Source organism: Bacillus rossius, chromosome 7 (assembly GCF_032445375.1).
Source record: "Bacillus rossius redtenbacheri isolate Brsri chromosome 7, Brsri_v3, whole genome shotgun sequence".
In the NCBI taxonomy this organism is placed as follows: domain Eukaryota; kingdom Metazoa; phylum Arthropoda; class Insecta; order Phasmatodea; family Bacillidae; genus Bacillus; species Bacillus rossius.
This window is the reverse complement of record NC_086335.1, coordinates 67,190,745-68,344,177: the sequence shown is the minus strand read 5'-3', so window position 1 is coordinate 68,344,177 and position 1,153,433 is coordinate 67,190,745. Positions and strand designations below refer to the sequence as shown.

Genomic DNA, 1,153,433 nt, shown 5'->3' with positions numbered 1-1,153,433 from the left:
CCTGATTCCAGTATACAGGGACACCTGATTCCTGTATCCAGGGACACCTGATTCCAGTATACAGGGACTCCTGATTCCAGTATCCAGGGACACCTGATTCCAGTATACAGGGACTCCTGATTCCAGTATCCAGGGACACCTGATTCCAGTATACAGGGACTCCTGATTCCAGTATCCAGGGACACCTGATTCCTGTATCCAGGGACACCTGATTCCAGTATACAGGGACACCTGATTCCAGTATACAGGGACTCCTGATTCCAGTATCCAGGGACACCTGATTCCAGTATACAGGGACTCCTGATTACAGTATCCCGAGTCACCTTATTCCAGTATCCAGAGTCACAATATTCCAGTATCAATGGTCACCTGATTCCAGTATCCAGGTTCAATTGAATCCAGTTTTTTCAGGGTCTACCGAATTGAACACAAGCAAATGCTGGGATCACAGGAGCAAACGCATAGGCCGGGTGACGAAGGATTTTGTGCGTTGGGGGTTTGAATGAAATGAAAATGAATATCGACATGAAGTTTGCCCTCCTGAAACATGGGCGGCATGGGACGGACACACACGAACAGGACACGAAACGTCCGCTTCGTTTCCCACTTGCGATAAATTCTGGTTCGCCCCGCCGGGAATCAAACCTTTCAGCCGGTGTCCGACACAAACAATCATCTCATCTTTCTACTATTTTTTATTTGTTAAAAGTCTGTTAAGTTTTTGCAGTAAAAAATTTTTACAATTTATTTCAAAATCTGTATGGACATAAACTTTCTGTATTCTGTTACATTAAAAATGCGCACTTTAAAACTCTATTGTTGCAGATGGAGTTCTTAAGGTATCGCTAGAGAGCGAAATTTCCGCCTCGCCGACCGTAGAGGTGAGGATGTATTGGGTTGAAGCGTGTGGGTCGACCTTATAGCCATATTTTCGGGAAAAAATTTCACGTAGGACTACCACGAACTCTTAATGCCACTTAAATTAAAAAAAAAAAAAAGCAATAGCCAACGCACGGTATTTCCATTCTCGGTTTTCTTTTAACGAAGTTTGTTTCAAAAGTTTTTTAGACTTCAAGGGATGTTACTTAGCGCCGTCTTGCGCTAAACCTCGAGCTGCACTCACCATCGCTCGCCCGATTACGTCTGCGCGGATTGGAGGGGCGTGTTATCCCCGTGGCTTCAGCTGACGAGAGTAAACACGGGAGTGTTTATGTTTCGGTCACCCTTGGCATGTTTTCCTAACCCCCCTCTCCGCCTCTCGCGCGAAGAGACGCTATACCCTCCTCGCGACACGACATTGATCTGGCCACCGCGATGCGCTCACGTCCTCAGGGCAAGGGGCGTTACTTACGAGATCACGACGAGACACCCCCACACACCGTCATCCTCCAGTAAGCGATACCTGCGACACCGTTCAACACATTGTGGGCGCGCCTACCTGGACACTACTACGGCGTGTGGAACATCACAAGAAACCTTTCACGACATCTGAGTAGGGCCTGTTTACGAAGAAGAAAAAAAATGGTTGTCTGTAAAGTCGGTTTACGGACGATAGTTTAACGTGACAACGTCATAACAAAACATTGATCAAATGATTGCATACTTTTATGAATAAAATTGAATCATTTTTATTGAATTATCACTATTTTGTATGGATATAAAGAAGGAGTGAAATGAAATCTACAATTTAATTGATAAATTTACTTTTATTTGCACTCATTAATTCAAATATGTTAATTACTTTAACGAACAGATTATTTTAACTATAACTTTTATACATGTTTGCTATTTAACTTCTTCCAATCTGTGTTATTCTGTTAAGGATATGACGATGATAGGAAAAGTAGGAAACGAATGGGAGTGTTTCAAGTTTAATGTGCCTCGAAAAAGTCAAATCGATGGTTGTTCCAGTCGACTGGAAGAGAGATAGATGCGGCGCAAGCGTACAATGAGCGTAACGGGACACAGCGTAACGGGGCAATGTGCGTAACGGTACACTTTTCCGTGCGTGCAGCCGGCTTACATCGATTTATTAGACGTTGTCACGTCAAAAACAAATAAATATTTTATATATTTCAGTTCTTGTCAACCAACGAGTGTGCTGTAGAAACTCTCGTTGTTATCTTGCGACAAGCCAGGCTACAGTAGATACCTGGAAGCAGGAGCTGTTTCGCCACAAGTTGAAGCGTGGACACTCGTACCTGTGCGCTTCTCTGACTGGCCCTCAGATCGGGCGAGAGACCTCTGCGCCAATCGCAAGCCCTGCCGCTGAGAGAAGGGCTGAGCCGGGCGACTCCTGCAAGCCAGCAGCCAATGATCACACGAGGTTTGCTCCAATGAGCACAGGACTGCAGAACCAATCCTACTGGTCATCCCTGCACCTGTGCATACTCTGCGAGAGATAATACGGAAATACGACGTTTTAACATGATATGGCCATTCGAAATTTCGAATGGTAAACACAGGTAGGCTACATCTTTTAAATTTTCGATAGCTCTCCTATATTTGTTTACGAAAATGTGAAAGTCATATGTAATTTACTATAATGTAAGGAAAATTTCCCATAAAATATTTATTTTGGAATCTTCCCTAACATATTTTGGAACTTCACCAAAAATGCTACAAGAGCTGAATCTGCAAAGCTATTTCGCTTTTGTACTTTTATTCACCAGTAGTTGTAAAAGCCAATTCCAGACCACTCCAGACCAGTAAGCTATCAAATACCAAGTTTTTAATATAGTCAAGTGTGTCAAACAAATCTACCTACAGCTAAGTGACAGTGAAATTTCGAGATTTCCCCCCCCCCCCCCCCCCATAAATTTACGTATTTATTCATTAAAATAAAAAAAATAAAAAACAAACAATAAAAATCTCGTTTGGATCTAAGAAAATATTTTTATTTCGAATAAATAACTTAATTATATATATATTTTTAATTGAAATTTTAAAATAAATTTGATGTTTTTGTTTACTTCTCCGTTTATTACTCTAATATATATGAATACAACTAAAGTTATTCTCTCTTTAAAATAAACATAAGTTGGTTTTCTTTGACTTATTAGAATGACATTGAAACTTAGATATCGGAAGGTGTGTTAAAAACACGAAATTTTATGAAGAAAAAAAACATTAAATGTGATCGAAATGCTAACTGGTCTGGAATCGTTATTTTGCAACTACTCTCCCCTTGTGCCCCGCGCGAGGTCCCCACACATCACTAGAGGAGGGGGCGCGGGCGGAGGGGAGAAGTGTCGCCGACAGACACCCCCTGCCCTCACAGCCCGCACAGTCCCTCCTGGTCACTGCCAGGGCAGGAGCTGTCCGCTGTCCGCGCCGCACACTTCTCCGCCTCCCGCGTTAGTGTCCATCGGCGTACATTATAAGTCAAGGTTTATATTATCTTTGAAAGATTTGTGCAATGGGAGTGCATGACTTGATGTAGGCTTTTGGACATACGCCATTGCTTAGCACATGTATGTCTGCAGAAGAAAACTACAAAAAAACACAAATGACAAAAAACACAAATTAAGCAAAAATTGCTGTTGTCAGGATTTAACACCACACAATATTCCACAACAGGAGTATGGTCAACAAACAAGGAAAAAACAAAGAAAAATGGACTAACAGAACGAAAATACTCCCACAAATGATGACAGCAGAAAAAACTCCGAACCCAAAAAAATTCAACACAACAGTTGAAACGAGACAAAAACACAGCAAAACGAAAAGACGAAACAAACACAATAGTTTTCAAAAAAAACAAAAACAAAGAGAGAAACATAAAACCCCCACAAATGATGACAGCACAAGAAATATTGAACCCAAAAAATTCAGCACAACAGTCAAAACGAGACAAAAACACGACCAAACGAAAAGACGAAACAAACACAACAGTTTTCTAAAACAGAAACAAGCGACGTTTCGGGAACTGCTATCTGCTCCCGTCCTCAGGCAGAGACGCACATGGTACGGAAACACAGGTGCGGGTTCGGAATTTTTTTGTGCTGTCATCATTTGTGGGGGTATTTTCGTTCTGTTAGTCCATTTTTCTTTGTTTTTTCCTTGTTTTTTGACCATATTCCTGTTGTGGAATATTGTGTGGCGTTAAATCCTGACAACAGCAATTTTTGCTTAGTTTGTGTTTTTTGTCATTTTTGTTTTTTTGTAGTTTTCTTCTGCAGACATAGCCTACATGTGCTAAGCAATGGCGTATGTCCAAAAGCCTACATCAAGTCATGTCAAGGTTTATGTTAAATTTTACCCCCAAAAAAATTGGTTTTCTGTAATGTCGGTTTACGGACGATAGTTTAACGTGAAAATGTCATAACAAAACATTGATGAAATGATTGCATACTTTTATGAATAAAATTGAATCATTTTTATTGAATTATCACTATTTTGTATGGATACAAAGAAGGAGTGAAATGAAATCTACAATTTCATTGATAAATTTACTTTTATTTGCACTCATTAATTCAAATATGTTTATTACTTTAACGAAGAGATTATTTTAACTATAACTTTTATACATATTTGCTATTTAACTTCTTCCAATCTGTGTTATTCTGTTAAGGATAGTACGATGATAGGAAAAGTAGGAAAATAATGGGAGTGTTTCAAGTTTAATGTGCCTCGAAAAAGTCAAATCGATGGTTGTTCCAATTGAGTGGAAGAGAGATAGACGCGGCGCAAGCGTACAATGAGCGTAACGGGACACCGCGTAACGGGACAATGTGTGTAACGGGACAACGTGCGTAACGGGACACTTTTCGTGCGTGCAGCCGGCGCTCATCGATTTATTAGACGCTGTCACGTCAAAAGAAATTGGTCCAAAAATAAAACCATAAAATCTTGTAGCTACGAACAGCAGATGCAGGAGCACTATCGCGAAGTGACGCCCACGAAGTGATGAAGCCGGGGGGTGGGGGGAAGGTCCAGGGGTTAGGACCCCTCCCTTCAAGGATTTAAATTTAAAAAAAAACATGAGTGAATACAGAATGAGTAAATCACAGCAACTTAGCTACATAAGGATACAGAGAGCTTTATTTGGAAGGATTATTGTAGTCCTTATAGTAGTCTGCAACAAGTTCAATTCCTTCCAAATCTAGACCAGCATGCCTCGTACACAGAAACAGCAGGAATGTGTTTCCAAGAAGTCTGTATTTCATACCCGTTTGCACATTACTTTCATACAAACTTTACATGTGTGTGTCATGTAATAAAGAATACACACACACACACACATACACACATATATATATATATATATATATATATATATATATATATATATATAATGATATTTGTTTGTTTTTATCGAAAGCATCAAACAATTGAGTTAAGAAAATGGTATCGAAAGCAATAAAATAAAAACAAAAATTGTTAATGTTTGCTGATGCTTCTGGCGCGGTGTCTCCTCTGAGCTGGCGCGCTGTCTTCTCGTCGTACACAGGACAACTATTACATTCGAGCGGTGACCGTAACATTATATGGCGGAGAAACAAGCGTAAATACGTAACGCAAGTCCCTTTAAGTGCTTTCGAGAATCTGTAAAGGTTGTACTGTGCCTAAAACTTTCCTCTGAAATCACACCATTTACAAAAATCCAGTTTAAAATGTTATTCCGAAATCAAAATAACTTTTCGGGCCTCAGCGAACTTTTAAATTCTTTTAGAATATCTTTTGAGCAGTTTTCAGATCGCGTTGTTTTTCCTCTGAAGCCCTGCGCACCGTGGTGTGCGTGCGTGTAAGCGCTCCACCACTAGGGGGGCTCGCGGCAGAGAGAACTGTCACACCGGGACACTGCGCTGGACCAGGGAGGCTGCAGGTGTGAGCCGGAGGGCTTATCTCACCTCGCGGCCTCGCGGACACAATGGCCAGATCAGCCGCCGGCGGTCTGCGGTCCGCGGCAGAGCGGCCCAAGTCCGCCTGACCCGGTCCCCGCGGCCCTCAGCCGTGAAGCCCTTATATCCCCCCCCTCCCTCCCCCCTTTTTGACGTGATAACGTCTTATAAATCGATGAACGCCCGGCTGCACGCACGAAAAAATTGTCACGTTCCGCCTGAGCCGAGCGTGCAAGAACCGGCCAAAACACCCTACGAGAAAATCTTCTATAATATCAAACAGGTTAAGGCGGGCCTTTTTAAACTAATTGTTCGTGATTATATTTAAACAAATTATTTTAATTAATTTTGCAAAAAACTGTTAATAATAATGTTTGAAAAATAAAAAAAGTATGCAATTTTTCATCGATGTTATCTTATGACGTTATAACGTAAAATTATCGTCCGTAAACCGACTTTACAGACAACTCCCATTTTTTTTCTTTCTAATTTTCACAAACAAGTATAGCGGACGTTGGTTTATGCTTATGTAAGCTATTCTAGCATGTTTTTATTAACGACTGTATTTAACCTGCTCGGAAGAAAATTACATCAAAATATTAATAAGTTTATATATAAATTAAAAGTCCAAAAATAATCTTCATAACACAAATGTAATGATAATACGTGACATTTTTCTCCAATTTAACCTACAGTTGATACATTTGTAAACAAGCGGCCGCCATATTGGTACGTGTAGCACACTGAAATACCTCTCCCCTTTTGGCTTCCCCCCCTGCCCCCTTGACTTTTGGAATCAGACCTTACGCTCATCTGAATATTTCCCTAATCTCTGTTTTTTTTAAAAATGAGGAAAACAAACATAGAAATTTCTTACAAATTCTTAGTTCAGAATTTTTGGAATGGTGTACTAACGGAGCAGTGTATTGATTATAATGGCAAAATATTACTTTGGAATATTTTTTTTCTGCTTATTTTAAATTACTTTTGTAGCAGTGAAATAGGCAAGGTTGCAAATCAAAATATTGTGAGTGCTTTGCTTTTGCTGTTGTTTTTTTTTTTGCATAGAAAAAAGAGGTTATGATTTTCAGCACTCAAACTTTGCGACCATACAAACATATTGTTTTGGTATATGCGTAGGGCTTTAAAAAAAATGGGAAGGGGGGTAGTTAATGGAATGAACTAGTAGGGAAGACAGAAAACCAACTGGTCGCGGCAACGTCAGTCACGTTTCCACTAGCGTCTGCCGGATCATCTCGGCAGGACAAGCGTGATCCGCCTCATCACAGAATTTCTGTGGCTTCATCGAGGTGGACAAAAATGTGACTAACCCACACTGTACAGTTTTGTTTTGTATATGGCACATAAATATTAAAGTAAACAAAAACAAAATATTTACATGAAAACAACTGTGTCACTATTCGCAGTAGTATTGGGTTCGGATTCTTATCTGAGAATTTATGATTTATGTTGTCCCAGTACCTCCAATAGTTAAAGTTATTTGTAAACCGTTCCCTGAACATCTTATACAGAATTAACTTCTCATATTAATAAGCATAATAAAACAAATCAAGAAAAAAATGGTTTAATATTTGATTGTATTTTCATTGGTCAAAAAAAAGTAATGTTTTAATGAAACATAAATCAAAACATAGAATTATTCGCCAATTTTCGTGTTACATACATGCAAAACTGAACATAGCCATGTGTTGTACGCATTTACGTTATCTTTCTTGTAGTGTCACAAGCTGCTTGTTGGCAACTGGTTTGCGAAGGACAGTGCAGACGAGACTCGAGCCCAGAGCTCTGGGCGACGCGACTTGTGCCGTTGTTCCGCCAGCCCCGGGCCCGTGTTTAGGGGTGCTGACAGATTGAAGGCAATTCGCTCCTCCTTTTTACATCGGGATTTATCGGCGAGGGTGGCTCGCCCCTACCCCTCACCCCGACACCCCGGGGGCCGCTAACCGGGTCTTCAGGCGGAGCCGAGGCCACGCGCCCCCAGGTACCACCCGGGAACCACGCATCACTTAGAAACACACGTCTTAGAACAGGCATTACTTTGAAACCTCGAATAAACCCACGTAACTTAGAACTGCCATAAGTTAGAACGATCATAACTTAGAAATACATAACATAGAAACACATAACTTAGAAACACACAACGTAAGAACACACAACTTAGAAATGTCAGAACTTAGAAAGTCATAACTTAGAATTACCACAACTTAGAAACACATAACTTAGAAACACATAACTTAGAAACATGTGACTTAGAAACACACAACTTAGAAACACACAACGAAGAAACACACAACTTAGAAACGTCATAACTTAGAAGGTCATAACTTAGAACTATCACAACTTAGAAAAACATAACTTAGAACTGTCATAACTTAGAAACACGCAACGCAGAACCACACAACTAGAAACGTCTTAACTTAGAAACACAGAACTTAGAACAGGCATAACAGAAGATTCTATATTGTGTGTTTCTAAGTTGTGACATCACCCCGTACCACTCGACTGCTGCAGAGCGACTGGCGTTCTTCTTGTGATTCGCGCACTGTTAGGAAACCTTTCACCCTCAGTCTACACTGGTTACAAACTATACGTTTACACACACCGAGGTTACGAACTGTTAACACGAATATAATTGATAATGTTTGCAGCCTTTCACGGCCATTGTCTGAAGTAGCTTGGATTCTGGGTCGTAGCCGTGTCCTTGGCGAATAATTCACCGACGTTTCGGTCGACACTGCAGTCACCATCATCAGAGAACAGTTACCTACTGAGTATCTTAGTTTGAATTTCTTTCAGAAAATATTAATTAATTATATCTGGCATTTCAAAATTCTCAAAATTTGTTACGATTTTGACAGCCAAGAAACATGAAATGAGTTTTTGTGATAGAAATGTCAAACCATATCATGAAGTAGCCAGTGGCATTGCAGTTAAACCTAAAAAGTTTCAGTTCTGAAATAAATTAAATTCTCCTTATTTGTACGACCTAAAAACGTTAAAAATGTAACTTTGGCAGCTAATTATTAGGGACCGGAAAAATTCGCGGGTTCAATGACCTGCAGGATGAACTCCATAGTTATATTTACAATAGGTCAAATGTGACCCACTCATTGGCTGCTGTCGTGTGAGACGTCCCGATAAAGCCTTAGGTTGGGTGTTTCTCATTGGCCCAGAGTCATCCGGGTGAGTTGTGAGCCAATAGGAGAGGCTGCATTGAGGTATAACTATTTTTTGTATTTTAGCCTATCGCGAAATGAACTCGCGAATTTTTCCGGTCTCTACTAATTATGCAAAAAGTATGCGCTGTATATATTTTGTTCATTTAGTGACAGTTAAACAATTGGATAAGTCTAAAAGTTGACCAGTGATTAATATAAATATGAAGTCTTGACCTGGAATGGGAGGCGCCCCTGGCCTGAAGGCTGTCGCCAAAGCGGGGATCTCGACGGCCGCTGGGAGATTGAGTGATGCGGCTGACGGGCCTCGGCGGAGGGGAATGTTTGAGGCCTCTCACCGCCAGGGGCGCGCGCGTTCCTCCCATAATGCACTCCTGATTACACCCCGTGATGCGGCTGTTTCAGTCGCCACAGGGTGTCCCGCGAGTCGCTCCACTATCCGGCCGGCCGCCACCATTACATATCCTCATATACCACCAGTTCTGCGTAACACCAAGTCTACAAACCTTTAACTTTATTTTGTAACTATATATTTTTTTAAAACCTGCGACAGATGGAGAAACAAAAAAAAAGTATTGCAACAGTTGTATGAAATACACTAGAATCTAATATCTTCTATACTAATAACACAGGTGATAATGTGAACAATAACCTATTGGCAAGAGGATGTAAATACCTTAATATTTTATTGATAATTATTATATATATATAATTTGGTGTCAAAAAATATTTTCGTTGTCGTAATATTGGTAAACAGATGCATTGTTCATCCTGAGAAAACCGTCTGCTATCTATCGTACTGACGTGAAACAACACCAGGTTTTTTCGGAGCTGTTCGTTATTGGTCACTAGTGTATTTGGTTGTATAACAAGTGCTCAGATTTGACAGTTCTCAGAAGCAGTTGAGTGGACCCACTTCCCATTAGCCACTTGTAAAGTGGCTGTTGGGCAGTGGGCGGCAATAGGTATATTTAAATAAACCATCGTTGCACTTAAAACTCTATATTCATAAAATGGCTGCGAAATATCTAAGATTTGTGACTATAAATGGCCATCTACTGCGGAAAAATTACACTATTAGGTTTCGATACACTATAAAAATTTGTAACGTTTAAAACATGTAAGGGTTGTTTTTAATTTGTACACTCAAAAGAAAATTGACTATACAAACGGGGCATTCCTATGAATTTATTATTTTCCCAAACAAATGTATGAGTGAAACCATGTATTAAAATATATTAATTAACAACTTTAATATTTAGAAATGTTTAAATATATGCGGTAAGAATTGTTCACGTTTGCAACAATTATTCCCATGATTAGCGACAGATGCTGGCTCCGCCCCCTGCCTGGGCTGGCGAGATGGCGGCTGCCGTGTTACTGAACAACCGTGATTCGCCTGAAATGTGGCGACACGTCCTTAAACATATTTATCTCAGACGAAAGAGTGATGTGGAGTCGCGGTGTTTTGTGAAACACTTGAGCGCTATAAAAAGGCCGGTGATGAATCACGATCTCCGCTCGTGAGGGTTGGTTGTCGTGAGGAGCGCGGGAGAGACTCGCGAGCAGCGCACACCGCGTGTAAGTAGAGAGAACACGGTGATTCTGGCGCACCGCGTGTAAGTAGAGGGAACGCGGTGGTTCGTGCGCACTTAGCCGGCGGGGCGGTAATGACGCGGCTGAGTGGTCGGCCGGTCCGGATGGTTGAGATAATGACCGCCAGGTGCCGCCACGTAGTTAGCTTCGTCACTCCGCGCCTCCCACGACCACGTGGCCTGGTGAAGGAGGGGGGAGGATGATGCTGCCGAACAGGGGAGGTCTTTCTCCGAGCCTGAATCTGCGGCGACCGAAGGAAGTGTCCCAGAGTAAAGCTCATATTAATATGATGGGAAGTTGAGAGAGAGAGAGAGAGAGAGAGAGAGAGAGAGAGAGAGAGAGAGAGAGGGAGAGAGAGAGATATATGAAGAGGAGTTTGGCGTTTTGTTGATTTTCTTTTCCTCGTCTTTATCACCAAGTCTTTGCTCCACTCGCCAAGCTGGTGATTGGTAATACTTTTTCATCTCGCAAATAAGGCGGCTTGTGCTGGCAGGAATACACTCATAGTTAACGCGAACGCTTATCCAGCAAGCTGAACACCTTCAGCACAACACAAGTAAATTATATATATATAACGCAAATAGGTTTGTTTTTGAAATATTAATAATGAAATAAAAGTTCAGTTAAAAGGTAAAAGGTTGATCCCATGTTTTAAACATTTGGTTGAAAACCGTTTAGTTCTTTTAATTGATTAATTGCTGTACAGCATAGTAAAAAAATATAATTTTTGCCTTAACAGCAGAAAACGAATAAATACAAAAATTGGTAAAATTTTGAAGGTTTTAATCTAATGTGGAATATGATTGATCAGTCAACAGCGCTTTGATCAACATTATGAAAGCAGCGCAAATAACTCAAGATTTTTAAAGTAGCTTGGCTTCTGGGTTGTAGCCGTATCCTTGTTGAATAATTCATGAGATAATAAATAAGATAAATCAGAAACCCTTAACCAAAATATTGCCGAATCACAGACTATCCAGTTGATACGTTCTCACATCTGAGCAGCCTATGGCCGTGTGCTATTTGCGTGAGTTTGCAGCTGACTGTGCAGTCTATCCTGGAGGTCGTTGCTTTTCCTAGTGCCTAGCTGCGAGACAAGTAAGCGAATCAGGTCGCGTCAACTACCAAGAACAAAAAAGGTTCTCAATTAGTAGAGACCTGAAAAATTCGCGGATTCATTTCGTGTTATGCTAAAATTCAAATAATTATACCTTAGTGCTGCTTCTGCCATTGGTTCACTGTTAATCTGAAGGAATGAGGGCCAATTAGAGACCCATCACTCATAGAAGCGTCGAATCACAGGCCACACAATCGAGACGACACTTAAGTCAGCAGCCAATGAACAGTTGGCATTTGCCCGAGTGTGTAGAGGATATTGGAGTCTATCCTGAAGGTCATTGAACCCGCGATTATTTCCGATCTCTATCAATTAGAAATCTGTTAATGGAAAAGCAAACGTCGTTGAACCATATGATTTTGAATTTTAGCCGGAAGCCAAAAAAATTCACGGAATTTCCGGGTGTCTACTTATTGGCAGACACCTGCAAAACTCCCGGACAGTGTATCACGGAGTATTTGACACCCTCTGTTGGACTTGTAAGCCAGTGACAAACACCTCTAGAAACATCCGAGCCGATCACGCGCGACGCGGAGAGAACGTGAAACGTAGCTGCAGCCAATGAACACAAGATGACGTCTGGACTCTGTGAAGCCGAGCTTGTAACCGGAAAAAAATCACGAAATCCGCAGGTTTCTAACCATTTGTGTCAGACAAATTATACTAACACTAAAAAGTATATTTTCCTATAGTCACTAAAAATGACTTTGTACCACCACAAAAAAAAATATATATATATAAATAATTACACTTGAAAAAGTTTATAAGCACAATTTCTTTCACTAATATTCAAAATAAATAAATGTTTTTAATTACCTATATGAACCTGTATTCAATATCAATCACTAAAGTATATTATTTAAAACACATATGTTTTTTTTATTTGTATGTAACTTTTTTTGGTCCTGTGAAAATTTCGTTTCATGGTGCGCACGCATTTTAAAAAATTCATTCTAATATTTTTTTTTTATAACGCGCCTGAAAGTAGTTCGAAACTAATTTCACGATGCGATGAAACAACACTTCCGCCAATGTTTTGGGCGACCAAGCAATGTGACCTGACAATTAGCTAAAAAAAAGGGGGGGGGGGGTTGTCTGTAAAGTCGTTTTACGGACGATAAATTTAAGTGATAACGTCGTAAGAAAACATTGATGAAAAATTTGCATAATTTTTAATTTTCAAATATTATTTACAGTTTTTGCAAATTTAATTTAAATCATTTGTTTAAATATAATCACGAACAATTAGTTAAAAAGCCCGCCTTAACCTGTTTGATATTATAGAAGATTTTCTCGCACGGTGGTTGGCCGGTTCTTGCACGCTCGGCTCAGGCGGAACGTAACAATTTTTCGTGCGTGCTGCCGGCGTTCATCGATTTATAAGACTTTATCACGTCATAAAAAAAAGCTTTGCACGATGACCGTGTGATGATGCAGACGTGACCACCCACTAGCAGTTAATACGACGGGGGTTTGGTTGAGTCGGTTGGCGGGTTGGAAGAAGAGAACATCCCTCGATGCAGGTGTGCTCGCCAGGCATGGCGGGGGAGGGGAGGTTACTCCAGGTGACGTCACGGCTGCCACGCGCCGCTCACGTGAACCGCTAATGCAGTGGCGCCGCCGGCGGCCGGTGATCGAACCACAGGCGCGTGCGTCCACGGGTCGATATTCACTTACATGCTGGTTCGACATGTCGATGTGGATACATCGAGCACGGGGTTTATGACGTCAATATTAAATCTATCGTTACGATTTGTAATGTGGGTGAACTTGGTTCGTAAGGGGTAGCCCAATTAGGTTTTTATTACAGGTTTATTAATTTCTAATACTTACATTACCAATTAATAATTGTACTTAAAAAAATATCCGATCACCAATCACAGGCACTTAAAAAATGTTTATTCGCAAGTCACTCAATGTCTGTCAAGTTCCGCAGTTCGCACTCCTCACTGGAGCTAGGCTGGACAGTGGCTCGCCCCTCACCCCGCGCCTGTCCACACACACAGTCTCGCGCCACTCTGTCGCACTCTCACCTCGTCGCGCCACTCTCGAGGAGGTCTCTCGCCCTCTTATCCGATGTCGCACTTCACTTCACTCGCGGAACTCTCCGTGTCATCCCGGGCCGACCCGACGCCCGAAACATCGAGAAAGGCGGTGTTTATCCACGCCACTCCGCGCGGCGGCCTCTGTAAGCCCGTAAATCCCCAGGCCGCTAAATGTGATTATAGCCCGAGGCGTGATGATTCGCGGGGAGCGGAGGGGGGTAGGGGGTTAGCCAGGCACGCGTGGCATGCCTTACGTCAGTGGACGGTGCGTGACGTCAGAGGCCGTGCGGGGCCGCCAGCCAGCTCCGAACCTGGCGCGCATCACGGTTCTGTCTCTCTCGTTCGTAACACCATGTTCCATCGTAAACTTTCTGTGTTTTACAAAGTTTTTTCCGCTCATTGCATGCATATAGGGCAACACATGGGCAGTATTCGACATAAAAAACACCCTATACAGAGATGACTTGTTTCGGTTAAATCCTACGGGCAAAATCTCAGGGTGCGAGTGTTCCCCCCACCCACCCGCATATCCTACAGATCGCGCCCCTGTTATTGAAATCAACAAGTAGCAAATGATATCGCCGATATCGTTCAGGTAGCGTGAAGGACTGTTTATCGTAGATGGGGGCAGGTTTTTCTTTGTGGGGGAAACAAAAAAACTTCTGACCTCTCATTAGATTGCTAGAAGGTTACGCCTGTCTTCCTGTCAACTGGCGGCCTCCTTGCTTCGCCCGGCCTTCAGGACTCTTCCTTCGCGCGCCGACTGCAGACACGTGCCTTGGGAGTGATTCAACCAATCACGAGACACAAACACAGCGCTACAGTGATCATCCACGCAGGTGGTCGTGCGTGGGAGATGCGGACGATCGACAAAGAATTATGAAAAGTTTCATAAAGATCTTGATGTAAGCTTTTGGACATACACCATTGCTAAGCACACGTATGTATGTAAAAGAAAACTCCAAAAAAAAAAAAAAAAAAAAGATAAAAAACACAAATTAAGCAAAAATTTTCTTTTTCGTTTTGTTGTGTTTTTGTCTCGTTTTAACTGTTGTGCTGAATTTTTTTGGGGGGTTCAATTCATCATTTGTGGGGTTTTTTTCGTTCTCTCAGTCCATTTTTTTTCTTTGTTTGTTGACCATATTCCTGTTATGGAATATTATGTGGTGTATATATCCTGTTGACAACAGCAATTTTTGCTAATTTGAGTTTTTTGTCTTTTGGGTTTTTGTAGTTTTCTTCTGCAGACATACATGTGCTTAGCAATGGCGTATGTCCAAAAGCTGACATCAAGTCATGCATTCCCATTGCACCGATCTTCCAAGATAATGTCACAAGGATCGCCGTCTGCAGGAGAGGCGCGTGTTACTTCGGTCCCTCGCGGTGTCTGGCCTGGTGAGAGCTAGGAGGGAGGTAGCACGTGCGTGTCACGTGGCGGAGTGCCGGCTGACCCTCGGCGACCTGTTGTGCCTCGCGCGGGGCAATTAGCGCTGCCCCCCCCCCTCCCTGGTGACACCGGGGGGCGTGGGACCCCAGGGGACAAGTCCGCCGTGGGAACACCGGGCGCTAAGGGCCGAACTGGCTGGCACTCGGCGCGACTCCTCGCCCTAACGCACGTCGCTTCCAGCGGAGATCCCAGCATTCACACGTCGAACTTTCACATTTTATTATACAGCGCCTGACTGAAGTTTAACAACACAGACTTACCTTATTTTCTTAGTTATCATTTCATGAATATTTTATGAGACATCTATCCATCCAAAAAAAAAAAAACATTGCGATTCAACATTTAGTTTTGAACATTTTTTAAACTTTCAAAATGATTTTATACATCTTAAAATATTGGGAGGGGAAAAATTGGTACTGAAATCAACCAAAATGGTTTAGTATTTACTACATTTTTGATACTTAAAATAAATAGTAATGAACATTTAAAAAAAATGTATCTTGACTACTAAATTTCGTATCGCAATTATATTTATATAGATAGATGTCTCGTGATCTGCGCTAATCAAAAAATATTCATGAAATGACAAATAAAAAAATTTAAATGTGTAATTTTATTTTAAAGAAGCTTTTGATCTTAAAATTTGTTCGCATTGTATTCCATTCACATTGAATATGCATCACTGATGTTAGGTTTAATTAACGCTGGTGCTCGATAATTATACGTTAGAATAAGCACCTTATCCTAATGTGTCTGAGACAGCAACCCAAAGAATTTTTAAGCAGCTGGTTTTGCGTAACTATAAAACGATGATGTTAGATAATTTTTGTATACTATGTTATGTATTAAAAATAGTTTTGAAGTAATTATTTCTTACGTACTTACGCTAATGACTTTTCCTCGTGTATATGTAAGTATAATTAATAAAGTTACAGACCACAATAATGTGCATACCTATGTACCTATTGCAACTAAAATTATAATTAGAGACCTGAAAATTTCGTGGATTCATTTCGTGTTATGCTAAAATTTAAATAATTATACCTTAGTGCTTCTACTGCCATTGGTTCACTGTTAATCTGAAGGACTGAGGGCCAATTAGAGACCCATCACTCATAGAAGTGTCGTATCACAGGCCCACACAACAATCGAGACGACTCACAAGTCAGCAGCCAATGTACAGGTGGCATTTGCCCGAGTGTTAGAAAATATTGGAGTCCTGAAGGTAATTGAACCCGCGAATTTTTCCGGTCTCTAATTTAAAATGTATAAAATATCAAAACTAAACTAAGTGATTAAATAACTAATATTTCCCAAAAATACGAGTGTTTTAGATTTTGAATCAATCGCTAAGCTAACTACATTCAATGAGTTTTCCAGAAATAATGCAGAAAAAAATATACTAGTCCGACAAACACTTAAAAAAAAGATTTGTTAATGTTATCCATCATGAAAACTGGTGAGGTTCTGTTCACTAACTGCTCGCTAACTGCTCAATAACTGACCCTCGTAGTTTTACTAAGCACGAAGACCTACTACGACTAATCGGTCACAATTTGGAAGTCGTTTTCATGAAATGCTGATCTAAGCGTGAAATGAGTGCCGGATAGCGTCAGAAGCTCCCGATAAAGTAGATTTCTGAATCAAGCATGACTTATAAAAAAGGAGAGGCTTCCGACCCCCAACTCATCCTTATTTTCCAAACGCCGCCGTAAGTTCATTGTACCATTTGACTTGTCAGTTTGTGTGTTTTATTCATCGGGGGATGTTCTGCTCGGGGGGTGTGGACTACGTCACGGCGGGTGGGGGGGGGGGGGGGGGGGGAGAAGTGAGGAGGAGTCTGCAGGAAACTGAGTCAGTCTACGGAAGTGACGGGGGAGGGGGCTCGCATTTGTTCATTCCCGGCGCAGTAGGGCGCATCCACCCCCCACCCACCCCCAGGGTCCACTCGGCGGTCAAGTCTCCTCCTCCCCCCACCCCCTGGTGACTAACACAGCCCGCGCGGCCCAACTGCCGGCTGGCAAACAAGTCGAAACAAGCGGGCAGCGCCCTCTCTCGCCGCAGTGTCCAAACAGGAGTTTAGTTGTGTTCCGGATCATCTGAGCACTACAATTAATTTTTTTGACGTGACAACGTCTAATAAGTCGATGAACGCCGGCTGCACGCACGGAAAAGTGTCCCGTTACGCACATTGTTCCGTTACGATGTGTCCCGTTACGCTCATTGTACGCTTGCGCCGCATCTATCTCTCTTCCACTCGACTGTTTATAAACTGAAGTGAAAAGTTAATGTGGTTTTCATTGCTTATTACAACAACAATTTCGGCAATAAATGTTAATTATTCTTGCATTTTAATAATCTGATTACTAGTATAATTTCAAGTATTTATTCTTTTATTATTAAAATAAAAATGATTCAATTTTAATCATAAAGTATGCAATCATTTCATCAATTCTTTGTTATGACGATGTCACGTTAAACTATCGTTCGTAAACCGACTTTACAGACAACCAATTTTTTTGCCTAACCTAACTAAAAACTGTGTTTGGGAGGGGTCAAGGGTTAAGAAAAAACTCTAAGTGCGTCTCAGGCCGAAGCCCATACGCTCTAATCATGCAGGTTGTTAGCCATGCAGGAGAGGTAGCATGCATCATGTGCTAGGAGGGGGAATTGGCCAGCCATGGCAGCGATTGGTGCCATGACTAACTCCCCTCACTGACTATTCTAGACTAAAAACTAGATAAGTTGGGGCCCAGGTAAAACCTGCATAGGCACAGGGAAAACCCTGGGCACTGACATGCGGGATGCAAAAATATCACGCATTAATAACAAGCAGGTTGGTTACAGGAAACAGAAGGATGGTTCCGGAAGAAAGTTTGGACAGAGTAGAAATAAACTACTAAGCAAAGTGCGAGAACTTGGACATTTCTGTCCACGTTAGTTTGGGTGGCGCTGGTTGTTTCGGGGGCGACATTTTGTCGTTTCCCTCCAGGCTGCCAGCCAGCCTTTTCATTCCAAGGCTTGGGTCTCGCTTGCCAGTATTCCACTCTCTCCCCACCCCCAGGGCCACGTATTCCCAGCGAAACAACATGATCGCTCGTCAGACTGTAGTGCTAGCGACTGTTCCCTTGTGATCGGCGGCCGTCTAGCGAGAGAAGTCGTTGCCATGTTTGACAAAGCCACTCATGACTAGAGACCGGAAAAATTCGCGAGTTCATTTCGCGATAGGCTAAAATACAAATCGTTATACCTTAGTGCTGCCTCTGATATTGACTCACAACTCACCTGGATGTCTCTGGACCAATGAGAAACACCCAACCAAAGCTTTATCGAATCACAGGCTGCTTCGCTGGAACGTCTCACAAGACAGCAGCCAATGAGTGGGTGACATTTGACCGAGTGTACGTAGAACTATGTAGTTCATCCTACAGGTCATTGAACCCGCGAATTTTTCCGGTCCCTACTCATGACGCGTTTGCTTGCGCACTGAATTACTGTAATTGGTGAAACGATCGACATAAACAGGAAATAAACCACCCAATCACGAAACACAGAGGATGCTACAGTGTTTTAATTTTCAACTGGTCTCGGAATATTTTCGCGAAATATGCATGCTCCCATGCATAGCCTAAACCCGCAAAAATGTTAATGGTTTTAGTAATTAAATTTTTTTTTTTTACAATCTGATAGAAATCAACTAGAAAATAACGAGATTAAAAATTTAACGGGTGCGTGTCGGCAACACGTGTTAGAAGAGGAATTTCACGCTTCAATAATTCATTCTAATAATCAAAATACACGGCGGAGGTTGTTCACAATTGTAACAAACATAGCGACGGAAAACCTCCCGGAGGTTTCATGTCTGAAAGTTATTCTGAAAACATGAGTTTCAGCTATTTTGACTCTTCTAGAAAAATGTTTGGAAACAAAATACGAAAAAAAACAACATAATTACTCAGCATTTTCTTGAACGTTTTTTCGTTAACCAAGCACCGCTCTGATATCTGGAGCAGTTTTTCAAGTGCGTGGTTTTATTTCACCTGAAAAGCTGACCTCTCACCACCGATGCTGGTACGGACAGATTATTCCGACCTTACGGCCGGCGTTCTCACGTTCCCCTCCCACATGTGCGCCCTAATGGTAGAGACCGGAAAAATTCGCGGATTCATTTCGTGATAGGCTGAAATTCAAACATGTGTACAATTCTGCTGGTTCTGCTATTGGCTCGCAGTTTAACTGGAGCTCTCTGGCCCAATGAGAGACTATTGACCAAAGAAGCGTCGAATCACGAGCTACCCAGTGGAGACGCCTCACAATTTAGTAACCAATGAACACGCGTGTTTACCTAACATGTGCAGAGGATAATGGAGGCTATCCTAGAGGTCATTGAATCCGCGAATTTTTCCGGTCCCTACTAATAGGGTAGGGTGGGAATAACATTCCAGTTCTCTTTGATTAAACATTCCAGAGCTCTTAAGAAAACAGAACTGTGAGGAATCGCTGCTGGTACGGACAACCGCTCTCCGAGACTGAGAGGCTGTCCGCACTACTGCCCCCTCCTCCGCACAGGAGGAACACACGCGGCGCGAGCGAGGCCTGCCCCCGGGGGCGGCAGGCAGGCCGGCAGATGCGCGCCGCCCCACAGCGCGGTAATCACGGGGGGCGGTACAGCGCCTGTCCAGGTGTGCTCGCGTGACGTCACCACGCCAGGCCTCCCACACCTTTCATCCATGCCTCTCGCCACACGGCATTTGCAGAGACATGAACAATTCACGGATTTATTTCGTGTTATGCTAAATTTCAAATTATTATACCGTAGTGCTGCTTCTGCCGTTGGTTCACTGTTCATCTGGAGGACTGAGGGCCAGTTAGAGACCCATCACTAGACAGAGGAAAAATTCGCGAGTTCATTTCGCGATAGGCTAAAATACAAATAGTTATACCTCAGTGCTGCCTCTGCCATTGGCTCACAACTCACTTGGATGACTCTGAGCAAATGAGAAACACCCAACGAAAGCTGTATCGAATCACAGACTGCTACGCTGGGACGTCTCAAAAGACAGCAACCAATGAGTGGGTGACATTTGACCGAGTGTACATAGAACTATGGAGTTCATCCTACAGGTCATTGAACCCGCGAATTTTTCCGGTCCCTACCCATCACTCATAGAAGCGTCGAATCACAGGCTCACACAATCGAGACGACTCACAAGTCAGCAGCCAATGAACAGTTGGCATTTGCCCGAGTGTGTAGAGGATATTGGAGTCCATCCTGAAGGTCACTGAACCCGCGAATTTTTCCGGTCTCTAGGCATTTGGTGGGAGCGATCTCGCGACTGCGACGGAAGTGTGTAACAGGAAGCAGAGACGAGTGCGGCCTGCTGTTGAGAGAGAGAGAGAATATACAGCTTTTTACCGTCGTTCCGCTAAAAGTAGACTTGAACGAAATTGACATGTGGCTTTTCCAATATACGTTATGAACACATTGTGAAGTATTAATGTTTAATATACATTATAAATTCCGGGGTTGTTCTTTTTGCTTTTCTTGACGTGATAACGTCTTGTAAATCGATGAATGCCGGCTGCACGCACGAAAAATAGTCACGTTCCGCCTGAGCCGAGCGTGCAAGAACCGGCCAACCTCCGTGCGAGAAAATCTTCTATAATATCAAACATGTTAAGGCGAGCTTTTTAACTAATTGTTCGTGATTATATTTAAACAAATTATTTAAATTAAATTTGCAAAAACTGTAAATAATTTTTGAAAATTAAAAAGTATGACATTTTTCATGAAAGTTATCTTATGACGTTGTCACGTAGAATTATCGTCCGTAAACTGACTTTACAGACAAACCCCCCCCCCTTTTTTCCCCCCGTCCATTTAGGGGATCTGCTCGCAACGAGAACGAAGTGTTTTATCATAATTGAAACTTCCAGATTGAAAGCACGTGCTACTGGCTACTCCAAATCAATGATATCTACAATTTATTTAAAAAAACATTATTTTAGTTTTGTGTTAAAATTCTCAGAATATTCTTATAAATCCACCCAAACTTAAAAACCTCTAATTTTTATTCAAAGTTTTTATTTAATAACTTATAATGATGTTCTAATTTACTGGCTAAAATATTTTATAGCCTAACTCAGTTTCTACCAACTTTAAAATGTGTAAGACAATAAATTTTAAGTTAAATTATGGTCTCTAAATGTTTCATACGGGGGGTGCATTCACTAGGTTCGTGTCACTGTGTACTTATGTATAGGGTAAAGTCGGGAGAGATGCCGCACATTTTATAAAAATAAAATAAAAAGGTTAATATTTAAATAATACTAAAGTTTTATGAATAAAAACTTATCTGTACTTGTTGACAAATCATTAAATCTTATTATAAGTATGTTTGAAAACATATGTCACAAAATAAAAATACATTTAAAAAATCATTACACTTGGCCATCTATCCCACCAGGGGTGGGTGTGATGCCGCAGTGTGGTGGGAGAGATGGCTTATGGAAAATAACATTATAGTTTCTTAGCTGCCCAGTTCTTCCTCTTTTCCATTCTACCGCACACTGAACACATGTTGCAATAAATCGTGCATGTTTCATGCAACCAACGTGAACAAATAACACATTTAATCCAGTCTGCCGATGAAGTTGTTTTTTCGTACTCTTCTAAGCACTCGACGCACTCGTTTTCTTCGGAAAGTTCTGATTGTCCACTGCATGCTACACTAAACGAACTGCTGTCTGATGATGACGAAGAAATTTTCCATTTCCTCAGTCTTGGTTTTCCCTTGGACTCAGTCTTGTTGCACATTAACTGTTTAGGCGTACATTTTCCTGCAGTTTGGCTAGCAGAAATTTTACTTTTTTTTCCGGAGATGAAATCGGGTTCGGTGAGAATTGCAGCTGACTGCTTTCTCTTTGAGTTTTTTCTTGCTGGCATCACTGGTATCGGAGATATTACGCTAAGGGCCTTATTAGGTGTTAGTTGTGGATCTACTGGGCTTTGACAAACTTCAGCTTTATTGTGGAGGATCACTGGCCTAGATGAACTTGGGCCAACCGATGAACACTGTTAAGGACTTACAGGCCTATCGACTAACTGCTGGCTTAGGCTTGCTTCATCACTTACTTGATGATTCTGGTAGTTTATGGAAGTAGAACCACTAGGTACACCTGACGTCGTCTGGCCGACGACCACCCCAGAGCCCGACCTGCACCCGCCAGTATACGCTCCCGCTAACGGAACACACCCCTGGCCATGGCCCACCCGAGTCAGGCGACCCGAACAGCAATTAAAGACAAAGCCGCGGAAACCTGAGTAGACAAGAGAAGAACCGTACCCATTCCTCCTGAAACATTAAATGAGGATTTTAGCGACAATAAAATCTCTTCCAGACACACCCGTTTGGAGTCTAGCGTAATGAGGTCACGCCTGGCGCGAGAGAGGCCGAGCCTCCCTCGGACGCCATGCCAGTTCGGCAGTTCAGCGCAGCTCACGGACCGGGGCGGACCTACGTCCCACGGAGAGGCAACATCCTTTGTCTACATTGAAAGTAACGTCCGGTAAATATAGTCACTAATTAACCAAACCCCTTTTATTACTTAACCTCTCCGTGAGTACCCGGTCCCTTTTTTCGGTCCCGGACCTAATCCGGCCGCATCAACTTAAGGACACCCCGCACCACACTTGGTCAGCGGGGCTGCTCTTCAGCATACGGCACGGGCCGTCTCCCGCAACGTACAGAACTTTGTTTAAGGTCACGCGCACGGCGCTGACCACAAACCCGCAAGGGAACTTGGACAAACCTAATTGCGGTGCGTGTTTCACCACAGTGGGCACAACACCCGCGCCGAGACATTTGCATAAGGGATTGGCCGTCTCCAATCGCCCGCCCCCTTAATCCAGTGTATTTTTGTATCCCGTGTTTTGTATTGCTAACTTACGTTACCCGAGTAACGAGTGCCACGTAACTTGTGCGCACCCCCTTAATTCAGTGTATTTTTGTATCCCGTATTTTGTATTGCTAACTTACGTTACCCGAGTAACGAGTGCCACGTAACCTGTACGCGCCCCCTTAATTCAGTGTATTTTGTGTCCCGCCTTTGTGTTACGAAATTACGTTACCTGCGTACCCAGTGAGACGTCTGAGACATAACAGCATCCGAGGCCACGTAACGCGGAACACAAACAATACGGCGCCACGGAATAACAAGTAAAACCCCCCGGGGACCTCTGTAGAGTGTTGTATTGTGTACGACTCGCTCCTCTGAATAAAAGGTACGACACCACCACCTCAACTCCACGTCTCTTATTTAAAATCATCTCACGCAACACCGCCGCCGGCCCTAGTGGGCCACGCAGGGGCACATACATCCACGACCCCAAATTCACGACTAGAAACGAGCTAGTCTGGCGCCCACCCGGACAACACAGATCAAGAACCGCCTTTTCCCACTAGGAGCCACACCGGGACTCGAGCCCGAGACCCCGGACGACGGCACACCTACGCTTTCAGAAAGACGAAAAGCATGATCTGGAATAGCTGACCTGTCTAACGGGAAAATTCCAGTACCACGAAAACCAGCAACAGCATTTGCAACAGTTGCTGCAAGAGACCAGGCACTAGAAAGGAGAGCACCAAACTGAAAACGAGTGATTTTCCTGTTCTCATTTGCTATCATCCATTTTTGACAAGCCTGATAGAAGTACATTTTTAATGGCTTAAAATAAGAGCGGTCTAGAGGCTGGAGGTAGTGAGTAGTGTGACTTGGGAGGCATAAGAGAATTATGTCGTTTAACACACAAAACTCTAGCATTTTGAAGCAGTTCATGAGTGAAGCATGGCCATCTAAAATAAGAAGAGTTTTACCTGCAGGTTTACGTGGTAAGAAATGATTTTCCAACCAGTCCATGAATATTTCGCTTGTAACATAAGCTGATTTTTTGCTCATGGTAACAATAGATCCTGGTGGAATACCATCTGAATATTCGGGTTTTCTGTTCACGCCTTTAAAAATACAATATGGTGGCAAAAAACTACCTTCAGCATTTGTGCATGCAATTACAGAGATTGTTTCCCCTTTCTCCCCTGATGTAAGAACATGGACATCTTTGCTGCCCTTAACTGCAATTACCTTGTCTGGCTTGTTATTAAGCTGCAAACCTGATTCATCGACATTGAAGACATTTCCTGGTTTACCCATAAGACCCTGTTCTTGCAGTGTAGCAGTTAATAAATCAAAGTATTTATTAACCTCTTCTCTGTTCATTCCCTGCGCTCTGAGAACAGAAATTCCTTCAGCTTTTCTCAGAGAGAGGTTAACGTTACGTTCCATAAACGATTTGAACCAATCCCGACCCGCTCGCTGCCTTTCATTGTTGAATTTGTGGGGTATACCGCAACTTACAGCAAGGTCGTAAGCTAGTTTCTGGACTGTTTTCCTGTTCGGTGCGAAACCTGCAGCTTGCAATTTTTCAATATGAGAAACTAATTTCTTCTAGACACGATGAAGGGCCTAGATTTCGTTTCTCAAAATTTCTTGAAATGAGTCGCCTACGTAAAGTTCATTCTGGAATGTTGAAACGTCTTCCCGCCTCCCTAATTTTCACTTTATCTTCTATTACAGCATGCATAGCATTGTTCAAATCCTCTTGTGACCATGCCGCTCGATCAGTTTTACGTGTGTAAACACGTGGCATTTCCTCTGAAATAAAAAGAAATATTCAATAATATTGTGTATTATGCTACCATGCCTCAACAATGAAAGAAAGCTAAAATAAGGCGAGGCCTTTAACAATAACACTACCTCGTTATCTACTTTATTATTAACCTACATAAATGAAAAAAAAAAAAACAATTTTCCTTGGATATTTAACCTTTTACATCTCTTGACAATTCCTTTATATTGCTAGGATTATATACTACTAAAATTATTAACCACCTCCTTCTGAAACCATGACATTTGTACACGCATTTAATGCTGAAGCGCGGCATCTTACCCCAATCGCAGATGCGGCATCTCTCCTTAAATCGTGGGAGAGATGCCGCACCCAGCTAAACGGGAAAAAAACATGGCGTACGGCCTCTAACCACAACAGCGAGAAAGAAAACGATTTGCACTTTCGTATAAAATAGCAAGACTCAGTTAAACTGCGAAGATTATTGACTCAGCATGATGTTGAAAAGTTACCTGAAAGTTTTCAAGCCTCCTTGAAACGACAGTTCTTCGTTATAATCGACATAAAACAACCGTTTGCACTGCACGGTCCGCACGAAACTTGTCAAAGAACATTCACTTCCAAGACTCTCCACTCGACTGGCAGGCAGCGCGGTTACTCATGGCCTTCAGGATGATTCACTACCTGCGGCATCTAACCCCCTGCGGCATCTCTCCCGACTTTACCCTACGTGTTAGAATTTATACTTACATGGTGTAGCAAAATTTTATTTTGCATGCAAATAATTAGTACAATTCAAATAATAAAAGGACTGAAGTGATATTATAAATACGGTTGTAAAAGTATAAATTAAATTAAATTTAAGAAACAAATAATCAGTATTCTATGTTAATATAAGCAAACGTTTAAAATTAATGATTTAATTTAGTAAAACAAATAGATAAATTTTAATTAATAACGAAAATCAATAAATAATTTGAATTTTCATTTTAATTTTTTTAATTTTTAAATAATAATAATATAATTTATATTGAAAATAAATCATACATACAGGAACATAACCTCACTTATGTAAATTCACTTTAAAAACTTTATAAACACAATTTATATCACTAATAGTCACTATATATAAATATATGGACCAGTATTCAATATCAGTCACTAAAAATTTTGATTTGAAAGCTTAAATATTATTTTTATTTGTATGTAGCCCTTTCTTCATCCTGTGAAAATTTCGTTGCATGGCCTCGCGCGCATTGTAAAAATTCATTAAAAATAATTTCTTTTATAACGCGTCTAAAGAAGTATAACTAAACACAGTTTTCTTCCAGCACGTGTGTTGATTGAAGACCGCTGGTCGCTCGACTTATAAACCAGGGGAAGGGGGGAGGTTCTGAAAGGGCGGTAACTGCGCGGGAGGGGGAGGGGTGGCAGTTTAAACCACCCCTGGCAACTTTCCAGGCGGCCGAGCGCGAAACATCCGTGTTCAACCGCACGAGACTTTGTCCCCCCCCCCCCCAGCCCTCGCCACTGGCCCGGGGGCGGGTAATTGTTTTAGAAAACACGACGTCTGTTCCCCCCCCCCCCCAACAAACCCTCCCAGCAGCTAGCCCTCTGGAGGGAAACAAGCACAGCGTGGACTGCAAACCACTCACATCGTCAGCTCAGTTCAGTTGTGACCTGACTCCAGCACCGGCGACGGAGTGAGCTCTGCGGCGGCATTCAGCACTGTCAGCTGCGGGACCCGTCAGCGCGGAGTCGTGGTTCGAGAGACACCTTTAGCAGCGGTCAGTAGACCTGAAGTCATGCTTCTCAAATGTCGGAGGGACGAATTTTGGTCCACTACCTCTGAGTCACACAATTTTTGGTCTGCTGCTGTAGGTTAAATTACTTTCGGCGTAGCGACTTTTGTTCTACCGCCTGTCAGTCAAACGATTTTCGGTCTACTGCCTGTTGGTAAAATAACATTTGGTATACTTTCGTGACGGTCAAACGATTTCCACCGATAATGTCACGTATATAAATCAGACCAGACTTAAAACTGACAAGAATGAAAAGGGATACTTAAAAATGTTGATTGAAAGGCTAAGCTATTTCTTATCCGTGCATGATATACTTCATGGGCATTCGAAAAAAAAACATTCACTTAACTATTTATGATTAAATGTTTTAATGAAATAATAAATCATGGTTACACACCTGCAAAATTCGCGGTTTCGATGGCCTTCAGGATAGACTGCACATAACCCTGCACACTCGGGAAAATAACGCCAGTTAATTGGCTGCCGACTTGTAAGTCGTCTCAGCTGGTTTGTGTGTGATTCGATCCTTCTTTGGTTGAGGGTTTATAACTGGTTGAGATTCGTCCAGATGAACAGTAAGCCAATAGCAAAATTATCTAACCTATCACCTAATGAATCCGCTAATTTTGCAGGTCTATAATCATGGTTTAACGGTTTACACCATCGAGGTCAAACATTAAATACTCGTAAGCTTTCTGTGTTCATTTGTAAGATAAGCCAGTTTGGTTTGGAACTTGTTTGGAAATGTTTACGTCGTCCAAACCAAAAAAGAAAATAGTGGTGATAGTTACAACGAAATATCGAAGTTCAATGATAAAAAATTAGCCAAATATGTATAGGAGCTCAGCCCAGACCAAGTCCGCTTTATTGATGCGAGCATAAAGATTACGTGCTGTCGATGGGTCATTGCTTGCAATAATCATACAATCCTTGGGGAAGATATTTTTCTCTAAGGAGATGTATCTGCCACTAACAGGGATTTCAGGAAACCAAGAAAGACTGCAGTCAGGTTAGTCGAACGGGGATAATAAACCGTATCGTCGCCAGTGAGTGTTTTACCACTGTGTTTTGTGTCTGGATATAACGTCAGCAGAAAACTAACGCTGTCTATTAGAGATGCACTGAGAAAAAAAGTATGGTTGTAGGAACCACAATTGTAGGCATTTCTACAATCCCAAATATACTGTCAATACAGGGACAGGAATAACCCGGGTTAAAGTTGCCATATGACTTTTTCTCAACACACTCCTCTAATTATTTTTTTTGTAAATGGAACAGAAATATGCATTTAAATAAGAGATTTTATAAATTTGCACATTTTACTTGAATAAAAATTTATCACTATAAAATAGTGCTCGCAGCAATAATGGGTTCGGATTCTTACCCGGCATTTATGCTTCGTGTTGCCCCGTTATCTTAAATAGTTGAAGTTATCTTCAAACCGTTCTCTGAATAGCTTTACAGCATTAAAATCGCACGTAATAAGCATGATATTAACAAATGAATGACAAATTGTTGAATATTCGATTATCTTCTCCATGGTTTAAAAATACGTCTATGAAAATATTAAATTATGAGCAAATTTTCGTAAGAAACACTCAGTAGTATGTTGAAAAACCTATTTCATACTGCAAGAGGTTTACAAAGGAATATTGACGTGACAACGTCTAATAAATCGATGAACGCCGGCTGCACGCACGAAAAAGTGTTCCGTTACGCACATTGTTCCGTTACGCTGTGTCTCGTTACGCTCATTGTACGCTTGCGCCGCATCTATCTCTCTTCCACTCGACTGTTTATAAAGTGAAGTGAAAAGTTAATGTGGTTTTCATTGCTTATTACAACAACAACTATCGGCAATAAAGTTTAATTATTCTTGCATTTTAAAAAAAATGATTACTTGTATAATTTCAAGTATTTATTCGTTTATTATTAAAATAAAAATGATTCAATTTCATTCATAAAAGTAAGCAATCATTCCATCAATGTTTTGTTATGACGTTGTCACGTTAAACTATCGTCCGTAAACCGACTTTACAGACAACCAATTTTGTTGTTGTTAAAGTGCTGGACTTGATTGTCCGTGCACGTGCCCGTGTGGACCAAGTGGTGTCGGCGCTCCGGGCTGCATGGTGTCTCCGGCACCATGACCCCCAGCGGTCAGCGGGCAGGAAGTGGGCGGGTCCATCAGGGCGCAGTTACGCCGCCAGCTCGGCCGTCGCTAGTGCAGACTGGGGGTCGCCGGTGATGGACCGCGCTCCCTTGACGGCGCACCTGGGGATCCGCTACGCCCCCCTCCCCCTTTCCCCGCCAATCCTTCATCCCCTAATGGGGCGGTAACAACACACAATTACCACGGCCTGCGCCCCCTTCGCTCCGGAGGTGTCGCTACCCCTGGGGTAGCCCCCGACACACACACACCCCTCTCGCGAGAATCTCACAAGGCGTTCCTAATCCATCACCTGGCGCGCCGAGCCGGCAAATAGGGCGGGCCCGTGTGGCGTGCAACAGCGACCCAAGTGCCGGCCGCCGCGGCGAGAGTCCTCCGCTTCGCTGCCTCGGGGTCGCCTGTCACCTGATCATAGAGACCTGCACAATTCGCGGATTCATTCGGTGATAGGCTAGAATTCAAACACATATACCTCTTAGATAATTTTGCTATCGGCTTACTGTTCATCTGGACGAATCTCAACCAGTTGTAAACCCTCAACCAAAGAAGGATCGAATCACAGACAAACCAGCTCAGACGACTTACAAGTCGGCAGCCAATGAACTTGCGTTATTTGCCCGAGTGTACAGGGCTATGTGCAGTCTATCCTGAAGGCCATCGAAACCGCGACTTTTGCAGGTCTCTACTGATCACACACTCGCAACTACACTGCTTTCAATTTACGAACAACTCCAGGGATCTTCGTGAATTTACTTTCTCTTGCTTTGAACACGAATCCAAAAAGAATACGTTTGTTAAAGTAGCTTGGCTTCTGGGTTGAGGCCGTGTCCTAAGCGAAGAATTCACCGACGTTTTCGGTCGACATTATCAGTCGCCATCATCAAGGTGCAGTTACCTACCTACTGCTTCCTGATGATGGCGACTGCAATGTCGACCGAAACGTCGGTGAGTTATTCGCCTAGTACGCGGCTACAACCCCAGAAGCCAAGCTACTTTTCAGACGATGGCCGTGAAAGCCCGCGAACATTATTAATACTTTTGTTAAGCCTACGGTAAGAAAACATTTTATTTTGTCAGTGTTTGTGTTTATCATTATTTAGAACGAAACGTAACCATCGTAAGTAGAAATACAGCGTGTTTTCTACGAAGACTGAGTTATTTGAAATAACCAAGAACTCTGCGTTTAATTGAGTTAATTTATTCTTCCTCGAAAAGTCCGTACGTTTTACTGTACTTTCTAACAGGATGAGCTAAACTTGCTGTCCATGTTGACCAAATATCTTCACATCTTTAATTTGAAATCGTTCCTATTTCAGTCTCTCTTAATTTTTTTTGAATATTTACTGTCAAAAATGAATAAAATAAGAACTATTTAATTTTAATCCCATGACAAACCTACGAGTTTATGTGACCTTGAAGTGTGGACTGAATAAAACTATTTCAAAAACATCTCAAAATTATTTTTTATTGTAAACCTAAAATGTTTTATTTTAAAACATTTTATTATTTAGAAGAAGTAAAACTTCTAATGATAATTAAACATTATTGCCTTTTTTGAAAGCAGGTAAAATCTGTGTTGTGGTAACTACAGACACTAATATTTATTGTCATAGTGGGCAGGAACTATCGTGACAATGTATTTAAAAATGAAAAAGACTTATTTCGTTTTGCTGTCTATTGAAAAATGCCATTCTGTATTACAAATATTTTTATAACCACAAATTTTTCATTTTTAAAATTAATTGACTATGAAAATAATATAGGTATAGATGAACATTATTTTTTATTTCATTGGATTATTAGTTATTAGTTTATATGTGTAATAACTACCCAGTATTTCCTCCAAATTTATCTAAAGTAACGTGCAGTTACGAAAGAATCATTTCCCCCCATAGCCCGATGTTTCACTGAGGCGCGGTCAGTTTACAATGGCCGGAGCCGATGACAAATTGGCGGGAGTAAAAAGTATTTTCTGGCTATCCGCAAGACATGCATTGTGGGCGTGTTGGCCCCCGCAAGCCGTGACGTGCTGAATGCCGCGCCTGGCAGCAGGCAACGCGCTCCACACGTCGAGCTGCGGGGTGGTATACCCACCCAGGGGCAGAGTTCTGTTCACGAGGCATTCAGGGTAGACTCGGCGCTAACAACTTTTATACAACTAATAGATTTAACAAATAGTGTGTGCGTGGAGTCCACTCGCCATAGAAGTGAATCGTCTTGCTTATTAGGTATAAGTATATATAAATTATTAGCATTATTTTATTGAAACAAGAGATCATAATTGTTATTAGTAGTAATGAAAATAGATAAAGTGAGATAACTTATTAGAATTTTTTTATTGAACAAGAGCTAAAATATTAAGGATCCGAATATGATCTCAAATAAAAAATTCAAAGATAAAGTTTTCAAATATATTTTACAATGAATTCGTTTTTTTTTTTTTTTAATTTGACAAAGACATGAATTAATGATGGTGGTTAGTTTCTCATTTTTTATGAATCACTACCCGCAATATCATCAGTGTCTATCATATTGACAATTGACTTATGATAGCTAAAATACAACACAAACGTTTGAGATTTAATACGTTCTAAATTCATAGGAAAAACAGCATCAATAATTGTTGTACCCGACCTGGCACTTGGGGTATTAAGTCGATTGCATAAATAAATAACTCTTTTCCCTCGAATAAATAAATCGTAAATAATTTAAATTAAATAAAAAAATATATGACAGCGTCAATCGTTAGCCGTTACGAAAAGTGAGTATACAAACACAAGCAACGTTACGAGAATTCCGTAGCATCACTGCTGCGTCATTTATACATCTCCCCTGCCGTCTCTCCTTCCGGTCGTTACAACTAGCATAGAGAATGTTACGATACGTACACATCCCCCCCTCCTTGCCGTCTTCCCATTAGACCGCTGGTGCATACGTTGTAGTGGCGTCGCCGCTGACTCACTCTCCTCCTCTACCGGTTCCCCCACCTCGTACCTAAATATTTCCCTCATACGATCGGAATTTTCGTAACGCATGAAAATTATAACCCCCTAAGCAAAGAAATTTCACCTCAAACCTCTTTCCTGCGACAACGCGACCTATTTTATTTACATCCCTTGCTAATAGAATCATATCAAGCTAGAAGCAGATGAAATATATTAGTTATTTATGTTAACGTATTTTAATAAGTAAGGAATATAAACTTGTTTACACTAAAAGTCTATTAATAGTTTACATGAACAAGGATAATTGGAGAGCAGTAAACGTTTTACTCTTGAAACGATTGTAATTTGTCACATTGCTGACTCAATGATACAAGTCTAGGTCTACATCTCGTACATAATGGTTAATTATTTGTAGCAAAATGATCTGAATAGAAACAATAAACTTAGCAGGTTACGATGGTTGAAGGTGTAAGGTTTAAATGCCACAACGGGATACTATTTTAATAGGTAAACGATAAAATATTACTTTCTTCCTTGGGCTTGTGTGGTTTACTCAAAGTGACCAAGTGGTTTCAGACGAGCATTCATAGAGCAGGTAAACAGCTTTTGTTTCCCAGTCGCCTCTCTATTTCTGTCGAAGAACGTTAAACATAAAATAATTAGAAATAAGGGCGAAATATTTGAGTCATATATGCAACGTTTTGATAAAAATAATACTCCAATTTCCCCTTACAGTCTAATTTTTTACACAAACTAATATAGTTTCATATCAATTTAGTACACAGTTGTAATACATCACAACTAGGGAAGTTTTTAAAGCATTTTAACTTCTTGAACGTGATATTTTTTAATTAAGTAAAAGTTTACTTTTTGTTTGCCAAATTTTTTTCCATTTTTCTGACTGTATGAGTTCAGAACCAATTCTTTTGTCGTTCTTTGCATCTAACACTGCCTTGCATAGACGAAAGATGATGCATCAGGAACCAAAACGTAAGTAAAAATATCAAATCTAAAACACACGACAATAAAGCTGTAGGGGATAAGAGGTCAATATTTAAAAAAAAAAATGTAACTAATAGGCTAAATGTATGATTGGATAATTTTTTGGAAATTAGTGATATGCCTTTTTTAATAACTAAGGTTTCTTTTTTCTTTACTTTTGACATAAAATTAAATAATTTTATATAGACTTATAAAGAATAATGCTAGACGTTTGCTCTCAAGGTAGAATAATACAAATGCTCAATATGTATTTTCTAAGTGGGTTCACCGTAACGCCCGTTAAGTTTGTCGAACTCTTTAAAAAAATCACCCAGCATGCAGTATGTATGTATTTATTTTTATCACAATTTTAAAAATTACTAACTTAAATCGTAAAAGCACCCAGTTTACTCGGAAAATTACCGAGAGAAAAAAAAAGTTAATGCTATTTTAATTTATATAAAATAAAATTTCTGTTATAAATAATGATCCAAGAATAAAATATCATATTTTTTTTCTGCTAGAACATTGCACGTGGTTCTGACAGTCAGATAATGACTGTCTGGAGGAGCGGTGCTGTGTTCACTGGCCGGCCCGGCAGTGAATGTTAAGCGCGGGATGCCCGGAGCAGGAAGAAGGGGGTGCGGGGAGGGTAAACAGACGGGCCCAGGTGCCGGAGACCTGAATGTGCGCGCGGAACAGGAACCTCGCCGGAGCCACGCGGTCTGAGAATGGCGGGGATGAATGGGGCTGCGTGTGGGCGCGCCCCCTGACTGCCGGACAACTGGGCTCGTCGCGCTCGATTTCCCCCCGCAGCGGGGGGGCTGCAGGCCCGTCGTGTGGGGTCCCCGCCTCCCCCGCAGTCCGGCGCGCTGACCACCTACAGTCCGCGCCGCTTAGCGATCTCCTTTCAGCCCGTTGTGCGCGCGTCTCCCTCACGTCAACATTAACATTCACTTAGACCTCACTGCCCGTGCGCCCCGCGCTAATCGCAGGCAAGCCTCGCAGCCGTTAGGCCGGGTTCACAACCTTCCGGGGGGACAATCAGGGGCGCAACAACTAAATTTCCAAGGGGGGGAGGGGCAATATACCTTTTTATAAAGAATCATCGATCCCCCGGGAAAAATTGTATTTCAAGGTGGAAAATGGTGCTATTTAAGCAGTTTTATCATCTAAAAATTGATTACGCAGCACTTTTTTTGCCCCCGTTTGCCCCCACTTCAAGGTTTCAGAGGGAGGGCAAAATACCCTTGCGCCCCCCCCCCCCCAAATGTTGTTGCGCCCCTGGGGATAATGAAAGGCAAGACGACTTTATAAATTACGCGAAGCTCGAAAACGCAACGGTAACTTTCAAACTTGAAGAGTTTCAACTTGCGATCCACGCCATCTAAGTCCGTCGAGAACTTTCAAAGATGCAGACGCTAACGCGTATAGAATGTTGCGAATTATATTTTTATCACGCGCATCACGTTTCAGCGTATTAAACTATCACACAATGAAAGTAAACGTTGATTTTAAAATCAAATTATAAAGAATTTCTCACATTTTTTGTGGACATCGTTTGTTATGGAAACAAGCCCGACGAAGGAGAATTTTTTTCTACAATTTTACAATACTAGCATTGCCATGGGGCTTCATAGCTTCACGTAAAATTCAAAAAATACTATAAACGTAAATATGTTAAACAAATTCTGATTATAATGAGTAGCAGGCACTAGACAAAAAGTCATATGACGGAAATTTTGGTAAAATGACTTTCTGTCTTGTGCCGTTAGGCCAACTGCCTGTTGCCAAGTTAAGGGGGTGCCTCCCATTTCAGGTCAAGATTTTATATTTACAGTAATTACAGATAAACCTGTCGATTTTTCAATTGTTTAACTTTCACGAAATGAAATATATTTACAGCGCATACGTTTTGCATAATTAGCTGCCAAAGTTACATTTTTAACGTTTATAGGTTGTACAAATAAGGATAATTGAATTTATTGCAGAAATGAAACTTTGTAGGTTTAACTGAAATGCCACTGGCTACTTCAAGAAATGGTTTGAATTTCTATCACAAAAATTAATTTCATGTTTCTTGGCTCTCAAAATCGTAACAAATTTGAGAATTTTTAAATACCAGGTAAAATTAATTAATATTTTCTGAAAGAAATTTAAACCATTTCTTGAAATAGCCAGTGGAATTTCAGTTAAACTTAAAAAGTTTCATTTTTGCAATAAATTAAATTATCCTTATTTTTACAACCCAAAAACGTTAAAAATGTAACTTTGGCAGCTAATTATGCAAAAAGTATGCACTGTATATATTTTTAATTTCGTAAAAGTTAAACAATTGAAAAAGTCTAAAAGTTGATCAGTGATGGAAGGAAAAATATCGAACTCACATTTGGCCGGAGCCTGGTTCGTATTCCGTTCCAATCATTATAATTTTTAAATCTTATAATTCACTAGAACATATCCAATCAAGTTCCGAACGACTTCCTTAAATTTTTTTATGGCTTAAAATCTAGTGATCTTACAATGCACAAGATATGTAGTTTATATTTTGATTTATCATGTGCTGATAAACTTTATTTCATGCACGTCACTCTAAAGTAGAGGAACAACCATTATAATAAGGTCCCTTGTGCATTACATTTAGTCTTTAATTTACTTTCTGAATATTTTATTTTAACTTTATTTTCAGCTCAAAACTTTTTGTTTAATTTGTATTATTTGAAAGTTATTTTTAAATTTAATTTATTATAAACTCTTACATTTTACTGATTACTAATGGAAACCATATAACATTGGTATTAAATACTTTAACAATTTGTTTTGATTGGCCATACATATAATGTACAAATTAAAACACACAAAAAAAGATTTTTAATCATTTTTATTTATAATTGTGTTAAACATTTCAAATTTATTTTCTTCTAACAAAAGTGTTTACATAGTTAGACATATTGAAGCCAACGCTGCCACAGGCCAGTGTGAATAAATATACGTGATTACCTGTAAGCCTACTGAAAGTAGGAATTTCACGTTTTTTTTATAACGTATCTAAAAAAAAGTATTACTTCAAAAAATAAATTTAGAACGAGTTTGGTCAAATAATTTTTATACTACATTGTGAAGGTAATACTATTGGGAAGCAGCTTGGCTTCTGGGTTGTAGCCGCGTCCTTGGCGAATAATTCACCGACGTTTCGGTCGACATTGCAGTCGCCATCATCAGGGAGCAGTTACCTACTGTTACCTGCAGTTACCTACCCAGTAGGTAGCTGCTCCCTGATGATGGCGACTGCAATGTCGACCGAAACGTCGGTGAATTATTCGCCAAGGACACGGCTACAACCCAGAAGCCAATCTACTTCAGGCAATGGCCGTGAAATCCTGCGAAAATTATTAATACTATTGGGGATACAACAAAAATTTTGGATGATGTTTGTGCAAAGTTGGCAAATATGTTTTGATGTGGAGAATCCTTGCCCTGCTATCAGTAGAGACCGAAAAAATTCGCGTGTTCAATGACCTTCAGGATAGACTGCAATATCCTTCTACACACTATGGCAAATGCCACCTGTACATTGGCTGCTGACTTGTGAGTCGTCTCGATTGATTGGGGCCTGTGATACGACGCTTCTATGAGTGATGGGTCTCTAACTGGCCCTCAGTCCTCCAGATTAACAGTGAACCAATGGCAGAAGCAGAGCTAAGGTATAATTATTTTAATTTTAGCATAACACGAAATGAATCCGCGAATTTTTTTCAGGTCTCTAGGTATCAGTGATTCACAGGGCTTGAATGTAGTGCTTGCAGGTGATGCGCTGCTTTACGCCCCGTGTAGAGGCTGCCTGCTGTGTGTGTGTGTGTGTGTGTGTGTGTGTGTGTGTGTGCGTGCGGCGGACAAGCCCCCGTGTTTACCTGGGGCTAGGGGCGGAGGGAGGGGGTGTTTGCCCACACACGCGCGCCCTGAAGAGGGGGTTGGGGGGTGAAGGGGTGTGTGGCAGCCGCGAGGGAGGAAGCTTTCAGCGGGCAGGAAGACCGCAGATGAGGATGGATGGGAGGAAGGAAATGGAGGAGCCTTGTTCGTCATCACCGCCGCCTGAAGCCAGCGCCTCCGTGCGGGCAACCCCTCCCCCTCCCCCTCCCACTCCTCCAACACCGGGGGCACTTACCCCCTCTCCCTGGGGCCGATATAGCTGCTTCACGGCTAATTGACCACTTTCGAAATAACACCTCGGCGGAAAAAAAAAAGCGAGGCAAACATTGTGAAATTTATGTAAACATCCTACGTAATTATTAGTAAAAAATAATAGCTAAAACATATTCAAATTCGCTTATAGATAGAGACCTGCAAAATTCGCGGATTCATTCGGTGATATGCTAGAATTCAAACACATATACCTCATTATCTCAACCAGTTGTAAACCCTCAACCAAAGAAGGATCGAATCACAGACAAACCAGCTGAGACGACTTACAAGTCGGCAGCCAATGAACTTGCGTTATTTTCCCGAGTGTACAGGGGTATGTGCAGTCTATCCTGAAGGCCATCGAAACCACGAATTTTGCAGGTCTCTAGCTATAGACTAACGCCTGACAGCTCCAAGATTTCCGTGAGAAAACCTGCGGATGTTTTTAAGTCAGGACGATAGATTGCAGACGTTAGGCCCAGTATGAACAGCGTGTATGTTCATACACATGGCACCAACATTATAACAACGGAAAATAACTTTATTTTCCCTTAAAAAATGTATTTAAACATTATTGAGATTTATGGGGTAAATAAAGCTCCATTTCTTCCAAATTCTTGCCAAATATTACAATACATAATTTACAATTTATCTATAAAAAAAAATTTATAGTCACACTTCTTGCCGCTATGTTATTTCTCTCACTCTTGCCTGTGTTGTAAATATAAATCTGGCCGGTATAAGTCTCTAATTTAAGTATATGAAAAAAAAAATGTTTTCTTAAATATATAGACTCTATAGAGCCTACTTAAAATAAAACTGTTCGTGGTGAAAAGTCTGAACATTGTCAGGATTTATAAAAATATCTTATGGAAACATATTTTTAATTTTTTTTATTAAAATAAATATTTAATTTTTTGTTTGTTTGTTTGTATGTTTTTTCCAGCATCACACAAAAACTAATGAACGGATTTATACAAAATAATATTTTGGTAGGTAAGGTCCTTCATTAACTTAAAATCTAGGCTATACATAATTACAGAACTAACACAACTAAGGGGGTGAAAAATGTCTAAACATGGCTTTTTAATCATTTATCATATGTCCGAAATTAATCACGGATAAGAAAATAAATGGGTATTAATTATAAGAATTCTAAAAATATTTACCATTTTTAACCATTTATGAAATTCCACCATAAGGGGTGTAAAAAAGGGTAAGTTTGGTTTTAAGAAGAAAACCACTAGAACAAGAGGTACGAAACAAAGAATGAACAAACACTCATAAAGAGTTACGTTTCTAATTTGCGGAATTCATCTGTTAAGAGTTTCAAAGTGGGAAAAGTTTTGTTTTATTAAAAAAAAATTGTATCTCCGAAGCTAATACAGCAGGATAAAATATTTGGTAAGAACAATAAACATAAGTAGAATAGTTTGGCCGGTCCGGGAACAGTGTTTCTCGTGAGGGGCTGGGCTGGGTTGAGATTTTGGCCACCATCTTTGATTGTGACTCCACGGCGTATATATTGGATGACGACCTTGACATTTGACCTTTGAAATAAAAATTAGCCGAAAATTATTAAAATTTTCTCCAAAGTTACTCAAAATTTCCAGTTTTCAGGAAAATATTTACGCCAAAACAAAACACTTAAAAATTTAAAATTCCCTTTTCGAGGGAAAAAATCCATTTTTGAGGGAAAATTACCCATTTTATTCCCCAAGAATTTTCAGAGCTTTGAAATATCTCCAAAGCAGCTTAAATTGCACATTGACAAGCCGGCATAAGCCACTGAGGTTGCAAATCACTTATAATACGAAACTCGTACCTCGGACGCAAAATTTAAAGTAGAATTTTTTTTTTAATTTTGCCGAGCGTGATCAATAAACGCAAATTATGTTTTCAACTACATTTCTGGACACGAGTCACACGTGTAATTCGCTGCCGGAGCAGCTGCTTCGACTATCGAATCATACCACGTTCAGTCTGAAATTTTAAACTACATATGTAATGAAACGTCTCCGATAAAAGCGATAAAATACTTGAAATAATACTAAAATCTGGCTTTCAACAAGGAATAATATTATAATACTGTTCAGCTTGTTAAAAATTCATCAAAAAAATTAATACTACGAAGTAAAAAGTGTCCCTTTGTCTTTGCGAACTCAGGTTCGCGCCATCCGACAGAGATAGCAGCTCCGTCTGTCACACTTTTCCCTTCCTTTAATTCCGTCGCATTCGCGAAGTTGCTCCGACCAAACGTTGTACAGCGAGAGCTACGATGGTACACATTAAAAATTGGTTGTCTGTAAAGTTGGTTTACGGACGATAGTTTAACGTGACAACGTCATAACAAAACATTGATGAAATGATTGCATACCTTTATGAAATAAAATTGAATCATTTTTATTGAATTATCACTATTTTGTATAGATACAAAGAAGGAGTGAAATGAAATCTACAATTTAATTGATAAATTTACTTTTATTTGCACTCATCAATTCAAATATGTTTATTACTTTAACGAAGAGATTATTTTAACTACTTATAACTTTTATACATGTTTGCTATTTAACTTCTTCCAATCTGTGTTATTCTGTTAAGGATAGACCGATGATAGGAAAAGTAGGAAACGAATGGGAATGTTTCAAGAATGATGTGAAGGAAAATAATATATTTGCGCCACGGACTCTGCAGCAATGCTAGGAGGAACGGGTTAGCAAAGAGCAATGAAAATGTTACATTGAAATGCATGAAAACAGAATTACGCCACGGACTCGGTCGTAATGCCAGGAGGTTCAGGTTAGCAAAGAGCAATATAAAATGAGCGTAACGGGACACAGCGAAACGGGACAATGTGCGTAACGGGACACTTTTTCGTGCTTGCAGCCGGCGTTCATCGATTTATTAGACGTTGTCACGTCAAAAATAAACTAAAAGATAACCAAACTTATTCTAAATAAATAATTAAAAATATATCACTACACAGTATAAAACAAAGTCGCTTCCCACTGTCTGTCTGTCCCTATGTATGCTTAGATCTTTAAAACTACGCATCAGATTTTGATGCGGTTTGTTTTAATATATATAGTGATTCAAGAGGAAGGCGTATATGTATAATACATGCATAATAAAGTAGATAAACAATTATAATTTTAGAGTTTTCTAATGTGATGTCGTAAATAAACAAATTTTTTTGCGCTTACATTGCAAACGCTGGCTGAACCCTATGAGTTAGATCATGTTGTTGATAATTATTGATTATCTTTTGTTTTTAGTCGAACGAATAGTAAGTGAAATATTTTTTTATTTAATTATTGAAAATCGTAGTTTAAAGTAAGGTATTTAAGTTCAAAAAAGAACTGAATAGAATATGAATCTTTTGTTGTCGATTATCTTTTGTTTTTAGTCTATATCTATATTTATAATTAGTATATTTAGTATCAGCATTGCACCCGTGCGAAGTCGGGGCAGGTCACTAGTACACATATAAAATTAAGTTAGCATGTGACTTCAAAGCTATCAGAATATTTACTATCTGCAACACTCAACAATATAAAGCAGAGGATGTCACCAATATAATCTACTAACAGTAAAGTTGTATCCTCTCATCACGACAAGCGTGTTCCAGTGCTATCGCGACTATTTCTATCTATTTTACCACAAAATGTAAAGGGTTTTATGTGAGATTCATAAACTTACAGCAACATACCATCTGTTCATTTTAGTTCGTACCTAAAAATCTGCCTCGCCTATGTATGTTCTACAAAATTAAAGAAGAGCCTCAGCACATATTTGCACTAATTATTAGGGACTGGAAAAATTCGCGGGTTCAATGACCTGTAGGATGAACTCCATAGTTCTACTTACACTTGGTCAAATGTCACCCACTCATTGGCTGCTGTCTTGTGAGACTTCCCAAAGTAGCAGCCTGTGATTCGATAAAGCTTTGGTTGGGTGTTTCTCATTGGCCCAGAGTCATCCAGGTGAGTTATGAGCCAACAGCAGAGGCAGCACTGAGGAATAACTAGGCCTATATGTATTTTAGCAATCGCGAAATTAATTCGCGAATTTTTCCGGTCTCTACTAATTATTTAATCACCAAATCTGAGAAGAATTTGGTGAAGTAGTAGTTGCCTTGCAACAGGCCTTGGTCTCTAATGACATCGTTGTTGACGGGATACTTAACTTGATAAACTTATCATCATCTTATATATTAATACAAGAAGACCTCAAATGTATTTATCCCTTTTCAGCAAAAACCACGCAGTTAATGCATATAAATTTCGTATCATTAATAGTTTGTTTAGTTGAAAGAAGTTTGAATTAAAATAGTTTATTATTGAATTTCTAAATTATTATTATTGAATATTTGTCTGTTTTTCTGTTTGTTTATTCGAGTATCTCGCAAAAGGCACTGGGCCGATTTTGATGAAACTTTTTGTGTTTGAAAGCTTATGGTTAGTCTTAAAAACTGGCTACAGTGACGGGAGCTGAAGATTTAACAACCAAGTGCAACCAATACCCACTTATACGAATACTACTACTACTATGTACCACATACATAATCTAATTTATTAATTATATCAAAACATAGTAGTATAGCTCGGCCGGTCCGGGGACATGGTTTCTCGTGAGGTGTTGGTTTGGGTTGAGGTTCTATCCACCAACTTTTATTGTGAAATATAAATTAGCCAAAATATCTCCAAAATGACTCAAAATTTTCAGTTTCCAGGAAAATATTCACGCTAAAAAACAAATCAAAAACCCTGGAAAAAAAATTGGTTTGTTGTAAAGTCGGTTTACGGACGATAGTTTAACGTGACAACGTCATAACAAAACATTGATGAAATGATTGATCCAGAAGAAAAGGAAATATCATATTCGGCCTGAGACTGAGCCGTAATAGGTTTTTGCAACCAAACCATTTAGGCATTCAAAATATTATATTCATTGAGGAAGAATTTTTTTTTAATTTTTCAGTCTTTTGCATGATCAAATCTACCTCTGCATACTTTTATGAATAAAATTGAATCATTTTTATTGAATTATCACCATTTTGTATGGATACTAAGGAGTGAAATGAAATGTGCAATTGAATTAATAAATTTACTTTTATTTGCATTCATTAATTCAAATATATTTATTACTTTTGAAATGTTGCGTGCGCCATATTTATTTTTACAAGTACAATAACAAATTCTCAGCTGCCGGGTTTCGAACTGAAAACCATTAGGCTATGAGTAAAGTACGCTAACCACACGCCCACGAGGCCATTTTAAGGTAATGTAGTTTCAAATGATATATAAATATATATATTTATAAAAACTTTGTTCACAGTAGGGGTATAATATTAACACGATTTTATAACAAATATGCATCCCAAATACACCAAACTTATTAATAATGTGTTACAATATTTTTTAAAACATTGTGCAAAAGATCCCGGGTGTAATTTGAATTATTATGTGTAACTGTAAAACACCATTGTTGGTTCAAAACGTATTTGAATTTTCAACATTACTTTTAAATAACCGTACCGATTGTGCTGAAAATCAGTGGATGATCGTTAAATTACATAATATTAATAATTCAAACGACGAAAATATGATTGAAAAGTCAAATCGATGGTTGTTCCAATCGAGTGGAAGAGAGATGCCACGCATGCGTACAATGAGCATGAAGAGAGATGCCACGCATGCGTACAATGAGCAAACAGAACACATCCGTAGTGGGACATCCGTAGTGGGACACTTTTTCGTGCGTGCAGCCGGCGTTCATCGATTTATTAGACGTTGTCACGTCAAAAATCCCTTTTCGAGGGGAAAAAATAATCTTTTTTGAAGGAAAATGTCACATGTTATTCCCCCCCAAAAAATTTCGCAATCAATAACTATTTCACGATTGATGTTTGGGCATAGTGCTAGAATGTGTGGTGGTTTGGATATTTGAATTTGGCGCCATCGATGGTGAGTGCGCCACTGTGGCGGCCATATTGTTCAGCAGTGCCATCTGTAAATAGTTTCGTCAGTCTTTTAGCGTTTCTCCGCGTTGCTGGGCGTCATGCAGCTAAACTATTAGTTTCAATTCAGTTTTGTGAACAATAAATTGATGATAACTTTTTTTATTACACTGTATGATAATTGAAGTCCCTGTGCGATTGTTCGCACGGGGACGCACACTACATTAAAAAATATTACCGGAATTACTGTAGACGTAGTTTCCGCAACCGGGCCGCGTGTGTGTTAACGACCTTGCGTGTCTCGATGACGACACAATGACCGACACAAGCGCGCACCGGGCAGGTTCGCCGGCACAAACCCCCAGCAAGGACTCCGCCCTCACCGCCGCCTTGTTGCGTGTCCCCGGGGTGGCAGAGAGGTGTCCGCCCCTCAATGGGCCGCCCCACAGAGCCCACGATGTGCCGTCACCCCGGCACCCGCCCCCGACTGCCGCGGGCCACTGCGCCCCCGCTATACCCAGCCGGCAGAGTGGCATTCCTCCTTCACGGCTGGATGTCGCCCAGGATCCGACATTGTTTAGATGTCACAAATTATATTTAAAAAAAGGGGGGGTTGTCTGTAAAGTCGATTCACGGACGATAATTTTACGTGATAACGTCATATCAATTTTTTTTTAAATTGCAGCTTTTAAAAAGACCCACTCCTTAACCTGTTTGATATTATAGAAGATTTTCTCGCGCGGTGGTTGGCCGGTTCTTGCACGCTCGGCTCAGGCGGAACGTGACAATGAGTCAAGCTTTTTCGTGCGTGCACGCACGAAAAATTGTCACGTTCCGCCTGATCCGAGCGTGCAAGAACCGGCCAACCACCGTGCAAGAAAATCTTCTATAATATCAAACAGGTTTAAGGCGGGCTTTCAAACGAATTATTCGTGATTATAGTTAAACAAATTAATTAAATTAAATTTGCAAAAACTGTAAATAATATTTGAAAATTAAAAAGTATGCAATTTTTCATCGATGTTTTCTTATGACGTTATCACGTAAAATTATCGTCCATAAACCGACTTTACAGACAATCCCCCCCCCCCCCCCTTTTTTTTGTTCAAAGTTGTATGAAACAAGCAATGTTCTGGTATTCGAGATTATTGATTTGTAGATGTTCTCTGATGTGACCTCGGCACGACAAGTCTCGCTGGACGTGGCTGGTGCTGGCCGTCGGCTTCTGCGCTCGGCCGAGCACACGGGCCCGCTATAGGTCCGCGCAACTCCGTCCCCCGGGTGCCTGTATCAATATTTGCGACCCCTCGGGGCGGTGCTGGGGGATGGGGGGCGGCAGGGACACCTGGGGCGTATCCCGCCGGCCATTCACCGGCCGCTCAAAGCGCATCCGGTGGCCGGGCCCCTTCAGGGGGGGGGGGGAGAGGGGTTACAGGTGTCGCCGCTTTGTGCGCTCCGTGTCGCCGCGACAATGCCTCGCCGCGACTTGTCCTCCCCTCCCCCCTCTTCCTCCACCCAGCAGGCCGCAATGTTACAACTGAGCCTTCCGCAGTCATACCTCCTTTTTTTGAAAATCGCGTAATAAAAAAAATACGAGAGTGAATTTTTTTTTAATATGCGCGCGCAACCTTTCAACGAAATTGTTCACAGGAAAAAAAAAAGGCTAAATACAAAATTGAAAATTATATTATGTGCTTTAAATTCTTATATTTCAGTGATTGATATTAAATATTGGTCCACATCATTTAAAAAAAAAACATTTATTTATTGTGTAATATTGGTGATATAAATTGTGTTTATAAACTTTTTAAGGTGTATGTAAATGAGGTTTGGTTCCTGTATGTATATTTTTATTTATTTTCAGTATTATTATTTTTAATTACTGAGAACTCTTTGTTTGAGTTAAATTCTTCGTTGAAAAGTCTGTAAATTTACTGTAATTTTTAACAGTGTGTAAACCTCTAACCACCTGTCACATTTCAGCTTGATTCCGTAGCAAAAGGTAAAGTATTATTTACAAACTAGCTATTGCCGGCATGCGTGGCTATGCCTCTTTAATTTTTTTTTTTTTTTGTAATTTTTTTGGAAGTACACATATACAAACTATCTTTCTATATCTCTCTATATATTTCCCTCTAAAAATCCCACTATATTTCTCTCTCTATATATATACACCTGTACATATCATCTATCTATATATAGGCCTATATATCCTTTTATCTCCATATCACTCTATCTCTATATCTCTATGCATCTCTTTTTCTATCTATATCTCAAACTATTTCCCTATCTATATCTCTTTACATCTCTCTATATATCCCTCGCACTATTTCTTTATGTTTCTTTGTGTATCTCCCTCTCTGTAGGTATGTCTATATTTTCCTACATATCTTTATCTTTACAAATCAGTAGACATACACACTAACATTCACTTATATATTCATAGTTTTGTCTATCTGTATTTTGATGTACATTTTTAAGTGTCAGAGATGTGGCATAGGTGTATATATATATATATAAACACGCGCGTATTCGAATGCAACGTTGTGTCAAAATTTCCCAAGTAATCGGCGAAGAACTTACGGAGATTTTAAGATTTTGAACGAACGAACATTCACATTTTTTATTTTCATAGATTACAATTTGCGAAGAGAGACTTGTCTTGTTCTAGTTGAATTACTTGGCGTCAGGTAGCCTTACCTGGTCCAAAGAGGGCGTGCGACAGAATATAGACACACCGACAATATGAACCAGATTTCGAACTCTTCCTGAGGGTAGCATGTGCTTTCTTCCACTGGGGTCGCTACCAAACAAACAGCTTAATGTACTGCAGACGATTATTCATTGGTTACGTTTCTGCATTTCAAGAAACCTTTATGTTGTTGGCTGAACTAAAATTTTATCATAATTACTCTGTTTTTACGTGCAAATTGTTTCAGTGCCATCGAACAGATCATTTCCCAGCGAACTACTGTCATAAAGCCATCGTCAGGATGTCAACCTTTTTTTTTCAGGATGGTTGTAGGTGATAACATATATCTAAAGTAATAGGGATCGTTATGTTAGGTCATCTATATCCAAAAAAACAATAAAATGGTTGTAAAATAAGTAAAAACAACTTGAAAAGTGATTTTTTTTTTAAATCTCAATGGATTCGAAAAGCTTTGAAATTAAGGAAAATTGAGGAGTTTTACAAGATGCAACCGGAAAAAAAAAATCAATCGGAATCAATTATAAACGCTCTTTTAAATTCGTATAGAGATTGTAAGAAATTTTGCATTGAAATTTTTGGTTTAAATTGATTTTTTCCCATATATTTTCTCTTAACTTTATCACCTGTCCACTACTATAGAGTTATGTTTCTAATCCATAGATGAGTGTAATGAAAGAAAAGCCGTCACTCCCGGCTCGCAGAGACGTCTCGAGGGTGCAAGTCGTGTCACGGGGGCTGAAGGAGGGCGGCGCAGGGCAGCCAACACAATGGCGCGGGCAGGGAGTCAGGTGCGCCGCCGGCACAAAGGCGGTCATTGTGCGGGTTGCGTCGCCCCGCGGCAAGACGGCCTCTGCTGGGGAATGTGCGAGCATTGTGGTCGCCAACTCGGCGTGTATCCGGTCGCCGGTCCCACGTCGCAGTCCCCGCCACTACTACACACTACACACTACACACCGCCACCCTGGGACACTTACACGTCCTCCATTCTCATCTCCCACTGCCTGCCATCAGACAGTGCTTCGTTCCATGCAAACTAATATTGGCTCTGGTACACATTATGAATACCCTTGCCTAGCTAACATCTCTAAGGTCTTCTTCATTTTTAAATACAGTTCCAAATCCACTTTCATCGACGCTGAACGTTGTAAATGTAGTGCAAATGTTCGGACGGTGACGACGTGTCCTTGAACTACGTCGTGGCCGCCATGTTGAATGACCTTCGACCCGGGCCGCTCTACAGTACGCACGAGGCCCTAGGGGGGGGGGGGGAAATGCAGGGGGCGGTGAGGTGAGGCGTCAGTGGTTGACGCAGGGAAGGTGTGTGTGTTCTCGGTGAAGGCAGTGGGTGATGCAAGGAGCTGTGACAGCACCGGGAATAACAAACCACCAATACTGTGATGCACATTGATATAGAATAACTTGTTGTTAATGGTTTTTTTTTAAATACAACTTTTTTTTTTACAAATCACCTCTCCAAATTAATTCCCGCACCCGCCACTGAAGATGGCATTGTATTTCGGTGTGAGTTGCGGAACGACATGTACAACAGGGTTTGCATTATTAACATTCATCAAAGGAATGGCGCAACAGTCGTCACAGGAGCGGCTGCACTCTGGCGCACGCTGTATAGCCGCCCCGCAGAGCACCGTCTCTCTCGCACCCGCCACTGAGTTGTGTGTCTCTCTCCGTCCTCCAGCTCATTTATTTTCATTAGGCGGGCGGCGGATGGGAGCCGGCGAGCAGGGAGCGCTTACACTGGCCGCCCGCACGGTCGATACAGCAGCGTCTGTGCGAGGCCTGAGCACACGAGCAGCGCCAAACGTCTTAGCTGCCTCTGCTATTGGCTCACAACTCACTTGGATGACTCTGGGCCAATGAGAAACACACAACCAAAGCTTTATCGAATCACAGGCTGCTACGCTGGGACGTCTCACAGGACAGCAGCCAATGAGTGGGTGGCATTTGACCGAGTGTACGTGGAACTGTGGAGTTCATCCTGCAGGTCATTGAACCCGCAAATTTTTCCGGTCCCTAGGCATAGGTGTTTCTGGGCTCGAATCACTCTTCAGACGGTGATGTGTCTGGTTTTTGTTTGGTTCCAAACTCCATACTTAGCGTGTGAATTTTACAACGGAATTTATATAAAAAAAAATTTCTAAACGACTTGTTGAATAGATTTCTAATAGTTTCAGACGATATCGAACGACAAAGTTCAAGATGTGCACATCGCGAACGTTATTGTTTGGACCGCTGATAGTAACCAAAAGTGCATTTTAAGACTTCTGTATTCTCAAACATTGTCACTTAACACACGCAAATCATGTCCACGGACCTTACTGCAGACTGAACACCAGCCGGTTATCTGCGTAGCAGTTCAGAGCCTTGTACATAGAGGCGATACTGCATTAGACGTCCCAGAGAGATTCTACTTTAGCTCTGTGCCCCTGCCACTGACACGTCTCTGGCAATAACAGCTCTGGATATCCTGTATGTAAACGGGAAGCCTTCATTTCACAGACGAGAGAGCCACACCCGAAGTTACCCGAAGTTCATGCTCGCTTTTTTTTTCCGTACCACAACAGGTGTAAATATTTGAGTGGGAAAAAAATTCGCGGTATTAGGTAAGTATAGCTACATTAAAAATACTGTAAAATCATTTTATGGTTGCTTAGCAAATAACTTTTTAATATGTAGCTATCCAGCGCTAGGAAACCGTTTACATGATTTCACATTATCTTTAATGTAGCTATCCTAATCAAATCAACCGTCCACAATGTTTTAAAGTATTTATAATGTACCTAACCTAATTGACCATTCCATTAGTTATCATGAGTTGTCCAAAATAAACATTCATGGACACACGGCAAACGAAAAATATGGCGGCGGCGGCCGCACCAATATACAGATGTATGTTAATGAATAACACCGCCATATTAATTTACAATGAACAAAAAAAAACCGAAGATGCACGATCGGGCGTTTGGCTCTCTCGTCTGTGAAAAGGAGGCTTCCCGTATGTAAACACACACAAAGAGTTTTACGACGGAACACATTATTTGCAATGATTCATACTTAAAAGCATATCTAATTCATGTGTTCAAATTACTTTAAGTTTATTTTTACAGCTGTAAACGTGTAGTACAGAATATAATTTAATTACTGTAGCCACAGCAGTGAGTGAACTGATTTTTTCTATCATTGAGGTTATAAAGGTCCCTGCTCTTAAACCGTTAGGCCAATCGGAAAGCGGCTTACAACATAAATAGAACCCTTATGTTAAACTTAAAAATGCCACACACCTGGGACTCGAACCCAGAACACCTTGCACCGAAATCGGCGCTGCAGCCGAATGCACCTCGGAAGTTATCTTGTTGCTGTCTTTGACATACGTTGTGACATTAGACTAGCATTGGTTTGACAGTAGTTGAAATTAGTTGTGCACATATGCTACAAACTTCATAACTACTATTTGTTAAACGTCCGGCATGTGTTTATTATCAATTTTGTCTTAATTTATTGCTTCATGCTCACATACCAGATGTTAATTTTTTTATGTGTTGTAAAAGCTGAATAAAACATTAAAATATCATCTACAGTCTTATTTTTTAAAACATAACTTCATGAATATCTGTAACTAGAAACAACTCCAAAATTCAACACGGCTAGTGCAACTCAATATAACTAACTGAAGTGGTGTGGTAATTTCAGAATAACTTTCACATAATTCTCTGAAGTTATACTTCTTTAGACGCGTTATGAAAAAATGATGAGAGTGAATTTTTAAGATACGCTTGCACCATGCAACGATATATTCACAGGATGATAAAAAGGATACATACAAATAAAAACTATATATGTGCTTTCAAATCTTATTCTTCAGTTATTGATAATGAATACTGGTGCATATATGTAATTAAAAAATACATTTAATGTGAATATTAGTAATATAAATAGTGTTCTTAAACTTTAAAAGTGTATTTATATAAGTAAAATTATGTTCCCATATGTAAAATATCTTTGCATTATATATTAATATATGATTATTTAATAAATAATTAAAATAATAAATTAGAATAAACATCCATAAAATTTTATTGATATTCAATATTAATTAAAATTTATATCGATTATTTTACTAAAATAAATACCTACCTATTAATACTGAATTATGAGTATTTATCATTTTTTTTTAATTTGATTGAAATTACTTTCACAACCGTATTTATAATATCACTCCAGTCCTTTTATTGTTTTATCTGTATTAATTATTTGCATGCAAAATTAAAGTTTTTTTTATCACACCAAGTAAGAATAACTTCTAACATGCGTACATACTTAAGTACAGGCACCCATTTTGTGTCCTCCGCAACTGGAACTTGAATATTGCCGGTATTCCATGACCTGTGTGACGTGTCCATTGTTGCGGATGACTCGTTCCTTCACTAGCTTCAGCAGCGCCTGGGTTCGAGTACGGACGTGGTGCCGTTGAAGAAACAATTGTTAGCAACAATTCAGAAGTAACTCTGAAAATAAATGATATCAGGTTACATTTAACTAATGCACTTCTCAATAACAAATATTTATAGACGTGCAAACAGCCCAAGAGAAAAACAACTCTTTACAAGCTTCAATAAGAATTACAGAACTTGCACGCGTGTGTATGCGCGCGGGACAACAAAATAGGGGCGCATAAATCCCTAATAGCAAGTTCAAATTACACTTTCCTACACAATTACGGATTAACAAAGATGCTTCACTTAATTATTACCGTACGTTTGCTTACAAGAACAAAGGAGTAGACCTACATTTAAATTCAGCCCCTCCCCGTTACCCCTTGATATCTTGTCCTGGCAGTTGAAAGCTATGTCCAGGATCCGCTTAGTTAGAGCTTTGTAAAGGCTTTCAACTCAGAACCATCTCTTTCACAGACATCCAGACATGAACACTTGTTTCACGACAAGAGGGCGGTGGGCGGCACTCCACGGCCTGGAAATCCTCGAGAGCCTTGGTTCCAGAGGAGGCCCTGGAACTCCTCGCGGGCCCCTGGTTCCAGAGGAGGCCCTGGAACTCCTCGCGGGCCCCTGGTTCCAGAGGAGGCCCTGGAACTCCTCGCGGGCCCCTGGTTCCAGAGGAGGCCCTGGAACTCCTCGCGGGCCCCTGGTTCCAGAGGAGGCCCTGGAACTCCTCGCGGGCCCCTGGTTCCAGAGGAGGCCCTGGAACTCCTCGCGGGCCCCTGGTTCCAGAGGAGGCCCTGGAACTCCTCGCGGGCCCCTGGTTCCAGAGGAGGCCCTGGAACTCCTCGCGGGCCCCTGGTTCCAGAGGAGGCCCTGGAACTCCTCGCGGGCCCCTGGTTCCAGAGGAGGCCCTGGAACTCCTCGCGGGCCCCTGGTTCCAGAGGAGGCCCTGGAACTCCTCGCGGGCCCCTGGTTCCAGAGGAGGCCCTGGAACTCCTCGCGGGCCCCTGGTTCCAGAGGAGGCCCTGGAACTCCTCGCGGGCCCCTGGTTCCAGAGGAGGCCCTGGAACTCCTCGCGGGCCCCTGGTTCCAGAGGAGGCCCTGGAACTCCTCGAGGGCCCCTGGTTCCAGAGGAGGCCCTGGAACTCCTCGCGGGGCCTTGGTTCCAGAGGAGGCCCTGGAACTCCTCGCGGGCCCCTGGTTCCAGAGGAGGCCCTGGAACTCCTCGCCAGCCCAGAGACGCGGGGTGCGGCAGTGCCGGGAACACGGGGGCCGGCCCAGTGTAAGCGCTCCTCTCGAGGCCCCGTAAACAGCGGCTCTCCAATATAACATTATTAGACGTGCCGCGCCCGGCCCGTGCCGGCGCGATATTGGGCTGCAGTCTAATTATGGCGCCTCTCCCCCCCCCCCTCCACACTAAGTGGATTATTACGTCACTTGCCCCACTCCGCGTTAAAAGGCCATCACGGAGCCGGGTTATTGGCTGGCTGGATGTCTCTCGGCGCGCTGGTTAGCCGTGTCTGATTGAAACTGTTCCCCCCTCCCTCGCCGAGTCCCTCCCTCGCGAGGGAGGGTGGCAGAGGGAGGGTTATTGCAGTCGTCCCCGAGCCCAACTCTATGCAAACAGCCCTCCCATTGTCGCTCGAGTCGCAATAACATCGGCGGAGATCTCCCGGCGCGGGCGCCTCGCAATCATGCGGGTTTAAACGAGCCCCCCTCCCCCCCCGGGAGGTTACCCCCCCCCCCCTGGCATCAGCCCGTGCGTTCACTCGTGCTGTTGTGTGTGTGGAGTTGGGCGAGTATCTGTTCCCTCGGTCACCTTCGTGAGTAGCTCTGCGCTAGATCACCAACAATGTCTAGAGACCGGAAAATATCGCGGGTTTAATGACCTTTCTGGATAGACTCCAATATCCTCTACACTCTCGGGCAAATGCCAACTGTTCATTGGCTGCCGACTTGTGAGTCGTCTCGATTGTGTGGCCTGTGATGAGTGATGGGTAGAGACCTGCAAAATTCGCGTATTCATTCGACGATAGGCTAGAATTCAAAGACATATACCCTTTAGATGATTCTGCTACTGGCTTACTGTTCATCTGGACGAATCTCAAACAATAAATTTAAAACTCTCAACCAAAGAAGGAGCGAATCACAGACAAACCAGCTGAGACGACTCACAAATCGTCAGCCAATGAACTTGCGTTATTTGCCCGGGTGTACAGGAGAATGTGCAGTCTATCCTGAAGGTCATCTAAACCGCGATTTTTTCTGGCCCCAATTCATGAGGAGCTCTGCACTAGATCACCAACAATGTCTCGTGAACAAGCCACTTAGCGACAGCCACGAGGAAGCAGACAGCTTGTTAGACTCGACAACACGTGGCGGTCAAATGGGGACGATTCAAACAAACACACACACACACACACACACACTCTTTATTTCCCGGTTCTACATATTAAATAGCTGAGGGGAAAAAATAAATTATATACCCCAGTCCACATGGGACCTATTAAATTGGTTCATTTTTGACGTGATAACGTCTTATAAATCTACGAACGCCGGCTGCACGCACGAAAAATTTGTCACGATCCGCCCTGAGCCGAGCGTGCAAGATCCCAGCCAACCACCGTGCGAGAAAATCTTCTATAAAATATCAAACAGGTTAAGAACGGGCTTTTTTAACCAATTGTTCGTGATTGTATTTAAACAAATTATTTAAATTAAATTTGGAAAAAACTTAATAAAATAATATTTGAAAATTAAAAAGTATGCAATTTTTCGTCTTTGTTTTCTTATGACGTTATCACGTAAAATTATCGTCCGTAAACCGACTTTACAGACAAACCCCCCCCCCCCCCCCCCATTTTTTAAATGTATTATTTACAGGGACCGGAGAAATTCGCGGATTTTGTGACCTCTAGGATGAACTTTATAGTTCTACGTACACTTGGTCAAATGTCACCCTCTCATTGGCTGCTGTCTTGTGAATGTGTCCCAACTTAGCAGCCTGTGATTCGACACAGCTTCTGTTGAGTGTTTCTCGCTGGCCCGGAGTCATCCAGGTGAGTTGTGAGCCAATAGCAGAGGCAGCACTGAGGTCCTAACTATTTGAATTTCAGGCTGTCGTGAGATGAAACCGCGAAATTGTCCGGTCTCCAATTATTTAGACTCTTTTAGAACTACTGTTAGTTTAGTTTTGGTAACAGTTCGTGGAGACGTTATAAATCTCTGACACGCCGCTGGACCGTCCAGGAACCCCCGTCCCGTGACGGCCGAGGGCTCCGGCCCTGGGGGGTGAAGGGGGGGGGGGGTTAATCTGGACTTGAAGCCCCGCGCCTCGCTGTAATGAAGTCGCGGCGCTAAATTAGGACTAATCCCGGCTTCATCTCGACCCTGGAGTCATCAATCACCTCCTCGACCGCTTCTGCCCCCCCCCCCCCCCCCGGGCAATCCACTGCCGCCCTTCAAGCCGCTGCAGTTACCGAGGCCACACTTCTTTAGGCGCAACTTGATGTAAGCTTTTGGACATACCCCATTGCTAAGCACATGAATGTCTGTAAAGGAAAACTACAAAAATCACAAAAGACAAAAACACAAATTAAGCAAAAATTGCTGTTGTCAACAGGATATAAAAACACCACATAATATTCCATAACAGGAATATGGTTAACAAACAAAGGAAAACAAAGAAAAATAGACTAACAGAAAGAAAAAAACAAACCATAAATGATGACAGCAGAAAAATATTGAACACAAAAAAATTCAGCACAACAGTTGAAACGAGACAAAAACACAGCAAAACGAAAAGACCAAACAAACACAATAGTTTTCCAAAAACAGAAGAGAACGAAAACCCCCCCACAAATGATGACTGCACAAAAATATTGAACGCAAAAAAAAAATCAGCACAACACGACAAAACGAAAAGACGAAAAAAACACAATAGTTTTCTTTAGGTGCGTTGTGAAAAAAAAATATGAGAGTGAATTTTTGCGACGCGCGCGCACCATGCAACGAAATTTTTAACAGCATGAAAAAATGACTACATACGAATAAAAATTATATATGCGCTTTTAAATCTTATACTTTGGGTGATTGATATTGAATACTGGTCCATAAAATTAAAATCATTTATTTATTGTTAATATTAGTGATATAAATTGTGTTAATAAACTATTTCAAGTGTATTTGTATAAGTGAGGTTATGTTCCCGTATGTATAGTTAATTTGCATTATAACGTATTACATTACTATATAATAAATAACAAATACCATTAAATAAGGATAAAAATTCAGCATATTCACTGATTTTCCCTTTTAGTTAAATATCAGGATTAGTATATCTATCGCCAGTCCAATACCACTAGAAATGTCCATAAACGTACGACCACTCCTTATCTGTTTGATGGGCTGGTTCTTGCAGTATGCAAAAACTACTGAGCGATTTTAAATGAAACTTTTTGTCCGTAATATGTTTGGCTAACTTAAACACTAGGCTGTATATGATTACGAAATTATACTTCCAAGGAGCGAAAATGGGGTAAATATGGTAATAGTAGTATATAAATGTAGGTCCTGCGCCAGGTGCCAGTGCTTGGAACCGAAGTCGAAGTCCGCCATATTTAATTGTGACGTAACGGTGGCCATCTTGGAGGACCTTTGACATTGACCTTCAAAATTTGGAATAAAATTGCCAAACAATGACTAAAAATTTGTCAAAATCTGCCAAAATATTTTCCGAAAATTTCCTTTTTTTAGAAAAAGATTCCTCCAAAAATCTCAAAAAAAATCAGAAAAATTAAAATTTTCCTAGTTTGAAAGAAAAATTTCCGTTTTGAGGAAAAAATTTCCTACTTTAGTGTTCAAAAACGCCAGAGGTTTAAAATGTCCTCATATGTATAGGCTTAAATTCCTCATATACTTCCTTCCAAAAAAATCTATAGGAACATTTTACCTCATCCATTAGAATATCATGGCCACCATTTTGAATTAAGAAGTCACCGTTGCAATTACTGTTACGGTTGCCATCTTGAAAATCCGTAACTATATTCGGAAAAAATTGGGTAATTTTTTTAATTTATAAATAAATATATATAATAAAATTTGTAATAAAAACATTCCGTCATTTTTAATTTTTTATGTCACGTCCGCCAACTTTAAATTTGTAATTATTATCTAAAAAAACTTACAAATTTTTAAATTTGATAAAAAAATATTTAAATGCAATCTTATAAAAGTTAAATTTAATAAGTGTACTTAATAAGTGCACTGAAGTCTTCAAGTCAAACCGGTGAGAGCAAAAACAAAATGGCGATGATCCTTCCTCCATGGAATCCACCGAAAGACTGTCCTTCCACCACTAACGCCCAGGTAGATATTATGCGATCCAGTATGGCACTTATGTCTTGTTACCGTTCCATTAAAAGGAGAGGAATGCAAGAAAACTTAAAGGGACGAAGGGGTGAGATGGAATGCATACATACGTACACAATTTATTAAACAATTTAGAATTATTTAAACATTGTCACAACAACTATTTAAATCTCAATTTTCAGGCTTCCGTATAAGCTTTCCTCCTTTACAACACCAAGTCTGCAAACATAACAAATGAAATTTTAGTGGAAGCAATATTTTCGAGAACTCACACACTGCAAGGGCCTGAATATTTAAGCAAGCAAGGTCCTTAATCGTGACGGTGTCTTACCACCGCACTGACGTTAGCCCAGGCACTATCTCTACTCGACAGATCACGCTGCAAAAATAAACTGTACAAATGCGTGGCTGATGATTTTATAGAAAAAAAAAAACCTCCACATTTTATTATGTCCTGCTATTGCCAGCTGAAAACGTAAACAGTGAATGATTATTTAACTCTTTGATAACTCAAGCACTCACGTAAAACAATATTTACGTAAATGTATATACTCCAAAAATATTATTTTATTGCATACGATATAACCGCAACTTAGGGTTATTATTAAAAAGTTGACATCAAATTCTACTTTAACCTGAGAGTTCGGCAAGCTAAAATAGCACCAAAAAATTTATTTTCCTTGCGCCCGACTTCGCGACGCAAAGCCATTACCTTCAGTATAGTAGGACGCACATAGACCGACCTCCGTGTCGTTGCACCCTGGCGGCGCGCTGGTTCTTGCACCCCGGCCGCGGCTCGCTCGCTTGCTCTCTCTCACGCCTGTGTCGGCTATAAGAAATGCCGCCATCGCGGAAATGAACCATTTACTGCTCTGTGCTCGGGAAACGCTCGGCTTTCCTTCATTTCTGGGATATCTGCCCCCTCCCGCCCGCCCCGCAAAACACCAATATCTCTCTCCGGCCGGCAATCCAGCCCCGCCGACATGTTCATACAGCAGGAAGCAGGTCGTCATGCTCAGATGAAGGACTGGCGATAAGGAGAGAATGGGGGGAAATTCGCGAGTTCAGTGACCTCGAACGTGTATATTCCTTTGAATATTCGGGTAAACGTCACCTGTTTATAGTCCTCTGACTTTAGATAGGTGTTTATCAAGTCACCTGCGATTAGATGTTTCTTTGGTCAAACGTTTCTTATTGAATCAGAGTACAGATAAAATGTGAGCCAATAGTAGACCAAAAAAAAACTGTAAGAATATATAAAATTTTAGCCTTACAAAAAATGCATATTCCACGAATTTTTCCGTTCTCTAACCATAGCACACCAAGGATTACGCTAAACCAATTAGTACCAAATCGCAACAACCAGTAAAATAGTGTCGTAACTCAGAAAATGTCAATTTTGACTAACTATACTTACGTCATTATTTTACCGAGATTTACATAGTAAAATTGTAACGTATTTGGATTACATTTTTTTACACCAAACGGATATAAAACATTTTTTTTTACTTTGGAAGATTATTACCTTTAACTTTACATTTTTCACGTGATTATTAAAAATGGCCAATTTTTTTAGTTACGACGCACTTTTGCCGGATGCGCGAGATTATCATTCAAACACTCGCACAGCCTGGACCGCTACTGACAAGGGGAAAGAAGGCAATCGCTGAAGGCAACAGGATCCTTGTACTTTGGCGCACTCCGAGCCACTTGGTGACCCTGGTCAGTTAAGTCACGTTGGGGTGTTGGACTCGAACCCCGACCCTAACCACACGAGCGTGACGCGTTGGCGAGCCAAGAAGACCAACGAGAAAACCTCCCCCCCCCCTAATTTATATTGGCCACAGACACCTTTTATAATAAGTAGCAGGATATTGAGTTACCGAAGCGTGCACCTTAACACCGCGATAGGGGGGGAAAAAATTGGTTGTCTGTAAAGTCGGTTTACGGACGATAGTTTAACGTGACAACGTCATAACAAAACATTGATGAAATTATTGCATACTTTTATCAATAAAATTGATTCATTTTTATTGAATTATCACTATTTTGTACGGATACAAAGATGGAGTGAAATGAAATCTACAATTTAATTGATAAATTTATTTGTATTTGCACTCATTAATTCAAATATGTTTATTTTAACGAACAGATTATTTCAACTATAACTTTTATACATGTTTGTTATTTATTCTTCCAATCTGTGTTATTATGTTAAGGATAGGACGATGATTGGAAAAGTAGGAAACAAATGAATGGGAGTGTTTCAAGTTTAATGTGCCTCGAAAAAGTCAAATCGATGGTGGTTCCAATGGAGTGAAAGAGAGATAGATGCGGCGCAAGCGTTCAATTAGCTTAACGGGACAATATGCGTTACGGGACAATGAGTCATCCTTTTTCGTGCGTGCAGCCGGCGTACATCGATTTATTACACATTGTCACGTGAAAAACTTCATCAGACAGACGGATTTGTTTGTTCGGAGACTATATAACAGTCTGAAATTCTGTTTTTGGCTATGTCTGTGGGGCTCCAAAATAACGGTTTATAAGAAGTCAATCGTGATCGTCTGAAATGTGTTTCACTTTCATTTTCATTCGGAAAAAAAACTATTGCAAGTGTTTATGTTGGTTGGTTACCGGATATCAAAAGCGCTGTTGGTGACAACTAGAGAGACCTGCAATATTCGCGGGTTCAATGACCTCCGGGATAGACTCTACTATCCTCTACACACTCGGGCAAATGCCACCTGTTCATTGGCTGCTGACTTGTGAGTCGTCTCGACTGGGTGGCCTGTGATTCGACACTTCTATGAGTGAGGGTCTCTAATTGGCCCTCAGTCCTCCAGATTAACAGTGAACCAGTGGTAGAAGCAGCGATAAGGTATAATTATTTGAATTGTAGCATATCACGAAATGAATCCGCGAATTTCGCAGGTCTCTAGTGACAACGCAGAGTGACAAACCGAGCGCTGGTGGATATCGATGGATTTCATTCTTGATATTTCGTCGCTGCATTCTTTGTCTGTCGTAACGCAGACAATCGTGGCTTCCGCAGTCTAATCTTTGTAAAAATGTCAAGGAAAACTGGCTGAAGACTCTGAGTTGGTCGAAGCGCCGACATCTGTGCGATGGGTTATGGGTAGGGGCAGGAAATTTTCGCGAAAAAAAATCTGAACGCCTACTAGACTGCAACAAGGGATACCGACACCAGCGGTTTCTTCCTTGCGATTGGCGGCCGTCTGCGAGAGAAGTCGTTTCCTTGTTTGCACGATAAGCCACTAAGGACGAGTTCGCTTCCACGCTGAATTAGTGTGATTGGTTGTTGTGACAATCGACATGCGCCTCAAAGTAACTCACCCAATCACGAAACACAGACGATGCTGCAGTGTTTTAACTTCCAGCTACTCTCGGGATCTTTTAGCTAAATTTTCACGGCCCTAGTTACGGGTTGGGATCCCGGTCAAGGCATGGGCGAGCGTGGCGTTATATTTGCCTCGACTCGCAATCCGCACCCCCCGGGTAGATTGTAAATAAATAAGGGTTGTGCTGTGACTGGTCGCAGGAGTGGTGGCTGTTGAGGTCGGCGCCGCACGCCGAGGTCCTCACAAAGGACTCGTCGACATAGTCCTCCCGCAGGAAGTGGAGTCGCCCCTGGATACCCTCCCCCCTCCCCCCTGCCCACAGCCACACGAGTCCTGGCCTCCCCAGATTTATACGTCCAGGAAACTACTCAACTTCAATCGGCAGGAATTATCCGGCGGAGTTTTTTTATCGGCCGGATTGGAGGAAGAGACGTCGAGGATAAAGAAACCCGGGAGAAGGGTAAAAAAATAAAGGAGAAAAAGAAACAGAAATTCTATTGTCAAGAATACCCGGAGACTTGTCGAAAGTCACCCCTGGTACAGTCCGTGCCCGCTGCAGCAGAGTTCGCGCGATTAAGGGCTGTCCGTGTCCATCTGAACACTCTGAAGTAGCCGGCATACTCGCCCTTAAGTGCACACTTTCGGACCCAATCACCACCTGTAACACCTGTGCAGAACTTTGACTAAAATACCACAGCTCAAAAAAGTTCAATTGTTTTTTTTTTCCAAAGCAGTTTATATTGTGTTCTTTTTTGACGCGATAACGTCTTATAAATCGATGAACGCCGGCTGCACGCACGATAACTTGTCACGTTCCGCCTGAGCCGAGCGTGCAAGAACCGGCCAACCACCGTGCGAGAAAATCTTCTATAATATCAAACAGGTTAAGAACGGGCTTTTTAACTAATTGTTCGTGATTATATTTAAACAAATTATTTAAATTTTAATTTGCAAAAACTGTAAATAATATTTGAAAATTAAAAAGTATGCAATTTTTCATCAATGTTTTCTTATGACGTTATCACGTAAAATTATCGTCTGTAAACCGACTTTAAAGACAATCCCCCCCCTTTTTTTTGTAACATACATTGCACTCTGCTTCAGCCAAGTACACTCTGGTGCACTGTTATCGGACTGCCACGCGATGCCAGGGCTAGGCAGGACCGAACCAGCCATCGGTCTGATAAACCATTCATGCACGCAGTGTTTCAACTGCTGAAACATTGCAACGTTTCTGCAACATTTACAGAAACAGAATATCATCTTAAAATTTTGTACTGTAGGTATGGGATACTTCTATAAGAATCAACACGCCACCAGCTCATTTGTATTTCGAAACACCTCAACGCACCGACTACAAGTCAATTTGACTATGCGGTGGTAACCACACTTAGATAAACTGCAGTTGTGACGAGCACTAAGTAAAATAACGTTGAATACAGATGAATTAGTTTTAAGATACGCTGTTCCTACGTTTCTCCTGTCGTGAAAAAAATTCGTTCTATAATGGTTCACTCAGCGGGGTTCGAGAAAGAAGTCAGGAAGTTCAAGCAGAGTGGCGTAAGTGTTACTGGTTGTAGACACGCCGGCAGTAATGAGCAGGATAAGAACGCAGCAAGGTTTCATTTGCTTGTCACAAATCTTTCCTAGTTCGTGTTTCACTCGCCCAAGGTTATACTCGAGCATAGTTGCCCTAAAATAGGTCGATACGTTCCTTCAACCGCTAGCGAAGGCAGCGCAGTGGTAACACACTGTACCCGCCTCCCGGAGGAACAAAGGTTCAGATGCTGCTTCATTTCTCCTAATTTCTGTTGTTTCCTTTCGTTCCCCCGAAGTCACTCCAGGGAATTAGCCATTTACTTTCCGTCGTCGACGTGGTTAACGATCGAAAATTAATGTGGCGAGTCGTTCAGTAGCCTACTGGCCAGATATATGTAAACATGAAACCTAGGTGACGAGCAAATTAATGTGTTCTCATGTTGCAAATACACTTATGAAACGAAAATGGACATAAATTTAAAGCAGGATTATTTAAAAAGAAAAAAAAATTGGTTGTCTGTAAAGTCGGTTTACGGACGATAGTTTAACGTGACAACGTCATAACAAAACATTGATGAAATGATTGCATACTTCTATTAATAAAATTGAATAATTTTTATTGAATTATCACTATTTTGTATGGATAAAAAGAAGGAGTGAAATGAAATATACAATTTAATTGATAAATTTACTTTTATTTGCACTCATTTATTCAAATATGTTTATTACTTTAAGGAAAAGATTATTTTAACTGTAACTTTTATACATGTTTGCTATTTAACTTCTTCCAATCTGTGTTATCTGTTAAGGATAGGACGATGATAGGAAAAGTAGGAAACGAATGGGAGTGTTTCAAGTTTAATGTGCCTCGAAAAAGTCAAATCGATGGTTGTTCCAATCGAGTGGAAGAGAGATAGATGCGGCGCAAGCGTACAATGAGCGTAACGGGACACAGCGTAACGGGACATTGTGCGTAACGGGACACTTTTTCGTGCGTGCAGCCGGCATTCATCGATTTATTAGACGTTGTCACGTCAAATTAATGTCTTGCGTGATAAATCTAAGCAAACTGTGTTCTCAACTATTTTTCTTTACGCGAATCACACGTTGTTTCCGCCCCCGCAGTTCGCTGCCGGGCAGCTACGTAGAGTATTGAAACATCTTATTAGCAACTGAAAATTTAAACTGTATAATAAAACGGCTCTGATAAAAACAAACAAATAAAAAGGGGGAGGTGTTTGTCTGTAAAGTCGGTTTAGGGACGATAATTTTACGTGATAACGTCATAAGAAAACATTGATGAAAAATCGCATACTTTTTAATTTTCAAATATTATTTACAGTTTTTTTTTTTCAAATTTAATTTAAATAATTTGTTTAAATATAATCACGAAAAATTAGTTAAAAAAGCCCGCCTTAACCTGTTTGATATTACAGAAGATTTTCTCGCACGGTGGTTTGCCGGTTCTTGCACGCTCGGCTCAGGCGGAACGTGAGAATTTTTCGTGCGTGCAGCCGGCGTTCATCGATTTACAAGACGTCATTACGTCAAAAACTTATAAAAAATACTTAAGCCAGAGTTTGGACCTGATTTTCGATTTTATTGAAATACTGCCCGTCTTTCTAAAATTCATTGAATAATTAATACCACAAAGTTTCCCTTTGGTTTTGCGAACTTTGTTTCGCACCATCGGCCACGGATGGCAGCACCGCAGTTACACGCTACTTCCGTTGCTTCGCAAACTTACTCCTGCCAAACGCTAAGATGTTACTCGTGAAGAACAAGAATAAACGGGGACGCACCACAACGCCGAAATACACTAACGCCGAAAAATGTCATTGCAGGACTGCCACAAAGGTTAGGTTAGGTTAGACTAGGTTAGGTTAGACTAGGTTAGGTTAGGCTAGGTTATGTTAGGCTAGGCTAGGTTATGTTAGGCTAGGCTAGGCTAGGATAGGCTAGGTTAAGTTAGGTTAGGTTATATTACGCTAGGTTATGTAAGGTCAGGTAAGGTTAGGTATGATTGTGGTATTTCGGCGTTAAGGTTCATTTAAGAAACACACACAAATTCATTCAGTTGTTATTTCGGCGTTGTGGTACACATCAGTTTTATAGCTGTATGCGTTGTGGTCAATATTGACATTCGGCGTTATGGTATTTCGGCGGTGTGGTAACGACCCGAAGAAACTGACCCCGGCCTGCCACGCGCGTGAAGACTGAGGTTTCGGACCCGCGAACAGACTGTAGGTGCTCCACTTGTCGCCGGCAGCGAATGTCGGCGCGCCACTCCGCCTCGGCGGGGGCCGCCGCCATTGTCGGTGCGTTTCCGTCGCTGTTACGGCGAATTTATCGCCGCGCTACTTTGCGGAATTGAGCGCCCCCTTCCCCCCCGTGGGCTGTCCTTACTTCGCCGCGCGGGCTGCTTCCTTCATTCCACCTGAGCCGAGCCTTCCCCCCCTCCCTCGCTGATCCCCGTGGAGGGGGTAGGAGCCTCCTCCCCTCCTCAGGGAGGATGCTGTCGCCGGACGTGTCCTCCGCAGCCTCGGGAAGTTCTCGTCCGCCGGGTTGCCACCCCTGCCCGCACGCCTTCTTTTCACAGACGAGAGAGCCACACCCGAAGTTCCCCGAAGTTCATGATCGCTTCTTTTTTCCCCCGTTCTATCTCATTGTATAAACCGGTGTGGCATTAATTTTTGCGGTCGATTAGGTTAGGTTAGCAACATTATAAATACTTTAAAACATTGTGGATGGTTGGTTATATTAGGTAAGTATGGCTACATAAAAAATAACTGTAAAGTAATGTTATGGTTGCTTAGCAAATAACTTTTTTTTAATATGTAGCTATCCAGAGCTAGGAAACCGTTTGCATGATTTCACAGTATCTTTAATGTAGCTATCCTAACCAAATCAACCGTCCGCAATGTTTTAAAGTATTTATAATGCAGCAAACCTAACCTTTTACAATGAACAAAAAAAACCGAAGATGCACGATCGTGGGTTTGGCTCTCTCGTCTGTGAAAAGAAGGCTTCCCAACACACGAGGACGTCTTTGACCTTCGTTCCGTTTCTCTCTCTCTCCTCGGCGACCTTGTGCAAACTCAGCGCCCACGACGTTCCAGGTACTGCATCTGAGGTGCGGACATTTCCGGGATTCATTTGATCGCAGGCCAGAGTGAAGAACTTTTTACTCTGGCACATTTTGAATGACTCGACCGCATGTACTTCCCCCAGAAATATTTTTTATTTTTTATTTTTATATGTTCTTTTCTGAAACAATCTTATACTCTATATTGTATGTAATATAATTGCTTTCTTTAACTTTAAACTTTTTAATAACACAATGTACGGTTTCTTATGTTATTTTTTTTTATTTATTTGTCAATTCTAGCAATTTTTAAAATGTTTACATTATTCAAAATACCGCAAGTAGATTTACTTTTGTGATTGATAAATTTTCGTAATTAATTTAGTGAATTGTAACCAAACTGTAAAAAAATGAGAAAATAAAATTTATTATTATTATTATTATTATTAGGCCTATTATTAGTTTATTTGGACACGCCCCTCCACGAACGTGAGCCAATGATGGATGCCCAGCTCGGAGAGAAGTAAACGTAATCAAGAAGTGCCAATGGGAAAGCAAACGTTGGTAAAACAAACTTAAGGCTTTGGATTTAATCCCGAAGGTAATTTCGTGAATGCGACGGAAACTTGTAACAGGAAGCAGAGAGAAGCGCAATTGCAGTTGGCGCTTGTGCTGTGGCGTGTCAGCGAGCTATTTTAAAATAGAGAGAGGAAAAAAAGGAAGAGAAATAAGACATAGCTGTTTACCGTCTGTTCTGCTAACAGCAGTCTTGAACAGTGCGACGCATTGCCTTGTTGCGTTTCTACAAACTCGTGAGAAAAAGTATTTACTGATAGTTTTAGTTTACCTACACATCTACTTCACAATTTAACATTTCCGCCATTCAGTTACAAAAACACTTTTCGCAACGCTGCACCAGTTTCTTCAACCCCTCTGCACAGCAGTTCGCGTCTGGGAGTGGAACGGACGCCTCGGCTATAGGCATCATGGACTTCAAATAGGCAATGCGTGTAGCCTAAGTTCAGGCTCTCGGTAAGCATCTCCGGAAAACTTTTAAGCAATATCCATACTCGAGTCGATAAATGATGGCTACAAAAAAGAAAAAAAGTCATTTTTGGCTGATTTAATTAAACGTTGTTCAACAATTACAGTAAAAATTACAAAAAATACGATTATCAACTGGTTTGATTTCCAAACAGAGAGGTTCGAATAAAGTGATGCAGCATTGCGAAAAGTGTTAGGAACTGAGTGCCAATCAAGTGAAAATGGGAAGTAGGTCTGAAGTAACCTAAAACTGTTAATAAAAACATTTAAATACAATTTAATTTTTTTAATGGCCAAACGGAGCTTTCTTTACGATCCATCGTAATACGTTTAAAATACGTTGTGAAATAATAGTGAATAATATTAATATAAAAATAATAACTTTAAAATTGTTGTATTAAAATACGTGTTGTGTGAAATCATTGTTTGAAATGCAATAGGTTAGCTGTAGATCACTTTTATTACATATACAATAGTAAAAAAAATCTGTAAAATAGCAGAGGTTCCAAAATAACACACATCATTCATGTCTCAATTTTATGTACGATTTGGTTGTATTGAAAATAAATGTAAATAATAAATATTGATGTTGGATTGAGGCAGACTGCAATAAAATACAGCAGTCGACTGTAACTGAAGACTCCTTATTGACTGTCTGGGGGTCGATGGAAGCGCTGCGAGCAGAGAACTTGAACGCGGCTGCGAGAGGCCCTCGCCTGATCCGGAGCGCGACGCAGTCCCGCCGGGCAGAGAGGTGTGGCGGGTGGCGGACCGTCCAGGCGCTGGGGTATGGATCTCCCGCCGGGCCGTTCCCATGGCAACGCAGGCGCTATTGGCCGGCTCGCGGGGGGACGGAAGTGGTGGGGGGCGGCCCCACCCTCCCGCCCCTCCTCGAGGTGCCCAAGATCTAGCGGCAGGAAGGTCGTTCCTTCTTCGCCGGCGATGATCTCGTTAGCGGGTAGCACCGTAGCACCGTAGCATGTCATCACCGTCAGCCGCGGTCCTGAGGTTCGCTGGTTCGAGCCCCTCTTCGATCAGACACACCTCCAGCTCGAAGCTACACAATATTGCTGAAAGCCACTGGAAACTGACGTGATGAAACTGTACGTAGTTACGGGCTGAGACAATTCAGAGACTGGTTTAAATAAAAGTGTTAAAACACCAGAGACGCTATCCTGAACTAAAAAAATTTTTCAGTTAGTTACATTTTATATCGTCTACTTAAAAAATATCTATTATTTAATGCAGGTAGTACATATTAATAAATATTTGAAATTTTGAGACTGTTAATAATAACATAACAGTTGTAAACCTTGTGAAAAAAAAATAAGTTGAATACTGAACGACATTGGCTTCAGATTGGAAAATATTTGTCACAGCCAATCACTATCGACCTCAGTCATTCCGTCATCTCGGCTTGCTAGCCACTCCCACGTTCCCCCCCCCCCCCCCCCCCCCACTTTTTTTCCAACCCTAAAATAAAACAACTAACCTCCACTGGGCGCTGTTCAGCTGAACGTCTTGCTGATAGCGCTCACTTGACGTGTCATCGATTATGACAGTTGTACGTGTCAACTCGTCTGCCAAATCTGATGATTCTATCCATCCAAGAATTGGATGAAAACCTTTTATTTATACATCTATGTTTATGCATCCCCTTGCGAATGCTAGTCTAATAATATATAGATACAGATCGGTAGATAGTAAACGTGTAAATAATAATTAGTTCCGTGGATATAAGTGCTGGTAATGCCAACTTGCTTCAGTCTACGAATGGTGGAATGATAAATTGGAAAGGGACAAGGATAAAATAGAAGCTTGAAGCTGTCTGCAGCCATAGAAAAAATGGATTTCGGAGCTCTTTGAAACGATCAGATTGAAGGTCAATATAGCAAGTGTGGTTTACAGATACGGTTAATAAACATTATAATTCTAATTTTTACATCTAAATGACATGTATGATTTTAAATGTTAACAACTTTCGCACAAACGCGAGATTTATTTATTTGTGTAATATGTTTGCAAACCCAAGTCTACGAACAATTTGAAACTTATTTTTGTTTAGTTGAAAGTTAATATTTTACACACATTTGAAGGCTTTTGTTTTAATCCCCGTGAAGACATGACATTTTTTTTATTTCATGCCATATGTGAAAGTCTGCCACTCATTCTTTCAAAACTACTTAACAGTTCATAATTCGATAGCTGTCAGCCTCCATGTGGAATTTAGTTCACATTTGTTTTGCAAGCACAAAACTATTTTTTCCCCAAAACTAAGTGCAAATCAAATCTTCAGTCTTGCCATATAATGTTTCAAAACCAGTTTTAAAAACTGTTATTCCGTTATTATTAATTAATAATATTCTGTTTTCAGAACGAAAACATATATATATATATGTTGTGTTTACACAAATCTCCAAAAATAATCTGTTACTTTACATATCACAGAACACTACTTAGGAAAAATACATTCAACGACTACCATGTTAACGTGTTCACTTTAAATTGTTTTTGTTAATGGACAGAACTATTCATATAAAATGACAAACTACTTTAAATCAACTGTACCACTACAAAATAGTTTCCACAGTAATACAGAGTTCAGATTCTTACCCGGGAATTTATGGTTTGTGCTGTCCCAGTACCTCCAATAGTTAAGTTATTCGTAAATCGTTCCCAGAATAGCTTACCAGTGTTAACTGCGCACATTAATATGCATAATAAAACAAAATAGTCACATTATTGAATAATCGATTAACTATCCCATGGTTTAAAAAAATCATATTTGAATGAAACATCAAATAAAATATAAAATTTCAATAAGAAATACTTAATTTTATCTCGGAAAACGTATTTCAAATGTATATGAAAAGTTTCAATATCTTTCATGTAGTTTTGCAAAATAATTTTTGACTGCTGATTTCCAAAGAAATCTTCTGTAAAAGTACAAAAATTTTAATACGGACCAACATGTAGCAACATAATCACGATATAGTCACTTTCGTAAATATTAGGGTATATACCAAACGTATTGGTGTGCCAAATTATACTTTATGGTATATATTTGGCAAACTAAAATTAGTTATAGTAAAAAAAATCCAAAGTTTTAAAATACCTAAGGAAGCTGGCATTATGCCGTATATCAAACATAGGCTCCATAACTTTACCCAATTGTCTCGACAGCGTAGTGGTAGAACGTTCGGTTATCAAGCTCGAGACCTAATTATTGACGTGGTTCAAATCTCATCACAGAAATTTTTTTGTATTATTTCTTAATAACAGATTGCTGTGTTATACGAGTTTTGCTTTAAGCAAAAGCACCTATTTTAATTATATACTGTTATTAATAGCTCAGTTCGGGAGCTTGATTATTTTATACCAGGCAGGCCTATAACCTTTATTTTTACTAAAATTGAAATAAAAATTTATTACGTTTACTAGGCCATTAATATTTAAGAATTGGCATTTGATATTAAAAAAATAAGAGTTCATAAAATCACTACTATCCCTTAACACCTTGTTATAATTTATAGTCTCCTAACGTTTGCGTAAAATTTATAGTAGCCTATAGTGATTTTCTAAGGCCGGGTTTATAAACTAAGCATGACGTGAGTACGATAGGTTAGATGTCTACACATCAATGGTGAATATTGAAAGATCTCTCACGTTTATTTTCTGTGTACTATTGAATTTTAATTCTTTTGTTTTACAGAATTCAGTACGTTTTTAACAGCATAACTTAATTCTTGTTCTGTGGCCTATATAGCCTATTTGTTTTGCTAGTCTTGGTTTATTGCTTCCCATATCATCTGCAAGAAGTAAGCACGTGTTAATGACACACGAAACTACTGTAAACTCGTGCAATAACATCTTGTCACTGTTAAGAAGACTGCCGATCGTCGCTCTACCACTCTGGTTCTGGGGTAGAGCGCCTGCCTTGTGACTTGTAGGACCCGGGTTCGCGCCCCGGCTCCTCCAAGGCGGATTGCCCAGATAAAATGGCGGCATTTTCTCTGGTAGGAATACAATCCCTTGTAACAAGTCAGGCTACCAAAGAAACGGTGGGTGGAACAGAAAAAAACCTTCCAGGTGGCTTCCAAATGGGGAGCCCGTTTCTTTTCCTGGGCTCCCCATGCGGTGGCCATTCCGGGGGTTTCTCCGGGGGAACGGAGTTTTGCAAAAAAAAAATTGTAATGTTTTTTGTAACAAATTCATTCCAATTTGTTTAAAAAACAAAACAAACAAACAAAAAAAATCTTTCCATCGCATGTGTACATAAAACATGAAGACTCACGTCACTTATCATTCATTTTTTTAACTAGGTATAGTGAAACTTCTATCTTGTTAATTTTTTATCCTTTAATCTTGATGTCGACCCGTGCATCATTAAACACATTCATCACAGTTTAAGTCTTTTGGTGAACGATAGGAATGATTTAAAGAAGGTACATTTGGCGGATGGAAGAGGTTTTTAGGTAAATACTATTGTATGTATCTTTTTTTTTGCAAAAAAAACGTGATTTACTGTACTTAATTCAAAGAAGTTACAAGTACGGTTAAAAAGGCATGTTTTTAAAAAGGGTAGTTTGTGGAGGTATCGAAGGTGTAGAGGAACATTTACGTAGGGAGGAAGTTGATAACATTGAATTTTTATTAAGAATTAACGAAAAAAGGACACACTTGTTGCATTGAGAGATTATATACATGTGCAGCATAACAATGTGATCCAGTAAAAATGCAGGCGTTTAAGAATTTTTCCCTGTAATTGCAGTTTCAGTTTGGAGGGGTACATCTATGCGGGCTGACATTAAGTGTTATTTTGAAGAGAAGCTTATTTTCTGAGGAGTCGTTAGGTACGTGATGGAGGAGGAGAGTGCGTCAGCGGCTACGCCACTCTAAAACATGCACTAGCGGTCGAATGGGAAGCCGGCAAGGGAGGAGTTAGGTACGTAGCGTGGCTTGCTATATGCTAGTTGTGACGCTACGTAAATTCTCTTTACGCTGCTTGCGTTTGTCTACTACTCACGATCGACGCTACCATATTTATTTTTTTGACGTGACAACGTCTAATAAATCGATGAACGCAGGCTGCACGCAAAAAAGTGTCCCGTTACGCACATTGTCCCGTTACGCTCATTGTACGCTTGCGCCGCATCTATCTCTCTTCCAATCGATTGGAACATCCATCGATTTGACTTTTTCGAGGCACATTAAACTTGAAACACTCCCATTCGTTTCCTACTTTTCCTATCATCGTCCTATCCTTAACAGAATAACACAGATTGGATGAAGTTAAATAGCATACATGTATAAAAGTTATAGTTAAAATAATCTCTTCGTTAAAGTAATAAACATATTTGAATTAATGAGTGCAAATAAAAGAAAAAAAATATCAATTAAATTGTAGATTTCATTTCACTTTGTATTCATACAAAAGAGTGATGATTCAATTTTATTCATAAAAGTATGAAATCATTTCATTAATGTTTTATTATGACGTCACGTTAAACTATCGTCCGTAAAACGACTTTACAGACAACCAATTTTTTTTTATTTAAATCATCTACACTCTAGCCACAAAGGAAGCCGTACGTGGCCGCTCCAGACTAGTTCTTGTGGGGTTGTGAGTGGAGGCTGCCTACACCTGAACCAGAACGGCATAACTGATGCTGTACCAAAATTGCGCTAACGTGAATGCTAATTTGATGTTATGGAAGGCAACTAATGGTGAACATTTTGAAGTTTATGGAAACTTGTAAAAAAAAAAGGGGGGGGGGAGGTTTGTCTGTAAATTCGATTTACGTGATAACGTCATAAGAAAATATTGATGAAAAATTGCATACTTTTTAATTTTCAAATATTATTTACAGTTTTTGCAAATTTAATTAAAATAATTTCTTTAAATATAATCACGAACAATTAGTATAAAAAAACCGCCTTAACCTGTTTTATATTATAGAAGATTTTCTCGCACTGTGGTATAATTTTTTCGAGCGTGCAGTCGTCTTTCATCGATTTATAAGACGTTATCACGTCAAAAAAAAATATTTTCGGGTCTTTATTTGAGTCCTGCGCCCACGAACACATATCGCATCCGCCCCTTTAAGCTCCTGTGTGGATCGCCGAACTGCACAGAGCTGCTGGTAAATGTTTTCCGGACGAGCTGTAGGTGGTTCTTGGCAGCGCTGTCATCTGGGCCAGCACAAGTGTGGCGCGAGGTATATTTAGGAGACGTGCGAATTCCGCAAGCCGAGGAAACGGGCCGTGAATGTGGAAAGTAGCACACTGACTTTCATCGACCTGAATCCGGTGCCCAGATGGACCGCAAATACTGCGCGATGGACTCTCACAAACATGCGCGGCTGCTGCTCAAGTCAGCAATATCTGCGAACAATATTGTCTACTCAAATAATGAACTGGCATGGTATTTATTTAACCCTTCTTTGGGACTTGTATTATTAAGATACTTAGTATTCAACGAGAAAATGGGTTGAGATCCATACAAATATCTTAAACAGTATATTATTATGTGCTAACTAACTGCATGTAAATTACTTTCGTTAGCCTCACATAGACTGTTACCGATCTAGAGCATATTGACAGTCATAATGTGTATTTGAATTACACTGTAATGCATTTCAAACGCTTTAGTATCTGATTATTATAAATAACACTTATCTATAGAAATAATTCAAGTAAATTTTTAAATCTCAGCCAAATCCTGAGATTTAATGAATTAAATAGTTATAAATAAACATTTACTTTTAAACTAAAACAATAAAAGCCGTATTTATAGCAATGTGAAATCTTGGTAGACAATAAACGAGTTCCACAGAGTCTTTGTAGTTGAAATTTTTGGAAATTTCCAGGCCGAATGTCAAGGCGACGTTTTCTCGTGAAATATTGTGAAAAGTTTCTGACGCGGAAAGGATACAGAATAGGTACTTTGCCAAACAGATATAAATGTCATATATGTTACTGGATTCGTTTTCGTTCTCCTCTTTGTGTGATGATTCGTCGCCCGCCGAAATAATAAAAGAACTAGGAGAGACAGATGAACTAAAGATAAAGACAGAGAGTGCACGTGCGCTTGTTTCAGATGATAGTTACAGTCAGCTGTGAGTCCCTTGAATTTTATATTTGTTAGCAGCGCGCTCGCGTTCCTACTTGTTCAACTACTGTAGTAGCGTAGAGAGCGCTGTTGAGAAAGTCCCTGCATTTCCCGCATAGAAAGCGCTACCTGTTGTGAAATTTCATATTTCGATCAGAGATTTGGCGTGCTTCAATTGGCAGAATCTTTTTTGAAGAAACAGTAACACGCACAGGTTTTGCGAATGTTAGTCTAATAACACGTACAGATCGTATTTTATATGTGTAAAAATAAAAAAAGTTTCAATATATTTCATGTAGTTTTATAAACTATATTTTTGACAGCTGGTTTCCAAAGTAAACTTTTGTAAAAGTGCAGAAAATTTTGATATGTAAACAACTTAGCTTGGTAGGTGAAATTTCGTGAAAATGGAACGGAATTCGATGAACGTAAATGGCGGGCCCACGTGTGGCAACATAAACCCGTGTATAGCCACTTTCGTAAATATTAGGGTATATACCAAACATATTGGTATGACAAATGAAACTTTATGGTAGTGAAACTACCCTGGAATATATTTGTTAAACTAAAATAGTCATAGTAACCCCTAGTTTTAAAACACCTAAGCAGGCCGGCATCACGCCGTTAAAAACACACAGTCTCCAGCCCTCAGGCAGCACGCTCGTGAAGTACTTTTTGACGTGGTTGAAACCTCGGAAGTGGAATTTTTTAATTATTTCTTAATAACAGCTGACTGAGTTATACGAATTGTTCTTTAAGCAAATATACCTATCTTATTCATATAATATTTTTAATTAATAGCTCAGTCCATTGGCTTGATTATTTCATATTAGACAGGCCACTAGCCTTTATTTGTTACTAAAAATAAAATTAAAATTCATTGAGTTTACCAGGAAAGTAATGTTTATGAATTAGCATTTGGTATTTAAAAGATAAAACTTTAAAACCATCCCTTAATACCTTGTTATAAATTATAGTCTCCTGACGTGTACGTAAACTTTATAGTATTAACTACCATGTCTTTTATTACAAGGCTGGGTTTATAAACTAAGCAAGAAACGCAATAACGTAAGTAAAGAATATTACAAGTATATTTGCTCGTTAGGTTAGATGTATACACATCACGTGAATACTGAAACATCGCTCACATTTGTTTACTGTGTACTCTTGAATTCTAATTGCTTTGTTTTACTAGTCTTGGTTAACATATTGCTTCCCATATCATCTCCAAGAAGTACGCACGTGTTCATGACAAACCAAACTACAGTAAGCTCGTGCAATAACATGTTGTCAGTGTTAAGAAGACTGCAAGTATCCGCTCTACCGCTCTGGTTCTGGGGTAGAGCGCCTGCCTTGTGACTTGTAGGACCCGGGTTCGCGCCCCGGCTCCTCCAAGGCGGATTGCCCAGACGAAATGGTGGCATTTTCTCTGGTAGGAATACAATCCCTTGCAACAAGTCAGGCTACCAAAGAAACGGTGGGTGGAACAGAAAAAAACCTTCCAGGTGGCTTCCAAATGGGGAGCCCGTTTCTTTTCCTGGGCTCCCCATGCGGTGGCCATTCCGGGGGTTTCTCCGGGGGAACGGAGTTTTGAAAAAAAAATTTTTTTTTAGTTTTTAGTAACTGTATCATTATCATTCCAATATGTTATAAAAAATCTCAAACAAACATTTAAAAAATATTGCTTTTGTACATAAAATATTTGAATTAAGTGAGTAACAGTCAGTGAGTGTATGTATACCGATGTTGTGTGTTCAACCATTTATCGGTTTATATTTTCTTGAATTATTATTGGCAGTTAAATTTAAGTCACATACTATATACCAATAATGACTACGTGTAGCCTACCTTTTAGGGAGGTCTAGGTAGGAAAGACTCTTAAGTGCGTCTCAGACCGAAAATGTTAAAGCAAGATAATACAGACATTTTCTTCTGTTCTAGTACCTATATGTGTCGCTGTTAATTTTAAGACTTTATGAAGATATGACAATTGCCAGCTGGAATTTGAACCTGTGTTCACTAGAATATTAATTTAGCGTCTTACGACTCGGTCCATAAACTTCAATAGCGTATATTTTCTCATCTTCAGATTGCCTTGTATTGATGCCCCATGCTACAGACGAGAGTGTAGGATCATTGTATAACAGTACAAATACATAGTTTCAGACTAGAGTGCTCCATGTAGGCTAAAATCACATGACTTGAAAAATTATTGACATCTAATATTATAAATACAACTATTGCTCTTTGAAATTCCTGCCATTGTAATTTTTGTGAAATTAACATTCTTTGTTTCACTAAATCCGGCAACCCTTTCACGCTTTTAAATAAAGTGTGAGATGCTCGTAAATTTGCTTCCAACGCTCGGACGTGATTTCCAAGTGAAATGATTTAGAGCGAGGACATGTTTGTTGGGACCAGAGCCCCGGGCACCGAGAGGATGTTTTAGTTCGAGTGACGGCCGCACCGGCGCGCCGACAGATGGCGGCCAGGAATACCTCCTGCTTACAGCATCGCAGTTCTCCGCGCGGCCAGGCATTGCGTCACGCCATCTCGTTCACTGCGTCGTGCGCGCGAGCCGACACGAGACTGTCGCGGCTCGGTGTCTGGTCACACCCTGTGGTTGGTGGGAAGCCTTCTTTCCACAGACGAGAGAGCCAAACGCCCGATCGTGCATCTTCGGGTTTTTTTTTTTTGTTCATTGTAAATAAATATGGCGGTGTTGATAAAAGGATACTAATGGTCAGTTAGGTTAGGTTAGCTTAGCTACATTAAAAATACTTTAAAACGTTGTGGACGGTTGATTTGGTTAGGATAGCTACATTAAAGATACAGAAAAAAAAAGCATGAACTTCGGGGAACTTCGGGTTTTGGCTCTCTCGTCTGTGAAAAGAAGGCTTCCCATGGTTGGTAGCCAGCGGGAATATTAAAAAAGGGGGGGGGGGGAGATGTCTGCAAAGTCGGTTTACGGACGATACTTTTACGTGATAACGTCATAAGAAAACATTCATGAAAAATTGCATTCTTTTGAATTTTCAAATTATTATTAACAGTTTTTGCAAATTTAATTTAATTAATTTGTTTAACTATAATCACGAACAATTAGTTTAAAAGCCCGTTCTTAACCTGTTTGATATTATAGATTTTCTCGCACGGTGGTTGGCCGGTTCTTGCACGCTCGGCTCAGGCGGAACGTGACAATTTTTCGTGCGTGCAGCCGGCGTTAATCGATTTATAAGACGTTATCACGTCAAAAAAGCTATACACCGCTATCGAATTCTATCAAGTCGTACATATTCTATTGTTGTTTGTTATATGTACTCCCGCATGTTTTGGAGTGGCGTCGCCGCTGACGCACTCTCCTCCTCCAACGGCTCCCCCACCACGCACCTGACTGTTCCTCAGAAAAGAAGTTTCTCTTCAAAATGTACCCCTCCAAACTGAAATTGCAATTACAGGGAACAATTCTTAAACGCCTGCATTTTCACTGGAGCACATTGTTATGACGCACATGTATATAATCTCTCAAAACAACAAGTGTGTCCTTTTGACGTGATAACGTCTTATAAATCGATGAACGCAAGCTGCACGCACGAAAAAGCATGACTCATCGTCACGTTCCGGCTGAGCCGAGCGTGCAAGAACATCTTCTATAATATCAAACAATTTAAGGCGGGCTTTATAAATGCAGCAATTTAAAAAATTTGATATTACGTAACATTATCGTCCGTAAACCGACTTTACAGACAACCCCCTTTTTTTCGTTAATTCTTACTAACAATTCAATGTTATTATCTTCCTCTCTACGTAATTGCTCCTTTACACCTTCGATACCTCCACAAACTACCTTTTTTTTTAAAAACATTCATTTTTAACCGTACCTGTACCTTCTTATTAATTTAGTTCAGATAATTACTTTTTTGCAAAAAAAAATGATACCAAAAATTTTAAAATTTAAGTATTTACCTAAAATCCTCTTCCATCCTTCTTTAAACATTCCTGTCCTTCACCAAGAGACTAAAAAATTCCTGATAAATAAACTATTCCCATGTGATGAATGTGTTTAATGATGCACGGGTTGAGATCAAGATAAAGGATAAAAAATTAACAAAATTGACGTTTCACTATAGTAAAAAATAAGTGACGTGATTTTTCATGTTTTATGTACACATGAGATTAAAATATTTTTTTAATTGAGCTTTATTTTAAACAAATTGGAATGAATTTTCTACAAAAACAAAATTTACAATTTTATTTTTTTCAAAACTCCGTTCCCCCGGAGAAACCCCCGGAATGGCCACCGCATGGGGAGCCCAGGAAAAGAAACGGGCTCCCCATTTGGAAGCCACCTGGAAGGTTTTTTTCTGTTCCACCCACCGTTTCTTTGGTAGCCTGACTTGTTATAAGGGATTGTATTCCTACCAGAGAAAATGCCACCATTTCGTCTGGGCAATCCGCCTTGGAGGAGCCGGGGCGCGAACCCGGGTCCTACAAGTCACAAGGCAGGCGCTCTACCCCAGAACCAGAGTGGTAGAGCGACGATCGGCAGTCTTCTTAACACTGACATTCCATTACATGACATTACTGTAGTTGTGTTTGTCATTAACACGTGCTTACTTCTGGCAGATGATTCGGGAAGCAGTATGTAAACCAAGACTAGGAAAACGAATTAAATTATGCTGTTAAAAAAGTACGGAATTAGTTAAATAAAAAACAATAGTACACAGAAAACAAATGTGAGAGATCTTTCAGTAACCACCTGTGATGTGTAAATATCTAACCTAACGTACTCACGTTTATGCTTACCCGGCTTTAGAAAAAACACTATACTATAAATATTACGCAAACGTTAGGAGCCTATAAATTATAACAAGGTATTAATTGATAGATGTAATGTTATAAAGTCTTAATTTTTTAATACCAAATGCTAATTCATAAATATTAATTTCCTAGTATAAACGTAATAAATTTTTATTTCAATTTTACTAAAAAAAAGTTATAGGCCTGCCTGGTAAGAAATAATCAAGATCTTGAACTGAGCTATTAATAATAGTAAATTAATTAAATAGCTACAATTCCTTAAAGTAAAACTCGTAAAACCCAGTAATCTGTTATTAAGAAATAATAAAAAAAAATTTTAAGTAATGAGTTTTGAATCACGTCAAAATTTATTTTTACAGTTTCTTTACCGAGCGTTCTACCACTGCGCTGTCTAAACAATTCGGTTCACATCGGAGATGTAATGCCAGCTTGCTTAGGTATTTTAAAACTTTGGATTACTTTTTAATATGACTATTTTAGTTTACCAATATATTCCAGGGTAATTTCACTATCATAAAGTATAATTCGTAACACCAATACGTTTGGTATTGACTATTTCTGTTCATTCAGGTGTCGGTAATGAAAATATCCAGGAAACAAATCAAAACCCCATCGAATTCTGTCAATTCGTTCATATACCATTATAGTTTTTTTGACGTGATAACGTCTTATAAATCGAAGAACGCTGGCTGCACGCACGAAAAATTTTCACGTTCCACCTGAGCCGAGCGTGCAAGAACCGGCCAACCACAGTGCGAGAAATAAACAGGTTAAGGCGGGCTTTTTAACTAATTGTTTGTGATTATATTTAAACAAATTATTTAAATTAAATTTGCAAAAACTGTAAATATTATTTGCTGTTACTGAATAGGCCTGCTGTTTTTTATATCAATAATTCAGCACATACCATAACAGATTTAACTGTTGACGTGGAATTGAAAATTACCTGAAAAGTGGTTTGTATGTGTGTACTTTCATTGTTATTTCATTTAATGATGCTTGATAGGCAGGGCCTAGTACTTTTTGAGGAAGGATTTTCAGACCAGCTGTGAGTTAAATATTTGTAGCATTGTCTATGGTCAGGTACACGTCCACTATCAGCACACCAGTCACACGCATCCAGTGTGGAAGCAATCACGTACTGAATGGGCTGGATTCTCTTGCAGACGGCAGCCAATCACAAGGACACGATCGCCAGCGCCGGCATACTTTACTACAGTATGACGAGCGATAAAATTATTTCCCGAAAAAAAATACGGGAAGCCTAAGATGTAGGGCAAGTGTACCGAATATGAGACCCCTTTTTAAAAATATTTATATTTTGTTATTAAAACCACTATTGGTAGATTTATTTATCTTATATGATATATTATGTAATGCACTTTTACTTCAAAACAGGATAGAGCACTTGTATTAATACAGAAAATAATTAAACTAAGAAATTAAAAAAATGCTAAATTTTGTGAAAACAAAAATGTGTTCCTAATATGAGACACCCCCTACATTATGTTACAAATTCCATATTTGATATCATTTAGTCACTTTTTGCACTTTTGTTTGTTACACATAGGACACACAAAACATGGATCGGCTCCGCAATCTTCATGAGCGCACCCATAGCACTTGAGGCACTGCCGCCATTTCTCACCATGTTTGTCCTCTGAGAAAAGGCAGCCGCATAACAAACACTCTGCATCCATCACTTTCAGGTCCATCACTTTCATTTGAACTGTCATGCAGCGAAATATTTTCGTCACTGGAGTCCTCAGAATCTACAGCGATGAATGATTTGGTAGTAATTCTTAATTTGTCCGTGTTGCGAGATCTGGTTATGTAGGTCTAGCTTCGTTTCCTTTCTGTTTCCCAAGAACCAATTTCTTACGAGCCAGCCTTTTTTTTTTCTTGCGACATTTTCATCCAAGCTTGTTTTGTATGGCGATGATGTGATAACATTAGCACTGCCACATCTACTGGATGTTCCTTTTGAAGGAAAATTTGGTAGTGGTGAAATATCCACAGGTCTGATAAAGGGACTAACTGCACTGCTGCAACATGGCTGATCTGTCTGCATCGAAGTTTTTCTTGGGTGGCTCTGGTCTTCTCTACAAATGGCTGTATCTGAATTCTCTTGAGCTCCATTTTCTTATCTAGTTTCTTGGCCATTTAATGATTTAGAGAAAGCACCAAATTCATAATCACGAAATATGTTTCGGTTAAATGGAAACAGGCCTGTTTTATTAAAAGAATTAACAGATATTTCCATTGTTGCTGCTCTTTGGTATGCAGCACTGAAAAGTTTAGCCACTGTAAAGTTTGTAACAACATGATTTGGGTTTCGGCACAGCCAGTCTTCTACTTCTTGAGCATAAGATGTCTTGAGAGGGAACATAAAACCTACGTCCAACAGCTGCATCTTCTGAGATGAGTGTGGAGGTAAGCAGACGATCGAAACGTGGCTTTCCCTGGCCTTCTCAGCAGGGCCTACATGTCTAACTATGTTCTATCACAAAATTTTAAGATATTTTATATATAAAATTAAACTTATTAGTTACTGTTCTTACAGCGACAGTATTATTTTATATCTAAATCACCTAATATGAGACCCTTACTCCTAATATGAGACCCTATCTCAAATTAGGACACGTAAGTGGTCTCATATTAGGCACCTTGTCATGGCCGCTACAAAACACATCAACAAGGCTGAAATTTTAAACTGCCATAGTTCCTTATTTATACACATGGAAGCTTACTTCACTGCTCATAAGAAAGTATGAATTGATAATTAATATAAACGTACCTCTATGTTGATAATAAAGCTGCAAGATGCCACTCACGAAAACTCAAAATGAAGAAAATCGTATAAACTGTTATTCTGGATCTCGCGCGCATCAGATAAATGTCTCACTCTATCCGTGGTCGGGAAATGGAGGCTGCTAGTAGTTCCAAGAGCGGCTGATAGGTAGCAGCTCTTACTTGTCAAGATAACCAAGGGTCTCATATTAAGGCCGGGTCTCATATTTGGGTCACCTACCCTACATCAAGTTCTGTCCCTGCCCGAACACGCCCGAATATTCACCTTCGGCCAACTTCGGGTTTATTTATATATATTTATATTTCTCTGTTTATTTTAATGTAGCTATACTAACCTAAATAACCGTCCATAGTGTTTTAAAGTGTTTTAATGTAGCTAACCTAACCGACCACTTTTAATATTTGAATTCATTTTTCATGCGCAAAAATAAAACAAATACCGAGGTTGGCCGAAGGTGAATATTCGAAAGTGTTTGGGCAAGGACAGAACGTAATGGACATCTTAGGCTTCTCAGAAAATACACGGCCCTATTGATATGAAACATTTTTTTTTTTTATTTCATACAATTCTACACAGTGAGACGTACTCTGAACTATACCACGACAAAAATTGTTATTGTTTTAATATGCTTTGGTGTCGGTGAAGACGTTGTTGGGTTTGGCAGTGTGCTTGCAGGCTAAAAGCAGTCGGGAGATTGGAGGCGATGTTATCTGCGGTTGCTAATTCAGACGCTTGTCGGCGACAGCCGCGGCAAGCTGCCAAGACTCGCGAGCCTTGGGGGGGGGGGGGGTAGTCGCCATGGAGGTGCGAAGCTGTGGCCTGCAGCCAAGGAGGTAAACAAGGACGGAGTGCCCCGAAGCGAGCGTTCGGCTGCAAGCTCATCACGAACAAAAAAAATTTTTAACGTGTCGACCACGTATACTCTGAAGTATACGACTTTAAATATCAAGTTTCACAAAATGTTTTGACGTTATAACGTCTTATAAATCGATGAACGCCGGCCACGAAAAAGCATGACTCGTCACGTTCCGCCTGAGCCGAGCGTTCAAGAACCGGCCAACCACCGTGCGAGAAAATCTTCTATAATATCAAACAGGTTAAGGCGGGCTTTTAAAAGCAGCAATTTAAAAAATTTGATTTATTTGTCCAATTTGGTAATTTCAAATTAACAATTTACTGACATTTATTTGATTTCAGTTCATTTCCATAGCTAATTGTTCGTGATTATATTTAAACAAAATATTTAAATTAATCTTGCAAAAACTGTAATTAATATTTGGAAATTAAAAAGTATGCAATTTTTCATCAATGTTTTCTTATGACGTTATCACGTAAAATTATCGTCCGTAAACCTACTTCACAGACAACCCCCTTTTTTATTGCAAGTAGTAGAGAGATAATTTGGGAATGATTAATTAAACATTGTTCTACACGTTCTAAAAAAAACGCTAAACTTGTCACTGTCGTACAATGGCATCATTTTTAAATCCGTTATTTTACATACGTGTTTCTAACCTTTATTATTTCAACCAAATCATATTTCAACCGTAAGAGGTAAGTTTTGCTGTGGCTGTAGAAATTCGTTAAATTAAATATTCCATCTTTTTTTTTTTTCTCGGGGTTCATGAATATGAAGCCGAAGTTTTGTCGGTCGAGTTCTGACTTTTCCTGTAGATGGCGTCATCTCCGTAAACCCGCTAATACCGTTCCCAGACACGAGATGGCATCGCAGTTGCCTTGCCATCCGGTGGTGCTGTTGTGCGCCGTTCATTCATAACTCGGTCGTTTTCATGGAGGTGAGAAGTAAGTTAGTTGGTGTGTGCGATCTTTGCCGTGTTAATACTTGAAGTCAAAATGAGTACACCTCCCTTTGCCGTCTTCAAAGCAAAACGATTTTTCTTTGTTATAATGAAGGTCAACGCTAATCTAAGTATTGCAGATGTATTGAATTTAAGTTTTTTTTGTTACATCATGATGACATCTTTACGATTCTTCCTAGCGAGTTCCTTTTAACTACGAAACAAAATTATAGCAAATCAGTCTTGATACAGCGGGAAGCCTTCTTTTCACAGACGAGAGAGCCAAAACCCGAAGTTCCCCGAAGTTCATGCTTTTTTTCCGTATCTTTAATGTCGCTATCCTAACCAAATCAACCGTCCACAATGTTTTAAAGTATTTATAATGTAGCTAACCTAACCTATTTGACCATTAGTATCCTTTTATCAACACCGCCATATTTATTTACAATGAACAAAAAAAACCGAAGATGCACAATTTTTTTTTTGCTATCCAATTGCTAACTAGTTGACTTCAAGAAAAGACATGGTCGTTTTGTCTTTTTTCCTAGACAACACCAATGCTTGTTTAATTAAATTCCTACCCTTTCGGAAGCTGCATGATTCTTCCTTGGCATATTTTGAGGTGTAGCTGGATAACGTTACAAATTTCACGGTGAATCAAAATAACCGCCAACATTTTCCCACTGGCGGATTTCGGACCCCGTCGAGCGGCGACCCTCGCTGGGAGAAGTCGTGCGCCATTTAGAAAGTTACGGAACGCACGAGTGCGCGGGAAAAGGTCGCGCCGCGATCAGCTGGGGAGGACGCCCTGCGTCGGTATATATAGCGTCGTGACGCTCCAGCGTCCTCTGGACGCCTCAAGGTCGCGCGCGGGGCCGGTTTCCCCCCCCCTTGAGGGGAGACAGTCACGTCACAGCCAGCAGTGTTGCCTCGCGGGCGGCGCACAGAACAAGGAGGGAGATATAGAAGTGCGACTCTTATAGTGGAAACTGAAACCATGTTTCACGCGACATGTGTCGCTATCTGTTGGGCGGGCCCATAACTACCAGCAAATAAAAAATCGGAATAGAGGTTCTCATAAAAAGGTTTTTTTTTTTAAATAAATTGGGGACTCCCGCAAAGGGAGTCACCCGCCAAAACTGCATCTTTATTAAAATATAAAGGTACACGGATAAGTGGAAAATAAATGTATATACATGGCCGCAAGGGCTTCAGGGCGACAATGGTTTTATTTACAACTTGTACAATGAAGATGCTCCTCCGACGTTTCGTCCCTGGGGCTCTGCTGCTCGTTATGTGGCGTCTGTTGGCTGGCTGGCGGGGTGGTGCTCTGCTGGTGATGGTGCCGTGCTGCTGCCCCTCACCAGCAGCACGGTGAGGCGGTGATGATGGCTGTTGGTGGGTGGTGCTGGAGGTAGTGGTGCGCAGTGCTGCTTGTAGATGTGGTGGTCACCTGGGTTACCTAATACGTTTTTTTTTTGGTTATATTGAGTTATCTCCTTGGCGGCGCAAAACTAACTTAATCAATGCGAAAATACTTTATGCTGTTTTGTAACAAACCGTCATGTAATAAATAAAGGGGTAGGAGGTGCAAAAACTCGTTGTATTACACACCATAAAATTAGTGACTACCTAGAGTGAATTTTCACGGGTTTGTTTGCCTGATAAAAGCTTATACATTACTTCTCCTAGTAAATTAATGTAGTTATGTCAACAATATATTATGAAAACTACTATCTAGCAGACGGGCCCATTAACTACTTCAAAAATTAGGTCTCAGTCTCGGTAATTAGAGTTTCTCCCCCCATGGAGCGACGCTCGCTTCCACAACCACCGTGGATACACATTACAAAACCACGATAAGCTACTCAACAACAAACAACAATACCGCTAATGTTACCACAGCCAATATATATACAAACCCAAGTGCGACCTACCCACTCACTGACTGTTCTGTGACAAATCTAACTCACTTCCAGATGGACTATAATCTTCAAAACCTTATTAGGTATAGATAGAGATAAATCTATATTATTTTTTAATGAACAAGAGATAATGATTGAGGATATCAAACATAAATTAAGTCTTCTCAAAAGTCTATAAGTCATTTTGACATTTATAATAACAGTTTTCACATACCAAAAATAAATTACACTTATAAAGTTTAACTCTTTAGTCCATACGTCTATTTTTACGCTATCAGCCACACTACTCACGTAAAAAAATGAATGATACTCATAAAGTTAGTTGCACATTTCGATAACTCTTTCCCAGACGAATAAATAAATTGTAGATACTTATGATACTTGCATAAATATGGTAGCGCCAATCGTAGGAGTAGACACTGCTGCGTCATTTCTACCTCTCCCCTGCTGTCAACCTTTCCGGCCACTTTTCAGGAATCAGTGTCAGTCGAGAAGGTACAGTATTCGGGAACATGCGTTTTTTTTTTTTTTTTTTCGGAATCCCAGTGAAGTAAACAGCATCTAAGCTTGCTGTGTCGTTCATTTGAGGATATGAGCAAGAGCTGTCACATACGCATATGCACTAGAGCAGTTCGGCAAGATTTGATACACACTTCATAAGTTAAATGTTTTCGTATATTTTATATTCCAATCATTGCTTGATTTAGTATACTAAAACAAAACTGAAAAATATTTTTAACAAAACTCCGTTCCCCCGGAGAAACCCCCGGAATGGCCACCGCATGGGGAGCCCAGGAAAAGAAACGGGCTCCCCATTTGGAAGCCACCTGGAAGGTTTTTTTCTGTTCCACCCACCGTTTCTTTGGTAGCCTGACTTGTTACAAGGGATTGTATTCCTACCAGAGAAAATGCCACCATTTCGTCTGGGCAATCCGCCTTGGAGGAGCCGGGGCGCGAACCCGGGTCCTACAAGTCACAAGGCAGGCGCTCTACCCCAGAACCAGAGTGGTAGAGCGACTATCGGCAGTCTTCTTAACACTGACAAGATGTTATTGCACGAGTTTACTTTGTCATTCACCTGCAGTTGATGTGGGAAACACTCATTGATGTATGTATATGCACCAATAATGAGAAAATAAGATATGTCAATATAAGGTAAATGGAGCTGTTAAAAATTAAGGAATTCATAATAAAAAGGAATGAAGAGAGTAAAAAATACAAAAATTAGTTTACTTGAATGTATCGTTTGTAAGTAATTGTATTTCCTTAACATTATGTGTTTGAATTTATTTTTCTCTCTCTCTTAAAGTGCTCTGTTGCAATAATCTGTAAATTGTTGAGTGTTTAGTAAAGATGTAATTTTTGCGCTCTGTTAGAACGATAAAAATACAGCATGTCCATAAAAGAAAATCTCAGTTATAAATTTTAGTAGGATAAACTGTAAGCGTTTTAGAGTGTTGGTTAAAGAATAACGCTCATGCTAAAAGATTGGCTCTTTCCCCAATTAGTAGAGGGTGAACTAGTAAATTTTATTTGCCAACAGGATGGAGCCCTTCCCAATTTTGAATATCTTTGCACGAGAGTGGTTGAACGTCCAAGTCCCTGACAGTTTGATTGGTCGTAATGGTCGAGACGACAGAGCTCTTTTCCGCTGGCCTCCACGTTCACCTGACATAACGCCATGTGATTATTTATTTTGGGTTTTATAATATATCGTGTCTTCTTTCTGTGTATTTCCATCACCCTCACCCCGCCCACAAAAAAACATTTTAACCTACCACTATTATCAACAGTTATCCAGGAGATTTTTACACATAAATATCAAAAATATTATTTTAAAAGGTGTTTTTGAGATTTAATTTTAAGGAACTAAAAAGCATTCGAAATTAATAAAAAACATTTTGACGCAAGGAAACATTAGTAACATAATCCAAGGAATTATTTGAACACATTTTACTTGTGTGCTCACGTAGCAAAAAATTATATCATGTCTATCTTAAGTTTTTCTTACAATGGTTGTAATTAAATTTGCAAATTAATTAATGTTTAATTAATTCTTAATAGTCATCCTGATCTCCATAGCACCCCAATATATGCAAATTGTACATGTCACTATGTACAGAGTCTAAACTCTCCTTGAAGAACGTGCTTCTTAGCTGTAAGCTATCAGTATAACATACACTTCTCACAGAACAAGTCTATCTGAAATGGAAATATCAGGATCTAAACGATGCTGTGGCGTCACTCATCAAGAACCACGCTTAAAAAGACTCTCTCTCTCTCTCTCTCTCTCTCTCTCTCTCTCTCTCGTGCTTATATTGTAAGTATTGTACCAGCCATAAACTTGGGCGCGCGTTAGAAATACCCCTTAAAGCGTGGCAACCCATCGACGTGTCCGCTAACTGCGTTGTCTACCCACAAGGTGTTGTAGATATTCAATTATATTCATATGCCTTATGCGTAATTTCCTCCAAACCAATAAGTTTCGTTCAAATTTCTTGATTAAAATCCTGTAATTGAAAAAAACTAAAAAAAAAAAACAGTTCCACTTTGTCAGAAAGGTTACTGATATGCTCGTAATTATTTTTTGACGTTTTCGATTAACACCGGCTGTACGCACGAAAAAGCATGACTCATCGTCACGTTCCGCCTGAGCCGAGCGTGCAAGCGAGAGCGCGGAACAAGCGATAGAGAGGCACGATCAGGCTTGTGACGCATCTATCTTTCTTCCACTCCATTGGCCGATGCGTCCGAGTAGAAGAGAGACAGCGGCAGCACACAACCTACACGTGAACTGTTTTGTCAACTGTTTATGAAGGACGTTATCACGTAAAATTATCGTTCGTAAACCGACTTTACAGACAACCCCCTTTTTTTATATAGTTATGTTGTCTCTTGGTGCTAACCGATATCGTCCAGAAAACTATATAGATCAGTGTTAAGTTTACAACACATTATTAAACTCTACTTTGAAGCACGCATTGCTCGATCATGACGTACGCTCGTTAAAGTATGTGTTGGAGTTATATTTAGGAGCGAGTGGCGGGAGGAAGTTAGCCAGCGGCAGTTAATTACAGGCTGTTATTGGATGTGCAGCACTACGCAGTTCGCGCTGCGCCGTGTCGCAAGAGGGTTGTGTGGGCACATGGGCAGTTGACGACCAGCCAACAGCCGTGTGAGCTGGTACAGTGCTGGTTCCGAGATACGTGTTGTTTGCTCTTCGGAGGCTTAGTGTGATCTCAGAACTTGAACTTCACTGAAAGTTTTTTTTTATTTTGCAAATTATACAGAAATATTGATGTAAATTACAAAAAAAAAAGGTTGTCTGTAAAGTCGGTTTACAGACGAAAATTTTACGTGATAACGTCACAATAAAACATTGATGAGAAATTGCATACGTTTTAATTTTCAAAAATTATTTACAGTTTTTTTTTCAAATTTAATTTAAATAATTTGTTTAAATATAATCACGAACAATTAGTTAAAAAGCCCGCCTTAACCTGTTTGATTTTCTCGTACGGTGGTTGGCCGGTTCTTGTACGTAAAGCCTAATGATTAAATATTCGATCATCTTTTCTGTGGTTTAAAACAATTCTTTGAATGAAACACTAGTTAAAATATAATATTATGTAATTCTCGTAAAATAAGATACTTAGTAAAGTATTTCAAAAAATTGAGTTCATATACGTAAGTGAAAAATAACCTTAGCCATGTGTTGTACAAAGTTACAGTATATTTAATGTAATATTTCAAACTATTTCTTGCCAACTGGTTTCCAAAAGTATCTACAGAAAATTTGTTTCTGTGCACTAGTTGGTGTCCTCGCCACATGAAGCTGGCGGGCGGGAGGCGGGGTCAGTACAGACGAGGGCTGGTGAGACCAGCACGGGAGCAACCCGAGAAAACCCTCGCCAGGAGAACGGACCGGCTCGGCTCGGCGTGGCGGAGGTCGGGGTTCGCTCCTCGGCCGGCGCGCCCGCCCGCGCCCTCAGGGGTGGAGGGGCGGAGCGGAGACCTGGCAACGCCGCCGCGCGTCCATTTTGGGCCCGCCATATAAGGCCGGCGGGCTCATGTTGCAGGGCGGACCGGCCGCTAGCAGCGGGCCGGAAAACATCGGCCTGCCGCAACCCACGGCGTTGCCAGGCGTACGCAAGGCCCGGCGGGGGAGGGGAGGTCAGGGCGCCCCTCACCCCTACCTCACCCCACCCGTGGCCCGGGCTGTCCGCGAGAAGCCAGAACCAGGTTCGAGTGGGGAGGGACGCCATCTTGCGGACCACAGCTTAATACGTCAAACTCTGTTTTAGCGTTTACATTGTCAATGCATACGGAGACCAGATGTTAAAGGCGATTGATAAACAAGTTTTAATACAGGCTCTCAGTGTTATTGTTTTATTTTATAAAAGCTATTTTTTTAATACTTCACAATAATAGTGGTGAAATGTATATGCTGCATTTTTAAATTAAAATAAATTGGTCTAAAACATTCAGAACAATAAAAACAATAGCGAGAATATGTGTTTTAAAAGTGATACAATAAGAGATACACAATAAAACAAATTAAATCAAATTTTTCTCATCCATGCACTTGGTACAAATTTTATCCTAAAATAATTACAGTCCTTGTATTTCAAACATTAAAAGATTGCTTTTTTTTATGATTTGAATTAAGTTTTGGTTAAATGCTAATCAGTCCAATGATTCAACTTGCATTTCACTTCTATTTTCTATATGGTGTATTAACTTGAATTTCAAGGTTATGCGGTGTTTAACATGTATTTAGGTGTTATTTCGGTTTTATCGCAGTTGATCGTATAATCTTGTCCCTAGCGATTGGTAAAAACACAATTTTTTTCCCCTCCATATCACTGTATTCAATAGTTTTAAAATAATTTTTACATGACGTTAATTGTCACTCTATAACAGTCTCAGGAACTCTTTTAATATGTGGTAAATGCATTAAAAACAATTCTAAAAGAAAGTTTATTTATTATATAACGGGAACTCTTGAATCCAGTATGGTGTCTCTAGATTCCAGTCTCGTTATGTTATATGTGTATATACTTTCAGGAAGAATACGCTGTTTGCATGATACCAAAAAGTGATAAATACAGTTGTTAATTCACTCGACAGTGCAACACATAATGAGAAATCCTTCTGCCACTTCTTCGCTAAGCGACGGAACTAGGAACGAGTTGTGACTGCAACGAGTGTCGCACAGGGCTCATGAGACTGGCCAATCACAAGCAGGGGGTCGCCTCTCTGAGGAGGGAGTGGGGGGAGCGAACAGGTGTCAGGGGTCAAGTAGGGGGGGGGGGGGAAGGGGTGCAAGTAGGTCAGGGTCGAAGCTCTCTCGTCTGCGACCTGCGTGTCGTGTAACACTGCCTTCGCCCCACATCACACGTCCTCTGCTGAGTTGGTGGTTGACGGGACTGGTTGATCACGATGCGTCAATCTTTGCGCTCAATCCCTAACATTACAGTTAGTTGTCACTAACATCCCCCATTTCTTCCTACGCTAAAAAATATATATATATTGTTTTTGTCAAGGGAAAAAAATCTCTTGTGTTCCTTAATTTCTGCCTGATAAACGATTAAATCACCAATGTTACAGTTATTACGAATTAATAAACACTAAAGAAAAAAAGTGATAGATGTAAATTCAGTGCGATCAATTTCAAATATGCAGTGAACAAATTAATATTCATAATATTGAAAATTCCAGTAATTAACCTATATTTTATTAATGTTCCAGGCACTACACAGTAAATAATTTCTTCAGAATTGTTAAAAAAAAAAATAGTATTTAACATTCACGAAGAGATCAACAGTTGTATAATCTGAGGGTTAACTACATACGTGTGTCTTCACGCAGCTGCGTTGTGACGTGCCAGCAGGGGGCTGTGAGGAGGGGTGGAGGGGGGAGCAGAGCGGGGTGGAGGGGGTGGGGGCTTCCCCTCCCGCCCCTCCCGCGCCCTGCTCGCTGGTCGGAGGAGCGCCGGGCGCTAGTGCGCGTCCACCCAGCAGGCTGATAGCACGGCCAGTCGCGGCAGCACTCGGAGAACACCCGCCAGGTAACCGCGTAGCCGCCTTACGCATACTCACAAACTTTCTGTTTGACGTGACAATGTCTAATAAATCGATGAACGCCGGCTGCACGCACGGAAAAGTGTCCCGTAACGCACATTGTACGCTTGCGCCGCATCTATCTCTCTCCCACTCGATTGGAACAACCATCGATTTGACTTTTTCGAGGCACATTAAACTTGAAACACTCCCATTCGTTTCCTACTTTTCCTATCATCGTCCTATCCTAAGCAGAATAACACAGATTGGAAGAAGTTAAATAGCAAACACGTATAAAAGTTATAGTTAAAATAATCTGTTCGTTAAAGTAATAAACATATTTGAATTAATGAGTGCAAATAAGAGTAAATTTATCAATTAAATTGTAGATTTCATTTCACTCCTTCTTTGTATCCATACAAAATAGTGATAATTCAATAAAAATGATTCAATTGTATTCATAAAAGTATGCAATCATTTCATCAATGTTTTGTTATGACGTTGTCACGTTAAACTATCGTCCGTAAACCGACTTTACAGACAACCAATTTTTTTTTCCTGATCCCCAAAAATTTCGTTTTCAAAATAAGTCTACAGAAGCCCAGTTGCGATAACTAACCACCCTTGGAAACATACACAACGAATTTCTGGGCGTGTGAATAATTCAAACAACAAAACAAAAACAAAAACTAGTAAATTATAACTATGAATATTTGCCAGATAACTTGATGTAAATATTTGTGGACAAAATGTGAAAAATATTTTAGGAATTTTCCAAACACACAAATAATGACCAAAAAAAAGCAACATGGTCGTGTGGAGCCGGGCCTTAAAGATAAGAAATCATCTTCAGCTCGGACTTGTGGTCCCTTTCAGCTGAAATATAAAATTCAAAGGTCATCATGCCGTACTGAACACTTAAACAGGTTTTGTGATAATGTGACAGATTGTGTGACACGCATTTATACCGTGCGAGGAAGAAGAAAAATTAAATTGATGACCTTTCATTATGGTTACCAATGTGATCAAATATACTGAGGTAAAATGTGGCGGAATGAAGTTTCTTAACACTCAATGTTTAAACTAGATTATAAATAAATATATGAAGATACAAATTTCACGAGCCCTACTTTGATTAATGTGTACCTTCCTGATTCCCTGACTTCTATGGCACTCATCAGTAATCTACAACAAGATTAGAATTTTGCAATGCTATAGATTATATGTTTTCATTTATTGTTTATAATTTTATTTTGAACCTTGGCACCTGTATTCGGATTTGAAGGGTATATTCAGGGTACTATATGGGATTCGAATTCCAGATTCAGATTCGAGAAAATTAATGTTGATCCCTTCAATTATATACATTAAACTCTTATACAGCTCTTTTTTACAGATAAACATGTACTATTCTTTATTATAAATCATTATGTTTCCATAAGATTATTAAAAACTAATAAAAACTAAATTGATTTCCTAGTTTTAAATTTTCTATCATTAATGACTATTCTTTAAGATAGAGTCATTATGAAAATGAAAGAGAGTACCTACCTCACGCATTTTTGATTAAAATTATTTTTTTATATAACTTGATTCTTTTTTAATCTTATTTTAAAAAATACATTATACTGAGTTGTAGTGCATTATATCGCTGTTGAAAAAATTACTTAAATTTAAATATTACTTTTTACATTTTAGTTTATACAAATATAAAACCGCGTTTTTTAGTTGTTTTTATATATAATTTTATTATACATTCGAACCAACTTTGGAATCATTACATCCGTGTGTCTCCTTTCGGGTGAAAATTGTGTACTGTAAGTAAAAGTTAATTTAAAACGTTGATTAAGATATACGCGAAATTGTACGCTAGTCGATGGATACTCTATCGTCCCGTTGATTATGTTAGATAGTTAAATCTACTCTCTTATTGCTGAGATGCCAACATTCAGCGCACCCTGCGATATCATTTGTTCCCTTTCCTGAGCACCAAACAGTCAGAGTGCCAAGTTGTACAACTGGGGCGAGGTAAAATTACTCCACGTTTTACCAATGTGAGAGTTGGTTCAGGTGTACTCTTGGACCAACCAAGATGGTGGACTGCTGTACCAATGGACCATCCCAGAGGGTGGACTCCTATATCAAACCAGAGAGTGGACTACTGGATCAACCAACATGGTGGAATGCTGGACCAATGTACCATCCAAGAGAGTGGACTGCTGGACCAATGGACCATCCAAGAGGGTGGACTCCTATATCAAACCAGAGAGTGGACTACTGGATCAACCAACATGGTGGAATGCTGGACCAATGTACCATCCAAGAGAGTGGACTGCTGGACCAATGGACCATCCAAGAGTGTGGACTCCTATATCAAACCAGAGAGTGGACTACTGGATCAACCAACATGGTGGACTGCTGGACCAATGGACCATCCAAGAGTGTGGACTCCTATATCAAACCAGAGAGTGGACTACTGGATCAACCAACATGGTGGAATGCTGGACCAATGTACCATCCAAGAGAGTGGACTGCTGGACCAATGGACCATCCAAGAGGGTGGACTCCTATATCAAACCAGAGAGTGGACTACTGGATCAACCAACATGGTGGAATGCTGGACCAATGTACCATCCAAGAGAGTGGACTGCTGGACCAATGGACCATCCAAGAGGGTGGACTCCTATATCAAACCAGAGAGTGGACTACTGGATCAACCAACATGGTGGAATGCTGGACCAATGTACCATCCAAGAGAGTGGACTACTGGACCAATGGACCATCCAAGAGGGTGGACTCCTATATAAAACCAGAGAGTGGACTACTGGATCAACCAACATGGTGGAATGCTGGACCAATGTACCATCCAAGAGAGTGGACTGCTGGACCAATGGACCATCCAAGTGGGTGGACTCCTATATCAAACAATATATTGGACTACTGGACCAATGGACCATCCAAGAGGGTGAACTATATCAAACAAGAGAGTGGACTACTGGATCAACCAAAATGGTGGACTGCTGGACCAATGGACCATCCAAGAGTGTGGACTCCTATATCAAACCAGAGAGTGGACTACTGGACCAGCCTAGAAGGTGGACTTCTGGACCACTGAACCATCCAAGAGAGTGTACTGCTGGACCACTGAACCAACCAAGATGGTGGACTACTGGACCAATGGACCATCCAAGAGTGTGGATTCCTATATCAAACCAGAGAGTGGACTACTGGACCAGCCTAGAAGGTGGACTTCTGGACCACTGAACCATCCAAGAGAGTATACTGCTGGACCACTGAACCAACCAAAATGGTGGACTGCTGGACCAATGGACCATCCAAGAGTGTGGACTCCTATATCAAACCAGAGAGTGGACTACTGGACCAGCCTAGAAGGTAGACTTCTGGACCACTGAACCATCCAAGAGAGTGTACTGCTGGACCACTGAACCAACCAAGATGGTGGACTACTGGACCAATGGACCACCCAAGAGGGTGGACTCCTATATAAAAAGTGGACTACTGGACCAATGGACCATCCAAGAGGGTGGACTCCTATATCAAACCAGAGAGTGGACTACTGGATCAACCAACATGGTGGAATGCTGGACCAATGTACCATCCAAGAGTGTGGACTGCTGGACCAATGGACCATCCAAGAGGGTGGACTCCTATATCAAACAAGAGAGTGGACTACTGGATCAACCAAAATGGTGGACTGCTGGACCAATGGACCATCCAAGAGTGTGGACTCCTATATCAAACCAGAGAGTGGACTACTGGACCAGCCTAGAAGGTGGACTTCTGGACCACTGAACCATCCAAGAGAGTGTACTGCTGGACCACTGAACCAACCAAGATGGTGGACTACTGGACCAATGGACCATCACAGAGGGTGGACTCATATATCAAACAAGAGAGTGGACTACTGAAACAATCAAAATGGTGGACTACTGGACCAATGGACCATCCCAGAGGGTGGACTCATATATCAAACAAGAGAATGGACTACTGGACCAACCAAGATGGTGGACTCCTAGTCCCAACAAGTGAATGGATTCCAACCAATATGGATTAACAACCAATATGGTGTACTACTGTGCCATTGGACCAAAAAAAGAAGTTGGACTTTTGACCACTGGACCAACCAAGAGGGTGTACTCCTAGAAAAATGGACCAAACCAATAGGTAGACTCCTAGACCACGGGAACAAACGAGATTGTGAACTCCTGGTCTGTACAAGAGGGCGTACTCATGGACCAACCAAGAGTGTGGAGTACTGGACCAACAAAGAGGGTTGAATTTAGACCAAAAAAGTGGGTGAACTAGACAAACAAGATGGTGAAATCTTGGACCACTGGACGAAGTAAGAGGGTAGACTGCTGGATCATAGGACCAACCAAAAGGATGGACTCCTAGACCAACTATTGAATGGACTCTTAGACCAAACCAGAGGGTGCACTGCTCAATTTGCTTTATGTATGTTTGCATATGTATATATATATTCTTTCCTTAAATTTCGTATCCGAGTTTCGTATTATAAGTTTATTTTTTACATGAACAATATGAGAATACATTAATTGCTCGTTACCGAGGTTAGATGTTCATACATAACTGGTGAGTGCTGAAACACTCGCTTACGTTTTTTTTACGTTATGAGTTCAGACTTCATGTGTGTGTGTGTGTGTGTGTGTGTGTGTGTGTGTGTGTGTGTGTATATATATATATGAAGTGTGAATTTCAGACCAACTTCAGCTGTGGGTTCATAACGTAAAAAACTTGATTGTAAGTAAACATAATTTTTAAACTGTATCAAAATAATTAAACAATAATTATTTTTTATTTTCAAAAGTATTGCAATATTCCAGGGTAATAATTCGTAGCATCATGCCAAAGAAAGTAAACTAAACGTATGGGTTTTACAGTATTGAAGACGTAACTGTAATGTTGGTGTCAAACACAACTGCAAAGTAGGAAGTTTAATTAGTTTGACTGAATTAAATTACATTATGAAAAACAATGTTTAGAATACGGATTGAGTAAAAAATTATAATTACGAAATTGCTTATAAAATTGTCTAACTTTCGAAGTAGTTGTAATTGTACCAACGTTGTTGACTCTTGTTTTCCAACAGAGAGCTAGAAGGTGCTAAGGATCTTCTTCAGATGGCTAATCACAAGAGTCTTCATCCTAATAGCTCAGGTATCAGCCAGTCAGGGTAGAGATATACTGACATTCGCTTCCGTATCTGACAATCGTGTTTGACCTTCTTCTCACTGGCTCTGCTAGTCATTTTGAGTTAGACTTATGGGTGGCTTGATTCCTCTTGCTTTCTGCTGGAGTTCGTTGTATTCGTATTTGGCTCAGCTTGAATGCCATCTTCTCCCGTTCTTTGTGTTTTGGGTGTTTGTATATTTGTTTGGCTTCTCTGGCTGTTTTTTTTTCTCTCCCGTAATGTTGGCTATTGTTTTGAATCTATCGGATACTGCGTTGTGTTTTGGTTATCGGAGAATTTTCTGCCATGATCGATCTGTGGTACTCGTGTTCTTTGCCGGGGTTTGCGCAGGACAGACAGAAAGAATAAGGGTGACCACAAGGAGAAAGAGACTACAAACAAGAGAAGCAGCTCGCAGCAGTCAGCTGCGGCCGCAGGGTTCCCTCCTCGCAAGTGGCCTGACCTCGGTCGAACCAACCACGTGGCCGCCCGCTCCTGTGACTATTCATAGACCAGGCCGGTCGTCTAGGCTAGCGCCCGCGGCCTCGCTAGACACCTGAGCCCAGTGGCCCTGCCCCCCTCCCCCTTCCCCGCTGCTCATGTGCGAGCTCGTTTATAAGAATTTGTATGTTACTAATGCCTCAATCCATTTTTTGTAATGTTTTAGTAGGTATACATATACAAATCATCTCTCTCTAACTCTCTATCCTTCTATCAATGTCTCTATCTCTCTATCTGCATCTGCATATAAGTATATCTAAATCTCTCTATCTTTATCTCTATCTCTCTATATATCCCTCTGTACCCTTCCATCTCTCTCCTAAATATACCTTTAACTAAACATCTCTATATATGTCACTCTATAGCAATGAAAACATTAAAAATCTATGTTTTTACCTATATATGTATTTTTAATTGTCACAGGTTTGAAATAGGTATATAAAAACACGCGCGTATTCAAATGCATCGTTGTGTCAAAATTTCAAAACAATCGGTGAATAACTTTCGGAGATTTAAGATTTTGAACGAACACTTAATTTTTATTTATATATATTAGGTGGTTAATTTTCTTGCACTTCGTGTTATTTTAAGTCAAGTTTTTTTTTTTTTACTGGAACAATACACACACAACAAACACGTGTATACACATTGGTTATACTTATAAAGGCTCGTGTGGTATATCAATTATCCCCCCTCAATTTTAAATGGCTGTATTCAATCCTGACTGAACTATCTTAACACTAAACTTAAATTATGTACTCAATGTCTTATTGAATACTGTATGCAAGCTACAGTATGAAAACAAAACCCACTTCTACGAAAAAAAACTTACACGCAACCATGATAGCAGTTGGTACTAGCCTATATACAACATGTTTGAAACCAATCAACTTTGAGAATAGTCACTTCCTGTGGCCGACACTCCAACACTCCTAATTGCCAATACTAGTTTTCCTTACATATAGGCCGCATATTGCTGTCACATATTGCAGGCTGCCTAGCAGCTAGGCGTATAGGGCTGTTGGGTAACTACGCCTAGTGTCAAAATAACCTTCCAAGGCTATTCGTGACGCACATTAATTCTGAGCAGAGTTGCGTGAAAAAGAAGTGCAACATTTATAATCGCCTCAAAGCTACGTATGGACGTAAATTATTTGGTGATTGACTTTGACTACTTTTGTTATCACTGTTAATAGTGGTTTCATTTCTTTTGATTCAATTTTATTTCTCACGTCGTTTCGGTTACAATCCGAGTATTTATATTTACGATTTTGACAAAAACACCAATGCTTCACCACAAAAGTTTTTCCAGAGCCACGACTGTTGAATACCCCAAAAGCAACAGAAAATATATTTTAAAAAATAGGAGTATTGAGAGTTTAAGACTAACTATTCAAAACTGATATAAAAAACGAGAAGTTTTTGCTACTTCAAAACACCGACTTATGTATGTGTCTACTTTACTCCTTGTAAGACTAAAGGAATTCCTGTATAATCATTTGACACAAGGCTTTGAAATGAATACTATACTTTTGCAGTCTTCCACGGTTATAGTTGAAAAGACCTGACTGATTTGTCACACGTGCAGTTTCAACTCGATGCTGCAACACGCTGCCTCTTAGCATTAAGGCGAGGGATTTCTGGAACTTTGTGAGCCACACGCTCTTTGGTTTGGCTCAATTAAATTACAGTATGGAAAACAATGTTATAAATATGGATTGAATATAAATTATCATGACAGAAATGCTTATTAATTTTCTTGACTTTATATGTTACATATTGTACCAACATTTACTTTTTTTTTCAACTGACAGCTAGAAGGTTGTATAATGCCAGGGGTCTCCTACAGGTGGCTTCTTCTTATTGGCCAATCAATGGAGGATTTCCTGTCATTCGCTTCCTTTATCTCCCAATAATGTTTGACCTTCTTCTCATCGGCTGTGCTGGTCACTTTGAGTCAGACCATGCGTGGCTTGAATCCTCTTGCTTTCTGCTGGTGTTCGTTGTACCCATATGTGGCTCAGCTTGTGTCCATCTTCTCTGGCTGTGGTGTTGGGTATTGTTTGGAACTGATCGGAGACTTCGCTGTGCTCGGTGATGGAAGAGCTGTCTGCTGCAGTTGTACCGCCGCCCCCACGCGCAGGGCAGATGTCCGGCACTCGGCCTGGTTGCCCGGGGCTGCCTGTAATTGGTCCGCTCCGACTCGCCGCGCTATATTTGCGCCCCGGTGACTCGCGCCGCTATTTCAGGACCGCTGCCCCGCGCGATTGTGTCACACCCTCTAGGCCTCCGGGGGGCGCCGGCGCGGGGGAGGCGACCCCGGCCACTTCGCGGGCCCGCGGCTTTCCTCCGAGTGCTCCCGACTCCGCCGTCTTCCCGTCACCCCGTCACCCCGTCACCCCGTCTCCACCGTCACCCCGTCTTCCCGTCATCCCGTCTCCGCCGTCACCCCGTCTTCCCGTCATCCATTCCACGTCCGAGCTCCCGGCACGCGGCACTTGGTGGGAGCTATCCCGCGAACGGAACGGAAGCCGCGTGGAACGGAAATGTGTGATCACGGTGCTGCCACCCGTGGCGGATGGCGCGAACCAATGTTCACAAATCCAAAGTCCATTTTTTTTAAATTAATTTTAACAAGACAGGCAGTATTTTAATAAAATTCATTTTTGAAAATCAGTTCCAAAGGCGTAGTTTTATCAGAACCGTTTATGATAGTTTAAAATTTCCGTTTTTTTTTTCGTGCTGCCAATTGCTGTCTGCGTTTGATGGCGGCAGGCAACGTTTACGATTCAGGCAGAGAATTCTAGCGAAGGGCGCAGAAACTACGTGTGTGATTCGCATCTAGAAATTTTGGTACCGGTATTTGAAAAGCGACTACTTTAGTAATCGGTTTTTGTTTATTTATCACGCTCGTATTTATGTTAAATAGTCCTACGTTAATTTTTGTGTCTACTACAATTGTGATTCCGTGAATTTTGGTCGTATATCCGTAGTTAATACATTAGAATGAAGTTATAAACTTACATTTAGTATAAAATTGTTACATTTATATATAATATCTATGTTAAAATATGTATAACACATATATTTTTTACAAGTAATGGAAAGTTATAGTCTTCAAGCAAGCAGGCCTATATCATTTACAAATATATAATAATTTGACTCTATGGCGTTTTATCGAAACTCCATCCTATATTCGTTAAATATTTTCCTCTCTTGTTATGCAGCTGGTAACATCCAAATTTGCCCGCTTGTGACTGGCGGATGTTCCAGTGTGCTTGCCAACATAGAAATATGTAGCTGTCCATTAAGTGAGTACGATGTACGGTATCTACATATAAAATATCATGTGGGATTTTAGGGACGAATTCCTTTCGAGGGAATGTATAAAGTGTAATACGCCAAACGGAGCACGAAGCTTCATTAGCTTACCTTAACGGGAAAGCCTCAAAGAGTTGGAGGTTTTGGGGGCAAAGCTTCCAACGAACGAAGCGAGCATTAATTTATGATTCGGAGGGTCCAGTACAATCTTAGAGGTTCCTTGAATTCTTAACATGAACGTGCATAACTGTACGAACTCCACTTCTACCTTTCCATACAATGGCACAGGCAAGATGACTGATGTTAGTAGAAGGATAACAGTGTTCCTACGCCACCCTGTTCAGAAGCCTCATTGTCTGAACGGTGTTTCGGTACTAGTTGTTTGATGTTCTTCGGCCCGTCGTTGCAGGCTGCGGTCCCGGCGGGCAGACTCTGTTTCCTAAAGACTCCTCTGATGCTTTTTGTTAGGTCTCCTCTCAGTCCGTAAACCACCACGGCAGGGTAAACCACCACGGCAGGGTCAACCACAAAGGCATGGTAAACCACAAAGGCAGAATAAAGCACGCACTTCGAGATCCTCTCCTTTAAACTCTTCCGGTTTCCCGATGGCCATGCTTACTTGAGGCATTCTCGTGCTTTTCAAAATTATCACCGCGAAAAAATGAAGCATTATCTAAAAACCACAAATTTCTACTGGATTTTTCTTTTCATGGATGCATTTCAAAATGCAATATATTTAGTACGTGGTAACAATGTTACGGAAATTACATAATTAAGCACATTTCATCATAAAAAATTTACATCGAAAATTGTGCTCTAGAACAAAGAAAAATTCCTGTAATTAGTTGATGAATGTCTGTGTGGACATACTCAGTTATATTGACAAAGCTGAATTGTGTTTCCTGTGGATCGAACAAAATTATTCATACACAGTTAATTTCTGTTTGGGTTTGGCGACGAACAAATGTCAAATTTACATTATTCTTCATAACTACCGGTCAACGCTATCATGATTCCCACCTTCTCACATCTATAAAAGCAGCCCATTACTCGTCCAATTTATTTAGCACTAGTTTAATCAATGCTTCTAAAGGAGAACAGTAAATAAGTGGAAAAATACAATATAGTTACCAAAAACTGATACAGTAAAAGCAACTTCGTTTATGAATAAAAATGACTAACACAGCAATATTACAATGTATTTTCCAGATATGCTTATCAAATATTTTTTTCTTGATCGGCACCTTAAAATTTCCGAGCATGAAATATCCATAAATTAGTGCAATGTTAAAGTGTATAAAATCTTAATAGATTCTTCTAGCAGACAACACAAGTGAATTGTGTTTTGGTGTTGCACTTCTGGTCCGGTGGACGGCACACAAACATGCGCACTCTAGTGGTGTGTGATGAGCAGCCACTCCGTGGTGTGGGATATGAGTGGCCGGCGATGTGGTCGGACGAGCAATGACTGTCTCGTGTGGGACTCCTGTCCGCCCAGAGCGAGGTCTGAGTCAGGCCCAGTGGGACCGCCTGCAGACTAAACGGGGCCCAGTGTCACGGGGAGAAACCATGGTCTCGCGGAAACTATTATTGGCTCCACGTAAATATAGAGCGCGCATTCCCGACCCAATTCATCCCGGAGTTGCATGAAGCGTCGGCCCACGCCCACTTGCTGTTCCTTGGTTGTTTGCGTGCGCCAGTTCGTCATCCGTGAGCACGAAGAGGCCGACATTAGCTCACGGAACCACGCGTGAATCGTGAGTGAATGTTCCAGGTGAGAATCCTGATGGAGTCATGGAGGCCCCATTCCCAGTACTCAATCATGGAGTGTAAAACGTAATAAATCAGTTTCGCAGTTTAATAAAGGACACTATAGGTACATATTTTAACTTACAAACATCGCCTCTTATGGTCGAACATGCACCCATTCATATTTCTGTAAACATCAGTAAGATAAGTGATACTTGGAACCAGTTACTTTTTGAGTGCATATAAGTTTACATAATAGTATCATTTATAAAAAAAATTATCATTACCTGTACACATAAAGCAACCAATAGATGCCGTCCAATATTAGTCTTGGAAATATGACTGAAGGCTACACAGTGCTAAAGACGTAGAGACTATATGTTTGTAGCTAATGGAAGGCGCGTGTGTCATCACCTCACTCTTGTGTTGCAGAGGTTTGACGAGGCAACAGCGAACAGCGAGTCCATCGAGCGATCCCCCACCATGTTGCGAAATCACCTGGACATGATTGGCAGGAACGAGCCGATACAGAGGAAAGCCAAGTTCTGGCAGTCCTACGTCAGAGCCCTGAAAGGTAAGCTCACACACACACTCTCTGGAGTCAACACTCTCTCGATGTTTCCACAGGAAGCACTCTGAGAATTTTACATGTGTCAAAACAGAATTGTGTGCAATATCACATCAGTTATGGTGGTGGGGGGGGGGGAAGTCTCTGCAATTTAAAACCATCGTGCTTTGAGAGTGTCAAAGTTTCTCCTTGAGGAATTAATTCTATTAAAAAATACTTTGTAAGAAGGTTGGTCGCGCATATTTGACCACAAGCCATTGGTAAAGTGATGGATACCAAATTCTTAAAAGTTAAATTAGATGTAAGGAACCGTGGATTTTACCAATTAATTTCGTGCTAATTACTAAATCATTTTTAATGCAAAATGTAGCACTACAAATAATAGTTATCTATATTTCCCTCATCTTAATTTCTATATTATTAAGTTATGATTAAATCTTAAACTGTAATGATGCAAAATGTGTAGGGAAATTCCAGTTTTCTTTAAGCACATTTTGATTTTTATGCATCACATTAAAGGAGAGTATTTTTTTTATATCTGTTTGGCTCCAAAGTCCATCCACAAAAATCCTTGTGACTTCAAAGAGTCTGCATTGTATAGATAATTCTGTTGATTAATCAGTCTTCTCAAAAAAGTGGACGATCCATTGTCCTAATTATAAGATCTCTTGAATTATTAGTCTTTCAGTACCGATGCTCTGCTATCACTTGTAATCATCCAAAATATTTGATATTTAAGAGAGTTTTAAACAAAAAGATGTAACAACAGACGCGACACTGTTTTTTTTATAACTGAAAATCAACTTATTCGCGAACTGATTAAACCATGTTAATATTTTTTTCTCATTTCCAAGACTATAAGTGTATATAGTAATCAGACATTTATGTAAAATGGAAAATACCAAAACATGCAGAGAATATAATCGAAATTACGATAGAGTTACTCCAAGTTACCACCAAGACTCTGGAAGTGAATTGAAAGAGAACATGCATCTTGTTCCACGAACAAATGGTGACTAAATAATAAGCCTCTGAAAGTGCCAGTAGCAACTTCAGAGGGGGGTGGGAAAGTGACCAGGCACCTTGTTACAGTAGCTGACGATGGCGAGCTCGTAATCTGTGTGTGTACAGTCATGTCTGAGCCTCCTGGCATCCTTTCAAAGTACCGTGATGAGGGGGGCTATAAAATGGCATATAATTACATCGATGTAGAATTTTTCTGTCTTACAAACATTCTTGTGCGATGGCTGCGCTGGTATCTGAAGTATCTTAACTTGATTTGTGCAAACGTGATATAGGTTTCCTGAAAGTGTATTATGTGAATCTAGAAACATGTGTATGGTTACCAAAAAAACACATTTTGAATTATTTCTAAGTGGTTTCTTTTAGTCGAGAATTCATGAAAATATAACTGCTTTAATTTTGAAAAAGTACTAGACTGGCTATGTTTAAGTTGAAGTTTAAGAAGTTTTTTTGGCAGTAATGGGCATTCCTGTCGGAAATTCAATGAGCTTGAATACTTTTATTATATATGGTGTATCAGTCGATGTTCTGAGAACAAGAACAGTGTTGTGTCTGATGTTACATCTTTTTGTGTAATAAAACTCTTTTGAAATGGCTCATGTTTTGGAGGATCACAACTGATGACAGTGCACAAGTCCCGAAGGACGAGTAAATCAAGAGATCCGATGATCAGGACAATTGAAGACTGGTGAGTCAATGTGTTATCTTTCAGAGGCCCACACAGTACAGACCATGAAGTGGTGTTGAAGCTAATGAAATGTGTGGAGCCCTGCAGTTGACTCAGTGTCCCGCAGAGAGCGGCGGTGGTCCCGGTCGCTCAGGCGTGTCTCTGTGACGCAGGTACGGACGACATGAGGGCGCCCGACCGCATCACGCCCCGGCCCAGGGGCATCTTCCGGCCGCTACTGCCACTGTCCAGCGAGTTCCCGGAGCTGTCCTCCAGCTGGCCCTACAGCAAGTCCATCTACGACGACCCCACGTCTCCGCACGACCGCATCACCGTGCCCGGCTACCGCTACCTGCCCGTCCACCGGGAGATTTACGGTTACTCGCCGCGAAACCTGTACCCGCGCCCCGGTAGGTACTAGCGCGCCCTGGGGCCAGCGGTGCTCCGCCAATAGCGCTCCGAGTGTCCACCAGGCCCCGCCCCGCGCTGAGTCACTCCGCCTCCACGTCGACACCCGCCATTCTGTGCTCCAGAACTCTTCGCATCCCCCTACTTGTTTTTGTTTTTGCTTCGTGCTTTTCATTTATTTTTTTATTTTTTCTGACAATGAAAATATTCTTGCAGATTTTAAACCAATTCTTTTTTTTTATTTTTTCCAGGCCTTCTGAGAGAGACTGTGCCACCAAAGAGATACGTAGGTCTGACTCAGGTGCTTTAAGAATTCCGAAGTGGCGGGACTCTCTTAAAATCTTCCGACATTTTTCCCCCCATCTTTCTTCGCACAGAGTGGAACTGTATTTGTTTTTTTTTTACGTACAGTCACATGTCCATCGGACAGTTGGCTGGCCAGGGTGGGAATGATATGCGGGGAAGTTTTGAAGTGATTGAGAAAATGGCTCGAGCAGTAACAAAAAAAAATAGCTAAGTGTTTTTTAAGTAATCTTAACATGAGTTTGGTTGTTAACCCTACAAAAAAAATATTTTTTTTAAACTTTTGGTGTTTTCATCTACGATCTAGCAGGCTTAGAAGCCATTTTCTAAACTTAGGCCTAATTTGAACTTTTGTCTACTGTCTCACAAGTGAAACACAAATAAATGTTTTTATCATCTATTTTTTCAATAACTTTTGCTCTGCCTTATTTTTATTTGACATAAAAATTTAGGTAACGTGTGGCAGTTAATTTAAAATTAATATTTCGCCATGTACTGTAAAGCTTAAGCTGCAAATTGAAGGCAGCTGAAAAGCTAACTGCAAAATAAAATTAAGAAACTTTATGGAGTTATCAAATTACTATGTCGTTTGTTTTGTGGTAACTTTATTTGAAGTTATATATACTGTAACGGTTTATATGAAATTTATAATAAGAAACTAAAAATATATGTACATAGGGCATGGCATTTTTAAGGTCAATAAAACGAAAAATATTGTTGACCAGTACAAAAACCAACAACATAAACCATCACTGTCAAATGCAAGAAGATCTTCGGTAAGAAATGCAAGTAAGAGTCTCAAAAAAGTTTCAAATAAAATGTTCGCACTTTGCCAGCTATAATATATTTGAATCTTCTAGCCTTTGAACAATGTCGGTTCACTGTTGTTTTTTAATTTTATTTTTACATCCTGCTCACTTTAAAAAAACACGTAAGACTGTTTACACAGGTTGTTGCAGTACCTTAATTTTAAGAAAACTTGAAGGATAAATATTTTGGATTATATAAATTTTAAAAATTCTGTTGATATATCATTCATTGAATTATTTAATAACCTATCATTAATAACCGTGTAGATATGTATTTCATTACCACTAAATATATTATATTCTTTGAGATATTTTTAACTTTTTAAAACATAAACGATGGTTGTTTTTACAATACAGTTTCAAGCATCACACAATTTATCCTTCGATGCACTGCATTTGCTTTCTTGTTTGATAATGATTAATTTTTGCTAATGAATGGCATCGTCATACGTGTTTTAATCCTTGACTTATCTCTGAGATATCTTAACAAAATAATCATAGCTTAAGGATGCTAAAAAAAATATAAATATAACCAAAAGTTTCTAATTTTAACTTTATTTCCTTAATTATACGAAATATTGGCTACTTGTGACGATAACAACCTTAAGTTATGATTTAATTTTGCAGCTGAGTAATTAAACGCTTAAATTAAAATTCCAAACAGAAGAAATTTTTGCTGTCTGGTTTTTCTTTTTTTTCTCTCCAAATGCATTTTTTGAAATTTTTTATGTTTTTTTTCTTTTGCTAGTAAGTATTTTTTAAAACTCGATTTTTTTTTTTTTTGCAATTTAAATAACCCATTTGCGCCATGTTTACTAAAATGACTGATGCAATCACTACCAACTGCTCCCAGGCCAAACCGTTAACATGCTGCAAGTGTGCGTACTTCGGTTTAGTTAATTTGCGTTGGTACTAGTCGTTGTGTTGTGTGAGCATGCACTTGGTGCTCCATTTGCATTCCTTTGTAAACCACTTCCCTTTTGAAAATATTCTCTTTCCTGTAAGCATTAACACAACAAGTAATTATAATAAAGTGAGCAAAATGTCTGATGGACAACAATGCAAGAAGTCATTTCCGTAGAAATGTGGAGACTTAGAAAAACCAAGGCAACAAAAATATCTTCAAAGTAAGTAAAATACTGAAGGGTAGCAACAATGTCGTGTGAACAAGTTATTAAATACAACATACTGTTCTAAACTGTTGACAGAAAAGGTATCTGAAGAAATAATACGTCAGTCCCACTGTACACTCATTTGAAAAACTTCATGTTGATACCAAATGAAATTTAAGGCACTTATACAACAATTAACAGCTCTACCCAAAAGTTACGTTAATAAATTAAAATGTTTATTTCATAACAGAAAAAATTGTCGTATTTATGACATTGTGCCCGTTTATCGTAGCATAAGTTATACATTATGTGAGTAGCAATTCTGGTTTGGTCAAAAAAAGCTAATATTAATTCAATTTATGCCAAAATCACAGATTTATCTACTTGAACAATCATCTTGGTCAAAAATCAGCTTTAAAGTTCCTAGTCAGTAGAAACACTGTTTATATACAAGCAAGTTATTTTAGAAGTAGCTGTAATTTTTTTTCAAAACATTGGTTACAAAGGGTTAAAGGTGTTTTCTAAATGCAAAGTATTATGATTTCTCTCAATTTTTTTGCAATTAATATATATATAATGAATTCGAAATAAAAAGTTGTAGATTCAACTACTATAATAAAATATCATAAAGATACATTTTAGTTACTTTAATGCTGGAAGGATAAAATTTGTCAGAAAGCACTAAGGCTAAGCAATTCCAATACATTCAAAAGTGACTGTACATATCATCAAATGTTACTAACGGGAGGGAAGGGGGGGACCTCTATAGGTACATTCTGTTTAACACGTTGTAGACCTATATAGGATTCGCTGGCGACCGTAAGCATTGCTTGTCTGAGAAATGAACTCTGGTCCAACACAAGATGGCTGTCCCTGAGGAAGAACACACACAATGGCCGGTGGTAAGAGAATTTTTTTTTGTTTTATCATCCATATGTTTTTATCGGTAGCTAACTTTCCTTATCAAATATTTCCTTCACGTTCCTCCCCTATCCACTTTGCTCGAACTGTGCATGCTTGATAAACGTGATCTGCAACTGTGCTTATAATCCACATTTTTAAGCTATCCGCTCTTTCTGAACTTTGAATGAGTTATCGCTATCTAGCTTTTTTATGTGCTGTGCTTTACTATATCACTCTCTGTTGATAAGCATTAAGTTACTATATTAGATATATGAAATAGGTTTTCATTTAAATTCCAATAGAACGTATTAACCTTCATGTATTTAATTTTGGAAATATAATTTATTTGATGTTCAATAACTGACTTCTCTCTTGTTTGCCAAGTTTGTATTTTTTTCATAATTTTAGTTAGTTATTTGTTTCTTAGTAAATATTTTGGAAGGAAATCAATTTTTGCTACTACACTAAAATTATAAAAGCTTTCTTCCATATCTTCCTGCTGTTTTCTTTTTTTAAGTGCTTACACCTCTTAGTCTTGCGAATAAACTAATCAAAATGTTCGAAAAATATTTATATAAATAAATAAAAATTATTATTTTATCTGTCAACTCGTACGGTAATATGTCTCTGTTGTCATTGTAGTAATATATTTTTAATTTGTAAATAAAATTTAAAATATTTTTTATATTAATTTACAAAATAAGTTTATTTGAATTTAATTTATATTAGAATATCACTCATTTAATTTATTTTAATTCTGAGTAGATATAAATACGGATTATTTTTCTATAACAGTTTATTTATTCTTCTGAACAATTTAATATAATATGAAGTAAATATGATACAATATTTAACTGTGAGGTTACAATATTTCGAAACCAATGAATTCTTGTGTTAAAATATAAGGCATGTTAAATAATAAATATTACAGTAGGCTTATTTGTTTATCGTTTTAGTAATTTCTAATTAGGGTTGCAGCATAATGCACGTTTGTAATACTTACAAACTCCAGTGGCTCCACCTGAGGACAAAGTCAAAACAGGAAATAATTATCATCTCCAGGTGATCTGTAAAGTAATGTACACTTCCCATTGAGAGTTTAAGTGTTAATAATTGGTTCACAGTGGCTGTAGTTCAAAATGTTGATAATAACTGATACGTGTTTCAACACCACCTCTTCTGTCAACATCGATTTGATGTAAAATTGAAGGTTTTGCAATGGCATACTCGTCTATGGTGAGTGACTTGAGCCCGTATCCCAGCACCATAGACACTACCCCCCCCCCCCCCTCGAGTGAAACTGTGCACCCGAAGCAAGAACGCGAAACCTGTTCATGAACTATGGCTCAGAACTCACGAACGTAACACAAGAAAATTGCTTTTGCCATCTTTACTTTGAACGTTCATTTCTAAAAACTGTTACATTATTTGTTTTTAAGTCACGCTTCTTTATTTGTTAAATTTTTCCACGGTAAAAGCAAGTAGTGTGTCATGTTAAATTCTGAACTTGAGCTTGTTCGGTTCTGAGGTAAAGAAAGATATACTTGCAGAATATTCTGAAGGACTGTCATCGTCATTTGCCACCGGAATAACGATTCTGCAGGCGCCACTACTTGGTGTGCTTAGGCCTTTCCAAGGTTTTGAGCTTTGATAAAAACCCGAATGCGTAACTAGCGGATACCGCGAGCGAACACAAATTCTAGAATTCTCTTGAAATAAACGTTTGACTCGTAGAGCCACGATTATTTGACGGATACATTACGTAGCAAAGTAGTGCACATCTGCTTCACGCTGGTGATGACTACAGATCTCTTGACGTCCCTGGACAGTCATGAACAAGTGCAGCTCGTAAGAGGATGTCACGTTGTAATCGATCTAAGAGCAGTCTGGAAAAGCTTGATATTATACACAGTATCTGTTCCGTGACTACGGAAGTTAAAGAATTCACCCGAAAATTGGTGAATTCTAGCAGCGCCCAGCACCAACTTGTGTCTTGGCGGCCATCTTAATTTTTACTGTCCTTTGTTGGATACACAAGCAAGGAGAAAGTTTTGTCCGCACACAACCAACAACAAAAAGAAAAACACTGTTACATGTCCATGCTCCGAGCACAAACAAATGAGAAATATATACAAAGGGTCCTTTTTTAAAGTCACTGAACAGTATCCATAAAAGATTGTCCCAGTTTCAGTGATATATTATAACAGTTTAATTAGGACTATTTATAACTAATCATATATTAAATTGAAATATACAAATATTCAGTATGTGCGCATTTTGTTGCACGGCACACGTACAACTTAAAGTCCCATTCTTCCCACTCTTTGGTTAACGAGTCCGGAGTAATGGAAGCAATAGCCTCTTCAGTTCTGTGTCTCAACTCTGGCAAATCATTAGGTAGCGGCGGAACGTAGACACTGTCTTTCACAAAGCCCCAGAGGGAGGGGAAAAATTCGCATGGCGTTGTGTCAGTTGAACGAGGAGGCCAGCGAAAAAGAGCTCTGTCTTCTCGGCCATTATGACCAATCCAACGGTCAGGGACTTCGACGTTCAACCACTCTCGTACAAAGAGATTCCAATTAGAAGGAGCTCCATCCTGTGGTTGCCGAATAAAAATTACGGGTTTTAGGTTTACCCTATACTGATAGAGAAAAAAACATTATTTCGCGCTACAAGCGAGAAAACAAAAAAGCAGTATGTTACTCTTTAAAGGCGACTTTGAACCGAAACAGTCCGACGCCTACAGTTGCTACTATAAAGCCTGGTCTACAATTGCAATGTCCTAACCTGTGTCCGAAGGACACTCGTCGCTGATTGGTCCACGTGACCCTCTGACGCCATGCGTCATGTGGGCGAAGGTCCGAACCTACTTTGTCGGAAGACATTCGTCAATTTGAACTTTTTGTCCCAACCTGTGTCCTTTGGTAGCATTGAACAGCAACAGAACACTAACAATATTCGAGTTTCCGGTTCCCGTTTGCAAAACATGCACGAAAACAATTTTAAAAAAAATATCGAAAGACATTTACTGCGCTCTGGTGACAACTTTAGAAATCAATATTCGGACGTAGGACACTGCAATTGTAGACAAAGCTGTTTTCCGTGCGTCAATGTGACGTCATTCATATTCGGATAAGGACGCGGACCACGCACAGGTTAGGACAATTGTAGACGGGCCTTGACTGGGGCATTGTTTAGTGGATACAGGGAGAGTGCAGCCCGGAGTGTGGTGACCGCGACTGTCGCGCTGCTTGCAGTGCTGGCGCCCTACGACCACGACAAGGCGTGGCAGGACCACCTGAAGAAGCTGGCCGACATCGACCGCTTCTACCCCAGCAAGTACCCGCTGTCGTACCGCTACGGCCTGGGCTCGCCCAACCCGCGGCGCAGCGCTACGCCCCTGCGGACCGTCTCCCCGGCGCCCTCCGACAAGGCCCTGGGCTTCAACTACGCCGGTGAGCCTCCCTTCATTCTTTCAATACATATACTGTATAGAAGTCGCCAGCCCAGGTTAACATTTCTAATACGGTTTTGAGGTGGTTGGTTAATTCACCGCCGCAATCGCCACCATCTCTAGGGCATCGACTTGTGGTGGTCCCTAGCGGACAAGTGTCGAACTCTTCAAACACCCCTTCCCCCTCCCGTTGAACGACCTCGAGCTGCAGTGAAATGATTGGTGGAGGGTGCGGAGGATTGACAGCGGGCGACAGTGCTGCGCTCTAACGTGTAAATAACAACTAAGACGATACAGGGCGTTACGGCAGCGCACTGCAGCGGTGAAGTTCCCAAGCTGCTTATCATACGCTTCTGAAAAACGTAGAGTAAATCCTATCCACTCGCGACTTCTATACAGTATATATATTCAAAGGTTCATTTATCAAAGATTATTAATATCGGCTAGAATGGGCTGGACGCATTACACATGCTTTTCTTCCACATGCCATCCATTGTACACTGTGACTCAGTTCGCAATTTGTGTACTAGCTACTAAATACTATGTCATTTCTGCAATTTTTTTTTCATAACCTCTACTATTTGACAGATTAGTGCGTAGTGAAACACGATTATTATTATTTTTGGATCTAGTATTTAAAAAATGGATGCTTCTACGTATGTACGCGCCGGTCCTCGTCAGAGCTCGACTGTAGGCAGCTCAGCGCTGGGAGCATGCGTAGCTGCAGAGCGCTCTCTACCCGGTGTTGAGCGAGGGTCATGTCTGCAGGCCAGCCCATCTACACCCTCGTCGGAGCTCGACTGTAGGCAGCTCAGCGCTGGGAGCATGCGTAGCTGCAGAGCGCTCTCTACCCGGTGTTGAGCGAGGGTCGTGTCTGCAGGCCAGCCCATCTACACCCGCGGCGGACTGACGCGCCGGCCCTTGTCGGAGCTCGACTGTAGGCAGCTCAGCGCTGGGAGAATGCGCAGCTGCAGTGCGCTCTCTACCCGGTGTTGAGCGAGGGTCGTGTCTGCAGGCCAGCCCATCTACACCCGCGGCGGACTGACGCGCCGGCCCTTGTCGGAGCTCGACTGTAGACAGCTCAGCGCTGGGAGCATGCGCAGCTGCAGAGCGCTCTCTACCCGGTGTTGAGCGAGGGTCGTGTCTGCAGGCCAGCCCATCTACACCCGCGGCGGACTGACGCGCCGGCCCTTGTCGGAGCTGCTGGAGCCACTGTCTTCCATGCCGCTGTCGAGGATCACCAGGGACCCCTGGTGGTGGGACTACCCCGAGCTGCGGCCCTACCAGTCGCCCTACAACTGGCCCTACTCGTCCTACTCGCCCTTCTACCTGCGCGACAGCTACCTGTCGCCCGTCAAGAGGACCTACCTGTGGGACAAGCACCCCATGAGGCCCTACGGTGAGTTCCTGTGTCTCGAGACACGAGCCCCTCTTAAGCTCGGACTTGTTGCTTGATCAGTAGGGACCGGAAAAATTCGCGGTTCAATCACCTCCAGGATGAACTCCATAGTTCTACGTACACTCGGTCAAATGCCACCCACTCATTGGCTGCTGTCTTGTGAGACGTTCCAGCGAAGCAGCCTGTGATTCGATAAAGCTTTGGTCGGGTGTTTCTCATTGGCCCAGCGTCATCCAGGTGAGTTTGGGAGACAATTGCAGAGGCAGCACTGAGGTATAACGTTTTGTATTTTAGCCCTTCGTGAAATGAATTCGCGAATTTTTCCGGTCTCTATTGATCAGGCAATACCGCCGCAGGGTGAGCTGCAACTGTACTGTCATCACAGCCATTGCGGGCCTCGAGGTCCGAGTGCAAGATCCGGGCATCGAACCGCGGGCCCGCGTAGAGTTCCAGGCCGTGGATTGCCGCCCGCTACCTCTAGTTGTGAAGATAGATATTAGGTTTTAATGGTGATGTAGATAACCATGAGGTGTTGTGAGTGGGGTGGTTTGGCGGGGTTGCAGTCAGGACTCTAACCCGTGACTTTGCTGAGGGTGATTTCAGGGAGCACGTGTTCCTAACCTAACTGAAACTAAGTGTACTTGTTTTGGGAGCGGTCTTGGTTAGAATAGGCTCCAGGTGCGTCCCGGGCCGAAGCCTTCACGCCTGATCTTCAGCAATGCAGAAAGGGTGGCATGCATCGCGTGCTTTGTTCGGTGATTGCCCAGCCATGGCAGCGATTGACACCATGACTGACTCCCCTAAACTCTAGACCCTTAGTCCCCAAAGTGGTCCAGGTGGACCTCTAGTGGTCCACTGGAGACTCGTCGGGGGCCTACGTTGGCGTGACAAAAAAAAATGGAGGGTTCACAATTTATTCGTAAGCGGGGGGTCCACGATAATTTATCTGCTTTCGATAGTGAAGAACCATAATGTTGGCTTGACTTCACCCGTCAATGTAGGCAGACGATATTTTAGGAAGCTCAGCGACTGTTACGTGTAAAAAACTTGCATATTCCATATTCAGTACAACGTGTCGAGACTTGCAAAAGTGCCGCCGCCGCCGTCCGCAACGCTTCTTCAGACGTGCAAAGGGACGATCTAATGTTCAAATTTTTTTTGTCGATTTTTGGGAATATGGTATGTAATAATGTAGCTGCAGGGGTTCCACCAGAACCAGCTAAATTTTGAAAGTGGTCTATGAGGAAAAAAAAATTGGTTGTCTGTAAAGTCGGTTTACGGACGATAGTTTAACGTGACGTCATAAAAAATCAGTGATGAAATGATTGCATACTTTTATGAATAAAATTGAATCACTATTTTGTATGGATACAAAGAAGGAGTGAAATGAAATCTACAATTTAATCGATAAATTTACTTTTATTTGCACTCCTTAATTCAAATATGTTTATTACTTTAACGAAGAGATTATTTTAACTATAAATTTTATACATGTTTGCTATTTAACTTCTTCCAATCTGTGTTATTCTGTTAAGGAAAGGACGATGATAGGAAAAGTAGGAAACGAATGGGAGTGTTTCCAGTTTAAAGTGCCTCGAAAAAGTCAAATCGATGGTTGTTCCAATCGAGTGGAAGAGAGATATATGCGACGCAAGCGTACAATGAGCGTAATGGGACAATGTGCGTAACGGGACACTTTTTCGTGCGTGCAGCCGTCGTTCATCGATTTATTAGACGTTGTCACGTCAAAAAAATGTCTGGGAACCTCTGTTCTAGACCATAACTAGATAAGTTAGACCCAGTTCAAACCATAGACACAGGGAAAAAGTTTGGGCTCTTTAATGCGGTGTTAAATATTGCAAGCTTTGAAAAGTTACTTCTTATATCAGCTGAACACTCACTGAATACACATTAGTGAAATTTTCTTTTAGTTCAAAAAAAAAAATTTTAACATACAGTTGATTCAGACAAAATCATAAAAATCAGGAAAAAAGGTAAAAGTCAATAACAATAACTGAAGATTCCACTCTGAGGGCTAATTGACTCCCATCTGAAGCATACGTCGCTAGGAACAAACAGGAATTTCGGAGGCTGTGCGCGCTAAGGAGGGTCGTGGGTTCGAACCCCGCGCTCTGGCATGAGTTCACGAGCACCGAGTTCAAGGTCATGTGTTGTGTCTTGGAAATCCCGCCGCCTTCGGGCTCTGGCGCACTGCAGCCAACAAACTAACAAACACTACGTCAAGTGGTCAATGGTGTCTTGTCATTTGAACATGATGTTTGGCAAGAACACAAGTTACTCGTCTGTGCGTTCTTCAGGTAAATGATCCGAGGTATGTTATGTTGTTTAAGGCTCGTTTAACGTTTGTTTGTGCTCACTGTGTTTATTTCAAAAACATGAGGTTCATCAAAAACGTATCTTCGATTAAAAATTTTTTGATGTGTAATATCTGAGCTCTCGATATACGGCATTCGATAGGAGAAATTTCGTGAATGAACGGAAGTCTCGTGAAATCACGGTGCTGCCATCTGTGGCGGATGGTGAAAACAAAAGTTCACAAAGCCAAAGGCAAACCTTATAATTATTATCAACGGTCTAGCTAATCTTAACAAGATGAACTGTGTTTTTTTATTCTAATTCCATGTCTAAAATCAGGTTAAAAGCCAGGGTTTCGTATTTCTTAAAATCTTTGTAGATCGGAACCGTTTCATTATATATTTTAAAATTTCGCTCTCCAAATCGAATTATTCTATAGTCGACGTAGCGGGAGCGGAAACTACGTGTGAATTGCGTCCAGAAATGTATTTGATAACACTATTTGCGTATGCTCATCACGCTTGGCATTATTAATTTTAAGGATTTTACGTTAAGTTTCGTGTCAGAGGCCCGAGTTTCGTTTTATTAGTGTATTTGCAACATGAGAACAAGTGAATTTTCTGGTTATCGAAGTTAGGTGTTACACATCACTGGGGAGTACTCAAAGACTCCCTCACATTTTTAAGTGGCAAATAAATATATGGCGTTATTATTGTTTTTGTTGTTATGAATGTATAGCGTACTAAATTATATGTTGAACATGGTATAAAACAGTTCTAATTGAAATTTAAAACTAACACATACCTTTTTTGAAAAAACCCTAGAAATGTATTTTAGAAATTTCAGTAGTGTACAAATGTCACAAAATTTACTAACCTATATTAGCAATGAAATATTAAAAAGACATTCCTAGAGTTTCAACTTAAATTGTCGCAACGTTTGACTTTTTAGTAAAACAGTGAGAATTTTGTCTTATTGTAATGCTGCACTGACTTTGCTTCCCGTTTATCTAAGGAGGTTTCTTTAAAAGCATTGTACCCAAATATTCACTCCATTTTTTTTTATATTTCCCCTGACTGATGCTCGATTGCTCACAGAACGCCTGACGTAGCGTGTTCTATCTGTTCCAGCTCATGTTTTCTAGGCGAGAACCAACTCTATGGCGCTCCGAGAGCGACCCGAGGCTCCGACACTTGAATATCGACCCTGTTACATCACGCAGCACTCTATCAACTCGAGTGTTCTATGGCGCAGCCACTACACGGTACCAACTGTTCGATCTGACAAGCAGGGGAAGCCTTCATTTCACAGACGAGAGAGCCACACCCGAAGTTCCCCGAAGTTCATGCTCGTTTTTTTTTTATCCCGTTCTATCTCATTGTATAAACCGGTGTGGCATTAAATTTTGCGGTCGATTAGGATAGGTTAGCTACATTATAAATACTTTAAAACATGTGGATGGTTGGTTATATTAGGTAAGTATAGCTACATTAAAAATACTGTAAAAACAATTTATGTTTGCTTAGCAAATAACTTTATAATATATAGCTATCCAGGGCTAGGGAACCGTTCACATGATTTCACAGTATCTTTAATGTAGCTATCCTAACCAAATCAACCGTCCACAATGTTTTAAAGTATTTATAATGTAGCTAACCTAACCTAATTGACCATTAGTTATCATGAACCAAAAAAAAACGAAGATGCAAGATCGGGCGTTTGGCTCTCTCGTCTGTGAAAAGAAGGCTTCCCTCAACCGGTAGCCCCCGACACACAGCGGAACTGGAAGATTTGTCTCAGCAAATTACTTGTCGCATGTGGACATTCAGACATGAAGTGAGGCTTCAACCACATAGGCATGGTTCCTTAAACCAGGTGTTTCTTCAACTAAAATCCTTGATATTTTTTTTTTCAGTTAATGTAAACATAATCATTAATTTCCACTTAAATGTTTGTAAAGTAAAAAAATACTCCGCGCATGCTGATTATTTATTCAACCGCAAAAAAAATTAAACAACCCATAATCTGTTTTATTATAGCCTGACTTTTCTCCCAGGAAATTTGATTGAATATTTTTGTGGGCACTACACACAACTTTTTTATGCCACACATTTTCATTTTGTTTTAATATTTTAAGATTATTAAGTTTTTAATTTTAATTGTCTTCCGACACCTATCTCGCAAAAGGTCTTTTAAAAATTATCATCTCTTGCTGCTGTAAGTAATTTAATCTATGCCAGACTCTAAGAAAAGGACTAAATAAAATGTATTAAAAAATATTTTGAGAGCAAAATATCGGCTTAAAAAAATTATTATTTTTAAGAAACTTATTGAATCAACATAGAACGAACAATTTATTTTTAAGTGGCAAATAAATATATAGCGTTATTATTGTTATTGTTGTTATGAATGTATAGCGTACTAAATTATATGTTGAACATGGAATAAAACAGTTCTAATTGAAATTTAAAACTAACATATACCTTTTTTGAAAAACCCTAGAAATGTCTTTTAGAAATTTCAGTAGTGTAAAATTGTCAGAAAATTTACTAACCTATATTAGCAATGAAATATTAAAAAGACATTCCTGGAGTTTCAACATAATTGTCGAAACGTTTGACCTTTTAGCAAAACAGTGAGAATTTTGTCTTATTGTAATGCTACACACTTTATAAGAGTAGTTTCAAAGGGCAAATTTGGTTGTTTTTTCTATCCTTCGTTAAAAATAGCAAGCAATAAAAAATCACGAAAACACAAAAAAAAAATTACAAACCCTTTTTAAAAACTGCTTGTATTTTATCACAGCGTTCCTTATTTATTATCTCCATTAAGTTATTTTTTTGGAACGCTTTTGTTCCGTTTCTTGTTTCCTTTGGTTGAATTTTATTGTGTTATATTCACTTTATTTATAATTTATTTACACATAGACTATAAAATATTCTACGGGACATGTTTCTTCTCTACTGCACTGCCAGTCCCTTCATTAGACTTAAGAGCCAATATACGAATACGAATGTGATGTGAAAAACGAACTTGAAATTTGTGTTGTTTCCAATGCACACAAGGATTTTTATTTTGAAAAATAAATCGCTCCAAATGAATATGTCTGGTCTTTTTATTTACACCTTTAACATTTATCACAGCTGAATTTATATTTATTTTTGTTGATTTGTAAACATCTTAGTTGTCGGTATACGGCATTTGGTAGAAATCATTTCTTGAATGGAACGGAAGCTGCGTGGAACGGAAATGTGTAACCACGGTGCTGCCATCTGTGACGGGTGGCGCGAACCAAAGTTCATAGATACAAATGTAAACTTTATAGTATTAACTTTTTAATTAATTTACAAGATGGGCAATATGTAAGGACCGGAAAAATTCGCGGGTTCAATGACCTGCAGGATGAACTCCATAGTTCTACGTACACTCGGTCAAATGCCACCCACTCATTGGCTGCTGTCGTGTGAGACGTCCCAACGTAGCAGCCTGTGATTCGATAAAGCTTTGGTTGGGTGTTTCTCATTGTCCCAGAGTCATCCAGGTGAGTTGTGAGCCGATAGCAGAGGCAGCACTGAGGTATAACGGTTTTTATTTTAGCCTATCGCGAAATGAATTCGCGAATTTTTCCGGTCTCCACCAATATGTTAATAAAATCCCTTGTCGAAAATCAGGTCCACGCCTGTATTTATTATTTTGTTTCAAGTCTCTTCGCTTTTATCGGAGCCGGTTCATTTTATAGTTTAATATTTCGCTTTGCAAATTGAATCATTTGACAGTCGGCGTAGTTGCTTCGGCAGCGAATTCTAGCGGCGGGTGCGAAAACTGAGTGTGATTCGCATCCAAAAAAAAATGTAGTTGCAAACACGATTTTCGAATATTCATCATGCTCAGCATTATTTTGAAGAACTCTATACGTTGAATGTCGTGTCCTAAATTCGTATTATATGTTTATTTGCAACATTATAAATTTGCTCGTTACCGAGGTCACATGTTTAAACATCACTGAAAGACTCACTCTCATTTTTTAGCGTATTTACATTCATATCAACACTTTCGAGTCCTTGTTAAGTGTCGAATTTCATCAAGAAGTGTTCGAAACATGAAACTTGTTTTTTTTTTCTAATCCGTTCTCAGCCGGAGCAGATGTGCGACAGGCCATGTCCAGTTTGGAGCCCGGACAGTTCACGTGATGAAAAAAGTGATGGCTGTCAGGAGTCGACCCAGAAGTGTCCACACCGTTAAATATTTTCACCTTCAAATTCGCGAAGGAAACTGGTTACAAATCATCCAGGGATCTTCGTAAATTTACAAACATCTTCTTAAATTTATGGACACTTGAGTTCACTATACTTTGAACGTGAATCCAAAAGATTTTTCTTGGTATATTTACTACAAAAATATCTAATAAAAAATAAATAAAAAGTTAAGCTTATAGCAATAAAACTGTTGTTTTGCCCACGTGTGTGTTTACCGTTGTTTAGGACGAAACATACACCTCGGAAGTCGAAATACGATCTAGTTTCAACTGAGATTCTGTTATTTTAATTTACAAAGAGCTCTTTGTTTGTCTGAGGGTCTTCTTCGTTTAAAAAAATCCATAAATTTACCGTAATTTTCAACAATGTACATTAGCTGAAAGAACACAGATTTCTGAATATTGTTGGAATCAATTTAGGAGAAAATGGATTATTCAGTGTGCTATCTACGTCAAACAAACTTTACATATACCTGCTAATTATTATTCATGAATGTTATGTAATAAAAAGTTGTTTTTTTTAATATGTAGCCTACTCTGTTATACCACTTCGTAAATACGAGTATGTACATATAATTTAAACACGCAGGAATTGTTCACAATAAAACACATATTAACTTATATATTTTTTTAATAAATGGGTAAAATATATTGTATTTCCTATAATGTACCTCCAGCATAAATCAATCGTTCTTAATTATAAATGCTACTGTGTGAAAACTATGAACATACTTGTGTCTTTTTTTTGTCATCGTCAAACCTGAAAGAGTTGGGTAAATCTCCATACGCAGAGCCATTGCAATCTGCATTCCATTGGCCTAATCCTGTAACGAGGTTGCAGCTAATCCCCGAGTCGTTGTTTACACACATTGTTACACAGCGCCTACGTATGAATTCCTAATTTACATCTCAGCGAATGACAGGGGGTCGTCACATCGCCATGAACACTATTGGCAGGCGCGTGTCAGACATTTAAGTGAGGTCTTCGTCAATGTGTTTGGCCAGTGTAAGTTTGTGTTTGGAACATAGGAACATGGGGGCGAGCAACTGCATGTCGGAGGCTCGGCGAGGCTGACGGAGCGAGGTGCGCAGTGGTAGCACACTGCACTCCTCACACCGCGGGAACACGGGTCCATCACAGCCATCCTGGCGCCTGTTTCCCAGGCACGAGTCCTCTCCCGATGTTACTTCCCTGGGTTGTGTCGTTCACCGAGTGCTATAGTCGTTGGTGGTAAAGACCAAAAGAAATTTAAAAAAAGAGTGCGTGCGTGGAGACGACACGTGACAGTGATACTTCTTACTTATTACATTATTAGTTATAGGAAACATAATTATAATTGTCGGAGGTCACAGATCAAAAAATGTATACGCAAGTATGCGAGCGCTAAATTATGCTATTGCGCAAGTATGCGAGTGTGAAAGTGTAAAGTATGCGATTATGCAAGTATGCAAGTGTGCGAGTATTCAAGTGTGTAAGTATGCAAGTAAGCATGTGTGCGAGTATTCAAGTATGCAAGTATGCAAGTGTGCAAGTATGCAAGAGTGCGAGTATTCAAATGTGTAAGTATTCAAATGTGTAAGTATTCAAATGTGTAAGTATGCAAGTATGCAAGTGTGCGAGTATTCAAGTGTGTAAGTATGCAAGTATGCAAGTATGCAAGTATGCAAGTGTACAAGTGTGCAAGTGTGCGAGTATTCAAGTATGCAAGTATGCAAGTGTGCAAGTATGCAAGAGTGCGAGTGTGCAAGCATGCAAGTGCACGAGTGTGAAAGCATGCGATGGTGCAATTATGCTGAGTAATTTCTACCCCTACCCTCTACCGTCTCCTCCCGTATAACGGGATCCCCACCACGTGCCCAACTATTCATTCCCCTCATGAGATCGGGAATTTTTCGTAACGCTCGAAAATTGTGAAACCCCCTCAGCAAAGAATTTTCGCTGCAATACAAATAAACCGTACCTAGGGGCTGGGAAGATAGGAGGTGGTCGGGAGGGCGGCACGGGGCCTACAAGAGCCTGGCTAGCTCGCGGGTGCGCCGCTCGACGGTCGCCGCCACGCGCTCCGCCCCCAGGCCCAGGCGGGCGACTTGCTGCTCCTGGTCGTCCAGCTCGCGGCCCAGGTCCTCGGCCAGCGCCCTCAGGAAGGCCACGGAGCCCAGCATGTCGTCCAGGTGGCGGTCCAGCAGGGTCGCCGCCGTCGCGGGCCGGGTCTCGCCCTGCGCCCGGCGGGAGCGACCTAGCCCGCCGCCGACCACCACGCTCCTGAGGCCGCCCCACCAGCTCATCCCGGCGTGACCGCCTCTCCTGCAGCCGACAGAGTACATGGAGGTGTGTGAGCAGATACCATCAGAGGGAGCAACGAGAGGCCACACAAACTAATTCAGATCTTCCCTTCAAAACAGGAGAGGGAAAGAGGATCGTTATTCATCAAAGAGATACCACAAACATGTCTATAGGCATTTTGGTTTATTCCTTAGAATTTTCTTCTCCTGTTTAAGATTAAATTTCAAAAAAATAGCAATCAAAAGACTGATCACCCATTATATATATAGGCCTATCTATATATAAAAAGAGAGAATGCTACGGACGGACCCGAAACCGCATTAAATATTAGCAAAAATTATTAAATTAAATACATTATATTAATTTTATAAATGTGTAAAAGAGTAAATATGAAATTACATTTAGTTCCAATCATAACACATTACCCAAAAAAAAACAATAAAATTATTTGGTCTTGAAATATATATAAATTTGTAAGTTCCTGTTACTTAAGTTCACATCTTCCTATCGGTCCGTAAGCTGACACTTTTAAGCTTGTTTTCACTCGCGAATCGTTGACGATTTGGGTGGGGGATGGATCAAAAAGTGAGGCAATAGGCCTTAGAGGACCAGGGCGGTAGTCCCTAGGCCATCGCAGGAAGCAGCGCTGGGAAGACTCCAGAGAAAAACTACCAGAACTCCGGGGCTGGCTCTAGGAGTATATCTCCAAACCACTTCTTGGTTTCTTGGATTCGTGGATTCGTGAATTCGCGGATTCGTGGATTCGTGAACCCTGCCAAAGGAGGGTGGATGATGCCGTCACTCCGGACAGTGCCGTGTCTTGGCTGGCCAGATCCCGACGCGGTAGATAAAGAACAAGTTCATAATTAAATTTAATTTACATAGAAGAAGAAGTACTGAAAAGATAACTCTACTTTTCACTACTGGCTGGATATATTATGCTATCTAATCTAGGGATCTCATCCCTGGTAGCATATTGACTACATAATGTGACGACTCCGCCGGAACCCGCGTGGACGATTACCGTAGACCAGCCAGGAAGAGGTCGCGCGCAGAAGTCCAGGGGCGCGCGGGAAGTGTCTTAATTAAAAACAGGGTTCAGCCACCTGGGACAAAGGTTGGGGGCGGGGGTGTACCGAAGATATCCGAAGGTGCCCGAAGGTGCCCGAAGGAGGCGGACCGAGAAACAAAACACAACCCGAGTGGTTAACTCGAAGTTCGCGCGATCACTGCGCTATCTAGAGAGACACTCCGAAAACAACCGCCTATCGACTCTAGCCAGGTCGAGATGGTGAAGCCTGTGTTCTTATGCTGTAGCCAGTGCTGCGCTCTGGCGGCCTAACTGAGAGGGGGAATGGAAGTACCCATCTCAAGCGCACAGGGAGCGCTGGGGGCTTTTCTCTGTCAGCCACGAGGTGGTTAGTTCTAAAGGAGCTCGTCAGATGGCGTGGGTGTCTCCAAATCACACCGCAGAACTGGAGGCTGAACGGCCTTGATTCAGGCCCATCGCCCTGCTGGGTTCATGAACTTTCGATGCCACTCGCTAGAGGGGGGTGAGAGGGGGGACTAAACGACACCACTCGGCATGGGAAAACGCGCCCTAACGTGACTTACTATGACTGAAACTAAGACATATATGTGACGGGAAGAGATGGTCCAAGCTGGGCTCTGAGAAGTGGTAACAACTCGCCCAGAGCTGTTGTGTGCAAAATTTAGTCATGCAGGGAAATAATGTTACAGGCCCCGGGCGTGACTGCAAGCGGGTGAAATATCATCCGGGCTGCTAACGTCGTCTTAGACTTGCAAAATATCAGATTGGCCCCTGAGAAAAGGTACCTCGGGCCACTGCAGCAAAGTTTAACTAAGTAGAGTAAACCAGACTAACAAAGTGTAGTAACTCACCCTTTTGTAACCAATTTATATGGAAAATAAAATTCCCAAAAATAATTTTAAAATTATAATAAAAATTAAAAAGACGTTGACGTCCCTCGGCTTCAGGTCCCCGTTTTCCCGTTGAAATAAATGTCCTGTTATGCCCGTACTGCCCTCGTCGGAGAGGTGTGGGTCCAGGCCAACGTGGCCGGGACCAGGAAAGGCGGGACCTGGAGGGAGAGTGAAGTGATTGCGAGGAATGTTGGTAGGTTGTCGCAAGCAGAACACGGCATTAACGAATTTCACGAGCCGTCTTTTATTAACGCTTATAAAGTCCTGCCGCAGCCTGGCGGAACCGTCGCGGAACAAGTGCCCTACCACGGCGACACGGACTCCCTGATGACGGGGCGGTTCTCAAATACGTTTCGGCGCGAATCGTAAAGTTTATTAATGCTAGGCTGACCCAGTGAGAGAGGGCCCGAAGACGGAGCGCTGTACATATGCGGCCCGTTACGTAATGTTCCGTGGACGGCGAAAAGTTCAGAGACTCGTAGCACCACGTTCGCGTTGTAGAAACTGCCCGCTAGACACGTCTCCCGATGACTCGTAAGTTAACAATGCTAAGCTGATTCGCGGTGGCAGCTCAGCTGCCGTGACCGACTGCGGACTGAGCGAACGTTCAATCCCGAGCGCAACGTGCGCGGCTCGCGGAGCAACGAACACGTCTGTCTCCGCTCGAGACCAGGACGCGACTGCCTCTCCCCGCTCGCCCGCGGGCCGGCGCCCGCGGGTGGCGGGGAGGGAGGGGAAAATCGGCCGGCGTGGGAGAGAGCTCCGTCCCGCGGCGCGCCAGGCTGCAATTACATACTACGGCGAAACACTTCAGAAAAAGTTATTGAATTATTTACAAAGACATACACGAGACATTAATTACACAGCGAACTTGCACAATGAATAATAAATAAAATAAGTTAATTACACACATTCAAATCCCTTAATCGTTTACAAATATATACACACTGAAATAAAAGATAAAGTCACATAGAAAAAACACTCGTTGGCATGCTAGGGCGCACGCGGGTGCGTCCCTGGCCGTCGCACACACTGGGGTTCACTGGGGGGGAAAACAGGCCCCCTCAGGCCCGCGTCGGTGGCCAGGTACGGCCTCTGTATCTGGGAGGGTACGACGACTGTCGTCATATGCCCCCCCTCTCCCGAGGCCGTCCTGGCCCCCGACGCTGACCTAGACCGGCAGCCGCGTCCGCGTCCGGCCACTTGTCTGGTCGTCGGAGCTCGTCACGTCATTCCGTCCGGGTCGGGCAAACTGGGGCAGGAGCTGCATCACGCTGCAGCGTAACCCCCCGTCGGTCGTTTGTCTTACGTCGCGGGGTTTGCGCTGACTCCCCCACTCGTAGTCCCGGAGGTAGTGGGGGGCCGTCTTCTCACGCGTGGACCGGCGCAACGCCGGTCCCCTCCCCGCGTGAGCGGTCATCCTCGGCTCCCCGGAAGGCAAGTCCAGGACCACCTGCTGGGCCCTGTCGACATCGCCCTCCCCACTGAGGAGCCGGACCGTTACCCCGTCTGTCACGTCCTTGCTCACGTCCGTCCCCGTCACCCGCCGTTCCCAGGAGTGGACGTACCTCCGTCCACGTCTCTGGGTAGGCTCCGGCAACGTCACCACTGGTTCACTCAGGTCGACCAGGTCGCCCTGAGCAGTGTTGTCATGTGTTACGTCCTCGATGAGCGGTCCATCAGTGTCGTTGGCGTAGGCGCTGACGTCATCAGGCGGGAGCACCCGGTCCACAAAGCGCTCCAGCTCTGCCATGCTTGCGCCACGCGGACCCCTTCCGCCCCTTCTGACGGGCGTCCGTTCCCCGCCCCCTCTTGCCAGTTGCCAACCACCGTTCCCCTTTTGCTGTCCCCCCGTAGGAGGCTGAGTCGGTGTCGTCGTGGGGGCCCGTCCATGTGTCGTGCCCCAGGTGTCGTCGTCCCTGTCAACGTTCCTGCCAACCCCCCGCAGTGACTTGGGGTGGGCGTGTCCTCGTCGACGTCCCTGATCCGGCTCCGGTGGCGTCACCACGGGGTCACCGAGGTCGACCAGGACTCCTACTGCGACGTTGTCATCGGTCCTGTCCCGTGTGTCGTCGTCCCTGTCAACGTTCCTGCCCACCCCCCGCAGTGACCTGGGGTGGGCGTGTCCTCGTCGACGTCCCTGATCCGGCTCCGGTGGCGTCACCACGGGGTCACCGAGGTCGACCAGGACTCCTACTGCGACGTTGTCATCGGTCCTGTCCCGTGTGTCGTCGTCCCTGTCAACGTTCCTGCCCACCCCCCGCAGTGACCTGGGGTGGGCGTGTCCCCGTCGACGTCCCTGATCCGGCTCCGGTGGCGTCACCACGGGGTCACCGAGGTCGACCAGGACCCCTTCGGTGACGTCATCCTCGGCCTCGTCACCGTCCACTGGTCCGCTGTCGTCGTGGTCGTACTCGTCGTGCGGGTCGCCTATCAGTCGAATGTCGTCCCTGTGCACCTTAGTTGTCCGTCCGTCGGCGCGACGCACGAGGTACGAGGTGGTGCCCAGTCTGTCTACGATCTCCTGTGGCCCCGCCCACTTAGGAGCCAGACTGGCGCAAAAGCCCCGCTCGCCAGCCGACAGGTGATGACACTTAACAAACACCTGCTGGCCAGGCTCTAGTCGTGCTGGGGGCTGGTGCGTCTGCGGCGTACGTCTAGTCAGGTAGTCAGCTTGGCGACGTCGGGCGTCTTCGCGCAGATCGTCCGTGGTCATGTCGTGCAAGTCGGGGGTTGCTCGCGCTTCCCCGGGCAGGGCGAGGTTCCGGCCCTGCACCAGTTCAGCGGGGGAATGGCCCGTGACCGCGTTCGTCCGACGGCGCAGGCAAAACAGCAGCGTCGGCAGGTGCAGGTCCCACTTGGTGTGGTCCTCGTCCAACCGGATGCGCAGCTGAGTTTTAATGTCCTGATTCCGCCTTTCGGTCGGATTCGCGCGCGGATGGTAGGTGGGCGTCGTGTGATGCTCCACCCCCCAACACGCGCAGGACACTCGCCAGCTTCTCCCCGTGAACTGCACCCCGTTGTCCGTCAGCAGGACCGCGGGGTACCCGTATCGCGGGAAGAACTCGCGCTCGAGCAGGGCAATCACGGTGCCGGCTTTCACGTTTGGTACTGCGAACGCCTCCGCCCAGCGGGTGAAGACATCCGTGACCACAACAATGAATCGCCGACCACGGGACGTGCGAGGATACGGCCCCATAATATCCACCGCCACAGTGTGGAAGGGATTCCGGGGCCGTCGTGGGACCTGCTGCTCCTTGCCGTCGGGTCGCCTGGACTTCCGCTCCTGGCAACGCAGGCAGGCCCGCACGTAGCGTCTCACTTCTGCCGCGTCGCCAGGCCAGCGGAACGTCCGTCTGACCTCACGCAGCGTCTGCTCCGCGCCCGGGTGTCCCGCCAGGGGGTGGTCATGCAGGTAGCTCAGGACCCAGCGCCTGGCCTCGGGCGGCACGTGGGTCCGCCACCCGCTCGACCTGTGAGCCCCCCTGGTCTGGAGCACCCCGTTCAGGCTCCGGCAGCCCGGTATCACCCCCTCCCCACACTCTGTCAGTCGGGTCCGGGTGTCGGGGTCCCGGAGTTGCGCCGCGTGGACCCACGCCAGCAGGTCAGTCATAGTCTCGGGTCGCGCGTCGGGTGCAGGAGCAGTGGGGCTTGTCAGCGCGTACAACGCGCACGGTCGCGGCACCGAGTCCTCTACCCCGCGCTCACGCTCAGGGAGGAGCACTTCCTCCCAGCCCTGGTCGTCGTGGAACTCATTCTCAGGGTCCGGATTCCGGGACAACTCGTCGGCCAACTGATTTTCACGTCCAGGAATGTGCTCGACCGTGAACGAGAATTCCTGGATCAGCATGGCCCACCGAGTGAACTTAGACTTCCGGCCCTGAGCGGAGTCCAACCAGCGGAGGCATTGGCTGTCGGTTCTCAGCGTGAATGAGCGGCCCTCGACGTGGTGACGGTACCTCTGTAGGGCCCAGACCACCGCAAGGCACTCTTGCTCATTCACGTGATACTTCCGCTCAGCCTGCCCAAACTTGGCACTGGCGTACTCGATCACGCGCCTCTCGCCCCGGTCATCCATCTGGTACAACACCGCCCCCATCCCCTCCCGACTCGCATCCGTCTGGATGAAGATGGGGCGGCTGGGCACCAGGCGTGAGAGCGTGTGACAGTTCCTGAACCGGCGCTTCACCTGTCGCAAGGCCTCGTCCGCGGCGGGGGTCCACCGGAACTTAGTCTTCGGCGACAGTAGGTCCGTCATCGGGGCCGTCACCGTGGCGAAGTCGGGGACGAAGGACCGCAGCCAGTTGAGCAGCCCCAGCAGCTTCTGGAGCTGCTTCCTGGTCTTCGGTGCCCCCTTTCCCTCTATTAGCTCCAACTGCTCAGGTCGGGGGCGGCACCCCTCCGCCGTCACTATGTGTCCTAGGAACTCTATTTCCATGGCCCCAATGTGGCATTTCTTTGGGGCGCACGTCAGTCCGTGTCTGGCCATACGTTCTAGCACCAATGCCAGATGGTGCGCGTGTTCCTCCCACGTCCTGGACCAGATGATAACGTCGTCCAGATAGGCACTGGCGAACTCACCAATGTACCCATCCAGAACACGTACCATCAGGGCCTGGAACGTGGCAGGGGCGTCCATGAGACCAAACGGCATGGCGCAGAACTGGTAACGTCGACCGTCTGGTGCCGTAAATGCCGTCTTAGGGCGGTCCTCCAGACATACCGGCACCTGCCAGTAGCCTGATTTTAAGTCTAGTGTCGTGAAAATAGTGGCGTCCCCCAGTCCTGCCAGTGCGTCTGTGATATTGATCTGCGGGGGCGGGGCGGGAATGGTCAGTTTGTTTATCGCCTTGAAGTTTACGCAAAAGCGTAGACTTCCGTCTTTCTTGGTGGCCAGCACCACCCGTGAGTTATACGGGGAGGTGCTGGGTTCCACTACCCCGTCACGTAACATCTCGTCAATTTGAGTCTGTATGGCCTCCCGTTCCCGGATGCCAAATCCGTATACCTTCTCAAAGGGAGGGCGGTGCGGTACCATCGGTATCCGGTGCTCCGTCACGTTTGTCCGTCGTAGCCGGTCCGCGGCCGCAAATACCTGTGCCTGAGAGGTGAGGACATGGTTGATGACATCGACGTACTCCTCTGGAACACCGTGCTGAAGGTCTTCTAGGCGAATGACTGACTGAGGGGGACTGGGGGGAACCTGGTGCACGCCGTACACCGTCCAGCGCCCCTGGGTGCCGAAGTGCATCCGGCCAGCTCGTACTTCCACGGTGGCGTCGACCTCGTGCAGCCATGGGACCCCCAGAATCAGCCCCTCGCGGAGCTCGGGGACCACCCAGGCCTCGACGTGGCTAACGTGACCAACGATGCTCATTGTTACCTGAGTGATGCCCCCTGCTGCAACGACGGCATCCCTGGTGGCCAGCTGCACCAGCTCCCTCCGCGGTGTCACTGCCTCCGCTCCCACCAGGTGGGCCGCGATGTAGGTTCGGCTGGCGGCGGTGTCCACCAGGGCCAGCATCTCCCGCCCGTTAGCGCGGACAGGAATTCGCAGCAGCTCCGGCTCCTCGGGGCCGACCTGCCCCAGCTGTGCAGTCGTCTGTCCCCCACCGCCCCCGGCCACCTGGCCGTCCGGGCGTGGGGAACTCGCGGCGAGGTCCGCGGCTCGCTCCGGCGCCGACGTGTTGACGTTCCGGTGGTCCACCTCGTCGACGACAGGTCGACGAGGCGGCTGGTCCGGCCCTGGTATAACCGGCCTCAGGGCCGCGGCGGTGGCGCCGGCAGTCAGCTGTCCCTGCACGGAGATGGCCGGCGGGATGCCTGCGCTGATGCTCTGGTTGTCCGCCCCGTCGACGGCGTATCGACGAGGCGGCTGGTCCGGCCCTGGTATACCCGGCCTCAGGGCCGCGGTGGTGGCGCCGGCAGTCAGCTGTCCCTGCCCGGAGATGGTCGGCGGGATGCCTGCGCTGATGCTCTGATTGTCCACCCCGTCGACGGCGTGTCGACGAGGCGGCTGGTCCGGCCCTGGTACACCCGGCCTCAGGGCCGCGGTGGTGGCGCCGGCAGTCAGCTGTCCCTGCCCGGAGATGGCCGGCGGGACGCCTGCGCTGATGCTCTGATTGTCCACCCCGTCGACGGCGTGTCGACGAGGCGGCTGGTCCGGCCCTGGTATAACCGGCCTCAGGGCCGCGGTGGTGGCGCCGGCAGTCAGCTGTCCCTGCACGGAGATGGCCGGCGGGATGCCTGCGCTGACGCTCTGGTTGTCCACCCCGTCGACGGCGTGTCGACGAGGCGGCTGGTCCGGCCCTGGTATACCCGGCCTCAGGGCCGCGGTGGTGGCGCCGGCAGTCAGCTGTCCCCGCAGTTGCCTCGGCATGGGGACAGCTGATGAGGAGTAGTCCTGTTGTCCCCTGCTTCCCGGCGGCATACAGGACGTTAGTGCGGTAGGCGCCGGTGGTGGTCGACGTGTTCTGTCAGTTACTGGGACTGCCGGTGGCTGGCGGGCCGGGGAGCGGCACCCAGTTGTCCCTCCGCCCCCGGTCCTGCGTTTCCCGCCTGCGACGTGTTGCCTTCGCGCGCCTCCTCCCACGCGGCTCTGGTGGGGCAGAGGCGATGCCAATGGTACGCGTCCGGGCAAAAACGGCATCGCGGCGGACGTTCGTCCCTCTCTCTCGTATCTGTCCGCTCGTGACGTCCTTCTCCTGTCGCAGCTGGTTCCGGGCGTTCCCTGGTGCCACCGCGGTCTGTTGTCCTGCGCGGTCCCGCGCCGCCGGCGTAGCTCACCACGGTCAAGTCACTGTCCGTGACCTCTGTGACGGTGACCCCTCGCGGCCCCGAGCGAGCACGGGGAGCTCACGCGCCCCTGAGTGCCGTCCTCCACTGCGACATGTCACGTTCGATCACGCGGGCGAGGGCCACGAACTCCTCCGTGTCACGACCAGCAGCCGTCCTCATGAAGGGGCGAAACTCTGGCAGCAATTGTTCGACAATGGTTGGCAACGCCGCACTCACGTCCCCACTTGTCCCCAATCGGCGGAACATGCGTAACTTCTCGTAAATGAACTGCTCTGCACTCTCGTCCTCCTCCTGGTTTCGGCAATAAAATGTCCGCAAACACATTGCCCGCGCCTGATCGTTATCAAACCTAGTTTTGACTTGGCGTACAAAATGTCCCCACTCGGTATCAAAACTCCCGGCCATTGACCACCAGTTCCTTGCCTCGCCGCGGAGCTGTCCCGCCACTCGCGGCGTCCACTCCGCCCGTCGCACTTCGTACAGTTTTAGGAGGTGTTCACACTCCCGCAAAAACTCCCGCGGGTCCTCGTTGTCTCTCCCCGCAAACTCTGGCAACTCAAACTGCGTGCTCACGTACCGCACTACCGGCCCATCTGCGTCCGCGTGCCTGTCCCCCTGTTCCCGTTTACTGTCCTCAACTGTGCTGTCCGTGCTGTTTGCGCCCTCGGCCGCGCCGCCGGACCCGCAAACCTCGTTTTTTACGTCCATTTTCGCGGAGTCTCCCTCCTCACACAAGTCCGTTTCGAAACTGATTAGATCGTATCTTTCTTGTCCCGCCTGTTTCCACGCCATCCTGTCCTCCTGTGCTACTGATCCGCGGATCGTGAACACAATCTCCCCCAGTAATACAATACGATCCTCCCCAGCGCGTTATCTTCAGTCCGGGATACCGCTGCACCGCCGTCTTGTATTTCTGTCCCCCACGACGCGCTATCTCTCGCCGAAACGTCTCGTGTTCGCGCCGTTCCCGCGCTGCGTTATCTCCCGCCGGCGCGCCGGCGCGACGTCTCGAATTCGAGCCGCTCCCACGCCGCGCAGCCGCACCTGCTTCCGTTCTGTCCTGCACCTGCGCGCTTGCGTGCGCTTGCGTGCGCTTGCGTGCGCTTGCGTATGCTTACGGCCCCACGTTGGGCGCCAAATGACGTCCCTCGGCTTCAGGTCCCCGTTTTCCCGTTGAAATAAATGTCCTGTTATGCCCGTACTGCCCTCGTCGGAGAGGTGTGGGTCCAGGCCAACGTGGCCGGGACCAGGAAAGGCGGGACCTGGAGGGAGAGTGAAGTGATTGCGAGGAATGTTGGTAGGTTGTCGCAAGCAGAACACGGCATTAACGAATTTCACGAGCCGTCTTTTATTAACGCTTATAAAGTCCTGCCGCAGCCTGGCGGAACCGTCGCGGAACAAGTGCCCTACCACGGCGACACGGACTCCCTGATGACGGGGCGGTTCTCAAATACGTTTCGGCGCGAATCGTAAAGTTTATTAATGCTAGGCTGACCCAGTGAGAGAGGGCCCGAAGACGGAGCGCTGTACATATGCGGCCCGTTACGTAATGTTCCGTGGACGGCGAAAAGTTCAGAGACTCGTAGCACCACGTTCGCGTTGTAGAAACTGCCCGCTAGACACGTCTCCCGATGACTCGTAAGTTAACAATGCTAAGCTGATTCGCGGTGGCCGCTCAGCTGCCGTGACCGACTGCGGACTGAGCGAACGTTCAATCCCGAGCGCAACGTGCGCGGCTCGCGGAGCAATGAACACGTCTGTCTCCGCTCGAGACCAGGACGCGACTGCCTCTCCCCGCTCGCCCGCGGGCCGGCGCCCGCGGGTGGCGGGGAGGGAGGGGAAAATCGGCCGGCGTGGGAGAGAGCTCCGTCCCGCGGCGCGCCAGGCTGCAATTACATACTACGGCGAAACACTTCAGAAAAAGTTATTGAATTATTTACAAAGACATACACGAGACATTAATTACACAGCGAACTTGCACAATGAATAATAAATAAAATAAGTTAATTACACACATTCAAATCCCTTAATCGTTTACAAATATATACACACTGAAATAAAAGATAAAGTCACATAGAAAAAACACTCGTTGGCATGCTAGGGCGCACGCGGGTGCGTCCCTGGCCGTCGCACACACTGGGGTTCACTGGGGGGGAAAACAGGCCCCCTCAGGCCCGCGTCGGTGGCCAGGTACGGCCTCTGTATCTGGGAGGGTACGACGACTGTCGTCAACGTGCCAAAATACCTAGTTTCCGGCACACCGGCAGGCCTCAGGGCGACGTCGATTGAGTCCACGCACCGCTCAGCGCGCCGCAGCACGCCGCCCTGCCGCCCCAGCCCCGCCGCCGAGGCCGCCCCCAGCTGCTCCGAGGCGCTCAGCAGCCCCAGGCACCGGCGCGAGGTCTCCAGGCAGCTCTGCTCCAGGCGGCGTCGCTCCTCCAGCAGCGCCCGGTCTGCTGTCGCCTTCCCTGCAGGCCCGCTGCGGCCTGTGTCTCCGCCTGCACACAGCTCTGCTCCAGTAGCGCCTGGTCTGCTGTCTCCGCCTGCACACACACTCAGGGCCTCGCTACTGCCTCCGGGCTCCTGCCTCTCCCCTTACAATAACTTCATGCTTGAAAGCACACGCATATTTTAACTAAACACACTCTTTTAATATCTAGTATTTATTTCAAAATAACGTTATCGACAGTGCAAGCTCTTACCTATGTTTTTAATTGTCTATATTTCTAGGTATATAATTATTGTATAGCGGGATTGTAAGTTTTTTTGCAGGAAAGTTACTAAAATAATTGCCAGACTAGTTATACAAATTATATTTCAGTTTTATGAAATTACATAATTGAAGACCTTGCTGCAGATGCTTCAAGGTCTGTACACTCATCACTACTTTCTGTCATATTTGATAAACGAACAGATGTTTATTTTTTCTCCATAGAGATTATACTTAGTAATCACCTTCGAGCATATAGAGTGCGTTCCAGCTATATGTTTTCATGTTCACATCTAAAACAGATGATGAGAGGCGACGTAGCAAGCGAGATATGCAGGTTGAATATTTAAAAGTGATTTTTATGGGTGAAAAATAATTTTAATTGTAACTGTGAACATAAGTTAGGAAAATAGAGGGGATAACTCCGCAACTTATCCCTTTTATGCACCAAAAGGTTACAGGGGATAACATTCTACAGTCTGTTGCTAAGGCATTTAAAAAGGTATTTATACCCTTTCTGCACCAGTTTATGCAGTGATTTTTTTACTGTATAGTCAACCAATAAAATTATTTTAGGTAAAAAGTGGACTTATCCCCTTTTTGCACCAAGGTCTTCAATTAATGCTGAACGAACAACATAAGAACCCGTGACACAGAACAAGAAACAAGGCAAGCATAGGGATTCAACAGGGACCTCAGCAGTAAAGCAATCATCAGTCAGTTGCAGAGACGAACACGAAAACCAGCTGAAATGAGCAGTCTCTCCTTGGCCGGGGGAGAAGGTCGGCTCTCTGCGCGACGCGACTCTAGGTCCGAGACATAGAGTAAGGCACGGGTCAGAGCCGGGCTGCCCTCGGTGGGGCAAGTGGCGGACCTAGCCGCGAGACGGTTAATAGTTCTCCGGTTTTTGACGTCATAACGTCTTATAAATCGATGAACTCCGGCTGCACGCACGAAAAAAATGTCACGTTCCGCACTGAGCCGAGCGTGCAAGAACCGGCCATCCACCGTGCGAGAAAATCTTTTGTAATATCATACAGGTTAGGGCTTGCATTTTAACTAATTGTTCGTGATTATATTTCAACAAATTATTTAAATTAAATTTGAAAAAAAAAACTGTAAATAATATTTGAAAATTAAAAAGTGTGCAATTTTTCATCAGTGTTTTCTTATGACGTTATCACGTTAAATTATCGTTCGTAAACCGACTTTACAGACCACCTCCCCCCCCCCCCCCCCTTTTTTTTATTTTCTCATTTCCCTCAATGCTCCAGTGACATTGCTCCGTGATCTATTCTCTCGCTCTCTTTTAAATAATGGCTATTTATGAGAAATTAGCCAATCAATTCCTCAAATCCCCAAATACCATCAAATCATTATTATTCGAATGATTCGAAATTAAAGGAAAGTATTTCAAGAAAAATATTTTAGGAATTAAAGAAAATTTAAAAATTCGTTTTATCACAGCCTACAGGCGTAAGCAGATTACAAAGTACCTATTTCTTCTGGAAATATTTTGGAAACTTATATAAACTTCTGAAACATTTCAAAAATTAGTGTATCCTTCATAGCATAGTTATGTTCTCCAATATTACAAAATGATCGATTAAACATGTTCTTATTTTCCATGCAGTGAAAATATTGTTAACGTTTTTAACCGAATGCATCCACCCTTTAATAGCTTTGAACGAATTTCAGATTATGCCAACTAAGGTAGTTATTATTTTTTTTTTCGACCGTCTAACACTATTTTTCATCCCTTGCAATAATAAAGTGGTCGAATAAAATTTTTATTTGTACCATGGTTTAAGATATTATTAAGATGGTTTGAAATAAAATCGAATAATTTTTATACTAAGGAAGTTTTGAATTTTTCCAAACTTCAATCCCTGTTTTTGAGGTAATACATCGTTTTATCAAAAAATATTTCAGCTAAAATTTTAGCCAAATTTAAATTTATACAATAAATTACAATGGATTTTATATTATGTCTATTTAAAAAAAAGTAATGACTTTTTTTCTTTCAAAACTGGTTATTTCCACCCCTTGCAGTAATGGTTGGTCATATAAAAAATTTATTAAAACAAAAGTTTTTAGTATTACCTACTCCTACGGGTATCAAAACGTTCAAACGTCATATTATAGGAGTTATGGAGAAATTTCTGTTTTTAAAAAAACCTTCCCCGGTTCTACCCATTTCGTCGGATATTGCCCATTAGCGAACTCGAACGAGATTTGCCATTGTAATTACTGCGAACACTATTCTGTAGTCATAAAGTTGTTTTCACGTAAATGTACAAATTAAAAAGCATCTGGAATTTTACGTGTATATATCTGTTCCATTTACAAAAAAAAAGGAGGGGGGGTTGTCTCTAAAGTCGGTTTACGAACGATAATTTTACGTGATAACTTCATAAGAAAACATTGATGAAAAATGGCATAGTTTTTAATTTTCAAATATTATTTACAGTTTTTGCAAATTTAATTTAAAAAATTTGTTTAAATATCATCACGAATAATTAGTTATAGAAATAAACTGATATCAAATCAGTATCAATAAATTGTTAATTTGAAATGACGAAATTGGACAATTAAATCAAACTTTTTAAATTGCTGCTTTTAAAAAGTCCGCCTTAACCTGTTTGATATTATAGAAGATTTTCTCGCACGGTGGTTGGCCGGTTCTTGCACGCTCGGCTCAGGCTGAACTTGACAAAAAGTCATGCTTTTTCGTGCGTGCAACCGGCGTTCATAGATATATAAGACGTTATCATAGGCGTGCCCAGACATTTCCATTAGGGGGGGCCCTGCTAAATTTTTTAATCAGAAGCTGAATTTAGAATGTTAAATAGCCTATATACATTCACTCATTGCCGTGTTTATTTTTTTTTTGAAGTATCAACGAGATATGTTTACTGGTTAATATTTATATCCATATAATTTTAACAATCTTGAAAAAATGTTATTTTTCCATAGACAATGTTTAAAGGGTACTTACACATTTTTCCCCCTCGAATTTTCCAATAGTTTGGTCCAGATCTACCTTGAAATGAACTTCTGTTTAGTGAATGCAAACACAGCAATTCAGACAACAGAACTTTAACAAACCTCTTAAAATATTTTTATTTTATTTTTTTTTTTGCTTGGCCATGACCTCGTGTTTTAAATAAACTAAGGCGGCTGTATTTCCAGAACGATAAAATGTTTAAAAATATTGTTAATTAACACGCTGCAACACTGAAAAACAGTTTGAGTGTCACAGTGCCAGGAATATACGAATATTAACGAACGCATTAGAGAAAATGCCGATCTGAGTGATTACATTAGGTGGGGGGGGGGGGGGGGGCATGGCCCACCTGGCCCCCCCTGTAGGCACGCCTATGGACGTTATCACGTCCAAAAAAAATTATACAGTGCAGAGCAGTGATTTGTTTAGGAACCTGACGTAGCTAAAAGCGAACCTTACCTCGCGGAGGAGATGTTGACTTGGTGGACATGAAGGCTCCGCTCTGTTACACGATGCCACGCAGCACAGCTGCCGTGTTGTGACGCGGGGTTGCCGGACGGGAGGAGTGTGTTCCGTAGGCGGGCGGGGAGTCCCCGGTCGCACGGACCGCACCGGGCCGCACGACGCTCGTTCCGTCATCCACCGCAGGCGCTTCAATTGCACCCAGGAGTCCTCGACGCTCTGCGGCGAGGGTGGGGTTCCGACAAAAGGTTGATTATTTCAGAGCTGTCGCTCCAAACTCATTACGACTGCTCTATTTCAGCAAATATTTACTAAGTCTTTTGAAAGGGCGGTAAATATCACAAAAGTGTTCACAAGATTTTTGGAATAAAAAAAAAATATGGAATTTCGAGAGCGCTATTGTTATAAATTTTCAGTAACAGCACTTAAGTAATGGTAGTGTTACAAGAGAATTGAAACTAATTACATGGCGAATGATACCCAGCCACAAGCCTCTCTGCATATGATGATAACCACATGCTGACGTCACGAGCAGGAACAGGAAAAAAATTCGCTGGTTTGATTATCTGCAGGAAGACACCGCAGTATTTCCCCACATGCTGACTGCACATCTGGTGAAGGTCTCAACTAATGTCGTAGCCTGGATTCTGTCAGGAGGCGGTCCAGGACAACCATTATATATTTTTTATTAATTTTCTTTATTTTTTTAATTTTAAAAGAAAATTGATTGTCACACTTAAATCAAATATAAGGGTACCTATAGTAAACTTTTAGAACTCCAACCTTTATAAGTATAAATTAGAGTGATAGGCTAATATTTAATAATTTGTTTTTTATTTAATTATTTTAATAGGTACTTTGTTCTTAAGGTAATTATTAATGATTTCTTTAAAACAATTTTTGAATACACATATATTAATGTTATTAAATTCATATTAAACATACCAAGTCAGTATAATATACATGTTTTCTTTTGATTTATATCGTTGCAATTCAAAAGATCGTTTAATTGACTTCGTTTCAATTCAAATCGTTTAATTTCATTAATATAGCTTTATTTCGATTCCATTTCGTGTAGTTTCACAAAATTTCATTTATTTCTCTTCATTCTGTACGAACCAGCATTGAAAGACTACTTAGACTACTTAGAAAAAAAAATTCCTGTTGTTTCTGTGTATGAGGCATGTCGGGCTATAACGGGGAGGAAATAATATTACTGCAGCCCACTAAGTATCACAATAATCCTTATCAAATAATCTTCAAAGTGGATGGTTTGCTATAATTTTCATATTCTGTTTTCGATTTTTTTTTTAAATCCTGGAAGGGAGGGGTTCGTAAGTAAGTGTAAGTAAATTCGTAATTTTGTTTTTACTTAAACTAGAGAAATAAGTCTGTAAACATTTCCTACAAACAATCCTTAAAATTAATAAGCTAATATAACATATAAGATCTAATAGTAAAAAATTTATCAAAAAGTTCAACATGGCATCGAATATATGTAGACTAACTTCTTGTGCCTCTACAGTATATCGAACGCTGCGCTATCTCTACATTTCAATGTTAAGAGTTATCAGATTTGTAATGCGGTTTTTTTTTTTTCAAGTTGTCATTATTTCTTTTTAAGACTATAAATTATAACATAAAGTATTAAAGAATGAAATATTATAAATAGTACCTACTTAATGTTTTAGTACCTATGCACGGTGTACATTCTGCGATGTTCACGAAAGCAATATATACTGATGAATCATGCGGGCCTCCATATTTTCGAAATTCCTTAGACTTCTAAAGATGGCAGCACCCTTGTTTAGCATTTCCGTTCCAATCGACTTCCGTTCCATTCATGAAAATACTCCTACCAAATCTATTTCACCGAGAGCCAACATGTTTACGCATCAAATGATCTTTGACTAAAAACATTTATGATTATACGAACATGCTGCGGAACAGATACCCAAAACGTTGGGATATTTAGCATGCCCTTCCAAACCTTGCATTAAGAACCTGAATCCCTTAGGTGTTTTGTCCCCATACTTAGCTACGCATTGGACGCGCACGCGTTCGAAGTAACGGAACAACGCTTCGCGGTCTCGCACGCCAGTACCCTCGTGCCAGGAACGGGACAGCGCCTGGAAATAGCGCTGACGTCAGGGATCCCCGCGGCCGGCGGAATCCGGCTTCCGCCTGTTATCGGCACTCGTGCTGATTGCGGTTGACATGTGTGGGACTCTTCCCTCCCCCTCCCATCCGGCCTACCCAACCCCTCTTGTAGGTCGATGTACGGCACTATCCGGCGCCTGGAAACTAATAGGGGCATCCCTAAGATAGTCACGAGACGGAATGCTGTGACGTAGTCGAAGTCACTTTTCAACCCCGCCATCGCCATATTGTCCCGCCCAAAACATGGCGGAAATAGTGCTTGACCACATCTGATGATGGTTAGGAAGTCTCCGTCTTAAAAAAAACACAATGAATATTATTCAAGAAATTACTTCAAGCAAAATAAATCAATTAGAAAACAAACAAAAATTGAAGCGAAGGCCAAAAAACATCCTTTTTCATTTATAATTATAAAAAGTGGTATGTTTACAAAGCAAGTAAATATTTCTCTATTCCTCGGTCGGCATTAAAGGATAATCTTAATACTTTACAGCTGATACAAATTAAGCTAAAGATTTGAACATCAAACAGCTGGTGGCGACGTTCGTTCGTGGCATCGCACTACACTGCACCACACTGCACTCGGGTCGCGCACTCCTGCACACGCCCAAGAGGAATGGCAATGGAACGTAACGGCCTGTGAGAGCTGAGGGATCATTGACGTTTATCGTTAACCTATTATGGGATTGAAATAAACTTTGAATGACTCCAGATATAAATCCAATCAACCCCAAATACAATTATTGAATATGATTATGAAGTTATTATTTCCTCTCCCCTCCAGCTCATACTATCCTGTGTTCTTGCCATACAGGTAGACAAATTTTAATAATATCCTTGAGAAATCAATAAAATCCACAATGGTATTTTTAGAAACAATATTTTAGAAAATGATATGTGCACATAATTTTCCAAAGCTGCTTTTCTAAAAAATTTACCCATTTAGGCCTATTTTGTTTCCCAATATATGCCGAACATTTGTCCCATTTAAAGGTTGTTTTTTTTTTTGGAAATGTTATGATTATGAAAATAATTACCAAATTCTTAAAAGTCTTTTTGAATTAAGAAACCACATACAATTTTTTTTTGCCTACAAAACACTAAAACATAATAAAAAAATTGAGCTTAACAAGCATAAACTGTCGCCTTTTGCCCTGATGTGATTAAACTGTGGGTGTGGCCAAGGTTAAATATGCTGAGGCGCCAGTTAGCATGCTGCTTGCCCATGTACCAACTCATTGACACCTGATACCCTTAATTGTTCTCGGGCATGACATGATCATATAGCTTATAAGACAGTAGCGCGATGAACAGGACAGATGTACCCCAGGCTTTTGTAGCCACCCAGGATGCTGTATCAATAGGTGATCAAGTAAACGTGTCCTTATTCTGGAAAGAGTGTTTTAATGATGACAACACCCTCGTACAATAATCCCCGCAGGTGTGAACATTCCCCTTATGCTAGGCCGAAGCCATTTGTCACATTCGTTTACAGGTGGGAGGCAACTAAAGGCCAATGTGGGATTTGGATATCGCCATGGGAGTCTCACACACACACTCATTTGTTGACCATTGCACAGATGTTCAGTTTGGTGGTTCGGTAACTTGACACTTATGCCCTGATAATAAAACCAAAATACTTATTCGCACTATTGCAGAACGACTGAGATGATTACATCGGCCCTAAGTTTACACAAAAAGCCTCGCAGGCTGTAAACTTGTGAATGCTGAGAGTTCTAGGACCTTAATTATAACTGGATGTGCATTCAGTCTGAAGTGGCCCCGTGTGGGAAAAGCTTAAAAGTCTACATGATTAGGCCTGTTAAGGGATGTCCAGTATCAGAAGCGCAACAACAGGGGGGGGCAAGGGTATTTTGCCCCCCCCCCCCTCTGAAACCTTGAAGTGGGGGCAAACGGGGGCAAAGAAAGTGCTGTATAATCAATTTTTATATAATAAAACTGCTTAAATAGCACCATTTTCCACCTTGAAATACAAATTTTCCCGGGGGAGGATCCCCGGACCCCCCCGCTTCAATAGGGGGAATGATGATTCTTTATAAAAAGGTATATTGCCCCCCCCCCCCCCCCCTTTTGGAAATTTAGTTGTTGCGCCCCTGTCCAGTATACACATGTGCTAAAATCAAGAATAAACACCAATGTTATTACATGTGCAGTACATGCACAATAATAATAATTGATGCAGCCATGTGTGGAATGGACTGTGTGGAGATGCCAAGGAGCTGAAAAAAAAAACATATTTTTACACTTTTGCTATTGTGCAGTGATCGTCAATTCACAGGGAGCATTGTGGACTAAACTGGAGAGCCTGGTGGCAAAGTTCAATGTCACTGGAAACCTGATCCACACGTCTTGGTCAGGCTATCCAAGAAAAGAGTAAGAATTACGTAGTAAACCAAACGTCTCTCGGTATAGGCTGACATGATTAGTTAAACAGTCAGAGAGTTAGAGCTGGGCCGAGTGGGGGGAGCCATGGAGCTGATGAAAAAATATTTATAAATATTAAACATTTGAGACTATTTCAGAGCTGGAAAGGATGGTGATGGATCCGCGGTGCGCGGCGTGTTTGACCCCGATGCTGGGTGAGATCCAACTAACTCTGGCCCCGAATGGTACAGTGCCACTCGCAGTCATGTTTCACGTACAAAGTGTGTAGAGACCGGCAGATGGGTCAGGCCGTGCTTGGAAACATTTTCGTAAAGTGAAAAGTGTTTACTTATTTATAAATAAGTAATGATCAGAAACTGCCTTACAATAAGTACAATAAGTACTCCCCACGCGACCCCAGGTCGGTTTTCTTTTTTGTCTTCTGTGCAGGGATTAACCCGGCCATCGCCACTTTTACTGCCTTCAGGCAGCGGGCCACAAGGCCGCCTTAAGCACAGCCACGTACGGGCTTGGCTATCTCCAAGCACCCCAGTATTCCTTCCCCACGCAGGACTGCCGTAGGGAGAGTTAGCCAAATTTATCAAGAGTGTTGTGTAGTGTTATGTTTTTGCGTGTACCAATTTATGCCCAAGCGCCAATCAGCTAGTGCGCGTGTAGAAATGTGTAATGTCCGTTCAGCAATAAATATGTGTAACCACGTTTTACGAGAGTCTAACGAGTGTTTTTCTTTGGTTGTAGTTAGGCATCAGCTCCCTATGCTGCCTAGGGAGTGCACCCAACTTCATTAGCATATCGTTTCACGTAACTCAAATCAAGCCACATAGTCTAGGGGATGCGCTGGGGCCGATCGACCCACTCATGGTTAGCCGACAGAGCTAGCCTGGCGCCCTCTCGGAACACACCACCAATTCTCACGACCAGCCCCTTAGACTCACCGCGGGAATCGCACCCGAAACCCCGGCTGGTGGCAATATGATATGCAGGGTCGCAACTAGGTGGGGGGGGGGGGGGGGGCAAGCAGGGCATACGCCCCGGGCGTTTAGCTGTGGGGGTGCCGAAATCGCTTTAATTGTAATCCCTACTACAACTGGTAACTGGTAAAATGTTTTTGCATGGAAGTTACAGTAGCATAGAACCTATTACATGTAGGTATGGAAAATGCTAAAATAGCACAATTTTTCCATGGGAGGGCCCCCGGACCCCCCCGCTTTATTGGTGTGGTATGTGCAAAAAAAGAAGGGGGGCGCATGAATCCATTCATGCCCCGGGTGCCAGAGACTCTAGTTGCGGCCCTGATGATATGGGCTGTGTGGTGATAACTGTGGAGCTTAAATTATGATTGACTTGGCTTACACTATTGCTGTGACTGGATCGGTTGAACAAAGGTGATGCTCCACTGTGCGAGAACACGTCCATCCCGAATAAGTTGAGTTGGAATGGTTTCCCTATAGAAGCTGTGATTTCCACCAGGGATGGCTTTGCACGGAAGATGTGCATCAAAAAATGATCAGATCTAGGCAATGTTTGCATATGAGCATATACCCTATCCAGACCTTTTTGGTCATTTATTGCGAGTTTTATGAGGAATGTGTGTATGGGCAAGGAATGTGATACAGTTAAGTTCATAAGAGGGTAAGGAGTAGGTAGAGGGGACTGCTTACCACAAGGTAGCATAATTCAATTCAGTACATGTTAAACTAAATGTGATGTCTATACATGCTATGTGAATGTTTATTAAATAACAGTAAATTAAATTTTGTAATTTAAAACAAGAACAACAATGATAGTAGAATTTTTTAAATAGGAAGTAGCTGCAAATAAATAAACTATTATAATTTGATTATTTTAGTTTCAACTTTAGTATAAAATAATACATTAGTAACTATAGTTCTGACATAAATTGTTGGAAGGTAGCCGTGTAATTGTCTACGGAGCTTTCATCCGCGAAGTGGGACCTACTCCTACTTGCTGCTTGATATTTCTTCCCATTTGCCCTCTGCAGTCTCTTGCGGTGACGTTTAGGTCGCATGGTTATTTGTTCGGTTCTTGCTATCTTTTCTTTATTTTCAAAAGCAATGGCTGCAGCTAGAGAACGCACTTTTATCATGGTTAAACCAGATGGTGTTCAACGAGGTTTAGTTGGAAAAATAATAAAGAAATTCGAATCTAAAGGTTTTAAACTAGTTGCCATGAAGTTCACGTGGGTAAGTTCACTGTTCTTGAGGGGGAAAAAATGCTGTAATTATTTTGGTGTTGGAAGTTATAGCAGTAAATATAACCTTATTTCAGGCGACTGAAGAGCATCTTAAGAAACATTACGCTGATCTGGCTGCAAGACCTTTCTTCCCCGGCTTAGTGAAGTACATGTCATCTGGACCGGTTGTGCCAATGGTGAGAACTAAGTCTTTCGTATGTCGTTGTAAAATGGAGAAATGTTTGTTTCTATTTCATTGATTTAAGGTTTGGTAAACAATTAGACATTTTTAGTATTTTTTTCAGTTTGCAGATGCTTCCGTTTCAGGATTTACTGTATGCTTCCGTTTCAGGATTTACTGTAATTTTGTCACTATGTTTCCAATTATACGAAATGTTCGGATATGCGTTTGTTTGTGAATGATAAATATCTGTAAATGGGCTGGGCAATACTTATGTACATCTGCAAGAGTATATGATCAGGCTTTAATGATGGACATTGGAGAATGTATGTTGCTGAATGTTGTAAAGACGAAGGTGGTTAGATTAACGAGGGAATTGTATAACTGGAAGGGGCAGGAGATAAAAGGAGACCGATGATGGGGTGGGCAAAGCAGGTTCAGCGAGTGGTGAGTAAGGGTAGGAGGGCAAGGAGAAGGCTTACTCCACGCTGGTCAGGCCAGTGATGGAGTATGTGCTGTGATCTGGGACCCCTACCTAGTGACCGAGGTATAGGAGCTGGAGAAGGTGCAGCGTAGAGCAGCGAGGTGGGTGTAGGGTATGTGGAGAGAGTAAAGGAGTTATGGTGGGAAGGTTAGTCAGACTGTATAAGGTGATAAAGTGTGAGGATGGATGGGGACAGCTGGTAACTAGGGTGCACAGAGGTGGGTATAAAGGGCATAGACAGGTGGGTATGTATGCGAACGGAAAGAGGAACTGGGAGGGAGTGGAATGTGCTGGGGGTGAGAGCTGCAAGTAGGGTTACCAGACGTCCGGCAAAAGGAGGACATGTCCTTTTTTATGTATTTTTTTGCGTCCGGCCGGATTTTTCTTAATGCTCCAAAATGTCCAGCTTTTTTATAAAGTGAGAATTCCTGCAGTTACACTCTGAGTACAGCGCGCGGTGCGCGCAAATGCGCTGTCGCAGTCACCCCACTAGTAAGTAGTTCTATGACAGCTTGACAGGTAGCAGCACATGCAGAGGCACATGTTTTTAATATGCTGTATATGTGTAGTTTGTTTGATTCTTTATACTGAAACTGTATTAAATGCCAAAACATTGTAAAATATCGTACTCCATTGTAATTAATTCATGGCTTTTTAAGAAAATATGTTGTCCTTTTTAGTGAAATGTCCTTTTGCGAGCTGAATATCCTCCTTTTTTATTATCAGTGTCTGGTAACCCTAGCTGCAAGGGATCTGGGGAGTTGGGGGATGATGGAGTGTGAGAGGATTCCTAATTGCAAGTGTAACGTAACATTTAATCATAATTTTGCTCAGTTATCGTTAGTAAAGGACATTTTTCAATTCCCACTATATTCCATAATACTAGGTAGTGAGGCGAGCGATGAAGCTATGGAAATTGAGGGGTTAAAAGGATTTGTAGCAAGAAAATATTGTAACCAAAAATACCAATTTTGCTGAACAATTTGGTATTTTTCTAGAGTAGGTGCTCTTCTGAAAAAATTAAAATATGGAAAATGGTGTTTATTGATTTGTTCATTCTTTTTTAATATTTTGTTCGTTGGAACTAATTGTGAGATATTTTGAACTGCTAGGTTAGTGACATTAAAAAAAACATATTGGTAAGAGTAATGCTCATAAATATAATACCCAAATTTCACTAAATATTTGGTCTGCAATAGCAATAATTTTATATTTTTTTATTAATTCATTTTAATGTGCCAAGCCATATTTTTCTATACTCCAATGCCCTTAACCAAAAATACTTTTTATATTCTAGTGGGAATGAAAACTCAAATTTGAGAGAGTTAATGTTTTTATTTATGCAACCATTTATTTTAGTTAGGGCCAATACTGTGACGTAATAAAATAAATTCCAAACGTACTTTTTTTCTAAAACTATAAACGTTTCAGATCTACCCTGAAAATACAGTTTCTAAATTCCTACTGGTTTTCTAGAAATTTCAGTTTATAGTTTGCATGAGATAGCCCATACAGTGAAGTGGCTGTTGTCATGTGCTTGCATTGCTGATCCTGTGGTTGTCCATATATAAGAATGTGTTTATTTTTGAATATTGTGATGCAATGGAAGGTAAATAATATTTTAAAAAACATGAGCCCTTACTGTACTTCCAAGCAGTATGGAGGTGCGAAGTGCCGACGTATGTGCGTTAGCACGTAACCTGATACTTGAAAGGAATTACGTGTATCAAACGTAATAATTTCTTTTGTGTGCTTCAGGTTACATGCCATCGCATGTAACACTCCACACTGTTTAAACAAAAATCGTTGTCAATGTTTGATGCTTGGGTTTAGATGCACAGTAGGGACTCGTGTAATTTTTTTAAATTTTTCTTTATCTTCCACTGCATCGCAAAATTCAAGTACAAAATGTACATGTACTTATATATAGAGTTACAGAATAAAGCTGCTGCACTAAAACACAATGGCGGCTGCCAAATCACTGCACAGGCTACCGATTGTAACATATAAATGGTAAAGGCCGCATCAATGTACAGGTATTGTAATGTAAGTTATAAACTGTGATTTATCAGAAACCAGTAGGAATATAAAGACTTGTTTTCAGGGTAAACGACTGTAGTGTTTGGAAAGTTTTTTCTGAATTTTAATATTATTAAACGGAAAAGCCGCGCTGTAAGAATATTACTGACCAAGTAACGAAACAGCTGTGTGCTACAGAACGCTGCTGTGTGTGTTGCGTGCTGAAGGGGCCCGGGCGTCTTGCAGGTGTGGGAGGGCCTGAATGTGGTGAAGACTGGCAGGGTGATGCTGGGCGCGACTGATCCCAAGGACTCTGCCCCGGGCACCATCAGGGGCGACCTGTGCATCCAGGTTGGCAGGTGAGTGCCGGCGACGTCCTTCGCACGCCCCCGTCTCCGACGTGTTTAAGAGTCGTGTGCTCTGCCTGGCGGCCAGACCATTGAGAGAGAGAAAAGCTCGACATTACAAAAAAAATTATAAGTGTTACTGTTTGTTCTTCCCCTCAACTTGCACATTGCGTTTTCATGAAAGTGATGGCTTGGAAAACTTTTCCACTGAAGAATTGGAAATGCTCATCCGTAATTAACTTGTTTTGCACTTTGCCTGAACTAATTAAATACTTAGTAAAAGTTCATTTCTGTACTTTCTGCAAAATGCCAGCAGCATTCTCCTAGTACTGTCATGGTACAATGTCAATTTTATCCACATCAACCATGCATCAAGTAGAAAATGATAAGAATTGTTGTGGCAGATCTTACCTTGGTATTACAGTTGTAGGTTGTGTTTAACTCTATTATTTTACAAGTCGCAACACTCCAGGCTAGCCTAAAATTGGTGTCGATTGCACGTAAATAACAACTTGAAGAGCTGTGGATTAAATGTTAAAGTATTGTCCTTTTTTTATTTAAAAAAAACTATTCAAGTAGCACATACACAAAAGAAAAATATTTTCATGGGTGAATCTTAGGCCATTTTAATGCTTTTCAAAGAAAAAATGAAGCTGTGCATCACAACCAAAGCTTCAAATAAAATGAACAGCTAGTTCCTGGCAAAGTCAAATCAAATATTGAAAAGTGATTAGATTGATTCGCTTAGTCAAATCTTCGTACCGACCTAACGTTGAATTGCTTATGCACACTAAAGCAAAGAAATGTGTAGTGTAATTTAATTTATGATCAAGAAACGCATGGCAAACACACAAATACTTCTCTAAAAGAACAAATAGCTGTTATTATATAATATCTAAATCCTCTGCAAGTACTAAATATGATCAGATTTTTATGTAAAAAAAAAATTGTATGTTCAAATGGATAAATAAAAACAAACAAGATATTGTATATTACAAGATGGCTGTTGCCTATTAAGTAAGTGTAGAAATAGTTCCAGAAATTAAATTAATCATAATAAATTATAGAAACAAAATTGTTAAAAAAAATACGTAATTGCATTTGTTTGGCAGTAAAGTTAATACAAAAAAGTTATTTATTAAATTGGTTTTATTTTCTTTACAATTTTTTTTTTTTTTTTTTTTTCCTTTTGGAGAACATTTGATTAGGGTGCTACTGAATTAGTACCAGAGGTTGTGGGAAATCATGGTACCCAGCTTTAATATTACCTAGATTTTTAAAAAACATTTGGGCCAACAAAATGTGTGTGAACATATAAATTCTTCCATTTAGTATTGTATCAGGTGTTTTCTTTGTGATGGCATATTGCTAGGGTAAATTGACTGATAGCAATTAAATAATTGGGTGTTTACGAATGGAAACTAATACATTATTAGCTATGATCTTTATTAACAACTTATAACAGCATGATAAGTACTACTTAAGTTCATGGCTAGAAATAATTGAGAATGGTATATGAGGACATGTTACAATGTGATTAACGTACATTTGGCCATGGCCATGGCCCTATGTTATTTAATTACTACAACATCTAGATAGTACACATTGTGTTGTATCTGCCCTGATAATGCCAAATGATAATTGGTGTACCTTTTTATTTAGTACCTGCCATGCATATTATCTTAATGATTCAAAAGTACCTAAGTTATTTTAGTGTGACTTTATTAAAGTTGGAGATAATCATATATATATATATTAGATCCTGGAAAACTTAATCTGTTTTTACAAAATTAAAACAATCTGTAATTTTGAAGAAAAGCCTTTTGTGGGGAGGGACTGTAAGTTTTATTTTGGTAATATTCTTGCAATATGGCTTTTCCATGAAGTAATAAGAAAATTACAAAAATCCTTTTTTCAAACACTAGAGATGTTTTTATATTCACCAAAAAAAAAGTTTCTGAATTTCTATTGGTTTCTTAGAAATCACCTTTTAAAACTTACATTACAATGCGTGTGCATTGATGCAGCCGCTACTATTTTTCGCTTTCCCATGTGGTCCAGTGTGTGTGAGAGTTGAATTGAGTTAAATCATGGGGATGGTAGATTACGTTAAGTTAGCTACGTTAAAAATACTTAAAAACATTGTGGATGGTTGGATGTGTTAGTGTAGTTACATATAAAATACTGTAAAATATTTTTTTTTTTTAAGGTTGCTTAGAATTATCAATTTAAGATGTTGCTATCCTGACCTACCTAACCGAAGGTTCACGTGAGAAAATTGGGATTCGATTCATCTGTATGTGAATCTGGAAACACAGAACAATTCATCCACCCTCTGTGTATTCTTGCAATGCTTTTCGTGAATACATCACTCTAATAGCAGTTTTAAAATGGCGTGGTTTCTTCTGGAGGTGTCCCCAGGTAGGCGGGGCTTTAAGGGGGTGCCTCCAATTTCAGGTCATGATTTTACATTCATATTAATGACTTATCAACTTTTGACTTTTTCAATTGTTTAACTTCCACGAAATGAAAAATATATACAGCACATATTTTTTGCATAATTAGCTGCCACAGTTAAATTTTTAACGTTTTTGGGGTTGTACTATTAAGGAGAATTTCATTTATTGCATGCAGAACTGAAACTTTTTTGGGTTTAACTGCAATGCCACTGGCTACTTCAAGAAATAGTTTGAATTTATTTCAGTAAATATGAATTAATTTCAAAATTCTCAAATTTGTTACAATTTTTACAGCCAAGAAACATAGTGAGTTTTTGTGATAGAAATTCAAACCATTTCTTGAAGTAGCCATTGTCAATGCAGTTAAACCTAAAAAGTTTCATTTCCGCTAAAAATTAAATTCTCCTTATTTGTACAACCCAAAAAAGTTAAAAATGTAACTTTGGCAGCTAATTATGCAAAAAGTATGTGCTGTATATATTTTTCATTTCGTGAAAGTTAAACAATTGAGGCACCCCCTTTTAACTGGGGTGGTTTTGCTCGCTCTCAGGTGATGATTTGCACTTGACGGCGGGAGTGGTGAGAGGTCCCTGAGGAAGATGAGTGGAAGGCTCGGTCCTTGACTAGCAGTTTCTTAAATAAAAGGAAAATTATTACATGTAATTCTCATGTTTTAAAATTCTGCAGAATATTTATTTACCATTTGATTTTAAAAATTCTGGGTAGGCTGTATTTTGTTCTACAGCCGCCACAAGTTTGTTTCATGAATTCCCACCGCGCTTAACGGGAATTTTGTGTAAGAAATAAATAAAATGATTGCGACAAACTCAGCCCTTCGTTCACAACCACTGGCTCAACTGACACCATAACCGAAATCAGAATCATCAGAGAGCATATCCACGCTCATTCCCCTTTGCTTCTCGCAAGGCAGACGGCTGAGGCTTGCTGGAGTGCGAATTTCATGCTTCGTTTTGCCCCACTGGCTCATTTCTCTCTGCTACTTTTTGCCTCATTCGATACCTATCGCACTTCTCTGCATTTTTAAATCACTCAAATCAGTATTACTTCATTACTGCAAATGTTAACCGGGTGGTCACAAGCAAAGTCTACTCTACTAAGATATTTACTTCAACTCTGTAGCTTTCATAGCTTAATAGTTTTAATCGGTGTTGAATCCTCAGCCGAAGTGACACCCAACCCGAGATAGACATTCATATTCCTGTTAGAAATTCCTGTCAAAAATGTAACAGTTATAGAACTCCAACATGTAAAGATAGTCTTGTATGCTGAAAAATACTGTATAAATGCGGGTTTTATTTATATTTTCTTAGGTGATACGTGTGAGCATTTGTGCGGTGACTCAACTCAGTGGTGCTCTGTTTTTTAGAAACATTATCCACGGATCTGACTCAGTCGAGGCTGCCCAGAAGGAGATCAACCTGTGGTTCGACACCAAGGAGGTGATCGCCTGGCAGCCAGCAGTCGAGGCCTGGGTGTACGAAGACTAAATGTGACCGAGCAGTTCCTTCCATCGTGCAGTGGATTGTCAACTGTACACTCTACAAGCAAATAAACACGTTCTATGACACGTTTTCTACATGTTGAAGTTTTCATTCCTGTGAATTTTAATGAAGAGCTGGTACACTTCTGCTTACACACCCTTACTGTAATAATACTGCAAGTAAAGAACCATAATTAATAAATTTAAATTTGAGTTTTCTTTACCAGCTGAGAAATTGTCCAAAAAAAAGCACATCCTGTAATAGATAACTAATTTAAAAATATATGCTGCTGTACATTAAAATTCTATTTTAAAAAAATTTAATTTGCTATAAAACTGGTACATTTCAATAAAAAGCTTGTGGAGCTGATGACCCATGTTACAACTGCTAGTTTGCAAGCTATCCGGGTGCCTTCCCAGATAAGAGTTCAGCAGTTTCACCCCTAAAAACTACTAAACTGGTCTCGGATCCCAGCCGCAAGACGGTAGGGGATGGCGAAGTAAAATAAAAATGATTAAACATTGGTGCAGTGCACCTTCGTGGTGTCCTGGGTGATTGTCAGGTTTGTCCTGACCTAGAGCTGCCTGTGGTCTTGACATTAGAGCAATGGAAAATAATGGAAACTGTACACTGGCAATTCGAGAGGGTTTTGGGAAGAAGAAAAAAAGCTATTTGTGTGCAAAACAGCTGGTGGGACTACTAGAGGATCATGTGCAGGGACTAGATGGAAAAGTAGATTGACACTTGCTTCACTGATTTATTAAAAAGTGTTCCATTAGTTATCGTGTTCGTGTTAATCTGATGCAGAAGGTGGGGGTGGATTGGGGACTTACCAAAAAACAAATTATGGGTACGGAATTAAGTTTTGGAGGGCAGTGTTATCTGGGGTACCACAGGACTTTCTACTGGATCCATTGCCCTTTGGCATCATGGTTAATGATATAGGAGAAGGTATAACAGTGGACATGTACATCTTTGCTGATGACTGCTTGGTGATATGGGAGTGCAGCAGTGAAACAATTTCAGGAAGGCTTGGACAGCTTGGAAGAATAGGTGAAAGAAACAGAATGAGGATTAATGCAAGACAGGGGTGATTAGATTCACCAAGAAATCAATGGTTGTTAAGAGAGACTATCATTGGAGAAAAGAGGTAGGGTAGAAAAGTTATCAGACAGGCCTTGGATGTGCTGGAACGAGCACTTATGGGTGGTTGTTGTTATTTGTTAGGTTGGCCTTCAGCGGTTACACCAGTAGCCATAGGGTAATAATACGTCATAATGCAAATCGTAATCATATATCAAATCAAGCAAACCTCAGTAAGCAAATTGATAAACGTATCGTAGTGCAATCATCATAGGCAATCAATTACCATCATGTAAATTGGGACACCCATGCCTTACCCGGGACTCGAACCCAGAACCCCTCGCACTGTAAGCAGGTGTGTATCCGACTACGCTACGGAGGTCGGCATTATGGGTGGAAGTAGTGAGCTGAAAGAAGGCATACACCACCAAAGACCACTCCATGTTCGAGTATGTTGGCGGCAGTGTGGGGCCCTTACAATGCAGAATTACAATACCCCGTCGCCTCCGTCCGACACTGTTGGATCCATCACAGCCACGCAGGTAGCACAGCGATTAACAAAATGACATCGGTGGGTCAAATTATTTTACTAAGAAAGAGCCACCAACATTTAATGTTTTTCCCTCAGAAAATTATTTCGGTGTTGTTTATTATTTACATGTTTTTGTATGTATTGTATTAATGTATCCTCTGAAAATTCTGAGTCGTGACTGAATTGTTTGTAAATGAGTTTTAAGAAACGCAATGTTAAACAAAATAACAAACACCACAGGACTGTATTCTAATTACAATATGGCGTAGCTAAAACCATAGATATAATCAATCTGCCCGTCGAAGCATGAGTTTGTCAAACTTTTGATTGAAGTACATGAAGATTTTCGGGCCATCTTATTGGTTGCAGGTCACATGATGTACGGACAGATGTAAGCGACGGGTTATTGTAGTTTTTTTGCTTTACACATTGGTGTTTGAGATAGTTTGAGGGAGTGCAGAGGAGGGCGTCTAGGTGCAGTTGTATGAGACTTGAAAGTGATGGAAATGTGGACAAAATAATTAGGCCTCCAGAACTAATGAAAAACTGGGCAGGACAGTCTACACTGATGGTGGACAGAGGTTGGTTAGGATGTACCGTACTAGTTACTTTTTTGGTGGGACGGTGGGGAAATCTGGGAAACAAAATAGAGGGCAATATAAAACCAAGAGGGAAAATGCACGAGAAGTCTTTAGACAGAGATGGAGAAAATAAAGATGGGAAAACTCGATATTCGTGAAAATGACAAAGGACTGGAATAATTTAATGAAGGAGAGTAAGGGTAAAGTATGAATGACTGCTTGTCATCAGTCTTGAGTCCAACTGCAACAAGTTTTCGAAATTAAATTAATCTAAACAGCTTAAATTTTTACACGTTTGCAATCTTTCAGAGAGAACACGAATAATAGTTTGAGTGAATTCAATAACGTTGTGTACACTCCGTACTACTACGAGCATATATATTAACGAAACCGTACTAGTTAACCTTACTCTAAGACAAATGCTCTCTTTACTCTATGGCTTAACCTCTTAACTCCGAGCTCTATGGCTAACACATGCTTGTTTTGAAAACTTGAAAGTAACTTCAGGTAAGAACTATTATTTCGAAGATTATTGTTAAGCACAGTCATTCAGGCAGGAATTATAGTTTTTAAGGTTATTGTAAATTGTAGAGATTTTTACAGGCCTGAGCGTTGGACGACAGTTAACAAAATAACGATAATCGTGTCTGAAGACAGAACTTTTAAGGTTAAGGTTTACGAATAAAAGCATCGTGACAGGGACGAGCAGGCGTGCAGAAGGGTTTAGGGCTTGTGGAAGAGCACAAGGGTAAATCTGGAGCAGGGTAACATTTCCATTAAACAAATCCTAAATGCATTTACTTTCTGACTTTTTTTAAGGCCGAGTGTACTGACGCTAGTGGCAGCAGATACTCCGGTTTTTCAATTATTCTGTAAGTGGCGTTGCGATACTTTAACTAATTAACCTTTTTAACGGTTTTTTAGGTTATACATATGTATTACATGTAGCGTAAAATCGGTTACTAGAAACGTTCTTATATTTACCCTAGAAACATCATTTGTTTATTCCTTCTGGTTTCTGAGAAACCACCTTTAATAAATTACAATACAGTAACTTCTGCACCCAAGTGGTCCTGGGTGTACATGAAATAAAGTTTTGATTGTAGAAAGGGTAATATTCTTACAGAAGAGCTTTTAAGTAAAGTAAAAACAAAATTTTGAATACCAATACTTTTTCCGAACACTAGAAATGTAACTGTATTTTCTCTGAAAACAGCGTTAAGAAACCGTCCTAATGATGTCAAATTATTTTAATGTAGCTATATTAACCCAACCAACCATGCACACTATTTTGAATTTTTTTTATGTTGCTACTCTGATGTAATTAACTCAATTTCTCCTAATCATATACACAAACTGATCTACGTGGCAAAGCAAAAAATTAGAGTGGCAGCTTCAATGCACAGGTATCGTAATGAAACCTATTAATGACATGATTTCTCAGAAACCATTATGAATATAGAAACACTGTTTTCAGGGTTAATATAAGAATGTCTCTAGTGTTAAAAAAAAAATATTTTTGGATTTTTATTTTTACTTTACGTAAAAGCCAGTCTGTAAGAATATTACAGTAACATTGTTTTCTCGCTTTTGTTCATTTTGTTAAATATGTAATAAGTACAATTTTTGTCAAAATATTATAACTATCACATGGATATTTGCAAACCATGTTTTTTTTTTCTTATGTATAATCTTTTGTTAAATTAAAAAAAAACAAGAATGTTGAAATTGCCACCCTTTCACCCTCATCTGTATGTGTATCGCCATCTCCCAAGCAGGTGTAGATTGTGTAGCGTGCCGGTGAAGTAGGTGTCGTTACAGCCTCCTGTAGCTCTTCTTGGTTGTAGTAGCTTGAGCACTACTTCTGGTAACAAGAACACTTGGTTGCAGTTAGTTTGTGTGTGGTTGCAAAAGTCTTGGATCATAGATGGTTCAGCCCACATGCACAGTGTGCTGATTGCAGAGTTGTGCGTGCAGGTCCGGGCTGGTCTGTCGTGGCCAGGGTCGCAGCCATGAGGAAGAAGAGGCAGGCCGGATCCACACCAGTGGAGGAGAAGCGGGAAGAGAAGAGGTTCAGAGCTAATTCCGTGCAGAAGAAGAAAAAAAAAAAGTCTACATCTCCTTCGAAAAACAAGTTTCTCACTTTGGGCGTGGGTGATAAAGATGAAGTCGAACTCGGGTGTGTGTGATTTGTATACGCATGGTTTAATCCAAAATATTACCTAGCAAGCTGTTGCAGGGGTAAAGTGACGAGCTGTTAATGGGGAACCCGTGGTTCCAGCATCCTGGTCCATCAGCAGTCGTGCTGGCAGCAGATCAGGATTAAAAAATAGTTCCACATCTTGCTGTAAACCTCGTATAGGAGCATAACAGTCAGAATTAGTGATGGCCCGATATCCAAAAACCCGATACTGATGCCGATATTTCCAAATTTACCGATCCGATACCCGATACCCGATATTCCGATTATAAGCCTATCTCATTTCTAATACTAATTCTCTAAAATTGTGGTTCTGGAGTATTGTTAAAGACAATAATGAAAAATGTTAAATATTAATAAAACATACTTATGTGAATGTATATTATTTTTATTAATTGTAAAATATTGTAAATTCACATTAAATGAAATCTAATAATGAAATTATCATAATGGCTTACAAATAAGCTCTCTAAATTCAAATTCACGAGTCACTGCATGCACTTAGTCCAGTGTCTCAACTGTAATCTACGAAAAATACCATCTGAAAAACATCAAACTTTTGTACCCTTTGTATAATTTCATCACAGTAAACGTCACGCTAGAATGGAAGGTCTTCAATTAGCAAATTTTGTGACATTGTATCACTCCATTTATTTGTGCGAAAACACGTTAAAAATACGTGAAAAGTAATTTCAATACAACTTTGAAACGTACTGCAGAGATTATAAAACCACACATCTTTATTTATGTTATTGTCAATGCACTCAATATAGCCAATATAATACCTTTGCTGCAACTTGCCCTACTTAAACACGTTTCATATTTTAGCTTTTGTAAAACTTGTGTAACGTCTTTTTATAGAACAGCAGTTGGCGACCATGAAACGACACGGAGAGAAAATGCCTGTTATATGAAGCAGCAACTTTATTCTTCTTCATGTTTACTTACGGCTACATCACTTATTAAATTTAATATTGTAATTATTTTCGTTTATGTTTTCAATTTATGTACACTTAGTGAACTTCGAAAATTCATCAAGCCAAAACATTTTGCGAATATCTGAAACGAATAAATATGCACTAATGACTGGGATTTGTGTACACATGGAAGAATTGAACCGTCGGGATGCATTGCAGTTTCAGAAAGAAGAAATAGGCTTGAAATTGTTTCAGTGGAAAATATGCTTGGAATTACTAGGTAATATGGTGACGTGAAGAAAGATAAATTACGCCCGCGGAAAATAAGCTTGGAATTACGGTTAAGGTTATGTGAGAAGTATTATTGGCGAGAGCAAACATCGGTTATCAAAATATCGCAAGTATTTACCGATGTTTGATATTGAAAAATGTGCCGATATTACTAATCTTCGATATCGAATATCGAATATCGGGCCATCACTAGTCAGAATGATAATGATGGATTGATGCCCTCCAACGTAAGCCACTGGGAAGTTGCTTGCTGAGCTGTGAATGACATATTCAGCACTATACATAGCTTGGCACATAACCTTTTTTTATTTTTAATTTTTAGAACTCATAGTCTATAAGAAGTAAATTTTTTCAAACCTCTGACGTGGCTGGGTATCAAACCCGGGATCCTTGACTCACTAACTAACCACTAGTGGGTCAAAATTATGAATTGTGATCTTTTCTGTCTCCCTGCTCTTCTTCATGTTCCTTCTTTTTTCTGTGTGAATCACTGTAAGAATTGGTAAAAAAAAATGTGCCTAGTAGCACTTCTTGGCCGGTGATCAGGTATTGTTAAGGATGGTGGAACCTTACCTTTTGGATTAATCAGATGTTTTCGTACATTAATTTCTAATACAATCAGGGTTGGGAAAAAAAAGTTTCTTTTAAAGAAAAACCAAACAACTCAGGGTTTTTTTTGGTTTAAACCAGCTTTTTTTACTAACCCAGCTTTTTTTTACTATGTTAGTTATTTTGGTTCTCAGCATGTTCAAGTGAAAGCCATTCATCATCTCACTTTCTGCTGATCATGTTTGAACCAGTAAAGTTATAAATCAAAGAACTTAAGTCTAGCAAATCTGCACATCTGACTGGGACTTAACCACAGAGAGGGTATTTCCCCACAGGAAGAGTATTCTCCAAAGAATGGGTGTGCCCATATGATAAACTGGAATTTTTTTAATAATAAATTAATTTATTTCCTTGTTTTTATACTGTCTACATTTCACTAATTAATTTAATTTTACATGATGATTTAGCTGGGTATAATTTACAACTTATTGAGATCATTTAAATGATAAGATCTTGATTAGTATATAATTTTATGTTTCTATAAATCACAAGAAACTTTAATTAGCTGAATTTGTTTGCTATTAGAGTGAAATCAGACCTATCATTAAAAGAAATTAAGATATCTATTTTAAAATACATTATTTAAAAAAAAATTCATTTTTATAAAAACCATTTGGTTTAAACCATTGTGGTTTAAACCAGCCAACCCTGAATACAATACAGTTCTTATCTCAAATATGTGGTTACGACCGTATTACTTCTTGCAGATTGCATTCCCACTGCCTGTCTGTTTCTCTCCCGCACCTGCGATGCAGGCTGACGGTCTGTCGAGAGTCGGGGTGTAACGGCGAGGTGGAACGGTGCGTGTGCGAGCAGGTTGGAGGCGCGCGTGTTCGGGGGCGTGGCCAACGTGGTGGAACGCCTGGCGCCAGACGACGCCAGGGACAGCTCGGACGCGGAGGGTGGCGGAGACGAGGGCAGAGCGCCGGCGTGGCAGGACGAAGACGACGACATCAGGTCAGGGGATGTTGCATCTGTCGCGCGCAGAGCAAGGTTTCACTTTGGTGAGACGTTGGACACAAGTTTTGGAAGTCCCCGGTTTCGAACCCATGTACATTTATCCTAGTTTCAGTTGCGAAATAGTCAATAAACAAAACCTGTCGTCATTTTTTTTCCAATGTCTTGAACTGTGGTCTTGAAAATGTAGCAATTTTTTTTTGTTCTGTTGGTAAGCCTATTGTGTTTGATGGGTTTTTGGTTTTGTTTGAATAGTTTGGCAAATAATATGATGCCATAATGAATGCTTAAAAAAATAAATGGTATTTGCAAAGTTTTCGTGACAAATATTTGAAGGAATTTCTATGCATTTTAAAATCTGACAAGAGAACCGCTTTGTTTTCTGCAGTGTGTGGTTAACATTGTGCATGGTGGGAAGACAGATTTATCAACTCATGAAGTCTGTCAAACATTGTAATAATGTGAAAATTGTAGATGAAGTGTAGTGTAGAATAATCTGTAGTTTTTTTTTGTTGGAAGTAGTAGCAGTGATGACAATGTCATAAGAGCCTAATGTTTTCTAACAAGTTTTTTGCTAGAACACAAATGTCCCAGTAAGCGTAGCAGATCATGCTGACCCATTATTTTCTCAAATGATCTTGAGTTGTGTAGAGACGGGGCAATAATATATAATTTCTTTAATTGTATAGTTTTAATGCACACATTTTCTTTATGGTCTTATAAATGTTAATTCATTTGACTGGAGAATTTGTAACTGAAGTGATTTGTTTTATTGGTGAATTTGTTAGTTTCGAGTTATAACCATTAAGTTTTCCTGTGCAAATGCAACGTATTTACGCCTAATTTAAAGTTTTAATCTTAATTTGAATTGTGGAAAGTTGGCAAGTGTGCTGTACCCGTCAAGGCAGTCGGGGTACGTTGCTGGGTGGTCTAGCCCGTGCGAGCGGAAAATGTGACCTTCGCGGCTGTGGCCAGTGGTTTTCCCCATCCGCACATTCCAAAAACGCTCTCCATTCTCATCTTGTCGCCCCTTCGCCTTCTCTGATGGCTCTTACGTCCACGAGATTTTGGGCCCAATCCCCATCGTTCATCCCGGGAGCAGCGCGTTGACGGTGGGTGTGTTGGCGGGCAGCGCGGAGACGGCGTTCCGCATGCAAGGGCGGCGGGCCAGCGCCGTCAGGAGCGCGACGGGGGGCTTCTCCGAGTGTCTGAGGAAGAAGTTCCAGGCGGTGGTCGGGACCCCCGAGTGGGCGAAGCTGGGCCGGCAGAGGGGCAGCGACTCGGACGCAGAGTCCGACGAGGATCTGCTGCGGGTGAGTCGACTCCCGGCCCTCTCAGCCGCGTCTGAGTTCTGCGAAACCTCTGGCCTGCTTCACTTCCAACAGACCACTCAAGGTTCAGCAGTATAAAATACGAGGAATTCAATCTGTTTTTTCTATCTGTAGTACCCTACTGGGATATTGTTTGTATTAATCAATATAAAAATTTACATTGTCAGCAGTATGAATTTCTTAGAGTAGTTAAAAATCTTTAAAATGAATTCCCAGTTTGTGTTGATTTTTATTGCATTCTGTATAATCATCTTTAATAAAATAGTATATGACTGAACAGAGACAGGTTACTTTTAAGTTAAATGAGTGCGTAAGTTCATACCTGTTTAAACTACAGAAGTGAAAACATGTAAACTTTCATAAATACCAATTAGTATTAGGTTCACATTTCAGATTGAGTCTACATTGTCGAATAATGTTTTGTTTGTACTAGAAAATTCCTTCAAATCATTTAGGTATAGTACAAAATGTAATTTCTTGTATACTACTGTAACATTGTAAGTATTAACATATAAAACATTGACTTAATAATTTTATGTTTTTTATCATTTTCAGTAATTAGTTTAGTTTTTCTGTTTCAATGTAAATAATGGCTGATTGAATGTTTCTGGGGTAGTCATATGTTAGCAATGTGTTGTTTTCTGAATTCAATCTTTTAAAGTAGTTAAAAGATATTAGTACCTATTTGGCTGCTTTGTTAAGTTTTCAGATGTAGTAGTGTTCAAAAAAAATTAATTTTATTAAAGAGCAATTGAAATGCACCGTGTTTCGTGCTTAAATATTATTTTGAGAACACACGTTTTAGCCATTATCACTTGTCTGAAAATAAAAATTTTAAAAAACGAAATGTGGAAACAGAAAAACTCGTCCGCCCCTTAGCTTATCCGTAATGTAAACCGACCAGGCCCCATGCAAAACAACTAAATCATAAAGAACTGGTGAATAAAGAATTGGTGATGTCAGTGAGCATGTCGGGCCATGTAGGTAAGCGCAGCTGCGTTGTGTTGGCAGCGCTGCGGGAGGTTTGTGGTGAAGAAGGGCAGCGAGTTGGGGACCGGGACCATCGACATACAGCGCGTGCGGGACCTGAACGTGCAGACGTACGCGGAGGGCCCGATCATCAAGGCCGTTCAGTTCCACCCGTCGTCCACCGTGGGGCTGGTGGCGGGGATGGCCGGCATCGTGTCCTTGTTCCAGGTCCCGTCCCACATGCCCGTTTCGTCGTTTCAAGCGGCGGGCCAATCAAATTCTCAGATACTTATTATGTACTTGGATTCAATATTCGGAAAAAAAAAGATTTGAAGAAAAATATTATAAAAAAAAAATCAAAAATTAAACATTGATAACCTCTGAAGTTTACAAGGTCAATTTTTTCGTCATACTATTCAGTTGTCATTCCCCCAGGATGATGTATTTGTTACATGTAATGATTAGAGACCCAAAAATTTCGCGGATTCCTCTGGTCTGAGGATAGAATTCAAAGTTATAGGTGTGCTCGACCCATGTTTACTTTCCCATTGGATTGATTTCGTAGGGAGAACATTTTTATCCTTGTTATTTGGCACTACCTGATTCGCTTACTTCTCTCCTAGCTGGACATCGTTGGCTCACGGTCGTAGAGGGGCGTGTCCAGATTAACTGCGGTCCAATCGGGAACACAGTGCGGCAGTGTGGAGGTTTGCATTCTAGCTTGCGACTAAATGAATCCGCGAAAATTCCGTGGCTCTAGTAATGATGCAAATAAGTGATCGTTGCGTGGTTGTCGGCAGGTGGACGGCCACACAAACGCCAAGCTGCACAGCATCCAGTTTGAGCGGTTCCCCATCGCGTGCGCGCGCTTCACCCGCGACGGCAACCAGTTCCTGGCGGGCTCCCAGAAGCACCGCCACCTCTTCTACCACGACCTGCTGAGCGGCAAGACGACCAAGGCCGTGCCCTTCGCTCCCTTCAGCGAGCTGTCCAACATGAAGGTTGTGAAGCCCAATTCACTGTCACTAGCTTGTGGAATTTTTCTCGTTTCAGTTATTCAGGAACTGGTGTTTCGTCATGCTTTCACCTCACCTTGTTCACTATCCCCATGGCGATACCTGGAATACAATCCAGCGTCCTGATTAATACCCACTCATCATCATCATCATCATCATCATCTAATAGCTGCATTGCTTCGAAGAGATGAAATTAATTAGCTTCTTTAATCAAAACTCAACTAAAGATACAAAAAGGAATTTTTTTAAATATTAAATTCAATGTATGTCAATTATTAAGTATGGAGTTAGTACCAAAATGTGTACTAAATAGAGTTTTTTTTTTTTTTTTTTTTTTTTAACTAATTTTTACATAAATGACATTGTGACATTTTGAAAATGCACATATAACCAGTAGTTTGACACTTTTTACAAATTATTATATTTTAAAAGTGCATTACGTATTGGTCAAAATGACACTGTTTTGGTAAAAAGAAGTAATCATTGAACTAAGAAATGTTTTATCTTCGTGAATAAACAGCGTTAATATAAATAAAAACAATAACTCTGAAATCTCCTGTTATGAAAATGATTTTGGCCTAAAAATAAAACCATAAAATCTTGTCTACTTATAAGTTACAGATATTTTGTACATCTGTTTGGTGATAATGTTTACACTTTTTCTACTTCCTACTCACACTATCCCTGTACTTGCACAAAGTCTGTGGATGTAGAAGTGGTACTCCTGAATGGCTGGCAGTGCTGTTAGGCCCAGAGAAAGGCTGAAGGGGACTAATGTTAATGCATGAAAGGCTGAAGGTAGAGGCACGATTATATGGTAATGCGCGATAAAACGAAATAACACCGAAAACCGCTTGAAAACACGAAATAAAACGAAATTATGCGAAATCCGCGATATGTCACGAAATTTCGTCTATCCTGATTATTTACGTTTTTGTTTTACATTCTGTAAAGACAATTCACTATCTTCAGCACAATCAAATATTTCTGACAGTAACTAGAAGCCATATATATTATATGCGACGGTGATTCATTCACGTAATATTTTCTTTAAACGGTAATCTTGTGTACCATAATAATTTAAGATGTTGATAAATATGATAAAATGGCCGCCGTTCACCTTCTGTAAATACAAAAATAACAAACGTCCAAAATATGTTTTTCTAAGATTACGTTTTTAATCTTTAAAATATTACACACTAAAGCGCATTGCTTTTACTGTTTATTTAAAATAAAGTACGTAGGGTACGAAAATAAAATTAACCCTGCTTAACGTAACAATTGTAAATAATAAATAGTACATGTTTATGTCGGTATTAATTTTCACGTGCGTATGTTGGTATTCGGTATGCGTTTGTATTCGCATCTATTTTCCATTGTTTTGATCTTTCCAGCACGGCAAGTTTTTGCGTATTAAGAGGTTAAATTCTTCCTATGTGATTAAACATTTTTGATAATGCCTAAAACGAAGGTTTCTGCCAGTGACCGATCGAAAGAATTTTCCAGCGAAGGATTTTATTTGAGTGATAAAATTTTAATGTGCTAATTCTGTAACTGCAGGCTAGACTACGAGAGACGCGATACGCTTGTGAAACATGTCGCGAGTGAGAAACATAAGCGTTTGAGGCAAAAGTCATCTGTTAAACGACATCCTTGTCTAAGAGTCTTTAATGCCATTAATTTGCTGTTCAACCCAAGAAATGTGAGTAGGATTAGCATAGAAGATGCAAACCTACAGAAGTTTCTGCATAACTTGCCTTCTGTTTCCCAACTTCCCATTGATACATTCATACATGGCTATGTTGCTTTAAAAAAAATAATTGAGGATGAACTTTCATTGCCAGAAACAAGCCTATTTGATGTTGCGAAGGTACTTTGATCCCTTAAAGGGGACTACAGTGAATTTGCTCAAGCCATCAAATGTTGATGCAGAACGTTCATTTTCCAGGTACTCACTGTTAGTTAGTGACAGAAGACAACGTCTCACTCCAGAAAATGCGAAAAATTTAACTATGATATCATTTCAATTAAACTGTCTTAATAGTAACTTCGGAAGTGCTTAATTGTGTAATTTTGTAGTGTATGTGATTGTAATTAAGTCGTGAAATTTTTAGTAGTTATTTAAAAGTTTGAATTTATGAATTTGCAAATGAACTTAATTATCTGAGTTTGCAAATGAACTTAATTGTAATTAGATCATGAGGTTTTAGAGTTTGTTAATATTTGTTTTAATAAATTTGCATGTCGTACAGAAAAGCAAGAAAATTTTGCCGTGGGTATTTTGAGCAAAAAAATAAAACCATATACGTAACACCGAAATCTTTATTTCTTTACACCGAAATTTGTCTTAAAATAACACCACAAAATCTTGACTCTAGCTGAAGGGTACTAATGTTAGTGCATGAAAGGCTGAAGGGGACTAATGTTAGTGTATGAAAGGCTGGAGGGGACTAATGTTAGTGTATGAAAGGCTGAAGGGGACTAATTAATGTTTGTGCATGAAATGCTGGAGGGGACTAATGTTAGTGTATGAAAGGCTGAAGGGGATTAATGTTAGTGCATGAAAGGCTGAAGGGGACTAATGTTAGTGCATGAAAGGCTGGAGGGGACTAATGTTAGTGTATGAAAGACTGGAGGGGACTAATGTTAGTGCACGAAAGGCTGGAGGGGACTAATGTTAGTGTATGAAAGGCTGAAGGGGACTAATGTTAGTGCATGAAAGACTGGAGGGGACTAATGTTAGTGCCTGGTTGGTAGGTGAACCCAGTGTCGTGTGGACGAGAGTCGAGATCGTGAATGTGCACATATGAGCGCGGTGTGCGCAGAACTTCGAGATGTCGCCGGACGGGCGGCTGATGGCGCTGTGCGGTCGCTTCGGCTACGTGCACGTGATGACGGTGCGGTCGCGAGAGCTGGTCGCCAAGCTCAAGATGGACGGCGAGGTGACGGCCGTGGCCTTCAGCCCCGACGGCTCCCGCCTCTACTCGCACGGCGGTCAGTCGCAGTCTCGGCAGTTAGGAGACATTCTCAAACATAATACTGAATTTTAATAAATGGTTTTTTTTAACTTTCATCTTTATATAACTATTGTAAAGATTCTTAGATTATATTTTATATATTTCTTTCTTAGTTATTATACATTTACAAATATTTACAATTGTCAAAATACCGCATGTAATTTGAAGTGACTAGATGCACTCGCATACAAGCTTGCTTTTGTGAGTGCTAAATTTTCTGGTTAAGTGAATATTTTTAACAAAGTGTAAAAAAATGGGGAAATAAATTATTATTATTATTATTATTATTATTATTATTATTATTATTCTTTCATTGAGAATGTTTATGAAAGTCTGTCATGAACCAACCTACACGAGGGTGACCACCGCGCAGACAACTAACATAGAGAGACGCTGAGACGTTTGGCTCGGACAGTATTTAAGTTTTAAATGTATGTAAGTTTTAATTTAGTTAGTTTTATTACATATTTAATATCGTATTTAGCTACCTTATTCAATTTGTTATTCCACTAAGTAAGTTTCTTGTTTCTTTACTTTGTTGTTTACGTACTTACTTAATAGTAGAGACCCAGAAAAATAGTGACTCACAAATTTGCTAAAAATTACTGATCATTACTTAACAGTCGGAAATGTCGTTTAACAAATGTTAAATATGATTTGAGTGTTTTTGATGTGCAAATTTCTTTGTAAATGATTGTAATTGTGAATTTTCATATCTCTTTAAGAATACCCGCTTTTTTTAATATTTTTTATTTAGGAGCTAATGGTGGAAATGATGATAGATTACAGGAAAATCGGTGCAAAAACTTATCTTACCTGTACCACAAATTATGGTGACTTGATGTCAGAAAATTATATGGCAGTTGGAGACATAATTTTTAAGGGGCAGAAGCTGTCTTCTGGGTTGGGGAGGGGGGGGGGGGAATATTTACGAAACAAATACATGGTGTACAGTGTTCAATGCGCTAGCTTTTACTTAAATAATGATTTATATTTAATAATAAAATGATTATATTCACGAAAAAAGTTTAATGTACCTATATATATTATGTTTCAACTACTTATTTACAGTGTGGCAAGTAATAATAAATTTTGGTTGTTTGTACGAGGTATCTGAAAAGGGATGTGTCTGAACGGACGTACACAACATGCTGTTTATTTTTATTCAGTTTAAAATAATTTGTCTTTGAACAGAGAAACATCGATCTGGGCTGGGGAAAGTGTGTAGGTAATGCTGGGCAGGATGCAAGACGGCGGGAGTGCGCAGATGGTGGGCAGGTGTACGTGTGGGGCGTGGCGTCGCGCGCCTGCGAGCACCGCTTCACGGACGACGGCTGCGTGCACGGCAGCAGCCTGGCCGTGTCGCCGTGCGGCCGCCTGCTGGCCTGCGGCTCGCGCTCGGGCGTCGTGAACCTGTACGACACGGCGGCGGCCGAGGCCCAGGTCGCCCCGCGCCCGCTCAAGGCGTTCCCCAACCTGACCACGGCCGCCTCGGCCCTGCGGTTCGACAGCTCGTCGCAGCTGCTGGCGGCGGCCTCCAGCGAGAAGGAGAGCGCGGCCAAGCTGGTGAGTTGGGGAACACTGATGGTTAGGGACGACTTTGGTAAAGCATGTCAGTTAAACGCACAACTCCGAAATGCGAGTTAATACACCATTCAACACCGAAATGTAGCTAAAAAAACACATTAAATCAATCAGCGCGAGGTAAGGAGCGAAACACTGTCGAGCAGTGGCGTAGGCAGAATTTGTGTATGGGGGGTGTTAAGAAGCATGCCCCCCCCCCCCCCCCCCCCCCCCCCCCCCCGTATTAAAGCAGGGGGGTCGGGAGATCCTCCCCCGGGAAAATTTGGATTTTAAGGTGTAAAATAGTGCTATTTTAGCAGTTTTCGGTACTTAAATTTAAATATTGTAATGGTAAAAATTTTATTAATTTTAATATGAAATTTATTTGAGTAATGAATAAGAAATTAATTAAATATTTGGTGCTAAGGGCGGGAGGGGGGGGGGGTGATCCCCTAACACACACACAACCCCCCCCCCCCCCCCCCCGGCTACGCCCCTGCTGTCGAGCCTGACTCCAGTGAGGAGTCCGGTGGAACTTGACGAGACATTGAGTGACTTGCAAATGAACATTTTTTAAGTGCCAGTGATTTGTGATCGGATATTTTTAATTACAGTAATTTAATTAATGTAAATATTAGTAATTAATAAACCTGTGAAAAAACCTCATTGGGCCATCCCTTACGACCTCAGTTTTCCCCATGTAAGTTGTAACAGTACGTTGTTTTCATATGTAACAAATAATCTGTGATACTGACTTAAAATTTTAAATATTACTCTATTTTTATGTATAACATAAAAAACAGTTTAAAATATTTTCAAATTTAAATTTTTATAGTTTTAAGAAAATTCATTCGGCATATAGGGTTCCCCCTCATTTTACACCTCTCTATTATAGTTACAAATACATTTGTCTCTTTCATTTTACTGTATTTTTTGATCAATTTTTGTTGGATTCCTGTTAAGAGAGAAAAAAAAATTCTTTTTGTTAAAATTTGATTGGAAATTTTTTACATATTTGTGTATAATTTGATATTTGGTTCAAATAAAAATATAAAAAAAACATATTCGCAGATATGCTGGATATGTAATTAAAATGGGTTGGTTAGCCAAGGCACTTGGCACTTGACCACATCCTCACCTCTCTCATAGTTTTCCAATTGTGAAATTGTACAGATTACCTCTTGAATTCTATTGTGTTTACATTAGCGATGGGTCAGTAGAATTACTGAACTCTCCCATACCATATTAAGTATTTGTACAGTTATATTTCTGATGGAACGAAGAGCCAGAAATACAAATGCTGACACCTTATAGTATAGTTGACTGGGCATAAAATTCATTGGAGACATTTTGCTGTATGCCGCCATAAGATGATTTGCTTGGAAAGCTTCTTAATGAATGTGTTTCTAGTAAAGATCTAAATAGATTAAATGCTTTTTGAATCCTATGTTCCGTATTTTTGCATGTATGTACGATTTTAATCCTGGTTTTTAGGATCTTAATCCATATTCAGATTGAAAGGATTTGAGGCAGTCTGAGCATGGGCGTCGCAAGGATATCTTTTTTTGGGGGGACTGCAATTGATTTAGTTGTTGAGGAATATCCATCCCCTGGGAAAAAAGCGGGGGGTCCGGGAAAATTTGGGGTTTAAAGGTGCGAAAAGGTGGTTTTTAGGCATTTTTCTTTCCTAAATATTCTAATTATAGTGGGTCGCAATATATAATTTATTTTATATAAAAAATATTTTCAGAGAACAAATTTTGTAAAAACACAGTGCTCACATTGCACCATGCGCAACATATGGGTTATATCACAGAAATCATATTTTTAATATAACTACGAAACTAAATATATTATTGGAGGGGACGAAATTGAAGACTTTTATTATTGGGGGGGGGGGGGGGGTGGTTTCCCCCCCCCCCCCCTCCGGGCCGGTTGCGACGCCCGTGGTCTGAGAGCCAAGCCTGTGCCTGTGTGTGTGTGGCAGGCCCACCTGCAGAGTCGCACGGTGTACTCCAACTTCCCGCTGGCGAGCGCGAAGGTGTTCCGCGTGCAGTGCCTCGCCTTCTCCCTCAACAGTGGCTTCTTGGCCCTCGGCAACAACAGGAACGCAGCGCTGCTCTACAGGTAGCCGTGGTCTCCCGCCCGTCCGTCATTGGCCCCGGCAGATCCGAGACTGACGTGCGCGGTCACGTTCTTAGATATTTTACTGATCAGCATTTTTTCATTTATTTATTTATTGACGTGATAGCGTCTTGTAAATCGATGAACGCCGGCTGCACGCACGAAAAATTAGTCACGTTCCGTCTGAGCCGAGCGTGCAAGAACCGGCCAACCACCGTGCAAGAAAATCTTCTATAATATCAAACAGGTTAATGGGGTTTTTAACTAATTGTTCGTGATTGTATTCAAACAAATTATTTATTTGAAATTTGCAAAAACTGTAAATAATATTTGAAAATTAAAAAGTATGCAGTTTTTCATCAATGTTTTCTTATGACGTCATCACGTAAAATTATCGTCCGTAAACCGACTTTACAGACAACTCCCTTTTTTATTTTTTTATTTCTTCTGTTTTGGTGGGATCTTTTTTTTCTTCTGTAGTTTACAATCAAAACATATTTTGGGAAATGTGACTGTTGCGACACGGGTCAAAACTAAAAAGGTAATTGTTTTACATCTGGATATGCCCTGAGACTTTAGTTGACTGGACTCCTTGGGTATACTGACTCAGTGATTATAAATTTAACGATTTATATGATCTATAGTCATGCATTAGTTATAATCACATGGCATAATTTTAGAATTGCTTTTGTATGAAATAATTCATTCTTAAGTTGTGGTTCTCATCCTGCATAAATTTTTGAAGGCCTTAAATCTGCCCGTGCATAGTTGATGTGCAAAACTGAATGAAATAATTATATTATCAGTAATGAAATGTTCTATTTTGTCACATGTTAGAGCTAAAGGTGACATTCCTATGCGAGTTGTTGATGTGTATGTTCAGCTTCCACATATTTTCGTTAGTATTGTCAGTGATGTGTAACTTGTTGGATTTTATTTCTTTTTTGCAGATTGAAGAGTTTTGGAAACTACTAAGCATTGTCTGTGATTAAGAGGCATTGGTGAATGAAGCTGATGGGATTTGTTGTCACTCGTATGGATTGGTTTTTAACTGTGCATTACCCATCTTTATTGAAATTCTTTGATATAACTCAATTATTTCCAGTGTTGTTGTCAGCCAAATGCTGTAAATTAAAATATTTTGTAAAACCAGTTTTTAAAAATAAACATTGACAATGAATATTTTTCCATTATTTTTATCTCTGTGTATACTATGTATAGGCATACACTTATTCTTAAATAAATTATTTTAAATTGCTATACAGGCTTATAGGTGTTATTAAATAATGTGATAATTTGTAATGCAAGTAATTATACATATGGGAACATAACCTCATTTATATAAATACACTTGAAAAATTTATACACACATTTTATTTCACTAATTATCACAATAAATAAATGTTTTGAAATATATGGACGAGTGTTCTATATCTATCACTAAAGTATGTGATTTAAGAGCATTTTGTATGTATGTATTTATTTATTTTTTATTCTTTCAATTTTTGTTGCATGGTTGCATGCATCATAAAATTTTTTTTTTTTCATAAAGGGCCTAAAGAAGTATAACTTCAAAAATATTCTAGTGTTAAACCACTTCTACGTAATACCGAAACTGAAAATAATTTTCTTGAAAGAAAAACACCTGACTAAAACTTTATTTTTTCCTTTCCTTGAGAGCTGGGACAGATGGTTTTCCGCGTTGCCCCCGGGCTGATTCCCATCGACTCCGGCGCCCCGCGAGCTTACGACTGTTACCGTCCGGTTGTGGCCATTTGCAGTGCAGAAGCCGAGCCGTGCCCAGGTACACATTGCCATTCCACGTTGTGGTGCTTGGCAGTGAACAGATTCTTTTGGTCCCCAACCGATATGCGAATGTGGTGCTCCTAGCGCAGATATCAATCACATTATTCTGGACTGTATATGTCTTACAAACAGAGAACAATTTCTGAGGGGACTCAAAAATTTGCATATCGATTTTCCATTGAAATTTCCGGAGGCGTTACTAGGTGCGCCTTTTCGAAGTTATAATTTGATTTTTTATTTCCTCGCTAACAATAATATCGTATTATAATTTACTGATGAGATCACAATAGGTACAAATAATGATCAACAAATTTGATTTATACTAAGTGTCATATCCAGCCTATTATGATTATAAAGTACGTATAACACCAAACTCCCTGTCGAGCTTTGGTCGTTGGCTGTTTGGCTGGAGATAAAAAAAAAACGATTCTTTTGGGACCTGACGGGCCTTTCCGCCTCGCCAGGCACCTCTCCAACTGCAACTGGGGATGTCGAGGAACGAGAACTGCCCGGCAGAGCTCGGTAGGCTACCACCGGAGGTTAGGGAAACTTGCAGACGGAGCATGAGGTCCGTTTATTTACGAGGGGAGAGGGATTTCAGTGTAGTTTGCATACCAATATGGCTGCCGTTTGTTTACAAATGTATCATCTCTATCTGTATTGTAGGTTAAATCGAATAAAAATTATAACTCATATCATTACATTTGTATTATGAAGATTTGTTTTGGACTTTGAATATATATGAACATATTAACCAGTAATATTTTTATATATTTTCTTCCGAACAGCTTAACTATAGTCGTTAATAAAAGCGAGCTAGAACAGTTGGTGCAATATTTAAAAAAAAAAAAAAATTGGTTGTCTGTAAAGTCGGTTTACGGACGATAGTTTAACGTGACAACGTCATAACAAAACATTGATGAAATGATTGATCCAGAAGAAAAGGAAATATCATATTTGGCCTGAGACTGAGCCGTAATAGGTTTTTGCAACCAAACCATTTAGGCATTAAAAATATTATATTCTTTGAGGAAGAATTTTTTTTTTTAAATTTTTCTATCTTTTGTATGATAAAATCTACCTCTGCATATTATTATGAATAAAATTGAATCATTTTTATTGAATTATCACTTTTTTTTATGGATACAAAGGAGTGAAATGAAATGTACAATTTAATTAATAAATTTACTTTTATTTGCATTCATTATTCAAATGTATTTATTACTTTTGAAATGTTACGTGCCGTATTTATTTTTACAAGTACAAAATTAAATTTTGCATCTGCTGGGATTCGAATCAACAACCTTACAATTAGAAGATAGCACCACTGACCGCTCAGCCACAAGGCCATGTTTGTTTATTAATAGTTTCAAATTATATGTATACACATTTATAAAAATTTTGTTCACGGTAGGGGAATAATATTATTTCGTTTTTATAACTCGATTTTATAACAAATACGCATCCCAAATACACCAAACTTATTTATAATGTGTTACAATATTTTTTAAAACATTGTGCAAAAGATCCCGGTTGTAATTTGAATTATTATGTGTAACTGTAAAACACCATTGTTGGTTCAAAACGTATTTGAATATTCAACATTACTTTTAAATAATCGTACCGATTGTGCTGAAAATCGGTGGATGATCGTTAAATTACATAATATTAATAATTCAAACGACGAAAATATGATTGAAAAGTCAAATCGATGGTCGTTCCAATCGAGTGGAAGAGATATGCCACGCATGCGTACAATGAGCAAACGGGAGACATCCGTAGTGGGACACTTTTTCGTGTGTGCAGCCGGCGTTCATCGATTTATTAGACGTTGTCACGTCAAAAAAAAGTCCGCCATATTGGAATGGGAAAATCAGAAAAAAAATGTGGGAGAAAACCAAGGTTAGTAGAGAGAGAGATAGCCTCGATCGCTTGCACATCGTTCTGCGCATCGCGTCGCTTGTAGCCCCGGTTCGGCTTGCCAGCCCGTCCGCTCCAATCAGTTACTTAGTTTACAAGCACATCTGCTCGTAATGTGTCAAACTACAGCGTAATGCAGGGAGAGATATTGTTGTGAGGAGTTTAATTGAGAGTGCGTGTGTTATAAAATGTTGGTGTTGCTTATATCATAAGTGCACAGGTGCTTCGTTAATTATAACTAGCAGGCAAAATGTTAAGAACACGAATTTAAAGTGAATTTTTTTTTTGTTAGGCTAAACGCAGTTAAAAAGTTGTATTTAAACATTACAATGCCAGGTACGCGGTGTACAGTGGCTGTTTGTACAAATAGTTTGGTAAAAACAAAATCTTTACCTGAAACAAATCATATAAAATATCATTGATTCCCACGTGATGATCATCTGTTGAAAGTGTGGGTTCAGAAATGCCGACGTGATGGTGAGTGGAATCCAAAAACAACTTACATTATGTTCAGAACACTTTACAGATGATGATTACGTGCGCGACTTGAAAGCTGAGTTGTTAAATACATGCGCTAAAAGACGTCTTAAACCAAATGCTGTACCTTATGTAGAAACAATGGAAAGTCGTGTGCGCCGAGAAGACCGTGTTAAATGCAGGGAAAACAAAAAAAAGTTATGTAAATTAATCGTAGATTCAAATGAAAATGCAAGTGAGGAAGAAACATGTTCTTGTGGTCAGTTAAAGCATTCAAACAAAGTCTTGTTCTAACAATGACTCGGTTGAAATGCTTAGGAAGGAAATCCAAATTCTTAAAGAAATTTTGTGTCTTGCCAAAAGAAAGTCAGTTTTAAATTTGTAAGTCATGAAAAAACTCAAAAAAGAAAACGTAAATCTTAAGAAACAAACAAAAAAAACGTTCTTCGTTAGAGTTCCGCATGCGGAATATTCTTTCAAGTGTTTTTTCAAAAAATCAAATTGACTCATAACTTTCGTTGAAAAAAAGAGTTAACTGGACCAATGAGGAAATAGCTCTCGCTTTCACTTTGCGTTATTTCAGTAAACGATGTTATTTATTTTTTAAAACAGAAACTTAACTTCCCATTGCCTGGACTTTCAACTCTTCAACGATGAGCATCTTCATTTTACATGAGAAAAGGTATCCTAGTAAACATTTTTGAATTTTTGAATGTAGCACGTTCTTCGTTGCTAGACTTCGAACGCATTGTTGTTCTTTGACGAAGTAAAAGTGAAGAAAACGCTCGAGTATGATGCAGAAGAGGATGAAACGATTACATGAAATCTGCTCTATTCATGTTAGAAATTTATTTTTAAATCTAACTTCAGTTTATTTATATTGCAAACATTCCCAAAACGTTTTAACCCTACAACTCTGTCTGCTCAATTTTCCTTAATACTCTGTCTGGGGTCATATTTGACCCCATCCTATAATCCATTAAGAAAATTTTACTGAACTGCCAATATGTATCGGAAATATTTATCAGAATTTGATCCAGTTATTTCCATAGGTATTGCATGGTTTAATGTTTCTTAGTGTTCACTATACAGTATTACACGACATTTGCAGCATTTTGAAAAGTTTCTTTCACTTAACTGCAAACATCATTCAATCACCTCCATCAGAATTTATTCTAGACTCGTCTTCACAGTTTTTGCATGTAGTTAATGTTTCAGAATGTTCCTTGCACACAAATATATTACATCGTTTGCAGATTGAACTGTATTTGGTGTCCTTTGACCGGGGGCAAATGAAGCATCTTCCTCGCTTTCTCATTTGATTGTTTGGGGTTGGTTCTGGATGTTTTTTTTCTAGAATATCACCAAATCCACACATTTTGATGCTACTAACAATAGCCGTGTTTCTTGCTTGTGGTAAACCGACACGGTGCTCCACTTGAGGCTTTGCCATTTCTTTAGCCAACTTCATTAGAAACAGACGTCTCTCTGTTTTCTCTAAGCCTACGCAGAAAAGTCTGTAGGCGTTGAGTGCAGCAAGATCAACGAGATCATAAAATATAGCTAACGGCCAACGTTTCGTTCCCTTTTTTACAGAATAATGACGGCTCACTTGGTCGAGTGTGTCAACGCCTGATTTTGTGGAGTTGTAAAACAATACAACTTCCGGTTTTCTTTTCAAGTTGTTTTCTACTGGTACTGAGAATAACTGATGTTGTGTAGACAAGAGAATCACAGCCTTATTTTTTTTTGGAACATAAGAAACTAATAGTGTTTTGCCACTGCATGCAAATTTGGTGGTGTTTTCTTCTCTAGTTTTTGAAGGTAGCATCTCATTTGGGATTTCTTTTCGTGAAGAGCGTAGAGTGCCTACAAGAGTTAAGTTCATTTTCAACAATTCTTGACCTAAGTCAAAGCTCGTGAAAAAATTGTCAGTGGTAATGTTTCTGCCACTCTGAGCTAGATGTTTCACTAAATCTGTGACCACTCTCTTGCCTTGATTCACTTCCCTTCCATCACATGATTTTCCAGTGTAAATCTGAAGATTCACCAAATAACCATTTTCACAGTCTACAGCACACCAAATCTTAATGCCATACTTTCCTGGCTTGGAAGGAATGTAGACCTTGAAACTACATCGACCTCTGTATACACAAAGATGTTCATCTACAGTAATGTTACTAGAAGGTATAAAAGATGTTTTGCACTGCACAACAAACAAATCAAATAGTTCTTGTATAGGTTCAGCCTTATTTCCAGTCCTTTCTTTTCTTTCAAGTCTTGTGTTGCAATCATCGAAACGAAGGGAACGCAAGATTGCCTGAAATCGTACCCGTGACATAGTAGCACGGAAAAGAGGAATGCCGTATTCACAATCCCAAAATTCTTCAATAGGTTTCCCACGACCCTTTTGTACACCATACATAATCAGCAAACCTAAAAATGAAATTAGCTCGCGCCTGTCTATATTACGCCAGTCTAATAGTTTTCCCGACATTTTCAGTTCATTTCCCCGTTGATTGGTGTACCGAATTATAATATCTATCATTTCATCTGTAAAAAACTGTTTGAAGCAATCAGTAGCCGAGTTAACAACAACTGTAGTAGGAATACTTGATACAAATCGTTGTATGTTGCGAGATGGTAACCTACGAACTGTTGGTTCTTTAGTACTCCAGTCAATATTTCTACTTCTACTTACAATTATTGTATCTTGGTTTTCTCTTTCTTCATCCGAAGTATAATTTTCTTCTACTTCAATTTCATTCAGACAAATGTCATCATTTTCTTCTATTTGTGTCTCTGTCCCATCATCATCAGCATCACTACCATCTGAATCACTGCTGCTATGAAACAAGTCTTCCATAGCTTGTTCTACACTGTAGCCACGTGCAAAATTTACACCTTCCATAACTGAACTAGAATGAATCCCAAAACACCCACACAAAATTGTTATTTAGCTAACAATCTCAATCTACAACTTTGAGGTTAGCTCACAATAACAACAAAGGGTAGCATCACCAACTCAGAGTAGCCAACTAACGTGTACTAAAATCAATGTTGCCAAATTACGCTTTCTGAAATCAGTGTTGTCCACCTGACTGGTGGAATGAAAAGTGTTAGACGGGAAAACCAATTGACAATTACAAACTAAACAATTAGTTGGCAATACAACCAGTTAACTCCCAGTGTCTACCAGTCTTTGTACTCCCACCCGACTCATGTACATTAAAATCTCTGGGATATACATAGGTTTTTGAAATCTTAGCAAAAGTTACATTTAATCTATCTGGGGTCATAAATGACCCCATCTTAACTGTTTTTATGAATTGTATGTAAACAAGTGCGTAGAACTTGTCGTAAATTTCAATGAGCTAACTAATTAATGCTGCAAGAAAAGTCATTAAACTTCAGACTTGTAGATTAAATTTTAGACATCCTTCCGCCACATGAAAGATGCTTGGGGTCCCCAATGACCCCAGACAGAGTTCTAGGGTTAATGAGCTATGGCTACTTTTATTAAACACTAAGAAATTGTTATGCAAGTATTTTAAATGTCATAATCTTGCTGAGAAATAAATACAAATAAACCATTTTGTTTACTAGTTACATGATAATTATAATAATTTTTAAAAATTAATGGATTCATCATTGATATTTTGAAAATTTTTACGGTCACTGAAAAAATATGTTGGAATAATAATTCATCCTGGTTTTCAGTCACAGCATGTTGTCATTTAAAAAGCATATCAAAGCGATTATAATTAACAGTAATCTACAAAGCATAAATGAAATACTATAAGTATTGCGTATCAGACATGTGAAACGAGCCGAGCTGATAAGAGAAAGCCGTCAGTCAGCAGGTGTAGTATTACGGCTGGGAACGGCGGGGCTGCAGATGACGTCAGAGCGGAGTGTCGGGCTGTCTACATTGTTCTTATGGGATCGAGACAATCTCCCTCTACTAACCTTGGGAGAAAACGGCTTCATGTCTGTATCCTTTCCTAATCTCAGGGTCACATGAGGAGGCAGTGAGTTGCCTCGGTGCTGAGATATCCTCGACACCTCAAGCGTCTGGGATTTCAGCAACCCGAGCCGAATAGATTACGATAACCAGCCAACCGCCCAGACGTTCGGCGCAGACAGAGAGAGGCCTTGTTCGCGTGAATCAGCGGCCCGGTGACGAGGCAGCAGGAAGTGTCACGTGTCAGTTCACTTGACGCCTCCTCCCCTCCAGGATTAAAAAAACCAGGCAATACTGAATAACAAAATTACAGCAACTTACTTTAGCGAGAGGTTATTTGGAAGGATTGATTATAATGGGTTATAATAACGTTTTTTATAATCCGGCAACTTTGTTTTCGACCTGCGCAGACCCCAGTGTCAGGCGGCGGTCACGTGATTCTCTAGCGGAGTGGAGTGGAGGGGATCAGTTGACTGTTGTGCTTCCTGGATACGCCGCTCCCGAGATAGATCTTCACAGGTCGGTTTACACGATACGGTTTGCGTTATGGCTTCAACTTCAGGTTAAGTCACGCATTTCAGCCGGTACACAATTACGTGGACAAGCAAGGGAAATCGTTTACAATGTTGTAACATATTTAAAAGAACAGAAACGTTTATATAAATCAAATTACGTCACAGAATCGGAAAGTGCGGTGACAGGTGTTTCGCAATCAACCATTAAATGTATCATTGCGGAAGGTAAAATTAAAAGTAAAAGTAGTTCATTATTTACCACACCCACGGGTAAGAACAAAAACCGAAAGAAAAGAATTGAAGTTGATGACTTTTCCGAATGTGCGATTCGTAGGAAAATTCATGAATTTTATACAGTTAGAAAAACAGTGCCGACATTAAAGAATTTGACAAAGTCCTTACGAGATGACGGTATTGTGAACTGCAGCAAAGAATACTTGCGCAAACTGTTGAAACGTCTCGGTTTTCGATGGATAACATGTCAGTCTAGAAGAAAACTTTTGAAAGAGAAACCTGAAATTACCGCATGGAGAGGAAAATATTTACAAGACATTCGTGCGTGCCGAAATGCAGGGCGGAATATAGTATATATTGATGAAACATATCTACACGTTACTCACAGTGTAAGTTCTTGCTGGCAATCCAGCGCTGAACTGGGGGTCACAGAATCTATCGGTAAAGGGCAACGATTGCAAACATCCGGTGACTATCACGATGATATAAACTATGCAAATTTAAGGTTGGAGCTAGAACAAAATATACTACCAAATTTGCCAACGCACAGTGTCATTGTTTTAGACAATGACCCAGTATTTATGCAAGGTGCAAGGTTAACAAAGGAGTATACAAGAAGAAGCAGAACGGGCAGTTGCCCCTATCAACACACAACATACGACATGCACACACCACACACTCACATGCAGTATTCAATACTCTGTGGACATGGATCATGGGTAAACATCACCACTCTGACGCCTGACATTGCAGTGGCAGTGTTCTCCACCTGAGTGAGTTTAAAGTTTTGTTTTAACTATATATTAATATAAATATATATGTATTGCTCATTCATAACTATAACACTGAAACGCAAAATTCTGACCGCAGTTTAAAAATGAACAGTTCACGCTCCTAATTGTTTGCTGTTCCGTTTCCGAGTGCAGTAAACCGCGCGTACGATGTCACGAAACGGAACAATGTCCCGCACGTCTGCAACTTGCCGGAAGTAGGGATGCAAACGATACATCGATGTTTTGAAAACATCGATGTATCGTTCATGAAACATCGATGTTAGCATCGATGCTTTGAAGAGCGATACATCGCCGATGCATCGACGAAAAAGTCCAAAAACATCAACATCGTTCATCATTAAAATTGCCTTAGTTTTTTATAATATTTTGGCTATAATTTCATGAATATTTATTGAATATATAAAAAAAACATTACGATACGACATTTAGTTTTTAAGATACAATTTTTTTAACTGTCTATACTTTCTATACATTTTTAAGTAGGTAGGTATCATAAATGTTGTAAAAACTGAACTATTTAGTTGATTTCAGTATAAATTTTTCCCAGTACTTTAAGATGTGTAAAATCATTTGGAAAAAATGAATACCGTTAAAAAAATTTGTTTACATAAGAATTTTCTTTAAAATTTTGAAAAATATAGGGAAAAAGCAGCGAGACTTTATGGACAATTTCATAGCTTGTTGTAAATACAAGCTAATGATTGGTACTCATCAGGGGCGTAGCCAGGGGGGGGGGGTAGGGGTTCAACCCCCCCCCCCCCCTTAGCACCAAATCTTTAATTTATTTATTATTCATCACTCAAACAAATTTCATATTAAAATTAATAAAAATTTTACCATTACAATATTTAAATTTAAGAACCGAAAACTGCTAAAATAGCACTATTTTACACCTTAAAATCCTAATTTTCCCGAGGGAGGACCCCCGGACCCCCCGCTTTAATACGGGGGGGGGGGGGGGGGGCATGCTTCTTAACACCCCTCATACACAAATCCTGGCTACGCCACTGGTACTGATACGGTCTCGCTAGCTCTATCGATAAAATTAATGTTATATTTTAAACCTGCACATACACTACATGCTTTTTCCCTATTTTTTTAATTAAAAATAAATTGTGTAGAAAAACAGTTATTTTTTAAATGATTTTGGACTTCTTAAAATACTGGGAAAAAATGATATGGATACCAACAAAAATGGTTTAGCATTTACCTACATTTATTTATACTTAAAAATGTAAGTTTTATAAGTATCGAAAATTAAAGAGAAAGTTTCTTGAAAACTAAATGTCGTATTGCAATGGTTTTTGGATAAATAGATCTCTCATGATGTGTACTATTTACAATATATTCATGAAATGATAACTAAAAACATAAAAAACTAGGGTAATTTTATTTTAAGTAAGCCTGTGTCTTAAGGCTGCAGTCTGCCCGGGGGCACACATGGTGAGCAGAGCTTCAGGAAAACCAACGTGATTTGAAAACTACTCAAGATATCGGAGTGGGGTCTGTTTACAAAAAGCATTTAAGTGTTCGCTGAATGCCGAAAGGTACTTTTGAATTCGGATTAAGTTTTTAAAATGTGTTTTTAGTAGAGTGAAAATGGCTAAAAGGCGTGTTTTCGGAGTAATTATTAGGGATAAAACAACCGATACAGAATCTTGAAACCACTTAAGGGCAGTGCAGTACACATTTATCTTCATTTCTCGGCCATATAATGTCACGGTCACCGCTCAGTTCTCTCAGTTATCCTGTGCACTGGGAGAAGACTGCGCGCCAGTCCAGAGGAGACACCGCGCTAGAAGCACCAGCGAGCGTCGCGCTTATCATCCCGCCTCACTGACACACATAAACCCCGAACAGACGGCCAGCTTTACATACATTTACATTATGGACATGCCCTTTAATGTTTACCTTCACTTCTGCTAATGTTGTGAAGTTGTAGTCATTTAAATTTGTCCACAACTCTTTGAAGTTTACTGAGAGCTGGTCAAGTAGTTCATGCGGATTTTTAAGTTTTTGGTAGCAGAATTTGCTTTTAATACATGTTTTTGTTCTGCACGAGACTCGATTGTAATTAGGTTGTGGATATTGTGGTCAGGAATCTGTAGTAGTTATGGTTTTTGGCTACATACTATAGTTTAATTCATTTTGGCATGTTTTTCCTGATATTTAAAAACATCGGTTAAAACATCGATGTATCGGTTGTCAGAACGATGTTTTTTGACATCGATGCTTTTTTCGTTTGAACATCGATGTTTGTGATATCGATGTTTTTAAGAGCGATGTTGCATCCCTAGCCGGAAGCGAGCGCGGCGCGGCAACAGCGCGCGCGCTGATTGGCGGACGGAAGGCAGATTTGCCATCCACCCCTCCTCCAGCAGCAGCGCAACGACGAGACCAATCCCTCCCTCTACTCCGGCGGTGCGCATCACGCAGTAGAGGACATCAGGCTGCCAAGAGAGAAGAGACCCACGGCTCACAGCGATGTCTGATGACTATAGCGACGTGGCTCCGGCGGTGGCTGCGGCTGGCCTGGGGTTAGTACTGGCTTTTGTTTGTTATACGTCGCCGAGGTCCTCCGCGGTGTCACAGGGAGCTACTTATATAGTTTCGTTTTCTTATAAACATTACGAAGTACCACATAAACCGCTGGAATAGTTACAAAAATATTTAATTTTAAAAGGTTTCTGCAATTGTATTTTATTAGACTCATAACAAAATATTTGCATCCTAACACAGTTTATATGTTTAATATGCCTAGTTCTCAGATAAGCCGTTGTCGAAGAACTAGGGCTGCTAGCGTTTTAGAACACAAACGTTATTTAAGGAATTAAGTATTTTTAATTATTTTTTCTTTGTTTTCTTTGGTACACCATAAAAGCCAAACTACGGAAGCTCATTTTTTGTTAGCGAATTAGGAGTGTTGGCGGTTTTAGAAATTTTAAATTAGGTTTGTCTCAACATAATTATTGTGTTGGCGTTTCAAGAATAAAAGATACACTAAGTAATTTTGCCAAAAACACACATTAGTTTAACGCGAAATATAAAAATAGAAATTACTCCGTGTGGCGTAATGCAAACTTCCTGTTGTGGAACGATAACATGCAGCGGAATCCCCATCTTTTTTTTTACTTCCGGTAGAGAAATGAGTGTTACCAACTTTATAAAAATCTAGTACAGGAATGTAAATAGAGTATCTATTCATCTGTATATACGGGGCAGTTCGGCTTCGTACTGGTCAGCATTGGAGGGAATACATTTTACTGACGGTAAACAATTTCCTGAAACTTACAAACACCAGTTTTTGCTCGCTCGACCACTTTTTTTTCAGTTAAAAAAAAATTCGCGCCACTTTCTTGGGATGTATAAATTTTCGTCTGCACTACTGAGATTTTTGTGAAATCACCTGCCCGCCTAGCTTGGGTCTTCAGCAGAACTAGCAAGCACAGGAGCAGGACTAGGACTACATGGTCACGTGACAACGTTCTTAGTCTCAGGCCATCAGGTTCAGTGCAACAGCCACTAACGAGAGAGATGGTCGGGAAAGACAGAGATACGTCAAGTGTATCATATAAAATTGTTAGCCAAAACGTTTGTACATTAACAGAAGCTTGTAAATCTGCTTGATTTTACTGGCTGTGTGCTCGTATTAGACTGGTTACATTTCAATTTATAGTTAAATATTTTTGACGGATACAGCCGCTTTGAGTAACAGTTTCCTTAGAAATCCGTTTGTTGTGTGGAAAAAATATATATTTGAACAGTCTACATATTCGACTATAGATATAAGATGCGTTACGTATGTTTATGCAAGCCAGGTTATTTCATGTTCTCCGAAGAGTATTTTCGTGAGTCAAAATTGCTAAAAACTTTTTAAAAAAATTGTCATTTTGCAACTTAAAATTATAATTGAAAGAAACATTTGTCGTTTGTTGCGTGCATTTAAATTACAAGTTCGTGGATTTAAAAGATGAAAAAGTTTATCTGAGCGCGAAGAAGAGACATCATAACAGTTGGTGCATTGCCAGTAGAGGCGATGGAGCATGTAATTCGCGTGTGTTACTCGCCCTTGTCTCTCCCTTGCGCCTGGGCTCTTAAGCGCGCGCAACCCGCAGCACACGGCGGTGCTTGGGCTGCCGCGAATGTAGGAGCCACGCGACGAGAAGACACCGTTGTCAAGTCTAGCTTACCGACCAACGACCTCGCATATATCATTTCCGTGTTCCAATATAGTGGACAAAGTTCTTAATGAGAAAAGATGAAAAGTCGAAATACGCCATCTTGGTTGGGTTTGACAGTATTTTTAGTTCGTAACAATTTGATGTTTAATTTTCAAAAATTGACTTTGTTAAAAGCGCAGTATATAATTTAATTCAAAGCCATGCATTAATAGTACCTGGCTGCTGCTATTTCTTTAAAAAATAATATTTATTTTCCCTCTTTTTAAAACGTTTTACCCTAAGAGGTCATTAACGTTTGGGCATTACTACAATTCCAATTATATTGTCAATAGACCCTAATGTATGGTAATGTGTGATATTTGCCTAAACGAAAGAACATTTTTAATATTAAATATTTATAAAAAAAACTGTTGGAAACAACATGGCATCTTTTGGGCCTGTTTCTTCACATTTGTGCCTTCCCTGGCCTACTACACACGGTGCGCTGAGCTTGAGGAAAAAGAAAAACATCGTGATTTGTAATCTGCTCAAGATATCCCGAATGGTGAACGATTACGAAAATTATGTAATGATACACTGTGAGGGCGGATGTGTGGGTCTGTTTTTGTTTTTCGTTTTTAAACTGTATTTACAGACACCGCTATCTTCATTTCTCCGTCACGTAGGTGATATTTTCAAATATCGCAGTTGTACTTTGTGCGGGCCAGTCAGTGCAGGAAGATATTTTCAAGATGGCGCACTTGTCACTAACGTCCTGCAGTTGAACAGCTGCCGGGCCAGAGTCAGTGACAATGTCGCAGTCGTGACTGAAGCCAGTGACACGTATCAGCAGTGTCCCTTGATTCATCTCCTCAAAAAATAATCTCGACCTGTTAAGGAAGGATACTCTGTTCAGTGGACAGAAGAAACAAGCACGTCATTTTAAAATGATCCTTAGTTAACCACGAACCTTTTAATAACAGGAAAAGGCCAAGGCTTTCCGTGGATAAAAAAATGGATGCGTGTACTTAGGACTTAAGAACGCGCGTGAGAAGTTATACTTCTTTGGCATCATAAAAAAATAGTTTTTAATTGCATGCAAATAATTCTCCATGGTAGCGTTATTCTCCATGGTAGCGTTAAACGTTTAACGCCAACCTTGTTGGAAGTCGCATTAGAAGTATAACTTCAATTAATCATTATTCCTGTATGCCGTCTGATATTTCTGGTATGGCAAATGTTAGCAGATTAGCTGCACCGGTTGTTATTCATTGTCTCATCTGGCTGACAAGTCTGTTCCCTGGTCGGGCTTATCGACATTTTCATTATGATTCATTTACAGTTTCAGATAAAGTGTCAGAATTTCCTTGTTCTTGATAGTGAAGTTTACGCGCGCTAGCTGCTTGCTTGACAGGCAGATAAATGCGGCAGGGCTCCTATTGATCCCCCACCCCACCCCGGCTCCACATTAAAACTCGTAATTTATATCATGGTTGACGCACGGTTTGAAAATTATGTGGAGAGAGCTGGTAGCCTGCTGTTGATTATTTTGCAGCCTATCTCGACTATATCGAAACTTTTCTCACCAATGTTTTTGCTTAGTTGATTTTAATTATTACATTGTGTCATGTTGTATGTTGCAAGCGTAGCGAACTAGCATCGCCTGTCATTCTCACAGTTGAATGCAGATCTTAGGGGCAGTGATGGCAAGTTGAGTCTCTCCCCCCCCCCCCCCTAAATGAAGGGGTAACTAATATACATAGGGAGTTTTTATGGGGCACATTTATTTAGAAGGATTTTTTTAGCGGGTACTTTATTTAAGAAATTTTTTTTATCAAAAGTACTTTTCGGTCCTCAGCGAACTCTTAAATGCTTTTCGTAAGCAGATCCCATTCGGATATCTTGAGTGTTTTTGAAATCGCGTTGTTTTTCCTGAAGCTCTGCGCACCGTATGTGTGCCCGGGTGGGCGGGTAGCAGGTTTCCAAAACCATCTCGTTTGGAATATTTGTGTTTTATATATATATATATACATATACATATATATATAAAGGAAAGGGATGGGGGCAGGGGCGCAACAATTAAATTTCCAAAAGGGGGGGGGGGGAAATATACCTTTTCATAAAGAATCATCGATCCCCCCTATTGAAGCGGGGGGTACGGGGGTCCTCCCTTGTATTTCAAGGTGAAAAATGGTGCTATTTAAGCAGTTTTATTATCTAAATATTGAATACACAGCACTTTCTTTGCCCCCACTTCAAGGTTTCAGGGGGGGGGGGAACAAAATACCCTTGCCCCCCCCCCTCTGTTGTTGCACCCCTGGATGGGGGAGTCCGCGATACATTCTGCCATCCGTGCAAGAGCTCCGCCCAGGAACAGAAGTGAGCGGGGGGACCGCCGTCACGTTGGCAGCGCTGTGGCGGTTGTTGCAGGGTGGGCGCCGTCATCGCCATCTCGCTGTGCGGCGGCGTGCTGCCCCTGCTGCTGTGCTGCTGGTGCTGCTACCGCTGCTGCTGCCGCAGCGACCGCGTGGTGGTCGTCAACAACAATGGTAGGGCGCGCCAGGGCAGCCCAGCACCAAGCATGGTTCTTGGCCAGGGGAGGGCGCGCACCCGGCCGCCGATGTTACACAATACACATTCATACACTTACCTTTAACCACTTCATGTCTTGGAAACAGTTTGAATAGAGTTTTACTAAGCTTTGCATGTGACTAGAATCTTTAGTTTTTCTGTAGTGATTTTGACATTTGTATACTGCACAATTGGCCATTTTAACTGCATAAAGCACACAATTATGCACCAACAACGGCAAATATTCGGGCGAGACGTAAATGAAACGGATAGAGCTTGGAAATAGATCTCCGGCTGCATCCAAGCAACCAAGGTGACGTAACAAGGGAGTGTGTGGAAGAGGTAGACCTGCCCCCCCCCCCCCCCCTTGAGATTTTTCTTTTTCTGTATCCGCCACTGGTCCCCGATCGGGAAACCTTTTCACAGACGAGAGAGCCAAGTGGAAGCCTACAACTCACGTAGTTTCGGTTCCCTGCAAGAATTTCCGAAGTTTTGCGTTTTTGGTATTAAACGCCGCTTTAGCCGCTAAATCAGAAGTTCAAGCATGTTGTGATTGACCTGACCTAACCTAACCTAACCTAACCCTTCGATTTTTTTAAAATTTCAATTTTTGAGAGAAATCCGAAGTTGCACGAACGTGGTAGGGAACCGAAACTACGTGAGTTGTAGGCTACCGAGAGCCAAGCGCCCGATCGTGCATCTTCGGTTTTTTGTTTTGGTTCATTGTAAATAAATATGGCGGTGTTGATAAAAGGATACTAATGGTCAATTAGGTTAGGTTAGCTACAATGTAAATACTTTAAAACATTGTGGACGGTTGATTTGGTTAGGATAGCTACGTTAAAGATACGTAAAAAGAAAAGCGAGCATGAACTTCGGGGAACTTCGGGTTTTGGCTCTCTCGTCTGTGAAAAGGTTTCCCGTCCCCCTGTACCTGCAGTCCGCCTCATGCCCAGCCGAATACTCCTCCGCAGTTTTAAAAAAATATCAAATTGTTAATTCGTATTCAGTAGGAAATCCCCGACTGTTACTCTGTGGGAAACACTCATTCCATGGAGAATCCTCCTCCTGCGGGGAAATACCCTCTCTGTGGTCAAGTTCCAGTCAGATGTGAGGATTTGCTGGACTTCAGTTCTTCGATGTTGTAACTTTTCTGGTTCAGCATGAGTGGCAGAAAGCAGGATGTACGGCTTTCATTTGAACATGCTAACTAAAATCACTATTAAGCTTTACACCAGGGTTTTTTTTACTAGCGTAATTAAAAAAAATAGCCAGTCATGGGGACTGTCAACAGAAGTGAAAACGTAAAAATTTGTTTTTAAATGTGTAATATGACACCATTTCTAGGTCAAGTGTACGTAAGTAAATGATTTTGGTATTATATCAGTAATATGTCAGCATGATATAATTTATCCTTACATCATTTTTTAGTCACAACAGATGTCAGTGGTATGTCAAAATTCATTACCTAGCTATGACTTACCACTGATGTCAGACCTAGGTCATGTATTGACGTGGTCAAATTAACTTCACTTACTTACTGCTACTACAGCATGTCGGTGATGCGAAATCACATGATTTTACCCATCCGAAAAAGAGTACAACACGCACATGATGCAGTGGAGTATATACAATGTGTATATATGTGTGTGTATATTTATATACCATGTATATACGCGTATACATGTAGGGCCTACACAGACCGGTGCGCGTCGCCAGTCTGGCGCAACACGTCACTAGCATGTCGGTGACGCGAACCCATTAAGTTTTGCCCCCTACCAAAAATCGCCCAACGCGGCTAAAGAAGTTTTCACTTCAAAAAAAACCTGGTTTAAACAAAAAAAAATATCAGGTTGTTTGGTTTTTTCATTCTCCGACCCTGGTCCTGGTGTCGCCACTCCACTCGACGGTGCCTCAGAATCTGGAGAACCCTCCAGAGCAAGGGCTACGCCGGGGGAGGGGGGGGGGGTAGGGGGGACTGTTGCCCCCCCTCTAGAGCCCTAGAGATTCAAAAAAATGTAGCCAAATGCAAAAAAAAAATACATACTTTTCTTTACAACTTCCCCCCCCCCCCCCCTAATCCATAGGCTGGCGACGCCCTTGCTCCAGAGAGAAAGAGGGGCTCTAGCTATTGATTATGTACTCAAACTTTACAGCTGTGGGTCAGGCTGCGCCGGTAGACAGCCTCTGTTTCGATCATTCAAGTTTGAATGTCCAGCGACCACAGTCTGCACTCGGCACGCGATGCGTGGCCGTCTCGAAGGGACACGTTCGTCCGGCGCCGAGCGACTTCGGGACTTAGCTCACGAAATGTCGAGATGGAGAGGTTGGCCGTTGAGAACTTGTTTTCGCTTGTTGTCCAGCAGCTGGCGGCGGCGGCCCCACCATGGTGAACGTGACCGTGCCCCAGGTCGCCCCGGCCGTCTGCCCGCCGCAGCAGGGATACGCCCCGCCGCCCTACAACCCGCGCGCAGGTCAGTGCTGCCACCCTTACTGCACCCCGCCCGCCCGGCCGCCACTCATGGGCTGCCCTTCCAAGGGGCAACCATTCACGATTAGAAAATACGAAAATAGACCACATTGCCGTAGCTGTGTTCATAAAATTGGAGGGGGGGAGGGGACAAATAATGACTTTGATGTCATGTAAACCCATTCCCCTCCGGGGGTCCTCCACCGGAAAATTTTTATTTCAAAAGTGCAAAATAGCGCTTTTCAAGCAGTTTTTGTATCCATCCATTGGATACATCGATGTTAAAATTATTACTGTTTCCTTAAGATAAAATTTTATAGTGAAGAAATTACAAATAAAGTTGGGCAGAATAATAATATAAAATAAAAATATCACTGTCTAGAAAGTTGGGGGGGTGGACAGTCCCCTCTACCCAAAATGTTCAGGGGGACACGTCCCCCCTGTTCCCCCCCCCCCCCCCCCCCCCCCGGTTCCGACGCTCTTGAAATAGACACATTTCAACAGTGGCGTAGCAAGCGGGTGGCAGGGATGGCCCGCGCCAGGGGCGCCGGGTGCAGAGGGGGGGAGGGGGCCGCTGCGGTATCGCGGTTACTGAACCCTCCCCCCACTCTGTCTGCCCTTCCAGTCGCTTTACAAACTAACCACGGTCAGAAAAATCCTGAAGGGTTGCCCATCCAGGGGGCAAAAATTCAGACAACCTTTTCAAAAACACTACTGCCGGAAAAATCCTGAATGGCGGCCCTTCCAAGGGGCAAGTTTTCAGGATTATTTAAACACTTAATAAAAAGAAACATGTTTTCAGAAATTGGATCGGCTGCCCTTCCAGTCGCTGTACAAACGAACCATTCCCAGAAAAATCCTGAAGGGCTGCCCTTCCAAGTCGCCCCCAAAAAAAAAATGCACCTCACGCAGTTTGGTATGTGATGTATAAGTATGTTTTCTACAAATTACGAATGTTGCGACGCCGCGACGTCATACTGTACGCGTACGCAATACGACTCGATTCGTTGCTCTAACACAACATAGCATGTTATGAGGGTATCAGAAGTAACGAGTAACGTAACGATACGATAGTAACGAGTACTAATTTTTATAGTAACGAATACATGCGGGTACGCTTTTTTTTCGTTACGTTTACACCTGTAGACAGTATGCGACGGGTTGGGACGTTGATTGACAGGGCGCGCGCGGGAGGCTCACCCACAGAACAAGGAGGGAAATAAAGAAGTGCGACTATTGCAGTGGTAACTTAAAACACAAGAGTCTAGCGGCAGCACCGCTACTTCCTGAAACTGGCTGCAATGTCTTGAATTTCTGTTTCATTTGGTTTCACGATTCCAGCGCGATGACTCAATTTTCTTCGTTTTGTAGAAAACAGTGTTCTCTGTGGCACTATATTTCGTTTGAGTTGTTCTCTTCCCGGAACGGCCTGCTGACTGTTTGAAAGACATCCATTCTGCGAACGAACTGCACCTCAACTTCGCTTTGAGTGGAGATGCCTTTAATTGTCTCGTGCATAAATTCTTCAAGTTTGACTTGTTCACCACTTATATTAAAGAAAGTACTACATTTTGTTTTGTTGAGTTCAGCAACTATATCTTCCTTTTCAGTAAATTCTAGTTCATTTTCTAAATGAGTACATAAATTGCCATCGCTAGTGGAAGCACTGGCTTGAACATTTTCAGATGCAGTTGTTTCATGTTTTTTTTTCTGTTGAAAATCAGGTGGATATGCTTGCACATGTTCCATTTGATAGTGGAATCCACACACGTGCAAGTATACTTATTTATGGATGCATGTGGCACATTCGGTTCATACTAGTTTGCAAGGGCAGTGCAATCTGTTTTCTTTTACGTGATACAATTTTTTTACCTCAGATGTGGATGAAACTTTCCAGCCATTGTCCTCTTCGATAATAAGTCCATGTTAAGAAGTAGACTCGCTCTATGCCTACTTATTATATTAACAAGTTTACTGGTCACTTTGCCTTTAGTTAGAACAATTAGCCTGTGAAATAGCTTGTCCCTAAGAAAGTTCATAATAGCAAAAATCGCTTTATCCAAACGTCGTCCAGTCTTTCCTTGCAAATATATGTATTTTAAAGTTCTATGCATACGTTATATATGCATGTTTGTATTGATGCCGCTATTCAGCCTGAAACAATATGCCCATGACTGAACATTTTTTACGTAGTTCTCACTGAAATATGCCCCAAAATCAGCTGTGTCTGAATCTCTATTCACTCGGTTTATTACAGCAGGGAGCATCATTTCAAATGCAGCAGTGTCCCGTTTTTACAACAATGTTCGCAAGAGTTTGTAGACTTCGACCTGTTTCTCTCTACCGTTAACTTTTGACAGATTTTTCCGCCAGGCTCTGTCCACGTGCCAAAAGCAGTAAAGTCTCACAGTCGGTGGCTCCATGGGTAAAACCAATGTATTGAAGAATGAATCAGCCATGTCAGACATAAAAACTTTGGGGCATATTATTCCAGCTTCTTTTTTTATGTACTCAAAAAAAATTGATAGTACATGTTGATCAGTTCTATTCGATATTAGAAATGCGCAAGGAAAACCTTGCCTCATGTCATCTAAAACGAGTAGTATAATCAGTTCGAACCCGTAATTGTTAAGACCATGGGTACCATCGATACAAATGCAGTCACTGCCATATTTTTTCAATAAGTCACACTGAGCATTGTTCATAATAAATAAGACAAAATCATCATTTTTTAACTCGGGATGCAGTTCAGTGACTGTATTTTGAGGCTTGTAAAACAAAACACACGACATCACTTGCCATTACCTCGTTAACCCACGCCTCCACGCTAGTCCCATCATCTGTGTCTCATAGAATCTGAACATAGGTTATAACACTACTAGATATTATATAGGTCTTTTCTGGTTAGGAGGTGAATTCTTTCTAGTTTTGAATCAGAAACTGAATCGCGTATCTTGTCTAGAATGGCATGGAATGGAATCTTATTGGCAAGGTCTGTTGCTAAATCGCATCTTTCCGAATCAGAGAGATTGAGATGGCCTATATCGTTTTGATGACCTACATGTGTTGAAATGTAACTAATTTTATACATTCCACCTTCATATTCTATTACTCGTATGCTTGCAGGACATGTCCCATTGATTTTATTACTGCCCTGAGTTTTAAGGTGCCTCTGACCTGTACTTTGACACATGTAATAGCCTGAACGATGGCATACAAAATAATGCCTAGTAGAATTGTCAGCACACCGTTTTTAACCACGTTCTTTCACATACCTGGAAAATGTTTCCTTTTCAACATTTTGCTTCCATTTCACAAAATATTCGAAAGAGGAAAACTCGAGATCTTGGGACTTGACACCAGCACTGTGTTCCAACTCCAGATGATCCAGAAATGACGTTTTCGTATTAGGTCTGAACTCACATAATGAGCACTTGAAACTGTTAGTGGAAACAATTTCCGTTTATAGTATCTTAAATTTCGAAAAAGATTATATTGCCTATCGCAACTTTTGCACTTGAATTCCAAATTTTTTTTTTCAGGTTAGAAGCTACGTCATCAATTTTACCTGGATTTTTCGTCAGTTTGTGTAGCTGAAGATTTGTGTGATATTTCCGTTCATGGAAGCTTAGATTTCGGAAATGACTAAATTTTTTATCGCAACTGTTGCACTTAAATTTACAAATTTTTTTTTTCTCTGAAAAAGATACGTCGTCAACTTTCCCGGGATGTTTCGTCCGCACGTGTTGGCGAAGATTTGTCTTATAATCATACCCTTGTCCACATTCTTCACATACAAATTGCTTACAGTTACTCATAGCTTAACACTCACTGTAACAACTGAAAACAAACATAGGTACATGATGAAACATTTAGTAAAAAGCACGCACACTAAACAGTCTGTGTGGCTTTTTTTATACTGGAGAGAAAAATCGCGCGCGTAAAAATAAAAAAAAATCTAGGGGGTAGGCGCTTCCGATCGGCCAACTTCGGAAAGGCTCGGCATTTGCAGCCAGTCGTCTGTTGTGCATAAGAACTTTCCTCGGATTTTCTCAAATCACTACCAAAATAAAAATCAACGTATGTAAAAATTAAATAAATAAAAACAATAATGTTATAAATGAATTTTAAAAACCATGCTATGTAACAAATGCTATTTTCACTTATTGTTAACGGTTTCTATATGATATTTATTTAGCCTCTGCTAGCTCACATACTAAGTAGTTCTGCGAAACACAACCATTATTTTCCTAAATAAATTAACGAATTCCTTACCAAATGAGGTCAATATCACAATAAACTTTAAATGTGATAAATAATTTATCTGGTTTTTACGAATTTCGCAAGTTTGAAACAAGTAACTAGTGATATTATTTGGTTTTCCGTACAATTATTCCTTAGCTGACTTCGTAGCCATCCAGCTCGATTGTTTAAATATTGGTATTTGAAATAAAATGTAGTATTAAAATATAATTATAAATCACTCATTTCCATGGCTGTAATTGATAGTTAGTGTATTACTTATGTAGATCTCTTCAGGCTGTTAATTAGCAGCCGTATTTACAATGACTGTTTATGCTGCATGAACAACTTTCTCCAGTCTCTGCAGTTTTCTATACATTAAAAAAAATAATTTTAAGAACAGCAATTTGTACTTAGTTTCATACTGGCAATTTTTTTTCAGGGTATGGTTTACAAATAAATTAACATAACTTACACACGAATCTAAACCTGGTTAGTCTTGAAGTAGAAGTTACAAATCCCACTGCCCTGAGGGGGAATCAAACTCGTAATCGGAGCGAACAAGAAAAACTGCACCACTTAACTATAGTTGTCACGAGAAAAAAAAATTAAAAATTGACATTTCTTCATGCAAAATTATTTCATACGTTTTGGTGAGTTAACTGTCTCACTAACAAGTACGAGTAAATTTATGAAGCTGGCCTATTTTTATTATACGCGATTAAATCAGTTGGTCTCCCTTTCTTGCGTGGTTCACTAAGCTTCAAGCTGCGTCTCGTTTTCTTATGTTCACTTGGTTTTTCTTCCATTTGTAGTTCTTCAATGTGTTTTTTGAACACTTCAAGTACTTTATGTTATTATAAATTTTCTATTGTTGTAAGCTTAAAGATATTTGCATTTTAAAGAAACTCAACGTTATGAGGTCAAACGAATACCCATACATATTTAAAGAATATCGTCGGTCTAGTTATCGAACCTCGTAACTCCCTGCTGTGGATGGGAAGTGAGAATTCTTTTCAGTCACAAGGGTATAGTTTACGTGGCCGCTATCTTCCTCTCCACGCACACACGCACGCACAAGTAATCTGCCTCCCCTCCGAGGCCGTGTTCCCCCACCACTCTTCCCTCCCACTCTTCCACGGCTGGTTCCTTCGAGCTGCAGCACGAGAAATATACCAACATTTTCATAAACGGCGGATAAGAAATCTCGAAATTAAAAGCGATGACTATAGGTTTTTATTACACCAATGTCTTCAGAATAAAATTATCTCTCTGTCTGTAAGCTTACTTTCTTTCTTTCATTCTCCCAAATAGCACAACAATGACTCAAAGTTGGACACTTGATGATTTTTTTATTTCATATTTTGAAACTCAAAAATAAAAATTTAAACCTATACCCACAATTTTTGAAGTTTCTTCTCGTGGGTGAAAAATGTTTCAAAATCGTAGTTTTGATAAATAGCGTGTTATAATCGTCCAAAAAGTAGTGTGTTCGCTAACCTTTAATGCTACTAAGAGATGAATGCACGGGTAAAACTTGCTGTGGTTTATTAGCACTGGCACGAGGTACACGGTGCTATCGTAACCCCTTGACCGTTTCTTTTATCGGATAGACGTCTCTCGATAAGGCGGCCCCTTCCAATGGCGGCGCTGAGTACCTTGCTAGTGGAGGTCCCCGCAGCTAATACTAAAGCACGTGCATGAAACCCTTACACTTCACTCAAGACGTAGACACTTTCGTGCTGACTGTAGGTAAATGCCTAAAACCTGATAGAGGCAATGAAAAATATGCCGGCCAGGACAGACAGGTGGATGTGGGGCGAGGGAGGTGTATGTCAAGATAATGAGCGGGACAGGTTCTGTTGCTGCCAATAACTCCCAGTAACTCACATTTATTACGCTCATTTATTTAGTCAACCGTATTCGTTTAGTTTTAGCGGGTCACCAATGTACACAACGAGTTCGCGAAGCATAATCATGTTACGTACATATGTGTGTAATTTATTTTCGTACCTCGTGTCTCCAGTTTGCATGGGAATTAGTTAAATGACTTGTGAAAAGTTTTGCTGTCAGAAATAACAGTGATGATTACACAATTAATTATGTCTGCTGAATTTTTCCCTACAGTAAAAGTAAAAATAAACATGTGCCCGGCAGATAACTTGGCGTCTGAGCTCCCTAGTCCTGTCTGGGGGAAAGGGGAGGGCGAAGAGGAAGCGATACCCTATTGTCAAGCTCAGCGGCCAGGTTTGTACTAGCAGAACAGAAAACATTCGGCCCGTGACTTCATACACTACGTAAGTCTGTATCCACGTCCGTGGGGGCCCCAGGGCGATAAGGCCTTTTGGCTAAGAGCGCTGGGTTACCAAACCAAAAGTGAGAAATCCTATGAATTGTACTTGTACTTCATAAGTGTAACATTGTGTAAATTGCAGTGGTTGTGCTCGAATATTTGTACTCATCTGTCAGGAAAAGTAACAAACTATTATCTAAACCTGCAACGTTTTACTTTGTCCCATCAAATATACTTACGGTGTCTGCTAATTATTATGCCAACCAAAATTAATTGAAATGTTGTTAATTCAGTAACTAGCGAAAACCAGGCACGATTTATTTAGGAAAACTAGGTCACTTAATATGTAAAATAAATTTAAAACTATGCTTCTCAATTCATTGTGTTCTCAAGTTATTTTTAAAAAAAGTCTTACAAGAAAAAGCAAACGACCAAAATTATTATGCCAACCAAAATTAATTGAAATGTTGTTAACTCAGTAACTAGCGAAAACCAGGCACGATTTATTTTGGAAAACTAGGTCACTTAATATGTAAAATAAATTTAAAACTATGCTTCTCAATTCATTGTGTTCTCAAAGTTATTTTTAAAAAAAGTCTTACAAGTAAAAGCAAACGACCAAAACATTACGCAATTGTAGCTCTCCGCGCGAAAGCTATCTCACAGTTGATGACGCAGGAGCCAGTCTAGCCCTTATCGTTTTTCGGTTCCCGTACCTAAAACGTGCCATTTAGCGCTGGATTTACATTTAACTAAACATGTAGCTTGTTATGTTATATTTGCTGCTTTAACTTCATGTCAGTCGTTTAGGAAATACCTGACTCCCAACGTTAATGGCATTTAAAAAATGCTTGTGTATGTGTGGTTTTATAATTTAATGCAACTTTAATCGATTATTTATTATAAATGTAAATACAATTTGCATTGTACTTCCACTTTAGAATGCATATTATAACTTCAAAACCTCATATATATATATATATATATATATATATTATATGATTTGTTTAATGTAAGTGTGAAGTTCTCTTTCCATGATAATTGACTGAGCAGACATTTATTTTTCGCCTCTTCATCACAACACTGCATCATGGTTTTTATTATTTCCCGCTCTCCGCTATGTATCACTTTACCGCGCCTCTGCGAGCTGCCACCTTCGCCTTCCATTTTCGGGTATACACTGAAGGGCGATATTTTCCTAACAGCCACTACGCGGCTCTCGGCTGCGTGTCGCCTGCTTACCCCCTCTTCTTTCTCCGGTCCCTCTGTCCCCGCACCAACGCGCTGAGAGACGCTAAGATAACTGCCGGGCACAGTACTTATCCCGCGACCATTCTATGTACGTTTGCAGTTTTTCAGGTACTTTTGCAGTTGATTTTTGTTGCATAATACTCAAGTGTTGAGTGAAATTAAAAAAAAACTGAGTTAATACATTGCAAATGTTATGTATTCATATCATCACAACGTATGGCAATGCACATTTTTATTGACTTTAATTTTTTTTTATTAAATGAAATAAAGTTTGTGCAGTGGCCTGGGTGTAATAATTCGCGAGGGGATTTGTAGGAAATAATTTTGGTATTAAAAAAACTTGCATCAATAACAAGTAGCTCGGAGAGTTACACTATCATACTCAACGCGCCATCACTGTCAACATCTCAACACTGCTTTCACCGAGATCTCGCCAGTTTCTCCATGACTTAAAAATGGCGCGGTGGGGGGAGATATGTATATTCCCTCTTTTCACTTATCTATGGCCGCGCGGCATAGAAGTAACAATACATTAAAAGAAAAATGCATATAACAATGTTTACGTAAGTGCTGACTTTTGTTGATAAGGGGGATTGAGGTGGAGGGGGGGGGGGGTAAATAATTGTAATAAATCTGCTTACGTAATACTTGAACGGCCCACTACCTGTAAACTGAACATGAACACGTGAGTTCAGGGTGTCCACAGTTAGTACTTTCCTACTAGATCTAGTTCTTTTATAAGTTTTTTAGTGGTCTAGTACACTTACGCTCAGATCTAGTACTTTTTTCTTTAATATAATAATATTACAATAACTCCAATATGTTTTAATATTAAGCGTAATTATTTTTAAAAACTATGGAATGTATGTGTGTGTGCGGTGTGATATTCAAGTTAGAGCATTGCAATTTCATTATAACTTCCTAAATTGTTAAAACCTAAACAAAAATATAATTTAGTACTATTTTTTTTCAAATCTAGTACTTTTTTCTCGCCTAAGTTGGTACGAAATATTTTTTTTTTCCTTGTGGACACCCTGCGTGAGTTCCGAGGCGCGCCACTCGCCGCGACTGGTCACGTGTGTTGCAGGCTACTGAGCCGGCGCCCCTGCTGCAGTCCGGGTGTAGCGGAAACCCCGTCCTGCCGAGCCCGTGTTCCCTCGCGGACATCTCCCTGTGCAGCGAGCCATAGTGTCGCAAACACGTAGAGCTGTAGCTTTTTATATTGAGACACAAAGAAAACCTTTTTTACAGTGTAAATGAAACCAATGTATGATAATCAGGTTACATAAATATCAATAAATCTTAAATTCATTGAGTTTTTTTTTCTCTCAGAATATCTACTTAATAAAACTCTTTTAACACTGACTCACAGACCGGTGGGTCTAGAATAGGAGTTCCTTATATAATAACGTAGATGAGTTACTAAGAGGGGATTCTTGTAAAATTCATCCCCCATGGTGTTAAACAGGGAATGTAAGTTTGTAATAATTCTGTTGTATCAACAATTTTGGTAATTCATAAAAAAATGAGGATCAAATACTTCCCCATCGGGCACAAGGCTAGTGAATCAATGATGGTTTATAAATATTCATACCAAAATTAAAATACTTTTGTGAATGGTATGGTATTAACAGCCTGTTATTTTTCATGACAAAAATGTTGATTTGGGTAAGTAAACGTATTTCCGGATGTTATCATTGAAAGATTTGTGCAATGGGAATGTTTGTTTTTGTTTTTTTTTGTAGTTTTCTTCTACATACATACATGTGCTTAGCAACGGCATATGTCCAAAAGCTTACATCAAGTCATATTTCCTGATGATTCGGAATTCGAAGAGATGGACATGCAAGATAACTAAGTATTTAAGAAACACTTTGAATACAGTATAGCTTGGGTTGTTGTAACCTAAATATAATAAAATTTTGGCTCTGTAGAACTATTGTGTAGTTGGAGTTGATGAACATGTTTGTACATCTATGCATAATGATACCGGTACACAATGTTTTTTTTTTTTATTTGGTACATCAACATGGCTTGGCGATTCTTGTTAACGTGGCATTAAACATTTTTCATTACAACTCGTACTTTAGGACTGATAAGATAAAAAATATTTAAAGTCTGAAAATTAGGCAGTTTTTCATTCTACAGTTAGCACAAGTCTTTCGAAGCATTTAATTTTACCGTTACGAACAAGTTCAGGAGACGCGCTACTTTTGAATTCTGAGTGCACTAGAAGCAATTTTGGAATGCGTTTTAGTAATTTATAAATTTTTAGGCCTACACATATCATACTCATAAATTTGCATTAAATCTCCTTTTTAAAAAAATTAAAACAAATAATTCACCGATACGAATTTATACGAAAATTTTATATCTAATGTTTATTTGATAAATAAAAAATCAATATTCAATACGTTCAGTTTCAAACACTTAAGAACAGCGCTTACAGCAGTCAGTGTGTTGTAGAGAGAAAAGCGCCCATTTTCTTCCACTCTGCAATCTGAGTTGGACGCTCTATGGTCCTAACATCATATCAGAACATTAGAACTACATTGCGACTTGAGTGTTTTGAAATGACTGGCAGCGGTTGGCAACTCAAAACAGCCTAATGCGTACCCAAGTAATGTTTTACATCGACACGATAGATAGCGCTAATATAACTAGCGAGTTCTTTTCCATGTTACTAGAGAGCATTAATACTTATTATCAAATAATAACTGAAATATTGACGGAATGAAATGTATGGGATATATAAAAATAGTTAAAAACATAAATTCTTGTTCGATATTATTGTTTGTCAAAGTGTTCGTTTTTACGGTTTTGGTTACAATCTTGTTCGCTTCTATAATAACTGAAGAAATTGAAATTAAAAGGTACATTTAGTCCACAAAAAAAAATTCAGCGTTGTGGAATTGTGTTGAGCATGCCAGCATTAAATAAGCTTTGAGGCTTTTGTAACTGTTAATAATCTATTAGGCAATCGAAAATTTCAAAACATTCTATCGTCACGCACCTTCGATCACGTTACTTATGTGTACGGTCATAAATGGCGGTGTGGTCGGTGATTGTATGCCGGTACAGAAACACAACGTCGAGTGTCCTGTCTGAGAAGCCTAAGATGTCCATCAAGTCTTGTCCCTGCCCGAACACGCCCGAACATTCACCTTCGGCCAACCTCGGGATTTGTTTTATTTTTTGCGCAGGAAAAATGAATTCAAATATTAAAAGTGGTCGGTTAGGTTAGCTACATTAAAAGACTTTAAAACACTATGGACGGTTAGTTAGGTTAGTACAGCTACATTAAAATAAACAGAGAAATAAATATATTATAAATTAACCCGAGGTTGGCCGAAGGTGAATATTCGGGCGTGTTCGGGCACGGACAGAACTTGATGTACATCTTAGGCTTCTCGTCCGGTCTTTCGTGTGTATGGTCGCCGATGACTTGGCCTATATTAGTGCCAAGGTCTGCGGGTGGCACTTCCCCGCGATAGTTCTCCTGGAAGGCGGTTGCGGACCGTTGGCTAGCGATGAAGTCACTGCTCGGAGGGGGAGGAGGGTGTGTGAGGGGGGAGGGAGGGGGGAGAGCTGTGAGGTCACCGTGGGCTCGGCTGTGACGGCCGTTAGTAGCGCGTGCGCGGCGCCGCGTGTTGCAGCCAGCTGCCGCCTTGTGACGCCCAGGTACGTTGTGATCCGCTGGAGCCGATAGGGTCGACCCTCGCCTGGCTGCCACACGCAGGGCTCGACCTTGTCAACACCGCTCCGCGTGTTCAGCCGCGAGCGACCAAGGTCTCAGCAAGCCCGAGTGCCGTGTCACTTGCCGTGAAATTCGAATTTAAAAAAAAAATTGGCTGTCTCTAAAGTCGGTTTACGGACGATAGTTTAACGTGGCAACGTCATAACAAAACATTGATGAAATGATTGCATACTTTTATGAATAAAGTTGAATCATTTTTATTTTAATAATAAAAGAATAAATACTTGAAATTATACTAGTAATCAGATTTTTAAAATGCAAGAATAATTAACCTTTATTGCCGAAATTGTTGTAATAAGCAATGAAAACCACATTAACTTTTCACTTCACTTTATAAACAGTCGACGAAACAGTTCACGTGTAGATGACTTGTAATTAATTTTAAAAACTGGCGTTTAGCTATAAAGTTTAAATATAATTATGAACAAGTTTTCATATAAATAAAGTGTAATCAAATAGCTATCAATTATATGAATCACCATAATTTTTTAGTCAATTGTAACATAATCTATTATTACTGCCCTCGCCGACAGCGTAACGGGACACAACGTGACGGAACAATGCGTAACGGGACACTTTTTCGTGCGTGCAGCCGGCGTTCATCGATTTATTAGACGTCACGTCAAAAATATATAATATTTAGAGTTGATATTTTAAGATCACGCCGAGTTTTGGCATCGAAAACTAGCGACAGTAATAATTTCCTTTGGTATTCTGTCAGAAACACATTGCACACTTCATACAGTTTATATGTTTCGGTGTTTTTTTTTTTTATATTTTGATATATACAGGGTTTTTTACATTAAGTAACCACAAAGTTCCAAGATTATGTTTTTCACCTTTGATCTATTGCATGAAATTAGTTTTTGGACGAATTAGGCCAATGTTAGTTTTAAAAACTCATCTTTGTACAGTTCATAATAACATTTCACATCGCATACGTGCTCAGTAACAGTGTACACCTGAGTGGTTGTTTACATTGGACGCGGGCTACGCGGTGTGTGATAGTGGCGGCGGTTACAACAGGTTCTGGCTAGGAACGCGCTGCGCCTTCACGCTCGCAGGCAGGATAACTGAGGCAGGTTCAGGTTGCATCACAGGCGCTCTGCCCACCTAACAACCTCGAGAGCCAGGTAGGAAACCAACTGTCAGGAGAGAGACAAACTGTTTACCCGCCCGCTTTCCCGACGAGAACCGACTATGTCCCTGTTATTCCACATTCCACTTCCACTGCGACAGTGCATTCCAGGAGCGGGCGCACAGCGCGACGTCACATTAGTTTGGCAAGACAACAATGCCTCGTTTGAGCCGTCTCGTTCATGGTCTTGGGGGAGGGGGATATATCCCCCCCCCCTCTCGAAGTTTTGAAAAAGTCAGTGAGTTACTACCGCCCTAAATGTCCCGGATGGCAACATGGCGACCCAGCTAATCCGTGCCCACACGCATGAACCGTAGATACTCTCTCCGTCACGTACGTGTTTGCGTACGCGTGGTCGTGGGGACTGTCGCCGGGCTGACAGGCACGCGGCTGTCGCGTGACCTTGAACGAGGCTGACCCGCTGCGGATATTATTAAACATGAGGCATTGTTGGCGTCGCTCAGACTCTGCAATCACTGCTTTTGTCGCTCTGCTTTGCGTGACGAGCACATCCCCCGTTTTAAACATGGCGTGCAAGTTTTTGTCAGGCAGTTCAGGGGTGCCAACATGAGGCGTGAGACTGCATGCTGTGAGGTGGCAGAAGCCACTTTATGCCCGTCGCCATATTGTTCCGCCCAAAATCACAGCGGAAATGTTGCTTGAACAAGTTAGAATCTCCGTCGTTAAAAAACCGGCACGTCCATAACGAAAAGCAATCTAAAACTGTTTTTACAAGGCAAACACTACACTTCAGCCAATATTTTGGGCATCTTACCAATATGGCGTAACAGTTTACTGTAAAAAAAAATTGCTTCACACTCTTTACTATGTAACCATGCAGATGAGGCCACCCCCTGGATGTTAATCAGTAAAGAGCCTACCGTGTCTCGGTATAGTGGACCTCCGGGAGAAGCCTACGATCCACTCGTCCTTCTGGACATACCCGAATACTCACGCTGGAAAGTCTTCTTTCAACAGACGAGAGAGCCAAACGACCGATCGTGCATTTTTTTTGTTTATTGTAATTAAATATACAACTCATGATAACTAATGGTCAATTAGGTTAGGTTAGCTACATAATAAATCCCTTTAAAACATTGTGGACGGTTGATCTGGTTAGGATAGCTACATTAAAGATACTGTGAAATCATGTAAACGGTTTCCCCCAAATAAATACACCTGTTGTGGTACGGGGGGAAAAAAACGAGCATGAACTTCGGGTTTGTCTCTCTCGTCTGTGAAAAGAAGGCTTGCCAATGTGAGTATTCGGATATGTCCAGGACGAGTGAATCGTAGGCTTCCCGGACCTCCGGGCTAAACTACTCTTTAGTTCGCTGATCCTCGTCGTACTCGACGTCTTCTAGTGCGTGTTTGGTGTAGCCGAGTAAGATCTCACAAGAACGTGGACATGCACAGACATTTGAAGGGCAGCCTAGTAATTAAATGGGCATGTAGGGATCACGAAATAATCATCGCGATGGGTGTGCTGGCAGTGGACATGTGCCTGAAATAAGCATAGCCACAGCCGACCACTAGCACGTGTCTGGAAACAGTTTCCATGTCTGATAATCAACTGTCGAGCCGAACTTGCAGATAAGAACACAGTCTTAACAAGATTGGAGTATTAACAAGCGATCAGATTTTCCCGCGAAATGCAATCGTCTCGTCGGCCATTGATTCTCGCGAGCGTGCTAGCGTGACGTCATCAGCCCGGACGATTTACACGGTTGTGAAAATTAGTTTATTCGCCCACAAGAAGTTTGATGTCAGGTTGTTAATTTGTTTCATTGAGAGACGTTGATTGCTTTTGAGATTAAATTTAATTAAAACATTACCAATTTTTGATGTGACAACGTCTAATAAATCGACGAACGCCGGTTGCACGCACGAAAATGTGTCCCGTTACGCACATTGTCCCGTTACGCACATTGTCCCGTTACGCTGTGACCCGTTACGCTCATTGTACGCTTGCGCCGCATCTATCTCTCTTCCACTCGATTGGAACAACCATCGATTTGACTTTTTCGAGGCACATTAAACTTGAAACACTCCCATTCGTTTCCTACTTTTCCTATCATCGTCCTATCCTTAACAGAATAACACAGATTGGAAGAAGTTAAATAGCAAACATGTATAAAAGTTATAGTTAAAAAAATTTCTTCGTTAAAGTAATAAACATATTTGAATTAATGAGTGCAAATAAAATTAAATTTATCAATTAAATAGTAGATTTAATTTTACTCATTTGTATCCATACAAAATAGTGATAATAAAAATGATTTAATTTTATTCATAAAAGTATGCAATCATTTCATAAATTTTTTGTTATGACGTTGTCACGTTAAACTATCGTCCGTAAACCGACTTTACAGACAAACAATTTTTTTAAAAATATTTTTAATTCACTACTTCAACAGTTTATTGGGGCTTTGACGATCAATCGAAACGCGGAAACGGGAAGAGAGTTCCGAGAAAAGTAGATCAGTCTTCAGCGAGTTGTAGAGTCGCAGTTGTTGCTTCGAGCGAGTGCATTCGCAGGCAAGAGCTAGTAAACCTCTCAGTGTGATTTATGCTATGTACTGCTATGTCTGGCAACGGGCAGAAGAAAAAAAAAAGAGCTGTGGTAAGGAAACAAAAAAAACCAAACTTGCAAATCACGATGTACGTCATTGACACTCACAAAACACTCCTCAGATCGAGAGACGTGTACCCCGGGTTCAACAACTGCGCACAGCTGCTGTGGCGAACATGCCCATGCTTCTTGAGATATTCGAAGCAGATGTCACAGATGCACTACTCACCAGCATGGGGCTGTCAAACCTTTTTGTTATTGAACTTGTATTTATTTAGGTAGGTACAAAAACCCAAAATTTCTAAAGAACAACACATTTGAAAGCAAAAGTTCAAAAGTACAAAAATCTAATGTTTAAAGGTATTCTTAATTCGAACAGTACAAAAGTCCATAGGTACCGAAGGTCAAAGGTACCAAAATCTCAACGTTACAAAAGCCCAAGTGTGCTCACCTATCCCAACTTGACTAAAAATTAATCAAACCAACCCAACCCAATTTAACCTAAACACATCCCTGGGTGCTGGCCGATACACAACATACGGAATCATTGTTGTTGACATTGTAAAGTTTTTAAAACCACTTGATAACACGTGAAAGAGGAATGCATTTCAAACTATGGGTAAAGAAGTCATTATTTTCAAGCAGTTTCAGTTAATTTAATACTTTCACATATTTATAACTTTTTAATTTTTAGTTGTTGTTAATCACCCGTTTTGTGCCATGCCTCTAAATTAACTCAGCTGACATCATACGTGTATTTCTGTGATTTTTAAGTCAGTGGTGGGATATGGATATCTCAAATATGAAAACTGGATTGCATGATATTTCAAAAATGTCAAGTAGGGGGAAAAAATGATATAAGAAATGGATCAACGTGTCTTTAAAAATTGTAAAATGAAGTGAGGTTTAGTCAGTGCACACGCGTGCGGGGTCGTTAACGAGCCTACTAATAAAAGCCTGTGTGAATGCCGAACAGTTGGTAGGCCACCACGACGACTTGGACACGACAATGAATGGTGGGGTTGGTTGCAGTGGCTGCTCGGGAGATAACCGGCTCTCGTCTGCCGGGGCAGAGGAAAGAGGAAAGAGGAAAGAGTGGGCGGACGTGGCTGATACACGGAGGCGCCACGTCACAGTTGGCAGAACTGCTCTGACGCTGGAGCGAGCGGCAGGAAAACCCGCGCGCGCAATCAAGGAGACTTGTTTCGGCTGGCGAGTTGCAGTCGTTGCAGTCGCTGAAGGGCGCCCATATGAAATTTTGTAGGGGAGGGGGGGGGGGGGGGGGGGCAAACCATCACAAATGACAAAAAATGGCCAAAAATGGCCTTAAAGGACTCAAATTTTCCCAAAATGCTCAAGAACACCTCTTTTTTTCTTCTTTGTCTGAAAGTTAGGGTGAGCCACGGACCCACCCTGCCCTTAGGTATGGGCGCCCTTGCAGTCGCTGCTTGCAGTCCTTATCGGACGCGTGTGTGCCCATGACCATGGCCTACACATTCGATTAAGGGCCCTGGACCCAGGATCAGAGACAAACACCCCCCTCCCCCCACAATTTTACAGTCACGTGCTTCGTTATAGTTGCATGATTATTTATTGCCTACACTCTTTTTAGAAATTTATTTAACCTGTAAATACAGGGTAAAATTATGGTTACTATTTTATAAGTCCAAACTTAAGCTTTATTTATAAAATTATTTGCTTTAAAATAACCACAGCAAGTATGTGTATTTATTTCACACACTGAGATAAAAATAAACAGGACTGGACCGCTCCAGGCCCGGGCCCTGTACCCAGGGGTCCACCCTGCCCCACCTTTGACGAAACTTTCACTTAATCACGAGACAAAACTAAGTTTGGGATGTTTCATTGATATTTTCATACCGATGAATTGTACCGGGTAGAATGTTAACAGCTGAGTGACGTCAGGCTGTGTGCCATTACGCCCCCGAGCAGAGAAGGGAATGCACTCGTCTCGCCCGAAGACCAAGATGGCGTTTGATCGGAGTGTGTGACGTTTGAAGGCCATTGGCGCCCGGTGAAGAACGGTCACAGCTCCGAAAGGTCCCACCGCGTTCTCACTCCCACGCACAGCCGATACTGAGAGAGAAAGGCTTATCAGTTTTCGTTTTTATCAGTCCTTCGCTTCCCTCCAAGGGCAGAAGGCAGTGTCCTGGTGTCAGCTGTCCACGGCTCAGATCACCTTAGCGATTATAATTCGAGGAGCTGTATCATGTTTAGGCGGTAGTCTACTCGCCACTGTACTATACCACATCGTGGAACATGATTGGAACTATTTCATGCTACTACTTTTCTATACACAATTAATTTCTGTCCTTTTCTGTGGATTTCATTGCTGTTACTATCAGTCAGGCTAGGACAAAATAAAACCAGTTTAAATATTTCTGACGAATATTTTCGTGGTTAGTTTCAATTGCTGTAGAAGTGTGTGATTTTAAGTCCTAGGTAAAAAAAAAAAAAAAAAAATACACACACACATTTAGACTTAGCTGATTAGTTTTCTACTTAAATTCAAGATGTAACCAGTAAAAATAATTTAGCTGCACGATTTTTTTTTCTCCACGGGGACATGATTTCTTTGCGTGATCGAGGGATGCGTCGAACTACGAAGTGTGACCTTGGCTGACGCAACGGTTCTTCACAGCTTGCTTCTTCCCCTGGACATTCATCACTCTACACCCCATTCTTCCCCCTTCCCAAGACAACCGCATTCAACCCCTTTTCACCTCTTTACGAGGCCGTCCTGAGCTCCACGTAGTTCCAGTAAGTGCCACCCCTCAGCGCCACGTCGCGGATACATTCTTTTCGACAATGGAAGTTTCACACGTAGTGCTGAACTATCACTCCTGCGTACGTGTTTTCAGTCAAATCGTGTCAAAAAAAAACGCGAATAATTACGTAACCCAGTCCTGTGTCTTTGAGTTTCTGTTCAATTTCATTGAAATTCTTTTTTTTTTTTTTTAATATATTCTAAACTAGAACACTAAGAAAACTAACATAAAAAGTTTAAAATATAAAGAAAACATAAACATTTTTTAAACATGACTTAAGTAATAAAAACAATTTTATTAACATTATTAGTTCAGATTTTCTGGAATGACGTATTAACGGAGTGGCGTATTGAGTATAATTGCAAAATATTTAATTTGGAGAAGTTTTTTGACAATGTTGAATTTTCTTGGCGGCAATGAAATAATCATGGCTGCCATGTGCTCCTTTTCACATTGCAATTGAAACTGAGATTATTTTCAATACTCATACTTTGCAGCTCTGCAGTTAAGCACTTAGCATAGTGTTTTGGTTGTTTCATATTGCAACATTTATGGTGAATATTGCCAACAACAGACTACAAAAAAAAAGGTAGCAAACATTGAATTTAGAAAAGTTCACGACTTTTAGGTTGTTAGGTTGCCGATAAATACCGCACAGTTCGCTGATGTCCTGGACCTGCCACTAAGCTCCGGTGTCGTCAGGCTGGATTCACAGTGGAATAAACAACGGTAACAATAAACAGCAGTTAGTGCGCACGGTCGTGTGGATAGGAGACATCGTTTGCTAAAGTGTGAATTGAATATATGTTATTTCTGTTACGGACGCATGGCGCAACAACCAGTGGGAGTAGCGTAGGAAGCCATTTTGGCGGGACTAGAGGAGTTTATGTTTATCAGTCATACTGTGGGAAGAAATCGTCGAGATTTTACAATGCTCAGGTGTAATTCCTGCACTAAAAATTAATTAATGCTATTACTTACGTCACTAGCAAAAATTCTAAATAAAAAAAAATGTGTCGTGGTTAGAATGGTTAACTCAAAAATTTATATAACCCTTATTTATATATTGAGGGGAAAAAAAAAGAGCTAACAAACTGCTGGTCAGATGTCAAGGGATAATAATTTGGCAGTGAATATAGTTACTTACACTGCCAACAGATGTCGGATGCATCCCAAAATTTCATTGGTTGAAATTAACGGTGAGATTTCAATTGTTGACCGACTTAGCACAAGTCGTGCACGTGGCCTGCTGTGCGTTCACTTGTGTTTGATTGGGAACCCGACCTTGGTGATTGGTGTAGAGGTGTGTGGTGCTGGCGCCGGTAATGTGGCGCCGCGGCGCGGTGGGAGCAGGAACTAGTTCGAGGGCAGCCCTCGGTCAAAGACTCGGTGGATCAGTGGTCGGCGCGGTGCTGGCGGCGGCCGGACGTGGGGTCGAGGTTCAAGAGTCTGCCGCCAGGATGCAGGACGGCTCGTCGAGCGCTGTAAGTCGTCTAGAGGTGTAGAAGTAACGAAAAAAAAGTGTACCCGTATGTATTCGTTACTATAACAATTAGCAATCGTTACTATCGTTACGTTACTCCTTACTTCTTATACCGCATAACATGCTATGTTATGTTGCAGCAACGAATCTAGTCGTATTGCGTACGCGTACAGTATGACGTCGCGTAAATAATAATAAATAGAATATAAACAATTAACAATATTTGATAATTAACAGTTTTTTGTTAACCAAGAAACAATTAAATCTCATTAGAGCGGCTTTTTTTATATTATCTCATTAAGATAATAACAAAAAAACGTGTAAATACGCGACAATAAAAAACAAAAACCTACATATTTCTAATTTGTAAACAATGCTTTCTTACGTTGTTTCTGTTCCAATCTCAAACTTTGTCTACACACACAATACCTTTAATAAACAGTAAAAAAATTTGACGAATTTCCAAATTATACTTTACTTAATAAACAAACATCGTTCTTTGTAACGCAAATTCATCGAATATGCGCGCGCATGCGTAAAACATACGAAAAATGCGAGTAACAAGATGCAGCCGTGTGTAACGTTTCGTTACTCGTCACTAGATGGCGCATCCGTTACTCAGTAACGAATACATACGGTTTGCTACAGCTCTAAAGTCGTCTCGCGTCTTGCTTCGCCGATTCCAAATCACACGTGAATAAAAATTGTCCACGGATTGGAACGAAAGAACGGTGTTAATTTCTTCGCACCTGGACTGCGCGACCTAACGGTGTATGCCGTCCGTCACTTGCCCCCTCTGCTGGGCGCCACCGGAACTACAGGAGTAACAGGCGCAGTTTTTTTAACACATCTTGGATTTTGGTACGGGGATTATAAATCATGATGCAACGCTACTCAATAGCGTAAGCAGCCATCTCGGTCAGTAAAGCCATGATTTATATATGTCGAGAAATTCACAAAAGTCACAAAAAAAAAGTAATGAAAGTGAAGATTTGGTCACGAAAGTCACGAAAACATCACGGAATAAATAGTAACTGTAATAGAAGTCGCGAAACTTCAGTTTCCAACAGGCCTTAACTAACTTGCTTTTTTTTTATGCTTCACCTCACTTAATATTTTCACATTAAAAAATATATATTGAGACTTTCCATTTAAATCGGGTAAAAAATCTACCAGATAAAACTTTTTTTTAGCTTTCCTCATGAGTAGTAGGTATTTTTTGTAGCATGTTTCATTCTGCTCATTGTTGCAACGTGAACGAGTTGGTCAAATTGATCGTGCGATTCTGCCCGCATCCTGACAGATCCGCTGCGTGTAGCTGCTTGTGGGTCTGCGCTGTGGACTGCGCTGTGGACTGTGCTGTGGACTGCGCTGTGGACTGGAAGTGCTGGAGTTATACAACGGGCTGGGCCTGCTGCAGACACACGTGGACATGCAGCTACTGCCATGGGGGGAGCAACTCTAATTACCGAGACTGAGACCTAGTTTTTTGAAGTAGTTAATGGGCCCGTCCGCTAGATAGTAGTTTTCGTAATATATTGCTGACATAACTACGTACATTAATTTATTAGGAGAAGTAATGTATAAGCAGGGCCGGCGCGTCCATATAGGCGAACTAGGCAACCGCCTAGGGCGCCAAGTAGCTGGGGGCGGCGCAGCACCACACATAACACCTGATATATGTTTAACGATTATTGAAACTATATGAAAATTGATTTTTGTAACAGTTTGGAATGTTTTTATTGATATAAGTAATTATTTAAAGTCCACGGTGACCTGTTTATGATTTGTAATAGCAACAAGTAAAAAAGTAAAAAAAAATTCAAGCCTGCTTACTTTTGATTGTTGACAAAATCTTAGGCTTACGTGATCTATTTTGAGGCAAGGAAAATTTTTTTTGGGGTTTCCGGGGGGGGGGGGGGGTATAAAGGTTTTTCGCCTAGGGCGCCAATTTACCTTGCACCGGCCCTGTGTATAAGCTATTATCAGGCAAACAAACCAGTGAAAATTCACTCTGTTTAGGTAGCCACTAATTTTGTGATGTGTAATACAATGAGTTTTTGCACCTCCTACTCCTTTATTTATTACAAAACAGCATAAATGATTTTCGCATCGAATAATTTAGTTTTGCGCGGTCAATGAGATAACTTAATATAACCAAAAAACGTATTAACTAAAAAAACTTTGTATGAGAACCTCTATTCCGATTTTTTATTTGCTGGTAGTTATGGGCCCGCCCAACAGATAGCGACACATGGTTTCAGTTTCCACTGTAAGAGTCGCACTTATTTATTTCCCTCCTTGTTCTGTGGCTACTGCGCTGATCAAATATTGAACTCACTAACTTGAAGACACTTGTTAACCAAGAGCGGACCCATCTTCGAATTTTGGTTGGTTTGTGGAGAAAGGTTGGGGGAGTTGCAGCTCTATCGTCTGGTTCTGTGTCCCCCTCTGTACGTCGGGCGTAACTGGGGGCGTCCACGCCTCTACGCTCCGCTATAAGCATCGGTGTCACCACCCCCCCCCCCCCCCCAACTTAAAAAAAAATGAAGCAACGAGTAGGCAGGTTGTCATTCTCAGTCTACATCGATAAAAATTGTAAATTTTATTTCGTTTAAAATCCTAAACCTCCGAAATATTCTTCACCGATTGCTTTGAAATTTGGACACGACGTTGCATTCGAATACGCGCGTGTTTTTTATGTACCTGTGTCACGTCTGTGAGAGGTGAAAATATAGAAAAAAATATAGATCGTTAAAAACAGAGCTTTTTAATATTTTCAGTGCTATAGATATAGGTAGATATAGGTGAGAGATATAGAGGGATGTATAGAAGATAGAGGTAGATATATATATATGTAGAGATATAAAAGTATAGATTTAGAGATAGAGAATAAGAGAGATATATAGAGTGATGCTTTGTATATGTGTACATACTTCAAACAAATCACAAAAAAAAAAAAATTGTAAAAAATAATTGCATTCCAACGCATGCCGGGCATAAACTAGAATTAAAAAAATCTTGGAATAAGTACGTAATTAATTATATCTGGGGACAGCTGCAAATATTTCATCACAAATACTGATTAAAAAATATATATGTTCACAGTTATTCACGTGCGCTGTCGAGTCGAAAAATTGATAAAAAAAAATTGGAGGAATCTAAACCGGGAAGAGTCACGTTAAACAAAATACTCCAAAAATTCCCTTCATTTATAGATTTCTTTTAAGCAGTTGAAAGGGCAAAACATATTGTTGAAAAGGGGGGGGGGGGTGTTATATCGATAGTATAATAACCTAGTAAAAGAGGTCACGTGGCCGAGTTGATGAATTGCTATCAATTGTGGTGCTTTCTGTGCTTCCGCCACGCGCGGTCTCCTCCCTCCCTCCCTTCCCCCATAGAGACATACCAACATCAACATCCTGTTCCAGAGCTTTCCCCGCTGACCGCGACCCGCGATAACTTCGCGTGTTGCTAGAGATAACAAGCCCCACCACAATGTGGGATGGCGTTCAAGTACATATGCGTTATTTCCACTATCAGGGAAAACCAGGAAATTTCAATGAATTTTGGTTTTCTGGAAAAATCAAGGAAAGTTAAGAAAATATGTTGCTATAAAGAAAAATTAAAATTAAGAAGTTAAGTTACTTCAGACAATGGCCGTGAAAGCCTGCGAACATTATTAAAAATTAAAATGCTATGCAAAGACTATTCCTGAATCGCTAACTCATTAATTTCGTCATGCATATATTCAACAGTATGTCCATAAAATAATGTCCCAGTTATACATTTTAATAGTACCAACTGTGAGTGTTGTAGTGTGTTGGATCAAGGTCACAATTAAAGAGTAATTCTGTTTTATATAAGCGCATACGTGAGAACAGCTTTGTTGTTTTCTCTCTTGCAGCGCGAAAGAAGGGCTCTTTCCCCAGTTAGTCGAGGGTGAACCTGTAAACATTATTGGGCAACAGGATGGAGTCCCTCCCCCACTGGAATCTCTCTGCACGACTGTACGAGAGTGGTTGAACGTCGAAGTACGTGACTGCTGTATTGGTCGTGATGGTCGAGACGACAGAGCTCTTTTTAGCTGGCCTCCACGTTCACCTGACAAATCATCATGCGATTTTTTTTTCCTTTGGGGCATTTTAAAAGATCGTGTCTACGTTCCGGCGCTACCTAATGATTTTCCAGGGTTGAGGGTCAGAGTTTAATAGGCTTTGACTCCTGTTGCAGGACAGCGAGGAGGACATGGGGCAGGGCGCAAGGACCGCCTCCTGGAGAAGCAGTGCTCGGGACAGGACCTGCTGGTGTCTCACTGCTCGCTCCTGTTGCAGGACAGCGAGGAGGAGGACATGGGGCGGGGTCGCGGGCGCTGGGAGAAGGCGGTGACGAAGGCGGCGGGGCGCAAGGACCGCCTCCTGGAGAAGCAGTGCTCGGGGCAGGACCTGCTGGAGGACCTACACTCGGGTCGCGACCTCGCGCGCTGGGAGCCGGAGACGTGTGTGCATCTGCTCAGCATCCCGTCCACCCGCAACTTCACCGCGCTCAGGAAGCTCATCCGGAGGTCCTCGCAGTAAGTACCTTCTCGCTCTCACAGTAACCAGGGAGGATTTGGTTACATTCCCAGTCCTCCAAGGATTTTCATTTGCGAAATAATACTTCCTGGATTCAGTACTGGGTTCTGGATTGTCCACCCTCACAGAATCCAGGGAGATTTGGTTCCATTCCCAGTCCTCCAAGGATTTTCATTTGCGAAATAATCCTTCCTGGATCCAAGACTGGGTTCGGGATTGTCCACCCTCACAGAATCCAGGGAGATTTGGTTCCATTCCCAGTCCTTCAAGGATTTTCATTTGCGAAATAATTCTTCCTGATCCAGTTCTGGGTACTGGATTGTCCACTCTCACAGAATCCAGGGAGATTTAGTTCCATTCCCAGTCCTTCAAGGATTTTCATTTGTGAAATAATACTTCCTGGATCCAGTACTGGGTTCTGGATTGTCCACCCTCACAGAATCCAGGGAGATTTGGTTCCATTCCCAGTCCTCCAAGGATTTTCATTTGCGAAATAATCCTTCCTGGATCCAAGACTGGGTTCGGGATTGTCCACCCTCACAGAATCCAGGGAGATTTGGTTCCATTCCCAGTCCTCCAAGGATTTTCATTTGCGAAATAATCCTTCCTGGATCCAAGACTGGGTTCGGGATTGTCCACCCTCACAGAATCCAGGGAGATTTGGTTCCATTCCCAGTTCTCCAAGGATTTTCATTTGCGAAATAATACTTCCTGGATCCAGTACTGGGTTCTGGATTGTCCACCCTCACAGAATCCAGGGAGATTTGGTTCCATTCCCAGTCCTTCAAGGATTTTCATTTGCGAAATAATACTTCCTGGATCCAGTACTGGGTTCTGGATTGTCCTTCCACTTCCATACTGTTGGAGGTAATGGTACACAACCGCAGTATCATCTGCCCTGAAAACCCTGAGGTCGGCCGCGGTTACAGTACCACTTGTTCATCTGGATTCGCAATGCTCGAACACGTATCTCAGGGACTCGTTATCTAGTGCACTTGAATTACCTTCTTATTTGGGTCATGCTTTATTAGAGTTGCCCTCAAGTACTATTTTGTCAATACTGAACGGCCATAGAGAGAATCCAAGGGACCGTGATCAAACAATTTTGTCGGTTCTCCTTAGTGTACAAATTCTAAAACCCCACAATAAAAATTGTAAGAGAGTCCATTTGTACTAGCCAGTGACGTGTTAACTTCTAGCCTCGGTATTAACTAATGCATGTGTTCTCACGTGGCAAACAAACTTATAAAACAAAACTCGGCCACAAAATTCAATTTAAAATATTTAAAAATAATGCTGAGTGTTAAATATATATGAAAGGTTTTTTTTAGGTTAAAAAGGTACAACATTTCTCCATTTTAAAACTGAAGTCATACAACAGGAGAACTGAACATGTCACATGTAAATTTCTCAACGCTGAACCTGTGACATTTTCTTCTAGACCAAAAATATCATCCTGTGTTTTTTGAGGATATACTCTTTTAGGCATGTTGAGGGGGATATTTTAGTATGCACCACACCATAAATGCAATGAAGTAAGTGCATTATGCAATGGTAATGTAACAGGTTGAAAGTACAGTGTGCACGCATGCAGGAACTGCTATAGCCACCCACGAGCCTAAGTCGTCAAGATGGCGGACCCACGTGTGGCAACATGGGTCCGTATGTACTAACTTTCGCGAACATGGGGCTTCCCGAGCCCGAATTTTATGATTTTTAATTTTGGAGGGTAAATACTTAAATTAATGTCTTAAACTTTTAAAGTTGTATTAAACTATTTAGGTCGTAAATGTGCCGAGGCCAAACGCTGACTTATTTTATGTCTTGTTTTGCAAATGCATTTTCTTTAAAAGAAATGTCTTCCTGGAATCGTTCCAGGGTAATTGATGCGATAGTTGGGAATTCGTTACTCACCAGATGGCTAACTTTCGTTCACGTTATGCTCTTATCTTTTTTCTTTAAATATCTACTCGCTTCCCGCCGGAAGGTAACGTGAACGGACGTTGCCGTGAGGCCAGGAATTTTTGACGTGACAACGTCTAATAAATCGATGAACGCCGGCTGCACGCACGAAAAAGGATGACTCATTGCCCCGTTACGATTTGTCCCGTTACGCACATTGTACGCTTGCGCCGCATCTATCTCTCTTCCACTCGATTGGAACAACCATCGATTTGACTTTTTCGAGGCACATTAAACTTGAAACACTCCCATTCGTTTCCTACTTTTCCTTTCATCGTCCTATCCTTAACAGAATAACACAGATTGGAAGAAGTTAAATAGCAAACATGTATAAAAGTTAAAGTTAAAATAATATGTTCGTTAAAGTAATAAACATATTTGAATTAATGAGTGCAAATAAAAGTAAATTTATCAATTAAATTGTAGATTTCATTTCACTCCTTCTTTGTATCCATACAAAATAGTGATAATGCAATAAAAATGATTCAATTTTATTCATATAAGTGTGCAATCTTTTCATCAATGTTTTGTTATGACGTTGTCACGTTAAACTATCGTCCGTAAACCGACTTTACAGACCAATTTTTTTTTTCCAGGGTACTCCCGTCCCATTCATTCCGTCAGTGCTCCATTTTCATCTCATCGCCCATCATCGCCTCTGTTGATCCTGATATTGAACACCTTAAGCCATGATCAATCCACGCTAGAGACACCAAAGGTACAAGTTGGTTCACGAGTTCGGACTACTAGCAAAACTTTCGTTCTTGTGTAGTGAGTTTGATTCACTGCTTTTGAGTGGAGCAGATGATAAAAAAAATGCAGTAAAATTTTACTGATCTATTGTAATTACACTATTTAAATTTAAAACTATAAGGCAATAGATTCTGTACATTTGAAATCAGTGGCGTAGCCAGGATTTGTGTATGGGGGTGTTAAGAAGCATGGCCCCCCCCCCCCCCCCCGTATTAAAGCGGGTGGTCCGGGGGTCCTCCCCCGGGAAAATTTGGATTTTAAGGTGTAAAATAGTGCTATTTTAGCAGTTTTCGGTTCTTAAATTTAAATATTGTAATGGTAGAAATTTTATTAATTTTAATATGAAATTTGTTTGAGTGATGAATAAGAAATTAATTAAAGATTTGGTGCTAAGGGGGCGGGGGTTTTGAACCCCTAAACCCCCTCCCCCTGGCTACGCCCCTGTTTGAAATACATAAACTGCAAAAGAACAAATGAAATTGTTGTCTAGAAACTTTGGCAACCTTTCGAGAAAACAAACATTTTGTATTTCCCGCGGCATTTAATCTGAAAACGCGGGTAGAAGTAGTTCACACATTTGACGATAGATAGCAGCAAATGCCCTAATATTGTTGGGTCGCTTTTATCTTATCACCAACGCCTTGGTGATGATTCACAAGGTTATCTTCTTTTCAAGTATATAATTTGTCACTGTCATAAGGATGTGCGCAATAAAAAATAAAATATTTTTAAAATATTTTTATTACTTTATTACTACTTATGTAACAAAATTTACTTTGGAGATAATTGTGTTAACTTTTTATTATGCCCAATGGTATGCAAGTGTGTTGAAAATTCAATGTTGTGTTGCAATTGATATACTTACTGAGCATGTGAAATTTTCTAGAACGCACAAAACTTAGTATTTGGTTCTTAACTGCAAGTGTTTTTTACTAATATTATAATTACATTTTCCGTTTAATCGAAAAAATACGTAATTAACATACGGTCAACATACAAAAAAAATTAAATACTCAGTTACACTTTGATAAAATTTTGGGAAGTGAGATATGATTAGACCAGAATCAAAATATCCTGTTTGTTTATGTCGATTGTAGCAAGGCAATTTATATTTCGGTTTTTGGCTAATGTTACTGCTTTTTATAAAAATTCTTATTTTGTTAAAAATAGATTCACAATTCCTGCAACAGATGGACGTGTGGCACAGTTTTATCTTTTTTCTACGCCCATGCTTCTATGAAGGATAACGCTATATTTTACAGAGCTCAGTAGGAAGCATAGAGTGAAAATAATTCAAGTAAAGTATTTTTAATATTGCAAAAAGCTATAAAGTTAAAAAGTGTGACGTCACACGGTTTTGTACAGACCTCACACATCCTCGAATCAGTTGAGTAACTGCACCTACCGATGTCCGAATCTTGCCGAGAAATAAGGGTTGGAGGGGATTGAAGCAGGGTCTAGAATAGAATTTTTGACCTCACTCGAAATGTTAGAATCGCCGACAAGATTATTAAATCGGTCAACTGAAACATTAAAACTTGACCCTATTTAAAGTCCCTGTTTTATATGATAAGGTAAAAAAAAAAACCAATATCGTAATTGATATCAAATTGTATGATCCTGTTTGGATGTAGGCCTTAATTTAATTTTTATATGTTGAACGTAAGTGAAGGGAACAAATTTTCACTTTTTCCCCAGTGATTTATATATATATATATATATATATATATATATATATATATATATATATATATATATATATAGCGAACGCGAGAGGCCAGACCGCGATGCCAGGTTCGGAGCTGGCTGGCGGCCCTGCACGGTCACTGACGTCACGTGCCGCCCACTGACGTAAGGCATGCCACGTGCGCCTGGCCAGATTACAAGGGTCGTCGCTAACCCCCCACCCCCCACCCTGCGCTTCGTCCTTCCTTGGCGCTGTTATCTGTCGCTGAGTGGCTTTGGGAATCACGCGGGGCCGCCGCGCGGAGTGGCGCGAATGGGCGCCGCCTTTCTGGACTTTTCGGGCGTCGGGTCGTCCCGGTATGATGCGACACGTAACAGCCGCTCTCGTCGGTTCGGGAAGGGCGTCTCGAGTACTGAGGCAGCGACGCCGGCCCCAGCGGGTGTTCCGAGCGGGTTCCGAGAGTTCGGAGAGTTCCGCGAGTGAAGTGAAGTGCGACATCGGCGAAGGGTGTTAGAGACCCCCTCGAGAGTGGCGCGACGCGGAGTGACGGGACCGAGAGAGTGCGACAGAGTGGCGCGAGACTGTGTGTGTGTGTGTGTGGACAGGCGCGAGGTAAGGGGCGAGCCACTGTCCAGCCCAGCTCCAGTAAGGAGTGCGAACTGCGGAACTTGACAGACATTGTTGTTATCTTTAAAAGATTTGTGCAATGGGAGTGCATGACTTGATGTAAGTTTTTGGACATACGCCATTGCTAAGAACGTTTTCTGTTGAAGATAAACTAATAAATAAAATAAATAAAAATACACAAGAAAGACAAAAAACACACAAAATTAAGCAAACAATTGCTGTTGTCAACAAGAATATAAACACCGGGACGGGAGCAGATAGCAGTTCCCGAAACGTCGCTTGTTTCTGTTTAGGTAAAACTATTGTATTTTTTTTTTGTCTTTTAGTTTTGTCGTGTTTTTGTCTCGTTTCAACTGTTGTGCTGAATTATTTTGGTTTCAATATTTTTGTGTTGTCATCATTTGTGTGTTTTTTTGTTCACTTAGTACTTTTTTCTTTGTTTGTTGACCATATTTCTGTTTCGGAATATTTTGTGGTGTTTATATTCTTGTTGACAACAGCAATTGTTTGCTTAATTTTGTGTGTTTTTTGTCTTTCTTGTGTATTTTTATTTATTTTATTTATTAGTTTTTCTTCAACAGAAAACGTTCTTAGCAATGGCGTATGTCCAAAAACTTACATCAAGTCTTGACAGACATTGAATGACTTGCGAATAAATATTTTTAAGTGCCAGTGATTGGTGATAGGACATTTTTAAGTACAATTACTTATTAGTAATTTAAATATAAGTAATTAATAAAACTGTAAAAAAAACCTAATTGGGCCATCCCTTAAGAATACAGTTCTCCCCACGTAGGTCTACAATATAAACACGGTGCATGCGAGGATCAGATACTAGACTTGATGTCGTATCAGGTGCCCGGTGGTATTTGACGTTTATTTACTTTACTCGCCGTGCACGAAAAGTTATCTAAAAGCGTAATGTGACTTTTGTAGATAGTTTTTTCTCCCGTAGTTTGTTTTGCGGCAGATAACGGCGCGGTTCAGTCGCGCTAATCACCGCAGGCATCCGCGCGGCGCAGTGAGGCTGATTCACACATAACTGTCCATTTCGGCCACTCCTCCATGACACCGACATCAGATAAAACAAGAGTTTCTTGGGAATCAACGGGAATATTTCCCTGTCGTAAAGCGTCGACTTTTAAAATGCCCAAGGCCGGATTAATAGTTTTCATACCAGTTTACCCTACATGTTGATGATGTTGGAGTTTCAAGTAAGGAAATAACTTCTGTCTTCATTATTTTGAGTTTTCTTGTTGGAAGAATTCTAATAGAGAAGATCACAGGGTCAGGTGGTATAAACATTATATTAAGTAGATCTTGGTTAGACACATCTCTACTCATTTTCCGACATCTCTCTCGGAACCTGCGAAAGTCTTTTGTTTCTAGCTTCCTGAGCCTCTTCGCGTAGCATTACAATCGCGAGCATTGCGACTTAAATGACATTTGAGCCGTGGATGAGAACCTTATGCGCTGAAGGAACATCTGAGGGATACGTCTACTAAGAGGATTACAAAATTAAAATAAAAGAAAAAAAACACGTAAGCTATTCATTGATATGTAATCTTATAAATACAACTAAAACAATTAATACATCGAGATTATTAATTTCTTACATTATTAAAACACTTAATAGCACCAACCACTAGCGTGATTTTCAAATGTTAAGTTTATTTTGTTTGGAGTGTTCACTTAACGACAGACGGCTTATGCACGGAAACAATGCAGTTGTAATCCTAAGTATAGGAACGTAGCTTACTGATTTAACACGGAGTGCTTTCCGCTGAAGCAGGCTTCACGATACGCACTTTTTTTTCCAGCTATTCGTTGCAAGCAGTATGAAATTTTCCTTCCGTTTCCGCAGTGCTGTTTTCAATTTTTGTCCTAACACGCGAACATATTCTCGTGACGGACATCTGAATTCTTGTCGCTCAAGCAAAATTTATTTTCGACATGTTCACACACTTGTAAGTACCGAAGGTTACATATAACATGTTTTTTTTTTCTAATTCCACGAGAAGATTGTACGTCTCGCGGTGAGTGAATGTGGCCGACATGCATAACTGCAGGGTCAGACTCTGCATGCAATACACGCTGCGTGGACCAGCTCCCACATACTACTGTCAGCAGCACTGCGCTATCTGGACTCACGTCCATGCAGGTGCATCTCGCTCAGTCCTTGGTCAGCAATTCTTGTTGGGCCTCGCCCTATCACTTGTATGCGCTTTTCTGCTGAAGTAGCAGTCAATTTTTTGTACGTTATAAACACATTTTTTTTCTCCTGATTATTTCAATATCAGAATTAATGTGGGGAACTAGTGGCACGAATTTTGTAGGTCTAAGAATGTACGAATGTGTATGGCTAACTCAAACTCTCACAAAAAAAAATTATATGATAATTTATAGTGCTTATCTGTCTCGCCTACATCGGGATAGACTTGTGTTTAATGCCCCAAACTTATTCGTCGTAGTTTTATGCCGCTAAAGAGCTTGGGGGTATCACACATTTGTGACGTTAGGAAAGCAAAAAAAAAAAAAGGAACCTGACACGAGTGCAGTTTGAACAAATGCTTAATTTCCGTTGGTTTTTAATGATCTTCAAATCACCTAAGACCAATATATATATAAATTAAAGTAAATTTTAATTTTTGTATGGTTTGTCCAGAGATATCAGTAATTGGCCCCGCTGTGCGCCAGCGAGTGACACGTGATCGCGTGCTGGGGCTACGAGCAGGAGGAGGGGGGGGGGGGCGACCTTGCGAAGGACGCCAGATAACGGCTGTTATCAGCAGGGCCGCCGGGGGCCGCCTCGCTCGAGAGTCTACCTGGCGGTGGCGCGGTGAACTACAACATGACGGCTAAAAGACGAGGGCAAATCCTGCCATCATTTCTTACACATACACTACAAGGAATGAGTACACCGACATCGCTCTCAGACAGGGGCGCAACAACAGGGAGGGGGGGGGCAAGGGTATTTTGCCCCCCTCTGAAACCTTGAAGTGGGGGCAAATGGGGGCAAAGAAAGTGCTGTGTAATCAATTTTTAGATATTAAAACTGCTTAAATAGCACCATTTTCCACCTTGAAATACAAATTTTCCCGGGGGAGGACCCCCGGCCCCCCGCTTCAATAGGGGGGATCGAGGATTCTTTATAAAAAGGTATATTGCCCCCCCTTTTGGAAATTTAGTTGTTGCGCCCCTGCTCTCAGAGTAGTGTGTAGAATACGTCGGTAGGTAGCGCTGGTTAACTTGAAAATACTACAGATAGCACACACTTCTGACGGCGACTTTCTGTAGTTCCAGTCACATATTAATTCAACAGCTCGCGCACGAGAAGAAACAAATGTTTAAAAAAAAATGGTTACAGGAAGCAGCGCTGTGTCCTTATGACCAATATATGTATTAGGAAAAAAAAACTATGGTGATTTCCCCTCGTCCTTTTAACTTTTGGTAGTTTTCCTGGACGCTACTTTCCCCCCGCCCCACCCTAACGACAGCCTTTTGTGATGGAGCCCTATCTGGCCTCTCAGCCATACCAATATTTCTGTTGCATCAGATATTAATTTTCTTTAGTTTTAATTGTTTTAAGTTTTAACGTTTTGTTTCTTCGTCTTAACCATCATATGTTTAAGGTCCCCGCCAGCCTGGGCACACGTACCGTGTGCAAGGCTACAGAAAAAAAAAACCACGTGATTTAAAATAACCGATAAAGATACCAGAGTAGAGCCTGTTGACGAAAAAGCATTTCAAGATTACGTTTCAGCTTTTCGCTTTTAAACTGTATTTTTATAAGAGGGAAAATGGCTAAAAACCCGTGTTTTTAGAATAGTTTTTAGGCATGACACTTAAGGATTCTTCAAGATATCTCAAGGGACTTACATTACACTTTTTTTTTCCTTCATTTCTACGCCATCTAGTGCTATGGTCACCGCTCAGATATCATAGTTACTCTATGCACGAGAAGACTTGCTCTTAGAGGCGATACCGCGCTAGAAGAACCAGTGAATAACTTGCAATCCCGCTTCAACTAACACAAACATACCTATGACTAGGCGGGCCCCGTAACAATGTGACTATTGTCCGTTATTATTCATTGGAAATATTTTGCGTGTAGAATTTTAGAAAAAACTAGCAAAATTGTTACAATAGAAAAGGTGACTTTCTTCTAAAATGTAGTCAACACAAACACACAGTCATACACAAACAAGCACACATTCAAAGTACGCCGTGTAAGTTTTCACGTATGTGCAATAAAAAAAGGACTTAAAAAAAATTGGTTATCTGTAAAGTCGGTTTACGGACGATAGTTTAACGTGACAACGTCATAACATTGATGAAATGATTGCATACTTTTATGATAAAATTGAATAATTTTTATTGAATATCACTATTTTGTATGGATACAAAGGAGTGAAAAGAAATCTACAATTTAATTGATAAATTTACTTTTATTTGCACTTATTAATTCAAATATGTTTATTACTTTAACGAAGAGATTATTTTAACTATAACTTTTATGCATGTTTGCTATTTAACTTCTTCCAATCTGTGTTATTCTGTTAAGGATAGGACGATGATAGGAAAAGTAGGAAACGAATGGGAGTGTTTCAAGTTTAATGTGCCTCGAAAAAGTCAAATCGATGGTTGTTCCAATTGAGTGGAAGAGATAGATGCAGTGCAAGCGTACAATGAGCGTAACGGGACACAGCGTAACAGGACACTTTTTCGTGCGTGCAGCCGGCGTTCATCGATTTATTAGACGTTATCACGTCAAGAAAGCGCGCGTATTAGTCTTATGTACGCAATGCGATTCACATCAGAGGAAGTCACAAGACGTCCTTGACTCCTTGAGAGGAGACGTCAACTTCGATAAGACGGCGCAGGAGTTCCAAGATAAGATAAGCTTTTTTTTTTTCAATCACGCAACCCGCCTGCCGTGTGCTAGTGGCATGGAGGCGGTCGGTGCAACTAAAGAGTCCTCTTCGTGAAATGCAACTACTTTGATGAACGAGGCCGTGCCGACCGGGAAGCCTAAGATGTACATCAAGCTCTGTCCCTGCCCGAACACGCCCGAACATTCACCTTCGGCCAACCTCGGGTTTATTTATATATATTTATATTTCTCTGTTTATTTTAATGTAGCTATAAGTACTAAGCTAATTAACAGTCCATAGTGTTTTAAAGTGTTTTAATGTAGCTAACCTAACCGACCACTTTTAATATATGAATTCATTATTTCCTGCGCAAAAATAAAACAAATCCCGAGGTTGGCCGAAGGTGTCGGGCGTGTTCGGGCAGGGACAGAACTTGATGTACATCCTGGGCTTCTCGTGCCGACCAGTCGTGGCTGCAGGACCTCGTGTTCGGGGCCACGGCCGTACCGGATTATCGAACGCCAATAGAAAACATTTAAATACAGTAAAACGGTATTTAAAACAAATAAATTTCAAATGTTTTTTTTTTGCTTCGTAAATCGATGGCCGGTTTTTGACGTCCCAATCCAAGATGGCTGACACAGTCCACACATGGAACCTTGACGTCCCAATCCATGATGGCGGACACAGTCCATACCTGGAACCCTGTTTCCGGACTGGCCAATGTGTACTTGGTCGTGTCGAACCACAGAACGCAGCTCAGGGGGGGATCAGCGTCCACAAATAGCTCGCGTATCTTCTCCTGACGTGGAGCTTGGCTCATCCCCTGATCTGCTGGCGGCGATAGCGACTGATAGTAGCGGGCAGGATCAAGGTCCAGTCGTCGGCACCAGGGCTGATAGTTCGACCCTCCCCGCCGGGCTGTGTGTTCTCTACTGCTATCTCCCGACGTGACCGTCCTGTGCACCGTCACTCTGGACCTAAGTTAAAACAAATTGTGGCCCACGCATTGTATTCAGTGAATTGATGAACACCGTGCGTAATTCGTTAAAACACTGTGAAATTTTTTTTTTGCACTTTTTTGCAAGGAAATTTCCTTAAAACCCAGTTGCCAACGATTATCACTTGTAAACCTGCAAGGCAGAGCTTCGTAAAATTGCAGATGGTACAGAGTTCTGGCTTGCAGTTTTACCAGTGACATCGTTGGCAACTGAGTTTCCAAGGACTAGCCTTGTCAAAGTACTAAAAACAATTTTTTTACAGAGAAGTGATCAACTTACCAAAGTCCTTTTTTTTTTTGTGATAAAATATATTTTAATTCCCTTTAAAAAAATGGTTTCGTGTCCCATTAAAAAATGATTTGGAAATTCTTTTAAAATATATTTGTATCTAAAATTATTTTTTTTTCAGCGAGGCCTAGATAGAAGGTTTATGGCAATGATGAACGGTAGTTCGTAAGTCTATTGAACTTTCGAACTTGGGCATAAATGCCGGGGGTTCGTTGCCAGAGGGGTTGAGCCGCCCCCCCCCCCCCCGTATTAAAAAGCTCCTCATTTTGGAGGCAGTTGTAACTATGAAATAGGAACTATGAACGTAATATTAACGCCAAAAGTGTTACCTAAATAATTGTTTTATAATTATAAAGTTTCCCACGTATCGCACACTTGTAGGCCTAGTTGGAGTGGTTTGTGTATCTTACCCCCAGGCGCAAAACCCTTGGGCCGGAGATTTCATTTCCTCATTTCCTGCATGGTTGCGCCCTTGTAATTCAACCTCGCAAACCAGTTTAAAACGACTTCAGTTAGGATCAATGTAATTCCATACCCCCAAACTTCCTTCTCGGACACAGACTTAACCAAATTTTGTATTTATATCTCCCTTTACCCCCTACCCCCTACCTCTAACACTAATCCTGGCTACGCCCATGAAATTATTATTAAGTATTTGTAAATCAGCGTTAAATTCTAAACATACAAGCTCATAATTCGCATTACATGTTTCGTATTTCATGTTAAACGTCTCATACGAATAAAACACAAGCAAAAAATAATTCAAAGTTAATATAATACAAGTTGAATTCCACTCTCATCCGTGTAACCAGTACATCTCTGTTGGTGCGTGTGGCTTTTACTCGGATATTATTCCGACAACTGCTTAGAGTTATTCCGGAAAACCACAGAGGAGTGATATCAGGTTCTAGGCTCGAGCTTCGAATCCAGTTGATCTTTTATTTCCCTCTAGTCTACACTTGAGGATGTACTTATGCACCATATAATTATTTAAAGTTCTAAATCGGGGAATACATTAGAATAATGTTACTACTTACTATACGGGTTTTGTATCACACAAATTCATACACAAAAAAAAGAACATTTCAAGATCACTTTTTAATACTTACATATAAAAAACTGTGCCAACATTTTTAAATGAAGCAATTTTTTTTAATTAACAAGATCAGGCGATTTTTGCATACATAGGTACCATGTCACATTTTTAATAGGTAGTTTGTGGATCTGCCTGTAAAGAAAACCTTAACTATCACTGAACTGGAAATTTTCGGGTTTAATTGGCCACTTAATTACATAATTTTCAACTTATTTTCGAGAATTTTATCCAACTTTATTTTGATGTAAAAAATCTAAACTTTCTTAAAAGAGTATAGTAAAATATTTTTTTTTTAGGGATGTGGTTTTCTGATTGAGTAATACTTAAAAGTTTTAAATGGAAAAGGCATGATAGAAAAAATTTGTTTTAAATATTTCAACTGTAATCATTGAGGCCTAGTGTGGATTCGAACGCTTTAAAACAAAACTCACTGCTAGCAAAAAAAAAAAAAAAATCAAGGGTATTCAAACTAATATTTTATTTGATTCATAGATTCCAAAAAAGGGCATAATTTTCTAAACTTAATTTATTAGCAGCTTTAAATACCAGTATGTTCAAAAAAGGTACCTAAAACACCACATAAGTTTTCATGTAAACTTACAACCATAGTTTTTCTGATAAATTCTGTCAGCGTGCAGATATGTTTGTCGTTGAGTTGAAGTAAAAGTGGAGTTTCGTGAGACGTGAACACACAGTTTTCAGATGAGCTGCGTCAGCGTGGGCTAATAAAAAATGTCGCAATCTCGCAGTTCACCGCAACACCTCTGTGTACGGGAATAAGTAGGCCAGAGTGCTTTTGAATCCGCGCCAATATTTACACTCGGCACTGTTCAAAGTTGCATATCTTTATGGCCTCGTGACTTTTTTTTTACTTTGAAATCTCCGTCGCCCGCGGTGACAGACGAAGACACCGCAATGCCGCGTGTGCCCAGGGATTAGAGAAGTATACTTCCGAAGCATTGGCCGTCTGAGGTGAAGCCGCCTTTAGTTTTTGACGTGACAACGTCTCATAAATCGATGAATGCCGGCTGCACGCACGAAAAAGTGTCCCGTAACGCACATTGTCCCGTTACGCTCATTGTACGCTTGCGCCGCATCTACCTCTTCCACTCGATTGGAACAACCATCGATTTGACTTTTTCGAGGCACATTAAACTTGAAACACTCCCATTCGTTTCCTACTTTTCCTATCATCGTCCTATCCTTAACAGAATAACACAGATTGGAAGAAGTTAAATAGTAAACATTTATAAAAGTTATAGTTAAAATAATCTCTTCGTTAAAGTAATAAACATGTTTGAATTAATGAGTGCAAATAAAAGTAAATTTATCAATTAAATTGTAGATTTCATTTCACTCCTTCTTTGTATCCATGCAAAATAGTGATAATTCAATAAAAATGATTCAAATTTATTCATAAAAGTATGCAATCATTTCATCAATGTTTTGTTATTACGTCACGTTAAACTATCGTCCGTAAACCGACTTTACAGACAACCAATTTTTTTTTTTACCTCTTAGTTCCGTATTCACGTATCACTTTAGCGGTCGTTTGTTCACGCCTATCTCAGCTGCTGTCGCCTGTTTAAGACCAACGATCGCGAATCGTGCGCTTCGCAGTCAATTGAAACGAAATCATGTAGAGACCTGAGTTATTGTTGGAAGAGAGGCTGCAATGCATGTCATGCCGCGTTCTCATAGGACAGTGTGTAATATCGACACGGTGGCGGTTGGCGGTTCTGTGTGAGAAGCGATGGGAACTAGGGAAGCCTAAGATGTACATCAAGTTCTGTCCCTGCCCGAACACGCCCGAATATTCACCTTCGGCCAACCTCGGGTTTATTTATATACATTTATATTTCTCTGTTTATTTTAATGTAGCTATGCTAACCTAACTAACCGTCCATAGTGTTTTAAAGTGTTTTAATGTAGCTAACCTAACCGACCACTTTATATTTGAATTCATTTTTCCTGCGCAAAAATAAAACAAATCCCGATGTTGGCCGAAGGTGAATTGTTCGGGTGTAATAAGGAATGGCAGAACTTTGTCATCTTACGTCTCCCTGGGAACTAAGTATATAACTATATATAACTCTCTCTCATATATATATATATATATATATATATATATATATATATATATATATATATATATATATATATCCCTTTCGGCACAACCTGCAGGCGTAGGTGGATTTCGAAGTACCTATTTCTTCTGGAAATATTTTGAACATTTCTATAACTTCTGGAACATTTTAAGAACTTAATGTACGTAACATCTTTGTTCTCCAATATTAAAAAATGATATATCAAACATTTTCTCATTTTCCTAGGCGCGAAAATATTCTAAAAGTTTTTAACTAAATGCATCCAGCATTGAATAGATGAGAACGCATTTCATATTATGCCAACTAACGTAGATAATTCAATTTTTTTTTGCTTCAAACTTTTTTTTTATCCCTTGCACTAGTAACGTGGTCATATAAACATTGCTTTGGACCAAGGTTTATGATAATATTAAGATGGTTTAATATAAATTCGAACGAATTTGATAAGGAATTTTGAATATTTTAAAATTCAACCCCTGTTTCTACGGTAATAATTCGTTTAGTCAAAAATTGTTTCCACTAAAGTTTTGGATAACGTTTAGGATTCATACAATAAATTATAACGGGTTTAATAGTATATCTATTTTAAAAAGTTACGATTTTTTTACTTTCAACCCTTTTTTTTTCCAGCTCTTGCAGTAATGATTGGTTAAATAAAAAAAATTGTTTAACAAAACTTTTAGACAATATTTAGAAAGTTGAACAGAAATAGGAATAGATTCGCTAGTTTACATGGTAGGGAGGCGAGGCATTGTGCTGGGACAGAGGGGTGAGGTAAGAGACGAGAAGTAGAGAGAGAGAGAGATAGAGAGAGATAGAGAGAGAGAGATAGATAGAGAGATTGATAGAGGGATAGATAGAGGGATAGATAGAGGGATAGATAGAGGGATAGATAGAGAGATAGAGAGATAGATAGAGAGATAGATAGAGAGATAGATAGAGAGATAGATAGAGAGATAGATAGAGAGATAGATAGAGAGATAGATAGAGAGATAGATAGAGAGATAGATAGAGAGATAGATAGAGAGATATATAGAGAGATATAGAGATATATATAGAGAGATATATAGAGAGATAGAGAGATAGAGATAGAGAGAGATAGAGATAGAGAGAGATAGAGATAGAGATAGAGAGAGATAGATAGAGATAGATAGAGATAGAGATAGATAGATAGAGATAGATAGATAGAGATAGATAGATAGAGATAGATAGATAGAGATAGATAGAGATAGATAGATAGATAGAGATAGATAGATATATAGAGATAGATAGATAGAGATAGATAGATAGAGATAGATAGATAGAGATAGATAGAGATAGATAGATAGAGAGAGATAGATAGAGAGAGATAGATAGAGAGAGATAGATAGAGAGAGATAGATAGAGAGAGATAGATAGAGAGAGATAGATAGAGAGAGATAGATAGAGAGATAGATAGAGAGATAGATAGAGATATATAGGTATATAGAGAGATATATATAGAGAGATAGAGATATATATAGAGATAGAAGAGCCACTGTCGAGCCGAACTCCAGTGGGGAGGGTAAACTGTGAACTTGATGAAAGAGAGATTAATTTGAGGACATCCATTTAAATTGTTGCAATTTCAGAAACATTGTAGTTATTCGTTAGTATAAAAATCTGTATGCAATTAATTGGGCTATCCTTTCCTGTTTTCCCCCACTTGTAACATTATTTTGGTAGGATGTTAAACTTTGTTTAATTTTTTTTTTACTTTCACGTTCCACTTAACCGGGGACGATTTTTCCGGGTGATGGCCGTAGTTGAGGTCATGCAGGTTGATGATGTCGGTCGTCTAGGGCGGGGTCCAGTTGTGCTGCGGAGATGACACGATGATTTACCGTCAGTTGCTTCGACAACAGTGTTGTTACGTTGTATTCGCTATTTTTTTTTTGTCGGACGGGCTGTAAACACTTTGTCGATGGAAGTACAGTCTGTCGATGGAAGTACAGTCTGGGCAGGAGATTTATTGACGAGGAAGCCGTCGTCGGCCGGAGTAAATATTGGTTCTTACGCCTCTCAACCCAGATCTTTTTGTTCCCCAACAACTCCCCGTACGGTATCTGCACCCGTGAGTGCTCAAGTCTTTTTCAAGTTGACGAAGCAGAGATAACCACAGCTTATCGCGACAGCAGATAAAGGCTTCAGTCTGCGGAGGACACGTGACCCGACCGTGGTAGAGAGGTTTGGTTGTTGTTGCGTTCACCGCTTTTAGGTTTCAAACCGTCCAAAACTTATCCGGAAATACATATGTATTTTTTTACTCATGAACCTCTTTTTGGTGTCACCAGAATAACGTAATGAACATTACAAATAAGAATTGCACGACCGAGGCTTGTGTGCAACAAGGTACTATAGTCTCGCTCATCTTGCAGATGTTTATTTTTTTTATCTTTTTTTTTTTTAAGTGTTTCGCAAAGAAAATACTACGAAAACAAGAAACCAGACCAATACATTGTAAAATTTTGCCGTACTTTTATAAGGAAACTTATTGGAATCTTGGTTGCAAACGTTACCACTTGTAAAACTACAAGGCAGAGCTTTGTAAAATTACACACGGTACTAAGCTCCGCGCCTTGCAGTTTTGCAGGTTATGTTACTGGCAACTGAGTTTCCAAGGACTATCATTGTAAAAAAAAAAAAAAAAAAAACGGTGTTGGCGTGCGCAAAAAACGTGTACAGGCAAAATTTATTTTTTATTTTTTACTAGCAGAATTACTTGCAGAACATTTATTTTACAATTAAACTAAAGAATTGTTTAACTTATTTTAAAAATTTTGCTGCAATGCACATAATTATTATTTTTTAAGAATTAAGGTAAGGCGTGTAGGGGGGGGGGGGGAGGGGGAATAGAGCACCCCCACTACTCAGTCTTGTGCAGGCCCTGAACGTACTTTCACCGCGGCTTGGACAACCTAGGACATGAAACTACGCACGTACCGTTATGGTCTCGCTGACGCAACGGGCGTGATATAGTATCTCCATTTCGAACACGTTCCTAGCGCACCTCAGCTTGCGCTGCGTCACGAACTGCCGCGCGGACAGTAATTAGCGTACCGGACTCGCACTTGGTACACTGGTATCAGCTTCAAATTGTTTACTTCCCATTACGTGGGACGACGCACGTAGAATGATCGCCCGTTTCGAGAGAGTTTACACGATTTTTTTTTCCTTTTTATTTTCAGTAAGCTCGTGGTGGGTCCGATCGACATACAGGAGGGAAAAAGCGATGATGTTTATTTAACGACTTTGCCAGTTAAAATCATTGTCTGGAAGCGACCCTGTCGTTCTCAAGCGCGATATTTCTCGTCTAAGCGCGACAATTATCGGAGCAACGCGATAACTATCGTAACCGCACGACAATACTCGTGAACGTACGATAATACTAGTGACCGTACGATAATTTGTATTTTTTTTCCTCCGCCACGGGGGAATTCAGACTCGCGGAAAAGCGGCGGTGATAAGCGGCGACCTTGCCCGAGGCCTACGTGACCGCGAGCACGAGGAGGCATCTCGCCGCCGATAAGACACCTGCGGGCGACCGCGCTAATCCAGCCTCCCTCCTCGCTCTGGGGACGACACCGAGATTATACCGACTTCCCATCGAAGAAGTCGACTGACGTGAACGATGAGTTGTTCCGCGGGCTGGAGAGACATCTCTGGAACACCTGCCCTTACCCAGCATGATCACTTAGCCGCTTACGTACTGTGAGAACGGTGCGTGTGAACGTGTGGGTGAATGGTATTTGGTGTTATACTAACTATCCCGTGTGGCTCTCGGTTTAAGGCACACTTCGTGAAACATATATCTAGACATTTTCCATACGTCTGCAAGTATACACCAATCTGCGCGCTGCGAATGTAAACAGCATACATATTAGCATACATATTTCCTTCTAGTGAGGTACACGATTTACGTCATCCTGTTTCTGACCGCGCTGAGCACAGTGTTTTGGTTGACTGAAGCGAGTGCTCTGTTAATGAGTAAGGGAATTTACAAGGGGGGAAAAAGGGGGGGGGGGGGGGGGAATTGTACTCCCATCCCCCGAAATCTTAAAAAAAAAAAAAAATTGTAATTAAGATAATTTATCACTGCCAAACAAATGAAAATAATTTGAAAATAAACAGCGAAAACGTGTTTTCTCCCCCGAACCGTCGAGAAAGGAAATTATCCGTACGCTCCTGTTCATGATGAGTAAACCGTTTTTTTGTTAATAATAGTAATAATTAATGGTGAGTTTTCTCAGGGTTCTCCGTGGCAGTCTCGCGGCGCATGTCGCGGACAGCTGTCAGCGGGGCGTGACGGACAGTTTCCTGTCGCTCTGCCGGCCGCTAATCGGGCCGATGAGGCACGCGGCGGTCACCGACTGCCGAGGACACGGCTATCTGGACCCGCTGATCCCCACCAGCGCGCGCTCTGTCTCTGTGGGAGGGAGGGCCAGGGGGCGAAGTCCCTGGTACCTGGGCCCCCGGGCGACCCTGCCAATGCTTGGGTGTACCTGACACACGACGAAACGTACAAGTTTATTAATATAATTCAAACGAAACCTCAAAAAGTTGTGTTAAATGCGTGGTTTAACGTTCACAGATAAAGAGTCCAGAGACCGGGGGAAAAAAAAAATCGCAGATTCATTTCGCGTTACGCTAGGAATCCAAACACATGTATCCCTTCTTTGATTGGCTCAACAGTTTATTTGAAGGACTTTGAGGCAATGAGAAACCTTCACCAAAGAATCACCTAATCGCAATCATCGCAGTTGACAGGTCTCACATTTGCCCAGCATGTAGAAGATCGGGGAATCTATCCTAGAGGTCAGTGAAACCGCGAATATTTACTAGTTCCTGGTTGTGACCATTACGACCACGGTTATGTTTACAGAATTTAGATTAATGTTTTTGATTGCGGGCTTCGGATAGTTGTAAATCAAATGAAAAGGGAGAGGATCCGACAAAATATTTTTGACTCCGGGCCCATGCCTAGTTAATCACTGTTATAAACATTTTGACAGAAAGATTCGCATCCACATGGGACCTCCACTAGTTGGTCGTGGGTGAGCTCAAAATTCATTCGTGAACGTGTCAGTCGCCTGAGCCAACCTGAGCTCAATAACATTTCAAACCTTGGCTATAGGTAAAGTACATTGCGTGTTCGTAAGCTTGGTTATTCAAAGTTAACTTCTAGGCAATCCGTTCACGTATTCCAGTTCAAAATGTCGGTTTTCCGCGAATCTCTTCGTGCGAAATAGAATCCAAAATAGATTTTTATTTACAAGGTCGTGAAAGGTTGTAAGCTTTTACTCGATACAAAAACAATATACACATCGATCACGCAATCAGACAGGAAACCAATCGTTCACAAAACCAAACTAAAAAATATATATATTTTTTTTTTGTGAACGTGAACTGAGATAACGCGCGTTATCTCTTGAGCGTCATGGCGGCACGTGCTGAGTTGCGCAAAGATTCACGAACAACAGCCGCCTTTTACTATTTCGGACGTGTGCCGTTGCTAGTTTGAACTGTATGTCAAAGAGAAAAGCCGAGAAACGGACAGGGATCTGAAACCAATATGGCGGGCGTGTTTTTAACATTTGTTTTCTCGGCGGAGGGTGTCTTTGGAGGGAAGCTTTCATTTCACAGACGAGAGAGCCACACCAGAAGTTCCCCAAAGGTTGCTTAGTAAATAACTTTTTAATATGTTGTAGCTATCTAGGGCTAGGAAACCGTTTACATGATTTCACAGTATCTTTAATGTAGCTATCCTAACCAAATAAACCGTCCACAATGTTTTAAAGTATTTATAATGTAGCCAACCTAACCTAATTGACCATTAGTTATCATGAGTTGTCCAAAATAAAATTAAAAAAACCGACGATGCACGATCGGGCGTTTGGCTCTCTCGTCTGTGAAAAGAAGGCTTCCCGTCTTCGGACCGACAGCCACGCCTGTAGTTGGGGCGGAGGTCGGCAGAGGTCAGGTCGGAGGCACGAGGACAGGGGACAGTGCTGCGCTCTGTGAGGCGTCTGGCGAACTACGACCCCGCGATAACCCCCAGCGCCTGACCGGAGTTCGCACGACCCCGATGACGCGAGCTACTTCATATAGGCTTTGAATATATATACTGTATAGAAGTCGCGAGTGGATAGGATTTACTCTACGTTTTTCAGAAGCGTATGATGAGCAGATTGGGAACTTCACCGCTGCAGTGCGCTGCCATAACGCCCTGTATCGTCTTAGTTGTTATTTACACGTTAGAGCGCAGCCCTGTCGCCCGCTGTCATTCCCCGCACCCCTCATCCATCATTCACTGCAGCTCAACGTCGTTCAACAGGAAGGGGAAGGGGTGTTTGAAGAGTTTGACACTTGTCCGCTAGGGACCACCACAAGTCGATGCCCTAGAGATGGTGGCGATTGCGGCGGTGAATTAACCAACTACCTCAAAACCGTATTAGAAATGTTAACCTGGGCTGGCGACTTCTATACAGTATATATATTCAAAGATATAGGAGAGACCACGTCTCGCGGGCCGCCGATTGGTAGACCCGACCTCTCTCAGGGGCACACCGGGCGATAAGGGTGACGTCCTGGCAGACTACAGCACAAGTCTGCTGCAGTCTCCTCAGCTGGCAGAAACACAAGTTCCCCCACGAGTAACGCACCAAATAAAATGGCTATCCAGAAACAGTGGGACTGAATGACCCATACACGGGGGCAAGATCATGTGGTGAATAATGATAAAACAGAAATAACAGCGAAATTAAGTCAGTACACCGCCAAACAAACACCGAAATGGAAGCCAATAACACGTCATAACACAGAAATGCAGCAAAATTCACCTTAGCTACCTCATTTAAGCTATTAAAATATAGAATTAATTTCACAAATATTTTATTTTGGTTTGCATTTAAAAACCTAAAATGTAATGTATTAAGTAAAAAAAAAATACTTAATTTCTATACGTGGTTTTTTAAAAGTAAATAAAAGTCTTCAATAGCTGATACTATACAGACATGTTTAAAGGCCTACAGAGAGACCTCTCTAGGAAATGTATAAGTTAACATTTCATACGTTTTATTATTGTCATTTTCATGTGTTATTTTTAGTTTTTTTTTTTTAATTGACCTTATTCTCATCAGTATATGTAGTATTCTAATTGGTTTTCGTAAATTTTTTAAGTGTCTTACCTCAAATTGTTGAAGCAATATTCACTGTAATTGTGCTTGATATGTACTTATTATTATATGTGTTTTAATTATTATTAATGACGATAATGATGACATCCGCTATTTTTGATGACGATATTAGCTTTTTTTTATAACACCATAAAATCATGGCTGTACCCATAGTCTCAAGAATTAGCCAATAAGAAACACTGCCAAAAAGACGTAGCTCAAATAAAGGTGTAGCTGAATGTCCAGCCAAAGCTCATATCGACGGACATTCATCCTACAGACCACACAGTTGCTCCTGAATTCATCCTACAGACCACACAGTTGCTCCTGACGTACTCCTATGGGATAAGGATCCTCTAAAGCCTGGGTATAATGGAGCGCCATCTTTGGTCTCGCGCGAGAAGGGACGCCAGCTAGCGGCATCTCGTCACTGTCGAGTAACCAACCAACCAAACTATAATAATAATACGTCACGCAGTGCTTTTGAGTCTTGTCAGTCGATTTCGTTCAGTTTCCCCAACCAACCAAACTCCACAACAATCATAGCTTCTATTTCTCAACGTTTATAGCCTCCTATGATTCATTTTATAACCTGCGAGCTTATATACGTGCTGGCTGATCCTACAGTAGTAACGAACAAGCATATATGAGACACAAGGCAAATTCCAACAAATTCTGACGCATGACCGATTTTTGCCCTGCACCAATCCCCTTAAGTCAATATAATAATACGTCACGAACAGAAAACTGGTTACTTGCGAACATTTCTTTGATAGTTCCGTTTTCGTTGTTAAGGGCCCCGCCTACCCGGGCACACATACGGTGCGCAGAGCTTCAGGAAAAACAACGCGATTTCGAAACTACTCAAGATATGTATCCGAGTGGAGTCTGCTTACGAAAAGCATTTAAGAGTTCGCTGAGGACCGAAAAGCACTTTTGATTTTGGATTAAGGTTTTAAACTATATTTTTAGAAGAGTTAAAATGGCTAAAACGCATGTTTTCAGAGTAATTTTTAGGCGTAAAACATCCGGTACAGATTCTTAAAAGCACTTAAGGGACTTGCATTACACCTGTATCTTCATTTTTATACCACATAACGTTACGGTCACCGCTCAGATCTCACAGTTATCCTGTGACGACGAGAAGACTGCGCGCCAGTCCAGAGAAGACACCGCGCTGGAAGCACCAGCGAGCGTCGCGCTTATCATCCCGCCTCACTAACACAGATACACCCCTGACGAGGCGGGCCCCTTAATGCCTGACCCTTAATGCACATTAAATACGCTCACGTTGTTCATCGACGGCACCTAGGAGCACACATGAGCTGGATGTGGCGCGATGGTCGAGGAGTCAGGAGGTCAGCCAAGGCCGCGCGCGGGTCTGCAAACAAGCGCCGGCTCCAGAGGTCAGCGACGGGCGACAACAGGCCGTGTTTGCCCGCCCCTGGTTGCGGGGGGGGGGGGGGGGGGGGGGGAGTGGATCGCAGCGGCCAGTAGGGAGCTCCCCCGCGCTCCGCCAGGGTCGCCAACCTGACAACCTGAGGCAGCCTCTCTCTCCGTAGGTGGTGGTCCTGCCATCATACCCACCACTGCACTTCTGACTTTCTGAGACTGTTATTTTTATTTGGCGTACGTGTAGTATTTGCGCATGTGTTCAGCGACCGCGATGGACGAAAGTGGAAATGAACAACAACAACAACAACAACAACAACAAAGAAACGAAAATCAGCATTGGTTTTTTTTTAATCAGTTCCTTGTATATATTTCAGAACTTCTTCACGTACCTTTGCAATGAAGGGGTAGATAACAGAAACGAAGAAGTCCCAGAAGTAAAAAAAAAAAAAAAAAGTTTGTTTTTCTGCTCCCATAAGGCAGCGCGCGTTTGGACAAGATGGCCGACACCTCAAGCTTCATCCTGAGTATCTGGAAGATTCGATGAGATGGAGCACGTGCCGGCGAAAGTGAAACCAAACAAACCGGACCGCTTCCAGGGAACTGTTTCCTTCCTTCTCGCTCTTTCCGACATGGCGGTCACGAGACACACTCGGGGGCGGAAACAAAACTGTTCTGTTCGGTGTGGCGCAACGTCCGCTCTTAGCTTCGCCACCCCCGCCCCCCGCCCCCTGCCGTCACCCGACCGTGAGCTGCCCGGAGGCTGCGTCAAGAACGCGGATTGGCTGTTACGAGCAAGAGACCAGGACTTCCAAACATGAGCAGTGGTGAGTGATTCCTCTGTCCATCCATATTGCGTGTAAATGCCAGCTGCGCAGACCTTAGAAATTATTTTATTTACCAGAACATGCCAGGCTTGTCACGTAAATATTTGCTGTCTTATCTGTACCAAGAATTTAAGTGAACCGTAAACAGGCTAAAAGCTGTTTAGATTCACATAGTAAATGATGGAGCATTATAGCCATTAAACTTTATAAACACAATTTTAATATCGTGTTGCACAAGCAACACTTGTAACACTTGTTTATTTTGTATTATGTGTCTTTAAAAAAATGATTACATATTTCCGTTTATTTTTTTTTTTTTTGGGTCATTTTGGAACCTTTTGGAACATTTTAGATTCTTCTAGAATATTGCGAAAACTTAATGTAGGAAATCTTGTGTATATTCTTTAACTACAATTTTTCAAAACGACCGATAAACATTTCCTCATATTCCATGCAGCGAAAATATTTCGAATGTTTTCACATCTGACATTTTCGTGGAATGTTTAGGACATACTCGATAAGAATGGCATGGCCATGAACTTAAACTTATTATGAGAATTCACACTTCAGCCCCTATTTTTTCCGCCTCTTGCAGTGAAAATTTGTCGAATCCAAATTTTTTTTTTTTTATAAAATTTTAAAAATAAGTTTAAGAAGGTTTACAATAAGTTAGAACGGATTTCGTACTATTCCTACTGAGGCATTTTTTTTTGTCCTTCAAACACTTTATTTCACTCCTTGCAGTAATGTACGGTCGTATTAAATCATATATCAAAAATGTTATATTTGTTTATATTTGATTTAATGTTTAATTTATTTGTACATTACAGTTCTTTCAGATGGCTTAAAGCATTCTTTATGGCAATAGTAGCAATGCGTCATTGAAATAGTTGTTACAAGCACACTATTAGTAAACATCCCTCTTTTCTACGATTATTTTGAACACGAGTGGCCAGCATTTAGTTCTGAATACATTAAAAAAAAAACTATGAATAATTTGATGGTGGAAATTTTATTTTGAGTGTCTTTATTGAGAGTTTGTTAACGGCATGAACTGGAACGCCGCCTTTTTTCTGAGCGTGCCTTACTATTTCTTTCATGCTCGCGCGACGTCTCATGAATAGAGCTATTCTCGTACCGTGCGGAGGGCGTCTCTCGCGGCATTTGTCCGGCAGCCAACCACTGCTGTCTGGCGGTCCTGTCACTGGACTGCCCAGGTCCTGCTGTCCCGGGTCCTGTCACTGGACTGCCCAGGTCCTGATCGCCGGTGCAAGCAAGTCCCTGGCTTCAAGCACCTCGCCTACCCGCTTGCAGTGAAGCTCCCGTGGTCGACGTGGCGCGGGACTTGCTCCGGCTACTTGTTGAAGCCGACCCTGTGAACTGGTGCCATTATCAGGACAGGTGTAGCCGCCCGCGTGGAATAATACCTTACTTCCGCGCGGCGCTTACAGACTGCAGCCTGTTGGTAAACATGTGGTTTCAACAAGGTACAGAAGGTCTGGGAGATATGAGTTGTGCCTTGACACGCCGAAAATTGGGATAAATAGTTCAAAATTAAAAATTATAGCAGCAAATATTACGGAAATATCAAAAATGGTGTGGTCTAATTCCTCCTTGATACAGACATTTCTCTTTAACGCCATGCTTTTCGTATTGACCATTTCCCGGCTACTGTCGACGCTCTTTCCACTTGTTTTATGGGTACGCGATCCATTCATACCCAGGAATGTAATTTATACAAAGATTGTCATTTTTTTTCGTGCAATTTTTTTTTCTCGAAGGAAATAATCAATAATGTAGTTATATGTTAGTTTCTTCTTTTTTTGAGTTACCTTTTGTTCTACTTACGTGTTCTCTTGTGGACGCATGTTGTTTCTTACTTCGCCTTGCTTCGAGGCCCACGTAATATATATATTTTTTTGACGTTGCTATAAATCGATGTACGCCGGCTGCACGCACGAAAGAGTATGACTCATTGTCACGTTCCGCCTGAGCCGAGCGTGCAAGAACGTGCCAACCACCGTGCGAGAAAAATCTTCTATATATCAAACAGGTTAAGGCGGGCTTTTTAAAAGCTGCAATTTAATCTCATTTAATCTTATGACGTTATTACGTACGGTTATCGTCCGTAAACCGACTTTACAGACAACCCTCTTTTTTTTTAATTATAATATTTATTTGGTATTTAGGTGGTATTTTGGTACATCTGTAACAATAATCGAAAGTAGTTAAGGATTTGAAAAACCTTTATTTTTGTTTTTTACGTCTTTCAGTCCTTTTAACTGAAGTACTAGCCACCAGAACGTGTTTTTTTTTTTTTTTTTTTTTTCCCGGGTTTTAGCTCCGTCGTGTTCTTCAGTTGCGGTTGTTTCCCCGTGGATGGTGCTAATGCGTGAAGGCCTTGCCCCGTCATTGTTGACGGACCATTGATGGGGAGAGACCGCGGGTATTGTCGACGACGACGATGCTGCTAGGGCCCCTGGGTAGCGGGTAGCGGGTAGCGGGTAGGGTAAGCCTTCATTTCACAGACGAGAGAGTGCCACACCCGAAGTTCCCCGAAGTTCATGCTCGTTCTTCCCCCCCCCCCCCCCCCCCGTACTATCTCATTGTATAAACCGGTGTGGCATTAAATTTTGCGGTCGATTAGTACAGGTTAGCTACATTATAAGTACTTTAAAACATTGTGAATGGTTGGTTATATTAGGTAAGTATAGCTACATTAAAAATACTGTAAGATCATTTTATGGTTGCTTAGCAAATAACTTTTTTAATATGTAGCTATCCAGGGCTAGGAAACCGTTTACATGATTTCACAGTATCTTTAATGTAGCTATCCTAACCAAATCAACCGTCCACAATGTTTTAAAGTATTTATAATGTAGCTAACCTAACCTAATTGACCATTAGTAGAGACCTGTAAAATTCGCGGATTCATTTCGCAATAGGATAGAGTCCAAATACTTTTGACATGATTTTGCTTCAGTGATTGGGCCACAGTTTATCTGAAGGACTCTGGGCCAATGAAAAATCTTTAACACAAGAATTGGCGAATCACGATCATTCCAGTCAACAGGTGTTACGAGTCGGTAACCAATCAGCAGATGCAATTTGTAATTTGCACGAGTGCATAGAGGATCATGGAGTGTGTAATTTTTAGGGATTTGAAATCGCGCGAATTTTACAGGTCTCTGACCATGAGTTATCATGAGTTACAATGAACAAAAATAAAACAACCGAAGATGCACGGTCGGGAGTTTGGCTGTCTCGCCTGTGTAAAGAAGGCTTCCCTGGCGGGTAGCGGGTAGAGGGCCACCTGGCCGGGCCGCTATCTGCCGGCGGAGCGGCTCGGCGGCGCGGTATCTGCGCCGCCGAGCCAGTCGACGGCGGGCGGCGGAGCACAGCGCCACACGCGGCAACTCGGCGGAGCACAGCGCCACACGCGGCAACTCGGCGGAGCACAGCGCCACACGCGGCACCTCGGCGCGGGACTCGGCCCCAGGACCAGTCCTCGAGCCCGCCATGACCGTGACGCGCGTGTCGCGAGGCCTGCGCCCCCCGGGGGCGCACCACCTGTGAGTACCGGCCCTCGCTGTGCATCGCACCACCGCCTGACCTCCATCCCGCTGACTCCGCCTGCCGTCCACCTGCAGGCTATCACAGAGGAAAAGGTTTGTTTGAATAAAACAAATACTTGATTATACATGGCGAAACAAATATTTACTTGGTGGAACAGAATATTTTGTTAGCTTAACCAAACTCGGCAAGTAACAAAAATGATTTGTTACACCTAACCAAATATACATTTGAGTTGACAAAATCATTTTGTTGGGTCAACACAATCGTTCCTACTAGAAAATATTTGTTTCAATTAACAAAATATATTTATTTCGCCACATACAAACAAATATTTTTTTTTGAGGCAAACAAACCTTTCTCTCAGTGTAACAATTCCTCGTCTCTCCACAGGTACGACAAACGCTGCGCAGTGTTATCTAATGCGTAATTTTTTAGTTATCATTTCTTTTTATGACTATAAATTATCTTAGTTGGAATATAAAGTTTTTTATGACGTGATAACTTCTTATAAATCGATGAACGCCGGCTGCACGCACGAAAAAGCATGATTTTTTGTCAAGTTCCGCCTGAGACGAGCGTGCAAGAACCGGCCAACCATCATGCGAGGAAAATCTTTAATATCAAACAGGTTAAGGCGGGCTTTTTTTTTAACTAATCGTTCGTGATTGTTTTTAACAAATTATTTAAATTAAATTTACAAAAAAATGTAAATAATATTTGAAAGTTAAAAAGTATGCCATTTTTCATCAATGTTTTTCTTATGACGTTATCACGTAAAATTATCGTCCGTAAACCGACTTTACAGACAATTTCCCCCCCCCCCTTTTTTTAACATCTACAGTATGTGCGGTGTAAATTCTGCGATGTTTACGATAACATTAAGTACGGGAGAATCACGCCGGTCCGCCATATTTTCCGAGATTTTTTTTTTTTGGGACTTCCACAGGCGGCAGCACCGTGTTCACGTATTTCCGTTCCAACCGACTTCCGTTCCATTCACGAGATCGCTCCTGCCAAGTAGCGAATACAGAGAGCTAAGATGCTGGCATGTCAGTGGTAACTTCCGTGGCCTTGTACAACTGGAAAATAACACTGACTACATGCGTTACTGGTGAAAAAATGTGTGACCCAAAAACAAACGCAAGAAGGCTTTGGGAATAAATTTGTAGGAAAACTCCTTAACTTATAAAAATGAGAAAAAACTTTTTAATTCAGCTTTGGATACCGAGCCATTATCGGTGTTGCTGTACCAACACGACTCATTTCCCTCATGTATGTATCCACATATAATCTACAAATCTATAATTTACTCTAACAATTCATTTTTAAAGTAAAATTGCCTATTGTAATATTAAGAAAGTAATATAATAAATATACGAAACGTTTCTATGATACAAATAAAATATTCCTGCAAAAATAACTTTTCGAGTAATCTTAATACAGGTTGGAAGTTTTCTCACAACGATTTTAGTTAATTAAAAACGTGTATAAATTAAAGAAAATGAACTAGTGATATTTTTTGATGTATGATTTTATTCCCGTAAAGCAGCTTTATGCATTCTCCCGCTTTTGCGTGGCCATTTCACACTGATTAATTTCTGCTTCAAATTAATTTTTTTTTATGAACGGTACATCTGCGCCCATTTATATACTCAAGAAATAATTAATTGTTCTGATCCCTTCGTATATTTCCTTTTGACTGGTTCTGTTAAGCTTGATTATAACTCTAGTGTTTTGCGGCAATCAGGTGGCTGAATAAAATATATATATTTTATAATTTTCTGAATGACTTTGAAAATACACTTGATTGTGCTTAACTAAGCCTGCGTAGCTATTAAAACTGAGATAAATTTTATTGGTGAAACAGTTTGTTTTAGTGCTATTTTGTGATAGGAAAATTAACACTAGACGTCTCAAACTTTTGAAATAAAATAAAATTTTATAAAAAAATAGATCGAAAAAATTCGCGGATTCGTTTCGTGATAGGCTGAAATTCAAACAATGTGTACAATTCTGCTGGTTCTGCTATTGGCTCGCAGGTTTAACCGGAGCTCTCTGGACCAATGAGACACTTATCGACCAAAGAAGCGTCGAATCACAAGCTACCCAGCGGAGACGACTCACAATTTAGTACCCAATGAACACGCGTGTTTTACTTGAGAAATGCAGAGAGGATAATGGAGACTATCCTAGAGGTCATTCACCCTGAGAAAGGCTTGTTTGCCTCAACAAAATATTTGTTTCTATATGGTGAAATAAATATGTTTTGTTGATTCAAACAAATATTTTGAAGTAGGAAAGATTATGTTGACCCAAAAAAAAATGATTTTGTCAACGCAAATGTGTATTTGGTTAGGTGTAACAAATTATTTTTGTTACTTACCGAGTTTGGTTTATATATATATATATATATATATATATATATATATATATATATATATATATATATATATGAGTTCCACTAAGTAAATATTTGTTCGATTCAAACAAACTTTTTTCTCTTGTGTTGAATCCGCGAATGTTTCCGGTCCCTACTAATGGGTGAGGGGCGAGATAAATTGATTTTCCCCCGGGGCCCCTGGTTTCACTTGACGACCTTGAGTGAGCCGGGGTGTGAGCGGGGACTCCGCCAGCTGCTGTGCTTCTGTGCGGGCGGCTGTTCTGCGACCGAGAGGCGCCTGGCGTCTCCTCGTCGACTGACGCCTCGCGCTAATGCGTCCCGACGTCTCCCCGACGGGTTGGCGCGCGGCGCGAGGATTCCTCTCTTTCTTTTCCACTTCGCGCCGGCTACGTCCTTGCAGGGCTTCACACACGACCACACAACCACGCAACCACGCGACTTGGAAACCTTCCCCCATCCAACAGAGCGGTGTCTGTTCCCGAAGAGCATTTGAGATTACGCCGAATAGTAGTCGAATAGTTCCGTCTCCCCATTTTCGTTTTTTGACGTGATAAACGTCTTATGAATCGATGAACGCCGGATGCACGCACGAAAAAAATTGCCGTACTGAGCCGAGCGTGCAAGAACCGGCCAACCATACCGTGCGAGAAAAATTTTCAGTAATATCGAACAGGTTAAGAACGGGCTCTTTAACCAATGGTTCGTGATTGTATTTAAACAAATTATTTAAATTAAATTTGCAAAAAAACTGTAAATAATATTTGAAAATTAATAAGTATGCAATTTTTTATCAATGTTTTCTTATGACGTTATTACGTAAAATTATCGTCCGTAAACCGACTTCACAGACAACCCCCTTTTAAAAAAAACTGTTTTTAGAAGAGTTAAAAAAAATGGCCGAAACACGTGTTTTCGTGCTAATTGTTATACATAAAACGCGCTTGCAGACGATACCGCGCTGGAAGCACCAGCTAGCCTCACAATCATCCCCCCCCACCCCTCATTAGGCGGGCAATACAATAAGTCCTTCTAGGATCTGCTCTCTTTACCCTTCAGCCTCGTGGCTGGGAGGCATTAATTTTGATGGAAAAAAAAAATACAAAAAAAAGCAAGGGAGACATGACGTCTCCACATAAAAAAAAAATAATATAAATGTTTTGAAGTTCCATCACTAGCGTATATTTTTGGAATGTTGTTTTAGTTCGAATGCTACAGTTCGTATACTTTTCAGTTATTAGTTTGTTTTTGCAGTTGCTTGTTACATGCATGTGCCGTGTTGTTACCTTTCACCTCAGCAATGTCCGCAATTGCGCCTGGTGTGAGATGCGCGGCAACCCGCATGACGCAACCGCTAAGCGTAAAGTATTCAGGAGGGACAAGGAGATATATTTAAATTAATTTGTTGGGGAGGGGAGGGAGGGAAATCCCAGTGGACCAGTCACTTGGGTTTAGAGGGGTTGTTTGAGTTACGAGATTGGGGCAACCTTTTGCAACTTTTTGCGCTACGCACATCACGTTTACCAGCATGGTCAGAATCATTTTTTTTCAGTATCGCGGACAAGGCGCCATTGAAGCGAGCCACAACCTTGTCGCACCGTCACCGGTTTTAAAACCTCCTGAGTGACGTATTTGTGTTGATTGTGGGTGTTTCTGGAAGTACATTGGAGTGCGGACCACGCCAGGTTACCACACGCACCCTCTGGCAACTGGTCACAAGGTGCGTGTCTCGCGCCAGTGTCCCCGGGCAGGGCGGGGAGGGGGGAGGGGGAAGGCTGCGCCGGGGCAACAAGACGACGCCGACGCAGGAAGTGCCCGTCGGGCGCCAGCGCCGCATCGCCGGCATAGCTGCGGCCCGCCCCTCGGAATAGACGCCGCCACCTGCCATGCCGTCGCGACGCTGGGAGCGAGGGGGGAGGGAGAAGAAGGCATGTCGTCGCCTGGAGTGTTCTATGTCCATTGAAGTAGGAACTGAGATATAAGCATTTGAAAGTTCAAATAACTATGAATATCATGACATAGAGCAAAATAATATTGGTCTTAAATTAAGAACAAACATTTTTATGTGCGTAGACGTGTGTGCAGATAGTACAAATGAATACTAATATTAATTTCGTGTCCATAGCATAAAAAACCTAAAAAGTGGACATAGAACACTCCAATACTCAGGCGGCGATGTGCCGGTAGGCGTCTGCGTGCGCGTGCCTTGTTGTTTCCCGCAGAAACGCCGCCTCATTGTTGGGTCCGGGAGCCTCAGCAACCCCCCAGATGTACCTGCCTGTATAGTCACGGGGTCACGGGGCAGCACGGGTCTGCTCGCTCTGAGCGGCGGGCGTTATCGCGGCCGGCGGGTTCGCTGGGGTTGTCCCCCGGCCGCGCCACCCACGCGGCGGGCGGAAGCAAGATGGCCGGCCTCCGGACACGAGTGGCCACCGCCGGCGTCTTTGACGGCTCTGCGGTCGCCGGCCGGCCGAGGCCGTGTTTCGTGAACCCGCGCGGATCTTGACGCCGTTATGGGGGGAACCCCCCGGCATATCAAAGTGCACCAGTGGTCATAGTCGTTAACACGTGCCCTGGAATGAGCATGGTCGTCCGTACTGGCCCTGGACTGAGCGTGAAGGGCGCTGCGACTCTGATGCCTGTCAGAAACGACTCTTGTGAACGGGAAGGAGAGAGAGAGAGAGAGAGAGAGAGAGAGAGAAGAGTATTAATTAAAGCGTCAGGCGACCTTCCACAGCTGTGTGAAGAGCAGTTGAGGAAGGGGGGGGGGGGTGTAGCGGGAACTAGCAGTTGGATGCAGTCGGCGGTCCTAACTATAGGAGCCTTCCCCCTCCCCCTGCCTTTCACTCTTCCCTTGGCTTCCGGCGACTCTCCCCCGCCGCCTGTCTGCGGCCGGTAGTAACTACTCCCGCCGCCTGAGCGCGCCCGAAGCTTCCAGCAACTCGCCATCTTATAGCTGCTGCATCGCTGCATTTCAAAATATGAAGGGGAAAAAAAAAAAGCCAATTGAGTCTTGAGACATGCCGTTTATTTAATTCATATTCTTTTTACGCATTATGTATACAATCACATTAAGTTTATTAGGGAAATTTAACACTCACAATAGGAAAAACGTTGCTACGTGCAGTATTTGAACTTTACCGACCTAATAAAAAAAATTACAGTTAACAAAAACTGCGAGTCTTTCAGTACTCGCCGAACATGTGTAAAAATCTAACCTTTGTAACGAATAAATTAATGTGATATCATGTTTTTAATGTTGCAAATAAACTTTTTAGTAATAATTATTTTTACAAGCTTTTATTTAACTTCACGTGTTTGTTTGTTTGTTTGTTTGTGTGTGTGTTCAGTACAAATCTTGCAAGTTAAATTCAAACCACTTCTGCTTGAATTAGTGAGCTGAAATTTTTACATAATTGTTCGGTTCGGATCATAATAAAATAATGTATTTGATACACACATACTCCGCCATTTTGAATTATGCCCGCCATCTTTAAACTCAGTAATTTTTTATTAAAATACTTCAATCTTTATAAAATCATTAAACAGTTAATACTTTAAAGATTCCGCACACGTTAGAAGTTAAATACTGCTATGGCCTTACTAAAATATTAACCTGAAATACTTAAAAACACGTATTATAACACTAAGTATATGTATGTTTGTTTTTACATCAACGACTGAAATCAATTTTTAAATAATTACTACAAACATTCCTTACCTTATTAAGCTGATCCAACCTTGCTATATAATATGTAATAATGTTATTAAAAATTAAAAAAATATATATTTTGTGTCGAGATTTGAACAACAACCCTTTGAAGTTAACAAACACGCCCTTTACCATTGTGCTACCGAGACAGTTATTTTTTTGAAAGGAGAAAATTAATTATAAGAATTTTAATGCCAGTTTTCTTATGTATTTTAAAACTTGTAATCACTTTTTACTATTGATTTTCAAGTTTACCAAATATATTCCGGCGTTGTTTTACTATCATAAAGTTTAATTTGGCACACCAACATGTTTGTTATATACTTTAATGTTTACAAAAGTGACTATATACGGGTTTATGTTGCTACAAAGTAATTCAATATGCAATCACTGTGCTTTACCTTAAATTTTTCAAGTATTTTAATTAAAAAATATTGCACAATGCACTCAACCAAATTTCAATTTTGATAACACTTAAGACTGCTATAGGTTTCATTTAAACATTTGGTAGGTTACGATTCTCTACCATTTCGGCCATTTTACACCTGCTTCTGCTGAGACTGACTGTCCTTCCATACTACTCGAATAATAAGTCTCCAACCCAGTTGTCGGAAGTATCATCCCTGAGCTAACCGGCAGTAGTATAAAACGGAATGCGGCCAAAGAGTTTGCTCCTGAATGGATGCTGCATTGTGCGACAACTCTGCGTGATGCAGGAATGGTGGTGTCCAGACAACGGATGGTGAAATAGTGGTGTTGCAGGCAGTGGATGGTGGCATTTTAACTTATGACTTTCAACAGCACTGAGGAATAACTCATAATGCATAACGTTAAAAGTTTCACTTACCCTTACACCGAGATGCAATCAGTTATACCAGGTTGGGCAAAATATGTGAATCGGTTTGAAGGTATTTATTTTTTTGGAATTAGTATTATTTACATTTATTTGTAGCAAGACAACCACTAGGAAGATGGTGACCACAGCAGCGATGCATCGATGAAAGCACGGCACACTTGGAGAGGTATTGACGGTGATGACTGGTGGTGTTGCAGACAGTGGATAGTGGACTTCGTGGAGGCGGACGGGCTGGGCATGCTGCTGGAGAACCTGGAGCAGCTGGGCCGCAGTCGCACGGCCTCCGTGGGCGACGCCGTGTCGCAGCTGGAGTGCGTGCACACCGTGCGCGCAGTCATGGAGTGCGAGCCCGGCCTGCGCTTCATCTCCGAGCACCCCGACTACACCCGCAAGCTGGTCTCCGGTACGCCCTCCGCCTGGGCCCACGCTCTGTCCCCTCCCGCCCCAAGCTATATCCCATCCTGTCCCAAGCTCTGTCCCCTCCCACCCCAAGCTGTCTCCTCCCTTCAACCTCTATCCCCTCCCTCCAAGCTCTGTCCCCTCCCACCCCAAGCTGTCTCCTCCCTTCAACCTCTATCCCCTCCCTCCAAGCTCTATCCCCTCCCACCCCAAGCTCTTGTCTCCTCCCGTCACAAGCTCTGTCCCCTCCCACCCCAAGCTCTTGTCTCCTCCCGTTACAAGCTCTGTCCCCTCCCGCCCCAAGCTGTCTCCTCCCTCCAAGCTCTATCCCCTCCCGCTCCAAGCTATATCCCCTCCTGTCCCAAGCTCTGTCCCCTCCCGCCCCAAGCTCTATCCCCTCCCACCCCAAGCTCTATCCCCTCCCACCCCAAGCCCTATCCCCTCCCGATCCAAGCCCTATCCCCTCCCGATCCAAGCCCTATCCCCTCCCGATCCAAGCCCTATCCCCTCCCGCCCCAAGCCCTACCCCCTCCCAACCCAAGCTCTACCCCCTCCCACCCCAAGCTCTATCCCCTCCTTTCCCAATCCCTATTCCCTCCCGCCTCAAGCCCTACCCCCTCCCGCCCCAATCTCTATCTCCTCTTGTCCCATTTCCTGGGATAAACGTCTGTGTCACAACACGGGCTTCTGTCAGTGGTCCTCTCGCATCTAGCACGAACTGGGCTCGCATTTTAACATTACCTGGCGCCTCCACCATGTTTGCATTTGTGGCTTGTAACTGAAGTATGGTACTACTGCATTGGGGAACAACTCGTAAGGTGTGAGGTTAAAAGTTTCACTTACCCTTACACCGAGAACACACCTCAGCTCATGTTTGAATGTTACCTGGTGCCTCCATCTGTGCTGTCATTTTAACTAACTGGATAACTTAAAATCACTCGTTAAACTTATAATTTCATGAAATGATTTAAAAGTTAACATTGAATCTATTATCATGAGAGAAAAAAATGCTCTTAAATAGCTAATTATTCCAAATATCACAAAAAAGTCGAGTATCAAAGTAATTTTAAGCAGTTTGTGCAGAAAATTCTTAATTTCTTTGGGTTTAAAGTAAACAAATTAAGGAAAGCTACTACCTATAACTATTAAGCAAGTGAGTTTTAAGTGTCGTATGATTACAGTGAATGTGTTGTTGTGTTGCCAGTGCTGTCGTCTCGCAGCACGACGGTGAAGCTGCAGGTGCTGGAGATCCTGTGTGCCATCTGCCTGGTGTCTCCCCGGGGGCAGCCCCTGGCGCTGGACGCCCTGCAGCAGTACAAGGCGAGTGTCCGCTCCCCCGCCAGGGCCAGGCCGCTGGGCCCGTGTCCTCGACACAGCCCGCCCGACCCCCGGGAACAAGGGCCACTTGTCGTCCGCGTCCACCTTCTGGTGCCGTCGAACCCACATGTTCCCCCTGGTGTTGCCGCTGTCCGAGCCTGCAGCCAGGATTTTGTTGTTGAGGGGCGGTCCAGTATAACCATTATATCTTTTTTATGAGCAAGTTTTCTTTTTTACCGAGTTGTAAAACAAAATTGTCACACTAAAATCTCAAGGAACAGTATACTTTTAGAAGTCCAAATTAACTCATAGATATTAAGTAATGATTTTGCTTTAGAAAAGAAAACTAAACATTTTATAATTTGATTTTAATTTAATTTTTTTTAATAATTTGCTGTAATTTTTCTTATTCTGTCTTCACTACATAGTTTTTTTTTTTTTTTCATTTTAATCCTGGAATGGAGGGGTCTGGACCCCAGGGAACTCCCCCCTCCCCCAGCTACATCTCGTTATTGACCATTGTGAGATGATTTATTTATTTTTACTCCACCAAGAGTAGTCGCCATCCAAGTGTTCCTGCCAGTGGATACACAAACTCTTGAAGGGAGGGAGGGGCCTCATATCCCACCTCGTATCTGCCTTTGATTCACACATGTGGTTGAAAAACCGGCAGTACAAAACCGCCAATCGTGAGGTGCGTGAACGTCTGTAAGGCAGTACCACCTCTGAGAGAGAGGAATCCATAACTATGAGTCTGTTGGGTTGATTGGCTCAGCCATGACCACACTTCTCCCCCTGCTCTGCTCCGCCTTAGGTCCATGTTGTTGGTCCCCGTCGGGAATGAGGTGACGGGTGCATCCTGCCTCAAAAGTTCTTTCTCCTTCAGTATAGTCTTTTAGGGCAGTATTCCAAGACATTAGGGCAAGGTAGTGAATAAGCACTGCCATGTTGGGTCACGGCCATAACCTAACTCACGGGCCGTATTCCAGAACGTGTCCGAACCGAATCCCAGTAAGGGAACAGATCGGCAGTCGTTTTAATAAACGGTGCCCTGCACGAGGCTAGAAACAGTTGCACATCGCGGAACGAGCACGTTACTTGATGCGTGTCTACACTAAATTTGTTTATTTATGTTTACATGAGAGTAAACGGAAGACAACAAAAAGCACCATGTCTAGGTTTACACCTGACAAAAGTCTTTTTTTAACCCAAAATGCATTCTTCCGCCACATGTTGACACTGTCATTCCCACTTGGCATGTGTCAAATATGTAGTAATGTTATAAGAACATTTAAAAAAATCATTAAATTTTTCAATAAACCAGAAATAAAAAAATTGTTTCAGAAACAGGGAAAATGAAATTGGAGAAAAACTTAAGTTACTTTAGGATTTTAAAGGAATTTAATAAATGTGGCATAAAAAGCAGAAGTGGTCAAAACAAGGGGTACTTACAAATTTAGATCTTTCTACTCATAAACAGCCAAATTATTCGGAGCATGATATTTCTAAGTTTTGTTTTTAAATTTTTGTGTACCTTTATTTCATCCCGTTACATACAATTAGTTACTTATCAGTCCATATATTTCTCTACACCTCGTGCACGCAAACCTCCATTACTAACAACAACAACATTGCCGCCAACCTGCCCCGCGGCCCACAATACACAACATAAATGTATAGAAAATATTGTTGAATTAACTGTAGTGCACACTCTTTTGAAGTTTGTGGGGCATGAAGCGGTGCCACGGTTCTGGTGGCGCGCGGAGGACTGCGGAGACTCCCTCGTGAACAACTGGACTGTTTGTCGCCAGGCGACCCACGGGCTGAGGCACCGCCTGGAGGTGATCATGTCGGAGCTGCGGGGCGCGGACAACAGCACCTACCAGAGCGTGCTGCTGGCGTTCATCAACTGCCTGATCCTGGCCTGCGAGAACGTCACCGACCGCTCCCGGATACGGAACGAGTTCCTGGGTAACGCCTCACCTTCACTAGGCTGTCCTCGCGCGTTCCTGGTTGGTTCTGGCTTCAAGTGGAACTTCGTGACAGCCCTGGTCGCTCTTAGCCGTGGGCGTGGATCACGGGGGCGATCAAAATTTAAAATCAAAATACGCCGTTTCTCAAGCGTATATGTCCTACAGACTTGGAACTCGGTAGCGATGTTCCTCATTTATGATGTGTTTAGCCCGGGCAACACCTAGTATATTTATTACACATTTGCAAAAAATATATATATATTTTGCAACTAAATTCCAAGAATAGATATGTAAAATTACATAAAGGAAATCACAACAGTGACTGAAAGTGCACAGTAATTTTAATTTTGATCTCTCACTGAAGGGGCCCGCTTGCGCTCGCGAAATAGTTACTGTGAAACGGGGTGGATTCACGTAAACATCAAAACTATATTTTATGGGGAACTTTCTGTATATGATAAAAGTTTTCTGCTTATTACATGTACATACGGGCAGTATACAACAACGGACAAGCACCCTGTCCAGTGGTGACTTGTGTCGGTTAACCCAGTGCACAGCTCTTAGGACATAACGAGCCCCCCCCCCCTCCCCCCCGAGCATTCTACAGATTTGTGCCCTTGCTCTTAGCCATGCATCAGTTACATAGACAAGCAAAATAATTAGCAGTACATATACATATCTACATATTATATTTATGAACTTTTTACTACAAGTAGAGCTTAATGATGATAAGCCTAAGGTTCAATTTCGACCTGGGTCTGAGATTCTACGCCTGTGGAAACGTAGGTTCTCTGGTACAGGGCTGGGCGTTGTGTCGTCCTTTCACCGCCATGCTGCGGGAGGCAATGGAACACCTCCGCAGATTCATCTCGCCTGGTCCATCCTGGTCACGACATGGCCGGCCGTCTCACTGTGGCGATGCTTGCGTTTACAAACCGGTCTTCAGATGGATCACTCCATCAGTTATTGAAGTGATACATTTTTGAGCGCGATGAGAGTAAAATTTCAATGCAAAATTCCCCCCCCCCCCCCCCCCTCCCCAACCCAAAAAAAAAATGAAAGATACAGATGAACGAAAGAATAAGACATGTGCTTGTTTCGGAAAATAGATATACGTATCCTGTACAGTCTGCTGTAAGTGTCTTGAATGTTATATTTCCTACCAGCACGCTCACATTCCTCCTTGTTCAACCAGCAGCGCAGAGAGCGCTTTTGAGACAGTCCCTGCATTTCCCGCATAGATAGCGCTACCTGTTGTGAATTTCATATTTCGTGTTTCAAATGGCAGAATTGTTTGAAGAAACAGTAACATGCGCAGTTTTTCTTTATGGTGTTAAGTATTTCAACAGTGAGTAATATTTATTGTTGAATAATAATCATTATTGATTGATCAATAATTATTGATATCCTGAGCAGTTATTTTGAAATGAGTAATAATTTTGTTAATTTATGTTTACTAATTTATTTAGAAAAATTGTCTTCATTCTCTATTTCTCTCTCTGTTATTTTACCCCTTACGAAGTACTTAAGAGTCGAGGTTTGAATTGCCCAAAGAAGTTTCATTTCTATCACATGTGCTATGTTACATGCGCTATTTTTTGAAGTGACGTCTAATAAATCGATGAATGCTGGCTGCACGCACGAAAAAGGATGACTCATTGTCCCGTTACACTGTGTCCCGTTACGCTCATTGTACACTTGCGCCGCATCTATCTCTCTTCCACTCAATTGGAACAACCATCGATTTGACTTTTTCGAGGCACATTAAACTTAAAACACTCCCATTCGTTTCCTACTTTTCCTATCATTGTCCTATCCTTAACAGAATAACACAGATTGGAAGAAGTTAAATAGCGAACGTGTATAAAAGTTATAGTTAAAATAATCTCTTTGTTAAAGTAATAAACATATATTGAATTAATGAGTGCAAATAAAAGTAATTTTATCAATTAAATTGTAGATTTCATTTCACTCCTTTGTATCCATACTAAATAGTGATAATGCAATAAAATTGATTCAATATTATTCATAAAAGTATGCAATCATTTCATCAACTTTTTGTTATGACGTTGTCTCGTTAAACTATCGTCCGTAAACCGACTTTACAGACAACCAATTTTTTAAAATATATATATGATAATAGATGATACTGTGAGGCGTGGCGTGCTGTTGCTGCCAACACGGCTAGAGGACGGGCGTGACGTGTTGCAGCGCTGGGGCTGGGGGAGCTGTTGGTGGGACTGCGCTACTGCGACGACGACGCCGTCTACACGCAGGTGAAGGCATTCGACGAGCACCACCACGCCGACCAGGAGATCCTGCAGGACGGCCAACTGTCGCCCCAGCAGCTGTTCGACGAGGTGTGCGCGCAGGTGAGCGGTCCCGTCTCCGCGTCCCGTTCCCTCTCGGGCGCTCACGTCAAGTGCAGGGGCGGAAGAGTTATTGAGTACTGGTTGTTTCGCAGGTTGTCAACTCTCCGCAAGGTCTGATGTTCCACTCGATTCTCCTGAGCCTCTCGCAGCTGGATCCATCCAACCCTGACACGTGAGTACTCACTTCAACATTGGCGCGTGAGCGTCCTCGTTAATACCTGGGCCTGCCGGATTGTTTCTTCATTTAGGGCAATGTGTCGTAAATATGGTCACCATTAATCAACATTGTACACCTAACACAACAGTCTGTACTTAAACTTACTATAACTTGAGTGCTTTGCAAAAATTTCACATTTGTTACAATGAGTAAAAAATGTTGGTTTGTGGATCGGGTTGACTTATTATCAACAGCCAGAGTCGCATTTTCACATGATTTGTTACCGAGCTTTCCCATGAAAGAAAGAATACATACGCACGGCCATCTTGGCTTACAACTAACTAAAAACAAAACAAGTACTACTCTAGTCACAACAAGAGGGTGATACATATTTACACAGCATGTGTTACAATGTAGTATTAAGATTTAATACCCAACAAAAAAAACTTATTCATTAAAGATAATTTTTTTTTTAAATAAATAATTGAGTGATATTTGTTTGTTAGGAGAGAAAAAAATGTGTAGGGTTGTTTTTATCATCAAATCCATTTCATCTTAAGAAATTCTTCTGTATTCCTTGTTAGAGAAAGAACTACAAACACCAGCAGTTTGATTTTTATATGATGAGAATGAACAAGTCATGGAAATCTTAAGTAAGGTCCTCAGAGGCATCTGCTACCTGCCACTACAACAATTTATCAACAAGCTCAAAATTAACTTAAATTGTAAAATATAGGAGAAATTCCGTAGCTATTTTAACAATTTTCTTTTTTAATACAGGCATTATATTAAGAAACAACCAACATTTCTAGATCAATTAGAATTACTTAAATAACAATTTGGGGTGGACATTACTGATGGTTTTCGAAATTTCTTTCAGTGATGAAGTGTGGAGAAACATAGAAGACATGGTCAGTGAAACTGTCTACGAAATGAGGACAAAGAAGTACAAACAGAAAGTGCGCGGTAAGGCTGGAGAAGTACCAACATCAAGCAGCAAGAGCACACAAACGCCCAAACGACAGTGGAGGAAGTATGTCCGCACAAGGAACATGTACACGCAGACAGACAACACTAGACGAGACAGCATGACCACTATCACAATGGACAAAACAACTGATGAATGTAAAAGTCAAAATAACAAAACCAAAAGTCTTAAAGACACCAACTTGCATTCATTATCCAGTGAATCACGTCAAGCTATGCTATGCACTGAAAATGTTAAGTGTGTGGAACAAAATTCTCCACCACTGCCAGCTTCAAAAAATGCTGTTGTGACAGCATGTAAGATCACACCACAACCTGCACCTCCAATGCCTGGAAGCATGGTGCCACCTGCACCTCCAATGCCTGGAAGCATGGCGCCACCTGCACCTCCAATGCCTGGAAGCATGGCGCCACCTGCACCTCCAATGCCTGGAAGCACGGCGCCACCTGCACCTCCGATGCCTGGAAGCACAGCACCACCTGCACCTCCGATGCCTGGAAGCACGGCACCACCTGCACCTCCGATGCCTGGAAGCACGGCACCACCTGCACCTCCGATGCCTGGAAGCACGGCACCACCTGCACCTCCGATGCGTGGAAGCATGGCACCACCTGCACCTCCGATGCCTGGAAGCATGGCACCACCTGCACCTCCGATGCCTGGAAGCATGGCACCACCTGCACCTCCGATGCCTGGAAGCATGGCACCACCTGCACCTCCGATGCCTGGAAGCATGGCACCACCTGCACCTCCGATGCCTGGAAGCATGGCACCACCTGCACCTCCGATGCCTGGAAGCATTGCACCACCTGCACCTCCAGTGCCTGGTAGTACAATACCCTGTGCTCCACCACCAGAATCTAGCAGCATGCCGATGACGGCTGTTGTTGAACCAGTAATTAAACAATGTGAGGCATCCAAGTTTCACTCGTATCCACCTTGCAGGAGAAAAATGAAGAGGCTCAACTGGAACAAACTACCAAATACTATTTTAAGTAAGTAATGAGTTTCCTGCATGTTGTTTTCCCATTACCATTTAAGTTTTAGCATGGTGTTATAGACTAATTTAAAAATAATAAATTTCTTATTATAATGTTAATAATAGTATTTTTCAGAACCAATTTTTTTTCTAATCCTAATATAGCTGGAAATGTCTAAAATGTTAGTCAAGTAATGTACTTTACTGTGCTCTGCTCTGCTCAGACGGGGAATCGGTGTGGACGGAGGCTGTCCGGTCGAACTCCGTGCGGGCTCAGATCGACTTCAAGAAGATGGAGGAGCTGTTCTGCCAGAAGACGGCGGCGCCCCGCCCGCAGTCCGCCCCCGCCAAGCTGTCCTCGGAGCCCCGGGTGCACGTCTTGGACGGCAGGCGCAGCCTCAGCGTCAACATCTTCCTGAAGCAGTTCAAGCAGTTCAAGGCCGTGGGGGAGGCGGCGGGCGTGGTGGACGCCGTGCGATGCGCGCGCAGCTCGCAGCTCGGCACGGAGGGGCTCAGGAGCCTGCTGAAGCTGCTGCCCGAGAAGGAGGAGGTGCGTGGCCGCGAGACACACACGCGTCTAGTGTTCCTTGCAGAGGTCGAGCCGGGCCGGACCGAGTGTTTGGGAACAATCAATGCAACACAAAATATTGACACAATATATCTTTCATATTTGAAGGAAACTCAATTCTCAATTATATTTGAATATTACAGTTTGGTATTTACTGCTTACAAATTTTTGTTCTAAATTATTAGTACTCTGTAATTCCGACAAAAATAAGTTTTTCGTGTGTTGTAAGATGTTAATTTTTTCTTGCTCTTTCTGATCGCAAGGCTTCTAAATTTTTATAATTTTTTTTTGTTTGTTTCTCTAACACGGTTTTGAAGGGGAAAAAATTAAATGGAATTTTTTTTGTGTCTAAATTTTAGTGTCTGGCTTCTTTATAAAAATCTTTAATATTATTTTCATAAAAAATGTGATGATTTGTGACACGCTTCTATTAGCTTCAGTATCTATGTAATCAGATCTTGTAAGTAGATTCTTAGATTGTTGTATTGATTTGAAACTTTGCAAGTATATGTAATCGTCATGAAAACACAATAGTCACGACGCCAGTGATGGCCTCCACGTGAGTATGAGTCCTGACCGGTGCGAGTGTCTCGGGCCGAGTGGTCCTGACCGTGCGTTTTGTCCGTGCGCAGCTGGAGCAGCTGAGGCCGTACGCCGCGAGCCCCGGGGCGCTGGACACGGCCGAGAAGTTCTTCCTGATGCTGTCTGCCGTGCCGTGCTACGCCCTGCGCATCGAGGCAATGCTGCAGGTAGCTTACCCGGTCCTGACTGTCGCCCCAGACTCGCGTTCAGCTCGGAATGTCGGAAATGAAAGATTTTGAAAAATATCAACACTCTATAAAACTCTGAACACAAAACTATATTTTTTACAAGCCTTTATTATAACTTACATGTTTGTTCTTTTGTTTAGTTCAAATCCTGCAACTTAAATTCAAACCACTTCTGCTTGAACTAGAGGGGCTGAAGTTTTACATATTTGTTCAGTTCTCATGACAATAAATTAATTTATTTGATGCACACATAATTTGCCATTTTTAAAATCAGTAATTATTATAGAAAAAAATTGGAAAAATTATAAAAATTTATTTAAATACATTTTATTAAAATTTTTAATAATAAACATCATGGAGTCCTGGGTTCGAACCCAGTTAATTACACACTTATGTTTCAAATTTGTAAAATGTGAACACTGCAGTTGGATAAGCCTTCATTTCACAGGGATCAGAGCCACATATAAACAGATTTTTGCCACCTTAAAAATCCGTTATTATTAAAAAACAAAAAAAAACTACAAACATAAAATATATAAAAAAAAATTTAATATAATTTAATTTTAATACAACTTTTATAAATAACTGATTCCCCAATTTTTAATTGCATCCACCATCTTTAATTTGTCATTATTATCAAACAATAGGAAAAATTTATTAAAAAATTTACGTAGTTACTTACATTTTAATACATTTTTTAATAAAAACATTTTAATGAAAGCTTGTTTTTCAAAACAATTATTTTTACATTAAATTTTTTTTATAATTATAACTTTACGGCCTGCAATTGTGATTCTTTATTTAGGTTTATTTTTTCATGAAGTGTAACTTTTTTTTAAAAACATTCTCCAAGAATCAACTACATACAAAAAATCTTATTCGTGTGAGAACTATGTATTCCGAAGGCTCGCTTATATGTCCAGTACCTTTTGTTTTGGTCAGTGGCGTAGCCAGGATTTGTGTATGGGGGGTGTTAAGAAGCATGCCCCCCCCCCCCCCCCCTCCCGTATTAAAGCGGGGGGTCCTCCCCCGAGAAAATTTGGATTTTAAGGTGTAAAATAGTGCTATTTAGCAGTTTTCGGTTCTTAAATTTAAATATTGTAATGGTAAAAATTTTATTAATTTTAATATGAAATTTGTTTGAGTGATGAATAAGAAATTAATTAAAGATTTGGTGCTGGGAAGGGGGGTGGTGGTTTGAACCCCTAAAACCCCCCCCTGGCTACGCCCCTGGTTTTGGTTACAACTTAGAACTTTTCGACAGTTGTCACTTGTGCTGAGAGTGAACGGAGGGTTGGAGGTTGGAGTCGACGGGTGCTGCTCCCACTTGCAGAAGGAGGAGTTTGAGGCGCAGCTGGCGGAGGTGAGGACCCGCGTGCAGTCCCTGGCGAGCTGCTGCCAGGACCTGGTCCTCAACAAGCCCCTCAAGGACTTCCTGGCGCTGATCCTGCACACGGGCAACTACCTCAACGCAGTGAGTGCGAACCCGCTCTTCTTGTGTCTTCGTGTCGGCCCAAAACAAGGACATTCGTGGCAGGGGGAGAACAAAAATTGTATTATCGTGTAACCCTATTTTCAATACACGATTTCATATAAGAAATAAAAACTTTCAAAGACTACTGCCACGTATAATGAGATCATACTGGAAATTTGATCTTAAGCATTGATAAAACTGACCCAACTGTCAGGAAAGAATATCAAAATGTTTCTAAGGTTAGTCAGCAAAATCGTCGTCGAAATTTAAGTTCCAGGTTGGGTTAAAAATGTGAAAATTTAAATTTTTTAAATTCTCCAGGGGAGTGTCTCTAAGAAAGCAAGTAGCCAGGGGACCCGTGGAGTTTAGGGCCGCCACTGTACGACAGTCCTGGATTACACTCCCCCCACCTGCGACCGAGACTCCACGGTGTTCCGAACTGCTCAGTTCACTACAGACTAAACCCTGAACAACTCAACAACACCCTACAAACTTAAACGAAACGATTACGAAGCCGCCCTGGTGGTCAGAACGCCACCTGCCAGGCTTCAGCAAGCAAGTGCAGAAACACCTGTTAGTATGTGTGAGAAATTAGAATGATGATTTTAATGAATGGTGACGTACACACACTGGTTCAAAAGTTTGAATGATTTTAAAATCGGTCATGGCCTTGTAGCTCTCTACGAAAGGACACGCAGACATGTACTTGCTCTTTTGAGCAGGCTTACTTGATTGATGCAAAATGAAGTGAGAGGTAATTTGTTTTGATGTGCTTGTTTCTGAGCGGAGGAAGGGAGGCGGGAAGTGCAATAAATATTTTGTGCCTAAAATATTTTTTTTTTTGTCAAAAACTTCTAAAATACTAAAAAACAAAGGTTTCTGACTAATATTTAACCGTCAATAATACTTCAAGAAAATATATATACCAATAAACGGTTGAACACACAACATCGGTATACAACCACTCACTGACTGATACACACTTAATTCAAATATTTTATATAAAAACTAGCAGACCCGGCCACGTGTTGCTGTGGCTGAGTGATTTAGAAAGGATTTAAAAGACAAAATTTAACACAGATTAACATAACATTTTCAATTCTATTTTATTATTAAATACTCTGATTACCTTTACTTATAATAAATCACAGTTCATTTTATTAATAAATACTCTGATTAGTTCTAACTATAATAAATCACAGTTAAAGTTTAATGAAGCGCCAATCAGTGTACAATATTTTTGGTCCGGGCATTTTAGAGATTCAATTTTTTTGGTGGCATTTTACTGAAAATAATTAAGTTAGTAAAAATTCAATCAAAATGAGAAAATAAAAAGCAAGCACTTAATACATAGATATTTTTGTAATTTTTATAAACTTAGATTATAAAATTTGCAGGAAAGGTAAAATTAATTAATACTTACAAATTTGACGAACTCTGATTCTCTAGCTAATATTATTTGTTTTATTATTATATCTGTAGATTGACAGCTGAAGATAGATATGAATAATTGTAAACACGTGAGAATAAAATCAAAAATAATACAAAAAAAGTGAGGTTACGTAGTACATTGATCAACGAAAATGTTCACAACATGGAGAAAAAATAAAATTTGAATTGAAACGTAGTGCCATCTATGAGATATTTGTGTCAGACAGTACAACAGTGGTCTGTAAAAAAACTGATTTAAGGCGCCATCCGTTTGAGACTTGTGAAACTTAACGATTTATAACACCAATCAACGTTGATAATCAGTTTATTATTAATTATAAATTATTGAGACCATTAATTGAAATAAAAACTATCCTATCTCTCAAGTTGGAAAAAAAATTACACATAAATGCCAATTTTCATGGAAATCGGTTGACTTGGTGAAGAGTTCACGGGAAACAAACATCAGTGTGTAGAAGCACGTAGTCTTCAGCGAGGAACGCGCGCTGTGTCGCAGGGCAGCTACGCGGGCAACGCGGTGGGCTTCAGGCTCAGCACGCTGCCCAAGCTGCTGGACACTCGGGCCAACAAGCCTCGGCTCACCTTCCTGCACTACGTCGTGGAGGAGGCGGAGCGCATCGACCGCAACGCCCTGCGCTTCGTGGTCGACCTGGCCCGCACGCTCGACGTGGCCAGGTGAGTCTTTCTTTTCCTTTCTTTCACCGTGAGATAAGTCTTTGAATATGTATACTGTATAGAAGTCGCGAGTGGATAGGATTTACTCTACGTTTTTCAGGAGTGTATGATGAGCAGCTTGAGCAGCTTGGGAACTTCACCGCTGCAGTGCGCTGCCGTAACGCCCTATATCGTCTTAGGTTGTTATTTACACGTTAGAGCGCAGCACTGTCGCCCGCTGTCATTCCCCCGCACCCCCGCACCTATCATTCACTGCAGCTCGAGGTCGTTCAACGGGGAGGGGGAAGGGGTGTTTGAAGAGTTCGACACTTGTCCGCTAGGGACCGCCACAAGTCGATGCCCTAGAGATGGTGGCGATTGCGGCGGTGAATTAACCAACTACCTCAAAACCGTATTAGAAATTTTGACCTGGGCTGGCGACTTCTATACTGTATATATATGTTCAAAGGATGAGTTTAGTTACTGAACATGTGATGCATGTGACGAAATTAAAATCGTAGCCTTCTGAACGCAAAACGGGCTGCATCTTTTAAAAGTTTTACGAAACGATTCACCTCGGGTGCAGAGGGCGGAAATGCGACGAGGTTGGAAAATCGGCAGATCCCGGGGTTGTGGTTTTGGAAAACTCAGCGGTTTATGAACGGGTGTTTGGAACGCGTAGCTCTGTGTCCTTGCGGGGGGGACTGACGGGACTGATGACGTGGTGATGTGTCCCGCAGACTGCCGCTGGACGGACTGCAGGACGAGGTGAGACTCCTGGTGAGCAGCGTGACTCAGCTGCACGACAAGCTCCGGGCGGACCAGGAGGTGTACTCCCAGTTCCAAGGTAGGTACCTGACTCTCCACGCCTACGCCTAGACCGCGCTGCACAGTAGAGCCCTGCTTGTAACGTCCAGTGGCGTAGCATGGCGGGTGGCAGGGATTGCCCCCGCCAGGGGCGCCGGAGCAGGGACGGTTTTGCGTTACTGAACCCTCCCCCCACTCTCTTTTAATCCAAGAGGGGGCGCCATTTTCAGTTCTGGCCAGGGGCGCAGTCACCTTAGCTACGCCCTGGTAACGTCATATTTAACATTTCCCCGCAAGGTCAAAGTATTTATTTCCTTCATACAACATTTCATGAACAGTGCATTTCCTGCTTATAATGTTTGCTTTATAAATTTCAATAAATTAAAAAAAAAAAAAAAAATTAATGCCTACCTATTCCAACGCTTATCCTATCTGTGAAGTTTAACATGTTAAAAAGATTACTTTTTACACTTTACTAATTTTTGTTTACAATCACTGCTATACCATAGATGTAGACTGTTCAAAAAGGACTGTATGGAAAAACAAAATTTAAGCGTGCCAGAACATGTTAGTGCTGGCTAGTGCTGTGTATTCCATATACTGAAGGTACATACAGTTGACGGTTAAGTATCCGTTGGCCGTCTTGTCTTGGAGGAAAAAAATATTGCATTTCCTTCCCTGCAATTCTAGTGTTGTTTCAGATGTACGTATTCCTACGTTATTTTAGTTTGCCAACTATTTTGCAAAGACAAGATTTAAAAAAAAATTTTCTACTGCTGATAAAAGAGTTAAATTGATTTTGTCATTGTCACAAATCATGAATGTTTTACAGAAATGTGGCTGTCTCTCTTTAAAGACAAAATAAAATAGAAGCTGGAAGCACAATGAAGTTGAAAGGTTTTTTACTCGGTTAAGCAAATTCATGCATCAAGTGTATCCATCAGTGGTTTTACATTTCAAAATTTATTTTTTTATCGCTTTTTAAGTCAATTGGTAAGAAGTTAATACACTGACAAGTGACTAATTGGTTATTTCCTGCTTATGTTTTTTCTTTATTCCCCCCTTGCAAAACATTACATATAACAGGGTTCTACTGTATATTTGAATTGTGGCTAAGCAGCTGTTATGCATGGAGACAGTTTTGTGCCGTATTCAAGTTGAGGACAACCATCACATTCTTGTCAGTATTATTGTAGTCTGGCTGAAGATATCATGTGGAGAATATTTCCGAGTGCTAGAGACAAGATTTCATGGTTTTAATTCAAGGACAATTTCATTTTTTAAACAAGAGATTTCAGTGTAGATATTTTTTATGAACTGTTTTATTAATAAAGATAGCACCACAAAAACCATACTAAATAATTTAATTAAAGGTATTAAAAGATTACATTTTTTGTAATCTCAGCTATTTTCGATTAACTATGCTGACTAATTTCATGATTTTTTTGTTCCATTTTGGTGCTTTATGGTACTTTCATTTTGGTGTTACATGGTGCATTGACATGCTTTTCGGCATTATTTTGGCTGTATCCCAATTCACCATATAATCTTGTCCCTACTGATTAGATACTGAAATATGCAACAATTTAATGATAGTCTTTAATATTTAACATCGTAAAACTATTAATAATAAAGATTTTAAAAATTTAGCTTTTGACGTAGTAAAACATGCAAATTTTATCTTAACAGGATTTTTTTTGGTATTCGTTGGGGGCACTTAAGAGCATATAGATAAGTGATTCACGTTAAAATAATGAATCTTAATACCAGCTTTCTCATGTTTTACATTAGGAAATCAAGAAGCATTTGCATGCACAAGCTTGAGATTTATTTCTTGTGGCATGGTTTGGTTTAGTTTGTTTCATCTTCCCTTGAATAGCTTACATCGAAATAGTAGAAAGGTTTATAATCCACTACTGCCTGAATATTCTCATCACATTCTATCGTGACAAGACAGCACGCTTGTAATGTTTTCCAAAGGAAGTCTCCACTCCCACATGACTTGTACGTTGTTGCTTGACGCGCTTGTCGCTGGTGTTGACAGGCTTCATGGAGAGTGCGCTGAAAGACGTGTCTGCGCTGGAGGAAGACGCGCGGAAGCTGCAGGAGTCGTGGACCAAGTTCGCGCTGCACTTCTGCGAAGACCCGGTCAAGTCCAAGCCGGAGGAGTGCTTCAGGACTCTCAGCGATTTCTTCAGGAAGATCTCGACGGCCGTGAAGGTGGGTTCATTACGATTTTTCTGTTATCAGGATTGTTTGAGAACTCGATTATTAAGGGATCAAGTTGTATCTGTTCGAGCACATACATAAACATTCGAACCGACACCATGATGATGTGTAACTCGTTTAGTCCGAAGATCGCAGCACTGACCCGAGGTCCAACGTGTTAATTAAAAAAGTACACGGCTACCCTCAACAGTATCCTCATTTCAAATATTTGGTTAGGAAATAATTTGCAATAAAAAATTTAGATTTTTTTTTGTTTGTTGGAAATCATTGAATCCTAATATGAGTGAATGGTAAGAAATCTAATTAAAAATTTGTGAGATGTTAATTTTTGAGTCTGAAATCAAGTAAAGACACGAGAAATGAGATTAAATGATGTTTTGCAGGAGAACTCTCAACGCCGCAAGTGTGAAGAGAAAGCAGCTCTCCAGGACGTGCAGAAGCCGCTGGCTCGGAAGGCGGTCGCCCGGACGAAGCAGCCGCGTGCGGACGACACCTGCATCATGGACCGCCTGCTGGACGAGATCAGGAAGGGAGACTACAAGCTGCGCAGCGCCCCGCGCTGAGAGCGCCGTGCCACGGCCGTTGGATGGTGAAGCTGGCACGTGGCCTACTGTCGCAGCACTGAAGCGCCGTGCCACGGCCGTTGGATGGTGAAGCTGGCACGTGGCCTACTGTCGCAGCACTGAAGCGCATCGTGTCGCACAGGCCAAGCAGCGAATCGGCAATGATGCCGACGACCTGTAGATGCAGCATCGCTCGACGGATGATGGAGTGGTTGAGCAGACAACACACGTGTCCAGTGCTCCTCAGAGTGACACGCCAGGAACGAAGCAGCGACCTTGGCAACTCGACGAGGAAGCTCTGCGACTCCTCCGTGTGTAGAGATAGATACACCTGGAACGATTGCTCTCTGCTGGAGCACAAATGCCAAATGGATGAACTAGCAGAGCCAAGTCCACGCGGTAATTGTGGATGGCTTGCCAAGACACTACCTGTTCAGTTCACTACATCAGTGAAACTGAGTTTGCACGAATCTCAATCTATGTTTACGCATGAATCTCAATGTGTGTTTCAAGTATGTTGCGGCCTGTGGACCCGCCTGTTGTTTCATGTTCTAATGTTTTAGGATGTGAGTATGTCTTACCAGTTTCCATGAAACAATTTTTAATAGTAAGTTTGTAAATACACTAAAATACCAGAAAATTTTATTTTATAGTGTCAGAACTATGCTAGACTATTTTATACTATATTTAATTTTGTATACTTACATTTACTTGTTATAGAATTATAGTTTTTTGTAAATTTTTTTGTTAGTTTTTTTTTTATAACTCTTCCAGTGTTCATACAATTTGCTGCATTGGCCATGGCACAAGCAGCTCACCCATTCAGCGCTGAGCATCGTTCAGGCTTCGAAGCATGTCTGCAGTATGTTGATGAATTGAATATCGCAAAATATAATATGCTTTGCAAAATTAGACACAGGATATTTTCATGACATGATTCAAAGTTTTGATGCATTAGTGCCCAAAATCAGTTCCAGTAATATTTCACCTGACTGTTTGCCAAAAATGTTTGCTTTGTTAGTGGACTACTTTAATGAACAAAACAGTAAATATAGTAACTTTTCATGAAAATACATTTATTTACCCTTAAATTTTAAAATTTCATTTTAAAATATATAAAATTCCATAATACATATGTTACAACGATCCAACTATAAATGCAAATAAACTTCTCTCCTCACCACTGGTGTTCAACAGTAGTCGCTCACAGAAGCACCAAGCACTTGTCACACTCAGATACAACAAAGTACAAACCACTTGCAACTTTAGCTGGACTCTCACTGATCCACCACATCCATGATAATATTCTTCTACTTGGATGCTACCAACTATTAAAGCTTATATTTTCCAGAATATTTTATGTACAGTTTTACCAAGTGACATGTGTATGCTAAACACTTAAAAGTGAAAGAAAAATTTTAATATACTTTTATGTTACCCTGCATACTTAATTACTTGTGTGTTTCAGACAATTTTTGTTTAAAAAATTTAACTTAAAATGTGCCCATAAGAAAGTTAAAGAAACCTATTACGGAAGCAGTTTAAAAATTGAAAAGGGAAAATAATAAAAAAAACTTTTAAATAAAGATAAGGTTTTGGCAGGCAGACGATATTTTGAATGGAATTTTCCATGCCATCCAATCTGCTGTACGTCGCGTGATGGATGGACAGACAGATGGATGGGACGAATCGATGAGATTTCAGCTTTATGAGTCGCTTTAAACTGGGCCACATTTTTATAGGTTATCTTAGGCATTCTACTTTGTCAAATACTCACGGGCTCACCAGTTTTTTTTTATAAAACACTAAAACCTGCTCCTTCTGCAAGTGACAGCAATCATTGCCATCAAATATAAATTGTGCCATGGAAAAAAAAATTTCTCCAAATGATTACTTAAGGCAGACATACATTTATGACAGTTACACATTTTTGCAATGTAAGCATGAGAAGAAAGTTCAAATAGCATTTAAGTAAAAAAGTTGATTACACACATCATAGTTTCATTTGTTCTACAATTCTTAGACACAAAATCTTGACACATAAATACAAAAAAAAAGTCATCTTATTTATGTATTTTGTAGTCTATGGAGTTATATAAACACACATAACCCCATTTTCAACTAGGGTGAATTACTCATTTTCAGCAGTTAACTTTGAACCATTTTAGATATTAAAAGTATGCTTAGGAATGTGCATTTACACAGCAGTTTCCTCACTTTTGCAAACACTTCCCAAACAAAAAGTGAGGGGGGGTGGGAAAAAAATTCACTTGAATGACTGCAGTAACACAGAAAACTAGATTTCTAGAAAACTCTCTTGCCAAAGTGATGCTCTGCAAGACAAATAATAATAAATCCAGGCTAATTAATAATATGCGTGGAAGTACCAATAACAGTCTCGTATCACAAAGTACAACATCCAGTCAAATATTCTCTCTGGATACTCTTGCTTATGAATAGTCCCTACTAAATGCTAATACAAAAAAAAAACAGTTCCCCACAGCATATTTGCTGGTAATACAAACAACTTCTGTTACAAGAAGAATACAAGGCGACAACTCCCAGCCAGCTCCGTAACACAGCGTTCTGTTATAACTGGTAGAAATAATTATACACCAACTCATACATAGAACAATAGTGATGCCACAACTAATACCGCATGCGTGCAAAATAAAACTACTGTAAGTATAAAACAAAATTCCCAAAATGAGTGTTTTAAATGGCAGGCTGTCTGGGATAGTTTCACTTGACTGATCTTGTTTAGGAAATAGTGTAAGTTACTGATTTAAGCTTTTTGTTCGACAGTTTTATTGACATGGTAGTATAGAATGAACACACAAACCAAATGAAGAAATGATTTACACACAGCCAAGTAGAAACAGATCCCACGAAATGTTCTTGTTATCACTTAACTTTAGGTAATTAAACCAGCAAAATGTGTTTACTTCAGTAAGCCTTTAAACGATTTAAATATTAAAACGCAGATTCAGATCCTTGGATAGATAACACTGAGTGGCAACTTTTCCCCCTTCATTACGCTAACGATATTGCAGTGATAGTAAATGATGCAGGCCAATGGCAAAACCCAAACTGCCTCCAACTCCTGAGCAGCCGTCCCTATTGTTCAGAGAGATCACAGTACACTGTCGGGGTGAGATGGAGCAGTCTCGCGAGGATCTCCTCAGTAGTTGGGGTTGTAGGGAGCCTGCTTAGCCGTGGCCTCGTCGTACGTCGGCGGGTAGAAGCCTGCAACGTCACGCACGGGAACAACTTAGACCAGCCTTCAAGTTAAAAAAAAAAAAACACCAAGGTTGAAGAGCACCAATGGTTTCCAACACAAACAGCTCTCATGAATATAAAAACCCTTATTTCTAGTTCTTTCTTAAACAAGTTACCTAGGCAATAAAAGCTTAAAAAATGTTTAGAATTACCTTTTATTAATATCTATAGGCACACACACGCGCACGCATTTAACTACAGGTTGGCATTCACACTGAGTTCCCACGAGCCACACAACCTGCTTCGGCAGAAAACTGAAAACTAAATTCAAAATGTTTGCAGAAGCCATTTGCGGCCACATTACACAACTTTGCAGCTCTCCTGTGGTTGAAGACCACATACCTGTGTGCGGCTGTGCAGACGGCACGGCGCCGGCGTGCTGAACGGCCGCATGTGTCGGCACCACCACCGGCTGGGGCACGTGCACCACCGTCGTGTGGACCCCTGCTTGGGGCATATCTTCCATGAAACACACCACCGGCATCAGACACCCCACCACCGACGCCACAAGGAACACTGACTACTGACTACATGCCACAATAACTACAACTGGAGGCACATGCTAACATTCATTCCTCTTACAACATTTACTGTTATTTAACTTGGCGGAAATAGGAGTTTACAAAAAAAAATGTGGACACCACGTGTAAAAGAAGTGAAACTTCTTGTTTATTAGGCATAGATAGAGAGAAATTTCTAGTATTATATATCAAACAAGAGATAATAATTGAGAAGACGCTTCCACCCACTGGCACTCTTTGGCGCCCGTTTTTGGGTGTTTATTCCCATGTTGACTTTAATTATACCTCTTATCTGCTTCTACCTATTTTATTACTATTTTAAGCATGATGTTAAATCATGACCTTAAACTGAAAAAATAATAATAAAAAACCACTATAATCAAATATAAATACCGCTTATGAAGTCTATACACATGTCTATAAGTCCTTTAAACATTTCACCACAGTGTTTACATACCAAAAATATATTCCTTATAAAACTAACCTCTTAAGACTTTTTTACATTTTCAGTCACACTATTCATGTAAAAATGAATGAAACTTAATATAATTGCAGAAAAAAGAACTATTTTCCGCACGAATAAATAAATTGTAGATACTTTAAATTAAATAAAAGAAATATGGTAGCTTCAATCATTAGCCGTTACGAAAACAGGAATAGACAAAACACAAGCAGCTTTACAAGAATTATGTAGCATCACTGCTGTGTAATTTCTACCTCTCCTCTGCAGTCTCCCTTTCCGGCCATTGCAACTACCGTACAGCATGCCACACTACGTACCTATCCCATCCCTTGCCGTCTTCCCATTCGACCGCTAGCGCATGCGTTGGAGTGGCGTCGCCGCTGACGCACTCTCCTCTACCGGTTCCCCCTCCACATACCTAACTGCTCCCCTCATGCAATTGCAATTTTTGTAACTTTTCAAAAGTTGTAGCCCCCTCAGCAAAGAAGTTTCACTTCAAAAACCCTGGATCACGGCAGAATCCATCACATTTCCCACCTGTGAAAAATCCAAGTTTGGCCCTGCCTGGAATCACTCTGATCGCTTTGGTGGGACACGTGTGATTATTTCTAACTCTGTTTTTACGGTAATATTTCAGTTCATCAAAAATTGTTTCAGCCAATAAAGTTTAGGCATTTTAAAATTGTTAATTAATGCGGTACAGAAAAACAAAAGCTACACATTTTGAGAACCTCGCATGCGTGACTTGTTAGCGATGAAGCAACCAGAACCACGTACTACCCACAGAATCAGTTGGTACTCGAGCAGGTACACACTCGTAAGCACAGCCGAGGTGTTGCAAGTTAGTGAATTACAAGAGCTACAAGGACCAACCAGAAGCTACACATCTTGAGAACTTGACATGCATGACACTAAGTCGTTAAGTAACGAAGCAGGGGATATCTAAGCACAGCGAACCAGCCTCACCCACCCCAATGGGTTTGTACACTTTCAAGTCATAATATTGTAGTTCAGGGAAAATCCTACCAATGTTTCACTAGCATATGAGAATTACACGTTATGTTTTGTTAAGAATTTCACCATCTCAATCAAATATAACCCACATATCTGCTCTTTGCTGCTAAGACAAACATGTTATGAATAATTAAAAACTTTGGACTAACACCTTTCATTACTTCCTAGACGTTGAATTTATTGCTTCCACAGCTGGTTTAACATGTAGCATTAAACTTTCAATGGTATATTTCTTTTTAAATCCTACACTAAAATTCTCCAATTAGAAACAAACGTAGTGAGTAAGGCCAAAACTTAAGGCCTTATATTACCCTCCAATTTGTTAATTCCTGATTTTAATGAAAAATTAGTTAAAAAAAAAAAAAAAAATGGAACTGTAAAAGAAAAGTTGCTAACGTTAACGTGTTGCAGGAACACAGAAAATGAACAAGTGAGTGACGTAGAGGCAGTTTGTCATTGTAATGCTCATGTAGTGAAACATCCGTGGGCACGGCAATAAAACAACCACCACGTAAACAGGAACTAAGCCCAGGCATGGCGGGGGAGGAAGCCCAGAGCCCGGCGTCAAGGCGGTAGGTGGCGTGCGGAGGACCAGGCGAGCCTACTTCCGTAGACGGTGCCGCGGTGCCGGCGCTTGTACAGGCAGCAGCACGGGCAACAGCAACAGCACAAGCACAGCAGCACGGAGATGATGGCTATCGTGCCCACCGCGATGGCTATCACGATGCCCGCCCTGGAACACGCACCACACACGCTGCAGTGCCATTCAAACACAGGCGTAACGCCAGTCAGCCATCAAGCTTCTGCGAATACATACTGGTTTCACATTCAAATAAAATCTTAACATACAGTGAAACATTTTTGATTCCCTATCTTAACAGGAGTCCAATAAAAATCATTCCAAAATACAGTACAATGAACAAAGAGAAATATAAATGAAACCATAATATAGAGGTGTAAAAAAAGAAGAAGAAAAAAAAAAGAACATAAAACTCAGAAATGCATTTTTTTAACCAATAAAGTTTCTTTAATCTTGAAAATAGGTTTGTCGAACCAATGGATTATATACATAAAAAATAGGAATATTTTCAAAAAAATTACATCACAATCACAGATTATTTGTTGTTTATAAAAACAATGTGTGTTAAATATTAAAGAAAACAAATTTAAATATCTAAAAAAAAAATCGTCTTAGCATTAATGCTACAATTTTATATTCAATATTTCATGAATGAGTCCTACTTGGTGAATCTATTGGTAATGAAAATATATTTTAAAATATAATTTGATTTCAAATGTAAAATTGAATATAAATTTTTCACAAATATCAAATATTTTTCAAATATTCCCAGAAATAGAGGCCGAAATATGCCATCCTGGTTTCAACTGTTTTTAATCATAATTAATTTTTATTTTTTTTATACATAAAACTGCCTTTGATAAGGCAAAAAGTACACATTAGTCAATTTTCTGAGCCTGTAGAAGCATAGCTATTCACAAAACTTTTTATAATTTTGTTGAAGCCATTCTTCAAAAAGAATTAAACTCTAAACACTTTGTAAGAGTCTGTGTATAGCTGAAGTACTATTACCAATTTCAGTTACAACCCTGTGCTGTTCCAAAGAACCAATGAGCGAGCTGCCAAAATGTTTGACAAGGACATTACTGCAACCTAATGTGGCCAGATTTTCAATAACAAACTACAATTACGCCCTTTGTTGTTAATCCCAAAAAAAAAAAAAAAAAAAACCTGATAACATCCAATTTCCAACTCTCTCCCTTTCAAAAATACAAAACCAAATACTGAAATACCCACACACAAATAGTGGGGTGAAAACATTTTTTTTTGCAAATTTGCAGCTGTAGCGTTTCAATGCCTCAGAAGCTACAGAAGCTAGTTACGGTACACTCGCTCTTTATTTGTAAGAAACCAACCACGCACCAGATGAAGCTGGCTTAGCCTGCAGAACATCTCGGCATTAAAGTGTTTTTCAAACACTAGGCAGTGTCTGAGTGTAGAACATATTCCTTTCTTAACATTCGTGTTAATGAGGCTGATACGCATTTTCAAAAATCTCACGTGAGATTGGAAAGGAGGGGAGGGGTTTGAGCCAAATCTCACATCTCTCCAAAGTGGAAGAAAAAATGGGATCAAAAAATCTCCAAAATCGACTCAGGTAATTAACGGACATTCCTCAAGCATTGGCGAGCCTGTCATACTGCCCACTGGTTGGCCATTAGGGGATTAGGTCATCAAATATTATGTATATATGAAACACTTAACTTTACATTACTACATTTTAGCTTCTGTGCTGTCACGCTCATGAAAATAATGGCATCACAAAACCATTAAAAACATCAGGCACAAACATTTATGTGAAGCCAAGTCGTAGTTAGTGAATAGCCATGAAAGTCTATTATATAGAAATTATTATTGGTGTAATCTTCACCATTCAGGGTGTGCCAACTATCACGGACACCCATTGTAATCACATTTATGTACACAATAAAACCATTGCGATAAATGGAAAGTATTGGGATTAATGACTTGTCAACATGAGTCAGTAGAAGCGATGCAAATAAGACGCTAATGGATCACTGACTAAATGAATGTGAGGGAGGAACGCAGTACCCCCAGAAAACGGCTACATGGGCAAGATTAATGGCATGAAATGCTTATTAATTTTTCTTTTTCCACACTAAATAACATTCTAATTCTTTAACGGAAAGCCTAAAACTGTAATAATTTAATTATATATAGGTTACAGTATATATATTAAGTGGTAACACCTATTAAATAGGGTCTTTACCACCACCTTACCACTTCTTAATACATCACATAACTAAATAATAAGTTCATATAAATAAACAAAAAATAATCTAAAATTCTCTAATGTTTAGGTATTTCTGAGTCATTCCCAATCCAGAAGTTTGCTTGCGACTGTGTGGCCCGATAGACCACTCACCCCAAGTTGTTCTCAAACTCGTCCAAGTCGCAGCAGTAGTAGGCGCCCCTGTCGTTGAGGCAGCAGAACCTGTCGTCCGGGTCGCCCAGGACGAGGGGGCACTGCGTTGCGCTCGACAGGCCGAGCTGCGCAGTGTACTGGTTGCCGTTGCTGAAGGGGCAATCCATCGCTGCCACACGTCACCAGAAACACACATCGCTTCAGAGCGGTCTCTATGCCATCTCCTCCCTGTGGATCAGCAAGTCTGCCCTTAACAGCGACTGCGACCAGGAGCACATTTACGGGAGAGGCACAGGTGTTTAAATAATTAAAACCAGTATTTGAAATAGTGAAGTAAAAATATAAACTACAATTATTTCTTCTAAAAAGTTCTCAAATTTACGATGCGGAAGAAAGAGGTGAATTATCGTCTTTAATAGCACAAGACGAAAATCATGAACCATATTAAAAAAACAAACCTGTAAAAAAAAATACATGCAGTAGTAAAATATTGTTCTAAAAGAAAAACATGTTTTTCGGAATTTTATTTTATTCATGGAAAAGCCGCGACGTAAGAATTTAACCTTGAACATTATTTTCTAACTGTGTCTTAGATTCCCACCACACCATTGGTTATTTTGTTTACCTTTTTGAAACAGGAACTGGAAAAAGTAATTATCACAAGTGGTCTTCTATGCTACCAAAGGACACAGATTGAGACAAAAAGTTCGTTGACCAATATATTCGAACCAGGGCGATTCAAACCATTGCCTACACTACCCATGATGTTAGCCAGTCACATGAACCAATCAGCGATCAGTGTCCGTCTGACACAATTTGGAACATTGCTACTGTAAACAGGCCTTTAATGTAGCTGAACAAACCCAACCCACCTTTCGCTTTGCTGATTTGACTGATTTCCCAGCCACAGCTCAACAGAATCTTTCCGCAGCCATCCACCCTCCCTTCTCATACCCTATACAATCAGCTAAAAAATTCTTCCCCCACCCCCTAAAATTCATTCAAATGATTGTGAACCGTAATCCATTAAGAACAATCCATACGCTAAATTTTACTGTGCTTCAGTCACATACATGATCGTCAAAGAAAATTAATCGCCTGGATCTGAATGGATCAGAACTTCATTCTGGACCAAAAAAAAAAATTATCGACAGGATTGTTACGCCACTTCGTAGTCCCGAAAAAAAAAAAACCTAATTGCTCAACTCCGTGCGTGACATTCCTGCGCCGGGTAAAATAAAAGAGTACCGATAAGATATTTAAAAAAAAAAATTATATTCAACAATTTTTAAGTTGTTGAATCCCATGAGGCAATAGCAACATGACCTCTTAATTCCAGGTACTAACCTGCTTCACAATGCAAAGCTGCTACCAAAAGGAACACAATGCCACAAAAATTGATCATTTTCAGCATTTTCAGGATTAACTTCACAACAGAAAAGTCAACTAACAAGGCACTTTGACAAAACTACGACACGCTTTGCTCGTCCGGTTTTTTACTCTGCGATTATCACTCCTCTAACAAAGGCTAACACAGCAAACTACTCTTTATTCTATGACAGCAACAAAGGACGAGCCCAGCCCACTGAAAGTATTCCCAAACCTCAAGGCTTTCCATGTTCCACGGCTATAGCAACAAATGGGGATTGGTCACTCAGTGTAGCCAATGGCTTGAAGTCGTAAAATGCAAGTTTCCCTTTTATCAAATAAAAAGAAAATATTCTCTGTGAAAATGTACACTCGACAACCATTCTTTTCCAGAGTAAAGTGATAATCAACAACCTAGTGATAGAGAATGCTATTTGGAAGCCATCTTTGATTCCAATTGAACCATCGCCGGCAGCCATGTTGCTAATACAGTTAAACAGTTTGGTGGGCAATGCAATGTTTTAATAGCTATTGTTGCCAGCATATGAGGTCGCACCGAGAAAATGACGTTTATATTAATGTCAATTGTTGAAAGTTCATGGAATAAACGAACAGATGATATTTTTAAGTGATTTATGATTTGGGTCATGTGACACTTTTGTTCAGGATCATTTTAAAAGTTCATGAAAATCCTAATTTCTGATGTGGCATTTAGGTGCACGAACAGAGCATCATGTAGCAAATGATGTCTGATATAGAGCTTTTTGCATAACAGAATTGCCAGGTGTAGGTATTCGAATTCGGGTATAGATACCCAAATAACTATGTTTGTACCCAGTACCTGAGAAGATCCACTCGGGTACGCGACGCGAGAGAATTACTCGCAGTTACTATTTCGGTAAGTACATTTTGAGGGGGATGAGGATGTTGGGCTACTCCCCTGTCTAAAATCATAAGAAAACTATCAAAATCGATTATTTCCACCAACAAAAGAAAAGGATTTGAAAGAAAAACAGGGGGAAAAGATTTTATACTCCCTCTTCCTCCTTACAAAAATACAGTTCTGCGAATGCTTATTGTCAGAACTACATTTTCATTTAATAAAGATTGCAGGCTTTCGTGGTTATTATCTGGAGTTGCTTGGCGTTTTGGATTGTAGGTGCGTACCTGAGTGGGAATTTTTTCTAAAAAAAAAAATTTCCCAATTCAGCCGAAAATCTAAATTTGTAGGTACCTACCTTTAGTTCGCCGATCAGGAGCTCGACACACTGAATTGAACATGTCAGACATATTTGCATTAGATAATAATCTATCAGCGAGTGTTTGCAAAATTACATAATATTCATATGTCGTCGTCCCTCCAAAGGCCATAAAGCCCGGCTTCCCCCCACCAGTATTAAACCCCGCTAACGGAACGCACCCCTAGAAGAATTCACGTGATTCAAGCGAGCTGCCGACGCCGGTGAGTGCCTTCCCAGATACGTCCATATATCAACAGTTCTCACACATCATAAATTGCTGTGATTAATTAAGTTATTTTTTAATTAACATAACAACCCTTAATAGTGAAAGTGCATCGTAGGGGTGCAGTGGTTTTCCCTGTGGGAGACCGCAATTAATAAACTCCCGGAACGCTCATTGCGGCCTTCCGCCAATAATTAACCACAGTGGTAACCAACCTAATTTACCCCCCTTTTTTTACTTGTGAATAGCCACTGGAGTAGACAATCTCCAGCTTGACTTTTTATTTTCAAATATAATTAATGTAAATGATATAATTATAGGCCTTCCGCCAACTAATTCAGGCAGATGTTATTAAGATACGAGTGTTCTATAAGTAATAATGAATAATTATGTTTATAAATTGGAATAACGGCACATTAGAAAGTTTGGCGCGTCATGGCGCTTCCTCCCCTCCCAAGCCGGCACAAAGTGGCCGTTGAGTTTCACTCACGGGCTGGGGTGGACGTGTGATCCCGCAGGAACACTTCAATACTTGTACTTCTTATTCGTCATTCTGGTAACTATTATAATTCGCTAAAACCTTTTCTTCTCTACCCGCGTGCCCCCGTCCGTGCCTTTTTTTCCAGTGCAGGGCTTATCCCGGCCGCTTTAATTTTTGCTCGTCGCGGAACAAAGGTTCGTGACGCAGTCACCTTACGGTCCGGGCCGACTCCCGCGAACAGAACTTTGCATAATTCGTCGAGCATACGCCTGCCGAATGCAATCCTAAAGACTTTGCCAATTAATCTTATCTTCGTGGCCCGCGACTCACACAGGTGAGCCCGGACACGAATCTCTATACAGCTTATCACGGGAGTGGCCGTTAATCCACCCATACTCTTCGTCGACCCACAGATCAATATAAGGACCTTGTTTGCAAGTGCCGCAACGTAACATCCATGTAACACGTAATTAATTATCAGTGCGAGTGTATGTAGTGCCAACGTATTTTTTTGTCCAGTGTAATTGTGTAACTTGCGCCTCCGTCCACACCAGGTGAGATGCAAGATTAAAGAACCTATTTAACCATTGACATTGTCAGGTATAGATACTTTTCATGTTACCATATTTTAATTTATCAAGTATCGTTTGCTGTTGTGTATACAGACGCTCATGCAGCAATCAATGACATGATTAATTTCACAAACGAATCAGACTTGCCGCGTGGCCGGTTCTCTTTTCATTCTGCTGAATCGTGATCATCTTTCAAGGAATTGGCTCTCAAACAATGGATTCTTTACATCGCGAACGAATCACATTATTTTGTTCGCGCAAAGATGCGTTCATTTTGAAAGAATCATTCATGAATGACACATCACTAGCCCATAGTGGACCTAGTTTTTCATACATACGTTATATTTTACTATTTGTTCTTGAATTTAATACAACGCAGGTTTTTTTTTTTTTTTTTGCTGTCATTCCCTTTTCAAGTATTTAAGAATCCTTACTTTTTGTTTTCATTAGAAATTTGATCAAAATATAAATAAACATGAATTAACAAAATAATCACACCAAAATAACAGCTAAGGATATCAATAATTACTGAAAAATCAATATTAATTAACAACAAATATTTCTCACTGTTCAAATACTCACACCATAAAAAAAATTGGTTTAGGAATATCAAAGCTAGGATTGATTATAATAAATTATTTGTAGATTTAATTTTATATTATGCATAGGTTAGACATGATCAAGCATTCTAATAGACTGATTTTATAGTTCTGAAATGTCACGTCATATTTGAGTTATAGTCAAACAGATTCTGCCAATAGACTACATAGACATACTCACATACTGCAATACATTCATTAGGGAATTAATAATGTTCTGCCGTTGAATGACTTTGGACTTAATGTATTTACACATGCGTAAGCACTTAATTATAATACGGTGTGTTAGTCAATCAAATAATAATTTGTGACAAATAATTACCCTGTTAATCTAAAGGGTGAAAAGCATTATACCAGCAAAAATATATTTAGCTACACAGCTAAAACATGCCCTCTTTTTTCTACTATTAATACTCCAACCCACAGATCAAAATTTTTTAAAACAGCCCCGATTGGTACAAGTCTATTCCATTAACTTGTGTGCCTTTTACACATGTTGATGCACGGCATTAAACTGTCATTTCACGCTAATTATTCTATTTCTTTAAAAAGAAAACAGGGCAATAAATCATTTACCGGTATTTTTCCCAGAAATAGAAGAAATTCAGCTATACTTGCTATACCGAAGAACATACAAACATTACCTGCACTGAAACACACACAACCTGCTACGAGACATAAACCTTTGCGGAATACCAACTGGGCATGGATGGAACTGGAGGCTGGAGTATTGCTAGTGCCTTAAAAACATTTTGCACAACCAATGTGCATACTATTATCTCGAACCTGCTGTAGTCCAGTGGGCCAAAATCGTTGTTGTAGGACCACAGAACTCACCCCCTGCACTGGCTACCCATAGTTTAGTGACCCAATTGAGGCTTAATTTAAGGAACAAGGTAATAATAATAATAAAAAAACAATATTGCTTTCATTTTAATTAGAAATTTACAATTGATATTTCATTATGTGCAGACTCGCAAGTCCACCAAAAACACGGCGCACATTCCATTAACTTCTCGCAGAAATGAAGTAGGTTTCCTTCCGGCGGTCTGCTCACCCCCGCGCCGTGTCTGCTACACACTTACAACTAGCTCGCTTTTTACAACATGATTGACAACATACATTTATTTACACTTTACATCACTGAAGCATGAGTTCTGCATCAACATTATTGTGTAGTGCAGTTAACAGTTTCCAAACGAATAATCCACGCAGGTGCGGATGTTCGTCTCGCCATCTTAACGGACATCTGCAAAGCGATAACTGTTGAGGTGGAGTTTGGTCCGATGAGGCTGTCACTATCTGCTGGAGAAAATGTTCATGGAGCTGTTGGAGGCTCGCTTGCGAACCAGACGGCCGGCCACTGCAACCAAGACAAGCGGGTGCTGACGGGACAACGCACACACACAACATTTTATGGTTTTATTTTTATGCCTATTTCATTTTTAAAACATAAGATTTTCGTGTTAATGTTTGTATATTTTTATGAATTCTCTTTATTCATAAAGATAGCATATTAGTTTTGAACACATGAGACTCATAATCATAATGTTTTAAGATACTTATTTCACCCAAACAGTTGTCATTTTGATTGATAGATGATGCACTTGGAACGATAAAAAATAAATTTGCAAGTAGTAGTACTTGTTTGAGAAATGTACCAACTTCATACTGTAAAAATGAGTTACTAGTAACAGTTTTAAGATCAAAAACCTTTATGCTAAAGAAATCACATTTATTGAATTTACTTTTTAAAAGATTTGGTTTTCGTGATTTGAATTAATTTTTGGTTACAAATTTATTTCATGATTTTAGTTGAACTTTCATGCGTTATGGTATTGGTGTTAAATGGTGTAGTGACATGGTTTTCTGTCTTATTGAAGTTTTATCACAATTCACCATATAATCTTGTCCCTACCGAAGCAATAGCATTTTGGAAGGCCCTGATGTAATGTCACTGGTCTGTGATCATATTCTGCCGTAAGATCATCATCCTGCACTCACTATAAATGTATTTTAATGGTAAACGATTCAAGCCATAGCATTAACAGACGTAACATGCAATAGGTTTAGGTTTATCTGTTCATCGCAAACACACTGCGAGCCCTCTACATTTGCAGATGAATCGGCAGATGCCATTTCCGGGGAAGTACTACTTGTTTATGATTTCCTACAAGTTTAAAATGTTCAAAGGAAATAAATAACACAACCGTAAAATAACGATTTTTTTTTTTAAACTGAAACAAATGTGAATTTAATAGATAACCACAGGAATTTTTATAAGTGCACAAAGAAAATACAATGAGTGATGGAACAGTAAGAAAAAGTGTTGGTTAGATAAAAATAAATAAATACGTGCATGATGCAAAATTAAGTGGGTAGTGATATATTTTAAATTCTTGAACTTCCAGTGACTTTCATGAACTGACCTACAAGTGCCGGAAGTGAGTTCAGTCACCTTTCCTCCGCTGTGTGACATTTCTTTAGTCATGACCTCTCCTACAACTCGTGTAAGGGCAAGATTTAGTCCAATTTCGTTTTTAAAACCGAATTTCGGTGATATTTTTTTATAACACCTGTTTTGAAATACTTACTCCACCAAAAAAGCGGTAAAATTTATATGCTGCATTTTTAGAATAAAATAATTTGTAATAAATTGGTCAGAAACTGATACATTCAGAACAATAAAAATAAATTATGGGGCATTTGTGTTTCAAAAGTGATTCAATAAGAGATGCACACTAAAACAAATTAAATTAATTTTATCTGATCTATGTTTTTCGGTACAATTTTTTTTTGTCTAGAAATAACAACATTTCTCGAATGCCAAAACCTTTAACCATTACTTTTTTATGATTTAAACATAGGTTAAATACTACTTGATTCCATGATATAACTTGCAATTTATTTATTTATTTATTTATAAATTGTGACATGCACACCAACACTCTGAGAAGAGATTACAGGGGTGTGCACCAGGGGTGCAACAACTATATTTCCAGAGGGGGGGGGGGGGGGATATAACTTTTTATAAAGAATCATCGATCCCCCCCCCTCTATTGAAACGGGGGGTCCGGGGGCCCTCCCCCAGGAAAAATTAGTATTTCAAGGTGGAAAATGGTGCTATTTAAGCAGTTTTATTATCTAAAAAAAATTGATTACACAGCACTTTCTTTGCCCCCGTTTGCCCCCACTTCAAGTTTTCAGAAGGGGGGGGGGAGGGGGGGGCAAAATACCCTTGCCCCCCCCCATCCCTGTTGTTGCGCCCCTGGTGTGCACGGTACAAAAAACAAACACAATACATAAGAGACACAACAGACAAAGGACACAAAAAATAATAATAATAAACAAAAAATACAGAAAATTAGAGAATTACGAATGCACGGTTAATTGAATTGACTGTGAGTGCTACTAAAACAGCTTGTCACTATCGGGTCGCACCGGCCGAGGACTCGTACTTGCGTGGTCCTGCGGGGACAGCCCGCGCTCCAGGACGCCCTCGAGGGCCTGCAGCCAGCGGTCGCGCTCCTCCTCCGTGGCCGCCGACAGGCTGAACGCCCGGTCCGGGGTGCGCAGCGTGAAGGAGAAGCCCTGGTCCTTGGAGCCGGGCGGCACGCCCACCCGCACCCCGTAGCCGTCCTGCAGGTGGCCCAGGAACACCTCCCCCTTGGGGTGCGCGTCCTGGCGCACGCACGAGCACAGCCTAGCCTCGCCTCGCCTCGCAGTCCCTCCAGTCACTCTGCTTCCGGCCACACTTCAGTTCGAAACATAACTAATTTCAACATTGGTTTTATCAATATATAATATGCATTTATTTAAGGGGCCCGCCTCGTCAGGGGTGTGTGTGTGTCGGCGAGGCAGGATGATAAGCGCGACGCTCGCCGGTGCTTCAAGCGCGGTGTCGCCTCTGGACTGGCGCGCTGTCTTCTCGTCGTAACAGGATAACTGTGAAATTTTAGCAGTGACCGCAACATTATATGGCCGATACATGAAGATAAAGATATAATGATATAATGCAAGTCCCTTAAGTGCTTTTAATAATCTGAACCGGTTGTTTTACGCCTAAAAATCACTCTGAAAACATGCGTTTTAGCCATTTTAACTCTTCTAGAAATACAGTTTAAAAAAATGATCCAAAATTGAAAGTACTTTTTCGGGCCTCAGCGAACTCTTTAAATGCTTTTCGTGAACATACCCCACTCGGATATCTTGAGTAGTTTTGAAACCGCGTGGTTTTTCCTGAAGCTCTGCGCACCATCTGTGTGACCAGGTAGGCGGGGGCCTTAATGGTTTTAATTGCAATTTATATCTCAACTTCAGCATCGACTGAAAGCATGTTATGTACAGTTTTTTGATTAACCATTCGTTGCCTTTGTTGTAAAACACTTTATTCATTTTTAAGTAATAATTCACTAATCACTAAAATAAAACTTGTTTGGCCCAAAATCTTCAAAAAATTAGGTTCCAAGCCACTGTGAAAACTTGACCGATAATGATTTTATAAATTCTATCCAAAAAGCTGAAGAGTTTTATGACAAAATGTAAACTACAAACTTACATTCTCTCAAGTCATGCTAAGATTGAAACATATTTTGGCCTTTTGTTTCTCAAACTAAGTTTCCCAAATCAATACATACTGTAATTTTATTCATATAATTACATGTTAAGAGTACACTATCTTGGGGAATGGTAACAGGATAGATATGAACAAAAAAATTGACCTTGTAAACTTCAGAGGTTATCAGTGTTGAATTTTCTAATTTAATTTATTTCCTCTGATATTTTTTGTAGAATCTTTATCCATGAATATTGAATTCTTTGAATACTAATGATTGATTGATATTTGAGGATTTTATTGGTCTATCCCTAGTTAATATTTTCTAATTACAATGCTGTGCAAATTATTATGTTTTCTTGTTATATAATGTAGTAATTCATAATATCTATATTTTAGGAATAATTATAATACCAATGATAATCTTTTTATACAGGATCTCCAAATAATGTTGGACATGATCTAAAAACAAAGAAAATAACAAGCTGTTTGTCGAGTGACTTAATTCAGAGCTCCTCTAGTACACGCCACATCGCTGTTGCAATAAGAGAATATTTGAACACAGAAAGAGTATCACATTCTGAAACAAAAATCGAGCGCTACACCGACATGCTGGAACCTGAAAGACCAGCAAGTATACCTAACTACTTCATCCCCACTTCTAAGCTAAACATGCACCTGCCTCAACGGGACCAATGTCCGACAGACAAAGCAGAGAGAGAACGCAGACTCACCATTGGCTGGTCGTGGTACATTAACTTCCTGTTATCCAGCGTGAACCACCGCTTTTTATATCCGTCTGTAGTGCGAGGACCCGTCTTCCACAACCAGCCTTCTTGGACGAAGTCATTCGTCAAATAAGCCAACAGCTAAAAATAAAATAAAATGTATTTAAAAATTTTACAATATGGAAACATTACCATAAACTTACATGTGTATTTCACAAAAGAAGTAAACTAAACAGGTATAAAACAATGTAAAAGAATAGAAGTCATAAAAAAAAAAAAATTAAATCATTAAAAAACAGCGGCCTTCATCAATAGAGAAGAATTAGTGGTTTTTATGTTTTGTCTGGTTTTATTTTGTGTTATCTCCTTAAAATTACATTTAGATTCATAAAGCCAAGATTTTATGGTGTTATATAAAAGCAAATTATATCATTAAAAATAGTGGATTTTGTCTTTATTGTCATTAAAAACGAAAACCTATGAATACAAAATACATATCAAGTACTGTACAATTAAATTGATCAACTGCTTTAACAGTATATGGTCAGACACTTAAAATGTGCATACAACAACCTTAAAACAATACTAACTTAAATAAATAACTGCAACTAAAATATTTAGTATTATTCTGTAATGTTTCTTAAGCTGGAAAAAATATTTGATCGATTGTGTGGTTTAAGTTTATTTCCGGTGTCAACACATATTTCAAATTTTAATTTTTGTCACTGTCTCATTATTTCACTATTATTATGAATCAAAAAATCAATGTGCAATGTTACAAGCCCAAAATTATTATACTTATAATTTTCCTTGTGATGTTTCTATATAGGTCGTTAGCCATGTCTGTGGCGTATCAGTTTTGTACTGTTTTTTTATTAAGTACTGTTTTTATTTACTTTACTTTGAAAAAAATGTACAAAGAAACTAAATAAATTTTCTGCTAAGAACACATATATTAGGTTTTTAAATAAAAACTTAAACTCGAGATTAATGAAATGAAAATAATACTTTAATAGACAAAATGCGGTATTTGAGGCGAGTTTCGCTGTGGTCTGTGTGTGAGTTCTGCCTTGCATTTCGTTGTAATGCGTAGAGACCGGAAAAATTAGCGGATTAATTTCGTGATAAGCTGAAATTCAAACATGTGTACAATTCTGCTGGTTCTGCTATAGGCTCGCAGGTTAACTGGAGCTCTCCGGGCCAACGAGAGACTATCGACCAAAGAAGCGTCGCATCACAAGCAACCCAGTGGAGACGCCTCACAATTTAGTACCCAGTGAACACGCGTGTTTTACTTGAGAAATGCAGAGAGGATAATGGAGGCTATCCTAGAGGTCGTTGAATCCGCGAATTTTTCCGGTCCCTAGTAATGCGTTAGACTTCAATTTCACCTCGCGACACTGCCTGGGCAGGGGGCAGGGAGAGAGCAACTCCCGGGGACGCACCTCCGACTCCTCGGCGTGTGGGAACGCCAGCTGCAGGCGGTGCAGCTTGGCGCAGCGGATCGCCATGTACCAGTCCACCGTCACCTCCGCGCTGTCGTGGTACACGAAGATGTGCCGCGTCGTGCCGTCCTTCATGAACGTCAGCTGGAGGCCGTTGGGGTTGCCGATCTTGTCGGGCGCAAACACCACGTTCAGCTCCGACAGTTTGATCACTGCCTTCGGCTCTTTGTTCTGGAACCGTTTCCGCTCGGATACTCCAGCAATCACAACCACTCCATCACATTTCAAACCAATCTTAGCAGACACATGAACATACCATAAATTACCATAAATACAATATTGTAAATATAAAGCTCTAAAGTTTCCTAACAAATGGCATAAAAATTCTCTATAACAATAAACTGTTAAAGGTAGTAATAAAAAAAATTATTTTTAACCTTAAGGGAGATATACACGTACTATGCGAACAATATTAATACAGGATAGGTGAATGAAACTGTAACAGAACTATCACAAGAATTCAATTTTATTTAGGAAAAATTTTTTTGGAATAACACACACACACAAAGAACCAAAACATCTCGTGTTGTGAGTGTTCAGCCTGTTGCCAGCACACTTATCACTAGAGACCAGGAAATTTCGCGGATTCATTTAGGTAGTCGCAAGCTAGAATGCAAACCTTCTCACTGTGGTCGTGATTGGCCCGCAGTTATCTGGACACGCCCCTCTGCGACCGTGAGCCAATGATGCCCAGCTAGGAGAGAAATAAGTGAATCAGGTAGTGCTAAATAACAAGGATAAAAATGTTCTCGCTAAGAAATCAACCAATGGGAAAGTAAACATGGTTCGAGCACACCTATAACTTTGAATTCTATCCTGAGGCCAGAGGAATCCGCGAAATTTCCGGGTCTCTACTTATCACCAAGGAGTTTAGTGTAAAAAATATACGGAATACTGCCTAAATGTTAAGGTTGATTATTTTTATTTATTATCAGTATACTACCAGTATACTATTAGAATAGCAATAAAATTGTTGGTAAGGTATGCTAGAAATAAAACTGTTAATTCCTCCCCCCCCCCCCCTTAATAATCATTCCTACATCCTGTTTGCAAATACTGCAATGTAAAATTTTGTCGCACTACTGAACAGCTTGCATTCCTTGTTGAAGATTTACTGGCAGACAACTGTTGCTTATGAAATATTAAATAAATAACATAATAAATGAACAAACAACATTATAATAAATTCACATCTCCCCAGCTAAACAAACATGCATGCATATACACACATATACATATTATATACACAACTACATATAGGAATATATTTTTTATCAAATTTTATCCAATGGAAGGAATTAATTCTCTGTGCAATCTGTACAACTGAGATTTGACATAAGACTGATTTTGGAGTTTTCTGTGTCTATTCTTCAGGTTTTCTCTATGAAATTCAGTGAAAAATAGAAATGGTGTGTGTACAAAATAACGATTAAAATCAATCTTTTTCATTGCAAGAATCTTTCAGAGAATGTAACAATGATACTATCTACATAATGCAGTATGTCTTATGCTGAAGCAACATACACGGAGAAGAATATATACCAGCTTTCGACAACATTCCGTTCTCGAGCCATGGAGCAGCTGTACGGCAAACAGAAGCAGTGAGCAATCTTGCCCGCCCGTCCAGAGCTGTTTTTGGGGTAGCATTAACCACGTACCGCTGAGCAACGCGTTGGTTGGACTTGGATCATGGCTGTACTGGGTCTCTGTCTGTTATGTACATCCTCATGACATTATGAACGTTACCCCTGACGAGATAACATTCTTTGTTGTACTACTAAATATACAGATTCCTGGATTTGAAAGAAAAATATCTAGCATATGAAAAAACTGTATTGTAAGAAATAAAACTTCATTTCCGGTCACTTTCAATTGATCGGTAAACTACTGAAAACCAACAATACAAATGGATATTGGTCACACTTTATGGAAATAATCATAACAGTTGACAACTGGAAAGGAAGAATACTTTCAATCACTGAAAGATGCGGAGAGCGAAACTGCTGAATGGCTTGAAGAAATTTAAAGATAACAACAACCAAGTGGTCAACAGACAACCTGGCACGCACGCCTGGAGCACAAGGTGGGGGGGGGGGGGGGAGGGGGGGGGGAAGGTATTTGACACGAGGCAGAAAGGAACATAGTTGCCGCACACCACAAGAAAGCTTGCAACATTACTCACACAAGAGAGAACTTCACGACCGACACAGGCGTTTGTCTGGATCGAAAACTTGAGCACATCTCCATGTATATTTGTGGAAGTTTTACATTCATCACCGAGTCACTAACAGACACTAGATGTAAAAGAGAAGAGTGAATCAGGTACGTACTCACGGGAGGAGAAGCGCGCTGGCGACGAACGGCGGCCGCCCTGGCATGCACAAGCGGGGTCATGCAAGCGCCAGGCCACACACACACACCTCACACGAAGCACAAGACACTCGCTAAAGACATGACTAGCGACCACGGGCAAACCTACTTCCTTCACGTGATACTTTAAACTATCCTCCGCTTCCAACAAGACAAATTTACGTGGGTGGTAGCGGCTGTCTTCCTTCCCTCGTTTCATCAGAAACCCCTCCATGTAACCGGACACGTACTTCTGTTGCCCCGGCGGGAGGAACTCTTCCCTCTGATACTTTGCTCGTATCCACTGTTCGATCAGCACCCTGGGGAACAAAGCACACATCAGCCGTATCCCATGATGAGCGCAGGGCTCGTATTCCCAGATCAACATTAGGACTGAGTCTCACTACTTCTCAGTTGTTGTTTGGTCTCACGGGTTTCATGTTACAAGAACTACTTCTATGAAGTCAAAATTAAAGTCATTCAATGTTATAACAACACAAAATATACTTAACACAGTGTTACAATCACTGAGTTTTTTCCCAGTCAGATACACTTTTTATCAAGTTTACAAAAATAAAATATCACCTACAACTTTGAGCTGGTGAGATTGTACTTCTTAACATTATTTCCACATTCAAAGCCGGGCTTTTCAAGCAAATAAACCATGAAACTCTTCCAATCTACGGTGTCATAAGGGGGTGCCTCCCATTTCAGGTCAAGATTTTATATTTACAGTAATTACAGATAAACTTGTAGACTTTTTTAATTGTTTAAATTTCACGAAATGAAAAATTCCTATATGCAGTGCATAATTTTTGCATAATTAGCTGCCAAAGTTACATTTTTTATGTTTTTGGGTTGTACAAATAAGAATTTAATTTATTGCAGAACTGAAAATTTTTAGGTTTAACTGCAATGCCATTGGCTACTTTATGATATGGTTTGCATTTCAATCACAAAAACTCATTTCATGTTTCTTGGCTATCAAAATCGTAACAAATTTGAGAATTTTGAAATGCCAGGTTAAAATAAATTAATATTTTCTGAAAGAAATTCAAAACCATTTCTTGGAGTAGCCAGTGGCATTGTAGTTAAACTTAAAAAAGTTTCAGTGCTGCAATAAATTAAATTCTCCTGATTTGAACATCCCAAAAACGTTAAAAATGTAACTTTGGCAGCTAATTATGCAAAAAGTATGGGCTGTATATTTTGATTTATTTCGTGAAAGTTAAACAATTGGAAAAATCTAAAAGTTGATAATTGATTAATAGAAATATAAAATCATGACCTAAAATAGGTGGCACCCCCTTAGGGGGCGTTCAAGTATTACGTAACGCAATTTGGGGGGAGGGGGGTCTTGTGGAATCTTATGATGCGTTACAAGGGCGGGAGGGGGGGTTCGAACAACGTGTTACGTAATATTGTTTTTTTTTTTATTTAAATAAAAAACTAGGCAATTAAAATTTCCCATGTTTGCAACCCTTTTTGTTTATGTTTTACGGGGAATCCCTCGATTATATTGTAAGTCATTTTTTATTAAATAACAATATAAATAAATAAAATAAACAATATATGCATGTATTGCGAGTTCGAAATTGCTTGTTTTATTTATTATTACCGCAAACATGATTAAAACAATAACAAATGTATTTTAGCGACTTTCCGGTACTTTGCGCAACATAATTATGACTTTTAGGTAAAAATGGTCACTTGGGTGTTATGTAACGTTTACAGAGGGGGAGGGGGTACAGAAAAATGTTACTGTGTGTTACAGGGAAGGGGGGGGGGGGGGGGGGGGGGGGACAAAAATCTTCAAAAATTGCATTACATAATACTTGAACGCTCCCTTAAGAAGCTGTATAGCCTCAACTGCGTGACCGCAGCAACAAGCTGCACTCACTGGGGGTCGTTCTCCGTGGGGCGGCGGAAGCAGGGCGGCACCCTCTCCTCGTACTTGAGGCGTGCCGCAGTGTTGCCAACCTCCTTCATGCGCTCCACCTGGCTGTCCTCCCACTTGTCCAGCTTCAGGTGCTTCACCTTGGAGATGTGCGCCCCCATGCCGCGGTGGACGCCCGCGCATCGCATGCACACGAATATACCTATGTTGTAGGACGCCCATTCCGGATCTGCCGAGCAAACAGGAGGCGTGCCGAATTCCGCAAAGCCCGCACGCAACACGCAACCTTGCACATGACCTTTTCCTCTGTCAACAATCAAGCTTTACACTAGTTTCAGTTGACAAGTTGGTTGACAAGTCCACCCCACCATCTCTACACAAAACTTGTGTCGCTATGGTCGAAGGTCACCGCTTAAGAAAAAACACAGCCTAAATGAATTTTTTTTAAAATTTGTTTTCTGTTTCTCCATGAAAACGTATGCATTTAGCATCTTATCACGACGTTATTGAGCACTTAGTACCGATTCAGTATGTCAATCTAAAACAAAAACAACATATCACGTAGTTTGTAATCGGCAAGATTTTTTTAGCTCTCCTGAAAAATTTGCTTTTCGTCACATAGGCAATGTTGTTTCTTAAACTATGAGTTAGAACTTACTTAGCATGTCAACACAAGGTTACAGATGGCTACAAACCTGGCACGAACTCCAAAGCTAAAAGCCCCATGAGGGATTGGTTTGGGCCATCCTGCTCAGCCTCTTGGCTACACAAACATGATGTTTTAACGCCCTGTCTCACACGCCATGTTCATTTTTTTTCTTCCATTTTTTCATCATTACTTTTTTTTGGCTATTTCTAAAATTTAAATTCAAGGCCTCCCTTGAATTTCTTGATCTTTCACAAATATTTTAAACAGATATTTATTTAGTGCACTATCATGGGTATAAAAAGGCACACAAGTGATAACTGCTAACAATTTCATGCCTTTTTACACCCAATATATTATTACACTAAGTGTATATTATTTTAAAAAATATTTGTGGCACAACAAACAAATGCAATGATGAAAAAAAGTCATTATCATGGCATGTAAGACCAGGCCTTAAGCTTGGACAATCAGACAGGACAGTTATAAAGGGGTTGGTTGCCTTGGTAGCAGCTGTGGTCATCTTCCATCACTGACAATAGCATACGGGACTTTGAAATCGCTTTGTAAACGCTGGCTTCTGCGGCACTGCAGTTATAAATGTGACTTGCAATACAAGAGAGCTCCTGCTAGACAAACAGAACTATCTTTACGTAGTTTCTGTAAATGGAGCTCAGAAATTATCTTTCCCTGCAGCTTGTTAAAGGGGTAGGAGTGAAACACGGCAATGCAAGTGAATGCCACATGGTTTCTTCATTAAGACCCATTCCCTTCTGAACAATCATCTTATCTGAAGAAGTAAATCTGAGTTCCTTGTGTGCGCTCTAGGCAAAAAAAACCTAACACCACAAGAAAAATTGTCATGATTCACAAAATATTGTTATTTTATTAAATTTTGTGATGTTAATAGCATGCAACAAATGATACATTTTTCCCCCTCAGAATTGAAACATCTCATCTCAAAACCTATATTTCAGGCGACATTCTGGTGAGTTTTAGGTAAAATGGTCGAAGGATCTGCAAATAGTCTCTCTCTCTCACAATTTCTTTGACTCTCTCTCACATTCTCTTTCATTCTACTTTACCCGCACATACTTTCTTGCTTGCTCTTCAGCTCTATACGTGTTTTTGTGAGATCTCTCAGAACAGACACTATCTTTTTTTTTATATATTCAATTAAAATAAAAACCACCCAATCGTATATGTTGCTAAAATACTGAAATTTTTGTTTTGAAAAATAACAGCAGGGGAATTACGTGCCAGACTATGACACAACACATGTGAAGTTGCTAAAACCAGCGAACATTAAGCCATGCAGAAGCTGATGGGGAAACATTGTCACTACTGACCAGCAATGAGCACAATTGAATGTTCCTCGTGATTAATTTCTTAATCCTTACATTGACATGAAAAAATTTCTCTAAAATCTGAGCTGCCGACGGCATCGTTCTCCCAGAGACAAAAGCACGCATCCTCCGAACGAGGCCACGGCTTGCCGGCTACGTGGACTGCACTGAGCCACACCACGACTTGAGTTTACTAATTAAAATACTGCAAAACCAATCTCAAGACTTCCTGCTTATGGTAAAACATTACTGAAGCTCTTTAACATATTAAAAAAAAAAAAAAATCACATTTTCACTTCAACATCTAAAAAAATTTTAAATGAGTAATGCAAGGCTTTCTCACCAAATAAAACTGTGGTTGTCACAACTGAGGGCAGTATTAATAAATATGAGAGTAAAGGAGAAAACAGGACTCCTTGCCACCAGGCAAAAGCCCAACTGTAGGTTAATATCTTTATCTAATAACTAAAAAAAAAAAAAAGTTAATTTAGTAATTTAGTCACTCTAATATTAATTAATCACTTTTGCACATTGCAGAATTGGTCTATGAAAATGTTTATCATTAATTTTTCTTCCCAGTTCTTGTTTTATAAATTCTGTAATGCTCTAGCTGAGGACATGAATCCCAGCAAAATAATTTAACTTTGTTTTACTCTGAATTAAATTATAGTGATACCAGTATCATGTTTAGCCTAACAACTAATATAACATTAACATCACTACAGTAGAAATACTGTCACAATTACAATATCAGCAATAATTTTCAAAATAATATTACTTAACAGATAGTCTAGAAGGTATTACTATAGCTAGTACTGGTATGACTGAACGTTATTAATATAGTTAACAGGATAAATGTTTTCTATGATCCTCCTACTGTCAATAGACAATAACCAATTATACTTGTTAATTCCCGCAACTGTGCGTACATTGTGTGTGCAGTTACAAAGCCAACTTTGGGTGAGTCGCCACCTAATAATCACAAAAACACTTCAAATAAAAGGTCACTTGGTCATCACTGATAAATCTAAACTGTTAATATTTTGTTTCCATAAAAATTAAAGTGTTAAACAATAAACATCGAAATCCCTAATTTACCAATCAAATGATTTCAAAGAAACAATCATGAAAGAAATCAACAGAAATTTATCAAAATTGTATTAAATAATTTTGCAATGAGGCATAAAAACCTCAATAACCAATTTCAAAATAATTTTTTTTGGCTGACCTATTCAAATAAACTAGAGTTAAAAAGATAAAACAAAACCTAAGACGATAACCGGGCCAGCAGCTAGGCAACAACAAGGTAGGAACTAGTGTGGTTAGTTCCGAGATCCGAGAAACTTGCCTGTATCCGCTCAAGTTACAATTACTGCCAAAAGAAGAGCGTAACATAAAACAACGGCTACATTAGTTTTTTTGTGCTACGGTTCAAGCACTATTTACATGCTAAGATAGTATTTACAGAGCACTGAGACGTCCAGACGCTGTTGTGTCCCTGTGTTCCTGAAACACAGAGAAAACACTGCCTGAGACGCACAGCCGTCGCTAGCAACTCAACAACACAGCATGCAAGAAATATACACAGGTCTAGCCCGCAAACAAAGTCAGCAGAACGTATGTCAAGGCCAATGCAATTACTTTACTTCTCAATTCACACTTACCTGAGCGTCTGCAGTCTATCTGGTGGACAGGGTGGCATTAACATTACTTGAATTACCCTCCAAAACACTGGGGTTCCAACCTGTTAGCATTCTGTATCGAAGGGGCATCAGGACGACCAAGGTTAAAAAGGATTATTTATGGTGTAATAATACAGGTATTTTTGTCAACTCCTTTACAGTAAAGGAAACGGCTGAGAAACGTAAAAATAAAGGAATGTTCAGTATTCTGCTGATACAGCCTGGAATGCAGGAGAACAAGTAAGGTGCGCAATAAAAGAAAGGAATGTATAAAAAAAAACAGGATATATAGAAACAGGATAGAAATACCAAAATATTTCAGCACTTGATGTAGTTTTGCTAGTGAGGCGGAATGGTAAGAGCGACGCTCGCTGGTCCTTCCAGCCAAGTATTACCTAAAAGCGCAATGCTGTGCACAGGAAAAAAATATAAGATTTGAGTGGTAAGCATAACATAATATGGCACATAATATGGCAGAGGAAGGGAGTTAAATGGGCAAGGCAAGTCCCTTGTGAGCTGTCAAGAATCTCTACCAGGAGTTTTATGCCCAGAAATTATACTGAAAAACAAGCACGTTACCAATTTCCTCTTCTAAAAATTCAGTTTAAAAATAATATTATACGAAAACAGACATCCGTCCTGAGCGTATTCTCAAATGCTTTTCGTACACAGACCCCACTTGGATATATTGAGCAGTTTCCAAATTATGTGGTTGTTTCTGGACCTCTGCATAGTGTATGTATGCGCTGGTAGGCGGGCCCTTAAATATGCAGCATTAAAATACTAATGACATGAATTTTATTTTTAGAAGGAAAAAAAAGAGAGATATATTATGATGCTGCGGAAATCGGGAAAGAAAAGTGAATGAATTCTGAAGTAAGCTGTATTTGTTATGATTGTGCAAGGCGAAGTAGGTCGATCGACAGTATGTTATAGAAGGTAGTGAAACCTACGTATTTTGGTGGAGTTGGGTGCAAAATTAAATTTTTTTTTGGAAGATTGTGCAGAACCATGTGTGCAGAATTTGTTTGATAAGATAGCATGTAAAAATTATTGTGAAGAGAAGTGCTTGGTAGGGGAGGTAGGGGAGAGTTGATACACAGGGAGAGTTGATACAATAAAAAATTTTCAAGTAATTATCAATGTTGGTACCAATGATAAGTTGTGAATTATATGTTAGGTTCTAATAAAAAACACACAGGTAAATCAAGATGGCAGCTTGAATAGTACACGAAGAAAGAAGCTCACAGTGTTTCTTCCAATGTAAGTTATTTTTCAAGCCTACTGAATTCTGTTCTATAAAAGTTTTATACAATGAAAGCCTGTCATAAAACTTTTAAATTCAAAGAATATATACACTCAGTGAACCATAATTGCTTTAATTAGTTTGATTCTAACCTGTATGAGTGCAAGAGATTATGTTTCTTGTATAAGGCACAACAGGGGAGAGTTGATACACCCGAATCAGGGAGACTTGATACAGTGAATCATTTCTCCTAAAAAACATAAGACTATTTTTCATTTTGTTTTGATAGCCTGTTTGAAGAATCTGTTTGCAGAATTTCTTGATATTATTTTATTTAACTGCTGTAAGCCTTTAAACTATGGTTTAGAAATGAAGTTAAAAAATATTGCCATATTCTGTCACATTTATTAGGGCTCTGTTTGGATTGTACCTACATTTGGTGTTAAGACTATTTTAACCTTAATATGTTTGTTCTTTTTTAGATGCCATTTTTCTACAAAAGAAAAAAGGAGAACTCCAGGACAATCTATGATCTAGGAGAAGTGATTGGACAAGCATTCCCAAAATCATTTACTCCTGCAAACATCCTAGCCGGTTTCAAAAAAGGCTGGAATTTGGCCCTTCAACAGAGATTGTTTTACTGATAATGATTTTATGCCATCATTGGTTACAGACTGCCTGCTAAAAAATGCTGCTGAACCTCAAGATGCTATTATGAGTCACGAAGAGGCATCATCCAGTTCCAACACAAATAATGGTTGCAACAACATGGTGTCACCTTCAGATATTAGGCCCTTACCTAAAGCTAAAGCTAAGGACAATGTCCATAACACCACTAGGAAACCAAGAAAGATAGCCAAGTCAACAGTGCTGACAGACACGCCAGTGAAAAATCAATTAGAAGAGGAATATGCTGAAAAACAAAAGTCCACAAAAAAGGCTCCATTCACTAAAAATAAAACAAATAAAAACAAAAAACCGTTATCCTCAACAGTGTGCAACTATTAGTTCTTCTGACAGTGAAGAATACGAGACAGAATCTAAGAATGAAAACAACAGCAGCTCTGAATCGAGTGAAAGTGAAGCAAAGCGTATGCCTAAAAAGGGATAAACATAGCACACATAAAATGTTATAAAATGCTTTTAAAATTATGGAATTCTATTTTGAGGAAAATAATCATGTTCGGTTCTTGTGTCATTCACAACTAAGAAAACAATTGTTTATTTTGTGGGATTAATTGAAAATCTCTTTGATGACAGTGTGTGTAAAATAAAATTTGACAGGTATGTTTCCAATTCAAAGTTTAAGTGGCCAGAAAAAGAAGACATTACTGTGATAGATGAAAACCAAATAGTGAAAGTTCTTAGTGAACCCACATTTACTCTACGAAATGACAGGATTGAAGGATTCAGTTTCAGAGAAGGTTTTCATGGTTATAACATGAGGTAATTCTGTTAAAGAAGTTTTTTTTTTATGAGACTATATCATTTTTTCGTGTTCAAAATTAGAGGTAATTTTAATGATCTGTAGAAAAAAATGTAATATAGGCCTATTTTGTGAAAAATGTTAAATGTGTAGTAGTAAAGTGTTGTGAAACTGTTGATTCTGTTTTGTTTAGTTTAGTTATATGTATTTATGGGTATTATTTCAAACTATTTAGTTTCCTACCATTTAATTTGGTAAATCTTCATTTATTAAAACATTTATTTTTATTTAACATACTTTGTTTATGCTTCTGTGCAAAAACAAATCTTTGAAACCATTATAAATAAACATACTTAACAAGTGTATCAGGTCTCCCTAACATACGTATCATCTCTCCCTAGCATGGGGAGATTTGATACATTATGCAACACTGTGTAATATTATAATTTACAGGCACTCACGCAAACATAATTACTTTATTATTTTTTATTATGTGCTAATCACACCATGGATTAGGCAGACATGAAGATATGAAATATTTGGCTTTTATTGAGCACATAAAAAATATATATATAAAAAGTGTCTCAACTCTCCCCTACCTACTGGTATCACGAGTCATAAAATAAAAGTTTTGACAGAAAAAAAGAGTTAAAATAAAGTTGTTTTATTATGAAATAACTATGAGGGTATCAAAATGCTTGCTAAAATGGTTGGGATTTATATGTACATCTACACTTCCTCTTCTGACAATAATTTTCAAGGCTACTTACAAAACTAAATTAGACATAAAAATATCCATCACCTGTGTGTCCATAAGCAAACCATGACCCTCAACTTCTCAATGAGAACAAACGTTTCGATAACTCCTACTTTACCAATGTTATCTTTCACGCCATTGAAATGCTAATAACGGCAAGTATATCGTATCCTTGTACCCCAAAATAATAAGAGCCGGTTTACCTACATGGTACAAAACAAACCGAACGATACCAAAGCATCTGCTTGATGATGGTATGGTCAACAGTCTCAACTAATCTTGTTAGGCTGACGATACCTTCACTTTATAAATATGTAGTTCGGCGGGATTTGCGAAAAAAAATGTTAAAAATCCGAAAATACCTTTATTTTATGCTCTTCAACGTCCTCTTTTCATTAAAAGTGGCGGCGGTAAGAAATTCCAAATAATTTAGGAGATATCTAATTTTTAAATTTCATCATATGTAGTTGAGCGGTATTTGCAAAAAAAAAAAAAAAAATGTTAAAAATCCGAAAATACCTTTATTATATGCTCTTCAACTTCCTCTTTTCATTAAAAGCAGCGGAGATAGGAAATTCCAAATACTTTAGGAGATATCGAATTTTTTAATTTTGCAATACAAGACCTGTGGAACCATTCGAGCGACGCCATTTTTATTATTTTGCCGTGTGTTCGTGAATACGTGAATCGTCAATGCGTAATTAATAAAATGGTTGATTAGGTCAGGTCAGTTACATTATTAATACTTTCAAACTAAGCCGACATTAAAAATAATGTGAATTAATTTTGATTATTCTTTAGTTTTAAATTATTTATAATGTAACTGACCTTACATAACAAACCCGTAACAATGGATGCACAGTAACAACTCACGTAAATTTTTTTTGTTACTTATTACTTGCACAACAATATCAAAATAACAAATAAGACTTTAAAATTAGAAACATTAAAACTCACCTAAGTTGGAGGCGGTAATTAAACACCGTTTTAAACAATAAATAAACTAAATAATCACGTATTGGTTCGTTTGAATTCTGGCCTATCACGAACAATCACGTGACATCATTATCCAATAAAAAAAAGTAGATACTCGTACGTAAACAAGAAACAATGATAATCGCCACATCAATGCACTGGTATTGTGATGAAATTTAAAAATTCGATATCTCCTAAAGTATTTGGAATTTCTTATCTCCGCCGCTTTTAATGAAAAGAGGAAGTTGAAGAGCATATAATAAAGGTATTTTCGGATTTTTAAATTTTTTTTTCGCAAATACCGCTCAACTACATATGATGAAATTTAAAAATTCGATATCTCCTAAAGTATTTGGAATTTCTTACCTCCGCCGCTTTTAATGAAAAGAGGAAGTTAAAGAGCATACAATAAAGGTATTTTCGGATTTTTAACATTTTTTTTTGCAAATACCGCCCAACTATATATTTACCCTTCACTTCAGTTCGAATGTCACAATCAAACTCACAAATACCAAGTGATGTTTGCGTTAATAATCCGTACATTTTGACCAGAAGATAAATGTATATATATATAATGTATATATTATAGGCTACATATATTTTTCAGCATCATTAAGGTGAAAAATATAGAGTAGGCCTACCTGAATTATAAATCATTAGAAGTTAACCGAGGATCCCCGTATTTTATGTCATTTGAAACTGTTATCTATCAAATTTAAAAGCTCCAGGATCTTAAGTTAGTAGCGAATTTCCAAAGTGATATTACACTTACTTTTACTACCACAGTCAGCACACACATTGTTCCCCGCTTTCTTCAAAAGATCAAGTAATGCTTTTTCATTCCTGTCTCCCATTATCGCTTTCTGACAATTTCAACAGCCGAAACGTCACAAAATCACCACAAACCACAAAACACACACCCACAAAAACATAATACCAAAGATGTTAGAACAAAGATAACAACTAATAGAATTGCTACTGTCAAAATTTTGTTTTCATGCAAGGTTTTCATGTAAGAATTTCGGTAGATGAAAAAAAACCATTGAACACGGGTGTGTAGGCATTGACATAGTATGAAAAAGTGTGGAATTAAAAAAAAAAGTAGGAATATAAAATTGACGTCAGTGGTAATATAAGAGTACGTCAGAGGAGGAATTTCCGTTGACACCTAATGTTCTTGGTTATAATAAATTACAAAGTTGAAAAAATATTGATAAAGATTGTTCGCAGACGACTGTATGATTTATGAGGTTCTGTGTGAGTGGATGTACCAGCAGCAGCAGTATGGATTTAAAAAAAGGAGCACTGGGCTGTGCCAAACGGTTTGGCAAATATGAACCAAAAAAAAAAAAGGATGTTTAAATTAACACAAAAAAACTAAATCTAATGAAGAAAGTTTATTGTTAGTTAGTGCCACAGGTGTAATTTCAGATTTTCAACTTGGATAAAAAGGTATAAGGGGATCTGGTAGGAAATTATAAAATTAAACTATAATTGAATTGTTAGTTTTTAAGCTATTTTATACTATGTTCACTATTTAACATTATGTTATACAATTTAAAACAAAAAAAAATAATTATTTTCTGTGCTAAAAAAAGGTCGATAAATACTGAAACTGTGTTTGTAAAATTTTATTTTACTATTGTGTGTAATTTAATGATATATTTGACGTGACAACGTCTTATAAATCGATGAACGCCGGCTGCACACACGAAAAAGTGTCCCGTTACGCACATTGTCCCGTTACGCAGTGTCCCATTACGCTCATTGTAAGCTTGCGCCGCATCTATCTCTCTTCCACTCGATTAGAACAACAATCAATTTGACTTTTTCGAGGTCATTAAACTTGAAACACTCCCATTCGTTTCCTACTTTTCCTATCATCGTCCTATCCTTAACAGAATAACACAGATTGGAAGAAGTTAAATAGAAAACATGTACAAAAGTTATAGTTAAAATAATATCTTCGTTAAAGTAATAAACATATTTGAATTAATGAGTGCAAATAAAAGTAAATTTATCAATTAAATTCTAGATTTCAATTCACTCCTTCTTTGTATCCATACAAAATAGTGATAATTCGATAAAAATGATTCAATTTTATTCATAAAAGTATGCAATCATTTCATCAATGTTTTGTTATGACATTGTCACGTTAAACTATCGTCCGTAAACCGACTTTACAGACAACCAATTTTTTTTTAATTTCAAAATGGGGTGGATAAATACTGGGTTAAACAAATCTGCGGTAGCAACTTCCCGCATTTGCCACCACTGAATTAGGCCGATGGATAGTGCAGAAGATAGAATGAAGTAGTGTAAAAATATTTTTTTCAATGCGATCAAATATAAATAACTAATCAGAAATGTCTTTTGTTTTATACACCTCATGCGAAAACAGCGGCCATCGCGCGGCCCTGCGTCGCTAGAGGAAGTAGACATCTACCACTCGGCGTTGGGGCAGCGTATCTACAGGGGCACCTCTACCCAAGCATACTATGTTATCTACACATATGTTTGTAACGAGATCATGGCAGATTGTGCAACTGGTTAAAAAATGTAACACTTCACCTACTCAGAGACTATTGAAACTGTGTGCTCTTGCGTTCGGTATTGTGTCTGCACTGTCTGTTTTCCATGTCACCGATTGTTTCGTACATTACCGTGTAATTTATCAGTGACATGTGATTTGTACTAACTTCGCTTCTTTTCATGGTATGTGTAAACACGCCGCGCTCGGCCAGCCCTATGTATGTCACAATAAAGGCGAGACCTTGACCTAGTTGGATTGCCATTAACCAACAATAGTGAGTGCGCCGGATGTGTCTTTGGCACCAGAACTTTAAAGTCTAGATATGCGGACAGCGCCGTCTAAAGGGTAACATCGTGTAATAAATCGACATCACGTTATGCTCGTCTATAGTTCTTTATCATGGTAACCCGAATGGCCAACAGCTAGGTTTTGAGTAAGGGGAGCGGGAGTTTCTTGCTGCAACATCTCCCCTGTTCACAGCCACATGGTCTATACCTAGCCCATGGGATTAGCGAATAAGTCAGTCGGCGTAAATGATTCGAACCCGCGACTCCAATTTTCAATGTGGAACAGGCGAGGCAAGACAAAGTAAATAGATATAATCTTTGCAGAACAACCAATGATGGAGGAAATAGTTTCAGCATATGATCAAAATTTATTGTAGGACACTAGGTCTGCTTGTAAGAACACTGAATGGATCAGGATGATAGTTAAATACAAAACATACTGACGTCGTCCCAAGTGCTCCTCTGGCTCGCTGAGGCCATTATTGCCCATTGCTGCTTCAGACTTTCGTGTGCGCCAGCGCCCGTGCGCAAAAGTGTAACGAATGGCCTTGGCCGAGAGGGGAACGCCTTGCAGAGGCACCACCATAACAGTGATGTGCCTTTCATAAGGGTTTTGTTTATGTAATTATGTGAGTGTGTAAATATATATTTGTGTTGTGTACCTGTAGATGTGTTTCCCGGGCGACTGAGTCGCGTCTCCGCGCGTGTGACCATGTGGGCTCCACGCACTCGCACACGAAGGGAAGAGGGGGGATTCATGTGCACGCGGCAAGGGGGGAGGCCGCTGAGACGTCGCGGAGCATGGGTCGAGTTAGTCGCCTGAGTGGGATGAGAGAGTGCAGTCGCAGAGTTGTGAGTGAGAGTCGAACAGACACTGTCAGTCGTGTCACCATTGTCACGTCCCCGTCATTCACGTCTTCGTTGGTCACATCACCATCATTCGCGTCACCGTCTGTCACATCCCCGTCATTCGCATCTTCGTCGGTCACGTCACCGTCATTCGCGTTGTCAGTCACGTCACTGTCTGTCATGTCACCGTCTGTCACGTCCCCGTCATTCGCATCTTCGTCGGTCATGTCACCGTCATTCGCGTTGTCAGTCACATCACCATCAGTCACGTCACCGTCGTTCGCGTCGGCAGTTACATCACATTCTTTCGTGTCATCGTCATTCACGTCACTGCCAGTCACATCACCGTCATTCACGTCACTGCCAGTCACACCACCATCATTCACGCCACTGTCAGTCGCATCACTGTCGTGTTACCGTCAGTCAGGTCACTGCTAGTGTCGTGTCGCGCTCAAAGTGCGTGGAGCCGGGCCTCGCCCTGATGGACTGTCACAGATGGGGGCCGTGACAGCCCATGTACAGTATGTTATGTGTGCAGTAAACACAACTAACGTCATAAACTCTTTTATTTCACCCAAGTTCGGCTAGTTCCCTTGCCACGTGGCACGAACCTTCTCTGTCGGAGCAGCTAGGCAGCGACTCCAAACCACGGGAACGGCCCTAACGTCGACAATACTTTATGTTATTCAAGCCTCTCCTGAAGTATGTAGGGGCGACAGAGGTGCATTATTTTAAAAAATAATAATAAAATAGAACTCAGGTCAGCAAGATTGTTAATGATAATATATATGGTTGAAGTGTGTCGAAAATTTAGTAAAACTTTTCAAGGTTTCACGAAGATGGAGAATTAGAAAAAATTGAAAAACTAATTGCCTTAGAATTTTTCCTTCCCTTTTTTTGGGGTTTTTGGTGAGGGGTAATTTAGGAGGAGAGGATACCTTGAGTGGGTGATGCACATGATGTGGTGAAGGGAAAGAAAAACGATTCTGTCATTTATGGCGAGAACTGGCTAAACCTGGAAAGAGTTTAAAACTAAGGTATATGTAAATGAGAGGAGTAAGGGAATTTGGGAGTAGCCGAAAGGTTTGAAAGAGTAAAGCAGAGGTTATAGACACCCTTCCCTCTGTATTCTGTGTAGACACCATTCCTATCTGATGGAAGTAAAACTGCAAGTTATTTAGATGCAATTTAATGAAATCAGTTTTCTATCTTAAGTAAGTGCTATTTACATTCGCCATCAAATTATTAAAGCAAGACAGTTTGTAGTATATCGAACACAAAATAACAGAACGGGTCATAAAACGAAATTAAATCGAACAAACATTCCTTGTTATTTTATTTAAATTTTTTTGTATCTCGTTTCCCGATACCTTGCGGCGCGTTCGATGAATCGTCTGTTGCAAGAATGAATTGGTAATTTACAGGGGCATGCGTATTACACTCAAACATTCCGAGACTAGCTAAAAGTTAAAACACTATAGCATTGTCTGTGTTTCGGGATTGGGTGAGTTTCTTTTAGGTACATGTCGAGTGTTAGAACACCAATCACAGTAATTCAGTGCTCAAGCAAACGCGTCCTGTGTAGCTCGGTCAAATAGGGGCAACAACTTCTCTCGCCGACGGCCGCCAATCACAAGGAAGAAACCGCTGGCGTGGGCATACCGTGTTGCAGTCTAATAGGCGTTTAGATTTTTTACGCGAAAAATGCTTGCCTCTAGTAATTGATTTAAATCTTCTAATAAAAGTGTGAGAGATGTAAACATTAATTTAAATTAAAAGTGGGCGCTCGTGGCTTTCACAAACACACCATATAAAAAGTTGTCAAATATTTTTAGCAATTATAATTAATATTATGTTATCCATTGCATATGACATTTGGCACACTTCACATAGGGTGTGTAATTGGATTGAGTTTATTTGAACCCTGCTGGTACTGGTTAAAATTCCCCAAACTTTCTCTTGAATTGCACTACATTTCATGCAAACACACACTCACTTATTCAATTCCCGAATGTATGATCGACAATATTTTCCTTTTTTGCTTCTCCTCTCTCCAAATATTTCTGGAGTTGAGGCCCCTGTTTGTCATGATAATGATGGATGATAAAGGTGACGGAATGGAGGCCAGGATGAATATGTTTGCATGGTTTATGTGGTGGTGGGGGCAAGGGATACACATGCAGGGTATCTGATCAGGCTAGAACAATGGGCAGAGGAGAACGTGCTGTCGTTGGATGTTGGAAAGACAAAGATGGTTAGATTCACGAGGAAGGAGAAGGTAGCAAGCGAAGTGCGTAGCTGGAAGGGGCACATGCGGGTGACGCTGCCCAGCGGCTGGCAAGTAGGAGGAGTAGGCCGCTGGGACTGCTTGGCAGGACCCTACAGGGAGCAGGGAGGAGGGTTGGTCAGGCCAGTGATGGAGTGTTTGGCTGTGAGCTGGTGACTGAGGTTAGGGAGTTGGAGAAGGTGCAGCGTGAAGCATCTATGTGGAGATTATTAAGGAGTCGTGGTGGGAAGCATTACAGGAAAGGAGGAGGGTGGAAAGTTTAAGGTGATAACGGGAGAAGGGGGCTGGGGACAGCTGGGAACTAGGGTACACAGAAGTGGGTATAGAGGGCGGAGAGATCACGGGTGGGAGCTCCAGAGGGAGTGGAGGCGAATGGAAAAAGGGAGACACGCCAAACTGGTATGGACAGGGAGGGAGTGAAATGGCCTGGAGGTAGGTATCTGAGGGGAAGACAAAAGGGGGAGGGCGGGTGTGAGAAAAAAAGGGCGGACACCTTGCCACCGGGTGAAATCACAATTGTGAGTGCAAATCAAATCATTCAATTATACTTCTATATTTCCCTCTCTCCACCCTGTGACCCAGATTTCCTTATCCTTCCATCCAACTCAGTATCCAGTATCATGCAGCCTGACTAACCTCTCTGTCCGCCCTGTACCTTTTAGACTCTCCCACCCCATTTCCTTTATTAGCATGGTCTGGTTTCATGTTCTTCCTTGCCATATTTTTCTGTTCTCCTCCATTTCCTTGTAACCACTTAGCTGCTCTCTTCTGCACTCCCTCCAGCTCTCAAACTTTCTGAAACATTGTATCAATAGTGTCTCTGATATAATGCTCCAAAATTAATATTTAAAAAAAAATTTAATTTTTGTATATTAATAAATCAAGCAATTACACCTCATACATATAAATGTTAAGTAATTTTTTGTAGTTATTTTGGTACATCATTCAGATTGTTCAAAACGTGTAATTGGCCTTTTCTTTACACACAAAACAGATGAGTGTATCGTACTTTGCAATGCATGACCATGGCGATGACTTCATCAAAACAGCTGGGAATCAAAACCCGGTTCCTTTGGCCCACCAGCCTGGAGTCCCGGACACTGGACCAAATGGCCGGAACTTTTACGTGCTCTAAACTGAATGATTTAGTCTGTGCCCTTAGTTTGGAGGGCAAGTAATCAATCTGTTGTGCCTATGTTTGCAGATGTTTGCAGCGCGTCGCCGGTAGGGGCGTGAGAGGGGGAGGCATGTCGGCGCTGGTGTTCACGCTCAGCCTGCAGCAGCAGCTGCTGCCCGGCTGCGTGGCCGTGGGCTGCTTCGATGGGACCCACTGCTGCCTCGTGGCGGGCTGCGCCTCGGACAAGGTGCCGGCCCCCGCCCGCTGCACGAGTGTCGCGTGTTTGTCTCTGTTCCGAGTCCTCCAGTGTCTTCCGAAGCATCAGAGGCATGCCTGCCAGCGTCACGCAGGTCACCAAAGTCTCGAAAAAAAAGTCCCGAAATAAACAGCGACAGTGTTTTGGAAGCGTGAAACTGAAATTTTCACCAGCACCTAACTGGCATTTCGGTTTTTTTTGACGCATCACTTCCATTTTTACGAGCTCATTTAAATATAAATAATTGAAACCAACGTATTTGTTCACAACCTGTTTTATTTAATTTCCATGCATATCAGAAGACATGATAATTTTTTGTTATGTTGTATTGAATAAAACTCACAGAAAAAAAATTTCCCGGTCATCATTTTTTTTTGTCAAATCTTGGATCTAAGGAAAGCGAACACACGATGTTTGTGTGCTAAGCCAGTATATTATATTATACTTTATGTTTGTAGCTTTTATGTGAGTAGTCTTTATACAGATAGCCATCACCAATGGTATTTCATGTTCATCCGTGGTCTTGGTTACACAATTTACTAACTTAAAAACACTAAATGTTGCAGAATTAACTAGTAAGACATAAACCACGTGTCCAAGTGAGTGGGGCATTGCACCCTTTGTCACCCCACTACCACCACCTAGGACCCACCCCTGGGGGTGGCGTGTTTGCGTCAACTGAACACTTTTGAAACAAGAAGTTCACGGATTTCCCAGCCAATACAGCACGAATTGATTTAATGTAAACATTGCCTGTTGTGTACACTTTTGAAAATTGGTTGCGACTCGGGAAAAGTTTAATGGGTTCGCATTTTTGACATATTATTATATCATTAACGGGTTGGATTCTAGATTCATAACAGTGATCTTTCTTCTGCCCCCAGCGAAGTAGAGCTATATATTTTTCAGCATCATCACTGGAAAATATATAGTAGGCCTACTTGAATTAAAAATCATTTACAGCAAAATAATGTCACTGGCTAAATTAATCAGTTAAAACTTGTATATGTGTTTTTATTGTTTAGCTGTCAGGGTATCGTCTGACTTAATGTGTGCAGATTTACGATGTATCTTTTTTTAGTATTATTTAATAGCTGTGGAAATTCATATTCACACTATTTTTTTCTGTTTTTTTTGTTCTTTTGTGTGTGTTTTTTAAGTACTAGCATGTTTTCAAATCTTAGTTCTCCATTTTATTTCTTTAGGGCTGTGTTAGAATTAGTAAAATGATAGTTTTGTTACTTTTTTGTGATTTTGTTGGATTCAATTATTCAGGTGCATTCATCATGCACGTGTTTCTCTGTATCAATATACATTTGGGGTTGATAGTAAACATTTTAAAAATATATTTATAGAGTTTATAGTTAAAATTCTCATTTAAAAAAAATCAAATAAAGCTATAAAATAATTCACAAAATATTTAGTTGCACAACTAATAGTTTTCATTGAAATAATTGTATTGAGGCAAGCTAGTTCAAAATAACTAAATAACAATCTTTGTTACAAAGGTTTAAATCACCTTGGTAATTTTTTAATTTTGTAATTTTTAATTTTACAAGTTTCTTTACATACAATATACGAAAAACAATTTTACAAAATAGTGTACATCATTCATGATTGTTACGTTCTTCAGATCATTAATGCAGTGCGGAATTTTATCTAACACAATTTCCCGGTACATGTGCCATTGCATTGTGTTCGTCTGTGTTGTTATTTTTTTTCAAGACTAAATTCCTTCCACAAAATTCTTTTGTGCTGTCTGAATGTGTTTGTCTGTGCTGTCGTTGTCATGTCATCCATAGGGACCGGAAAAATTCGCGGGTTCAATGACCTGCAGGATGAACTCCATAGTTCTACCTACACTCGGTCAAATGCCACCCACTCATTGGCTGCTGTCTTGTGAGACGTTCCAGTGTAGCAGCCTGTGATTCGATAAAGCTTTGGTCGGGTGTTTCTCATTGGCCCAGATTCATCCAGGTGAGTTGTGAGCCAATGGCAGAGGCGGCACTGAGGTACAACTATTTGTATTTTAGCCTATCGCGAAATGAACTCGCGAATTTTTCCGGTCTCTAGTCATCCATAATACCTGTTTAGGTACATCGTTGGGTTTATCTGTTTGACATAGCTGATATAGGCTTGGTCTCTGTGGGTTTATGGTTTCTTTTTATTTCTTAATGTTTTTTTTTTCATGATAGTGCAAACTGTAATGGTGTATGTCCAATAAGTTGTACCCAAGGGCGTAGCCAGGGGGGGGTTTTAGGGGTTCAACCCCCCCTCCCCTTAGGACCCAATCTTTAATTAATTTCTTATTCATCACTCAAACAAATTTCATATTAAAATTAATACAATTTTTACCATTACAATATTTAAATTTAACTACCGAAAACTGCTAAGATAGCACTATTTTAAACCTTAAAATCCAAATTTTCCCGGGGGATACGGGGGGGATGCTTCTTAGCACCCCTCCATACACAAATCCTGGCTACGCCACTGGTTGTACCAAATGCAGTGGTTGTGTTTGAAGTGGGGTCATGGTTGTAGCGAGGGTGGGGGTTGGCGGCAGGTGGTGGTGCACAGCCCGCACTTGAAGGCCGGCTCCGCCCCCAAGCCCCAGCGCGAGGTCTCCCTGCTGAACATGGCCCAGCCCATCAGGTCGCTGGCCACCGGGGCGCTGGGGCCGGACGGCGACCGCGACGCCCTCGTGGTCGGCATGGCGACCAGCGTGCTCGCCTACGACGTGCACAACAACGCTGACCTCTTCTACAAGGAGGTGCGGGGCTCTGCCCCTCCGCTCTCCCGGTCCTCCCGTACCTTACCGATCCCTCCCCCAGTCTGCATGGCCGTCTCCAGTCACGGTTGCAACAAACATTACTGACGTGACAACGTCTAATAAATCGATGAACGCATGCTGCACGCACGAAAAAGTGTCCCGTAACGCACATTGTCCCATTACGCTCATTGTACACTTGCGCCGCATCCATCTCTCTTCCGCTCGATTGGAACAACCATCGATTTGACTTTTTTCGAGGCACATTAAAATTGAAGCACTCCCATTCGTTTCCCACTTTTCCTTATCATCGTCCTATCCTCAACAGATTAACACAGATTGGAAGAAGTTATATAGCAAACATGTATAAAAGTTATGGTTAAAATAATTTGTTTGTTAAAGTAATAAACATATTTGAATTAATTAGTGCAAATAAAAGTAAATTTATCAATTAAATTGTAGATTTCATTTCACTCCCTCTTTGTATCCATACAAAATAGTGATAATTCAATAAAAATGATTCAATTTTATTCATAAAAGTATGCAATCATTTCATCAAATGTTTCGTTATGACGTCACGTTAAACTATCGTCCGTAAACGGACTTTACAGACAACCAATTTTTTCTGTTTATAACATTTATACTGAATCAGTACATTACGAAGAGGTGCACATGCCATTAGAGATACACAGGGGTGTCTCGTAGGTCACTAACATCCCTAATAAGTTGAACCAGGTCCATAAACAACGCAGTAAATGTTACGACACAACACGCAACCAGTGCGAGAAAATCGCGGTTGTTTATAAAGCTCGGAAGATATCGCCAACGCTACTACTTCAAATCGTAAAAAAAAAAAAAAAAAAAAAATATATATATATATATATATTGGTTCTCTGTAAAGTTGTTTACGGATGATAGTTTAACGTGACAACTTCATAACAAAACATTGATTAAATGATTGATCCAGAAGAAAATGAAATATCATATTTGGTCTGAGACTGAGACGTAATAGGCTTTTGCAACCAAACCATTTAGGCATTAAAAATATTATATTCTTTGAGGAAGAATTTTTTTTTAAATTTGAATCATTTTTATTAAATTATCACTATTTTGTATGGATACAAAGGAGTGAAATGAAATGTACAATTTAATTAATAAATTTACTTTTATTTGCATTCATTAATTCAAATATATTTATTACTATTGAAATGTTGCGTGCGCCGTATTTATTTTTACAAGTACAAAAAAAAATGTACACCTGCCAGGATTCCAACCGACATCCTTTGGTTTGGAAGTTTGCGATGCTGACCGCACGGCCACGTGGCCATACATGGAAATTCGTAGTTTCAAATGATATATATACATTTATAAAATTTTTTTTCAGGGTAGGGGAATAATATTATTTCGTTTTTATAACACGATTTGATAACAAATACACATCTGAAATACACCAAACTTATTTATAATGTGTTACAAAGTTTTTAAAACATTGTGCAAAAGATCCCGGGTGTAATTTGAATTATTATGTGTAACTGTAAAACACCATTGTTGGTTAAAAACGTATTTGAATATTCATCATTACTTTTAAATAACCGTACCGATTGTGCTGAAAATCGGTGGACAAACGTTAAATTACATAATATTAATAATTCAAACGACAAAAATATGATTGAAAAGTCAAATTGATGGTTGTTCCAATCGAGTGGAAGAAAGATGCCACGCATGCGTACAATGAGCATGAAGAGAGATGCCACACATGCGTACAATGAGCAAACAGGACACATCCGTAGTGGGACATCCGTGGTGGGACACTTTTTCGTGCGTGCAGCCGGCGTTCATCGATTTATTAGACGTCACGTCAAAAACAAAAAAAAATTCTAGTCTCTGGCTTCTTTTGATAATTATTGCAGGATTCCCACAGATACAGGGAGAATCTGAAAAACAGCGGAAACTCAGGGAATTGAAAACATGTCTTCGAAATGTTTTATTAATTACCAAGCCATATATTTTCATTTTATTTAACCTAGTGTAATTCATTAATGTCTCATAAGTAGATACAAGATCATATGGTGGATTGGGATAAAACAGAAATAACACAGAAAAGCATGTTAATGCACCACGTAACATCGAAGTGCCAGTTATTACACCACAAAGCACCAAAAAGGCAACAAAAATAATGAAATTAATTAACGTATTAAATCAAAACTCAATTTAGAATACAAAAATGTAATCCTGTAATATATTGAGTTCAGTGAGTGTAAATTATTTAGCATGGAGTTAGTACCAAAATGTATGTACCTACTAAATAGATTGGAAAAATTGGTATTTTCTTGACGTTGCAACTGTTGTTAGTAACTAATTTTTTACATGATGACATAGGTACATTTTTCAAACTCACATATACGTACTTGCTAATTTATTGTTGTATTGTTTCTGGTAGTTTGACATGCTTAATACAAATTATTATATTGTAAAAGTGCAACATGTATCATGCAAAATGACACTGTTTTGGTGAAGCAAGTATCATAAAAAAATAAGTGTCATATTTGTTGAAAATGGTGCTATCTTTATGAATAAACAGAGTTCATAATATGTATTAAATGAAATAGGCCTTTTTAAAAAAATATATATAAAATAAAATCTTGTCTCTACTTAATTTCATCGCTTTTCATAATATTACTATTAATTAAAATCTTGTTCAGCATTGCAAAGATATTATTTCTAAACTTAAAAAGTACAAAAAAATATCTATTGTAGTGCTTATGTATCTGTGTGTTTCTTCAGTGTTTAGTTGTTAAGTCATTGACTGACAGTGCTCCTTTAAACTGGTTTTAGAACAGGAAGGAATTATAAATCTTTCTCATGGAGGTTCATCATGCCACAATTTAATACTGTGTGTCTGTAAACAGAATGTGAATTGATGTACTGAATATAATAAAATTACTATTAAATACACCTTCATTAAATTTTTATAAAATAAATTTGTAATACTAAAATAATGTTGTTCCTATACCACTGAATCGTGAGCTCCACCATGACCTGAAATATTAAGTAATAAAACAATAGTAAATTAAATTTAAAAAGTAAACTTGAAGCAATGGATATGCATACTGAATCAACCAAATGAAGTGAGCTAATGTGAGGATTGTTGTGGGACAGTTTAGGGATTGAATTACACAAAGTATAAAAATTGTGGTTGTAAGTTTTCTTATGTTCAATATTGGTACCCAAAATCAATCATTAAACTTAATCAAATTTGGAGATATAATTATTAATTTTTAAAACATACTTCATTTTTTTCACACTTTAGGGGTTTAATTTCACAAAATTATAAAAAAAATTTTAAGTTTTTGTATGTTTATTATTGGTACCCCCAAAATCATTCATTATGCTTGATTAAATTCGGAGACATAATTATTAATTTTTAAATTTTTTTTTCTTTTTCACCCCTTACAGGTTGATTTTTGCAAAATATAAAATTTTTGGATGGGAGTTTACGAATGGTCTTTATTGGTACTCAAAATCATTTATAATCTTAATATATATAAATCCAGTGTCCTGATGTTTGTTTCCAGTGAACTCTTTACCAAGTCAACCGATTTCGATGAAAATTGGCATTTATGTGTAATTTTTTCCAACTTGAGAGATAAGATAGTTTTTATTTTGATTAATGGTCTTAATAATTTATAATTAATAATAAACTGATCATCAATGTTGATTGGTGTTTAAGCCCGGGAAACAGTGGGCACTTCGTCTCCATGACAACGTTGCGTGCTCGAGAGTCGGGAAACCATCGGTGCTATTCGTTTTTTCTTCGGTACATTACAAAGCATTGTATTAAGTTTTTGTCAAAATTAATTAATTTTCATTTTATTTCATTTATTATAACTGTAAATAAAAGATTTGGTCTCATTTTTTCCCCGCATTAATACAACCGTGCGAAGCCGGGTCGGGCAGCTAGTGCTTGATAAAATTTGGATATATAATTTTTAATTTTTTTAATATACTTATTCCTTTTTCACCTCTTAGGGGTTGAATTTTTTCAATTATAGAAGTATGTAGTTGTAAGTTGTGGTATGTGTGTGCGGCAGGTTGCGGACGGGGCGAACGCGGTGGCGGTGGGGCGGCTGGGGGCCAGCCCGGTCCCTCTGGCCCTCGTGGGGGGCAACTGCTCCCTGCAGGGCTTCGACCACAAGGGCGACGACGTCTTCTGGAGCGTAACCGGCGACAACGTGTGCTCCCTGGCGCTGCTCGACTTCGACCAGGACGGCCAGAACGAGGTGAGGTGCCCCGCGGGCCGCTCGACTTGCGTGCTGGCTCGGCTCCTCCGTGGGGCGTGGACGATTCCTGTCCAGGCATCGCTGGTGTGTCTTTGTGAGCCTCCGATGACTTTCCGTGTTCGTGGCATGCTTAAGGCGTTATTGAAATTCAGTGGCGTAGCTAAGGTGACTGGTTCTCCTGGCCGAATTTGAAAATGGCGCCCCCTCTTGGATTAAAAGAGAAGAGGAGGGTTCAGTAACCACGAAACCGTCACGGCAGTGTCCCCCCCCCCCCTGCTCCGGCGCCCCTGGTGGGGGCCATCCCTGCCACCCGCTTGCTACGCCACTGTTGAAATTTAGCTTAGTATCTTTCCCCCCCATTGTGACTCTTTCAACACATAGTGAGATTAGTGGCTTGTACGTGTGCATTATTAATATTGAAGAGTTTCAAGCATGCTGTTATTTATCAGGGCGTTCACATTCTGGGAAAGTTATTTTTATATATTTTTTTTAAATCTTGAAACATTACCGGGCATGCATACTATGTATTGTTGTTACAAAATTTTGGTTTTTATTCTAATAAACATCAAATCTGTTTAGTTAAGGATTTTGTTTTTTGCTTGTTACACCCGGATTATCCAGATTTTTGATTGTCCTTATTGACTTCGGTCCCAGTTAGTTCGGATGGACAAAGTTTAACTGTATTGCAAAAACTTTTTTATGTCATAATTATGACTCTTTCATTATTATGTGGTCCATGCTGACCAGTCGATAGGCATAAGAGTTTATGGTTTTATTTTTAAAGCAATTTCATTTTATAAGAAGGATATTTTGGTTTATATTTATAAATTAATTGTATTCATGAAGATAGTATGTGTTTCAACAAATAATATACTCAGATATTTCTTAATACTAATTTTACCTAAAGTGCCATTTTGACTAACATATGGTGCACTTTTTACAATAAAATAATTTGTAAATTGTATGTTTTGGTCTATTTGGGATAAAAATAGATCTGCAAGTGGAAAATGCAGACTTTATAAATGTAAAAAATAGTTACTGATAAGATATGCACGCTCAGACAAGGTAAAATTAATTTTTTTTCTCCAATCTATTTAGATATATTTTGATACAAACTTAATGCTGACAATATTAAGTTCATTGAATTTAATTTAATATATTAAATTTAAAATTCATGTGATATAAAATATGTTTTGCTAAAAAGCTGAGTAATTACATGATTTTGGTTGAACTTCTATGCATTATGGTGTATTAACTTGCATTTCAGTGTTTGATGGTGCATTGAAAAGTTTATTCATGTGTTATTTCTACGTTAATGTGTTTGATGGTGCATTGAAAAGTTTATTCGGGTGTTATTTCTACGTTAATGAATTCACCGTACAGTCTTGTCCGTGCCGAGTGACAGTCGCGGCACGGATCGCATGTCGCAGCTGGTGGTCGGCTCGGAGGACTTCGACATCCGCGTGTTCAAGAACGACCACATCGTGAGCGAGCTGACCGAGACGGACGCTGTCACGTCGCTGGCCTCGTTCAGGAACGCGGTGTTCGGCTACGGGCTGGCCAACGGGACGGTGGGCGTCTACGAGCAGCTGCAGCGTCTGTGGCGGGTCAAGGTGAGGTCGCCAGCCTCGTGTGCCACACCGCCGAGACGCACGGCGATGCGGGAAACATTTCATTTCATTCATGAAGTTTCCATTTTCATACATTAAAAATATTAATTTCTAGAGTTCATCTATGAATAATACCATTGTAGTAGTTGCGGGGAAATAGAAGAGCGTAAAATTATGCTGCCAATTATTTGAGGACACGCTACTTTAAAAACAATTATTTTTAGGATTACACAATTTTGATTAAGATTAAAAAAAAGTCATAAACAATGTCCATCGATTAGTTTTTTTTAAGCTAGAAATTTGTTGTGAACTTGTTACTGACTTATTTCATACTAGCATCTGAAAATATTTGCTTCTCATAATGTCAGGAATACCTAGTTACCGTAAACATAGGCTGTTTGCCATTACCTGTATGTTTGTTTGTTGTGTTTATGTATGTTAGTAACAGGGAGGTGATGGTTCGTTGTCTGAAATCTACCACGCCAGCCGTTCACATTGAGATTTTCCTCGTTATCTATTTTTTCGGTTTCAATGTTGATTATGTTTTTTTTTGTGTTGTATATATATATACTTTCAAGTGTGTCTTCAGGCCCAACTGAAGGGAAAAAGGGTTAGACACAGTGTTGTGCTATTAAAAAAATCCCTGTTAATTAAATTAGGTACCTGCCCGCTCCACTTTTAGTAGGTTCTTTGTATATTTTATTACCTATTCATTTAAAATTTTAAAGCCTTTTAGTAAATAAAATTGCTGCAGTAAGGATTTTTTTTATTGGAACTGATTGATGTGGAATGATGAGTGAATGTCGGCAGTGGGGAGGACAAAGCAGGGCGACTCTCGCCGGAGGTCGCGAGCGTGACGCGCCGAGGGGGGGTGGTTGCAGTCGAAGAACACGGCGGCAGCCGTGCTGGCGTTTGACGTGGACGGGGACGGCGTGGAGGAGCTGGTGACGGGCTGGTCCAACGGCAAGGTGGACGCTCGCAGCAGCCGCACGGGCGAGGTGGTCTTCAAGGACAACGTGGGCGACGCCGTGGCGGGCCTGGCCCGCGGCGACTACCGCACCCTGGGCTGCCTCGACCTGCTCTGCTGCTCCGTGCAGGGCGAAGGTGCGCCGTGGCTCCACACTTAGTCCCCTTGTCTCGTCTTGTCTTCAGCTGAGGGGGCCGCAGGTGGTACATATGCTGGGATGGGTAGCCTCAGCCCCTGTGTATAGCCCAAAGCTCTAACGCCCTTCCCGGGTGCATATGCGGCGTGATCCGCCTCAATGCCCATGGGGGTCCCAGGGCGGTAGGGCTTCGGTTAAGAGCGCTGGGTCAAAAAAGAAAAGGGGGGGGGGGGGAAAACCCTGTGTCAGGTACTTATGTCTTGTGCACGCACGTTGCTCACTTCATCTCCCATCTTCCGTCTTCGGCAGTAGCCGTGTGACTAGACTGGTTTACACTCAGGGGGCAAACCAAAACCTTTGCCCGACAGCACCTCATATGGCCACCACATATTCAACTTGGATGGCAAATAAAAAGATTTATTTGCAATCTTTTTTTTCTTTTTTAATTCATCGCATGTTGGCTATTAACGTGAAAAATACCAGTTCTTAAATATTTTAAGATAAAAATGTATTGTAATTTTCAGTACAAATAATTCAGTTCATCTGCCCTCCGACAATTTTTTTTTTTTTTTTTTTGTTTTCTAACACTGGTATTCAAGCAAATATCTACAGTAAAAATACTCTGCCAGTTCAGCACCCCTCTATTTACGTCCCTCGGCAATGTATCACTACTAAAGTAAAACTGAAGGAACTGAATTTTTTTGTGTGTGTGCGTTTGTTATAGAGGATTTATTTAAAAATAGATGTTACAAAATATGTATATTACCGTACAAGGTATAATTTCATACTTTCTTTTAAATAACACGTAGAATTTTGTGGGAGATTGTAACAAAAACTATTAAGTTCACAAAGGAATGAGATATTTTTATTTTTCTGTCTATCTTGAAATTACTTTTATCAGCAATCTTAAGTATTGAAGGTTGCTTTGAGGTGTTATTTTTTTGTAGTGAATTTGTGTGTGGGTATTTTTGTTGCTTATGAACATATTTAATTTATATTATTTAATTTAACTCTTATAACTAATTTATACATTTTTCAACATACGTAATTAATTAAAAATTACAAATCTATGAGTAGTTATAAGAAACAATATTAACTGATACGTCTATTTGTTTGCCGAAAGGAGTTAAAGTTTAGACTATGAATATCGAGGTATATGATTGTGACTGGTGTGTTCACACGTGCAGCAGAGGTAGAGGTGTGTCGACACGTGCGGCAGAGGTAGAGGTGTGTCGACATGTGCAGCAGAGGTAGAGGTGTGTCGACACGTGCAGCAGAGGTAGAGGTGTGTCGACACGTGCGGCAGAGGTAGAGGTGTGTCGACATGTGCAGCAGAGGTAGAGGTGTGTCGACACGTGCAGCAGAGGTAGAGGTGTGTCGACACGTGCGGCAGAGGTAGAGGTGTGTCGACACGTGCGGCAGAGGTAGAGGTGTGTCGACACGTGCAGCAGAGGTAGAGGTGTGTCGACACGTGCAGCAGAGGTAGAGGTGTGTCGACACGTGCAGCAGAGGTAGAGGTGTGTCGACACGTGCAGCAGAGGTAGAGGTGTGTCGACACGTGCGGCAGAGGTAGAGGTGTGTCGACACGTGCAGCAGAGGTAGAGGTGTGTCGACACGTGCGGCAGAGGTAGAGGTGTGTTGACACGTGCAGCAGAGGTAGAGGTGTGTCGACATGTGCGGCAGAGGTAGAGGTGTGTCGACACGTGCAGCAGAGGTAGAGGTGTGTCGACACGTGCAGCAGAGGTAGAGGTGTGTTCACACGTGCAGCAGAGGTAGAGGTGTGTCGACACGTGCAGCAGAGGTAGAGGTGTGTCGACACGTGCGGCAGAGGTAGAGGTGTGTCGACACGTGCAGCAGAGGTAGAGGTGTGTTCACACGTGCAGCAGAGGTAGAGGTGTGTCGACACGTGCAGCAAAGGTAGAGGTGTGTCGACACGTGCGGCAGAGGTAGAGGTGTGTCGACACGTGCAGCAGAGGTAGAGGTGTGTCGACACGTGCAGCAGAGGTAGAGGTGTGTCGACACGTGCAGCAGAGGTAGAGGTGTGTCGACACGTGCGGCAGAGGTAGAGGTGTGTCGACACGTGCGGCAGAGGTAGAGGTGTGTCGACACGTGCGGCAGAGGTAGAGGTGTGTCGACACGTGCAGCAGAGGTAGAGGTGTGTCGACACGTGCAGCAGAGGTAGAGGTGTGTCGACACGTGCAGCAGAGGTAGAGGTGTGTCGACACGTGCGGCAGAGGTAGAGGTGTGTCGACACGTGCGGCAGAGGTAGAGGTGTGTCGACACGTGCGGCAGAGGTAGAGGTGTGTCGACACGTGCGGCAGAGGTAGAGGTGTGTCGACACGTGCGGCAGAGGTAGAGGTGTGTCGACACGTGCAGCAGAGGTAGAGGTGTGTCGACACGTGCAGCACAGGTAGAGGTGTGTCGACACGTGCAGCAGAGGTAGAGGTGTGTTCACACGTGCAGCAGAGGTAGAGGTGTGTCGACACGTGCAGCAGAGGTAGAGGTGTGTCGACACGTGCGGCAGAGGTAGAGGTGTGTCGACACGTGCAGCAGAGGTAGAGGTGTGTCGACACGTGCAGCAGAGGTAGAGGTGTGTCGACACGTGCAGCAGAGGTAGAGGTGTGTCGACACGTGCGGCAGAGGTAGAGGTGTGTCGACACGTGCGGCAGAGGTAGAGGTGTGTCGACACGTGCGGCAGAGGTAGAGGTGTGTCGACACGTGCGGCAGAGGTAGAGGTGTGTCGACACGTGCGGCAGAGGTAGAGGTGTGTCGACACGTGCAGCAGAGGTAGAGGTGTGTCGACACGTGCAGCAGAGGTAGAGGTGTGTCGACACGTGCAGCAGAGGTAGAGGTGTGTCGACACGTGCAGCAGAGGTAGAGGTGTGTCGACACGTGCAGCAGAGGTAGAGGTGTGTCGACACGTGCAGCAGAGGTAGAGGTGTGTCGACACGTGCGGCAGAGGTAGAGGTGTGTCGACACGTGCAGCAGAGGTAGAGGTGTGTCGACATGTGCGGCAGAGGTAGAGGTGTGTCGACATGTGCGGCAGAGGTAGAGGTGTGTCGACACGTGCGGCAGAGGTAGAGGTGTGTCGACATGTGCAGCAGAGGTAGAGGTGTGTCGACATGTGCAGCAGAGGTAGAGGTGTGTCGACACGTGCAGCAGAGGTAGAGGTGTGTCGACACGTGCAGCAGAGGTAGAGGTGTGTCGACACGTGCAGCAGAGGTAGAGGTGTGTCGACACGTGCGGCAGAGGTGGAGGGTGGCGTGCGCCGTGCTTGCTGCAGTGCGCGGGTACAGCGCGCAGGGCCAAGCTGCGCGGGCGGCCCCTCGGGCCCCGGACCAGGACGCCGTGCGCGAGCTGTTGTCGCGCAAGCAGCAGCTGCTCCTGGAGCTGCGGAACTACTCGGGGCCAGACCACTCTGCCGACAGGGAGGTCGGCTCCATACCCGTGAGTGGCTCCCCTCTCCTCCCGGTTGGTGGGACGACTGTACTTCCGCGGGCAGGTGCGTTCCGGCGAGTGTGCGGGTTGGATGAGCCGAGAGTGAGTCTGCCGAGGATGCCAGAGCGACCGGGTAAAACTCAATGCTTAATGCCCCTTAAGGGGCCCGCCTACCTGGGCACACATACGGTGTGCAGAGCTTCAGGAAAAACTACGCGATTTGAAAACTACTTAAGATATCCGAGTGGGGCCCATTTACAAATATCATTTAAGAGTTCGCTGAGGGCCGAAAAGTACTTTTAATTTCGGATTAAGTTTTTAAACTGTATTTTTAGAAGCGTTAAAATGGCTAAAACGCGTGTTTCCAGAGTAATTTTTAGGCATAAAACAATCTGTACAGATTCTTGAAAGCACTTAAGGGGCTTGCATAACACCTTTATCTTCATTTCTCCGCCATATAATGTTACGGTCACCGCTCAAAATTCACAGTTATCCTGTGACGACGAGACGAATGTGCGCCAGTTCAGAGACTTGCGCTTAGAGGCTATACCGCGCTGGAAGCACCACCGAGCGTCGCGCTTATCATCCCGCCTCACTAACACACCTACACCCCTGACGAGGCGGACCCCTTAAGAATCGCCATTTGAAACTGCGGCCAGCCTGCGACAAGCTGCCACAGTGTTGTAAGCTTAGCTCCACTGTCACTGGCACGTAATGCGACACAGGTTACTAGTAGAGGTCAGCTTTCCAGTTATTTTTTGGGAGGAATTTCATGAGGAAAATTATGTGAGTGTAGAAATGGTCAGTTTGGAGAATGTGAGTGAGTGCTCATGCACAGGCGAATCTGCCGGAATAATCCTGGATTCATCCGAGGTCATAGGTAATGCAGGCCAAAAAAGAAGGAAAAAGATAGCTTTTATAATTTTTTTCTCGTTCAGATGAGAATCAAGTATACTTGAAAGCTGTGCTGGGTGGAAAGAGCAAGGTGATGTTTTTAGCAGCACTATGCCGCCCCCTCACCTCTCAACTAGCCATAGGGCTGCATGTGGATTGTATTGCTATAATCAAATGGGGAAGATAACTTTTCAGTACCTAACTTTAAAATTGTGGTGCAGGAAAAGTAATCACGTAATGAAGAAAAGCGGCACTGCAGAACTCTGAAACTCTGGAGTCCTACCCGCCTATTTCATGACATTCCACTATTACAGAGTTCATACGCCCCTTTTTTTTCCTTGAAAAGTCCTTAACTTGCCTTAAATTATTTAAGGGTTTGTAAAAGTCCTTGAATTTCTCTAAGAATCCTTAAAAACTCGTTAATGACTGATAGCTTGCAAATAATGGAAAAATGTGGGTATTTTACATTTTCTTTGGTTTCCGACTAGGCAGCAAGCAAACAATGCTTTGTGAATGCCCAGTACAATAGGCAAATTTCAGACCACATGTTTAGAGTTTATATACAAAAAAAAATTTTGATTAGGTTTTTCATAGTTGTATCTCTCCTTTAAACTAAAGAGGTGTGTTTTATTGTTTTAGAACTTTTAAAGTAAATATAATTATAATTAGTGATCATAGTAAATGGTTGGGGTACAAAATCAGATACACTGCTTGGATTAGATGTGTTTTAGAGATAATTCTGAACAATAAGGGCTTATTGTTAGAATTAAACCAACCAACTAAATAATTTTGTATTTACTATTTAACATTGTTATTTTCTTGTGTTACATTTGTGTTATTACAAATAGTTTTGTACCTTTTGATAGTGGTGAAGGTGATGAAGTAAAGCGGTCCTTACAACTCCTTAATTTTTAACTGCTCAAGAGTGTACGAACCATGTATGTAATGGCAATAGCTGCTTTCATTCTATCAAAGCTTAGTTCATTTTGAACAGATTGTTCACGAACGACACATAACTATGTGCAAACAATTTCATTGTTTTCATGCAATTTTTGGACCTATTCTTTTAATTTAAAATGTTGGCAATTTTTTTTTTAATTTTCGATTTTGCAGTAATCTGAGTATTTGGAAGTGATTTCTCAGTATTTTATAAGAAATATTAAAGTCAGGTTTTTCTCCTAAAAATTGCCAAAATTAGTGTGAAAATTGTTGCCATCACCAATTTTTAATTTCTGTGTAACTTATACTATGTCAGTTGTCGCGGATGTGTCTTTAAAGTATGTTAATTATTTAAATTTTTCAGGCCAAAACACGTTTGCAAACAGGAATATCGGTCGGCAAAGGAACTGACACTATGCCGGTGAGTGGGATTTTTATTTTGCTAGAAGATCGAACACCATTGTAGTTTTAATGGGAATACCGAGTTTGGAAATATGAAAGGTTACTCGCTAGAAAACAGCAAGCCCTGTACTGAAATTGAAACCAACAGTAGATGATGAACACTGAGTGGTAAAAACCTCATACATTACGAGTACGGTAATGCAACTAGGTGCCGGTTTATGAAATGTGCCGAATCATAGAATATGATTAGAGATATTTCGCTGTACCTTCATATTTGTCCACTCAGAACATGTTTATAAAGTGAAGTCTCAGTCAGGGTTAGTACTTAAGTACTAATGCACAAAGTACTTTAAAATGAACTGTTTTTTGTGGGGATCTAAAAATGTCTACTTTAAAGTGAACTACCTATCCTTAAAGGTAAGGTAAGGTATTGATACTGAGGTTACACCATATTGTTTAAACGTTTAGAATAAATTGATAAGGTTCAAGATTAATAATTTTTAATAAACTCTTTTATAAAAGTAATATATTTTTTTCAAAACTTTGTTCAAAAAAGATGAAATTCTAGCATCCATCCAAGCTTATGCAATGGAGTTGTGGTTTGACCGGGAATTGAACTCTGTCGCAGCCGGGTGTAAAGATCACAATGGCAACGAACAACGAGACCATCATCCGCACTGTGATGGTGTTTGCGGAAGGAATCTTCAAAGGTGAAACGTACGTGGTACATCCCAGGGACTCGGAAGTGGACTCGAAAGTGGACGTTGTTCTGTACCCACCAAAGAACGTTGCGATCGACATCCACATAAAGGTGATTGCTTGCTTATTTTGTTGATTTACTCACTTCCATAGCTGTTGCCATCTCACAGTTTCACACTAATGCTTTGAGATGTATAAGTTGGTAATGTTTGAAAAGGACTGGAAATTTTAATTATGTACAAAATATGTATATAATTATATTATTTTGACACACACAAAAAGACAAAACACAAAACAATATACACAAATTTTGTTTTTATAAATAAAACTAACATTTTTAAATTCTGTTTAAACGGTCACCATTAGGAGTTTAAAAACCTACTTAAATCTAAATGACCAATGTTATTACAAATTTGTATTTAAATTATTTTTAAGATTTTTGCTGATAATAAATTTTAATACACAAAATATAAGTAAACATTTCTGCATTTTAAATATCATATAATAATAAAAATAAATACAAATATTAAATATAAATAGTACCTAAATTGGTTTATCTGTAGTTAAAGTTATTTAAATTACATATACTGTATTAATATTAATCAATTATTCGGAAAACGAAAGTGACATAAATAACTGAATATAATAAAAAAAATTATTTCAGTTGAAACTGATAAACTAGAGGAAGTGACTCAACTTTCTTTCGTATAAACAAATATTGTTCTCGACTGAGTTATTTTTAACATGTTTTGAAGAAGAAAAAATTGTAAGCGGTCCAGTCACTGTTTGCAGTAAAGCTTCCTTTTTACACTTCCCATTTTGTTGTGAACTGCATGAACGTGTAGAAGTGGTAGGAATGTGTGAAGCTTCAGTGAGTCAAAGTAGAAATTAAGGTAAATTATCTTCGACTTCTTCATCTGGAAAATTAAATTTCTTTTAAGATTCCGAAAAAATTTTTCTTAAAGAAGTACACAATATTTAATGCACTGTAGTAGTTACAGATGACTGTGTCGGGTAGTTGCATTTTTTCACAGTGAGAGAACCAGTCAAGCTGTTATTACAAGGTTAGATCTGTCAGTGTGGTTCTCGGGTAGATAATACACAGTGCTAGCACAGGGGTCGGCAGACCGTGGCTAACGAGCCGCATGTGGCTCTTTTTGTAGGATTTTACGGCTCTACAATCCCTATGCTGCCACAGCACAAAAAAAAAAATTGCCGAATTAAATGGAACGGCACAAACACAGGGCATGTCCTCAACCTGCATGCTCTTTCCGCTACCATCTCTGCCTCAGTCGCCCATCTGCTTTTTAATTTTAATAGTTAATTAATTAATATAATTTAGGTTTTCTTTGGATTCATCAGTAGAGCTTTAATAATGACTACCATTTTTTTTTTTATGTTTATGTGTGTTTTTTCTTAAGTAGCTTTTATTTTTAGGACCTTCTATGTTGAATTTGTTAAATAAAATATTTTAATTTTATCTTTTTTTCCCCCCCCTCGTTAAAATTCTTTGTAGATACAGAGAAAATACATGTTGTGGCTGTTTAAAAAATTGGAGAATCTAGTATTTACTTAATATTCGGGTCATCTCATTCGGAAGTCTGCCGACCCCTGCCCCAGGGTATTAACTGTCGCCTGCAGAGTTTATCTGACAGTGTGACAGCTGCCACAGTCATCTTCTTCTGCACACACCTAGTAAAAAATAAAAAAGTAGATTCACGTTGAATGAAGGCAAAGAAAAAAAGAGAGTCATGCCTTTCACACAAGCACGCAGGCAGTCAGTGGTGGATCCAGGGTGGGGGGGGGGGGGGGGGGGGGGGGCACCAAGGGCAAGTGCGCCCCCCTCCCCCCCAAAAAAAAAAAACCAGTTGTCTGCTACATTAATATTGCCAACAACAATTATGATTGTTTCTGAAATCAATAAAATATTTTAATATAATTAATGAATTTCTTGTAGAATCATAAAATCTGGTGGTTGGATGTTATGTGTAAGTGTGAGTAGATTAAATACAAATTTATTAATTATAAGACATTTTTTTCTCTGGCTATTGTGAAATTCTAGAGGGCCCTCTTCGAGGTGAACCTGTGGATCCGCCACTGCAGGCAGTGGAGGGGAATGTTTTACCGCACGGTGGAAGAGAGGCCCGGCACGGCGCGGTCAGGTGGTGTGTCGTTGCGCAGGCGATGGTGGGGACGCGCGGCAGCCCCCACTTCCACGTGTTCGAGCTGACGCGCCAGCTGCCTGCCTTCAGCATGTTCGTGCTCAGCGACGCCGCCGCCGCGCCGCCGCCCGCCGGCTTCGCGTCCTGCCACGTCAACGAGCGCCTGCAGCGCGTGGGTCTCGACTCCTCCTCTCTTCCCCCCCCCCCCCTTACAAGGTCACCGTGATGAGGGTAACATTTCAAGGCCGAATTTCAATGCGACGGTTTTTTTGTGAAACAATTCTGACGCAAAAGAGAGCACAATGCTATATATATGTTGCTGGGCTCATTATTTTTCTTCTCCTCTTTGAGCGATTATTAGTTCCTCGCCCCCCCCCCCCCCCCCCCCCAAAAAAAAAAAAACAGAACCGACAGAGATAGTAGATGAACTGAAAGAATTATGCAGAGACAGTGCGAATGCTCTTGTTTCAGAAAACAGATGTAGGTATCCTATACAGTCAGCTCTGGGTGCCTTGGACTTTATATTTGCTACCAGCGCGCTCGTGTTAACTCCTTGTTCAACCTGCAGCGTAGAGAAAACTGTTGAGACATTTACTGCTTTTCCCACATAGTTAGCTATGCCTGTTACGAAATTTCATATTTCGTTCAGAGATTTGGCATGTTAAAATTGGCAGGATTGTTAGAAGAAACTGTAACATGCATAGTTTACTGAGTTACACGTGCTCCTTTTTTTTTTTTGACATATGCAATTGCTGGTTACACCGTATGTCATTAGAAACCTCAAATATATAAACACAGCAGAAAACAAGCAAAAACCGTCGGCATCAACAGTAGGGGAAACCACAGCAGGCAGGCAGATCCACGCCGACGCACGGAAGGCGAGTGGACCACGTAGCAGCAATGACCAAGACAAGACCAAACAAATACACACATAAATAACACAAATAACAAAAAAATAATAATAAAATAATACAATACACCGTAGTTAATATAAAAAACAGTGAAACAATCAATATAACATGAATTAGGAAAAGAGTGAATAAATAACATTTAAAATTATTGAACAAGAAACAATAGGAATACAAGTAAATATAAATAAATTATGCTAGATTGTTAAATTGTGGAGCAAGCTTACGAGAGAAAACGGAGAGAGAAGTTGCAAACGTGGACACGCCGCATCTCGCCTGCAGATCGCGCTGTGGATCAACCAGCACTTCCTGCTGCCCAAGGAGGTGGAGGTGGAGGGTCCCGAGCTGAGGGCAGACTTCGCGTGCGTGCGCACGGGCACGCCCGTCGCCGTGGCGATGGGCAGCGACGGCCACCTGGTGGTGAGGACGGACGACGCGGGGCTGGCCGGCGAGATGCTACAGTCGCTGGCCTCCTTCCTCAACCTGGACCACCTGCAGGTGCTGGTCCCGGCCTAGTCCTTCCGCCTGCTGCCGTGGGCGCGGTCAGGACTTGTGGGGGGGAGGCAAGAGGGAGGCCCGCTTTCAGAAGGTGACATCGAAAACACATTTTTTAGGTGACTCTTTTGAGTGCTTTTTTCAAAACCTCGAAATATTTAGATAATTTTGTTTGTGTCTAATGAATTGTACCAAAGTTACGTTTTAACAAATGTTCAAATGGGAGGCTATTTTCTAATTTTTCGTATTCAGTGGCCGTAAACTAAGCAATTTTTACATAATTTTGAGTTTAATAATAAGGGTCGTTGTTACTAAGAAAAATCTGATTGGGGAGGGGTCACGGCTCGTCCCTGACTACGCTCTTGTTTACCCGCCGAGCTGATCCCAAAAGGAGCTCTGGTATTCCATTTTAAACTCTTTCACCAAATACTAATCACAGTTGCAATCACTATTTGTTTGTTACTGAGGATTAAGGACAGTAAAAATCACAATTTACCAATTTTCACGGCGACTGGTTGAATGGTGTAGAAGTTGATGCACTGCGGCACCATCTATAGCGAGTTGCAGAAAAAATGGATAGCATAAAAAGTAAAAACCTTCTCTGTGAAAAAAACACTTCGATGGGCCAACTTTTCATGGCAATCGGTCAAACGGTGTCGGAGTTATACAGGATGTTATGGAGAGAAATGGAGAAAAATATAGGAGCAGAGAAATTTTTGTATGTAGGGAAATATAGAGGGAGATTTATAGAGATACATGTATATGGAGACATCTATATAGAGGGATATATATATATGTGTGTGTATGTATGTGTGTGTATATAAAGAGAGAGAGAGGGGGGGATGAAGAGAGAGAGAGAGAGAATTGATTTGTACATGTGTACCTACTTGGAAGATGTTGCGAAAGAACTGTGAGAGAGACAGCTGTAACGATGGAAGGCACGCTCGCAGGTGGCGGGGGAGTTCCGTGCCGAGGAGGCTCGGCTGGAGCAGCTGCTGGAGCGCGCCTCGGCCCTGAAGGACGCTCGCCTGCGCCTCGGCGCGGACACGGCCGGCCACGCCGGCCTCGTGCGCAGCCTCGTGGTGCGCGCGGAGGACGCCCGCATCGTCTGCGACTAGTGGGTGTCGGCATGCCTCCCCTCCGCTTGGCGTCACTTTCTTCATTTACTCACTTTCGCTAAACATTTTTGATGTGTGAACTTCTCAACTCTCGGTAAACGCCATCTGGTAGGAGTAATTTCCGTGAAAATAGAATGGAAGTCGACGAACGGAAATGTGGCACAAAGAAGGCGGACCCACGTGTAGCCAACTTAAACTCAGGTGTAGTCACTTTAGTAAACATTCAAGGACATACTAAACATGTTAGTGTGCCAAATGAAAATTTATGATGGTGAAACTACCCTTGAATATGTTTGGTAAACTAAAATAGTCTTTGTAAAAAGTAATCGCAACTTTCAAAATACCTAAAAAAAAAAAAAAAAAATGGCATTACAATGGTTATTATACATATTCTCCTAAATTCCAAAGAGTGTTACTGGCACAGCGGTTGGATCGCGCGCTTGGTAACCTCAGGGGTAGAACTCAGATTGGCCCGGCTGAAAGATGACCTGACCTGCAATGTTCACAAAAAATCTTCAGAAATAATCAATCATTAGAATCTTCGTCAAAAAATGTTTGTTCACGTATTGAATTTCAAAGTTGAATACAAATTTAGTGAGGCAGTTAATTTACTGAAGAAAAAGATTTAATAGGCCTTTTACGTAGATTTATTTTTTAGATCTTGCATAAAAACAGAGCACTGTCCGCCATTACACAATGTTTACAAGTCCACAGCACAAACATAATTTCCCTGCTCGAAAAACGTGAATGTTTATTAATTTTAACGGTGTCCAAGACATTCTTAATACTCATTTACACATTTTACATGTTGCAGTAAGTCCCGAAGTCACTTGGTGTCGACAATACAAACCAAGGACAAAGGTTTCCTTGGGGAGGCGGCAAAAATTTATTTAAGCCCCATCGTGGGCTGATTACCGACTGGTCGCAGTAATTCTAAATAAATGTCCGAAACTATGTTGATTACCAGCGCAGCCCGGACCACGGCCTTTAAGTTCGTAACTTAATTTATATTAATTAGCTTGAGCCGTTGCCAAACGCAACTTATTCAGACGACATTGAGCGGAGAACTAACGAGATGACGCCACAGCCTCCAGCCACACAGGGAGGAGGGAGCCACGTGACCTTACTGGCCAATCACAACACAGCTTTCACAACTCCACTAATCACAACACATTTCACTATAGAAAAACTAAGAGTAGTCCGTGCCTGCTTTCCAGTCCCTCTCTCTTTTTTTAGTAATGATAAATACTGTGGTAAATGCAAGAGTGCAACTTTCCCATCATAAGAATACAAACAGAAAGCACCAGAAAGCCTCGGTTTTGGAAAAAAGTTTGAAAAAACCATGGCGTCGCCGAATCGCGCACCTGTCTCTCGTCCTTTCTTTCACTCAGAGAATACCAAATGTCTAGAATCATAAGTAAAGCTACTGAATAACTCCAAATGTAAAATATAGACATTAAAACAAAAAAATAAAGTACTTAAAATGTTAAAATACTAAAAATATGCATTTACTTAATCAGAAAAATGAGAACCAGTAAAAATATAGTTAAACAGTATTTTTTTGACTTGATCTGATAACGTCTTATAAATCAATGAACGCCGGCTGCACGCACGAAAAATTGTCACGTTCCGCCCGAGCCGAGCGTGCAAGAACCGGCCAGCCACCGTGCGAGAAAATCTTCTATAATATCAAACAGGTTAAGGCGGGTATTCTAACTAATTGTTCGTGATTATATTTAAACAAATTATTTAAATTAAATTTAAATAAAAAAAACTGTATATAATATTTGAAAATTAAAAAGTATGCAATTTTCTATCAATGTTTTCTTATGACGTTATCACGTAAAATTATTGTCCGTAAACCGACTTTACAGACAACCCCACCCCCCTTTTTTTTTTTAAAGCAAAACAACTTTAACACAAAAATTATTTAAAAGAATATTAATAATGACAAAATACAATGAACAGTTGGCTTTTGCCCGAGTGTGTAGAGGATAATGGAGTCTATCCTGGAGGTCATTGAACCCGCGAATTTTTCCGGTTTCTAGGTGTTTTGGTATGATGGTAAATGGTCTTTTAAAATTCAGTTTCAGAGCCATGAAATAATTGGTATGACAGTTATACTGGACCCCATCCCTCACAAAAACTGGTTCCCTGTGACCATACTCCAGCCGTGTCTTCAGTCTGATCGTAAACGGTAACACTGTAATGGGTGTTGGGGATCGTCCATTAATCACGTGAGGCTTGAAAGGGGGGGGGGGAGGGTGTCGGGAAAAATCACGAAATATCACGAAATATCACAAGGGGGGAGGGGGGTGTAGAGAGATATCACGTGTATTTATTTTTTCGCCCGATTTCTACTAAACTGAAAAGCAACGCGTGACCTTGACTCGCCGTAGCCAGGCAACAATATCCCCGCCCGCCTGCCGCAACATGAACCACCCGGCTCGGCTTGCCAGTCGCCAGTAAGACTGTGATTTTGGCGCCGAATACATGCGTATATCACATATAAGCCTTTCCTTTATTATTTTTATGCCAGTGAGAATAAACCTGCAACCTTAATGTATGTCTAGACATTTTTATCACTGTGCTTAATTTTCCAGAATTAAATTAGATTATACCTATATTTAAAGACCATATTCTGAAATTTTTAAAAATATTTTGTAAGGTACCAAAAAAATACACATGATATTTTTTGAGGGGGGGGGGGAAGTGTAGTCTAAAACCTCACCATAAATCACTAGGGGGAGGGGGTGTTAAAAATTTGCTAAAAAAAACATTACGTGATTAATGGACGACCCCTTGCCACTTGGTGCCGCAGCGACCGGATGGGGCAGTGGTACGCGCGGCTGCAGGAGCTGAACGGGGACCTGGTGCGTGACTACCACATCCGGCTGCAGAACTACCAGGAGCTGGTGGCGGCCGTCCGGGACGTCAACGCCATCGTCCAGAGGGCGGCCAACCTGCGAGGTGCGTAACCCCCCTCCCCAGACATCCGCGGCTCTGTCGAAAAACAATTCAAACATGAAACAATTTTCCTCGTCTCAATTTAAATTTAACATGTTTAAGGTTAATGATGCTACCATCAGTGGCGTAGCCAGGATTTGTGTATCGGGGGTGTTAAGAAGCATGGCCCCCCCTCCCCCCCGTATAAAAGCGGGGGTTCCGGGGGTCCTCCCCCGAGAAAATTTGGATTTTAAGGTGTAAAATAGTGCTATTTTAGCAGTTTTCGGTTCTTAAATTTAAATATTGTAATGGTAAAAATTTTTATTAATTTTTAATATGAAATTTAAATAAAGATTTGGGCTAAGGGGGGGGGGGGGGGGGGTTGGAACCCCTAAAACCACCCCCTGGCTACGCCCCTGGCTACCATATGTAATTTTTTTTTATAAACAGGTTCTCGATTATCTTTGTTGTTGTTTATATAATTATGGAACTTATTTTTGTTTATCTGTTAGTTGCCTGCTGTGTTGTCTTGTGTATGTGTTATTATGGTATTGTCCTCGATGTTATTCATTTTGTTTCATGTGGTTGTTTCGTCTATGCAATTTCTTATGTTTATTTATCATGCCTGCCACCCATGGCCTTATGCCGTCGGTAGGCATGTAACATATTGGTAAATAAATAAATAAATAAATAAATAAATAAATTAGGAATGAGATTACATATATGGTTTTAGGTTTAGGATGATTTCATTTTCAATTTCGGTGTTATTGTTCCATTTTTTTTTTTTTATGAATTCTATTTATTCATAACATATTATCAAACAAATAGTATGGCACTTAAATGATTTTGACTAATACACATTGCACTTTTACAATGTTATGATTTTTAATAAGAATGTTTAAACTAGGTACAATATTTGGAACAGTAAAAATAAATTGACAAGTGTTTGTGTTTGAAAATAGGTAATACAGGCATATTGTCAAACTGGGTTACCAATAGCAATTGCAAGATACAAAAAAAAAGTTAAATTTTTCTCAATCTTTTTAGAACATATATTTTGATACAAATTTCCTGCTAAATAAATTACACTTATAGAATTTATTGTATTAAAAGATTAGGGTTTTTGTGATTTAAGTTAATTTTTTGGTTATAAATCCTGATTAATTTCATGATTTATTTGCATTTCGGTGCTTCATGTATGTTGTATTAACTTAGATTTTAGTGTTGTGTGTTGACTCACTTTTTGCTGTTATCTGGTTTTATCTTGGTTTTGTCCCTACTCGTTAAATAATAATGTTGGGAAATACTTCTAGAATGTTCTTCACAATTTACATTTATTTTTACTGACACACCGCAAATCATAACGACCTGAGCATTCACATCCCTCTGACGTTATTGTTTTGATTCTGCATTATCTGCTGCTCATTTCAGTTTAAAGGAACAATCAATCGCCCATTGAGCATCTGAAAAACAATGATGCCAAGTAGTGGTCCGGACCATTCTAAATGATGAGTCAACTTGTAGGATACAGTTCATTGATACTCAAATGGAGAAAAAAATTATACGGAAAAAAAAGGGGGTTGTCTGTAAAGTCGGTTTACGGACGATAATTTTACGTGATAACGTCATAAGAAAACATTGATGAAAAATTGCATACTTTTTAATTTTCAAATATTATTTACTTTTTTTGCAAATTTAATTTAAATAATTTGTTTAAATATAATCACGAACATTTAGTTAAAAAGCCCGTCTTAACCTGTTTGATATTATAGAAGATTTTCTCGCATGGTGGTTGGCCAGTTCTTGCACTATCGGCTCAGGCGGAACGTGACAATTTTTCGTGCATGCAGCCGGCGTTCATCGATTTATAAGACGTCATCACGTCAAAAAAATTCATGCATGGCCATCACATGCATTAGAAATGAAACTTCACGGCTAGAGGTATAGGAAATTGTTATGGAACACAAATACTGTATTTACCTGAATATGATGCTCCGATTTTTTTACCAAAACTGTGGAAACTACAAGTGGGTGTGGCTTTACAATCGAAAAACTTGTATCTTGTCATTGGAAATGGCTTAGTTGAGAAACTACAGGCTCCGCCTGTAAACTGGATCACTCATGTCACTTCGGTCCGGGACTTCCTGAACATCTGCACAGGTCTGACAGATGAGAGATGCAGGATGGATAGGGTGCAAATAGAAATCTTCATTCACTGTGGCTGCTGGTAAAGGCTCTCCCCCACCCCCCCCCTTTTCATCCTCCCAGACCACCCACAGTATATCACCACGTTCTTTGCTTTTTGAACTGCAGTCTTAAAAAAACAATTTTTTTCTTCTAACTTCAGCTTGGTGTTTCAAAAGAGACAACGCAAATCACTCGACTGACAAAAGTCGCACCAGAAAATACCTAGTAAATATGGAATAAATAAAAACGTTTATACAATTTCCAAGTGCTGTGTACTTGAATTGCAATTTCCAACCCATAAACTCTCTCTTGTAAACTCACGATCAAAAAGTTTGGGTTCGCATTACGTTCAGTCACATTAATTTAAGGTAAAAAAAAGGCATTTGAAGTGCAAGTGTACAGCATACGGGCAAGTACATTAAAATGTGTGCAAATGCAGAAGTATCCATGTGAGAATGTATGCATGTATTCTAAACTTATTGTGAAAACATGCTAACAAGCACTGCTGCTGCCATCTGTATTTTTGGCAAGTTAATTGTTACCTAAAATATGTATAAACTGTAAACATTGTAAAGTGTCGGTTCAAGGTCACAATTAAAGAGTAACTCAAACCGTTTTAGATAAACATATTCTCGAGTACTGCTTTGTTGTTTTCTCGCCTGCAGCGCCACCTATGCAAGATAGTGACTCCTGAGTGTAAAGCATTTTGTGTTCTGCAAATTGCTAAGAGTGAATCTGTAATTTCAGTTTAACGTCCATTTTGTTAAATGTTTAATTGTGATCCCCCATGTGGCAAAAACATTAGCAGATGGTATATATAGGTATTTCGAAACTACCAGATGTGTTTGTAAAGGGGAGAGCACAGCACGACCAAAAGTGTCTGTACAGGATGTTGTTTGTGTCAGAGCACTTACCTGAGGAATCTGTTCGAAAAGCACTTCTTGTACTTAAGTTGCCAGAGACGACCTTGTGGAAGGTTTTAAGAACATATTTACACATGCGTACATACTGGTTACAGTTGCTCCATGCTCCAAAGCCACATCACTATTGTATACGTTGTATCTTTGTACATACTTCAAGTGTTTGAGTGGGAAGATAACTTTCTTTATCTTGTGGTGTTTAGTGATGAATCCACTTTTCATCTAAGTAGGAAGGTAATTACCCATAAATTTTTGTCTCTACCATGGGGTGTGTGCCATGTAACCAAAGATGCACATATTGAACATTAGTAAGAAAAACTAGGTTAGTTCTGTATTTAGCATACAAATGAAAATACAAACCTTCATCAACAAATAAAATAGCAAACCTCGAGTTTTATGTTAAATAAACTCCAAAAAAATTGGTTATCTGTAAAGTCGGTTTACGGACGATAGTTTAACGTGACAACGTCATAACAAAACATTGATGAAATGATTGCATACTTTATGAATAAAATTGAATCATTTTTATTTTAGTAATAAAAGAATAAATACTTGAAATTATACTAGTTATCAGATTTCTAAAATGCAAGAATAATTAACCTTTATTGCCGAAATTGATGTTGTAATATAAGCAATGAAAACCACATTAACTTTTCACTTCACTTTATAAACAGTCGAGTGGAAGAGAGATAGATGCGGTGCAAGCGTACATGAGCGTAACGGGACACAGCGTAACAGGACACTTTTCCATGCGTGCAGCCGACGTTCATCGATTTATTAAACGTTGTCACGTCAAAAATGATTTCGTGTTTAAAAAAATGTAACGTTGAGCTTTTATTGAGTTTGTACGTGTCTGTCAGCGAGTGGAATCGCACTGTAATGTGTTGTTTTGTCGCAGTTGGCAAGCACAAGACGGCGGTGGTGAGCCTGTGCCGGCAGGCGCTGAAGGGCCAGAACGTCAGCTCTCTGGTGAAGATAATGAGGACGGGCGAGGCGTGATGCCGTGCGTCGCGCAATCGCCGCGCCCTGTGCCGGCACGCAGCCTGGGTCAGCTACCACTGTGGAGGAGTGTAGTGTGCCGACTGTATCAGCCTGCCGAGAGCTGCATGAGCATCCACACATTGTACCAAGTACATACCTAAAATACTATGTACGCAGTACGCACTAGTGATGGCCCGATACCTTTTTTCTGTATCGGCTATCGGTTACACAGTTTTGAATTTGCTCGGGAGATAACAAGAGAAGTGTTGGTGCACCACGTATCAAGTTACCGGCCTGTAAGCAGTGGGGCACAACTGGTGTTGCTGGTCCCCTGTCCCACTTAGTTACTGGAAATGGGAGGGGGGAAGAGAGGCCCCAAACTCACTCCTCTATTAGGACCCTCCCAATTTCTAGGGACATCATTATATCGTAAAGATGCATCATGGATCAGTCAAAATGACACTGTTTTGGTGAAGTATCATTAAACAAGTTAGAGTTGTATTTGTTGAAAATTGTGCTGCCTTAATGAATAAACAGAGTTTGTAAAAATTAAAAAAAAAAATAATAAGACACCAAAATCTTTTGTTTTAAAAATGAAATTGGCCTCAAAATAAAAACCATAAAATCTTGTCTCTACCAATGGCATAATTAGAAGGTTTCATTACATTATGGTGCTTATGAATTTTTTTTCTTAATAATAAGTACTGAGCATAGTGATCAAAATATACAAATATAGTGTTCTGATGAACTGTTACCTAGTTGTACCATTCATGTCCAGTTTTACGGTAAACAATAATGTATTGTGAGGAATGACTACGATCACTACTGGTAAACTCTTGTCTGCAGTTGCTATTTCCCAGATGTTTGTGAGGTCCAATAAAATTTTCTGTTAGTGAGCTTTTAATAGAAACATCTCAATGTGAAAAATAGAGTTCTTAATAAGTCTTTAAAGTTTAAACTTAACACATTAGTTACAAGAAATTTGCTGACACTAATTTGTTCAATGCACTTACTGAAAGAATATTTTTTTAAAACCATAAAAAATATCAGTTATTGTATTGGTAAAATATTAATTATTGGAACCGGTATCAGGATTGGGTTTAGTTCAGTGTCGGGCCATTACTAGTGCATATGTGAAATCAGAGCAGAACACATACCCAGTGCCTGAATGACTATTTCAGACAAAAAGCCAGTCTGTTAGGAGACCTTAAATATTTAAATATATATATTACTGATAATTATTTATTATAACTATGACCAATGAATGTTTGTCACACTCCTGTGTATGCCCCAGCATCTACTGTTGGATGTGTTCTACAAGCAGCTAACAAGCCAGAAGACATCTGCGACTCTGACTGCTCTGTGGGTTATTGGCGCTCACATGATTTAGTGTTTTCGCTGTTTTGCAAAGTTTCTTTAAGGTGTAACTTTTTCTGAATAATGTCATTAAGTGGAGGACTACTACTATTGATTACAAAAAAAATAAATAAATAACAGGAATTCTAACAGTTGTACATCAGTTTAGGACCTAGTGCTTTACGGCAATACCACATTGACATTAGAAGCACCAGCTAACATCACACTAATCATTTTCCTTTGTTAGGCACATGTAAGAAATAAGCACATACGTGGTTCTGAGGGTATGGCATTAAGTGTGTTCTGATATGTACCTGCAATGCACCCATTGTTTTTTTTAACATGCCACATCTGACCGCAGCTCACAATGTGATTGTTGTTACACCATTATTTTAGTGACATTCAAATCCAGTAAAAGGACATCAGTCATGTGATTGTAAGGTATGTTAAAGAGAATAAAGTTTGCAACACTGATAAATACTAGTTTTTGATGAAAAATTGTTTTATTTGCAATCTAGTATCATAGAGTTTGTACCATGTACTGAAAATTTAGTACAGCTCTTACAACTATACAATGATTTTGCAAATGCACATGTATTTTAGTTTATAAATGATACATAACCTCTCTTTTTTTTAACTGTTATTTTTAGCTTGTTTTCGACCCGTTAGTTGCTTATTGAAACATTAATTTACTGTTAGTTGCTTATTGAAACATGAATTTACTAGTGGAGGCAGGAAAATTTAATTATATAATACGTAATTATATAAAATAAAATTATTTAATAATAGGTAACTTTGAAATATATGGATTCACAAAATACAAAGTTTAAATAAATTAATTTAAAATGTGCAAAATTGTGAGACTTTGTACATGTTTACAACTCAAAAACGGGAATTCCAATACCATCTTAACGCATGCTTCTGCGAAAGTTTACAGGACCAAACATTTATACGGAAATGCATTTCATGTGGTTGCTTTGCACGGGAAACAGTAAAAGAAATTTTTGTTGTGTGAAGTCTTATATTATTTGGTTATTATTTTTTTATTCAATTTTAAATACTTTACTTAAGTTAGTTAAAAAACTTCTCCATCCTGATATAACAATAATTTCTTTGCAGTTCAAGCAGTTGGTATTTTCCATTGTTTGTAGTGGTAGCCATGCTCTAAATAAAGCAAGTTATGTTTATATAACTTTGCCATGCTGGTGATATATTAATATACGATGTAATAGATTCAAGAAGGTTATTAAAACATACAAAAGATGTTTAAGTCTGATATGTACGGCTGGCACCCACAGCTAAGAAATGATGCAAGTTAAAAAGTACCTTTTAGTACGAAAAATGAAAAGGTTACTAGTGAATTTTTAGGTAATGACAGGCACACTCATTTGTCAATAATATTGGTTGAAAATTAACAAGCGTAGCATGAACGCTGATTCAACTCAATATCGACAAAATCTGCTTCTACTGATTCGTATCGGCACAGCTCTACCGAGTACCTACCTCTATAAGTTGATGTTAAACATCAGAATTACGACAGATTTAATTTGACAACTGTACGTGAAAATATGGTCACTGTTAAAGCCCAAGTGGACGGCGTTATGTATCACCACTGGAAAATAACATCCCAAATGCTCTTTTTGCAATTTAAAACCAAATTACTGCTAGTCATCACAAATTTTATTTTTAAAATATGTACATATTATTTGACATGATTATTCACATATTTTACAACTCTCAAGATGAGGTAAGGTCCATCCACCAATGACCATGTCTACTGTGGTCCCGGAACACAGAGAACTACCGGAGACAGCAACCACTACGCGGCGGTCAGGAACCGCGTGACGATCGCGACAAACTCCCGGGGCTTGTCGATGTGCACGAGGTGCGAGGCTCCCGCCACGTACTCAAACTGCGCAGACGTGAAGATGGACTGTACGGCAGGCTCGTCCTCGGGCCTGCGACAACGGTCTCTCGTTCGGTACGTACTATCTTCTACGCACATTCATACCAAGATACCAAGACATCGAGAATTTATGCCTTCAACCGCATAGTCTCACACTTGCAAATCAGCCTGAACACACAAACGAATGTGAGAGACAAGAAATACCAAACAAGAATCACACTTACAAATAACTAACTTTCACATATAGAGTAATTGTTTTTAAAGTTTGAGCAGGTGGGGATATAAGATGCTTTAGGTGTGTTTAACAAACTTTATGTTCGAAAATATTAGCTAAACATAATACATATGTATTCCAAAATGAACTAAACAAATTTCCTGGCTTTGAAAGAAACAAGGGATTGCTAATTGAGAGGATATCATTTGACAACCGACACAAATTATTTTTATTCACTGTTATAAGGAGAATACATGAAACATGATGACAATCAGAATATAAAATAAATTCAAAATGCACATACGTACTATCTCGTTTAGGAAATCATTATTTTCGAACGACTTAAGAGAGGTATTGCAGTAAATCTTCCCTGTAATAACTGAAGGTTCCAAATTTAATTGTATGTATTTGTTACATGGGAGTTCCTTACAGCGCCACTCTTGGAAACTATACATAGAATTTTAACAATTGTTACAAAACCTGCAAGGCATTTGTTTTAGCAACTAGTTTCTTAAATCAATCAATTTCTAACATTCATTGTACATTTTCATTTGTATTACAGATGTACTTCCCAAATGCCCAGGCTTGCACGCGACTGTACATGCTTGCAGCGAGCTTACGGAACTAGATACAGTGAAAAGACCACACGCACATAGGCGTGCGCACGGTAGGTGCCACAGGTGCCTTGGCACCACCATTAGGGTTAACGTTATTTTGTTTTTTACAAGCAGAAATAATACATACTTACAAAAATCCGTATTATTTCCAAAAAAATATGTTTTCCAATCGTGTCGAGTCATAACACTATCAGTATATCAATTATCAATCGAACCAACTATACACACTGAAACAAGCCAGTTGCAATTACTTGTGTTGTACACGCGGGCCGTGGCTACGAAACTTCTGAAAAGTAAATACTTCTCCTAGTTCTCCTCGAATTACATAGAATGCGCGCTCTGTGTCCACTGTTCACTCCATTCGGCAGGCGCACGGAATAATAGCCGTCGTCCGCCACGGTTTATTTAAAAAAAGAGAGAGAGTTTAGTTAGTTAAAAGGATAGGCTTACTCGATGACTTAAATGCAGTCGCCGACTAAACATTTTTGTTGTATTCCAAAAGTTAAAACTTTTGCCCACTCTTGTTTGTGTATTTTTATTATTTTAATATTTTACATATTTTAGGTATGTTACATAAACTCCCTTCATTTGTTGATTTTAAAACTTAACATTTGAGAATGTTTTTTTTCTAGCATTTATTTGGCGTCTTCAGAAAAAAAGTAATTACGGTTTTTCAAAGCCACCAGCATGAATTCCGTGCAAAAAATTTGTACAATTTACTTTATGGCTCAACAAAGCTGAAAACTGTAAATAGTTTAGTAGTTTTCCCGGTGATTATAACGTTCAAAGCCATAATTTGTCATAAAAAATGTTAAAATTTTTACATCTGTGTTTATGAATGTTTTTGTTCGGAAACACCTTAAATAGCACAATTTTGCGCTTTCAAATCCAAAATTTTCCGGGGGAGGACCCCCCCACCCCCCGCTTTAGGCTCGGGGTCCGTGAATGACAGGGCTGTTGTGTAATCTGGCACCACCAATACTGAAGTCCTGCGCACGCCTATGCACACGCATACTGGATTATCGAATGTCAATACCGTTTTGACGGTAATATCAAGTGTGAAAATGTGAATTGTAAGCCCCTAGAAAACAAGTGATCCTGTACTGAAATGAAACCCTACGGTAATGATAAAACACTCAATGATTTTAAAAAAAAAAGCTACAATCACTGGCCGTGCAGTAATGCGACTGGTTGCAGGGACGTAGCTAAACTACCTATTTCCCACCCGGGGCAAGAACTCATCTTGGCGCCTCCTTTTGTTTTTTCAACCCAACCAAAACAAAACTTTTCCCGACATTACCTCTAATCACCCATCACATTTTAATTCCACTATTCCAAATATTTCCGATTTGACTTACGATAGTAAATTTGCAGTCAATTCATTTTTAATACATTGCAAATTGGATACTATGTGAAAAATACCAGTTTTTAATTATTTCATGATATACATGTATGTATCGTTCGATACAAATAATTAAATTCATCCAGGGGCGAAGCCAGGGGGGGGTTTTAGGAGTTCTAACCCCCTCCCCCCCACCCTTAGCCATTATTTTTTTTCTTATCTGAAAGCAGGTTAGCTAAAAGCCTGGGTGTCTTACTGCTATCACCGGCCACTGCACTGGAGGGGAAGTGTAAGCGAGCCCTACCGATTCTCCTTCCCTTCCCCCACCCCTGTCGCGAGCAGAAGCTATAAGGTTGTGACGCCGTGACGGGTCCCAAGTTTTCAAATATCTTACACCTACTGTATTTAACCAGCGCGGTAATTATAAGCAGGTGGTGACTGGGTAACTCTTCAAGCTAAAGCTAATTGTTTCCAGGAATAGGCCAGTTCTGCCGAAACCCAACCATTTTTATTCTTTTTTTTTTTGTATTGTCGAGCTTCGAGCATGATTTATGATTTTGAGGGGGACGTGAACAAGGCACTTGGATTGATTAAAATATATATAATTAATAACTTACTTCATCACTCGAACAATTTTTTAATTAAAAAATTAATAATATATTTACCATTACAATATTAAAAGTTAAGTACCGAAAAATGCTCAAATAGCACTATTTTACACCTTAAAATCCAAATTTTTCCGGACCCCCCCCCCCCCTTAATAGAGGGGGGTGGGGGTGGGGAACCATCCTTCCTAAACCCCCCCCCCCCCCCATACACAAATCCTGGATACGCTACTGAATTCATCTGCCATTTTTAATTACATTAATAACATTTAATATATATAATTATATATATGTTTTTTTTAAATTGTAATAAGTACCTGTTGTTAATGTTGCTGATCAATCCAAAACAATTTCACTTTAGTTGGTATATTCCTTAATTTCCAGAAGCTGCAACTCTACAAACTTCACAAGTAAAGTACCATTTAAAACATTTTAGAGATGTCCCCAGGAAAAAAAAATAAAAAAAAAACCTAGTATTTAGCCTAGATACAGATATGATTTACTTTGCTAATTTATCCCACTTGGTTAAAACATAGTTACCTCTCTCTTGCTGAGCATGTGACTACGGAGCACAACGCCAGGGCACGGCTGACGACGACTCACCTGACGTAGTCCGACAGCTGGCCGGCCACGAACAGGGTCGGTCCGTCGTAGCTGCTGCCCGTCTGCGGGAAGTTGGTCACGTGGTCGAAGTTGCGCAGTATCGACTCCAGGTTCACCCTCCACTTGTAGGAACTGCCGTCGCTCGCGCGGACTAGGTTCATGAGCAGGAACTGTCGCAGTCCCGCGTCCTGGACAGACCAGGTGCAACCTCAGTCCTGTAGGTCCACTGCGACCGGTTTCACAGTTAGATGCTACCTAATAATATTAAATTATTTTTCAAGCCATCGCCTGACCGCGACCTATCGGTGCCACGACCACTCAAAGCTAACGACCGACCTGACTACCGCCATCCACGATGGAGGGAGGTGGTCACGTGTACCCCACAACCATCATACCCAAGCTTAAAAAATACTTTCAAAAATCAGTCAACCAAAGCACAAGCTACAAAAAAAAAATGAAATAACTCTGCATAAATACAACTAACGGGGCTTTCCCCACTCTTGTCGCTTTCATTTTGCGAAGAAACATTTGACCTTGAGTTCCCACGCCAGGTGGGGAAGCCACAGTTTCTGCCTCTCTCTTCCTCACTCTAACACTGATGTTATTTACTGTTGCACTGGTCATCATGCTTTCAGACGACGGATAACAACAAAACAAGTAAAAGAAAAATACGTGACTACACCTGGAAAATTAACCAACCAGCCCAATAGGTAAAAATGACTTTTAGCAGCTTTAAAAAATTTTAATTAAGTAAATTAACATACATACATGAAAACATCAACTAATGAGAAATAAGAGCAAGACAACACATTGCTAACATACGACTAGATCTGAAACATATAATCAGCCATTATTTACATTTAAAATTATCAAAATTATCTATGCCAATGTTTCATTTTGTGGGCTTAGTGGAAAAAAGTCGGTAAGTCCAATTTCTGGAAAAAGACTGTTAGTTCACTTACCAAGTTTTGCTTGCCTAGAATAGCATTATAATGGACTTGCCGAAACAAAGCTAGAAGAAAACGTCCACAATCATTCATTATTTGGACTTCCGAACGTTTTCTTGGCGAAGATATTGCCCTTACAACTTCATCTGTGAAGTTAATGCATTTTCACAAAAAAGTGGACTTACCAACTTTTTCCACTAAGCCCACAATATGTTACAATGCTACAGGATTACGACCCTATGCCTGGTACCGTGATAGCAGTCGGAAGCAAACGAGAACAACTCGGTGGAGCCCTCGGGGACGAGGTGAGAACTAGACACGTACCGGCACGGCGCCGGACAGACGCTGGTCGGCCAGCCGGCGAGCCTGGGACACGGGCAGGCCCGGGTCCAGCTGCAAGGACTGCATGGCCGCGAGGTAGCGCTGCGTCTGGGCTAGGCTGGGGCTCACCCTGACGGGGCAGATGTCCACCACGACCAGCCGCTCCACCAGCTCTGGCTGCAACCACACACGTCCTGCTTCCTGCTCAACCTTCACGCTCACATTCCCCTTTCTGGGCTGCATCGCTTTTATAACTGAACCCTGTTTGGTAGCCATACTCTCGCAATTCCCCGTGAGGGCAGCAGCTACACATCGCTTTTATAACTAAACCCTGTTTTGGTAGCCGTACTTTCGCAATTCCCCGTGAGGGCAGCAGCTATCAATCGCTTTGATAACTAAACCCTGTTTGGTAGCCATACTCTCGCAATTCCCCGTGAGGGCAGCAGCTATCCATCACTTTTATAGCTAAAGACTGTTTGGTTGCCATACAATCTCTGTTGGAAATAATTACTTACAAGTAATTCTGTTACGCGTAGCAATTACTTTTCATGAAAATAAATTATACATATGCATGAATGTTACAATTTTTAAAATTTAATTCAACCTCTTATCGGTAGGAACTGGTAAAAGAAAAAAGTGCTAGGCAAACATCACTCAAAAGGTGTCATCTAACTTGCTTACTACGTCTAGTGGGTTCTCACCAAGACTACCAAACAGATATTTAAAGGCTCTGTTTCACCTGCCACGCTGAATTTTTATTTTTTAGCTAGCTAAAAAAATGTGGAAATGAAGTAATTCTGTATGTGTAATCCAGGTACGGTCACCCCCAAAATGAATGTCTGCCGAGTAACCACCAACAAAACTAATCACACAAAACTATTAATTATAAATATTTGCCTGATTTTTTTTTACAAATAGCAAATATCTGAAAGAAAAATTTCCTACAAAAAACAAAAATAAATGCTTATATAATGCAGAACGTGAATAAATGGTCCGGATGGAAAATAACGAAATGACGACGCAACAAGCCAACCGAGGGAAGCAGTACCCACCCAGCTGAGGGCGAAGTACATGGCCGCCCGGCCGCCCATGCTGTGGCCAATCAGAGACAGCCGGCCCGCGCCCAGCCGCTCCGCCAGCTGCCGGATGTCGCGGGCCATGTGCGGGTAGCTGTGGTCGGGCGAGTGGGGGCTGTCCCCGTGGTTGCGTGCGTCCACCGTGACTATCTGCAACGCAGGCCCCGCCCTCGCGTTTCTCATGGCTACACGCAGCATTTCATGGTTTTATTTTTTGGTCCAATTTCGTTTTTGAAACAAGAGGATTCCTGTGTTGTTTTTTATTATAAAAAAATAATCTGTTTTGTATTACTTGCTCCACCAGAATTAAAATTTTACGATAAAATAATTTGTAATAAAATGGTCTACAACAGATACATTCAAAAACAACATTAAAAAAAAAAAATTACAGAGCATTTGAGGTTTAAAAGTGATTCAATAACAGATGCACAATAAATCAAATCAAATTAATTTTCCATGCACTTGGATATGATATTTGTATGGAAATGACAAGTCTTTGAATTTAAAACATCAAAAGATTTTTTTTTATGAATTCAATTCGTATCTGATTAAATGCTTCTTAATTCCACGATATAACTTGCATGTTGGCACTATAATGGTGTATGCTATGTTTTGGCATGCTTTTCGCTGCTATTCCAATTTTATTGCAACTCACCACACAATCTTATCACTACTCTTAGCGCTCAAAGTGGAACGAGAAATCTAGAATCTACCAATGAACGATGAAGTGAGTTGTTGGACTGTGATAGCGTATCTGACATCTTTGAATGATTCTTGTATTGGGGGAGCTTGTCTAAATAATTTCATGGACACACACCTTAGCTTATTTACACTGATTGTCAGATTAAACCCTCAGTCTTTGTTGTCCGTGACTGAGGTTTCTCATTGACAACCATCATGAACCAACAATGACGTTATGTCCGTGAAATTAGTCTAAATAAAAATAACTGCTGCCAAATATCCTTCAATATTAAGTAATTACAAATTGTACACTACGAATCATGTCTCAAGGCTTATCACACTGTTAAATTCCTGTGAAAATAATTAGCCCACATCAGAAGTACCGGAGATGTTTGCAGATGACTGTGTGATGTACGAAACAGCAAGTGTTTCAAACAAGCTAGAGCGCTAGTCAATGAAGAATGGAATGACAGTTACTACAGTACTAAAGGAAGGCAAGTCTGGAAGGGGCGGCAGCTACAGGAGGCACTGTGTCGCTAGTACTTGGGGTCAACCGGGGGCGGGACATGCCGGTACAGAGGGAGTTGGGGCTGACTGATCGGCAGGACATTCAGGAAACAGGAAAGAGGGCGAAGGCAACAGGGTACTCCACGCTGGTGATGCTGATAATGCAAGCACGTGGCAGCAATTCAGGACCCGCATCTGGCGATGGGAATACGAGAGCTGGAGAAGGTACAGTACTGGGCAGAGAGATGAGTAATGAATGTGTGGAGGAGGAGGAAAGAGGAAGAGACACACAGACCTTCAGTAATGGTAAGGAGAATGGGAGGAGGCAGTTAGAAAGGCTGAGGAAACTGTTCAAAGTGAAGAGAGCAGTTGGGGAAAGCTGGGAGATAGATTCCATCAAGGTGTATACAGAGGGTTGCTCTCATATCTGGTATGGACAGGGTCAGAGTGGACTGTGCTTCAGGGCAAAGTACTGTAAGTGTGGGGTGCAAAGGGCGTACAGAGAAAACTAATGTCGGGAAGGATTAATTGACAATGGGAGAAAGCCCAATTGCATGTGTATTTAATCAATTTTTTTTGCCACCTCATAAAATAGGTTTCCTGTAAATTTTTTTTGTGTGGAAGGGGTTGAGACTGCTACACCTGCCACTGCAGCTTGCCGAGGCTTGGAAGAAGTCCACACAAGTACCTTGCGCCCAGTGCTGGCGCACAGACTCCTGGAGACGGAGTTCCAGTTGACGCGCGACCCCATCAAGCCGTGCATGATGACCACGGGACTGGCTCCGGAGGGCGAAGGGGGTTCCAGCACAGTGTGTGCCATCTGCACAGGCTGCACACTGCGAGCACACACTCACGAATTTATGCCCATGTCCCTGCGACTCCCTACTATTGGGTTGACAAATGGCCTGTGAGATTCAACTTTGCTTCCAGCTCATATTTTGCAATCCACCCGTAACTAGGTTTGCGCAACTCCCATAAAAACTCACTCCTAAACCGTAATTTCGAAATTTACTGTGATACCCCAAATGTGCCCCGAGATTGATCAAAGAATCCTAACAAAATGTAGCTACTAACAACAAAGTGTGGGAATTATTCTGTATGATGAATCCAACCTTATCCCTTGATCCATATCTTGTATACGTTTATCAGGTGGTACATGATGCTTACTGTTTTAATTTTGAACGTCTAAAGATCTTGAACATAAAAACTTGTGATATAAAAATGAATCATTATGTAGGTATATGAATGCAAAAATTTACAAGACCTGACAATTTATTTGTAATGTGATATTTGACTTTTGGTAAATATGTAGTTGGGCGGTATTTGCGAAAAAAATATGTTAAAAATCCGAAAATACTTTTATTATATGCTCTTTAACTTCCTATTTTCATTAAAAGCGGCGGAGGTAAGAAATTCCAAATACTTTAAATAAATTAAGTAAATTAAATAAAGTAAATTGACAAGACAGTTCGATGAAAACGTTTGTAAATAATAATCATACCTTTCGACATAATTACTAGCAAATCTTTGAGGTTTTTCAAATACTACAACTCTATTTCTAATGGTCCTAAATAAGATTTTGAAACATTTTTCCTTGAACATAATAAGTACTAACAAAACCGGTACCACAAAACCATAGAGTAAATAAACAAAATTGCGACTAGGGATGAAAACGATACATCGATGTTTCAAAACATCGATGTATCGTTCATGAAGCATCGATGTTTTGAAGAGCGATACATCGCCAATATAACAACGAAAAAGTCCAAAAACATCGACATCATTCATCATTAAAATTACCCTAGTTTTTTATAATAATTTGGCTATCATTTCATGAATATTTACTGAATATATAAAAAAAACATTACGATACGACATTTAGTTTTTAAGGTACAAATTTTTTAACTGTCTATATTTACTATAAAAATCTACATTTTTAAGTAGGTATCAAAAACGTTGTAAATACTGAACTATTTGGTTGATTTCAGTATCAATTTTTTTCCAGTACTTTAAGATGTGTAAAATCATTTGTTAAAAATAAATACCGTTAAAAAATTTTGTTTACATAAGAATTTTCTTTTAAATTTTGAAAAATATAGTGGAAAAGCAGCGAGACTTTATGGATAACTGCATAGCTTGTTGTACATACAAGCTATTGATTGGTACCGATACGGTCTCGCTAACTCTATCGAGAAAATTAATGTTACATTTTAAACCTGCACTACACTTCATGCTTTTTCCCTATTTTTTTTTTCAATTAAAAATAAATTGTGTAAAATAATTATTTTTTAATGATTTTATACTTCTTAAAATACTGGGGAAAAAATGATAAGGATACCAACCATAACGGTTTAGCATTTACAACATTTATTTATAATTAAAAATTGTAAGTTTTATAAGTATCGAAAATTAAAGAGAAAAAAAGTTTCTTGAAAACTAAATGTCGTATCGCAATGGTTTATGGATAGATAGATCTCTCGTGATCTGTACTATTTACAATATATTCATGAAATGCTAACCAAAAACATAAAAAACAAGGGTAATTTTATTTTAAGTAAGCCTGTGTCTTAAGGCTGCAGTCTGCCCGGGCACACTCACGGTGCGCATAGCTTCAGGAAAAACAACGTGATTTGAAAACTACTAAAGATATCTGAGTGGGGTCTGTTTACGAAAAGCATTTTAGTGTTCGCTGAATGCCGAAAGGTACTTTTGAATTAGGATTAAGTTTTTAAACTGTGTTTTTAGTAGAGTGAAAATGACTAAAAGGCGTGTTTTCGGAGTAATTTTTAGTCATAAAACAACCACTACAGAATCTTGAAACCACTTAAGGGCAGTGCAGTACACCTTTATCTTCATTTCTCCGCTATATAATGTTATCATCCCGCCTCACTAACAGGGGCGTAGGAACCGGGTGGACAGGGGGGACGTGTCCCCCTGAACTTTTTGTGTGGAGGGGACTGTCCCCCCCAACTTTCTAGACTGTGATATTTTTATTTTATAATATTATTCTAGCCCAACTTTATTTGTAATTTATTCACTCTTAAATTATCTTAAGGAAACAATAATAATTTTAACATCGATATATCCAATGGTTAGATACAAAAACTGCTTAAAAAGCGCTATTTTGCAATTTAAAAATTAAAATGGGTTTACATGACATCAAAATCATTATTTGTCCCCCCCCCCCCACCCCCCCCCCCCGGCCCAACGTTATGAACACAGCTACGCCAATGCTCACTAACACACATAAACCCCGAACAGACGGCCCAGCTTTACATACATTTAAATTACGGACATTCCCTTTTAATGTTTACCTTTATTTCTGCTAATGTTGTGAAGTTGTTGTGGATATAGTGGTCAGGAACCTGTATAGTAGTAGGTATGGTTTTTGGCTACATACTATAGTTAAATCATTTAGGCATGTTTTTCCTGATATTTAAAAACATCGGTTAAAACACCGATGTATCGGTTGTCAGAATGATTTTTTTTGACATCGATGCTTTTACGAACGATTTTGTATCCCTATGCTTTTTCGTTTGAATATCGATATACGATGTTCGTGTTATCGATGAATTTAAGAGCGCTGTTGCATGAATCATCAAAATTTCAATTATTTGTTACATGATGTGTGTAGAGCTGTAGCAAACCGTATGTATTCGTTACTGAGTAACGGGTGCGGCATCTAGTACCGAGTAACGAAACGTTACACACGAATGCATTTCGTTACTCGCATCTTTCGTATGTTTTACGCATGCGCGCGCTTATTCGTTACAAAGAACGATGTTTGTTTATTAATAAAAGTATAATTTGGAAATTCGTCGTCCAAGTTTTTTACTGTTTATTAAAGGTATTGTGTGTGTAGACAAAGTTTTAGATTCGAACAGAAACAACGTAAGAAAGTATTTTTTACAACTTATAAATATGTATGTTTTTGTTTTTTATTATCGCGTATTTTCACGTTTTATGTTCTTATCTTAAAAGATATATTATAATAAAGCCGCTCTAATGAGATTTAATTGTTTCTTGGTTAACAAAAGCTGTTAATTATCAAATATTTTTAATTGTTTATATTCGATTTATTTTTATTTACGCGACGTCATACTGTACGCGTACGAAATACGACTCGATTCGTTGCTGTTACATAACATAGCATGTGCCATGTTATGCGGTATCAGAAGTAACGAGTAACGATACGAAAGTAACGAGTTCTAATTGTTATAGTAACGAATACATACGGGTACACATTTTTTCGTTACGTTTACACCTCTAGATGTGTGACATCTTTCGGACGCAATGCCCTTTCGTGTCACAGCTTAAAATTGTTGATAGGGTGGAAACTAAGAGTACCCCGAGAAAACCCACATATGGTTCTAAAATTTAGTAAATTTATATTTAAATTTACTACAAGTATTTGTGTGTTTTATTGAGCGAAACTCGATCGTAAAATAATTCCTTACGTAAAACTGATTAAAATTATAAATATTTACGTTAAAAATGGTATGTTAAAATTTTTTTTATAGTTTATGACAGAATATATTGCTTAATATAAAATATAATTGAAATGAAATATTTAAAACATTTTTATTTAAGAGTGACATCTAGTAAGTGCAGCAGAACTACTATATTTCATTAGCTATCGTTTGTGTTAAAAAGATTCGACGTTTGAAATTTTACAAATTATTATTCATAGTTTATTAAACGTATACCCTATAACGTTAACAATTAACGTTCCATGATATTTGTAGTTACTTTCTTTTTTTCTTAGCCTATAAAATAGAGACAAAAAGGTCGTGACATTATTTATAATATTACGTAATAAATATTTCATTAGAAAATAAACTCGTGTATTACATAGTAGCGACAGATGAGTGAGATGCTCTATAGTAAGGTTAATTCTATTAACGTAAATGTGTATCATAGATTAAGTACTTGATAACAAATTAATTTAAGGAAAAAAGTTGGTAATTTTTATATTGGCGAAGAGAACGACAGATATTTATATTTTTTACATTGCACACAAGCAGATGTGTTAAACATAAAAATTCAAATTATGATTTGTCTAAGTTAAAAATACTGACGAAATACACATTATCGTGCCTCAAATTAAAAGAGCTTAATGAAATTATGTTGTTAGTGTTTTAATATAACATCGTCAATATGTATATACATCATATAACCTGTAGTAAAGAAAGCCATTTTAACAAAAACAATTTATTCAAACTTTTATGAGATGTGATATGATAGATAAAATATGCTTTGTTCTAAAATCACATTATACTGTACATTACAAAAAACACAGACTTAGATGATATCACATAATCAACCAGCAGACGACTTGTCTTCGCAATTTTTCAATGTGAGGAGGAGCATCAATGACAAGACATTAGTGATGGGAGAACTTCTTGCACCGTCGAGAAAAACGGCCAATTTCTACCTGTTTCCAGCAAGTAAAACGCGCAAGGGCGCTCCAAGAGTTAAAAGTTAAAAAAGAAACTTCGCATAGTACACATCTCTCGGTGTGCTTTTAGTTTTCTGTTTATATCTAAGTAAAATAGAATGTAAACAGTTTCTTTGATTTGCAATAAATAAAGTTATTCATTTTGAAGTACAGGAAGATTAATGGTTTTGAGTAAATTGTGGTTGAATTTGATTTCGACTTAAAAGAATGCCCTTGCCCATTCAAATGTCGTTGTACCAGGTAAACATTTGTATTTTTTTTCTTTTTGTTTTCTTTTATTTTTTTCAGTTTTGTATTGTGTTGTACTGACTTGATATGTATTTCGGAAATGCACGGCTTAACATACTTATTAAATATAACATTAGATTTTTTTTTTTTCGACTGTTCAGCTTGGAGCAGCCGACCTCCATAGCGTGGTCGGTTGCATACCGGCCTACTGTGCTAGGGGCTCTTGAGTTCGAGTCCCGGTTAAAGTGTGGGTGTCATTCGATGTACGAATATTTGATTGATGAAATGATAATTCAAAGGCTTCGTCTAAGTAAAGACATATAGTACTGGTTGTGAGCGGAAGCCAATAACCAATTAAATAAAAAACTGCATGGAACAGGTATTGTGTGGTAGCGGTAGAGACGTGGCTGGGTAAATCTGTATTGTACGGATTAGCGCCAAAAAAAATCGTACAAATATGAAATAACTTTCATTATATGCTCTTTTACGTCCTCTTTTCAAAACCGCCTGCGGAGATTAAAAATTCCAATTACTTTTGGAGATATCGCCGTTCTTATTTTGCAATACAAGCCCTATGTAATCATTCAACAGACGCCATTTTATATTTTGCCGTGTGTGCGTGAATGCCTAAATAACAGAAATTTTCCATTAGGTAAGGTTAGTTACATGATAAATACTTCAAAATAAACGGAAATTAAAAATAATATTAATTAATTTTACTTGTATAGTTTTAAGTATTTATAATGTAACTGACCTGACCTAACAAAACGGGACAAAGGTAGATTAGGTCAGGTCAGCTACAGTATAAATACTTTGAAACTGAACGGACATTAAAAATAATAAAAATTAATTTTAATGGTTGTTTACTTTTAAAGTGTTTATAATGTAGCTGACCTGACCTAACAAACCGGGAAAAAGGATGAACAGTAGGAACTCACGTAATTTTCTTTTTACGTGATGTAGTCGTTCAACTACGTCGTGAAAAAAAAAAAAAATCATACTTGTAAACAAGCAACAATGGTGGAACGCGGGAAGCCTACGATTCACTCATCCTTCTGGACATACCCGAATACTCACGTTGGCAAGCCTTCTTTCAACAGACGAGAGGCAAACGCCCGATCGTGCATCTTCGGTTTTTTTTTTTGTTTATTGTAAATAAATATGCAACTCATGAAAACTAATGGTCAATTAGGTTATGTTAGCTACATTATAAATACTTCAAAACATTGTGGATGGTTGATTTGGTTAGGATAGCTACATTAAAAATACTGTGAAATCATGTAAACGGTTTCCTAGCGCTGGATAGCTACATATTAAAAAGTTATTTGCTAAGCAACCATAAAATGATTTTAAATTTTTTTTTTATGTAGCTATACTTACCTAATATAACCAACCATCCACAGTGTTTTAAAGTATTTTTAATTACTTCTTGCTAATTTTAAGAAAAGAAGGCTTGCCAACGTGAGTATTCGGGTATGTCCAGAAGGATGTGTGAATCGTAGGCTTCCCGCTGAACTCCGCATCAGTGCACATCACGAAAATTAAAAAATTCCATATCTCCTAAAGTATTTGGAATTTCTTATCTCCGCCGGGTTTAATGAAAAGAGGAAGTTAAAGAGCACAGAATAAAGGTATTTCGGATTTTTAAATTTTTTTTTTAAAAAAAATTGCCAAAAAATGAATATTAAAAAATTCTATATCTCCAAAAGTAATTGGAATTTTTAATCTCCGCAGGCGGTTCTGAAAAGAGGACGTAAGATAGCATATAATGAAAGTTATTTCATATTTGTACGATTTTTTTTGGCGCTAATCCGTACAATACAGATTTACCCGTGGCTGTTTTAGGAGGATGGTTGTGAAGAGTTGAGGGATAAGTAAGAGATATAGAAGGGAAACGATTAAGCAAGTGTTGATGAGGGAAGTCAGTGGTGAAAAAGGAAGGGGGGGAAGGAACTACAGGTACTGAGGCATGCATGGGTGACCATGTAGATGTGAGAGAATCTGTGATGAGGGGGCGGGAGAGAATAAATTAGGCTGCTTGCAGGGTTTGATTTAGACTTGGCAAGAATGCAGAATAAGGTAAACAGAAAATACCGGAGGTTGTGATAGGAAGCTAAGTAGACCGAGTCAAAATATTGATCAGTGCTGTCCGTTTTCAAAGGCTGAACAAACAATTCTTGCAGTGTGAAATTCATTTTTTAGCGTTTACTCTTGCCGTACAGTATAAATAAATATTATTGAACTCCCACAACTTTCACAAGTTAAAAACAATGCATGAACACAATGAACATAAACAATTGACAAACATTTATTTTGGCACTGTATATTTACTTTGCCTAATACTTAAGTCAGTAGATTCGGATGTCGAACTCGAAATTGTAGACGGCAGTTTTCAGTGCGACAATGTGGCGTCATTCACATTAGGATAAGTACACGGACGGCCCACATTTTCAGACTGTTGTAGAAGGGCCTCAAAGACACACACACAGAACTGTCAGAGAAACCACACTCATCATTTTCGGGTGATGCCACTTGGCAGACTGACTCAGGAGAGGTCCTACAACAGCTCCCTAGTGACGAGAACTGGTGCTACAGGTACATGCATGATGCACAACATTTTGATTCCTGTTATTTTTGGTCCCCTCTCGGAATAATTTAATTTCCTGATTGGGTTTATTGTGTTTAAGGTTGCTTTCCTAACTAAATATAACAAGCCGTTTTCAATATTTTTACAATATTTAAAATGAAGTTAATGTAACCAATGAAACTGTCCAAATTATTATGCTGTCTCAATATTAGTTGTTTTACAGTTATTATTATTTTTATAAAAACCTTGTACAAGATCTGACACATGTAAAAAATGTCTAATGGATCAGTGAACCTTTAAATCAGTATTATATAATAAGTTGAAAGCAGATATGTGGACCAAATGGTAAAACACAACCTATCACTATTTGAGAAAGGGCAGCAGCGGAAGGAATGGGGGAACAGCTGTGGGTGGAGGACGAAATTAGAAAGCTATTGAAAAGACTGGACAGGATAAAACTAATTGGAAAGGATGTGATAAATGGCATGATAAAACTTGGGATGAGGACATTGTGAAGTACATATGTGGGTGCTATTCAGTAGATGACACGAGGAGGTAAGAAGCTCACAGTAACGGAAGGAGGCAGTGGTTATGCCAGTGCAGATGTAAAGAGGGGACTAAAGAGAATCCCGCAAGCTAAGGGTCGTTAGCCTCACATCAGCAGTAAGAAAGATGTTGGAGTGTGTAGTGCGGGGTGTCTCAGGGGTAATGGACGAGAGGGTTTAGAAGGGGCTGCTCGTGTTAAGGAACGGCGGGCAGGGTTGCTGGAGTGCTATGCACAAGTGTCGACGTGAGTAATCACTGGCTTGAAAAGGCTTGCACTAAGGTGCAGCATGCGGAGTGGAAGAATGTGGCAGGACAGCGTGCGGGGTCTGCTGCTCTTACCATCGCATGGGACACCTGTGCGGTGTAGAGATATGTGAGGGTTGAAGGACGGTGAAAAGGGAGGGGGATGCTACAGGAAGCTTTGGAAAGATTGAAAAGTATCAAAATGAGGACAGGATAAATGTGGGCAACACAAGGGTTGTTGGGTTCACGAAGAAGAAACGGTGAATATGAGACGGTACGACTGCTACAAGTACCCAGGAATAGTGCATAAAACTGCATAAAATGGAACCGAAATAACCCAATATTAATGAAATAACACAATTTAAATTGAAACGAAGACAATTAATCAATATTTTGAATTGTAACGAAATAAATCAAAAGAAATGATTGAAATATATTGAAATTATTTCTAACTCTTCATAACCAAGTGATACAATCCAATCCAAATAATCTGAAACGAAACAAATGGGTTTGGGGGGTTTGGGGGGGGGGGGGGGGGTAACTTGCCGTGGGTTTGCTGTGAAGGCGACTGAGGGGAGGCAGCGGTGTACTGCGAACACACCATGGTGCGCTCCGTGCTGGAGTGTGCTGCCGCGGTATGTGTCCACACAGCGGTGCTCACTGGGTAAAGTGCGGAGGGGGGCGGCTGGGTGGGTGAAGGCAAGTGGAGGAGAATATGAAATGATGTAAAGCTCGTAATGTAATTAGCCCTTCACAGTTGATGAAGGAAGTGCGGCGGGAAAGTCTAAAAGACAGAAGGCGGACGATGCAGTTAGTGGAGTGGGAACGTGGGGAAAGTTAGGACACAAGTTGAAAAAGGAAAGTCTAAATGTCCAGGAAAGTTTTCAGAGAGGGGAGAACGGAAAGGAATGAAAACTCATTGGTCGTGAGAACGATCTGTGAATGTGATAGTTTAGATGAGGAGAGGTATTATTGGCCAGGAGTGTGTTACAGTTCAGAAGGTGCGTAAGGTTAAAGCAGAGTGAAATGTTTGCTACTGGGTGTTTCGCCTAACGTCAGTTGGATTTAAATTAAAAATCAAATGAATATTTCTTGAAAATTTGTCAGTAATAATAATTTACCATTCAAGAGGAGTTGCCTGGTTTGTGCTCGTGTTAGCTTCCAAAGCTTCCTCAGTCTTGCGTGCTTGTTTGGCGTAATCTGCCGTATTTGTTCTGCCTTCGATGTTACCGAGTGAACATCCCTTCCAATGGTGTGTTTTATCTGTGAAAAATAGCTCCCGAAGAATGTTTATTTGCTCATTGACACTCTTCGGGAGACATCTTAGTTTTGTCATTTTGTTTTCTGGCAGAATTTGACTCCGGGGTCAGTTTTATAATTGCGATTTTCCTGTCAGAATTTTATTTCCTTGTGATCAGTGAACATTACAAGCTAACCGTTGCACAGTTGGCACGTCCCGGTGAGCGAGGCACGTGTGGACGCGGTGTGAGATGCCGCTCGCTGGTTCGCAGAGCGCGGTGGAGCCGATGCAGGTGGACGTGCCCCCGGAGGACAACGACAACAACGAGGATGAGCCCTACACCGTGGACAACCCCAACCTGGTGAGGCCGCGGGAGCGACGCTCGCGTGACGTGACGTCTAATAAATCGATGAACGCCGGCTGCACGCACAAAAAAGTGTCCCGTTACGCACATTGTCCCGTTACGCTGTGTCACGTTATGCTCATTGTACGCTTGCGCCGCATCTATCTCTCTTCCACTCAATTGGAAGAACCATTGATTAGACTTTTTTCGAGGCACATTAAACTTGAAACACTCCCATTCGTTTCCTACTTTTCCTATCGCCGTCCTATCCTCAACAGAATAACACAGATTGGAAGAAGTTAAATAGCAAAACATGTATAAAAGTTATAGTTAAAATAATCTGTTCGTTAAAGTAACAAACATATTTGAATTAATGAGTGCAAAGAAAAGTAAATTTATCAATTAAATTGTAGATTTAATTTCACCCCTTCTTTGTATCCATACGAAATAGTGATAATTCAATAAAAAATGATTCAATTTTGTTCATAAAAGTATGCAATCATTTCATCAATGTTTTGTTATGACGTTGTCACGTTAAACTATCGTCCGTAAACCGACTTTACAGACAACCAATTTTTCCCGTAGTGTTTGCCCTCGGACGTCGTGACGTAGCCCACAGAAGCTTTCCTTTTCATTTTAAAGGGGAATTCACAATGTAATTACGTATGTTGAACATAAGTTGGTAAGTTTCTTGAAAACCGTTTGCTTTGCAGTTTATTTCTAATGTGCAGTGTTTAACTTGTTACATATATTTCAAAGTTGACCAGCAGTATGTGCCATTCAAAGTAGGTTTTATTTTTTTTTGGCAAATCCAACTGATTATTCTTCTCACCTATTTAAAGGAACAGGCATTTAATTTTTTTTATCTGTTAGACAAGTTAATCTTTGCTTGATATTTGATTTATATCTCCCTCCACACTTATCTTCTTTGACCACTTTATAACTGCTCTACTTCCTCAAGTCTCTATTGCAGTTATCATCTTACGATAATGGTGATTTCTTGTATTTCTTTATGATAGTTGATTCTCGTATTATTACATTTTACTACATTTTAACTTTTACATTTTTATTTCAACAATTAATTGTGTAAAGGATGAGGTGAATTAGCTGGTATTGAATTATTGACATTGGAAGTAAGACCAGGTGTCTTGATGACGTACCTAGTAGCCACTTTGTAGAGTTATGCATGTTTTAGGTAGTGGTATCAATGGAAAAAAATTAAAGTCTGGATTTTTTTTTTATAAATGCCTTTGATGAACATCAGTAACATTAAATTTTCTGAGTTAAGCGGTGTTCTAGTCCAAATAACATTTTAATGTAGTATAGTGATAATTATTTTCTTCTAAAAAAAACTTAATTTTTAAACCACCTATATATTTAAAATCTTATATGATATTCATCCAGTCATGTACAGTGAGTGACCTAAAATACAGATGCTGTCAACTATAGGGTGATTGTGAATGTTAAGATGACCTTTAATAAAGAACTTTGAATGTAAGAAAAATTCTGTATTAATATGACCTCTAATGTAAGACAAACTCAGATGTATGGCAGACTTGAGTATCTTGAAAATAAGACTACTCAAATTCACTTGAATGTGGCACACACTTTAATATAAGATCTGAGACAGTTCACAAAGAAGAATGACGTAAATTTTGTTAAAATTTTGGTGTTGTTTAGCTTATGTGAAATTATTATGTTTTACTTCAGTTTGTGAACTTTTATAGTTTTTACATTTTGCATCCAAAAAAAACTTTTAACTAAAAAATAATGCTATGTAATTGCAATTTTACATAAATTTTTTTTACTAGAAGTTTGTTTGTATATCCCAAAAGAATGCAGGATTATTGTGATCTCGGAAACATAATTGAATAAGAGGTGAGCCTTAGTATTTTCATGTAAATTATCTTATTAAACTTATGTTTTTCTTTGTGTTGAAAAATATAAATATACATCCAACTTAACAAACTTGTATTATGTGTATTAATTAAATTGATTAGCATAGAGTTTAGCTTGTTTATTGTAACAACAGCATCGTAAAGATGAGGTTTTTAATATTATTTGTGGGCTCTGTAAATTTATCATAGTATCTTTCTTGTATTTTTTTATCTCAAATTTCTTCATCAGATATCAACTACATATCATCAATAGAAATAATAATACTCACAAGTTTTCAAAATTATGATCATTTTTGTGAGCATTCAAACTTTTTCAAATAACAATGATGTTCGCAGGCTTTCACGGTCGTCGTCTGAAAGTAGCTTGGCTTCCGGGTTGTAGCCCGCGTCCTTGGGCGAATAATATTCACCGACGTTTACGGTCGACATTGCAGTCACCATCATCAGTGGAGCAGTTAACCTACTGAGACCCTTGTGAATTATTCGCCAAGGACACGGCTACAACCCAGAAAGCCGAGCTACTTTTTGAAAATTAACTTTTTGCAAAATATCTAGTGAGAAATATTTGAGAAATTTTTGTGAGCCAACAAAACGTGCGAGCGAGCTATCGAAGTAAATTTGCAAGGAGAACCCTTAGTTGGTAGCAGTGACAAGGAAGTGATGTGATCAACTCGGCACCCGAGACTGAGCCTCGGCTCGACGGAGCAGAGGGAGCAGTCGTGTCACGTGAGTGTGTGTGTGTGTGTTTGGACCAGGACCTGGAGGCGTACGCCAACAGCTACCTGGGGCTGGCCCGCCTCTACCGCCTCATCTACATCGCGGACCACTGCTCCTCGCTGCGCCTGGAGGCCCTCAAGATGGCCGTCGCGTACGTCATGGGCACCTACAACGTGGCGCTATACCAGCAGCTGCACAAGATGCTGCAGGAGACGCTCGCGTGAGTGCCGCTCGCCGTTCCCGCCCGCGGTCTCACGACGACGCACGGCGCGTGAATGCGGTACATTTGTTTTATTCTGGTTTTTACAAAGTTCTGATGACGCAAGAAGCATAAAGGTCGAAATACAAGATCAAATAGGTATTTCGTATCTTAGTTAATTACAGAGTGAATACAATCGCATGATTTCAAAAAGAATTGCAAAAAAAAATTCACTAATAGTTTAAAGTTAATGCTAAACATACCGTATTGGCCCGAATATAAGGCGACCCCGAATATAAGGCGACCTGCAGTTTCAGGAGGCCAAACAAATGTAAAAATAATTTTGGTAGAAATTAATGTGAAAATTCATTAGACATACATTTTGTGTTGATGAATCCTTTTTGCATTTATGTATAACAATTAAATTATATTTATCACATTACTTATTTAAAAAAAGGTTTGAATGGCCTACCCTAAAAGTAAAAAAAAAAAATTAAAAATATTTATATTTTTAAGTATTACACTAGAAATTTTTTCGTATGTTTACTCTAATGAAGCTGCATAGTTGTCATCTTCAGAGCTGTTTATTTGTCTAGAGCTCGTTCCCCGCCGTTCCACTGATGTGTGATTGTTCATTTTTCACAGTTTACTGTATCTACGAATTTTAAATTTTTACAATGGCTATTAATCACTCTTAAAATACAGCATTTAACTTTCTGTTTCACTTAAGCTACGTATTACCACAGAAGAATGCGTATTACTATTTAATAGTGTGTTAAACGTAACAAAGTAAACAATGAATGCAGTTTGCCGGAACAAAACAAGTGGCTAGCTGCCATGATGAAAAATACGGCCATGAATAACATCGGTTACGTGACCGCGAATATTTGTCCATATTACTCTCTGACAGAGAGTCTCTGTCCTATTAATTTTAAAGAATAATCTATGATTATTAAGTTGTTTGAAAGGTTTTTACATATATAAAGAGTGGATTATTAAAATAGCTTTTGAAACAACGTACCAAATTCCTGTTAATATGGCGTCTTCGTGCGTGTTCGGCAATGTTCGTTTTACAACAAAGAAATAGTGTGGAAAGACAGTTGGCAGCCGTGAATTTCCAAACATTACATCCGAAATGATTGTAAACGTAAACAATCGTTCTGAAAATAGCTGTGATATTTTAGTACAAATATTTCCGTTAAAAATCTGAAGATAAATTACCGTAAATGTTAACACGCAATTGTAAACAAAGTACAAATATGAATTGTGTAATATAAGGTTGCCATTTTGAGATGCTTCAACATTCACATTTTTACTCAAGAACAAATATTTTAATTTTCAACTTTAAACAATTGTGAATTACCGCAATATTGGGTGGATTTATCGTTTTCCCCGTGTGAGGTAACTAAGTTATAGTTTATATAAAAAATCGTGAACATTTTGTTTCTACTGTATCTTTCAGCTTGGAGCTAATTTTTGCGGTCCTGACGTCTTGGGTGCGAAAATAAGGCGACTTCCAATTTTTGCATCTCTCGTTTATGTAAAAATGGTCGCCTTATATTCGGACCAATACGGAATCTCAATTCAAGATAATTTTTAAATGGAAAAAAATAACTAACTTATTTGAAAATGGTTGAAAATATATAGTGGTACATTAATAGGGATAAGATTTTATGGTGTGAATTGCTTTAAAGCCGAAATAACATCGATATGCATGTCAGTACACACCGAGCAGCACCAAAATATAACTGAAATCATTAAATTAATCAGCGTTTTAACAAAACTTAACTCATATAACACAAAAAAACATAATTAACACCTTAAATTAAATTTATATATCTATATATATGTGTGTGTGTCAGATTTTATTAAATTTTAATTGAAAGTAAGAAAAAAAGACTTGACTCAAGAATAACAACATGTATAACTGTACATGAAGCCCATTGAGAATGATCAAGTGAGTAATGTATGCTATACTTGCGGAAGGGAAGTGGTGGAAACGGGCTGAGTTGCGCGTGACGTGGCAGAGCAGCCAGTGCGAGCGTGTGCCGCCTGCGACAGGGCCTCCAGCCTGCCGGACATCGCGGCCGGCGCGGCGCAGCCCGCCTCCCAGGACCTGCCCACCCTCGACCTCATGTGGGTCGAGTCCAAGTCCAAGAAGGCAGCTCTGAAGGTGCGTCCGCCGCCTCCCCCTGCTGCTTTCAATCGCTGTCACGATTGTACGCCAGAGCTTGAAAGCAATGCCCACAATTAGTATATTAGGGGAGCTGGCATTATAAGATACTAAATTTTTTTCTTTTGATGTCGTTGCAACTGTCGCAGAACCGTGAACAGAAGGCCGTGTATTCGTTGACGTCTTCGATGGCCCCTCTCTGCTCAGCCAGCCACTCACAATGCACTGTGTGCTCAGCACACTCGCACTGCGCTGAGTTAGTTTGTTTCCGTCCAGAATAACTGTGTTTGATTTATTAGTTTTTTTTTTTTGTATAGTCGTTTAAACTTTAGGATAAAAGCAGTGAAAATGATCGTGGAAATATGTGCGTTCATATTAGTTTTGAGCCAGAAGCGGGTGATTGCTAAAACGAAGTTACAATGTTTGACCTGGACTAGAAGCAGTAAGTCCGTCCCAACCAACCACAAGCCTGGTTCCGATGCGCGTGAATATTAAAATATTTTCCACTCTTTCAGCCATACTATTTAAATGGTTAGACCTACATATTTAGTTATGATGTTATTGTAAGCAGTGTCATAATGTATAACACTATAGTACCTGAAAAGATTTTCAAACCGAGGCCATAAATGTACGTGGCTGACAATAGTTGAATACTCAGATTTAATTTTGTTTGTGAATTAAAGATCACCACACAAATGTTTTTTCCACGTGTAGAGTTTGTTGTTATCGAACGAGAAGGTTCCTTTACTGTAGGTTTCACCCCGTTTACAATTCTGGTCGCATTTTGAACAGATGATCGGTGACATCACGCGCTGTGTCTTTCCATTCTTTATGCGCTCACGTCACGAGAACTACACGTTTCACGAAGTTCAGATCTCCTCCTTTCACACTATTTTCGGTGCATTACACAAATTTTGAAGCCTCTTTATTTTTTTTCTTTCCTAGCTCCTTTAATCTGTCTCTGTGATAAATTCTAAAAGATACGTATTTAAATTCCAGTGCATCCATTCTTAATTCTGTTTTCGACCCTTGAAAATACAGGGGTGGTTCGTTAGAATAGACCACGGTTAGACCATGATTCCCTAACTAATGTAAATGTGTCTTCTGGTGACCTCGTCAATGAGAAGTTAATGAGAGTGCCACTTGTAGATGCGTGTTTGTCAGTTGTTGTGGGTAAGTCGTGAGACGTTACCGGAGACACTCGAGAAGGAAGGCCCGTGTGACCCCGGTGAGGCGTGTCGTGCCGGCAGCTGGAGAAGCTGGACACGGACCTGAAGAACTACAAGAGCAACTCCATCAAGGAGAGCATCAGGCGGGGCCACGACGACCTGGGGGACCACTACCTGGACTGCGGGGACCTGTCCAACGCCCTCAAGTGCTACTCGCGCGCCCGCGACTACTGCACCAGCGGCAAGCACGTCGTCAACATGTGCCTCAACGTCATCAAGGTGCTTCACCGATTCCCTAGACACTCGTCCGCACTGCTGTGTCTCAACACTTTTCATCTCCCTTAATTATGTAAACATTTTTTTTTTTCTTGATGCATCTCGTGGACAGATAAAGCATTTTTAGTTGGATCAGTTGGAACTGGAGCCAATCCGGTATAGCGAAAATCAGATTCAATAGAAGAATCGGGGGGAAAAGTCAGTTTGAGACTATGTTTATACAGAAAAAATACTTTGTATTGCCATTTGTGAAGATCACTTGTTGAGTCCATCTCGCTGTGTGGCATGACGTGTACAGTCCCAGCAAACACATTCTTGTTTCACTGTACATAGAGGCAATATAATAACAGTGAAATTAAGTCAGTAAACCACCAATCACAGAAATGGAAGTCAGTACACCGCCAAACACTGAAATGGAAGTCAGTAACACCACATAACACTGAATTGCAGTGGAATTCACCACAATGACCTCATTTAGCCCAATATAGCTATTATAATATACGTACAATTCATTTTATAAATCCACTATTTTTAATAATGAAATTTTGTTTTTTATGACACCATAAAATCTTGGCTCTACCAATAACTGCGTGTAATTCATGCTCAAAATTATTATTTTTGAGTTCTATGACGTATGTATGTTTGTACATGTTAGCTCTGATTGCCAGGAAACGCTTCTAAAGTCTTAATTAGAGCAGCCGAACTGCAAACCAAACCTGAATCTTCCAGAATGAGATGCAGTCTCGCTGTATATTTTGTATTGATGTGATGGCAATGACTTTTAAGAGATTACATTCCGAAGAAAAATTAAAATTGATCAATGGTTTTTAACAGTAATTCTAACTAGTGAAATTTTGAATTTTTAGTTTAATGCAGTGAAAAATATGTAACATAGGAACAGTCTAAAATTTCTTTTAATGCATCGGCAATATTTGGTTGTTGAGAAGCTGCAGCAGGCCCATGTTTGCCGCCGGTGGTGGGTTGTTGTTGGCAGGCCTGACGACGTGTTGCAGGTAAGCGTGTACCTGCAGAACTGGTCGCACGTGCTCAGCTACGTCAGCAAGGCGGAGCAGACCCCGGACTTCTCCGAGGTGAGCATCCCTCCCGCCGCCTTCTGGACGAAGTCGTGTGTCGTGCGTAGTCGGCGAGGCATTCGGGGGAATGTTCGGATCACGCCGTGGCCGGTGTGGTCGTGCAGTCTTGTAATTAACTTGTGCTGGCAGGGGCGGTAGCCCGGGGGGGGGGGGGGGGGGGTTTATGGGTTCAACCCCCCCCCCCCCCTCTTAGCACCAAATCTTTATTTAATTTGTTATTCATCACTCAAATTTCATATTAAAATTAATAAAATTTTTACCATTACAATATTTAAATTTAAGTACCGAAAACTGCTAAAATAGCACTATTTTACATCTTAAAATCCAAATTTTCTCGGGGGAAGACCCCCGGACCACCCGCTTTAATACGGGGGGGGGGGGGGGGGGGGAGGAGACGACACACCATGCTTCTTAACACTCCCCATACACAAATCCTGGCTACGCCACTGTGTGCCGGAATGTGCTAATTATCGCTACGAAACAGGTGTGTTCAGTGCTAACAAAACACGAGTCGGGAACACCTTACAGACGGAAACACCTTACAGACGGAAACACCTTACAGAACGAACGTTGTTTGCCGATAACTGATGGAGATACCACACAAGATAGCCACTTCATATTAGGTTTCATTATTAAAAGGTTTTTTTTTTTTGCGCAACTGTTTTATTTTTCTCCACATTTGTCTCGCCGGTGTTGTTTTTGAACTACAGCAAAAAATAAAACCAGCGCACACTCCAAACAATTGGTAAAATTGGTAGTATCATGTATTTACTAGTATCATGTGTAGCCAAGCAGTTTATGTCCATTGTTTAGGAAACGTTCTGGATTGAGATAGGAAAAAACAAAAAAAGCTATTGGATAGTCTAAAGTGATTTGTTTATTAACTATAAAATGCTAATTTTAAAAGAAAAATGCAAAAAGTATTAAAATTCTTTCTGTATGTACCTCTATTCATTGTAATGCAGTTTTTTCCTCCCAACAGATTACATTTATTATGTTAGTGTTATTGTAATGTAAAACGTTTAATCTATTCTACCAGAAATTATTATTGCTTGTTCAAAAACTATTTGAAGCAATCACATATTCAAGGACAAGTAGAATTTGTGTATTCTGTCTGAAACATTTGTTTTGAGGAAACCTTGTTTGAGGACAGCTTGTTTGCAGGGTGAGTTGAGGATAACTGGTAGTCTGAGTTGCACGGTTGAGCGCAGATGTGTTTTGAGGACAGCTTGTTTGAGGACAGCTTGTATGCTGGATGAGTTGAGGATAACTGGTACTGGTAGTCTGAGTTGCGTAGTGAATTGAGCCCAGACGGTAGTTTGAGGTGCGGGGTTGGTTTGCGTGGCGAGGGCCGTGCTAGTCACCGTGCGGCGCAGGTGCAGGGCAAGGAGAGCAACCAGACCATCATGACGCGGCTGAAGTGCGCGGCGGGCCTGGCGGAGCTGGCGACCACCAAGTACAAGACGGCCGCCAAGAACTTCCTGGCCGCCAACTTCGACCACTGCGACTTCCCGGAGCTGCTGTCGCCCAGCAACATCGCCATGTACGGGGGGCTGTGCGCGCTCGCCACCTTCGACCGCGCCGAGCTGCAGAAGAACGTCATCTTCAGCAGGTAACATTGGGCTTTCCTGCGTGGAAGATTACACACATTTTCATTATTATTCAAGTTTGGGTTACATTATTTGATTTAGTAACCATATCCGCATTGAGAAAAACAGGCTGTGGTCATTAAAATGAAATAAAATACAGTGGAACTTGCAAACTCACTAATACACATTTGGTGTATTGTGAGAGGTCCAATCTAGATCATAATTAATGGAAGATTATACACATTTTCACCAAACTATAGATTATTATTCAAGTCTGGGTGACATTATTTGCTTTAGTAACCATAACCGCAGTAGTCATTAAAATGAAATAAAATGCAGTGGAACTTGGAAAATCATTAATATTGGTTTGATATATTATGAGAGGTCCGAAGGAAAAGGAGGTTTCCAATATTCACCAGTTTGACTGTGCAAATAATTTTTAGATGCTAACTTACATTAACCTACCCAAACCAACCTACCTTTTTATATCATCTCCTATTGGCCTTATTTTCCAGAACCTGCTTCTTCACATGTTGATCCAGAAACTTTTTGTGAACGGCATTAAATCCTATGAAATCCATTTCACAAAATAAGGAATGCATATATATTTTTAATGCTCTATTCCCAAATAAATTGAGTGCAAAATTACATATTTAAACTCTAGTTATTCAGGAGATTTTGTTGGTAATGCAGTCAAGTAAATTTTTTTTTGTTTAGCAATATTTTAAACACAATTTCTGCTGATTTAATTTGGAATCTGAAACTATTATTTATGTTTTTTATGTATTTTTTGAGTCGCTACGTCTGTTTCGTCATAGATACACACAGCAAGGAAGCTACTATTATGTCGCATGGTGTTAGACGGTTTGAATTATCTATTTATGCGTTGGAAACAATGACATTTACTTCTTTTAATGGCCACCGCGATTGAGTGTCCATATTTTTTGTTGTTGAAGTTCATGGTTGTTGACGTTTGTTTATTTATTTATTTACTTTTTTCGTGCATGTTACCACAAAATTTTGTGTAATGAAACAAATACAAATATTAGGGTTGAAATGATAAATATGATGTTTTTGAAATGTTCCAGCAATTTTTCAGTTTATTGAGACCTTAATAAAAAATACTTTGAATACTTGTTGCATGTTTAAAATGTCGCCTATTGTTCGTGTTTTTGATTAAGAACTCCCATCAAACATCAAAAATATTATTCATATTGCACAAATGACAATCTCTCAGCAGTGAACATTCCTATACGACAAACTCATGACGTATGCTAGGTCAAATATTCGTAAAGAAACAAATATCCGTTATTTCGAAGTGTTAGTATACAAGGTCGAATCAATTTTGAAATGTTTATTATTCGTATTCAAAATTTTATTGTTCGCGTAGGCCTAATTATTAGTATAGAAATATTATTACATAGTATTCAATATTTAAGTTAAATTGTTTGTACTTATTAAAAGTATCATTGGTAGGTATACACATAATATTAAGTAGTTTTTAATTTACCTATTCAATTAGTTTAGTTGTTTGTACATATTAAAAGTACCATTGGTATACAGATATTATTGTGTAGTAATTAACATATTTGTTTAGTTTAGTTGTTTGTACATTTTAAACGAATGCTGTACAGTGCGGAAGCTTGCACAAGCCAGTGTGAATGCGAGGAATGTCGTGTGTGTGTGTGTGTGTGTGTGCGTGTGTGTGTGTGTGTGCGTGCGCGTGCGTGTGGTGAACGCGCACCGCCGTGTGTCGAGCCGCTTCAGCCGGTCTGGTTCCCTCGCAGCTCCTTCAAGCTGTTCCTGGAGCTGGAGCCGCAGCTGAGGGACATCATCTTCAAGTTCTACGAGTCCAAGTACGCCTCGTGCCTCAAGCTGCTGGACGAGATAAAGGTGGGCGCAGGTTTCCCCGCCCACGCCTGCGGGGTTGGCCGGACTGCTTCGCAAGCACCTCGGGAGTCCACTTCCGTATCTCGAGTCATACTTATTCAGGCGCGTTACGAATAAAATGGTGTGAGTGAATTTTTACGATGCGTGCGCACCATGCAACAAAATTTTCGCAAGATGAAAAAAAAGCTACATGTAAATAAAAATTATATATGTGCTTTTTAAATCTTTACTTTATTGCTTGATATTGAATACTGGATCATATCATTAAAAACATTTATTTATTTTGTATATTAGTGATAGAAATTGTGTTCATACAAGTGAGGTTATGTTCCTGTAAGTATAATTTAATTGCATCTAATTTAAACAACAAATTATTACATTATTATTTAATACATATTTAAAATTAATGAATTTAATTAAATGTTCTTCATATCTATTGCTTTTCATTATTAATTAAATTTTATCTAGATTGTTTTACTAAATTAAGAAATCAATCTTATACAAGTGTTTATATTAGTATTGAATACTGAGTATTTATGTACACGTACCCATTTACTTTCATCAGAAAACGATTTGGTTACTACTAAATAATTTTTTTTTCTTTTGCTCATGTGGATGATCATTTTTATCATGTTATGTTAGTGATGGCCCGATATTCGATATCGGAGATCGGTAATATCGGCACATTTTTCAATATCGGACATCGGTAAATACTTGCGATATTTTGATAACCGATGTTTGCTCTCGCCAATAATACTTCTCACATAACCTTAATCGTAATTCCAAGCTTATTTTCTGTGGGCGTAATTTATCTTTCTTCACGTCACCATATTACTAGTAATTCCAAGCATATTTTCCACTGAAACAATTTCAAGCCTCTTTCTTCTTTCTGATACTGCAATGCATCCTGACGGTACAATTCTTCCATGTGTACACAAATCCCAGTAATTAGTGCATATTTATTCGTTTTAGATATTCGCAAAATGTTTTCGCTTGATGAATTTTCGAAGTTCACTAAGTGTACATAAATTGAAAACATAAATGAAAATAATTACGATATTTTTTTTAATAAGTGGTGTAGCCATAAGTAAACATGAAGAAGAATAAAGTAGCTGCTTGAAATAACAGGCATTTTCTTTCCGTGTCGTTTCATGGTCGCTAACTGCTGTTATATACAAAGACGTTACGTAAGTTTTACAAAAGCTAAAATATGAAACGTGTTTAAGTAGGGCAAGTTGCAGCAAAGGTATTATGTTGGCTATATTAAGTGCATTGCCAACAACATAAATAAAGATGTGTGGTTTTATAAACTCTGCAGTACATTTCAAAGTTGTATTAAAATTACTTTTCACGTATTTTTAACGTGTTTTCGCACCAATAAATGGAGTGATACACTTGAACAATGGTCACAAAATTTGCCACTTAAAGACCTTCCTTTCTAGCGTGTCGTTTACCGTGATGAAATTTAACAAAGGGTACAAAAGTTTGAGATGTTTTTCGGAATATATTTTTTGTAGATTACAGTTGAGACACTGGACTAAGTACATGCAGTGCCTCGTGATTCATACACTATAAGCAAATACACTAGGGATGTGTGAGTACCCGATATTTTCGGGTACAGTTCGAATCCACAATTACCCGAACCCCGAATCGTTGTACGTACATGGATTCGAACAGTATTGCAATTATTCACAAAAGTTATAAATTAATTTAATACAGCTCAAAAATACTAGCTGTGAAAAATAAAATTAGGCTACTATTACGTAAGTATTTATAATATGATGTATCAAAGAAAGATATATGTAAATTAAATAATTAACACAGTGACATTAAAAGAATTTTGAGATTTCGAGAGCTTAAACTATAATTACGAATTTTGTCGTATAGCAAACTATAAATTAAAAACAATTACATACCTACAAGAAAAAAAGTCTTGGCTATTTATTGGAGAAAAAATGGTTTTGTTTGCTGAAACGTTTATAAAACTGAGATTTCCCTGTGGCGTGCAGTTTATTACGATTGAGTTGGAGAATCAAATATGTTTTGGTTTTCATATTTTAAAGTGTTTATTATTAATTAAATTTACATAATTATAAACATTTCAAACTCAGTGTAATAAATAATTGCCAGTAGTTACAGTTAGAAAAAAGAGAACACACATTATTTTTAAATTAATCAGTTATTTTTAATGATTCTGTGCTTAATATTCGGAATCGGATTCGTATCTCAAATATTGCCAGGGATTCGAATCGGATTCGAACTGAACTGAAAATCAAGGATTCGCACATCCTTAAAATACACTAGAGACTAATACCGGACAGCTACAAGATTTCTCAACATTTCTTCACAAAAATCTGAAATTTGTTTCCTTGTAGTTACAATATGTTTTTTGCATACTGTAGGTAATACCTACACCAGAATATTGCTTTATCTGGCCTTGAAAAACAATTAAATTTTTTAAGACCTTGAATTTAGAGAGCTTATCTGTAGGCCATTATGATAATTTCATTATTAGCTTTCATTTAATGTGAATTTACAATATTTTACAATTAATAAAAATAATATACATTCACATAAGTATGTTTTATTAATCTTTAACATTTTTCATTATTGTCCCTAACAATACTCCAGAACCAAAATTTTATAGAATCAGTTTTAGAAATGAGATAGGCCTATTATCGGAATATTGGGTATCGGGTATCGGATCGGTAAATTTGAAAATATCGGAATTGGCATCGGTAACGGGTTTTTGGATATCGGGCCATCACTATGTCACGCAACAGTAACAAGGAAACGGTGCAGTTAGTCGCGGGGCCAGCGCGGACTCTGTGGTGCGCAGGACAACCTGCTGCTGGACATCTACATCGCGCCGCACGTCAGCACGCTGTACGCGCAGATACGCAGCCGCGCGCTGATCCAGTACTTCAGCCCGTACCTGTCGGCGGACCTGGTGCGCATGGCCGAGGCGTTCAACACGAGCGTGCCGGGCCTCGAGGACGAGCTCATGACGCTGATCCTGGACGGCCAGATCCAGGCGCGCATCGACTCCCACAACAAGGTGAGCTGGTTGGTCCGGACGTCTGGTGAGGCATGCGCCTCGAGGCCGGAGACAAGATCACGCGGCAAATTGCGATAGAACCCAAACAACTCCTAAAAGCACGTCAGAACAGCTTAATGCAAGTTAATAAACCATATATGTAGCACCCAAATGCAAGTTATTATCATGGAATTAACAGGGTGTCTACCAGCTCTAGTAAATTAAATTCCCTGATTTTTCCAGGTTTTCCAGGTCTAAAACTGAATTTTTCCAGGTTTTCTTTAACTCAATTACGACATTCCAAGAAACTGAAAAAAAACTGCATGATATTACATCGACGGGTTTCAAAGTATTTCAACTTACTTAAATTAGTAAAAAAATTACCTTCTTCCAAATGTGGCCAAAGTGACTCAAATGAAGGCAAATAAAACATGCTGCTACAAATATTTCACACACTTCCTTTTGCAAAAAACATTAGTAAAAGGAAGCTCCCATCAATTTCGCAGTGATTCAACTTTTGCGTCTATTGCACTTACTTCAGAACGAGCCAAATCCAACATTCGAGCCTTCTTCAACTGCAATGCCTTGATCTCTTCTTCAACTCTTCTTTTTTCTGCCTTCTTCTTGTCTGTAGCTTCCTTTTCTTTTTGTTTTGTTTGCAGGGCTTCCTTACGCCTACAACTAGTATTTCTTACATACTGTAACATGGACTTGGTGATATCAACATGCTTTACACCTACAGAACTTTGAACAAAGTCATACATCTGTCTTTGTGCGATCAGTATTTCTTCCTGCAAGTTTTCAGTCAGCAGATTAGAATTCATTGAAAATCTTCTTTCCAATGATGCATTTACATGGGAAAATACCAACACCATCCTCACAAACTTTAGAAGGCCTGTTTTGGAAGCTACTGTATGTGCCTTAAGAATGAGCATTCACAAGTGATCAAGGCGCCCGTCTTCTCAAGAAAAAGACGAGAACAGTGCTGCAGAATCTTGCGAGGAACATACCAACTGATATGATCACTCAATGTTATCAGCTTCTTGTCCTGATACTAACCTGTTTTGAAGACAACATTCTAAACTGTACTTCACACGCTGTTTCCTCACACCCAAATTTAAAGCCACAGACGGACATAAGCAGGAAATTCCCTTGGTAATATTGTACTTCAGGGGACTTTTGTCTTGAAGTTTTTTTGCCATAACCTTTAGACAAGTCCTATCATTTTTCTGTAACAGGACAGACTTTTCTGGTACTTTCTCTTTCTTGATGGCATGGCGTACTGCATAACCCAACTTGATATTGTTAGCAGTCAATAGATTTTCCTGGTTATCTACATCCAATCGAGATACATTGCGTTTCTCCTTAAAGCTCTTCAGTACTTCTGGTTTCAAAAACTTTCCTGCCAAAGCTAATAAAATGTCTACCAGTGAATCATAGAGAAAAGGTGCCATGGGTGCTTCACTTTGGAACATTGTGAGAAACTATTCCAGTTCTGATGCCAAAAAGTGGAAGAATGTAAATTTTACTTTTAGAAGATTATCTTCAAGAGCACTTTTCACTACACTGAAAGAGAGAGATGAAATAGAAACTTCACTAACAAATTTCTTTAGGTGGGGTAACGTTTTCATGGCACGCTCAGCAACTGCAGTATTCCATCTGATTGCACAAAATTTCATGGGAAAAAGCTCTGATCCAGTTATTCTAATGTAATCTGCCCTCCTTGCAGGTACGTGCTTAAACAAATAGTAACTTTGCCTCAAAAAACTAACAACGTCCCATTGTGTAGCAGAAATTCCAGGTTTGAAAGCACCATGGACCGTATGAAGCCCACAGCTACCAATTGCTAGCAACGATGGCGAATCTTCACCAAAAGTGTGTTATATGTATTTTCAAAGCTAACAAAAATGTCCAGTTTACGTTGAGGGCATCCATAGATACTAAAAATTAAATGCACCTGTCGGTAGAATCTGAACGTGGGAAGCACATGCTGCATCACGTCACATCAGCAGGATAACAGACCATCTTGAACCAGTTTGTATCACGTGATTTGATGCCACTTCCGAATCCGATGGTAAATAAAAGAAAATGGACGTGGGAACTGTTCGTTATTTGCCATTCAAAAATAAAAATGGGAGGGGATACACATGATGCCACGTCAATGCAAGCTGATCAATAAACAAAAAACGTATTGCCAACTACAACCTACCAAACAAAAATTCCCTGATTTTTAAAAAAATTCCCTGATTTTTCCCTGATTATTCCCTGATTACAAAATTCCCTGATATTTCCAGGTTTTCCAGGGTCAGTAGACACCCTGAATTAAGTATCATTTAACCAAAGCTTAATTAAAATCATAAAAAAAAAGTACAGTAGAATCCCGCTGATGCGACCCCTCACAGTTTCCGGAAAAACAGACTTAAAAAAGGAATGGTCGCAATAGAGAATTCGGGCCAATTTTTTCAACCCCCCCCCCCCCCCTAAAAAAAAAAAAACATAAAAAATCACCTTTGTTCGCATAGATTTCATATTCAAATAGTCTATGATGTAAAAAAGACAACTTTTTAAATTCATATTACACCTCGGACTCGCATACCTCGAACAATGGGTTCCGATAAATATGTACTCACGCTAAGTGAATTCACGTCACGCAAGTCGGCTATGTTAGCCGGCTGGTTGTTATTTGCGTTCAAAACGTGGCGAAGGAACTTGTGTGGATCAGGTAGAAAACATTTGGCTATAAACGAAAGATATAAGAACAGTGCTATCCTGAAATGCTGTGACATGTTTTTGGAGTAGATAATCACAGCGACAAACCGACAGGATGCGCTCCCGCCCTTGCCGTCAGCGATGTTTATTTTGACAGCTCAAGCACTTATCTTTTCCACGGCCCTTCACAGAAAAAAAAAAAAAAAAAACACGTACGAATACATATGGAAAAGTAACTATGCAGTAAAATAAATATTTTTACGGCCCTGCTAAATTTTTCTATTCAATAAAATTTGAGGTATTAGTGATTTTTCAGCAGAAACTGCTGTGTGACTAATAAACAAATTGTATCATAATAACTTAAACTCATAAAGTATTTATTAACGGCGAAGGATAGTCGTATAAGCCCATAAAAATATTTATTTTACCGAGAATGGACTATACAACCTGGCTTTTGTCGCACGCGGTGTGGGAGGGGAGGATGATGCTGACAGTTTCTCACACAGAAGGTTGAAATAAGGGAGGGAATGTGTTGAAATGTTAGTTGAAAAGGAGGGGAGGGTGTTTTTACATGGTTTGTGGCTCTGGGAGGGATGAGCCTTGAAGAATTAGCAGGGAATGGGAGAGGTAAGCGTCACGTGACGTATGACGTCAAGCCGCTGCTACCGCCAGCCTGGCCGGACGAGTTTCTTATGCTCTCGCAGAAGCTACCACAGTGGCTTTTCATGCAGGCGGGTTAAGATAACACGACAGCTGAGACAGCTTTTCGTGCGATAGTGGACGAGCTGAGCTTGGCTAGACACTGCCGCGTCGACAGTCTAGAGGGGTGGTATCTATTTTTAGCCGTCTTTAGTATGCCTGCCTGCTTACAGTACAGCTCTCACCAAGATAAACGTGAACACATAGTGCCCAACAAAGTGTAACAGACTTGTTTTTGAGCCGATTTTACTAAAATTTTCGACTTTGTTTACGGTTTCTTAAAAAACGGTCGTATAAACGGAATGGACGCATCAGAGGGGGGTCGCATCGGCGGTATTCTACTATAATCTTTTAATGTTTGAAATTAAGGACTTTCATTATTCCCGGACAAAATGTGTACCAAAGTGGATGGAACCGAAAAATTAATTTAATTTTGAGTTGTGCATCTCTTATTGAATCACTTTTGAACCACAAATGCTCGCTAATTTATTTTTATTGTTCTGGGTGTATCTGTTTTAGAGCAATATAACACATTAGTTTATCGTAAAATTGTGGCACATATAATTTACCACTATTTTGGGTGGAGTAAGTATTACAAGACAGCTTTATATAAATAAAAAACAGTAACACTGAATTCCTGTATTTTTAAAAATGAAACCATTAAGTCTTGTCTCTTAATTATACAAAACGTTGTCTATCTTTCCTAGCCAAATGTTAACCGTCACGTTACGACAAGGTGTCTTGTTTGGGAGGTTGGTCTCGGAAGTCGGGAGTGTCGGTGGGTGTGCCTCGCAGATCCTGTACGCCAAGGAGGTGGACCAGAGGAGCACCACGTTCGAGAAGTCGCTGGCCGTGGGCAAGCTGTACCAGCGGCAGACGCGCATGCTCATCCTGCGCGCGGCCATGCTCAAGCACCAGATCCACGTCAAGGTGAGTGAGTTCTTGAGGTTATCAGACAGTGTGTACTCGTTTTACTACTGCATCCGAATTACTACTTTTCTAGTTTTAGCAAAATTGTGTGTTCAATCGCCATTTGTAAACAAAAAGCACATGGGCCTTGTTGACATCTGATGAAAGCAAATTGTAAGCCAATGTTATTCTTTTGAGCAGTTGTTAATGATGTGTCTACATATATCATTTCTTTAGTCTGCATAAAATATATGTATTTTTTTAAAACGGTTGTATGTATTAAATTTAATTCAGTTTTGTTTACCCCAAGGCGATATGGACTAGATTTAAATAGAATTTTCCAGGACAGAAACAAGGGTTGACCTTGCCGTGAGTAGGTGGGTTTTATCAGGGTGCTCCAGTTTCACCTGCCCATTCATTCCGTACCGTAGATGCTTTATTCTCAGCTCATTTCCTGTACTGCAGCATCTTGAATAACCTAGCTGTTGAGACGTCAAGCCAAAGAAAATTATTAATTCATACTGTTTGTATTTGATGATGTTGAAATGAACTTGTTTATGTTTTCTAAATATAGAGAATAATTAAAATAATAATTAAGAGTATAATATAAATATAGATTGGGTTTAATCATTTATGGGTCCAATCACAATTTTCTCAAATCCAAATCGTACCTCGAATATACCCTTTGAATCCAAATGTAGGTCTCAAGAGTCAAAAATCAAATAAAATACAAAAACGACAAATATTTTTCATGGTGTTGAAATATTATTCCCTTAAAATGGTTGTTAACTAAGTGTTCAGAATTAATATATTTGTAATATTATTTCTATATTACTAGAGACCTGCAAAATTTACGGATACATTTCGTGATATGCTACAATTCAAATAATTATACCTTATTGGTGCTTCTGCCATTGGTTCACTGTTAATCTGGAGGACTGGGGGCCAATTAGAGACCCTCACTCATAGAAGTGTCGAATCACAGGCCACCCAGTCGAGACGACTCACAAGTCAGCAGCTAATGAACAGTTGGCATTTGCCCGAGTGTGTAGAGGATATTGGAGTCTATCCTGGAGGTCATTGAACCCGCGAATTTTGCAGGTCTCTATGTATTACATGTTAAAAGTACAATATCCTGGGGAATGGTAACATCTAACATGATAGGTATGAAGAAAACAATTGACCTAGTAAACATCAGAGGTCATCAGTGATGAATTTTTTATTTTAATTCATTTCCTTTAATTTTTTTTTCAAAACTTTTTCTTTGAATATCAAATCCTTAGAATACTAAGGATTTGATTAGCCCATCCCTAACTGAATATCTGTCCAGTTTTGTGAAATTCCTGAAGAAGAAAAAAAAAAGTTTTTATAGAAATGTAATAGAACAGTTTAGTAACTGTAACTTTGGATTTTAAAAGAATGTGTGTGTGTGTAGGCATTGAATGGGCGGAATTTAACAGCCACAAACCTGGGTTTCGTAATGCTTTCGTAAAGTTTAAAATAACAAATGACTGTGTAATTGAACACATGTTATTAAAACAATTGTGGGTCAGATTGGAAAGTGCCGTTGTGGACCAGTCAGCCACGTGTAGTGATGTGTTGCAGAGTCCGCAGCGCGACAGCGGGCAGGGAGTGGAGATAGTCGCTCCGGGCAACAGCGCCATATCTGCCCGCAACTAACCACAGCACGGGGCAAGTGTGGTGGACATCTCGGGTTCGTCTCACACCGCGGACATGAGACGCTGGATGGCGACCTCGTATCGGTACCGTGGCAGAAGTATTAAAGAGAGCAAGCAGTTGGTCTATCATAATTTCCTGTGAATATGCTAATTATGTTAGAGCGTTTATTTCTGTCCAACAATCAATTGTGTAACAGTCAGTGACACAGAACTAGTTACATCTGAGCATGAAGGCTGCCGTTTTCTATGCGAGAACATGAAGGTTGCTAAAAGATGACTACCGTGTTTACTTACAAGTTTTTTTTTTTTTTTTTAAGATTAATATACTGCAATTGTAACAGTGTAAAATTATTAGTAAACTGAAACATATTATCTTGGACATTTTCTTTTACTTTCCTCAGTGTTGCAGTTACGAGTTTTAGATTACCTGTTTTACTTAAATGAATTGAAAGAAAACAAAAGTGTTTCTTGGATTGATACTATCGTACATTTTAGTTCAATTTCTCTGAGATATTTTCTTGTATTTCATCACCATATATTTAAGATTATCTACAAGTGGCATCACACCAGAAAATCCATTTATTTGCTTTTGCCAAAAGACAAAAGTACCATATTTACTAATGTAAAGGTAGCCTATTTTATTATGGTTTTTTAGATTTAAAAAAATGTAGTGTTTTCCATTATACAAGTTTTTCTTTTGATTTTACTTAACTTTGCTCTCACTGTGTGGTTAAATATGTCTGTAAACAACTAGCCTATGTTGGTTGTTTATAACTGTCACTCCATGAGTAAGTATTTCTTGGTAGTAGTGTGACGCTCCATGAACAGCACAGTAATTACACGTCTGCTGCCCGCTGGGTTTGAATCAGCGAGTGAGTGAGAGAGAGAATATGTGTGTGTGCGCGTGAGGACATGTGGCAGTATTGACAGTTCTCCTCCCTCATCGTAAATGTCTGATGAACCCTACACAAATAACTTGACAGGTGTTTGTGATGCAACTGTGCCCAAACATTGCTTTGGCATCACAAATACTGAATGATAAAATTAAAAAAAAAAAATTATTTAGCATCTCACCTATTAATACATACAATTTTACTTTTTAACAAATTTTTTCTTGTTAAAGTCTAAATTTCTAAGTGCCTTGAAAAAGTTTTTAACAGTGTTTTTTTATTGTATTTGTAATTCAAATAATTTTGTCAAATCTGATTTTCATTCAATTCATGATGCAAGACTAAATGAAAACACATTTCAAATTTTTCTGCCACATCCATTACATATAAATTTTCTCATAAAAAAACTGACAACAGACTGCAATAAATTTTATATCAGGAACAAGTCCATTTTCAACACTAATGACTAAGTTTTTAAGTAATATTGTACACAAAACTTCCTTATGACTATCTCAACTACAGCCTAAAAAAATAATTTACCCATCGAGATACATATAAAGTACAGATGTTTAATAAATAAAACCAGAGGAGATTATGTACTTGATTCCAATATTTTTAATGAGCCTGTTTTACAATGTCTTAATAAAATATAAAACAACTGTGCCTGTTAACTCTGTATTGCTTGATTGGAAAAGTAATGACAATGGCAGCATTAGCAATCTGTACACTGGTAAAATTCAACAACACACAAGAAATGAATTCCATCTCTAGGGCTATGTTCTTGAGATTTTGATTCACCTCACAGACATATTGTCAGGGTGGCTACTAAAACTGTACCAAAAATGATGGCATCGGCAACTCAGCGATCACATACTGTGGCTGTCAGGAAATGAGAAATTGTGTTGCATGAAAAAAAGTATGTCGTCACAGAAATTAATGTGAAATGTCCTTGATTAATGGTGGTTCCGCAATAAAAATTATATCTGTAAAGTGAGAATGTGTTGCATGTACTCCTTCAGCAATTTCCCAATTAATTTGTTATAACATTCTTTGTAACCCAGCATTGATGTCCTTCATTCATGGCCAAGATTTTAACGGCTCTTCACTGCAGTATACTAAACAGATGTGAATGGTAGCCATTTTTTTACATATATTAGTTTTTTCTAGCATCATGGTAAACATATCCTTTACAGACTATTTGTAAATAAAATATTACAGTCTATCTTAAGAGATGTGTATTTACAGAAAGTCGTTTACTAGGGTTATTAGTACGTTTATTGCAATAATTAAAAATTGCTGATAAAAATAACTGGCAGATGTCTGTACCACTAATGCTATTAATAAAAAAAAACTTAAAATGCAGTTTATAATTTTATATTACTGGGTCCAGAATAAATATTTAATATACTACTCCTTAAATACATCTACAAGTTTGGCATGAGGCTTGGAGTAAACAGAGCATTGCTATAAAATATAGATGTGCCGAGACTCGAAAACCAATTTCATTGTAGTTGCCAGCAGTACAACACCTGTTCTATATTTTACAGTGAAATATTGTATTTATGTTCTTACTACGTCTTAAAAACAATAGGAATTGATGCCATTTTGAAATTAAATGCTAACAGTATGCCATAGATATGTAATACAGCAAACATTGAAAATAAATATTTTTTCTGTATTTCTTCTACATGTTTTAACTGAGAGCATTGATATTTTGTACAAACTGAGCAAAACCAAAAGTGATACAGTGAAACCTCTATTTAACAAATCTCAAGGGACCAAAATTTGTTGTGTTTGTTGTATAGGGGTTTGTTAAATGGAGGTTTCGCACAATATATTTCTAGTCATCATAAAGCTTCACATAAATGGCTAGAACTGTCTTTCTGACTGTTTAATACGATATGAGGAATTAAACATGAAAAAGCACATATAATACACTTGTTTATTGGCCAACCATTTGATGCTTGGAAAATATCAATTCCCATCCCCAGTGCTTCCTGGCATGCCTTTTCTTGAAAAAACGGCCCCGAGACGTTTGATGTTAGATGCCCTAGCCGCCATTAACCAGTCAAAAAGTATCTTGTCTAAATCATCATTTTTACATACTTTCACACGTTTTCGATCTGTTCCCGGTTGGATAATATGGTCGAAAGTGTAGACGCCGGGATGTCGAAACGTTTAGCTATATCACTTTTTTTGTCACCTTCATCAACTGCATTTAAAATTTCTAATATTATTTTAACGTCAATCTGTTGCCGCTTTTTAGGATTAGAATTCATTTTACAGTAGTAACGTGTTGATTTCCGTAACTACGTGTGGAATAAATAAACAACAGTTGAAAACTGAAAAAACGGAAATTGTACTACACCATAGTTAAAAATATTTGCGTGTGCGCATCTTTAACCATAGAAACGCAAAATATACTAGTTGTTCGTCTTGCCACAGCGATGGTACGAGAGGTTTCCGCCACTAGCGCTAAATGTACCCGCCATTTTGAACAAAGTGTGGCATGTATACACGACGTGTTATCCATGATGCTTTGTTTATTTATTGTCATCCGCGATGGTGCATATTATTTTAAGGTTATACGCACGTATTTTTAAGCAGTGAATGCAAAAAAATTAGTGGATGTCTTGTAGGAGATATTTATTTTTGCGTGTTTTTCAAAAGCGGCAGTTCGTTGTAAAGGGAATTTCACTATTTCAGAACAAATAAAATTCGGTATTTAGAGGTTAAACCAGCATTGATGTTATGGCGGTTCGGCGGGACCAAAATTTTATTTCGTTGTATGGGGTTTTTCGTTAAATAGAATATTCGTTAATGGAGGTTTTACTGTATATACAAGACGTTATGACTTCAGGGGTGTGGTAGTTGTAACATGATGCTAGAAAACACGGAAACAGCAGCTCGCTGTGAATTTTCCATTAATGAAGAATTGGTGCAAAATTGGAGGAAACAAAAACAAACAGAACAAAACAAGTGAAACTAATGTTGGATGGAAAGCTTTGCGTGGACCGAAACGTGGGAGATTCGCGCAAGTTGCTGCAAGCATGCTTGAACATGTACATGAACGTAGGAATATTGGTGTGTTATTTCTAAGGACAAGATTATATGGTGAGTTGTGAAAAAACCCAAAATAACACCTTGATTTTAGCATAAAATATGTGATGATTATGCGTTAAAACACTGCATAGCATCATATATATCATCTTTCTCCTCAAATTTTCTAGTTTTCAGTAGCCACCCTGAAAATAATTTTTTTTTTTTTGCAGGTTTGGCAGTAATATCAAAAAAATATATATTTCCACTTAAAGTTTTCATTAGTTTGGGCAGCATTTTTTTACAACTGATTTTCATGTGGAAAAAAGTGTTCAAGCTTGAAGGTAAATTTAATACATGTGTGGATACATTAACAACGTGTGTATTTATCTAAAACTTGACATGAGACTGGCTGAAGAGAAGCTGCCCGTAACGTTCGAGTGAGCTCTTCCCAGCCTGCCTGTGCACTAATGCCTTCAACACCTTCAGGAGAGCATTATGCTTACCAAAAGGAAATTAAAAAAAAATTCATTATTCGTGCATTCCACATGGGCAATAAAATTAAAAAAAAAAAGTCATACTATTGGAAGAGTATCCGAAATCAAATATTCTTACATAAAAAAAGTTTCAAAAATTATTTTCTCATGTCAAATGGTGAACATATCTCGATATCTCGGAGATCTATATGACAGCACGAAAACAGCCCATTCTATGAGAAAGTAAAACAACAAAAAAAAAAAAAAAAAAAAAGTTATACACAGTTTAACGGTCATACATTTCACACGTTGCTACGTGCCTGGTTTCATGATTAATACTTAATAACAGTTGCTTTCAGCACGAGCTGCACACGAGGTGATGCAGGTATGCATATCCTAGCACCATCACCGAGTTGCAGTGTCGGAGATCGGAAACACTGTAATTGGACTATGATTCACAAAGCACTGCGCACTAAGCTACTGCGCATAACCTGCACGAAAACTTTCATTTCTTTACCGTCCCAATTTAATCTCTACCTATTCGGGAATTACGAACCGTAGCGGTACTCCACGCGGCCGACTGGAAAGTCCTGAACCTTGCCCCGTCTCGGACGCTGGCGAGGCAACGCTTGACACCGGCGCCTCACTGCCGCCAGTGGTGTCTGGCGTGGTTCTTGTGGAACTTGGCAGGGTGGTGGTTGTTGTACTTGTAGCGGTTGTTGAAGTGGTAGGGATGGTGGCCGCGGTACTTGTGGGGCGGGTACGAGTTGTTGTTGTAGTAGCCCTTGCCCGCCCACTGCTGCTTCTTGTACTGGTACTCCTGGAACGGGTTGGTGGCGTGCTGCGGCCTTAGCTCCGCCTCCTTGTTGTTCTGGTGGTACTTCATCTTCTTCACCTGCCGCAAGAGCACACACGTCACTTCACCCCGCTCACGCCACGCGACTTTCCGTTTGCATAAATTGTACTCTGCAACGCCGGATCGAGCCCTTGGTTCTTTCGATACAGTCGCTTAATAGGAGTTGCGTTTTTAAGAGTGTTTATTATCATAATAATTTTTTTTTTAAATTTTGGGCGCTTTTCCAGACGCTAGGAGGCCCGGTACTGTGTGCTAAGTGGACACTCCGGGCAGACGGAGGCGGCACTCACCCTGCCGCGGTCCAGGTCCTCGTCGTAGCGGCACTCGTAGCTCCTCTTGCGCTCGTCTCGCCGCTCGTCAGCCACCTCCCGCTCGAGGTGCGTTCGTCCGCCCGACCAGCTGCTCACTGCCGTGCAAGCAACCACGTGTCGAACCACTGCACGCTCTTTAAACCATAGTTTTCCAACACCAAAATTAACTCAACAGACTAAAACATTAGGTACCAACTGGTCGAGAGGTACAGTAAATGCTGGAGCGATAAAAACTTAAATACACCGTAAATTGTGATAAAACTGAAATAAATCCGAAAAGCATGTCAAAACACAGGATTCGTAACACCAAAATGTAAGTTAATTCACCAGACAGAACCAAAATTCAAGTTCTATCATAGAATTAAGTAGCATTTAACAGAAACTTAATTAAAATCATAAAAAAAAATAATCTTTTAATGTCTGAAATTCAAGGAATGTCATTATTTCCGGACAAAAAAAAATTACCTAGCATGGATCAGAAAAATTAATTTTATTTGTTTTACTGTCTAACTCTTCGTGAACCACTTTTAAATAACAAATTATTCCAAATACATGACATTATAAACAACCAAAAGTTTAAAATTATTACTGAAAAAATTAATTCTAATCAGTTTGAATAAACACATAAAAAAATTGATGTGTTAAACTCCGGAACAGAATTAATACATCAAACAAATATTCTAATTTTGTGTTTAATCTCAATTTAGATGACCTCATTTAATTGGAAAAAAATATAACCAAACAAAAATATTATTTTGTATCAACTTAAAATTAACTAATCAAAACTATGACTCAAATGCATAATGGAACTAACGTAGCATACCTATAACTATCTTTGTAATACACACTAACTACTAAAGAGTGTGGGTTATAAAATATAGTTCACTTTGCATGACACATAGTGCGCACGCGAAATGCAATCTGCAAGCAAGCTGAAAATGATAATAGAATACATGCGCTTCAAACTAACCAAACATGACGTCAACCAGTACTACATAGAGGCAAAAGTGTAATTTTCAAACAAATAATTTATTTCTTAATTAAAAAACGTTTTTATTTAGAAAACAAAATTTTTGGGAAACTTTTCAACATGAGAAATAATAATGTACATTGCATATATTATGGGAAATCTATGGGAAAGCTAGGAAATTGTACAGAAATAGGTATATAAAATTAGTAAAATAGTACAAACTGTATAAATTATATTAAAATTTAAATACAAGTTGGCAGCTTTGAATGGGCATGAAGGTAACAAGGTGGTATCGGAGTTACGAGAAGAGTCCTGTCAAGAAATGAGATTGGCCCTGGAGAAACCCACGAGCAACAGCAACCCCGACTACTTGCCATTGGTCCCATAACCCCGATGGGACAGTTTCGCTAAGAAGTCCGCTGCGCTGGACTTGTACATGCCGTTCCAACAAAGTCCGTTCTTCTGCTCCCCGTTTTCCACGGGGGCTGCGTTCGTCTTCTCCACCCACTCATAGCTGTCCTTCCGGCCGGTCTCGGGCGTCAACGCATTGCCATTCACGTGCTCTTTATGTCTGCACAACACACGGAGAAATAAACACATGATGGCTGCTGCAGAGCTGGGCAAAACTAAGGTCACGTATGCCGTGCACAAGCCTCCACAAGTACACACACAAAAAAATTTCTGACTTGCTAATGTTAAGAGGTTTTACACAATCACGCGGCATACTCCACATTACATATCATTTGAAGCTATTAGCATATGTACACTTGTCTCAACACAAAACCACCAACGACTATAAAATTATGCTATACAAACTCGTGACACATGAAGCAAGGCAAATTCTTGCAACATGACAAAACGTATGTTACCATGTTCTCTTAAGAGCAGCATATCTGTCGCATCATGTCAAAAACCAAAGCTGCAAAATGGAGTTAAAAATATTAGATATCCAACGAATAAGATCACAATGTTGCACTGTATAATCACTGCAGTACTTCTTTGTTGCTTTGCTGTGCACCTTACATGCATGCCTGTCTTAAAAGAAAATCTGTAGTGCAAAGAACACTAACAATAAACAAACACTTAGACATGTTATTAACATGTTCAGCGCACAATTTTTGATGGCAATTATTCAACACCTGCCAACATGGTTTAAGTAGACATTTCTTGTATGCAAGCAGTGTGCCTTGTGCAAACAAACACATACACCAGCAGTAGGCCTGTGTGAATATCAGATTTTTAGGTAGAATCAAATATGAATATTGAATTCAAATTATAAAAAATAGAAATAAAATTAGAATCCCATTAAAATAATTTTTTCACATCATGTAAAAATACTTATGGAAAGAAAAAGTAATATTGTATTGTAGTGTAGTGACTCCTATGAAATCAGATAAATAATACTAAACTGAAAGGTAGGGTAAGTTAAGTCAGATGTAATAATTAAATGTAAAATTTGGTTAAAATATTTAAACTTTGAAAGAAAAATAATGTGTTTTCAATCATGCAGCTAACCTAACCTAACCAACCAACATTTCATTTCAATTCCTATTCGCCTTTTTTCCCAGAGCCTGCTACTCTACATATTTATGAAGAAAATTTTTTTGAACCACAAAATATCATAAAATCTAATCAATTTCACGAAAAAATTATTATTATATTTTCTCTAATGCTGTTAAACCAAATTACTAATTAAATAAATGAGCTTGAATTCCCATATTAAAACCCTATTTAATCATGTGATGATGTTAGTTGCACCAGGTAAACTGTATTTTACTTCAGCAATATTATTATAAACACAATTTATGCTAATTTCAATTGATGTCAAAAAACTTTTTTTTTTTGAGTCGCAACATCTGTTTTGTCATAGATATGTACAGAAAGTAAGCTGCTATTTTTTCAAATGGTATTAGAGCGACTGTTACTAATGATTTAGACACCATTGAAACTATGGTATTTTCTTTAAATGACCATCGCATCTGTTTTGTGGTGTCGTAGTTCATGGTTGAAATTTTTTTTCCTACTACTGGTACGTGCGATGAAACAAAAACAAATACATAATTTCAAGTTTGAAATGTTACAAATATGCTGATTTTTTAATTATTCACACAATTTTCCTGCCACAGTTTGGCGAGACAGTGGTGAAAAAACTCTGAATACTTAATGCAAGTTTAAAATATTTATTATTAAAAATATTTTTTGATTACAAAATCCCTATTAAAAATAAAAAATTTGTATTCATATCACAAAAATTACCACCTCAACAGTGAACATTGGTATAAGACAAAACCCACGAGGTGTGTTATGTCAAATATTCATAAACAAATGAATATTCATTATTTCAAATGTTAGTATTTGAGGTTGAATCAAATACAATTAAGCTACTCGTACTCAACAATTTGAATATACGCACAGGCCTAACCAGCACACATCCAGTGCAAACACATTTCACACAGCATCACTCCTACTTACAATTACAGGCACGCCCTAACACACGATACTATCTCGGTTGATGAAATAAACTGCTTGCACATGAAGAAAGTAAATATTCACTATACACTTCACTACACAAGCAGTGTCAGATGGGTCTCAGTACAACTCAAGAATTCTGGTAACTAATTCAAAATGGCTTTGCTGCACGATGGAAAGTTGATTCACAGTAAATTAACAAATTCGGGGGTCCTGCTATAGACCTTCTTACACCTCACGACGCTCACTGGGCATCCTTCCTAAACTGCTACAGCATCTCTAGCTGAGCTACTCACGTGTGTTCCGACTTAAAAAAAAATCCATCATCATCATAATTTTGAACCAATGCAATGGGTAATCCTGATTTTATTTTCATCTTGAAACACAGTTATTTGAATCACAGGTGAAAAAGTCTCATGTTCAAACAAAATATTTTTCACACAATAAAAATTATAGCTCAGTCCAACTAATCAGTTTTTTTTTTCTTAAACTGTTATGTAATAAATGAGTAATCTAATAATTTTGCACTTAAAAAATTTTTTTTTTTTAAAGTTTGTGCTGATCTAAACTACATAACATTACGCTGCCTGCTTAATATTAAAGCCCCTGGCACAATGAGCAGTGCTAACCACTGCTTCCCATCTGTCTTGCATTTGACTAGTTCATGCCATTCGTAATGACGAACAGTATGCACGGTGCTGACCGGCATGCTGACCAAATTAAAACTAACCAATTCCATTGCATGGTTCTGCCCTGTCGATCTGCTGCAGATCAACAGTCCCGTTGTCAGGCTGATTAGCCAATCAGAGACCTAATCACCAATGGCAGATAGTCGGAACTGCATCCACTCACTATGCTAGGGATCAGGGCACCTGAACACAGAAGGAACTTCATGTGCTTGAGTTTCAAGAACCACTTCAATTTTTTTTAAAAAATTTTTTTTAATATGTGATAGCATCAAGAACTAGACCTAATGAAAGTTTATAATTAGGTATTGTAGGAACTCTGGACAACTCTCAGAACTAAATAAATTCTGCCACAAGCTCACTATGTAAGACGTTCACCACTCCATGCAACCAAAATATACTTTCTCCTATATGATATGACCGCTTTACATCAAACAGACAACAACCTGTCAAACAGCACCGACAAAGCTAAGCACTATCTGCAAAGTATCGGACATACAAATGGCGACTCAGCAACACAGGTGACAATGGAACACACACATGCGGTCAAATTAAATAATTAAGACCCCTGCCAAAACCTACAAAATCAAGGGAACACAATCTCGAAAATATCCATCCCTTCAAAACCACTGGTGCCTCTGCAAATTCAACATTTTTCTAGTTTCATTCAATAAATGCTCATTATCAAAAATATGTCTGAACTTTGAAGAAAGACAACATGTTAAAATATATATTAAAAGTATATTATAAGTTAAAACCATTTTATAAAAGCCAAACAGGATATTTAATAAACTTGAAAAAAAAAATGTGCGAGATTCAAAATCATGGCCAAAAGCGCCAGGGCATCGCACACAACACACGTTACGAACATTTAGCACTACCAAATGTTACACCAAAACCAGTTAAAATATCAACTCAACAAGTGTGTAACTTACTTTTTCTTTTTCTTCACTTTTTTGTCCTTTCCCCCATCTTTTGTACTTGAATCCAAATCCGAGACCAAATCTACTTGCGATCCATTTTTTGGAGCAATCGATGCATCCACCTTGGCCGGTGCCCGAGGGGGCTGCCGTTTCGAAACGTCATTAGAAAAATGTTTGCCGGCGAGAAGCCGGGTTGCAGACGCCACCGTGGGCTCGGAGGGCTGGCCCGCGTCGCACACGCTCCACCCCGCGGTCGAGCTGGCAACGCTGTGGCCGCTGCCCTCGCTGTGAACCGAGGGGCTGTGCAGGGACGCGTCCGTCACCTGCCAGCTCGAGCCGCCACACTGCACCTCCTCTACGCTACTCGTGTGTTTCCTGGGGCGCGCGGGGGGCCCGCAGTCCAGGCACGGCGCGTCGCTGCCGCTCGAGTCGTCCGAATCGTACGGCACGAGGCTGGACGGCCGGCAGAGCTGGGCGGGCCGGCACACTTTGCCATTCCTAACGTGCCGGGGCTGAAGTTCGAATGCGACTTGGCCCCTGCAACACGCAACACAGGCTAATGCCTTGCCCGCCCGCCGGCTGCTCCCCCTCCCCCCCCCCTACGCCCGACACCGCTGCTGGGCCCGAGCTCAATCCGCGACTCTCCCGCCGAGAGGAACACAATGAGCCGACCTCTCATGGTGTAATCTGAGTATCACACTATCATAGAGTACCTCAGCAATCATGTACTTCTTCTAATGAAACCAGTTAAAACCAAACTGACTAGTTCATGTGATTGAAACAGGGCCCTAGATTATGATGCATCTAAAATATTTATTAATGCGAAAATTATTTTATACGCCTTCCCTTTCTAAAGTGAAGGCCTTTACAATATTTAGGAAAGAAGTTTTTCTGCATAAATAATAGAGGCTTCAAAAAAAATTTCCAACTGTCCCAAGATTCTCATGTGAACCAGCATGTATTATTCAATTTTTTTCAGATATATTTCAAGAATATCTTATAAATTGTTATTTATAAAAGAACTAAAAAATCAAACAACTGCCTATATTTCTGCTGTTTACACACTAACTAGCTGGATACAGTTCTCGCCTTGTGAACAGAAAACCCAAGGCAAAACCATGAACTAAAAGCTAAAGAAATGGGTACTTCTAGAAAATGAGTACTGAGCATGAAAACAACATATGTCATTGTTTTAAGCACATAAAGTATTGGAAAAGTTTGACAGAAGAATAGACGTGTGAAATAGGACATTACTGTGAGGAACTCTCATTATTATTATTAATATTATTGTTGTTGAACAACGAAACTTATACCTGAGGTTCTATCATGCATAGACACCTGAAATAAAGGTATTATCTTGATCAAAAATTATTATAGTTTTCCTTAAAATTACAAGATTTTCTCTTAAAAAATAGGTGTTATGTTTTGTATACATTTTTTTCCTGCTTTGAGAATCTTGTTTTGTTACGAAACATTATTCTGATAAACAATAATTTTTTTTAAGTACCAAATTCTATCTGAACCACAAAAATTCCACAAAATTTTAACACATTCTTTATACAAATTTTTAGGCAATATTTTATGGAAGATATCTTTCAAAGTAACTTATTAAAGGACTTTCCACATTTCAGCATATGCTATTTTTTTTTATCTTATTTCACTTAATCATGCATTATTCATGTCTATACCCTTTCTCTCTACCCCAAAACCAGATGTATCAAGTGAATTAAATTAAGGTAATAATATGGTGTTACATGGATGGAAATAATTATACTTATAAATTGGTACATGCATACATAAGAATCTTTGCAGGTCCACTGAACCAGTAGGTTAGGTATTAATAGAAGTAAATCATTAAAATAGGAAAAAAAAACAATAATGTGCACATGAGATGTTTGGTTAATCATACCAAGTCCTTCCATACAATGGAGCTTGTTCATCTCACAAGTTAAGGACAGAAAACATCTTACCACACACATCACAACACTAAATATTATAATGTTATAATATTATACACATCAGTCAAATATTCTAGTAGCCTTTAGCTCAGCGTGTCGATAATTCTCAGCAATATCCGTTTTATAACTTAAGTGGGAATACTTTAGACGTGAGCTCGGGCAAAGCATCTGTGTCCTGAATCAACCCACCCACAAGTGCTACAACCAACGCAGGACACTCATCCAAGGCCAAGCCAAACGCTGGCCATCCATTGGTTGACAAACTTACCAACCAGCGGCTCTCTCGCAGCATCTCTGCCAACTTGCACCATCTCAAGAACACAGAACAAACTCTTTGGACATACTACAACTCAAGCCAGGCTCAACACACCAATTGGGATGGAACCTATCTCGCAGGAAAAAAAAAAAAGATTCGACTAATCCAGACCTTCTTACTGTATACTGAATTGAACAGCAAATTTTGCAAACAATAACTCCAGCCGAACTAATCTTTAACTTCACAAGTTTAAACATCCACGAAAGACATGCCAACACTACCACAAGTAGTTGGTTATGAAAACTTGCAGCTACCATTCATGTACCATCAAGGGCCTTGTTTAACGTTCATAAAAAAAATGCACAAAATTAAAAACTTCCCACGAAGCCTCCATACGACTGACTACCAGCAATAACATCAAGTCAAGCGGAGTAACTTCATTCACCCACATACTTTGGAACCATGTCCTGGACTCAACACACGTCAGAATTTTGGGACAAAATGACAAGACCATACAATCAAGAGGATGATAGGTAACTATCCGGAAGCACAGGGAGGATCCATAAAACATCAATAACAGCCTAACAGTGATAACCACCACCACACCAACTTCTGTACCATTACTGCGGGGAGTTCATAGAACCCACAGTCACCGGTGCCAGTAAAACCCATGCGTGGTACAGCTTTTACACCCCAGAGACTATTTCCTGGAGCGGAATCAACAGGTCAACAATCTCCAAAACAAGTTTCTAACTTGTAAGCAATTAACATGAGAAAATGTAAGTTACATAGAGTAATTTTTTTGTGTTATGCTTCAAGACTGTCTTAATTTTGCTTGCTAGTAAATAAGGTATACTGTGGATAGTCTCATGACTACTTTTTTACTGCACTGAAAGGTTTACTTACCATTGTTTCCAGCATATTAGACAAGATCAATTTTCAATAATCAAGTCTAAAAAAATAATTTGTACCTTCATGTGAGACATGAAGCAAATTACTGCTTTTACTTGGAACTAGTGTTCAATTGCTCATCCACATGAAATCTAAAATTATAATATGAATAATGCAAATTCTGTTGGGTTGAAGGTGAAACACAATTTTATACTTTTTTTAAATCACTTACACAAAAATCCTTAATAAAAAAAACTCACATTATATATTTGCATTTTTATGACTATCTCGAGAAAATTATCTCAAAAAACGGTGCATCTTAGAAGAAAAAATGCATTGGACTAAACTCGTTGCAAATTTAATAAGGAACAAAAAATTCTGTTCTATAATTTTTGTATCTTTAACTATTTTATTTTTACTGAAAAAACCTCCATATTCCTTGCTGTGTGTACTTCTTGAACTTCCACTGTTAACGTCACGCCCTCCTGAATGCTCTCAGCTACCTACACACTCTGCCTCTAAACTGTGTCACTTGTGCAACTTGTAACCACCTCCTGAACCTGAATGGTTGCAGATGGGAGAGAGAGTGAGTGCTAAAGGAGTTGTTCGCGGAGTCCCTCCCACTTCATCTCTCTCTCTGCTTTCCTTTTGTCCTCCTCTTCCTTCAACCTCACACCCTGGTGACTACACTATTGCCAAATTTTTGACTTTTACTTTTTATATGCTTGATTTCTAACTACTGCTTTGCTTCTGCAGCGGTAAATTTTTTAAAATTCATATCTGCAGCTTGCTGTTTGAAAAGAAGCCCTGTAACTCACCTGACGAAAGTGGCACCTGAGAAGCTCTCAGAAACAGAGCTACACCAGGAAGAAGCCAGTGTTTAAGTACTGACTACGCTGTCTTTTGATGACAAAACTTAACATCGACAGGATTCACCTGCACCTTTACCACAGTAAAACCCAGTAAATATGTTTTTCAAGGGACTGAAGGATAAAAAAATAATTAGTATCAGGAAAAACTTCTTAGCTGGGAAAAGGAATTTTTTTTTCTCCTTCTTATTATGTTAAAAGTATACATGAATAAACTGAAAAATGTTAATGTTATCTCATGATAACTAGGGCCTAAAGCTATAAAACAACAAAAAGTTTAAATTTATTATTGAAAAAGTTCATTTTACTTGTATATATGGTTGAATAAAACACATATAAAGTTGTGTTTGAAAAAGTAATAACATATCAAATAGAAATTCTAATTTTTCATTTAGTCTCACTTTTAGTTGATACTATAGTACAAGTAAATAAATACTAAAAAATAAAAATATATTTTGTATCAACCTAAAATAAATTTACAACGAAAACCGTGACCCGAAAGTGAGACGGAACTAAAGTAGCGTACACAAGTTATTTATATGCAATAGGTTTTAGTTTAATTTTTGTTTTAGAATTGTAAGTTATCAAACAAAAGTACACAAAAAATAAAAAAATCTTGCTTTTAAGGGAAAAAAAACCTTCCCTTTTTCATGTCTCTACGTATTGAGTATATCTGTGGCGTGGAAACCATAATGTGCCCAGACATCAAATTGAGAGCAGCATCATTATGCTTCCAGCCAACTTTAGGTTAGTAAGTTAATAGTCAAATATATACCTACTCAGTAAGTGCTTGTTTGTGGTTAATTGATTCAGATCAGCCAAGCATACTTGCAGGTGACTCTCAAGTTGACAAAATAACATCGTAAAAGAGTTAATATTGCAGATTAAATGTAAGCTGAATTATGTGGTCAAATTTTGAAAACCAAAAGCAAACAAGCTCAAACAGCTATTACATTAATCTTTTTAAATTAAAAGCTTGGAGTTATGGAATGACATATTGTGGTTGGGCAAGATTGTGCTTTTGTGAAAGAAAACGGTAAGCGGCCCAAGACGAGCAGCGACTTTGAAATTTTCAAACTTGCATAAATTCTTGTCTTACATGCCGGAAAATACAATACATATATATAAAAAAAAAGACAGTGTGCTCACATTTTTATATAACAACTGCCAGAGTTCAAAGTCTTAACGCACCAAGTCTCCGCACCCTGACGCCCGTACGCAGTAAATAAGGACAACACGCTCATGTTCAAGGTTCATGCTTTATTGGCCAGGAGTGACAAACCTATTGGCGAGGGGCGGCAGAGTGCCGGAGGTCTCCGGCTTGCTGGGGCCGACGCGCTGGCTCGCCGCGGGGGGCGTGCCCAGCAGGGGCTGTGTCCGGCCGTGCACCGGGACGATGTCCGTGCTCGGCTTGGGGTTGGTCGGCCTCACAGGTGGGACCGGCGGCCGGGCCGGTAACCGGGGGCCTGCGGACACACGGACCGCCTTCAGGGTCAGGCACGTCACTCGGCCCCACCACACACTCGCCGTGTTTCATCGCACTATCGCTGCACATCTTACACTGGAATCGAGTTCCGAAAGTACGGGTGCCATATACAAGAGTTGAAGTAAAGTAATTCATAAAAACAAACACCTATTGCACGGAAAGTACATTTCATTAAAAAGAAGAGTATAAAAAATTACCACCTTAGTTTTTTTTTTTTTTTATTATATATATATGTATTTAATCATACCTCTAAAGCGATGCCCAAAAAATTTTTGTTCAATATCTAAACTGGGATCTAGCTGTATTCAACTGTTTAATCTCAAATCAGGAGATGTTCTTCTACTTGTAAAGTGCTCATATTCTTTCTCAAATAAACAGGAGTATCCTTACATGGTGGCTTGCCTGTAATTATCAGCTGATAATCAGTTTTTTTTAATCTTAATAATACAATTACTAGTGTACCAAATCCTAAATTACCATTTTATAAAATATGTATTAGTAAAGCATCGCGTTAACAAACTTCAGGATAATATACACTTCACTATAACGAACATCTCCTACGGTCCCGCCATAACGCAATGCAATCATACGTAAATTATTTTCAACCATACTAATTTTCTAGAAATATTTTGCGAGAGGTTTACAAAATATATTCACGTTAACGAACACAATATACAGCGAAACCCCTTATTTACGTTACCGTTATTTACGTTTTCCCGTTATTTGCACTATATTCTTCAGGTCCCGTTTGGTTCCCATATAGTCCAATACAATACTTTCCCGCGAATTACGTCTCAAAAATCGAATCAATCCCGCTATTTACGTCAGGTAACAACCATAAACAACCAGAAAATACCGTGGAGCTAGTAGGCAATGAACATTTTAAATAGCAAAATATACATATTTTATAACATGAAAAGTTGCTTTTATTTCTAAACATGTAATAATTTAAGCCTAGGCGTGTAAAAGTACGAGTAATTATAGCAGGAGACAATCTAAAATGCACGAGGGAAAAACGTAAACTCATGAATGTACAAACATGGCTGCTTGTAAGTTCTGATACTGTATTTATGTCACAACTTAGCCGAAATACTGGTACGAGACATAAACTTCACAAGATAAAATGAGCGGTGTCTTGGTAACTGTTTTATACGTCTTTTATAATTTGGGAAGTATTGTACAGTTGACGCCATATTTTTTAAACTAACCATTTATTTCTGGGGATTGTAAATAATTAATTATTGGTATCAAGACATCATGATAAACGTAAACTTGAACATGTCACGGCAGCGAGAAAACTGGTGCGTATACCAATAAACTGGTATTAGAACTGGATAAAATTGGTACACAGGAGGTGGAGCTTATATTTTTTTCCGCTAAGCTCGCATCTATTGGTTGGCGGCTGATGGCGTCATGAGTCTGGGCGGATCATAGAGTGCGCATGCGCCGCCGCGTCGTTACAGCAGCTGACCGAGTACAATGACCTTTCTCCGCGTTTGGCGCGCTATTGACGGTAAATATTCATCAATTTGCGGCCTTTTCTTAAAAATTTTTTTACTGTGAGCAATGTGTATGTAGCCCGTATTTGTTATAAACCCTGCCGGTTGCAACTGTATTTATAATTTGGAGAGGCAAATAATCTCCTTGAACAGCCTAAAAAGCAAGCAGAAGAAAATTTCAAATTTATTTTTTAGGATGTAATCAGAAAAACATTTTGGCTTTCATTCTTTTTTTATTTTTGTCAAATGTGGTAAATTAATAATTGATTAAATACTAAAGTAAAATTTGTTGTTAGTGTGTTTGTACCTGCATTGTAGTATGTGCTATTAAACAAAAGGAAAAAAATTCTAAATAAGGTAAACTGTACTCCTTTTTATACTTTTCCCTTTATTTACACTTTCCCGCTTTTTACACTTTTTTACTTTGTCCCCATGAAAAGTGCAAATAAGGGGTTTTGCTGTATACGCTGGATAATCATCATAAATACTTCCGTCACAAAATTTCGTTATGAAATGATAACGAAACGTAACAAGCAAAACAATACGGCACACAATGACAGCAGAACACATCAATTAGGCAACAGCGCTATTAATATCTAACGTCTTTTGTTGACGCGCCTACAGTGCTCCCACGTCTAGCATCTGCCGCCACCTTGCATTGGCGCGCCTGCAGCGCTTTTACTTCTAGCATCCGCCGCTGAAGGCCATTTTCCGTTGCGGATGTTTTGTATACACCATTACGTAATATCCGTGTTGTGTGTTTTTATTTCACACCCGCAATACGAAACGTGTTACGTAAATTGTAAAGTATTGTGTGAGTTTCAAGTTTGTGATTTTTTTGTTGACGTTTTCAAATTGTTTTGGCAAAATGTTGCAGAGAAAGCGGAAATCAATTGATATGAAAACGAAACTAGCTATAATTAAAGCAGTAGACGACGGAAAGAAGAAAACCAACATCGCGACAGAATTTGGAATCGCGAAATATACTTTGTCCACAATTTTAAATCAGCGGTCTGAAATTATGAAACATGATTTTTTATCCCACAGCCGAAAACGTATTTCAGCGGCACCGTATGAAGTCCTGGAGAAGCGATTGTTTGACTGGTTGATGCAGTCAAGAGCATCAAACATACCAGTAGCTGGGAATGTCTTGGAGGAGAAGGCACTCGAAGAAGCCCTAAAATTGGGATTTGACAACTTTCAAGCTTCAGGTGGGTGGCTACACAGATTTAGGGCAAGGTACAACTTGAGTACCCTGAAAGTGTCTGATGAAGCTGCTGCTGTTGATGTCACTGTACAGGAGAAATGGCAAGCCGAACTGTATTCTCTGATTTCCGGTTAAGAGAAGAAAGACATTTTCAATGCTGATGAGGCGGGAATATTTTTTAATATCCTACCTGATAGAACTTTGGAGGTTAGGGGTCAAACATGCCATGGAGGCAAAAGAAGCAAAGAACGTTCCACAGTGCTTTTTTTTGTAAACAGAGATGGTTCTCAAAAAATGGAACCAATAGTTGTTGGTAAATTTGCTAAACCACAGTGTTTCAAAAATAAAAAAACACTTGCCATGCAAGTATAGGAACAACAAGAACTCTTGGATGATCTCATCATTGTTTCAAGAGTGGCGTGGCTCAACAGATTTTACTCAAGGATGGGTGTGCAAAACCGGAAGGTAATGTTGTTTATTGACCACTGTGCTGCCCATAATGCTAATTTTGCTGCTCTAAGGAACATCAAAGTGGTTTTCCTTCCACCAAATTGCACCAGTACATTACAACCACTTGATCAGGGCATCATAGCACAGGTGAAACGAAATTATAAAAGACAACTGGTGCAGTTTCTTCTGCGACAGATGGATTGTGGTAAAGAAGCAAGTGCTTTAAAGTGGAACATTTTGCAAGCTATCCACAGACTTTGTTCGGCATGGAGCCGAATCAAGCCTAGCGCTGTTGTAAATTGTTTTTCCAAGGCAGGGTTCCCTGCAAGCTCAAGTGGAGATGACTGTATTGATGATGCAGATGAATGTGAAGCTGAATGGGTGGAAGTACTTAGCTGCCAGTCATCATTCAATGATTTTTCCAACATTGATAATCAGCTGACAACATGTCCTCCTGTATCAGATGAGACAACTTCAGAGTGTGACGAGGAGACCGCCCAGGCAAACGAAGATGAGGAGAATGATAAGGAAGAGGTTGAGCTCAAGCGGCCTCGGAGAGAAGAAATTTGTGCTGCACTAGATGTGTTGGAGAGGCTTAACATCCACAAATTTATCTCACCACATACATAACATCTCTCAACACTAACAACTCATATACAAAAGGAGCAGACTAGAATTAGTAATGCTCAGTATTTGCTATTCCCAGGAGACGTACACACTCTCTCTACTATCCATATTTTGACACCAAAAGAACACGGCCCGAACTTATTATTTGCTGATTTTTTTATCTATTTATCTCTCATGAACTTATATTTACAAATTCCTCAATCAACAGGGACATAAAATATTTTTAATAAAATATTCACTCTACAAAAAAATAAAATGTCCATACACATCACTACATGTTACTGCTGCTGCAGGAGCTGGCTACAGTGCCTATTGATCATCTAGTGAAACAAGGTCACTTGTTTGTGGTCAGTAAGCACTGATGAGTTGTGTTGAAAAAAAAATATATATGTAATTTAAAAGGACCTACCGTATCTTTAATCTAATACAAATAAATGTGACGGTTAATTTAAGAACCAATTTTTTTTAAAACCGGATCTAAACAGAAATCATTTAAAAAAGGTAGAACTGACATACGATTAGTATCTAAAAATAAGCAATCATTTGCTATCTTAAATCAAAACTAAACAATTTTAATTTGTCACAAGGTAACATTACATAATAAGTATTTTCTAACTACACTTTGTTTTATTAATACCACTTTTTTTTTAAATCAACAACCTACTTAAAATCTCAGCAATATCCGAGGCCGTGTCATGGACCGGTTCGCAGCCAGTTAACGCACTCGCCACAATCGGCGTCAGCCTGCCTTCACGGCAGAGCACGAAGGAGCCAGGCCAGGACTGCACATTCACCTCACCATTGGTGTGCGCGCCCAGCGGGACGGGGGCGGGGGCAGTCGCGGCGGCCGGCTTCGAGCTCCCGGGCGTGCTGCGGTGCGGACTGCGCTCCATTTCGTAGATGATGATGTAGGCGTTGGCTTCCAGCGCGGCCGCCAGCGAGATGGGTCGCACCTGCAACACAGGCCGCTTGCTCTTGGCACGGCAGTCCCTCGACACTACACACGTAATAATAATTACTGAAACAACAAAAAAACCTAAACAAAAAGGATAAATGGTATTATTATTTTCCATCATGGCGAATATCATACCTATTATATTGTTACGAGGCTGCTAGCCAGCCAGCCAGCCTGTGGGAATCTTAGGGAAACCCTGTCTCCTCCTGGAACTGACGTGACGTAGGTAGCCCCCACCCCCTCCTCCGCGACGAACACGACAGGGCAAACCCCACAAACTACCGTACAGCAGGACATATTCAACAGCGCAGGGTCACATTAACCCGACGAGTCTTGGCGTTTCAAGGTGACGCAGCAGCACTGAGCCGGGCAGCTGCCAGCAGCCGGGCGCTAGCAGGGACGGGCGACCAGCACCGAAGGTGGGAAGTGGGGGTGAGATGAGGGAAAGGAAGAGAGGGGGAGGGAGAGAAAGTAATATAGATGGAAGAAGATAGAGGGAGAAAGAGGTAGACATAAAAGAGAGAGGGAGACTGAAGGGAATATAGAGGGAGAGGTTGAGAGAGGAAGAGAGGAGAGGAAGAGAGGAGAGGAGGATCGAGAGAGACAGAGAGAAGGAAAGGAAGATGGAGAGTGTGAGAGGGAGATATAGAGAGGGAGGGAGAAGAGAGAGAAAGGGGGAGGGAGATAGAGAAAGAGGGCCCACGGAATCAATGTGCAAGTAGCTGCGTGTGACATGCATCAACATTATTATTTCCCATGTTAAAAGTGGCCCAAAAAACTTGTTAAGTATAAAACAATGTTTTTTTTGTTTGTTTTTTTTAAATATTGAAATCAATTATTCATTAGGAAATTACAGTTTACTTATCTTACTGACATTGGTACCTTTGGATGGTGGCACGGGCATGCGACAAGCAAGTACTACGGCGACCATAGCTATCGGTACATTACGTTAGTCCCGTCTCACGTTTGGGTCACAGTTTTTGTCGTCAGTTTATTTCAAGTTGATACAAAATATAATTTTGTTTTGTAATATTTGTTTCCTAGTCATATGGTGTCAACTAAATGTTAGATTAAAAGCAAAATACGAATATATGTTTGATGTGTAGAATCTATTTCTGAAATTAATTTAAACATAACCTAAAAAATTTTGTAATTTTTTATTCAAACATAAAATAAATAAAAGCACATAGTATTAATTTTTTAAATAAGATTTTGAAACTTTTTTCTTATGTTATATTTTTTTGGGCACGGCTTGAGTATCAATGGTATATCAGCAGGCTAGTATGCATCAAATTTTTCTGCACTGTAAAGTAAATAAGGGATTTTGCTGTCATGTAAAAAAAGGTTCCGCTGTGCGAGGCACGGCAGCCCAGAGGCACTCACGGAGCTGTCGTCGAAGTGGTAGAAGTGGCCGGACGAGGTCTGGGCTATCGCCGTGTAGTGGCCGCAGTTGATGGAGGTGCCCATGTGGTTGACCATGGCCACCAGGCGGTACGTGAGGGGCTGGCCCTTGCTAGCGGACTGCGGGCAGAGGAAGCGCGTGAGGTCCAGGTGCTGCGAGAACGACACGTGCTTGTTGATCTTGCCGCCCATGATGCTGAACCTGCGTGCACGCACAAACACACACGTGCGCACACGCTCATCAGCCGCTCCTGAAGCGTCCGTCTGCTATTTAGCATGGATTAGCGACGTGTGGACTTTTCTCCGATATCTCGGTTCGGTTCCAGCTCTTAAAAAATTGGTTCTCGGTTCTCAAAGTTAGGTTCACTTCCCGCACAATTTTCGAGTCACAACGAAGAACCAGAATGCCCTAGTAAAAATGGCGTGCTTTTTCAGCACAACTCATCGGTAGGGGACCGGAAAAAATTTGCGGGTTCAATGGCCTCTAGGACGGACTCCATACCTAGTTCTACGTACACTCGGATCAAATGTCGCCCTTCTCATTGGCTGCTGTCTTGTGGAGGTGTCCCAACAGCCAGCGGCCTGTGATTCGACACAGCTACGGTCGGGTGTTTCTCGCCGGCCCGGAGTCATCCAGGTGGGGTTGTGAGCCAATAGCAGAGGCAGCACCGAGGTGTATAACTATATGAATTTCGGGCTTTCGTGAAATGAATCAGCGAATTTTTCCGGTCTCCGCTCGTCAGTGCCCCACTCACCTCTTGAGCTGCAGGCACAGCACGAGGGGCGGCTTCTGCACACAGAACTTCTTGGTGGCGGCCACCTTGCGCAGGCAGCGCTCGCAGCGGTACGCGTCGTCGCCGTCCAGCCGCTCCTTGCAGAAGTACCCCGCCAGCGCGTCGTCCAGCGTGCTGGCCCGCCTCACGTCCAGCAGCAGGTCCTGGAAGTGCTGGAAGGTGGTGGAGACGGCGTGGCACTGCAGGCACTCCACTGCGCACAAGCACCGCGCCGCTGTACCACCCTCGCCACGTGGGTAGTCTCAGCCCACACATCAGCACACCCTCCCAGTGCACTGGGAACACACAGGAGAGTTACTACCGTCACAGTGACCTGGTTGCGCATGCGGCGTGATCCGCATCCATGCCCGTGGGGGCCCCAGGGCGGTAGGGCCACTAGGCTAAGAGCGCTGGGTCAGAAAAGAAAAGGGGAGGGGGGGGTAAACCCCTTGCACGGCATAATCATGTCATAGTGACAACGTTGGAGATGACTTGCTCAACCAAACCACTGCGTTGATTACTGTCATCGCAACTTTGTGTCTTCGGCAAGCTGCACTCTTTTATGAACTCGTGGTTCCCACGAGCGTACAACAAAATATTCCCAAATTTAACGCAACTTTAATAATTCACCAAAACTATTTTTTTACAATTGAAATCAAAGTACTAAAAAACAGTAACAAACAAACAAGAGTTATTCCACTTTTATTCAATTTTCAATTGTATCTTACAATACTAATGTGTTCCAGTCAAAAGTCTGTAACTCTGCATCCTACGACACACATCACGTTCTGCATTCCCGCACCAATCCAGACGCTCTTGTTCATATTTTTTTCTCGCAGACTCTGTCTGTCGACCTTGGCTGCCACGTTACATTGCTGCACTGCTGGTGCTTTTCTGTCTCTGTCCGTTTTAGCTTGAGTAGATACAAAAGATTTTTTTTTAGTGTAAACTATTAGAATGGAGGTAAAAAAAAACAAGCAAAAGAAAGGTGATATTAGTTAAGTTGTGTATAAATTTTGACAGAAAAAATTAAAAAATCATATTTTAACTCGTAAACAACACAATTCTCGTTATTTTTTTAAGTTTATTGCGATTGCGATTTTTTTTAAGTCCATACTTTAAAAAGAAATGTGTAAATGGCAGGAAAATATAAATAGGAAAAACATAAATACAAAGTATCGCAGTGAAATGTTTGGATAATACCCGTAACGTAACTTTATGTTCCTTGTGCATGTTGAATATCTAGTTAAAAAAAATAATGTCGAGTACAATGAACTTATCTTTTGAGTCAATTTGAACTGAACTACTCACTCAAATATGCTCAAATTTTCGATTCTCTTCCCGTCTCTAATTTTTGTAATGGTATTTTGAAAACCAAAACTCAGTTGTATTTTTTCCCCATAGAAAAACTTTTTAAAATTTTTTTTTAAATACCACTGTATTGTATACATTTTATTTTATCTTTGGTGTTCCCATTAAAACTATACTGAAGTTCCAAAATTAGGCAGAATGGGTAATCGGGCATGGCAGTGATTCTGAACGGCCCGGACTAAGAACCAGTGGTGCACCGATAAGACTTTACAGATTACCGATTCGATTACCGATTATGAGAGCAATAATCGGCAGATACCGATTCAGTTACCGATAGGGATGGGATTTTCGAATCTTGGATTCGTCGAATATACAGAATCCTATGGATTCGAGGGTTCGTAGGATCCGAGGTGGGATTCGAAGTAGGATTCGAGGTGGGTTTTTAAGAGTTTTAGGTAGTAATTGAAAATTGTAGTGCTGGGCGAAGTTCGAAAATTTCGAACCGAACCGAACCCTTACGTTCGGTTCGGTTCGAAACCTCATAAAATATATTCGAAAAACCGAACGTTCGTTTAAAAAAAATTACGTTTTTCTAATTTTCTAACCCCCATTTAAGACCATTCACAAAACAGCACAACAAAATTCCATTACATGTAATAATCCTACTTTTATCGCATAATCGTCGCCTCAACAGTTTCAAGTGCAGACAAAAAAAAATTATTAATTGTCGCATAACTCGCATAGAATTTTTTTCATATAGGCGCGCTTTGTTTTTTATTTACTTTAGAGATTTTTGTATGCATTTCTCGTACTACGTAATATAAACTATCGTACAAATGCCAAAGGTATTGTATATTATACCTTTAACTATAGTGCGTGTACGAGAAGTGTTGTAAAATCACCAAAGATTGCGTAACCCATACGTTAAACTAAAGCGCATGTACGAGAACTCTCGTATTTCGGCAAAACTAACGTGATCAAGTTTACACAAGACAAATGCGGTAGGAAATGATTACGTAAATTACGTACCTATTTTAAATTACTGGGATGTATTTATTTTCTTTGGCCTTTTTGGTTATAACAGTCAGGTACTGAAAATATTAATTTAATCTTGTGTATTAAAAGTACTGGTCCAGTAAATTTTACAGTACGGTACTAAGTTGACTAGCGTAGTTGCGGCAGCCATCATTATTTCTCGTGTTTTGTTTTTTCCGACGCAAATTTCTATAACCACACTGCTTACGTTACGTTAACAAAATTATTGTTCTTGAGGTGATTTGCGATGAGCAGGCTTACGTCGTTGAAGTTTTCTAAATGGAGAAAAGATAATGACGACCCAGATGACCCAGAACCACCCCAAAAAATGTCTAAAGTTTCTTCTGACGAGCAGCATTCTTCCAAGAAAACAGCAACTGCAGTCAGCGGGTTTTGTAATGTAGATAGGTAACTTAATTCACATTCGACTTTTTTTTAATGTCCTATTAAAAAGTGTTACTTATTAAAAATGTTATGTGGCCTTATGCTGAATGTTCGTCATCTTTATAATAATATATTTTTTTAATGAAGGTTAGTGTACACTGAAAAAGGAAGATACCTAGTCTTTTTGAAATTTAGATGGAACTTCTTCATGAATTAAAAGTATATATAAAGAAATTAAATGCAAAATGATTTTCTCTAAACTGTTTTCTTTCCTTCATTATTTATTGCATAAACTTAACTTATAAAATGTTTTGCAATTTAATAAAGCTAAGCCATATGTTTTAATTTTACATATGGCTGGAGAACTTTTCTTTCTCACCATTCAGTTAAAGACCAAAATGCTGGTGGTCGGTTCATTTTAATTCCAAACAATTATTTCTGTATGAGGTTTGGTTCGTCTCGGTTCGAAATTTTTTTGCTATGGTTCGATTCAGTTCGAAACTAGAGAACTGAGGTTCATCCAGCTCTAGAAAATTGTATACCTAAATAATATTATAAAGGTAACGGAAATAGCACAAACATAAGATAAACTACGCTGCATTTTGTCAATTAGCATAACTACTCGATCATTTCCAACCTTCAATAATATAACATTGCAGAAAAAAACTTAATTTTTTTTAAATGGTGTCTGTTATACAAACGTATTTTATTGAAAACATAGGAAGGATAAATGTAACAGAGAATTAGACGGATAAAAACTTACGTGTGTGGTTTTTGAGGTTATTTGTCTATTTTATATCAGGTGTACATACACTATGCACTTATTTTATAATTTTATAAATACACATGTGATTTTTTTTAATAACATGTGAAATTTAGTGTGGGACTGGGATTCGAGATTTGATGACAAACACTGAGGATTCGAACAAGGATTCGGATTCGACCAAAATGTGGATTCGTCCCATCCCTAGTTACCGATTATAATGAACAAATTTTTTTTTTAAGTGTAATAATGCACACAAAATTTTTTATTCCCATGTGAATTTAATAACAAGATTAGGTAAAATTGAGAATACAGTTATAATAACAGTATAAAAATATATAAAATACACTATTAAGTCATTGCAAAGTGTAAATTAAATTAACTTCTATTTAAATATTTGTCATTGTAAACAACTTGAACTACAGTCTAATAATTGTAATTTACAATGGGTAAGTTTTTGTTGCGGAAAACTAGCATTATTATCGACTATCACATAAGGTTGCATCAAGAAATTACCGTTTAACAATGTAAACATGCTGCTTTATTTGTTCACTTGAGTTTATAGAAAAATGTTTCCACACTTCATTTTTTTCCTCCCTACTCGCCATCTCACTATAATTATATAAAAATGAATAAAAACCAATTCTAGCACATGTTATTTTATTTATGTTGACTGAATATATAAAATTATAAATACTTTTTCACTTTTCACATCACATACAAATAACACAACAACGGATAATGTTACCAAAGACGCCCATAACGAGTTGGTAAAAAGCAGTGATAAACTCTAGAAGGTATCGGGACCACGATTTTGAACTGCTACTACGACTCGAAAAGATCGATTGTCATAGAATCCACTGCAACTGTTTGTGGTATTTTGATTATGTGACATCTATTTTACGTCTCTGGCTATAGGTAATGAACAAGGCCACTAAACAAACAAAAGACGAAACGTAAATAAACGTGTAGGATAAATGTATTTTTTATTGTTCGAGGCAATGAGATTTATTAAACTTAACAAAATATCTGTAATTATGATATGACGGAGTTAGATGAATTTTGTAATATATACAAATATTACGGTATTTCGTCCTAAAATCTGGAACAAAATATTAAACGGTAAAAACCTACTTAATTACGCCGGGACGTAAATAATCGGCAAAGTAATCGTTAAGATAATCGCCGATTACGATTAATCGGTAAGTACCCATTATCGCCGATTACGATTCATCGGTATCCGCATCGGTGCACCACTACTAAGAACCTTTTGCCGTGTATACCTTCCTTTTTTCATTTATCAGCACCAAGCAACGGCAGCGGTAGAGCACACGCTAGCTGGGCTGCTTGAACAAACTCGATAGCCAAGAACGAATGTCCATCTCTTGGAGCCATTGCAACGTGTTCTATACGCACCTTCCGTCCTCATGTAGCCTCCGAATATCTGGTTCAAGGGCGTCGTCTCTTTGCTGTAGTTGTCCAGCCTGAAACATCACCAGTCGATATTACAGCCTGTCGCACCATAAACAATTCTGCACAGAATTTTAATACTTTCATTTCTCTCACCTGATTAACCTTTTCCTCTGGTTAGAACACTTTCTCAAGACATTAAGAAACCATATGCGAGCTGTACCGATTCACAAAATTTTGCCGATGTGACGATACGCCAATACAACTGTTGCCGCTTCACCGATTCCAAACCGATCGATACAGAAGAAAACACATTTTGGTTAAAAATGTTTTGATAAATTTACTAAATTACCCAAAATAACTCATTCTAAGAAAAGCATACAATTCATAACAAGTTTTTGTTCTTACCTAAATTTACAGTGCTGGTGATATATTTATTTACGATGTATTAGATTCAAGAACGTCATTCAAACTACAATATTCAAGTTTGATATGAACGGCTAGCACACGTAACAAAGAAATTATGAGTTCAAAGTATGTTGTAGTACGAAAAGTGAAAAGTGATTTTTAGGTTATGGCAGGCACTTTCATTTCTCAATTATATGGGCTGAAAATTATTAAGCATATTGTGAATCTGCAGAAATGTCAATTAAACTAAACATTGGCAAAATTGACTTCTGCCTATTTGTATTGGCACAGCTATAGCAGTTAAGGTTAATAAAATTTAAGTATGAACATCACCACTTTTCTGCAACATAAAAGTGGTATAACATTTGTTTCAGTCACAGTACTTTGTATAATCATTATTTGTGTTACATTTTTTCTGCAACAAATCTCATGGTGCATGTAAACACACATCTCAAAAATGAAAATCAAAAAAAATTCTGTAAATAAACCGTAGCTATGCCAGAAAGTCACAAAATATTAATTTCCAGCACTGTTTTGTTAACTTGCATTTTTTTTATATGTAGTTTATAGTTTTATAGTTAACACCTGGAGATACTTTTCAATCGTGTGGAAATCATCTGTGAAAATGTTTTGTTTTCCAACAAATTTCATTTCTAACAAATTTAATTGCTAGGAATAGCAGATCTAATTAGTATTGTTTAATTTTGTTTGGTGTATATAAAATTAGACTGTGCTGTAAAAAGTCCTCCAAAAAAATTATTAAAATTTTTTGTAAAAAGTTTTGAAATCTATTTGCCAAATACTTGTATAAACCCTGTAATAAGTTGATACTCAGTTTGTGTTTGAAAAGATAACTAAACAATGATTGGACTGTGCAGTAGCATTTTTTTAGGCCAACATCTGCTGTGCAAAAAAAACAAAACAAAAGTGACACATTCGCTTGGCTACTCATCAAGGATTCACTACACTGTAAGACATTTTTCATTTAAACATAGTGACAACACAGTCTGTATGTTTATTTAACCTGCTGTGAAAATTATATATGATCTAATATTCTTATGTCATCAATATAAAAAATGTCTATAAACATTCAACAACCAAAACACAAGTGTCACAAATGTACAAAATTCCTTACGTGCTCCTATTTGCGCAATTTTTTTTTTTTTTACAATCGCTGGCGTAGGGGGAGAAAAAACAGTTTTTTACCATCACAGTGAAGTACACATTGTCATAATGCGAAGAAGCCTAAACTAACTGAATATCAGTGATGTAACTATGCAATCATTTTAGTACCTGCATCAGCTGATATTCCCAATTTTCCGGATTTTTGATGTACTGTAATCATTTCCAACCAATACTTTTTATAATAAAAAAAACACAGATACATACGAAAACAGTTAAATTTCATTTTTTTTCCGTTCACCTGTTTATAGTTCCGTAAGTATTTATCCCCAGGAACTCAGTATTGAATCAGTTGTTGGAGATGTTAAATAAATGTATATTTAAGAGAATCGGTACTGATTATTATCCGTATCGCCCATCAGGCCGTCTATACTGAATGAGCAGGGAAAGCCCCACTTACACTTTGCTCTTGTGTCGGCTGAGGTAGGCCTTCTCCATGCTCTCGATGAGGTACCGCATGAACTCGTGGGCATCCTCCTGGGTTCCGTGGGTCATGTGCTTGCAGATCACTGCGCCGTCACACACACACATGCCAGTCACCACCCCTCCCAGCACACGCTTCTCACAGCGAGGCAGAACCACCCCTGGCTGCCTTCAGAGAATCTGTCTCATCCAGTGGCGGATCCAAGGGGGGCCACCAGGGGCAAGTGCCCCCCCCCCCCCCCCCAAAAAAAAAACAGTTGTCTGCTACATTAATTTTGCAGACAAAAATTATTAACCAATAAAATATTTTAATATAATTAAATAATTTCTTGTAGAATTTAAAATCTGGTGGTTGGATGGTATGTGTAGTGTGAGTAGATTAAATGCAAATTTAGTAATTTTAAGACATATTTTTTTCTCTGGCTGTTCTGAAATCCTAGAGTGCCCCTTCCGAGGTGAACCTCTGGATCCGCCACTGGTCTCATCTCCATTTTTCAGACAGAAAAATCATTGATAAGAATATACCAGTAAATTTTAATGTTGGGCAGTTAGCTTAAAAAATAAATTAGAAAATTTAGTTAAAAGTTTGTACTTAAAATTACGCTGTAATAAATGCTTGTTTTACAATCAAATGGTTCCATTGATACTATAGTTCTGTAAGGTTCTGGTTTTTATTGGTCGTTTGGTTCAGGATCGGTTTTACATTGAGAACCCAGTTCTAAGTTCCGGTTCATACAATGAAAAAATATGCATGTTACATCAAATAAATAAAAAAATTAATACACACACACATAAATGAGGTTTACTGGGTAATTATTTGATTAAAAATGAATTCAATTAAACAGAAAAGGGGAGTACTCTCTTTGCACTAGCGACTAGCCTAAAACTTTATTTTGTTTACATATTTGTACGTTAACCTCAAACCTTGAAATAGGTATGCCTAATCAATGCTAACATCAAAATACTGTCGGTGAAGATACTTTCTTTTCTGGTATTGAATTTTTAAAACTACTTATACATCTTTCTTACAATTTAAATGTAATTTGTTCTTCAAAACGTATAATTTTAACGTACTTTTTTTTATAACACATTATTTTTGACTACTGTGCTTTGTTTGTATTGTAGTTGGTCTCTATAACTACTAAGGACAGAAATCGTAACATTCATCCAACAAAAAACAGTACTACCATTTTATGAGAGAAAATGAAAGCTGCCTTATTGGTTTCAGGATTCATATGTGTTTGTGCCTTAACAATTATTTCATTATTAATTGAAATTTCATGTTTGTTAAAGCAAAGATCACATGGGAAAAATTTTTTAGCATTCAATCCCTAAAAAAAACTTTAGGAATTAGTTCAAAATAAATTTTGCTTTAACAATTTATAAATTAACCACACAAAATGAAGACTAAAAAATTCTAAGCAGTAAGATGGCATCTTTTGGTTCCTATCAATCTCCAAGTTCATAGTAACAGATAAACTATATCCTATAACATACATTGTTGGCATGTTGTTATATCATGAGATGTTTGTAACATTGAAAGAATATATTTGTTTACCTTTCCCATTCGCCAAAGGATAAACGTTTTGCTATTACAGATTGCATATGAAGTAACAGAAACATACAAAAGAATACACCAAACTTAAAACAGAGGATTCAAAAGTCAGTTTCGGATCTGGTATTTTAAAGGAACCGGAACCGAAAAATCTGGAAACCGTACAGGCCTAATTGAGACCAAAGAAATTGAAAGGTTTCTAAGTAAGTGATTTTATAATTGAAGTTGATCAAACTTCCATCAAATTGAAATTCTGCTACATCATTAGCAAAAAATTTTGTTTTTACTAGTATCGCTAAAACAAAATTATGTTAACAAAAATTTCTCTCATGTTAAGAGTTATTTTAGTTGCTAGTTTTAAATTAGTATATAATAAACTAAGAGATTTAAAATGTTGAAAAAAAAATTATTAATGAAAGTAATATAATTTTTTTTTACCGGTATTCATTAAAAATTTGGGAACTTGAATTTTTAGGTGGGTAATCATGAACATGACTGAAGTGTACTGACTTTTGAGTTTGTTGTAGATCCAGAATGGCTTCATGACGCCACCTGACTTGCTATGCGAGTTCTTCAGAGTCTTTGCCATGGCGCAGATCGTACACTCCATGTTGCCTGAAACGAGCAAGAAAATGCACATTTGCAGAATGACGATCCAAATCCACAACATTTACCAGAAAATATCAAGTTATTGAAACATCACAATTCCCAAGACCAGACCCCTAGCACTTACAAATATTTCTCCATTATACCTAGTAACTGTGCCACAACAAGGAATGGTACAGAGTAACTTTGCAATTATAGTTTAACATGTAATAATATAGGTAAATTCTCAGAGGAAATACCTTATTTAATCTTTCACATGCAATACGAATACCCTATTAATACCAACCTTAGTTACTAAGAAATGGTAAAATTTAGTTCCTACACATTTGTATGAAGGCTATTGGTAAAGTATGCTCCGTTTGGTCATTACAAAATAATAAACTTTTGAGAAAAAGTTTATAGTTTACTATGTATATATCTACTAGACATTTTCACATAATTGCCATTGAGTTCCAAACACTTTTCGTAACAGTGCACCAGATTCTTTAACACCCCTCTGCATGGAAGTTCCACGCCTGAAAATTAAAACAGTTGAAAATCATAAATTTTGTAATTTTTCCCAAAATTTGAGACACGTTTCATTAAATTAACCAAAGTAATGCCTTTTTCATCCCAAAAAAAACCGTAGCCATAATTTTTAAACTCTGGTACAGAATTTCTTATAAGTTAACCAGATATGTTTATTACATAACTGTACTTAGATTACACGCATTGTGTATGCTTATGAAGTCTATGGCTGAGGAGTCCGTTCCATTCCCTGGCGGCGAAATTCCCTGCAAAGAGGTTACAAAAACCGGTGCAGGGTTACGAAAAGTGCCTGAAACTGAATGGTGATTGCGTGAAAATGTGAAGTAGATATGTAGTAAAAAGTAAACTAAAACTGTCAATAAAAACTTTTTCTCACGATTTAATTTTTTTTTAAAATGACCAAATGAAGCTTAGTTAACAAGTAGCCAAAGAATTAATGAGGTTTGACTGTGCTCATTCTCCACCCTCGAGAAGCACGTTCACATGAGACGCTGAGGGGCAGAGCAAGCAAATGCAGCTAAACACTGCAGAACACGTCCGGTCGCTGCTGTGCTGCTGGGTGCCTCCGCAGGCGTGCCAACTCACCGTTCGCGGTGCACTTGTCAAGGTGGTCAGTGTCACTCTCCAGCCAGTTGACCAGCGCTGGGACGTGGAACAGTGCCTGCAACCACCGCCAAAAACCATGTTCATCACCCACCACACCATTTGCGTGACTGCTGCAAGAACAACACTTTTGTGTGGCACACAAAACCACTCCTTACAAACCAGAAACTTAGGAGAGTCGATCTAACATTCACAAGCAGCCATACATATGCCTGATAGTAGCCCTTTATCGCTTTTCATTCTGACCGTTATCAGGCCATACTATAGGAAAAATTATTTTCAAAATACTACAAACATTCATAAACTAATTTATGTTGGCCCTACCATGGTAAAGAGGCTCCTTAGAGAACAATTTTTTTTTCCCTTCCTTTAACCGATTTTTCACTCCATCTGTATTTCAACCCTGCCCACTCACTTGCGCGGCTCCAGAACATAGTGCCGTATGTCAAGAATTTTGCAGATTAGAGTTAGACATACCTGATAATAATATTAATATTTCAGGGCTAAAATATATGTACTAACTAAACTTAAAACCACAATGTACCAGAGCCCCTCATATTAAAAGACTGGTTATGGTAGTAATTAATACGTGTTGTTTATTTCTACGAAGGAGCTAGGTGAAAGTGCCATATCGGCAGCGCACCTGCAGGGTGGAGTTGAGGTAGCAAGTGTTGCCCATGTTGATCATGCCGGCGCCGATGGGGCGCATGCCGCGCCAGCCCAGCTGCACCGCCTCCGCGGGGAACAGCGTCACCTTCAGCGCCGGCAGCTCCGTCTCCGCCGAGCTGGGCTTCATGTCCGCGGCCGCCGGCTTGCCCTTCAGCGCCGCCCCGCTCCCCGCGGCATGGGCCGCCTTCAGGACGATGTACTTGCTCTTGAGATTCTCTAGCACGCTGTGCTTGTAGCCGTCGCACGCCTCGTACTCTATGTGGCTGAGCAGGATCCGCGCCGAGGAAGCTACGATCTTGCTGTCGAGGTCATCGCGGGCGTCGCTACATGCGGCGAGGGAGACGCGCAGAGCTGTGCCCACGGGGTCCCCATCCGAGGCCGGCATAGTAACACTGGAAACAACACAAACATACTTACGTCAATATATTTTTTTAAAAAAATTAAGGCAATAAGTACACAGTTCACTACCACAGTTACATCCTGTTGAGGTCTGGGTAGAAATGTGAAAAGGTAAAGAAGGTGGAGTGTGGGAGGTGATTAAGGGGAATTGTGGTTGAGATTAAACTTTCTTACCACCGGTCTGATACCAGAATGCAAAAAAAAATAAAAGTTCAATTTCAAGATTAGCATAGCCAATACCTCCATGCTAACTTGATAAGATAACTAAATGATCTTGTTGCTAATTTACTTAGCCTATATGCATTATACAACATTTAACACAAATGACAAAAGGAAAAAGCTACATTTTTCTACTTGGGTTAATGCCCAACCAAATCACTAATCCTACACTTAAGTTGCATGTTGGACAAATCAACATACCATACAATTTCATAACTCATTGGCTCATTATTCCCAAATCTCTAGTTCTGATATGCAAAAAATTAATATTGGTAAATATGTAGTGTACGGATTATCGTCAAATTTTTTTTTAAAAATCTGATATAACTTTTATTATATGCTCTTTTACGTCCTCTTTTCAATACAGCCTGCGGAGATAAGAAATTCCAAATACTTTAGGAGATATCGAATTTTTTAATTTTCATATTTGGGCGATATTTGTTAAAAAAAATTTAAAATTCCAAAAATAATTTTATTCTGTGCTCTTTAACTTCCTCTTTTCATTAAACCCAGCGGAGATAAGAAATTACAAATACTTTAGGACATATCAAATTTTTTAATTTTCATCCTGTGCACTCTTGCGGCTTTTATGATTGTTGCTTGTTTACGAGTATGATTTTTTTTTTTTCCCGCGACGTAGGTGAACGACTACATCATTTTCTACTAATGGCAAAGGAATTGTACCCGCCTCTAACTTAGGTGAGTTTTTAACGTTTCAAATTTTAATGTTTTATTTGTTGCGCAAGTAATAAGTAAAAAGAAAATTACGTGAGTTCCTACTGTTCATCCTTTGTCCCGGTTTGTTAGGTCAGGTCAGCTACATTATAAATACTTTAAAACTAAACAACCATTAAAATTAATTTTTATTATTTTTAATGTCCGTTCAGTTTCAAAGTATTTATACTGTAGCTGACCTGACCTAATCTACCTTTGTCCCGTTTTGTTAGGTCAGGTCAGTTACATTATAAATACTTAAAACTATACAACAAGTAAAATTAATTGATATTATTTTTAATTTCCATTTATTTTAAAGTATTTATAATGTAACTAACCTAACCTAATGGAAAATTTCTGTTATTTAGGCATCCACGCACACACTGCAAAATATAAAATGGCGACGGTCGAATGATTACATAGGTCTTGTATTGAAAAATAAAAACGGCTATATCTCCAAAAGTAATTGGAATTTTTTATCTCCGCAGGCTGTTTTGAAAAGAGGACGTAAAAGAGCATATAATAAGTTATTTCAGATTTTTAAAAAAATTTTTGACGATAATCCGTACACTACATATTTACCTTAATATTTAACTAATTATGGCAAATACCTCAAGTTACCAATTACATTTTTGCGAAGAAAAGTTCACATGACACAATTTTGTGTACAAAATCATGAGTTTGTGAATATTTTTTTATATGTATCAAACAAAAGTCACAATAATACAAAATAAAAATTAATAATTTACAATATGGTTTGATTTTTTAAATTAAATTTTGTTTTAGATATTTACTTATTTTTAAACTAGGTATATAGGTGTGGTGACAAATATGATTATAATTTTTGTGTTTAACAGACACAATAAACTTTAATAAGATCTTTATTTAAATCATTAGTAAGGTAAAATCTAATCATAATTCTTCAAATATTTCAGCCATTAGTAATTTATTATTTAGGTGACGACTGCTATTGAATTGATTTTATATTTCAACGAATGCCATAAGTTGATGGTGATATTAAATTTCCTTTAAGTAGTAATGTTAGAGACAATCCAGTTGTAGGCTCTTTAATAACATAGTTGGTAGTAAACTAGGAGAGGGGTGCACAAAAAAAAAAGCAAATAAAAACCTGATAATTATTATTTTTTGTTTACTATCTGAATTTTTTCTATACCCTCTGTAAAATGGCAAAGCTATAATTGTGTTATTTCATTACCTGAGACAAATTATTTATCAGTAGCATGCTCATAGAAAGAAACGGTTTTCGCCTCATAGAATACTTGGAAAAAAGACTGTCACATGTTGTTTGAAATATGGATTTTGTGAGCAACTGCAAGACCAGTTCGGTAAATATCTAGAGTAGCGCCAACCGAACCAAATCTTCACATGTTTTGGCAGTATTTCTAAATGTAGTTAAGCTAACCTAAACTCAGAAACTATTGAAACAATAAACTACTCATAATTTCGCAATGCTTTTTCCCAGAATGATTATAAGAAAGTGTCAGAAAGTATAAAAATAGATTTTTTTTTTTTTTTTTTATTTTAAGGATGCACCTCTCTCCTAGATGATTACCACCTACCTTCCAAAAAATATATACTGTCAGAAATTTCTCCTTCCTATCTCTCTTAGCAACATGACCTAGACAGAAATATTACTTGCAACTGTTTTCCACTATTGACACACACATTGGTTGCCTTGATGTCAAGGCAAAACCATTACATTTGCCCTACTTTAGAATTCGGGCGAATTAAGAATTAAATTTTGTAAATGACAACATAAGATGCAGATCAAATTAACTGAACAAATTTACGGCTACCATTACAATTTCCCGCAATGAAAAACACAGTCCGGGCATACTGAGTAGCTAACATACATTTCCGAATCCAAAATTTCTTGTTAACATTTAAACTATGATAAATTATAACGCTAAATAAGTCTTTAAATCACATAAATACAACCGAAATATGATATATGAAATAAAATTATATATACCTTCACTACAGGAACAACCTCGCACGCTGCCGTACACATTCGTCTATCAATAAACAAAACTACAAACAGTTCATGCCTACATATATGTTGGCACTATTACACTTAAAATAAACAAGCAAACCAATACAAAAAAAATCAAAAACACACCAAACTACGGCTAATTTTCCCTTCAATTTCCAACACAAGTACGTTTGATGTACTTTAGCAATAAGCAATTTCTACGATTTGGATAACACCAAATCAATGGTTAGCATAAAACACGCGGTTGTATCTTTCGATTAATCGATTAAAAACAGATTGAGCAAAATTACAGAATACGTAAAAACTTATACCGAACACTACTAATCCCATATAATTCAATGAAAGTTTATTTATTCGTGGTCCAATCCTTAACGCCAACACCCAATAACAATCCACTTTATAAATACATTTAAAAAAAAAAACTTTATCATTCAGAATATTCTTGGCAATATAACATTATTTATACTTCACAATATCAATTCAATAATTAGGTAATATTCCATTCCAAAATTTAGATAGTTCTCAAAAAAAATCTCACGATCTTGACAACACTAAGTGGCAGCTAAACGTAAGTTTAAAACTATATTTACTGATCGCTCTCATAATCAACGACTAAAAATCCTTCTCAGATCATTCCTGTCACTGAAAACTATTCTGGAACTATACTTTATTCCTATAATCTTCCATCTTTCCACAAACTGTCCTAGAGCCCAACTTTTATCTATGCCCCAGGTTGGACAGGCCAATGCAAGGAGTATAGAAATAAATATATTATTAATTAGGAATCCCCTACGTAGTGGGGAAAGCCAAATTTCACAGACGAGAGAGCCACACCCGAAGTTCATGCTCGCTTTTTTTTTCCCGTTCTAACTCATTGTATAAACCAGCGTGGCATTAAATTAAGATGTCGATTAGGATAGGTTAGCTGCATTATAAATACTTTAAAATATTGTGGATGGTTGGTTATATTAGGTAAGTATATCTACATTAAAAATATTTAAAATGAACAAAAAAAACTCGAAGATACACGATCGGGCGTTTGGCTCTCTCGTCTGTGAAAAGAAGGCTTCCCACGTACTGGCTATGGTAAGGTAACTGGAGAAGATGTAGCATAGAGCAACGAGGTGGCTGATATGTATGTGGCGGAGAAGTGAAAAGCAAGAGGGTCTATTGCATGATCTATCTGAGGTGGGAAGCATGCACTGGCTTGGACCCGCATATCCCCTGTGAGGCAACGAGATGGCATAACAGTCTAAGCGAGCAGAGGAAGTTGTCAGTTATGAACATTGCTATCGGGGGTAGCGCTTAAATGAAGTGTTTGTAACTTTGTTCCGTTTAATTAGCTGTGCATTACAACATATCAAGTACACTTAATAAGTATGGTCACTCCGAGTTTCATTCAAGACAGGATGCCACAGGCACCTGTTCAAAATGTCTCAAGTACGATGGAAAGAGAGCCCTTGCATTATTAGTATGTGTTAAAGTTCACTACCATTTGCTACCAACATGTAACTTGTAACATGTGCTACTTTGGACCACAGCCCAGGTATAGAATTGGTATTTTCCAAGGTAGCACCATGTGCCGTCATCCGCGGTCTCGTGTTCGATGTCGGGCGCAAGTCCTAGCGGGGTGGCTGGCTTATTTAGAGATTTCTGTTCCGGGAGGGCGCCAGGTTAGCTCGGTGTCTAACCGTGTGATGGTCGTGGGTTCGTTGCCCCAGTGTGGCCCGCTAGAACCGTCGGCGGTGATGGAATTTGGTTCCTGATTAAGGTTGGGTTGTTTAGGTTAATTTACATACACTGTTCTGGTTGTTTTATGGGTCGCACGTCGCGCACGGAAGGTGCGGTGTGGACATTTTATTGTTCACGTTTTACACTGGTTCATTACATTGGGCACGAGATCTACTCGGCGGTACATGACTGCCAGTAAGGCGTCGGAACACGTAAAAGTTTTGGTTACACTATTACACAATTACACTTGAAAAAACTCCACACTGTGGTGCTCTTACGTACACAATTACACTCCACACGTTATCTAAAAGGGACACCTGCGTGCCTCTACGTGTGTTTACTTATTAAGCCCGTGTGACCCGGGCACTCCTACGTCGCACTCTATTAGTTAGGGGCTTTTGTTTGTTTCTGATTAATTAATTATTGTGTGGGGAATTTTGTAGGCACAGGGAGTGCATTGCATGTGTAATTAAAATGGTTCGCTATTCTCTACCATCGGCTGCGGTCCGCTCACTTGACTCAGGTGGAACATGGCTAGGGGTGCTTTCCGTTAGCGGAGCCGAGTACTGGCGGGTGCAGGTCGGGCTTTGGGGTGGCCTTCGGCCGTACGATGTCACATGTACAGAGTGCATGTGTGATAAGAAAGACAGTCATAGTGCCGTCGTCCGGGGTCTCGGGCTCGAGTCCCGGTGCGGCTCCTAGGGGGAATGGCTGTTGTGAATGTAATGTGTCCGGGTGGGCGCCAGACTAGCTCTGCTTCTAGTCGATAGGTGGGTCGTGGGGTCGATTGCCCTGCGTGGCCCACTAGGACCGTCGGCAATGTTGTGTGGGTTATGAGTAAATCCCTACTTGGCGGTGGTTGGGAGTCGTAACTACCCCGCAGACCAAGTGTGGTGCAGGGGGTTTTAAAAGTTATGCGGCCGGATTAAGTCCTGTACCGAAAATTGGACCGGGTACGCACGGAGAGATAAGTAATGCCGTCACCCGACCTATGTGAAAGGCCCGGGGGGTACCTGACGGGCGCTACGGGCGTTGCGTTGCTCTTGTTGTCCAGAGGGGTGCCAGGCTAGCGGGCTGCTAGGCCGTTGGTGTTGGGTCGTGGGTACTCTGCCCCCGCGTGCCCTGCCAGGTACACGGCTTGAATCTACCCTGAATGGCTCTCCCTTGATTGTGAAGGCCGCTCGGCCGTGTGGAGGACGGGAGACTCCGGAAAATTAGTATACACGAGTTGGTGAGAATTACCTTTAATCTAGTCCCGCTACAAAACACTCTCACCAACACTTGGCGACGTCTAGCCGTTACACAATTAACACAGATAAAACATAACACTACGCGACACTAATGGTTACCGCGGCAGTCTCGCGGGACGCGGGTCGATGCTCGCTGGAGACGGCCAGCGCCGAACATTAACGGGTGCAGGGGGGGCTCTATGAGCAGGCTCCTAAATTCGGCGAAACACTTACGTGAGTGATACGATCTGCAGCACGGTATCACGGTGAAGACGGTCGGGATAGGCCCGGTTCCGTAAAATACGCGCCTAGTCGACGTGGGCAGCTATGAATTAATGAGGTTTAAATTTAAAGATTTAGTATAGAATAAAAATTAATCAATGAAAGAAACTTGGATGCTGCCCACGGACACACGTCTGTTCCCGGCGCGGAGTGGTTCGAGACTGCCGGACATGGCCGCCTCGCAAGGAAGTGAAACTTTCTCTTCTTTGTGAGTCGGCATCAAAAAACTTATATTAACTTAATTTGCTCTATTATAAGCTAAAAACACGTTCCAGGTGCTCAATTAAAAGGTAGCACCTGGTAATTGTGTGCTTAAGGCTTAACAACAGTTTTATAGTAGTATTTAATTATTTGAATTGTGGCATCAAGTTGGCGACTGTAAATTTATCAACATATTGTCTCACTGTGAGCTGTTGTAGTTGGATTTCTTCTAATCTGACACGATCATAGTCACGGGCATTTTAATTAAGGCCAGTGGCCGCGGTGACTTTTAATGAGGTTTTTTGTCTATTGGGGTCACGCCCGGGACGCTCGCCTGACTCAATCCGGCTGGGCAAGGGGCGCGCTCCGAAAATGGGATACGGTACTGGCGGTGCGGAGCACGGGCTTAAAGGCCATGGTCGGTACGACGTCAGTAAAAAGAGGTTTCGAGGAAGTGACTATAATTACCACAAGTGAGTTCAATGCAGACAATGGATGATGTCTCTCCGTGGGACGTGCGTCCGCCCCGGTCCACTAGTCGCGCTGTACTGGCGTGATGTCATGGCGCCTGGCCGAGGCTCGGTGGCCCTCGCGCCAGGATTGACCTCATTACGTTAGTTTCTAATGTGACATGTTAATAAGAGAATTTAAGGGCGTTAAATTCTTACATTAATTATTAAAGCTGAATCAAGATCACTCGTCCCTTCTACAAATTGAAGTTAGTATGTTTAGGAATTATTTCCTTTAAATTTTACGTCACACCAGCGACTGTTCGTCTCTTGCCGGACTGCTCTGGTGGGGGCAATAACGCAACACAAGGGGTTAATAATTATGTCACATGGTTTAATTGACTAATTTAGGCAGAAGGCCGCCAGGGGGACACTCACACACGTATCGACGTATTTACACACGTGAGTGCCCGGGCACTCCTACGTCGCACTTTCGTTAATCAACTTTTAATGTATACATAATATTGTTTAATATTCTGTGTTTGTTTTTGCAACGTGGTCGGCTGTAATGTCGTTCTGTTTATTAGGTGGGGCCGGGTTCTACCTTGGTTGCTGTTGGCTCGCCTGACTCGGGTGGGCCATGGCTAGGGGCGCGTTCCGTTAGCGGGGTTTAATACTGGCGGTTGCAGGTCGGGCTTTAGGGTGGCTTTCGGTCGGACGACGTCAATAGTATGAATGCAGCTATTGTAATCTAGTAAATAATTTAAACAGCAATAAAGCATCACCGGTTACTACAATATTCAGGGCGTGGAAGTGGAGTGTCTCTGCCCCTGATGTTCTAATTTATTCCAGCCTTATCACACACAGATACGAGTATATTCTCTATTTGTGAACTGATCCACAGGATTCAACACTTCAGGCTAGTTGGTACCTTCATAAATCATTAACAATCAATTTTCACATTAGAAAATAAAACTGGACATCAAAATAACATTTAATAATTATATTTATATCACTCATAGATTGCCATTCGGATGACAAGTTTCGTTCAAATTGGCATGTATTCGTCTCGCCGCACTATGTTGAAATAAATGCGTTCGTGCCACTCATAAGGCTATGCATACTTCCCTGTGAGGTATTAAGGTGACATTATGGTTATGCAAGCATAAGTATACCAACTGGTGTAAAATATAAACAGTTTAGTTTTATGATTACTGACCATATTTTTGTCAACAAATTTGCAAACTGTAAATATCCCACCATCTAATATGGTTCACTCTGACACGTACCCCGCTACCTCTATGTGAATTTAAGTGACTTAAGTATTGTTCGGAATCTCAGGGTAGGTTCGGCCTTGTGGCTAGACGCAGTGGTTCGACACAGTAGGGCTACCCGAGCTGTTTAGGCCACTCGAGACACCTGAAAAGAACAAGAAAATACCGGCTGATTTAGTGATTTCTTATTAATTTATTCCGGCACAGCTCTATACATAGTGCTGCCCGTCCTGGCCGTAACGGTTGTCCCGAAAAGAATCGTCACACACGCAACCACTCACTCAGTGGTGGCTCACGGTTTTACTACCCGGTAGGGTCATTTTGGACACGAAGCGATGATTACAAAACAAACCCTAACATAACACACTAGAATCCTGATCAAGATTACACTTCACAATTATAATTATGTAGTACACTGGGCTAAGAACGCGTAGTCCCGTAACTTCGGCTACGCTACATGAATCTTAGGACTGTTCCAGAAATTGACGCGTTAGTATGATTGTTTGTTACGTGTTGCCTACTGGCTGCCCTGTGCGGGCTTCAACTAATTAGACGATTGGCTACGATATCGCGTGAAGCGCCGACGTATAATCTCGCAGTTCGTACATAGTACTTACGTATCACATCGAACGCTCGTCTTGGAGCACTGAATAGTTAGGTTACATACCACTCGGTAAGTCGAGGCCGACCACGGGACTGGAAGAAAAGGTTTACGGAAATATACAACTATTGAAAACTACATATCAGTGAAAATAAGAAATGCTGGTCCCATGCCGCGCGGAGGCTGCCGGCCTCTGTGAGCTTCGGAATAATACCGCCGCTCTCACCGCGCGCGACCCCCGTCCCTGTTAACCCTACCGCGGAAAACATGTGATTTACGCGGGAAACTGAACCGGCCAGGTTCGGGACAAGGCGCACGGTGAAACATAATTTTGAAAGAAATAAAGTGTTAAACAATGAATATAATGTCTAATATGTTCCTGTGGAAAAAATACATAAACAATTTTGTAGTTCGGCGGAGGGCTATAACACACCCGGCCGGTCTCCTCCGCCGATGTGGCCCTAACTGCGTGGCGTTCGCCCCGTTGCACTTTCTACACTGTGGTGCACGCCCGACCGCGTTGGGTGTACACGATTTCGTGAGGCATTGATGAGGCATACCGGTTTATGCGATATAGAGGAGCATTGGCGTTTGGCGTCAACTCCTACAAGCAAGTTGTATAATCTCTGCTCCTTTCAACTCATATCAGACTGATAGATATGCAATTTGTAATACAGCAAACACCTGTATTATGTTTATGTAACCTCCACAGAAATTTAGATCAGGTTTATTAAATCTCTCTGATTTGTCATTCGCTAGAATAATTATTCCAAAAATGTCAAGCATCTATCTTTCGCCCAATTTCACCACAATGTCGTTAAAGATTATTTAACCAACTAAATTAATAATGAATTGTCTACTATTTTTTTATCTCCATTATACTGATATATTTGCATTACGAGTAATATTTTGGTAATTTTCTTGTACTTACCTTGCACTTAAAAAAAAAAAATTATAAGCTCGAATCTATGGCCGATTTTGTTTCTACTTATTTGTTTATATATTTTTTTTTAAGGTTATGTTGATTGTTGATGGTTAATTTTCGCTACTTATTTGAAATAACTGGATAATGTCTTCAGGAGAGAATTTACGCTTCAGTGTGAAAGAAGAAGCAGAGGACGATTGTATTCCATCAGAATTCCAGGCCGCTAGAGCGTACTTACGCGAACGATTTCTAAGGGCAATGACGGGGTTAGCGGGTAAGAAATGTAAATTGTATATGCTACAAGACACTGAAGTGAGTGCAGAATTCAAGGGATGTGATAAAGACGTTACGAGATTGCTTGTAAGCAATTTGGAAACACCTTGTGGAAAACAGCCGTACGCGTTGATCCGAACTGCCGATACACTCGTGATGCAAATTCCAGATATTGGTGAAGTGTGTTTTTAAGGAATTACGGTTTAGGACATAAAGTTAGTGACTTGAATAACAAACATCACTGCTCCCACTCCTGCTTCGCTGTTTAAATTTGTTCTTTATGAAAATGGAACACTTAATAGTTTGAAAGTGAACACAACTAGTTCTAAGGGTAAATGTTAAATGTAGTGGCTTAATATTGTTGATTGAAAGAAGATATTTTCCGTTAATAATGTTTTATGAGTATTATGTATGTTGCTTGATTATCCCTTAAAACATTGTTTTCAGCTCCCACTTGATTCTAAAAAAAAAACTAATAGTATGTTTAGAAGAATTGTGGACTAAAAGCATCAAAAATGAGTGAATTGTTTTAAGAAGTATAATATGACCAATTTCAATATTTTTCCAAATATTATTTACTCTTTTTAAATCACAAAATTTAACTCTTTTTTTTTTTGTTGTCAAACAGTGCCCTTCACGACAACCTAGTTTTTCCAGAATCCCTATAACATAGCATAGGAAATTTTAGTTGAAAAGGATTAAAAACATTTAAATGATTCTACAGTTTTTTTAATTTTTAATGTTGCTCACTTATCTAACCAACTCTTAACTTTCATTATGGTGGCACACCTTAACTTCACCATATAAAATGAGTCAATAAATAAATAGATTACCACCTAGTTTCTTCCAAAAACTTCAATTCCTAAAACATATCCTTTGCAATAAATTTTTTATACACAATTGACTGTAATGTTACCATTGATTATATGGGGAAAAAAGGGGTGGCGTGGCGGGGGGGGGGGGGGAGTTGTAGGTGGGATGATATATCCCCCCTCCCGAAGTTATGAAAAAATTTTCAAAATATCAGTGAAGAAATGCTTTACTGTGTGGGAATCCCTGTCATCTAAGGCTACTACTGTAGGCCCATATGCCAGTGAGCTATTGTCAATAGTAATGTAGGTTTTTTAAATACAAGTGTCATGTTTTATTGTTTATTAATCCTCTCTTAGAAAAAATTCATTTATCTACCATTGAATGTAACAACCCATTATGGAGTCTCTATGAATGGTTTTGTAATATTTAAATTCTAATAGGGCAATTACTATAGAATTAATTTAGATGCTGATAAAATTTATTTAAATTATTTATATTATACCATTTATTTCCAATAAGCTGCTACTTTCAACATGTACAGTCTGGTACACAAAAGTAACTGATTGTCGAGGTCATAATTTCAAATGTTCAGATTTATATAGTCTTTTCTAGTTTTAATGATGAGGTATTGCAAAAGCTTAAAATATTGGTAATGTATAAAATATTTGAAAAATAAAGAATTGTAGGTAAAATATCATCTTTAACGTGCAACGTAACACTGATGTAAAACACTGTTTGTGGATGCTCCTCAATAATATTTTTTTTTTATTATGCTTAAATTTAAGAGGTGTGTTGTCAATGGCATGTATTGTATAATGATGTATATTCCAGAAATTTCTAAAGATAATTCTGGACAATAGGAACTTAAATGTAACAAAAAATAATATTTTTTTTTTGTGTATGGACTATTCAACATTTTTTATAGGGATTTTGTGATATACAAGTTGTTTCCTACCTCGTGATGGTTGATTGCACGAGAGGGTCGGTAGGACGACTGCAGTGTGTGGGTCTGCTGAAGACGAAGGGTTGCATGAAGATCTGAGTGGGTTGAAAGGAACGACAGGAAGATACTTAATTGTGGGTAAGACAAAGTGGTCAGGTTTGCTATAAAAAAAAAAATGTTCAGAGAGTGTACCACTGGAGGGTAGTTGTAGCAGGTGAGACCTCAAACTATAAATACCTAGGGATAGGTATTAAAGAATGCTTACATGTGTCAAAAGCTTTACTCAGATCAAAATAAATGTTTTTTTTTTTTTTTTTTCATTTAATTTTTATGTTAAATTTATTGGGATTTTAATTGTTGTTGCTGGTATTACTAAAAGTGCTCAAATTCCTTTTTCTCCTTGACTTCCTTCAACAATAGTGGCTCCCATTCCTGTCTTCATTGGTTCATTTATCAACTATTGTTACTGCTGGGGTATATTTATTAATTCGTTTTAACCCAATATAATACTGATAGATCATCGTCATTTATATTGATATTTATTTCAATAATTAGGCCTACTATGTTTATATCATCAATCTGCCTATGTGATAATATCTCACCATAGGTGTAACTGGCAAATTTAAATAATTTTTTATTGTATTACATGGTACAGAATGTAAATAAATGTTTTTTTCTTAATATTGGCACTACTACAGATTTATATTGACAATATGAGTTTAAACAATTGCTAAAATGTCCTTACAGTCTTTAAAAATGACATTAGGAAAGCCATATACTCCAGCTGATATCACTGATTTTAGAGATTTTATTGCCCAATGAACAAGACTGTTGGTTATAGTGTGTGGTAGGTATACTAATGTATTTACATATTTATCATATTCATCATATTTATATATTTGTGGTTGCAGCTATATATTATTTTTCTGATAATAGACTCCAGCAAAGTGTTTACCAATATAATCTGCTATAACTGGGTCACTTATTACAAAATCATTTTTGATGATTACAGGAGACTGAAACCTTCCTTCTTAATTTTAACGAAGTTACAAAATTTTTATGTTTATTTTTTAAATTATATTCGATCTGTTTTTATTATAGAATTTAGTTAACCAAGATTCCAAAGGCATATGGTATAAAAATTTGTATTTAATGCATTTAAAAAATATATATATTGGGTATTGTTCTTAACCCGATGTTGACATTGTAGAATATTACGTATGGGCGCCTCAAATTATATCATTACCCAATAGCTTGTATTTGGCACATTCAGGATCACTAAACATGAGCACTTTTTATCCCTTTGCACACCAGCAGCACTCCTTTCCATAAACAGTAATTCATTTTAAAGCTATCCGTAAAATTGTGCTATTAGTCAACCCAAGGGCCAGAAGACCATGTTGAAAATAGGTTCATAATGCATTTCAGCCACTGCTATATAAAATGAAGAGAAACTATACCGGGTAAGGAAGTAGCTTGGTGAATAATTCACTGACGTTTCGGTCGACATTGCAGTCGCCATCATCAGGGAGCGGTTACCTACTGACCGAAACCCCGGTGAATTATTCACCTAAGGACACGGCTACAACCCAGAAGCCAAGCTACTTAAAACAAAGCCTGCGAACATTATTATACCAGGCAAGACCTGTGCCGCAATAGACCACACATTTTCTAAACGATTGTCTACCATAAAAAGCACCCACCACTCCTACAAACGCCTCTCTTCGAATGTGTTTTATGTAGAGGTGGGTCGAAAAGTATCAACCTGATACTTTTGAACTGATACGCGCCTGTATCAGGAACGGCAAACGAGTACACTTGAAAAGTATCAAGTACTTTAGTATCAGTTCAGAATTCGCCTGGAACAACACCACGGCCAATGTGCGCAGAACCCGATCGCAGATGACGGTCACTTGGGCGGAGCTTGTGAAAGGGGAGGGAGCAGGAACGACGAATAAGGGATAAAGAAGGGAAATAATGTAGGGGAGGAAGCGCAGGGGAAGGCGTTGAAGGAGAGGCGTAAAGCGAAATTGTTACGAGTCGTTTGGTTATTGTCTCACATCAAAGTATGCTCAGTGCGCAGTGCGTGCACAGTCTCGTTCAATAATAAAACTAATGAAATTTTAATATTAAAAAGTACATTAATACAAGATATAATATTTATATTTGTGCACCTAACAGCTATGAAAATGCAAATAAATTCTCAGTTGACACTAATAACAGATGTAATCAACATTAGGACTTTTTTTTCCCCGAAAACAATTAGTAACTAGTGTTTTCATACATTAAAAGATTACGATTTTATCAAATATTAAAAATAAAAAAAACAGATACGTACATTAGTGAGCATACTATATCAATGTTTACGTTTCAAATGTTTCTTCAGATTAGTCGATGATGATTTATAACTCAGTTTTTGTTTACACAAATTACAATTAGCAAAATCATTATTTTCCGTAAAAAAAATTCCACACAAATGAAGTCTTTTTCCTGCACTTATCCATTCCTTATTTCACTATAAAGATACTAACTACAAAGCATGACAGCCCGCAACAATGCACATGGTAATACACGGCCAGGACGAACTGCAGTGAATGTTGAACTGATTGATACTGGCTGTATCAGGCGGGCATGATAGTAACAGAGGTAGAGAATTATAGGACGTGAGAAATAATGTATCAGAGACACCGATACCTTTTTACACTGGTGGTGACGGCACGGAGGATGTGTACCCTGTAACGAGATTGCTGATAACTTGTCACTTCTGGGACCGTTACTGCCCTGATACAAAATTATCAGATACTTGTAATTAGGTACATTACTGTATCAGTATCAGGTTAGAACATATACCGAAAATTGCTGTAACAACCCACCTCTAGTTTTATGTTCTATGCTTTCTATGATGGAAATCATAGAACAAGGAGTAGAGAATGACAAAGTACTGAATCAATATTATACTTCTATCCTCCTTGGCATAGAACAAATATCTTATTTGGCTACGATCACATTTCTTCGAATGAGCGCCATTCTCCGAAAATAATACTATAATAGTAACAAAAAAAAATGTAAATTTGATCTACTGTTGCAATATTTAAATGTTGTAAAATATTTTTTATAAAAAAATGAGTTGTTATCGAGATATTGTTTTTGGTGCCACTTTATTGCAAGATTGTACTATGTAGATAAAATTCAATGCCTGGTTTTTCTTTGATAAAATACGACAAATATAAAACTGCATGATTATCAAATTATTGTATCAAGTTTAGTTATATCGACTGTAATAAAGTTCATTCTCCGATGTTCATTTCAAATATATAATACAATTCAGCAAGCAAACGACCAATCTTCTTCACAGGCAAGCTATTCCATGGATGTTTAGTTTGAATATTAGTGTGCTGCTTTGGTTGTATTTATTGTGCAAGTCCTTTAGATTTAGCAAAGAATTATACAATTGTGTATTTGTGTGGTTTGTTATCAGTGAAAATGGACTTGGAGGATAGTTTCTTGGACGAAGACTCAGAAGCCTCGTACTCCGACGAGGACAGTCTGAAGTCGGAGAACTCACATGACCTGTACGACGAGGACGCCAGCAAGAGAGACTCGAGCAGCGAGGGGCAGGCGGAGATGGAAGACGAGGACGTCCTGTGGAACCCCAAGGACATCAAAATGAAGGATGTTCCCGACGATAAGCCCAATATCAAGGACATGATCAAGAAGTACATAACAGACCCGAAAAATGCGGACTGCGTGGTGTCGGTGCGCGGCAAGGAATTCAGGTCATACTATAGACTAAATACAAATATAGACCAAATCTTGTCTTCTCCGCAAGAGGTTGGTTTACAATTGGTTTAGACTAGTTTATGATAGCCAAACATTAAGCAGATGCATTTGTTTACAAATTGTTTTCCAACAGACACATTAATTTCAAATGCTAGCCTACCTCTAGTGGCATACACAGAAGATCTTCTTGGAGAATATCTGGAGAAAATATGTTACAGTCTATTCTACTAGGTAGGACTCATCTAAGTTGACGTGTCCTTGGATGTTCAGAGTTTTCATCGTCTATAGACTGGTTTACACTCGCAATTTAGCTTTCACCTGGTGGCCAGAAATCCTCAGCTTCTCTCAATACCCCTTCCATCACTAAATCAGACATCTCCCCAGATCTTGACATCTCTCACCCTTCCTGCAACCCATTCCACTCCTTCCATGTCCTCACATGGAAGGAATGTCTCTCTTTCCGTTCGCCTCCATACTCTCTGGAGCTTCTACCTGTGATCTCTCTGGCCTTTAACCCCCCCCCCCTCAGTGTCCCCTAATTCCCAGCTGTCACCACCCCCTTTCACAATTTATCACCTTAAAAAGCCTGACTAACCTTTCCACCTTTTTCATTCCTTGTAACACTTCCCACCCTAACTCCTTAATTTTTCCGACAGACTATGCATTTTCCCTCCTGACCTTCTCTTCTCTGCCACATACTCCTCAACCAGTATGCTGCTCTACGCTGCAACTTGTCTAGCTCCTTTGCCACAGTCTCTAGGTATGGATCCCAGATCACAGCCGCATACTTCATCATTTCCCTTACACTCCTCCCTGTTCCCTGTAGGGTTATATCAAGCAAACCCAGTGCCCTCTTCCCATATTCCTAATCTGCTGAACTTGTTTTGCCAATCTCATGTTATTTCGCAATTATATACTAGATGTGTCAGTCGCTAGCAGGGACATCGAGAAAGTATCTATACTTTTTGGTACACAAAAGCACCACCTACTTACTCCTTCGGCTTTAGAAGTGCAGATTATTAAACTATTGCTTAAATTTTTGAAGAAAATAGAATACATCACCAAGAAACTGTCCGTTGAGAAGCAAAATCATACCGATAATCAATTGCCTTAAATCTCAGACAATTGGTTTAAGTATTCCCAGTGACAACAGCATTGACAGCAGTGTAGTAAAGACAGTGAAGAATGAGGTGATAAAACAATTACCTAAAACATATATTTGAATACATTGAAGGTAATAATTTGATGTCATGTCCTGCTTGCTGGACCCAAGATTAAAAAACTTTCACTTTCAATATTTCAGAGCATGTGCTAACTGCTAATACAATATTTGTAGATAGTTGCTATACCCTAGATTCAAAAACATTCTTTTTCGAGATGACAGAGCTTGTGCAAAGACAGATTAGTAGATAATTGAAATAACTTTGATTTTGATTAATTTAATGCTTGTTTTAATTAATTTATTAAAATGCTATAGAAAATAATCGATATCTTGAGGTATCGATACTTTTCTTTTAATACTTTCATGACTACGATACTTTTTTTCCAATACTGTCCCTAGTCGCTCGCATATGACTGATGATATACTTAATGGTACAACATGAGCCTCGCAAGGCCGCGTTACTCGGTCGATCGCATTAGGAAATTTCCGTTTCGCTATGCCAAATGCTTATTGGTCAATTCTTTCAAATATCCACTATATTTTAGAACAAGACCTATATATGGTATACAAAAAATTTGATGCTAACACAAGTCATCGATCCTCTCAAAAACAAATGTGGCTACGCCAATAAAGTTTTCGACGAATGCATAACCCTCCGGCATTATTTTACCAACTTCTAAAGGAGAAGGTTCGAGTTTTACAGGGTCTTAGGCCACGTGACGTTTGTTATGTTGAGTGTGTTTGTGTGTGTGTTGCAGGTGCCACAAGTTGCTGCTGCAGTGCTACTCGGACCACTTCAAGAATTGCGACAGCAACTACGTGGAGCTCAACTTTCCGTCCCTCACCCCGGACATGTTCAGCGAGCTGTACTCGTGGATGTACGGCTCGCCGTTCAGCTACAAGAGGATTCTCCACCCCAGGCATGTCTGCACACGCCCGGCCAACAACCAGCTCCACACTGACCACTCGATAAGTGAAGGGGGGAGGAAATTGATAGGTGGGGCGAAATGTCCAGCGTGGAATGGCACGTGTAGAATGGTACGGAAAGGTGAAGAAGAGATGTTCAAGGTGTAGCCCATCATGTCTCTTCATGTCTGCAGCAGCTCTGGTACTGCATGGGGCACTGGCATGTAACTTCAATTTATTCAATTTTATGCAGAAAAAAAATTGAAACTACAGGGAATTTACTTAAACCTAAAAAAAATAATAATCGCACTGATCTGATAAACATACTCCATGGACGAAACGAACAACCACACTTAAGGAGGGACTAGACAATTCTGAATTTATAACTGGAAACTGAAATGTTCTTGGCTCATTAAATTTCATTGGAGAAAAGAAAAATTCAATTTCGCCGACATGGTAGTTTCTTCATTTTCAAAGTAGACAAAATTTAAAAAAAAAAAGAAGGAATAATCCTACTTTGTTGAAAGAGTTGTAGAACAGATTAAAATAAAGAGGCGCGATATGGTAAACGATATGGTAAACGATAAACGATGTTCTAGGATTTCCTATGAAGGGAATATTTTTGCAGATGCCATTATTCATCTGCGATTTCTACCTCTACCCTGTAAAGAGATAAGATTGTATATATATTTTTTTATTTATATATCCAGTGCATTTTGTTTGTATTTATGGTTTTAGATATATATTTAACATGTTAAATTAATATATCTTATTATTTTTTAGCATTAATTTGTTGAAAACTGCTTCTCTACTCTCTGGGCTTTGATCTCGATTATGTCTTGTTGATGAGTCTCTACATAAAAAAGAAAATGAGAGAGAAACTTAAACAAAAGTAATAATTTTTATGAATATTTGATTTTAATATTCTTAAGAGAGATATTTTTCAACAGTATGATCATGGATAGCAGATTCTGAAGGAACACATTAGTGGAGGCTAAAGGGTGAAAGGCGAGCGGCGAAGCGAGAGGGTCAGGGTCCCCACGCAGGACGATCCTCGACGTGCTGATCTCAGCCGTGGACCTGGGCGTGCGCGAGTTGGAGGAGCAGTGCTGGGCCGTGTTCAACAGCAAGGACGTGTTCAACGAGGAGACGGCCTACTCCATGTTCCTGGAGGCGAAGCTCAAGTCGTGCGACATGGTGGCCGACATCATGCTGCCTCGCATCAGCAAGTTCTTCAAGCACCTCGCCGCCTCCGACGACTTCCTGAAGCTGCCGGCGAGGCACGCGGCCGACCTGCTCGACTCTGCGCACGTCAGCGTGCCGGTGAGCCGTCGGCAGCACTTCTCTGCGATGTCTCGCCCCCACACTGTAGTTCATGGTGTGCCCCCAGGCCATCACGCAGCCGTCCAGGGCTTTAGTTTCGACAACTCGCTTAAAGCGTGTCATTTCAGAAGCATCCCACACTTCCGTACATGGGCGTATCTAGCACATAAATTTTGGCGGGAGGTTGGGAATGAATAACATAAAATAAATTTATTTCTTTAAATGCTAGTACCTCCATCGAGTTAAGCATCAAATGTCTGTTTATTTTCAAACTATGCTTTTTATGTACATTTGACACCTACTACTATATGTCATAACTGTAAATACATGTATTTTATAAACATGAAAATGGTATAAATAAAACTACTGGATGTACTTGAAAATACTGGTGGGGATGTGTCCCCCCCCCACCCTCTTCCGGCCCAACATAGACACCTGTTCTTTTCTAGAATCACTGATATCAATGGAATGGGTGCTTGCATTGTGGGACAGGTCGGCCCGATGACCAAGTGTGCACAATGGCATGGTGTAATGGTAACCTAAGTTACATTTTTTTTTGTGTTAAGCGAGGGAGATAAGCTCCCCAAAAAAATAGATCAGCCCACTGGCGGGATGTAGTGTCATGTTGGTGAGCATTAGAGACTCGTGGGAGTACCCTAGAGCAAGTGACTAGTTAAAAAAATAGAGTATGTCGTGTGGTGTGAAATGTGCTTTCCGCTCCAACGAAACCAATGCATGGGTGATCAGCCCATAATGTTCACATTAAAGGTGAATCAGGTCTGACACTTGCACAAGCGTATTACCGCGTGGGCATGTTGGTGTACAAAAAAAAAGAAATTAAGGGGGTTAGTTAGATGTTCTCTTGAAATTATTGAGACTAATAGTTCAGTCTTGCACTACGGTATTATGTTAATGTTTGCAAATGTCACTGGTGTAATGCAGGGGCGCAACAACAGGGGGGGGCAAGAGTATTTCCCCCCCTCTGAAACCTTGAAGTGGGGGCAAACGGGGGCAAAGAAAGTGCTGTGTAATCAATTTTTTAGAAAATAAAACTGCTTAAATAGCGCCATTTTCCACCTTGAAATTCAAAATTTTTCCGGGGACCCCCCCGCTTCAATAGGGGGGAACGATGATTCTTTATAAAAAGGTATATTCCCCCCCCCCTCCTTTGGAAATTTAGTTGTTGCGCCCCTGGTGTAACGGGCCTAAACCATCGGCTGCCGTAGGTACCAGTGTAGCCTGCAGAAGTGGGCAATGAGCCGACCAGGTCACTCGCGCAGGCGGAGGCGCACGTGCTCGTGGCGGCGCTGCGCTGGCTCGCTCACGACTGGGACGCCCGCAGGCAGCACGCGGCCGCCATCATGGGCTGCGTGCGCTTCCAGCGCATGTCGCCGCTGGAGCTGGTGGTGGTGCGTCGCTCGCGCCGCAGCGCCACGCTGCAGCGCCTCATGGAGCTGCCCGAGGTACTGAGACACCTGCCGTGTGTGCTGCTAGCATTCCTGCCGTTTGCACAGTTCAATCTGCTCGTTTTAATTTGCTTGTTTGTTGTAAAAGGGGGGGGGGGGGGAGCATGGCCCCCACAAGGGTGGGGATGGGTGGACCTCTGGGTCCAGGGCAGTAGCGGATCCAGAGGGGGGGCTAAGGGGCTCAAGCCCCCTCCAAAAGCATCTGGGTCCACTATTGTTTTAGTGTTTGCCTTGATAAAGCCTAGCCTCAGCTGGGTCAAGCCCCTCCCAAACCAAAATCCTGGATCCGCCACTGGCCTTAAGGGAGCCCGGACCCAGCCCTATTTTATTTTTTAAATGTTTTAACTATTATAATATTTACAAACTAGAAAAAACATATAGAATATTTCATAAATAAATCTTAGTTTGGACTTATAAAATAGTAACCATAATTAATTATACCCTGTATTTGCAGGTTAAATAACATTCTAAAAAGAGTGTAGGTAAGAAATAACCATGCAATTATAATGTGGCACGTGACTGTAAAATTGAGGGGAGGGGGCCGTCTCCGATACTGGGTCCAGGCCCCGTAATAAAATGTGTTAGGGCCTTTGGAGGGGGGGGGGGGGGGGACACAGATTTAAATTTCTGGAGAATGACCATGGCAAAAGTTTTAATTGCAAATACATATTCACACGAATCTTCAGAAATAGCAAATAATAATAAAACCATTCAGCGTACATTTCTTGTCGATGGAAATTTGAAACAAAACATAATATAACATGCTCTTGAAGTAAACCGTTCGTAAAACTATCATCAAGAAAATGCACGCTTGTGGTAAAGCTTGGTATCAAAACATGTCGAATTCGAGATCTTTACAGATGGTGAGGACTGACGAAATTTTGATCAGATTGTGAATGGAGCATTGACGGAATGAATTAGGTGGGCGTTGGGATGATCAGCACATTGACGTAAGCCCGGCCGCTTGAAGCGACTAATTCTGCCATGTTTTCCACTCTTGGAGAAATTTGGTTTTGTCTCCTGCAGGGAAATGAAGCCGGATAGCTTTGGTGCGAGTCAACTCAACTGAAAACTTAACCACCGTGGTAGTTCACATTTTGCACTACTCGCATTACGCGAACGGGCACCAACGCACTTAATTTCCTGCACTGTGCTCACCCACACAGCAGACAATATCGACAAGTGGTCATGTTTCTGCATTGTTACGGAACCATGTGTGAAAAGTTCGTGTATAAGAGGTGAGTTGATGCGAGTCGTGCAAGGAGTTGAAAGCGGATTAGGCTGCGTTCCCATTTAAACACATAAGCGAGTGCACAGCAAGCAACGCTCATGACTGTGCACACGACCTGTGTCAAATGGGTTCTCAGTTTAAATATTACTGTTAATTTTAGTCAATGAAATTTCGCTATGCATCCGACATTTATTGGCAATACTAGTAAATAGCTATATTATGTAAGTTCTTGTGCTGTTACATGACTATTCCATGCACAGAAAGTGAATTATTATTATTTTAATAACATTTTAATACATTTATTGTTATTTGTTTATTTTTGCCATGTTAAATGCTCTATATTTGTAGTTGGACGTATCTACATGTGTTACACTCTATGTCGTAGCCCGAGCTGACATCTGAGCAACAATTGGCAAGACCCCTCTAGGGCACTATTGACTTCAACGGCAAAAGAAACTTTTTCCACGTATTTTATATAACAGTATATTCATTGTTGAAAATTGACATTTTAAATTTGTGACATTTTGATATTTTCAGATGTATTGTTGAAAGTCGGTATTTGTTTTGAAGTGTAAATTTCCGTTAACGGTGTTTTTGCTCCGGCCAAAGGGAGGCCGAGTTACAAAAGTTAACAGTTTTAGAACTAAATTGTTAAGAAAAAGTGCTGTAATTGTGGCGACGTTGTTGAAATCGCCCGGGTTTCAATCCTGCATATATCTGGCAATCCTCGAAGCTAAATTAGATCATCCATGTGTAAGGATGTTTAAATCGTCGTATAAATAAATATATGTAATTAATACAGGGCACATCCGCACAGATGTGTAATTAGGAGTGAGTAATGACGTGAGTAAGAACTGACTCATATTCTCCGTCGTAAAAGACTGTTTCCTGAACCGAATGTCATAATATCCTGTTGTCGACGAAAAAAAAACAATGATTATTTTCAGAACTAAGTAAAGCCATCCAAAGACAAACATTATAGACCAACTAATATTCTATATACACATCACAGTTCCTACCCAGAGGTAAAATGAAACTGGAATCTCATATAGTTCTACCTACCCAACATTTTGAACTAAGCCGAGGTACATTTTCTTAAATTAAACGTTAATAATAATAAACTATATTTTATCTATTTTCTTCGATCTAAGAGTGAGAACAACGGACATAATAAACTGAACTAATGAACTTTTTTTGGAGACTCATGTGTGCAACGTATTTCCTGTTTGTTGTAAAGATATAATTATATACCACTTGCCAAACCATAAATACAAATATATATTTATTTTATTACAGACTATCTGTTAATCGTATTTTATTTTATTATTATTTAATATTGTGTATGTTCAACAATCCTAATTTCTCCTTGTTTTTCACTCTACCTAAACATTAGATCTGTAATATTGTTTTCTCTAATGTATTTTGTTTCACTTGTTTTTCTTTGTCAACAAGGTAAATATATATATGTAAGAGTGGCGCCCATCATAAACAGCCAATTTAATCAGTTCAAACACATGGTTGTATTGTCACCTCAACTGTTTAGCTATAGAGCTATATCCCTACATTTAATATTATGTTATGAAATAATTCCTGAGAGGAGTAGTAAAATCACTACAGAAAACTGTCTACATCAACGGAGTACACCTAAGGAGTGTAGAGGTGTAACACTACATAAAGTAAAGTGTCACACAAACTTTAGGCCCTTTTTACCTATTGGTAACGTGAGAAGAGTCTTACACTTTACATTATTTTTAAAGATATACATTTATTTGGGTTACGTAAGATTTTTAGTTAATCATTATAACCATGAAACATTTTATTTTTTATTTACATTTATTGCTAGTGACTTTTTTTTATAAATAATAGCATTAATTAATTTTTAAAGCATGAATTACACCTGAGCACTGTAATATCTCGACAATTTCTTGAAACTATATGAGTGATAAATATAAACATTTCTTATTACCGCCAATGTAGCACCCTACTCTACTCTCGTTGGCTATTGCGTTCGTAACAGAAAAAAAAGTTTTTGTAATACTTTAAAAATACGATATACGGATCGAAAGTTAGTAAATTAGCTATGTTGCATATTAAAAAATAATAAATCTAATATCTAGCATACTATGAAAGTACGCAATGAAATTTTTAAATGTGTATTAAGTCTACAAGAGAAAACAAGACAGTTTTTTTTTTTTTTTACTTAAGATGTGTAAAAATTATTTTCCCTTATTTTAAAAGTAATAACAATGCGAGAGTTTCATATAGTTGAAATTAAGTAAAATAAAATACCGTACCTCACGTCAATATACAGGTAACACAAAAGTATCTGGTAAATATTTATTCATATACCGAAGGTACGATTTAGTGTATCAAAAGTGTAAAAAAAAAAAATCAAACCGTGTGCAGGGAGGGGTACTCCACCAGGCAACACACCCGCGGAGCAAGTTGCTACTGTCCAGTCGTCACATCAGTTGCGGGAATCATGGTTTGACTGCCATTGCCCGGCTTCGAACTAAGGTTGCGGAAAGCCGGGAGTTAGTCATCATAGCGCCAATCGCTGTCATGGCTGGCCAATCCCCCTCCTAAAACATGATGCATGCGACCCTCTCTCGCATGGCTTAAACCCTGCATGATTAGAGCGTATAGGCTTTGGCCTGAGACGCACTTAGTCTCCCTCCCTAAGACCCTAACCCGGAACCCTCCCCAACAAACTTAGTTTGTATTTAGGTTAGGAAAAAAAATCACTACATCTGTAAATTAAATAGTAAATTAGGTTCGGATTACTGTGAAAAAAAACAAAAAACAATCAAGCATGGTCGGACTTAATCTGTAGGAGGGTTGCTCTTGAGGCTCTGCTGAGCAGTGGCGTAGCTAAGGTGACTGGCGCCCCTGGCCAGACTTGAAAATGGCGCCACCTCAAGGATTAAAAAAGAGGGGGGGGGGAGGGTTCAGTAACCGCGAAACCGTCGTGGCGCCCCCCCCCCCCCCCCCCCCGGCCACTCTCTCTCTCTTCGACGGCGCCCCAGGCGGGGGCCATCCCTGCCACCCGCTTGCTACGCCACTGCTTCTGAGGGCAAATTGGGAGGAAATAAATGAGATTCGGCACATGGGTTGGAATCCCTGCGTGTGGGTGGCTGGGATGTCGGACCGCGGCAGGTGCAGGCCATGGTGGAGGAGGGCCTGCAGTACGCGGTGCTGCAGATGGCGCGCGGCGCGCCGGCCCTGCCCCCGGGACAGCTGGCCGACCTGCTGGACCAGCTGGGGCTGCAGCGGCCCAAGCCGCGCCACTACTCCAGCCCCGCCGGAGACCACGACAGCGTGAGCGAGCTGCTCGAGGACCTGGTGCAGCTCGGCTCCTCCGCCCCGTCCTCGCTGACCGCCCTCTCCTGCAGCACGGTCCTGCGTCGCTGACGTCACTCACGTCCGCGCGTCGTCCTCACATGTCCTGTCCTGCTGCCGATTGTCAATAAAATAATTGTTAAAACTAACTCTTTTACTGAGCGTTCTCTACTTGCGTGGTAAAACCCACCTCAGACAATCAGGAGCGTACGTTGAATTTTCATTTCTTGTTAGAAAGTGGAAATATAACTTCTTCGCCTGTTTTTTTTCTCTTTGAAATTCCTTCTTTAGTCGAGAGAAGAAGGCTCGCGCCCGAGCCGTGCGGCTGACCGCTGATGCGCACTGCGGGGCCGCTGATGCGCATTGCGGGGCCGCGGGGCCGCGGGCTTACGTAGGCCGCGGGGCTGGCGCTGATCAGGGTCTCCACAGTTAGTACTTTCGTACTAGATATAGTACTTTTATAACTTTTTTAAAGGTTTAGTATAGATCTAGTACATTTTTCTTTAATATAATAATATTATAATAACTCCAATGTGTTTTATTACTAAGCGTAATTATTTTTTAAAAACTATGGAATGTATGTGTGTGTGGTGTGATATTTAAGTTCGAGCATTGCAATGTCATAATAACTTCCTAAATTGTTAAAAACCATAACAAATTATAATTTAGTACTTTTTTTTTTCTAATCTAGTCCTTTTTTCTGGCCTAAGTTGGTACGAAATATTTTTTCCTTGTGGAGACCCTGGCGCTGATGCGCACTGCGGGGCCGCGCGCCATAGTCGCGCTAGCGAGCGACAGTCTTTATTCTATGGTCGCGGGCGTCGCGTCGCGGGACATGGACTGGGAAGAGTACAGGAGGAGAGGCAAGTATCTGCGACCGGCCGCGACATGCCTCGCTGCACCTGGTTCCCGGCCACAGTCGCCATTTCGAAAGTTTTTGTATATGGCATTTTAAGAGTTTTTAAAATAAATGATTTGTTAAAGTATTTTTCATATTTCTGAAACCATTAGTGTGTGAACACCGTTAAAATCGTTTCTAAAGTTGCTTTTTTGAACTCACGTTATTCTTACGAGAAAATGATTATTTTTAAAGCAGTCTGTAACTGTCAACTTCAGGGAATTCGCAGTGTTATACGCTAGTTTTTTTAAAAAAATTATTAGTATTATTTTTAGAAATAAATGCCAAATACTTGCCATGACTTGAACACTAATAAATTCAAGATGGATTATCAGTTTAGGGAGAAATTGTACACTTATTTATTTTTACCCTGCTCCCCTTTTTTTCCCCTTCCAAAACTCGTAGATAACCACTTATCAAACTGTGTGAATTTCGTATCAAGGGGCATAGAAAAGTAATTTTATGTCGTAAATTAATATGTATGATGGTTTCACAATAGTGTCTCATATTATTTAATAATAATATTTGTTACACGAAAAATTGCTTCAATTGAAAACGTGCGAGATTGGCAAACCATCGTGACGATGTGCAGCGGAAGTCTGTATTCGTAGCTTACTTTCTTAATAACGTACGCATTAAGCTGGAATTACGATAGTGACCCACGGCAAACTGGATGGCCCGAAAAAATCTATCCATCCGTCCGTCAAAAGCTTGGAAGCTGTAACTTTTGATGGCAGACGGCTGAATTATACCCACTGTTTTGGCTGCGGCAGTCAATTGTCTCAAGAACACAGGCCTGTGGAGTTTGTTTGCTCAGATTTTTTTTCTCATAATAGCATTGCGATTGTTAAAACTCGCTTCCAAACAATTCAATCACGACTCAGAATTGTTCAGTGGATAGCCAATATAATACTTATAGGAATAAAAAAAACATAAACTTAAATCTCTGAGAGAAAAAACACATGGATTTTTGGCAACAATGATTTAGGAAATAATTCTGATGGACGGATGAAGTCATGTTGTAAATCGTTTGGCTAGATGCGTGAGTTGACGGATGGAGGCTATTGTATTTCCGGCTCTTGTACATTGATCTCACGTCTGCTAGTGTTGCTAATGGTCCATTCAGCAAGCACAGTCGACTGGTAAATACCCGGTGGTGACATACTTACATACGACACCTCGTCTTCAGGCTATTGAGCACGCTCCAAGGACACGACACAAGTCGATAGCAGACATAAACATCGGCGGTGGCGAATGGGGATGTACTGACGCTATACGATCACGTTCCATAAATTTGGCAACTGGCTAGTCGTCAGTACATCGCGTAGCCCTCGAGTCTATAATAACGTGTACATTCAAAGAACACACCCAACACGATACGGTCGTGTCAAAAAAAAGTAGATACCTTGAAATTGACACCCTCTAAGCATAGTTTATTCCATAGTTTAAGTCATTTTGGTAAACCGTAGCTCTATATAAAGGGTAATACTATAAGTTTGTTTAGTAGCTTGAAAGGAACTGGCTAGGAATAATAGTAAATATGCCATCATGAAGTATGCATTGTTAAGCAAAGGTAAGGAATTAGCTTTAAACAAAGAAAAATATTTTTCGCCATAAAGATTACAAAGATTGCACACTCAGCCGTGTGTCTGATCAGGTCGGCCGCCTCCTACGCTGGTTGGGTGATAGTTTATTAGGAAGTATTGTTGATAACTAGATACCATTCAGCCAAATTTTACCAACGTTACCTATGCAAACGAAGTTTACTTGACAGTCTAAGCGTAGAGGTCCAATATGTTAGGTCTGAGAAGACCTCATTTTACAAAACCCAGCCTTATGCTCAGTTTTAATGGAGGTTAACGTCCCGTGCACTCGCAATTATTTGTACTTGTAGAGTCCCAGAAATTCACCGGGTTATTAGAGCAGTAAGCCAAGTAGTGAGCAGAAATTAAAAGCAACTTAAATGCAAGCATATGTATTTGAATTTTAGCCTATCGCGAAATGAATCCGCGAATTTTTCCGGTCTCAAACAATAGTTTACGAAGTAGTTAGTTGCAAGGCGTCCAAGACACATGTTGATTGAAAAAATGATGAATATAACAAACACTTTAGTTTAACATAAACGCTATATTTAATATAAAAATTCAATTAATTTTAATTTTGTGCAAATGAAAATTATTTCGGATATATATGATAAAAAATTAGATTCTAAGATTCAAATTGAAATTTTCGGTATTTGTATAATAAAGCAATGAAAATCTCTCTTTTATTTCATGCTAATGAATTCTTTTTTAACTTCTAGCGCCATCAGTAAATAAAAAAAAAATTAAATGCACTTCTTAACACACACATAAAAAAAAAGGTATGGCACGCGAAGCGGAGTAATTATAAGAATTATCGTACGCGGCGGTTACAGAGTCAGTCAGTGATACGTTAATTGTTAATGGAGAGCCGTTTCAACTGGCATGTGGAGTGAAGGAAGCCCAAGATGTACATCAAGTTCTGTCCCTGCCGAACACGCCCGAATATTCACCTTCGGCCAACCTCGGGTTTATTTATATATATTTATATTTCTCTGTTTATTTGAATGTAGCTATACTAACCTAACTAACCGTCCATAGTGTTTTATGGTGTTTTAATGTAGCCAACCTAACTAACCACTTTTAATATTTGAATTCAATTTTCCTGCGCAAAAATAAAACAAATGCCGAGGTTGGCCGAAGGTGAATATTCGCGCGTGTTCGGGCAGGGACAGAGCTTGATGGACATCTCAGGCTTCTCGTGGAGTGAAGCCGGCGCGGGTGACGGCAGGCAAGGAGATGGTGGACTACATCGCCGACTACATGGGGGACGTGCGCGCGAGGCGCGTGGTCCCGGACGTGACCCCCGGCTTCCTGAGCGACGCCCTGCCCCGGGAGGCGCCGGTCGCGGGCGCCCCCTGGGACAGCGTCATGCGGGACTTCGAGCGCCTCATCCTGCCCGGGGTCAGTCCGCAGAGCAAGCACGGGACCTCCGAACTGCTTCACGCAAACAAGTTCAACTTACGCGGGCTTTCTGAACACGTTATTTTCGGGAAGCCTACTTTTCACAGACGAGAGAGCCAAACCCCCGATCGTGCAACTTCGGGATTTTTTTTTCCTTTGGTTCTTTGTAACGCATGATAACTAATGGTCAATTAGGTTAGGTTAGCTACATTATAAATACTTTAAAACATTGTGGACGGTTGATTTTGTTAGGATAGCTACATTAAAGATACTGTGAAATCATGTAAACGGTTTCCTAGCGCTGGATAGCTACATATTAAAAAGTTATTTACTAAGCAACCATAAAATGATTTTACAGTATTTTTAATGTAGCTATACTTACCTAATATAACCAACCATCCAAAATGTTTTAAAGTATTTATAATTTAGCTAACCTATCCTAATCGACCGCAAAATTTAATGCCACACTGGTTTATACAATGAGATAGAACGGAAAAAAAAGCGAGCATGAACATCGGGGAACTTCGGCTGTGGCTCTCTCGTCTGTGAAAAGAAGGCTTCCCGTTTCTTTCGGGGCCCGTTTATCATTCAACGACGTCCGTTCTCTGATTGGCTGTTTTGTGTTGAAAGTATAAACAGTCCGTGCGGAAAATGCAAGATGGAGAATGTTTCTGGCACAAGTTCGTGTACCTAATATTTTACCGACTGCAACAACAACAAAAAAAAAAGATTAGCAAGTAAATATTTTAGTGCTTTAAAATTGATGCTGACTGTAATTCTCCAACAGAGATACACTTGTTCAAATAAATAGGATCCACAACACATTCATTCGATGGAATAATCGGTTTCGGAATTGAACACTTTATATCAACATTGTAACAGTACACTTTCGCGTTTGTAAACATGTGTACTTAAACTAACTTGTTCATTTCAAGTTTCAGCGTTCCGTATAACCGCGCCCAAACGATGAGATTTTCTTTGAAAATACGGGAACTGTGCGGTATTTATAAGCAACTTAACAACCTAAAAAATTTTAATTTTTCGAAAGTAAATGTTGGCAAAGTTGATTTTTTTTTATTGTGGTCGTTCGTTGATGGGAATATTAACTATATAATTTTAAGATTATTAATTTTGCAATATGGAACAATAAAAACGCTATGTTAAATTGCTTCATCAATTGTTTCAAAAGTAAAAAAAAAAAAAACCCTGTCCGTAAAGTATGAGTTTTTATTGAAAAAAATAGACACTTGCAATGGTTGCTAACCTATAATTTGACACAGAATATTTATATTATGAAAACAATGTTCAAAAGTATTTCATTTTATAGTATCATTTACACATGTTTCGTGTCTAACAAACATGTAAACGATTATGTTTTAACAACCATGCTTATTTCATTGCTAAGAAAATAATTCAACAGTGACAAAAATTATTCCAAAGGATAATATTTAATACGCCAATCCATTAATACAATAGTTCCATAAAATTTGAACTAAGAATATTATATTTTTTTAAAAATTACATTTTCATTCATGTAATTATAGCCAACAAATTTATATAAACTCCTTATATTTAAAAGCTAATTTTTGATGTTGACATTTCTCAACCACACAGTTTTTTAATGACCATATTCCGCCTAGCACCCCATCATTAGATTTCCTGTATGTGGTATTTTCCCCACTTGTTTTCTTGTTAAAGCATGGGGGGAAAAAAAGTTTTAAATACTTGTAGATGTTACACATCAACAATACCATTTAAAACTTAAGATATAAGTCTTCCTGCATTATAGCTAACAGTGTTGTTTAATCAGGCGATAGTGCCACAGGGGGAACTGCCTTTGCGGGCATCGTGGTCTGACTGCCAGAGCCGGGCATCAAACCCAGGGCCCACGTCTGCACATCATATATGAGGAAAGAACACAGATGGAGCATTAGCCATATGACGCGAAGCCACAAAATCCCTCCCTCCTCCAGAATATTTTTTTTCTGATTTTCACATACCATTATGGCGGACGTATGTGTTTATAATTGTATCAGCTGTTCTAGCCTGCTTTTATTAACGACTGTTGTTAAGCTGTCAGGAAGAAAATTAGATCAAAATATTACTGGTTAGTATGTTTATATATATTTTAAAAGTCCAAAGCAAATCTTCATAATACAAATGTAATGGCATGAGTTGCCATTTATATCCAATTTAACCTACAATACAGGTACAGCTGATACATTTGTAAACAAAGGGCCGCCATATTGGTACGTGTAGTACGCTTAAATTCCCCTTCCCATTTTGGTTTCAGCCACGTCTAGAATCGGACTTTATGCTCCATCTGTATGTCCTCCTAATCCCTGCTCCACATCGATCACTGATGACACACTCGTGCTGAAGGACGAGCTGATGGGTCAGCCCGCTGACTGCTGACCAGCTCTGACCTCGCCACCGGCTGGTGTTGCAGGTGGCGCACTCGCAGAGTCCTCACATGCACGCCTACTCGGCGGTCCACTCGCCCCCCGCCCTCCTGGGTGACATGTTGGCCGGGGCGCTCAACTGCCTGTCCTTCACCTGGGTCAGTCCACCTACCTTTTCAGCGCCGATCGCACCCAAGTCACACAAATCAACACCAGTGTTTGTTTCAAAATGCTACATAACATCAAAGTATAAGGCCAGGATTATAAACTACGCAAGACGCAATGCAACATTGATCAACTATCAACTTTTTGCGTTTCAGAATGTGTTTCCACCCACAAGGCTAGTTTCAAATATCTCCAGGCTTCCAGTTGGAATTATTAGGCAACTAGTTAGCAAAGGTCAGAACTTGATGGCTCAGTGCTACAACTTCTGGCTGGCATGCCTAAGGTCCTGGGTTTGACTCCCAGCTACAACTGGAAATATTTCCTCTTGCCTAAGTTCCTTCCCAAGTTCCGGATTGGGCGATGTGTTAATACTGTGTAAGGCATCTCGCCATGGCCACTTTTCCCACCCTGATGGCTGAGGGCCCAAACCAGCCTCCTAGATGATCGTCCAATCACCATGAGTTAAATGTTTCAGTGTATTTTTTCACTAAAGAAGACAATTTATATCTCAATGAAACATTAAGTTTATCAAACCTTCAATGTGAGCATTGAGGTGTAACTAATTATTCTTGACGACATAGTAATTTTTGGCTATGAAATAAATAAGTTTTAATATTACTTTTATTATTTATTATAAAATAATTATAGAATAATATAAAAATTATAGCATAATATTATTCTCTCACAAAAAATTCTAAAAAAATCGTTTACCTAGTTAGGTATAATAATCAAAAAAGGTGTGTACATAAGTACACATGCTAGAAGTTACACTTATTTTTAATTTAAAACTCTAAACTGTTTTAAAATAATTTTAACAAAGATTAATTATTTAATTTAATAAAATTAACTAAATGAAATTTAATTAATAATGAAAATCAATGAAAATGCTGAATGTTTGTTACAATTTATTAATTTTTATTATTTATCACGCAATAATGTAATTATTTATAATGCAAATAAATTATATAAATGGGAATATAACCTCACTTCTATAATTAGACTTGAAAATACACTTGAAATAGTTTGTAAACACAATTTATTTCACTAATATTCACAGCAAATAAATATTGCTAATTATTTGGATCAGTATTCAATATCAATCACTGAAGTATAAGATTTAAAAGCACATAAACTTTATAACTTTTATTTGACAGTAGCCTTTTCTTATCCTGTGAAAATATCATTACATGGTGCATGCTCATAGAAAAATTTTACTCATCATTTTTTTTCATAATGCATCTAAAGAAGTATAACTTCAAAAAATTTCAAAATGTGTATCTTGGAAAATGAGAACTGTGACTGGAAGTGTTTGAATAGAACCACGGGATTGCCACAAGGGCACCTGGGGTTGGCAAGTGGCAGGAGGCGGTGGGTGTTCGCGATGTGCTGTGAGCGGGGTGTGCTTCAAGAGAAGCCTAATATGTACATCAAATTCTGTCCCTGCCCGAATACGCCCGAAAATTTACCTTCGGCCAACCTCGGTATTTGTTTTATTTTTGCGCAGGAAAAATGAATTCAAATATTAAAAGTGGTCGGTTAGGTTAGCTACATTAAAACACTTTGAAACACTATGGACGGTTAGTTAGGTTATTATAGCTACATTAAAATAAACAGAGAAATATAAATAAACCCGAGGTTGGCCGAAGGTGTTCGGGCAGGGACAGAACTTGATGTACATCTTCAGGCTTCCCATGCGACAGGACCTGAGCCCGGCTTGCACCGAGCTGGACGCCATAGTGACGGACTGGCTGGCCGGTGCGCTGGGACTGCCTGCGCACTTCCTGAACGCAGCGCCGCGGTCCCCCGGGGGAGGCGTGTTCCAGGTACTGCGCCCCCTGCAGCACCACGTCACACGCTTAAGGCCTGTTCCACAATGACACGGAAACGGAACAGACGGAAACGGAGACGAAAACGGAGTATTGTTCCGTTCCGTCCGTATTTTTCTCGTTCTACAATACACGGACCCGTAAAAAATCTTGGCCAATAAGAAAGAGCGAGCGTGACGTAACTGAAAACTACGAGTATCAAGTGAACTACCTGTTAAATCGAAATGTATGGTTGTTAACTAGGTAATTCAGTAATTCGATTTTTTTTTTGCGTTGTGGCGGTGGTAAAGTAGTCCTTCTCCGTCTTGCCATATATTGCAGGTATGTCTTTAGCCATGAAAATTAAAAGTTCATCAAAATTCGTCATGATGAAACCCACGTGCACAATTCAAATTTCAAAACAAATCTTGTTTTGTTGTTCACGCATAAAAAAAAGTAGTCAGGAGATACGGAAACCAACATTAGTCAAAACTAATATCTTAATTAACATGAACGCGCAACTGTAGCTTGACAACTGCAGTGAATTAATAACGTGCTCCTATTGGTCTAACGGAGTAACGTAAATGGAAGACTTCAGCACTGCTGAACAGGTCCGTACGGGTCCGTCTCTGTTTGCGTGCTATTGTGGAAGCTCTGTTCCGTGAAATCCGTCTTCGTTTCTGTGTTCCGTCTCCGTTTCCGTGTCATTGTGGAACGGGCCTTAGCGCTTTGCTCTGTCCGCCCGCTTCCCTGCCTGTTGCAGATGTTTACCGGTCACCTTGTTCGAAAATGGTGACAATAGAAATTAGTAAAATAAAACCAGAGAAAAGCGCAGATTGGGTGAAAAACGTCAGGACGAAATCATAACAAGTGTTTCGTATTAATATACGATTTAAACAGAACTCTCTTTAATACAATGGTTACACAGAGTAGTTCAGACATTGTCTATTCGTTGTGGGCTTAATCATATTTGACACATTATTAGTCTCGTGGTTATTAGCGATACAAATCTGCCGTATTTTGTCACATAAGAAAGTTCGACCGAATATCAATGTAACGAGCGAATAGACTTTTTCACGTCAAAATATTAATGCTTGATTTTTTAAAGTAGGTAGCAGATAACATGTAGCATACATATACTTGGAGACAATTTCAGATGTAAAAAAAATAAGGGCATTAGATATGCAATAACACAACACTGCAGGTGAACTCGAGTCTTAAATGGGCTGTTTACCCGCCAAATGAAATTTAGATGTTTAGCTGTAAAGTAACGAATTACTTTGAGTAATCCACTAATCGTCGACAAAGTCGCTAACCCACAGATCACTGTGGTCCAGCAAGTAATGTTGAAGACTGCGCAACTCCTCTCGCTACTCTCTCGCCATTGCTGGGTTTTAATTGGTGTTCGAGGCCTTGCTAAACAGCTGAACTAAGTAGTTTAAAATAAATTATAACTGCATTTGAATTTAAAGATTTTAAATTAAAAATTTAAGTGAGGTTTAATGTTTATTTTTTTAATTTTTTTATTTTTATTAACAATTTGTGACATGCACACTAACACCACTAAAGGGCTGTAGGGGTGTGCACGACTTGAAAGGACAAAACAATGCAACCATGAATAATAAAAACAAAACAGAATAACAAAAACACTAGAAAAAGAACTATAGACAAGAACGAAAATACATTGAAATAATAATTCAAATAAAAATGGACAAACTTCATAGGGCAACAGAGATTAAGAAACTAAGTTCTTATTGCTCAGTTGTTATTTTCAGAAAGAGTTTACCTCCGTAGCGTAGTCTGATGCACACCGGCTTACGGTGCGAGGGGTTCTGGGTTCGAGTCCCGGTATAAGGCATGGGTGTTAATTTACATTAAGAGATTTGATGGCTACGATTTGATGACGATTGGTTAATTTACATAAAGAGATTTGATTGCTACGATTTGATAACGATTCGAATGATATAGTTCTGGTTGTGGGCGAAAGCCGTTAACCACTCAAACAATTAAAAAAAAAAAAAAAACCTCGATAGTTAAAGTGAGGTGCAATGCCACAGAACACGTCCAGCGAGGCGCTGCTCGTCACCTTGCTGTCCGCCCGGGAGAGGGCGGTCCAGAAGCACGGAGACCTTGGAGACCTCGGCGGGCGGCTGGTCGCCTACTGCTCCGACCAGGTGGGCCCTGCATCACCCACGAGTCTCCCCCGGAGTCCCTACACGCGCCGCAGGGTCTCCTGCGGGGTCCCTGCGCGTGCTTAATTCAGTTCATGAAATCCTATGTACAAAAGAAATTTTTTTAAGCTGCCTGTTCATTTCAGACATTGTCAAGAATGAACTGTATTCCTAATGAAATGTTTATATAAATTAAAAGTCCAAAGCGAAGATTCATAATACAGATGTGATGGCATGAGTTGCCATTTATCTCCAATTTAACCTACAATACAGGTACATCTGATACATTTGTAAACATATAGTCGCCATATTGGTACGTGTAGTACACTTAAATTCCCCTCCCATTTTGGTTTCAGCCACGTCTAGAATCGGACTTTATGCTCCATCTGTATGTCCTCCTAATCCCTTCTCCACATCGATCACTGATAAAACACTCGCAACCTAACATTACAAATCAGTTTTTGAAGTGAAACTTCTTTGCTAAGGGGGGCTGCATTTTCGAGCATTACAAAAATTCTGATCGCATGAGGGGTGTAGTTAAGTAGATGGTGCGGGAACCGGAGAGAAAGACGAATATTTAGGTACGTGGTGGGGTAGATGGTAGACTAGTTTGAGCGGGAGAGGGGTGGAAATGACGCAGCATACTTGCGTACTTTACACTTGCACAATGCGTTCTTGCACATGCTTGCAGTCTTAAACACTTGTGCAATAGCATAATTTTAGGTCTGCTTATTTTACAGTGATGCTAAATAAACATGTTTTTAAAATGATTATATCACCAGCTCATGATTTTCATTTAACTAGACAAATAACTGGAAATAAAACCACAGCAGATTATGCCAAGTTTCCTAAACAATGTCAAAAAACCTGTATGGTCAAAGCATTGATTTTCATTCAGTCACTTCAGTTCACATAAAGTCATTTGAGAGTAACCCAGGGTCACCTTGCCCAGCAAAAGCATTACTTGGTGTGTTTCAAGTTCAAACCACCTTTGACTTTGAACTCTACAGATTACTCTTAAGGGCTCCGCCTACCCAGGCACAGATTCGGTGCGCAGAGCTTCAGGGAAAACGCGATTTCAAAACTACTCAAGATATCCGAGTGAGATCTGCTTACGAAAAGCATTTAAGAGTTCGCCGAGGGCCGAAAAGTACTTTCGATTTCGGAATAAGTTTTTAAACAGTATTTTGAGAATAGTTAAAATGGCTAAAACGCATGTTTTCAGAGTAATTTTAAGGGGTCAAACAACCGGTACAGATTCTTGAAAGTACTTAAGGGACTTACATTACACCTTTATCTTCATTTATCCGCAATGTAATGTTGCGGTCACCGCTCATATGCATGACGAGAAGACTGCGCGCCAGTCCAGAGGCGACACAGCACTAGAAGCACCAGCGAGCGTCGCGCTTATCATCCCGCCTCGCCGACACACACACACCCCTGACGAGGCGGGCCCCTTAACGTTTGCTGTCTTCTGCCCAGGCACACCCCATCGTGGCGAAGGGCTGCCGGATGTGCCGCATCCAGCTCCACGTGGTTCACAGCGACGAGGAGTACGCACTGCGAGGCGACCGCCTGCGGGAAGCCATAGCCAGCGACCGACAGATGGGACTCGTCCCGTTTTATGTTCGTGCCATCCACTAAGCATTAGCATGTAACTGAACATTTTCTACACTAACCAGGGCCGGATTTAGGGGAGGGCAACCGGGGCGACAGCCCCTGGGCCTCCACAAACTGAGGGCCCCCCGCAAATCCTTTGATATTCTTTTTTCGCTGTTTTACCTTTACCTACAGTTCTTTGTACATACATGATTATTTTATTGTTAAATATTAACAGAAATATTCATTAACACTAAAATTTAATTTCATATAATTCTTGTCTCCGATTATATTTATGTATGTTTTTTTAAATACTAAGAGAATATACTTGATTTCACAATAAATTATTTATTGGAAAACTCAACTGAAAAAAATTGTTCATTTTATTGGGATAATAATTTGGGGCCAGGGGACCTCCGCTCCTCTGTTGCCCCGAGGCCTCCAGACATCTAAATCCGGCCCTGACACTAACCATGTAATGAAATCACTGCCCATGTAAATTCATTTATTTGTGCTTGATCGCTGCATGGTAAAACAACCAAATCAAATCAGCAGCAAGCCTTGTAAAACATACTTTCGATAAAATGATGGAATAATTATGGGTATTTTAACATCGGTTAATATAGAAACTACATAATTTATGATTGCTGCACAACAGCAAATCTTCAGCGCCATCGGAATATTGATTTTGATAAAGAAGCAGAATTACACACCGGGAGTTGATGTTGGAGAATAGCCAAGCAACATGTTTAAAAGAGAGAATATCTGAAAACCAGCTGTATGAAAATACATACAAGTTTTTTTTTCGTAACAGTTGGAAATTACTTTGAATTTAAAACAGTGGTGTCAGTGGTAACAGATCCAATGTGGGCTTGTGCACCGTTGTTGCAGATGTGTGCGACCCTCGGGAGCACATTCGCCTGCTCCTTCGACAACCTGAGTGAGCTGGGGCCCGTGTGTAAGTTTTCAGCTCTCACGTTTTAACTCACAGTCATTCATAGCTCTTCCCCCCCCCCCCTCCTCCCCTCTTAACCAACTGAGAGTACCGTAAAGCAAGGCCCAAATTCTGAAACACAGCTCCTTACATTCTCACTAACTAACAGCCAGACCTCGGGCAAATCTCAGTTGGTTAACCGGCTTTCAAAGTTGGGTCTAAAGGAAACCTACATTTTGCTGCACACGTTAAAAAAAACAAGGACCTAGGATGAAGCAACTGGGACTTAATCACAATATTCTATATTTGCATTAGTCTATGACTAAATTACAGCTCACTAATGTGCTCCATTAATACTTCAGATAAACCTGTCTTCATTATATTTATAGGAAATACATAGGTATTATTAAACAATTAAGTTATCATACCTGAATAAGTCATAAGTAGCCACTAATGTTTATACATTTGATTTTGTGGTTTGTCGTCGTTGTACAGGTATTAAAATTACAAGTATTTAGAGAATGATCCTGGTCTAAGTAAGTAATATTTGTTTGTAAAGTAATCTTGCAAAGTTTAATCACGTTTGTGCACGTTGAGGATAAAAATCGTGACAACTGAAATAATGTCTTTTTATGTTTTATTTATTTTCTCAGCACCCAATAGACTCACAGTTGATGAGCAGTGGCTCTCTGAATATAGGGCTTGTCAACCAGGTTACAAAATTTAAGAAATACATGTATATGGATTACATACACTATTTCTAATATATGTACAATATATACATTAGCTAGCATAACAATTATATTACAAATTTCTAATCATGGATATTATGTTAAACAATTAAAATAAGTATTAATTAGGTAGCAGAGTTTGTTGAACATTAGATCAATTAAATCAATCTGTCTATTTCTAGTCCTATTCACATTAGTCATCTAAGTTCACATCATAGTCTGTCTCTGATTACTTGTGAAAGCTTGTTGCAGGCGCGAGCGAAGGCGTGTGGCTCCACGTAGACGCTGCGTACGCCGGGACGGCCTTCGCGTGCCCCGAGTTCCGCGGCTGGCTGGCGGGGGTCGAGCACGCCGACTCGCTCAGCTTCCTGCCCTGCAAGATCATGCTCGTCAACTTCTACAGCTGCGTCATGTGGTGAGAGCGTACCGACACACGTGGACAAGCGCCCGGTGCAGTCGCAGAAATTATTACAACCCTCCATTCGCTATTTCCTAATAGCACACATTTAAACTTTTTTTTCTGAAAATGTTCACATGAGTGGTCCAGAATGGTGATGGCACTAACTTATCTGGAAGGAAAAGAATACAGGACAAGGGCATCGCCTGGGGGTGGGGTGGTGGGGGTAGGGGGGCAGTTGCCCCTCCCCCTTAGAGCCCTAGAGATTTAAAAAAATGTAGCCAAATGCAAAAAAAAAAATACATACTTTTCCCACAACTTGCCTCCCCCCCCCCCCCCTTCCCAGCCATCGGCTGGTGACGCCCTTGATACAGGATAAAAAAAATCATCTTTCTCTAAAGTATTTCATCAAATGAGACAATGAAATGGAGAAATTACAGGGCTGCAGTATTATAGGAAATAAAGAGTATCCTGGGAGTTACCTGCTGTGACTGATGCTGAACAGGTACCCCAGCTTTCAAACTAAAAATAATACTTCCAGTGTTTTTTTTTTCATCTGAAGTTCTCAGAAATTACTTCATTTAAACCACCCTTCTAGCGTCATTAAGATTTTGAAAAATTTCTACCTGATCTAGCCACTTCATGTTGTTTTCATGTCATTTTTGAGCGGAATATTATTATTATTTGTGGATTTTGTACAGAACTTTTATCTTATTATGAATATTGCTTATTTTTAATCATTGGCCTGTATTTTTAGTTTTCACTTTTATGTCACTTTGTATCATGGACAAAGGGGTGTACTTGCACCTCCAACCATGGAAGAAAATAATCAGAAAAAATTAATAAATAAAATTTTTATTATAAGTGTCACTGTGTGAGTAACCACCTGAGGTGTCTAGGTTTCTGTACAAAAAATGTCAATGAATTCAGAGTCTTCTACCTTTCTCCTACGAATACTGAGCATACTTAGTCTCGCGTCCCCATCGTTGACCGAGTCTATGTCTAGACACGTCGTAACACACCAAATGAACGTTCAATGTTACATATTGTCGCTGGAATAGCCAGGCCAATCTTGATTGCCTCGCATACAGCAAGGTAAAATGGGGTGGCCTGAGCAATCAAATCTGCGTAATTCAACAATGGATTAATTTAAGGCTGCATCACTTGCTTCATTTGTCTTAAACATCATATGCCATGTAGTAGCCTCGGCAATAAAATTCTGTAAAATCCATTGTCTTTTGCAATGTCTGAAAATGAATATTTGTCTTCTTATCTTATATTTTCTGGGTGGAACTGTATAAGCAAAAATGCTTTTTTGAGTGTAGAAGAAAATCCATCTCTTAGAGAAGAAACGATAGTGCCTAAGTATGGGATAAAGATATTCTTAAGAATTCTAATACATTTTTAGATGGTTGATTTGATCTATAGATATGCCTTGCCACCACTTAAAGGCATTTAAATTTAAAATTTTCTTCACAAATTTTTTGAGTTTTCTCAAAGATGACAGCAAACTTCATCGAGGCATTACAGCGAAGAGATTGAAGCATGTACGTTACTTGTTGTAGTTGTTTCCCCCAGTTCAAGTTTGGAGGAATAGGCAGCAATCACTGAGAGAGTCAGTATGTATGCTGTAGTTGTTTGCAGTTGTGTAGAGTTGATATGCTTTGCTTTTCGTTTTCGAGTTTGGTGGATTGTGCGAAAGTTCTTCTAAAACTGAAACAATAGTAAGTTCAGCTCTCAGAAATTTTTTGGATACACTTGTAATTTGCTGTCCAATGTGTTTCACAAAAGAGATGTATAATTGGATTTTATTTCACCACAAAACAAAATTAAAATTATACAATGTCATTTGTCATTCCAGCAGTATTTCTCACTTCACTGACATTGTTCAAGTCATTTTGGAAGATAAATACTTAATCTTTTAATATTAAATTCAATGAAAGTAATTTATTTAACACGATGCTTGTCTCATTATTTAATAAAAAAAAGACTGGAAAAAGTTTACTTTATTTAATCTTCCAACTGTTGTTAGTTCAAACGCAGAAATACTTAACAGATTAATTTTATTATTTCAAAAAGTTAGACATGCTGCCGCCACCCATGCTTTGTATTGTAAAATGTCAGTTTTTATTAACTGCTCGAGACTTGTGTTGATAATTATTTTATTTCTGTATGCAAATAGATTGTTTTTATGAACAAAATAGACTTTCGTTTTGTCTTTATTTTTATCATGTATTTCAAACAATCGAATGATATCCTGTAACCTAACTACCTATGTGTGGTCCCATTTCCATTTAACATCAGTAACCCTACAACTGAATGGCACCTGGTAGTGGTGGATTTAGTATTGTTTGGGATGACATACTTAATGTTGGGAAAAAAACTACAGATGTTGTGTATTTACAGGGTAAAGGATATGTCCATTGTTGAAAAAACACTCAAGCTGGAGCAAGATTACACAAGGAATGAAACACCAGGTGACAAATTTAACTACAAACATGTTCCAAAGATTAGTGCACAACCGCCGCTGTTTGATTAGCGCGATTTTGAAATAACTACACCAATAAATTACAGCATGATTTGAAGTAGCGGGGTCATAGATTCAAAGTTGCGCTGTTTTCTTTTAGACAAATTTTTATTTCGGTGCGCGGACAATGAGAATGGCACTTGTGTGGCATTAAGTACAATGCAACAAATTAATAATGTGGTGAATAATCTGTACTTTAACTTACCTAAGTACAGAGGTCTTTCTGTAACTTTATTGTAATTTCATTATCATCAACTAAGAGAAAATTAACAGTTTTCGCATATCATGACAATACATATCTCTTCAGACTGAGTATCTATGCATTTGAATGCAGTGCAGTACAGATAATTTTATCTGTATGGTGTTTCAGATGGCTTATTCACATTGTAGTAATGAAAATTTGATATTTTTTCATAAGACAGTATGTATAAGATGTTAATTGGGATCACAATAGCTTGCTCTCGGTTATTTGATAGGAGCACTGTATTTGGCCAGTTTCAGTTGTTGCAAATTTCAAATGTAATAACAAATTATAGGATTGGCTGCTATGGTTGTAACATTAAGATAAGAAATTAGCTTAAACTTTTTGAAGGAGAGAAAGACATGGGTCATGGTGTTGAAATGTGTATTACCCATTATTAGAATTGCTTGGTGATATTAGAGGCCAATTTAATATTGAACTTGTGTGAAGTTGAGAGCTCATGTATTGTAACTACTCTGAAGATAATAGATTTTGACAGAGTCTCCGTCAGAGTAGATATATTCCATCTGTAATATTCTCCAAGTATAAGGTATGAGTAATATAGCTGTTTAGCTATTGCCTTGATGAATTGAAATTGTTTAATTACTCAAGCCACTTTAGTTTTGGTGCTTGAACTGGAAACATTTACTTGCCAATAACAGTGAGTGAAGTAAACTGTGATTTTGATAAAAATAACCTTTCAGTAAATGAGAATAGTCACTTTTAAACAAACTAAATTAACTACCACCTGCAACTAGGTGACCGAAAACCAGTGGTATCCCTGAGAATGTAATAGATTTTTATGTTACATCCTATTGGCTATTGAGCATTCTGAAGACATCAGAAGTTTTTTTTTCTTTTACCTCAAAACCTTCTGTGTTAGAGTATGACATGTACTACAGACATTTGACTCATCTGTGCACCATCTATATTTATGTAGGAATTTTGATTGTTTTCTAATTACATTGCTTCTTTATAGTACAGTATAGAGTAAAACTCTATTAAGAAGTTTATAAAGGAATTGATGTTAGATTTACCTCTATTTACCAGACTAACTTCTTTAAAATGTCAGGTCTATACTTCAAGTGCAACATTATTTTGACTTACTAAGAGGAGCAATTTCTCAACTGGGAATTACTGTTAAGAATAGGTTATATTTACATCCAATATCCTTAATTTTAAAACAATTTACTGCATTTTTGATGTGATTAAAAATACTAATAATTGGTTTGTCTTTTGTTTTTTTCAACAGGTTTGGAAGTAAATCTCATGGTAAGTTTAATTATGAAAAAATTGAACACTGAAATTTTTCTAGCAATTTCAACCAGTTGTCATGACTCTTATAAAATTGTCAAGCATAGAAGACAAAGGAAAAGTCCATCAAAGTTTCAAAATCATTTCAATATTCTGTTTGAGACCAAATTTCCTTACAAAATCAACTGTTATAAAGATATTCATAATCTTTAAGGGGTAAAAACCAAAGCTTATAAATTAAATGACGTAAAAACGGTAATTTCAAGCCAAAGTCATACATCTGAAGTTATGATGTAAGACTTTTCGTGAAATGCCTGTAGCTTCCACAGCAGTCAGCTTCGCGGTGTGATCTGCCAGAACACAAGACACTACTGTATACAATTTCATTCCTGTTCAAACAATGAACTCCCAGCATCGTAACATTATTGCAGTTTGTAACTGACAATGATAACTGCATCCGAACAACAGCCCGTGTCCTATGCATGCCACAACACAATGTTCCCACCATCGGTGCTTTGGAAAAAAAAAATTAGATTTTGAACAACTGTATAAACTGTAAACAGCGTGGCATGCATGAGCCTGCTAGTACAAAACATCTAACAGCTTGGTGATTAAAAAAAACACAGGGGCAAGAACTCTTCTTGGCTACCCCCCACCCTCTTTTTTTTTTTGAACCAAACTAACTACCGTAAGACCTTTCCTGACAACACCTGACGTCGCCACAACATAATAATTCCACAATCCCAAATATTTTTGATGCAACTTAGATGGTAAATAAATAAATTGATTGCAGTCATTTTATTTTTCAATACACTGCTAAAAATAGCATTTTTTAAAATATGTATTTGACGATATGCAAGGTGTGTTTCTTTCAATACAAATAATTGTTCCTCTGTCCTCCCAACAGGTTCTTGTGTTCTATCACTAGGATAGTCAATAGTAATAATTACTCTGCCCTGCACAGCACCGCCAACTGTCGCTGACCCGCTACTTCCACGCCCTCAAGGTGTGGTTCATGATGAAGTCGACGGGCGTGGAGGGGATACGAGCCTACGTGCGAGAGGTAATCCCTGCAGCATCTCTTCCCAACAAGCACCAAGCAGTTATTCCCATAAAACATTTTATGCTAAAATGTTAATTTCCATTTTGTCTATGGGTGCTTTTGCCACTAGCCAGAAAATTAAAATAAATCAACCAAGATTTTTTTTTTTTAATGGGTAAAGCTTCCATTTAATGGTGGCAGTATAGTCGGCAGACAAATTATCTTTCAAAACTATTTGGATTTAAATAAACAGTATTAAGATAAATGCTTTTAACAACTATTCAGACAGACTCAATAGTTTCAGTTATACAGTATCAAATAAAAAGTTAAAGCAAAAAAAAAAAAAAATTCTGCACACACAAACTACATCAAATAGAAAAATTGTGACTAAATATTTGGAATAGGTAGTGGACATTCAAACACCGCGCGGTTATATGGAATATGCATTCACACTTTGTAATCAGTTAACTATTTGAATATTTTAAATCAAAGGAAGCCACAGAACATAATTTTTCCTTCTCTTGGCTAATAAACAAAGTGTAGGGACGTATTAAGGGGGGAATAGACCTCGCGTATCAACCCACAGAAGGCAGAACTGTTTCAATGTTCCCTTTTTGTGACTCAACAAGGAATGAAGCCATGCTTTAGAAACTTTGGAAGTAAAAATTTGTACAATGATGGAATTTTAAAGATGCTCGCAGTCACTTGCAATAATTATCTGCCGGAAGATGCACTGAGCAAATACAGATTGTAAAAAATTATAAAACCTGGGGGAAAAATACAATTTATACTATTTTATTTACAAAATTTTGAAAAATAACTCAAAATTGATATCACATAAAAAAAAATTATACATCCGGCACAGCAGAAACTAATACCTGTTATGACACTATCAGTATTTTAGACGAGTAAATGATTGAAGTGAACTGCGAGACGCTGCAAGGGGGCCAACAGTGTGTTTGTGCGTGCAGAGCGCGCGCTTGTGCCGGCTGCTGGTGCAGTGGGTACGAGACGACCGCAGGTTCGAGCTGTGCGCGCCCAGCCACCTGGGCATGGCCGTGTTCCGGCTGCGCGGAGACAACTGCCTCACGGAGCGACTGCTGGCACGGCTCAACCGCGAGGGCAACACCTGCTGCAGCCTCGCCAAGCTGCGGCACATCTCCGCCATCAGGTGCGACGACCCGGAGGGCACTGTCATTGGTACCAACACCTCCAACGTCAGACGTATGTTTTCTCAAACATGGCTGCTAAACAAGGCCACGAGAATACTTCCATGAATTTTTCACGTTTTCCTGGCCAAAATTAACAGAGAATTTACAAATCACACATATATATATATAATTGAATGGTTGCTATTTATTCCAAACGTGCCCACAACGTTCAGCCACTGTCATTGAGTCACAAGGACACTGCCGATTAGCCAGCACGTTCGTGCAAAAAAAAATAAACACGTGATATGTAACATATTTTTCTCTCAAACTTATCAGTCTCGACTTGGTGCAAGAAGTCCACCGGAAGTGCAAGATGCACGACCGACACATATCATGGCATGCCTGGTTTATCGTTTAAAGAGCAAGCAGATGATCAAATCCATACAATTATGTAGTTACCCTTCAAAACATGCTATTTCTCCATTTCAGCAACCATTTTCAAATCACCTACTGAGCTATGATACATCCAAGCAGGCAATCTGTTACGTAGGAAACGTTAATTTTTTTTTTATTTATTTAATTCATAATTCTTTATCAAGTGAAACAATAACTGCTGAACATCTTCAGCGCACTTTGAAGCAGGAAGATAAACTAATATTGAACAAAAAAAAAAGGTATTTATAAATTTTTTTCCTGTTGCGTTTCCACGCAGGTTCTTCGTCGCCTCGCAGCACACGACGGAGGACGACATCCGGCGGGACTGGGGCGAGGTACAGCGCGTGGCCACGGCTACTCTGCGGCCGTGAGGATGCTGGCGAGTTGCGCGGTGCTCAGGGCACCGAGACGACCGCCCGTGACGCTGCACCAACACACAACCACCTACCTCTAGCTGCAGCACTCTACCAGCCACTGCTGCAGACTCAGTCCTCGGAGGCTGCGCACCGCTGTTTCTGCTAATTGTAGACCCACTAGAAAATATCCTTTAGTTAAAATTATATTACCAACACATACCTATATTAAAAGCATTAATATCTATTTCCTACCTTTCCATTAACACAAATGTTTAAGCAAAATGAATACTACAGAAAGAGGAAAATAATGTGAACAATTTCCAACAAAAAAAAACATTTTTAGATTATCAAACCAACGGCATAAAGAGTAAAATTCCTTAAATCGATGCTGCTAAGAAGGAATTAGACACTAGTGAAATAGTCTATTAGAAACACAAGATTTCTTAACAGTTTCTGGTAGCAATAAGGACAATATAAATTTTGGCCAAATGGGGAAGTAAACCATAATGTACGTATCATACTGGATTGTATCGGAATCTTTTCTTGCGATACAGGCGTCAATCTTTAGAGCAAGATACTGTTTTGATTAATAAATCCCCTACAATCAACTTTTTTTCAGAAAAAAATTGGAAAAACCTATATTTTTACAAAAAAATTATTTTGTTTGTAATTTTCCTAGCATTACACTTCCATGCAGAATAGAATAGGATGACACTTTTATCAGCTATTACTAGTGTCTAAATACCTGAAAAATTCGCGATCGTGAGACACTAAAAAAATAATGCAATTTCTGATCCTTTAATCTTAAAATATGATTTTATAATCTTCTTCCTCTTTTATACAAATTCGTACAAAAACAGGCTCTTATTTTACAAATGTTAAGTTTTCACAACTTTCTCGGCCAAAGAATCTCAAAAACAAACACATTGTAGAGAAAAAATAAGTAGTATGTCTTTCTATCACCCAGACAACCACGTCTATACCTGCATTTGTTTTTTACTTTTCATACGCTTGATTTCTGAATGACTACTTGTCTTCAGCATCAAAATTTTTTTTATTTACACATACCTGCCACTTCCTGTTTAACAATAGTCAATAAGCCGTGTAAATCACTCAGTCACTCACAGTGACGACAGTGACACTAGAGAAACCTTCATAAATACATAAATAAACAAATGTGAAATGCTATGCTATCTTTTGATGACTAATTTAACCACTGACATGATTTTTCTGCACCTTAAGTTTAAATGCAGTGAGATAAAACAATTAGGAAATATGTAAAGTTATTTATATACAATTGGAACATCATCATTATAAAAAAAAATGTTTTTGTGTGAATTTTGTAAACAATTGCACCACTTTAAAGAAAATATAACTACTCATTTTTTTTAGGTCTCTACTAATATCAGATCCAATTAAAATATTTTCAATGATTTTTTTACTTAATGCATCAACAACTAAGTAGAATTTTGCTATCTGTAAACAAAACATCTAGGTTGAACAAAATAAAGGTTGTTAACTGTGGGGAGAAAAGTGATGAACGGATGAGACATATTTTTATTCAAAATGTTTAAATAGTTTCTTCTTCATACATGATTAATTAAACAAAACTGTGCATTAAATTACAAATTTTTGAAGTTTCAGCTAGGGGAAGAGGAATAAAAGGAACTATAAAGTGTTCAAAATTCCTCTTGTAGAAATTTCCAGGGATAAAGATGGAAAATGCAACATCTTGAAGCGATGTTCTTTAGTCACGGAAGCACGCTCGCCGGCGAGCCGTACCGTCGCTCGAACGATCAGCACAGAGTGATGCGCTTGATGCTGTACAGGCTGTCGATCCGCTGGTTCTGGGTGATTTGCTTTCCCGATCGCACCGCCTCGATCAGCGGCAGCAGACTCCTCATGCAAGTCACTTGCGCCAACTGCAACACCACGCAGCACGTCTCGCACTGTCTCCTGCGTCGAGACACGGTGCTAGCCAATGAGACAAGTTCTGGAGTTGGCCGGACCAAAAGGACCACTTCTGTCTGATACGGGTGTTGGTGTTTGTGTCCCAATATAGATAATCAACTGGTTACTTTACAGTGACCACGTACATTTAAAACCAAACAGCATCTACATGTAGCATCCATCTTTATTTGGATAAATTGCGAAATTATATAAGTACTTGGATATTTTTTACCAAGAGAGTGCCCATTTGGATGTGCATTAAATTGAATACGTCAAAGTGTAATAACACGTCACTGCTAAATAACTTAAAACTTTGCAATTACGGGAATTTCAATTTATATAATTGATGTTCTGAATGTTGGGAACAAAATGTAATAAATTATCCCCTGCCAATCTCATAAAATTCTCGAATACCAAGTGAAAAAAACATTTTTTTATTTTTATCTTTGTTAAAAAGTTATACTTTAAAAAGCTAACGAGATTATTGTACTGTTAGGACGAAACTCTGTGATCTTTTTCTTATAACTCAATACATATTTGACAATTGCAACGAGTACAAAACCATGTACTATTGTTTTGAAAACACTACACATCATAATATTACTAAAGCAAACAAAGGCTTTTTTTTTTTAAGTAATAAACTTTATTTAAGCAAAAAATAAACATCACAAAAAAAAACTTTCATGAGGGAATCGTAGGCTTCCAATGTTTTAACGCTTTGCGACATAACATAAAGCGTCACATAAAATGAATATCAAATGTCCTGGTGAAGTCAACTGGAATAACCTCTTTTATTGCATAATCATCGCACTCGCATAATCGCACCCATATCATTGAGCGTTAAAATTTGGATAAAAAAAAACCTCTTGCGTAAACGTCGCATGATGTTTTTGGTTCCGCTATTAGATTCCGAGCGCTTTGTGTGGTTATTTTTTTACGTATAAAACAATGTATTTTAAAACAGAAATCTAATATTTATTCGGACATTACCTCTTACTTATTTATTTAACGGAAATACGTAGTTGTCTGATGTGTAAATTTTCTTTTAAAAAGTTTTTAAACGTTATAACGCTCATTCTTTCGTCTGAGTCGCCGCGGTGTACCGCTTACAAAAATGTAGCCAGCGCTCGTTGCAAACATTAATGTTTGGTTATGTCACTTCCCGTATAGAGCTAGCAACACGTAGCCGAATATCGATATCTCGCTGAGCGCATGCAGCGCGTGCTCTCTGCCGAGCGCCAATTCAACTACATCTGATGGCCCGCACTCTTCCGTGGTGTGCGTACGGCGACAGTTACGCGTTCGTCCGGGCTCGCATTCGGATCACCGATTTTATTTTTCTATTTGAAGTTGAAAAGGTTTTTGTTGCATGACTTATTAATTTAAAAATGTTTGGCGTGCTCTTTTATACTTCACGTTTTAAATGAACGTACATTCCATGAATTGGATTTTGTTTTTTATGAATAACTTTATCTAACAAAATTTTTTTTTCCCGCATGATCGTCGCACCCCTACTTTTCAAACATGGTGAAAGGTGCGACGATGGCGTGAGAAGACGGGACGGTACCTGGTCGGACACGAACCGCCGCACGGCGTCGAGCGCGGCCAGCACGCGCGGGTCGCGGGCCAGCAGCAGCCCCTGGTAGTGGGCGTCGAGCAGCGGTGCCAGCCAGCGCGTGGCGTGGCCCGGGGACGCCAGCAGCGCGCGCACCAGGCCCAGGGCCAGGTCCAGGGGCAGGCGCCGCAGCTCCGCCCGCAGCTCCGCCTCGGAGAAGCGCGCCCCCAGCGCGGCGGCCAGCAGCGCGTCGTCGTCCCGCTGCTCCCCGCGCCCCAGGCAGTGCTCCAGCACGCCCACCAGCGCGGCCTCCGGCACGTCGCCCAGGTGCAGCAGGCACCAGCGCGCACCAGCCTCGTCACCGGCCGCCAGCAGCTCGGGCAGGAGCTGCCCCGCCATCCTGCCACACGCACAGACACGATCCACACGTAACTCTCATAGCATCACACAACCTGCCAGCGCGCACACACAGATCCCGCGTGCCAAACCCATCCCACTAGACACGCGCCAACCCCCGCCCGTCGATTCAAATGATTCTACACCGGTGTGTGGGGTGCGCCTGATTTTACAATGCACTCGGGAAGTTGTAGAAAATTCCGTTTCTGGCCTCGCCCACGCTTACTGCCCCAGGTGGCAATATGATGAATCGGCGGCGGAGGCTCCACGCTCCGGACCAGGCACACATCTCGCCAAATGAAACAAATGATCCAGGCACTTTGATACAAATTTTGTCCAAAAATTACAACAGTACATGACCTTTAAACATTATTTTTTTTTTTTTATTGAGTTTTGGTAAATGCTACACAATTCCATGATTTAACGTGCTTTGCGTAGCTATGTGGTGTATTAACTTGCAAATCTCTGTTATTTCGATTATAAACACAATTCACAGTTCAATCTAAATATCCCTAGTGATAAATATGGGCGGGCATTCCAGTGAGCCGGTGCAGTGAGTGTCCACTAGTCAGTGAAGAGGAGCTCGGGGACACTCACGAGGCCTGGGGGCAGCCGGTGGCCTCCAGCTGCTGCAGGCGGCGGGCGAGGTCGGGAGGGGCAGGCGCAAGGGCGGGCGAGGCAGGCACGGGGGCAGGGCCCCAGGAGGCCTCGCGCAGCTCCGTGACCAGCTCCACGTCACCGGGGGGCACGGACGGGCCCAGGGAGCGGTGGCTGCCCAGCACGGCGGCCAGGCGCTCCGGTTCCAGCTGGCACGGCACCACCAGCAGGTTGGAGCCCACGGCCATGAGCAGGTGCTGGCCGCAGCCCCACAGCAAGGGCGGGTTGCTGAACAGCTTCAAGTGCTGCTGGCACTGCACCAGGGCGAAGCGCACGTTGAACACCACCAGCACGGCCCCTGCACATTTCAAGCATAACACAGGAACCTGCGACATTGTGTTGGTGCTACTGCAGTCAAAACCTCTTTTCCTGTTAATGAGTTTTCATTCTTCACAAGCATCAATAATTTTATCCATTACCCAAAATAATCCACGGAATTTAAACCATTCACAAAGTTTTCCTGAATAACTAAATACACATAAAAATCTTGCAACAGAATTCCACTGTACACTGAAGTACTTTCACAGAAACTTTACAATTCTGGGATGTAACCTTTAAAATTAAATCACCCTGTGCACAGTTTTTTATCGTTGGTTAGTTTTCACCAAGTAGCTCATATATTACAACTCAAGTCTTATGTAGTTATGTACAGCAAGTAATATTTTTGGGTAATTAATTATCCATAACCCATAAGCTATAAAAGTCTGACTTTTAAACATAGGATATTATTTAATAATGAATTGTAAAATGTTTTTAAATTACATTTTCTATCCCTACGTGTACAATAATATTTCTTACTGACCACATAAATTTGATTTTTAAGGTAGCACTAATGGAAATAGGTATTTTACGTACAAAGTTAGGTTTTAAAACTTGATATATTTAATTCTGTTTGTTTGTTAGGCACAGCTATCAAATTTACAGCGAACTAATTACTGAGTGACAGCACATTTGTGAGGTAAGAGCAATGAGGCAGCATGATCGTATGCCGTCAGAAGCTAGAACAAAAACACTGTCTGAAATACCGGAAAACTAAGCCAACTAACAACACTTCATGTAAGCAGAAATTTTCTGGGTAAGCCTAAAATGGAGTATCAGTTTTTTTTTTGGATATAACTTGAATACAAATATCAATACATTCTTGAATTATAACTTTAAATTGAATACAAAAAAAAAAAGATGGTTTAAAAGCAATATTTTAACAAATACTTATACACAGTTTCATTAATGTCAATACCTTCCTGCTAATAATTTTAATGCTAAAACGTACACACTACCAAATTTTTAGAAAAATTTTTTTTCCAGTGGCTGCAAATGGCTAATTGTTCAACTGTTGTCAACTAATAAATAAATAAATTCAATGTGTGCGGATTATCCACCCAAATTAACTCCAGTCATTGAGCACGTCTAGCAGCAGTTAGGGTCGACTAATGCACCGGCACTGACCTTCCTCGCTGGGGTCGGCCCCGTACAGGGCGAGCTGGGACGCGCTGAGGGGCAGCATGGAGACGGGGTTGGCAGTACTGACCGCGGTCAGCACCGCCAGCGCCTCCTTCGCCTCGCCGGTGACCGCGGGCTGCACGAACAGCCGTCCGTCCGACCCTGCACCGGCCAATCAGAGCCTCCGGTCCCCGCGAGTGCTTACCTTTACTTGGTGGTGTGTCCGCCCTTTCGGGCATTTTCACTGTCATTTTTAGACGTGCATTTGAAAATTTTGATTCTGTCACGTACAACATAATTGTAAAAGACACAATAATTGAATCATTGCGATAAAGAATATGTAAAAATACCCTTCTCTTACCCCCCCTAATAATTGACAATACAACTGGAACAACTGATTAAATTTTATTAAAATATTATCATTTTAAATTTTAAAAAATCACTTTCAGCACAGCCTTCAAGTGTAGGTAGATTCTGAAGTATGTACCTATTTCTTCTGGAAATATTTTGTTAACTTCTATAAACTTCTGGAACATTTTAAGAAATTAATGTACATAACATATTTATCTTCTTCAATATTACCGAATGATCAATTATTTAATTTCGCTCATTTCCCATGTGGCGAAAATATGACGAATATTATTAAACTCAAATGTACCCACCATTGAATAACTTGGAACAAATTTCATATTATATGCCAAATAAAGTAATTACATATATAATTGTTTTTACTTTCAAGCACTATTTCTCATCCCTTGTACTAATAACGTGGTCATATAAAAATGTGCTTTTCATCAAAATTTAAGATACTATTAAGATGGTTTAAAATAAATTTGAATGAATTTGATACTAAAAAAGTTTTGAATTTTTTTTAAATTTCAACCCCGGTTTTATGGTGATAACTTACTTCATCAAAAATTGTTTTAGCTAAAGTTTAGGATTTATACAGTAAATTATAACAGATTTGATAGTAAGGAATGGAATAAACAGTTGTTGAATTACAAAAAAAAAATTGATAAGTCCCTTATTAGGAACACTATCAAATCCGTTCAAATTGTTTGTAAATCTTATAACTTTTATAATTATAATAATTTTATCATTTGTCTGTAACAATTTTTGATAAAAGAAACCATAATTGCAAACGGTTTAAAAAACCTGGCATTGGAATAAAAAAATTAATAAAACTTCCCAACCATGTACAGTAACAAATCTATTTTCATTTTTGTTTAACTTTCTAAATATTGACTAAAAATATTATTAAAATAAATTTTTATCAAACCAACCATTACTGCAAGGGGTGTAAATAACAAGATTTGAAAGTAAAAAATAATAATTAGTTTTTTAATAGATTTGATAGTAGCCTATATCTATATAAAAAAAAGTAATTTAATTTGGACTGAGAAAATTAAATTGGAAATTGAATTGGATAAAAATCTGATAAAATGCAACAGAACAAAATCGTTAAAATTTTCGACCACATGGTGACATTATCAGGAGTAGAGAAACATTATTGGCTATGTACAATCACACAACTTAAAACAAAATGGCAGCCTTAGGATTTTCTCATATATAACTACAGCTTAAGTGGTGTGAACAGAGGCGATGTAGTACATGGGAAAACGAGTGTTTAATAATTACTGTACATCAATGAAGAGGTGAATAATGTAAATATAGTAGTGTCAACTACCAAATTCACTTATTCAAAGAAAATAAATAAATAAATAAATAAATAAATAGGTATATGTACATATGTATGCACGTTTGAAGTTATAAATTCTTGGCTTAATAAAAAACTAACTTTAATTTTACATGTACATAATCAATATAAATAAAATAATAAAGGGACTGGAGTGATATTTTAAAAAAGATGGTAAAGTATAAATTCAATCAAATTAAACTATTTAAATAAATACTCAGTACTCCATATTAATATAAACATGTGTATAAAATTAATTATTTAATTTGGTAAAATAATTTAGATAAATTTTAATTAATAATGAAAATCAATAAATATGCTGAAAGTATATTATAATTTATTAATTGTCATTATTAATTACATAATGTAATAATTTATAATTCAAATAAATTATACATACGGGAACATAACCTCAATTATATAAATACGCTCAAAAAAGTTTATAAAATACACCACTAATATTGACAATTAATAAATGTTTTTAAATGATATGGACCAGTATTCAATATCAATCACTAAATAATAAGATTTAAAAGCACACATACACACATATAAATATTTTTTTTTGTATGTAGTTTTATTTTTTTCATTCTGCGAATATTTTGTTTCACGGTGCATGCACATCATAAAAATTCACTATCATATTTTTTTTCATAATGTGCCTAAAGAAACATAAATTAAAACAAAAAAAAAATTGGTTGTCTGTAGTCGGTTTACGGACGATAGTTTAACGTGACGTCAAAACAAAACATTGATGAAATGATTGCATACTTTTGTGAATAAAATTGAATCATTTTTTTTTGAATTATCACTATTGTGTGGATACAAAGAAGGAGTGAAATGAAATCTACAATTTAATTGATAAATTTAATTTTATTTGCACTCATTAAATCAAATATATTTATTACCTTAACGAGGAGATTATTTTAACTATAAATATGATACATGTTTGCTATTTAACTTGTTCCAATCTGTGTTATTCTGTTAAGGACAGGATGATGATAGGAAAAGTAGGAAACGAATGGGAGTGTTTCAAGTTTAATGTGCCTCGAAAAAGTCAAATCGATGGTTGTTCCAATCGAGTGGGAGAGAGATGGATGCGGCGCAAGCGTACAATGAGCGTAACGGGACAATGCACGTTACGGGACATTTTTTCGTGCGTGCAGCCGGTGTTCATCGATTTATTAGACGTTGTCACGTCAAGAATGGAAGTGAGAAGATGGAATGTTGGGCTCCGCCACTCACACAGCGAGAAGAGCCGGCAGGTGCCGTCGGAGGCGAAGGCATGTCCCGCCAGCCGGGCATCCGGGGCGTCGTCACGCGCCAGCTCGAACCTGTGCGAGGCCCAGTCCTCGGAGACGGGCACCGTGTAGCACCACGCCCGCCCCTGGAACCCCAGCGCCTCCCCGTCACACGCTTCCGAGCTACCTCCACGTGCCACTCACCTTTCATGCCGTGGAACTGGAGGTTAGGATTGCAATTGTAATTTTGGTACAATTGGTTACTTAGCAGGAATGAGCCACGATCAATATTATAATTAGTTTTTTTCAATAAACAAGACAGTATGTTCCCATTTCTACTCTATTATTTTTGGTCTGCTATTTATCTTTTGCTTTCGGCACGCACCGCTGGTAAAGAGAGGGGTTGGTTTACTGACAGGTTTTGATGTTTTTCGTATGACATTATATTTGGCCCTCTCTTGGCGAGCGTGTGCACGGTTGTCAGCCCTGGTCTTGAACTTAGAGGCCAGCGGGTGACAGGTTCCATTCATCGCAACTTGGAACATTTATAAGTTTTTATAACCCACTAAAACATGCACCGTGATGAAATTTAACAGGTTACCGCTACAAAATAAAACTTTCTTGTAAGCTACTTTTACACCATTAGTAGGGGCATGCACTTTTCGCGAAAAGATTCCGAGTATAGCTGAAAGTTAAAACACTGTAGCATTGTCTGTATTTCGTGATTGGGTGAGTTTCTTTCAGGTACATCTAATGTCAGTACAACCAATCACAGTAATTCAATACGGAAGCAAACGCGTCCTGAGTGGCTCGATCAAATAAGGCAACGACTTCTCCCACAGACGGCCGCCAATCAGAAGAAGGAAACTGCTGGTGTGGGTATACCTTGTTGCAGTCTAATAGGAGTTTAGATTTTTTCGCGAAAAATGCCTGCCCCTAACCATTAGCTGTGATGTGCGTGGTCATTAACTATGAGAAGACACTTTCCTTAATTCAGATAATTTCCAGGACTATAAATTAAAGAACACTGATCAACAAATACAAATTGAAATCACTAAAATAGATATGCCTTTTTTTTTTCAAGATGCAGCCATTGATCTTGCAGCCTTGGGAGACATTATAATCAGCATAGTTAAGTTGTATCATTCAACTGAATTTTAATGGCTTATGTGATATATGCTCATTTGGAGAGGCAAGGGTCAACAGGTTGGGTCAAATCTTCAGCTAAACCCATCTTCGTTTAGCAGCACGTAAGTTTCCAAGTGGCTTGGAGGCTATTAAGATCTCACAATGTAAAGACACAGTGCAAATCCAGTGATGCTAAATCTCATCTTTCCCTTTCCTGATGCACTGACAACTTCAAGTTTTCAAAAACAGCAAAATAATTAATTTGAGAATAGCGTCAGGAGTATTTTCAAATGAATTTTTTTTATTCATATGCTGTTAGTTAACTATATTTCTCTCACCAATGTTGCAGCACGGTAGAGTATCACCAAATATTAAATACTGAGATCTGAAAAATTCGCAATCCTTATAAACTCAAAAAATACAGTCATTACTGATGTTTAGAAGTTGAAATGGTTAATTCTTTTAGAAGAATTACTACGAAAATTGGCTCTCATTTTTAGTTTTTATGACTTTAACGACAAACAGTGCATCCTAGAGAGAAAAAATGCATCTAATAAAACTTGTTACAAAATTTAAATATGGAAAAAAAGTTCTGTACTATATTTTTTTTTATCTTCATCATTTTAACTTTATCGGTAAATCTCAATATTTCCTGTTGAGCAGCTGATTAGCAAACCCGCGGACTTGCGCCGCACACGGAAACACTTGCCTTCGGGGTCTTGGCGAGAATGGCGACCTGCTTGATGCCTTCGTGCACCACCAGGCGGCAGTCCTGTATCGCTTCGCCCGGCTTCAGGAGTGCGGCGGCGGGGGCGTTCTTCCTCGCCTCGAGGGCCGCGGCCAGGGGGGTCGCCAGCCCGCTTTGGAACACCACCACCGGGCCCTCCGCGTCGATGCCCGCCAGCACGCAGTGGATCGGCGTCTGGAACTGGCGAGGCTCCGGCACAGTTAGCATTCCTCCGTAACAACTACTCCCAGTAACAACAGTGTTGGGGAGGCAGGGGGCGGGGGAAACAATTTTTTTGACGTGACAACGTCTAATAAATCGATGAACGCCGGCTGCACGCACGAAAAAGTGTCCCGTTACGCTCATTGTACGCTTGCGCCGCATCTATCTCTCTTACACTCGATTGGAACCATCCATTTGACTTTTTCGAGGCACATTAAACTTGAAACACTCCCATTTGTTTCCTACTTTTCCTATCATCGTCCTATCCTCAACAGAATAACACAGATTGGAAGAAGTTAAATAGCAAACATGCATAAAAGTTATAGTTAAAATAATCTCTTAGTTAAAGTAATAAACATATTTGAATTAATGAGTGCAAATAAAAGTAAATTTATCAATTAAATTGTAGATTTCATTTCACTCCTTCTTTGTATCCATACAAAATAGTGATAGTTCAATAAAAATGATTCAATTTTATTCATAAAAGTATGCAATCATTTCATCAATGTTTTTTTATGACGTCGCGTTAAATTATCGTTCGTAAACCGACTTTACAGACAACCAATTTATTTTTGAAGGTTTAAACCAGGTATTTTTATACATTAATTTATTTTGTTTCTCACCATGTTCAATTGGAAGCCATACAACATGTTGAACCAGGAAAGTTATAACATCAAAAGAACCCAAAAGTCCAGCAAATCTGCTCATCTGACTGGAACTCAACCACAGAAAGGGTATATCCCCACAGGGAGAGGATTCTCCACAGAATGGGTTGTTCTCACGTAATTAAGATTTACACTACAGTCGGATTTTCCCACAGAATTGAAATTAACTACTTTTAATTTTAGAGGAGTACATATTTAGTTCAACAAGATCTACAATTTATCCAGAAAATTTAAATAAAATGATCTTGGCAAGTATATAATTTTTTCAATGATAAATCACAAGAAACATTAAATGACCAAACTTTTGTTGTTATTAAAATTGAATTAGCCCTTTCATTAAAAAAAAATTAAGATAGGTATTCTATTTAAAACTACATTATTTGAAATTTTTTTTTATAAAAATCACTTGGTTTAAACCATGTTTTAAACCAATGTGGTTTTAATCAGCCAACCCTGAGTAATAACAATATTATTAATAATTTGAAATTATAAACTTTAAAAGATAAACAAGGCAAAAATTATCCACATTTTCAACACCAGACTTATATTTGCATGGATAAAATAGTTACCAAATAGCTACACAGCTAAAAGTAACTGAATGAGATGGGGCTTAACATCTCATGATGAGATGAGAATGAAGCACTGATGGAATGAATGGGCGGGGGATACGGGAGTACACACATGCACCGCGTTTCTTTACTTGCAAACGTGGTGAAAGGTGAGTAACGTGACCAACCAACTATTGCGGTCCTTATTGGAATGTGAATTGAAGACATAATTTTAAATAAATTTAATGTAAAAAAATTATTTTTAAAAATGACTATAGGAGTAAACGACTTCTCAAAATTTTGGATAATTCTCCAAAAACATAAATTACTATAAGTAAAATCTGACCATATATGGCTGTTCGTTTGGTGTGTTTCATCAGTAAAAATAACATTAAAAAAAAATTATTAAGTTAATGTATTGATGCGATTCAAAAAGGCTAGTTGCAGGAAAGTGAAATAGACAATTTTAAGTAATACTGACTATAAGGTATTTAAGCTCGATACAAGCTTTTTGAATTGCATCAAAATATTAACATGATGATTAATGTGAAATGAAGGCTTCCGCAACTGCTATGATCAAATTTTACGAATTTTAGACACATTAAATGCATAGTAAACTGGGTTCTAACCCTGGACTCCATGCTGTTTTTATTAAAATTTTATTTAAATGCAATTAAGTAATTTTTTAATTAATATTTAAAATCTTTTCCAATGTTTTCAAGCATAATTAAATAAATTAAAAATGACAGACATAATTCAAATGGCCGAATCAGTTTTTTCTATAAAAATTAAATTTAAATGAATTTTTTTTAATTAAAAAAATTTTTTTTTGTAGGTACTATAATAATAATGGATTTTCAAAATGGCGACCAAAATTCAAAATGGCAGGATCTGTATCAAATAAATTTAGTGTCATCACAGGTGTGAAAACGCAAAACCAAAGCAAACAATTAAAAAAAAAATGAAGCACAACAATTTTTTTAGCTGGATGTATCGTAGCTAGACTCACGTAGCAAGAATTATTTTTAGGAGTCATGAATTATAGCTAATTAACATTAAAAGTTAAAAATGTTTGCACAAAACTGAGGATTCATAAACAAATGCGACAAACTACTTGTGCTCAAATTCAAACAAAACTAATCCAAGAAGAGTTCCTTGGCTTCTGCGTTGCAGCCGCGTCGAAGGCGAAGATGACTTGATGTAAGTTTTTGGACATACGCCATTGCTAAGCACTTTTTCTGTAGAAGAAAACTAAAAACTAAAAAAAAAATAAAAAATAAAAAATAAAAAATAGGTACCCAAAAGACAAAAAAACACAAATTAAGCAAAAAATTGCCTATTTTTATTTTTTTTTATTTTTTATTTTTCTTCTACAGAAAAAGTGCTTAGCAATGGCGTATGTCCAAAAACTTACATCAAGTCATGCACTCCCATTGCACAAATCTTTCAAAGATAATATGAAGGCGAGGATATCACCGAAGGTTCGGTCGCCGTCACCAGGGAGCACTGGTGCTGTGGGCGGGCGAGACCACGCGCACCCACCTTGTGCTTCTTGACGGCCTCCAGGCGCTCCTCGCTCTCCGACCACAGCCGCAGCTGGCTGTGCGCAAACACGCCCACGTACCGCCCGCCCACCGGGTCGTAGATCACCGGGCTCGTCAGCTTGTCCTTGGTGGCCCAGCTGCCGATCTGCTTCTGGTTCTGCAGCTGCGACACACGCCGGCACTCCTTCACCAGCACTGCTCTGGCTAGCGCTAGTTTGATTGTTTATTTATTTATTTGTATTCCATTGAGCCTTCTTTTGGTACAAACCATAAGACTATGGAACATGTCATTTTGCCTACATATTTACAGATATACATATACATACAGTTTTACATGTACACAGTTTTACATACACATATAGTTTTACATACACATAACTTTGAAGTAAAGCAAATAGTAATAAAATTTTTCAGTTAATCTGAATTACAAATATAACATTATTTATTGTTGAATAAAGTTAATTCCTCCCCTCGATATTTACCTATTTTGTGTACAAAAACAGCCTATATACTATGACATTAGATATATTTAATCAGCAAGTTAAAATACTGAACAAATCTGGAGGGGGTGCAGAGGAGAGCAGCTAGATGGGTGAAGGGCAAGTGGAGGAGATCGGACAGAGAAGGGAAGGGGGAGTGCAGTACCACAGAGATGATGATAGGAATGAGATGGGAGAGCTTAAAGGATAGAAGACAGAAGGAGAGATTGGTCGGTAAATATTTACAATCGCGGTAGATGCCAAAAAAAATGCTAAAAATCTGAAAATACTTTTATTCTGTGCCCTTTCACTTCCTCTTTTCAAAACAACCGGCGGAGGTAAGAAATTCCAAATACTTTAGGAGATATCGAATTTTTTAATTTCATCATATGTAGAGTCGCGGTAGATGCCAAAAAAAATGCTAAAAATCTGAAAATACTTTTATTCTGTGCTCTTTCACTTCCTCTTTTCAAATCAACCGGCGGAGGTAAGAAATTCCAAATACTTTAGGAGATATCGAATTTTTAAATTTTCATCACAATACCTGTGAATTCAGGCGGCCACCATTGTTTCTTGTTTACGAGACGAGTATGATTTTTTTTTCCGCGACGTAGGTGAACGACTACATTGTTGCTTGTTTAGGAGTATCTATTAAAATCTGAAAATACTTTTATTATAGTTATGTTAGGTTAGCTACATTAAAACACTTTAAAACACTATGGACGGTTAGTTAGGTTAGTATAGCTACATTAAAATAAACAGAGAAATATAAATATTAATAAATAAAACTGAGGTTGGCCGAAGGTAAATGGTTCGGGTGTAATCGGGAATGGCAGAACTTTATGTGCGTCTTGATTTACCGTTCGTGAATGCCTAATTAATTAAAATGGTCGATTAGGTCAAGTCATTTACATTATTAATACTTTCAAACTAAGCAGACATTAAAAATAATATAAATTAATTTTAATGGTTGTTTAGTTTTAAAGTATTTATAATGTAGCTGACCTGACCTAACAAACTGGGACAAAGGATGAACGGTAGGAACTCACGTAATTTTTTTACTTATTACTTGCGCAACAAATAAAACATTAAAATTTGAAACGTTAAAAACTCAGATACGTTAGAGGCGGGTACATTCCTTTGCCATTAGTAGAAAATGATGTATTCGTTCTACCTACGTCGCGAAAATAAAAAATCATAAACGTAAACAAGCAACAATGGTCGGTTCACCTACGTGGAAAAAAATCATACTCATCTCGTAAACAAGAAACAATGGTGGCCGCCTGAATTCACAGGTATTGTGATGAAAATATAAAAATTCGATATCTCCTAAAGTATTTGGAATTTCTTATCTCCGCCGGTTTTAATGTAAAGAGAAAGTGAAAGAGCATATAATAAAAGTAATTTCAGATTTTTAGAATTATTTTTCGCAAATACCGCTACTCTACATGTTCAAAATTTAAAAATTCCATATCTCCTAAAGTATTTGGAATTTCTTATCTCCGCCGGTTGATTTGAAAAGAGGAAGTGAAAGAGCATAGAATAAAAGTATTTTCGGATTTTTAGCATTTTTTTTGGCATCTACCGCGATTGTAAATATTTACCGATTGGTCAAGATGTACCAGGTGCTGAGTGGAGTGGGAGGATGGGGAGAGCTGGGGGGAAAAGTCAAAATGGGAACGCCTAGAAGTAGGAAGGAAAATACTAGGAAGGTTTTCAAAGAGAGGAGGAGAACAGAAAGGGAATAAAATGCGATGGTCGTGAGGACGGTAGGGGAATGGAATAGGCTGGAGGAGGAGTGTGTGGCGGCTGGGAGTGTGGACCAGTTCAGAAGGAGAGTGAGGGGAAAGTAGGGAGAATGCTTGCCACCGGGCACTTTGTACCCATATTGAAGCTATATATTAAAATAAAATAAAATAAATAGAATATAACCTTGTATCGTACGATCATGTTCTTTCCTAACGTAGCAATAACACAGTCATTATCTTCATCATTTGCCACACCCAATAAAGTTCTTTGCCCGATTAAGGGGCACAATACATATGGTTGCTTAAACTTAGCCATAGTGAATAGTTTGTCAAAACTTCATTGAAATTAATTTCTAGGCATTATTTATCGGCTGATCGCTTCACTGTTCTTTTCACGTGCGTTTTACCAGCCTCCGTCACGAACTTTACATTAAGCAAATACTAATCTAATTCAACAAACGACAAATAAGTTTTGAATCAATTATAATATTTGTAATACCAATACTATACCATTGTATAGTATTCGCTGTTGTTTTTGATAAAAAGTAAAAAAAAAAAAAACACATTGAAAATATTTTATTTTTAAGTATGCATTTATTCATATAAGCCCAACTACAAGCGTACAAGTGTGTCGTTTGAAGTAGAAAAAATTAGCCCTAGCGAAATTGTTATTTCTTATTTATTTGTTTAAAAATTGTGCAAACTAACAACAAATTACATACGAAAAATTAACATTACATATTATATTTAAATAATGTCTTAAAGGAATAAACATACAGAAAAAACATGTGCATTACAGTTCTTATTACAGTTTGTCTTGAGTCAGTATCTCAGTGTTGATACTAGAAACAGGAACGTAACCGTTTTGAGCTCTTGTGTTACGTCTTTCGTTTGTTTATTATGTGTAAAAATGATAATAGAGAAAGTTTATTTTGTGAAATCCTAATATTGTGGACAGTATTGCGAATTAAATTGTTTTGTGAACCGTAAATAATGAATCATACGTGAATGTTGGTTACCGAAGTACAAATTCTAAAATTAAAATACGAAATATGTTTTTTCTTACTCAGTCTTTGTGTATGTCTAGTTCTTGACACAACGTTCATCAGGCTCAAGTAAATTCATGAGCAGTAAATTTAAAATGGGGACGTTTACGTTCACATTTAAGGGACTGTTCATGGCGTTTTTAGTATTTTCTATATTTTGTCTTTGTTTAACCTCAATATGGGCTCACCTTGGGGATAGAACGTACGTAATGACTAATGAAGAGAGAGAAGAACTCAGGTATGAATATTTCTACAGTCGTCTGGGTAGATTTTGAAAGGGATGTTGTCTAGATCCCGATACCATAACAATCTTGATGACATGGCTGCTCCGACAGCATTACCACCCCTACATTCTTACGGGGCAATCTCCGGAATATTGGAATTTAGGCAGGGAGCATTCACATGCTTGTTTTGTTTAAAATACCTACATTTCTTCATTAAATTAGCTATCAGGTATTGTATTCTATATTACTGCTCTACCTATTAAAGTATAGAACACAATAGCCAAGATATATTTCGTACAGTACATATTGTATTGAATACTATAATTCTTCCTGTTTTAGTATATGTTGCAATGCCATGTTTTTAAATTAAATTTTGTATTGCAATACATGAACTGTCGCTTTCTTGTTCACTATTACAATTCATAACCACACATTATTTCTCTACACTGCACCGTTATATTCAATATAAACAAACACTATCTTGCTCTTCTCTCATGACTACTACACTGATTTCCTCACATATTCAATAAATTTGTTAATACGTACTTAAACTTATTGTGTACTTATTTATTCGCGTTATAAATATATTTATTTCTACTCATTAATTCACTCCCTAAACTCAAACTAATATTAGTCTTTTTTTTTCACTGCACAATTATGGCTTTCGCTTTTGCCAATAATTGGCAACAGCGAAAGCCATAATTATTTTAAAATTATTTTATGTACTATATTTTCCATCGTTCCTCAATTCACTTTAATCGTTGGCCAACTTCCATGAAGTCATACAATTCCCCTACTTTATTTCCAACCAATAGTAAGTACAGTATCATATTTTGAACTTGAGCCTTTGACTTTAATTGTCTTTTTAAATATTGGGGGGAAAAAAAAGGGGGGGGGGGGAATTTACCATTAGTGTTATCTTATAAATAATAAAATGACAGTGATTAATTAACAAATTCATGTCATCACTATAATGCAACTTATATCATTACCACCCCTACAATCTTATGGGACAAACACTGGAAAATCATTTGAGTAAAATACATTTTTCTGTTCTTTGGTGGTTTAATTTGTTTTACATGGTCTTGAGTATTTTTTTTTTCTTTCAAATTCCCACAAATCATCACGGCATGTGTTTAGATCTGTTTCTCTGAAAATCTTTTTGTTTTTGCAAATAATGAGGGGCATATTTTATGTCTGCAAGCATCATTCAGTGCTTAAATTAAAGCTAAATATATTTAGGCCTACTACAAATTCATTTTTCATGATTATCCTCGGAGGATTTTCGTTTCTTGTAATTTGGCTTGAAACTCAACCTATTACTTTCCGGAAAAAATGGCCAAGTTTTGAAGTAGTGTATCTCAGAAACTATTAGACTTGCAGAGCTGCAGTTGACCTCACATTGTGGAAATTGAATCTACTCTAGGAGTGATAAGGAAAATTTTGGAAAATATCTTAAAAGTTTGCAGTTTTGTTCACACATTGTGCAGTTAACACAGGTCTTTCAAAGCTGCATAGGTACATGAATTAACACATGTGCTGATCCTAACAACATATCAAAAAATTAGAACTACATGAATTATCGCTATTTTAGCATTTACTGGCCTAGATGGCTTTGAGTAAACTACTAGAACATTACTTATTTTTTGGTGTGAATAAAATTGTATTTATCTCTATTTCCATTTATTTTAATATTTTGGTAAACAATTTGATTATTTTAGTAAAAAAAACAAGTTTTTTTTTTTTTTTTTAGGTTGTAGGTATTTATTGTTTTACAGTAATTAATGGGACACTTTGAATGTGTCCATTGGCCATACTGGAAGTGCTTTTCTATATTTGTGAGTGCATATGTTATGGTTTATTTTATATGCATATTTATTTTGCAGATTTCTGTATGATTTTGCATACTAATTTAAATAATATTTCATTGAATTCAACGTGCATAGTTCTAATTTTTTACCCACACAAGCTAACATGTGAGTGATAGTAATCAGATAAAAGGGTAAAGTTTTGGTTTTATTTTGTGTAATTTGTTTTCATTGCTAGTGTGGTTTTTCAAAAAAGGCTAAGTGTTAAATAGGTATAAGTGATCATAATGAAAGTGAGGGGTTTGTTCAGTTAGCTAAGTAAAATGAAAAATATATAACTGTAAAATCATTGAGTTGTATGAAATCTTACAGTATTTAGATTTTTTTTTAAAATTCAAACTGAGTTCTGGGAAATTTGGTACTTGTGAAAGACTTTGAACCAAAAACAAATTAATTATTAAAATTATTAAATTAAATTATAAAAATTATTAAAATAATTTTTAATGATTTATCATAATATACCATTATATTATTTGGTTTTAGTCAGAATTTTTTACTTCTGGACTTTATGGCCTCCTCCATCACCAAGTTCTTTCAGAATCCAGTTGAGTTGAAATTTTAAAACTTTTTTTTTCGGGCTAACCAAGAAACATTGGTAGTACTAATAAAAATTTTTTTTTAATAAGCTCCAACTTCTCCCGATGTTGGATCCTACACCCTCGCAAGCCGCAGGAAGTAAAAGGGAGCTGTATTGCAAGCTGTGACAAAATATTTAAAATTTATTGTCATTAGACACAGGGTGCTGTAGACAATGTCATTGAAAATAAATAATAATAATAATAATAATAATAATATAAATACACATTTTTAAGTTTAAAGAAAAACATCTTAACTATAATACAACTTTACACAAACTTAGGTCATTTAAATTTAAATTGTTCCATTCGTCTAGTGAGTATAAAGGATTGGATATGAGCCATTGTTCTAAGATTTTTTTATACTTATCAAAAGATACTGTCCTTGCACACAAGGGTAATCTATTAAAAATGATGGTGATGCCATAATTTATTTGATTGAAGCAGCTCGGCTTCTGGGTTGTAGCCGTGTCCCTTGGCGAATAATTCCACCGACATTCCGGTCGAAATTGCAGTAACCATCATCAGGGAGCAGTTAACCTACTGTAGGTGGTAGTTAACTAGCAGGTGACTGCTCCCTGATGATGGTGACTGCAACGTCGACCGAAACGTCTGTGGATTGTTCGCCAAGGGACGCGGGCGCAACCCAGAAGCCAGCTGCTTCAGACAACGGCCGTGGAAGCCTGCGAACATTTTGCTGAAGAGCTGGTGGTTGTGTGTTGGCAGGGAAGAGGCGCGCGACATGTTCTACCACGCGTACCAGGCGTACATGGTGAGTACCTCGCCCCTTGCTCCCTCCCCTCCTGTCCCGCGGGGGGACGGCCGGGCTCTCACCGCGGGGGTGCTTGTGGGCCGCAGGAGAACGCGTACCCCGCGGACGAGCTGATGCCCCTGAGCTGCCGGGGCCGGTGGCGGGGCCGGGAGCCGGGCCGAGGCGACATCGACGATACGCTCGGCAAGTGAGTGTGACGACCCTCGCCCAAACCACTTTTCTTACATTCCATCAAATACATAGTCGGTTTACTTGTAAAACCTCGTAAGTCCAGTTTTTCCCAGTTTCATATTCCGGATGTGTTTGGTGTATTTTTTTTTTTTTTTTTTCATTTTTTCATAGTGCATATATGCTGATAAAACCTCGTAAGTCAACTCTATAGTCTCTTTTCTATTCGCAAATTATAAAACCTCGTATCTTTGTCAGTCGAAACCGTGCTCCAAAAGCTCATGTAAAATTGACTGAAATGGAGTTACGAGGTTTTAGAAGTAAGCCGACGACATCATGTTTTTAAAAAAAAAAATTTATGCATCGGTTTGTGTTCACAGAGGTATGAAATGTTTGTTAGGTTCCGCCAACCCGGGCACACATACGGTGTGTAGAGATTCGGGAAGAAGAAGAAAAAACCAAATGATTTAAAAACTGCTTGAGAAATTGCACTGTTGTCTGTTTACAAAAAAGCTTTTAAGAATACTCTGAGGGAGGCTGAGTAATTTTGTTTCTAGATTTCCATTTTAAACTGTATTTTTTGAAGAGTAAAAATTTGCTAAAACGTGTTTTTTCAGAATAATTTTTAGGCGTGAAACCCTCTGTTAAGAGTTTCTTGAAAGCATCCAAGGGACTTGCATGACACCTTTATTTTCATTTCTCCGCCATATAATCTTACGGTTACTGCTCAGATGTCATGGTTGCCCCATGTCAGACGAGAAGGATGCTCCAGTTCACAGCCTAGTGCTTAGAGGTGATATCCGCACCAGCAATACCAGAAAGCCTTGCACTTATCATCTCGCCTCTCTAGGCTACCCCCTTTATATAAAAAAAACTTAAGTGTATCCTTTTTTTTTCTTAAAATGAGTGTGTAGTGACTTAAGCCCATTCTGCTTGAGATGATTCAAGTGATTGTTCTTACTGAAAGTGGCTTTATTTTGTATGCAGTTTTTAAAAAAATCACTGATGTGTGAAATTCACTGTTTCTCATATCAGAATCTTTTATTCAGTCCTTAAGTCTGCATTGAATCCAATTCAAGCTCTCAAAATTACATTTATTTAATTTTTAAAACAAATTTCATCATTATATTTATTTAAAATTTTTTATATATATGTGTGTGTGTTTGTGTGTATTGACGTACACATGTTTTGGATAAGAAAAATCCTTGTTACAAATGCTCCGTGAAATGCTAAACAAACGTTCCCAGAGCCCTAAAGCTGTAGGTGGCTACAAACCTTTCTCCGATAGCTTCTATGGAGTGAGACCATGTAGTCCTTGTCAACTACACAGGTGCTTACTCAAACATTTGCCTTAAAATGTTTTTCCCTGAATATCAAAGCTTTCAAATACTTTAAATTTGATGTATTTAATGATTTGATTAGCCCATTAAAAAAAAAATTGATAATACTTTGGAAACTTAACTGTTTCTATTGTAGTAAAAGTTACTTTCTTCAGTTGATTATTTCTCTATTTTAAATGTTTTCTCAAGTCATTCAGTAGCTTTGTAGGCCCTAGTATATCATTAAAAATTATAGTCACTGTTACTGATTTAAGTTGAATCATAGATTGCAAAATGTAGTTTAAGTTCGCAGCCCAGTCCTAGGTACAGCTACTGGAATATTACAAAACCACTAGTTTTTACTGAGCTGGTAAAATTTTTTATATATGGTAAGTACTAAATAAAAAATAATAATTGGCCTAAAATTACAACATATGTAGTCATCAGCAGGCATATAGCTGCTTGTGCAAACTATAATGTACCTATCTTTTAAGTTACGAGTTTATATTAATACTAGCTTGTTCAGTATTAGTAAGTAGTTTATAGATGTTTATGGCTTTTTTTATGTTTTCATAATTGCTGGCATTTCTGTGGATTGTAGTAAATGCCTTCATTCATACTTTGTTTTGATTTCAGTTTTTCTCTGACACTGATTGATGCACTGGATACGTTAGTGGTAAGTCTTCGCATGGACTCGGTTTTGTCTGCAATTTAATGCTTTTGGTACAGCTCTCGAACACACACTATGCATTACCAGAACTTATTCTTATCTCAGCTTAAGATAATATCTCATGAACAAGGTCAAAGAAATTAATACCTGTAAATGTCAGTGATTTAGTAATTTGTCTCGCAAAATCATCTATGTATTATTTGATGATGAGTAGGGACCAATTTTTGTTTGTGAACAAGCTTGCTTGTAAATCTTTGTATATCATGACACACACCTTTGATAGGCAAGGTGCGTACGCCCGAATCACGTGCAACCCAAACAGGAGAAAGAAAGATACCAGCAGCCAATGGATAAGCCACACCAGTTGTGTTGGATTATGCACAGGTTTGTGAAGCCTAACCTGGTGACAGAAAAGAACATATTTATGAAAGGTTGTCATGGTGCTTGCCTATACCCCAAGGCATTCTGGACTCAATTCTCGTTGGGACAAGACCAGTTTTTTTTTTGCGAGTTGAAAACGTTTCGAATGTTGTTTCAAGCCAGTGGATTCTCTCGGAGTGCTCCAGATTCTCCCACCCATACATTCCGTCGATGCTCCATTGTCTCTCCATCATCTGTATTTATTGACATTGGTGAATGAATTCCAGTATGTGAGGCACAATTGGGAGAAAGGTAATTTGAATTTTCTGACCCCCTCCAACTCCCCTCCAAAATAATGAGCGAAGGTTTTCTTTGCTTTGTAGTCTCGGTAATTTGTGTTGTTTATCCTAGATTAATTTTTTTATATATAGAGACAAGATTATATGGTGAATTGTGATTAAACTGAAATAATACCGAAAAGCATTTCAAAAAACAGCATAACATTGAAATGCAAGTTAATGCCCATATATCACAGAAGTGAAAGTTATATCATGAAATTAAGTAGCATTTAATCAAAACATAATTAAAATCATAAAAGGAATAAATAGTTTATTTGTTTATTGTTTTAAATTCAAGGAATGTTATTTCTGGACAAAAAATTGTACCAGAGTGCATGGATCAGAAAAATTAATTTAATATGTTTTATTGTGCATCTCTTATTGAATCACTTATAAGCCACAAAAACTCGCTAATTAATTATTATTTTTTTGGAATGAGTCTGCTTCAGACCAATTTGTGACAAATTATTTTATCGTAAAAATGCAGCGTGTAAATTTTACCACTATTTCGGTGGAATAAGTATCGTGAAACAGCTTTTATAAAAATAAAAACAATAACACAGAAATTCTCTGTTCTAAAAACGAAATTGGACTAGGAATAAAACCATAAAGTTTTGTCTCTTTTTTATAAAATAAGGAAGTTTTTGACGTGATAACGTCTTATAAATCGATGAATGCCGGCTGCACGCACGAAAAATTGTCACGTCCCGCCTGAGCTGAGCGTGCAAGAACCGGCCGACCACCGTGCGATAAAATCTTCTATGATATCAAAACAGTTTAAGGCGGGCTTTTTAACCAATTGTTTGTGATTATATTTAAACAAATTATTAAAAATTAAATTTGCAAAGAAAAACTGTAAATAATATTTGAAAATTAAAAAAGTATGCAATTTTTCATCAATGTTTTCTTATGACGTTATCACGTAAAATTTTTGTCCGTAAACCGGCTTTTACGGACAACCCCCCCTTTTTTTTTAAGTGTTTGGTTGAAAAATAATCTCTCTGGAAATGAAACCCCATCTTCGCCCCTGGCAGCATCATGATTATATTCAAACAAATTATTTAAATTGCAAAAAACTGTAAATATTTTAAAATTAAAAAGTATGCAATTTTTCATCAATGTTTTCTCGTGATGTTATCACGTAAAATTATCGTCCGTAAACCGGCCTTTTACAGACAAACCCACCCTTTTATTTTAAGTGTTTGGTGGACAATGCGAAAAAATAATCTCTCCGGAGTTGAAACCCCAGCCGCGCCCCTGTCAGCGTCAACGAGGGCGTGCGTGTCCGAAGCCTGAACGCCGCCGTGTGCCGTGCCGCAGGTGCTGGGGGACCTGCAGGAGTTTGAGCGCGCCGTGAAGCTGGTCATCAGGGACGTGAGCTTCGACAGCGACGTGGTCGTGTCCGTGTTCGAGACCAACATCCGGGTCCTGGGGTGAGTGGCCGGCACTGCGGTTCGTTTGGCAGTCGCTTTGACCGTTCTTGGTCGGTGCCCAGTCATACTGTCGGCAGACTTGACGAATAGTGTGGGTAGCTAGAGCCAAGTTGTTACGGTTTTTATTTTGATAAAAAGGGGTGGGGGGAGGGAGGTGTTGGTGTTATTTATTTATTTATTTATAAATTGTGACATGCACACCAACACTCTGAGAAGAGATTACAGGGGTGTGCACGGTACAAAAAAAAAAACACAATACACAAGAGACACCACAGACAAAGGACACAAAACAAAATAAAAAAAATTAATAAACAAAAAAATATTAATAAATTCAAAAATACAGAAAATTAGTGGATTTAGAATACACTGTTAATTGAATTGGCTGCAAGTGCTACTCAAATAATTTACTAATTGGTTAAGCTTGTTACTATTGGGTCTAAACTATTATAATTGCTTACTAATCTAAAAATAATATCATTTTTTCTCTTGATTGTACAGAAAGTAGACGTAAGTTGTTTTAGTTTTTCCATGAATTTTGTTCATATGTCAATAGTATCATGCATAAATATATAAAAAAAAATTACATAAATCATGTTTTCTATATTAAAGAAAAAAGAAACCATGTTATTGGAACTACTAAACCTATAAAAATTTATTAGCAGTGGGAAAAAAATAACATTTTATTGTGCAATTTTTAATTTGTCTCCGGTGCATGTATGGTTTCAGGATTGAATTTTACCTGTTGTTACTTATTGTCACAGAAATATTGAAATAAATTAAAAAAAAAAAAAAAAATATTCAATATTGAAAGTTTAGTTTTTTTATACTTTTCTTTGTGATATTTCTCTAGACTTTAAGCCATATCTGTAGCGTTACTGTTTGTGACTACTTTTGATTAATTATTTCAAAATTAATTTACAACTTTTTTTTTTACTGTTTCTACTTTACCAGTATTTATATTTTGAAAGAAAAAAAATCATACGCTATAACTTAACATCTTATTAAAAATGTAATTTTTATTTTTGTAGCTATACTAAAATAAGCATGCTTTATGTTCACAAAGGTTACCATAGTTGATCAAGTCACGGGGTCACCTGACCATTTTGCTTAAACTCCATGTTAACGCTATCGTGCGCCAATCATGTCGTAACCGGTGAAGTAGCGACATATTCATGTATCCGAGATTGTGAGGGACGAGCTGCTAACCAGTAAAGCAGAAAGCTGCGAAGGCGGACGGACGGGCGGGGGTTCCAGGGGCCTGCTGTCGAGCCACATCCTGGCCGAGTACTTCCAGCAGCGGGCGGGCGTGATGCGCTGGTACCGCGCCGAGCTGCTGGACCTGGCCAGGGACCTGGGCTACCGGCTGCTGCCCGCCTTCAACACCACCACGGGCATCCCTCACGGCCGGGTGAGTCCCTCGCCCGTCGCGGTATCGGAGGAAGCCTTGGAACGAACACATTGAGTTACTCAGGGTGTCCACAGTTAGTACTTTCCTACTAGATCTAGTACTTTCATAAGTTTTTTATTGGTCTAGTGCATTTACACTCAGTGACTCCATTATGTTTTATTATCAAGCGTAATTATTTTTAAAAACTATGGAATGTATGTGTGTGTGGTGTGATATTTAAGTTAGAGAATTGCAATTTCATTATATGTAACTTCCTAAATTGTTAAAACCGTAACAAATTATAATTTAGTACATTTTTTTTCAAATATAGTACTTTTTTCTCGCCTAAGTTGGTACGAAATAGTTTTTCCTTGTGGACACCCTGATTGAGTATTTTTAGTTCACTTTTACAGTTGTGTTATTTAAGGTTCTGCAGTTAATACTCTTGTTTCCTGCTAAATGTTTATATATATATATATATATATATATATATATATATATATATATATATTTGATTGAGTAATCATTTTGTGCACTGCCTTCCACAGATACATCATTTTAATTTTCGTATAGTCTTATTTATTATATGGTGTCATTTTTCAGTTTGTTATTTTACCAAAGTTATGTTGCAATTTGTTTTGTCAAGGGCAGAGTGTCGCACCGGTTAGGTATATGATTTGATCGAAGGATTTTGTTCCAGAGGGTTATTCTGTGTTGAATTTACTGGGATAAAATGGTGTCTTGGGTTGACCGAATATCACCGCAAATAGCACTGGTTAGTCTGTGTTGCAACGTCACGTGGGACACGGGAGCTCCTCGGAGCGTGCCGGGGAGACGTGGTGACGTGCGCACGGGTACTGGGCGCAGGTGAACTTGCGGTACGGGCTGAAGAGCTCGCGGCTGGACGCGTCTCGGGAGACCTGCACCGCCTGCGCGGGCACCATGGTGCTGGAGTTGGCGGCCCTGTCGCGCCTCACCGGGGAGCCCGTCTTCGAGGTGAGCTGCCCTCCTCGCCAGGCACATACCGGCACGATTCATTCCAACAAGTTCACTTTTCACAACACCCTTGGACATCTGCCACTCTTTATAACCCTTGTCATTCTTTTCACACACCTCAAATGAGCATAACACAGAATAATGCATATGCTTGGTTTAATGTATTAATAATGAACCACCATTACAAACCTTTTGTATTGAGACAGGTAGCGAAACTGTGAAACACTATGCTTGTGTTCTAGAGGATCAGGTTCAAATGCTGGGATGGTTCCTTGCTATAGATGGGTAGATAGTGACCCCGTAAAATGGTGAAGCCCAAAATTCGTGAAAAATTACGAAATTCAGCGGTTTACAAGTAAATCATTAGGAGAAAGAAAACTTACATGGAACACTAAAATAAAGTTGGTGATTTTATTTAATTGTTCATTAACGCCCATGGTTACAGCAGCTTTGTTCGCCGCCAAGTACCGTATTTAAAAAAAAACATTCTGAATGTGGTTAACTACAGGAATAGTGAGTGGCTGATACTATTATTTTCAGCTTATGAGGAAGTGTAGCAAAATTGATATAATTTCAGTGTTTTGATGCATGTTCGGCACTGCTCATATCACTACAGTACAAATTTTTTTTGTAGGGGCCTCTGTTTTCCCAATCTTTAATATACATATTATGATTAGTTTCAAAGCTGCACATACTTGAAATCACCATATTATGTAATCAGACATATGGATACAAGAAATACAATTGTTCCCACGAGTTGATTGACGCCATTTCTGAAAATGTCACTTGGTTAGTCATACAATTGTAACACATGTATTTTCATATCTTTGGTTATTTAGTTTAAAAGCGGGATAACCTTTGTTTACGAGCGATGCTACTGCACATTTTATTATTATACCTGGTTTTAAGTAAATTTTCTTTAATTACTTGACATAACACAAAAAAAAAAAAATGTTTTTCTAGTGGAGAAAAACTTTTTTTTCCTCGAAAAATTTTCCAAAAAAAAAGTTAAAAGTAATCTGGAAATAACCTATCCTCTTGTTAGTTTACACTTTACTTTTACGTAATTTTATAGTTAAGGCCAAGAAATAATTGTTAATGGTGTGAGGAAACATGTTTCATTGTGTTTTTACATACACGTTAGCCCCATCCCTTTGTTCAAATTTTTAGTTTTCATGAAGTTACCGTTTAGTTTACCAGGGTTGAATGGTATCTTGGGTTGACCTGATGTCGCTGCAAACAGCGTTGAATGGTTGGTGGTGCGACGCTTGTGGCACGTGAGAGTTCCTCGGAGCACGCGACTGACGTGGTTCGGGGCGACAGGAAAAGGCCCACCGTGCCATGGACGAGCTGTGGAGGATCCGGCACCGCTCCTCCGACCTCATGGGCACCGTCCTCAACATCCACTCCGGGGACTGGGTGCGGCGAGACTCGGGCGTGGGCGCCGGCATCGACTCCTACTACGAGTACTGCCTCAAGGCGTACATCCTGCTGGGCGACGAGCGCTACCTGGGTCGCTTCAACAAGGTACTCTCCACGAGCACCGGTCATTACCCCCAAAGTGTTATTAGAGACAGGTGAAAAAATTTGCACAATTTCGTTACTTTTTACGAGATGATTTCGGTATATTTTTTGCCATTTTGTCTGTAGTTTCGTCATAAATTTTGTTGATTTTTAAAACTGCAATTTGAGGTTTATAAATATAAGTTCGACGTGAATGTGTTTAATATGTCATTTAAGAGTAGAACTACACTGCTTGTCTGCATTGTTCAGGTTTTCTACAATTTACGCCACTACAACTCACATCTGATGGTAAATCATTAGGAGAAAGAAAACTTACATGGAACACTAAAATAAAGTTGGTGATTTTATTTAATTGTTCATTAACGCCCATGGTTACAGCAGCTTTGTTCGCCGCCAAGTACCGTATTTAAAAAAAAACATTCTGAATGTGGTTAACTACAGGAATAGTGAGTGGCTGATACTATTATTTTCAGCTTATGAGGAAGTGTATCGAAATTGATATAATTTCAGTGTTTTGATGCATGTTCGGCACTGCTCATATCACTACAGTACAAATTTTTTTTGTAGGGGCCTCTGTTTTCCCAATCTTTAATATACATATTATGATTATTTTCAAAGCTGCACATACTTGAAATCACCATATTATGTAATCAGACATATGGATACAGTAGAATCCTGCTGATGCGACCCCTCACGGTTTCCAGAAAAAATAACTTGTAAACGGAATGGTCACAATTGAGAATTCGGGCCAAATTTTACCCCCCCTCCCCCCAAATATAAAGTGAATTTGCGTCACGTGAGTTCGGCTATGCTAGCCGGCTGGTTGCTATTTTCGTTCAAAACGTGGCGAAGGAACTTATGTGGATCAGGTAGAAAACATTCGGCTATAAACAAAAGATATAAGAACAATGCTATCCTGAAATGCTGTGACATGTTTTTGGAGTAGATAATCACAGCAACAGACCGACAGGATGCATTCCCGCCCTTGCCGTCAGCGATGTTTATTTTGACAGCTCAAGCAATTATCTTTTCCACGTCACTTCGCAGCGTAAAAATAAAAGAAAGAAAAAAACCACGTTAGAATGCAGATGGAAAAGTAACTATGCAGTAAAATAAATATATTTACGACACTGCTAAATTTTTCTATTCAAAAAATTCGAGGTATTAGTGATTTTTCAGCAGAAACTGCTGTGTGACTAATAAACAAATTGTATCATAATAACTTAAACTTATAAATTATTTATTAACGGCAAAGGACAGTCGTATAAGCCCATAAAAATATTTTTTTTACTGAGAATGGACTATACAACCTGGCTTTTTTCGCACGCGATGTGGGAGGGGAGGAGGATGCTGACAGTTTCTCACACAGAAGGTTGTAATAAGGGAGGGAAGGTATTGAAATGTTAGTTGAAAAAAAGGGGGGGGGGGGGGGGGGGGTTACATGGTTTGTGGCTCTGGGAGGGATGAGCCTTGAAGAATTAGCAGGGGATGGGAGAGGTAAGCGTCACGTCACGTAATGACGTCAAGCCGCCGCTACCGCCAGCCTGGCCGGACGAGTTTCTTACGCTCTCGCAGAAGCTACCACAGTGGCTTTTCATGCGGGCGGATTAAGATAACATGACAGCTGAGACGGCTTTTCGTGCGATAGTGGACGCGCCGAGCTTGGCTAGACACTGCCGCGTGAACAGTCTAGAGGAGTGGTATCTATTTTTAGCCGTCTTTTGTATGCCTGCCTGCTTACAGTACAGCTCTCGCCAAGATAAACGTGAACACATAGTGCCCAACACAGTGTAACAGACTTGTTTTTTAGCCGATTTTACTCTAATTTTCGACTTTCTCTGCTCAAATTTTTCACGGTTTCTCAAAAAACTGTCCTATAAACAGAATGGACGCATCAGAGGGGGGTCGCATCGGCGGGATTCTACTGTATGTATGTTTACAATTATTAAGATTAAAACAAAACATAAAACTGGAGTAATTTAACACACATTCTAGGAACTTGACAAAGGTGTGTACAAGTTTTGTGAGGATAAATTGAAACTTTAGTACGGCGGGCCCAAAAAGCTGCCTCCCGGTCGGCGACTTTGAACGGGGGAGCGCGCAGCATTGCAGGTGGTGACGGCGGCAGTGTGGTTTGTTGGCAGCACTACTCGGCGGTGATGAAGTACATTAGCCAGGGCCCCATGCTGATAGACGTGCACATGCACCGGCCCAACACCAACTCCAGGAACTTCATGGACGCCCTGCTGGCCTTCTGGCCGGGACTCCAGGTGGGTCCCGGCGGTCAGTCGGCAGTCCAGACCAGTCCCGCTGGTCCGGACCCTGCTCGTCCCGGTGGGATGCAAGCACGCAGGCTTCTTGGGTCTGCTTTTACTGTAATATTAAAACCAGGATTGGCTGATTTAAACCATACTGTAAATCACGTATTTTTTTTTTTTTTAAATATATCCCCAAATGGTTTTTAAAAAAAAGTATTTTTAAATAGAATATTTTAATATATTTTAATGAATGGTCTAATTCCACTTTAATAACAACACTTTGCTCATTAATGATTCGTGTGATACAGGAACAAATTATTATGTACTAATCAACATCTTTTCATGTAAGTTATCTGAATAAGTTGTAAATTTTATCTAGCTAAATACTCCTCTAAAATTAAATTAATTAGAAAATTGTAGTGAAAAGTGAAACAAAAAAAAAACACCTGTTTTGTGGGAAATCCCTGATTGTAGTGTTCAGTATCTTGTGCATTGCTTTAAATGAATAAATGAAAAGTATTTTATGTATAAAAGAAGTCTTTTATCAATTAATAAACAGTAAACATTGTTACACTACTATGTGTGAAAAGTTGTTGTAACGTTTTCTTTAGAGGTGGGCAAAGTTCGAAATTACGTACCCAAATTAACAGTGTCATTCATTGCAATGTGTACGTGTTAGAATACTACTTTATGTTGTGCTAAGAGTGCTAATGGCTTTTTGAAGGCAGTATTTTAAGGATGCATGTAAATCTCAGAAATTGTCTATTATGTAGTTATGTTTGAAAGTGGGAATTAAACAGATGTAGGTGTGTTAATAGAGTGGGTGGTTATTTTAACTAGGAACAGAAGGGCTCTTCTAGTAACTTGCGATCAGTTTGGCGGGGTCGTAGCTGTGTGTGATACTGTTGAGGGACGTGCTAGCGTGGTTGTGGTCCGTGCAGGTGCTGAAGGGAGACATCAAGCCAGCCGTGGAGACGCACGAGATGCTGTACCAAGTTATGCAGAAGCACAACTTCATCCCAGAGGCGTTCACCACAGACTTCCAGGTGACCGCAATTTACTAGTATGTAGAGACAAGATTTTGTGGTTTTTATATTTAGTCCAATTTCATTTTTCAAACACAATTTTTAGGTGTTTTTATTTTTATAGAAGCTGTTTTGTGATACCTATTCCACCATAATAGTGGATTGGTCTAAAACAGTTACAGAATAATAAAATAAATTAGGAAACCTTTCTTGGTTTTAAAATTGATTCAGTAAGAGATCCATAATAAAACATATTAAATTAATTTTTCTAAACCATGCACTTTGATACATTTTTTTGTTAAGTGCTACTTAATTCCATGATATAACTTGCATTTTGGTGCCTATATGGTACATTAACTTGCATTTTGGAGTTACGCTGTGTTTCGACGTGCTTTTCGGTGTTATTTTGGTTTTATCCTAATTCAACTGCATGGTACTTACTAATATGCTAGTAACACTAACAGCCGTAAGCAGCAAATTTCTCAGCTCTGTTGTTGGAGAAAATTTACGTAAAACTCCTTTCTTCCGGCTTTAATTTTATATTTACTAGAAATTAAAAAAAAAAAAAATAATGAATGAATTGGCCTCTATCTTTGTGTCCTTGGTTAGTTGTAAGTAGAGACATGCAAAATTCGCGGATTCATTTCGCGATAGGCTAGCATCAAAACAACTATACCTTCGTACAACTTCTGCGATTGGCCCACATTTTATCCGGGAAACTGTGAGCCAATGGGAAATACCAAACCAAGAAAGTGCCGAATTACGGACAGCCTAGTTGAGACGTCTCACGCGTCAGTAGCCGATGAACAGGTGTCATTTCCGCGAGTATTTGAGGTCAATGAATCCGCAAATTTCGCAGGTCTCTAGTTGTGAGTGAGCCGGGGACCGTGACGTGCGAGAGGGTTGCAGGTCCACTGGGGGCAGCACCCCCTGCGGCCGGAGTTCCTGGAGTCGACCTACTTCCTGCACCGCGCCACGGGCGACCCCTACTACCTGGAGGTGGGACGCAGCGTGCTGCGCAGCCTGCAGAGGCACGCCCGCGTCGCCTGTGGCTACGCTGCCGTCAGGGACGTGCGCACGGGCATGCACGAGGACAGGTTAGCGCTCCGCCCCGCGACGGCCGTGCTCTCGCCACTCGTCCTTATCTTCCGTTCAGCTGTATACAGGGGCGTAGCCGGGGGGGGGGGGGTGTTTAGGGGTACAAACCCCCCCTCCCCCACCTTTAGCACCAAATCTTTAATTAATTTCTTATTCATCACTCAAACAAATTTCATATTAAAATTAATAAAAATTTTACCATTACAATATTTAAATTTAAGTACCGAAAACTGCTGAAATAGCACTATTTTACACCTTAAAATCCAATTTTCAGTACAGGGTCTGATTCTCTTACTTTGGCTTTTATTTATTATTATTTTTTTTTGACGTGGTGACGTCTTATTAAATCGATGAACGCCGGCTGAACGCACGGAAAAATTGCCACGTTCCGCCTGAGCCGAGCGTGCAAGAACCGGCAAACCACCGTGTGAGGAAAATCTTCTGTGATATCAAACAGGTTAAGGCGTGCTTTTTATCTAATTGTTTGTGATTATATTTAAACAAATTATTTTAATTAAATTTGCGAAAACTAAATAATTTTTGAAAACTAAAAAGTATGTAATTTTTCATCAATGTTTTTTTATGACGTTATCACGTAAAATTATCGTCCGTAAAACGAACTTTACAGACAAGACAACCCCCCTTTTTTTTCCCCCAATACCTACCCGCATCTCAGTCTACCTTTTCAAAACATGTCTTGCTTATACCTGTACACAGCCATAGATTCTAAAGATCTAGTAGATTAGGGTTGGCAAGCTAGAAAAAGTATTTTCTCATCTCAGCTTCTTATTAAATAATAATTTAGTAATTGCCGTAATTGGTGGTCATTAAAATCATTATTTATTTTATGATGTACAAATACATCTTGAAGCACAGGAATATTCAGCTGAGTAAGTCTGAATGTCACGTCTCACCTTATCTTGAATAGAGAATACAGTACCGTAATTTTTTCGGCATTTTGCTTGAAATTTTACCTGATTCCTTGGAAAGTCTGAAAAAGAGGACTTTAAATTGTATTTCAATAAATATGTCAAAATACTGTTTTTTTTTGTTAGAATTAGTAATAAGTTAAAAACCAATTTTCTCAATTCTGAACCTTGAATTTAAATCCCATAGAGTATTTCGAATATATGCCTCAAATTCAAATCTAGGTGTCAGGATCAAAAATTAAATTGATGTACAAGAAATGAAAAAAAATATTAACTATGGTTTTGAAATACAACCCTTTAAATGTTTGGTTCATGAACTAAGTTTCCAGAAGTAATTCATATTTTAATTTATATACCTAATTTCATGTTAAAAGTAAACTATCTTGGGGAATGTTAACAGGATGGATATGAAGAAAATTGACCTTGTAAACTTCAGAGGTTATCGGCGTTTAATTTTTTTAATTTACTTTATTTATGTGTTCATATTTTTTTTTTTTTAATCTTTTTCCTTGAATATTCAATCTTTAAAATACAAAGGATTTTATATTTGAGGATTTGATTGGCCCATCCCTAGTTGGAATGAATGTTGTTGTTGAGTATGGACGGTCTCCTGGTAAAAGGTAACAAGACAAGAATTCACTTTTTGCAGGAGAAACAAAAAACTCTTAGATCAAAATTGAATTTAAAAACTTAAAATTTTTCTTGCATTATTCTTTTATTTACCAACATAGTTGCCAATGATTAAAAATGCATTACATATTCTAAGTATACTTAAGAGTTTAAGTGACGTGTTCTCAAAAAAATCACCAAAATGTGACTTGTGACCTTTTACCCGGAGACCGTCCAGTTGTGTTTTTGCACGTGTGAGTTGCGAGTGGCGAGGGTGTCGCTCGCAGGATGGACTCGTTCGTGCTGGCGGAGACCTTCAAGTACCTGTACCTGCTGTTTGCGGAGCCGGCAGACCTCTTGCTCGATCTGGACGAGTTCCTGTTCACCACGGAGGGCCACCTGCTGCCGCTGTCGCTCGCCCACAGCGCCAACCACAGCCTGGCCACGGTCAGTCTCCGAGCAAACTAGCTGCCGCTCTGACTTCCTCCTGAATCACGTGCTGCTGATGATGATACAGGGGCGTAGCCGGGGGGGGGGGGGGGGGGTGTTTAGGGGTTCAAACATCCCCCTCCCTTAGCACCAAATCTTTAATTAATTTCTTATTCATCACTCAAACAAATTTCATATTAAAATTAATAAAAAAAATTTTACCATTACAATATTTAACTTTAAGGACCGAAAACTGCTAAAATAGCACTATTTTACACCTTAAAATCCAAATTTTCCCGGGGGAGGATCACCGGACCCCCCTGCTTTAATACGGGGGGGGGACGGACATGCTTCTTAACACCCCCCATACACAAATCCTGGCTACGCCACTGTGATGATATTAGAGACAAGATTTTATGTTTTATTTTTAGGCCAATTTTTAGTTTTTTTAAACAGGAGATTTGGGTGTTATTGTTTTTAGTTTTATAGCTCTGTTTATTCATAAAGCAGCACTATTTTCAACAAATACGACTCGTACTGGTTCAGTTATACTTACTTTACCACGACAATGTCATTTTGATTGCTACATGATGCACTTTTACAGTGTTATAATTCGTAATAAGCATGTCAAACTGCTGGGAATAATACAAACAAATCGGCAAGTTTTTGAAGGGAATAAAAAAACTTTTAAGAGTTTGAAAATTGTACAAATGTCGTAATGTATAAAAATGTTACTGTAGCCGCAAAATATAAAAAATTTTTTTAACACACTGTTTAATACGTACATTATGGTAATAACTCCATGCTAAACAATTTACAGTCATTGAATTTAATATATTAAAGATTATATGTTTTTGTAATCTGAGTTGAGTTTTGATTAAATACGTATGTTATTGATTAATGCCTCTGGGACCTCTGCTTATTTGATAAACTACACTCCCAGCATGTGAACTGCGTCACTTATGCCACTCCAGTCCGGGGTTTCCTGAACCTATGCACAGGCGTGAGGGCGTGACAGATGACAGGATAACACTTGGATTGTGGGATGAGGGAGAGGGTGAAAATAGAATTTGCTGCGGGGTTTCTTACTATTTCTTCTACTTCTCTTCACTGTGGCTGTTGGCAAAACCACTCCCAACCACTTCCCATCCTCTTTCACCCTCCCAGGTGACCGAAACTTTTCAAAGTCTTTATTGCTTTCTGAACCACAGGTGGCTTTCGAACCAAAGCCATTAAAACAAAATAATAAATAAATAAAACTGCCGCTTTGTGTTTCGAAAGAGCCCTTGTAAATCACTCTACTGGAAAAAGTGGCATCAGTAAAACTCAAGTTAATGCGGAATAAATTTAATGCTTAAATAATTTTCTAGTGCTACGTCTTCGAATTGTGATTTACACCATGTATGTAGTCTTTTTTATATACTAATAATTAGTGGTGCACCGATGCGGATACCGATGAATCGTAATCGGCGATTATGGGTACTTACCGATTAATCGTAATCTGCGATTATCTTAACGATTACTTTGCCGATTATCCACGTCCCGGCGTAATTAAGTAGGTTTTTACCGTGTAATATTTTGTTACACATTTTAGGACGAAATACGAAAATATTTGTATATACAGTGAAACCCCTTATTTACGTTACCGTAATTTACGTTTTCCCGTTATTTGCACTATATTCTTCAGGTCCCGTTTAGTTCCCATATAGTCCAATACAATACTTTCCCGCGAATTACGTCTCAAAAATCGAATCCATCCCGCTATTTACGTCACGTAACAACCATAAACAACCAGAAAATACCGTGGAGCTAGTAGGCAATGAACATTTTAAATCGCAAAATATACATATTTTATAAAATGAAAAGTTGCTTTTATTTCTAAACATGTAATAATTTAAGCCTAGGCGTGTAAAAGTACGAGTAATTATAGCAGGAGACAATCTAAAATGCACGAGGGAAAAACGTAAACTCACGAATGTACAAACATGGCTGCTTGTAAGTTCTGATACTGTATTTATGTCACAACTTAGCCGAAATACTGGTACGAGACATAAACTTCACAAGATAAAATGAGCGGAGGCTTGGTAACTGTTTTATACGTCTTTTATAATTTCGGAAGTATTGTACAGTTGACGCATATTTTTTAAACTAACCATTTATTTCTGGGGATCGTAAATAATTATTGGTATCAAGACATCATGATAAACGTAAACTTGAACATGTCACGGCAGCGAGAAAACTGGTGCGTTACCAATAAACTGGTATTAGAACTGGATAAAATTGGTACACGGGAGGTGGAGCTTATATTTTTTTCCGCTAAGCTCGCATCTATTGGTTGGTTGCTGATGGCAGGTCATGAGTCTGGGCGGAGCATAGAGTGTGCATGCGCCGCCGCGTCGTTACAGCAGCTGACCGAGTACAATGACCTTTCTCCGCGTATGGCGCGCTTTTGACGGTAAATTTTCATCAATTTGCGGCCTTTTTTTTTTTTTTTTTTTAATTTTTACTGTGAGCAATGTGTATGTAGCCCGTATTTGATATAAACCCTGCCGGTTGCAACTGTATTTATAATTTGGAGAGGCAAATAATCTCCTTGAACAGTCAAAAAAGCAAGCAGAAGAATATTTCAAATTTTTTTGTTAGGAAGTAATCAGAAAAACATTTTGGCTTTCATTCTTTTTTTATTTTTGTCATATGTGGTAAATTAATAATTGATTAAATACTAAAGTAAAATTTGTTGTTAGTGTGTTTGTACCTGCATTATAGTATGTGCTATTAAACAAAAGGAAAAAAAAATTCTAAATAAGGTAAACTGTACTCCTTTTTATACTTTTCCCTTTATTTACACTTTCCCGCATTTTACACTTTTTTACTTTGTCCCCATGAAAAGTGCAAATAAGGGGTTTTGCTGTATTACAAAATTCATCTAACTCCGTCATAACATGATTACAGATATTTCGTTAAGTTTAATAAATCTCATTGCCTCGAACAATAAAAAGTACATTTTTCCTACACGTTTATTTACGTTTCGTCTTTTGTTCTGTCTTTTGTTTAGTGGCCTTGTACATTACCTATAGCCAGAGACGTAAAATAGATGGCACGCAATCAAAATACCACAAGCAGTTGCAGTGGATTCTATGACAATCGATCTTTTCGAGTCGTAATAGCGGTTCAAAATCGTGGTCCCGATACCTTCTAGAGTTTATCACTGCGTTTAACAAACTCGTTATGGGCGTCTTTGGTAACATTATCCGTTGTGTTATATGTGACGTGATAAGTGAAAAAGTATTTATAATTTTATATATTCAGTCAACATAAATAAAATCACATGTGCTAGAATTGGTTTTGAGTCATTTATATATAATTATAGTGAGATGGTGAGTAGGGAGAGAAAAAAAGTGAAGTGTGGAAACATTTTCCTATAAACTCAAGTGAACAAAATAAAGCAACATGTTTACATTGTCAAACTGTAATTTCTCGATGCAACCTTATGTCATAGTCGATTATAATGCTAGTTTTCTGCAACAAAAACCTACCCATTGTAAATTACAATTATTAGACTGTGGTTCAAGTTGTTTACAATAACAAATATAAATAGAAGTTAATTTAATTTACACTTTGCAATGACTTAATAGTGTATTTTATATATTTTTATACTGTTATTATAACTGTATTATCAATTTTGCTTAAATTCACATGGGAATAAAAATTTTGTGTGCATTATTACACTTAAAAAAATTTGTTCATTATAATCGGTAACTGAATCGGTATCTGCCGATTATTGCTCTCATAATCGGTACAGTCAAACCTCTATCTATCGTTTTTCAGGGGACCAACAAAAAAATTCAGTAGATGCGGACATTCAATAGATGTGGACTTCACTCTTAAGAATTTTTAAAAAATAATATTTAACCTCAAAATTAGTGTCAGAAATATGTCAGTTACTTGTCATTAAAGTTAAATCAGTTGAAAAATAAATAAAAATGGAAGTATTTTACTTAATTCAATTTACACTTTCAAAAAAAAAAACATAAGCACAATAAATCTACATGGAAATTAAAGTTGTTTTCAATATCCTGAAGTCTGAAATATGTTTACTCATGTCATCAAATGTAGAGCTGTCCTGAAGAAGCCGATTTTGCCAATATTTAATTGAATCGGCATTTCTGCCGACTTCCGATACGCTTGTTAATTTTCGGCCGATATTACTGAAAAACGAGAGAGACTGCCATAACCTAAAAATCCACGAGTACCCTTTTCAGTTTTCGTAGTAGTACTGCATAATTTCAGATCGCATTATTTCTTCGCAACATGTGCCAAACGTACATATAAAAATTTAACATCCTTTTTTTCAATAATGTTCTTTAATTTTAATATGTCATAAATAAATACATCACCGTCACGGTAAATAGACATCTCGGTTGTTACGGTAACTGTAGTGCAAATGTGGTAGCTTTCGTGCTTCTGTAGTAATTATGGTATCGACAAAGAATCTTTAGTTCTTTTTATGGTAATTATCTTAGGATAACAATTGGGTTTGTACTGTAGTTATGGTACATAATCCATATTTCTTCGTAAGTTGTTGTTCATTTGTCTTCTTCATATTTACGTGCTCCATTACTTGGCTGCAGATTTAAGGTGATATTTACTACTGTATACTATCATTACTGTTTTTATGACAGTTTCTTTCTAAGAAATGGTTATTTCTGCAAAATCTTTATGGTTAAACGATCATCTATTATAATTTATAGTGACGGGACCACATATTTTGAACGATCAATGCGGACAAAACGATAATTCGAACATCGGTACAAGCGGACTTTTTTAACCTTAGTTGTATGGCAATTTTGCCGGGACCGTAGAAAGTATACGATAAACACGGACAATCGATACATGCGAGTTCGATAGATAGAGGTTTGACTGTATTCGAATCGGTAATCGGTAAAGTCATATCGGTGCACCACTACTAATAATCAAATATTTAGGGGTCACATTTTTTTCGGGTAAATACGGTAAAGTGTTTTTGGTTTAATAAATTGATGGGTCAAATTCCAGTTTTCTTGAATTGACATCTCGTTTTAGAATCACAAGATTATATTGAATCTACCCCTCAAAATATAATATAGGTCTCAAGGGTCAAAAGTTAATTAGTGTCCAAGATATAAATTTAAAAAAATTATTGACTATAATTAGAAACATTCAGCTATTTGACAAACTAAGTTTCTCGAATCAAAACATATTTTAATTTTACATAATTACATACATATTACAAGTACAATATCTTGGGAAATGGTAACAGGATAGGTATGAAGAAAAACACAAGACACCTATACTTCAGAATTGTCAGTGTTGAATTTTTGAATTTCCAATACTTTTTTTTTTCAACTTTTTCTTTAACTTTCAAATGCTAGTGAGTCGATGGTGTTTGAGGGTTCGAGCCCCCATCCCTAATATTTATGTATGTATATCGGAAATGTTATTAGTATCCTTAAAGGACTCCTTAATACAGTAAAACCTCCATTAACGAATAACCTATTTAACGAAAAACCCCATGCAACGAAATAAAATTTTGGTCCTGCCGAACCGCCATAAGATCAATGCTGTTTTAACCTCTAAATACCGAATTTTATTTGTTACGAAATAGTGAAATTTCCTTTACAATGAACTGCCGCTTTTGAAAAACACGCAAAAATAAACATCTCCTACAAGACATCCACTAATTTTTTTGCTTTCACTGCTTAAAAATACGTGCGTATAACCTTAAAATAATATGCACCATTGTGCAAGACAATAAATAAACAAAGCATCATGGATAATACACGTCGTGTATACATGCCACACTGTTCAAAATGGCGGGTACATTTAGCGCTAGTGGCGGAAACCTCTCGTACCATCGCTCTGGCATGACGAACTAGTATATTTTGCGTTTCTATGGTTAAAGATGTGCACACGCAAATATTTTTATCAATGGTGGAATACAATTTCCGTTTTTTCAGTTTATTTATTTCCACACGTAGTTACGGAAATCAACACGGTACTACTGTAAAATGAATTCTAATCCTAAAAAGCTGCGACAGATTTACGTTAAAATAAAATTAGAAATTTTAAATGCAGTTGATGGAGGTGGAAAAAAAAGTGACATAGCTAAACGTTTCGGCATCCCGGCGTCTACACTGAGTTCGCCGAGGGTGTCCGGACGCTTGCGGACACACCGAGGGAGGGGGTGTGGTTCCTGCAGGTCCTGGAGCTGGACGACGCGGAGGACGACGACGTGCAGTTTGCGCGCTCGTGCCCCAACACGCTGCACCTGTTCCCCGAGTCCGTGCGTCGCCCCCTGCGCAACATGGTGCACGCGACCTGCCCGCGCACGTCTGCCCGCCGCCGCCTGCGCGCCGGGGACTTCCAGGTGGGCCGCGCGAACCTGGCTAACACAGGGACACTCAGGGAATGGAAGAGGTGTATTCGAAACCTGGAAAACACAGGGAATTCGACAATAACTATTTACAAAATATCTATAAATTTTTCTACTACATATGTACATAGTCAGGGGCACAACAACAGGGGGGGGGGCAAGGGTATGTTGCCCCCCCCCCCCCTTCTGAAATCTTGAAGTGGGGGCACATGGGTGCAAAGAAAATGCTTGCTGTGTAATCAATTTTTAGATAATAAAACTGCTTAAATAGCACCGTTTTCCACCTTGAAATATAAATTTTCCCGGGGGAGGACCCCCGGACCCCCTACTTCAATATGGGGGATTGATGATTCTTTATAAAAAGGTATATTGCCCCCCCCCCCCCCCCCCCCCCCCTCCCTTTGGAAATTTAGTTGTTGCACCCCTGTACATTGTATGTAATGTTTTAAAACAGAATGTGTTGTAATTATAAATGCGTGTACTGTTAATTTAAAGTTTCAAACTGAAATAATCAAGTCTTTCCCATGATCACAATCAAAAATATATTTTGTTTCAATGTTTGACCAAACATATTCACCTGTTTCCTTTTTTTTTCGGACTGGCTGAGTTGGCTACTTAGTGTTGATGGAAATTATAGCGGTGCAACCTGTATAGTATTGTGCAGGAAAATATTTTATTGTCAGTTCTGCATGTTATGTGTGTTGGTGGAAAGTGTTTTGATAATATTTTGTAGTGTTATCTTTGGCAGATAGACTGGGGAAATAATGTTGTATGTGTCAAGAGAACACGGGGAGAATTCAGGAATATTATTTTGCATTACTGAGAAAACAAGAAAAAATCAGAAAATTAAATTCTATTGAGTGACTGTAAGTTTTAGTTGTAATGTTTAACTGACATTTTACAAAAAAAATAGTATAGCATGCACGCTAAAATTTGTTTTAAGACGTTCCCGCGCACATGATTTCCCGTCAAATACAGTCAAATGTTTCGGTCCCATGTAAGAAGTGGCCCAAAAACTTCACGCTGTATGGGAAGAAAGTTGTAACGTTGTTACTAGGTATAAATGTTCTGGAAATTCAATGCTGATACTGCACATACATATCTTCTGTGATCTGTTGGGCTGGTGTGACAACGGAAGATTTGCCGTGCAATGAGCTTGAAGCCGTCCTTATTGGGTTGTGGTGTATGTTTGGTAATGTACATGTAATAAAACACTGATAGTGCCTGGAACGTCCCGCGAGAGCCGGGCAGCAGCGACGCCAGTCCTGCTTGCCTCGCGGGCTGACGCGTGCCTTGTGTCCAGGCGGGGAACGCGGAGCACCTGAAGATGGTGAGGGAGATGGGCATCACCATCATGACGCTGCCCGACGGCCGGGTTCAGCTGCTGCACTCTCACGCCAACGTACGTACGCACGCAGAGCGTCCGCGCGCGGTGACTGGTGTGACGAGGATCCTTGCGCTCGCCAGCAGGGGGTCGAACTTCACTCGAGCACCTTTAACACAGCCAGGGCCGCAACTGGGGGGGGGGGGGGGGGGGGGGGCAAGCGGGGCATACGCCCCGGCCGCAAAGCTGTGGGGGCGCCGACATCGCTTGCATTGTAATTCCTACTACAACTGATAACTGGTAAAAAGTTTTTGCGCGGAAGTTACAGTAGCACAGAAACTGTTACATGTAGGTATGGAAAATGCTTAAATAGCACCGTTCTTCCCGTGGGAAAGCCCCCGGACATCCATCCGCTTTATTGGTGTGGTATGTGCAAAAAAAAAGAGGGGGGGGGGGGGGGGGCGCATGAATCCATTCATGCCCCGGTTGCCAGAGACTCTAGTTGTGGCCCTGAACACAGCAGAAACATTGTTTCCTTAAAACTAGTGACGGGTCAGATCCCGATTTTTCTCGAATCCCAGAGAGTACCTCGAGTATACCCCTCGAATCCGAATGTAGGTTTCAAGAGTCAAAAATAATTTACTGTACAGTAAATTTAAATTTTCTGTTCTTTAAATAATGGCTTCATAAAACTATTTTTCCAGAATCACTACATATTGTAATTTACTAATTTTATTAACATAGTAACATGTTAAAAAAGTACTAGGGATGTGCGAAAGTGACTTTATCCACACGAAATGAAAGTGAAAGAAAATTTATCAAGTTTCGCGAAAGTGAAACAAAAATGAATTTTTCTATGAGATAAATATATTCTTAACGAAAGTTAAGCGAAATTTTTTAATTAACAAAGAAAAAAAGTGCCCCAAAATTTGCTCTTCAGTAATAAATTCTATTACATAAATCATTTTGGTACCTTTTGATGTATATATAAATATTACTATTTAATATAATCAACATCCGCCCTAGACCACACAACACAGCCCCATGTCACTCTTAAATTTCACAATCCAGATCTTTCAGCGCACAGACTATTTCCTTTACAGTCGTAATGTCGCAGTCTATGATAATATATTTATTCGTGCATGGTACTGATGAAAAAATACGTGAATACTGCGGAACGGCTGCCATCTTGCACCACTGTCACACATGGCTAGCTCAGGAAGCTGTAGACCAGGCAAGGGACATGGTCAAAACAAAACATAACAAATGGTTGCTGCCAAGTGGTCATTAAATGCAGTGACTTGTTTACCTTTTTGTCTAATTGGCTGTATATTATGAGGATTTTATATGCCAGTCAGAGTATGTAAAATTTAAATAAAGCAGACGACAATGTTTTTGTTTGGCTGTGCGTGAATAAAAGTAGGTACGTTCTTTGTTTATGTGTACTAACAGTTCTGGAATGTATGTTTTACGAATATAGTACCTACACTACTGTTTGAAAGCAAATGAATCAGGTAATTTTTCAAATATTGCATGATTTTGTTTTGATACCTAGGCCTACGGTAATCACGGTTGAATTTTGTTTACTTTATCTGCCATGTTTGTTCAAATTATGATTTTACCGTATTTTCATTAACGTGAGTTTTTTTCATCACCACGTAAATTAATCTTAATGGAAATATTTTTTCTAATTAATGTCTTTATATGATTTGCATATGTTATTACATTATTAGTAATAACAAGCAAATCATATAAAGACATTACAGTAGAATCTCAGTGCTAAGTACTTACAGGTACCTCAAGTTTTTGTACTTAGTACTGAAACATGCATACATATCTTTACAAAGATAAAAAAATAGCTACAGGAGAGCCGCAATGCCATATGTATTCGCAACTGCAACTTGCTTTTTTCCCCTTGTCTAGTTCTCTGAGTATATCCACTTTTTCCTTAAGCATGAATTGCTTTCGTTTCTTTTTATCTCCAGGATCATTCATATTGTAGCACAAATACAATGCGGTGTCTAAATAACGTAACCTGAAAATAAACTCAACAATAACAATAAACAATCCCGGCACAGACATCAAACATTATATTTAGCGTAGCGTTACACTTTTGTCTAAATAATTAATACTTCTCTCAAACCTCCGTCTTTCGATGTATCGAATGGTGTTGTGTTGCTCACGTCGCATACTACGTACTGTATAATCTATGGTTGTGCGCGCAACTGTTTGTTAACTTTGTTTTGAGAATTTAGAGGTTAGAAAATACATTGCGGTGGTATTTGTGTATCTTTGTTCTACTACATTAATCATTTAGCTGGAAATTTATTTACCAGTTTAAGTAAATTTTGGTGTAGTAATGCCACGCTTCTAGTATTTATACGTTATAGTGAAAATATGATACTTTAAACTGAAACCGTGTTGCATGGCGAAGATATGATTTTTGGCGGGGACTTAAAAAAAATTCGTTAAGTGAAATATACTTTATAATAAGGTACGTTATTGTACCGGTATTCTACTGTACATTTTTATTAAATTACGAGTTCTTTTTCAACTAGAACAAACGAACTTCGGTAAGCTATTGAACTTTCGTTGGGCTCGAAATATTTCGCTAAAAACGAACTTCGACAGATGAAATTCTTACCAAAATCGAAAATGAAAGTAGCAAAATTTCGATTTCGGTATCGGTATACCGAACATTCGCACAACCCTAAAAAGTACAAAGTCTTGGTGAATGATAATGGGATAGGTATGAAGAAAAAAATTTACCTATTAAATGTCAGAGGTTATAAGTACGTATAACATTTTTTAGTTTGCTTTATTTCTTCCAATAGTTTTCTTGTAATGTTTTTTTTTTCCTTGAATGTAGAATACTTTGAGTACTAAGGATTTGATGGTGTTTGAGGATATGATTGGCCCATCCCTACTTAAAACTTGAAATATGTAGTTGTATGCACTTCCTTTTATAGTAAACACGAGTTGGCGGATCGTTATACCAGCAGAAAACTGAGTATTGGCAAAGACCCAGTAATCACCGCAAACACCAGATGATTGAGAGTGTGCATGTGGCGGCCGTGCTGATGGGCCGGGGGGTGTGTGTTGCGGCAGGCGCGGTCCTCCTCGGACGCGGAGGAAGGCCTGCTCTTCATGCAGGAGATGGTGGAGCTGTCCAAGGCCCAGACGCAGCAGGCGGAGACCCAGCCCCAGGCCGTCGTCTTCCGCAACAGCGAGAACCACGACGTGGTCATCACCGCGGGGCCCGCCCACTTCGGCCACGAGCTCAAGGACAGCGAGAAGGTGCGTGACACTGCTCAAGGTCATCTGCACAAGGAGTGCTGTCTCTTCTTCAAATTCACATCACAAAGGAGGTTGTATTGTATTTTGTGTGTGCTTTTGTTTGATGACTTTGGATCTAATATATATATATTCGAGGAAAACTGTAAAACATCCAAAATAAATTTTTCAAAATTATAATTTATATGGTCGCAGGTGACGGGGCGGGTGGGCGTGGCGGAGCCCCTCAAGGCGTGCACGGACCTGGCCAACGCGGAGCGGCTGCGCGGCAGGATAGTCGTGGTGGAGCGCGGCGACTGCATGTTCGTGGACAAGGTGGGTCCTGCACGCGACGTCACAAACATCGGGATACGCCGTGTTCACGTGGCACAGGGTCGCAAGAAAATACAGTAGAACCTCGATGATACATTCCCGTTTCATTCGTTTTCCCGTGTCATACGCCGATTAATTTCGGTCCCGCCGAAGTACTATATTTACAATGGTTTACTTTCCCGGAACATACACTTATAAAACCATTAATTTCCCGTTTCATACATTTTTACGAAGCGGAAAAGTCCGAAAATTCACAAATGTTTTTTTATATTCCTCCTTATAAACTCCGTTTAAATGCTTTTATTTTGAAAAACGATCATTGTTTACATTTGCAAACGTAAGAAAATAACTTTATCGCACCATAGATATGGATAGTATCAGGAAGACTGTGCACTTCGCTAGTAGCATCTATGGCCAGCACCAAGCGAGACTAGTGGCGCAAACAAGAAATGATCATGAAAATGGTGCACGTGCTTTACCAAGGCACGGATCTCATATTTTGTGCAGTCATTTATCTTTGAACTGAATATACCCGTTTTTTTACGATTGGATTGTTTTGTATTTTACGTTTCTCAAGTTAAAATTTTATTGAATATTGTTCTGTTGCATAAAGTTGTTTGTAAAATGTAATAAACAAGCAAAAATTTGTGATTTTTTTTTACAATAGCCTAATTTTTTTAATTTCTAATTTAGGCTTGGTGACTTTTCCCCCCCTCCAAGAAAGGACTTCATAACATTTTTTAAGGCCACTGTTTCTCATGTCAGCTTTACTTTATTATGGACTGTATTTTACATTTCTGGTGGTTTTATTATATATATAATATAATGATGAATTCATATCTTTCATTAATATAATGCAATTATTTACACATATGTATTTATGTTTAATCTGGCATTGTGCTGGTATGCTAGATTGGAAAAAAAAATTCATTATTGCCATTCCCTTTTCATACACTTTCCCGCATTATACACCATTTTTGTGCCCTCCGTTGAAAAGTGTATGACAGGGGTTCTACTGTAATCAAACTAGAGGACTGGTTGAGAGTCAGTAAAAAGTCCCAAAGCAAACTTTAAAGATACTGTAAGCAGGGGTGTAACTAGACTAGTTTCCACCCGGAATAAGAACTCATCTTTGGGAGGGACCTGCCCCCTTCTTCCACCCCCCTTCAAACCAACCTAACTAAAACATTTACAGACACCACCACTTCATATCACCACCATATATTAATTCCACTATTCCAAATATTTTTAATTTAACTTATAGATAAGTAAATAGAGATATTTCAGTTGTTTCATTTTTAATAGGTACATCACAAATTGGATAGTACATGAAAAATACCAGTTTTTAAAATATTTGGCGATATGCATGTAGTATGTACTTATCTTTCAATGCAAATAATTTTCAGTTTGTCTGCCATCTAACATATATTTTTGTGTTCTAACACTACAATATTCAAGTAAATATCTATACTTTATAATTCACTATGCTCCAGTTTAGCGCCTGGGGCACGAGTGTTGTCTGCCCCCTTCTAGTTATGTCACTGGCTGTTAAGTCGTAAAACTTGAATATTTAGCAGCCTTTTGCTAACTTGCATTTTTTTATGTGTATAGGCCAGTGCCAGTTCATTATACAATATCTTGGAATTATGTCGTTTAGTGACACCACTTAAATGAATCTAAAATTTGTGTTAGTTCACATTGCAGAAACTGTCAGAACACTTTTTTTTTCTACGTCCAGCTACAGTGCTCTTGGAATCTGTTTTTTTTAGTACTGCAGGGATTATTTTTGTGAGAAAGCAACAAAAACAATGTGGATTTGAAGAAAAACTTCATTTTTTGAATTCATTGCTCATATATGATCAAAGTTAAGTTTCTGACTGTTGAAATGTAAATTCAGATTCGAGACTTCTGCGACAATTTTTTTTTTCTTTCATTGGAATCAAATTTTGAATATATCACAATATTCATGAATATCGAAAAAAAAATTCTAATCAAAAATTAACATACAATGAATTTTTTTTTTACACCTCACAGGAGTCCAAGAAAAAGCGATCCAAAATACTGTAAAATAAAAACAAAAGAGTTTAAAAGGTTTTTTTTTATCTGGTTACGTACGTAAAATTGAATATTATCAATAATTTTAAATGTCGTAAATGATTATTTGTTGGATGTGAAGCAGTGTGAACAATGGTGTAGTACAAAATATCTAAATTTCTCAATAAATCTTAGTCTCATACATGTTACATTAAATTTTTTTTTGTAAATTTTTCCAACAAGTACTAATTTGGAAAAAAACTTTCAATTTGAAGTATCAATATTATCTTTGAAAGATTTGTGCAATGGGAGTGCATGACTTGATGCAAGCTTTTGGACATACGCCATTGCTGAGAACTTTTTCTGTTGAAGAAAAAATAAAACCCATAAAAGACAAAAATAACACAAAATTAAGCAAAAAAATTGCTGTCGTCAACAAGGAAGTATGAAATGGTGTGCGTGCAGGCGCGGCGGCTGGAGCAGGCGGGCGCCGTGGCGGGCATCGTGGTGGACGACACGCCCGGATCCTCGGCCGCCTCCTCGCCCATGTTCGCCATGTCCGGGGACGGCGCGGGGCGCGTGGGCATCCCGGTCGTGTTCCTGTTCCACGACGACGCGTCCGGCCTGCTGTTCGCGGCCGACCAGGACCCGGGCCTGCAGGTGTCCATCATGAACATGAGCACCGCCGAGCGAGGCGAGTTTACTTCCGACCACCGCTGGTGGAGCTAGAGCTTTCAATACATATACTGCATAGAAGTCGCGAGTCGATAGGATTTACTCTACGTTTTTCAGGAGCGTATGATGACCAGCTTGGGAACTTCACCGCTGCAGGGCGCTGCCGTAACGCCCTGTATCGTCTCAGGTTGTTATTTACACGTTAGAGCGCAGCACTGTCGCCCGCTGTCATTCCCCCGCACCCCCCATCCATCATTCACTGCAGCTCAAGGTCGTTCAACAGGAGGGGGAATAGGGGTGTTTGAAGAGTTTGATACTTGTCCGCTAGGGACCACCACAAGTCGATGCCCTAGAGATGGTGGCGATTGCGGCGGTGAATTAACCAACTACCTCAAAACTGTATTAGAAATTTTAACCTGGGCTGGCGACTTCTATACAGTATATATATTCAAAGGCTAGAGTATTAGTCTAGTTTAAAAATATTTTACAACTGAAGTCATTAGTCCACCCAGGTCCTTCATACGGAAAAAATTTTTAAATATCCGCACCACGTAAACTTGGAGTCTGCAATTTTAATGTTACGTTTTGAAACATCTACCCTCAGTAGTGCGACAAAGCGTAAATGATTTCTTTGCAAGCATTTTTTTACACTGTTACCACGTGACATCAGTAAACAGGCTCTGTCCTGTAACCGGCGAAAATGGCATCCACAGGAGGTGTACCCTTAGTAGTGCAACAAAGCATAAATGATTTCTTTGCAAGGATTTTTACAGTTACCACGTGACATCAGTAAACAGGCTCTATCCTGTAAACGGCGTCCACAGGAGGTGTACCCTTAGTAGTGCAACAAAGCATAAATGATTTCTTTGCAAGGATTTTTACACTGTTACCACGTGACATCAGTAAACAGGCTCTGTCCTGTAACCGGCGTAAACGGCGTCCACGGGAGGTGTGTGTGTAGTGCCGGCAGGCAGGCAGAACGGGGTGGTTCGTTGCGCAGAAGCGGAGGTGGTGTCGCAGACCAAGCCGCCTCAGCACGCCGAAGCGGCCGGCGTCGACCCGAAGGAAGCTGATGTTTCTCCCGAAGTGAAGCTCAAAATATCCATCAAGGACTTCCTGGAAAAAGCCAAAGTTGTGTGGGTGAGTGTTATAGTTTCTTGGAGTTTTTGGCAGGGATACTTTTCATGTACCATACAAATTTATTTTCGGGTAGAAATTTCTATTTTTATAGTAAGTTTCAGATGAAGGGGAAAATTCCAGTTAAGTAGGTATAGAGTATACTACCACAATAACTGAGACCTGTAGATGGTCTTGACAGGCTCAGCATACACAGAGCTTTACTAGAAACACTTAAATTTTTCACGACATGACCAGGAGTAGAGGTGAGTCCTACCAAAAAATATGTCATCAAATTTCATAGCATAACAAGGACTCAAAAAATGGTGAAGAGTGAAATTAGTGAAAAATGGCAATAAGTCAACTGCTTTTAGAAGTTGACAGTTTTCATGGAGACATTAAGTTAGTCATATTTTGTGCCAATCTTCATGACGTGATTCATGCCATTATTTCTGAAAACATTTCGTGGTATGTTATAATATTGTAACACAGAAAACAAATTTCAAAAACAAAGTATTGTGGACAGTAGGTTAGGTTAGATTCATTAAAAATGTTCGGTTACGAACTACTAATTTTAGTAAACCATCTGTTCACACCTTTTATGCTATTTTTAATGCATGCAACCTAAACCCCCCCCCCCCCCCCTACACACACACACACACACACACACACACAAAATTAACTACTGGTAAATTGCTTGAAGTAACACAAACACCCTTTTAGAGATTGATTGGTTAACATATCAGAAAATTCAAAAATTCATTTTAGAATTTATTTATTTATTTATTTATTTATTTATTTATTACCCCAAAAGATAATTTTCTTCAAAATTTCCAAAAATTATTAAATTTTTATTAATAGGCTGTAGAACAAAATGTTAAGGGAATAATAGGCATTTTATATCTAACATAATTAGACGTAGTTATGCAAAAAGGAACCAACCCACAATGGTGTTATATTTTATTTGAAAATAAATTAAAATAGTACAAGGTTGATCGTACAGTCGTTGCTATTATTATATCAGTATTTATACTAGACCATTAAAATTATACCCAGATTATGTTATCAATACGAGAATTACAATTTATAATTAACTTTTAACTTCAAAAAACTCACAATAGGTTTCATGTGGGATGGTTCCTTTTTACATAACTACGTCCAATTGTTTTAGTTGCGACATTTTGCACCACCTGTGTCTTATTTTGATGCTGCTCGTGGTCCATGGGTGTTCTGCACGAGACTCGGTGTGGCTGAAGAGGAGAGAGTGGCTGCCCCCAGGGCGCGGAGGACTCCGACAAGCAGCGGGACTGGGCCAGGCTGCGCGAGGCGCTCACCGCGTCGCTGGCGGGTGGCCAGGGGGCGGCGCTGGCCGCCCTCGAGGGCCGCCTCAGGTCCGTCAGCCTCGAGGGCGCGCTGCAGGACCTGCTGGCCCGGGGCTCGGCCGAGGAGCGCTCCGACGAGCTGTGAACACGTCCGAGCACCCACGTTCCTGTCGGCAGTCCCGCCGGGCACGCGGTCTGCTTTATCCACCCGAACTCGTGATTCCTACCGCGCGGAAAGCATGTATTTTGTAACAGGCGAAGCTCGGGCTAGTACGGGGCCAGAACGAGTCCCGAAATAATCTTTGTTGACCTTTTACTGTGATTTTATTTTTCTCTTTGACATGTGAAAATATGTTCAGTGCATACTGGATGGGATATATTTTTTTTTTATACAGACTTGCTGGATAATAAATCTGGGAAATGGTAGTTTGCTTTGCTCTTTCTGCTGCTGTCGGGTAAGATGCAAATTCATTTTGGGAAACCATGACCAAAAAAAAAAATAATAATTGCCGCATGGGTAAACTCACAATTTCTGGAGTATCTGCACCTGTATTTTCGGACCATTTAGGAGAGAGCGCAAGATATGTTGAGGGTTAGCGACGGAGGAGTGAAAGGTGTTAAGAAAACATCCTTGTACTGAAGTTTCTGTCTCGCTACACCACCCACACGAACACCATTTTTCAGAAATTTTTAGGCCTGTTAGTTGAGTCAGGTACATCATCTGTCATTTAATTTTCATGTTTTGTACGTGCAATAATTACACACTAAATATTTGAATTTGCTAGTATTTGTGGCAGTCACAGTCTGGCCACTGGCCGACTGTTTTAAATGTTTGCAAAAATTCTAAAAAGCCAAGAATGCATTTCCTATGTTACATTCTATGAATTTTTTTTCTTCAAGCTTACATGCTGTTTCTGGCTTATATGACGACGCAGGTTAAAAAACGTCAGCTTTTCAGTAATGAAATTCGGAAAATATATTTATACCTTTGTATAAGACATGAGACTACTTTTGTCTTGCTCATCCAAATGCAATTTCTTTAAAAATGGGTGGCATTTTATGAGGAGATTGTGTGAGTGTGGGAAAGCTGAGGAAAGGAAGACTGCTTTTGTTCAGCTTGCTCTGAGGTCAGGATCTAGGTCGTGTCAGTGACGTACAGGGGTGAGGGGGTTCCTAGCAGCGTGAGGGGATGCCAACCAGCAGTTTTACAAACAAAAGATCTTACTGTTAAAGTTCTTTAGCATAGAGACCACATCATACGCAGGCCGTGTGAGTAGCGCCTAGTGCAAGAGCAACATAAGCATGGTCATGTCAACACATCCTGTTACATACGAGAGGAACAGCTTTCAGCTCTTTAAACTGGCATAAAATTCTGTGTAAACTGATTGTGAAAAGATACCCAAACTCTTTTTCATCGTCAAAGAATTGTAATTGCTCTTAAATAACTCAAACTCCGAATAACTCACTTATTCATGGCACTCTGAAGTGATTAGTGTGTTGTTTTTTTTCCCTTCCAAATTTCATTTATGCATGCAGCTTGAAGAAAGTAAATTTAGTCCATTTCTAAGGTTTTTTTTTATATTACAGCAAAGGAAGTTTAAGTAATGTATGCTATCTGCGTTCAATATAAATGTGTTTATATGCATTTTTTATATTTTATGTATTAGGTTGATTTTGGACCAGATAAATACCATGTTGTCTATTGAACACTAAAATTGTCCCAACATTGCTAATTTTACCTGCTAGACCACGCAGAAGTTATTGCTACAAGTTTACTGTGCAAAAAATTAGTTCTAGTTGCAAAGTATTATTTTAATTAATAAGTTGACATGGTCTAGTGAATTGATGATCAACTGTCATAATTACCCCAACTTGGTGTTCAACATTGGTTAGTTAAGAAACAGTAATATTTTTAACAGTAATGGTGCTAAAGTTGAAATGATATCGAGTAGTGGTCAGTGGGTCAGTTAGGAAGGGGAAAAAGTCGTGCAGATTGTCTAGGGAATGAATAATCAATTGCATGTGCGTAACAAAGCATGAAAAGTGAGACAGCAAGTGAACAGCTGTTGTTAGATACCAGTGCATCAACTTGCCTGTTAAAGAAAAATTTTTGTAAGATATTTTTACAATAAATGTGAAATTCTTATTAATTTAATGACTGAGCTAACTTCATCACTATCATCAACTGCTTCCAGCCTGCGGCCGTGTCTGCTAACCCGCTAGGCCAACTTCTGAATGGTGGATGTTTACAGAAAAAAATTTGCTTATTTTTCCAGCTCCTGATACAATACAGGCCAAAAAATTATTTTGTATTTTAAGATTTGGCTTTCAGCACGTGGAAGCATAGTTCTTTATTTCACTGTTCAACTAAAATTTTCTTTTGGTTTCTGCGTTAACATGTCATTCCGCACACTCTCTTGGAACACTGCGTTTTAGAGTGAGCAGCCAGTATACCCTGTACTACGGACCTCAACAAAAAAAGTTGTCGAGATGCCCAAGAAGACCAAGGTCGTGTGAGCTCGTTCAACGGACTGTAGAGCAGGTGGTTGATTCGCTTGGGCAGGAATGATTGGCAACACGAACATTGCGTTTACAAGAACCTGCCATTCGACAATCATGCGATAAAACGTTTTTAAACCAGGCGCAGCAGTTTGTGTGAAAAAAAAAAAGTATCAATGTTAAGGTGGCAGAACAAACTGTTATAATAATAACAAATCAACCTGTTCCTCTGCAACACATGTAAGACAGTGATGAAGCCACCTATGCTCATAACAAGGTTGAAATATGCCTTGCACCGAATTTTGTTGTTAGAAATCCCACAAAATTTGTATTACCTTCATGAACTGTAAAAAAATGGTATTGCATCACAGTTATATATTGTATTATAAAGATGTTTGTGGTGGGAGAATGTTTGTTGGGTGGTTTTTTTTTAAAGGAATTTATCAGAATTTGAAGAAAATTGGGTAGACATGAATTATGTGCAATATCTGATTATTTTTGTAACATACAAACTTTTTGTTTTTTTAAAACAAAATAATGTGAGATAAGGGTTATTTGGATCATGTATTTGAAGTATTTTGTTATGCCTTTTTTTTTTTGTGAAGCAAGTGATTTGTCCTTTATTACAAGCGATTGCACCTGAGTATTTGAAAACATGATTGAAATAACTAAGTAAAGAGGATGTAGGTGGTTCTTTTTTTGAGTAATTTTGATAACTGCATTTCTCTCCATCACATATTGAAATTATCATTGCGCTTAGGGTTTTAATGACTTGTTTCCATACAGTGATCAAGTGAATCTGACACTAAGTCAAAGTTATGCTTAATTTTACTTCTGTGTAGACAGAATGAAACTGGCCGCTAATTTAAGCATCTCTCTCTTGATCAGACATTGGATGTGCAAGTTTCAACCCTTGCTCTTGTCAACTCGTCCGAAGTGCTGGCTAGTTACGTACCTTAAAATGCGTGAGAGGAAGGCAGAAATCCTTCCCAAGCAGTTTCAAAATTCCTCAAAGAATGAACCACTTATATTTGTACCTTTTCCCTGTTCCTTAGTTTATATTGTATAGAAGGGGACTGGTGTGCATTTTTGCTACGGATGGAAAAAAATATTGTGTGACCAAATATGCGTGTGTGTTCCAAAAAAAAAAAAAAATGTATCAGTTATCAGTGAATGTTAGTATTTTGTCAAAACCAAACTTTTTGATTGCAGATGAAATTATTTGTTGATAGTGTCAAATAATTCTTTTTTATATAAAAATGTTACAAAAACACTCTTTGTTGTAGTTATTTATATAGTAGGTACAATAAAATACATTCCTATAATTAACGAGTCCTCATGAGTTTGAGACCACTCTCACAGATTCACGTAATCCTTAAAATCAATTTTACAACAATCAATTTTACAACATGTCAATAAATTTTTATCCCTGAAACACAAAATTATGTAAATCAGTTGTTTTTTTATCCTTCTCTCTCATGTAAATGATCCAGAAAAATTCTCACTAATTTATTTTTATTGCTCTACCATGTACGCAGGGGCGCAACAACAGGAGGGGGCAAGGGTATTTTGCCCCCCCCCCCCCCCCCCCCCTTGGAAATTTAGTTGTTGCGCCCCTGCATGTGTATCTGTTTTAGACAAAAATATGACAAATTATTTTATCGTAAAAATGCAGCATACATTTACCACTATTTTGGGAGAGTTCAGTATTACAAAACTGCTTTTATAAAAATAAAAACAAGAACATTTTAAAAAATTAAATACCTAGTATTATAAATGAAACCACAGAACTTTCTCTTTATGGTTTTATTTTTAGTTCAATTTCTTTTTGAAACAGAAGTTTCAGTTGTTTTTTATTTTTATACATGCTGTTTTGTAATAAATTAGTCTACAGCAGACACAATATAAAAAAAATTATTGGCGAGCATTTGTTGTTTAAAAGTGATTCAATTAAGAGATGCACAATAAAACAAACTTAAATTAATTTTTATGATGCATACACTTTTGGTACAAACCTTTGTTCAGAAATAACGACATTCCTTGAAGATAAAACATTAAAACAAAGAAAACTTTTTATGGCTCTAATTAATTTTGGGTTAAATGCTGCTTAAGTTCATGATACAACTTGCATTTCAGTGTTATTTCAGTTTTATCGCAATTAATCATATAATCTTGGTATTAGTAATCGGGAAACTTTTTTTTTTTTTTCAAGGCTGTACCACTTTGTTTCTTCAGGCAGCAAGACTGGCCAACAGGAATCCAGCCGTCGAAGCACAACTGGACGGTGGTGGGAAATTTGAATTGTAATAACAGCTGCACATTCAAAGATGCAGTGTAAAATTTCTCAGGTGGACAAGTTCCCTCCCAGAACATGAATTTCAAGTTATACATATTTTAAAAGAAATAGAGACTTCACCACACTGCTTTCTGACTGATGTTTGCTGCTCTGTAGCTTCGTCAATTGCTGGTGCGACATGCATCCCGCACCACACTAATGCAACTTTGGCAAGTTTTTCAATTCTTAGGAGAGTTGAATGCTGTTGATTGCAAAATGAACCATAATACACACCAAGAAATTTCAAGTACTCTATGGAAAATCATTTGAATTTTCAGAATTTTTACTCTTCCTACGGCCATGTGCTTACCCAAAGGCACGTTAAGTCACTTAGACTTTAATTTTATTTTGTCTCTGCAATTATTCATAAAGTTTAAATAACAAATGAAAAAAAACGAAGTCTATTGATTCTAGGTATCATCTTTGCAATGCAAAATGTATGTAATAAGCACAATTACATGGGCTAGTCAACAAAGTATAAGAAAAGAACCAAAATACATACTGGTATTCATTACACAACACTTTTTCAACTCATGATACAGCAATCAATCTTCTCAGCGAGATACAAATGACAGCAATACATTTTTGTATCTTGTCTCAGTGAACTAAAATGTAGCACAACCCTTAATCATATTTTGATAAGTAGGCCTACCTAATCTGTAGTTTTAAGGGAGATACTTTTATCTTCTGCTCACCCAGATTGTTAATAATGTCTAGTGCCGCAGTTTGAAGTGACAAGCTAAATACTTTGTCGATGGAGTGTGAACACAACACTAGGCTACTGTGATGCCAAAAAAAAAAGGGCTGTGATATAAGTTTAAAAAAAAAATGAAATAGAAATAATTAGAAAATTAAATATAGTTTACCAATAGCTAATTTTTATTTCATAAAATATTTTAACTTATGCAAAATATAATATTGTATATTACAGCCTTATTATTACATACCTAATACCTGCAACGTTGGTTAGTTATACACTAAGAATTAATAAAATATACCCTATCTTAATTGCAGTCTTTATAAGTGTAATATAACACACAGTCTCAAGTTTAAACACAATATGGTGCTAAATGAATAAAACAAAATTAAAATTTAAAAACAAACCTATCCAATTGCTAACCACTTGACTTCATCTACAGAACAGACACCCATTACATAGACTAATATTTCCATTAATTATTGTACATTTTCATAGTATTAATAAAATGTAAATATACCTTTTTACCTTCCTAAAAACTTTTTTTCCATGGAAAACAAAACAATACTCTATATTATGAATACATACTGCAATTAAAATTTTTATTTATTGTATAAAATAATGCAATTCAGTCTCTTACTTTCCTTGTTTGCCACTGAACATTTCACTGGTAACAATCACCTGAAAGTGTTCAAACCTTGTCTGTCGTAACAGAGTCTGACTGAATTTGCAACGCATCGTCAATAACAACTTCTAGAATGACTCGAAACCACCCGCGTGGCTGAACGAGGGACCATAACACTTCGCAGGTGCCCTTTTCAACAATCTGTCAAGTGCCAGTTTCTAATTGATTCACTGTAGATTCCAACAAGTGTCCAAGTCATGTTTACACATAGCCTTAGGAAAGTAAAACACGCAGTATGTAAAACAAGAGGAGATAAAATAAGTTAAAAATGCCACACATCCCAAAATACATAAATCTCGCAATGATAGGTACCATGAGACATACAATCAGGCCATCTAACCACGATTGTGACACACCAGTCGTGTCTGGCGCACACTGCAACTGGAAACTGAATGATGCACCAGCCGGCTGGAGTCTGGAGTCCGCGGTGCCGCAGCTATGCCCGTCGCCACGCGCCGCACGACTATCAGACGAGCCGTCCGCGAGTTGCACCGCTGGGCGGGGGGCTAGTGCTCCGTGCTGCCGCTCAGCGCTGGTACCTCGCACCGTGTTCGTTCGACTGCTCGCGTGTTCCAAACTACCTGCAGCACTTTCTTCCACGCCTCTCGTCTCCAGTTCAAAACACACCGTCCTGTCACCAGCATCTGCCGGGGTCCCCCGCCCAAGACATCTGCAAGCTTGCAGTCCATGCCGCTCAGTCCGTGAGCGCGTGCAGACGTTTCCCGCAGCCTCTGCTCCGCTGGACCGCGAGTCCTCAGTCTGCGTGCTTGCATTAACACACTTCACGGCAGCGACGACAAGGGACTCCACTTCCGGAGCATCCGTCTGAACAGCCTGGTCCACCTTCCGCAATTCAACCCGCACCGAGCGTTCTGTCCGGACGTCACTTCCCGGCCGGGCGGGGGTCGTACACCCGGCCTGGTTAGGAGACAAACATTCCTCCACGTCGTCAAGTGTGACAAAACAATTCACCCTCTCCACTGGAAACGTCCTGACCGCATCATTTTCTAGGTAGAAATTTAGAGCAAAAACATCCCCAGTAATTGTAGTCTGACTATCAGCATGATTTTCGTTACAGTTTTCAGTTCTTCCGTTGTCACTACTCCATTTGAGGATACTAGTCTGTTTCTCTTGACAGTGACTACTTGCTTCACGGTCTTGAGAGTCAACACTGCTGTCACTATGTCTCGAACCATCAGGCCAATTATCTTTCCTGTTTATCCCATTAACATCCTCAAAACTTACTTCCTGGCAATCTGATTTGCTGAGATTGTCACCATGATTAGGACAATCTGGCTGGTTTTCTTGGCAGTCTATCCCATTAACATTCCCAAAACTTACTTTGGGAACATCAGCTTCTGTTTCCTGGCAGTCTGTCGTGCTAACTGTGACAGAAATATCTTCTAGACAGTCTACCTGAATAGTTTGATTGATCAAACTGAAAATACCTACTTCAATGTCTTGACTACTTGTTCTTTTAACACTGTCACTACTGCATTTGGAATAGTCAGATATATTTTCTTTACTATCTGCCCCAATAACAAATTGGCTGCTGTAGTTTAAACTGTTTTCACTTTCATTACAGTCTACATTTATTTTATTGGAATCAACTTTTTTTTTACGTCTCTTTCTAACTATTTTTTTCATGGGACTTCCAGATGTATCATTTACAGCTGCTGTGTACATTAGTTGCGTTGCAGTGGAAGTACGATTATCCAAGCAGCCAAACTCATGTTTGCCTGTAAAAATTACAGCAGCTTAAGTCAAAAAACTGAAACTATGTTAAGATAACACCACCATTTAAATTTATTTTAAAAATTCATACAAAGTCCATTAGCAAGCACTAAAATTAGATAAATAAAATAAGTATGTACAGCACAAATTAAAACGTCGTATCAAAATTAATTCTACAAAAAATATTTTTGTGTACAATGTGTATGAAATGCAGCAAAACACCATCCACATAGCAAAAAAAAAAATGCTTGATTCAAGCTAACCTATCTGCATACATCAAGCCAGTTCAAGCATTCAAATAAGCATGCAGTAAACCATTTTTCAAAAACCTAAGTTTGAATAAAGCTTGATGCGTTCAGGTTTGCACAAAACAAGCCTAATTCATGAACTCAATGTACGGTAGGCAGTTTATCAGTTAATTTATGAATATTTATGAGTATTTAAAGAATTACTTGAATTGAACTGAATATCCTAAATTAATTTTTGGTCGTGTTCTTAAAAATAATCAGCCTATTTACTTTAAGCACTGGACAAAGTGCCACATGATTCACTGATGAGGAAGGTGGACCAGAGGGTAGAAGCGACAGGAGGTCAGGGCGAGGAAAGAAAGGTCCGAGACCGGGGCAGTAGCGACGTCAGGAAAGTTCACGATCACGACCAACAGCTTGGGCAGATGAAGTGGGAAGGGAGGCGCCTGCAAGGGGATCTGGACCGGCTGGAGCGAGGAAGGAGTATCGCTGGAAGGGGCAGGGGACGAGAGTGTCTTCGCTGAAGCATCAGGGATGAGCTGACGGGAGTTGGGAGCGTGGGGCACACGGCGCGGCAGTGGGACTGCTAGGGAGGGTCCCTCAGCGGGGTCGGGCTGACAGGTGAAGGAGAAGGAGAAGGAGTATTCCACACTGGTAACAGAATAATGCTGGAGTACGAGCCCCGTACCTCGAGACAGAGGTGCGAGAGTCAGAGAGCATGATGAGTGATGGGTACACAGGGCCAGAGGAAATGAAGACACACACCGTGATGGTGGGACATGCTACAAACAATTACTAAGATAAATATTCACTTACATTTAAAGCTCATTCATTAAAAGGTTTTTCCTGTAAATTTATCACAATAGCACTTTTAAGTATAATGATCCATCTCAAAATTTTTCAGGAAATATTTACTAAAAATTATCTAATAGCTGTATCACTCAATATTTTTAATTATCACCAATTGCAATGACCTGATACAGTTCAAAAATAACATTTAGTAAATATATGGTACAAACATTTTTGACTAAAAAAAAAAATGCAAGACAGCTATTGTGATAAGTTAACAGGAAAATCCAACAAATGTAAGTCGTGACAAAAAAATGAATTAGCCAACTCTAATGGTTTCATAATTTAATTATCATTGTTCTTTTTGTAATCACAGAACTACAATGCATCCCTAATTATGAATTACATCTGACAGTTATTCCGGTAATACCATACGCTAGAATCACAATAGCACAATGCATATGACGCTATACGACAGCACGATACAGAATTATTGTGAATGTGCATTGCTCACCCGTGTGATAAGCCATCAATGCTTGGTCAGATTTTTCTTTTTTAGAATTGTTTGTGAGAAACATCTTTAATTAAAAACTAGAATTCCTTTGGCAAAATCACACTGCAGAGATTTTCACAAAAAAGTATTTTGTAAATAAAAACTTTAAAAAAATATGCAAATAGTAATAGTATTACCAACGCACTAGTTTAACCATCTTTCGAAAACAAAATTTTGAAGTTCATTTTTAATGCGATGGAAATAGAAAATATTACTAATCGTAAAGTCTGTTGCATAAAAAATTAATGATGCGCTGACATTATGGCTGTGTCAATGTGACTGTTAGAAAAAATATTCCCGTCCAGTGTATCGTGCCCTTCACACCATTGTAGTTTTAGCGTTAGAATAGTAGCTTCCAGGAAATAAATCAAATAATAACTAACATGAAAGGTTGGTAAGGTTAGATCAACTATATTAATAATACGTAAAATCTTAGAATTTAAATATTTTTACACTTATTTTAACGCAAAAATATAAAATATCTATTTTGTGTATTATTACCGTAGCTGACCTAACATAACCATTTTTTTCACTTTAGTTATTTTTTGCATTTCCCAGAAGTCGTTACTTCCAAGTATTACCTACCATGATTCCTCAAAGCAAACATGTGCACATATGCCCTTTCCCTCGCTGTTTGAGCAAGCGATAACCGAGGAATGCGAAACATGCCAACTCTTCCCAGCTATCTGCTAGATCATATTTGCCACTGACAAATTCAGACCAATTGAGATATAATTTAATGAATGTTGATAGTATTTTCTGATTGGAATCAAAAGAAATAAATGAAATAAATTTTATCAGCATCTAGAATTAATAGTGATTTTACCAAAAGGATCACTTAAGTATTACCAGTGTTTTTTTTTTTTTTTACCTGTGAAGGATTATTATTTGGGCAGATTGTTTATGATCTCTCATTACAATTGCAGTTTTGTAAATTCTGTATGAATAATATGTAATTTTTACTGACATTCAAAATGGAACATGAAGTTTATGTAACAAGTACCAACTACTAGACATTTTTATTGATTAAATTGAAAATAATAAAACAGTGTTAAATTTTTGTTGTGTTTAGAAAAATAAGAGTTATTTTATAATTTTGATGATTGCGAAAGTTGTTGTTGTGGATAATGTTACACTACATAATGAATTTCAAAGCAATTATGTAACTTTGCATGATACATATTTTTTTACCATATTTAAAGCATTCATGGTGACTTACGTATTTTTTCTAAACAAACAAAGTTTGTGCTAGCCATGCTTACAGTTTATACTTTTTCTGAAATAGTTTTTTTTTTGTGCGATTATTATGTAGTCAAATCTATTTATGTTTTTAACAAATACTATAAATTCTTCCGAAAAGACTAGATGTTGCAGGTTTAAGTGATCGTAACTAAAATGAAGGGTGAATTAGGTTATGTTGGGACATTTAAATTACTGTAAAATTTATCAATTAAATACACTGTCCAAAATGGAGTTTTGTTACACCGATTAGATTATGAAAACGATAAGAAGTGCTTTGAAGTTCAGGAAAATTACAAAATTTACATACTTAAAATCAAGTCAATAATGTAAAATAAAGAAAAATAATTAAAATTTGATGAAAAATGTGAAAACATATTACCAAATATCGTACAATTACTCTTACCTGAATTGACTTCTGTGTTTGAGATCTCTACAATCGGGGTATTCGTAGTCTTCGAAGATATAAGCTGAGGTTTTAAATGACACTGATAATCGTCCGAATCTGAATCCATCGTCTACTTTAATATTTATTTTCCATTCACGCGGTTCTTCCCAGTGTCAATACCACAGTTTACAAACAGCCGAAAAATACGGGCAAACTATGATGCAAACAGAAATGTGCAGTTGAAAAGGGTTGCCAATATTACCGTAACTAAGCAAAGTGCACCTGCCTTCGAATTTGTGTTAGTATTAAGGTGAGTTAAGTTCAGAATTCCAAGACATAGAAATAAGAGTCTAGGTTGTGAATATGCTACACCTGTAGTATTTTTGCGAATCATATTCCTAGTGCACAATCGGACACGGCCAGTCCCTTAATTTTTAGCAACCGATTTTGGTGTACCTACTTTCTGTTTCCGTTCTGTTACCGAAATTATGTGCATGCACAGAGCTCACGTTTTCGTTGATTTCGTCCAAATGGCTGAATCGCATCTGGCACCATTAACTCGTATTATAGTAATTTTTATGATCATCGGGGGACGTACCAAGCGTTTTAGTCTCCCAGATTAATTTTTATATTGGCGAACCTATTCTGGAATACATTTTGTACACTTTAATGGTCATAAAAACAAATCATCGCAACTTCAAAAGTACTTGATAAAATAAAAATTACACAATTTAAATCAAGCGATAGTGCTGCCATCTTTAAAATATTTGGGATAACAAGTGTATCGATGGTTGCCAAACGGCTTGTCATGTCCACCATTTTGGCCTCGGCTGGTATGATAGCACAAGCCCCAAGTGCGCCACCCCTCCTACACACTCTATGGGCAGGACATTTAGTTCGCCACCCGCCCCTAGATGGCAGACAAAGGGGAATGTAAAGTAAGGTGACTTTGTCTACCTGCCCCGTCTAACTCAGGGCAAATATGTAAATATATGGTGTTGTGACAAGAAACTGTTAATGATACAAGTGAATGTAAAGAGTTTTGTAAGTCGAATATGTATGCACAGGAAGGGTACAGATGTGCCCTCCCTACTGAATATGTACATATTTTGTATATTTACCCTGGCTGAGCTAAGCCAGGCAGAAAGCTCTTCCCAGTATTTCTGGGCCAATAAAAGTGACTGAATACTTGAGCAGTATTGTTTTAGGCAGCGACCTCTCTGGAGGACCGCTCCTCCTCCTTCCTTCCTTCTCTGGTAGGCAGCGACCTCTCTGCAGGACCGCTCCTCCTCCTTCCCTCCTCCTCTGGTAGGCAGTGACCTCTCTGGGGGACCGCTCCTACCACTCCCTGCTCTCGGGCAGCGACCCCTGCTCGGGGACCGCTCTCGCTCCTCCCTGTGCCCCTCTCAGAAGCCCAGGACAAGTCAATTTGGCACCCAACGTGGTGCCAGTCAGCTTGGATAACCTGAGGACCACGCCCTGCCTCTACGAGAGCTATCAGCACAGCCGGAGCCACATCCACTTCCAGGAGTGCAGAAAACACCTGGTGGCGCCCAACCCAACTGAAGGATGTCTTCTGGAACCTGTGCCGCACCTCGCTGCAGTGCACCGGATGGACCCAGCATTCCCTGTGTATGCTGCAATGCCCAGTTTCACCTACAATGCCTTGGTATCGTGGAACAAGTCAGTGAACAGGCATATATCCACATATGCCAGCCCTGCAGACAACTTCTGGTAGAGAAGAAGCCAACAGTTTCAGCTCCCCGGCGCTGCTTCGCGCCAAACTGCCCGGAGACAGCCCTAGTCCTCGTCACCTGCCAGGCCTGCCATCGCGACTACCATCTCGCCTGTCTAGGCTGGGAAGATACACCACTGGACCTTGCTGGGATGTCGTTTACCTGCGCCCAGTGTAGAGTGAATCCCACTTTACCTTCAAGTACAGGATCTGCAAGTGTACCTCGGCCCTTTAGAGGGCAGGATCATGAGGACCCTGTGCAATCTGTCCTCCAATGGGAGCAAGCCCTACGGGCACATGCAATCCACCCCACCGAATGGGTGGACCAGATAGGTCCATTACTACTTGGGGAAGCCTCTAGATGGTGGAATAACCATGAAGGGCTGTATGACACCTGGGAAGAGTTCACAGGGGGCTTCCTGAACCATTTTGGAAACCAATCAAGACTGGCAAAGCTTACTGCCCAATTATATGGTACCAAACAAAAGGAAGGAGAGGATGTCGAAAGTTTCTTACTACAGAAAAGGAAACTTTATAAGAGGCTACACCCAGGGAGAGACCCAAATGAATTTCTTCCTACCTTGTTGGAGCTGGTGCGGCCCAACCTACGGCCATTTCTACGGCATCCGCCTCCCGAGAATTTATCCGAACTTATGGTTCGAGCCACTGCCGTGCAGCGAGATTGTCTCGAAACTAGGGGCACTGTAACAAGTAAACCTTGTTCACCACCAACCCTGGTACAAGAATATGCTACCCCCAACAAAAGGTTGCCGAAGTGTTGGCACTGCCCTGAACAACACTTTCACCAAGACTGCCCAGTGCTCCGCTGCAAACAGTCTGAAAGGAACAGCCTCAACACAGTAGACCCCTGGAGGGAAAGAGTGGTGCCAACGAGCCCTACCCCTACACCGAAGGTAGAAGACCTCAACTCCCAAGCTCGGCTCGAAGGTAGACCGACCCCGAGCCTTATGTGCGTACAGCACCACCCACAACAAGAACTGCCAAGAGTCAAGGTGCAACTGGACTCACAGCCCATTCAGGCTCTTATCGACTCAGCCGCCACCACTAATTATGTGCGCGAGAGTGTTGTGCAGATAATAGGGACCCCTATTAATTCCCAACCCCAAATGGCACAGCTTGCCACCCAGGGATCCACCATGACCTTACTGGGCAATGCTGTGGTACAATGCTGCATAGCCGATGTGGAGATGGAGATCCCATGTCTAGTCGCAAAGGACCTTCGAGAAGAACTTGTGCTGGGCCAAGATTGGCTCACGCAGCAGCAGGCGATATTGGACTTTGAAGATCAAACTATACACTTTGGACGAACGTCCCGCCGGACTCTTGACTGGGGCACCAAAGGAATGGGTGACCTGAATGTCCCTAATCAAAGTGGGGTTAACCCTAATCCTGGAATCTGCACTGAACAACACAGAGACCAACCTATGGTTGTGTTGACGCAAGGGGACCAGAGACCTCAAGAAATTCCTTCCCTTCGCTCTGCCACAACCAAGCTAAGCCAAAATAACTCGGGCAGTGGTTTTCAGTGGTGCCAGAAAGGAGGAACCCCAAAGGGGAAATCGACCATGCAGTCATGGAGACAGCCGCTGAGCGGCACCCTCTCAAAGGCAAGATGCCACTGGAAGAAAGAGCCTTTTCCAGACCGAGGAATATGGTTTCCCCAGAACAGGATTCACCTGCAGCCATGGAGACGGAAAACAGATCTGTCCAAAAACCCCGAACCCCAGGAACCTACTAGCCCCTCTCCACCAGGACAACTACCTCCAGGACCCTACGACCATGGGAACGGCTGGGCAGCCCAGCCCGCTACCGACTAACCTCCGCGAAGTGTAGTGGCCAGTGTAGAGGAGCCAGCCCTGGGACTGAAGCCCAGCGTGCTGACTCCTGGCATGTGCAACGATCCCAGCCAAGGCCACAGAGGGAGGGGGGCGAATTGTCATGTCCACCATTTTGGCCTCGGCTGGTATGATAGCACAAGCCCCAAGTGCGCCACCCCTCCTACACACTCTATGGGCAGGACATTTAGTTCGCCACCCGCCCCTAGATGGCAGACAAAGGGGAATGTAAAGTAAGGTGACTTTGTCTACCTGCCCCGTCTAACTCAGGGCAAATATGTAAATATATGGTGTTGTGACAAGAAACTGTTAATGATACAAGTGAATGTAAAGAGTTTTGTAAGTCGAATATGTATGCACAGGAAGGGTACAGATGTGCCCTCCCTACTGAATATGTACATATTTTGTATATTTACCCTGGCTGAGCTAAGCCAGGCAGAAAGCTCTTCCCAGTATTTCTGGACCAATAAAAGTGACTGAATACTTGAGCAGTATTGTTTTAGGCAGCGACCTCTCTGGAGGACCGCTCCTCCTCCTTCCTTCCTTCTCTGGTAGGCAGCGACCTCTCTGCAGGACCGCTCCTCCTCCTTCCCTCCTCCTCTGGTAGGCAGCGACCTCTCTGGGGGACCGCTCCTACCACTCCCTGCTCTTGGGCAGCGACCCCTGCTCGGGGACCGCTCTCGCTCCTCCCTGTGCCCCTCTCAGAAGCCCGGGACAAGTCAGGCTGCTAGAATGCTTAGAAATCAGTTTCTAGCCTCGTGTAGGGCACAGTTTATTAAAATGGTTTCCTTTTCGTTATGTAACAGGGATTTATTTTGGACATGTTCTGGATTATGGTTCTGCGAGTTAGGTTCCAGTTGTATTCCAATAAGGTAGTCCTTATTCGCCACCTTACCTGAAAGTCCTGGAATACCACCCTTAAAGAGTGAAAATTAAGAATGTAAAACAAAATTACAAAGAATGGCCTAGCTACTGAACGTCTGGTGTAAAGAGACATGACGATTACTGCTGTTACTGGTATGTCCGGACGGAGGGTCCCTGAAGCAGATGTGCCACATGGGTGCTATTCTTAGCGCACCATGAAAGTTATTGTGCGAATTAAAAGTCTTTAAAGTTAAATTTGCAAATTTTGCCCATAGACAGCTCTGTGCTAGCTAACCTTGAATGCCTCGCAGTAGAGTCTGTATTACATGAGGCCCGGGCCACACATCGTGACCAGACTGCGAAATAATTATGCAAAATGCGAAACATCCTCTGGTGACGAATAGATAAATAAGTTACATGGATGGTGTGCTAAAGACAGGCGAATTGGTATCAGCTGCGGAGCTGATGAAAATATTAAAATAAATTAAACTATTGTAGCTACCTTAGTGAAGCCAGATATAGTGAGGTCTCTGCAGTGCGCGAATATGTATGGCCCCACCGTAGGGTGATGACATACTGGACTAGTCCCTATTGGCCACTGGGCTGCTAGGGTTCGTTTTTGCACACTAAGTGTGGAGAGAACAGTAGTCTAGCTAGGCCATGTTTGAAAATGTAGTAGCACATTGAACAATGTTTATTTGTTTATTGATAGAAATTTAAATATTGAATATTTTATAATAAGTATGTTTTATTTACATATAAATAAAAGAACACATAACCCTGATCGATAGCCTTGTGGGGCGACTATCGGACCACTGGTGGCGGCGCTCGTTCGTGGTGTCACACTTGCTCTGCATTGCACTCGTTCTGGACTTCTGGTTGTGCACTCCTCCTACACACGCCTCAGGAGAAATGGCAATGTGCCAGCCTGTTGAAGCACCGACTGCTGTCGTCAGGGTGATGTATTTAATTTTTAACAATTAATGCTGCGAAAATATTTTTATTTCTATTAGTTTTAAGAATAGATACCAATATGCAAGGTAGACTCGTGTTAGCACAGCACGCTGTGAATCCAGACTTCTTCACTCACTCGGTGGGCTCATGGTGTGCATGCTGGGGGAACACACTCTCATCACTATGCCTCCTCCAGACAAACCAGCGAACTGCGAGCTGCCCCAAGCCGCCATCTTGTCTGTGGAGGGCGAACACGCTGTCTGCTGGTGTCCAGAGTGCGCAGGTCACTACTGCTAGCACAGCTGGAGCAGGGAGGAGGCCTCACACAGTGTGAGTTATAGAATACATTGCATGAGCATTCTATGTTAACACCAGCTTTAATGTGTACATATATATTTCACCCAGTAATTATTTTTAAAAACTATATCAAAGAAAATAAATTTACTTATCCTTCACTAAAATAGCCACCTCTTGCTGAACACTCAAAATATAAATCTGAATATATCCTAGAAAATCCCATTGCTCCAACTACTCCTTTATCACTATCTGGAAGGTCTTCGAAAATGTATGTTTACAATAGGTACATATAAATAATCTTGAAAATATTTTTTAATCAAAGATAAAAAAAATGTACTTAAGTAAGTATTCTTCTCGAACTCTTCACTACAACGGCAGCCAATTGCAATCATTAAACTTGTTCATAAAATATCGTCCTCTTACAGTGTGTGCTCCTGTCAAAGTTAGTTATCTTTATTATATTTTGTTTCAGTATTGAATGAGAGTTTGATAAAATCGCTTTATATTAAGCATAATGACTAATTCTGCCCAAAGTTTATATGCAAGTTTTAATGTATATATTAAGAAGATGGTGGAATTTAAACACCAATTTCTGAGATTGGTTGGCTGGGTTCACAATTAAAAAAAATAAGCGAGTGCATAACAAGCCATGCACACGACCTGTGCACACGACCTGTGCGAACTGCGAAATCGGTTCACAATTGAATTCTTACTGTTAATTTCAGCCAATGAAATTTCGCGAACTATGCGACATCTGTTCAGTGTTAGTAAATAAACATATTAACTTTCAAAATAACGATAATACTTTTATTATCTCGACATTTTCTTACCACAATATGATTAATAAATATAAACATATTTCTAGTCCCGCCAAAAAAAGCACCCTGCTCTTCTCTCATTGGCTGTTGTGCCATGCGTACGCGACCGAAATAAAATATATTCATTTCGCTCCTGTGCGCACGACCTGGCTCCCATGCACACGACCAACTTTCTGCTATTGTGAATCGTTAGGTTAGGAAACATGGCGTTCATATCCTATGCACACGACCTACTGTTACTGTTTCTGTTATTTTTTCAATTGTGAACCCAGTCTAATAACTACCACGATGTTCCTGGAAGAAGGTGCAATAATATATTTTATATCTTTGAATAAAAAACTGAGTTCTGTCAAAACAGTGTAAGTACTTTCAGGTATAAAATTATATAGTAAAACAACGAAATCCAAAAACCACTCAGTTGTTAACTGATGTATTTAAATACAAAAGGGTTAAATATCTAGCAAATGTTCATCGTAGGTCATAGAACAATAATAACACAAGATATTTCGCACCCTTCATGCTTATAAAGAGCAGTGCAATAGTGTTCTGCTTGTAGACTTCAGTAGCAATGCACAGGCGCATCATCTAGTTGTATATAAAAACCAAAGTTTTGTAGCAGCTTATGTAGTATACGATTACAATGAATGCGTATTTGAAGCTAGTCTAAGGTTTCGAAGAATTGGTTTTACCCTTTCAGCCAAACTTTGTCAATTCCTAAGATATTCAAAAATTTTAATATTTTTTTTTCTGTAACTAAATTATTTTTGGGATATTTTTTTGTGAAATTAATTTAAACTACAGTTAAAACATTAATGTATAATTATTTTATAATAATAAATGAAAGTAAAATAAAATTTATTTATTTCATAACAGTAAAGTATGTTTTGCACCAGAATGTAGGTACCTACACATAAACTCTCACATTCAAGGTTTGATAAACCCCATGCATATTGAGATATAACTTGCCCACTTCAATGGACGAATGGACAGAAAGGTTTAGAATACCTATATTTTTAGTTTATTACGGTAGAATATAAATTAGTGTTTTTCTTTTATATTACCGTCTATATCTTGCTAAGTGTTTATAGTGGTAACGAGCTCTTCTATACGCATAGACCCGTCAGGACCCGAAGCCCAGGAATATTTTGACCATTCGGTTTAGGATCCAAAATCATGGTCGCGTGACTTGACTTAACTACATCCATCCTCTTCCGGTAGAACACAACAGTTATTTTCCGGATGTGTGTTCATTAGTGTGCTGATTTATGATAATATGAACTTGGCCTAATTGCTTTGTTGAGCGCAGATCGTGTCTGGAGGCTATTGTTACAACGCACAAACAAATCAAGGCGTGTATGAAGCTACACACACGCACAAACGCGCACCACAATAAATCTCTTCTCTGGGAAATAAAAAAAAAAAGTGGCAAGAGAGAAGATATTCAAGTTTGTGTGGGTATGCGACGCGAAAATATTTGCAAAAAAAAAAAAGAGGGGAAACCAGCCACAAAAATCAGACGTCCGTCAGATCTTGAAAATTTGGCGCCTTAAGGAGTTTTTAATTAAATCTTTAAGTTTCCAATTTATCTTACGAATGAATTTTTACAACATTTTCACATTGGACGTTCTTGACTGTTCTGAATCAGATGGAACATTTACAGAAAACGGTTTCAATGTCCTGATGTATTTAAATAATAGAAGTATGTATAAGCAAAATCATCAGACAGTTCTTGGTCTTCTTGTCAGATATTAGAGCGACATTTGATGTTACAATTCTAACTGAAAACTGACCAAGCGGGCTGAGTTAGCTGTACCTACTCAACTACCTACGGACTACATCGCTCACGTTAGCAAAACAGCAGCTCTTAGAAGTGACAGATCTCCTGCTGGCCTTCTCGAGTTCCCGAATTCGTTAGGGATTGCGTTGACAGGTCATAACCCCGCGCGGTTAATGCTAGTTGGATACATTAATAGAAATGTATGCACGACCGTTTACGATAATATACAGAAATATATTTGAAATTTCTTGCTAAACACGGCTTGGCATATAGTATATACAAATACACACGCTTAACCCTTTTCTTACAAACTTGTGTAAACCATGCATTTGCAAAAATAAAAAATAAAAATAATGTTTATGCTGCAATGTTACACACTAATATTTTGCTATTGTTATAGGCTACAATATTATGTGTCCATCTTTGGTTAAATAATTTAACTAGTGAAGAAATTTATTTAATAACTAAGTAGGTTTTACATGCTGTTGCAACTTACGTACTTAAACATTTTTCCTGAATTATGTTTTTTTTTTTACTTTTTTGTATTATTAAAGTTTTTATTTTTCAGTAATAAATTTATACCTTATTTCGTATGTAAATTAATAGTTCTTTTTAACTGTCAACTTCATAAAAACTAATTTTATATTACTTAAGTTTCTTTTTATTTATTTATTTGTCAATTTTTACTATTTTAAAAATGTTTACTTTAGTCAAAATACCGCAAGTAGATTAAAATGACTATGCACTCACACACAAGCTTGATTTTGTGAGTGCTAAATTTCCTGTTTAATTTAATGAATTGTAGTCGAAGTTGTAAAAAAATTAAATAAAAATCATAAACAAGTTCTGATACTAATTTCCATTTTGTAAAAAAAAAAAAATAAATAAATAAACCGGGCGTCATTTGAGGTCATTCTCCAACATGGCTCGTGTTATTTTAACATCAAGTTGCAATGCATGAAGAGGCACTTGCCCGTGTTTACTGGTTGGTCATTTATTAAGCACGGTATATTTGCGTGTATGTTCATGAAAGGAAAAGGCAGGCGTAGAAACGTGTTTAGAAAAAAATAATCGAAAAATTGGTGTTGATTTCACTTCTTTTGTTCAGCTTAAGTACGTAATTGTGTTTTTTTTTCGAAACTCGTTAGTTTGATTGTTGCGGCCCCGCCTCCGGTATCGGCACCGCCTGTAGCCTCGCCGATGCACGGACGCTGATTGGCGCAGGAGAAGGGGCGTGGCCGGGGCGCCCCGGGGAGCGCATGACACTGCAGCGCGCACGGCCTCAGAGCAGTCGTGGCAGCGATGGAAGTGTCACCCGCCTCGCTGCTCGTCCTGCTGCTGGCGTCCGTCGTCGTCGTGAGTACACAGCGCACGCCCGGGGGGACAGGGGGGACTGTCCCCCCCAACTTTCTAGACCGTCATATTTGTATTTTATAATATTATTCTGCCCAACTTCATTTGTAATTTCTTCACTCATCAAATTTTATCTTAAGGAAACAATAATAATTTTAACATCGATGTATCCAATGGTTAGATACAAAAACTGCTTAAAAAGCGCTATTTATGCACTTTTAAAATCAAAATTTTCCGGTGGAGGACCCCCGGACCCCCCGTCATAGTAAGAGGGGAATGGGTTTACATAACATCAAAATCATTATTTGTCCCCCCCCAACTTTATGAACACAGCTACGCCAATGAGCGCACGATGGGGTCGTTACCACAACGCCGAACGTACAATAACGCCGAATGCCAAATTGACCTCAACGCCGACAGCTAGAAAACTGCTGTGTACTACAACGCCGAAATACAGTAACGCCGAAAAATGTTGCTGCGGGGAAGGGGGGGGGGGCACATGAGTAAAATGAAAAACAACTGAATGAATGTGTGTGTTTCTTAAATGTATCTTAACGCCGAAATACCACAACCTAACCTCACCTAGGCTAGCATAACCTAGCCTAACCTTACCTAACCTTACCTAACCTAACCTTTGTGGCAGTCCTGCAATGACACATTTTTCGGCATTAATGTATTTCGGCGTTGTTGTGCGTCCCCCGCACGTTGCCATCCGGGGCAGCAACTGAGTTTCCACAACTTCGCTAAGCGCATTGCAATCCAGGCGCACCCCGCACCGGTGTAGAATCATTTGAATCGACGGCGGGGGTGTGTGTCCTGTTGGATAGGTTTGGCACACGGGCCTGTGTGCGCGCTGGTAGGTAGTCCACACAGCGAGGAGGGCGACTCGTGTACTTTGAAACTGACACCATTCGTGGCGCTATCTGTTGGGTGGGCCCGAAACTACTGGCGAAAAATAACTTGGGTCAGAGGTTCAAATCCAAAGTTTTTTTTTTTGGTCACCCGAAATGAGCAGCCCGTGCCAAATAGATTTATTTACAAGGGCCCATGACACGTTAAATAATTATAAACTATAACATAAAGTGTTAAAGGATAGTTGTTCAACTGTAAACATCTATATTTTAAAACCTATGAGAGTTCATGGACATTAATTTCCTAATAAACGTAATTTATTTTATTTTATTTTAGTTGAAAAAAAATAAAGGATACAGGCCTTCCTAATATGAAATAATATTATAATATTATAATATTATAGGAATATAATAAACGAAATTTTTTTGAATATATAATTGCTTAAAACGCAGTTTGTATAATTCAGTAATATATTATTAATAAAATGTACCTGGGCCAAACTTATCTAGCTTTAGTCTATAATAGTCAGTGAGGGGAGATAGTCATGGCTGGCCAATACCCTTCTAGCACACGATGCATGCTATCTCCCCTGCATGGCTAACAACCTGCATGATTAGAGCGAATAGACTTCGGCCTGAGACGTACCTAGCGTCCTTCCTACATAGACCCCTCCCACACACCCTTAGTATTAAGTTAGATTAGGAAAAAAATTGTTGAAATATGTTTTACTAAGTAATCAGTCACCAAGTAGTTATATTAACATCATAAACCTACCCCTTACCCCACCCTGGACCTGCTCATCGGGGCCATTGCTGCCTACGACGCCTCGACTACTCACCTTCACTTACAGACTAAGTGACTCACCTAGCGGACTTTAATGTCCTTACTTTTGTCTTTACTTACTTTAATGTCCTTACTTTCTCCCTATTAGTGCTATTGACTGGTTTTCATTACGTCACTCCAGTGTTATTTATCACGTGTTTTTAACAATGTCTTGCCGCACTTTTGCACACATCGTGTTATTCGAGAAGTTCTGGTAAGGTGAAGTGCACTAGTTTTTTTTTTCTAATTTACGTTTTCTCTAGTAACATTTCTGTAGCTGTTATTGTTATGTGTTAGATGATAAGTTATTTATTAGATTTATGTAAGCGTGCTCAAGCGCAGTGTCTCTGGGACACGCGGTTCCCATTGGCAGATCGGGTGCTATGTCTGTATCTGTAATACAATCTATACTAATATTATAAAGCTGAAGAGATTGTTTGTTTGTTTGAACATGCTAATCTCAGGAACCACTGGTCCGATTTGAAAAATTCTTTCAGTGTTGGATAGTACATTTATCGAGGAAGGCTATAGGCTGTATTATATTATCAATAACATTAGGGATCCTTGCTAAAAGTCCAATTTAGAATCAAATGCGTTAGAGGGGTTTAGATACAACATGCAGTCACGTACGAAGTGTGTGTTGACAATGCCGCAGGCGCTAGAAGTTTATTTCCTATTGCCTATTAACATTGTTGCCACGCAATAGATGCCTTATCATTCTTAATTTTCCCATACAAGTAAAAAAACACCCGTGTGATATTAACAACGATGCAATCAGTACCCTCATAAGAGTTCAATTAGTATTTAAATACTGTGTATCACTTTAAATCGCAAACCTAAACTATTGTTTTTTTTCCTCTCTCTGTGTTTAAAATGTTCTTTTATTTCCTTTTTTTTTTTTCAAGTATATATATTTTACAGACTTGAAACTTCACAGTAATGTTCCTTATGTTACGTAGGATGACATTTTCCGAAAATTAGATCCCATGGGTGGTTAAAACCAGGCAACAGTGGGTACTTTGTCTGCATTAGAACAGGATTTTGCATTGTTAATGCCGCCTTCTGCGTCTCCATGGCAACGGGCATCGCGCGGCAGTGGCGTACCCACAAGGAGGGGCATGTATAATGAGCGGCGCAAGAGTACAGCAGTTTTCTAGCTGTCGGCGTTGTAGTCAATTTGGCATTCGGCGTTATTGTACGTTCGGCGTTGTGGTATTTCGGCGCTGTGGTGCGTCCCCGCGGGGGGAACAGGCCTAGTCGCTCCAGCGAGAACACAAGTGTTTGATGCGCTGTGTCGTGTGTTTCAGGGTGACATCGACATCACAGACTGCGACAGTTTCTTCGAGGTCATAGACTCGTGCAGGGGCGACAAACCACTCACAGACACCGGTAAGTGCTTCAGCGAATTCCCGTGACAGAGAAATCGCTGTGCAAAGTCACTTTTCAAACAAACAATTTGGAAAAACCCGCTATAAATCACACCTAACATTGAAAAAAAGTATGAAAAATAAAACTATATACAATATTGCGGAATGAGTCGTATGTTATGCATGTGAAAAATGATAACTATTTTTTTTTTACTTAAAGTAAACAAACTGTGCCATTTGAAACACAGATTTAGCTCATTTCAGTTAGGGAGGGTTTTGGAAATAGTATCCCTGTGTAACTGCGTGTATTCATGTAGTTGTATCACGATTAAGTGAAGCTATCCACGAGATATGTTTAAGTTGTAGGCTAATTCCGAGTATTATTTCGATGCACTTTCGAAGGACAATTGACTCGTGTTCACATCACTTAGACTACAATAATTGTTCTTTCCGAATACCTCAGTATAAAGGATATTTGTTCACCTTCCGAATATCTGAAAGGATCCTACAGATTTGCTTTGCATCCTTTCTTGAAAGAACGTGTGGCTCGCTTCCTTCCATGTATACTTTTGGTGTAAGGGGTTTGCAGCGCTACCTTTAGTAAAAAAAAAAAAAAAAAAAAAACTGCTTTCATACTTATCTATTACTGTCAAATGATTTGATTTCAGGCGACTATTAATTTTTGCACTTTCAAGTAATGTGTGAAAAATTAGTATATGTAAACAACTGACTGCCGAAAAAAATATCCCCCTATTGATAAACCAGGTTGTGATAGAATCAAAAGAATTCGGATATCCTTTTCATCGCTAGTTGAGATTCAAGGACCTTTTGTTTAAGGCTGTCAATGGCACACTTTCATAATATTCCGAAATAGTGAACGTAATTGTTGCGCCATTGTTACCAAATCAAAGACGTTTTGTATGCATGCATGTATAGTATTTCGGAACTCAAGCTATTTACAACATTTTGTTTCCAGAAGTTCTCAGATCGTGAGAGTTTTAAAGACTATTTTTGGGGTTCAAACTTGGTATTTCTGATTCCAGTGATCGAGTGCCACCCACGACAACCAAACAAGATGACACTGGAATGCGGGGTACGTTATCAACATCCTGATAGTGTTAACACTCGTGGACACTCTCGACTGAGTTCAATACTTTAGTTCGTTACCAAGTGAATATTAATCATTGGAGTAAGAATCGTCTGTTAAATAAAATAAAAGGCTGGCTTGTAGAAAATCAAAACCTATAATCAAAGGCATTATTTATATTGTTGAGTAAAATATTTTTTTGGTTCATTTTGTAAAATAGGTAATTCGCATGTTTGTACATTTTGAAATACCAAAATGCAGAAACAAGGTTTTTGTATGATCATTCGGCCAAGAAAATGTACCGACCCGCTCACGACCAGCCCACCAATCACGGACAGGCGTCGAGGGTTGTGGGCGGAGCTTCAGAGCCGAGTGTTCGCGAACATCCCCGAGAAGAAGCGAGGCTATGGCGACCTTGGAACTCGTCTTGGTCAGTCAAACTAAGTAACCACACTCACTTTATTGAGGTTTCCTTTAAGTTTAATATGTGTTAATGGTTTTAAAACCTTAAAAGTCTACAAGTCTTGAAGATAGTTTTCCCCTGTGAAGTGCCATGAATGCCATTTTTTTTAATTTAACATTTTAAACCAACATATTTACTAAACTATTAATTTTTTTGTTTATTTTATGTTTCAGTGCGCTTGGAGGTGTATAATGAGAACATACGGATGGGTATGTATAAATAATTATTTTTATATTTATTTTAGTAACTATTTATATTAAAATAATTTACACTCAAGTAAATTACACAGAAGACTGCGCAAAATGCATAACTTGCTGACTATTACGCATCATTCGTTGTAATTAATCCAAATGTAGTCCGAAACAGCACTTAATGGGTAAGGTAAGGAGAGGGGTGTGAGATAATGGAGAGGGGTGTGAGATAATGGAGAGAGGGGTGTGGGACAGGAAGAGGGGTGTGTAAAGAGAGGGGTGTGTTGGGTTAGGGTAGTGGTGTGGGGGTAATGGACGGGTGTGAGGTAAGGGAGAGAGGTGTGGGGTAATGGAGAGCGGTGTGGGGTAATGGAGAAAGGGGTGTGAGATAATGGAGAGGGGTGTGGGGTAATGGAGAGGGGTGTGGGGTAATGGAGAGCGGTTTGAGATAATGGAGAGGAGTGTGGGGTAATGGAGAGAGGGGTATGAGATAATGGAGAGCGGTGTGGGGTAATGGAGAGAGGGGTGTGAGATAATGGTGAGGGGTGTGGGGTAATGGAGAGGGGTGTGGGGTAATGGAGAGAAGTGTGGGGTAATGTAGAGAGAGGTGTGGGGTAATGTAGAGAGCGGTGTGGGGTAATGGAGAGAGGGGTGTGGGGTAATGGAGAGAGGGGTGTGGGGTAATGGAGAGGGGTGTGGGGTAATGGAGAGCGGTGTGGGGTAATGCAGAGGGGTGTGGGGTCATGTAGAGAGCAGTGTGGGGTAATGGAGAGCGGTGTGGGGTAATGGAGAGCGGTGTGGGGTAATGGAGAGGGGTGTGGGGTAATGGAGAGGGGTGTGGGGTAATGGAGAGGGATGTGGGGTAATGGAGGGAGTGTGAGGTAATGGAGAGGGGTGTGGGGTAATGCAGAGGGGTGTGGGGTCATGGAGAGAGCAGTGTGGGGTAATGGAGAGCGGTGTGGGGTAATGGAGAGCGGTGTGGGGTAATGGAGAGCGGTGTGGGGTAATGGAGAGTGGTGTGGGGTAATGGAGAGCGGTGTGGGGTAATGGAGAGAGGGGTGTGGGGTAATGGAGAGCGGGTTGTGGGGTAATGGAGAGCGGTGTGGGGTAATGGAGAGAGCGGTGTGGGGTAATGGAGAGAGCGGTGTGGGGTAATGGAGAGAGCGGTGTGGGGTAATGGAGAGCGGTGTGGGGTAATGGAGAGAGCGGTGTGGGGTAATGGAGAGAGGGGTGTGGGGTAATGGAGAGCGGGTTGTGGGGTAATGGAGAGTGGTGTGGGGTAATGGAGAGTGGTGTGGGGTAATGGAGAGAGCGGTGTGGGGTGTTGGAGAGAGCGGTGTGGGGTAATGGAGAGAGCGGTGTGGGGTAATGGAGAGAGCGGTGTGGGGTAATGGAGAGAGCGGTGTGGGGTAATGGAGAGAGCGGTGTGGGGTAATGGAGAGAGCGGTGTGGGGTAATGGAGAGAGCGGTGTGGGGTGATGGAGAGAGTGGTGTGGGGTAATGGAGAGAGTGGTGTGGGGTAATGGAGAGCGGTGTGGGGTAATGGAGAGCGGTGTGGGGTAATGGAGAGCGGTGTGGGGTAATGGAGAGAGGGGTGTGGGGTAATGGAGAGAGTGGTGTGGGGTAATGGAGAGCGGTGTGGGGTAATGGAGAGAGGGGTGTGGGGTAATGGAGAGAGTGGTGTGGTGTAATGGAGAGCGGTGTGGGGTAATGGAGAGAGTGGTGTGGGGTAATGGAGAGAGGGGTGTGGGGTAATGGAGAGAGTGGTGTGGGGTAATGGAGAGCGGTGTGGGGTGATGGAGAGAGTGGTGTGGGGTAATGGAGAGAGTGGTGTGGGGTAATGGAGAGCGGTGTGGGGTAATGGAGAGCGGTGTGGGGTAATGGAGAGAGGGGTGTGGGGTAATGGAGAGAGTGGTGTGGGGTAATGGAGAGCGGTGTGGGGTAATGGAGAGAGGGGTGTGGGGTAATGGAGAGAGGGGTGTGGGGTAATGGAGAGAGGGGTGTGGGGTAATGGAGAGAGGGGTGTGGGGTAATGGAGAGAGGGGTGTGGGGTAATGGAGAGAGGTGTGTGGGGTAATGGAGAGCGGGTTGTGGGGTAATGGAGAGTGGTGTGGGGTAATGGAGAGAGTGGTGTGGGGTAATGGAGAGAGTGGTGTGGGGTAATGGAGAGCGGTGTGGGGTAATGGTGAGAGCGGTGTGGGGTAATGGAGAGAGGGGTGTGCGGTAATGGAGAGAGGGGTGTGGGGTAATGGAGAGAGGGGTGTGGGGTAATGGAGAGAGAAGTGTGGGGTAATTTAGAGAGCGGTGTGGGGTAATGGAGAGAGGGGTGTGGGGTAATGGAGAGAGCGGTGTGGGGTAATGGAGAGAGGGGTGTGGGGTAATGGAGAGCGTTGTGGGGTAATGGAGAGCGTTGTGGGGTAATGGAGAGAGGGGTGTGGGGTAATGGAGAGCGGGTTGTGGGGTAATGTAGAGAGCGGTGTGGGGTAATGGAGAGAGGGGTGTGGGGTAATGGAGAGGGGTGTGGGGTACTGGAGAGGCGGTGTGGGGTAATGGAGAGAGCGGTGTGGGTTAATGGAGAGAGTGGTGTGGGGTAATGGAGAGGGGTGTAGGGTAATGGAGAGAGCGGTGTGGGGTAATGGAGAGTTGTGTGGGGTAATGGAGAGAGCGGTGTGGGGTAATGGAGAGCGGTGTGGGGTAATGGAGAGCGGTGTGGGGTAATGGAGAGAGCGGTGTGGGTTAATGGAGAGAGTGGTGTGGGGTAATGGAGAGGGGTGTAGGGTAATGGAGAGAGTGGTGTGGGGTAATGGAGAGTTGTGTGGGGTAATGGAGAGAGCGGTGTGGGGTAATGGATAGAGGGGTGTGGGGTAATGGAGAGCGGTGTGGGGTAATGGAGAGCGTTGTGGGGTAATGGAGAGAGGGGTGGGGGGTAATGGAGAGCGGGTTGTGGGGTAATGGAGAGTGGTGTGGGGTAATGTAGAGAGTGGTGTGGGGTAATGGAGAGAGGGGTGTGGGGTAATGGAGAGCGGTGTGGGGTAATGGAGAGCGGTGTGGGGTAATGGAGAGAGCGGTGTGGGTTAATGGAGAAAGTGGTGTGGGGTAATGGAGAGGGGTGTAGGGTAATGGAGAGAGTGGTGTGGGGTAATGGAGAGTTGTGTGGGGTAATGGAGAGAGCGGTGTGGGGTAATGGAGAGCGGTGTGGGGTAATGGAGAGCGGTGTGGGGTAATGGAGAGAGCGGTTTGGGGTAATGGAGAGAGTGGTGTGGGGTAATGGAGAGGGGTGTAGGGTAATGGAGAGAGGGGTGTGGGGTAATGGAGAGAGGGGTGTGGGGTAATGGAGAGAGGGGTGTGGGGTAATGGAGAGAGTGGTGTGGGGTAATGGAGAGGGGTGTGGGGTAATGGAGAGAGGGGTGTGGGGTAATGGAGAGGGGTGTGGGGTACTGGAGAGAGGGGTGTGGGGTAATGGAGAGAGCGGTGTGGGGTAATGGAGAGCGGTATGGGGTAATGGAGAGAGGGGTGTGGGGTAATGGAGAGAGGGGTGTGGGGTAATGGAGAGAGTGGTGTGGGGTAATGGAGAGGGGTGTGGGGTAATGGAGAGAGGGGTGTGGGGTAATGGAGAGAGGGGTGTGGGGTAATGGAGAGGGGTGTAGGGTACTGGAGAGAGGGGTGTGGGGTAATGGAGAGAGGGGTGTGGGGTAATGGAGAGAGTGGTGTGGGGTAATGGAGAGGGGTGTGGGGTAATGGAGAGAGGGGTGTGGGGTAATGGAGAGGGGTGTGGGGTAATGGAGAGAGGGGTGTGGGGTAATGGAGAGAGGGGTGTGGGGTAATGGAGAGAGGGGTGTGGGGTAATGGAGAGAGGGGTGTGGGGTAATGGAGAGGGGTGTGGGGTAATGGAGAGGGGTGTGGGGTAATGGAGAGAGGGGTGTGGGGTAATGGAGAGAGTGGTGTGGGGTAATGGAGAGGGGTGTGGGGTAATGGAGAGAGGGGTGTGGGGTAATGGAGAGAGGGGTGTGGGGTAATGGAGAGGGGTGTGGGGTAATGGAGAGAGGGGTGTGGGGTAATGGAGAGGGGTGTGGGGTAATGGAGAGGGGTGTGGGGTAATGGAGAGAGGGGTGTGGGGTAATGGAGAGAGTGGTGTGGGGTAATGGAGAGGGGTGTGGGGTAATGGAGAGAGGGGTGTGGGGTAATGGAGAGAGGGGTGTGGGGTAATGGAGAGGGGTGTAGGGTAATGGAGAGGGGTGTGGGGTAATGGAGAGAGGGGTGTGGGGTAATGGAGAGAGTGGTGTGGGGTAATGGAGAGGGGTGTGGGGTAATGGAGAGAGGGGTGTGGGGTAATGGAGAGAGGGGTGTGGGGTAATGGAGAGAGTGGTGTGGGGTAATGGAGAGGGGTGTAGGGTAATGGAGAGAGGGGTGTGGGGTAATGGAGAGAGGGGTGTGGGGTAATGGAGAGAGGGGTGTGGGGTAATGGAGAGAGGGGTGTGGGGTAATGGAGAGGGGTGTGGGGTACTGGAGAGAGGGGTGTGGGAGTGCCGGCGCCCAGGCACGGGCGAGGCAGCGAGACTGCGGGTTGTTCGCAGATCACAGAAGAGGGCAGGGCGGACGTCGAGCAGAATGCTGTCTTCTACCGCAGGTGCGGCTCCGACTACACTCCCGAGAAGGAAGAGATGTTCCGCAGGCTCTTGACCGACTGCGAGAAGAACAGTGAGTGCCGCAGCCGTTTTCTGTGTGTCACAGCTTAGCTCTCGGTGTGCGGCATTTGGTGGGAGGAATATAGTGAATGCGACCACGGTGCTGCTTTCCGTGGCAGTTAGCGTGAACCACATTCACAAAGCCACCGGGAAACTTTTTAGTATTAACTGTTTGATAAGTTTTTACAATAAGTGCAATATTGTAATAAAATTTCTTGTCGAAAACAAGGTTCAAATCCCGGGGTTAGTATTTTTTTTCAAGTATTTTTTTTCTATTTTCTATTTTATTTAAGCCGTTACAATTAATATTTTTAAATTTCGGTCTGCTCCGGCAGCGAATTCTACCGGGAGGGTCAAACACAACGTATGATTTGTGTCCAGAAACGTAGTACTACTGTATTTTTTTTTTTTAAATATTGTTTTTAATATTAAATTTTGCCAAATGATTAAAATAAACCTAACTGCGTTTGATACAATGAAATAGAAAAGTTATTAATTTTTTTATTTTGTACAATTAATAAATAATACACCATTTTAGGAACCCGAATGTATATTATATAAAGCTTCCCATTACACCCATCTTTAATATACAACGTAGGTTTCTATGAACATAAATAATTGAAAATTAAGTAACGAATGTTAATTAAAATATTTTTTTCATTCTTTGTGAACTGAACTTGTTTACAAACTTAACTTGTTATGACCCAAAATACGAACAAAAAAGTAGGGCCACTTCTTGTAATTGAATTTCTAACGGACTTTAATAAAGTTAAATCTTGCTTAGTTACTCGAAGTTAGTGAAACACAAGAAACGTGTGGTTAAGTGTAGCTACTCGCTAGAATGCCCACATGCGTGCCAGTGTGGATATTCTGTTCAGAGGTTTACGTATCCGTCTACTGGATCTGTGTCCGTTTAGGTGTCATTGTAGAACAACTACCGCATGCCTGACAATTTGAGCAACGAGTGGGCAAATATTTATCAGGAGCGACCACTGCATGTACAACAAAAACAATGTGCCTTGCAGTAGGTTGACAGCAAACTACGTGGGTTTTTAGCACAACACACACTTTCGCTACAGTCGAAACAAAACAAATTGTCACCAGTTATCATTTCCTCAAATTACTAACGTACTTTTGAGTATTTCTAAATTACATATCTGATCGCAAGTCAGAGTTCAGTTTCAGTTTATTCTTGAGACACTAAAGATTTGAAGGCGGTATTAATGTTGTGTAACGAAATAAATCAAAGGAAAGACCTGAAATGTGTGGAAATGTTACCTATCTGTAGGGTAACACTGGCAAATATGAGCGGTCGGGTAATATGAGCAACTTTAACCTCTTTGGCCACGATATCGCAAGAGATTTTTTTTTACCATCAAGGACTGGTGGTAACACTGCTTTTTAGTATGCTTTAGCTTTATAAGTAACATGCAAGGCTCCAGCTATTCTTCAAATGAGTTTTATTGTCATTCAAAGGTATGTGTATGCCCAAAATACTTTTGGTGAAAGAAAGTTAACAATTTTAAGTATTATTTGGTGTATTAATTTTATTCTTTAACGACTTTAAAATAAAGTTTTTTTTTCCGGATTGTTCCTTAATATACTCATATTTGCCCGAGTTCCCCTACACATTAATGTTAAATAACCGAAATAATCTGAAACGATACAAATGGAATCTAACAGTTTTGTAACTACTGCTTTCTGATGAATCTTTCGAGTGATGGCCTTATTGTTTCAGGTGTGTACGAAATCGGATGCGAGAAATCCGGGGACGTTCTGCAGTGCATTGCTCGACAGTCCAACGTAACTCTGTTTTCTTGAAGATGTGACTACACAAGACCTCTTCGACATCATTCGATTTTGTTATAAATGCAGTTGGCAAGATATTTTCATATTGGCACACATGACTGGCAAGTGCTGAAAAGGACGCATGTTCACTGTTGTAAAAGAAAATAAACGAGCACTTTTTTTTTCACTTAGCATTGCCATATCAAAGTTTTTTTTTTTTTTAAATGCATGAATTACCACATGTGTACATTTTTTTTTAATTTTTGAAATTTTCTTTGAATATATATAACACGACTGCTACGATTGTACATATCAAAGACGCCACAACAATATTCACTAGACTTCATCGCTGGAAATATTTGGAAGAATTGGGTACACCATTACATTTTAGGCTTTAACTGTTGAAACCCCAATGTATACTTCAAAGGCCTAATGCATTTTTTATTTTATTGACGTGACAACGTCTAATAAATCGACGAACGCCGGCTGCACGCACGAAAAAGTGTCCCGTTACTCACATTGTCCCGTTGCGCTGTGTCCAGTTACGCTCATTGTACGCTTGCGCCGCATCTATCTCTCTTCCACTCGATTGGAACAACCATCGATTTGACTTTTTCGAGGCACATTAAACTTGAAACACTCCCATTCGTTCCCTACTTTTCCTATCATCGTCCTATCCTTAACAGAATAACACAGATTGGAAGAAGTTAAATAGAAAACATGTATAAAAATTACAGTTAGAATAATCTCTTCGTTAAAGTAATAAACATATTTGAATTAATGAGTGCAAATAAAAGTAAATTTATCATTTAAATTGTAGATTTCATTTCACTCCTTTGTATCCATAGAAAATAGTGATAATTCAATAAAAATGATTCAATTTTATTCATAAAAGTATGCAATCATATCATCAATGTTTTGTTATGATGTTGTCACGTTAAACTATCGTCCGTAAACCGACTTCACAGACAACCAATTTTTTTTTCTTTTGAAATTCAAATATTTAATTTCGTTTGGTTCTCCACTTTAGGCTGCTCACCTATCACAAACATAATGCTTGATATAGCGTGGCGAGGGTGCTACCATCTCGTGTTTCACCTAGCAAACTAATGTCCGCCCGCTGCGAGTGTGCTGCTCTCTGGAACGAAGCAGGGCAAGCACGGCTGTGAAAACCATTAAGATTGGTTCACAGTCGAAAAATAAAAATAGCCCGTGTAACTCAGTACATGCTTTGAATATATATACTGTATAGAAGTCGCGGGTGGATAGGATTTACTCTACGTTTTTCAGGAGCGTATGATGAGCAGCTTGGGAACTTCACCGCTGCAGTGCGCTGCCGTAACGCCCTGTATCGTCTTAGTTGTTATTTACACGTTAGAGCGCAGCACTGTCGCCCGCTGTCATTCCCCGCACCCCCCACAAATCATTCACTTGAGCTCAAGGTCGTTCAACGGGAGGGGGAAGGGGTGTTTGAAGAGTTCGACACTGTCCGCTAGGGACCACCACAAGTCGATACCCTACAGATGGTGGCGATTGCGGCGGTGAATTAACCAACTACCTCAAAATCGTATTAGAAATTTTAACTTGGGCTGGCGACTTCTATACAGTATATATATTAAAAGGTACATAAGATAGGGCATAGGGTGAAACTTCTTTGGCAATACAAACCTCGACTTCTAAGTATATCGTAAGGGGTAAAACGGCAGCGAGAGAGAAAGAGAAAGAAGAGAATATTATAAAATAACACAGCGCGGTTTTTTTAGCTTTCATTTATTTTTCAAGTATGTAAGAAATCTAACCTTTTTTGTATTACTGTAGTTTTGATTAAAATAATATTTTGATTTAAATATAAATAAATTAATAAACATGAATTAAGAAAATTATTTCTCACTTCAAAACAACAGGTCATGATATTATCAATAATTATTGATCAATCAATACTGATTAATGTACAATAAATATTACTCATTGTTGAAATACTAACACTATATAGCAAATTTGTTTAGTAAATATCAAAGCTAGGATTGATTATAATAAATTAGTTTTTACAATTTAATTTTATATTTTTATATTAGGTATAGGATTCCTTTTTGTCACATGTGTGTCCAGTTTGTCTTTTTTGATGAGTGTGTGTCCAGGATGTGTCCTTTTTGACGAGTGTGTGTTCATTGTGTGTCCTTTTTTTTACGAATGTGTGTCCTATTTGTCGAATGTGTGTTCAGTGTGTTTTCTTTTTGAAGAGAGTGTGTCCTTTTGGGAAGCCTAAGATGTACATCAAGTTCTGTCCCAGCCCGAACACGCCCGAATATTCACCTTCGGCCAACCTCGGGTTTATTTATATATATTTATATTTCTCTGCTTATTTTAATGTAGCTATAATAACCTAACTAACCGTCTATAGTGTTTTAAAGTGTTTTAATGTAGCTAACCTAACCGACCACTTTTAATATTTGAATTCATTTTTCCTGCGCAAAAATAAAACAAATCCCGAGGTTGGCCGAAGGTGAATATTCGGGCGTGTTCGGGCAGGGACAGAACTTAATGGACATCTTAGGCTTCTCGTGTCCTTTTCCTTGATGATGCATCGACAAGTCTGTAGTCAGGCCATGGTTGGCCTCTTGGTTCGGAGACGCCTGGTCTATATGCGTGATATTGTAAATGAGCTGTTTAAAATGTTCGCTGAGTATCGGAACATTTTACCCCTTGGCTACTGACCCTATGTGCCTGACCACCAAATGGACATGCCTGGCCAACCCACTAGATGTGTCTGTCCACTGATTGGACGAGCCTGGGTAATCTACTGGCATGTAGAACTTTCCTGTAAGAACATGTCAAGACATGCAAGGGAATCGCTTCGCCTTCTAAGAAGACTGAAAATCGAGAACTGCTAGTAACTTCCTTGTTTTTACTTGTATAATATATGTCATAATTTTTTTTATTTGCAATTTTTCTTCATTTTTCCCTCGAACCTGTATTTTTTTTGGTAATTTTAATTAAATTATAATTTTTTTGTGTCAGTCAAGGATCGAACCAAGCACTGTACATGATCGAATCAATCATTACACCAAAACGTATTTTTTTTGATCATATTTAGAATTTTTCCCGAATTTCTAGCAAAATAATTATAGATTTGAAAGATGGAGGCCAAAACGGCCGACATGATGGCGGCTGGTGGATGCTTTTAGAATTTTTCACAGAATTTTATTAAATAAGTATTTTTTTGCCTAAAATATTTTTTTTTGCATTGGTAAAGTATCGAACCAAGGACAGGAACCGATTGAATCAATAAATATATTAATTGCCGATTTGTTTGACGAATTTTATAATTTTCCCCGAATTTCTAGCTTTATAATTACATACTTCCAAGTTGGCGGCCAATATGGCCGACAAGATGGCTGATTCCACGCCAGTCTGGTGATTGGCACTCTAGCGGGTAAAAATGGAATCAATATGGCAGCAAAGCACTCTGGCAGACGTCATGACACTAGCGCTCCTGGTTGCAAGTGCTAAAAATAAAAATGGCTGCCTCCAGCAGACGATAACAAGATAGCGACACTGATGTACTAGCTGGCGATTATCTGTGGTAGGTCAGTCTGTCGTTGCTTTGAACTTCACAGATAAGAGGTTTTTTTTTAGGTTACTCTAATATTTGAAACATGCGTAATCATGCTTTGAAAATAGAACCTTTCCGTGTCTTCAGTGGAATATAAGAATGAGTTAATGGGTTTATTATAGCTAAACCTTGTTGTAGCTGCTTAAACAAACTGTCTGTCACAAAGTTAATGCTAACACCGGATCCAACCCCAGAGTTGCGAATTACGAACTGCAAAATAGGCAAAAGAACAAGAAAGTACGTAAACGTTAAGAAAAGTATTGTAAAGTATACAAAATCATGCGCTGCTTTTGCAAATTTGTAACCGACTGTAGATATGTTATAATTCAAAACTATTGTCGTGATAACGTTTTATAAATCGATGAACACCGGCTGCAAGAACGAAAAATCATGACTCATTGTCACGTTCCGCCTGAGCCGAGCGTGCAAGAACCGGCCAACGGTACCGTGCGAGAAAATCTTCTATAATATCAAACAGGTTAAGGTGGGCTCTTTAACTAATTGTTCGTGATTATATATAAACAAATTATTTAAATTAAATTTGCAAAAAAACTGAAAATAAATTTTTGAAAATTAAATGTATGCAATGTTTCATCAGTGTTTTCTTATTGACGTTATCACGTAAAATTATCGTCCGTAAATCGACATTAGAGACAACCCCCCTCCCCCCCCCGTTTTTTTAAAATCCCCGCGCAATCGAAAAAAAGAAAAATATTTGTCACGTACTCTACTCACGGCCACCCTGTGGTTGTGGCATGACTGCTGGCTGCAAGAAGGCACACTCAGCCACGCCTCAGACGAGACACGAGCCCAGCCTGCCCCGCCCACTGCTCTCCGAGGTCCGCGGCGTGCCAGACTCCTGGCGGTCCCACTGGGGAGATGCAGGAACCACCACACGCCATCTGGGTTTCAAAAAAAAAAAAAAATTATTGCCATAAAAAATTTCCAACTTGTAATTTTCCAAAACTTTTCCTATTTAAAATCCTAGCAGGGGCACGAATCTGTATGATTCCCAAGGGTTTCCCGCGCGGTCCGATACTTTTTTTGGGTGTGGTTCTTAACCGACTTTAATCATCAATGGATACGTTGCCTGTACGTTGTATACTGCCCTTATTTTGGTCTAATTGCATGTAACAAGCAGAAAACTTTAAATTAGACAGAGTTGTTTTCCTTTAAAACCTTTTTTGGATGTTTACGTTTATCAATTACGTTCCACAGACACGATTTTGCTAGCGCAAACTGACCCCTCAGGAGGGATTATTTTTTTCAGGGAGGGGGGCGGGTCCCTTCTGCCCCTCCCCTCCTCTTCTACGCCCATGAATCTTAGTCTATGTAACTCAATTTAATGCTTGAAGTTAATTGCGACTGTTAGCTGCGAATAGTTTACCCTGTGAAGTGATTGCGTTTAGTATTTGTTCAAATTTTTGGGAGTGAGTAAAACTGTTATATCAATGTAAACATTTTTAATTTGTGTTCTCTGCTTAATGAAGGAAAGTTTTTACCACAGGAGGATTAACAGTTATTATGGTGTAAAATGTTGAAACCAAGATGGCGTCTTCCGCTGAGGGCTCTGTGCTTAGCCGTGTGACGCGACACCCAAACGAACAAGCAAACACTAGAGCAGTTTGCGCCGAGAACATCAAGTACAAAGACGAAGGTGCAGTTAAATGAGTTGAATCGTCATTAATATTCATTAAAACATGCAGACAGTGTGACATAACACCATTTGCAGAGTGGTTTTACAGGTAGGTTTGAAACTGGTAAATCAAATATAGGCCTTGAGTTTTATTTGGTACGGATTAAGCATTTATCTGCAACATTACTTACTACTGTATATGGGCGTGAACAGGTTTACAAACATAATTTGTATTTCATATGTATCCGCCAGTTGAAGAATGATTGGAATGTTTGCATTCATGATGAGGGACATTAGTATTAACAAAAGGTTTTAATATTGCGTATATCAGTGTGTGAAATGTAATTAGCAAACCCAAACAAAGAGGCGAACATTACAATATATCGGCAAGTTATTCGATTTACCTTTCGCTGAGCCATAGGCAGCAAGCGACTACCACGTGTATTACGGACTGCATATCAACCAGGCGCGAGGGTTAAGGTTGTTCGCCACACCTACACGCTTAATGTAATGATTTGGAAACAACCTTACATATGATCGGACTTACTTGACCAAATTTTTTTAAAGCTCACAATTACACTTTCACATTTTAAATGCTACATACTGGAGCTCTCAGAAGTCCGGTCTTAGTTTGAAAATCAGCTAGTCATCCAACATGGTGCTGAATCACATTAAAAAATAATTAATTTTTATATCCCACACCGTCTTACTCGCAATCAATGCGAATTAAAAGGCAGAACTATTTTAATAATAACCTACGTATTTATTTGCACATAGGAAACCAAAAATTTGATAGTTTCGCTTACTTTATCTTTTATATAATGACATCGATATTATATGTGGAACCTTCTCAGACAGTGGTGAATATTGATATAAAATATCTTTATGGAAAAAACGTCATTTTTTTTTCACTGTATGTCACAGAGAAACTACCAAATGGACAGGAAAGATGAATACAGAAACACACAGAAAAAACAAAACCAAAATCCGCTGATGTGTTTATTTTGTTGTATGACATACAGCGAAAACTAGCAATGGTTTTTGACAGTAAAAATGTTTTAATTCACTAGAAACGGTCTAAAGTTAGGCTATGATTGGACATATGGCTTATGAATAGTTGTGATGGCGTACTTAGATCCAGAAACCTCGTTAAAAAATGTTTACTTTTGAATAACAACAGTAAACTTTCTCTTTAAGAATCATCATCATCATCATCATCATCATCATGTGAAACACACTAAGATACTTATTTTACAATGGTTGCTAGGGCGATTTCGTTCTCCCCTTCCACTTTGTTCTGCATATGCAAATTAATGGGTCTACATACTTTCAGTCGACAGAAAATGTTAATTTAATCAATTAACATACAAATTTACATTTTACAGTTAGCTAGAATTTTATTTTTAAACTGTAGAAATTCTAAACGTAAGAGATATATTTTCGTTTGAACAAACTCACGTGACATCTTGGTGTTAATAAATGCAAACAGTTATGAAGAAAGTTAAAACATTACATAGCTCAATTTTTGTATTTTACTTCCATCTTTTTCGATTGTTAACAGTTTTTATATATGCTGAATATCACCCAAAACAGAGGACTCATTAAATATTTCTCATTGCCGTTAATGACCATGGCTTACCAAATTTCTACCGAGTGTTCGTTATAAATAAAAATATTAACTTTCTTTTACCACAAAGAAGCAAACATTTGTAATAATAGAATCAATCACACAGCGATTAGCAATAGCAAGTTCCCACACATAAATACATATAGGAATTTCAGCTTCCGCACTTTCAACAAGATTTTTTTTTTTTTACTAGATAAGCCAGTAAAGCGTACGTTATTACTAGAGATCCTCTATGCACTCGTGCAAATTACATCTGCTGATTGGTTATCGACTCGTAACACCTGTTGACTGGAATGATCGTGATTCGCTAATTCTCCTGTTAACGATTTTTCATTGGCCCAGAGTCCTTCAGATAAACTGTGGCCCAATCACTGAAGTAAAATAATGTCAAAAGTATTTGGACTCTATCCTATCGCGAAATGAATCCGCGAATTTTACCGGTCTCTAGTTATTACTTTCATTTCTATCAGATAATGGAAAGACAGCCTTTGCGCGGATTTTTATGAAGAAAGGGTTGCAAATATTCTATTAGCTCAGTTTTTTCCAGGTTGGTTTCTATCCAGTTGGCCGTGTGACAGACATGGCGGCCCGAGTCACACAGGATAGGTGTCGAGCACAAAGAGCATGGTCGCATGTCGCCGTGTCGCCACGCCAAGGTCACGGGTGTATTCACGAGGCCTTCGACAATGCAGCCGCGGCACAAATGCACGGCGAGCGGTCGGAACAAACGAGCTCAGTGTCATGCCACAGCATTTCAGAAAATTGGTTTTTATAGTCTCTAAAAGGGTTATGCGCAGTGTAAGCGCCAATTTACGATAAAGAGACGGTATTTTTTTTTTTTAATGTTAGAAGTTATGCTCTGCAGGTAGCCTACATCTGTGACAGTCGATGACGTCATCGTGACCAGACTGGATCAACGAACTTTCTACATTATTTCATACGAAATTCAGAAATTTTGGACGTTATTTATACTATTTACTTGTGTTTTGAAGCATTATAAAAGATATGATCATTTCTGGTAGCTTTTTAAGTACTTTGTACTATGTGATCTTCTATTTGGAATTTTGAATCACCGTGGTATCGCTGCGAAGTTCAAAATTTTAACTTCATATTTGTTCTTTATAGCAGTTAGGCCCCTGGGGAACTGTTCCGTCCGTAAGGAGCTTAAGGATGTTTTTAAGAATGCTCTGATGATCCTAAGGATCGAAATGGTATAATATAAAGATAATATTGCCCTATTTTACGTGGAAACTGGTGTTATTTCCAGTCATCAATGACTGAGTGATATATAAAAGTAATCAGGACAATGAAAGAATCATACATATGTGTGCTTTTGCATTGTGAATTGTCTATTAATGGAAATATTCGTGAAATAACGTGTGTTTCTTCAGAAGGCTGAAATAGCCATTTTTGCAACAGTTTACAGTTAAAATAATTAATTGTCCTTTAATCTACAAGCTGAATGCAATGAAAGGTTTAGTATACCCAGTGATCCTAGGGATTTTAAGATATAATTGAAGAAGTAGCCATAGTACATTTTATCATTATTTCGAGCTAAAGCATTAGTAAATATTTCACTTGTCATTTATATATGAGCTCCAATGAATTTTTAAACCAAAATTTTCTAAATTAACTGAAATGCAGCATTCGAACTTTAAGCATTATTTCGATCTACTACTGTGCATTTTTTGCCCTGTTGTACAATAAATCAGATCTGTCGCATTTTGTTTTGTGTGGTTGGCGTCTACGACCTGTTCTGGGAATATTTTGTTCTTCAGCAAAAATAAAGTAATACTATGCTATCACAGAATCAGGCAAATTCAGTAACCATTTAGTTTAGACATTATACAGACATGGTCATGCTCGTTTTCCTTACACACAAAATCAAAACCATTGTAATTCTGGTGTCTAAGCAACTCTATATTACTCCATCTGCACACATTCAGAGTCGTTGAGTAAGGTGAGTATTTTCTCTCTTTCTAAATTAGGTTACTTATTATTTCAGTGAGATTTCAAGCATTTATTATCAATTTGTTTACACGGCTCTGTAGCCAGGAGAATAATATTGTGTGTGAAACAAGTAACGACAGAGTTGTATATTAGTTGTATTTATTGCATTCAAACATACAAAGTCAGAAGCAAACAAGACAAAAGCACACATCATATAGTTCGTAGAAGTGTTTCTCGCAGAGTATCCCCTTCAAGTGGTGTATTTGTGTCGCCCGTATCGGTAGCATAGGTGACGGTACAGTTGACACACACACACACACACACACACAATGTTGTGGACTCCATTAATACAGAGCAGAGTTCAATTAAATACAATTATTATTTGTTAGCTATTCTAAACCTTGGTTATGATCAAGCTGCAAGGCGGAGGCACCTACACTGGACATGGTGTTGAAATAAAATTTTAGAATGTCAGCAGCAGGTAGTATATACTTTTGAGAGTTAAGAATAGTTACGATGGGAAGAAGCGATGAGCTAGGCTAACATTTATTAGTAAATTATAAATAAAGGGCACTCACGGCGTATCGTACTTGTTTCTCACAGTTTATCTGATCTCACTCTGCACGGGTCCCGGAAATGATGGACTGGAGTGACATAACCACCGCCCGAAAACCAATTATTGCTAAACACATCCAAGCCCAAAGTTGTGCCCAAACCCATGTCTATAAGTTGCGAACACCTGACGAATACACATAGTTAACCTGGGGATTTTTTTGTTGTCACGTGGAAACTTCTTCCGTCATGACACGAGCTCACCGTCACAAAAGAGCGAGTTCCTCGCCGGTTTTGATTCGCCTTAACACTGACTGGGATTGACCGTGAGACTGGGCCGAATTCAGAGAGCTCTTTCGACGGTTATCCACACACCGAAAGGCTTTTCAATTGAAGCTGCTCGGCAGAGACGTTTTTCAGTGGCTGGTTGACTGCTGGATAAGGAGAGCCAACCACTTGTAAGTGAATGTGGTCTGAAGCTCATTCGAATGCCTGTTCAGTTGAAAATCGGCGGAGCAGTTGATGGTTTTAATATATAATTCCCACATAAAAACGTGTTCATGTATGTTTGTAATTGTTTAAAACATTTTTGTCATATGGCAGATATGTAAAATATGTTTTGGAATTAAATATGCGTTTTTAAAGAAATCGTTTCGCCCGCAAAGTGTGCATCAGACACGTGTTTTGTAGCGATGGCAGAAGATTTGGATGAATTTCCAAATCACATTGACGAGGTTTTTGAATTTTTTTATGATTTTAAAAATGGAAATCCAGTTCCGCGAAGGTATATAAGAAATTTAGCAGACCCGTTTGTTTTTTATCGGGATAAAGAGTTCGAAATACAATTTTTTTTCTCTGTAAGAAACGGCATCTGTTTTTTTTGTTTATTTTTTTCGATTATGGTTTTTTGCTTTCTCACGAGATCAAAAATAATCGCTTTTTCATCTGGAGAAAACACTATAATTTTAGGCAACGTATCCATCTTAAGAAAATTTCTCAACCTCGTGAACCTCGTATCCAATCCAAACAAAATATTATTTTCAGCGGGAGTGCAGACAAAAGACAATCGAAATGAAATAGGGCGTTTTTCCACACACACTCCAAGTACTTGATCTAAGAAAATTTTTGTGCCATGTTGCCAGCTCTTCACCGAAAGTGGATGGGAACAAGCTTTCAGCTGGCAGTCATTCGAAAGGCGTTTTTGAAGTATGAGAGGTGGAGGCACCCGTCATGTCGTAACAGTACAAATAATTCGTGGACCTGTATGGAGCCATCTGTTTTAAATGATCTTATTGACGTTATCGACCTCTTGAACTTGTCTCTTGAGAGGTGGGTGTCTTGGACCATTCAATCAGCAATTTCAAGTGCAGAATTTTTTTTTTTAAATTAATTAGATCAGTCGATCTAATCATGTGACTTTAAGATTTAACTGCTGGTATTTACTAATTCGTGGACCCGTTTCCAATGTTCTCATTGACGCTATCGACATCTTGAACTTGCCGTTTGAGAGGTAGATGTCTTGGACATTTCGATCAGCAAATTTCAAGTGCAGATTTTTTTTTTAAATAGTTGGATCCGTCGATCTGATCATGTGACTTTCTGGTTCAACTGCTGAGGTTCCGTTGATTTCTATGGTGGCCATGTTAGATTCGCTGAATGGGCAGTGGTTTGTAATGGCTCGCGCGCGAGCGGCACGAAGGCGCCGAGAGGAAAAGGGCGGGGGGCTGTGATTGGTTGTTTCCGACGCCGCGATGGCCTCGGGGATAGCGGCGGCTAATTGCGGGGGCGCGGCGCGCGGCCAGGGTCGGCGCGGCGGGCTACATAGGCGCCCCGGACACACCCGGAGACCGCCGCGCCAGAGTCATGCCCGCCGCCGAGGTGCTGCGCCGCCTGCTGCCGTGGCTGCTGCTGTGCGGCCTCGCCCTTCCTGCGCTGGTGCGTGCCATCTGCTCGCACACACACCTTCACGTGCATCTCCAGTGCCCCGGGTCTCGGGTCTCCTCTGCCCGCACACCTTCACGTGCATCTTCATTCACATCCCTGAATCTATGGTCCTGCATTCAGTTACTTAACTAACATCAACGAAAAAAAATTATAATTTATAGAGCCTTAATTTTTATGTAATATACATCATACGTTTCTAAAGCGTTCAGCACTAACTTGAGATACAGGTTATTTTGTTTTGTGATATATTTGATCTTTTATAATGATATATCTGCTCTCCTTGATGCTTGTTCGCTTGGCTCTGTTCAGGGCGACGAGGACGGCGGCAGGCCCAAGAAGGCGATGAGCAAGGAGGCGCGGCAGAAACGCCAGGTGAGAGACCAGCGGAGGAGGTTGTTCGGGAGATGTCCTCCCGGGCTGCGCCCCCCAACTGAAAGACTCACTAAAGAGTGGGGTTTGAAACGGTGCACATGAAGTAACAGGGACGGGACTCGACCCCCGGGCCATTGGTGTCTCTCGACGGCCGTGACTGCAGGCGCCAGCATGAGGAGCGAGGCGCGCAGTTGTCGGTCCAGAGGTGTCGGGGTTTCGGATCGGGGGCTCGGCCATCCCGTACCATCGGGTTTCAGCGGCTTCCAGAATCAACCCCAGGGTTAGTCCTGCGCAGTTGTGGCTTCCGCCGCGTGCCGCCTCGCTGACCTCGGTGCGTGTCATCCAGGGGGAAGTGAACCCAGTATTGTTCTGCAGAGGGGATGGGGGGTGTTGGGGGATCGAGTTCAACATGTCCCCGACACCGAGGCTGCTTCAGACGTCATGAGGGCGAGACCACGGGGGCAAGCGGCGATGGAATGTATCGGTGTTGGAAACGGAAGTACTACACCACCACCCCCCCCCTTAAAAAAAACACCACAAGTTTCGCCCGAGTGCAAGCGGAAAACACCACCAAGTTTCCCATTTGCGGAGATTCCAGGTTCGACCCCCGCCGGGAATAGAAGCCTTGGTAGGTGGCGAGGAGTCATTTGTTGGGGGGGGGGGGGGGTGGTAGGGTGGTGATGGGTTACGTAATGCTGTCGACACCCTTTTAAAAGGAACCGCTGAGTAATTATAAGAGCCCATTATTATTAAACATTACCTCCAGAGTAGTGGTCCTGATGTGCCCACGGACAGTTTCGGACGAAGAACTGCGCGTGACGCGTGCCCGTACAGCGTGTCCATGAAAGAATGCCCCAGTTATTAAATTTAATAGTATCAACTGCAAGCGTTGCAGAGCGTTGATTAAAGGTCACAATTAAAAAGTAACTCAATTGGTTTTTAGATAAGCGCATGCGCGAGTACTGTTTGTTGTTTTCTCGCTTGCAGCGCGAAAGAAGGGCTCTTTCCCCAATTAGTAGAGCGTGAACCTATGAACTTTATTTGGCAACAGGATGGAGCCCTTTCCCATTTTTAATATCTTTGTACGAGAATGGTTGAACGTCTAAGTCCCTGACCTGTAGGATTGGTCGTAATGGTCAAGACGACAGAGCTTATTTTGTTGGCTGGCCTTCACGTTCATCTGAGATAACGCCATGAGATTATATTTTATTTATTAATGATCGTGCCTACGTTCCGCCACTTCCTGATAATTTACCAGAGTTAAGACACAGAATTAAAAGTCTATTGCTTCTATAACTTCGAACGTGATAACCAAAGGTGGGAAGAATTTGACTTTAGGGTTGAATGTGTGCCGTATAACTACATGTGCACATATTGAACATTAGTAAAAAAAAACTTGGTAGGCTACCTTCAATTTGATGTATGATTCGTTATAAATGGTCTAAATTAAATAGCTATAATATGCTATTGAAACTGGGGCATACTTTTATGGACACACTGTATTTCCGGCATGTTACGGCTCACATAAAGGGGCAGGTATTTTACGCGAAAACATTCCGAACGCCCATTAGGTCGCAATACGGTGTGCACTTGTCAGCTGACCGCCTATCCTTGCAGCATGGCAGGGTTCAACCTTATTTTATTTTTTTCCTAACATAACTAATAACTAAGTGTATTTGGGAGGGGTCTGGGTAGGGAAGACTAAGTGCGTCTCAGGCTGAAGCCTATACGCTCTAAGCATGGAGGTTATGAACCATGCAGGAGAGGAAGCATGTGCTAGGAAGGGATTGGCCAGCCGTGGCAACGTTTTAGCCATGACTAACTCCCCTCACTGACTATTCTAGGTTAAAATCTAGATAAGTTGGGCCCAGGTAAAACCTGCATAGACACAGGGAAAACCCTGGGCACTTACATGCGGGATGCAAAATTTCATGCATTAATTACATGCGGGTTGGCTACGGGAATAGACGTATGGCTCAGGAAGAAGAGTTGGAAGAGTAGAAAATATCTGCTAAGCAAGGGCGGGCAATTCTGAGCCACACGCTGCCATGTGAGTCCTCTGCGCCGTCCGCAACCTATTGTCCGCCCTTTTCGTGACAGAAAAAATAAATAAATTCTGCCTTGAAATCCGACTCGTATGGCGCCCAAAGAAGTTTCACTTGGAAACGCGGGCAGCTGTGTGGGCGGGGCCAGACGGGCCTGCAGCCAATGAGCGCCGCGTGTCCCTCTGTTGCAGCGCATGTACGAGCAGTTCATCGCCGGCATGGACACGTGCCAGGGCGAGATGACGTTCGAGGACCTGAGTACGTCCTCTGCCGGCGGTGACCGCAGCACGCCCCAGCCTGTCCCTGCGTGCGCTCTCTCCCTCACGCCGTCACACGGGCCTCTTTAGCACCGCGCTTTCATTCAGCCAGGGAGGCATGCGGATGTGCAAGTAACTTGCTTGAATGTGGAGTGGTGTGGGACAGGTATCACTGCATAGAGTAGACTGAATATGCACTTAATTTTTTTTTTCATAAGAGCAGTTCAAATAATTTTAAATTGTGCTTTATTTACTTACTCAGCTATTTTTAACCCAAAATGTCACTGAATTGTTGACATGTTGCAGATCTTACATAGTGTTGTATGCCACTTGGAAGGCATGTCAAACGGGTGTGGTTAAAAGCGCATTTGGCCCAAAAAGGGAACATGGTGTCTTATGCCTCCAAGGTACAGATATAAACATGTACACACAATAGCAAATGCGAATTAATATTTGAAACTTAAATTTAGTTTAAAATTTTCACAACTTCGTTTAGATTTTCTTACTTATATAAGGTAGCCGGAATAACAAAATTGGGCATGATTAGTACAGTTGAATGTCCCAATAAGTCTGGCGAAATTTGATGACTCCAGCTGTCATATAACTGTGTAAAAATATTATATTTATATATTATATAATACACATAATGTAATATAACATCTTAAAACCTCATGTGAGGATTTCAGGGTGAGTTGAAAAGCCAATTAATTACGGTTCTGAATAAAAATTCCGAAATAAAAAAAATGCATCTTAGTTGTTTAAATGTTTTAAAATCCCCAAACTACACCAAAATATTAGATGATATTCTGACTACAAATTTTTGTTGTGCAATCATGAATACCCCTGCTATTGACAACAATTCACAATTAAACAATCCCTTTCGGCACAGCCTACAGGCGTAGGTAGATTTCGAAGTGCCTATTTCTTCTGGAAATGTTTTGGAAACATCTATAAACTTCTGGAACATATCAAGAACTTAATGTACATAATATGGTACATGTTCTCCAATATTACAAAATAATCAATGAAACATTTTCTCGTATTCCATGCAGCAAAACTATTTTGAATATTTTTAACTCATTGCATCCATCAATGAATAGCTTAGAACGAATTTCATATTAAGCCTACTAAGGTAGTTATGCAATTGTTTTACCTTCAAAGACTATTTCTCATCCCGTGTTCTAATACTTGGTAGTATAAAATTATTCTTTGGACTAAGGTTTAAGAAAATATTAAGATGGTTGAAAATAAATACGAATGAATTTTATATTAAGGAAGATTGGGATTTTTTTTTTAAATGCTAACACCTGTTTTCACAAGTAATACTTCGTTTCATTAAAAATTGTTTTAGTCAAAGGTTTTATATAAAGTTTATGATTTTAACAACAACTTATAAAAGATTTTATAGTATATGTATCTATTTAAAAATTGTAATGATTTTTTTTTTTTTGTATTTCAACCCTTGATGTTTCTACCCCTTGCAGTAATGGTTGATTATGTACATAATAAAATCCTTTACACAAAAAGTTTTAGACGACATTTAGAAAGTTAACCACAAATAAGAATTAATTAGACAGTGTACATGGTACGTAAGTTTTAATTATTCTCTTATTCAAACCCTAAGTTTTTTTTTCAACCACTGACAGTATTAGTTTGTATTCTCAGAAATTGTTTTGGACAAAAGTTTTATAAAAAAATTGTTTGTCTGTAAAGTCGGTTTACGGACGATAGTTTAACGTGACAACGTCATAACAAAACATTGATGAAATGATTGCATACTTTTATGAATAAAATTGAATCATTTTTATTGAATTATCACTATTTTGGATGGATACAAAGAAGGAGTGAAATGAAATCTACAATTTAATTGATAAATTTAATTTTATTCGAACTCATTAATTCTAATATGTTTATTACTTTAACGAAGAGATTAACTTAACTATAACTTTTATATATGTTTGCTATTTAACTTCTTCCAATCTGTGTTATTCTGTTGAGGATAGGACGATGATAGGAAAAGTAGGAAACGAATGGGAGTGTTTCAAGGTTAATGTGCCTCGAAAAAGTCAAATCGATGGTTGTTCCAATCGAGTGGAAGAGAGATAGATGCGGCGCAAGCATACAATGAGCGTAACGGGACAATTAGTCATCCTTTTTCGTGCGTGCAGCCAGCGTTCATCGATTCATTAGACGTTGTCACGTCAAAATCATAAGATTTACAAACAGTTCGGAGTTGTGTCCGCGCACGCTGACGGCAAACAAGTGGACCTCCTCCCCCTCTTGTTCGCAGTGAAATGCAAGCCGACGGAAAGCGACGTGGCCGCCTTGGGACGCGTGTCAGAAGACTGCAAGGTAAGTGTTCGACTGTACACGACAAGTACACACTTAAATACAATACTTTCATGTACGCGCGTTATAAGTTATGCCTGCTTGGAGTAACACAAAACCAACTTCAATTTTGCATGCAAATAATTGATATAAATGAAATAATAAAATAACTGGAGTGATATTATTATTACCGTTGGCCTGATTGACCTAGTTTTTCACGACAAAATAATGGAAATTAATGGTGAAAGGAACAATTGAATTGTAACTAGCGTGACAATTTTAAGTGCTGGTCAATACATTTCGATTTCAATCGGGTTTTCATGATTACGTATTAGGAAAAAAAACTTTCAAAAGATTTTATTGCCTCGTTTTATGACGTGATTTGAACAGAGTTTGATCGTTAGAATTTTATTTTTAAACCAACCCGACTATAATTTATCAGGAAAGATTATTTTAAATTCTTAAGCCAAATTAGCAAAACCACGATCGAAATTTTAGTACCAGGTTGGTTTTAAAATGTTGTTTCCAAAGAGTTTAATTTTCAAATTTTCCAGGGTGGAGGCCCCCCAGGGACGTAATTTTCCTTAAGAGCAATTCCTTCCCTTCTCCCGGGTCGTTCTGTTGCTTGGCGCTTGGCGGGAGGATATCGCAAGTAGATCCCGAGCAGGGAGCGTGCCGCGCACGATCACACATGTTGCTGAATGCTGAACTGTGCAAGCTGTTCTGTTCTGTTCGCAGTGCCTGGGACAATGCCTCATGCAGTACGTGAAACTGGTAAGTACCACCACTCTACTGGTCGCCACTTCGACCCGCCTGTCGTCTCGTCGGGCGCACTCGAGCACTGCCGAGCAATCTCCCCCCGCCTTCTGAGCAAGTGGCACGTAGAAAAATTGTGAAATTTTGTGATCTGGTGCCAAATTTCGAATCCTTGACCATTTTTTGTCTGAATCATTAAACTTCCTGAGGGGGAGGTTCGCGGGCAACACCCCTCACTTATACAGGATTTTAAAGGGAAACAAACAAAAGCGAAGACAGAATAAGAACGTTATTGCAACTTAGTCTAGTGTCTCTGACTACGGACAGCACACCGAACAAAACCAAATCCCCGTAAGAGTAGGCCTAGTGAAGTGAGCTCGGAAGGAAGCTGCCGTGGAAAGGGGTGGGGAGGGCGCTTGAGGGGAAACCTGCTCGAGGCTTCATCTCCCCTAGCTCCCTCCAAGGGCCGGTGTTCCAGCGTTGAGTATGCTACACCTGTACCCTAGCCGTGTTCACAGCTCCCGAACCCTTAGATAGGACACGGTCAGTTCCTTATTTGGTAGCTTGGCCGGATTTAGGGGAGGGCAACCGGGGCGAAAGCTCCGGGGCCTCCACAAACGGGGGGCCCCCACAAATAGAGACTTCGGAAAAAAATCTTTCAAATTCCGACAAGTAAACACTAGTAAACATCAATTCCTTTGATATTCTTTTTTCGCTGTTATACCTTTACCTACAGTACTTTGTACATACATGATTATATTATTGTTAAATATTAACAGAAATATTCATTAACACTAAAATTTAATTTCATACAATTCTTGTCTTTGATTATACTTATGTATGTTTTTTAAATACTAAGAGAATCTACTTGATTTCACAATAAATTATTTATTGGAAAACTCAACTGAAAAAAATTGTTCATTATATTTGTAAAATAATTTGGGGCCAGGGAGCCTCCGCTCCTCTGTTGCCCCGAGGCCTCCAGACCTCTAAATCCGGCCCTGTTTGTAGGGAACGTATTTTGACCTATCTGCTGCTCAAACATCCGCGCATGCGTAGAGCTCACTTTTCCGGTGATTTCGTCCTAATGGTGGACCCGCGTCTGGCGCCCATTAACTCGTATATAGTCACTTTCGTGATCATCGGGGGACGTACCAAGCGTGTTGGTGTGACAAATGGAACTTCACGGCAGGGAAACTACCCTAGGATACATATTCCACACTTTAATGGTCACAACTAGAGACCGGAAAAATTCGCGGATTCCTTTCGAGGCAGGCTGTAACCCAAACTCGTTTAGCTTTGCTGCGTCGGTGATTGGACCGCAAATTTACCTGAAGGACTCTGAGCCAATGGCAAACACTCAACAAAAGAAGTATCGAATCATAAGAATCGCAGTAAACAGGTGTCCCGAGTCGGTAGCCAATGACCAGGTGATAGTTGCCCGAGTACATAGAGAATCGTGGAGTCCATCCTGGTGGTCATTGAAACCGCGAAATTTTCCAGTCCCTAGTCATAACAAGAAACAATCGGAACTTTAAAAGTACTTGAGGAAATCAGAAAGGCGGTTCCATTTTTTCGTGCGATGGTGCTGCTATCCGTAGGGATTTTTTTTTTTTGCTGTGACAATTGTATCGATGAACGCAGAACGTCCGCTGGAATGTGTTGGAACGAGTTTACAGCCTCGCGCGGGGGCACAGTTTTTTTTTAAAAACTGTTTGCCGATCTGTTCCCCTGCTGATGGGACATGTTCTGGTGATCACGGGCCGCGTCGTGTCCCAACATGGCGGCACTTGCCCCAGACGTCTTGGAGCGCCATCTTGGAGTTACCTGTACCCGTTGGGGAAGCCTAAGATGTGCATCAAGTTCTGTCCCTGCCCGAACACGCCCGAATATTCGTACTTAGGGCAACCTCGGGTTTATTTATATATATTTATATTTCTCTGTTTATTTTAATGTAGCCATACTAACCTAACTAACCGTCTATAGTGTTTTAAAGTGTTTTAATGCAGCTAACCTAACCGACCACTTTTAATATTTGAATTCATTTTTCCTGCGCAAAAAATAAAACAAATCCCGAGGTTGGGCCGAAGGTGAATATTCGGGCGTGTTCGGGCGGGGAAAGAACTTGATGTGCATCTTGGAGTTACCTGTACCCGCCACGGTCACGTGTCCGGTGCTCATGCGCAGATCGACGAGAGAGGCTTGGTGATCCGGGACAAGTTCGTGGAGCTGACCATGCTGCACTCCCCCGAGACCACGCCAGAGGAACTGGACGCCATGTTGGTGGCCGTCAGGGAATGCGAGGAGAAACGTGAGTGACACCTGACCGCTCGCATGTCGTAGACCCAGCATGGCGCCAAACACTCGAGCCAAACATGTCCCCGTGCATTCTGAACACTACCACCCGTTAGGACACAAGTTCATCTTGTTTCTGGTGGAGTGACCAATTTTTTTTATATACTGCATTTCTCTTACATCTTGTATCATCTTATTCGAAGTTCACATGATATATTTTTTTTAATTTTTAATTTAATCGGCAGTTTATAAATGGTTTATTTTAAACAGACGGCGAATATTTTTTTCTGGTGAGTACAAACACATTAATTTTTATGGTTTCACAGACATGCGTAACGTTATATTGAAACTCTTAAATTCATGAAATAAAAAAGTCAATTGGTATTAGTATGTATGATAATGGCATTAGTGCATATTAAAAAAAAATGTGTGTGTGGTATACACACACGACAGGAGTGAAACTTCTTGCTTATTAGGTATATATAGAGATAAAATATTAGTATTCTTAATTAAACAAGCGATAATAATTTAGAATAGTAAGGATGCGGATATGATTATATATATATATGTGTGTTTGTGTGTGTTTGTGTGTGTGTGTGTGTGTGTGTGTGTGTGTGTGTGTGTGTGTGTGGTAGTGTCAATAATTGCTGTTACGAAAACTGAGGGGTAGACAAACACAAGCAGTGTTACAAGGATTCCGTAGCGTAATTTCTGTGTCATTTCTACCTCTCCCCTGCCGTCTCCCGTTCTGGCCGTTAAACTAGCACATAGCATGCTAAGCTACTACATATAAACCCCCCTTCCTTTGCCGTCTTCCCATTCGACCGCTAGCGCATGCTTTGGAGTGGCTTCGCCGCTGACGCACTCTCCTCCTCTACCGGTTCCCCCACCACGCATCTAACTATTCCCCTCATGCGACTGGGAATTTTCGCAATGCTCTAAAATTGTATCCCCCGCTCAGCAAAGAAGTTTCAGTTGAAAAGCTTCCCCACCTTGGGTGCGCGTGCAGAGAGACCTAGAGAAAGAGATTACCCGATGAGGTAGTTGTAGCCTGGCCGGGAGTGGTGGACGCGACTGCGGCTGAACCGGGTGAAGAACTCTACTGACCTTTTGTTTGCAGCCACGGCGGCGTCGGGCTGCGGCCGGCCCGTGGAGGTGACCCAGTGCGTGCTGGAGGCGACGGGTCGCTCCGTGTCCCTCATAGACGAGAGCGACCTCATGTTCGACGACGAGGACTCTGCGTACGACTAGCGCCTCGGCGGCTCAGCGGCTTAGCGGCTCATCGGCTCAGCGCTGAGCACGGGCGCAATGCTACATCCTGGTTGTTCGTCTCACCCTCAACACCCGGTCTCACACACCCTGCTTGATTTCATCCCTTAATTTCTCTAAAGTTTTATTTTTTTTTTCAAGAGCTAGTTTTATAATTCTGACATAATCAACTTCCATTCACTGTTATGCCACAATAAATTTCCAACAGAGATAATTCACTAGGTGCAAAAAGTGATAATTACAATGACTTATGCGACCTCTTACAACCACTACATTGCACCAAGTGAATGCATACCTTGAATAAATAATTTACTAAAAAAAAATCTACATGTCGTGCTAGATCGAGCCTTGTGGCCACACAGATGTCCTAAAATACATAATCCGCTATCAATATAAAACCATTATATTTGCATTTTATCGTGTTATAACCAGAAAAATTCCAATAATATGTTTATTAATTATGCAAACTTTACTTGACCTGACTTTACCTCATCCTTCTTTCACGACCTTACACAATTTCCAAGAAATCTGTAATTTAAGTGTTTTAGTGTTAAGTGTATACCACACCAACCACACAAACATTTGCGTTGATTCAAAAAGTGTTACAAGTGTGTCTTAAATAATTGACGTTTATTGATATTTTGGACCATGAAACCATTAATGATTAAAATAAACTTATCAAAAAAATATTTTGCTGTTATTTTTTTTTCCAGATTTTAAATATATATTATCTTCATATGTTTATGTAAAAAAATGTTTGTACAAAAATAAACTTTGAAAATATACATCAGATATAATGCAAATAAAGTATACATACTGGAACATAACCTCAGGTATATAAATACACCTGAAAAAGTTTATAAACACATTTCCATCATTAATATTCACAATAAATAAAAGGTTTTAATGAGATGGACCAGTATTCGATAGCAATCACTAAAGTGAATGATTTAAAAGCAAAATACATAATTGTCATTTGTATTTAGCGTTTTTGAAGTGAAACTTCTAATAAATCGATGAACGCCGGTTGCACGCACGAAAAAGTGTCCCGTTACGCACATTGCCCGTTACGCTGTGTCCCGTTACGCTCATTGTACGCTTGCGCCGCATATATATATATATTCCACTCGACTGTTTATAAAGTGAAGTGAAAAGTTAATGTGGTTTTCATTGCTTATTACAACAACAATTTCGGCAATAAAGATTAATTATTCTTGCATTTTAAAAATCTGATTACTAGTATAATTTCAAGTATTTATTATTTTATTATTAAAATAAAAATGATTCAATTTTATTCACAAAAGTATGCAATCATTTCATCAATGTTTTGATATGACGTTGTCACGTTAAACTATCGTCCGTAAACCGACTTTACAGACAACACATTTTTTTTGGTATGTAGCCTTTTTTTCAGCCTGTGAAAATTTCATTGCATGATGCACAGGCACCGTAAAAATTCACTCTCGTCTATTTTTAATAACGCGCCTAAAGCAGTATAACTTCGAAAAGCTATTTTGTTGTGAAACACAGTTCTTCCTGATATAGTAAGGGAACTAATACCATAGCGAACAGATTGTCGAGTCGCACCCAGGTATACGTGTGTTGATTTCGATTGAACCATTGATTTTGACGAAAGGTAATATTCACCTCCACAAAACAAACACTGACTTATACCTGTAAAAAACAAAAACAGCAGAACTACACAGGACCTCTGTATACCCTCTCTCTCCACCACAATACACCAAACACTGTAACTCTGTGAGATTCTGCCTGTACAATAGTTTACCATAACATGTAAAAATATGAACAAAAAAAAAAGACCCCGTTCGGCAAAACCTACAGGTGTAGGTAGATTTCGTAGACCCTATTTATTTTGTAAATGTTTTGGAAACTTCTATAAACTCATGGAACATTTTAATAACATCCTATATTTTACTAATTTAAAAAAAAAATAGATTAATCATTTTTTTATATTCCATGCAGCGAAAATATTTTGACTGTTTTTAACTCGATGCGTCTACACTGAATAGCTTAGCATGAATTTTCATCTTAAGCCTACTAAGGTAGTTACGCAATTATTTTTGACCTCCAAACACTATGTTTTCACCCCTTGCACTAATACGTGGTCATATAATTTTTTTGACGAGATAACGTCTTATAAATCGATGAACGCCGGCTGCACGCACGAAAATTTGTCACGTTCCGCCTGAGCCGAGCGTGCAAAAACCGGCCAAACCACCGTGCGAGAAAATTTTCTATAATATCAAACAGGTTAAGTCGGGCTTTTTAACTAAATTGTTCGTGATTATATTTAAACAAATTATTTAAATTAAATTTGCAAAAACTGTAAATAATATTTTTTTTGCCCTCGTCGGGTTCGAACCGAGGACTCCGAGCTCCGTGTCGTAAATGTATGATTTTTAAAGACTTTTTTTAAATTTTATTAATTGAATTTTTTTATAATTTAAATTTTTTTTCATTAAAATCGGATGATAAATTAAAAAAAGTTAAAGATGGTGGGCGTAACGGAAATAGCAACGGTGACGTCATAATTCAAAATGGCGGAAAACAAAATGACGTCATCCAAAATGGAGGATCCAAAATGGTCGCCGGGGTCAAGGTCAAAGGTCAAGGTCACGACCATCCAAGATGGCCGCCGTGACGTCACAATACAAGATGGCGGACCGACAATCACAATTCACCGCCAGACGCCAGTTTCCGGAGCCCCATGTACACACTACTAAGGTATAAACACGTCTCTACAAGGACAGGGCGTGACTCACCCCGGTAGGAGCGATGTCTATGAAGGACCCGAAATTACATGCCTCTGAGCTGACAGTGCGACGCAACAGTCCGTCGAAACAAACAACACGGCGGCGGTTCGTCCCGGCTTGACGAAGGTAACGACTGGTGAAGATTGTCGTAAACTAGTAAACTATAGTGTCGGACAAGGCGCCCAGCTGACCGCGAAGCTAGGGCGCGGCCGCGGGGACAGGGGGTTGGTTGCGTGAGACCCGCTGAAGCGTGCTGGGGGGGCGGGGTCTCGCGAGGTCACTCTACCCGCAGTTGCGGCGAAGGTCCGGCCATCAGTTCGCGCCGACCCGCCGTCGACATGAGGTCGTCATTGCTGGCGCTGCTGGCGGTCTGCCTCGCGTCCGGACTTCACGCCGTGAGTGAACCCCTCCTTCCCATCGGATGCCTCGTCCAGGGGGAGAAACACGCCATCTTGGTTTCAAACGGTTTTTTTTAAAAACAACGCATTTCCATCGTTTTAATTTCAAACATTTGGTTTTTTTTTGACGTGATAACGTCTCTTATAAATCGACGAACGCCGGCTGCACGCACGAAAAAAAAGCATGACTCATTGTCACGTTCCGCCTGAGCCGGCAGTGCAAAAACCGGCCAACCACCGTGCGAGAAAATTTTTCTATAATATCAAACAGGTTATTTCGGGCTTTCTTTTTTTTTTTACTAGTTCGTTATTAGGTATACTTAAACAAATTATTTAAATTAAATTTGCAAAAACTGCAATTAATATTTGAAAATTAAAAAAAATATATGCAAATTTTCATCAATGTTTTTTCAAGACGTTATCACGCTAAAATTATCGTCCGTAAACAGATTTTACAGACAAACCCCTCTTTTTTTTTAAGCATATTTGAATTATTGAAGTAAATAGTGAGTTGCTGCTACTATTAATTTCATTAGCATTTAGTGTTGAATTTTTTTTTAAAAGACCAACGTTTAATAAAGTTCGCAGTTTCTCGGCCATTGTCTGAAGTTTCTTGTCTTGTGGGAAGGTCCGAAACCTTCGTTCTCGAAGCAGCTAAGAAACCTCAATTACTTTAATAGAAGCTGTGTTTTTGTCTATAAAAATCTTTTAACGTGTTACCTCTGCCAGAAGAAGGAAATTTTTTGATATTAAACGTTAAAAAAAAATTTATGACAAATGAAATGTTAAAAATAAGATGGCATATTTCGGGGCCTGGTGATCTTGAGGCGTAGCTCGAGGTACTCCGGGTACGCAGTTGCCTATGACGTCTACAAAGCGTGGAAACTATGAAACCAAAACCGGACAGGTATATGCCAGAAATAAAATAATATATTACTTCCCTGAGCATGTTTAATCACACCAGATATGCGGCATGACATGGACTTGAAGTTAATTAACAAAAACACAACTTCACGGTAATAACGGGCTGCAGCCTTCGCGAAAAAAAAACAGTACAAAAAATATATTACTAATACAAAGAATACTTAAACAACTAATTTGTTACCAAACAAAAATTTACAACAGATGGGAATAAAATGTAAGAAAGCTATATTTAAATAAAAATATAAACAGAGTCCTATATTTGTTATCCCGGAACAACTAAACCGTCCAGTATATCTTTTTTTTTTTTTTGGGTTTCCTGCTTGTTATTACGAAAGTTGCCGCGCACTAGGTCTGTTTGTCCAGTTTCAACGGGCGTAAGTAGTCAAATTGGGCTAAGCTCAGCGAGGCAGGTCTCAGCACCCACAGCCGTCGCACCATACTCTAGAAGGACGACGTAGTTTAAGGTTTGAAGTCAACAAGCATGCAGAACTATTACTGCCACAACTCTTCGAGTTCGTAGTTTTAATTGTTTATATTTCATTCTAATGAGTTTGCTTTACGCGAAACTTCGTGAAAAAATCCAACAGTATTTCACCGCGCCGCTAGTTCGATGACACTCAACCCGGTGCTTGGTTGAGAGTCAGGGCAAGCCAACACTTACTTGTCAGAATGCTGCGTTGTAGAAGCAGACCCGGCATGGCTTCTATTCGTGACGTTAACAGAAAAACCAGGCTCCCCGCAGTTGGAGTCCAAACACCAGTCTTCCCACAGCGCGCAGGCGTGGCTTGATCCAGAGCTACTACACGAGTCCAGCCGCCGGCTCGTACACGTCAGTCCCGTGACGTCAGCTGACCAGCGCGCCGTGCGGCGACCGCGAGTTGAAACACAAACAGCGAATCGCGCTAGCGTTCGTTAAGGTGGGTTTACGATTGAAAATTAATAATTAAGAATTAAGACTTAGTCGTGTACTTACCATATGAGACTATGTAAACTAGTGGAATGGTTTATGATTGTCGTGTGTGAAGTTTGACGGGTCGTGTGCGAACCATAATATGATGACTTAAGACTTAACAGAAATGGTTATATTTTATATTTTTCGTTAAGACTTAAGGGAAGCGACCAATCACAACAAACCGGAACCTTTCAGCCGGAAGTTTATGTCTTGGTATTGGACCGAGCGAGGCAGTATTTTTGGTTAGAATTCGTATATTTGTAATTAAGAATTAATTTAGAAATGAGTGAACATTCTTATGCAACAGAATTTGATAGTTTTCTCATTTGTCAATAACCTATTTCAAACCTGCTTCTCCATTTCGAACAATGGCCGACCATGTGTTTTGTGCTGTGATTGGATGGAATTAACGACTTCTATGTCAGTCATAAACTGTGAAATGTAGTTTTGACTTAATCGTGTGCTCGATGTTAAGATATAATTCTTAAGGAAATCAATCGTAAACCTAGCTTTATGCTGCGGCGCATTGCAGGGCGTTTGAAATCACTTTTCTTCAGAACCGACGACCCAGAGAAACTTATCTAGAATTTAACACTAGACCTTTTTATAATATAGATGATTATGAACAGGAGTTGAGTTTTATATATGATTATGATGAACTGTACTATGTGATATATAGGTTAGATTGTGTTCTAATGTTGATATCTATACTTAATTTTGTTTACTGTAATTATGCATTACTTTTCTTATATATATATATATAAAATATCATCTAAATAGGTGTTTATTCATGGAAGTACAGCTGTTACATTATTTCATTTTTGTTATGTTTTTTAATACTGTTCTTGTACCTGTTTATGTGTTTGTATTTATGTTTATTTGTAATTTTTTATGACATAAATTCTATACCATTATGTATGGTCTATTGAATGCGATAAAAAATCAAATCAATCAAAACCTAGAGCAAAAACAATGTATAAAAACCTGAAGCGAGCGGAGGCGTGCGAGACGCCTCACTGCAACGACGCGACGGGCGCAGCGCGTGTTGCAGAAGCAGCCCTTGTTCGGCGACGAGGAGCGGCTCATCTCAGAGGCCGAGGAGCAGTGCGCCGCCCTGCTGCCCGCGCAAACCGCAGGCGAGTCCCCGGCACCCGCCCCCTCTTCCGGCACCCCCGTGACTCCTGCCCGGCGCGGCGCTAGCGCGGGTCCGGGAAGCCTTCGTTTCACAGGCGAGAGAGGGAAGCCTACAACTCAGGTAGTTTCGGTTCCCTACCACGTTCGTGCAACTTCGGATTTCTCTCAAAAATTGAAATTAAAAAAAAAATCGAAGTGTTAGGTTAGGTCAGGTCAGTCACAACATGCTTGTTTTCATTGGAAACTTCTGATTTAGCGGCTGAAGTGGCGTTAATACCAAAACGCAAACTTCGGAAATCTTCGGAAATTCTTGCAGGGAACCGAAACTACGTGAGTTGTAGGTTTCCCGACGAGAGAGCCACACCCGAAGTTCCCCCAAGTTCATGTTTTTTTTTCCGTATCTTTAATGTAGCTATCCTAACCAAATCAACCGTCCACAATGTTTTAAAGTATTCATAATGTAGCTAACCTAACCTAATTGACCATTAGTATCCTTTTAATCAACACCGCCATATTTATTTACAATGAAGCACGATCGGAAGTTCGGCTCTCTCGTCTGTGAAAAGAAGGCTTCCCGTACGGGAACTGTCCGGCTCTGCCTTAAGTACTACAACAATATTCAAATAAACATTAATGGGAATTCCTTAGTATGTTTATTGCCATGGGCGTAAATCCCGGTTGTTGGTGGGGGCGGGGGGGGGGGGGGGTGGTCAGCCTCTGGAATTAAGAAGCCTTGCGCTGAGGGAGCCCGCTTGTGCTTTCAATATCGTGCCCGTGAAACGGGTTTGATAAACGTAAACATCGAAACTATGTGTTATGTGGGAAACTTTCTGTATATTTTAAATTTTTTTCCGCATATGTATTACATGCTTATAGGCCCTGGGAATTTCAAATGTGTTCGCCCTCTGGAAGCGGGATGTGGAATTAAAGATGGCGGCATTAATATTTTGAATGTAGCGCCCTCCGGGAGTGAAAGGTGGAATTAAAGATGGTGGCATTTATTTTCGAAATTTAAACATAGCTAGTACTATTGCCTTAAAGACATACCGTACCGAAGATGGCGCCCTCTATTTTTTTTTTAAATTTAAATTTGCGCTCCTGATTCTTGCAATTGCGAAGATTTATTTAACACAATATCTTGCGCATACGCCATTGCTGATAAACGTTGATTCTCATAGAAAAAAACCTCAGTAATGAACACGGATTAATACATTAACACGCGGAGCACAATCCAATATCAGCTGATGCTTAGACAATGCAGATAATTCCGTTGAAGGAATTTACTTATCAAGAAGGACAGAATAGCACAGACGAATACAAAATGTTGTCACCTACAGCAGACTTACTGTGTTCGTCGGTGCTGTTTCACCGTCCAGGTTTTCTCACTCAGTTCTTCTTTGTGTCGCTACGTTGTCCGGATGTTTTTTTTGACGTGACATCTAATAAATTGATGAACGCAGGCTGCACGCAAGAAAAAGTGTCCCGTCACGCACATTGTCCCGTGACGCTGTGTCCCGTTACGCTCACTGTACGCTTGCGCCGCATCTATCTCTCTTCCACTCGATTGACCACAACCATCGATTTGACTTTTTCGAGGCACGTTAAACTTGAAACACTCCCATTCGTTTCCTACTTTTCCTATCATCGTCCTATCCTTAACAGAATAACACAGATTGGAAGAAGTTAAATAGCAAACATGTATAAAAGTTATAGTTATAATAATCTGTTCGTTAAGTAATAAACATATTTGAATTAATGAGTGCAAATAAAAGTAAATTGATCAATTAAATTATATATTTCATTTCACTCCTTCTTTGTATCCATACAAAATAGTGATAATTCAATAAAAATGATTTAATTTTGTTCATAAAAGTATGCAATCATTTCATCAATGTTTTGTTATGACGTCACGTTAAACTATCGTCCGTAAACCGACTTTACAGACAACCTTTTTTTTTCTGTGTTTACTGTTATAGTTGCAAATTTCTCGTCGTTGTCAGCATTCTGTGCTTGTATGTGTTGTCAGTTATTCTGACTTAATTCCTCCCACGATTCTCAGTGTATGTTATATTTGACATCAGCTGATATTGTCATGTACTCTGTGTGTTTATGTATTCAACCTTGTTTTTTGTCCGTTACTGAGGATTTGTCAATGACAACCAAAGTAAACCAGCAAAGATACTATGTTCAAGATATTATGTTGAATCATGAATGGATTTAATGTGCAACTTTCCAGTAAGTGGTCAGCTCCATTTTACCTTCAAAGAGTTTTCAATTTTACAAATGACAGACCAACAGCTTATTTTAACTAATGATACATGAGTCTAATACCGCTTAAAGTAACAACCACCCTTGATATAAGCTAAAGTTAAAATGATTTCCTGTATTTTTTTTAAATCAGGCTAATAAATATAGAAATAGTCTATTTACAACTATTTACATGTTTGTTAAAAGCTTCAAGCCAGCACTTTTAAAAATGGACAGATATCTGAACCCTATAAATATAACGTTAACTTTTCGCTTCTTTATAATTCAGGCTCGTTCTTCAGATTTAACTGCATCCGTCTCTAACAGTAATTCTTTCCCCTTTTTACTTACATATAAGATATTCTCATTGAAACTGTTTCAGATTCATGTCTTGGAAGAAGTTTCAACATCACGGAAGAATGCAAGGTAATCCAGGCTAAGGAACTTCCGTCTCTTTAAGATATGCTGAAAACATTTTACAATATTTTTTCGCAATAGAAAATCTAATTACAAATAATAATTTTTTCTCTTTTTCAGTGCTACTGGTCGTGCTTTTGGAAGAAATTCAAGTTTGTGAGTGTTACAATGCCAAATACAACAATTACTTTAAACTAATCTTAATTTGTAAATTTAAGAAACTGTTTTTAAAAGTACACACTAAATCAAGTTGAGTGGTAATTTCCCTTTCCCCCCCCCCCCCCCCAATCCCTTCAAAGAGCTCCTCGGAGTCTGGGATCGCTATCACGTCACGCTCATGAGTCAAGAGCCAAGAGCTCGACCCCAGCACCTTGGCAATGCATGTCTCATACTTATGAGCACCGCGTCGGGGTTGCAAATGCGAGCCCTCCGCAAGCATGGAAGGGGTTTGCCAACCTTGATTGCGAATAAACCATTCAAACCGAATGAAACGGGGCAAAATAATAACAGCAGCTAGGCACTGTCATTTGAGGAATTCATGGGGAAGATTGACTTTCGCCATGACGACACATGGACTCACATCGTGATAGGAGAATAAAGGTCTTTAATTATGATGCTGAAACTTCGAAATAATATTTATGCAAATTTGGAATACCCTTAAATGATTCAATTAAATTTTATTTTTTTGACGTGATAACGTTTTATAAATCCATGAACGCCGGCTGCACGCACGAAAAATCATGACTCATTGTCACGTTCCACCTGAGCCGAGTGTGCAAGAACCGGCCAACCACTGTGCGAGAAAATCTTCTATATTATCAAACAGGTTAAGGCGGGCTCTTTAACCAGTTGTTCGTGATTATATTTAAACAAATTATTTAAATTAAATTCGCAAAAAACTGTAAATAATATTTGAAAATTTAAAAAAAAAGTATGCAATTTTTCATCAATGTTTTGTTATGACGTTATCACGTAAAATTATCGTCCGTAAATCGACTTTACAGACAACCCCCCCCCTTTTTTTTTTCCGAAAAAGGGCTCACAATACCATGGGGTATAACCTGGCTTGGTTGGGGGGGGGGGGGGGAAGGGGCAGGGGGCCCCGCTTGCGCTTGCAACGTCGTGTCTGTGAAACAGAGTGGATATACTTAAAAGTTAAAACCATGTTTCATGTACAGTTTTTTTTGTCTATATGTTAAAGTGTTCTGCTTATTGCACGCCTGCGCGTAGGCCACAACAAGCGCAGTACACAACATAACAAAAGGTCGTTACCACAACGCCGAACGTACAATAACGCCGAATACCATAACGCCGAATGCCAAATCGACCGCAACGCCGACAGCTATAAAACTGCTGTGTACCACAACGCCTAAATACAGTAATGCCGAAAAAATGTACCACAACCTAACTTAACATGGGCTAGCCTAACCTAGCCTAACCTAACCTAACCTAACCTAACCTTACCTTACCTAACCTAACCTTTGTGTCAGTCCTGCAATGACATTTTTCGGCGTTAATGTATTTCGGCGTTGTGGTACACAGCAGTTTTCTAGCTGTCGGCGTTGTAGTCAATTTGGCATTCGGCGTTATGGTTTTCGGCGTTATTGTACGATCGGCGGTGTGGTATTTCGGCGTCGTGGTGCGTCCCCCACAACAAGCACTATGTCTGCCCGCAGGAGCGCGAGGACGGGTCCATCGACAGGGACCTGGTGATGGAGTTCATCGGCAGCTACGCGCAGTCGCCCGGTGACGTCATGAGCTCGCGCGTTGAGCGCACCGTGGACGCCTGCGTGGCGGAGTGTGAGTCGAGTTCCCCGCCAGCTGCAGGGGCGTAACTAGAGGGCTCGTTTAGCACCCCTTTACAACCCCTTTAGTGATGGAATATTTCCTCCTAATTTCAAATCTCTGGGTCTGCTGTGCGTTGTCTGTCGGTCAGTGTTCAGAGTTTTATTGAGTAGATATATATTACGGCGAAGGTCCACTTACCTGGTATTACCGGACGGATGTGAAGTCCAGCGTTGTTAGTGGTGAATAGCGCGAGCTGTGCAGGTCTGTACAGTTCTGTGCAGGTCTGTGCAGGTGTCTCCAGGTCTGTCCAGGTCTGTGCAGGTCTGTCCAAGTATGTCCAGGTCTGTGCAGGTATGCCCAGGTATGTCCAGGTCTGCCCAGATCTGTGCAGGTCTGTCCAGGTCTGCGCAGGTCTGTGCAGGTATGTCCAGGTCTGTGCAGGTCTGTGCATGTGTCTCCAGGTCTGTCCAGGTCTGTGCAGGTCTGTCCAAGTATGTCCAGGTCTGTGCAGGTATGCCCAGGTATGTCCAGGTCTGCCCAGATCTGTGCAGGTATGTACAGGTCTGCCCAGGTCTGTGCAGGTATGTCCAGGTCTGCCCAGGTCTGTGCAGGTATGTCCAGGTCTGCCCAGGTCTGTGCAGGTATGTCCAGGTCTGCCCAGGTCTGTGCAGGTATGTTCAGGTCTGCCCAGGTCTGTCCAGGTCTGTGTAGGTCTGCCCAGGTCCGTGCAGGTCTGTGCAGCTGGCGGCATGTTGCAGCGACGGCGGGCTGCGGCCGGGTGAAGCAGATCCTGGAGTGCGTGGGCGACAGCTACGGCGCCGGCGATGACAGCGGCTCGGAGGACGACTACGGCGTGTCCTAGACCCGGGGCGCCCCACCGCCCACCCTGCCTCGCTGCTCGTCCAAGCCAGCGGCATTACAACGGACACACGCAGACTAACGAGGAGATATCGATTATATTTGTTTTTGAATTCAACCGAACACGGTACTGTGTGTGATTTAACAAGTGCAAGTAAACTATTTACATTACTTTCAGAGTGTTTCAATTAGCCAACCCGAGTTCAAGTTCAAAGACATCGGTGTAACCCGAATTAACGTCTTGATTTCATTTGGTTGGCGTGGAGCCGTCTCGGCCTAGAGTGAGCTCGGGGAATAACGTAAAATCGCAATCAGGATAATCGGACGGGATTTGAACCCGAGTTCTCTGAAATGCGAGCCCAGTGTCTTAGGGAATTTTAACAATACAGTTCTGTAATCATGAAATGGAGAATCTCTAAATTCCCGAGAGAAAAAAAAATAATTCCAGGCAATGTTAGGCGATTCCTTTTCCTGTTCGGTTACTTTGTGAGTTTATACCGTGTTAGGACGCAAGAGGCGAGGCAACGACCCAGGCAGTATAGTAGACCCGGCGTGCCAGCCAACCAGGGGGGGGGGGGGGGGGGGGGAGTTGTCCAAATTTCTTCTTCAAAACAAAACTAAAACCTTCTACATATCTTAGAGGCGAGATCTCGCAAAATAGTAAATAAAAAAAATGAATTTCAAGTTTTAGTATGTTTAATAATTTGACGTAATCATTTATGTTCTAGGTACTCAACAATTGTTGAAAAAAGTAGCCCCATTTTAACCCAAACTAATTTTAAAATACATTAGAAACAAAACACAATTCATAACTTTATATGCATGTTGATGATTCTTAGTTTCTTACCTCTAGTTCTAGTTTAGTTTCTTACCTCTAGTTCTAATAGATTCGGAAGTATGCATTTTTGCATCTTGAAATCAAACTTTTTTTTTTTTAACCTCTTAGGGGTGAAACTACATAAAAGGGTAAAAAGAAGGATATAAATTTTAATTTGTTAATATTGATGCTCAATATGTTTTATTTTGCTTGATTAGATTTAGAATAATAATTAATTATTTAAAAATCATACTTACAGTTTTATTTCACTCTGTTACGGGTGGGCTTCTATAATAATAGGTAGTTTAGTTGAAAGTAGCCAAATACTTTCCCATCTGTCATTAAAGAAGCCAAACACCTTAAAAATAATAAAAAGTTCATCAAAATCCGTTAAGTACTTTTGATTGAAGCCGGCACAAACAGACAAGCAAAAAGTTTTATATATATATATATATATATATATATATATATATATATATATATATGAGTTCTTGAAGCAGCTATTTTCAATATGTGTTTTTTTTTTTTTTTTTTTTTATAATTTCATCCAATGTACAGACTTACGAACTCAACTGTTTTATTACTGGTATAGATAATTTAATGATATATCGACGTATGTTTATGTGAAATTTTGGTCACGTGGACAAAACTAGTTTTAACATATTCTTTGTGATAAATATTAATTTAAACATGCTTTTATATCCAACCTCTTTAATCTAACAAACACAATTTTTTTTTAGCAATGAATATGCAGTTATTATTCGTGATATTTTTTTTCCAAGTAATATTTTTTTCAGAATGAAACCCAAGTAACTCTCGTACGAAATTTTTGTCTCAGTGAAGCGAACGTGACTGCTCTCTGTCTTCTACGTTCGCTTCAAGCAGAGAGTTATAAATGTTGTGAACAGATAGCAGCACTTTCCCTATTCTCGGGTGAGATGAGACTACTGCTTTTTTGATAGTTCTTTCGAGTTTAAATACGCTCAGTTCAAAATAAATTAGGCACTCATTTAAGTATACAGAAATATGACTTCGAGGATTAGGTAGAGGACTTTATTTTTCGAAATCTATACCTTTTACATCCAACTACGATTAAGATGCAGCTGATCGGTTCTTAATTTTAACTGCACAAAATCGGAGATAAAAAAAATTAAAATAAACATAAACTAATTTACAATCATTGGGTTTGATTGTAGTCATTTATTCATACAAGTTTTCATGAATAAATTAAACAAACAAAATATAGATGAAACCAAGGCTGTGAATACAAACTAAGCGCCCGGGGACAATTAATTTGGTCGGGTACCCCCCCCCCCCCCCTAATTTTTTTGTAACGCAAAAATTTTCAAACCATTAACGATTAAATAAATAATATGTTTAAGACTTCAAATGTGAATGTGATTTGAGTTTATTGCAAAATTTGTTTGCTTTGAAATGTATTCTTTTAGCAATAGATTTATACTATTCTATCAGTATGAACTCAATCGTTAAAAAATACCACGAATTTTAACCCCCTCTCGTCCTTTTGCTAGGGCCACAAAGGATTTGGCTTGAACATTGACCGACGAATATACTTACCCGTACTCATTCGATATCTTTATTTGACTGCAAGTTTTGTATTTGGTTTTGGCGTCAATTAAATTTTTTGTCCTGACCTAACTAAAACATTTCAATAATCTTTTTTATAGCAATTTAATTTGTGCCACAGACACCAACTATTTTTCATGAAGGACGATACTAGAGAAACATCATAGGCTATAGCCGGGGGCACACACTGAAACACACCATGTTTACACACATACACATAAACACATACATGGGCCTTAAAGAAAGGTTTGTCAATAAGTTGCAGTTTTTCAAGTACCTACTAAAAATAACTGACGTAGAAAATATTAAATTGGTTGAATATTAATATTTTAATGCTTCTTTTTCGTACCGCCTTTTATTTATTATACGCAGTAATTATTAAACGGACGTATGCAGCAAGTTAACGACTTAAATTGTTGTTGCTAGAAGTTTTCTCTTGCGCACAGTGTGGCTGGTCTGGTTAGAAGCTGAGATGGTGAAGCAGAGCAACTTCATGCCACAACTTTGATACCTACGTCAACACTTAAAAGGAAGGCGCTTTCAGTCGACGTGGAACGGACGTGGCTGACATATATCGACATATTAATGCATCGAACGATGTTTCACTTCAAGGAAATCCTTTCTTGCTGCCACAAAACATCGGAAGTGGTCATTCTAAAACATCCAGATTAAAAACAAATAAATATATTTCGTTTCAAAAATATTTAAAGAAATATTTTGTACTCAGAGACCGCAAGTTCATTTTTGTACCAGAGATTGGGTTATTGCATTTTAATTATTATTTATTACGTTATTTTGTAAGGGCAATGCATACTGAAGTTTCACTACACAAGCGGTGCATATCGTGTTTTATTACAACTGATATCACCAAAAGTATGCTAAGTATTTTCAGTAATTTTATTTTGCTGTGGTAATTGCATCGTTGAGAATTACTAGAAATTATTATTCTTTTTCAATGGGAAGGTAAATAATACATACAAGTTAAATTCTGCAGTCCCATTGGCATTTTACAAAACCAAATCCAACATAGCGGTTGTGCCCGAGCCGAAGTACATGCAAAACGCCTAGTTTTCGCATCAAATCTAAAGCAGAGAACTTGCCTAAAGCAACTGCAGCGATGCTAAAGGGAAACGAGGGATTCAGTCGAGTGATGGGAAGGGTGCAGGAATCCAATGCTCTTGAAGTGCGACATGGAACGATGTCGTGAATGAAAGCAACTAAGGAATGATTGTGTCAGGGGAAGCGGAGCACGCGGAGAAAATTCCCCGTAGTCCAACAACGTCCAGCAGTGACACAGGAATATACGCCTCTGAACATGGGTGTATATCGCTGTGTTGGGGAGGGGGGGGGGGGAGGAACCGCCCCTTTTTTGATTTAAGGAGCCCCTCACTGGGATGGGGGGGGGGGGGGGGCGCATGCGCTTGCAAAGTCGTGACTGTGAAACGGTGCTGATAAACGTAAACATCAAAACCATGTTTTATGGAAAACGTTCTGTACATTTTAAAGTTTTATACTTATTGTATGCATATAGGCCAAAATAAGGGCAGTATACAACATTCAAGCACCCTATCCAGCGGGTAACCCTTGCCCGCTGAATTCCATAGATTTGCGGCCTTGCCTCCGAAATTCTATTCTTAACTGAAATTGATCATTAATGTTCTCCATAAAAAAAAAGTTTTAACTAGCTGGTTCAATAATTTCTACACTCCCGGGTGATGGAAACGTTAAAGAACTGTTTAACTTGGCGTCACCCTAACTTAATTTGCTTCTAATATTTCGTGTTTTTTTACGGGATTTTTAATAAATGCATAATATGAACATATTTAATCGTCTATAAAATTTTATTTATACAAAAGCAGTACTTATATATATTTATATAAATTTATTTATTTTTATGAATTTAAAAGCAAATTGTTATGTCAATCGTAACATGTACTGAAAGCATTTAATCATGGAATATACAGTATTAATACAAATTAGGTTTCCTAAAACCTTAGAAACCTGGGTTATTAATGGTTTTTGGGAAAACCTAATTGTTATTAATTTATATATAAAAATATGGCAAAGGCAAATCCAATACTAAATACCATACGATTTCATGCTTTTAGTACAAACTAGGACTAACAGAAAAATTTACCTTTAAATTCATAAGCACCATGGTTACGTATCATATAAAATTTGGTTTTGTAACAGTAAAAATTAAACTTCTATCTGTATGATATAAATAAATAAATAAATAAATAAGAATTACTGATATCGAAAAGTACTTGGGGCTTATAGTTGCCAGGCTTATTTACTCGTTCTTTTTCAGTGTGCTAATTTAAAATATACAAACTACCAACCTGTTCATTTGCATTAATCTTCTTGATCAAAATTGGCGGTTGTAAAAATTATACAACTTATAAATATTAAAATTGGTGTAATAATAATTACGCAATCTATAGATAGTATATATTACCACAGGTACTTCATTTAAAAGTTTCGTACAAAATAATATTTAAACAAACTACCTGTTTATTTGCTCTAATCTTCTTGATCAAAATTGGCGTAATAAAAATTATACAACTTATAAATATCAAAATTGGTGTAATAATAATTACGCCATCTATAGTTAGTATGAATTAACAGAGGTACTTCATTTAAACGTTTCTTACAAATAATATTTTGTCAGGTGTGGGGTTCGAACCCACGCTCCCCTTCGGGAACCAGAGCTTAAATCTGGCGCCTTAGACCGCTCGGCCAACCTGACTCGTTGTCGATGAATGCTTTAATAAAGAATTAATAATGAATATGATGATAATTTATAAATGGTACAATATGGTGTCATCGTCTGACCTTGAAATGTCAAATAAACGCATCTTCGGAATAAAAAATATTCAAACGATCACAACAAACTGAATAATTGCGTATTACAAAATATTTTTTACCTTTCATTTAAGCGGCCCTCCTTTACGATTCGATTTTTTAAAAGTGTTAAGGCTCGTGACAATTTATAAACGGTACAATATGGTGTCATCGTCTGACCTTGAAATGTCAAATAAACGCATCTTCGGAATAAAAATATTTAAACGATCCCAACAAACTGAATAGTTACGCATTACAAACTATTTCTACCTTTTATTTAAGGGGCCCTCCTTTACGATTCGAATTTTTTAAAGTGTTGAGGCTCGTACTGCAATGTCACGTGCACGGAAACGGATCTAGTAAACGGAGACAGATTTCGCGGAACAGAGTTTCAACAACGGCACGCAGGCGGAGACGGACCCAACACAGATTAGCTCGGCAATGCTGAGCTCCGGTGCGGGCATGTGTCGTTTTGCCTAAAGGCGTTTTGCCTAATTTTAGGCAAAACGCCTTTAGGCAAAACGCCTTTAAGCAAAACGCCGTTAGGCATAACGATATTTTGTTATCATAGTAACATTTTAGGCAAAACGCCGTTAGGCAAAACGCCGTTTGGCAAATCGGAGTTAGGCAAAACGCCGTTAGGCAAATCGCCGTCAGGCAAAGCTCCGTTAGAGAAAACGCCGTTAGACAATTCGCCTTTAGGCAAATCGCTTTTAGGCAAATAGCCGTTAGGCAATTCGACGTTAGGCAAAACGCCTTTAGGCTAAATGATTTTAGGCAAATCGCCGTAACGAATTCATGTTTAGGCAAACCGCCTTTAGGCAAATCGCCTGTTACTCCTCCGGTGCGACCAATAGAAGCCGAGCACTTGGCTACGGTGGTAGTCATGTTTGTTTAAGTTCTAAATACGTTAAAAATTGTTCCAAGTACAAGAATATCTATTGTATATTTTAGCTGAGTCAAACCGATTCGGAGAAATAATGGTTGCTTCAAATTAAACATGTTTGAATACCAGCTTTCAAAATAATCTTAGTGCACTTACTTAAAATAATATTGAAACCTAGGTGAATATTACTGTCACTTCTCTTTAAAGTTCATATCACTGTGTAGATCTGAGTTTTAATCCACTAACCAGGGCCGGCGCGTCCACACAGGCGGACCAGGCAACCGCCCAGGGCGCCAAGTAGCTGGGGGCGGCGCAGCACGACACATAACAGCTGATACAATATGTAATTATTTAAGGTCCACGGAGATCTGTTTATGATTTGTAATAAGTAAAAAAGTAAAAAAAAAACGCACAAGCCTGCTTAAATTTGATTGTTGATAAAATCTTAGGCTTACGTGATGTATTTTGAGGCAAGGAAAATTTTTTTTTGCGTGTCCGGCCGGGGGGGGGGGGGGGGGGAGGGGGGGCTTTAAGGTTTTTCGCCTAGGGCGCCAATTTACCTTGTACCGGCCCTGCTAAACACATCAGCATATAAATAGCACAGTTGTACACGCACAGCACGAAAGTCGAAGCTATATTCGCACACATTACATAAACTATTTTGAATCCAACCAATAGATTTTTACCTCACGTCTGTCGAAACTGTCAGTTTCAAATTTTGAACTTTTGTCAGCTATTATTCACGGAAGCAATTGTTTAAGTAAATCCAGCAAACAATTTCACAGTTTTGTTTTTAATGTTTAAAATAATTAACTACAGAGAATTTCCTTGCAAATAAAATACATATTCGAATAAGTTTCACTTTTTTAATCTATGTTATGCACATAGTTATCAAAACAACCGTCAGTTATTCTATGGCGCTGACGCGGTGTACGCTGATTGGCCGCAAACAGAAATCGACGCAAAGCAGCTAACTCCATGCACAGTGCATAGAAACGTTAGTAGCTCGAAATTTGCCATGCGTTGTGCGTATGCTACTTACCAATATAGCAGTTACCATCTGGCTTGTGTGCATTCAACTTCAATGCGCCTGTGCTGTGCGCGTGCTGTTGCGAATGTAGCCCAGCCTTAAAGGTTATGTATGTCATTCATTACCAGTGCGTGTTAATGTTATCCTTGAAATTACTATACCTTACATTCAATATTTAAAAAAAAATGTGTAACGGCGTATAATTTGCAAACAAACTCACGTGACAACGGCTATTTTGACAATCCGTATGGAAAATCGTAAGTCAACGATGGCTTTATGAGCAGAAGATAAGAATCTGTCTATATCATATTACTCCATGGTTGTGATGACCAACTAGCGACCCGCTGTATATGGTCCGCCTAAAGATATCTGGAGAATAAAGTTGTCTACTGAAAAGGTTAAGAATCCATGGTCATCTCACGTAATATTGTTGACAAATGATGTTTACATATATATTTTTGTAATCTATATATTGTTTCATGATAAATCTTCTTATATGAAAAGGTTTTTCTTTATTATTTTTTGTAAATATAATGTTTAAATAATAATTTTTCGTATCTTCTTCACCTGCCACTCATTGTATTTATTGTTTACTCTAAAGAATAATACGAAAAAATAAGTTTTTAGAATGGTAATGTTTATTGATGTGTTTCTGGTCTTCAGGTTAGTTTGCATAATGTTATCTGGGACTCTAAAAGAGAGAAGATGGCCCTCACTGGTCTATGATATTGATAGGCACAGAGCCGATAAAAGCTGCACCATGGAACAGAAATATTCATGTAAAATTACAGAAATTGTTTAAATTTGTACATTTACATGAAATCAACTGTATAACTACAAGATAGAGTTCGCAGTAATACTGGGTTTGGATCCTTACCCATGCATTTATACAGGAAACTCAATCGCTACATTTTCTGTTTCTAGAACTACATGTGTTGGACATTCTTAAAAGCAATACTCGCAAACTGAAGACGTATTCGAGCTAACGCAATTATTATTCCAGAGATTTGAATAACTGAACATGAGTGAATGTTTCCAAGAAGAAGAAAAAAACATGATGTTCGTGTTTAGAACAATACCGCTCTGTCTGTGTATTATTATGGAAGAGCGTCGAACATAAAACATTCACGTTACACGACAGCGGAAGAAAGTTTTTTACACTCTCATTAATGTTCTGAGATGTTCGTTAAAAAGCCAAGAGTTTTTTTTTCTTCACGGAAACCTCGAAAAGAGTCCTTAATATTTAAAGAGTTTCCTTTACAGTCGAAAGAGTAAAAACAAGCAATCCATTTCAGAAATGCAAGGAAGTAATTTATGAATATTTCAGCTCACATATTAAAGCATCACCAATTCAAAATAAAAACAAAAAAAAAGTTTATATTTACTAAGAAAAGAAATTCACTCGCTCAGCGTGCTGTTAATTATGAGAATGTTGAGTGGAAAAAACTTCCACCCCTGAGCAGTGTGTCAATTCAACGTACCCAACAGTGTTGAGGGTAAGCCTAACTAGGAATAAATAAACAGACTCGACGTCTCATGTCATAGACATCGATGCCTGTATTAATATTTCGAAACTAGCTGTGTGTTTAATAACATAAGCAACATTGTCTGAGTTTCGTGATCGGTTGAGATTCTTTCACGTGTAGGTATGTCTAATGGCCAGTTGCACGATTAGAGTGCAGAAGTGAACTCGAGTCGTTAGCTGGTTTGACCAACGTTAGACCACTTTCTTTTTTGCCTCGTTGAGTTGTGAGCGCTGATCGAAGATCACTGGGAACTTCCATGCGGAACAGACATATGGCTGGCATATTCATGGACATTATGAAGGTTAGTTTAATCAAACGTAAATTTCAGATCGTACATGATACACGAATCAATTCTTTTCTTTTTACTTGGAAGGATTTCTCAAAGAAAAAAAGGAATGAGTTTGATGTCTATGAACAATCTGCAGTAAAGATGGCTGGAAATGATGTTCCTAGCTACTCAAGAGTGAAGTGAAACGCGTGGGATTGAAGGAGACTTAGATAAAAGAACAAATTAATAACATAATGTGTTCCTTGAAATAATAGACTCAAATCTAGCAAACTTGGCATGAAGGAAAGGAGAGTATGAAGTTGGAGCTTCAAGATTTCAAGTGTTACCTCTTTTGTTGACTTGCCCGCGCGAACCGTCAGAAGTCAAGAATGCTGCTTTGAAACTTTGCTCGCTGTACTCTGAAGATATTTGTCCCTTTTCAAATGTTTGTTGAACTTGAAATAGTCAAAGACGTACCTAAAGTGTATTCTTATATTAAAGAACACAAGTTATCAAGGACTTTTACCAATCTTTAAATTGCAAATAGAATATTTTTTGACCTAATAAATAACAAACTGTACTGCAGAAACATATTGTTCAGTTTTAAGAAGAGTCAAAATTGCTAATAGGTCAACCCTTCTAAATAATAAGTTAAGTTATTTAGTTGTAGTGTACACCGAAAAAGATGTAGCTTTGAAAACTAACTTTGTAGACACTGTAAATGAGTTTGTTAAGAAAAATAAAGGATTTTTTTTTATAATCTAAAGAAATACTGCTACATATAGAGATTTCCAAATGACGTGTAAGACACTGAACTGGTCCTAAACTATTTTTAATGATAACTTAGAGATTTTTGCAAATAACTCTTTATAACTCTTAACATCCCAAGTTAGATAAAAATCAACCTTCATAAGTTACTTGCAGTATTTGCGGTTAAAAGATTATTTCTGTTGCATAGTTATATATTTTGTATTTTATCTACAAAGCTTTTTTTTCTTCTTAAATGGTGTTTAAAACAAATAAAAACAAAAAACCTTCAATGCATTTGTTTTTTAACATTTTTGCATAAAACAAAATATGATATTAAACAATTTTTTTAATTGTTGTTTTTATATTTTTTTTTGTAAAAAAAAATTAATTTGGTAACTATAACAGACTATGTCTTAAAAAAAACCCGTAGTATTTATTTGTATAATGTGCATGTTTTAAAACTTATGGTAAATAAGCTTGAATTTGTAAAACTGTGCGATATTTCGGGGGAACTGTAGAGAAAGGGAAGGGGGGGGGGGGGGCTAGAGATCACCTGCCCGGAGCGCTGGCTGCCATCTTGTCCAGTGTTCACCTACATGTCCGGTCCAGGGTTTTAAAATGGCGCAGACGGGCAACTTGCGAACATAGATTCTCGCGGAACGTAGATCGCAGGATGTGCTGGCGCAACTTTTGGAGGAATGATCCTCGGATCATTCTTGGGCCAAGGTTATTGGATTGGCTAGAGACCTGCAAAATTCGCGGATTCATTTCGTGATATGCTACAATTCAAATAATTATACCTTAGCGCTGCTTCTGCAATTGGTTCACTGTTAATCTGGAGGACTGGGGGCCAATTAGAGACCCTCACTCATAGAAGTGTCGAATCACAGGCCACACAGTCGAGACGACTCACAAGTCAGCAGCCAATGAACAGGTGGCAAGTGCCCGAGTGTGTAGAGTGTAGTAGAGTCTATCCTGGAGGTCATTGAATCCGCGAATTTTGCAGGTCTCTATGGATTTCGTATCGAGGAGCAGAATGGTGCAACTGGTTTCACAGACGAGGCTGCCAGTTGACTCCGCCAGTTGGACGGACGGGTGTCGAGGAGTGCGGCGATGTAAGCAGATGATTGGTGAACTGCCGGAACCCCTCCCTGCTCTGGCGGGCGGCCAATAGGCACCCGCGTTGCTCAGCTTCTCATCCCCACCAGTAGACTCAACACAAGACTCTACTCGGCATTCGACCTCCACACCGGTCTGCCCACAGAACAAGGAGGGAAATAAAGAAGTGCGACTCTTACTGTGGAAACTGAAACCATGTTTCACGCGACATGTGTCGCTATCTGTTGGGTGGACCCATAGCTACCAGCGAATAAAAAATCGGAATAGAGGTTCTCATACAAGTTTTTTTTTATGGGGGACCCCCCCCCCCCCTCACCAGGGGGGTTCTCCCCGCCAAAAAAAAAGGACTCACAAAATTCGTGGCTACCTAAATAGAGTGAATTTTCACTGGTTTGTTTTCCTGATAATAGCTTATACATTACTTCTCCTAATAAATTAATGTAGTTATGTCAGCAGTATATTATGAAAACTGCTATCTAGCGGACGGGCCCATAACTACTTCAAAAAACTAGGTCTCAGTCTCGGTAATTAGAGTTGCTCCCGCGTGGGTGTGCCGAGGTCGCGGTGGAGGGCGTTACACCGTAGTAGTCCCGCGATGTGGTACCATTGCGATAAAATCAAAACGAGTGAAGCTTCGAGGGAAGTGGCACGACGCACGTATACAAGTCAGTGACGTCAAAGGGCCAGCAACCTCTGAATAATTTAATGTCAGTGTGAAGTATTTTGTCAGTGAAACATGAAATTGTTTTGTTTCACTAATAATAATTTTAATACATTTTTATATACACTATTGGTAATTTGTTTTATAAAAATTTAATTAAAAAAAAATGGAGTAAACTAAATTTGAGTTGTTAATGTTGCAATAACTGTGTATTACCATAGATTTAAAAAAAAAAAAACTGCTGTAACAATTCCTAACCTAAAATATTGTTTTGCGTTAAACTTCATTTTTAAATAAGCAGTGTTAAGTAGAAATTCGTGCCACTGAAATTATTAAATACTTATTGTAATTTAATTACATCGCTAACCTATTATTCGTTTTTCCACACCACCTACTGATACACACGTAGGCCTACTGCATCACGGATGCAATTTCCAAGCACCATGTTTATTTGAAAAATTATGAAGAAATTCCTACTGATTGGATAAATGACGCATTTTATATAATTTAGCTAATATTCCGCTTTACTTTGACATGCAGACGCTATAGCCTATGACGCACACATGAAACAACCTTAAACTCTTAGGGCGGTATTCCAAGACTTTTGAGTAAGGTAGCGAATATGCACTGCCTTGTTGGGCAACTGCCGTACCCTAACTCTCGGGTCATATTCCAAAACGTGTCCTAACTGAACCCCTGTAAGGTATCAGATCGGCAGCCGTTTTAATAAACGAGGACTGTGCGAGGCTATAAACTGTTGTACTTCGTGGAATCCATCGTAATTTTAGCTTATTTTTTAAAACTATGGAATTATAATGTGAAATATAATATTTAATTTTGGTTGTACAAGAATAAACTATGAATTTTTGGCCGTATTTATGTTTGCTGTTTTTTAAGATATTAGGGGGGGGGGAATTTTAATCGTAAAAGTTCCGTTAAAGTTCATTAAAAAGGAATATATATATATATATATATATATATATATATATATATATATATATATATATATATACAGTTATGGATCAAATCGGCAACAGATAGGACACCAAAAATCAGTGCCCTAAAAATAAGGGACTAGCCGTGTCCTATCGTGCACTTGGAATATGGTTAGGGTACAGGTATTGCGTATTCAACACCTAAACCCTTATTTTTGTGTCTTGTAATACGACCCTTAATACCATTCAATTACGAAATAATGAATAACTGCCGCTTGCTGATCGTTGTCAAATAACTGAGAATTGTTTGAAATGCCGGTCGGGGGGGCTGAATTCAGTCTGTAAATACTTCCTAAATCAAACATTAACATCATTGAGCTTATTCAACATTATAAACTATATTATAAATAAAGTAAGTTAAAAAGTAAAAAAAAAAAAAAACCTCTACCATTGACAAGACCATTCAGCTACTGGAAGGAGATTATGCATTATACTTTTGTAACGTCATTTTATGACCTATTTTCAAACTTGGGATAACTTTTTGCTATGACTATTCTAGTTAACCAAAAATATTCCAGGGTAGTTTCACTGAAGTTTCATTTGGAACACCAATATGTTTGGTATATACCTACTCTAATTTTTACAAAAGTGACTATAGGTATATACTGGATAAGGTTGCTAAACGTGGGTCATCAATTTACTTCCGTTCATTTTCACATCAAAAATATAATATTATAGAGATGTGAAGTCTGAAGCTCACTGAAGGTTAATTAAGGCCTTTTTTCTCACCAACAAATATTAATTTAATTTAATTTATTGCACTACTATTGTAATGCACTCTAAAGTTTAGATTCAATGAAAATTGATCATTTTTATTAAAAGTATTTTCACGCACCGTAAGTTTAGATCAATTTAACTTTTTTTTTTTTTACTAAATAAAAATTTGTTTTCTTTCAGAAGTTTTTAGTTTAATTTAATTTACTTCTTTAACAATGCTTATTGACCATTGAAATACTTATATGTATTGATATTTTTGTTAAATGTGTTTAGGATGTTATTTCATTATATTATCCCAAATTTTTCTTAACAATTTTCATAAAAGCAATAAGTTTATCTTCAAGACGCATTATAAAGCAAAAAGTGTGTGCATTTGTGTCGTTTAAAATTATAGATGAAAAATCATATTCAAGGAAATTTATAACCTGTATAAAAGGAATAATTTTAATGTAACAAATAAAGTGCCATAGCTATAACGTTTTGATACATCAAATTATTGGATTCGTAAAAAAAAATGCAATTAAAAATACTGTGGGAAATGGCCTTAACAGACAGTGCAATGATAAATATACGCATATAAATACCTGCCGTGATGGAATCTCCAAACACCTTAAGCTGCCTTTACGAATGTGGTAACAACTGGTTAATTTCCTGGGGATATAAAATTTTCCTTAGTGATTTTCTATCAACCTAGCAGCAAAGCATGACTTAATATATGCGTTATTGTAGGAATGCGTTTCTGAGTGTTTTAGAGTTTTTAAATGTTTGAAACGCATACCTACGATAACATTTTTCTTTACCTTTCCTTTTATAATTTTTTTTTCCTTCGCTTTGCAAGGCGCAGTGCGGGTTTTGAAAGCGATATCATGTAAAATGCTATTTAAAACACTGAACTCTATCCTAGCACATGGCTGTGTTCCACGTAGGCAGGTCTTCAAATGGTAGGCCATTTCTTTAGACAGGTTCTGGTAATGAGAACTGTGGGAGCTGACTTAAAGAAGGCTCTGTGCAGTTTCTATGCGTGCTGAATTCTTTGCAAATGTGAAAAAAAATACATAATTGTGGGCACTTGTTGAAGTGAAAACTTCTATAGGAAGGTTTGAATAGGGAGTAAATTCATGTAAGTCGTCATCGACATGGTCACGTGACGTGTTAATTTTTTTTATATTTCAAGGATAAAACTTAATTAATTCTATTTATAAAGATACATACAAGTTTTTAATTTTATCTTTATTTTCCAAGGAAATTTAAACGTTATTGTGTGCGAATATTGGATATTTTTTAGTAGGTAGTTAAGTTGAGGTTATGTTTTTTCTTTTGTTTATTTATTTACGATATGAATTTCTTCAAATGTCAGGTTATTGATTTATTAGAGATAATGTTGATTATTTGTAGATTTAAGTTAATAATTTTTTATTCTTTCAATGAAAAAACTTCATTTCTTCTAGTTTTAAAGTTATTATTGGTAGGGGCAAAACTTATGGGTTCGCGTCACCGACATGCTAGTGATATAATACCAAAATCATTTCTTGCGTACATTTGACGTAGAAATGATTACATATTACACATTTAAAAACAAAATTTTAAGTTTTCACACTTCTGTCGACAGTCCCCATGACTGACTTTTAGTTTTTTTTTTTCTTTTTTTTTCTTTGACTTTGAATCAACCCTCTGTTCTAAAAACCCAATGTCACTGTTAAGAAAATTTCCCAAAACATACACGTACAGTTATAATTAATTCAGAGACTGGGATTTATTTTCTTTCTAGACTGCTTTACTTCTAAGATAGATTGAACATTTTTCAGCAAAGTTAAAATGTTTTAATTTATCGGTTGATTTATGAGTAGGGGCAGGCATTTTTCGCGAAAACATCTGAACACCTAATAGACTGCAAAAAGGTGTACCCGCACCAGCGGTTTATTCCTTGTGATTGGCGACCGTCTGAGAGAGAAGTCGTTGCCATATTTGACCGAGCCACTCAGGACGCGTTTGCATGAGCACTGAATTGCTGTGATTGGTTATGAAACGATCGACATAAATAGGAAATGAACCACCCAATCACGAAACACAGATGATGCTACAGTGTTTTAACTTTCAACTGGTCTCGGAATCTTTTCACGAAATATGCATGCCCATATTTATGAGTAATGATTTAAGTGAATTTTGAGTATTTCTCAGGGACCTTCTTCGCTATCACTCGAAATTCGCTGAAGTTCTGCACACCAAGTTGTGGCCCAGGTGTTTGTGCCCTTAAAAAAAGTATTCTTGTAGTTAGCAAATAAATTTAATGTAAAATATGCGGATTTAAAATGCATTGACATATTATTACAAATCAGAACATTTTTTTTTCGCAACATAAATTAAACTAAATTGGTATTGAAGTAGCTTGGCTTCTGGGTTGTAGCCGTGTCCTTGGCGAATAATTCACCGACGTTTCGGTCGACATTGCAGTCGCCATCAATTATTTGCCAAGGACACGGCTACAACCCAGAAGCCAAGATACTTCAGACAATGGCCGTGAAAGCCTGCGAAAACTATTAAATTGATATAATGATATTCCAGGGAGTTGTAAACATTTATTTTCTATACATTACCTCACCGAATCACACAATAACAACTGTGAGAGAGATACGTTTTATTTTGCCTTACAAACAATACAAACATCAAAACCTCATACTTACTACACACACTAAGAATTTTAAACTGAATGTGTTGCTGTCGATGATTTCATATTATTTGCACCCAAGAAATGTAATACCACTCTTGTTTCCCATGAAAAACATGTCTGAAAATGCAATAACTTTCTTTGAGCTGGCAGTGAGTTCCAAATGTTGTTTGCTATGCATCAGTATCATAGAGGCTAAAACAACTATCTATTTCTCTATCAAAACAAACCAGTAGGTAGTCTTAGTGTGTAAATCACAATTTCAGATTCTACAATTTAACGCCGTGTTACACTGAATTAAATGTAGTACAAATTTAATACACCACAAGTGCACAGTCCTACCAACACAGTACAATAACATACAGACACATTGCTAAAACTTTTAAATATTTATCGTTGTAGGATTAAATATACCATGCTAAACTTATCTATTTCATATATCAGTAGATATCTAATATAGTACCTTGGAAAACATTTCACTTGATATATGAGAAAATATAACCTACTTTTTCAGCTGATGATGTTATACTAATACAAGGGACATACTGATGTTCAGAAACCATTAAAACTCTGAACCCAAATTTAACTTTTTATATGACTATTTGACTTCCCGTAGAATCGATTATTTTTAAATATTGTTAAATATAAAGTTAAACGATTGTTTTCTAACACCATCTATTTCAAAATAGATCGTAACTTCAAATTCATATTAAATTTACTTCACAATAGTTGGGGTAGGTTTTTTCTAGGATCGGTTTAAATGATTAACTTGCTGTTTTTTTTTAAATATTGCTATAAAATTAAGATGAACACTTATCGAGAACCAGTGAATATTTTTCCAAGATAACTGTAGAGGATAATACAAAATCTCACTTCCACACAAACGGAAACTAAATACTTTCCAGCTTTCAAATGAACTTCTAGCACTTGCTTAACAGAATGCCTCCGTACAAATTCTAAAGAGCATACTCACATGATACAGATCTACCTTTTCTCCAGATATGTTTAATTGTTTTTATTAATAATATTGCTTTAGGCACTTCTTGTATAAAAATATTTTCTTGGGCCTGAACTAAGGAATATGATTTTGGAAATGACATATGTGTCAAAACAAATGTATATCTTGAAAACCTAACTATAATCATGGCCGATTTAAATTTTATTTCTATTTGCAACTAAGAATTTTTAAAGTTTTCCCTAACTATAAAACCCACAAAAAGTAACCCATATTTAAAATATTTAAACATAATTTTCACTTTTTGGTACAAATATGTTGCAATAATTTAGCTTGGGCAACATGCTGAAAACTTTATGGTAACTAGAAAAAGAGACTAGAAGAAAATATTACAAAGTGACTCATAAATGAGTTTGAGCAATCACAATTTACAGCAACCCATAGTTGTATAGAATGTGATTCTAAAAGATAATCTGTCTTTTCTTTGGCATTCTTTTAGCATATTGGACTAAAACTCTTTCTCACTAGCAATTCTGGTTCATATAAAACTTATAATAGTTGTTATAAAAAACATTTATTTTTTTAAACAATCATGGAAGCTACTGTGTATCTATATTATCACAAAAAATATATTTTTGCAACATCCTTAATGCTAACCTGACACATGAAAAAACTATGCTTAGCTTTAAATGTTATAACACAGTAAATTACCACATTTTAATTTATTGTTTCATGTTTTTACGATGAAAATGTATAAATATACAAGTTTTTCATGAAAATACCCTTCTCTGCATATGTGTATTAATATTACTTGAAATAATCTTATCTCTTTTTTTAAATGTTATGTCAGTCTTTGTAAATATCTTACGAATAAAGCACACAAATACCTTAATTACATCTAACTTTATGGTTTATAGGTGTAATCTGAAATTTCTTTTGAATTACTATTTTGCATACATATCTTCAATTAGCTATCAGGACAATACTGTAAAATAAATTCTAATTTGTTATTTAATTATTTCAAGTTACAAATGAAATATTTAGTTTTAAAACAAATTATTAAAAAACAGGTCGATTAGCTCATATGTTCTGCGCTGTCTATAAAACCTCTTAATTGAAATCCCTGGACATACTTGCATATAATATTCTACAGTAGACTGCAACCCTAATGTAATTTTCATATAAAAGACACAATCACATTCACATCTCAAATCACAATAATTCAAAGTATGAGGAAAAGACAATGGAGTCAAGAATATACTACAACCTAAAATATGGTAACAGTATTATGTTTTAACTATCTCTAAATTATTTAAATTTAAATTATTTTACATGATCTTTGGTGCATTTATTCTTCGCAACAGCTATATAGAGTAGTGGTGAGTGTGTGTGTGTGTTGTATTTCACTTAATACTGAAGTAAAATATAAAACGAGTTACGGAGGTTTAATCATGTCCATTTCTGGGTGAAGAGATCAGAGGTAACACCATACTAGACCGTCACAGATCACAAGAAGAAGTAACGGGGGAAAAAAAATTGATCACGTATTACAGTTTTTCTTTCGCGGTGACAGGCAATCGAACTCCTGATCCCTTTCATTGTTTAAAATTAAAAAATAAAAAATTTAACAACACGTTCGTAATTTTTCACCAAACCCAATATAGATTGCGTCGACCGGACTGACGTCTGGTGTTAGTACACGTCTCTATATTTGGTGCTGGAGGTTGCTCTCACGGCAGGAGTCCGCGCGCGCACAGTTGCAAGTGTCAGTGGCGGCGATGCGGGGCGAGGGGGGTCACCAGCCACCCGGGGACCACGGGGCCGGCAGCTCAGCAGGTCCACGGGCTCCGGACTGAGTCTCGTCCCGGGCCTCAGGCGCGGCCGGCCGCCTCCAGGGAGACCGGCGCCTCCGCCCCCCGCCGCCCCCGCCGCCACCGCCGTCATGCCCGCCCGGGGGCCCGCTGCAGGGCCGGCGTCTCGCCGCCGCTGCCGCCGCCGTGCGACCGGCAGACCAGCAGGTTCTTGTAGGCCTGGCGGTACTCGGAGCTCATCACCACGTAGATGATGGGGTTGATGCACGTGGACAGGTAGATGAGCAGGTAGCCCGCCACGTTGAGCCCGTGCAGGTCCAGCGACTCGTGGAAGGTCTTGGTGATTGTGATGGGCAGGTAGCAGACCACGAAGGACGCGAAGATCACCAGGATCATCTTGAGCAGCTTCTTGTCCTTGGCGGTCATCTTGCCGGGGGTGGCGGCGGCGGAGGCGGCGAGCGCGCTGGGGCGGCGCGCGCTGCGCCGGGCCTGGGAGCCGCGGCGGAACAGCGCCGTCACCTGGGTGAGGGTCTGCCGGCGGCGGCCGGGGTCGCCCAGCGAGCTGCACAGCGAGGTGGGCGTGGCGCTGCGGGTCGTCAGCCCCTCGTCGCAGTCCTCCAGGTCCACCCCTGACGAGGAGGGCTCGCCCACGAACCTCGCGGCCAGGTGGTGCTGCGTGGGCGAGGGCGGGGACAGCAGGTGCGGGCTGGGCACCTCCAGGCTCTGCTGGAGCGCCTCCAGCCGCAGGTGCCCGGCCTTGTTGTTGTTGCACGGCGGCGAGCTGTGGCCGTTCTCCAGGCACGCCGAGGAGGACTTGTCCGTGGAGATGCTGGGGCCCGTGCTGGACCCGATGGCAGAGTCCTCGGCGATGGACACGAACCTCTTGCCCGCCGCCCGAGAGGCGCGCCCCCCGCCCCCGGCGGCGGTGAGACCCGCAGCAGCGGTGACCGTGTTGCTGCGCGACTTGAGCGCCGTCTCGCGCACGATGTAGAAGATGCGCGCGTAGCACACGGCGATGGCCAGGCAGGGGATGAGGAACGCCACGACGAACAGGAACTCCTTGGGCGAGCGGCCGGCCGCGTCGGGCATGATGGTGCACGAGCCGATGCAGCGGTCCAGGCCGAACTGGCCCCAGGCGCCCAGCCAGGTGGGGACGAGCGCGCCCAGGCCGAACACCCAGGTGCAGGCGACCATCAGGCCCAGGTACTTCTTGCTGTACAGCCTGCGGGAAGACGAGCAGACAAGCTCCGGCTAGACATCCCAGTCTGCAGTGCTCAAACACATCTCAACACTACAAGAGGATTCCACAGGCAGACTACGATTGTGCCACAGTAGTCCTCAACTTAATTAACTAGGCTTGTTATTCATGGACAAGTATGTTTTAATCATACAAAAGTTGGGCTTATTGGATTTTATCATTACGTCTTAAAAACCAAATTTAATATCTTAAATTTTTTTATTTCAAAAGGTAACTTTTCATGGTAGTAAGAAATTGCTCAAAGTTAAAAAAAAAAATGAATAATACGAAACAGATTTCACCCAGGAAAATATTTTCTCGACTGAAAATTGAATTCTAGATGGAGGGAATCACGTGAAGTTCTTACCGAGTGTTCTACTAGTTGGTAAATGGTGGGCGCTAGTTTTATTTCTAGATTTACCTACTGTACCAGCTGGTTAATTAATTAAATTATATAAAAATGATTGAAAAATTATTATACTTTTAGACATTTATATGTTTATGAATGTATTACATACATAACAGAAATTAAAAAAAAGTACTAAATGAAGTTATAATAAAATATTAGCTATAATAACAGCCTTGTATGATTATCACCAGTAACTACAAAATCCAGTGCTGCTTATTGCTGGTGACCAGTTATGTTAACTATGATATGTAAACTGATTAAGGCTATATTGAGGTATATTTTGGGGTGGCCGACATGGCATACCGGTTGATCCTTATAAGAAAAATGAAGCGCGCTGGTGCTGTGATAAGATATGAAAGTCGCATTAAAGAGATCCCAGGTACTAGTTCTTGTCCAGCTATTTTGGTTTAGGTTTTCCATGTTTTCTCTAGATAAACCTAAAGCAAATTCTGGAATGTTTCTTTATTAAAGGCTATGGCCGATTCTTCTCAACATTTATGGACTGTGCATTTGTGTTACCATCTGTTATTAACTCCCAGTCGAAGTTTCAATCAGCCCAAATATATGTAAAAAGGAATAATGAACATGTTCAGACATGGCAATGAGATAGATGTTGACTCAATTTGGGTTCATACTAGGGTGGCTTATGATTGCGTAGTAGTGGTTTATCATGTTGAAAAGCATGTTAACTCACATTGGGTTCATATGTTGAGATCATGTTTAAGTATGACCAGGAGATATATGGTGACACACTTAGGGTACATCATGGGGGTGGCCGATCATTATGCAGTGGTTTATCACCTTCAGACATGACATGAAGATGAGATGGTGACTCACTTTGAATACGCCCTAGAGTGGCTGATCATGATGTGCCAGTAAATCGCGACGAGGGACACCTCCAGACACGTCATGACGGTTACACGATGGACTCACTTAGGGTACATCCTGGGGTGGCCGATCATAATGTACCAGTTTATCAAGTCGAGGGGCACTTTCAGACACGTCATGACGGTTACACGATGGACTCACTTGGGGTACATCCTGGGGTGGCCGATCATGACGTAGCGATTGATGGTGATGGCCAGCACGGTGACGAGCGACACGGCCACCAGGCCGTAGCGCAGCAGCGGGAACAGCTGGCACAGCAGCTCGCCGTGCAGCCAGGCGCGCTGCCAGAACATGGACGTGGCCAGCGGCAGGTTGAAGCAGCAGAACATCAGGTCCGACACGGACAGGTTGATGATGAACACGGCCGTGGCGTTCCGCACCTGCAACACGTGGTATCCGCCCGTTGACTCCCGCGCGCTGCCGCTGAGCTCCCGTCGTCCTCCATCCATCCATCCACCTCCAAGTGACCGTGTTCAACTGCGAGAAGCCTAAGATGTACATCAAGTTCTGTCCCTGCCCGAACACGCCCGAATATTCACCTTCGACCAACCTCGGGATATTTATTTTTGTGCAGGAAAAATGAATTCAAACATTAAAAGTGGTCGGTTAGGTTAGCTTCATTAAAACACTATGGACGGTTAGTTAGTTTAGTAAAGCTACATTAAAATAAACAGAGAAATATAAATACATATAAATGAACCCGAGGTTGGCCGATGGTGAATATTCGAGCGTGTTCGGGCAGGGACAGAACTTGATGTACATCTTAGGCTTCCCTTCAACTGCACATCTCAGGGAACCAACACAAACAACTTATAAGTCATCATAACAACAAAAGTAGGCAATGAGGACAGCACTTGATTTTGATAAGAGGGTTAGCTGACCCCAATGTGTCCCCAGTCGAAGAGGTAGAGTACTTTTTGGTTTCACGTGTTCAATTCAGGCAAGGTAACTCTGCTGTTTTATTTCACAAAGCGTTTCGCATGCGCAAAATCATCCGAATGCGCCACCATAAATACTAAAAAAAATTAAGGAAGAAAATAATTTAAAAAAATACAAAATTATTGTTGTAATGCCTTAAAATTTTAGCCATAGTTTTATCGCTGTTCATATCTAACCATGTACTTTATCTCGTACACACTTGTAAAATTGTCGGGTAAATGAATTGCAAATTAGGCCGACAATATCTCCGCAACAACAAAACCTTTTTTTACCCAACTCTGTTAATATGCTTAGCCAAACACGCGCCATATACACACCTATATTTTAAGTAAAAACTGCGTCTTCTCTCAGTGCAATATATCAGTTGTACTGGTGTTGAAAGACTACAAACGTAGACGAAATACCGGGCGGAGCAGACTCTTAACAAATATGTGCTGCAAAGCTTAGTTATATTCTCGCGTCTATTCCACAACGAATCGAATTTTTTTTTTCTTTATAATGTCGGCTCTTCAAATATTTAACCTATTCTTCCCGAAAGCCCAGAGCGGAATTGGGAGACTCGTTTGAGGAAGGCAGGGCGCTGCGAATTCAAATATTGATGGAAAATTTTAATCGCGGAAGTGCGTGCTTCCTTTTAATTTCAGTTCCACGGTTTATTTACTGCGGGATACCCGGCAACCGATCTCTGCCAATGTTGCAGGGACGCGAGCGAGTTCGCCGGAAAAGGACGTCCGAGTTGGAGATACAGTTACCTACACCACGAATATGAATTTGTATTATCGCAAAAGCCGCACCAGTGAATCATATCCTGGTGTTTTTTGGCTTACTCGCAACCAGAGATTCTTCGGATATTATATTTAATATTCCAGTGATTTAACACTTTTTGGTGGGAACTGTATATCAAGGCTCATAAATAAATAAAACGATACAGGTCCGTGCAAGAGTATTATGTTTGCGCGTTATCTGAGCCTGTCGACTACACAGGTTCGCGGAACTTCCAACCTGACAGATATAAGGCCAACCACCTCACACGACTGACATCATGATTGAAAAAAAACTATCACAAACCAATTCGAATCGGTAGTGTTCGCTAAGACGTCGTAGTTACGTGGATCAACAAATGTCGATGGATCATTCCGAACTTCCGGCTCATATAAACGGGAAGCCTTTTTTTCACAGACGAGAGAGCCAAACGTCCGATCGTGCATCTTCGGTTTTTTTTTTTTTGGTTCATTGTAACTCATGATAACTAATGGTCAATTAGGTTAGGTTAGCTACATTATAAATACTTTAAAACATTGTGGACGGTTGATTTGGTTAGTATAGCTACATTAAAGATATCGTGAAATCAAAAATAAAAAAGCGAGCATGAACTTCGGGGAACTTCGGGTGTGGCTCTCTCGTCTGTGAAATGAAGGCTTCACCATATAAACAGTACAGAACGCTGGGAAACTGACAACTCTAAGGATTCTCTTGAAGGAGGCCTCGGGTTGCGAGGTGCCACACGCAGTTGAGGCGACTGTACTTGCTCCAGACCACACGCCTGCCGGAATAAACTCCGAGGCAGAGCCGTGTCCCAAGTAAACGACTCCCTCGCTTGTGTTAGGCCCGGGAAGAGTTTAACTGGGACTCGCGGCCCCCGTGGAAAACCTCCCCCCGCCGCTAAACTACGGCGCTGCCGCGGCCTAATTACAGCCACATTAGCGCGGCGCTAGGTTAAACCGCCGAGCGAGTTTGGCGAGGCTGTGTCGGGGCCCGTAGGAAGCCAGGTACACACGCGCTTCTTCCTCGTACAAGCACGTGCACACCTCGGAGGCTCTTGAACCTAAACATAGAGACCTGAAAAATTCGCGGATTCATTTCGTGATAGTCTAGAATCAAAAAAAAAAAAAAAAAAAAACGTTTGCCTTTTTACTGCATCAGTGATTGGGCCACAGTTTATCTGAATGATACTCGGCCAATGAAAAACCTTTAACAAAAGAAGTATCGAATCACTAGCGTCCCAGTTAACAGGTGTCACGAGTCGGTAGCCAATGAGCAGATGTAATTTTCCCGCGTGCGTAGAGGATCATGGAGTATTATCCTACAGGTCATTGAAAACGCGAATTTTTCCGGTCTCTACCTAAACCTATTCTAATGTTATAGAGCGAGTAGGAGGTGCAGTTACACGACAAGCACGCGTGCATTGTCTTCAGTTCCACACACTCGGCCGCGACGCAGCAAAGGCCGCGGGAAGTAGTCCGGGTGCTAGCAGATCCTTCCGCGCGCCGCCCGGCGTGACTCCTCCGCGGCGAGGAAACAGTCCCTGGATGCAAGGGCGTGCAGCAGCCATGAACTCAGTCACGATCCAATATGTAAATATTTTTTAAAAAAAGTCACAATCCAAACGTAGCACAGATGTTTCTGAATTTTAATTTCACGTGAAATATGAAGATAAGACTGCATTAGCAAGAAGTAATAAATTTAGTAACTTTTTTTTGAAGCGGGTTGGGAGGCACTTGCTCCCACTACGCTCCAAACCATTTAGAGAGCTGCGGAACCTTAATTCATATTACGTGACAAAACAGTAGCGAAATGTCCAGGTCTGTGCCAGCATGCCCGTGGTAGCGGCGCGCGAAGGAACAAACGGACTTAAGGAGTATAAGGAGTAGAGATAGGTACCTAAAGACGCCATATTGGTTTCAGCAGTTTTCATAACATAACCATTTCGTGTTGAAAATTTTCTTTCGTTGAGGCAGAGATACACATTGAGAGGTTTCCAAAGACCTGCTACCATTTTAGTAATACATACTACACAGAGGAAACTATTTGTAGCATACAGTCACTATTAAGTTAAGGTATTTCACTAAAAAAAAATATTCTGCGCATGGAAAATGGAGGCTATTAGTCTATGGAGTGAGTGTCTATTCTGAAGTTGAAGTCAACAGGTTAGCAATTGGATGGCAAAACAAATCGTAGAGGTTTAAAGGCTAATAACCTATAAATTTGTTTAATAGCTTGAAAATAACTCGCTTGGGAGAATCTTGAAGATGCCATCATGTAGTGAATATTTTTAAACACACATAATACCAACACACCTCTGCAATAAATTATCGTTGAACTCCATTATAACAATTCTCATTTTGACTTTCAAGTATCAACATGGCAAGGACTGACTGTGCACACCAACTCGCTTACTTACTTCTTACCTCCGTGGCTTGAACGAAGCCAAATGTTTGGAAAATTAGATTGTACCACATAGTTACGTAGTAGAAACTGTTGCGACCATGATGGCTTCTTTCAATCCCTTATTTCTCCCTCCTGCCTAGGGCTCGAGGGCACATCTGCATCCCCCCTGGGGGAGGGGGTGGGGGGCTCCAATGGGTCCTGATTGCTTCCTCCGCCAGCGGCCCAGCTCCAGCGCCGCCGGAAACGAACCTGGCACCTGTGTCGGCGTCTTCATTTGTCACTTCCCGTCGTCTTCATTTCCGGGCCGCGACAGACCGTGCTTGTCCTCGGAGCGGGCCGAATGCTGGCACACCCCTTATTCTCGCCCCACAAGCACGAGGCTCGCGAAACTCCGAACTACAGTTCCACCAGGAAACTGCTACAGCCACTCCAAGTAGATTCAAAACCAAAGCAGTTCCTACAGTTTCTCCTGTGAAACTCCACTGATTCGCGGTGGTTTTTAACAGTTTTAAATTTTAATTTGAAGGAATCATTTTTAGATACGTGATTCTGATTCTCGCAGACCAAAACTCTTTTCAGCATTAACGATGTATGAACCAAAAAAAAAATCAAAACAAATACGATTGAAAGTTAGATCGGCTGAAATATGAATGTACAATTAAGAACACTAAACGCCATCAATTCCCCACTCAGGCCTTGAGCTTTCGCACCGGAAGTTCTTCGCGCTTCAGACATTTGTGCAACGGAGGTCGGCCATTTGCAATAGAAATGCTACAGCGGGATAAAATTTGTTTTGCTGTTTGCCTTGTGACTGCCGAAAATGAGTGTATGTTTCGGCAGGTTGGTGCCATTGGGAGAGGCGTTTTAGTTCGTAATTCATATTGGACGGTGAAGTTGGATGGCAAGTTTCAGCTCTAAACAGGGCTGGATAACACTTAAAATTAAGAGACGTAAGAAGTAGTTGGAAATAGGGGGTTCAAGCACAGGCGGAGGAGCCAGGAGCCCGCCATCTTGGATGACGTCATCGGCGGCCATCTTGGATGACGTCATCATGACCTTTGACCTTGACCTTTGACCTTGCTAATCTATGCTAATCTATGCCAATCTATGCCAATCTACGCTAATCTATGCCAATCTATGCCAATCTATGCTAATCTATGCCAATCTATGCTAATCCGTATGCTAATCTATGCTAATCTGTATGCTAATCCATGCTAATCTGTATGCCAATCCATGCTAATCCATCCGCCATTTTGTATTTCTAGAAATTTCCACCAACTTCGAATCGTGACGTCACCGTTGCACTTTGTGTCACGGACGCCATCTTGGATTTGAATTTTTTTTTCGAACTTTGAAATTCGATGTAAACATCAACCGCCATCTTGTTTTCGTCTGCTGGTGGCCGCCATCTTGTTTTCGTCTGCTGGTGGCCGCCATCTTGTTTCGTCTGCTGGAGGCAGCCATCTTGCGACGTCATATAGTTCTGTTGGTCGCCACCAGATAGCAGCAGGGATTATTTTATTTTTTTTCTTTAACTAAAATAATTTCAGTGCCGAGGCTGGGATTCGATCCATGGGACGTGAAAACGTCCAGGATGTCGTGGTTACGAGGCGGACACCTTGACCACTAGACCACGAGACCAATTGGGATATGGTGGAATAAATAATCTATATATGCCACGTACTGACGTCAAGTTTTATGATAAAAGGGGGGAGGGTGTCTTTGCCTTCCCAAATGCATGAAATTCAAATTATTATTATACCATCGCCATCTTTAATTCCAGCACAGACTACCAGATGGCGCCAAATTCAAAAATTAGTTGCCAGAGGCGCCGCCATCTTGGTTCTCAAGTTGGCTGGCAGGTGTCGCATGCCGCCATCTTGGTTCTCAAGTTGGCTGGTAGATGTCGCTAGTATCGCGCGCCAAATTCAAAAATTAGTTGCCAGAGGCGCCGCCATCTTGGTTCTCAAGTTGGCTGGTAGATGTCGCTAGTATCGCGCGCCAAATTCAAAAATTAGTTGCCAGAAGCGCCGCCATCTTGGTTCTCAAGTTGGCTGGTAGATGGCGCCACCGTCACCATATTTTAGTTCATACAATCGATACCAGATGACGCCACCATCGCCATCTTTAGTTCCTAGTGTTGCTACCAGAGTGTGCCACCGTCGCCATCTTTAATTCTTAAAGTTACTGCCGGAGTGCGCCACCGTCGCCATCTTTAATTCTTAAAGTTACTGCCGGATGGCGCCAAGTGTTATGCAATGTGTAACCAGTCGAGATAAGTTTGGAACCTGTAGCCATATTATTATTAATTAATAATGTATGTTTATTAAATATGATAGAGTATTTATAAAATATTGGTGTTGTGTAGAGACTCTCTCTTCTTCTCGTAGTGGCGGAAGACATCTCGAAGGTAGTGTTAGAATTTATGTATTAAAGCAATCACTCTAGCTGAGGAGACTAATAACTTATAGTTACAATTCAATAATATCGGCAATTAAATGTTTTGATATTAAAGCAAACAACGTAAATGTTAAACACATATTTATTTAAATCTTATTACAAACAGCAAGGGGTAAGAACAATCGATGATTTAAAAGAAGTAAATAACGAGTAATAAAATCACATAATATTCACACACTACACATCATAGTGACAAAGGCAACATTAACTCGAGACCCAATTATACATAGTAGTATGGGTGGTCGAATAGCCAGAATTTAAGTAGCTGAACATTACAATGGGCGCAATGGAATTTGCCATACAGTTTTATACATTTATCCAGGCGGTTTCCATAAGTCTTTAAAAGTTTGTTGAAGCTAGGACAGTTTCTTTCATTATGTAAATCAACAATGTTGGCACTGCACAGTTCACTAAAGATACTTTTCTGTTTGTCTCCTAGGACGTATACTACATCTCCTTCTTCAGGGTTGACGATGTCACATAACACTGATGAGATTTGGTCAAAGCTCACTTCACCTTCGTTCCACGAGAGTCCATGCACTTCATAAGTCAGTTTACGATTCTCGCTTTGCGACAGCCTGTCTAGTTCGGACCAGTCACATGGTGGTTTGAATATGTATTCATAGGTCCTCAATACATCACCGTCCTCGATGAACATTGCTGCAAGTTGCTTAACCACATACCCCTTTTGTGATGTGAGGCACTGAATGTTGCAGAGAAATAATGACATTTTTTTTGCCAGTACTCACGATAACTGATGTGTGAAGCTGTGCTAGCTCTGCAAGGCTGATGCTAGTTCTACAGGTATGACTGCAAGGCTGCAGTGCTGATGTTGTCTCTAGGATGCTGAATGTCAGACTGGTTGTAACAACCTTTGGTGTCGTAGTACACACAAATTTACAATTCGTCTTCATCACTATCCCCCAAGCCACTATCCGTTCCTTCATCCACATCTTCGTTCACCTCTTGCGCTTCCTTTGCGGCCTCGATGCAGGTCATAACAGCATGATATAAATAGGTAATAAATATCTCTTCCTCAGGGAACTCAGTGAGAATGTTGAGGGTGGAGGATGTAAGGTGGTAATGTATATCATTAAAGTCCATACCTATGTAGCGACGTACTACATCCATTACAAATTCCCGAACATCGTCCATCGTAACACTGTTTAAATTACAATCGCAAACACTCTCCGCGTAAACACTGGTGGAAGCCATGATGATGAGAGCGTGGTTAGAAGCAGACTACCACGTTAGCGGAGCGATGCTGTGAGGCCCCAGAACTCGCTCGAAATAACCTGCACAACACATTCCAAAAACATGACGTAGCCTATGGTTGACGGCACAAACACCCTGAGTGGCTCTGCGTGTTTCCTCCTGCCCGAACACGCGCTGCTGTGAAAGCCTCTTCCCGAGCACAGACGTCACTCCCGCAGCAGACAAAACAGGCGTATGCTACAGGAGCTAGAACAATTGAATAGCCAAATATATATTTAGACTACCCAACTTCATAAATGACATGAGATAATTCCTGTGCGATAATCATACTTTAAATGTTGTAATGTATGTATAAACAATAATCATGACTAAGTACTTGAAAAAAAATGTAAGTGAGGTGTTATTCACCTTTAGCGCTTCTCGATTTCTGTATCTGCTACCCACGAATTAAATTGAGACGGGAAACCCCACCATTTCACAAAAGACCGACCATTTCTTCGTTTGAGAACTTTCTCCACCAAATATGTGTCCGGATACATCGTAGACTGGATCTCTTCAGCATAGAAGCCACCACGAATAGGCTTGTGGTCCAAGTCTTCGAGGTAGTAGGTCCTGGGTTCCGATTCACGAACGTGTGTCACACGGAAAAGTTCAGAACTCCAATTCGCCGTGAAACCTTTCTCAAAGACACCTTTCTGCTTGGAGATTCTCACAATGTCACCAACATTAGCTTTATGCTTGCGTGTATCTTTCTTCTTCGTGTTGGTGAATACAGCCCCAAGTAGACGATCATCCTTTACATCTTTAGGCTTCATTTTCGTGGTAGAATGCACTGTGGAATTATATTCACTTATAAGTTTCGACAAAAGATCCAACCAAAAACAACTCAAAGTCTTTTACAAACATAATATTTATTACTCAATTTCTATCCTACTACAGAATCACTTGCGAAAGCCAGCAATCTTATAAACATTTAGCCCTGCATAGACGTGCAACAACTACTTCTTAGCTCCAAATGGCTCCAAATGCTCCAAACGGCCTTCAAATGCTCCAACAGCTCCAAAAAAAGGCTCCAAATGCTTGACAGCTCCAAATGGCTCCAAATGCTCCAAACGGCTCCAAATGCTCCAAATGCCTCCAAATGGCTCCAAATGCTCCAAACGCTCCAAATGTCTCCAAAAGGCTCCAAATGCTTCAAAAGACTCCAAATGCTCCAACAGCTCCAAAAAAAGGCTCCAAATGCTTAACACAGCTCCAAATGGCTCCAAATGCTCCAACAGCTCCAAAAAAAGGCTCCAAATGCTTAACACAGCTCCAAATGGCTCCAAATGCTCCAAATGGCTCCAACAGCTCCAAAAGGCTCCAAATGCTCCAAATGGCTCCAAATGCTCCAAATGGCTCCAACAGCTCCAAAAGGCTCCAAATGCTTCAAAAGGCTCCAATTGTTCCAAGAGCTCCATCTTCAATTGGTTCCAACTGATTCCAATTACTTTTCTTATCGAACTTGGCATGATTACTAACATGTCTTTATTAGTATACATTTTGACTGGCAGTGGTAACGTATTTTGCACCTTTAAGTTATAAGTTTTATTTAGAAATCATATTTCGATAAATGGTAGATACCATTTGGAAAGAAAATATATTAATTTATCTTTAAGTTTATACACATACATTTAATTTAAACCATTATTGTATGTAGCCAGCTTCCCTCAGTTCTTTGAGTATGAAGGATATTTCTTTAATGTTCGAATAGTTTCCTGCACAAAGCGATCCATGTAGTAGTCGTAGCCTGTCAACCAATATGTTAGGATCTCCCCATGAGGTATAATCAAACTCTTCTGCTGCGTTCATCATCCTTGCATGTTTATAATAAATATTATCTCTGGTGTCTATCGTTTTAACACCAACCTCAAGGTCACTTTCGTCATCGTGCCAGAAATTATCACAAGCTTGATCAGGATAATTTATTTTATTACGACGTTTCCATCGTTTTGGTCTCAAACCACCATCACAGTCTTCACTCTTGCATGCTTTTGGTGCTTCAGCACAATACTCAATCATGTCAGCCTTAGATGTGTCAGCACAGTCTTCGTTCACGCCAGCTTCTGATGTATCACCACAGTCTTCAATCATGTCAGCACCACAAACTTGATCAGGATAATTTATTTTATTACGTCGTTTCCATCGTTTTGGTCTCAGACCGCCATCACAGTCTTCGATCTTACCTGCTTTAGGTGCTTCAGTACAGTACTCAATCATGTCAGCCTCAGATGTGTCACCACGTTCTTCAATCATGCACGCTTCAGATGATTCATCAAAGTCTTCGACCTTGTAAGCTTCAGATGGTTCTCCATCTTTCTCATTTTCATGGAGACGACTAGATATTGGAGTAAATATATTTTCATTTCTAATGTGGTTACAACTACCTTCGTTTGTTTTAAATTTTAAATTATTATCTTCATCTAGATCAGTAATTTTAGCATTAGCTTTTTCGCCTTCGTTCCTCTTCCGCGATGTTGTAGCCCAGTCTTCGTTATCTTTATTCATCTTAATTGTACAGGTCTTGTAATGTCTATCCAAGTAATATCTTCTACCAAAGGATTTCTGACACTGACTGCAATGAAACGGTTTTTGACAAGGACCCAAATTACACTCGCTTCTCTCATGTCGTTTAGCATTCTTTCTCAAGGTAAACACCTTGCTACAGTATCTACAGTGATGACGTTTCGATACAGCGTCAGATCCTAAATCGGAATTCATATTAGTTACCGAGACTAATGCCAGATGCAAACTAAGAGTTTTAAATTAGATATATTACTTAAATAGAATTTTTTTAATTATTTCATCAGCGAGAATTAATTTATCTCATTCAAAGGTACTTGTTGCAAGTAGTTCTGCTTTTCAACAACAGATGTCGACACGTATTGCTTGCAGGTAAATATTATTTCTTTCTTTCATGCGGGATGCAGGATTCTCACTAACGATCGCAATAGAGGGATGGCATCGCTATACTCCAAGGAGAAGGTAGTTTGTTCTTCCAGTTAGTGTTTCTCAGGGTATATATTATTATTTGACTGAATAATGATTTTTTTTTAAATTCCACCTAATAAAAATAAAATAGAAGCACTCAGAGTAAACCATCAGGGATGATGTCGGTTATAAACATCATAAATTACCAATTTTTTTTAAAAAAAGTCCAAATTTAATCCTACTTAAGCAAAGAGTTCACAAGCCCGCTTGTGCTAGAACTCTCGTGTTGCTTAAGCAAACGTCTAGCACAAGCCCGCTTGTGAACTCTTTGCTTAAGCAACATGAGAGTTCTAGCACAAGCGGGCTTGTGAACTCTTTGCTTAAGCAACACGAGAGTTCTAGCACAAGCGGGCTTGTGAACTCTTTGCTTAAGCAACATGAGAGTTCTAGCACAAACGGGCTTGTGAACTCTTTGCTTAAGCAACATGAGAGTTCTAGCACAAGCGGGCTTGTGAACTCTTTGCTTAAGTAGGATTAAATTTGGACTTTTTTTAAAAAAAATTGGTAATTTATGATGTTTATAACCGACATCATCCCTGATGGTTTACTCTGAGTGCTTCTATTTTATTTTTATTAGGTGGAATTTAAAAAAAAATCATTATTCAGTCAAATAATAATATATACCCTGAGAAACACTAACTGGAAGAACAAACTACCTTCTCCTTGGAGTATAGCGATGCCATCCCTCTATTGCGATCGTTAGTGAGAATCCTGCATCCCGCATGAAAGAAAGAAATAATATTTACCTGCAAGCAATACGTGTCGACATCTGTTGTTGAAAAGCAGAACTACTTGCAACAAGTACCTTTGAATGAGATAAATTAATTCTCGCTGATGAAATAATTAAAAAAATTCTATTTAAGTAATATATCTAATTTAAAACTCTTAGTTTGCATCTGGCATTAGTCTCGGTAACTAATATGAATTCCGATTTAGGATCTGACGCTGTATCGAAACGTCATCACTGTAGATACTGTAGCAAGGTGTTTACCTTGAGAAAGAATGCTAAACGACATGAGAGAAGCGAGTGTAATTTGGGTCCTTGTCAAAAACCGTTTCATTGCAGTCAGTGTCAGAAATCCTTTGGTAGAAGATATTACTTGGATAGACATTACAAGACCTGTACAATTAAGATGAATAAAGATAACGAAGACTGGGCTACAACATCGCGGAAGAGGAACGAAGGCGAAAAAGCTAATGCTAAAATTACTGATCTAGATGAAGATAATAATTTAAAATTTAAAACAAACGAAGGTAGTTGTAACCACATTAGAAATGAAAATATATTTACTCCAATATCTAGTCGTCTCCATGAAAATGAGAAAGATGGAGAACCATCTGAAGCTTACAAGGTCGAAGACTTTGATGAATCATCTGAAGCGTGCATGATTGAAGAACGTGGTGACACATCTGAGGCTGACATGATTGAGTACTGTACTGAAGCACCTAAAGCAGGTAAGATCGAAGACTGTGATGGCGGTCTGAGACCAAAACGATGGAAACGACGTAATAAAATAAATTATCCTGATCAAGTTTGTGGTGCTGACATGATTGAAGACTGTGGTGATACATCAGAAGCTGGCGTGAACGAAGACTGTGCTGACACATCTAAGGCTGACATGATTGAGTATTGTGCTGAAGCACCAAAAGCATGCAAGAGTGAAGACTGTGATGGTGGTTTGAGACCAAAACGATGGAAACGTCGTAATAAAATAAATTATCCTGATCAAGCTTGTGATAATTTCTGGCACGATGACGAAAGTGACCTTGAGGTTGGTGTTAAAACGATAGACACCAGAGATAATATTTATTATAAACATGCAAGGATGATGAACGCAGCAGAAGAGTTTGATTATACCTCATGGGGAGATCCTAACATATTGGTTGACAGGCTACGACTACTACATGGATCGCTTTGTGCAGGAAACTATTCGAACATTAAAGAAATATCCTTCATACTCAAAGAACTGAGGGAAGCTGGCTACATACAATAATGGTTTAAATTAAATGTATGTGTATAAACTTAAAGATAAATTAATATATTTTCTTTCCAAATGGTATCTACCATTTATCGAAATATGATTTCTAAATAAAACTTATAACTTAAAGGTGCAAAATACGTTACCACTGCCAGTCAAAATGTATACTAATAAAGACATGTTAGTAATCATGCCAAGTTCGATAAGAAAAGTAATTGGAATCAGTTGGAACCAATTGAAGATGGAGCTCTTGGAACAATTGGAGCCTTTTGAAGCATTTGGAGCCTTTTGGAGCTGTTGGAGCCATTTGGAGCATTTGGAGCCATTTGGAGCATTTGGAGCCTTTTGGAGCTGTTGGAGCCATTTGGAGCATTTGGAGCCATTTGGAGCTGTGTTAAGCATTTGGAGCCTTTTTTTGGAGCTGTTGGAGCATTTGGAGCCATTTGGAGCTGTGTTAAGCATTTGGAGCCTTTTTTTGGAGCTGTTGGAGCATTTGGAGTCTTTTGAAGCATTTGGAGCCTTTTGGAGACATTTGGAGCGTTTGGAGCATTTGGAGCCATTTGGAGGCATTTGGAGCATTTGGAGCCGTTTGGAGCATTTGGAGCCATTTGGAGCTGTCAAGCATTTGGAGCCTTTTTTTGGAGCTGTTGGAGCATTTGAAGGCCGTTTGGAGCATTTGGAGCCATTTGGAGCTAAGAAGTAGTTGTTGCACGTCTATGCAGGGCTAAATGTTTATAAGATTGCTGGCTTTCGCAAGTGATTCTGTAGTAGGATAGAAATTGAGTAATAAATATTATGTTTGTAAAAGACTTTGAGTTGTTTTTGGTTGGATCTTTTGTCGAAACTTATAAGTGAATATAATTCCACAGTGCATTCTACCACGAAAATGAAGCCTAAAGATGTAAAGGATGATCGTCTACTTGGGGCTGTATTCACCAACACGAAGAAGAAAGATACACGCAAGCATAAAGCTAATGTTGGTGACATTGTGAGAATCTCCAAGCAGAAAGGTGTCTTTGAGAAAGGTTTCACGGCGAATTGGAGTTCTGAACTTTTCCGTGTGACACACGTTCGTGAATCGGAACCCAGGACCTACTACCTCGAAGACTTGGACCACAAGCCTATTCGTGGTGGCTTCTATGCTGAAGAGATCCAGTCTACGATGTATCCGGACACATATTTGGTGGAGAAAGTTCTCAAACGAAGAAATGGTCGGTCTTTTGTGAAATGGTGGGGTTTCCCGTCTCAATTTAATTCGTGGGTAGCAGATACAGAAATCGAGAAGCGCTAAAGGTGAATAACACCTCACTTACATTTTTTTTCAAGTACTTAGTCATGATTATTGTTTATACATACATTACAACATTTAAAGTATGATTATCGCACAGGAATTATCTCATGTCATTTATGAAGTTGGGTAGTCTAAATATATATTTGGCTATTCAATTGTTCTAGCTCCTGTAGCATACGCCTGTTTTGTCTGCTGCGGGAGTGACGTCTGTGCTCGGGAAGAGGCTTTCACAGCAGCGCGTGTTCGGGCAGGAGGAAACACGCAGAGCCACTCAGGGTGTTTGTGCCGTCAACCATAGGCTACGTCATGTTTTTGGAATGTGTTGTGCAGGTTATTTCGAGCGAGTTCTGGGGCCTCACAGCATCGCTCCGCTAACGTGGTAGTCTGCTTCTAACCACGCTCTCATCATCATGGCTTCCACCAGTGTTTACGCGGAGAGTGTTTGCGATTGTAATTTAAACAGTGTTACGATGGACGATGTTCGGGAATTTGTAATGGATGTAGTACGTCGCTACATAGGTATGGACTTTAATGATATACATTACCACCTTACATCCTCCACCCTCAACATTCTCACTGAGTTCCCTGAGGAAGAGATATTTATTACCTATTTATATCATGCTGTTATGACCTGCATCGAGGCCGCAAAGGAAGCGCAAGAGGTGAACGAAGATGTGGATGAAGGAACGGATAGTGGCTTGGGGGATAGTGATGAAGACGAATTGTAAATTTGTGTGTACTACGACACCAAAGGTTGTTACAACCAGTCTGACATTCAGCATCCTAGAGACAACATCAGCACTGCAGCCTTGCAGTCATACCTGTAGAACTAGCATCAGCCTTGCAGAGCTAGCACAGCTTCACACATCAGTTATCGTGAGTACTGGCAAAAAAAATGTCATTATTTCTCTGCAACATTCAGTGCCTCACATCACAAAAGGGGTATGTGGTTAAGCAACTTGCAGCAATGTTCATCGAGGACGGTGATGTATTGAGGACCTATGAATACATATTCAAACCACCATGTGACTGGTCCGAACTAGACAGGCTGTCGCAAAGCGAGAATCGTAAACTGACTTATGAAGTGCATGGACTCTCGTGGAACGAAGGTGAAGTGAGCTTTGACCAAATCTCATCAGTGTTATGTGACATCGTCAACCCTGAAGAAGGAGATGTAGTATACGTCCTAGGAGACAAACAGAAAAGTATCTTTAGTGAACTGTGCAGTGCCAACATTGTTGATTTACATAATGAAAGAAACTGTCCTAGCTTCAACAAACTTTTAAAGACTTATGGAAACCGCCTGGATAAATGTATAAAACTGTATGGCAAATTCCATTGCGCCCATTGTAATGTTCAGCTACTTAAATTCTGGCTATTCGACCACCCATACTACTATGTATAATTGGGTCTCGAGTTAATGTTGCCTTTGTCACTATGATGTGTAGTGTGTGAATATTATGTGATTTTATTACTCGTTATTTACTTCTTTTAAATCATCGATTGTTCTTACCCCTTGCTGTTTGTAATAAGATTTAAATAAATATGTGTTTAACATTTACGTTGTTTGCTTTAATATCAAAACATTTAATTGCCGATATTATTGAATTGTAACTATAAGTTATTAGTCTCCTCAGCTAGAGTGATTGCTTTAATACATAAATTCTAACACTACCTTCGAGATGTCTTCCGCCACTACGAGAAGAAGAGAGAGTCTCTACACAACACCAATATTTTATAAATACTCTATCATATTTAATAAACATACATTATTAATTAATAATAATATGGCTACAGGTTCCAAACTTATCTCGACTGGTTACACATTGCATAACACTTGGCGCCATCCGGCAGTAACTTTAAGAATTAAAGATGGCGACGGTGGCGCACTCCGGCAGTAACTTTAAGAATTAAAGATGGCGACGGTGGCACACTCTGGTAGCAACACTAGGAACTAAAGATGGCGATGGTGGCGTCATCTGGTATCGATTGTATGAACTAAAATATGGTGACGGTGGCGCCATCTACCAGCCAACTTGAGAACCAAGATGGCGGCGCTTCTGGCAACTAATTTTTGAATTTGGCGCGCGATACTAGCGACATCTACCAGCCAACTTGAGAACCAAGATGGCGGCGCCTCTGGCAACTAATTTTTGAATTTGGCGCGCGATACTAGCGACATCTACCAGCCAACTTGAGAACCAAGATGGCGGCATGCGACACCTGCCAGCCAACTTGAGAACCAAGATGGCGGCGCCTCTGGCAACTAATTTTTGAATTTGGCGCCATCTGGTAGTCTGTGCTGGAATTAAAGATGGCGATGGTATAATAATAATTTGAATTTCATGCATTTGGGAAGGCAAAGACACCCTCCCCCCTTTTATCATAAAACTTGACGTCAGTACGTGGCATATATAGATTATTTATTCCACCATATCCCAATTGGTCTCGTGGTCTAGTGGTCAAGGTGTCCGCCTCGTAACCACGACATCCTGGACGTTTTCACGTCCCATGGATCGAATCCCAGCCTCGGCACTGAAATTATTTTAGTTAAAGAAAAAAAATAAAATAATCCCTGCTGCTATCTGGTGGCGACCAACAGAACTATATGACGTCGCAAGATGGCTGCCTCCAGCAGACGAAACAAGATGGCGGCCACCAGCAGACGAAAACAAGATGGCGGCCACCAGCAGACGAAAACAAGATGGCGGTTGATGTTTACATCGAATTTCAAAGTTCGAAAAAAAAATTCAAATCCAAGATGGCGTCCGTGACACAAAGTGCAACGGTGACGTCACGATTCGAAGTTGGTGGAAATTTCTAGAAATACAAAATGGCGGATGGATTAGCATGGATTGGCATACAGATTAGCATGGATTAGCATACAGATTAGCATAGATTAGCATACGGATTAGCATAGATTGGCATAGATTAGCATAGATTGGCATAGATTGGCATAGATTAGCGTAGATTGGCATAGATTGGCATAGATTAGCATAGATTAGCAAGGTCAAAGGTCAAGGTCAAAGGTCATGATGACGTCATCCAAGATGGCCGCCGATGACGTCATCCAAGATGGCGGGCTCCTGGCTCCTCCGCCTGTGCTTGAACCCCCTATTTCCAACTACTGTAAGAAATAGCACGATGGGCCATGGGTGAAGCTACTTCATATACATGTACCAATCGTAGATTGATTTGTCGACATATTCAAGGTTCTTCCCTGTTAAACAGGAAGTCAAATTACATTCAATAACTTGTCTCAAGATAATCTGCTGTCGAACGGTTAGTTAATTTTTCAGGGCATGATATCACAAGAAAGACTAAAAGCCACCCTGTACTCTCTCACGTATTTCATGCTCTGTACAGACAGATTCTCGTATTCTGTTCATGAATCCAACTTTGGCTTGAGATTTGCCCACAGAATTGTCAATATCAGCTGATTCAATGTACAAATAATACTCAGGCGCGATTTTTTTTGTTAATATTATCAGTTGTAAAGTTACGTTGGACGTAGACGTAGGCTACATTACACTGGGCACTAGTAACACCGCCGATCCATCGTATATCCGACCGGGGCATTCAAAGTGCGGGAGACCAGAAACCTGAGATTCTGTAACTCGCTCTGAGCGCTGTTTTTCCAAGTTGCGCCCCACACTTTGTCCCTGCCTCAACCTCTAAGCCAAGGTCAAGGGTTGAAAAAAAAAAACCTGCTCACACATTCGCTACTGAGAGGGTTAAAAAATTTTTGCTTGAAAAAATAAAATCACGATTACACCCGATACCAAGAGTCTCGAGTATAATCCCCCTCCCTGGAGTTTGTGCGTGAAAACAACATACTGTAACCCCAAAAAAATTTGATTAATATCGATTGATATTAACGTCAAATCAGAAATGATTCTTTTTTAAAATTTACTAAAACATTTTCAGTAATGAAAACAATTTTTTTCCTAGCTTAAAAATTTAGCAATGCCAACTTTCGAAAACTGTTACCAGGACTGGTAACAACTTTTGTCGAATCACTAGGCTGAACGGGCGGAGGGCGCGCTGTGTGGGATACAGTTGGCACTCGTGCCTGGAGTGTGCCTTATGGTAGTTGTTCTTCAACTACGTACTGGTGCGGTCCGGGGGGGGGGGGGCAAGAAGACTCCTCACCAGTCAGATCGGCTAACTGGTGCGATGCAACTGTCCTAACGACCGAAACCTGGAGTGAAATGAAAGAGAAGCCTAAGATGTACATCAAGTTCTGTCCCTGCCCGAACACGCCCGAATATTCACCTTCGGCCAACCTCGGGATTTGTTTTATTTTTGCGCAGGAAAAGTGAATTCAAATATTAAAAGTGGTCGGTTAGGTTAGCTACATTAAAACACTTTAAAACACTATGGACGGTTAGTTAGGTTAGTATAGCTACATTAAAATAAACAGAGAAATATAAATATATATAAATAAACTTGAGGTTGGCCGAAGGTGAATAATTGTTCGGGTGTAATCGGGCAGGGACAGAACTTGATGTACATCTTAGGCTTCCCGAAATCAAACCGCAAGATAATCGTGGCGATTTTCGTTTGCCCATGCAGTGTGCCAACCCTTGCGTGACAATAACTGTAGGGTTACGTAACATACCGGGGCGCGTGCGCGTACGGGCAGACACACGCGGGCGAGATTAGTTTCTAGTGGCAGAGCGAGGGCGGGAAAGAAATAAACCCTTTGTACTCTGGCGGGCACGATGTAAGGCCGGGGGGATGTTTGATCGAGGGGTGACGGACAGAGTGTAATATCCTCGGGACACGGAGGGGACTGAGAGGGGCAACCCCCTAGCAGCTGGCTGTACCACGAGGTGGCGTCCAGTGCCGTGGGGGAACAGGCTGTCCCGAGGGACTTGTCATTCGTGCAGTATTGCAAATCAAGCAGTTCCCCACAGAACAGATATTATTATAGACCTGAAAAATTCGCGGATTCATTTCGTGTTATGCTAAAATTCAAATAATTATACCTTGGTGCTGCTTCTGCCATTGGTTTACTGTTAATCTGGAGGACTGAGGGCCAATTAGAGACCCTCACTCATAGAAGTGTCGAATCACAGGCCACCCAGTCGAGACGACTCACAAGTCATCAGCCAATGAACAGTTGGCATTTGCCCGAGTGTGTAGAGGATATTGGAGTCTATCCTGAAGGTCATATGGAACCCGCAAATTTTTCCGGTCACTAGATATTATACATTGCATTTGGTAGCCTAACTAGTCACGGCATACAATATAATATTCACTGAAGGGAGGGTGGGGGGAAGGGGGAATGATTGTACTCAAATATCTCCAAAACTATTAACTTTCACTACAAAATTTTTGGTAATGCTCTAATATTAACAATGTTCGCAGGCTTTCACGGCCATTGTATGAAGTAGCTTTGCTTCTGGGTTGTAGCCGTGTCCTTGGAAAATAACTCATAATTATTTCATTATTCATAATTATATTTTTTATTATATTATTATTATTTTTATTTCATAATTATTTCATTATTCATAATTATTTGCCAACACGGCTACAACCCAGCGGAAAAGCTACTTCATATTATAGAATTCACTGAAAGTCATTATTCCATACACTGCATGAGGAATCTGATATTAAAAAGTGGTCAAATACATACGAATATTAATTCTGAAACAATGAATTCATTAAATATCTTTACCATTTGCAATTAAGTACGACGCACTTAAGCTTGTGTGGCGAATTTTCTAACAATTCCTCGCGAGTAGAGCGGAAAGATCACGCATTACAAGTGACTGCTATAAACGGTGGTTTAGAATTTTCTATAAATAGAGCATTATGTTGCTGGTAGTCAAGATACGTTACTCGTACCTTTTATACCGGTCAATTCAATTCAATTCAATAGGTTTTTATTGACACACTTTGTACACTTTACATATTTTGTTACTGCATAATGGCACTCCAGCACTCAGTGCTCTTTTACCTAATTTAATTGATATATATATATATATATATATATATATATATATATATATATACACAATAACATGCCTGAAATGATGTACTTTCTCTGCTAATTGTTTTTTTTCTCTCGCTGTATATTTGAACGTTTTGCGAAAGTCAAACTTTTTTTCGGTTAGTACCATTACTTTTAACCTCGATGTTGCTCAAAACATGTAAACAAATTAACACTTTCTTTCCAAGGATTTAAACATAGAGACTCTTATATACTATAAGTCGAAAGGAGGGTTTTGTTTATAACTTTAGAATTTTCCCGAATCCATTTGCAAGTGGCGTGCGTAATATTAAATAAGCAAAAGTGTAGAATATTGGAAAACACTCGACTATACGATATATCTACATACCTGTCAGCAATGGGGTGTACATATAAATGAGAACGACAGAGAATATTTCAAGAAACTGTTTTCTAATACTTTTTATTCTGTACTGTAACATGTATGTCATAGTACGTAATACAATTTCAAGTCAAATGAAAGCTAGAATGATTAATTATTAACCCTACTTTTTTGAATGGAATAAGAAGTACTTTTATTCAGAAAATTTAATTTTAAAATTAATAAACATTTAGTACAATCAACAGATTTGATTTATTACTCACATAAAAAAATACATTGATAAAGACCATGGTTTGAGAGAATCTCTATAATAAATAAATAAATAGGACATCAATGTTCACCTTTGTGTTTATCAAGACTGTCAAAGTCCATAGCGCGTTTTTATGCAAGTCGACTTTCAACGCGAGAGTTTTCAGATTTAAGTCCCGAGTAAGATATTAATGTAAATTTATATAATCCTAATCAGTCACAACTGTCATGTCACTAATTTGTCAAATGAAGCTAAATATTGTAAGTAATAATTCATGAAAGTAGGTTGGTAATAAACAAATACCAATGAGCCAAATATTTTATAAAAATATATTTATTTACAATTCCATTAGTGCTTAATTTTGAATTTTTTCTAGTCGTTATTATAATATTTTAGCTCTAAAGAGTCTTAACTTCATAGTGTAGCTTCTCAATGCAAGTTCAGAACAAGTGTATTTTATACTTTACAAAAGATTTAGCATAATGCGATTCCATGTTTAAATTAATAGCATCGGATTTGTTTCTGTATTTAAGGAAAAGTTTCCCCGGTGTTTTGCATTATGCATAAGACGACTGTGTGCGTGTTCCAGCCATTTGTAACCCGCGGACTTCGCGTGGGATTAAATGCATTTTAATGTCTTCTTCCAGGGTAACTTGGGGGCATAAATTACTCGCGTTGCGGTCTGTGGAATGGCTGCGATGATACGAAAAGCAATTATAAATGTGTGTGGGGGGGAGGGGGGGGGGGTGTTTGTAGGGGGGATTACGGGCATGTAATACATCATAAAGAATACAGAAGACATACTAAGTAATATATCAAAGGTATTATTTCCTTAGTTGTGACGTCCCTAATGTCTGTTACCTGTTTATAGAAAAAATATTGTGAGTAAGTGTTTCGAGTTCTATTTTATTATGTCTACAGCGATATTACCAGTCTGTCACGTGGTCAGATGCTAGCTTCCCTCAGAACAACTCCCAACTGGTAGAGACCTGACAAATTCGCGGATTCATTTCGTGAAATACTACATTTCAAATAATTATACCTTAGTGCTGCTTCTGCCATTGGTTCACTGTTAATCTGGAGTAATGAGGGCCAATTAGAGACCCTCACTCGTAGAAGTGTCGAATCACAGGCTGCACAGTCGAGACGACTCACAAGTCAGCAGCCAATGAACAGTTGGCATTTGCCCGAGTGTGTAGAGGATATTGGAGTCTACCCTGGAGGTCATTGAACCCGCGAATTTTTCCGGTCTCTACCAACTGGGCTGCACTTGTACATTCGTTTAGATTATGCCAGTCCCAAGTAAATTTCATCCCTAGAAATCCGGAGCTACACTTAGAAGTCCTGAAAAATGCCATTAATGGCATCTACTTATTTGAAAACAACAAACTAGTTTCGTAGGGTCGTGGTTGGGGTGAAGTATTGTTTAAGTAGGAACTTAAAGCAGTTTTTAAAAAATTACTTATCTATACACAGTGCACTTACCTTATTTGTATCGCAAATCCTTTTAATGAACAAAACACAAGTGGTGATTGTAACTTTTACGACCTGAAACCTTTTTAAACCAAGATTCTTATCCCTCCCCAATAACTACCCTTTGAAATACGTACCGTAAAGGCATTTACGATGCACTACATTCTCAGATGCCACCGCCGTCAGATACGTCTTATTCTTTCTGGTTCTTGTGTTCTATCTCTCGGGGAGGATTGTAGGAAACCTGGCGACGAAAGCACGCACATTAAAAATGTATAAGCTGAGCTGCGCCTGCTCCCATCACGTAAGATGACATGCCAAGTAACGAGAATATGGGTATATGGAATGGATTTAAGTATTGAATAATCGAAACAAATGTTGATACATATGGGTCAAATCAAATTTTTGACGTGATAACGTCTTATAAATTGATGAACGCCAGCCGCACGCACGAAAAATTGTCACGTTCCGCCTGAGCGGAGCGTGTAAGAACCGGCCAACCACCGTGCGAGAAAATCTTCTATAATATCAAACAGGTTCAGACGGGCTTTTTAAAAGCAGCAATTTAAAAAATTTGACATGACGTTATCACTTAAAATTATCATCCGGAAACCGACTTTACAGACAACCCCCCCTTTTTTATTGACTTCTTTGCTTCAAGATTGCCCCCCCCCTCCTTTTTAAATTGAAAAAGCTTCGCTGACATGCAGTTTACGAAAAAATAATTTTCGGGTTTAATGTCAATCAGTCAATCACGTAAATGCTTAAGTAAACTACACAAAAATGGTCTCTCAACCACTTGGAACCTCGCTGGGCCCATACCATCACCACCTTTTGGACTAAGACGGGTCGGAGATTGTTAACACAATGTTGGCTGTACTGCAGCCAAACTCACTCCTTTTTCCCGTCCATTCATGCCACGCCGCGGTACGAGTCCATGAAAGTTTAATGTCCCTTCATCTTGGGCAACATTGTGTGAATAATTTACCGCCACGAGCAGACGAGAGAGCGACACGAACACTACAAAGGAAAACCGTTTACGCGAAAAGCAAATTCGTTCCAAATGAAATAGTTAACGCGAGAGATTAAAGCGCGGAGTTTAAAGACGAGCGCTTGGAAAAGTAACGAGACGAGAAAAGGTTGAATTGAACCAACAGGTGGGTAGTTTGCTTTGGGCTCAACCGATGTTGTTTATTTACTCTGAATTGTTACAAACGTCTTCCTGTGAAATAAATACTGTAGTTATACAAACCTACAGTTCCGTAGGTGGTGGTGAATCTGTGGACACATTCTCACAACTCAAAAGACAATGAACATGACTTTATGTGGGTTCATGGAGATACTTATGATGACCTGTCTTCACTAACGTTTCTATACATACTTACTTTAGCAACTTAAGAGTGGCCATTGTTCATGATTGTGCCACACTACTCTTTTCTGCCGAGGGTCGTTCAGACCGTGAAAACAAAGTGCCCACAATCAAAGTGAAGCAGATGCAGACAAGATGAATCAGAAATACACGTCACAGTTCTACACGCAAGAAAGGCACAGGAGGCAGAAACGCCAGTAGACTTTGGCTCTCTTATAACCAGAGCTGTTAACATATTCATTTAATTACACCGGATCACTGTTAGTGTTACGAAATATTGGCAATTGTTTGCTCCATACGCAACACACCTTACGCACAGCTAGTTGCAAACCTTGCCGACATTAGTTGCGCATAAAACTGATCCCGTGTAATTTTTTTCTGTAAATGGACCAGAAATATTCATGTAAATTTACTGGTATTTGTAAATTTGTACATTTGTATGAAAACAACTGTAGCACTACAAATTTATTAGTGTACGCAGTAATACTGGGTTCGAATTATTACCCTGCCATTTATGCTTCGTGTTGTCCCAGTACCTACAAAAATATCATTGGAGATACATTAGCGTGCTTGGTTTTTTTTAATTTTGTAACTTGCCGTCACTCATCACTAGGGACCGGAAAAATTCGCGGGTTCAATGACCTGCAGGATGAACTCCATAGTTCTACGTACACTCGGTCAAATGTCACCCACTCATTGGCAGCTGTCTTGTGAGACGTGCCAGCGTAGCAGCCTGTGATTCGATAAAGCTTTGGGTTGGGTGTATCTCATTGGCCCAGAGTCATCCAGGTGAGTTGTGAGCCAATAGCAGGGGCAGCACTGAGGTATAATGATTTGTATTTTAGCCTATCGCGAAATGAATTCGCGGATTTTTCCGGTCTCTACGGTCATCACACTTCAAAGGGCTAACACGGCAGAAAGTTCTCGATGGCGACGGCCTCCCTTTAAGGAAGGAAGGAAGGGTCCAATTAGAAAATAAAAGGAGGAGAATGTCGATAAAACGGAGCGTAAAGCACGGGGGAAGCAGCGTCACGTGGCCGCTCGTAAATCCGCCCGGCGAGGCGCGTAACGGCTCTGTCTGCCCGGTCACGTGACGGGCGGGTCGGGGGAATGGACCAACCAGGCAGGGCGTGAGATGGCCGGCCGTAAAGACCGTCTTGTTGGTCCTCGTCCCCGCCAGAGAGCGCTGTCCCCGTCAGGTGGTGCCAACATCCCCCCCGCCCACATCTGCTATTCAGACAAGAGTGTTCGGCTCCGGCGCCCGGACTGCCAGCAGGTGGCGCACTGTGGCGTGGTCCAGGTCACTTCCTTGCACGCTGTCGCCGAAACACTGCCGTGCCCGAGCAAGACTGATGAGGGGTTTTATTTAGCTGAAGGGAGACGCACCACAACGCCGAAATACCACAACGCCGAACGTACAATAACGCCGAAATGCCAAATTGACCACAACGCCGACAGCTAGAAAACTGCTGTGTACCACAACGCCGAAATACATTAACGCCGAAAAATGTCATTGCAGGACTGCCACAAAGGTTAGGTTAGGTAAGGTTAGCCCATAAATTAATTCAGTTGTTTTTCATTTTGCTCCTGTGCCCCCCCCCCTCCCCGCAGCAACATTTTTCGGCGTTACTGTATTTCGGCGTTGTGGTACACAGCAGTTTTCTAGCTGTCGGCGTGGCGGTCAATTTGGCATTCGGCGTTATGGTATTCGGCGTTATTGTACGTTCGGCGTTGTGGTATTTCGGCGTTGTGGTAACGACCCTAGCTGAAGTACCCGGCGTCGCCCGGGCTAAACTCATCACAATGTAAGGAACATCGCTACCGAGTTTCGAATCTGTGGGACATACACTTGAAAAATTTTGATTTTTAAAGTCCCATTGATTGAACGGCCTCGGAGCACCAAGGCTACGCATCAGCTAAACAGGGACGCCAATCTTCAGCTTCATCTTGTGGGAAGGCAGGCAACTCCTAGGCAAGACGCGACGGACGCACCAAACGATAGCGCGTTACAAATTCAAGGAAACACCATCTACTGACGAAGTTATAAATTAAACTGTCATTTGCGCCGTTAGTTCGCTAGCGGCCGCGAGCTTCACTAAGCGGATGGGTTTCGCCAAGGAGAAGGATAGGAAGATACCAGACCTTACTATATCACCGTGTGACGGACATAGGGAAATGACACTGATTTTCTCTTTAAAAAAACTGAATTTAACCGTTTGTCACTCCCTTAGGGATGGAATTTCATAATCATATGTAGTCTATGTCACTCTCCTGCCCATAAACTATCTATATGCAAACCATCATGTCCATCCGTTGCTACGTGAAAAGAAAAACAGACAATCACACTTTCGCATTTATAATATCAGTAGAAACTGACTTAGTGGAGAAATTAAGGCTTTTAGCAATTACACTGGAGACTAACACCGGATAGCTCTATACCAACACAGGCGAGAGTGTGAAAAGTAACCTAAAGTAGTAAGAGGTGTAACTACACAAAATTTTATAAATAAATCGTTAAATAACATATTTTGCTCTCCGGTGTCAAACTATTAACTTCTTTTAAAGAAATTTGAATAACTGGATGTGTATTCCCCCCCATAAATCTGCATAATTTAAAAAAAAAAATTTCTAAGAGTTAGAGTTTTTTTGTCATAATGTTGGTACCACATGTATTGAACAGCTATATTGTTCATACTGATCATACAGTCTGCTATCTATCGGACTGACGTGAAAACAAAGCTAGATTTTCACACCAAAATCTTGGAGCTGTCCGGTATTAGTGTGTAGTGTTTTTGTTTTCAGCTTTCTCTTACACTTTACCACACAAATGCACAAACAAATATCGTAGTTCATAAACTCCAATATCCTCTGCACACGCGAGCAAATGCCAACTGTTCATTGGCTGCTGACTTGTGAGTCGTCTCGACTGGGTGGCATGTGATTCGACACTTCTACGAGTGAGGGTCTCTAATTGGCCCTCAGTCCTCCAGATTAACAGTGAACCAATGGCAGAAGCAGCACTTAGGTAAAATTATTTGACTTTTAGCAAAACACGAAACGAATCCGCGAATTTTTCACGTCTCTAATGATAGTCGATGCATCGAGAGAAGTCTCGTAGCTTAACGAGAATTCTCGTACGATTAGCGAAAATTCTCGTACGCTCAACGAAAATTATCGTACGCGTAACGTCTGACTTTGCTGCCTTGGTGTCCCGAGGAGGAGGGAAAAAGTTTCCCCTCCTGTTTGCCGGCGCGTCCGACGTTTCAACCCCCACGACCACCCTCCATCATCCCCCTGTGTTTCGTTAGCATAACTCTCTCCCTCCCCTTCCACAGAGCCGCGGCAGGAGGGAGGGAGGGAGGGGACGGAAGAGCGAAATTACCGAAGTAATTAGTGCTGGGAGAACGGCGTGTGTGCAAAACGGTTCCGCCGCACCCGCGCCGCGCCGTGACCGCGCCAGTCGCCAAACCTCCGTGGAATGAGGCGAAACCACTTCAACCTCCCAGCTACCAGCCGGTGCTGCTCCAATACTGTTCCGATTGTTCCTTCTGGGGGGAGGGAAAACAACACACCAGCAAACAAAATTACTGCTGCATTTCAATTATTTTTTCAGAAGCTTCAATTTGCTTGATTTTCAGGAACGCTTAATGAAGGTGTATTCACAAAAGTCTGTGCGCCTTAAATTCAAGAAAAAAGTAAAACACACGTAGATTTTTTTATTTTTCAAAACGGAATAGATTCATCATAAAGTTTTAAAACTAGGAAAGCACTATAAAAAATTTATTAGTAGAATGTCTTCAATGTTACCAAAAAAAATAATTATCCGGCTAAAGACAAGCAAACAGTTAATCTTGCGCAAAATTTTTCACGCTCTAAGGCAATTTCTGCGAAAGTTTTCCTGTATAAGCCTTGTTTCTGTATTTTTTTTTGTCATTCGTCATGCACTACGTTTTGAGCTACTAACTGTTTGTAAAAAAGACATTCGTTAGTTCATAATAATAAGAACTCATAGTTTTACTAACTGTGCCGTGGTGGCTTAAAGGAGATTAATTTTTCTGTGAATTCCACAGCTGGGTAATGAACACGAATTATTTTCTGTAATACCTTTTGAATATGTGACTTCACATAAATTTGAAATGCCAATAATACAAACTCCAAAATGATTATTTTTCTATCCAGTGGCCCGGGAAATTTTTTTTTCTCTCGCGCCTTCGAACGTCAAAATGACCAGCATCCCGCTGTACCACGTCGAGGGAGTATCCTGTATACGGCAGGTCTCTTGCGAAACATTCTGCATACATTTGAGAACATTTAAATTGCCTCAGATTTGAAGCCTTGTAATTGCGAGCAATTGCGCACTTCCTCTTCGACCGATATACTGCCAATAAATGGTTGGAATATATTTTTTCGGTGTATTGAAAGTTTTCAGTTCCTCGTCAAAGCATTTTTTTTTGAAAGACTATAAAAGCTTCAGTGCATATTAGAATTTTTTTTGACGAAACGCTATTGCTGTTTTTTTAAATCGCCAGTCCCTGAGGCACAAACAGCAATATTTAAAATGTTATGAATTTTCAGTGAGTATTCAAAAGCAAAATATGTACATAAAATCATCTACCACCAAAAAGCGTTTCTATAAGCCCATAGCAAAATATTGCTAAATAAAAAAAAATGCGTTAAAACCATGCATGAATATTAGTTCACTTCAAATGATTTTCACTCGTTAACAGATCAAAATAAATAGCCTACATTTTAAATAATATCGGCCATTCATACAGAAAACTATTTAAAAGTTAAAAGCGTGGAAGTGGATGGCTACCGTTATGATTTATATACAGACTCCTGACATAATTACTGTTTGACATGCCGGGAAAAAACGTAAACTACCACGAACAACTAACTTTAAAGATGTGTACAGAAATTAAATAACTTATTAATAATAATTATTTATGCTTCTTTCAAGCGTGTTTGTAGTAATATAACAAGAGACCGGAAAAATACGTGGATTAATTTCGTGATAAGCTGAAATCCAAATAATTATACCTTTGTGCTTCGTCTTTTATTGTTTCACTGTTAATCTGGAGGAACATTGGGAAATTAGAGACCCCTCAATCAAAGAAGTATCGAATCACAAGTTAGCCAGTTGAGACATCTCACACGTCAGCAGCCAATGAACAGGCGACGTTTGACCGAGGAGGATAGTGGAGTCTATCGAGTAATCAAACCGTTTTATATAAGTAGAGACAGGAAAAATTCGCGAATTCATTTCGCGACAGGCTAAAATAGAAATAGTTATACCTCAGTGCTGCCTCTGCTATTGGCTCACAACTCACCTGGATGACGCTGGACCAATGAGAAACACCCAACCAAAGCTTTATCGAATCACAGGCTGCTACGCTGGGACGTCTCACACGACAGCAGCCAAAGAGTGGGTGGCATTTGACCGAGTGTACGTGGAACTATGGAGTTCATCCTGCAGGTCATTGAACCCGCGAATTTTTCCGGTCCCTAGCTATGATATAGCATAGTATGTAAATTGGGACACTGTTGCACGGACAGCGTGTGAGTGCTCGGGAGGCAGGCTGTGTCGAAGAGGTCGACCCCGCCTCGTTGCGCGCCGTGTTGCCAGGATACGCCCCCTGTAATCACCAGCCGGGGGTAATCCGCCGCCGACATCTGGCGCGCAACAAGAGCGGCGGGTTCCCGGCCAGGACGGGCGACCCCCGAACACCAGGACTGCAGTCCGCCGACCCCCCCGCGCCAGGCATCCGCGGCGGCGCGCTTTGGTTTCGAACCTGCGTAGCCTTCGCTGAAGTACAGGGTGCCTCTGAAAGAATGTCCCAGTTTCAATGGTACATCACAACAGTTTATTTTAGACTGATCACAACGAATAATACTTCAAATTGAAGGTAAACTAACCTAGATTTTTTTCCTTACAAATGTTCAATATTGTGCAACTTTAGTTATAACTAAACATCAAAACCTAAAGTTCACTTGTTCCCACACTCTGGGTAACAAGCCCGGTAGCGGCGGAACGTAGACACGATATTTTATAAAGCCCCAAAAAGGGGGGGAAAAAACCCGCATGGCGTTATTGTCAGGTGAACGTGGAGACCAGCGAAATAAGAGCTCTGTCGTCTCGACCACTCCGACCAATCCAGCGGTCAGGGACTTCGACGTTCAACCACTCTCGCACAAAGAGATTCAAAATGGGGAGGGGCTCCATCCTGTTGCCAAATACAGTTATCAGGTTCACGCTCTACTAATTGGAAAAATGACGTTCAGGAGTCGCCATTTTTCCTGAACTCTAATAGTGCAACTGGCCATTAGTGTTGTATGAACGACGCCAAATGCGGCACTATCCTAGGCACTTTTATTTTAATTTTCGTATACATTGATTATTCATCAGACATGTTCCATGTAGAACGGGTTCTAAAACTTGTTGGATGTTTGATTACTCAGTGCCGAGCGATAACGGAAATAGTGCAAGTGAGAAAACAACGAAGCAGTGCTCGCGTTTGAAGTTACTCTTTAATTGTGACTTTGAACCAAAAAAACTGTACCACGCTAGCAGTTGATGCTATTAATTTTTTTTTTTAACAGGGACATTCTTTTTTTTTTTTTGGACGTATTGTACAGCTCCTAACGACGAAACACAGCTGGTTCGCGCGTCACCCGTGAACTCCTGCTCCCAGGGAGAGATCCTTAGCCAGCTGCGCAGTGGCTCTTGCTTCAATTCGCGGACCTGGAGGGGTGGGGGAGGCGGGCGGCTCCCCTCCAACCAGTCCTGACTGGCGATATATACAGGGCGTCTGCAGGAACAAACTACCAGGGGAGCGCACGACCCAGCCCCTGGCGCACCGACAGCCGGGAGTGAAGGAGTGGCGGAGTAGGGGGGGGGGGGGGGTCCACGGAGTGCAGAACTTTACGACGGCAATAGTCCTCCGTCTCTCTCTGGCCGCGCCGCGGGGACTGTACGTCACGAGCTTCAGGTGTCGATGGCAACCCGCGAGGGAGGAGGGAGGGAGGGAGGGCCGGCGGCAGTCCTCCGGGGGGGGGGGGGGGGAGCGTGGAGCGTGGAGCGTGGATTGTCCCGAGCCGTCGACGCCGCGCGCAGTTGTGGAGACCCCGGCAGTCCGGGCAGGGCTTAACTCGCGGGCACAGCCGGACACACTTCCCCCCCTACCACTCCTCCTCGACTCCTTGCGTCGTGCGTCGCATCGCAGCAGCGAGCGAGAACAAAGCTGGTCGCGAGGTCACACACGCAGAGACACAAATCAACACGTGCAGTTTCCAACAAAAGTTTTTAACACCACTAGAAAAATTTAAATACAGTATTAATAATTGTTAATTACGTTCCGGTATAAATAGTCTTCTAGCCACAACAATTTAAAAAAAATACTATATAATGGCTTCTGCCGCCTAATAAGCAAAATGTCACGAAGAACAAAATTAAGGCGATATTAAATTTTTCGGAAAATATAATTTTTAATTCTTGAAACACACTGTTCTTTTAAATACGGCGTGAAATTCATAGTATTAGCTTTCATGTAAGTACATGCACAATTGCCCAAATTTAAACTCAGGAACTTAAATGTTCCAGTGACGGCGACGTTTCAAGTTTACTCGGCGCCAACTGCAATTACCCCCTTTTTTTTCGTAAACACTTCTGAAGGTTGAAACACAAAGTTTTTAATATCAACACGCATTTGTTTAGTTAACTAGAGAGAGCGAGAGAGAGAGAGAAATGTATAAATTTCTGCGCCGTAAAACTCCCACTACAAGCGCAACATCTGTTTGAGGTTTAAAACTCGTGTTAGCTACGCGCATGACTGCGGATTTATTAGCTATTCGTCTCGCAGCTTGTTTGTTTTGACAGAGCGGCGTGTTGAGTTCGGGCTGCTGAGTTGCTCTTACAGATGGACCACAAGATCCTCCAGAACTGCTCTCTCCTGCCCCTGGCTCGCACGTTCTGGACCCGCACCGCGCCCGTGTCGTGCGGGCTGCGTAGCTTCAGGCGATGCTGCTATAGGCCCTGCCACAATGTCAAATATTTGTCTCCAATATATTCGACAAACGAGTTGGAAGGGAAGCATTGGACGGGAAATTACTTAAAATTTGCTCCATCAAATATGTTGGAACAGATAACCTCAAATATGGTTTTAATCATATCACACTATAAACGTTTATTTTTGGCCTGAGCTTTATCAATCAATTTTTTTTTAAATTATGATATTAAATAATGCATCACAGTGCTAACCGGATTTTGAACATGAATAAATTTAAATAACAATAACATTTGTTACATATTGAAATAAATTTTTCACAATTTTTTTTTTTAACGTTAAAGTATCATACTTTTGTTTTCACGCATAAAATGTTTTCGCATACGATATTTATATTAACACCACTAAACATATTTGAATTTTTTCAACCGCTTTAATAGGCCATGCGCTCTTCGCCATTTTAAAGAATCGTTGTGACGCAAAACGGATGGAAACTCCGTTCTCGCTAGGCATATTTTGAATGGCCTATTGCATGGAACATATTTTGGAACTCGTCATACATGGCAAATATTCGACGGGAACTCAAGTCGTCAAACTTGTCAAACAAACACGGCGGCGCTAGTGAAGTTTTTCGGTGACGTCACAGCCCTGCAACTTTACTTGAGCCCAACATATTGGAAGGTGTTGGAAGCGACAATCTGACAGCATGGCAGGGCCTTAAGGGAGACTTCGAACTGGCCACACAAGTTTCCGCTGTGCGAGGAAAGATCACGCATGTAACAGGAACACGTCAACCAGTTCTCGGAGGTCCCGATGCGATGGTTGAGATATTTGTCGGAAAGTTGGCGGACGTATTTTTCTTCAGGGTGCTCCAGTTTCCGCTACCCATTCATTCCGTCACCGCTCAATTCTCACCTCAATACGAACAGCAAATCACTGCATTTGGTACTGAACCCACATGAGTTCTAAACAAAGTTCGAGGTGCCTCCCACTTTGAACCGACTGTACTCCAAAGTTTCTGTCTCATTCCTGCCGTTTGAATTGGTTAATTCATTCCCGTGTCAAACCTTTACATTTAAACGACTGTTTATATGATTTTTATTTCTGCATGCGAAATTTTTTTTATATATTGCGCTTTCCTGCAAATTCATCTCGATTTCGTCCAAAATTTTCTTTCGAGATGTATAACTTACTGAGTTATTTGCGAGTTGTAAAACTTAGAAGGTCTGTTACCGGTAAATACCCTCGCCTGGGAAGTGTTTTTTTTCCTGAAGATGGCGGCTGCAATGTCGACCGACATCGGTGAACCCTTCGCCCAGGGCTAGGACTCACAAACCGAGCAACCTCAAGCAAAAGCAACGGCAACCTGCGGTCATTTAAAACTCTCTCTCGCGCTCTCTCGCTCTCTCTCAAAGTGTTCATCAACTAAATTGAACGGAGATGTACAATTATTTGATCATTTTCCTCTGCTATTTATCTGCATATATAATTATTACTACCCGCTCAGTTTACTAAAATTCATCGCCGTTTTCGTAAGTTCAAGCCCATGTTTTCCCAGAGTAAATACTGGTGTGTACTCATTAATCTGTTATGTATCCCTTCTGCGAAGGCAAGCAGGGGAGGATGTTTACATGTTGAACTAGGAGCGCGTATTTGCGGAGAGTCCACGGGAGTATCTGTGTGGGGTTATCAAACACTGTTCGCTATCGCATACGGAGTGTTCATTCGTGTGTAGCATGCCTAACAAGTGCTAAATACATTCAAATGCTCAAAACGAAAAAAATATTGTTCTTTTAAGTTGGCCCGTATTCAAGGTTTTTTTTTCCAGATTTATGCTGCTATGTGTACAATATAACTGCAAATAAGGTGTTGAGCATATTGGTATGTTGAGTTCAGGAAAGACCTATTTTATACAGTCCGTCTTTCGAGGAGTATCACAATAAAATTTGATTTCGGGATCGTGGGAAGAGACAACGTAACGCTGAGCTGTCACGAGGCAGATTATCCCGACCTTACGGCCGGCGTTCTCACGTTCCCCTCCCACATATGCGCCCTAATGGGGTAGGGTGGGAGTAACATTCCAGTTCTCTTATTATAACATTCCAGACCTTTTTAAAAGGACAGAACTGTGAGGGATCGCGCCCTGTTGTCAGATCGGGAGGGTGTTGGGGCTTCGGCAATGACCAGCGGCTGGGGCCACCAACCCAGCATAGTCACCGCCTCAGCACCTCTACCACACTCAGCTGACCAGACAGTTGGCTGTGGTCTATGCCCTAAGAGGCAAGGGGACGGTACCTGATGGTGCGCTTCCCGCCTGAGTGTGTGGCCGCGAGCAGGACACAGCCGCAGGGGCCTAACATCGCGCGCCGCGCCGAACTGGGTCAGACCACCACCACGGGCCACCACCCAGTCTTCCGGGAAGCCGTGCGAAGTTACCTACTTCACGACCGCAAGTTTAGGTAATGGCCAAAAGCGTTCCCCTGCTTGATCTTTATCAATGGAAGGTGATTCCTGACGTAAGTAAACAGATAACCGTTTGAGTATGGGGGGGGGGGGGGGAAAAAAATGTTAGGAAGAAAGTACTGAAGAACTGGGGGAAAAAAAGTTGAGATGGCAAATGTTTCGGTGATATCTCACGTTTATGATAGCTCCACGGAAGTCCGGAAAAAATAAAGTTTTTTTTTTATCGAAGATCTGAAATCGCCCAGAAAATAAGTTTCTTTCGATAAAAGAAAATAATGTTTTATGTATTGGTTTTCAAACATACGGTTACCCCAAAAATGTCGCTGAAGAAGCAACGAAATGTGATGAACAACATACGTGGATAATTAATTCAACAACCGTAGAGCCTGAATGACCAATCGTCTTTCAGGATTTATCTTGCAGAGTATAATATAAAATTTTATTTTGGTTTTAAAATTCGACGCCAAAGAGGTCTTTATGGACAGCAAAATACAACGGCACAGTCCAGGATTCGTAAAATCAACCTTATAAATATTATTTTTATGTTAAGTTTAAGGATAATAAGATTTAATAAACTCAAACTTTTAAGAAGATTAGCTAGACCAACAATGTTGATGTAACTGTGACAGTGGCTGATAATTACTATAATATCAGCCACTGTCACTTTTGAGGGGCTGGTCACCAGGCGGTAGCCTCCCAGTGGTTCCCCGTGGAAACCGACCATCTGGTTTCCAAGATGATCGGGCCAAATGCCGCCTTCCGATCCGGATGGATTGTCCTTCAGAGACCCGCCCAGATCGGACCTCAGGGGATTTCCAAGCCGACGTAATAAATATAATATTTCGTATATTCATAAATAATTCTTTAACTTATATAATGGCAGATATTATTGTTTTCATTAGTAAATTAATAATGTAGATATTTTAATATTATAAATGATAACACCCCGGTAGGGCCATTAGGCTAAGAGGGGTTCCGCGGAATTCATTCATATATGTCGCCCGCGTGTATATTTTACGGTCGTGGGTTATTTTATAAATAACAGCTGTTATTTGTTACACTTGGTACGTTCTTGCCTAGCATAACCTATTTCACTCAGGTAGACTCTGTAAGAGTTGAGGTTGTGGTGCTGGGTATGCAGGCTGTTGCCATTCTTTTTCACTCAGGTGGACTCTGTAAGAGTTGAGGTTGCGGTGCTGGGTATGCGTGCTAATTGACCACGAGTATACTTTTATCAACACATTTAAAAATGAACAAAAAAAAACCGAAGATGCACGATCGCTCGTTTGGCTCTCTCGTCTGTGAACAGAAGGCTTCCCGGGACTCGTATCGGGCCGAGGAGGGCTGACCTCGTGTGTCGCCCGGACGAGGGGTCGTCGCGGCCTGATTGCAGACGGCGGAGGAGGCCGTCAGGGGTCGCCCCGGGTCCCGCCACGTGACAGGGGCGTCATCGGCGACCTCCCGGCCGGGGTCGACGACCCTCAAGGCCGTGCGAGGCCCCGCGTCTCGTCGGCGCGGACCGAGCCTCCGCGATTACATTTATTTTATTTTGTAATTTGGAACTTGATTTTCCGTGCACAACGATAACAAAAATGTACTACTAAAAAAAAAAAAAAAAAAAAAGTTTCCGCAGAAAGACTGTGTTCGGGTTCCTGTGTTGTCCCGGTACATCCATTAGTTAAAAGTTAATTTGTACGGTTCCCTGAACATCTTTCCGGTATTTACTGCGCAGATTTATAAGTGTAATAAAACAAAATAAACTCAAACCATTTTTAATATTCGATTATCTTTTCCATGTTGTAAAAAAATGCCTGAATGAAACAACAATTAAAACATAAAATTTTGAAACAATTTTCGTAAAAAAACTCGGGATTTTCTTTTCGGAAAAAAAATACTTAACAGCCATGTGTTGTAGAAAGTTACAATGTCTTTCTTGTAGTATTTCATGATAGTATTTCATGACAACTGGTTTCCAAAAGAATATTTTGTAAAAGTACAGAATGTTTTTTTACGATGTGATGGTGAGATGCGTTGCTGGTGGGAAAGGAAGTTCCGCGCTGGCCTGCGGAAACGCCCGCCACGTTTCCCTTGGCTTCACACCGCCGGTGTTAGAACCAGGACCTCCTGTGATCCGGCAACTATGCCACCGCGGTCCCAAGGGCAAATATATTGTATTGCGTGTAGTCTAGATTTCGAGGGCCTAAAAAAAATATATGGGGGATTATATTTTTCAATGCCAAAATCTAATCACTAGAGACCGGAAAAATTCGCGGATTCCTTTCGAGACAGGCTGGAATCCAAACTCGTTTAGCTTAATGCTGCGTCAGTGATTGGACCGCAAATTTACCTGAAGGACTCTGAGCCAATGGCAAACACTCAACAAAAGAAGTATCGAATCATAGGAATCGCAGTAAACAGGTGTCCCGAGTCGTTAGCCAATGACCAGGTGGTAGTTGCCCGAGTGCATAGAGAATCGTGGAGTCTATCCTAGTGGTCATTGAAACCGCGAATTTTTCCAGTCCCTACTAATTACCATTGACAATTGTCTACAATGGGGACGGATGGACTACTTTGAGGGAGAATTGCACGAAAACAATCAACAGTCATTCGTTATTTCCTGTCTTTATTTCCTCTGTACACTGGAGTGAACATCTATGAGGAGCTACTATATATATATATATATATATATATATATATATATATATATATATATAGAGAGAGAGAGAGAGAGAGAGAGAGAGAGAGAACGTTCTCCTAGTAAAATCTCATTTCAGGAGAATACCAAAATGGAAAGAAGTTATTATTCACACTAAAAAAAAACTTCAGTTTCGTGGGTCACAACACGAAACATCTGAAAGGGTATTCGAATAACGAAATTTACATTTTACTGAAAGTGATATATATATTGTTTTTGATAAAATGTATATTTTTAACCAATAAAAACGTATAGACTTGAACTTATAAAATTTCTTAATCGTGACGGTAAAACACGAGAGCAAACAAATTAATTTTTTCCAAGCTCAAAATTTTGCTTCCTTTTTCGAATACAAATATATAATTTTTTTGAAGAACCAATAAAAATAAATCACTGTTAATAATTGTGTCTCTTTACTCACGAATATTACTGGATACAAATGTAATTCTACGTGAATTTACGGGTACTGACTTTACTCGATTTGATTATGAACTAACAAGAATCATTTTTGGTAGAAATATTCACAAAACACTTATTAAAATCCGTAGCGAATCTTTTACAAAATATTTCTTCGGAAATCAATTGCCAAGAAGTATTTTGTAATACAAAAAAAATTGTAACTTTGTACAACACATGGCTATTGTTATTTTTTCATACATTAATTAAGCTATTTCTTAAGTATATTGTTCCAAAATTTTACATTTTAATTTCAGTTTCATTCAAGAATTTTTTTTTAATCATGGAAAAAATAATACAATATTCAATTTTGTTTTGTTTTGTTATGTTTATTAATGTGAGCAGTTAATACAGGAAAGATATTCAGGGAAAAATTTACGATCAACTGTTAACCATCGGGTGTACTGGGACAACGCAAAGCATATAAATGCCCGGGCAAGAATCCGGACCCAGCATTTCCGCGACGCAGTTGTCTCCGTGTGAATGTACAAGCATCTGCGACTGGCCAGGATCGCCGCTCGTGCTCTGACGCAGAGGATCACGGGCTGAGCTCTGAGCTCTGAGCTCTGAGCTCTGACAGCGCGAGGCAGGATCATCCCTGTGTAGCCTCCGGACCCTCACTGCAGTCCACGTGCATTAAGCGGCGCAGCGCACGGAAGGAATAAATTGGCATTTTGCTACCCTCTGCTCGAGGGGACGACCGCCCCTATTGATCTGCCCCCCCCCCCCCCCAGACTACCACGGGGGAGGAACTCTAATTACCGAGACTGAGACCTAGTTTTTTGAAGTAGTTACGGGCCCGTCCGCCAGATAGTAGTTGCTGACATAACTACATTAATTTATTAGGAGAAGTAATGTGCAAGCTATTATCAGGCAAACAAACCAGTGAAAATTCACTCTATTTAGGTAGCCACTAATTTTGGGTGGTGTGTAATACAATGAGTTTTTGCACCTCCTACTCCTTTATTTAATTACATGACGGTTTATTACAAAACATCATTAAGTATTTTCGCATCGATTAAATTAGTTTTGGGCCGCCAAGGAGATAACTTAATATAACCAAAAAAAAACAACGTATTAACCGAAGACCGCTCTTCACGACGGATCATCTCCAGGCAGAGGACGACATCGACCCAGCGGGAGGGGCCGGCGGCTAACCCTGGGGACCAGCACAGCTACGAGAAGGCACTGCGGAACCAATCACACCACGGTACTGCACCACTCTCTACCTGACCACCCCACCGAAACGCAGATCCCGACGTCGGCCGCAAGGACCGGGCCCGAGCCAACGGACCCGGCCACACCATCACATCATCACCACCCTCACCACCAAATGTAAATAAACACTTCACCTCACACAAATCACCTGCCCCCAAGGACTTGAATGTTGGAAGGGACAATAAATGTATGTATCTTTAATTGTAAATACCTTAATGTAAGTGTATCAGATGTTTTCTCCCATGTTTTTCTATTTGTATTCTCCTTTTTATAATAAAGTGCTAATTTTTGGCGGGGTGGACCCCCTGGCGGGGGGTCCCCCATTCAAAAAAAAAAAAAAAACCTCACCACCAAATGTAAATAGACACTTCACCTCACACGAAATATCGGCCCCCAAGGACTTGAATGTTGGAAGGGACAATTTATGTATGTATATAATTTATTGTAATTCTTTTTGATGTAAATGTACCAAATGTTCCCCTTCATGTAACCATTTGTATTTTTTTTTTTAATAAAGAGTCATTTTTTGGGTGGGTGTATGAGAACCTCTATTCCGATTTTTTATTTGCTGGTAGTGAAGGGCCCGCCCAACAGATAGCGACACATGTCGCGTGGAACATGGTTTCAGTTTCCACTGTGAGAGTCGCACTTGTTTATTTCCCTCCTGGTTCTGTGAGCAGACACCTGCGGGCAGTCTGCGCGGAGGTACTCTGACCGCGTCTCGAGTGTCGGGTCGTTGTGGTAGTCGCCTCGGGGCAGGGCAACCATAGAACATCTGACATTAGGAACCAAAACCTTGTTTTTTGCGCCACATTCAAGGCTATCTTTTTGGACTGGGCCCGTAACTAATAGTTAGAGACCCGGAAAATTCGCGGGTTCAATGACCTACAGGATAGACTCCAATATCCTCTACACACTCGGGCAAATGCCAACTGTTCATTGGCTGCTGACTTGTGAGTCGTCTCGACTGGGTGGCCTGTGATTCGACACTTCTATGAGTGAGGGTCTCTAATTGGCCCTCAGTCCTCCAGATTAACAGTGAACCAATGACAGAAGCAACACTAAGGTATAATCATTTGAATTTTAGCATAACACGAAATGAATCCGCGAATTTTTCAGGTCTCTACGTAATAGTAGAACTAACCTCGGGCAGTTTCAGATTGGCGCCTGCGCTTGCAGCGACACCGACGAAAAAAAATTAAAATGGCGCCTCCTGAGAGTTGTCTACGAGCGCTCAAAATTTTTTGCTCACTTGGAAGTTTTGAGCTCAAGAGTACAGAACTCATCTAAAGTATTACCACGCAATATCTCATGAGGTCATCAGTGGTCTGACAACAGAAAAATAGGGAATATTAGTGCTCTACCTCGTGGCTTCTCCGCACGCTCTAGAAGGAAGTGATGGCATTGTAGACACAATCCTTCTATTGGTCGAAATAAATTAGTGGATGTGCTTAAAGGAAAGAGCATGAAGGTTTTTTTTGTGTGATAACGTCTTATAAATCGATGAACGCCAGCTGCACGCACGAAAAATTGTCCCGTTCTTCTATAATGTCAAACAGGTTAAGGCGGGCATTTTAACTAATTGTTCGTAATTATATTTAAACAAATTATTTAAATTAAATTTGCAATAACTGTAAATAATATTTGAAAATTAAAAAGTATGCATTTTTTCATCAATGTTTTCTCATGACTTTATCACGTAAAATTATCGTCCGTAAACCGACTTTGCAGACAACCCCACTTTTTTTTTTTGTTGTGCTTATAAACGTCTGCACTTCTATGCCAATATGTCAATCCGCTTACAAGTCTTAAAATAATATTTAAAAAAAGTGGCTCACGCAAAGTGCCTCACGCGAGACTCGATCTCAGGACCCTTCGCTCAGAAGCCCGCTCTTCAACCAACTGCTCTAATGTACAGATTTTGATACGAGCTTCTCTCCATCTAAATACAAAAAACTTTATGTACTTTTACAAAATATTCCTTCGGAAACCAGTTGCCAAGAAATAGTTTGTAAAACTACGTGAACGATAGTGTAACTTTGTACAACACAAGGCTGTGGTTATTTTTTGAATATATGAAATTCGTTTTTTTTCCCCTGACATAAAAATATAACTTCTAACGAGTGCTAAAACTCTATAGAATAAACTTTTTAATGAATTTTTAACAAGGGCAGTATTTAAATAAAATTTCTTGTTTAAAAAATCAAATCCAAAGCCAGTATCTAGTGGATTGCAATTTTTAGTTTGAAAAATACCTGAATGATAGCTCCACGTTCGTAATGCTTTAGAGAACTAACAAATATAAGCCAGGTTTGTCCCAGCACTGTATGCATGGCTAATTAATTATATATTATAATGACTAGTTTTTTGATAAAACATTCCTGGAAAATATATAATATATGTTTATCTTACAGCTATAGTATTAATAAATACATAGCTCAGTCCATTGTGTTGAATGTGTCCTACTTTATTTTACTTAAACTAAAATATAACGTTTATTAGGAAATTAATTTCTATGATTGCGCCTTGGTATTATAAAATAAAAAACTATTATAATACAACTATCATTTAATACCATAATGCTCTAATTTATTTAATGGTATGAACGGTTTAATAAATTTTAACCAGAAGATCAGGTATTTATTATGTTTTTAATTACTTTTCGCTTTCATAGGAGCCGTTTCATTATACAGTTTAATATTTCGGTCTGCAATTGGATTCGGTTGTGGACGTAACTGCTCCAGCAGCGATTTCTATTATATTATATTATAACTGTATTTGCAATCTGAGAACAGATACATTTGCTCGTTACCGAGGTGAGATGTAACAATCCACTGGTGAATACAAAACTCTCGCTCACGTGTTTTTTAATACCCTACATAGATACATGATTACTTCCCGAGTCAACTGCCAGCAGTAAGCACGTGTTAATGACAAACACAACTACAGTAATGTCATGTAATGGAATGTCAGTGTTAAGAAGACTGCCGATCGTCGCTCTACCACTCTGGTTCTGGGGTAGAGCGCCTGCCTTGTGACTTGTAGGACCCGGGTTCGCGCCCCGGCTCCTCCAAGGCGGATTGCCCAGACGAATTGGTGGCATTTTCTCTGGTAGGAATACAATCCCTTGTAACAAGTCAGGCTACCAAAGAAACGGTGGGTGGAACAGAAAAAAACCTTCCAAGTGGCTTCCAAATGGGGAGCCCGTTTCTTTTCTTGGGCTCCCCATGCGGTGGCCATTCCGGGGGTTTCTCCGGGGGAACGGAGTTTTGCAAAAATATTTGTTATTTTTTTTTTTACAAGATGATTATACCTTTAAATGTAATTGAAAACACAATTTCGAATATTTATCACGCTCGGGATTATTTTAAAGACGTCTACGTACAATTTGGTGCCAGAGTATTATAAGCAACATTTTTTTAAGACAATTTATTACATTATAAGTTATAATGAAAAAATTTAAAAATTATTATTTAACAGGCGAAACAATTTGTAGCACTCAGTCGCTATCAATAAGAAGGCATTGCATTAAATCATTTTTAATAAATCTTTTTTTTATAATGTTTATAATGTTGATGATAAAAATGCGTCATTCTGAAAATATTATTGGAAGTTATCATATCTTTTTTTTATTTTTCTTCTTAAAATTTTATTCTTAAAGTGCAATTTTTCTTCGAAATTTTTTTTCATTAAATTCTAACACTTTTGTGCTTTTTGAAACAAGAACGGCGCCAGTAGCAGATATTGTGCATTTGGAAAGAAATATTAAAATGCTGCAATCTGAGGATGAGGCACGCTTCAGTTCAGCTCATTCGTCCGTTGCCACGCCTAGCTGGCGTCGTCTTGGTCTCAACAATTTTTGTCATCTTTTTTTGATGTGATAACATCTTATAAATCGATGAACGCCGGCTGCACGCACGAAAAAGCATGACTCATTGTCAAGTTCCGCCTGAGCCGAGCGTGCAAGAACCGGCCAACCACCGTGCGAGAAAATCTGCTATTAGATCAAACAGGTTAAGGCGGGCTTTTTAAAAGCAGCAATTTAAAAAATTTGTTTTATTTGTCCAATTTCGTAATTTCAAATTTATTGACATTGATTTGATTTAAGTTTATTTCTATAACTAATTGTTCGTGATTATATTTAAACAAATTATTTAAATTAAATTTACAAAAACTGTAAATAATATTTGAAAATTAAAAAGTATGCAATTTTTCATCAATGTTTTCTTATGACGTTATCACGCAAAATTATCGTCCGTAAACCGATTTTACAGACAACCCTTTTTTTTAAAAAAAACAAACAAATCATATTAAAAAGTAAATTTAAATTTTAAAATAAACGTAAGGATGACTTCGTTGCGCAGTGGTGCGCGGTTAATACGTTAGAGGAACGTGGTTCAAAACGTGTTTATCGTATTGCAATAGTATTATTACAGTGCATAGCTCAGTTCATTGAATTAATTTTTTCATACTAGGTGAACCTAAGCCCTCAATTTTTACGTTAAGTAATATTACATTATCAACGTTTGTTAGGAAATTAATTTCCATGAATTCGCATACGTTAGTTGACTATATATATATGAAATAACGTGTGCAGAAGCTATAAAGTAATGATTATTTAATGAATTTTAACCAGTTGGGCAGTACTTACATTGTGTCTGAATCATTTATATATATATTTATATATATTTAGATTTGTTGAATACAAAATTTTTTATTTTTATTAAGAAAGTCAAGCAATGGGTGAGTGGGGGATAAAATTATTTTTATTCTAATGGGTACAGATGTAGGCGGTAATGTTAATCTTATTTCGAAAGTCAGTTGCGCAATATTTCATAACGAAGTACCCAAATTCAGCTTTAATGGGTGGGAAAGGGAGATTTTTTTTTAAATCTAATGTACACAGTGGCATTCCTAATGTTTTGTACATAATGTGCGAAAAATTTCATCAACATGTATATTTTTTATACGTTCAAGCTCTTATGCCAAGGTTCTATGCTTATCTTCTGTAAAATAAAAATTAACAATTGTTTTACATAATTTTCATAAATTGTTACCTTGTCAAATAATAGACCGCTTGCCCAGTCGTCTCTGTCCTCTTCGCTTTGCCGGTTTCGGTTCTCTGAACTAAGGCGGGCCATGAAATCAACACGATAGTTACGTGGTAATGTTGCATAAGTGTACCACTGTACTGGAAAAAAATACAAATACTTTCGGTTCCGCTTTGTAGTCCGCCGGATGATGTCTATCCAGCGGCATAATTGTCTCTCTTACGCTCATGTCATCACGCAGTTACGTGGTATGCTTGTTCACGCGTGCAGCCCGAGAGCTAATAATGTACGCAGGCTTTCGCGGCCATTGTCTGAAGTAGCTTGGCTTCTGGGTTGTAGCCGTGTCCTTGGCGGATAATTCACAGACGTTTCGGTCGACATTGCAGTCGCCATCATTAGGGAGCCCTTCTATGGTTGGCGTCAGTAGGTAACTGCTCCCTGATGATGGCGACTGCAATGTCGACTGAAACGTCGATGAAATATTTGACAAGGACACGGCTGGCGTCAGTAGGTAACTGCTCCCTGATGATGGCGACTGCAATGTCGACCGAAACGTCGGAGAATTATTTGACAAGGACACGGCTTGCGTCGGTAGGTAACTGCTCCCTGATGATGGCGACTGCAATGTCGACTGAAACGTCGATGAAATATTTGACAAGGACACGGCTGGCGTCAGTAGGTAACTGCTCCCTGATGATGGCGACTGCAATGTCGACCGAAACGTCGGAGAATTATTTGACAAGGACTCGGCTTGCGTCGGTAGGTAACTGCTCCCTGATGATGGCGACTGCAATGTCGACCGAAACGTCGATGAAATATTTGACAAGGACACGGCTGGCGTCAGTAGGTAACTGCTCCCTGATGATGGCGACTGCAATGTCGACCGAAACGTCGGAGAATTATTTGACAAGGACACGGCTTGCGTCGGTAGGTAACTGCTCCCTGATGATGGCGACTGCAATGTCGACCGAAACGTCGATGAAATATTTGACAAGGACACGGCTGGCGTCAGTAGGTAACTGCTCCCTGATGATGGCGACCGAAACGTCGGTGAATTATTCGCCAAGGACGCGGCTACAACCCAGAAGCCGAGCTACTTCAGCCTGAGGGTTGTTCTGTTCAGCTGGACGAGTTACTGTCTCCCCACTCGAGTCCCGCCCAGTGCTGCGTGTGGATTGGTCCGGAGGGCGAGGGGGTGTGTCTTGATGGCACCCCGGGGGGTGATGGAGGGGGGAGAGACTGATCTCTCGCCAGAAGTTGCGGGACGTCTCCCCAGTAGATCTAGGGAACAGCCCTCCCCACCAGACACTTCCCGCTGCGGCCAGGGGGAGCGGGCTGATGATGTGGTCGAATACACCATTCATGAGATATCTCCGGCCCCTTTACTCCTGGCGGGGCGCCCCACCGTCCACTCAGCCAGAACACAAAACTGTCGTAGGTCTGAGCGATCATAACTCAGAAACACATAACACCCGAATACACAACTCAGAAACGTCGTAACATAGACACACACAACTTAAACTGCCATAACTTATGAAATCAAAACTTCGAATTATAGACTAACTTAGAACTATCATAACATATAAACACACAACTTATAATTGTTATAACTTAGATAAATCAAAAACTTCGAATCATCATGAATTAGAAAAACGCTATCCATAAACACGTAACTTAGAAACATGAAACTTGAAAACTATCATAACCTAGTGACACAACTCCGAACCACGATACTTGGAATCGTCATAACGCTCAACTTACAACAGACATAACTTAGAAATTTCTATCACACATGTGGCTTATGTAGCGCCCCGGGGCAATCCGTCACAGATTGTTCCGACCTTACGGCCGGCATTCTCACGGTCCCCTCCCACGTATGGGCCTAACAGGGTAGCGTGGGAGAAATTTCCAGTTCGTTTTAAACAATCCAGAGCTATGTAATTCAAACAGAACTGCTAGGGATCACTCCCTCTTTTTTTTTGACGTGACAACGTCTAATAAATCGATGAACGCCGGCTGCACGCACGAAAAAGTGTCCCGTTGCGCACACTATTCCGTCACGCTGTGTCCCGTTACGCTCATTGTACGCTTGCGCCGCATCTATCTCTCTTCCACTCGATTGGCCTATGCGTCCGAGGAGAAGAAAGACAGCGGCAGCACACAACTTACATCTACACGTGTACTGTTTCGTCGACTGTTTATAAAGTGAAGTGAAAAATTAATGTGGTTTTCATTGCTTATTACAACAACAACAATTTCGGCAATAAAGGTTAATTATTCTTGCATTTTGATAAATCTGATTACTAGTATAATTTCAAGTATTTATTATTTTATTATTGAAATAAAAAAGATTCAATTTTATTCGTAAGAGTATGCAATCGTTTCATCAATGTTTTGTTATGACGTTGTCACGTTAAACTATCGTCCGTAAAGCGACTTTACAGACAACCAATTATTTTTTTGATCGGTGTAAACCTGCGTCACAGCTTTGAATATATACATATACTGTATAGAAGTCGCGAGTGGATAGGATTTACTCTACGTTTTTCAGAAGCGTATGATGAGCAGCTTGGGAACTTCACCGCTGCAGTGCGCTGCCGTAACGCCCTGTATCGTCTTAGGTTGTTATTTACACGTTAGAGCGCAGCAATGTCGCCCGCTGTCATTCCCCACACCCCCCATCCATCATTCACTGCAGCTCGAGGTCGTTCAACGAGAGGGGGAAGGGGTGTTTGAAGAGTTCGACACTTGTCCGCTAGGGACCACCACAAGTCGATGCCCCTAGAGATGGTGGCGATTGCGGCGGCGAATTAACCAACTACCTCAAAACCGTATTGGAAATTTTAACCTGGGCTGGCGACTTCTATACAGTATATATATTCAAAGGTCACAGTGACCGTGTCGGGGTTCGAAGAAGGTCGCCGCAGACCGCGAGGAACACTGCTCGAGGGTGGGGGAGGGGGTAAGTGGTCCGGACCCTCGACGTGTCGTGACACGCCGACGATGGGGCACCGCAAACACTTGACGACCACCTCCAGGGCTCTCCTGGCCTCCTCGGGCCCGCGCTGTGACAATATTGACCCCCGTCGGGCCCTCCATTGTTGGAGCCGCTGGTGTCGCCGGTGCTGCCACCTGTGTCGGCGAGCAGACACCACGTCCACCCGCCGTCGCCGGCCTCTTCGCTCTTCCGGCTCACGTGTTTGCTCAGCCCACCACCTCGCAGTTCGCCAGTTAAGAGGCCACTGCAGTGTTTCAGGGGCACTACGCAACCCGCGTTAACCTCATAAGATTCAATGCTATTTTCATTTTGCTTATAACTTATTAACTAATATAGATTTTGAAATGATGCTTGCTTGATATGTAAGACAACGATGCTCTTATCAAAGCCCCTTTCTTCAAAAACGTGCATAAATTATGGTTTTGTACTAATCTTTACCAATATGTATAAGTGTATTGTCTAGGTTTGAACCATAATTTATGCACGTTTTTGAAGAAAGGGGCTTTGATAAGAGCATCGTTGTCTTACATATCAAGCAAGCATCATTTCGAAATCTATATTAGTTAATAAGTTATAAGCAAAATGAAAAAAGCATTGAATCTTAAGAAGTTAACGCGGGTTGCGTAGTGCCCCTGAAACACTGGAGTGGCCTCTTAAAGTGTCCATCCAAACTTTACTTCCATTTTTCAGGCAAATAAATTGTAGAAACAGCGACTGATCAAGAGTTCTGACCACCCTAGGCTAATTATTAGAGCCCTGTAAAATTCGCGATTTCAAATCCCTAAAGGATAGACACCATGATCCTCTACGCACTCGTGCATATTACATCTGCTGATTGGTTACCGACTCGTAACACCTGTTGACTGGAATTATCGTGATTCGCTAATTCCTCTGTTAAAGATTTTTCATTGGCCCAGAGTCCTTCAGATAAACTGTGGCCCAATCACTGAAGCAAAATAATGTCAAAAGTATTTGGACTCTATCCTATCGCGAAATGAATCCGCGAATTTGACGGGTCTCTACTAATTATGGTGACGCGCCCCCGCCAGGTGTGTTTGTTTTACGCGCGCTTTTTATAATTTCAAAATTCATTGTTAAAATCAGGGAGTCCCAAGCTTCTTCAGTTCACAGCGCATTTAGTTTTAGTGTTTTGTCTCGGTCTAGTTGAAATATGTAGGGTAGATGCAATGATGCTAGATTAATAGTGCATGCGAAGACACGATTTCAGCCCCCCCCCCCCCCCCCCACCAGATCCTCGTGCCCTAGGCTGCAGCCTAATTAGCCTAAGGGTTAATCAGGCCCTGAATAGAAATAAAATTATAAAAGATCTAGAGTTATAAATGCGGATGGTAAGGTATAAATTCAAATAAATTAATTTTTTTAAATAAATAGATATAAATTAATTAATTTAATAAAATATACAAGATAAATTTTAATAAATAATGAAAATCAATAATTACGATGAATATTTATTTTCGTTCATTAATTTTTAATTGTTTATTTAATAATTATTTAATACCTTTTAATTTATAACGCTAATAAAATATACATACGGGAACATAACCTCACTTACATTTATACAGTTGAAAAAGTTTATGAACACAATTTATATCACTTATATTCACAATAAATAAAAGTTTTTAATTATATGGACCAGTATTCAATATAAATAAATAAAATATATTATTTAACAGCTCATATAATTTTTATTTGCATTTAAGTTTTGTGGAGATCTCGTTGCATGGTGCGCGCGCATTGTAAAAATTCACTGTCATCGTATTTTCTTAACGCTCCTAAAGAAGCATAACTTCAAAGAGCATTTTTTTTTTAATTACTGCAATTAATTTCTAGTACGGCACTTGAACAGCGTGTGAAATGCGCAAACGTTGAAATAGCATTGAGTCCAATCTCTGAAGAGCATCCACATTTTTTTTACCCTCGAACTGAGTGGATTGCACTCGACGAGTTAATCGATGGCGCAGCGAGGACCTAGGAGGAAGTACGCCCCTCTGATTTTTCTTTTCCTAACCTAACTAAAACTAAGTGTATTTTGGAGGGGTCCGGGTTAGGGAGGGACCTAGGTGCGTCTCAGGCCGAAGCCTATACGACTAGTCGTGCTGGGATTAGCCATGGAGGGAAAGGGTCGCATGCATCATGCTTAAAATAAAATTATGCAAAAGGCAAATAGCACTTACCATTGTCCATAATTTCTCAGAACTCAATACGCAATCAATCCAAATGCGTTTTAATTATTAATAGGCTGTGTAGGACAGCGGTAGAGCACGCCCTTTTTAACATCAAGAGATATGGTTCAAATCTCATCACATGAACAAAAATATTTTTTATTAACTTTCTAATAATAATGTGGAACCAAAACCGAAGATTTAGGTTTGTTTGTAGTAATAATATACAGCCTGATTTCAGTCTTTTAATCAAACACAAATATACAAGCATATAATTAATGTTATCATGTGTTTTAAAAGGTTTCATTTTAATATTTTAGTAAGTCCATAAAAGTATAACTTCTAACTGTTTGATGAATTTTTTTTTAACAAGATGGACAGTATTTTAAAAACATTCCTTATCGAAATTCAGGTCCAAAGTCGGGGTTTGGGATTTATTCAAGTCTTTTTCGATTTTATTGGAGCCGTTTCTAATAGCTTAAAATTTCCGTTGGTTTCGTGTTGCCATCTGCAGGTGATGGTGGCCAGAAACGTTTACGATTCAGGCAGCGAATTCTAGTGGCGGGTGCAAAAAAATATTGTGTGATTTGCGTCTAGAAATTTTAGTATGTACTCGAAAAGTGAATATTTTTTTTATCAGAGAATTTTTCAAGCTCGGCATTATTTTTAAGTATTATTCTTTAAATATCATGTCCAAGTTTCATATTATAAGTTTATTTGCAACACGAACCACATGAATTTGCCCGTTACCGAGAGCAGATGTTTACACATCACTGGATAAGCACTGGAAGACTTTTCATCCTGCGGTTTAAGTACATCTCAAAGTTAATATCGATGCTGTGTGATAACTACCATTTGATACTTAAACACGATACTAGCCACAACATTCTGAAGCAGCATTTACGAGTCGGCTAGCCAACCGGAATGCCACATATACACGTACTTAAGCACGGAGCCAATGAGCCAATCACATCCAGGCTTTAATAAACCATCGCGAATTACGCAGAACCCATATACATTAGCGACAATAGCAGCCGCGAGGGGAGTCTGGGTGTTTTATTTGAGGTTCCAAATGTTATTTATAGGGCGCACACCCTTTAATTTTTTTTTTATTCGTGCGTGGTTTTTCATTAACCTGAAAACTCCCACTCCTACCTGCTGTTTGGCTGCCTGCAACCCGACCTTACTAAAACTAAGTGTACTTGTTTGGGAGGGCTCTTGGTTAGAATAGGCTCTAAATGCGTCTCAGGCCGAAGCATATGCGCCTTATCGTGCTGGGTTTAAGCCATGCAGAAAGGGTAGCATACATCGTGTGCTTTGTTCGGGGATTGGCCAGCCGTGGCAGCACTTGATACCATGACCAACTCCCCTATCTCAAACTCTAGCCTATTGGACCCCAGCTGCATGGACACAGGAGAAACCCTGGGCTTGTTCATGCGGGGTTAAGTATTGCAAGGTTCAGTACAGGACAAGGAGGATGGTCCAGGAAGAAGAGTCGGTCTGAACCACGCTGGGGTCGGGAGATACTGGTGTTTGTGCGCGCCGGGGTTGGTACCAGTGGCCATGCGCCCCTGGCGGCGGGCGGCAGTACTAGTCACCCTACAGGCTGCCGGTCAGCAGAATTTTTTTTTTTGGATGCATCTAAACAATGAATTAATTTAATTACTTTTAATCACCGCGACCTGGTGCGTCGGGTATCACTCCAGAAGGGACATTCAACTTGGGTATAATTCCCACAAATATATTAACTACTTGTAAACAATAAAAGTCATCGCACCAAGTGCGACATGAAAAGTCGGTGCTGTTTACGAAAGACGCCGCACATAATCACGTCGTCTGTGCGAGGAAGCGTCTCTCGGCGAAGGCAGTTCGCGCATCTCCGCTCCGCGCTAATTACCGCGTCCCTTCCCCGCGCCATAAGCCTCTCCGGCGCGGGCCCCTTCGTCTCTGACGTCACGATGAGCATCCAGTGGCGGATCCAGAGGTTCACCTCGGAGGGGGCACTCTAGGATTTCAGAACAGCCAGAGAAAAAAAATGTCTTAAAATTACTAAATTTGTATTTAATATACTCACACTACACAATACATCCAACCACCAGATTTTATGATTCTACAAGAAATTCATTAATTATATTAAAATATTTTATTGGTTTCAGAAACAATAATTTTTGTCGAAAATATTAATGTAGCAGACAACTGGTTTTTTCAGGGGGGGGGGGCACTTGCCCCTGGTGCCCCCCCCCCCCTGGGATCCGCCACTGTGAGCATCCCTGCGTCCGCATTCTCCCTCGACGGCGAGGTGAGAGTAGCACGACTCCTTGGAGTGGGCCCTCCGCCACGCTCACTGAGAGAAACGTTTGTTTGCCCCAAAAAAATATTTGTTTATGTATGGCGAAATAAATATAGTTTGTTAATATCAAACAAATATATTGTAGTAGGAAAGATTCTGTTGACCCAACATAAATGATTTTGTCAAATGTATATTTGGTTAAATGTAAACAATTATTTTTGTTACTTAACGAGTTTGGTTTAACCAAAAAAATATTTTGTTCCACCAAGTAAATATTTGTTTCGCCATATATAAACAAATGTTTGATTCAAACAAACCTTTTTTCTCTGTGCACTCAACACTCGCCCATCTCGACTGTCTGCGAACAACGACTGCGTGAGCAGATGAGACATAATTAACTTGTGTGTATTACAAACAACATACTTACATTAAATTATTTCGACAGAAACGTATGCCAAAATATGTTTAAAATTTGACTCTCATTAATTAGGGACCGGAAAAATTCGCGGGTTCAATGACCTGCAGGATGAACTCCATAGTTCTACGTACACTCGGTCAAATGTCACCCACTCATTGGCTGCTGTCTTGTGAGACGTCCCAGCGTAGCAGCCTGTGATTCGATAAAGCTATGGTTGGGTGTTTCTCATTGGCCCAGCGTCATCCAGGTGAGTTGTGAGCCAATAGCAGAGGCAGCACTGAGGTATAACTATTTGTATTTTAGCCTATCGCGAAAAAATTCGCGTATTTTTCCGGTCTCTACGTCATTATTAGAGACCGGAAAAATTCGCGAGTTCAATGACCTTGAGGATAGACTCTAATATCCTCTACACACTCGGGAAAATGCCAACTGTTCATTGGCTGTTGACTTGTGAGTCGTCTCGACTGGGTGGCTTGTGATTCGACACTTCTATGAGTGAGAATCTCTAATTGGCCCTCAGTCCTCCAGATTAACAGTGAACCAATGACAGAAGCAGCTCTAAGGTATAATTATTTGAATTTTAGCATAACATAAAATAAATCCGCGAATTTTTCAGGTCTCTAGTCATTATAGATGATTTTTTTTAAGTCATTGTCAATCTCAACAACGTTAACAGCTTATCTATAAATTTATATTTACTTATTTACGTGTCGCTGATGTTCGCTATTTCCACGCGAGCAATGCACCCGACGTCTTGGCGAGTTTCATTTGTGACTCGGCTTCTGTGTTGCCGCGCGCAATCACGCCTGTTGCCGTGGATCCTTCAAACAACTATTTGCCATGTAACATGTACATTATAATAAAAGCACACGTTTACTTTTTGCTGAAACGAATATAGGTAAAATGATCATGGAAAGAAAAAATCTCTCACTATATACCCAGGTCAGACTGTAATTTTAAATGAGCATTCGTTTGAACTTAAAGTGCTAAGGGTAGTTTAAGACAGCGTAATTAAATAGGAACAGCAAAAATTAATTCACTGTTAAGAATTTTCACCTTAAATTTACGAAGACTGCTGGTTACGAATTATCCTGGGATCTTCATAATTTTATTGTAAACTTTGTAAAGTTTGTCGTATTATGTGGCTGTGTAACCTCAAGGGGCATGGTTCCAATCTCGACCCTTATTGTTTTTTAATAACATAATAACAATGTTGAACACACTCAAAAAGATTCTGCTTTGTTTGTAAGAAGTATTTATAGACTCATTTCAGTCGTTTAAGCCCAAACAAATATTAAAACATATACTTAGAGTTGTAATTTGTATTTTAATAATGTAGCAATACGTTAATATTTAATTAATGCCATAGAATTACAACTTCTATAGTGTGCAGAATATTTATGGTATTAACTGTTTAGCGAATTTTAACAAGATGAGCAATATTTTAATAAAATTCCTTGTCGAAAACAAGGTCTAAAGCCGGGGTTTTATCGGAGCCGTTTCTAACGGTTCAAAATTTTACTGTTGTTTCGTGCTGCTAACTGCCATCTGCGTTTGATGGCAGCAAGCAGCGAATTCTAGCGGCGGGCGCAGAAAGTAAGTTTGCAAATCGCGTCCAGAAATTTTGCAACTATTTTCATTATCAGCTTGTTTGTTATGCCCGCCATTATATTTAAATTTCGTGGACGAGTTTCGTATTATAGGTTTGTTTTCAACGTGAACTCGCTCGTTACACATCCCTGGCGAGTAACGAAAAACTCGCTCACGTGGAAGGAGATTTAGTCGCCAGTGGAGACGCCGTTACTCGGGGGAAGCTAAGCACTGCAGGTGAAGAAATAAGCCACCCGGAGTCTTTAATCCCGGATCGCCTCTTCTTGCGAGGCGGCCATTAGGTTAATTCAGCGTCAGCCCCGGCAGTGGAGGGGGTGGAGAGACCAGCAACCCTCGCCTGTCGGGGGGTGAGTTATGGTCCTGCCTCCAGGGCGACAAGGCACTGGCCGTCTCCCAAGCAGACACGAGGTGTAATCAGGTTAATGCACCCTGTCCCCCCAACCACCCCCGCTACATTCCGTCACTCGCAACCCCCCGGTGCACCACTCCTGCAGTCATCACTCACCTGCCTCGCGTCGCGTCAGTCGGGGAAGTCGTCCGTGCAGACGACAGTCTCCGCGCGTCGGTCGGGAAGCCTGCGATTCACTCGTCCTTCCGGACGTACCCGAGTACCCACGTCGGCGAGCCTTCTTTCAACAGACGAGAGAGCCAAACTCCCGATCGTGCATCTTCGGTTTTTTTTTTTGTTCATTGTAAATAAATATACAACTCATGACTAGAGACCTGTAAAATTCGTGGATTCATTTCGCGATAGGATAGAGTCCAAATACTTTTGACATTATTTTGCTTTAGTGATTGTGCCACAGTTCATCTGAAGGACTCTGGGCCAATGAAAAATCTTTAACAGAAGAATTAGCGAATCACGATCATTCCAGTCAACAGGTGTTACGAGTCGGTAACCAATCAGCAGATGTAATTTGCACGAGTGCATAGAGGATCATGGAGTCTATCCTTTAGGGATTTGAAATCGCGAATTTTACAGGTCTCTACTCATGACAAGTAACGGCTAGAGACCGGAAAAATTCGTGGGTTTAATGACCTTCAGGATATACTCCAATATCCTCTACACACTCGGGTAAATGCCAACTGTTCATTGGCTGTTGACTTGTGAGTCGTCTCGACTAGGTGGCCTGTGACTCGACACTTCTATGAGTGAGGTTCTCTAATTGGCCTTCAATCGTCCAGATTAACAGTAAACCAATGGCAGAAGCAGCACTAAGGTATAATTATATTAATTTTAGCATAACACGAAATGAATCCGCGAATTTTTCAGGTCTCTAGTAATGGTCAATTAGGTTAGGTTATCTACATTATAAATACTTTAAAACATTGATGGACGGTTGATTTGGTTAGGATAGCTACATTAAAGATAATGTGAAATCATGTAAACGGTTTCCCCCGAACAAATACACCGGTTGTGGTACGGAAAAGAAAAAAGCGAGCATGAAATTCGGATTTGGCTCTCTCGTCTGTTGAAAGAAGGCTTGCCGACGTGAGTATTCGGGTATGTCCAGAAGGGCGAGTGAATCGTAGTCTTCCCGTGTCAGTCGCCTGCAGATACGCGGGCTGTCCCGAGGGACGGTGTAGCCCGTGGGTTTTCAACCGACCGGATACGACGCTTGTACGTCGAACACTGCCCTTACGTTGACCTGCATGCGTGCAATACGCAGGGAACTTAAAAAAATACACTGAGTTTTTCCATGAAACATACATAGTTTGGTCGTTCACGTTTATCAACCCCGTTTCACAGGCACGATTTTGTAGGCGCGAGCGCTTCCCCCCCCCCCCCCCACAACAACCAATCCTTTCCCGGGATTTACGCCCATGGTTGCTTACTAGTTGTTTTATTTATAGTTAGGGACCAGGAAAATTCGCTGGTTCAATGACCTGCAGGATGAACTCCATAGTTCTACGTACACTCGGTCAAATGCCACCCACTCATTGGCTGCTGTCGTGTGAGACGTCCCAGCGTAGCAGACTGTGATTCGATAAAGCTTAGTTTGGGTGTTTCTCATTGGCCCAGTCATCCAGGTGAGTTGTGAGCCAATAGAAGAGGCAGCACTGAGGTATAACTATTTGTATTTTAGCCTATCGCGAAATGAATTCGCGAATTTTTCCGGTCTCTATTTATAGTTCTTAAGGTTGATAGTATGCGGTGTATAGTGCTCGTGTTGAGGTAGTAGTAGCGTGTTATTCCGTTATATATGCAGCCTGCCACTCGGTGATATATTCCGCTGTGATGTGGGTGCATACACCACAATACACTTAGTAATTACTGACGTATTATAAAAAAGTTTAATAAAAAAATCCACTTAATATTTAATACGAAAACTAATTCCCGCGGCTTCCTGATTCCAGGTGTGTAACCCCACTTCCGGTTGTTTGAAACTTGGTCCATAGAGTACTGTGTCTGTAGAATGCTCTCAAAATGTAAAAAAATGAATCCATGGAGCGTAGTTCATGGCAGACACGCGCACGGGAGGCGACAGTTAATAATGTTTGTGTTTTTGAAGTTCATATTCATTATATTTAACTTCATGTGGGCCGCGCATCAGCACAGAGGGATCATTATAACAACACAATAAACTTTCGAAGACAATGGTGTCCACCGCTGAAGGGGGAATAAATTGTGAAACATGTTTTCACAATTGAAATATATCTGTTGCAAGAATGATTTATTCGCCGGTTTATAGCATGGTTGTGAAATTTAAACGCCTTGAAGGTCGCACACGCTCCTTTTCAATCGCGTTACAGGGGAAAAGTTGCAACAATGTCTCCATGTTGGTTTCTCGTGAGGAGACGCGCGCCGGGCATTGCGAGTGTTAGGGAACACCCTGTATGTCACAGACCAGCCTGTCATTGCTGCCACCGGGGCAGCACTGTCGCTCGAGCTGAGACTCGCCTGTTCTCACTCGAGCAGCAGATAATTCATTAAAAAAAAATTGGTTGTCTGTAAAGTCGGTTTACGGACGATAATTTAGCGTGACAACGTCATAACAAAACATTCATGAAATGATTGCATACTTTTATGAATAAAATTGAATCATTTTTATTGAATTATAACTATTTTGTATGGATACAAAGAAGGAGTGAAATGAAATCTACAATTTAATTGATAAATTTACTTTTATTTGCATTCATAATTCAAATATATTTATTACTTTGAAGTGTCGCGCGCGCCGTATTTGTTTCGATCCATCAACCTTTGGATTGGTAGTCAGCGATGCTAATCGCACGGCCACGAGGCCAAATTAAATATAATTGTTTCAGATGTTATATGTACGTATATTTATAAAAAAATTTGTTTTGTGTTGTGGGAGTTTTAAAAACGTATGTAGTCCACCATGTTTATTTCTTATAGTGGTAGGCGGGAAATTAAAAATACATTGTCGGCTGAAAATCGGTGGACGATCGTTAAATTACATAATATTAATAATTCAAACGACGAAAATATGATTGAAAAGTAGTGGTCGGGTCCGCTAGATTTAAAACTGCGCGCGCCGTCGCGGGCCTCCGGCACTCCGTTCCCCTCCTTCTCCCTCCCTTTCCCCTTCCTAGTGATGTTCAATTTTTACTCGTTTCCCCCTCCACTTGATCGGCGCATGCGTGCGCTGCGGCGCGAGCTTATAAATTAAGCTGCAACCATGTTGAGGGCCTTCTTCTACTGGTTTACTTAGTCAGGCTCGGTTGTCAGCAGTAGCTGATCTGTTGTAATTCTACTAGCATGTAGTCCGAGAGGTTCCATTTGAACTTCGTGCGTGTGCGACCTCAGGGGAGAAATGTAAGTTTGTTTGAGTCGTCAGTGAGGCGGTGGCCCTCACCCTAATGTAGAGTCATTCATTCTTGAATTTGTACTGTCTAAATTCCTTTTCGGCCGCCACCTAGAAAAACATGTCTGGATTTTTGCATTAAATTAACTTCATCTTCGCTTCCGTTTTTTTTGTTTGTAACTCTCTCCCCCTGAGACGTCGTCGCACGTATTTGTTTGTTAAAGTTTATTAAAGAATAATGTAAACTCTTTCTTTCTTGTACCTGCACTTTGCAGTAGTTTTGTAATTCTACCTAAAATGAATTTAACTTCATTCGTGGCAATGCTTGTGTTTCGAGTAAACTGCGCATTGTCTCTTTTTGACGATCCGTTGTTTGGATCGCTTACAGTGTAGCCGGCTTACCCATTAAAATTATAATTGTCAACCTACTCGCTTTGTCAGAAATTGTTCTCAATTTATGTATTCAGCCTTGCATTGTTTTCACTTAACATTATCAGAAATGTAAACGTAATGTTTTTTGAATTAATTTTGAATTTGAATAAAATGTCTGTGTACCTGAAACCATTTACCTTGCAAACCTGATCTATTCCATTCACGTATACCCCAGTCCATGCCAGGTTCTGGCCTCCCTCAACACTTAGTAAGGCCCCCTTTACAAAGTCAAATCGATTGTTGTTCCAATCGAGTGGAAGAGAGATGCCACGCATGCGTACAATGAGCATAACCATCCGTAGTGTGACATCCGTAGTGGGACAATGTGCATTAAGGGACACTTTTTCGTGCGTGCAGCCGGCGTTCATCGATTTATTAGACGTTGTCACGTCAAAAAAAAAAAGTGGCTGCAAATGTAGGTAAATGAGGTAAAGAAAATCGTTCTTTCACCAGCGGTAAGACATGTAATACGTTAACATTATTTTTTACCTTGTCGAGTTATGTTAGCATTACTTACTGCTCACAGAAAAAAATAAAATTCTGTACTTTTAAAGTGAGCGTTGCACTTACAATCCCGCCTCACCAACACAGATAGACCCCTTTTAAGGTGGTTCCCTTAATATCTTAAACACCGCAAGAGTGCGCTTCAAACAGTAACAGCCAGTTTTATAGCATGTGCGGGTGTGCGGAATAGGACACGTGAGCAGAATGTCTACGGAAGAGGTTATAACACAGCGAGGAACAATATTATCGCGCAGAGATAGTTCCTTGTTACCTATACCCGCACACGGGGCAGGACCGTTCACGAGACATAATGGCCGCCGCAGGGATTGCGGGCTCCAAGTTCTGGCAACTCGCCACCAGCCACACACCTGCAGTTCGGCATCTCCGCGGCAGAGCGAGTGCTTGTACGTGCCGGTGTTAATGGCCGCCGCAGCGCCCGATGGCGGGCGTTATGCCCTCAATGGCGGCTTCAGGATGACTTTTCGGGAGGGGCTATCGCACAGACAAAGGTCGCAGTTGCAAAAAAAAAATGAATTTGAGTGGAAAAGTTATCTACTTGAACAATTTAATATGAATTAACCAAAATAATCATAAACGATACCAATGAAAACGAAATAAATCCAATTATAACGAAATGAGCCGGAAAATCTAATACATCAAACAAAATCACTCGGTACAATATGAATGAAATTTTTAATTAATGCACTTAAATAAGTAATATGAAGTAGAAAAAGGTCAAGAAGCATCATAAGAACCTATTTGTAACGAAATAAGTTTACTTGAATAGAAACATATTTCAATGATTTAATGCATAAACAGAAACTAAGTAATATTATTTACAAATTACAGGTTTCAAATACAGAACCATAGTAGCCCCATGCAACTTTTGATGGGATAAAAGTTTAACGTATGAAATTAAATATTTAAGTAAACATAAATATACACTAATCAATAAAATTGGTCTCGGGAGGGGCTATCGCCCCCACCGCCCCCCCCCCCTTCTGGACCCGCGCTTGTATGCCCCGGATGACAACGGTCCCAAAGAGCACCGTCCAAGATACGGCTGCCATCTTGCTGTTTAGTCTCGCCACAACTTCTCGACAAACGGCTACCTTTTAACAGCACGAAGCTGTGAAATAAGACACCGTGGGTACGTGTTTATCACACGATCTGTGAAATTCAAGGTTATGTTACATTCTGAAAGGATAAAGGTAGGCCTGCGAAATACCAACTTGATGCAAACACATTTTAAGATGTGGTCCTATTGTTTTTTTTTGCCTACTACCAACCCCACGTCGTCGTTATAGTGGAATATTTAAAGTTATCACAAATATCAATAAGAACTTTTCGTTTGATGGGATATATGTCTAGCTTGCATCAGTATACATCGATTTAAAAGTTTTCAAAGTACCTAAAAGAAGTAGAGAAAAAACGACCGCTACTGGAATACTGTAGATAACATTTCCAAGAAGGGTGTGTGTGCGTGTACTTAATTACGCGCGTGTTAGTAGTTAAACATACTTAGCGTAGTAAAAACCAACCTTAATTTTGCATTCAAAAAATTAATAGAAACAAAATAATTAAAGGACTAGAGTGACATTATAAACATGGCTGTAAATAATAAATTAAGTCAAAATAAAAATATATATATACTCAGTATTAAATATTAAATATTTTGAATTATTTTGCGTTTGTAATTGCGTGTTCTTGCTCATGTTTTTCAATTAATTCAAAAATATAAATTATAGTTACTGTTTTTAAAGCTTCAATCACATAAAAATGTTTAATTTAAAGTTTTTTTTAAACTCACAGGCCAATTAACATTTCAACCCTGTAATCGTGAGATCTATGCAGTTTTGAATAAACCATTCGCATGTAGCGTTTGACCAAAATGCTTAATTTTTGGCCATCATTCATTAATTAATTTTAAAAAAATATAGTATTAACCCAATCCCTGAAACCTGACTTTATTGAGAGTTTTGGAGAAAGCTAGTTTTTTTTTTTTTTAAATTCACTAAGTATATAGGTATCAAAGAAAGAGGTTTACGACAAAGGCTACGTACAGAAAGTTTTATCACAACTGTAAACCATGCTTTTTTTATGCCTTTGAGTCATTCTAGAATTCAAATTTAAAATTGCGTTATAAAGGCTGTCAATACTATTAAAAAAACCTCTAAACCGATAAAGTTACAACAATCATATCATTCAGGTGGTTGCTCCTTCCAAACGTGAGCATACACAATTCTGTGTAGAACAAAACGCCAAGACGCAAAATAGTGAAGGTTCCGTTACCGTTTCCAAAACAGACGCACGGGAGTTAAGGGGGTGCCTCCCATTTTAGGACAAGATTTTATATTTACAGTAATTACAGATACACTTGTAGACTTTTTCAATTGTTTAGCTTTCACGGAATGAAAAATATATACAGCGCATACTTTTGCATAATTAGCTGCTAAAGTTACATTTTTAACATTTTTGGGTTGTACAAATAAGGAGAATTTAATTGATTGCAGAACTGAAACTTTTTAGGTTTAACTGCAATTCCACTGGCTACTTCAAGAAATGGTTTGAATTTCTTTCAGAAAATATTAATTAATTTTACCTGGCATTTCAAAAGCCTCAAATTTGTTACGATTTTGACAGCCAAGAAACATGAAATGAGTTTTTGTGATAGAAATGCAAACCATATCATGAAGTAACCAGTGGCATTGCAGTTAAACCTAAAAAGTTTCAGTTCTGCAATAAATTAAATTCTCCTTATTTGTACAACCCAAAAGCGTTAAAAAATGTAACTTTGGCAGTTAATTATTCAAAACGTATGCGATATATAATTTTTTTAATTTCGTGAAAGTTGAACAATTGAAAAAGTCAAAAAGTTGATCTGTGATTAGTATAAATATAAAATCATGACCTGAAATGGGAAGCATCTCCTTAACGGAACGACATTCGCGCGTGCGCGCGTTCGTGCCGACGGAGCACGGGTCAGGTGATGCGGCGTCGTGCGGACCTCTTCACCAGCAAACAGCTCCGGCTCCTGGTTTGTTTCCCTGCGGCCCCCACCACCGCCCCCAGCACCAGGATATTAATACAACCCCCCTCCCCCTTCACGGCTCGCTACTTTCTCCGGCGCTGGAGGAACAGGACTCTGCCAGCGGCGGAAACATTCAGTCGAGCACGGTCATTTTAAAACCCCTACATCCGTCAATATACACACACATACACACACACACACACACACACACACATATATATATATATATATATAACAGAAATTAAATTGAGATACTATGATATATAGCGATGTATAACATCCCTACTAATATTCAGAGACCGGAAAAATTCGCGAATTCATTTCGCGATAGGCTAAACAACAAATAGTTATACCTCAGTTCTGCCTCTGTTATTGGCTCACAACCCACCTGGATGACGCTGGGCCAATGAGAAAAGCCCAACCAAAGCTTTATCGAATCACAGGCCGCTACGCTGGAACGCCTCACAAGACAGCAGCCAATGAGTGGGTGACATTTGACTTCAACTATTATATATAATAGTTTTAAAAATAAGGCTGTCAAAACCCAAAATTTAATCCAAACACAAAATATTATGTTACAATTAAGAAAATGGAAATTCCACAACTTATAATTTAAAACGAAAAAGTGCATTAAAAATCATTGAAATTAAAAATGTTGAAAATTAAGTTTTACAACGGAAAAACTATCATATTTAAAAAATAGAAATCATAAAAATAGTTTTTCTGAAATACTGATTGTTATAGAACTTTAAATAATATGGGTAATTCTCATGAAATCCCGAAATTACCTATCAATAAATTAATGAAAAATAATTAAATAAATTCATCTCAGTTTTCTCTTAAATTTGTAGTACTCATGTTACTAGAAGTGAAAAATATCGTGGTCCCCAGAATAAATGAGTTTTGAACGAATGTATGAGCACTGAAAATAATCAAATGTGAGGGAATGATGACTGAGGTGAGGAAATGATGTTTATATTCATTTCCCATATGAAATCGTATTATTTATTTTTTAAATATCTTTAGAATTCTACTAGGTTACATTAACTTAAAAATTATGAATTAAAACTCATATTGCAACTTGAAGATGAGTAAAGGAATACTTAAACCAAAACTTTTTCTTATCGTAGTAGTAATCACAGTTCAATTACAATAAACTATCAATATAAAATTACCAAAAATGTTGTACTTCTTTAGAAATTTTTAAAATCTCTTAGTGAGATTCTTGAACATTATTTTGAACAAACTTATAATATAACTGAAAATAATCAAATGTGAGGGAATGACGGTGAGGGAATGACAAAATAAACCATAACCTAATAAATCTCGCAACATAACCTTTTGTAACCATCTAACTTTTCTCTACGCTTTCTACCTTTAAAAACATACTTTATTACGTCATCAAAATTAAAATATTACAATTACCTTCTTTATTCTTCGCTGTGATGGAATGATTGTTTAAAATGTAATCTTTAAAAAATTACAATGACATCTTCTTCCAACAAGTACTTTAACAAGCTTGAAGTCAATTTGCCATTTCGAACTAGTGACCATACTACCAACTATCAAAAACTAATGAGACTATTACTAAAGTCCTCAAGAATATACATACTTATCGACTGTTGGTAATGATGTGAGGGAATGATATATTTTCATGGGACACATGTTAAGTCAACATTAGACAACTTGTTCATGACTTATGATCCTAAACTCAGGGAAATTTGAAAAGTTGTTGTATTTACAATAGACAAGCCATAGTTGCAAACAGATTTTTTAAGAAATTTTCGATAAAAACTTTAGACAATGTTTTAATCTGGAGTTTGGGACATAGTGAGGGAATGATTTTCAGAGTACTATATATTTATTATTCTTCACAAATGCCCGTACGGTTCCTAAGTTATGACCAACATGTTTAGCCTTGATGATATTCTTTCCGAAAAAAAAATACCATCCTAAATCGCTTAGGATTATTGTAAAAATTGCTAGGACAGGTATTTCGAGTTTCCATGAGAATTACCCATATACATTGTAACTAGATATTTTTTTCATTTTTTTCAATCATCTCACAATATTAAACAATATATGTTGTAACTGTATAAAATTTTGTATGTAATTTTTTTGCACTAACACGAAACAGTTATATTTAAAATAAAACACTGCTTTAAAGACATGCATCTCAACACGACAAAATTATGTTTATGTTCACCCCAACAATTTTTTTTTGTTTACGCATGGGCACACTCGCACTCCTGTTTCATGATTGGCTGTTTCCCCCACGGCCATGCAAGCAGTAGGCTACATACTCGCAACACCGCCTGTCGCCTTGGTGGTGTATAACAGCAGTACGGAGTGTATACTTGTTGGCACTATAAATGAAATTAGCCAGTTAAACATGCTGTTTCGATTTTTATATAAATAAACTTAATTATACTAGAAATATATAGCTTTAATAGTACTTGTTTGCTGTGTCACAAAAAAACACGAATTTATGAGAAACTATCTCAACTTCTAATTATGTTTCGCAGATAATAATCGTTATAAATGCATTTATATATTAAAAATTATTCGTAAACTTGTTGAAAATTAATATATATTTTTTCTTTTTATGGTTACTGTGAATAATTGTGACATGAATATTTTTGTTCCATTAAAAAAATTGTTTCCTTCCCCCCACAAGTGAGAAACGTGGCGGATGTTGCCGTGAGCCAGTGGGTTTTCTCCGGGTGCTCTAGTATCCCACACTAATTCCTCCCGACAATGCTACATTCTCATTTGCTGTAATGACCCCGCTGTCGGCGCCGTGTTAGGCATTAAATAATTCAGTCATTCGTAGGACAGACATGCGTGAGAGAACGAAATACAGTCTGCTTGAGTTTTAATATATATTATTTTTAATTAGTGACGATTTATACCGATTCAAAGCGAGTTAGTAATGTCAGAATGATTATATATGTTGTAAGTTCTACAGATTTCACGGTTCACGGTATGTTGTTACATGCATTTTCAGTGATGTGCATTACCTGACAGGGAAAATTTTTCAGCTCTTCTAGTTGTAGTTGACGGAGATAAAAAGAAATACCTGACAGAGCGACTAGACGCTATTAACTTCATCATTTCGTGCAGATTGGGAGAGGCAAGTACCAAACAGAACAGTTTTCAAAGCGCTTAATGCTGTTTCCTTTATCCGCTAAATGCTATAAACGTGACCAAAAACTTGGCGGAGATCTTTGGCCGCCAACCTGTACTCGCTCTTTCCGCTCGACGAACAACTTTGTTGGCGTTCCCGAGACGTCTTACTTTTATTCGCTGCTTGTGTCGTTTTGTAAACTTGCGGGAAACACTACTTTAATATACTTACCTCGTTCCTCAGGACGGAGAACTACTTGTCTGCAGCTAACTAAGTTGCCCTTTGTTCATCGCAACCCACCTTTGAAACACCCGTGTTTTTTTTTTGTTTTTTTTTACAAAGAACATCTTTACTACAAATGGAAAGAAACTACAAAGACAATAAAAGCTTTGAGGTTGTCTTTTTATTCGTGACTGTTAAAAAGTAAACGATTTTTTTAAATCAAAAACTTAATAAATGTGAAGTGTCCATCTGTGGTTTTCGAATCACTTCATATTTTTCATGTTAAAACCAATATATACCTTAACCAAATGGAACGTTAAAAAAATTTGTCTGTATGAAATGATTTAACTCAAAAAACTTCTAATGCTATAAACTTGAAATTCGGATAAGTTTTAGAAAGAAATGCCATAATTTAAGTAGTCTTTTTTTTAATGCGGTATATCAAACGTTAACAAATATGTGATGATAATTATTTACTGGAGTCTTAAAGCATGTATAATAAATTGTATTTTGATTAAAACTTTAAAAAAAAAAATCTAATAATTTTGGATTTGTAACTTAAATTCTGTTCACGCAAACAAATTTTCCAATATTGATGGTAAAGTAATAAAATAAACAGGATATTAAAACTTGTAACATTGTTCGACCGACGTAAGTATGTTTCAATTTACAATGAATGGCACCACACGCCAGACGTGTTTCGGACAAAATTATTTTCCGGCATTGTTACATTTATATCGGTCGGCGTGGTGATGTTATAAGAATATAAAGCATTTTAATGATGATAAACGTTTTTAGTAAGGATTGCCATAAAAAATGAAAAATTAGAAAAAAGTCATATTTTATACAAGACTTAAAACCAATAATGCAAATAAATCAGAACAAAAAACACAAATTTAGGCTACTTAAAATACACACTGCATACAAAATAATAATAAAATATTTCTATATCATTCGTTCATATTGTTTGACTGACAGACAGGATTATATTACTAAAAACGACATGGAACTCGCCCTCAGATAAAAGATTCATCGCTAAAAATTTCCAATCAAATTACGAACTGCCACAGTTGAATGTTGTCGAAAATGACTCGTGAAGATGTAACTGGCCCATTATTCCAGACGTATCTAAACCACCTGTTGACTCTCAATCCTTATGACGCTTCGCTGTGGAACGTTAAGACACAAACAATTCTTGGAATCGGATGTTTAGTTCATCGCCCACTACTGGGAATCTAGACTGTTCGGCCCCGCAGGACAAAAAGCCAATAATGTCATCATTCTATTAAAAAATATTTTAAAATAAAAATAAATGCCAATCTTTGGCTGAATGATTTAACTGATGAAGAGATTTATCTTATATTTAAGAAAGGTTTAATATCCTGCTGTAACTTATGTACTTGTTCTTTTCCTTGAAATATTATTTTTTGGACTTCTTATACCTACGTATATATTTTTTTTCTGAAACAATGTTATACTTTATATTGTATTTAAATCAATAATGATGTCAATAGACACTGTGAACTCTCTTAATGTGCGATCTGTTATTTAACGAAGGCAGAATTTCAATAAATAAACGATATAGAATTGTCGTAGGCGTAAAAAAAAACTTTTAAAAAACTGATACGGCGTGTTTGAATTCATATCTCTCTCCACTTGACTGACGTAAGCTTCAATAATTTGACTGCATTTATAGGGCAGCCTTCTTTTCACAGACGAGAGAGCCAAACGCCCGATCGTGCATCTTCGGTTTTTTTTGTTCACTGTAAATAAATATGTCGGTGTTGATAAAAGGATACTAATGGCTAATTAGGTTAGGTTATCTACATTATAAATACTTTAAAACATCGTGGACCGTTGATTTGGTTAGGATACCTACATTAAAGATACGGGGGAAAAAAAGCATGAACTTCGGGTAACTTCGGGTTTTGGCTCTCTCGTCTGTGAAAAGAAGGCTGCCCGCATTTATATGCAGTTCAGTGGGAACAAGCCACTCGCGTCCGAGAGTCCGCAACACCCACGACAATTCATCGCGAGTGTGGGAAGGACTTATCCCTCCCCCCCCCCCCCCCCCTTCATCCTGCAACAAACACTTGGAGCGCTGGACATTGTCATTTATCGGCCGCCTCGGCGCGAACCGCGGGGACGAACCACACGCCTACACAACACAGAGTTCAGTTTCGAGCGGGCAGCGATTACAAAACAACAAATGTCATTGAGCTTCTCCTTTGATGAATGTGGAGTCAACGGACCCGGCGTTGTGCATCCGTGTTCCGCGGGAACGGCGTGTAATTGGTAGTGAATCTGGTTCCGAGCTATCGGTAACTCTGGTCTGAACATCCCAGCGTGGGAAAAATTGCGTTGTCTGGTGAATGCAGAGCAAAAAAAAAACGGAGGGTTTTCCTACCCCAATGTATAGATCGTTTTATGTTTTAATTATCGTGCCACGTAATATTTTTTTTTTGCAACGGTTACTCTTGCGATATTGTTCACAGACCATTTCACGAATTAATTTAGATGCACTCTGAACTTCAAACGATATTACATTCGTACTCCGGCTGTTATTGTCTTTTTTTTTCTCGCTCGACTACAATTAAATTCTTTCTATCCATGATGATTGCGATGGGTGGTACTATATACCAAGGGCAGGAGGGATTTTTGGAAGGTCTAGCCACTACCACGAAAATAATTTAATTAAAAATATACTTTATTTTTCATTCTTGTGATTATCAAAATGTAACTAATTTTTTATATGAGTTTCTTGTAATTTTGTTTTGATTAGTAATACTCTCACTTTTATTTAAATCGGCTAATTCAGGGCGGCTTGCTGGATAAACTGCACATAGCCTTAAAAATTAAAAAAATACACAACACACTTCTATGTTTTGCCTGGTATTGAACCCAGGACGTATTCACAACAAATCCTCGCAGTCTGACCAATCGTCTCGCGGATGAAGGTTGTTGCACAGGTTGTGAGGCTAATTCACGTGCAAACATCTTGGCTGTCGGCATACGACATTTGGGAGGAGTGATTTCATGAAAATGGAACGGAATCCGATGAACAGAAATGTGACTCAAAGATGGCGGACCTACGTTCTCAATAAAAACAGTGTTTTTTTGTTAAATATTAGTGAGAACAATCTTCTTAGTGAGCAACGAATATCTCAAACATGTCTTAAGGGGCCCGCCTCGTCAGGGGTGTGTGTGTGTCGGTGAGGCGGGATGATAAGCGCGACGCTCGCTGGTGCTTCTAGCGCGGTGTCTCCTCTGAGCTGGCGCGCAGTCTTCTCGTAGTCAAAAGATAACTGTGAAATTTAAGCGGTGACCGTAAAATTATATGGCCGAGAAATGAAGATAAATGTGTAATGCAAGTCCCTCAAGTGCTTTCAAGAAACTGTACTGGTTGTTTTAGTATAAAAATTACTCTGAAAACATGCGTTTTTAGCCATTTTCACTCTTCTGAAAATACAGTTTAAAAACTTAATCCGAAATCAAATAGTACTTTTCGGCCCTCAGCGAACTCTTAAATGCTTTTCGTAAGCAGACCCCAACCGGATGTCTCGAGTAGTTTTGAAATCGCGTTGTGTCTCCTGGAGCTCTGCGCACCGCGTGTGTGCCCGGGTGGGCGGGGGCCTTAACCCGGTTTATTGTCTTCCCGTATCTAGGATTAAACTGTCGACACTGGTAAAAGAAATGTCGGCTGTTTATAGCTGACCCACGGTTGCTTAAGTAGGCTGGCGCCATAATTCACCCATTACAACTCAGCAGCAGAGACAAATGATGCCAGTGACAAAGCTACGGCCTCCTGGTCCAATAAACACATCACCCTGTATGATTGCGAGATGAAATCGTTTCGTCGATATCTTGCAACATTTTTTTTTTAAATAGTATGGTACAAATTTTTTTATCGCTTATCCAACCACTTTGTAGAACTTTAAGACACGCTGCAAGCAGGCAGAGAGAGGTACACTGATATGTCTTTAATCCACTTCGGATCCGTGTCCATGACTGGTTAGCAAATTGCCGAATTATTGAAAGTTTAGTTTTCACGAGGATACCAAATGTGAACACGTGAGACACAACCCGCCATAGAACAGGGACGCCCACACTGGAATGAAAACTCTGAGAGACTAAAGACGCCGAAAATGCTGCTACCTGGCGGCCAAATTCAACAGCCGGAATCCACTCGAAAAAGAATCTGAACTTGATTAGTGACGTATTTAAGGAAGGTTCCGAACCTTAGAATGCCGGACTAAAAACCTGTTACTCTTAATGGAAATATATTTGTGCTTCCTGTAAACAATATATAAAACTAAAAAAAGATATGTTCGTTAAGAAATGTTAATATAAAAAAACATATTTCCTACATAAACATGGAAGTCGAATTGAAAAATAAAATATAAAATGCAATCTAAATATTTCTAAAAACAGTCATGCCCTATGTGGGACACCAAACAACGAACCTAGAGCCCGGAGCTAAGGAATGCCGACCCATAAGTCCTCGCGGTATTCTTGGACCGCCAAAAGCAAGAGGTACGTGTTTACGAGACGATAAATCTTGGGAGGTAGCACACATGCTGTTTTCCGTCCGTGCGAAAACAGAATGTGCATGCGTTCAATTGTTTCTAGTCGCAGCGCGATTCCCAAGTTATCGTTATGGGTTGGTTGGGGGGGGGGGGGGGGGGGGAACTGTGGAACTGACTTGTGCCGCAAGCCACTTCGGTTGACTTCGGGTGACTCCGGGTTTCTTCGGGCGTCGTTTTTTTTTTACCCCAACAAACTCTTTATTATCCAGGACCATGCATGCTTAATGCATGGCCTGTTACCCCCCGTGTGTCTGAGCCCATGCAGGTTTTACTTCGCATGGGGGAGTTGGTCATGTATTTCGATCGCTGGCACGTCTGACCAGACCCCGGATGCTTGCGCGGCTAGCGGTATCTGCTACGGTCCGAGGCGCTTGCAGATCCCTGCCACGAGGACGTTAGGCTAGGAAATGAAACCCCTCGGCGACAATAAATCAGCGAGGGGCGCGGTTGTCGAATGGCGGCGGTTCTGGGTAGCCGGCGCCGCCGGACCTCCCAGGAATAGTTGGGACGACAAACACGCCGCGAGTAATGCGCGGTGCCTCACGCCCCTCCGGAAGAAATAACGTTGTTTTTGGGCGTGCTCCAGTCAGCGCGGGGCAGGGTCCGCATGGATGGCGCCGGCCAGGCGAGGTGGGACGAGGTGGGGGCGCGGCGAGTGGCGAAACCCACGGGGTGCGGCGACCTCCGCCACATTTCCCCGTCTTGGTGCGAGGCGAGTGTTCCGACCACCCGACCAGACTTGCCTCAGGCGGGAAAACTACACGTCGATTCTCATTTACATTTCCTTCATTTCCAGTCAGTGTCTGATACAGGGGGGTGGGGGGGGGGGAGAGAGAGATGGGGTTTTGCCTTCAAATTCCTCCGCTCCCCACCTCAAACATTTGTTTTTAACAAGCCCTTTAAAAAATTACTTAAATTATATTTATTTGTTAATTTTTTGAATTATTAAATTTAATTGTCAAACTAAAACAATTCACGAATATAGTCCCCCCCCCCCCCCCCCCCCATTTTGTCGACAACACTTGTAGATTTGTTATTTTTCTTGCCGGACGTGCCAGATCCCCAAAATTCTTATTCAAATAAAATTTTTATCGGCTGGAGATGGAGTTACGTTATTCGTGCAGCCCTTTCCAGGGAATTTTCAAAATTTAAGGCACGCCAGTTAGACAAGTAACCAGTTTTTGGTACTGGCACGATTAAATATCAGATTTACACTATAGTTTGTGCCCCGTATCTTTTCTCAAAAGCAGTAAGTATAAGTGGTACCATTTCCCAACTGTCACCTGCAAAGCTTAACTTGATTGATTATTTAACGAACGCTGAACACCACATGAAGTTGTTTACAGACACTGTTGGTAGAACAACAGTGGCGGAGAAATATCTCATTTTAGGTAAGTTGCATGACACAGATTATACAAAATGTATATTTACAAATTTCTATATTATTACCAAAAATTAGCTGTGGTTTTGTCATCATTCTCCTTAAACAAGACTTTGTTGAGTGAGCGTAATATTCGTGCTATATTACATGTTGAATAAGCAGGTTTTATTTTCTAGTTTTCATTTAAATGTTTGCTGTGTTTAATTTTTTTTCTGTACTGAGATTTTTAATTAACCTTTCCTTTCACAGTTTTTGAAATTTTGATCTTTTATGTGTATAAATTACGCTCTTTAAAAAGTTTTAAATTTAAATAGAATTTAATTAAACTCAGTTGCGGGAAATAAATATTTTGTCACAAGAATGTGCCATTCTATCCTCTTTAATAATACTGAATAAGAATCAATTTAATCACTAAAAAAAGTATTTTTAATAGCAATCAAATACCTTTCTGCATCATATTTAGTCGGTGACCAGTCAGTATGTTTCATTCTACCTGTGATATTAAATTAATTTTTATAAAATATTCTATTAATCCTTTTATGTCAGAAAAATTCATTTGCAAACAAAGGCAACATAAAGAACGACCATTTTAAACTTCACATAAAAGTCCCTTTGTTATAAAAAAACCTATTCATATTTCTGTGTTGGCAGATAATATTGTAACATTGTTTTATCGATATTATTCATACAAATTTCACATAGAATTGTTTTTATTTGCCAATTGGTACTTTATTTCTGTTAGGAAAAATACAGTTTATTAAAAAAATCCGAGCTATTCAACGAAACAAAAAAAAACATCTTCTCTGCGTATTCCACTGGTTTGTTCGTTTTTTTTCCTGCTAAATATTTGAATAGTAGACATGATATAATATTAATTGTAAACTTGTTTTTCAATGTGACAAATTCAGGGTTTAAAATGAGTAGGCACCAAAACGTAAATGTAGAATTATTGATACGCCAAACTTCATTTTTTTCAATAAGTTTGAATATTTTAACGTTAGACATAACATTTTTTTTTATATTATGTTCATTATGGAAATGTTATTTTTTAGAAAGTTTTTTTTTCAATATAGGTTTTGTACCTTTTATAGCTTTCTCATTCATAAAGCCACGTTTTTATATTTAGTAGAATTCATATTGTGTATAACATTATTAAATCTGTTCGATAACACAAAACCTGTTGAAACGATAAATATCTAAGTTAAGTATATGGATCATCGCTGTTGTTCCCAGCGGCGAGCTACACGGCGGTGTAGCGTGGCGACGGGTTGGCTCGTGTGAACCGGGCTCGCCGGCTCGCGGAAACAAACAGTTGTTATCCGAGGAGTTCCGGGAATAGCCGAGCCGCGGCGCGCGCATTCCGCCTGGAGTCGCGCCGCTCGTCCATAGAGGTTGTGCAGACAACCATAGAGGTTACACTGCAACTCAGGCTCAGGTGTGTGCGGACTGCCACGTTAGTAACTGAGTTTGAAAACAGTTGTACTTTACAAGAGTTAGCTCGTGTTTGAGTGCTACTAGTCTATTTTATGAATACGTGGGGTACATTTCACTATTTAAATGTTATAAAAAGCTTAGATTGGTTATCTTAAATGCTATATTTATGATAAGTGTTATATTTTAATTTTTTTTTTTTTAAAGAAAGCGAGTCTTTCAGTAGGCCTACTCGCTAGTGAAGTGTAAACAACTAGCCTCGGTAACGAGCAAAATAACGTGTTCTCATGTTTTTCATATTGCAGAAAACTTAAAATCTTAACAGTCATAAACGAGTATATACAAAGAATACTCTTATTCATACATAAGGAGAAACGCTATTTTCAAAAAAATCTAGATATTCATTTATACAACACAAGAAACTCCAATAAATTGAGGACAACAGTTCATAATACCAGTCAGTATGAAAAGGGCACAAATTACATAGGCATAGAAATTTACAACCCATTGCCACAAAATGTCACAAATATAACCGATTTATCTATATTCAAAAGAACAATCAAATAAGTTCTGTTAGAACACCCTTCCTACTCTCTGATAGAATTATTTGACCTAATAACAGATAAGAAAACTAAACTCTGGTAAATCTTATTTAAATCCATCACAAAACGAGGAGAAAAATATTGAGTTTTGTAAACTAACTCTTCGCGCTGAGCCTTAAACTTGAATTTATACAATTTCTTATGTACCCATGTTTTTTTTTTTCTCTTTTTTACTTTTGAAATGTAATAGTACTCTGTAATATTTAGTTTTTGTGGTTGTACAGTATGTTTGTATATATGTATATATTTGTATTAATTGACTTGTTCTATATCCCGGAGTCCTTACCTCCATATGGGATCTACAGATCACAAACTGAAGAAATAAAAAAATAAATAAAAGTGAACTTTAATACGAAACTCTGACACGCAATTTAACGTAAAAAATTCTTAAAACATTAATGCCGAGCGTGATGGAATATTCTGATAAATAAAATAGTCTCTTTTCAATAAACCGAAATTTCAGGTTGCGAATCGCACACTTATTTTCTGCGCCCGCCGCTAGAATTCGCTGCCTGAATCGTAAACGTCGCTTTCCGCCATCACACGCGGATAGCAATCAGCAGCGAGAAACAACCGGAAATTGTAAACTATTAGAAACTGCTCCGATAAATCCTCAGCTTTGGTCCTAATTTTAGAAAAAGGAATTTTAGTAAAATACTAATCATCTCGTTAAAATTTACTAAAAAATTAAATACTTTAAAGTTTCAGCACCAGTTAGAAGTTATACTTATCTGGTATTACTAAATATTAACTTAAAACATTTTAAAACCCACATACATATATATAATATAGTGACTCCAGGTTCGTCACAACATGCCGCCTCCTGGCAATTCCTAACTCCGTGGTTATACCAAATATCGCAAAAGGAAAACATGGGAAACTCAGGCCAATCAGCATTGGCGAACAGCGAGGCACGTTACTTCATTGTTTTTTTGCTATTCGTCACCGACGTGCGCCAGTTTTCCTCGACCCAATGGTTTCCGAGGTGGAGCCGCATCGCAGCGACAGAGCTCAACCTCTGGATGCAAGACCGTTTATCAGACGAAGGGGCGTGCAAAGCCTCAGTCCAGCTTAGCTTATTTAATTTTTTGACGTGACAACGTCTAATAAATCGATGAACGCCGGCTGCACGCACGAAAAGTGTCCCGTTACACACATTGTCCCGTTACGCTGTGTCCCGTTACGCTCATTGTACGCTTGCGCCGCATCTATCTCTCTTCCACTCGATTGGAACAACCATCGATTTGACTTTTTCGAGGCACATTTAACTTGAAACACTCCCATTCGTTTCCTACTTTTCCTATCATCGTCCTATCCTTAACAGAATAACACAGATTGGAAGAAGTTAAATAGCAAACATGTATACAAGTTATAGTTAAAATAATCTCTTTGTTAAAGTAATAAACATAATTGAATAAATGAGTGTAAATAAAAGTAAATTTATCAATTAAATTGTAGATTTCATTTCACTCCTTCTTTGTATCCAGACAAAATAGTGATAATTCAATAAAAATTATTCAATTTTATTCATAAAAGTATACAATCATTTCATCAATGTTTTGTTATGACGTTGTCACGTTAAACTATCGTCCATAAACCGACTTTACGGACAACCAATTTTTCATGCCTCGCTGACGGGGTCATTAGAGGCGAAGAGTGAGGACACGATGTCAATCGAGCCTAGCCAACTTCTGCCCCACGGAAACGTCCACTACGTTCCCCAAATCCTAAACCAAGCCTGGTTCGACCCCGCCAGGAATCGAACCCTGAAAACCTCATTGGGAGACAAGGGTGTTAGGAATTCCGTGTAACGTGAAAAGGTCGATCCAATCTGTGTTAGAGGAAATCTGCCCTGCCTGCTACATGGACGAAAAAAAAAAACATCTTTCCCTGGTGACAAAAATGATTATCACACAAACACTATGCTATGTTCTGCAGTCATGAAGATTTTGTTACGACATTAGACCATTCAAGCATGAACTATGTTCCTTGACCTGAGAACAAACAGTTCACACCCGATTAAAGCCATGGTTTCTTCAATACGTCTTTCGTTATCGTCCATACCGCATTTCGCATTTGTTATCATTGCCTTGAGAAAATTAATGTCTGGAGTTGGGGCCGAATACAACTGATTCTCAAAATCCCCCTTTTTCCTAGTAAAAAAAGTAAGCTATTTCGACATTGGATATGTAAGTATTATAAATTAATCAGTCAGTTATGATAAACTACCGTTCTAGATAAAGAAGAGAATCGGTATCAAAAACAAAAGAATTAAAAGATTGCAATCAAAGCAGACGGTTTTTGCGATCTTTTTCAAGTGGCTACCCTTAGTAAATGAGTGAAATGCGAAGGCATGGGAAAAATTAGGTAATTATTTTCACTTTTCAAACCCATTTAACATGAAAAAAAAAGACGGATGTCCGCCTGAGGACTCGGGACTAATTTAAAATTACGATGTGAAGTAATTAAAGGCGGGGTAAATAAAAAGGGGAAATTATCTTGAACAGAAGATGAGTTTCTCAGCACATCGAGTGCTGCCTAAAAACTGATTCTCTTTTAAACAGAGATGGATTCATAACGAACGGAGTATCAAAGCTACAAAGAAGATGAAGATGAGATAAAGTAGTCGGTCACAGGGGAAAATGTAGCCGAAACGCCTTTTTAAACTTCTTAGCGTCCAGGCGTTGAAGTGTTAGTGAATCAGAGGAGTCCGAGGAAACGAAGTCATTAGCAAACTTTGACGTTCCCGCAGTCTGCGTGATTGCACAGAAGAAAGCATAACAGACAGGTCGATTATACACTTTAAGTCCATGCTAATATTTATTGCGAGAGACAGGGATACGGTAAGTCACTTCATCTTATTAACTATGAAATTATTTTTTTAACTTCTCCGAGAACTTTTTTTTTCAGCGACAGATAAAACGTTAGTTTCAGCGCTAGTTTTATAAATTGATAATGACGCAGCAGATTTGCATTTATTCTTAGGTTGGGACCACACAGCACCGGGCACAAACCATTAACTTGAAACGTTTCATCCAATACCTTTGAAAAAATGACTAAATATCAGCTCTGTTGTCAATGCAAACGATATTTACAAAAAAAATTAATTCAAAAAATTTTTATTTACTATGTTTCGTAACAAAAATAAATTTCTTTCATTCAGTCACGGAGTTCGTTGTTTTTAAATATATGTATATACGCCAATGGAAAAAAATTAAAAAACTGCATTATAAAAATTTTACTGTGACACTAGCGTTTGTTTGTTGACAAAATTTTCACAAATTTCACATTTTTCACGAGTATTGAAAATTAAAACAAAAAAGAAATGCAAACACATTAATTTTTGAAAATGTGAGTATAGTGACGTTCTTCCGTTAACGAAGAATCCACATATATTTCAATGTTTTCTAAAGCTTAAACAAATTATGAAGACAATACGAAACTCAATCCAACCCATCTTTAGTCAACAGGTGGTACTATCTAGTTGAGTGCATTTTCTGCGTATATCAATTTGCTTATTGAACTAGATGAAGCTGTTATAGAGCTTGAAATGATTCAGAAGTCACCTGGGTTCTCGAAGCGCATTACGTTAAGTCTTCCCGAAGACGTTGTCTTCACTCTTGAGCTGTCGTCTCTACAATAACAAAACACTGTGTTGGTCTGTCGCGTCTGGGCCACGAGATAACAGGGGAAGGTCCGAGCGCATGTTCGGTTATTCATGTGTCGCTAATGGGGCATATTTGCATGCGAATTAATTTAATTATTCATGAAGATCCCCTGCTGTTACCCTCGAATAATAATTGTTAATCTGTATGCATACGCCTAAGATAACCTAGTCGCCGGGCGAGTTTACACTGCGCGCCGATCAGCACACACGCAAGCCTCTGCCGCCATCATACACAGGCTGGTGCGGAACCATCAACACATAGAGTATGTTTTGGAAAGAAGCGCTCGGTCCAGTAACGGTAACCTCAAACATAAATACTTATTTCCTGGAACACGAACTACCACTAAGTTGAAGTAGCTTGGCTTCTTGGTTGTAGCCGTGTCCTTGGCAAATAATTCACCAACGTTTCGGTCGACATTGCAGTCGCCATCGTCAGGGAGCAGTTAACTACTGTACTGCTCCCTGATGATGGCGACTGCAATGTCGACCGAAACGTCGGTGAATTTATTTGCCAAGGACACGGTCATACAACCCAGAAGCCAAGCTACTTCAGACAATGGCCGTGAAAGCCCGCGAACATTATTATCACTAAGTTACACGACACTGCAAAGGGTACCGAATTACTTCTTTTTTTTCCCCGTCCGGGCAACCATACATTAGATCGAAAAAAAAAATATATTTGTAGCATTACAATTTTGGTCAGAATATAAAATAATTTAGGGAAAAAAAAGCATGCCATTGAGCTTATGCTGGATAAAACTGTTTCCTATGCACCAACATGTTATATAATTTTAGAATTTACATTGTTAATTGGAAAGCGTACATTTTCGAATTTTACGTCAAGTGTAAGTTTATTTTTTATTTGCTCACGTACTTAACAAAAGAAAGGTCTATCTCTCTCTGTGCATAAGAAAAAAAAAGCGGGGGGGGGGGGGGGGCGATATTTTAATCATTTTACCTTCAACAGATTCACTTAACTGTCAAGGGGTTTTCGATTGGCATTTCAAATAAAACAAATATTTTAGAGCACTAAAATCTCGAAAGTTCACAAGTCGTAAAAACTAATAATTCATGTTTTTCCGACGGGTAATTTCCTGCTGGCAAGACAGTTTTTTTTTTTAAACACTGAAATAGTTACTTCATCCATCATCCTAAACTGAAACAGGAGTGAGAGACGCGTGGGGCGTATGTGTGTTAATTACTCCCGCGGCGCTGTGACGTATGCGACGCCAAAGCGTGTTGAATACCGCACAGGGTTTCTCATCGGGGACTCGTGGAGCGAAGACAGGCCTTTGGCGGCTCAGGCAGCCGTGACTGGCCCCGCCTGTCTGGCGGGGTGGGGGTAGCCTGAAGCATGTCTGCACTGTCCGTACTGTCCGCACTGTCTGCACTGTCTGCACTGTCTGCACGTCCCAGAACTCAACCGGGAAGCCTAAGATGCACATAAAGTTCTGCCATTCCCGATCACACCCGAAAAATTCACCTTCGGCCAACCTCGGGTTTATTTATATATATTTATATTTCTCTGTTTATTTTAAATGTGGCCATAGTATTTTAAAGTGTTTTAATGTAGCAAACTTAACCGACCACTTTTAATATTTGAATTCATTTTTCCTGCGCAAAAAATTAAAAACAAATCCCCAAGTTGGCCGAAGGTGAATTGTTCGGGTGTAATCGGGAATGGCAGAACTTTATGTGCATCTTAGGTCTCCCGACTTCAACCTCCTGCCGAGAATAGTTCACAGGACTATCAATAACGGTTCGCAAATTTAAAAAAAAAAAATGGTATTTTAGTTTTCAATGTAAGTGAATTTTTGAAGTTATACTTCTTTAAACACGTTATGAAGAAAGATAAAAATTTAATTTTTACAATGCGCGCGCAGCATACAACATTTCACAGGATGAAATAAGGCTACATACAAATAAAAATTATATGTGTTTTTAAATCATGTACATAAGTGATTGATATTAAATACTGGTCCATATAATAAAAGAAAACATTTTTTCATTGTGAATATTAATGACGGAAATTGTGTTTATAAACTTTATCAAATGTAGGCTATTTATATACGTAAGGTTATGTTCCCGTATGTATATTTTATCTTCATTATACGTTATGAATTTATAACGTTATTATTAATAAATGATTAAAATTAATAAATCAGAATAAACATTCAGCATTTTTCTTGATTTTCATTACTAATTCAAATCCATTTCAATTATTTTACTAAATTAAATAATTAATTTTATACACGTGTTTATATTAATATTTAATAGTGAGTATGTATTTATTAAAAAGTTTTAATTTCATTTAATTTATACTTTTCCAAACGTATTTGCATCACTCCAGATCATTTATTATTTTATTTGTATTAATTATTTTCATTGCAAAATTAAAGCTAGTTCTCTTTTACTACGCCAAGTATAATTCCAAAGCCCGTACACAAGTACACGCAACCACTTTAATTTTTCAAAAGACTTCAAATCCTTGCCTCGCATCAAATCATTATATAAGGTGACTACAAATTTCTATATTTTACTTTTCTATTTTTTGCTACGCAATCCTAAATAACTCGACTATTGATAATTCAAAATAGAATCGAACATATTATATTACGATAACAGCGCAAAACGTTATCTGCAAATGCTGAAGCTTTAAATGTCTACAGATTATTCCTCTTCGTCCTCTGGCCTCTAGTACACTTTAAATATCGTCTAACACGCCCCATTTATTACCATAAAAATTTATTGCTCCCGCGCAGAATAAAAAAATTAGTTTGGATTAATTGCGAACGATCAGATGATGAAATCATGGTTGGAAATTTTGCACATGAAAAATAACGAGATAAATGTCACTATTCGTATCGGTCAACTTTTATTTCGGGACATTTCCCTTCCCTCAAAACAGTGATTAGACATTATGCAAGTTTTTTTTTTACCCAGTTCATTTGCCGTCAATTATTTTGTTCCAATGTGAAATTCGCTTTCAATAAAAGCTTGCCTCGAACGAATGAGGACACGTTTTATTACAAATGCGAATAACACGTTCGAAACAGCTGTAGGTAATTATTTGAACCAACCACGTAATAATGTTGGTACCATATGTATTATTAACAACTTAAAAAAAAGTGCTAGTACACCGCAGGCCATGCACACGAATGTGCACACGACCTGTGCGAAATCGGTTCATAATTAATTGTAAAGTGACTGTTAATTTTAGCCAATGAAATTTCGCGACGTATCCGAGATTTGCTGCGGTAGCGCTAGTAAATTACTATATTAATTACCAAATTATCATCCCTTGCCATCTGACCAGCATTTTATGATCACAGTATTTCAATATATAAATTAACTTAGGTGATTTAAAATTTTTAGTTAACTTTTTAAAAAAAAAACTTTTTTGAAGTGAAAACTTCTATAGGAAGGTTTGGATAGGGAGTAAATTCAAGTAAGTCGTCATCGACATGGTCACGTGACGTGTTAATTTTTTTTTTATATTTGAAGGATAAAACTTAATTTATTCTATTAAAGATACGAGTTTTTAATTTTATCTTTATTTTCAAAGGAAATTTTAACGTTATTGTGTGGTACATTTTCGAGTATTGGATATTTTTTAGTAGGTAGTTAAGTTGAGGTTATGTTTTTTTCTTTTGTTTATTTATTTACGATGTGAATTTATTCAAATGTCAGGTTATTGATTTATTAGAGATAATGTTGATTATTTGTAGATTTAAGTTAATAATTTTTTATTATTTCAATGAAAAAACTTTATTTCTGCTAGTTTTAAAGTTATTATTGGTAGGGGCAAAACTTATGGGTTCGCGTCACTGACATGCTAGTGATATAATACCAAAATCATTTTATTGCGTACATTTGACATAGAAATGATTATATATTAGACATTTAAAAACAAAATTTTAAGTTTTCACTTCTGTCGACAGTCACCATGACTGACTTTTAGTTTTTTTTGTTTACAATTACCTATCGCTAGTGACTTTTCCTAAGAAAATACATTCATTACAGGAATTGCCTGAGCATTGTAATGTGTCGACAATTTGTTGCCATAATATGATTGATAATTATAAACAGTTCTCAAGTCCAGCCAAAATGGCTCCCTACTATTCTCTCACTGGCTGTTGCGGCGTGCGTCAGTAACAGAAATAAAATATATTCATTTTCCTCCTGTGCACACGACCTCTCTCCCATTCGCACGACTATTCTGAGTGTTGTTGTGAATCAGCGGGTTGTAAAACATGGCGGTCTAATCTCGTGCACACCACCTACTGTTACTGTTTTTTTGACGTGACAACGTCCAATAAATCGATGAACGCCGGCTGCACGCACGAAAAAGTGTCCCGTTACGTACATTGTTCCGTTACGCTGTGTCCCGTTACGCTTATTGTACGCTTGCGCCGCATCATCTCTCTTCCACTCGACTGTTTATAAAGTGAAGTGAAAAGTTAATGTGGTTTTCATTGCTTATTATAACAACAATTTCGGTAATAAAGGTTAATTATTCTTGCATTTGAAAAATATGATTACTAGTACAATTTCAAGTATTTATTCTTTTATTATTAAAATAAAAATTATTAAATTTTATTCATAAAGTATGCAATCATTTCATCAATGTTTTGTTATGACGTTGTCACGTTAAACTATCGTCCGTAAACCAACTTTACAGACAACCAATTTTTTTTTACTATAGCGTATTTTTACTATAGCGTATTTTCTGTTTTTTTTTTTTTTTTTTTTTTTTTTTTCAATTGTAAACCCAGCCTTAAAAAGATGCATTGTTAATTTTGGGTAGTGCCATCTGCCACCTATCGGACTGACGTAACTACAACATCAGACAAAAAACTTGAGCTGTCCGGTATTAGTCTCTATTGCGTTTGGACGCTCTGCCCGGACTGGGAGGGGGGGTAGGAGGCAGGGTGGAGTGTTGCGGCAGTCACTGAAAGTGAGTTTGTTCCCTACCCCCATCGACGAACAACCTCAACCACCTAGATTTATCTCGACAATATTTTTTTTAATTTTAAAAGAGCTTAGTTTGGGAACGCTTCGTCTACCATACACAAAAAAAAAAATATCCGATATACGTGATGAATTTACGCTTTCAGGACATACTGCACGCAAAATCACAGTTATTCCGGTAAATATGAGAAAAATCCAATAATAGTTTTGACGTTCATTATCCACGTGTTTCTGGCCTGCCTTCCGATATCGGCTCACGCACCTACGGTCTGCTGAAAAAAATATATTCGTAATCCACCAGCGCGCCCGGGCGGCCTTTAATAAACCGGCATTGCGAATCACAACAATCGAACGCGGCTCTCTGGGATATCCGGGACGCGAGCCGCGTGCGCGAATAACACAATTTCCTGCGCGGAGCCTGTCCCGTCTGCGCACACAATGGCGTGATTAATGCCCGGCTGATAGCCCGCGCTCCGAGCGCGAGAGAGAGGGAGTTTATTTCTGGCCGCGCGCGGGAAACAGAGGCCAACGCGCGCGGGAAACAGAGGCCAACGCGCGCGCTTGTTGGCTCGCCGGACGAGGGGTTAGTAGGGGAGAGGAAGAGGGAGGGAATGTGGGAGGGCGCCGACCGGAACACGTCGGGACTTGCTCGGGGAGCGAACCCTCGCCTGATTGGTGGATTATTTTTTTTTTTAAATCCATGTGCGTTTCATCAGCGCTTTGTTTCCGAGATTAGTAAAGGATGCAGATGGAGAATTAGCCGCCAGACGCGAAGCCGTTTATTAACCCATTTTTTTCCCCCTTCTGATTTTCACATACCAATATGGCGGATGTTTGCTTACATTCGTATCAGCTGTTCTAGCCTGCTTTTATTAACGACTCTAAGTAAAGCTGTTCTAGAATCATCATAATACAAATGTATTGATGTGAGTTGCCATTTTTTCTCCAATTTAACCTCAAATACAGTTACGGCTGATACATTTGTTAACAAACGGCCGCCATATTGGTACGTGTACTACACTTGAAATGCCCCCCCCCCCCCCCCCATCAAAACAAAAAAACTTCTATAATCGGATCTTATGTCCCTAATCTCTGTTTTATATCGGCACCCTTTTGTCTTTCACACACCAAATTGGCGGTCGTGTTGTGTGATCACCTGTTATTGCACGCTTTGATTGAACAAGGCCATTCTCGATGTTCGTAAGTAAACTCTCAATATAAAATCTAATTGGGGTGGGAGCCATGAGTGCTGGCTGGGGTGGGAGTTACGAGGGCTGGGGTGGAAGCTACGATGGCTGGGGTGGAAGCCAAGAGGGTCTTGGGTGGGAGTTACTAGGGCTGGGGTGGAAGCTACGATGGCTGGGGTGGGAGTTTCGAGGGCTGGGGTGGAAGCTACGAGGGCTGGGGTGGGAGTTTCGAGGGCTGGGGTGGGAGTCACGATGGCTGGGGTGGGAGTTACGAGGGCTGGGGTGGAAGCCAAGAGGGTCTTGGGTGGGAGTTACTAGGGCTGGGGTGGAAGCTACGATGGCTGGGGTGGGAGTTTCGAGGGCTGGGGTGGAAGCTACGATGGCTGGGGTGGAAGCCAAGAGGGTCTTGGGTGGGAGTTACTAGGGCTGGGGTGGAAGCTACGATGGCTGGGGTGGGAGTTTCGAGGGCTGGGGTGGAAGCTACGATGGCTGGGGTGGAAGCCAAGAGGGTCTTGGGTGGGAGTTACTAGGGCTGGGGTGGAAGCTACGATGGCTGGGGTGGGAGTTTCGAGGGCTGGGGTGGAAGCTACGATGGCTGGGGTGGAAGCCAAGAGGGTCTTGGGTGGGAGTTACTAGGGCTGGGGTGGAAGCTACGATGGCTGGGGTGGGAGTTTCGAGGGCTGGGGTGGAAGCTACGAGGGCTGGGGTGGGAGCCAAGAGGGTCTTGGGTGGGAGTTACGAGGGCTGGGGTGGAAGCTACGAGAGCTGGGGTGGGAGTTTCGAGGGCTGGGGTGGGAGTCACGATGGCTGGGGTGGGAGTTACGAGGGCTGGGGTGGGAGTTACGAGGGCTGGGGTGGGAGTTTCGAGGGGTGGGGTGGGAGTTTCGAGGCTGTGTGGGAGCCACGAGAGCTGGAGTGGGAGTTACGATGGCTGGGGTGGGAGTTTCGAGGGCTGGGGTGGAAGCTACGAGGGCTCGGGTGGGAGCCAAGAGGGTCTTGGGTGGGAGTTACGAGGGCTGGGGTGGAAGCTACGAGGACTGGGGTGGGAGTTTCGAGGCTGTGTGTGAGCCACGATAGCTGGGGTGGGAGTTTCGAGGGCTGGGGTGGGAGTTTCGAGGGCTGGGGTGGGAGTTTCGAGGGCTGGGGTGGAAGCTACGAGGGCTCGGGTGGGAGCCAAGAGGGTCTTGGGTGGGAGTTACGAGGGCTGGGGTGGAAGCTACGAGGACTGGGGTGGGAGTTTCGAGGCTGTGTGTGAGCCACGATAGCTGGGGTGGGAGTTTCGAGGGCTGGGGTGGGAGTTTCGAGGTTGTGTGTGAGCCACGAGAGCTGGGGTGGGAGTTTCGAGGCTGTGTGTGAGCCACGAGAGCTGGGGTGGGAGTTTCGAGGTTGTGTGTGAGCCACGAGAGCTGGGGTGGGAGTTTCGAGGCTGTGTGTGAGCCACGAGGGCTGGGGTGGGAGTTTCGAGGCTGTGTGTGAGCCACGAGAGCTGGGGTGGGAGTTTCGAGGTTGTGTGTGAGCCACGAGAGCTGGGGTGGGAGTTTCGAGGTTGTGTGTGAGCCACGAGAGCTGGGGTGGGAGTTTCGAGGTTGTGTGTGAGCCACGAGAGCTGGGGTGGGAGTTTCGAGGCTGTGTGTGAGCCACGAGAGCTGGGGTGGGAGTTTCGAGGTTGTGTGTGAGCCACGAGAGCTGGGGTGGGAGTTTCGAGGTTGTGTGTGAGCCACGAGAGCTGGGGTGGGAGTTTCGAGGCTGTGTGTGAGCCACGAGAGCTGGGGTGGGAGTTTCGAGGTTGTGTGTGAGCCACGAGAGCTGGGGTGGGAGTTTCGAGGCTGTGTGTGAGCCACGAGGGCTGGGGTGGGAGTTTCGAGGCTGTGTGTGAGCCACGAGAGCTGGGATGGGAGCTTCAAGTGCTGGGGTGGGAATCACGAGGGATGGGGGGAGTGAGCCATGAAGATTTGGGGGGGGGGGGGGGCGGGTGTACGCGCTAATATCCCGGAAGTGGCGGCTCCAGGGGCGCCGGACAATGCGTGACCAGGGTTGCGTTACGCGGTGCGTAGGGGCATCATCCCTTTGTTCTAGGGGGAGGGTGCCGCCGACAGTGTTGCCACCCCGCCACGTTCACATGACAACACCCCTGCTTTATTGCGAATACCACACTCCCCGTGCGTACAGCTCTTTCCCCGCAAGACCGTCACAACTAGAGCCAGTGGATTCGGTCGCATCACGCTCAACCCAACGAACACGGAAATACTCTCAAATACAGACTTAACTCTTACGATGTAAATGATTCATTTTTAAAGACAGTTTTGCGAGCGTATATCATAATGGTACGTCTAACAACAACACGAAAGTTAAATTTTGATGAAAATACCTGTTGTAAAACTTCATAAAATAATTGCTGATGTTTCGGCAAAGGTGTACATAATTATTGTCAATATAGTGCTGACGAGTCGTGTTATGCATCACAGAGTGTCGTGAGATCAGGTAACGTCCCGGTGATATCAGCCGATTTTTAATGTAAGTAGCCTAACCTACCACTCTCGCAAATTACAAATATGTAATATTTAATGGTAAACTACTAATATTCTCGATTTTGATTTTATTTTCACAGAAAAGGCATTCATTTAGAAATACCAATTTTTAACAAGAAATGTTTTAACCTATTATATTATTAATTTAAAATTCCACACAACGACGTTTTCAATTTAGAGGAAAATATTGACAGGTTATGATTTTAAGGTGCATACTTGTCATTATTATAGAAACTGTTTGCGAGCAAATAAAGACTTATGAAAAAGCCCATGCTACACACGGGTAAATATTCGGGCGTGACGAAAAGTGTTTGCGCTTTGCAGGCTTCCCGCCACGTGGGAGATCCCGAGTAATCTAACATCGTGTGACATGGGCTTCAGCAAGGACGCCTCTCTGCCCCCGGTGCAGATAGCACCCCTGTCCCTGAACAACCATCGCAGGGGACGTACACGACCCGATAGCCGGGGGTGGAAAGAAGGGGTTGGAAAAATGCGTGCGGGGGAGGGTTTCATTTCAAATGAGGAAATATCACACAATGGCAACGTTTTAGTGTCTCGCTGAGGGTGAATGTTATCCGCAAAGAAATTAATGTCTCTCGGCCGCAGCGGGCAGGGAGATAAACCGAGGGGATCCGCTAATGGCCGGTGCGAGTCTGCGGTATTGCCAGAGGGAGGGGTGTGGGGAGGGGCATAAGCTCCTTAGCGGGTCGACGAGTTGTCACCCACAAGGGGGGGGGGGGGGGGCAGGCTATCGGCGCGATAACCCCCCTTGAGTGGCGAGGTGGAAGACCCTGTCGCCGATGGGGTGGAGGCTGCAGCCACCGTCTCTTCCGCCCGTCGAAACCTGACCGAGCTTTAACTAACGGCGGACGAACGGTTGAAACTTTAACCTCAAAAACTTTGAAAAGTTTTGTCTTTAAATCATTTTTTTTGACGTGACAACGTCTAATAAATCGATGAACGCCGGCTGCACGCACGAAAAAGTGTCCCGTTACGCACATTTTTCCGTTACGCGGTGTCCCGTTACGCTCAATGTACGCTTGCGCCGCACCTATCTCTCTTCCACACGACTGTTTATAAAGTGAAGTGAAATGTTAATGTGTTTTTCATTGCTTATTACAACAACAATTTTAGCAATAAAGGTTAATTATTCTTGCATTTTAAAAATCTGATTACTAGTATAATTTCAAGTATTTATTATTTTATTATTAAAATAAAAATGATTCAATTATATTCATTAAAGTATGCAATCATTTCATCAATGTTTTGCTATCGTCCGTAAACCGACTTTACAGGCAACCAATATGTTTTTGTTTCTTACTTCGGTATTATGTTTTTTTTTTTTAACTTGCTTATGAACGCGTTTACAAGTTTTATATTTGAAACACATATTGGCTGAGACAAAAAAAAAGTAATTTATAATGCACGGTAACTCGAAAATATGTTTTGAAATAAATATTTTTTTTAATAAATTATAAGTGCCTAGCGTACACGATCGTCAAACCGGCAAACCTTCCGACCAGCAATGAGTAAAAGATTTTCTTTTTTCCCTCTTCGTCCGTGACGTGTGTTGGTCAGTTTGGTATCTGCCGCGGGGACGATGGCGGGGTTTGAGAAGGGAGGGGGGGGGGGGGGGAGGTAGTTTTCTCTTGTCGGCTTGAGGCAGGACCAGAACCGCCCCGCCTGACCACACTCCGTCGCTGGCCCGACGCGACGGGGGTAATGGACTTACAGAAAAATAAAAGGGTGTTGAGGAGGAGTGGGGGGGAAGAAGAAGAAGAAGGAAAAAAGAAAGACCGGCATCACCAGAAAGTTGTGATGTGTTGTTTCTCCGGCGATCTCGGACAGGATGTGGGCGCCCGCGATCTATAAAGGGAGGGGAGGAGAGGTCGAGATATATAAAGTTCCCAATAGAAAACAATGTTATAGGTTCCCTTGCCCGGGAGGCCGGCGGGAGAGAAGTGGACTCCTGCAGAAGTTCCCGTCGGCCCGACAACTGCAGGTAACTTATTACCCGCAGGAGAGGCCCCCGCGCGCGCTCTCTCTCTATCCTCGCTCCTCCTCTTCATTGTCTTTCCTTTTTATTTATATCCCTCCCCTCTTCTTCGCGCTTTGCCCGCTTACTCATTCCATCTTCTTCCACTTCCTCCTGCTGCTCCCAGGCTCCGGCAACCCGCCGACCTTCTCCCTGACCCCGGGGCCTCTTGACCCGTGCTGCCGCCTGGCGGCGACCTGCCTCAACACGCGCCGCCGGGGAAGACCTTTTTTCACAGACGAGAGAGCCGAAACCCGAAGTTTTTTTCCGTATCTTTAATGTAGCTATCCTAACCATATCAACCGTCCACAATGCTTTTTAAAGTATTTAACCTAACCTAATTGACCATTAGTATCCGTTTATCAACACCGCCGTATTTATTTACAAGTTGTTTCGGGCCGAAGCCCGGCCGAGCCTCACCACCTCCACCTCCTAGGTCTGAACCCGTTAGAGTATACCAGGAGCACTAACTTTTCTTCTTTTCATCCAGATGACAGCTGGTGTCGTATTTATTTACAAGTTGTTTCGGGCCGAAGCCCGGCCGAGCCTCACCACCTCCACCTCCTAGGTCTGAACCCGTTAGAGTATACCAGGAGCACTAACTTTTCTTCTTTTCATCCAGATGACAGCTGGTGTCGTATTTATTTACAAGTTGTTTCGGGCCGAAGCCCGGCCGAGCCTCACCACCTCCACCTCCTAGGTCTGAACCCGTTAGAGTATACCAGGAGCACTAACTTTTCTTCTTTTCATCCAGATGACAGCTGGTGTCGTATTTATTTACAAGTTGTTTCGGGCCGAAGCCCGGCCGAGCCTCACCACCTCCACCTCCTAGGTCTGAACCCGTTAGAGTATACCAGGAGCACTAACTTTTCTTCTTTTCATCCAGATGACAGCTGGTGTCGTATTTATTTACAAGTTGTTTCGGGCCGAAGCCCGGCCGAGCCTCACCACCTCCACCTCCTAGGTCTGAACCCGTTAGAGTATACCAGGAGCACTAACTTTTCTTCTTTTCATCCAGATGACAGCTGGTGTCGTATTTATTTACAAGTTGTTTCGGGCCGAAGCCCGGCCGAGCCTCACCACCTCCACCTCCTAGGTCTGAACCCGTTAGAGTATACCAGGAGCACTAACTTTTCTTCTTTTCATCCAGATGACAGCTGGTGTCGTATTTATTTACAATGAACCAAAAAAAAACAACCGAAGATGCACGATCGGGCGTTTGGCTCTCTCGCCTGTGGAAAGAAGGATTCCCGCCGCCGCCGCCGCCGCCGCCGCCGCCGCCGCCGTGTGGCCAGGGGAGCCACTCTTCATCGGGGGCGGGCCCGCGCGACGCCCGCCCATCTCGTTCGTGTTCCCGCGCCGCTCCCGCCAGACTCCCGTTACAGTGAGTGACTTACCGTACATTTTCTTTTGACGTGATGACGTCTTATAAATCGACGAACGCACGGCTGCACGCACGAAAAAAAGTGTCACGTTCCGCCTGAGCCGGAGCGTGCAGGAACCGGCCGACCACCGTGCGAGAACAATCTTCCATAATATCAAACTGGTTATAGGCGGGCCTTTTTTTTTTTAACTAATTGTTCGTGATTAATATTTAAACAAATTATTTAAATTAAAATTTGCAAAAAAAAACTGTAAATAATATTTAAAAATTTAAAAAAAGTATGCAATATTTTTCATCAATGTTTTTCTTATGACGTTATCACGTAAAATTATCATCCGTAAACCGACTTTACAGACAAACACCTTCTTTTTTTCCCCCGAGAAAAATGCCTGCCCCTAATAATAGGACGTTTTTGAAACGAAAATAAAGTGTACTATATATACTAGATATTTCAATCGAAAACGCGCTGGAATTGTGTTATAAAATGGAGTCTGGCCCTCTCCTGACTGTTGGGAAGAGCTGGGTGCGTGTGGAGGGAGCGACTCAAGAGTTTGCCGCGAGCTGAACGACGAAGACCAACAGACGCGACCGGCGGAGGGCGTAATTTGGCGCTTGTTTTTCTTGGCGAGGGGTCGAGTGGGCATCGCGAGCCTCTCGAGTGGTTGGTAACCCTGCCCTCGTCTCTGGCCAATCAACCCCCTCGGTGCTCGAACCTAGCGCGGGAGGGAGTCCACACCCGCAAGTACCGAAACTAACCCAATCTCCTCTGAGCCACTCTTCGCAGCGGGGGACGATGGACTCAGAAACACCTTCACGGACATGAGCCATCGCTGGTTTTCATCCGTACGCCACAGAACGAACGGGAAAGAAGAATAGGTACATGCGCACATTCACGGGGAAAACAAGCCAAAAATAATTAGCCTATGTCCGTCAGATGTGTGAATGAATAAGACAGCAATCACAAGATAATTCCGCGTTTACGTTGCTTCGTGCGACCAATATAGAATCCGAATGTTTTTTCTGCGGTGGTGGCCATCTTCATGTTTCTTAATACGCTGAAAGTTGTTTCAATGACAAGAATATCTAAATTGTTTTACTATTTATTTAAATTGTGCGCGTGCTATGGTTTCGAAGCATTATATATATGTGTATGTATTTATAATTAAAAAAGCATTTCGTAACCTCGAGATGCAATCGTAGTTACGAGGCAGTGGGCAAAGTAAAACGTTGGGAAAGGTCGAGGGAGGTTGCATGCAGCCATGTCTAGGATTCTAAAGGTGCGAGTTAATTTGAAAGAATGAGGACAAGCGATAAATTCTCTTGCGCTTTGTGGAAGTCGCAGAGATAGCAACGTTCGGATTACGTGTTTCCTCGCCCCCGCTTCTGCACCGGACCATCCGCCGCTAACTTCCTGGCCCATGGGGGCGGGGGGGGGGGGGGGGGAGCAGGTCTGTGGGGTACACACCCTTCCCATCACGGATTTAAAAAAATAATTGTGAAGACAGAATAAGAAATGTTTAGCAACTTAGCTACATGAGGGTACAGAGAAATGTAATCCAATCCGTAAAGGGGATAGAATAATGTGTGTGTCCCCTCAAAAACCCCCCAACAAGCCAACCCAACACACCTCAGACACAGAAGCGGCAGAAATTGTGTTTACAAGTAGGTATGCTGTTTTTTTCCCCAGAAATTTTATTGGTACGCATGTATTTCATACAAACTTACCATGTGTGCTTCATGTATTAAATAAAATTAATAAATGATTTTATAACTTGTTTTAACGAACTCAAACAAACGACTTAAGGAAAATAATATATATTGAAAAAAAATTAAAACGCACAAAATCGAATGTTCCGTTTTCTTTACTCGGGCAAAACCATTAGGTACTTAAATTTCTATGTGTAAACGTTGGTCTTCCAAAAGTCTATACTGTTCCCTGAGATTTTAGTGTGCCTCCATGGGCATCTTCAGTACGTTAATATTCTTTGTAGGTATATCACTTAATTGACTTGTGATCAGTAGCGTTTCTATGGGACGGGCGAGAAGGGGCGATTTACACCCCCCTTCCCTCCATTGTCCACCACCATGACCGCAGAACTAAAACAACAAACAAAATGGCGAGGTAACAAAACATAATATACTCCAGCTCACACATTAACCATCACCTTTGAATTACTATTCAGTTTTTTTCCTCTGTAACTTTTTTAAAAAATATATTTGGTGTTTTCATTTTTTTGGTGAAACATAATTATTTAACTTATGTTTCATGATATAGCGTTCTAAGGAGGTATTGTTTTAAAATATTTAACTCGCATACTTTTGTATGCCAATCAATACACATTTATAAGCATCTCTTTTTTTTCATGTCATACGTCAAGTATCTTTGTTAATTAAGAAAAACCATACCTTAACGCCGCCTTGTTACCCACAACATTTTTATTTTGCGCTCAATCATCCCGCATTTCATTTTAGTCTGTACAGGAACCTTGTCTCGCCAAGTCTTAACTCTTCTCCGGATATTCCTCTTCCACCGCGTTCCTTCATCTTCTCTTCCGCTCCGAGTCTCCGGTCCTTTATGGGTCTCTGGAGAGGTCCACCCGACCTCTGCTACGTCTGGCTGCCAGCTCGAACCAACCCCGCCCCTTCGTCCTCATTCTTTCGAATTAACTCGCACCTCCTGAACCCCAGACGTGGCTGCATGCAACCTCCCTCGACCTTTCCCTACGTTCTCCTTGCCCCCTCTGCCCTCTGCCAACAACCCTGTCAGGCTACCCATCATGCCCCGCGGGAACTTCATTTCCGCTGCCTCCAGACCTTCTCTCCGGGCGCGGCTTCGGAGATAAAGCTCGCCGACTATTGTATCGCGTGACGCAATCGTACATTTCTGTTTTTGCTGGAACCGGTAAAGATTATATGGAACCGCACCAGCTCCGAGATTTGGCAGACACTATTCATGCAATGCCTAGGGACCGGAAAAATTCGCGGGTTCAATGACCTGTAGGATGAACTCCATAGTTCCACGTACACTCGGTCAAATGCCACCCACTCATTGGCTGCCGTCTCGTGAGACGTTCCAGCGTAGCAGCCTGTGATTCGATAATGCTTTGGTTGGGTGTTTCTCATTGGTCCAGAGTCATAAATGTGAGTTGTGAGCCAATAGCAGAGGCAGCACTAAGGTATAACGATTTGTATTTTAGCCTATCCCGAAATGAACTCGCGAATTTTTCAGGTCTCTAGCAATGCCATGCCTAGAGACAGGAAAAATTCGCGGATTCCTTTCGAGACAGGCTGGAATCGAAACTCGTTTAGCTTAATGCTGCGCCAGTGATTGGACCGCAATTTACCTGAAGGACTCTGAGCCAATGGCAAACACTCAACAAAAAGAAGTATCGAATCATAAGAATCGCAGTAAACAGGTGTCCCGAGTCGGTAGCCAATAACCAGGTGATAGTTGCCCGAGTACATAGAGAATCGTGGAGTCTATCCTAGTATTCATTGAAACCACGAATTTTTCCAGCCCCTAGCCATGCCGAAAATTCTAATAAACAACACGAAATGTAACGAACAAAACTACATATATAAGTAAATATACGAGCTAACTATATGAGCGAGAAATGTGGTGCATAAATGTATTAGCCTACTTGCAATCTTATTTTATTTGGTATCAAAAAAAAGAGGGATATGTACACGATTTTGGACACGCAAGTTAAATAAATATCGAGTATTAAAAACGTTATTTGGGAGTATTTAAATTTAGCACAAAACATCACTGTGCAGCTACCATTACTGAAAATATATCCATCAAAACGCTCAAAACAGCATTTAGAGAGGTTTATGAAACCGCCAATTAATGTATCACGTGAGCATTGATGTGTGGCGCTTTTAATTTTAGTCCATACAACACATTTAGCCTATTTGTTAAGAACAATATTAGATTTTGTTCATTGTCCTTTCTAATACATTTATTAAATTATAGATATTAATTTATAATACCTAAATTACTTTTCCATAAAAATCTTTAATGTGAAGGGCTGTGGGTGCTTATTTTCTGTCACAAACCAAAATAACAATGGGTAAGAATAATATAATACATTTTCAAGGACATACGTCATCGTTGGTATAAACTCAAACGCTTGAAGATTTTTTTGTGACATCCAGTGTAACCTAGCAATGGCGCTTGTCCATGAAATTGTTTTAAAACATAGTATCCCACTAGATCTTCATACAGAGTATCCATAATATAACTTTCCAGTTTCAAAAGTATATTATAACAGTTTACTTTAGACTATTTACAACAAATCATAAATCAAACTGAAGGTAAACTAAACTAGTTTTTCTTACAAATGTTCAATATGTGCATCTTTAGTAATACGCCACACATTACAACCTGAAGTCCAAATATTCCCATCACTTTGGTTATCACGTCCGGAGAAATGGAAGCAATGGCCTCTTCAATCCTGTGTCTCGACTCTGGCAAATGATTAGTTAGCGGCGGAACGTAGACACGATCTTTTACGAAGTCCCAAAGGAAAATTGGTTGTCCGTAAAGTCGGTTTACGGACGATAGTTTAACGTGACGTCATAACAAAACATTGATGAAATTATTGCATACTTTTATGAATAAAATTGAATCATTTTTATTTTAATTATAAAAGAATGATTACTTGAAATTATACTAGTAATCAGTTTTTAAAATGCAAGAATAATTAACCTTTATTGCCGAAATTGTTGTTGTAATAAGCAATGAAAACTACATTAACTTTTCACTTCACTTTATAAACAGTCGACGAAACAGTTCACGTGTAGATGACTTGTAATTAATTTTAAAAACTGGCGTTTAGCTATAAAGTTTAAATATAATTATGAACAAGTTTTCATATAAATAGTCTGTAATCAAATATCTATCATCAATTATATGAATCACCATAATTTTTTAGTCAATTGTAACAACCTATTATTACTGCACTCGCCGGCAGCGTAACGGAACACAGCGTAACGGAACAATGAGCGTAACGGAACAATGTGAGTAACGGGACACAGCGTAACGGAACAATGAGTGTAACGGGACACAGCGCAACGGAACAACGTGCGTAACGGGACACTTTTTCGTGCGTGCAGCCGGCGTTCATCGATTTATTAGACGTTTTCACGTCAAAAAAAAAATTACGTTCAGGATTCGTTAATTTTTGCGTGAAACAAACCGGCCCTCGAGGCGACGCGGCGATATATCCCCGGGGAGGACAGCGCCGTGCTCTTTAAGGGCGACGTGCCCGCCTGGATGTGGGCGCAGGTGGGCCTAATTGCGCGCCCGTCTCGACGCGGGAGCAATCAGCGCTCGTCACTCAGGTCGCAGGCTGCCTCGGCGGGCAAACATGCGGCCCCGACTGCAGCCCCCGGGGGTCGGCGCAGTGCAGCAGGAACACCGCGTAACTCCCCGTCAACCTGTCGACCCGGCGCCTCCACCTTCTTGCCAGAGCGCGGAGCTTTAGCTCTCTCTCTCTCTACCTGTCAGTTTCCATCGTCCGACTTCGCAAAAAAAAGTATTGGATGGTGTGCCTACGAAGGAAGTTAACGATAATTGTTTTTACTTTCAACCCTTCTTTATTCCACCCCTTGCGGCAAATGATCGGACGTAAAAAAAAAATATTCCAGTCGAAAGATATAGATAATAATTTAAGTTTTTTTTAATAAAACAGATTTATGGTGTACATGGTACGCAGTATATGATTATTTTTTTGAATTAAAAGTTTCATTATTCAACCCGCTTGCAACAGTTACAAAAAAAATATTGTTTTAGACAAAAGGTTTAGATAGTCTGCGGTAGTCTGGTCTGGCCCAGGGGCCCCGCAGCTGACGTCACTCGCGCATACCTTTGGGAATCAGAGCGGCCTGACCTCGCCACCCCCCTGCCCTCTGCTCCATCCACCATCCTTCCTCGGCGCTGTCATCTAGCCCTGAGTGGTCAGAGGCCGCCGCGTGGATTGACGTGGTACTCACGCCACAGTTCTGGATGCTTCGGTTTGACTCGACACGTCACAACCGCTCCAGTACATTCCAGAAAGACGGCCAACTGGTATAAAAGCGGCGACGCATGCCTCCGAGTCCAGCGAGCGGCGCGAGACTGTGTCTGTGTGTGTGTGTGTGTGTGTGGACAGGCGCGAGGTGAGGGGCGAACCACTGTCGAGCCTAGCTCCAGCGAGGACTGGACAGATACCTAGTGATTTGTGAACAGACATCAAGTGTGGTGATTTAATTGGTAATGTAAATATTATGAGCAAATAAAACTGTACAAAATTAATTAGGCTATCCTCACAAACCCGTGGTTTTCCATTCGTACCAATATAGATTCAGGTACGAAGCTGTCTGTTGAAAATTCGAATTGGAGTATTTAATTTAAGAAGGTGGTTTTGACCCAGTACTTATTCAAATTTTCGTTGAAATTATTTAAAAAGGTACCAAAATATCAAAAAACAATTATTTTTTCAATTTAAAAAAAAATATTAAAAGTATTACCGTAGAAAACGTGTATTCTCTAGCACTTTAAATTCTTTTCAACACTGGTACGAGCCAGTGTTTTGCCACGAAGTCTACGGTTGCAATTCTCCTAGAGGCTTTCAGCGGAGAGCTAAGCGAATACTCTAATTATGTTCCCACCTTTTTTTTTTCTTCTTCTCATGAATGAATGAAGAGACCCAGCATTTCCGCGCGAGCGGGGAACCGCTTAGCCCAGTGAAAAACGACGGGACATTGCTTTCCGCAGCCGGGTTGAACAAAGGCAACCAGCAGGTGTAATTAAGATCGGCGAGGAAGGAAGATAAGAAGCACTCGTCTCCCGGTAATTACTGTGGCGCGAATAGTTGTTCGTCTCCAGCGAAACTGCGGAGAGCCCAATCTAAATGTCGCTGCAGAAAACACAATCCCTGGACCACACGGAGAGATAATAAAGTATGCACGCAAAGCATCGCCCATCTACAATTAACGCGCTAGTGAAAGAGTGCGGGAACCACCAAACATGTGTCTGAAAGGCATGATACCAAATTTACTTTAACTTCAAACAATGTTTTTTTTAGGACATACGATATTGGATTCCACTGTATTTTACAGAGAAACCTCGAGAAAAGAATAAAAAAAGATATGTATACACAAATATACAAACATACACATAAAACAAGCCAAAATCAGATTGTGCCAAAACAATGGTACATATGTTCTGAAATTATTTATAAATAATTACATATTTACGTTTCTGAACTATATTTTGATTCTGCTCCTTCAGTATTGATAATGGACACTAAAAACAAACACTCTTTAAGTCATCTTACTCTAGGAAGTTCAACAGTAGTTAAGAGTGAATGGGTGTGACCTTCTAAGGCACAAGAGAACGATGTATGAACGATTTGTTTAAAGCATTGTTTTGAACATGATCTACTCTAAAATTAATGTTTTCTAAAATAACGAAATTACTTTGTTTACATTTGTAATGGCGCTGAACAGCGAGCGTGGCCTTAGGTGCCGAGACGCCTATGCTCACGGACCTATCAGAGCTTGCCTTTTCAAACAAACGATGATAAGAATATTATGTAAAAATGTTTTGAAATGTATAATTGAGTGGCGTCACGGCAGTGCGACGTACCGCAATATTTTGGTGACATTCCTGCAAACTAGGTAGAATTCGTCTCGCTATAGATGTTTAGGCAGTGATAAAGGTACTAACTACCTAGATAAATAGTTGCAGAACTAATACGTGTCGCGATTAAGTGTTATTTTCGCCGAAGCAAAGCTGTAAGTAATCGCCATACATATGCTACAATATTGCGTTTTCATGACCGACGCCATATACCTAAATTGACCTTAAAACAATCAAAACGTGTTATTTTTAAGTGTATTGGCAAGTCCCGAGGGACCACCTCAGGAATCCTACAGATACGGGATACGCGACAGTTTCATTTTTAGAATACGGACCCACGGCGCGCTCCAACATATTTGCAGTCAAACACACGTCGAATTGGTACTTGAATTTTCCCGTCATAACAAATTAATGTTAAAAGAATTTCCTGTTAATTTATTTCGATAGCTTTCTTAAATCTGTCTGTTGGGTCACAAATTATACTCTCTTCCTGATACTAACTAAACCGTTATTTTCAACTGTTAAAGGTCACGCAAGTGATGGTAAATTATAAACACTTGCTTAACATTTTACCGATTTCTTAGAGAGAGAGAGAGAGAGAGAGTCAGAGACGAAACATGAAATGCAAGAGATTTTGCAGATAAAAGTAACGACAAGAAAACAGAACAATCGACACGGGAGAATGAGCATTAGGAGCTCAAATTTTATGAAGAATCCCGTGAATTATAAAAGTACGTATTATGAAATAGCGTATAGGAAAATATGGAAAACACTGGCCAGTGATCATTGGCGAAGCTGCATTGCTTAAAGAGCTATTTTACACTCCACGCCGCTAGATGCCACTACTGTAACTGGTTCCAAGTATGTAGGTACACTCCACACCGCAAGGTTCGCCGACATCACTCGTCTCGCGTGTTTCTTCGCCCACTGTGACGTCCACTAGGTGTGTCTCTGGACGGCGCAGGTGTCTGGTGGATCCGGGAGGCGGCCGCGCGGAATGCTGACGTCACGCGTGTGTCTTCAGGTGGGGGCGGCGCGTGTAAACACCGCGCGTCAGTCGGCGCGGCGCGCTCCAAACAACCGCCCACGCCGCCGCCGCCACCGCCGCCGCCGCCACTGGCGCGCGCGTATCCGCCCCATCCGCCGCCAGGGTGCGGCGTCGGTCGACAATTCTGCGTGAAGTGTATGACGTAGGGGGCAGGCATTTTTCGCCAAAACATCTAAACGCCTAATAGACTGCAAAAAAGGTGTACCCGCAACAGCGGTTTCTCACTTGTGATTGGCGGACGGTCTGCGGGAGAAGTCGTTGCCATGTTCGACCGAGCCACCCAGGACGCGTTTGCTTGCGCACTGAATCACTGTTGATTGGTTATGAAACGATCGACAATAAACAGGAAATGAACCACCCAATCACGAAACACAGATGATGCTTCAGTGTTTTAACTTTCAACTGGTCTCGGAATCTTTTCGCGAAATATGCATGCCCCTATGTATGAGGCCATGATTAAAGTGTGTTTAAACAGATGACGAACACATCGATGCTTCTTGCGAAGGAGGAAGATAGTAGGATGAAGGAAATAACACAGCTGATTGGAGGTTTGTAGATTAGACGGAGATAACCGAAACGACTTTCGTTATAACATGTTTGCAGTTGGTTTGTGAGCACGACAGACCCCTGCAGCCCGCGCCGACCTTCAGGGGCCTGCACTGGCAGTGTACCACTCCGCGAGCTGGTTCAGTGGGTGTCCGAGTGCACCCCACTGAGCCTTCTCGCAGCGCCCGAAGCCTCAGCGCAATAGGCGATTTGCCTAAAGGCGGTTTGCCTAACGGCGAAAAGTCTAATGGCGTTTTGCCTAAAAGAGGAAAAAGCGTTTTGCCTAACGGCGAATTGCCTAATGGCGATTAGCCTAACGGCGTTTTCCCTAACGGCGTTTTGCCTAACGGTGTTTTGCTGAACGGCGTTTTACCAAACTCCTATTTGGCCAACGACGTTTTGCCTAACGGCGATTTTCCTAACGGCGTTTTGCCTAAAATTAGGCAAAACGCATTTACGCAAAACGACACATGCCCAAGCCTCAGCGTAAGCCAGACCACTCTCTCAGCCACAGATACCAGACACTGCGAGGCGCCAGTGTGACCAGCCGGCAGAAGTCTCCAGAGCTGGAGGCAAACCGCATGTGTTCGGTGCTGAGTAACGGGTGCGCCATCTAGTACCGAGTAACTCAAACAAGTTTTTGCAAGGCAATGCAAGTTGAATTTTAAAAGTTTGCCAGATGTTTCTGTCACTCGCGTTTCGTCCTTCGAGGGTTGTTGAACGAGAGCGAGGACACAGGGTTGTTGTTGCAGGCCGTCGTCAGCCAGCGACTCACAGGTGACGCGTGTTCGGCCTCAAGGACGTCCAGAGCGCCTCGCCTCAAGGGCAGGCAGACTCCTTGGCGCTGAGGAGACCGAACCCAGCAACACCATCGCCCAATCTCGGCTAACCTGGTGGGGAAGCCTTCTTTGCACAGACGAGAGAGCCAAACGCCCGATCGTGCATCTTCGGTTTTTTTTTTTGTTCATTGTAAAAGGTTAGGTTAGCTACATTATAAATACTTTAAAACATTGTGGACGGCTGATTTGGTTAGGAAAGCTACATTAAAGATACTGTGAAATCATGTAAACGGTTTCCTAGCCCTGGATAGCTACATATTAAAAAGTTATTTGCTAAGCAATCATAAAATGATTTTACAGTTATTTTTAATGCAGCTATACTTACCTAATATAACCAACCATCCACAATGTTTTAAAGTAGTTGTAATGTAGCTGACCTATCCTAATCGACCGCAAAATTTAATGCCACACCGGTTTATACAATGAGATAGAACGGGGGAAAAAAAGCGAGAATGAACTTGGGGGAACTTGGGGTGTGGCTCTCTCGTCTGTGAAACGAAGGCTTTCCAACCGGGTGGGCTGCAGACAGAGCCCTTCGGACGCAGGGCCGCCGGTCTGAAGGGCAGCGGCCCCTTAGAGGGCAGCAGGGAGCCACGTGCCGGCTATTAATAACCCCCCCCCCTCCCCCTTCCAGCCGCAGCAGAGGGCGCTAGCGTCGACGTGCAAGTAGCGGCCTCTGGTGTGAGACGGCGGCATCGACACGTGCTTCTTCCACACCGCGGCGTGTCTCGTGCTTGGACTGCAGCGTGCATTCACTATGGGCACTTTCTTTCTCTTTGCAGTGCACGATATCTGCCACGGGAAGCCTTCCTTTCACAGACGAGACAGCCAAAACCTGAAGTTCCCCGAAGTTCATGCTTTTTGACGCGACAACGTCTAATAAATCGATGAACGCCGGCTGCACGCACTAAAAAGTGTCCCGTAACGCACATTGTCCCGTTACGCTGTGTCCCGTTACGCTCATTGTACGCTTGCGCCGCATCTATCTCTCTTGCACTCGATTGGAACAACCATCATTTAACTTTTTCGAGGCACATTAAACTTGAAACACTCCCATTCGTTTCCTACTTTTCCTATCATCGTCCTATCCTTAACAGAATAACACAGATTGGAAGAAGTTAAATAGCAAACATGTATAAAAGGTATAGCTAAAATAACCTCTTCGTTAAAGTAATAAACATATTTGAATTAATATGTGCAAATAAAAGTAAATTTATCAATTAAATTGTAGAATTAATTTCACTCCTTCTTTGTATCCATACAAAATAGTGATAATTCAATAAAAATGATTCAATTTTATTCATAAAAGTATGCAATCATTTCATCAATGTTTTGTTATGACGTTGTCACGTTAAACTATCGTCTGTAAACCGACTTTACAGGCAACCATTTTTTTTTATCTGCATCTGACGTTCGTCGGCATGTGTATGCTAAAGTACGTGGGACGGTGGTGGGATGAGAAGGAGTGTGTTTGCGATCTCGGCTGACGCGAAGTGTCCGGTGGGGCGGAAGTGCGGTAACACCCTGTACGCGGCGCCGCTGCGAATCGCTACGGACGGAAACTGGGGCGCTCGGAGATACGACCTGGAAGAGAGGTGATTGTGTTCCCCCGTGCAGTGGGGCAGGAGGGTTGGGGGGGGGGGGGGGGCTTTACGATTCAGGTGGCCGTCACGCTTGCAAACTGCCGAAATAAAAACTGCGCGTTTACGGAAAATTAGAAAAGTAATGAAAACGAATGGCAGCACTAAACTCTTTAGTTTTTATTTTCCAGTTCTGAAATTTCTGGCTGGATTACATATAAATGTTTGCAAGTATCACCTTTAACACCATTAGATTTTATTGTGACTGTGGTATATATAATTTCCCCAAAAAAAAGCGTGTTTTAATACTGTCTCACGATAGCAGTAATATTAAAATATTCAGTATGAAAATTTAATTCACTTAATATTGATATTAACAAAGTATTACTCTGTGATTAAACTTTTTTTTTACCAAATTTTTGACAATTTTTCCCTTGGGCTAGTACATTGTTCTTTGGACAATATACATTTGTAGAGACGCTGTAATATAGAGATATATTTGGTGTAAATTAAGTATCGTCACCTGAACTAGCCAAAATTAATATTTCTGATTTTTTTTACCATGGGTAGTTTGCAAGTATTTACAAAACAATGATGCATTCGTTCTCAGACAGCGTGTATTGTGCAGTTACAGTTTCTTCACTACTGCAATTGAGGATTTCCTGTTGAGAACTAAATGCATTTATCATTTGTGTTTTACGCTGGTGGGTAAGAACTAAACCGTTCCACTGCATCAGATTATTTGAATATTTATTACTCTCGTTTATTATTCTAGGATAGGAACCGGACGATAGTAACGTAATAATGTCCGGCGTTTCGGCGACTTATGTTAAAATTCGCGGATTTTAAATCCGCTGCGCACGCACACATTCTCAGTGCACTGTGCTGCGCCGAGAGTTACTGCAGCTGATAGCATGCAGGCCTGGAACTCACACAGCCCAGAGCTGAGTCACCGGGCGTGTAGCTGTCACGTGACGCACTCCGTGCAAGCAGTGCTTCAAGCACGCAGACGGCTATCTGCCGCGAGCCGTTCCTTCTGCCCATTCATCAAGCAACTCACAAGGCCTCCTTCAGCCCAGCAGGCGAGACCAATCCAAATATCATTTCTTTACAGCTTGAATTCATGTTTCGGCGAAAGTTTTCTTGAGTTTTGAAGCAACGGTTTCTTTTGTTTCAATTAAATTATTCAGTGTATGACAATTTTTACATTTTACTGGAAATATTTCGTGTTTGATTTACGAAAAAGAGGCAGTAAAAGGGGGAATCTGGCGGGAGTGAATGCCTCTCTGTGCGGTTCGAGAATTGGACAATTTTTTTTTCCCATTGCCTGTGATACAGGTCCAAGGATATCAAGCCTGCTTACAGGTTTTTGACAAAAATTATGTTCGTGGTTGTTTGTAAACAACTGCGATTTGGGACTTTGACCCTTCTCCTCGGAGTTAGCTCCTCCTGTTTAAGTTAAAATCTGATATTTTTGTTGTTAGTCTTTATTAAATGTTTTTGACGTGATAGCGTCTTATAAATCGATGAATGCCGGCTGCATGACTCATTGTCACGTTCCGCCTGAGTCGAGCGTGCAAGAACCGGCCAACCACCGTGCGAGAAAATCTTCTATAATATCAAACAGGTTAAGGCGGGCTTTTTAAAAGCAGCAATTTAAAAAATTTTGATATGACGTTATCACGTAAAATTATCGTCCGTAAAACCGACTTTTCAGAAAAAATTTTTATTCGTACTAATTTAATGTAGGATACAATTTTCCCTGTGAGCATACGTGAATCGCGGTCATGGAATTACAAATAATCGCGCTTTAACAGCAAGTGCTGAAATTCCCGGACAGTTTTCGACGTGAAACACACACGAAAGTTCCTGTGGTGATAAATCACGTGCTCGGAGTTTTAATCTCGCGTGGTCCCAGGTCGCTGAAGCTTTCAGCGCGAAACACGGCGACAAACCGGGTTTTATTTTCACATCAGGAGAAATATCAGGACGCATTGTCGACTGTGGTTCATGCATGCCGCACTCTTTAATCCGATTGATTTCGGTGAACGTGACATCTGCTCGCTGAGAATGTCGACAAATAAATCGATACTCGATAGAAAAATCGGTGATATTTCTTGGTAATTAGACACGTTAGTGGTCAATCCTCTCGCCTTATTAAAAAGAGGGGGTTGTCTGTGATAAACGTCATAAGAAAACATTGATGAAAAATTGCGTACTTTTATTTTCAAATATTATTTACAGTTTATGCAAATTTAATTTAAATAATTTGTTTAAATATAATAACGAACAATTATTTAAAAAGCCCACCTTAATCTGTTTGATATTATAGAAGATTTTCCCGCACGGTGGTTGGCCGGTTCATGCACGCTCGGCTCAGGCGGAACGTGACGATTTTTCGTGCGTGCAGCCGGCGTTCATCGATTTATAAGACGTTATCACGTCAAAAGAAAAAAAAAATCTTACAAATTCAATTCCCCGCAGAATCGAATGATTTGATTGGACCCAACTAATAGGTTCCACCCACCCAAAAAAAAAAGTTATCAATGGTAGAAAGACCGCTGATAATTTCTTTGACTTGCAGGTGGAGACTACTACTCCACTACCGCACTGATATAAATTACAGTGAATTTACGGACTGTTTATCGATGAATGCAACTTAAATAAACAAAGACATCTTGTTGATTTCACTTGGCTGAATTTCCACATAAACTATGATGGATTACATCTTACGATCTATGTGTATCGTTAGGAATAAGAATGATTATACTATAGACTTAAATAGTTAACATGCCGAATTAATTTTTGTGCATTGATACTCAAAGAAAGTAAATTCGGTACCCGTAAATTTAAGAAGCTCCCTGGATTGTTCGAAACAAGCGTTTTTTTCTGAAATTAAAAGTGAGAGAGTTTTTTTTAACATTGTGGCCACAGGAATTCTCTAAAAAAATAATAATAACAATAATAATAAACTCACCAGAGAGCACAGAGTTATAAAGCAACGAGACGCTAAGCCTGTGTCCTTTAGAAAACAGAAAATATTTTTCTGTACTTCCACAAAATATTCCTTTGGGGGCCAGTTTCCAATAAATAGTAATATCATAAGAAATAAGTGTATATATATATATATATATATATATATATATATATATATAAACGTTGTACAAAACTTGGCTATTGGTATTTTTGCATATATGAAATTTCTCGAGATAATACTGAGTATTTTTTTTACGAAATTTGGCGCATAATTTTATATTTTATCCGGTGTTTCATTCAAACATTATTTTTTAAATCATAGGGAAAATAACTGAATATACAATAATTGGACTTTATTTGGTTGTATCATGCTTATTATGTGCTTAGTGAACACTGGAAAGCTATTCAGGGAGCGGTTTACAAATAACTTTAACTATTGGAGGTACTGGGACAACACTAAGCATGAATGCCCGCCGGGTAAGAATCCGAACCCAGAATTACTGCGAACACTATTCCGTGTTGATCCATTTGTTTTCGTGTAAATGTGCCAATTTAAAAATATCTTAAATTTTTACATTCATAGTTCTGTTCAATTAAAAAATATATACAGTGTGGACCTGGGTTCGAATCCCCACCGGCCACCCTGACGTCACACTCCGCGCGGCTTCCAGAAGTCTCTCCAGCAGCTGCGTCCACTGTGCCCAATTACCTGGCCGTCGACATGACTACAGCCCTAATCAAATGAAAAAAATAAAGGGTCGTGTAGCTACTTATATACGCGTGTTTAAGTTATGCTTGGCGTGATTAAAAAACTAATTTTAATTTGCATGCAAATAATTAAGTGAAATAAAGTAATAAAATGATGAATTATGTTAAAAAAAATAGTGGGTAATTTATAAATTCAATATTATAAATAATTGAAATAATAGTATTAAATATTAATATAAACCCCGCGTATAAATTTAATTATTTATTTTAGTAAAATAATCGGGATAAATTTTAAGTAATAATATAAATCAATAAATACACTGAATATTCATTTTAATTTTTAATTATATATTAAATAATAATGTAATAATTTTAAAATGCAAATTGATCATACATACGGGAACATAACTTTACATTAATACACTTGATAAAGTTTTATAAACACGATTTCCATCACTAATTTTTACAATAGATAAATATTAAATACGTGGACCAGTATTCAGTATCAATCACTAAAGTATAAGATTTAAAATCACATATATAATTTTTATTTGTGCTAACCATTTTTTTTTTCATCCTGTGAAAATTTCGTTGCATCTTAAAAATTCACTCGCGTGTTTTTTTTCCATATATAATGCGCCTAAAGAAGTATGGCTTAAAAAAACAAATACTTTCCGTTGTAAATTCGCCAAGGCAAGTCTGTACGCTTCCGAAAGGATGGTTTCCCCGACAGAGACAGTCAGTGCGCGCGGCAGCCGTCCCATTGGCTGATGAGACATGCTGATTGCGCGTGACAGACGGAGGGATTCGCCCGCCTCTGCTTCCTGTCAACCCGCCCTGACAGCCGCTGGCTTCGGCGCGAAGGGAGGTTGACATCCCACTCAAGCGCGTCACGCGAGGATTGTCGGCGACGCTTTGTAAATCTACTTTTTGCCCCGCGCCGCACCTGGCCCATACGCTCTCACGCCGCCGTCACTGGACAAGCGTCACTGCGTCACTGTCACCGCGTCACCGTCACCGCGTCACTGTCACCGCGCGGTGCAGACTGGCGGCGTGCAGCCACTGGCTGCGGACATCCTGATGAGTAGGGACTGGAAAATTTCGCGTTTTCAATTACCTCCAGGATAGACTCCACGATCCTATAGTTGCTTGGACAAATAACAGCTACTCATTTGCTACTTACTCATGACACTTGTTAACCGGGATGCTCGTGATTCGATACTTCTTTTGTCGAGGGTTTTTCATTGGCTTATAGTCCTTCGGGTAAATTTTGGTCCAATCACTAAAGCAGCGTGAATTTAAACGAGTTTGGATTCTAGTTTATCGCTAAATCAATCCGCGAATTTTTTCCTGTCTCTACTGATGAGGACCTCGGCCCAAGTGTACAAACCCCCGCACGGCACCCAATACAGTGGAGACTTCTACCGTACAGCTTTGTACCAACAACACCGGCGATAGTCCTAGCGGCAACAGGCGTGACTACAGAAATATTTTATAGATAAATCGTTAAATTATAAATTATATTTTCTGGTGTAAAAAGATTCACTACATACTTACGTATATCAGCGTAATTTTTAAATATTTTTTTTATTAGATAAGAAAGTTATTTTTCGTTGCCATAATGTTGGTACCAGCTGCACTGTTCATACTGGGCAAACCGTCTGCCATCTATTGTACTGACGTGACGTGACAACGACACCTGGTTTTCACATAAAAATATTGTAGCTCTCCGGTGTCAGTCTCTAGTGATTAATAATTTAATTTAGTAAAATAAAAGTGATAAATTTAATTTAATAATGGGAATCAATAAAATGCAAAATATTATTCTAATTTATTAATTTTAAATTATTTATTGAGATTTAATATATTATTTATTGTGCAAATACGTAATACTAATATAAATGCACTCGAAAATACTCTTGAAAGATTTTATGAACACAATTTATATCACTAATATACACAATAAATATTTTATGTTATTTTCCAGTAATTAATATCAATAATTAAAGTATAATATTTAAAAGCACACATAAAATGTTTTATTTGTCTGGGGGATTTTTTTCTCATCGTATGGAAATTTCGTTGCATGGTGAGCGCACATCGTAAACACTCTCATCATTTTTTCATGACGCGCCTAAAGAAGTAAGACTTCAATAATGACGTGGAACGGGTCATACACACCTAACATTTTCTTTTTTTTTATTTATGCTCGGGAGGAAAGTCCCGGGTTCGCAGAGACGTGATGTTGCGCCGTTGCCTCCTGTCCTCCAGACCACGCTGTTCCAGGAGTCCAGGAGTCCAGGAGTCCAGGAGTCCAGGACCGAAGTGTCCGCAGCAAGTCGCGCTTCCTCTGGAAAGAGGTCAGCCACTTGTCGAGAGACGAGCTACAAGTTTTCTCATTCCGAACGGCACACAAGGAAAAAAAATTTTTTTTTCGATCCCGAGTAATATCGAAGTTCCGCGCGTTGTAAAACTGGAAGTCATAATTTTTTTGTTATGCCTCAAAGGCATTTAACTTTTTTTGCTAATGAATTTTTCACTTCCTCCCCCTTCCCCTTGGTCTTATCAACTACTGTTACAAGTTAACTGTTTTTTTTCTACCCCAGTACCGAGAATCCTCAAATGCAAACTAAAAATCTATAAATCAGGATTAGTTGAAACTTATCCGAATCGATGCAATTTTTTGACTGAGGAAAACGGTCGAACTTTATCTATTTGAATCGGTGGATTCTTACAGTTATTTTCTGCATAGGTTCTTATCAGCGAATTTCGCTTATTCCTCAATGATTTCCACTAGTTAGTCTCAGGTTCGTATTTAAGTCCACTGATTCACCAGCCAGTAACACCTGTCAGCACAATCATCACTGATTCCATTCACTGATTAATTCGGCGTTTGGAACAATAAGAAAAATGCTGCGACCTGGCTTCATCGTTGTCTTGCCTTGAAAAAGTAGATTCAAATAAGTCCTGGCCGTGTATCGAGCCAGCGGAACGATTGTGACATTTCGTCCACACGAGTCTCACATTTTGGATGCTTTTATAACATTCTAGTGCGCTATTATTGACTCTGTACAGGAGGAAAAACTCTGCACAATAAACTTCGGAACGAATGGAGAGGATTCTATGGCTTCACATGAATGTTAAAAAAAACCAAAGAAAAAAAATGAATTCTCTCAGAGTAAGAGAAGGATTCTGAAAACCGGCTAATGGCTCAGTGAAGTTGTGAATATTTCTCTCTAGTTATAAAAATTTGCGAGCTTTTACAAAACTACAGTTTTTTTTAAAGACTATTAGAATTCGAATGCGGTGAAACGCCCCTGTATGTGTGAGCATAAGGTCTGGGGGGGGGGGGGGGGAAGTGGACAGAGCCAGGTTTCAAGTCACGTCCAGCTAATTCCCCGCTTCAAGGCACCATGCGGTACGAAGCGGTGGCCCATAAAACGTTTCGTGCATAAATATTTGCAAACGCTGAGCGCAATCGAGAAAATTTAGTAATAGAGGCGCCCTGTTATTCGTAGAAAATTTAGGTGTGTTGGATACCAGTGACCCAAAACTCTGCAAACCATTCTAAGGCCAGACATGTTTGGCAGGCGCAGACGTATAATTTTTTGGTGGCTTTCATTATTTTCAAACGCACGCAGTATACAAATGTAGGTGCTGGATATGGGTTTCGTGTGTGGTCAAATTGAGACACAGCCTGTGTATATTCCTCATACAAGCCTATAAATAGTTACGTCATCACTGACTCACTGACTCTGTGACGCCAAAGAGATGTGTATACCTTGGAGACAGGCGTGTCATCAAGCACAAATATTAGCCTACTCCATAGAGATATGTATACAATATAAAATGGAAGTGTAACAATAGAGTAACATTTCAAATACATAAGTTTCACAAGCCTTAGTTATTAAATTAAAGGGTTTGTTTTATATGATTCATTTTATAATTGGCGCCTTACGAATAACTATGTTTATAAAAACTAAAAAAGGCCATACCTCAGAAATTTTTAGCCCTAAATGAAATAAAAGGTGAAAAATTCTCCCTTTTTGGAAGTATAGGTTTGCGTCACTAAAAATCTTTCGATGATATATCGAATTTTTTAATTACGCCCTTTAGAAAATCTTTGATTAATTTTTTTAAATATGTTTAAACCATAGGAGTTTATAAATTTATAAAATAAAAAAGTTTGGTATTTTTGTTTGTATACCCGAAATTTATTTTTGGCAGATTTGCATTTTTGTAGCTACGCCCGATTAAATTTATGACGTGACAACGTCTAATAAATCGATGAACGCCGGCTGCACGCACGAAAAAGTGTCCCGTTACGCTCATTGTACGCTTGCGCCGCATCTATCTCTCTTCCACTCGATTGGAACAACCATAGATTTGACTTTTTCGAGGCACAATAAACTTGAAACACTCCCATTCGTTTCCTACTTTTCCTATCATCGTCCAATCATTAACAGAATAACACAGATTGGAAGAAGTAAGATAGCAACCATGTATAAAAGTTATAGTGAAAATAATCTCTTCGTGAAAGTGATAAACATATTTGAATTAATAAGTGCAAATAAAAGTAAATTTATCAATTAAATTGTAGATTTCATTTCACTCCTTTGTATCCATACAAAATAGTGATAATTCAATAAAAATTATTCAATTTTATTCATAAAAGTATGCAATCATTTCATCAATGTTTTGTTATGACGTTGTCACGTTAAACTATCGTCCGTAAACCGACTTTACAGACAACCAATTTTTTTAATTAAATTCTTATCTTGGGGTCACATAATTTCTTGTTAGTTGTATTCATCAATTTTCACCGGGCGCCTTACAGCCTCGTAGTAAATAAGTACGCAGTTGCTGACGAGAGCGAGTGTGGGATGCTGGACTCCAGAGGGCGCTAGTTGACTGGACGACTGGCCTGACCCCACACCAGGGACGGCCGCGCTCTGATTGGCCCGCCCCGTCCATTAGCGCCGGTCGCAATCACGCGTCACACCCGCCTGGCCGCTCGGGAAATGTCCGGGAGAGGGGTCGCTGCTCCCTGGGGGGGAGGGGGGGAACACTGCTTGACCGGGGACACGCCCCTGGTCAAATACCTCGTGTCTCACTCACAGAAGTCTGCATTATTTAATGCCGGTTTGCACACGTGTTAGTCGTAAGCATGTCTCTTTCATACGATCTTGTTTTCTTTTTAAATACATATGTATTTATGACTTTAAGCGAAATGATTAAATAATTGACTTTAAAAAATTATTAAAATAAATTAAATAAAAAACTAAAACATAAAACGTTCAGTTTTCTTTTCTCAATTAAAATCATTGATATGGGTAAACGTTGGACTTGTAAAAGTGTACTGTTCCCTGATATTTTAAGTTCGGCGGAGTTTCTTCAAGAAATAAATTTAAAAAATATTTATATATGCTTGAATGAAACATCGATTAAAGTATGAAAAGTATGCGCCAGATTTTATAAGAAATGCTCAGTACTAATTTGGGCCTGAGGGAGTTCCTGAGTCGCACGTATTTCCCGCCAAATTATGTGATCGCTCATCAGAGGTATGCTACAGATGCCACTGCCCTGTTTGGGCCGGGCCAATCAGGTCGTGCTTGCTCCCGCACTGGACGGCTGTGATTGGTGCGGACACGCAGTTGAAATAGATCCCAACCAACCACGAAACATAGACAAAGATTTAACACACAGATGGTCTGGAAATGTTTTCGCCAGAAGTATATGGCCCTAGCGATTTAGGTACTATATTCATAAAAGATTGAAAATATACATATATATTTTTAATGTTATAGTCTTTGTATTACTTTTCTCTGTAATATTGTTTTGTTTTGTAGCATGCTGTAATATCTTCAGTGTTTAAATGAGTTACTTTTTGTACCATGTTGAAACACGACAACTTATATAAACCACCCTAGTGCTACATTGTGTAGCTGTCGAAATAAATAAAACTAGATCAAAAAATTGCATTTGTCATTTTTTTTCTTTTTATCGCGACCTAGGGACAGATTAATATAACTCATAACGTCTACCTACGTACGAACAGAATGACTGACTTGTTGCTGGGGAAGCCATTCCTTTCAGTGGACCACCTCTTTGCACCCTGGATACACACCTGGAAACAGAGAAACAAAAATAAATAAATGAAAATTAATTCTTGAAAGCATTTAAAACAGAATAGCTAAAACAAATGTTATGTTGGCGGTTTCGTGGTGTTCAACAATTATTTAAAGTCTAATTAAGAACAGTGTTTCATTGCTTGGTAAAGTTTTAATGTTCAATATTTTAGACTAAAATTTTGTTTACAACAACGTTTCTAGGTAACAAACATTACGTGCGTTATAATATGTTTTTTTTAATGTTTCAGGTTAATATTTTATTAATTCCAAAGTATTAACTATTTGATTAATTCTAACAACATGGACAGGATTTAATTAAAACTCTTTGTCAAAAATCACGTCCAAAGCCGGGGTTTAGGAATATTTCAAGCTTTTTATTTTATTTTATCGGAACAATGTTTAATATTTTAAATTTTCCGTTTGCTTCGTGCGCCATCTGTGGGTGATGGTAGAAAGCAACGTTTATTATTCAGGGAGCGAATTCTAGCGGCGGGCACAGAAAGTAAGTGTGTTTCGCGTCTAGAAATGTTGGTATTTACTTTATTGACCAGTATATTTATCACGCTTGGCATTATTTTAAATATTTATACTTTTAATTTCATGTCAGAATTTCGAATTATTAGTTTAGTTTTAACATGAACAACATGAAAACACTTGAATTTGCTCGTTACCAAGATAAGATGTTTACACACCATTGAAAGAATAACTCAAAATTTTTTTTTCGTACTTCCAATGTCTTTAACGCAACTTGTAAACTTTGCCATTAATGGTTTTCAATTAAACTTACGTTTGTTCTAACTATTTCGAATAGATTCAATAATAAATTTTTTTAACGTATCATTCATTAAATTTAAAATCATTCAGAAAACACACCCACGTTAGTATTTTAAATATGAAAATCAACATAATAAATTCGTACTTGTGCGAGTTTCGTTACACAGAAAACACAAAAAAAAAATAGATGCACGAAATATAGAATAATTATTGATTACGTAATCGGGCCGCGTGACCACGGGAGGCAACGCACAGCGCGCACCGTGCGCACCACGCAGGTTCCGGAACGCGGGTCGTGCGCGCCGCGGCGGCCCCGGCGACCTACGGCTCCTCCACCGCGGCTGACGTCACAAACCCTCACGGCTCGGCCGTCAGTCCCCGCGGGACAGACGCGAGGGGAGGTACATAGTGTCGGCGAGTTTCAAAATAACAGTTTCATTTATTCATTTATACCTGAGCTTTTTAACGAACCCAAAAAAAAAAAAAAACAGTTTTCATACACGTGGTTATGACATAAGTACGTAAGACGCAAAAAAAGGAAGCGTCTTTCAGTTCTCGCAAGTGACGTACCTCGGTTACATGTTGCAAATACACTTATAACGTGAACGTAATTTGTGATAGTGAATGAAATCCAAATATGAGTAGACATTGTGAAATTCAAGAATTTTTTTTTCGGCTCTTCCTGCGCTAACCAGGCACCTGGGGCAAATATCCTCCGAGGACTAACTGCAGTCTATAATGGTGGAATCCCTGCAGAGGAGAGCTGGTGAGATGCTGTGTTTGAAATACGGCTGGCCGAGAACACATCCCCTGGCGGCCGTGTCGCAGCGCGGTATGCTAATACGAGCGGTCGGGAACACGCGTACAGGCCGTGTCAGGCCTCGCAGGGGGGAGGGGGTAGTCCCCCCCACCCCCTGGTGGTCTTCCTTCTCCGCCGCCATTCCAGAGCACACGATCTTTAGCCGCGCGTCGCGGTACAGTCGCGTCCATCGAGCATGGGTACCGAGCACGCGCAACTAGGCTGCAAGTACCTCGTCAATGCAACACAGCCAGGCGGATGAAATAAAAGGAGGGGGGGGGGGGGGGGGGTTGTTTGTAAAGTCGGTTTACGGACGATAATTTTACGTGATCACATCATAAGAAAACATTGATGCAAAATTGCATTCTTTCTATTTTAAAATATTATTTACATTTTTTTTGCAAATTTAATTTATATAATTTGGTTGAATATAATCACAAACAATTAGTTATAGAAATAAACTGAAATCAAACCAATGTTAATTTCAATTTTTTTTTAAATATTGATGCTTCTAAAAAGCCCGCCTTACCTGTTTGATATTATTCCCGCACGGTGGTTGGCCGGTTTTTGCACGCTCGGCTCAGGCGGAACGTGACAATGAGTCATCCTTTTTCGTGCGTGCAGCCGGCGTTCATCAATTTATAAGACGTTATCATGTCAAAAAAAAAAGACAAAAATTGTTGAAACGGAAGAATGAACTGAAGCGTGCCTCACCCTCAGATTGCAGCATTTTAATCTTTCTTTCCAAATGCACATTATCTGCTACTGGCGCCGTTCTTGTTTCATGTATACATCCAAGAAGCACAAAAGTTTGAAAATTTAATGGAAAAAAAATTTGAAGAAGAATAATAGTAACAAGATTTCATCAATACCATAATATGATAACTTCCAATTATATTTATCAGAAAGACGCAATTTTTTATCATTAATATTTTATTATCTTTAAATATTAAACATTTTATATGTAAAAAGATTTATTAAAAATGATTTAATGCAATGCCTTCTTATTGATAGCGACTGAGTGCTACAAATAGTTTCACCTGTAAAATAATAATTTTAAATTTTTTTTTATTATAACTTATAATGCAATAAATAGTATTAAAAAAATGTTGCTTATAATAAATACTCTGGCACCAAATTTTACGCAGACGTCTTTAAAATAATCCCGAGCGTGATAAATATTCGAAATTGTGTTTTCAATCACATTTCAAGGTATAATCATCTGGTACAAAAATAACAAATATTTTTGCAAAACTCCGTTCCCCCGGAGAAACCCCCGGAATGGCCACCGCATGGGGAGCCCAGGAAAAGAAACGGGCTCCCCATTTGGAAGCCACCTGGAAGGTTTTTTTCTGTTCCACCCACCGTTTCTTTTGGTAGCCTGACTTGTTACAAGGGATTGTATTCCTACCAGAGAAAATGCCACCATTTCGTCTGGGCAATCCGCCTTGGAGGAGCCGGGGCGCGAACCCGGGTCCTACAAGTCACAAGGCAGGCGCTCTACCCCAGAACCAGAGTGGTAGAGCGACGATCGGCAGTCTTCTTAAAACTGATAAGATGTTATTCCACGAGTTCACAGTAGTTGTGTTTGTCATTAACACGTGCTTATTTCTGGCAGTTGATTCGGGAAGCAATCATGTATCTTTGTAGGGTATTAAATAACACGTGAGCGAGAGTTTTGTATTCACCAGTGAAGTGTTACATCTAAAGTCGGTAACGAGCAAATGTATCTGTTCTCAGGTTGCAAATACAGTTATAATATAATATGAAACTATAAAATAATATCCAACGTGATAAATATACGCAAATTGTGTTTTCAACTATATATTTTTGAACATGTATCACACGTAGTTCAAGCACCCGCCTCTAGAATTCGCTGCTGGAGCAACTACGTCAACAACCGAATCCAATTGCAGACCGAAATATTAAACCGTGTAACTAAACGGCTCCTATGAAAGCGAAAAGTAATTAAAAACATAATAAAAACCTGATCTTCGACTAGGAATTTTATTAAAATACTGATCAACTGGTTAAAATTCATTAAACCGTTCATGCCATTAAATAAATTATAGCATTAGTATATTAAATGATAGTTGTATTATAACAAAGTTTTATTTTAAATACCCAGGTGCAATCATATAAATGCATTTCCTAATAAACGTTATATTTTAGTTTAAGTAAAATAAAGTAAGTATTACACATTCAATACAATGGACTGAGCTATGTATTTATTAATACTATAGCAATAAGATAAACAAATAATATATGTTTTCCAGTAATGTTTTATTAATAAACTAGTCATAGTTATATATAATTAATTAGCCATGAATACGGACATTTTGTTGGTTCTCTAAAGCATTACGAACGTGTAGCTATCAATCCGGTATTTTTCAAACTAGCAATCCACTAGATACTGTCTTTGGATTTGATTTTTTAACAAGGAATTTTATTAAAATACTGTCCATCTTGTTAAAAATTCATTAAAAGGTTTATTCTATAGAGTTTTAGCACACGTTAGAAGTTATATTTTTATTCCAGGAAAAAAAAAAACGAATTTCATATATTCAAAAAATAACCATTAGCCATGTGTTTTACAAAGTTACAATATCGTTCACGTTGTATTACAAACTATTTTTTGGCAACTGGTTTCTGAAGGAATATTTTGTAAAAGTACATAAAGTATTATATATTTAGATGAAGATAACCAGGGATCAATATCTGTACGTTTGCGCAGTTGGTTGAAGTGCGGGCTTCTGAGTGAAGGGTACTGAGATCGAGTCTCGCGTAAGCCACTTTTTATAAAATATAATTTTAAAACTTGTAAGCAGATTTACATATTGGCATAGAAATGCAGACGTTTATAAGCACAACAAAAAAGGGGGGTTGTCTGTAAAGTCGGTTTACGGACGATAATTTTACGTGATAACGTCATAAGAAAACATTGATGAAAAATTGCGTACTTTTTAATTTTACAAATATTATTTTACAGTTATTGGAAATTTAATTTAAATAATTTGTTTGAATATAAACTCGAACAATTAGTTAAAAAAGCCCGCCTTAACCCATTTGACATTATAGAAGATTTTCTCGCACGGTGTGGTTGGCCGGTTCTTGCACGCTCGGCTCAGGCGGAACGTGACAATTTTTCGTGCGTGCAGCCGGCGTTCATCGATTTATAAGACGTTATCACGTCAAGAATAACGAACTCCTTGTAATTAATTGTACGCCCTTAGGTCGACCCTTCTCCTTCGAAAGGGGTTTCCGTACACATAAAAAATTGAACACTTCGTAACATCGTTGAAGTAGATTATTTTAAGAGTGAAGTTTCACTTCTAAAGCCGCACTCAAATTTGAAATTACTATCCCCGACTGCAAAGTTTCACGTGCAAGCGTCGACCGTTGGACATGTTGGAAACAGTTCGGGTTCCCGGTTCCATTCCAACAGTTGTATTAGGTTCCGGTTCATTCCTCGCTGGTCCGTGCGCTGAAATACGAGGTGGACCGAATTCAGTTTCCTGAACCTGGCTACCCCACAGGACTTACCAGGAGGACTGTCGGAATGTTGTGATTTGAATAAGGCCATGTAGTCTTACGAACAGTGATCCAAAACACTAGCGATTCGGTTAGAGTAACTAAGTTGACGCATATCATGTTGTAATTCAGTGGTCACGACACTTCACACACTGCAGCGAAACACGGAAACACGAACTGTTGCATCGGTGTGTGGACTTGAACCGCGCGCGCCAACTTCGCAGTAGAAATTTCTATCGCTCTTACTAGCCAGTGGAACTGTCATTCAAATGGCTTATAGCTAGAGACCAGGAAATTTCGCGGATTCATTTAGTCGCAAGCTAGAATGCAAACCTCCACACTCTCGCACTGTGTTCATGATTGGCCAGCAGTTGTTTGGACACGCCCCTCTACGACCGTGAGCCGATGATGACCAGCTAGGAGAGAAGTAAGCGAATCAGGTAGTGCCAAATAACAAGGATAAAAATGTTCTCGCTAAGAAATCAACCAATGGGAAAGTAAACATGGGTCGAGCACACCTATAACTTTGAATTATATCCTGAGGCCAGAAGAATCCGCGAAATTTCCGGTGGGTCGAGCATGGTTCTTTTCCTCGCCACCGTCATAGCGACGACGCGTCGCCGGTATGACGGCGGAGTTATGACGGCCGCGTGAAAATGCGAGCACGGATCCCATCGTCATATCTCTCCCGTCATCGCTAAGGCGCCTTACCTACGACGGCTTGGCAATCGAGAATATGCAGAGGTTGGCAGTGAATTTACAGAAAGGATGTGTTTTATTTGGCAGTTGGTGTAGCTGCTAGCAATTTACAGCCAATAGAAAAATACCTACACGAAAACAAGATTGTGGACATTCGTAAAACTTCGGCATGATGTGACTATCGAATTATATATTTTCTACAACTATATTCAATATTTATATCATTTTTCATTGTACGCCTGTTGGCGTTCCGTAAATATAAGTTTTACAGACTATTTTTTGCTCAGTAAAACACCCGTCACGTCTCAGTCTTAAAATATAATAAAATCATTTCACATAGCAAAGTCGGTTATAATTATTAAATAGTATATAAGAAGGTTAAGGAGTGCATTAGAAACTGTGAAAGTTTGTAGTTTTTAATATGAAAATATTATTTAGCGATCTTGTGAAATGTGTTTCCCGTTATTATTAATTTTGTTTTCAATGGTCAGTTATTATTACTTTAAATCATATGATGAAAAAAGAATTTTAAAACACTTTTGTGATTCGACGTGAAACATTACAATACTAGACATGATTTAATCATTATTTGGTAATTTTCGTCACCGTTAAAGTTAATTTGCCGATTTGAAGGTACCGAAACAACTCGGTGTGCTATACGTCCCACTGTTCAAAAAATACTACTGTTATATTTAATTACATTATCCTTAGACTTGTTTATAGCATATTTTCTAGTGCACTACAAGTTTTATTCACACTATTTTGTACCGTAGCATATGTATTGGGTGAATACGCTGATAATATTTATTTAGCATCTTGCAAGCTTGAAACAATATAACACGAAGTCGGTGTTGTTAATTAAATGCCTGAATATAATTTATTACGTAAACTGTAGTTGACAATATTGTGTCTGCATTTTATAACTACCAGAAGAGTATAGGAACTAAAAAACTATAAACACGAAACCTCTCAACTCTACGTGAAACACTATTATTCCTACATTGTTAACCATTTTATCATTCTGAAAGTATTTGAGCGAATCTTAGGTGAATAAAATACGTTTCAATATGCGATACAGCAGGAGCAAACCTAGCCACCAACGAGGGTGGGGAGTAGGCCTAACCTAAAAGTCACTAAATGTTTGGAGGAAATGCTTTGTGTTTAAAATGCGATAAAACGAAGGTTTAAAATAACCATCAGACTACTATGTATTTATCAGCGGCATTCTTGTGTATTTTCAACCTTATCAATGCATGTATTTTATTTTTACAAGTGATTTTTTTTTATTACACGTATGGAAGCTGAAGGGGAAATGAGTTGTTTTTAGAAGTTTAATAAGCCACACGCGTATAGGTGTTTTACACTTAACTTTTATACAGAATAATTAACTAATGTGTTGTTATCTTCTATCTAGTTGAAATATTACGTTATTTTTTGTCTTGACCTTTATTTTTTTATTAAGTGATATGACAAAAGTAGGCAGATTGGCAGTTTTCTTAGTATGATATATTTTGGTTAACTGAATATTGTGCAGTTAAAAATAACGAGAAAAAAGAATCAATGTGTCTTATTCACACGAAACATAGAAACTAAGTATTTATTTATGCGGCGTGATTATTATCGGAAACAAGTTGTTTCGAAGTTTTTTCAGACAGAGAAAAACATAACCCTTTTTTAGATACATCGTATAACTCACATACGTAATTTCTGAGTAAATATAATTAAGGCAAAACCTTAAATATCACGAAAATATATTATTTAACTCATTTGAAAGAATTATTTCCCAGTATTAAATGAAAGTTACACACGTAGTCGGCTGTATGACGGGGTTATGACTGACAAGCCATTGTGCCTTACGTATGACGGGCATGTCGTAGCTAAGGCGTCTTCCAGAAGGCGAAAAAAGATCCATGCTCGCTTTTAGTAGCGAAGCGTCATACCGATGACGTGTCATCCCTATGACGGGCGAAAAAGAGAACCATGCTCGCCCGGCGGGTCTCTACTTATAGCGTTTGGTGCGGCTGGTTATAAAATATCTCATCAATTCGTACGCCCATGTTTGAATACAGCGGATGTTTTATAGTTTACTACATATATGCATTTATATCATAGGCGTGCGCAGGACTTCAGTATTGGTGGTGCCAGATTACACAACAGCCCTATTATTCACGGACCCCGAGCCTAAAGCGGGGGGTCCGGGGGTCCTCCCCCGGAAAAATTTGGATTTGAAAGAGCAAAATGGTGCTATTTAAGGTGTTTCCGAACAAAAACATTAAATACACAGATGTAAAAATCTTAACATTTTTTATGACAAATTATGGCTTTGAACGTTATAATCACCAGGAAAACTACTAAACTATTTACAGTTTTAAGCTTTGTTGAGCCATAAAGTAAATTGCACAAATTGTTTGCACGGAATTCATGCTGGTGGCTTTGAAAATCCGTACTTAAATGTTTTCTGAAGATGCCAAATAAATGCTAGAAAAAAAACATTCTCAAATGTTAAGTTTTAAAATCAACAAATCAAGGGAGTTTTTGTAACATACCTTAAATATGTAAAATATTAAAATAATAAAAACACACAAATAAGAGTGGGCAAAAGTTTTAACTTTTGGAATACAACAAAAATGTTTTGTCGGCGACTGCATATAAGTCATCGAGTAAGCCTATCCTTTTAACTAACTAAACTCTCTCTCTTTTTTTAAATAAACCCTGGCGGACGGCGGCTATTATTCCGTGCGCCTGCCGAGTGGAGTGAACAGTGGACACCGAGAGCGCATTCTATGTAATTCGAGGAGAACTATGAGAAGTATTTACATTTCAGAAGTTTTGTAGCCGCGGCCCGCGTGTACAACACAAGTAATTGCAACTGGCTTGTTTCCGTGTGTATAGTTGGTTCGATTGATAATTGATATAAGTACCTACTAATAGTGTTATGAGCACATATCTGTAACTCGACACGATTGGAAAACATATTTTTTTTGGAAATAATACGGATTTTTGTAAGTATGTATTATTTCTGCTTGTAAAAAACAAAATAACGTTAACCCTAATGGTGGTGCCAAGGCACCTGTGGCACCTACCGTGCGCACGCCTATGATTTATATACCACACAGTAAAACAATTTTTTGTAATTTAACACAAATTGTTTGAGTCAGCATAGTATTCACCGACGTTTGTGTAATTATACGCTGTCATGTGTTGATGTGTTTTGTCTTTTGTGTTCAACTACTATGGTCTGGTAAATATGTCAAGACTTCGTGATATATAATTTTGCATATGCATGGATGTGTATTATGTAAATTAAATGAGTTTATGACAGTATAAATTGCAAAAAAAAAAATCAGTTCCTTTGTAAATTTACTGTAACAAATATTTTAACTCTTGCAATGACGTATGTGTATCTGCAAGTATAGTGTACTGACAAAAAACACACGACACTGATTAATTTCATCTTCACAGCCACATGCATAATTTGAAAACTGACCATTCGTTTATTTTTACAGAAGCCTGTAGCATAATTAGCATAATTTAGTTTCCTAGAAACATTTGGTTAAAACTACATCAACTTATATTGTTCAGTATTTACTTTCATTAATTCATATTACGTATCACATTATTTATAATAAAACTTACAAAGTATTAGTGTATATACGGTCAAAAACTAATGCAAACGGCATTTTTTTAAATGTATATTCTTAATAAATAACTCTGAAAACTATTGGAAATCAGTCAATTTGGCTGAAAATGTTTTTAAACTACTCAAGTATGAAATTAATTTGATAAATTTTAATAGATTTTAAATGAAATTTAACTATTTGTAGTATCGACAGCATAAAATTTCGTTTTTTGACGTGATAACGTCTCATAAATCGATGAACACCGGTTGCATGCACGAAAAAGCATGACTCATTGTCACGTTCCGCCTGAGCCGAGCGTGCAAGCGGGAGCGCGGAACAAGCGATAGAGAGGCACGATCGGCCTAAGCGTTCGGCTTGTGACGCGTCTATCTCTCTTCCACTCACGTGATCACGTAAAATTATTGTCCGTAAACCGACTTTACAGACAACCCCCCCCCCCCCCCCTTTTCTTTATCGCTTGCTAAGGTTACTTTCATCCGCTTCTCTCGTCTGGCGAGACGAGTCAGTGGCAGCCAGTGTCTGTAATCTACAAGAAATATATTGTAACTTCTCACAACACATGGCTAGAGACCTGAAAAATTCGCGGATTCATTTCGTGTTATGCTAAAATTCAAATAATTATACCTTAGTACTGCTTCTGCCATTGGTTCACTGTTAATCTGGAGGACTGAGGGCCAATTAGAGACCCTCACTCATAGAAGTGTCGAATCACAGGCCACACAGTCGAGACGACTCACAAGTCAGCAGCCAATGAACAGGTGGCATTTGCCCGAGTGTGTAGAAGATATTGGGAGTCTATCCTAAAGGTCATTGAACCCGCGAATTTGTCCGGTCTCTACGCATGGCTATGGTTAATTTTGCATGTACGAGTATTTAATACGAAAATTGAAGCATAAGTTGATATATTAACTGATGTTTCATCCAAACATAATATTTTTAAACAATGTAAAAAATAATAGAACATTAATTTTTTTATTGTAATTATTAATGTACGCAGATAATACTGGAAAGCTTTTCAGGAAACGGTTTTCAAATAAATTTTAACTATGGGAAGTACTGGGACAACACAGAGCATAAATGCCCGGGCAAGAATCCGAACCCATAATTACTGCGAACACTTTTTTTGACGTGACAGCATCTAATAAATCGATGAACGCCGGCTCCACGCACGAAAAAGTGTCCCACTACGGATGTCCCACTACGGATGTGCCCTGTTTGCTCATTGTACGCATGTGTGGCATCTCTCTTCCACTCGATTGGAACAACCATCGATTTGACTTTTCAATCATATTTTCGTCGTTTGAATTATTAATATTACGTAATTTAACGATCGGCCACCGATTTTCAGCATAATCGGTACGGTTATTTAAAAGTAATGTTGAATATTCAAATACGTTTTTAACAAACAATGGTGTTTTACAGTTACACATAATAATTCAAATTACACCCGGGATCTTTAGCACAATGTTTTAAAAAATATTGTAACACATTATAAATAAGTTTGGTGTATTTGGGATGCGTATTTGTTATGAAATCGTGTTATAAAAACGAAATAATATTATTCCCCTACCGTGAACAAATTTTTTATTACGAGTATATACCAACTGAAACTATCAGTTTTCAAGATTGGCCTCGTGGTCTTGTGTGGCATTAGCGTGGCTAGTTTCTGATCCGAAGGTTGTCGGTTCAAATACCGGCAACTGCGAAATTTTTTTTTGTTCTTGTATAAATAAATACGACGTACGCAACATTTCAAAAGTAATAAATATATTTGAATTAATGAATGCAAATAAAAGTAAATTTATTAATTAAATTTTACATTTCATTTCACTCCTTTGTATCCATACAAAATAGTGATAATTCAATAAAAATGATTCCATTTTATTTATAAATATATGCAGAGGTAGATTTTATCATACAAAAGATAGAAAAATTTAAAAAAAAAATTCTTCCTCAAACAATATAACATTTTTAATGCCTAAATGGTTTGGTTGCAAAAATCAATTACTACTCAGTCTCAGGCCGAATATGATATTTACTTTTCTTCTGGATCAATCATTTCATCAATGTTTTGTTATGACGTTGTCACGTTAAACTATCGTCCGTAAACCGACTTTACAGACAACCATTTTTTTTGCAGTGATACAGTTGTTTTCACGTAAAATTTAAAATTCATCTGTAATTACAAAGTAGGCGAAGCGAATGGGGAGAGAAGCATAGCGGATGATGTGAAGAGAAAACTGGCGTGAAAAAATAAATGGAATCATCACGAGGACATAACCTCTAAGCTAGACGTGACAGTCTTCGACCGCAAGTTGAAGCCAGCGTTTTTGCACATCGCGGTTTGAAAACTGACGCGATGTTTTGTTTTTCATGGAAAAGTCGTTCGTCACTATTTACTTTATTAAGGCGCGTACCGACACATGACTTATGAATATGGAATAGCTGGGAAATATAATTTCCCGGGGGGGATTTGGTCCTGCCTGAAAGAGAGATATTAAATGTCACGTCATGGGAAATTGTAGTCCGGATATTTTAAACCGTGTCCGGAAGAACGAGTTATTAGACAGGGTCGTCCAAAGTGAAAAATTTTTATCGCGTCATCGTTCTATCACATCCGTTATCAATTTGCATTGTCACCAGCGTATTCTGCGATAGTTAAAATTATAGCAATTGGTAGATTGTAAATCTCTTCCCTTTATGTATCTGGTCGGCAATGTCGATTTTTTTCCCCCCGCGCTAAATGAAACATTGTCACTCACTACGAGTCATTTTCAGATTTTTCACAGCTCGGAAATATCAGCAAATTTCCTTTTATACTCGCAATTTTTTTTTTTAATATTCATTACAGTCAACGAACGAGTTGGCGCTAGGGCAAAACGCTTAACTCGCATTCCCAGGCCGCGGGTTCGAATCCCGTCCATCCTGATTATAGTTGTCATGGTTTCCCCCGGACTCAACCAGGCAGAAGTCGAGAGTGTACCTCGCTGTACCACGGCCGCCTCATGACACTACATTCTTCACCGTGTTGTACTTCTTTAGGCGCGTTACGGAAAATATGGCGAGAGTAATTTTTTTACGACGCGCGCCATGCACCATGCAACGAAATGTTCACATACAAATGAAATTTATGCATGTGCTTTTAAATCGTACACTTTAGTGATATATATTGAATACCTGTCCATATAATTAAAAACATTTATTTATTGTAAGTGTCAGTGATATAACCTGTGTTAATTTTTTTCCAAGTGTATTTTCAGGTGTATTAATATAAGTGAGGTTGTGTCCCGGTTTGTATAATTTATTTACACTATAAATTATTACAGTATTTAATAAATAATTAAAATCAATAAACATTTAGCATTTTTATTGATTTCCATTAACAAAAAATTCATCTCGATTATTTTACTCAATTAAATAATTACATAATTTCATAAACGTGTTCATATTAATAATGTATACGGAGTATTTATTTTATTTATTTTTGTTGCAATAAATTAAAAAAAATAGTTCAGTGTCTTAAATAAAAAAATAAGTTAACTTCTAACGCACGTAAGCATGATATTTTTTTCTTTTATGTGAAAACTGAATATTTATATATATATTTATAAACAATATCTCAGCTTTAAAGAGTGTTACGACAAATACCACATATAAAATATTAAATTCAATTTTGCTTGCATGCTCTCGATTCACGCTAGTACTGAAATACACGCCAGACTTCAATGCTATTAAGACCACTAAACAGCACTTATGGTTAGTAAGCGGGTCCATCGCTGAAATAATCATGGTAGTAATTTAATTCGAACGACAGGTAAAAAAGAAAAGAGCGGGAACGTTAAGGTGGTGCCTCCCATTTCAGGTCAAGATTTTATAATTACAGTAATTATAGATAAAATTGTAGACATTTACAATTGTTTAACTTTCACGAAATGAAAAATATATACAGCTCATACTTTTTGCATAATTAGCTGCCAAAGTTACGTTTTTAACGTTTTTGGGGTTGTACAAATAAGGAGAATTTAATTTTTTGCAGAAGTGAAACTTTTAAGGTTTAACTTCAATACCGTTGGATAGGCCTACTTCAAAAAATGGTTTGAACTTCTTTCAGAAAATATTAATTAATTGTATCTGGCATTTCAAAATTCTCAAATTTGTTACGATTTTGACAGCCAAGTAACATGAAATGAGTTTTGTGATAGAATTGTAAACCGAATCATGAAGTAGCCAGTGGCCCCTTAAAGGGGCGCGAGTGTGCGAAGACGGGGGAGGGGGGCGCGGTGCTGCGACGAGGCCAGTTGTGATTGGCCGCCACTGTACTGACACCAGCGGGGAGAATCAATAGCGGCCTGGAGGGGCGGGCCAGCTGCTAGGAGGGCGGTGTGATGAGGGGGGAGGGGGGACCACGAGGAAGTCGGCGAGGCATCGAGCAGCCAGCGCCGACCAAACAAAAACACCCTGTTCCTTTTTTCCCTTTTTCCTTTTTTCCCCCGGTGACGTGGTCACACTGGGCTGGTCGCCAGCAGTGCTGGAGTGACAAGTTACCAACTTGGAAAAAAAAAATACATACACGGGAATTTTTATTTTTTATTTTAGTTGGGATTAACCTCCCGTCGACAAAGAGGAAATAGAAAAGAAAAAAAAGAAGCAAATATTGGAGTACAGAATAGTTCTTTATCAGGCGTACAAGATTAAGTCTCAAATTTTATACACAGAATATTTTTTTTTGTATTTGTACATAAGATTCATTTGAAAACCAGTCGCCAAAAAATAGTTTGTAACACTGCAAGAAAGATATTGTAACTTTGAACAACACATGTCTATGGTTATTTACATATATATGAAATACGTTTTTTGATGTAATGCTGAATATTTCTTACAAAGATTGGCGTATAATTTTATATTTTAATTGATGTTTCATTCAAGCATTTTATTTTTTTGAAACCACCGAAAAAAAATTTGAATACTCAATAATAGCATGTTTGGAAAAATGCGGGATGCGGGATGCTGTCTCACTATCGCAAGTGAAGCAGGGCTTCGCTAGACATCAAGAAGAATGAAGTTCGGCTTGCATGATAGTGTCTCTCGGCTTTTTAAAGGCATAGTATTCAACTGGGTAATTAATATTTTTTTTGTTTGACTTCCACCTGATTGAAAATTTTCAGTGCTGATTTAGTAAAATGAATTAAACAATTTAACGAAACTGATTACATTAAAAAAAATTACACGCAGAGATAGATTTCTCACCCGGAGAACATTAGCAGAAGTCTCGCCAGTAATAACCAAGGAGCACACGGAGAAAATTAACGCACGTTTTCCTAAATCAATATCTGTGAATCACTCGAAAAAATAAATTAATATAAAGAATTAGGAAAAAATTTAAAAATAAAACTAGAAAAATGACAAAAAATACATATAATTATAGAACTTATCATTGCTGATCAAAGGAGAAGTCCACAATCTGAAGAAAAAAAGGCTGATACTGTAATTTTTTTACATTTTATATTATTTTTATACTTAAAGTTATGTTTACTTTTCAAGATAATGTTCAGATGTTTGGAGACCTAAGGTATAATCCTGAAACTAATATAGTGATCAAAAACAACTATATTGTATATTACCTGCAAAGAAAACTGTTCTGACAGTTAATAATGTCAAATGTACAATCACGTTATAACTATTTATAGATATAAGTAAATATATCGTATTCGTTTCGATAATTTTCAAGCTAACTATGTTGGGTAGCATTTTATTTTGATAGATACACCCTCAATTACTGAGCATGTTGAATTATAAGTGATTCATATGTGGCCAGTGGAAACAACATATATGTGAATTGAGCAAAAAAAGCCATACTGAGGAGACATTTTAACGAAATATTTTCTCTCTTTAGAATCAGCTATTGAAAAAAAAAAAAAAAAAAGATTTTAATCGACACGGACGCTCACATTTATTTAATCAGAGTAATATTTAGTTTTTTTTTTTTACGTGCTTCTCGAAACACCATTTGTGATGCCCCTCGGTTCTACATTTCAGAAAGCTCCTTTTGGCAGAATTCTTTTCATTCTGAGCCCCGGGTCTTTCTCCTCCTACACAATCTGCACCAGGCAGTTTATTTCTGTCACGCCCTTCCCCCCCCCCCCCTTTTTTTGCCCTTTCCTTGTTTCATAACATCTCGCAGCACAGCGGACTCCATTACCGGCCTGCCGACGTGAATGTAATCAACATTTCCCAGGAAGGTTTTTGCCGCTGCGTCTCCGCTACCTTTGCACACAAACCCCCCTCCCCCCCCCCCCCGCACCCTCCAACAACACTGTTCTCCGCCGATGCCAACTAGTTGCTACCGAGAAAACACAGGGGGGAAAAAAAGAGGGTCTTTTCTCCCGTTTCACGCACCCACTTCCACGGACATTTGTTAACAAATTCCCCCGCGTGTTCTTTGAGGGGAACGCTTTTGTGAGACACTCACTTTTCGAATCATGACAAATTTTTTTTTCTTCCCCCGCTTGCGATCAAAGACTCTCCATTTTTTTTGTATATGTATAAAAGGATGCTAAATTGAACGAAAAAAAAAAAAGACAACTTGAAACCAGCCAACCTTGCTCATAAAAATATTTAATAATTTTTTTTTCTAACGGACAGTTTCTTTCGTCGAGCTCGTGACGAACCTTTCAAAAAGACAAAATCATTTTTTACGTAAATACCACGTCACTCGATATTGCGTCTCATCGCCCTGCGTGGGATTGTTTGAACTTTGGAGTAGCCACGCCTTTAGTATGCTGTAACTGCTGTGAAGTTTGATCAGTGGAATGGAAAGTTACTGGAAATTCTGTAAACGGGTTTTGGTTGACCGATGAACCAGTAATCTTCAATAGGAATTCGTGATTGTGGTGTTCTATAATCCACTGAAAAAAGACAGCGAAAATTGCTGATGTACCAGTGACTGAAATATAGCTACTGTAAGAATTCGCAGATCTGAGTACAGCAATTTGAACAAAATTTCCATCAAATTTCTGTAATCAGGAGCATTTCTTACAATTTAAGTTTATGAGATCACTTATACGTAGTACACTAAGTTTTGTATAAGATACAAACTGATCTTAATATTTTCCCGAAATATAAAATCATGAATACAGTGTTTTGCATCACTACTCTCTCCCCCCCCCCCCCCCACCGTTTTTTCCAAAGTTTGTCACCGACCATTGTCTCCCTTCTGAGAATATGATGAAGATGATGATGATGATGATGAAGATTATATAAATATTTATAAATGTGAAAATACATTGTAATGTGTTCGTTGAAACAAATAGTCAGAAATAAAATGTTTTAATATTGTTACAACCCACAAGCTCCAAGCCAATTTTTTCCAAGTATAAACTACAACAACCATTTTAAATTTTTGCATGCGAATTATGCATCATGCTGGAAGAATATTTTTTTCTGTCCTAGGAATTTACTTTTCTCTCTCTCTCTCTCTCTCTCTCTCTCTTCTGCTGAGCCACGATTGGTAGAGTTGCGGGAAGTCAAGGAACGAGGTCAAAACTTTCTTGATTTGGCTCTCCGCGGGTTTTCAAAGTGGATTGTTTAAGAATGTACAGGCGTGAATAAATAATAAGTAACGAGTCGAAGTTTGTTGAGAGAAGGTCGATTCGCGACTCGATGAAGAGTAGGTCAGTGAACTTCAAAGCTAGCTTCTTTTTTTTTTCCCCTTCCTCCCCCATCCGAAACCCTTTCGTGACTCGCAAAACACAAACATATGGGCGTGTGGCAGGACATGAAGTTTAAAGTTTCCGACAAGAGGCGAGGGGAAAAAAAAGGAAAATAAATGAGTGGCCGGGAACCGGTGGTTTATAAATAGTTTTACTTTTAGTTACGACCGTTCCGCGTCGCGAATGAAAAGTGTGCTTCGCCCCTCCCCCAGACATCCTGCGATGGTTCAAAAGAAGATCGTCACGGGAGGTAGGGGAGGGGGGGATATTTATGAAAATACGATCCGTAAAGAGGACGTGTGGAGTATGTCGCACCCTGAGTATCACAGCCACGGGACCAATAGCAGCCCGCATGGGCGTGGTTGGTTCCACACGGGTCGGAGTGCGACATACCTTCTGTTGCTGGCTCGTCTAGAGTACTGCCCCGATGCTGGTGTACCTACTCTTTTAAACTGGATCAGAAGAATTTTCTTAAGCGTTAATAATAATGAAATTATTTAAGATGGGATATCCAAAAATAACGGTCGCTGTAGTTTAAAAAAGTTTTTAATAAAATAATTGAGGGTAACGCTATTATTTACCGTTTACTTTTCCGAAATATTTTAAAACTTTTTTTTTTCGTGACAAACCTCCATCCGAAGTTTTTTGGACTGATTCTGACCCATCATGTAGAGTTAATAATACCAGGAAAAAAAAATTACGTTGAAAAAAATATATTTCATTGGAAGCAACGCTTTTTCTTGAGGTATTAGAACTACTGTGGTATTTATTCATGCCGGGAATCGTAACGGCACTAGGAGTGTGAGCTTGTTAGTTTGTGTTTGAGCTGCGAGTTCAGCCCTGAAGGGTGAGGGGTGAGGGGCGGTGGGAGGTGCTGACCTCAGGACTCGACCCTTGACCACGGGGCCGCTCGGTGCCCCGTCACGCGCCGTCCAGCTGAGCGATAACTCGCACGGGCCACTCCCGGCAGTTTGTTTTTCTAACCTAACTAAAACCTTTGAATATATATACTGTATAGAAGTCGCCAGCCCAGGTTAAAATTTCTAATACGGTTTTGAGGTAGTTGGTTAATTCACCGCCGCAATCGCCACCATCTCTAGGGCATCGACTTGTGGTGGTCCCTAGCGGACAAGTGTCGAACTCTTCAAGCACCCCTTCCCCCTCCCGTTGAACGACCTTGAGCTGCAGTGAATGATAGGTGGGGGGTGCGGGGAATGACAGCGGGCGACAGTGCTGCGCCCTAACGTGTAAATAACAACTAAGACGATACAGGGCGTTACGGCAGCGCACTGCAGCGGTGAAGTTCCCAAGCTGCTCATCATTCGCTTCTGAAAAACGTAGAGTAAATCCTATCCACTCGCGACTTCTATACAGTATATATATTCAAAGCTAAAACTAAGCGTATTTTGGAGGGGTCCGGGTTAGGGAGGGATCTAGGTGCGTCTCAGGCCGAAGCCTATACGCCTAGTCAGTCATGCTGGGATTAGCCATGCAGGGAGAGGGTCGCATGCATCGTGTGCTAGGAGGGGATTGGCCAGCCATGGCAGCGATTGGCGCCATGACTAACTCCCCTCACTCTTAAATCTAGACTATAACTAGAGATAGGTTGGACCTAGGTAAAACCTGCATGGGCACAGGGAAAAACCCTGGGCACATTCATGCGGGATGCAAATTGGCATGCACTACGTGTAGGAATTTACAGGAGAGAGAGGATGGTCTGGATGAAGTGTTGGACAGAGTAGAAAAGAGTCTACCATGCGGGGGGTTGGGCACTTGGACTCGTGGTCCGCTTTGAACTTTATTTGTATCTGGAATATTTGACCAGGGACGCAAGCGTCCCTGGTGGTGAGTGGTTACACTGACCAATCACTCCGCCGCCAGTCAGCACCTAAAAAAAACTAAGAAACTAAGACAGAAAAAAAGATAAATGACTTACAAACTAGGTATATCGTTAAGAAATATGCAAACACCCATAGGGGGGTTTGTCTGTAAAGTCGGTTTACGGACGATAATTTCACGTGATAACGCCATAAGAAAACATTGATGTAAAATTGCATACTTTTTAATTTTCAAATATAAATTTTAATTTTTTTTTGCAAAATTTAATTTAATTAATTTGTTTGTATATAATCACGAACAATTAGTTAAAAATGCCCGTCTTTAACCTGTTTGATATTAGAGAAGATTTTCTCGCACGGTGGTTGGCCGGTTCTTGCACGCTCGGCTCAGTGCGGAACGTGACAATTTTTCGTGCTTGCAACCGGCGTTCGTCGATTTATAAGACGTTATCACGTCAAAAAAATTGTCAGAAAAAAAAGAATAATTACAGTTTTAAAAAACGAAACACGGAAACAGAACTAACTTCTCATCCGCCTGCATCGAATTTCTTAAATGCTTTTCGCAAACAAACACCGCTCAGATATCTCGAGCAGTTTCCAAAATAGCGTGGCTTTCCTGAAGCTGTGTGTCCAGGAAGGCAGGGAGGCAAGGCACTTGAACAATCACACAGCTGTTCACGTCACGAGACCAATGTGACACGGATGCCGCCAGAGCGAGCGGTGAGACAGCGAGATACAAGCCGGACAAGTAGAGGGTGTTGGGGGGGGGGGAGGTAATTGACTACAGACGAGTCCCGTTTACACGACCTCATCTTCCCTGACTGTCGCGCCCTCGCACTATGTCGTAACAGCCGGCAACAGGGGATGAAATGGAACTACCCCCTCCCCAAACACTTCTGCCACTTCCTCCCCCCCCCCCCCCCCCCGCCATCTCTTCAGGAACCGCTCAAGAGGGCGTGGGAGACACAGCCGTCGTGCGAGAGTGGCCCAAGTGCAGCTGTGTTAACATCTGAACTCTCGGAATAAGGCACGAGTGACTTCGTGAATTGGACGTGGAAAGTGTCACATCGGTGCTGCCACCTGCGGAGGTCCCAGGAATCTCGGACAGATGGCGCGCCCGCGTCTTTCACCCGTATATATTTCTTTCGTGAACATAGCCAGAATTTACACCGCGCATAGGTGTTAAAAATAAACTTTATATAACAGTTCAACTATCCTCCAACACTTTGTTATAATTTACAGTCAAAAAAATAAATAATGAAAACATTAAAAAAAATACGAGACCTTAGTATTGTACAGATATAGTAAGCTGATAAGTCTACGTACACAGACGGCATTGACGAACTTAATATTGACAGATGGAAAAAAATAACAATGACCAAAGGCCTCAAGACATGTTCCGTAAGTCGTCTGAAACATTGACGCAACGAAGAATCGCAAAATAGAATGTTTTAAACGTCATCTGTCTGAACTTGACTGAAACTATGGTACGTAATAAAATTTACGTCCATGCATTAACTACGGTTTTATGTGTTCGTTAAAGAAGGACGAACGAACTCTGTTCGCCCACAGTCCAGAGAGAAATAAATGCCTCAGATGGACGCTCCTTGATAAACACGTAACGGCGGGAAAAGACTGTTTTGTATGGATGGACTTAAACTCGCCAGTTTCTTCTTTAACTTCTGCCGGAGGAACCACCCCTTTTTAATGCGTCGTCGCGTTTCCCCCGGGCGGCGTTTATTCTTCATTTCCCGCGCGTTTTTCCTTCTTCTTTTTCTTCTTCTTGCGTGGCTTCATTTCGTTACGATTCCTTTACGGACCTGCTCGCGTCTCTTGTTAGCCGCCGGACGTCCAGTTGGGAACAGGGGGGGGGGGGGGGGTGGACTCCGCTCCGGACACTTGACAGCGGAGCGCGGAAGCGACGTCGTAAAAACAGCGGAAATACGGAGCCAGGAGAGGAAATAAAACTCGGAGATTTCTCCCGGGAGGAACGCCAGGGTAAACGGAACGCAAAGTAAGGAATTATTAAATTTTCCCTGAAGGGAGGAAGGAAAAACATTACTGAAGGGGGAGAGGGGGAAAAAAATAACACAGTGAAAAATTTGGCGGGGGCCGGCAGAGACATTCAAATATAAATTTTCATGCGCTATAAACCGTTTATCAACGTTTCTAGCCTGAGGGTTTGTTTCGTAAGGTTCAAGGTCGAGGTGTTTCGAGCGCGAATCTTACCGGTGGTTTCCTGCCAACCGAGCCAAGTTCAGAGTTCTGAGGCCCTGATTACATTAAATTAAATGGAAAACAAATTTTCATGTAAAATTACAGATATTTGTACATTTGTACATTTATGTGAAAACAGCTTTATCACTGCAAAGTACCCCGGAATGTATTTGGTAAACAATTTAGTCATAGTAATAAGTAATTTTAAGTTTAAATATACTATATACTTAGGTATACTGGAATTACAATTATCATAATACATATTCTCCTTGCAATGCGTTAACGTGTTCGGTAGCATAGCCGTAAGCGCAGACTTGTTAATCTCAAGAGAAGTGGTTCGAATCTCGTTGCTGATTTTTTTTTTTACATTTTTAATAATATTACGAAAAATATATATAATAATTATAATGTTGAATCTGCTCAGTAAGGTTAAGGTTTGTCTGCAGTAATTATTTACAGACTGATATCAGTCTTTCAAGCAAAAATCAAATATACATACATATACTTAGGGTTATAATATGTGTTTAAATATGTTTCAGGTTAATGTTTAAGCAATTCTACAGAAGTATGACTTCTTACGTGTGCGGAAACTTTAATTAACTGCTTAGTGAAATTTTAAAAGATGAACAGTTTTTTTATTATAATACACAGCACTATTATTAGCCTGGTGCTAGAAACAAAACGTACATATATTTTGTCGGTGCTCGTCAATGGAAACATTGTTCAAGTAGCCCAAGAGCAACACCATGCCTAGGAACACGTACCTACTAGTTATATCTTTTCAGAATAAATACACGACACTGCTGGATCCAGATCAGAAAGAACGAAAACGAACACACAATTTTATGTCAGCAAGAAAACGTAATTAGCACAACACTTCAATTATACAAGGGCTGTTTTTTTTTTCAACATTCGATGGGCTATATAAAATTTTTTACATAATGTAATAATGTTACTACCAAAAATTTAGCAGGGTCTTATTTATTTTTCTACATAATCGCCAAAACGATCGAGGCATTTGTCATATCGTGACACAAGCTTCCAGGAAGTCAGCCGCCAGTGAATAGAGATACAGGGCCAGCGCCTGTACCTCCCTCTCCCACAAGACGCCGCTGTGAGGCGGGTGGACTAACCGCCCCCACTATTCGAATCTCTGGCGGTAAGTCTTGACGCGGGAGCCAGCAGCATATTTATAGCTGTTATCACTGAACAAGTAGTAAATAAACGTCCTCAGAGCCGTCTGGAAGATCAGCCCGAACACTGACACTTCACGAGGCTGCCAAAACACTTCTCTCGAAAACTAACAACAACAGTTTTCAACTTAGATAGGCCAATAGAATCGCATGTCATACCTGATCATCGCCGAAATAATATAATAATATTAATATAAAATATATCATTACAAACATCATCCTCGTGACTAGTAATCCTGAGGTATAATAACTTATACAACGGGGGAAAAAAATATTACATTTATCAAGGGATTTTTTTTTTTGGAAACTTAGAATAATACTTTATTGAATTGCTCCAAGTCAAATGTAGACAAAATTTCCCAACACACTTCCTTATGCTCCAACCCCATGGTTAGCATAATTAAGGAGACATCTGAACTTGCTTTTTCATCAAATCATTGGTTATAAATATTCCCCTGAAATTTATAAAACAATTTAAAACATCGTACTTGTATGCTTACGGGAAAATATTTTAGCAACTAGTCACCACAGAATATGATGCAGAATATAAAAAAAAATATTTTCAGGGCATACTGAAACAAAGGAGGCGCTTTTATAGCAGCTCGTTGCGTGATATTTGCCAATTAAGAACTTTGATTTTCTCAATACCAAGATGGATGTTTTCCCCGATATTCTGCTCTCTACTGAGGCATCTATCTCCGCCGCCTCAGACACAGCAAGTATGTGCTCTGCACATCAAATCTCCAGAGACGCCTTCAAGATTCTGCAGCCCCTCTGGAGCGGGTCCGTGGTGCGTCGTCAAGATCAATCTGATGAAGCCTTTCGCCCATTGAAGGCTTTGCTGAAGCCCGGCTGTTCAGATTTTAATTAAGTCTGGAGGATCTGAAGCTCTGCGTCGCTGGGACGACACACGTGGCAGGAAGTAAGGTTCTCGAGCGCAAAGGCAACCTAGCAAGGTCAACATCTTCATAATGTCTTTCAATATTTCTTGCAGTTTTATAAAAAAAAATTCTTGGTATGATATCTGACGTCCAAAATAATAAAAGACTAATTTATGCACTAAATTAATTAGGATAGTTGAATGTACGGAAAGGCGTCAAATTCAAAGAAGATTCAAGAGACACGGCAGTAAAGAGTAAAGAGAACTTTGGCTGCACAAAAAAAAAGTACTTTTATAAAAGGTTCCTTTGAAAACCAGTTACCAAGAAACAGTTTGTAATAACACAAGAAAGATATTGTATTTTTGTACAACACATTACTACATATGTTTATTTTTGCATATATGAAATACTTTTTTTTTTTCGAAATAATACTGATTATTTCTTACAAAAATTTGTGCAGTATTTTATATTTCAATTAATGTTTCATTCAAGCATATATTTTTAAATCATGAAAAAGATAATAGAATATTTAATAATTGGACTTTATTTTGTATTATTGTGCTTATGAATGTGCACAGTAAATAAATCGGGTAGCCCGAAAAAAATATATCGGTTCGTCCGTCAAAATCGTAGCACGCTCAAATTTTTGGCGGAACTTTTGAATGACGGACGGATTGTAGCTATGGTTTAGGCGGTGACAGTTAATTTTTTTCTCGATTACAGACCTGGGATGTTTGCATCTGGTGTTTCAGACGTTACGAATAACAACATTGCGGTTCTTAAAAGTCATTGGTCCAAACAAATTTAATCACGACTGAATTTTCCCGATGAAATGCTATAATGCAACACGCACATAAAACACGACATAAATAGCAAGCAATATCTATATAAATCACCGAGAGGAAAACATCCGACTGTTGGCAGCACTTATTTGGGAAAATATTCTGACGGACGGATTAAGTTCAAGTTGTAAAGTTGTAAACTACTTGGCTAGATGTACGGCGGAGGAGGGAAAGGATTATTGTAATTCCATCTCCAGAAGCCAAGGGATTTATAATTTTTAGTATTTAAAATATATTTTAAGGATATGTTAGGCCCTGTCACATTGTCAAATTTTGGCTTCCAAAATCTTCCAATATGTTGTGTCAAATAAAGTTGGCGGGTTGTGACTTCACCGTAGCCATGTTTGTTTGACAAGTTTGTGTTTCCATCAAATATTTTGCATATGGTACGGTTCTAAAATATCGTTGACGTTAGATGCAATCGGCCAATCAAAATCGTGCCTAGCAAAAAACGGAAATTAGATCCGTTTCCGTCGCGATTATTTAAAATGGCGCAGAAAACATTGGAAATTAAAGAGATTATAAAAGCGAAATAACTAAAAAAAATACTAAAATAAATGTCAAATGCAAAATTTTTTTAGGTATGTTTAAAAGGAAATTATCTTACTATAACTTAACGATCACTGAACAATTATTTAATTTTAAACGAATATTTTTTTTGAATAATTATTCATTTCCAAAATTTATTTTAGTGCACAAATAGCATAACAAGTTCAATAATTCCATCCCTCACTGTGATCCTTATTTAATTTCAAAAGTTATATTAAAATAGAAAAGTTGTGATGAACTTTGATGGTGTGACATTATTTCAAACATACTTGAGGTTATAAGTCCCAATTTAATTGATGATGAAAATTGGAAGCTATTTTGCGTTCAATAACTCTATTGTCGTGTATGGTTTGAGGCAAATGAATATTCGACAGTGTGACCGAGCCTTAAGGGCATTGTCACGCGGAATGCAATAATAAATTGAAGATACTTACTGAACATCGTGTGGGAACCACGAGTGAAGTTAAAGGCGCGTTCACAGCAGGGGGATGACAGTAAACAGGACGAACTGAATCCTTAAAAATTCACTAACTTCGGGAAAAATAGATTAGAAGTTTTGATCTCTTTAGTTTATTACATGTCCAGTTGTTATTAATTTGTGTTAATCTAAGTTGCTGTTACAGTGCTAGAAATTACTTCTATTCTAATTATAAATAGTTTTAAATTAATTTAAGTTAATTCTAGTGAAAGTAGGCCTATACTACATTTGGCTGTAATTTTTTCGTTGTCAAGTTGCAAAGAAATGGTATGATCGCAACGCATTGGCGTAGCTGTGTTCATAAAGTTGGGGGGGGGGGGGGGGGACAAATAATGATTTTGATGTCATGTAAACCCATTCCCCTCTTACTAAGACGAGGGGTCCGGGGGTCCTCCACAGGAAAATTTTGATTTTAAAAGTGCAAAATAGCGCTTTTTAAGCAGTTTTTGTATCTAACCATTGGATACATCGATGTTAAAATTATTATTGTTTCCGTAAGATAAAATTTGAGAGTGAAGAAATTACAAATAAAGTTGGGCAGAAAAATATTATAAAATAAAAATATATCACGGTCTAGAAAGTTGGGGGGGACAGTCCCAAAAAGTTCAGGGGGACACGTCCCCCCTGTCCCCCCCGGTTCCTACGCCCCTGATCGCAAGGGTTTTGTTTACAAATTCAAGCGAACGATCATTACTATGGGAGTGGCGCCTCTCCCCTTACTTACTCTATGGTTCACAGCAGGGCGAGCGACAGCCTGCCCCCTCGGCCGGGGGAACACGTGCGGGTGACGGGGGGAAAGGGGGAGGCCCCGTCATGAATTCCCGCGCGCACGTACACCGCACGAGGGGGATGGAGGGGTGGAGGGGCGGGGGCGAAGGTACCAGGAGAACACGTGCCGAGCGCAACAGACACCGGCGCGGCGCCGGGTTTAATAAAAGTCTCGTGGAGGCAGGGCAGTTGGCAGCCCTGCCGCCCTGGGGGAGGGGAGGGTCGGGCACGTGACCGCAGTTGGCGGCACTGGCGCGCCCTCGCAGGAGGGGAAAGGGTTGTCTGTGACGTCACAGGTCGCCGCCGCAGTCGCGTCAGGACGTGCCGGGGTCTCGCGCGCCATATTGGATATTCGTGTTCCTAAAGCTTGGTTGCACATGTTACACAGTTTCCGTCATAAGATTCTGGAAAATGCATGGAATTAACCACTATAAGAGTGAACGTGGCGCAAATGGCCAAACAAAGTATTTCAGTTATGGATATACGATTTATGTTCAACAAACAGCTGATAATAGCTGTATCAGAATACCAGCACAACAAATCCCATAGCTAAGGAATCCACCTACAAGTGCATCTTTCCGGCCATCTTTGCGGTTTCCTCCGAACCCTCACAAGGGAATGCGTCAATTAACTCGATACGTCTAGCGATGCGACACTCGCGTCCACTGATGCGTCCCTACGTCCATTATTTTCGGAATAGTGTTTTATTTTGTTTGTATGTAATATTACTTTAGATTTTTGGCATAAGATTTGTTTAAAACGTTAAAAGCATGAGTGATAAATGTAAACAAATAAAAAACCTTAATAAAAATTACTGAAAAGCGAACCAAAACTTTCAGGGTTACTTAATTCTCATTATAAGTATTTTTTTAATGTTTTGTGATTAATAACAAAATTTTTATTTTTATCGCTAACATTTATAACTTGTTACGTTACAATATATGTATTTTTCAATTGTTTGTTATTTACGTTTTGCTGAATATTTGTAGAAATCACGACTGGAAATGGCTACCAACTGTCAACAGGTTGTGCTAGCAGTAAAAGTATTCGGATACTAACCATTCATTATAAATGCGTCCTCTACATTGTATCTGAATTTGCTAAGGGATGTAGGGGGATATGTGTGTGCTATGGACTCGTCCCTGTGTATTCGCATAGAGCTAATATGTAGTATATTCCTAAAGACAAAACTTGCAACAGAACAATACGAATGTAATGCTTTTGCAGTGGAACATTCCTAGCTCACATGGAAGAATTTCCCACGCCATTTCACAACATGGTGGTTGTAGCAGGATTTTTATTTTTGAGACAAAAAAAACAACATTTTATCGCCTTTCCACAGCCACAGCCTGAACCCCCAGAAGTGAAATGGCGTGGGAAATTCTTCCATGTGAGCGTACCGGCACATTATTTAATTACGGAATTATGGAGGTCATTGCTGACAAGTGGTGATGAGGTGACAATGGAGGAAAAAGGAAAACCAAGAGAAAACTACACGGTTCACGGAAACGTCCGCCACGTTTTCTACCTGTAAAAATTCCTGTATCGCTTACGATAATGATTTAATAATATATGAATTATGATTAACATTTAATATCGTAATTTTTTTTAGAAAAAAAATGAAAAGAGATAACACGCTTTTTCACACGCACTCTGGGCAGTTCGGCCGAGAAAAAAAATAGTTGTGTAGTGTTGCCATATCTCTGCGGAGATCTGATGGGAACAGGCTGTCGGCTGTCAGTCGTTCTGAAGGTGTCTGGGAAGTACGAGGGGTGGAGGGGCTAACGGGCGAAGGAGAGTGAAGCCTCCGTCACATCAGGCTGGCACATTGGCTGCAAGCAGTAAGCAGCGGCTGGTAAAGAGACGGCTGTGCCGAGCCAAGTGTAGAAAATGTCTTATTAGGACCATGTGTCTCGGAGGATTTTTATTCAAAAGGTGCCACAAAAAAAGTTTTCCTAACGCAGAAATTAATCCGTCCATCATCTTTTTTGAAAGCTGAGTATTTATCATCTTTTTAATGTTTTCTCTGGACAAAGTGCCCCATAAGCACTCGCACTTCATATATAACATTTAAAAATAGAATTCCAAAAGTTTATCTCCAGACCACTTCATCTGATAGGTCAAAGATAGGACCCCAAAATCAGTTCCCTAAAAATAAGGGACTGGCCGTGTCCTATCGTGCACTAGGAATACGGTTAGGGAAAAGGTTTAGTGTATTCAATACCTAAACCACTATTTTTGTCACTTAGAATATCCTCGGCCTCACGACCCTGTCACAGTCAAATATTTGCCTCCAGCATATTTGACAACAGAGTCGGAGGGGAAGTATTGGACGGAAAATGGTTTTCCAAATTTCTCCATCAAATATATTGGACAGATAATTTCAAATATTTTTTGAATCGTGTCACCATTATGAAAGTTTCTTTTTGATCTGAGCTATCTGAAACTTTTCAAATATTTTTCTCAATTTTTAAATATCAAATAATGCATCACAGTGCTGAACCGATTTTTCAAACTTATTATGTTTGATCAATTTTTTTATTTTTTATTTTTGAACAAGAATAATTTAAAATGATAATATTCGTTACATAATAAAATAAATTTTCAGAGAATTTTTTTACACATAAAATGTTTTTCGTGTATTATTTTAGTTACTTAACTTTTTTTTTAACCTCTTCGGCCATGTGTTCTTCACCCGTTTTAAGGGAATCGATGAGACGGAAACAAATGTCATTTACGTTTTCGCGAGGCACACCCAACTTTTCTTTAGAACCCGTCCTACGTTCAAAATATTTGATGGAAACTCAAATCGTCCAACTTCAATCAATCACGGCAGCGTTGGCGACTGTTTTCGATGACGTCATAAACCCTTCGAAACAACAAGTTGGAAGATGTCGGAAGCGAACATTTGACGGCGCGGCGCGGCCTTCAGACAGCTGCATCGCTCTGTCGAGTGACTGTTGTCGGTGGACGAAGAGTTCTGGAAGAGAGGCAGTAAGAAGAGCGACTCCTCAAGGAGGAAGAGGGGAGGGGGATTAAAAAGGTAATCTGGTGGGAGTGTTCGCGACGGGCCAGTGTAATCGCAGATAATCGAGTTAGTCGCCATCTGCCAGCGTGCCGGTGTTAACGAGGGGAGGCCGTCTCTCCCGGAGGGGGAGGGGACACCCCTTCTATCCTTCCCGTCGATTCTTCCTCGCACCCCCTTCCTCCCCTCGCGGTGCTCCTCTTTTAATTTGTCCTGTCTCTCTGTGTCCGCCGTCCTTCCACCAGCGAGACACTCCAGCTGCAACTCGCAAAAGCCCGACGGGAAGCCTAAGATGTACATCAAGTTCTGTCCCTGCCCGAACACGCCCGAATATTCACCTTCGGCAAACCACGGGTTTATTTATATATATATTTATACTTCTCTGTTTATTTTAACGTAGCTATACTAACCTAACTAACGGTGCATAGTGTTTTAAAGTGTTTTAATGTAGCTAGCCTAAACGACCACTTTTAATATTTCGAATTCATTTTTCCTGCGCAAAAATAAAATAAAATCCCGAGGTTGGCCGAAGGTGAATATTCGGGCGTGTTCGGGCAGGGACAGAACTTGATGTACATCTTAGGCCTCTCAAGGCCCGACACGTGCCCGAGTAGTGTTTCAAATCGACACCACAGATAGCTCTACTATAACTAGCTAGTTGTATTCGGAAATTCATAGAGAGCGTTAACACTTATAATAAAATACTGATTCAATTGTTTATGAAGGAATCATTTATCTGATGACGTGAGTTGTTTTTTCCAGTATTATAACTAAAAAAAAATGAAATTAGCAGTTATAATTTAAAAAAAAAATTGTTGTCTGTAAAGTTGGTTTACGGACGATAGTTTAACGTGACGTCATAAGAAAACTTGATGAAATGTTTGCATACTTTTATGAATACAATTGAATCATTTTTATTGAATTATAACTATTTTGTATGGATACAAAGAAGGAGTGAAATGAAATCTACAATTTAATTGATAAATTTACTTTTATTTGCACTTATTTATTCAAATTTGTTTATTACTTTAACGAAGAGATTATTTTAACTATAACTTTTATACATGTTTGCTATTTAACTTCTGCCAATCTGTGTTATTCTGTTAAGGATAGGACGATGATAGGAAAAGTATAAAAAGAATGGGAGTGTTTCAAGTTTAATGTGCCTCGAAAAAGTCAAATCGATGGTTGTTCCAATCGAGTCGAAGAGAGATAGATGTGGCGCATGCGTACAATGAGCGTAACGGGACACAGCGCAAAACATATGGACCTCAAGGTCCGCATGTGGCTGTGATGACAGTACAGTTGCAGCTCACCCTGCGGCGGTATTGCCTGATGGAGTAACATATATGAGCCCAGCTCGGCAAAGGTCGACACGAGAGCATGCAAGAGCCCGCGGCGAGGCTGGGTTGGAGGCGGACACAGGACATCAGGGCGGTGCTCGAGGGAGGGGCCGCAGTTACGCCAGCAGCGAGGGAAGACAGAAGGTCACCGCGCCGACCACCCGGGTGGGGGCCGCTCTCTGGAGGAGTCGAGCTGCGTGCAAGGACCAGCGAGATCCCCCCTGCCTCGACGACCAAGACGGGTCTGTGGTCCAGAGGAGTCTGCCGTCCGGACCACTCGCAACACCACCAGGAACACATATTGTTACTTCGCAATACACCATTGTCACTTTTGTATACATTAAATACGTTTGTCGAGATAACACCGAGTTTACTTTACGAAAATTAGCGCATATTTTTATATTTTAACAGACGTTTGGCTCAAGCATAATATTTTATACCATGCAATATTTAAACATTTGTTTTTTTTTTGTGCTTACTATGTGCTTACTGTAAAGTTATTCGGGGAACGGTTTACAAATAACTAACATTGGAGGTACAGAGACAACACAAAGCACAAATTCCCGGATAAGAATCCGAACCCACTATTACTGCGAACGCTATTTTGTAGTGATACAGTTGTTGTATTCGTGTAAATGTACGAAGTTACAAATACCTGTCATTTTAAAATAAACATTTCTGTTCCATTTGGTAGCAGGTACCAGGCAGAAAGTCATTTGATGGAAATATCGGACAAATAACTTTCCTGTTAAATGACCGTCGGCAAAAAAAAAAAAACATCATTAGACGCAGGCGACTATCGGTAAAAGGATTTACGGGTTCGAATAGAGTCTTTGGTGAGGGTTTGAGTGAGAGTTGTAGTTGTCTGAAAACTGACGCCACGTAAACTACAAATACTCTAAAAAGAGTTACGAATCTGAAATAATATAACACTATGGTCGGATCATTATCTTCCAGTCAAGGCGATCCAAGTTGAGTTCCCGGAGGAGTCACGCTCGTATTTTCCGCAAAGAGGAAACTAGGCGGACGTCTCGGGGTTCGAGATTTCCCTTCACCCCTCCACTGCTTCGTGCTACTTGTTTCGCCCCTCGTCAGTGTAGAATTAATTCGATGTCGAGGATACGTTAAATAAACTAATTTATCCACAGATGACTCAACTTGTAGTGTTTTTATTTCAGAAATAATTAATCACGTGCCAATTTTTTCTTGACGATAGAGATTCAATTGTAATAATGCAAATAACAATTCACACGTGTCATATATCAAAATTTTTCATTCACACGAAATCCCAACATAGTTGATCATTAAAATAATAATAATAATAAAGAGCAAGTACAAGTGATAGACGTGACAATTCTTTGGCAATTCAAATTTCAACTCGTGAGTGCTCTCTTTAAATCTCTTTGACGTCAGAAACGTCACATATTTCTTTACAGCACAAATCGGGCTGAAAGTGTTGCTCTCTAATGTATTTTTTAATTTTTTTTTCGATCGGATGTTTTCGTGACGCGTGCCACGCAGGGGAATGTCGCTAGGGCCCCCCGGCATGCTGGTCGCTGCTCTGTGGACCTGTGATCGGCCAGGACCCGAAGCTCCGACGTGGCAGTTGAGGTTATGTACGCCCCCGGGGAGCGCCGCGCGCAGTCGAAAGGGCAGAGGACCGGCGCCGACCCGTCCCTGCAGAAGCCGCGCCCTGGCATTTCAAAGGATCCGGCCGCTCAGCCACTAATCCAGGCCGGCCTATCATCGCCGGGAGATAGCCACGCCCCTCCCACCCAACCCCTTCAGGGCTGACCCCTGCTACCCGGTCAGATGCGGCTCACGGGCAGTGAACGGTCCATCATCCACGTCCCCCGGGGCTTTTCCCGACACTTCTGACGCCAACCTCTGGGCAAAAAAAAATAGTCATTGCCCGCAACTGGGTGACCGAGGGGTCCCAGGGAGGTGAGAGGTACTCAGATCCCACAGAGGGGGCAGGCTCTGTAGGTGGTCTGGGGGTTCACGGCGGAGTTGGAGGGGGGTCGGTGGGGCCGAAGTTGGGATGGGTCTCCTCAACCTCTCGACCCAGCCGTGCGCTCGTCAGTAACATGCCGCGATTGGAAATGGCGAATCTATATTCCCGGTTCTCGTATATTCCCGGTTCTCGTAACCCATGTCGGACACTGGCAACAGTGTCAGGCATGTAAAAGACCCATCTTTCTCCTAACCAGGACCACACCATAGCGGGATCAGCTGCCTGGGGGGAGTATTGGTGTATTCATGAGGTGCGAACCTAAATTACGTGCCCGCGATTGAGCGTCGTCCAATGCTAACTCGCGCAGGTAATTTCACAAAAAAAAAAAAATAGTTGGCTGCTTCTCCTTTACATCGTGTGATTTTTAACACGTGTGGTTTCTCCACTAGGAGGTTGAGAATAATTAATCCCGCCAGCGGAAAGAAAATAGTTTGCTAGGGAATAATCAAGTGAAAATTTAAGCTGAGTTGAGAAAAAAAAATCATTGAGATAACCTCTGTCCTCTTCCAACACGACGCGGACAGTTTTGTACTAAGAAGGGATACCATATTGAATGAAATAGTTACCAAGCCATAGAGTAGGCTACCTAATCATTTATATAATTGAAAATTTGCCTTCGTCAAATAGTTTGCAGTGATCGGGAAAATTCTGTACTTTTCGTAGAAACAAACTGTATCTGTGATAAAATTACGAGAGTAATTTTCTTACTGTCTAAGAAAATCTTAGCGAATGCGAAACCTCAAATTGTATGTCCTAAGACGCGACTGTCTTTTCATAAGCCACGACTGTCCTGTCCTAACCAATGACTACCATGCATCCTGTGTCGTATATCAAAATATGAAATCTCCTTGGAGCTAACAAACTCTTACAATATTCAACAGTTCAAGGTTATCAGCCAAACTTCAAACTAGTAGTGAATGGGACATTAAAATTATACACTTAAAATCTTATTTACTTAGGCACTAAACTAGCAACAAATATTTATATTTTGTGCCACTATGATCCGATTGCAATCAATACTTAAAGCCCAGATAAATTTTAAAATGCAAGACAATATTAATGTCTTGTAAAATATAGGTAACTCATGCCTTTTAACATGGCGAATGCTGGCGACACCCGACTGCAGCGAACCTAGCGGCTCAGCCTGAAGAACGCCCGAGAAATTCAGATTCCCTTGTATTACAATGAGTGACATCGCCACAGATTTTCTCTCGTCATTTGAAATATTGTAGTCGTGGAGTAATGAATTCACGTTCCCTACAGTTGTATGAAAACAGTATAGCCTATTCATAATCGAATTAAGTTTTCGCAATCTAAAAATACTGACAATGATCGTGAAAAATGACAACTGTAAACATGATGAAGAAAGGGTAATTATCATGCAACTTTAAACAGTGAAACATACTTAACCTTAAAACTGAATCTTTTGTAAGTTTTGTTTTGCAAGTTAATTTTGTAATCGTCCAGTGCTGCTGCTATTCATTTTAGCATTTTTGTGTCCACTTTTGTGTTTGCGAGTCTTACACGGAAATGTTTTCCAAGTTAATATTTTTTTAGGATGTCCAGTCAGGGACGACGCCGAGTCAAAGTCATGCATTTGTCGTTAATTGCGTGTATAGCTTTTGTTTCTATGTTTGGCAGAAATACGTCACTTCTTTGAAAACTCAAGTAAATGTCTGCGCCCTACTATCTCTCTCTTTTTTTTTTACAGGTCTGCTTTACCGAGTTTGGGTGATATTTTGTTCAGGATTTTTGGTAGTGCTTTGTTTTTATTTTATTTACAATTTTTTTATGAATGTTTTTTCCTTGTAAAGTGAATCCTGGTCGGGTATAGTGTTTGAATAGTCCGGAGCTGGCCTGCTGAAAGGCAATCGTTTCAGAATTATTAAGGAAAATTCCCCTAGCCCCCACTACCAGTTTCCTTCTTGCACGCCATCCGAAGGAAAGAGGCTACAAACCGCTCCTGTAATAACGGAATAGAGCCTCAAGAGGGAACGCGAAGAAGGAAGGGGTGTAGACGGATCACAGGGATATTTATTTTAATTCCGTGGGCCGTGGCAAACACACAGCTCCTAACCAAAAAAAAAAAAAAAAAATATTTAAAAAAAGACGAGAGAAAAATCTAAGATGAAAATACAGGCCTACCGGGTTTTCGCGCTTTTGTGGCGGTGGGGAACAATTTTTTTTTGCCCTTCTTTGTCGGGGCGCTAAACAACGGAGGAGTGGTGGTGTTTGGGGAAAAAAAACTGGGTTTGACAAATCTCCGTAAACGTTGTGATGCTGGGGAGAGGGGTGGGGCTACTCTCGGAGTAGGCGGTTTTTCCTGCTTCTCTTCCTCTCTTCCTCTCGGCCGGCGGAGACGGCTCCGAGTGTTCGACCCAGAGGCGGAGTGATGAGGGGGGGGGGACGACGACGATATAAAGCATCGATTTTCAATAGGCGCAAATCCCGGTCGGGACAGCGGGTGGAAGATGTAAAAGGGAAAGGGCTGTGAGGAGGAGGGGGGGAAGGAGTTAGGGAAACGGTTTTGGATGGCGACGCCTTCGGGCATAAATCAAGAACCCTGCGGCGGATGGAAGTTTCGGCAATACAGAGCACGCCTTATGGTGTGGGCTGAGATTCGTAAGGAATGAATGGTAGAGAATATATACACACATACACGCACGATCATATATGAAACAGGAAATAAATTCACATATCACTTCGCGTTTCACATTACCTGATGTGTCGGTTAACTTTCGACACTCTCACGAACTGAGGAAGCTGTTTCAGTGACGGTAACACGGGGAACGCTTATTCAGGGGGAAATGCGTCACCATCCGCGACCTCACGAAAGTTGTAGAGAAAGTGGTGGAAGTCGGTACGTAATAACAAAATGATTTCTCAATACTCGAGCACTGCGCAAACCTGCATTAACTTATTTTTCCCCCCACCTCCTGTTATTACCCATACAACAGTTTTGATTATGATGCGCGATTTAATATTCAGGTTACTTTTTTTTTAAAAGATACTTAGAGTAAATCTTGGAAAATATCCTGAAAATCCCGATCTCTTCATTCCAAGAAACACGCATTATTTTTGTGTCTTTATTGTATTGCTGGCCGACGTTCTGACGTTAATGCCTGTTAACACGCCGACAAAAAAAAAGCGCGGAAGTCGTTACTTGACAAATGGCGCCAACGTTTGCCAGGAAACAACAAATGGAAATCATTTCGCAAGAAATAAAAAAAATGAGTGCGTGGAGTTCACGTGCGACAGAACTGAAACTTATTGCTTATTAGTAGGGGCATGCAGATTTCGCGAAAAAATTTCGAGACTAGCTGAATGTTAAAACACTGTAGCATTGCCTGTGTTCCGTTATTCGGTGATGTTCTTTCAGGTACATGTCGAATGTTACAACACCAGTCGCAGTGAGTCAGCGCGGAAGCAAAAGCGTCCTGAGTGGCTCGGTCAGATAAGGCAACCACTTCTCTCGCAGACGGCCGCCAATCACAAGGAAGAAACCACAGTTGCGGATATACCTTGTTGCAGTCTAATCGGCGTTAAGATCTTTCCGCGAAAAATACCTGCCCCTACTTATTAGGGACAGAGATTAATAATTTTTAGTATATTTTATTGTGCAAGAGATAATAATTGAGAATAGTAAGGATGCGGGTATGATCTCAAAATAAAATAAATTGAGTATTAGACAAAACACAAGCAGCGTTACGAGACTTCCGTAGCATCACGTCGTTGAGTTACACGATCAATGCCCGCGAGTTACGGAACGAAGTGATCTAAGAAACGCCCGAGCGGCAGTAGCTGTCGCCCGCTAGACACTGCAGGGGCGGCGGAGCGACCCGCTAGCTCGTGGATTACAAACTTCCTCTTCCTCTCGCCGCGCAGTTCCGCGACCCGCCGTCAACAGCGGCGCGGCGCTAGCGTCGTGTCGCGGCACGTGCCTCGCTCGGAGGTACAGTCCGGTCCAACCCCGCTGCTCGGAGGAGGTACAGTCCGGTCCAACCCCGCTGCAGGGAAACATGACTACTCTTGGTCACATTGTTGCTTCACGTGCACGCAATTCTCGGTCTGGTAAATGTCTAGATTGTCATGCGGTCTAAGGCGTATGTTTTCCAACCTCAGATATCTAGTTCGAATCACATCGGTTACAATGTGTTGTGTATTAAAAATTAAATTTATTATTTCGATAACGACCACAACAACACTGGTAAGTAATGGGACATCAACCTTATGTGTATGAGAGAAGGCGAAGCTGGCGTTCTCTAGGAACAGCCAGCAGAAACACAAGAGGTCGGTATCCAACGGAAAATAAATAAGATGGTGGTTGTGACAAAATCCAAGATGGCGGCATCCAGCAGACGACAACAATATGGCCGACATGCTGTCAAAATCGAAAAAAGTGACTGTGATATCAGATCAAAGATGGCGGACATGGCATTAGAATTCAAGATGGCGACTGTGACGGCAAGTGCAACGTTTTGGGATTGAGGCACTCAATGTCAGGATGGATGAATTCAAAATTGTAACTTTCTAGTGCCCAAGATGGCCGCTACAACGAAAGGTGCAACGTTACAGAATCCACGATGGCGACTGAGGTCAAGGTCAAGGTCATTGTCAAACGCCAAGGTCAATGTCATCCCTGATGGCTGCCGTGACGTAATGGTGGTTGGTCATTGACCCCATCCTACTTCGACTCCAGAGCCAGCTCCGACCAAAGCACACTACTTGTATGCATTTTTTTGTTTTCAAACTGTTTACTTAAAAAAAAAATATTAATGAATTTATAATAACTAAGTTTCCCATACCAGTAAAAAAAAACTCTGGTTACTAAAATTTAGGGAAACCAAATAGCACTTAAAACTAAAAGGTTTTGCACAAAGGTAACAAACAAACGGTTGATTACGAATACTAGCTGTATTCAACACAATTACAGTTACATCGTTATACATTTTAAATTTAAATTCTTGGGAAAATCACGAAATTGTAGAAGAAGAAAATATCTAGTGTTTTGTGGACAAAAATATTTACTGACTTATTATTGGTTTGAGTTAGGTTTAGTTCTTTTTATTATTTTGTAAATTTATATGGCGAATTTAAAATAGAGTTCCTTCTGACTTATACATTGCCAAATCAATTAGGGAATGAAATATATTAACCACTAGGCGAATGGAACCTTTAGCCTGTTCATAAATTAGCAAGGGTTTTATGGTATTATTTGGCAAAGATCCCTCTATCTTAAAAAAAATTGTGGCCATTCTTAGTTTGTAAATAGTGAGTACGTTTCAGTGTAGTATTTCAAAATTAAGCTTACTTCTTTGGAGCTGGCTCAATATTTTTCCCCCCAAGATGTGATGCCTTGCTCTAGGAAACAGCTCTACCACAGTAGACGGCTGCACAGGCCGTTACGGTAGCGAAGCAAACAGTAAAACATTTAACTGCTCGAAATGCAGGATGCTTCAGGATACCATCAGCTCCGCTATAAAATATGATATATACGGCGAGAGAAATGAAAAGAGAGTCCTCCCTCTCTCCCGTCTTGACTCTCCTAGGGTTCACCCAGGCCGGCGCGTCGCACAGCTACCAACATGCGAGATGGACCGTTAAGTTTAATTACAGTCGTGCCAACTTGTCGCATAAAACAAGAGCTCTTACCGTAAATTATGCTATTTGCTCGGGTGACGTAAAGGAGGTGAGACACTCTGTTATCTGGAAAATACTTTCCGGCGGTGTTTACTTCCGGGAACCATTGCAGTAAACATCACTGATTAATTTATAAATCCATCTTTGTTGAGATATGAAGTCGAAAAAATATCGTTTTCCTTAAAATCTTCTCTTAGCTCATTAATGTCTAGTGAAGTTCATTGCGAGAACCTATGTCAATGAAGGTTTTTTTCAGTTAAAATATTGCATATCATACATCGCATAAATAGCTAGTTAACTAAACTGTTAATTATTTGGTAATACTTGATTGATGATTTTTTAATTGTTCTATATATTTATAAAATACCCATCAGTCCATTAAGAACGTGCAATAATCTTTTTGTTAAAATATCTTGGTGCCAGAAATGGGTTTATTGCAAATGAACAAGTACAAATATGTATAGGTGTTTTAGATAAATATTTGTGGATGTTTCATTAGTGTTTAAATTTATTGTTATTTTGTACCTTCTATTTATTAAATATCTTACCAGAGTATTTACTTTCATTGTGCCAGTCTCTCTTGTACTTTAAAACTAGTTAGTTGCAAGGTGCCTAAGGCGCCGGTTGAAAAATGTTGAATATAAAAAGCACTTTAATTTAATTAACACGAAATATTTTTTACAAATTATATTTATTTTAAAATTTCAGAAATATATATATATATATACATATATATGAATTTAAAAACAACATTTGACAAAACATATGTTTTTAATGAAGAGCCTCTTGAAAACCTACATTGCGTGTTAATAGTTTCTGGTCATTCAATAGTCTTCCTTGCTGTGTATTCTAATCAATATACGCTAGGATGGCAAACATATTGGCAACAGCAGTCCGCAACAACATTAGCGTGCTAAAATTCAAATGTGCCTTAGCATCCATTCCAGATCAATTTAATCCTGCTATTCGCGCTGGAAAATTGACACGACAGTGGTCGGTAGATTCGTATTTGCAAAAGGAGGCCAACAACTTTAATTATATTAAACAGATGTACGCGGCCAAAACGTGGTTAAACTAAGCCACGGCTCGCTATTCCATCACTGAAAAATACTGAAACTATCGGCCTCGTCAAAATACGACGCTATGCCCCCATACTTATCTTTGCGCCACACGGAATCGTCAACAATGCTAGGAGGAACAGGTTTAACAAAGAGCAATGAAAATGTCACACTGCAAGCGCATGAAAACAGAATTCATAAAGTGTCACAGAGTCAGTCAGTGAGTCAGTTATGAGCGTCTTTATATTTTTGACGTGACAACGTCTAATAAATCGATGAACGCCGGCTGCACGCACGAAAAAGTGTCCCGTTACGCACATTGTTCCGTTACGCTGTGTTCCGTTACGCTCATTGTACGCTTGCGCCGCTCTCTTCCACTCGACTGTTTATAAAGTGAAGTGAAAAGTTAATGTGGTTTTCATTGCTTATTACAACAACAATTTCGGCAATAAAGGTTAATTATTCTTGCATTTTAAAAATCTGATTACTAGTATAATTTCAAGTATTTATTATTTTATTATTAAAATAAAAATTATTCAATTTTATTCATAAAGTATGCAATCATTTCATCAATGTTTTGTTATGACGTTGTCACGTTAAACTATCGTCCGTAAACCGACTTTACAGACAACCAATTTTTTTATAAGGCATTTTGATATATTTTCTAGGGTGAGAAGAATCAGAAATAGGGAGACCGTCGCCATAAAGTTAAGGGAGACTGTTTCATTTTCCCAAGTTCAGTTAGAGGAAAGATGTAAACCCACGCAGGCACAGTGCTCTGGACTGTGTAGCAAGTGTATTTTAAATGCGATCCCCTCTGACAAACGTTGCATTATTTTCTTCCTTTATGCTACAGCAAAAAGCGCTGGTCGTAGCTTGATAATGAGGGGGGGGATTATATGCAAAAATACGGGTCTACCTGAGGGAGTGACATCACAAGAACGTAATCGTATTACATATTTTGCTTTCACGGATACTGTTCCCTAAAGGCAATTTGAATACAAAACGAGAGTTTCGTGACTGTTTTTTACAAAAATTCTCTTGCAAAAATACCTTGCATACTCTCAAGCAAACACATTAAATATGTTTGGCAAAAAAAATCTGCCTCTGTTTAAAACTTTCTACTGCTCTTTCCCTTAGTACAAAAAAAATATTTGAATAATTGATGTTGTATGTAGGTACATGTAAATGAACGGATTCGTATGAAGCTAAGTTTAATTCGGGAAGGGTATGAATGTAAGGAAGATTAAGTTCAATTCAAATAAAGCTGCGGTAGATAGTATATTTATATATAACATATTGTTCACGAAACAAAAACAAACAAAAAAAGCTCAAGACGTGTTATGGGATTGAATTCTCAGGTTTCATTTTCAAACTTTTAAAAAAAGAAGCATTCATTAAAAAAAAAATAATGTGATAGGTACATAGGTGATGTAATTTTCGGAAATGTTATAATTCATATTGTGTTTCTGTTAATGTGTTATACGCTGTAAGTCGTGTCAGGAAAATTTTAATTTTAATTATAATAAAACAGTTTTGTTTGTACGAATAACAAACATTTTTTTTTGTTCCGGCTGGACTCTCTCTGACACACACAGGGACCTGTATGAGCGACATAGGGCTGTTCGCAAAGGTAGTACGTCCATTCTTCCCCCTTCGAGGTATACTATCCCGCAAAGCTCAAGCTCGACAAAGGGTTTTTAAAGAAAAAAAAGCGGCGGGGGAGGGGGGGGGGGGTGGTCCGTCGCTGCGCTGGCACAAAAGCCAGGGAAAAAAAATTAAAATTAAAAAAAAAAGCTTCCAAATTGAAATTTTAATTTGCGTCGCAGTTGAGGAAACGAGTTCGGAAACTCGTTCGGCCATTCACAACTGCCGGCGATTTGATTTTCTTGTCGGTTTTGACTCTCGGGTCGAGTTTTCTTTAGTTCTCTTTTTTTAATCGTTTTTATCGTAAATAAACTATACGTGGGCGAAAAATAATAATATAAGCACAGCTGCGTCAGCTGGTTCTATCGATTGTAGGTTCCATTGAGTTGGTTGAATTAAGATTATTATTTTTTAAGTAGCAATGATTTTTGGACGACAAAATTAAAACATATTCGTCGATCAAATGCAAAATTGAATAGCATCATTTTTAAAGAAAATTTAAAAAAAAGTTTATCTGTATGGAATTTTTCTTAAAACGAAATTACTTTAAACACTTATTTAACTTTAACTTTCAGCTGGATGAAAAATTATATTTAATTTTATAACCTGGCTGCCAGACCCATTAGTCAATAATATCCAAACTGTACGAAAATGTGCCTTTCTGAAAACTTTTAAGTGAAAAGTTAAGTAATAACCTTATTTAGTAAATTTAGTACCTGGATAACCGAGCTTTGCTCGTTTTTTTTTTTTGTTAATTGTGTTTTTTAGAAATTATATTTAAATACTAATTACATACTGATGAAATGATGAAAAATGAATAATATTTTTTTTCGGTGGCCACACGTTGTGACACACGCTCTCATGAAACAGCTAACTCATAAGCCCTTTCTGCTCGTGTAATGTTAGTCTAGTCTTACTTTAGCAGCACGTGTGGGACGAGCGGAAACCTGATTATTGTCATGAAGGTTTTCCTGAAATGAGTCTTCACTTTCTAAAATAGAATCCTAGCTAGATCGATTTATCGCCCCCGAAACCCCCTGCATACTAAATTTCATGAAAATCGTTAGAGCCGTTTCCGAGATTCAGATTATAAATATACAACAATTGCTCGTTTAAAGATATAAGATTTACTGTAACAGCAAATCCATTGACATAGTCTAAGCGGAAAATCAATTCAACAATTACATATTGGAATGGCAGTGGTAAACTCATTTATACGCCCCTGGCTCAAGATTAAATAAATGTTGCAGAACACGCTCTAGAAGTTTATGAAGTTGCTGTCAGTTCACGGGCTGTGAAAGAAAGAAGGCGCCTACAGGCAAACAAAAGGTTCTTCGTAATTGCAAACAACTGTCTCTTTGTGAGAACTGCGCCGTATTCCGCGAAGGAAGACAAGTTTTATTTCTTTAGATTTTACAAATATTTGAAGGATTTTAGAAATTGCAATATCATTCTTGTGTTGCACAGAAAACATTTTTGTTGTTGTTGTTGTCCTTTTTACAAAAAATTCCTTTAGAAACCAAATTTCAAGAAATAATTTGAAATAATACAAGAAAACTATCATAATTTTTTACAACACATTACTATGGTTAATTTGTATGAATGAAATATGCTTTTGGAAACAATACTGAATATTTTTTGCCACGCTAACGAAAATTGGCACATAATTTATAATTCTGATAATGTTTTTTAATGCATCATTTTTTTTTTAAAACAATGGAAAATGTAATCGAATATTAATGAATTGGACTTTATGTTATTTTATTTAATACTGAAAAGCTATTCTGGGAATGGTTGATTATTATAGGTAGGGGCAGAATGGGGAAGCGGGGCATAACGGGGTACCACGATTTTATCGTCAATAACGTGCTGCCACCTATTATGTGTAGACGGAACTGAAACTCCAAAGTGAAACACAGCGCCACAGCGTATCCGGAGCCATCTTGTTGTTTGCAGTTCGTTAGAAGTGGCAGTATGCTGTTTCAGACTGTGTGTTTTGCAATGTTTACGTTATATTCCAGCCAAGGTAACTAAATATACTTACTTATTTTAAATTTTTACTTATACTAATTAAAAAGTGCATGTCTTTAGCGACAATTTATGAATGCCATCTAATGTTTTAGATAAGTACATTTTTAGTTAGAAGGTTGTAACCAAAAATGTTTCTCAAGGGGCAAAACGGGGTACCTAGGCCTACTACCCCATTTTGCCCCATGTTTGTTTACCTAAATACTGAAATGACAATTTGTGATATTCTGCATAGATTATTTATTCTAAAAAATCTACTTATATAAAATGTACAAATCAGTGTCTCTGAAATTCTAAGGCATCTTGAAATTTCTCTTTGAAAGCGGCACGTGCAATGGGCTTCAATAAAGTAGCAGTATCGAAGTTTTTTGATCTCTTAACAGAGGTTGTTGACAAATATCGCCTCACTGCAGATAAAATATATAATGTTGATGAGATGGGAATCACTGTTAATCCCAAAGTTCATTACCGAATTATTTCTCAGAGGGGTAGACGGCAGGTTGGTACTGTGACTTCAGCTGAAAGAGGGGAAACTGTAACAGCAGAAATTTGTTTTTCGGCTGCTGGTGTTTATATACCACCTATGCTAATCTTTCCAAGGAAAAGGATGCAACAAGAGTTTCAAACAACACTACCTCCTGGATCATGGGCTGAGGTTGAAGATAAAGGATGGATCACAAAGGAATCATTTATTTCATGGTTTAATAAGTTTGTTACCTTTCTAGAGCATCCAAACAATCACCAGTGCTTCTCTTGCTTGATGGGCATGCATCTCATACTGAAAACCTTCAACTAATTTATACAGCCCGGGAAAATGGTGTTATTTTATTGTGCTTTCCTCCTCACTGTTCCTATAGTCTACAACCACTAGATGTATCATTCATGAAGCCCCTCAGCAAGTATTACGACGATGAAGTGAGGAAATTGTTGCGTTTTCATCCTGGACGCGTAGTAACGTTATTTCAGCTTGCATCTCTGTATGGATCAGCTTACTTGCAGGCTGCAACTATGTTGACTGCCATCAATGGTTTTCGGAAGACTGGGATCTGGCCTGTTGATAGGAATGTGTTCACTGAAGTAGATGTTCTTCCTGCATATCTCACTGACATAGGTTTACTAGCTGATGCTCCTAGCACTGTACCACCTCTGCAAATTCCTACCACAGATGACCCTCAAGAAGGGTGCTCTAACTCGGCAGATGCAGAATTCCAAACAGCAACTTCAACGCCCTTGCCTAAAACATCCTTTCAAAGTAGAGCTACTCTTTTCACTTTCCCAAATTGTTCTCCTGAAAATGTTCTACCTGTCCCCAAAGTAGTACAAGGCGAAAAGAGGAAAACATGTTAAAGGGGAACATCAATTTTTACTGCATCTCCCTATAAGGCAGAATTACTAGTCATCCAGAATAAAAAGACCAAAAAATTGACACGAACAGCACAGAAACAGCTCAATTTAGATGAGCGAAAAAAGAAAAGAAAGAAAAACATAAAGTCTCTTCTCCTCAAGTGCTCAATAAGTGAGAGTGAAGAAAGTCAATATGACGATGCGGAGTGCCTGTACTGCATTGACTTTTATTCTAAGTCAAATGAAGGATGGATAAGTTGTTCAAGATGTTTAAAGTGGGCTCACAATTCGTGTGCTGATAATGACAGTGATGATGACGAAGTGGTTCACATCTGTGAACACTGTGTACACTAACTGCCATGAATTTATGTCTTTTCATTCAACATAATTGTATGCTCTTATTTAATGCTTAATGTTAACTATATATTAAACTTATTAAACTTATTTAGAAAATTCAAATTATTGGTTTCAAAATTCATTATAACTATACCCCATTTTGCCCCATACTAGGGGCAAAATGGGGCAAAATGCACATTCTTATTTAAATGATGATTATTAAAATCAATAGTAATTTTTAATTTTCAATTTACGATTTAGTTATTCTTCATAGACTAAAGTATCACTTTTACATCAAATTTATCAATTTGTAACATTTCTAACTACTTTTATTACCTTCCAACCATTAGATACCCCATTTTGCCCCAGGTTCCCCTACTGGGACAACCCAAAACTTAAATACCAGGGCAAGAATCCGAACCCAGGAGTAATGCGAAATTTTGTTGTTGTGATAGTTGTTTTCGTGTAAATGTACAAATTTTCCAATATCTTTAAATTTTACACAATAATTTCAGTTCCATTTACAAAAAAAAAAAAAAACAGGATGTGAATTCATACACAAATTAAACAAACTCAGAAGTCTACCGGTAAATTTATGAAGATCTTTGGAAAGTAAGTTGACAGTTTCTTTGTTAATAACTCGACATCAATAGGTCATTAGATAAGATGACATATAATTACTCATTACAGGGATATGAGGGAATAAATAGTCCGAGTACTTCACTTGAGTGATTTGGGAAACTATGAAAAAAACTAAATCAGGATGGCCGCACCCGGTATCGACCCCGGCGCTCCTGGAACGAGAGTTCAGCGTGTTACCACTGTGCTGCTCCCGTGCTTCTAGAGTCCTGACAGTGGTGCTGTGGATTGTCAGGTCCATCCGGTGGTACACTGTTAAAAAAAATGGGTGCGTGTACTTAGGTACGCGCGTGAGAAGTTATACTTATTTGGCATCATTAAAAAATAGTTTTTAATTGCATGCAAAAATAGTGCGTGGAGTCCCTCCACGCAAAAAGAAGTGAAACTTCGTAATGTGGAAATGAAAATAGGAAGGGGTAGAAATTGATTTTTAGTGAAATCATATTGTATCAAATCAAACTTTAAAATATAAGGAAATAAATTTGTAACGATTCATAGATTGATTTTCATAGAGCGAGAGAGAGATAGAGAGAGAGAGAGAGAGAGAGAGAGAGAGATACCTATTGAATGTCTATAAAACTAACTTTTTTATGAGAGCATATTTTCATGAAATAAATCATGAAATCATTCAACGATAAAAGCTGTTTATTTAATCAAGCGGACGGGTTCGCCGCAAGGAGAAAATTGACGCGGCGAGACCTCGTGGACATAGAGAAATGACACACACTTACTATTTATGTGTCTATGAAACATGATTTTTTTTTTCTGCAATTTAAATTGTAATATACAAAAAAGGATTTAGAAAATTGAAACATATATGGCGACACTATAAACTGTCAGGATCTTTATTTTTTTTCTTACTCTCTAATTAGTTCCTTACAATAGCATTCACTCTCGCTCTGTCTCTTTCTATTCCCCCTCTCCAGGAGCGTTAAACGTTTAACACAACCTTGTTGGAAGTCGCATTAGAAGTATAACTTCAAAAACAAACAGCGAAAGTTCACGTGCGGTGTCGTGAAAGCTACGCCACTGCTGCAGTGGAGAGGGACGAGCCAGCGCGCGCTCAGAAGCACCGTCGGGACGCCGGACGGGCGCCGTGGCACGTCTAATGAGGGGTCGCGCGGGAGTTCGCCCCACGACGAGACGGCCATTGAAGCTCCACCGGGCGGAGACGAGGCCGAGATTGCCCGTGTTGTCGGCGAGGCGGGGCGGGGGTAATTAACCTCGTTAGAGCTGATCGCTTGATCGCCGGAGGGACCGTCAGGGAGGGACATCGCACCGGAAGTCGCCGGGTTCGGACCCCCCCCCCCTCCCATCTTCCCCACACGACTTCCGGTGCTGGATCCTGACCACGTGCCCGGCTAGGGGGCGCTGCTGGTGCCGCCGGGGTTCAAGACATTCTCTATGCATAGAGACAGGAAAATTTCGCGGATTCATTTCGCGGTAGGCTAGACTCCAAACTCGTTCACCTTCATTCTGAGTCAGTGATCGGACCACCGTTTACCTGATGGTCTCTAAGCCAGTGAAAAACCTTCAACTGAAGAAGAATCAGATCGCAAGTATCCCAGGTAACGCGTGTCACGAGTCATTATCCGATGGGCAGGTGCAATTTGTCCTAGTACATAGAGGATCGTGGAGTCTATCCTAGAGGTCATTGAAACCGCGAATTTTTCCAGTCTCTATGCTATACGCTGTTAGAAATCACAGTCAAGTCACGGACTATCCGATGAACAAATTCCACCTCCAATAAGGTTGCGTTAAACGTTTAACGCTCCTGGGGAGGGGGAATAGAAAGAGAGAGAGTGAGAGTGAATGCTATTGTAAGGAACTAAGTAGAGAGTAAGAAAAAAATAAAGATCCTGACGGTTTGTAGTGTCGCCATATTTGTTTCAATTTTCAATACCCTTTTTGTATATTAAAATTTAAATTGCAGAAAAAAATCATGTTTCATAGACACATAAATAGTGAGTGCGTGTCATTTCTCTATGTCCACGAGGTCTCGCCGCCTGAATTTTCTCCTTGGGGCGAACCCGTCCGCTTAATTAAATAAACAGCTTTTATCGTTGAATGATTTCATGATTTATTTCATGAAAATCTGCTCTCATTAAAAGGTTAGTTTTATAGACATTCAATAGGTATCTCTCTCTCTCTCTCTCTCTCTCTCTCTCTCTCTCTCTCTCTCTCTCTCTCTCTCTCTCTCTCTCTCTCTCTCTGAAAATGAATCTATGAATCGTTACAAATTTATTTCCTTTATTTTTTTTTAGTTTGTTTTGATACAATATGATTTCACTAAAAATCAATTTCTACCCCTTCCTATTTTCATTTCCACATTACGAAGTTTCACTTCTTCCGCGCGGAGGGACTCCACGCACTATTTTTGCATGCAATTAAAAACTATTTTTTAATGATGCCTAATAAGTATAACTTCTCACGCGCGTACCTAAGTACACGCACCCATTTTTTTTTTGTCTTTCAGGTAGTCAGTAAATTCGTCGCCTCTTTCGACACTTACATCAATCAACTTTTACAAAGTATTATCTTTGAAAGATTTGTGCAATGGGAGTGCATGACTAGATGCAAGCTTTTGGACATACGCTTATAAATTAACGACAGTGTTTAATGTTCTGTGTTGTGGGATGTGTTTTTGTATTCACCATATTCGTCAGTCCGGCTAAGTTATCTTTTTGCTTCTCTTTTCCCTGAAGAGACTTATTTTGGACAAGATTCGTGATGGACTGATAAATGCAATTGAAATCTTTAGTATTGAGGATGGACTGAATTAGTAATGGCGTTTGTCCAAAAGCTTACATCAAGTTTTACTAAGTAATTAGTCGTCAAGTAGATAAATTAACATTACTAACAAAAATTTTTTTACTAGAATCTCTGTCAAATCATCTTTCAAGGAATCGACTCTAACGAATCACAAGATTTCGTTCTCTCAAAGATTCGTTCGTTTTTAACGAATCGTTCGCGAACGACACATACCTAGTTTTGTTCGATTGGGCTTCTCTTTATCGCTCCCTGGTATTTACTAGAGTCGGGGAAACATGGCCCTGCATTTAGGAATCATCAGTAACAAATTCAATTGCATGCAGAGGTTTATCGCACACGAAACATATTCTCCAAGTGCGTAGATCTGAGTGGCTACCGTAACATTATACGGCAAAGACAAGTCCCTGAAAGTCGTACCCAGAATTAGTTATTCTGAAAACAAGCTGTTTAGGCATTTTTACCCTCCTAAAAAAAACACGTTTCATACAATTTCTTGCACATATGCCATTGGAGTTTTGCACTGTTTGTCATGGGGAAAAAAATTCACACGTGCAAAGTAAGAAAACATAAAACCATAGAGAGCAAGCCTAAATCAGCTGAAGTCAAACAGATAAACCCAACGATGGACGGAAACAGGTATTATGGACAACACAACGACAAATTCACAGACGAACACGTTCGATCTTAAATATCAGACAGCACAAAAATCTTGTGGAAGGAATTTAGTCATGGGAAGAAAATAACATCCCAGGACACAGTGGGTTAACAATGACGAGACAGTTTCAGCAATAACGGTAAATGGAGGCGGAAAACAAAATCTGGTCAACGCAGAAAATATACGAACACAACGATGATGTTTTGGACAACAACAAAAAAGACAACACTGACGAACACAGAAGGTTTCCTGTGACAAAAAAGTTGCGATGTTTCGGGAACTGACATCCGTCCCCGTCATCAGGTACAAACAAACTGATATCGAACACTGTAGAAAAATTGGTTGTCTGTAAAAGTCGGTTTACGGACGATAGTTAGAGACCCGTGAATTTCGCGGATTCAATGACCTCCAGGATAGACTCCAATATCCTCTACACACTCGGGCAAATGCCAACTGTTCATTGGCTGTTGACTTGTGAGTCGTCTCGACTGGGTGGTCTGTGATTCGTCATTTCTATGAGTGAGGGTCTCTAATTGGCCCTCAGTCCTCCAGATTAACAGAGAACCAATGAAAGAAGCAGCAGTAAGGTATATTTATTTGAATTTTAGCATAACACGAAATGAATCCGCGAAATTCACGGGTCTCTAACGATAGTTTAACGTGACAACGTCATAACAAAACATTGATCAAATGATTGCATACTTTATGAATAAAATCGAATCTATTTTATTTTAATAATAAAAGAATAAATACTTGAAATTATACTAGTAATCATATTTTTAAAATGCAAGAATAATTAACCTTTATTGCCGAAATTGTTGTTGTAATAAGCAATGAAAACCACATTAACTTTTCACTTCACTTTATAAACAGTCGAGTGGAAGAGAGATATATGCGGCGCTAGCGTACAATGAGCGTAACGGGACACAGCGTAACGGAACAATGTGCGTACAGGACACAGCATAACGGAACAATGTGTGTAACGGGACACAGCATAACGGAACAATGTGCGTAACGGGACACTTTTTCGTGCGTGCAGCCGGCGTTCATCGATTGATTAGACGTTGTCACGTCAAAAGAGGGTTTGTAAATGTGTTCGACCTTCTTCCCCAGCACAGCAAACCTAAAAAAAATTCAGACTAAAAACGAAAATTTGGAAATAGAACAACTCATCGGCCCTCGGATATCTTGAGCGGTTTCCAACAGGCGTGGTTTCTTTCTGAAACTCTGCACATCGTGTGTGTGCCCAGTTAGGCACACACACACACACACACCCCTTAGTGTTCGGCCTCGCCTGCCAAATTCGATTCTTTATTTATTTTATATCCATTATTATATGTTTGTAAATTTAGCACGATGCTTCTCTTACGTATGTTGCTCTGTCTCAGATATTTTCGACAGATATTCACGAAGTGTAATAAAACTGGGCGCAAAAAGTCGCCCAAGTGGTAATAACTACGAACACTTGCGATACTTTTACATCCCTAATGTAACATTTGGTGAATATTTGTGTCATAAGAACAAAAAAAAAAGAGAGTTATCGTGTTAAAATTTTCATGAGTAGCCCGTAAACAATAGGAATTATGATCAAATAGAAAGAAAAAAAAACATGGGGCGTGATACCTAGAATAAACGGGTTATTATGCTTTCATTGATTTCATGTTTTTTTTTTACCTAATGTTTTAAATAAATGTATAATTTAACTATTGGCAACTTTTTAGAAATGTATTCATCTTTAATAAGTGCTTATTTAATTGTTTTGGGAACCTTAAATACAATTTTATATTTCAACCCTAGATTGGACAAAAAGTGTGTTATCCTGTTGTAGAAATGTCTGCTAGCGGTTTCTGTAGTAAATATTTTTTTTTCTGGCTGTTACTCGTAAAGCAAAGAAAATTTTATTTTTTCCAAGGCTGAGTGAGAATGGGAGATTTTCACAGTTTTGGAGGAAAAAAAATATTTTTTATTTATAAATGAGATCTAAAAAAAAAAGAGTTTAATGACGATCACACACAAACGATTAATTCAAAATTGTATAACACTCGATACATACTCTATGCTCATGCTAGGAATTGAATACTATTTACCCTTTGAGGTTCTCAATATCATTGAATGGCACTTTTGAAGTTATAAAATGGTTTGTTAATTATCATGTCTAGTAATGTTATAGATCAAAGTTAAATCACAGGCAAAAAAAATTAGAGATGCAAAATAATTTAGGGGAAATTACCCCCTTAAACATATATCAACTTACCCTAGTTATACCTGGCAAAGTAATTTCATCTTTCAACAAGATTTAAGTTCTTCTAAAGACCAATTCGGCTGAAATTTATGAGACCTTATCTATTTAACGTACATACATATGTTATTTTTTGCTTTTCAATGACAGGTGTTAACAATTTTTTAACATTACCAGGAATTTAACACTGTCAGCATAGTTTTTTTTCTTTTACGATATAGTTTTGACGTATAATTACATTAAATTAAACTGAATGAATAAGTTTTTTTTAAAAAAGATTTACGCAACAGTTTAATATCAATACTGTTTCAATATAACTAAGACAGCTAGAAAATTATTTCTGATCAACTGTGTGGAGTTTTTTTTGCAGTTTTATTTCTTTAAAACACATATTAGATCAACCAGCTATGCTGAAACTGAATAAATCTAATATTATGTTAATATCGTTCTATAGCATTAAAATCACATAAACATTTCACTGACCTGAATGTGATTTCATAAACACCTTCAAACGTACCTGAAACAAAAAAAGAAAGGAATGTGTTACGAAAGAAAGCAACAAAAGAAGTAAGTTTCACATGACTGTTGCACCCTAAGCTGGAACAAACTCTGAAAAATCATCAGATGAAGGTTCAACCGAACGTTGTGAAACATGTTCTTACGAGGTGATACGATACCAATCCTCGGTAAACATTGTTGATGACAGTTCCAGATACTGTAGGTGTGGTACATCAAGTCCAGATCAGTGCTGTCTGTGTGTTAACAGCCTGGGGGAAGATTGTATGTCTTCAACCGAATATTTTCCTCGGTGTATTCCACGTCGTTTCTCCGCGAGATAGAATTATACCCGTAGCTTTGCAGCCGCGCCGACAGGGTGATCTGTCGGTCCTCTGTTGCCCTGGACAGTGTCAGCTGTTCGCGTGTAGCTCAGAACACCTAAGTCGCTATAACTAGAGACCAGGAAAATTCGCGGATTCCTTTCGAAACAGGCTGGAATCCAAACTCGTTTAGCTTAATGCTGCGTCAGTGATTGGACCGCAATTTACCTGAAGGACTCTGAACCAATGGCAAACACTCAACAAAAGAAGTATCGAATCATAAGAATCGCAGTAAACAGGTGTCCCGAGTCGGTAGCCAATGACCAGGTGATAGTTGCCCGAGTACATAGAGAATCGTGGAGTCTATCCTAGTGGTCATTGAAACCACGAATTTTTCCAGTCCCTAGCTATAACAAGGTACCTCAGTGCCTCTGCACCGAGTTCATGGTTCGAACCCCGAGTCGGACCATGAACCAACTTGCGTTTATTCCCTCTCCCAACCTAACGGTCAGTATGTATGGACTTTTGTAATGCAACCAAATATATATATATATATAACTTAGTTTCAGTTTGTTACTTAATAAATAAATAATTAGAGTAACTTTTTTGACAAAATTCTTATTTATTATATTATTATTTTTTTAATCCCCATACTTTAGTTAATTTGGTGTAATTTCAGTCTGCAGTCATAATCGAACCAACAAAGAAATTTTGGCTCGCTAGTTCCGTAAAACCCACCTAAATTTATGTGACCGTAAAAAGGAATCTCTATCTGTATTTTTCTCATTTTTTTTTTTTTTTTGCAAAACGAATAACAATGAGTTAAGAGTTCTTTAGCTATTCTAAATGTATATTTGGTCACCCAAAAAAAATATCCTTAAAATATTAATAACGATTTGTTGACTAAAACAATGCTTTATTTTTTATTCAGAACGTCCTTTTCTGCATAATTCTGTAGTTTCCTCAACATTTCGAAATTGAATTTAAGCTCTACCACTACATTTCTTTCCGGGCCCTGAAGATATATCAGGCCGCCGAGGTTAAAACATTCTCGTGGCTCGGGGCAGTAACTCTGTGAACCGTGAAACCGTGAAGCACAATCGCATGGACCATACATAATGTTATATATCTCGGGCGTTTCTCCTCCTCCACACCCATCGGGGTGCCTTGGAAACACTGGGGGGGGGGGGGGGGTTGCGTTTTACTTTCTACAATGTATAGGACGCATTTCTAATGGATGGATAGTGCCCGAATCAGTGGCGGATCCAAGGGGGGGGGGAGGGGCAACAGGGGCAAGTGCCCCCCCCCCCCCGAATAATCAGTTGTCTGCTATATTAATATTGCCGACATAAATGCTTGTTTTTGAAACCAATAAAATATTTTAATATAATTAATAAATTTCTTGTAGAATCATAAAATCTGGTGGTTGGATGTTATGTGTAAGTGTGAGTAGATTAAATACAAATTTAGTAATTTTAAGACATTTTTTTCTCTGGCTTCTCTGAAATCCTAGAGTGCCCCCTCCGAGGTGAACCTCTGGATCCGCCACTGGCCCGAATACTTTTACTGTTAGCTCCACCTGTTGGCAGTTAGTCGTACCAATGTGCATCGTAGTAATTTGGAGTTGTGATATTCCACAAATATTCAGCAAAACGTAAAAAACAACGACCAATCAAAAACAAATAATGTGGCGCGGATGTTATAAACGTAATTAATAAAAAATAATTTTTTTGTTATAAATCTCAAAATATTACAATTATTTACGGTGAGCGTTACTTGCCTCTGTAAGTTTAAGTTGGACTTTCGGTAATTTTGTTAAAAAAAATTTTTGTCTCTATTTAAGTTATCACTTTTGCTTGTACCGTTTTAAACAAATCTTGTGCCAAAAATCTAAAGAAATATTACATACAAACAAAATAAAACACGATTCCGAAGCTGGTGAATGTAGGGACGAATCAGTGTATGCATCTTTAGAAACCTCGATTTAGTGGACGCGTGTAAGGATGTATCGGCATCCCTTGTGATAATTGGAAGCCACGCAAAGATAGCCGCGTCCACTACGATGCACTTCTAGTGCATCCCTTAGTTAAGGGATCCATTAGTATGGTATTCAGCTGCAGCTATAGTGACAAACAAATAAAATGACAGAGCTTCTACTTGAGTGAAAAGAATAATTTAAAACGCCGACTTATGATTTGCTGAATTGATGAACAGTTTAAAGACAGGATTTAAAGTGCTACATTCGTAGCGCATCCAATATTAACATACGGTACGTATGTATTAGTAGATTTTCACTCTTAATTAGCTCTCAGATTTTCGGTAACTTAGACAAAAAAAATAGTAGTCAGTTAGCATTGATGCTTTTTTGGCTTTCCAGGTTTAACTTTTAACTAAAATTTACAGTCTCTACAGATGGTAAATAGGTGGAAATTTCACGTATTCCATTTCACAAAAGGCCTGGCTTTTAATACAGTTATGTATGCTTTAATTTGGCGATTTGCAAATTGTGGACTTTTCGCACCGTGCAGAATCAAGTGCTGGTAATAACTCCAAAACAACTAAAGGAACGAATACTTGACGAAACGCTGAAGCGAAACATTGGTTCCTATTGTTTCAGCGACAATGAACATCGTGACATGATGTAAGCTTTTGGACATACGTCATTGCTAAGCACATGTATGTCTGTAGAAGAAAACTACAAAAACACAAATTAAGCAAAAAAATTGCTGTTGTCAACAGGATATAAACACCACATTTCCTGTTATGGAATATTATGTGGTGTTTATATCCTGTTGACAACAGCAATTTTTTTGCTTAATTTGTGTTTTTGTCTTTTGGTTTTTTTTTTGTAGTTTTCTTCTACAGACATACATGTGCTTAGCAATGGCGTATGTCCAAAAGCTTACATCAAGTCATGCACTCCCATTGCACAAATATTTCAAAGATAATATCAAATGAACATTGTCTAGGAATGTGAAATGTAGCCTAAACGTCGTTTAATTTCTGGCACAATCACGAAGAAGAAATGGAAAAACCACGCCTCAAGGAGGTTGTGGTAATTCCTTGCACTTCGCCGTGGGGAAGGCTAGTCGGGTGTCGGTATCCCTTGCGTTTCCCAGGGCGCATCAGCAAATGCGCTGGGACAGGTGGTAGTTAACTAATTATCCGAACCACCGAGGTTCGGGCGCTGGTCGCCTGCGGCAGACAGCTGCTCCCAGCCCAGGTTCGAGCAGGGAAGAAGAAAACAGCAGGATGATGGCGGGGTCCGGGTGTGGAGGGGGGTAAAGGTATCCGCCGGATAGCGATCGCTGGCGTGTCTGGGGCTCGCCGCTGATAGGCAGATGAGAGCGTCTACCTTCCCCTGTTTTCCTTCCTGCTCTCATTTCTCTGTTCCGCCGGTTTCCCCGCAACCCCCCCTCGGCAATGACATGTAAATAAGAGGTCGGGGAGGCTCACGCCATGTCGCCGTACACCTCGCAGCTTTCACCTCGGGGCCTGCCTCGCGCTGCAATCACAGAGCGACTGGGGCAACGCGACTGGGGCGACGCGACTGGAGCGACGCGACGGGGTTGACGCGACAGGGGCGACGCGACTCGGGCGACGTGATAGGGGCGACGCGGTAGGGGCGACGCGACGGGGGCGACGCGAAGGGTTTGACGCGAAGGAAACGCAAACGAAATTATTTCCCAGCCAATCACTTTCGACACATCTGTGATGTCAGTGCCACAGATTTTGCGATTAGAAAGATTATTTATTCCATTCGCGTCGCGTCGCGGGCGCGCCGTTGCTGAGATGCGCAGCAGACTGATGAACTGATATATTATACTTTTTAAGGTTTCGTAAGCTATATTTACCTGTAAAAACTCTGAGAGAAGTAATAATTATGCCTTTTCATAACCGAAATTTTGGATAAAATGCACAACGATACAATAAAAACCGTGCTTGCTTCTAGTCTCGACCGCGGGGTCCCGTGTCGCCGGTAAAGCCGGGGAAAATGCTATACTCACATAACCGCCATGACACATGTACCGCTGGCAATGTGCCTTGGCTCTTGAATGGAAAACCCGTGTATAAGAGTAGCGAAGTATTAAATTGAGAACCGCAATGTCGGCAAAACGACAGTTTTTTTCGTTTCAGAAGCAATCTCCGACCTCAGACCAGAGATGTGTCGTGGGAAGAATCGACCACGGGACTCGGCGAGGAATGGTCCGGGGAAGTGCGACTTTGGAACCGGAGACCAAGATGGCCGGACCGGCATCCGAACCACGGTCCTCTGGAAAGCAAGCCCAGGTTGGTACCACTGTGTCACTTAGTTCCACGAATACCATATTCAAGGCGAATGTTAAAAGTTGGCTCATCGGAAGAGAGTTCTGAATATATGAAATGATAGGCAATGAACGAGCCGTTAAACGGAGGTCGTTATATAATTATTTTGGTTTTTTAAAGGCATGAAATTTGTGACTTAATGTAAGCTTTTGGACATACGCAATTGCTAAGCACATGTATGTCTGTAGAAGAAAAATACAAAAAACCCAAAAGACAAAAACCACAAACTAAGCAAAAAAATTGATGTTGTCAACAGGATATAAACACCACATAATATTCCATAACAGGAATATGGTCAACAAAGAAAAACAAAGAAAAATGGACTAAGAGAACGCTTACATCAAGTCATGCACTCCCATTGCACAAATCTTTCAAAGATAACATGAAAATTGTGTAAGAATGTCATATTTCGGTGTTATTTTTTAATCGTATGGCTATACGCTACAGGAAAATAACCCCGCAGAAAAAATTCAGGATTAAGTTCATGAATTTGGTCGAGTGTACGTGTAACGCCGGCGCTTATTCAAAAGGAAAAATGGCGGAATGTGTTGGCAGGCCGTTAGGGGAGCAGCTGGCGATAACTCATGAAGGATTACGTGACTTGCAGGTGTGTAAATAGTCCTTATGCAAATAGCAGACGTGGAGCTTGGGCGGAGGGATTGTTTTAGATTCGGGGGGAACCGGGAGAAGGATCTAGGAAGGAAGGGGGAGGGGTAAACGAAGAACAAAGTTCTCAGTTCCAGATTACCAGAAAGGGAATAAATAGGTCTGCCTCAGACATATCCATTTCGCTATCGCGCCGCCTCTCCCGTCTCGTACTCGGGGAAGGAAAAAAAAAAGAAAAAGAAAAGTAGGAACGAAAGACTCGAGGAAAGTTGGTCCGCCCCCCCCCCCCCCCCCCCCAACAGTCGGGGATATCCCTAAACGAGGGAACTATTTATACCTATCCCGCTGAAATGGCTGAATCCGGGAGAGTTGGGGAGATTTACTACCTTGTTGTTTCTAACAAGCTTTGCTTAATTCCTTTCAAGGCTAACAAAACAGCTGCTTTCGTAGATGGAACCTAGGCTAACTTTGGAAGAAGTGAGGCAGGAGTTGAACCAAGGCCGTAGATGTAGAGGGTCCAGCATGTATAACCATTTATATGATTTTTATATGATTAAATTTTTTTACAATTGAATTTCAAGAAGAAAATGATCTATCACATTACAATATAAGGAAATAGAAGACCCTTAGAACTCCAACGATAACACAAATAAATTTAAGTAATTTTTTTGCTTGATAGAAGAAAACTAAAATTTTATATATTATTATTTTATTTCTTTTAATACTTTGTTTTGAGTACACTGTTTGATGATTTCATTAAAATAAGTCAAGTATACACACACACACATTATATATATGCTATTGAATACATGAAGCACACATGTCAAGTTAGAGGCATGCCGGATTATAATTGAGTGGTATTACCTATTGTAGCCCACTACCAATTACAATCGTCCTTCCATAAATAATATCCCTGTAACCGTATGTAGAAAAGTAGCTGTAATTTTCTTATTCGGTGTTCGCCTGTTTTATTTCATTTTAAATCCTTAAAGGGAGGGTCCAGACCCCCAGACCCTACACCTGGCCATTTTCTAACCTCACGTAGCCTAGAACCGTGACGTCACCACGCCCCATAACCAGAGAGAGGGGGTGGACGCGCGTGCCAGAGAACATGGGTTCGAATCCAGGTCCGAGCACCCTGACTGCAGTTTCCCGCGGGTTCCCTAAACGACTCCAGCTGAATTCTGGGATTGGTTATTGCAACAGGGCAGCGGTTCCAAACAATGTCTCAGCCACGGAGCCCGTTTTAAAGCTAAAGTCACGCTTGGAGCTCCATGAAAAGTGTAGTTAGTTACTGTGGGCTGACTTCGCATTCAAATTTAAGTCGCTTCAATTTCTCAGAAGAATACGGAGTTTGCACTGTTCGAACCAGTAATAACTCATTTTAGTCTTTTTCTGACATTATACCTCTAAGATGATCAAAAGAGTATAAAAATGGTTAAAATGGAATAGGTAATTATTATCGTTGTAGCTTAAAATGTCACGCTAATCTATCTGGTAATAATAATATTATAACTCTAATGTTTCGTTCCTTAACAATTGCACGGCGCTTGATTTTGAAGGAACAACAGCTTAACTCCAAATCTTCAAATGTTTTACTGGGCGGGCATGGAGAAACGACAATCGTTATTTCTTTAGCACACTTCTATTAGCTTCACATCTAAATATGTAATCAAATCTCGGAAGTCGATTTTAACCTACTTCTAATCGTCATATGGATTTTTGAACTTTTCAAGTATACGTAATCCGGATGACAATACAATAATTTCATGATTATGACCTGGGGAAAGAGCGGAGGTCATAGGGCAAAAAACCACTACTTTCGAGCTATGGACAATAACCGTGGAAAAAAATAATTTTATTGAAGAAGAGTGATGTGGTTGATATCAGTTGTCTTAATTTTTTTTATCAATAATGACTGTTCTTTAGAATAGAGTCATTATGATTATTTTTTTCCTTTCACCGTAGTAAAACTAACATAGGTTTTTCGTGTTTCTTAATTTTGACACCAGGCTTGTTTTAAACTCCTAGATTTTTTTGTTACCAAGCTATTAGACAGTTAAATTAAGGTTTTACGATGCTTTCGCTCTTATTGTATGGGTCTGAAACTACTCTAGACAAGATAAAATGATGTGTGTCGATGATTTCCTCTACGAGATTGTATTGCATTTGTCAACCAGGATGCTAAATCACTCCGCTAAACCATCTACATAATAACTGACAAAATGTTGTAATGTGTTATGAATAGAGACCGGAAAAATTCGCGGGTTTAATGACCTCCAGGATGGACTCCAATATTCTCTACACACTCTGGCGAATGCCAACTGTTCATTGGCTGCTGACTTGTGAGTCGTCTCGACTATGTGGCCTGTGATTCGACTCTTCAATGAGTGAGGGTCTCTAATTTGCCCTCAGTCCTCCAGATTAACACGAAATGAATCCGCGAAATTCACGGGTCTCTAACTATGGCCCAATCGCTGAAGCAAAATAATGTTAAAAGTATTTGGACTCTATCCTATCGCGAAATGAACCCGCGAATTTTACAGGTCTCTAGTTATGAGCTGCCTGCACAGTGAGACAGAAGGATGAAGAATGAAAGCACAAAGGTCACTGCGGTGTTGCGAAATAGGCGCGCCTTCTGAGCGGAGTGAAGGATCGGTCTGGATGACGTCACGCGCTTGAAAGCGGCCCTGGAGTGTAGAGAGTGTCGGCTAAGTAAGGAGAGGCTGACATTTCCTCGGAGGCAGACGAGGCAGTTGGCAGATCAGGAAATGGAACTCGCCGCCAGATGCATCGCTAATCCGACTGCTCGCCGTAGAGCGACTTCCGAGGTGATAGGGCCACTGTTTTACGAGCCCCGTCTGTCTGCTGCCGGATGCCCTTTCCTTCCCTCCTCCACCTCCTCTTCATCTTCCTCCTCCTCTTCCTCTTCCTTCCATCCCTCCTCTATTGTGCGGTCCGTGTGTTGTCCTGCACTGCACACGGGCAGTCCGATATCAGGAGCACAAAGGTCGCATCCATTAATTCAATACAATTTATAACTAGAGACCGAAAAAATTCGCGGATTCCTTTCGAGACAGGCTGGAATTCAAACTCGTTTAGCTTAATGCTGCGTCAGTGATTGGACCGCAAATTTACCTGAAGGATTTTGAGCCAATGGCAAACACTTCAACAAAAGAAGTATCGAATCATAAGAATCGCAGTAAACAGGTGTCCCGAGTCGGTAGCCAATGACCAGGTGATAGTTGCCCGAGTACATAGAGAATCGTGGAGTCTATCCTACGTGTCTTTGAAACCGTGAATTTTTCCAGTCCCTATTTATAACACACAACATCCACAAAACAAGGCGAACGAACCAGCTAGTATATCCGGATTCTGTGGTAATTATTTCGTCACTCCCCTTTTCGACTGCGGGCCATTTAACCATCAGCTAGCTTCAGCGTGGCCGAATCACGTCAACACATTAACACAACTGAAAGAATGGGACGATAAATAATCTACCAATAATAATTCAAATATTGTTAAAGTATGAATGGAGCCATGTATTTTTCGCTAAATAAGTCAATCCCAATCAGGATGTGTTTGCTTCCGCACTGGGTGGCTGTGATTGGTGTGCTGACATTTTACCATGTACTTGTAATAAAAGCATAGCCAACCACGAAACACAGACAATGCTACAAAGTTTCAACGCACAGCTGGTCTGGAAATATTTTCACGGAAAATACGTGACCCTAAAGTATGAATAGTACTGTGGATTTCAGCCCGACACCAAATGAACCCGCGAAATTTCCGGGGATCTATCAGTGCTGCCAAGTATCGCAGATTTCCCATAGTCAATACTGATTTATATGTCGAGTTGCGGAATCATGGAATTTTATTTGTTTATCACTAGAGACCGGAAAAATTCGCGGATTCCTTTCGAGACAGGCTGGAATCCAAACTCGTTTAGCTTAATGCTGCGTCAGTGATTGGACCGCAATTTACCTGAAGGACTCTGAGCCAATGGCAAACACTCAACAAAAGAAGTATCGAATCATAAGAATCGCAGTAAACAGGTGTCCCGAGTCGGTAGCCAATGACCAGGTGATAGTTGCCCGAGTACATAGAGAATCGTGGAGTCTATCCTAGTGGTCAATGAAACTGCGAATTTTTCCAGTCCCTATTTATCATTGAACCCGAAGAACTTAATGACTTGTCTGAAATATCATTCTTTCATACTATAAAGTTATCTCAAGTAGCTCATACAACAAGATAGTAACTTTTTCAAAAATCAAAAATAAATATAAGTTCTGAAACTTATTTTAGTTTTTTTATACCAAGTGGTTTGCTCAAACACCTGTGTATTTTTTTTTAATGATTTAAGAAATGAATTAAGTAGTTCTTTACTGTAGTGGATTGAGGGTTAAAGTATTTTATAAAGTGTAACACTTGGCATAGACTTTACTTATACCACGTTCGTTTTAAGGCCCCCGCCCACCCGGGCACACACACGGTGCGCAGAGCTCCAGGAAAAACAACGCGATTTCAAAACTACTCCAGATATCCGATTTGGGTCTGCTTACGAAAAGCATTTAAGAATTCACCGAGGACCGAAAGGTACTTTTTGATTCAGTATTAAGTTTTTAAACTGTATTTTTAGAATAGTTAAAATGGCTAAAAACGCAAGTTTTCAGAGTAATTTTTAGGCGTAAAAAAAAACCAGTACAGATTCTTGAAAGCACTTAAGGGACTTGCATTACACCTGTATCTTCATTTCTCCACCGCATAGTGTTAGGGTCACCGCTCTAATTTCACAGTTATCCTGTGATTACGATAAGACTGTGACGGTTGGCCGTGGACCAGAACTAGTTCATTTTTTCGTCACAACATAAGATCCTTGGCAGTGCAGTGATTTGTGTGCTAGCCTCCCACAATGGCAGTTTGGGTTCATACCTGAATGTTTACTTGAGGCTTTGAATATATATACTGTACTAGCTGCCCGACCCGGCTTCGCACGGCTATACTAATGGAAAAAGAATTATGCCACATCTCCCATTTACAGTAATGGTAAATAATAAAAAATTCCGTGAAAATTTATTACAATGCTGTATAATGTACCGATGGTTTCCCGACTCGTGCACGCAACATAAAACTGATGTACCCGTACTTCGCTACGGCAGTCTACAGGCAGATCACTCTTGCGCCGCTCATAATACATGCCCCTCGTTGTGGGTACGCCACTGCCGCGCGATACCTGTTGCCATGGAGACGCAGAAGGCATGAACAATGCAAAATACTGTTCTCATGCAGACAAAGTACCCACTGTTGCCTGGTTTTAACCACCTATGCTATGGGATCTAATTTTCGGAAAATGTCATCCTGCGTAACATAAGGAACATTACTGTGAAGTTTCAAGTCTGTAAAATATATATACTTAAAAAAAAAAGGGCAATTTTTGATATTTAAAGTACTTGCAAAATTTCAACGGTGATGAGGACTGCACTAACAATGAAATAGCCGTTGCCATAGAGACGAATGAAGCATCAACAAAGCAACAGCCGTTGCCATGGTGATTTCCTACCAAAAACTGGAAATAAAAAAAAATTAGGGGTGGACTACCCCTAACATTTAGGGGGATGAAAAATAGATGTTGGCCGATTCTCATAGATACCGGATAAGCACAAAAAATTTCATCAAAATCGGTCAAGCCGTTTCGGAGGAGTATGGCAACGAAAACTGTGACACGAGAATTTTATATATTAGATAGAAGTCGCGAGTGGATAGGATTTACTCTACGTTTTTCAGAAGCGTATGATGAGCAGCTTGGGAACTTCACCGCTGCAGTGCGCTGCCGTAACGCCCTGTATCGTCTTAGTTGTTATTTACACGTTAGAGCGCAGCCCTGTCGCCCGCTGTCATTCCCCGCACCCCCCACCTATCATTCACTGCAGCTCAAGATCGTTCAACAGGAGGGGGAAGGGGTGTTTGAAGAGTTCGACACTTGTCCGCTAGGGACCACCACAAGTCGATGCCCTAGAGATGGTGGCGATTGCGGCGGTGAATTAACCAACTACCTCAAAACCGTATTAGAAATTTTAACCTGGGCTGGCGAAATCTATACAGTATATATATTCAAAGCTTGAGGGGAAACGAGGCTCGTGTTTCCAGGTAGTTGGTGGGGGTTTTCTCAGCAGTCTTCTCAGAGCCTTGCGCTCAGAGGCTACACCGCGCATCGACTGCGGTGTTGCGAGCAGACGGTTCGAGCACCGCCACGGGAGCCTGCTACCCCAGTTCCAGACCCAGCAAGTCGGCGGGCGGTCCGAATGAGCCGCGCGCGCCGAATAAAAGCCCCGGGCAGACATGAGGAACTCGGCGCGGACCGGAGCAGAGAGGCGGGTGTTTGGAAGAGCGGCCTCTGGTTGCAATCATCCCGAGCAGACGAATGTAAACCGGGGCAGGAAGCCCCCGTCCTCCTCCGCTCTTCCCCCTCCCCCTCCTTCCATCGGTGCACGGGGGGAGGGGGGTTTTTAATGGCGATGCTAGGCGTCTGTTAACGACGCCCATCCGCCGTCGAGTCGCACCGGCGCCGACAAAGAGGCGGCGATCGCATTCGGAACGCCGCCCGGCCCATTTGACGGCCGAGTCATGAAGCTCGTAGTCGCGCCGGCCTCGCACTCGTGAGCAATAAGAGAGAGAGAGTGTGTGTGTGTTTGGGGGGGGGGGTTAACACTTGTTCGGTTGTGCGTCTCTCAGGCGACGAGGTCTTTATAACCGGATACACACGTCTCGCAGTCATGTCAACTGGGGAAGGTACCGACCACAGATAAGGTAAAGGAACCTGTAAACAATCAAGTTCATCTCTTCCAAGTTTACCTGAATCCTGATTTTCAGAATAAACTGAGCGTTTGTAGCCACAGCTGGGTTTTTATCCGGTATCTCCAAGTATTCCTTCAGTAGTGTTAGTTATGTCGAAAGATGAGCGAATTTTTTTTTCTTTTTTTTTTTTTTAGTAAAACTTCTTTAGGCGCGATTGGAGTAAAATTTAAAGGCCGAATTTAAATGCAATGTGTTAGTGAAACGTTTCTGACGCGAAAAGAACGGAGAGTAGGTTGCGGACGGTGCAGAGAAGCGGGCTCCACGTGGCGGCGTGCGGCTCAGGTTGAACCCCGCCGAGCTGCACGGATAGGCGGGTCGCAGCAGTAATACTCCTTGTACTTCCCTATATTATTTATAAAACTGAGTATAGAATTTTTCATACCTATAAACGTCCGTAAAAACACCCGTTTTAGCCTTTTTTTCACTGTCCAAAAAAAAGTACGGGTTATAGACGAAACCATGAAACGGGACTTGTACGGGCAAGGTTAATGACTCTTGAATGCTACTCGTAAATGAGACAACTTTAATAAACGTTGAGCGGTTAACACCCGGAACTCTGACCCAGCGAGGCGGCCATCTTGCCGCGGAGAAGCGGTCCGAGAGCAGAGATTAGAGAAAGTTACAGATGGAGCATAAACACAGTTTGTAGGTATCTCTGCTGAAGCCAGGGGACGTAAGGGGGAAGCAGATCGCCGCCATATTGTGCAATGAAGAAAATCGCATTTTCTCATAAGTGATGCATGTATGGTGGTGGAAAAGTGCATGAATATTAAACAAATAAAGACTGTTGAATCGAGAAAAATTATTGTGTACAAGAGCATGTATTTAACTAACATTTCTATATACTATATAAACAAATAGCCGCCATCTTGTTACGTGAACAAACTGGCCACAGTGCTCAGAGCTTATGCTCCATCTGTAACTTTCTCTAATCTCTGTCCGAGAGCAGGCGCCTGCCGGGTGCGTGACCCGCACAGCGCCGCGGCCGCGCGGGACGCCCTGCCTGCCCCCGCCACATGCGTGGAGGGGCGAGTGAGGGGAGGGGTCGCGACGCCAGCGTCTCGACGCGAGACGTCTCAGCGACCACCTGCTCCCTCCCTCCCTCCCTCCATCTCACCCGCCCCTTCAGCACGTTCGTTACCTTCTCCTACCGCGTCGAGCCGAGAACAGTCAGATACACTTCTCAACCAAAATACCAACATTCAAGAAGTGTCTTGCTTTTCGAGTTGAACGCATGTTTTTAAAAAAAATTGGTTGTCTGTGAAGTCGGTTTACGTACGATAGTTTAACGTGACAACGTCATAATAAAACATAGATGAAATTATTGCATACTTTATAAATAAAATTGAACCATTTTTATTTTAATAATAAAAGAATAAATACTTGAAATTATACTAGTAATGAGATTTTTAAAATGCAAGAATAATTAACCTTTGTTGCCGAAATTGTTGTTGTAATAAGCAAAGAAAACCACATTAACTTTTCACTTCACTTTATAAACAGTCGAGTGGAAGAGAGATAGATGCGGCGCTAGCGTACAATGAGCGTAACGGAACACAGCGTAACGGAACAATGTGCGTAACGGGACACTTTTTCGTGGGTGCAGCCGGCGTTCATCGATTTATTAGACGTTGTCATGCCAAAAAAAAAAATTAATCATCACCCTGCACAAAATCATTAGATACTGTGACTAAATATTTTTTTTTTGTTACGCAAACTTTACTATTGATAAAATTTCAAAATAAAATAAAAATAATATACTTTTAAGGGGAAAAAAATATTTTGAAGTGTAATGCGGCAGGAAATTTTTAATTGGATGAATTTTATTAGTAGTACTGTAAAAAAATTACTCTGATCACTTAGCAAAGATGAATATTTAAAGATTGTTTCGCAAAAATGCATGCCCTTAACTATCGTATAGTATGACAGTATTGTTACGACATCTAATGTGGGGAAAACTAATAAAGTACAAACTTACCATTTTAATATATACAACTCCACTGTGACCTTGACGAAACAGAAATGAGATTTATACTTGTTTTTGTGTAACATACTATCTCTTGGTATACGGCTCTTGGTAGGAGTAATTTCGTGAATAGAACGGAAATGTGTAACCACGGTGCTGCCCTCTGTGGCGGATGGCGCGAACCAAAGTTCACAAAGCCAAAGGGAATCTTTATAGTCTTAACTTTTTTAATGAATTTCAACAAGATTGGCAGTTTTTCAAACAAATTCCTTGTCGAAAAAAAAAGGGTCCAAACCCGGGGGTTTATTGTATGTTCAAGTCGTGTTCGCTTCTATCGAAGCCGTTTCATTGTATAGTTTAAAAATTCGCTCTGCAAAAAGGAATGAATAGATAGTTCACGTAGCTGCTCCGTCAACTAATTCTAGCGACGGGTGCTGAAACTACGTGTGATCCACGTCAATAAATGTAGTAGAAAACACTTTTTTTTAGTATACCTATATTTATCACGCTATACATTATTTTAAATATTTCTACGTTACGTTTCGAGACCTAGTTTCGTATTGTTCTTTTTAACTTTCATCTTTATATAACTAATGTAAATTTTCTTAGGTTATATTTTATATATTTATTTCTCAGTTATTATACATTTACGAAAGTTTACAATCGTGAAAATACCGCATGTAATTTGAAGTGACTAGATGCACTCACATACAAGCTTGCTTTCGTGAGTGCTAAATTTCCTGGTTAATTAAGTGAATATTGTTAACAAAGGGTAAAATAAATGGGAAATAAATTATTATATAATATTATACTAAGTGTGTTCGCAACACGAGAACACGCGAGGTCAGACGGAGCGCTGGGAGGACATTGTTTTTGTCGCTTCGCTCGGCGGCTGAAGGTCCCTGTGCGCGCGCCGCGACTGTACCTGTCGCCGGGTGACTGTCGTGGTAGGGGGGAGGGGAGGGGACGCCTCGCCCAGCTCCCTGCGTCCACACGCGGACCAGAGGGGCGGGATAAGGCCACACGAAAAAAAAATCTGCGCGGCTGTTGACTGGAATGATCGTGATTCGCTAATTCTTCTGCTAAAGATTTTTCATCGGCCCAGAGTCCTTCAGATGAACTGTGGCCCAATCACTGAAGCAAAATAATGTTAAAAGTATTTGGACTCTATCCTTTCGCGAAATGAATCCGCGAATTTTACAGGTCTCTACTTACAGCACAAAATTATTTTTGTTTTTAAAAATAATTTCAGGTTTAGTATAGTTGAAAATTTATAATAACACATAAATTAATTTACTTTATTAATGGTGGTTGCTAGAAGCAATGAACTAACGTGTCATTTTTTAGTTTATGTTATAAAAAGTGAAACAGTGATAAAATATATTTGTCGGTGACTATTAGAAGAGTAGTTGGTAAGTTGTGCTTGTTTGTGTATTCCCGGGTGCAAACATGTAAGTAAATCAACACCAGAGCTACGTACGACCCTTCTAATGCAAGTTATGACACCAACAAGAGACATGCACTAGCTCTCCCCCCCTCACACACCCACACGCACAAACACAGAGACAGAGTGGGGTAGCCGCCAGGGCAATGCATCAGGCCAGACTCTTTGATGTCGGTTTCGCCGCCTCCACCACCCCAACCCCTCTTCCGCGCTGCTGGTTGGCTGCACCCCCTCCCCTTTTCCCCTTTTGACTTTTTGAACCGACGGCCGGCGAGATGCTCTAAGGCCTGGCTTCGTCCGCCATCTTGGCAGTTCAATGTGTCTTGCTTATTCCCTACATCCCTGTGCGGATATATTTAGGAAAATGGTCACTTGTATGTAAGTAAATTTCGATAGGCATTTCACGGATTAAAAAAAAAAATTGGTTGTCTGTAAAGTCGTTTTTTCGGACGATAGTTTAACGTGACAACGTCATAACAAAACATTGATGAAATGATTGCATACTTTTATGAATAAAATTGAATCATTTTTATTGAATTATCACTATTTTGTATGCATACAAAGAAGGAGTGAAATGAAATCTACAATTTAATTGATAATTTGACTTTTATTTGCACTCATTAATTCAAATATGTTTATTACTTTAACGAAAATAGTATTTTAACTATAACTTTTATACATGTTTGCTATTTATTGTGCCTCGAAAAAGTCAAATCGATGGTTGTTCCAATCGAGTGGAAGAGAGATAGATGCGGCGCAAGCGTACAATGAGCGAAACGGGACACAGCGTGACGGGACAATGTGCGTAACGGGAAACTTTTTCGTGCGTGCAGCCGGCGTTCATCGATTTATTAGACGTTGTCGTGTAAAAAAAACAACACATAAAACACTGCTCAACTGACTCCACATCAACATCAGAATCATACAGAGAGCATATCCACGTCAATTACCAAAACCATTTTCTGTATTCCCCGTCGCTTCTCGCGAGGCAAACGGCTGAGACTCGCTCGAGCGCAAATTTCATGCCTCGTTAGGGGGCTCGTTTTGCCCCACTGGCTCATTTCTCTTGGCTACTTTTTTTTTTTTTTGCCTCAGTCGATACCTGCATTTATAATTGCTTCTCGGGCGGGCGGTTTCACTTGTGTTCTTTCTTTTCTCTAACATAGCACGTTTTCGCTTGGACATTTTTTTTATATTAATGGCTCCGAAACCAAAGTTAGTAATTTATAGTTATTCCACTCAACTATCACCACTCATCGCCCACACACGAGCAACTAAAAGTTTAAATCACGCAAGTCGGTGTATTACTGTCGGAGTCACAGCTATCGCTCGCTGACTTCAATTCGACGCTCCCCACCAACGCTCATTCATTACGTCATCACTGCAAATGTTAACCGGGTGAGTCATACTTAAACACCACGAGAAGAATCTACTGTACTAAGATATACTTAGGGACTGGAAAAATTCGCGGTTTCAATGACCACTAGGATAGACTCCACGATTCTCTATGTACTCGGGCAACTATCACCTGGTCATTGGCTACCGACTAGGGACACCTGCTTACTGCGATTCTTATGATTCGATACTTCTTTTGTTGAGTGTTTGCCATTGACTCAGAGTCCTTCAGGTGAATTTGCGGTCCAATCACTGACGCAGCATTAAGCTAAACGAGTTTGGATTCCAGCCTGTCTCGAAAAGAATCCGCGAATTTTTCCGGTCTCTAGATATACTTACTTCAACTCTGTAGCTCTCATAGTTTGACGAGTTTTTAAGCGGTGTCGAATCCTCAGCCGAAGTGACATCCGACCCGAGATTCAGGACATTCATATTCCTGTCGGAAATTCATGTCATAATTACAGTGTATTGCTCGATTTTCAAGATATTTAATCATAAATATCTGTAGTTATAAAATAATGAAAGGTTTACGGTATGTCGGCGGTAGCCTCCACAATGAACCACGCTCGGTAGACGCAGTGAAGGGAGTAGACCGGTAGGAATGAAGGGACTCTTTCATCTCTCGCTCCGAGACACGCATATCTACTGTGTCCGGGCCACGGAGGAGAAACCCTGTTGGCCGAGCCTGAGGCCTGGTTTTCTGAAGTAGTCTCAGGCCCACCCGCTAGATGGCAGCTTTCATAATATATTATTAACATAGCAATATTCATTGTGAGGAGCAATGCATCAGCTATTAGCGCGCAGACAAACCAGCGAAATTAATTCACTTCATTTTGTGGCGTACCAGAAATTTTGCATCTTTTGCTAATCTTTATAAGGAACATGATTTGTTTTATTACAAAACAGAAATAAGTGTTTTTTTGGCACAGTTTAATAATCTGTTACTAAGCAATTAGTCTTCAAGTAGTTAAAGTAACATTATACAGTGAACGAGGACGTTCCTCCTCATCGCATGGATAGGATAAGAATGATGTTATAGAAAATAGTTTCTTTTTCTGATTATTTTCAGAACAAGTAACTTGTTTTTCTTATTTTTTTTCTGTAGTAACGTTTTCTTATGTGTCGATATGGCTGGAGCATGTAATGATTCTCATTGTATTAAGGGTAGCCTCACATACTAAGCGCCATTTTATGTATATTTCCTATGTCAATAAACTACTTACTTACTTATAAACCTAACGATTTGGATCTCAACTCCCCGTCCGAGTTTTTGACGTGACAACGTCTAATAAACCGATGAACGCCGGCTGCACGAACGAAAAAGTGTCCCGTTACGCACATTGTCCCGTTACGCTGTGTCCCGTTACGCTCATTGTACGCTTGCACCGCATCTATCTCTCTTCCACTCGATTGGAACAACCATCGATTTGACTTTTTCGAGGCACATTAAACTTGAAACACTCCCATTCGTTTCCTACTTTTCCTATCATCGTCCTATCCTTAACAGAATAACATAGATTGGAAGGAGTTAAATAGCAAACATGTATAAAAGTTATATTTTAAATAATTTCTTCGTTAAAGTAATAAACATATTTGAATTGATGAGTGCAAATAAAAGTAAATTTATCAATTAAATTGTAGATTTCATTTCACTCCTTCTTTGTATCCATACAAAATAGTGATAATTCAATAAAAATGATTCAATTTTATTCATAAAAATATGCAATCATTTCATCAATGTTTTGTTATGACGTCTCGTTAAACTATCGTCCGTAAACCGACTTTACAGACAACCATTTTTTTTCTTCTGCAAATAACATTCCACATCGAACTATTTTTTTATTATCGCTAGTAGTTAGGAGCGCACCCGACAGACAGCGCCACAAGGTCCCAGTGTCCAGTGTAAGTCGCGCGTGCCGCTTCTCGCCTAGTGTCACTTGTCCCTGCCGCCTCTTGCCGCTCTCGAGCCGGTTGAAAGGGAAGCTTTGTTGACGCGCGGCGCGAGGCGTGTTTGTGTAGCAGGGGCGTAAGGAGTTGCCGCGGACACGGCTGTAGAAGATTAGGGGGAGGAAGAAAGTTACGAAAATAGACGAGGAGCAGATAAAAGCCCTTTAAGTTCCCCCCGAAGAGTTTTCAAAACATGTGAGCAAACAGAAGTAAACCCCGGCGCACACACAGCTACAGAGACCCGTCTGTCCAATCCCTGCTGGTCGCATCCAATCATCCACGTTCTCGAACTATTGTAGGTTTCAATCCGTAGTGTGTTCAACATTGTTAATTTATTACATTTAAGTGAATTCCAAATAGCTCATTTGATTTTTCCACCTTATAAAAATTATTATTATTTTGTAATTTATTTATTTGAAGAGGGAAAAGCTTTTCAATGAAAGATTTTTTTAAATATGTTTCTTACCTTATTCTACCTATTTCGTGGCAACTGGTTTCCAGAGGAATCTTTTGTTTGAAGTACAATTAGGTATTTTTTTTTATTCTCGTGTAGCATTCCTCGTTTATTAAATTCCCGTGACGCGTTCAGGAACACAAGGCAATATGCAGTTGGTATCGTGTTGGATGTTCCGTGGAGCCAGACGCCATCTGCGGGCCGCTGCCTGCCCCAGACGCCATTAGCGAGGTATCGCGCGGGCGGTCGCTAATTACCTCGGCGTCATTAGCCCGCCAGCCACCCTGGGGGGGGGGGGGATGTCTGACCCCCGTCGCCGCGTCGCGGGAGACCACCGGCGCGTGTGCCCGCCAATAGAGACGTGTCTGTCCGGGGGACCGCGGTCTTCCGTCGAATCAGCGGCGCTGGGAGTCACATCATGTTTCACACGTTTGCCAACCTTTTATTTTATGACGTGTAAACGTCTAATAAATCGATGAACGCCGGCTGCACGCACAAAAAAGTATATCTCATTGTCCCGTTACAGTCATTGTCCCGTTACGGTAATTGTACGCTTGCGCCGCATCTATCTTCCACTCGATTGGCCTATGAATCTACTATTATATTTAATAGGTTAAGGTGGGCTTTTCAAAAGTAGCTTTCAAATTTAGTACTTTAATTAAACTATTTTTTATTAATTAACTTTTTTGGTTATTTTTCAATTTTTTCCATTCTTCCAAAATAAAGAGCAATAAACAAAAAGAAACATTAAAGAGGATTTAAAAAATATTTAGAAATTTTAATATCAAGTTGAACCGCCTAACCGACGTGCAAGGGAATATACTATTTTATGGAGCCAATTGAACATTCCAATTAAACAATTACTTTCATCCAAAAAGTTATAGTTAAAATAATCTGTTCGTTAAAGTAATAAACATATTTGAATTAATGAGTGCAAATAAAAGTAAATTTATCAATTAAATTGTAGATTTCATTTCATTCCTTCTTTATATCCATACAAAATAGTGATAATTCAATAAAAATTATTCAATTTTATTCATAAAAGTATGCAATCATTTCATCAATGTTTTGTTATGACATCACGTTAAACTATCGTCCGTAAACCGACTTTACAGACCAATTATTTTTCTTGTCTTTGTTCAGGTGCACTTGTTTCGAACCACAGAGGCTAAGTGCCTACTCATCACTGATCCACAACACTTCCGTGCAGGGGCGACACCAGACCCCCACGTTAGCCATTTTCATTTTCCTTTTCCTTGTTTTCTGCGAAAATATGGACACAAATGGTAAAGAATAAATCACATTCTTTTTTACTCAAATATATCCTATGGGTTAAATATTTTGATTCTGTATTCAAAAAAAATGTTAGCATTTACGGCATTGACCCTAATCTAATTTTCCAGGAAATTTATTAATTTTTCTTTAGATAAATTATTAAAGAGCACCGTCAAAGTTTAGCTTCCAGGTTGGCTTAAAAACTATTATTAAAAAAAATACTTTTTAAAATTTTCTTTGTAATCCCGCCAAATTCCGCCTTTCCTCTGGGGTATTTTCCACGACCCTAAATCTCCGGTAAGGACCTTCTCCTCAATGTAAGGACCACACACAAGAAAAAAACCCAGGACTCCGCGAAGTCCAGGTTTCTCACTGCGCTCATGGACATGTGCCGTCCATGATTCTCACTGGTGGGCACTGGACGATCTCAAGAATGGGCAACGAATATGATAAACTGAGAAAAACTAAAATTAGCTCATTTAAAACATTAAAATCCTAGACAGCAAAGATAAATTCCGCAGAAGTTAATTAGTAGGGGGGAAAAATTGTACCTGTCAGCCCACTATTTTGTTCATCTGCGCTGTCAGTTTTCCCGACTTAATAGAGCTGAACAAAGGGTTTATTATTTTTAAAAAATGGGTGCGTGTACTTATGTACGCACGTGGCATGACAAAACACTAACTTTGATTTTGCATGAGAATAATAGAAATAAAATAAAAGGATTGGAGTGATATCATAAATATGGTTGGTAAAGTATTAATTCAAAAATTTTAAAAAAAATTGAAGTAAATACTCAGTATTCAATATTAATATAAACATGCGTAAGACCTCAATTATTTAATTTAGTAAAATTAATCGGGATCAATTTTAATTAATAATAAAAATCAATACATATGATGAATTATACATTTTAATTATTTATTACATAATAATATTATTTTATATTTTATAATGAAGATAAATTATACATACGGGAAAATCATCTCACTTATATAAATAAACTTTAAAAAGTTTATAAACACAAATTCCATCACTAATATTCTCAATAAAAGTTTTAAATTACATGTACAAGTATTCAATATCAATCACTAAAAATATGATTTAAAAGTACATATATAAATTTTATTTATATGTAGGCTTTCTTTGTGTATCCTATTTTTTCATCCTGGAAAATTTCGTTGCATGGTGCGCAGGGCGCATCGTAAAAATTACTCTCGTCATTTTTTTTTCATAGCGCGCCTAAATAAGTATAACTTCAACAAAACAGGAAGTCTTTACTGCCGTAAAATGATTTAATTGAAATAATTGAGGTTCACACACTTATTTCCTTAAAAACGTTTTTACTTTTTTTTTCAGAAGTTTTATTCGATCGAATTGACTCATTGTGTATGGAACAAATAATTTATTTCAACAAGCAAGAGTTATACATAGTCCCCGAAATTACGATCAACACAGATATACAGCACAAATATTCTATAGTATACATCACTGTGTTGGAAAATGTACAGTATTTTACTTGTAGCATCGAAACTAGTGAGGTTCAAATCCCAATCTTTTTAAAACCAAATTTCGGATTTAAATCCCAGAGAGAAACTCTAATACACACCTCGTATCTGAACCTAGGTGTCAAGTATCAAACATAAATGAAGGTACTATAAATTTAAAAAAATATTAACTATGGCGTTGAACATTATACCTTTAAATAGTGGTTTCAAAAACTAAGTTTCCAGAATCAATAGGTATGAAGAATAAAATCGATCTAGTAAACTTCAGAGGTTATAAGTGTTGGAATTTTTTTTAATTTACTTTTATTTCCTCTAGTATTTTTCCTTCGAATCTTTTTCCTCGAAATCGAATCATTCGAGTACTCAGGGATGTTGTGGTAATCGTAGGTTTGATTTGCACATCCCAGATTAAAACATCATTATTTTTTTTTTTGGGGGGGGGGAGGGGGGGTAGATACTTAACGAGAGATTTCCCGGTGAAGTGTTCAAAGAAGTTTTGATGCGTGCGCCAAGCGCGGCTTCAGAGGAAGGGCGCAGGGGGCGATAGCCCCTCCCGAGCCCAAATTTTACTTCTTATTTATTTGTAGGGAATATTAATGTTAACTTAAATACTTTCGTTAATATGCTAAACACTTCTTTCAATCATAATTTGTACGAAAATACTAAATTACAGTATTTGAGACCATATGTTTTGTGAACATCCCAAGGACAATGTCATGATTAGAGACCTGCAAAATTCGCGGATTCATTCGGTGATAGGCTAGAATTCAAACACATATACCTCTTAGATAATTTTGTTATTGGCTTACTGTTCATCTGGACGAATCTCAGCCAGTTACAAACCCTCAACCAAAGAAGGATCGAATCACAGACAAACCAGCTGAGACGACTTACAAGTCGGCAGCCAATGAACTTGCGTTATTTGCCCGAGTGTACAAGGGTATGTACAGTCTATCCTGAAGGCCATCGAAACCGCGATTTTTGCAGGTCTCTAGTAATGATTAGAGACCGGAAAAAATCGCGGGTTCGATGACCTTCAGGATAGACTCCAATATCCTCTACACACTCGGGAAAATGCCAACTTTCCATTGGCTGTTGACTTGTGAGTCGTCTCGACTGTGTGGCCTGTGATTCGACACTTCTATGAGTGATGGGTCTCTAATTGGCCCTCAGTCCTCCAGATTAACAGTGAACAAATGGCAGAAGCAGCACTAAGGTATAATTATTTGAATTTTAGCATAACACGAAATGAATCCGCGAATTTTGCAGGTCTCTAGTAATGATTACTAACTGCATCCTCCTGTGTGTGAGAGCCCTGCCCGAGAGGTCTTCCTGGATCCGCCATTATTGTCGTGCGCCGGGCTGACGGGGCCGGAGCGAGAAGTCCCATCGCAGTCTAACCCCGGAGCAGTCGGCGCGCGGAGAGCTATCGGCGCGCAGGGTTCGTCCTGGACTCGGAGGGAAAATGTCTGGCGAGCGGCCAGGCAGCTCCTAGTAGCGCGGGCGGCTGAATTACAGCTGTATTACCAGTCGGGCCGAACCCCCTTGTGAGGGGGAGGAGGGCCTTAACTCCCCCCCCCCCCTAACCCCCCTGGCGAGCGGCAATAACTGTACATCACCCGACTCTTCCACGCCCCCGCCGCAACAATCAGCCGGCCGCTTCTTCGCTCCTGCGGCGACCGGAACAACTCTTTCCCCGTCCGCAGGAAGCGGGAAAACCCACTCGCCACCTATTTCCATCGCAACTTCCGGAAACAAGGGCAAAGCATTTCCGGCTGATGTTCGGCTCTAAATAATTCCCACGAAGGGCTGAACTTCCCCATATAATTTTTTTTTTTTTTTTTAGTGACTGTCCATTAGTTGATTAGTAAAAAAAATGTTGATCATAAAAAATTGCGTAACTTTTTACAAATAAGAGAGAGAGTGTAACGAATGTAGCAACAAAGTTTGTAAAAAAAATTCAAAGCTTACGTTGTGGGACATTCGTTGAATTGGCCCTTAAACTAAACTCGTGACACCAAAATATAATTTATACGCCCAAAGATCAGGCTTGCAGGTGGAAGTCAAAGTAACGACTTCAATAAAAAAAATTGGAGATTTACTAGGTACCAACTTAAAACGTTTGTGTGCCAGACAAAGTACGCGTCCAATTATTTTCAATAGTGTGTTCTCGCCACTGGAGATTATATACGAAGCTCGTGTTTTCCACAATTCATTCGATTTACAGCAAGTGATTCTGATCCGAAATTAGTCTCAGAATTACAGTCGCCTAAGTATGTGGATAATTTTGCATCACCAGACCTTGTATTCTGCAGTACTTTTTTTTTTTTTTGCTAGAAGCAAATGGTTTCCAAGATATTTTCCTAGCAATTTTTGAAGTTATACTTTTTAAGGCACGTTATGAAAAAAAAAAATTATGAAAGTGAATTTTTACGATGCGGCGATGAAAGAAAGGTACAAAAAAAATTAAGTACTTTTAAACTTATACTTTAGTGATTGACATTGAATACTGATATTTATCATTAAAACATTTATTTATTTTGAGTATTAGTGATATTAATTATGTTTACAATTTTTTCATGTGTATTTATATGAGGTTATGTTCCCGTGTGTATAATTTATTTGCATTATAAATTATTAATATGTTTTTTTTTTAATTTTTAAATAATAAATTTATTGATTATAGTAAAGATTTGACATATTTATTGATTTTCATTATTAATTAAAATTGTTCTAAATAATTTTACCACATTTAATGATTAATTTTATACACGTGTTTATACTAGTATTGAATACTGAATCTAAAGTTCAATCTTTTTAATTTTTTATTGAATGTAGGTATACTTTAACAGCAGTATTTAATATCACTCCAGTCCATTTATTATTTTATTTCTATTAATTACTTGCACGCGAGATTAAAGTTAGTTTTCTTCTTACTCCAAGTACCTGCATAAGTACACGCACCCCCCCCCCCCCCTCTCCCTACCCAAGAGAGCAATGCCACCTGAACGTGCTAAAAAAAACACGGCCTAAAGAGAAAATCTGTGTTAAATGCCTTAGCAAAGCCATGCTGGAAAATATGGCCTATGTATAAAGACCCGGAAATTTCGCGGATTCATTTAGTCGCAAGCTAGAATGCAAACCTTCACACTCTCGCACTGTGTTCATGATTGGCACGCAGTTGTTTGGACACGCCCCTATACGACCGTGAGCCAACGATGCCCGGCTAGGAGAGAAGTAAGCGAATCAGCTAGTGCCAAATAACAAGGGTAAAAATGTTCTCGCTAAGAAATCAACCAGTGGGAAAGTAAACATGGGTCGAGCACACGTATAACTTTGAATTATATCCTGAGGCCAGAATATTCCGCGAAATTTCCGGGTTTCTACGGCTATGTAACATCGACCACGGTCATGATTACTTCCAGCCGTTATAAAACACGCCATCTGTTGGGGGGTTGGAGGCACCTCTTACGTGGAAGTACCAATTAAAAAATACCTATGCCATTTATTTAAAGAATGTGTTTCCTGGGTTAGAAATTGCAGTAAATTTACGTATTTTCCAACGAAGCATGCATCTTACTCAAACGACCAGGGGTTCCTCATAATTCCAGATGACTTAATACGAACTAAGCTGTATCACAACTTCTTTCTGTGTTCTGTTTAAAACATGGTGGACATGGCGAGTGTATTTACTGTAGGCTAAACAAGTGTTTGAAGAATTTATTAAAAAACCGAAACGTTTCTTAAACCCAAAATCCGCAAATGTGAATATCTTTGGGTAATTATTTGTAACTGGTACTTTTCGTATAATTTTCTGTAAACGAATATTTACAACGCATTAGGTGGATTTTCTTTCTCTCTTTTTTTCCAGTCAGGCAGTTTTACGTTTATTTCCGTTTCAACGTGGTTCGCACGGCGCGTGAGAGGTGCTGCCAACCTAATCTGACAAAAAAAGAGTTCCATCATGAAACATCAGCAAAAAAAATATTAAATAGTCGGATGGAATGTCACGAAGTGAAAATATTGTACATATCAGTTAAGTATTGGGTGATTCCTTAGAATAAATTCAATTTTTTTTGTATTGCATGATATTTCTTACATGTTTTTAATAGCCTACTTCTTTGTTAACCGTTGTAATTTAAACCATTATTTTATTTTATATTTAGGAACACTTAATATACTAATTATTTCATTGGGTGCACATTTTCGCACACATGAAAAATAAATATTACTCTAACTCCTCATTAATTCTCACTTTCACTTCCACAACTCATTAAAAAAAGCAAATATTCTACAGATAATTCTAAATTTAAAAATAGAACTTATTCTGGGTAAGAAATTTACACGTGGCACAGCTTAAATATAATTGGGTTAAAGTATGTTTATAAAATATTCCGATTGGCATTTAATTTACGATATAAAATGTAACTGCAAAACGATTTCAACTGTGACACACATGCCATTATGAGATCGTACCATTCACAAGGTTGTGTTAAACACGAGGGAGACATGGGCACCCACCTGACTATTTCTCCCCTTCAAGAAACAAGAAACATCCAAGAAACGGTGGAAATCATTAGTGATGCGACGGTTGCGTAGCAAATCTTTGTTGTACAAACCTTCTTTATAAGACTAAAAAACATTGTACACGTATATGATTATGGTAGTTTGGTCGTTCTAGAATTCAAAGTTTCCTTTGTGGCCTTCTCGTCGCCATTGTAGAAATACTTCTAGTGCAGGATGTTTGACGTCAGCGGAGAGATGAAAAAGATGGAAGGGTGGGTTGGGGAGAGCTCGCGCATTTATCGTTCCGATATTTTTACGGAAGAAAGCATTCTGTCATGTTTGTCATCCCTTCAAGAATTGCAATTTTGTCTTTCAGTGAGTGTGTCTTATTTTTATAACCGAGAACACAATCTGAAAAGTAGAGAAAGTGCAGGAAAAATAAGTGACAACTCAAATGCAATGTGATTTTGTCTCTATTCGAGTTTCTGGAAATTCTTTCGTGCAGTTCAAAACAACAACAGTTGATTTAATTCAATTTCTTGGACATTCGCCATTGCAGTTTTGCACAGTTTTGGGGGGAAAAATTCATGAATGCAAAAAAAATGAAAACGTAAACCCACAAAAAAACAAGCCTAAATCAGCAGCTGTCAAACAGATAAACCCAACGATGGACGGAAACAGGTATTATGGACAACACAATGACAAATTCACAGACGAACACATTCAAATTTAAATATCGGACAGCACAAGAATCCGTGGAAGAAATTTAGTCATGAAAAAATAATAATAAAAGTTATAACAGACGAACGCCGTGTGCTCTGCTAACAACGATGAGACAGTTTCAACAATAAGACAATAACAGTAAATACAGACAGACAACAAAAACTGGACAACGCAGCAAGTATACGAACACAACGATGAAGATAAACAGATATTATGGATAAAACAAAGACGAACAGAGTAGGTTTCCTATGGCAAAAGCGTTGCGACGTGATAAACAATTCAAAACTGCAAAAGGCGTAAGCACAAGAAAGTGTATTAAATCAAAATTCCCCATTGCACGAGTCATTTAATGAACACCACAGTATTTGCATGAATCTTTCACTTCACGTGAGCCGGGGATGGGGAATCCGAGAATTACATTGTGATTTTTTTTTCCCTACCAATCGGTGCTTTTATTCGTAAAGTTCCTGGTTCAGGATTGGAGAGAGAAAAGAACAACCAAAGGACAAGAGCGGCCGGTGTAATGTTTCCTCGGTTCACTCCGCTGCGAATAACACAGCAGGGGAGCGCATTTCGTCCAGGGAAGCCAGTCTTCGAGCGGAAGTTTAATTCGTGGGTTGTTGCCCCGGTGGCCGCACTTCCAAGCGAATTTGGGCGCTGGCCTGATGTGCTGTAAGGCCGGACTAGCCCTGCGCCAGCTATGGGGACGTGAGCCTTAGAGCTAGCGCCACTTGCGCCGACGGGCTGTTGGATGGGGGACGCACCACAACGCCGAAATACCAAATTGACCACAACGCCGACAGCTAGAAAACTGCTGTGTACCACAACGCCGAAATACACTAACGCCGAAAAATGTATTGCAGGACTGCCACAAAGGTTAGGTTAGGTTAGACTAGGTTGGGTTAGGTTAGGTTAGGCTAGGCTAGGATAGGATAGGATAGGCTAGGTTAAGTTAGGTTAGGTTATATTACGATAGGTTAGGTTAGGTAAGGTTAGGTTTGATTGTGGTATTTCGGCGTTAAGGTACATTTAAGAAACACACACAAATTCATTCAGTTGTTATTTCGGCGTTGTGGTACACAGCAGTTTTCTAGCTGTCCGGCGTTGTGGTACACAGCAGAATTCTAGCTGTCCGGCGTTGTGGTCAATTTTGACATTCGGCGTTATGGTATTTCGGCGTTGTGGTAACGACCCGTTGGATGAAGGGCGACCCCGGCTCCATGGCGCGCTCCGTGGGGGTCTGGACTGCCACAGCCTCTGACGGTCCCAGCACCCGATCATTTCGTTACTGAGCCATCGAGCCACTTGTGTCTCCTCTGTCGTCTTCCTTCTGCCGTCTTCCTTCTCAGCGCGGGACGACCAGACCCGGCCTTCTGTCCGTGCAGCACTTCCACAGGTGGAAACTAGTCGCCCAAATGTTTTCTTCTAGACCAACAAGCATAGCATTGTGGATTTTGACTATATAAAGATGGTTAGGGGCAGGTATTTTTCGCGAAAAGATCTGAACACTTATTAGCCTGCAACAAGGTACACCCGCACCAGCGCATTCTTCCTTGTGATTGGCGGCCGTCTGCGAGAGATGTCGTTGCCTTATTTGACCGAGCCACTCAGGCCGCGTTTACTTCCGCTCTGAATCACTGTGATTGGTGTTGTTACAATCGATATGTAGAGACCGGAAAAATTCGCGAATTCATTTCCCGATAGGCTAAAATACAAATAGTTATACCTCAGTGCTGCCTCTGCTATTGGCTCACAACTCACCTGGATGACTCTGGGCCAATGAGAAACGCCCAACCAAAACTTTATCGAATCACAGGCTGCTACGTTGGGACGTCTCACAATACAGCAGCCAATGACTGGGTGACATTTGACCGAGTGTACGTAGAACTATGGAGTTCATCCTGCAGGTCATTGAACCCGCGAATTTTTCCGGTCCCTATCGATATGTACTTGGAAGAAACTCACTCAATCACGAAACACAGACGGTTCTACAGTGTTTTAAATTTCATCTAGTCTCGAAATCTTTTCGCGAAATCTGCATGCCCCTAAAGATGGTTTATCCGAATAAGCAAGTATTGTAGTCTCCCAAATTACGATAAAACGTGGATTTACAGCATGCATTTTGAAAACACCCACAGAAATGTGCCAGGATTGTCGGCTACAAATTTTCCAATAAATATTCCTTCTGACCACTAACTTTCCTGTAACCGAGAACTAAGACTCGTTTACTTCCTTCAAGGCCATTCCGCTAGAATGGTAGATTGCAACAATCGTACAATCGTCTGAGTTATTTATTTATAGACACATTTTAGTACTCGGGATTTGCGTAGTTGCTTCCCTGGATATAGTCTGCATAATGTAACTTTTCTCAAGTTTGACAATCCTCAAAAGGGACACTAGTGGTCTACGCATCTTTCTGTTACTGCTATTATCTCAGCAGTGTCTGCAAACAACCCTTATATGGTTGTCAGATTTTATAAAGAAACATCATGTGATGCTTTTCAAGTGACAATTGTGAAACGGGTAAAGCTGGTAATTCATTAGAGAACTGTAAAATTTGAGAAAAGTTATTTTACACAGACTATACTTTACCTCACCCCCACCTCAAATGCTCTTCGATGTTTTCGACCTATAATTTATACTTTCATCCCCTCCCTCTTCACTGTAACTAGCACACGCGTGGAGAATATGGCCCAGACGGTAATACAACTCTCAAGAATACTGTACGTGCATATGGTGTCTGTTCTACCATCCAAGATAGTGTAATGCCAATGATATTTGCATTATCAAGTGAAACATTTTCGTTTCAATTTTAATAGTTTATTCGCAGTAATTCAGGATGCCTCGATATTTCATATCGAGATTATTTCCGATAAACTAATAAACCATCCAATGTTGGCTTAAGAGGGTGCACGATTGTTGTCGTGTACCTGAAGGAATTACAACGTAAAACTTAGTAAAATCTTTCTTCTTTTCTTTTCATGCCTATCATAAGAAAATTGAAGATGTGTCTCTATCAATGTGGAACACTCATATCTATGAAATTCAATGTCACGCCTTCTATTTTTCGTGGACTTCGTAGAAAATAATAGCTGAGAGTACTTAATATTCCATCACAAATAAAGCTGATTCATTTACAGATTTTTAAGTTAAATTAAATACACAACGTATTAAGTACTTTCACAAACAAACCATTTGCAAGGTGAAACATTATTTACAGGTTTAAATTTTAGCAATAGTGTTTTTTTTTTAATTTAAAGTTTATGGAATAGTAAATAATCATTTTATAATAAGCACTAGTGCCAGAACTGTAAGCTCTAATATCCAAACAGCGTCCTTTTAAGTGAGTAATTTACTTTTATTTTGATCTCGCTCGTTTTGAGTTTCTCCCTTAACGGAGTTAGTTTTAATAGACTTTCATTCGGTTATAGAGGTTTGTGCAAAAGAAATTTTCAAAGGACGTTAGCGCCACTTGGACTGCCGTAAATGAAAGCTTAGCTTGTTAAGTGAAAACGGCTATTGACTCAACTTCTCCTCGCACGAGCTCGCCATTTGTAAGGGAAGGAGCCAAACGCCAGAAGATAAATAGCAGGAGTTGTTGGGGGTGTGGGGGGAGGAGGTGTTGGGGTGGGAAAGGAGGGGGTGGGAAAACGAGAAATAGAGACGGTTCCAGCGAGTTGTCGCGAAAGGACGCGCAGGACATAAATCCTCGGCGCACGGGCCCGTGAAATGTGTCCTCATAACGCCCGAGTCCTTAGGGTCTCTCGCCATGGGGACCTTAGCGGCGTCTCGAGAACACTTAGAGACTTAGACCGTGGACAAGGGTGCATTTCTCGGGCCGTGTCCGAACCACCCTCAAGTACGTACTTAATACGCGCTTGCTTGATGGCTACTCCTGAGCTTAGAGCGTTTTGTGTTCTGCAATTTGCCAAGAGTGAACCTGTGAATTTCAAATTCAACGTGTCTTTTTGTTTGAAGTTTGTAATTGTGATCCCCCCCCCCCCCCCCTTGTAGCACAAAAATCCGCACGATGGTATACCTATAGGCAATTCGAATCGCCCGGACGTGTTCGCGAATGGAAAAAGCTCTTGTACTTTGGGCGCGCCTTTTGATGTCGTAATACGTGCAAAACGCGTGTCGATAATCTCCCCCATTTCAACTTCTTCTTTTTTTGGGTTCGTGAAAACTGGTGGAAGACTCCCTCTCGCAGACACCATCAAAGCTCCTGGGGGCCATAATGTAAATATTTGCAAAGTAGCTAGACCCCCGTTCACAACAACTGGTTGTTGGCAACGTCCTATAAACTACCTCGTTTCTTCAACAAAGCATGGACCCTTTAAAGACGTAAAATTTATCACAGCTTGTTTTTTTTTTTTTTAACCTAAGTCTTTAAAGGAATGAGCGTGACTGGAATTTTCATTCGATAAGATCGGATTAGCATCGTACCAAAGTAGATTGCTCTTTAAACTATACATAATACAAGTTGTGAAAGTAATTTAAAACTAAGCGCATTTGAGGGATGCACAAAAAAATTCGATGAGCAGTTTATAACACATGTGTGCTCGTAACAAAAACAAGTTTCTATAGTTCGCCAACTGCACTCTTGGCATACCTATGTTTTAGTTTCTATACATAGAAAAAGGATGTTTGAATCAAACAAATATTTGTTTATATATGGCGAAACAAATATTTACTTGGCGGAACAAAATATTTTGTTAGCTTAACCCAACCCCGGTAAGTAACAAAAATGATTTGTTACACCTAACCAAATATACAGTTGAGTCAACAAAATCATTTTGTTGGGTCAACAGAACCTTTATACAAAATATTTGTTTGAATTAACAAAATATATTTATTTCGCCATATACAAACAAATATTTGGTAGATGCAAACAAACCTTTCTCTCAGTGATAGTATCTATGTCCTTAAATATAAAAAAATACAGTTGACAGCGATGCCTTTGCAATCTGACGAAGGATTGAAGCGGTGAAACAGGGAAGCAGAAGTATCGTGGAGGGCAATCTTGCTATTAACACCTGTATCCACTAATCATGCGGCCTCATCTCATTAAAATCCGGCACTCATTACCACTTCTATGCGACTCAACTTCGAAAGTCAGTAAAACTTATTTTAAAAAAACTAGATTAAACTCCAATTTTAAACTGGCCTAATTTATTGTACGTTACTAAATATTTATCTACACGGAAAGTTCGAATAGCATAAATTACATTGTGCCTTCTCTACGCAGAAAAAAAAATTCTGTATTTAATCAGCAGAAACCTTTGGAAACCAGTTACCAAGAAATAGTTTGTAATACTACAAGAAAGATTTTGTAATCTTATACAATACATGGCTATGGTTATTTTTTCATATATGAAATACGGTTTTTTTTCGAGATAATGCTGAATATTTCTTTTATATTTTAATTTATGTTTCATTCAAGAATAACTTTTTAAACCATGGGAATATTGAATATTCAAAAATTTATCTTTATATTTTTGTATCATGCTTATTATGTAAGCAATTAATACTGGAAAGCTATTCAGGGAACTGTTTACAAAAAAAAGGGGGGGTTGTCTGTAAAGTCGGTTTACAGACGATAATTTTACGTGATAACATCATTAGAAAACATTGATGAAAAATTGCATACTTTTTAATTTTTTAATATTATTTACAGTTTTTCAAATTTCATTTTAATAATTTGTTTTAATATAACACGAACAATTAGTTAAAAAGCCTGCCTTAACCTGTTTGATATTAAAGAAGATTTTCTCGCAATTGGTTGCCCGGCTCTTGCTCGCTCGGCTCAGGCGGAACGTGACAATTTTTCGTGCGTGCAGCCGGCGTTCATCGATTTACAAGACGTTATTACGTCAAAAAAAAAACTTTGAATAAATAGGCCTACTGGAGGTACCGAAACAACACAAAGCATATATTCCCGGGTAAGAATCCGTGATGCCAGTATTATTGCGAACAATATTTTTGTACTTATACAAAATTTCAATATTTCTGTTTGATTTTCAGATTTTTTTTTTTTTTCGGCGGCAATATCTGGGTTGGTATCCACATTCTGGCGACTTGAAGGCCAGCGCGGACTTGCGTTCCCACGACTGCGGCGTTGCCAGATGTAACCCCAGCGTTGCAAGATGTAACCCCAGCGTTGCCAGATGTCATCCCAGCGTTGCCAGATGTAACCCCAGCGTTGCCAGATGTCACCCCAGCATTGCCAGATGTAACACAGGCGTTGCCAGATGTCACCCCAGCGTTGTCAGATGTAACCCCAGAGTTACCAGATGTAAACCCAGCGTTGCCAGATGTCACCCAGCATTGCCAGATGTCACCCCAGTGTTGCCAGATGTAACCTCAGTGTTGCCAAATGTCACCCCAGCGTTGCCAAATGTCACCCCAGCGTTGCCAGATGTCTCACCACCTTGCCAGATGTCACCCCAGCATTGCAAGATGTAACACCAGCGTTGCCAGATGTAACCCCAGCGTTGCCAGATGTAACCCTGGCGTTGCCAGATGTAACCCAGGCGTTGCCAGATGTCACCCCAGCGTTGCCAGATGTAACCCCGGCGTTGCCAGATGTAACCCCGGCGTTCCCAGATGTAACCCCAGCATTGCAAGATGTAACCCCAGCGTTGCCAGATGTAACCCCGGCGTTGCCAGATGTAACCCCGGCGTTGCCAGATGTAACCCCGGGGCGCGCTCGGGCGGTGACAGCTGCCTCGAACACCTCTGCTTGAAGCGCACTCCAGCCATCGCGGGATGATGGAGAAGCCCGCTGAAGGGTAGAGAAGAAGAAGGGAAAAAAAAGAGACGGACCGCGTTGGGGCTGAAAAGGGGATGGAGAGGAGGAAGAAAAATGGCACACCCTCGCAAAGTAGCTCGGATTAATGGGTTTCCTTTACGGGAGGCGGTAAAACCACACGACGAAGATGTCGGAGATTGTGCGGGATGTGTTCCCCGCTTCCATCGCCGAGCCGAGGAGTGCGTCCCCCCCCCCCCCCCTTCAACCCTCCGGCCCCTTATCGCTTTATTGCTTTGTTACACACTTTCTCTGCTCTCCCCGCACCCTCCTACCCTCGTAGCTCGCAGCCACTGTCGAGCCGAATACAACTTCCCCGACTAAATTAAAGCGCGGTCAAACGGCTTAGTTTCATTCCCACTTGAATTTTTTTTCTTTTCTCAAAAGCAAACTTCGCGGCGTTCGTCCAGATACGCAACTGTCAACGCCGCGACATGATTATTACAAATCTCTCAAGGCCCCCCGCCTACCCCGGGCACACAAGCGGTGCGCAGAGCTTCAGGGGAAAACAACGCGATTTGTAAACTACTCACGATATCCGAGTGGGGGTCTGCTCACGAAAAGCGTTTAAGAATTCGCTAAGGGCTGAAAAGTAGTTTTGTTTCCGGATTAAGTTTTTTAAACTGTGTTCTTAGAATGGTGAAAATTCATTAAAGGCGTGTTTTCAGAATAATATTTAGGCATAAAACAACCGGCTCTGATTCTTGAAAGCACTTAAAGAGACTTTAATTACACCTTTACCTTCATTTCTCCACCATACAATGTTATGGCTACCGTCTTGGGACGACGAGAAGACTGCGCGCCAGTCCAGAGGAGACACCGCGCTAGAAGCACCAGCGAGCGTCGCGCTTATCATCCCGCCTCGCCGACACAGACACACATACACGGGCCCGTTAAGCGATAGGTGTTGAAATCCTCTAAATAAATTAGAATTATCTTGTCATCTAAATAAAGTAAAGCATATTTTGTTGAGAAATAACAGTTGTGTAATTAAGTAGTTAGTATCTGGGACTTCAAAAATGGGAATTTTTAACTTGGTACGTTCTTTGAATGATTTTCGCAATTTGGAAGGTTGATATAAAACAGTTTCATGGACTCGCACCATAGCCGGTTTACACTGGTTGTCATAAAAACCACCTCAAGAATGGAAAACAAATATAAATATTAAATATATGTTTATGTCCGGCATTTAAAACAGACGTTTTTTCACCTAAACAAAAGAATTCCGAAGACACCGGAAGGCAGGTATTCGGTAATGTTCGGGCATGTCGAATACTCGGCGTGAATCGTAGGCTTCCCGCTCTGAGAACACCGCATCACGTGACCCCGCCCTGAGCGGGGACTCCCCCCTCCCCCCCGTCCATCCCCTTGCAGCTGTAGTTACGTCCACCGCCGCCATCAGAGCCGCGCTCGTAACTCCACACAGATATAAAAAGAGAAGATTGAGTAGGGAAAAAGGCTGGGAAAGGGGGAGGGGGTGCGGGGAAGTACGGGGATATCGCGTCGATGGGTCGTTCTCCGCTAAAGCGTCAATCTTCGAGCTATCGATCTATCGATCCCGCTAAAATAGGGATTTCGCGCTAATCTGGGGCGTGAAGCGAACGCACGAACTGCGCAGACGCGAAATTCTGGTCCCCTCGCCAAACAGTTTTTTTTTTTCGCCGTAATAAATGTGGAACTAACATGACGCTGAAGAGACAAGATTTTTATTTTTATTTTTTTTTGGGGGGTGGAGGGGGTGAAACATAGTATGGCATAATATTCGAAGGACAAAAAAATGGACAATAATTGTTGTTAAAAATTCTGCACTAAAACACACAAAGATATTTGGGATTTGGAAATTGTAATCAAATAGGTCTGCAGGATCACTAAGTATAACGACAAAACGCATACGTAATTTCTTAAGTCACAAGAGTTTGATAGTTGTATTGGTAAATTGAAAGCAACGGTTAATGTTATGTCTTTTTAAATATTTTTTTTAAAGAATTCAATTAAGGGAAGCTGCTATAAAATGCTCAAAACACTATTTCCTGAATCAGGACCCAAACCTAAAATCATGAATCTTGAAATCAACCTATGCTGAGTTATACACTAACGAAACTCAACTTATAGTCAAATGAATGTAGATGATTATCTTTGTAAACTGCTATAAATTAACTAACGCAAATTACACAGAATAATAAAAGCGTTCACTGTTTGTTGTACAACCATTTAGGTAAGCAGCTTTATTTCTTTTTTTTTTTTTTTTGTGTTATGAAATATTATAAAAATTTTTATGCGTGAAAATACAGTTTTATGGCACCATGAAAAAAAATTGTCAAAATTACCACTTCAAATTATTTTATGGGAATAAATATAATATTTTATAATCTTGACAAAAAATTAATAATAACAAATTGATTATCATTAATAATTTAGTGCTATTAAATGTTCCATAATTAAAAACATGCTTCGATACCTTGAATTACACAGAAAAATCAACTGCCTTTTGCAAAAGATTCCTTTGGACCTGTTGGCGAGAAACAGTTTGTAAAACTAGTATTTATTTATTTATTTATTTATTTATTGTAACTTTGTACAACACATGACTATAATTATTTTTGCATATATGAAATAATTTTTTTCGAGATAATAATGAATATTTGTTGTACAAAAATTGGCTCATAATTTTATCTTATAGTTTATACTTCATTGAAGCATAACATTTTTCAAACTCTGGAAAGTATAATCGAAAATTTATTTAATTTGACTTTTATTATGCTTATTGATACGCGCAGTTAACACTGGAAACCTATACAGGGAACGGTTTACAAATAAATTTAACTATTGCAGGTACTGGGGCAACACACAGAATGAATTCCCGGGTAAGAATCCGACCTCAGTATAACAGCGAACAACACTATTTTGGAAATATCTTTAGTTTTACATGAATATTTCTGTTCCATTTACAGGGGGGGGGGGAATGACAGTGTTTTGCAACGGTGGCTTCAGGATGACTTTTCGGGAGGGGCTATCGCACAAAGGTCGTAGTTGCAAAAAAATGTAAGTGGTCAGATATTGGCCTTGGAATATTATTTACAAATTACAGGTTTCAAATACAGAACCTTAGTAGCTCCATGCAACTTTTGATGAGATAAAAGTTTAACATATGAAATTAAATATTTAAGTAAACATAAATATACACTAATCAATAAAATTGGTCTCGGGAGGGGCTATCGCTAGCACCGCCCCCCTTCTGGAGCCGCGCTTGGTGTTTTGTAGTGTTACGGAATGTTCTGTGACTGAAAACGTGCTTCGAAGCTTGACGTGGTGTTGTCGACGTGGCAACACCGCCATCCCCGCGGAGGCAGCTGTCAGAGAGGTTACACTACTCATGACGTCTCCTCACGGATTGGTCGGCGCTACCCGGCGCGGACAGCTGGCACTTGGGCCCCAGCTAGACGGCCCGCGGCTACTTCTTCTGCGATGAGACCTGTCTCTCCATCTCACTCTCTCTCTCTCTCTCTCTCTCTCTCTCTCTCTCTCTCTTCCTCCGCAGAGACGTCCTCCGTCACCAGCAATCACCTCCACTTACTGCCACCCTTCCCACCCCGACTGCTTTCCCACCGCCGACCGCAATCAGTTATCTTCTCTCCTCCATTCCCATCAAGACTTCTTGCGTCTCTACCGTCCTTCCTCCAAGATCATTCTCTACTCCCTCATGCCTTCGTTTGAGTTTTATTATTTTTTAGATGAGTTAAGCTTGGCTCAACGATCCGTCTCATCCGCCCGTCAATCACATGACCCGCAGCCAATCAGACGGCCCGAAAAATTCCATCCGCCCGTCCGTCAAAACCTCGCCGAGCCTTTACTTCCTGCGGACGGACGGGTGGAATTATAACCTCAACAATTCCTGACAAGCATTGCCTTTATTTTAAAAGTTTTTTTTTTTTTTTAGTTTGTTTATTCGTTTAGCTGCTTCCGTATTATGTTTTTTTTTTAACTCACATATGAACACGTTTTAAGCTTGATATTCGAAAGAAGAAGAAAAAAATGGCTGTCTGTAAAGTCGGTTTACGGACGATAAACAAAACATTTATGAAGTGATTGCATACTTTTATGAATAGAATTGAATCATATTTATTGAATTATCACTATTTTGTATGGATACAAAGAAGGAGTGAAATGAAATCTACAATTTAATTGATAAATTTACTTTTATTTGCACTCATTAATTCAAATATGTTTATTACTTTAACGAACAGATTATTTTAACTATAACTTTTATACATGTTCGCTATTTAACTTCTTCCAATCTGTGTTATTCTGTTAAGAATAGTACGATGATAGGAAAAGTAGGAAACGAATGGGAATGTTTAAAGTTTAATGTGCCTCGAAAAAGTCAAATCGATGGTTGTTCCAATCGAGTGGAAGAGAGATAGATGCGGCGCAAGCGTACAATGAGCGTAACGGGACACCGCGTAACGGGACAATGCGCGTAACGGGACAATGTGTGTAACGGGACAATGTGTGTAACGGGACAATGTGCGTAACGGGACACTTTTTCGTGCGTGCAGCCGGCGTTCATCGATTTATTAGACGTTGTCACGTCAAAAAATTGTCTAAGACATAAAAATAATTGTTAATGCACGGTAACTCGAAATTACATGTAATTAGATATTTTAGATATTTTTTTTAAATCATCTATGAGTGCCTAGCGTCCTTAACCGGCAAACTGGTCAACCTTCGCAAGAGAAATTTTCTCGAAAGTGTTATGCCCTAATAGTAAGTTGGCAGCTTCCTAGTCGAAGAATGGTATGACTGACGTGCAGATTATTGTGAGCCGCTCGGCTTGATGGCGGACGGGTGACGCACGAACGTGACGGATAATTTATTGTCACGTGACACTACACTCCAAGTGAACAGTTCAGCAATGTCTTGACATCTGTCAGCAGCAGCACTGCCACAAGCCCTCTTGCACAGATACGCCCCAAGAAACTGTACGGACTCCAGCATCCTGTCTCCTGGAAGTTGTAGAATAAGTCGTGCATGAATTTACGTTAGGAATTAAAAAAAAATAATAATAATTCAGTTCCCCGGAAACATCAATTAAAATTTCTTAAAATCGAAAATCGTAAAATATAGGCGTAAATTTCATTTTGTAACCATTCAATTTCCAGGGATTGGCTAATGTTGACTCTAACGCCAAACTACAATAAGAAACTCAAATCTTACAAAACCTTAAAATGATGCCTTTACTTCATGTGTATGTAAGCATTCAGCAAATTTGATTTACGGGGTTTCTGTCACAGCTTAGATACACACAACTGAAGTTATGATTTCATAAGTTACAAATTTTCTCAGTTACATTTTTCGGCGTTGTATGTTTCTAAGTTACGTTTTTCTAAGTTCTGATCATTCTACATTATGACAATTCTAAGTTATGTGGATTTTTTTTTATCGAGGATGAAAAGTTATGACTGATTTAAGTTATGCGTGGATACCTTTATTTACAATCTTTAGAAGGATTATTTATAGTGTGTAGTGTTTCTGATTTGTTTGCGATAGAACTGTTCACGATTTGAAATGAAAAATAGTCGAATTTACAAATAATGCATTGTTTGCCACCATGTCTTTGTGAATAATAGCCACGCAAAACTGCAGCGAGATGAAAGATAACACCATTGTACAGTTGCGAAGCGACAGCTCATCCGAAATATTTCACCATCGGGAAGTACACACGCTGTCAAAACCAATAATCATCGGACGGGCGCATCAACTGCGGTAAGCGAATTTCACTCGTTCGCGAGATATAGGATCTGATTAAATCCATTTACCCCCCCCCCCCCCCCCCCCGGTGCTTTTGATGCAGGCGAGCCGATACAGATAAACTGCAAAAGTGTTGTAATTAGTTCTTGTTGAGTGGAGACCATAAATATATTAGCGATCTGTGTGATTAAATGAAAGGAAACCTATTCATCGATCATCGATATAGATAGTACAATCACGAATAGCCATTTTATCCCGTTTATTTAAAAAAAAGTTTAATAAAGAGAAAGTTTTTGGGGTAGCGGACTCAACTACGCAACGTCTTTATGCGGTATACTTGGCTAGAGGAAGGACTTCTCGTACAATAGAAACAAATATATTTTTTTCGCATCGTAAAAGCTGGATGAAATAATTAAGTTTATTTAAGTCTACGTCGTTTTGCCGAATCATTTTAAACATATTTTTAAGTTAAAAAAAACAAACTGGTTGAACAGATAGCCTGACTCGAGTGCATAATAGTAGAGCAATGACAAGCATACCTATCTAAAACTCGCCGCAAATTTATTTCAGAGATAAATCACCCCAAAAAGAACGTTATTAATCGCTTAGTATTTTTTTCCAGATTTATTACTGGCCGTTCCGTTTCGGAACAAATAACTATATATTTTTGGTGTTCGCGTGCGAAGAATGGTCCCGATAACAGGCAGGTGCAATTAGAGATAAGGCCTGGAGTCCTCTTCTTCTCTCTCTCCCCCCCCCCCCCACCCCAACCACCCCCTCTACAGTGCCGCCACCCTAAGCTTCCCCGCGGGGGAGTTTTGATTTGTGTTCGCCTGGTGGCAGCCCTGGGAGGCCTTGCTTCGCTGGACACGTGTATTCACCTGAAAACCGTTAAAGGTTTGGGAGAACACTCATTCGAGTTTTGAAACACTTATGTCACCCACCCCCAAAAAAATTCCATATATATGTCTGTGTGTGTTTTATATTTATGTGTGTGGGTTTTTTTTTTCTACGACATGCGACACCAGGAATGCGCTGTTCACGACAGCTCGGCTCGTTATTTGCCCGCAACACATTCGTGACGAGCTGAATACCAGCGCCTCGTAGCTGAATTCGTCCAACTGAAAAAATATATATATAAGTGAAATATATGTATATAGGTATATTGGCAATAACAAATTGTTTTGTCAAAGCTGCAATATATATTTTTTTTTCGCCAGAAAAATTTTTTTTTGGCACCATAACAATGTTTTTGCAGCTATAGTTCTTTAGGCGCGTCATGAAAATAATTACGAGTATGAATTTTTACGTTGGGCACGCACCATGCAACGAAATTTTCACAGGGTGAAAAAAAAAGTCTACATACAAATAAATATTATATATGTGGTTTTAAATCTTATACTTTGGTGATTGATACTATATACTGGTCCATATCATTAAAAAATTTATTCACTGTGAGTATTAGTGAAATAAAATTTTGTTAATAAACATTTTAAAGTTTATTTATATAACTTAAGTTAGGTTATATTTCTTTAGGCGCGTCATGAAAAAATTATGAGAATGAAATGTTACGATGCGTGCGCAGCATGCAACAAAAATTAACAGGATGAAAAAATATCTACAAACAAATAAAAATTATATATGTGCTTTTAAGTCATATTCTTTAGTGATTGATATTGAATACTGGTCCATATAGCGAAAAACATTGATATATATTGAATATTAGTGATAGAAATAGTGTTTAAAAAAAAAATTTCAAGTGTATTTTCAACTGTATTTATATATAAGTGAGGTTATGTTCCCGATTGTATAACGATGTCAGGTTCCATGTAATCTTCGATGATCGCTGTCAGGGAGTGTCTGTGGAAGGTTTATAAAGCACTGACATGAGAAAAAAATGCATTTATTTAGTAGGAAAAATATTTTTAAATAATTATAAATATTTATGTTATAAATATATTAGATTAAAACATGAGCAAATATATAGTAAATATCAAAACCAAATATTTTAGGCTACTACCCACTTAAAGCGATCCAGACTACGAGCGAGGGTCGTAGCGCTAATGGGTCTGAGGGGAGGAAGTTGTCGCGACAGTTCGACATCGAACAAAGCCAGTGGCTGGGGTTGTTGCGGTGGCAGAGCATTATTCCAGGGTAGGGGAGGGTAGGGAGGGGGGAGTGAATGAAGTGCCTTGCCTTGTATTGTTCCCGCTGGTGCGTGGCCGAGGCGGCGGCCAAGAGCGTCGCGGTGGAGGAGAGTGGAGGGGAAAGTTGGCGGGAGCTCGGAGCGGGGGAAGGCCAAGTTGCAGTTCTCTGCGCGGTCCGGAACGCGCCAGGAGTGGGGGTGGGGGAAGGGGTCCCCGCGTCAAGGGAAAGGGAAAGGGAAAGCCGCGGTGGAGGGGGTAGTCCAGAGAAGCAGGTCCGCGGGCACTGCAAGTTCAGCTGTGTTTGGCACGACTGGATGCTTCCCGGCCGACAGGAAGGTTCGGCCAAGTCCTGGGCGCCCTGGCCGAGGTGACGGTGCAAGTACCTACATCACGACCGGCGAGCTTGCGGCTGCCGCGACCCCGGCTGAACCCAGTCCAGCGGGTGTGCTGACCAGCGGCGTAGCAGGCGGGTGGCAGGGATGGTCCCCGCCAGGAGCGCCGGACCAGGGGGGGGGGGGGGGTGGCTGCCGCGACGGTTTCACTGTTAGCTTTGAATATATATACTGTATAGAAGTCGCGAGTGGATAGGATTTACTCTACGTTTTTCAGAAGCGTATAATGAGCAGCTTGGGAACTTCACCGCTGCAGTGCGCTGCCGTAACGCCCTGTATCGTCTTAGTTGTTATTTACACGTTAGAGCGCAGAACTGTCGCCCGCTGTCATTCCCCGCACCCCCCCCCCCCCCACCCATCATTCACTGCAGCTCAAGGTCGTTCAGCGGGAGGGGGAAGGGGTGTTTGAAGATTTCGACACTTGTCCGCTAGGGACCACCACAAGTCGATGCCCTAGAGATGGAGGCGATTGCGGCGGTGAATTAACCAACTACCTCAAAACCGTATTAGAAATGTTAACCTGGGCTGGCGACTTCTATACAGTATATATATTCAAAGCTGTTAGTGAACGCTCCCCCCCCCCCCCCCCCTCTGTTTTAATCCAAGAGGGGGCGCCATTTTCAAGTCTGTCCAAGGGCGCCAGTCATCTTAGCTACGCCACTGGTGCTGACCGAGACGCAGGCGATGGCACTCGAAGGTGTAGAGATGCCACGGGGAGATGCCCCCCTCCCTAACAGCCGCGTGAGGACTCCCCTCCGAGGAGCAAGTCCTCAACCAGGGACACCACTGAGGGTCAGCCACCCGCCCTTCCAGCTCCTGTCCTCAGCAGTGTTCCTGCGACGTGCGCATGGCCGTGTTTAGTCACTCGAGCACACGCAACACATGCTGGCAGTTCTGAAACACGTATCATTAAAGACCTGCAAAATTCTCGGATTCATTCGGTGATAGGCTAGGATTCAAACACATATACCTCTTAGATAATTTTGCTATTGGCTTACTGTTCGTCTGGACGAATCTCAACCAGTTATAAACCCTCAACAAAAGGAGGATCGAATCACAGACAAACCAGCTGAGACGACTTACAAGTCGGCAGCCAATGAACTTGCGTTATTTGCCCGAGTGTACAGGGATACGTGCAGTCTATCCCGAAGGCCATCGAAACCGCGAATTATGCAGGTCTCTACGTATCAGGTTATTCGTAACGGCAGTAAAATCAGGTGTCGTACCATACTGTGCCTCGCTGATGCATTCACCGTTGAAGCTACCCTTGCCAACGAGAGTTGGATGGACACTGCAGCATTATTAGTTAGGTTAGGTCAAGTTAATTTAATTAATAAATAGGTGCCACAATGTTTTTTTCCCCCTTCTTAGTTCATGTCTAGGTTGGCTAGCAACCTGGTGGGAAACGACGAAAGTCATCCCCGAAAAAAAAACCAGCACCGCCCGAAACTAACGCGGACAGCTTTTGCTTACCAGTATCTTTCTACCCTGACACGCTCTTTTTCCTGAACCGTCTTTTCTGTCTCCTGTAACCAATTTGCTTGCCTAATGTATGCTTGTTGGACCGCATGAAAGAACCTAGGGTTTTATTTATTTATTCTACTTTGGTTTGGCGCATTTAAAACGTGTACGCCTTCTCTTACACTGAACCATGAGTCATAAACAACGTATAATAAGTTATATCTAGGAATAGAACATGAAATCGCATACTAACAGATTACAAATTACAGCAATTACTGATGAATCATTTAAATATTTAACATCCAAATTTAATACAAACATAAACCATATAAAATACTGTATTTAATATAATAATATTAAAATATAGTCAAATACTCGCCTAAAAAAATATTACATAGTGTTTTAAATAGAACAATTATATTATAATTTAATTGAAATTCTTTTTATGATACTCTCATTATCTCACACTCACTGACATTTTAATTCAGTACTTCCGTGGTTACGTGTCTGTGAATTTAGAGAGTCAATGTTTTTAACAAGATTTTTTTTTTTTTTCGATATCTTGGTACATCGTGGTTGGGGCTGTCCCAGGGGCGAGGTGCAGTGACTGGGAAGTATTTCGACTTTGTTTTGGTTTTATTCGTGGGATTTAAAAGTTTGCGATTTTATTTTGATCGGGTCGCAAGACTGTAACGCGATCTTAAAATTATTGTAATTCACCGGGACAAATATTGAAGAGTATCTGCTTTAAGTACTTTATGTAACATAGGCAGAGCGTTTAGTGATCGGTTTTGGTGACATTTAAGCCAGCCCAGATTTTTACTGTATGAGTGCAAGTGATCACGCAGTTTAAGTTCATAAATAAAGCAAACGCAAGTATTTTGAAATTTTTTTTTTACAGAAGGTTTCCCAGGTAGTCTGCCACGAAATTGCATACTACGCCACAGTAATCAAGATTAGGAAAAATTAATGACTGCATAAGTGTAGCTTTCACACGCACTGGCATGAGATTCTTCAGACGATTAAGATAGTGTCGATGCAGGTTTTACCTCGACCAAACTTACGTAGTTATAGAGCTAAGAGTGAGGGGAGTTAGTCATGGCGCCAATCGCTGCCATGGCTGGCCAATCCCCTCCTAGCACATGATGCAAGCTACTCTTCCCGCATGGCTAAAACCCTGCATTATTAGTAGGGACCGGAAAAATTCGCGGGTTCAATGACCTGTGGGATGAACTCCATAGTTCTACTTACACTCTGTCAAATGTGACCCACTCATTGGCTGCTGTCTTGTGAGACGTCCCAACGTAGCAGCCTGTGATTCGATACAGCTTTGGTTGGGTGTTTCTCATTGGCCCAGCGTCATCCAGGTGAGATGTGAGCCAATAGCAGAGGCTGTATTGAGGTAAAACTATTTGTATTTTAGCCTATCGCGAAATGAACTCGCGAATTTTTCCGGTCTCTAATTATTAGACGTATAGGTTTCGTCCTGAGACGCACTTAGTCTTCCCCACCTGGACCACTCCCACGTACACTTAGTCTTCCCCACCTGGACCACTCCCACGTACACTTAGTCTTCCCCACCTGGACCACTCCCACGTACACTTAGTCTTCCCCACCTGGACCACTCCCACGTACACTTAGTCTTCCCCACCTGGACCACTCCCACGTACACTTAGTCTTCCCCACCTGGACCACTCCCGCGTACACTTAGTCTTCCCCACCTGGACCACTCCCACGTACACTTAGTCTTCCCCACCTGGACCACTCCCACGTACACTTAGTCTTCCCCACCTGGACCACTCCCACGTACACTTAGTCTTCCCCACCTGGACCACTCCCACGTACACTTAGTCTTCCCCACCTGGACCACTCCCACGTACACTTTGTCTTCCCCACCTGGACCACTCCCACGTACACTTAGTCTTCCCCACCTGGACCACTCCCACGTACACTTAGTCTTCCCCACCTGGACCACTCCCACGTACACTTAGTCTTCCCCACCTGGACCACTCCCACGTACACTTAGTCTTCCCCACCTGGACCACTCCCACGTACACTTAGTCTTCCCCACCTGGACCACTCCCACGTACACTTAGTCTTCCCCACCTGGACCACTCCCACGTACACTTAGTCTTCCCCACCTGGACCACTCCCACGTACACTTAGTCTTCCCCACCTGGACCACTCCCACGTACACTTAGTCTTCCCCACCTGGACCACTCCCACGTACACTTAGTCTTCCCCACCTGGACCACTCCCACGTACACTTAGTTTTAGTTAGGTTAGAAAAACAAAATAAATCGGAGACTTTGTCCGAGGGAGTGGCCGATTTCGTCCTTCAGGATGACGTCATACAGCGACATGGGCATTGGGCCAGGATCGCCTGCGCTGGCTGCCTGCTTGGTTGCACAAGTAACACTTACTGACCTTTCCTTCGCCTTTCCCTGGCTCTTCGTCATCTCTGGTTAACATTACGTACTTACACAAAAAAAAAAACTTTTTTTTTTCAATCCTTATTTTTAAAATGCTGAGTGCAGTAAAAACCACGCTCTTATCTTTAAAAAGACGTATTAATTTTTTAACCCAATAGTCAATAGATATGAATATTTGAGTTAACTAAAAAAAAAAATCTGACTTTACAGTGACATTCTAGACCTTTCCCACCATCCGTTTTTTTTTTTTTGTAGTCTTAAGTGATTTTATGATTCAGTTGACACCCCGGTCTATCAACATCGAATTTTCAGGAAAAAAATATAATCACGGATAATATTTATATTGTAAACCGAGCAGAAATATGTTGTTTGAAAACATTCGCTGTTCTTATGTTGAAATCGTTAATTCATTATCAAGGTACGTTAAAAAGAATTAAGAGTTCATCACGGAGATAGTTTGTGCCTCGCTAAACAGACTGTTTCTCGCACTGAGTGCAAATATCGAAGTGTTCAAATCACGAATATTTTTTTAAATCTAACCGTAGGCATTCAGAGTTACATGTTTTAAAGACGTAAAGTTTTCCAATTATTTCTATAAACAGCCTACTTTAAAACATTTTTCGTAAATAAATATAGAAACACATTATACACAAGATTTTTATGTTAAAATCTCAAATATTATGCTAATATAAATTTTAAATGCATACATTTTCATGTGTTTGTGATTTACTTAGTAACATGCAATTAAAACACGTAGAAAAAGCATGATTGGATTATTGAACGTTTTCAAGCAAATGATTCACGTAAGCGTACATTAATTTTCTTATTGAGTGGTTTCAAGCCGACTTAGTCCAGGAAACAAAGACGAAAAGAAGCAGAAACCTCCAAAAATTTGACCAAAACTGATTTTTTGTACAGTTTAGAGTCGACTATGCTTATAACGTAACAAAAGGTTACCCCCGCACACCTTGTGCGTCACACCGAAAACATGCAGTTAAGTCCTTTATGACAGCGTCTTACAGCCTTCCATTAAAATATTTCCCATAAACGCAGTTTCTACCGTAGACTATCAATAAGACCTTCATAATAATACAGAATCGTTATTCTACAAAACTATGTAAAAATATTTCCAAGTTTAATACTCAATATTAAAAAACCGTTACAATTACTGATGATTTTTTTTACTCAGTCCTGGAAATAAAATTATTATTTACATGCAAATGAAGGACCCAACGTGAAAATCGGCTGAGTAAAGGTTTTTGCCTATTCGTAAAGCTTCAAGGCGGTATAATTATAAATAGTCAAGCGCAATTAGTTGTCTCGCTAGAGACAGGAGTGTGTAGTCCTGTGACGGTGCTTCTGTCCCAGAAAACCTGTACGACGTGCGTTACCAGCGACCTTGTGGCCAAGTTCACAAGTTTGTTCAGACAATGCTGCAAATATATTAAGTTTGAACGAATTAGTACATTTGAGTTAAATTAACGAATGTAAATTAATATTTTAATCATTTTTCTCTTGTAAAGGATTTTTAATATGGCTCAATAGAATTGCAATGAACTTATTTTTTTAGAAATTGTCAACCGGAACACCCTAAAATCCAAGTTGAATAATTTAATATGTAAATATATAAAAAAAACTCAGGTAGGCTTTCTTTCTCATAAAGCACGGTTTGTATGTTCATTTTTAATTCGGCTGTTATCTGTTTGAAAATGGAGAACGAAATCGCTAATAAGGTTTAAAGTCGTATAGTACTCCTGGGATCGAACATGACGTCACACTTCTTACGTCGAAGTGATATTTTTGCCTAAGTACGAATTTTATTGATGAATTTCTCAATAAGTTAGGACTGTGACTGACTTTCGAAATGCGGCGGGCCATTCCACGGTTATTCGGCGAGTTATTTTGAGATAAACTACGCATATTCCTGGCGGTCCGCGGCCAAATGTTCCGTGAAATCACCGAACTGAAATTTGGCACGACATCTGAACACGGATTCGGCAGTAAAGTTGCGGACTTCACGTCCCCAGCCACGTGTTGGTGGGTGAGTGCGAGTTGCATGGTTGCCAACCGAAATGCCCGTGATCCAATGAACAGGCGGAGTAACAGGCGATTTGCCTAAAGGCGGTTTGCCTAAACATGAATTCGTTACGGCGATTTGCCTAAAGTCATTTCGCCTAAAGGCGTTTTGCCTAACGTCGAATTGCCTAACGGCTATTTGCCTAAAGGCGATATCCCTAACGACGTTATCCCAAACGACGTTATGCCTAACGGCGTTTTGCCTAACGGCGTTTTGCCTAACTCCTATTTGGCCAACGGCGTTTTGCCTAACGGCGATTTTCCTAACGGCGTTTTGCCTAAACGGCGTTTTGCCTAAAATTAGGCAAAACGCCTTTAGGCAAAACGACACATGCCCAACAGGCGTCTTGCCGCTGTTCCTCGATTGTAAACTATTGAATGACATCAGCTGTACTTAACGCTACGGATGAGTTGGTTCACTGGCAATATCGTACATTACTGAACGAGCAATTTGTGAATGCACTGACATCCTCGTTTGTGTTTCTATTTGCAAAATAGCGGTTTTCAGGCGCCAAATATTACACCATTAGGAGGTTGAAAAATTAAATATCATGAATATAACAAACACTTTAATTAATACAAACAAAATTTTTATTAATAATTCAAATTATTCTAATATTTTGATAATGAAAATTGTTTTATATAGGCTAAATAAAAAGATAAATATAACAGACATAAAATTATATATAGATAAAGGGCATCTTTGTTATTAACCGATAATTATAGCAGCAAGAAATTAAGTAACCACAACGAAGAACAAAATATAACAATCGAAAAGGACGTGACTACAAAAAGGCAAATCTGTCAGAAAAACTTTCGGGCTTACAACCATAGGCCCTATATTATATTATTAAAATACAAAAATGCCAACGGATTTTTAATAAAATTATATAATTCAAAAATTCAAGCATATCTAAAATATAAAATCTAAAATTTTCTAAAGGGCATAAGTAGAAAATTAAAAATATCATCAAAAGATTCCCAGGAACGCAAACATAGATTTCCAAAAAGGGAAACATATTTCACCATGTTTCGTTCAGAACTAAACTTCCTGAGATATAACCCTTTTTTTCTTAGTTACAAGCATAGTTATTCGTAAGACGCCTAAGGCGCCAATTGAAAAATGATGAACGTAAAAAACACTTTAATTTAATATCTAAGGCGTGTTTCACTTATGTAGCTGTATTTCAAATGTTACTCTTTGATTACACTTACAGTTTCCATTTTATACACATCTCTATGGAGTAGGCTAATATCTGTGCTTCATGTCGCCAAGGTATACCTACATATCTCTTTGACGTTACCGAGTCAGTGAGTCAGAGATGAGCGTAACCACATTGTTTCAAGTGGGAAACAACGGGTTCGTAAGGATAGCCCAATTATTATATTTTACAGTTTTATCTACTACTGATATTTACATTACCAATTAAATCACCACACTTAAAGTCTGCTCACAAATCACTAGGTATATGTCCAGTCCTCGCTGGAGCTAGGCTCGACAGTGGTTCGCCCCACACCTCGCGCCTGTCCACACACTCAGTCGCACTCTCACCTCGTCTCGCCACTCTCAGAGGGGGTCTCTCACCCTCTTCGCCCAACTAACACCTCACTCTCTCGCCCGCCGGTATACCCAACCCGCGCGGAGGCCGGCGTCGCCGCTTTTATACCCTTGGGCACGGAATCAGGAGTGCCGAATCTATGTACTCGAGCAAACGTCGTCCTTTCTTGTTCTGCTTACATGATAAGATTTTAATTTGTTTTTAATTTATCTTCATTCGAAACGCCTTGGCTGAAGGATTCTCATTAACTCTGGGTCCACCACATTTAAACCGTGGTACCCAGGGGTAATTTTTTATTTATTTTTGACGTGACAACGTCTAATAAATCGATGAACGCCGGCTGCACGCACGAAAAAGTGTCCCGTTAAGCACATTGTTCCGTTACACTGTGTCCCGTTACGCACATTGTTCCGTTACGCTGTGTCCCGTTACGCTCATTGTACGCTTGCGCCGCATCTATCTCTCTTCCACTCGACTGTTTATAAAGTGAAGTGAAAAGTTAATGTATTTTTCATTGCTTATTAAAACAACAATTTCGGCTATAAAGTTTAATTATTCTTGCATTCTAAAAATCTTATTACTAGTATAATTTCAAGTATTAATTCATTTATTATTAAAATAAAAATGATTCAATTGTATTCATAAAGAATGCAATTTATTTCATCAATGTTTTTTTATGACGTTGTCACGTTAAACTATCGTCCGTAAACCGACTTTACAGAAAACCAATATTTATTTTTTAATTTTCGCCTAACCTGAAATGTAACCGCGTAATGTTCCAAGGCATTTCATGATACCAGCCCAAGAGGGTTAGGGGGAGGGGGGAGGAATGTAAGGTGTTCTTTAAACATAGAAGACTTGTGTTAAAGATGTTAGTAAAGTTATTCCGCACTGGAGTTAGCACCGGTGGTGGTGGGTTGGGGGGGAGGGGGAACTCCGAAACTCTACGCGATGTTGTTTACGCGCGCGGTATTTATACAACTGGCGGGCAACTGGCGGGCAACTGGCGGGCAACTGGCTTAGACGGGCGCTGGGGCCCCCGGCTGGCCTTCAACCCCTCGCTCCACGCCTTCAAGGTCGCCGAGTTGCGGCACACGCAGGGCCTACTCGCCTTTACAGGCGTGATCATCAGACCAGTTGACCACATACTTGTTTCATTTTTATGTGGTTACATATTCTTAAACTCTATTATAATAAATATATTAATATGTATAATTTTTTTTATTGTAACATATAACTTGATATAACAATTTTTTTTTTCCACAGTCCTAAAGAATGATGTTGACTAGAATGTAGGCTACACTATGACCCACACGTTCAAAGTTTAAATTAATCAATGCACCATTAAGATGTAAACTGTCAACTTCAGTTGACAAGTATACCGGAAGGGTTGATCTGAAATATTTTGGAATTGTCTTCTGACAATAATTACTCTGAAAAACTGTAAAATAATGGTTGTCTGTAAAGTCGGTTTACGGACGATAGTTTAACGTGACAACGCCATAAGAAAACATTGATGAAATGATTGCATACTTTATTGAATACAATTGAATCATTTTTATTGAATTATCACTATTTTGTATGGATACAAAGAAGGAGTGAAATGAAATCTAAATTTAATTGATAAATTTACTTTTATTTGCACTCATTAATTCAAATATGTTTATTACTTTAACGAAAAGATTATTTTAAATAATACTTTTATACATGTTTGCTATTTAACTTCTTCCAATCTGTGTTATTCTGTTAAGGATAGGACGATGATAGGAAAAGTAGGAAACGAATGGGAGTGTTTCAAGTTTAATGTGCCTCGAAAAAGTCAAATCGATGGTTGTTCCAATCGAGCGGAAGAGAGATGGATGCGGCGCAAGCGTACAATGAGCGTAACGGGATAATGTGCGTAACGGGACAATGTGCGTAACGGGACACTTTTTCGTGCGTGCAGCCGGCGTTCATCGATTTATTAGACGTTGTCACGTCAAAAAATGTCCAACTACAAGATGTCTTGCACGTGAATAGAAGAGAGGCAGTGTCCCCCCCCCTCCCTGGCCCAAGAGTCGCCTCGTGCGCAGGACGCGCTGTCTGGCGGGAGTCGACGCCCCTAAATACGCGTGTCGCTCAGCCGCGGATAGTGGAGAAGGGGGAGGGGGAGGGGGAGGGGGAGGAGGTGTGAAACGAGAGACTATTTTTAAAATGTGGATCTCGGCTCGCCCTTCTTCCTGCTGCGTCGCGCGGCCGAGGCCACAGCCAGCACGACAACTACGGCGCGCGTACCGAACTTTCGGGGCAATGGATTAAAAAGAAAACACCCTAGGAGATGAAGCGCTCAAAGTAGAGAGGTAGGAATCGAAATTAATTATATTTAGTTGTTTTTAATGCTATAACACTGTTTATTTTTTATTTTTTCCTCCGTGAAGGCATATATCACACACTAAGAGATAAGAGACTTGAAAAATTCGAGGATTCATTTCGTGTTATGCTAAAATTAAAATAATTATACTTAGTGCTGCTTCTGCCATTGGTTCACCGTTAATATGGAGGACTGAGGGCAAATTAGAGACCCTCACTCATAGAAGCGTCGACTCACAGGCCACCCAGTCGAGACGACTCACAAGTCAGCAGCCAATTAACAGTTGGCATTTGCCCGAGTGTGTAGAGGATATTGGAGTCTATCCTGAAGGTCACTGAACCCGCGATTTTTTCCGGTCTCTGCTAAGAGATGTCACAATCCCCATAACAAAGTCATGACAGTAACATAGTTGTAGTCCTTTCCAAAAATAAAAGCCAATGAATTCGCAAGGATAACTATTTTTAGCAGTCAGTAACTATTAACTTCGGGCTATCTTCAAGTTATGTATAATGCTTTGGCGATTTCAAATATTGAAAATTAAACTATATAAAATAGTATTATTTTTTTTATCTTTAAGTGATAACGTACAATGAATCTTCATTGGTGCTAACTGCACCGTGTTACTGGTACTTATAGCTAGAGCCACCTGCTTTTTTGCCGAAACGTTTTGTGTCAAGCTATCCCTCAAAATAATGTAAATTTTTCCTGGTGTTACGGCGATAGTGGGTATTCGCTAGCAGAGTACACGCATTTTCATTGGCCAGTCAAACGGGAAGTTTCAGAACTTAGACAGTAATGAAACAAATAGCGCAAAACATAACTCAAATGTGTCGTATTCTAACAAACGATCTAATTATCCCGCGAAACATAGGTTTGTCTTGTTATAAATAGGCCCATGTATTTTTTGCGAAAAAATGTCGAGACTTGCTGAGAGTTAAAAGACTGTAGCGACGTCTGTGTCTCGTGAATGGGTGAGTTTATTTTAGGTGCGTGTTTACTGTTAGTACACGAAATACAACCATTCAGTGCGAAATCCAATACCTACGTCCTGAGTGGCTTGTTCAAATAAGGAATTGCATCTCTTGCAGACAGTCATCGAAGCCTTTATTTAATAAACGATTATATATGGTTACATGACGAAAGCATATGTAAAAGGTAATGTCAGAAGAAATTAAACTTTAAATTACCCGGGCTAACTTAGCACTATCCAAGTTTCTAGATTATAAAGTCCGAATAATTACTAAAATAAATTTGAATCTGGCGATTACCCGTGTACACCTATAGGTCTACCCAAAGTTGGCTGGGTAAATGTTAGGTGTTGCGTCATTTTTGAGCACTTTATGTGAGGTTAGTTAAGGTATCAATGAAATAAATTTATCAATCATTTGGTTTTTTCCGACAATACCCAGTCAGCATTGGGTAAACCTGGGCGTACAAGGGTGAACGCCGAATTCAAATTTATTTCCGTTATTATTCGAACTTTACCGAACGAACTTGGATGGTGCTAAGTTAATCCCGGTAAATCTAGTTTTACTTCTGCTAGAGTTACCCGTAACATATATATAAAAGCTTTTAGTGTTGGGAGCAGATTAATTGAGGGGAACGCGCAGTTAAGGTGGAGTCCACGCGACGGTCGTAACTCCCAGCGACTGGAAGCCCCGGCGAGGCAACGACCCGCCCCCGGTCGTAACGGCTTATCGGCGGCTGCGGCTGGCTGCAGGGATCCGGGGACCTAGGGGAACAGCGGAGTTACCGCCGACTGCCAGTCCATTGTCTCAGAGGTGACGACCGAGCCCTGGTGTTCTTTACTGTCATCACTCCACCTTTCCTTCAAGGGGATGTATGTCTAGTGCGCTGTCACGCCGTCAGACTTTCAGCTTTTCAACGAGTTCCGCCGAGTTCTGCTCTTCCGATCCGCGAGCCGATGATCTCAGCTCGGGAATGATCCAAGGATCATTTTGACGTGACAACGTCTAATAAATCGATGAACGCCAGTTGCACGCACGCAAAAGTGTCCCGTTACGCACATTGTCCCGTTATGCTGTGTCCCGTTACGCTCATTGTACGCTTGCGCCGCATCTATCTCTCTTCCACTCGATTGGAACAACCATCGATTTGACTTTTTCGAGGCACATTAAACTTGAAACACTCCCATTCGTTTCCTACTTTTCCTATCGTCGTCCTATCCTTAACAGAATAACACAGATTGGAAGAAGTTAAATAGCAAACATGTATAAAAGTTATAGTTAAAATAATCTGTTGGTTAAAGTAATAAACATATTTGAATTAATGAGTACAAATAAAAGTAAATTTATCAATTAAATTGTAGATTTCATTTCACTCCTTCTTTGTATCCATACGAAATAGTGATAATTCAATAAAAATATTAAAAATTATTCAATTTTATTTATAAAAGTATGCAATCATTTCATCAATGTTTTGTTATGACGTTGTCACGTTAAACTATCGTCCGTAAACCGACTTCGCAGAAAAACAATTTTTTTATTCTTAACGTTGCGCCGACGCATGTTTTGGGACCACGCGATCTTTGCTCGCGTGAACCGCACGGCATGAGTCGCTACAATCGATTGTGTCGCGGCGAGCGAACGGTTGATTCGACATGCCACAAGATGGCAGCACATTTATTCGCTACCTCAACTTTTGAGTTTTAGGAATGACTGAAAACACGTCGTGACATTTAAAAATTAATACAAAACGAAGCATTGGCAATATGAATAGATTTTGACCAAAAAAAAACTACTATTTAAAATGGAAAGTAATCATGACGAAATAAAATATTAAAGTATTAAATTAAAATAACCAGTATTTCATACTTTTAAAATACGGGTATTTCTATTGAGAGATAGTTGTAGCAATAGAATAAGTAAAATTTCTGATACTTGAGTTATAATTGATCTGAATTTTTGTAAATAATATTATAATATTTCAGTTTGATCAAATGAACCTGCATGATGTCCAGATATGCCACCCATGTTTGCTCGCGCGGTGTCAATTCGACCTGAGGGTCGATTCACAGGGAAGTCCCCAACTCACAACACAGTGATGCAACAGACAATGTGGTCGATCCATGACAAAACCAGCTTATGACTAGAGAACGGAAAAATTCGCGGATTCCTTTCGAGACAGGCTGGAATCCAAACTCGTTTAGCTCAATGCTGCGTCAGTTGATTGGACCGCAATTTACCTGGAGGACTCTGAGCCAATGGCAAACACTCAACAAAAGAAGTATCGAATCATAAGAATCGCAGTTAACAGGTGTCCCGAGTCGGTAGCCAATGACCAGGCGATAGTTGCCCGAGTACATAGAGAATCGTGGAGTCTATCCTAGTGGTAATTGAAACCGCGAATTTTTCCAGTCCCTACTTATGACACTGAACACGCCTGAACTCTAATAGTGCAACTGGCCATTAGTGTTGTATGAACGACGCCAAATACGGCACTATCCTAGGCACTTTTATTATAATTTTTTGTATACATTGATTATTCATCAGACATGTTCCATGTAGGACGGGTTCTAAAACTTGTTGGATGTTTGATTACTCAGTGCCGAACGATAACGGAAATAGTGGCTGTTCCCGTCTCAACATCTCTTTAAAATAGCGAAGGACACGTGTGTGGAGAAATATATTACGAAGTGAAAGTAATATTTGAATTAATGTAATCGGTTAAGTAATTTACCTGGAAAATATAGCACATCATTCATTTTATAATGCACCAAAGTACTTGAGTAATTTAAAACAAAATAAGTTTTTTCATTGTTAAGATATACATAAAAATCCAAACTTGTCCCAACTTTCAATCCGCCATTGTATTGTTTTTTTTTTTAAATCGAACATAATATTAAAAATCAGCTGTTAGAGCTAGCTCAGTCCAAAAACGAAATTAATGATACCGGATTAAAAATACTATGTTTGAAATCACTATCCAACGTTATTTGATGGAAGAAAAAAAATTTAAACCATGTTTGGTCCAATATTACTCGTCTAAAACATAGTTGGAGACGACAATTCGACAGCGTGACAAGTCTATTAGGGTCAGCTTTGTGTTGCACGGTTTAGCAGGTGACTGCTTACCGTCTCACTGGTTCGACTTTCATTGAAAATTTTCTTAGTTCTTTTTTTTTGTTCTTCATAACTTAATTTTTTTTATAAATATCGCCTCATTAAGGTGCAAAAAAATATATTAAACTTCGACGTGCTCGGAGAATCTCTGTTCCCATTGCGGACGCGTGGATCATCCTGTCGATAGATCAATTTTCGGAAAAATTTCCCGTCTCGGGTCATGAATAATTTTGATATATTTTATATATATATAACCACCTTATTTTTACCAGCAGCCCCCATCAATTACTTACCCCCCTCCCCCTTTTTCACAAACTTGGACACGCGCCATTGGGCGCGACTGGAGAGAGGAAAAAATAAAAAATAATAAAAACGGGGTAATCCAAGATGTCTCCCGCGTCTCGAGGCTGCGCGCTGTCGGCGCTAGAGCGATGCTGGCGCGCTCCGGCGACCGCGGCCGCAAACTTAAAAAAAAAAACGGGAAACTCCCCGCTAATTCCTCGCGATCCATCAATCTCTGCGATCGGCCCACTCAGCGCCGCCACTCCATCCATCTGCCGTCAGCGGGCCCGGAGGAAGCCTCCCTCCCCCCGCGGAGATAACGGGAGGAGGGCATCTCCGGAGAAAGGACGTCCGGCCCGCGACGTCCGGACCAGCGCTGCGTCTTCTCGCCCCGGGTCACTCGCCGGCGACGCGACGCGGGAGGAATACCGCGGTTTCCCGGGACCCGCCGGGACACACAACCCGGGGAAATTTCGCGAGTTTCTCAGAGACTGCGAAGCAGGTTCCACAGTGGTCATAACACAGTTATTCCCCCTCCCCCCCCCCCCTTTACCTTTTTCATCATTCTTCACGTCTTTCGGGACTTTAAAAGTTAAAAAAAAAAAAAAAATTGGTTGTCTGTAAAGTAGGTTTACGGACGATAGTTTAACGTGACGACGTCATAACAAAACAATGATGAGATGATTGCATACTTTTATGAATAAAATTGAATAATTTTTTATTGAATTATCACTATTTCGTATGGATACAAAGAAGGAGTGAAATGAAATCTAAAATTTAATTGATAAATTTACTTTTATTTGCACTCATTGATTCAAATATGTTTATTACTTTAACGAACAGATTATTTTAACTATAACTTTTATACATGTTTGCTATTTAACTTCTTCCAATCTGTGTTATTCTGTTAAGTATAGGACGATGATAGGAAAAGTAGGAAACGAATTGGAGTGTTTCAAGTTTAATGTGCCTGGAAAAAGTCAAATCGATGGTTGTTCCAATTGAGTGGAAGAGCGATAGATGCGGCGCAAGCGTACAATGAGCGTAACGGGACACCGCGTAACGGGACACTGTGCGTTACGGGACACTTTTTCGTGCGTGCAGCCGGCGTTCATCGATTTATTAGACGTCGCGTCAAAAAAAACACGATATTTCCTGACAGATTCGTGCTGTGTGGAATACTGATTTAAATACATATACCACTGATTATTTACACTGCATGCCCCAGAAAAACCTCAGGAATGTACAGCAAAGATGAGTGCATAAACACTCATTTTTGCTGTCCATTTTTGAAGTTCTTCTATGACTTCCAATGTAATCCAGCAATGGCAGTGCTTTTTTTTTTTTATGTGTGTGTGACATCTTACCTTTCGGTGTACGGCATTTGGCAGGAGTAATTTCGTGAGTGGAACGGAAGTCGAGTGGAACGGAAATGTGTAACCACGGTGCTGCCATCTGTGGCGGTTGGCGCGAACCAAAGCTCACAAAGCCAAAGATAAATTTTATAGTATTAACTGTTTACTGAATTTTAACAAAATGGGCAATATTATAATCAATACATTCTTGTCGAAAATCAAATCCAAAGCCTGATTCTAAGTTTTTTATGCTTTGTCCGGAGCCGTTTCATTATATAGTTTGAAATGTAAGTTTTCTAATCAAATGATTTTGTAGTCGACGTAGCTGCTCCGGCAACGAATTCTAGCGGCGGGAGCGGAAACTACTTGTGATTCGCATCCATAGATGTGGTTGAAAACACAATTTGCATGTATTTATCACGCTCGGGTTTATTTTAAAGAATTCCAAGTAAAATTCCGTGTCCGAGTCCCGAGTTTCGTATTACAAGTGTGTTTGCAACATGAGAAAACATGAATTTTGCTCGTTGCAGAGGTTAGATGTTACACATCTCTGCCGAGTACTGAATGACTCACTCGCGTTTTTTTTTTATGAATACGTACATTATTTTTTTCGCTTCGGAATATCTAATACCAATTCGTCACTCTCAGCGATATTTTCGATGATTTATGAACAGTATTTTTCTTGTAGCGATAAATATATATATATATATATATATATATATATATATATATATATATAGGAAACTCCTTTGAAAAAATTTTCGCAGTAGTAAAACTGGAGACCATTACATTAGAAATTGAGGTACCTAAGTAGTTTTGCAAAGGCATGTTATTATTTTTTATACGGTTTACATACGTTAGGAAGATAATGTGTTGTCACATTCATAGCACAAGAATCGTAACTCCAAACAAAAAAAAAGTCCAGTTGTGCCGCAGCTTTTTTTGCCTTCGTAATGTGAATTGTTGCGACATAGTGGTAGTTGCCCACTCACGTGTGACCCGCCAAAGGATGTGGCCTTGTCATCGTCCAATGAGCTACCTAAAAAGGCTTGATTACAGATAATAAGCAAGTAAGTCTAGCCTGGAGCTAAATGAACCCGCTAAATAATTGCAGCTCAGCGGATAAGGCCTTACAACTCGACGTCTGAGTCATTAGCGACGAAGAGTTGCCAACAGCAGCGACAGGCGAAATTCGTTCTATAAGCTGGGAACGTGCACCGGACTGCCATATTTGACACATTTTAAGTGCTCTTCAAGTGTTCCAAATTTAATTTGACAGTTGGGACAACCAATTCACATATACGTACAATAATACAGTTATGAAAAAAAATTCAATCAATAGTAACTGGCTAAAATCACGGGAATGAAAACCAAGAAGAATAAATGATATTCAAGAATTACGGAAAAGAAAATGAAAAGCTGGCGATAAAAAAAGAGGGCGTGTGACAAACGTGATAAAAGTGAAATTTTTTTGGAAATTCAATCCTCGACTCTCAAGTATATCGTAAGGAGTAAAACAGCAGTGTGAGAGACGACAATTTTCTAAAAATAACACAGCGTGATGTTTTTATGGCTTTCAGTTTGCTTTTAACGTATTTAAGAATCCGAAATTTTTTGTATTTATTAGAAGTTTGAGTCGAATAAAAATTAATTAATAAACACGAATAAACAAAATTATTACTCACTTCAAAATAACTGCTTAAGATAACAAAAATTAATGATCAAACAATAATGATTAATTAACAATAAATATTACTCGCATTTTAAATATTCACACCATAAAGAAAAATTAAGTGTGTTTCTGTTTTTTTTTTCAAACAATAATTCATAACACGTAGCGCTATATATGCAACGATTGCAGGGATTGTCTCAACAGAGCTCTCTACGCTGCTGGTTGAACAAGGAGGAACGCTAGCGCGCTGGTAGCAAATATAAAGTTCAAGGCACTCACAGCAGACTGTATAGGATACGTGTATCCATTTTCTGAAACAAGTGCATGCGCACACCCTCTGTATTGTTCTATCGTTCATCTATCTCTCTCGGTTCAATTTTTTTTGACGTGACAACGTCTAATAAATCGATGAACGCCGGCTGCACGCACGAAAAAGAATGACTCATTGTCCCGTTACGCACATTGTCCCGTTACTGTTTGTCCCGTTGCGCTCATTGTACGCTTGCGCCGCATCTATCTCTCTTCCACTCGATTGGAACAACAATCGATATGACTTTTTCGAGGCACATTAAACTTGAAACACTCCCATTCGTTTCCTACTTTTCCTATCATCGTCCTATCCTTAACAGAATAACACAGATTGGAAGAAGTTAAATAGCAAACATGTATAAAAGGTATAGTTAAAATAATCTGTTGGTTAAAGTAATAAACATATTTGAATTAATGAGTGCAAAAAAAGTAAATTTATCAATTAAATTGTAGATTTCATTTCACTCGTTCTTTGTATGCATAAAAAGTGATAATTCAATAAAAATGATTCGATTTTATTCATAAAAGTATGCAATCATTTCATCAATGTTTTGTTATGACGTTGTCACGTTAAACTATCGTCCGTAAACCGACTTTACAGACGACCAATTTTTTTTTTTTATTACGTGATGTTATTAAAGCGAAACACATCACCGTGCGATTATTCAGTTGTGTTCGCTGCGAACCTGCGGCAGAAGTGAGCCTCCCCCGCCGGGCGAGGGGTGGGGGAAGTCCCGCCAGACACCGTGACCTCGCCACTAGCCGCCCCTCGCGCTGGGGGTCGGTGGTGGGGGGGCTGCGCCTCATCTGCATACCTACCCTCGACCAGCCACGGACCCCGGCAGTACCCGCGGGGAGGAAACTTGCCCGGTAGCTACCTGTTGTGGCAGACACCTGTGGTGCCGCCCTGACCGGGCCCGTGTGTCGGCAGCGTGGCGGAACACGCAGCACCGTGGCGTCGCTTCGCTGACGCTTGAGGAGTGGGGCGCTCGACACCCCCATTTCCCCCCTCTGCCGCCAGATAGTCGCCTCGACCTAACACACCAGCTGTAAGGAAGATTATACATACATAGCTTAACATTTCGCTCTGCGGATCCAATGATTCGACAGTCGAGGTGGTTGCTCCGGTAGCGAGTTCTAGCGGCCGTTTGCGGAACTACGTGTGGAGTCGCGTCCAGAAATTCAGTAAACTGATATTAAAAACTGGATATTGTTTTTTATAAACTTTTTCAGGTGTTTTTACGTGGGCCAATTGATGTTTGTGTTACCGCATGTACAAATCATGAGTATAACGAAGTTATCCGTTATCGTCGCCGCAGTGCAGGGTGTTGGAGCAGGGAAGCGGACACGGAGTGACGTCACTGGGGCTGACTCCCCGGCGGCAGACAGTGTTGCCACCGGCAACTCCTCGTTAGGGGCCCATGGGGGGGGGGGGGCGCCCCACTCGCGGGGACTTCGCCTCGGGGCAGCTCCTCCGCCTGCAGTCGCCCCACGGCTACTGTCTGTAGGCAGTGGCTACAGCAGACTACAGAAACAGGTGCAATTAAAGAGAAAGAAAATAGCCAGTCATGGGGACTGTCAACAGAAGTGAAAACTTAAAACTTTGTTTTTAAATGTGTAATATGACATAATTTCTACGTGAAATGCACGTAAGAAAATTATTTTGGTGTTACATCAGTACGATGTCAGCATGATATTATTTATCCTTGCATCATTTTTTTAGTCACAACAGATGTCAGTATTATGTAAAAATTAAGTTAAAAAAATTCATTACCTAGCTATGACTTACCAGTGACGTCAGACCTAGGTCATGTATTCACGTGGTCAAATTAACTTCACTTACTGCTACTACAGCATGTCGGTGATGCGAACTCACAAGATTTTACCCATACAAAAAAAAAGTCCAACACGCACATGTTACAGTCGAGTATATACAATGCATTAGTGTATATATGCGTATACATGTACACAGGCCGCTGCGATTCGCCAGTCTGGCGCAACACGTCACTAGCATTTCGGTGACGCAAACCCATAAGTTTTTCCCCTACCAAAAATCGCTCAACGCTGCTAAATAAGTTTTCACTTCTTTTATGCTCTTGCGCATCGTTGACCTTCGAAACAAGGGGAAGGTCACTGTATAGGTGAGATTTCGATAAAACAGAACCTTAAAACATAATTTAATTATTCTTGGTGAAATTTCGCCATTCCATCGTCGTAGTACAGACTGACATCGAAAGAATGCGGGTTATTAAATGTAGTTCACTCTGCAATACAGATTTAAAAAAAAAAAAAAATGTTTGTGTACGAGACCCCATGCATTTCTAGTTTTGTTGTGGGGTAATGTGAAATTAATTTTCATATTCATAAAGATTTATTTCAATACCTGTAAACTCAATGTTGGAGACTTACTAAATAAATAATTCATGTGTTAAATGTGTTTCATATATATATTAGATACAACCATACGAGAAAATAGCTTAAGGTAAATGTATTCCAAAAATTATTTCCCGGAACGATTTAAAACCTTGCATGGAAACAAATAGAAAAAAAAATTTACGCCATTTTAACCTACAAGTCAATGACGAAAACCTTACTTTTTTCTTTCTGGAATTAAATTTATTCTTTATGAAACTTTTTATAAATTTAAAATTTTTTCCTAATGTTCTAGCATAAAAATTACAAATTTTCAATATGGCGGCCGTAACTAAAAGTACAATGCTAGGGAGTGGGGTGTTATATTCCAAGAGGGCAGCGATATTGTATTTAATTGTTATTAGTTTAATTTTAAAATTTTCCCCGACTTTCTAAGTTAAAATTGCGGAATTTTAAATTGGCGGCCTCAACGAAATTTTCACAGAATAAAAAAAAATGCTACATACAATTAAAAACTATATATATATATGCATTATATCTAATACTTTAGTGACTGATATTGAATAATGGTCAATATTATTATAAATTTATTCACTAAGAATATTAGGGATAGAAATTGGGTTTATAAACTTTTTCAATTGTATTTTGAAGCGTATTTTTATAAGTGAGGTTATGTTTCCGTATGTATAACGATGTTAGGTTGCTTGTTTGAACATTATTTAAATTATAAACGCCAATGAATTGTTGTGGTCAAAAATTGTTGAAACCAAGATGGCGTCTTTTGGACCCTTCCTGTGTTCTTTGGTGCGGACCACTGGCCGAGTGGGTGCGCGACCAGGCGCAATAAGCGCCTCCTGCGGCGATAAATCAAACGAAAAAAGTAGTCAGCCATAAACAACCTGATGTAGCACACAGTCTGGTGATATACCGCCGCGCCGACTAACTCAAGCACCAACTGACAATGTCTTGGAGGCAATATTAACAAACTCATTAACTCAGGCGTGGCGAAACAGGCAGCCTCACATTTCCTGCTGCTTGGCAAATAACCGCGCGTCTTTTGAAGTCACGCCCTGCTTCAACGCATTTTCTATCCGTTCTCACTCCAGAATAGTTTGTTTTATATATATATATATATATATATATATATATATATATATATATATATATAACACATAACAAGAAAAGCATGTGATTAAACACACTTAGTGAAATAATAGCAAATGTTGCTTGCAGTATTAAGACCTCCAAGGAATATGCAGCAATTAAGTAAGCACTTCTGCGTGACTTACGTATGCGCTCATGCGCGGGATTAGACCCCGCCATCTTGAATTTTTATATATTTTCGCTATAATGGTAATTTTTAACTATTGATCCCAAGTGTTGGCGTGTCAATGCATAACTCATATCTCCCAGACCTTCTTTACCTTGTTGCGACCACATGATTGCGTTCCGCCGCTACCTAATGGTTTGCCAGAGTTGAGACACAGACTTGAAGAGGATTGCTTCCATTACGCCGGACGTGTTAACCAAAGTGAGGGAAGAATGGGACTTTAGGTTGTATGTGTGCCGTATAACTAAAGGTACAAATATTGAATATTTGAAAGAAAAACTAGCTTAGTTTACCTTCAACTTTATGTATGATTTGTTGTAAATAGTCTAAATTAAACTGTTATAATATACCAGTGAAACTGGGACATTATTTTATGGACACACTATAATAAGTAAACTAAATGTTTTATTTCAGGATAAATGTTGGACAGTAACAAGACCATTTTGTAAACTCACGTGAGTCACAAAAACCAAAGCCCTATATAATGTACGTTCTTTGAATGGTTTTAAACAAGAGCAGATTAATTTAAAACATTTTTATGGACACACACAATCGCTGGTGTCCACTGTTTGGCATGGCGAAACCACAATATTGGACTAATTTCTCCCATGGAATTCTTTGTGCCCTTCTATTCATTTAACATTTGACATTGGCTTATTTTGGCTTTCTTTTTTTTTCGATTTGTATGTGTATCCGTCTGTCTTGTCCATTCTGGATGTTTCTCTTTGACATACAGTGAAACCAGTAATGGGTTTGCCAACCCAGGTTCGATTGCCGTCGAGGTATAACTGGGAAACATGGCGGACGTTACCGTGAGCACGTGGGTTTTCTCAGAGCACTCCCGCGTCCCCTCGACAGCACAGTTCCGCCCCATCGACGACACACTCGCAGCGACTGCAAGGAGATGGTCGCTTGAACCAGTACAGGTGCGGAGCGACACGGCGGGCTGTTTGGGTCGACATCCCCGCGCTGCGCCGGTCCGTCCTCGCCCTTACGACCGGCGGCCTCCACTTGCGCGGCAGATTTACCGGCCCCATTCGTCACCACGACGCAAGTGGAAGGTTGCCATCCCCCCCCCCTTGCCCTCTCTAGGAGATCTCTTGGCTCGTTACCCGCGCGCTGCGCTACATCCTCGCAGATAAAACTCAAATTAAACACCACAACCACGTGGTCGCCGCGCCCTGCCCGCTCCGCTCCGTGCCTCGCCTATCATCGTGCCGTGGCCACGTGCCACTTCGGCCAAGACGTGCTTTCCCTTCGGGGACCTGTCCAACACAAACACTGAACATCCACATCCCGCGTTAAGAACCAATACAACTGGAGAACTCAACTCGTGATTATTTCTATATCTAGAGACCGGAAAAATTCGCGAATTCATTTCGCGATAGGCTAAAATACAAATAGTTATACCTCAGTGCTGCCTCTGATATTGTCTCACAACTCACCTGGACGACTCTGAGCCAATGAGAAACACCCAACCGAAGCTTTATCGAATCACAGGCTGCTACGTTGGGACGTCTCACAAGACAGCAGCCAATGAGTGGGTGACATTTGACTGAGTGTACGTAGAACTATGGAGTTCATCCTGCAGGTCATTGAACCCGCGAATTTTTCCGGTCTCTAAGTACTTATTACCAAGCATTCTGCTCCAATGTATCGAATCGATGCGTTTTTTAATTCGAAACTGTGTTTTTTTAATATCGTAAATACAGCCAGAACTCAGTGTTATTAAAATCCCATTGAATTAATAAGGTTATAACAGAATTTGAACAACCTTCGCTTAAAAGCGAAAAATCTCAGCACAAACGATTGAAAAATATGCCCGTGTTTTCAAACAGTGACAGTTTACGTCGGTGTTTTACCCGCGAGACCTATACATATATTTGCATATAAATATGATGATGCGATTCCGAAATTTCAGGAGCAAATGTGGCAACCTGGGCTTCAGTTGATCAACAACATCTGCAGCGCTCAGGGACTCGCAAACTTGAAATATTCCCCTGTGATGCACAGTTTGACGAGATGTGAATCACGCCGAGACTTGGCAACGCTGCTGTTACGTTTTCATTGCTCCAGCGGCCTCCTAATTGGATATACTTAGCTTCCAGTTTGTCAGCGCCGACAGGGCGGGAAGCTCCTAGCACTGCGCGCAGTAAAGCTGTCGTTCTTTCGAAAAACGGTTGAAGTTTATCTCGCGCGCGACCCGGATCCGTAATCCCTAGGGGCATGCATATTTCGCGAAAAGATTCCGAGACCAGTTGGAAGTTAAAACACTGCAACATCATCTGTGTTTCGTGATTGGGTGGTTCATTTCCTGTTTATGTCGATCGTTTCATATCCAATCACTAGAGACCTGTAAAATTCGCGGATTCTTTTCGCGATAGGTTAGAGTCCAAATACTTTTGACATTATTTTGCTTCAGTGATTGGGCCACAGTTTATCTGATGGACTCTGGGCCAATGAAAAATCTTTATCAGAAGAATTAGCGAATCACGATCATTCCAGTCAACAGGTGTTACGAGTCGGTAACCAATCAGCAGATGTAATTTTCACGAGTGCATAGAGGATCATGGAGTCTATCCTTTAGGGATTTGAAATCGCGAATTTTACAGGTCTCTACGCAATCACAGTGATTCAGTGCGCAAGCAAACGCGTCCTGAGTGGCTCGGTAAAACATGGCAACGACTTCTCTCGCAGACGGCCGCCAATCACAAGTAAGAAAACGCTGGTGCGGGTACACCTTTTGCAGTCTATTAGGCGTTCAGATTTTTTTTTCCGCGAAAAATGCCTGCCCGTAGTAATTCCCCATCAAGGGGACGCACCACAACGCCAAAATATTACAACGCCGAAATTCCAAATTGACCACAACGCCGACAGCTAGAAAACTGCTGTGTACCACAACGCCAAATTACCACAACGCCGAAATACACTAACGCCGAAAAATGTCATTGCAGGACTGCCACAAAGGTTAGGTTAGGTTAGACTAGGCTAGGATAGGCTAGGTTAAGTTAGGTTATATTACGCTTGGTTAGGTTAGGTTAGGTTAGGTAAAGTTAGGTTTGATTGTGGTATTTCGGCGTTAAGGTACATGTAAGAAACACACACAAATTCATTCAGTTGTTATTTTGGCGTTGTGGTACACAGAAGTTTTCTAGCTGTCGGCGTTGTGGTCAATTTTGACATTCGGCGTTATGGTATTTCGGCGTTGTGGTAACGACCCCCCTATCAATTGAAGCACGATATAGTTCCACGCTCGCTGTGACATAAATCACTTTAGTGTCGTCTGTGTTTCATTATTGGTTATGATTTCTTCCAGGCACACGCATGCTGTAGGCACCCGAATCACAGCGATTCTGCACGGAAGCAAACGCGATCTGATTGGCCCTGCCAAATAAGGCGATGGCTTCCCTTACAAACTGCCGCCAATCGCAAGGAAGAAACCGCTGGCGCGGAATTACTTTTTTGCAGTCTAATGAGCGCACAAATTATTCTTTCAAGAAATATACTTACCTCTACCTATCAAATGAAGCAGAGCCTTCACAAAAAAAAAAAAAGTAGATTAGAACCTCCCATTGAAAGTACCTTATTAATTATATTAATTGTTTATTGTATATTAATACAACATATGTGTTTAAAATTTTAGTGACTTAGCGGTTACTTAGGTGTAAATAGCAAATTAATTATCATTAAACCCGTTCACCTAAATCAAACATAATGAGTCTAAATTCAATTACCTGGTTGTTCCGTAAATTTTTGTTTGGTCGAAGGGTCCCCCCTCCGAAACTAACTCAAATTTATGTGTTCACTTGTGATAGGATTAAGATTAAATATTTTTTTAAAATATTCAATACTATTAACGAAAACTATTAAATGTTGTTTATGCTAATTTCGTACATATTACCTATCATAACGAAAAAAATTAACATCTAGAGACCAAGAGATTTAAGAAGTATGGATTATGTTTCAAGTATAAAATTATAAGTTTTTCATTTGCGTATTTCTACATTCTCAATTTAACCACTAACGGCCGTCATTTGTTTTCCCATGTTTATAACCTGACGTGTGGTATTTTGAAAGTTCCATGGCAACTGTGGAAATTTATTTATAAGTCATTTTTTTTAAGTGTCTAAACAAAACATAATGTAGAAAGTAAATACTATTTTCAATTATTATTACATTCATGCAAAACAAAAAAAAATTAACTACGTTGAAAAACTGATTTTTAATTTACCTTGAAGCAGCAAACTGTTGAATAAAGTTCCCACATAAAAATAACAAAAGATAACAGAAATAAAAAAACACTGTACAGCTAACGTAGTATTCGAAACGCAACGAAGCACTAACAAAAACGTAGTTGATAGAAACGTAAGAATATTTTACTAAAATTTTTAACATTGGAACCAACGCAAGAATAAAAAAATATATATATTAACCAAACTAATGGATGTAAAACTGGAAAAAAAATTCAGGCCCTTAGTTAATCAAAAAGTGGTATAGAAATAGATAGTAATTAGTTTAAAGCAGAGAGTTATTTATTTTAAAAATGGCTTTTTTAAAATTGATTATCTGCTCGTTATTTAATTTTTATTGGACTAAAAAACTTGAGCAGACAAGAAAGAACGCTGAAACTGTCTTCAATACATACTTTGAATTAAGTCTAGATTAATTTTTTGACTCAATCTTCTCCGTTTATTCCTTTCAAAGCTCTTTTATTCTCTGAAATCTTAAAAAATATTGGAACCGATGACGTGTGGTAAAAGAATAAAAAGGAATTTTAATTTTCCTCGGAGATTTTTCAAGACGCTGCATCTATCGAAAATGAACGTAAATTCTACTAAATCAAATAATACTAAGATTTTTATGATAAAAGGAATAATCATATTTTAATAATATTCTGTGTCGTGCCCTAAAGTATTTTGTATTATTACTTGGTTCCCATTTAAATTTTACAGTTCTGAAGAAGTCAGAATATTCGATTTTATATCAAATTATGACTTACTGAGCTCAATAAAATACATAAAATGGAAGTTGCAAAATCACCAAAAAAATTAAATAGTTTATCACACTTATCTAAAGCTGTAGCTGTTAGCAATTACTTGTTCGCAGAACAACTTCATTATTACTGGGACAGAAAAAATATGTCGTTTATCGAATAAACACAAAGTAACAAATTTTGACATTCAATCATGTTAAGATAAACCTAGCGAAATTTTGTGGTTTGATTTCGAGACAGGCTAAAACCCCAAGTCTGCGTTTTTATTTTTGTCTTCTACTGCGGGACTTCACACCATTAAAGCGTGTCATGCAGTACCTACACTAGCAGATAACGGACACAATCGGCTCTGATACGCAGAAAACCTTTTTTGTCTATTTGGAAAGGGCCGTGTCTAAAAGAAATGATCCAACCTGGCATTTGACTGATTTGATTTCAGAAAATCCTGGAAAACCGAAATCAGGGTAGCCAAACCAGGATTCGAACCAGAGTCCCGTGGAATAGTTTACCATTGGGCTGCCTTCCTACATAATATGATTATCAATTAAGGTCATGTATTAATGACCTTGATATTGATTTCGCGAAATGTATCATGTCTTGTAAACAATAAACGATTTGGTATCGGAAAGAGAGGGTTACAATCTAGATTTGAAGTAGGCTTAGTGGAAAATGCTCCAAACTTATGTTAATTTGCAAATTTCCACAATTAATTTAGTGACTGTTTTATCAGTCATTTCCATGATTTACACTGGTGCTTCAGTGAATTCTGGTACCTTAGGAACTTATTCCAAGTCAAACTCACCGATGTACTAGTCAACATAAACTAGTGAATTGAATTCACGGTTTCTATTATTTCACTGGTTAAACTCACTGATTCAGGTACTGAAGCGTGTGGGCGTTTATTCCATGGAAGTTTTAGTTTATGTCTATGGAGGTTCTAAAGTTTAAATCACTCTGGATAGCCGATTGGCTAGCAAAACAGACCGTAGTTGTATAAAGCCTGATGCTAGGTATTATAGTTTGAAAGAAACTCACTAGGAATAATCGTAAAAATATCACCATGTAGTGATTATTGTTACACAAAGTTGTTAAAAACACATCGGCAAAGAATAAGCGTGAAACTTCATTATAAAAACAACAAAAAAAGACAGTTTTGCTCTTCAGATGGAAAGAGAGTTCGGGGCGTGGTTCTCGACTCTTGACAGTTCTATTGGCAGGTCGTTAGCCAATGTCGGTCCACGCCAGTCATTACTCGTGGTCTGGGCGCCGACCCGCGCGGTTTGCGACTATACATAGCCTCACCTGGAGTGTCGCCAGAGCGTCTGTCGTCGCGCTCCGCTGCTGCCTTCTTTCTGCTCCGGTGGCACGCACAATCGATTCACGCGTCGATCACCGGAGAATAGGCACCGGAAAAATTCGCGGGTTCAATGACCTGCAGGATGAACTCCATAGTTCTACGTACACTCGGTCAAATGTCACCCACTCATTGGCTGCTGTCGTGTGAGACGTCGCAGCGTAGCAGCCTGTGATTCGATAAAGCTTTGGTTGGGTGTTTCTCATTGGCCCAGCGTCATCCAGGTGAGTTGTGAGCCAATAGCAGAGGCAGCACCGAGGTATAACTATGTGTATTTTAGTCTATCGCGAAATCAATTCGCGAATTTTTCCGGTCTCTACCGGAGAACAATCGATTTACTCCCTCCCCGTCTAATTTTCGCAGCCGTAATACGAATGATTATTTATCGTTACTCTCCCACTCTCTCACTCTCGGTTTCTTTATTTCCTTTTTTTATATATATAATTAATAGACGCCACCAGAACTTTATTTTGTTGGCAACGAAAATCTCTGTTACATGTCGCTCAATTGGCCTATTAGTGACCGCGAGATTTTACTGTCGCCAAAAAATAGTTTTGTTGTTGCTACAACATTATATTTTTGCAAAAAAAAAATGCTTGTTAGGAGTCTAAAACGACAAAAATATGTTGTGACGGTTACATTGCTGGTTTTCGTTTTCTCGGTGGAAAAAGAGTAATAAATGTCAGATATTAGCCTCCGTGTGAGTGGGGACGTGTATTTCCACGAGCAAATATGACAGTTCATCAGACTGCGATAAGGTTTAACCCGCGTTAGTGGCTTCCTGTTTGTGATTGGCGGCCGTCTGCGAGAGAAGCCATTGCCTTATCCGACCGAGCCATTCAGAACGCGCTTTGCTTCCGCGAAGAATGCCAGCGGTTGGTGCGCCGACATCAGAAACTCAACCAATCACGAAACGCAGACGATGCTACGGAGTGTCAACATTCAGCTGAACTCAAAAAAATACTTTGCAAAAATAACATGGCCCTAAGAGTAAGGGAAAAGAGAACTGGCTTCTGAAACGTACAATACGACTAAAACAAAAACAATTTTATTATATTTATGTAAATATTTTTTATGAAATAATAATAATAATACATATTTTAGAATTTTGGGTTCGCCCTGCGATTCATCTTCTGCAAATCGACCTGGTAATTTTGTTTTCCCTTCAAATAATGCGTTTTTGAATGCCGGACATGCGAGTAGTCAAAGTGGCAGCGGCCGGAACAGGATCTCCGCTACGAGCTGCGGCCGAGTAGAGCTCGCGCGGCTCGTGATTGACTCGTGAGAGCGCGCGGGCGCTGGACGGGAGATGGTCCTCCAGGTGCCGGCGGATCGTAAAGAAAAAGGGGGGGCCGGTCGCGGCTCGTAAACGCTCGTGAAGCGCTAACGAGGTCGCGCCGGGCGGTCGTAAAGCCATCGTCGGCGCGTCACAGCGCAGTCCCGCGTCGTAAAGACCGCGGAGACGCGCTGCAACTGTGTGTGCGGCCGGATTGTTAGCGTCGCATTGTCGTCCGTCCGGCGGTACCATTTGAAAGGAAATGTATAAGGAGTATTAAAAAGCAATACAAACCAGATCTCTCTAAGAAAAAAAGAAAAAAAAGGAATATAATGATGACGGAAAAGCTATACCCTGGAAACATGAACAAGTCAGGTTAAAGGAACTGATTTATTATATAATATAAACTGTATTATATTATATTATATGTGTGTGTCTATTATAATTTGTGTACTACAATTAAAACGTACTACTCTTGTAAACCTTGAGAAAGGATTATATCCAGAGTAGTTTTAAGTAATATATATAACCCATAGTAAATTTCTCTATAAACTATAAGATGATCTGTCTGGCGGTACCACCTGCCGCCGTGTTTTTTATGTGTGGACACAAGAAGCTATATAGAAATATTAACATTTGACAAGGCTTTATTCTGGCTGCTGGCACGGCGGTAAAACAGAATGGACAGGTTATTTTCAGGTAAATATTGAATGGTATGATACACCATAAATGGGAAAAACATGTAACATCTGAGGCCAAACCACCCAGGTCCCCTCATCGAGAGTCACTGGGTGGAGAAACAAGAAGAAAAGCAGTACTCTTGGTACGCCCTAACGGGTTCAGTTACAGGAGGTGGAGGAGAGGCCAGGCCGGGCTTTGCATAGGAAATAACTTGTCTGGCGGTACCTGCCGTGATTGTATATCGGCAGTCCGTGCTGGCGAACCAGGCAGTTCCTCAAGTCGACGACTACACTGCAGAGTTCCTGACGTACCCCAACTGGTTGCAAACAAGACGAACCCAATCACGTGCAACCGTCCATAAAATACTATGTATGTACATAGTTACGCCCATCACTGGCTAATGATCGCGTAATGCTGTAGGCTATATAATTTTTGGCGTGACAACGTCTAATAAATCGATGAACGCCGGCTGCACGCACGAAAAAGGATGACTCATTGTCCTTTACGCACATTGTCCCGTTACGCTCATTGTACGCTTGCGCCGCATCTATCTCTCTTCCACTCGATTGGAACAACCATCGATTTTACTTTTTCGAGGCACATTAAACTTGAAACACTCATATTCGTTTCCTACTTTTCCTATCATCGTCCTATCCTTAACAGAATAACACAGATTGGAAGAAGTTAAATAGCGAATATGTATAAAAGTTATAGTTAAAATAATCTCTTCGTTTAAGTAATAAACATATTTGAATTAATGAGTGCAAATAAAAGTAAATTTATCAATTAAATTGTAGATTTCATTTCACTTCTTTGTATCCATACAAAATAGTGATAATTCAATAAAAATGATTCAATTTTATTCATAAAAGTATGCAATCATATCATCAATGTTTTGTTATGACGTTGTCACGTTAAACTATCGTCCGTAAACCGACTTTACAGACAATCAATTTTTTTATTTATTTTTGCTAACCTGTTACTCCTAGCATTGCTGCCGAGTCCGTGGCGCAAAGATAATATTTTGATTAGGTCTTGGTGTTGGGTAAGCCATTTTCCTGCACATCATAGGTGATTAATAGGGGCAGGCATTTTTCGCGAAAAAAAAAAATCTGAACCTCTTATAGACTGGGAAAAGGTGTATCCGCACCAGCGGTTTCTAACTTGTGATTGGCGGCCGTCTGCGAGAGAAGTCGTTGCCATGTTCGACCGATCCACTCAGGACGCGTTTGCTTGCGCGCTGAATTACTGTGATTGGTTATGAAACCATCGACATAAATAGGACGTAACCACCCTATCACGAAACACATATGATGCTACAGTGTTTTAACTTTCAACTGTTCTCGGTATTTTTTCGCGAGATATGCATGCCTTTAGTGATTAAGTATCTTAAATGAATGATTATGTGTGTTAGTTGATTTGTATAATTCTGTGTGTGACCGTTTTATTTCCATGTGAATGCCCATTATCTTCCCTTGTGTCGTTCTGAGTTTAAATGATTAACGTCTCATAACATAAGGTTCGAGTAATCTTTGGTTGAGAATTTTTCAAAGACTCTACATAAGCAACTATGAGCCAATTACAGAGCAGTTCGTACTTAAGTTGTTTGGATTTTAGCCCATTGCAAAAAAAGGTGTGAATTCTTCCGTATTTTAAACGGGGCATCCTTTGTCAGGGATTCAAATCTCTAGGTTCCGTTGTAAGAATTTTTGTTAGCATATTTCATTTACCTATTAATATATCAAACAAACTGTGACAGAGTACCGTAGCACGTAAAATAAGTAACTTTTTCAATTGTAACAAAGTTTGTAATTTTGCAATGCTTCCCTTACTGAGTTTAAATACACGTGTAATAGAAAGAGCCCTTTGAAATTAGTGATATTAGTTTTAGACAGTCTATAATGCATTCCATTGTATACTTGAAATGCGTTTTCATTGGACCATAGGTACAGACTGAAAAAAAAAATTGAGGGTTCAAAAACCTCTAGGATAGAATCCACGGTCCATAGTCACACTTGGGCAAATTTCACTTGTTAAATGGCTACTGTCTTGTGAGATCTCTCCACTGGGTAGTATGTGAGTGGACACTTCTTTGGTCGAGAGTTTTGCATTGGCCCAGAGTCCTCAACGTCAGCTGTGGGCCAATAGTAGACCTAGCACAGTGGTGTGAGTTTCTTTTTGAAAATTTTAGCCTATCGAGAAATGAATTCAGAAATTGTTCAGGTGTCTAACCTTATGGAGTATTGACACGCTCCGAAGATCATGAAACCAATGATTATATCACGAAATTCAAATGAGTGAACCACATGCACTCCAACTGAAAGGGAATATTGGAAACTAAACACACCTATTTGTTTCCAAGTGTGTGGAGTTGGCCCTAAGGTAATATTGCATGTCTCTATCAACAATTAATCAAATTAGGCTATGATCTTTTATGCCACATATTCCAACTTCAAGAAAATTTTGCAAGATAGCAATTGCAATTACAATAGAATTTTCGAACTTGGCCACCGAATGATGCTTCGTGTATCTTCGGAAATGAGCGTCAACAACTCCCGAAGTAACTATAAATAAGGTATACCTGTACCAGCGGTTAGCATCAGATGTAAGATATTTTGGACGGGTATGTATCACAAAACACGATCGCTTGTCAATACAAATCGTATTATTTCATCCTGCGATGAAGGCTACATTTAGTTCAGCTAATTTTTGAGAAATCGAACGCCATTTCTCTCCAAAATACTTGTCTCCTAACACGAATTTGTAGAAGTTGTTCTTCAGTTTGACAAAATGTCGCAGTTGTCTTGAGTCATTCGTTACAAACCCTTTCATCTTTGCCTGAACCACGTCTTTGATGGGACTCTTAACTTTCTGGCACGGATCACAAACGCAGTTCGCAATCCCTCGTGTCGGAAAAGTGGGACAAGAGTTATTTCAGAGCGTCCGCTGGAGATGGCCAGAAGAAGCCAATGGCGTCAAAACTCCCCCCTCTTTTCCAGGTGCGAGGTCTCTTTCGAGTTTACACCCGGGCTCCAAGTGGGGCTCGTAAACACGGGCGTTAATTCCCCCCTCCCCCCCCCCCCCCCAACCTTACATTTTTCTTCCTGTCTTACATGCCTGGGCGAATTATTGGAACTTGCTCCATTTAACCAGCTGTTCTTTAAGGATGTTAAGTACCTTTCACATTATATTTTCTTTCAGATTGTCCGGACCAGAAACTCTTGGGGTGTTTATAACCAACGCCTTCCCTACCCCCTCCTCCCACATAGAATAAAAAGCTATATTTATATTTCCAGCGGCAATCGGAAATGAGGAGAAGTTCTCCAGCATCTCAAAACAAACCTTTGGATCTGTTTGTACGGTAACTTAAACTAAGGTTAGTTGTTTAGCCCCTAGGTAATCACTGGGGGCATGCATTTTTCGCAAAAAAAGATTATGAGACCAGATCTGTGGTAAAACCCAATAGCATCGTCTGTGTTTGGCGATTGGCTGAGTTTCTTTCAGGTTTTTAGTCTACTGTCGGCACAACAAGAACTTACACACCTTTTAACCTTGTCATTCAAAGATTTCGGGACAGAGTACTCGATGTATGCCGCTTGCGTCTCAAACCATGAGCATGTGAACTACACGTCGACCATTGGCTAGAGGTCTTAAAAGGCGTATCAAACTAACAACCGTCCAATCACATATAATGACGAAACGTGCATTATTATCATTAAAGAGCATGCTGCTGGTGGCAAACTATACCGCTAAAAGATAGGATTTCTGTGGAAAATTATAAACAGGAAGAATGTTGTTGGTTCAAAAACTGTTGTGTTTGTTTCGTCTTTTCGTTTTGTCGTGTTTTTGTCTCGTTTTGACTGTTGTGCTGAATTTTTTGGGTTCGGTATTTTTGTGTTGTCATCATTTGTGGGGGTTTTTTCGTTCTCTTCTGTTTTTGGAAAACTATTATGTTTGTTTCGTCTTTTCGTTTTGCTGTGTTTTCGTCTCGTTTCAACTGTTGTACTGAATTTTTTGGGTTCGGTATTCTTGTGCTGTCATCATTTGTGGGGTTTTTTTTTTCGTTCTGTTAGTCCATTTTTTTTTGTTGACCATATTCCTGTTGTGGAGTATTGTGTGGTGTTTATATCCTGACAACAGCAATTTTTTGCTTAATTTGTGTTTTTTTGTAGTTTTCTTCTACAGACATACATGTGCTTAGCAATGGCGTATGTCCAAAAGCTATTATCAAGTCAAAAACGTGTACTATTTTGGTGCATCTTCGTTTGGCACACAGAAAAAAAATCTATATTTATTTTCCAGTGGTGATCGGAAGGTAGGAGAATCCCTCTAGCCTCTCAAACCTATATTTTGATCTGTTTATACGGTAACCTAAACAAAGGTTAGTTGTTTAGCTCCTAAGTCATGATTAGGGGCATGCATTTTCCGCGAAAATATTTTGAGACCAGCTCTGTGGTAAAACGCTACAGCGTTGTTTGTTTCGCTATTAGTTGAGTTTATTTCAGGTTCATGACCTCCGTGAACACACGAATCACAGCCTTTTGGCAAACGCATCCTTTGTGGCCCAGCAAACAAAGCAATGACGTCTCTTGCCGATATAACAACTACAAGGAAAAAATCACTGCCGCTAAGAACAAAAATGGGTGCGTGCACAAATCTACGCGCGTTAGAAGTTATGCTTACTGGGAGTAGTATGACACAAACTTTAGATTAGCTTGGAAAAAAATAAAAAAATTAAATAATCAAAGAACTAGTGATATTGTAGCCTACATACGGTTTGTAAAAATATATTCAATCAAATTAAAGCATTTAAATAAATACCAAGTGTTCATGTTATTATAAATATCTATATATATCTAATTATTTACTTTAGTAAAATAATCTTGACAAATAAAAATTAGTAATAAAAAGCAAAATAAAAAATAAATATACTGATGTTTATTCTAGCTTGTTAATTTGACTTATTTATAAAATAACAAAGATATTAATTTAAAATTTACAACATAAATAAAGTATACATACGAAAACATAACATTTCTTATATAAAAACAGTCAAAACTACATTTGGAAAATTTATTTTAACACAATTTCACCGATGTTCACGATAAATAAATTTTTTTTATCATATGGACCAGTATTCAATATCAATCACTAAAATATGATTATTAAAAGCATATATAGTATGTAGCCATTTATTATTAAAGTGAAAAAAATCGTTGAATGTTGCGCGCATGGTAAGACTCCACTGTCATCACAACGCGCCTGACGAGGTACAAGTTGGAAACGCCGAAACAGTGGCTATACGCTCGGGAATTTTTTTTTCCTAAGCTAAGTTAAAACTAAGTGTGTAAGGGAGGGGTCTAGGTAGGGAAGACTCTAAGTGCGTCTCAGGGCAAGCCTTATACGCTCTAAACATGCGGGTTTTTAACCATGCAGAAAAGGTCACGTGCATCATGTGCTAGGAGGGGATTGGCCAGCCATGGCAGACGTTTTCGCCATGACTAACTCCCCTCACTCCTAATTCTAGACTAAAACTAGATAAGTTGGGCCCAGGTAAAAACTCCATAGACAGAGGGAAAACCCTGGGCACATACATGCGGGATGCAAAGGTCATGCATTATTACAAGCAGGTGGATTACAGGAATAGAAGGATGGTCCTGGAAGAAGAGTGGGGCGTGGTAGAAGTTCTACTATGCAAGGGGTGGGGCACTTGGACTTTTAGTCCGCATTGGTTTGGTCAGGTCTGGTCATTTTGGGGGCGGCTTATGCCGTTTCTCGTCGTGCTGCCAGTTAGCACTCGCTCGGGGATCTCAGCGCATCCGGCGGACGACGAACAGGAGGCGAGGCGGACCACTGAGTCCCCTCAGACGGACCACTGAGTCCTCCCCTCAGCAGGTCGGTGCACCCGCGGGCCAACAGGAGGTGAGGCGGATAACGCACGCCGCGACGGGCCTCGGGGTTCTGGTGCGCGGCTCTTCTCCGTCACCGGCCAGTGCTGGGCCCGAGGACGGGACTATTCTCGGCGCGTGACGCGGGGAGCTGCTACATGCCGCCGGCCGGAATAGCCCGCGCCTCCAGCCGCCGGCGTCCTTCGCTCCCGAGGACTCCGTCTCTAGTCCGCACTCCCTCTCCCTCTGTGCTCCCTCGCAGTGGCGTGGCCAGGATTTGTGTATGGGGGGGTGTTAGAAGCATGCCCCTCCCCCCCCCCCCGTACTGAAGCGGGGGGTCCGGGTGTCCCACCCTCGGGAAAATTTGGATTTTAAGGTGTAAAATAGTGCTATTTTAGCAGTTTTAGGTTCTTAAATTTAAACCAATGTTGTGATGGTAAAAATTTTATTAATTTTAATATGAAATTTGTTTGAGTGATGAACAAGAAATTAATTAAAGATTTGGTGCTAAGGGGGGGCGGGGGTTTGAACCCCTAATTCCCCCCCCCCTGGCTACGCCCCTGCAGTCCCTCGCGCACGCAAGGGAACACAGACATGACATTTCATGTTATTTATGTTCACAGATAAACAAGTCTTTTTTTTTTCTGGGATAAAGACGACTGTATTCATCACTTACATAGAATTCACGGACTGTAGTAACCACCTCTGATCGAATGCCGAAAACCCCTTTTCTTTCCCAACTCGGGTATAATTCCCTGACCTTTCACTAGGTCTCTTGTCAGTTTTACCAAAAGCTCTGATACATTAAACTCTTCAGCTATTCTTCGTCGACCCCATGAATTTTGGAAGGAAACTAATTATTTATCACTTGCACTTATTTTTCTGCAAGAGCACATTTTTTCTTAAGGAAAATACAAGCACAGGAAAATACATTTTCTGTACTTTTACAAAAAGAAATCCATTTGGAAAACAAGTTGCCAACAGAGTACTATGGTTATTTTTGTACATGTGAAAAACGTTTTATCCACATGTTTCATTCACACTTTTTTTTTCTAATACTTGAAAAGATACTCGAATATTTAATAATAAATTGTTCTTTTATTTTGTTTCATTATGCTTTAAAATATGTGCAATTAAGACTGGAAAGCTATTCAGTGAACGGTTTTAAAATAACTTTAACCTTTTTGAGGTACTGGAACAACAAAATACATAAATTCCCGGGTGGGAATCTTAACCTAGTATTACTGCAAACAGTATTTTGTAGTGATAAAATTGATTTCATGTAAATGTACAAATGTACAAAATATGTTGTTTTACATTAATAATTCTGTTTTATTTGCAAAACATTACATTGTAGGTTGGTTCCTTTACTTTAGCCATATTCGATTCTTTCCCTGACATGCCTATGTCTTTGTTAGTAACATTCTGAATTAAATCATTAGTAGCGAATAAATTCACGTATATATTTATGTTTATAATATATTCACTGTTACAAGTCCTCGACTCATTCGTAATAGTAACCGCGCCCTACACAAAAGTTAACATCCAAATTAGGCGGAGGGATACAAAATGAAATGAAAGAAGATCCTTTACGGGGCTTTAAAAATGTTCGTTTGAACACGAGATAGCGGTGCTTTGTCAACTCACAATCTTTTAGGACACCGAGACAGGAGTGGGTAAAAGTATCATAAATCCCTATGCATGAATAGCCCACGGTGAAACACGGAAATTGACTGTCTGTATGTTGCACCATCCATATGGAAGGAATTATCGGCGGCCGTGTACAACACAGAAGGCTGCGATAAAAAAAAATGGAATGTAATTTTCGAGATGGCTATTTGTAACATCGGTTACTCTACTCTGGCAATAAACGGTGTGTAGTTAAACGTGTACATTGTAATCCATTTTTTTTTTATTCTGGTGAAGATTAAACAAACGCCAGAAGGAAACCAACAACACATTTGTAAATGATTTATGTAAGGCGATTAATATAAACCAAACTATATCGCTCAATTGCAGTGTTTTCCCTGGTGCTATCATTTAAAAACGATCGCTAAAAATGCATTTTATTTTACGTATTGTGGTCTGCTTCTAAAAATAAAATGCTAATATTTTTAATGGCAAGTTTTGTTAATACATTTGCATATTTGCTTTTAAAAAAATACATGATGTTTTGCTAGCCTCATAATTTAATAATTCAATTAGAATAAAATTCGTTTGTGGGATTCTTAGTATTGAATTAATTTGCATAACTTCGTTTTGAAAGGCGGAGTGCTGTTTCTTGTTTGACGATTCATTTAACTAGAAATGTGAATGACCTTTGTCGAGCTAAATAACCCGGCGAACACGGATTTTCGCAATAAATTAAAGTAATTTGACAGAGGAAAATGCTGGCAGCTCGCAAAACTAATGACGAAGACGGGAGAGAGGCGCTCGCGAGCAGAAACTAGGAAGTATTTAGAGTCGAGGGCAGTTGTTCCAGTCTTAGCAAAATTCCTACACGGCAAAACAAATCAATATCATTATCTTTTCTTTCTCTTTAAAAAAACTCTGCAATCTACTCAAGTTACTGTACCCCATTACTGTTGGAAAAAATTAATTCAATGTTTTTTGATGTGTTGCCCCCCGAAAGGTGAAACAAGGAAGTTAACTAAAGCGAACACAAAACAAAAATGTTTTGTGAGAGACTTAAGTCTTATTAACATGAAATTGCAATAAAAAAAACTTTTACAAGATGATAATATCGAACACTTATGTGGCCTTGAGATACCGTGAATTCTTCGTCTAAGCCCACTAAGTCGTACCCAGCGCAAGGCTATTAACAAACTAAATATCACTAAGGGCTTTCGACGTGAGCAAAATAATTATAAACAAAATGAATTAATACATCTATGTTACTCTACTGGAGCTACTTGCAAAATAGATTGGTACTCGCTTCGTAGTTTAAAATTCAAAATTCATCATTTAAGTAAATTTCAAAGAAATCGCTTGAAAATATTTACTGGTAAAAATCATAAACAAGTCACATTTGGGTTCTAGAATTATTTACAGTAGCCTCTATCAAACTCATGTTGAAACTATGCGTTTAAAAACCATTTTATTACAATATTTTGTTACATTTTTTCTTTTTCATTTTATTACAATATTACTTAAAAGCTTAAGTCCTTATGCTAATGTTAAACAAAATTGTATATGCGTACATCACAAAGTAATGTACAGCATAGACACTTATGATTATAGAACTACTGGTGTTGGCGTCAATATATTTTTAATTTCCCGCCTAGTACTATAAAAAATTAACATGGCGGCCGACTAGCAGCCGATACTGCATGTTTAAATTTCTCGCCTAGTACTATAAAAAATAAACATGGCGGACTACATACGTGTTTAACACTTCCACAACACAAAACAAATTTTTATAAGAATATATACATCTTAAATTATTATTTCCAAGCTGGCCTCGTGGCCGTGTGGTTAGCATTGTTGACTGCGTGCTCCCCTGTTATATTGTCATCTTATCAACACGACATACTTCTATGGCGTTGTGATTAGAACAAGAGAATAAAACATTGATTGTCTGTAAAGTCGGTTTACGGACGATAGTTTAACGTGACTACGTCATAACAAAACATTGATGAAATGATTGCATACTTTTATGAATAAAATTGAATCATTTTCATTGAATTATCACTATTTTGTATGGATACAAAGAAGGAGTGAAATGAAATCTACAATTTAATTGATAAATTTACTTTTATTTGCACTCATTAATTCAATAATAAGTTTATTATTTTAACGCAGAGATTATTTTAACTAAAACTTTTATACATGTTTGCTATTTAACTTCTTCCAATCTGTGTTATTCTGTTAAGGATAGGACGATGATAGGAAAAGTAGGAAACGAATTGGAGTGTTTCGAGTTTAATGTGCCTCGAGAAAGTCAAATCGATGGTTGTTCCAATCGAGTGGAAGAGAGATAGATGCGGCGCAAGCGTACAACGAGCGTAACGGGACACAGCGTAACGGGACAATGTGCGTTACGGGACACTTTTTCGTGCGTGCAGCCGGCGTTCATCGATTTATTAGACATTGTCACGTCAAAAAGGACGGTCGTGAAACAGGGTTGGGACCAGCAGGAGTCCTCCAGAGCTGGTCCGGGCCAGAGTCCTGCAGCCAGCTGTCTCGCGGAGTCGTCGACACGGCGGTCTTGTTGACTGACGTCTCGTCTCCGCGGGCTTGTGTGCGCTCGGCCATAAACCAGTAAATCAGCAGGCTAACCGCGGGACCGACAGCTCTGAGCATGTCAGTCCCCGTCTCTGTGTCGACCACGAGTCACCCAGCTAGGGACAGGTGTTTACACTTTACATTGACAGTTTATCACAATTTTCAATCATCAGTGTTAAACAAATACATAGTTCTTCAAGCCATAAAAATATAAGAATATGTTTTCTACTACGTTATCGAAAAAAAAAAATATATGTTCCTCGATATATAAATATTTATATACTTAATAGTTGAACATTAAGTTAAAATTTTAATCTGTTCTCTTAGTATTTAGTCAACATCTACTTATATCATGCTTAATTTTTAATATTCCACTATTTGATGTAATTGCAGAAAAGTGGTTAAGTGTAAGAAAAGGCGTACCGCCTTAACTTCACCCCCAATAAAGACGATAAATAAATAAATAAATAAATAAATAAATAAATAAATAAATAAATAAATAAATCAGTTTCATTCGTTAAGGCTAAATACAGTTAGTTGTCTTCAAACGAAATCGTTTCGTGTCAAGATATTTCTCAATACACTGTGGCTTTTCTTACAATCTTGATGTTTACAGCAATACTTTTATGCGTGTACGATGTTGTCCCTAACGATCGGTGTTGTTTTTCTTGAGAGGGCGCAATCATCCCTCTTTCCAGCCGGGGGCGCAAATTTCCCGGCGCAGTTTCTCCCGATGCCATAATGTTTGGGGAAACACGTGTTACGGAGTGTGCAGTCGCAACGCGGCGTGGTCCGAGCGAGGAGTGCCAACTGCCTGTCTGGTGTAACCGAGGCGCAGTGCTAAGTCGCCCCAGGTGTACCAACAGTAGGCTGGGGAGCGGCGACGAGAAGCAGACAAGCACATGACGTCATCTCACCCGGCCAGTGTTGGTAGGAGGGGAGGGGGTTGTAAACCCCGAGCACTTGGCAGCCTGAGTCACCAGCTCCTGGCGCGCGCGGGGCTGGTGTTCGTCAGATGTGGCCGTATCACTACACTCGAGTGGTTCTAAACGGTGGGCTCACTGCCTGCCGTGTCAGGGGTCACTGCCTGCGCCTGAAGGACGGGTCGTTACCACAACGCCGAAATACCATAACGCCGGATTCTTAAATGTACCTTAACGCCGAAATACCACAATCAAACCTAACCTAACCTAACCTAGCGTAATATAACCTAACCTAACTTAACCTAGCCTATCCTAACATAGTCTAACCTAACCTAACCTTTGTGGCAGTCCTGCGATGACATTTTTCGGCGTTGTGGTGCATCCCCCTGAAGGACACGCCTCGCCCACCCCCCCTCCACCCCTGCGCCGGTCTCGTCTCGGAAACACACGGAATTTTGGATCACACAACACAATTTCCCTACCTAATAAAAACACATTAAAAAATAGCACTTAATTAATCTGCTAATTTCAAATAAACGTCAATAAAAATTCATATCTTCCCTTCACCGGGGCCGGAATCATTGTCTCACGTCGCTAATTACAACACACTTTTTTCACACCTGGCCAAGGCCAGCAGGAGAACTGATTTGGGTTGGGGGGGGGGGGGGGGGGGTTGTTCATGTCCCAGCTTCCACTGGGGAACCAGGCCGAGAGGCATGCATGCCTGTCAGGGCAGGGCTCTGGGGGCTTGTACAGTTTGTATTTAGAGGAATAAAAAAATATAAACTACCCCAAAAAAATTTTTAAAAGAAAAAAAAAACAATTCGAAATTCACAAATAAACATAAAGGACGAATGATTTCTGTCTTAAGGCCCATTTACACCAAAAAATAACAGCAACAATGTTAATAACAAAATGTTAATAACAAAATTTGTTGTGTGAAGGCAAGATGATTTGTAGCATTTGTTGGCAACAAATTTGCTAATAACATTGTTAATAACAGAAATGTTGCCAACATTGTTTACAAAGCCAGAACTAAAAGTTAGTATCAATGTTGGTAACAAAAATGTTAACAACAATGTTAGCAACATGTAGGCTACACTCTTGGATGAAATTCAGTTCATGCAGACGGAAAGAATTAAAGTTAGTAATGGCTTGCCGACCTCCGTAGCGTAGTCGGATGCACACCGGCTTACGGTGCGAGGGGTTCTGGGTTCGAGTCCCGGGTAAGGCATGGGTGTTAATTTACAGTAAGAGATTTGATTGCTACGATATGATTAAGATTGGAATGATTTAGTTCTGGTTGTGGGCGAAAGCCGTTAACCATACAAACTACTAAAAAAAAAAAAAAAAAAAAAAATTAGTAATGGCTTCTCAGCAGGAAGTTGGGATTGCTGCAGTTTGTGTACTGTTAATTGGGGCAGCTAACCAGAAAAAGAGGAAGAAGTGAATCTGGGTTCGGCCGTACCTTCAAAAGAGATGCAGTCATAGTGGAAACATGATTTTGCAAGATCTTAAAAAGGACGAGTTAACAATGGCTGTAGGTGATATGAAATTAAACAGTTTTAGAAATTTTGTGAGAATGTCAAGCACTGATTTTGAATATTTGATTGGTCTTGTGGGGCCAAAAATTGCAGGGAATGACACAAATTACAGATAAGCTATTTCAGTGACGGAAAAACTTGCAGTTACACTTCGTTACCTTGCAACTGGGTGCAGTTACAATGACTTAATGATATTATTTAGAATATCTTTGTCATGTATATCAAAATTCATTCCACAAGTATTGGATGCATTGATTGAAGCTCTGAAAGACAATGTCAGAGTAAGTATACTCCAGGTGAGCTTGAATGCTTATATTAAATTTTACTTTATTTTGACTTCCGTTAACAAGGTTAATCACTCGACTTGAACATCTAGTTAATTACTGAAATAACCATGAAAATGTAGTTCCTTAATGGAAACAAACTTATTGTGAATACTTACTGTTGATGGTTCACTGACACAAATGCACACAGCAGGTTTTAATTTAAAACATTACAGGTAGTGTTCAGTAAATGTTTTATTTCTTTACATTTTTAATGCTGTAGAAAGATATATATATATATTGGTAAGTACATGCACTGCAGTTTCACCAAAGTTCTTGATAGAAACGTATCCCATAATATCAGCATTTTGTTTACCTTAAATAATGTACCTCCTTAATATTAACCTTATGCAATTACATGCCACTAGAGAATAAGTGTCTTTAAATTGGCATAGCATTTGTTTTTACTACACACATAAACATTTACAAGGTGAATCATTGTGTTAACTGAACATTAAATGAGATACCCACTTTAAATTACACTTATAAGCTATTAAAAACAAATGTTACTGTTGACTTATTTTGTGTGGAAATGCATTGAAAGCCATTGTTCATAAAGAATTAAAGTTTTGGAGCAGGTAACTATTTTGTTTCATTTTCACGGATTCTACACACGTCCAACAAATGGCCGTACTGGTGTTGCAATTGTGAACAATCTTCCGAAATCAAGACTTCGTTAATAACTTCATCATTTAGTACATCCGGGTGTTCATGAGTTGCGTCAACAATGACTACATTCGCAGGAGTGCAAAGAGCAGCATGCTGACTGCTGTTGCCTTCTAGAACATTTGTATGAAGGGGAGATGCAGCTGCATTTGTCTGGTTGTACCTACCAAGATCAGCATGATATAGTAAAGTGGTGATTTCATGCTGTATAGTGAATTTGGCATAATCTGTTTTTAGATTACGTATTTTGGAACCTACGTATTCTCCAAATTTGTCATATTCATCTCTGTTGTGACGAGAAGCATCCAATGACTTCAAAACATTACAAGCTTCGGCAATTACCACAGCAGAATCATCTTGTGTTTTAGCACGTTTGCGTCGCACTGGTGATGAAAAGATTTTCCTACTTGCAGCACTCGTCTCTGCACTTGCAGTATCAGAGTTGACAGCTGCTATGGGAGAGGCATCAATGGACGTGCGCTCTAAATCAGAGTCGACATTCTCTTCGTCTTCATCATCTCGACTGGAAGTCTGTAAAAGAAAACATTTATATAAAAATATGAATAATACCTAAACATAAATATGATCTCGTGACAAAAAAACATACTCCAGTGCTATGATACAAAGATATATGTTATTAAAAACACTGCATAATCTAATTGGTTTTTTATGACTCTGTAGTTATAACTGCAAGCAGTTTTGTGTGTACCAGTTGTAAATATGTGATCATAACATTGATGCCATATATTATTGACTGTTGTTTTCCCCGTTCTTCCAGATCCCGCAAACTGCTCAGGAATGGCTCAAAGTGGCCAGTGAATACGACCACAGATGGAACTTCCCACATTGTTTGGGCAGCATGGATGGAAAACATATTGAGGTCCAAGCTCCACCGAGGAGTGGAAGTGATTATTACAATTACATGGGCTATTTTAGTATTGTTCTACTTGGGATTGTTGATGCCAACTATTGTTTTCTCTATGCAAATGTGGGGTGCCAAGGCAGAATATCTTATGGAGGTGTTTTTGCTAATTCTGTGCTTCGTGAAATGATTGACGAGTCCCTGTTAAATATACCTGCACCAGCCCCATTGCCTGGAAGAACTGCTGAAAGTCCTTATGTGTTTGTTAGTGACGATGCCTTCCCTTTGAGTAAACACATAATGAAACCTTACCCAGGGACACACGACATTAACACACTGGAGAGGATTTTTAATTTCAGGTTATGTAGAACACGAAGAGTAGTGGAAAACACTTTTGGCATTCTAGTTTCTGTGTTTCGTGTGTTAGCAAAACCTATATTATTGGACCACCAAAAAGCGACCAAAGTCACATTAGCATGTATTCATCTTCATAACTATTTGAAGAAAAGTTCTTCATCTAGACACATATATGCACTCCCTGGCATGCTTGACAGTGAAGACCCTGATACAGGCAACATAATAAACGGCCAATGGAGAAACATGGTTCACTGTGAAGGGGATGGAGCACTTACACCATTGCAACGGGTACCAAGGAGAGCACCTGATAATGCTCACGAGATTCGTCGGGAGTTTGGACACTACTTTCAAACAAGGCAAGGTCGTATAGACAGGCAAGCTGCTATTGTGCAAAAATTAAAATCTATTTTTAATCTAAACACTATTAAATGTGGTAATGTTTTTCAATCAAATTGCTACATATTCCTTGAGGAATACACCTATCTGTCACCCATACTACACTTTTTAATAACATTGGTAAAAATTTTACAGTACTGTAGATACTATTAGAAATTAACTATTTCATTACAGTTGTGAAAATTTATACATTTGGATGTACATGACATTAAATCCCAAAATTCATTGCATGTTTATGTGTTATTTTGTATTTGGTTTAGTCTGCGAATTGGCTTCGTGCAACATTTGACATTCTGTTGCAGTATATTCAATAAATATTTGTATAGGTATGTCTCATAAATATTGTATGATATTAGATACTAGTACCTATATTACTTACATTCTTATAACAAAAAGTGGTAGGCCTACTTATTTCTGTATATTATCAGTGTAGGTGATTTAAAAGAATAAGTTTCAGTGATGTTAGATATGCTTTTAATGTACAGCAAGTAAATGTAGGCCTAATTAATGATGTATGCCTATAGAGGAAATAAAGTCTGAAGTACTCTATTTCTCCCAAAGTTATTTATAATCTTTGTATTAATAAATTATTAAGGCTACCCTTGATATTATTTCCCACATTGGTTACATATTTTACTCACATATATTCCCGCATCAGCTGTTTTGTGCGGTTTCCACTTGTCCTTCAGGAAAAGCATCATCTTGTACGCAAACCATCTCGGTTCATCCTTAACACCATCGCCGGATTTTCCGGATATCTTCTTCACTTCTCGTTGGAACTGCCCAATCAGAGATTTAATTTTTTTCTCTACCTCTGATCCCTCACATTCGAACATTTTGCCGAGTTCTTTCAACGCATCACTCTTTTTCTGTCTGTCTTTATAGTCCTTAAGCTGATGATTCCATAAAAATTCCTGTAACCTAAACTCGTCAATAAGTCTGCACGTTTTTTCTCTGCACCATTCCATTATATAGGTTATTTACAAACGATCGACTAAAGTAAACAAGAACAACGATGTTGCCAACACAATGTTCACCTTCTACGTTGCTAGCAACATTTGCAAATAACATCTTTTGATCTAGACCGCCTCAGAATGGATCGGGAAAATAATGTTATTAACAGTGTTCATAACAAAGTTTTTAACATGTTTCTAATACACACAACTTTTGTTGATCGCAAATGTTATCAACAAAATGTTGGTAACAAATGTTATTAACATTTAATTAAATATATTAACAATGTTAATAACAGAATGTTGGCCACAATGTTGAAAACATTATGTTTCCAGCATTTTTTCAACTTTTATCAGTAACATTGCTATAAACACATGTTATTAGCAATGTTATCGCCGGTGTAAACTGGCCTTTAGCACTGCCTGCTCACGACCTGTATAGGGAGAGCTAATAACACGCCTTCTTTTGTTCTAGGGAATAGGACATCATCCCTCCGGCCTCTCTGCGCAGCAAATGGCTCAGCCTTGCGCGTACGGGCTAGCAGCCCATGCCTGTGGGGGAGCCGTCTTTTCACAGACGAGAGAGCCACACCCGAAGTTCCCCGAAGTTCCCCCAAGTTCATGATCGCTTTTTTTTTCCGTACCACAACAGGTGTATTTATTTGGGATGTAGCTTACTCATACGTCATACGCCGTTCTATCTCATTGTATAAACAGGTGTAGCATTAAATTTTGCGGTCGATTAGTACAGGTTAGCTACATTATAAATACTATAAAACATTGTGGATGGTTGGTTATATTAGGTAAGTATAGTTACATTAAAAATACTGTAAAATCATTTTATGGTTGCTTAGCAAATAAATTTTTAATATGTAGCTATCCAGGGCTAGGAAACCGTTTACATGATTTCACAGTATCTTTAATGTAGCTATCCTAACACAATTAACCGCCCACAATGTTTTAAAGTATTTATAATGTAGCTAACCTAACCTTTTACAATGAACAAAAAAAAACCGAAGATGCACGATCGGGAGTTTGGCTCTCTCGTCTGTGAAAAGAAGGCTTCCCCTTCCAGAAGTGTGACAAACAACCAAATTCTCCCGCCAAATCTGGATGTTTCTATTTGCAGCCAGGGGTGGAGCCAAGGCGCGAGGAGTCCCAGGCAGGCTGAATGCGGCCCCCAACCTCCTGTTCTGCGCCTGTAAATAATCAGTTTCGACGGGGATTTGTGAAATAACTGACTTTGAAAATTCGCTGCGAAGCTCGGTGACTGCAAACGGCCCTGAGTTTAATTCAATTCAATAATTTCGAAGGAAATGAATTTATTTTTGACGTGATAACGTCTTATAAATCGATGAACGCCGACTGCACGCATGAAAAAGCATGACTCATTGTCACGTCCCGCCTGAGCCGAGCGTGCAAGAACCGGGCCAACCACCGTGCGAGAAAATCTTCTATAATATCGAACAGGTTAAAGGCGGGCTTTTTAAAAGCCGCAATTCAAGACAATTTGATATGACGTTTATCACGTAAAATGATCATCAGTAAACCGACTTTACAGACAGCCACCTTTTTTTTTTGACGTGACAACGTCTAATAAATCGATGAACGACGGCTGCACGCACGAAAAAGTGTACCGTTACGCACATTGTTCCGTTACGCTGTGTCCCGTTACACACATTGTTCCGTTACGCTGTGTCCCGTTACGCACATTGTTCCGTTACGCTGTGTCCTGTTACGCACATTGTTCCGTTACGCTGTGTCCCGTTACGCACATTGTTCCGTTACGATGTGTCCCGTTACGCTCACTGTACGCTTGCGCTGCATCTATCTCTCTTCCACTCGACTTTTTATAAAGTGAATTGAAAAGTTAATGTGGTTTTCATTGCTTATTACAACAACAATTTCGGCAATAAATGTTAATTATTCTTGCATTTTAAAAATCTGATTACTAGTATAATTTCAAATATTTATTCTTTTATTAATAAAATAAAAATGATTCCATTTTATTCATAAAAGTATGCAATAATTTCATCAATGTTTAGTTATGACGTCACGTTAAACTATCGTCCGTAAACCGGCTTTACAGACAAACCTCCCTTTTTTTTTTACGTTAAGCTCGTGTGTTGCCCAGCCCTCCTGGGTTTGGGGAGGAGGAAGTGAGCAGTTCGCGGGCAGCGGGGGACGGTGACGTCACGCTCCCGCCTGAGACTGACGGACGCCGCGCTGCGACCTCGAGGCGAGTGACGTCACCGCGTGGCCGCGGGCCAGGCCATCTGCCGCGTCGCGGTACCACCATCAGCGCCGCTCTGCAGCGACACGCAGGCGGATCTCCGGCAACAGTCCGTGTGCTCGGAGGGGGTGTGCAGTGCCGTTCAGCTCTGGAGCACGGGGGGGACGCACCACAACGCCGAAATGCCGAATTGACCACAACGCCGACAGCTAGAAAACTGCTGTGTACCACAACGCCGAATTACCACAACGCCGAAATACACTTACGCCGAAAAATGTCATTGCAGGACTGCCGCAAAGGTTAGGTTAGGTTAGACTAGGTTAGGTTAGGCTAGGCTAGGATAGGCTAGGTTTAAGTTAGGTTAGGTTATATTACGCTAGGTTAGGTTAGGTAAGGTAAGGTTAGGTTTGATTGTGGTATTTCGGCGTTAAGGTACCTAAATTTAAGAAACACACACAAATTCATTCAGTTATTTCGGCGTTGTGGTACACAGCAGTTTTCTAGATGTCGGCGTTGTGGTCAATTTTGACATTCGGCGTTATGGTGTTTCGGCGTTGTGGTGACGACCCGAACGGATCTCCATGAACAGTCCATGTACAGTAAATGGTGTACTCGGAGGGGGTTGTGTAGTGCCATTCATCTCTGGAGCACGGTAACTGGTTTTCCAAATCCGGATTTGCTCAGTTCGGTGACAAAGTCAGTTGGTTGAAGCCTGTCTGGAGGCAGACCCTGGTGGTCACCAGTTTCCGAGGTCAGTACGTACTGGTGGGGTCTGTGCCTGCCGCGCGGCGGAAACCTGAGACTAACATCCTGTGAAACTCTGTCCACTGACTTGCGTAGGCAGTTGGCGGTCCGCAAGTCGAACACAGCGGAGGGGACCTGTTTTCCGAGTCTAGTCCAGATGTCGGGCTCTGGATTAGTAACACCTGTGAGTCAACTCCTGTTCTACCCTAAATGAGCGCAGACATAGAGGGGAGGTGGGGGGACGGAAAACAGTGTCGCGTCTGCCCGCCCCAGCCGCTGGTCATTGCCGGAGCTCTAACACCCTCCCGATCAAACAACAGGGAGCGTTCCCTAACAGCTCTGTTACTATAAAGCTCTGGAATGTTATAATCAAGAGAACTGGAAGATACTTTCACAGTACCCTGATAAGGGCGCATATGTGGGAGGGGACCGTGAGAATGCCGGCCGTAAGGTCGGAACAATCAGCCACGTCTGTTGCTTCCAAGGTGCAGTGGCAACCAGCGAGAGACTGCATTTCCCCGTTACAAAATATTAAATTAATTTTTTAAAAAAAATGTGCCTCAAAATTAGAGCAAGGGGAAAATTTACATTTATAATAAACATAACCCACTAGATATTATTATAATTGAAACAGATTTTAAAGTATTCAGAACGTAAACAAAGATGGCCACCATCGCAGCCATGTACTCGGCTTCTATTGGTCGCGCGGAGCAAACGTAAACGGGTGCGTCTGCGTCTGCGTGCTGTTGTGGGAGCTCTGTGCCGTGTGATCCGTCTCAGTGCCTGTGTGGAACAGTCTCCATGTTTGTGTCGACCACGAGGCACCCGGCGTGACTTGGAAGCTAGCAAATGTGATTACATTTTACATGGATTGAGTCAATTATAGTTTTTGACGTGACAACGTCTAATAAATCGATGAACGCAGGCTGCACGCACGAAAAAGTGTCCCGTTACGCACATTGTTCCGTTACGCTGTGTTCCGTTACGCTCATTGTTCCGTTACGCTGTGTCCCGTTACGCTGTCGGCGAGTGCAGTAATAATAGGTTATGTTACAATTTACTAAAAAATTATGGTGATTCATATCATTGATGATAGATATTTGATTACAGTTTATTTATGACAACTTGTTCATAATTATATTTAAACTTTTTAGCTAAACGCCAGTTTTTAAAATTAATTACAAGTCATCTACACGTGAACTGTTTCGTCAACTGTTTATTAAGTGAAGTGAAAAGTTAATGTGGTTTTCATTGCTTATTACAACAACAATTTCGGCAATAAAGGTTAATTATTCTTGAATTTTAAAAATATGATTACTAGTATAATTTCAAGTATTTATTCTTTTATTATTAAAATAAAAATGATTCAATTTTATTCATAAAAGCATGCAATCATGTCATCAATGTTTTTATGACGTTGTCACGTTAAACTATCGTCCGTAAACCGACTTTACAGACAACCAATTTTTTTAAAAATATTTTACTCATTTTAATCACAATTTTTTATCATCAGTGATAAACAAATAGACAGTTCTTCAAGCCATGAAAGTAGAAGAATATGTTTTCTACTGCGTTATCGAAAAAAAATATGTTCCTCAATATATGTATATCAGTGTCATGTGTTGAGACTAAAGACATCTGTCTTTCACGGAATCGTTTCGTGTCAAGATATTTATTTCTCAAAACACTGTGGCTTTACTTAAAGTCGTGATGGTTACGGCAGTACTTCACGTTAGCCATCCCCTTACCCCATCTATTGGGATGGTGAATTAAATCGACCTTTGTTTTTGCGAAAACAAAAGAAGGGAGAACCTTGTTCATACTTTCAAAGTTTTAAGAAAATTTTCACATGCATGATTATTTTAAGGTAAATTACATATCTTCTTCAACACAGCAACTGCTACATAAGGTTAGAAATTATAAAAACACTTGTTTTTATGAATTCAGCAAAATAATTATTCTTACACCTATAAACATTCGGAAGAATAAATTCCAGCAATATATTTTTTAGTGAAAATACTTTTTTTTTGGTGAAAAATAAAGAATTTATATCCCTGTTTTGCTTTGTAATCGCACAGAGTGTGTTTCCGGAGCGGAAGCCAACAACTGGCGCCGTGCACGCGACATCTATTACATCCGTTTGAATAAACTGCACGGATAACGACTTTAAAATAGGGAAAGAGAGGGAAAAAAAAGAGCTTCACACTAAAGCTGTTCAACTACTCGCTTTGTTTTTCATAGTGGTTTTTTCTTTCTTTTTTTTTCGGTTATACCCTGCTGTAAGTTTAATTTGTGGTCTAGCGTGTGTTCAGTATTTTTTTTTTTTTTTACAATTGTTCTGGTGGTCCTTCCCGCCATACTTCCCACTGCCTAAGCTTCGACTTTATTTTTTGCTAATTAGCCAAGAATTTTTCCCATTTGTTTATAATTGCCATGGCGGTAAGAAGTATGGGAGCTGGTGTGTACAATTTTTGCTACGTTAATACTTGAAGTCAAAATGAGAACATCATCCCACCCCTCTTTATAACAGCAAAGCAAAAAAAAATTTGTGTTATAATGAATTTTAACGCTAATATCTTGCAGGTGTGTTGGTTTTATGTTTGTTTAGCAATATCCACTACATCATAGCATTTTAACGATTCTTCCTAGGTAGTTATTTTCAAGTTATTAAACAAATACATAGCATATCAACTTTTGAAGTTGTACGATATGTTTTGCTATCAATTTCAGAACAGACACCCACCCCATAGACTCCGTGAAAATTGCATGATAATTAGAGACCTGAAAAATTCGCGGGTTCAGTGAACTTCAGGATGGACTCCAATATCCTCTACACACTCGGGCAAATGCCACCTGTTCATTGGCTGCTGACTTGTGAGTCGTCTCGACTGGGTGGTCTGTGATTCGACACTTACATGAGTGAGAGTCTCTAATTGGCCCCCAGTCCTCCAGTTTAACAGTGAACCAATGGCAGAAGCACCAATAAGGTATAATTATTTGCATTTTAGCATAACACGAAATGAACCCGCGAATTTTTCAGGTCTCTAATGATAATCCAACCTAAAAATAATTTGAAAACGTCTTAAACATCCCCAAAAAAATAGCTGCGATTCAAAGCAGAGACATTGTGTTTAAGGAATTTTTACTGCTTTTACCGGTGCATAAAATAATTGTGAACTTGTACAGTCGCGCGCTAACCGCGCTACAGACTGTGCTTGGAATCACCGAGTAACAGACATCAGGCTGAGGCAACCAACCACACGTCATCAGCGTCGCAGTTAGGACTGACAGTCAGTGGTGGATGTGAGGGAGTTAGGGAAACATAATCCTCCCCCCCCCCCCCCAAGATGGACAAACATTTGCAAACAGTAAGTGAGGTTATGTTATGTGGGAGATGCAAGGTGAGCTGCTACATTAACTGCAGTTTCAACTGTGCTGGAAGCCGTGTTGCCTACGGCTACTATTGTAGGGCCATATGTGTGTTTTATTGTCAGTAGTAATTAAGTTTTCTTGAACGCACATGTTCAATTCAAATTTTTTCCCAAACAATTTTCAAAATTAAGCCTTTAATCTAACAATACATAGTGCTTCTCAGTATTCTTCCGCTCAGGTGTTTTTTAAGAAGTGAATTATCTCACCCGTTATTGAATGTTTGGGGTGTGTATCCTGAAAGTCTTAAAGCTCATATTCCAAGAATTTTAGAGTAGGTTTTGGTGGAGGTCGCTGAGAGTTCGGATAAGGTGGGAGCCAAGGTTAGCGTGCGATATAATAAGGGCAGGGAGTGCTCTGCCGCCAATATGCTCTAAGCAATCAGGCCCATTTTGTGTCAAGTAAATTTGAAAATGCCTAGGGTGGCGCGCACACCATCAAAGAATTTCTGGGGCCAGTCACAGATAGTCAGAACCCATCAGGGTCAAAAGAGCACATCTTAAGTCAGACTATTATTATACTGGCTATTGTAATGCTCCATAGTGTCTATATTAGTACCTAATTATTTTTAGTTAAGTTATTTTATTTGTTTAAATTGATTTTATTAATTTATTTGAGTTTAGCGTGTAAGATTTGTGCCAATTCATTTAAGCGTTTGTTCTATTTTGTGACTGTGAGTTTGAGTACTCTGGTAACACTATCTCTTTTATTCTAGTCTTTTTCTTATTTTTTTAATGTACCTGTTGGTGTTGTAAATCTTTGAGTATTAAGTCTTAATGCTGCAGTTATTTTTAAATTTATTTATTTTTTGGCCTGTTAAGATTTAGTTGTGACACACTCTATCTTTTTTAATTCCAAGGGATATGGAGGCAGGTCTTCTGTCTGTCGCCAGTAAAAGGCTGCAGGTAGTTAGAGAAATCATCCAATATGTTCGTTGCAGTTCTGCAGCTCGCGGTGGTATTGTAGAACAGGGTGGAGGGGACGTGTTTTCCAAGCGTGTTCGCGCCGGTGAGTCCACTCTGGACACATCAGATCTACAAGCAGACCCCCGATCCACCCTTCAAGGGCGCATACGGTAAGGGAGAACATGTCAAACATTCCCTTCCAAAAACTCCCAAAACTGTATGTCTACTTCCCTAGCACAGACGTGTTTGTAACACAGTTATGAAACTTGTAAGTTGTTCGACGGAATAAGCCAGTCAGAATCGTAAACATAGTGGATTAAAAGGTTATAACGGTGAAAAAAATTTCGTATGGATGCGAATAATTTGTCCACAACGTATTACATTCGAAAAAAAAAAAAACATTAATATTATAATGAACCGTGTATTACGTGAAATAAAACACATTTGTTTTTATGCTAAAATAAATGCATAAAATATGTATTACAAGTATAAACATTTCTTCCAGAAATTCCTAAAGTGACATGGTTTAAACAATGTTTGAGGGTGTCAAATTTATTTGAAGGAGGTAATTCGATAGCCGTGTTTCGTTTGGTTACACCTCTCGAATTTCGCTGTCGAATAATACAGATTATCCCGGTCTTTCTTGAACTGTCGCTTCCTAGATCTGATCCCTGTGCTACTAGGCGCCCCGCTGTCGAACGTCGTTGGACACGAAACATTTGAAACACTTTGGCTGTGTCGGCGGCAGGGCGCTGGGAGTAACGCCCTTTGCAGGCGGTTCTTGTTCCTTTGTCGCTGCTTTTCGCGCTCCTTCGCAATCCCTCTGATCCGCGACGGTCTCTCTAGCTCCCTCCCTCCCTCCTCCCCTCAAGCAAGCACGAGGGCAATTAACCCCGAGGCTAGCGCGCGGGGGTAGGCGCTCCAGAGTCGCGGTCTCAAAGCCCCCTGCCCCCACCCCTGTCTGAGTCTGAAGCCGACAAGCACACACGCACGCACTTCAAAAGCCGGTCGGAGACGCGCCGCGTCTCTCGGAGAACGCGGGCACCACGCCTGCCAACTGCTGGCGACCAAACTGTGGTAGTTCTCGTGTTTCACATCAAATTATGGTACACAGACCTCTATATATATATATATACATCCCGTTTCTAGACTTAATAAGTTAAATAGTTATTCCGCAGCAGTTCCGTTCGCGTGAATTTGGTAATTTGTCATTTTTCGTAACATTTTATTTTTTATCAATGTACTTTGTTGGGCTTGGGTGGGGCTATGTTCCCCCCCCCCCCTCCCCTACCCAAAAATCCTGTGATCACCTCTAAAAAATATATTATCACTTGAGAACTGTAAAATTCGCGGATTCATTTCGCGATAGGATAGGGTCAAAATACTTTTGGCATTATTTTGCTTCAGTGATTGGGCCACAGTTTATCTGAAGGACTCTGAGCCAATGAAAAATCTATAACAGAAGAATTAGCGAATGACGATCATTCCAGTCAACAGGTGTTACGAGTCGGTAACCAATCAGCAGATGTAATTTGCACGAGTGCATAGAGGATCATGGAGTCTATCCTTTAGGGATTTGAAATCGCGAATTTTACAGGTCTCTAATTATCACTAACGACAAAAGGAAAGAATTTGAAACCAAACAGCAGAGCCCTCCCCTCCCCCTTCACTTCCTAGAAATGAAATTCTGCGTACACGTTGGAATATATTGTTAGATAAAGTTTATTATTGATTACATTTGTTTATTTGCATTGGCAGTTACTGTGCTGCACACTATAATATTGATCATATTTATTGATATCTAAAGTGTCATTGCATAGTTAATTAATACATTAATTTTTATTAATAAAAACTTCTCAAGATGTTACGCGAAAAAGAAGCCAACAAACATGTATAAAAGAGAATAATGAATAGGCTAATAATAAATAGTTGAAATATTACTTAGTTCTATTTGAGTATGCTGATAAGAGCAAAACCTACTATAAGTAATTTAACTATAAATAACTGAAAATAGCATGAAGAGATAGCTATGTTTTTTTTATCAAACTGGGAAGCATTTTCCCTTCTATTTAAATAATTAATTTGTTCTTACTGAAGCTTTAGTCCACCATTTTATAATTTTTTTCTGCTAAATTTATTTACAGATAATTTTAATTGAATTGGTTTTATTTTTACTTGAAAAAAATATTATTTTATTCAATTTCGATACTATCGGGATAAAATATCGATATCAAAAATATATCGGCAGTGAAATGTCGATACCAAACTATCGATGGTTTGAATCTGGAATGTCGGTATTGCCGATACATCGGTACATCGCCGCCGTCTGAACCAGAAAGGGGCGATGGTGCTGCGCCCACGCGGCAGCGGCGCGAAGCAGGCCCTCCGAGGGCGGACAGTGTAATTAGCGGTGACCATATGCAGTCGGGCCTCCTGACCTCCCAGAGGAGCCTCGCGCAGGAAATTAGCGTCGGGCGAGTCCGTTCCGGCGGCGAGGGTTCGAGTTCCGCCGAAGGGAAATAAAGGATCGGCCGAGATTGGCATCGCTGGGGAGGTCACGCATGCGAGTAGTGCACAATAGTTCAACCTGAGACTGGGCGCTAGGTCAGAAGCCGAGGCGGCAGAAATTTCTAGAATCCAAAAATGGTTGAACATTCCAGAATCCAAGATGGCGGGATTCGAAATGGCGGAATGTTCTACAATCCAATATAGTGGAACTTTTTATAATCCAAGATGGTGGGATTTTAAATGACCGAATGTTCTACAATCCAATATAGTGGAACTGTTTAGAGTCCAAGAAGACGGGATTCAAAATGTCGGAATGATCCAAAATCCAACATATAGGGATTACAAATTGTGCAATGATCTATAGGGACCGGAAAAATTCTCGGATTCAATGACCTCTAGGATAGCCTCCATTATCCTCTGCATTTCTCAAGTAAACACGCGTGTTCATTGGGTACTAAATTGTGAGGCGTCCCCACTGGGTAGCTTGTGATTCGACGCTTCTTTGGTCGATAGTCTCTCATTGGCCCAGAGAGCTCCAGTTAAACTGCGAGCCAATAGCAGAACCAGCAGAATTGTACACCTGTTTGAATTTCAGCCTATCACGAAATGAGTCCGCGAATTTTTCCGGTCTCTAATGATCTACAATACAAGATGGCGGCCCAGGTGATACAGTTACTTTAATTATAAATGTACAAATTTACAAACGTCTGTAATTTTACATGAATATTTCTGTTCCATTTACAAGAAAAACAAAATATTTGCAGTGTACATCACGCCTTGGGCAATATCGCCGACCCTCCAGGTTTTGCCATCTCGCTGTTTCTTTGGGCGTGCGAGGGAATGTAAATGTGCGCATGGCGTGTCGACGCCTCTCTCTCTCTCTCTCTCTCTCTCTCTCTCTCTCTCTCTCTCTCGCACGTGGCTTGTCTCCCGCTGCGCTGTTCCTGCCCGATAGCCGCGGATCTCGGGTCCCGCCGGAGATGAAGTTCGGCCGCACAAAGCGGTGTGTAATAAAGGGCGCGATATTACGGTGAGGTTTAATGTGTGGAAATTAAACAACCCCCAAACCCCACCAACCCCCTCCCCCATTTTTTTCCCCCCGCAATTTTTGTCGAAATAGCCTGAAACGCGGGCATTTTACCGCCACGCGTTTATAAACTTATCGTACAAAGAGCGGAGGCAGTAATTAACCACCCCGTATGCGAATAAATTATCATGTAGATGCCGTACACGCGGTTTAAAATAAAAAAAATTAGAGAGAGCTGCAGGACTCGACAACCGCCCTAAAGTACAGCACGGCAGATACATAAAAAATGCTTAATTTCCCAGATTAAAAATTTTCCCAACGTTAACATTTTTTCGAAGTATTCTTGACCTGTGAAATTTATCGGTTTCTGTAAATTGGTTTCCCGCGGCAGTTGAAAAAAATGTGGCTTCTGGGAGAGGAAATATTTTCACGTAATGAGAAATACTTTATTATACAAGGATTTTTCTGCCACGTACGCGAAAACTGTTTCCTACAAGATTGTAGTCTTTCATCAGCGATAAAGTTGTGCTAAGTCTAGAAAACCTAGAAAGTTTAAAACTTGTCTGTGAAATATGCTGAAACTTTAATATCTACCAATAGTTGTAGAGAGAAGTTAAGTAAAAAGATGGAAATATTTTAAACACAAGATTATATAACATGGACACACTATCTAATATGCTAATTATATTTTTTTTTAAATATATTTATGTATTTTTAATGCGTTGTATTTTAAATCCATACACTGTGTATAAAAAAAACCATAGCCTTGAACTAGCGGAAAAAAAATTCCACTGTTTTTAGACCTCGAACCTGTGTCGAATGTCTTGCACAATTATTTTTATGATTCGATACAGGCAATTAATGGGGTTTTCTCGACTTGGCTGGGCCAATGAGAACGTCCCCGCTGTGCCACAGGGAGCCCGTGTTACACGAGACGAGTAGCCGGTGTGTTTCCGTGCTGCAGTGGCGGTGTGTCACCCCGGTTCTTGTCACGTGTTCACTGGCGGCTGTCGCAAAGAGGAGACATTCTGGTCTTGAGGGGACCCAGGTTTTGGTTTAGACTACCGTAAATGTGGCCCCCAAATGTAGATATTATCTTTGAAAGATTTGTGCAATGGGAGTGCATGACTTGATGTATGTAATCTTTTGAAAACCTGTTGACAACAGAAATGGTTTGCTTAATTTGTGTTTTTTTTTTTTGTCTTTTGGGTATTTTTTAGTTTTCTTCTACAGAAAAAGTGCTTAGCAATGGCGTATGTCCAAAAGATTACTTCAAGCCAAATGTAGGTGTCGCAAACAATACAAATTTGCATAGTTTCAACCTGCTTTGACTGATTACCCAAAAGTTCTTGGTCTGTTAAAAAAAATCGTTTTAAAAAAATCTATAACTAGGATGTACATAGGTCAAAATGTAGACTGAAAAATAAATAAATCAGAAAATACCACGTTTAAACTTAAAAAAAAAAAAAAGTATATGAGCGCCATTTAGGAAGTGGTGATTAAAATGTGAAATACTGATTTTCCCAGAAAACTAATTTCGATGAAAGCAAAACAATTCTTGTATTGACTTGCTTTCTTAATGTCAACACGGCTAACAAATCCAGCCGTTTTTATAATATACAACATGTTCAGGTGGGCTTTTTAACTACTTAATTGTACGTGATTATATTTAAACAAATTATATAATTAATAAATTTGCAAAACTGTATATAATATTTGAAAATTAAAAAGTATTCAATTTTTCACCAATGTTTTCTTATGACGTTATCACGTAAAATTATCGTCCGTAAACCGACTTTACAGACTACCCTCCCTTTTTCTTTACATACACGAATTAATTTGACTATAGTCATGTTTATTTTTAATACAAATGCTGATATTGTTTTAAAGCTCAGGTTTGTCTTCTGACTTCCGACAATAAAAGTTAGTCGAGCCGAACACGGCCAGGGGCGCCGAGCGATGATCAAGCAATTAGTTATCCTGTTGCTGGCGGCGGTTCCGCTCGGAGTTGATGAGTCGATACCTATCGCGGGATAGTATCGATAGTCGATGGCCGGAGCCACCGCGGGCGCTGTTGCCGCGTCTCGCCCAACCCGCGCGGCGCATCCATCACGAGGCGTCGGGCTGCCCGCCCCCCTTCCCCCCAGCCAGGAACACGCCACTTGTGTACCCCCTCCCCCACCCTCACTCACCACCACTCCAGGGCATCGTACATCGCTCAAGGGGAGCCCTGATTCGTCGCCACCCCCCCCCCCTTCCCCAGCGGTGCTCGTGATGTACAGCAGCCGGTCCCGGTGTGAAGGACACGCCCCTTCACTTCCACAACACACTGAACAAAAAACAGAAAAAAACTCACGCCACGCCACGCGCGTTACGAATTGCAACTTCGCAGACTGGTTGCAGGTCCACTTCTGCTGCCATCTTGTGTTTCTCGGCAAGTAACTTGATACAGCTACATATACACTGGTACATATATTTACGATTCGAGGGCTTTAATGTTAATGCTACACTGTATATATATATTTTTTGTATATATGGAAAAGAAATATTCATGTAAAATTATTTTAAAATTTTTTTTTGCCTGAAAGTACAATTTTTGAATCGATCAAGGATCGAACCAAGTACAGAAATTAATATAATAAATAATTATTATTAATAAACATATTTTTTTTATAATTATTAGAATTTTTCCCGAATTTCTAGCTTTATAATTAAAGATTTTAAAAAAATTGTGGATTCCAAGATGACGGGTGTGACGTCATCCAAGATGGCCGCAAAGGTTCTGATTATAAACCACGAGCGGCGGACACGCTCTAAAATGGCCGATTCCTGACGACTGACAAGCTACCACAAGAATCCACCAAAACATCGTAGTCCCATTAGAAATATCATTGCACCAGAATCGGCTACTATATACTACTAACATTATATGACGGAGAAATTAATAGTTATAAGATGAAGTTGTAAAGTTTCAAGTAACCATTGAGTGCGTTCAAGAACCTGTACCAGATGTTTCGTGATTAACCATTTTTCTGAAACACGCGATCAATCCATTTTCACTGTTAAAAAAAGGGGGGGGTTTTCTGTAAAGTCGGTTTACGGACGATAATTTTACGTGATAACGTCATAAGATAACATTGATGCAAAATCGCATCCTTTTAAATTTTCAAATATTATTTACAGTTTTTGCAAATTTAATTTAAATAATTTGTTCAAATATAATCACGAACAAGTAGTTAAAAAAGTCCGCCTTAACCTGTTTGATATTATATAAGATTTTCTCGCACGGTGGTTGGCCGGTTCTTGCATGCTCGGCTCAGGCGGAACGTGACAATTTTTTGTGCGTGCAGCAGGCGTTCATCGGTTTATATGTAGAGACCGGAAAAATTCGCGAATTCATTTCGCGATAGGCTAAAATACAAATAGTTATACGTCAGTGCTGTCTCTGCTATTGGCTCACAAATCACCCTGGATGACTCTGAGCCAATGATTAACACCCAACCAAAGCTTTATCGAATTACAGGCTGCTGTCTGTTGGGACGTCTCACACGACAGCAGCCAATGAGTGGGTGACATTTGATCGAGTGTACGTAGAACTGTGGAGTTCATCCTAGAGGTCATTGAACCCGCGAATTTTTCCGGTCCCTATCTCTTGCTTGTTGTGCACTGCCCTTATTCTGGCCTGCGTGCACGCCATCAGCAGAATTAACTTCAAAATAATCAGAAAGATTTACATGAGAAATAGTCTTGACATCAAACCCGTTTCGCAGTCACGCTTTTGCAAGTACAAGCAGCCTTGCCACCCAAAGTGGGGCTTCTTCATTCCGCGGGTAAGGGAAGGGGGGATATGTACGGCCGTGGCTGTGATGATAGCCCAGTGGCGTGTGCGAGCGACTGCTTCATTAAGCAACTATTCTGAGCACTCACACCCCTCGCCCACTCGCTGTGGGTGAGAGGAGGGGTGGGGGAAACGCCTGCTCTAGTTGGACTCCCGACTGCGAACTCGGGGCGAACATCGAGCGAAGCGTGGGAGGGTTAGGGGGGGGAGGTAGAGGTCTCTCGGAATCGTTGAATCCATTAAAAGTTTCCGAGAATGCGCGCGGATTAAACTCAAGGGCGCGTCGTGGAGTAAAAGCCCTGAAAGGCACGCCCTGAAGATCATCAGACTCAAAACAAACTACAAGACCGGGCTCAGCTGAAGTTTCAGACCATCGGTGGATTTAAGATGATGATTTTTCGGTTTGAAGACTTTCGGCAGAGATTATTTATTAATTCTAATAACTCTTAAAAGTCCAAATGCAATATTAAAAAACTAATTAATTATTACTTTTTTTTAGTAAATTACTTTATTTAACAAAGAAAAAATTAGAGTTCTAGAGAATATTTACTACAATGAGTTGTTTTTTTTAATTAATGTAGTTTGTTTAAGTTTCATATGTTTGGAAAAACTTGTAGGAAGTGAAATTTAAATACCTCTCGAAAGAATAAAATGATATTCAAAATGTACAACAATGGCGTATATCATAAAACCGCTTAAAATCAATTTTCTCATTGCTAGAATCATTCAAAGAACGTAATACGGTGATATTAAAAATCGTAATTAGTAAAGAAAGTAATATAATGAAAATCGGTTCAGAGAAAAAAAAATTCTTATCGTCGTTATTTTACGTTTTTTGTTGCCATCTAAGCGTCAACCCCATTAGAAGCGGCTGAGAAGCAAATTCTACCAAAACTTTAGAACCAAATATTACTGTAATACATTTTCTAATGCTGTTAAAACTTTTAGCAGCCTGTAGGGTAAATAGAGGCGATGACTCATCACGAAATACCGCAGAGCACAGTGCTCAGTAGGGCGCTCAATAGAAGAGGTGGTGGGGGGATATGATGAATAAAGTAGAGAGCCAGACCAAAGTACGACTCTTTGCAGGTTTTTCGTTGCCTTTATTTATTTATTTATTTTATTTTTTTTTGCAATTTCAATGTGAATCTCCAATAAGTACTTCATTATGTAGGTAGTTTTTTCATTAATTATCTTTGAAAGATTTGTGCAATGGGAGTGCATGACTTGATGTAAGCTTTTGGACATACGCCATTGCTAAGCACTTTTTCTGTAGAAGAAAACTAAAAAATACCCAAAAGACAAAAAAAACACACAAATTAAGCAAATAATTTCTGTTGTCAACAGGATATAAACACCACATAATATTCCATAACAGGAATTTCATTAAAGTTAAATATATAATATTTTGTTTTATCGTCCAAGCGGGCAACTGGAATGTACACAACGCAGTCGCCATCTCCGCTCGAGAACGTATCCGGCGAGCGAGCCCATTCTGCTTGCGTGTGCGTCCCTGGGCAGTTCGCAGCCGTCCCAGTGTTGTTTGTGGCAGGTCCACAAGCCCGAGACTTCGCTTCGTTGTTTCCTGCCGAAGAGACGGAGAGATAGGGTCGTTCCTCCGAGGGAGAATACATGCGAGACGCGCACATCGAGCGAACTGAACAAACAACAGGAGACGGCGACCCCACGCGTTTCTTTGTTTGGTTTTTGTAACGCTTTATTTGTCTTCTCTTCCAGGCAGCTCCCGGACTCTCGGGAAGAATCTGGATGGAGACGTCTCTCGGAGTCGGGTCCGACGCCTCGAAGGAAGCCCTGGGAGTTCTGGACCGCGGGGAGGATGTGTAGGCGCAGGGATATTTCGCGGGAAAAAAATGTTAACGCCTAATAGATAGAGACCTGAAAAATTCGCGGATTCATTTCGTGTTATGCTAAAATTCAAATAATTATACCTTAGTGTTGCTTCTGTCATTGGTTCACTGTTAATCTGGAGGACTGAGGGCCAATTAGAGACCCTCACTCATAGAAGTGTCGAATCACAGGCCACACAGTCGAGGCGACTCACAAGTCAGCAGCCAATAAACAGTTGGCATTTGCCCGAGTGTGTAGAGGATATTGAATACTATCCTGAAGGTCATTGAACTCGCGAATTTTTCCGGTCTCTACTAATAGACTGCAAATAGGTGCACCCGCACCAGCGGTTTCTCACTTGTGATTGGCGGCCGTCTGAGAGAGTAAGTCGTTGCCATGTTTGACCCAGCCACTGAGGACGCGTTTGCTTGCGCACTGAATTACTGTGATAGACATAAATAGGTAGAGACCGGAAAAATTCGCGGATTCATTTCACGATATGCTAGAATCCAAACAACTGTACATTTATATAGCTTCTGTGATTGGCTTACAGTTTATCTGAAGGACTTTTAGCCAATGGGAAACCTTCAACCAAAAAAGTATCGAATCGCAAGCGTCCCAGTTGACAAGTGTCACGAGTCAATAGCCAATGAGCAAGTGGCACTTGCCTGAGTATGTAGAGGGTTGTGGAGTCTATCCTAGAGGTCATCGAAAGCGCGAATTTTTCTGGTCTCTATAAATAGGAAATAAACCACCCAATCACGAAACACAGATGATGCTACAGTGATTGTTAACTTTCAACTGGTCTCGGAATCTTTTCGCGAAATATGCATGCCCCTACAGACGTGGCGTCGAGGGGAGATACGAACTGCAGTCTGGTCTCCGAACACACCGTCGCGCTGACCACAAACTCTCTTCTGGATTCCTCCTGCGCCCGATAGCGAGGGAAGCTCTGCAATCAGCAACGGTACTTCAGTACCAGCGTCGCAATGCTCCGTGATTTATTGCACTTTCAGCTCTTCCAGTCCACAAATAATGCTGAAATAACTTCTGTATAGGGGGGACTATATTTGCTCTATTTCATACAAACATCAGTAGAACTTGGTCTGTGCTGTTATTAGTTACGATTTGGTGGATGAGGGAAAAAATATTTATAAAGTAAAATACAAAAATAACTAATTTAGGAATGCGTCTAGAAGGAAACTGTTTCTTCTGCATAAAAAAAAATTAGGAATGCTTCTAGAAGGAAATTGTTACTTCTGTATAAAGAAATTCCTGCGAAGGTGAGTACCATTTCTTAAAATAATATTTTAAAAGGAAAAAGCATTCCAACAAGTTAAATAATTCCTCGTTTGTTGCCTTCTTGCAGGTCTAAAATGGTTGTTCAACTTAATACTAAAGAATTCCCGCTGTTAAATCCCTCGCATATTACTCTTTTATAAAATATGCGAATTGCCGTGAGCAAACTCTTTCTCTTTCTCTCTCTCTCTCTCTCTCTCTCTCTCTCTCTCTCTCTCTATCTCTCTCTTTTTCTCTCTCTCCAGCCGAACAGTAACTGCTTCTTAAAAACAAAGAGAAAACGTGGTCCTAAGTATTAAGGCTCCATTGGGAAGGGGGGGAGGGTCTAGCAATGACTTAAAGAGTCGCTTAGCAGGAGTATTTCTTGCGAACCGAAGAAAGTCATCCTTTGTAGCAATTCCATTCACAGTTCCCCGGCGCGAACCAGGAGTCGCTTCCCCGCTGAGAGCCGAGATGGAACCGTCGTAACTTAATTACTTCCTGCCATTTCGTGTCGCAGGAGCCCGCCTCGTCAGCTGTCAGCCTGCAGCCAGCCAGAGCACACAGCCGGGAATTAATTTACCCCAAGTTAGAGGCGGAGAGTGATTGTGTGTGTGTAAAGACGACAGCCCGGGAAAGCGATATTAACTTATTTTCCTTGGACAAATTATTGGAAGGTTTTCCCAGCCGAATCAGCTGCACCTAGGGGTAGAGACAGGAAAAATTCGCGAGTTCAATGACCTTCAGGATGGACTCCAATAACCTCTACACACTCGGGCAAATGCCATAGCTGTTTATTGGCTGCTGACTTGTGAGTCGCCTCGACTGTGTGGCCTGTGATTCGACACTTCTATGAGTGAGGGTCTCTAATTGGCCTTCATTCCTCCAGATTAACAGTGAACCAATGGCAGAAGCAGCACTAAGATATAATTATTTGAATTTCAGCATAACACGAAATGAATCCGCGAATTTTTCAGGTCTCTACTTACAGGAACTCGACCAAGCTCGAGACACAGGCGATGCTACAGTGTTTTAGCTCTCAGCTAGTATCGAAACTTTTCCAGCGTGAAATACTAGGCCCTGATGATACCAGCCGAGACATTGCAAGCTGCGCAGTGAATCACTGCCTCGTCGATATCGTCCCTCTTGCGTCTAATGTTCTCCCGGTGGCACTCCCTGGTGAGACTCCAGCACACGTCCCGCCGCTGAGACGTCTGTGGTGTCAAGGATTAACACAAATATATAGAGACCTGAAAAATTCGCGTGTTCATTTCGCAATAGACTGACGTCCAAAAAAGTATACCTTCGTACAGCTTCTGCGATTGGCCAACATTTTATCTGGGGAACTTCGGGCCAATGGAAAAACCTAAACCAAGAAAGTGCCGAATCATGGAAAAATTGGTTAAGACGTCTCACGAATCAGCAGCCAATGAACAGGTGTAATTTCCCCGAGTTTGTTAAGTTCTGTGGAGTCTATCCTGGAGGTCAATGAACCCGCGAATTTTTCCGGTCCCTACAAATATAACATTTTTAATATGCACTGCTGTTTTCTTTCACTCTGGTTTCAATGTATTCATGTTCACCATTTATTTCACGCACGTGGGTAGCTACGTAACTGAGTCACAATTATCCACTTATCATTGACCGTTGCTTGTTTATATTCACCACCGAGAGATTTTAATTTCACTAACAATATATAATAAACATATAAGAAATAAATGTGTGTTTCTAGAATCAATGGTTGAGTCCAAGCGTTCGTATCTCAGTCAGTATTTCAGTATATGAACTAGCCGTGAGCCCGATGGGAAGTATTTGTTCCTCATTTTTGATTAAATACAACTGGCTCTTGTTTATAAACACAAGCCCAAACACGAATAACCGTATTTCTAACTTTAAAAATGACAAACTTCCATACAAACTATCATCCCCTATTTATCCCCTTGGGGAATAGATTTTCAAAAATTCTTTCTCAGTGCTCATCTTCTTGTATAAGGAACCCCTATGCCAATTTCAGTCTTCTAGACACACCGGTTTAAGCTGAGCGTTGTCTGTCAGTCAGTCAGTGTCAGAGTTTTATAAAGTAGATATATGTATATTACTAGACACCTGCAAAATTCGCGGGTTCAATGACCTCCAGGATAGACTCTACTACACTCTACACACTCGGGCAAATGCCACCTGTTCATTGGCTGCTGACTTGTGAGTCGTCTCGACTGAGTGTCTGTGATTCGACACTTCTTTGAGCGAGGGTCTATAATTGGCCCTCATTAATCCAGATTAACAGTGAACCAGTGGTAGAAGCAGCGCTAATGTATAATTATTTGAATTATAGCATATCACGAAATGAATTTGCGAATTTTGCAGGTCTTTACATATTACATACGTTGGCAGTTAATTTTAAACTGCATTGCGTGGTCTCGGGAAACACTGTTTAGCAGCACAATGATTGCGAAAGTTGAAGACACTGTGGAAAGATAATTAATTTAAAAGGAGCACATTTTTTTTACGTCGGTAACGAATTACACAGACGCGAGTTAATAATCTGAAAGTGGAAATGTTGCAGAAGTGGTGCTCACCCGACGGAAAGCTCGGAGAAATGCGACGCTGAAGTACCGTTTGTTGGGACTCGATCGAATATCTCTCGACCGGCACACGTGTGAAGGCTTCGGCGGAGAACGGACAGAATGTAGGATCCATTTCGGAGCTGCAGCCGATCGGAATCAAATTACCCGCGTCTGTGTCCCAGATGAAAAAGAAGGGTGGGGGAAAAAAATTTCATTATGGGAAAATTTAATTCCCGATAAGAGTGGTCTGTTCGGATGTTCTCGTCCCCGGCGTTCATCTACCCGGTATCTCCCGGGATCACGTGACAATGACCTTCAAGATGAACTCCATAGTTCTACTTACACTCGGTCAAATGTCACCCACTCGTTGGCTGCTGTCGTGTGAGACGTCCCAGCGTAGCAGCCTGTGATTCGATAAAGCCTTGGTTGGGTGTTTCTCATTGGCCCAGCGTCATCCAGGTGAGTTGTGAACCAATAGCAGAGGCAGCACTGAGGTATAACTTTTTGTATTTTAGCCTATCGCGAAATGAATCCGCGAATTTTTCCGGTCTCTACTCATTGCAATCCCCGGTTCCAACTTAGTATTTCGATCAAGTTGTCCCCCCTTCCCCAGTACCCTGGAAAGAGCTGGTTCGTCTTGCAAACGGCGGCCATGGTGCCTTCCGTCCCACCTCCTTCTCCTTGTCATTCCGTCGTCGGGTCTCACGCGAGGTCGAGAATCGCCCGAGGTTCGCCAGGTGTGGTTGCCGAGTGCCCTGCTGATTGGAACCATGTACCAGACGTGATCACATCACCAGAGATGCTACTTTGTGCGTTGAGAGGGTTTCCAATCCCGAGGTTCACTACAAACCATCTAATAATAAATCATGGTAAAACAAAGAAAGATGACTCTTTCCTTAAAATATCAAAGTTTTCACACCTAAAACGAAAAAAAAAAAATTGTGAGCAATTTTTTTGATGTATAAATATATAGCTTCGGTAATGAGCCACATGTGTTTCAAAAAACTAAATTTCTGGATGCGAAATATTTAAATCGCTTTTTAGTTGGTTATCAATGAGTGCAGAAAAAAATTAGTGTTTCTTCAAAGTGTGATCACCTTTTATCGCTTTTAACTGGGAATTAAAATGTTTAGATAAACTGTGTTAATTTCTTTCGGGGGTGAAGAGGTGGTGGGGAAATGTGGCGGACGTTCCAAGCATGGAAACTCCCCCCCCCCCCCCCCAATAATGCCCCAGACTCATCTCATGAGACTTCATCTACTCCAACGACCTCGATATCGACTACACGCTAAGCTCATTCATCCGTGTCATTTAATGTGTGTGTGTGTGATTTTATACTAGATAGACTTCTGAGTCGTTGTTCGTTTTGGTTAAGTCGTGTTGATTTAATGGCATGCCATTACGAAAATTATTTTAAGGTAAGTTGTGCAAAAATAAGACGATAAAAACCCATCTCTTTTATTTAAAAATAATACCAACAGAAGTTATATTTTGAAAATATGAATGTTCTGCAGGAGACTGGCGGTAGTACATCGGAGAGTTTGTAATGTTGGCGGGCCGGGAGGAACGCGGTTGGCAGCCCTGCCCCTGAGACCGCGACCCCTCGCCGCTCTGCAATTTGCTACACGCCGGTTAACAATTAGCGAGCTGTTGGGAGAAGGGGAGGGGGGAGCTGAGGGAACGAGTGGAGTTGTGAAGAGTGCAGGGACCACTGGGCCCGTGGGAGGCCCGTGGGAGGCCCGTGTGGACGCGGGATTAGAGCCGTCCTCCGTGGGAACCTCGAGGGGCGGCGCCCGACGGCGCTCAGCTCGACAATAGCTCCCCCCCCCCTCCCACCGCCCTGGGGCTTACCGCATCTCCCGTGTTCCCGCTCGCTGAGCCAGGCCGGGGACCGCTCTGCCACGACCGTACAACCCTCCACTTATTTTACCCCCTCCTCGTCAAACCACACGTAGGTCCCGGTCTCGCAAGGCAGTACTGATATATTTTTTTTGTCTTTTTTTCGTAATGACTTTTTTATATGACTATTTTTAAAATTTTCAACTGGATAATTCCCATTTCATTTTGGTTCTGCCAAAAAAATTGTCAAAATATATTCACTTGGTGCTCTGTTAGAAATCACAGTAAAACATTTTACGTACTTTTTAACGAAGAATACATATTAAATGAACTAATAGTTCTTTGTAATTTCTAAGTAACTGAATCATATTGGAAACTACGCTGGCTGTGTTTTTCGCCTTCCGAGTTGTGTTTTTCGTTCTTAACAAAGGTAAAACACGCGTGGGGACAATTTTTTTTCTTTTTGCTGTGGACTTGATCAGTATTCGAATGATACCTATATACTTGCTGTGAAAATGAACCGAACCGACCATAATAAACTACTAACATCCGTCTGAGTCTCTGATGAGCCAGTCAGGCACGTGGAGATCTCGGTGCTAATGCGACTGAGACTGAACCGACCATAATAAACTACTAACACCCGTCTGAGTCTCTGATGAGCCAGTCAGGCACGTGGAGATCTCGTTGCTAAGCGACTGAGACTGAACCGACCATAATAAACTACTAACACCCGTCTGAGTCTCTGATGAGCCAGTCAGGCACGTGGAGATCTCGGTGCTAATGCGACTGAGAGAGGCGGTAAGGCCTGCCCGGACACACACCCTGTGTGCAGAGCTTCGGAAGAAACGACGCCATTTATAAACTGCTCGAGACACCAGAGCGGTGTCTGTTTAAGGAAAAATCTTTTAAGAATGCGCTGAGGGCGGGTGAGTAGTTCCCGCATCTCGTTTCTAAACCGTGTTTTTTAGAAGAGTGGGAATGGGTAGAACGCGTGTTTTCAGAATAATCTTCAGTTATGAAACATCTGGTAGAGATTGTTGAAAGCATTCGAGGGACTTGCATTGCACCCTTTATCTTCATTTCTCCTCCATATAGTGTTACGGTTACCGCTGAAGAGCTGGAAGCCCCAGCGGGTGTCGCACTTATCATCCCGCCCCGCACAGATAGACACAGCCGCGGTTAAGGAGGAGGCGAGGGCGCTGTAGTTCCCTCGTCGGCCGCACGATGGCAGCACCGGCGGCAGGAGGGAAGTGACGTACCTCGCCTCGCGTCCAGTCCTTGCCCTGGCGGCGGCACAACCAGCAGTTCCGCTGGACATCACGGTAGTGCAGTGATGGCCAACTTGTTTCTTTTCTTTTTTTCGATGGCCAGAAATCATTTTGGATCCGGTCAGACACACATGAATGTATTATTATTATTTTTTACCAATTTTTAATGTATTATTTTGTAGGAAAACCAATAAATACAAAAAGTTGCACGTGATAAAAAATATGAATTTATTATTTATTCATAGTATTCATAGTATTCATAGTGTAACTTTAAACAATAAACAGTTTCTTGACCGCAAGTATTTTTTTTTTCATTACAATTATGTAAGTTAATCCATAGAAAACTGTTTAGTTTTAAGATGTCGCCCATGTTACTAAAAATATATATAGGTTTTCACAAAATCTCTGAAAAATTAATGTTTCCAGGATTTTCGGATAACAAAGCTTTTAGAGACTTATGAATGATGTCCTTACCTTGAGAATACGTCAAAGGCTCGTACAAAAACCTGTTGATTCAAAACTGTAAAATTCTGATTTCGGGCTGTTGATTTATGTTATGTTTTAAATATAAGTGGGTACAAGAACACAAAACATTTTAAATTTTTAAGATTTCTAAAAAAATCATTAAAATATTCACTTGTTGAATTAATGAAAACTATTCACAAACTATCAATCATTGTTATGATATGCATTTAGGTTAAATCTCGTGCAAATCACAAAAGTACGTTAGTAAACAAATTAGGAAATTGCCCCTTTAAGATTAAAGAGTTGCAGTCAGTGGTGACGTTAGCAATCGCTTCGTCGTTATCTGCGCTTCTGTTGCAGAGGTTCGGTTCTCACGAGCCAAGGACTCGAGTGAAACATCGGGAGAAGAGAGGAGGGAACATCAGAGGTCGGACGCGACGAAACTTTCTCCGGTTCTCGCTCGTTCCTCGGCTGGATCCGAACGAAACTGCATGCGCCTGCCTCCCTCGCCGACTTCGCTGTTTTCTAAATGGCCGCTTAATGTCGCGTGAAGATTTATAGGCCTGAATATATTTTTTTTCTTTTAACTTTTTTTTTAGTTTCTATTGTTTCCCATTTCCTTGTCTTCCTCCTCCAGTGCCGAGTGTCTCTCCATTCTCCCATCAATCCTTCAGCCATGAGCCCGAAGGGTTGCTACTCGACGAAAATACAAACTCTCTGCTCACAGAAAAAACTCTAATTTGCTCCTGTAGTTGGATAAGTTTGGATGAGCGAACCTGAATTCGACCTTCGGAACAACACGTGGTTCGTGACTGACTCAGTCATTATAACTTCCGGCATGTGTGTGTGTATGTGTGTATATATATAATAGTTAATGCCCGGCATGCGTTGCAATGCCTCAATCTATATCTCTATCGACATATATACCTCTCTATATCTCTATTTATATCTTCTATATTTCTCTACATATCTCTCTCAGTCAAGAACAATGTAAATATTAAAAAAATAATGTTTTTACCTATCTACATACTTATCATTTATTTTTTTACCTTTCACAGATGTGACATAGGCATATAAAAACACGCGCGTATTCAAATGCAACGTTGTGTAAACATTTCAAAACAATCGGCGAAGAACTTTCTGAAATTTAATATTTGGAACGAACGAACATTTAAATATTCATTCATAAAGATTTTCTGTTTATTCCAACCACCTAGATCCGGGCCCAATATATGGTATAACGGAAGTAATGATCTTCCTGTTTGATCTTGTTCAATTCGTTTATTTGTAGGCCTTTTTACCTCAAAATCTAGTTTTCTGGGGCTTATTTAATTTGGATGCATTCACAATTTTGTGCAGTACGTATCCTGTATTACTTACTTGAATTAATTACTTTCATATCTCGTAACACAATTATATATCTTAAAATAAACTATTATCTTCAGATTGATAAATAATGTTTAAAATTATTTTATTATTAATAAACGTTCATTCTTTGAACGCATACACTTTCCTTGTATGTTGTAAAAAGTATGAATAAAATTGGCATTTGTATAGCAGCCAATTCACCTCGTTTTCTCTCCTATGCCTCTTCAACTTCATCTTCTTCGTATTGTTCCTTGTTCTCGCGAAAGGCAGCCGAAAACCACTGCAGCAGTCCGCCCGGGCTCCATGGGGGTTAGTATCCTAGATTATTATACTTTACTAATTCCAAATTTTTGAATGATTTTTTAATAATGTCATTGTATAACTTTGGTTAATTGTTTATAAATTATTTCTTCGTTATATAGCTATGTGTTATTTGTTGGTTTTGATAAACCTTAAACGGCAAATGTGATCGTGCATGTAATCGTGGACATACAAATTTTTAATTAAACGTTTACATGTGGATGCTGTTGTAAAACTCTTTTAATTTTCTGTTAGCAGTCATAAATCAATAATAATTTGGCTTCCCAAAAAGCATAGAAGTCAGAGTTTTGAAGGATTTTTTTTAATAATATACTTAAAAGAAAGTATTTTACGGCAAAAGCTTCATACAAATTGTTTATTCAAAATTGCAGAACACACAATTTCAAGCACTTAATTTATGCTAGGATTGTAATATAAATGAATTTTATGGTTCTCAAATCCATTTAATAGCTTTATTTAAGTTATAAACAACTTTCAAATAAAGTCACCTGCAAAAAAAAATGTATTTATGCAAACAATTTTCAGGGAACTGCCTACTGGAGGTTAGCGTCTAGCTGCTGTGGTTCAGCGGGGATGCTAAGGGTGACTTTAGGCGGAGTCCCAGATGCAGTGTCGCCTCTAAGTTCAAGCAGTGAACTGGCGTGCAGTATATCTGTTGTCGGCTCGCCTCTGCGGGACTTTAAGAGGCGCACCTGTGGTTTAATGGCGCAGTAATAATGATATAAGTGTGCTTTATGTCCCTCTGCTATTTTCATGGGGGTTTTTATCAGACTTTTCGTGCATAAAAACTTCCGTAAGAACGCCAGTTCCAGCCAAGTTCAATATCCAAGGAAATGCCCTTAGAAAAGTATTCCAACATCAACAGTTTGTTAAAGCCATTTCACGCCATTTAATATTTATTGAATTCAATTCAGTGAATAAAATTCATTGACACGGGAGTACGCACTTCGAAGTTTGGATTAAATACAAATCTTTTTTTACACACATAATTCTAGTTCTTGGTCTGTTTCTGTTGAAATGTTATAATTAATAAATATTCGTTTTCCCTCATGAATTGATTCTTTTTAGTTCTTTTACGAAATAAAACTATATTTAAAAAAATTACGGCCATTGAAAACCTTTTAATTTTATTACATTTAGATATTTTGGTTTTCCATTTTATTTTATTTTCTAAATGTGGCATCTCGAAATAGTTCATAATAATACTGAGATATTTTTTTAGGACGCATTCCATTGGCTTAAAAGCACTAAAACATGAAAGTTAAGATATAAAAAATTGAATTAAATGAAATTTAAAACATGTCCAAACCAAATTTTTGAACGGCTAGTCAGTCTCTTGAAATATGGTCGTGGTTATGGTGTTTCAGTGAAGTCATGTGCCATTATAGGAAAATGGAACGAAGCTAAATGTTATCGTACAATATAGCCTTAAAGGAGAAGAGAACGAAACCGATTATACTTTGGAGTATACCGTTATGAATTCATAACGATTTTCTTATCCTTAGCATCAGAAATATAATTTCGTTGACAAAGCACATATTATAACTGGATTCACGAAATTATCTGTGACTAGGTAAAAAAATATTATCCTTCGAAAAATTCACTGGGGTTTTGATACACAGCGACGACGGTTGCGACGTTTCGGGAACTGGCGTCTGTTTCCGTCATCAGTCACAAACAGACTTTTTTCTAATTTTTGCATTCTTGATTTTTGTTTCCCGCAAAACAAACAGTGCAAAACTGCAATGCGTGTGTCCAAAGAAGTGCATTAAAATAAAAATTCCCTATTTCACGAATCATTTAAAGATCTTATTACCTACTACTACATTTAGAATTTTTCAAACTTGGAAACGTCTGTGAAAACACCATCAGTAGGGGCAGGCATTTTCGCGAAAAGATCTGAACACTTATTAGACTGCAACAAGGTACACCCGCACCTGAGATTCCTTCCTTGTGATTGGCGGTCGTCTGCGAGAGAAGTCGTTGCCTTGTCTGACCGGGCCACTCAGGACGCGTTTACTTCCGCACTGAATTACTGCGATTGGTGTTGTTACAATCGATATGTACCTGGGAGAAACCCGCCCAATCACGAAACACAGACGGTGCTAAAAGTGTTTTAACTTTCATCTAGTCTCGAAATCTTTTCGCGAAATCTGCATGCCCTTAACCATCAGTTTTAGCCTTTATAAATGTCCAGAAAAATTCGTATTAAAAAAAAAACGGATGGTAAAAACGGAAACTTGTGAAGGGAAGTGCGGCGGTTCTTAGATGACATCATAAACCAGTAGCTTTTAATGAACGGTGATCGCTTTGCCTTTTCAGCCGGCCGTAGTTGCCGGACGGGGGGAAGCGACTGGTAAGTCTTCCAGGCAAACAGAAAGGCGAGGGAGCGAGTTGGCAATGAAGAGGTGGCGTCTGGCGGGGCTGGGGCGGTCAATAGCAGTTAGCAGACCCCGAGTTAGGCCCTTGGCTCGGACACATCACCCGGTCGAGAGCCCTGGCGGGGTCACGTGACTGCACTCGAGCAGAGACTCTGCAGTCCGAGTGTCTCGGGCTGTTCGTCACGGGGGAAAAATGAGTTTAATTCAAAACAATAAATAAAAAAATTCAAACATTAAAAAATAAAATGTTTTGTTTTTAGTTACTCTCAATATATATGATCATTCTGAGAAAAAAGTATTGCAACATTTCAAGTAGTTTACTGTTTATGACAATTGACTACATTTAAAAAATTGGTTGTCTGTAAAGTCGGTTTACGGACGATATTTTAACGTGACAACGTCATAACAAAACATTGATGAAATGATTGCATACTTTTATGAATAAAATGGAATCATTTTTATTTTAATAATAAAAGAATAAATACTTGAAATTATACTAGTAATCAGATTTTTAAAATGCAAGAATAATTAACCTTTATTGCCGAAATTGTTGTTGTAATAAGCAATGAAAACCACATTAATTTTCACTTCACTTTATAAACAGTCGACGAAACAGTTCACGTGTAGATGACTTGTAATTAATTTTAAAAATTGGCGTTTAGCTATAAAGTTTAAATATAATTAAGAACAAGTTTTCATATAAATAAACTGTAATCAAATATATATCATCAAATATATGAATCACCATAGTTATTTTAGTCAATTGTAACATAACCTATTATTTCTGCACTCGCCTACAGCGTAACGGGACAATGTGCGTAACGGGACATTTCGTGCGTGCAGTCGGCGTTCATCGATTATTAGACGTCACGTCAAAAAAGTCGAAATCAGCTGATGTACGAGCACAACGATGAAGATGAACATGTGTTATTGACAACATAACGTGGAGAGCAGACGGTTATCCTATGATAAAAAAATGCGACGTTTCGGGAAGTGGCATCTGTTCCCGTCTTCAGGTGTTTTTTATTTTTATCATCACATGATTGCAAGACTACGTCTCTTTGGTAGCGGACGGGAGATGTCATTGGTCCATTCATGTTTGCCGAGTAGATAGCATTTATATATATATGTGCAAGACGAGATCTGGTGGAACAGGTGACATTTTTCAAGTTACAAAATGAATTGCAGTTTGGTACCGTTAGCAGAATGTTGGATTAGATAGCTACACATTTTTTTGTCAAAAAAACGTTTGTATGAACGTTCCCAAACACAGGCAATCTTTGCAGATAGAAACTGACTAGACTCGTAGACTGAAGAATAAGTATAGTAATCAAATGTTGGCACCCACACCAAACAAACACTGTTATATATTACAGTAAGTTTACGGACTTTTCAAAGAAGGATTTACCTCAAATAAAATAAAGGTTCGTAATATCAGATAACTCCATCTTCGTAGAAAATACACCAGATTCCGACTTGAGAGTTCTGTGTTCATTGTAAACAAGGTTAAATATTTAACAAGTCATTGAAAGTTTTGTTAGCACGCCATTATTATTTTTGTGGATTTATGTTCAAAGTAAGTAAAAACACAGCACCCTTAGATCTACGAAGAGAGCCTATAATTTATGAAGATCCCTGGATAATTTGTAACCAACGATCTTCGTAAATTAAAGGTTAATATTTTAATAAGTGAAGGTCCAGTTACATGATTGCTTGCTGGTACCACACAACGTGACACTGTTATAACTATGGTTCAGAATGTTCTGTATACGTATGTTGCTGGTACTGTATTTTGGTAACTTACCTATTCTTTCTCTACCCATCAGTTTTCTCAGTGCAGCGCAAAATTTTTGTGTATGTTTATTGGTCCACACAGTACTTGAGCAGCATCTAACACGGGAACTGCACGAGTTACTCTCGTGAGAGCCAGAGAGACTTTTGTAATCATGCCCTGGTGTGGTTGAGCTACCCCCACTCCTACTCAGATCCACAGATAGCCGCCTCCTCCGCAGATACCGGAGCTAATTACCGAACTGCGGGGCCCGCCGAAGAGATGGCATCAGCAGAGCGCTACCTCGTGGTCGCTGTGTTCCGCCCCGGCTCGCCTTCTGGAGGACTCGGGGGTCGAACCTCGGTCACGCCCGCAGTCACTGCTCAGTGAAGCAACCCCCTGCAGCCGGCACTGCTCAGTGAAGCGACCCCGTGCAGCCAGCACTGCTCAGTGAAGCGACCCCGTGCAGCCGGCACTGCTCAGTGAAGCGACCCCGTGCAGCCAGCACTGCTCAGTGAAGCGACCCCGTGCAGCCAGCACTGCTCAGTGAAGCAACCCCCTGCAGCCGGCACTGCTCAGTGAAGCGACCCCGTGCAGCCAGCACTGCTCAGTGAAGCGACCCCGTGCAGCCAGCACTGCTCAGTGAAGCGACCCCGTGCAGCCAGCACTGCTCAGTGAAGCGACCCCGTGCAGCCAGCACTGCTCAGTGAAGCGACCCCGTGCAGCCAGCACTGCTCAGTGAAGCGACCCCGTGCAGCCAGCACTGCTCAGTGAAGCAACCCCCTGCAGCCGGCACTGCTCAGTGAAGCGACCCCGTGCAGCCGGCACTGCTCAGTGAAGCAACCCCCTGCAGCCGGCACTGCTCAGTGAAGCGACCCCCTGCAGCCGGCACTGCTCAGTGAAGCGACCCCGTGCAGCCGGCACTGCTCAGTGAAGCGACCCCCTGCAGCCGGCACTGCTCAGTGAAGCAACCCCCTGCAGCCGGCACTGCTCAGTGAAGCGACCCCGTGCAGCCGGCACTGCTCAGTGAAGCGACCCCGTGCAGCCGGCACTGCTCAGTGAAGCAACCCCCTGCAGCCGGCACTGCTCAGTGAAGCGACCCCGTGCAGCCAGCACTGCTCAGTGAAGCAACCCCCTGCAGCCGGCACTGCTCAGTGAAGCGACCCCGTGCAGCCAGCACTGCTCAGTGAAGCAACCCCCTGCAGCCGGCACTGCTCAGTGAAGCGACCCCGTGCAGCCAGCACTGCTCAGTGAAGCGACCCCGTGCAGCCAGCACTGCTCAGTGAAGCAACCCCCTGCAGCCGGCACTGCTCAGTGAAGCGACCCCGTGCAGCCAGCACTGCTCAGTGAAGCAACCCCGTGCAGCCGGCACTGCTCAGTGAAGCGACCCCCTGCAGCCAGCACTGCTCAGTGAAGCAACCCCCTGCAGCCGGCACTGCTCAGTGAAGCGACCCCGTGCAGCCAGCACTGCTCAGTGAAGCAACCCCCTGCAGCCGGCACTGCTCAGTGAAGCGACCCCGTGCAGCCAGCACTGCTCAGTGAAGCAACCCCGTGCAGCCGGCACTGCTCAGTGAAGCGACCCCCTGCAGCCGGCACTGCTCAGTGAAGCAACCCCCTGCAGCCGGCACTGCTCAGTGAAGCAACCCCCTGCAGCCGGCACTGCTCAGTGAAGCGACCCCCTGCAGCCGGCACTGCTCAGTGAAGCGACCCCGTGCAGCCGGCACTGCTCAGTGAAGCGACTCCCTGCAGCCGGCACTGCTCAGTGAAGCGACCCCCTGCAGCCGGCACTGCTCAGTGAAGCGACCCCCTGCAGCCGGCACTGCTCAGTGAAGCGACCCCCTGCAGCCGGCACTGCTCAGTGAAGCGACCCCCTGCAGCCGGCACTGCTCAGTGAAGCGACCCCGTGCAGCCAGCACTGCTCAGTGAAGCGACCCCGTGCAGCCAGCACTGCTCAGTGAAGCGACCCCGTGCAGCCAGCACTGCTCAGTGAAGCAACCCCCTGCAGCCGGCACTGCTCAGTGAAGCGACCCCCTGCAGCCGGCACTGCTCAGTGAAGCGACCCCCTGCAGCCGGCACTGCTCAGTGAAGCGACCCCGTGCAGCCAGCACTGCTCAGTGAAGCAACCCCCTGCAGCCAGCACTGCTCAGTGAAGCGACCCCGTGCAGCCAGCACTGCTCAGTGAAGCGACCCCGTGCAGCCAGCACTGCTCAGTGAAGCAACCCCCTGCAGCCGGCACTGCTCAGTGAAGCGACCCCCTGCAGCCGGCACTGCTCAGTGAAGCGACCCCCTGCAGCCGGCACTGCTCAGTGAAGCGACCCCCTGCAGCCAGCACTGCTCAGTGAAGCAACCCCCTGCAGCCGGCACTGCTCAGTGAAGCGACCCCCTGCAGCCGGCACTGCTCAGTGAAGCGACCCCCTGCAGCCGGCACTGCTCAGTGAAGCGACCCCGTGCAGCCAGCACTGCTCAGTGAAGCGACCCCGTGCAGCCAGCACTGCTCAGTGAAGCGACCCCGTGCAGCCAGCACTGCTCAGTGAAGCGACCCCGTGCAGCCAGCACTGCTCAGTGAAGCAACCCCCTGCAGCCGGCACTGCTCAGTGAAGCGACCCCCTGCAGCCGGCACTGCTCAGTGAAGCGACCCCCTGCAGCCGGCACTGCTCAGTGAAGCGACCCCCTGCAGCCAGCACTGCTCAGTGAAGCAACCCCCTGCAGCCGGCACTGCTCAGTGAAGCGACCCCCTGCAGCCGGCACTGCTCAGTGAAGCGACCCCCTGCAGCCGGCACTGCTCAGTGAAGCGACCCCGTGCAGCCGGCACTGCTCAGTGAAGCGACCCCGTGCAGCCAGCACTGCTCAGTGAAGCGACCCCGTGCAGCCAGCACTGCTCAGTGAAGCAACCCCCTGCAGCCGGCACTGCTCAGTGAAGCGACCCCCTGCAGCCGGCACTGCTCAGTGAAGCGACCCCCTGCAGCCGGCACTGCTCAGTGAAGCGACCCCGTGCAGCCAGCACTGCTCAGTGAAGCGACCCCGTGCAGCCAGCACTGCTCAGTGAAGCGACCCCGTGCAGCCAGCACTGCTCAGTGAAGCAACCCCCTGCAGCCGGCACTGCTCAGTGAAGCGACCCCCTGCAGCCGGCACTGCTCAGTGAAGCGACCCCGTGCAGCCAGCACTGCTCAGTGAAGCGACCCCGTGCAGCCAGCACTGCTCAGTGAAGCGACCCCGTGCAGCCAGCACTGCTCAGTGAAGCAACCCCCTGCAGCCGGCACTGCTCAGTGAAGCGACCCCCTGCAGCCGGCACTGCTCAGTGAAGCGACCCCCTGCAGCCGGCACTGCTCAGTGAAGCGACCCCGTGCAGCCAGCACTGCTCAGTGAAGCGACCCCGTGCAGCCAGCACTGCTCAGTGAAGCGACCCCGTGCAGCCAGCACTGCTCAGTGAAGCGACCCCCTGCAGCCGGCACTGCTCAGTGAAGCAACCCCCTGCAGCCGGCACTGCTCAGTGAAGCGACCCCGTGCAGCCAGCACTGCTCAGTGAAGCGACCCCCTGCAGCCGGCACTGCTCAGTGAAGCGACCCCGTGCAGCCAGCACTGCTCAGTGAAGCGACCCCGTGCAGCCAGCACTGCTCAGTGAAGCGACCCCGTGCAGCCAGCACTGCTCAGTGAAGCGACCCCGTGCAGCCAGCACTGCTCAGTGAAGCGACCCCCTGCAGCCGGCACTGCTCAGTGAAGCGACCCCGTGCAGCCAGCACTGCTCAGTGAAGCGACCCCGTGCAGCCAGCACTGCTCAGTGAAGCGACCCCCTGCAGCCGGCACTGCTCAGTGAAGCGACCCCGTGCAGCCAGCACTGCTCAGTGAAGCGACCCCGTGCAGCCAGCACTGCTCAGTGAAGCGACCCCGTGCAGCCAGCACTGCTCAGTGAAGCGACCCCGTGCAGCCAGCACTGCTCAGTGAAGCGACCCCGTGCAGCCAGCACTGCTCAGTGAAGCAACCCCGTGCAGCCAGCACTGCTCAGTGAAGCGACCCCGTGCAGCCAGCACTGCTCAGTGAAGCGACCCCGTGCAGCCAGCACTGCTCAGTGAAGCGACCCCGTGCAGCCAGCACTGCTCAGTGAAGCGACCCCGTGCAGCCAGCACTGCTCAGTGAAGCGACCCCGTGCAGCCAGCACTGCTCAGTGAAGCGACCCCGTGCAGCCAGCACTGCTCAGTGAAGCGACCCCGTGCAGCCAGCACTGCTCAGTGAAGCGACCCCGTGCAGCCAGCACTGCTCAGTGAAGCGACCCCGTGCAGCCAGCACTGCTCAGTGAAGCGACCCCCTGCAGCCGGCACTGCTCAGTGAAGCGACCCCGTGCAGCCAGCACTGCTCAGTGAAGCGACCCCGTGCAGCCAGCACTGCTCAGTGAAGCGACCCCGTGCAGCCAGCACTGCTCAGTGAAGCGACCCCCTGCAGCCAGCACTGCTCAGTGAAGCAACCCCCTGCAGCCGGCACTGCTCAGTGAAGCGACCCCCTGCAGCCGGCACTGCTCAGTGAAGCGACCCCGTGCAGCCAGCACTGCTCAGTGAAGCGACCCCGTGCAGCCAGCACTGCTCAGTGAAGCAACCCCCTGCAGCCGGCACTGCTCAGTGAAGCGACCCCCTGCAGCCGGCACTGCTCAGTGAAGCGACCCCGTGCAGCCAGCACTGCTCAGTGAAGCGACCCCGTGCAGCCAGCACTGCTCAGTGAAGCGACCCCGTGCAGCCAGCACTGCTCAGTGAAGCGACCCCGTGCAGCCAGCACTGCTCAGTGAAGCGACCCCGTGCAGCCAGCACTGCTCAGTGAAGCGACCCCCTGCAGCCGGCACTGCTCAGTGAAGCGACCCCGTGCAGCCAGCACTGCTCAGTGAAGCGACCCCGTGCAGCCAGCACTGCTCAGTGAAGCGACCCCGTGCAGCCAGCACTGCTCAGTGAAGCGACCCCGTGCAGCCAGCACTGCTCAGTGAAGCGACCCCGTGCAGCCAGCACTGCTCAGTGAAGCGACCCCGTGCAGCCAGCACTGCTCAGTGAAGCGACCCCGTGCAGCCAGCACTGCTCAGTGAAGCGACCCCGTGCAGCCAGCACTGCTCAGTGAAGCGACGCCGTGCAGCCAGCACTGCTCAGTGAAGCGACCCCGTTCAGCTAATGCTGACTGCAACCGGTGTTTGCAATCAGTTTTAAAATATTGTATTTATTCAAAGGACTGTGTTTCGCGACGTATATTCTAATTCATACTAATCGACCATCATCAGACGTGGAGATTGGCGAACTTAAGGGGGTGGGGGGGGGGTGGTTAGGAGGACATATCCCCTTCCCGCCGAAGTTATGAAAAATATATAACTCATTAAAGGCAGTATGTTATCTTGGATGATGAAAGGTGGCTGTTACCACCCCTGGACTGGAATTACAAACCACGTAGGAATGATAGTGTGGCTAATCCAAACCTCCATGTTGATGTAATTTTTTTAATACAAAAATGATAATGCTTTTTTAAATCCCCTCCCGAAAAATATAAATCATTGTGTCCGCCACTGGGCGTGGTCCGTTGTGGGCTCGCAGTAATAAAGTGACTCGAGCTAGCGGCGACGGCGTGTCGTCTCGTGACGGCTGCTGACTCCATGGACGGCACATCGTGACGGACAACAACAGGAGCTGCAAGTACAGGAAGCAGAAGCAGAGGGGATGACGGGGAGACAGACAGTGGCCTCGGGGCAGATCCGGCACGCAGGCTTCGACCGGCGCCCGCGGCTTTAGACTGGCGATGACAACGATATATCGATATATCACAAATACTTTTATTTCAGGTAGAGTTATCGACCATTTGGTATCGATAGTTTGTACCTATTATATCGAACTGTATTAAAATAATATATTCCACATTTTATTACTCGGCCACGATTTAGAAACAAATAGGTAATCTCGCGTCATTTCTTACCCTTGCAGTATAAATTCTCAATTAATTATAAGCATCGATATTGATATTGGCTCCCAGTCTTAAAGGCATATTTAAGAAAATCTTTGTATTAGTCATATTTTCACTTTCTCTTTACTATTATTATTTTGTGCTTGTTTGGTAGTAAAAAAAATAATTAGGCTTTAGTTAGGTAATATCATCACAAAAGCTAAGATATTCATATAAAGAATGCTATTTTACATATATATATCAAAAAATTAATCTTATACTAAGCAAATCAAAAGATGAAAGTTTCGATTTTTTGATGACAAGGTTTATCAATATTATCAAACCGATTTTTATTTACATCTATGTCGCTCAAACGAAGTATCGGAAGACAGATGTATCGATATGTATAATAATTCAGCCACGCCTGCCAAAATAATGCCGAGCGTGATAAATCCTACACGCTAATTGTGTTTTCAACTACATTTCTGGACGCGAATCACACGTAGTTCCTCACCCGCCGGTAGAATTCGCTACCAGGCAGCTGCGTCGACATTTGAATCATTTGATTAGCAGACCGGAATTTTAAACTTTATAATGAAATGGCTACGATAAAACCGGAAAAGACTTGGAAAAAAATACTAAACCTCTTCTTTTGACCTGATTTTCAACAAGGAATTTTTATTAAAACACTGCCCATCTTGTTTACGTTCGTAAAACAGATAACACCATAAAGTTTCCTTTTGTTTTTGTGAAGTCTGGTTCGCGCCACCCGCCAAATTCCATGAAATTATTCCTACCAAATGCCGTACAGGGTCATCGAGAGACATATAACTGTATAACATAATTGATAATATAATAAATCTTCCCCAATACTTAGTATACAATTTTTAAATCTCCACTAATTAAAAAAAATCTAAAGACTGTAAAAGTTACAGTTGCCATAACTGGTAGTGTTTAAGTGAATTATATTAGCAATACACTTGTAATTACGTTCTACACTTAGGGTAAACTCAGGCATTAAAAAAGTTTCGAAATGCAACCATAAACCACTGATGTCCGGACCCCGTAGATATTGCTTATGAATAACTAATAAATTAACGACATATGTAGGGGGCCTAGTCTTAAGATACTTGCGAACTTGGGTTAAGTGTCTAAAAATAAAACTAAGCCTTATTCTTTTCGTTCCAAAATTAAACTGTTATTATTATTTTTAAAAAAAACATGCAAGTGTCTGAATTTAATAGAACATTCTTTGAGGTTTTATGAAAATTTGTGTAAGTAGAAATGCAAAGGAATAGACAAAAAAAATGTCATTTATTTGGTATTTCTGTCTTTTCAAGTATTGTAAACTCGGCATATAACATGCAGTGACAGAATAAAACCAAGTTTTTAGTACTCTTGAATATTTAAGTTCTCTCTCTCTTCTCTCTCTCTCCTCTCTCTCTCTCTCTCTCTCTCTCTCTCTCTCTCTCTCTCGACATCCACGGTGCCGTTGCCTGTACTACACATCAAAAACTCTTTGTCCTTGCCACGGGATACGTGTCGAGATGTGTATACCATATGGCTGGAAGAGGGCAGCCTTCTTTTCACAGACGAGAGAGACAAACGCCCGATCGTGCATCTTCGGTTTTTTTTGTTCATTGTAAATAAACATGGCGGTGTTGATAAAAGGATACTAATGGTCAATTAGGTTAGGTTGGCTACATTATGAATACTTTAAAACATTGTGGACGGTTGATTTGGTCAGGATAGCTACATTAAAGATACGGGGGAAAAAAAACATGAACTTCGGGTAACTTCGGGTTTCGGCTCTCTCGCCTGTGAAAGGAAGGCTGCCCGCTGGAAGATGCCCCTCTGGCGGTAGAGAGACAGGGGCGCCCTCTGGGGACACGGGCCTTCAGACGGTATCGGAGCGGCGGTAAACACGAGATAAAGGTCCATCTAGCTGTGGGCCCGCGTGCAGCGACTTGTTTGCTGTTCGCGCAGGGCTTATCGCCGGGTGTTTGCCCCCGGCATGCACCGCGCGGGCCACTGTTTGAAAACTAAACAGAGAAACAGAACTTTACAGGCACCCATATCGTATTTTTAAGTGATTTTTCCTAAACAGACACCGATCTGATAATTCGGGCAGTTTCCAAATAGCGTGGTTTTTTTTTTCTGAAGCTCTACACACCGCATGTGTGTACACACGCCACAGCTGATTTCGGCTTGTTTTCTCTATGTTTGCATGTTCATCCTTTTTTTATATCAATTTTTGAGATTTATTAAGACATGTAGTATGACCAGCAATGGTGTGTGTCCAACAAGAAAAAAAATCTTAATTTTAATGTGTCTGTCTCGCAGAAAATTAGAATTCGTTAAATAAACAAACTGTATATACTTCGTTCTTTCTTGTTGTATTTATAAAAATGTAAAATAAAGACGTTCATATATAATATTTTGAACAATATTAGGCCATGGTTTCGTGAAAGTCTAACTTAAATAATTATAACTGTTCAATAACAGGATAATTTTTTGACGTGACGTCTCATAAATCGATGAACGCCGGCTGCACGCACGAAAAAGTGTCCCCCACGCACATTGTCCCGTTACACTGTGTCCCGTTGCGCTCATTGTACGGTTGCACCGCATCTATCTCTCTTCCACTCGATTGGAACAACCTTCGATTTGACTTTTTCGAGGCACATTAAACTTGAAACACTCCCATTCGTTTCCCACTTTTCCTATCATCGTCCTATCCATAACACAATAACACAGATTGGAAGAAGAAAAATAGCAAACATAGCAAAATAGCAAACATGTATAAAAGTTATAGTTAAAATAATCTCTTCGTTAAAGTAATAAACATATTTGAATTAATGAGTGCAAATAAAAGTAAATTTATCAATTAAATTTGTAGATTTCATTTCACTCCTCCTTTTTATCCATACAAAATAGTGATAATTCAATAAAAAATTAATTCAATTTTATTCATAAAAGTATGCAATCATTTCATCAATGTTTTGTTATGACGTTGTCACGTTAAATTATCGTCCGTAAACCGACTTTACAGACAACCAATTTTTTTTTTCTTTAGCTACAAGAATGAATAAATATCTAGAACACGCTGCACGAGTTCTTAGCAACGGGCCGGGACCCTCAGTAGCAGGTGAGCAAGGGAACCGGTGTTGTTGCAGGCGGTCCGGACGGGACTGGGACTGGGACTGGGACTTGTAGGTCCACGTGTCCGGACACCAGGCCCTCGACGGACGGTAGCGGAATGAGCTGGGTTGTTGTCCGTGTGTAAGCGGCTCAGTTCCCCGCCAGTAGGGGCAGGGGGGTGGGGGGGAAGCGACCCGCCTGGCTCGCCGCCACCGCAAATATTTACGGAGGGGCCGGGAGCGGGGCCAGCGCCGCCCACGCCGCCCCCGGAGGCGGTGTCCGGCGGCGGCACGGACTGCGCCCGGACAAGCGCACCTGGCTGTCCGTGTGCGCCTGGTGGCTGCGCGCGTCGAGTCCGTGTGCTACGGGAACGACGGTGTTGGCTACGATGAAGGATGTTCGTGGTTGAAACATACGTACGAAGATAAAGACAAGGGGAACCAAAATTGTATAAATCTTTAACATAAGTATGAAAAAAATATATATTTTAACACGTTTATGAAACTGCATTAATAGAGACCTGCAAAATTCGCGGATTCATTCGGTGATAGGCTAGAATTCAAACGCATATACCTCTTAGATAATTTTGCTATTGGCTTACTGTTCATCTGGACTTATCTCAACCAGTTATAAAACCTCAAACCAAAGAAGGATCGAATCACAGACAAACCAGCTGAGGCGACTTACAAGTCGGCAGCCAATGAACTTGCGTTATTTGCCCGAGTGTACAGGAGTATGTGCAGTCCATCCTGAAGGCCATCGAAACCGCGAATTTTGCAGGTCTCTATGCATTAATTAATTTAACTAACTTAGGTGTTCTTGTTTTTATCAGTAGACTCTGCTAATGACCGCTTATTTTTTTACATTTACGTGTTTTTTTTCCTAAGCAGCCTTAAAATATGACTTGATAAATAAAAACATTTTGATTTTATTTATTTATTTATTTTTTTTGTGTTTTTTTTTGTACACGTTGCGGCTCACTAGAAGAACTGGAGGTTCTGTTTACTTGACGTCTGGCTGACGTCACTCGGGCTGGGACCACCGCCGCTAGCGCCACGGGCGAGGAAGATGTCTCGGGCGTGGTCGTCCCAATGACAGGTGTTAAGATAGCGCCTGTCTGGCGGCTCAGGGACCACGGCTGCGACACGTGCCGGCTAGTCGCTTCCCGGGCCCGGTGTCCCAACACACTGAAATTAAGGGCTTAGGTGTTGAATATGCTACACCTGTGCCCTAGCCGTATACCTAGTGCACGACAGGACACGGTCAGTCCCTCGTTTATAGCTAGGGACCGGAAAAATTCGCGGGTTCGATGACCTGCAGGATGAACTCCATAGTTCCGATCTGTTGCCCGAATCCCGCGCATGCGCAGAGCTCACTTTTTCGTTGATTTTCGTCCTAATGGCGGACCCGCGACTGGCGGCCATTAACTCGTATATAGTCACTTTCGTGAACATCAGGGGACGTACCAAGCGAGTTGGTGTGCTAAATGAAACATTATGATAGCGAAACTATCCTGGAATACATTTTCCACACTTTAATGGTCACAACAAGAAATAATCGCAACTTTAAAAGAACTTGACACTATTTTGAAAGGCCGTTCTATTTTTTGTACGAAGGTGCTGTTAACTCTATTATTTTTTTCCGTAACAATTGTATCGATGGTTGCGAAACGTCCGCTAGAATGCGCTGAGACCAGTTTCTAGCCTCGCGCAGGGCACCGTTTATAAAAACTGTGCCGTTCTGTTTCCTTACTGGGGATTCGGTTTGGACACGTTCTGGAATACGGCTCGCGAGTCAGGTTACGGTTGAGTCCCAACAAGGCAGTGCTTGTTCGCTACCTTACCCGAACGTCTTGGAATACCGCCCTTAGAGATCAGCCACGTTTTCTCTCTCTCTCTCTCTCACACACACACACTCTCTCTCTCTCACACACACACACTCTCTCTCTCTCTCTTTGGACTTTGTGCTTCCCCTACGAATGCCTTAGTTCTTTGATTTTTTTTTCAGTGGGAAATGTTGGTTTAAGGTTTTTTTAACTGCCTGTATTTTTTTTTGTAAATGAAACAGAAACATCCATACAAGATTATAGATATTTGTAAATCTGTACACTGACATAAAAACAACTGAACCTATCACTACAAAACAGTGTTCATCCGGTCATTTATGCTTTGAGTTGTCCCAGTGGCTAAAATAAAGTTATTTGTGATCCGTTCCTCAAATAGCTTTCCAGTTTTAACTGCGCACATAATGAGCATGATACAACAAATCAAAGTTAAATTATTTCATATTATATTACTATCTTTGCTTAGGTTTAAAAAATTATGCTTGAATTAATTATCATTTAAATTGTAAAATTTGGCGTAATTTTTCGTAATAAATACTCAGTACTATCTCGGAAAACACATTTCATATAATATGAAAGTTACACTATCTTCATTTTAGTATTACAAACTGTATCTTAGCAAATGATTCACAAAATAATCTTTTACAAACAGCCTCCTGAAAAATCGTCCTAATACATTGTTGCCAGATCACCTCGGCTGAATTTACATACCAGACGCATGACATTTTCCGTATTTAAGCATATATTCACGTAAGTATGAAAATTTTGAACTAGTTTTATTACTTTCAAGATTTTTTCTTGCTACAAAAAGAATTAAAAGTATATTAAGTTGTTTTTTTTTTAATGCCTACTGATAGTAGGGACCTATACTGTTTCATTCCCACCAGAAATATTGACATTGTATGTTCCCACGCGAATTTCAAGAACATCCTCAGGAGAATCCTTTGTTTTGTTTTACGGACACGGGTGCTGTGCTCGACCGCGGATCTCGGTACAAGGCGACGGGGACCCGGACAAACGGGGCCGAGCCGAGGGGGCGGAGTCCCTGGGAACTCCCCCCGCTTCACGCTCGCAGGGGTGACAGCTGCCCCCTGACGTGACGCGCGGACGTGAGCGAGGTCGAAGCTGCTCATCGACGCGTGAGATTGCCGTCTGGAGGCGCAGTCGCCGGCGGTTGTTCGGTCGCTCGTGAAACAGATCGCCTCCGTCTGTCCGCGGCGAACTATTCATACAGACCTGCAAAATTCGCGGGTTCATTCGGTGATAGGCTAGAATTCAAACACATATACCTCTTATATATTTTTTTCTATTGGCTTACTGTTCATCTTGACGAATCTCAACCAATTATAAATCCTCAAGCAATGAAGGATCGAATCACAGACAAACCAGCTGATCAACAACCAATGAACTTGCGTTATTTGCCCGAGTGTACAGGAGAATGTGCAGTCTATCCTGAAGGCCATCGAAACCGCGAATTTTTCCGGTCCCTAAAATTCACAACGGGCACATCGGACAGCCCACACGACTCCCTCCCTGCGTTCGTGAAACGTTTTCACGTGACTACACTGTCAAAAATATTTCACCTTCAATTCACAACCGACGCTGATTGCAAGTCATCCAGGGATCTTCGCAAATTTACGGACACTGATTCCACTTTTTTTTTAAGAAATGAATCCAAAAAATAATATCCTTGGTACATTAAAAAACCTTTTAAAAAAGTTTAAGAACACTCTTCTTTGTTCACGTGTTAGTTTATCTTTGTTTAGAACGAAACATACAACTTGAAAATCAAAATACGGCGTAGTTTACAAGAAGATTCAGTCATTTTAAATTACGAAGAACTCTTCTGTTATTTGAGGTTGATTCTTGTTTGAAAAATGCCGTAAATTTACTGTAATTTCTAGAGACCGGAAAAATTCGCGAATTCATTTCGCGATAGACTAAAATACAAATAGTTATACCTCAGTGCTGCCTCTGCTATTGGCTCACAACTCACCTGGATGACTCTGGGCCAATGGGAAACACCCGACCAAAGCTTTATCTAATCACAGGCTGCTACGCTGGGACGTCTCACACGACAGCAGCCAATGAGTGGGTGACATTTGACCGAGTTTACGTAGAACTATGGAGTTCATCCTGCAGGTCATTGAACCCGCGAAATTTTTCCGGTCCCTAGTAATTTCAAACAATGTAGTAAAGCATTTTATTCGGTCATTTGTGGTCACATTTAGCCTAGGAAAAAGAATATCGTACGATATAGTAGGACACGGCAGGATATACGGCAGGACACGGCAGGACACGGCAGGATACCACAGGATACGACAGGACACGGCCAAGACTCGCGGTCAGGAACCTGCGCTGGCCAATGACGAGGTGGACCACATGAAGCTAGGAAATCAGAGAGGCTGCGAGTGCAATATTATTTCCCATGTTAATATGTGAAGTAAAACTGAAAACTACCCTTAAACCCTTTTTTTTTCTATCTGGAGAGCAGAAATATTTTTTATAATGAAGTTTAACTTGAATTCTTTATTTATATGCTGCAAACATATTTTCATTATCTATAGTCTACTTACTTTATGGTGGTATTTTTAATGTTCCTACCTACCAGGGAGTTTCTTTCAATCTATTAAAAATCGCAATTCCCATCAATTTTAAGCATTTTTTTCCATGTTGATGTGATTTTTAATTGTGCAACTTAAGTTAGTCATTTATTTAGAAGATATAAAAAGTTTTATACTGTTCATATTTATTTATTTATTTAGTTTTTAGAGTACATTTTAGTATGATCATAAAGTAGAAAGTAAATGATTATTTTTAGTTTAATAAACTATTTAACAGCTTTGTTTATAGCAATCGTGAATATATAAAATACTGTACGAAAATTCATAAGCAGATTTGGCTTACAACATTATATGCATATTATTGATTATATAATTTTAATAATACAGCGACAGATATTAAAATTAAAATCTATATTAATACCAAAACGATTTTTCCACTGCCAATAAATTGTTAGTAGATCTAATAAGACAGGTTTTGATACATAAAATAGGAAAAATTCTACATTTGAGTAATTGTATGTATTTTGCGCATGATATAAGTACCTTGTAAAATCGTTTAACATTCGTAAAATTTAAAACTATAACAACTAACCGTAATTTTTTTACAACGAAATTGGTAACAATTTGCAACCATTTATTCCTGGCTGTACTTAATATCGGGGGGTGTGTCTGACCTTCAGTACAGTCCAGTGTTTCGTACCGCGTGATCAACGTACTTGTAAATATGTTCTGGGTCAAATTACTATTCCGTATTAAAATAATTTCACGATAATCATGTTATTTTGTTGGAGTGCCGTCTGTAAACAAACCCACGTGTCGTTGTTTACATCTAGCTGATTTAGACGTGGTTGCTGTAGCGCGGAAGACCCGAGTATCAGGTCTGCCGGTGGCACAGTGAGACGGGTTGTTGATGTTGTGGTTGTTATTATGGTGGTTGTTTTTGTGGTGGTTGTTTTTGTGGTTGTTATGGTTGTTGTTTTTGTGGTTGTTGTGTTTGTTGTTTTGTGGTTGTTGTTTTTGTGGTTGTTGTGTTTGTTGTTTTGTGGTTGTTGTTTTTGTGGTTGTTGTTTTTGTGGTTGTTGTGGTTGTGTTGTGGTTGTCGATGTTGATGCTGCTTAGGGTAAGGGGCGAGCCACCGTGACAGCTCAGGACAGCGTCCACCACAGTTCTCACATGGTCCCGCCCAGCCCAGAGAGAACACAGCTCACCTCGATGGATGTGTAGTTCGCCCGCTCTCAGGCCTGGTTAACGAACTACTCAAGGCGCGATCACGCAACGCCAAGTATCGTTCAACCTCCAACTTCCTTGCGTTTTCGGAACTGCCAAATTAAAAAAGACGCAGACGTCAAGTGCACAAAAGAGCACGATATACTTTTTTTATCATATGCATCGTGTTTAAAACTGTTTAACCTTCACTCAGTGAAATGGAAATAAAAATTTCAAATGAAAGTGACAATTTATTTTATTTTCAAGTTAAATATTCCTTTTCAATGTTAATCCCAGGTACAAATTGTTTTTCTAAAGGTTTACAATTTTAAATTATAAGGTTGCGACTCACGTAGTTTAAGAGCAGACTTTGACTCTTAGCTCCTCTTCAAGATGCCATCCCATGTAGGGTGTACCAGGAGAAAGATCTAACTTTTCTACGGTCTTAAATTCTGACTCTTCACTTGCTAAAACTGGCGTTCTTGAGGTTTGGTATTCTACCACAGTAAGTTATTGTTTCAGACTTGTAGTTTTTCCTATACCATTTTTTATGCATAAATATATATGTGCATGATAATACGATTATATTAGACAACACAAACAACACATACACATAGCTATATATATCGTCGTTTAGCTAACAATACAGCCTTACAATTGTAACGAAATTGGCTTTTTGGTTACAAAGCATCCACCGACCCCATTTTTAGGGCAAAAATCATAGAAATAGCAGCACCATCTCACAAAAAAAAATGGGGCCGCGTAAATAGGCCTACTCAAAGAAGAATTACTAACTGCAGTAGGCTCCTGTCTGAGGTGATAGAAGGAGCTTAGGTGGTTGCTTTATAGTTTAAAAAAATTAAAGTATACGAATTGTTGTTTTAAAATTAAAATTAAAATTACTCTGCATTTAATAACTGCTGTATAAGCAGTTTTCTGACAGTCGTGTGACGTTGCCGAGGTGTTGATTGGGCGGTATTGTTGGCCAATCGACGACTCAGAGCTGTAAGAGCCCGTCTACAATAGTCCGAACCTGTGCGTGGTCCGTGTCCTTATCCGAATGTGAGTGACGTCACATTGTCTCACCGAAAACTGCCCTGTCCACAATTGCGATGTCCGATGTCCGAATGTATTTTGATTTCTAAAGTTGTCACCAGAGCGCAGTAAATATGCCAAACCAAATGTTTTTGTTTAGATGCTTTGTAGTTTGAGATTGAACTTATGAAAGTTATAAGTCACTAACATCACCTTCCATTTCCTTCAATAACAAAAACTAACACCACGTTTTCAAACGGGAACTGGAAATTCAGATATCGTGAGTGTTCTGTTCTTTTTGTGTCCGAAGTACACAGGTTGGGACAAAAAGTTCAAATTGACGAATGTCTTCGGACCAGGTAGGTTCGGACCTTCGCCCACATGACGCATGACGTCACAGGGTCACGTGGACCAATCAGCGACGAGTGTACTTCGGATACGGTTTAGGACATTGCTATTGTAGACGGGCCGTAAGTAGGGGCCAGAAAAATTCGCGGTTTCGATGACCTTCAGGATAGACTGCACATTCCCCTGTACATTCGGGCAAATAAAGCAAGTTCATTGGCTGTGCGACTTGTGAGTCGACTCAGCTGGTTTGTCTTTGATTCGATCCTTCTTTGGTTGAGGGTTTTTTCATTGTTTGAGATTCGTCCAGATGAACAGTACGCCAATAGCAGAATCATCCAAAGGGTAAATGTGTTTTGAATTCTAGCCTATCGTCGAATGAATCCGCGGATTTTTCCGGGCTCTAGCCATAAGTAGAGACCGTAAAAAATTCGCGAATTCGTTTCGCGATAGGCTAAAATACAAATAGTTATACCTCAGTGCTGCCTCTGCTATTTGGCTCACAACTCACCTGGATGACTCTGGGCCAATGACGAAACGCCCAACCGAAGCTTTATACGAATCACAGGCTGCTACGTTGGGACGTCTCACAAGACAGCAGCCAATGAGTGGGTTGCATTTGACCGAGTGTACGTGGAACTATGGAGTTCATCCTGGAGGCCACAAGGCGGGCGGGGCGGGCGGCTCACCTTCTTGCAGCGACACAGCGCCACGATGGTGATGAGGTTGCCGGGAACGCCCACCAGCACGAACACCACGCAGCAGGCGCTCGCGAAGTGCAGCAGAGCCGCCGAGTAGCCGGCGAACAGCTCGCGGCTCACCTCGCCGCCGCCCCCGTAGCAGTCCGCCGCCCCCAGCAGCCCCTCGCCGCTGCCGTTGGCCGCCGCCGGCTCAGCCATGGCCTAGCATCGCATCGCGCGGCCCCCCGGGGTCCCTCCCTGGTGCGTGTGTTCGCGCCGCGGTCCGGGCGCGGAGTGGCGGGTCTGTGTCGCGCTGCTGCTGGCAACTCCGGCACGCTCTGCGCCGCGCGTGCGCACTGGGCCGGGCTGCCGCCGGCACTGAGGCCCGCGGGTCGCGCGCGGCGCCGCTCGTGTGCGCGCGCAGCCTCCCCCACTCCTGTCCCCTCCTGCCATCCCCTCCCTCCACTCGCTCTCCGGCCTCGTTGACGGCCCGACGTGCTTCCAATCGACACCATAGCTAGTCCTGCATCGCGATGTACCGGCAGAGATGCGAATACAGAGGCACAATTATATAATTACTACAAACAAACCTTCAGCTGTATAAAAATATTTATATAATATTATTATATTTTAATGTCAGTAAAAAAGTTAAAAAAAAAAAAAAACTACACTGACAAGTAGAAACCGGAAAAATTCGCGAGTTCATTGCGCGATAGGCTAAAATACAAATCGTTATACCTCAGTGCTGCCTCTGCTATTGGCTCACAACTCACCTGGATGACTCTGGGCCAATGCGAAACGCCCGACCGAAGCTTTATACGAATCGTAGGCTGCTTCGTTGGGACGTCTCACAAGACAGCAGCCAATGAGTGGGTGGCAATTAATTGACCGAGTGTACGTAGAAATATGGTGTTCATCCTGCAGGTCATTGAACTCGCGAATTTTTCCGGTCCCTACTGACAAGTACTATACTTAATTATTGCAATGCTAGTTATATATATATATATATATATATATATATATATATATATATATATATATATAAGGTATTTTGCAACTTCAGATTACTTTTCACTCAGACTATTTCAGTTTACCAAATATATTCCAGGGTAGTTTCACTGTAATAAGGGTTTTTTTTTTTTGGCCCACCAATACGTTCGTTTATGCACCTTAAATGTTTACGAAAGTGACTGTACGTTGGTTTACGTTGCCGCACGCGCGTGTGTCCGCCATCTTTGTGTCACATTTCCGTCACTCAAAATATCTTCAGTCATCCTCTCCTTCGTTTAGTCGTCTTAGTCCGAATTTCCTTGCATGAAATAAGGAATTGGAAAGGTGGAAGGAGGAAGTTCTTTTGCAGTGCCATTGTTGGCAGCGGTGACGCTATCGGGTGCTGTGCGTAGCGGGAATTCCTTATTTTCACAGACGAGAGAGCCAAACGTCCGATCGTGCATCTTGTGTTTTTTTTGTTCATTATAAATAAATATGGTGGGGTTGACAAAAGGATACTAACTGTCAATTAGGTTAGGTTAGCTACATTATAAATACTTTAAAACATTGTGGACGGTTGATTTGGTTAGGAAAGCTACATTAAAGAAACGGAAAAAAAAAAGCATGAACTTCGGGTAACTTCGGGTTTTGGCTCTCTCGTCTGTGAAAAGGACGCTTCCCGTGCGCAGCGGGTCTCGACTTGCAGACGGGAGCTCGGGATCTGCGCCGTGTCGGCAGGATATGTTCGTCTTTGGGGCGTCGTCGAGGGCTGGAGCTCCCAATTTCCTGTCGCTCTCGGTCCGGGGTGTGTGATGTCGGTTACGCTATGCCCCCCTCACCCCCCACGCGAGCCAATCTCTCGTGCCTGGCGCCGGTTGGGCGTCGGGAGAGCTCTTCCAGACGCCGAGACACGTCCAGACGTCGGTGAACGGGGTCTTCAAAGAACAGTTCCCGCCGTTCACAACACCAGCGCGTATCACGGGAATGCCGCGGTGTTTATCTCCACGACTTGCACGCCTGCTGTCCTCTGGGCGAAAAGACCACCCACCCCGAGTCGATTCCCCGCGGGGGTCGGCCATTTTGTTTTTCCCCCACGAGTCAAAACAATTCTCCTTCCAAGCTTTCAGAACTCGTCGCTGCGAAAGCCCACGCATGGCTGGATTTTCTCAAAACTTATTGATTTAAATCCCCTTAATTTATCGGGAAATTATTTGTATTGGCAACGTTTTAACCACTAAATCATGGTCACGCACTTTTATATGTTTCCGCTATTGGAAAATGCTTCCAATTTTACTCTATACTCACTATTTTTAATTTCCCCCCCCCCTCGTGAAATTAGTAAAAAAAAAGGGGGGGGGGTTGTCTGTGAAGTCGGTTTACGGACGATAATTTTACGTGACAACGTCATAAGAAAACATTGATGAAAAATTGTATACTTACTTTTTAATTTTCAAATATTATTCATAGTTTTAGCATAATTAATTGAGATAATTTGTTTAAATATAATCACGAACAATTAGTTTTAAAAAAAGCCCGCCTTAACCTGTTTTGATATTATAGAAGTTTTTCTCGCACGGTGGTTGGCAGGTTCTTGCACGCTCGGCTCAGGCGGAACGTGACAAATTTTTCGTGCGTTCACCCGGCGTTCATCGATTTGTAAGACGTTATCACGTCAGAAAAAAATGAATCGATTGTCCAGAATGGTGTGTGAGTGGCCTGGAGTCGGCAGGAAGGAAGTATCTCGTGTAACACGCGACACTTGGACATCCATCAGCGCCCGTCCGCCTGTCAGCTGCTGCGTCGCGCCGGCCTCAATCACGCCTCCTCCAATTAGCATACGGTTAAAACTGGCTGGCGACAGGTCACGCGTCCGATTGGTGGCTGTCGGGTCCGATACGGCCGCTCGAGCTGACAGGTGATGGCGGCCGTCGCATTCACCGAGTCGAAACAAGAGGCGGACCCCTTCTGTCCCGCGCCAGAATACAGGCGGGTTCAGAATACACACACTTTTACATTATTGACGTGACAATGTCTAATAAATCGATGAACGCCGGCTGCACGCACGAAAAAGGATTACTCATTGTCCCGTTACGCTCATTGTACGCTTGCGCCGCATCTATCTCTCTTCCATTCGATTGGAACAACCATCGATTTGACTTTTTCGAGGCACATTAAACTTGAAACACTCCCATTCGTTTCCTACTTTTCCTATCATCGTCCTATACTTAACAGAATAAACACAGATTGGAAGAAGTTAAATAGCAAACATGTATAAAAGTTATAGTTAAAATAATCTGTTCGTTAAAGTAATAAACATATTTGAATTAATGAGTGAAAATAAAACTAAATTTATCAATTAAATTGTAGATTTCATTTCACTCCTTCTTTGTATCCATACAAAATAGTGATAATTCAATTAAAATGATTCAATTTTATTCATAAAAGTATGCAATAATTTCATCAATGTTTTGTTATGACGTTGTCACGTTAAACTATCGTCCGTAAACCGACTTTACAGACAACCAATTTTTTTTTATTGCTCCGTTGTGTTGCATAACTACACATTACCTCTCGTTTGAAAGCCCTCCACCGTTTTGGTAAACACGCCTTTTATTTTTACCATACTAAACAAGCCGCATGTCAATTATACGTAAAGGGTATTATTTACCTTTTCCTCTTTTATTGATAGACTGGCTGAAGTACCCGTGCTTAGCTGAACTACAGACAGAAAACGCTGTCTCAGCTCCAGTTGGTCATTAAAAAAAATAATCTTGTGGAAAAATTTGTTTATTGACAGTTTCAGTTTACTACTTAGCTACTTCACAATTTAACATAATGGCCATTCAGTTCCAAAGACTTTTCGTAACGCTGCACCAGTGACGCCTGTATACCCTGCTACATGCAATCAGCAAAGCACATGTGCGTGCTGTGTTGCGTGAGGTGCGTGGGGGCGAAACAACTCACCACAAAAGCGACCATCAACGTCGCAAGCCATAGAAAATTCTTTAAGAACATTTTCAGCATTAATATTTAAATAATGTTTAGTCATATGAACCATTGTGATGGCTTTAACATACCAAAATCTGTGATAAAAAAATAAATTATGAGATTATGATCAATAGGAATGTGTAAACATAGGCCTACATTCAAATAGAAAGTTGAGCGAGTGCAAGTTGACTTATCTTCTACTCAGTTGTCTCCCATGAAGTATATCCCATTCTCACCGAGTTAAACTAAAATTTTTGCGTTGAGGTGAAATGCTCAAAAAATAACAATCACAATTATTTAGTCAATTTTAATGGTCACAATTATTTTACGTCACTTGAAAATCTATTATAGAAGTTTATTATATATTATTTTATTTCATAGCTTATGTTAAAAATATGTCAAGAGGCGTATGCTGAAAATACTTTTGCTGTAAAAATAAAATAATTAAAAATTATCCTAAAATTTAAGGTGTTAAGTTACACTGGGTTAGGTAGATAAATTATGTCGGCTCTAGGAGCAAATATGATGGATTCATTTAGCTGCCCAAAACGCAAGTTATCCACTACATTAGCACATTAAAATTTTTACATTTATTGCGACCACGTTTGGATCATTACGGATGAATTTAGAGTCTGGGATTTTTCGTATCGTATTTCAGTCGAGTGTATTTCCTTCAGGAGAGCGCGGGTGTCTCCTTTCGCTTTGAGGCTTAACGACCGCCCAGGGAGCCCGTAGCGAGCAGTGACGTCACGCCCGCTGTGAAGATGCTCGGAGTGTCTTCATCAGGAACTAAGAGAAGACACGGAAATGGCGTGTGCTTCCCCCCCCCCCCGCTAACACCTTTGAATAGAGAAAACGAGGTTGTAACCTCCAGAAGATTAAAAGGTCGCATGGCAGTACATGATTATGTCTAACCGAACTAAAACTAAGTGTATTTGTTTGAGAAAAGTCTGGGTTATGGAAGACAAGACTCTAAGTTCGTCTCAGGTCGAAGTCTTTACGCCTAATCATGCTTGGTTTCAGCCATGCAGAAAGGGTGTGCTTTGTTCGAGGATTTGGCCAGCCACGGCAGCACTTGATACCATGATCAACTCCCCTATCTCAAACTCTAGCCTATTGGACCCCAGCTGCATGGACACAGGAGAAACCCTGGGCTTGTTCATGCGGGGTTAGTTATTGCAAGGTTCAGCACAGGACAAGGAGGATGGTCCAGGAAGAAGAGTTGGTCTGAACCACGCTGGGGTCGGGAGCTACTGGTGTTTGTGCGCGCCTGGGTTGGTACCCCTGGCACCCGCGCCCCTGGCGGCGGGCGACAGTACTAGTCACCCTACAGGCTGCCGGTCAGCGCGCGTGCTTCAAGAGAAGCCTAAGATGTACATCAAGTTCGGTCCCTGCCCGAACACTCCCGAATATTCACCTTCGGCCAACCTCGGGATTTGTTTTAATTTTGCTCAGGAAAAATTAATTCAAATATTAATAGTGGTCGGTTAGGTCAGCTACATTAAAACACTTTAAAACGCTATGGACGGTTAGTTAGGTTAGTATAACTACATTAAAATAAACAGAGAAAAATAAATAAATATATTTAAATAAACCCGAGGTTAGCCGAAGGTGAATATTCAGGCGTGTTCGGGCAGGGACAGAACTTGATGTACATCTTAGGCTTCCCGTGCTTCAAACTATGGAAAGGAAGACGGAGTTTAGAGCATTTTAGTAATACTTATTGTAAGTTAAATAACGTCAATTGATCGCGAACTGTTGCACCGGCTCACACTCCAGAAGGGATAGAGCGCGGGTCGCCTGTCTCCAGTAAAAAGCTGTCGGCAGTAAAACGCCGTCATTGCATCCGAGATCATGGTTGGTTTCCGCCAATCAGATTCCGACTCTAGTCCCGACATGCCCGTCGAGCCAATGAAACACCTGTGTCCCGCCAGGTGATAAGGAGTGCAGGTTTACATGCTATGGCTTCCTGTTGTGACGTTTGTGGCAGACATTTAAGTATCGATGTAACAAATTCATACTATTTCATACGCAAATGTTATGTACTTATATTTTACATCTGTCACGTCATTTTGAAAATCAAGTAAAATTTCTGTGGTTTTACACAAAGGTTTCTAAATAACCATGGTACTAACACTTTTTGGTTAAATTACGCGAATTTTCATCTTAAATTTCAACCAAAGCGTTGAATGGCACATTTGCATGTAATATGTGAGAAAACATATGCAATAAGAGTTAAATTATTTAATGTTCTTTTTCGTCACACACGTCTTTGTACAAGTGCACAAAATTTGTCAGAGTAAATCCACAACGACGAAGAATCTGTAAAAATACATAAACATTTGCATATTTACAAAATTATATTTAATTTACTTGTGCTTACTATTTGTGTAGCAGTAATTAAACACTTCGGTATGCTGTTGCTTTTCTCATTTGTTTGTGTTTAATTATTGCTCTCGATGGTCTAGATGCGAAGTTTGGCAATATGTAGGGAGTGAGTTGGGTGTTTCATGAACTCACTGAGTTCAACAGAAGTATTTATTTATTTATCAAACATGTTAACTTAAACATAGTTTTACAATATGCATCGTATGTATTAACAGGCTTTGACTACAAAACGTAAATTTTTTTGAAGCAGTTTAAAACAACACTCATACATATTCTGTAAATGATATGACATTGGTGGAAAATTAATTCATGAATCACATGCACAAATGCACATACAATGAAGTAAAAGTACAACAGCTATGGTAAATTTATCAAATCATATCAATGGTATTTTTAAAGATTGATAGAATTTTTACTTAAACAATAAAATTGTACGAGTAAAAAAACGCTAACTCTGATGGAAACACTGCTGTTACATACGTTAAGTAAAATTTTACAATTTTTTTAAAGTGCAACTGTTCCCAGACATGGGAAGCGAAATTGAAATACATGGCGAGTTTAACTTGAACAATTTGTACGATTTCCTCAAGTGGAAGACCCAGACAGAGCGTCTTGCCTTTGTTTCCGCGGCACGGGATATATTGGCGGAGTGATATGTCAGTGCGGGTGTCACCGCGACACTTGTATGCATGCGCGCTCTGCCGCGCACTTTCATGTAGCTCCCGCTTCACGCCTCGAGGGAGCTTCGTTCCCCGTCCGCGCGCAGCGCCACCGTCGCGCGTCTGTTCCGCACACCGTGCAAAGAGAACACAATCCACTGAGATGGAAAAAACAGGATGACGCCATCTTCAAATGTTTGAGATCACGGTAATTCTTTTTTTTTTTCGTTTATTACTTGAAGTTGGCATTCGTTAAAACAGAATTTTTTTTCTGTAACTGTCAAAGACTGACTGCTGATAATATTTGTACACATATAATTTTTTTAAATGTAATTATATATTTTATCTATGGTTTAAATAGAAACTATGTATTTGTAGCAGCATTCTCTCTCGACTTTAATGACGTGCTCTGCCTTGACGAAAGGAAATTTCCAATAGTAAAAATTAAAAACTTTATATGTCTTTAAAACGGTTAAGTAAAATTGCCGTCTTTAAGATCCTTATTCTATATTTATTTCTATTTTTGATCGACGTTCATTAGCTTTATGCCAAACAGTTTGGTTGTTGACAGGCCAGCCGCTGTGTTTAGTTACGTAATTTCGTCAACCATAGTAACCAGCTGTAAATTATTTTTACTGGAAGCACAATAATGTACGCAAACCTACGTGGTTAAATTTTTCGTCGTATACTTGAGTAAATGTCTATGTGAAATTTTACAAGCTATGTTTCTTGAAGTTGTACAAGGATCGTTTTACAACCAGGATTTGATCCATTGATAGACACCTGAAAAATTCGCGGATTCATTTCGTGTTATGATAAAATTAAAATAATTATACCTTAGTACTGCTTCTGTCATTGGTTTACTGTTAATCTGGAGGACTGAGGGCCAATTAGAGACCCTCACTCATAGAAGTGTCGAATCACAGGCCACCCAGTCGAGACGACTCACAAGTCAGCAGCCAATGGACAGTTGGCATTTGCCCGAGTGTGTAGAGGATATTGGAGTCTATCCTGAAGGTCATTGAACCCACGAATTTTTTCGGTCTCTATCCATTGATGATGTTGACGAACTATTTGCAGCATTGAAAGTAAACCTACCTTGCGGTGCATTTGATCTCATCTTAACGCTTCAGTGTTGCTTAGTGTTTCTTTTCAGCCTGTGAATTTGCTAACTTATCTTCACTACTCGTCCTTGTACGTTGTTGGTTGGGAAATGTGTGAGCTAAGCCATTTTTGACAATCAGGCCCATGAGTGGCTAGGTGTTTCCACACAGGATGCACACAACAGTGACGCGTGAAAAGAGAGGTGAAACTTACTCGATAACAATAATATTTACTTTATGACCACAGCTTCGGGCTGTTTGTAATCTTACCAGAAGACTCTTGCTGCAGCTCTGAGTGCAATTTGTATTCAATTTGCCCTTTATAGCAGAATGATATCTCCGACAAAAGGCTGTTGACAGACGGTGTCATGCGAAAACAGTAGAAGTTACTTACAATCAAAGATAGCGAAGGAGAACCAAGACGTTTCGTTTTGAGTTTTTTTTTTAAAACGAAACTAATCATTCATGTGCCGGCCGCGCGGAAACCACTTAGGACGTGTCATTAGTTACGCGAGCCACGAATAGCATTTCGTGCTGATCGCTGTAAGGCGGGAGGCAAGAATCCATTAGCGATATTGAAGACTCGACTATGCGCGGTGTTTTATCTCTGTTCTTGTTCCACCAGACTGTATCAGTGTCGTGGGCCGGGATACACGTCATTTATCTTGTTTTCCCTCGACTGACTGGCCAGCGTGAGCTCCCAGCAAGAGAGAGAAAGAGAGAGAAGAGGTTCGTTGGGAACAGTTCGCTATCAAGCATGCAAAGGCAACTGCAGACGAAACCAGTACAGCCAGTGCAAAAAACCCAAGACCGCACCAGCTGTGATTACGTTTTCACTAACTCACTTTATGCACTTGAACTAAATTTGAACGGGTTAAATTATTTACGTGGTAGGTATAATTTCTCAAGTTCTTTTTGACGTGATTTTGATGAAGTCTTATGTTTCGTAAGGCGGTCCATGACAGAATCTTGGTGACATTAAACGGGCACCAAGGCAACCTAAAAAAAAATATGTTTCTAGTTCTCACTGTAATAATTTATCTGGAGTTGCTGGAAATAAACGTGAGAGTAGTCTCGCTCGTACTGGAAGGGCAAGGCCTGGATGTTTACGATGACATGCTTATTGTAGCTGGTGAGTCGCGCGGTTACCCTCTCCTCTTCAGAGCTCCACGTCAGGAGACACAACACCAGCTCCAGGGACGTGCAGTAGTGCCGTCACGTGATGTCTACCTCCCCTGCGTCCTCCTTCTTTATTGTTTCATCAGAGCTGCTGTTCCTGTGGCCCTTCATTCTGTAACATCCCTCCCCCCCCCTGCCAAGAGGCGCTGTCCAGGGGATTCTCCGGCCACTGGAGCCTGGCACAGTACCTGAGTGCCTGAGTGCCTGAGTGCCTGAGTGCCTGAGTGCCTGAGTGTCTGAGTGCCTGAGTGTCTGAGTGCCTGAGTTCCTGAGTGCCTGCTGAAACAATTTTTGTTGAGATGTACTATAACAGTAAAAACCATGGGATGTTTAAATTCGATAAAATTTGAACTTCCTTATTATCAGAATTGTTCAAGTTTGTTTTTAATCGTTTTAATAATATCCTAACCGTTGGTCCAAGGCAACTCGTTTTACACTCACGTATTAGTGCAAGGGATAACAAATAATGTTTGATTATCGAAAAAATTCTGTACTACCTCGTTCTAAGCTATTCAATGCTGAGAACACTGTTTTTCAAACACTTGAAATATTTTCGCTGCATGGAATATATGGAAAACATTTATATTAAGTTTTTTTAATGTTCCTGAAATTTATAGTAGTTTCCAGAACATTTCAAGAATAAGTAAGTACTTCTAAATCTACCTACGCCTGTAGGCTGTGCCGAAAGGATTTTTTTTTAATATCTGATTGTAAAGTATTAACTACAAAAAAATTTGTAACAAAAAAATTATTTCCTGCACATAGATTTATGAAACATATTTTTAGGTGAATCTATTTTTTTTAATTAGATACTCGAACTTACAGATCAATTCAAGACATACCTAAACAGCAGAACCGAAATAATGACTCATAGTTGCGTCTTTCATTTAAGTGTACTTGTCTGTTAAAAACTAATTTTGTATGTACAGTGGTACAAAATAAGACAAAAGATATATTTCAGTATCCAGTTATTTTGACAAAGCTGACTATTATGTACATCTATCTGCCTCGGGGTAAACTAATAACATGTTTACGTCCAACTCAGTAGACGAAAATAATGTTTGCTAAGCTCTACGATGATAACTCAACAATCAATCAAGACGTTCAAAATAATGTCTCACAAATAACAACTTGTTTCAGTTCAAAATTAAATCATAAATGAAAAGCATATTTAAAAGGGATTTATTTTTATTTAGATCCTATGTGGTGAAATATAAGATCGGGGTTTTAGTTGCTATTATACTTTACTGGCAAGGTTGTAACTATGATTAATTTTTAATTTGACCAACTCATAATAATACTTCAAATATTTTTTCTCGCAGTGCATATCTTTGTTGCTTTGTGCATTCGTAAAGCGTCTTCATCTTTGATATACATTTTTATTAATGTAATGTGTATCTTATTACGAAATGTCTCGTGGTTTTATAGTTAGCTGAACACTCCAGAAATGAATACCTGCAGTTATAAAAGTAGCGAATTTCCTGCAACAGGAATGGGTTTGGAGAAGCGTCTTGAAAGATCAAATAGCCTCGCCCCTCCTGGCGGGAATCCTGGAACACTTTGACGGTCGCTGCGACGCCACAGGAGCGACCACGGAACAGGGACAGCTCTGAAAGTCCTCCCCTCGGCAAATAAACTGAAGTTGCTCGGAAGTTACGAGCTTCCGCCGCACTCTCGACTTGGAAGATCGCGAAGTAGTTCCAAGTACGAGGAATCCGTCTTCAGAACAGAGTCGTCGCCGAGCCGATAACAGCACGACTGAAGGAAGCTAATGGTTTTATTGACGTGACAACGTCTAATAAATCGATGAACGCCGGCTGCACGCACGAAAAGGTGTCCCCGTTACGCTCATTGTACGCTTGCGCCGCATCTATCTATCTTCCACTCGATTGGAACAACCATCGATTTGACTTTTTCGAGGCACATTAAACTTGAAACACTCCCATTCGTTTCCTACTTTTCCTATCATCGTCCTATCCTTAACAGAATAACACAGATTGGAAGAAGTCAAATAGCAAACATGTATAAAAGTTATAGTTAAAATAATCTGTTCGTTAAAGTAATAAACATATTAGAATTAATGAGTGCAAATAAAAGTAAATTTATCAATTAAATTGTAGATTTCATTTCACTCCTTCTTTGTATCCAGACAAAATCGTGATAATTCAATAAAAATGATTCACTTTTATTCATAAAAGTATGCAATCATTTCATCATTGTTTTGTTATGACGTTGTCACGTTAAACTATCGTCCGTAAACCGACTTTACAGGCAACCAAATTTTTTTTTCCTATTTTCTTTTGTTTTGTAAATGCGTACAACTTTATTCCGGAAGTTATTTTTATTTTTTTAATATTTTTCCTTATGCATATCTGTGATGAGGAGGCGGCTCCGGCTGGGCTTGTCTGGACTCGCTCGGCGAGCTGACGGACACCACACACGGCGCCGACGGGCGGCGGCGGGCGGGGACAAAGGAACAGCAGGGGGCGGCCTCCCCGCCGGCTGTCTGTCACGTGACACGCCCCCGCGCCGCCTGACAGCCGCAGCTGTGACGCGTCGCTGCCTGCTCCGCGCAGGTGCGAGTCTCCTTGCTACGACTTACAACAACGGGAAGCCTTCTTTTCACAGACGAGAGAGCCAAAACCCCAAGTTCCCCGTAGTTCATGATTTTTTTTTACGTATCTTTAATGTAGCTATCCTAACCAAATCAACCGTACACAATGTTTTTTTTTTTTTTTTTTTTAAGTATTTATAATGTAGCTAACCTAACCTGATTGACCATTAGTATCCTTTTATCAACACCGCCATATTTATTTACAATGAACAAAAAAAAACAGAAGATGCACGATCGGGCGTTTGGCTCTCTCGTCTGTGAAAAGAAGGATTCCCTACAGCAAAAACAAAAAAAGGGGGGTTGTCTGTAAAGTCGGTTTACGGACGATAATTTTACGTGATAACGTCATAACAAAACATTGATGGAAAATTGCATATTTTTTTTAATTTTCAAATATCATTTACAGTTTTTTTGCAAAATTTTAATTTAAATAATTTCTTTAAATTAGTATAATCACGAACAATTAGTTTAAAAAAAAACCGTCTAAACCTGTTTGATATTATAGAATATTTTTCTCGCACGGGTGGTTGGCCGGTTCTTGCACGCTCTGCTCAGGTGGAACGTGACAATTTTTTCGTGCGTGCAGCCGGCGTTCATCGATTTATAAGACGTCATCACGTCAAAAATAGTGCTCTTGAAAAAAATTTTACGCATTGTACAATGCAGCGATCTATAATGGTTGTGTTTCAGTCCGGGAACGAACCACGAGTGGAATGATGAATACCGACACAAGGGCTGGTGGAACCTGACTTACCTACCGCTTGGATCTGTTATTAAGTGACTGGTTTCAATGTAATACTACTTATTGTTATCTTGTTTTGGTAACGCTGGAATTTTTTTTAACATGTTTAACATCAAAAGCAAGAGATAAACTAGTTTTTTATTTAACATCATTTTTAAATATGATCCACACCATCCGACACCTATTTTTTCTCAGCTTGGAAATGTTAATAAACATGAAATACGCTAAATTGCATAAACTGTGGCTGCCGATTTAAGAATTTAAAAAATATATATGTGCTAGTAGTTGTAGCTATATACATATCAAAAATATGTAATACAGATTTTTTTAAACTGTTTTTACATTAAATATAAATTCATTCTTTTAAAATTAAAACACTTCGTAAGTTATATATATTATATAGTTATATATATATTCGTAAGTTATATATATATTCGTAAGTTATATATATATATGTATATATGTGTGTGTGTGTGTGTGTAGGTGTGTGTGTGTGTGTGTGGAACATAACTGTACGTAACGCGCATATGCAGTGGACTTCACTCTGTTAAATCATACACATATTGTTATAATCAGGCGTTTCTCATAGATTTTCTCAAGTTTCCAATGACAAGTAGAATTTTTGGCTGTGTGTGACAAGGGTATATGGTACACGTGTAAATAACAATAATTGACAACATAACCACACTTATAAATATCAAAATTTGGCAACATAACCTCGTTTAATTAAGATACTGATAGCTAAAAATAATTATTGTTTAGCTGCAGCTTCAATTTTTGTTTCTATTTGTAAACACTTCTGTGGTTTTCTTGTTTCAACTCAATATAGAAATAAATTATCAATAACCCAGTATTTTTCAGTAGTTTAAAAATTTTACTTGTAAACTTTTGAACATTCTATTGTAATTAAAAGCTTACAATAGTGCTTTTGTGAAACACTTCTAGCTGCCTATTTTTAAAAAACATATAAAATTTTATACTTGTTGATTACAACCATGCCATTTTGTAGTTATATGTCAAATTAATGTTCGTCACTAACAAAATCGCAAAGTATCTGTAAATTACTACATTTAGTAAGAGCGTTCATGACTTATAGCTAAACATAGCCGCAGTAAAACTTCCTTTGTCCACGCCACTTAAGTTTTTGTATTCGACATCTGACAGTAATTCTTGTCTACAGTAGCCGGTCTAAAAAATATTCCAACTGAGAACACGCTACAATCAGTAGTTTTGTAGTTAGACGTTTTATAGGCTGAACGAAAGCATTTCTCAAGTATTAAAAAAAGTTTATATCAGCTGTAATGCACTTATAGCTTTTGCCTGGACATAAAATGCATTAAAACTTGGGGGAATTTGAATTTTGTATACAAGGAGACGCCTCCTATACGTGCAACACTCTCAGCTGCTTCGTGTGACTGGTTGCCTACTGTCTTTCTACAAGGCGTTCTCCACCATCCTTTATTTTAACCTGTAACGAACAAATTTTTATTTTCACTAGTATGAATTCACCAAATCACCTTGAAACCAATGTTAGTGATTCTTTTATTCAAATTTTGTTTTAAATTTTTTTTTTAGATACCCTTGGCGAGCCAAGTTATTGATCTGAAACCACGCGCTTATTAAAAATCGTCAGCGAGTATTGCGTAGCTTGTTCGACTGGCATTTGGGGAGTCACGGGTTCGAGGATTTATGATTTTTAAAAATATTTCCTCTGGACAGACGCCCAGTTGCTTAATACGTGATACGTAATAAACGAGAATTTTGAAGTGAAAACTTCTTTAGCCGCGTTGAGCGATTTTTGGTAGGGGCAAATCTTATGGGTTCGTGTCACTGACATGCTTGTGACGTGTTGCGCCAGACTGGCGAACCGCAGCGGCCTGTGTACATGTATACGCATATATACACTAATACATTGTATATACTCGACTGTATCATGTGCGTGTTGGACTCTTTTTTGGATGGGTAAAATATTGTGAGTTCGCGTCACCGACATGGCTGTAGTAGCAGTAAGTGAAGTTAATTTGACCACGTGAGTACATGACCCAGGTCTGACATCACTGGTAAGTCATAGCTAAGAAATTAATTTTTTACGTAATTTTGACATACCACTGACATCTGTTGTGACTAAAAAATCATGTAAGGATAAATGATATCATGCTGACGTCGTACTGATATAATACCAAAATCATTTACTTGCGTACATTTGACGTAGAAATTATGTCATATTAAACATTTAAAAACAAAGTTTTAAGTTTTCACTTCTGTTGACAGTCCCCATGACTGGCATTTTTTTTTTTTGTATCTGGGCTCCAGATCTAGTCGACAAGGGGTTGTTAGAGACGGTGAAACTCGCAGCTGCTCAGAGCAGGCAAGTTGCAGAAGAGTCAGCCATGGCGTACAAGCGAGGATACATGTCCTCAGATGCTGCCTGCCAGGTAAGACTGCACGATTGTATAGTCTGATAACCTTCAGGCCGCACGGACGAAGGATTTCCCGCGTTGCCATGGCAACTTCTTTCTGGCTGCTCGGAGCTATGGGAATATCGGAAATGTTAAGAATCGACAAAAAAAAATACACTAAAAGGTGAGACTCCTTCTGAAAAAAAAATTTCAAAGCAGTCATGAGGACTGCCGACAGAAGTGAAAACTTAAAACTATAAACAAACAGTTGTTATTTTTGGATATCCAAATTAATTGTTTTCTTAAATTAAAATTTGTAAATCAAAGTAACTATTATTAATATTAATAATATAATTAAGAAAATACAAATATAATTTGAAATAAGAAATACTAACTTTGTAAAATATTATTGTGTAACAAGAAAAATTTTTTTTATAAAAATCAGAGACTTTTTCGCAATTTTTACGAAAAAAAAAATATATTATCACACAACAAATTTGTTTATCACGTTAGTAAAATAACTCCTAAATTACTATAAAATAGGCATTGCATAGCAATTGAAGGTATTAAAAAAATGAATAACGATGTTCTTAATATTTAGGTTATATTGCTACAAAGACTCCGTTTTCATCGTTATTAAAATTATATATCTATATGAGAATATTAAAATATTTTATACTCACTTTTTATTGCACAGTAATCGTATACTTAAGATTTAAAATAAAAATTGAACAAAAACACAATTTGACAACACTAATAGGAACAGATATAGTGTTATCGTTAACACGTCACGTGACCATATCGATGACGACTTACACGAATTTACTCCCTATCCAAACCTTCCCATAGAAGTTTTCACTTCAAAAAAAATAACGAAATACGTTAAAATATAAATGAATGCACATTCTCTTCAAGCATTTACGTTTTTTTACGTGTATACTTTGAACAGTGCTTCTCGCTGATAATATAAAAGTGTTTTTTTTTAAGGCCTTGTGCTACTCAAAGTGCATTCTGACGGGCAGTTTTCTTATTTTAATTTATTGAGTGTTTCCATTTGGTAACGGACCCTAAACTTTCAAAAAAAAATTCTTGAGAGCGAGAGAGTGAAATTGGGGGAGGGAAAGGATAACAAAATTCTATATAAAAAAGTAAAGGTTCTTTATGGGTCTGACGCGGGTGGCGCACAAACAGAGGAGGCATTCAAATCTAGTCCGCGCCCCTACAAGGGGTGTCCTGTCAGCCAGTTGGGTGGGGGGGGGGGATGGGGGAGTGTTCGCTCCACCCTTTGACGAAGTCCAGGCCAGGCCTTACGCCCTTCTCACCGCACGTGGTTCGTGTCCGGACGAACATGTCTGAAGCCCCTGCTCGCTGTCACTTCTCACGTCTCCGTCCACTGACACGGATCCAGCTGCGTCCACTGCGGCGATCCACCATGGCGGTGTTTCCGTCAGGAACTAACCACTACCGTCACAAGGGCTTGGGAACAGGGAAGTCTTCATTTCACAGACGAGAGAGCCACACCCGAAGTTCCCCGAAGTTCATGCTCGCTTTTTTATTCCGTTCTATCTCATTGTATAAACCGGTGTGGCATTAAATTTTGCGGTCGATTAGGATAGGTTAGCTACATTATAAATACTTTAAAACATTGTAGATGGTTGGTTATATTAGGTAAGTATGGCTACATTAAAAATACTGTAAAATCATTTTATGGTTGCTTAGCAAACAACTTTTCAATATGTAGCTATCCAGGGCTAGGAAACTGTTTACATGATTTCACAGTATCTTTAATGTAGCTATCCTAACCAAATCAATCGTCCACAATGTTTTAAAGTATTTATAACGTAGCTAACCTAACCTAATTGACCATTAGTTATGAGTTACAATGAACAAAAAAAAACCGAAGATGCACGATCGGGCGTTTGGCTCTCTCGTCTGTGAAAAGAAGGCTTCCCCTTAGGAACACCTACTCACCATGATCACTCCGCGGTTCACCTACTGCTTGGATCTGTAAGTGAGTGACTGGCTTTGATGTTATACTATTCATTGTTTTCTTGTTTTGGCAACGCCGGATTTTTTTTTTTAACACACGTTAGCTTCACTTGTAGCTAAATAACTAACTATGTAAATAAGTCTTGGAAGTTGATCTTAACCTACTTCTAACTGTTGTATCAATTCTAAGTATCCAAATGTATATAATCCGGACGTTAATAAAATAATTTGGTACAATCGACCTGATCTGATGAAGGAGCCAGGAGGTGGATAGAAGAGCTCTTCAACTTTTAAGAGTGTAACTGATAATTTTTTTTTCAAATATAATTTTTTATTAGGTGTTAATTACTTTCCAGCACGTGTATTTGATTTTAAGTTACTTGTAAATTAGCTTTTTTGCTTAAATTTCGTAATACTCACCTCCTATCTTTGAACATTTAGTTAAATTTTTAATCCTGCTTTATAGGTATATCTTATTACCTATTTTATCATCATGCTTATGTTATGCTTAGTAAAACGTCAATGTATGATGTAAAGTAGAAAATGTGTGCTTAAGTCTAATAAGTGCGTATCGCCTTAACTTCGCCACCAGTAAAGACGATAATAAGGAAATAAATAAATATTGAAATATTACACTGAACACTGTCGGTTGGACTTAAATTGTATTAGAGTCACGTCAGAATAATAATCCGGGTTGAAAAGTTACCCTTAAGGATCGGCTACGTCCGCCATCTTGGCTTAAAGCATTTTCAAGCCAATTTTTGAAGTTACACTTCTTTTGGCGCACCACGAACGAAATTTAATTTGAATTTTTTTTACTATGCGCGCGCACCATGCAAAAAAATTTTGACAGGTCTGCCGTTAATTTTACTCTTTGTTCGGTTTGCTAAACCTCAACAAGGCAAAATACGACGGAAGACTCCGCGACCTTACGTTCAACGGCACTGCTTTATGTGTAGAGGTAGATATACAAGTAGAGAGAAAATGCCGACTGACTCTTCACGTGGCTCTTACAACCAACAGAATACCACAAATATTTATTAAATAAATTACGAAAAAGGAACTGATGTTACAAGAAATAATAATCTTAAATCTCGGTTCAGGCCATTTTATTCTTATTTAAATTCCTTTTTCTTTTTTAAATAAAATAATATCATCATGATGCACATACTTAAGTTACAAAGATAATGAGTATTCAATATTTCAAAACAATAAATTATTAAACTTACAAGCTTGGGGCCCCGTACTATAAAAAAATATTAAGACAATAAGCACATGGCTGGTTACACCAGTGGCAAATACACAAAAATACAAAACAATTTTGAGGTTAGTAACTAAAAAAGATTCATATTATCATTATTATTATTTATGAAGCGACTGAAAGTTCCTTTCACTTGATTTATATTTTTACGTTATTGAGCCGATGATGCCGAAAGCAGATTAAAATTCAAGCCGAGACATGCTGAAAGCCGAAAGATGAAAAAAAAATTAAAAATTAAAATAAAAAAACATGACAACAGGTTGAGTGCATGCAACGTTACAAAGTGCAACGGCACACAGGATAAAAAAAGGCTACATACGATCAAAAATTATGTATGTGCTTTAAATCTTATCTATACTTTGCTGATTGATATTGAATACTGGACCATATCATAAAAAACATTAATATTTTGTGAATATTAGTGATATAAATTATGTTTATAAACTTTTTCAAGTGTTTTTCAAGTTAATTTATATAAATGATATGTTTCCGTATTTATAATTTCTTTTCAATAAAAATTTTATTTATAAAATTATTATTTTATAACTAATTGAACTTCAAAAATTAAAATAAATGTTCAGCATTTTTTTTCACTATAAATTAAAATTTATCTTGACTGTTTTACAAAATTAAATAACGAATCTGATAGGCGTGTTATTATTAATATTGAATGCTGTGTAATTATTTAAAAAAAATTAATTTAATAAAACTTTTTACTTTACCAACCGTATTTATATCATCTTTGAAAGATTTGTCAATGGGAGTGCATGATTTGAAGTAATTTTAGCAATGGCGTATGTCCAAAAGATTACTTCAAATCGTATTTATATCACTCTATTATCACTCTTTTTCCAATGGCGGTTCCAGGAAGACCTCTCGGGCAGGGCTCTCACACGCAGGAGGATGCAGTTAATATCCATGACATTGCCCTTGGGATATTCACAAAATATATGGTCTCAAATACTGAAAGTTAGTATTTTCGTACAAATTTTGATTGAAAGAAGAGTTCGGCACATTAACGAAAGTATTTAAGTTAACATTGATATTCCCTACAAAGAAATAAGAAGTAAACTTTGGGCTCGGAAGGGGCTATCGCCCCCTGCGCCCTTCCTCTGGAGCCGGGCTTGTCTACTTCGTGACTAAACTAGACGATCCAGAGCCCCTTCAGTGGCAGCAGTGAGATGCCCGCAGTGGCGTGAGCGAGGCATACACAGGGAGGGGCTGGGCCGACACGTCGCACAGCCAGTAATGCTCGCGCGGTGTTGATGCCCGGTGCCGGCGCAGAGCTGGGGGGGGGGGGGGGGCAGCAGGGGAAATAAACAAGCCGCCCCGCGGATGGGGGTTCCTTGACGGCTAATGAAGAAGCCGAGGAGTGGCGCGGTGAGGGGAGAGGGAGAACCACAAGTCAGCCCTTGTGACGGAGACCCTCGGTGAAGACGGGACTGCGCCCTGGCGGCAGAGAGCCTCGACAGAGGAGCGGCGTGGTGGACAGTGGAGTGCGGTGATGGTGTGATGGTGTGTCGACACTGGGCGCGCCTTCTGGCAAGGTGGCTACAACACGACGCGCCGTAACTGATTTTTTTCCCTAAACTAACTTAAAGCTATGAGTGTGGGGGAGAGGTCTGGGTTAGGGATAGACTCTAAGTGCGTCTCAGGCCGAAGCCTATGTGCTCTAATCGTGCAGGGTGTTAGCCATGCGGGAGAGGGAGCATTTATCGTGTGCCAGGAGGGGGATTGGCCAGCCACGGCAACGTTTTAGCCACGACCAACTCCCCCTCACTGACTATTCTAGACTAAAAACTAGATAAGTTGGGCCCCGGATTAAACCTGCATAGACACAGGGAAAACGGGCTCTGACATGCGGGATGCAAAAATTTCATGGATTAATAACGAGCAGGTTGGTCACAGGAAACAGAAGGATGGTTCTGGAAGAAGAGTTGGAGCAGAGTATTAGAAAGACTACTAAGCAATAAAGGCGGGAGCTTGGACATCTTTGTCCGCATTGGTTTTGGTGGCACTGGTTGCAGGGCCGGTGCAAGGTAAATTGGCGCCCTAAGCGAAAACCTTAATGCCCCCCCCCCCCCCCCGGAAAACCCCAAAAAAATTTTCCTTGCCTCAAAATACATCACGTAAGCCTAAGATTTTTTCAACTATCAAATGTAAGCTGGCTTGTGTTTTTTTTTTCTTTACTTTTTTACTTATTACAAATCATAAACAGGTCACCGTGGACCTTAAATAATTACATATTATATGAGCTGTTGTGTGTCGTGCTGCGCCGCCCCCAGCTACTTGGCGACCTAGGCGGTTGCCTAGTTCGCCTATATGGACGCGCCGGCCCTGACTGGTTGTTTCGGGGGCGACTTTGTCGTTGCCGTGACGTCGGCCACGCCCTCTATGCCCCCCCCCCCCCCACCCTAGAATCCAGACAGCAAGGCAGGAGGGCCGTCGATCCAACTGCAACCAGAATGTTCTTGATCATCTTATCATTTCTATTGAGTTCACGTTAGGATAGTTTGTACAAAAAAAAGAGTGTGTACTTATGTAGGCGCGTTAAAATTGTTATTTCTCTTCGTTTTAATACACTGAACTATTTGAAATTTTTTTTAACAAAAATTAATAAAACAATAACTCAGTATTCATTGTTAATAAAAACATGCGTAGAAAATTAATTATTGTATTTAGTAAAATAATCGAGATATTTTTTTTATTTTAATGAGTATTAATAAATATCCTTAATGTTTATTCTGATTTATTAATTTTCATTATTTATAAAATAATAATGTAGTAATTTATAATGCAAATAAGTTATACATACAATATAATAACTTCACTTATATAAATGAACTTGTTAATTTACTTATAATTTATGTTTATTGACTTTTTATCACTAATATTCATAATAAAACATTTCTGAAAGCCACTACCTCGCATTTCTGCACCCGCCACTAAGATTCGCTACTGGAGCAGTTTTGTCGACTATCGAACTACAAAACCTATCATTTTAATTAACACAAAAAACGACAAAATGTGTAATTAGCCGACCTATTATTATTTTACGTTCTAAACTCTCAAGTGTTCCCCTAAAAACCGGAATCAATGTAGAATTTTTTTGGTAGTAATTTTGGCGTCCGCTGAATTTTATTTATAGAGCAGTGAATAAACATGCACACAATTGGGTTCGTGTGGGCTTGACGAAACTAATTCGTAAATTTTCCAATGAAGGGAGGTTGTGTAAGGGTATGTACTACGCCCAACAGTGACACAGGTGTGTGGACAGCTAGAGTCAGTTCATGAAAAATAGAAACTACGCTAAGATTTACGTTGTGAACGTTTTGAAGTTGGCAGCGGTGTCGTGTTTGACATTAAGTGAAGGGGAAGCCTAAGATGTCCATCAAGTTCTGTCCCTGCCCGAACACGCCCGAACATTCACCTTCGGCCAACCTCGGGTTTATTTATATATATTTATATTTCTCTGTTTATTTTAATGTAGCTACACTAACCTATCTAACCGTCCATAGTGTTTTAAAGTGTTTTAATGTAGCTAACCTGACCGACCACTTTTAATATTTGAATTCATTTTTCCTGCGCAAAAATAAAACAAATCCTGAGGTTGGCCGAATGTGAATATTCTGGTACGTCCAGAAGGACGAGTGAATCGTAGGCTTCCCTGAAGTGACGCCGATTGGGGCTAGCACGCCAGCAGACACACGGGCGTGTACGAAGTGGCCCGCACTTGCGGCACAGAAGAGTTCTCGGCGAAGAGGCGCGCAGGATATGCCACGAGTTGTTAAGGGCGACAGTTCGCTGCCAGCCGTCTCCCCAGAGCGCCTTGAGTTACGCCGCGGGTATTTGTGTTGACGGCGCGTCTCTTATCGTTGCCCCATTCCACCGGGGCTCGCTTCTCCTTGTTCCACGACTACCTCCCCCGTCGCACTCCCACCGATCCCGCACAGGGATTTAAAAAAAAAGGAAAATGTTAGGTAAGAGACACAAGCTATTGAGTTTTTCGTGCCCCGTTGTGAAATTTTTTTCCCAATTGAAGAACTTAACCGTGATTTTCCATTTACGTTTTGGTTGTATCGGTCTGATAGTAATTTGTGCAGAATTACAATCGCGTCCATAATATATGTGTGTGTGTGTGTACATATATATATATATCAGATGCCTTCGAAGAACTTCAGTTCTTGATGGAAGAGGGGTGGACAGATTATTTTAGGTTTTTAAAGGGGGGTGATTGTATCCCCTCATCCCCTCTCTGCCTACGCCCCAGATATGTGTATGTATATATATATATATATATATATATATATATATATATATACACACACAAACAAACACACGTATATAAACTTTTGAGTTGACGATGGTTTCGGCTAGGGAACTTAGACGTGTAACTTTTCCCGGAAGGCAACAACGACTGCAAGATCCAACAACATGGCGTCAGGTGGACGGGTCCCTGGGCAGTAATTTTTTTCGCGGAGAAGAAAGTGGTTCACCCCCTCCCCCCTTCAACAGAGACCGCAGCATCCCGGGCAAGGATAGCCTCTGTATCCCACACGCCGACCCCTGACGCGCGCGCGGTTATTTATCTGCGGCGACGTCCAGTGACCGGAGGGATTTGGGGGGGGGGGGAGTATTGGAACTGCCGATGTCCGCTGACCGTGAAATTGGCGCACGTCTCGTGGTGTCCGGTATGGGGCTTCCGCGCAGAGCAGCCGACACGACAGAAGAAAATACACTGCGTCCAAGATGGCGGGGTGCTGTCACACCTTAGAAGCACACACCTTAGAAACACACGCCTTAGAAACACACGCCTTAGAAACACACACCTTAGAAACACATGCCTTAGAAACACACGCCTTAGAAACACACGCCTTAGAAACACATCTTAGAAATACACACCTTAGAAACACACACCTTAGAAACACACCAGATACAATCTTCTAAGTTATGCTAGTTTTAAGTTGTGTGTTTCTAAGTTATGTTAAGTTCTAAGTTATGTGGTTCGGCGTAGCGTGTTCCTTCTGAGTTTCTAAGTTATGAACAGTTCTAAGTTACTTGGATTTTTTTTCGAGGTTTTTAAGTTATGACTGTTCTAAGTTGTGTGCTCCTAAGTTATGCGTGGTCCCCCCAAGATGGCCGCTGAAGAGACACCAATCTCCCACGCAAGGCTACTTCGTGAACTCCAAGGCGACACTGATTTGCTACAAGGAGTGACCCGGCGCATCGAACGGCGAAATACCGGTCATAGAATCCCGGATTCTGTTAGGAGAGGCTGTCTGCAACGTTATTAGGTTATGTCCCGTTGATTAATATTATTTACTATTCGTAAATATTAGTAAAAAATATTGTGCTTATATACTTTTTCAAGTGCTCCAATATAATTGAGGTTAACTATCCGTATGTATTATTTATTGATATAAATTAAAATATTAATATTTAATATAATTATTACTAAATATTATTAAATTATTAATGTTAAATATTTATTATTGGTTATTTAATGTTTACAAAATAAAGAAATAAATTTAATAAAACATTTAATAAAAAATATGTGATAAAAATTAAAATCGAACATTAAATTGAAATCTTAATTTTTAATATTTATTATTAAAATGAATAAATAATAAATATTTATAAAAATAAATAACAAATTAAATGAAAACCTTTTGATAAAAATTAAAAGTGAATATTAAGTAAAGAAAATAATTAATATTTAAAAATAAATAATCTTAAATTAAATTTCTGAGTTTATTATTAAATTTATTAATTTCTTTTAAAATATTAAATAATCAATAATAAATATTTAAAATTAAGAATCTTATAATATTTAGTACAAATTATGTCATATATATTTATTATTCACTAAATTTTATTTATTTAATTTTTCAAATTTAAACTGTACCATATTGACTGTGTTGACTATATTTTTTCCAGCCATTTTATTATTTTATTGTAATTAATTATTTGCATGCAATTAAAAACTATTGTTTAATGATGCCAAAGAAGTATAACTTCTCACGCGCGTACATAAGTACACGCACCCAATTTTTTTTTTTAAAAATTGCTGCCTTTAAAAATCCCACGTGAACCTGTTTGATATTATAGAAGATTTTCTCGCACGGTGGTTGGCCGGTTCTTGCACGCTCGGGTCAAGCGGAACGTGACAACGAGTCATGCTTTTTTCGTGCGTGCAGCTGGCGTTCATCGATTTATAAGACGTTATAACGTCAAAAAAAAAAGCAATAAGGTTTCGAATTTTGAGCTCAACTCTGAAAGCCAAGTGGGCTGAAATCTAACCATCTGTACTTAATTGTGACTTGAATGCACGGGTATTCTGTGGGGAAGCCTACGATTCACGCCGAGTATTCAACATGTCCGAACATTACCGAATACTTGCCTTCGAGTGTCATCCGAATTCTTTTGTTTAGATGAAAAAACGTCTGTTTTAAATGCCGGAAATAAACAAATAAAGGTAGGAAGTTTCATAACAATAATACAAATTAAGCCATTAAAACCAAGACTAATATTTGAGTAAATATACGAACATTATTATATTTTATATTCGTCTTGCAATGTCATCAAATTAAAATGCGATGTAATTAACTTAAGATTTATTTGTTGTTTGGATATTGTTGCGCAAGTAATAAGTAAAAAAAATTACGTGAGCACCTACTGTTCATCCTTTGTCCCGGTTTGTTATATAAATAATTCATATTATTTTTAATGTCCGCTTAGTTTGAAAGTATTTATAATGTAACTGACCTAACCTAATTGACCATTATAATTAATTAGGCATTTACGAAATACGGCAAAATAAAAAATCCGTTTTTTCACCTAAACAAAAGAATTCCGAAGTCACCCGAAGGCAGGTATTCGGTAATTTTCGGGCATGTCGAATACTCGGCGTAAATCGTAGGCTTCCCATTCTGTGCTCTCTACAAACTGGGCGTTGACATTCTCCAGCTGAGCTCGTCATGGTTCGTCCTCGGGCTGTTCCCTGGAGTCCTGGAGTCCTGGAGTCGCAGAGGCAGCTCCGGTGTTTACTCCAGCCGGCAGAGCGCGCGTGTTGTGTTTACAACAAGGCCTGCATCCCGCCTGGAAGGGGGAGGGGGCAATAAAGCCAGCCCTTCCTTCGTCGCGTCGTGTGCCACGGGCGCGCCGCCCCAGCTGCCAGGGCCTTTTTACGGAGGTTGACACTGGAGGCTGCGCCCCCTGCCGGCTGCTCGCGTAAACAACGCAGCCCCGCCTCATGTTGAACCGATGCTCAGGAGCAGACATCCCTTGCATCCCATCGCGGGATGCTTATGTAATGAAATATTAAAAATTAAAAAAAAATGGTTGTCTGTAAAGTCGGTTTACGGACGATAGTTTAACGTGACAACGTCATAACAAAACATTAATGAAATGATTGCATACTTTTATGAATTAAATTGAATCATTTTATTGAATTATCACTATTTTGTATGGATACAAAGAAGGAGTGAAATTAAATCTACAATTTAATTGATAAATTTACTTTTATTTGCATTCATTAATTCAAATATGTTTATTACTTTAACGAACAGATTATTTTAACTATAACTTTTATACATGTTTGCTATTTAACTTCTTCCAATCTGTGTTATTCTGTTAAGGATAGGACGATGATAGGAAAAGTAGGAAACGAATGGGAGTGTTTCAAGTTTAATGTGCCTCGAAAAAGTCAAATCGATGGTTGTTCCAATCGAGTGGAAGAGAGATAGATGCGGCGCAAGCGTGCAATGAGCGTAACGGGACACAGCGTAACGGAACAATGTGTGTAACGGGACACTTCTTCGTGCGTGCAGCCGGCGTTCATCGATTTATTAGACTTTGTCACGTCAAAAGTGTACTCGCCAGACATGTGTGATATACAACTCGGTAACGAGCAAATTCATGTGATGTCATGTTAAAAATAAGTAGTAGGGAATGGGAGAGTCGAGCGCAGGCTTCAGGCTGTAGTGATTGTTGACACCACCACCATCTTGGATTTTTGGGGAAAATCCCTCAAAATCCCTCAGAAATGACTCAAAATTTCTAGTAATTTCCCTATTTTCGAGGGAGATATTCCCATTTTGAGAGATAAAATCCCGTTTTGATCCTGAAAAATTTCCGACGGCTTGAAATGTTCTAAAATAGGATAAGACTCTTGAAAAACCAAAGAATTCTAGTCTCTAAGCCAGGATTGTGAAATTTATACTCTCATGACGACTGAAATGAGATAACTCGAGTGATATTCGATACCATGATTCAATTTTCTTTACTTAAAAACTCAAAGAAAAAAATAATTTTTATAAGAATTAAAATTTTAATAAACAAATTTATACGCCATCTTGAAATCGAACGTCCCACTTCCCGAACTTTGCACTTTACGTTACAGCCACCATATGTCAAGTCAACCATCTTGGATCTGATATTACAACCAGTATTTTTCTAATCTGAGGACACAGACACCATCTTGTTGTCGTCTTCTGTAGGCCACCATCTTGGATGACGTCACTACAGCCATCTTGGTTTTTCTGATTTTCTGTAGGTCGCCATCTTGGATACCAGTATTTTTGTTTCTGCTGTGCTTTGAATTTTGAATCCGGCGTAGTTTCTACAAAGGTACAGTTACTTAATATTACGAAGAACGTATTATGTTATTATAATATAGAGAATTATACTAATACATATTTTATCAAACATTTAAAGCTTTATTATAATAAATATTTAAATAATAACATATTTTATAAAAACATAATGTTAATTCATTCGGTCCCCCAACTTTTTGTCGTTTCTCCATCGATGATACCTTAGTAACGTTTTAGAAACTTATATATAGTTTACAGTTTTTCACACATTAGCTTATGATTCTTCATACATATGGAACAGCTAAGATCATCAAATTTGGCACGCTTATGTGTGTTGGCTGTGCTACGTGCCTGTCAAATTTTAAGAATCCATACAGATGGAAGTTTGGGAGATAATCCATTAGAATGGGATCACTGTGGGTAAAACCAAGACGAGCGAAGCGATTTAACATATACAGGATTATTCAAAAAATTATTTTCCGTCTTTTCTCGTAGCTACGCATTGCACATGGAAATTTTCGTACAAATGGCCCTGTTCACCTATGGCCTATGGTCATATATATATAAATTTTTTTCGCCAAACAAAATCTGAACGCCCATTAGACCACCATATGGTACGCCGGCGCCAGCGTAATACATGCAAAATTAAATAAAACACGATGCCGGAGCTAATGGACGTAGGGACGCATCAGTGGTTGCGAGTGTCGCATCCGTAGCAATCTCGATGTTAGTGGACGCAAGTAGGGATGCATCGGCATCCCTTGTGAGGATTTGGAAGCAAAGGAAAGATGCACTTCTAGTGGATTCCTAGAGACCTGAAAAATTCGCGTGTTCATTTCGCAATAGACTGACATCCAAAAAAGTATACCTTCGTACAGCTTCTGCGATTAGCCCACATTTTTCCTGGGGAACTTCGGGCTAATGGAAAAACCTAAACCAAGAAAGAGCCGAATCATGGAAAATTTGGTTAAGACGTCTCACGAATCAGCAGCTAATGAACAGGTGTCATTTCTCCGAGTTTTTTTAAGTACTGTGGAGTCCATCCTAGAGGTCAATGAACCCGCGAAATTTTCCGGTCCCTACGGATTCCTTAGCTCAGGTATCCATTGGCCCTGTATTCGAATGCAGCTCCTGTGTTGTAACAGAAACTAAAATTTCGGCCGCGCTCCGTGGAGTAGTTGGCAACACTGGTTGTGCAACGCCGATGTTTGGATTGGGGGGTGGGTGGTCGGGGGTCTGTTGGTGAGTTACCCACTTGTTTGTGTTGGTGAGGGGGTCTGTAAAGGGAGGGGGGACGTGGCAAAACAAGAGCGCGGGCCACTTCCTTATTTGCGGAGGCGGCGGGCCAATTGGCGGCGCTGGGGTGCGCGCGCATGCGCAGCAGCGACGCAACCAGCCGACCGAAACAAAACACTGTCGCTCGCTCGCGTTACGCAATGAATGGCACACAGACGGAGACGGACCCGCACGGATTAACTCGGCAAATGCTGAGCTATTCCGTTTACGTCGCTACGTGCGACCAATAAAAACCGAGTACTTGACTGCGGTGGTAGCCATTTTTGTTTATGTTCTAAATACGTTAAAAATTGTTTCAAGTACACGAAAATCTAATTTTCTATTATTACTTTGTCATAATTTTTTATTATATATGTAAATGCCTCCCGTGCTAATATATCTAAAGTATTATATTTTTTATAATTAAATTAATATTTCGTAACCTTGAAATGAAATCTCATTGGTTTTCATCCGTTTTTTTTTTTTCCCGTGCGTTGTGGAAGCAGCAGACGTGACAGTGAAACTAAAATGTTTATGACAATTAAATATATGAATTCAATAATGAACAGTAGTAAAAATAAATTATGTTTAAAAATTATTGTTTGTTAAATACATATATTTTTACGGTAATGTGTTACCAACAGAATGCTACCATAATAACTGAAGAAATGGAAATTATAACATAATATAAACAGGATATCATTTAAGCGTTTTGAAATTGTATCGAGCATCCTGGATCCTGGCACTACACAAGTCTTGAGGCGGTTGTTATCATCAGTTACTCCACTATGAGAAACCGGTAGATACAGATATGGTGCCTCCGTTCAAGGTTTTTTTTTTTTTTTTTTTTTTTTTAAACGGCTGACAATCGATTTTTTTCTCTCGATACATTTCCATCACCACGCACTCGGGATCAAGTTACTTGAATTGTAAATTCATAGATGGCAGTGTAGTCGGTGATTGAATGCGCGGGTACATAAATGTGCAGTGTTTCAGATACGTTGTCGTCGGTGGCTTGGTCCCGCGCTGGGGAAGGAGGGGAGGAGTTGTTGTGGGAGGGGGGAGGAGGGGGTGGTGTGTGTTGCAGGAGTCCGGACGTCATCGCTCATCAGCATGACGGGGAGGAGGAGGGGGGAGAAGGCGGCTCGTCTGGCTGTCACCGCGCGCCGGGCCAGTGTTTGCGTGCTCTGCCCCACGGGCGTGTGTCCTCAGGAGTGTGTCTGCAGCCGCTGCGACATGGTAACGTACCCTCACCGCTTCCTCGGTACCCGCCTCGGTCAGCTGCAACCAGATATGTAGGGACTGGGAAAATTCGCGTTTTCAATGACCTCCAGGATAAACTCCACGATCCTATAGGTGCTCGGACAAATAACAGTTACTCATTGGCTACTTACTCATGGCACTTGTTAACCGGGATGCTCGTGATTCGATACTTCTTTTGTCGAGGGTTTTCCATTGGCTTATAGTTAGAGACCGGAAAAATTCGCAGATTCATTTCGCGATAGTCTGAAATTCATATACATATACCTTTAAGATGCTTTTGCTATTGGCTCAGTGTTCGTCTGGGCGGCTCATGGCCAATGAGAAACCCTTAACCAAAGAAGTAACGAATCACGGGTAAACCAGTTGAGACGACTCACAAGTCAGCAGCCAATGAACTGGCGTTATTTTCCCGAGTGTACAGAGGACTGTGTAGACTATCCTGAAGGTCATCGAAACCGCGAATATTTCAGGTCCCTACTTATAATCCTTCGGGTAAATTTTGGTCCAATCACTAAAGCAGCGTGAATTTAAACGAGTTTCGATTCTAGCTTATCGCTAAATCAATCCGCGAGTTTTTCCAGTCTCTACCGATGTGTCCCAGTTTCACCTTTGAATATATATACTGTATAGAAGTCGCGAGTGGATAGGATTTACTCTACGTTTTTCAGAAGCGTATGATGAGCAGCTTGGGAACTTCACCGCTGCAGTGCGCTGCCGTAACGCCCTGTATAGTCTTAGTTGTTATTTACACGTTAGAGCGCAGAACTGTCGCCCGCTGTCATTCCCTGCACCCCCCACCTATCATTCACTGCAGCTCAAGGTCGTTCAACAGGAGGGGGAAGGGGTGTTTGAAGAGTTCGACACTTGTCCGCTAGGGACCACCACAAGTCGATGCCCTAGAGATGGTGGCGATTGCGGCGGTGAATCAACCAACTACCTCAAACCGTATTAGAAATTTTAACCTGGGCTGGCAACTTCTATACAGTATATATATTCAAAGGTTTCACTCACTCTCTTCCCACTTCGCTAAGTTAGCGCCCGGAAACATTCGTGCTGGAAGCCGAAAACACCCCGTTTACCTATTCCCTCTGCTTCCTTGATTGGACCACATTTTATCAGAAAGACTCCGAGCCAATGAAACTCTCGACGAAAGAAGCATCCAATCACAAAAAAAGGAGGGGAGAGGTTGTCTGTAAAGTAGGTTTACGGACGATAATTTTACGTGATAACGTAATAATAAAACATTGATGAAAAATTGCATACTTTTTAATTTTAAAGTATTATCTACAGTTTTTGCACATTTAATTTAAAAAATTTGTTTAAATATAATCACGAAAAATTAGTTAAAAAGCCCGCCTTAACCTGCTCGATATTATAGAAGATTTTCTCGCACGGTGGTTGGACGGTTCTTGCACGCTCGGCTCAGGCGGAACGTGACAATGAGTCATGCTTTTTAGTGCGTGCAGCCGGCGTTCATCGATTTATGAGACGTTATCACGTCAAAAAATTATTACAAGTCTCACAAGTCAGTAGACGATGAGTACGGGCATGCATATTTCGCGAAAACATTCCTAAAGTTGAAAAATTGTAGCATCTTCTTTTTTTCGTGATTGAGTGTGTTTCTTTCAAGTGCATGTCGATTGTTGCAACACTAATCGCAGTAATCCAGTGCGGAAACAAACGTTTCCCGAGTGGCTCGGTCAAATAAGACAACGAATTCTCTTGCAGACGGCCGCCAATCACGAGGAAGAAACCGCTGGTGCAGTCTAATAGGCATGCAGATTTTTTTTCGCGTTAAATGCCTGCCCCTAACTATGAGCCGGTGGCACGTAGAGTATTATGGTGGCTATCCTAGAGGTCATTGAATCCGCGAATATTTCCACAGTCCCCCTTTCATGTTATTGATCCTCAGTACCTCCAATAGTTAAAGTTATTCATAAACCGTTTCCTGAATAGCTTTCCAGAATTTACTGCGCACACAATAAGCGTAATAATAATAATAATAATAATAATACATAGGGACCAGAAAAATTCGCGGGTTCAATGACCTGTAGGATGAACTCCATAGTTTTACGTACACTCGGTCAAATGCCACCCACTCATATGCTGCTGTCTTGTGAGACGTCCCAACGTAGCAGCCTGTGATTCGATAAAGCTATGGTTGGGTGTTTCTCATTGGCCCAGCGTCATCCAGGTGAGTTGTGAGACAATAGCAGAGGCAGCACTGAGGTATAACGATTTGTATTTTACCCTATCGCGAAATTAATTCGCGAATTTTTCCGGTCTCTAATAATACAGAATTAAATCCAATTATAGAATATTCGATTTTCTTTTCCACGCTTCGCAAAAAAAAAAAAATGCTTGAGTGACTGCTAGGAGTCGATAGCCACGAACATGAGGAAACATTGCAGGTCCTTGAGAGCGGGTTTCAAGAACCCAGAGGCGACTGATATTCTCGCCGTCAACAAAGTCTTCTGTTCTTCAGTCTCTTCCCAGGAGGACTGACGAGGCTGCCAGCTGCAAAAAAGACGTCGAGGGTCGCGGCGGAAAGAAGCTCAGCTGGATGTAGGAAAGTTAATATATTCGCGCGCCGGCTGAGAGGGTTTTTTTAATTTGCAATTGTAATTCGGAACGCATTTAAATGTAATTTGTTTTCAAGGGGGAGTGCGAAAGAAGAGGGAACAAGATAGCTGCAGTCAGATAGTTCCACAGACTGTTCCCAAGAAGTTATGCCCATTTTAAAGGGAAAATGCGTCGCCCAACAACCAGCACATGAAGTTGTTCACAGTTTGACACAATTCCGTTCACAGTTTACTCTGAATAATTCCTTACGTTGGAAAAAAAATTCCTGAAAGTGGTATAGTTTTAAGAAATTCCTTTGCGAGTTAAAATAAAACGTCGGTCAACCAAATTATATAAAAAATATTTGCTTCAGTGTTAGGTAATGTATTTTATTCGTACCTAACTTTTGATACAATATGTGTAGTTTATTCGAAAATACGTATTATTCATTAAGGATACATTGATTTCAAATCGTTTGTTGTATGTTCTAAAAATATTAATTTCCTGTTCAGAATGTTTAAAACCGATTTATTTATTAAATGATTTACAAAGCAATTTTCGGACTGTCTTAAAATAATTTATTTAAAACAATATTTATCTTTGCACCAAGGAGTTTTTTTTTATTTTTTACTTTTTTGTATGCTTTGACGTGTTCTATATTTAAAGCCGGTTTGCACACGTGTTTGTTGTAAGCATATCTTTCATACGAACTTGTGTTTATTTAATACACGTGTATTTATGACATGTTTTAGCGAAATCATCAAACAATTGACTTAAGGGAAAAGTATTAAAAACAAATTTAATAAAAAAAAAGTGTTACGTTTTATTTTCTAAAGAAAATTCATTACTCTATGTATTTATTTACACGTGTAAACATTGGATTTCTAAAAGTCTGTGGTTCCCTGAGGTTTAAGTCTGACAATTTTCTTTTAAAACCCAAAAAGAAAACTCACTCTTAAACAATGTTTCTAGTGGTTACATTGGACTCCCTCCTTCGCAAGATCCTGGCTACGGCCTTGTCACGCGGCTACGAGCCAGCGACAGCCGGCGCTACGCCGTCACAGCTCCGTCCCGCTAGGGTCCAGCCCTCAGCCAGAAGGTTGGCACAGCTCATAAGCCCTCGTACGCTAGCCAGACCCTACCGGGCTTATCATACCAGCCTTTCTAGCGACACGTTCAGTTCATTATGTCTGTTTCTACTTGTTTGTGGTAAGTTGTTATAATAACTGTAACTGGTTTGTGAAGTGAACTGAAATAACGGACGGTAGGGAACGTTTTTCCGCTGCAGTGTTGCTATTGGAAGAAGCTGAGGTGTTTTTCCCATCATTATCTTCCTTTTTTTTTATTTACGCGCTATCATCTTGAGGTGTTTCTTCATTCGATCGCTGTATTTCGTAAACGATGCGGTGCACACAAACACAACAAAATACGTGCACACACAGATCACTACGCGCTGAGACGCGTCACATGCCGCTGTCGATGTCGGGACAAGTGAGTCAGACGGTTTTCCTGTAGTGATGGGTCGTTCGTGAACGATTCATTCAAAAAGAACGAATCTTTGAGAGAACGAAATCTTGCGATTCGTTCGCGATGCAAAGTTCCGGCTCTTTGAGAGCCGGTACCTTGAAGGATTCGGAAGAACGAGAGAACGAGAGAACGAGATGAGAGAACCGGCCACGCGCCCGGTCTGATTCGTTCGTGAAATGATTCATGACGTCAGGAGTCTGAAGAATTAATAATCACAGCGTGCGCATGTTCACAAGAGCAAACAATAACTGATAAAAATAAAATAGGGTAACATGAAAAGTATATATACCTGAAAATGTCAACTGTTAAGTTGTGGTGTAAAATTGCTTTTTTACATTCACATACACAAATTAGGAAATAAAAAACAAAAAAAAAACCGTATGAATTAAACGTAACAGGGAAAGTAACTACAAATGTTCACACTTACCATTTTTGGGTTAATTAATGTACTTCATTTGTCTCTCTTCATACTGAAACGCAGTAAGTTAGTAGTATTAAATTTTTGTATTTTTTTCTCTAAATGTGTTGGTCTACATGTAAACACTTTACTGTCACTAGAGTGTAAATAGCCTGTATATTAATATTTGTAACTTAAAAAGTAAAAAAATATAAATAATCTTGTTTCATATACGCAACTGTGATTCACTGGCTACGAAAAGCAATGTTCAAATACTAGCTATAGTGCGATTACAAATTAAAGTTAAGAAAAATCACTTTCGTAACATTCTTAGATTTAATGCTCCCGTATTATTGAGAATCACTGCAGGAAGCATTTGCAGCGATCAACAGTCAATAGTTTTTAACAGTCAGTATACAACTAGACGTTTGAAATTTCATTTACCCATGCAGAGTAGATAAAGATAACCACCCACGCGATCCAGCCTCCTCTCGTTATCGGGTCAAGCGATAACGAGGGGAGGCTGGAAGCAAACACGTAGCTAATACTCTAAAGGATGAACGAGTTACGACACCTGATAAAGGAGCCAGATCCCATACACAGAAAAGAACGAAATGAACGAGATGACCGAATCGTTCTGAACGAATCTTTCACGGAACTGATCCAAAAGAACCGAATCGGTCAAAAGACCCGTTCTGCCCATCACTATTTTCCTGTCGCGCGCCCGGAAGTCCGGCTGGAACCGGTTCTGGCGCGCCCGCACGCTGTCCAACTGTGGCGCGCAGAAGTGTTTGTTGTCCCGCTGTCGGCGCGTGTTCACGGCGGGAAGCCTACGATTCACTCGTCCTTCTGGACAAACCCGAATACTCACGTTGGCAAGCCTTCTTTCGACAGTCGAGAGAGCCAAACTCCCGATCGTGCATCTTCGGTTTTTTTTTTGTTCATTGTAAATAAATATACAACTCATGATAACTAATGGTCAATTAGGTTAGGTTAGCTACGTTATAAATACTTTAAAACATTGTGGACGGTTGATTTGGTTAGGATAGCTACGTTAAAGATACTGTGAAATCATGTAAACGTTTTCCCCCAAATAAATACACCTGTTGTGGCACGGAAAAAAAAAAAGCGAGCGTGAACTTCGGGGAACTTCGGGTTTGGCTCTCTCGTCTGTGAAAAGAAGGCTTGCCAACGTGAGTATTCGGGTATGTCCAGAAGGACGAGTGAATCGTAGGCTTCCCGTTCAACGGCTCGAGATGTAAACCAGAGGATCAGCCGACCCGGTCCACCATCCGACCACGACGAACCAAGTTGGACGGTGTGTATGGAGGGCTTTAGCTGGATTGCTCTATGGAGTTCTGTGGCCCGAGAGAGACGCGTGGATGTATCCGTTATGAAACACACATTGGGTTCTGTTCCAAATGACTAGAGACCGGAAAAATTCGCGAGTTCATTTCGCGATAGGCTAAAATACAAATAGTTATACCTCAATGCAGCCTCTGTTATTGGCTCACAACTCACCTGGATGACTCTGGGCCAATGAGAAACACCCAACCAAAGCTGTATCGAATCACATGCGGCGGTGTGGTATTTCGGCGTTGTGGTTCGTCCCCGTCGCTGACGTGTCTACACTCCGTCCACAAAACTGCATGCGGTAACTCCTAGCACACGCGAGCGCGTTGAAAGGTAGACAGGCTGCGTCATCAGCATGCCGACTGAATGTCGCGACGAGAGCTGCTCGTGAATACTGAATACCGAGGCAATTATAAGAAACTAGCTTATCCGCGGATCTGAGGCCGAGAAACTTCTCTTCGTCGGATAGTTGAGGACTGCCGAGTTCTCTGTGGAGTCGTTCGTTTGGGGAATTGGAGATTGGATTATCTTTGCAGCGTGGCTGGCGGATTACGTGAGTTGGGGGCGGAGATTTCCACTGAATTTATGCGACAAATGTGCTTCCCAGCGAAAGAAGATCTCAGGAAGTCGTTTTGAGTTATGGGAAATGGATATCCGTGTATAATGTGCAAAGTAAGAAATTTTTAGTAGTTATACTTCAGCTTAGTAGGAAGCTGTAATTTCGGTTTGGCTTCTATTGTATCGGAAACAATGAACGCCAGTTTTAACATTCACATTCTTTGTTACGTAACATTTTGAGAGGTATAGTATATATGTATAAATGAGGGTAAATGACAAGGCTAAATCTACACTGTAATACTTTTTTATGTTCCTAAACAATACATTTAAGTTATTAACTTATACAATAGTATGAGAAATTTACCTCACAAATAATGTATGTACAGAGTGGATCAGAATTCGACCGACATACTTCGACAGCATGTTGATCACGACAAAATATGATGAAAACCTCTATTCAACATACAATCTAAAATGTTTACCAAGGATGGTATATAGTACGTATTCGAATGCAATTTTATTGCCAATAATATAGAAAATGTTAATATTTTTAACTGGGTGTTTCGATTATGCTTAATTGAATGTGAACGTGGTAGTCCATAGGTAGAGACCGAAAAAATTCGCGGGTTTAATGACCTTCAGGATAGACTCCAATATCCTCCACACACACGGGCAAATGCCACCTGTAAATTGGCTGCTGACTTGTGAGTCGTCTCGATTGTGTGGCCTGTGATTCGATACTTCTATGAGTGAGGGTCTCTAATTGGCTCTCATTACTCCAGATTAACAGTGAACCAATGGCAGAAGCAGCACTAAGGTATAATTATTTGAAATTTAGCATAACACGAAATAAATCCGCGAATTTTTCAGGTCTCTATCCAGTGGCGTAGCGTGCCATCTCGTCGCCTGGGGCGGGAAACCCATTTTGCCGCCCCCATTCTATAGGTGCTTAGTTAAAATTAAATTTCACATACAATGAGGTACCTTTTATTGAAGTTAAAATAGGATGAGCGGTTTTACAAGCGGATTCTACGGGCCTTATGAACAGCGAAGTCAGAAATAACTTTGTCAAAATCAATATTAGCAGCCAATTCTTGTTCAATCGACAATATAGTCAAGTTTGATAATCTAGCGGAGTTATGTTCTTATATATTTTTAATGCCTTTTTGGTAATTATATTTAATTTTCGGAGCTCCGAAGTATATGATCAAATTATAATTTTTCGGGGGAATTGTTAAAGTATTTTTTTAGTATTATTATATAGCTATTTTTTATAAGTAGTAATAGGTTATGTATTTTATGATGGATGCACCGATTTGTGATGAAACGATTTTATGATATATATATATATATATATATATATATATATATATTAAATGTTGTCATATAAATTTTGTGTCTTTTTAACTTGCTGCCTCCTCTCACTGTTCGCAACCTTATTAGTATTTTTTAAGCCTCCTATTAGTTTGGGTTTTAATATTTTTTTGGGTTTACCTGCGCTCGCGGTACGGGGAAATATATGAGTTTTACTGTGTCCCGGTTTGCGGAAGTTGTTTGGTTTGCCCTGGGTTAAGGTCAAACTTTACAGTACAATGCGTAGTACTAAATTCAATGAGTGCGAAAGAGAGGCATCGACACGAGCCGACGCGTGAAACAAAATATTTTGTATGAGTAATTAACATAATAAGGAGTGCCGCACAACTCGGCACGCACGCGCCGGGCGGCGCGGCGTGATGCGATGTTGCTGTTCGTATGTAAACAAGCAAACGTTATAAAGAGCTCTGTCAGTGATTTCGCAGTTTTTCTTTTAAATAAATATTAAAAAATAGTTGGTGCGCAAAATTTTAGATAAAAATGGAACATTATAGTGTGTCTGACACATGTAATGAATGAATCATAGATCAGATCTCAACCCGCTTCACCGGCGACCCGCCCCCGCGGGCTGCCGCCCGGGGCGGGCCGCCCCCTCCGCCCCACCCACGCTACGCCACTGTCTCTATCCATAGGTCAGATCAAAATTGACAGGACACCGCAGAAATATAGTAAAATACTGTATATAGGTGTGTATATATGTGTGTGTGTATTTGCTTTGACGCCTGGTCCAGAACTACTGCTTGTGGCTGCTAGAGATCCTGATAAGCTGTTGGATGAATGTGTGGGGATTGCCAGCGCAGAGTTGTTTATAGATCGTGCCTCATGGCTATGGTAGCTGCGTGGGTAATTATATTGGCCTACTGATAGCACTGGATAATTCCTTTATTCGCTGAGTAAATCATGCTATGACATGACTGTGTGATGAACGTGTAGTAATAATAATTTGAGATAAAATTTTACGTGCTCAATAGCCTTTTGCTATTGGTATAGTACTACTATTGGTAACTTAGTATGGGTAGTAACAGCTACAGTGCAAAAGATTTTGAATGTTCCTGAATTGTAATTTAAGTCGTTGAATTGATAGTGTTTTTCAAATGTTTTAATTAACTTTAAGAAGAAAAAAATTGTATGTGTGTAACATCTTAATCTCTCGGTATACGGTACATGGTAGGAGTAATTTCGTGAATGGAACGGAAATGTGTAACCACGGTGCTGCCATCTGTGGCGAATGGTGCGAACCAAAGTTCACAAAGCCAATGGGAAACCTTATAGTATTAACGGTTTAATGAGTTCTAACAAGTTAAGCATTATTTCAATCAAATTTCTTGTCGAAAATCAGTATAATTTTTTGCAAGACTTTTTCGCTTTTATCGGAGACCATTTCATTATGTAGTTTAAAATTTCTCTGTGCAAATCGAATGATTCGATAGTCGACATAGTAGCTGCTTCGGTAGCGAATTCTAGCGGCGGGAGCGGAAACTATGTACGTGTGATTCGCGTCCAGATCTGTAGTTGAAAACAAAATTGGCGTATGATTATCACGCTCGGCATTATTTTAAAGAATTCTACGTTACATTTCGAGTATGTGTATTTGCGACATGAGAACACACGTGAATATGCCTGTTACCGAGGTTGGATGTTACACATCTCTGGCGAGAACTGAAAAACTCACTCACGTTTGTTTTTTTGTTTTTCGCGGAGGTGGTTTTTGACGTTACAACGTCTAATAAATCGATGAACGCCGGCTACACGCACGAAAAAAGTGACCCGTTGCGCACATTATTCCGTTACGCTGTGTCCCGTTACGCTCATTGTACGCTTGCGCCGCATCTATCTCTCTTCTACAACAATTTCGGCAATAAAGGTTAATTATTCTTGCATTTTAAAAATCTGATTACTAGTATAATTTCAAGTATTTATTCTTTTATTATTAAAATAAAAATTATTCAATTTTATTTATGAAAGTATGCAATAATTTCATCAATGTTTTGTTATGACGTTGTCACGTTAAACTATCGTCCGTAAACCGACTTTACAGACAACCAATTTTTTTTTTTTTTAAGGTTATTGGCATTCTGCGCGTAGCCATTGGTGACAGCATTCTTCGCGCCGACATCCGCCGCTTTGATCCGGCGGAGCCACGGATGGTCGCGGATGCAAGTCGCCTGCGCGACGGGCAGTCACGCGCAGTGCTATGCGTCGCATCCGAGCATTCCCTCCCCGCTCTTTCCTCTTTGTGCTCCACCCCCGCCTCCCCCCCCCCAATCGAACAACAACCCTCTCGGCGTCGCATTCCGCCCTCTCCCTCCCCTCTCTCCTAACCCTCGCGTGCCGACGGGCGGACCGCCACGGGGACGCACCACAACGCCGAAATACATTAACGCCGAAAAATGTCATTGCAGGACTGCCACAAAGGTTAGGTTAGGTAAGGTTAGCACACAAATTCATTCAGTTGTTTTTCATTTTGCTCCTGTTGCCCCCCCCCCCCCCTTCCCTTCCCCGCAGTAACATTTTTCGGCGTTACTGTATTTCGGCGTTGGTGGTACACAGCAGTTTTCTAGCTGTCGGCGTTGCGGTCAATTTGGCATTCGGCGTTGTGGTATTCGGCGTTATTGTACGTTCGGCGTTGTGGTAACGACCCGACCGCCACCTGCCCTGGTCTGCGGCCTCCAATACTGTGCGTGCAGAGAGTCGATGGTCTGCTTCATTTCAACTTGGCGTTGAAAAAAAAATATTACGTATTCTGAACATTTCTGACTGATACGTCAGATGTTCATACTGCCATGCAATTATAAACAAAATTTATAATTTCTTTCCCCCTAAGTCATTCGAGCATAAACCCAGAAGGAATTAATTTTTTTAACGTGTAAACATCTTAGCTCTCGGTATACTGGATTTGGTAGGAGTTGGTAGGAGTATTTTCGTGAAAATGGAACGGAAGTCCACGAACGGAAATGTGGGATAAAAATGGCGAGCACAACGTGTAGCAACATTAAACCGTATATAGTCACTTTTGTGAAGATTATGGTACATACCAAACGTATTGGTGCACCAAATGAAATTTTATGATGGTGAAAATACCTTATAGTATGGTTATACTTATTGTATGTCGAAGTTTTAGCTCGTGTGTTGCCAACAATGCTGTTTTGTGTGTGCAGGTCGTCCATAGGTTACACTAATATCTACAAGTTAGGTCAAACCTGCATTTGAAAATATCCTTCCGTTATTCTATTGTGTGTCACGAGTCAATTTTCTTTATTCTTTTCGACTCGGACATTAATTTGCATTGTTTTTATTTATTATTTCAATATTTACTTGCCAATTGTTTGCACGTATAATACTGTGCTTACGTAATTTCCGCTATACAAATATTATATGATTTTTTTTTTTTACGCGACCATTTGGTCATGTTTGAGTAGAGTGTCGACTAGCACGGGAATACAGAATGAAGCTAAACTTGCCTACACAACCTGCCCACGCCATCCACACCAAAGCGTCGCAGCGGTTACGAAACCACTTGTTCCCGTGTGTAAAATAAGTAATAGCCTATATAACAGACTCGCAGCGTATTTTACGTTTGCACCTGAACTAACATGCAAAATGTTTCACTGGCACTTAAAATCTTCTTATAGGTATGTCAAAATAATTACATCTATAAAACTTCATAAGTGGAATATTTTTAAAAAAATTATAGTTGTAGCATAAAGTATAATAATTACAGTCACAGAGTTCGTAAATGAACATGGTAGTATAAAACCATGGAGTTAGGAATTGTCGGGAGACGGCAGGCTGTGATATAGTTGGTCACTTTTCAACCTCACCTTCACCATATTTCCCCGCCCAAAACATGGCGGAAATGGTGCTTGATAACATCTTGTTGTGGTTAGTAAATATGAATTAAAATATCCGGCTTTGAAAACGTAATAAAAAAAGTCATTCATACAGTTTCCACAATGAAAACACTACATTTCAGCCATTTTTTTACTTCTAACCAAAATGACACAACAATTAGATGTAGGAAGGAGAGGGGGTTAAACAGCTTCACACACTTACCTTGTAACCATGCGGACGTGACCACTTCCTGAACATAACCGGCAAACCAAAAGACCACGGGGTAACGGGAGACCTAAGATGCACATTAAGTTCTGTCCCTTCCCGATTACACCCGAACAATTGACCTTCGGCCAACTTCGGGATTGGTTTTATTTTTGCGCAAGAAAAATGAATTCAAAAAATTAAAAGTGGTCGGTTAGGTTAGCTACATTAAAACACTATGGACGGTTAGTTAGGTTAGTATAGCTACAATAAAATAAACAGAGAAATATAAATATATATAAATAAACCCGAGGTTGGCCGAAGGTGAATTGTTCGGGTGTAATCGCGCAGGGACAGAACTTGATGGACATCTTAGGCTTTCCCGGGGCAACACGCGAGAAATAAAAGTCGTTCGCTTCGCTGTGAAACAGGTTAGACACCAACATGAAAAAACCAAAAAAATTTCATTTGGTGCACGCTAGCCGCACACGACCGTCATCATCCTTCTCGAACACGAGCGGTGAGATCGCATGCGGGAAAATTTCGTTCCACGTGTGCAATTTTTGTCTGGGGGGGATGGGGCAAGGGGCAGTGGTCTCTTCGGACGAGTTCAGCGTTCTGGCCGGGCATGCACGTGGCCGAGTGGCCAAATGGCCGAGTGGCTGAGTGGCAGAGTGGCAGAGTGGCACGGGCCTACTCGCAGCTGGAGTGTCGTCATGTGAAGTGGCGGTCCTCCAGCCCGGACACTGCTCCGCTTTGTAGCTCCGCGCGGTCCATCGGAAATTCCAGCAGCGACAGTCAACGGACAAAGTGGTCAGCGTTTTTTTTTTCCCCTCCCCTCCTCCAACTGGAAATATAACTGGCAGGTTGGGAAAAAAAATAATAATTTAACATCTATCACGAAAAAATATGTATGAGTGATCTTTTCTTTTTTTTTTTTTTTTTTTTTTTTTGCGATTTGAAAATATATGCATTTTACCATTCACTGAAAAAATAAATCTCAGTGAACACTTCAAATATTCTCTCTCGACTGTTTTCCACGTTTTCTTGTCCCCCATGCTACTGTATGTATGCCGCACGAAACTTATGACTTAGTTTTCACAAGGTGGTTCGTTGAATTAAATTAAGTTGAAGGTATGAATAAAAAACAACACGTCAAAAATTTGGTTGTCTGTAATGTCGGTTTACGGACGATAGTTTAACGTGACAACGTCATAACAAAACATTGATGAAATTATTGCATACTTTTATGAATAAAATCGAATCATTTTTATTGAATTATCAATATTTTGTATGGATACAAAGAACGAGTGAAATGAAATCTACAATTTAATTGATAAATTTACTTTTATTTGCACTCATTAATTCAAATATGTTTATTACTTTAACGAAGATATTATTTTAACTATAACTTTTATACATGTTTGCTATTTAACTTCTTCCAATCTGTGTTATTCTGTTAAGGATAGGACGATGATAGGAAAAGTAGGAAACAAATGGGAGTGTTTCAAGTTTAATGTGCCTCGAAAAAGTCAAATCGATGGTTGTTCCAATCTAGTGGAAGAGAGATAGATGCGGCGCAAGCGTACAATGAGCGTAACGGGACACTTTTTTGTGCGTGCAGCCGGCGTTCATCGATTTATTATATGTTGTCACGTCAAAAAAAAAAGTGCCGCGGTAAAGAAAAGAAAATTTAGCAGTAGGCCTATATAAAAACAACGTGAAAGTAGAAATTAATCGAAGTTGCTGTTTGAATAATATAAATACATCAAAGTTAATCGCGGGTAGGGATGATTTTCTTCTCCTGTAATGAAAGTTGTGGTGCTTAGTTTCACAATTTGGAGTATTTACAAATAAGAAATTAATCTTTCGTGTCTATTTGCGTGAATTAATATTCACAGCGTCAAATGTTCTCTCTCTCTTTCTCTCTCTCTCTCTCTCTCTCTCTCTCTCTCTCTCTCTCTCTCTGTATGTGATATAATGAAGAAACTGGAGAGGGAGAAGATATTCGTGCTCACAAATTTAAAAAATATGTATATATAGACTTGTTCCGCACTAACCAGGGACCAGGGCTAAAAAGCTGGCGGAGTGCGCGTGTGAAATATGGGCCCGGGTAGGATGACGGCGGATGAGCGAGCGCTGGTCCAGCGGGATGCTGCGGCGCCGGGTATCAATCTGGGGCAGCGCTGTAAGCAGATCTCCTCCGCGTCCGCGGCCGGCACTCTTCCGGCGCTCGCCATTCGTCAGCGCTCCGTCACGTGACACCTGCCGTCACCCCCCCCCCCCATACCTCCCGTCCCGTGAGTTGATCCGGAGCAGGGTGTCCACAGTACTTTCGTACTAGATCCAGTACTTTCATAACTTTTTTAGTGGTCTAGTACAGATCTAGTACATTTTTCTTTAATATAATTATATTATAGTAACTCCAATATGTTTTATTATTAAGTGAATTATTTTTAAAAACTATGGAATGTATATGTGTGTGATTTTTAAGTTCGAGCATTGCAATGCCATAATAACTTCCTAAATTGTTAAAAACCATAACAAATTATAATTTAGTACTTTTTTTTTCAAATCTAGTACTTTTTTCTCGCTTAAGTTGGTACGAAATATTTTTTTCCTTGTGGACACCCTGATTCCGGAGGACTGTCATCAACGAGTTCATCTCTCGTGACCCGTTACATTCTGTGGACGAGATCATAATATGGTGAACTGCGATGAAACCTGAAACACACGGCGTGACGACGAAACGGCAAGTTATGTCTTCGAATTCAAGCAGCATTCAACCAAAAACTTAATTAAAATCACCCAAAAAAAAAGAAACTTAAATCTTTTAATGTCTGAAATTCAAGGAATGTTATCTATTATTTCCATACAAGAATTTAAAGCCTAAGTGCATAGATCAGAAAAAATTAATTAAATTTGTTTTAATGTGCATCTCTTATTGAACTTCTTAACCACAAATGCTCGCCATTTTTTTTTTCTGAATGTATCTGTTTCAGAACAATTTATTTAAAGAAAAACTTTTTTTTTTCGTAAAAATGCAGCATACATGTACACCATTTTGTTGGAGTAATTATTACAAAACTTTATTTATAAAAATTAAAACAATAACACAAAAATTTTCTGTTTTAAAAACGAAATTGGATTAAAAATTAAGCCACAAAATTATCTATTATTTATTTTATACTAGCTGAACTACCCGGCGTATCCTGGGCCAAAGACATGGAGATATAAGGAACATCACTGCCGAGTTTATAGTCTGTATGAAGCACATTTTAAAAACGGGAAATTTTTATTTTAAAGTCCCATTGATTGCACAATCTCGGAGCATCAAGGCCACGCATCAGCAAGACCGGGACGCCACTCTTCAGCTTCATGTTGTGGGAAGGCAGGTAACTCCTAGGCAAGACGTGACGGACGCACCAAACGATAGCGCGTTACAAATTCAAGACAACGCCATCTGTTGAAGTAGTTCTAAACTAAACTGTTATTAGCGCCTTCAGTTCGCTAGCAGCCACAGAGCACACGCCTGAATCAGAAATGTTAAACAGATAAACCCAACTATGGACTACACAACGACATCAGAGGATAACACACAGTTGGGTTTATCTGTTTGACATCAGCTGATTTAGGCTCGAGTTCTGTGAGTTTATGTTATTATTTATTATTTTGCATTTATGATTTTTTTCCCCATGACAAACATTGCGAAGCCGTAATTGCGTATGTCCGAGAAATTGTATTAAATCAAAATTCCCCATTGCATGAACCGTTTAAAGAACGTATTTTTTTTTATTTGACGTGCTGATGCATTTCTATGTTACAAATAATGGTCCAAGACGACACTCCATGACAGAGAGGAGAATGTAAGTATCTGAAGCGAGGCTGTGTTCTCGAAGCACAGACCTGCTCCAGACACCATGCTCATGGCTCACCCTCCTCTGCTCTAACAACCCCTCAGGAGCTCATTTCCTGTGCGGTCCTTCAAGGGGGGGGGGGGGGCGGAGCGGCCCGGAAACCGACTTGAATTAATTGCCTGAGGGCGCGGATCAAACGACCGCGCAGTCTCCGGCCAGAACAGATCCTTGGGGGGATGCACCACAACGCCGAAATACACTAACGCCGAAAAATGTCATTGCAGGACTGCCACAAAGGTAAGGTTAGGTTAGGTTAGGATAGGCTAGGTTAAGTTAGGTTAGGTTCTCATTACGCTAGGTTAGGTTATATGTTAGGTAAGGTTAGGTTTGATTGTGGTATTTCGGCGTTAAGGTACATTTAAGAAAAACACACAAATTCATTCAGTTGTTATTTCGGCGTTGTAGTACACAGCAGTTTTCTAGCTGTCGGCGTTGTGGTAACGACCCGATCCCTGGTCACACGACACTGCAGTTCTGCGCTGTTTGTCCTGGGGGAAATAATTCATAAATGCAAAAAAAAAAATTAAAAATTAAAATACATATAATATATGTTTTGTTGCGTAAAGGGGGTTAAGTCACAAATGGTTAAAATTTTAATTATTTACTTTTAAAATTGATAACTGAGATTAGAGACATTATTTTAAAACGATGATGTTCTAAAGCAGGTAATGAAGCTAAAAAAAAAAAAACTGACTTCAAGAAACCTGATAATTTTCAATCGCGAATTTCTCAAAACTATGATTTTGGACTCACGCAACAAGCACAGCTACCAAAGTGTGTTCTAAAATTTAAAATATTTTACTTGTATCGCAAAAAAAAAAAAAAAATAAATAAAAAATCTTTAGAAACTAGGTTATAAACACAATTTTGTAAAAGCACACTTTTTCTTATTCTGTGTATGTCCATACAAAATACTTCGGAATACTTTCCAGCTTAATTTCGTATATCCACTTAAACAAAAAGTAATGTTTCCTTGCAAATTTCACTCATACAAGGCACTTAAAAAAAAAACGTTTTCTGTAAATTCAGCACAAAGTTTTAATTATGTAATTTAAGTGTTTACTGCACAGCCAAAATACCAAAATGATACAAATATCGTCAAGTCATACTAAGAGACAGATCAAACACACTTCATAAAACCTTTTCTGTGATAAACATCTCGCTCATGTTATAACAGGAAACAAGTGTACAAGATAAATTAAAGAGTTTAACACGTAAGTGCATATATTTTCGCTAATGGAAACACCTTCTGTACATAATGCAATTAAACCAAAATACTATTAATTCAAATTAACTATTTGTCAAAATGTATGGCTATAATGTTTATGACAGCAGATGAAAAAGGACACACAATTCTTGCAATAGTTCATAGTTCTGGTAACAAAAACTTCTGGTGCTCTAATTGTTTATAAAAAATCTTATCCCTTAATTTATTTTTACTTTTGTTAACGTACTAGGCCTAATATATCATATAAGCCTACTGTTAGTAGCAGGGCCTAATGCTCACTTATTTATATAAAAACCTGTTCCTTTTTTTAACGTTGTTTTGGGTACCTATCTACATTATACTTCTCTTTTTACGTGGCTATTTATTTCAGGCGTCATGCATTCTAAGTATAATAGCGTCACCTTTGGTAGCTACTTGTTATTTTAAAATTATTTGAACAGTTGCTGCTTTGGGCCACTAAATCGCAATCCTGCTTGTTTGAAACTGTTGGCTTTTGGCATACGACATTTTGTAATTTCGTGAATGGAACGGTGCTGCCATCTGTCGTGGATGGCAAGAGAAACTTTATAGAATTACCTGTTTAATGAATTATATCAATATGATTAGTATTTTAATACAACTCCTATAGCCGGGGTTTATTGTTTTTTTTTCGCTTTCATCGGAGCTATTCATTATATAGTTTAAAATTTAACTCTGCAAATATAATAATTTGATAGTCGGCGTATCTACCCCGGCAGCGAATTCTAGCGGCGGGTGCGGAAACACATTATTTTAAATAATTGTACGTTAAATTTTGTGTCCGAGTTTTGTACTGTAAGTGTATTTGCAATCTGAGAACAGATACATTTGCTCGTTACCGAGGTTATATGTAACACTTCACTGGTGAATACAAAACTATCGCTCACGTGTTATTTTTAATACCCTACATAGATACATGATTGCTTTCCGAATCAACTGCCAGAAATAAGCACGTGTTAATGACAAACACAACTACAGTAATGTCAGTGTTAAGAAGACTGCCGATCGTCGCTCTACCGCTCTGGTTCTGGGGTAGAGCGCCTGCCTTGTGACTTGTAGGACCCGGGTTCGCGCCCCGGCTCCTCCAAGGCGGATTGCCCAGACAAAATGGTGGCATTTTCTCTGGTAGGAATACAATCCCTTGCAACAAGTCAGGCTACCAAAAGAAACGGTGGGTGGAACAGAAAAAAACCTTCCAGGTGGCTTCCAAATGGGGAGCCCGTTTCTTTTCCTGGGCTCCCCATGCGGTGGCCATTCCGGGGGTTTCTCCGGGGGAACGGAGTTTTGCAAAAATATTTTTTAGCATTTTCATCCCACCATGTTATAAATAAATCTCAATCAAACAAGCAAATTTATGTTAAAAAAATTGGTTTTGTAGGCCTAAATAAAATATTTAAATTCACGCATTTGTTTTGTGTGTATCTTCAGTGATTGGATGGATTCGTTTTAATGTTTTGAAATTTTTAGTTATACTTTGTTAGGCTCTGTATGTTGCAGGTTGAAGTCTAATTCCGTCGCGTGTATCAAGCGTATTGGTGATCCAAATAAATCTTTGTCATAGCAAAAAATAAATTACGTTGTCATCCTGGGATTTTATGATTGATAACACAAAATTCACAACACTTTAATATCTTGTTAAAGGCTAATTGCGTGTTAGTCCAGTTCAAAATTACTGGGTCTGATTTCAACAACAGGTAATTTTTAACACTAAATTTATGAAAATTACATTAAATTATTGTTATAATTATTTTTAATGAATTCGAGCATAGAACTTTTATTTTATTCAGAAGTAAAAATAATAAGATCACAATCATCTAAGTGTTTCGCTTTACTTATACAAATCTACAGCTTAATTCAGAGATGATTACATTTAGCTCTCTCGACCTACTAGAAGCGTGCGGAAAAGCATCCCACGTTTTTTCTGTTGTCACACGAGTAGCCCGCTATATTTAACTGACTCAGTATGGAGTTATTTCTTGAGGAGAAGGTTCTTCACCAAAGTGTGGCAAGATTTACTTCATTCGAATTACCGATCCAAAACTGGATGCTGTTAGGCGATTCACTTCCTAAAGCAAGCTGTACAGACGTCGTCACGTAATTTTCTCGCCTTCTACTACTGTGTTTCAACTTCAAGTAAGTCTGGCTCTACGCTGGGATGCCATTACACTGTACCATGTCTTCAGCTGGGCAATATCTAGAGTCCCGGAAATTTCGCGGATTCCTCTGGCCTCAGAATATAATTCAAAGTTATAGGTGTGTTCGACCCATGTTTACTTTCCCATTGGTTGATTTCTTAGGGAGAACATTTTATTCTTGTTATTTGGCACTACTTGATTTGCTTACTTCTCTCCTAGCTGGGCATCATTGGCTCACGGTCGTAGAGGGGCGTGTCCAACTAACTGCGGACCAATCATGAACACAGTGCGAGAGTGTGAAGGTTTGCATTCTAGCTTGCGACTAAATGAATCCGCGAAATTTCCGTTGCTCTAGCAATATCCAATGTCTACAGACATTACTTCCCAAACAAGTGTAGTATTACATTTGTCACATTGTTTAGACGTGTGTGCTGAGGCGTCACAGCCACTGGAGTCGTGGATCACTGGGCCGAGGGGCAACCCTCTAGAAGAGGGGTGGTCCTGAAACACCCCCAACCAAAACCCACTGCAACTTTAAAAAACAACCAATAATATACTTCACATATTTAATAATGAATTTTAAACATGTGAGAAACGCAATCAATGAGCTGTCTTGATTTGTGACAAAAATTAAAGTTACAAAGGGGCTTTCCAGAATTTCGTCCTTAATTTGTTTTCATATTTCGTTGGCAATAAGACTGATTAATTAATTTTGAATTTGAGGGCTGAGGTAGTTGACGCTTCGTTTGGGTTGTTTTATTATGTAAGTCTGCTAGGACTTGGTCATATCTTGCCAACATGTGAATTATTTCAAGGAAATTTCCGTTGGATACGGTATCGTCAACTGACACCCTATGGTCTCTCAGTGGCAAGTCATTAGTAGCTAAATTTATAATTGGATGGTGTTATGCACAAATGAGTTAACCAACAAAAGGGAAAAAAAATATTGAAATAATTGTGTAGGTAAAATGACACTTTTAATTGAGCTAAATTTTTCTAACCGACATTCCTTGCTACTATGCCATCTTGCGACAAAACATTCAACGCACTGCCACAATACCGGTTATTGTGTGTTCAACTTTGAGCTCAATTCACTCAGTTAAAAATGTTTGTGGGTTGAACCATTTTTACATAACACCGTCCAATTACGTCTACAACGCGTTTTAGCACTTTCCTCCCCGGACTCGAAGCTGGTCAAGTCTCCTTACGACGTTGAACTCCTGTCAGTCGACCCTCCAGTAAGAACATGGTGCCGCCGTCTTGTGCGAGACAAGTCTTCGTGCCATGGAGGTAACAAGTCAGGGAGCGGGTGTGTGCAATATATAATTGAAGTCGAAATGAATAAAAAATTTTTTTGCTACGGTGAAAATTAACGCTACTTCCTTGCAGATGTGTTGAGGTCATGGCTGCGTGATGGCATCTAGAATAATTAGTCTTCGTACAGCCACGGTTTGTTTTTGTAGACAATTGGCTAAGCGTGACTTCAACTTTTAGAGCAGGTAGCCACTCCGTGCACTAATACCTCCGTGATCCTCGCAGCAGTCAGGACCTTTCCTCTCGCAACTCATATCGAGGTCCTGGAAGGAGCACTTACACGGGCGTCTCCTGCTTCCTTATTGGACCGCTTTTCATTTTCTCTTTCCCCCCCCCCTCCTTCTTTTCCGCCTATGGCTTAGCAACAACAAAGGCCACGACACACTGTCCAACTTTTATATATATTTGTTTTTTAAGATCAGAGACTTTAATTAATCACATGCATCACAGTGGTGTAGGTAACATCCGAACATATCATGATTTTTTATAGATGTTCCAATATTTAAAATCCTTGTATAATTAAATGAATAGTCAGCGATCTTTTAAAAATTAAAAATTCCGCGTTTCGCTCGACGCGGTTTCGATTGGCTGGAACAAGTAGGTATTTGTGTGGTTATACGCATCACACCTAAAGAGACTACTTCTTACAAATAAACGAATCAGTGCTGAAATAAAACGGATATCCAAGTGCAATACATAATACATTTGTATTAGACGACACCGTTTGGATATCAAACATTTAAAAACTCATCAGTTTTTTTTTTAAATTATTTGCTGATACCGTTTGTACATATATTAAAAATTTAAAAAACTCGTCGATTTTTTAAAATTATTTGCTGACAATATCACATATTTAAGATTATTGGCATTGACATAGATTACTGATATGCATCGTCAAAATTAAAAATTTCGTAGTTAACATTTCGATCGAAGAAGTTGATTTAACTTCGTGTTGTTTTGCGCATTGTCTCCGGTCACAGCCACGATGAAAACGCTATTTCCTGCTTCCTGAGATTCTCCGCGAGTCCTTGGTTAGATGCCGGGTTCTGGCAGTCGGGCCACGAGGCCCGCAGTGGCTGTTTCACGAAAACAACTGTAATACTGGGTTCGTATTCTTACCCGGGCATCTGGATACCGTTCCCTGAATAAGTTTTCCAGTATTAACACTAATAATCATTGTTTTAAAAATTGACTTAAATCAAATAATAATGTTTGCAGGCTTTCACAGCCATCGTCTGAAGTAGCTTGGCTTCTGTGTTGTAGCCGCGTCCTTGACGAATAATTCACCGACGTTTCGGTTCGACATTGCAGTCGCCATCATCAGGAAGCAGTCACCTACCGAGGAATTATTCGCCAATAACGCGGCTACATATTAAATAATTTCTCACATGTGAAATATATATGAAGAAATACTCGATATTTTCTCGGAAAACGTATTTCATACATGCCAAAAAAAAAAACACAGCCATGTGTCGTGCGAAGTTAGATTGTCGGAACCAGGTAGGGCTTCTCGCTATCTGCGACGTGCGTCAGGAGGCGGTGTCAGTTCTCCGACCGCCGTATCTCGTTCTCCGGCTTGCGTCTTCGCGGCGGCCGGTAATCTCGCGGCTTATCTGCCCCTCGGAGGGGTGGGGGGGGGGGGGGGTCGCTATCTGTCCACCGGTGCCACGTGCGTCCAGGCCTGTCCGTGGCCGGCGAGGTCTCCTCCAGGTCGCCTCAAGCAGTGTCCATCTCCACCGGCGAGGTCAGCTCTGCGCTGCCGCCTAGCGGCAACACCCCTAACTACAGGTGAAGTTGTTGAAATATACACGTTATTATCTGGTGTCAAAACATTATTACTTCTTTTGACGTGACAACGTCTAATAAATCGATGAACGCCGGCTGCACGCCCGAAAAAGTGCCCCGTAACGCACATTGTCCCGTTATGCTGTGTCCCGTTACGCTCATTGTACGCTTGCGCCGCATCTATCTCACTTCCACCTTTGAATATATATACTGTATAGAAGTCGCGAGTGGATAGGATTTACTCTACGTTTTTCAGAAGCGTATGATGAGCAGCTTGGGAACTTCACCGCTGCAGTGCGCTGCCGTAACGCCCTGTATCGTCTTAGTTGTTATTTACACGTTAGAGCGCAGCCCTGTCGCCCGCTGTCATTCCCCGCACCACCCATCTATCATTCACTGCAGCTCAAGGTCGTTCAACGGGAGGGGGAAGGGGTGTTTGAAGAGTTCGACACTTGTCCACTAGGGACCACCACAAGTCGATGCCCTAGAGATGGTGGCGATTGCGGCGGTGAATTAACCAACTATCTCAAAACCGTATTAGAAATTTTAACCTGGGCTGGCGACTTCTATACAGTATATATTGTTACGATCGCGCTTGGCTGCAGTGCTTGGCATCGCCGCGCTCGTTCGGCCTGTCTGCGCCCCCCTTCTACCCGCATCCTCTTCCTGGTATCTTGTGTCATACTGTCTCGCAACATCCTGACCGTCGCAGCGCGCACCTGCCTCAGATCGAGTTACTTAAAAGAGGCCGCACTGCGGAATAAAATGACTTAGACATGTTTATTGGCGCGTTTTGTGGGAACCCGATGCTTGTTGCGTTTATCGGCGTTCTTTGAGCAGCCGCCGCGTCCTTCGAGGACTCACGACGCGTTTCTGGGCATTTCGACGGCGAAGGTCGCGAGATATCTCGGAGACATGCCCGATTGTTCTGGACGGGAACCCAAGGGCTATATAAGGAGGTTGGGTCTGAGTCTGAGTCAGTGAGTTGGGAGTTCAGTGGGGAGTTCTCCCACGGCGGAGATTCCGGGCGATAGTGCCGCGGGTGCGGCAGAGTGGCGAAGTCCTTGGACGAAGGTTCCAGGGCAGAGAGTCAGGAGTTCAGTGGGGAGTTCTCCCGCGGCGGAGTTTCCGGGCGATAGTGCCGCGGGTGCGGCAGAGTGGCGAAGTCCCTGGACGAAGGTTCCAGGGCAGGGAGTGAGTGAGTTCAGTGGAGTCGGGAGGTTCCGGGCGATAGAGTCGCGGGCGCGGCGGAGTCCCGGGCGAAGTTGCGAGTGAGTCGTCGTGTGGGATCTCGGCGAAGGGTGTGACGGCGGCGGAGTGTGGCGACGGAGTCCCGCGGCGGAGACCCACGAGGGGTGCTGCGGCGAGAGTTGCGCCGGAAGTGCGGTCCAGCGAGGTGTGCGGACGAGTGACTGGGGAATTGACATTTCTTTAAGTGTAATTTATTATTTGCCAATTTAGAAGATTATTTGTAAGTGACAAGTAGTGGTAATAAATAAAACTGTGTGTGTGAAATAAAATCTATTAATTGGGCTATCCTTTACGAACCCCCGCGGTAAGTCGTAACAATATATTCAAAGCTTCCACTCGATTGGAACAACCATCGATTTGACTTTTTCGAGGCACATTAAACTTGAAACTCTCCCATTCGTTTCCTACTTTTCATATCATCGTCCTATCCTTAACAGAATAACACAGATTGGAAGAATTTAAATAGCAAACATGTATAAAAGTTATAGTTAAAATAATCTCTTCGTTAAAGTAATAAACATATTTGAATTAATGAGTGCAAATAAAAGTAAATTCATCAATTAAATTGTAGATTTCATTTCACTCCTTCTTTGTATCCATACAAAATAGTGATAATTCAATAAAAATGATTCAATTTTATTCATAAAAGTATGCAATAATTTCATCAATGTTTTGTAATGACGTTGTCACGTTAAACTATCGTCCGTAAACCTACTTTACAGACAACCAATTTTTTAAATACCTACTTTAAGAACTGGAGGTTTATCCCTCCCATAAATCTGTACAATAATTATTAAATTAAATTTAACGTAAAAATGTACTAAAGGGTAATTTTTTTCCCCCAATTCTTTTTGGGTAATAATAGCGGACTTTTCAAGATATCGGAACTTTTCGGGTGTATGTCTCTGATCCCTGTGAAATGAAGCCTTCTTAAACTGCCGTGTTCACATTTTACCAATTTTACAAAATTTAGACATATTAATTGTGTAATAAACTGAGTTTGAAATCAGTTTTATTAAAAATAAATTAATTTAAATATTTTCCCATTTTGGTATTTGTGATTCACAGTTAAATTTATGGTCATCAGACCTGAACAAGTACGTAAAATTTCAGCTCTCCAGATCAACTTTGAATTTAAGTTGTAAGTTAATAATGTTCGCGGGCTTTCACGGCCATTGTCTGAAGTAGCTTGGCTTCTGGGTTGTAGCCGTGTCCTTGGCGAATAATCCACCGACGTTCGACCGAAACGTCGGTTAATTATTTGCCAAGGACACGGCTACAACCCAGAAGCCAAGCTACTTAACTTGCAATATTTGAAGTTTAAGAAATTACTCCTACCAAATGCCATATAACGAGAGCTAACGTATTTATACGTTGAAAAAAAGACGTCCAGCCAATAGTTATATCTAGGGACCGGAAAAATTCGCGGGTTAAATGACCTCCAGGATGAACTCCACAGTTCCACGTACACTCGGTCAAATGCCATCCACTCATTGGCTGCTGTCATGTGAGACGTCCCAACGTAGCAGCCTGTGATTCGATAAAGCTTTGGTCGGGTGTTTCTCACTGGCCCAGAGTCATCCAGGTGAGTTGTGAACCAATAGCAGAGGCAGCACTGAGGTATAACGATTTGTATTTTAGCCTATCGCGAAATGAATTCGCGATTTTTTCCGGTCTCTAGTTATATCTGGTGTGAACAACCAGGCCGGGTGTTGAACTCGGTAACCCGGATTGCTTCATGGGAAAGAATGGTGGGGGTGGTGGGTAACGTAACGCCAAGTACTGGCTTACAGTGAACGACTGTACTTCGAAGGTAACGCGACACGAAGAGACTCAAGGACAGAGATAAAGGCTTCTATATTTTCAAGGAGTGTCAAACATCCCGTTATCGACTCCGCAGTTTCTTCGTCGCGCCACGACGCACGCAGTCTAAGCCAACAACGAACCAGCATTTGACTGGACGGACGAGGGTGACAGTAGACAGGACGAACTGAATCCTTAAAAATCGGATCATACCATGTTTCACCAACATCGGGAAAAATAGATTACAACTTTTGATCTCTTTAGTTTATTACATGTCCAGATGTTATTAATTTGTGTTAATCTAAGTTGCTGTTACAGTACTAGAGATTACTTCTTTTCTAATTATAAATAGTTTTAAATTAACTTAAGTTAATTTTAGTGAAAGTAGGCCTATACTACATTTATTGCGTCTTATGTAATATTTGAACTGTTAGTAAAATTAATTAACGAGTCAATGTATTTAAGTGCAATTGTTGCAAAAAAAAATTGTTCGCCACTTAAAGCTTAACACCTTAATTTAACGCAAGTTAAAAATATATGTCTTGCAAAGGACATAAAACCGTATCACACATTCTCGTAACAATGACAGTGAGGCGTGATACGGAGGTTAATGTTTACACAATTATCGAGGACAGGTTGAGGTTGCTTTCGCCGTTTATATAAACATAACACGCGCAAAGTAAAATAAATAGAATTGATGTGCTTTTTTTGCACCAAGCTTGTGAACAAAGATGCCAACTATCACGCGCTAAACCTTCCCCAGGTTGTATTTGGCTGTAATTTTTTCGTTGTCAAGTTGCAAAGAAATGGCATGATCGCAAGGGTTTTGTTTACAAATGTAAGCGAACGATCATTACTATGGGAGTGGCGCCTCTTCCTTTACTTACTCTATGGGTGGCAGCACTGCTCCGAGGGCGCGCAGGGCTCGGCAGGCTGTGTTTAGCGCCCGGGCTGCTCCCTAGCGGCTGATAATAAAAGCTCACCCCACCCCACCTCCTCCAACGACGGCAGACGTCGGTGAACCCGGTCGTAAACAAGGCACGTGTGTCGGCCCTGCGCTAGTCCGCCGGTTGTACTCCCGACCCACCCTCTTCCTGACACCCGGGGACAACTCCCCCCCCCCCCCCTAACCTAACTAAAACCTAGTGCATTTGTCTGGGAGGAAAACTCTAGGCGCGTCCTGCTCTAGAAGCTCGCGGCGCTCGGTCTGTATGTGTTTATCTATTTATCGTCTTTATTGGTGGCGAAGTTACGGCGGTACGCCTTTTCTTACACTTAACCACTTTTCTGCAATTACATCAAATAATAGTAGAGTATTAAAAATTAAGCATGCTGTAAGCAAATGTTGACTAAATATTAAGAGAACAAATTAAAATTTTAACTTAATGTTCAAATATCAACTATTACAAAAGATTCAACCATAACTAATTTAAAGTAATTAAAAATTAAGCATACGCATATATAAAAAGGAAAGTGATTAAACATACAGCAAATAGTATCAAAAAAATAGGTGCTGCTACATTAAAACCAGTCACTCGCACATTCACACACAGATTCGAGCAATAGGGTAGCGGCGAAGTGGTCATGGTTAGCAATTGTTACAAAGATGTTTTTTTTTTCAGCCTGTACTTAAAGGAAGCTAGATTTTTTGTTTGCCTTGTCGCTTGGTCTAGTTTATTCCAGAGCCTGCTACTCGCGGTTGCAAAAGATCCCGAGTTAAGTGCGACCCTCGCTGGTGCGTCTAGTGCAGGATCGCCTCTAGGCACAACGCTCTGGCCTCGGACCTCGGCGTCCACAGGACAACTGCGATGTCTGAGAGGTCGCCGTAGCATTCGCCGTGGGACTGGAATGAAGTTACGAGTTTGCGAGACAAGCCCCTATGATGATGATGTAACTCTCCGATGACACCGCGCGCAGTGGCCGCCCGAGGAAACAGTATCGATATTGCGTATTAGCGTATAAAAGAAACTGACTCACACCAAAACAAAAAATAATATAAAATAACTACCCACATATTTAATAATTATGACTGGCTTAAATAAGATCAAGAAAAATATCAGAACAATATTTAAAACACACAAAAGAAAATATGAAAGAAATGATATAAAAAAGTGCAGGAAGATTGAGGCCCAGCAAGTGGCCTCAATGATTTCAAGAATCTGTACCGGGGTTCGTGTGCTTAGAAATTTTCACTCTAAAAAAACACACACACCGTTTTAAAAATAAATCCGGAAGAAGCTTTCCGCAAAGATCACTCGGGTTATTTTGAACATTTTATTCAACGCGTGGGTTCTTAATGGAACTTCTATGCTCTGCTTCAGACGGGCATCTGGCTGAAAATGAGTGTTTCTGGGAAGAATATTTCAGCGGAAAAACTTGGCTTGCAGTTGCGCTCGGCCATGCGTGTCCCAGTCGCGGAACTAAACACTGGACAACCCTTCTAACCCGGAGTCCCTCTTTGCTAGGGAACCTGTGAGTACCAGACAAAGCATATTCCTGCAAGCACAGCTGCACGGTAGCCAAAGTTCCATTGTGTCTCGTGACGTGCTTGGAGTTTATGATCGGTTGTCTCGCCGCTGGTGTCTTTGTTTTAGTGCTGGCCAACTTCCCCCTCAATGTCTCTCTTTTCCTGCCTCAAAGATGCACGAGTCAAGCGTAAAACCATTGAATATAAAACCTTTGTGTTCTTTCATTGCTTGTACTGTTTTCTTTTTTTACATCTTTTTGTAAGCGAAATTTTGGTACAAAGATTTTAATACTTAAGGACATGCTCGTAATTACGTTTGTTTTATTGATATCGTAAATGTCGTCTCGTTGAATGTATGAAGTAAAAAAAAATGCTCTTTAGTACTTTTGAGATTTATTCAAACCAGTTTTTTTCTCCACGCATTACGGGAAGAAGAGGTACGGTAGCTGCATAGCTTTCTTAACTCATTCCGTTCCACCGTTGTTGATTACTACTACAGGATAAGTTTCCCTGGCTACTCTTTACTGGACCACGATAGGGCCCCAAAGGTTTGGGTATTTGGGGGAGAGAATTCACTGAATTGAGAACAGGGGCGGCATTAGGGCTGGGCAAGACGGACCACCGCCCAGGTTCCCGCCCCTTAATTGTCGCACACCTAAATTGCTCCGGACCTAAATTGTCCCACGCCTAAAGTGTCCCTCGCCTAAATTGTTCCGCACCTAAATTGCCCCGCGCCTAAAGGGTTCCGCGCCTAAAGGGCCCCGCGCCTAAATATTTCAGCGTTTTAAAGGTCTCGTGCCTTTAGGGTCCCGCGCCGACCCTTTAAATTTTTATTTTCCTTCTTTGTCTCGGTTTCTTTAAATATATATACATATATATATATATTAATTAATGGAAAGCGGAAGATTTCACCGGACTTTGATCGTTAGTATTTATAAAACTAACAATTTATAGAGGAGTAAAAACTGCATGGACTCCAGGTCTGTAAGAAATGACAGCTTCGTAGGGAACACAAAAGGCTATTCATTCCCACGAAGATTTCGAAGAGTACAAAAAAAACTTCTAGAGCTAACTCATGCACATTTTCGCGAGCAGCATCCCAAAAGTGGCATATATAAAGACGAAGAACATGAAAAATCGACATTCTCGCTAATCTCTTCAGTGAACTAACAGTGATTGGTGAAGGTTTAAATAAACTATAATGTGGTCAGAAATTTGACTACGTGTATTGGGAAGAACAAAAGTTACAGGTTGGCTTAAAATCAAAATTGTTAAAATAAAAAAAAATAAAAAAATCCTTAACTGAGGATCTGCATTGTGTGTGCAAAACAAGACACGTGTTTGTTTTATCTGGTATTTTTGTTATACCTGCTACCATATTGGCACCATTATCAGTAACCACAGATGTTATTTTCTTCAAGCTTTTGTGTATTCCTATAAAATTTTCTTTTAATTTTTCAGCAATAAAGTCGCCAGTGTGCCTTTCATCAAGTGCAACGCGAGACTGTATGCTGGTGTGCCCGACTCATTACCGCCCCTATGCATGGGACTCTGAACCGGCGTGCTGTGTGCAACCCTGGGACTTAAATTTTCACTCATAATATATTGTGCCATTACGTTTTAAAAGCGAAACTTAGCGAATAAAGAAAAGTGCTAATAAAAATTGTGTCTATAATTATTTTACGGTGGTTTGTGAAACAAAAATTATAAATACGTGGATTTAATATTAAAACTAAATAGTTGTCAAATGCTACTTACAATCTGTTAAAATCAAAACTGTATACCGCATGAATACGTGATTCCAGTTTTGCTGTAGTTTAAATCCAAATTGGCGTTTGTGTTGAATATAAACCATTAAATTAAATGAAATCATTAACTTATTGAGTATTTAATCCTTTTATTTAAAAAAAATTGAATTAAGGTCTAATGGTGTGAAAACTCAAAGTATGGCGTTAAATTAACAAAATAAATCAGGAGTCTGCCCCGTCGCAACACAGTAGACGGAATACGTGTAGTATGTATTAGAATGTAGTAACACCTATTTTTTTCCGGTTTTGATATGTTTAATTACTTTAATTACTTTCCTTTTTATGTATGTCTATGCTTAATTTTTAATTACTTTAAATTAGTTATGGTTGAATCTTTTGTAATAGTTAATATTTGAACATCAAGTTAAAATTTTAATTTGTTCTCTTAATATTTAGTCAACATCTGCTTGTATCGTGCTTAATATTTAATACTCCACTATTTGATGTAATTGCAGAAAAGTGGTTTAAGTGTAAGAAAAGGCGTACCGCCTTAACTTCGCCACGATAAATAAATAAATGCATACATACATAAATAAATAAATAAATACGTCGACTTCTTCGTCAGCCGCGCCTGCGTTATCTTCATCTCCCTCCAAGACAAACTGCAAGAAGATCCTCGCTCTCGTCAGGTTGGCAGCGAGAATCCTCGTTTACTTCGCCACCGTTGGTGAAGGGAGGGGGGGGAGTTTACGGGTACTCCCACCCCCTACTCACACTCCCACCCCCTACTTCCCCCACCCCCTTCCCACGGGAATGCGTGCTCGACTAGACGAGCAGCCGACGGCGGCTCAGTTGCCATGGCGACCCCCGCCCTCGGCTTAGAGGGGGGGGGGGGAGAACCGCGGGCAATCAGGGCTTAACGACATACAGGTTGCGAGGGTTACGACGAGGGGATGAAGCTTGGGCGGAACGAGCGAGCAAGGGGAAACGGGAGCACCCGGACGAAAACATCCCCCCGCTTCACGGCTGCACCCCGCGACAGTCCCTGGTTCGGTGGTGCCTTGGTGAGAGGCGGGTGTTAATAGACAACACCGTGACCCCTGCTTCATAGTGAAGTCAAGAATATATATATAACTAGAGACCGGAAAAATTCGCGAATTCTTTTCGCGATAGGCTAAAATACAAATAGTTATACCTCAGTGCTGCCTCTGCTATTGGCTCACAACTCACCTGGACGACTCTGGGTCAGTGAGAATAACTCAACCGAAGCTGTATCGAATCACAGGCCGCTACGTTGGGACACACCTCCACAAGACAGCAGCCAATGAGTGGGTGGCATTTGACCGAGTGTACGTAGAACTATAAAGTTGATCCTAGAGGTCATTGAACCCGCGAATTTTTCCGGTCCCTATATATAACTATATATATAACAATATAATATTGTTATCATTACACATGTCTTACTGGTCACAAAATTGTGTAGACAATTAGAAGAAATGAGATTGTTGGATATTGTTTGTGAACGTATTCATCAATCAATTTTCTGGGTTCAATTAATCCCAAAACTTTTTAATGTGGTAAAGGATTATATATATATATATATATATATATATATATATATATATATATATATATTAAGTTGCTAGATAAAACCGTAATTAGTGCTAAACCATTTTAATCATAAAAATTTATGGAGTAAAAAAAAGGCAATAGAATCTCGTTCATTTCTAGATGATTAATTTTTAGTACGTTTGTCATCACAGTTTCATGCTGGTAGGCTTGCAAGATAATCTGAAATACCTAAGTCTATTTCTGTTCGCAACACCGAACACCAGGCCCCGCCCGAGATGCGAGGACAGAACTTGAGTGCCGGAGTCGCTTCAGCCGATTTTTGAATTGTGCTCTGTGGGTTCACGTTTTCAATTTTTATTTCTTCATTTTCGTTCTTGAATTTTTTTTTTTTCATGACAAACAGTGCAAAAAAAAAAACCTACAATGGGGTACGTCCAAGAAACTCCGCCCACCCGGGCACACACACGGTGCGCAGAGCTTCAGGAAAAAACAACGCGATTTAGAAAACTACTCGAGATATCCGAGTAGAATCTAATTAGGAAAAACATTTAAGAGTTCGCTGAGGGCCGAAAAGTACTTTTGATTTTGTATTAAGTTTTTAAACTGTATTTTTAGAAGAGTTAAAATGGCTAAAAACGCATGTTATCAGAGTAAATTTAAGGCGTGAAAAAAACCGGTACAGATTCTTGAAAACACTTAAGGGACTTGCATTACACCTTTATCTTCATTTCTCCGAAATATAATGTTACGGTCACCGCTCAAATTTCACAGTTATCCTGTGCACTGGGAGAAGACTGCGCGCCAGTCCAGAGGAGACACCGCGCTAGAAGCACCAGCGAGCGTCGCGCTTATCATCCCGCCTCACCGACACACACACACCCCTGACGAGGCGGGGTTTTGACGGCGGGATGGTCACCGACGTGCGTTGCGGTCGCCTCCGGACATGGCGGGTCGCAGGATTTCCCCCGGACCGCAGAGGCGTTGCTTCCCCGCTGCCGTCCGCTCCGCGCCGCGCGCGCCGATAACACAAATAGAAACAACAAACAGGCATTGTGACCGCCACAGATCATTTTATCAGTCAGTGTACAGGTACACCCTACTCCAAACATATCCTGGCAACGACAAAATAATTTTGTTCTGGTCACAAAATGGCTAATTAGTAGAGACCGGAAAAAATCGCGGGTTCAATCACCTTCAGGATAGACTCCAATATCCTCTACACACTCGGACAAATGCCACCTGTACATTGGCTGCTGACTTGTGAGTCGTCTCGACTGGGCAGCCTGTGATTCGACACTTCTATGAGTGATGGGTCTCTAATTGGCCCTCAGTCCTCCAGATTAACAATGAACCGATGGCAGAAGCAGCAATAAGGTATAATTATTTTAATTTTAGCATAACACGAAATGAATCCGCGAATTTTTCAGGTCTCTACTAATTATTTGGGGCATGCATCCTATTTCGCGAAAAGATTCCGAGACCAGTTGAAAGTTGAAACACTGAAGCATCATCTGTGTTTTCGTGATTGAGTGGTTCATTTCCTGTTTATGTCGATGGTTTCGTAACCAATCACAGTGATTCAGTGCGCAAGCAAACACGTCCTGAGTGGCTCGGTCAAACATGGCAACGACTTCTCTTGCAGACCGGCCGCCAATCACAAGTAATAAACCGCTGGTGCGGGTACACCTTTCTCCAGTCTATTAGGTGTTCAGATTTTTTTCGCGAAAAATGCCTGCCCCTACAGTATTTATTAGGCACCTGTAGTCCACTTTTCGCGATGAGATACTTTGCAAAACACTGTAACTTATTCGTTCCACCAATGTCTGGTATTGACGGAAAACCTTTTTGCTCTTACCAATAAATTGTTCTGTTGGGACTAAAAAATTATCGTATGGTCACGAAAGTATGCTAGATAGGGTATTTTGTATTTATTGACACAGTCAAACTTGTTGACTCAGGTTTTACCCTTTGCGTCTTTTGAATAGCTTACTCTCTCTTACGTGATAACTCGTGAAATCTATAATGTTTCTGCTCATTTTATACACATCTGGCTGTTTCAGTTTGCCGTACGGTTAAAACTGGAATGTTCTCTTTAGCGCGACATTTGCTGTCGCGTGGAAATAGCGCAACAGAGCGACACTCAGTGCGCGATGCGACAGCATCTTAATAAAACTAATGCAAAGGGTTCTTAGGTTACATCTTATATATTTATTTATCAGTTATTATAAATTTATAAATGTTTACATCTGTCAAAATACCATAAGTAATTTGAAGTGACTAGATGCACTCACATACGAGTTTTCTTTCGTGAATGCTAAATTTCCTGGTTAATTAAGTGAATATTGTTAACAAAGTGTTAAACAAAGGGGAAATAAATTATTATATTATATTAAAATATCGAGCAAAATATCTCTCACGCCCACATACATATATGACAAACAAGGTTATGTTTTGACATCCCTCCATAATATGCCGTTTGTTAAACTTCGGCATGAGGATGTCGCCATCAGCGACGAAGTCGCGGCGACTTGGACCTGCGACATGCGTGTCGCTGGTCGCGGCTTGTCGCAGGGACGTCATTCGTCGCTGCTCCCGCCACAAGCCAGGCAGGAGCTAGCGGCGGGCGTGTTTACGACTGGCCGTCGCCGCGTCACGCGCAGGCGCCGATAAACCACTCCCGACATGCACCGCGCCAGACCCCGCGCCCACTGCTGCCAACCGTCAGGTCGAGAGAGAACACAGCCGCGTTGCCTGCAGACACGTGACACGTTCTCCTGTTGGCCAGCCATCGTCAAGGCTCCAGAATTCACACAAAAAAAAAGCAACAGACACTATTTTAATGTGAACGTCTCCATGGCAGCACAACTCGAACTGTACATTAAAATTCATTACTTAATCTTATTTTCACGTATACTTATCAAGCTGTCTACTAACATCAAGCATTAAAAAACTAGTTCCACGGAAAGTACTTATAAAACAACATAATTTAGTTTTTTTTAAGTGAAACTCATTTTGACGTGAAAGGAGTAAAATTTTAATGCCGAATTTTAATGCAACGTTTTTCTTGAAAAATTGCTGTGAAACTTTTTTTTTTCCTAACCTAACTAAAAATTATGAGTGTGCGGGAGGGGTCTGGCCTATACGCTCTAATCATGAATACCAAGCTTTTTTTTCAACCAGATAGCTATATTAACGCGTTCTTGAAAGGTCGTTATCAAAACTACTGTTGTTTTATATGATTTTTTTCCATAGAACTAAAGTGATAAAAATATGCACGTTGTACAGAAGAAATAAATAAGTAGACATGAATCGAGCACTGTATATATCCAGGTACATGCTGAGTAGTTGCGAGGGTAGTCAGTGTACTCGCAGCGCTACGTCAGGGCCAGAGGCTGCTGTTATCAGCCGCTGGGAGCGCAAGGGCGCTCCTTATCTCCGCTGACCGCCGCGGCCGGCCCGCTGCCCGCGCGCGGCGCAACGGCCAGTGTCCAGTGAGCCTCCGGCCTCGCTGCTCGGGAGATACGCCCTTCCGCACCGCGCGTCTCAGGTACGTCACAGTCCTGCGTGTGTTCGCGTGGCCAACACTAGCGGATATGCTCGCCGCGTGGCCGCTACCACACACCACACGAGCACGCTCGTCTCTTTCTCTATAGAGACAGTCGGTGTTGTACTTGCGCAATGGCTGCTAGTAGCGTTGCACTTTTCGGCAGATTATTTTGTTTGGATGTTTTTTTTTTTATTATTTTGCAGTTCACGACGAAAGCTTGCACGTAAATGGTCAATTTTTGACGTGGCAACGTCTAATAAATCGACGAACGCTGGCTGACCGCACGAAAAAGTGTCCCGTTACGCACATTGTTCCGTTACGCTGTGTACCGTTACGCTCATTGTACGCTTGCGCCGCATTTATCTCTCTTCCACTCGATTGGAACAACCATCGATTTGACTTTTTCGAGGCACATTAAACTTGAAACACTCGCATTCGTTTCCTACTTTTCCTATCATCGTCCTATCCTTAACAGAATAACACAGATTGGAAGAAGTTAAATAGCAAATATGTAGTGGTACAGTTAAAATAATCTGTTCGTTAAAGTAATAAACATATTTGAATTAATTAGTGCAAATAAAAGTAAATTTATCAATTAAATTGTAGATTTCATTTCACTCCTTCTTTGTATCCATACAAAATAGTAATAATTCAATAAAAATGATTCAATTTTATTAATAAAAGTATGCAATCATTTCATCAATGTTTTGTTATGACGTCACGTTAAACTATCGTCCGTAAACCGACTTTACAGACAACCAATTTTTTTTTTTAAACTGGGAACCCAGCCCTATTCTTCTCGCCCGACTGTCCTACCCGCTGTGTTCCAGTCGTCTTCACTCGCAAATTCAAGATGGCTGAAACAAGACACGCCGAAACGTCGGGGGGGAAAAATGTGTAGGGCAAAACTGTCTTACAGCGTGTTTGCTGGCTTTTAGCGCCTTATCACACGTTATCTGTCGTCCAAGTTTGTTTGTACTATACGTGCGTGCGAGAGATAAACGAAGATGTATGTCAGGGAGTCAAGAAAAAGTCGAAGATTATTGAGGAGTTCTGCGTTCCTATTCCATGAGTGTGACAATTGTTTTTTTTTTTCGGTAACTTTCCCGTGAAAGTCACTCTTCTGTTGTCTGCAGCGAGGTCTAAGGTCCTACGGAAGAGTTATGTGTATTTAAGGGGTCCGTCTAGTTAGGGGTTTACGCGCAACGCTCGCTGATGCTTCTAGCGCGGTGTCGCCTCTGGACTGGCGCGCAGTCTTCTCGTCGTCACAGGACAACTGTGAAAATTGAGCGGTGATCGTAACATTATATGGTGGAGAATTGAAGGTAAAGGTGTAATAATGCAAGTCCCTTGAGTGCTTTCAAGAATCTGTACTGGTTGTTTTACGCCTAAAAATTACTCTGAAAATACGCCTTCCAGCCAATTTAACTCTTATAAAAACACAGTTTAAAAAACTTGATCCGGAAACAGAAATACTTATTGAACCTAAGCGAATTCTTAAATGCTTTTCGTAAACAGAGACCCTACTCGGATATCTATCGATAAAACTGTAAAGGACTTTCAAAAACAACAAAATAGTGTCTATTAATAATACTATTGCAGTTGTAGTAAATTTACAATAGTGATAATAAAAACTAAACCAAATGACATCACAAGGGAAACTATTAACTACAGGCACACCTCTATAATTATATACTATGGATTAACGGTTTAACGAAGAACAATTTTGAAAATCAATCGATAGAAAATATTTTCAGCCGAAAAACTGTTGAAACCAAGATGGCGCCTTTTGGTTCATTTCATTCCTTCTTACGTATTATATTTCCCCCTCGCTTCACGAGAAAGAGCTTGTGGTAGGCCCTACAGTAAAAGATCTATACGATCTTTCTAGGGAATATTTCTTGGAATTTTGCACACCAGCGCCAAATTTCGCATGCATTAGGTATATTTCTTCTTATTTTTCATTCAAATGCGCCCGTTACAAGTCCGAGCGTAGTTTGATTCGCGCGTCGCAGAGCCGCGCAGTGGTGCCAACCTGATTGTTGCTTCGCGCCGGAGGAGGGATTCGTTACCGTGCATTCAGAGAACTAAAATTTATTTCTTCCGAAGGTGGGGTCTTAAGACCGCGAGAGAAAAAAAAAGTTCTCGATGGGGATATACATATACATGCATGTATATACATATATCTGTAACCCGGAGGTAATGCACGAAAGCAATTTTTTTTTAAATTTGTTTCAAATTTATTTCCATTTTTATCCGCTGCTTTATTTAATTTTTAGCACATTGTTCTTGGTAATCTTTATTTAACTAAAAAATACATTTTTGACGTGATAACTTCTTATAAATCGAAGAACGCCGGCTACACGCACGAAAAAGCATGACTCATTGTCACGTTCCGCCTGAGTCGAGCGTGCAAGAACCGGCCAACCACCGTGCGAGAAAATCTTCTATCTATAATATCAAACAGGTAAAGTGCGGGCTTTTTAACTAATTGTTCGTGATTATATTTAAACAAATTATTTAAATTAAAATTTGTAAAAAAAACTGTAAATAATATTTGAAAATTAAAAAGTATGCAGTTTTTCATCAATTTTTTCTTATGACGTTATCGCGTAAACTTATCGTCCGTAAACCGACTTTACAGACAAATCACCCCCTCTTTTTTTTTCTTCAAGAAAACAGCTAGATGTTTTAGATGAGCCAACCCTGTTTCATAAACTGGACGGTGTTACGTAAAAAATGGTTCAACGCACAAACATTTTCAACTGAGCAAATTGAGCTCAAAGTTGAACACACAATAACCGGTATTGTGGCAGTGCGTTGGATGTTTGGTCGCAAGATGGCATAGTAGCAAGGAATGTCGGTTAAAAAAAATTTAGTTCAATTAAAAGTGTCAATTTACCTACACAATTATTTCGATAAATTTTTTTTTTCCTTTTGTTGGTTAACTCATTTGTGCATAACACCATCCCTACTAATGGACCTGGAGGTAAGTATGTCGTGTGTATTTGTGGATTCGAGGCTGGAAGCGCGCGAGCCAAGGCCGGCGGGAATCAGTGACGGGTGAAGCGCCTCGCGGGCGGAATAGCGACGAGGCGGGACTGTATTCGCGGCACGAAGACCCGCGCGGCAGGTACGAGTAACGGCGCCGTGCGTGCAGATGTTACGTCCTTCGCCCCGTGCCACGATGGCGCGCGAACCGACCTTCGGCTGGGGAGGTTTCATGTCACGACATTTTCATGACATTAAATTTAAAAAAGGGGGGGGGGGGGGGTTGGTTGTCTGTAAAGTCGGTTTACGGACGATAATTTTACGTGATAACTATATAGGGACATAGGGACACCTGTAATTCGCGAATACATTTCGTGTCAAGGTATTTCACAAAATACTGTAGCTTTTCTCCTGTGGTTATTGGCTGAGGTCGGTGAGAGGTGTCGTCCCGCTCTTGACGGGGCCATTGAGAATGTGGTCACCGTACTGCTGCACCCTCACAATTTGCCATGACTCTTAGAAAAACCTACAGTGTTTTGTGAGATACCTTGACATGAAATTAAATCGCGAAATACAGGTGTCCCTAGTGATAACGAAATATCAATTTTTTTTTAAAATTGCTGCTTTTAAAAAGCCCGCCTTAACCTGTTTGATATTATAGAAGATTTTCTCGCACGTTCGGTTGGCCGGTTCTTGCACGCTCGGCTCAAGGCGGAACGTGACAATGAGTCATGCTTTATTTTCGTGCGTGCAGCCGGCGTTCATCGATTTATAAGTGGAGACCGGAAAAACTCGCGGATTCTTTTCGTGATGCGCTGGAATTCCAATAATTATACCTTTAAGCTGCTTTTGCTATTAGCTCAGTGTTCGCCTCCACGGCTCTAGGCCAATGAGGAACCCTCAACCAAAGAAGTGTCGAATCACAGGCAAACCAGTAGAGATGACTCGCAGGTCAGCAGCCAATGAACTGGCGTTATTTTTCTTGGTATACACAGGACTGTTTAGTCTATCCTGAAGGTCATAGAAACCGCGAATTTTTCCGGTCCCTATTTACAAGACGTTATCACGTCAAAAAAATCGCTAGTTTAACATCTTAGCTCGACATTTGGCATGCTGTAATTTCGAAGATGGAACGGAAGTCAATTGAAAAACGGAAATGTGTAACCGCGGTGCTGCCATCTGTGGCAGATGGCGCGAACCAGATTTCTCCAAGACAAAGGGAAACTTCGCAGTTTTAACACTTTAGTTAATTTTAACAAGCTGTGCAGTATTTCAATAAATATCCTTGCCGAAAAATAAGGTTCAAAGCCCGGGGTTCAGTTTTTTTTTCGGTCTGCAAATGGAAATGATTCGATAGTCGACGTAGCTAGCTGCTGCGGTAGCGAATTCTAGCGGCGGGTGCGGAAACTGCGTGCAATTCGCGTCGAGAAATGCAGTTGAAAACAACATTTTGCGTATTATATTTATCACACTCAAATTTATTTTGAAGAATTCTGCATTAAATTTCGTGTCAGAGTTTCGTATTATAAGTGTATTTGCAACATAAGAACACATATATTTTGCTCGTTACAGAGGTTATATGTTACACATCTCTGACGAGTACTGGGAGACTCGTTCACTTTTTTTTTTTTTTTAGAGACATGTATGTAATGATAACTACGAGTGTTACAGAACTGACACCTTCTAATACTCTATTTTAGAGTAGCAGAAATCACTCAGAGTTTTGAAACGTCAAGAAAGTACGTTATTTTAATCTGAGGAGAAAAGTTAAGTCATTGATTATCTAGAAGCTTCACTGTTAAGCTACGGCGGTTATAAAATCCTGTTATTCGAAATTTTTATAGATGTACTAATTTTAATAGATAATCTAGCAAAAATATTTAAAACTGTCTTAAAAAAAATCCCCATGAAAATTTGCGTTACTTTAAGACGTCTGCTAGCATGGCGGGTTTCATCCGAATGTTGAGGAATGAGTTGGAATGAACGGAACGCTCTAAGAATGTCGTTTCTTCATGACGTAAGTAAGTAAGAAACCACTTTGCTCACTTATCGCCGGCATTACCAAGCTGTAAGTTATATAAAATTAAAGTCGTTAGCAGATAGTCACGCTCCTTATTTGCACGGAACAAATGTACCGGTCGGGTGACGTCATTAGTAAAGCTGCACAGCGCCTTTTTTTTTTAAATTTAATTTATTGTAACATTTTAAGTGCCGACCAGCGGGTTACGTCAATTACTGGCCATTACTTTGGCCCGGGAAGGCGGGAGGGGGGGGGGGGGGGGGTTTGTAGGGAATGGGCAGTGTAGGAAAAAGGAAAAACGTGTTTAAGCATTGCCACTACATTAACCTGGATTGTGGATGGAAAACCACTCAAGAGAGGAAACTCTTTAGTTTTTATATGCCTATATAATTTTTGATGTTAAACTTTTATAGATACGGTAGGGCAAATTAATCGATGGCGTCACAACAGGATTACGTACGTGAATACGTAACGGAATCAACGAAGATAACGAGACGTTAGAAATAACGGAAATTGATCAAGGCACAGAAAATAAAAGTTCTGAACTTTTACAAAAGATTTTTTTGGAAACCAGTTGCCAAGAAACAGTTTATAATACTGCAAGAAAGATACTGTAACTTTGTACATCACGTGGCTATAGTTATGTTTGCATATGTGTAAGACTTTGTTTTTTTCGAGATAATACTGAGTATTTCATACGAAAATTGGGCGCATAACTTTATATTTTAATTTATGTTTCATTCAAGCATAAATTATTGAAACCATGGAAAAGATAATCGTATATTCAATAATTGGACTTTATTTTGTTTTAATATGCTTATTAATGTGCGCAGTTAATACTGGAAGCTATTCAGGTAACTTTTAGCATTACTGCGAACACTATTTTTCAGTTGTACAGTTTTTTTTTCTCGTGTAAATGTACAAATTTACAAAAAAAAATAAACAGTGTTGCGTGGGGTTGAAAAGAGGTACAAAAGGGCGAGAGGAAGGGATAAACGAATAACATAGAGAGTCACAAGTTATTTATCGCCATTTTTGTTACAATTGTGGGCATTAATCGTTGTGCGTTATTGTTTAGCTTCATTGTTTGATGAATTATCGAATATTTCCAAGCGAAACTTCCTATATCATCTGGCAACACAGAGTATTTTTTAATTTTATAGTAGCACAACGAGGTGGCTTTTTTTTATGTACAGCGCGGTTGAGTCTAGCCTGGCGTGTGGAAAGAACTCGCTAAATAATAATCGTGGCTGCACTGATCACTAGCCCCAGTGCCATTCACGCCGTGAACGGCTGGGCGTATCTGCAGTCAAGCTGTGCGCCCCGATCATCACGGGGGGGGGGGGGGGGGGATTTTCTATGCACCCCCCCCTCCCCAACCTTATTCATTACAAATTCTGCCCTTCAAAGTCACCCTCGCCCCTCTGCTAACCCCTGCTGCACAATGCCACAGTCTCCCGTGGGACACCGGCAAGCCGACATTTCCCACTCCGACTCCCGTGCCAGTGTTACCAACTAAAGTTCTGAGTGGGAAAAAAATTGCCGTTCCAAAAATTTTCTGAAAGAAAAATCCACATATTTTTCAGCAAAAGTGTTCTCCCCCCCCCCCCCTTCTCCCTTTTAAAACAAAACATAGATTTCCATAATTTAAGGTAGGTTGATATACGTTATACCATAATTTATTTTCTGCAGATTGGTAGGTAGGGGCCTACTGTTTAAACAACAATTTTTGTCCCTTCAGTTGGTAGAGGAACGGGGGTTAAGCAAAACCAAATGTACGATTTTTTTTGTACTGCTTGTGTAAAAAAAATATGATAAAATTTTGTTTTGTGCTTACGTGAAAGCATAACTCGTTTGGATTATTCTGAACACGTTCGTATTGGGGGTACTTCTGATTCAAACTGAACAGGTTCGGCAAGTACTTCTGAACGACGCGTATTGCATGCTTGCTTGTGATTGGCCGGTTTAACGTCAACGTTGTTCAGCTGTGGATAAATCAAGTAAATAAAATACGTGATTCGTGCTGTATAAGTAGACCGGAAAAATTCGCGAATTCATTTCGCGATAGGCTAAAATACAAATAGTTATACCTCAGTGCTGCCTCTGCTGTTGGCTCACAACTCACCTGGATGACGCTGGGCCAATGGGAAACACCCGACCAAAGCTTCATCGAATCTCAGGCTGATACGTTGGGATGCCTCACAAGACAGCAGCCAATGAGTGGGTGGCATTTGACCGAGTGTACGTATAGAACTATGGAGTTCATCCTGCAGGTCATTGAACCCGCGAATTTTTCCTGTCCCTAGATACATAACATTGGCCCGAGTATGTAAAGGATCGTGGAGTCTATCCTGGATGTCGTTGAAACCGCGATTTTTTTTCAGTCTCTACACACGGGCCTACAGAAGCCGTGTGTGACGCGACTTCTCGCACAGTTAGAAATTGCAGGTGTTGTAACAACTCAACTCGCATCACCAAAAAAAAAAATAATAATACACTGCCCTCATATTTTGAGTTTTTTTTCCTGCTTCGAGGTAGTGTGGGAGGGGGAAAGGTTTGTGATGTATCCTCCCCGTCCCTCCCCCCTCTTACCCCACAACAGACGCCCGTCATCTTCCCGCGCTACTCACACGCGACGTGAGACGCGCACAAAGGCTACCCGCGCACACCTGGGCGCAGAGGGCTGCGTGCTTGTCGCTACACCTGGCGTGCACGTGTGCACGTGTGTGCACGTGTGGACCACCGCCCTTCCCTTGTCGCGGTGCGTCTGACCGGCCCCGAAGGCAGGTCTGGTGCCATGAATGTGCGCACGGATGAGTCAAAGCTTTAACAATTATTTAGGGGCAGGCATTTTTCGCGAAAAAAAATCTGAACGCCTAGTAGACTGCAAAATGGTGTACCCGCACCAGCGGTTTCTTACTTGTGATTGGCGGCCGGTCTGCAAGAGAAGTCGTTGCCATGTTTGACCGAGCCACTCAGGACGCTGTTTGCTTGAGCACTGAATCACTGTTGATTGGTTATGAAACGATCGACATAAACAGTAAATGAACTTTCCCAATCACGAAACACAGATTATGCTACAGTGTTTTAACTTTCAACTGGTCTCGGAATCTTTTCGCGAAATATGCATGCCCCTTGTCATGCACATTTTTTTTTTCGAAAATTTATCTGAGTCCATCTCTTAAAAATTAGAACATTGTTAGCGTAGTCTGTGTTTCGTGATTGGGCGAGTGTCTATTGCTAGAACACCGGTCACAGCTATCCAGTGCGGAAGCAAACGCGTCATGAAGTGGCTCGGTCAAACAAGGCAACCACTTCTCTCGCCAGACGGCCGCCGATCACGAGGAAGAAATCGCTCGTGTCGGGTATACATAGTTGCAGTCCAATAGGAGTTCGGAAAGATGCCTGTCATTACGCAATGCCAAGAACGGAGATAGGTCGCGCGCTCAAGCCACGCAATGGAAAAATGATTCTCAATTTTGGCTACATGTTTTTCTACGTGATTAAAATTGGTAGTTTGAATTTGGTAATAGAGTTCTACAACTAAACGATGCTCTGGATATAATTTCATGTCTCATATTATTTTTTAAAAAAATACTCGGAGCTGTTTTTATCTTAGAACTAGAACTAACCAGGACCACGCTGAAGGGTGGGGGGGGGGGGGGGGGGGCGCAAAAGTTTTGCTAAGAGAAACAATACAGAGGTACGTAAACTTAGCTTACAAAACTGTAGCTATTCAGAATATAAATACATTTGTAGGATTTAATAACATCTATTTTCCTTGTTATTTGAAGTGGAAGAAAATATTCTAATAAAGTTTCATGAATCGACGAACAAAACCTAAAGCTATTCGCATTTTATCCACTTAGCAAATATTACATTTTAAACGTTGTTTGTATTCTATGTTTTATAAAAGACGTTGGTGAATAAATAGGACCTTTATACCTTATTTTACAAAAGAAGACTTTTTTTATAGAAGTTTTTTTTTATCATGTTTAGTCTCTTCGTGCTACATTTTCATAAACGCTTTTGTGCTGTTGTCTCACAATTGTGGAAACAGGTGGTCTGTGGTGACCACGATGTGGTTAATTTCTGATTACGGAAGGTGTAACAGCTAGGGACCGGAAAAATTCGCGAGTTCAATGACCTGCAGGATGAACTCCATAGTTCTATACGTACACTCGGTCAAATGCCTCCCACTCATTGGCTGCTGTCTTGTGAGGCGTCCCAACGTATCAGCCTGAGATTCGATGAAGCTTTGGTCGGGTGTTTCCCATTGGCCCAGAGTCATCCATGTGAGCCAATAGCAGAGGCAGCACTGAGGTATAACTATTTGTATTTTAGCCTATCGCGAAATGAATTCGCGAATTTTTCCGGTCTCTAGTAACAGCCAATCTGACGTTCGTCACCGTGATTTAAAAAGTTGAAAGAAAAAAAACGCCTGGTAAACATATAACTTAAGCAGGGGCAGGTATTTATCGCGAAAAAAAAATTCTGAACGCTCATTAGACTGCAAAAAGGCATGCCAGTGCCAGAGGTTTCTTTCTAGTAATTAATTGGCAGCCGTATGCAAGAGTAGGTACTGTTTTATTTGGCCCGGCTATTCAGGATGAGTTTGCTTCCGCACGGAACTGCTGTGATTCGTGTTCCGACAGTGGACGAGTACCCGAAAAAAATTCAACCAACCGCGAAACAAAGAAAATGTTATGGTGTTTTACAAAACAGTTGGTCTCGAAATATTTTCGCGAAAAGACAGCGGCTGTTGTTGCTCTACGGTAGGTGCATGATGGAAGAAGTTAAAAAATGAAAGTGTTGTTTAGACAGTGGATCCACCAGCTACAACAGCTATGCACGTCTTCATCCACAGTCTTACTCACATTGAATTTAAAATCAGAGATGCAGTTTCTTGCCTGAAGTAGGATCTATGTACATGGTTGGAATGGGGGTGACACTCATAACTAGAGACCTGCAAAATTCGCGGATTCATTTCGTGTTATGCTAAAATTCTAATAATTATACCTTATTGCTGCTTCTGTCATTGGTTCACTGTTAATCTGGAGAACTAAGGGCCAATTAGAGACCCTCACTCATGTAAGTGTTGTATCACAGGCCACCCAGTCGAGACGACTCACAAGTCAGCAGCCAATGAACAGTTGGCATTTGCCCGAGTGTGTAGAGGATATTGGAGTCTATCCTGTAGGTCATTGAACCCGCGAATTTTTCCGGTCTCTACTCATAATCTACATTCCGGCCAGCCTGTGAGGTGAGAGCAGAAACTGAGTGTGGTGGGGGAAACGGGAGCACCCTAAGACCCACAACTCACGGCAACGTCCGCCAAGTTTCCCATTTGTGCAAACCCGGGTGGGACCATACCGGGGGATCGAACCCCGGTCCGCCTTGGACAGAGGCGAGTGTTCTGACCACTCGACCCCCGCGTCTCTCCTTTGAATCACGCTGAAGTTTTAAAAATAAATATTTATTGTAAAATCTTCTACGTGATGTAATACGCTATTTTGACGTCGTGACCTTTCTTTTAGAGTATAATTCTTATTAAAAAAAAAAAAGTTTGTAAGAGATGTTAGTCAAGAAACCCGCATAGAGCAACTAACACATGCCTTGCAAGAGACGCGCGCCGAACTGGTCTGTACCTGTCTTCCCGCGGCGGGAGACGGAGTTACGCCCTTCCTCTTCGAGACTGGAGGGCTCGGGAACGCCCTACGAGGCACGACGGGGGTAAAAAAAAACTGTATATAAAAAACCCTTCTCGTCATTTTCGAGTTCCCTTTCATCCCGTTATGCCCGGAGCGGCTTGGCAGGGGGAGGGGGAGTTTCTTGGAGAGGGAGGGGGAGGGAGAGCAGGAGATTGGGCTCCCCCCTACCCACAAAAACGACTCTCGGCTTCACGTAAAAAAACCGGCAGCCCCGCGCTAAAAAGCCACGGAGTCGCCGTCGTGAAGGGTCGGCTGGCTGTCGTATTGTGACTGCCTCGGGCCTGGTTCACACGCGCGCACTACAGCACACACCACACGCACTCACGCAGCAAGTCTGAGCGATCACGACGGAGCGCGTTCCGTTTCAGCGCGCGCTTACCACCTCGCAACTGAAACTTACCTACAGTCGGTACACTCGATACAATAGAAATAAAATGATTTGTCCCCAAATGTAATTAAATAAAGAATATTAGGTAAAAAAAACATCAAAAAGCATCAAAAGAACACATTTATAACGAAATAAGTGTACTTTAATACAAACGAATTTCAATGAATAAATACATGAATTGTAACGAAATAAATGAAAGGATAAGACTGTAATGTGTGGAAATGTTATCTACTTGAACATATTAATGTTAAATAACCAAAATAATCTTAAACGATTTAAATGCTAATGAAATAAATCCACATATACGGGAATGAGTCGGGAACCTAATACATCAAACAAAATCACTTGATACAATAGAAATAAAATGGGTTGGAAATAAAGGGGGTTGTCTGTAAAGTCGGTTTACGGACGATAATTTTACGTGATAACGTCATAAGAAAACATTGATGAAAAAATGCATACTTTTTTAATTTTCAAATATTTACAGATTTTTGCAGATTTAATTTAAAAATATTGTTTAAATATAATCACGAACAATTAGTTGAAAAGCCCGCCTTAACCTGTTTCATATTATAGAAGATTTTCTCGCACGGTGGTTGGCCAGTTCTTGCACGCTCGGCTCAGGCGGAACGTGACAATGAGTCATGCTTTTTTCGTGCGTGCAGCCGGTTTTCATCGATTTACAAGACGTTATTACGTCAAAAATTGTTAATTTTACAGGGAATTTGTTTGTACTTTCACCATACCTTGTAAAAGTACAATAGTGTGGCTTGAATTGTCATCTGCTTGTAAAATTACAAGAACAATGCTTGTAACACGCCACAGGTCGGAGCAGTTATACCTCGTGCTTAAGCACAAATGTGACAAACCTGATTTTCGCTCATAATTAGTGCTCTTGCTCCCCAAGGGCCTAAAGCAGGATTTGAAATTTTCTTTTTTGTTATTATTACGTTTACTTTTCACTTGATAATTGAGCCTATTGGCTAAGGTCTCTGCATCTTATCCTTAACATTTGAAATAGCTTCCCTCAGTTCGAAATCATCCCACTGCTATGATATTTAAGAATTTTTTTTAACGTTAATATTAAATACATCTACAACAAGATGGCGGCCGACGGCAGACGACCGCCAGAAACACAACAAAATATGAGAGTATCTTTTGTAATTTGGTACAAAGTCCTGCCCTGTAGTTTTACAAGTGATATCGTTGGCAATTGAGTTTCCATGGATTTTCCTTGTAAATATAAAAAAAATGTGGGGTAAGTCAGGCATCATAAGTACGTTTGGTAACGTATAAATTCAATGAAATTTAAAAAAAAACTCAGTATTCAATATTAATTTAGAAAATCACTTGAAATTATCGTAAATAAAATTAAAATATTTCTGGTTAGAATTGTTAATTAAAAAAATGTTTCTTAACAAAAATTAATTTATACTTTTGAAAACTGTGTTCACAAATTACTGGTCTTACCAACAGATGTGTAAATTTCATTGGTTCGAATTAACGGTAATGTTTCAATTGCGAACACATTTCGCACAGGTCGTGTGCGCAGTAGTTCGAATGGTCTGCTGTACAGTCACTTGTTTTTTTTTTTTAAATTGTGAAACCATCTTTGGAGCGTGTGTGAGCGTGTGTGAGAGAGAGAGAGAGAGAGAGCTAGCTAGTGTGCCGGGTCAGGAGGAAGGGGGAGGGGAGGAAGGCCCAGGAGCCTCGAGGCGTGTGTGTGTGCGTGTGTGTGTGCGTGCACGTGTGTGTGCGTGCCGCCCGCTCCCGCAGTCAGTCTCCCGGCTCGCCTGCGCCTGCGCGGAGGTCTCTTCTCTGTCGCGCGCTCCGCGTCACGTGACCGCTCACACGTCCATTCAACAAGTGCTCGCCCGTAAACAAGCCGTGCGGCGATGACGTCAGCGTGCTCCGCCTCCCGCCGCGACGAGTCCGCGTAACGCCCGACGACAATAAAGCGAAGCCTGGGTCGTGCTGGGGTAAGCCTGTGAATATGTTACTTACTCTGGAAACCAGTACATAAGCCGGCGCGAAGCCGAAGGCAGAATAAGACCACAATAGCTAGGGACCGGAAAAATTCGCGGATTCAGTGACCTCTAGGATAGCCTCCATTATCCTCTGCACTTCTCAAGTAAACACGCGTGTTCATTGGGTACCAAATTGTGAGGCGTCTCCACTGGGTAGTTCGTGATTCGACGCTTCTTTTGGTCGATAGTCTCTCATTGGCCAAAGAGCTCCAGTTAAGCTGCGAGCCAATAGCAGAACCAGCAGAATTGTACACATGTTTGAATTTCAGCCTATCGCGAATTTTTCCGGTCTCTAAGTCAATAGCAAATCAGTAGGTGCATGCATATTTCGCGAAAAAGATTCCGAGACCAGTTGAAAGTTAAAACACTGAAGCATCATCTGTGTTTTCGTCATTGGGAAAGTTTATTGCCTGTTTATGTCGATCGTTTAATAACCAATCCACTTCAGTGCGCAAGTAAACAGCGTCCTGAGTGGCTCGGTCAAACATGGCAACGACTTCTCTCACAGACGGCCGACAATCACAAGTATGAAACCGCTGGTGCGGGTACACCTTTTTTTGCAGTCTATTAGGCGTTCAGATTTTTTTTCGCGAAAAATGCCTGCCCCTAATCATAGCAAATCAACTACTTACAGAGTATTTTATAAGAACTTTTGCAATACTTAGTAGGCTACAATAATGTATTTCGTCCCCCATTACAGCTGACATACCTCACACAGAAGCGGCAGGAATTTTTTTTCCAAGTAGTCTACACGTGTTACTGTAAGCATTTATTTGCATACATTGTCATGCATGTTTCGTGTATTTAATAACATAAGTATATGTGTATTTATGAATTTGTTTTAAAGAAATCATCAAATAATTAACTCAAGAACAAAGTATTAAAAAAATATATGTTAAATAAAAATCAAAAATTATGAGACGTTCATTTTTCTTCAAGCAAAACCATTACTTAAATTTGTACTTGTAAACGTTCTAGCTCTAAAAGTTTGCTATTCCCTGATATAATAATTTAAGTCTGACAGTAAATTTTCTTTTAAAATTCAGTTATGGAGAATAAAAATGATTGTACAAAATCCTGGCTACGGCCTTGAAATAGGGACCCGGAAATTGCGCGATTCGCCTGGCCTCAGGGTAGAATTCAGAGTCATAGGTGTGCTCAACCTATGTTTGCTTTCCCATTGGTTCATTTCATAGCGAGACCATTTTTATCCTGATTAATTGGCACTGCCTGACTGGCTTACTTATCTCCTGACTGCGCATCGTTAGATCGTGGTCGAAGAGGGGCGTGTACAAATAACTGCGGTCCAATCATGAACACGGTGCGAGAGAGTGAATGTTTGTATTCCAACTTGCGAGCAAATGAATGCGCGAAATTTCCGTTCCGTTTCTCTACCAATAAAGAACAAACAGGTTCATGGTATTCATGTGAAAAATCTGCAGTTGTCACACTAATCCAATATATGACAGAATATTCGTCCTGTATTAAGATAGTATTTGTTAATATTAAAAAAAGAAACAAATTTTCTCACATCATTTAATTATTAACTATATATATACATATAGTAGCGCTACTCCATGCCAAGTAATACTCGCCTGTATGATAGCATACTTTCTTTGTCCGGTTTTTGTTTCTAGGTTATTTATTGCAATTTTTTTATTTTGATTAGTATCCGGTTCGGTAGACATGTTTCATTTTATTGTTAATTTTTTTATATTTTTTTTTATTTCATCGCGCATACACAGAGTAAATTTCAGCAACTGCGATTATATTTTATTGCCATTTATGTGGAACGAATTTTTAAGCAAACTAAAGACTGAAGAGCCATAGAAGGTTCGTCTGCAATATGTACATACCATTTTATTAGTCATATATATATACATACACATACACACACACAAACACATATATATATAGCATATATATATATATATATATATATATATATATATATATATATAGCATATATATATATATATATATATATATATATATATATATATATATATATAAGAATAATATTTATTCTTTATAATTATTTTTCATTACCCTTCCGTGCACGGTTTAGGGCGTTTATGTAAATTATTGGATTCGTCATTTTGTTGTATGCATCTCAGTCTGTCACTGGTTTAGCTTTCGTCACAACCGTATAGTGAAAGGCTGAATTAAAAAAAAAAAAAAACAATTATTTGTTTCCTTACTGGGGAGTCGGTTTGGACACGTCCTGTGATACGGCCACGCGAGCCAGGTCACAGGTCGTGTCCCAAACAAGGCCGTGTGTTCGCTACCTCACCCCGAACGTCCGTGGAATACCGCCCCCTTGGCGATGACTTTGAATATATATACTGTATAGAAGTCGCGAGTGGATAGGATTTACTCTACGTTTTTCAGAAGCGTATGATGAGCAGCTTGGGAACTTCACCGCTGCAGTGCGCTGCCGTAACGCCCTTTATCGTCTTAGTTGTTATTTACACGTTAGAGCGCAGCAATGTCGCCCGCTGTCATTCCCCCCGCACCCCCCACCCATCATTCACTGCAGCTCAAGGTCTTTCAACGGGAGGGGGAAGGGGTGTTTGAAGAGTTCGACACTTGTCCGCTAGGGACCACCACAAGTCGATGCCCCTAGAGATGGTGGCGATTGCGGCGGTGAATTAACCAACTACCTCAAAACCGTATTAGAAATGTTAACCTGGGCTGGCGACTTCTATACAGTATATATATTCAAAGGCGATGAAGAGGACAGCTTCGCTTCTGGATGCCAGGGTGTTCTGTGTCTGGAGCGCGCCTGCGATCGTGAGTCAGGCTGCAAGAAGTCGCTGTCGCATAATAGGCGCGCCTTCCAGCCCCCCCCCCCCTCCTATAATTTCAGGTGCTGACGCCTGACGCGCGGACACCTCATCGTCCAGACACGAGCTTGCGACACTCCCCTTCCCCCTGCAGTCGCGCAACCTGTCATCGCTTACAAGTCACTGCAGCCGGGGCCACACCACTAGCTGTCAGCCAACTATAACTACCTGCATACCTCTATCTGGTTATCCCTAGAGACGGAAAAATTCGCATATTCATTTCACGATATGATAGAATCCAAACAACTGTACCTTTAAATTGCTTCTCTGATTGGCTTACAGTTTATCTGAAGGACTTTGAGCCAATGAAAAACCTTCAACCAAAAAAGTATCGAATCGCAAGCGTCCCAGTTGACAGGTGACACGAGTCAGTAGCCAATGAGCAGGTGGCATTTGCCCGAGTACGTAGGGGATGGTTGAGTCTATCCTGGAGGTCATCCAAAGTGCGAATTTTTCCAGTCTCTAGTTATCCCCGTACATTTTCCTGAAGTCTGCCAGACACCCTGGAAGAAACTAGACCCGGCGAAACAACAATAAAAAAATATCTAGCTAATTTCAAAACACCCGCTGAAAAAAGAAAATAATCTCAGGAACACCTACTCACCATGGATCACTTCGCGACTTACCTATGGCTTGGATCCGTGAGTGAGCGAGTGGTTTTAATGGATTACTTGGCAACACCGGGTTTTTATAAGTTTTAATTCGCAACATGTGTTACCTGTATTTTAGATTTTTTGTTCAATTTTGTAATGGTTACCTAATTACTTTGTGAAAATTTAGTTAAAGCTTAATTCTGCTTTATAACTTAGTACCTATTTTATAATCTATTATGTTTGTGTTATGGTTAATTTTTTTTAAAATTTCAATGTATGATCTACTGGCAGAAAAAGTGGCTAAGCTTAAATAAAGGCTCATTGCCTTAACTTTGTCAAAAATAAATACGACAGTAAAATAAATAAAATAAAATAGTCTTTGTCTATCCTGGCCGAAATGCGACAGTTCTCTGAGGTTGCACCTACGGTACACGTATACACCTGACAACTGTGTTTCCAAACAACTTCGTGCCATTGTCACGTGTTCGTAAACAAACACCGCGACTTCTGAGAACAATTACATCACATGATCCAGGCATCGTACTTTCCAGTACTGTAGATGAACTGTTAGCAAGAGCGTACTCAAAATTTCATTTCTTGTTGGGGGGGGGGGGGGGGGGGGGAGGACAGAACCACTTTTCCGCTGTTTGCTTACAAATTATTTCCATTTTTAGGACTTCGGGGGAGGGTCATAAAGCCCCCCCCCCCAATCACCCCTTCCGCCTTTGTTCGTAAACAAACCTCGTATGTTGCTTTACATATATGAGAAATGGGTACACCGTATTTTATTTTTCTAAACGGAGCAAATATTTGTACATTTGTGCATTTACATGAACACAACTGTATCAGGTATCACTACAAAATAGTGTTCGCAGTTATACTGTGTTCGGATTCTTACCCGGTCATTTATGCTGCGTGTTTTCCCAGTACCTCCAATAGTAAAAGTTATTTGTAAACCGTTGTCTGAAAAGCTTTAAAGTATTAACGGCACACATTAATAAGCATAATAAAACCAAAAAAAAAAATCCAACAATGGAATATTCTATTATCTTTTCCGTATCGTTTAAAAAAGGTTTTGTTTGAATGAAACATGAATAAAAAATATAAAATTATGCACCGATATCTGTAGGAAATAATCACTATTATCTCTTAAAAAAACGTATTTCATACATGCAGGAATAGCCATTGTTGTGTGCTGTACGAAGTCATTATATACATATATATTTTTTATTTGTAGCATAACAATCTATATTTAGGCAATTGGTCCCCAAAGGAATCTTTTGTGAAAGTGCGTAAAAATTTTTTGTGTGTGTGCCACTGGTGCTGCTTCCGAGAACTTTTTTTCAAATTTGAGAACGGCACGACAGATAACGTCTAAACGCTGGCCGCGCTTGGCCCGTGCTTGGCACAAGGACGCCCTGTTGTTCCCGGCGACGGACGGAACGAGCCCCCCCTACCCCCGCCCTCTGACCCCTGACCCCGGCCTGCCCCGCTGACCCCCGCGACCCCGCGCGAGGCGGACCACCTGCCTCGGCCAGGCCAACCGCCACCGGGGACGGAGACGACCTATCGATAGAGACATGAAACATTCGCGGGTTCATTTCGCGATAGGCTGGAATCCAAATACACATGCCTTCCTTGCTGTTTCAGTGATTGGTACGGACCGGAAAAATTCGCGGGTTCACTGTCCTGCAGGATGAACTCCATAGTTCCACGTACACTCGGTCAAATGTCACCCACTCATTGGCTGCTGTCTTGTGAGACGTCCCAGCGTAGCAGCCTGTGGTTCGATACAGCTTTGGTTGGGTGTTTCTCATTGGCCCAAAGTCATCTAGGTGAGTTGTGAGCCAATAACAGAGGCAGCGCCCTGAGGTATAACTATTTGTATTTTAGCCTATCGCGAAATGAACTCGCGAATTTTTCCTGTCTGTAGTGATTGGGCCACAGTTTATCTGAAGGACTCCGGACCAATGGAAAACGTTCGACAAGAGAAGTATCAATCACAAGCTTCCCAGTTAACACGTTTCACGAGTCAGTAGCCAATCAGCAGGTGTAATCTGCACAAGTACATAGAGGATCATGAAGTCCATCCTAGAGGTCATCGAAAACGTGAATTTTTCCGGTCCCTACCTATCGATGTTTGATCATTTGGCATCGATACTTACGTGCCGATACTTAGAGACCTGAAAAAATTCGCGGGTTCATTTCGTGCTATGCTAAAATTCAAATAATTATACCTTAGTGCTGCTTCTGCCAGCGGGCAAATGCCAACTGTTCATTGGCTGCTGCCTTGTAAGTCGTCTCGACTGGGTTGGCCTGTGATACGACGCTTCTATGAGTGATGGGCGTCTAATTGGCCCTCAGTCATCCAGATTAACAGTGAACCAGTGGCAGAATCAGCAATAAGGTATAATTATTTTAATTTTAGCATAACACCAAATGAATCCGCGAATTTTTCAGGTCTCTAATATTTTTACATTAATACTTCTGTTCTATTTACAAAAAAAATAATTACAGTGCAGTTGAAAGTGAGGTGAGAACTGTTTAGAACGTTGAGGCGGGGGTCGGAACAGTCGACAGCGCTGGTGTTGGCTGCACTGTCGGCGGGAACCTTGTATGCTGATGAGGCGTCGTTCTCGAGACCTCGCCGACCCCAGCTGGCCTGCCCTGCAGCTGTCCACTGCTGGCGACACTTGGCCACACCGCAAGGGCATTGCCGAGCTGTCTCCGTCTGCGTGCCATTGTAGAAACTCTTGTTCCGTGAGATCCGTCTACGTTTACGTGATCCGTCTCTGTTTTCCGTGTCATCGTAGAACTACGCACTCCACCCAGTGGCGTAGCCAGGATTTGTGTATGGGGGGTGTTAAGAAGCATGCCCCCCCCCCCCCCCCACCGTATTAAAGCGGGTGTCCTCCCCCGGGAAAATTTGGATTTTAAGGTGTAAAATAGTGCTATTTTAGCAGTTTTCGGTTCTTAAATTTTATTAATTTTAATATGTAATTTGTTTTATTGATGAATAAGAAATTAATTAAAGATTAGGTGCTAAAGGGGGGGGGGGTTGAACCCATTAACCCCCCCCCCCCGGCTACGCCCCTGACTCCACCAACGTGACCAGCCTGCAGAATTGTGCAACATAATTTGCCGAACATTATTAACTTGCAACTGGAAACACTAGCAGGTTCAGTGACCTCGAGGATAGATTCCACAGTGTGACGTCACCCTGTTGGTGGAGACATGGCAGCGCCGGTGTGCAGTACCTGTGTCCGTGCCCCAGGCGCAGGCCGGCGCGCGCAGACAGGAAGTGGCGAGGCGGTGCGCCCCGCAGGAAGCAACACTCGCACAAACAACCCGAGCCTGGCGCGCACATGGCGGCGCGGCCTCCCGCCCGCTCATCGAGACCGCCCGTCCCAGCTCGGCTCATGTCCCAGCTCGGCTCATGTCCCAGCTCGGCTCATGTCCCTGCTCGGCTCATGTCCCTGCTCGGCTCATGTCCCTGCTCGGCTCATGTCCCTGCTCGTATAATGTCCCTCAGCTTCGCTCATGTCCCTGCTCGGCTCATGTAGCACATCGGCTCATGTCCCACCCCGGCTCATGTCCCACCCCGGCTCATGTCCCTGCTCCGCTCATGTCGCACCTCGGCTCATTTACAGCTCCGCGCATGTCCCACCTCGGCTCATATCTGCTAGACTCATATCCCTGCTCGTATAATGTCCCTCAGCTCCACTCATGTCCCTGCTCGACTCATGTCCCTGCTCGGCTCATGTCCCTGCTCGACTCATGTCCCTGCTCGGCTCATGTCCCACCCCGGCTCATGTCTCACCCCGGCTCATGTCCCAGCTCCACTCATGTCGCACCTCGGCTCATTTCCAGCTCCACTCATGTTCCATCTCGGCTCATGTCCCAGCTCGGCTCATGTAGCATCTTGGCTCATGTAGCACCTCGGCTCATGTCCCTGTCGGGACATTATCAATTAAAGACCTTGCCTTTCATTGGCTACTGAGAGTGTTTGGCGTGTCGTGCCATTGTGACCCCAGCTTTATACAACATAATTATATTTACTAAATGTTGTTTATAAGGGATACAAGGATTCATAATGGTGGTCACTTGCGTGACCTTTTACAACTCCAAAATAACTTTTAGTAAACAAGCGCTCCGACATAAAATGCTGGAGAGCTACTGGAATATTTTACCATGCGTGCATCTTGGTTGATACTAATGACAATAAAAAGAAATAGCTGACACGGCGTGTGACTCGCAGGTCTAAGTCCGGTATTCCAAGACACAAAAATAAGGGGTTGTGTGGTTGAAAATGATACATAGGACACGGCCAGTCACTTATTTTTGGGGAACGGATTTTGGTGTCTTATTCGTTGCCGATTTGCTGCCCAAATTCCGCGCATCCGTCGATTTCGTCGAAATGGCGGACCCGCGTCTGGAGCAATTAACTCGTAAATATTCATTTTCGTGAATTTTGGGGGACGTGCCAAGATTGTTGGTGTGACAAATGAAACTTTTATGTTTGCGAAACTATCCTGGAATAAGTACATCTTATGTACACTTTAATGGTCATATCAATAAATGATCGCAACTTTAAAAGTATGTGAGAATGTTAGAAAGGCCGTTTAGTATTTTGACGTGACAACGTCTAATAAATCGTTGAACGCCGGCTGCACGCACGAAAAAGTGTCCCGTTACGCACATGGTTCCGTTACGCTGTGTCCAGTTACGCACATTGTCCCGTTACGCTGTGTCCCGTTACGCTCATTGTACGCTTGCGCCGCATCTATCTCTCTTCCACTCGACTGTTTATAAAGTGAATTGAAAAGTTAATGTGGTTTTCATTGCTTATTACAACAACAATTTCGGCAATAAATGTTAATTATTCTTGCATTTTAAAAATCTGATTACTAGTATAATTTCAAATATTTATTCTTTTATTAATAAAATAAAAATGATTCGATTTTATTCATAAAAGTATGCAATCATTTCATCAATGTTTTGTTATGACGTTGTCACGTTAAACTATCGTCCGTAAACTGACTTTACAGACAACCAATTTTTTTTTCCTAAAAATTGTATCGATGGTTGCGAGACATCCGCTAGAATGCGCTGGAACCAGTTTCTAGCCTCGCGCAGGGTACCGTTTATTTAAAACAGTTGTTTTTCTGTTCCCTTACTGGGATTCAATATGGACACAACCTGGAATACGGATCAGGAGCTGGGTCACGGTTGTGTCCCAACAAGGCAGTGCTTATTCGTAGAGACCGGAAAAATTCGCGAATTCATTTCGCGATAGGCTAAAATAAAAATAGTTATACCTCAGTGCTGCCTCTGCAATTGGCTCACAACTCACCTGGATGACTCTGGGCCAATGAGAAACACCCAACCGAAGCTGTATCGAATCACAGGCTGCTACGTTGGGACGTCTCACAAGACAGCAACCAATGAGTGGGTGACATTTGACCGAGTGTACGTAGAACTATGGAGTTCATCCTGCAGGTCATTGAACTTGCGAATTTTTACGGTCCCTACATATTCGCTGTCTTACCCCGACGCGACGTCTTGGAAGCGCCAACCCTTGTTCGTAGCTGGTGGCACACCCTGTGGCGCTCCCCTCGTGTTCCGGTGGCTTGTCACGGGGTGACAACCCCCTGCCAGCCCTTCCCTTGTTTGCTCTCCATTAATACACCCGCCCCAGTTGACAGCGCCGCCTGCCAGGGTGGCCGGTAAAAAATAATACCGGGCGGAAGAGGGTTGGCTCGGTGAAATGGGTTTCCTTCCGACGAATATCGGCGCCAAAGACGGAGTTTCGCGCGTCTCGGCAGCGTGGTTGTTACTTGCGCAGGGCGTGATTTACGAGCGAGCAATTTCAGTTTCCCTGAACAGAAGGCAGAAAAAAACAACGGGAGTGTCGTAGCTAGGTCACGTGGTTATGCACGGAGACCTAGTACTTTATGGACGTCGGGTTATTGTATTTTCGAGTCACATTTTTTTTTTTGTTTCATTACTGTTACCAAAGATTTTTTTTATTGTGTCTGGGTGAAAACATTCTGGAAAGTCAAGGAAATCAGGGAATTTACTGGAAAATCGGGAAAAATCGTGTAAATCTAATTGATAATAAGTAATTCCGAGGAGAAACGTCATTAATATTGAGGTCCATAGATTTGTGTTTTTTTAAAGACGAAAGTAAACAACGACTTGTTTAATTACTCCAAACATCCTGTTTATATTTTTGTGTTTTTTTTTTGCGTGTTTAATTTTTTTTAATCTATATCCTTTTGTACAATTAGATTTCTTTTGAAAAATAAAAAAATAAAGTGGAGGGAAAACCAGGCCAACTGTGGGGACTGGATGTTCTTAATTTATTTCAGAGTATTTCTAAAAAAAAAATTAATAATTTAAAACAATTCAACATGGAAATTAAACATTAGTGTGAACAGTCTGTATGTGTACCAACATTGTAGATTTTTTTTTAATATAATTTTTGCGCCCTCATGCACCTGCCGGCGTTCCTCGCGGCCCTGCGAGGTGTCGCGTCATCAGAGTGCTCCGACTGACACTCCGGGAAGCTGAGCCGCGCTGACGGGGGTCCGTGCAGGGGAGGCATGGGCGCTGCACAGGAAGAAATAAAATATTACGTACTTTTACAAAAAAAAATTCCTTGGTAAACCATTCCGCTAAGAAATAGTTTGTAAAACTTAGAGACTGGAAAAATTCGCGGATTGATTTAGCGATAAGCTAGAATCCAAAATCGTTTAAATTCACGCTGCTTTAGTGATTGCCAAAATTTACCCGAAGGACTATAAGCCAATGAAAAACCCTCGACAAAAGAAGTATCGAATCACGAGCATCCCGGTTAACAAGTGTCATGAGTAAGTAGCCAATCAGTAGCTGTTATTTATCCAAGCACCTATAGGATCGTGGAGTCTATCCTAGAGGTCATTGAAATCGCAAAATTTTCCAGTCCCTAGAAATACTGCAAGAAAGATATTGTAACTTTGTACAACACTTAGCTATGATTACTGACGCACATATGAAATTCGTTTTTAATGATAATACTGAGTATTTCTTACGAAACAATTTAATATTTTAATTGATGTTTTAATCAGGCATGATTGAAAAAAACATGGAAAATATAATCGAATATTCAATAACTGGACTTTATGTTGTTGTATAATGCTTATTTATGTGCGCAGTTGATACTGGAAAGCTATTCAGGGAACGGTTTTACAAATAATTTTTAACTATTGTAGGTACTGGGGCAACACAGAGCATAAATAAATGCCCACTATTACTGCGAACGCTATTTTGTAGTAATACATTTGTTTTCATGTTAGTATACTAATTTACAAACATATGTAATGTTACATAAATAGTTGTTACAGTGTAGGTGTGTCGTGACCCTCCAGGAAGCAGGGTACTTCCTGCATGTGGCTGACTGGCCGGCCTCTTTCCTAGCAGCCTCGTAACAAAATTACTGTAGAATTAAACGAAATAATTATTTCTGTGTGTTCGTTTAATTTATCACACTACAATAAATGCTGGTGTGTCAAAATCCTAATGAGTGTTCACTGTGGCGGCCGTCTGTAAAGAGACACCTTATCTCGAACAGAGTGTACGGAGGTCATCGGTCTGTTTGTGCCCGATGACGGGAAAAGATGCCAGTTCCCGAAACGTCGCAACTGTTTTTTTCGTAGGGAAACATGCTGTGTTCGACGGTGCTGTCGTCGACGTGTTCGCATGTTTGCTGCGTTGTCCAGATTTTGTTGGCTGTCGGCATCTGCTGTAATTGCTGAAACTGCCTCGTCGCTGTCACAGCCCACTGTGTTCCCTTGTGCTGTTTTTACTTTTTTGACGTGACAACGTCTAATAAATCGATGAACGCCGGCTGCACGAACGAAAAAGTGTCCCGTTACGCACATTGTTCCATTACGCTGTGTCCCGTTAAGCTCATTGTACGCTTGCGCCGCATCTATCTCTCTTCCACTCGACTGTTTATAAAGTGAAGTGAAAAGTTAATGTGGTTTTCATTGCTTATTACAACAACAATTTCGGCAATAAAGGTTAATTATTCTTGCATTTTAAAAATCTGATTACTGGTATAATTTCAAGTATTTATTCTTTTATTATTAAAATAAAAATGATTCAATTTTATTCATAAAAGTATGAAATCATTTCATCAATGTTTTGTTATGACGTCACGTTAAACTATCGTCCGTAAACCGACTTTACAGACAACCAATTTTTTTTTCCACGACTAATTTCCGTCTACGGAATTCTTGTGCTGTCTGATTTTTTTTTTTTTTTTTTTTTTTAGTTTTAATGTGTTCGTCTGTGCTATCGTCGTTGTGTTGTCAATAATACCTGTTTAGGTTCGTCGTTGGGTTTATCTGTTTGACATGAGCTGATTTAGGCTTTGTTCTCCGAGCTTTTTTTTTTAATTTTTATTTCTAATTTTGCAGTATTGATTTTTTTCCCATGACAAACAGTGCAAAACTGCAATTTACTATGTAAAAAAAAATTGTATTAAATCATAATTTCCCATTTCTTCGGTCGTATAAAGAATGTACGGGGTGTTGCCTTGCAGTGCATAGACGGGGGGAAGGGCTTTTCCCCCAGGCGAGGGAGATGTAGTTTTTGTTCCCGGGAACTACCCGGCATGCCGAGCGCTCGTCTTGTGCCGGTCTGGTTGAGGGGTGAACACGGAAGGGTGTGAGAGGGGTGGGAATACGGAGGGGTGTGGATGACACCGACGTTTAATTACACGCACTTCACAGCCAGCGAGCGGGGGAAAAAGGAAGCTGTGAACTAGTTGTGAACTAGCCTCACCTTGGTTGGTACCACTGCATCTGTGTGGAACATTGCTGAACGTGGCCAGTCTTCCTGACAGTGGCCTTGCTGTTATTTTTACTTCTTGCTAGGAAATACTCTTATTTATAATTTTTTTCCAATAATTTTAATCTTGTTCGTTATATTTTGAACAGTGCTTAAATGTGTTACGAACCCGGCTTTGAACGGATTGAACTCAAGAGTGCAAAAAGATCGCATGTCCACGTGTATTTATCATACATATGTGACATTTCGCGTTAACTCCTCGTTGCAAAATCTCTTATGCCATTAGCAGATTTAAAAAAAAGAAGTTTTTTTGTAAACAATTGTTGCGCTAACTCAAATTGATCGCATATACAATTTTTTTTTGCACGTTGAGTTACGATCTGTCAAAGTATCTTTAGCACTGTAAACATTGTTTTTAAGCACGCAGAAATATCTGAAAATGTGAATATTTGAGAATAATTCACATAATATTTAGAGGGCGGAAAAATTCGCGAATTCATTTCGCGATAGGCTAAAATACAAATAGTTATATCTCAGTGCTGCCTCTGCTATTGGCTCACAACTCACCTGGATGACGCTGGGCCAATGGGAAACTACCCAACAAAAGCTTTATCGAATCACAGGCTGCTACGTTGGGACGTCTCACAAGACAGCAGCCAATGAGTGGGTGGCATTTGACCGAGTGTACGTATAACTATGGAGTTCATCCCGCAGGTCATCGAACCCGCGAATTTTTCCGGTCCCTATGACCATGCCAAGTGAATATAGTTGAATATTTCTCTCCCTCTGAATTGGGGCAAGCACAGCTGCGTGCTGGAGCGGACCTGCGCGGGTGGCGGGTAAGTCTGGCAACAGCGCGGCGCGGGCCACACAGGCGCGGCTGTGCGGTCATCCCGGCAGATGTGCGCGCTATCGCGGGAGGAAGCACTCTGCGCTCTCGCCGCTCGTCGCGCGCCAGAGCGGGGTTCACACGGGACCTGAGCGCGCCGGGGTCGGCCGGTCTGCCCACCGACCCCCCTCCTACGTTCTGTGGTGCGCGGGGCTTCGGTTTGAAAACTACTGAAGACATATATCCAAGTAGTGCCTGTTTACTAAAAAAAAAAAGGGGGGGGGGGTTGTCTGTAAAGTCGGTTTACGGACGATAATTTTTCGTGATAACGTCATAAGAAAACATTGATGAAAAAATTGCATACTTTTTTTTTTTAATTTTCAAATATTATTTACAGTTTTTTTTTGCAAATTTAATTTAAATAATTTTGTTTAAATATAATCACGAACAATTAGTTCAAAAATACCCGCTTTAACCTGTTTGATATCATAGAAGATTTTCTCGCACGTTGGTTGGCCGGTTCTTGCACGCTCGGCTCAGGCGGAACGTGACAATGTCTCATGCTTTTTCCGTGCGTGCAGTCGGCGTTCATCGATTTAAAAGACGTTTATCACGTCAAAAACATTTAATAATGTGCTGAGAGGGTGGAATGTTAGTTCTGTTTCTGTATTCGTGTTTAAAAACTGTTTTTTTTTTTTACGACAGTGAAAAGAGCTTATCACTATAACTGAATGAATGTTATTTATCTAAATCTCTAATAGGTTTTCCAAACACACTAGGAATTTTTTAAATAATAAACACAGCCGATTTTTGAAATGCAGTCCGAATCAGCGTTAAGTTTTACAAAACATTGAGAACTTCTTAAATTTTTTAAAAAAAATATCATGATTATTACTTGATTGTAGACGCGAATTTCGTAGTTCTCTCCAGTAGTACGGTCATTCAGATTATTAGTTTATAGCCAATCGATTCGACCATGTTTAATGACTTGGCTCAGAATGGTCTGATTGTCGACGCTGGTGCAGTTCGAGGACTGAGGTGCAGCCACGCGCAGGCGCAGACGTGTGAAGCAGGCTCTGGCGCCGCCTGTCGCTCCAGACTCCAGAGGGACCGGTGCGTCCATCACGGCATCACAGCATCACGGCGCCTCCCGGGCCGCGTTCCATTTTACACTCCCGGGCGCATCGTGCGCGTCGTGCAGCCCGGGCGACTTCTGTAGGCACGTGAGCACGAGCGAGACCACGCATTTTATTCAAACGCTGGCTAAATAATGCCCGGCGTGCGTTACAATGCCGCTATTAATTTTGTTTTTTAATTTGTCTGTAAAGTCGGTTTACGGACGATAATTTTACGTGGCAACGTAATAAGAAAACATTGATGAAAAATTGCATACTTTTTTTTTAAATTTTAAAATATTATTTACAGTTTTTGCAAATTTAATTTAAATATTTTTTTTAAAAATATAATCACGAACGATTAGTTAAAAAGCCCGCCTTAATCTGTTTGATATTATAGAATATTTTCTCGCACGGTGGTTGACCGGTTCTTGCACGCTTGGCTCAGGCGGAACGTGACAATTTTTTGTGCGTGCAGCCGGCGTTCATCGATTTATAAGACGTTATCACGTCAAAAACCATTCTCTTATCTCTCTCTATTATTCCCTACGTCGCTATGTATATCTCCATATCTCTGTCTACATTTATCTCTCTCTCTATCTGTATATCTCTATATGTCACTCTATAGCAATGAAAATATTAAATATCTATGTTTTTGCCTATCTATATTTTTACTTATATGTTTACCTGTCACAGGTGTGACACATGTGCATAACAAAAGGCGCGTATTCTAATGCAGAGTTGAGTCAAAATCATCCCACCTCACTAACACGCACACACACCCCGAACAGAAGGGGCCCGTAAAAATACAGACAATATTTTTTTCTGTGCAGACATTGACTGAATACCATTTTGTAACTGTAAAAAATTCACGCAAGAGTTCATAATTATAGTCATTTGCGCGACCTTTCACAGCTCGGTTTTCTGGTTGAAAAATTTCGTGACCCGTCAGCAAAAACCAAGAGAACTATCCGAAAAGTTTTGAAGTGAAACCCGTGGTTATTTGTGTTTCATTTATTATTTTTTACATACATACACGTAACTAGTTTTGCTTATCGTGGGTCGCTGTAATAAACAGTTCATGCTGACAGTTTCTTCTGTAACGTGTCACATGTTTGCCAACACACCACACATAGGTGTTGACATCAAATATTCCCTACCGCCCAGCCAGCACAGCACACTGCCCCTATATTCACTCTGAAGCACTAGGGCTATATGAACACAACCTTTCTGGTCCCGTAACCATTTCCATGAAGTATTCGAGGCTATAAACGGACTGCGTATATCACGCGACCTGTGACCGAAATCTGCGACGGAGTATTTTTTAATTTCATTGGTTGTAAATCTTGCGGGGTTATCGTTTTTTTTACAACGCTATTTATTCATTCCGATTCGGCCATTCGTTCTGTCTGCGCCAGCGCTGGCTGGCCAAGCTGACCTCGAACCCAGGACAGTAAAAAAAAAGGAAGAAGTGAAACTTCGCACTTTATTAATCCACTTGGATGATGAAACAAAACATTTCAATAATTCACTTTAACGATAAAACTAAACAACAAAGTATTAAAACACACCAACACATGGAAAATGTCTATACATATGATTGCAATTCTAACTGCATTTAGTAGTATTTTTAGAGAGACAACTCGTTGTTTCCAGTGTAAACTAAATTACAGCATTGTAGCTTCGCTTCACTAACGCTTGATGCGAGAGTGAGGAGTGGGGCGCTCAATAATCCCTCTCTCCATCTTCATCAGGTGCCTTACTCCTGTGCGTTGCAATTTCCGTTACTCTCTGATGAGTTTCGTCTCGACCTACCCTACCAGCTGTTAAGAATTTTCACATAAAAATACATATATTTTCCAAGACTTTCTTCTTTCTTTTTTTTCGAACCACCTCCGCTATAGGTAGGTAAGGCGTGGATGCGTGTAGTATATATTTTAAGTATGTCTGTGTTTCGTTTAACTTCAAGCTGTGCACCTAAGTAGTCTGCCGGTTTTGTGTGTTTATAAATTGAAAAGTATTTATTTTGAAAAAAAAAAAATTCAAGAAATTTTGATTTTCCTCTTTCTAGCACACCATTAAAATTTTTCTCCTTAAACTTGCCAAGTAAATTGCTTATAATTTATCCAGCTAACTTACAGAAATGATATTGAAGTATTGACAAACATTTTAAAAATTTCTTAAGGCTCGGTATCACACGACATGTTGTATATTTCGTTTTTTTCCCCCTCGTCATTAATTTTATGTAAGGGCTATTTCTAGAATTTTAACGCCTTACCTCCCTTTCATTTGTTGTTCTGACTGAAATATTTTCAACACATATTTAATTATTGTAATATAAAGGGCGTAAAATGTCGAACAAGTCTTCGTAATTACAATCACTTGCCACGATATTATGCTAAGTAAATACCTGTTGAAAATATTTGTGGCAGAACAACAGGTGAAATGGGGGTATCCAATTCAATTTTAGAAATAGCCATTTTAGAAATAGCCCTGTCACACTGTTAAATATATTTGTCTCCAATATATTTGACAATACAGTTGGAGGGGTAGTATTTGACGGAAAATGACTTTCAATTTTCTGCATCAAATGCATCACATCGCTGAACGAAATATTTTACCTAGTTATTATGGTTGTGCATTTTAAAAATTTTCGAACATGAGTAACTTTAAATCACAATAATATTCGTTATATAATAACATTAATTTGAAGAGATTTTTTTAAAGTTATAGAAACCAAATTTAATTTTTACGCATGAAATGTTTTTGCTTACGACAATCATGTTACAGTTATTTTCAGTTAACTTTTTTAACCTCTTTAATTGGCCATCTGCTCTTCGCCATTTTAAAAAATTGTTGGGACAGAAACGGATGTAATTTCCGTTTTCGCCGGGGCACGATTTCTATTGGCCGATCGCATCCCACGTCGAACTTATTTTATAACCTGTCCTACGTGCAAAATATTTGATGGAAACTGAAGTCACCCAACTTGTCAAACAAACATGGCTGTCGTAATGTCGTTTTCGGTGACGTCACAACCCAACAAAATTTATTTGACACGACGTATTGGAAGGTGTTGAAAGCGGAAATTTTGACAGTGTGGCTTGGCGTTAAGGAATGATGAAAAAAAAATCAACATGGCGCTTGACCGAGCTTTGAGCACTGTTCTTCCTTTCACATTACGTAATTTAACTAATAACTCTTGGTTAATCCGAGGCGTATTCTTAATTGAAAAAGCAGTGAATGTACTGTAACTCGTAAGAGTGGGCGAGCAGAAACATTCCCATGTGGAGGACGCCTTTGGCGCGCGGTGGAAGGTCAGGGCTCCCATTGGAGGGTGTTTGTGAGGCTGGCAGCTGAGAGGAAGCCACCAATAAGCCAGCTCGCACGACCTATTAACCTCGCTCCTCCCCTTACCCCCACCCCACTGACTGGTCCCACGCCTTGGCGCGCGCACACTCAACACTGGCTGGTGGGCGCGGATCGTTTGTCACGCCGCGTCGGTTCAATCTTCGCTCCGATTAGCATCTTTGATGTGTAACATCTTAGCTCTCGGGTTTACGGCATCTGGAACGGAAATGTGTAATCACGGCGCTGCCATCTGTGGCGGAAGGCGCGAACCAAAGTTCACAAAGCCAAAGGGAAACTTTATGGTATTAATAGGGCCAGGCATTTTTGGCGAATAAATCTTAACGCCTATTAGACTGCAACAAGCTATACCCGCACCAGTTATTTCTCCCTTGTGATTGGCGGCCGTCTGCGGGAGAAGTCAATTCCTTATTTGGCTGAGCCACTCAGGACGCGTTTGCTTCCGCACTGAACTACTACTGCGATTGGTGTTGTAACAATTGACATGCGCCTGAAATAAATTCGCCCAATCACGAAACACAGACGATGCTACAGTGTTTTAACTTATAACTAATCTCGGAATCTTTTCGCGAAATACGTATGGCCCTAGGTATTAACTGTTTTGTGAATTTTAACAAGATGGGCAGTATTTTTAATGAAAAAATTCCTTGTCGGAAATCAGGTCCAAAGCCGGGAATTAGGTTTTTTTTTTCAAGTTTTTTTTCTTTTATTGCAGCCGTTTCATCATATAGTTTACAATTTCGCGCTGCAAAACGAATGATTCTATGGTCGACGTAGCTGCTCCGGCAACGGATTCTAGCGGCGGGAGCGGAAACTACTTGTGATTCGCGTCCAGAAATTTAGTAGAAAAATTTGTCACACTCGGCATTATTTTAAAGAGTTCTGCGTTAAATTTGGTGTCCGAGTTTTGTATTGCAAATGTATTTGCAACATGAGATTACATGAATTTTTCTCGGTCCTGAGGTTCCTATGTTAAAACATCTCTGGTAGGTATTGAAAGACTCGCACGCCTTTATTTTTCAATTCACACTAATACGTTTTATTGTGAACATTTTTAGCCCAAATATGTTGTAAGCCTGAATACATGTGTGAAAGTGGATAGGTTTAAATTAAGTATTGTGCAATTTTTGACAGGCGTGGCTGTCACAAGCCGAGTAAAAAAAAAAACTTAATGTTAGCTGGAATGAGTTATAGAGAGTTTTTAATCTACGTGAGGACGCAGAAGAAATTTCTCGAATGCGATCGGAATTCGGGAATTGGAAAACGAAAAAAAAAAAAAAAAAAAAAAAAAAAAAAAAAAAAAAAAAAAAAAAAAAAAAAAAAAAGCATTTCCAGTTTTATGTGCGAACACTTCCTCTAAATCTTTGCGCATGGTTTGAAATCAGGGTACATTGCCCTCGTATGAAGCGAGCGGATATCAAACTGTAGAGCGTTGAATAACCATTCACGCCTTTATTCATCTCTTCCCCCCTCTCCCCACCCATGTTTGAACCTCGCCTCCTCTCACCCTCGTCTGACAAATGCCAGTTTTAACACCGCGCGTCAACAGCCAGGGGTTCATTAGATGAACTCCCATTAATTACGGAAGTGAAGTTTGTCAGAGACAAACTGGCGAGCATAAATAATTAGCCATACAAGGTTATCATGCGTTAGCGGTGGGGGGGAGGGGGGAGGGTTAGAGAGAAGTCCTCGGCTTATCCAGTATCTTGTGCAGGTCTGTGAACACAAAAACAAATCTAATGGCTGCAATAGATTAACCTAAACTGTTTCCAGTTTGGCGGCACTCGAACTATACGAAAAATCCGAGCCGAGAAACAAATTTTAGGTTACGTTCTTTGAATGATTCTTGCAATGGAGGAACTTTTTTAAAAATATATTCGTTGGAATACGCCCTTGCTGATTTTAACTATATGTCGTAGAGAAACTACAAGAATGAAAGAGAACTGTTAGAAATTCAGCCGAAACCGTGAATCGTCGCAACTGTTTTGTGTTAGCAAGCCTGTTGCGTTAGTCTGTGCCGTCGGGTTGTGTTGTCCAGAATATTGTCTGGGTCTGTCGCTGGGTCTCCCGTGCGTCTCTGTGTTGTTGTATTGCCTGGATTATCTGGTTTTTATCATCGTCGTGTTTGTCTGTCTGTCGCTGTGTTGTCCTATGTATTTGTCGTAATCGATATATCTAAATATATCGAAATCTCTATATATATATATAACGAAATCGATATATCGATATACATAGAAATTGATATACATCGAAATCGATACATCTATATACATCTAAATCTATATAACGATATACATAAAAATCTATATATATCTGCATCTATATATATCGAATCAATATATCGAAATAGTAATATGATGTGTCGATATACATAGAAAAGATGTATCGATATATATCGAAATAGATATATATAGAAATAGTTATATCGATATATGTCGAAATAGCTATATCGATATATATCGAAATAGATACAATGATATATAATCGATATATTTCGAAATATATATATTGATATTGAAATCGATATATATTTCGAAGTCGATATATCGAAATCGTTGTTTTTCTTACTACTGTCTCGTTGTCAGGCCACTGTTTGTTTGTGCTGTGATTTTTTTCTCACTATCGTTCTATGGAATTCTTTTCTGTTCTGTTTAACATTTGAAATCGCTTGAATTCGGCTGGTTTTCTGTGTGTTTTGTGTGTTCATCTTTCTTATTCATTCTAGTGGTACTCTATGACACACAGTTTAAACCATCAATGGCGTATGTCCATGAACATCTTTTAAATAAAATTTTATCTTCGTACAGTTAAGAGTGGGGAAAACGGGTTCGTGAGGATAGATTAATCAATTTTTATACATTTATTTTCTAGTAATATTTGCATTACCAATTAAATCACCACGCTTAGTGTCTGTTCACAAATCACTGAGTATCTGTCCAGTCCACAGTTCGCACTCCTCACTGGAGCCAGGCTCGACAGTGGTTCGCTCCTTATCTCTCAGTTTCTGGAAATGTCAAAATAAATACAAGTTATAAATTTAAAAAAAAATTGAGTTTATTGAGTTATAATTAGGGGCATGCACATATCGCGAAAATATTCCGGGACTAACTGAAAGTCAAAAAACTGTAGCATCGTCCGTATTTCGTGATTGGGTGAGTTTCTTTCAAGTACATGTCGATTGTTACAACACCAACCACAGTGATTCAGTGCGGAAGCAAACGCGTCCCGACTGGCTCGGTCAGATAAGGCAACGACTTCTCTCGCAGACGGCCGCCAATCAGCAGGAAGAAACCGCTGGTGTGGGTATATACCTTGTTGCAGTCTAAAAGGTGTTCAGATTTTTTCGCGAAATGTGCCTGCCCCTAGTTACAAGTGCTCAGTTTACATGATTGTTTAACTAATATAACTACATAAGAGAATTTTTGCCCATAAAATTTAAGTTTTCTCAACAGTTGTCAGCGTATAATTGGAAAAAAAAAATATCATGACGGACAAATGGATGGCGGACGGACGGACAGATGACGGACGGACGGACGCGACGGGCTGTTGTAATTAAGCGTTCACACGACGCACACAGCTGGGCAGCGACTCACGTGACCGCCGTGTTGTCAGGGTGGACGCGGCAAAACCGCGCTGCAGCGGCGCGGCAACGTGGCGCCAGAGAGGTCGGAGGTCGTGACCGCCGTGTTTGTCCACAGTCGTCGGCCCGCCGCCAGCATGACGGGCAGCAACATGGCGGACACAGCTGAGCAGCGGCTGGACGCGGCAACGCTGCGAGGCGGCGGTGTGGCAACGTCGCTCGCCGAGATGGCCAACTCGACCGCGGTGCCCGCCACCGAGCTGTCCAGGTCAGTGCTGCGCTCTGCCGGCGGCGTCGGCGGCTCTTAAGAGTGCTCTGTAGCCATGGGCGTAGAGCCCGGAGGGGCCAGTCTCCCCCCACCCACATCCCCGCCGCACTTGAGGGGAGGGGCGCTTGCGCTTGCAATATAGTAACTGAAACGGAGTTGATGAACGTGAAAATGAAAACTATGTACTACTATGAAATGAAAAATTTTCTTTTTATTTTAAAGTTTTCTGCTTATTGCATGCATATAGGCCAAAATATGGGTAGTGTACAACATACGAACATCAAAGTGATGAAGAATTGCCCCCTCCTCCCCCCGGCACAAGTAAAAGCTATTATTCTTTGAAATATCGATTAATTTTCAGTAGGCCTACAGAGAGACCGAAGATTATCTTTAAAAGCCGAAAATACCCATTTTACTATATTTTGTAAGCCACAGCTTGATTGGCCGAGAGACTAGAGCCACAATCACCACTAAGATTAATTTCGCTCCAGGGCAGAATTATGGGACGTTAAGGCCCCGCCAATTTGGCAATTTTAAAATAGTTTGACACTGCTTACGATGAAGTTTCGGTACTATTTTTTTTTTTACATGATATATAACTTAGCTTCAGTTACTTGTTGAAGTCAGCACTTGTGAGGTGCTGTGAGATTATCATGACATAATAAGTAGAGACCGGAAAAATTCGCGGGTTCAATGACTTTCTGGATAGACTCCAATATCCTCTACACACTCTGGCAAATGACAACTGTTCATTGGCTGCTGACTTGTGAGTCGTCTCGATTGTGTGGCCTGTGATTCGACGCTTCTATGAGTGATGGGTCTCTAATTGGCCCTCAGTCCTCCAGATTAATAGTGAACCAATGGCAGAAGCAGCACTAAGGTATAATTAATTGAATTTTAGCATAACACGAAATGAACCCGCGAATTGTTCAGGTCTCTAATAATAAGTTATTTCCCCATGGCGCCTTGGAGCCTGTTGGTAAACATGTGGTTGCAACAAGTTACAGGAGGTCTGGGAGAGATGAGTTACGCCTTGACATGCTTGGGATAAACAGTTAAAAATTAGAACTATAGCAAGCATATTGAAAAATTCCAATATGACGAGGCCTAAACCCTATTAAACTGCCAGAATACCATCAAGCCCTTTTCGGACTGCTCATTGGTCGATGGCAAGGTTGGTGGGTCACACGTGGTTGGTTAGCCATTTCTCCTTGTTTATAACTGGCTCAGGGTCTTCAAGGGCACTGTAGTCCAATCAGCGCGAAGCGATGTACACGTGCTTAAAAATCTACTTTGCTGCCCAGTGAATCCGCGAAATAAACGTGGCTCTACTATTGACATTTCAGTGGGGTCATTAATAAAGACAATATTGTGTGGAGTCCAAGAAATTAAAATATTTATTTGTCTCCATTTATGGGTGGGTGTGCTGTTTATCGAGTGTATTTATGACTGCGGGGCCTAACCTCGGCAGTCGAGGCTCGCACAAGGTATTCACTCAAAATTATTAACTCTGAAGGAAATGTTGGTTCAAGTACAAATAATTTATTTTATTCCATGTTTCGATCACCAAAGAAGTTAACATCCTCGGTTATCTTATAATACACGCATATGCTGTTCCCCAATGTACGCGCGTTACAAGTTAAACTCCTTTTTTTTTTTAAATTTAAGACACCGAACTATTTTGAAATTTACTGTAACAAAAATTATTTAAATAAATACACATCATTCAAAATTAACATGTGTATAAAATTATTTCATCAGTAAAATAATCTAGATAAATTTTAATTAATAATGAAAAGCAATAAATATGCTGAATGTTCATTATAATTTATTAATTTCAATCATTTATTAAATAAATATATTATTAATTTTTAATTACTAAAGCAAATAAATTATACATACAGGTTTATGTTCACACACGTAGATCCGCCATCTTCCTGTGAAAATTTTGTTGCATGGTGCGCGCGCATCGTAAAAATTTACTAATTTTTACCATAAAAAGCGCCTAAAGAAGTATAATTTAAAAAAAAACTTTTTATATATATTTTGGTGACTGCATCGTTAAAAAAAATCGTACGCTCGCCAGTAAACGAGTTTTTTTTCCTCAGCTGTCGCGTCGTGCCGTTATGATCCCAGCATTGTAAATATTCGAAAACGTTCCTAAAATGAGGAAGAGCTTCCGCCCCCGCGCGTGTTGCGGGTCGCGGTCTTCGCCGTCGCATCGCTCACAGCTCGTGAGCTCGCTAATGGAAGGAGCAAATAAATAAACAAACGAATAAATAAATAAATGGAACGTTTCATCGCTGCCAAGCGCACTTGGCGCAGATCTTGCTGACGGGGGCGTAGCGCGATATCGAGGCGTGCTCTCGGAAGGTGCTGGGATAAAAGCATACATTCATAACTCGTCGCTGCGGCAGTGCGCCGCTTGCCAGACGCTCGGTTTTGGAACATATCACCCCTCCCCCTTTTTTTCACCCTCCCCTTCAACACGTCGGGCTTCTATTATCTCTTGTGATGCAATGCACTCTGCGTAAAAGCATGTGGGAGCATGAACACAAAGAGCGGGGTTGCTACATGCATAGAAAACAGGGAAAATAGTGAAAATTCAGGGAATTTAAAACCTCAGGAAATGTCTGGTGAAAAGTCCATAAAATCACCAAATATTTCTGTAATTTTTGTTTTGTTTCGGGTGACAGAAAATCATAAACCGAAAATTTACCATTTCCGCCACTGTTTAGGCACCTCAAAAAAAAATACTCAAACGTTTACTAATCACAAAATTTTCGTTGATTTCCCTTTTCGTGAAACCCTGGTCTTTTTACTGTAAACGCAAAAGGGGGTAAACTAACTTCCGGATGCTTACATACAAGTTCGATGGTTTAAGGTGCATCTTTAGCAATTATTAATGTATGTATATATGTACGTATAATTTTCATTTTCACAGTATTAAAATAAAGTGAATTTTTAATTAAAAAATTTCTGTAAATTTAAATGAAAGAGTTTGTTGTATTCATAATATTTCGACGGGTGCCTTGGGCTTCTTACGACCTCCTAGTTTTTGTAAATAACCAGTAGAGACCTGCAAAATTCGCGGTTTCGATGGCCTTCAGGATAGACTGCACATACCCTTGTACACTCGGGCAAATAACGCAAGTTCATTGGATGCCGACTTGTAAGTCGTCTCAGCTGGTTTGTCTGTGATTCGATCCTTCTTTGGTTGAGGGTTTATAACTGGTTGAGATTCGTCCAGATGAACAGTAAGCCAATAGCAAAATTATCCAAGAGGTATATGTGTTTGGATTCTAACCTATCACCGAATGAATCCGCGAATTTTGCAGGTCTCTAATAACTAGGGACCGGAAAAATTCGCGGGTTCAATGACCTGCAGGATGAACTCCATAGTTCTACGTACACTCGGTCAAATGTCACCCAGTCATTGGCTGCTGTATTGTGAGACGTCCCAACGTAGCAGCCTGTGATTCGATAAAGCTTTGGTTGGGCGTTTCTCATTGGCCCAGAGTCATCCAGGTGAGTTGTGAGCCAATAGCAGAGGCAGCACTGAGGTATAACTATTTGTATATTAGCCTATCGGGAAATGAATTCGCGATTTTTTCCGGTCAGTACTAATAACCAGTACAGATATCATGTATGTCGGTCCACCTACTGCGTCACCAGGCGCCTGTCCTCGCTGGATCCTGCTGTGCCCGAGCGACGCGGCCCGTTGTGGAACTCCAGTAAGTCATTCGCGGTGTTTTCCCCGCCACCGCCGCGACTAAACGTCAGAGTAATGGCCGCAGTTTCGAAGGAGAAGTTATTCCCCGGCGCTAAGAGAAAGAGACACCCAGGCCGGGTTGGTGGGGGGTGGGGGGTGAGACCGAAACTAAAGACATTCGCGGGAAAGAAAGTTATCGGTCGCGACAGAGATGACCCGTGGCGTATCTATCTGCAGTGGTCTCTGTCGGTGGTGGAAAAAAAGAAAATCTCGCCGAAGAGGAGTTGTAATTTATGTCAGCTTGCCAGGAGAAAAATGGGGCGTGCGCTTCGTTTGTCTTTCCCTGGGAGTCTCCCCCCCCCCCCCCCCAATTCTCTCTCCTTCTCACTCAGCCCTTTTCCCGAGTGAGTAACTGACCTTACACGGAGACGAATGTGTTTCTCAGGCAAAGACCCTAATACCACAGAAGCACAGCTCGGCTATTACAGAACATTCATCTGTTACCGAACACAAAGTTAGACTCCGATAGATTTGTAACCGTAGCCGAAATAGAATAAAAAAAATACAGCAGGGAGCAGGACAGTCAGAGAAGCCACATAACTATTCACTCACCCAAAGAACATAAACAGAGAAGATTGCTGGCTACAGGCTGGGCAACACCTGCGCTCTACTTATAGAAAAGTAAAAAAAAATGGGTGCTTTTACTTACGTAAGTACGTTAGAAGTTATAATTAGCGTAATGCCTGTACAAAATATCAATAAAAATTTACAAATACGCGCCAATTTTCGTAATCTCGACAAGAAATAATCAGAATTGTTTCCAGAAAGATATTTGAAATAAAAAAATAATAAACATAGCAATGTGTTGTACAAGTTACACTGTCATTCTTGTGGTATGCATTACAAACTATTTCTTGGCAACAGGTTTTTAAAAGCAATATTTTGTAAAAGTATAAAATAAATGCGTGTGGCTTTGGCGGGGGCTGCGACCTGCCTGTGGGTGGATTGATTGATTGATTGATTGATTGATCACCAATCAACCTTCTTCATTTGTGGAGTCCACGAAATCTCCCGGAATCGAACATTTGAATGTGTGATTGGCGTTTCTTTTTCTGAAGCGAGTTAATGGCGGTGGGAATGCCTGTCGGGAGTTTACGCTAGCCTAATAGGTGGGTAGCGTGTATAACCCGAAGGCGAAGCCCGAACGCGCAATTTGCATCCCGCGCCGTCAGGGGATATCGTGATTGGCTGATGTTCAGAACTCGGATCGTGCGGTGGGCGGGTTGATTGCCCCGCGCACCGAGGCCTCAGTAATTATAATTACCGTGTTAATTGGTTTTGTTTATCAATACCAGCTGCTTGTGCGCGGAAATGCCGCCGCCGGGGTTGGCTTGCTGTGACCCGCCAACCCGGGAGAAGTTGACCACACAACCACTCCCCCTCCCTCCCAACCCTCGTACATACAGCGTGTTTCACACGCTAGCGTTTACACGAGTGGAGATACAGCCATCAGTAGGGACCGGAAAAATTCACAGTTTCGATGGCCTTCAGGATAGACTTCACATTCTCCTGTACACTCGGGCAAATAACGCAAGTTCATTGGCTGCCGACTTGTAAGTCGTCTCAGCTGGTTTGTCTGTGATTCGATCCTTCTTTGGTTGAGTGTTTATAACTGGTTGAGATTCGTCCAGATGAACAGTAAGCCAATAGCAAAATTATCTAAGAGGTAATGTGTTTGAATTCTAGCCTATCACCTAATGAATCCGCGAATTTTGCAGGTCTCTAGCCATCAGTTAGTCAGGAGTGTACTTATGTGAGAATAAGCGCGACGCTCGCTGGTGCTTATAGCGCGGTATCGCCTCTAAGGGCAAGGCTTGGGGACTGGCGCGCAGTCTTCTCGTCGTTTGTTAAGACAACTATGAGACGTGAGTGGTAACCATAACATTACATGGCGGGGAAAGAAGATAGAGGCGTCGTGCAAAGTTTCTGTAGGGCTTTTGAAGAATCTCTACCGGTTTTTATTTTTTTTCATGCCTTGATGTTAGTTCTGAAAACACGCGTTTTAGCCATTTTCAAAATCCTGAAAATACATTTTGAAAAACTAAATTGTGAAGAGAGATTTTAATCCGCTCTCAGATTATTCTTAAATTTTTTTTTGTGAACAAACCCTACTCGGATGTCGCAGCTGTTCAAAATCGCGTTGATTCTTGTGAAGCTCTGCAGACCGTATGCGCGAGGTCAGGCGGGGACATAATGGCATAGTCGTAAGGACATAATGGCATAGTCGTAAGGGCCTATGTCCCAGTCCAGGTCATTATTTTATTTTAACTTTTAACACGGTTAAACTTGTAGACTTTTTGAGTGGCCGAATTTCATACTTTTTTCATAATTAGTAGGGACCGGAAAAATTCGCAGTTTCAATGACATCTAGGATAAACTCAATTGTCCTATGCATACTAGATCAAATGTCACCTTTTCATTGGCTGCTGACTTGTGAGACGTCTCAACTGGGTTCCTCGCGATTCGACACTTCTTTGGTGAGCGTCTCTCGTAGGGACAGAGTCCACCTGACAAACCGTCAGCCAATAGCAGAAATATCGCACGGTTTTATGTATTTGAATCTTAACCTATCGCGAAATTAATCTGCGAATTTTTCCGGCCACTAATAATTAGCTGGTGATGTTTTATTTTTTTATCATTTTTGTGCATTATGGATAAAGAGAACCAAATGAAACAAATAACTGAAACTTACTATGTTTAAAGTCAATGCTGGTAAATACTGCGTGGCATTGTTTAAAATTCTTTCAAAAAACTAATTTAATTTTATTTAGTCTTTTAAAATCATAACAATTCTGATGATTTAAAAAGGCCACGTAAAAATTAAAACAAAAATTCTGAAGAATTTAAACTATATCACATAGCAGCCAGTAAAATTTACTTTAAACATAATAAGTTCTAGTAATATATTCCAATTCATTCTCTTTATCTATATTGCAAAAAATGATAAAAAAATATGCAACTTTTACAGCTAATCATGCAACAATGTGCGACGTATATATATATATATATATATATATATATATTTATTTATTTATTTTGCGAAAGTTCAGCCACTCAAAAAGTCGGCACGTTTAACCGCGTGGAACGTGAATATAAAATAATGGCCTGGATCATAAACACCCTCAACTGTTATCAGACAAATCCCAGGTGTTATAACAGCCACTGCTATTACACACAGACGGAACCGTTCATACACAGTCGTTGAAATGAGAGACACGTCCACAGAGTCTTGGACACAGAGATTCACGCCATTTCATCATTTTAAAATAAAGTATTATATTGCCACATTTTTACTAACCGATGTGAGAAAAATGTATTATGTTTTTCCTTTTAAATCTTCTCAATAAACACAAAGTTTAGTATACACTGTGTAACTAGCACTTTTACTTAAGATCTAAATTATATTATATGCATTATCACCTAAAAATGTAAATAGTACCATAAACATACGACCAGAAAGATTAATTTTTGTAAAAAAAATATTTTTTAAATAACATTTCTACAATATGAAACATGTGTCAATTTTACTATATCATGATTTAGCAGATAAATCCAATAGATTTGAGTTACGTTTGATATTTTATAATTTTGAATATGGTCAGTTTAGAAACTTATATCGATATACTTCGATTAACACACCATGATAATGTAATTTAGGCATATATTACATATTCATCAAATAACGTAAAACATTTATTACCAAGAATTTGAACTGTTGATTCTGATTTCATAAAAAATTGGACGAAACCAATCAAATTGGCTTATTTAAATAAAGTTATATACAAACAAACAAATAGACAAATATAGTTTTTTAATTGTACTTAATACCACAAAATTATTTATATTGAGTGAACAATTTTTAAATATTAATTATTTTATCGTGAACTGTAGGTACCTTTCCTTTATTTACGTCTACAATTAATTGTTGTAACTTAAGAATTTATATATGTTTTACTGGTTGTTTATTTTATATCATACAACATTTAAATCTTAACATAAATTACTTAGTTACAAATTACATTTACAACATTACTTTTTCTGTCAAGGAAGAATTTACACTAAAGGTATAAAATAACTTTTTTTCCTATGTGTAAAAAGGGCAGACCATCTGAGTTAACGTCCCAAAGTATTTTCCAACCATAATCAGTGCAGGGAAGAACCACTCTGCCCGCAGCCTCGGCACATGCTACGATGTCGTTCGCTCCGTGCTGTAAGGCCTCCTGGTGCCAACGCCTGCGACGAGCGGCGTAGGCCACCCGCGCGCCATCTGTGCATCGCTGCCAACATACTCAACGACAACACAACACTTGAACCATTGTTTTGATTTGCCTCAGTTTACAATAAATGGGAAACCTTCAACAAAAATGTATCGAACCATGGGCATCCAATTTAAGACATTTATAAAGTGAGCAATCATTGCCATTAGTTCAAGTATCAAGAAAACTGTAGCGACTATCCTAAATTTCATTAAACTTGCGAGCTTTAGCAGTCCCTTCACAGTAGTAGTAGTAGTAGTAGTAGTAATAGTAGTAATAGTAGTGGTGGTGGTAGTAATAGTAGTGGTGGTGGTAGTAATAGTAGTAGTAATAGTAGTGGTAGTAGTAGTAGTAGTAATAGTAGTGGTGGTAGTAGTAGTAGTAGTAGTAGTAGGTTGGTTCGATATTAATTGAATACTTTGGTAGCCTACTAGTCTTGCATCTACTTTCATTCCGGTGTGTATGATTCTGCCACATGACAGAACAACATTCCCCATAACCTATTTATATGCAGCCATACGTCGGTCGTGTAAAAAAGATGAGCCATTCATGAAGACGTCAAACCAGAGACTTACGAATCAGAAGTTTGCATGAGATGTTGGAACAAGGAGTTACGTTTGTCGATCTTCTGCAAGGTTTGCCTTTCTCATTCTAGGCAGCGATCGTTCGTGCAATGACTTCATCCGAATGCTGATTGAGGGTTCAAGGTTCTTATAATGCACTTTTAAATAATTAGCGTAAATTTTTTTTAAATGTGGGTAGTGATTAAGCTTCGAAATAGTATCAGCAGAAATATGTTGGTTTGTAATTTGACACCGATGCATGTATGAACCAGGGCTGAAAGGCCCCGCCTATCTGGGCACACACACGGAGTACGGAGCTTCAGAAAAAAATACCCATGCGACATGAAAACTGCTAAAGATATCCGAGTGGTGTGTGTTTACGGTAATAATTGAAGAATGAGTTGAGGGCAGGTGAGCAGTTCGGTTTCCGGATTTCATTTTTAAACTGTATTTTTAGACGAGTGAAAATGGTTAAAACGCGTGTTTTCAGAGTAGCATCTAGATAAGAGACACCCGGTACAGATCCTTCCAAACACACAAGGGACTTGCATTATACCTTTAACTTTATTTCTAGCCATATAACGTTATGGTTACCGCTCAAATGTCATAGTTGTCCCTACGCACTGGGAGAAGACAGCGCGCCAGTCCAGAGGCGACACCGCGCTAGAAGCACCAGCGAGCGTCGCGCTTATCATCCCGTCTCACCGACACACATACACCCCCTAACATCTCTTCGAGGACAGGGGTCATTAAAGGTGATATGGGTGATAATATGAGGATGAAAAAAATTGACGAAATGAGTGGGCGGGGGAAACAGGAGTACCTACTCTGAGAAACCACAGTCTCGCGGCAACGTCCGTCAAGTTTCTCACTATCGAAATACTCACGTGGAATCGAGCCTAAAACTCCTTCGTGAGAGAGTATTGCTCTGGCCACTCGACATATACGCAGTGATTTACAATTTTGACTCTGGTATTATAGTTTTAGAAAAAAAAATATTCGTTTACACAAGCCAATTACCCAGACGCTGAGTGTAAATGAAACGCACGGTTCGTCAGCTGTATCCAAGATTCATATCGACGCAGATTATTTGTTTTGCCTCAGGGAAAGAGCGGAAACATGTCCGCTGCCTCAAGGTTTCCGGCGGGGAAACAACGCGTCCCTTCTGCACCTCGCGCCTCGATAGTGCGTGTCAGCTCAGGCCAGTTCCTCGTCCAGTCAGCTCTGAGACAGGCCTGCCCTTCACAGCGTTGACAGACCCTGGCAGGCATCGCACTCCCGACCCGCCACTGACTGCCGCCTGCTACCTACCGAACACGTTCGGCGTGTTCATTTAAACATTTTTTTTTTTTGAAAACTATTGTGTTTGTTTCGTCTTTTCGTTTTGCTGTGTTTTTTGTCTCTTTTTTGTCACGTTTCAACTGTTGTGTTGAATTTTTTTGGGTTCGGAATTGTTGTGCTGTCATCATTTGTGGGGTTTTTTTCGTTCTGTTAGTCCATTTTTCTTTGTTTTTTCCTTGTTTGTTGACCATATTCCTGTTGTGGAATATTGTGTGGCGTTAAATCCTGACAACAGCAATTTTTGCTTCATTTGTGTTTTTTGTCATTTGTGTTTTTTTGTAGTTTTCTTCTGCAGAAATACATGTGCTAAGCAATGGCGTATGTCCAAAAGCCTACATCAAGTCATGCACTCCCATTGCACAAATCTTTCAAAGATAATTAAAATTTACCGTGGGTTCCTTCGGGGGGGGGGGGGAGGGGGGGGTTGCAATAAACAAATACGGTACTTCGCTTCGTGTCTCTGACGACGTGCCGAGGGCCGGAGCAGAAAAGGGCGCGAAGGGAAAAGGAGGGGGGGGGGGGGTCTCGCCAGGACAGGAAGCCGGTCATTTGTCCACTCCGGGGGATGGAGGGAAAGCAAAAGGAAAAAAAAAAAGGTAGAAAAGCGACAATCGCATCAGACAGTTATTTGTTCTCGCGGACCCCCTGCCGGCCGCCTGCGCAATCAAGATGGATGACCGGCGACGACGGGACGTGAACGGGCGTTGAACCCAGGACTGCGGCGCGTGTCGCCGATGGCCGTCCACGCGTACCAACATCTCAGCTTGCGTGTGATCTGTGATTCACACATTCCACAATCCGCGACAACAGGCGGCAGCAGTGCCGGAGGAATGTTAGGTGCATTTCTGCTGGTGGGCTGGTGCGACATGAGTCGTTACAATCGGTTGTGACTCGGTGAACAAATCGGTTGATGCGATTACCACAAGATAGCAGCACACAGAGTCTCTGACTTATCTTTTTGAAATTTAATAACTGAAAACACACACTGTTATTTAAAAGTTAATACAAAAACAAAGTCGGAAATAAGGATAGTTTTTGATTTTTAAAATAAAGCTTTTATTTATTATGGAACGTAATCATGACGAAATAAAATATTTAAGCATTAAACTAAAATTTAAAAAAATATATCATACATTTAAAATATGGGTATTTCTCTTGAGAAGAGGTAGTGCCACTAAAACAAGTAAAATATTTTATATGTGTGTTACATATGATTTGCAATGTAGGTACCTACAGTAGGTAACTGCTCCCTGATGATGGCGACTGCAATGTTGACCGAAACGTCGGTGAATTATTTGCCAAGGACACGGTTTACAACCCAGAAGCCAAGCTACTTCATCGAATCCGATTCACAGTCACGCTCAGCAAAGGGGCTTTTTTAATCACCGTGATCCGGACGTTACTGATTTTATTTGACGTCAACACAGAATACCCGGTGCGTGTCCATATTGCCACAAGTATTTACCACGGCCACGAAGCCTGTTCTCCGCGCGGGTGGGTTGTGGTGGCAGCTGCAACAGACTGTCTGGAGTCCTGTAGTCCTGCTAGTCCTGGCGCCTGTCTCCCGGCGCGGCGGGTCGCCAGCAGGACGTCTGCAGGCCAGGACACGTCACGGGGTACAGTTGTGTGCGACACTGCGGCGAGGGTACTACCAAGCCGGCGTGCATCTCACCAGGGCACGACCAACATCCACCAGACTCGCAAAGCAAGGAAGATGGAACAGTGGCAACTCAATGCTATAACTAGAGACAGGAAAAATTCGCGAATTCATTTCGCGATAGGCTAATATACAAATAGTTATACCTCAGTGCTGCCTCTGCTATTGGCTCGCAAATCACCTGGATGACTCTGGGCCAATGAGAAACGCCCAACCAAAGCTTTATCGAATCACTGGTTTCTACGTTGGGACGTCTCACAATACAGCAGCCAATGGGTGGGTGACATTTGACCAAATGTACGTAGAACTATGGAGTTCATCCTGCAGGTCATTGAACCCGCGAATTTTTCCGGTCCCTAGCAATAACTAAACCTCTTCTTGCTTTCTTTGAGGAATCCGAGAACTGTGCGGGATTTAGAGGCAAACATAACAACCTGAAAGTCGTTAACTTTTTCGAAAGTGAAATGTTGGCAACCTTGATTTTTTTTTGTGGTCCTTCGTTGCTGGGAATATTAACCGTATTACGGTTAGGATAATTTATGTTTCAGTACCGAAAAGTCAAAACACTACGTTAAAAATGCTTTATCCTTTGTTTCTAACATTAAAAATTGTATTGCCGCAAAGTTTGAGCGGTGAAGATCAATACCTCAGTTTTCTGTTGCAAAAATTACCCAACCAGCAGAGCACACACAAGATTTTGCCTTTCAAAAATTTTTGCTGCTCCTTAAAGTCAGCATTATAATTTAAAAAAAAATAAAGTTATGCGAAGTGATTTAAACAAATAATTTAAGTAGAAATTAATTTATTTTGGTGTGTTTATGCGCCTGCTTCATTAAAAAAAATTAATTTAATATGCTTCTTTGAAATAATACAATTTCTAACCCTGTGGAGATGATTATATAAAAAAATTTTGAGATTGTAATTTATAATAATATTTGAATCTGAACATCAGTAAGAAATAAGCACGTCTGTGTTTTGTCGCGGGGTTATGACAAGTTAATAATCTCATTGCTCACACGTAGTCAGCTCATTTACCTACAAGTATTAGTTATTAGTTAGTGGTTTTAGTAAGCAGTGGCTAGTAAAGATAGGAAAAAAAAAGTAAAGAATTAGTCGTACGAGTCTTTTAAACGAAAATAAATAAATAATCATGACTTTTTAAGCTCGAATAAATTACTATCGCATTTTGTGAAGAAGAAAAACATTTTCTAAACCCTCTCGCAGAATGTTTGCCAGAGAAAATTACAAAAGTTTTCCCTTCTGGCGGAACTTGAACCGGCTTAAAGGGTATTCGTTCCGCCTGTTTTCCAATTTCCAGGGGCATTCGTGTCTGGCGCCGGCACCAGAGATGTTTGTTCGCCGGCACCTGCTGAGTGTATTCATGGCAGAGTGCCGGGGACTGGGGAAGTGTTCTGCCCGCAGAAGTTGCGCGAGCTAAACCCCGCAAACCTTGCTAGGGGGGGGGGGGGGGGGGGGGGGGGGGGTCCACTGCGCGGCGCGATTTTCAAAAGTTTCTCATTGTTTCGTGAGAAGACACAGCTGAAGCACGAATGTTTTCTTTTTTTTTTCCGGAGCGCAATCTGTAACCTTTTGACGATTATAAAAACATTGTTGCAGTTGTTTCCGCGGTCAGATGAACATTTCTGGAAGACCTTTTTTCACTAGTTTCTTCCAGAAAAACACGCGCTTAGAGCGCGAGCGACTCGCAATATGGGTGGTTATAAAAAGCGGGAAAGGTAACGCAAATTGATATGTGGTTGGGTGCAGAAATGCTGATGGAAATAATACACAATCCGCTATTGTGTTTTACTCGTATTTCAGTAAAATTCCTTGTCTCATAATTAGATCCAAAAACTGAGATTATTGGACTGCACTTTAAGTTTGAAAAAAAAAAAAAAACACGAAATCAATAGTACCATCTTGTTAAACATAATTATAGATAGGTTTTAGAAAGGGGGGAAATATTTACCATAGTTGCCTAAAATGAATGCATTTCGTATATTTATCACGTTTGGCGTTATTTTATTTTAAGAATTATAGGTTAATATTTGGTGTCAGAATTTCTTATTAAAATTATATTTGCAACATGAGAATACGTGAATTTACTTGTTACGTACACATCACTAGCGGGCACTGAAAGACTCACTGACTTTTTTTTTCTTTCAATTTTTTCCTTCCTCTTTTGTTCTTAAAGGTCTACTTAAAAATTTTTAACTCGTTACCTCCCTTGCATTTTTCTTCTGCGACTAATATTTTCAAAACATATTCACTAATTCTAATATCATGGTCGTGAAAAAGGCGCGCAAGACATCCTGACTATCATCAGTCACATACCTAATTATTTTACACCCATGATATTAAACCAAGTGAATAACTGTTGAATATAGGCCTAAGTGTAGCAGAACATCAAATGCAAGAAAATTTATCGAGTTAAAATTTTAGTACTAGCCCTTACAAAAAAGTAACAATAAAAAAATCCTAATGACATGTGAAATCAAGCATTTATACTTCCAAGTTATCAATTTTACGTACGTTGTCGTGTTTAGGTTTCCTCCCCCCCCCCCCCCTACCCCGCCAAGTGGTGTCAGGTCTGGGAACGGAAACGCTCGCAAAAACCTCTTGGTTTGTGAATGATTCATGCATCCGCCGTCGAACCGCGACTCCGACCGGCCTTTCCGGAATCGAAAAGCTGAAGAATTCGACCAGACCTTTTTTTCGATTTATTTATTGAAAGTGAGTTGAGGCCAGAGAAGCGCTGTGTCACGGGATAGCTCTGGGCTGAACGCGTCCGGCGCCGGACTGTCCAGACGGCCTGTCCAGACGGCGGTAACATGTCACCTGTCCGTGCGGAGTGACTTGATCAGTATGTGTACACACGTTTAGTTTACATTTGCGCGTCCGTACGAAGTGAATATACGACAACAAAGTGTAGTTGTCTGGATCCCCCCCCCCCCCCTTCAAATAATGCCTTGTCTTTAAAATGTTTCCATAACCAGGCCACAAAGGCAATAAAATATTTTGTAGTTTTTTTTTGTTTTAAATATTCATTGCGATAAGTAAGCGATTTTTGCCAGAACTTTAAAGCAACAATGCAGTATGGCGGTCACGACATCCTAACAAGGTCATGATCTCGTTGGCTTGTCGCGGCTTGTCGCTGGAGATTGTAATCCCCTTTGGGGAATTTTCGAAACCGTTGTCATTTTTGAGGACTAAAACGGGAAATTATTTTTCCTCGGAACGGGAATTTTCCCCTCGAAATAGAGACTATATATATATATACACACACACACACACACACATATATATAGAGTCATTTATGAGGAAATTCATTACCATAAAATGGCCGCCGTGACGTCACAATCCAAGATGGCAGTATGCTCCCGACTCCACAGCCTGAAGCCTGGCGCAGAAGTCCCATTTATATCCTACTCATTAAACAACCAGTACAGCTTCTTGAATGTACTTACGGGACTTACATTACACCTTCACCTTCGTTTCTCAGCCATGCGATGTTACGGTAACCGCTCAGACCTCACAGTTATCCTTTGCGCTGGGAGAAGACTGCGCGCCAGTCCAGCTAGAAGCACCAGCGAGCGACACAGACACAGACGCCCCTGACGGGGGCTCTGCAAGTGTCATCTGGGACGTGCGCTTGTCTGGAGAAGTGTCAAGTCACGTGGCCCGTTCCTTCAGCGACGTCTTGGAAAGAGCACACCGCTCAGAGGACCACCACAACGCCGACAGCTAGAAAACTGATGTGTACCACAACGCCGAAAAATGTCATTGCAAGACTGCCACAAAGGTTAGGTAAGACTAGGTTAGGTTAGACTAGGTTAGGTTAGACTAGGTTAGGTTAGTTTAGGCTAGGCTAGGCTAGAATAAGTTAGGTTAGGTTATATTACGCTAGGTTAGGTAAGGTTAGGTTTGATTGTGGTATTTCGGCGTTAAGGTACATTTAAGAAACACACACAAATTCATTCAGTTGTTATTTCGGCGTTGTGGTACACAGCAGTTTTCTAGCTGTCGGCGTTGTGGTCAATTTTGACATTCGGCGTTATGGTATTTCGGCGTTGTGGTAACGACCACACCGCTCGCACCCTGCGCTTTTCCTGTCGTCCGAGAAGCGCGTTCTTCCCGCGGAGAGGAAACACTTCCTCCTTCCCCCCTCCCCTCTCCTGATGTGGCGCTGGTGGCGCTGCGGCCAGCTCCGGTACTAGCAACAGTGCGACGGCACGACATCACGTGTCTGCAGCCGCGCTACCAACAACTAGACATTACATAACATTTCCACCATTACATTCGCACTACGCCTACGAAAGCCATAAACGTATACAAGTATTTTTTTATACGTAAATAGTTTCATTAAAAATTTAATAGAAACTCATCTGTACATGAACGAATTTAAAGGATTTCATAAAACGAATCTAGCAAACAAAACTCTAAAACAATACATGTGTAATGATTGTGTTAACTATGTACCAGTTTAGCCATCATTTGAAAAAAAAATTGGTTGTCTGTAAAGTCGGTTTACGGACGATAGTTTATCGTGACAACGTCATAACAAAACATTGATGAAATGATTGCATACTTTTATGAATAAAATTTAATCATTTTTATTGAATCATCACTATTTTGTATGGATACAAATAAGGAGTGAAATGACATCTACAATTTCATTGATAAATTTACTTTTATTTGCACTCATTAATTCAAATATGTTTATTACTTTAACGAAGCGATTATTTTAACTATAACTTTTATACATGTTTGCTATTTTGCTATGTTTGCTATTTTACTTCTTCCAATCTGTGTTATTCTTAGGGACCGGAAAAATTCGCGGGTTCAATGACCTGCAGGATGAACTCCATAGTTCTACGTACACTCGGTCAAATGCCACCCACTCATTGGCTGCTGTCTTGTGAGACTAACCCAACGTAGCAGCTTGCATTCATGCTTATTTCACTGCTACCAAAATAATTTAATATTGGCAACAATTATTCTAAAGTATATTTCGTTAACATACTATTCCATAAATTCTGAACCAAGAAGGTTCGTAGATATATATTTATTTTTATTTATGTTATTATGGTTAAGAAATTTTTTGTTTTTGCCTTATATTGAAAACTTAATTTTTGATGTAGCTTGGCTTCTGGGTAGTAGCCGCGTCCTTGGCGAATAATTCACCGACGTTTGCAGTCGCCATCACCAGGGAGCAGTTACCTACAGTAGGTGATGGTGACTGCAAACTTCGGTGAATTATTCGCCAAGGTCGCGGCTACAACCCAGAAGCCAAGCTACTTCAAACAATGGTCGTGAAAGCCTGAGCACATTATTAATATTTGATGTTGGCATTTCTTAAAGCACAGTTTGTTTAGGGCTGTATTCCGCCTGTACATTCGCGCCCTGGACGGAGGTGTTGTGTCCGTTCAGGACTGGAAGTCCGTCTGGAGACCCGGTTACACGGCAACAACTCTGAAACAGCGTCTTAGAATGTGCGTAACTGCGCATCATCTGTAACCCTTATTTTTTTTGCGTGGCAAATTTTTCGCAGGTCGCAGTATAGATCGCAATCGTTAACGTTACATCCGACGTGTTGTGGATGCAGCGATTTGCTTAAGGCCCTGACACACTGTCAAATACGTGTCTCCAATATATTTGACGATAGAGTTGGAGGGGTAGTGTTGGACGGAAAATATCTTTCAATTTTCTCCATCAACTATAGTTTACAGATAACCTCAGACATGTTTTAAAATCATAACACTATCAAATTGAATATATGAACTTTTTATTCTTTCTGAGCCAATTTAAAATTTAAAACATCTATGAATATAACCCACAATAATACCTGTCACATAAACACAAACTTATTTCACACATGAGACATGACATCCATATTAATTATATTTTAGTTATTTCATCTTTATTACCTATTTAATCGCCAATAGATTGTTCGGCATTTTAAAATTTCGTTGTAACGGAAAAGGCTGTATTTTTTTTTGGGGGGGGGGGGGGGGGGGAGGAGTTTGCTAGGCACGTTTTTGATTGGCTGATTGCACGCAATATTCAACATGTTTTTTTAGAACCCGTCCTGTGTGCAAAATATTTGATGGAAACTCAAATCGAACAAACATGGCTCCAGCTTGAGTTGGCAACATATATTGGAAGGTGTTTTGAAGCTAAAAATGTGACGGTGTAACAGTGGCTTTAGCCTTGTTTTTTTGCCGTGTAAACACGGACGGACTGCCCGGCGCGCCTTCCCTCCCACCCCCCTCTTCTAACATCATACCATTGTGTGACCTCGCAGGAGGGTGAGGAGGCTTGTTTTGCAACATGCGTCACTACACTGCGTTCAGTGGGCATTATCCCCCCCCCCCCTCTCCGTCCCTTCACCAGGCCAGACATGCCTGTGTTCGTAAACACGCCGGGCTGTTGCGACTCAAGGCCACTTCACGCCCGTGGACAGTCCACGCACGTGCTCAAACAATAACTACCACAACGTTTTTTTTTTTTTTTTTAACCTTTCGCTGAAATGTTTCTCGACCAATGGCTAGAGACCTGCAAAATTCGCGGATTCATTCGGTGATAGGCTAGAATTCAAACACATATACCTCTTAGATAATCATCTGGACGAATCTCAACCAGTTATAAACCCTCAACCAAAGAAGGATCGAATCACAGACAAACCAGCTGAGACGACTTACAAGTCGGCAGCCAATGAACTTGCGTTATTTGCCCGAATGTACAGGGGTATGTGCAGTCTATCCTGAAGGCCATCGAAACCGCGTATTTTGCAGGTCTCTACTAATGGCTTCTCTCGCAGACGGTAATCAATCAAGAGGGAACAAGCGCTAGCGCGGGCATACCTTATTGCAGTCTGATGAGCGATCACATTATTTTTTTTCTCTCTCGCGAAAAATGCACGACCCTGCAATAACGAGAGAAACCACGTTTCTCCGGAAAATTAAAACCATTTAAAGATATCATCACGACCCAGATTTTTTAAAATTTTATTACTGCTTATAACTACGCCCTGTCCAACTCGACTCAAGCAAACACGCGAGAGAGAAGTTTGTTGGCTCGGAATACGTGTGTCCGCGAAATACATCTCACACACTCGCAACTCGGTCAGTGGGCTCAGAAAAGTAAATGTGTTTCATCAATCCTCAAAAATGTTTATCTGCTACTTTTATATATATATATTTATATATATATATCAATTTTTTCCATGTTAAGAAAACAAAAAAACAAATAAACTTCATATTATCTTTACTCTCTGAGAACTTCGTTTTGTGCACACGTCGTGTGTGTTTATATATACATGTAGCGATGTACACACCCGTCTACGCGTATAGACGAAATCATGCACGAAACACAAGCGACGAACGTAAACAGCGCCGTAATAATGCTCGCACTTACATGTTGTGGTTGATAATGTAAGGTCCGAGCTTCGGGCATCAAACTTGATGTTCTATCAGGATCCTGAGGATTCTGACACCACCAGAGAAAACTCTGGCAGGAAGTTGATGGGGGAAGTTCAAGATCGTATCGGGTAGGATACGGTATTTTCTCACTTAATCGAGGTCATGAGTTTACTCAAGTACTACTACGCACTAGTTCTGTTCACCAGATACCATATTTATTATCTCTACACGTATCTGCACTCTATGCCTCGGACACTCTCTAGCTTCGAAACCGGATGACCACCCCCCCCCCCCCCTCTTGGAGCAGTACAGCCTCGCTGACGGACATGCGACACGCCCATCTCGTTATACCTGGCACTTTACCGTTAAAGTATGTCTCAAGCACGTCAGGATGCACCTAACAACCCTGCTCTCGTCGTAGTTCACGCTGTCTCGTTATCACTGCACACAGCCACTCACGGTCAACTCCGCGCTCCGCCCACGATGCAAGCCAGCGCCATTCCTCACAGTAGAATATAATATACACGTGGTTAGGCGTTAGAGAAGGCTTCAAGCATATTTACTTCGCCATTAAGTCAACAAATAAATAAATAAAAAATAAATATCAAACACACCTCACGCCGGCGCCAAATTCAGAGCTGACTATGAGAATACACACACACTCAATATTAAATTCCTTTACAATAATTTCAATTTATGGCATAACTTAGGACTGATTAATGTAAAAATTTAACCCGACACCTCTCTTGCATTTGTCATTGTCACAAATATTTCCAGTAAAAGGTCGCGCAAGTGAAAGTAACTGTTATCTTGAAAGTAACTAACGAAAACTTTTGCACGACGTTTTGCACACATTGTATTTACTCTTAGTGAATACCTGTTGAAAATATTTGTGATATAACAGGTGAAGTATTTTGTTGAATTTACAGAAATATCTCCTATAAAAATAGTAATTACGAAAAGAATAAAAAAAAAAGGGGGGGGGGGGGTAAATCAAGTCACCGCGAACTATCTTTCATTTTGCGACCGGTCTTGCGTCTATTTGCAGTGCCGGAAACATGCCGCATGCAGGTCTTATTTCCAGACCGTGCCTCCGTTTACTGGCGAGGTTACGGCCAATCATAGCCCTCGTTTTAGGGTCGCTTTGCGCTGGTCTCTCAGGCGAAACGTATTATAACAAGCCGTGCTGTTTTCCTTCGCAACCGGAAACAGCGCGGCGTATAATTAGAACCACGCCTACTTCGCGGTTTATATTCGCGCTCGGCTAGACTCAATTGTTCTGTACACAAGCACGACATTAACTACACAAGGAACGCAACGACGCAACAGCGTGGCACGGAGCTAACGCAAGAACATAACATTCGTTTATAATATGAAACTTGCTAGTCGCAAGATATCACTACATCTTCCAACCCGGACTTTTGATAATTTAAATAGCACGAAAACAAAATAATTTGTCAAACATTTTATCTACATAAAAGTGTTATTTTCTGTCACACGTGTGAACGTTTAACAACTGTAAACACGATGTTCGTAGTAAAAAGAACACCGTGGCACATGACATCTGCGTGTATAAAAGTTTCCAGATCAATAATCTTGAAATATGGCCGTCGAAAGTGCAGGCCAAAAAGCAAGGAAGTTGAATGTTTAACAATACATGCGTTGCGTTATTGCGCCTTGCGTAGTTGATAAACCGGCACTTTAAAATGTGGTTGTTGAACATTTTGCATGTTGCGTTCTCGCGTTATGTCTTAGTTTATCAACCAGGCCTCAGTCTGATCGTTGGATGATACCAAGGTGTGCAAGCGCTAATCCTGTGGATAGTCAGTGGCACATGATTGGGGAGACCTTCTTTCTGTTTGTAACGGGTTCAAGCGCGTCCAAGGCGCGCCAAGAGAACCTAGGCCCAGATGTTCAAGTAAAGCAGATGTACACTAGACGCAATATAACTCCGAGCTTGAGCTACGTCACACATGCGGAGTGTTGACTGCAACACGTGTGGGGGGTCGGGTGGATGAGGAGGGGGTATAAGCAGATACGGCGACCTTGCACAGCAGGTAGAGAAAAGCAGAAAACATTGACCACTTACCACTGACGTTCCAAGCACTACCTCAGTTCTTCAACGCCACTGACTGTTCCATCCGAAGAGTCTGATGTGTAAACGTCACTGCTGTCAGTGTTTGCATCACCTAACTGAACAATCGCTTTATCAATTTCAATGTCAAAACGCACATCCTTATCCCAGTATTCGTTCTCGAGTGTCTTGGCGTGATTGCAAATCGGTATCCAATCTTCTGGACCCATTCGGTTAAATATTTCCTCGCAAAGTTTTTTTACATTTGCCAAATTGCAAGTAACATTTCTTGAAGCGACTTCTCCTTTAACTTTAGCCCATATGCTTTCTATCGGATTCAAATCCGGATGATAGGGGGCAGACGAAGTGATGTGTGGCCACTATTTACCAATAGTCTGTCTGCCGAGTACTGCACTTGCGAAGGTTTGTGCTTCTTTATGAGGTTATACAAGTTTGGTTTGAGCATGTCGCTAGTAAAGGAAATATTCTCCTTACTTAACCACTGCTGCATTTCCAATTTTGTCGAGCTGGAGGTAGGCGTTTTAATTATTTTTACATTGTGATAGGGAGCATTATCTATCACAACAACACTGTTTGGTGGAAGATTTTGTATTAATTGTTCGGTGAGCCATTTTTCATATTGTTTGTACAGTCGTACGAGACACACCCGTCGCATTAGCTGTTCTCAGCTGTGCTTTCTCTAGTGAAATGGAGGGTTCCTGCAATCGCGCTTCATTTTCCATAAACTGCAGAACGTTATAGACGATTTCCCACGCCTGCGAGTGCAGTTTTTTACTCGTAACTTTTGACAACACTGGAGGCATTTTATGTATAAAGTTGTACTTTACTGAAGTACTGCACTACATATGTAACACTGGCTCTGAACAAAAGTGATACACTACATGCATACAAACCTCAGATCCAAACTGTAAACGAAAACGTTTAGTAAGTAACAACGTATTCGTCGGATTTCACCGTCTAGGTACGTGTTTCAAGTCTGCTTTGCTGCCGATTCATCAGTGAGATCCTCGTATCTGTGTGTTACACTAACAAACTCACTGGCGGTAGTTCAAGTACTTTTGAGATACTTCTTAGGATAATTCTTCACAAATGCGCTGTTTTCAATTAATCAACTTCTCTGGTAAGAAATTCATAGATTCACTTGGCACAGGGCTCTGGATAAACGTCAATTTTAATTTTGACTTAAGGCATAAAAGAGGAAGAAAATTATTTATATATAAATTACGTAAACAGCAAGAGGTTTGGACTGTTATTTTATCATTCTCAACAATGGTTTCTTCCTGTATAGTTTGTAGAGACCTTAAAAATTTGCGTTTTTATTTTCTGAGAGGCTAGAATGCCTTAACATTACACCCTTGAACTGCGTCCTCATTGAACCATAGGTAGTTCGTCACTAGCTCAGTATTTCACACACGTTATGGGTCAATGACAGGAACAGCTTAAAATCCTTTATAAGTTAGTGATAATTATATTAACCACTTAAAATACTAAACTTCAATACTAATTTTAATATTTTGCCCTATAAAGGATTCTTAAAGGACTAAGGGTTTTAATTTATTCTATAGCTTAAATGAAATGAAATAAAAGATAGTCTACAAACCACTTAACTTCTTCGTACTATTTTTTTCGACTAAATATTTTTGACTTGACGCAGCTATTTTCAGACTAATCACGAAAGTTGTGTAATGCATCACCTGCATTGTCATTGGTCCACTCAGTGGACATTCTGGATTGTTCTGTCGGACAAAGCCAGTCAAAATATACGTAATGCATACAGACAAGGTTTACTGCGAAAAATTGGCGTCCTTGGAAATAGCGAATTTTCCCGGCTTGCACGTGTTTGGTTTTCCCGCAGGAAAGCGTGGGGTGTTTAATTTTTTTTCATTTTCATAATGATCCTGTCCTAACGATTGGACATTAGTGGTAGAAATGTTAAGAAAACCGATATTAAGCACCCCACGCTTTGTTTCATTAAAATTAATGGTTTTGATAATTACTTGATTATTTTTAGCTTATTAAAAAATTTCGTTATACAAAGTATTTTGCTGTTGAACAAATTACTTAAATTCAAAGATTATTTTTTACTTTTTATTTCATACAACAATTAAAGCTTTTTTTTAGTTTTTTAATATAATTTTTTTCTTTTTTAGTTCATATTGGATTAATATTTTTTTATAAATTCCTCTAAAGGCACTACAAAATCAATTTTCAATGACCCGAAAATTTCGGGGGCAACGCACCACCCCCTCCCCCCCCCCCCCCCCGGTCGCCGAGGAAGTCTGATGGTGCACGATTGCCCCGGAAGCACGTCAAAATTAACGTACTTTAATTATCCCGACTTTCAAACAATCTGTGTCAAATTACTTCTCCCCTGAGGGAGAGGGGGGAAGTTGAAGACCCCGAATAGTTTTGAAAAAATCCAAATGGAAAAAGAATCGATTTTTGAAACTTTTGAAATGTTGTGGTTTTAACCTCTCTCTCTCTTCCCCCCCCCCCCCCTTCCTTCTTGAAGGGGGCAGTCGACTTCGGGAAAATTTCCCAACATGACCTCGGACTCACGGATATACAAAAAGCATGGTTTTTGGCCCATCACGAAAGTAGTGTTTTTTTTTTTTTGCCCCAATGCCCCTTTCTCTCTTCGGGTCATAGTCATGAAATTATTGTATTGTCATTAGAATTGCATATATTTGTAAAACTTCAAATCGATACGGCAATCAGAAGTAGGTTAAAATCGTCTTACAAGATGTGATTACATTGTTGAGACGCCTAAGATCCTACATCAAGTTCTGTCCCTGCCCGAACACGCCCGAATATTCACCTTCGGCCAACCTCGGGATTTGTTTTATTTTTGCGCAGGAAAAATGAATTCAAATATTAAAAGTGGTCGGTTAGGCTAGCTACATTAAAACACTATGGACGGTTAGTTGTGTTAGTATAGCTACATTAAAATAAACAGAGAAATATAAATAAACCCGAGGTTGGCCCAAGGTGAATATTCGGGCGTGTTGGGGCAGGGACAGGGACAGAACTACATTGTTAGTTCCAAGTGGAGCTAAGAAAGCGAGAGCGTCAGGTAGTCGCCGTGACGCGGTGACGCGGTGCCGCTATCAGGTGCGTGACGCGCCGCGACCTCGCCGGGGTGACGTCACGGCTGAGTCAGCCGGGGCCCAGGGGCGAGCCGGCCAGTCAGTCTGCCGGCGGGACGCGAGACGCGCGGACATGAAGGAGGTGATGTGCTGCTCCAGGTTCCCTCGGCCGCTGCTGGACTTCGCGGCCACCGTCACCATCCTCATCATGGTGGTGGGCGTGCTGGGCAACCTGCTGACCGTGGTGGCGCTGCTGCGCTGTCCGCGCGTGCGCAACGTGGCCGCCGCCTTCATCATCAGGTGCGTGCGAGCTGCTGTGGTGTCAGGCCCGCCCGCCAGGTGTCAGCACGTGCGAGCGACCGAGACGTGGTGTCGGGCCCGCCCGCTAGATGTCTCACTAGCGTAATGCATTGTTGTCGGCTCCGTCCGTCACTTTTTCATCCGTCGCTAGCAAAGCGATTTACAAAATTATTTTCCCATGTAAATGAAAATTATTTCGATGTTTTATACTTTTTTTACGTTTTGTATTAGTTTATTCTCGGAAAAATTCAGAGTCGTGATTGAATTGGAAAAAGAAAAAAACTGAACGATCAGATACAAACACCACAGGCCCTTATTCTGGTGACAATTGACTGTCGCTGCCAAACTTTTGACGTCAGTTTTTCGAGCCCTCCGATTGGCTGCATGTCACGTGACGGATGGAGGCGACGGACTATTGTGATTCTGGCCGAATGCATCAGCGGTTAGCAAGCAGACGAACCAGTGAAAATAAATTAACTTTATTTTGGTGTTGTGGCATACCAGAAATACTGCATCTCCTGCTAATTTATATAGAACATGGCTTTTTAGTACAAAAAGTATTAAGTGTTTTTTTGTACAATTTAAATCTTTTCTTCTAAGCTATTAGTCGGCAAGTATTTGATTATATTATTAAGCTAATTGGTTTCAGTTTCAACTGTAAAGCGCACTTCCCTTGTGTATCTTATTGACATATATATAGCTTGCTTCCTTGTACCTAAAATAAAATTAGTCTCACTTTGTGCAATAGACGACTGAAAGTTATATTGTTTTGCATTTCAACATCAACAGGAAATAAAAGGACTTACACTGTTTTAAGTACATGCTATAATGCATTGGACGCTCTTGGCTTGGACAGTCATAGTAAGAGTTGGTTATGTTAATGTTGTCGTGGTATAGTGAGCCTACTCTGTCGTGCTGGAACGCTGAGCGATAACTAATCGGATATGCCGTGTCGTGTTGGTCGTGGTATTGTGTCTCCAAGGTTCAGTATGCACGTCAGGTGAATTCGGAAGCGGCCTTATTGGCGTCGTGTTGTTGGGATAACGTGCGCGCATGCGCGGCGTGGCGCAGGAACACGAAGCGAGTCGCTGGAGACATTGATGTACGTGAGAGCGCAGAACCTTCACGGTACAGTCACTTATCACTTTCGTAAACAGAAGGGTAACTGTCGCTTGTATCAGTAAGAAAAACTTTCCCCCTCTCCAATCTCCTTAATACCTACCTTCCTCCTTTTGTTTTCGTTAAAACAAAACATTGAAAGTAGTTTAGGGAACATTCTCGTTGAAACTTTATTACATGTTACGTGATGATGAATATCTATTCTTTCCAACAGTAGCGCTTACTTCATCGGGATTCCATAGCAATGTATGTTTTGAAATACACCCAACAATAATTGCAAACTACACAGAAAAACGGCACATAATGTAATTTTTAATGTTCTGGGAGTTGTGAATGTAAAAAAGTACTGGGAATGGAATTCTTCTTTAAGAATTTAATGTAGCAATTAACTTTTCTGTAATCGCCATGTGCGCTGAGACATACGCGTGCGCAGGACTTCAGTATTGGTGGTGCCAGATTAGAGATTACACAACAGCCCTGTCATTCACGGACCCCGAGCCTAAAGCGGGTGGTCCGGGGGGCCTCCCCCGGGAAAATTTTGATTTGAAAGCGCAAAATGGTGCTATTTAAGGTGTTTCCGAACAAAAACATTAAATACACAGATGTAAAAATTTTAACATTTTTTATGACAAATTATGGCTTTGAACGTTATAATCACCAGGAAAACTTCTAAACTATTTACAGTTTTAAGCTTTGTTGAGCCATAAAGTAAATTGCACAAATTGTTTGCACGGAATTCATGCTGGTGGCTTTGAAAAACCGTACTTATATGTTTTCTGAAGACGCCAAATAAATGCTAGATAAAACATTCTCAAATGTTAAGTTTTAAAATCAACAAATGAAGGGAGTTTTTGTAATATACCTAAAATATGAAAAATATTAAAATAATAAAAATACACAAATAAGTGTGGGCAAAAGTTTTAACTTTTGGAATACAACAAAAATGTTTTGTCGGCGACTGCATATAAGTCATCGAGTAAGCCTATCCTTTTAACTAACTAAACTCTCTCTTTTTTTTAAATAAACCCTGGCGGACGGCGGCTATTATTCTGTGCGCCTGCCGAGTGGAGTGAACAGTGGACACCGAGCGCGCATTCTATGTAATTCGAGGAGAACTATGAGAAGTATTTACATTTCAGAAGTTTCGTAGCCGCGGCCCGCGTGTACAACACAAGTAATTGCAACTGGCTTGTTTCCGTGTGTATAGTTGGTTCGATTGATAATTGATATACTGATAGTGTTATGAGCACATATCTGTAACTCGACACGATTGGAAAACATATTTTTTTGGAAATAATACGGATTTTTGTAAGTATGTATTATTTCTGCTTGTAAAAAAGTAAAACAAAATAATGTTAACCCTAATGGTGGTGCCAAGGCACCTGTGGCACCTACCGTGCGCACGCCTATGTGCTGAGAATTGTACTTGAGCGATCGTCCCTGCAAACTTAAATTTTCGTTATTTAAAATGTTCTTTTTTAAGGTGTGAATTGCTGTTTAAGGCGTAAAATATGAACTTTTACAATGAGAGATGAAACAAAAATTGTACCATTATTTAAACGCTTGAACGAAAAAAAAATTGAATACTTCCTTGCGGCGGCTATATGCAGCAGGCAGCGACTGCTCCCTTTGTTTCCCACAGTTCCACCCTTCGCCTCGCCTGTCACGTGACACCCTGACGTCAGTAGGCGACCACCCCAAGTCGTCCATTGGTCTGTTTCCAGTATAGTCGTATTACAATATTGGCTACAAGTTGCTAATATATATATATATATATATATATATATATATATATATATATATTACACGTCGCCATTTCAACGTGAAATACACAAATGAACCGGGCTGAGGTGGCTTTTGAACTCAGTTTTCTGTACGAAAGAGTGGACTGTGAAATATAAATAGTGAAAATATTTTATAGGCTTGAGAGACTTGACGTTTAAACACTTGTCGGTTATTATTAGTTTATAGCTAAAACCATTGGCGTAAACCCCGGGGCCCCTGGAATTGAAAAGCCTATCACTGGTGGAGCATATCGTAGCTGTGAATTGGGAATGATGTAACGAAATACCTCTCCCTCCCCCCCAACCCCCTTTTAGCATCCCTGGATATCCTACAAATTATTGCCCGATGACGAGCGGATATCCTCCCGCCTCTGAAATCCTAGAAAATCTATCGTTCCCAGCACCAAATGTAAAGAATTTAAAAGCAAACAGCGGGGGAAAGTGTTTCTTCCTCCCTCTTCCTCTTGCTATAAAAATCTCCGGAAGCGTCTGGCCGTCTGCGAGAGAGGGAAAAGTTGGGTAGTTTTCCTCCCCCCTCCTGGCGCGCGCAGCGACTGCGGGAGTGACCGGAAGTCGCAGCGCGAGCCAGGAAGTGACGGCGACTCGCTAACTGACGCTCGCAGCCATCCTTCCGGGGATGGTTGGGTGGAAGTCTGTTCCAAACCACTTTCCGGCTGGGCATCAAGTATTCCCGACCATAGCGGCCTCCCCGTGTTTCTTCAGAATAAAAAGTGCTCGCTCTACCAGGGGACGCACCACAACGCCGAAATGCCAAATTGACCACAACGCCGACAGCTAGAAAACTGCTGTGTACCACAACGCCGAATCACCACAACGCCGAAATACACTAACGCCGAAAAATGTCATTGCAGGACTGCCACAAAGGTTAGGTTAGGTTAGACTAGGTTAGGCTAGGATAGGCTAGGTTAAGTTAGGTTAGGTTATATTATGCTAGGTTAGGTGAGGTTAGGTTTGATTGTGGTATTTCGACGTTAAGGTACATTTAAGAAACACACAAATTCATTCAGCTGTTATTTCGGCATTGTGGTACACAGCAGTTTTCTAGCTGTCGGCATTGAGGTCAATTTTGACATTCGGCGTTATGGTATTTCGCTGTTGTGGTAACGACCTGCTCTACCATTGTGCCACTAAGCCTGTTGGGAAATCAGAAGGAGAATTGTGATTACTTCTTACAACGAAAAGAAATTCTAGTTTACGAAATATTCCAGGGTAGTTTCACTATCATAAAGTTTCATTTGGAATACCAATACATTTGGTATTTCCCCTAATGTTTACAAAAGTGACAATGCATGGGTTTATGCTGCTACTCATGGGTCCAATCGTTGTGACAACATTTCTGTTTGACAACTTCTGTTCCATTTTCACGTGCGAAGAAGTTTACACATAAAAAACACCATAGTTTAAAACATTGTTTTAATTGAGTTATAGGTGAATTTGGAAAACTGATTTAATTATACAAAATAAATTTTCTCCAAAATTACCTATAGTCAACAGTTGGCAGCGAAAATATTATGATGGATGGATGTGATGGGCAATTGTAATTCTGGCTTAACAGGCTGGTTGTTGGTTTTTCAACACTTTGAATTCAATAACAAAATAGAGACACTGCGTCATATGTAAGGAGCAGGGGCGTAGGAACCGGGTGGGACAGGGGGGACGCGTCCCCCTGAACGTTTTGGGTGGAGGGGACTGTCCCCCCCCCCCCCAACTTTCTAGACTGTGATATTTTTATTTTATAATATTATTCTGCCCAACTTTATTTGTAATTTCTTCACTCATCAAATTTTATCTTAAGGAAACAATAATAATTTTAACACTGATGTATCCAATGGTTAGATGCAAAAAGTGCTATTTTGCACTTTTAAAATCAAAATTTTCCTGTGGAGGACCCCCTGACCCCGTCTTAGTAGGAGGGGAATGGGTTTACATGACATCAAAATCATTATTTGTCCCCCCCAACTTTATGAACACAGCTACGCCAATGGTAAGGAGTCATAAGAACTACACTCATGAGCCTATAAACTGTTCCGTTTTGAGCTGGTTGCGCGCTGTTCGCTCGCTCGTGGCCTAGGAAGCTCCCTGCAGTGTGGCAGCGTGTATGTGTGTATGTGTGTATGTCGTGTCGTTGAGAGCGTGGCGTTGGGTGTTGCAGCCTGTGCGTGGCCGACTTCATCTTCTGCATCATGGTGGTGCCGTTCGGCGCCTCGCAGTTTGTGCACGGCACGTGGGTGCACGGTGCAGTGCTGTGCACGCTCGTGCCCTTCATGCGCTACGGCAACGTGGGCGTGTCTCTGCTTTCCGTCGCCATGATCACCGTCAACAGGTGGGCATCCACCCTCCATCCAGGGGAAGCCTTCATTGCACACCCGAAGTTCCCCGAAGTTCATGCTCGCTTTTTTTCCCCGTTCTACCTCATTGTATAAACCGGTGTGGCATTAAATTTTGCGGTCAATTAGGATAGGTTAGCTACATTATAAACACTTTACAACATTGTGGACGGTTGGTTATATTAGGTAAGTATAGCTACATTAAAAATACTGTAAAATCATTTCATGGTTGCGCAAATAACTTTTTAATATGTAGCTATCCAGGGCTAGGAAACCGTTTACATGATTTCACACTATCTTTAATGTAGCTATCCTAACCAAATCAACCGTCCACAATGTTTTAAAATATTTATAATGTAGCTAACCTAACCTAATTGACCATTAGTTATCATGAGTTACAATTAACAAAAAAAAACCTTGAAGATGCACGATCGGGCATTTGGCTCTCTCGTCTGTGAAAAGAAGGCTTCCCAACACAACACAGTACTGTATATGTAACTCAGTCTGACTAGCTACAATCGGACATTGCGATAAGCATATACACAAGCCCGGTGTTAGTATTAAGTGGAGCATATCTTGGTGTAACTCTTGCATGACACTGTGTTATTGCTGAAACAGTGATAATTTTTAGGCCAGTCAGTAGCCCTGAATGTCGTACTATGTTGTCATTTGAGAAATTATTTAGTAAATAAGAAAATGTGTGTGTGTTAATCTAGATTTTGCAGAATATTATTTTCTTTTTGTTTAATATATTCTCAAGGTGCAGTTAAGCTAGGAACATCATGGTCCAATATCCGGAGGAGAGAAAAAAATTTATTTCTGCATTTAGTTGTGCAATTGCTGTGCTGTTATGGATTATATTATGTTAATACTACCAGCTACAGCAGATTGATATTTCAAAGGCTAAAACAACCCAAATAAACAAAGGAATGGGTTTAGTTTATGTGGGTTGTAACCAGACCGCTGTGCTAGTTTCGTGCTGTGAAAGTGCTCGTCGCTATAACTATCCATGAGTTAATACCATGTTGTTGGTGGCTGGGCGTTTGCACATGCTGCAGTCCACATTGAGCATGTGCCAACAAGAGTAAAGCCCTTTCTCCTTACAACATAGCAGACATAGGAGCCACTCAAAATAAAACATTGTTCTTCAGTATGGCACTACAGCTACCCTGTTGGCTCTACCCCTGCTCATAAATAATCCAGCTGTATCCTTTCCCATGCTCTCATGGAGATTCATTTTACCATAAGTAGCTATAATGATAAAAATGTTTTGCAAAGAGACAAGGAAGTTGAGGTCATGAACTTTAATCAGCTGCAGTGTTGATGCTGGACACATTCTGCCATCTATTTGAGTCCATGATTGGATTGACATGATGACAAACCCCAGATATTTGCTAAAAAAAAATCCTTGAGCTATCCAAAATTAAACTTTTAAGCATATTCAGGTCCTTTGCACACATGGCTAATGTTAATGTACAATTTGTCAAATACTGTCGAATTCTGAAAGTGTAAACAAGACCATTTGCATTGGTTTACTACATACACGGTTTTGTTGGAATTACAAAATGTAAAGTGGTAATTTGACACAGAACATATGCCCTGACTAGTAATGACGTATCAGACACATACTGAACTGAAACTTATAGCCTACATAAACAGTGATACGAGATTTTATAGCTACAACAATATACCTACCATCTATGAGACACTATTTTTGAGAGTTATATTATTTAACATGTACACCAGTTACAGTTGAGGCCAAAAATATTTTACCTAAGGGACCCGTCTAGTCGGGGGTGTATGTGTGTTTGTGAGGTGGGATGATAAGCCCGACACTCGCTGGTGCTTCTTGCTAGATATCCCCTCTAAGCACAAGGCTCCGAACTGGCACGCAATCTTCTCATCGTGTGTAGGATAACTATGAAATATGAGTGGTTTGACATTGCATTGTTGTTCCTGAAGCTCTGCACACCGTATGTGTATCCAGGCATACGGTGTCCTGAAGTTGGCAACTTGGTAGCAGTCTTAAGAATCTACATAATGTTTAGTGGCCTATTTTGTTGACTAAATTTTCTGCATTGTACTTACTAACTTTGATTGGCTAAGAATATATTTATAATAAAAGTACAATTGCATCATAATTACAGAGTATGTAGTTCACTGTCTGTTTTTCATCTTCCTGGTAGTGAATATCAATCTGAAACTAGAAAAACCATACAGAAAGACCATATCCTAAAAAAAAACACAGTGACAGTGATGTGTGTAGGATGTTTGGGTGAATCACAGGTCCTTCATCCTGTTCCTGTGTGTGTGTAATCTCGTTCTTCAAACGTAGCACAGGAAGTTGTGCACTGCTCATTCATTGTGTTGACATTCCTCCATGTTCACTAAGGAAGTTGTGAAGAAATGGGAAAATTCCACAATTGTCAACCAAATTAACTTATATGTTGGTGTGCATTGTAATACACACACACATACTTTTAAATGTATTTCATTAATTTTTTAAAAGTGGCTGTTTGTCTTCAGAGGTAGTGGGCTCTTTTTTCATCTTGGATTCCAAAAACTGCACATATACATAGTTACTCATAATTAGCATTCTTAAACTGTGACATCAAAGACTTTTAAAAGGCAAACATGTAGTAGTATTTATTTAAAAAAAAAATTAGAATCTTATGTACTGAAATGAGGCTTGTGCATAACTTCAACTAAGCGATCAATCAAACTTTTTTTAAAATTAAATTTTACTTTCCCAGGAAATTTGCTATTTGTTTTATTTGATTCTTTGGTTATGATGCAAAGCTTGAAATCTGATATGAAGAAGCTATGCATCTGTTGCAAAGCTTTAAAACATTGGGAGCCTAAGAAATTCTCATAAAAATATTTAAGTTAGTTACTTAAAATAAACTTAAAAACTTTAAAAACTAAAAAAAAATCACTTTTCTTTTGTTGATTTACTAAAAATTAAAATATAAAATATAAAATTAAAATTTTAATTTTTGTCCAACAGCCAAATAATTTACCACAACTCTGTAAAACTAAAATCGAGTGATTGAAGGGTGGTTGGGGGGGGGGGGGGCATCCCTTGCTCTCTTCTTTTATTTTTGTAATGAATATACCGTAAAATTAGTAATATAAAATTTAAGACAAATGATATCCAGCACCCTAAAACTAATTCTAAATTCATTATTGTTTTTAAGTTTATGTACTAATTTTTGTATTGACTATATCCTAAAATTAATGATATTAAAAATTTAAGACAAATGATATCAAGCACCCCATATTACATATTTAGTTTCCCGCAGTCGGAACATTTTCTCTCGATTGCCTAAGAAGTTCTAAAAGAAGGTGTGAGTGAGTGCGCATGTCTGCTCGCAGGTACATCATGATCACGCACAACAGTCTCTACAACAAGGTGTACAAGAAAGTGTGGATCGGGGCCATGATCGCCTTCTGCTGGCTGCTGAGCTACGGCATGCAGACACCGACGTTGTTCAGAGTCTGGGGTGAGTCTCTCGCCTCCTGTCACGGCCGTGGCTCCCGGTAAGGGGAGGAGAGTGAAAACACACAAAACTAACAGAAATGACAAATCAACCCAAAACTTACATTTTCATAAGGTGGCAGCCGAAAGATGAATTTAGAAGTACTTTAGATTTATATTACAACGCATGGTTACGCAGAGCCACAGTCTGCCGCGAACACCAGAATAATTAAATACTTGCCATGTTCGTTTCCCATCGCCACGCCGCTCCTTGCCTACGTCTCGTGGACTCCTACATGCTAGTTACAGTTTTACTCAATCTGAAAGGTATTGAACCGCCGGAAAATTTACGACAAATAAGGATGAGTCTGAGCTCTCCTGGGCTTAAATAGTGTAGGCTCAGGCCTGGCGCGCCTGCGCAGAGCTCAGCCGGGAGGGGAAGCGAGAAAGGAAAGAGAGACGACGAGGCCCTGAAAGAGAGAGAGAGTAGACGGAGGGATGGAAGCCGGTGGTCGCGCCAAGACGTAATCGGCGATGTGGCTGAAGTACACTTCACACTTTTCTAAAAAAAAAAAAAAAATTACGTACAGTTGTGCATAGGCAGGGCCATCTAGAGTAACTAGGGCCCTGGGGCAATTAGCTTTGTCTGGCCCCCTGTCACATAACCTAATGTGCAGAGTTTCAAACCACGCAAAAGAAAGTTATAGTCTGTAAATGTTGCATGGCCGCAACTGTAAATGTGATCTGCATATATCGCATAACTTGTAAGGTTTCGAAGGAATTGTTTTATCATTATAGACTTGTAATTTTTGACCTATTAGAAAAAAAAAACTCGAAACTCAACCGGGCCCGTATGTGAGATATTTATAATCAATCAAGGTTTTGAAATGATTGATCATTTACCACAGCAATAATTTCCTACAGCGAAAGGTCTCAAATTCAGCACGTTATTTAACCCAGCACTGATTAAGCTGTTTGCATTAAGGTTTTCTCAGCTGGATTCTTGCTGTCGACTGGTCACATTATTACACTGTCGTAGTTTTTTGTTCACTTGGAGAACTAATTTGGAGAAATTGCTAATCTAGAATGGCAGTGGTCTTAAGAAACACCAGACTGTCATATTGATAAATTTTCTTATCATAGAACTTGTCTCAAATTTGAAAGTTCTCCAGAGTTGGTTGGATTTTAAGGGTGTTGTAGAGTTGGTCATGTGTAGATGTAGACATGTTATGTCAATAGATTTTTGAGGATAAAAAAAAATTAATGCTTAGCTTATAGAATACAATTTTTAAATAATTTAGTTAAATATAAACATTTGTTACCGATGTTTAGAAATAAATTTTACTTTTTTTTCACAGATTTTTTTGCACTGCTTATTTGTTTTTAGACAGTTTTTTTTGCACCACATTTATAATTTCACACCAAACTTTTTCATCACTTTTGGTCAGTTTTATTCAACTTCATTTGGGGGTCCCTTCAAATGTTCTTTTCTTCTTTGTTGGCTTAACATCACTTCGACATCTGGGTCATTAAAGGTGTTTGTGATATTAGGCTGACAGGTTTTTTGAGATTGCCAAAATTAGCAAAATTGTCTGATATTTATACCGACACGGAGTTACGATTTCTATAGCTAGAATGTAGGGTGTAACCTTGAGACAGTGAAGTGCCCTGCACAAGTGTGCCACAGCCTCCAAGTCTTTTATTTCAGTGTAATGTATTCCGTGGTTGCGACGGTGACGAGTGGGGAATTTCGCAGGTGCCTTCGACTACGACCCGAACCTAGGCTCCTGCTCCATCGTTCCGGACGAGCACGGTCACTCGGCCAAGACGGCTCTCTTCATCATCGGCTTCGTGATCCCGTGCATTCTGATCGTCTGCTGCTACACCCGGATATTCTGGGTTGTCCACAAGTGAGTGCTAGTCCTTATCACAATTTTTAAATAGTATTAAAATTTTTCCCCACGATACGATAGTACAGACGTTAAAAGATGCAGCACGCTGTAGAAACCTGACAAAATGAATGGGCTAGACTACAGAACCTGGTGTTATTTTTTTTTTCCCCCAGGTTTCACCCCAAATAATTTCACACGTATTGTAAGTTTTATCTTGTCTGTTTTGATGCGTGAACATCTTGAGTTCTCAGCGGACGGCATTTTGGTAGGAGTAATTTCTTGACTGTGAAACGGAAATGCATAACCACGGTGCTGCCTCTGCGAGGAAGTGTCAGAAATCTCAAAAGATTGTGGACCCATGTTATTAAATTGTATGTGTGTGTGTGCGTTTGTGAGTGTATATAGTATATATATAGTTTTATGAAAAGTAATCTCTCATCGAAGTACTGGAGTGTGGGCTAGCGGCCTGCAGCGACGCTGACCGTGCTCTGTTGCGCGCCAGGTCCGAGAAGCGCATGCGCGAGCACGCTACGAGCGTGCGCGTCTCGGTGAGCGAGGCGAACAGCAACCAGGCCAAGCCGAAGCCCAAGTCCAAGTCGCGGGAGCAGCGCGACCTCAAGGCCAAGCGGAACGAGTGGCGCATCACCAAGATGGTGCTCGCCATCTTCCTGTCCTTCGTGGTGTGCTACCTGCCCATCACGCTGGTGAAGGTGGCAGACAGCAACGTGCGCTACCCGGGTGAGTGCTGCCTCCCGCCGCGCCGCGCCGCGTCTCTTCCCGACGCACGAGACGTCTCCTGGTGGCACAGTCCTTGTTGCCACACACACCCAAACAGCTCAAACTTTAAATTGTAATAAAAAATTTCAAAAAAAGCACAAAAAAATATTTTTAATAGAAAAATTTGGTTTGAGAATTGTAGAAAGTTAGAGTAGTAGTCAAAGACTGGAAATAATTAAGAACACTTGAGGTTACTCTCTTAATTGACACATTCAGGCTGTGCGCGGTGGTTTCCGCAGACAAGATCTAACATACCCGTGAAACACTACACAAACACGTTGCAATTTAAGTTAAAGGCCGCCGGTGTATGCCTGGCTCTGCAGAAATGATCCAGGGATGCGTGGGGAGCTGAAAGATAAGGTTTAGGTTAGCTGAAGTATAATTACCAGAATGAATAATCGGTGAATACAAAAATGCAGGCTCCCCATGGGACAGCGTGCCCGCCCTGGGTCGTGGAGATGACTGCCGGAAGATGGCTGCAACGCGGGGGAGGGGGCAGCGTCACCCTGTGCCAAACAGGATCGTAATGATTTATATAAAACTTATAAGTTAAACATAACACACAACCTTTGAATAAAAACTAGGGTGCAAAAACAATTTTGTTGAGGGCATAAAGTATGGTGTGGTTGCTCTTGAGTTACAATATAAATTAAAAATTATAATTCAAGCGGGAGTCTGTCTGTTGCTGCTGTAACTACTCCATTTGTTGTCAAAGGCAATTATGATTTAATCTTGAGTGGTTAGCATTGTTCGCGAATGAGTTGTTAATTAATGCGGAGAGTGTGAGGGGTGCGCTCCGCCAGCCGGGACCGGTACTGACGGGGAGGAGACCGGGCTTTACTGCCACATGAGGTACGACGTCATAATGTACTAAAAACACAGTAAATGATTTTAAGGTTATATCACAACCACAATCACCTACATTTATCCATAACACTGTACTAACCAAAGTTAGATTTCTGTACTTGTGGGGAAAACATTTTAAACTCATTTCAATACAGTATGAAAGTTCTTTTCATAAATATAACAACAAAGACTTTTCTCTCCAAATGTTTAAATAATATCTTTCACGTTCAACGTCAACGAGCAATTTAGACGCCATGTTGAAGTAAATAATGGGAAACACCTTTAAAACATGATACATGTAGTATATTGTATTAATATAAATTGGTTTAGTGTAGAGACAAAACATGTGGTGGTGTCCTCGAATATTAAATTCTTCAAATACTAAGGATTTGAGTATCTCATTTTTAACCAGGAAACTTCTTAAAAGGGTTGAATGACATATATGTAGGTAACTGCAGATGCTGATTAAAATTACATATTTACACTTGCAATCCAGGAATACTTCTTAACAGGAAGTGTCTCAAGGGAGAATTGATGTTTTTTTATTTTGGCAGCCTTGTAGTGTACATTACGGAGCAGCTGTTATGTTGCGTTATGAAAGCTAGTGATGGAATGTGAAACACTGGAAGGCACCTAGTGACGAGGTGGGTGTGTGTGACTGCAGGCTTCCACGTCCTGGGCTACCTGCTGCTGTACCTGTCGTCCTGCATCAACCCCATCATCTACGTGATCATGAACAAGCAGTACCGACAGGCGTACAAGAGCGTGGTGCTGTGGCGCCCGCCACGCCTGCACTCGCTCACGCCCGCGGGCACCAGCAGCTGCGGAGGTCAGTACCAGCACCGCCCCTCCTGTCACGGCACGGGAACACTTCATCAGACCTGTCGAACACTTTAGTCCTCACTCCATCACTCGGTGCTGCCGATCACTTAGTCAGTCCTGTCTGTACTTTGTCAGTGCTGATTATCACTTCGTTAGTACTGTCAATCACTTAGTCCTGTCAATCACTTCATGAAATGCTTTCGATCACTTAGTGTTGTCGGTCACATAGCTGTTCCTGTTGATCACTTCACAAAGTACTACAACTTAAATTCTCAGTTTAACCAACTATTTTGAAGTTTTGGTTTTTGCTAATACCCCCTACTTCTCACTTGTTTTTAGCATAAAATGTGCAAAACATGTACAAAACACTACTTGGTAAGGATTAGAAGTGTAAACATTTTTGAAGAAATGTAATGGGAAAATCATCCTTGTTGACAACAGACAAGGATGACAACAGCATGTTATATATTCAAGTTAATACACCACTAAGCACTGAAATGCAGTTAAAATCGTTAAAATTATCAGTATTTTCAATCAAAACTTAACTCTAATGACAAATACCTAATGCTTTAAATATTAAATTCATTGAAAGTAATTTATTTAGCATTTATTTTGTACCACCATTTAAAAAAAAAATTTGAAAAATTTGTTATTCGTTACTCTTATTTACGTTATGACCTTAGAACATTTTTCAAACACAGAAATACTTAACCAATATATATTAAATGTTCAAAAAAATTATATTTGCCTATTACAAATCATTATATTTAAAAAGTATATGGTGTATCAGTAAAAATGACACTGTTTTGGAGACTTTATTATCATGGCACATTTAAGTATCATATTTATCAGTATAGTGTTATACTTTTTATAATAAAAGTTCATAAAAAACAATAACATCAAAATCTTCGTTTTTAAAAATGGAATTGGCCTAAAAATAATACCATACAATCTTGTGTCTACTGATAGTAAAAGCCCTTTGTAGCTTTAAAAGTATTTTTTTAAACATTTTTCTTATTTCTGGAGCTCTGCGCACATCTCGTCTTGTCCTTTTCTGAATAAGGGCCCTCTAACAGCGGCTGTCGGTACTGACAGTTGGGCTTTGCTTTCTGCTCAGGGCAGGACCACGTCAAGGTTTAGGTTTAACCATAGTACTCTTTTGTATGGGTCTGTGCGTACTCAAATATTTCAAATTCAAATCAAATAAAAATTTTTTCAAATTATTCGTTACCGATAGATACTAAAATAACCTACGGAAGTTTAGTTTTATTAGCTGTCAACTACCCAGAACATTGCATTATAAATCCTGGCCTTTCGTGTAATAAACTAATAAAAAGTATTATATAACTATATTATATCTTCGACATTTCTCTATTTGATGTCATGACAATAACTAGAGGCACGATTATATGGTAATTCGCGATAAAACGAAATAACACCGAAAACCGCTTGAAAACACGAAATAAAACGAAATTGTGCGAAATCCGCGATATGTCACGAAATTTCGTCTATCCTGATTATTTACGTTTTTTTTCCATTCTGTAAGGACAATTCACTATCTTCAGCACAATCAAATACATATTTCGGACATTAACAAGCAGCCATATATATTATATGCGACGGTGATTCATTATAGATTTTAAAATGAAGTCTCGGAATTAACGTAATATTTTCTTTAAACGGTAATCTTGTGTACCATAATAATTTAAGATGTTGATAACTATGATACAATGGCCGCCGTTCACTTTCTGTAAATACAAAAATAACAAACGTCCAAAATGTTTTTCTATGATTACGTTTTTAATCATTAAAATATTACACACTAAAGCGCATTGCTTTTATTGTTTATTTAAAATAAAGTATGTACGTAGGGTATGAAAATAAAATTAACCCTGCTTAACGTAAAGATTGTAAATAATAAATAGTACATGTTTATGTCGGTATTAATTTTCACGTACGTATGTTGGTATTCGGTATGTGTTTGTATTTGCATCTATTCTCCATTGTTTTTATCTTTCCAGCATGGCAAGTTTTAGCGTATTTAGAGGTTAAATTCTTCCTATGTGATAAAAATTTTTTGATAATGCCTAAAACGAAGGTTTCTGCCAGTGACTGATCGAAATAATTTTCCAGCAAAGGATTTTATTTCAGTGATAAAATTTAATGTGTAAATTCTGTAACTGCAGGCTAGACTACGAGAGACGCGATACGCTTGTGAAACATGTCGCGAGTGAGAAACATAAGCGTTTGAGGCAAAACTCATCTGTTAAACGACATCCTTGTCTAAGAGTCTTTAATGCCATTAATTTGCTGTTCAACCCAAGAAATGTGAGTAGGGTTAGCATAGAAGATGCAAACCTACAGAAGTCTCTGCATAACTTGCCTTCTGTTTCCCATCTTCCCATTGATAAATTCATACATGGCTATGTTGCTTTCAAAAAAATAATTGAGGATGAACTTTCATTGCCAGAAACAAGCCAAATTGATGTTGCAAAGGTACTTTGCTCCCTTAAAGGGGACTACAGTGAATTTGCTCAAGCCATTTTAAGGGCAATCTGGTTCGCAACATCAAATGTTGATGCAGAACGTTCATTTTCCAGGTACTCACTGGTAGTTAGTGACAAGACAACGTCTCACTCCAGAAAATGCGGAAAATTTAACTATAATAGCATTTCAATAAAACCGTCTTAATAGTAACTTTGGAAGTGCTTCATTGTTTAATTTTGTAGTGTATGTGATTGTAATTAAGTCGTGAAATTTTTAATAGTTATTTAAAAGTTTGAATTTATGAATTTGCAAATGAACTTAATTATCTATGAATTTGCAAATGAACTTAATTGTAATTAGATCATGAGGTTTTAGTGTTTATTAATATTTGTTTTAATAAATTTGCATGTCGTACAGAAAAGTAAGAAAATTTTGCCGTGGGTATATTGAGCAAAAAAAATAAAACCAAATAACACCGAAATCTTTATTTCTTTACACCGAAATTTGTCTTAAAATAACACCACAAAATCTTGACTCTAACAATAACATCTGTCAGCAATCTTTTGTATAAACAAAAGCAGTTTTAAGAGTAAAAAGTCTTTAGCCAACAAAAACTTTTAACATGCTGCCTAATGTGCACTTATCCACATTCATCATTACATATCTGCCAATATTTGAGTTACATTTCAAGAATTTTAAATTTTTAAAAAATATCACTTGATAAATATTTACACTACAACACCTCTCTTCAAGGTCTTTGATTGTTTCACGGTAAACAGACAGCTATCTTTTAACTTTATCTGCCCTCAAACACGATGGCTGTTTATACGAACCTCATGTATTCAGAATTATTTACATTGTATATTGTTATCGTTGAAAGAGTTTTTAATTGAATGATCTTAAGTGTTATCATGTTATCATTATAACTCAATTGAAAACATTAAAGAGAAGTGCAGTTTGTTGTAGCAATATTACGAAAGTGACGGTTATTCAAAATGTTTGTAATGCTCACAAAAATTAAAAACATCAATAGGTTAGTAGCAAAACCCCTTATTTGCACTTTTCATGGGGACAAAGTAAAAAAGTGTAAAAAGCGGGAAAGTGTAAATAAAGGGAAAAGCATAAAAAGGAGTACAGTTTACCTTATTTAGAATTTTTTTCCTTTTGTTTAATAGCACATACTACAATGCAGGTACAAACACACTAACAACAAATTTTACTTTAGTATTTAATCAATTATTAATTTACCACATTTGACAAAAATAAAAAAAGAATGAAAGCCAAAATGTTTTTCTGATTACTTCCTAAAAAATAAATTTGAAATTTTCTTCTGCTTGCTTTTTTGGCTGTTCAAGGAGATTATTTGCCTCTCCAAATTATAAATACAGTTGCAACCGGCAGGGTTTATAACAAATACGGGCTACATACACATTGCTCACAGTAAAAAAATTTTTAAGAAAAGGCCGCAAATTGATGAATATTTACCGTCAATAGCGCGCCAAACGCGGAGAAAGGTCATTGTACTCGGTCAGCTGCTGTAACGACGCGGCGGCGCATGCGCACTCTATGCTCCGCCCAGACTCATGACGCCATCAGCCGCCAACCAATAGATGCGAGCTTAGCGGAAAAAAATATAAGCTCCACCTCCCGTGTACCAATTTTATCCAGTTCTAATACCAGTTTATTGGTATACGCACCAGTTTTCTCGCTGCCGTGACATGTTCAAGTTTACGTTTATCATGATGTCTTGATACCAATAATTAATTATTTACGATCCCCAGAAATAAATGGTTAGTTTAAAAAATATGGCGTCAACTGTACAATACTTCCCAAATTATAAAAGACGTATAAAACAGTTACCAAGACACCGCTCATTTTATCTTGTGAAGTTTATGTCTCGTACCAGTATTTCGGCTAAGTTGTGACATAAATACAGTATCAGAACTTACAAGCAGCCATGTTTGTACATTCATGAGTTTACGTTTTTCCCTCGTGCATTTTAGATTGTCTCCTGCTATAATTACTCGTACTTTTACACGCCTAGGCTTAAATTATTACATGTTTAGAAATAAAAGCAACTTTTCATGTTATAAAATATGTATATTTTGCTATTTAAAATGTTCATTGCCTACTAGCTCCACGGTATTTTCTGGTTGTTTATGGTTGTTCGTGACGTAAATAGCGGGATTGATTCGATTTTTGAGACGTAATTCGCGGGAAAGTATTGTATTGGACTATATGGGAACCAAACGGGACCTGAAGAATATAGTGCAAATAACGGGAAAACGTAAATAACGGTAACGTAAATAAGGGGTTTCGCTGTATATACTTTAACTTAACCTCAAATTGTGATTTAAGGTATGTTAATTCCATCATTAATACGTATTTTAGAAATTTCAAGTCCTATTTAAGTAGAAGTTAGCTCATTCAGCCTGCATAAAATATAATGAATGCCCTTATTCCATGAATTCTTACATTTATTGTTTTTTTTTATAATACAAAAATTAGGCCTAAGGGTGGGTTTTAATTATTTCAGTTCATATCTATCTCTGTTTCATTTTTATGTGTTTGGCATTAATTTTTCTTGGACTCCCGAGAAGTGTAAAAAAATTTACTGAATTTTTTTATTCCATTAAACATTTTTTTGTTATTCTTGACTAACTTGGATATTTGATTTAAATGAAATAAATAAACAGTATTCTCAGAATACTATTATTTTGTATGAAGATTTTTTTATTACTTTTTTGACTAGTAAGATATTTTTATCTTTAAATGTGAATTACTATAAGAATCTTTCTAATAGATATGTATAGTTTTCTAACAATTTTACATAAGAAATCATGGTCTAACCAGGATCTCACACATGTGTTTTTTTTTAAATATGACTCACCTGAACTGCTGGTGCTAAGGGCAGCAGTAAACGTGGAAAGGTATCTTATTAACATTGTGGAGCAGTTGGAAGTGGCAAATTTGTGTTTCCATCTATTCCGTTACATGTAATTTACTAATTTAGTGTTAATTGTTAATGGTGTTGAAATTTTTCTTTCCCAATAAATTTCACAGTGTAGCACTAGAATAAGTAGTGCTGTATTTGTTTGCTGTTTTTCTTTCATTTGGAAGAACATGGAAAAATAAATTATCTTTTGCACCAGCACCTGTAAAAACCAAGGACTCAAAGCAGAGAAGTGTTCTTAGAAAAACAATGAAAAGTAATTTATTGGTATTGTATTCTTGAAAAAAAAAAAAGATTTGTTGTATATTACTAACGCAAATAAGATAATGAGTAAGTGGACAGATGAGAGAAATATAAACAGCCAGCGAACGAGTGACGAGTGAAAAATAGTGGAGATAGAAATGTGCAAGAAGAGGATTGAAGAGAGCCAGGCAAGGAAGGGAAGAGAAACGAAGGATCAGAAGAGAGAGACGAGTGCTCAACTCAGCTGGCACGACCACCGGTGGAAACCAATAGCAACAGTGGATACCGAGATGTACCAACATTCCAACTGTAATCTCGACCCGCAGACATTCTGCTGGCCGGATTGGTACATTAGTGTCATGGGGGAGTGTCTGTTTTGTGGTGGATTGTGCTGGCCACGTTTCCGATACTACCAATTAAACCTCCCTCGCCCAAATTATTAAACTTTTATGCATTTAATATAAACCTTACACATAATAATTAAACCCTTTTTAAAAAAATTTTAAGCAAACATAAATTTTTACATTTTTGTAGATCTGTTATTGTTATTAGAGGAATGTTTTACAATATTTTGCACTGTAGAAACTATTTAGTGGGTATAAAAAAAAACAAATAAAAAAATATATTCCCTTTAAATGATTAGATGATACACAGTGGATTTTTCCAGGATTAAGGGTTCGAAGGCATCCTATGTTTTGTATGAGGACATGAATTTTATACTACATGCATAGGCAGATGAATGTTCATTATGCATGTGAGCAGGGTAGTATGGGGGGGGGGGGGAGGCTCGCTCTTGTATTCACAGAGCCTCGTGAGGCGGGCTACGGCCGGCGGACGTAATGGCTCTGCCGCTCTCCGTCCGGACTAATTACTAATTACTCTTCGTTACTGCCTTGCTTGTGATGCCCGGCCAAGATAAGGCATCCTCGCAGCCGGAGTGTCTGGAGTGCTCAAGTTGTTACTGCCCAATTACGAGCCAGGATTAGCTGCGACTTTGTAGTCATCTCAATGCCCCTTGAATGAGATGCTTCGTACAAGTCTGTTCCTGGTCTGTAAACGAGCTATACTATGTAATACATACTATGTAGTATTTATAAGCATACATAAATATTGTGGTGGTTCCATTTAGAAACGACTTCAGTGGGCTTTGCTGCATCTCGGTGCAGCATCATGAAATTGTTAGTGAAACCTCATTTCAAAGCATATAACTTAAAACAATTTCTCATTTTGAAGCATTTGTTTTTAGAATTAGTAACTGTTCAGTGTAAAGTACTTTCGTTACAAAATAAAATGCTACGGACTTTTTTCAGAACATGATAATAATTTTTTAATTTATTAATAATTTTTTTAATTTAGTGGAATATTTGTTATTGTAAGCTAATTAGCCGTGTGTTGATTCACCTTTTTACAAAGAACTGCTTGGTGACAAAACACAAATTTGGACCCCTCAGTTTTGTTGTACAGAGGTTTTACTGTTTTTATAAGATTTTTGAATTTTTTCTAAACCGCAAATATTTAGTAGAAGTAAATAGATTGGCAGCAAATATATGTATTTTTATGTATTTCCACATTGTTTATTAATGGCTCTAAAATCTTTATCCTTTTCCTAATGAGGCAATGAAATAAATAATGTAAATAGAAAATTACACAAATTATTTTCTTAAAGTAAGTCAACTACATGTACAGTAAATCCCTGTTAATAAATTATAATTTATTAACAGGGAAAACTTATGATATGAATAAAAATTGTATGTATTGATATGTCATGTGGTAATTTTTTTTAAAATTGTTATGCAGGGAATTTTCTTAAGTGGGATATTCTTAATGGGAGTTTACTGTAATTATATAAAAGTAGGTAGTGCAAATCTAGCATACTGCATTGCCTATTATTTTTGCATGTTGTGTTCATACAAATGTAGTACTACTAAAATTAGAATCAATAATTTTATCCAACACAGCTATGTTAATCTTTGATGTTTAGAGACTCCCAAAGGTAAAAACATAGTTAAATACTAGAATATTGCAGCTTTTTGTAAAATATTTGTTCCTGCATGACTTTCTTTGACAATTTTGAGTGGTATCTTGCTTTTGCGTGTTGCTGATGTGGTGGAAATACCCAATTCTCTTTACCACTTTGCTCTTCCAATGCAAAATACATACTTTACCACCTATGTGGGTATAATTTGAATTAAATTTATTTCATAAGTAATGAATATTGCATAGCAACATTTCTGCTTCTGCTTTATACGTGGATGTCCCATGGCAAACAATCTGAAAATATTCTCGGTATAGTTTATTTGATCTTTGAGGACAGTGTGTCCCTGAGCGTGCATATCCCTGCCAGCAAGTGTTTTTGTGCAAGTGGGCTGCTTTTGAGCGCCACGATTGAGCGGTGTCGCTTTCGCAAGAACTCGGGAGGTAGACGCTGTGCTGTGCTTGTGCCGTCGCTTGTCGCTTGCTGAGGGAGGGGTGCCGGGAGCGGGCCCTAATGCCTGTGGTGTGACCGCCAGGATCCAAGGACCCTCGGCTGGTGCTCAGAGACGAAGAGACGGCGCTCAAGCTCAACAGGATCATGGCAACCGTGTCCCAGGACCTGTGTGGGGGCTCGCTCAAGGACGTGAGCCGGGCGTGAAGCACGTCTGTCGTCACGGGACGAGAGCTGCGCAACGGATACCAAAATTCCAAACCACCGCATAATTAGTTAAAAAAAGCGTACCAAAGATGTCTCGGGAGAGGGAATGGGGCGACAGTGTCTTCTCTGCAAGTATAATGCTGGGGTCTGCTGAGCAGCGTGCAGTTCTGTATTTAGAGCGGGAATCCAGTATTCATGACCGGCGACGGGGCAGATGGGATGTGCCGCCTGTGATTTTGTGTCGCGCGTCTCGTGTGCGCTGGAGTGTGCCGCAGAGAGTAAAATCAATGCCTCGAACACGTAGGTGTGAGCGTATATGAAGAACTGTGACGTGCATCGTAGAAGTCTGCATATCTCAACTGGTGTTGTACACTGTACTAAGTAACCAAAGTACTAATATGTTCTCTAAATAAAGAGACCCATAGTTGTGATGTTACACATTGTACATATCAATTTTAAAAGAACAGTAAGTTGTTCAAAACTGTTGATTCTAATAGAACAGCACAGATAACCTTAGGTAACCAAATGCATTTAAATTATAAAATATGTATTTTAAAAAAGTAGTAATTGTTTTTTACCAAACAGTTAATAAATTTCTGTAATTTTGCAAAAATTTGTGTAATTATTATATTGATAGTGCAAACTTTTATCTTGTAAAAATTAGTGACATGTTCATTTATGACTGTTGAGTAGGAACTATACTTTGTAATTTGTATTTTTTAAGTTAAAAAACTGGTGAGCAATTAAAAATTTTTAAAAGATTCTTTTAATAGACAGCTTTGTTAAAATATGGTTGATTTTTAAAGAAACTACATATAATTAATTTATAGATTTTTCTTAATTAATTTGTTATAATCTACGTACTTTGTAATTTGTATATCAGTAAATTTTCTAGAACATGTTAGTAGTCGGTAGAAGCGTGCAGTTTAATGTCATGTAAGTAAAATTAATATACATTTTTTAAGTTTATACAGACTGGCAAATGCAGCATTTATATGCATTTTCCATACTTTTATGTACTTTTGTACTTTTATTTTTTTATAACAAAGAAAAATCACAACTTTTTTATAAAAAAATACTGTGATATTTTTGTAAGAAATGTGTTTCACAAGTACTTTTATAATAAAACATATTTTAAATTTTGAAACAGTGTTTCAGTGTCTGAATATCATTGCCAAATTCTACCCTTGCATAAATATATCTTCTAGGTACAGGAAAAAAAAATTATGAACAAGGTAATTAGTCATAACTACAGAAAAACCCTTTTATTAAGGGTTTTGTCTACCTAGCCTTGGTATAGTAATATCTATACGAAACAAAAATTAAGAGCAAAATTTGTGTTTTTGTCATAAAGAAGTATTTTTTTAAAGAGGTGTATGGAAACAAGGCTGAGTTTAAAATACAAAATTTTCCCTACCGTTTCTGAATTGAATAATTAAAGATCTTTATAATGAACTGTTACTAAATGTGTTATATTATGTATATGAATCTGTAAGCATAAGGCAAGTGATATCTTTAAAATGAGGTACTTTGTAAAGTTGTTCACTGAATGCATGTATGTAGATTTCAAGTACTTTTGCCACTGAAAGTGCAACAATTTTTTATAGCAGTTTTATAAAAGAAAGGAACCATTACAATGTTTAAAATCATATTAAAAATTTGTCCTAATGCCATGTTGTATGACACCGTGGAACATACAGTGTAAAATCTTTAGCTATGGAATTGGAAAAAAATTAAGAAATTAATAGGTATTTAATACAGTTGTTCGATTTTGAACATAACTTTGTCACATTAAGGGTTTTTTATAGAAAAATAATGGGAAAGATTTTTTCAGTGTTTTTACTAACAGAAATTTTCTCTAAAGGATAAGAAAAATATACCAAACCATTTGTTGTACCGAGGTTCACTATATTGCGGTATTACTGTATTTTATTTGGACAGAAACAAGGACACGCCATGGATGGCAGACACTAAAATGTTTCTTAATCCTTACTCTTGAATATATATAGATATAGCAGATGGCAAGATCAAACATAATATAATATTAATTCCTTCCTATCTATTTGGTCTATACATTCAGGTATTTTACATTTAGGGCCGGTCTTACCATCCTCTGGGCAAACTTCCAGGTAGCTACCCTGCGGATAAGCTACCCGGACCCTTTACCCGATGGTCCTGTCTTACCATTCCATTTACACCTCCGTGTAGCTAACTGGAACTTGCCCTGTGGATAGCGAGGATGTGTGTTAGGTTGGTATATTTTTGACAGAGATATTGAAGAAACGATGATTGTGATTGGCCCTCAGATTTTTATTTTATCTTGCTAAACATTAGAGTACCGAAGGCTTAGTGTATTTACATTGTGATGAAAATTCGCCCGGTAATTTGGGAATATAAATAAACACTTGTCAAGGAGAAGAGGTTATGATAGTTAATTAGAATTTCCTTTCTCTTTAAAACAATTCTTGTCAAATAAGGCTACAGCTGTAATTCACACTGTGACCATAAATTCTGTTTATCAAGTGCAACAAGGGGGGCAGCAAAACATGCAAAAAACTAAAGCTCATGTATACGCAAACTTATGCCCTATTATAGTGATAAAATATGATTTTTAAAAAATACCCACCTGGGGACTTACTTTTGGAAACTGGGCCATTTCGTAGAAATTTGTCTGAGCATTTCTTATTTCTTGCTCAGTCAATGGCATCCTAATATATGCAGGTGTCTCAATGAAGCAATTCCAAATGTCACTTGTTTAATTATTCTAGAAGCTGTTGCTTTACTGACACCTACAAAATCTCCAACACTGGATAGCATTGTTCCCAGGGCATAAAACTGCAGTGTCAGCAACAGTTTGTTCAGTGGTGAGACTGCATGATTTCTGGGGGAAATAAAAGCAACAAGATGACAAACTGTTGTTTACATGTAGGTTAGGCCCCTGGGGTAGGAATACAAAAAGGCACTTTGAGAATTCAGAACAGCCAAAATAAAGCACATTCTGAATATAATTTACAAAATAACAGCAGGAATATTTTATTGAAGCGATGTTGACAATGTAAACATTATGCACATTTTATGGTCCGATATAACCTATAAACCTATCAGTTTCATTCAATTTTACAGAATATATAGCATAAGCATACATTTGTAATGTAAAAACAAATGCATTTTTTTGGTAAAAGCACTCGCCTGTCTGTTCGTGATTTAATCAGAGGTTCAAGCTCTTCCAAGTGCAGAACTGTATCTTTACTTAGCCTGAATCTCGCTGAAAACTCTTTATCGTTCCATTGGTTCAAATGGTCTGGTCTTTCTCTAAAAATACGTGGACCTCTTGCTAAAGCATTGATTACTTCAATGATCTCTTCATCGTCGTCATCGTCTCCAAAAATCTCACCAACATTATTGACGACATCGATGAACCCTGCTTCGGCCAATTAGATAAACGAGGGAAGAAAATTACAGTCCATGCACCACGTTTTGGCAAATGAACACAATTCAACACATTGCAATAAACGTGCCACGATGTGGCGCACAGATTATATAGTTATCTGCCGGGTAGCGATTTACCCAGAGCTTCAACCTCCCGGTAAAATCGACAATTATTTATCTTCCGGGTACGCCTACTCATAGGTGGTAAGACACATTTTGTCATTTGCCAAGGAGATAAATTTTACCCGGACCTTGCCAAGGGATGGTAAGACCGGCCCTTACTGAATTAAATACAGTAAGTCCTCGGTTTACGTCGGGGTTACGTTCCTGAAAACCGCTACGTAAATAGAAACGACGCAAAATGAGCCATGTTTCATGACACCGGCCGGCCACGGCCCAAGGTCGGCCGGAAGCGCTGGCATACAGACGTGACAACGGGCAATTTTATCAGCAAATGACAACCGACAGCGTGGGAAACAAGTCCAACTAGTACTTCTCAGCTTTATAGAATGGTTATTTAACCAGCTGCTTTATTACCCTTATTGATTGAAATATAAAAACAGATATATAGTACATACTGTACGTAAGAGCAGGAAGCGTACCTCATGATGTATGATAAGGCGGTGAACGTGTAGCTTACGCTACATAGCATAAATTAACTACCGAAGGAAACAAAGAATTATAAACAAATTATATATACAGTGTTTTGGTTAAAATAAAGATTTACGGTCATTGTAAATGACGTTATTGTGAATCGGCGACAACTTAAATTGAAACATGAGTACTCAAACATTAGCGACGTTAATCCGAAACGACGTAAAACAGTACGACGTAAATAGAGGACTTACTGTACAAGGATGATTTGTAAAGGGTTAGACAAACTGAACTGGCGTGTTTGTGTACCCATTATAATAATATAAAATTTGGAGCATTTTTATGGTTTTAAATAAAGTTGTGTTAAAATGTTGATTAATTTCGTGATTTTAATTTCCTTTTTTGGTGTTTTATGGTGTATTGACATGTTTTACAGTGTTTTTTTGTTATAATTCACGACAGGTCCTTACCCACAGTTTTATTCTATTTGGCTGGAGTGGTGTGTTTCACGCTGGAAGAAGTGAAGCGCAGTCAGCGTCACGCTCTCAAGCGGCCGTGTGCTCTGTTGCAGACAAGTCCAAGGACGAGATGAGCAGGACGATGGTGTCGCAGGTGTCCATCGCGATGGCGCCCATGCCCGCGACGCGGCACAAGAGCGAGGAACTGCCAGAAGTGTTTGACGACAACTTGTAGCTCAACGCACCTCGCGTGACCGACAGACCGAGTTCCGAGACCTTCGCGCGCGCACGCGTGTGCCGATAATTTATTTAGTTGTTGCGAGGTGAATAGCGAACGTGAAGCAAAACACATTCAAACAGCCCTAGCGACGACTAGATACTCAGTGCAGTGGGGCATGCCTCGTGTTTCGGGTGTTTGGGACTCAAAACGAAGGAACCTAGGTAATTGGAAAATGTTACCACGTATTTGTAAAAAATATTTTAAATAATTAATTTCTTGTATCTCTCTTGTGAGAGATTAGTTTTTAAAGTTGTATTGCGAGTCACTTATGTCAATGAGTTAATAAGCAAGCAGTTTTGTGTGTTTTTATTTTTTAGGTTTTGCATTAATCAACTGAACAAAAGTTGTTCATACTATAATTCTCTATTGCAATGCACCGTGAGGAATGTTTAGAACCAGGTGGAGAGACAAATTTGTTTCTTTGCAATTATTTTACCAAGACACCAAGCATTGTCGAAGAGTGTGATGAAAAACTAATGATGTTTTGTTTCCTTGTACCTCAGTTGGCACAAGTAAACAGGCGATATGATTGCTTGAAGAATTAGGTAATAAAAGATTTAAAATTATTCTAAAATGAAAGTCAAACTGACAGGTAATTCCAGTAAACCAAAATAAATATGTAATATTTCAGCAAAACAAAAATTATCCCTTTTCTGGCAGGGTGTACTAACAGCAAATGCTCAGCTGTGAAAAGCATTAGATAGTTAACTTAGCATATCTGTGAGAGCATACATGCACAATTTTGTTGAAAAGCGACAAAACCTATAAAATATAATTCTAGTAAGTTTCGTAGTAATAATGAATTATTAAGTTAATATTTATGTTGAAGTGTAAACTCTGCAATAAGAGATATGTACCATATGTTAGGGTGTAAGTGTACATATACACACCCAGACTGAATCTGTTGATGCTATACAATGTTTGTTAACTGTAACTTCAATAATAAAAAATCTTTTAGATTAAATTGTGTCGTCATCTTGATTGTATCTGTTGCTAATGTGAGCTGTTGTACAAACTACCTTTCAGTCGTTACGTACAGTTTGCACTCCCGACTATAAGTGTGTGGAATGGCCAAACAAGTTTCTTTAGCCCTTCACATAAAGTGTTTCTGATGCTAGTTCATACTTCGACTTCACAACTATGTGAAGCAAACACAGTCCACGTCATAAACGACCATTTGGGCATAGTACAAAGCCAGTCCCACTTTAACTACTACTTGTCAAAAGAAGAGATACCACTTTTGTATTGCTTCACCCCGCACAGAAAGCCTTTTATAACATTACTTCTGTACACTGATAAGTCATTTGGCACTGTAGCCAAGATATAATAATCGTCATTTTACTGACATTTGTAATGTCTTGCACCAAAATTTGGATCACTCACTGTGGAATACTGATCAGTACCAGTGTAACTTCAGGGAAATTTCAATGCCAACTGTGCATACAGAACTAATTGTAAAAACTAAGTTTAATATTGGTAATTACAATTGTGATTAGATTCAGACTATCAATGGAAAAATAATTATATATCATAAATAAATATTAAAAAAAAAACCTTTCTGAACGTGTCACTGGTTCAGTACACACCAAAACATTGACAGCTTTTTTTTGTAATAAATTGCTCTAAAATATAACATAATATACCTTTATTTTCTCTTCTATAAATGTTACACATATGCACCAACTTTGAACAATCACAGAGCGACATATAATCACAGTACCTATTTACACTCCTTGCCTCTAGCTATCTCCTATTTTTAAGACACTTGGTAAATATAAATGTGCAATGAATACAAAATGTCAATACAAATAATATATGAACACTTATTAAAATTCACATTTATATAAAGACTGCACCATGAATGCAAGCATTTTTCAATATTACAATATAAACATTCACTTACAAGGATATTAACTTCACAAAATTGTTCAAGTTTTGTCACCACAGGACAGCGATGGACTGGTGAAACAATGAAAAGCCACTAAATTAAAAGATCACATGAAAACCTAGAACTATCAGCCAGTTCACAAAGTGAACAGGGAATTTTAAGTTTTTTTTAAACTGGTAACTGACAACTAAACTTAACAACTTAACATCAATAACTAACAGAAATGTTGTGCACTTGAGGACCAACAAAGTTTAATTACTTTTTTAACACAAAATATTACAAAATAAAATATTTTGGTTGCCAGACAGTCAACTGCTAAACTTTCTGACACCACTAACTGTAATTTCCCTTGGAGATACAGTTTGCTGTTTCACCTCAAATTAAAAGCTAACTGTTGCATTTGAAACAATGGTAATGTGGCCCTTTTATTGCAAATATAAAGCATATACGCATGGAGACCCTAATTGAGAGGTTAACTAGAACTTGTACAAATTGTTCGTGGCTTTAATTGATGAACATTAAATAAAATATATTTTTAAGACATGGAAGATTTTTAAGTTTCTCTGGAAAACCTACAAAAAACAGGGAATCCAATCAATTGTAAAATTAAGTTCTGTAGCCATCACGCCATCAAGTCACATTTCCATCAGCGACAATCCTCAAGGAAGTTTCGACAAGACAATGATTTTAGAATATCCTTGGATTCTAAAACAATTAACAGGCACAATATTATAAGGCATTTTGACTAAGCATTTGTAATTGACTTAAGCATTAATTTTTTATTCGTAAAAATATAAACACCTAAATAAACATTAGAACAAGAATATACCCTTAACTATCAACAGTAACGACTATATGCTACTGAAGCATAGGTAATCAACAAAAATGTACCTAATAAAATACTGAATTAAGACTACTATAAGCCTAGTTACACCATGCATAAGACCAAGAGTAATAACAAAAATTTACAGAAAAAAATTTCATCCAAATTATTATGTTCGATTAAGGCACTGCTTGAATACAAATTTATCAGTAAATTCGGATAAGGAACAGCATCTGGCTGGTCTTACAAAAAAGCTATTATATAAATGTAAAAACTTGTTTTAAACATCTGAAAATAATGTTCATTAATTACTCTGCAAAGTAAAATATAATATGGCAACCACGCGCCCCCAAAGTAAAAATTAACGAGTGAAAGAACTGCTGATAACTTAGTCCATTGCATAGTATGAGGCAAAATATTTTTTCAACCTCTTCTAGGACTGCTTAAATTAAGTTCACCAACAGAATAAAATTTTAATCAAAGATATCTCTCTGTAAAAGATAAAAATATGACCTACATAACAACACCACAGACAAGCTTTACTGTAATTATGTGCTTAACACTTAAAAGCAATACACAATGATACATCTCAATACTTTGCACATTCACTTTGGTATTTTACTTAAGCACTACTTCAGTGAAATGATGATTGTCATCTAACATGTCACATTTACGATCATCTCTCATGATCTACAAATATTCAAACAATCTGACAGAAGCCTTTAAGTAATATTTACTTCCCTTAAAAACTTTTGTTATCATTCAAAATTATAGTTAAAAAAATATACATATACTATATTAAGAATATAGAGGCTGATATACATATAATTTTTTCTTAAAAATAAAATATAAAACACACATTTGCACAAGTCTAGTTGCAAAACATATAAAGCAAATGGATAACTTAAAAAATATATAACATAAATTTATGTGCTATATATTTTCAGGATCGTTATCTAAACCTAAATACAAGAGCTACTTCCCACTATCATCACCAATGGTAGCTTGAATACTTCCATCTTTGTAAGCAAATGTACAAAAAAATATTTCTAAGGCAGTGTTCAATCTGTTAAATATATAGTAACATTGCAATTTGCCACTTGCTAGGTTGATTTGGATGCATTGGTCAGGGCATTCGTATGTTTAGCACTCGCAACAGACAGATGCTGTTAATTATGAAATATTTTAAAAATAGATTTAAAAGAACTACAAAGAGAATTGGGTACTATATCATAAAACACTTCTCTCAAAGGCCTTGAATGCCACTTAAATAACATGCGTAATCTCAACATAAATGTTGTTTATCGACTAACATCAAAAAATTACTTAACAAATTATAGTGGTTAATTGCAATTTACAATATTGATTTTGATTGCAAAAATTTTTTATGTGATTTTGTCCAGAAAATTTACCAATCCAAACAAAGAAGAAAAAAAAAATTGCTGGATGAAAGAAATATTATTTTTGAAAAAGTACCTGCCAGGAAAATTTTATTAAATTTCTGGTACATGAGTTCAATAATTATTCATTACATTTACGTTATCAGTATTATATATAAAATATTTTATTTGTTGTATAAGTCTAATTCTAAATATTCTAATGTTTCCAAAGTTTATTTACAAAAAATTTTAACCATATAGTAAAAAGTTACAATAACACCATAATAGCTAGCAAAGTGTTGCAGGAATAAAGAAAAAATCTAATATTTGTAAAACACAATATACTAACATTTAATCAATTAATAACACATTATACACACCATGTGTGGAATATGAAACAAAAAAACACAATTGGTAAATGCCAATATGTGTCCCAACAAGAGGGCATAATTCAATAATTCTATAATCTATGATGTGCTGACCTCTTTAATTATGACATCTCCATTCTCAAACACAAAAAAATCTGAATATACCTCAATTTCTGTAAACATCACCTCCCTCAGCATTTCACACATAAATTGAACAAAACAGTTGTACAATCTAAACTTAAAAATATACATTCCTTAAATAAAAATGAACAGCAGTTCGTTTATGCCGACTTCTATGGAATTCAGATTCAATAAACTTTTTACTGTAAAAAAATTTAACTAATAAATAGTAACCAGCCAAGCATAAAGACATTTATTATGAGAAAGGTCACAAACAGGCATCGTCTAAAAAATGTTTCTAAAAGCCCGAAATCCTAAACATGACATTCTAGGCTAGTCGACACTAGAGCTCTAACATTACGGTTAACGTCAACACCAACAGAACCTGAACTACCACCTAACAAAATGTATTTGGATATGTAAAAATATTCGCTATTCATGGTCAAAGAGGCAAAAAGACAGGTACCTTGTGTGCAGACCATGACGACACCAATGCTTATGGCACACCTCTGCCCACTTAATAATCTTCCAAAACATACCTACAATAACAGCTATGGACACAGCCACTTTCATTAGGAAGTGTCTTTGCAATTTGCGGTCAACAAGACTGATTGTTGAAGACAGGCAAGTGATAGGACACAGAACTCGCCCAGCAGAGGCGATCGTTCTCAAGAAGACTTCCACTGGCAGAGTCCGGGAAGAGTTATGTTGGCCGCTGCACGTGACAAATGACGGCACAGAGGAGCCGTGTGCACCTGGTTGAATGCGGCACGCTCTCACAACCACTAGTTTGTCACGAGGATGCTTCAAACTCTAAATGTGATGACCAACATTCCTGTATGTGACCACAGCAATGTGTATTTGTAACATTCCAATATTCACTTACCACGTGGAACCTCATTATAAGTAGGATTTTCCGATCATTTTTATTAAGTGAACATTCTATGTAAAATAACAGCACTTTCATTATTATGTACCAAAACTGTGGGTTTTCAAGGTATTGTAATGAGACTTCACTGCAAATAAGAAGGAGACAGAAGTGTTTTGCGACATGTTCACGTCAGTTCTAGCAAGTACTCTCACATGCTGCCGTACCTCGCACCGTCTACCGTGACTGTATCTGCGTCATCGGTACATGCTACCGCAACTCGTGCGAGTTCTAGGACAACTGTCCCTTCTGCTACGAGATGTCTATCATCATCATTTACAACCATAAACTCAGTTATACTGGGCAACCTCACCTCGGAACATATCAGGGAAAGGGACACGATCCAGGCTCCCAACTGGACCTGTGTGTTCATCAGCTTGTGGCTACACGACTTATCTATGGGCATATGTCTTGCAGACCAAACACATACTGGACCCGCGTTCACTTACATTAATTTATCTTTGATATTCATGCCTTCATTGTAAGATATGTGAAAGTCCATGCGCACAGTTATCAACACTTATTCTACAGAGTAAAACTAATTAAAATACATTCTCAATATTTCCAGTATTCCATCATCGAGAACACAATTTTGGCAAAATCAACAAACCTGGATACTCAAAAATGAACTCCACCCTGGAAAGAACCAGGATACGACAGAGACTTGTGAGACACGCAGCGACACTGCGGAGTGCCGCGCGACTTGGCAACACTGCAGCTCCCGGCTCGCGCCTCAGTGCTGCACCGGCTTCAGCAGCAAGCGGTAGCGGTCCCTGGACTGCGCGGCTGAAAACACACACGCCCCGATCTTACCCCACAGCCAGAACGAGGAGGGGGAACAGTGTGTCTGCTTGGGAAGAACGGTTCTTTCATCATCATCATCCATATCCATCATAATCATCATCATCCATATCCATCATCATCCATATCCATCATCATCATCCATATCCATTATCATCATCCATATCCATAATCATCATCATCCATATCCATAATCATCATATTTTTCGATTGCTGGGTCACAAAAACCTGTAACTTATTCTGTACGTGAGGAAATGAAAAAAGGTGAGCTTGTGACTAAGTACAGTATGTCACTGAGCCCTATGTATGAGCCATAAACAGTTTAGAAGCCAATTAATGGCAGTCTAAACAAATAAATAAATAAAACCTTATGTTTTCACAACTGTTAAATATCTAACCTGTATCCAATTATTTAATACTATGGCAATTATTTCCATTTTGAAATCTTGCTTGAATGAGTTATTTGTGACAATAACTTGCCAAGATAGCATGGTAGGTATTTTTACAGTACATTGTGCAAAGAAATTCCTCCCTCACCACCCAAATGTGTAGCATGTTTGATTTTATTTTAAAATTTTATCAATAGTGGAAGTTAAACAACTGAAATTGGTTGTTTAAAGTCAAGCATTGGTTATCTTATCTTAAAAATGTGTAAATATTTGGTGAAATGCAATTTGTTACTAAATGACACTTAAGTGTTGTTAAACTCTGTTTAAAATCTTACACAGTGACAGTGACATTGGCCATAACGCCCATAACTCAATTACTACCTATGGAACTTTTTCATTCAGAACCATCTAGTAGTTGGCCCAGAAACTGTTCACTTCTGATGTTGAGTTACGGGACACATTTTTTTATCATACAATATAGTATTTGAAAGATTATTTAAAATTTAACTTATGTGTAGAAAACAAAAGAAATACCATTTTTTCACTAAATCACCAGACATCTTTCAGCAAACATTCAGCATTAGACACCAAGGAATTCAATGTAATTCTGTTATAGTGAGAAGTTAAAAATATATATAGAGTAAAATCATTGTAAAATCATTGTGATGTGCATATTTAATTGCAAAATAAATACATGCATTATATAATTTTTTTAAGGCAATGCTACAATACTACAGCTTAATTCAACCCACTATTCACGGTATCAAAAATCTCACCACTCAAGTATGAAAACTGGGAATGTTTGTAATACTAATACTCAACAGTTTCTAGTTTATAATCGAAGAGTATTATTAGTACATTGGGTATTCTAAATTTTTAATTGATTTTTATGATATATTTCTGATACCAATGTTGCCAAAATGTGCTGTTATAAACAAGTTTTGCAACATCACTTTGATGATGATTTGTCAGTAGAGGCCAAGTCAATCTGTGCGATGACGACATGTGATATCCAGCCATTTCATATTCCATTTCATTTCAGCACATCGCAAAATGAGTCCGTGATTTTTTTTTTTTTATTTCAGTCTCTGTTTATCGTGGAAACCAGTGGAGACAGACATAAAATAAAATAAAATTGTGACATGTGATGTTACGCAAAATGAATCTTTTAAAAATTGTTTTTACAAAAATAAAATAATTTGAAACATAAAATAAATATTATTGAACAATATACAGATTACTTAAATAGAAATATTATTTAGTGATTATACTCTGGCTCCTAAACAGTGTCAGCTGGCAAAGAAGGCTTTTTACACAACAGTGTACCTGGTAATACTTCATTGCTGAAGGATTCTTTAGGCTTGCCTTTCGGATGCGGTTCTCGGGCCGCCAGTCTCTCTCTACCGGTTTCCACGATAAACAGAGACCATAAGAAAGAAAAAAATTCACAGACTCATTTTGCGACGTGCTAAAATGAAATGGAATATAAAATCGGCCGGACATCACGTGTCGTTGGCCTGTGCCGATATGCGGCCGGCGCACACCTTGCAGTATCTCGATGGCGAACATGGCCTCGTCCTTGATGTGGCGCACCACGTCGTCCGTGACCAGCACGTGGATGCCGCCCGGGCCCTGCAGGTAGACGTCCCGTATCTGGTCCGGCAGCACGCCCAGCATGTGCGCCAGCCGGCCGGCCATCTCCGCGCACGACAGCGCGGCCAGGTAGAGGGCGTGGTACACGCAGTCCTGCTCCACGCACAGGTACACCGTGAGGCGCGGGGCGACGCCCCTGCAACAGCCGCGCGGCGCTGGTCGCTAGTCGCCCGTCCCTCGGCCGTGCCTGAACCCTGAGATGTAGTCACGCTGGTCCAACAGTGCCAGGCCGTCACCGTTGTGGCTTCAAAACGATACCAACATTCCGTCCATACGAAAAAATTCCTTTCATCTAAAAAACCTATTATTTTAATCACAAGTCAAAATTAACAGAAACCAAAAACTCACAATGCATAATGATCTAACGGTGCCAGAACGCTCCGAGGCTAGGCGACAGAACTCCGAGATGCAGTCACGCTGATCCAACAGACGGCAGAACAAAAGTGCCAGGCCATCACTGTTTTGGTTTCAAAACGACACCAACATTCCGTCCATACGAAAAAATTCCTTTAATCTAAGAAAATCTATTATTTTAAATCACAAGTCAAAAATAACAGAAACCAAAAACTCACAATGCATAATGATCTAACACAAAGTATTAAATGTTACTCACTGTAACTGAAACTACATAGTTAAACTTCTAATTTATAACATACATATATTATTGACACATTATGAGACTAGGCTGTTTTTTACTCTCTTGCCTGTATGTATAATAATATAGCTGTCCAGTGAGTCTATCGTATTTACTAAAGTGAAAAGTCTAATACAGCACGCTCGGGACTACGGCTAAGCGGGATTATCGCAGGTCCCAACAGTTTTAATGGCCAACGCCAAAGAATACGAATATCACCCCAAAAAAAAAATCTAAATGTAAGTGGCTCGTTGGTGCCAGATTACAGAACGTACAATTGAGCAGAAACAAACACAGAACAAGATGAACAAGGCAGAGATGACACACAGTGAGCGCTCACCTCGCGTGGAGGGCGTTGTACAGGCGTATGCCGTCCGCCAGGCCACATATCTGTATGAGGTCGTCACGCGTCAGGCGCAGGATGTCGGCCCCCGAGAAGCTCAGGAACATGCGCAAGTACTGGTCGAAGCGGTTCCTCTGCAGCCACTGAGTCGTCTGCTGGGCTGTCGCGTCGTTCGACAGGGGCTGTCGGGAGCAGGGCAACGCTTCAGTCTCGACAGACTAGGGCAGGGTTTCCTCAGAGCGCTCCTACTTGTTCTCTTATCTCCCTCCAGCACGGCAGCAATTGAAGCTGACCACACACCGTCAAGACCCAATGCAATTCAGGTTTATTTCTCAAAGGCAAGTACCATATGAAAATCAAGTACATATATTCATTTTTTTTTAAATCAACCTGTAGCATGAAGAGAAACATTCAAAAATTGATCTAACATGGTAAATAAATTACTTGGGTTTGAAATATCCTGCCAAAAGATTTCCAATAGCACTACACAAAAGATGGTGCGTCAGTATAGAAAGGCAATTACAGCTAAAAATAACAATTCTGTGTGTTCATGCTTAGATTCTGCTACATCAGGAGCTTATCAATAGACAATTAGGGGAGGAGGGAAAACCATGGTTTAAAAATAAAAATAAAGACACTAAATTGTTGAGTCTCTTCAGCTCAGCTTACTTGATTGTTCATGAGAACCTCATGATCTAAAGAGAACAAGAAAACCAGAAGTGACAGTCATACCATGCGCAACATCAAGAAAAAAAAAGATCCCACACATTAGGAAAGATTCTGGTTCTTTTTTTTTTCTCCACTAAAATGTTTGGTTATTTGTAAAAACCGGTGTGCAATACATTTTGTTAACAAGGAAGAAAACCTGATACAAATATATCTAAAGAGAAAGTACAGTTTTGTGTGCGATTTGTGGCAGACACATCAGCAAACTAATTTATGTGTGGATCTGAGGCAGGGTCTATCTGTGTTTGTATTGTTGTAATATTTTTTTTTTATTTATTAGACTTCATTACTTTATGCTGCTCTTGTTTCAATTTGTGGAGCATGATTTTCAGGTAGAACTCAACTTTTGTATCAGCTATGCACATGACTAGTTTTTAAGACAGACTGTAATAATTTTAATGTACTGTAATTTGGCTGTAAATTTTATTTGTTTGAAATTTAAAAGTGTTTATAATCTCCATTTTGATGTATGACATTATATTTGTAACTTGAGACAAAATAACCTGTATAAGTTACTAAAATCTTGAATAAAAAACAAGCAGTATAATTTTTTTTATGAAGGATATACAGTAGTATGTAACTAACAGTTCTTGAAATGACAAAGAATATGGCAGTGGGTCGGGCTTGTGAAACCAGAAACAGATGTTTGTGTGCTATTGGCCAGCAATAACCAGACTCAACTGGCTGGCAACTGTAAACACGGACGTCAACACACCCAGTGCCTCCCTCACTATTATTAGCATTGCTAGACTTGCCAGCAACACACGCAACACATCAGGATAACACAACATTACACACCCCAACTAGTATCTATGTTTGGTGGTCTGAACACAATTATGTGCACCAAAATGTCAATTCATTTTTTATCAACAGTTTCAAACACAATTTTGAATTTATGTAGTCTTGAAACTGATTATGCAGAGTTAAATTAAATCTACACCTGGGCAAATTTTATTACTTTCACTTTGATTGAAAAGGAAACATTTATGAAGAAAATAACGCACATTATGACTGCCATTAGATTACAATTTAACTTTTTTTTTATGTCCTACTTGGAATATCTACCCAGCATGTACAAATTCACTATAAAAATTTAAAAAAAAAGATTATTCTGGACATTACAAAATAAACCACTCAGTGTTCTCGACCTGACTTATACACAAAACAAACCAAAAACTTCTTAGAACACTAGATTTATTTGATTTTCAAATTTTGTCAGCATTACAATTTTTATATAAAAAAAAAAGTTATGTCTGGTCTCTGTTCAAAAACCAAAAACTGGACTACTTTCGTATGACCAAATAAAAAAATCATTCAAAATTAAATAAATACCAGTTAAACACATTCATTATATATTAATCAACTTACAAAGAACAGCAACTTTTTATATTTTACAAAAATTAAAAAGTTTTCACAAAATGAAACCACGAGGAAACTATAATATGACAAAATTCGACTGTCAAAAATTGTTTTAGCCACCATAAATCTTACTTGTTTTCATGACATTCATCTTCCAGTGGATTTACATCTTACATTTCGGACAGGAAATTACACGATTCCAAAATGATCTTGTCAAAATAATGGTCCGTTTATAAAGTAGCAACTTTTCTGTATATATAAAAATTGAGGCATTTATGAGTACTTTTTCTCCCGATAAAAAACTATTTTAAATGTAGTTAAATTAACCGACTGTTCAACCAGTAAACCAATGGTAGTCTAATTGAAACATCGCAGCGCTGTTTTAGAGGATCATACAACATAATGAAAGGGAACTCGAGACTGCTACAACTTCAGACCGGAGCTCACCAGGGACTCGTCGGGCGGGGCGGGCTGCTTGGGGTCCGGGGAGCAGGGCCCGGCCGGCGGGGCGGGCAGGGCTGGCAACACCTGCACCTCGCGCTCCTCCTTGGCCGTCGCGCTGGCCGTGTGGGCGAGCACGGCCCCTCTGCACACAAGTCCACACACCACACTCCCTTCACACTCGACGCTGTGGCTACGTACGTACTCTCGTGAAGAAATACTACAAAAACGGGACTTCACAAGTCAAGTCGTATGAAATTATAAGTCTAGCAAGTTTGGTAAGGCCACAAAAAAAAAATTAAAACAAGCAGGGGCATAACCAGGGGGGGGGGGGGGGGTTAGGGGTTCAACCCCCCCCCCCCTAGCGCCAAATCTTTAATTAATTTCTTATTCATCTCTCAAAAAAATTTAATATTAAAATTAATATAATTTTTACCATTAAAATATTTAAATTTAAGTACCAAAAACTGCTAAAATAACACTATTTTACACCTTAAAATCCAAATTTTCCCGGGGGAGGACACACAGACCCCCCCCCCCCCCGCTTTAATACGGGGGGGGGGGGGGGGGCATGCTTCTTAAAAACCCCCATACACACAAATCCTGGTTACGCCACTGAAAACAAGCATACTTATCTAATTTATACAAAGGGCAGATAACATGTTGAATATTGCCAGTAAATCTACCAACTTGACGTGTGCATCAAATAAATGTAACTACGAGTATCACTGGAAAGTTCAACATGTTATACTCCTGATACCAAGGGTAGGTCCCAAATGAAGATCAGGGACGGGCCAAATTAAATTTTGCTATACAATTATAGTACATTTAGAATTGAAATATTTAGTACACTTTATTTGTGGTTCCAAAACTTCCTGTTATCCATAGCACTGCAGTAAAATAATAGTTTAGTAATTTTATGTAAACTACGATAGAAAAATAAGGAGAAAATCTGAATGTTAATCAGGGCTCAGAAGAGGAGGGGAGGGGGGATACACACTACTAAAAAAAACCTTATCTGCTGTTCACCTGACTGAGGATTAACCAGTCTATTTACAATGAAGAGTTTATTCACACATTAAGGGATCAGATGCAGTGAGACTGGTTATATAGTTCATTCCAGTTGATCTGAGCAGTTTGTAAATGACTTCTTGACAAGTAATTCCTGTCAAATGTACACAATTCAACTTGCATAATTCTCACACCTGCTCCTATTGACAACAGGGTCAAGTTTACAACAAGATACCATGCATTACAGATTATTTTGTGGACAGAAAGATAAATGTATGAAGTCATGGAATTGGCCAATAATAAACTAGAACAGAGGAATTAAGGATAATATAGTACTTAATAATGTAAAACAGTCCCAAACCAATTTTAATACATACAAACTTATGGGAGAAAATGTGTACAATAGCAAAATTTTCATCGAAAATTTTTGCATTCATTTAAGCCAGAACTTTTCTGGATCATTTATTTAAGATGACAAAACTTACTTTTTATACTAGAATAATTCTGATAGTTGCTGCAAAGGAAATGTAGACCCTAATATTATAACTAAATGCCCAAATTCTTGCCACAGCTATAAACTGCCTAATTTTGGAATAATAGGAATGGAAGCTTTTCCAACAACCCATCTAAACTTCCAGAACTGCTTCAACCTACTCTTTCACATGAGTTATAACAAAAAAAAAACGGATTAATCAATGCCAGTTAATTTCAATAGTTGTAGTGCTGATAGTCAACATGATAAATTTTTATAGTCTCTCATAAATTTTATTTACTCCAATACGAAATACCAGTGCTGTAGTTTAAACTCATACGGCACACAATGTTCTGGGTACATTTTTAGATACATAACAATGCTATGTTGAGATGATGTTATGTTCTTGCAACATCGCATAAACGTTTCCGAAACTCGAGTGTTGCACGGGAAGTGTCTCGAGTGCGCGAGATAGGCGTTAAGCTAGTAGCTGTGAAGCAGACGTGGACGGGTCCTGTTAACCGTTCTCTCGGCACGGCCACAAATAGCTCTTCAACAATGACAAAATTGGCTCTCGCCCAATTGCCCGTTTAGCCGGCGCATCCTTCCTCCGCACGACCACAGCTGTAGCTGCTCCCTGTGTTTACACTGGCCAGCAAGCTCTGTCTGCAGCCACCTACCACAGTCGTGGTCATGCTGGTACCGAGAAGATGAGACATCTTGCAATCGAACGCATGGAGGATCCGGACATTCGTAGCTTCGTTAAACGGCAGGTTGGACACCCGCAACACTTGCATGTTATTTGAAATGTCTTCAACCACACATGGTTAGCGGTGATCGCTAACAGCACACGTCCGTGTGGCTGGGCTCATGTGAGATCCCAACACCCTCGTACGACGCACATGCACGAGCTCAAGGGTAGCCAAGTGGTTCGGGACCCAGTCGCCTCAGCCTCTGCGCAATGGCGGTATTGGACTGAACCTACCTTTATCCTCAGTTCGGAGCAAAACATAAAACTCCATCGAATAAAAAAAAAATCCAATCACATTATTTGTTTAGACACACCCCAAGAAAGTAACATTCAGGACATTAAACACTGAACACTGGGATGAATAATCTCGGGGGAAAAAAGTCCAGCCAGGTGTCAACCCCCCCCCCCCCCACCCCCCGTTTTTTTAAAAAAAAAAAATCAAATATGGATGTATAACTACAAATAATTTAGTCTGGATCTAATCTCTTAAGACATTAAGTCTCTTTGGGAGGGATTTTCTGACGTCCGGTGCTGCCGCTCCCGAAGTCAGACCTGTATTAGTACCTGCCCAGAGAATGTTCTTGAGAACATTTATTGTCTTATGAGAACTTGTGTGTTATTTATATTACGGTAGGAGTCTTAAAACAGACATGCAGGCAGGCAGGCAGGCAGGCAGGCGAGCTGGTATATAGCCAGATATCCTTTAGTGGCAACAAGAGAGGACTGTCTTGAAGAAGCGACCATCATCTTTAGAATGCACAAGTGTGACCATCGAGAACAATGCTGGGATCTTCTAGAGTCTCCGCCAACCGATGGCTAGACATTTATGAGCAAGATAGGCATCGCCAGTATGAACATAAATATAATGTACCATTGTACCATTGTGTGGGGATTACACTAAACCAGCACAAAACTACCGAGACACTGCAATATCATCTTCACCCGAGAGCTGGGCATAGTGCAACTGCTTACGTGCATCACGAATTAATTATCTTTTCTAGAAACTAATCGCAATGATCCGGTAACATCCGGTATGTACACGTAGAGCAACTCTTATCCAAGGTGACTAGACGGTCACGTAGTGTTAATGCTAAAGCTGCATTTTAAAATTCTCGGTTCTCCTGTTCTAAAGTCACACTGGGTTGTGACGTACATTATCGCATTTAGTCAGATAATTACAAATTATGGTACTGTTTATTTTTTCCAGCCGATTCCCAGTGGTAAACGTCGACCACCTTTTGAGCCTCTGCACTACTGACTGCTTTAACACTACACACAATTTGGGCAATATTGCGACGTTGACCAGTTTAATTTCTGCGCGGAATTCTGCTACGAACAAAAGCGATCGGTAAAAACAGACGGCCACTACGGCGGTTAGTTACAAGATACATTTTCTGCGTTTCATCAACTCTCAAACGGTGAACTATTTAAAGAAAACGGCACAAGAAGCCACGCAATGACATCGTAGCTCCGCCGAAAGGACGCGGGGTCAGCTGACATGCTCACATGTGCACGGCCCTGAGCGAATGGCGGCAGCGCGGCGGGCGGTCCTTGCAGAGCCGCGCCGAGAGCTTCCCCGCCAGGAGTCGGGAGCGGGGGCGGGGCCGGGGGCGGCGCAAGGACACGGCGACCCTGTTGCCCAGCAGGGCCAGCTGCAGGCGGCGGCGGTCCGCCGCCGGGGACACGGCGTGGAAGAACCGCGCGCTCAACTCCCAGTCGTCGTGCGTCAAGGTGACCGTGTGCACCAGCACGACCCAGGCGCGTCGCTGCGCCGCCATCTTGCCGCAAGTGACACGCCCTACGTGGGGCCGGCCGCGTGCCTATACCCACTTCTCTTGACAGCTCGCCGGATGGTGGGCTGGACGTCAGCTAACGTAGTGGTCCTGGCGGGGGAAGCTGCCGCTCTCCGCGTCGAACAGCTGCGAGGCGACGCGCCCGAGCATCCCTGGGCGGCGCGGGTCCTGGGTTCGAGCCACGGCCGAGCGCTCACAGCTGCGGTCATTCGACGAGCGGCTGCCGACACACGTCGTTGCCTCTTGACTCGCGATCCCACCAGTCCCGCCGTCTCACTCGCTGACTCGCGCTCACTGCTCCGGCCTGCTGGCGACTGTCTGTGTCGCGCGCAGCTGCGAGTGGCTGGAACCAGTTCGCACCGGCCCGCTCGCCCCGCCTCGGGCGCGCTCAGCCAGGGCTGTCCAAACCGCTCCCCGCGGTGCGGTGTTGCCAACCTTGCCACGGGGACTCCAAGCCAGGGCTGCCCAAACCGCTCCCCCGCCGTGCAGTGTTGCCAATATTGCCATGAGGACTAAGCCAGGGCTGCCCAAACCGCTCCCCCGTCGTGAAGTGTTGCCAACCTTGCCATGGGCACTAAGCCAGGGCTGCCCAAATCGCTCCCCCGCCGTGCAGTGTTGCCAATATTGCCATGAGGACTAAGCCAGGGCTGCCCAAACCGCTCCCCCGTCGTGAAGTGTTGCCAACCTTGCCATGGGCACTAAGCCAGGGCTGCCCAATCTCTTCTCCGCCGTGCAGTGTTGCCAATATTGCCACGGACACTAAGCCAGGGCTGCCCAAATCGCTCCCCCGCCGTTCAGTGTTGCCAATATTGCCATGGGGAATAAGCCAGGGCCGCCCAAACCGTTCCCCCGTTCTGCAGTGTTGCCAACCTTACCAGGGCTGCCCAAACAACTTCCCTGCTGATCAGTATTGCCAACAACGCCCAACTAAGCTTTGCGATGCAACAATTACCAGGCAAGCGAATGCTTAGACGCAGTGGCGTAGCCAGGATTTGTGTATGGGGGGTGTTAAGAAGCATGCCCCCCCCCCCCCGGTAATAAAGCGGGGGGGGGGGGGGGGTCCGGGGGTTCTCCCCCGGGAAAATTTTGATTTTTTAAGGTGTAAAATAGTGCTATTTTAACAGTTTTCGGTACTTAAATTTAAATATTGTAATGGTAAAATTTTTATTAATTTTAATATGAAATTTGTTTGAGTGATGAATAAGAAATTAATTAAAGATTTGGTGCTAAGGGAGGGGGGGGGTTGAATCCCTAACCCCCCCCCCCCTGGCTACGCCCCTGCTTAGACGTGTGTATAAATGCAATGTTCAAAGCCTAATTACTTTGCAAGATAAAACAGTTCGGATTTCATAGCTCTCACACGACTGTTCACCACACTGTTCGTTTCACAGGAATTAAAGATGGTATTTTCCACCAGGATTACTTAATTGAGACATTCATAGACGTCTAAAAACCCTTTGGCAGAGTTTATCACACGTGTTTAATTCATAAACTTCATCAAACAGGTTTCCCGGACGCGTATTTCTGAAGTGCACGTAGAACGAGATAAGAGGAACAAAAAGGGAATTCCCAACATCTTAGCAGAATTCATATGGCGAACACAGCTACGAGGTAAAAACCCATTTGTACATTTTTAAATGACATGAAAGCATATTTCGAGTCAGTAATAAAACATTAACATTTTTGGATTTGTACAATTAATTTATGAATTATAGATTCATAATGAATATAAAATCATTGAATCAATATCGATGTATTATAATCGATTTGGTAGGTGCGATTTGGTCGGTGGTAGCTGGGAAGATAACAAGTACCAGTGATTCGCCTGAAGATGACAACATAATTCTTCCCAACATAATGGTAAAAGGTAGCAGGTACATTGTTTTTCAAATTATTTTTGTGCAATATATTTTCCCTATAAATCGCCATCTCTACTTCAAATGAGTCGATTCTGAGGAAGCAATTAATTAATATTTAGTCTTAATAGCTTAAGAAGTTTACCATTTAAAACATTGCAAACAGAGTTTTAATTTTCAAAATAAGTTCTTTCTTTTTGATGATCACTAAAACTACTCTTAAAGAGTTTAGGAAAAATTATTAAAATATTAAAATAACATTACCGCTGCAAATTTATCACAAATGTATATTCAGAGTTGGACCATATTTCTTCCCCTTGCATCCATGTAAAACCTCTGTACATGTAAAAGAAGGGGGGGGGGGGGAATCAAAATTATCAAACGTGGTTGTACGAAATGCAAGCTCCACTATACGAAGGGAGTGTGCCTTGTGAACATGTTTTCTCGCACGCACTAGTCAATCACAGCTTCGTTAGCACGGTCGGCAGACGGATCTGGAATTAACGCATAGAGACCATCCTTAATTAGAGATAGTTGACAGCCCCCCCCCCCCCCCCCCCATCAACACCCACTCACTGTTGGCGTGTGTTTCAACTCAATCTGTATGAAGAGGAGCATTCGGGGAACTTCGTGCTTCGTGTAAAGATGGCTTCCCCCACGCCCTGAATGTTCTATGGCTTCTGCTACAATGTATCGCACGTGGTTGTCAGGAAGAAAACATACAAACATTTATTTTTGTTTGATATAAGTTTTACGTTTACACAAATAAGTCATTAGAGACGTTACACTAAATCACACAAGGCGGAGGAGACACAAGACCCAAAAGATGCCATCTTGGTTTCAGTATCTGAAAGGTTATAAAAATTTAATATCGTTTGGTTTTTAAATTTTGTTTTATTTAGCTACGTTAAGTTTTGTTGTAGTCTGAGAAACTCTCAACATGTGATGTATTCTTTAAACACGACATATTTATCAAAATAACGATAAAAAAGGTTATGGCATACAAACTCTTGAAACCAACATGGCGTCAATCGGCTCTTGTATCACCATCCCAAGGAAATCTTGTCACGCCAGGTGTGAATTCAGGGAACCGCGAAAAACCAAAGCCAAGATAACCGAATCGGAATTCGAAAATACGGCCTTCCGAATGCAAGTTCAAGTCCAGTCCCGTCCCGCCTCGTGACATTCCAGAGCAGTTCGCCAGCTGCCGTTGCGACCATCCCATCTGCAGCTGCAGCTGCACCTGCAACTGCATCTCTTACTTCCTCTTCGACACGGGTCTGCCACGCTCTGGAGCTGGATGACTAGCATGGTCCATGGTCAGTGTGATAACATTGTTCCTACAACGGAGTTAGGATTGCCAGGAATATTTTTAAGCCCGCCATCGCCATACTGTCCCGTCCAAAACACTGCGGAAATGGTTCTTGATAACGTCAGATGATGGTAAGGTATATAAATCGCGAAAATGGCATAAGTCAACTACAATGCATAAAAATAAACTAGAAATTTGTCTTGATAATGAATGGAGGTACTTACCGTAATAACTGCACGAGAAACTTACCTACAAAATATGGAAGTATATAAGTTATTGTTAAAGAAATGTAGGCTACCATGGCTGTGTCTCTACACCCTCTCATACTTAGCAGTGTGCATTGTTTTGGTGTACAACACAATCGTTTTAGACACACTTTGTAATGTAATGACATTCTTAAAATGTAATATTTTAATTTTTAAAGTCAAATTTGGAATGAGAATTATGGAAATACATATTCATGTTATATTTCATCGAGTACATCAACCGATAATGTAATTATTTTTTGTACTTGAAAGAAGCCATCTTAGTTTCAACCCTTTTACCAACAATTGTTATATCATTTAATATTTAAAAAATTGGCTCTGTTTGAACATTGCACAAAATTAATGGAATGCATTGTTGATAATAGTGGCAGACTGCTACAAATAGTTTATTCTGTGAAATAAACATCGGTCTTTAACAATGTAATTTTTTTTAATCCGTCGGAATGCCTACACCTGTTATAATACTACCAACAGAGACTATGTTATGGGCTTAGAAAAATAAAAAAAATTAGTAATATTATAGAATATTAAAACTTATAATGATGTTAACAAGTCGGGTGGTATCAAACTGGCAACATGGTCGCCATATACTTGAGCGTGATTTTTTCTTTTTCCTAACCTAACTAAAACTAAGTGTATTTGGGAGGGGTCCGGGTTAGGGAGGGACCTAGGTGCGTCTCAGGCCGAAGCCTATATCACGCCTTAGTCATGCTGGGATCAGCCGTGCAGGGAGAGGGTCGCATGCATCATGTGCTAGGAGGGGATTGGCCAGCCATGGCAGCGATTGGCGCCATGACTAACTCCCCTCACTCTTAAATCTAGACTATAGAGATAGGTTGGGCCCAGGTAAAACCTGCATAGACACAGGGAAAACCCTGGGCACATTCATGCGGGATGCAAATTGGCATGCATTACGTGTAGGAATTTACAGGAGACAGAGGATGGTCTGGATGAAGTGTTGGACAGAGTGATTTAAATGAGGAAAACATTTAAATTTTTTAATAACAAGGTTGCAAACATTTACTTTTGAAAAGTAAACGACTTTCAGGTTGTTATGTTGCCTCTACATCCCGCACAGTTCTCGGATTTCCAAAGAAAATAAGAGCGTTCGTTGCAGGATTAAGTTGGCACTCTTTATCGTCCTTGCTTTGTGCTACTAATGTACTAATTATATCAGCGGCGGATGCAGTTTTTGTGGAGGAGGGCGGTTGTGTAGGGCGCCTATTTCTATATCACACGTGCATATGCATGCAACTCAACGAGCAGTTTAGATATGCATACATGTAAACAATGATACATCACGTGTGCCTATTGTTTCCTCGCTAAACGACGGATTAGTTCGAAAATAGTGCACGCAGAAAAATTAACATAAACTACCTCTCCGTTACAGCTTTAAAAGAAATAAAAGGAGAAGTGGGTTAGGAGTGAATTTTTTTATCCTCCCAGATCCGACAATGCTTACTGGCCATTCGTTAAAAACAAATAAAAAGAAAAGGGCTTAGCTTGAAGTTTTGTCGTCAGGAAATGACACGAAACAGGCAAGCTGGCGAGAACCATCGGGAAGGCCGGAATCAAAATGGCCGGCCGGGATTGGGAACGGGGCCCTATGGGGCTAGAGTTGGGAGCCCTTCCATCGCACCACCTCGCTACGTCGACACCAGGGTATTCCGAACCGTAACCGATTTTCACAACCGGGAATTTCATTCCGAACTACTCTTCAACGGAACCGAGAATTTTCGGTACTTTCGGCACTAGGTATTTTTTTTATTAATGGTGTAGTAAAAACGTTATAGTGACCAAAAAGTAAAAAAGATAAATTTTTGTTACAATTTTTTACTGCAAAACGTATCTACTAACTTGAACAAGTAATTTATTCTCAGCCTTAATCTCAATCTTTAACTGGGGAGGGGGGGGGGGGGAGGGGGAGAGAGAGAGAGAGAGAGAGAAAAAATCGTTTTAACGAGAATGCAAAACCACAGAATTATTACCTTAAAATAACATTTATTCTTTTCACAAAAAACTTAAAATGGAAAAATACCGTTATTTAAAGACTACTGGCGCAACAATCACAGGCACACATACACATATCAGTTCGAACACAAACTGCCGACTGTGAAGAGTAACGAATGAAAGTAACCTTCGCGCGCAATAAAAATTTAAATTTCATGCTGTCGAGTTCCGAAAGTACTGTCCCTCGCGAACACGCTCAAGCCGGCCGCGAGGCTGGGGTCTCGGGCTGTCAGGAGACGGCGGTTATCGCCGTGTTGCAACGTGTTGCAACGCCAGACACAGCGCGGAAATGGTGCTTCACCGCGCCTGATAACGGCTACAGAGTCGCAGAAAGTCACTGCTCACAAACAGAGTAGGAGTTAAGGAGCCCCCAATAGTCAGAGGCGTATCTGTATCAGCGAGGCGGGATGATAAGCGCGACGCTCGCTGGTGCTTCTAGCGCGGTGTCGCCTCTGGACTGGCGCGCGGTCTTCTCCGAGTGCATAGAGCAACTATGAAATTTGAGTGGTGATCGTGACATTAAATGGCGGAGAAATGAAAATAAAAGTGTCATGCAAGTCCCTTGAGTTTTTTTCTCTCAAGAATCTGTACCGGATATTTCAAGTCTAAAAATAATTCTGAAAACACGCACTTTAGGCATTTCACTCTTCTAATTAAAAAAAAAAAAAAAATCCCCTTTCACACAGCCTTCAGGCGTACGTAGATTTCGAAGTACCTATTTCTTCTGGAAATATTTTGGACACTTCTATAAACTCCTGGAACATTTTAAGAACTTAATGTAGCCTACATAACATCCGTATGTTCGCCAATATATATAAAAAAGATCGATTTAACATTTTCTCATATTTCATGCAGCGAAAATATTTATTTTGAAGATTTTAACTTAAGACATCCAGCATTGAATACATCATATTATGCCTACTAAGGTAGTTATATACAATTATTTTTATTTTAAAAAATAAATATTTTTCTTCCCTTGCACTAATGCGTGGTCGTATAATTGTTTTAGACAAAGGTTTAAGGTTTGGATTAATATGGTTATTAATAAATTTCGACAAATTAATACTAAGAAAGTTTCATTTATTTTTTTTATTGCAACCCATGTTTTTACGGTAATAGTTCGTTTCATCAATAATTGTTTCAGCCAAAGGTTTTAGATAAAGTTTAGGCGTTTTACAATAAATTATAAAGGATTCGATTGTAGATATCTATTACGGAAAGTAATGACATTTTATCTTTCTACCCTTGTTATTATACCCCTTGCATTAATGGTATGTATTAACAAAAACTGTTTCAGACAAAAGTTTAAGCTAACAATTATATAAGATTTACAAACATTTGAACGGATTTAATAGTGTACCTACTAAAAAGTTATATATTTTATTCTACCCATAATTATTCAACCCCTTGCAGCAAAAATTCGTCTGATCAAAAATTGTTTCAGATATATTATGGACGTTACAGCGATTTTTACGTTTTTCAAAAAACCTTCCCCATTTCTACTCCTTTATTGTCGGATATTGCCCACTAACGAACTCGACCAAGATTATTCAGTAGTATGTTTCTATGTATGTTTGGAAGTGATTTGTGAAATCTGGTGGGAATGCCTACAGATAAAAGTGTCTGGCTGCTATAAACAGTTATCCTAGGAAGTCACTGGCGGTTAGCGACGAATTTATTTTGACGTGACGTCTAATAAAACGATGACCGCCGGCTGCACGCACGAAAAAGGATGAATCATTGTCCCGTTACGGTTTGTCCCGTTACGCTCATTGTACGCTTGCGCCGCACCTATTTCTCTTCCACTCGATTGGAACAACCATCGATTTGACTTTTTCGAGGCACATTAAACTTGAAACACTCCCATTCGTTTCCTACTTTTCCTATCATCGTCCTATCCTTAACAGAATAACACAGATTGGAAGAAGTTAAATAGCAAACACGTATAAAATTTACCTATAGTTATAATAATCTGTTCGTTAAATTAATGAACATATTTGAATTAATGAGTGCAAATAAAAGTCAATTTATCAATTAAATTGTAGATTTCATTTCACTCCTTCTTTGTATCCATACAAAATAGTGATAATTCAATAAAAATGATTCAATTTTCTTCATAAAAGTATGCAATCATTTCATCAATGTTTTGTAATGTCGTTGTCACGTTAAACTATCGTCTGTAAACCGACTTTACAGACAACCAATTTATTTTTTGAGAATAAACTACGTCTCTAATAACACTGTAAAATGCCAATATTAAGAAGCCTTGTAAAGTCTCAGAATGTGACCTCGGGATTAACGAAGGCATATGTTAAATATTCAACATGAAGAAATTACGGCATACAAATGTTGAAACCAATATGGCGTCTGTACCTAGCAGGAGCAACGCCTACGCACAGCAGGAGATATCCCACGGTGTACGAGAGAATCGAGCAGGCAATTGCTGTTCCAAGGAGGTAAGGGCCACAATTCTGCTCCCAACTCAACTTCAAGCTTAGAGGGAGTGGTGTGTGTACACCACATGTTTCCTGCAGCCAATATGCACGTATACGTCAACAAATGGTTAAACTACAACAATTTACACCGACAGTCACGTTTAAAACAATTGGAACGTTTTCTAGAGTTTGGGAAAAAAAAAAAAAAACTACCTAAATAAAATTCTCAATTAGGGAAATTTTTTCAATTCGCTTTAATAGGTACTAGTGCAACAACTAGTTGTTTTCATGTGTGTTCAGTGCATTTACGTAAGCCGGAAGTGAGAAAAAATAATTTGCAACGACGTTATGAAAGCTGTGCAATAGGTGCAGTAAATGTGTCTGAAAGCTTAACGAACTGAAGATAAGAGTGAAAACTCAATTATATAATACTCTTTTCTTCTTCTTCTTCTTCTTCTTCTTCTGTAAATCTGAAAACTGTGCGGGATTCAGAGGTAACCTAACAACCTAAAGAGCGTTAAAAATTCCGATAAGAAATGTTGGTAACCTTGATTTTTTTGTGGTCGTTCGTTGCAGGGAATATTAACAGTATTACGTTTAAAATGATTTTTTTTTTTAAATAAGGAAAAACCAAAACACTATGTTAGTATGCTTTTTCATTTGTTTCAAATATTGAAACCTGCATGACCACAAAGTTTAAGTGCTGAAAATCATAACTTAGTATTAATTGCAAAAAAAAAAAAATACACACGAGCAATCCACACACGAGATTTTGCTTTGCAGCCATGCTTATTTCATTGCTACCAAAATAATATAACACTGGCAAAACATTATTCCAAAGTATATGCTGCCACTCCGTTAATTCAAAATACATGTTCGTAAATTTTTTTATATTTACGTTATGTTTAAGAAATTCACATGTTTTCCTCGTATTTTAATCGTAATTTATGATGGCGTCTCTCAACCCCGCTATGTTCCGCCTGCACAGCTTCGTGCGCACGAGGTAGCACGCAGCCGGGCAGCCGGGCAGCCGGGCAGCCAGAGGGCGGCGCGCACCGGTTGCGGCCGACACGAGGCACCGCGGCCTCTTATCGGCGGCCGCACTAACCTATTATTATCGGCGGCGCAGAGACTGGCGCTCACCGACCCCCGGTCAGTTCCCGAGCCTGCCAGCACCGCCTCTCTCCCGCGCAGCTTCGCGGCCCGGATATCAAACAAATAAATAATAGTTTAACTTACTATATAAACTTTCATCCTGTTTTTTAGGGCCCTAAAATCGTTTCTATATTATATTTACATGGACATAAAGTGTTTAAAAACAACAAAAACTATTTAACTAAAAGTACTCTTCCTTCGACTCTTTCATATTATGCCTTAGAATTAAATAAAACCTGTGAACAAAACTTTAAATTGTACAAAATGGTTAAATATAGTCAGAGCTGGGCAGTATCGAAAATACAAGTATTTGAAATACGTATTTTCGATACTTTTGGGTATTTTGTATCAGTAGAAAGTTATGTCTCAGTATTTTATATTTTGTATCGAAAATACTTTTGAAGTGTAATTACTGTATTTTGTATTTTATAAAATACGAAATACATTGCGTAGACCCTCCTTGCATTTATAAAATATCTAATTTATTTGCTGGATATTTTAATTTTGGAAATTAGGATTGGCTATTTACTTGCAATCTGGCACTTGTGAGTGATATCATTGTAAAGGTACATATTAGTTGAACAGAAATGTTATCACAGATTTTACAAATTGCTGTCTGATCACGTATTTTCATACATATCTATGGAATATGATTGAAAATGGAAATAAACATGGCAAGCAAATGTGAATCAGAAAATGTATTTGTACCTAAGAGCGCAATTCTGGATGGAAAGTTTTTCACTATTGTAGTACATGGAAAAGATCGTAAATTGAAAGCACGGTGTGAATTATGCAAACCTGGGAAAGATACTATAATTAGTGGGTCATGTTCTGCTACAACAAACTACAGGGAGATGGCTGCTATTATGGCCAATTACTACCAACGCTTTTTACATTGGTTAAAAAGTTTGAAGAACTAGAACTCCAAACTTTCAGATTTGGTGCATCTCATTCGCAAGTTGTGAAGACATCAGTTTTGAAAAGATTTGAGAAATATTTTGAATTAACTTCAGAGGTAAATGAAGCCATTATTGCAACATGTGCACATCCATACTTCAAATTTTGTTGGTTACCTGCAACTGCAACTAATGAAAGCATGAGGAAACGGATCCAAGAGGTTCTAGCAGTGGCTGCAAAGGACATAAACCCACTGAGAGATGACAAGAAGAACAGTTACACACCAGCAGATGATGATTGGTTTGCATTCAATGTCAATACAAATAATGAATCAAGTGTTGAACTTGAGTTATTACAATACTTACAAGATAAGGCTACCCACACGAGTATGCAAGATGGTTATCCAATGGTGCGAAAGCTTTTCTTACGATATAATACAAGTTTAACCTCTAGTGGTCCTGTTTAGAGGTTGTTTTCATTTGCAGGTATAATACACAACCATAAACACCACAGCTTGAGTGACCCAATGTTTGAGAGACTGTTTGTCTTGAAGGGAATTCGTCCTTCGTTGCTCACAAAAATGTTGCATGTATTTTGTAATTTCACCTGTATTTTAAAATACTATTTTGTATTTTGTATCTGAACTACATTTTATTTTGAGTATTTTGTAACTGTATTTTTAATAAATGTACACAGGTATTTTGTAATTCGTATTTCAAATACATTTTCAAAGTATTTTGCCCAGCTCTGAATATAGTTATGAAGAAAGTTTTTCAACCACACATAATTTTTATCTTCGCAGGTTAGGCAAGTATAAGTAGAATATTCTAAGCAAATGGGTGCCCTCACATGTTGCGCATACTTTTGCAGTAATTAATTACAAGAACAAATCTCATTTTCAGGAAATATGTTCCAGCAATAATAATAATAATAATAATAATAATAATAATAAAAACAGAATCTGCACTGTCATTTACAGTGATAATATTCACAACCATCTTGTCACGATGAGAGATCTTGCATACTACAGATGCCAAGAAACACAACAGTGCCTCCAGGTCAACAACGCTTCATTCATAGCAACAAATTCAAGTGTTGGCCAATGAAAACTCCGCTAGACTTCCAAAATAAAACTGTGTTATTTTTTAGTGTGAAAGAAATCCACATGGTGCGACCAATGACGGGTTAGTAAGAATTTAGAACAAGGTACGCCCTTGCGAAAAAATAATAGGCAAAACTGACTCCGAACCCAGGAGGCCTCTTGAAGGCGTACACACAGTATAACATGTATTAATTAAGTGTTGAGTTTGTAAGTTTGATTGTTTTTCTCCTTTCCTTATTTGTCAGGAGCAGCTGGAAGCAGAGTGGGTTGTGCATGCCACCCACCACCAGGAGTTTCAAAATGGTGGTTACAAAAACCAGATGTGAATTCAAATATGAAGGCGGACCTAGCATCCAAGTGCTCCAATTTTCTACTCTGGCCAACTCTTCATCCGGACCATCCTCTATCTTCTATATCCAAGCGCTAGTTAGGCCCCCCGCAAGTTATTTAAAGGTAAAATCTCTTGAAGTAGTTCCAGAAAAAACTCACAGAGCGCAGTGTCATAGCTGTCAAACAGAGATAATTATCTCTCGCCACTGTGTCCGAGACAGCCAGCCACCATCTTGTGAAAAAGTCGAAGTTACAATAGCCCAGCCAACCTCAGTAGAGTAGTCGGATGCACACCGGCTTACGGTGCAAGGGGTCCTGGGTTCCAGTCCCGGACAAGGCATGGTTGAAACACATATATTCTGATATTTGATTACAATTTGATGATGTTTGAACATGTTGGCATAAAGCTGTAGGCCACATAACAATCCGCCGAGCTATTTACAACACTGTTCATCCATCACAATAGACAAGATTTTGTTTTTGTGAACTATGTAAATAGTAGTTCATGTATACTTTTACAGCATTTGTTTAAAAAATCTATACTGGAGTTTGGAATTATATGAATGTAAGTTATAACCAAAATTGAAGCAAGAGACTATTTAGTACTACATGTATGGAAAAAATGAACAAAAATGCTGTTGTGCATAACCTTAAAAAAAATATGTTGCAATATAAGTTATTATGACAAATGTAACACTGAACATGTTACATAAATATACATATTAGTATTTGAAAGAGTATGCAGGATGTAGGCACTACTACATATAATATGCTTCTTTCTTTTTTTGTATTTTTTTTTTGTTTTGTTCCTTGTCTTACTGACAGGTTGGTACATGTATTCAGACACCTGTCCACAAAGAGACCATCTTATTTAAGGAACTCTATGGCCATATCTTTATAAGCTTGTAAAATTGTAAATTAACAAACATTGTACCCAAGTAAACTTATTAGGAGAAGTAATTCAATGGAATCAAAATATTTCTATAACTGACCTAACACTAATCATAACCATAAACTGTGGCACTTTCCATTTCCAGTATTGATGGTCACAGCAGAAATCACTGTGGTGCATTTCCAATTTATAAGCAGTTATTTGACTCAATTACAAATGCACTCCTTAAGTCCAACATTCACTTCCTGTGTACTTGGACAAATACATACTACAAAATAAGTACTAATCAAAAATTTATCTGAATAACTATTTTCTAAGCTTCATAATTTAAAATAGAGAATTCTCACAAGCATTATTTTACAATCTTAGCATTTTCTTAAAATAAATCCAAAAATTCCTTTTGTATAATATCTCCTGCTTAAAGTGTTGCAAACATACGTAGATAGCATAACAAGTTTACTCAGAAACTTACCTGTACATCACTGCTAACAGAAATAGACTTTAATGTTAGTGTTTTTACTGATGTAAAAATTATTTCTGCATGCATTCAAAAATCAAAATACATTATAAAATAAGATGCAATTATAAAAAAAATAATCAATTCTATAAAAACAACTAGAACAGTAAAAGACATTAGTTTCTATAAAAGTTCTTATTGATATGTTATATAAAATTGCATTAGAATCCAATTATTTGGTTTGGTTTTGTAGAGTGTAGAAAGGCAATTTTATTATTTCTTCAGACATGGTTTTGGGTACAGTTTGGTAATGGTTATTTTGAATGCAGAATGAAATTTAATTTGCAATTGAATAATATTAATTTAAACTAATGTTAGCAGTCATCTGTTGACTTGTAACAAAACTTGTAATAAAACACTTGAGTGGAAACTGGAAAGAGTCTGGATATTATGATTCATGATATCATGGACATACACCATTGCTGGTTATACTGTATTTCACGAGAAACCTCAGACGTTCAGTCTGTTTGAGCCTGAGGACGGGAACAGATCTCAGTTCTTGAAACGTCGCAACTGTTGTCTCGGGAAGTCTACTGTGTCCACAATATCTGTTTTGTATCATCGCTGGGTTCGCTTGTGCATCTGTGTTTTCATTGTGTTGTTCATATTATGTGTTCAGTATCATCGTTGGGTTCATCTGTCGCTTGAGTTGTCCAAGGTCGCTTTTGTCTCTATTTACTGTCCTCATTGCTACTGTCTCATCGTTTTAGCCCACCGTGTCAATCAACTATGTAATAATTATTGTTTACTACTTCCTTCCAAAGAAGTTTCTGTGCTGTTTATGGTTTTAATTTTTTGACATCGGCTGATTTTAGCTGTTTTCTGTGTGTTAGATGTTCATCTTTTTTGTAATTTTCCTCTTCTTTGTCTGTTATTGGGGTTTCTTATGACATACAGAGTACTAGCAACATCACGTGTCCAAAATAACATCTTGAATCAATCAACCCCATTGCAAGAATGTTCAAAAGAACCTGGCAATAATGTTTTCACAGAAGTAGCAGAAGAAGCAGAAACTCCTGGGTGCTCAGTGGTGAGTAAGCATGCGTACTTCTGCAAGTGGACTCGGGTCAGCAGCACTCATTGTTGTCTCATTTCTTGTCCAGGGAAAACACAAGTCATGTCGAGTGCCGTATGTTAGGCAGGCACACACTGGTTTTCCACTAATTTTGAAATACGGGCATGATTTTAACACAGTTGATTTATAATTATATGCAAAACATGTCAACATATGATGCTATAATCTTTAATAAATGATGATATCACAAAAGAAAGTCAAAATATGTGCACAGGAGGTTATTGTAAACATGACTTTCACCAAACCCACAACAAAAAAAAATAATTTTAATGGCATTTTTTCATTTAAGGATTTAAAATATTTGAAATTCATGTACAGACATATGTACCACTAGCTGCAAGTTGCAAAGGTGGTCTGCTGAAAGATGGAGTAGAACTCCAATTTTTTTAACATTACATAAACATACATTTGTCGTGACTGCCAAATGGCGAGAGAACACGAAAGTGGAAGAGGGGTGAGTAATTCAAGAGCAGGACAAGGTGCGTGGATGGTCCTAGTGTCAAGGTGACGACAATGTGCAACATGGCCCCCGATGTCTGACCAGGCTGCATGCTGGGAGTCACCGTTTGACTTGTACAAACAATAGTCGTGCCACTGTAAGTCTAAAATTACTAGCATTGCTTTGATATAAAATGAAAAAAATAAAAATAAAGAAATAACTGTGTGATTTAATGTGCACACATCCTAGAAACCATGCACTCAAATGTCAATTTTTTCACAAACAACATTGCCTGGAAAACGTTGACACTTCACTCCTACAGTTCAACAAACTTACTCGAGAAAATAAGTTCAGCCATACGTGAACAAATTTTTTAGAAACACAAATCAATGATGGTCCAAAAATTATCTCAACAAATAATGCTAAAAGTCATTAACGGAATTAAATAGTTCTACCATGCAAAGTCTATTTCACTGCACTGTTTCTTTAAGCATTATGCTATTTCACTGCACCATTTCTTTAAGCATTATGATTGTGTGTAAATCAGATTCAACAAGAAATATGCAGTATAATTGAGCCTGTGACACAATGTTTAAAACGTTCAAAACTTTAAAATTTTCTTTCCATAGCTTACATGCTGTTTTACAGATCTCTGACATACAGCAGGCCATTACAAAATTTCATTTTTTTTTCCAGGTTATAAAACGTAAAAGCGGAAGAAATGTTTCACGTTTTTCGGGGAGTGTACTTACAAAAATTAACGAAGTGTTGGCAAAATAATGGTGCATGATATTAAGCCCGAAACCCGTGTCAAATAATGTCCAGTTATATAAAAAAAAGATGTTAAGTATCATCATATTGAGTATAAAGAAACTAGACTATTAAGTTGATTCCAGCTTTAGCTACTCGCTCAACGCAGCTTGAGTTTTCGAATCTTGGCCCATCTATAATTCAAATGTTTTAAACTAGTAAAACTACTCGCTATCTATATGGAAGGGTATTCTAGCATGTTAGTGTTCTGTTGTTCATTGACAGTTTAAAACTAGAAAAAAAATATAAATACAAAACTAGCAGGCTATGACATACACCTGCAAGGGAGTTCCAAGTTCTCTTGTTTAAAGTCATAGAATAAATTTTCTGCAGAAAAAAAAGTTTTAAGCCCGTTATTATGTGTTAGAGGTAAACCACTAACATCAGTACAGCAGTAATAGAACAAATTCAACGTATATGTAGTTAAAAACGTTCTGATGTACATAATTGTTTTTTACCTATGTTTTAGTCACAATATTAGGTACTACCTTCACCTTGAATGTACATGTTACAATCCAAACATTTCACTTAATTTTCCATAACAATTTACAGCAGTTATAAAAAGAGATCTGAGATGCGTTCCCCATGATGTCTGCTCCATGACTTGGAAGCTCCCTTCCTCGTCCTGTCTCACCACAAGGTAGCAGAGTCACGGGGAGACACAGATGCCGAGAACACTTTGCCTGGTTCCCGCATCGTTCAGGGGTTTTACTGAGGCAGAGATTCTCTTCACCAGAGCACGAGTAACGTTAACAGTCGGCAAAGGACGAGTTGAGACGATTTCCGGTGAAAGACCATTTATTGTGCCCGCAGACCGCAACAACAGAATCCGGTCCCCTTGACACACGCCGACAGCTGTTCCTATAGGGCAAACCGCGTGGAAGGGAAAATGAAACAGGATGCACAACGGCCTGCAACAATCTTGCAGTTTTCCTCCAGTCACAGGGGGCCGTGCAATGCTGCAGAAAGGCGTCTGTAGGGTAGAGAGCAATCTACCTTTCGAGATAAGAGTGCAGGTGAATGGAGAAGTTGCAGTAAATGCAAAGCGTCCGTCAACGGATGTTCGCCTGTGTACGATCAGCGGCAGCATCATGCAGGCTCTCGCAGCTGGAGAACACAGGTTTCTTGAAGTGCATGCAGTACTGGCAGGTAGAGTGACAATGAGTCGACACGAGGTGACAAGGCAAGGTCGAAATGACTGGCGAGCACAGTGGCACGTATAACTGGGAAGAGTGGTAACCCATGGCAAGCTCCACAATTAAATAAAAAAGATAACTTCTGATCACTCGAGGTTCGTATCAATAACATTTCACTAGTGGTTTAGTTTCCTTGTATCTACATATATAAATAAAAATGTAAATGTTTGTTTGTAAAAAAAACAGCTGATCTCAGAAAGTTCTTCACCGATTGCTTCGAAATTTTGACACAACGTTCCATTTGTACGTGCAAGTTTTTATTTAATAAAAATAATTGAAAAAAAAAATAATAAAAACTGAGCGCCTGTAAATCAGTACACGTGATAGAAGTGAAACTTCCATGGTAATTCAAAACTAAGACCTTTACATCTCTTTCGCATTAGAAACATTTTAAAACAATGTTTCACAGAAAATTTGCATCAAATATCGGTCTTGAAATTGTAATTTAAATTTTACTCTCATCGCACCCAAAAATGATGAAATTAAACATATTAGAAACTAGAGCTGTGCTGATTCACAAAATTTTGCATATAGATATGCCAATACAACTGTTGCCGATTCACCGATTCCGAACCGATGCAGGAGAAAATACATTTTGGTTAAATTTTTTTTATAAATTTACTAAATTACCCAAAATCACTCATTCTAAGAAAAGAATGCAATGCAAATGCACATGTATTTTAGTTTATACGTAAATGGAACATAACCTCTCTTTTTTGAACTCTTATTTTTAGCTTTTTTTCATTTGTTTTTTGACGACTTTTAGTTGCTTATTGAAACATGAATTTACAAATGGAGGCTGGAAAATTTAATTATTTAATATGTAATTATATAAAATAAGAACATTTAATAATAGGTAACTATGAAATATATTGATTCACAATATAAGAGGTTTAAAAAAAATGAATTAAAAATGTGCAAAATTGCAAGACTTTGTACACTATCATCTTAACGCCTATCAAAAATATGATACCAAAGATTTATACGGAAATGCATTTCATGTGAAGTCCTATATTACTGTTATTTTTTATTCAATTTTAAAAACTATATGTAAGTTGATTAAAAAATATCTCCGTCAATTTTCTTTGCAGTTCAAGCAGTTGGTAATTTCCGTTGTTTGCAGTGGTAGCCATGTTATAAATAAAGCAATTTTTTGTACTTATCTACATATCTATATCTATAGTATACAGTGCTGATGATATATTTATTTACAATTTATTATATTCAAGAACGTTATTAAAACATAGGATGTTTAAGTTTGATAAGTACGGCTGGCACATGTAGCTAATAAATGATTTTCAAAGTATGTAATAGTACTAAAAGTGGAAAGGGCACTGGTGGAATTTTAGGTTACAACAGACACTTTCTTTTTTCAATAATATCGGCCGAAAATTAACAAGTGTATTGTGAATCAGCAGACACGCTGAATCAATTGAACACCGGCAAAATCGGATTCTGCAGATTCGTATCGGCACAGCTATATTAGAAATGAGTGCTGTCTCTTTTCTTTCTTTTCCATTTAACCAGACTTAGCCACAGCGATGCGTGACCGGCACAGCCAGCCAGACAATAAAATACTCCAATTTTTGAGCTGTAAACTTAGGCTTGATCTTAGAACTTGACTCAAAAATTTCGAGGACTCGTGAATCCATAAATGTTCTGCTGTCAGGTCACAATGGAAGGCTGTAAATGCACTCCGGGGAGCGTGGAACCCTCTGTGAGGAGTGGAGGGGCTGAGGTCTACTCACGTGGACTCGGAAACCAGGGCGTTGGCCGGAACGCTGCTGCTGACCGCCGGGATGGCTTGTTGGAACAGCGTCTCCACAGGAATCTTAACAGACCGCACACTGCGTCACCATTTCACACAACATTCTGTACGCACTTACAACAGTGAAACCAACCTCATGAATAAAAAACCCTGTTAATAAAAAACTCTCATTAATATAAAGTGTTTTCAAAAAATACCAAAATCACAATAATTAATGCAGTTATAGTTTTTTATTAGGACCACAACCAGTATTGTGGTTCCAAGTTTGCAGCTTCGAAAGACATGTGCTTCACCATTTTACATGGTCTAATAACTTCGTAAGTTTATGCATGCATCTGTCAAATGAGCTATTAAGAGGTATCTAGACCCAACAATTGTAAAATTTTCAACTTTGAGTGATTTATCTAAATTTCCTTCACTAAGCTTTTATTAACAGGATCCAAGCTGAAACCACAGGTAGGATAATCAGCTTATATCACACAGGAAACTTCAACTGTCACAATTATAGATACATGATTGCATGAATGAATACAATTGACATATGTAATTAAATGTACAGGTTGAGGCTACAGTAAGCATTATATTGTTAGTTAATTTATGTTATTTTTTTTAAAGAAACAATATTAAAAATCCTCGGTCCTTGAAACATGGCTACATTTTACATTATATCTCCAAAATAGTAAGTAAAGGCAAAACATTTTCACGATGAAGTTGTTCATAATCACACTACTTCCTGTTCGAATAAACTTAGTTATATTATTTTCAATTAAAAAAATGTTTACTTATGTACACACATTAGAAGTTATACTTCTTTTTGATTTAAAACACTGAATTATTTTCAAATTTATTGTAGCAAAAATTAATTTAATAAATACACAGTATTCAATAGTAATATAGTACCATATAACAATTTTATACCGCAAATAAATTATAAGTACTGGAACATAACCTCACTTATATAAATACACTTGATAAAGTTTATAAACACAATTTCTATAACTAATACTCACAATAAATAAATGTTTTCAAATTATATGTACCAGTATTCAATATCACTGACACATATGATTTAAAAGCACATATATAATTTTTATTTGCGTATAGGCTTTTTTTCATAATGTCAAATTATTGTAGCATGCTGCATGCACATCGTAAAAATTCACTCTCATCATTTTACCATCATGTGCCTAAATAAGTATAACTTTATAAAAAAAAAATTGTATTCAAAAATTTTGGGGGCCAACCAAATGTGGGAACAAAAAAACTATTACATAACAAAAAAATAGAAATAACTTTTTAGAAAACGGTTGATGTGTTGTGCAGCTAAAAACACGCGAATGGGAGTGCTGACACGAGCGGTTACACTCACATCGGTCAGCACAGTGCAGTCGTAGGACGGCTGAAACTTGTCCTGCTCCGCCATTGGCCGCTTCAGCATCTTCTCACGATCCTGCTTGTGTTTGCGGTCGGCTCCTTTCAACTGCGACACACACCGACACATTCACTCGCTTCACGCTGCCGACGAGGAGGTGTGACGATTCACACCAAGGCGGGACTTCGTCTCCCCTTCTTTATAACACACTCACAGACGTCGTAGCTAAAGAGTTGAACCACTCTACTGGTTTTCCTGTTTGCGGATGACCTTAACAGAACAGGACTAATTACTTCTGTTCATGACTCTCATTTACTGCAGAGTGATATAATTGCAATTGTTAGATGGTGTAACTCAAAACTGAATTACAGTAAAACCACTTCAATAACATACATTAGAAAATACCATCCTACTAATTATGATTATAAACATTTAAATCATTTTATTAAGAAATCTAAATATGAGAGATTTAGGTACCTCCCTTAATTCCAAATTACTCTTTCATTATCATACTCAAAATATAATATCCAATATTAATAAAACTCTTGCATTTATTAAATATATTACATTTAATGCATCTAATTTAAATTATATTCTTAGGCATCTTGCCTTAGATAGGCATGTTACAATTATAAATAAATATAAAAATTACCCTAAACACCCCCCCCCCCCCCCTTTTTCCGAAGGAAAAAAAAAAACCACTTAGCTGCAATTGTATGTTAGGCTGCTCGTACAGGTATTCTATAAAAGTTACCATTTGTTTGATAAACATTTTTCATCATGCATACCCATATGAGTAGAGGTCCGTAAAAATGATTTTATTATTTTATCAGATGTTGTTTTCAAGGTTAGGCATTTTGGTTTTATTTCGCTGTTATAAAATTTTGTGTGGTTTCAAGTCTAAAATAATTTTTAATAGTTTGAAAAGAATAAATAAATAAATTGAATGGACTAAATTTATTTTGGTCACAATGTGCACTAACAATTGTAATGTTGCAGAACCCTGCCCTCCGATTTAAATAATTTTCTTTTAAACTTCTTTTCTGTATAGGTAAATATAAATGAGTCAATGTTTTTAGAGTGGTGTGTATATTATGAGACAGTATAATCAGACGTTATGAATATTAATATATGTTATTTGCACGTGCCCTGTGTTTTAAGAAGGTATTTTGTATTTTATTAAACATTTTTAATCATTAGTAATTTTTATGTTACTGTTCACAAAGAAGCCGCTGTTCTAGATTTTTGCCTGTTTAGGCCTACTTTTTCAGGTTATTTCTAAATGATTTTAATTTTGTAAAGTAATTTGTATTATGATTGCTGTTCTTAATTTTTATTAACGTATTGTAATATAATTATAAATCACGGGACTGTGTCTGGGCTGGTGTGATGGTTAGAAAGAGAGGCATGAGAGGCCTGTAAGTGTAAGTGAGAAAGGAACAGTGTTTCCCCGCCAACCGAGATAAAGACGGTAATTCCCCCCCTGCATGGGAACCGGGTGATAACTGCTCTCTCACGGCGTGGGAGAGAGAACGAGAATGGAAGTCCCCGATTTCGATGTGAAATTGAAAAGAGACTGATCAGGGGAAGCCCAGATTTCTGTGTGTACAAGATTTTTTCATGTGTTGTAACTCGTTCTGTGATTGGCTAATATCTGTAGAGTGAATGAAGAGTGCGTGTGATTGGTCGGTGAGGTCATGTGACGTCTACTCCCTGCGTGGAGGAGACGAGTTCATGAGATCACCAGTCGTCTGTCGATCGCTGCCACAGTAGGTCGCGTTCGGTGGCTTCTCACTAAATGATAATGTAATGTACTAATAGATAATTTCACGTTGGTGGTCGGAGCCAGGCCGAATATTAAATCAACCTAATTTGTTTTATTTTTTTTTTTCGGACAATGAATTAGAAATTGCGGCCACCTTCGTCGGCAGTTGGCTCGGGGCGGAATTCGTTTTCGCTGGGTGCGGCCCTGTTCGAGGTCGCACCATCGTCGTGTACTTGCAGTAAAACATTACTGAAGGACTTCATCTACAATATTATTTTTCGGTAATTTCTCATCATGCGAGCTACCAGCAGTTTTTCGACGGGCAGATGTATGTGGACTGAATGAGTAACCTCTTTTCAAAGTGTTTGGAATCGTCTGTGCAACATTCTATTAAAAAATAATAAAAACATCAAAATTTGCAATCGGCGTTGAACTGTTTATTTTGTATATAACGAACCGTTATACAATAAATATAAATTATAGTGGTCCACCAATATGACTTTACCGATTACCGATTCGAATACGGATTATGAGAGCAATAATCGGCAGATACCGATTCATTTACCGATTATAATGAACAAATTTTTTTAAGTGTAATAATGCACACAAATTTTTTTATTCCCATGTGAATTTAGGTAAAATTGAGAATACAGTTATAATAACAGTATAAAAATATATAAAATACACCATTAAGTCATTGCAAAGTGTAAATTAAATTAACTTCTATTTATATTTATTATTGTAAACAACTTGAACTACAGTCTAATAATTGTAATTTACAATGGGTAAGCTTTTGTTGCAGAAAACTAGCATTATTATCGACTATGACATAAGGTTGCATCGAGAAATTACCGTTTAACAATGTAAACATGTTGCTTTATTTTGTTCATTTGAGTTTATAGAAAAATGTTTCCACACTTCACTTTTTTTCTCCCTACTCGCCATCTCAATATAATTATATAAAAATGACTAAAAACCAATTCTAGCACATGTGATTTTATTTATGTTGACTGAATATATAAAATTATAAATACTTTCTCACTTTTCATGTCACATACAAATAACACAACGGATAATGTTACCAAAGATGCTCATAACGAGTTTGTAAAATGCAGTGATAAACTCTAGAAGGTATCGGGACCACGATTTTGAACCGCTACTACGACTCGAAAAGATTGATTGTCATAGAATCCACTGCAACTGCTTGTGGTATTTTGATTGCGTGCCATCTATTTTACGTCTCTGGCTATAGGTAATGTACAAGGCCACTAAACAAAAGACAGAACAAAAGACGAAACGTAAATAAACGTGTAGGAAAAATGTATTTTTTAATGTTCCAGGCAATGAGATTAACGAAATATCTGTAATCATGTTATGACGGAGTTAGATGAATTTTGTAATATATACAAATACTAGATAATGCCCGGCATGCGTTGCAATGCCTCAATCAATTTTTTAAACGTATACTAAGCATCTCTCTTTATCTCTCTAATTCTCTATCTCTCTATGTATATCTCTATCTCTATATATCTTTCTACACATATATCTCTATATATCTTTCTAGCGGACCCGACAGACACTGTCCTGCCCAAATGTACTTTTTGTGAGATATGGATATGGCGGTAAGTATTTCTACGCTGGACATTTTGTATCTTCTCATTATACATACCCCTCCTCTTGGGCACGCCACTGCCGTTACCAAAAGCCTTTCCCATGTTTACGCAGAAGGCAACAACAATGCAAAAGCCCATTGCCATGGAGGCTAATTATCAACAATGCTTAGTTTTTTTGCTTTTAAAGCGTGTTTTTTTAGTTTTTTCTTAACTCAGAATCGAGATAAAATATCCAATTGTGAATCTAAACCATCCTCGAATCCCCGTGAACACACACAAAAAATTTCATCAAAATCGGTCCAGCCGTCTAGGAGGAGTTCAGTGACATACACACGCACACAAGAAATATATATATAAAGATTTTCGTATTTCGTCCTAAAATGTGTAACAAAATATTACACGGTAAAAACCTACTTAATTACGCCGGGACGTAGATAATCGGCAAACTAATCGTTAAGATAATCGCCGATTAAGATTAATCGATAAGTACCCATAATCGCCGATTACGATTCATCGGTATCCGCATCTGTGCACCACTAATAAATTATATTATATCAACAATAAAAAATTATTTTTGCAACCTTCACATGCAATAATACAATACATATTAATGATATAATACACTTATTGAGGTGTTGAAACCACGCGCATTGCTCATGTTGTTCATTGCATCTAAACTGAGTATTTATACTGCACAAAAGACTTAACCTGAAGAGCGAACGTTAGCATGTATATGACAAGTTCATGAGGTGTGTGAAATATTTGTAAACAATTAAATATTTATTAATTCCAAGTGTTATTTTCCAAAATTTGGATGGTCGCACAGGTCTAGCCATAAGTAAAGAGCCAGTACAGAATAATTCATAAATCGTAATTTAACTTTTTGTTTTACCGACTGCTCTCGGGCACCGCAAATTAATTAAATTTTCCGTCTCTCCACAGCCGTGTGATGGTCGCACACAGTTAAGAACGGTTTCTTCACGAAGATGCACGCACGACCGGCGAGGCACCGACAGGGCAGAACACAGCTCACCTTGAACACCTTGATCTGGCACGCGGCGGCGTGCAGGCGCTTGCTGCTCGTCTTCTCCTCGCCGTGCAGGAACGTCTCCACCTGGATGCGGAACGGCACGCCCTTCTCCCCGCCGTGCTTCTTGGGGGTGAACTCCGTGCTGATACAGTTCACCTGAGGGACGAGACAAAACACAAACCTAGCACTGCGACCGCCTCCAGTGCTCCGTATCGTATCGAAGCTCTGCAGCGACATTGACACTGTTTTTCACACTGGGGGGGTTGAGTTAGTCTCAGTCCACAATTGCGATGTCTGATGTCCGAATGTCCTGAATTCTAAAGTAGTCACTAGAACGCAGTAAATGTTTATAAATTTTTTGTTTGTTTATTGTTTTCATGCATGTTTTTAAAACGAGAATTGGAAACTCAAATATCTAGAGTGTACTGTTGTTCTATGCTACCAAAGGATGCTGATTGGGACAGAACGTTCAAGTTGACCAATGTATTCGGACCCTCGCCCACACCACACATGACAACAGAGGGTCACAAGAACCAATCAGCAATCAGTGTCCATCGACACAGTTAAGAACTTAACTGTCCCGAATGCACTAGCAAGAGTTGCAACACCGGCCTGCAAACGAGCCCGGTCCCGGAGGAGGTACCGTCAAGCACACACACACCATTGTTTGTGCTGTTCACAATAAATTAACAATAGACGTTACAGTAGGAAAAAAAAATTCACGTTCGAGATATTGAACATTGTAATGTGTTTCCCGTTACACAAATACGCTATGTGCCACGTGACTTTCTTTTAGAAACGGAACCGATCAACTCTCAGAAACGGCTGCATTTTTTGTGCCGAAAATTCACGTTTCCCGCTAAAATGTGGAATTTTTGTGAGAAATATTAAATCTCCTTGAACATATAAATGCGAAATAATAAAATAACACGAAACGATACAAATGGAAATGAAAAAAATCTACATTAACCGAAATGAGTCGGAAAGCTTGTGCATCAAACGAAATCTGTCGATACAATATGAATAACATGATTTGTACACAAATGTAAATAAATATAATTAAGTAAAAAAACATCAAAAAGCATCAAAAGAACCCATTTATAACGAAATAAGTGTACTTTAATAGAAACAAATTAGGGGCCCGCCTCGTCAGGGGTGTATGTGTGTTAGTGAGGCGGGATTATAAGTGCGACGCTCGATGGTATTTCTAGCGCGGTATCGCCTCTAAGCTCAAGGCTCTGAACTGGCGCGCAGTCTTCTCGTCGTCACAGGATAACTGTGAAATTTGTGCGGTGACCGTATTTTTATATTACGGGGAAATGTAGATAAAGGTGTAATGCAAGTCCCTTAAGTGCTTTCAAGAATCTGTACCACTTGTTTTACACCTAAAAATTACTCTGAAAACATGCGTTTCAGCCATTTTAACTCTTCTAGAAATACAGTTTAAAAACATGATCCAAAATTAAAAGTACTTTTCGGGCCTCAGCGAACTCTTAAATGCTTTTCGTAAACATACCCCACTCGGATATCTTGAGTAGTTTTGAAATGGCGTTGTTTTTCCTGAAGCTCTGCACACCGAGTGTGTGACCGGGTAGGCGGGCCCCTTAAATCGTGGTTCTGGGCAGACGCTGGACGGCAGCTCACCTTGATGTACACGCCCACCTCCTTGGTGGCGTCCCACAGGATGTCGACGGTGTTGATGAGGCTCTGGTCCTGCACCACGTCGTACAGGCCGTACGACAGCGGCACGTCCACCTCGATGATGCGCTCGCCCGGCCGCGACGCCTGCCACGACGCCATCTGCTCCCGCTCCGTGTACTGCAGGCGCCGCTCGTGGAAGCAGATGCGCACCACGCTCTGCAACACGGCGCCCGGCTCTCGAGACTGCCTCGTCAGGCATCGGGCGAAAGGAAACAGCCTCTAATCAAGGCTGAAAAGTGTCATTCCTTGACTGCCTCGTCAGGCATCGGGCGAAAGGACACAGCCTCTAATCGAGGCTGAAAAGTGTCATTCCTTGACTGCCTCGTCAGGCATCGGGCGAAAGGACACAGCCTCTAATCGAGGCTGAAAAGTGTCATTCCTTGACTGCCTCGTCAAGCATCGGGCGAAAGGAAACAGCCTCTAATCGAGGCTAAAAAGTGTCATTCCTTGACTGCCTCGTCAAGCATCGGGCGAAAGGAAACAGCCTCTAATCGAGGCTAAAAAGTGTCATTCCTTGACTGCCTCGTCAAGCATCGGGCGAAAGGAAACAGCCTCTAATCGAGGCTAAAAAGTGTCATTCCTTGACTGCCTCGTCAAGCATCGGGCGAAAGGAAACAGCCTCTAATCGAGGCTAAAAAGTGTCATTCCTTGACTGCCTCGTCAAGCATCGGGCGAAAGGAAACAGCCTCTAATCAAGGCTGAAAAGTGTCATTCCTTGACTGCCTCGTCAAGCATCGGGCGAAAGGAAACAGCCTCTAATCGAGGCTAAAAAGTGTCATTCCTTGACTGCCTCGTCAAGCATCGGGCGAAAGGAAACAGCCTCTAATCGAGGCTAAAAAGTGTCATTCCTTGACTGCCTCGTCAAGCATCGGGCGAAAGGAAACAGCCTCTAATCAAGGCTGAAAAGTGTCATTCCTTGACTGCCTCGTCAGGCATCGGGCGAAAGGAAACAGCCTCTAATCGAGGCTAAAAAGTGTCATTCCTTGACTGCCTCGTCAAGCATCGGGCGAAAGGAAACAGCCTCTAATCGAGGCTAAAAAGTGTCATTCCTTGACTGCCTCGTCAAGCATCGGGCGAAAGGAAACAGCCTCTAATCGAGGCTAAAAAGTGTCATTCCTTGACTGCCTCGTCAAGCATCGGGCGAAAGGAAACAGCCTCTAATCGAGGCTAAAAAGTGTCATTCCTTGACTGCCTCGTCAAGCATCGGGCGAAAGGAAACAGCCTCTAATCAAGGCTGAAAAGTGTCATTCCTTGACTGCCTCGTCAGGCATCGGGCGAAAGGAAACAGCCTCTAATCGAGGCTAAAAAGTGTCATTCCTTGACTGCCTCGTCAAGCATCGGGCGAAAGGAAACAGCCTCTAATCGAGGCTAAAAAGTGTCATTCCTTGACTGCCTCGTCAAGCATCGGGCGAAAGGAAACAGCCTCTAATCGAGGCTAAAAAGTGTCATTCCTTGACTGCCTCGTCAAGCATCGGGCGAAAGGAAACAGCCTCTAATCGAGGCTAAAAAGTGTCATTCCTTGACTGCCTCGTCAAGCATCGGGCGAAAGGAAACAGCCTCTAATCGAGGCTAAAAAGTGTCATTCCTTGACTGCCTCGTCAAGCATCGGGCGAAAGGAAACAGCCTCTAATCGAGGCTAAAAAGTGTCATTCCTTGACTGCCTCGTCAAGCATCGGGCGAAAGGAAACAGCCTCTAATCGAGGCTAAAAAGTGTCATTCCTTGACTGCCTCGTCAAGCATCGGGCGAAAGGAAACAGCCTCTAATCAAGGCTGAAAAGTGTCATTCCTTGACTGCCTCGTCAAGCATCGGGCGAAAGGAAACAGCCTCTAATCAAGGCTGAAAAGTGTCATTCCTTCCACTTACCTAAATAACATTTCTTAGTTTCATTAAATTTATTTTATGGTCAACTCCCAACAGTGGCGCATCCAGGATTTTGGTTTGGTAGGGGCTTGACCCAGCTGAGGCTAGGCTTTATCAAGGCAAACACTAAAACAATAGTGGACCCAGATGCTTTTGGAGGGGGCTTGAGCCCCTTAGCCCCCCCCTCTGGATCCACTACTGACTCCCAATACCTTAGGATGCACAGTAGCACAAATGTTACCAATTAAAATTGAATAATTGTACCCATTTAAAATATCAAATTTCAGGAAACATTTTCTATTTCATTGATCAAATTTTTGGTCAACAATAGTTAAAGTACTAATATTACTAACCATTACAGAAATAATTTTTTTTTTTTTTTTAAATAATTGGTAAATTTTATCATAACAATAGTAACAATGGGTTCCCTAACTGGAAAAATAATTTTTTTGTTTTAAGGTATCATTAATGAATAGCATTTTTCATGTTGTTAGAATAAATTCTAGAGATACCTGATGAATCCTCTGATGGCTCACAAGGAATTAGTGAGGGCCGTAACACATATGGAACCGCCTAGTATAGAAATCGTTAGCCTTCAACTCAGAAACTTTTAATTATCGTTTCCTCTCAGAGGGGATACTGCCTTAGAGGCATTCAGGCCTAATCCCACGGATGGTAGCTTCGCACCACCAATCGTTCAACCACTATAAACATATTTTGTGGGAATTTTTTTTTTTAAATTCCAAAACAGACACAGTTAGTATTGAAGTACATGCCAACTTGAAGTTGTAGAGATGGAAATGGCTACCTTCAGGATCTTCCCTCGGAACAAAGAGAGATCGCCCAGTTTCTTCAGCTTGATCTCGTAAGACTGGCCCTGGTTGAGGTAGGTCAGAGTCGCTTCGTTGACCTTGGTTGCGATGGAGGTGGCTGCAGCCAGCACGTACTGAAATCTGAGACAAAACGCTGCGTGTGTATCGTGCTGCTTGCATCTTGTTACACTGCCAAGCCACAAACTCATTAAACATGCAAGTACATGTCATATTTAACCCACAGGAATTTTGTTGATGCCAATGAATGTTCGTAACAAAAAATAAAAAAACTTTAGTTTACCTCTTTGTTAAAAATAAAACGTAATCTTTCAAGGCAAAGTTAACTAATAATCAAATTTTCATTATATTTCATAAAAAATAAAAAGTGAAAAGTGCATTAAATGTTGTTGAGAATATTTTCATAATTTCTATGCTACTTTAACTAAATAACACACTTTTATTTTGGGAAAAATTTATCCTCTAATGCAGCGGTTTGTAAAAGGTGTTCCGCGGAACCCTGGGATTCCGTGGCAGGGTCACAGGGGTTCCGCGAGTCAGGACGTATGTTTAATGAAGCAGGCAGCCGAAGCTGGCACTTTCATCGATACTGCCTAGACTTCTAGGACCTTTAATGTTTATTTCGAATTTTATTTTTGTAACTTCAGTACTACTGGCTCGCTGTAGGAAAGGTTTTGATGGAGATTAAAAACTGACAAAAACTAGCTTCTACTGCGCAGCTTAGGTTCCCCCCTCCCTTCTTGGCGACAGAGAGGGGAGTGACGGAAATTCTCTATCGCAAAGAAGGGAGGGGGGAACCTAAGCTGCGCAGTAGAAGCTAGTTTTCGTCAGTTTTTAATCTCCATCAAAACCTTTCCTACAGTGAGCTAGTAGTACCAATACTTCAGTTTTGTTATTTTTCCCATAAATTTCATGATTTTTGTCGGTTCGCAGACCCCCTGCGGAGGTGCGGAGGCACACGAAAGGCGTGACGAAGGGCAGGTAGATGGGTCACGAGTCTCGGAGGGCAGCGGCGCGGACGGCAGACCGACCTGGAGTCGATGGCCGACTCCTTGGGCTGGCCGGGGCTGGTCGTGGAGGTGGCGACCGAGGTCACCGTCATCCTCACCGTCTGGTTGAAGGTCGCGCTGGTCGACACTATGTTCTCGCCCGCTGCAACAGTGCCAGGGCATGTGGCAGACATTCACGAATGCACTGCAGCAGGAAAAAAAAAAATGTATGCGTGGAATCCAAGTGCGACAAAAATGAAATTCTTGCTTATTTGGTGTACATATAGCGATAAAAATTTAGTATTTTTTTTTTTGAACAAGAGATAATAAGTGAGAATAGTATGGACGTAGGTATGATCTCAAAAGAAAAAAGAAAAACAAAGAAAAATATGGTAGCATCAATCGTTACCCGTTAAAATCCTGATTAGTTTTATTAATTTTTCTGCAATTATTTCTATCTCCCCCCCCCCCTTCCACACAATATTCATCTGAACTGTTTTGTAACCACACTTTTATAAACATGAACACTGTCTAATATCACTTTGTTTTGCCCAGGATAAATTAAATTTTCTGCATTCTTAACAGGGTTCACTATTACCGTCATAACTAAAGTCTAACGCTAGATAAAGTACACTATTGAGCTACAAAATGCTAAGCTATTGTAATGGCCATGTTAAGATTTCCAGTGTGTTTCTTTGCAGAATTTTTTCTGTTTTGCAGAAAATCCAGGATGACACCGTGATTCTTTGTGAAAAATTAGAAGGAAAAACAATTTAGCATGGCATTAGAATATGCACTACTATTAAATCAGGAATTACGGAATTTTTAAGAATATATATATCCCTGAAAAGTGTATGATTTAGGCTGGAATACTAAAATCAAATTGGATGAGTAGTATCATCATTCTTCATTACGAAAATATAGTGGGTGCCAGGCTATTATCAAATAAAATACAATAAAATTATGTAAACAAGTGTTAATAACATGTCCCAGAATCTGTTTCCACGGAAAGTGGTGAGCTTTTACTTCTCAAAGCAGTTGACTCAGCATCTAATACAACTTCTTTCCCTCGATACAGCAAAACTTCAAGAGTTTCCCATTGTATTTCGATCTGTTACTTTCATAGCTGATGCTGGGTAGATTCTTTACTTCTGAGCACAGTGCCAACATTGGCTTACTATTTGCCTACAGGTGGCATTAAGCTATTAAATGTAAAGTAGCGTCTTGATGCAGGACATAGTTAAACGTACTAGGGAAGAAATAATTAATAGGAACGCGAATAAGCAAAGTGCCATGAGATGTTTCAAACTCTCAACAACGCGAACAGATCAGGGTTCATGACTGCACATCAGTCCGTGCTAAGGACACGTGCAGAGGACTGGTAAACTAATAAATGTAAAGTAGTGTCTTGATGCAGGACATAGTTAAACGAACTAGGGAAGAAATAATTAATAGGAATGCGAAAAACAAAGTGCCACGGGATGTTACAACCTCTCAACAACGCGACAGATCAGGATTCACAACTGCACATCAGTCCGTGCTGGGGACACGTGCAGAGGACTGTTAAACTATTAAATGTAAAGTAGCGTCTTGATGCGGGACATAGTTAAACGTACTAGGGAAGAAAAAATTAATAGAAACGCAAATAAGCAAAGTGCCACGAGGTGTTTCAACCTCTCAACAACGCGACAGATCAGGGTTCACAACTGCACATCGGTCCGTGCCGGGGACACGTGTAGAAGACAGTCTGCTGGAGATGGCGGTTTAATAGTAACGCGAACAAGCAAAGTGCCACGGGATGTCACAACCTCTCAACAACGCTAACAGATCAGGGTTCACGACCGCACATCGGTCCGTGCTGGGGACACGTGTAGAAGACAGTCTGCTGTAGATGGCGGTTTAATAGTAACGCGAACAAGCAAAGTGCCACGGGATGTCACAACCTCTCAACAACGCTAACAGATCAGGGTTCACGACCGCACATCGGTCCGTGCTGGGGACACGTGTAGAAGACAGTCTGCTGGAGATGGCGGTTTAATAGTAACGCGAACAAGCAAAGTGCCACGAGATGTCAAAACCTCTCAACAACGCGACAGATCAGGGTTCACGACCGCACATCAGTCCGTAATGGGGACAGGTGTAGAAGACAGTCTGCTGGAGATGGCGGTTTAATAGGAACGCGTACAAGCAAAGTGCCACGAGATGTTCCAGTGCCGGGGACGGCGGAGGCCGGGGAGGGGTCTCGAGTCGAAGTAGGGGGCAGGCGGGTACCTGCCGGGTCCAGCTCCGCGGGCGGCGACGGCAGGAGGGACGAGCCCAGCGAGCCGCCCTGCTGGTGCAGGAACTGGTGCAGCTGCGTGGCCGCGCTCGAGCTCTTGGGCCCCAGCCCCCCGTCGAGGCCGCCCCCGCCGGGCCTGCACAGCACACACCGAGGACACCCTCTCGGGCCAGGCGTTTTTAAGGACCTGCCCGGGCCCACCGCAACAACCTCTTTCATTTCCTTTTTCCTCGTTCATAAAATACTCTGCGAGAAATGTTTGAAATTAACGAGAGAAGGTATAATCAAATTTTAACTAGCATGTAATTTAAAGCGCTGGTCAATAACTTTCGATTTCAATTGTTTTCATGATTGCATGTTAGAAAAAAAACTTTTGAAGATTTTTATTGCCTCAGGTAATGAAGCGATTTCAACAAGGTTTAATCTTTGGGATTTTTAAATACTAACCTGAGCGTAATTGATCAAGAAAAAATATTTAAATTTCATAAGACGGATAAGCAAAACCATAGTAAAATTTAGGTTGCAGCTTGGCTTAAAAATGTTGTTCCAAAGAGTTTAATTTTCAAATATTCTAATGTTGAGCCATCCTTTTCTCTGGGGGCTATTCCTTCACCCCTCAGTAAGACACCTTTTGACCTTCTGACGAGATATTACAGCCCCTCAAAAGTAAATGACCCAGGGACCCACAAAGTCTAGGGCAGACACTGGTTAACTTCAAACATTTTTTATTTGTACTATTGGTTGATTTTTCTGTTGCTATAAAATGGTGTCTATTGACAATATTATTTCACAGAAGAAACTGTTAGTATCAGTAGATAACTTACATTAAATTATCTGCTACATTCACGCAAAGCCAAAATTTTTAATATTAAATGAAATAAAAAATTTGTTGACAAAAACATTCGAAAACAAAATGACATCTCTCCATTATGTCTCCTTAGAAGTAAAAAATTGAAATTTATCACATGCCGTTCTTGATGATATACTATAAGAAAAAAATATTTCCAAAATTCTCATTCCAAATTTTCCTTTACCAAATTTCTCATTCCAAATTTTCCACTACAAACTATCATGTTTAAAAAATTTATCATTACATTATAAAGTTGTGTATAAAATGTTTGTGCTCTATGGTGTGTATCCCGCAACAGAGCAAATGAAAAAGGGACAGCACTAACAGGAGAAATCATGCATTGTAAAGAGACAAAAGTGTCCATATAATGCACACTGCAAACTAGGGATGAGACATGCTATTGTTCGAGTCGACTATAGAAAGGTACGTAGCACGAACAAAATGAACTTGGTGTGTGTTAGTACATCACAGCTGTACAGTTAAGAGTGGCAAGGCCACTCGGAGAGACCAACCCTAACTTACACATTATCATGCGACGATGGAGACGGCGCCTCTTGCTTGAATACCGTGAGTGACGGCAGCGCCAACAGGGCCTCACTGAAACACCAACACAAACACAACGGTCAAAGTTTTTTCCGGGCGGCCGACGTGTCAACACCTCTCCTGGGACTGACACACTGGCTCTAACCCACCACACACAAGCGGGCTGTTGCGACAGAAGACTCGGAACAGCATGTTTGCCCAGAGCATCAATGAAGAAACCTTTGTGGGCAGCGAACGTTAGGAACACCAAATACCACGGCCACTCGCCGCCAGGCACAGCACAAACAAACAGCTGCCTCACGTCATGATTCCCAAACACGCTCAGTGTTTGGTCCCGTGCTAGCATCGCACCGGCTGACTGGTTGCTAGGCCGGTGCATGCGTTCTGCTTTGTCTGGTCAAGCACGTGCAGCTAATACTCACGACTTCCAAGCTGCCGACACTTGATACACGTAATTTTACAATCACCAAAAATAATTATAAAAATCATTAAATAATTCAAAGTGCTTCTATTTTTATTCCACTCATTCCATTTTGGCTAGCCAATTAATTCCATCTTTGGATAATGTCAAACTCGCACAAATATGAGATGACTATATTTTTATTTGTATATCATGTCAGACCTCATAGTTGTATTCATGTGCCTAACTAAACCTACTAATTTTAATTTTTATATAAATTATCTCTTTCTGTCATTTAATCTTTTAAACAGTTAAAATTACTTTTCAACAAAAACTAGTGTTTTCTTTACAGAGCAAAAAGTAGCCTATAAATTTAACTTACAAATTGAAAATAGCTAAATGGTAGCTATTTCTGTCTACAATAGATGTACAATGTTCCTGTTTAAGAAAAAGTCACACAAGTGGTAAATTTATTCACTGGGGAAAAGTATAAAATAAAAAACAAATAAGAAAATAAAAAATAAAAAGGTAGCTGTGTGTCAATATATTTTTATTTTTTATTACTGCTGTGTGTCAATACCTTCTTTTATTTTATAATCATCATCCTGTCTCCTTTTATTAATGTATTTTTTACATATACTCAAAAGCTGTTAAATATAAAAGGCTGAAATGAAATTTCTAATTTTAAGCCCTACAGTGTGGTTTTATATTGGTTGGATTTAAATAAATAACTTAAAGAGTACTTCAGTCTGCAACTCATTAAAAATGTTAATGTAATCTCATGTTACCAAATCTGCAGACCCTGTTTTAACTGATATAGTGTTATTTTAGCACTTTTATAAAACTAGCAAATTTGCCCTAACTAGTTTAGTAGTAGGGGTGACTGCCAGTGGGTGGGGTATTTAAATGAGCAGTGTGAGGCTCTTTTGTGCTATGCACTTCCCCAGCTCAAACTGTGAGCAAGTTTTAAAAAAAACTTTTTTTTAACAAATATTGTGTTTTCAGTCAAACTTTTTTTTTGTGTGTAATAATCTTAGCTCTTCAGAATACAACATTTTGTAGGAGTAATTTCGTGAATGGAACGGGAGTTGAATGAACGGGAATGTGTAACCACGGTTGCCGAAGTTGTCAAGATGGTAGACTGATGTGTATCAACGTAAACCCACGTACAGTCACCTTCGTAAACATTATGGGGCGTATCAAACGAATTGGTGTGCCAAATGAACCTTGATGACAGTGTAACTACTCTGGAATATATTTGGTAAACTAAAATAGTCACAGTAAGAAGTATTTTACAAGTTTTAAAATATGGAAGAAAACTGGCATTACAATGATTATAATACATATTCTCCTTGCAACATTCCAGCAGGCTCATTCGCGCACAGGTAGAGAGCGCACTTGTAAAGATCAAGGGCGAATGTTTGACATGGTTCAAATCACGTAACTGTAATTTTTTTTAAAAATAATACAATATATAATGTAATAATAATGTTCAATCAGCTCAATAAGGTTATGGTTGTTTGTAAGAAGAATTTACAGACTGATTACAGTCTTTTAAACCAAAACAAATATAGACATATACTTAGTGTTACAATGTTTGAAAAAGTTTCCAGTTAACATTTTAGTGAATTTTAATATTTAATATTTTATTTAATATTTAATTTTATATATATATACATATATATATAGCTGCAATTGGGTACAAAGTGCCCGGTGGCACTATCCTTTTAACCAGATGGGCAGTATTTTAGTAAAATTATTGTTGGAATTTGGTTGAAAGCCAGGGTTTAGGATTTTGTCAAGTTTTTTTTTTCTTTTATCATTACACAGCAAGTACTAAAAGACTTGCACACATTTTAAAATTTCTATTTGCAAATGAAATTATGAAAATTATATTTTACTTCCAATGTTTATAGATAAATTATATTCTTTAACTAACAATTATTTTCATTCAGCTGATATAGTTATTTTTGCTGTTCAGTTGTACAGAACTCAACATGCAATTTGACTAATCGTATAAATATTCTATATATTGTCTATTGTGAATACTGTCACAACACAACTTAGATTCTCAACAAATAGTTTTATTTTTTTAAATTAAAAATAAGTACTAATTTAATAGATATGAGTTTATCTTTGACACTGAAAAAATGCATACAAGGACATGATACATGATAGGGTTTGCTTTGGTTTTTATTTATTTTATTAAAAGACTATAACTAAATATATTCTTCAGTTTGTCTGAAAACTACACAGCAGCCTTTAACAAGACTTGTGTAGCTTTCAAAGAGTATATAAAGGATAAGAGTTGTAACTCAATGTTATTACGAGCGAACCTTATCTAGCTCATTTGTTTGCCGAACATACCCAAAGTACGGACCCCAATTGTGCCAACTGCTAAACACAATAAATAAATAAAATTTGATTTGTCATCGCTGCCACCATCATGATAAAATTATTTATTAAATTATATTAAAATACAATAATTAAACAAGTTGTACACATTTTAATTAATATTACACCATTTGCTTACTTTCTGTAGTACATTTTTATTGAAATAATGGTCATTTTTTTTATATTACAACGTTTGCAGCATGTTAGACCGAATCTTCAGAATTATTTGGTAAGGAATTCGTTGCCCTATTCGAGTTGGAGGGGCATGGTAGCTTTATAAAAATAATTCAATTATGTGTCAGTATAGTTACAATAAGTATGTACACTAAAAAATATATATAAATTCTTTAGGTACCACTAAATTTACAGTTTACTTTAAATTACTTAAATATATGTAATCATTTGATAAAAAAATTACCATTCAATTTCTAATCAATAATTTCAAAACTGAAACGGTTTAAAAATTAACAAACCAACGTACCATATTATTGAAGGAAAAGAAAATACTGATTTTTAAAACAAAGTCATTTGATCCTGGTACATGCGTGCGAAACACTGTCCTCGAATCGGTGGTGCATGCGGGAACATGCACACTGACGTTTGTATCCAATCATTTCAAATATTGCCAGCACTGTAAAATGACGTCATCGAATGTTAATGTTTACGTGAGAGATGACACGTCTAGTCATACTACAGAAAAATCCTTATTTGAAAGACACTTTACCAACAGAAGAATAACTTGCATTATTTAATATATAAATTTTAACGGCTAATGATTAATGAATCGTTAATAGCCACGTGCGTTAACGAATCCCGCGGCCAAGGTCCAAACTCGTACCTCTGCTGCTGTCAGTTTACATGGCCAACATCTGTTAAATATGGTGTTACCTTTCTATTTTAAATCAAAATGCTTCATTATTACAAAATGAAAAAAATGAGCTAACAAGTCCTTACTGTTTCTGACGACACAATTTCACGTATCAATAACTTGTAAGTTTTCTTCCCCCACTACAAACAGCGCACGCGCCGAATTAAAAACAACGCTCTAGTGACGTCCTCGCTTCACCCCATAGCACGTGACAATTTCCTTCATATTAAAAAAAAATTACATTACCTATTGTTGACAATTTTCTCCTTCAGAAAATGCATCGCACACAGTTCATGGCGTATCCGCCAACGAGTAACCTCTTCTGTCAGCACCGAATCTGCTTCGACTAAACCAGGAAAACTTAGCGAAAACAAAAAACGCTGTTAGTCCCATCGGAACGGAACACCGTAGCAACCTGCTCGACTACGGCAACAGGCTATGAAGGCAAACCGCTTCGAACCGGTTCGTTTAGTTTTCTCTTCGCGCGGCTATTTTTTCTGTTCGATGTTCCTTTCTCGCTTTAAGCGCTATCTCCGTCTGCCACTCCCTCCCGCGCTGCCCCACCACGACGCCATACTTGTAAACACGCGCTTAGCACAGCGCGCAGGCGTGGCAAGTTTACCAACTTACCAACACCGAATGTTTCCGTTACGCGCCACGCGCACAATCCACGTTACATTGTTGGCTCATTTCTCACCACTCACTCACGCTAGCCAAAAAATCCCTACTTCTTGAGTTTTTACATATATTTACGCAATCGTAATAATATTACATAATAAATACAAGGCATTAAGGTTTTTTTTAAGAAGTTACGTTAATTTTTTTATAAATAAAATGTTTAATTAATGACATTTGGTTCAGGAAGAATTGCGGGCGCATACTCGGAGATCGGAGTGCCACAAAATAAGTGGTATTTTAATCTGCTCACAAAAATGTGAAGGTGAACACGTTGCATTCTCTCTATCTCTCTCTCTCTCTCTCTCTCTCTCTCTCTCTCTCTCTCTCTCTCTCTCTCTCTCTCTCGCTTATCCCCCCCCCCCCCCCCCTTTTTGCTGGAGGGATAGGCCACCACAGATGCCTCGCTGTTCAGCCGGTAGAGGGTAGTGTCACGTTCAGGGACTAACTTCCAAAACATCGTCACAATCACGATTACGTTGCGGGCGGTGAAAATCAACAAGTATGGAATAAAATCACCGTCGTTAAACACAGTCACTTCAGCCAATGTATTGGGCGTCTAACATGGCGCAGACCATTTGCTCGAAAATGAACGGCTTCAGCTGGTTATCACGTATTCATTCAGATGTGGCCACCCCCGGCGTCTATGTCTATTATTGAATTTTTTTCTGTTCCGATATCCACGAAACGAACATCATAGAGTAGATAATACCAACACCACGCCGCTTGCTATGTGATGTCATGCTATCCACGACACCCAGCGCGACCAAGTGGGGACTTGGTCTTCGTGGTAAGATCCATCTACGTTATACTCGAGGACGGACTTAGTGCCGAACAGCCGGGCACAAATCGAACTCTCTCGGCGAGTAAATTGCAAACACTCGCTCTTCAGTTTTAAATAGTATTTAGCATGCTGAATGACAGAAGGAACTCGACGAAGAGGAAAACGAGTTAGTTGCCAACCTCGCGATTTATTTTTGCGCAGGAAAAATGAATCCAAATATTAAAAGTGGTCGGTTAGGTTAGATACATTAAAACACTTTCAAACACTACGGACGGTTAGTTAGGTTAGTACAGCTACATTAAAATAAACAGAGAAATGTAAATATATATATAAATGAACCCGAGGTTGGCGGAAGGTGGATATTCGGGCGTGTTCGGGCAGGGACAGAGCTTGATGGACATCTCAGGCTTCCCGCGGCAAGTACCTCATGTTGTAGGAGGACGCGGTGAGGTCGACTCCCAGGGCGGACAGGCTGCCGTCCAGGTCCGCAGCCAGGTTGTCCGTGAGGTCCGCCACCTGCCAGCCCATCCTGCTGTCGCCGCAGCCTGCAAGCACGCGCACAGCTCTGCCGACTACACCCCAGCGTCGCGCGTCGCCTGCCCACAGCCGCAGGGGCGTAGCCAGGGGGGGGGGGTTAGGGGTTCAACCCCCCTCCCCTTAGCACCAAATCTTTAATTAATTTCTTATTAATCACTCAAACAAATTTCATATTAAAAATTAATAAAACTTTTACCATTGCAATATTTAAATTTAAGTACCGAAAACTGCTAAAATAGCACTATTTTACACCTTAAAATCCAAATTTTCCCGTGGGAGGACCCCCGGACCCCCCACTTTAATACGGGGGGTGGTGGGGGGGGCGCATGCTTCTTAACACCCCCCCCCCCATACACAAATCCTGGCTACGCCACTGGCTATTACCAACAGTCAACAGGTCGTGCTAGCAGTAAAAAGAGTTCGGATACCATCCATCCATTAGAAAATGCATCCCTTACATTGTGGCTGCATTTGCTAAGGGATGTGGACAGGGGCGCAACAACTAAATTTCCAAAAAAAAAAAAAAAAAAAAGGGGGGGGGGGGGCAAATACCTTTTTATAAAGAATTATTGACCCCCCCTATTGAAGCGGGGGGTTCGGAGGTCCTCCCCCGGGAATTTCAAGGTGGAAAATGGTGCTATTTAAGCAGTTTTATTATCTAAAAATTGATTACACAGCACTTTCTTTGCCCCCACTTCAAGGTTTCAGAAATTGCCCCCCCCCCCCCCCCCTTGTTGTTGCACCCCTGGATGTGGATACGGCCAGTGTTAGTAGACAATTTCGAAAACCAGCTCAAAAGAAAACTGCCTTCTTACCGCGTCGCTTGCCTCTGCTGGGACCACCTGACCTCTCGCACTCAATTAGCTTCTCCAACCCAGACGCCGAAACATTCCTCAGCGGCTGGCTGTCAGAAGCCTCGGGTCATGAAGGAACACTTCCTGTCTTACTCTGATTCACCCAGTGAATTCAGAGGTCATTTTCAAATGACTCTTAGATTTTCCTTGCATTAAAAAAAAAAAAGTCAGAAAGAACGATCTCCTGAATACAGGGGCGTATGCAGGTGGGGGGGGGGGGGGGGGGGGGGGGCTATATATACTCTTCCCCACAAAAAAAATTCCTAAGGAATCGTAAAAAAAAAAAAAATTTCTTCCGACAAAATGAAAGAATCTGGAAGTAAACAGCAGGCAATCGTAGACGGGGTGAATAGAAACAGCGGGGTGAGAATCATAAAAAATCACTCTTAATAATGTTGGCAAATAACTTACAAAATAAAAACATTTTTTAGAGTTTTTTTTAATTGACCCAGCTGTTATTCACCAAATTTTACTGTAAACACCCCCCCCCCCCCCCCCCCCCCCCCCCCCCCCCCCCCCCCCCCCCATCCTCACCAAACCACCTAAATGAAGTCCTGCGTACACATCTGACCGAATATATTGACTTTTAGAATTACAGGTATTTGCGCGAACGTTTTCACACATATTTCATTTTGTCATTGTCGTATATAGGTTTGACAGATTTCTGTTTCAATGGTATTTACAGTAGATGCCTGGACGGAGGCGCTGGCTCAGTGGCTAGGAGGTACCGGGATCGAGTCCCTTCAACCCCACACCGCGGGGAGTGTGTCCCGTCACGTATGGACGCCCCTGGCGCCGTGACCTTCACCCCCCAGTCCTCGCACGGTCTTATCGCGCATGGCCCGAGATAGCGCGTCAACGGGGCGGCGCTAAGGGCGACACTGCGGCCCGCGTCCCGCGCCCCGTCGTCCTTACGGGCACCCAGCTGTGGTCGAGGCTACGCGAAGAGGTCGAGCTTTCCTCTTTATTTACAAGTGTAATACTTCAATCAACAGCTACGATGAAAATCAATATTAGACTCTTGTACAAGTATTTTAGAGTGAATATATGCATGCGCTCCGATATCATAAAACAATGCACACAGAGTAGTAAACTAAACGATCTCCGACAAAATACGTAACCTTTTATTATACCAGGGTTTACATCCAGCCAATTTCATGCCCGTGTAAATTTTCTAATACCGTAAGGCGGTGCCAAAAGACATTGCGAAATGAGAGAAAAAAGCATTTCTGTGGACTCAACTGTATTTACCTTTTCGACTTCCGTCTATTTTCGTAAGAAAACCTGTCTCCCGCACTCAGGGCTGTTTTATGAGAATTGGAGGCCTGGGGCAACAATATTCCGAGGCCCCCCTTTTTTTATTGTAGTGATAATTTTCAGGTATGAAAAACTCATATTTTTGCATGTATGTATGTAATAACTAACATAAAAAAGGACAAGAAGTACCATAATGAAATGCAGCATCTATACACAGAAATATGAAACATATTTATGCAGAGAAAACAAAATAATGTATAACAACAAATTTTCTAGTTGAAATGGAGTAATATTTCATAGCCAACACCCACCCCCAATATTTCTCTGCTTCATTTACGAAAGTCTTAAATCGTTCTCAAATATTTACACAATTTTATGAGTTGCAGATCCCGACCAATCAAAATTAAATATTTATTAACTCGCTTTGCAATAAACTTCTTCCTTGCCTTTTTAGCAGCAAACAAGTTAATGAGTCCATCAAATAAAATGCTGTTCACAAGATCATGTTCTGTATAAATCACCGCTAACGAGTTTAATCTCTCTTGTGACATGGTAGATCGGAATTGATTCTTCAGAACTGACAGTTTTGAAAATGATCTTTCACTTTCACAGTTTGTGATTGGTAGTGTCAAATACAAGCGCAGTGCTATTGCTACATTTGGAAATACATCAATTATATCACTGTTATATAAGTGCTGCAAAACCTTTTGTGGAGTGATGATGTAACGCTGTCTTTAACTTGTTGCTCTCTGAGAAATGATGATAAGTGTAATAATTAATTTGTAATAACAGACTGCAGATCCTTTCTGTATTTTCTGACCAACTCAGTAGCACTAGATTTGAGTTCATCTTCACTTGCTGTAGTTAAGTTACAAAGAACCCCAAATTTTGAGGCAATATCTTTGTAGGAAGCAGCTCTCTTCTCCAGTTCCATGCGGAGCTTATCAGCAATGCATAGAAATGTGGAAATTCTGAAATTCTCGCGGGATGTTACAACAGTTGAAAGTTCGTCTTTTCCATCCAAAAACTTTTTATTTTTGGATGATCTAGTATCTACAAAAGTTTGTAACACTTGGTTGCTTAGTTGTGTTGCTTTAACTTCAATTTCATCAAAATTATTTCGCAAATCGGAAACAAAATCTTTCAAAGAATTTATCAGTTGATGACCAGTTATGACATCGAGTCCAGGCTTCTGTAGATGCTTGGTTACTGCACCGAATCTTCCATAATGTCGTACCAAAATACGGCCATAAAAGCAAATTCTAAATATTGCATTTTCTTCATGAGGGAGTTCACTTCCATCCTCGTGACTTGCGTTTCATTTTTGTCGTTGAACATATCATTAAATACACAGAAAATATCATCATAATGAATGACGAGAGTTTTCAATGCATCTTCTCTGCATGACTACCTTGTTTCCGACAATCTCTTGACATTGATTTTTGGCTTTCCGCTATTTCCTGTGCTTTCCGAAATAACTCCTTCAAGAACTGACCACCTGTGAGTGGAAGCAGCGAAAAATGAGTACAACTTTTCTATAAACAGAAACAGTTTTGTTGCATGAATACATTCACCAACGCTGTTTTTTCCTACTAAGTTTACTGAATGTGCTGCACATGGAACATACAGCACAGAGCTGTTTATTGATTTAATGTGCGCTTGTAGGCCCTCATATTTTCCTGACATGTTGGCTGCATTATCATAGCTCTGACCTCGGCAATCCTGGATATCAATGGTGTTGTCTTTTAGAGTACAGGTTACAACTTCACTTAAATTTCTTCCTGTGTGGATGTAAATTGGAATGGAACACAAAAACCTTTCCAAAATGTTACCGTTAAGGCAGTATCTAAACACAAAAGATAACAAATCTGTATGGGAAACATCAGGTGTAGAATCAACTATCAGTGAATAATATTTGGCCTGTCTAATCTCATTTAGCATGTGTTTCCGAACTTTGTTGGCCATTAGCTTAATGAATTCTTCACATATATCAGAAGAAAGATACAATACATGACCTTTTCCTTTGTTCCCATGTATCCTTAAATGTTCCTGTAAAAAAGGATCAAACTGAGCAAGGAGTTCCGAAATTCCTAGGTAATTACCATTACGAGGTGATCCAAGCATCTGATTATCACCACGAAAAGGAAGACCACGACTGCACAAAAATTTTACAACTGCCACCACTCTAACAAGAACATTCTTCCAGTAATTTGTCTCAGTCACTTGTGCATCTAAATGTGATGAAATTGACATTTTTTTATTTTTTTGAAACCCATTTTAAAGAACATGCTTTGTGTTCAATACTGTTTTCATGCTCCCTCAATTTTTCTTCTGTTTTCTTCCAATTAGAAAAACCATTTACAAATTTTGATAGTTTACAATTACTGAAAAGTTTGCACGCAAAGCAAAACACATTTCCCGTACATTTAGAGTACAATAACCATTTTCTCTCCTGTCACTCCATTTTCAAGAACTCTCACAAATGCAGATTGTGTTAGTTTACGAGTACATTTTGGATACTGCCTAGCAGAAGTTGTGTAGTCTCCATCATTATTACTAAAAAAGTCCGGCCCCTTATCAACACAATAACTATAATTTCGTCAGTGATATTGCCAGGCCATGCCGTAGGATCTTGCTGGATTTCTTCTTTTAACACTGCACTATCAAACTCTACACTTCTTTCAGTCCTAGAACAGTTTCTAGAAGTTATGGGAATTTCTGGAGTTGAGGTTACTATTATTTATTTTAGTTACTTCTGTGTTTTCTTTAACTTTATCAGAGCTTGAAAGTGGTAAAGTCAAAGGCAACTTACCATCACAATCACATGGTTCTAGTGTTTGAGGAGGTTCATGGACCGGCGTCGATGTCGGTGACTTACTCAGTAGTTATAAATAAAACCATACAAGTTACAGCATGGTGTGGTTTTATTGTGGAATCATGCTTTACAAAACTAAATAAATAGGTATCTAAATTTAAAGACATGTTATTATTAAGTCAGATATAAAATGGTAATTAACTTTAAATAATGATATATTTTTTGGATAAAATTTGAGGCCCCCTTGAATGTGAGGCCCGGGGAAAATGCCCCTTTTGCCCCCCCTAGACGCGGCCCTGCCCGCACTGGCGCGCACGTCGTAGTAAACACTCTCGAACCATTATCTCCTCGTCCACTAGAACGCGTCGACTCGTGATAAATCCGAGTCGGGTCGAACACGATGACGACCTGGACTCGTATCGGGCGTTCCAATGTCTAGTTTTCATATCAGTCATTTAACTGTTATGTCTCCACTTAGGTCATATATTTATTTATATGTATAATCTATCTCGACCACTGCCTAGCAGAGTTGGCGGCATATTGTATTTGACTATGTTTAACGATTTAATCACCGTATCTACAGCTTCATTACCATATTTTTTTATTTAGTATTTTTCTTTAGTTCTCATTACCTGACATTAGTCAAAATGTTTTGTTATGCCGGAAATTCTATCGTTACGAAAACTATATTTATTTGAAACAAAAAAGGGGCTTGAATTGTTTTATAAATTTGACACTAGTAGAAAAACTTCATTTTTGATCACAACCTAATACAAATGTTAATAAACTATATTATGAAAATGTATAAAAGAATAATGGCCATAATTGGGCGGTTTTCTTACGCCTATGACAAGTGTGCTCTCCTTACATTGTTAGGAAGGATGTTTTGGTTCTTAGGGGACACCAGGAAAGTAAAGAACTACGTATTTGAAAATTACCGTGACCGCCCATCAGAGGGCGAGACGTGCGCCCATCGTCAACGAACTGCAGTACTGACCGACAAACCACAGAGCGCCATGCCGCCTTTTCTTCGAGCACGCCATCCTGACGTCGACCAATCACCATGCTGGCTGGCCACGCCGACCTGTGATCTCCGCGGGCAACACAGACGCTACTCCCAGCTCTCCCACTCGCTGGCGAACGCACCCAGTTGCCGAACCCGCCGCTAGATGGCAGAGGCGCTCGGTCTCTCGCTACAAGGCTACGGGAATCCTTTTCACAGACGTGAGAGCCAAACGCCCGATCGTGCATATTCGGTTTTTTTTTGTTCATTGTAAATAAATATGGCGGTGTTGATAAAAGGATACTAATGGTCAATTAGGTTAGGTTAGGTTAGGTTAGGTTAGGTTAGTTACATTATAAATACTTTAAAACATTGTGGACGGTTGATTTGGTTAGGATAGCTACATGCTACATTAAATATACGGAAAAAACATAAACATCGGGGAACTTCGGGTTTTAGCTCTCTCGTCTGTGAAAAGAAGGCTTCTCACAATGCTACACGGAACATCAACACCGTAGTTCAGCACAGTGTAGTGCTGCCAAGTATTATAATATTTTCCGTAATCATTACTGATAAAAAGTCCGTCTACAACATTCCGAACCTGTGGGCGGTTCGTGTTCTTATATCATGTGAATGACGTCACATTGTCGCACGGAAAATTTGACCTGTATACGAGTAAATAAAGGTCTACAAATGCGATGTTAGAATTTATTGATTTTGTGATTTATGATGTAGTCACCAGAGCGCAGTAAATATAGCGACAAAATAAATGGTTTTTTTTTTCGATTGTTTTTGTTTATTGTTTTCGTGTGTTGTAAATGAGTATGTACCGTTGCTAAATTTTGAATAATCAGTTAACTCGTGAAAGTTGTGGGAGTTCAATAATATATAATAATATTTTCAATAATATCACCTGTCCGTCACCCGTCCGTCCGTCCGGCAATACGTGACATTCAGCCAATCAAGTGGCCCGAACAATTTCATCCGTCCGTTCGTCAAACCTGGCCAAGCTTTAACTTTTAACGGACGGACGGATAAAATTATAACCTCACAAATGTCTGAACGCATTTATATTTATTTTAAAAGTTATATATATATACATGGGTTTTTATTTGTCTTTCATACTTTGTTCTTTATGCAAAGCAGCATTAAATATAGATTACTTGGAAAAACAATTCCTGCCGCTTGTGTGTATGAGCCATGTCGGGCTATAGTAGGAAGGAAAAAACATTATTGCAGCCCACTAAGGTTTACAATAATTCCTCTAAAATAATCTCTCTCAGTAAACTTATATATTTGAGTTTGTGTAATTTTCGTGTTCTATCTTCGCTTGTTTTTTTTTTGTTTGTAACTTGCATCATGTAAATATTAATGTCTGCACATACATATTTGTATGTAAAGGGAACTACATGTATAACGTGACATGTTCTATATCCCGGAGCCTTGACTCCATGTGGGATCTACGGAACAAAAATACAAAATAAATAAATAATTAAACCCTTGAAGGGAGGGGTTCGGACCTCACAAACACCCCCCCTCCCCCGTGCCTAGGCCCTGCTCCATGCACGCAATCCCAGCCCTAGGGGGCATAGTTTCGTCCACCCGGAAACCTGTGATTTAAAAAAAAAAATTGCGCGAGATTATGAGTTCATCCAGCATGTGCGCAGAATTGGGACTCACAGCCATCGCAGAGGGTCGATGTCCGTCCTCGATCTAAGTAAGGATGGGGCAGACATACCAGGCGACATTATTCTGGTTGTGTTCCGTCATCACCAACTGCATTGAAGCAACATCAACATCCTGAACCAGACGTATCTGTCTGAGTGAGGTACTTGAAGCCAAGATACGAACGATGAAAAAAAAAAGGGGGGGGGGGGAGATGAAACAGCTGTTTCTTGACTCAGTAACAGCGGTGGGTGTAGTTATGGCTGGTCGATTGCCATCTATGGTAGGAGTAGTGAGGAAAAAAAGGTTTCAACTAACTTGCGAGTTTTAATCAAAACAGTCACAGCTGATGAAGATGTGAACCAAAGATCGTCGTAATACGCAAAATGAATAATAGACATAATCGGGAGGGAGGGAAAAAACGGCTGATAAAGGGGGATTAGGCCTCACCATCTCGCAATTTCAAATATTTGGATAGTGCTTCCAATAAAGCTTAAGTGCTAATTCTTTTTGGGTCGTTAATAGCACAGGAATCAGCGTTGGCTACTTGCTGAAGTCGACACTTGTGAACTGGCGTGATTATAATGAGAGCTGAAGTTGCCCGCGTGAAATAATAATTTGTTTCCTCGCTTACAAATTGGTGCCCATTAGCAAATATATGATTACACCAATGTATAGGTCTGGGAGAAATGATTTACGCATTTACATGCCAAAAAAATTAGGATAAATAGTTCAAAATCAGAAATATAGCAACAATATGCAAAAAAAAATAACAAGATGACGGGGCCTAATTTAACCCCGAACGCGGGGAGAGGGTAACGATGTGACTAGGCGAGATGATTCTGCCATGGAGATCCATTGCCTTCCGCAGTATGGAGATTGAGAGGCCTGACCCTTTGGAAGCTACAACGAGTGACCCAGACACAATACACCATTTACCAGTCAAAATTCCAAGTCTACCGCACGAAACAGGATCTGCATCTCGTAGGAATTGCAAGGCCTCGAAGGGTTGACAACTTCTTGGAAAAAAAAAAATTGCGCGCTTGCAAAAAAAAAAGCACGACTGCAGAACTAGAAAACACGAGAGGTCGTTATCGCACACGGCAAGCTGCTCTACGTCTGGCAGCCAGATAAGATAAGCCCGCACGGTCCCCGACATGGCGGGTCGTCCACGGGAGCTGAAGGCCGCGCGCTCAGGCAGGTGAGAGACCCGTGATGCTGTGGACAGAGCCTTGTCTTCCATGCACGGTGCCACCTTCGGAACACCACCTGTCGTTGGAACCGTCAAAACGAACAAGTAAACAGTGGCATGTTGTCTGGAAGCACCCAGGGAATGTGTGTGTGTGTGTGTGTGTGTGTGTGTGTGTGTGTGTGTGTGTGTGTGTGTGTGTGTGTGGCGCGCAAACTGGAGAACTCCGAGAAAACTCACAGGCTCTCGGGACATCCGCTACGTCTCTCACGCGTGAGATGTCTTAGGTTTACGGGCGTACGCAACACCATTTAAAATTTGACAGCAGATCATAGGCGTGCCCAGACATTTCCATTAGGGGGGGCCCTGCTAAATTTTTAAATCAGAAGCTGAATTTAGAATGTTAAATAGCTTAAATACATTCACTCATTTCCGTGTTTATATTTTTGTGCAGTATCGACGAGATATGTTTACTAGTTAATATTTATATCCGTACAATTTTAACAATCTTGAAAATATGTTTTTTTTTTCCATAGACAATGTTTAAAGGGTACTACTTACACATTTATCCCCCTCGAATTTTCCAATAGCTTGGTACAGATCTACCTTGAAATGAACTTCTTTTTTGTGAATGCAAACACAACAATTCAGACAACAGAACTTTAACAAAGCTCTTAAATTTTTTTTTTGCTTGGCCATTTTAAGGGACCTCGTGTTTTTAATAAACTAAGGCGGCTGTATTTCCAGAACGATAAAATGTTTAAAAATTTTGTTAATTAGCACGCTGCAAAACTGAAAAACAGTTTGAGTGTCACAGTGCCAGGAATATACGAATATTAACGAACGCATTAGAGAAAATGCCGATCTGAGTGATTACATTAGGGGGGGCCATGGCCCACCTGCCCCCCCCCCCCCCCCTGTAGGCACGCCTATGCAGCAGATGAACGCGTTTGTTAAAACGACTAGGTTGTATTTCGACGCAACATATATTTCAATGCGCTGGTCACGATACGTCAAACCCTTATCGCATTAACACTGAGACGTAATACAGGGTGATACACGATTTCATAACCTCAACAATGTCACAACTGGGCCAGCTATATGAGTTTTTGACAGTTATTTGAAAAAAAAAAAAAAGTAAATACAGTTCAATGTCGGGCTACAAATTTATAACTACGCAGCAAGAACCCGCTGTCTATTGTCGTCGTTAGTCCGCGGAGACCAGAGACCAGTGTTGCCAGATCTACTGGATTACTTAGCTGGTCACTGGGATACTGAAAAGTGCCTTTGAGCTACTGAAATTTCGTTATTCCCACCCATGCCTTACGTTTTTTTTTTTTTTTTAATATTTTGCTGGATGGTAGTAGAAACGGAAATCATTGTCAGTTCAGATTGCGACGGTTTGCTGGGCCATCAGAGACGATGAAGGTTGGTGAAATGAGAAATGTAAGGCCGGTATTCCAAGACACAAAAACAAGAATTTAGGTGTTGAATATGCTACACCTGTACCCTAACGAATTCCTAGTGCACAATAGGATACGGCCCGGCCCTTATTTTTAGGAAACGGATTTGGTGTTCTATCCGTTGCCGATCTGTTCCTAAAATTCCGCGCATGCGCAGAGCTAAATTTTTTAGTTGGTTTCGTCCAGATTGCGGACCCGCGTCTGGCGCCATTAACTTTGTATTTAGACATTTTTGTGATCATAGTGGGGCGTACCAAGCGCGTTGGTGTGTTAAAGAAACTATGATAGCGAAACTACCTGGAATACATTATGTACACTTCAATGGCCATGACAAGAAATAATCGCAAATAAAAAGTACTTGAGAAACATATAGAAACGAGGTTCTATTTTTTTGTGCGAAGGTGCTGCTATCGCTAATATTTTTTTTCCGTAACAATTGTATCGATGATTGCGAAACGTCCGCTAGAATGCGTTGAGACCAGTTTATAGCCTCGCACAGGGCATAGTTTATTAAAACGTTTGCCGATTCTTTTCCGTACTGGGGATTCTGTTTTGACACGTCCTGGAATACGGCCCACGAGTTAGGTCACGGCTTCATCCCAACAATGTGGTGCTTAGTCGCTACCTCACCCGAACGTCTTGGAACACCACCATATGAGTGCGGTAACGGGAGTACCCCGAGGAAACCCAACCCAACGGTTCACGGCTATACGTCAACCCAAAATAACTTGGTGGGAGGCGAGCGAACTTACCTGCCGTGGCGCCGTCGTTATGAACTGCTCGGAAACAATTTTGGAATTCAATGTGGATTATGTTGACTTTTCCAGCAACTTCGGCGTGAACGGCACAGCCGTGTCGGCACACAGTGACTGACGACGCACCTGCAAGGGTCCTCTTGGCGGGGTCCTTGTCCAGAGGCTCGGTCTTGTAGCCGGCGGCGGAGACCTTGAGGAGCGGCGGCCCGTCGTCGTCGTCCCAGCGGCGGCGCTTGCGCGCGAGCGGGCCGTCTCCGCCGCCGTCCTGCGCGCCCAGCCCGAGGGCATCATCGCCCCAGGGCAGCAGCGCACCGCTACTGCTGCTGCAGCTGCTGCTGCTGCTGCTGTTGCCCGCGCCCCCTGACCCGGGGCTCACCGGCTGCGCCCAGCGCTGCGTCGCCGCGGCCGGCTGGTCGGGGAACGGCGCGTCCATGATGCTCGCCACATCGCTCAGGATCAGGTCCAGTTCCATTCCTCGACGACCGCGCCGGACCCTGCGGCCTCTACACCCGCCGCCCGGGCTGCCCCGAGCACTCGCGAGTCTGATCGGTGGTCGACGGCGGAGGCTCGGCAAGCCAAACAATTCAGAAACACAACAAAAAATTTAAAAATCGAACACTATAGCCTACGGAACGGAAGGACACCTAAACCAGGCCGGGCTAACACCACGACCTAGAGGAAACGATGAAAAATTAGTTGCTCGGAAAGCTTAGTTCTCGCACTGGCGCGCAAAACGGAACACATGGGGATGTCGGGCGGGCCCACCGCGCGCGAGGTACAGCAGCCTGGCGTCTTGAACTCGGGGTCGAAACTCCTTCTCAGATACATCACCACAGTTTATACTCTCATGCGAACCTTCCGGAAAGAAGTATCAACACACTTGTCACTGTAACGCGAGACGTACAGGTCGAGGAAAACCAGTCGAGGTATCTCCGGCGGACGTCTGCTAATTTCAAAGAGTCCCGTTGACAGAACTCGACAATATATATATTCACCTATCGCTCGAGTCGAACTTTGCGATACTCGGCGCCCGTGTGACGACACGACTTAATTTCCCGCGGAGATTACAGCTTCAAGGCCTCAGTCTGTTCGAGACGACGCCGCTGTCAGTGGTAACACGAACACCCCGCAGAGAGAGTAGAACGGAAAGAACTCTGGTCTTCACAGAATCTTGTTGAGCTTCTTCCAGTTGCGTATCTCCTCCACGATGCTACTGAGTCGCGGGTGGAACGACGCGCATTTGGAGACGTGGCAGACGATGGCGAGGGCGGGGCGGTGCATCGGACAGACCCCTCTTGCGCTCCCGCTTGGGGATCCAGAAGCAGCGCCGACTGAACAGCGACACGCGGCACGGGCTGGACGGCTTGAGCTTGGCGGAGGCTTCCGAGGTCCTCACGGGGCACTGGTCGACGCGCTGCTCGCAGTCGGTCCAATACATTCAGTGCTTCTGCAACACACGGCGGCGACACAGTCAGTGCTTCTGCGACACACTCGGTGCTTCTGCGACACACTCAGTGCTTCTGCAACACACGGCGGCAACACACTCAGTGCTTCTGCGACACACTCGGTGCTTCTGCAACACACCCAGTGCTTCTGCAACACACTCAGTGCTTCTGCGACACACTCAGTGCTTCTGCGACACACTCAGTGCTTCTGCAACACACTCAGTGCTTCTGCAACACACGGCGGCAACACACTCAGTGCTTCTGCGACACACTCGGTGCTTCTGCAACACACCCAGTGCTTCTGCAACACACTCAGTGCTTCTGCGACACACTCAGTGCTTCTGCAACACACGGCGGCAACACACTCAGTGCTTCTGCGACACACTCGGTGCTTCTGCAACACACCCAGTGCTTCTGCAACACACTCAGTGCTTCTGCGACACACTCAGTGCTTCTGCGACACACTCAGTGCTTCTGCAACACACTCAGTGCTTCTGCAACACACGGCGGCAACACACTCAGTGCTTCTGCGACACACTCGGTGCTTCTGCAACACACCCAGTGCTTCTGCAACACACTCAGTGCTTCTGCGACACACTCAGTGCTTCTGCGACACACTCAGTGCTTCTGCAACACACGGCGGCGACACACTCAGTGCTCCTGCGACACACTCAGTGCTTCTGCGACACACTCAGTGCTTCTGCAACACACTCAGTGCTTCTGCAACACACTCAGTGCTTCTGCAACACACGGCGGCAACACACTCAGTGCTTCTGCGACACACTCGGTGCTTCTGCAACACACTCAGTGCTTCTGCAACACATTCAGTGCTTCTGCAACACACTCAGTGCTTCTGCAACACACTCAGTGCTTCTGCGACACACAGCAGCGATACACTCAGTGCTTCTGCAACACACTAAGTGCTTCTGCAACACATTCAGTGCTTCTGCAACACATGGCAGCGACACATTCAGTGCTTCTGCAACACACTCAGTGCTTCTGCAACACACAGCAACGACACACTCAGTACTTCTGCAACACACTCAGTGCTTCTGCAACACACAGGAGCGACACACTCAGTGCTTCTGCAACACATTCAGAGCTTCTGCAACACACGGCAGCGACACATTCAGTGCTTCTGCAACACACTCAGTGCTTCTGCAACACACGGCAGCGACACACTCAGTGCTTCTGCAACACATTCAGTGCTTCTGCAACACACAGCAGCGACACACTCAGTGCTTGCAACACATTCAGTGCTTCTGCAACACACAGCAGCGACACATTCAGTGCTTCTGCAACACACGCACATTCAGTGCTTCTGCAACACACTCAGTGCTTCTGAAACACACAGCACTGACACGGTCGCCAACCTGACAGCGTGATTGCACGCGAACCACGTATTTCAAACAATTTGTTATATCTTACCGTGTACCTTATGTTAAGTGTACAATAACTGTTTTAAATTTAAACTACCACTATAGGTTATTGAAACAAATGTGAATGTAAAAATTACACTTACTTGGCGTGATAGTAAAAACTAACTTTAATTTTAAATGCAAGAAGTTAATATAAATAAAATAAGAAAAGGACTGGAGTAATATAAAAAAGGTTGGTAAAGTATAAATTCAATCAAATAAAAAAATACTCAGTATTAAATATTAATAAAAACACGCGATTACGGATTTTCAAGAGGTTAGGCGTAACCAAATGTGCAGCGTTTCTGGAATCCAATATGGCGGGTTTGACTTCAGCAATTTTTTAAAAAATTTTAAATTTAAATTGCAATTAAGAATTTTTTAAATTTTTGATACATAAATGAATGTTTACTCTCGCCGGGAATCTAACCGAGGACCGGGGTAGATTGGGTAACTAAAAATTTGAAGGAATTTGGAAGGTCAGGGTCATCCAATGTTACAGCCGTGACGTAATCGGAGATGTAGGTTCCAAGGCAAAAGCCGCCACCTCACACCTCAGCCTTGAAGCCTGTCGCAGGAGCCACTTAATTATACTACTACTGTCAATTTTTGCTGGTGTCTACTGCGTGATAAGGTTTTAATGCTTTCAGGAAATAATAATAATTTTATTAAATATTTTAAAATCATAATTCTGAGGATTTTAAAAGGCTATGTAAAATTATTATAATTATTATTTTAAAGAATTTAAAACAATTTAATTGACTTTAAATCTTTAAAGTTTTAGTTTTATGTACCTTTTTCATTCACCTAACCATTACAGCACGAAAACGTTAAAATGCAACTTTGCCAGTTAATTATGCTAAAGGTATGCGATATCTATTTTTTCATTTTGCTCAAGTTCAGCCACTCAAAAAGTCAGCAAGTTTAACCGCGTGGAAAGTACATATAAACTAATGAGCTGGAACGGGACACGCTCTGACGGCCAGATCCCACGAGCTATGCTGGTTGTTTGGTTATATTGTCACCGATGATATTTTTGACAAGACAACGTCTAATAAATCGATGAACGCCGGCTGCACGCACGAAAAAGTGTCCCGTTACGCACAAAATCCCATTACACTGTGTACCGTTACGCTCATTGTACGCTTGCGCCGCATCTATCTCTCTTCCACTCGATTGGAACAACCATCGATTTGACTTTTTCGAGGCACATTAAACTTGAAACACTCCCATTCGTTTCCTACTTTTCCTATCATTGTCCTATCCTTAACAGAATAACACAGATTGGAAGAAGTTAAATAGCAAACATGTATAAAAGTTATAGTTAAAATAATCTCTTCGTTATTTGAATTAATGAGTGCAAATAAAAGTAAATTTATCAATTAAATTGTAGATTTCATTTCACTCCTTCGTATCCATACAAAATAGTGATAATTCAACAAAAATGATTCAATTTTAATCATAAAAGTATGCAATAATTTCATCAATGTTTTGTTATGACGTTGTCACGTTAAACTATCGTCCGTAAACCGACTTTACAGACAACCACTATTTTTAAGAGTATTTCCTATGATCCAGGGACATAGTCAGGGGTGGGGTGGGAGGTAGGTCTGTGGGTTTCGAGCCCCTCCCTTCCAGGATATAAACAAAAAAAAATATTGAAGACAGACTAAGAATATCACAGCAACTTAGCTGCATATGGTAGCAGAGAGTTTTATTTGGAAGGACAATTGTAATCCTTATAGTGGGCTACAATAAATGCATTTCCTCCCCATTATTGCCCAACAAGCCTCATACAGAGAAGCGGCAAGGATTGAGTTTGCAACAAGTCTGTATTTAATGCCGGTTTGCACACGTGTTAGTTGTAAGCATGTCTTTCATACAAACTTGACATGTGTGTTTCATGTATTAAGTAACAATAACATATATGTATTTATGACTCGTATTAACTAAAACGTCAAACAATTGACTTAAGAAAAAAGTATCAAAACAAATATTTAAAAAAAAAATATATATTTTCTCAAGCAAAATCACCACTTAAATTTCTATATGTAAAAGTTGACTTCTAAAAATATACTATTTCCTGAGATTTTAGTGTGGCGAAATGCGCTTGGTTCATTGGAAGTGCCACAAAAAAATAAAAACGATTTTTTTTAGAGAAAAAAAACCATTCGAATCTAAAATGGACTTAAGGCCAATGTCACACTATGCGGTTACCAGTTTATACTCTTGGTGATTCCTTCTAGATCAATTATTGTTTATATGTTCAATTTACTTAGCGCATTCCTGAAAGTCCTACAATGTGATTATATATATATATATATATATATATATATATATATATATATATATATAGATAGATAGATAGATAGAGAAAGAATATTCAGCCAAATAAAAACGAAAATGCGAAAGTTCTAGCCGCAGCGGTAGAAAGTGATAGTATGATATTACACCGAACTTACTGCACAGTCTTTCACTCGTTAGTAAAAATAGGAACAAGACGTAAAATGGGGAAAAAAAAAAAAAAAACGACGTGAAAATCTCCCACGACAGGAAATATATTGTTCCAACTACCATCCTCGAAAGTCATAACTGATGTATTGTCTGTGTTTACTACGAGTCGTACCCGTCGCTCCTGACTTTCCTTGACTCTTAACCCCCTCCTCTCCCCATAAAAAACAACTAAGCCAGAGGCTATCAAGAGCGCATGGCGAGATAAAATAACTGATACTACGACAATGTGATGATAAAGTAAAGCAATAAAATCATGCTCTGCTACGGCGAATTGCAATAACGAACGGTAATATAAAAGTATTGCTACGATGTTATGAATTCCCATCTCTCTGACAACAAGATAACCACAGAAGGGCAAACACTTCATTTGTAAGTCGAGGAAACACGTTGAAGGGATCAGCCATGGCCCACAGTAAGAAACCGTCCCGGTATTTTCTTGGAATCACTTCGACGAACCAATTCAAACAGGCTGATTTATGAACACACATGTTGCGTCGCAAGACGTGGTAAACATCGCAGGTCATGGAGATAACCGCACGAAAAAGCTGCGTGCCCACAACACGTTTTTGTTAAACTGCGACCAATGATGATGTTCTGACCACGGGAAGCCTAAGATGTACATCAAGTTCTGTCCCTGCCCGAACACGCCCGAATATTCACCTTCGGCCAACCTCGGGCTTATCTATAATATAAAAATGAATCGCAAAATGTGTTGGTAAGCGCATAACTCAACAACGCCTGGACCAATTTGGCCAATTTTTTTTTTAAATGTTCGTTGAAGTTCAAAGATGGTTTTTACGCGAGAAAAATTCGAATAATTGCCGGAAAAACCCTAAAACCAGCCCTTTTCTTTTTCCCATACAAACGTTTTCTAACTAAAACGAGCACTCATTGTTGTTTAAACAATGTAGGTATGTTCCTAACGTCAAAGAGTCAATTTGCACTTTATTACCTCTGTAAAAAGTTCAATCATATCTATCAAAACAGTGTGCGTTGGAGCACAGATAAACAAAAAAAATAAAATAAACCGAAATCGAATAGTTCAATTTGGTCGGCTTCGCGATATTATTTCATTTGTTTTACTTTAAAATGTATCAGTTTTCAAGTCATTACATCAGTCAAATAAAACCAGCGTTACCAAAAGTATTTCATAAGTTTAAGTTTTTATTATTTCATTTCCCTATTTTAAATACGGCTTGAAGGATTTGACTCCAAGTCATATCAAATTTAAAAAAAAGTTGAAACAACAACAAACTGTCAATGTCAGTGTTTTTTTCTTCTTCTTGGATTTTAGGTTACCTACCCTAATGAGTTTGCTTTTGTCAACTTATACACGAAACAAATTCTTACCTATATAGTGTTTTGTGCAGTGTTTATTTACCTATGATCGCTAATTATTGCATGTGACAAAATAATCTATAATATAGATATGCCTCCTATTAGACGAATCAATTTAGGTAGAAGAACCCGAAATGCTACAAACCAAGCTAATTACCGATCTAATCATGCACTACAATGAAAATAAAAATTATAATGTTTCACATGATTAACAATAAAGCGGTTACTTATTTTTTATTTATCTTTTTATTTATATGTTTTATTTAATTATATTTCTTATTCACAACACCCTATCACCAGGGTGACGGTTCTGTTCAGGAAAAAAAAAATGTCACATTACAAATCATTTTGACAGGACTTTATTGCAATTTAATTAGGCAGTACGAAGTCTGCCGGGTCAGCTAGTTTATATATATTTATATTTCTCTGTTTATTTTAATGTAGCTATACTATACTAACTAACCGTCCATAGTGTTTTATGTAGCTAACCTAACCGACCACTTTTAGTATTTGAATTCATTTTTCCTGCGCAATGGTCATATGGACAGGTCTGGCAACTTCCCATCCTTTGCCTTGGGGTATCTTTAGTGAAGTTCGCGACGGCCTGCGAACTAACAGCGCTAGTAGTAGTTGAACTCATCATTAAAACTGTATCAAATGGATAGTTCGTACATACTATAAAATTATTCTTAATTCAGTCTCAATTTTTGAAATTTTTTCTCAGATAATTTTTTTTATTTTATTCTTTTGGGTGATTGGTAAATGCCTAATATGTACCAATGCATTAAAATGGCCACAAATTTGTTAATTAAGCTGAAGTTATGAGAGAGAATGAATGCCTCGCACTTGTATCATGGGCATCGCAAGGATATATTTTTTTTGGGGGGGGGGACTTCAATTGATTTAGTTGTTGAGGAATATCCAGCCCTTGGAGAAAAAAAAGCGCCCCCCCCCCCCCCCGGGAAAATATGGGGTTTAAAGGTCCAAAAAGGTGGTTTTTAGGCATTTTTCTTTCCTAAATATTCTTATTATAGTTGTTTGCAAAATATAATTTATTTTTTATAAAAAAATATTTTTAGAGAACAAATTTGTAAAAACACAGTGCTCACATTACCACGATTGGACTAAATGCACCATGCGCAACATATGGGTTGTATCACAGAAATAATATTTTTAATATAACTCCGAAACTAAATATATTACTGGAGGGGACGAAATTAAAGACTTTTATTATTGGGGGGGGGGGGGGACGTGTCCCCCCCGTCCCCCCCAGTTGCGACGCCCATGCTTGTATTGCGCCTGGCTGTAATGAAGGTTACGGCTTAAAGCCGTCAAGTTTTTTCTCTCCATATATTTACGATACATAAATAGCACGTGTGTAGCAATTGGCGGTGTGAAACGAATAAGAGGTTAGCGATGTAATTTAACTGTAATAAGTATTCAATAATGTGAAATTTCAATGGCACGATTTTCTTTTCATCGCAGCTTTGTCTGTTAAGGAGCCAAGCCTATTAGCAATGGCGTTTAACGTTAACAATATTTAGGTTAGGAATTTTTACTGCGGTACTTCATGATTGCTATGGTAATACACAGGTATTGTAACATTGACACAAAATTATTTTACTCCATCTTTCAATTAAATTTTAATCAAAGTAATTACCGACAGCTTAAAGTGAAAATGTAACCCCCCCAAAAAAAGTATATTTAATTTACCAGTGAAACTAAACTTTTTGTGTGTCACAACAACATAGTTGATTCAACGCACATTTTAATATTCAGAGGTTGCCTGCCTTTGAAGTCACTGATTAATGGGGAAGCCTTCTTTTCACAAACGAGAGAGCCAAACGTCCAATCGTGTATCTTCGTTTTTTTTTTGTTCATTGTAAATAAATATGGCGGTGTTATTTAAAGGAAAGACCATAAACAAGGCAACACTATTTATTTGTAGTTGTTTTTAGAGGAAAATACCTAATTGAAGAAACGTACTTCGTGGATTTGTGAATTTTTCATACCGTATAAAATCTAGGAAGTCTTTGTCTTCCACAAATATTCTCGGGACGCCCCATATTCCGTGAATGTTTATATTGGGCTACTCATGATAACTAATGGTTAGAGACCTGCAAAATTCGCGGATTCATTTCGTGATATGCTACAATTCAAATAATTATACCTTAGCGCTGCTTCTGCAATTGGTTCACTGTTAATCTGGAGGACTGAGGGCCAATTAGAGACCCTCACTCATAGAAGTGTCGAATCACAGACATTCGGTCGAGACGACTCACAAGTCAGCAGCCAATGAACAGGTGGCATTTGCCCGAGTGTGTAGAGGATAGTAGAGTCTATCCCGGAGGTCATTGAACCCGCGAATTTTGCAGGTCTCTACAATGGTCAATTCGGTTAGGTTAGCTACATTATAAATACTTTAAAACATTGTGGACGGTTTATTTGGTTAGGATAGCTACATTAAAGATACCGCGAATTCATGTAAACTGTTTCCTAGCCCTGGATAGCTAAATGTTAAAAAGTTATTTGCTAAGCAACCATAAAATTATTTTACAGTATTTTTAATTAGCTAACCTATCCTAATCGACGGCAAAATTTAATGCCACACTGGTTTATACAATGAGATAGAACGGAGAAAAAAAAAGCGTGCATGAACTTCGGGGAACTTCGGGTGCGGCTCTCTCGTCTGTGGAACGAAGGCTTCCCGAGCGGGAACACACGGCTCTAGACCGGATGCCAACTATGCGGCGATGAATGGACGCACCGGGTGCCAGACCCTCGCCGCATGTCTCGCGTTCCGTTACGCAACCGCGGCCGAGTTGAGGCAGCGCCAAGGCTATAAACAGCGGAGACGCACAGCAGACAGCGCGGGTCGTCCGTTCTGGGGCGGTTCTGACCACAGGTTAGGAAAGGATACAGGTGGAGCATTCTGATTTTCAAATACCAATATGGCGGACGTTTGCTTATATTTGAATCAGCTCTTCCAGCCTGCTTTTATTAACGACTGCAGTAAAGTTGTTCGAAAAAAAAAATAGATCAAAATATCACTGGGTAATATGTTTATAAATATTAAAAGTACAAAACGAAACTTCATAATACAAATGTAAAAATATGAAATGACACATTTGTCCAATTTAACCTCCAATACAGATACATTTGTAAACAAACGGCCGCCATATTGGTACGTGTAATTTTGGCTTCACCTCGCTCTATCTGTATATTTCCCCAATCACTGTTTCTGACAGACCAAACAGCCAACAATGTCGTTACCGTCACGACTACTCTAGCATATACGCCACAAATAAACAGTCAGTCCGCTACGGCAGGGCGAGTTATTGCGTTTCATCTGCATTCAAGGGCGGCCATTATAATCACGTTTATTCCGTCCATGTTATATAAATTATAGCTTCGTGTGTTTCAATCCTGCACAATGAAATACGTGCATACGGACATTTATTAACAATTTCCAATTATGACGCGAGTTTTTAGCGTGAATACATATATAAATTAAAAACAAAAAAATGCAAGATTTCGATGCTCAACTTCAAATAATCCGAAAATGAAGAGATTATTCTGGCAAACCTCAAGAGAGTCCGCAGGTGGATGTGTAACATAAAGCAACTCTACTTACGACGACATACGAGCTACTTGTCTGGTGCAAATAAAGGAATAGCGAGCGCCGTGTAGTCCTCTTTATTAGTCTTCAAATACAATAGGTACAGGCAGGGGCAGAGAGGTTGTGGCTGGATGTCCGGTAGAGGGTCGCCTCGCCGCCGCCGCTGTTCCTCTGGAAGTCCCCTCGAGAGCCGGTCAGGTACTGAGCGTCTGGGCGCTCTGCCCCGCAGTTAAACCTCGCCCCCCAGGGCCGCGTGACGCGGCGCGGGCGTCACACTTGCGTCCGGCGCGCGTCACTGGGCGTGGCTCGTCGCCAGACACGCGTCGCCATTTGGCGTGCTACTACCTGGCCTGCATGGTATTAGGAAGAAAGGAGGTAAGGGCATGCGCATCTTCCCTCCCTCCACTCCCAGGCCTCTGACGTCACCTGGCGGCCAGGCCATGCGCCGGGAGGGGCGGGCGCTGCACGTGTTTACCAGGAAGTTGTTTGCCGCTCTTGGTACGCCATTGTCTGTGATTGACCTCGTGAATTGTTTAGGAGACAGCAGCGGTTTTAAATATACTTATATATATAATATTATTTGTATTAGTTTATTATAAGTTATAATTCAACTCACATATATGCAAGACTTTATTTAGAAACCATGTCATACTGCTCTGTCTTTGGGTGCAACAATAGCAGTAGGCGAAATAAAAGTGTGAAATACTTTCGTTTTCCTACTTGCTCTGAAATTCAGAAGTTATGGATAAACTGCTGTCGAAGGGCAGATGTAATTAATGTCAAAACCGGTAAGTCATATTATGATACACCACTTTTAATATTGTTTACACGAGAATTAAATCGTTTCTATGTTGTCAATAATCTATGTACGTGTTTTGTTCATTTTCAGCACGAGTATGTTCCGCTCATTTTTAGCGAAGAGTGATTCTACAAAAGCTTACGAGAGAAACTGCTAAATTACTCACCGGTGAAAACTCGAAAATTAAAGGACGCAGTGCCTAACTTGAAGCTTCCAAACGTTACCTGCACTGTACAGTTAAATAGAACTGATCAGAACAAGGAAGAACTTAGTAAGGGAAATTCTACTATATGCAAACAGAACAACAGGGTGAGTAGTAATTAAAATCTGTATACTAGCATTAATTTGTCGTAGTAGTAACATTAATTCAACATGCAGAGCGATTTTTAATGATGAAGAACACATTTTATATATCTGTCTAAAACATGTTTATGGGTATTTTTTGCTGGCTTGCGTTCTGTTTTTATTTAACAAATAATATTTCCGAGAATATTAATTTTTATTTTATTTTTACATGCTTTTATATCATCGTGATAATTTAATTATTTAATTTTCACACGTATTAATTCTGTGAAACCCACAAATGAATTACTCTGCTAAATTTAACCGCTTATAATTACGTATTTCTTTATCGTTGCTGTATATTTTATTCTCGTGCAAATTCCCTTACAAAGTGAATTAACTTTTGAATTAGGCTTATATATAAACTTAAAATTCGAGAATATTATTTTTTATTTTATTTTTACATGCTTTTATATCATCGTGATAATTTAATTATTTAATTTTCACACGTATTAATTCTGTGAAACCCACAAATGAATTACTCTGCTAAATTTAACCGCCTATAATTACGTATTTCTTTATCGTTGCTGTATATTTTATTCTCGTGCAAATTCCCTTACAAAGTGAATTAACTTTTGAATTAGGCTTATATATAAACTTAAAATTCTGAAGTATAAATGTTTAGAATTGTCCCATATTGTATTGTAGGTCTATATACTGTTGAGATAATGTTAGTCCTATTTCAATTACTGCCAAGTGATTATTAAAGTAAAATATAAGTTTTGAAAACTAATACATATAATATAGCATTAATGAATTTCAATAGCTCTTATATGTTTGTAAATAAAATTAAATACAATTAAATTTCATTTGTCAACGCTTGGTTTTTACAGGCTGAGTCCGAACACCGAAGAGCATGAATTACTGCCGCCTGTCTCTACTGCCTGCCAAGACTCGCCTCCTGTTCATTCCGAGGATGATGTTCGAAAACTTCACGATAGGATTCGAAAACTGGAATCACAGGTAAAAGAAACTTTGATTAAAAATAAAGAATTAGAAAAAGAGAAGACATCTCTGAAGGAAGAAATGGAAGCAATTAAAACACTGTACACTGATTCTAAAATTAAAGTGCAGGAAGTGTTAGGGAGATTTTTCACTCCGGGACAGATTCGTTTGATTTTACAGAATAAGAAACGAAGGATTTGTTGGTCTGCAGACGATATTGCTGCTGCCATTTCTTTGAAGATTGTAAGTGCGAAAGCATATCGATACCTTAGAAACAAGCTTAATTTTCCATTACCTGATTTAAGTACTCTACGGAAGTGGGCTTCGCAGTTAGATTGTAACACGGGCATTTTATACGATGTTGTGGCTTTGATGAAATGCAAGAGCAGGGAACTTGGAGATTTTGATAAAGTCACTGTCATTTCTTTCGATGAGATGAAAATTAGTAATCAGATATGTATGGACAGGAAAGAGCAACAGATTCTAGGTCCTTACAATTACGTACAAGTTGTAATGGCACGTGGTCTCTTGAGTAACTGGAAACAACCTATTTAACCTATTTACTATAATTTTGACGAACCCATGTCTGAAACAACACTGAAGAAAGTGATCGTGTGTTTAGAAGAAAGCGGTTACAAAGTTTGCGCGGCAGTAAGCGACATGGGAGGAGGTAATCTAGCTGTTTGGAAGCAACTCGGCATATCTCCTAGCAACACATCATTTAAAAACCCTCATGATAGCACCAGGCTAGTTTATGTTTTTCATGATGCGCCACATTTATTAAAACTAGCACGAAATCATTTCATTGATAAAGGCTACGTCCTTCAGTCAGAAGTTATTGATAAAACATCTATTGAAAAGCTACTGTGCAAATCAACACATGATCTAAAATTAGCACCGAAACTGACCCAAAATCATCTTGATGTCCAAGGGAGTGGAAGGCAGTAAGTCAAAATTGCTGCACAATTATTTTCAAACACGGTTTCGTATTCACTGAAGTATGCATATGCTAATAACCTTATTGAACCTGACGCTAGTGTGATCTCAACATCAAATTTTCTCAAATTATTTAATGACTGGTTTGACATTTTTAATTATTCTGTTCCACAAACTGCATACGGGAAAGGTTTGGTTCATCAGGATAAGATTTTATGTGAAATGACAAACCCAATCGAACTGCTGAGAGTTAAAGGCGGGAAACATAAATTGCCTTTTCAGAAAGGAATTCAGATAAACAATCAATCTTTGAAAGATTTATTCGCCTACTTAAATAAGTCACTGAACGTTCGGTACATCACGACTGTTAAACTTAATCAAGATGTATTAGAATGCTTTTTTTCATATATCAGAGGAATGGGCCATCAAAATACACATCCATCACCAGTAGAGTTTAAATACAGGCTAAGAAACTATGCATTTGGTAAGCATTCTGCTGCAGTTTTTTCTGAGAAACAAAATACCAACGAGAGACCTGAAGAATCGTGCTTGCTTGAGGTCGCATCTCATGTTTGCGAAGGAGAAAAATATGTGGGTGAACGTAACAACTTATTACTTCAAAGAGAATTTGACGTAGCATCAAAGCTGCAAATGGAAACTTTAGCTGCAAGTGACTGTGTAGAGGAATTTCCTTTCGAACACAATGAACATTCTGAATTGACGGAACATTCGATAAGGAACGAAGGGTTAAAATACATTGCAGGCTATGTTGCTCACCGCTTCAGAAATGCACATCCTGATCTCGGCTCTGTGAAATTGACAACGGAAAATTCTTTTATTCCTACACAATCTGCGGGAGGCTTAGTGAATCCCGAAAATGAATTTCTTGAAAAAACTTCTGTCGCAGAAAAATGTTTCAACGCTTTTCATGGTCCAATATTTTCCACTGATAAAAATATATTTGAACTTTTGACAGGTGTAATTATGAAAGAAATAGGGAATACCCTACCTTTTAAAGTTTTTCACTGCTTCGTAAGGACAAGGACGTATATACGCATCAAGCATTTGAATATAAAAAACAAAAATGAAAAGGACAAGAAGAGGAAAGAAATAATCAAAATGAAAAAAATTATTAACTAATTTTGTTGAAAACGGTACACTACTGTCACATAGGCTGTCAAGGTTTCTACGGAGTTGAACATAAACTTTATGTTTTGTGTAGTAAAAATTTTTGAATGCATTATCTTGTTCCGTGAGAATTCACATGTCGAAAATAATAAATATTTTTGTTAATTTTTTATGTTTCCCAGGTATTGTTGTGTTCAAATAAAAAAAATTGTGTTTCGTAAATGTATACTTCTTTCAAATTTTTTTTTTGTTTACTATAAAGTTCTACTTTGGTAAGTAATTTTTGTAATACGTTTGACTGGCCTACATGTTAATGCAAGTTCTAACTACTTCAGAAACACTCATATATATAATTGCATTAATTAAGTAAAAAATGTATTTATGATCGTTCGCAACGTTGTCGGCCGGTTCAACATTGTACATTTCGCTGTCACCAATGAGGGAAAATAAACCACAGTAGCTGGCTGAATAGGGGCCGAGCGTGTTGGCCGAGCGGAGAGACAAGCCAGGTGGCCGCCAGATGACGTCATGCGCAGTAGCCGTCGAAACTCGTCGGCCGCTTGCCTGCCCCCTGCCTGGCCTGCACTCTACAGCCGCCCACCCACCGGCTACTGCCCGGGCTGAATACATCGCTCCCTCATGGCGAGCTACTATATAAGCACCTCTTAACCGAATACGTTCTGCTTTCTACCCCACGTTACAAATAATTATGGAAAAACACAAAAATATACACACACACATACTTACATACATGCATAGCAAGTTAAATAAAAGCTTTTAAAAACGACACGACAGTGTCAAAATGATGAAGTAGAACCGAAATAAAACCATTGATGACTATATATATAATATGTATATGAGGACAAGAAAAAGTATAAAAGGATAGACCATAAACAAGGCAACGGTATTTATTTGTACGCCGCCATATTTTTCGTTTGCCGTGTGTCCGTGAATGTTTATTTTGGACAACTCATGATAACTAATGGTCAATTAGGTTAGGTTAGCTACATTATAAATACTTTAAAACATTGTGGACGGTTGATTTGGTTAGGATAGCTACATTAAAGATACTGTGAAATCATGCAAACGGTTTCCTAGCGCTGGATAGCTACATATTAAAAATGTTATTTGCTAAGCAACCATACAATGATTTTACAGTATTTTTAATGTAGCTATACTTACCAAATATAACCAACCATCCACAATGTTTTCAAGTATTTATAATGTAGCTAACCTATCCCAATCGACCGCAAAATTTAATGACACACCGGTTTATACAATGAGATAGAACGGGGGAAAAAAAGCGAGCATGAACTTCGGGGAACTTGGGGTGTGGCTCTCTCGTCTGTGAAATGAAGGCTTCCCGTGCGCGGTGCAGTTGCGCCTCTGTTTTGGCGCGGGTTCTGCGACGCCGCAGGGCTGCCAACTGGCGCGAGGCGCGGCGCGGGAAATAAACTACCCGATGGTTGCGTCTAACAAGGGGGGAGGGGGTATAAGGGAGGGGAAGGGCAGACAGGACGTCAGCCTCGCCAAACCGCGCCGACAACACTCGTCACTGACGGAATGCGAACCGTCAGCGGAGGGAAAACTGGTGAATCACACACTGAGAAAAAAAAATCGCAATTGGGAAAACGTAGCTGACGTTGCCGCGAGCCGAGACACTTTTTCTCCGGCCACTCCCGTTTCACATTACCAATTCAATATACGCGTCGCTGCCCCGTTCGCACTGCTTCAGCAGCTTCAACGAAATTTACTGAATTTTTACAAGAAATTACGGCAAAGCACGTATGTAAATTAACGTTTACTTCCAAATGTACGAGGAAATAACGTAATACATATTTTTACAAGAAGCTCTGTAGAAAAAAAATATTGAGATATAAAATGACTAAGGAATTAAAGAATATGATTTAATAAGGTAAACTTAAACACTAAATCGGGAGAAAACTGAAGAAATAATGCCTACAATAAATACGTTGAAAACATCTGCTCATGGACACAGTGATGGCTCGATCAGCTGATGTATGCGCCAGAACGAACATGTACAACAGTACATATATACAGCGTGTCTTACCCTTAGTTTGCATCACTGAGTTGACAGCGCCTACTCTTGCCTGATGGATTACTGCCCGCCTTGTTAACATTAAATATCTTTAAAAAACCATCGTTTTAATACGAAGTTTTATTCTACCACTAGCTGAAGTACCCGACTTCACCCGTAGGGAAATTATCCAGTCCTTCATCACGAGGCCCTAGCCTCAGCATCTACGAAATCGTAGGCTACGGAGTGTGTATAAGTGTACTGTTACGAGCTGGTGCATCGGACCTACACTCAGGAGTGGACAGAGCCTCAGGTTGACCAAAGTCGGTTAGGGAAATTATCCATGACTTTACCCGAGCTAAACACATAATAATATAATGAACATCCCTACCGACTTTCAAGTCTGTGGGCCATACACTTGAAAAAAAAATTAAGTCCCATTGATTGCATGATTTTGGTGCATCAAGGCTAAAACTGGGACACAAATCTTAAGCTTCATTTCGTGGGAAGGCAGGAACCCCTAGGCAAGACGTGACGGACGCACCAAACGATAGCTCGTTACAAATTCAAAGTAACGCCATCTATTGTTGAACTTCTAAACTAAACTGTTATTAACGCCTGTAGTTCGCTAGCAGCCGCGAGCTTCACTAAGCAGATGGGTTTCGCCAAAGAGGATAAGACGTTTCCATACCTTACAATAGGACCGTGTGGCCGACATAGAGAAATGAAACAAACTCACTGTTTGTGTGTCTGTGCCCCCTTTTTGATATACTTAGGGATGTAATTTCATAATTTTATGTAGTCTATGTCACTATCCGGACCATAAACTATCCATATGTAAAAACATCATGTATATCCGTTGCTCCGTTTCTGCGTGAAAGGACAAACAAACACACTTTCACATTTATAATGTTAGTAGGGATTAATTGTTTTTTCTGAGTATACAAAATAATGTCAATTGTCAGTTTTTAACAGCTGCAGTCGTTCCGAAATAAAATTAGTAATTAAAAGCTAAACACAAAGTACCTTTTTTAAAGGAGAAAGTGATAATAGCAGTCGGCCACTATTAATAATAAAACAATCCATTTACTAATGCATTATGTACAAAAAAGAGAAACTTTTAAACATTAAATGTTATAAAAATTTTGTTGAAAAATATAGAGACCAAGATGGCATCTTTCAGTTCCGTGTCATTAGATGTAAAAAATTGAATTTTATACAATTTAAGCTTTTAATTAAATACAACAGGAAAATATATTACCAAAACTCTAATTTCAAATTTGTTTCTTCAAAATACGTCTTAAATTCATTTTAAAAAAATTGGTTGTCTGTAAAGTCGGTTTACGGACGATAGTTTAACGTGACAACGTCATAACAAAACATTGATGAAATGATTGATCCAGAAGAAAAGGAAATATCATATTCGGCCTGAGACTGAGCCGTAATAGGTTTTTGCAACCAAACCATTTAGGCATTAAAAATATTATATTCTTTGAGAAAGAATTTTTTTTAAATTTTTTTTGTATGATAAAATCTACCTCTGCATACTTTTACGAATAAAATTGAATCATTATTATTGAATTATCACTATTTTGTATGGATACAAAGGAGTGAAATGAAATGTACAATTTAATTAATAAATTTACTTTTAATGCATTCATTATTCAAATATATTAATTTCTTTTGAAATGTTACGTGCGCCGTATTTATTTTTACAAGTACAAAAAAACAATTTCGCCATTGCCGGGATTCGAACCGACAACCAAAACGAATAGAAGGTAGCGCCGTTGACCGCTCAGCTACGGATTCATTCTAGATTATTTGTTGTTTCAGATGTTATATATATATATAGATTTATAAAAATTTTGATCACGGTAAGGGAATATTATCATTTCGCTTTTATAACTTGATTTTTATATACGCATTCCAAATACACCAAACTTATTTATAATGTGTTACAATATTTTTTAAAACATTGTGCAAAACATCCCGGGTGTAATATGAATTATCATGTGTAACTGTAAAACACCATTGTTGGTTCAAAACGTATTTGAATATTCAACATTACTTTTAAATAACCGTGCCGATTATGCTGAAAATCGGTGGACGATCGTTAAATTACATAATATTAATAATTCAAACGACGAAAATATGATTGAAAAGTCAAATCGATGGTTGTTCCAATCGAGTGGAAGAGAGATGCCACGCATGCGTACAATGAGCATGAAGAGAGATGCCACGCATGCGTACAATGAGCGAAAAGGACTCATCCGTAGTGGGACATCCGTAGTGGGACACTTTTTCGTGCGTGCATCCGGCGTTCATTGATTTATTAGACGTCACGTCAAAAAATTTGATCACATTATAAAGTTGTGTCTAAAACGTTTGTGCTCTATGGCGTATGTCTGGCAACAGAGCAGACCTAAACAAGGACAGAGCTAATGGCGGATATCGTCCATTGGAAAGAGAGAGTAAATGCAAACAAGGACGACGATACCCGCTATGGAGCGCTCTAGCACAGACGTATAAAACCTAGCCGACAACGGTGTAGCAAGGGTTGCAGTCCACCCAGGGGCTAGGAGGAAGCTTGGTAGTGGTGACAAAGAGTCTTCGGCTACGTCAACACCGGTGACAATGCAAGCACACATGGAATCACCAGGACATGTCTTTGGCAAGCGGTGCGTTTAAATGTATGCAAGAAACAACACGAGACGAGGATACACCAATAAATCGGAGTCTTGTCCACCTCGATACATACTTTCCGTCCTAACTTTAGCAAAATAAACAACGCAGTTCTTAATCAGTAGAGACCTGAAAAATTCGCGGATTATTTCGTGTTATGCTAAAATACAAATAATTATACCTTATTGCTGCTTCTGCCATTGGTTCACTGTTAATCTGGAGGACTGAGGGCCAATTAGAGACCCATCACTCATAGAAGTGTCGAATCACAGGCCACCCAGTCGAGACGACTCACAAGTCAGCAGCCAATATACAGGTGGCATTTGCCCGAGTGTGTAGAAGATATTGGGAGTCTATCCTGAAGGTCATTGAACCCGCGAATTTTTCCGGTCTCTATTAATCAGAGCTTCAGTGCCATATTTGAAGCACCTTTCAAATTCTTAGACCTTGTAATGTTTCCGCAGACCTCTGATCTCACATTTGGGATGGAGCTTATTTCAATCTGCCGAATGTCTAGCGTTCCGTTTTACACAGGAATGTGCGGCGTTTATTGTTGGAGCAAGTTTGTCTCCACGGGTATAGAAAACCACTCAACTGGTTGGATCTCGGAAATGCACCAGGTGTTTACAACAAATACGAAGGCGAATCAATAACCAGCGAATAAAAAAAATAATTTAAATGAGGTTCAGCTTCGATCGACATTTCATTGGCTTAATTTTCACGTAATAATTTTCGTTTTAGCACAATTACTACAAACATTTCACGATATAAACATCCCTTACTTTTATTTATTTTTAAGTTTTGTCGCCACGTTTATTTTATACATTACATACTATTTCTATAAAGTCAGGCAAAAAATCACAGTAATTTGTTTTTGCCTAATTGCGCCACGGTCACCAATTGCACTATTGTCGTGGATTTTCAGCGATTTCAACAGCTCAGAATAGCCCACAAAGATAAACTTTTACAGTTTGTGTTTCCTCAGAGTATTCCTGCACACACATCTCGAACCAATACACTTTATTTTTATTTCTTCAAATGAAACATAAATATCCACGTAAAAATACAGACATTAGTATTTTTTTTTTTTTACATTTACATGAAAACAACAAACTGTATCACCGCAAAATAGTATTCGCAGTAATACTGGGTTCGAATTCTTTCAGTTGTCCCAAGACCTCCGATGGTTAAAGTTATTTGTAAACAGTTACCTTTAACAGCTGGAAAGGACGATGAAACAAAATAAAGTCTAACTATTGAATATTCGAGTATCTTTTCCGTGGTTTAAAAAAAAAAAAAAATAGCCGTGTGTTGGACACATTTACGATACCTTTCTCGGCGACCGGTTTCCGGAGGAGATCAAGCGCGGTTCCAGAAGGGGGGCGGTGGGGGCGATAGCCCCTCCCGAGACCGATTTTATTGATTAGTGTATATTTATGTTTACTTAAATATTTAATTTCATATGTTAAACTTTCATCTCATCAAAAGTAGCATGGAGCTACTAAGGTTCTGTATTTGAAACCTGTAATTTGTAAATAATATTCCAAGGCCAATATCTGACCACTTTCATTTTTTTGCAACTACGACCTTTCTTTTGGAGAAGCCTAAGATGTCCATCAAGTTCTGTCCCTGCCCGAACACGCCCGAATATTCACCTTCGGCCAACCTAGGGATTTTTTTTTTATTTTTGCGCAGGAAAAAAGAATTCAAATATTAAAAGTGGTCGGTTAGGTTAGCTACATTAAAACACTTCAAAACACTATGGACGGTTAGCTAGGTTAGTATGGCTACATTAAAATAAACAGAGAAATATAAATATATATATAAATAAACCCGAGGTTGGCCGAAGGTGAATATCCGGGCGCGTTCGGGCAGGGACAGAACTTGATGTACATCTTAGGCTTCCCTTTCTTTTGTGCGATAGCCCCTCCCGAAAAGTCAACCTGAAGCCGCCACTGGGAGGAGTCTGTCGTGAAGGTACAGTCGCGCGCACGGACCCTAGACCCCGACACGGCTGGGGCGGACAACACTAATTGCCCCGGCCGACGGAGACGCAAACATGTTGTGCTCGAGGCGCGTGTCCGCGTGTCATTGGGAGGAACTAGCTGTCGTCCCAGTCCCTGCCGACACAGCTGCTGCTACTGGACGGTACACTGTCCCGTGGGGCTGTCTGGGGTCCCACCACACACACACCCAGCTCGAGCAAACCTGTTCAGTGAATTGCATGGCCAAAAATTAATTTCATGTTTCTTCGCTGTCAAAATCGTAACAAATTTGAGAATTTTGAAATGCCAAGTAAAATTAATTAATATATTTTTTAAAGAAATTCAAATCATTTCTTGAAGTAACCAGTGGCATTGCAGTTAAACCTAAAAAGTTTCAGTTCTGCAATAAATTAAATTCTCCTTATTTGTACAACCCAAAAAATGTTAAAAATGTAACTTTGGCAGCTAATTATGCAAAAAAAAAAAGTATGCGCTGTATATATTTTTCATTTCGTGAAACAATTGAAAAAAAACCTACAAGTTTATATGTAATGACTGTGAATATAAAATCTTGACCTGAAATGGGAGGCACATTGTAAACCTGGTACTGCGGACCTGAGCCTCCCGTCTACTAGTTGAGGGCCCGCCCGACAGATGGCACCACGTGTCCGCGCGCCGGCGAGTGACGTCAGCGGGATCGACCCGGCGCCGACAGGTGACCGATGACGGCCCGCCCGACAGATGGCACCACGTGTCCGCGCGCCGGCGAGTGACGTCAGCAGGATCGACCCGGCGCCGACAGGTGACCGATGACGGCCCGCCCGCAGGCGACTCGCGGGTCCGCCGACGACGATATCCTCGCAGCGCCGTGCGACTGTACCTTCGTACATCCTGGCTAGAGACCGGAAAAATTCGCGAATTAATTTCGCGATAGGCTAATACACAATTAGTTATGCCTCAGTGCTGCCTCTGCCATTGGCTCACAACTCACCTGGATGACGCCGGGCCAATGAGAAACGCCCCGACCAAAGCTTTATCGAATCACAGGCTGCTACGCTGGGACGTCTGACAAGACAGCAGCCAATGAGTGGGTGACATTTGACCGAGTGTACGTATAACTATGGAGTTCATCCTGCAGGTCATTGAACCCGCGAATTTTTCCGGTCTCTAGATATTGGTAGAGACAGGAAAAATTCGCGGGTTCAATGACCTTCAGGATAGACTCCCAATATCATCTACACACTCGGGCAAATGCCAACTGTTCATTGGCTGTTGACTTGTGAGTCGTCTCGACTGGGTGGTCTTTGATTCTACACTTCTATGAGTGAGGGTCTCTAATTGGCCCTCAGTCCTCCAGATTAACAGTGAACCAATGACAGAAGCAGCACTAAGGTATAATTATTTGACTTTTAGCATAACACGAAATAAACCCGCGAATTTTTCAGGTCTCTATCCCCCTTGTTAAGTCATGCGAAGAATTAGCAACGTATAGGGACGAGCATATTTCGCGAAAAGTTTTCCGATACTAGCTGAAAGTTAAAACACTGTAGCGTCGTTTGTGTTCCTTGGTTGGCTGAGTTTCTTTCAGGTACTAAGCAAACCATTAATCTGTTAATTATTGGTAAACTACTTAAAATATTTAAATGCCATTTTACACAATGATTAGAAAAAACAAGACGTACCTATCTATTATCTGTCCTTTTCGCGTTAAAACAGTTTTACAACAATGTTTCACGAAAACGTATTTAAAATCTGCTTTTGAATTTTGCTCTCGTTGCGACCAAAGAAGTTTCACTTAAAAAAGAAAGTATTATCATATATATTTTCACAGTCGTCACTGTAAGGGGCCCGCCTCGTCAGGTGTGTGTGTGTTTTTTGAGGCGGGATTATATGTGCGACGCTCGCTGGTGCTTCTAGCGCCGCACAGTGGGGCCAAATCCGAATTCCCTGGCCAAAAGTCTTAAAATTAATTATTTTTTCTCGCGAATCCTGTAGTTATATTTTGAAATATAAGTGTCCAGGGCATCAAGAATTGCACAAATCACTTCGTTATGACGAATAGTTTTTGCGCAGTAATTGAGAGAAGACAAAAAACTCAACTTTCAGAAAAAAATTCGGTAATAAAAACGTCGTTTATTGATTGATGCACTCACTTTTGGTTCGACATTTTAGAGTTCTCAGAGGTACTAGCTTAATATACGTTTTTTTCTGATTCTTAAGGTATATATTTCGTATCGGGAAAGCTACAACTACCTTGCAAATTAACGTATTTTAATAAAATAACGGTAAAATTTAAGTAAACCTGTTCTTTGAGCTACAAAATTTCCCCCGATTTCCCCCAACCAGATTTTTGTGTTTTTAGGTACCCTAATATGTACCCTATATAGCCCTGAAAACGGCATTTGCTCAAACTTGCTCGTTTGAAAGATACATAATTTTTAATTTGCCCGTGGAGTATATTCAGCTGCGACGGTGACCGCCACGCGTGTTTTTGTTGGTTCTCGTGTTTTGACTGGAAAGTTTCGGAGGTGGTAAACAAAGAAGAATCAGCCTTTTTTATTATTCTTTGTTCACTCTTAGCTGAGTTTTGAAATAAACAAAGCCGATTGTAAGCAAACATTGTGAGTGGCTGCCGATCTCCACGCACAGTAGTCGTGCGTAAGAAATAGTTACTTTTTATGTACCGTTTATAAATATTTTTTACCGTGACTATTTGCAAACAATAATTGTTATAAATCATTATAAAATATCACCATAAATCTGCAATATATTTCAATGTTTTAAGCATATATTTTCTTACAAATGTGTTAGCAGATGACATGTGTACACTTGATGCACGATTTACCAAGCACGCCCTGCGCTGCCTGGCGCTAGTTATACTTCGGATTTTCGCGCGTAAGGTTTTGTTTATTTGTATGGCTGACGCCATAATAATGTAATACTAATCACTGGCCTAATCATAGGCTGGCAGTGGTGCTATCTCTTCTGAAATTAGGAAGGTCAGGTTCGTAATTAACACACCGTAGTAATTTGTTTAACATAGGTGCGAAGAAAAAACAATGCACTTTATGCCTAATAGTAGTCTTTAGTACTTTCCAATGACTTCCGCGTTTTGTGCTTTACAAAACTCGGTCTGACATGGCGTCAGCCAGACAAATAAACAAAACCGTACGCGCGAAAATCCGAAGTATAACTAGCGCCAGGCAGCGCAGGGCGTGCTTGGTAAATCGTGCATCAAGTGTACACATGTCTTCTGCTAACACAATTGTAAGAAAATATATGCTTAAAACATTGAAATATATTGCAGATTTATGGTGATATTTTATAATGATTTATAACAATTATTGTTTGCAAATAGTCACGGTAAAAAATATTTATAAACGGTACATAAAAAGTGACTATTTCTTACGCACGACTACTGTGCGTGGAGATCGGCAGCCACTCACAATGTTTGCTTACAATCGGCTTTGTTTATTTCAAAACTCAGCTAAGAGTGAACAAAGAATAATAAAAAAGGCTGATTCTTCTTTGTTTACCACCTCCGAAACTTTCCAGTCAAAACACGAGGACCAACAAAAACACGCGTGGCGGTCACCGTCGCAGCTGAATATACTCCACGGGCAAATTAAAAATTATGTATCTTTCAAACGAGCAAGTTTGAGCAAATGCCGTTTTCAGGGCTATATAGGGTACATATTAGGGTACCTAAAAACACAAAAATCTGGTTGGGGGAAATCGGGGGAAATTTTGTAGCTCAAACAACAGTTAGGTTTACTTAAATTTTACCGTTACTTTATTAAAATACGTTAATTTGCAAGGTAGTTGTAGCTTTCCCGATACGAAATATGTACCCTAAGAATCAGAAAAGAACGTATATTAAGCTAGTACCTCTGAGAACTCTAAAATGTCGAACCAAAAGAGAGTGCATCAATCAATAAACGACGTTTTTATTACCTAATTTATTTCTGAAAGTTGAGTTTTTTGTCTTCTCTCAATTACTGCGCAAAAACTATTCGTCATAACGAAGTGATTTGTGCAATTCTTGATGCCCTGGACACTTATATTTCAAAATATAACTACAGGATTCGCGAAAAAAAATAATTAATTTTAAGACTTTTGGCCAGGGAATTCGGATTTGGCCCCACTGTGCGCCGTGTCGCTTCTGGACTGGCGCGCAGTTTTCTCGTCGTGTACAGGACAACTATGCAATCTGAGCGGTAACCGTAACATTATACAACATATAAATGAAGGTAATGGTGTAATGCAAGTCCCTTAAGCGCTTTCAAGAATATGTGCCGGTTGTTTTACGCCTAAAAGACACGCCTTTAAGTTATTTCAACTCTTCTGAAAATACAGTTCAAAAACTTAATCAGGAATCAAAAGTACTTTTTTTTGGCCCTCAGCGAATTCTTAAAAGCTTTTCGTGAGCAGACCCCCACTCGGATAACTTGGGTGGTTTTCAAATCGCGTTGTTTTTTTTTCCCCTGAAGTCCTGCGCACCGAGTGTTCACCGTGTATCTCCGTGTATCTCCGTGTCGGCGGCTGCGCGCAGGTTGGCGACCCTGCAACACGCAGCAGCGACGTGGTGATGCCTGCCTCACACGAGCAGGTGGTGACCTTGCAAGCAGCCCGCGAGATAAGCTCCCCCACCACCACCCACTCCACCCACCCAGGGGCGTAGCCAGGAGGGGGGGGGGGTTAGGGGTTCAAACCCCCCCCCCCCCTTTAGCACCAAACCTTTAATTAATTTCATATTCATCATTCAAACAAATTTCATATTATAATTAATACAATTTTTACCATTACAATATTTAAATTAAAGTACCGAAAACTGCTAAAATAGCACTATTTTACACCTTAAAATCCAAATTTTCCCGGGGAAGGACCCCCGGACCCCCCACCTTAAGGGGCCTCCCTAGTAAAAATGTTTAGCGCGGTGGGCCACTGGCCACGTGCTACTGCCAGTGGTTGGGCGTGGCGATATACCTGAGCCTGTCGCCTGCGCCGCGGTGGAGGGGGGAGAGGGCGTTTCAGCGAGGGGGGCGGAATAATGGGAGGGTTGTCATTGTGTGGAGTCCATTTACTACTTATACCTGCGTTATCTGCGAACAAGATCGTGGCAAGAAAGGTGACTGTTTTTCCCTTTCGCTACATTCAACCAAAAGATAATGTTCTCATATTGCCTTGCTTGCTTCCTGACAGTGTTTATTAACTTGAAACATTAAATTAGTGTTGCGATCCAGTCCATATCCATTAAATACAAACAATCGTCAATTCTGTTTAAAACATTTATTTTTATTTTTTAATTATGTTCTACATAATTAATAGATTTACATACATTACAAAAAATTGTCACCAAAAATTGATGCGTAAGCTTGTGTTTTCAGAAAAAAAATTGTAAAAATTATTATAATTAAAAAAAAATTTACAACATTATACTTTAGAACTGACATTTGTGTGATGAATGGTTTTTCACGAACATTATGCTTTCATTCATAAAAGTCTTCCGCACCGCGACGAGAAATCACGTCCTACTAATAGATTGAGTAATAAAACTGGGAATAAAATGATGAAAATAATATTAAATATTTTTACTCTTAGACACAAATCAACTTTTGAAATCGCAATAACGACAAACAAATTTTTAACTTACTTCCTGAAGAAAAAGTACATGTCAAACTCACTTTAAAATTCTGTAGAGAAAAAAATGTCAGGAACAAACAAGTGATCCCACCAACGACACATCGTCAACTTTGTATTCTAGGGTTCACGTCGTATTTAGGTACACTAAATATTACAGCATATTATTATTTTCTGGCACTTATTACATGTTTAGCATTTTATTTTTTTTAATATGTTTTAATGACTTTAACGTTGCATAATATGATGAATAAATATACACGAATGAACTGGAATCCCGTTCCGAGTTACATACAGACTGTTTACGAGCAGTGTAAATTTCTTAGCTGTTGCAACAGCGGCCTACAGGTGGATTCAGACTGCAGGCTTAGTCAGTCATGCTGAATTCAGAATGTGGATTCAGACTGCAGGCTTAGTCAGTCATGCTGAATCCACCTGAGTTCAGATTTTATCGAAGACAAGTGCGGGTGGTATGTAAGAACTCAGTGTGCACTGACTGTTGTGCTCAAGGTGTCAGTGAAATGTATAGCTGGAATCACGGGCGAAAATCTGTAGGATTCCCATGAGGCCCGCGCGATAACGTGAAGATTTTGCAAATCCAAGTGGGCCCCCTCCGATGGGCTTTTTTTATTTCAGGGAGGTTCGGGCCACCCTGAGATTTTTCCCCTCCTCCCGGAATGTACACATGCAGCTGGAATTAATTTTTAGCCAAGTACGTAATTTGGTGCTGTATTTAGGCTGTCAAAGAAGATACGAAATATGGCTGCTTTGATAATTGACGATAACTCCTTTTTATTGTGAAATAGTACCCATCTACAACGAAATCCCTAAATATATCACCACTACTGTTGGGGATTTTCTATACAAACTATCAAAATAATTTTGGTTTCGTCACTGTCACTAGCTGTTATTGTATCATACGAAAACATGTTTGTTTTGTGTATTAATTTACGGTATTCATCTCTGTCAAAAAAAATCCTTTTCGATAATAAAGTGTAAGCAAGGTAGAATATAAGGCTAATTTTAAAATAAAAATTGAATAAAGTATTTTTTGCTTGCAGTAGTTCAAATTTTTGAATTAATTTAGTTGTTTGTTAAAAAAAACCTTCTAAAATCAAAGAAACTACCTACTTCCTAAATAGATAAATAGCGCTTTAAGAGTTCACACGCTTTTATAAATATTTAAACGCCAACATTTCAAATGTAGGTTTCATATAATGATAAAATCTTATCTATTTTCATAGTTACGCCTAATGGAAATAATACACAACAATTCGTCATATATGTTTTTTATGCTTTTAATAACTACTCTACACATGAGCAAATTTCAATATACATAAAACTAAGGAACTCTGCATTACATTTTAAATCTGTGTACGACACTAACAGAAATTGAAGCATAAAATAACATTTTTATTTTTTAATTAATAAGTATTTCATCAACGTGAGCTATGCTTTCATCTCAATGAAGCCACGCTACATAGAGGAAGTGCACATGTATTCAGTCATAACAACAGACCCTGCGGATCACCGAGTAAACTAATGAATGGAATTCATAGCATTACCAGGGTTTTAAGACATATTTTCGCTTCTACTCAATCGCAACATCTCACTTAGCATGTATAATGATATGGTTTCAGTAAACATAACATAAGACATATTCGCCCCATGTTCAGTAGAGGAAACTAAAATGTTTGGAACACTGTAAACTAATTGTATTGTCATTTCTGTAGTCGCTCGAAGCGGCAAACTATGTATTATTGTTAGAGACCGGAAAAATTCGCGTATTAATTCCGTGATAGGTTGAAATTCAAACATGTGTTCAATTCTGCTGGTTATGCTATTGGCTCGCAGTTTAACTGGAACTCTCTGGACCAATGAGAGAATATCGACCAAAGAAGCGTCGAATCACAAGCTACCTGGTGGGGACGCCTCACAATTTAGTACCCAATGAACACGCGTGTTTACTTAAGAAATGCAGAGGATAATGGAGGCTATCCTAGAGGTCATTGAATCCGCGAATTTTTCCGGTCCCTAATTATTGTTCAATTAAACGAAATATTAAAACAAACAAACAATAACATTACGTTCAGACAATTCGTTACGTGAAGTGAATGTAATAAAATACACAAGACAGTTTCTTAAAAATACACACACCATTACCAAAACACAATCCCATAAAAATCGTATAATATTCCATGTCGATTTAAATTATTATCTATTATTCACCATGATAATTTCTTGCGGGTAGCCAGCAGCAAAGGGACACAATTTTTATTCATTTAATTAACTTTGACCAAACTTGTAAAACCTAGCATGAGCAAAGTAAGCTAATTCACAATTTTATTTTGCGTCACAATATTAAACATCAACTAGTAATGAATTAAGAGTTTGCTTCGCTTGGTAGAACATCGAATATAGTCATCTCCAGGTATTAAACTGAATTTTGAAAGAGGGACTCAAGTTTCTGAACAAGTTGTTGACATTCCTGATGATCCATCGACAGTTCGTAAACGGTCTCATCGTCGGGATGTCGAGCTTGGGACCTTTTTCCTCACCATAGACCTGTGGTCTGTTCTACCATTCGCACAGCTATCCCAACCTATACAAATAGCCGAGTGCTACTTCTCCCGTTGCTTCTATCATGGAGCTCGCCCGCAGTCGTACTTCCCTATCCAGCCTGCGTAATACACGCGTCCTACCTGCTAGCCGCCAAGAACGCGTCCATTTGTGAAAAAGCCTCACCCGCTAACAAATACTAACTCATTAATTATAATATGCAAAACATAAAAACATTACATATGCGATAAAACAAAATTTGCTGCTGTCATAAGCCGAAGAAAAAGAATCAAGCTGAAATACCTATAACATAGACAGATAAATCTAAAATAGAGTTATCGATAGTAATGTTTTAATAAACAGAATAATGTATGTCATATTACACTAAATACGTGTTCTTACTAACAACCGAATTTAAAAATAATATAAATTACTTTTTTTCTTTTTCAACCATAACCGCATAGACGAAACAATAATTTTGATAAAATTTTTTGTATAACTATACGACAGGACTAAAAGTACATTGTACGTAATAAGTATTTGCTTATAGGAATTAATGCTGCAGAATATACGAATAGATTCAAATGCATAGAATTTAATATATTGTGGAATTTATTTGGCAATATGCATGTACAAAAGATTTAATTTGAAATGAATTAACTGTTTTTAACTACAAATATAATTTCATCATTTCTCACTTTTATTCAAACTTCAGAGTGTCATTTTCAACAACAAAATAGCCACAACTTCACTTAAAAATATTTTAACTTGATACTTATATTGTATAACTTTTGATGAAATTAAATGTTAAGAGTTTCATTTAAGTTCGAAAGGAAACATAAATATAACGTTCAAAATAAATAACAAACGTTTTGTCTAGTTAGGAGTTCCGCGTCATGCAAATAAAGGAAAGTTAAACTTTTCAGTATACGGCTGCAATAATTATAGAGGAAAATACTATTTATTCATTACTTTTAATTCCCGTTTGAAGAAGAATAAATCGAAAAGTGCTATACCGAAAGTATAAAGTTGAAGTTCAATATTGCTTGTCAAGTAAGTTCAAGATCAAAATAAAAAAGAAGAAAATTTGTTTTCTTGAATATACTTTTTTCAGAAAAGTATACATACATACAATATTTTTTAAAACTAAAATAAACATTTTTAGTCCTTGAGTATAAATTTACTGAAATATTTTTTTAGTTTATTAATTTTTTCATGCGAAGAAATATTTAATTGTTAAAATCACGAGAACATAATTTATTACGTTTATGTATTCTAAAAGCTTATGTTAAAGATCGACTATATGCTATTCAATTTGTCCAAGAATTTTACTGCAATAGGAGAGCATTGCAAAAACACAATTTAACTAATAGGTATTATCACAATAAGTTATGTTCATAAACTATATTAAAGGGAAACAAATATTTATCATTTAATGATATGCAACTTTTTCCTTTGAGGTAAAAATTGAGGTATATTTAATGTAATAAGTAAATCCTCTCATAAAATTTACTGAAACTAATATTCTTCATTGTCCGTCATATTATGATTCCAAACAGTTTAAATCAACTGAAACATGAAATAAAATAGTAAGGTTAACCATGAGGTGTGGAAGAAATTAGAGATTGCTTTGTAAAAAGTGTTAAAAATTTCTCATGAAATATTGTAATTATTATGTTCGTACATCATGTAATAAAAAATTCAATACATGAAATTCAACACATAGGTACTTTGTATTGCAAGTTATTAAACATACCTATATTTTAAAAACACATGTGCGTATCTAAGTCGAATTGTTATGTAATACATGATGAACAATAACATTACCAACACAACTTCCCTTCCAAATAACTTTCACCCAAAGATAAGGCCGCGGACAAATTATACACACTGGTCGCACGAGGAGCTGAAATAAGTCTTATAAGAAAGCCGGCCGGAGTAATTCTTTTCAAGCCAAAGCTGAAAGTAATGGATGTTGTTTGTCTAAAGCAGGCAGTGAAATTACATACAAGTTTACAGAATAGCCATATAAGATCTTTGACGCTTCTTATCCCGTCAGTGGACTGTACGCGAAGAACCAACTGCATCATGGCCCGCCGCCAGTTATATACTTACGTATGAATACACTTGTAAACGATGGTTTGCATACTTATGTATGTTGCCGACATCGATAGGTATTCTTTGGCAGCTCTATGTGGATTCATTCGAACACGTTTGCGCTAAACACGACATATTTTTACATAAGAGTGACATCGCGCACTGAAAAAAGTTGCAGGTCTGTAACGCAACAGTGATGCAAATATTACATAGTTCGAACATTTTCTGGAGCACGACATTCACTTTGGGTAATGCTAAGCTACTTGATAGGTACACTTTACCCGCTTTAAAAGTGATAACTTAAAACAAAAGTGTACATGGAAGCAGACTCAGCCATAATGTTTATTGCTGTTGTGTTTGTCATAAACCTACTAAGTTCAATACGGCCTGTAAGTAGAACCCATGTTTTTTTACGACTTGTGTACAAGCTGTGGTTGTAAAGCGAATTTTTTATTATTAGTTAACTAACGTCTATCATAACAAATTTGGAATAAGGCTACCTTAATTTTTTTCTAGAACGAAAATATCTGGAAATAAAAATCAAGGAAAAAAGCATGAAAGATTACGGATTTTTTTTTCAACAAAAAATGATTAATGGTTTAACTGCTTTGTGTACTATATAAAAACATAACAAGCTTTCAAAATTTTACATTTTTTTTTTATTATCCGTTATAGTTATGTTTAGTTTTAACTCAATAATATTTAAGTTGATTGCCAACGTCACGAGTGTACAATAATTTATGTCACACTGCTCCGGGTTGCAGGTAAAGTAACAGGCGTGAAATTTGATTAGAAACGCGTTCTTTTTATTCAGGCCCTTTAATTGGGCGTGACGGACCATGTGCCAAATATGTAACAATTATAAGTAGGTGAAGTATTAAACAAAAAGAACTTGAATGCAAAATAATGCATCTAAAAATAATAATTTGCAAGGTTCTTTCGTGGATGTTGTAATGTATGGGCAATATTTACTTAATTTTGGTTTTTGGATAAATTAATTGTGGTTTGTAAAATTTTAATAATTTTGTATAATTGCTGTAAAAAATTTATTTCCTGTCCTTATTAATTAATCGAGCTGTAGGAATAAGTTTATCTGAAAATTTACGTCATCTTCATTAAACATTGCCACTATTTATACTTTTTAACTTCCAAATGGTTTTTGAATTTTGTAATTAATAACGTACCATCCATAATTACATATGTGAGCGATCGGTCACTGACCTCATCTTCAATACTCCTCGTGACTCCTGCGCCAGGAGGAACATATATATACTTCTGACTAGCTTATTTAATATAGAACTTTCCTAGTTTTTATTTTTTATTTATAATTCCATGAACATTTTTAAAACAGAGAAGACCATCAGATATCTATCTAACCAAAAAACATAGAAAAATAACATTTAGTTTTCAAAATATGATTTTTCTTTTAGTTTAAGATACATTTTATATAAACCTACATTTTTAAGTATGAAAACTTTTGTAAATAGTTAACCATTTGGTTAATACCAGTATAAATTTTTCTTCAGCGTTGTAAGATGTGTAAAATCATTTTGGAAAACTAAAATAATTTAAAAAAATTTAGGGTAGTATAATAATTGTTTTTTTAATATATATTAAAAATAGAAGGAAAACACTGAAGTGTATGTTCATGTTAAAAGTTAAATAAAAATTTTGTCGAATTAGCTAGCGAGACTGTAAAGTCACCAATAAATAGTTTGTACGACAAATTTCAACGTGTTGATTGATCAGTTTCAATACTTTATTTCGTAATACATGATCTAGTATTGTAAACTTTAGGATATTAGTAGTTAAAAAAAAAAGCGATGTTTTAGAGATACACGAATATACGCACAGAGTAAGTCGAGCACATGGTATGTGGCGAGGCACACTAAAAGCAATTCTGAGAATTTCTTTCGGTCACGGGATTATCTTACCTTTGCGGTTGTGGGTTGTCTCCCTCTCACGCACGCACGCACACACAGGTAGCCTGCCTCCCCTCCGGGCCGGGGTCCCTCACCCCGCTACCTGAGCCGTGGGCGGCGAGCTGGCTTCGCCGAGCGGCAGCACGAGACGGTGGAAAACTTTCAGGATTTGCAGAAATTGCGGAAAAGATATCTCGGAATTCAAAGCGATGACTATATGTTTTAAATACATGAATTTCTTCAGAAAAAAATTATATTTTTTTCTAGACTTGTACTTTTTTTCTGTCATTCTCCTAAGCAGTATAAAATGGCCCCAAAGTTGGACAAGTTGGTGATTTTTTATTTCATATTTTGATAGAAAAAAACATAAATGTAAAAGTATACAGACAATTCGTGTAGTATCTTCTCGTGGGTGAAAAATTTTCAGATTCGTAGTGTCGATCAATAAAGTCCCATCATTATTTAAAAAACATAGTGTTCCGCTAACTTCTGAAGCTACTAGGGAGGCCCCTTAATACGGGGGAGGGGGGCATGCTTCTTAACACCCCCCCATACACAAATCCTGGCTACGCCACTGCAACCACCACTCGCTACAAACAACACTAGACACTACACACTAGACACTAATGACCTGGATAATAAACTCCAATGATCCTCTACGCACTCGGGTCAAATTACATCTTCTCATGAGTAGGGGCAGGCATATTTCGCGAAAAGATTCCGAGACCAGTTGAAAGTTAAAACACTGTAGCATCATCTGTGTTTCGTGACTGGGTGGTTTATTTCCTATATTTAAGTCGATCGTTTCATAACCAATCACAGTGATTCAGTGCGCAAGCAAACGCGTCCTGGGTGGCTCGGTCAAAACATGGCGACGACTTCTCTCGCAGACCGGCCGCCAATCACAAGGAAGGAAATCGCTGGTGCGGGTACACCTTTTTGCAGTCTATTAGGCGTTCAAATTTTTTTCGCGAAAAATGCCTGCCCCTAATTATAGTTAGGGACCGGAAAAATTCGCGGGTTCAATGACCTGCAGGATGAACTCCATAGTTCTACGTACACTCGGTCAAATGTCACCATCTCATTGGCTGCTGTCATGTGAGACGCCCCAGCGTAGCAGCCTGTGATTCGATAAAGCTTTGGTCGGGTGTTTCTCATTGTCCCAGAGTCATCCAGGTGAGTTGTGAGCCAATATCAGAGGCAGCACTGAGGTATAACTATTTGTATTTTAGCCTATCGCGAAATGAATCCGCGAATTTTTCCGGTCTCTAATTGTAAGTTTATTTGCAAAACGAACATGAAAAAAAAAAAAAAAACGCGAGTTCGCTCGTTACCGAGGTTAGATGTTCACACATCACTGGCGAGAACTCAAAGACTCGCTCACAATTCCCCCCCCCCCCCCCCTTTTCTCACCGCTAATCTAAGTTGAAGCTGCAGCTGAAGTTTGTCGATGTAGGGACTGGAAAAATTCGCGTTTTCAATGACCTCTAGGATAGACTCCACGATCCTATAGGTGCTTGGACAAATAACAGCTACTCATTGGCTACTTACTCATGACACTTGTTAACCGGGATGCTCGTGATTCGATACTTCTTTTGTCGAGGGTTTTTCAATAGCTTATAGTCCTTCGGGTAAACTTTGGTCCAATCACTAAAGCAGCGTGAATTTAAACGGGTTCGGATCCTAGCTTATCGCTAAATCAATCCGCGAATTTGTCCAGTATCTATCGATGGGATGCCGACCCGGCGTGTTGACGTGACCCAGCACTGAGGCCGCAGTCGGCCGCGACCCACGACCGAAGGGCGACGATCCTCCGGCAAAGGGCACTCCCCCCCCCCCCCCCCCAGGTATTTGGGCGGCCCAAAGGGCGCCGCGCCGATACGCAACCTTGGCCCCGGCCGAGGTCCGCCGGTCACTTAACACGCTCCGGAACAGCGCTACCTCCTCCCCTCCTCACCCTCCCAGCGGACATGCTTTCCTGCTGACAACCTCCAACGGGAAGCCTTCTTTTCACAGACGAGAGAGCCAAAATCCGAAGTTCCCCGAAGTTCATGTTTTTGTTTCCCGTATCATAAATGTAGCTATCCTAACCAAATCAACCGTCCACAATGTTTTAAAGTATTTATAATGTAGCTAAACTAACCTAATTGACAATTAGTAACCTTTTATCAACACCGCCATATATATTTACAATGAACCAAAAAAAAAAAAACCGAAGATGCACGATCGGGTGTTTGGCTCTCTCATCTGTGAAAAGAAGGCTTCCCACCTCCAACAATCACTTCCAAGACGTCTCGTAGGCATACACACAAAACAATTTTTTATACTCTTACAAAAGATTCCTTTGGAAACCAGTTGCCAACAAATTCTTTGTAATACAAGGGGAAAAAAAAACATTGTTACTTTGTACAACACATGGATATGGTTATTTTTTTTTACATATATGAAATACGTTTTTTCCATTTCTTGGCGCATAGTTTTTTTAACCACGGAAAAGATAAGCAAATATCCAACAATTGGACATTATTTTATTATATTACGCTTATTAATAATGTGCGCAGTTGATACTGTAAAGCTATTCCGGAAACGGTTTACAAATAACTCTTTTAACTATTGGAGGTATTGGGACAACGCTAAGAATGCGAACCCAGTACTACTGCGAAACGCTATTTTACGCGCCTAAAAAAGTATAACTTCAAAACCTTTTGGGGGAAAAAAAAGGCCAATAACTCGAAAAATACATTATTGGACTTTTTTTTAAAAATTCATAACAGTGATTAAATGGTTTATCAAATGTTCTTGGCTCGAAGTTGAGTCATGAGTAGAGACCTGAAAAATTCGCGAATTCATTTCGTGTTATGCTAAAATTCAAATAATTATACCTTAGTGCTGCTTCTGCCGTTGGTTCACTGTTAATCTGGAGGGCTGAGGGCCAATTAGAGACCCATCACTCATAGGAGCGTCGAATCACAGGCCCACACAATCGAGACGACTCACAAGTCAGTAGCAGCCAATGAACAGTTGGAAATTTGCCCGAGTGTAGAGGATATTGGAGTCTATCCAGAAGGTCATTGAACCCGCGAATTTTTCCGGTCTCTAGTCACGAGACATGCATAGGGACACCTGTATTTTGCGATTTCATTTCACGTCAAGGTATTTCATAAAACACTGTAGCTTTTTCTAAGAGTCATGGCAAATTGTGAGGGTGCAGCAGTACGGTGACCACATTCTCATCGGCCCCGTCAAGAGCGGGACGACACCTCTCACCGACCTCAGCCAATAGCCACAGGAGAAAAGCTACAGCTATTTTGTGAAATACCTTGACACGAAATGTATTCGCGAAATACAGGTGTCCCTAGACATGCAGTACGCGGACACAGGAGGTGAAGGCAACGTGGCCTCCTGAGCTGAAGCCAGGGCGACCCCCCGGGTGGGAACTGCCCTTCCCTAGCGGCCGAGGGCGTGGCCGAGACATCGCGTGTCGCGTCGACCACGTGACCACACACGCCCGTCGCTAATCAGACCCGCTCGTCTCGGCGTTTCTTTTTTTCTCTTTGCCACGACAGCGCATGCTTTCAGAAAGTTTTCATCGCACAAAAAAATAATGAACTGCCCAAAGTGTGCAAAATTTCAACAAGGAGTTGTTAATTAAAATTACATGTAAAATTTAGGCGGGTCGCGCCTGACGCCCTCAGACTTGCTGGCATCTAGTAAGGGAGTATTTGGGCAGAGGGCAACACAACGGAGGTTAAGATTTTTTATTGTGCACCGCGCCACGGGCCACATTCAAAAGAAAATGGCGTTCTTCCAAGTACATATTAAAGGAAACGGACTAAACAATTCAATCCGGACAACGGAGAAGGCACTACGAATAATCGAGAGAACTCGCAAGGCAATGATAACAATCAATACGTAGGGAAAAAAAAAAGGGCTAAAAGTGAGACATCTGCAGCGGTCTGACATAATTAAGAGAAGAATAAAAAAAAATGCCAAGATGGAACGCCTCGCCACCCGAGAGATCCAAAAAAGACAATCGATCAACAATAAGGGAGTCGAGGCGAGAGCTCGCGATAACAATCCCGCCCGCCAATCATCGCGGGTTATCGATTGCAGCGAGGAGGGAGCCGCGAACAGAGTGAGGAAGGGACGTATTTCCACAAATGGGGATTACCGAGGGAGGGATAGGAACAGAAAGACGCCATCTTGGTTTCAGACGTTTCTCGGCCATAACAATTTTCCATCGTTTGATTCTTAAAATATAGCGTCGTTAATAATCACAATATATAATTACTTGGAATGCCTTAAGTTAATACTGACTGGCTACTAAATATTGTTTTCCTTGAAGCCCTTTCACAAGTTGCCGAGATCTTTGGGCTGGTTATGAATATGCATTTTGCGATACAAGCTGTGGAGCGACTCGCAGGAAAAAGCTGTGAGATTACGAATACATTTTTCGTTAAACTCCGACCATTGATGAATTGATGACGGTAAATACTGTAATCTTTGAGTAAGAACATACATTTCGGACGGTATATAACGCAATATAAAAACTGAACAAGCAAGACATGGTTTGATGTGCTCTCTTGAGCCAGAAAGAAACTCACTAATACAATAAAACTTATTGGTGGAAAAGTGATCGATTTATGGACTAAATAGCAGAAAATAATAATTAAAACCATAATAATTTAATAACCATATTTTAAAATGTACTAAAAAGTATAAAATGATTTATCCTAACTCCATACAGATTAATAACCCTCACAGATTTTCCTGAAAATTGTGATAGTGAATTTTTAATAACTATGAAAATACTTGAAAGATTTAAAACGAAAAAAAAAAATCACTTGTAAAACTGCAAGGCAGAGCTTAGTAAAATTGCAAATGGTATAAAGGTTTGCCTTGCAATTTTACAAGTGATATTGTTGGCATGGCAACTGAGTTTTCCCAGTGAAAAGATTTCTGCAGTGCGAGGTATGTCAGAGATTCTTTCTGTGCAACAATAAAGAGCTATACATATCGTCTGATGAAAAGGTTCGAGACATGTCATATAAAATCAGGCTACCCTTGTAAAACTTTTATGTCCTGCAGGTTTACAACCGCAGCTTAGGACAGTACAAGTAAATAAAAATTATTTGCGTAGGAGATATTGCAGGAAATTGTGGTACATAGATGTATTTTTCTTATTTTGAAAACATCATGAAAGTAGCATAACGACGAATATCTTGTTATAATTACTTCTACTTAAGACTCGGTCTCACAAGCCATGTTGAATATTATATAATATATTATAATGCCCGGCATTCGGTGCGATGCCTCATTAATTTTATTGTTGTATATAGCTGTAAGTAGATACACTTACTCAAAGCATCTCCACAAATCTCTCTATACCTCCCTATATATTTCTTTATCTCTTCCTATATCGCTCTAACTCTCCCTGTATATATCTATCTCCATTACTCTAATAATATATCTATATCTATATATCTCTCAATAGCACTATTTCTGTATCCTCTTATCTCTCCATCCGTACCTTATATCTATCCTCTATATCTCACCATCTCTACCTCTATCCCTGTATGTATTTCTATCTCTCTATCTCAATATATGTCACTCTATCTCTCTATATTTCTCTACCTATCTTTATCTCTATCTCGACTCGCGTTAGCATTCGGAACACAGAAAAGAGGAACTGCCATGAAATACTTACTGGTAATTATCCGATACTACTCACGCGTCATACCAAATTGCCACGGATACGCAGCAGAAGGCATCAACAATGAAAAGGAAATAAGCTGATATGATATTAAAGAACTGGGAACCCGAACAGGGCAAATGCTGAAAATAAGTGCAAGCAAAAAAAAAAAAAAGAAATTCGTGAACGTCACAAAGTTACTGCGAACACAATTAACACCAATTGCAAGCCATTGACCCGGGCGAGCGGCAGGTCAGAGCGTCACGTGTTGCCAGACGCGGCCCGGGTGCGGACGAAGGCGCCGCGACGCACAAACTCTTAAGCCCTGTTTCACACGCTCCCGTTTTGTGACTGGGCGGCAACTTTCCAGGCCGGATGGGTGTCTCGCGTCTGACCTGACATCGCTGTTTGATGGCTACACTCATTCCCTCTTCTATACACCGGCCGACAGCCCAGTTCCATGATTTTATTTATAGGGACCGGAAAAATTCTCTGGTCCGATGACCTGTAGGATGAACTCCATAGTTCTACGTACACTCGGTCAAATGCCACCCACTGATTGGCTGCTGTCTTGTGAGACGTTCCAGCGAAGCAGCCTGTGAATCGATAAAACTTTGGTTGGGTGTTTCTCATTGGCCCAGAGTCATCCAGGTGAGTTGTGAGCCAATAGCAGAAGCAACACTGAGGTAGGGCCTATAACGAGTTGTATTTTAGCCTATCGCGAAATGAATTCGCGAATTTTTACTGTCTCTATTTATTTATATTCATTTAGAAATTCACACACATTTGAATTGATATATTCACCTCGCAATCATGTGTCAACTAGATCTCTGCAGATAAAAATATATCATGAACGCACTGCCATCACATTACCCGATTAGCAAGCATTCTGGCCCGTTGTTGGCGGGTTCCATTTCAGCTTCATCGCAAAAGCGTTCTAATGCTCTCAGCCCCGTATTTATCAATAGCTTGTCACTGTGAAAATAACCCATGTTCGCAGAATCATCAACATCTAGTTGTATCAAAAATAAAATATTTTCTTACAAAATTAAAACTATATAATAATGCAAACAGAAGGTTTGTTAATATTTGTAACATGGGTAGTGGGCTACTCCATATTGCTATCGATATTGTGGCCCGTTTCACTAAGCGATATCTTCGTATGTGTAATTCAATGACTAGTCACTACGTAACTCTGATGCATATGGATGTTACGGGCAACTACAAAACAGAGATGTCAGTCACATGAATTCATCAGAGTTCTGCAGTTATGGTAATCTCCATTCTTCTCTGTTATTTTCAATTGCCTATAGTCTTCTTCTTATATTATAAAGTTATAACTATTACCTACCTCACATGTTTTTTTTTTATTTAACTGTTCATTCAAGTACCTCATTCGAAAAATGGTTTTCTCTCTGCTATTGACCAATTGATTTTTTATTTGTTTTTTGCATGTCACACAACAATATCCATATCTTCCCTATCCTGTTTAAAAATTCTTCGTTTTATAAATTCACAGTCCACATTAATCTCACAATTTTATCCAAATGCACGTTTAACCACTTTCTTTTCTCAAGCTTTCGTTTCTTTCACTTCTCAAAGATTTGAGTATTTTTTTTTTCTGAATACTTGTACCGAAATTTACTTTTTAATAATATTTATTTTCATTATTATTTAATTATTTTTTAATACTTACAATTTAAGTCATCCATTTTACTACAATCCAGGAAAGATGCATTTGATTTGAAGGTTATCAGAATAATTAAAACGATGTGGCTGTATGAACAACTTATATTATCATATTTTTGATTAACTTTTAACAACTCTTTTGAGTACAATCGGCAATTATCTGGAACTGGTGAACTTTTGTCAATATAACAAAATTTTGGTTCCAGTAGAAAATAATAAGTGTGGTTGGGGAAGAGGGATGGAGGGGGGAAAACTCTATTCTCATTATCAGACACAAAGAACTAGATAACAAAAATTAAAAACAAAATTTAAAAAAATATAGGTATATATGAATGAAAATAAACACAGTCCAATCTTATACTCAGCAAATGTTTTTATTAAATTGACTACATTAACTCATACAATTCATAAACACAACTCTATTGTTATAAAATCATTTTCCAAAATTTTTTATTATCCTCTTAAGTCTGGGATTGTTAGTCGCCAGGTAAGAACTTAACCACTGGTTGTTTGTGTGCGGTATCGCTGCAGATTTTTATCTAAGTTGCGTGAAAAATCCAAAGTTGTTGATTCACGATAAGGCCTATATTAGAAAAGGATAGCTTCCACACGATAGCAATAATAACTTTCTGTTTGGTAAACACTAAAAAGAAATTACAAATGGCGTCTTCTTAGTCGCGAAATTTCACGGTCGAAAAAGCCTTGTTTAATGTTTTTTTTTGTATAATTATATAACAACAAACACACAATTCATAACCAAATTTTTTTAAAATTATTAACTGAAAGTGACACACAGAGCTGTGCAAACAAAGCTGACAAAAGATAAAAAAAATCGATACAGGATCTGTTACACATTTATTGAATATTAATATCCTCAAATGTGTAACAGAACGTGTAGCCTTAAAAACCATTTAACCACCGTACCAATGCAGTTCATAGAATGAATAGCGTTAAGATTTAATGAGAAATAAAACTTACATTTTACCTCATCCTGTAGAGACCTGTCATCAACAAAATAACGTTAAGGGCTGTTGGAGAAAGTTGGCACCAATAAATAACTAAATTGTTCAACTGAGAATGTTAAAGAATTTAATTTACTAAATAAATATCAAATAAACACTGTTCGCCGAGCTAAAACGGAAACATTCTTAAACATAAATTAAGTACTTATAAAGGTGGGTGGAAAGGAGAAATAGGGCGTGGAAGAGGGACACTAAGTTCACTTACTTTGGACATGAATCCAAAAGCATATTTTTGGTATATTAAAAAAAAACATTCAAAAACTGGTCTACAGCAAGAACACTAATCTTTTGTCCACGTGTGTGTGTTTACCTTAGTTTAGAAACTTACATGCAACTCGGAAGTCTAAATAAGGCGTAATTTCTACGAAGATACATTAAAAAAAAAAAAAACCTCTTAGTTGAAAAGTTCGTAAATTCACTGTAACTTCTAACAGTGCAGAGCCTGTCCCTCTCCGGTATTCCGATTAGGAGCGACGCCGCTCTCTTTGTCGGCACGTTCCAAGAACCCCGGCCGCGTGAAGCGGCGTAACTGGGACGCCACTGTTCTGGTAGCTTCGAGTGTTGCGTAACCGGGACGCCACTGTTCTGGTAGCTTCGAGTGTTGTGTAACTGGGACGCCACTGTTCTGGTAGCTTCGAGTGTTGCGTAACCAGGACACCACTGTTCTGGTAGCTTCGAGTGTTGCGTAACCGGGACGCCACTGTTCTGGTAGCTTCGAGTGTTGTGTAACTGGAACGCCACTGTTCTGGTAGCTTCGAATGTTGCGTAACCGGGACGCCACTGTTCTGGTAGCTTCGAGTGTTGTGTAACTGGGACGCCACTGTTCTGGTAGCTTCGAGTGTTGCGTAACTGGGACGCCACTGTTCTGGTAGCTTCGAGTGTTGCGTAACAGTGACGCCACTGTTCTGGTAGCTTCGAGTGTTGCGTAACTAGGACGCCACTGTTCTGGTAGCTTCGAGTGTTGAGTAACTGGAACGCCACTGTTCTGGTAGCTTCGAGTATTGACACTTGTGAGGGGTGCGGGACCAGGCAGGTATTGAAGACGGAGGCCGGCCTGAGAGCGAGAGAGGCTGGCGGATCCTCGGAGCGACCTGCGAGGGCGGTGGCGTGAAGCTGGCGAGCGACTCCTCAGTGAGCGAGAACTGGTGCATCGGGGACTGTGTTGTGTGCGCGGCGGACGGGTGAGCAGCTCGAGGCTGTGTGCTGGGACAGAGGTGCGAGGTAAGAGACCAGCAGTAGATAGCACCATTGTCGAGCCGAGCTACACTGGGGAGAGTAAACAGTGGACTAAATGAAAGAGTGATTAATTTGTGGCCAGACATTTAAATTGTTGTATTTTAACTAACGGTGTAAATATAAGGTAATAAACAAAACTCTCGTTAACTAACCGGTCTGTATAAATTCATTCGGAATTATTTTCACGTTGCGAGTCAATACATGTAACTAAAGGTTTCAAATTTAAAAAAAAAAATTTACTATAATAGCAATGGTGGAGATAACTGAAAACTGAGACGTAATCAACATAACATCACCCGGGAAAACATTCGTTCAAACAACTTGTAACACAACTCACAAACACGGACTTTAACAAGAGGATAAGGCAAAGTTCTGTCCGTATAATCAAAGAATGAAGAGTAGTGTTGAGAACTAGGCACCAGCAGCTAGGCCGGGTCGAGCAGGCGGCACTCGGCGGCCAGCACGCCGCGGAACACCTGGTAGCGGTGGTTGAGCCCCGGCGCCGTGTGCAGCTTGGCGAGTGAGCCCAGCGCGCCGCGCGCACTCGCGCTGCCGTAGAAGACGGCGCGCGCGCGGCTGTGCACCAGCGCCATCGCGCACATGAGGCACGGCTCGCGCGTCAGGTACACGTCGCAGCCCGTGCACAGGTAGGGCCCCGCCTCGTCCCCGCCGCCACCCAGGTGGAGCTGCCCGGGCCGCGCGGGCCAGGCGCCGCCCCCCTGCCCGCGGGCCACCAGGTCCACCGCCACCATGGCGGCGTGCCTGAGCGGGTGCCGCCCCCGCTCGTCCCAGCCCGCCGCCAGCACCCGCCCCTCGCGGTCCACCACCACCGCCCCCGCGCCGGAGCCGCCGCGCCTCGCCGCCTCCAGCGCGCGCCGCATGTGCCGCTCGTGTCCGCGCAGCTCCGCCGCCGAGAACAGCTCTCCGGCGATGACCCTCTCCAGGCGCTTGTCCTCGTGGAAGTTGCAGGGCCACAGCGCCGCCGCCTGCTGGAACTGCCGCCGCGTCCTGGGCGGGGCCGCGGCCACTGTCTGCCTCCGCGCCGCCCCCGCCAGCCCCGTCGTGTCCACCCCCGGGGGCAGCGCCCCGCCGGCGGGGCAGAGGAGCAGCTCCGAGCCGCGGACCCTCTTGAGGTGCTGCAGGCTGGGCACGGGGCAGCGCGCCGCCAGCTCGCGCACCAGGCGCGACGTCTGCCGGCGGTCCAGGATGGAGTCCACCAGCACCTCGACCACGGGCAGGTCGGCGAGGAGGTCGTCCGCCAGCACCGGCTCCAGGCGCCAGCCGAGGTCTTCCATCTCTAGCTTCCTGCGCTTCGGCCGCTGCATGGAGGGCCTTGCTCCGGTGCTCCGGGCTGCGAACACACGGGCGGGCAGGGGGTTAGTCCGCTCTTCCTCCCGCCGTCCGCGCTGTCTTCCGAGTTCCAGTCCTCTGCCGCTGGCGCCTGTCCACGTCGCGAGAGGTCGTGGCTCCATCCCGCCCGAATCACTGCCTCCGTCACGTCGCCTGCAGCCAGTGACACGGCCATCGGACGTTTTGCAACTTCAGACTTTTGACGGACGGGCGGTTGAAATTATAACCTCCAAACGTCACCCAGCCTTTTTTTTTTTTTTTTTTTGCGTTAAATCGTTTAGCTGCTTCCAAAATTAATGCTTCACCTGCGTTTGAAAACATTTCAAAAGAATTTATTTATTTTTTTACAAAAATTGTCTGAGTCACAGAAATGTATTAACTACGCATTGCAATTTTGGAAATACGAAAATAAATACCGAAGTGAAAAAAAAAAAAAAAAGGAAAATTGAGTTTGAGGTTTAAGTGCTTAGCTTACACGATTTTTCAACTGATATAATTATTAAGACAAATTTTCTTTTCCGAATTTGAAGTTTTTTCTCAACAATATTGTCAGCATATACGTAGAAAAAAATGTTTATGACGGACGAACGGAGTGTTGTAAATCGCGCGTCGGCTGACGGACGGATGGGTGACTCCACTCCCTAGGTACCCTTCACAGCACAGCGCTGGCTGGTTATTTTCGAAATTTTGGCCAGCAACTAAGAGCAGGAGTGAGATAAACTATGTAAGTGTTGGCGTTCTTCTTTTGTCATTCATCGTTCAAAGCATCAAAATAAAAAAAAATCCGAAATACCCACGCATCTCCATCTTCAAAGAAATCTTCCATAGCTGCTGGTGCAATTGTGCAGATTCAAAGCAAAAGCTTATATCCTCTTCGTGCAGGTGTATTCGTTGTTGACACAGTGTGGTTAACACGAGAGGGGTTCTGGTCGCCGACGGCCGCTGAGGCAGGCAGCTCGTGCAGTCCCCTGGGAGCGGACACAGGACGGACCTTGTACCGCTGGCTGAAGAAGAGGTAGCTCCATTGTTGCGGCGGCGCGCGCTAACCAGCTCGCGCACGCCCCCAGCTCGCGGCAAACAGCCACGGCCGCTCCGCACATTCGCACCGATCAGCGACCAGCTTACATTGCAGGTCCGTCGCCACACACACAAAAAAAAAATTGGTTGTCTGTAAAGTCGGTTTACGGACGATAGTTCAACGTGACAACGAAACATCGATGAAATGATTGCATACTTTCATGAATAAAATTGAATCATTTTTTATTGAATTATCGCTATTTTGTATGGATACAAAGAAGGAGTGAAATGAAATCTACAAATTTAATTGATAAATTTACTTTTATTTGCACTCGTTAATTCAAATATGTTTATTACTTTAACGAAGAGATTATTTTAACTATAACTTTTTATACATGTTTGCTATTTAACTTCTTCCAATCTGTGTTATTCTGTTAAGGATAGAACGACGATAGGAAAAGTAGGAAACGAATGGGAGTGTTTCAAGTTTAATGTGCCTCGAAAAAGTCAAATCGATGGTTGTTCCAATCGAGTGGAAGAGAGAGAGAGAGAGAGAGAGATGCGACGCAAGCGCACAATGAGCTTAACGGGACAAAGCGTAACGGGACAATGAGTCATCCTTTTTCGTGCGTGCAGCCGGCGTTCATCCATTTATTAGACGTTGTCACGTCAAAAAATAACTGGAAACATCCGCACGACTTACGCTCCGAACTGCCTCCCGAGGTTGGCATGCGTGCTTGAAGATGAAACTGAACAACATTTCTACTGAAGTTATACTTCTTTAGGCGCTTTACGGAGAGAAAAAAAAAAAAAGATGGAAAGTGAATTTTTACGATGCGCGCGCACCAAGCAACGAAATTTTCACAGGAAAATGGCGGCGCCCACATGTATGAACATGAACCCATATGTATAAATAAAATTTAAAATTTAAGGGACATACAAAACGTAATGGTGTGCCAAATGAAACTTTATGATAGTGAAACTACCCTGGACTATATTTGGTAAGCTAAAATAGTCATAATAAAGAGTAATTTCAAGTTTAAAAAAAAACCTAACTATTCTGGCATTGCAGATGATATAATTCATATTTTCATTATACTCTTCTGTCAGGCTTCGTAAAGCGCAGTGGTTAAACTGAGAGAATCATTACAGAAAGGTACGTAGTTTAAAAAAAAAAAAAAAAAAAAAAAAGAGTCTCCGTTTTTTTTATAGAGAAATTGACCTAAAAATAAAACCATAAAATACTGTCTCCAGCTAGCTCAGGGCACGTGAAGTGACATTCACAGGGTCGGCGGCTGCGCGCGGGAAGCCTTCCTTTCACAGACGAATGAGCCAAACGTCCGATCGTGCATCTACGGTTTTTTTTTTTTGGTTCATTGTAAATAAATATGGCGGTGTTGATAAAAGGATACTAATGGTCAATTAGGTTAGGTAAGCTACATTATAAATACTTTAAAACATCGTGGACGGTTGATTTGGTTAGGATAGCTACATTAAAGATACGGAGAAAAAAAAACATGAACTTCGGGGAACTTCGGGAGTTTGGCTGTCTCGTCTGTGAAAAGAAGGCTTCCCGCTGCGCGCGCCGAGCGATCCAAGATGGCGGACGCCCAGCTGCGGCGCAGGCGCTGCACGTGGTTCCGTGACGTCACCGGGGGTTAACTGGAGCAATTGGCGAGCGCGCGGCCAATTGCGAGCGACGGTCGCGGGCGGTTTCCGGCGCGGGACCCCCCGCCTCCCCCTTCCCCCTCCCCCAGCATCTGGGGAGCGACGAGCACGGGCTCAAGCCACCAACCACATGGGCGTGGATCCTCCCCCCCTCCCAACGGAATGAAGACGCTCCTCAACGGGTTCCATGTCAAAACTGTGTTCTACGGAAAACATTCTGTACTTTTTTTTTTTAAGTTTCCTCTGATTGCATGAATGTAGGCTAACATACGGACGGCATACAACATGCAAACACCCTATCCAGAGATTACTAGAGACAGGAAAAATTCGCGGATTCCTTTCGAGACAGGCTGGAATCCAAACTCGTTTTAGCTTAATGCTGCTTCAGTGATTGGACCGCAATTTACCTGAAGGACTCTGAGCCAATGGCAAACACTCAACAAAAGAAGTATCGAATCATAAGAATCGCAGTAAACAGGTGTCCCGAGTGTGTACCCAATGACCAGGTGATAGCTTTGAATATAATATATTCAAAGCTATCACCTGGTCATTGGCTATTATATACTGTATAGAAGTCGCCAGCCCAGATTAAATTTTCTAATACGGTTTTGAGGTAGTTGGTTAATTCACCGCCGCAATCGCCACCATCTCTAGGGCATCGACTTGTGGTGGTCCCTAGCGGACAAGTGTCGAAATCTTCAAACACCCCTTCCCCCTCCCGCTGAACGACCTTGAGCTGCAGTGAATGATGGGTGGGGGGTGCGGGGGGAATGACAGCGGGCGACAGTGCTGCGCTCTAACGTGTAAATAACAACCTGAGACGATACAGGGCGTTACGGCAGCGCACTGCAGCGGTGAAGTTCCCAAGCTGCTCATCATACGCTTCTGAAAAATGTAGAGTAAATCCTATCCACTCGCGACTTCTATACAGTATATATATTCAAAGGTGATAGTTGCCCGAGTGCATAGAGAATCGTGGAGTCTATCCTAGTGGTCATTGAAACCGCGAATTTTTCCAGTCCATAGAGATTACTTGTGTAAAACTCTCGGCGCATCCCCCACTCTCCTCGAGAATTTACGCGGTCCGCCCTTACGAATCGTACATATTTGCGCCCCTGAGCACCAACTATTATTTGCAAAATGCTCTCATATATTTTTTAGTATGCGAATTCCTAGTATATATATATATATATATATATATATATATATATATATATATATATATAAGGTTTTGGCCTGCTTCTGAGACTCGCCTACACTTTAAGTACAAAGATATCATTATGAAACAATAAACAACCGTCAGTAACAAAATTTTCAAAACAAATCAGTAAAGGCCAAACAAAAAAAAGGGGGGGGGGGGTGGAGAGAGACAGAGAAATATACCCCCTCCTCCCTCCTAAGTAATGGAAAAATATGCGACATTCTGGTGAAACACACGTGTGTTATTTTGGGCGATGCAAGGTGAGCTGTTGCAACACCTGGAACTACAAAAAACACACGAAGTGATGCATGTTGAAAATGACAATGTGACTGCCCAAACTCCTTGCTGACGTAAGTTTATTATACAATTTTTTTTTTAATTTCATTCCGAATCCCAAAAAAAAAATCCTGTTTCCGCCATCTCTTAAGACCCGAAAACTTCCCGGATACTTTAGGTCGCAAGGTGGACTGCAAACGTTTATACCTGAGCATTCATTTGATCAGTGGCGTAGCCAGGATTTGTGTATGGGAGGTGTTAAGAAGCATGCCCCCCCCCCCCCCCCCCCCCGTATTGAAGCCATCAGCCCATCACACACCTCGCCACTCTATGCTGCGCATTCTCCAGCTACCTTATATCAGTCACTAGTCAGCGGTCCCAGATTATCACTGGCCTGACCAATGTGGAGTATGCCTTCTCTCTTACGATCCTCCCTGCTCCCAGTAGAGTCCTGCCAAGCAACCCCAGCACCATCCTCCCTTTACTTACCACCCGCTGAATATGACTTTCCCACCCCAGGTTAATTTGCAGTGTCACCCCCACGTACCCACAATCGTCGCTCTCGTTTATCACCTGCTCCTTCCAGCTATACACTTCCTCAGTGGCGTAGCCAGGATTTGTGTATGGGGGGTGCCCCCCCTCCCCGTATTAAAGCGGGGGGCCCGGGAAAATTAGGATTTTAAGGTGTAAAATAGTGCTATTTTAGCAGTTTTCGGTTCTTAAATTGAAATATTGTAATGGTAAAATTTTTATTAATTTTAATATGAAATTTGTTTGAGTGATGAATAAGAAATTAATTAAAGATTTGGTGCTGGGGGGGGGGGGGTGTTTGAACCCCTAACCCCCCCCCCCGGCTACGCCCCTGCATTTGACGATTAGTTAATATTTCTTCCGCCACTCCCCTACTGTGGACCATTCAAGTACTAGCAATTTCATTTTTTAAATATTCAATTTTTTTTTTGCCATTATCGAGGTTTCTTATGACAAAACAGTTTAAATAGAAATGTAACATCTGGAATCTCTATAGACATCTTTTACACGAGGAACCAATGAACCGATGACCATTTGCCCACTTACGTAAACGACTGTGGAGTCCATCCTATAGTTCACGCACCAACCCGGGCACACACACGGTGTGCAGAGCATCACAAGTAGAGACAGGAAAAATTCGCGGATTCCTTTCGAGACAGGCTGGAATCCAAACACGTTTAGCTTAATGCTGCGTCAGTGATTGGACCGCAATTTACCTGAAGGACTCTGAGCCAATGGCAAACACTCAACAAAAGAAGTATCGAATCATAAGAATCGCAGTAAACAGGTGTCCCGAGTCGGTAGCCAATGACCAGGTGATAGTTGCCCGAGTACATAGAGAATCGTGGAGTCTATCCTAGTGGTCAATGAAACCGCGAATTTTTCCAGTCCCTAATCACTAGAGACCTGAAAAATTCGCGTGCATTTCGCAATAGACTGACATCCAAAAAAGTATACCTTCGTACAGCTTCTGCGATTGGCCCACATGTTATCTGGGGAACTTCGGGCCAATGGAAAAACCTAAACCAAGAAAGGGCCGAATCATGGAAAAATTGGTTGAGACGTCTCACGTATCAGCAGCCAATGAACAGGTGTCATTTCTCCGAGTTTTTTGAGTACTGTGGAGTCTATCCTAGAGGTCAATGAACCCGCGAATTTTTCCGGTCCCTACTAATCACAAGTAACTACGCGGTTTTGAAAACTGATCGAGATATCAGATTGGGGTATGTTCACGAAAAAAATAATAATAAGAATAAGAATACGTTGAGGACGGACGAGTAGTTCTGTTTCCGTACTTCGTTTTAAAACTGTATTTTTTTGAAGAGTGAATATAGTTTCAATGCGTGTTTTCTGAATAAATAATGTTTAGGCATGAAATTCTGGAAAGCACTCACAGGACTTGCATTACACCTTTACCTTCATTTCTCCGCCGTATGATGTTACTGTCTCCGCTCAGACCTCACAGTTGTCCTGTGCACTGGGAGAAGACCGCGCGCCAGCCCAGAGGCGACACCGCATTAACTTTTTATTATTTCATTTTCGAAAAATTTTCAAAAATTGTATTGGCTCATAATGACGCGATTTCACAATAATTTCATCGTTGGAATTCACAAAATGAACCGTTGTATAATTTTTCAGCAAAAAACAATAAATATTATTATATTTTCTCAAGATAGAAAACCATAGTTTCTCTGGAGGCACATTTAAAAAGTACAATAACTAGTAGGTATGCTTATATTTTAGCAACTTCTCCGTACATTCCATCCCAGCTAAGCAAGCCGAATGACACGTCATCTTATAGTTCTTACATTTTTGAAACTTCACTGTGCTGACACTGGGTTAACAATTAACAATAAAGTTTTCGAGTTTCAAATTATTGCATAATCTACCAAAACACTCATTTATAATGTCATACAGTGGTGAAAAATTCTAAAATACTTCATATTGTAAAAAAAAAAAAAAGCATCGTGCCCCAAAAATACGCAGTATATAAAAAAATGATAAAGCATCTTTATTAAAGTGTGATTTCATTTTCACCAAATATTTCAGTATATACACGTGTGTGTATTCCAATTAATTAAAAAAATATATATGTCGTTGCGTATCTAAACACATATCACCAACGTAATGTTTTTGGGAGTGAATGTGGGCGTGGCACAGCCTGGCGAATGCTTCACCTCCTAGCCCGCGGGAGCGCTGGTGGGCGCCTCCTCCTTTCTCCATGGATCACTGGACGCTCCCGCCTCGTCTCAGTGGTGCCAACCTCCAGGCACATCCATATTTATGCACGCATTAAAACACACGCAAATAAAACGTAATTAAGTTTACGCCAAGTACTAGGCTGTGCGAAATAACTAACACAATAAATTGTGGTAATCAATTATCCCATGTATTGAATAATTTGAAACGTCACACAAACAAAAAAAAAATTACAAAAAAAAACCGAAAGTATTGTTAGGACTAATTTTTTTCCAAAAGATCTCCCTTATAATTTTAATTTGGTAACCTTTGTTCCTTGAATCTTTTTTTGAGGGTAAATATTATTTATCGCACACACTGAGTGTTACCAAATTGGATTTGACTAAAATTGTGTCATACTTACAGCCAACACTCATCCAACTATATGCAGGAGATTTGTCACACGAAACGCTGAGAGACACATGATATTTCTGACGTGTCATCAAGTTTATCTGTTTCCGTGATAAATAAATACCACTACGTAATCCCGCAACTGGAGGTATATAATTCAGTAAAAAAAAATACGTGAAATCCGCAATACTTGGCGGCACTGATTCCGTACCAGATTCATCTCACCAGTTCCACCCTCATCCATCTGTATGATCCGGATGCTGAACACTACCACAGCCGCACAAGGATGACCTGACTGGCCAATCACGTGGTAGCGGGCTACCGGAGGCCGCCGCGTGGAGTGGCGTAACCAGAACGCCATTGTTCTCGGAGCTTTGAGCGCGAGACCATACCAGGAGGGCTGAGGGGAATACTCCGAGGCAGTGAAGTGAAATGAAGTGAGCGAGTGACACCTTTGCGAGCCAACGCGGACGACTAGCAACGGGCTTCGTGTGCGGAGACTGGTGCGTCGGGACTGTTCCGTGTGCGACGGACGAGTGAGTAGTGCGAGGCGGTGAGTAGAGCGAGGCAGAGAGTTTGGACTGAGGTGAGAGGTAAGGGACGAGCAGTAGGGAGAGCTACTGTCGAGCCGAGCTCCAGTTTGGAGAGCTGAACGGTGGACTTAACGAAAGAGTGAATAATTCATGACTAGAGACTGGAAAAATTCTCGGATTGATTTAGCGATAAGCTAGAACCCAAACTCGTTTAATTTCACGCTGCTTTAGTGATGGGACCAAAATTTACCCGAAGGACTATAAGCCAATGAAAAACCCTCGACAAAATAAATATCGAATCACGAGCATCCCGGTTAACAAGTGTCACGAGTAAGTAGCCAATGAGAAGCTGTTATTTGTCCAAGCACCTATAGGATCGTGGAGTCTATCCTGGAGGTCATTGTAAACGCGAATTTTTCCAGTCCCTATTCATGACTAGACATTTTAAGTGTGGTAATTTAATTAACAGTGTATAATAGTAATCAATAAATAAAACTGTACTTGATTATTCCGGCTATACTTTCCTAACCTGCTTTCTCACTCGTAACACTATTATAAACTTTAAATGCATCCTCATTGGACCATGGGTAGTTTTTACAGAACCCCGAAGAACAAGGAACCAACAGCGACGTAAAATTAGAATGACCCAATCACATGCAATCCGACCGGAAGATAAAATGTGTCAGTGGCCAATGGCCAACAGACACCGACTTATCTGTGTACAATTGCGTGGAACTGATAACTGATCCTGGAAACAGAAATTAAAGCGAATTTTTCAGATCTCTGCGTATCATCATACCTCGCTGTAAATTCAACCGACACGCCGGACTACACAGTCCTACTCACACCCGAGGAAACGTGAACTGCTCATTGGCTAACCGAAACACGCGGAACTTGCACACCCGAGAGTTATATGTCTACCACTCGCTCGAGGTGTTACGGACGAGTCAAAATAACCGTGGTATAGGCGCAGGATTTTTTTCGCGAAAAAAATTTCCTCGCCTATTAGACTGCAACAAGGTATACCCGCACCAGCGGGTTTCTGCCTTGTGATTGGCGGCTTGTCTGCGAAAGAGGTCGTTGTCTTATTTGACCGAGCCACTCAGGACACCGTTGCTTCCGCACTGAATTACTCTGATTGGTGTCGTATAGAGACCGGAAAAATTCGCGGATTCATTTCGTGATAGGCTGAAATTCAAACATGTGTATAATTATGCTGGTTCTGCTATTGGCTCGCAGTTTAACTGGAGCTCTCTGGGCCAATGAGAGACTATCGACCAAAGAAGCGTCGAAATCACAAGCTACCCAGTGGAGACTCCTCACAATTTGGTACCCAATGAACACGCGTGTTTACTTGAGATGTGCAGAGGATAATGGAGGCTATCCTAGAGGTCATTGAATCCGCGAATTTTTCCGGTCCCTAGTGTTGTAACGAAATACGCGTGCGAAAAGAAACTCGCCCAATCACGAAACACAGACGATGGTACAGTGTTTTAACTTTCAGTGGGTCTCGGAATCTTTTTCGCGAAATATGCATGCCCCTACCATGGTGGAGTCGCTCAAGGGTTAAGAGAAACACTCGGATGTTTGAAGGGCGACCTGGTGAACACGCCGCGACACGGCAGGGTCTCTGCGGAGGGCGGTGTTCGGCGAGCACCGGCCTGGGGGGTTATTGGAGAGGGCAGAGCTGTTCGGCGAACGAGGTTTTACGACGGGAGGGAGACAACAAACAGACGAAGCCCCACGACCGCGCGGAACTGGCGACGCGCCCCGTCGTCATCGACCCGTTCCCGCACGCGCAGCACCGAGACCTCCGCTCCTCGCCAGACATCCCCCTCGCGCGCGAGACGTCCGCGTGGTCCACCACCGTCTCCCGCCAGTGCTGGTGTCATCTTCAGCACTGCCCGGACCTTCCTTGCCAATTCTACCTCGCTCCATCCACCTGCTTCTTCCATCAGCTTCCTCACCTCGAGTGCAACTAAACCAAGGGTTATGTGCGATTTCGATGACCTCTAGGATGGACTCCACAATCCTCTACACGCTCCGGCAAATGCCACATGCTCACTGGCTACTGACTTGTGACACCTGTCAACTGGGACGCTTGCGATTCGATACTTTTTTGGTTGAATTTTTTTTTCATTGGCTCAAAGTCTTTCAGATAAACTGTGAGTCAATCACAAAGGCAATATAAAGATAGAGTTGTTTGTATTATAGCATATCATGAAATGAACCCGCGAATTTTTCCGGTCTCTAGTTATGACTTGGACTGCTTGGAAGAAGATCGGAAATGAAGTCTCCTGAAATTGAGAACGCTGAATTCTATAATTTAAAATATGATTATTTCAGGATATTTCTCAAGTATAGGTACACACCAAATCCTTTTTAGGACTCCTTTCCCCCCAAGTGTCTCTTAATGATAAAATAAAAAAAAAAAATGGCTAAGACGCGGCCCTATGACGTGTAATCTGCATTTAATTCATGTGTTCCAAGCCTGAACTTTGGTCATGTGGCAATGCGTGGTTCCAGATGGAGTTGGCCTGAGCCACACATAATTGCAAGACGGTCCCTTTATAGGCATGGGCCGTGGAGCGAAAAACTGAACATTTCGAAGAAAAACAGTCACGCGCAGACCCTAAGCCTGCATGTGACTGTCTACTAATAAATTTGAAGCAGAGAACTATTTTCAAAAAATAACTCATTTTGACAACAATGTACAACTAAAGAGGATCAGTTAAGTTACTCACTGGCTACGTGTCATTCTTTCTGGTGGTCTTTCAGCGAAGAACAAAGAGGATGTGTGATGTCGAGAGAGAAAGAACGTCCACTTCCACCATGCTAACCGACAATATGGTAGATTTGAGAGTCTGCAAAATTAGTTTTTTATTATAAATTTCATTGCAACACGTCTGTGGACTTCAGACTACTTAAGTGGAGATGGTTAGCCAGAAAAACCCTAATCAATCTGCTCGCATCGACGGCAAGTGTAGGCGAAACCGGCGCACTGCAGAAGGCGTCCCGCCGAAGAAACACGAACAAGCTGAGGAAGATACAGCAGAGGGAGGGGAGCTACTCGTCACAGACGGAGTGAATCAAGCTGGCGACTGTCAACAAACACGAGGGCTGATGAGCTTCACGTGTACCCATATGGTGGTGCGCCTTCCAACTCGCGAATGACGAGCTAAAGCTTCGCTTGTTTAGAGTGTGTGAATCCGAGCGTCACAAAATTCAGCAGGGTATCATAGGACACTTCAATACTTCTTTGTCGCCCCGAGGATTCATCTAAAACAATTTATTCTTCAGCGACTTTTGTTACAAATGCATCAACATGTAGGGATACATTATTAATAACTGGTGTGCTCGTAACGCGAAGGACGTACAAAAACTTTCCAATCCAAAAGTCAGCCGCGTTCGCGACTTTTTTCGCACAGAGTTCACAGAAATGGCAGCGGATACACTTATAAATAACTACGTCAAACATTATTTTTTTGCGAGCAACTGTCTAGCTTCTTTTTTAGTTTAAGACTCGTGTTCCAAAAGTGTGTGTGTGTGTGTGTGGGGTGGGGGGGGGGGGGGGGGGGTCAGTTCTCAAGAGCCTTGGGCTTATAGCATAAACAATGTACACAATGTCAGTACCAATCGTTCTCGTTTTCCGACATCAAAAACATACCCCTCCGGTTAAGCTATTTCCTCCGTTGAAAAGTGAAAGAAAAAAAAAGGGGGGGGGGGGGGGGGGGGCGAGAGAGAGATATATGGGATCGGGAGATAGTAGTTTAAAGTTTGGACGTTTACATCGTCCAGTCATTTTGTTTTCACAGCCTTTGAAAGGTTGGCTTTTAATGTCGTAAACTTTCTGTTTTTGATTATTGAAATAAAAATAGGGCGAACCCCCCTTCTCTGACAACCTGTGAACACCCTCGCACTTCAACTCTTTATTTCGGACAATTTGCCATAACATATCACACAAAATATCAGTAACCCTATTTTTTCTGCAATAACGAAAAAAAAAAATTAAACTAAAAGCACAAAATACATCACAGATTTTTTTTTTGAACTACAATACCGTTTAATAAAAGTAAGCAATTTCGTGTCCAGCCGACAGGAAAAGAATTTACCCAGACTTGTTTCATTCTCATTTAACCATCTAACCATTTACTATTTGTGGCCAACTAAAAATATACGTAGTCGCAAACGCTATACAAAATAAACCTCGTTCATTATATAAATTACCTCCACTATTACAAAATAAAATTATGGGATATACTGTTTCCAAAGATAAGTACGAGTAAGACTGAAAATATTATATTAAATAAGTATTAGAATTAAGATATTCATGCATTGCATTTTTCCCCGCGCATCGTGTTTGTTAAAAATAACGAACATTTTTGTAAATTTCGTACCTGTTATTATTATTATTATTATTATTATTATTATTACTCTGGTATTTTATGCTCTGCATGAATATTTTTTCGTATGTTAGCGAAACGAAGTCATTATTCGCCTAGTATTAATTGAAAGTCTACAATGATGAAAATTACATTAAAAAATATTTAATAAAATTATAAACAAATGTATTGTCACACAAAACAAGGGACATGCAAAACAAGTGCAGTCATGATTTAATTAGATTTTCATGGACATACGCCGAGCAGATTTTATCTGCATGCCCTAGAGAAACCACACGAGTGAACAGTAAAGATGAATACAAAAGCACACAGAAAACCAGCCGAAATCAGGCGATGTTAAATGTTAAATGCATAGACAGCATAGAGGAAATATCGTAGACGGAATCAGTAGGAAAAAATATCACAGCACACACAAACTGTGGGCTGAAAACAACATACAGAAAAACAAAAATCTTTGACAACACGACAGACCAACCCGACGATGATACAAAACAGATACAATCTGGACAATAACTGATGACGGGAACAAATGCCAGTTCCCGAAACGTCAAAACTGCTGTATTTGAAAGCACACACACACACACCATTGATTGCATCAAAAAATTTATATGACTAAAAAGATAGGATTTTAGGTTGTCTATATGAATTACAAAAATTATTCATCTAGAATTTTATTTAAATTTAAATAGTTATATAGGTAAATATGTAGTGTATTTGCGAATAAAAATGTTAAAAATCCATAAATACTTTTATTTTATGCTCTTTCACTTCCTGTTTTCATTAAACCCAGCGGAGATAAGAAATTCCAAATACTTTAGGAGATATCGAATTTTTTAATTTTCATCACAATACGCATGCGGCGTTTACGATCGTTTCTTGTTTACGAGTATGATTTTTTTTTCCGCGACGTAGGTGAACGACTACATCATTTTCTACTAATGGCAAAGGAATTGTACCCGCCTCTAACTTAGGTGAGTTTTTAATGTTTCAAATTATAATGTTATTTGTTATTTGGATATTGTTGCGCAAGTAGTAAGTAAAAAAAAAATTACGTGAGTTCCTACTGTTCATCCTTTGTCCCGGTTTGTTTGGTCAGGTCAGTTACATTATAAATACTTTAAAACTAAAAAACTATTAAAATTAATTCACATTATTTTTAATGTCCACTTAGTTTGAAAGTATTTATAATGTATCTGACCTGACCTAATCGACCATTTTAATTAATTAGGCATTCACGAACACACGGCAAAATAAATAAAAAAATTGTGACGGTCAAATGATAGCACAGGTCTTGTATTGCAAAATAAGAACGGCGATATCTCCTAAAGTATTTGGAACTTATCTCCGCCGGGTTTAATGAAAAGAGGAAGTGAAAGAGCATATAATAAAAGTATTTTCGGATTTTTAACATTTTTTTTCGCAAATACCGCAACACTACATATTTACCAAGTAAATTAAAACAATTGTCATAGAAAAGTACTTTCAGCAATTATAATATCATTTGCAGCGCGACTTACACCATCTCAGTCTAAATCACACTTGGAAACATGTTTTGTTAAAGAACTAAAATTTAAATACTTATACAGCATGCATAGTATTTTTATAACCTCTTTACGAGACATTGTGGTTCCCTGAAATAATCTTGACAAACCAAAAAGTGTCCTACGCTCTGGAAAATACTGTGCGTCTACGTAAATCTCACACATTGAGAAATTGTTTGTGTGTTAGGCTATTCTTGAACTTAGTATAAATGAATTTTAGAAACGAAGAACAAACAACCCTTGTTACAAAGAGAGAACCTACCTTGTAAAACACTTGGTTAATATCCAATTTCAGAAACCTGGCGTAGTGAAATATCGTAGCAAATCGTAGAACGGAACAGATACTGTGTTTATTTTCATTACTTTCGAATTTGCACTACCCGTCCGCTTGAAATTCGATGATGACACAACCACGACACTCCACGAAACAAGCTAGCAAAGCCGAAGCTTTCGTACGGTCATTTAGCCATTGCAAGACAGGAACTCGACTCCAGACGAGAATCACTTCGGGTACCAACACGGCCACGTCTCTCTTCATCTAGTTCACGAGTAACTCGCTAGATGGAGAAGCTGGCGTAATTTCAAGCTTTGCGCGCTTAAAACTAGCAGCCATCTCGCGAACTAGATATTGACCACGGGACAATCAAATAAATATGTCTGTAAACGTACCTTCATGCTCTATCAACTTAGTGAAGCTCGTGGCAGTCTGCAAACTAATAGCGCTAGTTGAAGAGAAGCCTAGTATTAACATTTGGTTAAGGTTGCCTATAAAAGTAGGCGAATTTTTTAAAACACTGTTTCGTTTTAAACTTTGTTTCAGTTTAGGATTTTTAATTAATTTGGAAGCTTTGTAGAGGTTGAATCCATAGTAATAACTTATATATTTGCAGCAATTGTCAGTTAAAAGTTGTAGTGTTTAGAATACAGATCCCAAACATACTGGATCACCACTAAGAAAAAAAGTTTTAAAATTTAAATGTGTTTTAATTCAAGAATATTCGTTTGCTTTAAATTTTAATCTTTAATATATGTAATCAATTCAAATGTAATAATTGAAATACAATAAAGCTTTTTAAAGTACTTCAGTAAACAGAAATTCGCTTTATTTATTCCTAACATAATGGCCAATGGATAAAATATATACAGAATGTATCAAAATTCATGTTACAACGCTTGAGGGTAGAAATCTCTTATTATTTGCAACCATTTTTGCCAGTAAACATGTTGCCGGAAACGTGTAGTTAAGCCCCTGTAGCCCCAGAAAGAGTCAGCGTATGCAACCCGTTGTAAAGTGTTATGTTGTGGATGTGTGGGCGTTCGAGTAG

The 1,153,433-nt window shown here is 40.1% G+C and overlaps 25 protein-coding genes and 1 non-coding gene across 73 annotated transcripts; 15 read left to right on the top strand and 11 right to left on the bottom strand.

Annotated features, from left to right (window-relative positions):
* Positions 1-97,057: 97,057 nt before the first annotated feature.
* Positions 97,058-115,912, top strand: LOC134534296 (uncharacterized). Of its 3 annotated transcripts, none has more exons than XM_063372635.1 (7): positions 97,058-97,632; positions 99,498-99,874; positions 100,282-100,423; positions 102,281-102,517; positions 108,900-109,097; positions 110,247-110,495; positions 113,942-115,912. In XM_063372635.1, exons 2-7 carry the CDS (start codon positions 99,866-99,868, stop codon positions 113,953-113,955), a joined length of 849 nt encoding a protein of 282 aa, XP_063228705.1. In that variant the 5' UTR covers positions 97,058-97,632; positions 99,498-99,865; the 3' UTR covers positions 113,956-115,912. The 3 variants fall into 3 exon arrangements, with proteins under 3 accessions (XP_063228705.1, XP_063228706.1, XP_063228707.1); XM_063372636.1 differs by having other exon boundaries at positions 97,076-97,632; positions 99,711-99,874; XM_063372637.1 differs by lacking the exons at positions 97,058-97,632; positions 110,247-110,495; positions 113,942-115,912 and adding an exon at positions 109,977-110,107 and having other exon boundaries at positions 99,851-99,874.
* On the bottom strand, positions 114,556-134,750 carry LOC134534297 (uncharacterized). Of its 3 annotated transcripts, none has more exons than XM_063372641.1 (3): positions 134,269-134,750; positions 130,392-130,635; positions 114,556-119,371 (listed from the first exon to the last, which is right to left on the bottom strand). In XM_063372641.1, the coding sequence occupies exons 1-3, from the start codon at positions 134,297-134,299 to the stop codon at positions 119,074-119,076; spliced, it is 573 nt and encodes a 190-aa protein (XP_063228711.1). In that variant the 5' UTR covers positions 134,300-134,750; the 3' UTR covers positions 114,556-119,073. The 3 variants fall into 3 exon arrangements, with proteins under 3 accessions (XP_063228711.1, XP_063228710.1, XP_063228708.1); XM_063372640.1 differs by having other exon boundaries at positions 130,338-130,590; positions 134,269-134,748; XM_063372638.1 differs by having other exon boundaries at positions 130,338-130,635; positions 134,269-134,747.
* Positions 134,751-140,760: 6,010 nt separating this feature from the next.
* LOC134534293 (nucleoside diphosphate kinase) lies at positions 140,761-148,118 on the top strand. The gene is made up of 4 exons (XM_063372630.1): positions 140,761-141,041; positions 141,127-141,228; positions 143,962-144,074; positions 147,909-148,118. The coding sequence occupies exons 1-4, from the start codon at positions 140,865-140,867 to the stop codon at positions 148,027-148,029; spliced, it is 513 nt and encodes a 170-aa protein (XP_063228700.1). The 5' UTR covers positions 140,761-140,864; the 3' UTR covers positions 148,030-148,118.
* A 2,531-nt stretch (positions 148,119-150,649) lies between these two features.
* LOC134534292 (U3 small nucleolar RNA-associated protein 18 homolog) lies at positions 150,650-166,398 on the top strand. 6 transcript variants are annotated; one of them, XM_063372627.1, is made up of 10 exons: positions 150,650-150,726; positions 152,197-152,398; positions 155,053-155,193; positions 156,326-156,506; positions 157,536-157,721; positions 158,294-158,494; positions 161,335-161,503; positions 162,794-163,092; positions 165,077-165,216; positions 166,164-166,398. In XM_063372627.1, the coding sequence occupies exons 2-10, from the start codon at positions 152,232-152,234 to the stop codon at positions 166,186-166,188; spliced, it is 1,509 nt and encodes a 502-aa protein (XP_063228697.1). In that variant the 5' UTR covers positions 150,650-150,726; positions 152,197-152,231; the 3' UTR covers positions 166,189-166,398. The 6 variants fall into 6 exon arrangements, with proteins under 6 accessions (XP_063228697.1, XP_063228694.1, XP_063228699.1 ...); XM_063372624.1 differs by having other exon boundaries at positions 150,665-150,726; positions 162,769-163,092; XM_063372629.1 differs by having other exon boundaries at positions 150,665-150,726; positions 152,183-152,398.
* Positions 166,399-177,282: 10,884 nt separating this feature from the next.
* Positions 177,283-193,217, top strand: LOC134534290 (uncharacterized). Of its 4 annotated transcripts, none has more exons than XM_063372620.1 (5): positions 177,283-177,460; positions 181,514-181,632; positions 184,021-184,128; positions 190,524-190,613; positions 192,998-193,217. In XM_063372620.1, the coding sequence occupies exons 1-5, from the start codon at positions 177,408-177,410 to the stop codon at positions 193,003-193,005; spliced, it is 378 nt and encodes a 125-aa protein (XP_063228690.1). In that variant the 5' UTR covers positions 177,283-177,407; the 3' UTR covers positions 193,006-193,217. The 4 variants fall into 4 exon arrangements, with proteins under 4 accessions (XP_063228690.1, XP_063228689.1, XP_063228691.1 ...); XM_063372619.1 differs by having other exon boundaries at positions 184,018-184,128; XM_063372621.1 differs by lacking the exon at positions 190,524-190,613 and having other exon boundaries at positions 177,294-177,460; positions 184,018-184,128.
* A 2,303-nt stretch (positions 193,218-195,520) lies between these two features.
* On the top strand, positions 195,521-260,018 carry LOC134534288 (inverted formin-2-like). 2 transcript variants are annotated; one of them, XM_063372612.1, is made up of 16 exons: positions 203,360-203,365; positions 203,468-203,650; positions 207,984-208,222; positions 242,771-242,976; positions 244,177-244,292; positions 246,101-246,260; positions 248,474-248,634; positions 248,727-248,806; positions 249,672-250,774; positions 250,983-251,308; positions 251,959-252,075; positions 253,430-253,570; positions 255,519-255,697; positions 256,417-256,523; positions 258,528-258,703; positions 259,096-260,018. In XM_063372612.1, exons 2-16 carry the CDS (start codon positions 203,492-203,494, stop codon positions 259,273-259,275), a joined length of 3,450 nt encoding a protein of 1,149 aa, XP_063228682.1. In that variant the 5' UTR covers positions 203,360-203,365; positions 203,468-203,491; the 3' UTR covers positions 259,276-260,018. The 2 variants fall into 2 exon arrangements, with proteins under 2 accessions (XP_063228683.1, XP_063228682.1); XM_063372613.1 differs by lacking the exons at positions 203,360-203,365; positions 203,468-203,650 and adding an exon at positions 195,521-195,591.
* A 312-nt stretch (positions 260,019-260,330) lies between these two features.
* LOC134534289 (protein shisa-5-like) lies at positions 260,331-269,173 on the bottom strand. Of its 5 annotated transcripts, none has more exons than XM_063372614.1 (5): positions 268,866-269,173; positions 267,519-267,687; positions 265,158-265,285; positions 262,897-263,013; positions 260,331-262,521 (listed from the first exon to the last, which is right to left on the bottom strand). In XM_063372614.1, the coding sequence occupies exons 1-5, from the start codon at positions 268,930-268,932 to the stop codon at positions 262,457-262,459; spliced, it is 546 nt and encodes a 181-aa protein (XP_063228684.1). In that variant the 5' UTR covers positions 268,933-269,173; the 3' UTR covers positions 260,331-262,456. The 5 variants fall into 5 exon arrangements, with proteins under 5 accessions (XP_063228684.1, XP_063228686.1, XP_063228685.1 ...); XM_063372616.1 differs by having other exon boundaries at positions 262,897-262,998; positions 268,866-269,157; XM_063372615.1 differs by having other exon boundaries at positions 262,897-263,001; positions 268,866-269,156.
* Positions 269,174-272,922: 3,749 nt separating this feature from the next.
* On the bottom strand, positions 272,923-292,126 carry LOC134534287 (arf-GAP with dual PH domain-containing protein 1-like). 2 transcript variants are annotated; one of them, XM_063372610.1, is made up of 8 exons: positions 291,887-291,905; positions 286,377-286,534; positions 283,040-283,265; positions 281,270-281,459; positions 278,731-278,961; positions 277,292-277,426; positions 275,461-275,683; positions 272,923-273,365 (listed from the first exon to the last, which is right to left on the bottom strand). In XM_063372610.1, exons 3-8 carry the CDS (start codon positions 283,222-283,224, stop codon positions 273,301-273,303), a joined length of 1,029 nt encoding a protein of 342 aa, XP_063228680.1. In that variant the 5' UTR covers positions 283,225-283,265; positions 286,377-286,534; positions 291,887-291,905; the 3' UTR covers positions 272,923-273,300. The 2 variants fall into 2 exon arrangements, with proteins under 2 accessions (XP_063228680.1, XP_063228679.1); XM_063372609.1 differs by lacking the exon at positions 286,377-286,534 and having other exon boundaries at positions 291,887-292,126.
* A 3,636-nt stretch (positions 292,127-295,762) lies between these two features.
* Positions 295,763-328,145, top strand: LOC134534285 (Bardet-Biedl syndrome 2 protein homolog). 6 transcript variants are annotated; one of them, XM_063372606.1, is made up of 14 exons: positions 295,763-295,820; positions 298,275-298,434; positions 301,007-301,213; positions 305,302-305,490; positions 306,921-307,103; positions 307,982-308,204; positions 311,487-311,650; positions 313,839-313,895; positions 314,505-314,687; positions 316,757-316,909; positions 317,928-318,143; positions 319,091-319,257; positions 322,080-322,228; positions 326,210-328,145. In XM_063372606.1, exons 2-14 carry the CDS (start codon positions 298,318-298,320, stop codon positions 326,308-326,310), a joined length of 2,109 nt encoding a protein of 702 aa, XP_063228676.1. In that variant the 5' UTR covers positions 295,763-295,820; positions 298,275-298,317; the 3' UTR covers positions 326,311-328,145. The 6 variants fall into 6 exon arrangements, with proteins under 6 accessions (XP_063228676.1, XP_063228674.1, XP_063228675.1 ...); XM_063372604.1 differs by lacking the exon at positions 295,763-295,820 and adding an exon at positions 296,113-296,196; XM_063372605.1 differs by lacking the exon at positions 295,763-295,820 and adding an exon at positions 296,209-296,287.
* Positions 328,146-329,310: 1,165 nt separating this feature from the next.
* LOC134534284 (sn-1-specific diacylglycerol lipase ABHD11-like) lies at positions 329,311-338,123 on the bottom strand. Of its 2 annotated transcripts, none has more exons than XM_063372601.1 (6): positions 337,969-338,123; positions 337,156-337,303; positions 335,256-335,429; positions 334,207-334,380; positions 332,936-333,123; positions 329,311-329,606 (listed from the first exon to the last, which is right to left on the bottom strand). In XM_063372601.1, the coding sequence occupies exons 1-6, from the start codon at positions 338,067-338,069 to the stop codon at positions 329,468-329,470; spliced, it is 924 nt and encodes a 307-aa protein (XP_063228671.1). In that variant the 5' UTR covers positions 338,070-338,123; the 3' UTR covers positions 329,311-329,467. The 2 variants fall into 2 exon arrangements, with proteins under 2 accessions (XP_063228671.1, XP_063228672.1); XM_063372602.1 differs by having other exon boundaries at positions 329,311-329,643; positions 337,969-338,111.
* Positions 338,124-341,820: 3,697 nt separating this feature from the next.
* On the top strand, positions 341,821-369,037 carry LOC134534283 (COP9 signalosome complex subunit 1). 4 transcript variants are annotated; one of them, XM_063372598.1, is made up of 11 exons: positions 341,821-342,165; positions 347,041-347,130; positions 349,766-349,947; positions 351,988-352,099; positions 353,350-353,547; positions 354,558-354,635; positions 356,015-356,250; positions 358,015-358,120; positions 360,957-361,175; positions 365,358-365,492; positions 367,077-369,037. In XM_063372598.1, the coding sequence occupies exons 1-11, from the start codon at positions 342,133-342,135 to the stop codon at positions 367,149-367,151; spliced, it is 1,464 nt and encodes a 487-aa protein (XP_063228668.1). In that variant the 5' UTR covers positions 341,821-342,132; the 3' UTR covers positions 367,152-369,037. The 4 variants fall into 4 exon arrangements, with proteins under 4 accessions (XP_063228668.1, XP_063228667.1, XP_063228669.1 ...); XM_063372597.1 differs by having other exon boundaries at positions 341,959-342,165; positions 355,988-356,250; XM_063372599.1 differs by having other exon boundaries at positions 341,960-342,165; positions 356,021-356,250.
* LOC134534282 (ubiquitin carboxyl-terminal hydrolase 36) lies at positions 368,633-404,681 on the bottom strand. Of its 3 annotated transcripts, XM_063372593.1 has the most exons (13): positions 404,345-404,681; positions 400,994-401,411; positions 400,333-400,408; positions 399,124-399,228; positions 397,036-397,144; positions 395,052-395,119; positions 390,125-390,356; positions 389,352-389,571; positions 387,813-387,966; positions 383,027-383,210; positions 377,783-378,307; positions 372,702-374,263; positions 368,633-372,450 (listed from the first exon to the last, which is right to left on the bottom strand). In XM_063372593.1, exons 2-12 carry the CDS (start codon positions 401,402-401,404, stop codon positions 374,059-374,061), a joined length of 2,289 nt encoding a protein of 762 aa, XP_063228663.1. In that variant the 5' UTR covers positions 401,405-401,411; positions 404,345-404,681; the 3' UTR covers positions 368,633-372,450; positions 372,702-374,058. The 3 variants fall into 3 exon arrangements, with proteins under 3 accessions (XP_063228663.1, XP_063228664.1, XP_063228665.1); XM_063372594.1 differs by lacking the exon at positions 377,783-378,307 and having other exon boundaries at positions 404,345-404,667; XM_063372595.1 differs by lacking the exons at positions 368,633-372,450; positions 372,702-374,263; positions 377,783-378,307 and having other exon boundaries at positions 382,985-383,210; positions 387,808-387,966; positions 404,345-404,666.
* Positions 404,682-416,090: 11,409 nt separating this feature from the next.
* On the top strand, positions 416,091-426,442 carry LOC134534278 (kelch-like protein 17). Of its 3 annotated transcripts, none has more exons than XM_063372592.1 (6): positions 416,091-416,441; positions 416,565-416,862; positions 418,787-418,948; positions 419,981-420,257; positions 421,538-421,720; positions 426,156-426,442. In XM_063372592.1, exons 2-6 carry the CDS (start codon positions 416,570-416,572, stop codon positions 426,363-426,365), a joined length of 1,125 nt encoding a protein of 374 aa, XP_063228662.1. In that variant the 5' UTR covers positions 416,091-416,441; positions 416,565-416,569; the 3' UTR covers positions 426,366-426,442. The 3 variants fall into 3 exon arrangements, with proteins under 3 accessions (XP_063228662.1, XP_063228660.1, XP_063228661.1); XM_063372590.1 differs by having other exon boundaries at positions 426,111-426,442; XM_063372591.1 differs by having other exon boundaries at positions 416,097-416,441; positions 421,600-421,720; positions 426,111-426,442.
* Positions 426,443-429,938: 3,496 nt separating this feature from the next.
* Positions 429,939-440,401, top strand: LOC134534615 (histidine decarboxylase-like). Its single transcript, XM_063373099.1, has 7 exons — positions 429,939-430,175; positions 432,625-432,735; positions 434,443-434,565; positions 436,605-436,721; positions 438,201-438,344; positions 439,209-439,275; positions 440,235-440,401. Exons 1-7 carry the CDS (start codon positions 430,011-430,013, stop codon positions 440,399-440,401), a joined length of 894 nt encoding a protein of 297 aa, XP_063229169.1. The 5' UTR covers positions 429,939-430,010.
* On the bottom strand, positions 439,872-463,806 carry LOC134534276 (uncharacterized). 6 transcript variants are annotated; one of them, XR_010075478.1, is made up of 11 exons: positions 463,566-463,806; positions 461,153-461,317; positions 458,158-458,376; positions 456,325-456,466; positions 453,390-453,545; positions 451,884-452,241; positions 450,903-451,290; positions 449,168-449,307; positions 446,490-447,453; positions 444,680-445,451; positions 439,872-440,355 (listed from the first exon to the last, which is right to left on the bottom strand). XR_010075478.1 is itself a non-coding variant. In XM_063372588.1 (9 exons), the coding sequence occupies exons 1-8, from the start codon at positions 463,695-463,697 to the stop codon at positions 449,182-449,184; spliced, it is 1,686 nt and encodes a 561-aa protein (XP_063228658.1). In that variant the 5' UTR covers positions 463,698-463,806; the 3' UTR covers positions 439,872-447,453; positions 449,168-449,181. The 6 variants fall into 6 exon arrangements, 1 of the variants encoding a protein (XP_063228658.1); XR_010075480.1 differs by having other exon boundaries at positions 444,680-444,751; XR_010075476.1 differs by having other exon boundaries at positions 444,680-447,453.
* LOC134534277 (histidine decarboxylase-like) lies at positions 442,757-447,610 on the top strand. Its single transcript, XM_063372589.1, has 5 exons — positions 442,757-442,856; positions 444,400-444,419; positions 445,366-445,464; positions 446,415-446,614; positions 447,307-447,610. The coding sequence occupies exons 1-5, from the start codon at positions 442,769-442,771 to the stop codon at positions 447,398-447,400; spliced, it is 501 nt and encodes a 166-aa protein (XP_063228659.1). The 5' UTR covers positions 442,757-442,768; the 3' UTR covers positions 447,401-447,610.
* Positions 463,807-464,259: 453 nt separating the features above from the next.
* LOC134534271 (ER degradation-enhancing alpha-mannosidase-like protein 3) lies at positions 464,260-502,670 on the top strand. Of its 2 annotated transcripts, none has more exons than XM_063372572.1 (19): positions 464,260-464,665; positions 467,821-467,866; positions 467,953-468,053; positions 469,990-470,029; positions 472,042-472,154; positions 473,409-473,562; positions 474,409-474,537; positions 475,861-476,064; positions 478,206-478,331; positions 479,261-479,365; positions 480,254-480,441; positions 482,268-482,427; positions 488,648-488,815; positions 490,125-490,223; positions 493,254-493,442; positions 493,635-493,754; positions 496,251-496,479; positions 497,461-497,600; positions 498,855-502,670. In XM_063372572.1, exons 1-19 carry the CDS (start codon positions 464,505-464,507, stop codon positions 499,041-499,043), a joined length of 2,661 nt encoding a protein of 886 aa, XP_063228642.1. In that variant the 5' UTR covers positions 464,260-464,504; the 3' UTR covers positions 499,044-502,670. The 2 variants fall into 2 exon arrangements, with proteins under 2 accessions (XP_063228642.1, XP_063228641.1); XM_063372571.1 differs by having other exon boundaries at positions 497,422-497,600.
* A 1,918-nt stretch (positions 502,671-504,588) lies between these two features.
* LOC134534272 (uncharacterized) lies at positions 504,589-510,316 on the bottom strand. The gene is made up of 2 exons (XM_063372573.1): positions 510,084-510,316; positions 504,589-506,853 (listed from the first exon to the last, which is right to left on the bottom strand). The coding sequence occupies exons 1-2, from the start codon at positions 510,190-510,192 to the stop codon at positions 505,328-505,330; spliced, it is 1,635 nt and encodes a 544-aa protein (XP_063228643.1). The 5' UTR covers positions 510,193-510,316; the 3' UTR covers positions 504,589-505,327.
* A 9,318-nt stretch (positions 510,317-519,634) lies between these two features.
* Positions 519,635-531,194, top strand: LOC134534477 (uncharacterized). Its single transcript, XM_063372955.1, has 6 exons — positions 519,635-519,722; positions 522,701-522,782; positions 523,804-523,853; positions 524,484-524,519; positions 529,076-529,199; positions 530,925-531,194. Exons 1-6 carry the CDS (start codon positions 519,669-519,671, stop codon positions 531,005-531,007), a joined length of 429 nt encoding a protein of 142 aa, XP_063229025.1. The 5' UTR covers positions 519,635-519,668; the 3' UTR covers positions 531,008-531,194.
* Positions 531,195-542,188: 10,994 nt separating this feature from the next.
* On the top strand, positions 542,189-552,442 carry LOC134534270 (uncharacterized). The gene is made up of 7 exons (XM_063372570.1): positions 542,189-542,287; positions 542,606-542,668; positions 544,905-544,971; positions 547,261-547,322; positions 548,037-548,072; positions 550,242-550,365; positions 551,470-552,442. The coding sequence occupies exons 1-7, from the start codon at positions 542,216-542,218 to the stop codon at positions 551,598-551,600; spliced, it is 555 nt and encodes a 184-aa protein (XP_063228640.1). The 5' UTR covers positions 542,189-542,215; the 3' UTR covers positions 551,601-552,442.
* A 2,283-nt stretch (positions 552,443-554,725) lies between these two features.
* Positions 554,726-563,279, top strand: LOC134534476 (uncharacterized). 2 transcript variants are annotated; one of them, XM_063372953.1, is made up of 6 exons: positions 554,726-554,787; positions 557,706-557,802; positions 560,430-560,473; positions 560,585-560,620; positions 562,141-562,264; positions 563,011-563,279. In XM_063372953.1, exons 1-6 carry the CDS (start codon positions 554,731-554,733, stop codon positions 563,112-563,114), a joined length of 462 nt encoding a protein of 153 aa, XP_063229023.1. In that variant the 5' UTR covers positions 554,726-554,730; the 3' UTR covers positions 563,115-563,279. The 2 variants fall into 2 exon arrangements, with proteins under 2 accessions (XP_063229023.1, XP_063229024.1); XM_063372954.1 differs by having other exon boundaries at positions 557,718-557,802; positions 563,011-563,259.
* A 4,900-nt stretch (positions 563,280-568,179) lies between these two features.
* On the bottom strand, positions 568,180-568,263 carry Trnal-uaa (transfer RNA leucine (anticodon UAA)). The gene has a single exon. It is a non-coding gene; the product is annotated as a tRNA-Leu (tRNA).
* Positions 568,264-578,928: 10,665 nt separating this feature from the next.
* LOC134534275 (G-protein coupled receptor moody-like) lies at positions 578,929-879,649 on the bottom strand. The gene is made up of 3 exons (XM_063372587.1): positions 879,293-879,649; positions 584,417-584,655; positions 578,929-582,963 (listed from the first exon to the last, which is right to left on the bottom strand). Exons 1-3 carry the CDS (start codon positions 879,500-879,502, stop codon positions 581,871-581,873), a joined length of 1,542 nt encoding a protein of 513 aa, XP_063228657.1. The 5' UTR covers positions 879,503-879,649; the 3' UTR covers positions 578,929-581,870.
* A 28,993-nt stretch (positions 879,650-908,642) lies between these two features.
* Positions 908,643-1,029,487, top strand: LOC134534274 (G-protein coupled receptor moody-like). 7 transcript variants are annotated; one of them, XM_063372585.1, is made up of 9 exons: positions 908,643-908,703; positions 977,741-977,890; positions 1,002,241-1,002,381; positions 1,007,458-1,007,628; positions 1,011,008-1,011,135; positions 1,012,867-1,013,020; positions 1,013,505-1,013,740; positions 1,015,290-1,015,454; positions 1,028,357-1,029,487. In XM_063372585.1, exons 2-9 carry the CDS (start codon positions 977,760-977,762, stop codon positions 1,028,476-1,028,478), a joined length of 1,248 nt encoding a protein of 415 aa, XP_063228655.1. In that variant the 5' UTR covers positions 908,643-908,703; positions 977,741-977,759; the 3' UTR covers positions 1,028,479-1,029,487. The 7 variants fall into 7 exon arrangements, with proteins under 7 accessions (XP_063228655.1, XP_063228654.1, XP_063228652.1 ...); XM_063372584.1 differs by lacking the exon at positions 1,028,357-1,029,487 and adding an exon at positions 1,023,641-1,024,908 and having other exon boundaries at positions 908,644-908,703; XM_063372582.1 differs by lacking the exon at positions 908,643-908,703 and adding an exon at positions 943,222-943,318.
* Positions 1,029,488-1,030,153: 666 nt separating this feature from the next.
* LOC134534273 (transcription factor CP2-like protein 1) lies at positions 1,030,154-1,152,654 on the bottom strand. 4 transcript variants are annotated; one of them, XM_063372574.1, is made up of 15 exons: positions 1,152,371-1,152,654; positions 1,094,080-1,095,400; positions 1,082,840-1,082,960; positions 1,077,274-1,077,348; positions 1,075,895-1,076,037; positions 1,073,666-1,073,786; positions 1,072,613-1,072,757; positions 1,069,887-1,070,099; positions 1,068,246-1,068,398; positions 1,063,832-1,063,942; positions 1,062,443-1,062,525; positions 1,040,382-1,040,520; positions 1,037,847-1,038,031; positions 1,036,764-1,037,008; positions 1,030,154-1,034,815 (listed from the first exon to the last, which is right to left on the bottom strand). In XM_063372574.1, the coding sequence occupies exons 2-15, from the start codon at positions 1,094,423-1,094,425 to the stop codon at positions 1,034,763-1,034,765; spliced, it is 2,133 nt and encodes a 710-aa protein (XP_063228644.1). In that variant the 5' UTR covers positions 1,094,426-1,095,400; positions 1,152,371-1,152,654; the 3' UTR covers positions 1,030,154-1,034,762. The 4 variants fall into 4 exon arrangements, with proteins under 4 accessions (XP_063228644.1, XP_063228648.1, XP_063228647.1 ...); XM_063372578.1 differs by lacking the exon at positions 1,094,080-1,095,400 and having other exon boundaries at positions 1,152,371-1,152,648; XM_063372577.1 differs by lacking the exons at positions 1,094,080-1,095,400; positions 1,152,371-1,152,654 and adding an exon at positions 1,088,876-1,088,967.
* LOC134534614 (probable inactive tRNA-specific adenosine deaminase-like protein 3) lies at positions 1,137,425-1,138,471 on the bottom strand. Its single transcript, XM_063373098.1, has one exon. The coding sequence runs from the start codon at positions 1,138,469-1,138,471 to the stop codon at positions 1,137,425-1,137,427; it is 1,047 nt and encodes a 348-aa protein (XP_063229168.1).
* Positions 1,152,655-1,153,433: the final 779 nt, after the last annotated feature.

What these genes read in the sequence shown, in the direction of transcription:
- LOC134534283 (XM_063372597.1), top strand. Translation starts at nt 342,133, where the DNA reads ATGCCCTTGCCCATTCAAATGTCGTTGTACCAG. An exon ending in CCGTGGACAACCCCAACCTG is followed by an intron (nt 347,131 to 349,765) that starts GTGAGGCCGCGG and finishes TGTTTGGACCAG; the next exon opens with GACCTGGAGGCGTACGCCAA. An exon ending in GCATCGACTCCCACAACAAG is followed by an intron (nt 361,176 to 365,357) that starts GTGAGCTGGTTG and finishes TGTGCCTCGCAG; the next exon opens with ATCCTGTACGCCAAGGAGGT.
- LOC134534271 (XM_063372571.1), top strand. Translation starts at nt 464,505, where the DNA reads ATGAGCAGTAAATTTAAAATGGGGACGTTTACGTTCACATTTAAGGGA. An exon ending in CGGGCATCCCTCACGGCCGG is followed by an intron (nt 473,563 to 474,408) that starts GTGAGTCCCTCG and finishes TACTGGGCGCAG; the next exon opens with GTGAACTTGCGGTACGGGCT. An exon ending in CCAACCACAGCCTGGCCACG is followed by an intron (nt 482,428 to 488,647) that starts GTCAGTCTCCGA and finishes TGGTTCCTGCAG; the next exon opens with GTCCTGGAGCTGGACGACGC.
- LOC134534296 (XM_063372635.1), top strand. An exon ending in CTACGTCAGAGCCCTGAAAG is followed by an intron (nt 100,424 to 102,280) that starts GTAAGCTCACAC and finishes TCTGTGACGCAG; the next exon opens with GTACGGACGACATGAGGGCG. An exon ending in CCTGGGCTTCAACTACGCCG is followed by an intron (nt 109,098 to 110,246) that starts GTGAGCCTCCCT and finishes TCGTGTCTGCAG; the next exon opens with GCCAGCCCATCTACACCCGC.
- LOC134534287 (XM_063372609.1), bottom strand. Translation starts at nt 291,968, where the DNA reads ATGGGAGACAGGAATGAAAAAGCATTACTTGATCTTTTGAAGAAAGCG. An exon ending in TGCTGACTGTGGTAGTAAAA is followed by an intron (nt 283,266 to 291,886) that starts GTAAGTGTAATA and finishes TTTGCTCGGCAG; the next exon opens with ATCCGGAATGGGCGTCCTAC. An exon ending in GTCCCCGCAGGACCACGCAA is followed by an intron (nt 273,366 to 275,460) that starts GTACGAGTCCTC and finishes TCTTGGTTGCAG; the next exon opens with TGGCCGGCCGTCTGGTTCGC.
- LOC134534282 (XM_063372593.1), bottom strand. Translation starts at nt 401,404, where the DNA reads ATGCCGGCCTCGGATGGGGACCCCGTGGGCACAGCTCTGCGCGTCTCC. An exon ending in CTGTGCCTGCAGCTCAAGAG is followed by an intron (nt 389,572 to 390,124) that starts GTGAGTGGGGCA and finishes GCGTGCACGCAG; the next exon opens with GTTCAGCATCATGGGCGGCA. An exon ending in CTGCCGCCCCTCGCCAATAG is followed by an intron (nt 378,308 to 383,026) that starts GTTTGTCACTCC and finishes TGCGTGTTGCAG; the next exon opens with GGGCCAAGTCGCATTCGAAC.
- LOC134534290 (XM_063372619.1), top strand. Translation starts at nt 177,408, where the DNA reads ATGTCTGATGACTATAGCGACGTGGCTCCGGCGGTGGCTGCGGCTGGC. An exon ending in GGTGGTCGTCAACAACAATG is followed by an intron (nt 181,633 to 184,017) that starts GTAGGGCGCGCC and finishes CTTGTTGTCCAG; the next exon opens with CAGCTGGCGGCGGCGGCCCC. An exon ending in GCCCTACAACCCGCGCGCAG is followed by an intron (nt 184,129 to 190,523) that starts GTCAGTGCTGCC and finishes TGTGCCCGGCAG; the next exon opens with ATAACTTGGCGTCTGAGCTC.
- LOC134534277 (XM_063372589.1), top strand. Translation starts at nt 442,769, where the DNA reads ATGTTGTGTATTTACAGGGTAAAGGATATGTCCATTGTTGAAAAAACA. An exon ending in CACAAGGAATGAAACACCAG is followed by an intron (nt 442,857 to 444,399) that starts GTGACAAATTTA and finishes TTTTTTCAACAG; the next exon opens with GTTTGGAAGTAAATCTCATG. An exon ending in TACGAGCCTACGTGCGAGAG is followed by an intron (nt 445,465 to 446,414) that starts GTAATCCCTGCA and finishes TTGTGCGTGCAG; the next exon opens with AGCGCGCGCTTGTGCCGGCT.
- LOC134534272 (XM_063372573.1), bottom strand. Translation starts at nt 510,192, where the DNA reads ATGGATTCAGATTCGGACGATTATCAGTGTCATTTAAAACCTCAGCTT. An exon ending in AAACACAGAAGTCAATTCAG is followed by an intron (nt 506,854 to 510,083) that starts GTAAGAGTAATT and finishes TAATTTTTACAG; the next exon opens with GCAAACATGAGTTTGGCTGC.
- LOC134534614 (XM_063373098.1), bottom strand. Translation starts at nt 1,138,471, where the DNA reads ATGGAGCCACGACCTCTCGCGACGTGGACAGGCGCCAGCGGCAGAGGA.
- LOC134534285 (XM_063372603.1), top strand. Translation starts at nt 296,652, where the DNA reads ATGACATTTGGCACACTTCACATAGG. An exon ending in CGGGCTGCGCCTCGGACAAG is followed by an intron (nt 298,435 to 301,006) that starts GTGCCGGCCCCC and finishes GGTTGGCGGCAG; the next exon opens with GTGGTGGTGCACAGCCCGCA. An exon ending in CTGACCTCTTCTACAAGGAG is followed by an intron (nt 301,214 to 305,301) that starts GTGCGGGGCTCT and finishes TGTGTGCGGCAG; the next exon opens with GTTGCGGACGGGGCGAACGC.
- LOC134534274 (XM_063372580.1), top strand. Translation starts at nt 966,500, where the DNA reads ATGGGCGCTGCACAGGAAGAAATAAAATATTACGTACTTTTACAAAAA. An exon ending in GCCGCCGCCTTCATCATCAG is followed by an intron (nt 1,002,382 to 1,007,457) that starts GTGCGTGCGAGC and finishes TGGGTGTTGCAG; the next exon opens with CCTGTGCGTGGCCGACTTCA. An exon ending in CAGCAACGTGCGCTACCCGG is followed by an intron (nt 1,013,741 to 1,015,289) that starts GTGAGTGCTGCC and finishes GTGTGACTGCAG; the next exon opens with GCTTCCACGTCCTGGGCTAC.
- LOC134534273 (XM_063372574.1), bottom strand. Translation starts at nt 1,094,425, where the DNA reads ATGGAACTGGACCTGATCCTGAGCGATGTGGCGAGCATCATGGACGCG. An exon ending in GCCAGATCAAGGTGTTCAAG is followed by an intron (nt 1,063,943 to 1,068,245) that starts GTGAGCTGTGTT and finishes TGTGTGTCGCAG; the next exon opens with TTGAAAGGAGCCGACCGCAA. An exon ending in TACAACGCCCTCCACGCGAG is followed by an intron (nt 1,037,009 to 1,037,846) that starts GTGAGCGCTCAC and finishes CGGCTGTTGCAG; the next exon opens with GGGCGTCGCCCCGCGCCTCA.
- LOC134534284 (XM_063372601.1), bottom strand. Translation starts at nt 338,069, where the DNA reads ATGTTCAAGGAAAAATGTTTCAAAATCTTATTTAGGACCATTAGAAAT. An exon ending in TGTACTTCGCCCTCAGCTGG is followed by an intron (nt 334,381 to 335,255) that starts GTGGGTACTGCT and finishes GTGTGGTTGCAG; the next exon opens with CCAGAGCTGGTGGAGCGGCT. An exon ending in GTCTGTCCGGCGCCGTGCCG is followed by an intron (nt 333,124 to 334,206) that starts GTACGTGTCTAG and finishes TGGTCTGTCCAG; the next exon opens with GACGCGGGACTGCGACAGTT.
- LOC134534276 (XM_063372588.1), bottom strand. Translation starts at nt 463,697, where the DNA reads ATGGCTAAGTTTAAGCAACCATATGTATTGTGCCCCTTAATCGGGCAA. An exon ending in AGGCCGTCAAGAAGCACAAG is followed by an intron (nt 458,377 to 461,152) that starts GTGGGTGCGCGT and finishes GAGCCTCGCCAG; the next exon opens with TTCCAGACGCCGATCCACTG. An exon ending in TTCTCGCCAAGACCCCGAAG is followed by an intron (nt 456,467 to 458,157) that starts GCAAGTGTTTCC and finishes CTGGGGTTCCAG; the next exon opens with GGGCGGGCGTGGTGCTACAC.
- LOC134534297 (XM_063372638.1), bottom strand. Translation starts at nt 134,299, where the DNA reads ATGTCCACCAAGTCAACATCTCCTCCGCGAG. An exon ending in GTCAACATCTCCTCCGCGAG is followed by an intron (nt 130,636 to 134,268) that starts GTAAGGTTCGCT and finishes GTGTGTGTGCAG; the next exon opens with GCGGAGACAGCAGACCAGGC. An exon ending in GCCGGTGTGCCGGAAACTAG is followed by an intron (nt 119,372 to 130,337) that starts GTATTTTGGCAC and finishes TGTCGGCTGCAG; the next exon opens with GAGAGGCGGTCACGCCGGGA.
- LOC134534477 (XM_063372955.1), top strand. Translation starts at nt 519,669, where the DNA reads ATGGAAGTGTCACCCGCCTCGCTGCTCGTCCTGCTGCTGGCGTCCGTC. An exon ending in CAAACCACTCACAGACACCG is followed by an intron (nt 522,783 to 523,803) that starts GTAAGTGCTTCA and finishes TTCTGATTCCAG; the next exon opens with TGATCGAGTGCCACCCACGA. An exon ending in AGATGACACTGGAATGCGGG is followed by an intron (nt 523,854 to 524,483) that starts GTACGTTATCAA and finishes TTTATGTTTCAG; the next exon opens with TGCGCTTGGAGGTGTATAAT.
- LOC134534289 (XM_063372614.1), bottom strand. Translation starts at nt 268,932, where the DNA reads ATGCTGAAAATGATCAATTTTTGTGGCATTGTGTTCCTTTTGGTAGCA. An exon ending in GAGTTTGAGAACAACTTGGG is followed by an intron (nt 265,286 to 267,518) that starts GTGAGTGGTCTA and finishes TGCGTGTTCCAG; the next exon opens with GGCGGGCATCGTGATAGCCA. An exon ending in GTCTGCACAGCCGCACACAG is followed by an intron (nt 262,522 to 262,896) that starts GTATGTGGTCTT and finishes GTGACGTTGCAG; the next exon opens with GCTTCTACCCGCCGACGTAC.
- LOC134534275 (XM_063372587.1), bottom strand. Translation starts at nt 879,502, where the DNA reads ATGGCTGAGCCGGCGGCGGCCAACGGCAGCGGCGAGGGGCTGCTGGGG. An exon ending in CGCTGTGTCGCTGCAAGAAG is followed by an intron (nt 584,656 to 879,292) that starts GTGAGCCGCCCG and finishes CACGTGTTGCAG; the next exon opens with GTGCGGAACGCCACGGCCGT. An exon ending in CACCCCAGGATGTACCCCAA is followed by an intron (nt 582,964 to 584,416) that starts GTGAGTCCATCG and finishes GTCTTCCCGCAG; the next exon opens with GCTGTACAGCAAGAAGTACC.
- LOC134534278 (XM_063372590.1), top strand. Translation starts at nt 416,570, where the DNA reads ATGGACTTGGAGGATAGTTTCTTGGACGAAGACTCAGAAGCCTCGTAC. An exon ending in GTGCGCGGCAAGGAATTCAG is followed by an intron (nt 416,863 to 418,786) that starts GTCATACTATAG and finishes TGTGTGTTGCAG; the next exon opens with GTGCCACAAGTTGCTGCTGC. An exon ending in CTGCGCACGTCAGCGTGCCG is followed by an intron (nt 420,258 to 421,537) that starts GTGAGCCGTCGG and finishes TCACTCGCGCAG; the next exon opens with GCGGAGGCGCACGTGCTCGT.
- LOC134534293 (XM_063372630.1), top strand. Translation starts at nt 140,865, where the DNA reads ATGGTTATTTGTTCGGTTCTTGCTATCTTTTCTTTATTTTCAAAAGCA. An exon ending in TTGCCATGAAGTTCACGTGG is followed by an intron (nt 141,042 to 141,126) that starts GTAAGTTCACTG and finishes ACCTTATTTCAG; the next exon opens with GCGACTGAAGAGCATCTTAA. An exon ending in CTGTGCATCCAGGTTGGCAG is followed by an intron (nt 144,075 to 147,908) that starts GTGAGTGCCGGC and finishes TCTGTTTTTTAG; the next exon opens with AAACATTATCCACGGATCTG.
- LOC134534288 (XM_063372612.1), top strand. Translation starts at nt 203,492, where the DNA reads ATGTGGCGCCGCGGCGCGGTGGGAGCAGGAACTAGTTCGAGGGCAGCC. An exon ending in GATACGGAACGAGTTCCTGG is followed by an intron (nt 246,261 to 248,473) that starts GTAACGCCTCAC and finishes GACGTGTTGCAG; the next exon opens with CGCTGGGGCTGGGGGAGCTG. An exon ending in CGGGCAACTACCTCAACGCA is followed by an intron (nt 253,571 to 255,518) that starts GTGAGTGCGAAC and finishes GCTGTGTCGCAG; the next exon opens with GGCAGCTACGCGGGCAACGC.
- LOC134534270 (XM_063372570.1), top strand. Translation starts at nt 542,216, where the DNA reads ATGCCCGCCGCCGAGGTGCTGCGCCGCCTGCTGCCGTGGCTGCTGCTG. An exon ending in AGGCGCGGCAGAAACGCCAG is followed by an intron (nt 542,669 to 544,904) that starts GTGAGAGACCAG and finishes CCTCTGTTGCAG; the next exon opens with CGCATGTACGAGCAGTTCAT. An exon ending in TCATGCAGTACGTGAAACTG is followed by an intron (nt 548,073 to 550,241) that starts GTAAGTACCACC and finishes GCTCATGCGCAG; the next exon opens with ATCGACGAGAGAGGCTTGGT.
- LOC134534292 (XM_063372624.1), top strand. Translation starts at nt 152,232, where the DNA reads ATGAGGAAGAAGAGGCAGGCCGGATCCACACCAGTGGAGGAGAAGCGG. An exon ending in GCATCGTGTCCTTGTTCCAG is followed by an intron (nt 157,722 to 158,293) that starts GTCCCGTCCCAC and finishes GGTTGTCGGCAG; the next exon opens with GTGGACGGCCACACAAACGC. An exon ending in AGGAGAGCGCGGCCAAGCTG is followed by an intron (nt 163,093 to 165,076) that starts GTGAGTTGGGGA and finishes TGTGTGTGGCAG; the next exon opens with GCCCACCTGCAGAGTCGCAC.
- LOC134534476 (XM_063372953.1), top strand. Translation starts at nt 554,731, where the DNA reads ATGAGGTCGTCATTGCTGGCGCTGCTGGCGGTCTGCCTCGCGTCCGGA. An exon ending in TCGCGTCCGGACTTCACGCC is followed by an intron (nt 554,788 to 557,705) that starts GTGAGTGAACCC and finishes CGACGGGCGCAG; the next exon opens with CGCGTGTTGCAGAAGCAGCC. An exon ending in GGACGCCTGCGTGGCGGAGT is followed by an intron (nt 562,265 to 563,010) that starts GTGAGTCGAGTT and finishes GGCATGTTGCAG; the next exon opens with CGACGGCGGGCTGCGGCCGG.
- LOC134534615 (XM_063373099.1), top strand. Translation starts at nt 430,011, where the DNA reads ATGGTGGACTACATCGCCGACTACATGGGGGACGTGCGCGCGAGGCGC. An exon ending in AGCGCCTCATCCTGCCCGGG is followed by an intron (nt 430,176 to 432,624) that starts GTCAGTCCGCAG and finishes CTGGTGTTGCAG; the next exon opens with GTGGCGCACTCGCAGAGTCC. An exon ending in CCGGGGGAGGCGTGTTCCAG is followed by an intron (nt 434,566 to 436,604) that starts GTACTGCGCCCC and finishes GCAATGCCACAG; the next exon opens with AACACGTCCAGCGAGGCGCT.